This window comes from Sphaerodactylus townsendi, linkage group LG04 (assembly GCF_021028975.2).
Source record: "Sphaerodactylus townsendi isolate TG3544 linkage group LG04, MPM_Stown_v2.3, whole genome shotgun sequence".
NCBI classification, from domain to species: Eukaryota; Metazoa; Chordata; class Lepidosauria; order Squamata; family Sphaerodactylidae; genus Sphaerodactylus; species Sphaerodactylus townsendi.
Genome location: NC_059428.1, coordinates 77962374 through 79115806, shown reverse-complemented (window position 1 = coordinate 79115806; position 1153433 = coordinate 77962374). Strand labels below are relative to the sequence as shown.

Here is a 1153433-nt window from a genome sequence, read left to right as displayed (position 1 = left end):
ACTGTGACAAGCCCAAGTTGCCTGTGAGATTCACAGAGGGGATCTCTGGGCTGCCCACATGCTGGTTCCCAGTTCCCTCCTTGACAGCCAGTCTGCATCACAGCAGCTCATGTGGAGGGGGAATGACAACAGTGGCAGGTCCTTCCTCCCTTGCCCATCTTCATTGCTGTCCCTCTATAGTTTGTTCACTCTCCCATTCACATCACCACCACCTCCATAGCTAACACAGTGGCAGATGTAGCTCCAGCTCTTCCTCCTTCCCCCATAAACTCAGGTGCCTGCCTCCCTTGCCACTTCTTTTTGGCTCACAGAGGGGGGGGGAATGACAGCTCCTCCCCATGAGCCCACCCACATTCATTCTCAGTTCACAAAGTTGCAGAAGCAGCAACAGTGGGAGGTAAGAGCTTCTATTCCTCTCCTGCTAACTCCATCCCTGCCATTTTTGATGTTTGCACAGCAGCAGCAGTTACTGCTCCTCTCCCTGCACCCCACCAGTGACATGTATATGCAAGTGCAGAAAAAGCTCTTCCATTTTGGGTGGTTAACTTTCTTTCAACTTTGAGAAGTTTGCAGGTTTTTTTCTGCACACCTAGGGAAGCCCCCCAAGTTTACAAAAAATCTATTTTTTGTCTACATATCCCCAATCTATGAATATAAATATCCACAGATTGGGCTGGGTTGAGAATGAACTATATTGACAAGCAGTGGCCATTTAAGGACTTGCAGGGACATCTCATCTCTAACCCCACTCCAGCCCCCATCCCATTTCCCCATTCCTTTCCCTGGCAGCACTGATAACCTCTCTCCTTTTCCTGACTTCTTTTTTTCCCACCCAGCTAACCTTTATGTGTCTCACTGTCTTCAGATTTCCCTTCTTTCCTCTCCCTGGCAGCCTCTACCAGAAAAAAAAGAAAACTATGGCCTAGTTATCTGGTGATGGCTTCTGAGCTGGACCCAGCTGTGTGTGGGAAACCAAAAGGACATGCAAAGACTAGTCCACCTGATTTCCCCCAGTATCCCCTTCCCTGTTCTAGCCAGCATAGTGTAGTAGTTAAGGGAAGTGGGCTCTAATCTGAAAGACTGGGTTTGATTCCCCACTCCTCCATATGAAGCCTGCAGGGTGACATTGGGCCAGTCCCAGTTATCTCAGAACTTTCTCAGCCCCACCTTCCTTACAAAGGGGGAGAAAAGGTGATGTAACCCCTTCGAGACTCCTGTGAGTAGAGAAAATCAGGTATAAAAATCTACTTTTTAATCTTTTTCTCCTCCTGTAACCTCCATATCCTCACATTTTCCTGCCTACTTCTCTCCTTCCCACTCACCAGTCTATTTACCTTTTATCTGCTCCTCATCTTAAGCTATATTGCATTTTTTTATATCCCACCTTTTTCCACAATGGGGACCCAAAGCAGCTTACACCACTCTGTCCTCCATTTTATCTTCACAACAATCATGTGCGGTAAGTTAGGCTAACGGGTGGATTCCACACACACCAAATATAACATTATTATAATATATAATAGGACATTATAAAACCATTGTGTGGGGGGGGGGGGGCTTTGCAAATTTCCTGTTCCCAAAATGAGTTAGGGTTGTTCTATTCCCCTCAACCCGAGATTTTCAAAAATCACTAAGCCAGTGATCCTTTTGCACAATCCCACATTGGAAACACTCCTATATGAACACAACAGGCAGGAGGCGCTTTATTTCCTTCCATTCCACCCATTGATATTAGCTTCCCTACCAGGTCGTCCAGCACATTGTAGGCACATTTTCTGAATGTCCCCCAGTGAACACAGTCCCTCAGGCATGGCAGCGAGTCTGACTACCATATAGATCTACAGCAACTCAGTCATTATTGCCCGGCCATTGCAGGGAGGTCCCTTTTTCTGTTTTTTTCCCCATTATTAGTAATATTTTGTGTGTTGAACATGCACAGCTATGCAGGCAATCAACATGGCTGCAGGGTTGCATATCTGCATGCCTTTGTAGCAATGCATGTGTTTCAGGAAATAAAAGAGAAGTGTCTCTGTACAAAGGTACAAAGCAATCCAGATTAGTTCCATGGGCTTCAGTCACTGCCTAAATGGCACTCAGGCAAAAGGCAGAGGAAAACGGGTTCATTTATAATGACTGCAACCTGTTATGAATATACTGTGCAGAATCCACCAGTGTGGATTTGTCCAAGATCACCAAGTGAGCTTCAATGGCTGAATGGGGATTCAAAGCTGGGTCTCCTAGATCCTAGTCTGAAACTCTAACCCGTATCCCACATTGGCTTTCATGCAATGGCTGCTGCTGAACAGTAGCAAGCTGCTAGTTCTGAGTGAGTCATGCAAGTTGTATGGTATCAAGTTGTTCTGCTGCTAGGCTCGGTGCCAATGAGTTCTCCCTTAAAGTCCAAGTTATCCCTGGAAAGGGCCCTGCCCCCTCTTCCTGCCTTTTACTGACTTCAACTGGGCTTCAACTGGCAATACTGCTGTGGTTGCCTAGCAATGGCCACAGGGGTCATTTGTTTCTCACAGCTACAGGTGCTGCATCCACTGTTATCCACTGATTTGGCCATTTTAATTAAATACATTGATGATATATGCAATCTTTTTTTCTCAGTTAAAATTCACTGCACTTAGTAAGATACAGGGATTATGTAACATGTCTTGAATGTCAAACGCCTTTCTATAATCATTTTTAAGTCTGCCTTTAATCACACAGTTCAGATCTCTGGGGGGTTTGTATCTATATTTCCCTTTAAGGTAGCACTGGCACTGTAGTTAAGGTTCAGTTGTTACTGATGCTAGAAAGAAACACAATTTGTAGCCTATTGTAGCTTTCTAAAAATATTGTATGAATTCTGATGGACTAAATTAATTTTTTTCTTATCTATGAAAATATTCAATACCTGCTAAACTCTGCGGCAATGTGGAATAGAAAACAAAATTAACAGCGTACCTAAATTTAGCTAATTTTCTCACACTGCCTCCCTCAAAATAATGTTATGATGTCATAAGCAACTTGTTTTACAGCTACACTAAGCCCAATTCCAATGGAAAAGAAGAAAGTCTATTTATACAGTCTATTTATGCAGTCAAGAGAATAGGTTGCAGTGTACTATCAGCATAATTATAAAACCAACCTTTCTCTCGCTGCATTGTGCGACTATGCATTATAATTTACAATGCTCCTTAACTTAATTATAGAAATACCAGAAATACACTAAAGAAATAAATTAGAATACAATTAATGATATCTTCAATTAAGCAATCTATTTTTCATAGTAAAGTTTCACCAGCATTGATTTTAGTAGTGGGGCACTGTAAACATTTCTATGGGCTGCATATTCACAGAACTTGGCAGGGAGCTCTTCAACTAGAAATGGCTTTACAACTGAGCATGTAGAAGTACTTACAATAAAATTATTGGGGGGAGGGCAACGTTAGAAGCTCAAAACCCATCATATAAGTGGAGGAGGAAAGAATAGCTTAGCTTTCTCCTTTCATCTTCAGCAAGATGGGATTGTTAAATGTTTGAACAACATTTGCTTAAAAATTTGATTTGTTTGCAGCCCCCATTTTTTGCAAGTCAATAATTCCACTGCATCACAATGATGACTTAAGTTTAAGACAAACATTATTTTATATCATCGTTAAATGGTACAGGTAGTGTCATTCAACCTTATGAGTGTCTGTGTAGCCACAGTTGATTCAGACTCACAGTTTACTGACTTTTTTGCTTACATGTTTATTTGCTTCATTCATACCCTGCCTCTCTCTCCAATGGAGACACAAAGTAGTTCACATCATTTTCCTATGCTCCATTTTATCCTCACAATAGGCTAAACTGAGAGTGACTGTCCAAGATCACCTAGCAAAGTTTCCTTGGCAGAGTTGGAAATTTTGCCCATCAACCTTCCCCCCTGTTCCATTGCCAGAACTCTCCATCCCCAGGAGAATCAGAGTGTGCTTCTGTGTGAAAGATCTAAAGGTATGAGCAGGCTCTTCCCCTTTTCTTCCCCTTATGTTCAGCTGGTGCTGTCCCTTCAGCATCCTGTTGAGTCCTGTTTGCATAGAAAAACAACCAGGTTGTATTGATGAGCTTCTTAGCAGTGGATTCATGTTCAAAATCAGTAACAGAATAGACTGTTAATTACAAACCATAAATCATAATTAAACATAGACAAATGGCAGCCGATCAAATGACAGGTAACTAGAGACAAAACATTGAGCAAAAGAAACAGAAAGAGATAACAGTAGTGTAAGGAATTCCAACGAGGCAGAAATAAAAGGCTTTTGGTTGAAAGAGTACTCTTCAATGACATCATGTAGCAATTAAATTTAGTCAGATAAGTAAAAGGATGTTACACTTTTGTTGCAGAAAACACAAATCCCAGCAATCCTTTTTGCATCAAGGATTTATCCCAAATTATGTTTAAAAACATTCACAGTTATTAAGGTCCAAAGCAAACATGGGCTAAAACAGTTCTGAGAGAACTGTGACAAGCCCAAGTTGCCTGTGAGATTCACAGAGGGGATCTCTGGGCTGCCCACATGCTGGTTCCCAGTTCCCTCCTTGACAGCCAGTCTGCATCACAGCAGCTCATGTGGAGGGGGAATGACAACAGTGGCAGGTCCTTCCTCCCTTGCCCATCTTCATTGCTGTCCCTCTATAGTTTGTTCACTCTCCCATTCACATCACCACCACCTCCATAGCTAACACAGTGGCAGATGTAGCTCCAGCTCTTCCTCCTTCCCCCATAAACTCAGGTGCCTGCCTCCCTTGCCACTTCTTTTTGGCTCACAGAGGGGGGGGGACAGCTCCTCCCCATGAGCCCACCCACATTCATTCTCAGTTCACAAATTTGCAGCAGCAACAGTGGGAGGTAAGAGCTTCTATTCCTCTCCTGCTAACTCCATCCCTGCTATTTTGATGTTTGTAATAGCAGCAGCAGTTACTGCTCCCCTCTCCCTGCACCACCAGTGACATAAAGTGCAAGTGCAGAAAGCCTTCCATCTTTAGTGGTTAACTTTCTTTCAATTTTGAGAAGTTTGCAGGTTTTTTTCTGCACACTTAGGGAAGCCCCCAATGTTTACATAAAATCTTTTTTTTGTTTACATTCTCCCAATCTATCAATATAAATATCCCTAGATTGGGCTTGGTTGAGAATGAACTATTTTGACAAGCAGGCCATTTAAGGACCTCTGTAGGGACATCTCATCTCTAACCCCACCCAGCCCCCCCCCCCATCCCATTTCCCCATTCCTTCCTGGCAGCACTGATAACCCTCCTTTTCCTCTGACTCTTTTTTTTTCCCACCCAGCTAACCTTTATGTGTCTCTAATTGTCTCTAGATTTCCTTCTTTTCCTCTCCTGGCAGCCTCCCACCAGAAAGAAACTCATGGCCTAGTTATTTTGGTGATGGCTTCTGAGAGCTGGACCTAGCTGTGTGTGGAAACCAAAAGGGACATGCAAAGACTAGTCCACCTGATTTCCCCCAGTATCCCTTCCTGTTCTAGCCAGCATAGTGTGTGTAGTTAAGGGAAGTGGGCTCTAATCTGAAAGACTGGGTTTGATTCCCCACTCCTCCATATGAAGCCTGCAGGGTGACATTGGGCCAGTCCCAGTTATCTCAGAACTTTCTCAGCCCCACCTTCCTTACAAAGGGGGAGAAAAGGTGATGTAACCCCTTCGAGACTCCTGTGAGTAGAGAAAATCAGGTATAAAAATCTACTTTTTAATCTTTTTCTCCTCCTGTAACCTCCATATCCTCACATTTTCCTGCCTACTTCTCTCCTTCCCACTCACCAGTCTATTTACCTTTTATCTGCTCCTCATCTTAAGCTATATTGCATTTTTTTATATCCCACCTTTTTCCACAATGGGGACCCAAAGCAGCTTACACCACTCTGTCCTCCATTTTATCTTCACAACAATCATGTGCGGTAAGTTAGGCTAACGGGTGGATTCCACACACACCAAATATAACATCTGCAGGACATTATAAAACCATTGTGTATTTTGTAAATTTCTGTTCTAAAATGAGTTAGGGTTGTTCTCTTCCCCTCAACCCGAGATTTTCAAAAATCACTAAGCCAGTGATCCTTTTGCACAATCCCACATTGGAAACACTCCTATATGAACACAACAGGCAGGAGGCGCTTTATTTCCTTCCATTCCACCCATTGATATTAGCTTCCCTACCAGGTCGTCCAGCACATTGTAGGCACATTTTCTGAATGTCCCCCAGTGAACACAGTCCCCTTGTGGCATGGCAGCTAGTCTGACTACCATATAGATCTACAGCAACCTGGGGCCATTATTGTCTCGCCATTGCAGGAGGTCCCTTTTCTGTTTTTTTTTCCCATTATTAGTAATATTTTAGGTGTTGAACATGCATACAGCTAAGTGCAGGTAATCAACATGAAGGAAGGTATATCTGCATGCCTTTGTAGCAATGCATGTGTTTCAGGGAAATAAAGAGAAGTGTCTCTACAAGGTACAAAGCAATCCAGATTAGTTCCATGGGCTTCAGTCACTGCCTAAATGGCACTCAGGCAAACGGCAGAGGAAAACGGGTTCGTTTATAATGACTGCAACCTGTTATGAATATACTGTGCAGAATCCACCAGTGTGGATTTGTCCAACCTCTCCAAGTGTATTTCAATGGCTGAATGGGGATTCAAAGCTGGGTCTCCTAGATCCTAGTCTGAAACTCTAACCCGTATCCCACATTGGCTTTCATGCAATGGCTGCTGCTGAACAGTAGCAAGCTGCTAGTTCTGAGTGAGTCATGCAAGTTGTATGGTATCAAGTTGTTCTGCTGCTAGGCTCGGTGCCAATGAGTTCTCCCTTAAAGTCCAAGTTATCCCTGGAAAGGGCCCTGCCCCCTCTTCCTGCCTTTTACTGACTTCAACTGGGCTTCAACTGGCAATACTGCTGTGGTTGCCTAGCAATGGCCACAGGGGTCATTTGTTTCTCACAGCTACAGGTGCTGCATCCACTGTTATCCACTGATTTGGCCATTTTAATTAAATACATTGATGATATATGCAATCTTTTTTTCTCAGTTAAAATTCACTGCACTTAGTAAGATACAGGGATTATGTAACATGTCTTGAATGTCAAACGCCTTTCTATAATCATTTTTAAGTCTGCCTTTAATCACACAGTTCAGATCTCTGGGGGGTTTGTATCTATATTTCCCTTTATGGTAGCACTGGCACTGTAGTTAAGGCTCAGTTGTTACTGATGCTAGAAAGAAACACAATTTGTAGCCTATTGTAGCTTTCTAAAAATATTGTATGAATTCTGATGGACTAAATTAATTTTTTTCTTATCTATGAAAATATTCAATACCTGCTAAACTCTGCGGCAATGTGGATTAGAAAACAAAATTAACAGCGTACCTAAATTTAGCTAATTTTCTCACACTGCCTCCCTCAAAATAATGTTATGATGTCATAAGCAACTTGTTTTACAGCTACACTAAGCCCAATTCCAATGGAAAAGAAGAAAGTCTATTTATACAGTCTATTTATACAGTCAAGAGAATAGGTTGCAGTGTACTATCAGCATAATTATAAAACCAACCTTTCTCTCGCTGCATTGTGCGACTATGCATTATAATTTACAATGCTCCTTAACTTAATTATAGAAATACCAGAAATACACTAAAGAAATAAATTAGAATACAATTAATGATATCTTCAATTAAGCAATCTATTTTTCATAGTAAAGTTTCACCAGCATTGATTTTAGTAGTGGGGCACTGTAAACATTTCTATGGGCTGCATATTCACAGAACTTGGCAGGGAGCTCTTCAACTAGAAATGGCTTTACAACTGAGCATGTAGAAGTACTTACAATAAAATTATTGGGGGGAGGGCAACGTTAGAAGCTCAAAACCCATCATATAAGTGGAGGAGGAAAGAATAGCTTAGCTTTCTCCTTTCATCTTCAGCAAGATGGGATTGTTAAATGTTTGAACAACATTTGCTTAAAAATTTGATTTGTTTGCAGCCCCCATTTTTTGCAAGTCAATAATTCCACTGCATCACAATGATGACTTAAGTTTAAGACAAACATTATTTTATATCATCGTTAAATGGTACAGGTAGTGTCATTCAACCTTATGAGTGTCTGTGTAGCCACAGTTGATTCAGACTCACAGCTAATTGACTTTTGCTATATGTTTATTTGCTTCATTCATACCCTGCCTCTCTCTCTCCAAATGGCGACACAAAGTAGTTCACATCATTTTCCTATGCTCCATTTTATCCTCACAATAGGCTAAACTGAGAGTGACTGTCCAAGATCACCTAGCAAAGTTTCCTTGGCAGAGTTGGAAATTTTGCCCATCAACCTTCCCCCCTGTTCCATTGCCAGAACTCTCCATCCCCAGGAGAATCAGAGTGTGCTTCTCAAGTGCAGATCTAGCAAGGTATGAGCAGGCTCTTCCCCTTCCCATGTCTAGCTGGTGCTGTCCCTTCAGCATCCTGTTGAGTCCTGTTTGCATAGAAAAACAACCAGGTTGTATTGATGAGCTTCTTAGCAGTGGATTCATGTTCAAAATCAGTAACAGAATAGACTGTTAATTACAAACCATAAATCATAATTAAACATAGACAAATGGCAGCCGATCAAATGACAAGGCCAAACGGCTGTGAAGAGATTCAGCCCCACTGAGATCTTTACAAGTAGCTTCTATACCAATCTCAAAAGTTTGGATAAGGATTTTAGGATGCCAATTAAAACTTATCAATCTTAGCTCCACTGATAGTTTGACCAAACGACAAAATGAAAAGGAGTTTCCATTTCCTTTAGTTAGCTTATAGATAACCCTAAACCTGACTCTCCCTTCCTGGAATGCCTCACTGCAACTTTTATTACCCTTCTCCATAGATGCATGTGTTGTTCAAAGAAACATTTTTACCTCTTATTACAGGCATGAGTGCACTGGTCATGTGAAAACACATGGAGGAAATGTCCTAATGCTTTCCAAATGATGTCAAAACCAGGGAGGGGACAGATGCTTCATAGGTGCTGAACTCATGAAGCAGCAGTCACACAGGAAAGGCTTTTATGCACTCTTCCTCTCCATGCATTCAGTCAGTTCATAGAGCAGTCATGTACAGGGCCTCTGTGAGCTGGGAAGCTCTTCAGTCATTCTCTCTTCAATTCCCTCTGATCTCTACACATTCTAACTTAGACACATTCTAACTTCCAACTGCCACAATAATTACCAGATCTAAATATTTCTAAACATTACTAATTTTTCCGGTTTGGTTTTGTTGTAATAATTATGTCAATGAATTCAGCTTTTTAAAAATGTATTAATACTGGACCCCTAGTCCAGAATAATTACACCTCTTGACTTCTCCGAATCCTTTTTGCCAAAGGTTTTCAGTCATCTATCTCATGAGCAATTAAAACTTGAGCAATTAAAATAGACATGAATAGCTCAGAAGGCAAAAGAAAGGTCTCATTTTAGATACATGAAGCCAAAGTGATTGTAATTGATAGAGAAGTTTCAAAAGCTGCATCCTGAATATGATTGAACACCCCCCCCCCAAAAAAAAAACACACACATCTATTCCTCTGGGAGCAAATTGGCAAAAAAAATCACTATATTTCTGGGAAGTATATATTTTGATGCCTTCACTTTATAATTCATTTATATATTTTCAATAACTAAAGCAACAATTTCCATTATAAGTATAGGCACATTATAAACTGTAAAAAATAGACTGGGAAGGATAGCTGGAAAAACGAACAGCAAGCACTGGCTCACTCGCCTTGGAAACACATTATAGAGTGCTTGCTGCTGCTACGGTGCTAAGTCTAGGATCACCCCAGGATACATGATCTTCTGTCTCTCTGAAAATCATCTCCCTGGGTACCTTTAGCAAGTTGAACACACAGTCTTGAAAGGGCTGGCCCCCTGGACCATCTCCTGGCAAGGACAGATTCCAAGAGAGCTCCACTAAAACTCAAAGAAGACAGTAACCCCACTTTGTCTTAATCCAGGCATCTTGTCTTCTTCATAGAATTGTGGTTGTTATTTAACTATTTCAGGCATATCCTAAATATACACTGACTTTGTATGTGTTTGGGGGAATGCTCTACACCGGTCTTATCTTCTGGTAGCACATTACATTTTGGAGGTTTTTTTCTACACAGAAAAGCCCTTATACTGTTCCAAGGTAGCAAATTCTGGTAGAGAATCTCTCTCTCTCTCTCTCTCTCTCTCTCTCTCTTTGGTCGTTTCCCCACTTAAAAAAAGAATGTTGAGCCAAACCGCGCTCCTTTGAATCGGTGCTTTTGAGCGTGAGGTCTGACTCTTCACCGCAGCTTGTCCCTGTTGTCAACCTCATGGCAGCTGCAAGCTTCATGACATGCAGCATTCCCCACAACCGCACATTCAGTGGTCATCGGCAGGGCATTTCTCTGTTCCAATTGGCTGGAGCGCCAGTTTGTGGGCAGAACTTGGTTTTTAAAAAACCCTGAAATCGTCAACGAAACGTTGACACGCACAGTTGTCATCGCAAACTGAACCAATGCCTTTTTTCCTTTATTAAAAAATGGTTTCTGATTGGCTGTTGTGCTGCGGTGCGAAAATTTGCGGAACACGGAAGTGCCCGCTTTCCTTTCTCCTCCATTTCATGAGATGAATGTTCTGAATGAACAATGAAAATAAGCTGTGTCCACGTGCACTTGAAGCGACATGCAGACGAGTGATTTCATGGTAAAAAAAGGGGTTTTCAGAAATGTTGCTCGACCATCCAGGGGGAGAAATGCTGCGCACTGAGGAGGATGGAGAGTGGCAGAGTTGGGGTCGCTGCATTGCTGCTGCTTAGGTAGTGGGTAATGCAGTAGGCCCCCGGTTTTTTGCCGCAACTACTGCGCAACAAAAGGTGAGTGGGGAAACAACCTTTGTCATTAAGTCACATTTGACTTATGGCAAACGTGGAAAGGTTTTCAGGGCAACAGACATTCTGAGATAGTTTGCCATTGCCTGGCTTTGTATGACAACTAAGGTATTCCTTGAAGATCTCCCACCCAAATATTTGCCAGGGTAGACCCTGCTTAGCTTCTGAGATTTGATGAGATCAGGCTACCTTGCATTATCCAGGTTTGGGCACAGAATGAGCCTAGGTAAAATTAAACCTTTAAATGCTTTAAGACTCAAAAATGTAATAAAAGAATGCAATCTAATATAAAGTACACGTTAACCACAAATAAAAATATGCATTATATATGATCAGTGCCTTCACTGCGATTTGGAATCATTCTGCTATCTTTTAATGTGCCTATTTCTGTTATATGTCTCCTCTGCTCCTTGCAAGTACATTATATAGTTCAGCTATTCTGTGAGGGAGTGAGCTACTCTCATTTACATGCTAATTAACTTCTTTAAAAATGGAAGCTGTCCGTTTTGCATATGAATGTGCTAATGAACCATCTATCCTGGAAGGTGTAGTGTATTCCTTGCTAACAATAGGAACACCATAGCACCACAATTGAAATACAGGCCAAAATTGTTTTCAGCTGTCCAAAAAACCTTTACATAAAGCAGCCTTACGCCATCAGCCATGAATTGTTCATTAACTACAATACTCATTGCCAAAAAAATAAAAAATGAAGTCATTAATGCAAACGATGTCAAGAATTCATGCATTCTTTTTTTAAAAAAAAATACAGATTGGGTTATAAATTCAATATTAACATAACTTACATACAGGCTCAAATATAGCAGCAGAGCAGTCTGACTAAACATTAGATTGGATTCAACGCTGCTGACGAAAAACAAAGGGTCCACCCAAAAGGGTCCTCTGACCACCCAAAAGGGCTATGCTAAGAATCATGGGACCTGCATGTCCAAATTCTATGTGGGGTAGTGGTTGTAGTACGTAAGGGAAACTGAATTGGGGGGGGGGGGGCACTGGCTGGATCCAAACCACATTCTATGTGTAGCCTCATAAACTTGTCTTTGGCTCATGGCATATTACATCTTGAATCCATGGCCACTGAGAGTAGGGGATAAAATTCCTAGGTCTTGGGTTGCTTCAGAAACTTGAGAAGCTAGGTAATCCACCTGATTCATTCTGGTTTCATACAAAAGCAAGAAATGATCAGGAAGAATCTGTTGGTCTTGGCTGATTGATTAAATCTTGGGACTTCAGAAATCCCAGAAGCTTCTCTGAATCCAGATCAGTCACTTTAACCCTCTGACTGGAAATCATAGTGAGTACTCTCCTGCAGCAAAGATACCACTTTCTCTGTTGTTCATGTAGTACATGCTTCAAGCTGGATGCCTAGATAGACCTTTTCCTACTCTTATTGCCTTAAATATCAGTGAGTTATTTTCTTCCCTCCCCACCCCCCTCTGGTTTATTCTACTAAGTTCAATATTTAATTCATTTCTTTCTGATTTCACACCCTTTTTTTCATACATTTGTATTTCTTTAAATGTGTGTGGAGGGGGGGGGATAATCTTTGCCTGTCAGCTGTCAGCATTGCTGCTGGAAAAATCCCAGCTTACATCTTTTTACAAAATCTTATTTTAAAATTTGGCAGATTTCTTTTCTTTAGTTTTCACTATGACAGATGGTTGTTCTGGGGAAACTAATTGAAGCTGAATATAGCAATGTTTGGTAATAGTGACACTGATTCCTTGGAGTCACACTAACCAAACTCAGACCTACTTAGAATCATTATGTCCTCTAACCATATCCTTGGACCTTAGATTTTAGCAATGACTATTAGTTCTGTCCCCCTGGTAGGAGAGCAGCATCCCACCCAAGACAAGCAGAAAATGATCATGCAAGGAATTGAGAGTAAAATGCTGAGTGTGAATTGACAGTTGAGTACCTTAAAATCCTTGGGTCTCAGAGGAGCATGATGTGACTATACAAGGCCATTTTGCTTCTATCATTCAAGATTGGGGACTGGTGACTACCATCTTCCCAACATCAAACAGCTAAAGTGAGATAAGCCAGTTGTTTTGGAGACAAATTGTGACATCAAGGTAACATTAATAGAGAGGCCCTTTACACCTATTTCATACTGGCTTGAGCTGGGGTAATTTAGTTCATACTGATTTGATCTGTTCTGACTGACATCCTTAGTTAGTGGGAATAACATGGTTTGCTGTTTAATATAGGTAGGTAAAGTTGGAGTGGACTCTGAGACATCTAAGGATAAAGACCTTATCATAATTTATTATGGCCAGGATGATGGGTTACTTCAGAACTCTCTCAGCTCCACTTACTTCACAAGGTATCTGTTGTTGGGAGAGGAAGGGAAGGAGTTTGTAAGCCACTTTGAGACTCCTTATGGTTGAGAAAAGTAGGATATCAATTCAAACTCTTATCTCTTCTTCACTGGGCCTGACCACCATCAGCTAACCCTAGCTGCTCCTCAGCAAGTAGGAGAGGGGTGAAGCTTGGCACCTGTAAGCACAGGTCAGTGTGTAGGTAATAAAAAACCAATGCCTTCCTGTAATGGTGGGGTGAATTTAGAGCCAGGTTGGGGTTGCTTACTCATCAGATAATAACACACACTAGACAGAGGTGTGTGTTTAAATAGCTTCTGTCGTTAAGACACTTATTTAAAAAAAGTTTGACTGATGTTGTCTCATGGCTTCAGTCCAAGATATATCCGGTGATCATCTGTAATGAATCTTTCCCCTCAAGATCACAGTAAACATGAAAATCCTCTACCAGACTGTTAGCACTCTCAAATACTGAACAACCAAGGAAGACATTTGTGAAGATAAATTACAGCAAATGTAGTATTTATATCCAGTTTTATTATACTAATGTGCAGAAATAACAAGTGACCACCAGAATTCTGAAATTAAAAATGCAATCAATTAAATTAATACTGGTTGAATATATTTTGATAAATGCGATAGTCAGATGAATTATTCATAAATATTTAATCATATCAGTGCTTTTATATTTTTGTATACCTCATTATTACTGTCTAAAAAGAAGTTAGAACAAAAGAACAGGTTTTCTAAGTAGAAATGAAAACAGCCATACAGTCAGCTAACCTGTGCAGACATGGGTGAGGTGAATGCCAGGAAAATTCTCAATAGGGTTTCCCATAAGAGGACTTTTTGACTTTAGTCCATCTGCCTCAGAATTTAGACTGGTGAGAAAATGTTATTTGTACATGATTAGAGAGCTTGTCTCATATGTAGTGTTCTCTTATTTTGATGAAGTAACAGATTGCTCCTAGAGAAACAGTGAACGCTCTTGAATCATACTAGCTTCAATCATGGAAATCTGATTTTAAGGACATTTGGCAAAACTCAAGAACACAAACAAAACAGTCTTCAAGGAGAGGCAATAAAATGGCACATTTTGTTTTGATTAAATGAAACTTATGTATGTTGAAACACTCCTTGGTTTTATCTTTTTTTACATTGCCCAGCCCTCAAGGCTTTCCTAGGTAGGGCAGTTCCTCAGTTAAATTATTCAGGAATGAGATCTGCGGAGGGGACCAAAAATGTTGGATCATTGGAAATCCAGAATATCTTTGTGAGGAAAATCTTAGGACTTTCTCCGGGTACCCCAAAAGGGTGTACAGGGTATTCTGTTCGCTTAAAATTTAAAATGTTTGAGGCGATATTCTTGTTTGCATTCAGTTACAAAAAGTCACAGTATTTATCACAGCTTACCAATGCATCACTAAGAGGAGCATTTATGAGTGCCCGTTATCAGAAAATGCCCTTGATTTACATTCAGGGCAGATATAGTAAAGTTTCTCCTGACCTTGATTTCTGTCCATATGCCACTAATCATATAGAAGACCCTGCCTGTTATTTTTTTCTATTGCTCAATGTATCCAACCTATATTAAACAAAGTTATTCCACAGTCTTTGAATCACAGGTCCTTTCCACACGGCAGCGGAAACACAGCTCCACCAGCATAATTATGCCGGTGGAGGCTCAGGGACTGCTCGCAAGGCAGCGTGCGAGCAGCCCTGCAGATCTGCCGCATTGGAGAGGCGGCTCCACACGGAGCTGCCTCCGGTCCATCGCCACCACTGACCTGCCTGTCCAGCGTCACTCTGGAGGGCTGCAGGGACCTGCCCACGCTGCCCCCTGACCTCCAGGGGTTGGAGGGCAGCTTGGGCGGGTCTCTGTAGCCCTCCAGAGCGATGCTGGACAGGCAGGTCAGTGAAGGCGACAGGAAAAATGGCAGCATCCCACCGGTGCAGTTTGCACTTTGCTGGCGGGAAGACTCGGCTTTTCAAAAACCTCGCTCAATGAGCAATGGATTCATGCCACTCTGGGGTGGCCAGGATGGCCTGTGCGAACGCTTTCCCAGGGACAGCATTTTTGCCGTGCCTGGGACACTCTATTCCGCCCATGCAAAAAGGTCCATAGAATCATAGAGTTGGAATAGTCCACAAAGGCCATCAAGTCAAATCCCCTGCCCCATAAGAATACACAATGAAAGCACCCTTGACAGATGGCCATCTAGCCTCTGTTTAAAAACCTCCTAAGAGGGAGATTCCACAACCTTCCAAGGCAGCATATTCCACTGTCAAACAGCGCTTTCTGTCAAGAAGTTCTTCCTAATGTTTAGGTGGAATCTCTTTTCCTGTACCTTGAACCCATTACACCTTGTTCTAATCTCTGGAGCAGCAGAAAACAAGCTAGCTCCCTCTTCAACATGACATCCTTTCAAATATTTAAACATGGCTAGCATGTCACTCCTTAACCTTCTCTCCTCTGGACTAAACATACCTAGCTCCCTAAGCTGTTTCTCACTGGGCAAGGATTCCAGTTCTTTTACCATCTTGGTTACCCTCCTCTTGACCCATTCCAGCTTGTCAATATCCTTCTTGAATTTTGGCACCCAGAACTGGACACAGTGTTCCAGGTGAGATCTGACCAATGCAGAACAGAGTGGTAGTATTACATCCCTTGATCTAGACACTATAGTCCTATTGATGCAGCCCAGAATTGCATTGATTTTCTCAACTGCAACATCACACTGCTGACTCACTGTCATTTTTTCTGCCCAAATGTAATATCTTACATTTCTCCCTGTTGAAATTCCTTTTGTTGTTTTCGCCCTAGCTCTCTAATCTGTCCAGGTCATTTTGAATTCTGACCCTGTCTTCTTGGGTATCAACTACCTCTCCTAATTTGGTGTCATCTGCAAATTTGATTATCATGCCATCTATTCCATCAACCAAATCATTGATAAAAATATTGAATAGCATTGGGCCCAGGACAGAACCCTGTGGCACCCCATTAATCACTTCTCTCCAGGATGAAGATGTGTCATTGGTGAGCATTCTTTGGGTTCAGTCAGTCAACCAATTACAAATCCATCTAACAGGAGCATTGTCTAGCCCACATTTTACTAGCTTGCTTGCAAGAATGTCATGGGGGACCTTGTCAAAGACCTTACTTAAGTCAAGATATACTACCCCCACAGCATTCAAATTCGTTCTATCAGAAAAGATAGAAGATTAGTCTGGCATGTTTTTGAGAAACCTATGTTGATTTTTAGTGACCATAGCATTCTTTTCTAAGTGCTAAAGACTGTTTAATGATCTGCGCTAGAAGCTTTCCAGGTACGGATGTCAGGCTGACTGGGTGGTAACCCTCTTTTTTCCCTATTGAAGATGGGGACAACATTACCCTTCCGCCAGTCTGCTGGGACTTCTCCTGGTCTCTAGGAATTCTCAAAGAATTTTCAAAGTAGTTCTGAGATTACTTCTGCCAGTTCTTTCAATACCGTGGGATATAGTTCATCAGGCCCAGGAGATCTGAATTCATTTAATGGAGCCAGGTATTCCTGTATACCTCTTTATTCTGTGCTGAAATTGCCCTACTGTATCTTCTGTTCCATTTTCCCCTGGATGAGCACTGTTTTTTTTTTGGTAGAAGACCGAGGCAAAGAAGGTGTTCAGTAGTTCTGCCTTTTCTCTATCCTGTTAGTACTTTGTCATCTTCTCCATGCAGTGACCCTATCATATCCTCCCCCCACACACACACACACACCTTTTGCTATAGACATAACAAAAAAATCCTTTTTTTATTCTTAACTTCTCTGGTAAGCCTCAGCTCATTCTGTACTTTAGCTTATCTGATTTCCTCCCTACATATCCTGGCCATTTATTTGAATTTCTCTTTTGTGATTTCCCCCCTTTTCCATTTTTTGTACATCCTTGAGGTCAGATGAGGATTACATCTGCTTCCTTTTGGCAGATGTAAACCCAATGATTACATATTGCCTCTTTCATGTATTTATTACAAATCCATCTAAACATGATTGCCCCTTTCATGTATTTATCAGTTAAATTAAGGAAACAGACCTGCTTAGTCTATGGAATTGATTATTGTGTTTTATATTATTGTGGGCTTTTTTTACAGTATCTCTTTTTACCAATATGGTTTTATATGTTGTTAACATCTATGGCTAACATTTAATAAATGTTTACATTTACATGCTCAAATTTGAAGTGTAAAATTTTATAAAGTGAAAAAAAAGTAAAGTTTCCCTAAAGATTGAGAACCTTTAGGACAAATTCTGTGTCCAGAACCAAGAATTCTGAACTAGGAAGATACAAATACTCAACCAGCTCAAGCACTAGTATGAACAAGATGTATACTGAGTTTTTTTTAAGATACTAGTCTTATATCCTGATCCCAGTATAGTTTTGTAGTTTCAAATAGAAAATAGAACATTTATCTTTGTAAAGGAACAGAGCCAATGTGAATTATTCAATATGAAAAGGGGGCAGAGTGAACAGACATGTACTGGTTTATGTGAAAATTTGTTGTCAGACTTTGGATGTTCGAATATTGTGGGAAAAAATGACTTCTGTCACCACAGATTGTTCGGGGTGGGACTTTTTACCACAAGATACACTGAGATAGTCTTGGAATATGAATAGATCCCAGAATGTAACTTGAGTATGTTTTTTTTCTTTCATAGTTTTGCCATATGACTTGAAATGATGCATCATATTGGCTACCGGTTAGGGTCACAGGGCACAAATGACGCAAGGTAACAATATTTTAACCTGTCCTATTTTACTTAAATGCTTCCAATGTTCAATTTCACATAATTAATATCCTCATTCATTGAATGTACATTAATTTCCTTCAGAAATTCAGGTGGGTTGAAAGTGCAGGCTAATTAAGTAATAACAAAAGAAAGCTGATTGAAACTGTGTCTTTTTTGTTCTAAATGATATTCCTTTTAAGAAGTAATGTTATTGAAGAGGCTTCTGAAGAAGATCATCTTTTTAAGTAGCGTCTCATGTGATATGAGTGTGTGGGAAGAGACCCTTTTTCTGTAATGCATTTAAATGAACATTTGATGCAGTAACATACTAAGATTCCAGTGAAACACATAATTTTAATGCATTCTTTCAAATGACACTTCCTTTTTATTGTCTCTTGGATAAGAAGTATGCATTTTGAATGCATTTCAACTGTTTTACTGCAGGTTTCTTCTCTTCCTTTTGTATTGGTTTCACTTTTATTTCCTACTAGCGGGGCCCAGTTATGCGTTGCTGTGGCAATTGTCCTTCTCATCACAGTGCGCAACCCACACAGATGTCCATGCAGGTCCAATGATCCCCAGCGTAGCCTTTTGGGGTGGTCAAATGGAATCCCTCTTTCCCTTTTTAATTCACATTGCTATATGGTGGTGTCTTGTTTTTTAGTATAAGGTAACCCTTTCCATTCCACAATGGAACTGTCCAGAGTGCGAATCCCGCTGTCCATGAGGCTGGTTGACATGCACAGTGCTGGCTTGGGTAAGGCAGAACTGGAGCAAGCAGGCTATCCCAGTCAGGGCCAGCCAGAGGCAGGCAGGGTGGAGTGAGGCGCTCAGATCGCAGAGGCTGGCCAGCTCCCTGGGTTCTTAAAGGGCCAAGTAGTGCAAAAAACGAAGCTTGGAGGCCTAGTAGTGTTGGTTTGCTCCCCCCACTCCTGCAGAGGATTTTCTTAGAAGAAAAAGGTAAAGCTCCAGCCTCGCTTTTAGTAAAAGAGAGCTGGCAGGCAAGATATGGAGGTGATGGAAATTAGGTAAGTGGTGGCTTGGATCTTGGGCAGGGAGGGCAGAGTGAGGTGTGTGAGGATGAGCTGGATGTGTGTATGAGAGTATGTGTATTGTGTGGTGGCAGTGGGTGAGGCAACAGAGAGAGTGAAAGTTACCCTCATGTGATGGGGAACTCCCACCTGATCGTCCTTCACACGGCAAAAGTGTGTATATGTTCTCACTTTCCACTCGCATTACACTTAACAGTTATTGCCTATTTACTGTTTTCATCTGCTCTGTCTCTGCCCATCCCTATGCGGAACATATCCTTAAGCCCTCAGGCCACAGACATTAGACAGGTTACCTGCGAACATCTCTAAGGAGTGACAGTTAAAACACGAAATAGCCAGCTTCATGGCCTGGTACTTGGAAAAAAGACATTTTACCTGAAACTTAGAGTATGGACTTTCGGGCGATTTGAAGGATCTGGAGATTACCTGCCACGCTAGAACAGGGAGGGAAGTCATGTATGAAAATTTAGGAAGTGATCAAATTCCAGCCGCTTTCGCCGGGCATTCTAGGAGCACATGACTAACAAAGTCACTGTTAGCTTTATATATATATAGATAGCCATTTTCCAGTGTGTATTCAGTGGAAGAGCAGCTGAAGAGGTTTGACAAAACAGACATAGAGGCATATTCTGATTAATGCCAAATTCACAAATTGCCAGGAATGCAAGATATGGGAATAAGGTGTACAGTTAGAACAGGTTCATGAATTGTGAAAACACACCAGTATGCAAGCATACTGAGCACAATTTGTATTTCGATTTTTATTATTTGTATTGCATTCAAGTGGTATTCAGATGAGCAACAAACAATGGATCCCTATCATTGTCATTTTTCTGTGACAACCATCTCTGATGCCATTATCATGCTAAACTCAAAGATGAAAGGATTTCTTTGACAAAAGAAATTCTTTGACCTTAAGATACTCTGTCAAAAGCCCTCTTTTAAAAAATCAACAGGTGGTGAGAGGGCCAGGGTTAGATGCTCCCACCCTAACATTGTGATCACTGGGGGGTGCCAGGAGCTGGTGGCAAAGGTTCTGTGGCAGAGGCTCATGTGCAACATCTGGCTGATGCTCCCCCTCAGGACATTAACAGCAAGGCTGATGCCCCCTCTCAGGCATTAACATTGAGGCTGAATGTGGCACACAGAATCGGCAGTAGTGGTACCTGTGGTCCCAGCCCTCTGATAGTGAGAGTATTGGTGGGCCAGCACTGGAAAATCATGCCCCTGAGCAGAATCTGCTGTGCGAACTGTGATTGCTGGGGCTTTGATGCCTTCCATGTTGCCACGGTTGTTTCTTCCTCTGTTCTTTAGTTTTATTATTACAGGCTTAGAGAGGTTTAGGATAGCGTAGTGTAGTTAGTTGCAATTGTGAGTTTTTGGCTTGTATTTATAGATGTATTTTTAGTGGGTAGTTGCATTAGATGGTTAGTATTACATGTGTAGGTTAATTGTTAGTTGTTAATCTTAGCTTTTATATTTAGGTTGGTTGTATCAGTGCCTAGGATGGGTTGTTTTACTAATTGTTAAGTTGGGTTTTGTCTTGGGTTATCATTATGGGAGAGGATGGTGGGGAAGGGGGCTGCACTATTGGGGCAGGGGATCCCAGTATTGATGGGATGGGGTAAATATGATGGTAGGTGGAGGCTGTATGAGAGAAGACACGGAGAGGCGGTTTTGCTCACCCCCTTTCTGACCTCCATCCTATCTCAAGGAATGAGGACTGTGGGTCTCAGGTTTTCCTTGCTTTGTCCTTGGTGTTGATCAATGCCAGGTCCATTAATAATAAGACCATGACTCCCTGGGATTATCTCGGAGCTCAGTAAATGAACCTGGCATGCAACACCAAAACCTGGGTGAGTGAAGGCAAGACATTTGCTCTGGGTGAAGTCTCACCTCCAGGTGTAAGGATCTCAGTCGTTCTTGTTTCCCTTACAGCCAAAGCTGGCCTTGACGGAGATTCTTTTGGCCGAGCGTCCGGCCAGGACCTGTACCAACCTTGTGAGAATGCTTATCTCGCTTTCGCATAGTAGAATTCCGTTCTCATGAGAACGGAGCCGGGGGGATGGGTAGTCAGCATTATAACCTGTTGTTTGAGCGGGGTTGCTCATTCCTGCCATGTCGTGTGTGTGTGCTTTCCAGGATGTCTGAATAAACGGACTTATAATCAAAAAGCCTTTTTATTTCTGCTCTTTGGAATTCCTTACATTATGGCAGGAATCTGACTCATTTTTTTTCTCTTGATCGTGTTTGGATCTCTGGTGTTCTAACATGCAGAGATTGAGTAATCTTGATTCATGTGGAAGGCAATCGATAGCTCCCCATAGAGGGTTTTTCCTTTGAGCCTTCCCTTCCAGACCTCGGTGATCCGGGGGATGATCCGATTTCGCTGGTGACTCTCTCCCTAATTCGGCCCAGTTCGAAGTCTGCCTCTCTTCCCTTGGGACGCATCGGTTACATGGGTCAGATCGTATGGAGATGCATGAGAGTTTTGGGGCGCTATCTATGGATCGAGCGCCTGTTGACCGGTTCGTTTCCACCCGACAATGTGTGGATTAAAAACCCCAGATGCAGCCAGTCCCTGAGGAGTTAGGATTAACTACCATTCATGCTGACACCCAAGAATCCATTGAAAGGTTCCTGGACAAATACTTCGATGATATTCCCAAAGATCAGCAATGCCGCATAAGCATCGGAGCCTTTTCGTCCCAAAGTTACGGGCGAAAGTAGTGGACGATGACGAGGGTTGGATACGATGATCGGAAGAGGAGTTCCACACCACCTCGAAGCAGTTCCAAACTCCGGGAGGCCGAACGAGGCGAAGATGGGTGAAATCCGTGGAGCAGTCGGAGGCATGGAGGAAAAAACCATCGGAGGTGGAACTGGATCCCGATCCCGAATCGTTACCTATGCCCTCGAAAGAAAATTGGGACGATCGCGGGTGGCCGTATGCTAACGGGACGCCAAATCCTTGCCTGGGAGCTGAAGTTTAACTATGGGAAGAGGAGCGAGAAAGTCTGCAATGGGACCGTGAAGAGCAACGCAAAGGAAATCCAAATGGAGTTGGACGATGAAAGAGAAGCGTTAGCGTCAACAGTATCAACAGAATCTACAACGATTCATGACAAAGTACTGGATCAGTCCAAACTGGATTTACAGCGCCAGTAGCGAAAGCATCAAAGCCATCCAAACCCAGAATGAACTTGACCTTTAGCCATTCAACGAGACCGAACGAGCCAAATTGGATCGAGAGAGACGGCTTAGCTTTGCATCGCGCACTACAAGATGCCTTAACACGCCAGCGAGAAGGGAATTGGCTGAATGGGAGCAAACTCTACGACGGGCAACGATGTGGAGGATGTTGGTTAGAGCCCCAGTTGGTGCTCTTACACCTTCACCCGCGACCGACGGCTCCCCCCCCTGTCGGAGGCGCCTCGCCGCCCGGTTCCAGCTCTTCAACTCAAGGGCACCTCCTCAACCCCGTTCTCCCCAGCGCCTACACTATCCAGTATTACAACAACCAGTGATACATGCAGCGAATTACCCCAACACGCTAATTCCTAGAGCAATTGAAAGAGGGTTCTACAGACCCCCCCATCCCAGCTCTCGCTTTGATGGCACCGCATCTAACCTTTCCTTACTTCATCCTGCAACTTCGATGCCCATATGCAAGAATTTCATGATCTATATCGTTCTGAACGCCGAAAATACAAAACATTGGGTCGGTGTTGGATGGGGTAGCCGCTGAGTGGTTTGTTACTCCTTTATGAATTGCAGGGGGACGATACCCGCATCGTAGCAGACTTCCTCCAAGCGTTAGCCAAGCATCTCGGTTCCAAGATCCCAATGCTGAAAACGATGCCATCCTCGTGACAGTAAAGACCATCCAACAGGGCAACCGCTCCTTTGCTGATTTTTGCCCGACGAATTCCAGCGCCAGCAGCCAGTGGAGCTTCCGATCCGGACTGGCCTGAGCGCATGAAATGCGCAGTATTTTTTCGAAGCTATGGATATTAAACTGCGTGAAATGTAGTGCGATCCTTATTCGGATCCCGCAAAGCGCTTAGGATTGGATCGAACTTCGGCTCGCAGGTTGCTGCCACGCTCTTTGCCTATGCCCGCCGCTTTCTGGAGGCCGCTTCACGCCTGAAACTAGCCAACACGCTTCGGGCGCCGCTAGAAAATCCAAGCTCGGCCGTGAGCGGCCGAGACCACGTCTGAACGCCTTCGCCGTTTGGGGATTGTGCTCTTTACTGCGGAGGTCCTGGCTTTACCCTGGCTGCCAACTGGCCCGAAGAAGCAGAAGCCTCCCCTCCCGGGGGCCCGCGACTCGCTTCTGCCAAGCCTTCCACGCTATAATCCAACCTGCCAACTCAAGGATCGAGTCCAAAGCTACTTTTGATGAGGAGGTCGAAGAGGAAGAAACTGCGCTTAGTCTTTCAAGCGGCACTGGTAGATCTTAATCCGCTTCCCCTGATGCGGTGAGTGAAGGCAATGCGCGCCCATTACTATTTCTTTGACTTCCTTAGCCAACCCAGAAGTAAACGATACCGACGATATTTTGGCCTCTGCACTTGTGGACTCAGGTTGCTCCCACTGTCTTATGAGACCGCAAGTGGCGAGGAACTACGGTTTAGAGCCGAAGTTCCCTTGGTGAAGCTTCCATTCCCCTTTCACCCAAATGGATGGTAGCCCACTACAAGGAGGTGAGAGGGTCCGGCCCGGTGCAAAGCCCAGCCGGTACTTCGCCATGGCAGCGAGCATTGGGACAAGATTAGTTTCATTCTTGCTCCAGTGGCGAAGCACTCCATTGTATTAGGTATGCCATGGCTACTTTTACACGAACCAAACCTTCGTTTGGAAGGAACGAATCCTTCAATTCTCAGATCCCCCCCCTCGCGGAGATCACATGGATGGGGGGAAGAATCTTAATCGGTAGGGGAGGGAAGCAACGGATCTCTACAGCTTTCAATGCACTGTCGGGCTCCCCTTGCTGTAGAGAGATCCCAAAGGCGTATCAAGACCTATCCAGAGTTTTCCAGGAACAGGAGTGCTGCATCAACTTCCCCCCCATAGGGATACCGATTACGCAAAGATCCTTCCGCTACAACCCGGAGCTCAATTCACCTAAGGGTAGGATCTTATCGCATGAAGGTCCCACCGAGGAAAAGCGAGCTCAACTTCTTAGGATAAAAAAATTTAGCCAGCCCGGATTCATACGGCGAGCCACAAAACTACATACCCATGCCGCCCCTGTTTTATTCGTTAAGAAAAAAAGACGGGTTCGTTAAGATTCTTTGTACTGATTATGCGTGGACTAAATGCTGTTTCCATCTCCAACAAAATATCCTTTTGCCCTTAATAAAGGACCTCTTTGGATGCCCTAGGCAAAGGCCGGATTTTTACCAAGTTGATTTCGCGCGGGAAGCTTATTATCGTATGTCCGCATCGCTGGAAGGGTCACCGAACATTTCAACAGCATTTAATACTCAAATTAGGGCAATATGAATATTTAATAATGCCCTTCGGATTAGCCTGGGGCCCTAGGGGCCTTGCAAAGCCCTCATAAACCTAAGTAATGTACATGATTTGTTGTACAAGGGAGTAGTCGTATATTTGGATGATGTTTTGATTTACTCACAGACCCTGGAAGAACATGAGGCTTTAGTCCGGGAGGTTTTACAACGTTTACTTGATAACTCCCTAAACATTTGAGCCCCCATTTCATTTGGTGCAGCTCCTCAGTATACCAAGGGGCCAGCTGAAAAAGGGGGCACAGAGTAGATCTTATAGGATGTTTATGAAAGCCTATGAGATGGCAACAAAAAAGGTGAAGAGGGATTATGTCACAGGCTAGCCGCCAAGGAAGGGCAGAAGACAGGTTGCAGTTGGCAAACCTTTACAAACTTTATTAAGCAAGCTTGAAAAGTCTCTAGTTCAGTTGAGGTTCGCAAGAAAGCTCACAAGTCAACCAAGTCATCAAAGTCCAAGGCACAAATCCAGAGAGCAAGTCCAAGGGTCATTACCAAGAAGCAGGCTTTCCGAAGCAATCCGCAGGTCTGAAGCAGAGTATCCGTTGAGGTGACATATTGCTGTCTGCAGAGTGCTCACAGTTGTGATCTCCCTTTTATCAGCTTTGGGAGCAGGAATTGTCTTAGCAGTCGTGCTACCACCAACAGGAAGGAACTACAATCCTTCCTAGGCTTTGCCAATTTCTATCATGACTTTATTCCCCGATTTGCTGAGATCACCTTACCGCTCACAGATCTCCCTACGTGCCAAAGGCAAGACTCGCGAGGCTTCTAAACTGAGACTCCCCCCTCCTCTGGTCTCAGGAATGCCAGTCAGCATTCCAGCAGCTAAAAACAGCTTTTACCACAGAGCCGATTTTAAGTCACCCAAACCCAGATCTTCCCTGTCGTGCTTTAGGGAGTTGGTCCTGCTAGCTACTCACAGACAGCAAGCAGCCAATCTAGCTGACCTTCTGCACTCAGCTGGGTCCAGGCGTAATCTTTGGTGATGCTGCTGTAAAGGGGGAGGTAAGCTGGGGGGGGGGCTACTTGCTTGGGGTACTGGGTGTAAACTCTGAGAATGTCCTGAATCATCAGAGGGCCAAGCAAATGGTTCTGGCAATGGAACAGAGTATGGGAAATAAACAAGATGAACTTGAACTCTTAACACAGCAAAACAAATATGATATTATAGGCATCACTGAAACCTGGTGGGATGAGTCTCATGATTGGAACATAAGAATGGAAGGGTATAGGAAAGGAGGAGTAGCATTATACTTTAAAAATTGTTACAGCTGTGAGCAGGTCCATGACTTAAATTCTCCAAGCCAGACTGAGACATCTGGGTAAAAATAAAAGGGGAAACAACACTGATCTAATTATTTATAATCTGTGATCTATGATAGACCCCCATGCCAGTCTGAAGTGATGGTTAATGTATTCTTGGAACAGATGAGCAAACTTACACAAAGAAGAGAAATAGTAGTAATGGGAGATTTCAATTTTCTGGATATTTGCTGGGTGTCAAACTCTTCCATGACAATCAGGTCCAACAAATTTCTCACTTGCCTTGCAGACAATTTCATGGTCCAGAAGGTGGAAGAAGCAACAAGGGAAGCTGTTATTTTAGATCTGCTTCTAACCAATAATGATGACCTTGTTATGGAAATTATTTCAAAAATTCCCAATTAATACTCACAACATTCAGGTAACAGCAAATAGCTTCTTTTATTGGTCACTTCTGCAGAAGGAGATTGACCCCAAGGGTGTAGTCAATCTGAAGTCTGAGATAAGACTCAGCTCATATTTAAAGGCACCCTAGCTAGCCTTGGCAGCCAATCAGGAAGTTCCACATGCTCTTCTAGACTGACCCCCAGTCGTACAATCTAACTTTAAGGCGTTGGCATACACAATTCATGATTATAACTTGCATATTACGTATAGCTTTTAGCTCCACCTTGGAAAGCCCCCCAACTTGTTTTGACAGTGCTATTCTCCGTGGCAGCTTCTGCTTTTTAATCATAAGCATATGGAGCACATGGTAAACCAAAACATTATCTTACAGTAAAACTTCCATTCATTGTTCAGAAGCCCGTTACCCAACTTCCTCTTTCCTGTAGCTATAAGCATAGCTTTCTTCCTGTCTGATAAACAATTCGTTCTATGCAAGCTATTGCAAATTTTTTCCATATGTACTGTTTTAAAAGCAAGTTCCCTTTTTCCTTTGGTTTTATCTTATAATATTAATTATCCATTATTGATGCATTTCTCACAACACATAATTTTACTCATAACAAACCCCAGTTTTTCTCTTCATAATAACTTTGTGAGAAATCACATGCTATATACTTCATCCCATTCCCTTGGTCAACTTTTCATCTTGTTAACACTTCATACACAGCTATTTCTTCTGCATTAAGGGAAATGTAAGATCCATTAACAGGTGACATGTTTTTAGGCGGCATGTCCACTCTCTCGGTCATGGCTAAGTCAGGAGAGACTTGGGTGTGGGCAGGAACACAATAACAGACCAATATCACCACTTCTACCAAGCCAATCAATCCCAATCCCATTGCTAGGTCTCTTAGCCATTCGGGAATCAGGAGACCAGTCTCACCATCACAGGTATCCTTCCGAATAAGTGTTGTGAATAGTGATACGTAGTAATATCATATAGCTTAGAATATGCTTGTTTCAATCTGTCCTAACTCATTAATATAATGGCGGCAGGTGGTAAGCAAGCTAAAACATAAAGCCTCTTCCTGGAACTCAACGAAAGCCTGAAACAATTCTTCATGTTGAAACGTCCTTTTTTAGAATCAGTCTTGACTCCCATAACGACACTATCTGCAGTTTTATTAGCTAAAGCTTCTAATTCAGTGGACAATTCTTTCAGCTGTCTAATCATAGTTGGCCCTGCCATAGCTATACTGGTCTCTTCTAATGTCAAAAAGGTTTGTTGCTAAGCTTTCTTGGGTTGTTCTTTTCTATAGTATACTATGCTCCCAGGTTTTAAAGTCCCTAAGGTGCAAGTGCCCTTCCACCGGGGTGGAAGTATCTTAAAAGCATAAAGGACACTTTACAAATTCCAACCAAATCCCTGGCGGAGTGTAAATATGTATAGGTTTACATCGCCAGTGCGATCTGTATATGGATTACCATATTAAAAGTGGTTTACCACATTATTAAAACAAAACAGAGTGCACCTGGATATTTTTCATATTTCTTGAAACAATTAAAAGCAGGATCTTCTTCAAACCAGGAATTATCTTCACACACCATTCCTGCTTACAAAGAGAAACTGAGGTCCCTCCGCGCGGGAGGGATAATCACCTAACCTTTCTAAGCTGCTTTTGGGGTTAGGAGCGGGGGGCGGAAAGTGCATGGTTCTACTGCTGCATGGTTTTGTGGCTCTCAGGGTGACCTGCAATTCCTTTCCCCATAGCATACGACTCTTGAGGGGTTATCATCTTGTCAAACAATTCCTTCGAGCGCTGGCTCTTCAGCCCCCCTCTTCTATCTATAATATCCTCCAAGGCTTTGCTCCAGTCTTTTCCAAATGCATGCCACTGAGGCAAGAGGTGGAGCCACTGGCCACTTCCAGGCCCGTTTGCCAAACTAATCGCGATTAAAATCCAATAAATTACTGGCTACTTTGTCAGGAATTTCTGTAGGGTTCGTGGCCCCAGCACAAAAGGTGTCGTTCTAAGCCTCTAATGTGAGGACAGACGATGGATGGTACTATGGGCCAACTCCCTCTTCCCTCAGCAGGTCTGTGGCTACACAACCAGCATTCAGACACATTCAGAGCCCTGCTCATATGTTGGGCCATTTGGTGGAACTGGTTTTGGCGCCATTCCATTTGGACTAGGGGAAGCACAAATGACAGTAAGAGGAGTTTCATATTTCCCTCTTTTGTCGTTGGGCGTTAGACCACCAAGTTTTCACTGAACACGATATTTATCTCTCTACTGAATCAATTAAATAGGTTTGCATGGGGACAAATGGCTGCTATCACTCTTTTTTTGCAGCATCCTTTTTGGTGTGTAACTTTCATAAACCGCTGACCACTTGCCTAAACACTTGCCTCCCTTCGATTAAGTGTCCTTCCCTTGCCTTTGGCTAACCCTGGCCAACCCTAATTAACTTAACACTCTTCTTATATGATACCCTTTTTTTTTTCCAATTACTCCCCGCTGTTCACATTACCATACAAAAGCAAACCCCTAAACAGCAACAATACTATTAATTAAAACACATATATAAAATAACAGCTCAAACCCGTGACTCGAAGCGTCCAGGGGGTTATCTCTTTGTCCGTAATATAGCGAAAATGAAGCTAGTACAAAGCAGCAAAAATCATAAATAGTTCAGGTATAGTTCCAGATAAAAAATCCAAAAATAGTTCAAAAGAAAAATGAGTCTAGAAATAGTCTAAAAATAGTTTCAAAAAAAATGGGAATAATGGAGCTGGTATAAAGCGTCCTCTGTTCAACTTAAGTTGCCAACAATGGGGGACAGGCCACCCTGGCCATTCATAGTCTCAATGGTTCCAGTCTCAACCGTCTGACAAACAGTCACCAAACAGGCTGGAAAAACAAACTGTGAAAAAGGTGGAGTCTGCTGCAGCCCTTGTTTCCTGTTGGCAGACAGAACGAAGGAGAGTGCCAGCAAAATGCTCACAAAATGCTCAATTCTAAACAATCTATATATGCTTAATTCTTATACAGTTTCTATTATACATTTCCCATTATGTCACCCTAAACATTGTTTACTTTTTAATTTACCTATGAGCCTCCTATTCTGACTCCTAGGCAAATAAAACATAAATAAAACATAATTCAACACATACTCTAATAACAATCTATGTTTTCAGTCCTCAGACCTGATATGCATTACACAAATTTCATCCTAACATTCTCTCTTTTTTTCAAAAAGTCGCATAGGCTTACAAAAAGTTGTCCTCATTGGCAAAAACAGCTGCTCTATTCTTTTCTCTTTCACACTCATTACCTTTTTAAATCTTTCTGCACCTCTGGTGCCCACCCTAAAACTTCCTCGGTGGTGGCTGATCCCTTATTTCTTTTCTTATTCTCCTGCTCTGCTTCACCATTACTCCACATAGACTAAGTCCTGCAGCGGCTTTTTCACCACTTCCCTATTCAACAACTGCTTACAAATTTTTCTCTCTATGACCATGACCACAGCTGGCCTGGGCTGGCACTTAATTCAGTTTACTTACTAGAACAGACTCCTGTTCAGCCGAGTCTTTACAATCACAAAACATAGCATAAACCACAAAACATAAAACCCACTACATAAAACATAACTCTTTTCATTCTAGTTTATCTGGCTGTTCGTACTTTACTTTAACTATCAGTGGTGTGGTGTTACACAAGAACAGGAACTCGTCATTCACAATAATTAACTTTTTAAAGAAATCCTTTCACCTGCCTCTTGATCCGGCACATTCCCTGTCAATCTCTGTCAACATCCCCAAGCGGGTTATATCCTCCCCCTCTTTGAGTAGGTCTGTCACTCCCAATTTTGTTTACGGCTCCCTACCTATTAACTGTATGCCACTGGCATTCAAAGAAAATCATGCATGCAAAGGGGCTCATTACCATTTGCATACACGACAAGGGGTGCTAGAATAGGGATTTCCAAGGGAATCCCTACCTCCATCCTACTCCCACCCCCAGTTTTCCTACTTTCCCTAAATCACTTGGAGGACGGTATCCCACTGATCCTATCCTCTATCCTACAGATAGCGCTGACATCACGGGGCAGCGGAGGACCTCTCCCTCCCTATTGCTGCACCCCGATCTTGCCCGGTCGTCATAGGGGGAGCTTCTCTCCGATTCCCTGACCCGAAATGGCTGTCCCGCTTATTCTGTTTATTCTACATAGACCCCCCTGGTCTATTCTGCCTTGACCCCCCTGGTCTGGCTACCACAGGCCCCACTAGCCTGTTCTGCATAGGTCCCCTGTACCTGTTTCCCTGCTCGACCCCACTGGTCTGTTTTCCCAAGACCGCCCCACCAGGCCTGTCCTGTGGCCGCCCCACCGGCCTGACTTGGGAGGAGCCTCTCTCCAGCTCCCAACTGGGTCCCACCGACCCTTTCACTATTCAGGTCCCTCTGACCTGTCTCGCCGCGGGTCCAACTCGCTTTGTTCCTTGCCCCAACCGGGTCCAACCCACGCTGGCCAACTAGGCGTTCCCCAACCAGGTCCCACCTGCGTTGGTTAACTATTCTGCATGCTACCCTTCAGCTTAATTATATAACCCAGGGAGTGACATCCCTCTTCTGGGGGGGGGGGGGCAAATGCTTTGTTCATGCCGACAGAATAAGGAACTGTTTTAATCAATCCCTGGAACACTTCTCTCTAATAATTTGTTCTGTTCTAATTTACATATACATTCTAGCACAGATGCATGCACATCCCTGACGCATAGCAGTAATTAACACCCCGTTTACACTGTTTTAACTTGTTGGTCCTGGACCAAAATAACAGCAACTCACCCAATCAGAAGACATCTGTTTTTTATAGAAGCCGGCTTGCTAAATGCTGTTACTGAATTTCTGGGTTCTTGACGTAGAGAAACGGAAAGGCAGCGAAAGGGGAGTGAGCCGAACAAAGAAGGTCCGGGGTGCACCGCCCGTTCCCAATCGAGCCGATCCTTTTTCTGTTCGGTCAAGAGGGGGCAAAGCCTCCTGGTGCCCAAGCGGGCACTAAGGGAGCCCTCTTTCTCTTTTAGAGAGGTCCCCGTACGGGCCACCAAATTTGTTATGGAAATTATTTCAAAGATTCCCAATTAATACTCACAACATTCAGGTAACAGCAAATAGCTTCTTTTATTGGGTGCACTTCTGCAGAAGGAGATTGACCCTCAAGAGTAAGGATCAATCTGAAGTCTGAGATAAGACTCAGCTCATATTTAAAGGCACCCTAGCTAGCCCTGGCAGCCAATCAGGAAGTTCCACATGCTCTTCTAGACTGACCCCCAGTCGTACAATCTACCTTTAAAGGAAAATATTGGCATGCAATTCATTGATTATAACTTGCATATTATGTATAGCTTTTAGCTCCACCTTGGAAAGCCCCCAGCTTGTTTTTGACAGTTATCTCCTCGTTAAAGCAGCTTCTATAACATCATACAGCATATGAGCACATATTAAAAAAAACAAAACATTATCTTTACAGTTAAAACATTCATTCACGTTCAGAAGCCCGTTACCCAACTTCCTCTTTTCCCCTGTAGCTTAAGCACTTAGCTTTCTTCCTGTCTGATAAACAATTCGTTCTATGCAAGCTATTGCAAATTTTTCCGCTATGCTCTGTTTTAAAGCAAGTTCCCTTTTTCCTTTGGTTTTATCTTATAATATTAATTATCCATTATTGATGCATTTCTCACAACACATAATTTTACTCATAACAACCTGATTAGTGGAGTGAAAGTGGTAGGATCCTTAGGTGGGAGTGATCATGTTCTCCTGTAGTTTGTTATACAGTTGAAAGGGGATGCGAAGCATAGCCATACACACATTCTAGATTTTAAGAAAGCAGATTTCAGTAAGCTTAGGAATCTACTGGGTGCGATCCCGTAGTCAAAAATATTAAAAGAGAAAGGACTCGGAGTGCATGATGGCTGGGAGTTTCTTAAAAGTGAGAACTTGAGGGCACAATTTCAAACAGTTCCAATGAAGAGGAAAAATGGGAGGTGTCTAAGGAAACCAAGATGGCTGTCTAAAGAACTTTAAACTGAGCTAAGATCTAAAAAGGACATGTACAATAAATGGAATTGAGGGGCAATCACCAAAGAGGAATTCAAACAAATAAGCAGGATGTGTAGAGAGAAAGTCATAAAAGCTACAATGAGCTGAGGCTTGCCAGAGAGGTTAAAAACAATTTTAAAAGGCTTTTTTGGTTATGTCCGTAACAAAAGGAAGAAAAATAGGATAGAGTCACTGCATGGAGGAAATGGCAAAATACTAACAGGGGATGGAGAAAAGACAGAACTACTCAAGACATTCTTTGCCTCTGTCTTTTCCCAAAAAGGAAACACTGCACACCCAGGAGAAAAAGAAACAGAAAATACAGTAGGAGAAATGCAGCACAAAGTAAATAAAGAGGTAGTGCAGGAATACCTAGCAACTTTAAATGAATTCAAATCTCCAGGACCTGATAAACTGCATCCCAGGGTATTAAAAGAACTGGCAGAAGTAATCTCAGAATCACTTGCTATAATCTTTGACTACTCCTGGAGAACAGGAGAAGTCCCAGGAGGAGGGCTAATGTCATCCCCATCTTCAAAAAGGGGAGAAATGAGGACCCTAATAATTACCATCCAATCAACCTGACATCAATACCAGGGAAGATTCTGGAGCAGATCATTAGGCACTTAGAAGGGAATACTGTGATCACAAAAAGTCAGCATGGGTTTCTGAAAAACAAATCATGCCAGACCAATCTTATCTCTTTTTTTTAATAAAGTGGGGAGCTTGGTAGACCAAGGGATTGATGTGGACTTAGTAAAGCTTTTGACAAGGCGCCCCATAATATTCTCACAAGTAAGCTATTTAAATGTGGACTAGACAATGCTACTATTAGACGGATTTGTAATTGGTTGACTGGCTGAACACAAAGAGTGCTCATCAATGGCTCATTTTCATTCTGGAGAGAAGTGTGTAGTGGACTGCCACAGGGTTCTGTCCTGGGCCCAATGCTATTCAATATTTTTTATCGACAACTTGGATAATGAGTTTTGTGTGCTCCCCAAATCCTGACCCTCATTGAGAGGTTAGTAGTCAGCAATTTCACCACAGGGACCAAAAATATAATTGTCTTGGAGAAGGGCAGGAAACAAAGGAGTAACACAATAATATGGCTTTTTGTAGAATAACATGTAACACATATTAATGGATACTATGTGTCTGAGAATGGCAAAAATATTCAACTTCAAGAAGGAAACATATATTTCAAAGAAGGTCAGCAACAGATATCCAGTATATCTGTTGGCAGCAACAGATATCCAGTATATTTATATGTACAAGGAACTTGTAATCATTATTTTTACATAGACATTTTGATGAAAAGTAGTAAGAATGAACTACCAGTTTACATAGATATATTTAAGATAATATTCAGAGATAGATAATAGAGAGCTGGCATGATATAGTAGTTAAAACGTCAGCCTAGGATCTCCACTCTGTCAGGGAAATTTGCTGGGTAACCTTGGGCCAGTCCCCACTTTTAGCCTTGATCCTGGCAAGTACTTGAATGGGAAAACTGCAAGAACTGCTGGGAGGCAGGGAAGGTAATATGGAGGCAGGCAATGGCAAACCATCTCTGAATGTCCCTTGCCCTGAAAACCATATGACAGTGGTGGCAAACCTATGGCACACGTGCCAGAGGTGGCACTCAGAGCTCTCTCTGTGGGCATGCTCGCACAGAGTTCATCATGTGGGGGGAGCAGAAAATCACCCCCCCACACACACATATCTAGGCTGGCCTTGCTTCTGAGTAAACCCTCCTAGGGTCATGATTCACCCGTTCAAAATGTTGCATGGTTGCTGCACCAAGCTTACTCCTGAGTAACGCACGCTTCAGAGCAAACCGTTTTATCTAAAATAAAACCTCAGTATCAGGGTAAATTGCCATGTTGCCACATTGCGATAAATAAGTGGGTTTTGGGTTGCAATTTCGGCACTCAGTCTCAAAAAGGTTCACCATCACTGCCATATGAGATCACCACACATCAGCTGTGACTTGACAGCAAAAAAAAGGTATTGGAAGTTATAGGATAATTAGTTTGCCAGCTAATATTGGCAGATGATTTTAAAAGCTGGGAAGCATTCATCTGGGAAGCTGAATGGAATGGCAGCATCTTCTTAGAAGGGGCTCTGCGATTCTGACCTGCTTATCTTTGGGTAAGGTATTTTTATGGACTCATTTAATTGCTCTCCTTTAATTATCTAGGAAACAGTAATGGATGGTGAAGGAGAAGGCCAAATATTAGTGTCAGCATAATTTTGTACCAGCTCTGTCTAATTATAGTGATTGTGTCTATTAAAAAAACCTTGGCATCTCTATATATGCCAAAAGAGAAACTGTCTTGTATCCCTGCAGTGGCATTCTGTTACTATTTACCCTGACAGCAAATATGGACACTGCTTGGTCCACGCCATAGAAATAATCTGGAAACAATAGGGATTTTTAATTTCTGATGGTACTCCTATTTTCCATGCTGCCCTTTTGGAAAGCTGTTCTCCCTCACGAAATGTTTGTTACTTTCTGCCTTGGACACACTGCTGCAACTTATGTCATCACCTAGCGGTGTGCCTGAGCTGATTTGGAGGCTAAAAACAACATTGCCCGTGATCCCTATCGCCCTTCAGTGTTCCTTTTCTGCTTCCACCCCATTCCCCCTTTCCTTCCTTTCTGACCTTCAACAAGCTGTTCCAAAGGCCAAGTGGGATGCTTGACTTGTTGCTAGACTTGCTGCTGGATGTTCCTTTTCCTCTTTCTCTCCCCTGCTTACCTTTCCCCTGACCCCTGTTCCATTGTTCCACCATTTCTGGCTTTACAGCTTGCAAATTGATAAAATAAGGTATAGGGAAATTTCTACTTGGAACCCTTCTTACAAGAAATGGCAGGAATCATGTTCACTCAGCCACCAGCTTTCCCCCATGGCATGTTTCATTTCACAACCCAAATGGTTACAACAGTTCTTTTTGTTGGAGTCTGGACTTTTGGGGGGAGCAACTACATCACTCTTAAATGTGTATAAATGTTATATCCTTGAGTGAGTCAAGTCTCTTTTTGTCTTAGGCAGGAAGATGGAGTCATAAATTTATGAAGAAACAAAGTTCTCATACTTCTTTTCACATGATGCTGGACTAGCAGGCCACTTGCTATAGGAAAAGAAATCTTAGATTAAGCATCTCTCTCTTTCCTCTCAACTGCAACTTGAATGTGAACAAAATCTCCTTGAATTAAAGTCAGTTTAATTTTTTCTCTAGAGATTTATTTACTGCACTTAATATCATACTTCTATGGAAGGCAAACTCTGCTGTTAACCACATATCCCAATATTTTTGTTCCTTTGTGCTGATTATCTACCCTTGTGCTCATACAATTCTCTACTCTTCTCTAGTGCAGCTCCTTCCAAAGGTCATAAGCATGGTTTAACTATGGTGATCTCCTATACTTGTTCCTTAAGTCTCAACGAAACACTGGTAATTAAATCCTAATCCACACAAGAAAAGGATGAGGGGGGAAGAAAGAGGCTCCCCCCCCCCCGCATTAAGTTGCAGTTGCCTTATGGTGATCCATGAGATTTTCAATGATTTTCAGATGTGGTTTGCAATTGCCTGCCTCTGCATAGATATCTTGGTAGTCTGCGGTTATTTCCCATTCAAATACTCACTGGGGCCAACCCTGCTAAGTTTCTGATGAGAGAAAGCTAGCCTGGGCTATCCAGGTCAAGGCACAATGGCAACAGCCCACTAAAAACAGCCCTTTGACATACTACATACAGCTAACTTGGTGTACAATTGTTCCAGCCAGTGTAAAACTAGGAACATTACAGCCCTAATATTTCAAAACAAAAACAAAATGTGAAACGGATATATTTTCAAGTATGTTTTGATTGACAGGTTAAAGGAATTCTTGTCAAGCTGAAATATGTCTGCCTCTACAGATGGTTGAATAAAAATGAAAGAAGAATGAGATATGTAGAAGAAGGCATTCCAAGGACAAATGTAGGAAGGAATGTGGGATGTTGCTTTATTTTTATTCAGGTGTGCATGGAGATGCTAGCAGGAGAAAACTGTGAAAATGTGATCTACAATGGAGAGAATGACAAATCTTTCTGCTCAATACTGCATCGGTTTGAGGGGTTACTTCACTGGAAGATCTCCTTGCTCAGCAATACCTGACAGCTGACCATTGGTACTCAGCTGCTTCTTGGATGCATAAATTTATCAATTATTATTGCAACTTCAAAAACTTCACTACTACATTTACATTTGAATCCTGGGCTAAAGGATGGCTTATCTGAAGTAGAAGAAATACCTGTAAAGAAAGTTCATAAATACAAAACTAATTCTGAATTGAAGATAATGGAATTCATTCATCACTTGGTAGGCACATAGTTGGAGTCCTGGCATGCATGCATAAAGTCTAGGCAACAATTTAGTCTCTTGGCATAATCGGGTAGGGTCTATGATAGATCAAAATCACTTTTTTCCTGCCTGTTTCCTCAGTAAAGTTTTGGAAGCACCACTGAAGGAACAGGCAGTGGTTTTATCAATGTTCTCTCAGCAGTACAGCAGGCAACCATGTAGTGGGTTTTTTTTTTTTTTGCACATGGGTCCACCAAACCTCAGCATTCCTGTTGGGTAGAAACAACCACTTCCATCAGCATCTACTCTAGGCATTCCATAAAATTCTACTCATAATATTTGCAAGTGGAGTCAATTGTTTTAATTTCAAAAAAGGATACGAACTGGTAATAAAACAAGTGACAAGATTGCAAGTGAGTAATATTATTGTTTAAGTGTCCTTTTAGCTCAGTGGAATTATATAGAACATTAAGGAGTTTAAAATTGTTTCAAAGTCTGGACTACTATAAAATATTCAGTGTCCCCCCAATCCAAGCCAAAAATATTCTACTAAAATTAGAATTCTACATACCTCTAACATAATTGGCAATAGCAGCTTTTTAGAGGAAAGCAAAAGAGCCAGGAATTTAATAATGCCATCATTGATCTTTGCATATGAGAGTAATCCTCCTTGGAAATGAGGTTGTTAACGCAGAAATGAGTTCCTTTTCCTGGGCATATGTAGATTAATGACAAAATGCTTTCTCATAAAGAATTTCCTGTAACAAGGAGACTAATCCGTTTGTTATAAAAGTACGAATAATAGTTGAGAATTGGTTGAAGAGATACTCAGTACTTTTGATTGCTCAACTAACTTCCAACCTGGTGTTGTAAGGTTTTCAGGCTTAGCTATTTCTACTACATACTCTAGATCATGTGGGTTATCAAAATCATGTGGCTCTATCCTTCTTGGTCAACATGAACACAGTTAAAAAAAACTATTGAGGACTCTTAAATTCGTAATCCTAAAATGAAACTTGATTATCTGAAAGGCCGTTTCCGCACGGAGGCAGAAGGGGTCGGGTCGGCGTAATCCGCGCTGACCCGACCCCTCTGGGACTGTTCGCATGGACGGTCCCAGAATCGCCGTCATCAGAGCGACTCACCAGTCCTGCGGCCCTCCGGTGCATCACCGAGGCCAGGGGACACACACCCCTGCCCTGCATGACCGCTCCAGGGTCGCAGGGCAAAGGGGGCGTGTCCCCAGGCCTCGGCGATGTGCCGGAGGGCAACAGGACTGGTGAGTCGCCCAGTTTGGGGGGGGAAGACGCCCGGAAGCCACTGCCATTCGCACTTGCCGAGCAAGGTTTGGAAACGCCAGCTTCGCGCCGGTCGGGCGGCGCGAGGGTGGTGCGGCTGCACAGCAGCTGCGCCCCCTGTGTGAATGGCTCCTTGGGGATGGCATTTTTGCCGTCCCCAGGGCGCCATAAACTGCCCGTGCGGAAAGGGCCAAAATGTGAAATGATTTTAACTTGTTAGCTTTTCTTGGAGGTTTTTATTTGGTTCAGATTTCAAATCTCATAAGCTGAGGACTATCAAATAAAAATTACTACAGCACATTATCAAGTTCAAAATTGATTGCACATTTTCCATCAAATGCTGTCCTATTATTGCCTGGCAACTATTAAGTGTGGGCAAACAATCAATGCTGTTGCATTCCATGCATCAAACCATGTCAGTGTGAAACATCAGAGGTGTTCAAACTGCCTTTTGGGAAGCACTGAGTACAGTGGAACCTCGGTTTTCATTGGTAATCCAACCAAAAAGAATCGATGAAAACTGAAACCGATGAAAACCGAAGCAAACTTTTTCCATAGGAATCAATGTAAATCCAATTAATCTGTTCTAGGCACTCAAAAAAACATACCAAAACCACATTTTTGGTGAATAAACGTAGTGTTTAATGCTGAAAATAGTAACAAACAATAACACTAGGACCAGCTTCAGAGCCAGTGGACCAATGTCGCACCAGAAAGCTGTCCAAAGACGTCTGTTTCTGATGCCTCTTTAAGATTTGTCTGAAATGGGGCAAGACATTGTCATTAAACAAGTTGGAGACACGGCCTGCAACAGCTTTGTCTGGGTGATTTTTCTCCACAAACCCCTGCACCTTACTGCAAATCGATGAAAACCGAGGCAAATCGATGAAAACTGAGACAATTTTTTCACTGAAAAAATCAATGAAAATCGAAACCGATGAAAACTGAAGGCAGAAGGCAATGTTCCACTGTACTTTGCAAGCTTATCAGGGTTTCTCAATGAGAAGATGAGTAATGGTTGACAGGCTTTCTCAAAGTCAGATTGCACACTGTTACAAATATCCCTCCGTAACATATAGCTCAGGGAACTGCTGAATGTGCTTTAAGACACACATTGCTCTCTGTGGGCAATAATGAAACCCAGCACTGCCCCATGTAAGTGGAGTATGCGCCCATATAACATACCTCTGAATCTTATCATACTGGGTTCCCTAGACTGACAAGTACATGTGAAAAGTTCTCACTGAAGGTAGGAAGCCTTATAACTATTGTGATATATCATTTTTATCACCCATTTATGTTGTCAATGGCTAGATTGGATAATAACTTCAACCATTGTTCCTGATGCATGGTGGAGAATGTTGACATATCTGCCATCTGCTTTCATTCATCTGCTTCCATATGGTATTTGCAAGGGAGCCTGGGGCGTAATGTTCGAATCAATGGTAGATTCATACACAGTCAATCAATTCTTGAATTTTCTAAGAAAACTATTCACATAATCTATACACAAAATAAACCTTAATGTAGATATTAATATCATAGCAATTGTGCAAGGCAGAAGTAATTAAGTATACATTTTCTGTCCATCACAGACAACAATTATTGAAACATAATCTAAACAACTCAAATACTACAACTGATCTGCAGACTACAGAGATCAATTCCCCTGGGGGAAATTTCAACTTCAGAAGGTAAAATCTATTGTATTAATTCCCTGATGAGTTCCTTCTCCTTCCTAAAGTCACCCTCCCCATGCATTATCACCAAATCTTGAGAATTTCCTATGTCAGAATTGGTAACCGTAACCTAAGTGGACTCACTATTCCACATGAACTATAGCTGTTTCTGCACAAGTAGTTTATAGCGTATCTTGCTGACAAATTTAACATTTTTTCCCAATTCCACATTTTTTCCATTTGCTTCTGGAATCATTTTCCCTTTTTTTCTCTCCATTGTTTTCATGAGCACTTTTACTGTGATTTTTTAAAAATTTGTTTCTGAGTCAGCTCCCCTTGAGAGTATGATTATGTTGAAATAGTCTTCATTTCTTGACCCCGCCAAACACCTAGCTGTTATCCACACCTCCATGTAGTCACCCAACCTCCCCTTCAGCCATATTCTCCTCCTCTAGGATGTCGCGTAGTGGTTAAGAGCAGGTGCATTCTAATCTGGAGGAACCGGGTTTGATTCCTTACTCTGCCACTTGAGCTGTGGAGGTTTATCTGGGGAATTCAGATTAGCCTGTGCACTCTCACACATGCCAGCTGGGTGACCTTGGGCTAGTCACAGCTTTTTGGAGCTCTCTCAGCCCACTCACCTCATAGGGTGTTTGTTGTGAGGGGGGAAGGGCAAGGAGATTGTAAGCCCCTTTGAGTCTCCTGAGGAGAGAAAGGGGGAATATAAATCCAAACTCTTCTTCTTCTCTTCACTGAACCACAGATCTGGTTGTCCCCCACAGTTTCCAAGAGTGGGGAAACTGTGAACATTTCCCTGCCTTCCCAGAGAGAACAAAGGAATTCAGTGTCCATTGCTCCTACTTTTGGCTTTTGTTCCTCTGCCTTCTCCCACCCATTCAAGAGCAGTTTCTCCCATTCCCAGGCAGGCTTTTCTGGGGGAATGATGGGACTCCTTCTTTTTGACATTAACATTTTATTGCAGGAGCAGTAGAGCATTAAAACAGTCATTTTGTTTTGTAAAGATGGTAGAAAAAAAGGCAGTAATGAAATCAGTGACCTGGAGCAACCCAAAAGCAAGGGGAGGCAAAATGGTGGCTAGAATTGGAGCAAATAGTGAGGTCTGCTCATTTATAAACAGAGAAATACAGGGAGATCCCACTGCAAAGCAATAGCATCAGAGTGAGCACTGCATGCATAATGGACCACAGAATAACTTGTCGTTCATTGCTCTCCCAGTTTTTCCAGATTTGAAAAACAGACACACAAATTGAAAATGAATGAATATGCATGCCACCAGTGTGAGTCTAGCAACCCTAACTGTGATAAAAAGCCAGTAAGATTGCTATATTTCCCTCCTCCCTATTTGACTAGTTAACTGTACAATCTCTGAATAGCATTGGTTTCAGTGTGTGTGTGTATATATATCTATATATCTATTAAGTCACAGTTGATTTCAGTGTGTGTGTGTGTGTATGTATGTATATATGTATATATGTATATATGTATATATGTGTGTGTGTATATGTGTGTGTATATATGTGTGTGTGTATGTGTATATTTATATGTATATGTATTTGTGTATATATACACATATACATATAGTCACAGTTGATTTAGAGTGACTCCACAGGTTTTACAAGGCAAAAGAAGTTGGGAAGTGGTTGCCATTGTCTGTCTCCATTCATGACCTTGGAATTCCTTGAATGTCTCCCATCCAACTACTAGCCAGGGTGATGCCTGAGAGTGTGTGACTCACCCACAGTCAGCCAGTTAGGGTTTCTCTTATCCTAGTCAGACACCTTAACTACTGCACCATGCCTGCTTAGGCATTAAAATGCAATTATAAACATTTCTATTTACAAATAAGTACACTGGCTTTTTAAAAGATTCTTCACACAGCTTTTGATCCTGAATTTACACACAGGGTTTCCAGCCTCAGGTTGAGAAATTCCTGAAGTTTTCACGTTGAGCCTTTGGAGGGCAGGATTTGAAAAGTGAAGGGACCACAACAAGGTACAATGCATTTTTCTGACTTAGCCTGACACTAAAGTGACACACTTGTAAATCTGAATCTTGCAAACCAAAAATACAGTAGGAAAGCCAGAATTACATCACAGATGAAGTGGACTAATATTCACGAAATGGGCATACATTGAACAGCTTGTTTGCTTTCTGAACTCTTTGGATGTTTTCTTTGCTGCTCATGATTGTGTGAGACTAGCTTTGCTCTACCATATCCTTATGGAAGACTTTGTTTCTTTTTCACATTTGCTGATGATTGCAGGCATTGGTATTAAATCTGCATGTTGTTAGCATTTATATCTTAATTTATCATTGGTTATCATTGAAGCCTGGATATAGTGTTTTTTGTGCTGCTTCATTTTTTTCATCTTCCAAAGCACCCATTTTACCCTCCCACGCCCCAAGCACACACACAAGGGAACAGACCTTTGTTATCCAAAGATCAGTTGTAATTCTAGAAGACCTCCAGGCTCCACCTGGATGGTACAACTTTAAGTTGAAAGAATGAAAAAAAAAAGAATCCCATTTTCTGTTATGCACAATTAACCTGAAATACATGATTCCTGGGAGTAGCGCCTAATCTTTTGAAGCTGAATAAGTAATTAGAAATGTAAGCCGAGCCATTTATTTGCATTCAGTATGATTTGTTCTTTAATCATTGTTTGTTTTCTTTATTTTGTTTTTCATTCATTTTCCATTGCTTTTGTTAGGAAATATGTTCTATAAGCAGTTTATCTTCCCCCATCCAATTAAGATTACATTCCTGGAAATTTCATTCTCTATGTATTCTCTGTCAGATTTCTGGCAGATTAGAAAACAGGGCCCAATTTTGTAGGCAATTGTTCTCCCAGGCCACCTTATTTCATTTTATTTCTTGACAGTACTTTAAACATAGCATCCTGTGGCAAGTGACTTATCAACAGCTAGTAAAACAAGAAAAGCATTGGGCTTACTCCATTCTGCCATTGGTAGAGCCTTTCATCAGTCTGGTTCAAAGAGCTTTTCACCACTGCAAAGGGTTTTGCTCCAATTTAAGGCAGCCTATTCCACAGCCAGAAGTCTCCATACACAGACAGAAGATCTGCTGTTTAAAAAAGGGGGATACAATCCAACCCATTGTCTTTAACAACTCATAATGGAAGCGGCAACCCTATAGATATTAATGTCCCAGAGACCATTAAGGGCTTTCAAAGTCAGTATCAACACCTTGAACTGGTTCTGGAAACTAACTGATAGCCAGTGCAGCTGCTTTGAGGTTGGTGTTATGAGCCAAAGTAAGCCATTTTCCACACTGAGGACTCTCATCAAACTTCCATGGATGAATGAGGCAAATGACTGCAAAGTGGTAACTCTTATTCTCCCCAATATGAGGCTACGTAGTCAACCAGGACCAAGTGGTCAACTGTGTTGAACATTACTGACGGATATAATAAAATCAGCTGGCCTACCCATCCTTATCCAACTGAAGCCCAATGTTGTCAACCAAGGCTACTAAAGCATTTTTAGTCCGATAGCCTGTCTTGAAGCCATTCGGGGATGGATCAAGTATATCATTCAGGAATCCTTAGAGCTGCTTGGCCACCACCCTGTCATTTACCTTACCTAGAAAAGGCAAATTTGACACGGGATCATAATTTACTTGCTTCCTTTTATATAAGGATGGCTTTTTTGACAAGGATCTTTGTGTAGCCTCCTTCAAGGAGCTAGGGAGCTAATGCTGTGTGAGAGAAAAATTAATGATTGCCTGAAGAGGGCTTCCTACCACATCACAGCATGATTTTAAAAAGTCAAGAGGGGCAGGAGTTCAATGTCTGTGGACTGAAGGAGTTCAAAAGTTAATTGAAGGAGTCCCAAAATGGGGTTGATTGTGCAGTGGATCAATTGGTATGCTACTGATATCAAACTTGGCAGCCAAGTCAGAATGAAACATAGGGACCTTATCCACAAAATAAGTTGCAAGTAAGTCACAGTTTGCAAGTTGCAAGTAAGTCACAGTCCAAATGATCTACCACCTTAGACTCCATGAAAGGAGTAGTTTGTTGATTCAATCTAAACAGTTCAGTTGGATGTGAACTAGAGGACAAGATGAAGGCTGAAAAGTAATTCCTGTGTATTGTCTTCACTGCTTCGTCATATATCTTCAATTGGGCTCCGTAATGTATCCTCAAAGCTTTATTATGTGTCTGGCAACAACCCATCTTAATGATCTGTTAGTCCCCCTTAGCTCCTTATTAAGCCATGGAGCAACTGAGGACCAATGGCAAAGGGAGCATTGGGGAGAAATTCAATCAATGACCTCTGAAAGGTCCTTGTTCCTGGACTTGTTGAGCTCATCAAACAACATATGTCTCGAGTCGACCTCTGCGCTCAGCAGAGGCCAATCTACTGGAGATCCCTGGCCCCTCAATGATGCGGCTGGCCTCCACTCGGGCCAGGGCCTTTACGGCTCTGGCCCCTGCCTGGTGGAACACTCTACCACCAGCTGTCCGGGCCCTGCAGGACCTTGGAGAGTTCCGCAGGGCCTGCAAGACCGAATTGTTCTACCGGGCCTTTGGAGACCAGCCGCTGAGGGTGCCCTGCTCTATCCTCCCCCCCTGCTGTATAGGGTCCCTAATATCATCGGGACCCATTATTCTCTTTTGGGAGGGTTGCATATGGGTTCGTGGGATACTGTTTTAGAACGTAAAATTTTTAAACTTTTTATATGTATGTTTTATATATGTTATTATATTGTTCACCGCCCTGAGCCCTTCGGGGATAGGGTGGTATATTAAATCAAATAATAGATAGATAGATAGATAGATAGATAGATAGATAGATAGATAGATAGATAGATAGATAGATAGATAGATAGATAGATAGATAGATAGATAGATAGATAGATAGATAGATAGATAGATAGATAGATAGATAGATAGATAGATAGATAGATAGATAGATAGATAGATAGATAGATAGATAGATATCAGCTGGCCCAGAGATATCCCACAGAGTATTCTAGAATCCAACCAAATACATAAGTCTCCATAGGCAAGCATAAATCAGCTCATCACCCAAGTAGAATGGTTAAGCTATTTTCAATCTTGTTTTAATAAGGAAGAAATCTGATCATAGCACCCATTCACAAGTGACTGCAGACTCCTGATGAATCCCCACACAAAAGATTAAATCTAGTGTGTGATCAGCTTTATACATGGGAGCCAACACAATCTGGAAGAAACCCAGTGTCTCCATGTGAGCCATGACGTCTGAGGCCATATGGACATTGAAATTCTCCAAGACCATCAACCTGGGAAATTGCAGTACCCAGTTGGCAACAGTCTCTGACAGCCTCAGTAGGATGTCAGCTTGGAATCTGCATAGATTCCACTCTATCCCTGGCTTCTTACACCAGGCTTTCACAGGCAATGTCAAAGATCTTTGCTGTGGGGACCCTTTGAAAGGGAAAAACATTTTAGAGAAAAATCACTACCCCACCCCATACTCAATCCTTCTGTTCAAAGTTGATGAAGAACTGAATAACCTGATGGTAACTGCATGGATCCTCCTTACCCAGACAAGTTGGCACTAATTACCCTTCCTGATAAATTCCAAAAGGGTATCAGTTCTGTTCTTCACTAACCTGGCACTGCACAACATCAACCTGGAAGAGAAGGGAACATGCTGTGCCTGACCACCATCATTCTGAGTGACAGGATGGAGATTAGGAGGGAGCTGAGCATATTCATATCCTCCTCCCAAACCATAACACCCCCCCAAAAAAAAATGCTGTGATCCCCTGATCCCACATTCAAACTCCAGCCAGCATGCCTCAAAATGAAGTCATATGTCTGATTAATACTCTTCTAAGCCTACAACACCAGTGGCTAAAGTGGATTTTGAGTTCTAAATATAGCTTACACAAGCCTGATGACAGTATCCTCTTGCTATGAGCCTATTACCTTATCCTCAATAAGCACTACAGCTGTCTACCCACTGCATAATTCAGTGAGCTGTCTACTCGCCTGAGAGTTCCCAAGCTGATAATTATCAGGCTTTTAGTTACAGCTTTTGCAAAAGGCCTTGCCAATGGACACCCTTAGCTTAGTACCTTGTGAGCAGCCTACAATGTAGCAGTATGTCATCTAGGTCCCTCATAATGTATAACTGCCTTTGCATACCTGTGCAGAATGCCACAGACTCTCACCATTTGGCAGGACAGGCAAAACAAATGACCTACTGTTGATGTTCTAACACAAAATAGCCACCACCTACTGGAGTTGGTATTACCGGGCTGGCTAATATATATATTACCCTGTCTTTACATGCATGAACTTGTATTACTTTTGATATTTATGCCAATAAAGGCGTGAGTGGATTGGGCCATACGTCACTGGGGAGCATGTCTTGCAGGTTTTAAGCCGCAATTTCCAAAATTCTGTGTTTGATGCTTCTGCAAGCATCAGAAGCAGAACAAAGGAGAAAATATTCAATAGATAGGCTAATAGAGTTTATCTTCTTCTCAACTGTAACTAGCCAGCTAGAGAAATGTGATTCAGAAGCTTCTGATAATTGGATTTGAAAAGTTGAGTTATAGTGTACCCGCAGCCTATACTTAAGTGCTCTAAGCCATGCTAAGGTCTCCATCTTGTGCTGGCCAGCACATGGAGCTGCATAAGAAATGCACCTCGGCATTCCCATGATTTTGTGCAAAGAAGTGGATTGTGGGAGTTCAATTGAGCAGGTGGCAATCCACAGTGGGGCATCATATAAAAGTTGAGTGCCTATCTTAGCATTGAAGATTTTTCGCTTTTTTCACATTAATTTTTATTAAAAAAATTTAAGATATGAATGACACTTTACATACAATACATACTAAAAATTGTAACAATATAATGCAACACTACATATACAACATATGTATCCCCTCGGGGATAGGGCAGTATAAAAGTCTAAGAAATAAATAAATAAATAAATAAATAAATAAATATTGAGTAAATTCTAAACAAGCATTCCAATTAAAAGTTCTATATCCTCCTAACATCTTATTTTCTATTATAACGTACAAGATATTGTTGTCTTAATATACCGCAGACACAACATGCCCTCTCTCCTTCAAATGAATATACCTTGTCCAACACTCCCAATTCTGTTTGCACATTTCATAAGGCCAATTACGGATGTGACATGCCAATCTATCCATCACATAATAATGGTGCATTTTAAGTTTCCGCTCTTCCAACTCGGGTATTTTTTCTGACTTCCACAGCTGCGCCAGTACCACCTTTGCCACTATCATCATGTGGAATAGCACATGTATATGTGGTGCTAACATATGATCCACAAATAATGCTCGACCCAATAAATAAGTGATGGGGTGGAAGATGAAGTTACATCCTATCACTTTCACTATCTCTTCATGAATCTTTTCCCTGAACTCCAACACCCTGTCACAAGAGCACCACACATAATTCTTATACTTCCAGCATAGCGGGGAATTAGATTTATCAGTTTTAGACAAGATAAGTGGAGTGGCATATCCTCAGTAGTGGGATTCAAATAATTTAACAACTGTGGTAGGATTTAAATAATTTAACTACTGGTTGTTTACACACACCATTTTAACAACTGATTCTGCCGAAGTGGTGCGAACCTACTGAATCCCACTACTGCATATTCTCTATAAAACATTTTCAAACTGTACTCTCAAATGTTAGTGTTCAAGGTATATCTATAAATACTACCCCAAATACTACCTACTCCATTGATCTAATGTTATTGGTCTAATGTTGTCTAATGTTAGCACTGAAGATTTTTCAATCTGTGGGGACAAACAGATTACCTCTATTTAAAAAAAAACAGGTAATAGCTGATGCAGTGATATTGGCTACAGTTATAGCTGATTTTCGATTGGGGGGTACACAAAGTGTTATACTGGAAGAGGAGCCCTAGATATCTAAATTGTTTTCTTGTTTCAGGCTATGACCATTTAACTTCCAGTTATAACAGTGTCTGGCAGCAGTACTTCTTCAAGTGATCAGCTCCTAATTACTCAGTCAACTGGATATTTTTTAGCAAAATGAGTTCTAGTGAAAATCCTACACAAAGGCAAAACCAAAAGGAGTAGCTTGGCATCTGGAGCAAGAGGAGAACAGTCCTTAGCCATCTATAAATTAAGGATTCAGAAGAATGGAACAGAGAATTCAAAACTTATTTCTAGTTAATCACTCCCAAAACCCAGAGTTGTAATGTCCTAATGGGACAGCTAAGATGAGTTATTATCAGCTGTCTGGGCTGCTTGTTGTGGAGTCTTATTCTATTATCTCTAGGTCACCTCCTCTGCCAACTAGGTTGTTATCACAAATGTTAATTCAACAGCCTGGAGTTCTGAGCAGTTCAAAAACTTAAGACAAAATAATTATCCTCCAATCACTTTTGTCCATTTTAGCAACAGTTTTATCTACAGTGAAAAGATAAATGTATTTTAAAACACCTTTTTTTAAAAAAAGAAAAGGATATAGAGCACCCTCAGAGTGTCAGCTCAGGTTGCCATATTGATAATCTTGAACTCTAATTATTATCACAAATAATAAAAGGCATTATGGAGACTGAAATTTTCCTGCAAGCTTCATTGCACTAAAACCAAGTGATACATAAAATGCTGCTCCAAGAGACCCTGAGAAATGACATGAGGAAAGTCAGCAGTAGTATGGGAGAGTCAGCAGAAACTGATGATTTACAGTCCAATCTAGACAGTGGAGGAGGCCAGGGATGGCGCTGCTGCCATGCTAGCCTGCCACCTCCAGGGGCCTTTACAGAGACGCAGGAAGGGAGAAAAGAGCAAAAACTCTTCCCACCATTAAGTCCTTCATTGGGGCCAAATTGACTTACAGCATGAAAAATGGTGGCTAAAGTCCAGGGCCAGGACTGCGGCACAAACTGGCCACTAATGTCAGTGCCATCCTCACTGCCAGAGACCATTCTGGATGCCAGCACAGCTTAAATGAAGCCAGAATTTCTGGCTTTTGTGGTGGCTGAGCTGAGGGGTGCCCTCTCACATATCTGGCTCTTCACTGGTTAAGATGGTGCTATAAAGTCTAGGAGACTAAAATATCTACTGCAGTTTCTGCTGCTTTGATCTTTGGTCTTTTCAGAGAATTACATTGTTATAACATAGCCTTCGTGATTTGTTTTAAGTCTGTAAGAAGCTCTAGGAATCTTTTTGATCTTAAGATAGCAAACAAATTTTCATAGGGAGAGAATTTTGTAATCAAGATGTCAGTATGGAAAAGAACCTTGCCTCTGGAAACTGCTTGCTTTCTCACCTGTGAAGAGCAGAGAGGAGCCTTGATGGAAGATCTAATGGACAGATAGGTTTAAGGGGAACTAGTATTCCTTGAACTGGGGTGGGTAGGGGTAGACTTGCCTATCCTGATTTAGTCCTGCTCTGGGAACATTGCACACTGGAGACTTTGGTAGCTCCAACAACAGTTCTCTTATTGCTTCCAACTGGGAAAAAAATGCTGATATACACAATTGGCTACTACAATCAACATTCATTTATTCTAAGAATCTATACATCCTTATGAGGCACTGGATCAAATCTTGTACCTGGTATACATCAGTCAATACAATTCCAATAATATTTGCTCTAGGCATAGGTATAGATATGCTTCTGACACCACACAGGAAGGATGCTCCTTGGTCAAGGTAAATACATATTTGGCCATTTGGGTAACAATACAGTGCACGTTTAAGTACAGGGCTGAAGTTCCTTTGTCTTTCATATTTTCTTTCTCATTAAATGTTGTGGGATCAATATTGGCTTAAAGTGAAAATGAACTGGCAATTAAGAACAGTAACTGCAAATAGTGAAAAGGAGATAACTTTTTTGTGAGTTCTAAACTGACTTGTAAGTATTGTATAGGAGCAATTCATTTACATGATACACACACAGAGAGAAGTTCTTACTTGGGAGCTGTAATGCGCGGATGGGATGAAGCTATGGAAGAACTGTTGATGTTCGTTACATATACTGACATGCTTTGGTTGACATATCAAATATTTAAATTGATTCATTTGTTTGGTGAATATTCAAATTGGTTTACTGTTTATTACTTTTCTCCCAAATAGTCAGATTTGAAGTTTTCCCACCTCCTTCTCAGATGACCAGACGGATAATTTACTTTTTTGAAAGTCACATTTGCATGATGTGTGCCTTTACTTGGGTCCTTCTGTCTAATTCTTGGCTTTGCTGATCACTGAAATCATGACTCGGGAGTCTGGGTATTGTTTTGCAAATTACATATCCATTTTAAAAAGTTCCAGCCAGTTTCAGCCATCAAGGAAATACAGTATGTAGCAGCTGAGAATAGAGATGATGATGGGCAAAACTGTCACATAAGTTTGTATATTCTTGATTTAAATTATGAGCAGAAGGCTGTTTTCAGGGTCAAGAGAGCCTGGTTTGAAATGCAGTTAAGTATTGTAAGCTGGCTAAATTTATATGTTGAAGCTCATTATTTTTGAAGTTTTCTGGCATCACTAGACAGTATCAAGCAAATTATGCATATTCTGTATGTTCTTGGGAGAACATCGAAGCTTTATTCTCAAGACAGACTCAGAGTATATTCTAAAAATGTTAAGGACTATCAAAACTGATCACTTTACCATTGATTTTATTAATTTGTTTCATTTACTATGATCCACAATCAGCCAACATAGAGTCCCAAATTATACATAAATAAAATATATAAAAATAATTTAAAAATTACCACTGAATATCCCTCTGCATGTTTTTGCATATTATTGGTCAAGAATTTTTAATCTAGTTTATGTTGTCATAGCAATAGCACATGATTATAAGTACTACCAGCTCTAGTAATACATAGAGTTCCACATGCATGATTAACTGTTCTTTTCTATACCTTAGCAAATGCCCAGAAATGTACAAATGCAGGCTGACCCTGCTTATCTGAAACTCTAAGTATACATTGCAGTGCTTTAAATCTTTGATACAAACAACCAAAATATATGAAACGTATTCCTAAAAAATCATTATGCAGCTCTTAATCTAAAAGGGTTTAGAATGAAGACCAAGCACACTACTGGCATATCCTATAAGTATGCCAGTAAGTCTTTGAGTTACACTAATATAATTGCACCAGTACCACATCAACTTTGTCCTGATGTAGCTAAAATGCTGGCACAGATCTGGGTAGTATCATGGGTGACATGAGTGCAGTGCAACACAGTTATCTTCCAAAGCCCTTCCACACATGGATGCATTTGCAAGAAGAGAAATGGCATTAACAGTTTGTATATGGTGCTATCCTTAGCTAACTGAAACCGTAATAATCATGCAAGAGAATCTACTCCTGAATTCTCTGGGTAGTCCTTCATTCTATCTTTTGTGGGTATGTGGCCATATGTAAGAAGAAAAGAAGAAGAGTTTGGATTTATATCTTCCCAGACTCAAAGGGGCTTAAAATCTTCTTGCCCTTCCCCCCTCACAACAAACACCCTGTGAAGTAGGTGGGGCTGAGAGAGCTCCGAGAAGCTGTGACTAGCCCAAGGTCACCCAGCTGGCATGTGTGGGAGTGCACAGGCTAATCTGAATTCCCTAGATAAGCCTCCACAGCTCAGGCGGCAGAGCTGGGAATCAAACCCGGTTCCTACAGATTAGATACACGAGCTTTTAACCTCCTACGCCACTGCTGCTCCCCTGTGGAAATTAGGCATAAAGATGTAACCTGTGGAAATTAGGCATAAAGAACATTACATAGTACTCAGGTCATATTCACATAAGTTATCTGTCCTGGATTCAAATTGGATTTTTTTCCCTGCTTCATGACGGAATCATGCAGCATGTAAGGGCAGGGAGTGGTCAGCTTAGCCTAGTGGTTCCTTCAGCAAAATCAGTTTCTTTGATCTAGCTTGTTTTTTTTTCTGATACTCGCTTGGTTGCTCTTTGCATAATGCTGTGTCACTGCTGTTAATTAAACAACTTTTTTCTTTTCCATCTTAATTACTTTTTTACTAGCTCCTCAGTTATAGAATTTATTGCCATTTAATTTATCTCTCTTTTTTAATGTCAGTATGCATCTATTTGAATTTTAAGTATAATCTTAACCTGAAAAATTTGACATTTTCCATTTTGACAATTTCAATATTGCATTCTCCATTGTTTGCTTCAGTTTTAATTATTATATATTTTTGTGACTTCTTATATTTGCCAAGCCTATGTGTTCTTCATAGCTTTTTTAAGGTTTTGAAAAAGTATCACCATTTATAATAGGTGTTGGACATCAAAGACTGACAGAACATTTGGCATCAAAAATATGTTATGAATTTTAAGGAGATTGGAAACAAATTCATTTCAGCTTTAATCTGTATAATACTTTTTCTTTTGTAAAATGTTATCAATATCATACTTGGCTGCAGATGTTAACAAAATAGCCTGTCACATTCAATTTGAGCACAGCTTGGTATCACAATATGAAAGGAGGTTTTCAATCACAGCTATGTTTGTTGTTTCCTTTCTGTACCTAAAAGATAACATTTCATATTAAGAAGTGCACTGTTTGATCATAAGATATGAAAAGGCAGCTGTGAAAAAGAAAGTAAAGAGGTTTTTTAAAAAAATGAATGAAGCACTTTAATTAATATTTAGAACATGACTATATCCACTGTAGACAGCAAGCAAAAAAGAAAGATTACCAGCAAGCTTCCATAGCATAGTGGGAATCTGAGTCTGGCTCTCCCAGATACTAGCCCGACATTCTAACCAATATATGTCATTGGGGGAGTTTCCAGGCAACAACCAGCAATCCTCAGGAATAAATGTGGAGGGAGCCCTGTCAGGAAAAACTGGAAGTGCCATCTAGGATTCAAAAATCTCAATGGTAAAACCAGCCCACAGTACCAATGCTGGTATGTGCTCCATCTATACACACCTATCTTCCTGCAGTAGCTAAGGTATCAGAGGGCAAAGGAGAAGTAAGATGAGGTCTCCTACCGTAGCTACAGGACCTGACATCCCTAGGCACTGGCAAGGTCAGAGATATTCAGCCTAAGGTTACATAGGACATAATAGTTATAGACATGGAGCAAGCATGCATTCCACAGACTTTGTGAAACAGAATTACTTAGGATGGTATTTTTGTAAAAGAAGCAAGGACATGGTTGATTTTTTTTACAAAGTAATTAAGGCTTCAGTATACTGGAATGGAGGACACATTATGCATTACTTTGCTCCTACTGCATTGTTTTCTATGTCTGTAAAACAACTGATTCACAACTTATTGGTTCTGATTTTCTGTTATCCTAGTCAGTTTGCATTGTTTATTGAATGCCTCATGCCATTTGAATGCATTTTAATCCACGCTGTAATCCACTTTGAATCTCAGAAAGAAAGACTGGCAATCTCGAATATTAGTATAAAAAAGAGCTCAGTCAAGCACTCTCAGCAATTTTTTTACAGCAACTTCTTACATTATGCAGAGCCAACCATAGGTTTGCTACTGAAGGTATACTTATTTATTTTTATGTTATTTATAGTGTTTTTCTCACTGAGATGAAAGGCAGATTACACATGTAACAAGAATCTTCAGCCACTTACTGCCACCTAATTAATAAATATGCTTACAAAAGAAATTTGTCACATTCATACTTTACATTTTACTTTACATACTTTACTTTACATTTTAACAAAAATGTCTTAGATGCACACCTGAAAAAACATGTGGGTAAAGAACTGAATAGTTACTACTGCTGGAAAACATTGGGTATATCTGTTGTCATGTCAGAGTAGATGTTGCTTCCATGGCTGTGTCAGTGAGATTCCTTGCATTGCTCCATATAATGCAAATAAGAATTCCAGAATGTCCAAGGGAAGTCACATATGATTACACTTGAACACTTACCTATTGAGCACTGGACAGGAGCTCCATCATAGGGCATTTTCGCACACACTTTTTATTCTAGAATAAAAGCGAACCGCATTGATTCCTTACCTTTTTAATGTAGTTTCGTCACTCGATGGCATTCACACATGGCCCGGTAGTCACGCATCTTCTGCTTGCTTCGCAACTCCCGGATTTCTGCATCCCTCAGGAATGCGGCGCAAACGACGACTGTGATTGGCTGGTGCGCAGTCCTGGGGCGGTCCGGGGGTTGGCTCAACGTCCCTAGCGTCACCCGTGTATTGGCGAGCGTTGCCCACCGTTGTCGCCGAGGCGTGTGGCGTGGGCGGATGGCAATCCTGATTGGCCGCCGTTAGCTTCGATACATCTGGCGTTGATTGAGGCGTGAGTCACCATTCGCCATTTTATCCTGCGTCGCCTCGAGTTCTCGCGTTACCAAGGGACCGAGGGACCGAGGAATCGCTTCCTGGTAAGAGCAGTTTCCCTCCTGCCGGATTTGTGCCCGGCTTTGGCTACATAGCGCTGCCTTGTGGGCATAATAATATCAGATGGAAAGCCATCAGGTGCGCCATGCCTTCTGACACAGAGGAGACAGAGCTGCTTCTTCTTGTTGTGGCAGCTGCTGCAATTGCCACTGTAGACCGAGGGTTGTGTCTGCAAGCGCCAGAAGCCTTCATCGCAGGCGCCATGGCGCTGTGCATGAAAGTTTGCTGCCACAGGCTTCTGGACTAGCATGGGACAGTGGAAGCAGGCGCTGCTCCTACGCATACATTGGAGTTGCGCTGGCAGCCGCCGCTAATGCCACTCCCGCTTCTGGGTGTACCCGCTTTACCGTAGCGAAAGGACTGAGTGGTACGCCAACTGTGTGTGGTCATCATGGAACGATGAGGAATGGATCAGAACTCCGCGCATGAGCAGAGGAGGCGTTCCAGAGGATGGATTAACAGCCTGGCACCAGCATTCGCGGCGCCAAGACTACGCTTGTCGCGGGGCGTTGCCGATGGAGATGCGGGGAGGTGGGGATGGCCATTTGGTATCTGGCCAGCCCAAACTCCTTCAGGAAGGTCGCGGCAGCAGTTTGGAGTGGCCACCACCACGCTTTTCGAGGCTGTCCATGAATTCTGTGGAAGCTGTGAAGAACATCCTGTTCAAGAAGGTTGTTAGGTTTTGCGGATCCCAGTGGAAAAGGTTGGTTCAAAGTAGGTTTGATGAGTGCTTTCACCCGAGTTTTGCAAATTTCTCACTGTTAGGGTGCCTGGGTTGCTTCTCACCCAAAGGCCTCTACTCAATGCACTCAACTGATGCATTCATGTTCGATGACGTTGCGCTAACCATCTTCCTCTCTGACCTCTCTCTGTCCCAGCTATCTCCGGATTTGTGAGCCCTCTTCAGTTTCCATGCAGGAGAGGTGTTGTGGCTTAGGACTCCACGCCTCCAAGCCTTTGCTGCCAACCAGGAAATGGCCATTCACATGCTGATAACTCAAAGCTTGTGATGAAGGAATGCTTAGAGGTTGTGTTGTCTTAAGCGGCCCTAACGAAGGAGCATCCTTGCAAAGTCGTCCCCATATCACGCTTCCATGTGCCTCACAGCTGCTGCTGTTCAGAACACGCGGACAATGGCGCCATGACACTAACTTGTTCCTTTTTTCCCAAACAACCTCCAGGTTATCGCGTGGATTTGCCAACCTTGGCTTCCCACAGTCGCGTGGGAGCAATTGATGAATTACCACATTCAGATTCTTAACCCATCGGATGCCCCTGCGGACTACATCAACTTAAGGAAGAGGGTGGCCTCCATTGTTCTTATGGCTGTTTGTGATGACTGGGGCAGCTTTTTTGAGGTGGACATTGGTCACCCCGGCAGAAATACAGCCCCTTACCACATTTCAGGGTTGCCATTCCGCGAGCCATGGACGGGGGTGCCTTCTTTCCAGTAAACCTGTGATGTCCATTCAGGCGTGGCTGTACCACCACTCATTTTGGCCGGATGAAGCATTCCCCAGGCTTGGGTGGCTTGTAAACCATTCATTCATCTATAGCGATGATGGCGGCTTCTACAGCTTAGAAGAAGAATGAGCAGGGCCAGATGGTAATTAGGTAGAGTGTGCCTTTGGGCATTAAAGGGGAAGTGGAAGTGCCTGTAACAAAGTTGCCCATAAGGGTGGAGAGGGTTAATTCCCTGGTTGCGGCAGTATTGGTTCTGCACAACCTATGTGGCGGAGGCCATGATTCTCAAGAGTGAATGGCGGACTGGCCCCTGCTGACTCGAATGGAGGCAGCCCTGTAATTGACCAGGGTGAGGGTCCTGCTCTGAGGATCAACATCTGGCAAGGAAAGCGGTGAGGAATGCCCTGGCCACCTCTGCAACTGCCCTGGGCAGCAGTAGTCTCCTTGCTGCATGGGCATCAGTTAATGTTTCGTTCTATTAGTGTCCACGCTAATGTGCACAATGTGTCTTGGTTTTGACATAATAAAGTTATTTTATTGACAAATCAAACTTACATGCCTGTGCTCTCTTTTTTCTACCACACATTTCCCTCCCACTCCACTCACACTGGGGGAGAGCATCCAGGTGAACACCCTCTCAATTATTAAAAGAAATGCCTCAGCAGTTGTGCAGTGGGGCCACGGTGCAACATTGGGGAACTGTGACATAGAGATATGGTGCTTTGTGCAGGGGGGGGGCATCTCTCCTGGAATTCAATGCTCCCTGCCCAAGCTCTGCAATGGGATCATGACAGTCCTGACCGCATAAACTGCAAATTGCTCCTTGAGGGTGTCTGGGAACCACAACTCAAACTGAGCTTCTGTCAGCTGACACCATTGTATTATTACTTATTTTTGGGAACTGTGAGGCCAAAGAAAAGGTTGTGCACTGGAAGGTCTGCAGGTCACCTGCATTCCTGTTGCGTCACGGATGCTTGCTTGCTGGGAGCACTCTAACAGCAGCTTCACTTTGCTGGCTGGAGGCATGAGTGACAGGAAGTTCTGGGGTTATCTATGCAGCGTCACCTCGTTGTCCCGTTGGCTCACTGGGCTGTCCTTCAAAGGTGCCTGTGCGGGCTCGTTGGCCCATCCCCTCGCTTCTATCATCCTCGGTAACGGTGAGCGCAATGATAAGCTATGTCGTCATCTCAAGGTGTGAACTGGACTGAAGGAGGTGGAAGGCGATGATCAGGCTGCGATCATCGGCGGGGGGGGTGGCGTAAACCTGATGGCGAGGAAGGCTCCCAGCAGAAATTTACTCTGGGCTCAGCAAGCCGCTGGCGAAAGGACACAACAGGGCCCAACTCAAAATGCAGAACAAAATGGAAGCTCAAAAGAATTTTTAAGGTGAGGCGGCCTGCGGTGGAGAACAAAGCGTGCTGAGGCCCAAAGCACTACTCCCTCATGTGGGAGGCTTGGCTGAAGGCTGGTGGTCCCTAGCGAACCTCGGAAATGAAGGGGGGTGAGTTTGGCAATTTTCTACATCATGCTTTTGCAGAGACAAGCAAGTTTCTGGGTACAAATGCACCTGCTAGCTTTAATCTGAACACTACTGTGAACAAACCAATCTTGCACCTTCACTCATCATGCAAACTTTAGTTTCTGGGACATTTGGAGCTTTAAGAACAATGCAATGTGACAGATGTGTGGCATGTGGAGTCAGATTGTGAGGTTCTGTTGGTTCACCAGGATCTTAGCTTAAAGGAGAGCGAGTTTTACATTAGTTTGGAAGAGCAACTCAGCAGCAATGGGTCTTACTGAGCACAAAGCTTTGCAGAGTGATCGTGTGCAATAGCAAATTGCCGCTAGCAATTAAGTTTCTGCAGCAGTGGCTTTGGAGGTTAACAGCCAGAAGCTGAAAGCACCACTCTAGGGCATAGCGTAACCCCCCCCCCCCCCCCCCCCCCGCTTCTAGAGCTGTGAAGCCTTACCTTGGGAATTCTGGTTCTCATGCACAAGCCCAAACAGACTTGCTGGGTTTACCTCGGCTGCTCCCAGCTTTTAAGAGGTTTCTCTGACCCAACCACGCCTTGTGAATTCTTCTACGAAGATTGGGCAATTGAGAGGGAGAGTGTGATCCCCTTGTGAGCATGCTGCAGGAGAGTGAAGGTAGGAGCGCCACACTCTTTTCTCTTACCCTTACAACGTTTCTCTACTCATGCAGAGTGGAAGCCAACATGTCGAAACCCTTTCATGCGCCTCAAGCACATGCATTGCCAATAAACTTTGAATTTAATTATGCGTTATTAATACTTTGCAAGTGAGTTTTGCTCCTCACATTAAGTGGACTTAGGATGCAATCTTCCACTTCATGCAACTGTTATCATTTAACTGACGGTGGAGTTTTCCAGGCAATGCACTTACCCAAACTTATATGTGTGGCATTAGCAATAAGACCGTTATATTTATGTCTGTTCGCAAAAAATCTTTAGCTTTTAGAGAAGTGTCTTCCACCTGCAGAAATTTCCCCTATCACTCCTGCAGCAACGGGTCTTGCTTTGCACAGAAGATTTTGCAGAATGATTTAGCGTGCAGGAACACTCCCCACGATGAGCTTCTACTGTTGCTGTCAGGAAGGGCCTTACCTGGGGAAATTTTTGTTTTGCAAGACACACCCCCCCAAAGACAATCTCAGCTGGGTTACCCTAGTGTTCCTCCCAGCTCCTGAGAGCATTTTCCCCTACTGCTACTGAATGCACGAATAGGGAAGGCAACCATTGGAGCATCCCCTTTCCTCCCCTCCGCACATGCCCGACCAATACACTCTCATCGCGAATTGCATCATTTTTTTCAAGATCGCTTTTTTTCTCTTTTCAAGCATTCCAGTCCAGCTGCAAGAGGATGCGCATTGACATTCAATTGGGAGGCCGTTAAGCCATCAGCCGAGGGTGTTAGGTGCCTCTGGCTAACCTGGTGCCGCATTGCATTAGGCAGAAGGTTTTTTCATGCCGCGATGCATACACGCTTTGAGGAAATTAAACCACAAGCCGACCACATTGGAGAGAGGCGCCTCTAGTCCGGACTTCCCTTACCAGATTTGAAGTTGCCGTGCAATTGAGAAAAGTTGATAACTTGCAAAAGTTTGTGAGAAGGCATTTCCCCGTCCCGCTTAAACGTAATTGGGGACCTTAGCTTCGCAGTTGCATTGCTCACCCTTGGCTGGAGGAAGTCCAACATGCTGGCCTGCGAGTTCAATGAGGGTAGGACAAGGAGGGAGAGGTTCTGCGGAGATTTCGGTGTGGCCACCAGCTGCCCTTTTCCCAAGCACACTCCCAGCATTCATTGCATTTTCCCAAACAATGTTGGCAGGTGTTTTGAAGTGCATTATTAAGCTTTACACTGACAGTTGGAGCACTGGTCGGCGTGACAAGCGCCAATTTTAAATGTTTGCTGACTGTGGCAATCTGGAGCTTAAAGCCATGCATCCCCTCCTCCTCCCTCCCACTCTAGGGGAACAGCTTCGCCCACCACCAAAACCAAGGAGAAGAGGAGCAAAGAGGCCACCCAGCTGCAGTGCAGTGAGGATGAGGGTAAACCTACTTGTCACCCCTTGCGTCCTGTTTTGGGGATAAGGGCGTGTCACGGGATTTTGACATTGCCCATGTTACAGAGAGTGTTGTCTAGCATGTTCCACCGCTAACAGGCTCTGCAATTTCCCCACGTTTGCCAGGAATGTCTGGGGACCCACAGGGGTCTCTGGCCACGGCGAAGGCGCTTCTACTGCATCGAACACCACGACACGATGCGGTTGGCACTCAGACAAGAGCCATGCGCTGGATGCCAACTTCGTGAGTTCAGAAGACTTCCCTGGTGTGGTGAGGTGGCATAAAGCGACTGCTCAGGTAGAATGATCTGCGTGGAGCTGGCTGGTTAGCAGTGCTGCCAAGCTCTGAATGGGGGGGGAGAGGGGGAAATGTGGACACACGCCACAAAAACCTTACCCCATGCCTTGCCTCATCTAAACTTTTCACTGGCTTATATCTTCCACACCACTTCAGTGACAAGGATCTGGGCGCAGGCTGGCTGTGTGGTTTCGAGAAAGTGGATAATGAACAAAGAGGAAGGGGGGCCGCAAGGGAGAGCTACTGGAAAAAGCGAGGAGGGCTGCAGAGAAGGCTGGCAAACCACAAGGGGCAGGAGCCAGTGGAACAAGCACCAAACTTTCCTAACCCATCTCCCTCACCCCTCAGTTCTCAGATTGTTGTATGCATTGTTTACCTCACACAATAAAGGCCATGGCAATTTTCACAAATGCACAGGTTTCATGATTTATTATGGCTTGCTGGTTACATCTCTGCAAAGCATGAGGATTGTTGTCTTGCCATGTCCATTCTTCTCCTGCGCAACCCACCAGAGAGTGACAGCATGTGGTAATAGCGTTTTAAAAAATGTAAAAACAATATGCATAACGTTGATGCGCAGCCGGCAGCATGCGTTAAACTATGGAAACAGGGGGGGGATGGCCGGTGGTGGAAGCCAACAGGAGAAATAACAGGGGAAAAATGGGTCCTCATAGGTCCATTCTCTTGCTTTAGGAACTTGCTCCTCCAGGCGCTTGGCCTCCACCACATCTCCCTCGAGTGTTGCAACAGGCTGACCCGATAATTTTCGCATTGGCGAAAAAAACGGTTCCTGGCAAAGATGCCTCTTGAGAACCCCTGGTGGCAGCAGTCACAGATTGGCTCCTGAGGAGATTGCCATCAGGAACAACCCCCCCCCAATGCGTTGCATGTGCGGCATGGCTGTGATTCTTGGCGAAATCCGGGCCTGAGTGCCGCGACTTTAGCTCTGAGGAATCCTCCCCAACCATCATGAGGTCCTCCACCTCTGATGTGAAGGGGTGCCGTGCGCTTCCACACAGGACTCCAACTTTCCGGTGTCCTCAGCCAGCGAGTGGGGTAATTCACCTCCTGCCGCATCTCCAAGCGAGATTTGCAGCTGGGCGAGCAATTGCACAAGTGGGCCAGCACTGTTCAAACGCTTCAGGGCAGGCAAGGTGTGTGATGCAACCTCAGAAGCAGAAGCTTCCACATGAACCCCTATGCCCACCCCTGCCACCAGCGAGGCCCATACGCTGCAGCAGCAAAGCCGTCACAGGGTTTTGCATTTATGTCATTCCCCACAATAGATGGCCAGCCCGCAGCGATGACGGCTTGCTGTTTTTGCTCGCCAGCGGCTCTGCATGAATGACGTCACCTCCCTTTCCCGCCTATCCTCGATGTGCCTCCTCTCGATCGCTTCGGCCTCTCCCTGCTCCACCATGGCCTGTGCAAAGTCAGCGAGAACTCCAACCACTTTTGACGCTGCGTGAAAGCCTAACACCAGCAGTGCTATTCTCGGCTCTGGGAAGTCCAGTTCCATCATGTGCCATATGGGTGTGGAGCCTGTAAGAAGACATTGTTTCGCAAAGAAGCCAAATGAATAGCCAGGTTATAGAAGAAGTTTTATGAATGTACTGTCACTTATCCTTGGTTCGCCTGGAGGAAAACCCACTCTCTTGTTGAAAACATTAGCAGATTTGCAGAGGTTTGCCCATAAGGTTGGCACAGAAGCTTGAAGCAAGAACCCCTAGCATTCCCCATTGACGACTCAAGCCAGTGAGAGTTCAAGCGCATTACCCAGTAATGAAGCAGCTCAGTTTAACTGGATAGGGTCTTTTTCTGGAGTGCAATTGAGTGGAGTGTCGGATGTCCTCAGAGTGCCTATGACCAGGTTGTTGGGGTGGGGTGGGGGGTGGGGGGTGGTGGGGTGGAGGGGTGTTGTGCGTTTCAAGCATACCTTCATTGCCACCTAGAACTCCCAGCAATAGGATGGTCAAAGGAGCATCATTCATGTCACCAGAGTATGTGTTGGCAAAAGAGAGCTGCTACATGCAAGGAGAAAGAACATGGTAGCACTCTCTTACTTGTCTTCGTCTTTTTGGAAACGCACTTAACAGATTGTGCTACGAGTGCTGCCTGTTGCAGGAGTATTTGTCTGCGCGCAATTGTTCCAATACCTTCTTCACCCTGGCAGGAGCTCAGCTAATGCGCTAGCACTAATACCCAATGGCTGAGAGGCATCTTAATGCCAAATGGCCTCACATACTTTGGGAAAATATAGCAGCTGAGAACACTGGGTACTCATGTTGACAATAAACCAGGGTCTTCAAACCTTGGCCCATCCAGATGCCTCACAAAGCTATGAAAACTACCGGCAAGCATTGCAAAGTGGATCGCCGTGCTCCTAAGAACCGGGCATTGTAAGGAAACATATGTTGGAGCCATTAGTTTTAAGACCGGGCTGCTTTAAACAATGCTCCCACACACCAGCATTTTGCAGGAAAAAATGGATCTGGTTTTTCAACCATGTCAGCCACCTCCAAATCTGCCCCCCCCCCCAAAACTGGCATGTCTGGGCAGTATGCAAAGGTGGCAAAAAGCAAACACCTCTCTGTGCTGGCAGAGCAAGATTTCTGGAGCTTCGCAGCGGGAAAACATGAGGGTGTGAAACTCCTCTGTCCATCACCTGCGAGAAGCACACCAAACGCACGCCAGAGTGATGCACAGCGAAAGTTCCACTTTCAACTCTTTCAAGCTGGTTTTACCTGGCCATACACCCTGGCACACGCGATTTGACCCGGGTGAGGCTGCAAAGTGGACGTTGGAGTGCGCGTTGAGGATGCCTGCCTACCAGGCAAGGTCATGAGGAGACCATTGTTCCCTTCGCCATTGTTCTTTCCTGGAGCAGGGGTGGGGAAGTTATGCGGCTCTCCAGATGTTCAGGAACTACAATTCCCATCGGCCCCTACCAGTCATGGCCAATTGGCCATGCTGACGAAAGGCCTGATGGGAATTGCAGAGTTCCTGGTATCAGGAAAACCGCAGGAATTCCTACCCCTCTGGTGACCCTGGAGAGTAAACCATTGAAAAGGGCAACACTTTTTTCGGGGAGGCTTCCCTCATGAGTAGCTGTGCTCCTTTTAACCCGTCCCCCACTTTTTTGTGCACTGTGATGGAGAGGGATGCATGCGTGGGAACCCAACAAAAGCACTGACCTTACAGCAGCAGGTATTAAAGCAGCCAATGAACTCACCACTCATCTGAAAGGACATAGGAATAGCGTGGCATCGTCTGCCGGAGGAATTGCTGATTACTCCCCAGAGGTGGACTTACTCGTTGGCATAAAGCGTAAAAGTTCAGCAGCTGTGTGCGGAAACGTTAGCGAGCAAAGAAGGAGCAAGGGGGCAATTGAGGATGCACCTTGAAGCCCACAGCACTGTACAACAACAGCGACTGCGGGAATGCCAGCATTGTGCTGAACCCCGCACCAAGACCTTCAAGCATCACTCGCGAGGCCAGAGACATGAGCGGGGACCACATTTAGAAAACCACCACAAAAGTGATGCGTCTTGAGTCTGGAGTGCCCCCATCACAAAGAGAGGGACAACAGAGCAAAGCTGCATCGAGGGTTATCAGGTAGAAATGTGAGGAAAAACTCACCCTGGGATGTAGGGGATGGGGTGGGGAAACCTGCAGGGGTCTCACGTGTCTATGGTCTCCAAGTTCTCTGCTCCCCACGCTGGTGGGAATCCCTGCATGACGCTGCACGCCTCTGCAGAAGCCCGATCACCACGCACTCTGTCGCCCTGAGCTGATGTGGGGGGTTGATTGTCCTGTCCCCCCAACATCTGCTCGAGCTCCTCATAGAAGGGCATTGTCCGAGGCCCATTCCCTGAAGTGTTGTTGTGCTGGTGTATCCACTTAAAGTCCCTTTTCAAAGTCTTTGCCTTCGTCCTGCACTCAACAAACATCCTGTTGTGCCCCCTTTGGTGCATTTCCACTGCCACCCTCTCAAACACGTCCAAGTTGCGGTAGGTGGACTTCAGCGAGCGCTGAACTTCCTCCTCCCCCCACACGGCAATGAGGTCCTTCGTCTCCTCCGCCCGCCATGATACGCCCCTACCTGGAGCCTTCCCCGAAATGGCGGCCGATTGTTTTTGCGCGTTGAAGTTTCCTCCCATCCCATTACCGAGAATGGTTAAAACGTTGCACCGTGAAGGTAGCGGCGGGCAGGAGACGAAGCTGATCCGAGGTCGCGGTGGTGATGCAAATATCACGCGATTTACAACGTAAATAATGGCCCACGAGGCCTCGGTGGGTTGAGAGCTACAGGCGTACCTGCGACCCGAGCGGGGATAAGGGGGAAGTCGAAGTGAGACGCCAAAGCGTGAACACTAAAGGAAGGAATGTGCGCGCGCAGCCAGAACGCCCAGCCGCACTCCCATTGGATGGATCAAATCTCGTCACATGGTGGGCGTAAACCCTTGCTGCCACTTGATCCACTTTCGCTCCACTTTTGTTTCGCAACTAGGCACCAAATTGTGGGGGAAAACTGTGTTTTCCCAGAAAGTGGCAGAAGTATCGAGCGACAGGAAAAATGCGGAACAACGGCTGGAATGTGGTACAGAAAGGGAGTCGGAACACATTTCGGCTTAAGTGTGTGCGAACAAATGTGTGAAACGGCAACGACCTCACATGCCAGATCTGCAACAAACAGTGTGTGCGAAAATGCCCATAATGTAGCATCCCTATACTTCACAGCCTGACTCCTCATTCCCTGACATGTTGGCCAGAGGAGGTTGTAGCAACACTGATTGCTTCTAGGGCGCCTTCTAGTAGTTCTTATTCAGGCAAATGGACTAAATTCATTGTTTGGGCAAAATTCCAAGGCCTGAATCCCTATTCCTGTCCTGTTGAGTTTTTTCATATTTTCTGTCCTTGAAGAGTGCTTGCCTGGCCAACTCTTCTCTTAAAGTACATTTGGAAGCAGTACCTGCTGTTTATGATGGTGTTGGCTCCCACTCACTATTTTTCCACCTCTGTCATAGAAATTCCCTGAGAGGCTCAATAACATGTGCCCACCTATTAAACCCCTATGCTTTAATGAAGCTTTACATTGGTATTAACCCATCTCAAACATGCTCTGTTAGAACCCATGGCTTCATGCCAATTAAAAAGTTTATCTTACAAAACAGCCTTTCTGGTGACCATTACCTCTGTACACAAAGTTAGTGTCTTAAGGGCCCTATGCTGTGACCCTCTGTTCACAGTTTTTTCCAGACATGGTTGTTCTAAGGCCTAACCTTGAACATTTACCAAAAGTAGTGTCCCAATTTCACCTCTCAATGTGATCCTGCCAGAGTTTTTTCAGGACCCCCCAGTCTCAAGAAGGCAGGGCTATGCACTACCCTGGATGTGCACAGAGCTCTCTCTTACTACTTTGATAGAAGAAAGTCCTTTAGGAAGGACACTGCATTGTTTGTATGCTTCAGAGAACCCAAGAAGGGCTCTGTTGTGTCTATTCCCACTTTATCTTATTGGGTGTCATCTGCAATTAAATTGGCTTACCACAAGACTAAGGCTCAAGACTAAGGTACAAGACCAAGGTTCAACCAGAGTCCAAATGCCATTCTGGGGAAACTACATAACCCCCTGCCCTGGATCAACCTGTATCAACATTTTCATCTATATCTGCCAATTTGAACAGTACTTGGTCTGGCCCGGATGAAGATGTCTGCACCAGGAACCTGCCCCTCTCTGTCACTGCTCTGGATCAAGAAAAAGATCACAAGGAGACACCAGTGGACATCAATCTTGATCTGTGCCCTCTTTGGGTTGATAGATCCTCAATCAAAGGGAGGAAAATCATGGGCACAGAAATTAGGTGAAGTGAATCAGGTTGAAACTCCAGCAAAATCATCCCAGTGGAAAATGACATTATCAAGCCTTTGCCTATCCCCCTGGGCCTAAGAGGGACAGAGAATGATGTGCCTGTGGGCAGTATGCACCAAGATCTTGAAAACTATGCCCTGGGGAGGCATAGGGGAGGGGTGACATGCAAGGGCTATGTGTTTTATGCTATAAATAATATGCTCTACCAGTTGACAAAACTAGAATGACGACAGATTCGCCTTGCCCCTATGTACCAGATATCAGGATTCTGTCTTGGAACATAGAAGGATGGGGTTCCAAGATAAAAAAATATGATGTTATTAACTATCTCAAGGGATTCAACGCTATTCTTACACAAGAGTCTTAAATTACAACCCAGCCCCAGTTGGAGGGCAACACAGCATAAGACCTACCAGCTTACAAGCATAACAACAAGCGAAGAAACTTGGCAGGGTTAGCCCTTCTTCTAGAATTCCACCTTGATTTCAAAGTCACAACCCTGCCAAACTTTGAGAACATGGCCCAAGCCTGGGGATCCAATACACTTGTAATAATAAATTCTTATCTGCCTCCCAGCCCTGATCAAACTGTTCAGAACACAAGATGGAAGCAATTAAGCATAAGCATTTATTGTCATTGTGCACGCACAATGAAAATTTACAGCGGCATTCCTCGATGCACACAATTTCAGACTCATACCCCATCCTCACTTTCCCCTTCCTCCACCCATCCCTAAGCAGGAAACACAATTCAAAACACAAAACATCCATACTACATCGAGGGAAAGCAACCAGCCACAGCAGCTTCTTGCGCAGTCATCCTTGCCTGGGAACTGGGAACCGGGAAGCTAAAGCCCAATGGCTTGAGTTGACGCTAGGTGTTGGTAAGGGTTGACGCTAGGCGTTGGTAAGGGTTGGTAAGGGTTGGTAATTGTTAGATTATATTGTCAAAACTAAACAAAAGACTCTTACCATGTCCTGTTACACAAGAATGGGGATGCTCAAACATCAGTGAGGAAACAAAGGAAGCAGGCCAGTTCAGGGGCTAAGACAACCAGTGGTTCAGTCAGGAGTGAGAGGTGGCATGCAAGGGAGGGGAGGGAGGGGACCTGGGATCTGGACATGGCCCACCCACCCTAGCGGTGAGAGGGGAGGGGGAGGGGGAGGGGTGGCATGCAAGGGTAGGTAGGGAGGGGAGGGGTCCTGGGATCTGGACATGGCCCACCCACCCTAGCGGTGAGAGGGGAGGGGGAGGAGGAGGGATGGCTGGCAAGGGAGGAGGGAGGGGGATGTCATTTCTAATGTGATTTTGGCAGGTGATTTTAATGCCAGAGTGGGGGCAGATGAGCAGGAAATGGGGCACGATTCTGAAAATTTACCATGGTATTTCTCCTTACAAAGACATTCCAAAGATAGCCATTTTAACCATGCATGCAAGGCATTAGCAAAACTCTGGATTTATTGTGATATGGTATACCTTAATGGTCATCACCAATTTAAATATTCAGGAGAATATACCTTTCTCTCCAGTAGGGGGTGTAGTGTAATAGATTATGTCTTAGTCTCCCCAGCTCTGTTTGGGGGTGTGAAGGACTTTCATATAGACAATCACAATGCTAGTGACTATTTGCTGCTCTCACTGAAGATCAGCCTGCCTGGGGACAAAGTTGTGCCCCTCCAGAGGAATGTTGAGTTCACTACATCCTACCCAGAAATTAATTGGCCCTCTGGAACAGAGAAACAGTTCCAGAAAATAACAAACTGCCAATTTTGGAGGGAACATTGTCAAAAAATTGTACAAATTGAGTCATCTGACTCACTGTTGTGCCTATATGAGGAGTTAGTACAGTACATTATTGCCTCATGTGCCACTAGCACCAACAATCAATTAATGAAAGCTAAAAGAGCTCAAGCAGATGGTTTTGACCAAGAATGCCAAAATTTAAAACATCAGTTACGAGCCTTCTATGCAATGAACCCTCCTTACCTCTTGTTTATTTCTCAATAAAAAACAGGTTAGTCAAAGGACAACAAAGTGTCTTTCATCAATGCAAATTGGGAAAGACTCATTCAAGCAATCAATTCTAATGATTCCAGGTCCTTCTGGAGCATAGTCTCCAGCAGCTCAAGAGCCAACAGCAATTTGGCTGCTGGTATCAGCACTACAAGAACATCTTTAGCAGTGAAGAAGAGGGCCCCACAATCTAAGACCCACCTTTACTTGACAATCTCTCGGACTGGCCCCCAGTTACTCCCTCCAAGGTAGTAATTGAACAACTTAAATCAGGCAAGTGCCAGGCCCAGATGCAATACCACCTGAGATGTTAAAAAAATTGTTGATTGGTGGGCTCCACTTTTGGCCTCCTTCTTTACAACAATTAACAAAACCGGTCTAATCCCAGAAGCCAGGACAAAGGCTATAGTTGTCCTTATTTTTTAAAAAGGTGATTATGCTTCACCAGAGAACTATAGGCTGATCAGCCTCTTATCAATACCTGGGAAACTATATGTCAAATTTCTTCTCACTAGATTGAATGAATGGGTTGCCTTGAATGGGGTATTAGGCCCTGAACATAATAGGGTTCAGTAAAGGCAAATACACTCTTGATCACATCATGGTTATAAACCAACTAACAGCTAAAACTTGCAATAAACCTGGAAGGTCACTGTACACTGCATTCTTGGACATCAAGGGGGCCTTTGACTCTGTCCCTAGAGACAAACTATGGGCCAAGTTGGCCAAAATAGGTGTTGAGAACAGACTGATCCTGCTTATTAAGGCCCTCCACCATAAAACTGAGTGCCAAGTCAAATGTAATCAAGAGGGACTGCTTACACCTAAAATATCAATCTCCAGGGGAGTTAAACAAGGCTCTATCCTTGCCCCGGTGCTCTTTAATTTATATCTAAATGACTTAGCACCAGTACTTAAATTAGTCAATTCACACTGGCCAAACCTAGCTGGTCATCAAACCCCTCTATTATTATATGCAGATGATGCAGTCCTCTTATCGCTTACTAAAATTGGTTTGAAGCGATTATTAGTGGCCTGTAATGAATATTGTCTTAATGGCTTAACACTAAATCTTCAAAAATCTAAGATTGTAGCATTCTCAAGATCCTCGAAGCATCTCAATGGCTATTAGGAGGCCATCAGCTGGAACAGGTCAAATGTTTCAAATATCTGGGTCTGCACCTTCATTATAGAGGAGAATGGGTTAGCCATAGAGATCACGTGATCACGGTGAGGCCAGTGTTGCAGCCATTATATATACATATAATTTTTTTACAAGGGCAAACAGTATGTTCCTGCAGTGATTAAAGTGTTTACTGCCAAGGTATCCCAGCAACATTGTGATAAAGGGTTTTTTAAATAAAAAATATTCTTGAAACATTTTAAGCAACCACTCAGCACCCAGCCTACCTTTATATGATCCTAGGTCTTAATCATTTTCTTCCCCCCACCCCAACAGTTTTTACATAGGAGGCACCTAGGCTAGTACATACTGCATCCTCCCTCAAAGGCCAAAATAGGTCTAGAAAGGACCATGCCTCCTTTCCCTAGCTTTTACTCACGGAAATTGAAGACTGGAATGTTATGGTTACCTAGCAACAGTCACTGAAGGCGTCCATCAGTTAAAGCTACAGACACTCCTTTTATTATTTTTGGATTTTTTAATCACCCCAACATACTTTTAAAAAAAGGTTTTACAGTTTTCTGTAAACCTGGGACCCTTTCCAGGTATGTAGAAAGATCTGTCTTGCCTATTCATAGCTCTAGTCACCAGCTTTAAGTATCCAAGGATTTGGCTGACTGCTATTAGAATATAAGATATCAAGTTTAATATGATCAGTAAATTAATTTTAAGAGCTTTAGGTGAAATATATATTTAGGAAACAGATTCTCTTTTGTGTATAATAATATTAAGTCATAATATTATGTCAATAATATTAAGTCATAATATTATGTTTTTAATTCTATTTTTCCTTTAAATACAAAAAATGCCCTTGCCATATTGAGTCTCATGATATATAACTGTAGAAAAGGAAGGAACACACACCAAATTGTGGCAGATAAATACCAAGTATAACACAGAGTGCTGAACACTATTAAGTCTAAGTAAGTTATAAACATCTTAAAATTCCAAGAAAGGCATATTTGCAAGAATCTTGACACATTTATGTAGTCTTTTGCTAGGTTAAGAAGGGATTAGACAGCAAGAGAGAGAAGAAGAAAATCCTTCTTTTTATAGATAAGCATTATGTTTACGTATGCTATAATTTAGCTTCATTGCATTCCTTGGTTATTTTATTCATTACTAAAGAATATGTTTAAGAAGAAATACAACATTGAAAAAAAATACAACCTCAAGAACCACTGGGTAATACTAATGTGTAACATCACGGAATACAAAGAAATGAGAAAACATTTTTGATAATCATTCAAGCTGCTCAGACTACAGATCTTAGTGCAGCATACTGTCAATACCACTATGGTATGGCTGACTAGGGCCTGTTCTCCAGAGAGAAAATAAGTGATGAAAACATGCCTCTACAAGGTACAAAGAGTACAGTACTTGCACAAGATTCCATAGCAAACCCACTGCAAACTACCAAGCTTGGAGAATTATGCCGATAATACCGCCATAATATAGGCAGTCAGCTGCCACATGCTGATGCATCTCTGACTTTGGTTTGCAATCCATACGTGAAATGTACGAAAAAGGGAAAATGAGAACACAACAATCTCTAATGGAAGAAATACTATGAGTTGATAGAGAGGAGGCCAGGAGTGACTTTAAAGTTCTCCCTGTATTTCATGTTTGTCAGGCGCACACAGAGGATAAGGAACATGTCTATTCCAGCTACAATACTTCTCTTACCTACTCCATTATCTCCCAAAAGAAAAGAACAGCCGGCATGGTATAGTGGTTAAGAGCAGTGGACTCTAATCCAGAGAACCGAGTTTCATTCCCCGCTCCTCTACATGAGTGATGGACTGTTATCTGGTGAACTGGATTTGTTTCCTCACTCCTACGCATGAAGTTTCCTGCATGAACATGGGTTTGTTACAATTCTCTCAGAACTCTTTCAGTTCCACCTACCTTACAAATATGACGCCCAAATATGACGCAAAAATGCCATCCCTAAGGCGCCGTTCACACTGGTGGTGCTGCTGAAACGCAGCAGCGCCGACCTGGCTTCCCTCCCTCTCCCCCAGGGTGGCGTCAGGCCACCCCAAAAAACCTCCATCCTGGAGGGAGGTTTTTGAAAAACAGCGTGTTCCCGCCGGCGTGGTTCGAATGGCACCGCCGGGAACACGCTGTTTTCCCCGTTGTCCTCACCTCACCTCATCGTCCTGCGTCTCTCTGCTGGACTGCTGAGACCATCCCTCGCTGTCCTCCGACCCCTGGAGGTCGGAGGGCAGCGGAGCCACCTGTCCCATGCCAGCCTCTGCGGGGGCCACTTGGACGCTCCCGTGTAAACGGCCCCCACCCCTCCACCAGCAGGATTCCTGCCGGTGCAGGGGCGCCCTTTCCACAGTGCAGAAAGGGCCAAAGTGTCTGCTGTGGATAGAGGAAGGGAAAGGAGTTTATAAGATGCCTTGAGTCTCTTACACAAAAGAAAGGCAGGGTATAAATCCAAACTCTTCTCTTTTTCCTCTTGTTCTCTTTCACACAAGGGATTGGGACAGGGTAGAGATCAAGTTTGCCAGATACTGGTGCAGGAACAAGGAAATACACAACTGCCCTTTCACAAAGGCATTCAAATCAACCCCTAACACTAAAGCAGTCTATATCAATGTGGGATATTGTCTCCCATTAATCCCAGTAGAAAAGCTTCAGGCTTTTTCTTCATTATTTTCAGAATTTTTTGCATTTCTTTAAGTATTATGTCTCATAAGGATTTAGCCTCTGTACATAACCACCACATATGAAAAAAAATCCCTCATGTTTTTTGCATTTCCAACAACTATTAGATATACCTTTATACATTTTTTTTGCCTTTTTAAAGTGTCAAATACTATCTATACATCATTTTATAATGATTTTCTTTCAGGTTATAAAATACTGTAAATTTTAGATCCCTTTTTCACAGCGACTCCCACTGCTCCAAATTAATATTCCTACTGATATTTCTGGTCCACCTGCTCATTACAGGTTTTACAAGTTCATCTTCTGTATCCCATTCCAATAACATCTATATATTTTAGAAATTAGTTTCTCATCATTTGTACAAAATTTACTTTCAAATTCTGTCATTTGTATGTCCAAACCTATAAACTTTTGATCAGATCTGAACGTCTCCAATAACTGGTGATAATGGAAACAGTTTTTTACAGTATCTGTTATCTCTTCCATGGGGTTAAGTTCCCATTTTGAAGTTCATCAATTCTTGATACGTGGGCCTTTTATCTTTCACATTCTTTCTTAGAATAAGCCTCAGCTGGTGACAACAATAATGGTGTTGTGCGAGCTACAAATTAGTGCAAGAGACATTTGGAGGCCACCCATCCAAATACTTGCCAGGTTTGAGGCTGAGAGTATGTGACTGGCCCAAAATCACCCAACAAGTTTCCATGGCATGAGTGAGGATCTGAATCTAGGGTTTTTAGGTCTTAACCACTACACCATGCTGGCTCTCTCAGACATCTTACTAGAACATATATGAAGCTGTATATTGCTGAAATAAGACCACTGGTTCATTCAGACAACTACTTACTTGACTGGAAATTGTTCCATAGGATGAGTTCTTTCCCTATCCTTAAATTTCTTTAACTGGAGAGCCAAGGACTGAATTGATAATCTCCACAACGCAAAATATATGGTCCACTATTTGCATCCTCCAAGTAAATATGTCTCTGTCTTCAGGACCTATAGTCTTTATTCTGTATCAAGACTGCATCACATATTGTAAGTTTCCATACTTTTATTTATTTGTTGGTCTGCACAACAAAATACATGTGAACCATAAAGCATGGAGTGTACTATCTGTGTTCATCAGCGAAAAATGTCCTCAACCGGCAGTCACTGTATGCCTTAGCAACAAAGATGCCATTGCTATCCAGCTCCTCAAAGCCTCATTTTCCTACAACCAGAACTATTTTTTCACATCACATGTTCTGTCCCCAACTGAAATAATGTTTTTGCTGCCTGTGTGTGACATTTAAATTGCTTGCTGTCTGCAATCTTTATATTATGTAAAAACAATGTACTGTAACTTTACATATTATCACTTTTTTCCCATTCCCCTCTCCATCTCTTTTGTATCTCGTCCTCTCACATAATAAAACATTACAGCAGGATCCTTCCTGGGTTATTACTTGTGCTGCATTTGGTATAATTTTTGCTTCATCAATACAAATAATAACTTCACACAGAGATTATCCCTGTGCATGAGAAGATAAAGAAACATAGCTGCTTGCATTTTTTTTTCTTCCTTCTCAGAGCCTTTGTTTATTCCTTCTGCCTTAAATCTCTGTTCCTTTATCTTTTGCTTAGATATGAATTTCTGCTAGGGAAGTGGACAAAAGCTGAAGTCAGCTCTCCCCCCTCTTATAATGTTTCAAATTCTTTACTATTGTTAGGTAACATATTTGTAATCATTGCATTTAGGAGGTATTGGGCTGCATCCACGTGGTGACTGATGTGGTGACTGATGATTCCTCATGTAGCTCTAATAGTTGCTGTGAATGCAGTGGTTATGTTAGCTAAATGCACATCTTTGGCTATTATGCACTTCTATTTTCATCAAGGTAATCAACTGATTCCATCAGCAATGTGTATTTTCAGTGCCAAAGTAATCCCCCATTACTTAGCACAATTCCAATATGGATACTCACCTTGGCTGTTTCCGCTCCAGCAGAAAACAGCACCCCAGGGATGGTAAACAACACCATCCCTGGGGCGCTGTTTGCACAGCTGGTGCTGATGCAACACAGCAGCACTGTGCTCAACCCCCCCCCCACAACTGGCGTAAACATGCCGCTTTTGAAACTCACTCCCTGAGCAAGGGTTTTCAAAAGCAGCGTCTTCCTGTCGGTGCTGTGTGAAGTGCACTGGCATGAGGCTGCCGCTTTTGGCCCTTCTGGTGTTCCTGTTCTCCTACCTCTCTTCCCTGTGCAGCTCTTGACCGGAGGTCGGACGGCAGCATGGGCATGTTCCTCCAGCTGTCCAGAGCTGTGCAGGGAGGAGAGGTAGGCAGTGGTAGGATTCAAATAATTTAACAACCGGTTCCAAAAGGACTCAGTTGTGGGGTTACACCAGTTCTCTGAACTAGACAAGAAATTAGCTACCGGTTCTACCAAATAGGTGCGAATAGGCTGAATCCCACTACTGGAGGTAGGTGAACAGAATGACTGGAGGTGGCTCCACAGCAGCTTCGGAACTGCCTGCACGAGACCATGCAAATGGTCTTGTGTGTCTGCCACCGTGCAGAAACAGACCTTCTCTGATGAAGTGGAGCAAATACAAGCCTGATTTTTTTTTACTTCAGTTAGGTTTGGATTTGAATTTGGCTATGTTACATCCATAGGACTGTTTCCATGCACTTTCCTTGCCTCAGACTATTGCAGCTACCAGTCTCCTATCTATACCTTATGTCAGTGGTGGCAAACCTATGGCACAGGTGCCAGAGGTGGCACTCAGAGGCCTCTCTGTGGGCACATGCGCACAGAGGGCATCATGTGTGTGGGGGGAAGCACTGATTTTCATGGGAACAACTAAAATGTGATCCTTTACCTGAGAGTAAGCTCAGTTGCTGGCAATGGGGCTTGCTTCTGAGTAAACCCTCCTAGGGTCGTGATTCACCTGTTTGAAGAGTTGCATGGTTGCTTCAAAGCAAAGCCACTGATTACCACCCAGCTTGCTCCCCAGTAACGCACGCCTCAAAGCTAACCGTTATTTCTAAACTAAAACCTCAGTATTCAGGTTAAATTGCAGTGCAATTTACTTTGCGATATTTACTTTGCAATTTACTTTGCAATTCACTTTGCGATAAATAAGTGGGTTTTAGGTTGCAATTTGGGCACTCGGTCTTGAAAAGGTTTGCCATCACTGTCTTATGTCACTGGAGGGCTTTTCCAGGCTTTAAAATAATGATAATGATAATACTAAAACAATATAGTAATTCAGTTCAGTAATTAACATTTTTTTAAAAAAAAATCTAATAAAAGTCCTCTGGTAGCCTAAGGGGGCTAAAGAAAAGGAAATGATGCCACTGCGGGAAGCACCTTTAATAATGCACATGTTTCTGTCTATGATTTGTGTAAGTATAAGACTGTTTCAAACCAGGTTTTAGACAGGTTTGATGTCCTGTGGATGTTCAAAAAAATACTTTTTCTGGTTTGTTTGACAAACTGGAACAAAAATCTCCATATGGAAGCAACTTTGGTCTTAAAGGAAAACACATTCCTAAATTTACCCCAGCATGGTGTAGTGGTTAAGGTCCCTTACAAACAGCAAGTGTATAGCAGGTTGCAGTCGGGATAAAGGTACCCATTTTCCTATTTTCACATTCTCATGCATCCGTGCAGGCAGCAATTGAAGCCCATGGAAACAGTTCAGGTTGCTGTCATGCTTTTGCATGGAGACACATCTATTTTAAAAAATTACTTCCCATCCACACGTAGCTACACAGGCATGCACAAATGAACCCCCACAGCCATGCCAATGTCCCACAATACAATCATCTGCACCTCCATAGCTATGCAGATGTAAGCCACAAAAAAAATTTTAAAGGAAAAGGGAGGAAAATAAAGCACCTCCTGCTTGGATGTTTGCTTGCGAGTGGCTGCAACCCAGGATTTTTGAAAAGACTTACTTATTTAGCGATTTTCAAAAAGCCTGGGTTAGGGAAAATAACACAGAGCAGACTCGTGGGGGGGGAGGATCTGTGCAAAATCCCCCCAAACGGGTTTTTTTAGCATCCTATACCCATGTTTATTGACCCATGTGGAAGAAGCCTAATAGCTGTAGACTCTAATCTGGAGGGCCAGTTTTGATTCTCACTCCTCCACATGAGCCGCAGACTCTAGTCTGGTGAACCGGGTTTGATCTCCCCACTCTTCCACAAAAGTCTGCTGGGTGACCTTGGGCTAGTCACAGTTCTCCTTGAACTCTTATCTCACGAGGTGCCTGTTGTGGGGAGCGTAAGAGAAAGTAATTCTAAACCACACTGGAACTCCTTACAGGGAAGAAAAAAATCAAGATATAAAAACTTTTTATTCTTCTTCTTGCTGTTCCAATCCATTGGAATGTAATTGACAGGGAGTATATTAGTCACCTGACGATTCTTGCTACTGAACTTCACTCTCATAAAAAGAATTACTGTTTCAAAGACTATTATAATTTTTCCTTGCACAGAACATGGAGCACATGGTGATAAAGTTTTCCTTTGTCATTTTCTGCTGCTGCGATCCTATTGCAAACAAGGCCTATTGTAAATGAAAGAGGCCTTAAACCCTGAATTTGCATTCACTCAAGAACACTGCATTTATTCATGTTAGCATATTTCCAGTTTGAACAGGTGAAAATTAAATGCTTGATTCCATGTAGCACAGGAACTGGCTATGTTTACAAGCTCCTTTTTTAAATATTAGAGTCTGGAAGCCCAATCATTTCTTCTCTGAGAGGAGGGATAGAATATGGAAAGCCCAAAGGCTATTTCTTCAGTTATTCTACTAGTGACTTCCCTTCCCCCTTTAAAAGCATAAGCATTTTATTGTCATTGTGCACGCACAACGAAATTTACAGCAGCATTCCTCGATGCACACAATTTCAGACTCATACCCCATCCTCACTTTCCCCTTCCTCCACCCATCCCTACACAGCCCCAAACACATCAACACGAAGTTGCAGAGCAAATACAAATACAGAGCAAATAAAAGCAAATACAAGCAAACTGTTTGTGTCATTCTTGGACATTTCCAGGCTTGTAGAAACGAATGCAGGGACAGGGGAAATTAAAATATGTATTTATGTGCCAACAACTTATAACTGACTTATGGTAACCCCAGCAAGGGAATTTCAAGGCCTATGAGGCACATATCTGTTCAGTGTCCCATGACTATTCTTCCCCTGTTCCCCAGGAAAACAGAATACTTTGAAAAAATAGTGCCTCTGGAGAGGTTGTTGTAATATAGTCCAAACAAAACAGTTTGGTATTGTATCTGACAATCAGAAATATCATTTGGCCTAGTTCCAGAGTTAATGGGCAAGTTAAGTTTGGCTTGGATGTCGATTATTTAGTTTTGTAATAACTCCCTTGTTTTTTGTCAGCCACTCTTGAATAATTATATATCCCACTGAAAACACTTACAAACCATCTCTTCTCATATGATACTGTCAAATTCTAGAAATCACAAAACTTAATCTGTTTACTTGGATTCTTTAAAGCTACTGCAAATTTCTTTCCATTTTTGCAATTCTGGAACAGCATAGTGGACTTCAAATAATGCATATTCCTTTCACTCTATATTTGGTGTTCAATGCCACAAACTTCCCATTTTTCAGTAAGCAATTTCCAAAAACCTAGATTTGTCCTTTTAGTGTGAACACTCCATGACCTTCATCTTGTATTTGTTTGGAGTCCTGTGTCAAAGATCTAGTACGCAGGCTGTTTGTTACTGATGTCTCTCCTTTGTTTCCCTAATGTCCAGTATGGCACCATGGAGAGATAGATATACAGGACTTGCATCAGTTTTTCACCACTGGCGATATTTTGATAAAGCTATTGAAAGATTTTTTTATTCGGCAGTAACTTTGATGATATGCTATGCCAGTTCTCCGCTCACCTGCACCCTTTGTTGCACTGCTGCTTTTATCAGTAAAGTTCAGTTCCTCCTCCCTAGGACCTTTCAGGGCCTAGACACATGAGAAGATTTCCTTTCACTGATCATCTTTATTTTTCTTTCTGTTCATTATTGATTTGAAGCAACTAAGGACTTAGATGTTGACCTATAGTTTCATGCTCCTCCCAGCTACAGAAGAGTGCCCTTTGTGTTTACAAGCTATCTAGTTTAAGATCATTGTCCCCTTACAACCCTGTTAAAGTTAGCTGACCAGAGGCCTTTTCATGCATTATGCCCATGCAAACTAGGCAGCGAGCATTAGGAGTGCAGATTCCCCACAATGTATGAAATATATGCTGTAATCATTTCATTTCATGTCAACAAGCCAACATGTGGATTTTCAATATGTGTATAGCTTTCATACATGTGACTTGACATCCACCACTTGTCTACAAATCTATGCATTTGCCTACCTTTAGTCTGAAAATTGTTGTGGCTATTAGAGCAGACCCTTGAGGCCAGAGCAGCATGTAGAAACTTCAAGTCAAGTTGTCTGGACTACTAAAGTTGAAGAGACACTGGCAGGGAGAAAAAACCTACGTGAGCAAGCTGTGCTATTAAAAGGAGAAAATAAGTAGATGATAGAGGAAGCGAATATGGTAGCAAAAGACACTCAGGAGCCTTCACATAGCTGAGAAAGAAAAGAAGCACTTGAGATGAGTGAAGCTGATCCAGAGGCGTATCTAGGAACAATGGATCCTGGGACAAAACCTGAGTTTGGTATCCCCCACTCCCATATGAGTGGCCACCCTCCCCCACCACAACCAAACAATCTTTTTCCACCAGCTCATTTTAAAGTCCACCTCCACCTTATAGAACATGCTCCAAATCACAAATTTGAAGATAGCAATAGTCCATGCCACTCAGCAGAAATAAAAATTTTGACGTTTTCAAAATTCTTTCAAAATGTTTTATTACTGCTGTATTATTACTGCTGTGAACATGATGGCAGACAACTCAATCTACTTGAAGGTCTCACCATGCCAGTTTGCTTCCAATTCATAATTTGAAACAGCTCCGAGGCCAAAGTGAAATAAAGCAGCCATTCCTAGGCAGAAGAGAAAGTAACTCCCACAATCCTTCCATTATGGCAATGCTTGCAGCTAATCCTTCCATTATGGCAATGCTTGCAGCCAACCCAACCCAGAGGCATAGCTGGGCCAGAGTGAGCCCCATGCACACTCTGGCTCTTTCATGAGCCCCTTCCCCGGCCCCCCACAGCGCCCCCACACACTTATTTTAGCAAACCAAGCAGGCTGGAGAAGAGGCCTGCCTGTTCCCTTCCAGGCTGCAAATGACCTGGTGGGAACTACATTTGGGGCTTTCCGAAGAATTGGGGGCTTTCCGAAGAATACAGTGCAGTTTCAAGAAGTGTTTTGCTTTCTATGACTGGAAAAAAAGAAAAGCGGCTGCTTTCCAATCACTGTAAACTTCCCTCGACTCAGACCAGAATGAAGCGAGTCCCTCTCCATTTGCTCTTGAGAGGCAGGCAGCCGCGGCTCCACCCCAGCCTCAAGCAAAGCCGTCCCTCTCGGCTCAGTTTGCTGGGCAGCTCTATCAGGGACTTTTCCCTTAACCTGCAGCTCTCCGGCTCTTTTCAGGGGCCCTGCATGGAAGTTCCGTCATTGCACACAAAGCGAAGCAATGCAAAGCCCTTTCTCTCTTTGCAGCGACCTCGTAGCGGGTCTGGAGAGCCACTGCTGCACTAGCACCAAAGCAAAAGAGAAATCAGCAAGAGGAGGAAGCTGAAGAGCAGCAAAAAAAATAGTTTCCCCTGTTGAGGTGACGTGGAGCAAACAGGCACACCTGTTTATACTCTAGTGAACTCTTCTCCCCGGTTCCCTCCACTCCACCGTGCCATCCCTCCGCATCCCAGCCGCTTCTCTCACTCTTCTCATCTCCGGTCACTTGGCGCTAGCTTCCCTGTTGCAAGGATGCCATGACTTCCAATGCAAGCCATTTTATTGTAATGTAATTTTTTATTAATGAATGTAATTTTATTGGTATCTATTTTCATTTTTGAAATTTACCAGTAGCGGCTGCATTTCCCACACTAGGCTTATACTCGAGTCAATAAGTTTTCCCAGTTTTTTGTGGTAAAATTAGATGCCTCGGCTTATATTCGGGTGGACTTATACTTGAGTAAATACATACTTGTTATTGTTATGGACCAGTGGTTCTCAATCTGGGGGCTGAGACCCCTTTGGGGGTTGAATGACCCTTTCACAGGGGTCGCCTAAGTCTCTCTGCATCAGTGTTCTCCATCTGTAAAATGGATAAATGTTAGGGACTGTATTAAAGGGTCACGTCATTAGGAAGGTTGAGAACCACTGTTATGGACTGTGATGCATATAGGACTTTAAATTCTTTAAAAAGGAGTGTGCATTACAATAATAAAATGCACATTAACAGCAATCAATGTTTGTAGTTTTTGTAGTTTGTTCATATGTTCATATGTTTTTGTTGCACCTTTGTATATGGGTTACAATATATAAAGAAGGTTCATTTTCCTGTGCCTCCATTACAGAAATGTGCCAGTGATTCCATTTATTGTTAACAAGTAAATACACTTTAACAAAGACTGCTCAGGCTCACCTGCTGTTAACAGTTTCATGTGTTCAGATGATACTGAAATGACCAGTTCATTCTGTTCAGCATCACAAACAACAGTGTGCAGTCATTTTGCTATATTGTGCTGTAGTAATCTCTGTACTGTAGAAATCATCTTGTCTCTCTATCTGTGCTAGGATCCCCAGTAAAATCATTCTCTACCTTAAAAACTGCATCTTGTATACTTTTCCAAACTGAAAACCAATCCTTCTCCTTCTTCCTTATTATTTTAGTTTTCTTAATATACATGCACCTATCCTACTTATTTATTTGTATACTCCTTCCCCACTTCTCATATACCACACTACTCTCTCACTACAGGGTCAATTTAAAACAACAGCAAGGAGAAGAAATCTGTAAGACTGGAGAAAGGAAATAAAAGGCATTTCCTGTTCTTTTAGGCTGATTCCGCATGGACCAAAAACAGCAGTGTGAAAACGGTGTGAAAATGGTGTAAAAGGGTTTAAAATGGTGTAAAAGGGTTTATACTGTTTTCACACCGCTGTTTCTGGCCCATGCGGAACCAGCTACAGTTTCAGTTGCCCAGGGCACTTATCATTACTAATCAGAAATCAGTTAGTAAACAGTTTGCCTGGGTGACCTGTACCTGTAGCCTTAGCATTTGATCACTGTTATCTTGCTGAGACAAACCACTTTCCCAGGGTCTAGGTATGTCTACAAAATGCTCAGGTCTCCTTCAGATAAGACAGCGACTTGTCTCATTTTCCAACTGCAGTCTTGTCTCTGGCCCCTTCTGCACACGCAAAATAATGTGTTTTCAAACCACTTTCACAACTGTTTGCAAGTGGATTTTGCCATTCCGCACAGCATCAAAGAGCATTGAAAGCAGTTTGAAAGTGCATTATTCTGCATGTGCGGAATGAGCCTCCATCTCTCGATGCTGTGCACCAATCAATGTTATGTCTTATATTCACCAAGCCAAACAATAGCCTATAAACAGTGGTGGGATTCAGCAGGTTCGCATCACTTCGGCAGAACCGGTTTTTAAAATGGTGCTTGTAAACAACCAGTTGTTAAATTATTTGAATCCCACCACTGCCTATAAAGGAAAGGATAGTGTAAGCATGCTGATCAAGTGCTGTAAGCTGAAGTCCCCCATCTATGTCAGCCCACATATATAGATAAATGGAGGCAATCTATTAAATTAATTAATGTATTTCATCAATTTTTAACCTTAAGTTAATTATTTATGGGAAACAAAAATGTCAGGCGTCAAAAACTGTTCAAGGAACAGCTTTGCAAGTGTAATAATTGAGTTTATTCTTATACTTAATACAGTTTCACTAGTTCCAGAAGAAAAGCTTTACATTCCCTATCAATTACCCAGGTTGCTAGCAGACTATATTATTTTCAACAGTAAGGTGCAAGAGTATTTTCAAGTAATTATCAGGTCACACACTTCAAAAGAACTTTAATCTTATTGTTGCGTGTTTGGACATCACATTTAGAAATGATGTTCATGTATACAAATTATAGAGTAAAATTATTCAGAGTCTGATTAGATTATGAATAAAATGTGATCTGGATTGGAAAAATCCCTAATTTAATTTATATTTAATGTGAAATCTGGGACTTGCCTTAAAATTAGTGTGAGGGGGAATCATCTTCCCAGCACTGCATGTCAGACAGAAGGGCTTGATCTTTCCCTTCCTTACATTGTCTTCGTTTCTTTTCCTTTGTCAGTATACCATTGCTCCAGTCCAGCAAGGGCATGTTTACTTCAGTATATAGACAAGGAATCATAGAGACACACAAAAAGCATACATGTGATTCCTTAGCCCAAGTCATCTCAGTCACCTGCTCAAATTTTCTTCAAAATATGTCTTCTGAAGCTTATTTAATTGTGTCCACCAGCCAGCAAATTCCATCACCTTACTTTAGGTACAAAGACAGTGACCCTTGATAAATTATGCTGATGGATCATGAAACATACTGGGGATAAAAGATACTGGCTTTTCATATGCAACTGTCAGAGTTTTCCAGGTTGCACGTCAGTTAGATAAGGCTCTCAAATTCCCCATATCAGCCAAATTTTGGCCAAGAGAAAGCAGGGGGAAAGCGAACTACAGGGGTGGAAGAGAAGGGGAGGGCTGCAATCATCCTACAGCCTCTAAGGAGACCTGCTCCTCAGCTGCTTTCTGTCACCTGCTGCCCAGCTACATTGGTTCAACAAAGATGCCTCAGAAGACACTCTTTGTCAATGAGGCAGCTGGAACAAATCCACCCTCACAAATAACTGTAGAAGCTGGCTCTGTGTAGTGGTCTTCTGCTCAGGCTGCTTCTTTTCAGGCAGCTGATGTTCAGACTTCCTAGCAGCAGTAGCAGCAGCAGCAGCAGCAGCAACAGGAGACTCATAAGCCAAACTTGGGGTTGGCCTCTGAGGAGGGGCATGAGCCCTCTTCACCCAATGACTCAGAGGATACTGGAAGAGATAGGTGCAGAGGGGATTCTACCATCTTCAGAGCCCACAGGCCCTCCAAGGAGATACAGAATGGGAGAAAAAAGCTGGATGAGGAAGAACAGATGGAGGTGCATCCTAAGGTGCAACCATCTCACCCCCCTTCCCTTTTGGTGCATTCTGAGGTGCATCCTGAGCTGCAGCCATCTCAACACCTCTTCCTGTCACAGGAGGCAGCTTTAGGTATACTTGCAGTTGATGGCCAGCATGAGTGCATGTTCACATCAACTGTCTGGAAGTAATACCAGGTGACACTGGATGGTTCCTGTTATGCACCATACCAGCTGTGAAGGGCCTGGATCAGTTGTGTGAGAGGTACCCATCATCTCACAATGTCCGAACTCTGGAACCATATGAAGAAACACCATTAGGAATACCAAGCTACTCTCACCAAGATGCTTGGTGAGGGGTGAACTAGCATGCCAAAAAGCAGGAGGCAGCAGATGTGTAACCAAGAGGTGGAGGGTTTGAGCCCCAGGTGCTCCTTGGGGGAGTTCGGGAATTGATCTAGCCCAGCCTCACTGCCTGGAAGTTAGTCTTCATTTAAAGCAACCTGGCTTATCAAATAGATCCAAATTTCTTCAGGTATTTTTTCAGGAAAGCCAAATCTTTTCGGGTTTCCCAATAAAAGTATTTCAGTTTTACCAATAATTTTAAAGTTGGAATAACCTGAACCTGATTTTTGCTTTTTTTCCGGTTTTCACGAGCCCAGCTACTTCTTGTCAATAAAAACATTGTAAAGCTGGAAAAGATGCAGAAATGGAAACCAAAATGTTAAAAAGTTGGACCATCTTCTGTATGAAAGTTAAAAAATTTCAGGCTTTTCACATGGCAAATGAAAAACACAACAGAGATTTTAAAATGATGCATGTTGTGGAAGAAGCAGAAATAAAACATTTTCCCTATTCCAGTAGATTCAAGGCAAACAAAAAAAAATATTTGAACATAATTAATTTATGGAATTCAATAATAGAAGATTTAATGGTAGCTACTAATGTGGGTGTGTTTTAAAAGAGATTGGGAAAATAGCACTATGAAAACCTTTTTTTTTCACATGGGGACACTTTCCCACCTGCTTAGCCCCACTCTTCAGCTGCCACCTGTTGTTTAAAAAGTAGATATCGTATTGTTTCTTTATGGTTATTTGATGTTTGGATTATAATAGAATTTTTTATTTATTAGTCACCATGGGTGTTCTTTCAACAAAAAGGAAGGAAAAAAAATTTGTTTAAAAAAAAACTATGCCCAGGATGACTAAATGTAGTTTCATGTTCAGAGGCATTTTATTTCTGAATATCAGCTTTGTCTGTTTGTCTGTGTTAGGGGTGACAGGAAATGATGGTCCTCTGGCTCCTTGCTTCTGAGCCTTCCCGAGGTGTCAGCTTAGGCTACATGGAAATCAGCATGCAGGGCTCCTCTTATGTTAATTTGCATTAAGATTGTGCATATATTTAATATACACACCTACTAATGGAATTGTCAAAATTCCAATTGATGCCTTTTTTCAGTCATTTTACTTTCCTTTAAAAAGGTCAAAACCAAAAAAAAAATATTAGATTTTATTTATATTTCCCATTGTTAGAACACAGACTTGTTTTTCACTACTGCTTTGTCATGCTGTGATTCTTTAAAGAGCAGAAACTGAATAAGGTCTGATCTGTTGGAGCTGTCCTACGTGACCACATTCTTGGGTGTGTATTTGGTCTAGTGGGCAACATTTGCATGAACATAAATGATATGGGATTCAGAACAAATAAAGAGCTCATCATGCTTTGTAGAATGAGTCTGGAACACATCCGCAGTTATGCATCTGCCTCACTCTCAAATTGATACACCTGAGAATTCAGCTGACCGCATATATTAATTGAGAGACTGCTCTCTATTGTTCTCTCTCATCTTCTCTTAGAAACATCTGTAGGTGATTTCTTCAAATAACCACTGGCTGGCAAAGAACAACAATACATTCATGGCACATAAGCACAGCTGCAGACTATGTATACCACGGCAGATGCATTTGCCAAGCATGCCACATGACAGCTGCCTCATGCTAATGGTGAAGCATTTTAGCCTTTATTCAGGCAGTACTGATGTTCTTCAGACTACCAGGAAAGCCAGTGAGTTTAGCCTGGAAAATAGTGGATTCAAATACTGAGCTCCTAGTAAACTATAGCAAGTAATCTAGAGTTTGTATTAGTGACAGACGGGGTTTGCATATATTCAGAGAAATAAGAACTCAGTCCAGTTCAGAAAATACCTTTCCATTATAGATTATGTTACCTTTCTTTTGGCATTTTCTTTCTTTGGTGCAAGCAAAAAAGAGGTATTTGACCCAATCCCATTGCCCTTTATATCCATAGAGGCTTCAGTACACAAGATTTTCACATTCAAAGGGAGGATCAGTTAAACAAGAATAAAAGTCCATGAGGGTAGAGTTGCCTGGCTCATTCGAGTGAATGAAGAAGATCATGTGTACAAAATTTATTGGTGTGCACATTTCAACAAATTGGGATTTTTAAAATTTTTCAGAAATTTAGGATACTACATTCTGCATTCTGTATTCTGGAGTATTGGTTAATCTTTGTTGCACAATTTTCACACTCAGATGCATAGTTCAGTTTATTATGGACTATAATAACATGTGGATCTGATTGCAGTGCCCCAAATGAACCTTCAGTATATGCTGCAATAGTGCTCCTTCCTTTTAAAATAAAATAAAACATCAACGGATCAAGCTCTGGAGTTTATGTCAATGATATTATAAATAATTGTTCCATTTTGAAACCTCTAACTGCAATGTATTTGACATGATTTATTCACAGTAGCTTTCAGAGTCCTGATTTACACACATTAACTTTCAGACTCAGGTATCTTGTCCTGATTTATATATACTGCAAAGAAAAGTTCTTATTAATGAACCTTACATTTTAAAGTTCAGATTTAGTGTGTTAGTTTATAAATCTTTGTTACACTTCCAATTTAATTGTCTGATTAATGAATCCAGGTTTAACGGTATTTATGAATTACAATATTAAATCTCTAGTTTAACACTACTATTACTGTAAGATGCATTAGCAGAATAAAATATGCAATACCTAAGAGACTGACATTGCACTGATCAATGATTTTTACATACTTAATGGATACTTTAAGCCTGATCCTAACTTGGCATCTATGGAAAAGCTGTAGGTCATATAGATATAATAAGCTAAATACAGACTGTGTCAACAGAGAATTGCTGTGATGTCATGGAGTGTTCATCTTATTTGACAGCTGAGAGGAAAGATATAAATATACAGTAAAAGATCTGTTAGACAAGTGAATGTCAGTTTGTTATAGCCAATAAATGATTAGGGACAACACAAGTATGTATTTGGACAAGGGTACTGTCAGGGTCCCCCTCCAGAGTACCGCGGGGGAGCCCTGATGCCTTCCCTCCAAACCCTACCCGGGGTTCTTGTTCCCGGCCTCACCCCTGTTCTAGGGAGGGGTGGTCAAACAGTGGGGCCTAAACCCCCTCAGGGCCCGCCTGGCCTCTCCACACAGTTCCCCTTGGAGAGCCTGTTCCTCCCACAGGACTCCCCTTTGTTTCCCCGAGGGAGCTTGTTTGCTCCACAAGTCTCCCTGTCACAGAACTGGGGGGCCTGTTCTCTCCACAGGCCTCCCCCACTCCCCTCCTGTCCCTCAGCTGGCCCTTCCCAACCTCTCCTTCTCCTTCCGCTCCCCAGCCCCTCTCTGCACACCCTTCCTTCTGCCTCCTGTCCCACAACTCTCCCAGCTGCTGCCGTTCTTCTCCTTTTATCCCCTCGCCGCCTCCCAAGCTCCTTAAAGGGCCCTCTCCATGCCGGCTCCGCCTTCCTCCAGACCTCTGGGCCCGCCCTGTCATGCCGGACGAGCCCGGGAGGGCTGCATCGCCGGCGCCGTCGGTGGGCCGAGCCGCGAAAGTCCCGCGAGGCTCCCTCCTGGGGAGCGGCCGGCCAGCAAGTCCCTCGGCGGCAGCGCCGAAGCGCTGCAGGGCATCGCTCCCTCGTCGCCGGGGCGAGCCCGTCCGGCCGTCCCCGGTCGCTGCCTCCCCCTCCGAGCCAGGACTGGCCGCATGGAGGCTTAGTATGGCGGGCGGGCCGGAGCCCGCCGGAGAGTCCAGCGCCGCGCCGCCGGAGGGCTCTCCCGCCCTGACTGTCTGCCGCCACCCGAAGCCCTTGGCCGCCCAATCCAGCCGCTGGGGAGGCATCGGGCGCGGCGGCGAGGCGGCCATCGAGTCCGTGACCAGCGGCGGCGTTAAGTCCGGGAGGGGGGGGCTCGCCGCTCCCGGACAGGTACAGAGACCCTGTACTCTGAGTGAGGGAAAATTTCATTTCAGGATGGTTAATAGACTAAAGAAATGCAGCAGGATTTCCATCAGGAATATGTTAGATGGAAGAGGAAAAGGGCTGAAGAAAAAAAGCAATAGAAGAAGGAAGTTGAAATAAAGGGTGAAGAATGAAGATGATTTAGAGAGATCTTCATATAGGATGTAGGCATGATTTTATCAACAAGCCCTGGAAAAAATGCATAAAGTAGAGAAGTATATGTTGCAAGGAATGAGATAAAAGGCAAGAATTATTTGAATGAACCAACTAAAACTTGGCCTTCAAGCCTCCAGCTGAAATACATTAAGTGATGCTTTGGCTGAAGAAGGTCACTAGTGAACTTGTTAGGTACATTGGATCTTGAAATATCTTCCTACATTCCTTTTACTATACCAGTGTATTGTTCAGTCAGGAGGTAGGGTTCAGATGCACAGTTCTCATGTTGCTGACTGAATCAAAGGCCCTTTCTGCACGGGGCCAAAAACAGCGGCCCAGGGATGGAAAAACACCGGTCCCTGGGGAGCTGTTCACACAGGCAGCGCTGCTGCAATTCAGCAGCGCCGTCCTGTGTGGCCCTGAGCGGCGTGAAGGTGCCACTTTCCACCTCCCTTCCCTTCCACCTTCACTTTCCTGTCCCCCCCACTCACCTCTTCCTCCAGCGTCGGTCTGGAGGGCTGCTGAGACCCCCCCCCACACTACCTTCTGACCCCTAGAGGTTGGAGGGCAGCATGGGTGAGTCCCTACAGCCCTCCAGACCGATGCTGGAGGACGAGGTGAGTGGGGGGGGACGCAGAAGAGGCGGCTCCATGCGGAGCCACCTCTTCTGTGCTGGCCTCTGCGGGGGCTGCTCGCACGCTCCTGTGTGAACGGCCCCCTCCTCTCCACCAGCATAATTTCTGCCGGTGGAGAGGCGCCCTTTCCGCTGTGCGGAAAGGGCCTAAGTGACAAATACCATAAGTCTTTTCAGACTGAACATGGGACTGTAAGCAGCCAGACCCCTCCTCCCACTAAGGGATGCCATAAAGGCACTGGAACCAGAGGCATAATAGCAAGACTCTGCTCCCCATAAAATGGATTCCCCTCAGACTGTTTTGGAATCCATCTTGTATGTCAAGCTTGGGAAGGAAGTTGGCAGCTGAACTTTCCACCTGGCCTGAAGGTGTGTATGGCTGGATAATGGGGCCAGCTAATTCTCATTGTATCACTAGGCTAACTTAATCAGCACTCTGAGCAGACCATTACTTACTGATAAATCAAGCTTGCTAATTGCACCCTTTACGCTTGTTAAAACAGGCAAATGGTTCTTTCTCCCACCCTGGAAATTCCACAGATATATTTATTCTACTTGCTTTACTACCATCAGATCCTCTGAAGATGCCAGTCACAGATGCAAGTGAAATGTCAGGAGAAAATGCTACTAGAACATGGCCATACAGCCCAGAAACCACACAACACCCCAATACTATTTCATTTCAAGTTTCAGATGTTCTTTGAATTCACAATTCCCAGCCCCTACCAGCATGGCCAATTGGCCATGCTGACAGAGGCTGATGGGAATTGTAGTTCCTGAACATCTGGAGAGCCGCAGGTTCCCTGCCCCTGCTCTATTTGCATCAACCCATCAAAATTCAAGAATCCTGGCATTCTCTTGGGTTCTGATGACCCATCAAACCTCTCCTATCCTTTCTTTTGTTAAAACATCAGAAAAGCAATCAATTCATTGTCTATGGCTTTCCTGTCAACCTCATACTGCCTCAGGACCCATTTTGGGGTATAAAGATTGGTCTTTTGTCCAATATATAGTGTGCTTGTGTGTCCTGGATTGGTGTGCCCAACCCCCACTTGCATGAGCTTCCTTCTTCTTTGCTCCTGGAAACCCTGGATATTTTCCTCCTCAGGGTTTCTTTCCCTGGACATCCTTGCAAGACTGGTAACTTTCACTCATCCTTGAAACTCTATCCAACCCCATCCCTTTTATCTTAGTCAATTCTTATATGCTTTGTATATATTCATTGGTGGAAATATATTTCTTGTATTGCCATATTTATCCTTTAATAAAATCAATTTCAATTATAACTACTGCTCATTTAAGAGTTCTAACCAGGAACTGGTTCTCCTGATATACACTGGAACGCTCCTGATATACATTGCTCATTGTGTCCAGACAATTCCCCTAATTCAAATAGAGACTGCCTCTATAAGGTAATAGGTCTGACCAATATTCACCTAGGAAATGTATATTTTCTATAGTGTACTACTAAGGCCAGTTGGGAAGTTGGAAAACTAGATTTGGGGTTAGCCCCTTTTGAATTTGGTTCATGGCTGCTATGGATGGAATTCTTGCAGTCTTTTATTTAAGTTCCCCCAAGATTCAAAGGCCATACCATATGGCATTTTAGACAGTTTGAATTTAAAAAGTGAGAAAGAAATGTTAGGGCTGGGAGCACAGAGACATGGCAGGATTATTACTGTATGCTGCATCAAAGCTTGTGTAGGTAGCTCAGAGGGTGGTAAAGATCATTACACTCTTTAGGAAAATATGAAGATTTTGTCAGAATAAATGACCATGTGTTAGACTGTTCATTATCATCTATCTCTTGCAATCCAATACCTTTTCTAAAACAGAATATTAGATATATCTAGGACATTCAAGGATGCCTTAAGGAACAAACTAGGAAAAAATCACACAATTGACAGCACTGAAGCCCAAGTCCACTTTACTTTCAAACAGCTTTCCCAAAAGTGGGTACCATTTACCATTTCAACTACAACTAATCCAAAACCCGGCTCTTTTCTAGTATCTCAAAACAGTTAGGAAATCACAATACAAGTAGTACAGTACTTCAAAAGTGAGAAAACCAGGAATAACATCATAATACTCTTTTCAAGATAAGTCAATCCCTGTGATCAGTTTCACAGACATAAACCACAAAATTACCTTTGTTATCTGCTCAGTTGTTCTCTTGCTTCTTTTCTCTCCCAACACTATGATTTGTGCTATTATATTACTTTACCCTGCTCTCTCTCCTGATCCCATTTATCTCCACAGACGTGTAAAATACCAGAAAACACTGAATCACATACAATATGTCAAGATAACTAATCTTAGAATATATCCCTCCATTAAATGTGTATAGACCGCCTGCATGTATTGATAAACAATTGCAAGTGCTGAAAGAACATTGTCTGTAATACATTCCTAGCCCTGTAGCCCAGCTTGTATACATTCAGAACTTGACAAAAATAAAACAACTTACTAATATGCTAAGAATTAGTGTCATGTACATGTTCACCAGGTGAACATACCTTGTATGAACTTTCTAAAATACATGTGAGATTATGCCAACTGAATCACCTTGATATCTTCTGAAGAAGTGCCTCTCATGCATAATGCAGCTGCTTTCACCCAGTATAAGAATAAAACTGAAATGCTCATAGGGCCATCTGGGTCATAAGCATTGCAATCCTAAGCAAAGTTTATTTACTTATTTACAGCATCTATATGCCTGTTTTTCTCTTGACCAAGTCAAGATCTAAGGTGAACAACTAAAAATAAAACATAAAAAGAACAGAACATTGTTAAAACATTAGAGCAATAACTAAAATGCACTCAAGCAACACTAAGGCCCCTTCCACATGGGCCAATAAATACGGGTTAATGATGGTAAAAAAAAACAAAACTTTGGGGGGGACCTTCGCATGAATCCCGCTCCTACAGTGAGTCTGCCCTGTATTATTTCTCTCAAACCAGGTTTTCCAAGAACGACACCATCTGCGAGTCTTTTTAAAAATCCTGGGTTGCAGTCACTTGCAAGCGAATGGCCAGGCAGGAGACGCTTTGTTTGGCTGGGCTTCTTTTTTTTATTCCTTGGCTTACATCTGCGTTGCCATGCTGGTGCAAAGGGTCGTATCATGAGACAGCATGGCTATGGTGGTTCACTTGTGCATGCCTGCATAGCTATGCATCGGTGGGAGGTAAATAATTAAAAAAATAGACGAGCATCCGTGCAAAGGCATGACAGCAACCTGCATTGTTTCCGTGGGTTCCAATTGCACAGATGCATGCAAATTAATTACTTTATCCTACAACATGTGCTGTGCAGAAAGGGCCTAAAAGCTGCCACTTCAGAATGTGTCTATGGAGATGGAGAAACTGCCAGCACCCCTCCTGCTTTGCAAAACCAGGATACCAGCTTTGCTAATGGTGGGGGGACCATGGAGATGAGGAGAACTATCCCCATCTTCACAGGCTCCCTGGTGGCTCCCCCACTTTGCAAAGCCTTGATCCAGCTTTGCAAGCTGGGCATAAGGGTGTTTATGGATTTTGGAAGAGCTCTCCTCATCTTCACAGGCACCCTGCTACCCCCCCCCCCTTACAAAGCCAGGATCCCAGATTGTAAAGAGTAGCAGCAGGGTGCCTATGAAGATAGGGAGAGTTCCCCCCATTTCCTTAGGAACCCTCCCCCCTATTTGCCAAGCTGGATTTCTACTTTACAAAGAGGGAGGAGCCAGCAGAGCCAAGGGGGGAGGAAAGGCAGGAGGACTTGCCACCTTCAGCACCATTTCCACCAACAGTTTTTTAGAACCCATTGTATTTGTTCATACAGCAGGTTTTAGGCTAGTAATAGTATGTAAACACACTTTAAACAGTATTATTGAAGAATTGTCTCAGACAATTGTTAGGCCAATAATTTATCTGTCATCCAAAGCTTTAATTAATGTAACAAAAATACAATAAACATATATGCTTAAAACTTGTATGTTGTAAGCATACACTACTAGTGCCACCTCTTAATGTGAATAGAGAGTCAGGTGTAAAATGTGCCCTTTTCAACAACGTTCACATTCTAAGTTGCTTATTTGAAGACAGATAAAGAAAAAATTCACTAAGTACCAGAGCCACACATTTTTGTAATGTTCAAGAGATATACAGCGCAATAAAATTCTAATAAGTCCGCTGAAATCAATGAGCTTAGAAGGCTGTAATTCTTCTTAGGATTGCACACGTGGTATATGTGTGCGGGGGTGGGGGGGATAGATTAAAATAGGAAGAGCAGATGTTATCATGGTGAACCTATACCATAGTCTCCAAAATTTGAGACCAGTAGACTAACAAAATTTTCCAGGATATAAACTTTCATGTTGATCTTTAAGATGCTACTGGGCTTGAATTTCATTCTGTAACTGTTGATCAGGGGTCTGCAACTCACGGCTCCAGAGCCGCATGCAGTCCTTTCAGCCTTATATTGCAGCTCCACATGGCCTGGAGGTTGGAGGGTAGCATAGGCGTGTCCCTCCAGCCCCCCAGAGCAGCGTTGGAAGGAAAGGTGAATGGAGGGGCCAAACCGGAGGCGGCTCCATGCGTGAGGGTGCCGCTTTTTGTGTCCCCTCCACTCTCCTTCCAGGGCTGCTCTGGAGCGCTGGAGGGACATGCCCATGCTGCTCTCCGACCCATGGAGCTCAGAGGATAGCATGGGCTTGTCTCTCCAGAGCAGCTGCCATCCCCCTCTGCCATCCACACAGCCGCCATCCCCCCTCTGCCCCCCAGAGCAGGCAGCTGCCTGCTCCATCAGACAGAGGGGGTTTCCCTGCTCGGCACTGCTGCCTCCTGCAGGATGAGAGGCGGTAGCACCAGGCAGGCCTGGGCACCATCGCCCTGCTGCCCCACTCCTGCTCCATTGGGCAGAGGGGGTTTTCCTGCCCAGAACCTCTGCCTCCCAGCACTGGAAGGAAAGGTGAGTGGAGGGGCCGAACCAGAGGTGGCTCCATGCGGAGCTGCCTCTCTGGCTCGGTAGACCTTCAGGGTCGTGGAAAACAAGTCCAGATGGCTCTTTGGGTGGTAAAGGTTGCTGACCCCTGCTATAGACTAACATAGCTTCCCATCAGAAACAAAAGTCTCTAGTGACCCAACATGATCATATTACCAATGTCAAAATAACAGCCACCTGTAAATATGTGGTATATGTCATTGCAAATATGTATTGTAAATATTTTAATGATATTAACTATTATTTGAAATATATGATTACCCAAGTTAAATCTGTGTCTGTATATTCACTTCTGATCATTTCCTTTTTCCAAATATCTACTAATTGAATATTTAGAGTATTTAATTATTTTGTTAGCCTGACTTCATGTTATATTGCAATGAATTAGCACAGTAAACAATAGATCAGAGATGCGAGTGAGTTGTCTTGTAGAGGTTTGCTAAATAACAAAATAAAATGACACTACATACAGGAACAACAAACTCTATGCAAGTGCTCAATCTGGATTTCTGTGCAGTCTATCTGTGTCCAGGTGTCTGTCCTCTTTTGCTGGAAGAAGAAAGGAAAGATCTTTACAGATGCGCAGTTAACTCTTGCTTGACTAAATGAAGCAAGCACTTGTAAAATGCTAATGCTTCACCACATGACAGCATATTTGGATGCAATGTAAGTCTGTTGAATTCAGTGGAAGTTTCTCTGTTGACTTGAAAGGTGCATATTTTGGGGTGTGCGTTTTAAAAAGATTTTTCATGTGAAAAAAATAAAAAACATGACAAGCTCAAAAATGAGAGTTATAAATTAAGAGCCTTTGCAGACAATCTAGCATTAATTTTAGAAGGAAATAGAATTATTAATGGCAAAATTAAAAAAAATTAATATAAAGAATAGAAGGATGTCAACAAAAATATGAAAATACTAGATTGAACAGATTTGATGAATAAAACAAGTTTTATGGTTGAAAAGAAGGTGAAGTATCTGAGTATTACTTTGCCAAATATGAATTGCTTGTTATTTCAAAATAATTATGTTAAGGCATGGAATGAAGTTAAAAAAGATGTCAAGATGGTGTAGATTTCAGTTGTCTTTGTTGGAGAGAATATATGTGGTTAAGATGACTGTTTTTTTCTTTTTTTCAGACAAGACCTGTTTTGACAACTGATGCACCATTTAAAAAGTGGCAGAAGTGTATATCTTAATATGCATGGCAAGGGAAAAAACCAAGTGTTAAATTTGAGGTGCATTTGCCTTCCCTGGGGCATTTACTTTGGAGGAGGAGGCAGACACACCTGTGGCCACCCTCCCATCAGTCCTGCCACTGCAAAAGTTGGAAGTCCCAACCATGGCAGAACTGATGCCAGGGTAAGTGGAGCCAACATTAATTTAGGACTGGGAGTTTAGGGTCAGGAGCATGGTACCACAACTCTTGGACTTATGCCACACTTTGGATGGTATATGTCTTTATCTTTATCTTTATTAACCTTTAATAGGCATAAAAGGCATAAAAGGATGGTATATGTCCTGTAAGCCCTATGTAGGCCTTTCAGGCAGTGGAAGGGTTGTTGGTTTGGGGGGGGGGGTTGCAGTTTTTTGCTCCCCACATCACAGGAAAACTCTCTTGGAGATGGTGGGGTGGTACCACAGTCGCACCATGTGCCTTCCAAGGGCTTTGGAGGGGGCTGCCTGTGGTTGAAATACTTAAATTCACATTAAGTTCTAGTCTTAATGATAATTTCTATAAAATGATGTATCATTGGTATATGTCACCAGAGAAAAATTAGCTAGAATATATGAAGGTGTTTCAAATGTGTGCTGGAAATGTGAAAAATAGGAAGGGACATTTTATTATTTATGGTATGCCTGTAGCAAAGCAAAAAAAAATTGAAAGCAAATTCACTCACTAATACTGTACACTCACTAAGATTAGCAGCAAATTCACTCACTAATGTACAACTGAAACCTGAAGCTTCTCTTTCTTGACTAATAGACAAACAGCTGGAAAACAGTCATTGAACATTGTTTTTATATGTAACATCAGCAAGAAGATTATTATATGCCCAAAATGGATTATTCAGCAAGGAGATTATTATATGCTCAAAAATTGAAAGGTCTGACAATAGAAGAATGGTGGGTGAAGATGACAATAGAAGAATAGATGATGGAATTTGCAGAGATGGCTAAGCTTACTTTTTTGATCAGAAGAAAGACTATATCTTCATTTAATACTGACTGGAAACCCCTTATACACTTTTTACATGCCAAAGAAAAAATGAACTGAGATATGTTGATTTGATGATTACGAGAAAATGAATTACCGGTAGAATTAAATAGAAAAAGAGAGGGGTCTTTTTGCTTTTTGTAACTATAGCGTAAGACGTAAGTGTTGGGTTTGTAATTGTACATGTAGTTGCCATAGAGAAAATCAGAAACCTCTCTCTCTCTCTCTCTCTCTCTCTCTCTCTCTCTCTCTCTCTCTCTCTCTTCACCCACTTTTTATCTTTTTTTTCTTTAATTATATTTTGTATGCACAACCTATAGTACAGAATTTTATTTAATCACTTTTAAAATCTCTTTTAAAATCTATATTGGATTTAAAATAGACTAAGATAAAGAATAAAATAGAAATAAGATATTTGTTTTAAGGAAAACCCCTTAGTGATAACTAGCATTGCAATCCAATGCTCAACATTGTACAATGGCTTTATTTAAAAAAAACAGGCTGTAAGTAGATTATTTGATTTTTGCAAATGATATTGGAAACTCAAACTTACCTTGATTGCAATGTCCATATTATTTTGAGTCAAAAATGCTATCAATCATTTGCTTGCTGTTTAAAAGAAGTGTTGTGTTCTTGCATCTGTACATCATTCAGCTTGGTGGCTGGCTGATTCAAGTTCACAGTTGGCACATGCACACAATTTATTAATTCGCTTAGGTGACTTATGCCCAAGGGCATCGTGAGTAGGCAGTGTATCATTGCAACAGTCTACTTGTTGTGTACAGCATACTGTCAGATGGCCAAGAGGACAGGAACACCTGGGAGAAAGTTGTATCAGAACATACACACACACAAATAATTTACAATATGACATAAAACAATTTTGAGTGCTGGAGTGTACTGCTCACAATTTGTAATCAAATTGCTATATGAACAGGCACATCCCTGGCTATGTTAGGCTGATTTTTCATGGTCAAAATGCCTCGTTGTTAGCATGGAGAATACTCCTGTGGACTGGGAGGTCTTCATAGCTGCAGCATGTCTGCCACGTGCTGCAGCATGTCTGCTACATTGTTTCCCCGGCGCCCCTCAGTATTGGCTGTGCTCTGTGATTTAAAAAAACTGCCAAATTTGAGGTTCTTTTCAAATGATCCTTTGTTACTCTGGTGGCTTCTGCTGCCATGAAAAACTCCATGGCAGCAGAACTGGGGCCATTTTTCCTGCCCGGGTGCTCTGGTTTACCAATCAAGAGATGCTGGAATTTGTTTTTACAGAATAGGCACCCGCAGCACTCCACAGCCTCCTTCCATGAGTAAAATCCATGTGTGTGAGGGAAGCTGTGCCCTGCCGTCTACAGCACCCCTCACCCCCCTTCCATGAGTAAAATCTGGTGGAGGGGAATGTGGGGTGGGGGGAGAGCCATTTCCCTCTCTGCTTTGCAGCTGTTTCCCTCTGCTTTGGAGCCAGCAAATGTGTAGATTGTGAGGGGAATGAGGGGGGAGGGCCATTTTCCTGTCTTTTGTCAAACTCGTTTCTTCTGTCTAAATCCATGGTTTCTTGCTCTATGTTTTTTTTTCCACTGCTATCAAAGCCACATCTCTTATCAACAAAGGAGTTTTGGGTTCAAAGTCATTTAAAACTACATTAGTGAAAGTGAGTGGAGGAATGGGAGGAGAATTAGCCAATCAGAACGCGAGAGACAGAGGTTGACCATGCATGCATGGAGGAGATTGCAGGAGCTCACAGTGCAAATGGAAAGGCACCAGGCTCATGAAGAAACAGCTGGGGCATAACCAGCCCTGCCTCGATTCCCAGGCCCTGCCTCGATTCCCAGGAAGAACTGGGGAGCAGTGAAGAGTCAGAAGCAGGGCAAAAAGTTCCACTGGAGGTAAGCTCTTGGATCTACCATAGGGCATTTTGACTTTAAAAAATCATCCTGAAACTCAGGCCATAACCACGCTACCTTTTAAGCAGTCTAGCTGTTCCCAGTGAGCTCAAAACAGCATTCATTCTGTGCTGCAAGTTAGTTCTATATAGTGTCATTCAGCATCTGTCAGCATTTCCAGGAAGGCTTTTTGAGGTCAGGCATAATGTCAGCACTATTAGGAACTAGATCAGCACGATATTGTTATGTGCCACATTATTACTATTTAAATAAGAACAGTTGGCTGGCTCCCTCCCCTCCTGTTTGCTGCAGAAGTAGGTGTGAGTGGCAGACACTGCATAGCTTTTATGATATTCTTATGTCATTATTTAAATCTAAGGGCTTTTCTCCTTTACATTAAAAAATAAGCATACACTCTGCAGGAAGTGTGTATTATTAGCAGCATATTTATGAATACTGAACACAATAACATCTCTCCTTTGTAATGCAAATTGGTTCCTGCAGCCCTTTAGAGTGCTTACTGGATAATCGTAATGTTTCCTCCATAGAAGCAATTTTATGATGATGTTTGGTAAACACACAAACATATCAAGCCCTAGAGAACAAAGCAATACAATGTGGCTCAGTAATTAGAGATGACCTGCAGTGTCATTTATATCTGCATATATTTTGATAGTGTTGATTCATCATTTGGACAGTAAACTAATATTAGACATTATCAACAACAGACACTCAAAAATGATGAAAAGTCCTCAGAATTCAGTTTTTATTTTGAGCTCTGGGTGATCTATAGGCATATTTTTGCACACCACTGTTGAAGGATCATGCAAGCAAATTACTGTTGTATGTTGCTTACTCACAAATGTCTTCAGAACAAATCCTCATATGTTAATACATTCATTCATGGAGGAGACTTTCTCAAAGGCTCCACAAAAATGTGTGAACCTCGCCCCTCCCCAGAACAGCAAAAGCAACTACTCCAAGCTCTTGTTGCTGCTTCTAAAATTCTACCCAGGATGGCAGAAGATACATCTGGAGGCCAATCTGTGTTGAAACACAGTGCTTCTGTCCAGAACCAAAGATTTGGGGTCTGGGCCCAAACTCAACTCTGTTGCCCCACAGCCATGCTGCATCTGTGAGGAATGGCTCTTCAAAAATAAATAAGATAATTGTATTGTCGAAGGCTTTCATGGCCGGATTCAACTGGTTGTTGTGGGTTTTCCTGGTCTGGTAGATCTTGTTCCTAACGTTTCGCCTGCATATGTGGCTGGCATCTTCAGAGGTGTATCACAGAGAGAAGTCTGTTATACACTGTGTCCAGTGAGAAAAGAATGTTTAGTGGGATATATAGACTCGCGTGCTCCAGCAAATGGGGGGAGGCAAAGCTGGGCCTAGCCTTAAGTAGGCTGCCCGGCCCTCCTCCCAGATGACGTCAGGGCGCCCTGCGTCATTGCAGGGCGCCAAGAAAAACAAAGCCTCGTGAGCAGAGGGAACTCGCGAGGCAGCCGGGAAGGCAGCTGCCCATGGGAGGCTGTCCCTTCCCCAGCAGCAATGGCGACCGCGGTAAGTCGCGGCCGCTTATTTCTTTTTGCTGGAGTATTCTTTCCCATTGTAGTGGCAAAAATTGAGAAATAACTATTCTCTAGTGCTTTTCTTTGCATAGGAAAACTGCTGGGGGGGGGCAGTAAAGACCAGAGTTCTTCTTCCTGCTATGGCAGCATTCCAAGGCCAAACAGCCATTTTTTTAACAGCAATCCTCTGCAGCTTCAGGGAAGCAGAGTTGGGCAAACCCAGTTTTGAAAGTTGGGCAAACCCAGAGTTTGGCAAACCCAGTTTTGAAAACTAGCTTGTCTACTTTGGTCCTTAGACAGTTCTTCCTCACAGCAGAGAGTGAAGCCTGGGTAATCACAAGTTCTGCTCTGGTGATTAACAAGCTGAGACTTTTTTTCAATCGATGTCTCTTTGGCCCTTTGGAATTACCTCATGACCAATAGGGCTTTCTGAATCCCTGCTGACTCTTGGTATCAAGTGTCTCTTTGTGTTTCCCAAATATCCCCCTCCTCACCACACTGGCATAGGATGGGACAGTCAGAAGACAAAAACAAGCTGTGCAGCCCAACTAGCTTGCTTCTGATGCTGAGTACACGACTTTTCCTGCATTATTACTTTTGTGTTGCAGACACAGTATGTACCTGGTGGGTGAGAAATTGCCCTATTCATAATCCCTTACTTGAAGTACAATACAGGCAATTTATCAGAGAAGAATGGCCAGTTTATTACTGGAGGAGCCTCAAAAAGGATCATCTGATCTCAAACTATTATGATCTTGGACTGAACTATTTTTAACAGTTTCCATGTTTAAAATTCACTTTAGACTTATTCACACACACACATACACACTCACTCACAAAGACTAATTAAATTTATTAAATATTTCCTGATGTGTCTGGAACCATGTTGGATGATAAAAACCTTTCTGTGTTTTAAAAAATAATTTGGAATGACAGAGGTTCAAAAAGTGATACATGAGAAAGCTCTTAAAGAGAGGGGATTCAGCGTATACAGGGAAGCCTCACAAGCATTGCTGGATACTTTTTCACTGCATTAGTTCTCACTAGTGACTCTTTTAAAAAATATGTCATTTCATTACTACAATTTTGAAAAGTGATGGAGGCACTATTTTTATTGAGATGGGGTCAAAAAAGAAAATTTCTGTACTTTTACCTCCATGAGTCCAAATCCCTCTAAATCTCCCAGATGCCTTTGGGAGCTCACATACAGGATGTAAAAGCAGTGGCTTTCTGCTGCTGCTGCTCCCGAGCATTTTCGGAGCAAAATCTTCTTTGGAGGTCTCCATTCCAAGTACTGACTCAGTTTAATTTCCAAAATCTGACAACATTGGGCTATTCTATGCCACTTTACACCTCACAATGAATTCAGAAGCTCTAATTTTGATGGGGTTTCTAAAGTGTGCATTGGCTTGCAGCTTTAGTAAGAATAAACTGGAATTGGGTTAAAACCTTTTTTTTTACATTATCTTGTAAACATTGCCATTCCTTGTAGTCTGGTAACATAATTTTAAAAATAGCACATATTTTAAACACAACATATTGCCATTCTAGTGATTGTGCAGCTTAATAATGATTACTTTCCATATTCAAATATGATTTAGAGTTATGAATAAAAGACAAATGCACAATTTGAAGGAACAATCATGGAGCAACTATATGAAGTAATCTAAAAAGAAACATTTTTTTAGAAATCAGCTAGGACACCTAAATGAACAAAGAGATTTTACTCTTTGAGAATTCAAGACAGATTAAAGGTTGTGACCCTGAGTATTAACTAGTCTGATTTCTGCAGAATGGAGCACTTTAGTATGGTGGGTGTTATAGTAATAAAGGGGTACTGGGAAGTAATAAAAGGTTCTGGGAAGCTCACTTAGATCAAGGGGCCTTTCCCCACTCTCGAGGATCCCACCTATGCCGCGCGCTGCTCTCAGTGTGCAGCATCCCTGGCATGCGCCCAGGCGTCCCCACAACCCCGCGCTCTTCATGGGGTCATCAAAAGGCGCCATTTACAAGAGCGCCAGGGATGCCGCGCGCTGAGGGGGTGCGAGAGGGGCAGCATTGGAGTGGCTGCGCTGTTGCTGCCTCTATCGTGGGTAGTGCCCCGGGACCCCGCGCTACTTGAGGAGAGTAGCGCGGGGCTTAAGTTAAGTGGGGAAAGGCCCAACGGTTCCCTGGAAAATACCCTGGAAACCTGCCACCACCATTCAGGAGCTCTTGAGAACCTCTAGACTGTTCCAATGAGAAGGCCTTCTTTTTGCACAGTGCTAGAACAAAACCAAAATAATGTATAATCGACCTGGTAGCACCCATGCAGTCTAGCACATCGAAAATACATTAGAGGAAATATCCCAGATAAATAGATTGGACTATGTGAAGCCCCACCCCACAAAAGTTTTTATAAACAAGTTTCTTGTAAAAACAAACACTAAAATAATAGGGTGGTTGGATTTTTAAAAAGTGGGAAATTGTAAACAAAATACAGGGGAAAATACGGAGGTATTCATATGAAAAGTAATTCAATTGCACTAACTAGGCTAAACACATTATCTAGGCTGCAAGTGGTTCGTCAGAGCCTGTTCAGAGTTCATTGTGGTAACAAGAAGTTAAGAACATAAGAAAGAGCCTGCTGGATCAGACCAGAGTCCACCTGGTCCAGTATTCCGCTACTCACAGTGGCCACCAGATTCCTTTGGGAGCTCACATGCAGGATGTAAAAGCAGCGGACTTCTGCTGCTGCTGCTCCCGAGCACCTGGTCTGAAGGAGTCCATAACCCCTACCCAACTTCCTGTGGGCCCAGTGGACTGAAGATAAGGGGAAAACTCAAATGTATAGATATTTATGCTAGATGCAGTTGGATTTAAGCCAGCTTCCTTTCTAAGACTGTCAAGTGGATTTCTCCAGTCCCACATAAAACCTCATCTATGATTTTAGAGGCTACTTTTACTATCAGAGCTATATTGCACCTCCATCAAGCACCTGGTAATTGCTCTGAACTTCCAAGACAAACACCTGGTCTAGTCTAAATTTCTTTTAAAGGGATTTGAAGTTCAATCCTATGCAAATAGCTTAGACTGGAATAAATCTATTTAGGATTGCACTATAAATTCATCAAGCTAGTCCAATGTGGGATGGACCTGAATAACTGTATTGCAATGTATTCAAAAATCCCAGACGCTTTAAGTAGGACTCCTGAGCCTTAGCAAGTTTTAAGATTTCTGTCACAGTGGGGGCAGAATAGGTCAATTTTAACTACCTCTAAAACAATTCTAACTACCTCTGAAATAAAATTGCCGCAAAAGCTAATCAAAGACCATTTCAGCATGATACAAACATGAGCACAATTCTCACATCCATTGTTTGGTGAAACTCATTAAACATGTTGAATCCAGCAAACTATCATCTGTGGATCAAAATAAATAAAAGAAAATCAGCAAAATGAATCAAATAAAAAATACAGTCCTGAAAAATTGTTTCTGTATATTACATTTGAAAAAGTGTCAATCATATGATATCTTATTCTCTGCTAGAGCAAAGAATAAATCAACACTTGTAAGATTACATGGAGATATATCATTGAAGCTTGCTTCATTTTAATATAACCAAACAAGAAACTGATTTTGAAATAAGTGATATTATATTATCTTGCAATGTTATAGCATGCAATCACCACTGATAATTAAAGTCATCTAGTGACTTTTAATACAATTTATTCTTCAGTAAAAATCTGTAGCTGAATAGTCACTGAGTGTTAGGGAAAATATTGATATTTATTTCGTGAAATAGCAAGTTGTTCTAGGGTCTGTATTTTGTAAAAAACCATGCAGGTTGATAGGTAGTTAAAATGTGTTCATCCACCATGGTTAATTTTGGTGGAACTTTACAGAGTTGAATAGATTATTTTAGATCTCAGGTTGGAAATCTTTTGCAAAAATAAGAATAACCTGGTAATTGTAAAGGACCAATTCTTATAGCCAAATTATTTAATCCAATTATGAACATATAAACATCTGGAAAGATGTTAATGTAAACTGAACTGAATACATATGAATATCTAAGACTGCTGCTGCTAAGAAAAGGGTAATCAGGGTCACAATTATACCTGCAACCTCACCCTATCCTGCTGTGTGCAACCCAGCTCACAATAAAAAATTTCCCACATAGTCATATACCTTCATACAAAATTGGATGGAGGAATATAGCGGTGTGAATTAGCCCCAAACTGGAGCCACATAAACTGTAATCATACCAATGTGAAATGTTAATTTAACTGTGTGTTTAAATTGCTTACATCTCATGGATACTTAAGAGATGGTTAGTAATGAACATACGGTGCATAAATTGGCCTTCATTTAGGTCATGACTGCTGTATACTGATATGATTTAAAAGAGATTTCCAAATTCCATTCATATTATATCACAGCTACAAAGTTACATTCATATCAAATGTACACCAGAATGTATTTTTAAAAGTCCCTTTTTGCAAATGTACATATAACAAGGCAGAAGTCCAGAACAACGCACTTTAAAATGATATAGAGTTGGGAAACATTACCAATGCATTAGCTGTCAGTTCTTTATTTACTGAGAACACAATCCCAGATATTGATATTCCAAAAGATAGCACTGGTACAGAATTGTCCCCAGTCCAAGCTGGGCTCTGACAGGCAGAACACTGGCTGGCTAGAATGTTAATAGACAACATGCTCTGGGCCATCTTTTATGAGAAGTGAAAGTCAGGCCAGAGCCCCAGGTTGGCAGTTCAAGTGATCTAAGGAAAGCTTCAAGCCAAACTTAAGAACCTGTAGTCAGATATTTCAACCCAGTCAGCTGACAGCCAAAACAAAGCAAGCTGGGACAAAACATTTTTATACAACAGTATTTCAGACAAATATTTTCCAAATGCCAAACTGAAGTAAAGTCAAGAGAGAGTCCATCTTAGATGAAAATTCCACCTAAATGTATATCTCTTTGTATTCTGACTTATTCTGCAGGTGTCGGCTATCAACCCCCCTAGATGGATGACTACTAGACAAGGTAATCTCCCAAACCTGTTAATTAGTTCGCACAGTTCAGTAGTGAATCTGGTAAGGCAAATTGAAGCTGCTCCTGCAAAGACTATTCCTTGGAGACAGCTTTGTGCTTGGTTTTGGAAGTTCAGGAAGTTATGTCAAGCTTTTCTATAAAGTATAGCCTATCATGGAAGAGAACATTTTTCCCTTGCATTTCTTGCTTTCCTCCACTTACCACATCTAGGATTCCCAGACCTCCTGAGGGGAGCAGGAGATTCTCCACTCTGAGGCCTCTCCCTTCAGCATTGTTCAGCCAGCTGGCAGGGTAACTAACCCACAGCAAACTGAGGCCAAGGCCTCTGTTACTGGTGACATGGCAGTGATGTCAAATTGCTGGTGGCTGTATGGATACTCTGGTATTTGGACAAAACTCTATGGTAAAAATGGCTTTACCATAGAGATTTTGTCCAAATACCAGAGCATCCCCAGGGTTCTGGCAACATGTTGATATAAGTTCCAGTGTCTGCTGGAAGTGACAAACTGTGTTACTAACAGAGCCCAGTCCTCATGTTTGCTTCTGGTAAGTTCCCTCCCTATCCCCATCCACCACAGGTTGCCAGGGTGTACTATTTGGCAACCCTAACCACACCCATACTGCCTAAAGATGTTTTAGCTGTAAGAATTCTTTTCTTTGCATATGACCGCCACTGAACTATATGTAATATTTTAAAATATTCTCTTGAATTTCTTCAATAAAGTCTTTTTTTTGCTTCATAGTGTGTATTACTGAGAAGTGAAATGAATCCAAACCAGAATTAGCTTGGTTATGTTACCACACCAAGCCAAGGTCAGCCTTGACAATATACAAAGAAGACTTTCATTTCTCTAAAGGGGTTTTCTAGTGGGAAAAAAAGCCCTGAGCCCCAAATATTCTGCAAAAAAAATGCATCTTTTATTGATTATTTAACAGTTTTAGAACAGTTCTATCAGCACCAGCAGCTCATTCTGTCATTAATGTAAAACACAACTCATATGTCTATCATGCCTCTCATATGTCAAGATCAGGAATAAATGTCTAGCTCAAGAAAAGCATGACAATGACAGCATGCCAAAATGTCTATGAACTATTTGCAGCCCAGCTTGGATCTGCTGGTGGACAACGCCTGCCAGAACTGACTGATGTGTTTATGCAGAACACACAGTAAATGGTAACAAAGTCACTGAGGAAGGATCGGAGTTGTATCAAAGTTTTTAAAACTTGTACTTATCCAAGAACTGTCAAGCTTGCCCTGCACTTCCATGCCATTCTTGTTCACTGTCATGGTCTTTGCACCCCTCCCTGCCCTCTGACCAGCCTCAAAATGGGCAGCGAGATCAGAACAAGATTTTTTTGCTACTCTCTATCATGCCAGCATCTCCCTCGTCCCTTCCAAAAGAGCAGCTGTGACTTATTGCGGCGGCCATTGCTGGTGGGGAAGGGACAGCCTCCATGATGCTGCCTCCTTCCATGCAGCCTCGCGAGCTCCTCTGGGCTCGCAAGGCTTTGGCTGGCAGAGGTGAGGGCCTGGCGAGCCTCAGGGCGCCAAGCAGTGACACTGGGTGCCCTGACGTCACCAAGGGGAGGTGGGGCTGAGCGGCCTATTTAGGCCAGGGCCCAGCCTTTTCACCTCCCCATTTGCTGGATCAAGCGTGTTTCCCACCCACCTCTCCCTGTTTTTTGGTCTTTGTTAATGCATGCACATTATTGTTAGAGAGTTGGCGGTTTGCGCATGGGGGACTGATCTTTAGCTGGGGGCGGTGGACAAAATACCTGCTTTAGTGGAACCTCCTCAGGAGGTTTGGGGTGGAGCAAGCCAAGGGGTCACCTGCCCAGACATGGGCTTAGATGGCTTGCGCCCCTGGCAGCAAAGAGTCTTCAGGAAGTGGCAACCGGCCATCTGGAATCTCACAGCTGCTCCAGTGTGTGTGAAAATTTTTCATTGGCAGGCGTGCTGAGAAAAAATTAGGTGTCTGGGGGACAGCACTTGTGCTGCCCAGTACACAGATCAGAAGATCAGGCCCCCATGCTGAGCCTTACACTTTTGTTTACCTTGAACCAATTTTGTTAATAAAATGTTTTTTACCACACACAAATGTTTGTTGTATTTACAATTTCTCTCAAAAGGTAGGAGGGTTATTAGCTACTTCCCTCAGGCAGCAAATGCTCTCTCTCCAGCTGCTAAGACTCCTTGACTAAGATGAACCCATCTCCTTCCTGGCTGGTACTTTGTCTTTTTCTCCCTACCCCTTTTTCCAGATGTTTTCCATTCCCCAAGTGCTCTCTCCTAGGGAATGGAAAGTTTTTTTAAGATATTAAAATGTTAGTACATTTTTTAGAATTTTTAAGATACTGAAATGTTTACGATATCAGAATTGTTTTCAGGTTGCTGGGTAGCAAAATACTGTATTCCAGATGAATCAACAAATCCTTAGGTATCTGTTCTACAGACCTGAGAAGTTTGTGACTGTCTGTGTCAGAAAATACCCAAGTATGCATAGCCTTGAAGGCACATTACAAATTCCGCAGTTACCTTTCTGGCAGAGTCACTCTCCTCTCTCTACCTCCTAGAACTCTGTTTTTTCCCCCCAGCATAATCTTTATACCTCACTTAGTTAATTAAACTGTTTTCCAAGCAATATAGCAACCCACTATTTCAAATTAATATCAATATTCAATATATTTACAGCCAGCTGCACAATGGAAGTTGTTTTATCATGGGTGACATTTTTCCCCATGAATGTGGGCTTGGTGCATTTTTATTCTATGGTGGTGGTCAGTATTAGGTGTGTCCAAGCCATTTCTCACATTTCGCAGAAGAAGAAGGTGATTTAATAGCTGTTGCCAGCTGTTCTTTTCCCCTTGAATTATGTACCATGCAGTGTATGGCAAGCTGACAGAGGCCTTTGCTGAAGAGAAAATGACTGTGCCAAGAAAATACTTTAAAGAAGGTCAAATTATCCCTCAAGAAGAACTAAGAAAACCAGCAGAGGCAAAGATTCCCTCTGTTGATTTTATACTTCAAGGTGGATTGAAAACAATATGTTTTGCTTATAAAATCAAACACTGGAAGGTTCTTGGAGTAACACTGTCTTTGACCCTTACATAATATTGATCTACCCTAACAGAATTGTGATGGGACCCAAGTTCATCTAAACAAACATTAAAGTACTGAAGTTGTGTTTGATGTGTGTCTCTTACTTCTAACCTTTTGAAAATAGATTTATAGGTGCATTTTTAGTTTGAAGATGGTATTATAATTATGACTTGAACATTTACTTCAGCCTCCATTCCAATATTTCAAACTTTCAAGAAGATTTTAAAATGAAGCTTAACTATTTCAATGATTTTTAAAATGTGTTGAGTTTAGATGACATTCATATTTGAAAGGCAGAATATTGTCATGACCATGCATGGGGAAACTGCCAATGTTTGGATATTCAAAAATTACTCAGGCACAAATGAACTGGGACCCAGTTTAGCATTGTCAGCTTTCTCTGCTGCCATTATTCCCTTCTGCATCTCCACACAGAATTACCTGAGGGTAGCTACAACTATGATACATTACAACATGGCCTCACTTGGCCCAGTGTATATCCCTTACAGTATAGAGAACATCAGAAATTATGGGTAGTGAAATTCCAAAGTTTCCTGGAATGCTCTAGTATGTGGATCAGGAGAGTAAAGCTTTGGTGCTTCCTGATGCTCAAGTTTTAATTGAAATAGGATTCTAAAACCACACAGAGGCTTCATCTAAGAGCCATGCTAGATGAAGCAACATTCTGAGACCACATTAAGGGCAATATTCTCTCTTTTGACTAATGCTGCAGGGACTTGATCCTGACCTGGACTACAGAGAGGGATGCAGGAGGGATGCTTTTTCAAGAGGACAAATGCTGGGGTATGGGGCTCTTGAAAACAGGAGCCCCTTTTTCCTACCATACTGTCTGGTCTAAGAACAGATGTGTTGTCTGGATAATCTCTTAATAATGTACAATCATTAAGTAAATATCAGATGACATTCTGACATTGCCATTCTAAACTGAGTAACAAACTTTTACATTCATGAAAGTCAAAGAGCTTAGAAGGGTGAAACTATGAATTTTTAGAACTACACTTTAATTTGCCATTCCTGCTGCAACAGTGCCTGCCTGCCAGACTGATCCATCTTGCTGCCTGCCTGGAAGACCTGATTGCAAGACCTGTGGAACTGTGGCTTGTAGCCAGAGGGATCGTGTGTCCTACCCTGCCCTATTTACAACACTTAGAGATTAGAAGGGGTGCCTTGGGGTGGGAGATAGTTGGAAAGAGTATTGGGGCAGGGTGGGTGGCAAGGTGAGGGTTGGGGTGAGGGAGGGTTGGAAGGTGAGTATTGGGATGAGAGAAGGGTTAGAAGGTGAATATTGGGGTGGGAGGAGGCTTAGAAGGTGATGCTTTGGTTAGGGAGGAGGGTGGCAAGTTGAGGGATGATTGGAAGGTGTGCCTTGGGATGGGAGAAGGGTTAGAAACTTTGCCTTAGAGTGGGGGAGGGTTGGAAGGTGAGTATTGGGGTGGGAGGAGGTTTAGAAAGTGATGCTTGGGGTGGGGGAGGGTGACAAAGTGGGAGAAGGTGGAATGGGGATGCTTGGAGTGAGAGGATGTGGGAGGGCATTGCTGAGCCAGCTGAACAGAGGGCATCAAGGTGACCCTGCTCCGCCCACCAGGATGGCCTACTGGGGGTGAAGGGAAAGCTAGGAGGGTTTTGCTGGGTGATCAGAGCAGTGGGCACCAAGGCACTGATGCTCCACCAGCCAGAAAAGCTGCTGGGAGTGTGGTGGGGAAGGTGGAAGGGCTTTGCTGTGTTTCTGCATGGGGCAGGGGGTGGTGGCTGGGGGAATGGGGAGGCAGGCAGGTGGGCAGGCAGGAAGGCAGCCTGGCACCCCTTCTCCTCCAGGCCCTTTTGTCCGTGATCACACACCCTCAACAAATGGGTGTGCAGGAGAGTCTCTCGCATTGGCTGAGAATTTGTCATCACAACATTAGCCAATTATATAGGGTAAGATAGTTACATTGTTTTTTGTATTATGTATTATGTACAGATTTTATTGATTTTTGTGTTGATTGTATTACTATTGTATTGACTATTTTATTGATTGTATTTGTTGACTATGTGTAAGCTGCCCTGAGTCTGGTCTTAGGCTGGAGTAGAGTGGGATGGGAATCCAATCATCATCATCATCATCAACAACAACAACATCATTATCATCATCATCAACAACAACAACAACATCATCATCATCATCATCATCATCAACAACAACAACATCATCATCATCATCAACAACAACAACAACAACAACAACAACAACAACAACAACAAAGCAAAGCAAAGGATTGTCAAGTAAACAGCTAGAAAAAAGGTTTGGAAAAAACTTTGGAATATATATGTATTTATTACATTTATTTATACTTGACTATTCTATCAGCATTCAAAGTGGCTTGAAACATTCAGTTCCCTCCATTTAATCTTGACAACAAACCTGTGAGGTAGGTTAGGCTTTGACTGGCCCAAGGTGACTGGCCCAAGGTAATGCATGTTGTTTCTATGACAGAGTGGTGATTCAAGCCTGGATGTCCCAGATACTAGTTTGACATTCTACAACTACATCAATCTGAGATGAGAGGACACCTTCTCTAGTCCTTTGCCAAGGTTTTCTTCCAAAAAGGTATTTCTAGGGGTGGGCAACATTTTATCACTATTTTTCAGGTTTTGGTTGAATAGTTCTGGAATTTGGGGGTGGGGGGGACTAAAAAAGCTGATTTCCAAAATCAGCTTTTTGAGTTTATTTGAATTTTTCAAGTCTATTACACCTGAACCCAAAAAATTCCTCTAAAAGCCCAGTGTTCAGTTCTGTCCCTGCTACCTTCAAGCTCCACATGGAGTTGGGCTTCCAGCATACAGTTGTATGTCTGTGTTGTGTCTCTAACCTCCACATATTGTTGGGAGGCAGCATACAGGCACAGAGCTAAATGCCGGCTCTGAGAGCCCAGCATTCAGCTCTGCGCCTGCTGCCTCTTTGGAGCTGGGAGGCAGCAGTGAGTCTGAAGTCACCTGAATCATGCCATTTTTTTTCCAGGATGATTTAGGATCTGCTTTTTGGATTCTTTTAAACTGTCACCCTTTGGGGCTAATGTCCATACCAATGTGTTTCCTTGTGAAGCTGGGCATTCAATATTAGAAGCAATGGAGGGCAACAAATAAAGAAAATGTTTCATAACAATTGTCAATACATACTTGCTAACTATTCAAAGAATTCTAAAACATTCAGAAAATAAAAAGAGGAATAAATTGATAGTTTTCATCGTAGAGGGGTTCCCCTAGAATTTATAAATATATGCACATGTGGATGGTAAATTGAATAAGTGAAGTGGCAAAGTTTTCACATGGCAACATATTATTTAGAGCGTATAAAATTCCGGAATTACTACAAAACCAAACATTTTCAAATTGATCAGCCAACAGATGCAAACTAGAAAAAACTATTGAACGCTCAAACAACTGTTAATATTGATACCTATTTTTGCTGTGGAGGTTCATTGGTGAGTCAAGTAAGATCTAAAATGAGATGAGGCGACACCTAAAATCATATGAGGAGAATTCCTAGCTGACTATTTCTTCAAATAACCTATCTCCTAGTGGATGGAGGGTCAGACACTCAGCATTGGAACCACTGGAAGGCAGCGTAGAGAAAATGATCAATTATATTGAAATTACTGTATGGCAGAGCATAATTTGAAAGTCAAGAAAAATAACAAGATGAAATATTAGTGATGTGATGAATGACTTGCCTCAGGGAGAAATTTAGATTTCAAAAAGAGAACTATTAGCCTTACTATATGAAATGCAAATTGGTCAAAATAACATAGAAATTCTTGCTACAATGCTGAGAAATAATCGCATTCTACTGTAACTAGAGTATAGATTAAAATTCTCATTGTCCTGATAACAAAAACCAACTGTAAAAGAGTGGACAAGACAGCAAGTGATGTTTGAATCATACCATTTATGTTCCATTAACAGTAGTAAATGTAAGCATGTGAAAGCAAATCTATTCTGTATGGGGTTTTTTCTATTGCCTTTGGTAGCCACCCTGAGCCCTTTGGGGATAGGGTGGGGTATAAATAATAATAATAATAATAATAATAATAATAATAATAATAATAATAATAATAATAATAATAATAATAATAATAATAATAATAATAATAATACAAAATTAAATTTTAAACTGCCCATCCCTGAAGGGCTCTGGGTGGCGTACAGCAGGCCAGCAACAACAATAACATAGTAACATTAAACACAACAGGCCAAGATCAACATTATACACAATAATAACTGAGTTAATTTAAAACAATTTACAAAATCTATAAAACCATAAAAACACAGCAGCAGTAATAAATATAAAATAAATAAAAGAAAGAAAAAACAATTTTCCCTTTGTTACATATATGCATTGTAAGAAAGATCTAGAAATGAAAATACACATTTTTTGCTTGGAGTTTATTACTAAGCTTTTTTCACATATCCTGAACAAATACATTAAGTCTGTCATAGACAAGTAAGGCATATTTCCAATGGGTTTAGGAACCAGATTTGCCCTGACTCTTCTTGCTGTCAATATTGTACTGGGTTGAAGTTTGCTCTTATAATCTTACTGTTCTGTGCAATACCCAGCAAATCAGGTATTCTGGCACTTATGGACAGACCAAATTACTTTTCATAGTAAGCAAACATTTCTTTCTTGCTTGACATTATGTTTCCCAATACCTTATTTATTAATAAAAGTATATTTATTATCTCTTTTGTAATCAGATGATTGAAAATGATCCATACTCTCATATGTCACTAAAAGCAGCTCTTTGATGTCTCTCCCATGAAGAAGATCTACTTTGGCTTACATCTAGATGGGTAATGTATTGCTTTGATAATTTAGGGTAGACACCATAATTTACAAGATTGCTAAAGAAATAGATTGTGCCATGTTTACTTTAGGGCCCTCTTCTAGATAGTTTTATACCACACAGAGAAAAGAACATGCTAACAATGCTTACAATACAGAGAATCCCATAAAGAAAATAATTGTGTAAACACACATGCATATCATACATACATACCAATTAATCAGAAACCGACTGACAAATGGAAGATTATTATTTGACACAGCAGTTTGTGGTTTAAGGTGTGCACTTAGATTTACTTTATAGTCAATCCCTATGTCTTACTTCTCTCAGCAGCCTGGAAACTATCAGTATGTAGTGGCTTAGGGTGAAGACAGTGTTCTTTACCAGTTAACATAGACATAATTCAAAATTCAATTGACACATTTTCCTTCTTTGAGGATAACATTTTGACTTGGTTTTCTTCCTTAGGGGAAGGAAATTTGGCATCTTTGAAAAAGAAGACAAATTCTCTGACATGTAATACTAGGAAGAAAGGATCAGCTGAGTTCATGTTGAAAAAAATGTGCGGAAAAATCAGCACATGACATTCTCAAAAACTGCACTTGTCCTGCTCACAAGTGCCTGCTTTTCTTGGATCAAGTACCCTATACTAATCTGTTAGCAATTTAAAATGAGCTATATTTTGAATGCATTTGCATCTGCACAGTTGGCAGCATTCATAGGCAGCCATCCAATAGCTGCTCTTGGCACATGCTCAAAACTTAAGAATTGCTGGTGTTAAGTGGAATAGTATTTTTTCACAGTCTTCTGATTTAATTTAGGAAGCTGAAAAGATACAATTTTCATCAACCTTGGCAGGAAGTAATGCTGGGTAAGATTGGGAAGAGCAATTTACAGGAAAGGCAGACCCAGTTGAGACCCAGTCTAAAAAGCCATCACCTATTAATGGTTCCTGCCTTTGGAATGGCAGGTTGTTGTAATATGCAGATGGACTAGAAATAGTGGGGAGAAGGGCATCAATGGCTGATTATGTACAAGCAATCTCTTGTGCGATGGGGGCAAATTTGCATTACCACAAGATTTCCTGTATGGATGTATTTCCTCAAGTCCTGCTTTCACTTTTTATTGCGTGCAGATGGTGAGATTTTCTCCGGCAAATAATTACACAACCACGACAGGCTTGGAAAAATGGATTGGGCCGCAGCCTAATTTATTAATTATTAACATAATTATATATAACTATATACACTATATACATGAGAAGCTGGGCAGCAGACGGATCGCAACATCCTGTGATCCCCAATCTCCGTTGGGGACCACTGCAGGAAGCCGGGAGCCCCAGGGCCGAACCCCCGGCTCAACCCTTCCTGTAACTGCTGAGGAGGCAGGCACCGGCTAAGCCTACCGGCTTGCCTACCGGCCCGCCACACCCCCGGCCCTTCCGCAGGGCACAAGCATGGGAGAAGACCAGCCGGATGGCTCTGCTTCTCCCCAGACGTTGCGATCCCATCGCCAACCGCCGGGTTGCGACAGATTTTACACAGTACTAAATCAAAAACATAAACCAAATAGGGAGGGTGGGTGGGCCACACCGCTGCTGCGTCTCGGCTGCCAAGAAGGCTGAGCTCAGGGTGTGGCGCCCTCTTATACTTTGGCTCCTCCCACCTTTAAGGCCTGGAGCCAATCATTGCAAAGCTTGTGCATGCTTGGTCCCAAGCAATGCCTTTGCAACCACCCTTCTTGCCTCCTTGCTCACCACAGCCACAATGGCTGCTCCTGGTGATTTGGTTGCTGCTGTTTCTCCCTGCAGCAAGCAAGACCACTTCTAGCTGAAATTTAATTTTGCTTTGCTGCCAGCATGGGAAGATTTGCCAGTGGACAAAGCTTTGCACTGGACCTCTGCTCACAGCCAGTTCGCCTAATTTAACCCCCCATCTCCCTTGCACTACTTTGCATACTTCTCAGCATCCTCTTTGTTGCCAACTCCTTCCCACTTCTCTCAATGATTGTATCAATACATCAGTATTGTAATGACAGAGAGTTGGCTTTTGCAAAGAAACAGCACAAGCAACATCTCCTTATGTCTCTTCCCCATCTCCTCCACTCTGCTTCTGGCCTGCTTGATGATCAGGAAGCCATTTTAAAAACTTTCTTTCTGACAAGCTTCTATTTTATAAATAAGCCTCTCTCTTGCAGCAGCAGTGAGAAAGAGAGAGAGAGAGAGAGAGAGAGAGAGTAGGGGAAGGGAGGGGAAGGGAAGGGAATATCAGGGAGATCTGTGTCTTTTAGGATGTTGATGGATAGTTAAGAGTAAGCAAAGAAACAAAAGCATAACCCTCTGCCTCCATGCACAGAAGAGTCCCAAGCATTCTCTGCATAATTGGCCAATGTATGTGTGCATGCATGAATTTTTCATATGTTCAATTGAATATTTATATATTTTATATATATTTAGAAAAATTCTATGCTGCTGCCTCTCCAGGCAACATGTTTGAAAAGGCTTTAAACATTTTTTTCTTTTGCCATCAAGTCACGGTTCATTTAAAGCTAGGGTTGCTAGGTCCCTCATGGCAATTGGCAGGAGGTTTAGGGAGGCAGATTCAGAAGTGGCAGTCATGAAAAAACTCAATGGCAGGCTATAAAAATGTTGTTAAAATATATGAAAAGATTATTGATTGATTGATTGATTGATTGATTGATTGATTGATTGATTGATTGATTGATTAAGATTAATTAATTAAAAAAATAATTAATAGTCTCCTCACCAGAGACTATTAAAAATATTAATTAAAAGTCTGGTAAGAACATAAGAACATAAGAACAAGCCTGCTGGATCAGACCAGAGTCCATCTAGTCCAGCACTCTGCTACTCGCAGTGGCCCACAAGGTGCCTTTGGGAGCTCACATGCAGGATGTGAAAGCAATGGCCTTCTGAGGCTGCTGCTCCCAAGCACCTGGTCTGCTAAGGCATTTGAAATCTCAGATCAAAGAGGATCAAGATTGGTAGCCATAGATCAACTTCTCGTCCATAAATCTGTCCAAGCCCCTTTTAAAGCTATACAGGTTAGTGGCCATCACCACCTCCTGTGGCAGCATATTCCAAACACCAATCACAAATTGCGTGAAGTGTTTCCTTTTATTAGTCCTTATTCCCCCCTCCCCCCCAGCATTTTCAATGTATGCCTCCTGGTTCTAGTATTGTGAGAAAGAGAGAAAAAATTCTCTCTGTCAACATTTTCTACCCCATGCATAATTTTATAGACTTCAATCATTTCCCCCCTCAGACGTCTCCTCTCCAAACTAAAAAGTCCCAAACGCTGCAGCCTCTCCTCATAAGGAAGGTGCTCCAATCCCTCAATCATCCTCGTTGCCCTCCTCTGCACTTTTTCTATTTCTTCAATATCCTTTTTTTGAGGATGTGGCAACCAAGAACTGAACACAGTACTTACTCAAGATGCAGTCGCACTCCACTGCTTTATATATATATGGGGCATGACAATCTTTGCAGTTTTATTATCAATTCCTTTCCTAATTATCCCCAGCATAGAGTATGCCTTTTTCACAGCTGCCATGCATTGAGTTGACATTCCAATGGAACTATCAACTAAGACGCCCAAATCCCTTTCCTGGTCTGTGACTGATAGCACTGACCCTTGTAGAGTCAACAATTAATGTGAAGTTTGGATTTTTGCCCCTATGTGCATCACTCTTTGCATTTTGCTACATTGAACTGCATTTGCCATTTCTGAGCCCACTCACCTAATTTACCTAATTTATCAAGGTCCGCTTTGGAGCTCTTCACAATCCTTTCGCGGTTCTCACCACCCTACACTTAATTCTGGTATCATCTGCCAAACTTGGCCACCAGCCACTACCCACCCCTACTTCCAGATCATCATTTATGTATGGAGGTTAAAGCAGGCACTGGGTCCCAAAACAGATCCTTGGAGGACACCACTCCTTACATTTCTCCATTGCGAGAATTTCCCATTTACACCCACTCTTTGCTTCCTGTTTCTCAACCAGTTTTTAATTCATAGAAGGACTTCCCCTCTTATTCCTTCATTGTCGAGTTTTCTCAATAGTCTCTGGTGAGGAACTTTGTCAAAAGCCTTTTGGAAATCCAAGTAGACAATGTCCACTGGTTCCCCCTTATCCACATGCCTGTTTACACCCTCCAAGAACTCTAGTAAATTTGTAAGACAGGACTTGCCTCTGCAAAAGCCATGCTGACTCTTCTTCAGCAGGTCTTGCTGACTCTTTCTCAGCAGGATCAGCTGAAATTGCAAGGAATCCATGGATCTAAAAGAGATTTGAATGAGGCCATGAAAAAATACTTTATAGATTCATAGACAGTTCTTCAAGAAAGATTTATTTCCCACACAAAATAGAGTAGAAAATACCAGTAAGCTTTGCATTTTGATTGTTAATTTATTGTATTATTGATTCATTGTCAATGAGCTTTTTTAAAAAAAACTTTACAAACTCTAAAGTTGGTTCAATAATTCAAAAGCAAGCATCTAGACTTAATGATTGTAGGGAAAATATTTTATCAGTAGAATAACAACAATTCAAATATGGCATGAATCAATACAAAACATGATTTGTTCCAGCACAGTTCAATCAGTTACAAGCATTTAAAGCCACTGTATTACAGTTACAGCTTCCAGTCTCAAATGTGACCAAGAAATGTAGACATTCTTTCAGATTAAAATTTGTGATGGAATTGCAGCAGTCCTTTCATATAAGTTGGAACAGATAGGTTCTATTGGCATTCAATCCTCTGTTTACTTCATTCCTATCCCTTTAATCCTTGATTTATATCTTGCAATCTCATGCCAACTCAGCTTTATTTTAGACCACTAAACTACATTTCTAAACTAGAACAAAAAAGGAAAGAAATCAAGAAAACCTGACTCTAAGACAGAAGAGAGCTAATTGTGCCTGAAGACTCAAGGTGTAGACAAGCCTATTAGGTCTAAAGATAAAAATCAAATAATAATAAACAACTATAGATGGTACATAAAGTAGAGAATGATTTTTCATGCAGTAGCAAATTGTAAGGCCAAATTTCCTTTATTTCAACAAAGTTATGTGAAATCCCTTTGCTGAGAGAGAACCATGTGCATAATGGACTGCATAGATAGGAATTATGTTGTTGTGCAGCAATGCACTTGAGGCATTGAACTCTTTTGAGATCAAGGTAAAGCTGTACAATCAGCATACTGAAATCTTACAGAATAAGCATATCCTCACAATGTGCTGTTGTAATTACTCCTTAACTTCTTCTGAGGTCTAGAGGTCAGGGTGGGTTTCAGAGATCTACTTCTTCGTAGTCTATTATGACTTTGCTCTTTTTCCAGTGCAAGCAATTTGTACATCAAACCACATCCACATTTTTAACATAGTATAAATAAATGAAATATTTAATAAGCATGATTGCCAAGGTTCTAAAACTGATTAGGTGAGAAATTATAATGAATTGTAAGCATTTTGTCACTATTTTGATTCTTTTTAATATCTGGTTATGATTCGAGATAAATTTTAATTTTCTGCTTTTGTTTTTGTAGATGTTATCCCTGAATCCCCAACCATCTTAAGGTCTGTGCAGCCAGAGGTAATGAGCAACCCCATTTTCGATCAAACCAGATAATCATAGCAGTAATTAAGTACATTAACAGCCCAGTCCAGAATGGGCTGGAGGGCTGGGATGGTGCTGCTCCAGCAGTGTCCTGTTCCCACCAAAGGGCTTTCCAACATCATGAAAAGCCCAGAAAAGTTTTTTTATGGGCTGAAAATGCCTCATAGGGGGAATAGAGATATGCCATGAAAATCATGGCATATCTCTGCTGGCAGCTGTACACCAGCTGCCCTCGCTCAGCTTGCCCCAAGCCATGCCAGTACAGCATTCTGTATCAGCAGACCTATGCCTGAACAGAGGCTTCCAGGTCAGGCACCACACAGCCACATGGCACCCATGGTGTACTGCTAATGGGGACATGGGATACCACGTGTCCCCTGGTGAACACCCATATCGCCATGTCCCTGGGTGCCCCTCATGTGATGAAACAGCATGCACTTGAGCCATCCGCCACATCACCTGCCCTCCCTGTAGGCCAGCTTCTGCCCTCCCCAGGTCCTGGGGAGGGCAAAAGCTGACCTGCAGGGAAGCAGGGGCACAGTGGGCGACTGTGAAGTCCACCTGGGCCACCTGCCACAGCATCCCCACCTCCCTGAAGGCTGGCTTCTGCCCTCCCCCAGGACAGAAGCCGGCCTGCATGGAGGCAGGGAGCAGGGGTGGCAATGGGTAGCTATGGCACCCTCCTGGACTGCCCACCATGGTGTCCCACCCTCCTGGCCTTTCTACAGGCCAGCTTCTGCCTTCCCCAGGCTTTGGGGAGGGCAGAAGCCAGACTCCCAGCAGGGCAGGATGCCACAGCGCCTGTCTGAGCCACCCCCTGAGCCCCATCCTCCCCCAGGCAACATTTAGGCCAAGTACACCACTGCATGGCACCCACCTACCTAGGTAAGTTACCCATCCACTGGCACATTTGTCCCTTGTACCAGTGAAATGGGCACTCAGGCCAGCACAGTGCTGCACCAGCTCCAGAGTGGGGTCCAGCTCCCCCACTCTGAATTGAGCTGTAAAACTCCATTTCATGATGAGACTATCCATAAGAAACCATCATGTTCCTTAATTAAGGGCTTGTGTTGTGACTCCATAGAATATCCCAACACTAAGGTCAAACTGAACAACTGTTGCTCCTGTGACAATAAGTTTACGTTCCATTCCCATCAAGTATTGCTTGTAATACACGACTATCCAGTAAATTAACCAAGCTTCTAATCAGCAAGATAACTTCATCTTCTAACCCATTAGCATCTCCCTTAAAGCAAATTAGTACCGAAGTCCCATGTTCCAGCTACTAGCAGAAACTTTTAAGCATGCACGACTGTTCTTTCACCACAGTGACTCTTGGAAACATTCAGTTAAGCTCAGCTGAGCTTCATCATAGGACTTTTCTTCCACCTCTGTGATTCTTGATAATTGTCGTGCTTCAGGATCAGGCAATGTATGTACCTTTCTGTCTCTGTTGCTATCTCAGTCTCTGCCTCTCTGCATTCTTCTCTTTCCCTCACACCTTTCTTCACCTTAGCCATACCCATAGAATTATAGAGTTGGAAGAGACCACAAGGGCCATCAAGTTCAACCCCCTGCAATGAAGGAACACATAATCAAAGCACTCCTGACAGATGGCCATTCAGCCTCTGTTTAAAAGAGGCTTTCTTTCTCTCCAAAGAAAGAGACTCCACCACACTCTGAGGAAGTGCATGCCAATGTTGAACAGCCCTTACTGTCAGGAAGTTTTTCCTGATGCTTAGGTGAAATCTCTTTTCCTTCACCTTGAACCAGTAGTGGGATTCTAATCCCTCAACCACTGGTTCACCCCCTCCCCCGTTGCGCGCCCCTGCCATGCATGCTGCCCATCGTGTGTGCTCCCCACACCCACCCACTTATCTGGCTGCACCTCCTAGTGGGGGAAGGGGGGCTGGCTGAGCAGGAAAGGGCTGGATACCCAGGCTGGGGTGGGAAAGGGAAATGGTAGTAGGAGGCAGCCAGTTCCTCCTGCCATCGCCCTTCCTCTGAGGGAGGCTCTGGCCCAGCTGTGGTGGAGGGAATGCTGGACACAGCCAGGAAAGTGCAGGCCCCTTGCTGGCTTCCAAGGCCAGCAGCACACTTCTGGGCTGGGCTGCACGACCTTTGGGGGAGGAGGCCTGCTGGAGTCTGGCTGTGCCCAGTATTCCCTTTGCCACAGCTGGGCCAAAGCCTCCCTCAGAGGAAGGGTGATGAAGGGAGCAGCTGGTCACCTCCAGGTTCCCCTTTTCCAGCCTGGGCAGCCGGCCCTTTCCCTACCAGGCCACATGGGTGACATGTCTGAGGGCTGGTAGTGTCACCCTGTCGCTCCGTCTCCCAGGGGAGGGGGAGCGAGGGTCTTAACAACTGATTTGCCCAAACCGGGTCAAACCAGCTGAATCTCACCACTGCCTTGAACCCATTACTCCTGGTCCTAGTCTCTGGAGCTGCTGAAAACAAGCTTGCTCCCTCACCAACATGACATCCCTTCAAATATCTAAACATGGCTATCATGTCACCTCTTAACCTTCTCTTCACCAAACTAAACATCCCCAGCTCCCTAAGTCTCTCCTTGTAGGGCATGGATTCCAGACCTTTTACCATTTGCTGATTGGCTCCCCACCCTGGGACATGGACAATGTATTCCCCACTAAACATTCCCTTCTCACTGGACACAGTGTGTAACAGACTTCTCTCTGTGATACACCTCTGAAGATGCCAGCCACAGATGCAGGCAAAACGTTAGAAACAAGATCTACCAGACCATGGCCACACAGCCTGGAAAACCCACAATAACCAGTTGAATCCAGTCATGAAAGCCTTTGACAAAACATTGGGCCACTCCCCACTTACCTCGTCTGAGTGCAACCCCACAGCGACCCCTCGTAGAAAAGCCTCCGTGGCTTTTGACCACGGAGACATTTGTTCCCGACTCATTTTCCATTCAGGAAATAGCGCGGGGTTCCACATCAAGAGTCAAAGAGGCAATCGAGCGTTCTGATTGGCTGAAATTACTGGCGTGTCGCGTCATTTACATCGTGGGGAGTTGCAGCCAGTCGAAGGCCGGGGCTCCTATTTTGATTGGCTGACCCGAAAAGTTGGTTTGGATAAAGCTGAACACATTGTTTTGAGACGATCTGCACATGCTGACATCACTACACCGTTGCAAAATTAGCTTCTGGGCAGAAAAGCGAAGAGTAAAAAATCGGTTTCGCTTTACACCGCCGACAACTCCTGTGTGCTCAGCGGCACTTTGCCAAGCTGCAAAACCGTGGAGCTCGAGCAAAAAAGAGCAAAAAAGAGCAATGTTGGCACGTCTTGTTGTGCACACGTCTCAATTTCCGAGCACTTTCTGACGGGGACACCCTCCCTAAACAAAATGGCGGTTCCTGTTTCCTGATTGGCCGGAAGCTGCGCGTCAGAGCAAATCAGCTGCGCGTAAAGAGCCGAGGTTCCCCCCCCTGTGGCACCCGCGGGGTTTTTGAAAATGTTGCTCTTTGCAGAGGACCTAATTTGCCGCTCAACAAGGAGGTGAGAGAGCGACAAATTAAGGGCAGCTGTGCAGTCGGCGCTGGTGACGTGGGGAACGTCCATCCTCCTCGTGTCTTTTAAAGAGGTGACCCAGTGGCTTATGGTGAGTGGGGAGTGGCCCATTGTTTCTTCCCTCTTTCTCCCTTTGCTTTCCCCTTCTCTTTTGGGCACTCTACACATAGACCTATGGTGGGGCTTGCTTGGACAGCACGGACTGACATCCAGCTTAATTTGACTTATTTCCTCGGAACTACTTGATTGATTTTCATTGCATTTTATAATTTTGCAAGTTTAACAGCCCAATCTGGGGTGTAAGGGAAAGCATCATTGGGAAGCAGTGCATGCCCATGCCAACACATTTGACCACCCCATTTGTGGAACCTACACCATGTGGAAGGAAAACAGCATGGAGGGCATGCCCCAGAGTCATACTGGCATGACTGCAGGGGCATTCCTGGAAATGAAACTGACCTTAGTCATCTTCCACTGGATTTGCGGGCCAGGAAAGCCCCCAGCACAGGCATTCAACTTATACCATCCAAACTTCTGTTTTCTTCAGTGGGAGCTGTTCAGGTGGCCAGGGATTGTCTGAGTGTTACTGCCTTTCTGCACAACCTGGAAGTTCTCAGGAGGCAGTGTGGCAGCACAGCAGTGGTGCTATTCCCGACTCCCACAACTTCTGGATTAGGCTGTAAATGTTTTCCAGTGTTTCCTTCTGCCTTTATTTCTTGTTTTTCTATGAAACAGTGTTCAATAGAGGTCTGTCTCACTATATCATCTTTCCCCCCAAAAAAATTTTTACTTTATATTTCTAATTGTAAAATTCTCCTCCTTCCTCCCAAATATAACAAGAAACAACCCACTTCTAATTCAGCTATGCATTTTCTTCTGTTGTGGTATGTTATTTTATAATGAAACATTTAAAATGACAGCTGGTAAGTATTTCACGAATCAAATCTTTCTTCATGCTGTCTATGCTTCTGTGCATGCTATGCATGATAGCAAATGAGCAGGCTATGCATTTAGTGATTGCAATGTGATATTAGTAAAAATTAAACAAAAACTCTAAGAATATATTAACTATTTTGAAAAGAGTTTCCTTATGGAAATCAAGTTCTTTCATTATTGAAATTAAACTCTAATAAAATCAGTGTCTTCAAAAATAAATGGTACTGTAGCTTTGTAAATAAAATAATAATGATTGTAATTGGGACCTTGATTTTAACTGACAGATTTCAAAACACAAATGACACTAATTTATTTTTATAAAGTGGCTGTGGAAAAACTGACTTCTTGTGACAGTGGCAGTCTTCAACAAAGATCTTCTGAAACTGTCTATAAAGTGGGAACAAATTTTAACCTACAGATGAAAAAAAGCACATGGTCCACAGTGCAGAACCCTCATTCAGATCACCAAAAAATTACTCTGGGTTTAAATACTAAGATTTGTAGGCACCATATATAGTGGAATCTGTGTAGAACATGACCACATACAAAAAGTTTTGGTTCAGAAACATCTAGTTTAGGTAACTTTGCTTAGTGAAAAAGGAAGTGACAACATACACTACAGTCAGGGCTTTTTAATTTCAAGAGTGATTATAATAAAAGCAGACTCCACAGGTTACCTAGGGTGGTATAACTGTAACTGGCTTTCAGGAAGCCAGAGATTCTCCATTTTGTTCTGCCTTTCTGTGCCGCATAGAAGCCCTCTGGAGGCAGCATGGTGGCAGAGCTGTCTCCAGCTGCCACAGCCTCTGGATTGGGCTGTAAAGCATTTATGTCTGCTGCCTGGGATCCCTACTAGGGCAGAAATATTTTTAACTACATACATAACATACCTGTTTCCCCAAAAATAAGACAGTGTCTTATATTAATTTTTGCTCCCAAGGATGTGCTATGTCTTATTTTCAGGGGATGTCTTATTTTTCCGCTCCACAGCTGCTTGCTCTGGTCGACGGGCATGCTTCCAAACAAAAACTTTGCTACGTCTTACTTTTGGGGGATTCTTTATATTTAGCACTTTAGCAAAACCTCTACTATGTCTTATTTTCAGGGGATGTTTTATTTTCAGGGAAACAGGGTACATACATAAAAGTACTGATTACAGAAAGAAAAAATGTGCAAGTAAATATCTATTGATAGCAATTTAGCAAATAAATATATAAAAATCAATTTGTTTTCCATTGACTCTGAAGTTAGTTCTAGATATAAATTAACAATTGAAATAAGAGAAGTTATTGACCTTTAACCTCACTACTGTATGTTGAATAGTCTCAAGCCTCTATCTTCCATATAGCAGCAGATCCTCTTCTCTTTCATTCTTGTTGAAACTTTCCCTCTACCTTCTCTACCTTCACTTTTCCCAAGGAGTTTGTTTTTCTAAATTAGAATATTCTGTGTTCATGACATTACATTATTTTTTAGGAAGATCCTTTTGTCTTTTCCAAGCCTACCATGAATATATTAAAGAATGTCCATGCAGAGTAGCTGGAATTCTAGTTGAGCCTAACCTTGTAAAACTGGTTCTCTGTGATTTGTCCTGTCAGAAAAGATTGTTTTAAGGCTAACTTCTTTACACGTTTCCATTAAAAAACTATGTATTTACCCAGATTCCTTGTGATACATACTCCCACAGTAATAAAGGCTCTAAATATAGTGAGATGGTTATGCACTAATAAATTCCTCATTCCTGAATAGCTAACATTCCAGCTAAAGGTGAATCATTAATTTGGTAAATTATATATGTTATATATATTATATATGGGCTGGGAAGTGTTTCCTTTCTAAGTATGAGCTAGATAAAAAGCTGCTGATTTGAGTCAGCTGGAACCAAAGGGCAGACAATAGACCTAAATTAGCACACATTAACCCCATGTGCTTACTGGAGGCAAACATTTGTTCACCTATTAAAACAAATATTTTTTATGGCTAAAGATATGAACATACTATTATAAAAATAGCATACTATCTTCTGGAACAACACATGCATGTTCTCTTGTAGGGATCTAATTCTTTATATGAAATAGGAAGGTCAGAGTGAGCTTATGCTATACACATGAAATATTAGTTCCTATCATGAAAATGACATTGAAAAAGAGTGCATTTTTCTGGTCAAAAGAAAAGGAAGTTGTGATATGCCCTGCAATTCAAGAACATTTTGGAGACAAGCATATAAAATTGGCAAGAAATCCATGGAAAAAGGTAGACAGAACAGGAAGGTACATAGAAAAATGTATAGCAAACTGAAAGACTGATAAACATGAGATGCAGCAAGGTTCTACTGAGAGCCTAACATAGGCTATGGCTGAGAGCAATGAAGGTTCAAAGCATGATTTCCCCCACCTCAAAAAAACTGGGGGGTTTGTTGTTTTTAAGTAGTCATGCTTTACTTTGAAGGTGAGTGGAGAATCAGCAAGGGAGGAAGAGTTTGATGAAGTGGAGTTTAGATTTATATCCCACTTTTCTCAATCAGAAGGAGTTTCAAAGCAGCTTAGAAACTCCTTCCCTTCCTCTCCCCACATCAGGCATCTTCTGAGATAAATGGGGCTGAGAGAGTTCTGAGACAACTGTGACTAGCCCAAGAACACCCAGCAGGCTCCATATGCAGGACCTGGGAAACAAGTCCAGTTCACCAGATACCAAAGTCTGCCACCCATGTGGAGGAGTGGGAAATCCAACCCATTTCTCCAGATTAGAGTCTGTCAATTTTAGCCACTATACCATGCTAGTGTCATGCTTGAACATGTTCCTGGTCAGCTGATTTTTTCCTTCATAATGAATTATATGGGATAAAGCATCTCTCCACCATGATGATTCTCATATCTTCACAGTTTGCTTTAGGTTTTAAGTGAGGGACTTCTCACATTTCACCTGTATCTTGTCTGGTTTGGCTTTTCTAGACAAAAGGCCTCCCTGAACTAATATGAGCCCCTCTAGACTGTGAATCATGTTTGAATCCTGGTGCATTGGTCCCCTCACTATTCTTTCTAGCTGCTGTGGTTATTTCCTCCACTACAGCACTCGCTTCCTCTGCTACTAAACTTTCCATGTATGCAAGATTAATGTTCTTTAAGCCCTTTTTCATGTGAATGTGCTAACAACAGAGCAAGTGTGTGGCATAGTGGAAACCAACCTCCATAATGTCCAAAGAAAAGCATGAGGGAAGCCATGTCAGGGATCCAAACCTTAGACTGGCTAATTTTTTGTAATTTGTTTCTAATACTCATTTCTATTCAGAATTCAGTGTTGCTGCCTGACAAACCCAGCATCAATAACATTATTTCTACTCTCCCTCTTCCAAATGGTAGCAAACATCAGCAAGAAGTTAAGCACCTCAAGAGAAGTACCAGCCTGTAAAATACATAATTTCCCACGAAGTAAGCAGCCTATCCTCTCCAGACTCCTTCTTGCCAATCATCTGCAAAAGCTTACATTACTGCCTCCTTAGCTACCAACATTTCAACCACTAAAAAAGAAGAAGAAGAAGAAGAAGAAGAAGAAGAAGAAGAAGAAGAAGAAGAAGAGGAGGAGGAGGAGGAGGAGGAGGAGGAGGAGGAGGAGGAGGAGTTTGGATTTATATCCCCCCTTTCTCTCCTGCAGAAGACTCAAAGGGGCTTACAATCTCCTTGCCCTTCCCCCCTCACAACAAACACCCTGTGAGGTAGGTGGGGCTGAGAGAGCTCCAAGAAGCTGTGACTAGCCCAAGGTCACCCAGCTGGCGTGTGTGGGAGTGCACAGGCTAATCTGAATTCCCCAGATCAGCCTCCACAGCTCAGGCGGCAGAGCTGGGAATCAAACCCGATTCCTCCAGATTAGATACATGAGCTCTTAATCTCCTACGCCACTGCTGCTCCTATTCCTAAACTATTCCTCTTGTTCTCACTCAACCACAGGAGTGTCCAATAACTAGTAGCCAACAGCTACCAAAAAGTAATCATTGTTATACAACAGCTAGATTCATATTCAGTAGCACCTTAGGGACCGCTAAAAAAAATTGTGAGTTAAATCACCCTTCATGAGGAATTCTTAAAAATATATACCCCAAAAATCTTGTTGGTATTAAAGGTACTACTGGAGTCCAATATATCTCTTCTAATGCAGATCAATCAGACTACCCTTCTGAAATTATTGTTATAGGAGCATCTCAGCCATCAGTATTCACTGAATAATCATCTTAAGGTAAGCAAAATCTAGAGAAAAAGACTTCAGATGCTTGGCTGGTAAAGCTATGTGAATGATTGAATTAGATGAAATGCAATAAATATAAATGCACATCTAAAATGTCTAAATCACATGGATCTATAATTCTACAGACATTCAATATTCTGACCAATGTTCATTTAATAAGACCTGGTATCAGGGTAGATGAACATTTCTTGATTGGTCAAAATAAATGCCCATTAGTGCTTAATATCATCCAATTTTATGTCAGTCCAGTCATAAATGATTTTTTAAAAGTTTTGTTTTTAATCCAAACCTTATGACCTTTCAGTGGTGGGTTCCAGAAGCAATCTGCTAAAATTAATTATGACTAAGTTTAAAAATACTGAATTTCCCACTTGGACAAATAATAACCTGCTGACTTCCTGTCATGTTACTAAATTAATTGAAAATTATGCCCTGAAAATGTTTCACATTGTGAAGCTTTAATAAATCAATTTTTGTTTGTGCTTCTCACCTTCAAATGACATTTTTAGTATTCAGCATGTATCTAGATATTAAGTTGTGCTTCAAGCTGTTGCAGCTTTTTAAAACATTAATTTTATGTGAAGTATTTAGAGTATCTTAAAAAAGAACCAGTGAAATGTCTGCATAATAAACTATTGAGACACAGGTATGCTAAACTGTTTTCACTCACTGGGTGAGATCTGGTGAACCACAATCAGAAGGCTTGACTATTTCCATTGTTCCCCTGTTCCTAGCAATTCTTTCAAACCCTGGAAGGAGAATGTGATTTTTCCTCCATCACTTTCTTCAAAACACTCTTCTGGCTTTTGGGTTATTAGTCCAGCCATGTTCTGCAACCCCAATCCACTGTCAGAGGGTTACAGAGGACTGCTGGTTTCACAAGTAAAAGAGAAAGATCAGTGATCATGGCACACCACTGCATGTCAGATAGACCATATATTTTTCATTTTATGTTTTCTTTTTATCAATATGTATCAATAGGCTGTCCTGAGATGTTCAAGGCTTACTCAATCTTCTCATATCTTGAAAACTAAGCAGAATTTGGCACATAGGTGATGTAAGGGGGCAGATGCGTGGGGGATGTGTTTAGTTGCCCACCCCTCCACCCAGGAACAAGAAACTGGAAGGCCATTTTGCTGCCTGCCATCTCCTCCTCCTCCTGTACCTTGTGCCAGTCTTTCCATTAGCACTCGCTGACACTGCATAACTTACACAGCCTTTTTTCATTGAGGAAGAGCTGCAAAGGCTGCACTGGGGCAGCAGAGTCAGGGCAGGGGAAACTTCAGGTTGAGGAGTCACCTGCTCAGACTCTGGCACCCCCCACTTCACCATTCCAGCGTGGCCTTTACAGCCCTTGTGGAGGCCATGCTAGGGTAGCAGAGTCCAGGTAAGAGAAATTTTAGGCCCCTAAAGGTGCCCCACTTGGAATCTGCCACCCCAGCACAACCTTTGCAGTCCTTCTCAGTGAGAAAAGGCTTTGGAGACCATGCTGGGATGGTGGAGGACTGCTCAGCTCAGCACCCACACACATACTCCTGCAGATTCAGTTATGCCACCGCAGAACAGCTTTCCTCTATGAGGAAGGGCTGCAGAGGCCATGCTGGGACCATATCCTCTGTTTATCAAACAACTGCAATGTTCAACTATAGCTCAGGATCTCACAATCAACTTGAGTCATGACCAATAAGATTTCTGACTTTTTAGTTTAATCAGCAGAAATCTACCCTCAATTTCAAAAATTGCTTGTCATTTGGCACAAGAAACTGCTGATAGATAATGCTCAGAAACTACTGGGGTTCACATAATTTAACATGGTTCTTTGGGTGCTAACATAGGATTGTCTCAGCACAATTCAGTTTCTGTACGATTGCCTTGTAGAAAAATGTCAGTTCTAAGACCTTTTAAGAAATTTCATTTACTTATTTTAAAACATTTACACCCTGTTTTCCTCCAACTTCAAGACAATTTATAAAATATATGCCACGAGGCATATGAAAAGTTAAAATAGCACAATGTCTTCAAAGTCATGTTGTTGGAGCACCACATTCAAACAAATCACACAGAACACTGTTGGATGTTCTAATGACATTTCCAAAGGGTTCTATATCTATACTAACATTGAATCTTCATGAGAACATTTTTATGGTAGGCTTTGGTAAAAGAGTCTGGACTAAAAATCACAAAATTTCATTCCTGAGTGAAGATTTTACTCCAGTCTTGGCCTGTCTTAGTAACCACATTCTGCCACTTCTGTGACTGAATATGGATTATCTTCTGAAAGCCCATTCAGACAGTTGAATCCGGATGGACAGCCCAATCCAGATCCCCAGGCAGCCAGAGACAGTACCACTGTGGCACTGCTCTGCTACCTCCAGAGGGCTTTCCAAAGGCATGGGGAGGGAGGAAAAGTCAAAAAACCTCCCTGCCACTGGAAAGCCCTCCATAGGACTCAATAAACTTATGCCACCTAAGTAAGTCCAAGGGCCGGGCCACTGCACAGTTCCCGGCAAACCTGGGGTGGAACTCAACTAACATCAGCTCCATACCCACCATGCTGACAGCAATATGAGAGTGTTGATGCAGTACTCAGTGCTGCATCCAGGCATCCTGGAAGGGCACAGAAGCCTCCTACCAGCATGTTTACCCTTTTGTCACAGTAAGCACGCCAGAAAAAAGCAAATTTGTCATTGTGGCCCTGTGCCACTTCTGTGGGACCATTTTCCCTATCTGAATTGGTCCATAAATTGTTTGTTATTAAGATGAACCTTGCCTACATCTTCCTTCCCACTGTAATCCACTGATCTTAATAAAATCTTGATTCTGAGGGATAAGTGACTTTGATTAATAATGTGAGAGCCTTTGGTGAAAAGAAAGAACTGTTGGAAACTGCCAATTTAGGCTGATTCCAATCAGGAATGTTTGTAGTTACTTTCAAGATAGTTTGAACTTTTTAACAACATATGATGTCAGTTTGGGTTCGTGTGGTGGGAACATGAGAATTTAATGACTTTAAGGAATCTCTGCTTGATGATTAAATTATTGAACAAAATCAAAATTTTCTAGAAAAAAATCAGAGAATAGGAGTTATCAGAATACATTTAAATTTGAGCATGCAGTCAGCAATGGCTCATCATGTTTTTCTTTGAACAGTTAGCAAGACTATATTTTATAAGGTTAATGTATGGTACTGAACACTGCAAATTTGATTATATGACAGAGAAACAGATTCCCAGCAGGCACCAATGGCAATAATTAGTTAATGAATTGAGTCATGTATTAATTATGTGAATTGTTGACTATATCACATGGGCTAATATATTAAATTAGAAAAGAGCTGTAATAGAAAAAGTTCACAATATTTGGAGGGTTCAGTTCTGCCCACTGTTTTCCCATGTTAGATCCAGATTTGTTTTGGCATGTTGTATCCTTTGATTCTTCATACAAATTGTTTCCTCTTTCAGAGAGAGAGAGAGAGAGAGAGAAGCTCTTTTTTTGAAAAATAAATGTCAGAAAGCTTGGAGATTCTTGGAAAATAGATCGGGGAACAATGTTTGGGGCAAAATGTGATATGCTTTTACAACACTTACCAAAAATAGTGAAATACTCTTTTGAAACTCTTGGTTCTAGAAACACACTGAAAATAAGATCCCAAATTTAATATTGTTGGATAATTATTTGAATTATATTAGTTCAAGTAACATCTTCAAATTTGTGCCTCTCAATGATGAGTAAACATTCCTCTGATTATATTGCAATCCCAATAGAGAAAATATTGAATTTTTATCTGTAAGTTTTCTAATTATGCATGTTAACCCACAGTTCTTCTGTGAGTATCTCCATGGTGCATTCCACACAGCTCATTCATAACAAGTGTAACTCATTAAGAATGAACCCATTTCCCCTCTCCCCCTTTGCACATGAGAAGCTTACCCATTCAGAACACAATGTAGCTCCATCCCACAGGGATTTTTTTTTCCTTTCCAGGATGCATGTGTACCTACGGAGGCCTCTTGGGAACCTCCAAGGGCACACACTACCCAGGCAAGAAAAGGAAAAAAGTATCTCCCCTCACACAGACACACACACCGTGCTTGGGACCTTTGAATGGTAGGCAGCAAGAGACAACCAAGAATCTCCCCCTGCAACTGAGAATTTCCCATCATTTGAATATGGATTCTCTAGAGAATCTACTTAAATTGCAGCTGCCATTTCTCTCTAGTGAATCCACTCAAATGGTGGATGGAAGGGAGGAAATTGAACGCTTCCTGCTGCCATAGTTCATGGAGGCAAGCAGGAAGCATTTGAAACCCAAGATTTTGCACAAACAAAAAGATCACTAGTTAAGTTATTATTTTTTTTTGTAAAGTCCAGGTTGAAATAAATATAACAGGCTGAGCACATTTTGGGGAAGAGACCTATGTGAAGTTATTTTTCAAAATGGGATATTTTCTTTCCTCAGCCCATTATATTTGTGTTGTGCAGAATCCACCTATCCTTAGTACATATAATTCAGTCAACAGAAACAATGAACTTGCAACTGTTTTTGTTGGATGACTCAACCTTGCCAGGGAGAGGAGCTCTGTGCCTTGTTGTCCAAGTCTTCCTTATTTTGCCTAAATGATTCTAAAAAACTAAGTGTATTCATGTTAAAAAGTTCTAAATTCATCTGAAATATTTGGGTGCATTTTTGCACTGCTCTTTCAGAATTGCAGTCTGATCCAGTATATTCTGAGCATGGCTAACACAACGAATGCTTCTGATGAATAAAGCAGCATGCAGATTCTAAATGATGCATGACCTGCTCACAATAACCCTGAGATCGAGGTGATCAAAGTACACCATTAAATTTGGTCCATGGACCAAAAGCAGCTATCTGGCCAGCTGCCATCCCAAATACCACCAACTGCAAAGACAGACACACATATAAACACATTTTAAAGAGCAAACAAATTATCAATGCAATGACATGGGGTGTTTTACTAGAGAGAAACCGGGTTATTGTAAATGAGGTCCATTAAATTTTCCAATATCATTTTTTTAGGAAATCAGATCATATACCAAACTGGAGACTTTTTGGACTGTTCAGCTGTATTTCAATCTGCCCATTATTGGACTCTTCCATATATAAATGTAGGAATAAGACAAGAACAGTTTTTGTTTGGTATTTTTAATATGTACTGAAATGTAACAAGGCAATATCAAGAAATTTAATTTTAACCAATTGTAAGTGAATGTCAATGGCTAAGAGTTATAGAAGTAGCTTAAAAAAACCCTTTCTACATTCTAGTGCCCAAGGCAGTACAGAAAAACAATTAGAAATGCCTGAATCAAATACAAGAGACTGATGTAACAGTGCAAAAACTGCTATAAAATTAATAATGTGCAAAGGCAATTGGACCCCCAGAATGGTCAAAGAGTCACATAATAAACTACAGAGGATTGGAACCTTCATTTTATTAGGCATTTGATATCTCCAGCTTCTTTGCAGAGCACATCTGGACATTTCAGTACTGAAAAGATACCCCCAACATCATGGGAGTGAGAGAACAAGAAATCAAAGCTCGTGTAGGAGCTTATCCATTCTTGCCCTTAGCAGGTTTTATGCAGTCAGGCAAACAAGCACAGGTCTTCCAGGAACAAAGTTATAAGCAATATGTTAACCTAGGCCAGGGGTCGACAACTTTTAACACCCAAAGAGCCATTTGGACCCGTTTTCCATGGAAAAGAAAACACTTGGAGCCGCAAATACTTTTTGACATCTAAAATGAAGATAACACTGTATATATTCTCATGCAGGGAGAAGTTCCCTTCTTTGGGGTCCATTTTTACCCATCAAAGCAAAAAGGGAGGGGGATAAAAAGCCTGTTGTTTTGTACATGATTCTAATGACCAGCAATAGAACCCCCGTTTCACACATTTCTCTTTTCTTGTGTTGAAAGACACTGATTATGCCCCCCAAGCCAGAACTTCTCCCTCCCCCGCAAGAAAATGTCTGCCATGGAGGGTGGACTCGACAGCCACATTCCTCACTGAGCATGGCCCCCACCCTGGTCCCAAAAGCCACAACTTCTGAGAATCTACCCCCAAATGTCCTGGGATTTCCCTGCTGGGAGCAACCCGCGACAACCATGGCTGAGGATGATCCTGGCCTTCCTCCCTTCCACGATCTACAAGCTTACCCTCCACTGGCGTACTCTGAAGTAAACCTTCCAAGATCCACATACAAGGCTTTCCCCATGCACTCCTGCCCTCCTTGGCAATGCAGAAGCAAACAATTCCCACCCACCCCCACCTCCCCATCAAACAGCCCCGATGAGTGCAGCTTTGCACGGCTGCAGGTAATAACTCCTTTAAAACCTGACATCGTCTTTCTCACCTGGACTCAGCCAGGCTGCCATCTACCAGGAAAGCCCCTGGAGCTCAGTGGGGCTGCTGGGGTTCTGCAACCCAAGGTGGCACTGCTGGGGTCCCCATGTGGTCCTGCCCCCAAGAAGGACCCAGGAGAGGGGGAAATGAGGCCACCCAAAGCAGGGTCGACCCCTGACCCCCCATTCAAGGGGGGGCGGACATAGGTTAGGATTGTGCTGAAAATCTGCGCTCCTGCAACTCCCTCCCATTTCCCACCCTTCACTGTTCACCTGTTCAAGAGGATCCACCAGCGGTGCTCCACCCCGCCCCACGCTGTCATCACTGGCATCAGCCAACCAGGCAGCTGGGACAGGGAAACCAGATGTGGCTTGGAATAGCCGTCTTGGGCTGTGCCTCTCTAGGAATGGGGACTCTTTCCCATTAACCCTAAGGGCGACTCTCTAAGAGAGGCTGAGAGGACCCAAGCCATGTGGAGCCGCAGTGCAAGGGTGAAAGAGCCACATGTGGCTCCGGAGCCGTGGGTTGCAGACCCCTGACCTAGCCTGTTCTATATGAAATGCATCAGCCACGTGGTTACACTACTTTCAGTGAGATGTCTGACAGAATTTATGTATGACACAGGAGAAATGTACATAACTGTATAAAAGGAGCATAAAAAACAACATGCTCTATGGATTCTAGGCACGGTAAGTCTAATTTGCCAGAAATGTTGATTACCTCAAGTGTTAAGAGATAAAAATTAGAGAAAATGAGTGAGCAGAAATTTGTCAGGCTAATAAGGCAAGGCATATTACCTTAAACAAAAGATGGGGGGGGATTCTAAACAGCTGTGACAAATTTGTGTACTGCACAGTACACTGATAGTCAGGGCTATTTTTCTTTGAATCATTGGTTCCCAAGCTTTTTAATATGGTTACTAGGGTTGGTCAATACTAAAAAAATTCGGTAAAATTCGGATTTGGGTATTTTGGGGCATAAAATTATTTGTATGCCTGAATCCGAATCATAGCCGATTCGGATATGCCCGAAAATTCGGGTAAATCCAAAAAATTCGAGTCCGTTTTATTATTTTTTTGAATTTTTGGTGTTTTTACACGTTTTGGCCTACAGGGGGTGCAATTTTAAAGCTAGCAGCACTAAACTTTCAGGATATCATCTGGAGACTGTCCTGATGATTCTCCCCAAGTTTGGTGCAGTTTGGTTTAGGGGGGACAAAGTTATTGACCCTCAAAAGGGGTGCCCCGTCCCCCATTGTTTCCAATGGAAGCTAACAGGAAATGGGGGCTACACTTTTGAAGGTCCATAACTTTGGACCCCCTGAACCAAACTTCACCAAACTTGGGGAGTATCATAGGGACAGTACTTGTATGATACCCTGAAATTCTGGTGACAGTAGCTCTAAAACTGCACCCCTCATAGTCACCCAAAAATTTCCCCAGATTCTGTGCTCTGTAGTGGCTGGCTGGCTCCATTGCAGCCAATGGGAAATTTCTGGTGGAGGGCTGTGGGGTGCACATTTATCAAGGTACAGTCACAAAATGTTCAGGGTATCTTCAGGAGAGTCTCTTCATGACACCGTCCAGGTTTGGTGACCGTTGCTTCAAGGGGTTCAATGTTATGGGTAGGGTCCATCTCCCACTGCCCCCATAAGCAAAGTTCCTCAAACCTGGATGGTGTCATCCAAAGACTCTCCTGAAGATTCCCTGAACATTTTGTGACTGTACCTTGATAAATGTGCACCCCACAGCCCTCCACCAGAAATTCCCCATTGACAGCAATGCAGCTAAGTCACTGCAGAACAAAGAATCTTGTGCAAATTTTTGGGGGTGCCTGCAGGGGTGCATTTTTAGACATATCAGCACCAAAATATCAGGGTATCATCAGGAGACTGTCCTGATGACACCCCCCAAGCTTGGTGCAGTTTGGTTTAGGGGGGCCAAAGTTATGGACCCTCAAAATGGTAGCCACCATCTCCTTAGCTCTCATTGGAAACAATGGGGGATAGAGGCCCCCCTTTGAGGGTCCATAACTTTGCCCCCCCCTGAACCAAACTGCACCAAACTTGGGGGGTGCCATCAGGACAGTCTCCTGATGATACCCTGAAATCTGGTGCCACTAGATGACACCATCCAGGTTTGGGAAATTTTGCTTCAGGGGGTTTAATTCTATGGGACCCAAAAAGGGTAGGGTCCATCTCCCACTGCCCCCTGAAGTAAAGTTCCCCAAACCTGGATGGTGTCATCCAGAGACTCTCCTGAAGATACCCTGAAAGTTTTGTGGGTTTACCATGAAAATGTGCACTCCACAGCCCTCTATCCAGGAAATTCCCTTATTGACAGCAATGCAGCTAGGAGTCACTGCAGAACAAAGCATCTTTTGCTAATTTCTAGGGGTGCCTGCAGGGGGTGCATTTGTAGATGTATCGGTACCAATATTTCAGTGTATCATCAGGAGACTGTCCTGATGATACCCTCCAAGTTTGGTGCAGTTTGATTCAGGGGGGCCAAAGTTATGGACCCTCAAAAGGGTAGCCCTCATCTCCTTAGTTCCCATTGGAAAGAATGGGAGATAGGGACACCCCTTTTGGGGGTCCATAACTTTGGCCCCCCTAAACCAAACTGCACCAAACCTGGAGGGTATCATTATGACCGTCCCCCGATGATATCCTGAAATTTTGGTGCTGATATGTTTAAAAATGCGCCCCCTGCAGGCCGAAACGTGAAAAAAACACCAAAAAATAAAAACGCAATTCGGCTGGTGATCTGAATCCCATGGATTCGGATCTGTTAGGATTCGGACAGCTCAGATTCGGCCACTGCTCATCCGAATCCGTCCGAATCAGTGCAGATTCGGTAAAAATTTGGATTTGGACTGTCCGAATCTCCAACCCTAATGGTTACACAGAAGTCTAAATTTAACTGGTATGGAGACCCATCCAGGGCTGACCCAACGCTCTTTGGCCCTCTTAGGCAATTTATGACTATAGTGCCTAGAATTCCACTTTCTACAGTGGCCAACTGAATGTTATTGAGAAACCAACAAACATTGCACAAAGAGCATAGCTATTCTAAGCAGGTTTCTTTCCATAGTACACAGCCTTTCTATATGGAGGTTACATTTCAGTCCTCCTCTTCTCCAGTATTCGCTTTAACCCTTAATTCTAAGAAACTTTCTCTAGTAATAATCAGGACAAATTTTACTTAATTCTTCATCAAACAATCAGCACTCTTAGTAGTCGTCTAAACTTAGAATGCAGACATAATTTTATAACCACTGGAGGAGGAGAGGAAAAGGCATATGTATGAGTGGTCTCTGTCTTGGGTAAAACTGGAGAGCCAGCATGGTGTAGTGGTTAAGAGTGGTGGGCACTAATACAGAGATCCAGGTTTGATCCCCACTTCTCCATAGGAGTGGTGGATCTACTCTGGTGAATTGGGTTTGTTTCCCCATCCTCCACGTAAAGACTGCTGGGCAACCTTGGGCTAGTCATAGTTCTCCCCAAACTCTATCAACTCCACCTACTTCACAAGGTGTCTGTTGTGGGGATAGAAAGGTAAGGAATTTGTAAGCCATTTTGAGACTCCTTACAGTTGAGAAAAGCAGGGTATAAATCCAAATTCCTCTTATTGTTCAATGGTTGTTTGCTCAAAATGGATAACAGCAGAGAAGGTAGATGAGGCGCTTGGTATAGTACATCTCCCATAGCAGGCAGTGAGGCATAGCAGAAGACTGGGCAAGACATCAGTCTGCTGTGTTGAAATAAGCAATGTCTGGAATACAAAATGAAGAGAAGATGATTCTGCAGAGGGCAGCAAGAGGTCAGTTAGATAGGATAGTGAAGTCAGCACCTTCTTTCCTGATAAGTCTAATTCCTTGTCTGTCTCAGATTGCTACAGTTAAAGCAATATCCTGCTTCTTCTTGGAACTTGCACACCACTCTCCGTCTCTCTCCCAAATAGTGATATAGCTAGAAATCTATCTTTGTCTCTACTCTTTACTATCAAGTATGTTAATTCCTGAATAAAGCTTTCTCTACACTTTGATCAATTTACTGCACCTCTGTTGCATTAATCACTCTGCCAACATTCTGAAGGAGCAGAACCAAGATAGAGCCCATGCATACATATGTTCCTTTCTTTCCTCTCTTGTTTTTCCATGTGCTGAATGGCTACTGACAACTCTCCTTTAGCTACTACCATAGTTACTAGTTGCCAAAGAGTCTCCTCTCATTATTGTTGTACAAGGAGGGAGGCAGGGAGGAAGAGGGGAGAGAGAGAGAGAGATGCAAAGGGCAGGGACAGCAATTAGGGAGGGCTGGCCTACAACCCACTTTAAAAGACTTCACATCCCACAAGTTGGGAAACACTGCTTGATATTATCACAGAGCATTTGCTCAAAGTTGGCTCCTGAGCATTACCAAACATCATGATTAGAACACAGAGACTGCAGACATTGGCTCAGAGGAATGGACTTCCTTTTTTCTTTTTTTTAAGATTTAAAGTTTATTGGTAGTTCATTATTTCATACAATTCATAATGCAATCATATTTAAGCAATTAAGCAAAAAAAAAAACCCAAGGGGAAAGAAGAAAATAGGAAGGAAAGAAAGAAGGGAAAAAGTCAGAAAGGGAAGAAGAGGAAAGAATAAAGAAAAAAGAGAAGAAAAGAAAAACGAAAGGACTTCCAGCTAAGTTTGCATAAATCTGAACCCCAAAATAGAAATACTCTAACCTTAACCACCTTACAGTCTATATATATCAAAACTCAATAATATACAATTTGTTACATTAATGAAATTTCTTATTGCAATTTAGATTGCAACAACAGGAAACAAACAACAAAAGTAATCATAGTAATCATCATGACATAAAAAGAATAACTCAAAAAAGTTTTTATGGCAAAGAAGAAAAACTTTTCATCTGGCACTTTCACAATGACTATATAAATCATTTTGGCTGCTGGTTGCAATTTTAGAAAAACTACTTCTCACAAAGTTATTTGGTTGATGTTTGTACTGTGCCTTTTAAAAAAAAAATTCTCTGTACATACCTTATTTACTGCAGAGTTGTGTTCAAAATGGCTGCACTGCACAAGTATGAACCACCTTGTTCTATTCCTCCACAATCCATGTTGTGTTACCCAAAACTGGCCCAGAATATGGGATAATAGTTTTAAAAAATGGTTCCAGAAATGAATAATATTAGACCTTATGGATTCCATATACCAGGGTAGAACTTGGTAGAAATACCCTAAAATAAAATGATGAAAGAGAGCAGAGGCATAGCTGGACCATACTGTGCCCGGTGCGCACTCTTTGTTTTCCACCCCAACCCTCAGTGGTGCCCTTCCCCCACACCCCAGTGGGGTCACATAGCTCCACCCCCACACATTGCATAACCCCACCCCAGCACATCCCTGCTGCTGACTCCTGCTCTCTCCAGGGCCTGGGGAGGGCAGAAGCCTGTCTGCACAGACCCTGGGAGGTTGGAACAGAGGCATATCTAGGAAAAATGGAGCATTATCTGAGTTTTCCACCACCACCCCTGCTCCAGTGGAGGAGGGAGAGAAATCAAGCCATCTGCCAATCTCACAGAGGAGTGACCAGGTCTACCCCTGGGCAGGAAGGAAGGGGCCCAGGTCTACTGCTTGGAAAGACTGAAAGGGACCCAGGTCTACTGCTGGACAGGCCAGAAGGGGTTGAGTCAGCATGCTGACATGGGCTCTGGCTCCAGAGGGTCAGTGCCCTCCCTTGACCTGTGGTACCTGCCTTAAAGGGAGAATCTGGGGTACCTAGTTTAAACACCAGCAGAAGGCCATTGCTTTCACATCCTGCATGTGAGCTCCCAAAGGCACCTGGTGGGCCACTCCAAGTAGCAGAGTGCTGGACTTGATGGACTCTGGTCTGATCCAGCAGGCTAGTTCTTATGTTCTTCTTATGTTCTTACCATTGAAAGTGATGCTGTTTGGGGATGCCCCCCCTTAAGAAGCATCATTTTCAATGTTGTTTAAACTGGGGTCCCTAAATTCTCCCTTTAAGGTGAATTTAAAAGGAAAATCTGCGGTCCCTAGTTTAAACAACATTGAAAGTGATGCTGGAATCCATCCCCAAACAGCATCACTTTCAATGGTGTTTAAACTAGGGAGTCCAGATTCTCCCTTTAAATCCACCTTAAAGGGAGAATCTGGGGTCCCCAGTTTAAGCAACATTGAAAGTGATGTTGTTTTGGGGTGGATTATCCCCCACCCTGAAACAACATCACTTTCAATGTTTAAACTGGGGACCTCAGTTTCAAATCCATGCCGAAGAGGGTGGATTTAAAAGGAGAATCTGGGGAATTTTTGGGGGGTGCTGGCTGTCAGGGATGCAATTGTTAAGCTAGCAGCACCAAACTTTCAGAGTGTCTTTAGGAGACTCTCCTGATGATACCATCCGAGTTTGGTGAGGTTTGGTTCATTGGGTCCAAAGTTATGGACTCCCAAATAGGAGATGGGGGCTATACCTTTGAGGGTCCATAACTTGATGGTATCATCAGGAGAGTATCCTGAAAAATCCCTGAAATTTTGGTGCTGCTAGCCTAAAAACTGCACCCCCTGCAGGCCAAAAACTGAAAAAACCACTAAAAATACCAAAATACCCACAAACAAACCTAAATTTGTTGCGCAACGTGCACCCCCGGGCCCTTGGTAGCTATGCCTCTGAAAGAGAGAGGCAAGTGATTGTAAACATAAGCAAATAAATGTATTGTATACAAAATAAAATAAAAAGAAATAAAAATGTGAAAAATCCACACTAAGCACCTGAGAACTTATTCCCTAAACAATCATACACATAACAATAAAGGAGTGTAGAAGGAAGAAGGGAGGAAATTAGAAAGTTTTAGGGGAGGGACATACAACCTTAAATCTGGCAAGATTTAGGGGCGGTGTTTCCCCAGAAAAAGTGAGGGAAGTCTGTATTGCTACATGTCTGACTCCCTGCTAGGGAAGGAAGAAATGGCAGAAAAAGGAAAATTCCCAACACCACCCTAATCCCAATCTCACCTCAGAAAAAGGATCAATGGGTATGTGGCTAGAATGGGCAGAGCTAGGTGGAACTAGTTGTGGAAGCCCGTGCTGCTGCTTGTACTGATGAGAAGCAGACAGAGGCCTTTCTGAAAGAAAGAGGCAAAATGGTACTGCATGGGGCACAAGAAAAAGTGGTGCAGTTTGAAACAAAAACTGTGTTCCACATATGTTCCACTGCTGTCTACGTATTGCTTAGCATTGAACTAACATGAAACAACAATGTGAAAGTGTCCATAGATTACAATGTGCACATGGGACCTGAGTGGTTCTGAAAATGCCACAAAAGTTCCTGATATAAAATAAAAAATATTTGATGTTGGGTTTGTAAATGGTAGCTATTGAGGCTGGTGTGGTGGACTGAAAGAAGTATACTAACTTTTGGGAGTCTTTATAAGTTTATGCATCTCAATTATTCCCTCTCAATATGGGTAAATAAACAGGGTTATTTTTAAATCCATGAGAACAGATTTTTTTTAAATCAACCTATGGAAATTGTTTTAAGTCGGCAATGCTGTTTCTCCCTGAAGAAAGATGGAATGATTAAAATATTACCTAGGAACACTCTCTCACAGGAACCCTGCATTTAATCATCCCAGCCAAGGGTCCTTGGATTTCACTGGATAAAATATCCTATTTGATATCATGACAGGGGACCCTGAAACTGAGAGAATTCCTCTGGATGCTCCAAAATAGGTGGTCCAACTGCTAGAATGTTCCAGGGAGTATATTGATTAAAGGCTTTTGTCTAAGTCTCCAGAGGTCCTTCACATTCATGGCCATGTGTCATTGACTCATCTAAAGTGGATAGTAACTTGAAATCCCTGAACCTCCTTCACACCACAACCTCCTCTAATAATTTGCTGCTAGTTCTGCTCCCAGGCCTCTTACATAGCTGAAAACATGGGATTATCCAACACAACCCAGACTTTTGCCCCTTGTTGAAATCTTTGAACCTTCTCCTGGAGTTTCCTCCATTGTTATAATCTCCAGCTTCCTAGTTGGTTTTGGCTTTGGACCTTCCTCCATCATGGGAAGCCCCATCCTTGATCAGCTTCTTCATTTCTACCCTGAACCTCATTTTATTTTCCTTACATTCCCCATCTGCATCCCAATTAGGCAACAACCAAGGGCAGTGTAACTATGATAGTGTAACTGTAGTGTATACTGTTTCATGTTTTGTTATCCCTTGTATTCTGTTTTTCTAAGCTTTGTATCTTGTTATAGGCATAAAGAATTTTTATATGAGAGTATCTCATTTTTCCTTTTTAACTGGAATGTTGTGCCACAGCAGGACCCAGGTATACACTAGACCAGTGATGGCGAACCTTTGGCACTCCAGATGTTATGGACTACAATTCCCATCAGCCCCTGCCAGCATGGCCATGCTGGCAGGGGCTGATCGTAATTGTAGTCCATAACATCTGGAGTGCCAAAGGTTCGCCACCACGGCACTAGACTAACCAGTCTGGGTTAATCATCCTGGGGAACATGGTTTGACTCTATACTAGTGGAGGACATTTTGTACATTATGGGCCTGACATGCAGATTTATTTGAGACACAAAAATATGTTCTCTTGAAATCAACAGAAGATTTCAGTGAGGCTTACACAATTCCATTTTTGAACCACAGCTGCCCACCTTTAAATTTCTTCTTTCATTCTACTTATATCATTCACTGTTTTACCTGGTACCCAGAGTACCATTCCAATTTCCTGTAACAGAGCTCTGCTTTTGCCAGCTGCTATTCCTGTTGCTCTCACCAGCTCAGTCATGTCTGAGGAGGAGGAAAACTCCTTCACACTCCATGCCATTGCTGAGGAAAGCACCTTCTTGCCTCACACATTCAGACACAAAAGATCACTAACACTGGTTATGACTCTTGACTAGGCTGATAATAGTGGAAATTAATCTACTGCCTTTCAAGGACACCAGGCCCAGTGTGCGAAGTTTGACTGAGGTAATCTTCTCTGATTTCTGCTGCTTCATTTAAGATTCTGAGTAGAGTGTAGAGGCAGACCGTAAAACCTCCTTTCAACAGCTTTTATTTTGGAGATGCATTAACTCTTAAGAGTGAACTTGGCAACTGTATCTAATGTAGAATGATTAAATTTAACTATTATAGTGAGAGCTGTGAAGGCTTTGAAGCTTTTGAATTTATGTTGGATCACAGATGATTCCAAGCATGAAAAGCAGTGCTAAAAAACCCCTGGTAACTGTAAGATAGACCTTTTTGATCCTTCCTTCTAGCATGGACAGAATGTAGAAGAAGGATGACTGTTGGATAGGGGGAGGTGACCAGCAATAGTTCCAACAGATTTTTTTAAAAGGAGTGCTTAGAATGAAGTTCAAATGAGCTGCCTCATCAGTATGCCAATATCTTACTTAGACATATTTCATATTTGCAATGTAAATAAGCTGTTTTATGAAAATAATACTTTCCCATTATTATTATCAGGATTTGGAACCAGATACTCAACTTGCATCCAGTATGTCTCATCATTATATTTAGGATTGAAAAAAGTCATTCATAGAGTAAATGAGTGTTTTCTTTGTCCCCCTTACTATGGTCATGATTTTACCTTACATTAAGCTAACTTTTGACCGACTAAGAATTGTGGATAATATTACTCTAAAAACTGTTATTAAGCCTATTGATTTCACATGTCATTTGCGGTCAGAATTCCAGCACCATTGGCATCCAGTCAGTGCAGAATATCTGACGTCTGTCATTTCAGCTATTGCCATCAAAAATTCTGGTAGGGTAGATGTGAAGATATGATGGTCTTTGTAAATTCCTATACAATCCTTCATACTTAAATAAGAGTAAATTGATGGAATCTGTGAGTTTGCAAGGGGTTAAAAGTAAAATAAACAGATTTGTGAATCAGGCAAATGGTAGCATTCCTGCCATGTTCCCTCCAAAAGAGCACAATTTAATTGTTCCTTCAAACACAATATTGCCTAGTAGCAGCTGATACTGTGTCAAACAAACTCGTCTCACTAGCTCAATAATGCCTACTGAAATGGCGGGATTGAACATAGAACTTTTGGAGTGCAAATCATGTGCTTAGTTAAAGTGGATTCCGCATGGGCCAAAATCAGCTGTGTGAGGATTGTAAAAACACCATTTGGGGAAGGACTTTGCACAGCTACCACTGCTGAAGCAAAGCTGCAGTGTCCTATTTTCCCCAAACTATTTTCCCCAAAAATGCAATTCTGGAATTGGCACCAAGCGAATGACCAGGCAGGAGGCACTTCTGCTCTGGCCGCGTTTACGTTTTAAAAAATTTCTAGCTCACTACTGCATAGCCCCACAGGTGCACAGGGTAACATCTGGGTTTCATGGGATGTCAGCATGGCTATGGAGGTTCATGTGTGCATTCCTGGGTAGCTATGCAGGAATGGACGGACAACAACAAAAACCCGCCACACGCCTCCATGCGAAGGCCCACGGCCTGGCTGATTTGCATGCTGTCCACGGGCCATGTGGATGGATTGGGGCAGCTGCATTTTCATTTACGCCAACTGCACTCTGCTGTTTTCGGCCTGTGTAGAATCCGCCTGTGGCTCTTCTTAATTTACTGTAGAATTTCCAGTGCTCAGATTACTAGAACCATTGATCAGACCTCCTTTATTTCCTTGATTTCAGATAAAACCTAAAGTGCAATAGAAAGCAAGATTTAAATAGAAAGCAAGATTAACACTTAAAGTGTTGTAATATTCTCTGGGTGGCAAGGCAACATTGCATCTGGAATCCATGGGCTCTTGAAATTGCCTGCCCAATAGGCTTGGTCAATACCCTAGAAATTTGGTAAAATTTGGATTTGGATTTATTTCATACATAAAATTATCTGTATGCCTGATTATGAAAGATAACATAATCGGATATACTTGAAAAATTCGGGTCCATCTGATTTATTTTGTATTTTTGGTGTTTTTTGCATTTTGGCCTGCAGGGGGTGCATTTGTAAAGCTACCAGCACCAAAACTTTAGGGTATCATTCAGAGACTCTCCTGATGATGTCATCAAAGTTTGGTGAGGTTTGGTCTGCAACCTACAGCTCTCAAGATATTCATGGACTACAATTCCCATCAGCTTCTGCCACCATGGCCAATTGCAGACCCCTGGCTTAGCTGTTAATCTTTAACTGCCTTTCTGAAGGAGTGAACTGAAGGAGTGAACTTCCTGAAGGAGTGAATTGTACTCCATGAACATCTGGAGAGCCGCATATTGCAGACCCCTGGTTTAGGGGGTCCAAAGTTATGGACCCCCAAAGTGGGTGCCCCATCCCCCATTGTTTCCAATGGGAGCCTACAGGAGATGGGGCTACCCCTTTGAGGGTTCATAACTTTACCCCCCCCCCCAAAAAAACCAAACTTTACCAAACTTGAGTGGTATCATCAAGACAGTTTCTGGATGAGACCCTGAAATTTTGGTGCTACTAGCTTTAAAAATGACAGGCGCCCCAAGAAATTGCCTCAGCTCTGCAGTGCCTTGGCCCCATTTTAGCCAGTGGGGAATTTCTATGCAGGCTGCACATTTTTAAAGATAGATGCACCAGACTTTCTAGGTAGCTTCAGAAGCCTGTCTGGTAATTGCATGCAAGCTTGATGAACTTTGCTTATGGGGGTTCAATTTTATGGGCCCTCAAAAGGCTTATTTTGTTTCCCCGCTCCTACACATGAAGACTGCTGGCTGAGTTCTCTCAACCCCCCATCCCACCCCCATCAAAGGGTAGTCCCCATCTCCTGTTAGCTCCTATTGAAAACAATGGGGGATGGGGCATCCAATTTTGGGGTCCATAACTTTGGACCCCTGAATCAAACTTTACCAAACATGGGCAACATCAGCAGCAGGGGATCTAAATGATACCCTGAAATTTTGGTTCCACTAACTTTAAAAATGCATCCCCTTCAGGCCAAAACATGAAAAAAACCAAAAAAGACCAAAAAAGACTGAATGCCTTGCATTCGGATTCGTTCATATTTGGGCAGGCCATATTTGGCCATTTTTGGCCTGAATATGCACGAATGCATCCAGATGCAGGCCAAATCTGGGATTTGGTGTACCTGAAATCTCCAAGCCTTCATGCCCAGTTACTATTTCCTTGTGCAGGTTGCCTTATTATTTAATCCATGCACCTGAAAGTATGGTCACTCACCTCAGGGTTCACTGGGTTACATAGGAGAAGAGTCACAATGTTGCAACCAACCTCCTTCTTCTTTCTTCTTATTTTCCAGCCAGTTTGCTCCCATTTCCCCTTCCCCATTTTTTATAGTCCCACTTTCACATCTGGTAACTGCACTGAGCTTCACCCTCCTCTGCTCTGTTCCCTGTTCTCCACAGTCACACCTTGGGTTAAAACACCTAGGCACAGAGAGCCATTGTTCTCCCATCCAGGTTTGCTCACTGCTTTCAGACTTTTTGAACTTTCCTGGGACAGACTGCTAAGACTGCCCTGTTGCAAAAGCTACCTTGATTGCACTTTCCTGCCCCTAGTTCCACCCTGCTCTACCTGGTGAGCCTTGCTGCTGCTGAGCCCAAGAGCTTGTCTTGCCCTGTCAGGCAAGGTAGCCTACCGGAGGTATATGGACCTATGCCAGTATATCCCACTGTGTGATATCAATTCAGTGAAAATGGCCACAGTTTTTCTCTGCCTTTGTGATTTAATTATACTATTACTGACCTATTTCTACCATCCCTCCCTTACGAAATACAAATCTGCCAAAGATACCACAGTTCTAATTTATTTAATGACTTTCTGTTACATTAGGGAGGATCATCTGAATGAAAGAGCGGTTTCAATAAGAGCCGCCAGTCCAATACAGAATATCATTGGTGCTTTTGTCTGTGACTCCTGGAGCGTTGTTTGTCAAGTGCTTGAAATAGTGCTCCTTTGTGAATCCCACATCTTGAATACTTGTTACTTGTAAGGTCATGGTCATGTCCTGGGTAAAAGGAATGAACAACATACAAAGTTATAAACCCAACAGTAAAGATAAGCTTGGGAAAAATGCCTGTCCACAGGGGCAAAATCATATATTATTCTCTTTATACGTAGCTTTGCTTGTGGGCTTGCAGTTCTTCAATACTAGTGCTGCCAAATGTAGGCAGCAGCTATTGTAATATCTGTTTTTGTTTCTCCAGCATCTATTATATTGTGATTCACTTCTATCCACACTACATGTAACCACATTATATCACCATATACAGCATTAACAAATTCAACAAAAAAATAAAAAGATTACAAGTCAGTTCATTCTTCTACAACACATTCCAGTTCTTAAGCAAGTAATTTTTCCTGTCTTTTCCTCCAAAGGAACCACTGACTCAGTGGCATAGCTATAATAGGGACATCCGGGGACAAACGGCCCGGGTGAGTCATGTGCGGAGGCAGAAAATCACCCCCACACTTCTGACCCCACCCCCACCCCCGACAGGCCTTGGCTAGTCGGGCCAAGCAAGAGGGGGCAAGCCAGCCAAGCCCTACCCCCAGCTGGATCCTGAGCTGCATGGAGCAGCCAGCCAGCCAGGCCCTGCCCCCCTCCTCCGGCTGGAGCCTGGGCTGCAGGTCAACTGGAGCCTGGGTTTCACAGAACCAGCTCAGGTAACTGGATGCGGAGGGCGTAGCTCCCATGGGGTGTGGGGGGCAGTGTGTGTGTGTAGGCATGGGGGCGCAAGGCATGGGGGCACAGGAGGGCAGGGGGTTCATAGCTACCATGGGGCACAGGGGCGTGGGGTTGCGTTGCCACAATGAGGCACAGAGGCGCAAGGGGTGCCATTTTGTCCCATTTTGCACTGCTACATCTCTGCATTGACTGGCATGGAATGTGACTAGGATTGCTGTGAGTCTCACAAATAATGTTGAACTTTGCTTTACCTACATAGCCTTATTTTTTTTGGGGGGGGGGATGATGGAACTCCACATCTTCTCATACTCATGGTGTGTTTCCAATTTAAAATAAGCTGTATTTTCTGCCTTGCTGCTATTTTTACATTTCTGATTATAAGCACAGCCTAAATGCATATGGTATGCCAGTTTCCACATAGGACCTGGGGAATCCCCTGGAATTACACCTCATCTCCAGGATGTATCCACTGAGGTCTCTGTCCTTCCCAGGCTCCATCCCCAAACTCTCCAAGAGTTTCCTCAGTTTTTTTATTGAAAAACCATATTTCTTTGATATGTCTCTTTATGAGTTTGCAGCTAGAAATTTCATGGATCTTAAAGTTCACTTGTCTTCAGAAGCACTGATAAAGGAAAAAGAAAGAAACCCAGTCTTGTGGGCAATAATTGTTTGATTAGTAATTGTTTCCTTAGTTCGATGAGTTCTTAATAACTTAGCCCTTATAACACATTTTTTACACTGTTACATGTGGACTACAGCCTGGGCTCGGGTGGAACAGTGTTCCTCAAGGTAAGACTGTCAAAATAATATTACATCTGATTAAATACAAGCCTTGTTTTCCTGTGGGGAAACGTAGCCTGTTCTATGCCTCAGGTATACTGGTAAGAAAAACAAAACCTCACACAAGCATTTCATAGTTGAATCAAAATAACCAGAAATAAACAGCAGCAGGAAAGAAAGGAAGAATCCCTGGCAGTGCTATCTGAAGAAGAAATGCACCTTTCAATTTAATAACTTAGAAGGGTGTGATCCTGCTTAGACTGGCATTGTTAGTTAACAAGAACTCTGGTGCATGATATCCAGTTATATGTTTATATCTTGACCCTATACAATGCTTGGTGGAAAATTCTACAGGACCTTCTCAGGAGTATGTAAGATGGCAGCAATAATTTCATTTGAAACTTCATGCTGTCCTTTCCAAACTACTGCAGCCCACCATTACAGTCATGCAGCTTCTATCTCCTGATTTTGAGCTAGAGGAAAATAGCAAAGCAACGTCATTGTTAAGGTAAATCTGCACCAGTTGTTTTTCTTAGGAACAGCTGGCATAATCCTCACTACATTCTGGCACTTAGTTGGCCCCATGCCAGAACATTTCATTGCAAAGTTAGTACCTGCTTGATGATTTACACACCTTGCTTGGAATTATAGGCTGACAAATAATGGCAGAGAACAGGAGCATTGCTCTTGTACAAACCAGGACTCTCTTCTACCAGCCTGGTATAGAGGTTAAGAGCATCATAATAATCAACATCATCAGATCCATCATGCTAAGTAGCATATCGGGCAACAAGTGCTCTCCATCATTTCTGGTCTTGGGCAAGCATTTCAGCCTCTTCTCATGCAATATTCAGTGCTTTTAGGTTTTGCTCAAATGTTCTCCTCCAGGTATTTCGTGGACATCCTTGCTGTCATTTGGTATGGAATTTGCACATGCCACTCCCTTGGAGCACCTCTTTATTGATGTGGTCATAATATCAGATTTCAGGATTCAGCATAGGCACTTCTGTTGGACGTTGTCAAGCCTGTTATTGATACTTGTTGATGCCTTCAAGGTCTCTCTAGCATAAATGGCTGTCAGGATCACAATGGAGGTGAATAGGCAGAGCTTGGTCTTTAGGGCAATGGTTGGTAAGCACCAGATCTTGTTCATTCTCCAAAAAATGGCTTCCCACTGTGGGACCTGACATCTGCCTCTGCATCTCCATTCTGTGAGATCACACTGCCCAAGTAAGTGAACCTCTCCACTTTCGCTAGCTGCTGTGATCCAATTATGATTCCCAGTGTTTGGGCTGTGGAGCTAACATACATGATCTTTGATTTATCAGTGCTTATCCTGAGGCCAATTTTGCCCACCTCTCTATATAGTTCAGTCATCGTATGCTGCAGCTTTGGCTCATCTTCCTTGAGCAAAGCAATGTCATCAGCAAAATCCAAGTCACCAAGGCGGTATTGGTCAGGCCAGTGTATGCCATTGCCAGAGTGTGTTCCAGTTCTCCACAAGATGTAGTCAAGGGCAACAAGGAAAGGAAGTGGAAACAGAATTCAGCCTTGTCTGACCCCAGTGGTGAGTTCAAGGAAGTCTGTGCAGCCATTATCTGTCTTCATGCAACAGCTGAATTGTAGGTACAAGTCTTTAAAGATGGTGATGAAGGTTGCTGGTACTCCATACAAATGCAGGATCTGCCAGAGGGACTCTTGGTGAATGCTTTCTTGAAGATGGCCAGTGGGTGTCAATATTCAATGCATTGCTCTATGATGTTTCAGAGGGTGAAGATTTGTTCACTGTAGGACCTCCCACTGCAAAATCCAGCTCTCTGACTATTAAATCAAATGCAGCTTCCAGCATGTCCACTCCAGCTAACCTGACCCACAAATAAGTTGTTCTTCTAAAGTAGGACATAAAAGCAGTCATAATCTATTTTGGTCTGAGAGATGCTCTGTGCAGTTCTTGGTGGAGCTGATCTTCAATCTTCCCAAAATGTCTCAAAGTAAGCCTTCTAAAAGTTTCATAGTCTTTGTTTCCCGACTGAGTCATCTCACTAAGCAAACAAGCAAATTCTCCAGAGTCTTGAGCCCATAGAATCTGAACATATGCAGAGTCTGGGACATTATAACATCATGCCCTGGAGAATAACAAGAAAACATTTTCTTTTTACACAGCTCCGTACTCTTAGAGGGCTTCTGGATTGCTAGCAAATTCAAGATTGCTTACTGTTTATTCATGAATGCTTTAAACAGGTTCATCCACTCACTATCTCCCATCCCTACTGGAACTCCTGGTAAGACATTCCCAGTCCTAATCTGCTGACTCTCAGAGCCATTGTCTCCCACTGGATTCACAGGACTTAATTGCATTCTTGAAGAAACAAATAAATATTCCTCCTTTTCACCATCTTCTGACCCACTAGTGGTATCAGAGACAACTTTATACTGCAAACCGGGCTAACTTCCCTGAGGGGAAGACACAACACTCCGATTTGCCTCCTCCACAGAGCTGTGCACTGTAACTTCTATTTCTGCTAGTTCCTTGGAAGGATCTCACCTCTGTCACCTCAAAAACATGTTCAGGCCTTTGGGGTGGTAGCACTGCCAAGCCCTAAATTCTGAACCAGTACTCAGAACACAAAGCAAAATTTTTAATATTTTTTTCATTCAAAAGAAAGGTTGTAAAATAATAGCCTTTGAAACAGGCAGTGAATACAAAATCATAAGGTGCATTTCAGACACAGTAAAACAATGACGTACACTTACTAAAAGAGATACTGATTATAAAATATAACAGAAGTCCTCAGTGTATAAGCAAAGTTCTTCAAGCAAGATAGAGGCAAAATAGACAATAGATCAAAAAAAGTTGGCTGCTAACTCAGATAAGATTAATTTATGAGATAAACTGTCTCCACTAAATAATTACCAATTAGCCAATTAGATATCATTAGTTAAAACTCTCTGGAAGGCAAGTAAGTTACCCACACCCTTTTGAAACTTTCAGTTAGGGCTGGAGCTGACCAGTTGTATCCAGTTGAAAATAATTAAAAATGATTCTATGCCCACAATGAGAAATCTGACCTTGGAATTTGAACCACCCAAGCTATTCTCCTAAATTATGTGAAAAACAAGGAAGACAGAAGACAAGCTTTTTCTAAGGTTTTCCAGTAATCAAAATGGAGTCTCTGAACATAGCAATATAATAGCAAAATGGTTACGCTTTTCACACCCCTCTACTTCACCTGAAAATATTATCCCCTTGCCCTCCCTTGTATACCTGCAAAACAAGCCTATTTGATTGATGGTACAGTCAGGATGTGATTTACTTTTAAGACAGGAATATATGGGAAAGACAATCTTTCAGATACCCTGGTCCCAAGCCAAGTAGAGTTTTAAAGATCAGAACCAACACCTTAAATTGGGCTCAAGAGTCAATCAGTAGCCCATGTAATAGCTGTAATATCAGGGTCCCATGCTTCAAAAGTTGGCCCTGACCTGTAGTTTCGCCACAGCATTCTGTACTAGCTGCAGCCTCTGAAAATTCTTACAAAAGTCTCAGTCTAGATGTAACCAAGGAATAGATCACTATGGCTAGATCTGACTGAACCAGGAATGGATGCAGTTGACCCACCAGCCAAAGCTAGGCATTAGCACTTGGCCTTCTAGCAGGTGACTGCCGTATCAGAGGTAGAGCTACCAGGGAGCGGGGGGGGGGGCGCATTACACCAGGCACGCACCTGGAGGGACAGAAAATCGCCCTTCCCCATGGTAACCCCCCTTCACACGAACCTTGGTTCAGCCTGAAAGTGGAGGCTGGTAAAGTGACCTGTTCACTTGAGGCTGAAAACAGCCTGGTGGGAACTACACTTCCCAGGAGACCTTGCAAGCCCCTGGTAGTTTCCACCAGGCCATTTTCAGCCTCAAGTGAATGGGCCTCTTTTTCCAGCCTGCACTTTCAAGCTGAACTAAGGTAAGTGTGTGTGGCAGGGGGGCAGGGCAGAAAATGTAGAGTGTGCACCAGGCGTAGTATGGCCCAGCTATGCCTCTGTGCCATATTCAGCAGTACTGCCAAGCTGCAAACCTGGCTTTTCAAAGAAAGCACAACCCCATCCAAGATAGGAGAGATCTCAATTTCATTGTTTACCTGTTCAAGCAACTTGCCCAAAATTTGAAGACTGGACAGAAATTTCCAACATAGTTTCCAACAACAAACTCAGGGAGTCCCCCCCCCCCCAAAAAAAACAAGTCTAATCACTAATTTAAGATGCTAACTCAGGCTCTGGTTTTTTTGCAAAGTAGAATAATGTTTCATATTCTGTTTATGCATACACACAGCTCTGTAAAAGAGTGCATTCAAGTCCAATGCACTAAAACTGGAGTTTAGCACTTGTTGGCTTTACTATTTAAACTTTTTTTAATCATCTACTGTACCAGGAAGGCTGGTTTGCAATAGTAGTGCAAACACTAAAACATGAAGGATCATGTTCTTCTACTTCTACTGTGAAATAATCAGATACATCTCCAGAAATCAGACCAATATATATTGAGTAATGTTTGAACTAGAACAGTTCCACAGTTGTGACTTCCATTTCCAGAATATTGATTTTTCTCAAGGTTTACCAGGTTGTTCAAGTTCAGCAGCAGAGACATTCCAGCATCCATGTATAACCTCTCCAGCCACATCAGTGTAATTCTAAGATATCCCTCATATTTATTCAGAGAGCAACATGCTGTAGTCTCAAAATCAATTAAAAAAAATCAACTATAGGTCAATAGAAATCTGCCATACATTACTGGCCAAATGGATTTTGTTAATCAAAGCTCAGTGATATATATCTCCTATGGAAATGCAAGAAATATGAATATATCAGTAAAACTGTCATTAAGCAACTGAAGATTGTATTACTGTTGCCTCACCTTACTATACTTAGTGAATTATGTAATTCACCTTTCTTCCCAAGACTATAGATTAACAGATGTCTAAATATTCATCAGGGAAAGAAGTGTCTAGATTCCAGATACTTTCAGAAGAACTTTGATTCAAATTGATCTCAAATAGATTATCTTATGTGGTTGATAGGGAAGCAACATCTTCTATAAAAGAACGGAGAAATTGAATGATTGCACCTAGTCCCCAAAGTGATAAATCAAATAACCAGAATGTAACACACACTGCAGAGTTGTCTATGTACATACATCTACAGCTGTATTGTCTTATGATACTGCTTTAGTGTAACCATCAACATTTCACAGATTAAAAATGAGACTCTTGCTATTCAACAATGATTACTTACTTACTTAGCCAGTTTTATCCCCAATTATACATTGCTGAAAGTTTTTTTTACATGCTATTACAACAGTGGGAAAGCTGGGCCATGTCAAATCAACCCTCCAACCAGCAAGATAATTAAAGGAGATCATCAGTTACTTCAACTTGATTACTGTGCCATAGGATATAACATTCTGGGGGTTAATTACTTCACCACAACACCTATCTCTTCACCTTCCCGCTGCCCTGATTCCTCCCTCTAACTTCTTTCACATGCCTTTCTGTTGCCTTCTCCAACTTCCTTATGGCTGACTATGCAAAAATTACTCTGCAAACTGCAAAATTTCTCTCCATTATCATGAAAATGTAGGCGTAGATAAATTCTAATGTACAAACTGTGTAAATTTTAATTTTATCATACATGTAATAAGATTGTACAATACAGGTCAAAGTACTTTGAGAATTAATGTTTTACTGGTTTTATTGTGTACATGACTTAAGAGTGGTAATGAAAATGGATTGATGGATCCTGTATGCTATGCCATAGTCTGAATTATAATCCTGAATGAATCTTTCTACAAACATTCCTATACCCAGTTGTGGTCTTATACATGGGCTCTTGCAATTGCCACTATGATGGGTGTCAACAGAGGTTTGTATTAACATCTGATTAGGGCCATATGTGTAGCTTTAAGAGGTTATATCAAAAATCCGTTGTGAAAAACTGGATTTAATTTGTGCCTTTGCATGTGGAAAACTGACATTCATACCCCAACGGCTTTTCCTTCTCTGGTCACTTGTCTATCTTGCTCAGACCAGAGGTAGTGTGCTCATATGGAACTGAAATGTGTGGCACTATGAATTCTATACTGAGGATCAAGATCACAAAAGTCACATTCTTATTCTTCTGGGATAGGCTGGGACATCAGGTGTGTGGTTTCTCTCCACATCTCCTACATTAGCTTTCAGTTATTTGATTCATTTTTAAAAAATTCTCCATTGTAAAAACTTTAGTTCTATGCATATTTAAAAGCTATGAGTCACTTATATTTCTTTTCAGAAAGTCTGGTGGATGGAACATGGTGTTATGCCTTTGTTTTACATCTTCTGAATTATTTCATTACTTTTATTAGAACGTATGTTTTGCAGTGTTCATCCAGTGACACCGTTACAGAATTATCAGACTTCAAGGGATCACAACTGTAATCAAATCAACCTCTAATCTTTCAGCAGATAACCTAGAATATTTTCAGTCAGAAAATTATGAAGTGTTTTACTCTGGAAATGACAAACTCAGAAGAAACAGAGTTGCTCTAATATTAAAGTGAGATTTAACACAAACATTAAGGGGTTATAATGAAAAGTCTGACTGAATAGTATGGATCCATCTTCATGGAAAGCCTATCAACATAATTGTCAATCAAGTTTATGCCCCAACTACAGATGCTGATGCAGAAGTAATTGAAAACTTTTATGCCAGTGTCCAGAAAGAAATTGATCATAAACAAGATGTGTTGATAATCACCAAAGTAGGAGACAAATCAGAATCAAATATTGTTGGAGAGTAACACACAGAATTCTGTGAAGACAACTATTTGTTCATCACAGACTCATGCTTCAGGCAATTAAACAGAAAATTCTGCAGGTGGACATCACTGGATGACCAATATAGAACTCAAACAGATTTCATAATCAGAAGCAGAAGTTGAAGAAACTGAATTATTTCTGCTAAACACAAGCAGGAGCTGATTGTGATACAGACAGTTGATTGGCTTTTGTGGCTTTTTATGGGGTGTGTGGTCAGGGTCTGGTAATTTTTCTCCTAATATTTATTTATTTATTTATTACATTTTTACCCTGCCAATCTCCTGAAGGGCACAGGGTGGCTTGCAAATAAAAACATATTAAAACAATACAAAAATATAAATAATATAAAACTATAAGCATATTAAACATTAAAACCGATTTCTACAACATGACATAGAAAAAGAGAAACCCTACATGTGGACCATATCCAGACGAGGACCACAAATGATATTAGAAAAAGAGATGCCTGGCTGGCTCAACAAAAAAGGCCCGGCGGAACAACTGTTTGTTCCGCCAGGCCTGACTCCGCAGGGCCTGGATGTCGCCAGAGAGTGTGTTCCACCAGGCCAGGGAAAGAGTCATTTAAGGCCTGGCCAATGTCAGCCGAATATCCCTGGAGCCCGGGACCACCAAAAAATTCCCCTCTGCAGACTGGAGGGTCTTTGAGGGACTTTGAGGGCAATAAGGGGTGAGGCGGTCTCACATATACGCAGGTCCAAGACCACTAATGGTTTTAATGGTTAACACCAAAACTCTGAAGACAATCCAGTACTCGACAGGCAGCCAGTGAAGGTCTTTCAGGTGTTATATGGTCCTGGCTAGAAGCTCCAGCTAGGAGTCTAGCATCTGCATGCTGTACAAACTTCAATTTCTGGATCAACTTCAAAGGTAGGCCAGCATTGAACAAATTACAGTAGTCTATACTAGAGGTAGCATGTTTGTGTCTTCAAATAAGATCCTACTTCCATCTTGGTTTAGAGCTTCTGCTGGTTTCTCAGGTTGGATTAGTTGGCAATGACTTTCATTTTCTTTAATTCTTATTAGAATTCTGCATTTTGCAGTCCCTATCTATACTTGTCCATATCTGCATGGTAAGCAACAGACTCCTGCAGAGGTAAGGGGATATCTCTTTGCTGACTGTAGCATTTGTCATATTTTTTTCTGGTGGGTCTGAAAACTGTTTGAAGGTTATATTTTTTCCATCAGTTTTCCTATTCAATCAGTGATCCACTTGATGTATGGTAGAAATTCCTTCCCTGTGGGGGGGGTTGATTTTCTTCAGTCCGGTGTTTTTCTCTTGGTTGTATAGCTCTTCTGATTTTTGTTTTTGAGTAGCCATTTGCTTGTAGAACTCAGTCTAGGTAATTCGGTTTATTGATGAGAAGGTGTAATTTGCAGATTTGTGAAAATGCAAACATTAGGAGCAAAAATTACCAGACCATGGACACACAGTCCCACAACAGCCAGTTAAATCCAGTCATGAAAGCCTTTGTCAGTACATTATTACTGTGTCTTGGTAGCCCTGTCTTAGAGAGAAATGATCCCATCTTCATTTTAACTTTATTTATAGGTTTTATTTATAGGTATGGTTAAGTGTTACCATGGATCCCCTCCTATCAGAGGGGTAGCTAGGGAAAATGGAGCCAGAGGCAGACTCTGAGTTTTCCACTTTCCCATGGGCCCCCAAGCCCCACCCCTCCCCCACACCATGCCCCCTGCACCATGCCCCCACACCATGCCTCCCCCACACCATGCCCACACTTACCTTAGTTGGCAGTGGGCCAGGCAGGAACCAGGCAGGAGTGCATGCAGCAGCCTCCACCAGCCCTGGTGGGGTGGGGCCGGCAGGGGCACCTGGCCTGGCAGCAGCCTCTACCAGGCCTTGTGAGGCAGGTCAAGGGGGAAGGAGGAGGTGTGTGGAGGACAAGCAACATCTCCAGGTCCCACGTCATGCCTGCATACATTGTGCCATGTCCTCTGGCTTGGCCCACCCCTCAGGCAGCAGCTGAGCTGGCCAACAGGCTGAGGCCTGCCCAGCCAGCGCCTGACTTCTCTGCCTCCTTGTTAGCCAAAAAGCCTGCAGCCCTGGCTGGGCTGCAGGTTGACTGGCTAACGAGGAGCCAAAGCAGCCAGGCACTGCCTGGGCACACCTTGGCCCATCAGCCAGCCAGGTGGACCATGGGCGTGCTCTCTGGCTGCTGTCCTAGGGGCAGGCCGAGCCAGTGGCACAGTGGGTGCTGTTGTGGTGCAGGATGGGACCTGCACACTGTGCTGTTCCTTCTGGCTTGGCCTGCCCTCAGGCAGAAGCCAGAGAGTATGCCCCCAGCCCACCAGGCCAGCCAATGGGCCGAGGCCTGCCTGGCCAGCACGTGCACATCACGCTGAGGCCCAGCCAGGCCAAAAGTGTGGGGGCGATTTTCTGCCTCCCCCATGTAACTCAACAGCGGCCACCAGGGCATTTGTTCCTGGATGTCCCTGTTGTAGCTATGCCACTGCCTCCTAACTAGATGTTTGCTATCTGCCCTTGTTCCATTGGGGCTAAATTTTCCTTGGCAGTCATGTTAGGAGCTAACAATTCCTTGCTTTGGAGGAGGAGAGGTGAAGGCTCTTTTCAGACTATGCTAATGAATGGTCAAAACTTTGAGCGGAGACTGATTCACTGATGGGACATTTGCATGCCTACTCATTGTCACAGGGGCTTGCAAAGCCAGCCAAGTAATTTCATCAGCAAATGCAAAATCTAATTACTATCAAGAAACCATATGAGCTGATTATTTATTTCTGACCTTCTCTAAATGCCTTTTAGTCTATCAACTTGCTCCAGATATGTGAAAAACTTGTACCCTGTCAGCCATTTTGTTCATCCTGCCTGGATACAATCTTCTTTTGTCACTTTTCTGGGAAGCTCCCAAACCCCAATTCAATGTATAGATACAAAATCCATAGATTATCATCCTGGACTTATCCTGAATCCCTGGACCTTACTTCTTTGAAATTCTTTTTTTGTTGACTCTTACAACTATTGCTGTTCTGCTAGCCAAAACTTTGCAATCTCATCCCCTCCACTTGCATGGAGGCTGCCCACTCCATCTTTCTTTCTCTTGGAGTTTGGGACACATTTACTTGTCACACAGAAGCACCCTGCACTGTCTTACCTTATTTTACCTGTAGGATCCTTGGATGTTCTGCATAAAGCCCCTACTTTCAACCTGTGAATCCCTGAAACAGGCAACATACTGGAAGTTGAGGTGATTTTGGTACCACGAAAATTTCACCTTCAGTGAAAAATAAACTGAGACGGGGATATTTCTGTCTTAAGGGCGGGTGGGGAGGAGACCTGTGGCTCAAAGGCTGAAAGTTAAGGTGATTTTTTGTACCAACCAAGTAAATGTTCTCATATTCTGGTCAGGATACCTGAGAAACCTGTATGTACTGTGGATTCTCAAATGCATTTGGAGATTTGTACTGAGTATTCAGTATGTGAGTATCCAGTATGTGTTTCAGTATTGATCTAAGATTGGGGAAACTGGAGTTCATATCCCAATTTAGCCATGAAGCTAAGTCACACACTTAGCTTAAGTTGTGAGGAAAAGAGAGAGGAGGTGGAAGTATTTTTTTGTAAACAAATGAAATATTTACACAAAATCTCTCAGTGAAGGAGTTCATGACATCTTTCTTGTCCTCTTACAGAATCTCCTTTCTTTGACTGAGATTCTGACTACCATGAGTTTTTAAAATGTACATTTTTAAACCCACATGATTAATTGTTGATGGCATATGATTTTTGGAAATATAAAGAATTTCATATCGAAATAAGTTCATATTGATTACTAAGTATTGGCCTGGACTAGGTTCAGCCCCACTGTGCCCTCTCCCATACACAGGAAATTGCAAAGTCTACACACGTTTTCTCAAGCAGCTGGAATCCATTATTTAGGGAACCCATTGTAATATTCAACAAGCACTATTTTGTCTATCATTTCCCATCTTTTCTCTAAGGAGAGCAAGACTATATCTTACTTCTGTTTTATGTTTACAATAACCCTGTAAGGCAGGTAAGGTGCAAAGACTCGATTAAAGACACAAAGTAACTGTTATGACTGAATGAAGGTCTGGAATTAGGTCTCCTTAATTCTTCCTGACACTCAGTCTAATCACAATACCAAATTAGCTTTTATTGTTAATTGGCCTAATGCTTCTTTAAAAAGAGTGTGTGTTCTGACTAAAGAACCCACAGTTAATTATTGGATTTGGAAAGTTTTATGAGAAAATATTTGCCCTAGATAAGTGTTTCTTTGCCCTAGATAAGTGGGTGGAATACTTGAAGCCCTGAACAGTTTAAAACATTAAAAATAGAAATGTTAAAACATCACTTACAAATAAGGAAGTGAGATTATTTTCCTTAATAACTTAACTTCAGGTTAAAGTTGTTTATGTTATCCCATTATGTTTTATAATATATAGTAACTATTTTATTTGCAACATATGGCATGACATAAGGAGCATATTTTCCCAGATAGGAATTACTGTGTTCACTAGTTCGAATGTAGACCCAGACTCCTCATAACTGATCACTTTAAAGATCTATCCTGGAGGCTCAACATGTGCTCAGAGATTTCCCTACACAGTTTTAGTAATAGTGCTCTCCTATCCGGGCTTTCTAAAAAGGCTGAGCTACTCTGGTACCCTAATCATTGTAAGATAAGAACTGAAATGACAGTTGCACATTTGAACAGAGACATTCATGGACCTAAGTTTAATTAAGAGGAAACAACAGTGTTACTACATCATACTGTCACTTGTTAGTGTAAATAATTCTAAAAAATCAACAAATCTGTTAAGTAAGGATTGCACGTAAACCCAGACAAGAGCACATATGGCATGGATAATCACATCCAATTACAATTTTTTAAAAACACTATCCAAAAATACTTGTCTTAAGAACACTCCGTATGTCTGAGTGGGTCAGAGTCCCGGGAAGTTCCTACATAGTCATAGTCATGTTTGGACAAATGTGGCCAGAGACTGGAGCACCCTAGACTGTTTCTGTATGAATATTACTCCTTTCCAGTTGGCAATCATATCTACAATAACACTGAGCTTCCTGCCCTCCCTTGATTCTTGCCTGGGTGCTGCAGTCTTGGATTTTAAAACAAGCAATAACCAGAGCAATACCACTGAGAAGGATTTTCCCTCTCCAGAATTGTGCAGAAGCTCAGTAGTTTTACCTGGTCCTGCTCCTTTTCTTTAGCCTCTATAATTTGTTATGTGCTCACCAGAGACTTATTTACTTGCTCCAATGCAGAACAGGGAGGAATGCAGACAGGGTTGGGCTGGTGTCAGCTTACCTGCAGTTGGGGCAGCTGCCATAGAGCAGAGTTTCTGGTGGGACAACTGCTATTGATCTCCCACAAGTGCCCCCTGCTCCCATCTACTACTGTTGCTTGAATTGATCTGGTCTGTTCCTTTAATTAGTTGAGAAGACTAGCTGGAACAGACTGGTAATGTGAGAGGTGAGTAAGGATCTCCACCAATTAATACAGAAGTTGGTCCTTCAAGAAATCCACTCAAAACCATTACTGAAACAAAAAGGCTACAATTTTACTAAAGGATAAAAATAATAAAAATACACTCATGAGCAGACCGAATTTAAGAAGCCTAGAAAATAATGGGAACAGCAACAGTAGGAACAAATGAGGAGTTTGGGAGGGCAATATTTACCATTCCAGAAATGAAGAGGTCAAAAGAGAGTGAGAGAGAAATGGCGAGCACTTCTCACAAGAAGGAAATCCAAGTGCAATGAGCCAAGGATTTGAGGGGTCTCATTATAGGAACAACTGATCCTCTGGCAATAAGAGGGACAATCTTCTTGAGACAAAGCAAAGTTCTGGTTCCCAGTTATGGACAATGCTATTCAAAATGATTTAACCAGATTAAAACCTGGGAAAGCCCAAGATTTGATGAACTTTGGGCAGTACTGATGAAAGTAAAATGGAGACATTCCAAGTCTTGAAGAGCTTGGACCATTGCGATAAAATTAAAACAAAGAAACTGGAGGTTTGACAACCGTTAATAGTTGGGCAGGAGGTCTGAGATTAAGTTAATGTTTGGGGGAAAGGGTGGAGATCTGTACAGAAGGTTAATTCATGAGATCAGTGTATGGACATTTGCAAGTTCACTGTTGAACTGGAGTCAGATGTGCGATTCCAAGGTTAGGCTGCTAACCAGATGTGAGAGGCTGTGCCCTTAGGAGGGGTATTGTCTGCTTCAGCTTAATTCAGGAGGAGAAAAAAATGATGACAGTTTCAAAAATTATTTAACAACACAGTGATAGAATAATTAGAAAAAATTATTTAGTTCACTAGTTCGCACAAGCAGTGCTATTATATGCATGTTTACTCCCATGTCAGGTGCTCTGAGTTCAATAGGACTAACAAATTAATGTTCAATGGACTGTAGCCTAAAAGACCGCACAAGCTACGTGCAGTATTTACCACTGGATAACACTGCAGTATAGATTCAACATTAAAAATGTAGAGAAGAAACCAAGAACATATGGACACAAAGTAGTATATTTTGTTTACAAGAGGATTTATGTTGGGGTAGGGACACAAACACAAGTTCATGATACATTTAAAATCAATCTGTACTTGTGATCCACACTGAATTAAAAGTGTGTTCTATGGAGTTCTATGAGATTTGCTTCCAAGTAAATACATAATTCACATCATTATCAGGGAGACAGATGGAGCAGGGATAACATAGCTGAACCAACAGCAAAACAAGATTCAGTGCTTTTTTGTAAAACACTGTTCATAATGCCCTGCTTGTAATAGTGCTGGAAAACACTGAATCCTGAGAACTGTTGAAAATTAGGAGACCTGTTTTTTCATCATTTTGGCCAAAACTTTGAGAAAATAAGCAAGTCTATAGCTACAGGTCCTGAAAAGTTCAGTCCTATATATTGTCCCCCAGGGGCCCATTCTTCTGCTTAATGCACTTTGTGTAATGGGGAAAGAACAGTTCACCACTAATTCAGAGTGAAGAGTGCCACCTACTGATTCAAAACCAGGTAAATATTCCAGCATGCCTATCATGTTTTCCGAAAAGTCTTTCTTCTTCCCAATGATTGTAAACTTAATAAAGGGTTCTGAAGTGGGTGGTTGATTTTGCAGTTGTTCATATTTATAAAAACATGTGAATGGAAATGCCTGTATTTTAAATGCTGAATGGAAAATAGTGATCAGCTATCATGCCCTTGGACTGTTTAATAATGATATTTTGTATTTAGTTCACTAGTTTCTTTATTATAAAATAGTATCCAGGAAAAGTATTTAAACTTCTCTTTCAATATTTCTATTTAGACTTCTATTACCAGTGGGGCCTTCATTTAGGTCAAAATAACCCACATTCTCCTGCATTGAACAGAGTAATAGCTAGTGGGTGTCTAACAAGTTGATAAAGTGTAGCCAGAATAAAATTAAACTACAGCAACAGTAGATAGATAAGAAACAGGTGGAAAAGGATCCCATGTCCAGGCCAGGACACATGGCAGGATCAAACCAAAACTGGGCAGATCGTGACATCAGCTTCCCATTTAGTCCACAAAGAAGTCTGAGAGTGGCTTTGGCTGCCTTTGAAGAGCTGTTGAGAGCAGCAGCCAGACATGCGTCAAGGGGAAAATGGCACTTTGTTTGCTTTGCTAAAATTTATGGACGGCAAGAGTGGTATAGACAAGAAACTGAGTAAAGTAGGGATGGGGGTTGCAAAGAATTAATTTTTAAAACTATGTTGAAAAAGCACATTGAAAAACAAAGGAAACAGGTGCTTTATTTTCCCACAAGCATAATACAGGAAATTTCTCAGAAGGGTAGAAAGATTACTTAATGGATATATGTTCTGCCTAAAATATGAGCTCTGAGAATTGGTTTCAACAGTGATTCCATGCTTTGAGATATGTTGGCATGTGTTTTATTGTTATAATAGTGGGTTTATGGATCTGCTTCAGGTGTTTGAAAGTAAATTTGATTTTTGTCTCTTTGGCTGACCAATGAATCTGTTACTGCACCTGCAAAATATAGTACTTCCTCATTGATGAAATTTGAAAAATTAATCCTGGCACTTATCAATACCAGTATTGATACCAAATGAAGATCTGTAGATAAAAGTATAGTTGATGGGAAATAGTTTCTGAAGGAAATATTGTTATACTTCCTTGTACTGATCAAGAACATGCTGATCAATGGCATAAAGTAATTAAGGTCTGGTTCAATATGTTTCCTATGACGTGAATTACCTAAGGCAGGGGTCTGCAAATTGTGGCTTTCCAGATGTTCATGGACTACAATTCCCATTAACCCTGCCACTTGGCCATGCTGGCAGGGGCTGATGGGAATCCATGAACATGAACATCTGGAGAGCCCCAGTTTGCAGACCCCCTAACCTAAGGGGTATGGAGATATGTGGCACACAGACAGTAGCAGAGGCCAGAGAAGGGGGTTGAAAGAAGCAGTGGTAAGGCTGCACATGAAAAGAAATCTCTGGATCTTTTTGATCTATCCAACTACCACCCAGTGTACTCCCATTCCTGAGTAAGGTAGTTGAGAGAGTGACTTCCCTGGAAAACACATCAGCTCTGGACCCATTTCTGTCCAGTTTCCAACCTGGTCATGAAATGGAGATGGCTTTGATTACTCACACAGATTATCTTTGGAGACAACTGGATGAGGGCAGGTTGCATTGCTATTATTACTTGATTTGAGAGTAGCGTTTACCTCCCTTTGCCCCTCCCTTCCCCTTTCTTTTTCCTTCCTTGTCCATTTCCTTAGTTTTCTTGCTTAGGAGTTCTATACTTCTTTGTTAATTTACTTCCTCCTTCTGATCAATTATTTTTAGTACTGAGGTGCCAAAATATTTGTACCGATACTGTTTAATTTTATTATTTTATGTTTATTGTTGTGAGATGATCCTGTCCAATGGGGGAAAGGGCCTATAAAACTAACAAGCCCCCACCTAATGGACAAAAGGAACCAGTTGATCCAAGACAAAGAGACCTCACAAGAAGGCACTAGCAGCCTGATGGGAGTGGGAGTGGAGGTGCACAACCTGCAGGACAGTTTCCTTCCAATCATGTAGTGGCTGAACATAGCAGCATGGGTAGGAAGTTTGCCAGCCTGAGTCATTAGTTGGAAACCTGGGGGGCAACAAGGGCATCCGGCTAGCCCTATGCAAATCCAGCTGGGAGGGTCAAGATACGAAAGGGATTAAGGTTCAGATAAGGGAGGGGTTGTGCCCCCATGGATGGAGTCACAGAGATAAAGAGGAAAATGCCAGAAGAGGCAGGGGAGGTGAGGAAGACAAGATGGCTGGGACAGGCTGAAAGTTGAAAAGAAGGAAGAGGAATCTAAAGGAGGAGCTGGACCCTGGGGCAAAAAAAGGCTACTTGACCTGGCCAAGCCTGATAAAACTGCTCCAAGGCATAGGCATAGCTCAGACACCTGAAGTTTTGATGGGGCAAAAGCAAGTGGATGAAGGGAACTACACTTGTGAAGACGCCTGTGTGCACTTTGCTGAAGAGATACAAGGACCATCATTGTGTTTGGTAAGCCTCCGCTGCCCATGAATTTAGTTATGAGATCTGCTCTCCCACCAGCATTGTACATCAGAAAAGACGGCAGAGCCTACTGTTTCTAGATATTCACAGCAAAGTTAAAGAGGAAAAAAGTCTCAAGTTGAAGAGGAAAAAAAGTATGAATATTTTCAAATGTATTCACTTGACTGTTCTAAACTCATCTGTGTGGTGATATTTCTATCACATGAACACATTCTTCCCATTCTGAATTTGCCTTACCATAAAAAATATAGGAAAAAAATATTTCAGGTAGAAAATATCACTGGGAGTACTTATTTCTTACTTCTAATCTCCATATCAATATGTCATTTTAAAATAAACCCCAATCCATGACAGGAAAAGCTCCATTTTGATTTTTCTTAACTCCAGATGTGAAAATGTCTAAAGCTATTTTTGTTCCTACAAGTTCTGCTGCTGTGTGGAGATAATAATATATTAAGCATGCTTCTCAGTCTGAACTTGTTATAATTAGACTTTCTAAAAAAAATTAGAATAAACTTTTTGAAGAAAGATTTACAGAGCTGTCCTACACAGAGTTATTTCAGTCTAAGCCTATTGAAATCAATGAACTTAGTCTGAAACAACTCTGCATAGGATTGCACTATTTGTTACATAAGACCTGTACTTTTTTCTTTTGTATTTTTTTTCTTTTTGGTGGAGAGTAATGTTGTGAATTGTATGGGATACTGTGTGGTATAACTTCTAGAATGTTGGATCAGAAACTAGTAGACTGAAGTTCACTGAGTGACTTCTGTTCAATAACTGTCTCTGTTTAACCTCAGTCTAAGGAATTGGGTGGGGGGGGGACCACATAAGCCAACCATAAAGAAAAGTTAGAATATAAATGTAATAAATACTCAGTGCTACCAATGCAGCTGCTTTCTCTCCAGAGGGACTGATGTCTTTGCACCCCCCACGACTCCATTGCTTTAAGGCACCAGAGGCCTGGATAAAATATCCAATTTAATAACAAACACAGGACTCCAGATGCAGGAAGGCTTTTTCCTGTATGCGCTCATACTGAATTATCCAACTGCCTGAACTCCTCCAAGGAGTGCATTCATTAGTGATCTCATTAAAGCATCCAGAGCTCCCCATTCCCTAGAACATGAAAAAGACTCAGTTTGCAGAACCTTAACCATAGCCTGCAAATCTTTCCCCACAATATGATACTCTTGAATAACTCAATCACTCAGTCAGATAGGACAATCAGCCCAGCCCAGCATGTTGCAGCTGGAATAAGCCATGCCTGCAGCTCCTGATAACCCAATCATCTGTAACTTAACACTTCAGCAAAGGCTTTTGAGCCTGGGAATTCTGACACAGGGTGCTGGACATGAAAAGTCTACCTCAGCTACAGAATAGTTGCCTCAGGAGACAGGGCAATTTTTCATGCTCCTCTGTTGCTATGGGGCAATTGGGAGTTCTTCATAGCACCTAGTGCTCCTGCATGGCTGCCACTTTTTTGCCCTGGAACCACCCCACAGCATTGACTTTGCTCCATGAATTTCCTGAACCACAAAGGTTGAGGTTCTTTTGAAATGCTCCTTGGTTGCTCTGGAGGCTTCTGCTGCCATGCAAAACTCCTCTGTAGCAGAACCGAGGCCATTTTTCCTGCCTCGCTGCTCTGGCCCACCCCACCAATGGACAGGCACTGAGAATCAGCACCCTCCCCACTTGCAATGAAAAAATGGAGGGAGAAACCTTGTTTTTTAAAAGGAGGGAGAAATCTTGGGCAGAAAAGTGGCGTGTGAAGGTGCCGCGAAGGGAGGGTGGCGATTCTCTTGCACATGCAAGGATTTTAGATTTAGATTTTAGATGGGGAGGGGTAGAGGATGGCAATTCCATCACACATGCAAGGATTTTAGACCGGGGGGAGGGGGGGCAGGCGAGAGCACCAATTCTCACAGCCTGTTTTACGTTCAGAGTCATTTAAAACTAAATTATTGTGAAAGTGAGTGGAGAAAATGGGGGGAGATCCAGCCAATTAAAATGCGGGAAGTGGAGGTTGTCCATGCATGCGTGGAAGACATTGTGGAAGAGCTCATGGTGCGAATGGAGAAGCACCAAGCTTTTGAAGAAACATTTGGGGCATAGTGCGCAGGCAGCAGTTATAAATATGAAACCACCACCTGTCCTACACACATACAAAAATTCTGTGTTGAGCTAAACCATTTACTTAGTGAAGGAAAAAGTATCTAGAACAGTGTAAACCTACAAATCATTCCACCATACAAATGTATACAAAAACATGTATGAATCGAAAAATTCCCTTAGTAACAGTCCTAGCTGCAATAATAGGGAACTTGAGTAGCGCTTTACTCCTTCTCTGGAACATGAAGTATTCAGAGGAAAGCCATTCTATAATGTCATTCACAATAACAAAGTGTTTTCATAGACCACTTCTTTAGTAGAATGCTGCTGAATGCTCAGTGTTGTAGACAATCTCTGCAAATGGATAATTCAGTATCATATTAATACGGCTTGCTTAACCATTCTCAAGGCACAGAATTCAGGACATGATCAGGTGCAGCAACATTCTCAGCACCTGTTTTGTGGTCAGAGTCATTTAAAACTTAAATAGTGAAAGTGAGTGAGGGGAATGGGGGGAGATTCAGCCAATCAGAACACGGGAAATGGAGGTTGTCCATGCATGCGTGGAAGACATTGCGGAAGAGCTCGCAGTGCAAATGGAGAAGCACCGAGCTTGTGAAGAAACATTTGGGACATAATGTGCCAGCCCTGCCTTGAACCCCACAAAGAACTGGGGAGCAGTGAAGAGTCAACAGCGGGGCAAAAAGCACTGCAGCAGGCATGCTTCCTGGATCTACCAAAGGGCATTTCAACATCAGTCAGAATCACATTTAAGAAGCCCAAATACAGGAGATGAAGGGTAATTTTAAAAATGAGGAAAGGGAAAATGAGAGAGGATAAAACCAACTCTGGTGGTAATTGCTGCTGATAGAACTTTATTTTAATTGACACAGTCAATCAGATCTCATGTGGCTAATTAGAAGCCCAGCTAGGCAACAACCCCATTTGTTCCCAACCACTTTCTAAAAATACTTGGTGAGTGACTTGGCATCCATGGCAGCCATCATGGGGATCCCTACCTTAGTACATTTTCCAGAATTCATAATAGATTAATTTAAACTGCCCTGCGATAACCCAATTTTGGACCTCCCTCAAAGTCACTGAGAGCCTGGATGCTGATTTTTCCCAGTCAGAGTATAATCAGAGGCAGAGCTACCAGGGGACCGGGGGTGCACACTGTACTGGGTGCATGCCTGGGGGCAGAAAATCGGCCATGGCACCCCACTCCCACCCACCCCCCGCAGCATCCCCCCCTGCCCCCACACTTACCTTATTGAAACAGTGCAGGCTGGAGAAGCAGCCTGTTCCCTTCAGGCTGAAAATGTCCTGGTGAGAAGTACACTTCCCAGGAGACCTTGCGAGCCCTATTGTCTACTCAAATGAGCAGCAGCTTTCTGGGGTCATTTATATCACCTGCTCATTTTCAAAGGAGAAGTTAGGGGGTTGAACCTGAGGCTTTTTTCATGCCAAGCAACCCTGGATCCTTCTCTTCAGAACAGTCAGGATGTTTTTTTTAATCTTCTTTTCCTCCATCTCTAACCCCTCATCCCAGCTTCAGGCTGGCCTGCCCAATCGCCAGCCAGTCTGTCCATAGCAACATTCAATTAACTGCTACCTACCTGGTTTATTGAAACTATATACAAACAGTTGTATTGGTCATCTAATTTTCTGATATTTCACTTCCTAGCTCTTTATCTTGAATGCACAATTAAGGAAGCCCTCTCTTCTAATTTGAATATAGGGAATTTGTGTATACACTAGACTTCACTGTCCTTAGTTTTTATCCAGGAATAGGTGTTGAGTTATAATTGTGTTGAGAATGTGACAGGGATGATTCCTGGATATGTTTTCCTTTTATATGACATTGTTTTGATGATTAGCTCCTTTGGCATGGATTTGAGAGTTCCCCGTCTTTCGTCTTTGCCAATCATTTGTGTAAGAATGACTTGGACTTGTACCCTATTTTCAAAATTACAGTGCTCTGATGTGGAAAAATGCATCCATGTCAATAATAGACAGGAAATTACACAGAATTCTGTAGAATAACAGTATGATTCAGCACTGATTCCAGTATGACTCACCTTTCACAAATACAGTATCTCAAAATTGAACATTTCTTATTTTTCATGCTCATTTTCTCTCATTTCATATGATCACACTGATGATTAGTTTGCAATTTAAATTGAGTGCTAATTTAAATAGTTGTACACAGAGGTGGCATCCAGCATGGTGGTGAGTCACGTAATCGCCTCTGTCACACTTTCACAGTTTACTGGTTTGCCATGCGTATGGGTCATTATGAGTAGTTCGTCCTTTACAGCTGCACTTTCAGCTATGCCTGACATGCATGTGCTGCTTTTATGTCTGTACAGTTGATAGCATTAATCACTTAGTGATATTTACCATGCTGGGGTGTGAAGAAGCCGGTGACCATTTGTAATCAATTTGTAATTTAGAGCATTATCATTGGTGCAACCCTTCCTGAAAGACAAAGCACGTTGAAGGTGCCTTCCAGGACATTACAAACTCACTGGGGCACTTTTAAAGTTTACCTGGTCTCCCTTATTCATTGCTGTATATCTGTCTGGCTTTACTTCTTTCTTCTGCTTCCCTCTCCTGCTTCTCACATTTGCTGATATGTCCTTTATTTGGGTGCTGTGTGGTTTCCGGGCTGTATGGCCGTGTTCTAGCAGCATTCTCTCCTGACGTTTCGCCTGCATCTGTGGATGGCATCTTCAGAGGATCTGAAGTTGGGAAAGCAAGTGGAGTATATATATCTGTTGGAGTGTCCAGAGTGGGTGAAGAAACATTGTCTGTGAGTAACAAAGAAGGCAACCAGGTCAAAAGTTGAGGGCATCTGAATAGAAGTATGAGTAACAATGAAGTCTATAGCCTGGGAGTAACAATGGAGATAGCAAGGTCACTGGTGGGAGCATCTGAATAGAAGTATCCTGGCCTTTGTTTCCTTTGTGTTTGTGTGGAGCTGGTTAGACACTGTCTTGACTCTAGTATTTTTCAACACTGGCAGCCAAGTTCTGTTCATTTTCATAGTTTCTTCCTTCCTGTTAAAATTGTCCATGTGCTTATAGATTTCAATGGCTTCTCTGTGTAGTCTTCGACAATACAATGTCCTTTATTGTTTCTTTCCAGTTCCCCTTCCTTATTTCTTCACTGCTTCCACTTCTGCTGCTTTCTGCTGTGGTCCTCTTCCCTTCTCCTCTACTGCTACTCCTTCTGATAATCTCTTTTTACCTGGTTTTTATGGCTTGGGCTGCTCTGGTTCTGTTTCTTCTGTCTTACAGCCATGCCCCTAGAATGGGCCTGAGTGCTGGCAGCTCCCATGCCATGGGCTATATTCTGCCTCTCAACTGCTGCTACTGGAACAGGCTGCCTTTTATCCATGTCTATCTGAGCAGCTTACTGCCAGGCCAGGCAGAGGCTGAAGGTTTCCCATAGCCTCTCCAATGTCTTCTCAGCAACCAGTCCCCAAGTAAGGTTAGCATTTTGATGCTGCCTCTGCAAGGCCATGAAATGTGTGTGTGTGTGTGTGTGTGTGTGTGTGTGTGTATACACATATATACATATATACACACACACACATACATACATACATATTTGTATACACATATGTATGTATGTATATATGTATGTATGTATATGTATATGTCTGTGTATATACATGTATATATGTGTATATACACACACACACATATACATACATACACATACACATTTGAAATAACAAAACACCATCTCAAGGCTTGCCTTGCAGTCTTGCCAAGACTTCCAGAATATGTTGGCACCTTGCCGGCCTTGCTTGCTGTGCTTACTTAACAGCTGCTTGTTGATGTTTTTGCACCTGGGAATGAAGTTATCTCCTGGCCTTTGAGAGGTCGGTGCCTAGTAACAATTTCACTTTGGGGAGGCAAGTGGGGAAGGATCTCACCCTTTGTCAGTAATAACTATGGATTTTATATTTGGAAACCTTTAATGCATATATATAAATTATACAATGGACATTAAAATTGGCAGGTAAATTTTTTTAAAAAAAAACAAGCATCAGGAGAGCTGGAATATCAAGCCACTGAATTGGGATTGAGTCTGCTAAGCATTTGGGGAAACGTTTCCAAAGTGACGTGACAACACACACAAGAATCTGGCAGCAGTTTGTTCGATGGTAACAGTTGAGTTGCTGTCTAACAAGAACAAAGTTTTGATAGCATCTGTAGTGTTGCCTAGATCAGCTAAGAGAGGATTAAGTAGTCTTTCCCACTCTACAGCATATAAAGGGCAATATAATAGAACATGATGGACGGTTTCTTCAAGACCAGGATTGCAGGTGCAAGATCTATCAGAGGATGGAAGATGGTGCTCTCTGTTGTATTGTCTGGTAGAAGGCAGAACATTGCATCTGGCTAAGGTGACAGCGCGTCTCAGAGTAGGCTCATGTAGGAGATGTAGATAGTTAGCAGAAGTGGGAAAGCAAGACAAAATATGCAGATAGATTGGAGAGCAGGTTTTATTTGCTTGTGCCATCAGTTTCTGGTAGTCCTGCTCAAAGAGTCTTTGCTTTATGAGACGGTATATCTCATGAGACGGTATATCTCAGTCATAAGAAGAAGATCATCAAGGGACACAGCTAGGTCTTGCAACTTATTGGTTATATGAATCCACCACTATGGATTTCATAACTGATGTGCCTTCAAGCAAGGGTAAGACTGTAGTCTGGGTAGTCATGGACACTTTTTCAAAGCAATCACACTTTGTGGCTTACAAAAACACAGCACAGGAGTGGGCCAGATTGTTCATCCAGCCCATCTATAGACTACACTCAATTCCAGACAAGATCATTTCAGGGAGCACAATTTGTGGCTAAGTTATGGAGGGAGTACAATTATTGGATGTTCCTAAAATTATTGGATGTGGAACAGGGGCTCAGCTCTAGGTATCATCCTGAAACTCATGGTCAAATGGAATGTGTGAAACAGGTCCTAGAACAGTACCAGAGATGTTATATCAATTACCACCAAGATGATTGAGTGGACCTTTTGCCACGGAGAGAATTTGCCCATAATAATGCCATGTATTTGAGCACTGGACTTTCTCCATTTAAAGTCATTACAGAGCAGGAGGGCAAGCCCATCCCTGGGTTAAATGCTTAGAGGAAGCCCCAGCAGATTTGAGAGCTTGGGTGGGGAAAATCCAAGACACATGACCACTGTTAGTCAGTACACTGAACAAGACCTAGGAGTTCCACAAAAAATATGTGGAAAAAAATGGTCTGGGGGCTTGGTGTATATTTCTGCCAAGCATTTGAGTTATCAACAACCAAGCTGCAAGTCAGGAGTTACCTTTCTGAACCTTTCCCTATCAAGTGTGTGACTGTGGAGATTGCACTGCTTAAGACTTATCGGTCTGTCCATCCCACTTTCCATTGCAGCTTGCTGAAACATGTACCTCTTCCAGACAAATGGCACCCTCACATTATGGTCGATGTGCCCATCATAGTTGATGAGAACTTTCACTACAAGGTGGCACAGATCTTGGACTCTTGGCTCATCTGTTGGAAACATTTCTTCCTCGGGGAGGATGATTGCATCTCTGCACAGAAAGTGTCTGCCCCTGCCTCAATCTGAACCTTTTACCAGATGCAGTCTGGCAAGCCAAGAAGAGTCTTGGAGGTAAGACAGAATGTCTAGGGCCTTGCCTCTCCACAGTCTCTGCTTTTCATGGCTCCCTTTGGAATGTAGTTGGCAACCTGTGCTAGTGACTCCTTTGCCTTGCTTGACTGTTTTAGTTAATAGCTGCTTGTTGATGCTTTTACATCACTTATCTCATCCCCTGGCTTTGGGGAGGTCTGTGTCCAGCAACAATTTTGTTTTGGGGAGATGAGGGGAGAGGGAGCTCACCCAGGCATATGATCTTTGCTATGCTCACTGAACATCAGTCCTGACAATTGCCAGTTGTGTGATCCATCACATATTCTCAATCAATAAACTCGGATTTTATTTAACTCCAAGTCTGCTTTATTGGAGAGAGCATAGGGATGACATACTACATGAAAAAGTGGGATCTTAAAATGAAAAGCAGGATTTTGGCAGGACACTTTGAGTTCCCATTGGGAAGACAGGTGGGGTATAAATTCAGTAAATAAATAAGATGTTTAAATATTTCAGATTCATGGCAATACTACAGTGTGGGAAGATGTGCACACAAACATGTCATAGATATGCACAACTAAGATTCTGATATGTGTGGTGAAGGAATGGGATCACATACTTTCTATGCTACACATGCCAAATTATGTGTCATGGATGCTACCTAAAACAATGTAAGAATATGCTTCATTCCTTAAACATTTTCATTCAAGAAGGGAAGGTATTGCATCATTTATATATGGTGAAAAACTTATAGCCAATTCTTGGCCACTGGAATGTACAATATGTTTGGCCAGTGGAGAAATAACTTCAATTAGATCTTTTCTGATGGTGTGGACATGAAAGTAGCATGTTAAATATCTTAATATCAAATAAATATGACTTGGAAAACACTTTTTCAAACAATCATACATGAAAATGCATTAATATTGTACCTATTCATGTATTTGCATGCATATGTTAACTTTGAGTTCCAGCGTGGTGTGGTGGTTAAGAGCAGGGGCACTCTAATCTGGAGAATCAGGTTTAATTCCCCACTCTGCCATTTGAACTGTGGAGGCTTATCTAGTGAACTTGTGCAACTTGGGCTATTCACAATCCTTTGGAGCTCTCTCAGCCCCACCCACCTCACAGGGTGTTTGTTGTGAGGAGGGAAGGGAGATTGTAAGCCCCTTTGAGTCTCCTTACAGGATAGAAAGGGGGGATATAAATTCAGACTCCTCCTTCTCCTCCCACTCTTCCTCCTCCTCCTCTTCGTTAATTGAAAGAAAATTGAAAGGTTGGAATGAATTGCATTTATTTAATAGTTATTATTTAATATTAAATTTATTTAATAATGGCAATTATATAATGACATTAAATAATTTATTTAACAATGGCAGAAACACTGAAAAAAATTGAGTTGATCACAAGAAAGAAATGCTATCTGTGAAAAATACATATAGTACACATAAGATCACAACTATATAAAACAAAGTCAATCAACAGATTAATTAAACAATGCTGAATAGTACATTTATTCTTCCACCATGCTTCGAACTATTGGTATTTTTAAGGTCTGTTTTCATTATGCAGCACTCATATTTTAATTATTTATACCAAGAGATAGCAAATTTTAAGTTCAATTTCAATTCAATGTATTGGACTTAATAGGCTGCCCCTTCCCTTCTGGACTCAGGGTGGCTAAGATTAGCTGTGAAGCTGCTCAACCAATACAGTTGTCTCTTGAGGTTTCATACAGGAAGGAGTATATAAAAATTAATGCAATCACATGTTCAAAATTTCTTTGTTTCAAGAATTTCAGTTTGTTATGCATTTCTTCAGTTTCAAATAGTCAGCTGACATTTAAACAACTTTATCTCTTCAAGTAATTTCTTATCAAGAGTATTTTTGTGTTGTGCCCTTAATCTTTCTAATATTCTAGTTATCTGTTCATTTTTGTTTTCTGCCATTCTATATACAGATTGAAAAATTTGAAGGACTGGCAGAACAAGATAAACACACTTATCTGGAACAATAAAAAACCAAGAATCCGATGGGCAGCCCTCTTGGGGGAGGGCAAATCCCTTTTGGAGTCAGTGTGCTCCTGCATCAGGGTGAGTGCCCACCCTGCCAGCACAGGGTGAGTGCCCACCCTGCCAGGAAAATGCACCAGTGGAGGGGGTACTTACCTCAGTGGCCTTTGTGCAGCTAGTTTACTACTCAGCTCGTCTGAGGTTCCTGATGGCTCTCCCAGCTTGTCGGCATCAAACTTTGCCTTGAATGGCAGGGAAGGGCTTGGAGCTAGCTTTGCTGCCTGCATTTCCTTGTGAGGAGACAGTTCTGGATCCACATCTCCAGGCTTCACTTCTGAGTTCTTCATACCAAAGGACTGGCTCATGACAATCTGTATGTGATGTTTCTTATAATTCAATCCTATGGTAGCTGTTATAGGAACAATAAGTACAGAGGTAGTTTTCCTTGATTCAACTGAGCAGAAAAAATGTACCCATATATAATCATGTATAAGTCGACCTGCATATAAGTCAAGGCACCTAATTTTACCACAAAAAACGGGAAAACTTATTGACCTGTGTATCAGTCGAGGGTGGGAAATTCAGCAGCTACTGGTAAATTTCAAAACAGATACCAATAAAATTACATTAATTGAGACATCAGTAGGTTAAATGTTTTTGAATATTTATTTCAAAGACAAACAGTAAACTAGCTCTGTAAACCCTGATTCTCCCTTTAAATCCACTCAAAAGGGGGTGATTTAAAGGGAGAATCTGGAGAAAATATGAGGGTGCCTGTCAGGGGAGGAATGTTTATGTTAGCAGTACCAACATTTCAGGGTATCTTTAGGAGACCCTCCTGATGATACCACCCAGGTTTAGTGAAGTTTGGTTCAGGGAGTCCAAAGTTATGGACCCTCAAAAGGGTAGCCCCATCTACTATTAGCTTCCATTGGAAACAATGGAGGATGGAAGCACCCCCTTTGGGGATCCATAACTTTGGATCCTCTAAACCAAACATCACCAAACCTGGCTGGTATCAGCAAGAGATTATTCTGATGATATCACCCAGGTTTAGTGAAGTTTGGTTCAAGGAGTCCAAAGTTATGGACCCTCAAAAGGTAGCCCCATCTACTATTAGCTCCCATTGGGAAAAAATAGGGGATGGGGCACCCTCCTTGGGGATCCATAACTTTGGATCCCCTAAACCAAATATCACCAAACCTGGCTGGTATCAGCAAGAGATTATCCTGATGATACCACCTAGGTTTAGCAAAGTTTGGTTCAAGGGGTCCAAAGTTATGGACCCTCAAAATGTAGCCCCATCTACTATTAGCTTCCATTGGAAACAATGGGGGCACCCCCTTTGGGGGTCCATAACTTTGGACCCCTGAATCAAACTTTACCAAACTTGGGTGATACCATCAGAAGAGTCTCTTGAAAAATTCCTGAAATTTTGGTGCTAGCCTAAAAACTGCGCCCCCTGGTGGCCAACAAAGTTAAAACCCTAAAATGTTTATTTTTAATTCACCTCACTTGCGTATAAGTCGAGGGGGGCTTTTTCAGCACAAAAAATGTGCTGAAAAATTCAACATATATGCGAGTATATACTGTAATACATGAATAGGGACACAGTGACATTCTTTCACACATAGGGCCTGTGTAACGTACATTTAAGCATTGTGCTGCATTATATGGGCCAAACATTTTGAGGAGGAGGAAGGCATGAAACTGAGAAAGTGTAAACAGATCCTGTAGAGCTATTTACATTGGAACAAATGGCAAAAGATGTGTGAAGTCTTTCCTGACCCCTAAATCTAACAAAGAGTCAAATTAGGCACCTTCGTCCCAATTTGTGTCACACATATTGCACATTTTGAACTTGAGTGTGAATCTTAACCATAGCTATTATCCAAATGTCAAACAAACAAGTAGTTGTTAGGCAAGAGGATGGTAATAGAACTGCCATCAAGAAAGTACACATGGAGCTTTCTAGTGCACAACATCTGTTCTGGGCTGTTATGGTAATAGATATGAAATGTAAGTCATGTGGCAGCATGAAGTCAAATGCATGCTTTTGGAAAAGGAAACTACAGTGGAAAAAATGTGAAATGGTTTAGACAAGGTCACACTACAGGTTGATACTTCTTACTTTTTCAGAGTATTATATTATTTATTCAGAAGACTACAGTGTATCTGATTACCATCAATCATATTTATCTGTCTGCTGCTCAGATGTTCCAAGTCCCCATGCTCAGAATCTAGAGAGAAAATTAATTAACCGGAGTTGTTAATCATATGTACAAAACTGTATTTGCAAATTGTCCCCAATGGATGGTCTCCAAAATTCAAGGAGATGAAATGTGTGTGCACACAGACTGTCTAAAGATCAAAATTTCTGTATGGAAAACCCTCAAAGCTATGTATAGTAACCAAGAGATTAGTATGTAGTACATAATTTAAGAAGAATTAAGAAGAATTTCATTTTGGACAGTTTGCTAGTTACTTCTTCAAACTTGTGGCAGTGTTCTGTGGTTCACTTGGCCAGCTGGGTACAGAGACACAAAGAACATAGGCTGATAAGCAACTGAGATAGAGAAGAACAGGAATTATTAGATGGAGCAGGAAAGCTGAAAACCATGTGTGTGTATATATATATATACACATCCATACACACGCACACATACCCATGCATATATATGTGTTTATATCAGTTTATTAAAGTTTCAGTTTTAGTATCTTGCAAGATCACATTCATCTTAAAATGATTTTTAAAGTATGACATGGAATTGACTTCAGGAATAGACGAAGGAGATACTTAAACAGAGATTCCTGGATGTTGAAGGACAGCATGACATGAATAGAATTTTTTTAAAAAATCTTTTTGATCCTAACACATTAGGTGGCATTGGCATTGTATGTAAGACTGTTAGATAATTCTGATTATAGAAGAAATTTTACCTTATTAAGATACAAAGCATTACCCATAGTGGTCCATTATAGTAAATATAGAGGAATCCCATCTGAAAGGTGATTATGTATATGTAATGACGAATCCCTAGAGTCATTTCAGCGTATTCTATTCGATTGCAAGAGATATGATAGCATTAGAAGGATTCTTATTAGCCCTATACTAGCCCATTTTCCAGGAAGGAACAGGAAAACTCTAACAGCAATTATGCTTTCTAGTGAAAATTTTGAAATCATGCTTAAAGAAGCTAAATTTGCTTGGATTGCATTCAGAATCAGGAATATAAGGGACAACTGATAGTGTATTGTATTGTCATTAAAGTAAGTCTAATTCTGTTTTAACCAAATTGATAAAGAAATGTAATGTTATTTATTTGAGTCTGGGTTAGTTTTTATTTAAATTGACTGTATTATATCAATATAAAGTATTTGATTTTATAACTATTATAATCATGGATTTTATCACTAAATGTTATTAGTATTGAGAATAATTATTGGTTTTGCACAAATTGGTTTTAAAGTTTTAATGGACTATTATATTTATTTCCCAGTTTTTAAGTCACCTATTATATGTGAACAAGATCTCCTTGAAACACTAATTATTTGTTATACTATGGAATTTGTATTGGCTTATTCTAAGTTTTATGCATTGTCTATGACTACAATAAACTAACAGGTAGGGAAAAAATCAACCTGAGTACTAAAGTGTATGTCCTTGGATTTTCTTTTCCTTTTCAAAGTTAAATTTGCATTGTCTTCAAAAAGAAGAATTGGTTTTTATATCCTGCTTTTCTCTGCCTTAAGGTGTGGCTTATAATCATATCCCCTCTTCTCACAACTGGTATTTTGTGAAGCAAGTTGGGCTTAGAGAATTCTGAGAGATCTGTGACTAGCCCAAAGTCACCCAACATGCTTCAGGTGGAGGAGAGGGGCATCAAAACTGGTTCTTCAGATAAAAGTCTACCACCATGTGGAGGAACAGGGAATCAAACCCAGTTCTCCAGATTAGTTTTGTAGCTCTTACCCACTATATCACACATTTCTTCATGAAAAAGTGAATTAACAGATGTTAGATATGACTTTTAAAGCTTTTCATCTCGAAGGTATAGTTCTTTTTATAAGTATCTGACTTCTAATTTCTGATAACACTGCATGGTCTGGAACAGTTTCTTTCATCCTTGCAAAAACTGAAACATCTCTTACCTCCAGGCGCTTCAGAGGTGAGTCTGTCCTTTAAAATTTCATGAAGCTGAGGTCAAACACAAATCAGAGTGAGAGGAGCTGCTTGGTTGAGATGTCCTTGTCAGTCTGTTTACTTGTTCTCCTTTCTATTTGACCAAATAGAAGGGGTTCATTGTGACCCCATGATTAGGGAATTTGCAGCGCAATATTATGAATACTTTTCTGAGAGTAACTACCATTGACTATATCTACTCAGATCTGTTAAAGAAATTCCTGAAATACACAAGAGAAGAATGTATTGAATTTTGCATGGCAAGGGAAAAAAACCCTCAAATTAAATATAAAATCCTACAAGATGCAAAGGAAAGAGGAGACCTAGGTCTACCTAATTTGAATTATATTTTGCTACTTGTTTTTTGGTTTTCTGAAAGAATGGGTTCTGTTGATAAATAGAAGATTGCTGGAAGTAAAAGGCCAGAATGCAGCAGCCAGGCTGCTTACTGGCAGTTCAAGCAGGGATCGAATTACACCGATCTTATACCATCTGCACTGGCTGCCGATTGAGTTCTGGATTATGTTTAAAGTGTTGGTTTTGACCTTCAAAGCCATTCACGGTCTCGGACCTACATACCTGAGGGACCGCCTCTCCCCATATTGCCCCGGTAGGCCCCTCCGCTCCTCGGAGGAAGACCTAATCATGATCCCTGGCCCAAAAATGATCAGGCTGGCCTCCATGAGAGGCAGGGCTTTTTCAGCCCTGGCCCCTACCTGGTGGAACAGGTTCCCTCAGGAGATCAGGGCCCTGCGGGACTTAAAGTTTCCACAGGGCCTGCAAGACAGACCTGTTCCACCAGGCGTTTGGCCAGCCTGGTTAAAAATATATCTACCATGTCATCTGGCTTCCCATGGGCACAAAAGGGGGAGAGGGGGTAGCTAGATGCCACCACATTTTAAAATGGGTTTTGTTTTTATGTAACTGATATTTAAATTATGTTTTAAGGTATGTTTTAACCTTGTTGTGAATCGCCCTGAGCCCTCAGGGGGAGGGCAGTATATTAAATACATACATACATACATACATACATACATACATACATACATACATACATACATACATGATTTGAGATTCGGATGGCATGCCTATCTATGGTATGACAAAGCTGAAGTCAAAAGGGATTTTAATAATCATCATATTAGGCATGCCATTCTGAAAATATGAGATAACTGTAAACCTAGGTTATGTCCAAATACTCTTTGGAGGCTCTCACCACAAAAAGCCTCTCATCACAAAAATTCAGATGAGATTGAAAATAGGTGGATAACATTTCATGATGTTGTAGACTTTTCACTCTAGGGCAGGGGTAGGGAACCTGCGGCTCTCCAGATGTTCAGGAACTACAATTCCCATCAGCCCCTACCAGCATGGCCAATTGGCCATGCTGACAGAGGCTGATGGGAATTGTAGTTCCTGAACATCTGGAGAGCCGCAGGTTCCCTACCCCTGCTCTAGGGGAATATAAACTGAAATCAAGAGAACAACTAATCACAGAAGGAAGTACTTATTGTTTTTTATGCATAGTTATTAGAAAGATTTAAAACAGATTTTAAAAATCATATGGTTTTGAAGATTTTAATAGTCCAGTCCATAGGGCTCAGGTGGCCAAGGATGGCGCTACTGCCACATTGCTGCACCACCTCCAAAGGACTTTCAGGCAGCACAGGGAGGCAACAAATGCCAAATATGACCCAGCTGTCTGAAAGTTTTCCATAACCCAACACAGACTTATGCCAACCTCTGGGGTGGCATGAGGATGGGGGCTTTCCCAGGTCCAAAGACCAGTGGAAGCCAACTAGTCGGCTCAACCCCTAGGAAAACCCCCTCACCATGCCGGCGTCAGTGGTGTGATTCAGCAGGTTTGTAAAAGTTAGGATACCGGTAAATATAGACTCATTGTTCATGGGTATAATGGAAAATAAAACAATAGAAAAACAGAGAAGGACATTATATAACTAGTGGCATTCGGCCATGCATTGCTGTGGATTATTGTGGTGAAGTGGGAAAGGAACAGTAGCAGCAAATCAATTGCAGAGGCCAGCAGTATGTGCTCATGGAAACACGCAGCCTGATACTGTGCAATGTCATTGATGTGTGTGACCACATTCTTTGGGGGGGGGTAATGGAAAGGCATCCCTCCCACATATCTAGGCTGGCTGGTCATGCTCCTTTACCTGGGAGGAAGTTTGGTTGGTGGCAATGGGTGTCGCTTCTGAGTAAACCTTCTGAGGGGCGTGACTCAGCCATTCAAAGTATGGCACGGTTGCTTTACCGAGCTTACTCCTGAGTAACGTGTGCCTCAAAGGCAACCTGGTTTTCTGAACTGTAACCTCAGTATTCAGGGAATCTAGGCTGGCTGGCCCCTCTCTCCCCTCCCTTGCATGCCACCCCTCACTCTCTCCCTCCCTAACTTCTCTTCCCTTGCATGCCACCCCGCTAGGGTGGGTGGGTCATATCCAGATGCTGGGCCCCCTCCCTTCTCTCCCTTGCATGCCACCCCTCCCTCTCTCCCCTCCCTCCCTCTCTTCCCTTGCATGCCACCCCTCCTCCTCCCTCCCTTGCCTCTCCCTCCACTAGGGTGGGTGGGTCATATCCAGAGGCTGGGCCCCCTACCTCCCCTCCTGTTACCTGCTTGTGAGGGGGGAACCCCACCTGACGTCTCACACTGCTATGTGTGTATGTGTTTCACTTTTGCTCGAGTTATTACCTATGCACTGTTTTCACTGCTCATATGTGGCCATCTGAGTGAACATTCTAAGCAGCACGAACATTCTAAGGTTGACAGTTAAACACAGTCAGTTGCATGTATTTCACCATGGAGCACCAGGAAAAATGTTTTACCTGGGCCAGGTGTGAAATTTCAGGTATGTGAACATCTAAAAACACTCTCACCTAGCTGACTACAGTGGCTGGGAATTTTCAGAGGATTTGGCCCAGCAGTTCCTGTGCTAGACCATTGTGAACAAACTCACTGTTTGCTTTTTATATATATAGATGAGGATAAGAGCAGCCCACACATTAATTGCGTTGGGATGGGAAAAGAATATGGACAATACAGAAGTGGTTAGAGTAAGATTGATCCAAATATACCAATTTAAAAAATTATATAAAAAAATGAAACCAGAGGCTTTTCTTTTGGATCTTATGGACAGAGAGTTTGAAAAGAAATATGGAACGTTGTTTTTATACAAGACCACAGCAACGAGGTTATTATATGTGTAAAACAAAAAGCTTCTTTGATGCCTACAATACAGTTCGTGAAGATATTGCAATTGGTGGAGATGACTAAGCTCACTTTTTTGGTAGAGAAACTAACTTATTTAAATTCATAACTGGAAACCCTGATAGACTTTTTGTGTAAAACAGAAACTGATGATTTGTGGACTTGAAGAATGGAATAATAATAAAATATACATCATAGAGAAAGGTGTGGATTTTATAAGTAGTAATAATTAAGAATTAATTTTGTAGTTGTAACTAAGAGAACAAGATTTTAATTGTGTTTATATTTGGGCACTGAGGAAGTTGGGAGCTCATCCTTTCCTTTCCTCCCTGTAGCATGATTTTTTGTGTGTGTTTGTTGTGGCTTGTTGTTTTTTTGTTTGCCTTAAAAAAGTCCCAACAATAAAAATTATTCATGGGAAAAAAGAAATTTCCAACAACAAGAAAACTTTCTCAAATAAACAGTGGGAGGAAAGGCATTGATGGACAACTTAACTTTTTGTTTACAGTGGATAAAAATTACCCATGGTGTGATAAATTTATTGAAAAAATGGTCAGCGTTTTTGTTCTGAGTTGCTCTGAAAAACCTGATATTGTTAGATCTACTTGTCATAGCTGGCGAATGTGAATTGTCAAATGCTTAAAGCTTTTTTTCTTGTTATAAATGTAGATTATGTGTTTATGTGTCATACAGTAAAATCCTAAACACACTTTTCTGAGAGTACATCCCTGGGAGTACTGAGTAGACCTCAGAAAGATTCTGGGTAGACTGCTCTGCCAGAGTTTTGGAGTTGGAAGGGCCTTAGTCCAATCTCTGCTTAGGGATGTGTTTTGTGTGATTTACTTAGCAGTAGTTTAATGTATTAATTTATATGTATATTTTATTTGTAGAAATCCCAGACTCAAATTTTCAATTTTAGAGTTTAATTTTGTTTTATCTAGAAAATACCTAAATAAAAATATGGATGTTGACATATTTCTATTTTTGAATAATTGTTCTTTAAAATTTGATTTGGTTTTGATAAATTTATTAATAGCACCACTTATTTTAGTTAATCATTCCTTTTTCATTGGTCTCAATTGGAAACTTACTTGTGGTTCTAACATGTTCCCCCATCCAGTTAAGATGAAATGGTGAAGGACTGTATTCCTTGACTAAGATTCTGTCAAATTTCAGAAAGGAGAGTATGTCCTTGTATAACTTAAAATTCTGTCTTGAACAGCTGATATGGAGGCACTTTAATTAGCCTTCCTCCCTGTCTTTTCTTGTATGCATGTTTATATTATACTTTAACTAATTATGTTAAATGTATTTAGTCATATAAAGGCATTTAAAGATAGATATATAGATATATGCACACATATGTATGCATGCATGCATGCATCTATGTATGTTGAGAGCCAACATGGTGTAGTTGTGAAGGTGGGAAATCCTATGAGTGAAGTTGTGAAGGTGTAGTTGTGAAGGTGGGAAATACTAGGAGCTGGGAAATTCAGGTTCATGTCTCCACTCATGCCAGGGAATCTTGCTGGCTTTCCTTGGACCAGTTACACACCCTCTGCCATGACCCTGGCTAGGATTTGTATGGATCACTGTCTAAGAATACCAGGATGATGGTGAGGCAGGCAATGACAAATTACCTCTGAAAGTTTCTCACCTTGAAAACCCTACAGCATCCCCATAAGTCAGATGTAGCATGACAACAACAACAACGAAGTATGTAGGTATTCCATATACCTGTAAATGTCTGAATATATTTTAATATATTTTAATATTTGAATGTCTTTTAAAATGTTCACTGTCTTGATGTAGAAATATTTAAATTAAATCCATATTATAAAACAATGAAGTAGGTCATGAGGATAATGGGGTCCATCCTTAAGAAGGTTAAAGAAGATACTTACAGCATCTTAAGTAACTATATTTACTTACCCTGAATTATTAACAAGTTCTTACCAAAGGTAGTAGTCCATTGTAGTCCAATAGATGACAGCCCCAGGCATTCACTGACTGCATGTAGTGGGACAGTTGTATGAGCACAACTGGCTCTGCCTCCCTCCCCTTTGAGTCTGCAGGGGCAACCACATGGAAGAAGTGGATACCTGAATTCTTTCTGTCCATGATCCAGCAACATTTGGAAGGCAACTTTGCAGATCATGGGGAAGGAGGATTCATGCAGCCATGTATTCCACACAGTTGCCCATTCAGGAGACCAGGCAGTTACAGGGAAGTGAGGGAAGAGACCAACATGCTTGTCTTCTTTCCCATGGATTCAGTGGATGTGAAGGATTGTCATGTGTACTGATCATATTAAGGTTGATTGTTTAGCATGAGGTGCCAGATTTTGTAAATATATGTTCTAGAAATCAAGGACAAACCAGTCATTGGTGACAAGAATGCAATATTACTTGTAACTTTCATTATATGCAATTAACAAACACAATTACTTTCAATACTATATCTTGCCAATGTGCAGACTGAGGGCTACAGGGGGCATTTGGTGCAATGTTTCCCCAAGAAGTATGCCTTGCATCACTTGTGAATGCCTAGCTTTTATTTAAAAATGAAACCTTAGCTTCTAGCCCTTTTAGTTATAGGGACATACAGGAAAACATACAAGCAGTTTTTGCCAATTATATGAAAAGAAAGGTAGGTAGGGAAGCTGCAAAATAGCTAGAGCTGAGCTTAACCATTCATTATGTTGCATTCTGTCCTATCCTTTTGCTTGGCTGTTTTTCCTGCCTTTTTAACCTCCTCAGTGACCACTGGGCAGAAAATTAGAGAGATTCATACTACTTGGGAGATACTTCCTCTGGCAGTGGGATTTTGCTTCAGAAATAGATTGGGAGAAGGAGCAGATGAAGCAAATTAATGTACAGTTTTAGTTAGTCTTGTCTGACTTTAATCATTAATTGTGAACCTCCTTGCAGTAAGTTGCCTGTGTGAAACAATGGATTTCTCTGACCATGTACACAATGTTTTTCACTCACCAATAAAAAAATCTACTGTCAATCTCCTGTCTTCATTCTCCTGCCACAAAAATATCTGGGATTAAGGGAGAAGGAGTGAAGAGGCATAAATCTCAGGTAAGTTTATACTCCATAAGCCAAAGGGCTGAGGAGTTGTAATATCCAGGTAGCCTTAAGCCCATTGCCTGTCATAAGAGACAAATAATATTTTTGGGAGGATCTAAAGAAATCTGTGCCAAAAATAATCCATTTTCTGAATGCTGAGGCTGCAAATACTCTGCACCTGTGCCTACCCATTCTCAGCTTTGAATCATAATTCAAACTCTGAGTCTACAACATCTCTTGAAAGATACTCTATTACACTAATTAAATCAACAAAGGATTCATACTGCGATCATAAGCAAATCACTTTTCCCTGGTGTGTCATACTGCAGATATATGGCTTCTTCGAAGACTTCTATATATGCATACTTGTGAAAACTGCTGCAAAGAAATTGAATATGGGAGTCACTTAAACCTCAAAATTTCACATTTAGCTTACAGTTCCTTTCTGTTTACATTTTTTTAGCCTGAGAAATAATCCATCTCTTCAAAGCCATGATTGTGACTACATGTAGATGCCATGTGAGTCTTGCCTGAGTGGAAATAGAACTATTAATACACCAGTGGGATAGCACAAGACATCCCCACCATCCAGTGACATCACCAGACCATATCATCAGGCACCCAAAATAATAAAGGTTTTTTTAAATGAATGCATATCAAAAACTGGTGTCTCAACACATTTCTTACATAATTTTACAGGTTTCTTAGGCCCTTTCCCCACTTATGATTTCCCGCGTGCCACTCCCAGCGCGAGCGATTTCCGGCGCGGGGTCGTGCTCCCCACTGTCCCATCAGAAGGTGCCATTTCTTCCAGCGTCAGAAATGACGCACGCTGAAGGGACATTGGAGTGCAGAGTCAGGGCAGCTGCGTTGTCGCTGCCCGGACTCGTAGGGAACACCACTGGACCACGCGCTATTTGGGGGCAGTAGCGCGCAGCAAATGGTAAGTGGGGAAAGGGCCTCTGTTACATGGAACTCTAAATATTTAACCTCATAAAATATATATGTTAAAATTCCATTGTCGTCATAGTAAAGGTAAAGTGGCACACTGTGCTTTTCAGAGTGTTGGTCCACCAGCAATGTGTGTGGGGAAAATGGGACAAAGGGTATTGAAAGGTAAAAACTGATTTCATACAACCCATCCCTCATCTTGTGTGTTTCAACTATATCTAATCAGAGACCCAGCTGATGTCCGAATCCTGCAAAGTGGTAAGGAGGTTACATTAATAGCTATATGGAGTAAAGCTTTTAAAATCAAATTAAAGCTATGCTCCATTAAGATTTATTCAGGAAAACCTTTCCTTTCTGATTGTATTATCTTATATTCTAATAGCTAACAGCCCCATCCACAATCTAGGTGCCTGGCTGCAGCACAGCAGCTGCTCTGCCCTGCCACTCCCAAAGGGGCATCTTGGTGGCAAGGGGAGGCTGCAGAAGTGCAAAAGCCTCCCTGCCACAAAGCAGCCTCTATGGGGTTGTTCAGATGTAAGCCACTAAAGTTGGTCCCTCCCCAACTATGCCCCCAGACCACCCCTGCTGTGCTGATGGAGATGGGTGCCAGGAACACAGTGTTCCTGGCACTGTGGTTGGTACCATGTCCCAGTGCTGGGGGAAGGTGGCTGCTGCATGCCAGCAAAATTACCCTTCTGCCAGAATAAGTGCCTTGGATTTTCCCCCCTCCTTTTGAACGTGGCTCCAAGTCTGCCACATCTGAGGATAATTAAATTTTGTGACTGGAGTCATGAATGGGCAAGATAGATCTTTCTACAAACCTGAAAAGAGCTCCAGGTTTGCAGAAAAATATTTTAAAAATGGAGAGTTTTAAAAACTCAAATTATGAACGGAGGACCTGTACCTTTAAGCAATGGATTCCCTCAGTGGCTGCTGCTAGGAAAACATAGATTTCAGGGTCGGTTCTGTTAGTAAAAGGTAGGGGGAAGACTTATTTTTGGCCTTTGAAAGAAGCAGCATTGGAATCAGGCACTGAGTTGCTAGCTCCAGTTGGGGAAATTCCTGGAGAATCTGGGGTGGAGTCAGGAAATCAGGGTTTGGGGAGGGAAAAGGCCTCAGCCAAATATAATACCATAGAGTCCACCTTCCAAAGCAGTTATTTTCTCCAGTGATAAAGATATTTGTATACTGGAGTTCAGTCATAATTCTGGGAAATCTCCAGGTCCAGGTTGGCAACTCTGGGCCTAGAAGCAATCTGTGGGTTGCTTGATACCATCTGATCTGCATGTCTCAACAAGGCCTGACTGCTTGCTACCATTCAACAGCAGTTACCATATAATATCCCACATGGCAAAGCAGTTAAAGATTCAAGTAAGGTTTGAGAAAGCCTCCTAAAATAATAGGAATGCCTGACTATTGAAGAAATGAACACTTTCTCAGTGGTTGATCAGAGGTCACTGTGGCAATTGCTAGGCTATCACAGCATTATTGCTAGCCTCCAAGCCTTGATTTCTGTCAGTAAAAGGCAGGGGAGAAAGCACTTTTCAGAGCTGTTTTGGTTTTAGGGGAGAAATTTGGAGCAGCATCTGGGTACTTTACTATCACATAACTAGCTCAACTTCTCAGAAGAAACAGAGAAAAAGGGAGAAGGTGGCAATAGTGGGGAAGGGAAAGTCCCTCAGGGCCCTTCACTTTTAATTTTTAATTAGTGCAACATGGCTTCAGATATACCTTGATGTTAAGGAGATATTGATGTTACGTAAGTTTCCAAATATCATAGCAAGTAAATTATAAAATGCAAATACCCTCACTAATTTTTAGCCTAAGAAAGGCATAGTGGTAGAAGGCAGGAACAGCTACTTAGCTTCTTTCTCAGGCCTGGATTTGTCAGTGGGGCTGTGCTGTCAAGGCTGATCGTGAATTCCATTTGTTCAGTGCTGTGCTGTAAAAGAAGAACAAGTGTGTCTCAACAGGGCAGATTTACCCACTGAAAATGAGAGAGGGAGAGAGAGATCTTTCATCTTGTCTGTGCCTCTTCATCAAAATTCTAATCACATTGGCCTCATTTCAGACTCCTCCATTCTTCTCTGCTTTTATTATCCTCTTCCCTTCCTTGCCTTGTCCCATCTATCTCCACTGTTCTGGAAAAAACCCTTCTCTTTTGCATTGCCAGTCAGCTCTGCTATGCTTTCACCTTTGTTCTCCTAAGGAACAGCTTGTTGCCCCTTGCAAGAAGAAAGAATACTGACATTAGAAACAAATCAACATTTTAAGATCAAGTGAGGCAAAAGCTCCACATTCCAAATTAGGACAGCTTTTCTTCCAGGTCTGTGGACTAAAGTTACAATAATATTCTGTCAAATCTTCCAAGCTGCTGAACTCATTCATCATCTGAAGTTTGTTCTCTCTGTGTGGTGTAGATTATGTTTGCTGCTACATATGTTAAAACTCTAGCATTTCTTCACAGAGACATTTCTTCCAACAGAATAATTACTATGAAGCATACAACAAAGAGGGGAGCAGCAAATGTATTTGGAGTGATTTGAAGTTCTGCATGGGGCTGACAAAAGTTGTTTCAAAATGTTTATACTCAGGGAATGTCTGGAGTCATAATTCAACTATATGAGGCTAGTTAATTGGTTTATTCTGTTAAACTGTATGTTGTTCCAATCTGATGCAATCTTGGGACAATACCCTCCTACTATATCTCTTACATTTCGTTGAAGGCTTTAGGAAACATTCAGAAACCTTCACAAGACTTATTTCAGAACAAGTTTCATGTCTTTTGTATGCTGATTTGTGAGGTTTCCCTTGCCCCAAGAATGCAAAACAACTTTTGTTGGAATAAAATTTTGCCTGCAGCCCTTTTATTAAACAACACAGAAGCTGGGAGAGCATAAGGGGCACATCCTAGCTGCTTGGCAGCCTGCCTGTTGAGCCCAGTACCGTCCCCAATTCCTACTGGGGCATCGAGACAGAAAGTTACTAGGTGCCACCTGAACATATGCCCATTATGTGACACCCCTTCCTGCCAGCTTGCATTAGGGAGATCGCCCCACCACCAGGCCTCTTATGGAAGCCCCCAACTGTGGGGAGGTCTGGTGCATAAGCATGGTCTCCAAAAAGGATTTGCTCCTATGCCCAACCACCACAGAACTGGCCTTCCAGCTCCCTCCACAGCTCCCTAAACCCTTAGCCATTGCAGCAGTGCATAATGTTTTTCATGCAACCATACATCTGTTCCTCAGTCAGACAGGTGCACTCTTTCAGTGCAAAAAATGCCGTTTGGTAATGGGAAATGGCATGGTGCAGAATAACCGGCCCAGTGCACAATGCTGTGTCCCACAATCCAGACACTGGTCTGTTTGTCTGGCAAAACTAAAAGGAACAAATCAAAGAATCAAGTGAGGCTGTTCATAAACCCTATAAACCAGTGAACACCATCATCCGATGTCCCGAATTTGGTCCAGTGAGAGACCCTCCTGCGCTGCTGACATAACTGCACCTATTCAAAAAGAGTATGGACCACATTTGCCGGGAGGCAACCCCAGCACCATGCGCTGTCTCAGCACTGCTACAAACTGAAAACTTGAGAGCGGTAACCCGTCCTGGTGAATCAGGAGAGGACCAGGGATTCCTGGCCATATAGCCAGGTAGGCTGGCCACTGCTAAATAAATTCTAGTCCCACTGCACAGTTGGTCCATTCTTGATGTGACCAACCAAATGTACAGGCCGCTGTCCATCACCGAAATGTCTGACATCTGTATAGCCTGAGATCCTGTGGATGTCTGGGAAGGTGCCACCAATTCACTATACCTGAAGGCACCTAAAAAGCCCAAAGTAAAAGCCACTTGGAAAAGCTTCCCTTCAAACTGTGACAAACAAATTGAACTTGAAACCGTCATCAAGGACTTCATCAGTTCCCTGGTGATGGGCTGACGGCTATCTTTTGGAGAAAGGGGTGAACGGCACCATCCCCCTACAGCCCTCTGAGCTAAAAATGATGCAGTGGGGTCAATGATCCCAACTGCCCTGCAAAGGAAAGATAGAGCTGCCAAATGAACCCACATGGTCCTTGGTGCAAAACCCTGCACCCTCAAATGGGCCAAATATTGCAAAAATAAATTTTATCCTTAATATGGCCAACACTTCAGAACTTGGGGGTGGTGGTGGTGGTGGCTCATTTTCCCCTTAAATTTGTGTATGCATATTCACACAGCATTTCCACTCTTCTCTTTTATGTCTTCTTTGCAGTGTTTTTTTTTTAAATCAGTCAAATGAAAAGAACAATTTTTATTCTACTGGGGACCCCAGATTCTCCCTTTAAGGTGGATTTAAAAGGAGAATCTGAGCTCCCTAGTTAAAACATTCAAAGTGATGATGTTTGGGGGTGGATTATCCCCCACCCCGAAATAGCATCACTTTCAATGTTTAAATTGGGGACCTCAGATTCTCCCTTCAAATCCATGCCAAACTGGGGAAATTTGGGGGATGCCTGCTGTCAGGGGTGCAGTTGTTAAGCTGGCAGCACCAAACTTTCAGGGTCTGTTTAGGAGATGCTCCTGATGATACCACCCAGGTTTGGTGAACTTTAGTTCAGGGAATCCAAAGTTATGGACCCTCAAAAGTGTAGCCCCCATCTTCCATTAGCTCCCATTGGAAATTAGCTCCCCCTTTGGAGTCCATAACTTTGGAGTCCCTAAACCAAAACCTCACCAAACCTAGGTGATAGCATCAGGAGAGTCTCCCAAAACATCCCTGAAATTTTGGTGCTGCTAGCCTAAAATATGCGCTCCCTATAGGCCAAAAACTGAAAAAACACTAAAATTACCAAAATACCCACAAACGGGGCAGAGCTTCAGACATGTAATGGGGGGGGGGGGTTGAACCCGGAAATCCCCCTCCCCCTTACCTACATCCTTGGAAGCATTCATGTTGAGGAAAATTGGATTAGTTATGGGGTTTAGTTCAAGGTTCAGACCATCACATAAAATGTCATGAATGGCCTTGAACTCTCATATCTGCAAATCTGTCTCTGGTCCTAACGCTTTCCCATGATAGGCTTGATCACCCGTGCAGGATCTGTGTCACCCTACAGATCAACAACTGTCTATATATGTACATACTCTGTTGTGACCTTTACTTTGAGGAACAGCTGGTATGAGGAAATCTGGAAAGCTTTACGCCTTAGTCTTTCCACAAAATATGCAAAACAGATTTGTTTAACAGGGCATTTCTATAGAAGAAACATGGTTATGTTCCACTAGAATGGCTCAGGTGTTTTTACAAAAGAATGGGACAGTAAAGTAGACCACTATTATCTGTCTGCTGTATGTGTTGTTCTGTTCCCACTGTACTTCTGTAAAGGTCCAGATGGTCCCCTGAGCAAGCACCAGGTCATTACTGACCCATGGGGTGACATCCTATCATGTTTGCAAGGCAGACTGTATTTACAGGGTGGTTTGCTATTGCCTTCTCAGTCATTTACACTTTACCCCCTGTCTGGGTGCGAGCCCCAGCACGGCACCTGGACTTGTAGCAGAGCTGTGAGAGGCCAGCTGGCACACACCCGGCTTCCCCTCGGATAGGAGACGGGCTTCCAAGGCCGGCTTGGCCAGGTCGAAATGCAGCCGCCTCGATTGATCCCGGCCAGCTTGATGCCGCCTCCCTGCCACGGCAACTCACCACCTCAAGAACTGGACCTGACGCCGATCCACCGGCCCGTCAATCCTTCAACCAGTCAATCAGCCAATCCACTGGCACAGACACATCATGCTGGGGAAGTGAAGGGGCGGGGCTCTGAGCCTGGCTGGGCTCGCCCAGCCCCTGCTGAGGGCGATAGAGGAGATCAGGACGGACAACAGCTGGGACGTGGCAGGGAAATGAGAGGGGGGAAAGGATATAAGGGGGTGGGAAAGGAAGGACTGGGGCATTGGCTGGGAGAAGAGGGTGGAAGGGAGAGCTGTAAGGAGGCAGGGAAAGGAGAGTGCTTAGACGAAGAGGGCAAGGAAAGGAAGGGTTCTGCAGACCAGCTGTGCGGTAAAACAAGCTGGGGAACCTGTGTAGAGCCCCATCCCTCTGAGGGTACAACAGGGAAGGGGGACTGGTGGGTAGCCTAGCAAGCGAACCAACCCTCGCTCAGTGAAGTAACAGAGCAAGGGGAAGGGTGTGGGAAGGGTGTCAGGGGACACCCGAACCGGAGGCGCCCCGTGGGTGAGGCTGTTTAAAACATCGGCTGGGGAAGACAACCCCCAGGTCAGGGAAGGTGGGATGGCACACTCGCCCCAGGGGGATGGGCGGCCAGGGGAGGTGCCTACACATTTTACCAATTTCAGAAGACTGGAAGGCTGAGTCAGCCTTGAGCTTGCTACCTGAAATTAACTTCAGGATCCCACTCAGGTTGTGAACAGACTTTCAACTGCAGTACTGCAGCTTACCACTCTGTGCCATGAGGCTCCTTTATGTAATACTTTTTTTTCACTGTTTAACATGCCATGTCTAATTTTTTTTGCTTTGTTTCAAGTTTCTGTAATCTTTCTTTGAGTGCATTTCTTGTTTGGTGTTACATCCTATTGACCACATTGACTTAAACTGGATAATCCACCTTAAACCTGCATGAGAAAGGCAGATTGTAAATAAATAAATAAAAATCATAAATGCATTTGCTGTCAAGGCAACATATCTAGGACTGTAACCAATGGAATTACAATGACATTAAAAATAGTTCAAAAATGTGAAAATAAATATATAATTATTCTAAGTACAACATGAGCTTGTTAAAGTACTGAACTGGACACCTTTAGTTCAGACAGTGAAAACTGATTTGGAATCAGGTTTGTAATTGCTGATATTGATCAAGAGGGAATTGTTTTCACAGACTTAGCATTATTTTCATGTTGCAATCAAGTGCCACAGATGGACTCTGAAATGGGAATCAAAAACTAAAAGGAAATGAGCCTGATACAGAGAAAATGAAGGAAAGTGGGATTTACAAGGTGAAACAGTTGAAGAACTATTCACTTATAGTTATAATTTGCTATCCTATTAAGGATTCCAACTTTGGGAGGGGAGCTGTTCAATAGAAGTATTACTTAAGCAGGGAAGCAGGGAAGTATAGAGAAAATGTGGCAGGCAGGGATGCCCCACGAAGCTGCATGGTTAGAGAAGGTGCAACAGCTGAATCACAGGGATCCTGCAGATAATCTCTCATCCAAGAAATGGTAAAAATGTCATATCAATCTTACCACCAGTATTTTTCACATAGACGATGGTATAACTACCATACAGTTCTCTTAAAGATTAAATCCAATGATCCTATCATTGTACAGATCACAAGGGTTTTTTATAAAAAAAAAGTTTTGGGAGGGGTAAGGTTGAATAGTCCCTTAACTATACTCTTAGTTAAATTTCTTTTCTTGTGTTGTATATAAGGTATTTGTAAGGTACTGAAAGTTTAATAAATAGTAATACTTTTTCTTGAGTCGATGCTCTGAAATTCAAATCTTGCTGCGTTAAAGCTTGCAAAGAAAAACACACAGTATTTTGATATTAAGCAAACACACCATTTTAAAAAGGTACTTCCATCAAGGATTTGAAACAAAATGTCCTCAAAAGAGGATAGAAACACAGGAAATTAATTGCTGAGTGAGGCCACTGTCACTTATTATGTATCTAATGGTGTCCTTCCATGAACGCAAGTAATCTTGAACTTGCAGAAGGGTGGGCTTTTGATTTCAGAAGAAGGCTTTGTTAAGAAAACTTTATACTGTCCAACTAGTACTTCCACTTTTACAAGCCCCTTTCTAATGGGACCATAATAAATCACAATAAATCCTGTAATCTGTGAAAGCTACTACTGGTACTTGTACTTTGAATCCTTGCCTATCCTGTCTGCTGAAATAATATAAGGACATTAACAAACCCCTATTATTAATCAGTCACGTACTCAGGGCACCTTTCCTCAGCCACTCAAAGAGGTGATAATTCATCTACTACAGAAAAATTATGTGGCCAATTATCATCCAGTCTCAAATCTATCCTCTCTGGACAAAGTGACTGACAAACCGGCAGCGGGCAAACTCAAAGTCTTCTTGAAAAACTCACCTACATTAGACCCTTTTAGTCAGGCTCCAAGCCAGGTGTGACAAATGCCCATATTTGGGAAGTGGTTTCCAGTGAGAGACTGCCCTTAAATAGTTAAGTCCTGCCCAGTCCTGATTTGCTAGGGAAAATTGCCTGAGAGAAGAAAAAGAGGCACCTGGAGTGCTGTGGAGGTTTTTTTCTCTCTGGGAAAAGTTGGAGTGAGGGAGAGTCCAGAAAAGGGGTCTGAGCCTGAAAACCTGTCAGAGCTACTGAAAATATAAAATTTAGGGTGACCCTAGGATCACATGGGGATTCTAGGCAGGGACCCAAACACCTCACGGTCAGTCATAGGACCATTTGAGAGCCTAAATACCAGTCTGAATGACAATACATACTTCTGTTCTTTTTTGTTTATGTGTTCCTCAACCCTACCAAAGAAATGTTTGATGTTACTGTTTATTTTAAATAAAACATTTTGTTGTAAAGCAATACATGCCCTAGTGCTGATTTTGAGGGAAGTCTTTAACCTCAGTAAGGAATAATTCCTGAGATAACAGTTCCCAGGGCTTGGAATGTGAGAAAGGGGAATCCTTTTCTTCCCCCTTGTTTGGTTTGTGTTACAACAGGCTATGAGACAGAGAAGGTTCTGCTAGGTTGATGACTCTGAGTCTCTCTTATTGGATTTATCTGCTGCCTACAGCAGATCATGTCATCAGGTAGAGGCACCTAGAAGCATAAGAAAGTATCATGGGATATTTGTTGAACTGGTTGAATTCATTGCTCATGAATTGGACTCAGAGGGTTGCCAGTGAAAACCAGTTGTCATCAGTGTGGGACCTATCTTGTGGGGCTGCACAAGGCACAATTCTATTCCATGCCTTTCAATCTCTATAGAAAACCATTAAGACAAAATAATAGTAATTCTGAGGCTGGTTGTTATTCCTTGGAGGTGTCCCATCCAAATATTAGCCAGGGTCATCCCTGCTAAGCTTCTAAGATCTGATGAGATCAGGCTAGCCTGGGATCATCCAGGACTTGCCTTCTCCACAGTGATTAACTCATGTTTTTCCTTCCGTTTTCTCCATTCCAGTCTTGAGGCTTGGAAGATGCCTGAGAAATGTAGGCTTGCTGGATAATCTGCAGCAAAGCCAAAGCTTGTGGGTGTGAGGAAAATACTGCCTGGAGGTTGCTCCTGTCCTCTGTTTCAGGTCAGAGATCATGACACTCTCTCTTGGCAGTGTAAGGGCTGGTTTCATTTCTAGTAACAGTTATATAGTTAGGATAGTGGCAACAGGTCTACTTTACTTCCTCCCCTTTGAATGAAAGGGAGTACAGTAGTATGAATCACCCTGGCAATCTTTTACTTCCCGCTTGATCCTTAACTATGTGTGTGCAGAATTCCCATTAATTTATATGGAGTTTACTGCATGTTAAGTCATTTTAGGATTCAGTCTCCCCTCTCATTTCCCTCCTCTTCACAACCTCCCACACATAGTTACTCATGGAAGGCATCACTGCCTTCTCTGTCTATATCTAGATTGTGGGGGTGGGGGTAAGAGGCAGGTGAGAAATTTTCAATTGTAAAATTTAACAGAGCAGTTGTTTAACATTTCAAACATCTGCAAATTTCTTTGGTGAGGTAATTAAAATTCCTAATTAGAAACACCTTGCAGCTTCTGTTAGCCTTAATTGGCAATAATGCAGCAAGGTTTTGTTACCTATTTTCAGAATTGTTAGAGGGATTTTTTTTCAGAGTAAAAAAGGAAGATTTTTTTTTTTAAAAAAAAATCCCAGTTCCCACACAGTTCAGAGAGTTCACACAAAGAAGATCCCATGGCAACAGCAAGGCCCACAGTTTGCTTTATAGAGTCAAAAAATAAATATCCAAGAATAGATAATGCTTTTTTGCTTTTATAAAACAACCCTTCATTGGAGAAATGGGGGGGGGGGGGTGGCAGTCAATCAGTGTGGATCCTCTGTACCCTGCTGTTCCTTCTTGCTGGTACTGCGACTTCACTCTCCCTGCTCCTGTGAGGAAGGGACAAAAGCGACAGTAGGTCTCTGATGCTGGTGGACAGTCCTGACATCTTTCTTTGCTATTTCTCTCCCCCAAAGGCCAGTCTTCTTTCCACTAATGCTTTGCAGAGAGGCAGTAGAGTGAGGATTGCCTAGTACTAAAGTATCCATTGGGTGGCAGTAACAGTATCTTCTTTATGACTTGCAGCAAAGGAGAGAATGCATTCAATCAAATGAGCCGATCTTGTAGAAACACTGGAATCGTTTATATGCATTGCAGTTTCTCTCCCTCTCTGACTGCCTGCCTTTCTCCCTCCCTTCCTCTTCCTTAGGATATTTGGGGTGGATTGCTTTTATTCATCACAGGACCAGCTATTTGGGTTTTGTTCCCTTGTCATTTTCACAGAAGACTAACATCCTTCAGGGCAAACGGACAACTGTGGGATATTCCTCCCCCTCCTATTTGGCTTAATTTGGCTTAAACCCTGCTTGTTCAATTGGGAGTTTTAGGACCCAGGAGACATCTTTTCAAACAGCAGGGGCTGTGTGCTTTCCACATAGCAGTACAGTACAAGGAAAATCCCGTCGGATCCGTGATTGTAGGATACTTGTGAAATATACATAGGATTCTTGCTTTCTTATGGCTGCATGATAGGTTTGGAATTTTTATTTGTGCACCGAGAGATTTTGAAAAGGCTGTATGCTAACAATCCAGGATTCTTATTCTTGCCCTAGAGCATACAGACTTCTGAGGCTATCAATTTTTTCTCGTGCTTTTCCCCTCTCGAGCAAGCTTCTCTTCACTCCCGGCTTTTTTCCTTCTTAAATTTTAATTTCTGCTTTCCACTTGGATTGTACCATCCGTGAGCAACCTGGCCACTTCGAGAACTAGCAGAAGGCAAATCTTGCAAAGGATCTTTAGTTCTATATGGAATTATCGGCTTGGATGGTGAACTTGGCACTTGTGAATGGGCATCTCCTTCGCCTTATTAATTGCTAGCAAAAACCGGAAAAAAATCCCGAAGGAGTTTTTTTTTTAAAAAAAAGCAAAACAAAACGTGGATTCCCTGACTACGCATTGTGATGACCAGCAATTACCTTACTGACTGATACCAGGAGACGAATAATTTGCAAGACTGTGGTGGGTAAGGTCATCTTTTTAACGTATATAAAAAGCCCACGAGAGGCAATGCTAAACTTAGTACCTTGTAATTGAAATGACTACTTTCATAATTGCTGCATTATACTGGAATGGAGGAGCATCTAGCTATTATTGGCAGTTCATTGGAACTACTGCAGTAGGTATTTTTGAGAGTACATTTTGTGATAAATCCAAGTATGAAGGAGGGTTTTTCCTTCCGTAACCCTGCTCATATGATGGTGGATATTAGGCTGGGCAAACTTACTCTCCCTGCCCTGCATCAGATGTATTTTTGGTCAGAAGGATCTACAGCAGTTAGGAAGAACACTCAGCAACAGAACCTATTTAATATGAAATGGTTTAGAGATAAGGTCCCCCCCCCCCCCCCCCACACACACACACTGTGCAGCATTCTGTTGGAGCTGTAATGGAGATAGAGACCCTGATTTCTGGTCAAGTTGGTGAACTTTAAAGCACAAATCCACCTTAATTGACTTTACTGATGTAAGGATAAAGCTACTGATGATGTATGGTGGCCTGAATCCTGTTTGGATTGTCAGAAGAGAGCCAAGAAGGTGGCAGGTAGTGAGGAATGCACCAAACATTTCAGATTGTCCTTGGTCACTTTGTATTCCATCTGCCCTGGAAAACAGATTTCTTTCTTTTGTATCCAGTAACTTGTCTCTTGAAGCCTGGAGACCCAGCCACGTGCAAAGAAGCTGGAAATCTATAAGTGGAGTTCAGGTCTTGCCATCTTTCCCTGCAGTTCACTGGAGCAAATGGTGTGCAGGGTACTTAACAGTGGCATGGAGTAGAAAGGGGAAACATTCCCTGAGTGCAAAGCAGCTCCCCATTGTTAAACCTCTCTCTGCAAAAATGCATTTTGATAAGAGATATGGGGAGGGAGAGTGATTTAGGAACCAATAGTGATGACGTGGTGCAATGCAACGCGCTGCAATGCTAAAGTTCTGTCGTGTGTGCTGGAATAAAGACTCCCATGTACAGCTGGTGGTTCATGCATAATGGATGGAAGAAGAGACACCACTCTATCCTGGAGAAGATACATAGTTGTGCCTGATCAGTAATGATGTAACTTGATCGTTTCTAATAACATAATCATACAGTGTATCTATCACTTGAGTTAACTTTGGAAGGCTCCTGGTAACTGATTGCTGAAATAATTTACTACAGGAAAAGGCTGGGTTTCTCCTGTTTTCTTCCTTAGCATAACAGTTCTTTCAGGGACATGACATCCTGGTTGTTAGCCACACCTGTTTAGAAGGGCATTTTAAAAAATTAAAAGAATTCCCTCACCATTGCCCAGGTGAACTGATCTGGTTGATTCCTGTTCAAAAAGGTGACCCAGAAATAATCTCTGTGTGAAGTAGAGATGGTTGAGTTGAAGTGCAGCCACACCCAATGAAAGCACCTGTAAAGAACTGGAATAAATCAGTTTGAGTGGTGTTTTGATTTAAGATATACTTGATATTAACCTCCACCTAGTTGTTTCAGCTGCTGGGTTGTACCTGGTCAGGTAGTGGGAAATGTGCTTTGGGCCTGAAACATTCTACTGATCAGAGAACTAGGGAAAAGTGACTTTATTGAGCACCCCAGCATACCTGTTAAGTTGAAATCATAACTCAGGACTTGGGTTGAGTCTTCCCAACAGGAAGTATGCTAGTAGAGTAAATGTGGTTCTGGAAAAATGTAATGTAGATAGATTTTCAGAGTAAAAAAAAGACCAAAGAGCATGATAACTTCACGTAGTTAAATGGAAATAACAAAAGGTAACAGATGGTGGGGTTTTTTTTAATCCTTTATGCTGGTATCGTAATACAAGGAAAAGCTATCAGTGTATCAGTTACCATTATAGTAGCTTCAGTGCTGTGGTAAATCTTGGGAAAAACTTGAAAAGGAAGTATGGAGAAACCTTTACTGTGCCTGTGGCCATTTCCTTCTAGGCTCAATGAAGAAAGGAATAAAGATCAACTAAAGAGTGTATCAGTTAGGAAGAACTGAGAAAACTGGAGTTCTCCTGTGCTTGAGAAGTCAAATTTGCTTCTTTGTCAGATGTGGGTGGGTAAAAGGTACCAGCTATTTTCAGTAACTTTGCAAAGATGCACAGAGCTTGGTTTGAAATCTTAGTCTGTTATGCAATCATACATGTCTATTTTAAATTTGGCTCCCCAGTTGGCGCAATCTCATCTCTCTTTTTTTCTTTTTTTCTTTTTTTGGAGGACAAACTGAGACAGTAATAAATTGTACTAATGCATGTTACACCTTGGCATTCATGGAATATATTAAGTAAATTGGAAAATATGGATATGAAATTAACTCCTGTTTTCATCCTTCAGGGGTCAGAATAACACTACAGCAACTCCTAAGCACTATTATCTCTTCTGTAATTTTCAGAAATTCCCACTATCACTTCCCTTCCATCTTCTTATTTATTGTATATTCACTTAATCGTTAATTACTTGTAGGTTTCCTGGTTGTTTACATTGTCAGAATAGCAATTCTCTAGAGAATCTGTTACAAATATTTTGTGAAAGTAACATTTTGGGAAAACAGGGAAACACAGATGCAAGGAGGCTTGTAGAATTTAAGAATATCCTTATAACCTCCATAAATATTTGCAAGGATGTTGTTCAGGGTATTGAGACTTGTACTTTGTTCATGACTAGGTTCTGATAAATCCACAGATGTCTTAGAATTAGGTTACAATCAATTTTAAGTTTTGGGTTTTTTTGGCAACCACTAATCTAAATTTTACCTCGCATAACATCAAGATACCTGTCTGGTATAAGTTGTATATAATATTGTCTTCTGCTAGGCAGTAGACAACTTGGTGGAGGAAAAACTTGTAAACTAAAAAAAAGTTTACAAATAGGACTCTTCTTGAGTTTTGTACACCCAAGGTATAATTCAAGGCCTAATAACATCAATAGTAATCTTGCCATCAATGTCAGCCTAAAAATGAGTTAGGCGGTTTCAGGAGTGATAGATTTTTTTTAAAAAAAAAACCTCAATTGGTTTAAAGAGCAGGGTTTGAAGTACTTTCTTTTGAGAAGGAAGCTTGAGAGATTTTGTTTCCTTATAGTACAGTAGGCTTGATCTATGGATGAAGGGAAATCACTGTCAAATGATTTATAGAAAATTCCTCAGGCAAATTTCTGATTAAACTTGCATAGAATAATCCCTTGGTTGATATTTCTGTAACATACATACTAGTATATTGTTGGTAGGAGTAAGATGCCATTACTTTTGTTTTACCACAGAGATATAACCTAGCTAATTGCTGAAAGTATTTTGATACTCTTAGATGCTTTGCAGCAAAGTGTTTATATCTACTTAAATGTTTTATAACTAATTTAATTTTTAGTGCTTGGCCAACCTCCCATTTTTACTAAGCAGACTTCTTTATAATTTATGGTAGCTGAAATAACCAAGCCCTGATTAATATGATTAAAAATTAGCAACTTATCTAGTGGTGCTCAAGTTATAAAGTGTAATTATAATAACTCCATTCACACAGCCATAGATATGGATGTGTCAGCATTTTCATTATGAGACCCTATCATGTTGCCATCTATCATGTTAGAAAGCAAGGAAAGAAGTATTTACATTAAAGACCCAAACAGCATTCATGAAGCATAGCTTAGATAGCTATTTCTGTATATTTAGAAACCCTTACAGCAAATATAGTTCACCAATTCAATTATGGGTATATTTTACTTTGCAGTGTAAGCAAATATAGATTAGGAATAGGCCACAAGAAGGATGAAGAGATAATTAATGCGTTTATTGATTATAAATAGTTTGGGGAAAAGGGGAAGATAAATATTGCCTCTACATAAGACATTTTGATAATGGAAGCTAAGAAGTGAGCATCCTTTAAAACTGTGCACAATGTCATGATGCAGCTGTCTCTGTTCCATAAAATGTCATTGTGGATACAGCTTTAGAAAGCTTATGTTTTTCTTCTGCCTCTTATTTGTCCCACTGACCTGTTAGATGATTATAGAATTGGTCTGTACTGCATATGGGTACTGAGTACTGCCTAGCCCTAGTTAGTACTGTGCTGGGGTTTGCCATTTTTTGAAATGCATACGGACGGCTCCCCGGGCCCATCGGAGACGCAAGGCGGACGGAAGGGAAGGGCGAACCCCCCACCCCGGCCGACTCGGTAGCTGAAACTCCCAGGCAACCGGCCGCCTGGCAAACGCCTCGGCCGGACGGGAATCCCTGGCAGCACGCGAAGGCCTTGCACGGCCCAACAGGCTGACAGAAGGAACGCCCCACCAAGGTGATTCGGCATGGCCGGTGAAGCCTCGGTTCATAGGCCGCGACGAGCGGCAGAAGAAACAACGCCTTCACTAAGGTGACTCCCCGCCGCCGGGCGCAGGCCGCGCTGACCGCACTAAGCAGGGGAGAAGAACGGCCCTTCGGTGACTCTCCGACGCCCTGCCTGCAATCCCATCACACGCCAGCGAAGGTGGGGAGTTCACCCAGGCCCTCGGTCAAGGGCCGCCAGGAAGCTCTGTAAGTCCGCCTTCCCTTTCAATGGCCGGGCCTTGAAAGAGGACCCGGCTCACCGACCAGCCTTTGCCGCTAGAGGCTCCCCGTCGCGATCACCGGCACTTGCCACGGAATACGCCCTCGCTCGGGCCGGGCAGCGGAGGGAAACCCACACTCGCCCCTCGGGTGCAACGGCGCCTCCAGGCGGAAGCCTGGGGCACGATTTAAATGCAGACCTCATTGTTTGGACTTTCTGAATCCTGTGCTTGTTGAACTCTGTGTCAAGAGTTTGCTGAAGCAGGTGTGGGAGGCCAATTCAGGTGGGAAATGTTGGCACATACTCACTTTGAGGTATTTATGTACACTGACACCTTTCTTCAGAGTCACCATGAAGATATACACTCAGTGAGTGCTGTGAAGTGTCATCAGAAATAAGCAAATTATAAAAAACTCTTGGCTTAAAGAAACTTTTTTACATAAGAGCTATGAGAAGAATGGTTATGTTGAGATAGCAAAAGGAAATATTGATTTGAACTGGACAATTGTTTTCTCATCATATAATCCAAAGTGTATATAAAGTCAGTCTAATTCCACATTGGGATATTGGTGGCTTTCAGCATACAGACTCAGAAATGACTAGGTAGTGATTCATCTACTCTGGAATATAACCAGTTTCTGAAGCACTAAGGTTTCAGCAAGGGTGACAGGTGGAAGGAGGGGTTGAAAATAACATTAATGTGCTGGAAAAAAGAAGAAGATGGAAAGGAATAATGTCAGTTGATGATTTCATGGATGGGAGGGACTTTATTCTTGTTGAGAGCCAGTGTGGTATAGAGGTTAAGAGCAATGGATTCATTATTTAGATTGGGTTAGATCCAAGGATTCCTTTCCATCATTAGGTGATGAACCTTTTATTGGGTGAATCTTTTCATCCAACACAATGGCTACAAATATTGTAAAACAGAGTACCTTCGATATGTCACATTTTGTAAGTAGAACTACTTGACTTTTGCAGCAAGCTTTGTAAGTAGAACTACTTGACTTTTGCATTTGCAGTGTTTCCCAGTTCATGTTTTTAACATATTTGATGTGCATACTTTCCACATATTTGGTCTGGTTCAAGCATCGGCTCCTCAGAGCTGCTGCACACCGCATATATGATACTGGTGTGCAGTGGTGGGATTCAAATTTTTTAGTAACAGGTTCCGATGGTGATGGGATTCAAACAGTGGTGTAGCGCCAATGGGGCTAGGTAGGGCATGACGGGGGTGTGGCCAGGCATTCCAAGGGCGGGGTATTCCTGGGCGGGGCTGTGGCAAGGGCGCAGAGTGCACGCCCCAGGTGCAGTTGCCCTTCGCCCCACCTCTAGATTCAAATAATGACTGTTTAAAGTATTTAAAAAGCAATATACCAAAAGGTAGTATATTATTTCTCCTTTATATAATTATATTGATTGATTTCACATAGCCAACATAAGTAAGGAGAGAAACCAAAACTTACAATTGTTAAACATATTTACAAACATATCTAATTGTGCTCTATCTCTGTATCAACCTCTAACTAAAATGTCCCATATTGCCTCCCACCTTCCCATATTTCCCTCTCTCCTACTTTCATACTTCCTTCAGATTCCTATAACTACTTCTTTATCTATTCCACTGAAAGAAAACTAACATAGGAGAGATCTCTTAATCTAAAAGAGTAGCTTAAACTCCTCTTCCAATATAAACTTCAACTTTGAGGAAAAAGAAAATGAAAAATCTTTATCCATACAATACTTTCCCAACTTTTTTATACCAATGAACAAAAAAAATAGAATTATCATGTATTGTATTATTTCATACAGTTCATTACACACATGGGGGGGGTGCCATGGGGGCAGGTGGACATGGGTCAAGAGGGGGCCCTAAGGGGGGCTTATTTTGCATCCCCCCACTCTGATGAGACTTGTTGTACCCAGGGACAGAGATTACCCCTTTGTATCATGTGGAGTTAATCATTAATAACCTGCTCTGTGAACTGAAAGTGGGCCTCTTAGGCAACCAGGGCTGCTTGCACTGCTGAGGGTGTGAGCGGACCCCAGAATGGCTGCAGCCCGCCATACACTCCTGGGGGTTGAAGGGCATCATGGGTGTGACTTCCTTGTCCCTGTGCAGTTCCACAGGAGAGAACATAAGTGTGTGAGTGAGCCAGCGGTAAGGTGCTTCAAAGCCGCCTCCAACCCATGTCATTTTAATAGGCTGCTTAAAAAGCCTCGGCTCATTGAGCAAGTCAGGAAAACATCATTTCCACCAATTTCAGAGGGAAAGCATGTGGCGCTGCCTAGATGCAGAGAGGCGTGAAATATAAGTGACAGCACTCCTGGAACAATTGTTCTACTGTCTCCAGGACGCTTGTTTTGGCCCAAAGCAGAATGGGCTCTTCTTTAATTAACAAACCAAACAAAAGTTAGAATGCTGTTGTGGTTTTCGATTACTTTTTGATGGGCCCCTTTCCCCTTTAATGACCCTCAAATTGGTGTAATGTGAGGAGAATGGAAGATTTTAAACAGAATTTCTTATATCCACATCGCATTAACTGCGTGGTAACAATTGCTGTTTGTATTCTTGGTCAAACGGCATACCACTTTTATGAATTTACTCACCTGTTTTTTCTTTTAAAAATAGTGGTTCCAAATGTTATGCTATAGCAATGGGTTTTATGCTGATGTAGTGATATAGCCACTACCAATGGGACACAAACAGTTGTGTCTGAAATGTTAAATTCTGGAAGTTTGGTAACGAGCAATCAAAAGTATTTACATCTGAAATGCTTAAATTAAACTCTTATAGCAACTGGCAGCCAAAATGATTTACATGCACACTGAAAGGGCCCTGTGCAATAGATGGATTCCCTTCTTAAAGAAATCAGGGACAATTGTTGCAATTGAGTTAGTTTTAATGAAGCATTATTCTTAAATTCTTGAATTTTTTTCTTGAATTGTTGAAGCAACTTCAAAATATTTCCATCTTGCATATAAAGGTGTTATAAATGAAATAGATAAACAATAGTTAATATAAAACTCATCTAGGTCTTCAAACCTAGCCTTTTAGCTAGTAAACCATTTTTCTGGCTTAGGGCCTTTGTGGATTTTGCCATTCTGCACAGTAAAATCCAGCTGCAAAGAGCATTGAAAGGGAATTGAAAATATTCTTCATGTGGAAGGGGCTCTGTCAGTAATTGTTGAGATTTAATTTTGGCCAATCTTAAAAAGAGAGAGAGAGAGAGAGAGAGAGAGAGAGAGAGAGAGAGAGAGGGACTGTGGAACCGAGATTGATGATACTAGACCAATCTTAGGAATATGCTTGAAACATGATTGTATCATATAACAAAGCATATGATGTTTTTGTGATTTGTTTTGTCAGCTGACAGAACCAGTCATTAGACAAGAATGTGACTGTATTTCAAATGACACACTAATCTGATTTTACAAACCCATTTTGATTATACACCCCCCCCCCCTTTAGTATGGATATCCAGATACAGTTATCTCACTAAAAGTAGAATTCAAGGACAGTTTTCTGGGAATATCTGATTGTCATAATTCAGTAGGATTCTGAGTAAACCTTACGAATGCACTTTAACTGTCATTAGAAGGAAGCTCATAAACTGTGCTTACAATGAGAGTTGCATCCTGGTTTATTAATCTTAGTTTGTAGTAGCTTGGGCTACCTAATACATCCAGGAATGTATGAACCATGATTTAATTCTTGCATGTGGTAGCACTACCACTGGACAGAGTTGCAGGTGCACAATGGCAAAAAGTAAACCTTTTTTTGCTCATTCCATTGTTGGGTCAGGAAGAACTTCAGTTTTTGATAGACACTGGTTAGTTTTGATGATTTTGGTCAGCTAACCGACAGTTTAATGACCTATTGTTAGGGTTTGATGGTTAATTGCAACATCTGAGCATAACGGTGATGTTAATGAACCTATGTCGTGTTATGAATCCTCATAAAGATTCACGGTTTGGAGAAAAGAAACTCAAATAATAGAGTGTTTTCAAACATACTGTGACTTGGCAAGAAATAAATGCCTATTTGGTGTGTTGATGCTGGAAATAGTGGAAAGGTGGGACAACCCTAGCAAAAAAAGTCAAACTAATACTGTGGTGGGTGGGTCTGGAAAACTAAATAAAAAGAATGGTCTGGAAAACTAAATAAAAAGAATGCAGAGAAACAGAGTGTGGGGAAAGTACAAGAAAAAGTTAATAGGATAGAATACCAAAATCATAGAATGCTAGATTATCAGAACAAATTTGAAGTCAAGAGTAGCCAACAGAAAATAATGCTACTTACGCAAATGGGAATAGATTCAACATGCATATGGGTATGTTTTCCTGTCTTCAAATAATGGTAACTCAACATGACCTATGGATTAATGACCTATCATTACAACCTGCTCAGGTCTTCCAAACTTCCTTATAAATTCAATCCATCTCATGTTAGGTCTTCTGTTTTCCTGCCTTCAAACTTTTCCCAGCCTTATTGTTCGTTCCAGTGAGTCTTATCTGCTCTCAATGTTACAAAGTACAATAGTCTTCATTTTTGTTTCGCAAGTATCTAGAAACCACTACTTGTCTTTGGATTCAGAAAGCACTGATTTGTCTTTTTGGGCAGCCCGCAGTATTAGTAAAACCCTCCTCCAACAACACATTTCAAATGACTCAACTTTCTAGTCAACTTTCTTCACTGTCCAACTTTCACACCCATACATAGTAATAGGGAATAACATGGTAGGAGTTAACTTGGATCTTGGGTTTCCAAATGACACATCCTAGCACTTAAGAATCTTTTCCAACCATCATTATTAAAATAGGGAAACTTGTAAAATGTTAAGACCAGTAAATTATTGTGAACATTGGTTCTCATTTGATTCCACCAACAGCAAGCCATAATAAATCTTTATGCTCCATTTCTTTCTGCATGGGAGAGAATACCTCGGTTCTGGAAAGGCATTTTCATCAGGTGGACCCTTTACCAAGCATTTTGCTGCCATAGTGATCAGCTTAAGGAGAAAATCTGTCAAAGTACCCTTAAATAACATGACAAAACTCCCTGTGACTTATTTTGCAAAAAATCAACCCGTTAATCAATTTTATAATTATGCTTTTTTTAATCTCTGGTAGATGGAGTGCACCTCTGCTATCTTTATGTAATTCTTGTGTTCAATAATGTATATCTATTAAAGGATAATCTTGCATCTCACTGGCCGTACACTGCACCTCTATTTTCTTACCGCCCACCAACAATAGAAATTTTTAATTGAAATGCTCACTGCTGTGTGTATGTTCATAATGCAGGTTCAAGTACCTGGTATTCAAGGTAGTGGAGATTTAAATTTCAGATAGGTAATGTAGTTTCATTAAAGTCTTTGAACTATGTACTTTTAAAAAAAGAAGGCAAATATTAGAGGGCCATGGAATATGGGAAGACAAAGTGAATTCTGGGTGCTTGTTAAAATATCCCAAGAAAGTTTTCAACCCAATAGCATTGTCACCATAATGCAAAGATTATGGAGGTCAGCATGTGGTGAAACAGCACTTACAGAACCAACAAGAACAGCCCCCCCCCTCCCCCCAACTAGTTTGCTTCTTGTGGTAGAATGCAGGTAATGTCAATTACATGTCTGTTGCCTCTTAAATTGTTTATCTAAATCATTTTCTGTGTACATTTCAGTGATTATTGCCTAACCAACTGGATTGGGTATGGGTTTATCTATTTTTAACTGTAAGGAGTAAGATGGGAAAATGAAAGTGCTGGAGTCTTCTATTATCTGTTGCTAGTCTTTTCTTCATCCAGGAGGGAATCTTCTGCATTGTTAGACCCCTTCATAGTAATTCTATAATTTTGGCAAATAAGACTAAAATGGACAAAAAAATCACTGAGCAATTTCAAGACAACACAAACCCTTTCAAGGTTACCCCATGACACACAATCCATCTAGTAAATATCTGCCTTTATTGTTGGGTTTTAGTAGCTGTTATGGTTCGATAGTAGTGTGGAAAGGAAAATTGCATTGTACACACACACACACACACACACAGACAGACAGACACACACAACAAGCATTATAGACTGAACTTCTGTATATACATTGACTTGATCAGATGTACGAAGAGGGTAAAATGAGATAATGAGGCTATTTTAAATGTGGGTTGAGAAACACCGAATGTTGATGATCGCTTAAAAAATAATGAACACTCATTAACTGCTCAATCTAGAACCCTCAGACCTGAGGACAGCACTACTGTAGTCAGCTTTGCCATCTTCAGAGGATTCCTTCCACTGGTATATGGAGAAAGAAAGTCCTCCTCGCTGCTGGAAAATGGCACCTGAGAGAATCCAGGCTCTGCACTTCCTGTCCCCTCATTCATGGGCCTGGCCATGCCCCCCAAGCACCCCTTATAAGCTTTGTGAACCCGGTTGCTGCTCCCCACAGCCTGGGGAGAGTACTCTACCGGTTCTGAGACATGCTTTTATAAGCATGGAGGCCGGGCAGGGCTTGATGCATTCATTGGTTCTACCTCCTTAATTTTAATTCTAAGAATTGGTCTTTTCTATTAATAGGATCAGTGTTTCACATTTTAGTTCAAACTCGTTACATTTGTGAATGGCAAGTCTGAATATATGTATGAGTATCACCTACAAGATCATATGACCCAAAGCCATCTTGTTCAGCGAGGAGAGGGTCACACACCAATGAAATGCAATGGTGAGTGACAAAGTGTGTGATTGCCACGTACCACAGTGCATAAGCTTGAGCCAGGACTTCGCCATCTGTTTAGTGGTTGAATTGGATGACCTACAACCAGACATCTATAGATCATCAGAACTACAAGGATGGATATTATCTACCAATAAAAATTACCGAAGCTATGATCTTGTATGGATAGCTACTATCCCTTCCTTCCCTTACAGATTTCTCTTAGCACAAACCACAATATATGACAGTTTCGGCAAGTTGGTTGCCATTCAGTTTAGCTTAATTTCAACTGACTGTTTCCATCCAAGGGCAAATCGTGGAAGCTCTCTGTCACCCCAAGTGTAATAATCTGATACTCAGTACTCATGTACAAAAAATGCACTCAAAGTACATGCACTCTAGTACACTTACTCTAGTTAGTACATGCACAAAAAACAGATGTACTCTAGTACAAACAGCCAAAGCAGCTGGTAATCTCAGAAGGATGTTATGACCTATCCCCTGGTCCAAGCCCCGAAGCAGCAGCAGCAGTAGTAGTAATAATGCTCAGGACTCATATCCATGCAGTGAAGATACATCTTTAGACACCCTATCCCGTATGAGTAGAATTTATGTTAACCAGACAGGGGCTAATTATATTACTAAATGTAATACACACTGGAGCCAAGGGAAAAGCACAAAATATCTACTGGTAGTTTATTTAATTTGTCGTGAATGATCTGGTTCTTCAACTTTCTTCACAGTTTTATGGCACAACATAACAGAAAGCCAAGGCAGATCAGAGATACATACATTTAAAATCACTACCTTTTGGACCGCTCGCATCGGCAATTAATGGTGGCCTGGAGACGCAAAAACGCCGCCTCCAGGCCGCCATTTGCACAGGGCTTAGCCGCATCGCGAACAAGGCTTATTCTCGCCGCTCGGCCAGTCCGGCCGGGCGCTTTTTTTCCCCAGAGCTTGGAAGCGCCTGTGGGGAACGCTGCCGCGGAAGCCGCTGCCGGTGCTTAACAGCAGCGGCTTCACGCACGCCTCCCCACCCCACCTGGCACCTACATGGTCTCCGGGCCTCCTCGCTGCCGCCAAGGCCCGGGGACACGCCTCACCTGGCGCCGCTGAGCAGTGGGCGCCAAGAGGGCCAGGGCGGTCCCCAGGCTTCCTGGCGACAAAGGCTGGAGGTCTCCGGGACATGCCGGGTCGGGCCGGGCGCTGGCGCTTCCATGGTGCCGGGTGCTCCGGCTGTTTCCAGGACCGCCTGTGCAGGACGCGTCCTAGCGTCGCCGAAGTCGGCGCTGAATAAAAGCTTAACCTAGCCATTTCCACCTCCGTGCGGAAATGGCCTTTGAGAGGTTTAGACTTACAACACAAAACAGATGGACTTTTGTCTTTTTAATTATTTTTGAGAGGAACAGCTCCCAAACCCTTCCTAGCTATTAAGCACCTAAAATCCCTGCTGGACTCACTGTTTAACCAGGGTACCCTCCAGAGTCCACTGTTGGTGATTCTTTTAACTGTTTTCTCTTTTCTAACATTCCAATCTTTCTCCCTCTCCTTTTTCGACAGTGACTGGTTATTTCCAGAGAAAGCAAACTTGTCTACCGCAAGTATATTTCCATAATAAAATGTGCACTGACAGAGAACAGTTCCCTGTTTCTGTCTTTGTTACTCAGTGTTTGCTGCTGACATACTAGCAGTTGCAGAGAGGATGGTATCAACTGAACCATTACCACACCAGTTTTAATACAGAACCTCCCAATAAAGTCTTGAGCATCTGCAGGAATGGTCCTAGATAAAATCCCACTAAACTGGATTCATTCTTTTTTCCATGCAGGGTCAGAATGTTCAATGTCTCTTTTAGTAAGGTGTTATTACATTAGTTTTAATGTATAAAGATAACAGATATATCTCATTGCATTAATGCCGCAAGAGCCACTGACAGAAAGTGAAAAAACTGGGCACACATATGACAAAGCACAGTAGATTTTTTTAAGCATAGCATTTGCTGGATATCAGTGATCCATAGGTGACAACATTTTATGTTTACGGGAGATATTGTATGAATAATAGGATGTGATACAAGTGACAGATATTCAGCCTAGAAGCACCAGAAGTAAACTCTGCTACTTTCTCCACAAGGGAACATGCAAGGTTTCTCTTGTATGCTTGTTCCATAGCTGCAATTATGCATTATATTCTGGGTGGTACGGACAGAATTTTTTAGATCTATCATCTGGTTAAGAAGATTTCATGGTTGTGGAGGAAATCCAAAATGTAAATAACTGGGATTGCTAAATTCTGCTACAACCATAAATCTTTCCAACATTATTAGTTTCCACCCCCTCTTGAATTTGATTAACTTCCAAATCCATCTTGAATTTTAGCATTCTGGTTCTGCCACCAAACTTACCTGCAGTGTTGGGTAGTGCCACAGACCACTGATAATTCTATTAAGAGTAGGCTGACCAGACATCCCACCTTTGGCGGGACAGTCCCGCCTTCTAACAATTCGTCCCGCGTCCCGCAGGTTGCTTCAATTGTCCCGATTTTTGGGAGGCTGCCGCACTGCCTTCTGGGGTGCAAGGCAGTGCAGCAGCCTCCCACGCGCACAGCCGCAGGAGCCAACGACGCGAGGCTCAGGAGAGAGCCTATGCGTCGGACAAGCCCCAGCCACAACCAGCCCCTTTGCCCGAGCACTGGATACTCGAGAGAGAGCCGCTGTGAAGGCCAACCGAAGCCGCAACTAGCTCCCTTGCCCGGCCCTTGCCCACTGGCTCCGTCAACGATGCGGCGCTCAAAAAGGCTAGCACGATGATCAGGGCCCCAGGCAATGCAGGAAGATGAACCAAGCCTAACGGCTGCCCCACGCAGCACTCAAAAAGGCAAGATCGGATCTCAGGTGAATGGAGGGAAGGCAAGTGGAGCGGAGCCCAACAGGTGGGCGACCCGACAACCCAGGGGTCGGCGAGGCAGAGCAACCCGCTACAAAAGAGGCCACAAAAACAAAGGGGGAGAGAAATGACACCCTTCCCCTTCCCTGTCACAGGGTGGGAAATGGCAGCACCCCAGAAGGCAGTGCGCTCCTGCGGCTGTGCACGCATGAGCTCGCGCAGCCGCCTACCCCCCATCCCGGTTCACAAAGGTGACTATCTGGTCACCTTAATTAAGAGGCAACATTTTATAAGGTATTCTGCCAAAGCTCAGAAGCCCCCTATGTAAACATTTACTGCATTCTGATCAGCCTGACCTGATCTACTGGATGAATTTTTTTTCTGGGGTGGACTTTCTACAAAAAATCAGGAGTACATCAAATGTGCAGAATAGGGAAAAGCCCAAATGTAGTTTCTAATCATGTTTGCTATCATAAATTATTTGGGTACTATCATAAATTATTTTGGGTAGCACCTCCATAGCTGCTATATTGAATTAGTGTTCTAACAGTTACGTTTCTCTGGTTGTTAACTGAATAACCTCTGCAGAATTTCTGCAATTTTGTACATTTCTGTGAATTTGTGGACTTCAGCTTGCTGGAATATAAAAATTTGGTTTTGCCTTGCAGTAACTTAACATTTGTTGAGATACACAATCTTAATTGGAATTTACTCATGTCCAGATTTGGTTCCAAGAACATTAACAAAGACACCTGATTTTAATCTGAATTCCATAAGGGATTGTAAGAAATTTTTTTTAACTCATTGTCTGTGTGCAGTGAAAATTTCATATATTGATTACTATTAAGCAGAAGAGATGAAGGTATGTGAAAAAGTTACAAAATATTCCCCACATTGCACGTAGCATACGGTGACCAGACATCCTGCTTTTGGCGGGACAGTACCGCCTTAAGACAATTTGTCCCGTGTCCCGTGGGTTTTTTGAAGTGGGGTGCAAAGCAGTGCAGCAGCCTCCCACGCACGCGGCCGCAGGAGCACACTGCCTTCTGGGGCGCTCCCGTTTCCCACCCGAAATGGGAGCACCCCAGAAGGCAGTGTGCTCCTGTGGCGCGCACGGCCGCCTGCCTACCCGCCTGTCCTGGTTTACAAAGGTGACCATCTGGTCACCTTAATGTAGCACTTGTTTTGATTCCCTTGTCTACCACAAAAGTCATGCATCTCTTGGATCACTCTGTTATGAAATTTTTAAAGGAATGGGTTTAGTTAAGTTGCCATCCTTTTTTCTTTTAAAAATGCCCACCCAACTAGATTTGTTTTCTCCAGCCTTCTCATTCCACTCCAATAAATCAATAATGGGACAAAATAGTCTGGGAGTGTTGGTGATACAGAAGTTTTGGCCAGAGGAAGTATCCAAGTATCCCCTCCTAATTACTTTAACAGCCCAATATAGTAGCCACAGATAGCTGGGAAAGTGCAAGGGATGGTGCCACCCTGCCCCTCTGCCTCCAGAGGACTTCAGGCTGCATGGGAAGGCAGAAAAAACAAAAAACCCAACAACACCCCAGCCACCTGAAGGCCCTCCATGGGCCTACATAGACTTACGCCTCCTGCAGCTTGAAAACTTGGGTTACAGCCAACTATAGGTAGACCCCTAGGAATGCCCCAGCTCACCCCTTCCCTGCACTGATGCAGGAACAGACTCCAACATATCTTGGAACGCTAGCCTCCTTTTCAGGTGGGGCGCCTCCAAGGTCAGCGTGCACCTTCCTGCCTGCCATTTTGCCCACTTTGCTGGCACATTTGCCAACATACCAGTGCAAGCTTATGCTTGGTCAGTTGAACCATCCTTTTCCCCCAAGAATTGGGCTACCCAAAATCAGTACTGTGGAGGTCATACTATTTTAGGAGCAATTGCTCATACTTGTTCAGAAGAAGGTTGGGATTAATTGGGCCAAGTGCAAATAGTCCCCCAAAAGATTCATATTTGACAGTTACCACCATTTTCACAGCACTTAAGAAGGACAGATTGTGGTCCCAACAGCAACAGAGGTATAGCTCCTCCTCTTCCTACAGAAACCATACAGGCCAGGAAACAACCTTAGCCTTCTCAGTTTTTGTTAGCTGTTGCATGAACAGGTGGCTGTAAATTAGGGTTGCTAGTTTTGAATTGGAAAATTCCTGGAGATTTGGGAATAGAGACTAGTGTTTGGGGAGGAGAGGCAGCTCAGGGGTTATAATGTTATAGAGTCAACTCTCTAGAGGAGCCTCTTTCACAAGGAAAACTGATCTCTGTAAGCTGGAGCTCCCTTGTAATTTCAGGAAATCTCTGGGATCCAACTGGATGTTGGCAACTCTAATGTAAAACATACAGCCTCAAGGTGACAAGCATTTTGGATCTTTCAACTGTGAACTATTTTATGTTTATGTTTTCAATATATATGGAAACATTTTTATAAAGCTTGTCAGCTATGTTTGTATTCTAATTAAATGATAAACTTTAATGTTGTTTGTATATGTGTGCATGTCCTATCAAGTCACAGGCCATTTGTGGGTGACCTCTAAGAATTTTGAAGGCAAGAGGTTTTCAGAGGTAGTTTGCCTTTGCCAGCCTTTGCCATAGCAATCCTGAACTTTGGCTGTTTCCCATCTTAGTTCTAACTATGGCAGATCTTACTTTGTAGCCAAGATCTGACAAGATCAAGCTAGCCTGGGTTTTCCAGGCCAGGGCCCTGGATGCCATTATATTACTCTCAAGGACAGTATCAAATCTCTGTTTCCTCAAACCAATCTGAGTTTTTAACATTTAATTTCAGTGCTAATTTTTTTAGGGTTTGTTTTGTATGATTAGTTTATTGTACTGGAAAAGCAGCTTATAAGGATTTATTGAAATGAATTTTGCATTTAGTTTATGTAAAAAGGATGTTTTGGTAGTTTGACCTTTTAATTTAATGAATGTTTAAAATATATTCTAAGTCACTGATTGGGTGAAGTCTATTCATTAAATGTGTGTAATGTGTCCTTATTCTTGTCAGCAAGAATTCTGCAGCAAGAACAAAATAAATTGTGGCATATGATATATCTGCTGAAAAAAAATGCAACATTCTGATATAGATGAGGCTTGAAGGACGAAGTCATTCTTTCATTGGATTTTGTGTAAGTTTGCCAGCACTAGTTGAGATATATTTGGAGGGATTGGGGATGGTGATTGCATAGGGCATGTTTTGCAGAGGGGAAGGACCCTGGTTTATTTATTTATTTATTTATTTATACTTTGGGCTTCTAGACCGCCCCATCCCCGAGGGGCTCTGGGCGGTGTACAGCAGATAATAAATACAATTTTAAAACATCATAAATAGGCTAAAACTTATAAAAGCAGCGAAAACTAGCTAAACATTAGCATTTAAATGTAAAATAAATATAGGCATAGGTGTAGGTGGCGCCCGGTGCCTAATATTAAATTCTTCCACCCCCAGGGAGAACGGTAGGTCTAGATCAGGGGTAGGGAACCTGCGGCTCTCCAGATGTTCAGGAACCACAACTCCCATCAGCCTCCGCCAGCACGGCAAATTGGCCAATTGGCCATGCTGGTAGGGGCCAATGGGAACCGCAGCCCCCGAACATCTGGAGAGCCACAGGTTCCCTACCCCTGGTCTAGATAGATGTTATAGGCCCAGATGTAGAGGCCGGCGGAAGGGCCAGCAAAAGGGGCCAGCGGAAGGGGGCCAGCGGAAGGGGGCACCATCAGCGGCTGGACTCTCCAAAGGCCCGGCAAACAAGTTCGCCTTTGCAGGCCTCCTGGCGGAACTCACCAAGGTCCCGCGAGAGGCCCTAACAGCTGGTGGGAGAGCTGCTCCACCAGGCCGGGCCAGGGCTGTAGCGCCCTGGCCCGCAGGGAGGCCAGCCGCATCATCGAGGGGCCGGGGACCAGGTAGATTGGGCCTCTACCGAACGAAGAGGCCGCGGTGGGAACATATGGGGTGATGCGGTTCGAAGATACCGAGGGTCCCAGGTATCGCCGTAAGGCCTTAAAGGTCAACAATACCCAACACCTTGAAAACGTGATCCGGAACTCTGACTGGGGAGCCAATGTAGTCGGCGCGAAGACACAGGCTGAATATGGTCTCCAACTGGCGCTGTTTGGTGGCAGAGCAGGCGCGCCGACATGTTGGACCAGTTTCACCCTCGATCGAGCGCAAGGGAAGGCCAGCGAGCTTAATTACAATAGTCTAGCCTGGAGGTGACCGCTGCGGATCAGCAGTGGCTAGGTCCGCTTTGGGAGAGGAAGGGCAGCCGCATGGCTCATGGCGAAGGTGGCGGCGCACCGGCGTTATATGGGTACACCTGGGTCTCCATAGAAAGAGATCTAATCCAGGTGGACCCCCCCAGGTTACGCGACAGAGGGGTCGGGCGCCTAATGTGACCTCTCCCACACCGGGCGGGCTGAAAAAAGTCCCGCCTTCAGCTGCCAAGCCAAAGGATCTCCGCCTTCGGGATGGATTCAGCTTTAACTCCTGCTCTGTCGCAACCAACCAGCAACCGCTTCCAGACAATGCTGTAGAGCCGCGAGGGAGCGGCGGCTGCTCCTCCATCGCACAGTAATGAGCTGGGTGTCATCCACATACTGATGACAGACCAGCCCAAAACTCCGCACCAGCTGAGCAAGGGTCGTATTATAGATGTTAAATAATAGCGGGATAATAGCGCCTCTGGGGTACACCCACAAGAAAGCTGGCACTTCGGGAGGCTTTGATCCCCGCGCCACGACTTGCTGATTCTCTGGGCCCCCGGAGAAACGCAGGACAATCCATTGAAGGACCATGCCCCATACTCCGGAGGCAGCCAGGGCGGTGGGTCAAAAGGTCATGATCGACCTATATCAAATGCTGCGGTAAGATCTAACAATACCAGCAGCGCCGATCCGCCTCGGCCGGTATTGTATAATGAGTGTATCTGTGACGGCGACGGTGAACACTCTCCGGGCCCCATGCCCAGCACGGAAGCCGGACTCAAGGGGTCAAATAAAGCCGCATGTGTCATCCAGAAAGCCCCTTGAAGCTGCTCCAGCACCACTCTCTCACCACTTCCTTCCCCAGAAACGAAAAGATTCAGACGGGTGGTAGTTGGCCAGGATCCCTCGGATCTAACGATGGTCTTTTTTTAAGAGTGGGTGGACCTCACTGCCTCCTTCAACCCATCCAGAAAGACTCCTTGCTCAAGGGGAGGCATTGATGATGACTCAACCGAGATGGAAGTCGTAGCTCCTCCCGGCAAGTTTTTACAAGCCAGGAGGGGCACGGATCCAGAGGACAGGTAGTAGGTCTAACAGCAGCTAAGGCCCTGTCAACAGCGGCTTCAGAGAGCAGGGAAAACTGGGCCATACAAGGGCCTGAAGACGGCAAGGGAGCCTCCAGTTCACTAATTGTATCCAACGTAGGAGGAAGGTCCTGGCGGAGCGACGCGACCTTATCCGCAAAAAAGCTCATAAATGCCTCACAGCTAATGCTCAATTGGGAATTTGAAGAACCCTCCGATAAGGAGGTTAAAGACCGAATTATACGAAACAATTGTGCCGGGCGAGAGCTAGCGGATGTGAGAGAGGAGGAGAAGAAAGTTCTCTTCGCTTCCTTCGTCGGTTGGATATAATGCCTCAGAATCTACTTCCCAAAGCAGCCATTTTCTCCAGGGGGACTGATCTCAGTAGCTTGGAGATCAGTTCTAATTCTGGAACATCACAAGCCACCATCTGGAGGCTGACAACCCTAGATCTTGTGTGGTGGAGGTGTCCCATGTGAAGATTAGTGCAAAATGGCAAAAACAGTTTGTGTCACAGCTCCTTGTAACTACCAGCACTAACTATATGGGTCTAGAGTTGGATAAAAAGCAACAAAACATTTTCCAATGTCATGTACTGTTTGACAAAAAAAAATTGCTTAGTGAACAGAGACATATTTTGACTGAAATTCATGAAAATTTGCTCTGTTGTGTTGGGCTAGAACCCCTATCTAGCCCTGCTCAGCTATGTTTAGAAAGACTGGTAGAGAAAAGAATACCAAAGATCATAAAAGCAACATATTGTTGGAACAATGGAATAAGTATTGGAAATATATATATATAAGTTCTCTCCGAACACTGATTTGTGGGAAAATAATTTAAAAATGCTATATAGAAGCTACTTAACACCAAACTATCCAAAATAAATTAAAAAAACAACTCTGCACGAACATTCTAAGGGCATACCAAGCCCTTACGCTACAGACATGCTGCATGAACATTCTAAGGATGACAGTTAAATACAGCCAGCTTCATGGCCTGGTGCGCCAGGAAAAAGACCTGGCTCAGGCATGGACTTTCGGTGATTTGAAGGTCCGATTACCTGCCCAGAACAGGGAGGAAAGTCATGTGAAAATTTGGGGGCGATCCATCCAGCTGTTTCGGCGTTAGGGCGTGACTAACAAAGTCACTGTTAGCTTTTTATATATATAGATATTTAACCAGTGCTACTGTTATTGATTGTAACCGTGATGATTTTGATTTTATGCTTATGAAAATTTTAATAAAGAAATAGGTAGAAAGAGGGTAAATGAGCAGCAGTACGACCGGCAGAAGGGGGCAGCCAGCATCAGAAATGGGCTGGAGGGAGGCAGGTGAGCAAATGGCCAAACGTCCCCTATGTGACACATTTGAGTCATATCTGGGGTGCAAATCCCCTTGGTTTCACATCTGGATAGCAGCAATACCAGGCCCCCTGATTTCTATGTCGGAGACTTTCAAGATATCAGAAAAATATGGTTTTGTAAACATGCTAATGAGAATTAAATTATGTTCCAGGAGGCATTGAATTTTGAAAATAGTAGAGTATCTAAAAAGTCAAACTAAGACAAACCCTTTGCTCAGGCACCTAAGAGTTCATAGGCTCTAGGAGTGGGATGGAAAAATTTGTGGCATGAACAAATTATTCTCTTCTCCATTAATTTCTTATGGGTCCCAGCTTGTATATCTATAATTACTTTATGTCTGTACCGTGTTTCCCCGAATATAAGACAGTGTCTTATATTAATTTTTGCTCCCAAAGATGCGCTATGTCTTATTTTCAGGGGATGTCTTATTTTTCTGTGTTCTGTTCGTCGGGCATGCTTCCAAACAAAAACTTTGCTATGTCTTACTTTCGGGGGATGCCTTATATTTCGCACTTCAGCAAAACCTCTACTATTTTTGGGGGATGTCTTATATTCGGGGAAACAGGGTAATGACTTTGTGACAATTTTTTTTAAAAAAAATTGTTCAGTTTGTCAGTTGATTATAAACTTTTAAAACAGCACAGAAGTAAGAATGAAAACAAATTCCAAGAAAGTCACTTCAAATGAGCAATTATTAATATTTTAATAACTGTTATTATTAAAGAAGAAAATATATGAAATGTCGATCTGTGGTACTTGACCTGTGATGATGAATTTACCTGTGTAAATTGTTCCTTGACGCTGCAGTTTTTGTGGTACACTGCTTTAATGTCAATGCTGCCCAAGGCAAAATGGACTCTTAACTTCAGAAGTGTATTTCTGAAAACCAGCCAAGATGAGCTGGTGTTTGGCAGACTTTAAACACATTGCATTGCACTCTAAAGGCTTTCAAAAATCTTAAACATATTTCCTCATTAAAAGTCTATTAATAACATGGACTTGCCTTATGAAGAAGTACCCATTAAAATGGATAGAAACTTGCTAGAGAGAAAAAAAGAAAGGAGTTATATCTAAAACGTGCTAGGATTCAGTGAAAGAGCAGTCTCTTTCATCAAAGCCTAGCACATTTTAGGTATAACCCTTAAGATGGATCTTAAGTAACATGCAATTAAAAGCCACTGTTGTGTGGTGGTTAGACTGTTGGACTAGAATCAGGAGAATCTCACAGGGTGGTTATGAGGACAGAGTGGAAGAGAAGAGAATGCAGAAAAATATGGCAGAAACCACTTTGGGTTCCCAATAGAGAGAAGGGCAGGGTATAAATGAAATAAATATGGAAAAGATCCACAAAGACTACAAAACTCTGGAAGTCCACTGCTGTCTGTCTAAGAGCCCCATCCAAAGGGGAGGGGGCAAAAGAACTTGAGGAACTGGCATGCCCTCATGCTGATGCATTTGCCCTCTTCAGAGCACTTACCCCTGCAGATGCACCGGCAGCTGCCCACCACACAGCTCTGCCACTGCAGAGCCCAAAAGTCTGTGCTGCAGCTAGGCCCTGTTGAGATCCTGCTCAGATGCCAGTGTGGGAGGGAGGGAGCTTTTCTGAGAATAGATTGAGGGCTGGTAGCACAACACTCCTAGGATTGAGGGCTGGTAGTATGGCGCTCCTTTTGGCAGCATATGTGAAGGATTTTTTAAGATATATTTTAAAAGATTCTTAAGTAGCAGAAATGTGCAATGGCAAATAAAGATATGCAGGGATGCTGAGTTGCTTTTGTATAAAAATAATACTCTACTAGTTTTAAAAGGAATGGTTACATGGAAATAAAACAATAATAAGCTATTCTGCTCTGTTACATATTTACTGTAGAAGACTACATCTTTACAGCTAATTTGCTAACTACCCTCGTGGCTTTCTCTAGTCTCATGATATCTGCTCAAACAAAGAAATAGAGTTAACTTTGTAACCTCAGGCTACGTGACTTCTAGCATGTCACCAAGATCTGATTGACTGACCAATAGCTAATCAATAGAACAGGCCATAAAACAGTGACAACAGCTGGTTTACATACAGACAGTTAAGTTAACCCCTTGGTAACTGGATTGTGACAGATACTTGCAAATACCAACAATATGTCTTGTCAGCCCTATGGGACTTTTCTGAGTTTCAGGACTTTTCCTGCTCCCTGTGCCACCAAAAATCTCTTTTGGAGATGGTGGGGCAATGCCTCATTGGGACTGCAGCTCACCACCTACTGGTTTGGATGGGGCTGCCCATTCCGCTTTTAACTTTAAGGGTACATTATATTAAATGGATGTACAATAAGCTCTTGCCCTCTTGAATCCCCATAACTATATTGGATAAGTAGTGGCCATTAGTAACAATGACACAGAGTTAGAAATAATTAGAAAATTGTTCTCAATACAATTATGGAAATACTGTACACTATATCCCTCTGTAATGGATGCTTGAATGATATTTCCACTGGTAAATAACTATTCCACTGGTAAATAACTATCAGTTGCAGTACTGAACATATTTAGTTCTTACAGGAACAGTAAGCTGAACTTCACCATGTTTTTTTTTGATGTTCATGTTACAGAGTTTTGTTTGGACATTTAGATATCTTCAGCCTGATTCTGTACATGCTTACACAGAGGTTAATCCCATTCAGTTTGACTTTCTTGGGCATGTATTGAATTGACAGGGATGTACTTAGAATAAATATATATAGGATCAGACTGTAAGCTGGGTGAACAGTGCTCTCCACAAGAGCCCTGAAATAGCAGTTCTCCATTACACAGTTTAGAGATTATGGAGCTTCTGCAAACCACAGGGAACTTCCATACTTTCCTCCATAGTTCTGTTTGTGCCTCAATATTACAACCTGCTTTACTGCTCAGCTGTGGGAGTTAATCAGTCATTAGTTACAGCTAAACAGCTTTCTTCCTGCAAGGATGACACTGTAAAACTTAAAGAACAACTTTTTCTGAAAAATAGTTCTTCAATTATTATTGTTGACCCAGACTGCAGGAGCACATACTTACAGGCCTGTCATGATTGTACCTATAAAAAGGATAAGTCTTTTAAGCATTATTATGAAATATATTCTTTATATAAATATATTGTGAGAAGTGGTCCTTTTCAGAAGCAGAATGGGATATGAGAATGGCTCTGGAAAAAGTCTGGTGGAGCAACCCCTGTGGTGCTTCAAGTCACTAAACTCAGTGGCACCAACAATGGATATCAGCTCATCCTTTGCCTCATCCTACAGAATGGCAGCTATGAAGGAAAAGAAAAGTGTTGAACTGACACCGATTGCCAATGAAGGGGAATCTGAACCAAGTGTGGGGCCATGAGGAGCTAGCAGAATTGCTGGGGTTTGGCCAGCAGGAGCCCTCTAGGGCAGAGGCCTGCCAGGAAATTCACCTATATATAAAATGGAATGAACAATCCACCCATGTTCCTGCTGTAGATACCGGACTTTTACAATGGTGTAGATTCTTTATTTTGCAGTGCTTTTTCTGGTGTGTGTGTGTTAACACCAGCTTTTTCTGGTGTATGTGTTAGAAAACTTAAGAGAGATCCACTAATTTCTTCTCCATGAGTTTTTTCATTTGAAGTTAAATGAATTGAATGTCTTTTGTTACTAGTCAGGAGCAACTTGGGTTAGTGTGACAAATAAAAATCCTATATCAGCAATCTTTTTCTGGGCTCATGTGGGACCTATGAACCCACTCACAGAAAAAGGAACCCCACAGTGTGTGCTTGTGAGATCCAAGTGTAATAGGTTAGAGATGCATTCTCTTGTACATGCTCAAAAGATCAACATTAAACTAATCTGTGAGTGTTAAAGCAGAGTTTAGGGAAAATACAGGAGACTGGTATTGCTTCTCTGAAGTGCAAGAAGAGTATATTTTTGCACTACTGTAAACAATATTTTTTCTGTATCACACTGAGCAGCTTATTACTCTAAAAAAAGAAGCTGCATATCTCTGACAGTTGTGTAATGTAGAACTTCACAAAGAGCATTTCCTTTGCTGATAGTTCAAATGTGAACAAAGTTTATTTTTTTGCAGGTTTGAATAATCTTCTAAGAGTTAACCCAGAATTTTATATAATTTTTTAAAAAATTGACAAAGGACTATGAATGCTTTAAGGGTTTGTAGTTGAATTCGGCCCACTCATAGAATTCTAGTCCTGAAGCAGAAAATTTTATGTCACCTATGCAAGAGGTTGCTATCAAAGGTATGGGAGGTTCTATGAACCTTTTCTATATATATAAAAAGCTAACAGTGTTTTTGTTGATGACAGTATACCTCAGTAACTGCTGGGCCAATTCCTCTGAAAATTCCCAGCCACTATAGTTCAGCCCTGCCTGTTCAGCCCTGCCTGGGACAGACCCTCCTGTTGGTCTGCCTGCCTGCCAGCCAAGCAGAAGTCCACCGGGTGAGCTGCCGCCTGCTGCCACTGGGAAGGAGTGAGAGTCCTTCCCCACCCACCCCATTGGAAACACCTGCAGGGGTGGGGCCTGGCAGCTACAACAGGAGTTCCACCAGCAGCCCAAGGCAGCCAGCCGGTTCAGCCCTGCCTGGGACAGAATCCTCCTGTTGGTCTGCCTGCCTGCCAGCCAAGCAGAGGTCCACCTGGATTAGTTTCGACTGGCTGGGCTGGATTTACTACTTGGCGGGGTCAGGCTTTTTGGGTAGAGGGAGGTTGGCAGAGTCATGGGGGGCACCGATTCTGGGGCTGGGGATCCCTGTGTTGATAGGGACGGGGTAGATATTATGCGGTGAGGCGGCGGCACATATGGATAAAAGGCGCATGAGATATGGCTATGCTTTCGTTCGCCTTCCTGACTCTCCGACCTATCCCCGGAGAAACGATGGTGGCGGGGATCAGGGACACCAGTATCCTTCGCCCTTGGTGTTGATTAATGCCAGGTCCATCAACAATAAGACCATAGTTACTCCAAGACTTTCTTGGAGCCCAGCGGAATGGACCCTGGTATGTGTCACCGAAACCTGGAGTGCCAAGGTGGAAGACTGCTGCCTTGGGCGAAGTCAGCTGGGCCACCCGGTTTCGCGATGCCTCCACCAATCACTTCTAACTCAGGGTGGCGGGGTGGTGGCGTGGCTCTGTTCATCCACGTAGTCTATTCCCCTTCCAGGGCAGTCCTCGTCCCAGAGATCACCCGGCATGTGGAATGTGTCAGCCTGGGAGTGGTTGGCCTTGGAGAGGTTGGCCGTTCTTCTGGTATACCGCTGCCTAAGCGCGCAGTGAAACGGCCTGCCACGGGCTGCTGGAGGTGGTGTCGGATTGGGCGTTGCAGTTCCCCAGACTTGGCCATTGTCTTGGGCGACTTTCAACGCCCACGCCGATGTCTACCTCATGTACGGGCGACGCGAGACCTAGCGATGTCATCCATGGCGCACGCTAGAGCCTCTCGCTTAGTAAATTCTGGTCCCACTCCACGAGGCCGGGCACATGCTGGATTTGGTCTTCGGGTCGGGGATAAACTTGGTCATCTCTCTATTGATAGAGTGCCATGGTCCGACCATTATGCCTTGAAGGTCCGGATGGACTCTGCCGCGCACTACTCCCCTGCCACAGAGGCTGACGGGCTGATTTACCGCCTCGCTGAGGAGACTCAGCATGCGATCCACTTTGGTTTCCTGGAATGCTCTGCGGGACCCTGAACCTGCTGGCACACTTTCGATGAGCAGGTGGAGGACTGGAATTCCCGGCTACTCTGGATGCCATCGGTTGTTGCTCCCCGGCGTCCTCTCACGCCCCGCCCTCGACGCAGCTCCATGGTATACTGGGATGGAGCCTGCGCCATATGGCGAAACGGGGGCTTAGGACGTCTCAGAAGCTGCAGTGTGGAGGAAATCTCGTGAAGCGAGGCTGGGTACGAACATCTTGAGTAGGATGTTTATGAAAGCTCATTATGAGATGGCTTAATGCAAGGAGAGCGAAGAGGGCCTTCTTCTCCTCCTCTCTCGCATCCGGGCTAGCTCCGGCCCAGCACAATTGTTTTCGTGATAATTCGGTCACTGACCTCCTTATCCGGAGAGAGTTCTTCAAATCCTCAATTGAGTATTATTAGGGGCTGTGAGGCATTTATGAGCTTTTTTTTGCAGATAAAGTCGGCATTAAGCTTCCGCCATGACCTTCCACCCACATTGGCTACAATTAGTGGAACTGGGAGACTCCCTTGCCAGCTCTTCTCAGGCCCTTTGTTTGTGCCCAGTTTTCCCTGCTCTCTGGAAGCCGCTGTCGACAGTGAACCTTAGCTGCTGTCAGACCTACTACTCTGTCCTTTCTCTGGATCCGTGTCTGCCCCTGGCTTTGGGTGAAAACCTGCCGGAAGTGGAGTTACGACCTATCTGTTGAGTATAATCAATGGCTCCCCTTTGAGCAAGGAGTCTTCCCGGATAGGTAAATGAAGGAGGCTGTGGTCCACACTGACTCTTAAAAAGACCATCCCACTACTAGATCCAAGGGATCTGGCCAATTACCGCCACGCCTTCGAATCTTTCTGCTTTCTGGGAAGCGTAATTAAGAGAGTGGTGTTGGAGCAGCTTCAAAGTTTCCCTGGATGACGCATTGGCTGTAATTCGACCCCTTCCAGTCCTAAGCTTCCGTGGCTGGGCATGGGACCGGAGAGTGTTCTCAAGTCGCCCGTCACAGACACACTCCGTATTCAGTTTCTTGACCAAGGAGCAGATCGGGCGCTGCTGGTATTGCTAGACCTTACCGCGAGGCGTTTGATGTGGTCGCAACCATGACCTTTTTGACCCACCGCCCTGGCCGCCTCCGGAGTACGGGGCACTGTCCTCTCAGTGGATTGTCTCCGTTTCTCCGGGGTCCGGAATCAGCAAAGTGAGGTGTGGGGATCAGAGCCTCCCGGAAGTGCCCGGCTTCCAGTGCGGTGTATCCCAGGGGGGCATTATTATCCCCGCTGTTATTTAACTTTATCTACATGCTTTACCCCTTGCTCCAGCTGGTAACGTGGAGTTTTGGGGCTGATCTGTCATCAATATGCAGATGAAAACTCGAAGCTCAATCTTTGTTGATGGAGGGTGAGCAGCCGCCGCCCCTGTGGCTCTACAGCATTGTATGGAGGCGGTTGCTGGTTGGTTCGCGACAGAGCAGGTTAAAACTGGAATCCATCGAAGACACGGAGATCCTCTGGCTAATGGCCGTGAAGGGGAGAGGTGGGACTTTTCAGTCAGCCCGGTGTGGGAGGGGGGCCATATTGGCGCCGTACCCCTCCTCCGTCTTAGTTTTTCCTGGGGAGTCCACCTGGATTCGTCTCTCTCAATGGAGACCCAGGTGGCCCATATAATCCGGGTTGCCTTTTTTCCATCTTCGCCAGGCCCGGCGGCTGGCCCCCCTTCCTCCTCCTCCCAAGCAGATCTAGCGCCACAGTGATCCATGCAACGGTCATCTCCAGATTAGACTATTGCTTAACTTCGCTTCTACGCTGAGCCTTCCCTTGCGTTTGATCCGGAGACTCAAAACTGGGTGCAGCATGCGGGCGGCGCTGTTTGCTCACAGGCAGCCACCTGGGAACACATCCAGCCTGTGCTGCAAGGCCCAGCTGCATTGGCTCCCCAGTAGAGTTCGGATCATCTTCAAAGGTGTTGCAAGTTGTTGACCTTTAAGGCCTTTACGCTGCCTGGGACCACTGCGCATGCTTCGAGACCGCATCACCCCATATGTCCCCTTGTCACGGCCCTCTCTTTCGGGATCAGTTGAGGCCAACCTACTTGTGGTCCCTGGCCCCTCGGTGATGCAGCTGGCCTTCCACATCAGGGCCAGGGCCTTCATGGCTCTGGCCCCGCCGCCTGGTGGGAACAGCTTCTTCTTCCAACTGTCCGGGCCTCTGCAAGGGACTCCTTTTGGTGAGTTCGCGCAGGGCCTGTAAAGGACGGAGCTGTTCCGCTTCCAGGCCTTTGAGAGAACCGACCCACTGATGGTGCCTCCCCCCTTTCATGGCCCTCTGCCTCATGGCCCTCTACATCTGGGACCTGCCATTCCTCCCTCTTGGGGAGAGGATTTCAAATACGGAGCAGCTGGATGCCATTTATATTTATTATTGTGTTTTTATTGTATTATATTTATTATTGTATTTTTATTGTATTTTATTGTATTGTATTTATAAGATTTAGCTTTTACTGTTTTATCGCAGCTTTTAAAGATTTTGCCATTTTATTATGTTTATTGTTGTACACTGCCCGGAGCCCCTCGGGGATAGGGTGGTATAAAAATCTAATAAATAAATAAATAAATAAATAAATAAATAAATAAATAAATAAATAAATAAATAAATAAATAAATAAATAAATAAAGTCAACCAGGCGAGAGTGTTTTTAGATGTTCACATACCTGAAATTTCACACCTGGCCCAGGTAAAACGCCTTTTTCCTGGTGCTCCCTGGTGAAGGACATGCAGCTGCCTATGTGTAACTGTCACCCTTAGAATGTTCGTGCTGCTTAGAATGTTCACTCAGATGGCCAGATATGAGTAGTGGAAACAGTACATAGGCAGTAACTTGAGTGGAAGTGAAACACATACACACACATACACATGAGGGAGAGGGAAGGGAGGGAGAGGGAGGGAGGGAGAGGGAGGGGTGGCATGCAAGGGAAGAGAGGGAGGGAGAGGAAAGGGACAGAGGGGGAGGCATGCAAGGGAAGAGAAGTGAGAGAGGGGAGACAGTGAGGGGTGGCATGCAAGGGAGGGGAGGCAGGGGGCCCAGCATCTTGATATGACCCACCCACCCTAGTGGAGGGAAAGGGAAGGGAGGGGGAGGGGTGGCATGCAAGGGAAGCGAAGTGAGGGAGGGAAGAAAGTGAGGGGCGATATGCAAGGGATGGGAGGGAGGGGCCAGGCACCCTAGATTCCCTGAATACTGCGGTTACAGTTAAGAAACCAGGCACGCATTACTCAGGAGTAAGTTCGGTACAGCAACCGTGACATACTTTGAATGGCTGCATCGCGCCCCTCAGAGGGTTTCCTCAAAAGCGACACTCATTGCCACCAACCAAACTTACTCCCAGGTAAAGGATCATGACCAGCCAGCCTAGATGTGTGGGAGGGGTGCCTTTCCATTCCCCCCCAAGGAATGCGGGCACACACATCACTGACATCGCACAGTATCAGGCTGCGTATTTGCATGAGCACGTACTGCTGGCCTCTACAATTGATTTGCTGCTACTGTTCCTTTCCCATTTCACTACAATAAGCCACAGCAACACGTGGCCGGGCCACGCTAGTTTAAAATAAGCACAGAACAATAGAGAATTTTGTATTGTCGAAGGCTTTCACAGCCGGATTCAACTGGTTGTTGTGGGTTTTCCGGGCTGTGTGGCTGTGGTCTGGTAGATCTTGTTCCTAATGTTTTGCCTGCATCTGTGGCTGGCATCTTCACTTCTCACTGGACACAGTGTGTAACAGACTTCCCTCTGTGATACACTCTGAAGATGCCAGCCACAGATGCAGGTGAAACATTAGGAACAAGATCTACCAGACCACAGCCACACAGCCTGGAAAACCCACAACAACCAATAGAGAACTTTGTTCAAGATTCTTGGCCTTTGGTACTGAGGTTTCATCCCATGTAAGAAGTTGTTTTGGAAATTATGCTGTGTGTTGAAGCAAAAAAATGCTTTGATTTTCAGTGATTTTAAAACTAATGGTCACTTTTCTGTCTCTCCCTTAAGTGAGAAAGACTTGTGAGAATGTGGGAAAGGGACAACACTGGAGAAAGCATGTAACACTTGTTATATTATTAAGTAGTGTATTATACTTCTTATATTATTAAGTAGACATTTTCCCCCAAGCATATCATGATTTCACATTGCAATAGTAATAGGATTGTAAAAATAATTATTTTCTCATGCAGTACTCTTTTTGTCTAGTACTAGTTCAGTATGCCCTATTGTTTGCTCAATATTGCATTATTTAGCAAAATTCTCTGATATTGAACAGCTGTTTGCTGTTTTTGACCTGCAACATTAGAATAACAGCAGCACAAAAACTCAGAATGTTGGCAGCTTTAATCTGTGTACAGCTGAACTGTGATATTTGCAATTAATTATGTAGGTAGCAAAACTGCATCTGCTTATTTTCATTTCCACTTATCTTTCCACCAGTGCAGCTTATTATAATCTGTGAAAGCTTCAATAAATATGGTAAATGGGTAAAGCATATTAATAAAATAAGCTTTCAAAAATGCTGAGTTGCTGTTGCTCATCCTATAGGAAAGTACAAACAAAATTAGACAAATAATAAACATAAACTTTGATATAAGCTTAGAGTATTATTGCATATTTATTTTTCTCATTTATGAAAACTATTGCTTTAAGTGGTCAAAATTTAGAATACAATTCAGTTCAAGCTGTATTCAGTTTTGTGAGGGTTAAATATACAAAACTTCACCAGCTAAGACTGTTCTAATATACAGCCATCTGATTGTTTATGGACAAGATTCACCATACGGTTCCCAGTTTTATCTGGACTGTGATAAAACTGTACAGGTAAAGGTGAAATGTTTTCTGCTATTTCACTTGTAAGTTTTGTGATAAAGGGGCACATAAAACCTTTATTAATGCAAAAGAAGCACTAGCCCCCCAAGTAGGTTGGTCCTTCTCCTGAGAGCAATAAGTTTGTCTGATTTGGGGCTGAGTGGTGATTGTTTCCCTTTATGGAGACATGGGCAATATAGATATGACTGTTTGCCAACCAGCCAGGAAAAGCAAACAAGATTGTTGTTTGGAGATCCTGAGTTATTTATATATTTATTGAACTTTTACCCCACCCAAAGGGCTCAGGGTGGCAACAACAGGGTGGCAACAACAGTAACTTCTCAATGGCTTCAGAGAGCCTGGAATCCCAGCTCCCTATCAGCTTACCAAGAGAGGAGCCAGTGGAAAGAGCATCCCGCAGATATTCTGGAATCCCTCAGGATCCATAAGCCTCTGTGGGCAGGCCCAAATATACCCATCGCCTAGTTTGGGGGGGTATGGCAATATCGATCTGGGCTCTTAGGATGTAGTGGTTGGACCATAGCACTCTGTCAACAGAGGATAGGACCTCATGCACACCCGCCGCAAAGATCAGGTGAAGAATGATGAGTGGGAGTCTTGGTGTTCACTAGGGAGAGGCCTAGCATCACCATTGTTGACACTAGGTGTGCAGCAACTGAAGAGTAGGCCAAATAAGCATGGACGTTGAAGTCCCCCAACACGATCAGGTTAGGGAACTGCAACGCCCGACTGGCAACCACCTCTAAGAGCCGCATGAGGCTGTCTTCCAATGCTCTAGGCCAGTGGTGGCGAACCTATGGCACAGGTGCCAGAGGTGGCACTCAGAGCCCTCTCTGTGGGCACGCACAGAGTAGCCCCCCCCCACATCTAGGCTGGTCTGGGCTGCTGGGCTCAATAATTAGCATTAAACCTAAGACCTAGTTTTGGGGAAGCAGTGTAGGTAACCCTGTTAAGCTCTGTTAACCCCCACTGATTTTCATGCGAAGATCCTTTACCTGGGAATAAGCTCAGCTGCTGGCAATGGGGATTGCTTCTGAGTAAACCCTCCCAGGGTCGTGATTCACCCATTGGAAGAGTTGCATGGTTGCTTCAAAGTAAAGCCACCAACTACCACCAAGCTTACTCCCGAGTAACGAACGCCTCGGAGCCAACTGTTTTTTCTAAACTAAAACCTCAGTATTCAGGTTAAATTGCCGTATTGGCACTTTGTGATAAATAAGTGGGTTTTGGGTTGCAATTTGGGCACTCGGTCTTGAAAAGGTTTGCCATCACTGCTCTAGGCAACTGGTACACCAACAAAACAGCCAACCTCTGAAGGGAATTTCAATGGAAGCCTAAGCATTCTATTCCTTTGATCAGTGGGATGTGGGACTTCCAAAAGGAGAATTCCAGACGACCATTGCCATGCCACCTCCCCTGGCCCTGTGTCCATGGTTGGTGGACAACCACGGAGCCCCTTGGGGTGAGTTAAGTGAGAACAACTGTCTCGCCCTCCCTCACCTAGATCTCCATGATATATGCAAGGTCCATAGTCTGTTCCCTGAGAAAATTGCAGAGAACGGAAGTCTTATTGTTTATGGACCTTGCATTGATCAACTAACAAGAAACAGAAGTCTACTAAAGGGGAAAGTAATTGACAAATCTAATAAACTAACTACCCTACTCACCCCAGCTACTGCCCCCCACCCTCTATCCTTCACAACTCCGTCAATCCTAACTAAAACCCACCCTAATTTAATCCTACCCTAGCTCTAATAAATTTGCAGAAGTGATGCTGGTAAAAAACCCGCACCCAGCTCTCTCACTGCTAGGATTGGAGTTCTTATTCTTTCTCAGGATAGGCCGTCTTTTTGATGTTTCCAGAGGCCTCAGTCTGCTGGCTCTCTTACCGCTGGCCTTGTCTTTTTTTTACAACAACCTTGATTAGGCATATTAAAATAGGCTCCAGAGCGTTACAGACATTTCTGAAGTACAAATCAAAAATACATTCAAAACACAGACAGATAAACTGTATCTAGCATTGGACGTCACTTAGAAAATTCTGTCACTTGTAAAATAAATTTTGCTACGTTTTCCAAGAGCATGGCCTCTGTGTTATTTAACAAAAGCTCCACAACAGAGTTGTCAGAGTCTCTTTCAGATTTGTCTAAGACCCGCCCAGGAGAGAAATTCCTAATACCCACATATCTCGGACAGTCAAGTATAATGTGAGCAAGAGTCTCCACTTGGTTTTTACAGTGTGGACAGACCTGATGCTGGAGAGGGATAGATAGGTAGCGACCCTTTGTAATGGCCGATGGAAAAGTATTGCATCTGGGCTGGCCTTGTCATGCACCAACTATTGCTCCTCCTGAGGAGTGAAGGACTTATTGGCATCGCCTCTGATCAACTGCTTCTCTGTGAGCCCAAAGGGCCTCCTGTCGCTCTTCAGCTCTGCAGCAAAGCTCAGGCCCTGGCATCAGTTCTCCCACTGCTGATACCCTGATCCAGAGCCGCTGTCCTCAATTGCTGCTGGCTTGATGTTAATGCTGGCAAGAAATAGTGTGGAGCATTAGGTGGGTCCTAGAGCCTGGCACTGACCATCACACCACTGGCCACCTGGCTCAGGACCACTGCCCTCAGCTTCAAGTGGCTCAACATGGGCAATGGTAAGAAAAAAATGGAGCTTGCTGGGTGAGTTTTAAGGTCTTACAGTCTGGTAAAAACTTTAAGGACTGATGCTGGCTCTCCCACCCTCGGCTTGGAGTCACCGTCTACCACTACAGCCAGCCATTGCTACTACCCAGGACCATGGAACACTGTTACTAGCTGCTCTCTGGTCCCAGTATCATTTTTGGGACATATAACAAGGCAAAACTGCCTCATCACTTGCTCCGAGGCCAGGAACTCCAAAAGGAGGTTAAAAAGTACCTATTTTCTAGCCCTAGGCTACGCTAGTTGAGATAATTTTCCAGAGCGACTTAGTGTCGATTCGCTCCGGGCGCCATCTGTCCTGTTGAAGGAATAAAAGTTGAGAATGTGCATAGGGATGTGCCATTTTTTTCAGAATTCTGAAAAATTTTGGTTTACTGTTTTCTCTTTCTAGGGGACTTCAGTGGCATTTTAAATCCAAGTGAATCTAAAAGGATCAAAGTTTTGCCTGTCCAATAAAGGTTTCCAACTGATTGCACTAGGGCAAGGGTGTCCAACTCTGGTGCCCCAGATGTTCATTGACTATGATTCCCATCAGTCCCTGCCAGCTTGGCCAAACTGGAATCATTGTCCATAAACATCTGGGGTGCCAGAGTTGGACACCCCTACACTAGGGTATCCAATTCTACAGGACCCTGAACATGGTTCCCTTAACCATCCTAGTTTTCTTCTTTGTTTCTTAGGAAGGGGTTCACATACAAGATCAAGCACTGGCCAAAAATTTTGTAACGCAAACAGAATCAACAAGCTCAAAAGAACCAAAGTCAAATCAGAAGATCCCAGCAGAACCGTGGACCAATGTAGCCAGGCCAATGCAACCATTGTCCATCCAGAGAATCTAAGTCAAACCAACTTAAGCAAGACACATTGTTGTAAGGCCAGCAGAACCAATGTCAAACCACAGAAGCCAAGAAGAACCCACATCCAACCCCAAACCCAAGGCCATGAAATTCATTTGGGTCTTACCCAATGTAAGAGTGAGGAGGGTGTTTTTGTTTTTTGTGGATTAAGAAGGAGATTGTCCTTGCCAGGAATGCTTTCTTTCAGTTACATCAAGGTCTGACACTGTATCCCCTACTTGGGTACAGCTGATCTATCTACCCACCCTGATCCAGGCTATTCTAACCTCAAGGCTAGCTTATTATAATGTTATTTATGCCAGTCTACTCTAAAAGACAACTTGGAAACTTCAGTTAGTGCAGACTGCAGCTGCCTGATAGTTGGTGGGAACTGGGATGTACAGCCATACCACTAACAACATCTATATTGGCTGTACTTTGCTTCCAAATACAGTTCAGCATTCTGTCTTTGACATTTATAGCTCTTAATGGTCTGGGAACCATGTATTCTTTGAGCCATATATTCCTTTGAGCCCTCATGTTTGTGACAGGTGCTGCCTAGAGAAATGAGGGCAGTTTTTGTCTTAACTCCACCTTTCGCAGTAGCAGCCCCAATTCGGTAGAATGGGGTGTCAGAAAAAAGCTTGATCAACATATTTTTCTCTGTTAAGAATGTGCTGCCACACACAACTGTTTAGAAGGTCTTTGGGAATTCATTGTTTTGTTTTGTTTTAATTGTTGCTTGTTTGCTGAGATAATGGTGGCTTGTTTTTTTCAGAATATGTAATGAAACTGTTTTCAGTGATTACTAGTTTCAGAAATGTGACATACATTTTTAAAATAAATAACTTTGACTGGCTTTGCTTGTTATGATTTTACCCTGCCAATACTGCTTTAGCTGATTATGTAATGCTGCTTGTTTTACTGTTGCCTGCTTTTGCTCTAGATGTATTCTGTGTGCTCTTTGGTATTTCTTGATTATTACAGTGTGATTCATTTTGCTGAGTTTAGTTCTTTTTATAAGCCACTTGTACTGTTTTGGAAAATAAGACGTAAATATTTAAATACATATGTCCTTTACATTTGTCATGGCAACTTTTTTTGTGCTGTTTTCCTCTTATAGTTTTTGAAGTGACTTTGAAATTAAAATGAAAAGTTCAATTAAAATACTCATATATATGTTTAAAATGATTTTTAAAAAAACATGGATCCTAGCCACTTATTTAGAGACAAGGTTGTGTGACAAAAAGTTTTTCCTCTGCCCTCCAAGCAACTGTCTATATGTGGTGGTTCTGAGGAAACAGGAATTGCTATTCCTAGTTATTTATATCTTTCTTTGGAACTTAGGCTCATTCTGCACATGCAGAATAATGCACTTTCAAACCGCTTTCAATGCTCTTTGAAGCTGTGCGGAATAGCAAAATCCACTTGCAAATAGTTGTGAAAGTGGTTTGAAAATGCATTATTTTGCGTGTGTGAAAGGGGCCTAAGAGAAGACTGTTGAGTCAGCAGGGTTTCTGCATCAAGTGGCTTCAGAACATACCTAGGTATGGTCTTCTCATATCATGATGTTTCAACTATAGTCCCATGCACGTTCAAGGCACATTGTGGATAGTGTGCCTGGCTCACATCCATAAACTAATTAGGCAACTTTTCCATTGCAAAATGTGAACAAATTCTCAATTTTCTTCCTTTCTGTATCACAAGGATTTCAGAGTTAGCTGCAGTGGGTTTGTGCCTTGTTTATTCTCAATTAAGAGGAACAGTCATCTAATGGGAAATGAAATATTTTTATCCTTGTAATATTTTTTTCCAACCAAGCACAGCCAATTGCCTCTCATATTCTATTTGACCTTTAATGTGCAGTCCTGTTGCTCAAAGCAGGGTTATTTCCAGGTCATCTCAAATACTAAAGGGAAGTGGTGGGGAGAGAGGATTTTGGAGGATGGCAACTTGAGGAGAGTTCACCAGCTGCAGTGTCAAAACAAGGCTTACTTTATTATTGCCTTAATAAAGGCTATTGAGTCCTGAGTACATAGTATTTGCCTAGAGCCTCAGACTGTGTACATGGAACATCCGATTTCCTCTTTGAGAGGTCTGTTTAGCTACCCTTGCCAAATCACTGGTCCATTTTTCTTGTTTTTTATGTTTGCTGTTGTGTCTTCCCAATCTTTGGGTAGTCAGCAAAATTACTAATTACCCTAAGTAACACACAATAGTATCAACAGATTAAGCAGATACAGGATGGAAAAAAGTTCTGCAAGGCACTAGTGAACACTGATTTTTCTTATCGTGGTGAAAATGAAAGAAAATATGCAGGCAACAATAATTTGTCCACAGTTGAGCTTGGAAGTTTTGTACAGGTATACAGTTGCATTCTGCTCTCATCCAGCCAGCACCCCTGCACCTGAAATTCTAATTCAAGTCATTGAATTTTTTTTGTTTGTATTGCTCTTTATGCCATTCAACAACATTTTAAGGCCAGTTATTTGTATGAATGTGGCTGATGTTGTCTTATCACATCAAATGGTAATAGCCCGTGATCACAAATGAAAAGTTTAGATCGTGCAGGACATAGGGTACTGGACAATTATCTGTATTAGTATCTTTGACCAGATGTCTGACTTGTTTTTCCTGTGCCAACTAGCTACTAACAGAGTCCTGTTTTTAAAGAACTTATCTCCCCTCCCTGCACAGCTCTGCAGGGATGAGGAGTCACACTGATGCTGCCCTCCAACCCCCAGGGCATTGCCGTGGCTGTGTGGGCGTGTCCTCCGTTCCTATAGAGCTCTGCAGGGAGAGAAGGTACGTTTTTAAAAAGCAGGCGATGCCTCTGTGCGGAGCTGCCTCCATCGGCTTTGGCAGCTCTGGGGCCACCCACGCATTAGTGTGCGAATGGTCCCAGGGCTCCGCCAGCATCGTGTATGCCGGTGTGCAGCTGCTTCACAGGCCCATGTGGAATGGGCCTAAGATGTGGAAAATAAAAAAGCATTGCATGGGTTTGGGTTTTGGATTTTCCTATGAACTAACATGTTGAGTCCTTTTTAAAAAATACTTTGAAAGTAGCAGAGTTTAACCACTAAAGAAAGGGACACTTCAACTGGAGGAAAAAACCCTGAAAATTTTCACTAGGTAATACTACTAGTCAGTGGCGTAGCACCAACAGAACGGGGGGGAGGGATGCCCCAGGCTCACGCTAGTGCGTGGGCATGGTGTTGCTGTGGGCATGGTGTGGCAGAGGTGTTCTGGGGCATGGCAGGAGCACAGGGTGCACGTGTGCCCCAGGCACCATTCCCCCTCGCTCTGCCCCTGCTACTAGTAAAGTTCTTCATCAACTAAAGTAAAGCTGCGGGATTGTTAATACAAGGTTTACAATTCTTTTCTTTTGCTCTCAGTCTTTTGTGTCCTGTTTGGTATCAGAGGCACATTTGATCAAATATTGGTTTCCATTTTTGCTGCTTGTTTCCAGCATTGCAAGGATGGCAAACCTGTGCCCATTAAACCAGCAAAGAGTTCTGAAGGTAGGATGCTGAAAAAGAGGCCTTAAGTTCATGGACTTGAAAGACCTCTGTTTGTTTAAACATCCATCCTGATTAAGAATTCTACAGATTTTGAAAGCTTGCATCTTGTTTTGTGTTGTTTTGATTGGTTTCCATAAAAGCTAGTCTACATGGCTTTTGATTTTGGTTTCATCCATCCATCCTTCCTTCTCATCCATGAGACTAGACCAAGGCAGCTGTATGTGTGTGTCCTTTGGAAAATGTAATGAAATTGGTCTATACAATAAAACTCAGAGAAAGATTGATAGAAAGTCGTGAACTATAAACAAAGCTATTAAATTATACTTGAGTGAAGCTGATCACAAATAAGCATTTGCAAATTCTCTATGATTGTTACTTTTGCTTTTATAAGTTGCTTCATTGGTAGTTTTGACTCTACAGTATAATAAGAGGACAGAAAATTAAAAGTCCAGAATGTTTTTGTTTCACTACCAAAAGATCAAAAACTTCATTCAAGTCCATATAGTGAAGCAGATTAGCTCTTAATCTAGACCCTTTTTATTGCTTGTGGGCACTTACCTTACTGTCTTTGAAGCACGACAAGGCTATTTCTGTTTACCTGTGCTTTCAAATATTATTTTATTCATATTAACCAACTTATTTTTATGGTCTTGACTTTAGTGTCTTAGGTTTGCCAACCTCCAGGTGAGGCCTGGAACCCTCCCAGAATTACAGCTCATCTCCAAGCATTATGACTGAGATCTGTTCCCCTGGAGGCAATGTCTGTTTTGGAGGGTGCATTTATAGCATTATACCCAATGTGACCAGACATCCTGCTTTTTGCGGGACGATCCCGCTTTTGAACAATTTCTCCCGCGTCCCGCGGGGTTTTTAAAAAGTCCCGATTTTCTGTCGGACCACAGCTGAGCTCCCTCTCAGGGGAGGAGGAGTCAGGTTGAGGGTGGAGAGGGCCCGCAGCCTCGACTACTCTTCCCTCCCCCCCCCTTCCCCAGTCTCAATCTGGCTTGCCATTGAAGAGCTGCTGTATGACGGAAGTGGGCAAAAGGGGCGGGGAAGTCCTGGCCGCTGCGAAGCAGGGTGAGGAGCGCATGGCGGGAACCTGGCGGGGCGGAGAAGGAGACTGGGCCAATGGGGACATCCGGGGCGGCTTGTCCCGGGCGCTGCAGTGTTGAGTCATGTGGGGGGCGCAACATCATCCCCCCACATGTGACTCATCATGGCTGGCACCTCCCCTCTGCCTTCTCTCCCATGCAGGAGCAAGGTAAGAGAAGACTGCCCGGCTCGCCCACGGGAGCCTGGCTGGCACTTACACAAAGCAGCCAGCCAAGCCCCTGCCGGCCACCGGAGCTCAAAGCCTGCAGGTAGAAACAAGGAGGCAACTTACCCACTCAGGCAGGCAAGCCAGCCAGCCAGCCAGCCAGCCAGCCAGCCAGCCAGCCAGCCAGCTGCGGGGGGGGGGCACAGAGGAGGAGGGAAAAAGCCCTCGTTGTCCCCAGCTCCTTCCTTCAAGATGAGAGGGAGGAGGAGGAAGGGAAAAGCCCTCCTCCGCCCCAGTTCCTTCCTTCCTTCCTTCCTTCCTTCCTTCCTTCCTTCCTTCCTTCCTTCCTTCCTTCCTTCCTTCCTTCCTTCCTTCCTTCCTTCCTTCCTTCCTTCCTTCCTTCCTTCCTTCCTTCCTTCCTTCCTTCCTTCCTTCCTTCCTTCCTTCCTTCCTTCCTTCCTTCCTTCCTTCCTTATGCAGGGGGAGGAAATCCCTGTGGTGGCTGCCAGGAAGAAAAGGTGCGTCATTCTCTCTTGCTCTTTTTCTCCCCCTTTGTTCTAGTAAGAGATTATAGGCTGGAATTGGAGGTGGGGGTAATGTGACTCCACCGGAGTCAGAGCTACTTTCACTTTCCAAAGCAGCCCCACATGTTTCCCTTTCTTCAAAGGACTTGTTACTGCTGCTGCAGAACTGGCGACCTGGAAATAGCTGCCAGGGGTTGGGGTGCCTGCCTGGGAGAAGAGAGTTGCTTTGGCTGACATTTGTAGGCACCACTCAGGAGGTAGGAAGATGTTTCCCTTTGCATTCCAAGAAGTCCAGGGAAAGTTGGAAGGAAGTGCAAGGATGCATGCAGCAGAGTGGATTTATTGAGGGAGGAAGAGGAACCCCCAGCATCTGCCCCTTCCCAAAACAACTGCCAGGTTCAGATCTCCCCCATCCTTCTTACTGGAGTTGCAGTGGCAGAAACTCTCCAATTTCCCCTATGAATTCCGCCTCCCTCTCTCTCTCACACACACACACACACTCTTGAGGTAGTCCAACAGTTTGGATGCAATTCCACCCCTCTGCCTTTTGTCTCTGGTGTAACTGCATTCCTTAAAATCACTAATAGTATAGATTAATCAATATGTTAGATATGATTATGTCTCTGCAACATATTAAGTTAGAAACTTGCATGATATGACTTTATTTGTTCCTTTTTTGCAAGGCAAGTTGCCTGCTGGAGAACTGGGTTCAGCTCTTCCCCTTCCAGCTTCCCGCATCCAGCCTAATATTATGTTCTGGGGGGGGGGGGCAAGAGAGGCTGAGGGATTGCAGCCTGCCCCAGCCTACTTGGTGATTTGCTAAAAGTGAGTTGCTTCCTGGCCTGGCGTCTTTCCAATAGTCCTTTGTTTTTAGAAGAAGAAGAAGAGTTTGGATTTATATCCCCCCTTTCTCTCCTGTAAGGAGACTCAAAAGGGCTTACAATCTCCTTGCCCTTCCCCCCTCACAACAAACACCCTGTGAGGTGAGAGGGGCTGAGAGAGCTCCGTAGAGCTGTGACTAGCCCAAGGTCACCCCACTGGCATGTGTGGGAGTGCACAAGCTAATCTGAATCCCCCAGATAAGCCTCCACAGCTCAAGCAGCAGAGCAGGGAATCAAACCCGGTTCCTCCAGATTAGAGTGCTTCTGCTCTTAACCACTAAGCCACTGCTTTGAACTTTCAAAGGTTTTCCTGGGCATAAAATGACCTAATTATTCTGACAACAACCCTGTAAGGTAAGCCAGTATGAAAATGCTACTTTCCAGCCGTCTCTGCCCCATTGGCCTCTTTCTCTACCCCTCCCCTCACATATATGACAGTTTTCTGCCTCGGCTTCATCACCTCCCTTGGAATGAAGGGCACCTCCTCCACATTCTCCCCTGCCACAGGTGATGGTTAGAAATGTGGGGAAATGGTGCTTAGATTGGGAAAATGATGCTTAGACAAAATGGCACTTAGTCTTGTCTGGCAAGGCAGGTGCTGGCTTATCATTGCGCATCCAAGCTTGGAGAATCGCCCCTGTTGAATTTTTGCTTGCCTTGCTGATGGTAAGGTATAAGAGTCCAAAAAAAAAATGAGGGTATTCCTGTTTGCAGGTGGATCTTTTAAACTGGGGAGGGGGGAATTTGATGTATTAAAATAATAGGGCAAGGGACTGACAGCTTCTTCATGATCCCCTCTGTGGCTTTCCTCTCCATCCTCATCCTGAGCTCATTTACTGGGAAAACATCCCCTACCCCTAATGTGGAGATGAAACATTATGCTATTTATTAAACCATCCGAAAGAGTACAGCTATTTGAGTGAGCTTTGGAGTTGTTTGGAGCTCTGAATCAGGCCAGATGCTTAATAAAGAGTTCTGAGGGGTAGGAAAGTTGGTGTTATGCTGAATGTGGTGAGAGGAGCTTGAAAGGTGGATTCTAGAGTGTAGTATCTGTATTGTGCAGTAAATACAGATATGTTGTGAGAGAATCCTTGGTGTTTTTACTGAAATGTAAGCATTTAAAGTCATATGACACTTAAAACACTTTTGTAATAACAGCTAATAAACATTCTGAAAGCATTTGGAAAATGTTGTCAAAATGGCATGGACCATTTCTGTGTTCAGATTTGAGAATTGGGGCGTGTTCTATAATGCGATGGTGACTGTGAGATGGCCTGGTGCAAAAAATCATTCTTTGGTCATAGTGGGGGAAGGCGGGGGGCCCCCACAAAACTCAGATTTTGCCCCAGGATCTATTTTCCCTAGCTATGCCTCTGGAGGAGAGCCTCAGAGGCACCCCAGGACAAGGGAGCGTTGCAGGACCGGGGCTCTGGGCCGAGGGCAATGGGGGAGATGGGCTCCAGGTAAGGAGCAGGATGGAGCAGGTGGTTGGGAAGAGAAAGTGGTGGTGTACGGTCCCTGCCGCGGTAGTTGCTCATGGGGCCCGCCTCAGTTCCCTTGAAGGAGCTGCTCGTCGCTTGCGAGCCTTTGGACGGCGGTAGAAGAGAAGCAAATGATGTTTTACAGTTGGAAAGAAAAAAACAATCAAGTGTCCAAACTGTGGCTAATGTCCCCAAGGTATTCCCTAGGGTCCATGTTTTAGTGACTGTCTCAGTGTTGTACTTTGGAATCCTTTGCCTAGTAATAACATTTTTTTCCAGAATAAGCTTGCAGTTAAGCACAAGACAGTTCTTTTATTTTGAAAAAAAAATCTTAATCTCATATATTTGTTTGTATTTAAGATATCATCTCATTATTTTTACCATGGCAGATCACCTTATTTTAGTGATAGAATGTGCTGCATAGGCAGTGCAGTCTGGTGTATATTTATTCAGATTTATCGAGTTGAGTATAATTTACCCTCTACTAATAACATGTAGAATTCCATCCTTAGTTTAGTGTCAGAACTTTTTAAAACATCTCAAACGTATTGGGAACTGAAACGTGTGCTCCATGTATTGTAAAGGGTTAAAATAAATGAAAACTTTATCATTCGACTTATTATCATTAGACATTTTCTTCTTTTAAAAAGCTTTGTTATATGATTTATAAAGGAAGGGGAATCTGTTTAATCTTGCAGTTTATTTGTTTAATATAAGTCTGAATATTTTTGAATTTTCATAGTCATGAGACGCAGGCTCTTTGGTAGTTAAATGTTATGTAAACTGTTGATAACGGATTGCCTGTCTCTCCCAGTGCAGTCATAGTTTTACAACTTCCTTTGAGTCTGTTTTATTTACAATAGACCCAGTTTTTATTTAGCCCATGCTCAAATTACGAAAAGCTTTTAGGGTTTTTAAGAACTCCGATACCGTGTTTTTACATGACTTGAGTTTTGTTGCATGGATAATGTTAGATATTTTATCTTAAATGCCATGGTATTGTGGGGCCAGAATCGCGTCTCTGGTCCTACACAGCTGAATTAGTTTAAGAAAGACTTAGAATTAGCAAACACCCAAGAAGCAGTTTTGAAACAGAAGATAAGTTTACTGGACAGCATAAGTATCTGGCCAGGGTGTCCCCTTAAGGATAAGAGGCACACCCTTGATACAAAGGGACCAATTTTTATAGACGCAAAAAATACAAACGTCACACAATCATCATAGTCCATACCTCTTTCACGTGCTACCATGTGTGTTCAAACCCCATTGGTCAGATCTGTCTCCTGGTCACATGAAGACAGCCCCTTATTCTACGTCAAATGCTACATGCTGTTAGTGCATGGCCCTCTACCCATATACAAAGGGCAGCAATAAAGCTAGCTTGTTGTCTTCAAGAATAACTTGTTATTCTTGGTTTGCGCCGAGAGAGAGCTGTACCTCTAGGGCATGCAGGCTAATCATATTGTAGGATCATAAAACTTCCTTCGATTCTAATACAATGATTTTACCTGTTAACAAATATTGATTCTAACAACAATTATACCTTCGATTGTAAGACAATAGAATTATGATCAAATACAAGTAAATGTGAATCACTTATTTATCATTTCTGTGTTCATTCCTTATTTAATTAATCACATTGATTTTGCTATCCCGTATTGCTGGTCCTTACCCACAAAAACAAGGTAATAAAATTTATATGGCTTCTGTCATATAGTAACCTGTAGTTACAAGATCTCAAAAGATGTTATCTGTAGTTGCCTGCATTTTCACTGAGAAGCTAGTAACATGCAGGCCTGCTGGTCTATTACACAGAGAAGCTTCCATTTTGATTCTTTAAATCTTTGGTTCATGTGAATTTATCCTCCTTGATTAAATACAAATTTTATACATTCTGGCCCGTCTCCACAGTATGAATCAGTTCAGGTGTTTGCCTTTGGATTCGAGCACTTTCAAAATGTAGAATTAGTTCTCATGATCCCTGGAGCAATGGCAAATGGGTAGGATACAATAGATGCTTAAAATCCCTTTGCAAAGTTTGTAGTCAATGAATAATACTTTTAGTTCCAGCATGATAGGATGATGACTGGTTGTATACTTATCACATTGCATGTTTTCTTCTCACACAGTAGACTGGTAATTCTGAATTATAAATACAGTGCTGGTTTGGTGTTATTTTTTGGATCGGAAAGAATCGATAGGTGTTTTTTAAAATCCTGAGTTATATTGTTAGCTTACCCAGAGCCACAGAGCCAAGAGTGTGATGTGCTGCACAGGGGCATAACGAGGCAAACTGTAGCCCTGGGCAAAACCTGAGTTGGATGCCCCCCCATGGGCGGCCACTCCACCATGACCAATTTTTTTTTGCACCAGGAAATTAGTGACAGCAGGGGGTACATTTGTAGACATATCAGCACCACAATTTCAGCGTATCATCAGAAGACTGTCCTTATGCTACTCCCCAGGTTTGGTGAGGTTTGGTTTAAGGAGTCCAGAGTTATGGACTCCCAAAGGGGGTGCCCCCATCCCCCATTGTTTCCAATGGGAGCTAATAGGAGATGGGGGCTACAGTTTTGAGGGTCCATAATTTTGGCCCCCCTGAACCAAACTGCACCAAACCTGTGGAGTATCATCAGGGCAGTCTCCTGATGAGACCCTGACAGTTTTGAGACTGTGCTTTCAGAAATGTGCCCCCCCCAGCCTGAAACCCCCATTGACAGCAATACAGAAAACTCAATGCAGAACAAAGATTCTTGGGCAAATTTTTGGGATGTTCCTGCAGGGGGCGCATTTTTGGATGTATCAGCACCAAAATTTCAGGGTATCATCTGGAAACAGTCCTGATGGGACCCCCCACGTTTGGTACAGTTTAGGGAGTCCAAAGTTATGGACCCTCAAAGGGGGTGCCCCATCCCCCATTTTTGCTAAGGTGATGGGGGCTACCCTTTTGAGGGTCCATAACTTTGGACCCCCTGAGCCAAACTGCACCAAACTTGGGGGATCTTATCAAGACAGTCTCCAGATGATATCCTGAAATTTTGGTGCTGATATGTCCAGAAATTCACCTCCTGCAGGAACATCCCAGAAATTTGGCCAAGAATCTTTGTTCTGCATTGAGGTTTCTGCATTGCTGTCAATGGGGTTTGCAGGCTGGGGGGGCACATTTCTGAAGGCACAGTCTCAAAATGTTCATGGTCTCATCAGGAGACTGCCCTAATGATACCCCCCAGGTTTGGTGCAGTTTGGTTCAGGGGGGCCACAGTTATGGACCCTCAAAACTGTAGCCCCATCTCCTATTAGCTCCCATGGAAACAATGGGGGATGGGGGCACCCCCTTTGGGAGTCCATAACTTTGGACTCCTTGAACCAAACCTCACCAAACCTGGGGGGTATCATCAGGGCAGTCTCCTGATGATACGCTGAAATTTTGGTGCCACTAGCCTAAAAACTGCAGATGCCCACCTTGCCCAATGGGCATTACGCCCCTGGTGCTGCATCATTAGAATTAGGTAAATGAAGCTGCGTTTGTGTTGAAGGCATTTGGAAGAACTAGGGAATAAGAGCAGACTCAGCACATCAGTTTGTAATAGAAGCAGGTGTAATTGTGGAAAGAAAGCTACATCCTAAATCAGTTCTTTGGTTATGCTTGAAAGGGAGAGACAGTTATACCAAATTTTTAATCAAGAACACCCCCCCCCCCCAGTCAATGGTGTCCCACTTTACCAATGTTAAAATCTGGTCACCTTAATTATTTATTTATAATTACATTTGTATACCGCCCCATCCCCTGAGGGCTCTGGGCGGTGAACAACAAAATAATATTCCAGAAACAATAATAACAATAAATAATCAGTGTAAATATACATATTTAAAACATGAAACTACAGGATTCCACTTGGCGTCCAGGATTTAAAACTAACAATAAAAACCCCTCCCAGAGAGGGGGGCGGTAGATCTAATTACAGCTCCCAAGATGTTAAAAGGGAAGGACAAAGAGGGCGCTCACCCTCAACAGCTGGCCTCCTAAAAGCTCCGGTGGAGCAACTTCGGTGCTGCACAGGCCCTCAAGGAACTCTCCAAGATCCCGCAGGGCCCGGACAGCTGGAGGGAAGAGTGTTCCATCAGGCAGGGGCCAGGGCTGTAAAGAAACCCTGGCCCGGGTGGGAGGAAACCAGCCCAGTGTCATTGAGGGGCTGGGGAACCACCAACAAATTCGGCTCTCTGCTGAACGCATGAAGGCCGTGTAGCCAGTGACATATGGGGCCAAAGGCCCCGGTCCACGCAGAGCACGAGGGGTCCCAGGTCAAGCGCATAGGCCTTTATAAGGTTAACACCCATACCTTGTGGATGATTCGGAATTCCACTGGAAGCCAGTGCAGCTGGCGGAGTACAGGCTGAATATTATACCTTGCTAAAGTCCCATCCCACCCTGCCCAGGCTCCATCGTAAATCTCCTGGAATTTCCTAACTCAGGGTTAGTATCCCTATGCTGAAATGGTTTTCTGCTATTAGTTTTATTGGCTTCTGGTTTATGCTGCTGGTTTATTGGCTTTTGGTCTACTGCTGCAAGATTAGTTTTATTGCATGTTTTATTATTTCAATATGTGTTCTTTTTGTTCAGTGCTTCATTCAAGTAGCTGGATAGGTGGCATCTCAATGTTCTAAATATTCTAGAGAGAGATTACCATAGATAAGGCAAAGTCTTAAGACATAAATAATTAAATCTATGAGTTAACCCTCATTGTGCCCATGAAGAACATTGAATAATTTTGTTGTGTATGAACCCATCTGAAACTTGACTATTTCAACTAAATTTAGCCAACAGGCCATCTTGTAGGTTCATTGTCAGCATGGATACACATGGGTTGTTTTCTTGTTCTGGAAAATTCCTGAGATATATTTCATACAGTAACATGAATTTGATAACTGGGAACATTTTGTTGTCAAAATCACTGGTAATCACCTGATGAGGAAAGCATTTTATTTAGTTAACTGTTGTCTCTTTGTTTTGATCCGTTGTCAGTAGCTCAATGTCGGTGGTAGAACAGAAAACCAATCTCTTCACAAAAACATTGCATATTATCTCAGAAGTTGTGTTCTTCTTTTGTATAGGTAATAGAGAATTAAATTTATTGCCCTTGAAAATCTGTTGGTGGGTTAATGGAGGCTTTCATTGTGCAATGCTATGACAGTCTATTTTAAACTTTTGTTTCCAGCATGGAAGGTGATAAGTTTGACTTTCTAGACTTCTAAATATTGATTTCCCCCCATGCTTTAAAACTGAACAAGGTATCTGTGATGAAAAGGACTTTTTTTTAAAAAAAAGAATCTAATTTTAGAACTTGAGAAAGCATTGAAGTGGAAGAGAGATCAATTCAGAACACACGTTCTCTCTCAAGATAGATCGCAAGGGAAATTGCAGCCCTAGAGAAAAGACAAAAGCTCACCTAGTCACCGGGGAAGTTTGCAATTAAGGAAAGGGGTCTGTAATGCTGAAGCCACATTCTTTTTTTTAAAAAAAAATCTTTGGCCAGCAAAGCTTGAAGTTGATTTGGGATTCTTGCTCAAGATGGACAAGTTATGTTGGGACAACTGCCAGTGATAGAACTGGAAAAAAGTGTGGCTGAGAATAATCTTGGCCGCCATTGCTGCCTAATAGGGAGAGGGGCAGGCTTGGCTCCAGTGTCCAGCCTAGCAGGCAAGGCCATTTTGCTGCTGGCATGAGCACATGATATAGGTGGAGGATATAGGGCTGTGGCCTTATAAGGGCAGGGCGGGCCTTCCTGTGGCTGTCTTCCACTCAAACTACGACAGCTTCTTTTCTCGCTCCCTCGTGTCACCTGAAAGCTGTTTTATCAGGCCGCATGGAGCAGCAGGAAAGTGACTTCTTAGCTCAGGCAATGGAAGGAGACCTATATTGAGCAAAATAGCAGCAGCAAACTTGCAGCAGCGAGCGATTGGGAATTGGTGGATTGCACCCAGCGGATCGCAGTGAAACCTTGAGCAGCACATGAGGTAGGACAACAAGGGGCTTGCTGCAGTAGGACCAGTGGTAATAGTGACCCCTCTTTTTTTCTTTTTGGAGCTCAGGTGGTAGATGCCAGGGAAAAGAGTAAAGAAGCCCCAGCAAGGGGAAGGAGCGCCAATGGCAGAAGGGAACAGCATGGGCAGCATGGGTAACCCAGGCAAGTGCCCCTCCAGGCTGCAGGCAGCAACAGGCACCTTAAGGGCAGGGACAAGCAATGGCACCAAGTGCGGCAGAAGTGCAACTGACTTAGTGAGGGCTGCACCGCATGCAGTCTCAGGACCCCCTCCACCATCTAATGGGGATGGGAGAACCTACCCAGCTCAGAGCAGGCTCAGGCCCATGGCATCCAAGGGCTGTTCTGCACAGGCCCACGGTGCGAGCCCCCAGCAGGAAGAAGAGGACCTCCTGGGGTCAGTTTTCAGGGCCTCTGGACCCCAGCAGAACCCTTGTGAGCAGCCACCCTTGTGAGCAGCCACCCTTGTGAGCAGCCAGTCAGAGACCTTAAGAAGTGGGATCAGTTGGCAACCATCAGCTGGCTCCAAGATGCTTGGGCCCCAGGCGCCTGGTGTGCAGTTACAGGGGTGGCCCCCAGCAACCAAGCTAACAGTTGAGGGCCTTTCCAGCAGCATCTGAGGGGACAAGAGCAGCAGAACCCCACTGGGGGCCGGGCTTTGGGCACCCTGGCAACAGGAAAAGTGGTGGAGCAATGGATGTGTCAGCATGCCTGGGTCAGCTCCCAGGGGAAAGGGACAAGCAGCCAGGGAGAGTTCCAACCCTCATTCATCTCCTGGTGGGAGGCTTGCAGCTGGAGCCAACTCTGTGCCCCATGGGGCAGGTTGGCCTGTTTCTTCATTCTCCTCCACCATTCCTCCATGGACATTGCTAACAATGTCTTCTTCCAGGGTGTTGCCAGGACTCTCATGCAGCTCTCACAGTGTATGGGCCAGCTCAGCATGAGGGGGTCCCCAACCCCAAGCAAAAATCAAGAGGGGCCTCCACAGCAAAGGGGCAGGACACTGGCCTTGGTGTGGGGGAGGGTCCTTCAGACAAGATCCCCAGCCCATCAGCAGGCACTAGGTTCGGAGCTCTCACAAGAGCTTGTGATCATCACCGGAAGCACAAGAGGCCATGCCACCACTCTTGCCCATGACCCCCCAGCACACAACTCTGGGAAGAGTAAGGTCAGAGACCCCCCTGGATCTCATCTACCTCACAAATTTAGGGAGAAGGCTTTACATGGCTATTATATGGATATCTTTTCCCTCCTGTAGCCTGATGAGTTCCATGGGGCTAAAGGTCAATCTTCTGCCAAGGCACCCAGAAAGAAGGGGGCAGAATGCACCTTTGATAACTGGATGCAGGATTATGCCGTATTAGGCCTTAATCTCCACTGCCTACTCCAACAGAGGTTAGCATCTCATGGCCCATATGTGTAATGTCTTACAGGCCTGATCCATAGCAGGGGATTCTGATGCCATTAATTATGATGGAAGCTTTAGGAAAAGAGCATCCCATAATGAAACTGTGAGAGCTGCATGAGAGTCCTGGCAACACCCTGGAAGAAGCTAGGTTTGGATGGTTACCATTCACCCATAAGCCAAGCCTCAGGATGACCCCTTAAAACATCACCTTCCTAATAAAAGGGATGGGTCCCAGTGTGACAAACGCCCAGAGGGGAGCTGGTTCCAAGTGTTCGACAGCATGGAAATGGTTAATTCTTGCCCAGTCCTGATTGGCTGGGAGGATTTGCCTGGGGATAGAAAAAGGAGCAGCAAGAGTCCTGAGTGGAGTTTTTTTATGGGGAGAGTCCCAGGAAGGGAGATCCTAGAAAGGGGTTAGAGCCCGAAAACCTGAAAGGGTTATCAAAGAAGTAAAATTAGGGTGTCCCTAGGAGTGTGTCATTGGGGTTTGTTTATTCTCCATAAAGGGGAGGTCTCCTAGATATGGCTGCAGAGAAGTGCCTGAGGGAGACTAGTCAGTTTTGAAATGGAATACCAGCTTACTGAGAAGATAGATGGGTGTAAGCCAGTGGATACGGGGACTCTAGGCAGGGACCCAAACAACTCATTTTTGGGCTTAGGACCATATGAGACCTTAAATACTAGTTTGAATAACAATATGTACTTCTGTTTCTCATTATATGTTTATGTGTTCCTCAACCCTACTAAGGGAAGGTTAGCTTTATCGTTTATTAAAGTAAAATCTTTTGTTGTGCTGTACAAACTCTGGTGCTGATTATTCCAGAGGTATTCAGAGGAAAATGGGGAATAATTCCTGAGGAGATAGCTCCTCTGTTTTTGGGCTTGTGAAGGCGATTTACCTTTCCCCCCTTTTGGCAAACTTCACCCAGTTTGTCTGCTGGGAATTCAACCAAGGGAAGTGTCAGTGGCAGCAGTGCAGATTCGAACATGTTGGTGAGTCATACTTTGGGCCCCACTCCAGGTTTTCATGTGGGAAAGGGGGTAGCCAGCAGCCCTTTCAAAAAGCCTGACCCACCAACCTGGGCGGGGGGGTAGGAGGGATGAGAGTTGGGCACCTCCACCACCACCTCTTAGTTCTCTAGCTGGGCCAGCTTTGGGAAAGCTAGCCGCCACCCCAATCCAGCTCAGCTCTCTGGTGCCCCTGCTGCAGGCTTATTCCAACAGTGCAGCTGCAAAATACTTGCTAAAGGGCATTACAGAGGGCTTTAGGATCCCCTATGAAGGGACCTGGCTGACCACAGATTGAGGCAACCTAAGATCTCCCTATGCAGTTGTTTCCAAAATTGGGAAAGAATGCAGGGCTGGCCGGATTGTGGATCTTTTTCCTGAACTCCCCTCGTGAATCTGAGAGTCTCCCCTTTGGGGGTGGTCCCCAAGAAAACCCCTGGGGGGTACCACCTTATTCATAATCTATCCTACCCCAAGGGTTCTTTTGTTAATGACACTATTGACCCTATCTATGTTCCATGCGTTATGCATCCCTGAACCACACCATGTCCATCATTCGCTCCTGCGGCCCCAGCGCCCTCCTCGCAAAGTGTGACATTCAGTCAGCCTTCCGCCTTCTGCTCATCCATCCAGATGATTTCTGCCTATGAGGCTTTAAGTTCCAGGGTCTTTGGTACATGGATAAAGCTATGCCCATGGGCTGCTCAGTTGCCTGTGCTGCTTTCAAGGCATTCAGTTCCTTCCTCGAATGGTTAGTAAAAGGGTGCATGGCCAGCCCCCAAGTCACACACTACCTAGATGATTTCCTTTCTGTGGGCCCAGTGGGGTCTGGTGCCTACCATACCAGGTTGGCTGCCTTTCAGGCCCTTGCCAAAGAACTGGGAGTGCCACTGGCAGGAGAATAGCCGGGGGGCCCTCCACTCAATTAGTTTACCTGGGTGTTTTGTTAGATACCATTCAGGGCATTTCTTCCCTGCCAAGTGATAAGTTGGATATGCTACATTCGCTCCTACAGGACCTCTTGGGCAAGAGAAAATGCACTCTTTGGGAGTTGCAAGTGGTCCCTGGGCACCTTAACTTTGCCACAACGGTTGTGGTATCAGGGTGCACATTCTGTGCACAATTGTCTAGGGCCACCTCAGGGGCCTCCTCCCCACACCATTTCATCAGATTGGGCAAGAGTTTAAAGTTGGATTTGACTGTGTGGTTGGAATTCCTCAACCATTAGCATGGTGTCTCACTTTGGCAGATGCCTCTCAACTCTGGGGAGGCCTTCCAGGTGCACTCTGACACCTCTGGCAGTCTGGGTTTCAGTGTGTATTTCAAGGGGCCGTGGTGTGCTCAGCAATGGCCTAGCAGCTGGGAGGGCTCTGGTTTACTGCGGGACCTCACTTTCCTGGAGTTTTCCCCCATCCTGGTTGCAGTTTATTTGTGGTATGATCTGTTAAAGGACAAGCACATTCTCTTTTAGTGTTACAACCAGGCAGTTGTCAGGGTTATTAATTTCCAAACATCCTGCTACAAGCTGGTCATGCGTTTAGTGCAGCACTTTGTTGTTATATGCTTGGTTCATAACATCTCTTTCTCAGTTAAGTGTATTTCAGGCACTGATAATGCATCATGGACATCTTGTCTCGCTACCAGGAAAAGAGGTTCTGAGCCCAGGCCCTCAACAGGCGACCTCACCCTGACGTGTTTCCAATGAACATGGGCCCCTTGGCAGCACCAGAGAGATCTTGGGTCCCCCACAACACAGCAGGCATACCAACAAGCTGTGTCTGCCTTTCTGACCTTCTTGGCCCCCTCTGTCCCTCATGTTTTCACCCTCTTTATAAAGGGTGTGGTCCTTTGCTATCTGGCACACCTTTGTGGTCAGGGTCGGACCTCCAAGACCTTGTGCATGTTTCTAGCTGCCGTTTCCTTTTACTATAAGGCACTGGGCATAGCCGACCCATGTTGCTCTTTCCATGCTAGGAGAGCTACTGAAGGGTGGAGCCACTTAACACCACATCCCCATGATAGGCACAGGCCCATTACACTTTAGTCATGCTGGTGGGCCTGTCCAGTCAGCTGTCAAGTATCTGCTCCTCCCAATTCAAATTAAATCTGTTCCAGACAGCCTTTCCCTTGGCCTTCTTTGGGGTTTTTCACTGGAGAAAATTGGTGCCCGTATCTTGGGATGACTGTAGCAGCAGGGGCCTTGTGCTGTCGGACCTATGGGTGGTTGGCTTTGAGGTGCGCATCCGATTTCGCCAGTCCAAAACAGATCAGCATGCGCATGACACTGCGGTGGTCTTTGGGGCTTCCCTCTCAGGATTGCCCTGTCCAGTCAGGGCACCTTTCCATCTGGCCACCAACCTATGGCCCCTTCCTTATACATTCTGATGGCACATGCTTATGACATTTCCAATTTACCAGCATCCTTTTGGACTTGTTTGTGCTATATGGGGCTCCTGGCACCAGAGTTTGGCCTCTACTCCTGTATTGGTGCCGCTATCTGTGCAGCACACCTGGGTTTGCCTGTGGAGCAGATCCACACCTTTGGCTGCACAGAATCAGATCTACCTTGTGTGATAGGTTGTTGACTTAGGAAGCTTTGGTGGGAGCGAGGTGGCCTCGCTCATTGGCAGGTTGCGCATGGGGACTGATCCATTCAGGGAAGGAAGAGCCTGTGTGCCGGGTCTCCCCTTTTGGTGGATGTCTACATGAGAGGTCTGGGTGGGGGGTGATAGTGAGCATGTGTTCCACATGTCCTGGTGGGGGCTGTGGTTGTCTTGTGCCTCCTGGCAGCAAAGGGAATTCATCCAGAGGCCAGCACACAGATGGCTTCCACTATATTGCTGCTCTGGGTATTGGTTTTTCCCTCATGCATTGGGCTTGGGGAAGGTTATTACTGGGGGACAGTAGACATGCTTCCCAGTGGTCACTGGGGGACAGAGACATGCTGCCCAGTGCCAAATCCATCCCCTATGCTGGGCCTCTGCTTCCTTCAGTCAGCATACCAATAAACAGGCTGTGGCCAAATTTTATTCCACACAAGGTGGTTGTCCATGTTGTATTTCTGCACTCTTGAGCTCATTCTCCCCACCACAGGTGGCAAAGCACAGCTGAGAATTAGCAGCCATTGCTGCCTGGGTGAGGACAGGGAGAAAGGCAGGCTCGGCACTCATGTCCAGCCAGGCAGGTGGGACCATTCTGCTGCTAGTGCAGGTGTTGGTTTTTCTTCAAAGCAATGACTCCCAGATAGTCAGGAATATGTTCAGCTCATTCATGGGCACATTGGCCATGATCCAGTGATGCAGTCCTTCATAAGCAAGCACAGTTCCCCTATTGTCAGTAATGGCAAGGAAAAAATACCCTATGTGACTGCAAAGCTCTGTTTTCTGAAGCTGGCAATGGTAGCACTGTACTTGAATAGGACTCTAGATCTTAGTCATTGTAATCCTCAGTGTGCCTTATTGTAATAGGTCTCTGAGCCATGCATAGTAGAACATTGCACTATTCTTAACCCCATGGAATCTAGGCAGAAGACATCCTTGTTGGCATCATGGAGAGACATACTATTGTCCTTTATAAAAAATGAAGAGTATGTTGCTCTCTTGTCTGAAGTAAAAGGTGAAACAAACAAGGCTCCTATCTTGTTTTTAAAAAGCTATCTATATTAAAATGGTTTAAAAGGATGATCAGATGATGATGCATTTATAATAGTGTGTGATTACATGTGTACAGAACTGCAGAAGAGTATACCAGCACTAAAGATAGCATTTATTCACACTATAGTGACTTCACTACATTGTTTTTAATAATCTTGCTATTAGGCAATTAGGCAGTACTGATACTTGCTTGTGTCCGCACAGAGGACACCTTCAGTATGCAAGAGAAGACTGAGCAGGCAACAAATACCATTTGCAGAGATGGAAACTGGCTTCCATCAAGATCAAACAGGTTGTGAGCAGAGCTTTGACTGCATAACTTCAGCTTACCACTCTGTGCTATGGAGCTATTTGAAAAGAGGGCATTACACAGCTGGAAAAAGTATCAGAGTGTCTAAGATGACTAATGGGGTTCAGACACCTTTCCTATGAGGAAAGGGTGAAGAGTCAGGATTCAGGAACTTTTCAGTTTAAAAAAAGGTGACTAAGAAGAAACATGATAGAGTTTTATAAACATTTTTTTCACAGGATGGAGTGAACTTGTTTCCCCCTCTCCCAAAATACTGAATCTTGGGACATCCATAAAGCTAATGGGCAGTAGATTCAGCATGGGCAAAAAGAAATACCACTTTACTCAATGAGTGATTAAAATGTGTAATAAGCTGATGTGAGGATGCAGTTGAGGGCCATGGCATAGATGACCTAGAAAGGGTATTAGAAAGATTTGTGAATAATAGATCTATCAGTTCCTACAAGTTGTGTTAACTAAAGGAAATCCACATTGAGGCAGTAAACCTCTGAATCCCAATGCCAAAAGGTAACATCATATAAATACCTTGACCTCTATGCCCTGTTGTTAGCTCTCCATGGTGATTGATTAGCCACTGTGAGAGATAAGATGTTGGACCATTTTTTTCTGATTCAATAGGGTTCGTCTTTGTTTTTTGTACTATATTTCTTTGATATCTTTATTTTGTGATACAAAATTTCATTTGAAAACTAATTTAGATTTATATCCTACTTTTCTCAACCATGAGGTGTCTCAAAGTGACTTACAAACTCCAATCAGGTGGACAGTGGGGAACTTACTGGTAGAAGAACTAGACCGTGGCCTGCATCACTCACAGTGCAGTGATGTTACTTCTATCATACAATGGAAGTGATGTCATCACATCCCTGGCAATGCAGGCATACTCTGGTATTTGGGCAAAAACTACAGGGTAAAAATGAATTTTAACAGCGTTTTTGTACAAGTACCAGATAATTCCCATATTTTTACCATCTTCTGGTACCACAACACTCTGATGTATTTTAACCTAAGAGTTAAGACTGGGTTAGCCAGTTAAGACTGGTTAGCCAGTCTTCAAAGCAATAATACTACAAAGTGTATGACCACTGGGGGAAGGCAGCAGGTGTAGTGGTTAAGAGCAGTAGACTCTAATCTGGAGAGCCAGTTTTGATTCCCCACTCCTCCACATGATTGCAAACTCCAATCTTGTGAACTAGGTTTGTTTCCCTACTCCTCAGCTCTATCTACCTCACAAGGTGTCTGTTGTAGGGCAAGGAAAGGAAGGAGTTTGTGAGCCACTTTGCGATTCCTTAAGGTTGAAAATACTGGGATGTAAATCCAAACTCTTCCTCTTCTCTTCTCCTTATTTTCAGATGAGGTGTCACACCATTGGCCTCTACTTTCTCTTGCCGCCCTCCTTTGTGCTGCACCTTTCTGCCTGACTTCCAGGAACTGCAAACAGAAAATGTTTTTTCTCAGCAAATGCTTTGATTGTTCTGGGAAGAAATGGATACAGCCTCTATCACTTTGGCCCCACATTTCCTTCAAAGCATGTGAACAAAATTTAGGCAGTATTCAGCAGAAACTCATTTTTGTCTTTTTAATCAGCAGCACTTGGATACTTTAACATCTGTCAGTCACATTTACCTCTTCAAAGCCAACATTATATTCATGCATGCCTTTTAAGATTTTAACTTCTTTTAAACATCAAATTCTGCTTCTAGCTGTTATATTGAAAGGCATACCTTACACCAATTTTAAAGTGCACTCTCTTTTTTTGTGCATTATTTATGCTTTTGTGGATGATATGATTTCTGTAGTTTTGCATTTCAGTGACAATGCTTCTGTAAGGGTCTATGTGTCCATACATATTCACACAAAGAGAGTCTAGAGTGAACCAAAAAGTATTTTAAATCAACTCTCTGTACAAATACATGTTGAACTTAATTAAGATCCTGTGAAACTACAGGAAGCTTCAAGCTGCTGCTCCTGCAGCATCCAGGAGGCAAAGGGAAGTATTCCTGGGAATAATATAATCATGCCTGCAGAGCTGTTGGAGGAATTGGATGCTGAGAAGGAACTATTCCTAGTGTTACCCTGTCAGCTGTTGGCATGTCTTTGCCACACCTCGATGTCTCTATTGAGAATAAGTGCAGAAGACCTCTAGTGCCAATTACCTGGGATGCTCACTTTCTTGCTAGCAGCTATGTTATAACTGCAACCATTGCCAGAGGCAGAAGAGCCTAATTATTGTAATCCCCACCCTTCACTATAGGGATAGGTTTCCAGAATTAGCCTATTAAAATGCATTCATCGACTAAAGGTTTGTCCAAATCTGTTCCATGTGTTTGTTTTCATTCCTATCTTTCACATTTGAGTCAGCATTATTTCTGCATTTTACTTCCTCAAGTCTTGCAGAGTCAACACAATGAAAAGGATGTGAGCCAGTTTCTTGCGCATAATGAACATTAGGCTTACTATGCTTCATTTGAAAGGTTTAATTTCTACTACTCCTATCACTATGGCATGATTCCAACTGTTTTTAACTTTTTGGGTGCTTTACAAGTTTTCATGTTGTGCTCTTACGACAGTTTTTCACTATAGTTTTATGAGTGGTAGATTGAAAGATAATGATTGTCCCCAGGTCATAGGATGACACAGTGGTGGGATTCAAATAATTTAACAACCAGTTCCGGTGGTGGGATGCAAATAATTTAACAACTGGTTGTTTACAAGCACCATTTAAACAACCGGTTCTGCCGAAGTGGTGCGAACTTGCTGAATCCCACCACTGGGATGACATATTAAGTTCCAACTCTTTTTGCTGGTTTATACTTTAGCTCTCGGGTTCTTTTCTGATATGTCGTCATTCAACAGCATTGAAGGGCAACTGGTTTTAATCAGAGGGAAATCAATAATGGTGATCCACTAGGTCTCTTATTATTCCCCCCCTCTTTGTCAAAGCACAGCCTTTGAAAATTCTAATGTATTCTCTAGGAACACAAAATGACTGAGGTGGTGGAAACAGTTTAAGATAGCCTACAGTACCATTCATAAGCGTTTCTCGATTTCTAGTTTTATTAATTAAAAGGATCTTGTAAGCAGGTATAGTTGCCTTAATTTGTGTGCAACGGCTTATGTAAACTTTGGTATATCTCCTAAATGAAAAAATTAAAAATTCACTTTGCTGTTTTTGTTTCTTTTTTATGTAGAATGTAAATCTAACTCAAATAATGTATAGTATTCTTAATTGCCATTGTCTAATCAATGAAACAAGCAACTTTGCATGCTAAGTACCTATTGTTTTGCTAAATGTGCATGATTTCCGGTCTAAGGAAGAATACTCTAAAGGGTTTAAATTTACCTGCTCAGTGTCTGCACAGTGGTGTGGCACTTCCTTTCTACATTACAAATCTTCTTGAAAGGCCTACTTTCTCCTAACATGGGGTATCAAGAGAGTCAAAACTGTCCAGGATGCTTGGAGGTTATTTAAAAACACAGTAATAAAAGCTCAGCTGGAATGTGTTCCACAGGTTAGAAAAGGCAGCACCCAGTCCAAAAGAAAGCCACCATGGTTAACAAGAGAGGTTGAGGAAATTATCAGAAAAAAGAAAATGTGTTTTAGAAAATGGAAGTCCAGTTTGGCTGATGAAGAATACGAGAGGGAACACAAATGGTGGCAAAAGAGAAGCAAGTTAGCTGTAAGGGAGGCAAAAAGGATTATAGAGGAACGATGGCTATGAAACATCAAGACCACGCAACAAACAGTTTTTCTCACATCAATAGCAGGAAACCCGCAAGGGAAGCGGTAGGGCCCGCTGATGACAAAGGAACAAAGGGTGCGCTAAAAAGATGGCAGGGATACTGCAGAGAAGCTGAAATGGAATTCTTTTGCATCTGTCTTCACCCTAAGAGGAGGTGAGGAACATTCCTGCACCTGAACCAAGCTTCTTAGGAGGCTAATCCGAGGAACTAGCTGGAAGATAGTGGTAGACAAGGAAGAAGTTCTGGCAGCCATTGATAAACTAAATGTTACCAAATCCTCTGGCTCCAGATTTCCTCGTATTCACCGTGCAAGAGTTCTTAAAGAGCTCAAGCCATGAAATTGCTGATCTTCTCACTTTAATATGCAACTTATCCCTGGAAATCAGGCTCCATCCCTTGAAGACTGGAAGCACAAGATGGGCCACAATGTCACAATCTTCAATCTTTAAGAAAGGATCTAGGGGGACCTGGGAAATTACAGGCCAGCTCAGTTTGACATCTGTTCCTGGTAAATTAGTAGAATCTATCATTAAAGATAAAATTATAAAACATGTAGAAAAGCAAGACCTCAGCTGAGAAAGGAGTCAGCATGGCTTTTGCAGAGGCAAAATCCTGTCTTTACAAACTTACTAGAGTTCTTTTTTGAAGGTGTAAACAGGCATGTGGACAGGGGTGAACTGTGGACATTGTCTACTCTGGGATTTCCTAAAAGGCTTTTGATTGGCAAAGTTCCTCGGCACCAGAGACTGTTGAGAGAAAAACTCAGGCAATGAAGGAATAAGAGGGGAAGTCCTCCTGCTATGGATTTCTCATTAAAAACTGGTTGAGAAAAAACAGGAAAACAAAGAGTGGGTGTAAAATGGGAAGTTCTCACAAATGGAGAGACATTGTAGGGAGTGAAGTCCCTGCTGATCCGCTTTTGGGACCAGTGCTCTTTAACCTATTCAAGTAAATGACCTGGAAGTAGGGTAAGTGGGTAGCGTGGTGGCCAAGTTTTCTGCAGATGATACCAAATTATGTAGGGGTGGTGAGAACCACAAAGGATTTCATGAAGAGCTCCAAGCCGGACCTTGATTAAATTAGATGAGTGGGCTCAGGTGAAAATGGCAAATGCAGTTCAATGTAGCAAAATGTAAAGTGATGCACATAGGGGCAAAATCCAAATTTCACATACACGCTTACAGGGTCAGGTGCTATCAGTCACAGACCAGGAAAGGGATTTAGGCTGCGCCTTAGTTGATAGTTCCATGGGAATGTCAACTCAATGCATGGCAGCTGTGAAAAAGGCAAAACTTCTATGCTGGGGATCATTAGAAAAGGAATTGATAATAAAAACTGCAAAGATTGCTCATGCCCCTTTTATATAAAGCAGCAGTGGTGCGACCGCGACTTGGAGTATCCTGTGCAACCAGATTCTGGTCACGCAGATTCTCAAAAAGGATATTGAGGAGATAGAAAAAGTGCAGAGAAGGGCAACAAGGATGATTGAGGTGGACTGGAGCACCCTTCCCTATGAGGAGAGGCTGCAGCGCTTGGGACCCTTTTAGTTTGGAGAGGAGACGGCTGGAGGGGGATATGGATTGAAGTCTACAAATTCTATGCATGGGGTAGAAAAAATGCTGACAGAGAGACATTTTTCTCTCTTTCTCACAATACTAGAACCAGGGGACATTCATTGAAAATGCTGGGGGGAAGAATTAGGACTAATAAAAGGAAACACTTCTTCACGCAACGTGTGATTGGTGTTTGGAATATGCTGCCACAGGAGGTGGTGATGGCCACTAACCTGGATAGCTTTAAAAGGGGCTTGGACAGATTTATGGAGGAGAAGTTGATTTATGGCTACCAATCTTGATCCTCTTTGATCTGAGATTGCAAATGCCTTAACAGACCAGGTGATCGGGAGCAACAGCCGCAGAAGGCCATTGCGTTCACATCCTACATGTGAGCTCCCAAAGGCACCTGGTGGGCCACTGCGAGTAGCAGAGAGCTGGACTAGATGGACTTTGGTCTGATCCAGCTGGCTTGTTCTTATGTTCTTATGTTCTTATGTATACCAAGGGTGTCATAATTTGTTACAAAGGCTGAATATGGGCGATGGGTGGTGGTGAGTGGAAGCCTTGGCTGGTGACCATGAAGCAGGCTTGCCCTTCCAGATAAGCACTTGGGGGTGGCTAACTCAGTTGTCAAGCCCACAGAATGGTACTGGAAGAGGTGGTCAGTACTGGAGGGAGTGGCTGCTACTGCTGGCAAGTTTGCAATGGACTTGCTAATTCAGATCAGCACTGCGGTTGAGAGGGTGGATGCCTCAGCTGTCAAACCCACAGCAGGCTTGCCAGTCCAGAACAGCACTGGTGTGTGTTGGGGGTGGGTGGGGTTTGATGCTACTACATTGGTCAGCACGGGAGAGGGGTGCTGCTGGCAAGCCTGCAGCAGGCTCACCAGTCCAGAATGGCACTGAGGAAGTGGTCAGCGCTGGGTTGTCACAGCTAGTGAGCTTGAAGTGGGCTTGCTAGCCCAGATTGCCACAGAGGGGTGGCTTGCCAAGACAAATCAGGAGCAGGATGAGGGGTGGCTGGACTGGTCATCCTTCAACAAGCTCACCAGGCCAGATTGGGGGCAGGGTGGGTGCCTGGACTGGTTAGCCTGCAGTGGAGTGGGGTGGGTGCCTGGACTGCAGTGTACTCTGCACACTAAATCAGGAGCAGGATGGGATGGATGCAGTGGTGGGAATCAAATAATTTAACAACCGGTTCCGGTGGTGGGATTCAAATAATTTAACAATTGTTTGTTTACAAGCACCATTTTAACAACTGGTTCTGCTGAAGATGTGCTAACCGGCTGAAACCCACCACTGGATGGATTCTCAGACTGACAAGCTTGCAGTGGGCTTGCAGGTCAGATTGGGAGCAGGTTGAGGTGGGTGCCTGAACTGGTAAGCTTGCAAGCCAGGTCAGGAATGGGAGGTGGTGGCTTGGAGTATGGACTGGCAAACCTGCAGCAAGCTCCCCAGGCCAGATCATGAGCAAGGTGGGTGGGTGGGTGCCTGCTCATAGACCTTATAAGCTCTCAAGTGGCCAGATCTGGCTCCTGGGCTGCATATTTGACACCTCAGTGTATATCTTATATGTATAATTGTGTGTAATAATGCTGCAGAATGTACTTGGGAATATAAAACGAGTCAATAAAATGAAATACTGAAAGCAAGAGGTCTTGAGAATAGTTAACATACACCGTTTATATGATGACAGATACAAACATATTCATTTCACTAAATGAATGCTACAGTAACACAGCCCGAACAGCAGTCTGCTAATGGTTTAGAACAGCAAGGTTCTATTTTTAGGAGATTTTTCTTCAATTGATTTCATCTGCCAAAATATCTGCTATAAAAACCCAGTACATAACAAAGACTTCCGGAGTACATCCTAGAAGTGAGCACCTCAAAAAAACTGTAACAATTCTGGATCCAGTTTTTGGGTAGATAACTTCTTGCTATACTATTTTTTGAAGTGTTTTTTACCAGTTCAGGTTTTTTTGGGAGGTACATTTTTGGGGCTACTTTTGATATCACTGTTTTTGTAATGTATTTGTTTATTTGATTTCTAGGCTGTTGTTTCCCATGTGGGCTCAGGGCAGCTACAACAATAAAACAACAGTTGGACAATAAATACAAGCAGTAAAATCCTCTTATAGTTGTCAAGTACACCCTTAGAGGATGGACAATATGATTAATAACAAGGAAAAGGAGTGGGAAAGCAGAAACGCAGAACAGGAAAAGAAAAGGGAGAAGTGGGGGAAGGGAAGACAGCTAGTAATGCCATTGCTGTCCTCAACCAAAGGCCTGTCAGAACAGCTCCGTTTTATAAACCTTGCAGAACTCAGTTAAATCCCACAGGATCCCTGCCCTGGGCAGCAGGGTTCATGAAGAAGGGAAGGAAAAAAGAGAAAGACAGTCCTGTTCCTTTCATGCTGGGATTTTTACTGTTGGAGATTTTTTCCCCTGCTGTTGGCATTAGTGGTAGAGGAGTTCATTCAGAAGCAGAAAATAATGGGTGTGTGGGCTGAGTCCTGGACTCTATAAGGTTTGGATGCCATGTCAGTCATTTCCTCCCTTGCCAGAGAACTTTGATTTGTTTAAGACTGTTATAAAGCTTCATATCAATATAACATCATAGCAAAATGTCACAGGCTGGAAAGACTGCTTGCTTGAGGCGGGCTCTGAGAGCACACTGGATTGCTGGAGAGCCAAGCAGACGGTCCTGGCACTGGGCTGTCAGTGTAGGGTGGTTCTTCCGGGTTGAGTTGCTGCACTTGCACTGCTCTCCACTCTTCTATTCATGGATCTAGGCCAGGCATCTAAATCCTGCAGCTCTCTGAATGTTCATGGACTACAATTCCCATCAGCCCTGCCACCATGACCAATTGAACATCTGGAGAGCTGCAGGTTGCAGACCCCTGATCTAGGCAATCTGATGCTGCTTTGCTGACAGCTGGCTCTTCCTCCTCATCTGAGCTGTAGTTGTTGTCATTCTCAAAGTCAAGGAATGTTCCTCCACTACTGGTAGAGGGATCAAGAGCGGCATACGCTCAAACCCGTAAAATGTTCCCTCGCTCTGAGGCAAGGTGGGTGGCGGTGAGGATGGAGGACTGGCCACGACACAATATTTGTGCCAGGTTCTTTGAATTCTAAGCTTTAAATTCCAAGCTTTTTTTAAAGTAACTCCCTAGCCACTTCTGTTGCAGATATATAAAGGAAAAGGCATATCTCTATAACAGAAGGTGCTGGAGACTCACCTTGTTTTTTAAATTAAAACAAAAACAAAACTGGGTGGGAATTCAGAGAACCTAGTACATCATATACTGCTTTACAGTTATATTGAGATAACACAATTTAATTTTTGAATTAAAATAAATAAAAGCCCCCATTCTGGCAGGGGAGGAAATGGCCATGTTGACATCAAGCCCTCATGAGAGTCTAGCTTGTCCTGCTTTTTTGGGGGGGTGGCTGAGAGTGTGGGCTGTACTACCTATGATGTTGGCAGCAGGGAGAAGTCATCAGCAATTTCATCCTTTCTCTTTTAACATTGAAAGGGCCGTGAATGGAGGCGAGGTTTATCTGATTATCAGCTGTTAGTTGGTATCTCTCCCTTTCTCTCCTCACTCTTAATGACTCCTGAAACACTCCTGAAATTCTGGAAGATAAATTTTCATTATTCCTGGATTTCTGGGAATGTTTTATGTAATTTAAAGTGTCCTCAAACTGACCCCAAGTAGCTAATTTGGAGTATAGTTTCAGCTTGGATTTACCCAAATGCACCAGCTAGTACAGTGATGGCAAACCTTTTTGAAACCGAGTGCCCAAATTGCAACCCAAACACCACTTATTTATTGCAAAGTGCCAACCCGGCAATTTAACCTGAATGCTGAGGTTTAAGTTTAGAAAAAAAGGTTGGCTCCATCTTCCTCCACGGCTCCGCCCCACCTGCTCAAGCAGGGGCCAGCCTGCTCTAGCCTCCAGCAAGTCCAGCACGCACCGCTCTGTGTCTCTCTAGTATCTCTGTCTCCTCTGTGCCCCCCCCCCCCCAGGCACCAGGCCCGCCAGCCGAGTCCTCCCTGCTCACCGTGGTGCACGCACATCGTTCTCAGTGGCCCAGGCCAGCCTAGATGTGGAGGGGGGATAATTTTCTGCTCCCCCACATGATGAACTCTGTGGGCGCGTGCCCACAGAGAGGGCTCCAAGTGCCACCTCTGGCACCTGTGCCATAGGTTTGCCATCACTGTTATAGCCAATGGCTCAAACAATAAATACTTGACTGACTGACACTTATATGTACTGGAGTATGCATAAACACAGACAGCCCTGGAGTGGGGTATTACCTGCTAGTGTGGGTAGTTTGCAGTCGTATTACATTCATGATTTATGTTTTGAATGTAAGAGACTCATTTTTAAATATATTTCCTGCCTTTAGGGCTAAAAGGGAGAATTTTTATGAGATCAAGTGAAAGAAAAATCCCTGAAACTGTTAGGTTGAATTTGGGTTACTTAAAATGCTAGTGAAGTGAGTGTATTTTAAAATGTCTCAGATTAAAAATGTGTCCTCAAAATTCAGATCACATTCTTCTGTAGCCTGAGGGAGCACCTTAAAAAGTTCCAACTCATTATGTTTTTACTATGAAGTTAGTTCCTCTAAAAAAGTTTTACTTGATTGAAAAAAAAAAGGATATGCAAATAGGTATATCAGTTGTGGTTTTCCTCAGTGTGCTATTACGAATTTTACCATATATTCTGGTTTTTAATTTATTATGGAAAAATAGGTTGAATACTACAATTCTTCTTTAGCCTTTGCTGAAAAAAATATAAATTTTCAGATCAATGAAGAAACACAGAAGGTTTATAAACAGAATATACATAGGGAAGCCAGACTTGGTTGAGTGTAAAAAGTGATCTTTAGGAGCCAGCTTTTCCTGCTATGACATATCTTTTTGCCAATTAAACTGGAGAGGGTTTATACCATCTTTGACAAAATGTGTGTTGGCAGTGTAAACACTTACAACATATTAGTAAAATTTCTTATCTCATAATTATTGCAGTTAAAGGTGAATGTGTTGTTTGTTAAATTTAAGTGGAAGTTGTCAAGTAACTTTTGGAGAAATATTCCAGTTTATGTAGATATTGCCACAGAGAAAGAAATTAGACAAGGCAGGTCTCCTTTTATAATACAGCTTCATAGTTGCTTGTAAGCCAAAAGCATCCAAGCTGAAGCTCCATTATCTGATTAAAGCTCAATTTCATGAAATGGGTTGGGTCATGTAAGCAACAAGGATATTAATGTTTGTCAAATAGCCCATAAGTACACCTGAGGTAAGGGAAGAGACAACAAACAGACCATTCACACTGGATGGCCCATTGTAAGGAAAACCACCTTCCAAGTTTGGCTTCCCCAAGTGCAGTTTGGGAGATAATCTGCTATCTACCCATCATCCTGCACACAGTCCTCTAAGTGCTGTTAGAATGATCCTTGGAAAACAGTTCATTGTTTTGGTCTTTTTTGAAGGGAATTTTGAAAACAGTAAACTATATCCTAACTCAGGCCCTGCTCGCCAAGACGGAGGCGGGAAGGAGCTTGGAGTTCTGGCGCTTCTGGACGCTTCTGACCCGACGACGCTGGAACTGTCTTCGTGCATGGAGCCCGGATTTACCCCAGAAAGGAATCCAGGAAGTTTATCGGGCGCCAGCTGGGCACCATGCATGCCCGTCAGAGCTTCTTACCTGCTCTCCAGCCCTCCGGTGTGTCGCCGGGGCCTGGGGACACACCTCCCCTGCCCTGCGCACCTGCTTCCGTGTCCCCAGGCCCCGGCGATGCGCCGGGGGGTGGAGAGCAGGTAAGTGAAGGGAGGGAGTGGGGGGGAAGCCCTGGCATTTCCAGAAAAGTGTGCTTCCCAGCGCACTCTGGAAACGCCGGCTCAGCACCTGGCGGGCGGCGCGAGGGCGGCGAGGCTGCGAAGCAGCTGCGCCCCCTGTGCAAATGGCGGCCTGGGGATGGCGTTTTTGCCGTCCCCAGGCTGCCATATTCCACCTGTGCGGAAACGGCCTCAGAGTTTCCCAAACTTTTTTTCCATGGCCCAGTTATTTTAATACCTCTCCTCCGTGACTTACTAAATTTTTTACAGCCTATTTATTAGTAAAATAAAACAAATTTGAATGTCACTCTGCCACGCATCTGCCCCTGCTGGCTCAGCAGGGGTGAGTCCAGCCCAGCACCAGGCCTCATCTGCACCTGGCAGCGTTAGGGAAGCTCCTTGGGGTGCTGCTTCTGCCTCCACCTCCCTTACAGCACCAGCATCTGCTGCAAGCTGCGGTTCTGTCCCTGGCCCCTTTCTGGGTGAGGAGGAGGACCAAAGCTGCTTTATCATCCCAGTTTGTCCAGCTCTCGGTGGGTGGTGCCAGTGGTGGGATTCAAATAATTTAACAACTGGTTGTTTACAAGCACCATTTTAACAACCAGTTCTGCCGAAGTGGTACGAACGTGCTGAATCCCACCACAGGGTGGTGCCCTCCGAGCAAGGTCAGGGGTGGGGTGGTTGGCCCATCATCTGAAATTAGGTGACCCAGCATTTTGCTTTCATGATCCGGTGCCACGACCCAACATTTGGAAAATGCTGTTTTAACTGGTCAAATGTAACTGTCTTTTTTCCCCACACAGAACCCATAAAATTAAGGAAGAGGAAGGGGGCCTTTGTCAAGTTTCATCTATGAAAATTTGGGATACTTGGCCCATCCACAAGAAGGGTGTAAAAAACAGACAATTCTTGTAAATGTAGACAATTTGGGGCAGTCAGTCATGACCACAAGCCATTAACCCCACCTCAGATGCAGGCAGAGAAAATCACAAGCAATATTTATTTGTCTGTTCTTCCCATATTGTTCAGTTTGTCCTCATTTGAAACTCTGCTCTTGGCAGTCCCAGCCATGAAAATGAGGCAGATGACTTCTACAAAAGGGTCACTGCACATGGAACACTCTCTTCTTCAAAGCTCACCTGATACCAGTTTTTTGGACACCAGGACAATAAAAATGTTTTTATACCCTGGATTTTACTGAATTATCTCAGCCTTTACACTCTTGTTATTTTAATACTGATTACTTCTTTCTTGAATTACTGATGACTTCTTTGATGGCTACTTATGTAATTTATTGAGCTATTGTTTTAATTGTGTTTAAATGTTTAAAGGATTCTAAAACATTTTAAATAAATAAATGTATAAAAACTCAACCATTACGACTGAAATGCACGTCTTCTTCCCTGCTGTGTTTGTCCTTCAAAAGCGGTTATGTATTTTTACATTATTGCTATAATTCTAGATCAGTGATGGCAAACCTATGCCATGGGTGCCAGAGGTGGCACTCAGAGCCCTTTCTGTGGGCACACGTGCACAGAGTTCATCATGTGGGGGGGCGGAAAATCACCCCCCCTACTCACATCTAGGCTAGCCTGGGCACGATCCTTTACCTGGGAGTAAGTTCGTTGCTGGCAATGGGGCTTGCTTCTGAGTAAACCCTCCTAGGGTCGTGATTCACCCATTTGAAACGTTACACGGTTGCTTCACCAAGCTTACTCCTGAGTAATGTGTGCCTCAGAGCCAACCATTTTTTCTCAACTAAAACCTCAGTATTCAGGTTAAATTGGCGTATTGGTGCTTTGCGATAAATAAGTGGGTTTTGGGTTGCAATTTGGGCACTCGGTCTCAAAAAGGTTTGCCATCACTGGGCTATAACAATGCAGAGATACATGCAGTTAAAACAGTAACTACATATAAGTGGTGGCAAAGAAGCAGTATTTTTAATTTAGTAAATAGGGGAAGGGTTTTGTAACCTGTGTGTATGTACATTTAAAACTGGTCCTTCCATCAAAGTGATAGAGGACCTCTGTGTGCGCACTGACAGACTTGCCTTATCATTTCACCATGAACATTGTTACCCATTGCAAAAGATTCTAGTCTGATGTTGTAGCCACTGCACTACACTGGCTCTCAGCTTTCCTTCTTTCCCCTGGCAACCCCCCCATCCCCCCCGCTGCAAAATGTCTCACCAAGTTGCAATAGCTATGTGTTAGAAAGACACTTGAATGAGTTGCATGGTGTCTACTGCTGTGCCCATCCAAACTGCACAAGTTATGTGGAGGCTGCTGTGGGGCCCAAGTGAGTAGTACAGCATCAAGTCACTCAGTAGCCACTGCACTTAAACCTGAGTGAGCTGCACAAGTTGTATGGTAGCAAGTTGCCTGGTGCTGCTGCTGTGTTGGGCCCAGTGAGTCTTTTTTCCAAAGGAAAGAGATGCAGGGATGGACTGGAAAGCCAAAATAGCCCTGGACATAGCTCTCCCTTTTACTGATAGTGCCAAAGTTTGAAGACTGGCAATATTGTTGTGGTTGCCTTGCAGCAATGGCTAATGAAATCTCATTTCTTAAAAGTGCTGGCACTGCTGTTAGTTTTCAGGGGAGTAGTTCCCAGAGGGTTTTTTTAAAAAACAACAACACATTTTCAGATTTCTCTGCAAATTGGGAGCTTTTCTCAGGTTTGTAAAACAACTTGCCTTGTTTGTTCAGGGCTCCAATTTGATAAAGTTTTTTCATGACATGTTTGTGGACAGTATGGTTAAATGTGCACTAGAAAGCATTACAGGTTCAACATGCCCAGTAAGTGCTTGTGTTGGTCTGGAGAAAGGTCTTAAAGAGGGTGCTAGGGTTGGTCAATACTAAAAAAAATTCGGTAAAATTCGGATTTGGGTATTTTGGGGCATAAAATGACTTCTATGCCCGAATCCGAATCACAGCCGATTCGGATATGCCCGAAAATTCGGGTAAATCTGAAAAATTCGGGTCCGTTTTATTATTTTTTTGAATTTTTGGTGTTTTTACATGTTTTCGCCTGCAGGGGGCGCATTTTTAAAGCTAGTGGCACTAAACTTTCAGGATATCATCTGGAGACTGTCCTGATGATTCCCCCCAAATTTAATGAAGTTTGGTTCAGGGGGGGCAAAGTTATTGACCCTCAAAAGGGGTGCCCCATCCCCCATTGTTTCCAATGGAAGCTAACAGGAGATGGGGGCTACACTTTTGAAGGTCCATAGCTTTGGACCCCCTGAACCAAACTTCACCAAACTTGGGGAGTATCATCAGGACAGTACTTGTATGATACCCTGAAATTTTGGTGACAGTAGCTCTAAAACCTCGCCCCTCACAGTCACCCAAAGAAATTTCCCCAGATTCTGTGCTCTGTAGTGGCTTGCTGGCTCCATTGCAGCCAATGGGAAATTTCTGTGGGAGGGCTGTGGAGTGCACATTTCTCATGGTAAACCCACAAAATTTTCAGGGTGTCTTCAGGAGAGTCTCTTCATGACACCATCCAGGTTTGGTGACTGTTGCTCCAGGGGTTCAATGTTATGGGTAGGGTCCATTTCCCACTGCCCCCACAAGCAAAGTTCCTCAAACCTGGATGGTGGCATCCAGAGACTCTCCTGAAGATACCCTGAACGTTTTGTGACTGTAATGCCCCTATTGATAAGTGTGTGCACCTCCATTGAGCCCTCCACCAGAAATTCCCCATTGACAGCAATGCAGAAGTCACTGCAGAACAAAGAATCTTGGGCAAATTTCTGGGGGTGCCTGCAGGGGACGCATTTTTAGACATATCGGCACCAAATTATCAGGGTATCAACAGGTGACTGTCCTGATGATGCCCACCAAGTTTGGTGTAGTTTGGTTCAGGTATGGACCCTCAAAAGGGGTGCAGCTATCCCCCATTGTTTCCAATGGGAGCTGATAGGGGATGGGGGCTACACCTTTGAGAGTCCATAACTTTGGCTCCCCTGAACTAAACTGCACCAAACATTGGGGGTATCATCAGGACAGTCTCCTGGTGATACCCTGAAATTTTGTGCCACTAGCCTTAAAAATTCTGGTTTGCATATTTCACTGCTCCTGCACATGAAGCCTGCTGGAGTGAGTGAGCGGTGAAACATGCAAACCAGCATTTGTAAAGCTAGTGACACCAAACTTTCAGGGTATCATCAGGAGACTGTCCTGATGGTACCCTCCAAGTTTGGTGCAGTTTGGTTCAGGGGAGCCAAAGTTATGGACTCTCAAAGGTGTAGCCCCCATCCCCTATCAGCTCCCATTGGAAACAATGGTGATAGTTGCACCCCTTTTGAGGGTCCATACCTGAACCAAACTGCACCAAACTTGGTGGGCATCATCAGGACAGTCACCTGTTGATACCCTGATAATTTGGTGCCAATACATCTCAAAATGCGTCCCCTGCAGGCACCCCCAGAAATTTGCCCAAGATTCTTTGTTCTGCAGTGACTTAGCTGTATTGCTGTCAATGAGGAATTTTTGGTAGAGGGCTGTGAGGTGCACATTTCTGAAGGTATGGTCACAAAACTTTCAGGGTATCTTCAGGTGAGTCTCTGGATGACACCATCCAGGTTTGGGGAATTTTGCTTCAGGGGGTTTAATTCTATGGGACCCAAAAAGGGTAGGGTCCATCTCCCACTGCCCCCTGAAGTAAAGTTCCCCAAACCTGGATGGTGTCATCCAGAGGCGCTCCTGAAGATACCCTGAAAGTTTTGTGGGTTTACCATGAAAAATGTGCACTCCACAGCCCTCTATCAGAAATTCCCCATTGACAGCAATGCAGCTAAGTCACTACAGAACAAAGAATCTTGTGCAAATTTCTGGGGGTGCCTGCAGGGGGTGCATTTGTAGATGTATCGGTACCAATATTTCAGTGTATCATCAGGTGACTGTCCTGATGATACCCTCCAAGTTTGGTGCAGTTTGGTTCAGGGGGGCCAAAGTTATGGGCCCTCAAAAGGGTAACCCCCACCTCCTTAGTTCCCATAGGAAAAAATGGGGGATAGGGCCATATTCCCTTTGGGGCCCATAACTTTGGCCCCCCTAAACCAAACTGCACCAAACTTGGAGGGTATCATCAGGACAGTCTCCTGATGATACCCTGAAATTGTGGTGCTGATATGTTTAAAAATGCGCCCCCTTCAGGCCGCAATGTGAAAAAACACCAAAAAATAAAAACGCAATTCGGCTGGTGATCCGAATCCCATGGATCCGGATCTGATAGGATTCGGACAGCTCAGATTCGGACCTTGCTCATCCGAATCCGTCCGAATCAGTGCAGATTCGGTAAAAATCCAGATTCGGACTGTCCGAATCTCCAACCCTAGAGGGTGCTGCATGACTCTTAGGCTCTGCGATGGTCAGCATTTTTATAAGTAACAAGGACCTACAAATTGAAGTCGAATGATTGTGGCAAAAAAGAACAAAAGCAATTCCAATACTTGTTGGTGCTCTAGGAGGAATCCGAAGAAAGCTTGATAAGCATCTGAAATGCCTAAACTTGGACAGAACTTCAGTCCACATGCTGCAGAAAGCAGCATTTCTAGGAACTGCACACATTCTACACAAATACCTGTAATATCCTAGGTCTTTGGGAAAGATTTGATATTCAGAGACGAATTCCAGACACTTGTTCCTAAGGTGCATGTTGTGCTGTGTTGTTATGTACATCATCATCATCATCATCATCATCATCATCATCATCATCATCATCATCATCTGAGCATTTGTTTTCACTATAGGGCAGTGTCCCGCTCCAACTGTAGGAAGCATTTCCCAGGCAACTTTTAGACTTTTCAGAACTTAAAAGATACATTTTTCCTACTTCGGTGCTTCACACACTGTTGCCAAATTTATGCAATAATAGATTTGTCAGTCATGGCATTTATATATCTGGTATGTTACCACATATTGTTCAAGGATTGTCTATACTCTAGGCATGCATCTATGTGAACCTTCACACTAAGCATAGCATAGTCTGAGCTTGAATAAGAAAGCCTTCCTTTCTTCCTCACCCTGTAAACTGCATAAGACTCAGTCAAGTGGTAAAGGAGGAATAATTTGGTAAAGTGACAAGGCTTCTTGGGCAAGTTTGGAATAAGTACTGAGACCCTGAACATGGTAAAATAAGAGGAAGTTTGTTGAATATTAGTTGTGATAATATAAAGTACATAGTTAGAAATACTCAACAATGGAATACTCATGCTGAGATTCAAATATTTTGAACAGACACTGTGCAGCTTGGAACATTCCAGAAAGATAGACAAGAGGCTTCGGATGCAAATCAGCAATGGCAAAACAAGGATGATGTCTAACTATCTTCCAGAAAAGGGTTGTTTACAAAGCAAACCAAAATGTCCAGGCAGCAGAACAAACTAAAGATAAATCTGAAAAAGAGTAATAAGAGCCAAGGTTCCCTATTGTTTAAAAGTGTGTAGAGGGCCACAAACATGTGAAATTGATTTCCAAGATAATCTTGAATAGGTCTAAGTACGCATTCCAGAAAGCACTCCTAAGCAAAAGTATAACTTGGGGAAAGATTGTGGTTTCAGTTGTAGGGACAAAGTTCTAAAAACTAAAAAAAAAATCTTTCTCAGCTTGTAATTAGGAATCCTTAGAACTTCAACATTTAGGACTGTATTTGACTAATATAGTTATTTATTGGCAGTCTTAAGATTTTAAATTGTGCCTTTTGGGTATTTTTTATTGTGGTTTTATTTATATTGTAAGCCAGGTTGAGTTCTGCAGGCTACAAAGATGACTAGTAAATGTTTTAAGTAAACTAACAAATGATTGCAAGGCAAGCTTACTTTAAATGTCCTCAGTTCGGTGCTTCACACCGAACTGATCAGTGTAAGTTCCTGATCAGATTGCCTTGGTATTTCTTGTAGAAGTTGATCTTGAGCACAGCACTGTGAAAAGCAGGTTTTTGAGAAGCAGCAACTTGTGCTGAAGTGCCAGTTCATACCTTTGGAAATAAGCAGGGAGGAACTTGTTGCTGATTTTGCCCTCTCCACAAATGAAATAATCTTATTTACTGGAGAAGAGGCCTATATCCCCTAAAGTCATGGTAAAGTAATTAAATTGGCCTACTTGTAAAGCTTGAAGTTTGTCTCGTCACAAACAAATGTATCTTTTTAAAAAACCAGCGTTGTATACAGTGCATTGCCTGCTTTTTTGTACCTGTACAGTCAGTGGCATGTGCACAGTCATGATGTGACTGCAAAAACTGATCATAAAACAGCAAAATTAATGGGCCGACACTTAAGGCACAGAAGCATCTAAGCAGGAATTATTTTCATTTTAATGGAATTGCTTGCATGATGTGCCTTATAAATATTGACAGAAGATGGGTGGGTGGCAGCTGGAAGAAAGCAGTATTTTATGCAAATGGACACATCTTAGATGCATTTGAACAGCTTGTCAAGTATGTACTCTGTAACTAGGGATGTGAATTTGGATATTTTTGGTCCAAATGTACATCCAAAAATATTTTATTGATCTTTTCTGGGTATATTCAGGTTTCTGGATTGTATCAGAAAATTTTCAGGATAGTAAGAAACAGGTCTTGAAAAAAAAAACCTGGACATTTTCAACAGTAACTGGACTATTGAAAGCCAACATGACTTTTTTTTTCCCTTCAATTTTTCGGTGTCACTGTCAGTGTTTTCTTGCCAAATTGATTTCACATAGATTCTGTGCTTTGACATTTGTTCTGTAGGTCTTGCAAGTTGCAACATTGGTTTTTTTTGTTCAAGTTGGTTTGCATTTCATTCTTGCATTTTTACAGTAGGTTGCGTCCTCTGATTTGAGATTTGTTGGACTTGTTCCTTGTTAAAATGGTTTGACTTGAAGGATTCTCTAGTTTGATAGTGGCATGGATTTTTTTTTATTTGACTTGTGTTCTATGCTTGCCAAGTGTCCTGTGTTTCTCCTGGGATTCCCTGGTTCTGTGTTGGTTCTTTGGGCGTGTTGTTTCTGTCTAGTTTGTGAGGCTTTGGGACAATGATTGCTTAGCTTGCTCTTGAGTATTTGATGGTTGTTTGCCCTGGAGAAGGCATGACATTCCAACCCGATAGGGGAAAAAATTAAGGATGGCTAGGGATACCTTGTTCAGGGGCCCATAGAATTTGATATCTTGGTCCAATTCACTTGCATCATGGGGGTTATTTAGTAGATAGGAACCAGCAGCTCCCTGCAATTTTGGGGCCATTGGATTAAAAAAAACAGCCCTGAACATGCCTGAGGGAAAAAAACACATCGATGTCCAAATTCTAGATTAGTATTAGGGACTTGAATAACCAAGTGTACTGAAATTTTTCAGATCCCTGATACCCAGATCCAGATTAGGAACTGTGAAATCTTAATTCATGGTCTGAATGCTAGATTATAGGAGATACTTGTTTTTATTCTGAGTACCAACTGAGTACAGTAAGATCAGCATAAAGAGGCACCTGATTTTCTGCACATGCTCTGTTGGAAGATTTGATACTGGCTGGTAATTGGCCAAGTCCTGAAGATCTAAATTTGGTATTTTAAGAAGGGGGCAGACCACTGCCTTTTTCAGCCGAACTGGGAAGGCTTCTTGCTCAAGAGAGTCATTGATAATATCCAACAGGTGGCTCCATAGCTCCTCCTTAGAAGCTTTCACTAGCCAGGAGGGACATGGGTCAAAAGGAAAAGTGGGAGATCTAACAGCCGACAGAAGTCTGACCACCTCAGAGAGACTAAGCAGGTTGAAATGGTCAAAACGAGGACCAAAAGACGAGCAAGGAGACTCCAGTTCCCTTATTTAGAGATAGTACCACAAAAATTGAACAGCCTATATGAATGGGAAAAGTTTTATTGCTGGTTGTATCAATGCAGATGCATATATGGTGAGTTTGTCTGGAGATAGCAGACTTTTGGGATGTGGCAATAGATACCGTACATGAAATTAAACAAGAATTATTAATACAAAAATTATACTTCTTTGCATGTTATACTTAACTAGCAGGCCCAGCCACGCGTTGCTGTGGCAATTGTCCTTCTCATCACAGTCCGCAACCCACACAGATGTCCATGCAGGTCCAATGATCCCCAGCATAGCCTTTTGGGGTGATCAAATGGAATCCCTCTTTCCCTTTTCAATGCACATCATTATATGGTGCTGACTTGTTTTTTTAGTATAAGGTAACCCTTCCCATTCCACAAAGGAACTGTCCAGAGTGTGAATCCTGCTGTCCATAAGGCTGGTTGACACGCACAGTCCTGGCTTGAGTAAGGCAGAACTGGGGCAAGCCGGCTATCCCAGTCAGGCAGCAGAGGCAGGGTGGTGAGGCGTTCAGATCGAGGCCAGCTCCCTGGGTTCGTAAAGGGCCATGTGCAAAAGAAGTGGAGCAGGTAGTGTTGGTTCACCCCCACCTCACGGATTTTCTTAGAAGAAAAAGGCAAACTCCAACTCACTTTTAGTAAAAGAGAGCTGTGGCAAATATGGGTGAGGAAGTGGGTAAGTGAGGTGTGTGAGGATGAGCTGGATGTGTGTTGTGTAGTAGCAGTGGGTGAGGCACAGAGAGTGAAAGTTACCTGCGTGTGAGGGGGGGAACCCCACCTGACGTCTCACACAGCAAAGTGTGTATGTGTTTCACTTCCACTCGTATTACCTAACAGTATTACCTATTTGCTGTTTCCACTGCTCCTCTCTGCCCATCTGCACGAACATTCTAAGCCAGGGGTCCCCAAACTTTTTTAACAGGGGGCCAGTTCACGCATGGCCAGAGCCCAGCTGGGGGCCGGACCAAGTGCCACCCGCGGGGGGGGGTGCCATCCATCCGCCCTCGACCCGCCCCTGACCAAGCCCCCCACCCCCGCAGTCCCCTTCCAATCCGGCCCTGAAGCTCCGCCACCTTTCTCTCTCCCCCTTTTGCCGCATTGGTACGGTCCCCTCCGGCCGCTTGGAATGAGCAGCGAGTCGCCCGCACTTAATGCTGTTTGTAAACCTGGGGAAAAGGAGATAGAGAAGGGGGAGATCCGCTTCTGCCCAGCGGGCCGGATAAATGTCTTCCGGGGGCCTAATTTGGCCCCCGGGCCGTAGTTTGGGGACCCCTGTTCTAAGCCCTCAGGCCACAGACAGACATGCTGCACGAACATTCTAAGGGTGACAGTTAAACAGAGGCAGCTTCATGGTCTGGTGCGCCAGGAAAAAGACGTTTTACCTGGCTCAGGTATGGACTTTCAGTGGTTTGAAGGTCCGAGTACCTACCAGCAACAGGGAGGGACATCCTGTGAAAATTTGGGGGCGATCCATCCAGCAGCTTCTGAGGGAGACCATCAGGGACAAACACACTGTTAGATTTTTATATAGAGAGAAGATTATGTATGTTGCTTGGACTGACCATTCTGAATTTATTGACAAGGGCCAAAATAATATAAGAGGGGCACTGATGATCAGCACTTATAAAGAAGATAGTGTAGATTGCACAAAGAGAGGAAAAATAGAATATGTTAGATGTCATCAAAATACTGGAGAAGAATACGTCCTTTCTTCATTTTCTCAAGCATGAATGAAACTTGTATAACTCTGGGACCAATTATAGCAGTATATTCAAACTAATATTTATTGATATATCATAAACATGCTTCATCTGCTTTGGGCATTTTCCTAACATGGTTGTCCATTTTCCAGCAGAATGTGGAGCAAAAAGGGTTTTAGAACTTTTTTTTTCTTGTTTAGGACATGTTGTCTGTATAGTAATGAATACTGATCACTTACAGTTTGATTTCTGTAAACAAAAAAGAACCTTAGGAAAAAATCTATGCATTTTGAACCAGAAGAACCAGAAATCTATGCATTTTGACATTGGGGTGGTTTTTCCCCCCACTCCAGCCCAAGTAACCTGGTGAGGTAAAAAAAATCAACACCCCATGAGTTTTTCATAACAAACAGCTCCAAGAAAGTCATTTTAAGGTGCCCTTGGAAAGCTAATGTTTATCTTAATTGCCTGACTTGATGATATTTCAGGGTTAAAGTCTAGGAAAGCTTTTTATGGCACTTAGAGAGCTAATGGTTCCTGCTGATGACTACAAATAAGGTCCATTTGAATGCAATTTTTGTTAGGTAGAAGCCAAATACATACTGGTTTTCAGTATGCAGTCTCTCATTTAGCTGTTAGAATGATCTTGCAAGAGAAGACAGTGTCAGCCTCATCAAGAATATTGAGTTTTTATTTCTGATTGCCATGTATTTTCCCGTGGCGGTCTCTTTGCAGTTTAGCATCTTTTAGGGCTTTTCTGCAGGCTCAATTTACTCTTGATTTTTTTAGAAGCTGATTCACAAGCACTAGAATGTGCTTGTGGTTTGATGTGGTTTGAGCAAGATTCTCTCACATGTCTGCCCACTATCTGCATTTTCACAGTTTTGGAGTCATTTTATTTTTTGTACACATGCCTCAGTAATGAGGATTTTCAAGAGAGGATACTGTCATCATTGATGGTGTCATTAGTGGTGTCACATCACTCCTCCTTCCTTTAAAATATTGATATATTGCTACAACATTGTAACAGCGGGCTTACCAGGTTCTCTGAATTTCCAACTTTTTTCTTTATTTTTTTTAAAGTAAGTCTCTAGCTCCTGCCCTGCCTGTGTGTGAGTTGCACAGGTTTTTTTTTTATTTTTTGGGGGGGCATACTTTTACTCATACTCATGGGCAATTGTTTTGCCATGAGTTACAATAGAACAAGTGGGAATTGACTAATAATATTCCAGTCTGCAGCTATGTTATGTTTTCGTTGCAGGGTGGAGGTGACACCAGATATGTGCATTTGAGTCCTGAAATGGCTCTCAGAATAGTCTCGAGCAGTGACTTTGAAAGAGATCACGTTGGGCCTAAAATTGAAGAGTATTGGCATAAATAGAAAGCTGTTAGAACTAGAAGAATATGCTTTTTAAGAGTATTCAAGTTCATGGTACCTCCAGAGATGAAGAACAGCCTATGGAAAGACTGCTAGAAACCTGAAGTGGCAAGTGGTTGTCCAAGAGGCAGAACAGGCAAATATGAGAGAATGGCATCTGCACAGTTAGCTGATTGTGTAGAGGGGCAGAATTGGAAGGTGCCAGTCAGAAGCTCCATAGCCAGCAATCTCACTTTAGAATAGCCAAAGACATTGTATATGAACATTCACAGCCCAAAAGGAATGTCCAGAAAGATACAGTGTTAGAAATGTTTGAGCTAATGCATACAGAGAGTCTAAGCACGCACTCAGACAATAGAACAAAAGCAACCCCAATGATGTAAAAGTGTGGAAAGCCCTTGAGATTGTGGAGTGAAGGTATACTTTGAACTTCTGCTTGCGGCAGAGGTGTATCATGTACATCATGAGCCCCTGGAGGAAATGTGGGATCCACATCAGGGATCCTCTTCTTCACAGTAATGATGAGCGTGGGGAAATTTCTCACCAGTTCAAGACATAGGAGTTTTGACAACAAACATATAAGGAAGGAATGTAGAACTGTATGAGAACTAGTTGCCTCTCATGTCACCTGGACTGTATTTATTGAGCAGCTTCCAAAGTGGTGAACATCAGGAGCAGACTTTATCACAGATGAGCAGGTGATCTGATTCTTCATTCAAGCAAGTAAATGCAACAAAAATAGACTAAAAATGTGGTGGCATTGTGATGTTGCAGCATCATATCCCCTTAAGGGACATGTTCATCTGGGCAGACAGCCTGGGTTATGTGTGAATTCCAAGTGTTACGTTCTGTGGTGATAGCAGTGGTCAAAACTTGGAGCCACAATCAGATAAATATAGTAGGCAATTAAAAAATAGTCGAGAGGAGGAAGAAGCTTTATTAACTAAAAACCTGATGTGTGTTGCCACCATTTGATGAAGCAAGCCTTACATCCCCTAAGGATGCAACCACATCCATCTAGAGAAGCATTGTTGTCGGTATTTGGTTTGTACCAAGAGTGTGCACCCATTTTATAAGAGAGGCAAAGTGTACTTTTCATTTCTACCATATGTTAGAAAAGGCATGCAAAATTTACAATGCCAAAAAAACCCAATTACAATGGGAAAAAAGTGAGATGGATAATTTTGACCACTTTTTTTGCACATTATACATGCTAGTGGAAAATCAGCAGGTGGTCACTGGTGCTGTTCATCAGCATATTGGGTGTTGCTGCCATTGCCTATCTAAATGTAGCTTGCAGAGACCCATCCTAACTGGATGATGGGCTCAGGTCATAAAGGGCATATTCTCTTTGTATATCTGGGAAAGGAGCTGATATATTCACAGATCAAAAGGATAGAAGAAATGCCCAGGCTCAGCCAAAGCATCAAATTCTCTTTTGCTTGACTTGGATACATTGTACTTCAAGTGTCTGGAGAAGCTTCTGCATCAACCATTAGAACATCAACAAGGGAATACTGTTTTGTTTGTCCTAAGGCAACAGATTAAAAGTCCAGCAGGGAGTGTGCCAACTCTGGGACATTCACTTGCAAGGCTCACAGCAGCAATGAAATGAAGTGTTAGGAATGCCCATAAGTTGGCACAACCAAAGAGATGCATATCTGTCACCATGAAAAGATGCTTCTGGGTCCGAAACAACATGCCAGATGCAAACAATTTTCAGGTTTATTAGACATTTTAAAACAAAACAGTTTGTGTTTGCTTTCAAAACATTGTTTTTGTTTGTTCAAATGGAAAATAAAAATTAGAGCTTTATAAAAGGGTTTTATAACTGGTGTATACTAATAAGTATGCAAAAGGGGAGGGGTGTATTTACTCAAAGAAAAAAAATCTGCCTCATGTGAGAGTGTATCTTAAATCTGTGGATGTTTTGGCATTATCATATGACACCACAAATACATTATAAGACTTGTGGGACATTTTCTACCTCAAGCTACACAGAATATTGGTTTAGGGTAGAAATTATACCCCAAATGCAAAATGCATATTCTATTAAATTGTTTGAGGGTTAGTGTAGTCTTTGTGACCTATTAATATTCAAACAAATTATACAACTAACCATTCAAACAAATCTGTTACTGGAAGAACAGCAGTATGGACTTTTGAATATCTCTGGTCACTCTGCTGCTTCAGTCATATTTTATGCTTCCAGTCATAGAGTTCCTGAACTTTCTAACCTTTATCTTTCATACCACAATCACTTTCCCCACTAAAATGGTGTAAATATACTGTTGGTGTATACACTATATACTCATCTTGTAGTATATTAAATGGATGGCACATGTCTCCTTTGTACAATAGTCATTAGATACCTCAGTGATTATATGGCAGGGATTGTAAAACAAAAACATGTGATATCCACAGATAAGACAAATTGGCATTGATAGAAAATAAGAGTAGAATAGGCTTCATCTGAGTGTGCTTTTTTAAGTGCAATGACATGCATGAAAGAGAGAAAGCTATGCACAGAATAGTATGAAAAAAAAACTTTTTAGTATTCAATTGGCTGGTATTTTTGCATTTTTCTGAAGTTGCCATGGGTATGGAAAGAAGCTTGAGAACATAATCACAGCTTACTCAAAATTCCAAAAATAAGCATGTTAGATATGTTAACGTACCCTAATGTCATAGTTTTCAAGATGCATTCAGCATTATTTCTGACAGCTAGGCATGGGAAGTTTTTGAAACTGAAAGGTAGGATGCTTTGAATGAGTTCAGCAGAAAACTGGAAGTGATTATGGTAAACCAATCATGGGATGACTTCACACTTATGCAGCAAACATCCCAAACTCTTACCAATGTTTCTGGCTGTGCAGAGATTAGACATGGTAAACAGATGGGTCCCACATCCTGATGAACCAGGTCATTCTGGATCAAGAAGGGAGAGTATATGGAGTGGCTGCCAAAAGGGAGGAAGAGAAAATTTCATAAGCAGTTGAGGGAGAGTGTACTATAAAAGATTCAAGTCTTTTTGTTCAGTTAACTGTAGCTTTTTTTGTTTAGAGCATGTGCATTAGGCTTTATCTCTATTGCTCACTACTGATGGGGGGAATACATGGTTCTTCATAAAGCTGTGCATATTAAACTGTACATGTGCACAAATACCAGGTATTCATGCTGTTATATGAGATGTACATGTGTCCTATAAACTTTGAAAAACAGCTCAGCAAATACTCAATTCAGTCATCAATCAATCGGGGATAAATTTGTGACTGGCAATTGCAACACAGTCCAAACCAATAAGAGTATGGACATCCCCTCTGGAAGATCATCTAGTGTGTAGGTTCTTAACCTTTTTGGTAGTGACCTATAAGTCCAAATTTGCTTGGGATGGTGACCCAAGGGTTGGGCAAGGTTTTTTTAATGTCCCAGGCAAACTACACTTTTGCACCCATCTAGTTGAGCATCCTATTTTCCACAGTAGCCAACCAGACATCTTTGAGAAACCAACAAAATATTGCACAAAGGATGCAGCGGCCTCATTATGAATCCCAAGCAACTGGCGCTCTGAAGTTTGCTGCATTCTAGTTTTACATTACATCCTCTCTTCCATTTCTTCTTCTACCTCTCCCCCCATCTCCCAATTATAACAATGTAGCTACCATTAGGAACTGTTTTACTTGATTCGATATCATAATGCTTATATAGTGAAGAAAAAATACCAATTGATGTATGCTATGGAAGATACTGGTTCCATGATCAGTTTTTGGTTGTTTGTTTAAAAAATGAACTCAAATTAAAAATATCTCATATTAAACACTGAAGTTGGTTCTTTTTAGAACCACTTCACAGATGATGATTTTCCTATGGAGATACTATTCTACTTAGGAATATATATATATATCTACCATTTGTACTCAAATGTTATGTTTTGCTTACTTGAGATAGAACAATTGATTGCAGTCATCACATGTGATAGCATTTTTTTCACTTACAAAGCAGGCATTTCAGTGCCATTAAATTGTGCATAAAATGGCCTAGTTTTCAACCTCAGTGTTATATAAGGGACTTACTGTGAAAGCACCCCTAGTTTCCATCTAAAGTTAAAAGACAAGACATGGTTATGTTACCCCTGGATAAGAACCACCATATAATGAGAAAGTAAAAACTTCTCACCAGCTGTTTACTCAAAACTGCCTCATGCTGAACATTGCTGCAGATGGTGAGACTTACTTCGCTCAATAATCACACAACAACGACAGGCTGGAAAAGGAATGGGCCGCAGCCCAGTTTATTAATATTCAATAACATAATCAACATGAACTATGTACAAAAGAGCTGGGCGGCAAACGGGTCGCACATCAGATCCCAATCTCCATTGGGAACTGACGGGAAGGGAAGCCCCAGAGATAGCACTCCGGCTTCACCCTTCCCGCCCATGCTGAGGAGGCGGGCACCGGCTAAGCCCATGGCCGCCTGACAGCCCGGCCTCCTCCCGGTGGCTTGCTGGGGTGTCGGGCACCAGCTAAGCTTCCACTTGACCGCCTTGGTCGGCCCTGGACTCCAACCCCACTCCCCTGGGGTGTCAATGGACAGCTGCCCAGCCTGCCTGGCCTGCCATGCAGCCTGCCCGCCCCACCCCCCTTCTGCCTCCTTCCCACATTGTAAGCAGCAATGTAAGCCTGGGAGACCCAGCTTCGGAGAGGCCTGGCTTTCCCCCCAGATGTGCGACACCCATTGCAAACCCGCCAGGACTGCAACAGTAGCGGACCCCACAACCCCCCAACCCCTAAAGCCATAGGGAGGGTGGGTGGGCCATGCCTTGCTGGGTCTCGCCGCCGGGAAGGGCGCGGACCGGGAGAGGCGTCCTTATATATCCCGGCTCCTCCCGCCTTTACGGCTGGGAGCCAATCATTGTACCCGGTTCTGCAGCATGCTGCCAAGCCATGCATGCCCCTTATTTTGCTACGTTGCTCACTCCGGCAGCAATGGCTGCCCCCGGTTATTCGGGTGCATCTAATTTATACCACTGAACATTATCTACTATGAGAGTGGTCAGTATGTGTACATTTATCAGTGTCTGAATTGTAATCAGAGGAAAGGTTTAACTCACATATCACCACTTCAGTTGGTAAATTAAGAGGTCTTCATCGCAGCAACAAAGTCAGTCCATAGCACTTGTCACCTGAAAGAGAGAATGGATTACAACAAATTCAGCAATTCAGTATTGGTTGAAAGAGTTGCATTGTAAAGGCTATTTCTAAGAGGGTTTTTAAAAGGTTTTTATTGACAGCCTTGAGAGGGGAGGAACAGTACAAGTATTTACCTTGAGAAAATTACTTGTCAGAGAGAAGACTTTTTCTGAGTGAAGGATTCATAAGTTGTCTCTAAGGTTAAATGTGTGACACTGGAGTTCTCCCACAATTGTATCCTCCTCCATCACTATCCAGACCAGAGCTGGAGTTTGAGGAGGCAAATTATTGGGAGGAGGGGCAGTTGAAAATGTGCATAAAGTTAGTAGAGAGGACCCTGGTAGAGTACAGTGAGGTACTATGGGGGAGGGGCTGGGAAAGAGGTTATGCAGCTTAGGATGCATCACCAACATACAGCCCATGCATGTGCTGCTTTATGTCCATTTACTTTTCCACACATTGGAACAGTTCCCATCCACTCTCCAGCCTTTTCTCCCCTTCTTCCAGCTACTAATATAAAGTTGTTACTAGCTAGATGGCTTTTTTCCTCATTATTATTGCAAAGAAGGAAAGAGGTGAGGATGTGAGAAGTTGGGATGGAGGAAAAGGAGAGAGAGAGTGGCATAAAGGCAGAAGTGGTCATTATTAAGGGCTGGCCTATGACCCACTTTCAAAGGCTTTACATGTTTGGGTCACAATCCATACATTATGAAATGCTCATTCAGGGAAGTTTTCAAACTATAACAACAAAATAAAACTTAAACATGTGTGTGTGCATGTACACAAAGTGTTAGAGTTATAAAGAACACTCACTTGATCAATGATTACCTGCAAACTTGCCTTATATGTGTTGTATATGTTTGACAGCAGTTGAACAATGTAATGTGAGTTAAGACATTTAGGCAGAAAAAACGGGATGCATAGATATAAGATGGGTAACACCTGGCTTGACAAGAGTCCAGATGAAAGGGATCTGGGAGTCTTAGTAGACCACCAGCTAAACATGAGTCATCAGTATGATGTGGCGGCTAAGAAAAGCAGTGTGATTCTGGTCTTCATCAATAGGGAGGAAAAGGTTTAGATCAGGGTATCAGATGTTCAGGGATAATTTATCAGTTTTACCAGGCACAATTGGCCATGCTGACAGAGGCTGATGGGAATTGTAGTTCCTGAACATCTGGAGAGCCGCAGGTTCCCTACCCCTGGTCTAGACTGAGGGATATAATAATACCACTGTGTTCTGCATTGACCAGGCCCCACCTGGAACAATGTGTTGTGGTTTGTTCACCACAATTCAAGAAGGATATGGACAAGCTGGAACAGGTCTAGAGGAGGGGAACCAAAATGATAAAAGGTCTGGATTCATGCCAAATGTGAGATTTAGGTAACTGGGTATGTTTGGTCTGGAGAAGAGAAGATTAAAAGGTGACATGATATTTATGTGTACACATTTGAAAGGTTGTCATATTGAAGATGGAGCAGCTTGTTTTCTGCTGCCTCAGAGACTTCAATATGGAATAATATGTTCAAGCTATGAAAAAAAAGAGTCCATCTGAACATTAGGGAGAACTTCCTGATGGTAAGTGCTGTTCAACAGTAGAATATTCTGCCTAAGAGGATGGTGAAGTCAGGATTACTTACATCATATGTTTGTGCAAGGCAGGTAGTTTGGACTGGATGACCTTGTGGTCCCTTCCCAACTCAATAAATCTACGATTTTGCTCTATGTGTACACACACACACACACACACACACACACACACACACACACACACACTCTATATTTGTACACCACAACACAATATATATATATATATATATTGCAGCTGTGATTTTTGTACACCATATATATATATCGCAGCTGTGATTTTTAACTTCTACATAGCTTTAAATCAATTGGGAGTACAAACAAAGGGCAATATTCTAGGTCAAAAATATTGAAAACGTTTTCTTAAAATCATTTTAACTTGTGACAAGGGTCTTAAGTGCATTTCAGCCTGTAAACAAATTACCTCATTGGTTTAAATGGGTATGACAGACCTGCAGTTATAAAAGAATGCAAATATTTCCTGAATTACTGAGACATGGATCTAGGACAGGGGTAGGGAACCTGCGGCTCTCCAGATGTTCAGGAACTACAATTCCCATCAGCCTCTGTCAGCATGGCCAATTGGCCATGCTGGTAGGGGCTGATGGGAATTGTAGTTCCTGAACATCTGGAGAGCCGCAGGTTCCCTACCCCTGATCTAGGAGCATGACTGGCGTAGAGCTCTCCTGTTTTCAGCAACCCTTGTGTCATACTGTCTTTAAGAGTAAGAGAAATAGACTGGAGAAATTCCGATGTGAGACTTGCTGCTAGGCTGTACCATTTCAAGCTACATATGGATATGTTCTCAGATATATTGTTCTGTATGATGTGTACCAAATTATCCTTTTTCAAGCTATATTTCAAGATACATTTGGATGTGTTCTGAGGTATATATGTGTTCTCATATTATTCTGTATTATGTGTACCAAACTATCCTTTTGGGCATAAGGCTGGCCCTGACATGCTAATTTTGTATAAAGAATGAGAATGCTCCAACAATGGATTCCCACATGCATTCATAAACAGATACATTATATGAGGCTTCTGCTTTTTGCTTTTAAATTGGAAATAACAATATAATGTGAATGACAGTATTTTCCCATTCCACCTTTCCGTTTTGGTTTCATCAGCCTTTCCAAAAATACTACAGGGATGGTGAAAATGCAACTTCTGCAATAAATGGAAATTGTACTACAGTGCACTACAAAAACACTGACTGGATAGACTACAAAAATAGCATGTAGTTTGGATATATTTGTTTTCTTTAAATGAAATTCAGAGGAGTAGTCATAAAAATTTGGAAACCAGATTCAAGGGTTTTGCCTGCCAGACCATCTTATGAATGTGCTGTTTTTAATCAGGAGAGTGAGGACTGGAAAGGCATAAAACTTCAATGTCAATATCATGTAACAAATGCTGTCTATAATGTACGTGTTGTTTGGCTTTTCTGCTTGGTAGGTGAATGCTCATTAGAATGAGTGAGTGTCTGTAAGTCCAGGCTACAAAACCTCTTGCATTTTTGTCTGTGGTGATAGTTATTGTTGAACAAGGACTTTAAATCCCCAGAAGTAAAAGTTATCTGAATATACTCTGAGAAGCATAATATAATTGCACTGTTCTTGGAGGCCCATCAAGTCAAGTTATTGCAGAGCTTTGCATCTTTGCCACTTTTGGACACCTCATTGAGGTGCATTACTTATGGGCATAGATAGAGTTACCAGTTGTAACATTGGCCATTTCCGCACGGCCCATAAACGACGGCCTGGGGGCGGTAAAAACGCCGCCCCCAGGCCGCCATTCGCACAGGCGCCGCTGCTGCAACGCAGCAGTGGTGACCTGAATGCGCTTCCCTCCCCCCAGGGCGGCGTCAGGCCTCCCTAAACAACAACCCTTTAAAGGGTTGTTGTTGGGGAGGAAGCATCTTCCCAGCAGCGGTGCTTAACCGCTACTGGAAGATGCCGTCGCTTCCTTCCTTCCGTTTCCATTATCGCAGGTCCTCGCCGTCAGCCTCTTCTTCTGCTGGCCGCTGCCGGAATCCCCGCCTACACTGTCCTCCGACCTCCAGTGGAATCCAACGGCCAGCAGGCGATGACGAGGACATCGTGGAGTAGAATGGGAGGAGGGCTGAAGAGGCGGCTCCGGCGCGGAGCCGCCTCTCCCGCGGCGCTGCCTCCGCTTGGCCTGTCTCGCGACGCCATGGCGTTAGTAGGAAATTGCGCCCCCACGCCGGCCTTCCAGCACTCTGGCGCGCGCATGCGCAAGGAGGCCGTGCGGAAACGGCCATAGTGTCTTCCTGTTGCTGTCACAGAACCCCAATGAGCAAATTCTAATACATCTGGTCATTTCAACTGATGGCAAAAATACGTTTCAGCAAAAGGAACTGCTGAATTCAAGTGACTTCGGTGTAGCTTATGCCTCTAAAGAACAGCCAAATAATTGCAGTAAAAAAGCACAAAGATCATGTACAGCAATTAGACTGAATTAAAATAAAATGATACTGAGATGCAAAACATATAATCAGATTGGAAGACAGGATAGAAAATAGAAAGCAGAAATTTTCAGTGTGAGGGATCCATTACACCAATGAAAGAGAGAACGGAAGCTCATGAGGTCTTAAAATAAATAGGTTGTGATTTTGTCATTTTACAAGGCATTCTGTGTATGCACTTCTATAAGGAAAAAGCCATGCAGAGTCGAAATTCCAAGTCCATAGATACTCAGACTTTGTAACAAATAGTGAAAAGAATGATACAGGAGAATGCCAGCATCTTTGTTGTTGACTGAATAGCTGAGTAAGTTAGGACTCAATTTTTTTCATTATTTGTAACAATAACATATAGCATTTAAACAGTGCATTCAGTATTTAAAATCAGAGTTCATTTTCCTCTTGCAAAAAGCATTTACGATAGAGGAGCTGGCATGTTTTGCCACTTCTATTGCAAACTTCACTTAAGTCTCACAAGTATATGACAAGGAGCACCTGTGAGAGCAGCCATTTAGGAGGTCAGTGGGCTTCAGGGAAATGGGGAAAATTTCAGTTCCATTAGTGGAATTCCATGATTGGTACTTTAAATCCACCCTACTGTCCTATTAAAATCCTTAGAACAGCCCTGTAAGATAGAACAATGATGTATGTGTGTGTATGTTATGTGCCATCAAGTTACATCCAACTCATGGCAATTCTATGAATCATTGTCCTTCAAAACAAATTGTCAACTGCCTTGCTCAGGTCTTGCAAACTGAGGCCTCCTACATAGAGTCAGTACATCTCATGTTGGGTCTTCTTCTTTTCCTGTTGCCTTCAACTTTTCCTAGCATTATGCCTTTTCCAGTGAGTTCTGTCTTCTCATAATGTGACTGAAGTACAATATCCTCAGTACAGTTAGCTTCTAGGGACAGTTCAGTATACTATGTCCATATTTGTCTTGTTCATACAAATTTTTGACAAAACAGCGAGGAACATACCTCGCCAGCCAAATTATGTTTTATGGGGTTAATAGGGGAGCCTTTGGAAAGGAGTCCAATTCACTGGAGCTTTCTTTCTAGGAGATCACCAAATCTTGGAACTTTCCTTGGTGCTAGTTTCTCAACTAACGTTCTTTTTGCTTTCAAGCATCATGCAATATACCTCTGTTCAGACATTAAAAGTTCATTTCATATTGCATTAAATCTGCATGTTAATGGACTGTTATGATTTCAAAAAAACTGTAGTTTCCTATAATGAAATCGAGCACTGGAAAACTATTGCATTTTAAAATGTTGATAAGTAAGCTTTTAAAAGTTTAGCTTGTCTATCTGTGCACACATGCCTATTACACAGCTAATGTGCAGTTTTAATGCAGCCAAAAGCAATGTTAGCATTTTGTCAATTTCCCCTAAAGATTATACTTAAATTGTGAAATCTGGGTATCTTGAATGCAAAACTTTCACTTACTTCTGTGCAACAGGTAAAAGATGGAGAAACAATCTTCTGAACAAAAAACCCTATTTTTTCTGTTTCTGATTTGTCAATGGAAATCATTTTTAAATAAGGATCCTGTTTGGGTAGATTTTATCGTTGAATCTTAATCTTTAACTAGAGATGCAAATTTACCATAAAATTTGAAGCCAGGGGAGTAAATATTTTGAGAACAATATATGTGATATATATTTATCAATTTCTTTTCAAACTTGAGGAATTTTAGTACTTAAAGAAGCACAGTTTTCAACCTTGCATGGTGAGAAAGCTATTTTTTACCCATCCATTCCTTGTGAAAAATGAAATGTGAGACTTTGAGGCCAAGATCTTGGTTAGGAGCCTGAGCATGGAGGCACTTGTAGTAGGTACATTCTGCTTCTCAGGGGATATGATTGATTGCACAAAACTGCCTGACTGGTCACTTCTTTACATGGACAAGAAAGGAGTAGCTGATTGCTTCAAATCCAAGCAGAAGGCTTCACAACAGCAAAGGCCGGCTGCTGAAGTAAGTTCCCCTACATTGGCATCCTTGCCACTTTGCATGGTGCTGTTGCAACCCTTCTACCTATTCCAATGTGGCTTTGCCCTTGTCCTCTTTGGATTGCACAGTTAATGTACTAGTTAGAGCCCATGGCAGAAATAGTGAGGATTATCTCGTTATTTAGCAAAATAGCTAAACAGGATGCATAATTCTTTATCCAAGTTTTGTTGCTTTTCCCGGTCTTCTGGCCATCATTTGAGAACACTCAGAAGGTCTCTCTCTCTCTTTCTCTCTCTTTCTGTGTGTGTGTGTGAGAAAAGTAAAATGTAGGCAATAGGGGCTCTGCTAGGGTGGTCATTTATTGTGTATGTATGTATAGTATAGAAGACCCTGCTTTTCTCCTATTATCTGATTTTGTTTGATCCTACTGGGTGGGGCTCTTGGTTTCATTTTCTTGTTCTTGTGGCTAATGCTGATGTTTGTAAGAGGTGGCTTCCTTGCAAATGAATGCTGTTATTATGAACAAAATGGTCGCTGTTGAATGGATCTGAGAATTATGTGAGTACTCAGACCCAATCTCTTGTGTAACCAGAAAGCCATGGGAAAACCCCATTACAAAACAAACAACTTTGAGGCAAACAGTAAATGCACAAAAGCAAAAGGTTTTTGTGAGAATTCACAACTACAAACTGGTCACATCTGTTTAAATTTTTGGATAAACCTAATCCTCTCCAATTTGCTTGCCTCTCAAAGACAAAGGCACCTGAAAAACTGGACTAATTACGGTAGCCACTCCAAAAAGCCACACAATTTGGCTTTGTTCATGTACTTCTACAAGGCTGTTTCTGCACAAAGGCGGAAGCGGCTGGATCGGCGCATTTTGCGCCGACCCGACGATGCTGGGACCATCCGCATGGACGGTCCCAGAACCGGCTGGGACGATGGCGCCGCGGAGCGCCGTCGCCCGGCCGATCTGGCATGTCCCTGGGCCTCCGGCATGTCGCCGAGGCCTGAGGACACGCCCCCCGACCCTGCGCACCTGCTCCTGCGTCCCGAGGCCCGGGGACTAGGTAAGTGCAGGGAGGGAGTGGGGGGGAAGTGCCGAGAAGCTGCTGCCGTTCACACGGCAGCAGCTTCCAGCCGGCGTTTTCAAAAAACCACACTGGGGAAGCATGGTTTGGAAACGCCGGCTCGGTGCCGGGCTTCAGGGCGGTAAAAGTAGGGCGCTGGGCTGCGAAGCAGCTGTGCCCCCCCTGTGCGTAACGTAAGGCGGCTCAAAAGGAAGGACGGCATTTTTGCGGTTCGTATGGAAATGGCTCCAACACAAGTTAATAATAATAACAGGCATTTTCTTAGATTGGAACCAGTAGTTTTTCTTTGCAGATCTTTTGTGTATGTTTTAATTTGGGAAATATTATCATTTCTTTTTCAACATAGTCATGCTTTTAGCAGGGCAAAATTTTTCTTCTTTACCTCTTAATACATTTATAATTCTAGCCAAATTCATTTTAAAATAGCCAGAGTAGATAACAGCAAACTTCCTTCTACCATTGCAAAGTTGCATCAAAATTCAGCTGAGCAAGAAGGTGACTCTGAATCAATACCCAGGGAGTGGAGAAGATGGGTGCTTATTAAGCACAGTTATAAGTAGTACTCAGTTTACATTAGGCTTAATTTATATACAAGTGTCTGCAATATGTAATTTTCTTGTTTTACTGTAAGCATTCCCAAATATGGTTCCATGAATATTGGCTGGAAATCTGCATAGAGGTATCCTAAATATCAGATGAGTTCAGCCATGTCCGTTGATTATAATGAGCTAGTTAGACAATTTAAAGGCTATTAGTAAACAAAGCAAGGTTTTAGTGAACCAGAAAAAGAACATATTTTTGTATGGAAATATTACAGCTGCTATAGTTATAATTTGTGAACACCATTTTATGATAACTATCTTAAGCTCGGTACCTTCCCCCTCCTCCCCCCCCCCCGCTGCCACCTAATTCTGTCCCTTTGACACTATGATTTAGAATCAATCCATTCCAAGGGAACAAGTTTCACTAAAAATGTTATTAGAATTGGGGTGTTGGAGTCATGTTGTCATCTTTTTAGAAAAAAATCATGCTACAATTGTTTTGAGCATCATGAGGGATGTTGAGCAATGCCAAACAAACTATTTGGGGGGCATCTTATCCATTATCCTGCATGCACGTATGAAATGGCAGCTGGAATTCAAACGGTGCAGTTGCTTAATATAAGACTAACATAAAGAAATCAAAAATAGTATGGATGTCCTAGTAAGTTTCACATGGGCTGTAACTGGAATTGCTTTGAGGGCTGCTTTTATATTTTTAGTGCCCATGTTTCACTCCTAATCACAGTAGAGCATTTCATCTCACTTTTAAACAGTGCTTTATTTTCAACCTATTTTCATCCCCTGTTCATCTCTGCACCCTAACTCTCCTTTTTTCTCCATTATCAGGTGTGAAATATTTTGTGAAGGTGATATGCTTGTCTAGGCAGCAGTTCACAAACCACTTCTATGAACCTGGTTCTACTGTGAAATGAGCAAGTTTTTGAAACAAAGCCTTTTTTCCCCCCGAGGATAAATTTTTACTAAACAATTTGCTTCACAGTTCAGCAAGTTAGCTGGCAAGTGACAGGTGCTAAAAAGTAAAACCTATGACTCAAAGGGAGCATAAAGAACTAATTATGGTAATCAAGGACGTGTCTCATGATGACATAGACAGATGGGATCTTGTTGAGAATGTGTAATTTAGTTTAAGAAAAAAATGAATTTCCATTTCAAAATTTCTAACTTTGATGAATACTTTAATGGATTTGACATGTAAGTTAAGAACAAGGGAAGATCAAATAGGTAAATACATCAGAAGCAAGTAAATGATACTTGAATTTTATTAAATTATTCATCAGAAATTAATTTGAACATATACAGGTATACATTTTTAAGAGAAGAAAAAGAACTGAAAGAAAAAGGAACCAAGGCAGAATAGGTAGGATAGGTAGATGCAAATTGAGCTTTGTTTAGTATGGCAAAAGAACTAAGCCAATGGCATGAGTAAATCTGTCTTAGTAGCAAATACATATTTTCCATGTATGATGTTGTTGGTTCAGTGTACAGTATCTTCTCAAAAATTATATGACTGGTACCTTGGACAGCTACCACTCATCAGGATAAACATGCAATAGTGAACTGCTCAGGTTCAATAGGCAGAAGGTTCTTGAATCTTAGGCTCATTCCGCACATGCAGAATAATGCACTTTCAAACTGCTTTCAGTGCTCTTTGAAGCTGTGCAGAATAGCAAAATCCACTTGCAAACAGTTGTGAAAGTGGTTTGAAAACGCATTATTTTGCATGTGCAGAAGGGGCCTTACTTTGCACATAATTAAGTAAATGGCAGCCATAGGTCTAAATCATCATAGTACCAATAGAACTATTTCAGAGCCCTGAATCCACATTGGAGGTGCAGAACTGAATTGCATAAGTATAGCAGTTTTATACAGTGGTGAAGAGCAGCATATTCTAATAAGGAGCACTGAGTTTGATTCCATTCTCCTCCATATAAAGCCTGCTGGTGATCTTGGCCAGCCTTAGTTCTCTCAGAACTCTGTCAGCCATGCAGAGGTAGGCAAGGGCAAACTACCTCTGAATGTCTCTTGCCTTGGAAACCCTACAGAGTTGCCATAGGTAAGCTGCGTTGGCCAATTACACAAAGTTAATTGTATAAAGGGTACATTTACTTCAGGACAGAGTTCAAGTTGCTTTCGAGATTTTCAACTGATGTCTAAAATCAGTGATGGCCTGTATGAGGGTTAACAAACTGAAATACACAGAGAAGATGGATGGTACTATGTTTATGAATGTTTCTGATGCAAGGGAAAGGTGTATAAGCTCTTTCTGAATGGGGTTGTGACCCCCCTTTGATGATCATAGACCGGAGAACATGTGAGCAGCTTCCTTCCACCTCAGTATCATTACATCAGTCTATGGGGGTTAATTCCCTAACCTCATGTGTCCTGATTTGTATGTCTAAACTTTCAATGAGACTTAAAACTCTGCTGCCATCAAAGTTAATTGTGACTAAGCAGTCAGTTACCAAAAATGATTTTTCTGCCCACATAGGCATGGAATGGAATTTAAGCTTTTCATGGTGTGCACTTAGCTTAATGACACAGAACAGCATAAGCAGCTGCTAGATAGAAACCAGAGGAAAAATGTATAGAACAATAAAGAGGATGAGTTTGACAATGCTTAAGCTACGCAGATAATAATGAAGTTGTGTCACTAATAACAATCAACACTATTACTCATATTGCTGCAAGGAACTCTAATGTTTTGTTCACTATGAAGAATTATTTGGAAGACAGCAGCCATAACTATTCAGTAATAGAAAGTTGTAGATCGTGTCTGTCTTGTTTTTGTGCCAGGTGAACTTAGATATTCATAAAATCTCATAGGCTGTCTTTAAAATCCTTAATTTTGAAAATCACAAGAATAAATTGGAATGTTTGTCTATCTGCAAATGACTAATTACTTGCAATCCATTGTGTATTTGGATGCATATTCAAATGCTAATTCTGTAATTATTACTAAATCCCCATATTGGCATACAGGTATCTCCCTTTGACTAGCTTATACAACCATTTCTAAATGTCAGTATTTTTTCTTCATGGAAAGAACATTAGATGAAATTGGGCATAAGGAGGATCTGAGAGAATCTGCTACTGTGGAACTTCAGTACCCATGTCAGAGGTAAAGTTTGGTTCAAGAGCAGCAGTGGTGTAGTGGTTAAGAGCAGGTATACTGTAATCTGGAATAACCAGGTTTGATTCCCCACTCTGCCACCTGAGCTGTGGAGGCTTATCTGGGGAATTCAGATTAGGCTTCACGCTCCAACGCACGCCAGCTGGGTGACCTTGGGCTAGTCACAGTTCTTCTGAGCTCTCTCAGCCCTGCCTACCTCACAGGGTGTTTGTTGTGAGGGGGAAGGGAAGGAGTTTTTAAGCCCCTTCAAGTCTCCTACAGGAGAGAAAGGGGATATAAATCTTCTTCTCCTTACTCAAAATATTGTGCAGTTCTAAAGAACAGATTGTACTTAAAATATGGTAGAACATGGAGATTCTTTAAATAGAATATATGGCTAGAGGAGACTTTAAAATGCTGTTATCACTGCAACTTTCTGTTCTGAAGATATAGTATACATTGCAGGGGCCTCAACAATTTAAAAATGTGAGCTTGTCTTAAGGTGTGAAAATAAAAGGAAGAGAATCTCAATAAGCAAGAATTAGTAGTTTAGGCATGAAATATTATCCAATCACCCAGCCTGTTCATTTTGTGCTGGACAGCTGCAAATGCCTCCTGAACAGGTTTGCCCTGTTGCTGTTGTGTGTGTTTTAACACAACTGTGCATGAGCAAAGACATTGCCATTTCAAGCTGACCAGAAGCCATTACTGTGGCCTGTAACCAACCATTCCCTGCTGAGCAGAGAAATTTCCTAGCCAGGATGGATTTGGAAGGTGTAGTAATAGAACTCAAATGGGCTCTGTGAGAGCATGCATACATGAAAAGCCAGTTGCACTGTGCCGCATAATTTGGAAGAAATATGGTAAAGCAACCTGCAAAACATCCATGAATGGGTTGAAAAACAGTTAAATCAATCATCAAAAGATCACGTTCCCATTCACAGCTTGCTGAACAGGACATGAGCCAAACTGGAAGGTATTTGAGAATCCCTAATTACAAGAACTCATTTGCCATCCGAGTCATGTGATAGGAAGAGGGAAAGCCTTAATCATAGCATCACCATTATTAAGGCCAGGACCATGGATAGCAGATAAAATGCAAGCCAAGCACCAGAAGGTATACCATAAAAAGGAATAAACCAATGATCAGAGCTATGGAGAAGTTCTCTCTGTCACTGCCTGAACTGACTTTCCTATCATACTGCTCTTTTCAGTGTGCCTGCAAAGAGAAGTAGAAAGTATGGCAGTGTTGCTCTTAATGCAGTAGGTATTTTCAAAAGAAAACAAAAAACTCCAACACTTTCTATACTTACAACTCAGCAGGTGGCCTCCATAACCCTAACCTTTGTATTGAATAGCACTGGACTGGTAAAGTGGTATTTCAAGGGTAGCAATTTTTTCAACTTTTGCACATAACTTTTCTGTATGTTTGAACCATTTGTTCCTCACAGCTAGTTTCATGCATAATTTTATATCATTTTCTTCTGTAATTTAAGTATTTATTTTAAATTTGTATATCCTACATTTTCATCAAATGGTCCTTAATGATAGTAGGACAGCAATATATCAGACTGTATGTGATTTCTGTGTGTGTAAGAAAGAGATGCAGACAGACAGGGATATCTTTCATTGAATAGTACTAAGTTAACGTCAATAGATTTCTCATCAAATACACCAATGTCTAGGTAATTATTCTTATAATTTTCCAGAACTGGACATTGCCTAGCTCTGATTTTTCAGTTAATATTTAAATTGCATCATAATCTACCATAATTTAGACTGGAGATGACCAACATCTATCTTTTCAAGGAACATACTAATTTGGAAACTAGAAAAATATGTTGCTACACAATCTGACAGCCAGGGGTGTAACGAGGCAGCCCTGGGCAAACTGTAGCCCTGGGCAAAACCTGAGTTGGATGCCCCCCCCCCATGGGCGGCTACTCCACCACGAACAAATTTCTTTTTGCACCAGGACATTGGTGCCTTCAGGGGATGCATTTTTAGACATATCAGCACCAAAATTTCGGCATATCATCAGGAGACTGTACTTATGCTACTCCCCAAGTTTGGCGAGGTTTGGTTCAAGGAGTCCAAAGTTATGGACTCCTAAAGGGGGTGCCCCATCCCCCATTGTTTCCAATGGGAGCTAATAGGAGATGCGGGCTACAGTTTTGAGGGTCCATAACTTTGGCCCCCCTGAACCAAACTGCACCAAACTTGGGGGGGGGGGTGCCATCATCTCCAGATGATACCCTGAAATTTTGGTGCCGATACATCCAAAAATGCACCCCTTACAGGAACATCCTAGAAATTTGCCCAAGAATCTTTGTTCTGCATTGTTTTCTGCATTGCTGTCAATGGGGGCTGCAGGCTGTGGGGGGCACATTTCTGAAGGCACAGTCTCAAAACTTTCAGAGTCTCATCAGGAGACTGCCCTAATGATACCCCCCAAGTTTGGTGCAGTTTGGTTCAGGGGGGCCAAAGTTATGGACCCTCAAAACTGTAGCCCCATCTCCTATTAGCTCCCATTGGAAACAATGGGGGATAGGGGCACCCCCTTTGGGAGTCCATAACTTTGGACTCCCTGAACCAAACCTCACCAAACTTGGGGAGTATCATAAGGACAGTCTCCTGATGATACGCTGAAATTTTGGTGCCACTAGCCTAAGAACTGCGCCCCCTGCAGGCCAAAAATGGAAAACCACTAAAATACCCCAAAACGAACCCAGCATTTTGATGCCCCCCACAAGGTGATGCCCTGGGCAGCTGCCCACCTTGCCCAATGGGCATTACGCCAGTGCTGACAGCATAGATGGTATGGCTGTGTATTCAAAAGTCATTAAAATTCAACAGAAAAATGTAACATTAAATTGTGATCTCCACCCTACAACATGTAATACTTTTCCCCTTATGAATGAATCTGTGGGAAAACCTTTTTCCCCAGCACATAGATGGGGGGGGGGGGGTTGCAGCTCTGTGCAGAGTGTTTGCTGTACATGTACAAGTTCCAAAGTTCCTGGAGGCAGTTTTGGAATGAATATAGAATAATGAACTGAAACTTAATCCAAAAAAGATGGAAGGGCTGCTGGTAAGCAAAAGGTTTGACCAAGAACTTAAGGTGTCTCACTTTCCTTTAAGGTGTTTCACTTTCCTTGAAGGAACAGGTCCATAGTCTGGGAGGACTTGGGCCAATTGCTAGATAAGCTGGTGGCAGTTGTGGTCAGAAGCTCACTTTGTCACCTTTGACTGATTAGCCAGCTGCAACCTTTCCTGGACAGAAAATATTTGACCACTGCAGAGCATGCCCTGGTTGCAGCTAGATTAGGGTATTGCAATGCACGCTATATAAGATTGTCCTTGAAAAAATTAGGTTAGTGCTGAATGCTGCACCCATGATCCTTCATGGGTGCAACATTCAGCACTAACCTAATATTTTCAAGAACAGTCTTATATAGAATGCATTGCAAGAGTGGGTCATAGGGACCATATTACTCCAGTCTTGGTCCATCTACACTGGCTTCCATTTTCCCCCCAAGTACAATTCAAGGTGCTGGTGTAGACATTTAAAGCCATGGTGTACATTTAAAGGACTACTGTACCTGAAGGTCTTCTTATTCCTTTAAAACCTCCGCAACCACACAATTGTCTTCTGAGGCCCTGCTTCAGGTTCTCCGGAGCTTAGACAGGTGGCCAAAAAAGAGCCTTCTAAGTTATATCACCCAAACTCTGGGACTCCTCAAAGAGACTCCCCATCCCAGCCTGTCTGTTATTTTCTTTCAGCATGTATAGACTTCTTTGTTTTGTCTGCTTTCCCCTCTGTGATCCCTCCTTGCCCATTGTTTTAATTCTTCTTTTTATGTTAATGTATTTTAGCTTGTTGTTAATAATTGGTTTTAATGTTTAAGGTAAGTTTTTATTACATAGGTTTTTAATTTGTTGGCAGACTTGGTAGAACTGATGAGAGTGAAATGGTGGAGCATAAAATTGGCAAATAAATAGAATAAATATATCACCAACATATCCACTTAAAAGGATTTGAGAGTGGATGATGTGACAGACTTCTGCCTAAGACTCTGGAGAGGGCTGCCTGTCAGTGTAGCTAGTACTGACCTTGGTAGATCAATGACCTGAGTATGTATAAGGCAGCTTCATGTTTTCATGTGTGTGCATTAAATTCTATTAGACCCCCACCAATCCTCTAAAGGCAAGTTCTGCTTCATGTTTTGTGAGAAAATTAGAAACTTACTTTGTAGCTGAAATACCTTAACCAATTAACAAATGATCCAATTTAGGCAGTGTATTAATAGGTACATTATTTTTTCTCATCAAAAGGCTGTCACTATTAGTCCCTTAATTATTTCATTTTCACTTTCCGAGTATAATAGGAAGAGTTTAACACAACAACTGTAAAAATGATTAATGAACCTGAGAATTAAATTACGTAACGGTTCAAAATACAAATGTGTAAGATGTTGAAGAACTATAGCCTTCCTTTAGTCTATGTTCTGGCAAGTGTTACTTTTACTTTGAAACATTTTCCAGAATATTAAGTACCTGGTCATTTATGAATTAACTATGAAGTAATTTAGCACTTTTTTATCAGGTATCAGCTGAACAAAGGAGAAGTCTCTTTAGGAAACTAAAGAAAAAAGAGTACAGTTAGCTTTAAGGTAGATTGAAATAGCAGATCTGAACTTGCAGTTCCCCAGCTATTTTATCCATCATTGAGCAAATCTTTGAGATGGGGTTAGTTTGTAACATGTTTGTTTGTTTGACAAAACAATTCTATAAGTGCCTACAGAGAACATTTATTGCAATAATGCTAGCAATCATGAATATTTGTTGACATCCTGCGGTCCAGAATTTTTTCAGCATGCCTCCTACATGCTGTCATTTTTCTCTCTTCTCCCTTTGTCTTTATTGAATATCTCCTTTGCAGTGCTCAAGCATTTGAGAGTTAGGCATGGCATTTCCACTTATTTTGTTGGTCTTGAGATCCCAATGGACTCAAATCTAGCTCTTCAATGTTCACATTGTTGATATTATGCCCTTGGTGAAAGACTTTACCTCCACTTGCATATGGCTCTGGCAGCTGTGAAACTGGCAGAGTAAAAAGAAGACATGGGGAAGGGGGAATGATAGTGGAGTGCATACTCTAGTTTGCCAAAGACGTGAAGCTGCCTTATCCTGCATCAGGCCCTTGGTACAACAAGGTCAGTATCATCTAATCAGACTGGCAGCAGCTCTCCAATGTAGATGCCTTTACAAAACCTACTACTTGATCCTTTAACCTGGAAATGCTGGGGATTGAACTTGGGAACTTTTGGATGCCAACCAGATGTTCTGCCATTTAGTTACAGCCCCCTCTTTGAGCAGGTAGGGCTGCAAAAGAAAAGAACAAACAGGTGATAATACCAGACATCTAACCACTGCATCTATAAATACAACAATAGTCATAGAAGTAGGTAAATGAGAAGGAAAGATGCCTACAAATCTCTTTCAGTGACATCAGAACCAAGTCCGGTTTGGATATGTAATGGTAGGAAATTATGAAAAATGGTTTAAAGCATCTCTTCTTTAATCATCTGAATGTCCTGAACAAAGCTGGCTTTGTACTCTCATTTTAGCCCTGTAATTTGTGAAGGCCTAATACGTATGATTCCTTTCATGAACAAATTGTGTAATGTATGAAGAAGCAAATTGAAATGTCAACTTTCTTGTATAGGTTTTTACTATTCAGGTCATATGGAATGCAGCTGCAAAGCTGTCAACCGATTCAGTGTGGCTTGCACACATCTACCTTATTTTACATCAGCAGCACTAGCTTCCAGTTGGTTTCCAGGTCAAATTCAAGGGGTTGGTATTAATCTTTAAAGCCATAAACAATCTAGGATCATATGCCATTTCCCATTATGATCCCCATGGTGCATTTGTTCTGCTACATGTGAGCTTTGAGTGGTGTGACAAGGGCAGGGACCTTTTCACTGAGTCACTGACATGGTAGAATTCTTTGTGCAAGAAGACTTCTGTCCTCCAAGACTTGGATGCATTCTGTAGGGCATGTAAAACAAGAAACCAGGCATTCCACATGCTAACAATAGACAACATGCCACACCATGTGAATGCGGCTGCTGATAAGAGAACCAAGCAAGCTGTAATTTCTGCAAGCTTTTGAATGGCAATACTACCTCATTGTGTATACATCACTGGGGGAACTACCCAATAACCATTGTTGAAGTAGTGATTCTCATAAAATTGCAGTCACTTTACTTGATATACAAGTTTCTCATCTTCTAATCAGCACTTATTACAAATAGTGATGCAATCCCATTCAGCAGTCTGAGAGGTTGGCTCACATCTAATTTCCATGTTTGAATACACTGAGGCTAATTATGTACAACATGTTTGCTGCGAGGTGAGGGGTGAATGTCCATTTCAGCAAGATTTCTTGTATGGATGTATTCAAGTCCTGCTTTTACTTTTCATTCTCCCTGTGGCAAGTAAGGCCACTTCTAGCATAATTTTAATTTTGCTTCACTGCCAGAATGGGAATATCTGCCAGCTTTGCCCCAGAGATCTTCCTTCTGCCCACAGGCAGCAGCTTTGCATGCCTTCTCCCCGACCTAGCCTCTATGCTGCCTGCTCCTTTTTAATGTTTTGCACTGTTCTTCTAAGTGCCAATATGAAGAGGTCAATATCTTGATATACTAACAACAGAAAGGGCTTTTGCAATGAACAGTGCAAGCTTTTCACTCTTGACTGGCAAACTTCTGTTCTGGAAGGTGTGTTGATTTGTTTGTTGGTGTGGGTACCAATAAAGGCAGGTGTGCTATGCACTGGAAAAGGGAGGACAAAAAGGGACCATTAAATTCCAGAAACTTTCTAGCTATACTGTGGTCAACAGTGAGTGCTGTTTGAGAAACAAGGTACTTTCTCAGTATACCCCCCCCCCAATTTGCAGAAACTTCTTCCCAAGCTCCACTGCTGAGTCTCCCTGCAGCCCGCAGTCCCTCCCTGGCTCAGACTGCTCTTTCTCAGTTTTCATTCATTCCTTGCAAAGATAAAGAGTTCTGTGTCAGCCTATCCTCCAATTTGGGGTTTTTGTTTACCCTTTTAACCCAAGGCTTTGGGTTCATCCTCCTGCCCCCGCCTGCCCCCTTTTGCTTCCCAGGCACAGATCTACATATCCAAATGGAGAGACTGGAACCAGAGACCAGCAGACAAACAAGAAAGCCCACTATAAGCCCACTTCACAGAGAAGAGGTCCAAGGTGAATTTCCCATGTGTAGTCAGCCTAAGTTTGACATTTGAAAGACTTCACTGCAAACCTACTCCTGACATAATTTAACAAAGAAATGCTCAGTTTATAATTAGGGGTCATAGTATTACAGATCTTAGTTTGGTGTGACCAAGTAAGGGATCAGACTAACAATCCAGAGCACAAACTAAAGAAACATAGTCAGATTGTTTTTGAAAAAAATCCTAGAACACAAAAAAGAGGAAAATGCATAATAGAATAAACCATCAATTTAGATATCAACAGTGTCTCTAACATAATTTGTAAGATGATCTTGTTTGATGACTTAGGATCTATCCCACAACTTAAAATAACATGTGTGAAGCAGCATGGTTCAAATTGAACTAAAAACAAGAGAATGACTTTTGCCTCCCCAGGCTAAAGCAGAGCAGCTAACAAAGAGTATATAAAATGCTGTTGCAAAACTGCAAGCTTTTACAGTAGACTTTCAGAATTTGGTTTTACTAGCTCCTAAATTCCCTGGGGTTTTTGTTTGTTTTAACATGAGGATCTGATGCTTTCCAGGCTTATGCAGTTCTAAAAACTCTAAAGTAAAGATATATTGTCTCTTTACTTTTACTCACAAATACTAAGTGAAATTGAGAAAGAGTACACAATCAGCCTGGTTTGTGTTATTTTGCCATAACATTAGTCCACTAATGCAAAGGGGGGGGCGTCCTTTCAAAAATGAAAGGGGGGAGAAAATGGCTGACAAGGAGGGTTGTTTTCAGCAGTAGTGTGTGAAATAAATGCAACTGAAGAGACTAGGAGGAAAATGATGGGGTGTGGGGAATGGAGGTGTGCCAAATGACTCCACAAGTACAAAAAATGGAACAGGAGGAAGCAAATGTGTGGAGAGAGGACGAAATGTGTGGATGAAATGGAGACATGACCCCCTTCATTGAAGGGGAGATCATAATTCAAGACAGGCATGGCACACTATTTCTGGATCACATTTTTGGTGAAGTTGGTAAAAATATTGTGGTTTGCCCTCATCAAGAAACTCTAACCTTTCATTCTCCCACAGTGCAGCAGCATCAGAACAGTTGAAAGGTTGGGCTCTGTGTGGCTTATAATGATTAATGGAATGAAAATCTAACCTGGGTAATGTCCGGACACTGTTGCATAAATGAAAATCTATCCTGGAGGAAAGGTAAGCTTGGTGCAGTGGGAAGCTCCATGTATAAATGACCATAAATAAGGCTCATTCCGCACATGCAGAATAATGCACTTTCAAACTGCTTTCAGTGCTCTTTAAAGCTGTGCGGAATAGCAAAATCCACTTGCAAACAGTTGTGAAAGTGGTTTAAAAACGCATTATTTTGCATGTGCGGAAGGGGCCTAAGTAAAAGTTTCAGTTGCCCCTTGCTGTGGATCCCATAGCAAGATTGTACATTCTTCACGAGCAGGGACAGTATTAAAGCTGAAGACCAGGTCCAGTCTTGTAAAGATTGCTGAGGTCAGTGATGCAATCTAGGCAGCTGGGTCCAGGTTCACAGGTAGCAGAGAAGCATAGTAGAAATGTGAACTGTTAGAACCAGAAAGGTTCTCTGCTAAGTCCAGAACTTAAGTTTCCTGAAAAGGAAAGAGTCTCATCTGATCCTGACCTTCCTCCAGCCAGGGCTTGACTGAGACCTAATCCTGCAAAATTTATATGAATTCTGATAGTGCTCCAGCTAAGCATTTGGAGCATGGGCTGCCAATAGTTTTTGAGCTGTCTCCTTGCAAGCCTGGCAACTCTGGGGGACTGGTTATCTTGGGGTCTGGCACATTGACAGCATCACTTACAGCCGAGTCTTCAGAAGTAGGTCCTTTGCGCAGGACCCAACATCTAGGAGGTCTAGGCTTGGAGTGCATCTGGTGGTGTCAGATGTCTCCTGAAACCTGACTCAGGTAATCTTCCAGTCCTCAGGTAATCTCCCAGTCCTCAGGTAATCTCCCAGTTCTGTTTATTTTATGAGGAATCTGTTCCTTCATCTGTGTCCTTTCCTTGAGGAGTCATGAACCCCTCTGGTATACCAGGTACTATCTGATGTTTCCTCTCTGTAATGTGTGCAAATACTCCATCCAGTATCTCAAAAGAGCCTTGTACACATAATACATTTGTGTACAGAATAATATAAGTAGAGGAGAAGATAAAATGATTCTGCCCTTCTTCAGCTTTCTGTGTTCACCACAATGTGGACATAGCATCAGATAAAGGAAAATAAATTGTTTTGACTGGGAGCATTACTTGTTATTACAATCAAACCTATCAAAAAAGAAGAAAAAATAGTAAAGAAACTTAAAATCCTTTAAAAAATGAATTTATTTTACCCACTAATATTCTAAAATATTTTTGTTAATTTTTAATGGTGATGGAGGCATTTCCTGAGTGTTAATAAAAAGAGATTTTGAAGAGATTTCTAGCAGATCACCCCCCAATGTGTCATAATCATGCCAGAATCTTTTCATTACTGTAACCATTTTTCCTCCTGTATATACACTGGGGACTCTGCATTGTTTCAATTAAGTCTTTTTTTGCAGACACAAATCATGTTGTACCATTATGCAGAGACTTCAGACGTTTGTTTGTGTGTGGGTGAGAGAATAAAATGCATAGGAACTATCCCCAATCTCTTTGCCTTTTAGTACACGTGGACTGAAAAAATGATTAACTTTGGGTGCAGAGATTAGACTAGCCACACTGACAATTTAAATATGATTAATAAGAAAATAAAATGTGCATTTGGCATATGAAAACATACACTGAGCAACGATAAAAGGAAATGTGAACAAACCACAGTCACTCTGTACAGATTAGAGTTTTTTAGAGAAATACATTTAATTACTGTTTTACCCAGTATCTCCCTGAAACCCAACAAGAAATCTGGAGTCAATTCCAAATCAGTTATGATTTGATCGAAGAGACATTCAAAGAGAGGAGGGAAGTTCTACAAAATGTAGGAAGGAAAGGGAAGTTCCACAAATGTTAGAATACCATGTTGGAGCTGCTCAGAGGCAGGCAATGGTTTCTCAAATCTTTCTGCTAAAGCACCACTAGGGGTACATAACATAGAAAGGGTTAATATTACCAAGGGAGTGTTGATGTGTCTACAAAGAGAAATAAAAAAACAAATTCATCTTTTAAAGATGTACAAAGTGAATCAATGCCTATATCTAAAAATAATAAACTTTAGAAAAAGAAATCCCCTTCTCCATGATATTGGTACATATCTCTATTGATGGTAATTAGAAATAGAGAATATAATTCTTGAAGTTACAAGCTATTAGTTATAACCATTACCCTGTTTTTTCTTAAATCTGAGAGTCATTCCATAGTGAGTTCAGTACAGTGTACTCCTGGATACTTCTTGGAGTTAAGTTGGGAGTGCAGGTTCAAGAATGGCTAAGACCTGGACAAATTAAAAGAGCTTCTTCAATGTGTTCAGTGGATTTATAATCTCTCCCACCCTGGCAGACAATCTATTCCTATTTACTTTTGTGTTTGCTCTTGCTATTTGTCCTCTGAAACTGTATCTCTTAAATGTGACTATGATTTTAAGTGGAATTGTTCTTCACCTGGTTAGAACTATTTACATTTCTGTAGCACCAAACGGCTCTGTGCTTGGGAGGTGAGTCACCATTGTTCCTTCTTCTCTCCCCCCCCCCCCATCCACTGTGTGTGTGTTAAGTGCAGTCAAGTCACTTCTGACTAAAATTGACTCTATAAATCAATGTCCTCTAAAATGTTCTATCATTAAAAATCTAGGGCGGGTCTTACAAACTGAGGACTGAGGTTTCCTTTATAGAGTCAGTCCATCTTATGTTGGGTCTTCCTCTTTTCCTGCTGCCTTCAGCCTTTCCTAGCATTATGGCCTTTGCCAGAGATTCTTATCTTCTCATTATGTGACCAAAGTATGACAAGCTCAAAATAGTCATTTTAGCCTCTATGGGCATTTCAGGCTTGATTTGATCTAGAATCCACTTATTCGTGTTTGACAGGCTACAGTATCCATAACACTCTTACAACACCACATTTCAAATAAATCTACTTTTTTCCTGTCAGCTTTCTTCATGGTCCAGCTTTCACACTCATACATAGTAATAGAGAACACTATGGCATGTATTAACTTGATCTTGGTTGTCAGTGACACATCCTTACACTTAAGAATTTTTTCCAGTTCCTTCATCGCTGCCCTCCCTAGTCTCACAGCCCCGTCCACAAACTGGCTTCCTGGCTGCAGCCACACCATCACTTTGTTCCCAGAGGGGCTTTCCAGCAGTGTGGGAAGGCTGCAAAAATGCAAAAGTCTTCCTGCTGATGAGCAGCCTGTATGGGCTGTTCAGACTTAAGCCACCATTTTCAGTTGCTTAAGTCTGAACCAAAAGATCAGCAGGGCATGGACTAAAGTTGGCCCCTCCCCAGTCATGCCCCCAGATAGCCCCTGCTGTGCTGATGGGGGCTGCACAGATGTGGGAATGCTAGCACTGTGGTTGGTGCTGCATCTCAGTGCCAGGGGATGCTGGCAGCTACACGCCAGAAAAAAATAACCCTTCCACCAGTGTAAATGCCCCGGGGAGGGTGAATTCGTTGGTGCAGCTGTTGTGCTGTTCCCATTTTTGGATGGGGCTCTCAATTTCCTTCTGATATCTTGGTTGCAGTCTCTCTTTTGGTTGATGATGGTGCCAAGGAATAGAAAATCTTCAATTTCCTTATTGTCTATCCTAAAGCTGAGTAATCCTCCAATAGTCGTTACTTTTGTCTTCTTGATGTTCAGCTATAGTCCTGCTTTGGCACTTTCTCCTTTAACTTTCCACAGTAATCATTTCAGTTTTTCATTATTTTCTGCTAGTAATGTAGTATTACCAGCAAATCACAAATGTTAATATTCCCCCCCCCCCCAATTTTCATCTTCATCTAAATATAGTCCTTATGCTTTCCTTATGATATGTTTTGCATACCAATTGAAGAGATAGGGAGATAAAATATATCCTTGTCTAACACATTTGTTTATTGGAAACCATTCTTTTTCTCCATATTCTATCATAACAAGAGTCTCTTCTCCATAGTACAGAGTGCACATCAAAACAATCAGATGCTGTAGCACACCCATTTATTTTAAAACAAGCCATAGCTTTTTGTGATACACACAGTCAAAAGCTTTGCTGTATGAAACACAAACAGGTTTTTCTTCTGAAATTTTCTTGTATGCTCCAGTTACCAACATAAATTTTCAGTATGATCTCTAGCAGCTCTCCTTTCCAGAATCCAGCTTGAACATTTTGTATTTCTCATTCCATATATGGTAAAACAGTCTTTGTTGTAAGATGTTGAGCATCACTTTACTCTTGTGAGAAATTAGGTAGGAAAAAAAAGGTATTTTATAAACTGTGCCTGTTCCTAGTGATGATCCAATTATCATATTCTGGCATTGTGAACTTTGGCACCAGTCTTAGGGTATAAGGCATTTCACCACAGTGTATAAAACTTTACATTGGTATACTACAGAAGAATACTGCATGAAAGTTCCCATTCAATAATAATTTTTAACACTTATGTAGTAGTGCATGAGTGCTCCAAACCCTTAATGTACATTCTTTTAGTCATCCTTATAACAACTTTATGAAATAGATAAGTATTGAAGATGAGGTAGAGATAATCTTTTAGTCTGTAAGATATTGTTCCACTCAGCAAAGTTGGAAGTATTACTCTATCCGAAAGGTTTGTGTTTGTTTTTTTTGCCAAAGGATGAGCCACTTAAGTTGAAGGAAGGCTCCTTATACTAGAGGAAGGCTTCAAACGCTGTTGTAGGTGGCTGATCTCTATATCTATATATATCTAGAGAGAGAGAGAAAGAGAGAGAGAGAGATTTTAATTTGGGATTACCTTATTCACAGTTCAGTCCTGTTCAGAATTTCTCTAGTTGAAGTCTCTTCATTTTGCACTAACTCTGATTTGCACTAACTCTGCATAGGGTTACATTGTCAGCCTCTCAGCCAGTAGGCAAAATCAGATTTCTCATCTGATTCCAGTCTCCTGAAACCATTTTACATGTGTATATAAAGACTAGTTCAGGGGTCTGCAACCTGCGGCTCTCCAGATGTTCATGGACTACAAATCCCATCAGTCCCTGCCAGCATGCCAAATTGACCATGCTGGCAGGGGCTGATGGGATTTGTTGTCCATGAACATCTGGAGAGCCACAGGTTGCAGACCTCTGGACTAGTCTTTCAAGGTGTTTCAACAGTGCTGATGAAATCAGTCTGTAGCTTACATTGGGATAGGGTTTTATATGTAGGTTTAGATGGATTCCGCACAGCATATGAATAACATGTTGTAATTATTGTAAAGGACCCCATTTTCCTTTTCCCTATTCAAATGGGTGCTCTCCACCCATTCAGGCATGGAGTCGCTTCTCTTTTAAAAATTTTGTTTCCTGCAATACATGATTAGCAGAAAAGCATATAGAAATGAGCTTCCATAGCCATGTTGACTGTCCCACAGTATGATCAGTTGCACCTGCATAGCTGGCATGTGTAACACAAAAAAGAATGAAAAAAGGAAAAGGGACCTCCCTGCAACAGCTGGGCAATAATGAACATATATCTGTAGATTGGTCATACTTGCTGCCACAGAGAGAAAACGTTCTTGGGGGACTTTGTACACTGTTGGACAGAGAGAATTTGCCCCCAACATGCAGGGTGAACTGTGAATGGATTCTTCCTGACAGTGGACAGCGTGGAACCTAAAGTGGAAGGGAGGAAAATAAAGCATCTCTTGACTGTTGTGTTCGCACAGGAGCACCTCCAGCCTGGAATTGTGCAAAAAGATAGCTAAGGAATAAAACTCATTTTGGGAACAGGGCCTGTACAAAGTCCCATCCCCATCACCCCCCTGCCCCCCGCAATGGCTTATAATGTCATATGCCCATTATATTTGGCCTGTGAAGAATCCATCTTACTAAGCTATTTGGCAGATCCAAATAGTTAGATTTCCTGTAGTGACAGTGATTTCACAATCTCTTAATCAGTTTAGTCCTCACTGAAGCAAATTGAAGGTAGCCTTCCAGTCAGGTACCTCAATATGGAATCTTCCCCCTGCTTCAGGAATGTGGTCAAAGTTCTTGCTTGGTGGAGCTTGAGGTTGGTAGCTGGTTTCTACTTTAATAAGCCTCCAGGAGAATGTGTAAGCTGCAAGTCCCCTCATGCCAGATTGAAGTAAATGTGGCTCTTTTGATTGATGATAATTGTGAATGGCATCCTGTGAGCTGTGAAGTGAGTACTACTGGCTTGAAAAGTCAGACTAAAACTTGAAAAATGTATTTGGTAACAACTCCAAACTTAATCTGCCTCAAAAATATTTTTTTAAATAAACATTTTTTTTAAATAAACATGGAATACTCTTTTAACTGCCTGAGGAAGAATATGATGAAACTAAAATTTTCAAGGCACATGTTTGAAATTCTAGTTGCTTCATTATCCCTTCCAGCATACAGTTAATTGTAATCTAGAACTGGATCAAAATATTGGTTAGGATAGTTTTTTTGAGATATTTTAAGTTGTCACATTTCTTAATTTGCAGCACCCTTGAGAGATTTGTATGGATTTCTGTCTCCAAGCAGATATTTTCAAGCCTTGTTTTCCAAGAATAACTATTATTCTGTACAGTTGTGTCACCTGAATAAATTGAATATATATTCTTATTACCTGCTGACTAAGAGTGGTGAAATTGTGTAGCACTGTTGATTTATGCAGAATAAAAGAGTAACTTGGGACTGTTGTCAAAGCACTTAACAAGATCAATTAGTTAGCTTTTGCTTTGACCTTGGTTGTCTTCTATATCATACAGTATTCAAGAAATCAGCAAGAAGGGAAATCAACCGGTAGGAAATCAGCACAGAATGTCACTGGATTTCCATTTTTTGATGTTTTATTTCTTTATATTGGGAGTATATAGCAGTGCTAAGAGGACTAAGGCTCTATAAATGGCTTATGCTTGGAAATCAGAATAAGTTATAGTGGGATAGACTAAAATTGAAATTTTTGAGACTGTGGCAAAATTTCCACTATACAGATGCTGTTTGGTGGGTCCAATGAAAAAATTCCACCTGTACGAGGGTCCTTGCACATGCAGAAATGCAAGAAAAAACTATGGTTGTTGCTGTGCTCAGTCATATTTATTATATTCCCACTTGTATTTTGGCTTGTGCAAGTTCTAGTGCGACCAATTTCTAAGCACTACAATATATAAGGAGGAAAGTGCTACTAGTTAAACAAGACCTTGTGCAAGGAGAACTGTGCTAAATCCATTCAAGTTTCCTATCTCTCATTTCTGGATCTAAGCTGTTGTGGTGTGGGGGATGGAGATTTCATTGGTTTCTGGTACTGAGAATTATACCTTGGCTACTTGACCCCAAACATTGTAGCATTTACAACTGGGATTTTTTCCCTTGGATTATCTTCCTATGACACACTAGGATCTTTTTCTAGCCAATAGAGGATGCATGTTTGGGAAGATTTTTCATGCTTTTGGCATGATGAGAAACTTGGTCTTCAAAAAATAAAGATTAGGAATTTGTGATTTGTAAAATATGGAAGATGATACTGTTCTTCAAAGCATCCATGAGCAAGAGGAATTCTTACAGTTCTTCTGAGGTCTTGTCAGAGTAGGAACCTTCAGAATTTTGCTTTGGGGCAATTTAAAGGCAAATGTACTGCACGGAGTCAGCAGTCTCTGATACTCATCTATCTTATCATTTGGCATCTGTTATTTCTCTATAGGGACCATTCCAGCATGAAGATCCCCTTTCAGCTTAAATTGCACAGAGAGTTTAGATAGGCAGCATATAATTACCTAATTATAATTAATTGGCTAGTTCGGTGTAATTAATCACTGCTGCTTCTGCAAAAATTGTGCCATGAGATAGTTAGTGATGAAAGGTAGTAAGGGATCTCCATAACTGTGTATGCTGTATGCCATATTTCCACATAAGCCATGTTTTGGGTTAGTATGGAATACATTAGGTATTCTTTATTTTTAAAAAAGATTAGATGCCGTACACATGCTCAGTTCTATTCAGGGATGATGTCAGCATACCCAGAAGAGGGAAGATGGTTTCTATTCAGGGATGATGTCAGCATACCCAGAAGAGGGAAGATGCAGGACCCATTATTGGACCCACCAGGAACCTTACCCACTTACTTGCTAGACCTCCACCACTCATGTTCCCAGATGCTTGCATTGCTAGTACCACTGGAGAAAGGACTGCCAGTAGCGCTGACAGCTGTGAGCTTTGGATGTGGTGGGAGCAATTTCTAGCAGCCAGGGAAAGGACACAAAGGCAAGTGGGAGACATGTGGTTGCATGGGAAAGAAGAAGGGTATGAAACGAGAGTCTCCAGGTAAGAAAAGATAAGGGGCCCAGAAACTGTTAAAGTGTTGGCTTTGTTATCTTTACTAGTCTTTGGGGCAAACATGATTGCTAATTAATTGGAATTATACAATGTCTTGCTGGTATGAGAAAAAAAGTGAGAAATTGAAGTATTGTTAGCAGTAGTCTGGACAATGTCCACCTTTTGTTTAGAATGGAATTGATAACATATTTGGCAGCCAACCAAGTATACAAGCAACACTGATATTCTACATATGTTTAATTGGGATTTCTCTTCCAAAACCCTTTTGCTGTACCAGGTCTAAAGCAGGATTGCCAACTGCAAGTTGAGAAATTTATGGAGATTTGTGGGAGGAAAATTGGGGGGAGGGCAGGGTTTGGGGAGGGGATGAATTTTAATGAACTATGATTACATAGAATCCATCCTCAAAAAGTAGCTATTTTTCTGGGAGAACTGATCCCTGGAACAGTCTAGAGTAGGCCTGCTAGGTATCTTACTGTGGCAGGAGATATCCCTGCTGGCATACTTAGTTGCCTGCTGCTGCTGCTGCTGCTGCTGCTTCAAGTGGTGCTGAGAATTTTCTTTTAAAAATGCTGATGTTGTGCACAATGACATCACTTCTGGGGTAAAACCTAGAAATGATGTCACACCACTCTAGAAATCATGAGGAATGTCATGGTTTTGCCATAGACTTTCTAGTGATTCCTGTGGCAGGAGACATCCCTGCCTTCAAAGCTCCTGTTGGTTGTCAGGCATGGTTAGTCTGGAGATTAGGTGTAATTTTTGAAGATCTCCATGTCCTACCTAGAGGCTGGTAACCCTAATCTAGGACCACATTTTTCCATCTTTGCAAATAGATCAATTATATGATGCACCAATATGAATGATCTATTAGGTAACACAGCCATAAGAGAATACATTTGTTATGGCAGTTGTGTTCCATGTATAACATTATTCCTTGTTACAGGACTAGACAGGAAGTATCAGATTGGTATATGATATGATATACCGAAAGGGATGGGAAAGACTTCAAAATACATGTTTGAAGTAATATGGGTTCACAAAAAAACTAGGTACCGTAGATTCATTTTATAATGAAGTTGAATTGGAATAACATTAGCAGAACATATAACACAAGGAGCCAGTATAAGTTGGACAAATGTTTAGGCAAAAACTCTTATGAAGACAATTTAAAGTCTGTTTACATTTTAAGAGTATTCCATAAGAAATTCTATATGAAGAGGGGAAAATAATAGTTCATATTTCCACAGTCAAAAATGTGCATACATCAACTTTGTCTTGCCTTGAAATTAGAACCAGAGTATATAAGACAATCTCTGTCTTGACAATGTACCGTATGTTCAGTACAAAAGACTAGATTTCATCCAACTGTAATCAGTATAGCTCCAATGAAGTTGGTGATACAAAGTTACTTTTCACCACTTTTAGAAGCACTGATTAAGCTGCTACAGGTTGGCTCCAGCTATAATTGTTGTATTCCAAGTACCTGACAGCAGCTGCTCTTCATTTTCATTATCTTTTTAACATGAATGTTGTCAAAGTTGAATTTAGTATTTTTGGCCTGAAATTGTAGCCTTTTGCTTGTTTTTCATCTGAAAGCCCTACCTCAGCTGTGATCATTGTAATCTTTGACTTGTGTTACCTAGGAAACCAGAAACCTTTTAAAAATATATTAAATTGGTTCATTTTTCCTCACTCCCCATTTATTCATTCTTTTCTAGCCTGTTTTTTAAAGGAAGTATGTTGTAGTGTTCTGTTAAATTGTCATCACTGTGCTTTCTTTTCTCTTGTACAAATGTTTAACATTTACAGCCCTTTTCAAATATGGTGATTGTAACTGGGGACTTCGATTTACTTGGATAAAACAGATGTCTAACTAATTTATGTGCTGCAGCCATGGTGTAAAAATATCTTGGTACTACTGTACTGGAAGCACAGGCATGCAAACTGCTTATGAACTAACATCTTCAATGGAATTCAAAGTACTATCTTATAATCACTTTTAATGACTAATGTTTCCTGGATTACTAACTGACAAATAGTGCAGTGCTAATTTTTTCTGCTGTTCAATTGTTGAATTGAAAATTGCTGAGTTAGAAGAAATTTTTCTGACCTTTAACTGTACCATACACATTTCATTCATTTTTACAGTTATTAGCCCCCTCAATCTACTGTAATTTCAGTAGTATTTTTAACAACACAGATCATGTGGTGAATATAATGATCTCATGGTAAGATACAGGCACTCAGATTTGGCTTCGTGATGATGTCATGGACACAAACTAATCCACTGCATTTTATGAAGCTGGGGTATGGAAAGGAATTTTATCCACACTTTTGAGCCAGTTGGACTGATTATCCTTGTTTTGGCCCCTCTGCATTAGTGATTTATTTGCTGCTAGAGCTGTACCTGTAATATTTTCACTAAAAGATTTCTAATAGTACATAGTTAGTTTCTATAAAATTGGGATGGGGATGCATATTTGGATATGAATGTCATCTATACGCTCATCATTAACAAGAAATAACTGTTTGTGTTTGAACAGAGTGAGGGAATAGTGAACTGGTTGTCAAGGAAACAGGAACATGTTCCCTCTTTCACATGAAACCCATCACCTTTCATAAAGGGTTCAAAAATGTATGAAAAGATGTTGTGAAACTGTTTCAGCTCAACCATGTTCATAATTGCAAATTCTATCATTATAAACACAATTCAGAAATGAGCTTTCAGAAAGTAATTTATGGAAAAAAATGTGTTATAAATCTTAAGTTTTAAGTAAGAAATCCAGCACCAGGTGGGAAAATTCCTGGAAATGTGGGTATGACACTTGGGAAGGGCAGGGCTTGGAGAGAGTAAGGGTATAATGCCTTAGAATACATTCTCCAAAGCAGCCATTTTCTCTGGTGGAACTGCTCTGGCCCTCTCCGCACACACAAGGCTACTCAGGTTTGATTCGTGTCTGCGGAAATCGTTACCTGAGCTCAACTCCTCCGTTTCTCCGCACAGCAGCTGACTCGTGTCTCCGGAGCTGAGTTCAGAGGGCGGGATTACCTCCTCACGTCTTCTGCTCCTCATTCCCGATTGGCTGCCGTTCTATGGCGGGAAACGTGAGTGCGCGTCCCTTTTTTTGTTTACCGACGTAGGAGCTACATAGGAGGATTTTTTTAAGCACACTTCTTGCTGCCGCCATGAGTCTCCCATTCTGCGCATGGCCGAAAATACTGCACTGTGATTGACTGGCTGGCAGAGTCAAGGCGAGGGAGATTTCACACTCTGCCAGCTTCAGCTTGAGTGCAAGCCGAGTTCACCAGGAAGTTGCACCTCCCAGTCGAGCTCAAAAAAATTAACGGGGGGGGGGAGCCGAGACACGAGTCGAACATTACGGCTGTGTGGAGTACCTGGGTCGGACCTACGTCGAACTAAGGTCAAATCCTACAGTGTGGAGGGGCCCTCTATGTCATCTGGTGATTTTGGGAAATCACTTAAAGATTGGCAAAATTGGGTTTAAAGGATTGTTAAAGGCATAATGTTTCCTCTCCGGAACCTATGTATGCTCAAAAACCACCTTTTAAATATTGTGCTCTGAGGAACTTTGGATGCTTATCAGGCAGTTCCTTCACCAGAAATCTCCTTTCATTTATGTATGGACTATTCAATGGCTGTTTGCTTCACATTGGGGTGGTTATTGTTTATGCCCAGGATTCTCCTTCTGTGAGGGTTTTTATCATCACCCTTCCTAGGCTGCAAGGAGGCAAAAGATCATGGAGGGGAGGACAGAAGAAAAGCAACTTGGATTTTCTTCTCCCTGTGGAGAGGCAGGGGAAAACATTCTTCACTCCTTTTGCCACTGAGTAGCCTCCAGCATTTATCACCAGCACTTCAGTTTGAACAAGCTGCAGGAATCACCCATCTGGGGAGTATGACAAGGGGAAGTTGTAGTGTACCTGGTTTGTTATAACACAACAGGCGTATCTTGCATTGCTTTCTAGTTTTATAGCCAAAATGTTGCATGTATAATAAAGGTATACCCTATGACAGTAATCTATTAATGAATATAAAGAACCAGATTGCACTTTTTAAAAGATGAGCAGCCCAATCCAGAGCCATGGGTGACCAGGAATGATGATGCTGGGCCACTATCCTGCCACCTCCAGAAGGCTTTCTGGCAGCACGGGAGGGTGGAAAACACAAGCAAAAAAACCCCCCACCATCAAAAAGCCCTCCATTAGGCTCAATGGACTTACACCACAGAAAATGGTGGCATAAATCCAAGGGCCAACTGATTCCCCCTATCCCAGACTGGGCTGTAAGATAAATATTTCTTCGGGATATTAAAATCAGCATAACAGACCAGTGTATTCATTTTGCTTTCTGATTATGCCAATAAAGGCTAATGTATGTATAACAGACCAATTTGTCTTGGACCAGGGCTGAAGTGGTTTTGCTTTTGTATTTGTTCTGATACCCTATGGATGAGTCCACATGGGCCAGAAACAGTGCCCCAGAATGGTAAAAACACCATTCCAGGGACAATGTTCGCATGGCTGCTGCCTCTGCATCAAGGCAGCGGCATGCTCCTCCCCCCCCCCCGCCCCGGGGCAGAAACAGCATTTCCCAGCCGATGTCATGCAAACAACACCAGGTTGGAGGCACCGCTTTTCAGCTCCTCCATTTCTCCCCATACCTATCTTCTCTCCCTGTGGAGCTCCGCAAGGAGAGGGAAGCATACCCATGCTGCCCTTTGGCTCCCGGGGTTTGGAGTGCAGCATGGGCTTGCATCCCTGTCCCTGCAGAGCTCTGCAGGGAGAGAAGGTAGGTATGGGGAAAGAAAATGGAGGAGACGCCTTCGCAAGCCATGGTTGCTCTGAGGCCATTTGTAACTCAGCGTGTGAATGGCCCCAGGGCTCCACTGGCATCATGTATGCCAGTGGGAAGCTGCTGTAGGGGCCTGTGTGGAATCCACCTATGAGCAATTATACCAATCTATAAGATGTTCTTCGGGAGAATGCATTGGATTCCATACTGTGGCCACTGAAAATATCTGAGTAGTCAGTGTTGTCTTATTATTATTGAACTCAGTAGAGTTTCTTCTATTTAAATCTTGTCAGAGCTGGTATATCCCTAAATTCAGTGAGTGGTGCTTATACACTGAGACATGGCTGAAGATGCAGAAAACAAGAAAGCAAATAGCCTTATTAAAAGAATCAACAACTCTAGTGAGTTCATACAGTATTTCATTAAAACACACCTGAGGAGCAAGAAAATTAACCTAGCGATTAAGTTTCTCCTGTGTTCATAATCATAACATCATCAAAATTTGTTTCATATTTCTTGATTGAACTAATAATCTGCTTTTCATGCTTGCTGAAGTAATTTTGAAAACACAAGGATCTCTAAGCCTTGTGAAAAATGTTTAATAGTTATTCAAAATCTTATGATGAACATTTGAACATTGCTTTTTAGCCTGAAAATTGTTAATATTTTCCTTTGAAAATGTATGATGAAGTAATGCACTTATTAGAATGATAAAGTGAGGTATGTGTTGGTACATAAAATTCCTAAGAGTGGCAAGCAGAACGTACCACCTATTGTTTATTCTGCCACCAATAGTGCTTTAATGGAAAATTGGTACAGAATTCTATAGCTCTTTATGCCAGAGAAAGATCTAATATCATAATCTTAAGATTTCTGGTGTGGGACTGTGTGTACTACATCTGAACTAAATATTCACATGCAAGCATTTGAAGGTGAATGGAGAACGGACATTTTTCTAAGCTTGTTTGCTCACAAACTATTCCCAACCTCTCCAATCACTGCTTCAATGCCATATCTTTTTTTATCCCTCAGCTTCCTGTTAAACAAATTCCTTCTGGTTATGGATTACATCAGGAACATGTGGCATCACATTCCCACAATTTTTCAGTTATTTTATGCCCCACCTTTCTTCTAAACAGGGAACTAAATCAGTTCTCCTCCTACCACATAGCCAATCAGATTTAGCTCAGTGGCATTACATTGGCATTACTCTGAATGAGCAGATGCTTTTGTCTCTGATCATACCTATCTCTTTAAAGAATGTCTAAAGGATGACATGCTTTCCATGGTAGTGTGATGACATATCACTGCCCATTTTGTTGACCTTGGTCTCTAAGCCTGAAAAACGAATCCACTCAGACATGGTCAGCTCTACTGCTACTGTTCTAAGCATTTGAAACAGTCAAAGTGCTGGTAGAAAAAATATTTTAGAGCCCCATCCAATGTGGGGGCCTGAATCTACTCATGAGAGTGGTTCTGCAGCTACACCAGCAGATTCAACTTCTCTGAGTTGTTCTGCCAGGCCCATTGTTGAGGAGAGCAATGATAGTCCATCTAGCTGACTTCTCTTTTTAGGTTTTTTGTTCTTTTATGTTCTTTTATGTTTGTATTGATGATTTTTGATTATATTTGTTATTAACCCTACTTTCATAGTTAAAAAGGGAAAGGCGCCTTATTGTAAGAATTGTAGCATTAATTTTTTATATCTAACTATATAATTTTTATTGTAAATATTGTTATGCACTGCTCTAACTCCTGCTCGTCAGGGGAAAGCAGTTTATAAACTGAATAATTAAAAATTAATTAAACATGGTTGAGATGTTTCTTAGCTTTTGGTGGCTTGAGGGTTGTGTTGGAGAGAGACTTCAGGTGCTGCACTGCAAATAATGTTCAAGAAAGAAGGCAGAGCTGCATCTTAAGTTAAGGGAGTCAACTCAGATTCCTGGGACTCCTAAAAGTCAAAGCAGACTCCTGGAGACATCTCAACTACCTCTTCCTGTGGTGGTGTTAGGTACTCAGCCACCTCCTTCTGAACCTTCAGTCTCTTTACAGAGGAACCTCTACTCAGGTCCTTAATGGAAGCTCTTTTATTCTCATCCCTAATTCTTTATCTATTTGGAATACATTCCACCATGAAAGGCTCTACTGGTCCTCCTCCTCACTGCTTTAACCCCCCCCCCCCAATAATAAGGCTTGCCTCTTTGTTCTCCTGAAACATCTCCTACAATGTTACATTCATTTTATTCCCTGACTTTTATATTAAGAACTGCTTTTGTCATTTCGACTGAAGCTTGATAAGCTCATCTTGAGTCCTTATTGTGCTTTGAATCCATTCTCAAACTCCTTCTGCACCTGCAAAATAATGCACTTTCAAGCCACTTTCACAACTTTTTGTTTGCAAGACTTTTTGTTTGCAAGAGGATTTTGCTGTTCCGCACAACTGCAAAGTGCATTGAAAGTACATTGAAAGTGCATTATTTTGCATATGCGGAAGGGGCCTTTTTATTTCATGGATTCTTTATCATGCTTTTCCACTGGATGCTTCCTTGGAGCTCTCCCTTAGAGTTTTACCTGAATTTGCTTGTTAGATCCCTGCAGAGTTTTGAACAACATCCATCCTGAAACCCAGATTTCCCATTTTGTGTTAGCCTGAAGGCTATCAGCTGCCGAGATACTTGGAAATGATTCCCGATGCCTTCTCCATTCAGAATCATTCAACATTAGGTAATCATCTTCTCCCTCTGCAAACATCTTTCTTTCATCTCAAACATCTCCGTGGAGTTATATGTAGCACAAGAGTATGTGTGCATGTGCAGATAAATCTAGGAGTACTGTTAGTATTGCAATGAATTATTACAGTAAATTATATAGCAGAGTTACAACTGAGTTGTTTTGTAAAACTTTTTTGGGAAACAAATTAAATTACACTAAATATAAGAACAGCAAACTGTATCTATGAAAGTGTGGGTATATGTGCAGTCTATCTGTGCTTGTGTGTCTGCCTTCTATTTTGCTGGAAGAAGAAACATAGAGATCTTTCCAGAAGCTCAAGTGATTTCAGTCATATGACTTCAGCAGTTAACTCTTGCTTGACTGAATGAAGCTGGCACTTATAAAATCCGAACAAGTTTCTGGTATCTCATGTGGTTGTTGCAGGTTTTAATCTAGGCATGCTTAATATTACCTGGCTGCATGGAAGTTTTTGATACATCTGTCAATAAAACTATTCGTGATTGTTCTGCAAAATCTCCAACCTATACAACAACATTGTTGCTGATCCTAAAAATATATTCGTGGTGGTTGATTATTCAAGCATATTTCATTTTAGCTATGGAGTCGAGCCGCGGGGGTCGCAAGGAAGAGGCGAGACGCAGTGATATCATCCGGTGGAGAGAGCCAGCAGCAGGAAGCGTGATCCGTGGATCTGGCAACTCTGCCGTGTGCTAGTCCCTGGCACCTTTTATTAGGGTTTACGATGGGGCGTGAACGGGAAGCGGGAGAGCGGGAGAGCGGGAGAATATCATATGATACATGACATCATGGGGTTGCCTACGTGCGGGAGGAAACGTTCGTGTCTGGGTCTAATCCATACCTGGGGGCAAGAGCCCCTTTGTCTGGGACACCTGGTGACCGTGAGTCAGGTAGTTCATGACCTGTGACTCACGGGGGTCTGGGGGATGGGTGAGCGTGTGTGCCCAGAAGGACACAGATGGCACAGGCATTCCATGCATTCTTTCTGAGGCTCTGCTGGGTTCGCGGGGCTCATCCCTACATCTCCCCATTTCTAACGTTTTAGAGCGGGCACCGAATTAGCTGGGACAATTTAGGGGAACGTTTGTCTCCCCAGGAACTCGCTCAAGCTGGTTGAGCTGTTTGTGCAACATGAGAACCTGGCTCCTGCGCAGGGGAAAGTCAAAGGGGTTCTTATACACATTACAGGCAAAGGTAGATATACATTGAACAAAGCAAGATCCAACAACAAGGCATACAATAAAACCAATGAAGAATTGTACAATAGTACTTAACCATCCCCCTGGCAGCCAGCTCCAAATGGCTGACCACCAATGGGGCAACACATCATATTTCAGATTAGACACAATGTCTTGCAACTCATGTACCTTCATATGAATCAAATGGGAATTATCGGAGAGATTAAAACAGCACATATTATTTACATTCTCACAACCTTGGTGATGCAATAACAACAAGTAATCAATAGCGGCACAATTATCTAAAGTTACTTGTCGAAGTTCCTGTTGCTCGGAGGCCAGAGCAATCGAGGTGGAGTTAATGGACTTCGCAAGGGCACAGGCCAAACGGCCGATAGTCTTAGCATTGTAGGAAGCAAGTCCGGGGACTCCCACAAGGGAAGTCGCGAGGGAAACATACTCTGCTTCGGAGAGGGCAACCGCATCTCAGCTCCGGCAAAGAGCCAGAGTCGAGAGAGGAGAGGCGGAGCTGGCTGGCAACAGCTTTGGCTCCCGGGGAGGTTGGAGCCTGAGGTAGAAACGATGGTGAGGCGAGGCTAAGACAAGCAAAAGAGAGTCCCGAGCAGAGAGAGATGGGCGGGGATGTAGTTGAAGGTTCTTTCCCCGCAAGTCCAGAACCAACCTTTAGGGAGCAGGATGTTCCCACACATGGGGGGAATGTCCTCCATATGTGTGCAGTTCCAATTGGCCGAGCCGTGAAGGGGCTTGGGCCAGCTTGTGCCCCCGCCATGTCGATGATGCGGGCACAAGTATTGGACTCATGGTTGGCGACAGTTCTGGTGATGAGGGAGAGAGCGCCGGCGGGGAGGGTCCTGACGACGGGCCCCCAGTCAGCTCTCATAGAATACCTGATAGAAGAGCTGTTCATGAAGAGGCTCAGGCCAGATTCCTCTAGGAAATCTCCAGGGGCTTTGCAGACAGGAAGCAAGCAGGAACTCAGCAAACTCCCCACCCCCAGATACTGGCCCAAGCAGAAGGACGAGATGTTGGCAGCGGCGGCAAACCGCTCCCAGATGTTGGCTTGATTAAGATCCAATAGGGGTGACCGATTGTCACCGGCAGGAGGCAGCAGAGCAAGCAGATGATGGTGACTGCGGAATTTGCAGTAATAACCGCAAAGATGGCAACACAGAGATCCTCGGGTGTTTCGGGGCAGCCTCACTGTTGCAGCAGCTCCCGAGCTTGGCTGGTCATCGCCTTGACGTCCCCCCAGGTCATCCGGGTCTTTGGACCGTTCTGGCGCTGGCGGCAGTTCCGTCGAGGCTGCAGGGCAGGGTCCCCCAGGGAGATCCACTCCATCTCCGGGATGGGGTTGGTTTCCATCTGATGCCACTCCGTGGGCTGGCCGGACATGGCGAGCTGGGATCCACAGGGGACCTGTAGGGAGAAGGACTGAAGCATACCCCCTTCCCCAGGTTATGAGAGGGGCCGGACCTCGCCAGGCTCTGTCTGGGAGCTGGCGGTAGTAGACCTGGGCGTGGGGGAGAGGCTCTGATTGCCTGAAGTGCCTCTCCACAGGGGTGACTTGTTGCCCAGAGGGTAGGGCGAGCAAGTTTAAATGATTGATAGTGAATAATACTTTGGATATGGTCTGCTGGATGAGACCTAAGTTGGGGGGGGGACCTACTCCCCTTTCTTTAGTTTGTTTGGCCAAAATTTCCTTGAAGGTGCGGTTGGCCCGTTCAACGATCGCTTGGCGATTATGAGCGCTTAGAACGCGAAGCTGAGGCAGGAAGGGCGAAGGGCAGGCAACTCCTATGGAGAGTTGGCCTCAAGACGTCATAAAAATGTGCCAAGCCAATGGTCCGAGCCCCCAGGGAGGGCAGGCGGACCGTCAAGGAATTGTGGGTATGCATACTTAATTTCTGTAGAACAATGAACCTTGAGGGTATTTGCACAGAAGAAAATGCATTTGTAAAGGAAAGCAATCATACAGATGGGGGTAAATTCTCAAAACAAAGGGCAGGAAGGAGTTTCATAGTAGAGTAGATGTGCTTACCATGACCGCAGAGGCTGATCAAAAGGAGGTGCTCGGATGTTTGGTTTGCGGCTAGCCATCTTTGGGAAATGTTGCCCGCCGAAACCACTCTTTAAGGGGCGGTTTCGGCTAAGCGCCCCGGTGATACAGTTGCCAGGCGCTGGGCAACCATAACCTAGGCAGGTTTGTCCCTAGGGGCAAACCTCCTTTTTAACCTGGGGCCTGTCTTGGAAGTGCTGCGGTACCAAGACGGGCCCAGATTTTAATCCAGGGAGGGCTAGCCAGCCAGCTGGCCCTCCCGCCTTTGCTGGTTGAAGAATAGAATGAGAGAGAAAGAGGAAGGAGGAGAAGATCTCGGAGCAGGAGCTCTGATACGGAGGGGGAATACAGTCAGGGTTGGGAGGATCGCACTGAAGAAGGCCCATGGGCTGAATGCACGCATTTACTGCTCTCAGGTCCTGGAGCAGCCGCCATTGGCCACTCTTTTTCTTGATCACAAATACAGGCGTGTTCCATGGAGAGGTGGAGATCTCAATGTGGCCAGCTGCTAACTGTTCTCCTACAAGCTGATGCATGGCAGCCAGTTTTTCCCTGGGTAGCGGCCATTGTTCCACCCAAACGGGGGTCTCAGTGATCCATGTGAGAGGAAGGGCAGTGGGAGTGGGCTTATCCATCCCAAACTAAGGTCGTTTTGACCTGGCTCATAAGATCCCTTCCCCACAGGTTAACGTGGATATCCAAGACAATGGGGCGGACAGTGAGTTGTCGCTCATCCCCGGGCTGCTGACCGTGAGCGGGCGGATGCTTCGTCTCGCGGTCTGCTTTCCCCCCACCCCCCAGATGCGCGGGCAGGCCTCGGTTGGCCACTGATCAGGCCACTCGGCTGCTCTGATGACGGTTACGTCGGCGCCTGTGTCCACCAGCCCCTTGAATGGACACCCCTCTATGGTGAGCTCCAAATATGGACGGGAGCTACCGATGGGCGTCTCCACCGCTGCTACGGTGGTGCCGGCTGCTCCGTGATGATTACCTGGGCTCGTGGCCTTTATTGACTCGGCAGCAGGCAGCACGTGGGGCAAGAGGATCAGCTGGGCGCAGCTGACTCCGCTGGGCAGTTCCTGCGGGATGTTTGTCCACACCTGGATGTGAATGGCTCCCTGGTGTGTGGAGTCAATGACCCCTGGAATAACAAACAACCCCTGCTCAGCGGCGGAGGCCTTGGGCAAGACCAATCCGATGGCTTCTGGGGGAATGGGATTGCCGTATTGAGTCGGAGCGATGAGGATCTCATGAGGGAACTTGAGAGAAAGAGGTTGGGTACAAGTGAGAGAGATACCATTAGAAGGAGGTGGTTCGGGTTTTTGCGACGCAGGCTTTGGGTTTTGGAGCCGTTTCAGTACTCCCCTCTTTGCTCCTGGGCTGGGGAGAGGCCCGGGTGTGAGTTTCCCGACTTGCACTCGCTCTTCCAGTGAAAGCCTTTCTGGCACAAGGGGCATCTGGTTCTGGGCTTCCCTGGGGGTCCTCGCCTTCTGGAGGTGGACCCTCCTCCATCAGGGTTGTAGGCCCCCCCGCCGGGTGACCTACAGTCCTTTCGGAAATGTCCCTGTCTGCCGCAATTGAAGCACTCGCCTGGGGGCTGTCCCCTGGCGGAAGAGAGTGCTGCAGCTAGGAGACTGGCCTGATGGGCGGAAGATCCGATATCCTGGCAAGCTTTGAGCATGTCAGCCAGTTCGGGGTTCTTCCCTAGATCGCTCTGCGGCACTCGGCGGAGGCGTTCTCCTTCGCGAGGCGCATGAGGAGCTCGGTCTGGGCCACGTCGTTTTCGACTTGTCTCTTTAGGGCTTCCTGGAGCCTGTTCAGGAATTCAGCATAAGGCTCCTGAGGCTTCTGCCGGAGATTGGAGAAGCTCTGAGATGGTTGTCCGGTATTAGGTACCTTTAGAAACTCTCGGTAAGTGCAATCAGAGGCGACCGTAAGGGTGGCCTCTGGTAGGACGATCTGCGCATTGGGATTGGTGAAGTTTCCGCAGCCATAGAGCTGCTCCGCAGTATAAGCACCACCAGAGGCTGCTCCTCTACCTAGGCATTGTTGACGGAATTCACTTTCCCAGACTACATATTGTGCAGGGTTCAAGAGCATGTGGAAAGTTGTTTTCCAGTCTTCCGGAACCATTAGGTGATTCCGCATGACCGCTTCCAGCATGCCTCTCACGTAGGGGCTTGTAATCCCCACGTCCCGTATTGCCTTACAGAGTTCGGTGAGAACATTATAGCCTATGGGGTGATACTCGACGATCCGCTGAATGCCGCCGTTGCCATCATCATGATCAGTGAAGTGGACGGGGCATAGAGCTAAAATGTCGGCATCGTCTTTCATCAGTGTTTCCTTCTTCTGCAGATCGTGGTTAATGCGTTCTGCCAGAGTTTTGAAACGTGCGCCATTATGTGGCGCTGACGGAGGTGCGGTGGCTTCATAAATGGAAGGGGGGAGCAGAGCAGAAGGCGGAGCGAGAGGAGGAGGCGGTCGAGCCACGAGGGCGCGAGCGGGAGAGTTTGAATGAGGCAAGGTAGCAAGTGAGACAGGAGGAGGACAGGCGTCAGGTTTAGCGGAGAGAGAATATTCCGGGGGTGAAATTGAAGGTGAAGGGTCGAAAGGAGGGACATCTATGGCAGAGAGACCACAGACCTGCAGACTGATGGCGACAAAGCATTGCCTCCACGTCAGTAGCAGTGGCATCGGCGCGCGAGGCCCCGAGGGGGCCTATTCCAGGCGACGGTAAGCGGGGGGAGGTTGGAGATTCCTGGGTTTCGGCACCAGCATGAAGTTGGCCCGCGGGGGTCGCAAGGAAGAGGCGAGACGCGGTGATATCATCCGGTGGAGAGAACCAGCAGCAGGAAGCGCGATCCGTGGATCTGGCAACTCTGCCACATGCTAGTCCCTGGCACCTTTTATTAGGGTTTACGATAGGGGCGTGAACGGGAAGCGGGAGAGCAGGAGGGCGGGAGAATATCATATGATGCATGACATCATGGGGTTGCCTATGTGCGGGAGGAAACGTTCGCGTCTGGGTCTAATCCATACCTGGGGGCAAGAGCCCCTTTGTCCCTTTGTCTGGGACACCTGGTGACCATGAGTCAGGTAGTTCATGACCTGTGACTCACGGCGGTCTGGGGGATGGGTGAGCGTGTGCGCCCAGAAGGACACAGATGGCACAGGCATTCCATGCGCTCTTTCTGAGGCTCTGCTGGGTTCGCGGGGCTCATCCCTACAAGCTAGATTTCATTTTAGCTAGTTCTGATAGGACCAGAATGTGTAGAGTTTTATTTCCTACAGAGTTATTTAGTGTGATTCTGTGTCCAATCTGGAATACAGAACATCGTCCTGCTTGAACAGACCAAACAGAAACAATCTTTCTGATAAATGTAATCATCATTTTTTTCCAACAGGCAATGTGTGGATTTTCTATATCAGTACATGCATACAAGATCCCAGGTTAACAGGAGGGTTAGTACATGGGTTCTAAATGTATGCATGCTGACCCTTAGGCCCCTTCCGTACATGCAGAATAATGTACTTTCAAGCCACTTTCACAATTGTTTGCAAGTGGATTTTGCTATTCCGCACAGCTGCAAAATGCATTGAAAGTGGATTGAAAGTTCATTATTCTGCATGTGCGGAAGGGGCCTTAACAACAAGTGCACATATCAAGGAGGATCACATTCTCACTCTTGTCCTGTATGCGCTATCAAACATAACAACTGATCATGGATATGGTAACATTGGGGAGTAAAATGTTCACAAAATGTGATCCTTGTGATTACCTCAGGCATATGTGATAATCTTAGGTATAATCAAAAATCTAAAAAGCAATCATAGTCACAGGTCCCCAGCACAATCAGTTAAAGGCTGTATATCAACTACCTGTCAGGCTCAGTGGTACTGAATACCAATTCATCGTGCATGTTGAGGAGTCTATTTTGCAGGCTAAATTGTATAGTGGGTATAAGTTATGTTCACTTTGCATTGGTTGTCTGAACTTTGACAAACTGACATTGAGAAGAAATTATGTAGGTTGTGATGCATTTTTGGTATCACTTGAAGTTCACATCAAAGTCTTTGAATACCTGATTATTCTTTTCTAATAGCAAAGTCACCTTATTTCAAATGTGCACTGATGGAATTCATATTGAGTGTGCATCATTACTTCAGATAATATCATCCAGCTCATTGTGATTTCTTGCTGGGGTATTCATTCATTGTGTGTATGTTAAGTGGCTTCCAACACATGGCAACCCTTATGAATCTATATCCTCCAAAATGTTCCATTATTAACATCCTTGCTCATGTTATAGCACCCTTTATAAAGCCTTGCTCATGTCATAGCACCCTTTATAAAGTCAATCCATTTACACTGGGTTTTCTTTTCCTAGCATTATTGTCTTTTCCAGTTAATCTTGTCTTCTCATAATGTGATCAAAGTACAATAGTCTCACTTTAGTCGTTTTAGCTTTATTTGACCTAGAACCCACTCATTTGTCTTTTTGGTGATCCACGGTTTCCGTAAAGTTCTCCTCCAGCACCCCATATCAAAGGAACTCACTTTCTTCCTGTTAGCTGTCTTCATTGTACAGCTTTCACACCCATACATAGTAATAGGGAATATGATGTGAATTAATTTGATCTTGGTTGCCCGTGACACATCCTTAAGAATCTTTTCTAACGCCTTCATGGCATGTCAATCTTCTTCTGACTTCTTGATTGCAGTCTCCCTTTTAGTTGATAAATGAGCTTAGAAATAAAAAGTCTTGAACAATTTCAGTTTCTTCATTGTCTTAAAGTTGAGTAATTCTTCAGTAGTAACTACTGGTACTTTTGTTTTGTAGAGCTTTCCTACGTACTTTAATTTTTATCAGAAGTCATTTAAAGTCTTCAGTTTTCTGCAAGCATTGTGGTATTATCTGCTAATATTCCTCCCCACCACAATTTTAATCCCACCTTCATTGAAATCTAATTCATTTTTCCTTTTGATATGTTCTGCATAAATATTGAAGAGATAAGAGATAAAATAATTCTTTGTCTGACACCTTTGCCAATAGTAAACTGTTCTGTTTCTCCACATTCTGTCCTAACTGTAGCTTCTTGCCCAGAGTACAGGCTACACATCAAAACAATTAGATGCTGTTATTTAAAACTACCTGTAGCTTTTCATGATCCACTTATTAAAAAACTTTGCTGTAATCTATGAAACACAAGCTGATTTTCATCTGAAATTCTCTTGTACACTCCAGTAACCACCATGAATTTGCAATATGTCCTCTAGTGCCCCTTATTTTTCTGAATCCAGCTTGAACATCAGGCATTTCTTATTCCATATATGATAATAAATTTTGGTATAAGATTTTGATGATTCTATAGTTGCTACAATGTTTGGTGTCTCCTTTTTGGAATTGGAATGTAATTTGACTTTTTCCAGTCAGTAGATCATTGTTTTGTTTTCCATATTGATTCCATTCTTGTTAAGATTTTGATGCAGTCCTTTTCTGTGGCCCAGAATCACTTTATTGATATCACATCTTCTCCTGGTGATTTGTTTCTCCAAATCACTGTCAGTGCAGCTTTCATTTCAGTTTGGAAAACTTCAGGGTCTTCAAAAGATTCTTCTTTGAAGGAAACCGTTGTTCCTTCATGACCAGTATATTGTTCCCAGTGCTTCAGTATATTGTTCTTATACTTTCCTTATTTTGTCCTGTTCAGCTAACATATTTCACTTTTCATCTTTCAGCATGCCTAACTGCGCTTTAAATTTCTGTTTGATTTCTTAGATTTTGTGGAACACATCTCTTGTTCTTCCTTTTTTTGTTATTCTCTTCTATTTCTATTTTCTGGTTATTATAATAGTTCTTTTTGTCACTATGTGGGAGTTTCTGCAGTGCTGCATTGAAACTTTTGATTGTGTGTTTGTCACCTTTTGCTTCTTGTCTATTTTCAGCAATTTTAAGAGTTTCTCAGTCATTTATCATTGTTTTTAATTTTTTTGCTACAATGATTTTGTGCATCCTTCCTTGATGATAACAGACACAATAGAACTTTCCCATCTTCAGCTTCCAGTTGCATAGTCTGTGTAATCTATTTGATTTCTTTACTGGCCATCTGGTGATGTCCACATATAAAATTATTCCCCAAAATTCAAAACATGTAAAGATGATGACCTAATAGAAAACCTAAGACCCCAAGCCTAGTAGTCAATTTCATATCCCATTCTGGCTTAATACAATTCTGAGGTTTCTTGGTGGGGGTGAGGCAGGGATGGGGATGGAATGACAAGGGAATGCACGATGTGCAAGATGAAAATTAGATGCTTTTTTGAATTTGTTTTTTTTAATAGGATGGTGTATTTTTTTCTCTAAATATATATAATTTTAACCAATCTATATATTGTTACCTTAGGTACAAATTGTCATCCATACAAGTATAGAAGAGATGCCATTTGACCTAATAAGCTTAAGAGCACAAACAGAATTTAGACATGTCACTAAACTCATTCCATAGCTGGTTTTCATGAATACTTGATTTGTGAAAAGAAACTAATTGTTGATAGCACTAATTGCATCATGGATGTGAATCTTTGGTTTATCATCCACATAGCACGTTTTCTGTCTGCCTATTGTCTTACAAATCTTCACTTACCCTTGTAATAGCTATGCACAAGTGAGTATGCTAAATCAGAGTGATAGCCATGTCTGCTCAATGATGACTGAAGGTTCAGATGGGGTATTTGAACCTCATTCTTGACAGGATGTAACTACTGATCCCAGGCTTTTAAAAGAAAACACCCTCTTAGCACTTCCTGGATAAATGGCTGTATCAGGGGTCCCCAACTTTTTTCAGCCTGCAGGCACATTTGGAATTCTGATATGGCACAATGGGTGCAGCAACAAAATGGCTGCCACAAGAGATAGAGCCAGCCACAAAGTGATTACTACAGCAAAACTGCAGATCCTGGTGTTATGATAGCAAAAAAATCTGCACAGCCAATCAAATCTCCAGCAGTTAATCAGAAACCTTTTTGAACAAAAGTCTGACCTGGTTCCACCCACTTCCTAAAATAATTTATGGGTACCAGAAAAGGTGTCTGAAGGATCCATGGTTCTCATGGGCACCATACTGGTGAGCCCTGAACTATGGAATTTCTTGCTATTCAATATCTACCTGATACACTAGACAATAAATTGAGGTTTCCACTCAATGGTGAAAATGTCTGGTGTGCTTTCTTCAATGTCCAATGGGGTGGAAGATTTGCTGTTCTTATTCTAATGCTTTTCAGGTTGGCCTACAATCCCACACTGACATGGTATATTTTAATATAATTGGCGCTTCAGGAGGGATACCAGTTGCTCAGGAAAGATCCACACAATTCATATCATACACATGTTCAGGTAAATCACATACAGTCTCTAGTTTCATTGTACTGCATTACAGAAAATCAGCTTCACTATTGGTATATATGGTATATATGGTAGGGTAGCAACGTTGTTTTTTAACCTTTACTGACCTACATACTAAAAAAATGAAACCCAATGGAGGTGGTGGAAAGTGCTGTCAAGTTGCAGCCAATTTTGGGTTTTCATGGTAAGAGACATTCAGAAGTAGTTTGGGGAGGCTGTGTGGGTTGAGAAAGTTCTGAAAGAAGTGTCACCAAGCAGGTTTCATGTGGAGGAGTGGGGGAACTGAACCCAGTTCTCCAGATTAGAGTCTATCACTCTTAATCACTATACCACACAGAGGGTCATCAAAAGCAATGTTTAAATAGCCAAAAAGCCATCTAGTCTCAACAGGGAGAGCAGTTCCTTCTGTTCCTTTGATCAAATCCAGTCAGGATAGAATGATGAATGTAGCAGTTTGGCTTGTGACCACCTGACAGTTGACATCTTTTGATAAAGTCATGTGTAACATCCACTCTAATTAATACACAGCATATTCACTTAAATACTGAAGTTCAATGAATAAAAGGCAACTTTGTGTAGAAATAGAATGATAAAAGTAATTGAAAAGCAAGTTTATTTTTTTTTTCTTTCTGCATAGTCCTGCTTGCTAAGGATTATTTCTCACAGTGTATTCTCTAGTGCTTTGTCTAGTTCAGTAATACAAGCCTACTTTGTTTTTACATGTCAGGAGACGATGTAAGCAAAGTGTAAATGTTTAATGAATTTTCTCTGTAAAGTTCAGGTGCTAAGCAAATATTTTTTTAAAAAACAGCAGAACAGTTCAAGGAGAGGATTAAAAGGAATAAATAATGCTTTAAGGATTTGAAGACACTGAATAGGAAACTTTCACAGAGTTACTCCAGTCTAAACCCATTCATTTCAATGGATTTAGACTGCAGCACAGGTGTAATCACCAGGGGGCGGGGTGGGGACTGGTGCACCGAGCAGAGCCCTTGGGTCACATGGGAGGTGGAAAATCACCCCCACCCCCTCCTCCTCCCTCCACCTTGCCCATATACCTCTCTCTGTGATCAGCAGGACAACTGAAGAAGAGGGAAGATGAGTATGTATCTTTTCCACATTGAACACTTGTGAAACAAGATAGGAATTGGCAAACTATCCCTAACTTAAGTCCCTTTTCTGCAGCCGATAGCTTCTGCCTTAACAAAAATGGCTACAGTAATAGCCAAATAAAATCCTAAATAGCTTCCCCCTTTAACAAAAATGGCTACAGTAATGGGGACAAGATCATAGGCCATTTCCGCATGGGCCAAAAACGGCAGCCTGGGGGCGGTAAAAACGTCGCCCCCCCCCGGCCGCCGTTCGCACAGGCGGCGCTGCTGAAATGCAGCAGCGCCGACCTGGCTGCCCTTCCCCTCCCTCAGGGCGGCGTCAGGCCGCCCTAAAAAACAACCCTTTAAAGGGTTGTTTTTGAGGGAACAGCGTCTTTCCAGCTGCATGGTGCGAACAGCACCGCCGGGAACACGCTGTTTCCCTTCCCTTTCCCACTTACCTTGTCCTCGTCGTCGGCCTGCTGGCCTTTGAAGCCCCTCCCTCACTGTCCTCCGACCCCTGGAGGTCAGAGGGCAGCGTGGGCGGGGCTTTGGAGGCCAGCAGGCCGACGACGGGGACAAGGTGAGTGGGAAAGGGAAGGGGGCAGAGGCGGCTCCATGCGGAGCTGCCTGTCGTCCGCCGGCCTCTCCTGAGGCTGCACGCACGCTTGCGTGCGAACGGCCTCCGCCCCCACGCCGGCAGAATTCTTGCCTGCGTGGGGGCGCCTGGGGGGCCTTGCGGAAATGGCCATAGTTTTGTGCCCTAAGTTCTGAACATTGTGGAGGTAGGTTTTAAAAGAAAAGAGGAACTCCTTCTACTTTGAGTTTTCTGGAGGCTTTTGCCTCACAAGAGAGTGGGGTGGGGTGGGCTTGAAAACTAGCAAAAGGGCTGGGAATGGGATGGAGCCAACCAGGGGAGTGGGGAAGAGATTTATCACTATAAAACTGCATTATGCAAACAGCACACAGGCAGCATAGATTCAGGAAACTCAGAATATGAAGCGTTTACAAATTCATCTCTTTGATGCTAGAATGCATTCAGCCGTGAAACTTGAACAATTGAATATACAAAGTTTTAATTAGTAGGTTTTTTAATATTATGCTATTAAATCGAGTTGCCTAAGCCATTTAGTTCAAACAATTATTTCATTCCATTTTCATTCCATTATTTCATTCCATTATGCAGGTACATGTATGTAATGTAAGTGTTGCATACTTGATTCGACTTGAAAAAGATCTATCTTTATGCCTTCCAGTTTTCCTCCTTACTATTTTAGTTTCCTGTGGCTATTTAGTTTTTGATATAGTTTTTGGCATAGAATTTTACGATACTGTATCTCTCAAAGTTAGTTCATTATGTGGTTTTTCACTAAAGTGGAATGAATTTCAGATACATAATAGATACCTAAGGAGTGCAAGTCATATATTGTTCCAACCTTCAGGTGGTTGCTGGAGATCTCCTGGAATTACAACTGATTTCCAAGCACAGAGATCAGTTCACCAGGAGAAAATCGTTACTTTATATGGTAGATTTTGCATAGTATAGGTATAGGTGTGGGGAAAGGTAGTATGAATCCCTCATGGAAGAGAAAGTGATAGTGAGTCTATTTTCAGGTAATTTACAAAATATTTCAGCTGACTTTTTATTTTAAAAAAGAAGTCAGTGACAAACATAAGAACAGCCCTGCAGGATTACACCAGTAGTTCATCTAGTGTAGCATCTTGTCAACACAAAATGGCTAGCCAGTTACTTTCACAGCAGTAATAAAACATTTTGAAAGCATTTTAAGTCATATGACACTTAAAACACTTTAAGGTGTTAAAACAGTGTTAAACATTTTGAAAGCATTTTGAAAAAGTTGTCAAACATTTATTTCTGATGCGTGGCATCTTCAGATTTGTGAGTGGGGGCATATTCTATAATGTTATGGTGACTTTGAGATGACCTGGTGCAAAACATTGTTCTTTGGTTGTAGTGGGGGAGGGTGACCTTTGGTCATGGTGGGGGAGGGCGGCCGCCAATACAGGGAAGGAGCACAAAACTCAGATTTTGCACCAGGCTCCATTTTTCCTAGCTACGCCTCTGGACTGCAGTAAATTTACATCATTGTATGTGTCTGTTGGTCTAAAGCAGGGGTAGGGAACCTGCGGCTCGAGAGCCGCATGCGGCTCTTCTGCCCTTGCACTGCGGCTCCACGAGCCGAACCGCCGGCCCCATCCTTGGGCCACGCCACGGGCTTCCCCTTTCGCCCGCCCTGTTCGAGCAGGCGCTTTCCCGGCTGCCGGCGAGGCCGAGCCGCTGGCCTGATCCTTGCCCACCCTGCAGGCAGCAGGGCGGACACATCCATGCACTTCTTAGAATGAGCAGAGTAAAAGGTTAAAAAACCCCAATATATATAATGTTGTCTTTATTTTAAATGTCAAAAATTATTTGCGGCTCCAAGTGTTTTCTTTTCCCATGGAAAACGGGTCCAAATGGCTCTTTGAGGGTTAAAGGTTCCCTACCCCTGGTCTAAAGGTAGGTCCTGAGTTTGATCCCGGTGGAAGTCAGTTTCAGATAGCCAGGTCAAAGTTGACTCAGCCTTCCATCCTTCCAAGGTTGGTAAAATTAATATCCTGCTTGCTGGGGGTAATGTGTAGACAACTGGGGAAGGCAATGGCAAATCATCCCATAAACACACTCTGCCTAGTAAATGTTGTGAGGTGATTTCACCCCATGTGTCATTAATGAAAGAAAACTTTATTTCCTAAACAATGTTCCTTCTCTTGCCTTTGAGAAAACCATTAGTTATAAGTCAATGTTAAATTCCAAAATTGCTATGCATGCAGGATATAGAGTGCCCTAGCTTTTCATTGCAGAACTGTTAGTGCCAATTTGAGCAGCAATGCCCTGTATGAGTTTGCCTTCAAGGCATACAGGGACTATAGGCTTAAAGTCTGGTTGTCAGCCTGACTGCATATGAGGATCTGTGAGCTATCCTAAGTTTCTTTAAAAGTAGCAGAATAAATATGTGATAAGTAAATAGTATAACATATTGGGGGAAATTCTGAACATTTGAATAAGAAGTATCTTGCATGAATTTTCCATTAGGCTTGAACTCACTGGGCATTTCTTTCATTCGACATTTCTCTGCTAGGATATGTTAATGTGTTTTTGCCCTATTTGCTTTATTCAGTGTTTTACAAGGCAATGGGTGTATACCAAAAAACAATGATCCCAGGCATTTTTCTAATTTAGATATGACGATTTGTGAGGTTGCCAACCACCAGCTGAGACCTGGAGATCTTCTGGAATTTACAAATGATCTCCAGGCTAAAGAGACCAGTTCTCATGGAGAAAATGGTTGTTTGAAGGTGGACTCAGTGGCATTATATCCTGCTGAAGCCCCTCTCCTTTTGAAAGCCTGCTCTCCCCAGGCTCTACTCCCAAATCTTCAGAAATTTCCCAGATTGGAGCTGGCAACCCTACAATGTGTTGGGAACTCTGGAGGTACAATAAACATTTGTATATTAATTGTGAGGAAGCAGTATCACAAGAGTCTTGTATTCAAGGGATTTTGCTGATATCTTTTGCTTGTTTAACAAAGTTATTCTTTAGCTAGATACTTCCTGGTTTTTAGCTTCATGGAGTGCCTCCCATTCATCTGAATGGGTGGCTGTTCTTTAAGGTATGATCCTAGTGTTAGAGTCTAGGACTCCTGACATTTAGTATAGACAGAGATTGCCAGTTTGAACTTTATTGAACATCTCAAAGAAACTGATAGAGGAAAATTATGCTGCTGATACCATGAATTCCTTTTGTGAGATTTAGTTACAATCAAGATGATATTTTTGGATTCAGTTTTGTGGGGTGGTGAGAGATACAATACATTTTTTACCCTTGAATATTATTCAAGCAAAGGTGTGGTCAGTCAGTCCAAGGTCAAAGCAAGTGGCAAGCAAATGCATGGTCAAACAGTCCAGAGTAAAGCAAGTTGAGGAGTTCAGGCAGGCAGGCAGGCAGGCTAGGCACAAAGGTACAAAGCATGGAACAGGGAACTTGATTCATGGAGCTTTCCACTGAAACATACTCGTGGGAGTCTTTCCAGACACAAATGGAGGCCTAAGTCTTGACATGGTTAGTATGTTGACTTCACTTCTGGAGGTGATGTCATCACATCTCCTATAGTGTGGGATAAACTCTGGTATTTGAGCAAAACCTATGGTATAAGCTGCTTTTACCATAGAGTTTTGCCCAAATATCAGAACATCTCTCACATCATCAGTGACTGGATGATGTCAGTGTACCAACAATGTTGGGGCCTAGGCCTGAATTGTACCCCCACCAGCTGATTAGATGGCACCAGGTGGAAGAGGCCCAAAGGTGGAGGGGAGATCCCCTGACCCCAGAAGTGGTCTGGCAACCCTATGTGAAATAGTATTTGTGTCAACTACCCAGCAACCATCTCCAAACAATGCTGTAGTGTGGCAGGGGCATAGGCTGGTTCACCCTCCATCAACAGAATGAGTTGAGTGTCATCAGTGTACAGGTCAGCTCAAAACTGAACTGAACAAGGGGGTCATATGGATGTTAAATAACAGTGGGGACAACAAGGCTCCCTGGGGTGCTTTTGGGAGACTCTATCCCCACCTCACACTTGCTGGGTTCTGGAGAAATGAGGCAATCCATTGCAGGAAAGTGCCCCATACCCCAGTGCTGGCCAGGCAGTGGGTCAAAAGATTGTGATTGATACACGCAGATACATTGAATAGCAACCAATGCATGCCAGTAGCCCAGCCTGCCAGCTACATAGCGGCTGGGATGCTTCTGTGAGAAAGTGACAGAAGCTCAGTTCTGTCTGATCTGGTTTGTTTTGCTTGCAGGTACTTAGTCTTTGTGTAGCTACAGGCATAACTCAAAGAGCAAGAACCAGAGGGCTTTTAACCCTTTGTTCTTAGACCCCAGGTGAGAGCCTGAGGCTTAGAATACCCAGCACAATGACCCAGAGTCAGTTCTGTCTAATTCTTGAATGGTAGTCCACCAATGAATACCAAGTTCATGATGCACAGGAAAGTAATGGCAAACCACCTCTGATAATCTCTTGCCTTGAAAACCCTAGTGGGTTGGCACAAGTCAGCTGTGACTTGATGGCATTTTACACACAAACAATCACTTGTATTCGTACAACAATTTTATATCAAAAAGAGTCACAGACCCTTACAACATTTTCTTTATATCAGGAGCAAAGGGCATTCCCACAGAAGATGGTGATTCTGGAAAAGGGGTGTGATCTCATGAAGAACAGGAAAAACTATTGTGAAGACTGGTGAAGACTGGTGTCGTATCAAGCAGAGAGTAGATTATTAGGTGAGATGCTATAAAATTAATGTGAAAACAAAAACTTAAATCTCCTAAATAACCTGTGGAAAAATGCACTCCAGTTCTGGTTACTCTATACCCGTGGTGGCAAGCCTTTGGCACTCCAGATGTTATGGACTACAATTCTCATCAGCCCCTGCCAGCATGGACAATTGGTTCACCACCACTGCTCTAAACAATTGAGTATTTTAGGGCTTTGCATCTTCACATTAATTTTAAGAATTTTGCAGTTGGTGCAATGACAAAAACCTGAAGAATGGTTAATTGCTCAAAAGCATCGCCATCCTGTTGATGGCTCTCACAAGCACCCAATACTTAAGGTTTGCTTATATAAATACTTCCTACTAGCAGAGAACAGTCAAAGGATCAACTCACTCCCTGTCTGGAATGTGGCACCTAGAAGGTGACAAGAGACTTGTGGATGCTAAATGTACCTTCCTCAGGAGGACAAGAGGAGAAGCACTGACCCACAGAGGGGTTGGGCAGAAAGACTTAATAAATTCCCTTGACAGGAGGAGAATGAGGTTTATATAGGCTTATTTCATCTGGGACAAACATGGAGTAAGGAACTCTCACACCTGAGCTCCACCTTGAAGGCCACCATTACCATGTGGAGCTGCCAAAGAGGAGGCAGCCTTGGACAAATACTCAAGGTAATGGATGACTGAGAGAAAGCTGCAAGTTCAAGAACAGAGCCTATCCTAGAGTAACAACAGTCAGGGTATGTTAGAGGAGGACACATAAATTTGTGTTTGCAACTTTACTTTGTTTCCTTGTTACATGTGTGGATTTTTTAATAATACATTTCTTGTTATTTTGAATGCTGGAAGTTTGCTCTATGTAGCAATGATAAGCACCATTCAAGCATGTCAGTAGATCTCTAAATCTCTGGAAGTGCTCAGGTGTAATAAAACATACCTGCATAGGCTAGTCAGAATGAAAACAGTAGACAGGCACTAAACAGAACCTGTAAATGGTAATGTGTGTTGGAAAAAGCAATAAGGCCTAATTTGCATAGAATGTTTACTGTTTATAGAGGGAGGGGTTGTTTTCTCAGAACTAGCTCCCCTTTTCTGGTGCCACTTCAGCTGTCAGTATGTGTCATATTCTCCTCAGCAAGATGTAAACTGCCTCTCTGTGAGCTCTTTTACTGTTGTGTTTCTATCATGCTTGAAGTAAAGTTATGATTCTTCAAAAGAGACACTAGTTAATCTCTCTCTAACAATATGAACAGAGTGCTAGGGGTGCTGGCCTTCTTTTCAGGAAATACTCTTATCAATCAGTTGATAGCAACATGGATGCCCAGAAAAAAACAAGGGACCTTTCTACAAGATGGATGGGCTCAGGAGAACATTGTGCCACCAGGCAGAGACCTGGAACAACCATTGAGCATACTGACCTCCCAGAGAACTCAAAGTGGAAAAGTGTTCAAGGCTTAGGGGGGTGTTCTGCAATGTAACCTATAAAATATTAAATATATCTATAAAATATAAATTGTAAGAACATTCCAGCTTCTTGGTATGAGAAAGCTACTTAAGTATTCAAAATGATAAATAACAGGATTAAGTATAGTTAAATAAAAATGAAATCCAAGATATATTTTGAGCAAGTATGAAACTGTGTGTATGTCAGAAGAATGATTTGGCAAGATCATGGGTAAGAATTAGCTCAAGTTCATTTTGGAAAATAATAATACTAAATGCCTTCATATATTTTAAATTTGGAGACATGCATCTTCTACTAACAGAAAGCACTGCTGAAGTTGAAAGGCTGTCTTGCTGTGAAGTTCAAAGTTGCAAAATAAATATTCAATAAATGTTAGAATTAAAGGGACCTATTCCACATCATCATTTCATAACCTCTCAGTGGTAGACAGCATTGATTTTCAAATTGCATCTAGTTCTACAGCTAGTTCTCTATATAATTTCAATAAACTTCAGAGGATAATTATTAGACATTGTAAATCACTGGTGCTTGAATCATTTGCAAATTAATTGAATGATGGCAATCCTTGTAGAAATTGTTCTGCTCTGAATTCTTACACAGAAGGCTGCTGTCTCTAAATGGAAAGGTTGACTTGTCCTTCAGTTCTTTTGGGGTTCATAAATGCTTTGCAACTGCTCCTGTGTGATGTTTTTAGAATGTGAACATAGCTATAGTCACTCAGCAGTAAAAATTTCTAACAGATTGTAAAGCCTGTAAAAAGTGTACCAAAAGTAAGGGCTCAAAATTTGGATGATTAGTAATAATGGTTGAAAATTGGTATGGGAATAGATTGGAATATCAACAATGATGCTTACAGTCTAGACACTGAGGTAAGAAGGAAGTTGGATGAGTTGTGGCACCACAGTGGCTAATGTCCACTTTGCTAATGCTATTAGAGTTGCCATTAAGGTCTAGTGGAAACTGTCATTATTAAAATATAAATTAACTAGAGCATGTCTAAATTATGTCCTCATGCCACAGAAGAGCTGAATGAAGAGGAAGTTGACACTAATTAGTCTGGCTTAGTGAGTGACGGCTGACTAAACCTGAAAAAAGGTGAGGAAGGGACCAGCACCACTCACTCTGTGACATTCTGAAAGCACCAAAAGCGGACCAGCGGGAATTTGTGAGAATAAGACGTGAATAGCATAACATAGTTACACCAGAAAAAATGGCCTAATATACCACCTGGGATATTTATGGATCATTTTGACACATTTTTCATGATGTGGGCATTATCCTGGGATCCATGAAGGCCAGTACTTGTTCCCTGGATCCTTGCCCATCCTGACTGATAAAATAATTTAAGGACCCCATCAACAAACCCTTAACATCTTTTACTAATCATTAACTAATTTGGGGCACTTTCCCTTAGCCACTCAAGCAGGTGGTTATTTGTCTACTACTTAAAAAACACTCTACAGAAAAATTATTGCCATCTGGTTTCTTATCTACCCTTTCTGAGCAAAGTGATTGAGAGAGCATTAGTGAACCATAACTCATCTGTCCTAAACTCTTCTTGGGGTGGCTTCAGACTAGGCTATGGGACAGTGATGGCTCTGCTAGTTTTAGTTGACAACTTATGTCTGAATTGAGATAAAAGTCATGCCTGTTTGCTGCTCTTATTGTATTTATCTGCAGCCTCTGATACAGTGGATCATGCCATCTTGTTGAGGTGCTTTGAGGCAGAAGTAGGTATCAGGGGATGTATGTTAAATGTGTTGAAATCATTACTCGTGTATCAGTTTTAAAGGATTGTTATTGGAAACCAGTTTTCATCAGTGTGGGACTAACTTTGTGGATTTCCACAGGATGCAATTATATCCCCCATGCATTTCAATCTCTATGTAAAACCTTTAGGATAAATCATTCATAGCTTTGGAGCTGTTTGCCATCAATATACTCAGCTGCATAGATCCTTATCCAAATCTCCTGGTGATTCAGAAGATGTCCTGACCTAGCCACAATGGTTAACTGGCTAAAAGTGAACAAATTACAAACCAAATTCTGAAAAGACAAACGGTTAAGCTGGTGGGAGGGGGGAGGTCTTGGGAGGCATTGATCTCTTCATATCTGATGGAGTTTAACTGACCTTAGCTGACTCAGTTAAAAGTCTTGGGGTCATACTGGATCCAGCTTTATTACTGGAGAAGCAAATTAATGCAGCTGCAAAAAAAGGCTTTCTAAGAATTTAGCCTAGTTTGTAAGGTGGCCCCTTACCTTGAGATTGCTAACGTGTCCATTTGGATTCATTCCACAATAACATTGAGGCTGGACTATTGTAATGCACCGTACACTGGCCTCCTCTAAACATCAACAGAGAAATTCCAGCTGGATCAGAATGGCACACATTGGCTATTAACAGGAGCTAGCTCAGGGGTGTCCAACTCTGGCGCTTCAGATGTTCATGGCCAATTGACCATACCAGCAGGGGCTGATGGGAATTGTAGTCCATGAAAATCTGAAGCACCAGAGTTGGACACCCCTGAGCTTGATGAAGCATGTATATAGCTCCCACTCTGCAGATGCTCTACTTCAAATGCTCTGTTGATGCTCCATCCATTGGTTCCAGCCATTCAGCAGTTCCAGTAGATTCAAGAGGCCGTTATTATACTCTTTGGGGTGTAACACATCAATGTTCAAATAAGTGCGGGGCAGAAAAGGAATGGAGAAAAAAAAGGGAGGACAATAGAAGAGGGAAAGGGAACAAAAGAAAAAAGGAAAGGGAGAAAAGTTAGGAGGAGACCAGCTGATACCACTACCTCAACCATAAGCCTGGTGGAACAGCTCAACCATTAACATCAACCATAAGCCTGGTGGAACAACTCTGTCTTACAGATTCTACAGGATCATATAAGATTTCACAGGGCCATTGTCTCGCTAGACAGAGCATTCCACAAGATGAGGCCGGGGTTGAAAATGTTCTGGCCCTGTGAGGCTAACTGTACTTCTTTGGGACCAGGCACCACCAGAAAGTTATTTCCTGATCTCAGTGCTCTTTGGAGAATGCACCAGGAGAAATGGTTCCTGAGGTACATGGGCCCCAGACAGTTAAAAGTTTTGTATGTAAGTAAAAGCACTTTGAACCTGATCCGGTGCTCCACCTGGAGCCAGTACAACTGGTGGAGCACGGGTTCGATATCTACCTGCCACAAGTTCCCAGTCAGGATCCTTGCTGCTGCATTCTGAACCAACTGAAGCTTCCAGAGCTGACCCAAGGGTAGCCCTGTGTAGAGCTCATTGCAAAAGTCTAATCTGGAGGTGACTGTTACATGGATTACTGCCAGATCAAACCAAGAAAGGTAGGACTCCAAATGCTTTGCCTGGTGCAGATGGAGAAGAGCTGTATGAGCTGTATGTGCTAATTGGGCCTCCATAGTCAAGGAGGTATCAGGAGCACAACCAAACTCTTAATGGTGAACACAGCTTTGCTCGTCAGCAGTTGCTTCTGCAGGTGTCAACCTGCAAACAGGCAAATCAACAACTGCCTGTCCTTGTGGTTTTTCCATGGTGGCTTCTGCCTTGTGGAATGGCCAAACTATGTAAAACGGAGGGCTTTTCTACACAGGTAAAAGGGTTGCACTGTACAAAATAGTTTTATAAACTTGCTTGGGTAAATGATTGGCAACTTTGGTCTGTACTCTTGTGTGTAGCTTATTGTAAGCAGAATCCTATGTCAATAGTTATGCTATGCTTCCGTTCTTTCTAGTGGCTCCAGACATCTAAAATCCAAATGGTTACTGAATGTCCCATTTTGTTGACTGTACTGTCTTTCTATGTGTAATCCATCTTGAGTCCCTGTGAAAAAGTTCAGTATTAAAAAAACCCAAATAAAATGAAATACATATTTTAATGCGAATTGTGATGTGTTTGAAAACTACAACAAACAAACCAACATGGATCAGTCAGTCCAGCTTCTAGAAATCTATGGAATAATCTGTCAGTCTGTTCCAGTGATTGGAATGTTGGATTAGGACTGAAGAGAGCTGAATTCAAAACACCACACATATGTGATGCTCACTGAGACACTGTAGGCATCACTTTCTATCAGCCTAATGTAGCTCACAGAGGCTTTTTCCACATATGCAGAACAATGCACTTTCAATCCACTTTGCAGCTGGATCTAACTGCGTGGAACAGCAAAATCTACTTGCAAACAATTGTGAAAGTGGTTTGAAAGTGCATTATTTTGCATGTGCGGAAGGGGCCAGAGCTTCTGTGAAGAAAAAATCTTGAAGCAAGGGTGAAGTACAACTCTACATATAGGAAAATAATTTGATTTTAGGATTGTAGGATCAGACTTCTATAGCCTGCAGAGGTTTTCTTTATAGCAGCCTTTTTTATGGATTTCTGTAGGATTTTTTGGCTGGTAGACGAACATTCAATTAGAACTACCAGTTTGTAGAAGTTTTCAAAAACCATTGCTTATGTTTTGAACATCGAAGGAGCACCTAGTGACCTCTGTAAACTCTTTCATAAGAAAGCTATGCAATCCCTGAATCAAGTAAAAAAGAGATGTGACAGGAAACTTCCTGCGACACTGGGGAACAAGACAGCAAAAATCTCAGAAGTTGAGCAGGGTTGCCCTGATTAATAATTGGATGAGAGAAACAAGGAATTCCAGGAGATAGGAATTAACTTGGGGGGAAGGAAGCCACTAAGTGATGATTGCAGAGAGGAGAGGAATAATAAGTTCATACACAATAGTGACTTCATGCTCAAGGATCATTTTGACCCATCCTTTTTAGTTTTTAGCAGGTTTTTAAAATTCTGTATTGGAGAGATTCCACTCTAAGGAAGCTAAAGTTGTTATGGCTTTGAATTGGCAAATTGCTGGTTTGTTTTTCTGTCTGATTTTTTCCCCTACTGCTTTGTTGATTTTTCTTCTTGGCCTTGTATTTTGCAAGACTGATCTGCTCATTTACATATTATTTGTTGATAGGATTAATTTGTGTGAAGTAACTTTTGATGAGTACTGAGAATTTTTAATGCCCTTTTAATTGCTGCTCTGTGCCTTATGCTGCCTAGCCCAAGCAAGTAGCAGCCACAGCAGTCCTTGCCTTTGCAGGCTAAATAGCCCAGAGGTTGCTGTTTGGACATTCCAAGGCCAAATGGGAAGCAGCTCTGGAAGTGACTTCAGAACAGCTGCAGCACCCCTGGAATGTGCAGTATTCTCTTTGGTTGCTGCTGCAGCTGTTCCACATATAGCATCCAGGCTACAGCAAGTTGTTGTGATGTCTGGGTTTGAAATGGCTGGAGCAGCAATCCTAAAAATACCACACATTTAAATGTCTGGTATTTTTGTCCTTTTTTTCTGACATCCAGTGAAAATACTGGAATGTCCAAGCCAGTGCTAGGCAGTTAGTAACCCTATCTGCTAATCTCTTTTATTGAACACTGTACAAGGTTGCCCTTGGCTGGCTGCAACTTGATGACAAAAACAGAGCTAATCTTTGTACTCAGTGTAAGTTCTATTTCTTCTGGTTCTTCTAATTTTGGTAAAGAGCAAGAAAGAAAAGTGGGAATTCTTGCCATGGCTCAGATTGCCTTCCTTCTTCCCTCTTACTCCTTGGCACACACTTCTGGCAGCCAATGTTTGTTCCTTCCTGACCCTTCACACAGCTAACCCCTGAGCTGTTCTCCTGTTTCCACCACTGTAGACCCAACATTTTAACATTCTCTGCCCTCTCTCCAGGTCATTCCACACAGCATATTTATAACGAGTTACAATTGTTATAAATGGACTCATTTTCCCTTTTTATTATGATTGCAACTTGTTATAAATATGCTGTACAGAATGACTCTCCATCTTGCTTTATCTCATCTCTCTAAAATTCATTCTTTCTCTTTTGCAAGTTGTTAAAAGCCATTTGGGCTAGCTCTGGCAACTCTGGACACCATTTGTTTATTTATTTTTAATGTCTGTGTACATTCAGATATCCCTGCTACTGTTGGTTGGTAAGCCCTTTTATGTACTGTTTGTTTGTCTGAAACTGGGAAGTACTCTGCGTTTCCAGAAATAGTAACCCAACCCTGGATGCCTTCCCATTGTTGATTTCTTGATAGTAATGTTGGCCACCATTACATCATATATTAGATATATGAGGATCTCTTCTATATCAACTTCCTTGGCAGTTGAAATTGTCATTTCAAGGTTTTCTGTTGGTACTTGTATACTAACTACAAAAAATGGGAACCAAAGATGGAATTTAACTCCCTGCTGATCTTTCTTTCTGTATTTTCATGCTGCTGTTTTATTCATATGAATGTGTATTTTTTCAGTGTTTTGATATATTTTAAGGTCTTTATTGATATTATTGTAAGCCACTTAAGGCATATTTTAGGGGAAGTAGCAATAAAGAGATTTAATTAGGTAAGCCAGCAAATTTTAACAAAAATTCAGAACTATTCAGATTCTGCTGTTGTGATAAGGAAAAAACCAAAGCACCTATTCACTCCATTTTAAGTTAATTAGCTATCCAGCACTTATTTAGAGGGTTGCCAATCTTGGTTGGGAGTCCACTCTCCAAAGCAGCCATTTTGTCCAGGGGACCAGATTTCTGTAGCTTGGAGTTCAGTTGCAATTCTTGGAGAGCTCCAGGCCCCACTGAAGGCTGGCAATGCTAGGACCTATTTGTTGTGTTTAGATCCAGTGTGGTATACTGGTTAGAATGCCCAAGTAGGTGTGGGAAATAGTAGCATATCAATGTCTTAAATGAATAAGTACAAATAAATTTGCAGACATGAAAATGTCCATTACCACAAACATTCCACTCATCTAGAAATCCTAGGTGCACAGAACTGTGGGCTGGCTTACAAAAAAGTTGGGTGGATTAATCCTGTCATTAATAATCATCAGAAAATCACCAATCACCTGGACTTGGTTATTGCAATCAGTGCTCAGCAAAGTGAGAGAATTAGAAATGGAAACTACTGGGCATGAGTCTCTGGAACCAGCAGAAAGGAGCAGCAGTGGACAAGGCAACTGGCCAGGAAGAGCAGAGTGACCTGCTGGTGTTCATTTTGGAGGGCTTTTCTCAAAGCCACATCTTTTAAAACAGTGTATTTTTAACAGGGGTTTGCAGGGGTTTTCTCTTTTTCTCCTTGTAAGGTTGCTAAGAGCTGAGACTGCTGGAGGTGGGGCTTAACAGGGGTTAACAGAGGTTACTCTTTGTCCTGGGCTGCTAAAGGTGGGGCTCCTGAGGTGAGTCATTCAGTCTTTAGTTCAGTCTCTGGAACCAGCGGCCTTGGCCTAGCAGCAGCTGCAATTTCTTCTTCTTTTTTTAAAAATAAATAAATTAATTAATTAATAAGGACATTTTTTGAGGGATAGTAGGTACAGATAGCTCAAAGGGGCACTGACTAAAAGTTTAATATCTAAATATATAAACAAAAGCAGATGTGAAGGCAGGGAGCCAGCAGGGGGATGGGGCTTCCCAGTGTTTTGCACTGAGTGTCACATGTATGACTATCTGCCACTAGGACAGAAGTCGTGGGTGTGCCCTCGCTGCAATGAGCTCCTGGCATACAAGGAACGTGTCCGTTCTCTTGAAGCCAAGGTGGCAGACCTGGAGAAGCTGAGAGAGGCAGAGAGGGCAACAAACAAGGCTTTCAGGGACCCAGCAGCCGGGTCCCACTTCCCAAGGTGACATCTCTTCAGATGTCATGGAGAATGAGAGTCTGGGTGACAGAGGGTGCCAGTCTGCGGTGGGGGAAGATGTTCCCTTAGATGGGACCCCTTCCTTAGTTGGTGGTCAGATATCCTCTCGCACTGAGGATACCCCTCAGGGGGGGTGGGGGGCTCCTTGTAGTGGGTGATTCGATCATCAGGAATATAGAGAGCTGGGTTTGTGACAGGCGTGATGACCGCATGGTGACTTGCCTGCCTGGTGCGAAGGTTGCGGATGTCACGCTACGTCTAGATAGGCTGTTAGACAGTGCTGGGGTGGAGTCAGCAGTTGTGGTCCACATTGGTACCAATGACATTGGGAAATGTAGCCGGGAGGTTCTGGAAGCTAAATTTAGGCTGCTAGGAAAAAGGTTAAAATCCAGGACCCCAAGGTGGCATTCTCTGAAATGCTACCTGTTCCACGCGCAGGGCGAAGCTAGGCAAAGCGGAGATACAGGGTCTCAATGCGTGGACGAGAAGGTGGTGCAAGGCAGAGGGTTTCAGATTTGTCAGGAACTGGGGAACCTTTTGGGATAAGGCAGGCTTGTACAAAAGGGACGGGCTTCATCTTAACCAAAGAGGAACCAGGCTGCTGGCTCAACATTAAAAAGGTGGCAGAACAGCTTTTAAACTGATCCCTGGGGGAAAGCCGACAGGAGCTGAGGTGACTTCGGTTCGGAATACAGAGTCCATGGGGATGCAGACAGGGATGGAGGATTTTTTTAAATCAAGCACAGACAAGAGAAGTGCACAGCAATGTGACAAGTGATAGTGTCTACAAAAGGCTAGAGGGCAAAACACAAAAATCCCAGGTTAGGGACAGAGACAGAGTATACAAGTGTCTCTATGCTAATAGTAGAAGCCTTCGACCTAAAATGTGGGAGGTGGAGTACAGAGTTTTGAAGGAAGACATTGATATAGTGGGCATCACAGAGACATGGTGGAATGAGGAGAACCAGTGGGATGCTGTTATCCCAGGTTACAGGCTCTACAGGAAGGATAGGACAGGGCGTATTGGGGGTGGGGTTGCCCTCTACGTCAAAGAGAGCATAGTGTCACATAAAATAGACAATGCAGGGGGAGCTGATTCCCCTACAGAAGCACTATGGATATCAATACCAGGGGTGAAGGATAGTTTAATATTAGGAATGTATTATCGTCCCCCTGACCAAAGCGCACAAGAGGATTCTGAGATGGAAAAAGAAATTAGAGAGGCCAACAAAAGCAAAAATGTCGTGGTAATGGGCGATTTTAACTATCCCCATATAAACTGGAAAAAATGCATGTTCAGGTCATAGTAAGGAGAGAACATTCCTGGATATGCTAAATGACTGTGGCTTAGAGCAGATGGTTGTAGAACCAACCAGGAGATGTGATCCTAGATCTAATTCTATGTGGGACCCAGGACCTGGTGCGGGAAGTCAGTGTTGTTGAGCCGATAGGGAACAGCGACCACAATGCTGTCAGATTCAGTATCTCTGCATGCGAACAAGTGACAACTACTAATGTAGTTACATTTGCCTTCAGAAAGGGAAATTTCTCAAAGATGAGGGGATAGTGCGCAGGAAGCTGAAAGGGAAAATCAAGAGAGTCAAAAATGTCCAAGATGCTTGGAGGTTATTTAAAAACACAGTCACAAAAGCTCAGCTGGAATGTGTTCTATAGGTTAGGAAAGGCAGCGCCCAGTCCAAAAGAAAGCCACCATGGTTAACAAGGGACGTTGAGGAAATTATTAGGAAAAAGATGTCTTTTAGAAAATGGAAGTCCAACTTAACTGATAAAGAATACCAGAGAGAACACAAATGGTGGCAAAAGAGAAGCAAGTTAGCTGTAAGGGAGGCAAAAAAGGATTATGAGGAACACATGGCTGCGAACATCAAGACCAGCAACAAACAGTTCTTCAAGTACATCAAAAGCAGGAAGCCAGCAAGGGAAGCGGTAGGCCGTTAGATGACGAAGGAATGAAAGGTGTGCTAAAAGATAACAGGGAGATTGCAGAGAAGCTGAATGAATTCTTTGCATCTGTCTTCACCCAAGAGGAGGTGAGGAAAATTCCTGCCCCTGAACCAAGCTTCTTAGGAGGTGAATCCGAGGAACTAGTGAAAATAGTGGTAGACAAAGAATAAGTTCTGGCAGCCATTGATAAACTAAATGCTACCAAATCCCCTGGCCCAGATTGCATTCACCCAAGAGTTCTTAAGAGCTCAAGCATGAAATTGCTGATCTTCTCACTTTAATATGCAACTTATCCCTGAAATCAGGCTCCATCCCTGAAGACTGGAAGATGGCCAATGCAACACAAATCTTTAAGAAAGGACCTAGGGGGGACCAAGGAAATTACAGGCCAGTCAGTTTGACATCTGTTCCTGGTAAATTAGTAGAATCTGTCATTAAAGATAAAATTATTAAACATGTAGAAAAGCAAGACCTGCTGAGAAAGAGTCAGCATGGCTTTTGCAGAGGCAAATCCTGTCTCTACAAACTTACTAGAGTTCTTTGAGGATGTAAATAGGCATGTGGATAAGGGGGAACCAGTGGACATTGTCTACTTGGATTTCCAAAAGGCTTTTGACAAAGTTCCTCACCAGAGACTATTGAGAAAACTCAGCAATGAAGGAATAAGAGGGGAAGTCCTCCTATGGATTAAAAACTGGTTGAGAAACAGGAAGCAAAGAGTGGGTGTAAATGGGAAATTCTCACAATGGAGAGATGTAGGGAGGGGTGTCCCCCAAGGATCCGTATTGGGACCAGTGCTCTTTAACCTATTCATAAATGACCTGGAAGTAGGGGTGGGTAGCGTGGTGGCCAAGTTTGCAGATGATACCAAATTATGTAGGGTGGTGAGAACCACAAAGGATTGCGAGGAGCTCCAAGCGGACCTTGATAAATTAGGTGAGTGGGCTAAGAAATGGCAAATGCAGTTCAATGTAGCAAAATGCAAAGTGATGCACATAGGGGCAAAAAATCCAAACTTCACATACACGCTACAGGGGTCAGTGCTATCAGTCACAGACCAGGAAAGGGATTTGGGCGTCTTAGTTGATAGTTCCATGGGAATGTCAACTCAATGTATGGCAGCTGTGAAAAAGGCAAACTCTATGCTGGGGATAATTAGGAAAGGAATTGAGAATAAAACTGCAAAGATTGTCATGCCCTTATATAAAGCAGTGGTGCGACCGCACTTGGAGTACTGTGTTCAGTTCTGGTCGCCACATCTCAAAAAGGATATTGAAGAGATAGAAAAAGTGCAGAGAAGAGGCTGACGAGGATGATTGAGGGACTGCAGCACCTTCCTTATGAGGAAAGGCTGCAGCGTTTGGGACTCTTTAGTTTGGAGAGGAGACGTCTGAGGGGGGATATGATTGAAGTCTATAAAATGAAGCATGGGGTAGAAAATGTCAACAGAGAGAAATTTGTCTCTCTTTCTCACAATACTAGGACCAGGGGGCATTCATTGAAAATGCTGGGGGGAAGAATTAGAACTAATAAAAGGAAACACTTCTTCACGCAACGTGTGATTGGTGTTTGGAATATGCTGCCACAGGAGGTGGTGATGGCCACTAACCTGGATAGCTTTAAAAGGGGCTTGGACAGATTTATGGAGGAGAAGTCGATTTATGGCTACCAATCTTGATCCTCTTTGATCTGAGATTGCAAATGCCTTAACAGTCCAGGTGCTCGGGAGCAACAGCCACAGAAGGCCATTGCTTTCACATCCTACATGTGAACTCCCAAAGGCACCTGGTGGGCCACTGCGAGTAGCAGAGAGCTGGACTAGATGGACTCTGGTCTGATCCAGCTGGCTTGTTCTTATGTTCTTATGTTCTTATGAGATAACAGGCAAGAGTCACTGTAGTACTGGGCCAACATCATTGTTTTGATAGTTCATTCAAGGACAACAGAGGTCTAGCTTTACAGACTCAGGCTTTACTGCAAACAACTGTGAAGCAAACTGGCACCAGCTATGACTCTTCCCTTAGATATCTGATCCCTCCCTGACTAGAAACTTCATGTCTTTGTTGCAGTACCCGCTGTTGGTCAGTTTAACTATCCAAACAACCACCACCTTTTAACAGCAGTTGAGCACACAGAAATGTAGCTACAAGAGTCTTCTTGCTAAGTTTCTGTATATCAGGTTTCTGAACAGATTGGAAAAAAGATAGCAATGGGTTGGGAGGAGATTGGAAAGTGAGGATAGATTAAGAATGTGTGAATAAGATAGCAGACAAGGTAGAAGGCAGAAGAGATAGGCTCTACTGAAAACAGGCATCTGCAGGAAAATCCATAGGAGGTAACTAATATGTAAATGCAATTGCTGTCCGAGGGTGGATCTCTTTTGTGTGGAGCTCTTTACCAATAATACACACTACTCCATTGCTGGGGTAATAAATTGGCCATAGCCATTTTATTGAGCAGAAGTGTGAGGCTAAGCATGGGTCTGGATCTGGTCATGCGGGTAACGTGCTAAAGCTCTGCAGGGCAGGCGCCCTGTCCCGAGCTTTGGTCTACTGTGGGGCTCTGCCAGGCGGATGTTCCTTGCAAGAGATGTTCCCCTTCGGCTTGGTTCGGCAGGGGCGGCCGCCTCTTGCCACTGTTGCCGTTCCCAAGGGGAAGGCGTAGCTCCCTAGCTCCCTTGCCCTTGCCCTTCCAGAGCAATACTAATGCGCCAAAATGCCAAGTATCTGCGCTATGACAAAATGAGCATGCATTAACATGTTAGGGAGAGGTGGGTGGGCAAATTGTCAGCTGGCGAGCACATGGCCAAGACGAAGTAGGGCAAGCCCCTTTAAAGTCTCGGTTCACCTCTCCTTTTTTCTGGTGACACTAGCCCTTTCCAAGCGTGGCTCCCCTTCCCCTTCTGCCCTTACTGGGGTGGCATCAGCTGGTTTCGCTTCTCCCCACCCCAAGCAGCAACTGCGTCTCATGCGTCTCGAGCCCTTCGGGGAAGAGGCGGCCTAGAAATCTAAAATATAAATAAATAAATAAATAAATAAATGGTGATTCACAGACGTCTTTGTTAGAATGGGTGATGAGTAGAGCTGCCTAATTCAGTTTACTGGAAACCTTAATTGCCTAATTTGCATCTCATGAAAATTGATAATTATTCTGCTCAATCACATTAAATTTTGAGCTGTCTACCACCCAGTCCCTTTGGTTTGTGCTGAGCAGCCATGAATGCCTGCTGTATTGGTCTGCACCAATACAAGTTTTAAAAATCTGCACATGCACAAAGACTTCACTGGTTCAGATTGATCAACAGTTATTAGTGACTCTAACAACTACTCAGACAATATCAAAATGTAGGATTTTATTGAAACACAGCATTTATCGATGACTAATGTTTATAATTTGTGAGTGATCAAACTGTCTATTTAATGGTCTGCCTGTAGAGCAGAAAAGTTCTGCGGCAAGGATGGGATGGTAGTAGACCTCAGCTGGGCTGTAAGAATGCACACTGCACTATATTGCATGATTAGTAAGGAAAACAGTGAAATCATCTACCTAATAGTGATGAACTATTGAACTGATAATTGAATAATTATGATTCTGTTTGCAATCAGAATACAGGGTGTGATCCAAATCAGTATGTGTTTGTGCATTCCAGAATGTTACAAGGATTGAAGTCAAGTTTTTAGCTTACTTTGCTAAGAATTAAATTTAAGCAACAAACTGTACATTACATTTTCCTTGGAGCCATATATCAGCTGCTAGAAATCAGGAGAAGCCCAATTTGGCCCAGATAGTCACATGCACAGTGTGCTGCCAGCAGGCAGGAGCATGGCTGGCTGTGACACCGCACGGCAAAGCAGGCAGCAAGAACAAGCGTGGCCAGGTCACAGTTCAATGGGTCAAGGGAGGTGGCAGATAAGGCGTAGTCAGGTCACAGTCCAATAGGTCAGGGAGAACCAACGAGCAGGCTGGGAATCAATGAAGAACCATGCACACAGTGGCTACAGGTAACTGTTCCAGCACCAGTGCCACTAGCACTACATGAAAGGGCACAGATGCCAATGCAGAGGCACTTACATCATCATCAGGGCAGAGTGGGGATCCACGTGGGTGAATGCTAAGGTTTGCTCCTGTGGTGGCATGGATTAGGGCATTCCAAGGGGCTAACTTTAATCAGCTTCCTAATCACTTTCAGCCCAGGAACACTCCTTCTCCCAGTGCAGACTTATGCCATCAAAAAGGGTGCAGTAAGCTGTTGCCCTAAGTGCAGCTTTTCACTGCCAGAAGAGCTTCCCTTTGTTTTCCTGCTGCCCGCCCTGCCGAATGCTTCTTTGGAGACAGTGGGGTAGCAACCTCCCAAGCTGCCATTCAATGATCCCCTCCTTTGGATTGGACTGCCTATGTCAACCCTAAACCAGAATTAATCACAACAATTCCATACTGAACTTTCAGCATATCTTGCATTTGTTTCGCCAGAAGACTTGACCCTGCTGAAAGGTGTGTTCAAGCTGGAGTAATATACAAAAAACTGGTAGCAGTGATTATGAAATATTTTCCAGTGTCCTTTCTAATTTTTAAGAAGAGTGGCATTTGCAAGTGATGATAATTTTGAGTTCATGGAATTTTTAAAATAAATGTTTCATTACCTAGCAAACCCCAAATGAACAAAAATTACTCTTCCTGCTTGAAAACTAGCTTGCGTTGTCATTTTGTGTTCATGCTGCCAAATCTTCAGGGAACAATAATGCAGGGACTTATTTTAGTGAAGCATTACTGAAGATCCTTATAATTATGATTATTTATTATTTATACAGTGCCATCAGTGGTTCTTTACAGACTTTCATGAACAAACAAAAACAAAGTTCATATTCCCTAGGAAGAGAGATCTGAAGAAAGTAAAAGATGGCATCACGTAGCTGCCTTGGGAAGGCATACCAGGCATGAGAGGCATCAAGAGGGAAAGTAGGTGAACTAAATTCCATGGGATTTGCGATCTTCAGTTCTTAAATGAGTTTAAATGAGAATATCATGGAGTAATTCGTCTATTAAAAGCTAATAGCTCGTATAGTTAAATGGAACTTTTAGGTTCAATAACAGTATGTATCTGAATATCAGTTTTTGGAGTAGGTGGGTGTTTGTTGTCTTTTGAATGTTTGGAAACATTCCATACATAGAAAGTGGTGACATTTATTACAGTACTGCCACTTTGAACCTGGTACCGTGATACCATAAATGAGTGGGAATTCAAATAAGGCTGCAGTTTGGAGAAAAAAATTCCCAAATCAGCACACTTGATCCCAACTTCAACTGTGTTGGATGCTATTGCTTTTTAACAGATTAGTTTGTATCAATGTAAATAGGAGTAAGGACCAGTTTACATGTTATAAGTGCTTAGTGGAGTCCTGTTTTATGATACTTTGCATTGCAGCTCATTGTTATATGACAGGCATTTGTGCACGAAAGGTCGTCACCCCAAGGGTCAGGCAATTTTTGTCATGCACTGCATATATTAAAAACATAGGTGGCACAATGAAAAATGCATATTTCATGAGAACAGCTGTCGGCAGTGAGAACCTGTCTTCTGGCAAGCAAAGGCTTCAGAATATATAAATCTCCAGAATATATAAACCTAACAGATCAAGCCAAGTGGTATACACATTTGTAGTACAGTAAAATGTGGGGGGGAGGGGGGTGCATCACATTGGAGTAGTTTTTTGAAAGAGTTGTGTTGAGGCAGAAATTAAGAGGCATAGGTCATTTATGCGCTTGTGATCTCCTTTGCACTAAAAGTACATTTCCTTCAGGTTTCTTCTCAGTTATGTACACATTTCTCACCCTTCTGCCATCACCTCGCCTTCAGATCAAAGAATCATCATGGTTTTCAAAAGCTATGAAAGTGCTACTTTTCCTCTCCCTTCTCAGGGAAAGCAAAGGAAATCAGCATGTGTTTAGCTTTATTCAGGTTTTTGTGCTTCTTCCCTCCTTTCTCTGCTCACACCACATTAGTTGTTCCCTCTCTTTGAGCCACCATTTCAGAAGGGTCAGAAAGGCTTTCTTTTTTATTTCTTTTAATACTTAATAGTCTAGCAAACTAATGCTGGACCAAAAGTGCAGAAAAAAGGTGGCAGGTAACCTCCCCAAATAGAGGTTGCATGGAAACAACTGAGTAGAAGCTGGGGTGGGCAAAACGGTTGATTGGATTGACTAGGAACACTTTGCAGAAGAAGAATCCTTATGTAAATAAAAAAGTTTGGGAAATCCCCACTGCAAAGCAAACAGCTATGAGCTAAGTAGAGCATGCATAAATGACCATGGATAAACAAAATAAAACAGATTGGTAAACAGCTTCAGCAGCAGCCAAACAAATATTCAGTGGAGTCCTGTGTTGCATAGATAAAGGTAGAAATAAGAAAGGAAATGTTGATGAATGGAGACCAATTACAGGAAAGAGCAAAGAGATACTGAAGTTTTTGGAGTATGGACCCATGTGTCCTGCAAAGAAATAGAAAATGTAAGAGTAAAGCTGAGTTCTCATTTCATTTTTCCCATTTTATATTGAACATGAAGTGAGAGCATAGCCATAATGGAATGGCTGGAGAACAAAGAGAATGAAGGCAGGCCTTGTGTACATTGAAGTCCTTATTCAGTGCTCCTGATGCTAGCATACCTCCTTGCACCAGCTTCAGCTAACCACCTTCACATCCTTTAGGCTGCCTGTAAACCCCATACCCTTTCCACCTTTGGGGAGAGATGGAAATGTAGTATGGCAGAAAGTAGAGTCATTCCCCCCAAATGCTGTTGTGGCTTGCTATTTTCTTTTTCTGTTGCTTCTGGCTATTTAGTTTCAAACTGGAAATACTGCCATAATTTCATTGAGCTTGCGCTTATGGGATGCTCTATAAAGCATGTCACGCAGCCCAGTCCAGATGGCGGGGGCTGAATGGCCATAGGAGGTGGAGCTAGCTCACACTGACACTTTTGCCCTCCCGCTGGTGTAAGTGGTATACGCCACAGAGCTCCATGGCATCTGACCCACCTCTAGCCACCACTTCCAGAGTTGTGTCGACTTAACTTGTAGGTCAACAAAACGGGACATTCTAGGAGTGTTCCTGAATGTGGAGCCAATGTTAGTGGCTCCCACTGGGCTTTGGTCCCGGGAATGCCAGTGGTGGGAATGTCAGACTTATGCCACCCTTTTGGGTGGCGTAACTTCGGTTTCCCCTATAGAGGGCTTTTGGGTGGCCAGGGAGGCATTTAGTTTTTTTTGTTTCCCTGCACTACTAGAAACCCTTCTGGAGCTGATGAGAGGGTACAGCAGCAGTGCTTTTCTTAGGACCTCTCAGATCTGGATTGCTCTTTAAGGGGCCTCAGTTCCCACAAAGATATAGGACTTCTTGCAATTATATGTTCTCATACCTGCCTGCTACATGGTAACAGAAGACCCATGTAGATACATACAGAATGAGTTCCAAGTGGTGTTTATCAATTGGTCTCACGTTAGATTCCAGTAGTTCCTTGCCGTGATAATGTATCTGGTGTGCTTATAAAACTTATCTGGTCAGAAATTTCCTCTTCCATATATTACATTTAAAATGTCAGAAGCTTCGATGTGTTTAAATAGAAATTTCTGTTTATTTCATTGTTGTTTCTGTGATCTTTAATGCTTTCTGTGTCTCTGGACTTTAGAAGTTGTCTTAGAGCTTCTACTATGGCAAAGTTTTATATGTTTTCTTTTCTTTCTTAAACAGGCAGTATTCTCTTCAGCAGTCTGGTCCTAATGAGCATGCTTGGCTTTTTTTTTTTAGCCAGACTTTTGTGTTGATCTTAAAATGCTATGTAAAGTCTACATTTCTTTGGGAAGCATTTATTAAACTCTCACAGAGCAAGGAGCTGACTGTCTAGTATCCTAGAGACTGAAGATATCAGCACCAGGATTTCCTGCAGAATCATTTAGTGCAGTGACTGTAAAATGGAATTTTGGTTACAGAAGCGTACTTCTTAGACCTGCAGTGTAACATAGCAACATAGTGTGACATAGCCTTAGTTGCATCTGTTCTGCTTCACCTCTGCATGACTGGGGCTTATTTGTATGGTTAAAAAAGCATATACATATCTGGGGGTGAGAATTTACATGGAATTCAATTCTCTGTTATAATAGTTGATTAATTATTCTATTTATTTTAAAAAAATGTTTTAAAAATGTTTCTGCTGATTAAAAAGTTATTTTCCTACTTACACAGGTTTAGCCCCCTTTATCCTTTAAAGAGATCCAAAGTATGAGTTCTACATTTGTGAATATATCAGAATATTCATAACTTGGGAAAAAATGTCTTAACAGTGACTTTAAAAAGACACAGTTTCCTGCTTTGTTATCCCCTTTAAAATTATAATGCATGTAGAAGGTTTTTGGTGCTTAGTTCTTTAATTGTTTTTAATTAAAGCTGCAGTATAAAAATGGATAGAACTCTTTTGTCTAAATTCTTCTCTCTTTCCCCCCCCGAATATATAAAACTAGTAGGAGTTTTCCCTTTTTCCTGTAGCTTGTTGGAATGTATGTAGCGCTTTCTTGGCCTGTTTTTATTTTTTTATTTTTTGTGTGTGTTTGGCCATGCTGCACTGAAGTAAACCTTTCTGTTTGGACTACTTACAAGCCCACTGCTCATGAATTATAAAATAAATGTTTAGATGAGATTAGCAAATGAGAGTTGATTATTTGGATTGTGCTTGCTGATTCTGCCTCTTTCCTTCATGTATTCAAGGTCCATTTGCACAGGAACTATTCACAATTATTATTTTTTTTGTTGGTGTATTCATTTAGAAATTTGTTAAAAAGCACCTCTCCAGGGCCCTGATGAAACCATAAAAAAAATTATAACAAAATATAAAAATAACTATCAAGCCATTGACTACAGCGTTAAAACAGTTTAAAAATAATACAAAATGAAAACAGTATTCAGCAGCGTAAAATCATCATAAAATATTTTAACAGGGAGTATAATATAGCAGTCATACTACAATCCTTAAAATAGAAATAAGCTACATAATAAATATCTGTATTTGATGTAGGGAGTTTCATAGAGTGGCTGTACTATTCTGCAGTAGTACAGCTAAATTTCAGTCCAGTAGCACCTTCCAGACCAACAATATATATATATATTTGGAGGGGTTGCAACTTTGAGAATAAAAACTCCCTTATCAGGTATCTGACCAAGGGAGCTTTGGCTCTCAGAAGCCTTCCCCCCCCCCCCCAATTTTGTTGCTCTCTAAGTTGTTACCGGACTAGAATCTTCGTGTAGGTATGTTCTGCATGTAATCCTTATGCCAATGATTCCTTTGCTGCATGGAAGATAGAAGTAGGCTACTTGTTAAAATTCCCGCTTCAAGTCCCTGCTTCATTCACTCAAGCAAGAGTTAACTGTTGAAGTCACATGACTAGAATCACATGAGCTTCTGGAAAGATCTCTCTGTTTCTTCTTTCAGCAAAATAGAGAGGCAGACACACAGGCAGACATAGACTGCATAGATACCCAGACTGAGCATTTGCATAGAGTTTGCTGTTTCCATATTTAGTACTAGTGGGGTCCTGCCATGTAAGAACATAAGAACATAAGAACAAGCCAGCTGGATCAGACCAAAGTCCATCTAGCGGCAATTGTCCTTCTCATCACAGTCCGCAACCCACACAGATGTCCTTGCAGGTCCAATGATCTGCAGCATAGCCTTTTGGGGTGGTCAAATGGAATCCCTCTTTCCCTTTTCAATTCACATTGTTATATGGTGGTGTCTTGGTTTTTAGTATAAGGTAACCCTTTCCATTCCACAATGAAACTGTCCAGAGTGCGAATCCCACTGTCCATGAGGCTGGTTGACACACACAGTCCTGGCTGGGGTAAGGCAGAACTGGGGCAAGGAGGCTATCCCAGTCAGGAAGCAGAGGCAGGGTGGTGAGGCGCTCAGGCCGTTTCCGCCTGGCATCGTTGGGGGTTGGGTCGGCGCATCCCATGCCAACCCAACCCCCCTGGGACCGTTCACACGAACGGTCCCAGAAACAGCCGGGACGATGGCACCGCGGAGCGCCGTCGCCCAGCCGACCCGGTGTGTCTCTGGCCATCCGGCACGTTGCTGAGGCCTGGAGACACGCCCCCTGGCCCTGTGCGACTGCTCCAGCGTCGCAGGGCAGGGGGGCGTGTCCCCAGGCCTTGGCGATGCGCCGGACGGCTGGAGACAAGGTAAGTGAAGGGGGCAGGGGGGAGGGCGCCTTGTAGCCACTGTCGTTCGCACAGTAGTGGCTCCAAGCCACCGTTTTCCAGAAACCTTGCTCCCCGAGTGAGGTCGGAAAGCGGCGGCTTTGCACCGGTCGGGGGGCGCGAGGGCGGCGCGGCTGTGAAGCAGCTGCGCCCCCTGTGTGAATGGCTCCCTGGGGACAGCGTTTTTGCTGTCCCCAGGGCACCATTAACTGCCCATGCGGAAAGGGCCTCTGATCGAGGCCAACTCCCTGGGTTCGTAAATGGCCATGTGCAAAAGAAGCGGAGCCAGTAGTGTTGGTTCACTTCTACCCTATGGATTTTCTTAGAAGAAAAAGGCAAACTCCAGCTCACTTTTAGTAAAAGAGAGCTGTGGCGAATATGGGTGAGGAAGTGGGTAAGTGGTGGTTGGATGTGAGGGAGGGCAGAGTGAGGTGTGTGAGGATGAGCTGGATGTGTATGAGAGTATGTGTGTTATGTGGTAGTAGTGGGTGAGGCACAGAGAGTGAAAGTTACCTGTGTGTGAGGGGGAGATCCCCACCTGATGTCTCACACGACAAAGTGTGTATGTGTTTCCCTTCCACTCGTATTATCTAACAGTATTACCTATTTACTGTTTTCAGTGCTCATCTGTGGCCATCTGAGCAAACATTGAAAGGGCATACCAACCCCTCAGGCCACAGACATGCTGCACAAACATTCTAAGGCCTGGTGTGCCAGGAAAAAGATGTTTTACCTGGCTCAGGTATTGAATTTCAGCAATGTGAATATCCAAAAACCTGCCCACATTGGAAAGGCACGTTGAGTGAAAATTTGAAAGCAATCCATCCAGTTGCTTGGAGTTAAAGCACGACTCAGAAACGGACGGTTTGCTTTTGATATATATAGATAAATTCTGATGTTATCTAGTGAATTTCTCTAAAACAACACATTTGTTTCTCTGCCCTATTATTTACTCTGCTAATTCATTGCAATACAACAAAAGGTTATGGGCCCAGATGCTTTTACTGCATATACTTTTCTCTCTGATGCAAAGTGAGTTGCTTATATAAAGGAAGCTTACGTAAAGAAGCAAGATATCAGATAAAGAAGCTTCTGTCAGCAGCTCTAACCCAGCAGTGACAGTTTCAGCAAATGTGAGTACAGTATAAACCCAAACCGATATCTGCTTGCAACCAGTCCCGCTATACCTGCTCTCCATCATTTGGATGAGCAGAAGTTTATGATCTGGAAATTTCAAATGAAACATGCTCTTGCTATTCAGAATCTTCTCCATGTGAATGAGCAAGAAATGCCCAGAAGTCTCCATAAGTTGGAACTATTTAAAATGGCTTATTCCAAAGCATGCTATCTTCTGGCTTCAACAACAGGGGATGATAAGAGTGTCCCTATTATGAGCTGCAAATCTCCCCATGATCTTTGGAAAGGCTTGAAAGAAAACTACTGTGGAAAATCAGTTAAGAAAATAAGAATTCTAAAAAGGAAGGTCGACAGTGCAAGAATGAAAGAAGGGGGAAATTTGAATGAGTATTTGGAATGGGTGGTTGAGATTATGCAAATCAGGGTAGCTGTTAAAGTTTTGGAAGATGAAGATGTGATTTCTGTAATCATGAATTAAATACAGATCAATGTTTCAACATCTCTATTTCTTTGTGCTTTAGGGAACAGCCTTGGAGAACTGGAAGATGAAAGCTCCTATTCCTCACTTAATCCTCTTGTATGCTACTCTTGTTCAGAGTCTGAAGGTTGTGACCAAAAGGGGCTCAGGTAAGATTGTTTTTTCGCTCTCTTTTCAATTAGTCATGAAATTGCAGTTTTGGATTTCTACACAAAGCATGTTGTAGATCCAAAAACATGTTGTAAGAAATTGTAGTATTTTTTTCTGGACAAAAATATTTTTGAAAGTCCATGAATTGACTGGCTCTGTTGTTTGTACATGCATGATTCTATAGAGAACTATATAGAGAACTTTCTACCAATGTTATAGGGCTCACTGGTGCTTTACTATGTTGGCAATTGAATAAAACTAGTTAGGTCATGATACTAAAATAGTATTATTACCAATGTTGCATTGAATTGTTGTATTTCTGCATTTTTACAGAGAAAGGTAGGCTTTTAAGAGATACAAAAAACCCTTTACATATCTCCTACCATTTGTGTCCTTTTTAATGCATCTGTTTACATCTGATGTACAGCTGCTTAAGAGTCTATTTGAGGGACTTCCTCCTGTAAATTCTAGTAAATACCTGGTCACATACTAAACATGATGATGATAGAGTATTATATAGCTAATCAACTGATTACTTGAGAAGGTCATTAATTGCAAATTAAACCTTCATTGTTCTCACTACAAAGTGAAGGAGTAATGTATGTCCATTGCTAAGGGCATACCAGGTCAGTTCCCTTTCTTGCTCTTGCTCTTGTGTAATGACATTTGAGTTGCCTCCATAGCAAGTTTTTCTTGGAATTTATTTCTAGTCATATGTCTAATTATGGGAGAATGAAGTTACTCATAATTATTCAAATTCCGTCACTCACTGCTAGTCAATATTGTGAGGGAACGTTGGTGCTGTTGCCTTGGTATGGGGAAAACATTCCCACTTCTTCCTAGCTCCCACCAATTCTGAATACTTATGAACCATTTTGCAAAGAATTATGAAAAATATTTTGAGATGTATATTTCTCAGGACAAAATAGTTTCTGAAAAATGCCTTCCAATTTTGTTAAGCACTTGTTATAGCCTGTGCAATGCATCATAAATGAATTTAAGTTAGATGCTATAGAGCAGATGAGCAGGTTTCCTCCATGGTCAATTAGACAAGTTGTTCGATTTGAAGGCTGTGTGCTTGAATTGTCATTGAGTTCCCAAAGGATTGTTGCAGTGGTTGCAGTAATGGTAATTTGAACTGTGGATTCTTTTTCTTACCAAAGGTGTTCACGATGCTGGTAACAACATAATTTACTGTAGGCCACATCAGCCAGTAGACTTAATCACATCCTTGTAACAGACAAATGTTGGCTTGGAATGGATTTTTTAAAGATAATAATACTATGTTAGAATAATATTTGGCTATATTTTTACCCTTTGAATAATCTATATTAAGTAAATGATGTGAAATACTTTTAATTGCAAAATAGTGTTCCAGTGCTGAATGTAATTTCATGTTGTATCATGTCTCAGTTTGTTTGATCAAGACCCTCACATTCACTGTTAGACAATGTAAACAATAGTTTTGCTAAAACCATATATCTCATGAGCCTTTCATTATTTATATTATGGTGCCTTATTTTTCTGTTATTATTTTTCCAGTTGTTGAATTTTTGTTTCCCTCAATTTAAATGATCATTTATAGTGAAGTCAGATTTTAAAAAAAGAACTCAAAACCTGCTTGGATTAGGACTTTACTGCAGTACATTCTTAGTTCATGTCATTTGAAATGAAGTTCACCATGGCAAAGATCCTGGATTTATCTTTGCAGGGAATATAAGAAAACATTCTTAAACAAGGATTTATGTTATTATGTTTTTGAACTTGGGGCACAAATCTATATATTAAAAATAGTACTTCACTTGTTAAAATCTGCCAATGAATATCTGCTTCAAATACTGTCAAAGGCAGAAACCAGAATTATATTTATAAGGACAAGGATTTTTAAAAATACTCAAAATCAGAAATTAAAAACTTTTAAGGGCATTTCTTGATATAAAAAGGGATTGCTTCTGATCACCTTACATTTAAAAGATATGTTCAGTTTGTGGTTATAATTTTATAACAATTTCACAATCCAGAGAGCAGTTGACTGGACAGTTGGTCTGCATATTACTGATCATTTATTATTTCCAAAGTATTCATGGTGGGATATTTCTATCAAGATAATAGTCAGAAAAGGTGCCACCATTACAGCCACCTCTTCATTCTTGTTGGCTAGGAGAAATTGTGTAAATGACTTCTCTGTATTATACTTCATTTTAGCAATTAGGGGACCAAGAATGTGTGCATGGGCTTCTTTGTGTAAACAGCAGTGTGAAATGATATGCATACTGTGTCAGGTAGCATAGAGAAACAAGGGCAAATCCAGTCTGGGGATGGAATATGGTGGAATTTTCCAATCATTATTGCTGAAGGAAAGGAATTCAGTCTGCTCTGCAATGCAATGGGATGGTCAATGTCGACAAATATTTTGCAGTCTTTCCATATTGTGATTCCTTTGTCAAGCATAAGCATAAGCATTTATTGTCATTGTGCACGCACAACGAAATTTACAGCAGCATTCCTTGATGCACACAATTTCAGACTCATACCCCATCCTCACTTTCCCCTTCCTCCACCCATCCCTACACAGTCCCAAACATATCAACACGAAGCCACGGAGTTTAGCATAGCCACTGCTCTAGAGTAGAAGCTGTCTCTAAGTCTCTTTGTCCTAGTTTTGACAGACCTGTATCGTCTGCCGGATGCTAACAGTTCAAAAAGAGAGTGTGCTGGATGAGATGGGTCTCTCAGAATATTTTGGGCTTTCTTTAGGCTTTGGGAATTATAGAGTTCTTCCAAGGAGGGGAGAGGGCAGCCGATAATCCTCCAAGAGCTCCTGGTGAACAGACCCTTGGGCATCATCACTTGTCTATCATGATCTAACATGCAGCATTCTAGTGTTTGCTAAAAACTCTGTGATAAAACTCAGAAAAGACATAATTCCATCAATGCAATTGTGCCTTTCATTTCCGTGCCTCCCTTCTGCTGGATGCTGTTTCCTATGTTATAAAGCTTTATAAATCCATTGTTACTTTTCCTCCCAAACCATTTATTCTTTTCCAATTGGTTCAATTCTGAAATAATGCAGAAACTGTATGCATGGATGTATCCTTTGATAATATCCCTAGTTCTCATATGGCATGAGAGCTATAGCCACATCTTTCCTTTTCACATTGCTATGTAATGTGGGAACCTAGGACCATGTGATCCATAGTATAACTTATTTATACCTGCACATGTTCTTTAAAAAATGACCTTTCTAGAAAAAAACCCACACTGAGGGGGGCCACCATATTTTTTTTAAATTACCTTAGCAGCAAAGTTACATTATCATATTGATTCTGGCTATTATGCAAATAAAATAAATCCTCAGGGAAGGTTATGAGAAGCCATATAAAACAATTAAAAAATGAAAATAACTGGTAAAAACTTAAAAGCACAGAGAATTTAATTTAAAAAAAGTATCCCAGAATACAAAGTTTTCAGTTGATATCAGAAGGCCTTTAATGGACTAACCATCTGCAATACAAGAGGAAACAAATTCTGAAGAGCAAAGGTGATTGTAGTTTTCTAACAATCATATTTCTCTAACTGAGATTTTCCATAATAAAGTTTATTCAGCTTATTCCTGACTGGGATTTTAACAATAAGCCTTCCTTAATTGACTTTAAAGCATAAGGCACAATGCATGGGTAAAGGCAGCACACACTTATCTTGGCCCTAAACTATTTAGAACTTTAAAAAAGTAATGCCAGCACTCTGTATTTGGGTCTGGAAGCACATTGGCAGCAAATGCAATTGGGCAAGATTGAAGTAATGTGTTTGCTATGGATAGCCCACTAGGCACCTTGCCTATCTTTGGTCGAATCCCCACTACCGTCTTAGCCAGGTTTCAGAACACAAACTAACCAGGTTTGAGGGACGACCTCCCCGGTCGAATCCCCACTACCGTCTTAGCCAGGTTTCAGAACACAAACTAACCAGGTTTGAGGTTGTTTGTGTTCTGAAATCTTGCTAAGACGGTAGTGGGGATTCGACCTTTGTCTCCTGGGTCTCCAGGGTCAGTCCAAGAACATGTCAAAATTGTGACCTTGGTCCTTCAGGGGCAGTATAATATATTACTTGGTAACTCCAGCATTCCCAAGTTCCTTCCCCAAATTTCCAGGAATTTCTTAACCAATGCATGGCAATCATAAATTTGATGGCCCAGTCCAGACTGGGAGATTGCAACAGCATCAGAGAGCAACAGAAGCCTGTGCTGACATTTTTGCCACCTCTGGCAGTGTAAGGGGCACCCCAGTTGGCAGAGAGTACAAAGATGATGGTGTCCGGGAGCCCCACAGCTCTACAGTGGAAAAAACCTGGAAGTGGGCTTTGTCATAGAGCCACACTGGCATCTGACTGGGCTCCAGCATAGGGTAGGCAGTTGGGGCACTCCTCGGGGTAGAGCCAGATTTTGTTGGCTTCCACCAAGGCTTTGGATCCAGGAACGCCATGGTGCAGGTCTTGGAAGCTACGCCACCCAAAAAGGTGGCATAACTCTGTTTTGAACTGTGGAGGGCTTTTCAGACAACCAGGCGATTTTTCTTTTTTTGCTATCCTTCCTTTTTTGCTGTCCTTCCTGAAAACCTTCTGGAGGCGCTACAGCATTGATGTTGTCTCTGGCTGCTGGAACCCTGTGGATTGGACTGCTTGAGAGAACAGAGGATTCCTGCCAGTGCTGTAACTGAGAGACCCACCTTAGTCTATGTAATTTTTAAGGCTACCATTAAGACATTTCTATTCTCTATGATATAGCATTATGGAGTGTGGGATTTTTTTCCTGAAATTTAGATATAACTGCTGATTCCTCTATTATGTTTTTTCTCTTTTATAAGAGGGGTTTCTTCATTTTGAATGAAAAAAAATCAGTGCACTTTTTTATGAATTCTGCTCTCACCGTTGTTTTATTGTTACCCACCATAGCATGGTGCTGTAGCAGGAGGGTTGTAAAGTTTGGGGAAAAGTTGCCTGCCTCAGATCACACACTGAGGTAAATTCTGCAGAACTCATCTTTGCTACCCCTCTTTTCTTTGAATTGATCTTTGATCTAAACAGAATAGATTAGAAACAGACTTGAAAAAGAGGAAAAGAAAAGGATTTCAGGTGAGTATTTAGGTAAAGAGGAATGAAGAAGAGTATTGCTCTTAAAAATCATACTTCTCTAGGGCCCCTTCTGCACATGCAAAATAATGCGTTTTCAAACCACTTTCACAACTGTTTGCAAGTGGATTTCGCCATTCCGCACAGCTTCAAAAAGCAGTTTGAAAGTGCATTATTCTGCATGTGTGGAATGAGCCTAGGTTTTCTCAAATGCTATGTTTGGCATTTTGTTGCTTTTATTTGGAATATATTATTTTGTATTGATGAATACTACAAATATAATTTGGCCATTTAATGGAAAGATGATGAATAAATAAAAATAAACTGTCAAACCACTTGGGAGTGGAGTCAGTGGTCTTGTTCTTGTTCTGTTAATATGACAGTTCAATGTTCACTTCCAGTTCGGTCCTAAATTTGGGACACAGCTGACAAATTAATACAGAAGTTGTTTATTCGGTTTTTTATTTCTGCACCTGGTGACTAATGGAGATTTTCACTAAAGATCAGACAAGAATGCAATGAAAAATATAGGCAATGTGATGTTTCACTGTGTCTTTTTTCATCCTGTGTAATAAAAGTGAAGTTTCTTTCAGCAATTCAAAGCACACACTTTGTGTATCCAAAGGCACAAAGCTCTGCTTTCTGCTTCTCTGTGGGCATAATGGGCTCCCTTTGAAAACAAGATGAAACTAAAAAAAATTAGACACATATCTGTAGATTGTTCAATACTCATCCTGATTGAATGGTTTTAACAACCTTTCAAGCATGTTTCCACCCCTCACTCCCTATTCTGTTGCCTAAAGCACTAGCATTTTTGGAAGAAATGTGCAGAAATGGTAGAATCTGTGCAACAAATCCACAGGTTAAAATAACCATTGGTTGCAACATTGTGTATAGTATATATCTGAAGCCTCTATACTACCATTTCCTGAATCAAGATGTGTGTACACTTTTAGGCACACAGGCAACTTCTATACCTGTAGATAGCCCAGTTCAGTTCATATAAGGGCAGGATTGAAAGGAATATGTAAACTGATGCCTCCATTTGAATAAAAATGACTTCCCTTGTATAACTGTTCCCAGTGAGCCTCAAACAATCCAGCCTAAGACAATTTCCCAGATTAGTTCAAGAGGGAATATTTATCTTTTTCACCCTCTGTTATTACCCGTTGCTTTTAATTTAGGGACCCCAATTTGCATCTATTGAGTGAGAAATTTAACATTTAATTTCAGAATGCAATTCTGCAGTGGAGTTAGCTGGCTTTTATATAGAACAGGGCTCAGGACTCTGTGAAAGCATAAGTATACTGTTCTAGTACCTGTTTTATATTTTTAAGGTAACCAGCAGCCTATCTAGGGAAGCAGGAGGCGTCATGAGCTCCAGGCGTCACTTCTGAGGGGTACATTTTGCGTTGTGCCTCTGCCACTGTGTCCCAGTTAGGAACTCTCCATTTGGGAGTGCAGTTGAATGCTGGCAAGCAGAGCTTGTCCTGTTCATAATCTCCACACAGAGATTGTAACAGGGCCAACCGGGCTTGCCCTGCCCTGCAGGCTGCAGCTTAAAGCTAGATCCAAGCCTGGACTCAGCTGAGCTCAGACTGAGGCCAGCTGCTCTCAATCCATCTAGCTTTATACTGTTGACTATACCCCTGGAACTTCAACTGACCAGAGGTGGAGCTTGGGGCTAAAGCCAACAGTATAAAGCTAGAGGCTCTAGAGCAGCTGGCTTCAATCCAAGCATGGCTGGGGCCAGGCCTGCAGTTTAGAGCTGGATCCAAGCCTGGCCCTAGCCAGGCTCGAATGGGCCCCTGCTGCTCCCCCTCCTTTTGGAGTTTGAATGTGGGCCAGCCCCACACCTAGACTCACAGTGGAGATGGGGTCAGGGCAAGCTGACTCGCGCTATTTGCAATCTCCACTTGGAGAGGGGGCGAGGAAACTCCTGCTTGCTCTTCACCTCCTCCACACTCGTCCCATGCCCAACCTCTATGTGGAGGGGGACAGAGCAATCTGGCTCACCCTGTTGCAATCTCCATGTGGAGATTGTGAATGGGGAGATGACAAGGCTGCTGGGGGTTATAAGAGATAAGAATATAGACAATTTTCTTAAAGACTAGAAATCCTTTGCTGACTACTTACTAAAAACAGAGAAACAACTGAAGGATTCGAGTCTTAAATGAGAACAGCATATTGGATTAAGACAATTTTATGATAAGAACTAAAAGTAGAAAAATGTAGATATTAATTATAAGCATGGAGTTAGGTTTATGTTTAGATCCATAGTGAAGTAGCTGAAAGTTACCCCTTTCAATTGGAACTATTATTGTAGTTGGAGGGGGGATTCGTTTGGGATCTCTTCTTTATCTTTCTATGTATGTATTAACGGAATGATAATAGTGGATCCATGTCCTAGTATTGAGATTCTGAGAATTATAGTTTCGGGGAGAGGTAGGGTCTCAAATGATATTGTCACTAGCATCCCTCGCTCAGGTAAAGACATGACAACAAAATATAGGTTATAGCCTTACCAGTAAAAAAAAACACCCGATTTGTTGACCTGTTGACTGCATGATGTTTGAAAAGGAAGAGACTGAAAAATGGCTGCTTTGGAGGGTTGACTATCGCACCCAGCTGCTGTTTCTCCCCTAACCAAACTCCACCATCTTCAGGATCCACTTCCAAAGGTCTAGGAGTTTCACAAACTGGAATTAGTGGCCCTACTTGCTTGGCCCTGTTTCCAGTGGCTTGTGCCATCATCAGACCTTCTAGTCCGCTGTAATACCTGCTGCTCCTTATTCTGCTTTTGAGTCTGTTGTGAAGGTGGGACAGAAGGAGGAGCTGTCTTTAGAGGTAAGCTTTGGAAAGAAAGAGGAGTCTGGAGATCACCCCAGGTACACCTGGGCTATTTGGGGGAATGATGGAAGCACTGATTGTTCATTGCCTGCTTTCCTTGTGACCCGTAGTCAGAGGGTTACTGTTGGAGACCAGCTGTCATGAGAACAGATTCTGTGATGTAGCACCATGTTTTTAAATCTTTATTTAAAGTCCTTAGGATCAATCATCTGTACTTTTATAGGCTGTAATTATGCTCATGACATTGAGGGTTTTTTTTCTTTATCCAGATCCCCTGCCAATGAGGTAGAAGTTATGAGCTAACATCTGACTGATGTGGTTAATTGTCTAAGGGTGAACAAGCTGAAACTGAATCCCAGCTCACAGACATGATCCTTGTTGGGAAATCTAATGTCTTGAAGGACATTGAGCTTCTGACAGTTGATGGGATTCAGGCGACTCAGATAATAACTCAGGAGTTATAAGTGGACCCAGCATTATTGCTGGAGAATTAAGTTGGTGTAGCCTGGAATATGGTTCCCTAATTTTACTTGGTCTATCTGGCCACATGGATCCATATCATAGTAGCCTCATTGTCATAGTAGCCTCATAGTAGCCTAGTATAATGCTCTCTGAATGGGTCTGTTCTTTAAGTAATTCAGAAAGTCCTGCTGGTACAGAACATTTTTGGGAAGGTATTCTTTCATTAAAAAATAGGATTGTGGTATATTGGAATGGATCAGGAGGGTGCTTTGGTATATCTTGATTTCGCTACCTTGACTTCTATTTGTGTATTCTTTTTTCTGTGGTGTTTACCGTATATATTATGTTTTAATTTTTTTCTCTGCGTTTTCTTTTAATTTTATAATTCTAGTTCTGTTTTATATCATATGCTATTTAGTTGCATTGTTTCTGTATTTCTTGATTCTCCTTGGGACTTAGTAAGAAAGGTGGACTATAAATGAAATAAATGAATCAATATGTGACACAAAAACATGACAGGTCACAAATACAATTGTCATGTCAGAGAACATTATTACTGTTTTTGCTGATTCTGGGACTGTAGGCATGTTCCTGTTTTGAATCTGGATAAGGTCTTTCAAGTTCAAAGAATGTACCCTACCCCACAGACAACTTTGCCAGTCTTTTTTTCTTAATGCAGAATTGGTAGTGAAAGAACGTATTTCTAAAACAGAAAGGAAACCTGTGGTGGTTCCATTAGTGACTAGCTATGCCTCTTATTTATGTTTAGCCAACTTTATTGAAGTGTGTTCTAAATAGCTTGGCTCCCATGGTTTCTCTGAAGGTATCTCATTGTGCAGCTCAAATTAAACTCGGAGCCAAAATAAAAACAAATGTGCTTCTTGGTAGGCACATGTTTTACAGTCCTAGTAATTTGCAAGAATTTTGTTTAACTCCAGCATGGTTGCTATAATTTTGTCTGTATACGTTCCAGAAAGAAGTGACGATTGTTAAATCTTATTATATTCCTCCTCCTGATTGAACCATGAGGCACTTATTACTGAGAATGAGGATTCATTGTTAATGGAGAGTTGAAATACTAATCAAATAGGATGCAGACCGGAGAAAAGAGAATCAAATGGTTACTAAGTTTCTATCATTTTTTGCTATAAGGAATGTTTTATAAAATAATTGAACGCTGCAATGCCATCTGGTGGCTTTGCTGAGCTATTAAAAAACCAACATTGAAAACAAGGCATGTAGTACTAAAAGCGGAAAAGAATAAAAGAAGTCTTAAATATAGCTTAATCTGATATGCCCTAATTAAAATATTTTTGGCAAAATTTGGGGAGTTGAAGGATTTCTAGTAATTTAACATGTTGCCCATTCTGCAGCTACTATATTATGTTACTGTTTGGTTCAGGTATTATATATGGTTTAAATGCCAACAGAATAAAAGGCGGGAGGGGGCTCATAGCCAGGTACATACCTTTTGTGGTCAGTTCTGAAACTGATCAAATTACTCACAAATAAGTTCAGCTTAAATGTATAAACTTCTTCACCCAGAATTAATGGAGGCCAGAGGGGCTGGTTTGGAAAGCACTGTGTACACCTTTCCCCCATAGACCCAGGAAGGTTACCTGGAGAAGTGGCATACAAACTTGCTAAATAACTAAATATTGAAACCCCCGCCCCCATCTCCCAAAGCTCAAGGCTCCCCTCCATTGATTGTGAAGTACACTTGCAAGATTTATATTGTTTGTAGGGTAAAGGGCTTTCTGCATGTAAATCTCTCAGTCTGCATAGATATGTTAGTTGGTGTTTCTTCTGTTCTGAAAAGAAGGTCTTTGGAAGTGTTTGTAAGAGAGTTTTAATATACTGGTTGCTGGAGATCAGAGAAATCTCTTCAGTTATTTAACTGAAATTATTGCTGTTGTGCTGTGTGGAAGGACCACGAAGTCACACGCCAGCCAATCCTGCCTGTTCTTTGTTATTCATGTTTCTACTGTTCTCATTTATATATTGATTCATAATCAGCTATTTCTGGGTATCTGCTTCCTTATCTCTATTTCCTGACTCAAATTCATTTCCTTCCTCATTCCTGCCTCTGTCCTACTTTTCTCCCCCCCCTCCCCAATTCTGGCTACTGCTTCCCCCCTTTTAATTTTACTCATACATTCCCTGTCTTCTTTTTTTCCTACTTCTATGTTATTCATAAGCAAAAGCAATAAAGACAAATGCATATATTTATGCACAAACACACATATTCTGATGTTATTTCTGGTTGTTCCATGTTATTGCAGTAAGATGCATATCTTTCCTGCTCTGCTTTCAAATGCAGCTTGATAAGCATTACTATTCAACAGACATAGAAAGCTGAAGATATCACTATAACACAATTTTTATGTCACGATTTTTAAACAATCTTTTCCAGATTGAATTTGAAACATTTATTAGTGTTCTCTCTCTTTCTCTCTCTCTCTCTCTCTCTCTCTCTCTCTCTCTCTCTCTCTCTCTCTCTCTTTGTTGGCAAAATGGAGGAAGAAATACCAGCATCATGGTGCACAAAATGAGCATAAGCAGCTTAGCATATAAGGAAAAGGTCATGCTTTAGATTGCAGTGCTGGAATTTGCTGACACTTTTGCTCAGGGTTATTTTTGCTGCTAACGTCTTAATGTAAAATGCACATCTCCTGTTGCTAGTTTTCAAGATTTATCTTTCTATCTAATTTATGAAAAGCCAAGTTTCCCTTTAGCAACTGTTATTAGAGGAATATGATAACAAATTATGGCACACATAATTTTTTCTAGACAGTTTTTCCTGCAGTCGGTTTTATTGCAATGCTATGACTTTTTTTTTTTAAAAAAAAAGAAGCTTCCAGGTTTAGTGATGCAACAGCAGGACATTGTGTGTTTCTGGTAGTACTCAGCAGTGCTATGTATTGGCACATTTTTGGGGGGAAGGAGGGCTCTCAAAGGGGGAGTGATGGAACCTTATTTGAAAACCAGTACTTTTTAAACTAAAAAGTAAAGGGTAGGGTGAATTATGCATGGGGTAGAAAATGTTGACAGAGAGAAATTTTTCTCTCTTTCTCACAATACTAGAACCAGGGGGCATTCATTGAAAATGCTGGGGGGAAGAATTAGGACTAATAAAAGGAAACACTTCTTCACGCAACGTGTGATTGGTGTTTGGAATATGCTGCCACAGGAGGTGGTGATGGCCACTAACCTGGGTAGCTTTAAAAGGGGCTTGGACAGATTTATGGAGGAGAAGTCGATTTATGGCTACCAATCTTGATCCTCTTTGATCTGAGATTGCAAATGCCTTAACAGTCCAAGTGCTCAGGAGCAACAGCCGCAGAAGGCCATTGCTTTCACATCCTGCATATGAGCTCCCAATGGCACCTGGTGGGCCACTGCGAGTAGCAGAGAGCTGGACTAGATGGACTCTGGTCTGATCCAGCTGGCTTGTTCTTATGTTCTTATGTTCTTGACTAAAAGCACTGAACAACAAACAAATATAACATCTGGTTCTGGTGGATCTTGTTCCTACGCTAATAATTTCTAAGTGCATGATGCAACAATTACCCATTAATGGAAATTTGCTCTGAGGTACAGCATAGCCCTTTGAATCCAACACAACATTTTGCTAAGACCACCTAATGAATTCTGGTCAGAACACAGATTTAAACGAGGAACCTCAGAGACACAGTTCATTATCTTACCTAATGATGCTATGTCAGGTCCCCAATATAAATATAAACAGTCCAAGTCTGGGCATGCCAATGGCCTTGGACTCATGGCCAACCCAACACTCACTCCAGATTAGAGGGGGTCACTGAGTGAGCCGCAGGCAGTGGCAAGGAGGTTTGGCCAAGTTGTGGCCAGGGACAAGACTGGAGCACCGGGACTGGAGCTGCAGGCCTCTGGCATGACAAGACCAGCTGGGGGCAGAACCAGCTGCTAGCATGGGAGCTGGGGGGGCGGGGCATGATCAGGGCTGGACAGGCTTGCCTGATGGAGAGAGGATGGAGCTGAGACAGGAAAAAGGTGGATAAAGGGGCCATGGGAGGAAGAGAGGGGTATGGGAGGATGGAGAGAAGTTCGTGGAGGGGGTGGAGCTGAGACAGGAGAAAGGGGATAAAGAGGCCATGGGAGGAAGGGAGGGGTATGGGAGGATGGAGAGAAGTTGGGGAAGCAGAGGGGGAAAGGAGAACCAACAGAGGGAAGTCGGGAGGGAGAAGGAGAAAACACCAGAGGGAGAGGAGAGGCAGGGAAAGGTGGAAGGAAAGAAGGAAGGGTCATTCACAGAAGAGCAGCAAGGAGGGACTGAGCAGCAGGGCAAGCCAGGAGCGCAGCCAAACTGTGGGTGAAGAAGCTTAACAGCTTGAGCCACTCCCTGGAGACCTGGACTGAGGCCAGGAACAAGAGCACCCTGGAAGGGGAAAGAGGGTTGGCACCCCACCCCACAAGGGGGGCACAAACATAAACCATTATAGAAGTGTCTGTGTCATAATCTGATTTATATTATTGCTGTTATGTTTTTCAGGTACATTTTAAATTCGCATTCATGTGTGCTTCTTAACCGATAAAACAGCACACATAAACATTCTTTTTGGAATCATATGTTTCAGATCAGATCATCAAGAGTTTTGAAGTTTTATCAGTGTGTATATGTGTACAGAGATATAATTTATATATTTGAGAAAGAGAGAGAGAGTTTTGGAGTTTTAAGCTTTCAAGAGTAAAAACTCCCTTTGTCAGATAAAAGAGATATGAAATAAATGTTATATTATTGCAAATTGTATGTAAGCCAAGTTCCTGAATAAAATGGAGAATGTTTTTCCAGTATACTTACAGTGTTTCTACTAGTGGTAGAGGATGATACCCTAGCTTGCTGCGGCTGATGCTCCACTGCCAAAGTAGACTTCACTCAGATGCCATGGCATGTAGACTAATTATTGTGCACAAGTAATCAGTGGTGGAAGTAAGTTCAGCCTTGTAGAAAATTAGGAACTTGTTAATATATTGACTGGGAGAAATGATGAGTTGCTGGTAAAATCCTTATTTCTTCATGCCAAATTGAAACCTTAAATAGAAGATGTGATCTTCCTTTCTAATATCTGATTCATCTTAATTAAGATTAGCTGTTTCTGCTATGCAGCTTTCCTCGGATACAAGGACAGCTAGGGGTGTTTGTCTGTTCCTTATGATTTAAAGCCTGATGTAATCTGCATATTGATTGGATTGTAACCTTGTAGCCTACAACATGTCCCAATTCTTTTCTAGTAGACCTTTGTAAACAATGAATCAAAGAGGTGAGAAAGAACTATTCAAAGTTGTTGCTTGGAGTTACCTTTAAAGAAATGTTGATGTGGCAAGAAATGAATCGGCCCTTACTCTTTTCCTCTCTAAAGATTTTTCACTCTTATAAGAATAATGATTTGTAATCTATTTGTGTTCTATATACATTATAAATGACTGAATAATTACAAGTTACTAGTATAATTCCCAAAATTGTTCATCGCAAACTAATCCTTTCGTGGCAACTCCAGGTAGTCTCTTTCTCTGAAAGCAACTTGCCTTGCAGTTTAGGGAGTTTACCAACTGAAGCCTTTAAGAGCTGATCATTATATCTTTACCGGACATAAATCCCAGTTTCATTAACCTGCTTCTTGTGTCTTTTCCAGTTAACATCTTACCTGTACTTCTGCCTTTGTGCCTAAGAAAGCACAATGGATGGTGCTAGCTAACCACCTGAATTCAGATGTCACAACAGACCAGTTAGTACAAGCTATGGTAGCATGCCCTTGACAGAAATCCCAGTTTGAGGATCGACTTAATATAGATGTCACAACCAGCCAGCATTTGATAAAATTAAAGCTAATAATCCTCAGTTTGATTCTGGCCATGAAAGCCTTCGACAATACAAATCATCAGTTTATTTAACATGGAAACTCTGATGTCCTTCCAGAAAAAATAGTTCAATACACTTGTAATCTTTCCCTCCTCAGTCATCACCCAACTTGTCTCAAAGTTGCAGATAAAAGGGAGCAATCCTCTTCATAGTATTTGTTTTGGCAACCAAATTCATGCTACTGTATTGCCTGGTGATGTTCATTAGGGTTCCTAAAATAAATTATGGTCATTCATCTTTGCCCAGTTGCTCAATGAAATACATCCATTCATTCTTTTCTTCCTGTCAAGAATTTGAAGTCAGTTTCTAATAGATTCCATTTTCATCAATTAGAAACATACAAAGAAAGCAAGGGCAGGAAGGAGGGTCTGTCGAATATCTCTAGCTTGAGCCTCATCCTGTGGCATATAATAAAAATAACCGTAAGGGATTTTGTAACCACAAGTTACAAAAGTATGCGTTGATTTCTGTTCAAAGAGAAATCCTTTTAAGAGAGAAAAAAGAGAGAATAACTAGAATCAGTGGTTGTGTCTAAAAAAGAAGAGTTTGGAAAAAGAATTTCCACTCCCTGTAGCATCATGGCTTTTGTGTACGTTTAGACAGCATAGAATTAGCATGGCAAGTGTCAGAAGAACTGTGGAGTGGCACAGCAAAAAAAGCTATGCAGAGAAGAGGCTGTCTATTGTGTAATGTAAAGAAAATGTATTCAATTGTGCTACCCTGTTTCTCTGAAAATAAGACATCCCCTGAGAATAAGACGTAGTAGAGGTTTTGCTGAAGTGTTAAATATAAAGCATCCCCTGAAAGTAAGCCGTAGCAAAGTTTTTGTTTGGAAGCATGCCCGTCGAGCAGAAGACCAGAGCATGCAGCTGTGGAGTGGAAAAATAAGTCATCCCCTGAAAATAAGACATAGCGCATCTTTGGGAGCAAAAATTAATATAAGACACTGTCTTATTTTCAGAGAAACACGGTAAGTCAAAATAACCAAGTTGTGGCTCAAGATTCAATTGAACTTGTAATGATGATTTGAATGGTCCTGTATGATTAGCACCTGGTATTTACAGACATGTATGGGGGGGGTGTCTTTCTCTCTACATCTGGCTGCTGACTTGCTCCCCTCTCTGTCTTTCTTTCTGGATACAATATGTGTGCAACAACCATGGCAGAGTTCCCAGTTTTGAACCTAGGTCACAGAACAGGGATCTCCAAACCTTTTGAGTTCATGGACATATTTGGAATTCTGACACAGCATGTTTAGTTCAGCAACAAAATGGCTGCTTCCAAATGGCTGCCATAGGAGGCAGAGCCAGCCACACAATAATTGCCACAGCTTAACTTTAGTAACACAGTGCACATCCTTGTGCTGTGGTAGCAGTTGCTGCCAAAGCAAAATTTTAAAGAATCTGCACAGCTAATCATAAGGCTTGTTGGGCAAAAGCTCTACCTGGCTTTGCCAACTTCCTAAAAACACTTTGTCGGTGTTGGACAAGATGTTAGCTGGCACTATGACATCCATGGGCACCATGTTGGGAACTTCTGCCATAGGCAAATGCACCTAGCATAAACAATAAAAAATTCCTCTAGGATTCATTTGATTTATTATTTTCCTAAATGTTTATTGATTTTGCATTCATCTAGTTCTTATCTCTTAATTCTCATAATCATCTCAGCATATTATCATTTCAAATTCCTTGTTGACTATTTTTGCTTGCTTTTCCTTTCTGTAGAATCCATTTCATTTCCCTCCCTCACATTTCCACTTCTTTCCCTCTGCCTATTTCCACAGTTCCACCCAAGAGATTGTTCTAGAATTGTACACGTGTACATGAACTAGGGTTCATGAGGTGCACATATAAAGGCTACACATGCTGGTCCCCTGGTGACAAGTCATAAACAGCAGTGTGTATCAGAATGCATATATCCAAATGTGTATCTTATCCATGCTTATTGGGATGACAAGTCATAAACAGCAGTGTGTATCAGAATGCATATATCCAAATGTGTATCTTATCCATGCTTATTGGGATGTGCTTCATTACACATTGGTACTTAAACTTCCAATTAATTTGTAGGTGCACAAGAGTGTTCCCATTGATTCACCGTTTTCCACCTTCAGTTTGCATATCTAAATCCAATAACTTTTTTTTCCTTAAAGAATTCTGATTGAACTGGACAAAAGGAGGTTTAAAAATAATTGTTTGCTGTAGTGAAGATATAATGTCCTGGTCAGAAATCAGACTTACCCAATAACTATGGCTATTCATTTATAAAAGAATGATCCCAAATGAGACTTAAATATTGTTATTTCTCCCTCTGTATAAATTATCTTGACCTTTACAAAGCCAGCTTATAAACTTTTGAAAGAAACTGTTTTTCTTTTCATTATTCCTCTTTCTTTCTTGCCATTATTATATTTTCAGACATAATTTTTATTAGTATGAATGGATGTAAAACAGAACTCACATTCATTTTCCCATTTATAATTTATTATTATCATTATCATTATTATTATTGTTGTTGTTATTGTTGTTATTATTGTTGTTGTTGTTGTTGTTGTTGTTCTTCTTCTTCTTCTTCTTCTTCTTTTATTATTATTATTATTATTATTATTATTATTATTATTATTATTATTATTATTATTATTATTATTATTATTATTATTTATAAACCGCCCTCCCCCGAAGGGCTCAGGGTGGCGAACAGAAAGATAGAGCACAATAAAATCAGTAAACATTACAAAACGGCTCTATATATGTTTAAAACCAACCCCATTAAAATGCAGCGTTCTAGAATCAGGTATCGATGGTGTCCAACTAATAAATCCCCTAAAAAGAGAGGGGAAGAGGAAAAGAGAGGAGAAACAGCAGGGTCCACAGATGTTAAAAGGGGGGGGCATCAGCGGCCAGACTCCCCAAAGGCCCGGTGGAACAACTCTGTCTTGCAGGCCCTGCGGAAATCATTTAGATCCCGCAGGGCCCGCGTAGCTGGAGGTAGAGTGTTCTACCAGGCAGGGGGCAGAGCTGTAAAGGCTCTGGCCCGGGTGGAGGCTAGCCGCATCATTGAGGGGCCAGGGATCACCAGCAAATTGGCCTCTGCTGAACGCAGAGGTCGATTTGGGACATATGGGGCAAGACGGTCCCATAGGTACGGAGGTCCCAGGCCGCGCAAGGCCTTAAAGGTCAATACCAACACCTTGAAGATGATTCAAGATTCAACCCGGTCAACCAGTGCAGAAGCGTGCATAGCACAGGTGAAATATGATCTCTGGTGGCACCTCCTGTGAGCAAGCGAGCCGCCGCATTCTGGACCAGTTTTAATTTCCGAATCAGCCACAAGGGAAGGCCTGCATAGAGCGAGTTGCAATAGTCTAGCCTGGAGGTGACCGTTGCATGGATCACAGTAGCCAGATCCATTTGGGAGAGGAAGGGGGCCAGCCGTCGGGCTTGCCGAAGATGAAAAAATGCAACCCGGGTTACATGGGCCACCTGGGTCTCCATTGAAAGAGACGAATCCAGGTGGACCCCCAGGCTACGGACGGAGGAGGCCGGTGCCAATGTAGCCCCCTCCCACACTGGCGGCTGGAAATCCCCAACATCTCCCCCCCGGCCCAGCCAAAGGATCTCCGTCTTCGATGGATTCAGTTTTAACCTGCTCTGTTTCAACCAACCAGCGACCACCTCCAAACAATGCTGGAGAGCTACAGGGGCGATGACTGTTCCCCCCTCCATCAACAGAATGAGCTGAGTGTCATCAGCATATTGATGACAAGTCAGCCCAAAGCTCCGTACCAACTGAGCAAGGGGTCGCATATAGATGTTGAATAACAGTGGGGACAACAGTGCTCCCTGAGGTACACCACACTGAAGTGGGCACTTTCGGGAGGCTGAGTCCCCTCACCACACTTGCTGGGTTTGGTCCCGGAGAAACGAGGCAATCCACTGAAGGACAGTGCCTCGCACCCTGGAAGCAGCCAGTAGGTGGGTCAAAAGATCGTGGTCGACCACATCAAACGCTGCGGTAAGATCTAACAACACCAGCAGCGCCGATCCGCCTCGGTCAAGTTGCGTACGGAGCATGTCTGTGATGGCGACAAGAACAGTCTCCGTCCCATGCCCAGCACGGAAGCCGGACTGGAAGGGATCGAAGGCCGATGTGTCCTCCAGGAAGCCCTGAAGCTGCTCCAACACCACTCTCTCAATTACCTTCCCCAGAAACGAAAGATTCGAAACGGGGCAGTAATTGGCCAGATCACCAGGATCTAACGATGGTCTTTTTAAGAGTGGGCGGACCACTGCCTCCTTCAACCCACCCGGAAAAACTCCTTGCTCAAGGGAGCTATTGATGATATTCAACAGGTGGGGTCGTAGCTCCGCCCGGCACGCTTTAATAAGCCAGGAGGGGCACGGATCCAGAGGACAAGTAGTAGGTCTAACAGCAGCCAGGGCCCTGTCGACAGCGGCTTCAGAGAGCAGGGAAAACTGGGCCAAACAAGGGCCAGAAGGCGGCAAGGGAGCCTCCAGTTCACTTATTGTCTCTAAGGTGGAGGGAAGGTCCTGGCGGAGTGACGCGACTTTATCTGCAAAAAAGCTCATAAATGCCTCACAGCTGATAGTCAATTGTTGATTTGTAGAGCCCTCAGACAGTGAGGTGAGTGACCGAATGATGCGGAATAATTGTGCTGGGCGAGAGCTAGCAGATGCAAGAGAGGAGGAAAAGAATGTCCTCTTCGCCTCCTTCGTTGCCATCTCATAGGCCTTCATAAACGTCCTATAAGATGTTCGCGCGGCTCCGTCACGAGACTTCCTCCACGCTCGCTCTAGCCGTCTGAGCTCCCGTTTCATGCGGCGTAGCTCCTCAGTATACCAAGGAGCCAGCCTTGACCAGGGGCGCAGAAGGCGCTGGGGAGCAACAACCTCGATGGCATCAGAAAGGCGGGAATTCCAGTCTTCCACCTGGCCATCAAGGGTGCCGGTAGGTTCAGGGTCCCGCAGAGCATTCAGGAAACCGATAGGATCCATAAGTCTCTGCAGGCGGGCATAAATCCGCCCGTTGCCTAGACAGGGATGTCGTGGCACGTCCATCCGGACCTTCAGGGCATAATGGTCAGACCATGGCACTCTATCTGTAGAGGATATGACCATATCAATCCCTGACCCAAAGACCAAGTCCAGTGTATGCCCAGCCTCATGAGTGGGGCCAGAATTTACCAAGGAGAGGCCCAGCGTCGCCATGGATGACACTAGGTCTGCAGCCGCCACACACGAGGCGGTGTCGACATGGACGTTGAAGTCCCCCAAGACAATAAATCTGGGGAATCGCAACGCCCAGTCAGCCACCACCTCCAGCAGCTGCAGCAGGCCGTCCCCCGGTGCGCTAGGCAACCAGTACACCAGGAGGACTGCCAACCTCTCCGAGGCCATCCACTCCAGGCCAACACATTCAAGACCTGTGATCTCTGGGACAGGGACAGCCCTAAAGGGAATGGTATCACGGATGAACATTGCCACACACACACACACACCCCGGCCCTGTGTTCGTGACCGGTGGAGGCATGTGAAACCTGGTGGGGAGACCTCACCTAAGGCGACGGTCTCCCCTTCTCGTACCCAGGTCTCGGTAATGCAAGCCAGGTCCATCTGTTGATCTCCGAGATATCCTCGGAGAACGGCGGTCTTATTATTTATGGACCTGGCATTTATCAACACCAGTGACGAAGCAGAGTAATCCTGAACCCTACCACCTGCGTTCCTCGGGATAGAACGGAGGTCAGAAGGAGGGCGAGCATATCTGCATCTCTCCCGTCTTCTCTCATATGGCCACTGTCTACCATCATATCTGGCTGCTCACCTATGGTACTAAAAAATTGAGTGATAACTTAAAGCAATATGTTTAATAAATCTCAAAATAGCTTGTTATCCTCAGTATCAGTGCCTCAAAAATGTTTTTCATTGCAGTATATAGTAAATTGAAAAATTCTTAATAAATATAATTTTAAGAGGGTTTTTTTTCATGGAGCTATCACATGTTTGCGTGCAGATGTGCGGACTTCGCTTTGCCCAGTAATGACAAGATAACTCTTATTTGTAGGAATAGAACTGGCCACAGCCCAGTTTATTAATAGCAATAAGTGTAGGAAGCTGGGCGAGTATAAATGGGATACATCCTGGCCACCAGGCAGCGAACCGCTGAACCCTGGTCATGGTCAGCCCCCACGGCTGACCCCTGGTCCTTCGGGCAGCGAACCGCTGAACCCGGCACCCCACCAGGCAGCGTACCGCTGAACCCTGGTCATGGGATCGTGACAGGAGGTTTCTAGATGCCACTTGGGTGCCTACCCATTTGTGACACCTCCTCCTGCCGGGAGTAGCGAGCTCGAGACAGGACCAAGGCCTGCACCCTCAAGCCGTCCACTATCCCCAGATCTCTTATTGAGGCCCCCGCCGCGGGAAGGTCTGGCATACAAGCCTGCCTACCCCATAAGGATGTGCCCCTATGCTCCAAAAAACTGCCCAGATTGCGACAAAAAGCTTAACATTAAATAACATACATAACACTGCCACATCACTTAGGGAGGGCGGGTGGGTCTGCTTGCTCGCAGCCTCGTGAAGAGGCCGAGCCGAGCCAGGCACCGGCTTATATAGCCTGCCCGGCTCCCTTGTCACATGACGGTTCCAACCATCACATGACCACACTCCGAGGCATAAGGGGAAGGAGAGCAGCTGCTCCTTCCTCCCCTGCCGCAATGGCGCCCCGGGTGAGTTCGGGTGCGCTTTTTCTTCAAGGCCTGGATCAGCCATTTAATTAATGAAACTCATATGACAGAAGTATAATACTGGAAATGATACCCTAAATACCCTTAATTGTATACCTGGAAAAAAATTTAAACAGAAAAAAGAAGCAAGAGAAAAGGGAGAAATTGGTGCTGTATAATAGATATAAGGAAATATCAAAATAGAGGTTTGTGGCAAAGCCTGAATATATGTTTAAGTTAAAAAATCTTTACAAAGGATGGACAAAAACTGTGCCAAATTTTCTTATTATTACATTATATAATACTTTAGATTTGTTCTTTTTCCTATACTATGATTTAAAGTAAATATCTATGATACAAACTATTGCCCTTTTCATACAACTTGTAGTCATGTATACGTGGTTACATGATGGGTTTTTCAAAGAAAAGCACAAGAAAGAAATTAATATTTTAATAGAAATGGAAATATGAACTATTTTGCTCCAAGCAAAGGAGAGGGAATAGGCATTTGAATAGAGGTGAAAATATGGAATATTTTCCTCTGCTAGAGACTGTTATCCTAGGGATTAAAAAATAATGATTCATTTTAATTCCTTTGGTAGAAAAAGTTTGTGTGGAGATTTTTATTGGATGTGCTAGCTACATTGCCTTATTTGTGGCAATTTGTTGTTTTCAATAGTTAAGTCTCTTTGTTGAATGGGACCAAAATATCTTGAGAGTTGCAAATGTCCCTCATTGATGTACTGTTAAATTAAGGACATCAACAGGGTGTTTGTCCACCATTTGAGATATGTGAATGTTTCCAAGAGGTTGATTCTTTTTGACACTGGTGCCATTTTGGGATGTTCCATTTGTTAACGTTTTGCCAACAGCTGGAAATAGGATTTTTATAATAATGTTGTTGATGGTCAGTTTCCTGTTTCTGATAATGATCTGGTGCTGATTTTATTATGCTTTCTGTATGGTGGCTATTTTTTAAACTGATCTGCTGCTCCTAAGTTCAATTTTCTATTTTTTTCCCACCATGAATCAACAAGCTAGGACAAAAGCGAGGGGTGATGGAGTGGTCATAGTCCACAAAGTAGCTCTTGCAGTTTCCAGGAGTTCCTTTCTGCTGTATACTTGGAATTGAGGGTCTGTTCCTGTTGCTGGGCCAGAGAGCCAGGACAGGGGTGCTGTTGTGCCATTCACTCTGCTGCCGAACAGCATGTTTGAGCTGATAGAGGTGCTCTCCAAATTGATGTTGTAGACCCACAGTACAGTTGTTGGGGGATTTCAATTTCCACATGGAGGATGCCTCTTGTAGACCAGCTCAGAAACTCATGGCTGCCATGATAATCAGGTTTGGTCAGTTCAAGGGGTTGTTTGTTTCCAATGGGAAACAATTCCCTTGTTCCAATGGGAGCTAATTGGAGATGGGGCTACATCTTTGAGGGTTCATGACTTTGGACCCCCTGAACCAAACTTCACCAAACCTGGGTGGTATCATCAGGAGAGTCTCCTAAAGAAACCCTGAAAGTTTGGTGCTGCTAGCTTAACAATTACACCCCTGACAGCAGGCACCCCCCCAAATTTCCCAAGATTCTCCTTTTAAATCCACCCTCTTTGGCATGGACTTAAAGGGAGAATCTGAGGTCCCCAGTTTAAACATTGAAAGTGATGCTGTTCAGGGTGGGGGAGAATCCACCCCAAAACAGCATCACTTTCAGTGTTGTTTTAACTGGGACACCAGATTATCCCTTTAAGATGGATTTAAAAGGAGCATCTGGGCTCCCTTATTTGAACACCATTGAAAGTGATTCTGTTTTGGGGTGGATTCCACTGGAGGTGTTTTGTGAGAGATGATGCTGACATTTGTTTGGTAAATATTTTGCTGGGGGTGATTTGTGAGAGATTTACTTGTTTAATACCCACTTGCACTGGCTTGGAGCTATTTCTAAGGCTAACAACCTACCTCATAGGGTTGGTGTGAGGACAGAATTAGGAAAGAGGGTTGGTGGGGAGACAGCCATGTATGTTTTGCTGGGGGTGGGAGGTGTTTTGTGAGCTGGTGCAAAAATCATTGTTTGGTCGTGAGGGGGTGGGTGGCCGCCCATACCGGGGGGGGGGCAAACTCTGGTTTTGTCTCTGGGCTCCAGTTTGCCTAGATACACCTGTGGCCTCATGCAGAGGCACTGCCGCAGGCCACAGCAGCACCAGGGGCGCCAGCATACAAGTGTGCAAATGGCCCCAGGCCAGCGCCGGTGTCATCTACACCGGCACCCCAGTGCTCTTGGGGTCCATGCGGAATCCGCCTGTTATTGTGCTATATGTAAAGTGATTTGACCCTTTTTAAGCATGCCACAATTCACTGGGAATCCTTGCTTGGATAAGATTGTTTTTATGTGTTCTGTATCTTATATAATCAAGGATTTGAACAGAATTGCTTATAATAGTTTTGAGTGACGCCCACTATTCATTGTTGGAATGAAGCTTGTTCTAGGTGGCTGGTCATCTGCTTGCGAGCACCCCACTATCAGCAGTATACAAATATATATCCTGGGCTGCTTTGGATATCTGTGGGAATTGTTCACAAAATTAATGAAAGTGATTGTTACACTACATTCACAATTCTAGTAGGATAATTTGACTGCATTCAATATTTAGGCATTAAGCTACATACGTGTTAGGTCTCAGAACCTTAAGCCAATAAACAGGCTCTGAAGTATCAATCATCAGCGTTTATTGATGAGTCCTCTTTATTCTCTGCTGAAATTCCCCCTCCTGATTTCCCAAGAATTCATGAAAAGCAGTCTTTGGAGCTGAGATGGTCCCAAAGTTGGCAGCAGATAGCGAGAGAGCTATCCTGCCCCTATGAGATAACAGATGTAATTCTTTTCTCATGGGACAGAGGTGCCAAGGGAAGCCTAGTTTTATACAAAGTATGTGAAGCCATAAAGTAAAGATCAAGGGAAAAATGCACAGATGACAGTGGTAACATATAGCAGGCTGGTTACGTGCATCTCAGAGCAGCATTGGATTGTTATTTCAATCGGTTACATAGAGTTAAGAATGCAATCGGTTACATAGAGTTAAGAATGCAAACACCCAGATAACATCCCCCTGATAATATGTAATAGGATTGGTAGGGTCAGCTTGGCAACCAGTAGGAAACTAGGAGGCAGGCACATGAGGTGATGGTGTTCATTTCTTCTGGGAAGTGATGTCAGCACTTTTTAGAAATCACAAAAACTCTATGGCTTTACCGAATGGTAATGGGAAACAAGAGGCAGGGCTGGTTGTTCGGTCATTTTATCGCTATTTTAACCAGTTGGCTTCTATGTTGTTGCCTTAATTAGTTTCATTATAGTTAGTTTTAATATGCATGTTGTAACCCATCTTGTGGTATCTAATTATGCAAGAAGCAGATAAATATGAAGAACTTTGAAAGCATGTAACAGTTTTCAGTGTAACTTAGCTGATCTGCTGCTTATATTCCAGTAAAACTGGCAAGAGAATATGCAAACAAAAGGCTTTTTTTGGCTTTAAATATTTTGTATGTCCTTTCTAAAGTGAGTGATCTAAATTCCTCTGACTATAACAGGGATGTGCTGTAAACACATCTTTACATACTGTTCATTGTAGTTCTAGACTAATTAAAATTTGCAACATTACAAGTAGGAATACATCATATGAGGTATACGCTTTTGCTCTGGGCATTTTATCATTTAATTTCCTTTCTGTCATTTGTTCTTGCCAGTATAGTCTTTCATGGCAGTCTGAAGAGACAATTGTCATGCAAGCTTTGCAGCAAGAAAAAAATTAGAGGTTCTTCATGTAAGATTTTGCTATTTTACCTGTGCCAGTCACAGTTGTTTCAGAGTTGACTTAAAATTCCACTCGGTAAGGTGATGACTACATTTGGTGCCTATATAATTTTCATTGTGTATTTTGGGCAGCCCAATCCAGAGCCCTTGGCAGTGGGAGACACCACCACTCTGACACTGCTCTGCCACCTCCAGGAGAACATCTTGACATCACGGTGAGGGGAAAAAAATTGAGCCTCCATTGGGCTCAATGGGCTTTGTTTCAGTCTTATAATATGTGCAGATTATTAAGGGAATGTTTTAGTGGCATGAGTTTTATTATATTGTGAACACATTTTGTGGAAATAGTATACAAATATTCCAAATAAATAATGTGGCCGTTGAAGAATCCAGTTCTTTGAATTGCACCAGAAAGAAATATGTAACCAGTGTTAACTTTTTGAATGCTGGAGAGAGATGTTCTTGGTAATTTTGGGTGCTGCATTATGAACCATCAGACGCATCTGGACAGTCTTCATAGCCATTAACACTTAGAGAGCACTTTCTAAAGTGCTGGAATTATTGGTAAATGTACAAGTTTGACAGCCAGTTGTTCATGGTATTGTTTCTGTGTATATAAGCAATCCAATTAAGACATGATCACAGCCAGACTACATTTAACAGAATTCTCATCCTAAAGCAATTGTGAGGTTTTAATTTATGACTTGTTTTGAAGAAGTTCATTTGCTGCATGTCTTATTTTTTTAAAAAAGTTTGTAGCAAACATATGATCAATATGATGCTGCCCTGACCTTCCCACTGACATAGGCTAGTGGTATTAAATCTTGTCTACTGTAGGCAATTTTGTTTAATTTGGAAAGCAGAATTCTCTTAATCTCCATCACTATAAACACTGTATAGCAAGAATCCGAGTCTGTTATATACCTAGCATTAATCTTAAGAGATCCTATTAGCTGGGCAGTGAATCAAGTAACCCTGCTGGCATTGTCCAAAAGAAACAGACTTAAAAGGAGCTGATGACAAGTCAACATGTACATGAGCGCTGTTGACAAGTCCAGTGTGTGTTCATTCTTTTGGGGTTTTTTTTAACAGATCACAGCTACTTATTTTGCTGCCATTTTATTAGCACCTCTTTCCCCACACCTTTTCTTTATTGTTAATAGACTTTTGCTGCAGAAATGCAATTTTAAATTCCTGATTAAAATTGAGCTATAAATGGGGTTTATCTTTAGAATAGGAATTGTTCTGGGTTACAAAAAAAAAACTTACAGTGACTGAAGCCCAAATGAAGCAGCAATCTGAACTCCACCTAGATCTGCCACTCAGAATTCTCTCAGGCTCCTGGTGAAATCTGTAACAGCCTATTACCAATACCATGTTTAAGTCATCCTGGAAACACACACACACATATTTCTCTACTGTGACTGTGAACTTGGCAGGGTGATTGAAGAACCAGTTAAAGAAAGTTATTTGTTAAGAAAGATATTTATTATAATTAAATAAAAAATTGTGAGTTTAAAAATTATTGTTCATATTCATGTTACACATTTCTACAGGCTGAAAATGAATCTGTGGAGCTTTGTCATGAATACTCTGCAACTGGATCTAACCACTATGCTGATTTCACCCAGCTGTACATATCTGACAAAATATTCAATGTGGCTGAATAGTGTCCAGGTTCTGTGGCCAAGTAGATGAGGGCAAATAGGCTGAAACCAGAATCCAGAGAAAACAGAGGTAATATTTGTGAGGCAAGTGGATATTGATTTGCCCAGGGGATTGATTTGCCCGGGATAGGTGGAGGGTCATTGTCTAAGTAGGTTGACAGTCCAATCCAGATCTTCTGAGTTGGGCAGGGACGTTGCCCCTGTGGCACCACCCTGCAACTTACAAAAGGCTCTTTTGTGGTGCGGGAAGCCCAAGAATCACCCATGGGGGATAATGGACATACACCATGAAAACGTGGTGTGCATCCGATGCTGTCTCCATTAGTTCACAGGAGTTGAAAGGGCAGTGAAAGCTGATCAGCTGCACCTCCTTATATCCCCTGTAATGTCCCTAGCCATGCTGGAGCATCTGTCTGTGCCAGCAGGGCTGGGAAATGGTGGTGGCTTCCAGGGTTGTACATCTTGGAGCCATACAGCAGCTGCCCACCCATATATTGTTTTATTGCACTATCTGATTTATGTTGTTCGCCACCCTGAGCCCTATTGGGAAGGGTGAGATATAAATTTACAAATAAATAAATAAAAGAAATAATATCTGCCCCCTCCACTGGTGAATTTGCCCCTTGTGCTGGCAGAATGGGCACCCATGTGGTGTGTCTGACTCCTATGGTAGGTCTGTCTTCCTGTATTGGGCTGCCTAAGTTTGGTAATTGTCTTGGATCCAGTTTTACCTTGGAGAAACAGGTTGGTCCCTTTGACTTTTAAAAAAAATGTTTATTGGGTTACAGCATTGCAAGAAAAAAACATGTACTATGTATCGGTTAAATTTTATTGCACAAAATTGACAAAAGGAGAGAGAAAGTATACATGTTATAAACCCCTATTTGGGGATTGTCATATTTATAGTTTACAACTTGTTTAACTAAGGCCATTTCTGCATGGTCATGCTGCGGCGTTGCGTCGGCGTAAACGACGTCGACGCACCCCCCCCCAGGACCATTCACATGGACGGTCCCAGTAGGGGCGGGGAAGACGGCGCAGCCTTCGCAGAGGCTGCACCGTCCCCCGAACGTCTTACCGTCCCTCCGACCTTCCGGCGCATCGCCTAGGCCAGGGGACACGCCCCCCTGCCCTGAATGACAGCTCTGGAGTCGCAGGGCAGGGGGGGCATGTCCCCTGGCCTGGGCAACATGCTGGAAGGTTGGAGGGACGGTAAGGCATTCGGGAAAGGGGGGAAATGGCACCTTCCAGCCACTGCCGTTCGCATGGCAGCAGTTGGAAGCTGCTGTTTACGAAAAACCTCGCTCAGGGAGCAAGGTTCGGAAACAGCGGCTTTGCACCGCTCGAGGGTTGCGAGGCCGCTGCTGCTGCGATGCAGCCATGCGAACCCCTCCCAAGGGATGCTGTTTTTAGTATTCCTGGGATGCTGTATTCCGCCCGTGCGGAAACAGCCTAAGCTTGGGTTTGACTTCACCAATCGTTATGTTGTTAATCTAGAGAAAAAAAATCAGTTAACTGTTACTAGCCTTCTGTATTTATACAACAAATATTGTTGTTCTTCTTATAGAAGAAGCGATAGCAAATAAAAATTCGTATACATTTTAGTTTCAAATAAAATTGAATCTGTTTGCAAAAAAGTCTTTCAACAAAGACCAGCCATCTTCCTTGTTTCTTTGTATATCCTTATTTTGTAAGGAAAGAGTCAATAAATCAAGGTCCATGTAGATCCACATTTTGACATACCAGTCATTTAAGGAGGTGAGTTGAGATGACTTCCAGCCTTTGACCTTTTTCTTTTTTTCTTTTTTTTCAATTATATCTGATTTGGAAACTTTCTATCCTTTTGTTTCTTGTGGTTCTAATCTATGCTTCTGTACTAATATATCCTTCAACAAAATCCATAAACAGGAACATACTTATACCCTATATGAAATCTAGAGAAAAAATGTACTGGCTGTCATTTTGTTTCTGCGGTTCAGTTTAAGTGCAGGTGCTTATTTAATTCCCTGGGGAGTTAGCTTTCTTTGTCTAAGTCCTCTCGCCAACTCAGGTTTTCTTTACAATTTCTTCTTATGATCCCAGCATTCCATCAAGTTTAGCCTTTGGCAAAATAATTGTTTCTCAGGGATACTAACTCTGATTTGGAAAATTTCTGGAGATTGACCAGTGGATCCATGGAAATGTGGAGTTGTGGGAGCAGAGGAAGATCAGCAGGGATAGGATGCCATAGAACCCATCTTTCAGAGCTCCAGGGGAACTAGTCTCTGTAGTCTAAAGATCCATTTTAATTCTGGGAGAGCTCCAGGCCCTACCTAGAAATTAGTAACCATAATTGCCAGAGGAAATCCAGACTCCAACATTGCCTAGGCTTTGCAAACTTTCCAGTGCTGTTTATTCCCATGAGTTTTAGGAATCTGATTTAATAATCTGGTTTCAATGCTTGAAAACTGATACTAATAATTCATAAATACTAAAATGCAAAAACAAAAAACAGAATGGGGCTTAATATCAGAGTTACTTTTGTGTATGTGGAACTCACTAACTTTGCAGTCACTTTTTAAAAGACATACCTAGAAATGTGGTAGACCTTGCAAATGAGGATAAAGCCATGCTCCTAATTTAAAACATTGTGTTGGACACTCCAGTTAATAACAAAGTACAGTCAGCTAACAACTACCTTCCTCTAAAGGGAAAATTTGAAACACATAGAACTGATCAGTATCAATCATATCTATGAATATTTGATGAATGGTTTATTAGAAGTAGATAAAATTAGACAGTATAAAGAATTTAAAGATTTTTCTATATTATGTCCAAATATATCTGAGTTTATGAAAGCAAACAATTTGTTTTTAGCTTTTTACCTTCTGTGCACTGAAGTAGGGGAGGTGGGAGCACATGAAAGTATTAGACTTCCAAATTGATAGTTAGATTTCTCCAAATAGGGCCTTCTACCTAGTCAATTAAGTTATGTGTGTGCCTGAAAAATAATGTAAGGTTTTTTTCCTAACCATTGACACATCTTTCTCGGAGGTTCTCAAACGTCCAGTGTTCACAGTCAGAGGCCTCAGTGTTGATAGCCTCTCTGTAATCCATAGGCTACATGGCCTGCTGTGTTTCTAAAAGTGGAAGGTGGCCTTCACTTTGAAGGAAGTCAACTAAGGTGTACTTACAATCATTATTCCTTTCATTCGTTTCTGTAATTGGTCTGACTATGTCTTCATCTATGCATTTGTCTAAAGGTGAATATTTTAATATACTATATGATGCAGGAGCCCACATAAGAGTAGCTTGGTGTTCCTCTTTTAATTATGTATGTGAATAATTTAAGATTATGGGTACTGTACATCCCCCATGTGAAGGATATATTAACACCACCATAATCATAACAACTGTGATATTAGAACACCATCTATTATGCATGTAAAATTGTCCCTGTGCAATCAGTTGGCATTTGGTATTATTTACTGATTTCATTTATATATATTCAAGCATTTGTATTATAAAATGTTAGATAAAATAGCTTTCACACTTGCTTAGTCTTCATTTTATGTATAAATATGTAGTTCAAGAACTCAAGAGTGGGAGGGGAAAAAAACCTTAACTAAGCAGATAGGGGGACTGAGCCATGGCCTTAGATGTTTCTACACTAATGCATAGAGAATGGGAAATGAACAAGACAAACTTGAACTCCTAACATAGTATGGCAGTTATAATAGGTATCACTAAAACCTTGTGGAAAGAGTCTCATGATTGGAATGTAGGAACTGAGGGGTATAACCTATTTCAAAGAAATAGACTGACCCAGAAAGGAGGAGGACTAACATTATACATCAGGAATTATTACACCTGTGAGCAGGCTTAATTAATTGGCTTAAATTCTGGAAGTCAGGTTCAGAGTGCCTTAGTAGAAATTGAGGGGGAGAGAAACAATAGTGATTTCAATTTAGGTGTCTATTATAGACCCCCAGGCTAGACTGAAGAGCTGGATGATGCCTTCTTGGAGCAGGTAACCAAGCTTTCAGAAAGGAGAGAAATAGTAGTAATGGGAGATTTCAATCATCCTGATATTTGTTGGGAGTCAAACACTGCAAAGACTATGAGGTTCAACAAATTCCTCACTTGCCTTGCATACAATTTCATGGTCCAGAAGGTAGAAGAGGCTACAAAGGCTATTTTAGATCTGCTTCTAACAACAATGATGACCTCGTAATGAGGTGGAAATGGTAGGATTCTTAGGTGAGAGTGACCATAGAATTCTCCTAGAATTCTCCTAGAATTTGTTATACAATGGAAAGGAGATGCCAAGCATACTCAGTCACCACATTCTAGATTTTAAGAAAGCTGATCTCAATAAATTTGAGGAACTACTGGGTATGATCCCATAGTTAAAAATACTAGAAGAGAAGATAGTGCACATATATATTCTCCTAGACCAGGGGTAGGGAACCTGCGGCTCTCCAGATGTTCAGGAACTACAATTCCCATCAGCCTCTGTCAGCATGGCCAATTGGCCATGCTGGTAGGGGCTGATGGGAATTGTAGTTCCTGAACATCTGGAGAGCCGCAGGTTCCCTACCCCTGTCCTAGACTGTGTAAATTAGCTTTCAACCACCACACACAGGGATGTCACAGAATAGGGCAAGACAAAATCACACACTGACTTCCACTACTTTCCTCAGAGTTATTATGTTAAAAACGTAGATAAGGCAGATTGCTCTTTACTGCAGGAACTTCAAACTCCCCAAAGCACCTCAGTTTGTTTTACACAGGGAGATAGCCTCCTCTGTCTCTGTGTCATTAGATCTTTTACCCAATCAGAGTTCAGGGTTGCCTCAGCCAATTAAGTGGCTTTACTGTTCCCAGGCCTCTATGCCTCACTCTTACTGTAAGCTGTAATGGCTTCTGACAGATTAGCACTTTAAAAATCACACTTGTCTCTGCAGTCCATCTCAAGAAGCTAGAAGCAGAGGAAATAAATCAAATGCCAGAGGTTCTAGAAACAGCCAGATGAGCTGCCAGTAAAAGCAGAGACACGGGAGGAATGCTCAGCAGGAGCTAACGAATCATTAGTGCAAAAGAGGCAGAAACAGAGACAGGAGCTATGAAATAAAAGAAGTGCCCTCCTTGCAGCTCTATATGGCAGAAGGCTATTTGAACTGGATACTTCAGCATCTGAGGAAGACTCAATAAAGCATGAAGTTTCTGCATGATTCTGTTCTCTTTGGCAGGAGCATCTTATATAAACCTTTTCTTGGCCTTGACTCTGCCTGGGTACCACAAGTGTGACTTCCTTGGCATTGCTGTGTGGCCGGAATCTTTGCTACCCATGGCCTCCAGTTTATGCCTGACTGCTTAATCTATGCCTATGAGTGCCACCTGCCACGACCTCGGGACTGCCTGTCTTCATCCATGAACTCCTCTTAACTAGACTCCTGAGCAACTGGACATGTGCAATGGCTTGTTGCCTGCCTGTTGTGTACTCTGTGTCCCCAACTGAATTCCAATCAGCACAGAATATATAATATGTATAATATGTACAAAGACCCTAGGTCCTGATAATAACCAAGCTGTGGCATTCTGCACTTATTGCAGTTTCCAACCAGATTTTGAAGAGAACGTACATAGAATCCACTGCACTATTATTGATGTTACCATAGTGTACATTCAGGTGACCTGATCAGCTGAGTCAAGTTAGGGGTTCATCTTCCAACTAAACTAAATTGGAAAGAAGATGTTCACATAATTCACATACTTCTTGCCTTAGCTCCTTGTGTCAAGAATAGGAAGTCTGCAAGGAGAACTTTGGCGGAAAGTAGGGAAAATTTGGAATATTCCCAATTAATCCAGCAGTTATAACTCGGGTGTGACTTGATGGCACTTTCATCATATGAATAGGCATTTCTCATGGCCTTTCTTGAGTTTATTTCATAATAGATTGAATTCTACTTTGTTTTCAAAAGTGCAAGGTGAAAAATGAGAAGAAACAAAAAGTGTACAGCACCAGAGATTATAAGACATGTATATAACAATCTGCAGCTAATTCAGATATGTACAGTATAGTTATTAACAAATATTCAAAATCAAACAGATAATGTAAACATTTTCAAATAGCTAACCAAAATTTTTCAAGAAGACATACTATAAACTGTTGTAGTAAGTCATAACAGAATTGTAAACCAAGTTATATAGTACACTAACAATAAATAGAAAGAAGCACCCAACAGTCCAGTTAATAAACAGAAACCAAATAGTTGTTCTATCAAAAAAATAACAATCCAGGAATGATGTGCCAGCTAACTTACCTTTTTGATATCTCTTCTTCAACCTGTGACCTTGTGATTTGTAGCTATCATCCAAATTGAAGAAATTATCTTGTATGAACAAACAGTATTGATCAATAAAGCTACAAGTTCAAATTAACATGTGCTATGTGGAAGGTCATTAGGCTGAAAGATGAGAAGACACTCCGGTGAACTGGTTGGTGTTCTTTAACTAGTAAATGCGCATCTGTTCAAACAATCAACCTGGTTTGAAATAAGGCACCAATTTAAAGACTGGTTCTTGCCTCAGTCCTTCTACTTTGAACTTCAGACACTTCTGTAGTCTTAAAATGCAGAAAATAATTTTAGAGACATGCGTGAAACTCAGATCTGTGCAGTGACTTAAAATACTTTCTTAAAATGGTTTCAGAAGCTTTGTCTGTGTCTTATCCTAACCTTCTTTTCTTTGAACAGCAGGACAGTAAACCTCAGTGGACCAGCTTAAAACTGGCAAGATAACTGGCTGTTGATTTAGGTTGTCATTATCACTCAAGAATCTCCATCTGCCATTTGGAGAGACTCTTTCCTGCATTTAACATTCTAAATCACACCAGATTAAGAACTATTTACATGTTCATCTTTAAAAAAAATAGATAATCAATAACCTGATCAAATATCTTATGAGAAAAATATTCATCTGCTACTACTAAAAATGTAGGACAATAATGTTAAACAGTATTACTTCTCTGCCTCTAATATAGTAATGAACTGTTATTACCATATAGTCATTCTCATTCCATCTTTAAATATTTCTGCCTGATTGGTATTGGTCAAGCGGTGCATGAAAAAACAGCTCTTCATTTTACTCCTTTTATGCTGTCAATTGTTTGTCATTTGTTATTTATATCACCTTTTTGAAAAGCTCACAATGACAATTTATCTCTTTCATTGCTTTCACATATTGCAAAGACTGGGCTTTTCCCTTTTTTTTTTTACTCAGATACTTTGCATCAATAATTTGTTTGGGATTCATTTTTCCCTTATTTCCTTCATGGTTTAAGATCAGGGTTCTCAGTATTGGCAAGCTGCATGCCAACCCTCAGCTGGTCAGTGGGCAGAACAGGCCAGTTGAAGGGGGTAGCAGTCCATGTGCCCAGTGTGATGACATCACTTCTGTGTTGATGTGGAAGCACCAACGTCATGCCAGGGATGCTCTCGTACTCTCCCCCCAAAAATTCTTTGAAAACCAGCACAAACCAATGCTTCCACATCCACATGCATGAATCACTGCCCCTACTTGTTTAAGATGCAAAAAGCAACTAGTAGCCTTTGGACAAAGGGAAAGGCTGTAGTAAGTCCTTCTCAGAAGAACCCTGACAGAATTAATTACTGGTCAAAGATTATCAATAGGACTTCAGGTTATTGTTGGTGTGTATAGATATTTTAGGTAAACTTCCTTGTTATTTATTTATTAGAATATTTTATGCCACCTTTCTACCCAGGCATAATCTCCAAGGTGACTCTCATAAAAACATTTGAACCATTTAAAACTACATTTAAAATTATAAAATAATTCAATGAGACTCATGAACAAACAACACCAGAATCAAGGAGGAGGGCCAATAACCATTACAATCATTATATGGAGTATGAAAACAAAACCCCCAAACCCTGCTTGGTTGCTGTTTAGGACAACTGACAGAGGGAAACAATCTTTCAGCACACCAAGTTCCAGGGTTTTAATGCTATGACTGAGAAAACATTTTTGAGTTACCTTCTTTCTTTTTTTTTTATTTTTGAGATGGTAGGGGCAGCCAATGCATGAGTGCCCAGGTAGATTCATATGGGAGAAGATGGTCCTTAAGATTTGTTCATTCAATGTCATATGGAACTTTAAAGGTCAACACCAGTATCTTGAATTGAGCCTGAAAACAAAAGCTAGAATGAATAGAACAAGACTGGAGTGATACGACTCACTTCAGTCAATACTTTGACCACCGCATTCTGTACCAACTGCAGCTTGTTGGTACTCTTCAAGGGCAGCTCCATGAACAGTAAACATGTGCAGAATCAGTCTGGTAAGAATACTAGAGCAGACCAGTTCTAGAAGATCCAGGGCAATAGGTACAGTTTGGACTTTGTAACTACATTGACAGCAGGTTCAGTACTTTGAGTTAATGCTTAATGGAAAGGATGTGCTCAGCTGCAGTCTCGGGTAAAACGAAACGTCATGTGGTAAGATGACAAGTCATATATTTTGTCCCAGCATGAAAAGTACATATTTTTATGTAGAGTGCATAAACTAATTTTTACTTATTTGCTGCTGAAACATCAAACCTTGTTGTAACAATAAATTCCCATATATGAAAAAAAAAACTAATGCAATTTGGCATTTTTGAAAGGATTTATATTATGCTGTAGCTTTTGTGCACATTAAATTTTCTCTTTCACTAACAAATAACGCATTTTCAGTCCTGATAAGCACAGCAAGACTAACCATTTGAGAAGTAATTAAAATTCAGCCATTTATATTTTGCTATCACAAATAATGAACATTAACATTTTAGAATATGTCTCTGTTTTCTGTTAATTAAGCAGCGCCTAGGCGAGCAAGTACTGTAAAACAAAGATGGTCCAGCATGTGGTGAATGAAGTTACAATTTTGGGTTGTTGTTTTTTTGATGATACATAGTATAGATGTGGCTCTAGCCAGAAGCAGTCTGCTTCCTTCTTTGGGTCCTGATTAGAGAGAGCTCAACTTTCAACTAACCTTTCAGATTTTGCCTTTGAGTCCTTGTTAACCACAAGAAGTCTTATGCAGTTTCTGTCCCACCTCCTTATGATCTTTAAAAAAAAATATTCCATCCATGTAGGGAAATAAATTTCTTGTTTCCCTATCTTTGGACATTTAAGTTTGATGAGAAAGATGAAAAGATTGACTGTATGGGAGGGAGTCAGGTCACAAGAATAGCAGAAAACATCCTGCACTTCACAAGCACTGAAAAGTTGAAATAACTGGTTGATGCAGGAATGCAACTTGGGTTATTCTGATTGTCCTGCATAAATATATTCCAATTGTATAATTTAAATAATACATATGTAAGGAGACAAAGTTCCAGTCAGATCTGAGAAAGACAAACTGCTCATTGCTATCTTCCTTTGTGTCTGAGTCACTATAAGAACACTTGCCTCAGGAGACTCCAGCTCCTCCTAGAGTGCGGGGTGGAGGAAGCAGAGAGAGAGAGAGAGAGCCACCTAGGCCTGAGACATTAATTTTCTGACCCAATCTTCGGGCTCTGAAGGTTTCTTTCCTGGACATAATTGGGACCCTATACCATTTGCTTCTTTCTGTGTGAGATTTTTAGTTCTGTTTGTTGTATTTTAATGTCTGTTTTGAGTTGCCAGGAGTCCTGCTTTGTGAGAGAAAGGTGAGCTAAAAACATTTAAAAAAATAAAAATTGTATTCCTTTCAAAATTCTCCATTTTTGTAATATAGCCTCTAAATAAAAGCACAAATTAAAGTACACATCCTGTGCATAGACATTACTCTTTTTTTGGATCCTGTGTTTCTGCAGTTACACTGAACCACCATAGAAAGTGGAGAAGAATTCACACCATGCAAATTTCCATTGCCTCTCTGTCCATCAGTGGCATATACTATTCAAAACTATTTAAATGATGGCTGCTAGAATCTCAGAAATGGACAGTAGATTCCCCTGTTATGTAATTTTAAATGCATAGTACATAATGGCTTGGCCTTACATTACATGGTTAATCTGTTTTTAAATGCTTGTTTTCCTGTTTGGCTGATAGTTAAGAATTGTTGTTTGTATTGACTTTTTATCACCATTAGTGTTTCAGTGTACCTCTATGTGGAACTTAAACAGACACATCACTATCTATTAGCCAAATCCTTCATTGTATAATCAATGATAAACAATGATCAACCTGTCAGGTTTTTAAACTAAGCTATTTAGAACAATCAATCAGTTTCTACAGATATAGAATGTAGTCATTGGAAATATAAACACTTCTTGACTAAATGTACAATTACTGCTGAGTCTAATTTCATTTTTTAAGGAAATGGGAGAGGAGAATTTCTGAGTCGATATCAGTCAGAAGAATCCTAATGGTAACAAGGGATGAGAGCTATGCAAAAGAAGGATTTGGCTGTTCAAACCTGAGAGCTGAGATGGAAAGAAGGGGAAGAAACTTACTGAGTGTATTGCAACCCTGGTTTCATATTCATAATGCTAGAAATTTAGAATAACAAAGGACATTTTAGTATTTAAGTTTAATTTATTTGTATTAGAACAATGTGTTTGTCACATATATTGCTATCCTTTAGATGCTACAAAATAGCACATTTCTCCCTGACTTCATGGCATTTTGAATCTGAGCTTTTACTAAATAATAATGATGATGGTGGTGGTGGTGGTGGTGGTGATATTTCTACACTAAAGTGTGTAGAGAAAATAATTTGATTCTTAAGAGATATGATTTTTTGAGTTAAAGCAGTGGGTGACCCAAAAAGAGGACTATTCAGCTGTGAAGTTAAATCACAATTCATATTGTCATTGAGTACAGTTGTTTGTTGTCAGTTGTGTAGCTGATTCATTTCTGTATCTCTTGAACATTTAAATATTTTAAAAATAAATAGGTTTAACAAAAAAAATTGTCTGTTTTCACTCAAAAGTAGTAATTTGAAGGAAAGCAACTCTTCATTCTATCACTTTTTATTGTTTGCTAGTGTTGCATCCACTTCTGCTGGTTACTACCCAGGCAGCCATGTTAATTGATGCTTTCTTTCTCAAGTGATCCTAGGCAATCAGCAATCATGTTCTTAATCTTAATGTGGTGACATCATGACATGATATAACTAGTCTATTGTATAATTACAACATTTGTTCCTGATGATATTAAGGACAAACAAATTCCATTTACAGCAAGAACAATGGTTCCTGTACAAGCTAGATGGACAATTGGAACTCAAAGAACCATCTGTCTAGGAAATTTTTCAAGGAATGTTGCTGTGAAAGGGTATATTTTGTGGTCTCTAGCTGGGTCATATAATGAGCCCTTTTGCAGCCCTCTGTAGTAATCTCCTAAAAATTGCTGGAAGAGAGGAGGTCCGTTGAAGTTTCCCCCCAAAAAATAATAAAAAAGCCATCCCCTTTAATTTTGCTTTTTCAGTTAAAATGATGATTAGTATAGGTGCCATGAAAGAAAAGTTTGGAAACATTAAGCTACTATAAAGAATTTAAGTCTAATTATTTTCTGTTGGATTCATAAATCATATGTCTGTAGGATAAAGAATGGAACTAATTATGTGCAGTTAAAATATATATAATACAGGTACCCAACCACTGTGAACAAAAAGCCATATATTGCCAATGATATATGTTGTTTACTAATTGTGAATTAATAATTGAGAAACAATTATTATTGATGGATTTTTGTTCAATTTATTTATTCCATTTTAAATCTAGCCAATTTTAGTCCCCCAATGGCAGGTTCTTGATACAATTGGGAATTATATTGTTAAGAATTTTTCCTGCAGCAGCATCTATAGAACTGCCTTACATGGGACTATGAAAAGTGATCATCTCTCTCTGTCCTTCAGCATAGATAGATACTTAGGTATGATATCCAGTAGCTGATACCTACAAGTGTATATTCACAGAACTGGCTGTAGTATCTTTTCCTTTGCAGAGGAAACTTTAGTCAGGATTTAAAACATAAACATGCTGCTTTTTGTGCTGTCTCTTTTGCTCATCAGCTCCTGCCTTCATCATCTATTTTTCTTCCGTTACATTCTGTCACCTCTTTGGAAATATAGTCCTGAGGGTTGGCCTACTAACTGTGAAATTCAAAGTCGGGGAGGAAGTGGCCCACTGTATCATGCAAAGTGACAGGGCATCATGGAGGGCATTCTAGGGACATTTCTGGAGGCAAAGCTGATGTTATTCAGCTCCTAGTGCACTTTCAGGCTGGGAAAACCCCCTATGAGCTGAGCCACCGAAAAAAATGTAGCATAAGCCATGTTATACTGTTGGACCAGAATCCCTATCTAGCCCTGCTCAGTTGTATTTAGAAAGAAATAGAAAACCAAAAATCAGGCTTTAGACAGAAGAATATTTTTACTGTGTAGAATTAAACATTTCACACACAGAGTGGTCTCTCTAAGAGAGAGTCACACCCATACAGACAAAGACCATAATCTTTTATAGGTACAAAGAATACATGCGTCATAATTTATAATTGTACCTGCATACATACATACCCTCTAAATGATCATATTTCTCCTTCATATGCTTTCTTCCTTAAAATCAAATTGACTTGTCTGATCTTCTTGTTACATAAAAGCTGGAGAGTTCTGTCCTTCTCTGCCCTAGGCTACATGTCCTTTCCCATAGGGAAAGGGGGCAATAAACTGAATTCAATATTTGGTTTCAGTCATGGTACACAGTTTCCAACATTCCTAAGGATGGCGTTTTCCAAGGAAGATATATCTTATTCACTTTAAAAGGTTAAAAATGTTTATGACAGTTATAATATGTGATTCTAGTAGAATACATGTGTTATATATATACTTTTTATATATTTCACTATCATTTCAGTGTTCATTAAAATATGGGAAAAATACATTTTCAATTATCTGATCTGATTCATCTCTATTCTAACCTCTGTTCTCTTCATTTCTGTGTTTATTCAGGAAGCCCATCTTATATAGATGGGTATGCCCTAAAGGAATATAAGTTATGCTCTCTCACACATTTCTGAACCTGTACCGCAATGTTATAAATTCCTTAGTGATAAAATCTTCCCTATTGTGTAACTGCTGACCAGCTGGCCTTTATAGAGAAAACCCTCTTGAAACTTTGGTTACATAACCAACTTTGGTTATATAACCAGGCCTGCAAGACGGACCTGTTCTGCCAGGCGTTTGGCCAGCCTGGTTAAAAATACATCTATTGTGTCATCTGGCCTCCCGTGGGCACAAGGGGGGGAGGGGGGTAGCCAGACTCCGTCCACAGTTTTAATGGGTTCTGTTTTTATGTAATTGGTATTTAAATTATGTTTTAATGTATGTTTTAACCTGTTGTGAACCGCCCTGAGCCCTTAGGGGGAGGGCGGTATATAAAACTAATAAATAAATAAATAAATAAATAAATAAATAAATAAATAAATCCTTTATTCTTTAATATCAAATATAATTTTCAGGCCTATTCTTCTGTCCCACAATACTATGGGAGTTCCTGGGGAGAATAAAGGTTTTCCCTTCTCCCCTGGTGCGTGCACCACTGATTGCTTCTTTGGAGGCGGCACTCGGTAACATCCCTAACCATTGCTCTCCTGCCCCCCTACTCCTGGATTGGATTTTAAATCTATAAATAGGGGAAATCATAAATATAATCTGACACTACAAGGATACTAAATTGGCCTCTTATCAAGCTTAGCAAAAAATAGAATAGAAAATTTAAATCTAGAACTTTGAAAAGCATAGATCACATAGAGATGAGAGAATCTGCCCTTCATTTGTTTATTTATGCATATTTGTATTATTATTTATTTCATATATAGTGTCCTTTTCCCCAGTGGGCATCCAAAGTGGCTTGTGTCTTCCTCCTCTCTTCCATTCTAACACAACAACTCTGTGAAATAGGTTTGACTGAATGTGTGTGACCAGCACAAACTTGCCCCTTGGCAGAGGGATGACTCAAACACGCTTTTTTCCATATCCTAGTGCAATACTGCAACCACTACACTATATCACATGAAATATATCTATTCATAGTGCCACTTTTTACTGTCTCTTTTCATGTTTTCATTCTACTTGGAAATTATTAATTCTTTTAAATTAATATTCACAATTAAAACAAGTTTTGGTTAAACGTTTGAGTTGCCTTGAATAGCCCTATTTTGGCTCCCAGGTGGGAACAGTATATTCCGTTTTACAATTGAATGTCCTGAGCAGGCAAAAGATTTATGAATTTTATCCCTGGATTAATTTTTTTAAATAAATAGCAGGTTAATAGCAACTGTGTTTTGTCTATGTCATGTGCAATTTATACAGATATGTAAATTTATATTGATATCTGTGCTTCTGAATAAGGAAAAGGTTATCTGCAGTGTGATTAAGTATCAATGATCTACCAATACATGGCAAACATGATGTGCAATGGCATGTAATTATACATAAGTAATTCACAGCAGTGTTTTGGATCCATTATGAATACTGCATATCACCTTTTGTGAATAAATGTCTTGAACATGATGTGTCAGTATGCAGGAAGGAAAAAAAAATATCCATTGAAATACAAAGGCAGGTCTCCACATACCACATAGTTCCTCTATTACATGCAACAACTCTGATGCCAAACTCCCCAAAAAACGGCTTACAAAAAAGTAGATCCCTAATAATTTTAGTGTCAAAAAGGGCTATAGATGTCATTGCCAGAGTTGTGCATTTGAGAATCTGAAACCCATCCATTTCACTGTTTGTAGCTTGAGCTTAATATGTATTCATATAATATGTACACTGAAACCATTGCCCTGCAAAACATGTTTTTACAAGATAGTGTTCATTCAAAAGATTAATTAGGGTTATACACTTCTGAAGTTCAACTAGAACTGATTATCTGAAGAGATGGTACTATGCTCAACTGAAAATAGCTTGCTTTAGAATCTCTAGTTGCTGGGATGACAACAGTGGGGCTGTATGTACATATGTTTTGGAGAGATTTCCCTTCCACAAGGCATTTAGCTGTCTTGCAACTATTAATCAGCCCAGGGCCTGAAGCAGCTGCTTTCAGATTAATTAGAGAGAATCCAGGAAATAATTCAACTAAATGTAACTCTTGTGTAAGTGTGTTGAAGGCAATTAAGAGTAAGTATAGTCATTACTGAGACAGCCAGGAAGTGTGCCAAAGGGCTGAAAAGTTATAAAACTCTGCAGATTCTCTAGATGTAACAATATATCCATATAGCCATAATGGTGATCAGAAACATATAGAGTTGAAACTCCCAAAACTAGCAAAATGAAGGTAGGAAAGGAAAATAAGTGTAAAAAAACTGGAGAAGAGGCTCTCTTTATTTATTTTATCTTATGACCACAGATAGCCCTGGTTGGCATAGGAGAAAGATCTCTTGCTTCTGGAGAGGAAACTAGGAAGGAAGGGAAGGACAGAAGGTTTACCCAAATACGCAGTAGTAAAGGAATTCAGGCCTCTACTTTGTTGCTTACAAAGGTCTCAGGTCTTGGCATGGCCTGGGTGGAGAAGAACCAATGCCACTGACTATTGAGCATCTGCAAGAAGAGAGAACAAGTTATAAAACAGGAAGCAGTGAAAGGCACCCTTCTTGCCAATTACCAGCCTTTTGGGAGTATGGTGGACAAGTGGCGCTAGAGAAGGAGACCATACCTGTTGCCCTCTGTAGCACTTGAGGGGACACCCTTTTAGAACCTTGCAGAGATCTTAGCCTTGCAGACCTGTTGCCCTCTGTAGCACTTGAGGGGACCCCCTTTTATAATCGTGCAGAGATCTTAGCCTTGCAGACCACTGGACAATGGTCTTCCATACAATTTCTAAACAGCACAGTAGCCAGACAGCATGGCAGATTGCCTGGCTGAGGCACATTGCTAATCATTGCTGGCAAGGATGGAAAAATACCACTCTAGTCATGTGTGTGGCCTGGGCCTCCATAGATCAGGAGGACTCCATGATCATGACTGGATTTTGACAGAGTCAAAATCACTCTGTCAAGTTGAAGCAATTGAAAGCCCCCAGAACAAATGGTATCATCAGCATACTGCTGACAACCCAGTCCAATGCTCCAGACTGGTTGTGCCAGGGATCGCATATAGAAGTTAAACAACATCAGGAAGAGAAGAGCCTCCTGTTACCCTCTACACTTAAGTGGGTGCCAATGGGATGCCCCTTCCCAGTGACACCTGTTGTCCCTGGCCTTGAAGAAATGAGGCCCACCAGTTTAAAGCTATGCCTCAGATTCCAGCATGGTCAAACATGTCAAAAGCTGTGGTGAAGTCTAACAATACCATCAGCTCTGATCCACCTTGGTCCAGCTGTAACTTGAGCCATTTGGGATGGTAGCCAGTATGGTCTCTGTCCCATGTGTGGAAACCAGAAGGGATCCAGTGCCTCTGCATCCTCCAGAAATACCTGCAGCTGATCCACCCCCACTCTCTCCTTGACCTTACCCAGAAACTAAAGATTCAAGACTGGACAGTAACTGGTCAGATCTGTTGAATCTAAAGATGGTCTTTTCAAGAGTGGGCATACTATTGCCTCTTTCAGCCTTCCTGGGAACACTCCTTGTTCAAGGAAGTGGTTGACAATCTCTACCAGGTCGCCTCGTAGTTCCTCACAACTGGCTTTCACCAGCTACGAGGGCCATGGATCAAGAGAGCAAGTAGCAGATCTTACTGCCACAAGTACTCTGTCTACATTGGACTGAGAGAGTAGGGTGAAGTGGTCCACTAAAAGAACCAGAAGATGACCAAGGGGCCTCCAGTTCCCTTATTGTATCAATCATAGCAGGGAGATTACAGTGGCATGACAAGACTTCATCTGAAAAAAATCTCACAAAAGCCTCACAGCTAATAGCCAATTCCTTATTTTTGTATCCCATTTGTAGGGATGTCAGTTATTGAATTACACTAAATAATTGTGCTGGCTGTAAACTAGCAGATGCAATAGAGGAAGCAGAAAAAAAGAAGTTTTCATAGAGGGAGAGACAGGTAGCAATGATCCCATATTTGACTGCTATGCTGACTAATAGTTGAGTACTAAAATATGTTTTCCTGACATGAATTTCCCTATTTAATAGATCTGAGTAGGATTCTGAGTAGACCTATTTAAGATTACTCTGTAAGAGGTGTAATTGCTAGTCTGCCAGTATGTCTGTACTGTTTCCGTTTATAGGAAGGGATCCATATATTGAAATGTTCCCACACAGGAAAAATCTGCACTTAGAGAGCTAGATGTGAGAAGAACAAGATCTTTGTAAGAATACGCTTAAAATAAAACAAACCACACACACACACACACACAAACACACACACAAACACACTATAAATGTTGTCATGAGATTTGTCTTCAGATTCATATATTTTTTAAAAAAATAGTATTCTATTTATTCTGTTTACATGATGTTCAACTGGAGGCTATACTTGGTTCACCTTTTTGTATAATTGTTTTGGACAAATCTGAATGACCCTGGGTGGGAGGCGCCGCTTTTTGGTGCATCCTTTGTTTTAAAAACGTACCTTCTCTTCTGCGCAGCTCTGCAGGAGAGGATGACTGGCCCTCCGACCCCCGAGGTGTTGCCAGGGCTGCGGGGGCCTGTCCCCTTGTCCCTGTGGAGCTGTGCAGGGAAGAGAAGGTAAGTTTAAATAACAAAGGACGTGCCTCCATGTGGAGGCACATTCCAAGCTGTAGCAGCTCCGGGTTCACCCCCACGGAAGCATACGAACAGCCCCAGAGCTGCACTGGGATCATATATTCCAGTGTGCGCTCACATTCCCAGCCCATGCAGAAAGGGTCTTAGCTTAGACAACCAGGTCTTAATAGTACAAAAAAGCCATTCACAAAAAGCTTATAGTTCTAGTGCTCCCCGAGATCTTTTTTTCTGACTGAAATCCTACTGTACTTCTGACAAGGAGAGTTAACCTCCGCTTTCTGCATCATACTGTTACCTGTCTAATTGGAGTGCAGGAGGCCACAGCCAATCAGGTGGCTCTACTGTTCCCTGCTACACTCTGAAGGTAAACAGTAAGTTCACAGAATTGTATTTTAAAATCAGTTTTTCTTTGCAATCTGTCACAGCTTCACTCGGATGACATCAAAAAATTTGTTTTGTTGAATGTGTATGTGTAAGAACTTGGATGTTCATGTTCTATTATTATCAGTTCATCCCTCATGCACAGGACATTGCCAGTAAGAAATAAGTGTAGTGGATTATTTACTTTTGAAGATTTTCCCTTGTATGCCACCTCCTCCCTCCTTTCCCCCTCCCTCCGCTTGGGTGGATGGGCCATGTCCAGATACATTTGTTTACTTCAGATATAACTTTTTGCAGTATGTAGTACAGACATAGGACTTTCCCTTTTAATTACCTTCAGCCACTCAAATAGTGATCTGGCCTGCTTGGATCAAGAAAGAGGGGGCTAGACGATATTTCCTTGCTACACTGTTATTACCTCCTTGGAAACTGGGTGAATGTTGGTATGGGGATGAGTGGTTTGGATTGAAGGAGGGTATAAAAGGGAGCAGTGCAGAAGTGACTCTATGCCATTAGAATGAGAACACAATTCAGTAACGTTTCTGAACATAGACTAATCATGTTATGAGTAGCCCTGAGCCAAGAGTCCTGTGTGTAGTCAACTACTATTTGTGCATACTTAGAAGCAAACTAAAGTATGTTGCATTTGAGTGTTACTCTAAGTGACATATTCAGGATTGCATCTGGTATAGATCTACTTAGATAAATTGCTGTAAATATGATTGGTGTACCATTTAGTATCGAAACTCCTGACAAATTCTATTATAAAGAAAATAAATAAACTAATGTAAAATGAAGGTGGTGGCTGAAGGTCATATAAATATAAAACACATATACATTTATACATTAGGAGTAAATTCACACTAGGATGGCAAAGAAGTACTTCATAAAAAGTAGCAAGCGCTGATCTAGGAAGAATTCTATTATTAAAAGGATTACTGATGCCTTAGATAAAACACTGAGTGCATATGCAAACAAATGTGATTTCCTTTCTCTTTTATTTTTGATTATATATTATATTAACATGGCTTATATATGGGATGCTGATGTATTCAGATCTGTTGCTTTGACACCTTGTCAGCCATAATCACATTTTATTTTCCTCTTGTCATAAGTTGCATGCTTTATATGAGATGGTAGAAAATTACCAGAGGTATTTAGAGGAGCAACATCTTTTAAATGTGATAGAATAATGGAGTTTCAATTTTAGTCAGTTTGTCTATCTGAATATCTTTAATGCCTTAAGCTTCTGAAAAGATGCTCTATAAATCTTTTTCAAAATGTCTTTCTTTATATCTATTTTATCAGTCAACTGTGATATTTAATATTCTACTAGTCTATAGAGCAGACACATTTACAATTATTGTATTTGCCCTAGAGCATTTTATGAAGTTGGAGATCATGAAAGATTATGTAGCTACTTTATTATGATATAGGACTTGAAACTAAGTATTTTTTACCTTGAAAGCAGCAAACACATATATTTGTGTCCTATATCATAATATATATGTATATATGTATATAATATATGTGTATATATATATTATACATATATACATATACATAATATATATGTATGCATGCATGCATGTGCGTGTGCGTGTATGTGTGTGTGTATGGCATACACACACACACATCCTGGATGATGGCGAACGATGCCTCCAGTCGTCCAAGAAAAATTGCCTCATTTACTGACAAAGTGGAGAATATTTTTGATCCTTATATACAAAAGAGATGCTGTGGGAAACCTACTGTTAAAATAGTTATCAACTATTGACTAGATATAGGTCACCTCTTTGACCTGTCATTACCTCACTGATCTCTTCGGTTGCTTACACTACATGTGGCCTAGTTCCTCACAAAATGCTGAATGTAGAATTATAGTTCTGAGGAGGCAGGTCTGAATACCATGGCCCAGTGATTGAAGGACTGTGGCTGTGTAGTATGATTGTTTTAAATAAAGCTATATATTTGCATCTAACAATTCAGAAATATATCTAATATTTAAAAATGTTTTGCTATACCTTGTTTCACAGAAAAATAGATCCTTAAAGTTGAATTATGCCACATCTACTTCATGAGCCTTCTTTGTATTGAAAGGAGGTGATAACCATCTTACGTGACCAGTAAAAATGATGAAATTGGAAGGTCTGAGTTTTGAAAAACCAAACAGTGGAGAAGAATTCCTAGGTGGCCCCAAGCAGAATGCAGTTAAAACTGCTGTGATAACCCAAGGGGTTCCAGAGACACAGGCATTTTTATCCATAATGGCCATTTTGGAGAAATTGTGGGGTCCAGTTTTAAAAACAAAAACAACCAGTTGGTGTGGGACAATCCTCAGGGGCCACTGAGCAGAATGCAGTTAAAACTGCTGTGATAGCCCAAGGGATTCCACAGATACAGCTGATTTTATCCATGGCAGCCATTTTAATATCAAAACCTTTCTTCTATAATGGAAGCACACTACTTTTACTTCCACCAAACAATGCAAAACCACATTTTTATCTTGGGGCAGAGTATACCAATGAAAACTAATGCTGATGGAAAGTCTATTCCATTAAGTTGCAGCTGATTTATGGTGACACCAAAGAGTTTTCAAGTGAAGAGATGAACAAAGGTAATTTATTACTGCCTGTCTCCGCAGAGCAAACCTGGATTTCTTTGGTGGTCTTCCATCTAAGTAGTAATCACAGATGATCTTGCTGACAAGATCTGATGAGATTGCTCTAGCCTGAGCCATTCAAATCAGGCCCGTTCACTTTATCAGCCTGTAAAACTTTTTTTTAAGAAGAAGAAGAAGAGCCACTTGCATGGATCTGTGTGTCACAATAGATGTGTAGTCTGGAAATGAGCTAAGTCTGGGTGAGATGCTGATCTTGCATTATTCTTCCATTGAAAACTGAATGAGTGCAGTGTAAACTAATTAGTGCAGGTAAATATAAGTTTATTTGGCTCACAAATTTAATGTGTTGGTTCTCAGCAGAGCCAATTCAAATATTAATTTAGGATCTCATGTGTGCTATAATAATAAGTTACCATCAGAGTTGCCAGATACCCCCTGTCAACTGGCAGGGGATGTGTGTGTGTGGGGGGGGGACTTACTAGCTTCGAAGGGGAGTGATGTTCATGTGCCAACATAACTTCTGGAAGTTATGTCATCACATTGTTGGCAATTGCAGGAACATCCTGGTATTTGGGCAAAAGTTCTATGGTAGAAGACTTTTTTATCATAGAAATTTGCCCGAATACTAGAGCTCCCCTGTGATTGTCAGAAATGATGTCAGTGCATTGATGCTGGCATACCTCTGGTCTCCCTTTGCAGTTAGTAAATAATCCCCTGACAGCCAGCTAAACAGCACCAGGGGAGGAGGCTCAGAGGGGGCTTCGAGTGGAGTATTTCCCTACCACCCTGTGGCGGAATGACAACTTTAGTTACCACCTTGCAAGTATGTCTGAGTTGCTGCCTGGAAATTTAGGAAAAGCTTTATTTTATTTTGTTGGATTTATATTCGTCCCTATCCTCGAAGGGCTCTTGAAAGACAGTTTATCCTCATCACTTCTGCTTGTCTGTGGAAGGAAAAGGAATTTTAAGGTTTGTTGATTTTTGATACTATCACATACAAAGTTGATAAAAATGAATGCAATGTCTTGTCTTGGTGATATTTGCATGGGAAGGAATCAACACTACTAAACGTCAGTTTTCCTGTAGCAGGTTTTTTTCCCCAGACACATATAGTTTATGCAAAGTTCTGAACATAATGTTCATCATTTCAGCATTTGATGTTAAGTATATTGGTCAAGGAACAGCTTCCTTGGCAACAGTAATTGTTCAGCATAGCTGTTTAGGACTGGACTTGGTAGACTGGAAGATCTGGAAATAGAAAATAAAGTTACTGCAAAAATAATGGTGTCAAGGTCTGTTTGGAGAATGTTGCCAGATCAGTGATTACTTAAATCCAGTGTTTGGGTCCATAAACAGACAAGACAGATATTTCCACAAACCTGTAGAAAAAAAATATGGAATTTGGAAAAAATGGATGAAATCCTCCCCCCCCCCCAAATAATAATATAAGCAACTGTAGCTTTAAGAAACTAATGGGCTCTCAGTGGCCATTTTGGAGGTTGCTAGGAAACTATCATAGTATTGACAGCAGTCAGGACTTGATTTCTGTGAGTAAAAAGTGGAGGGAAGAGGAGGGTAAGGCCCTTTGAAGAAGCAATTACTTGCTAACACCTGACTTGCATGATCCATCTAGTGTGCAGCAGCAGAATCCCTACTTTGCATTGGAAACTCACTGACTTGAGCACCTAATCTATCTCACAGGATTATCAACCTAATCTATCTCACAGGGTTTTTGTGAGGATTAAATGGAGGAGAGAAGATGGGATAAGCTGGTTTGAATTCCCATTGTGAAGAAAGTTTGATGGAAGTAAACAAATAACAAACATAGCTGAAGATGGAGGGGCACATAAAAGGTTAGTTGATGGTAGGAGTGGGAAAAAGTATCAGGTAAAGACGAATAAATGGAGATTACCAGGAGGATGGGAAAAGCTCTCACCTCGTAACACTTTATTTTTGAAAGTCCAATGTGTGTCTGTTACTCTTGTTTTTATTTTTTAATAGTCTGTCAATGACAGATATTGTGGCAGTGATGCTTGCATTCTCATCTGAATAAGGAGCACTGGTGTTTGAATGAAACTGGTCCTTTAGATACAGAAGAGCTTCTAAGTATAATGAAATTTGTCTTTCTCTGGTTGTTTTGTACATATATTTTGGCAAGTTTCTTTCCCCTTGAGGGAGAAGAGGTTGCAAAAAATTACTTAAAATGAAGTAGCCTGGAGAAACAGCCATAACCTTTCATCATATAAAAGAGGAAAGAAAAAAGTAGCTGGGATATTAGAACTAGAGCTACCGTCACTGTATTTTTGACACCTTGTGCAATGCATATGCTACTTGTAGAGAGATGAAAAAATATCCCACCAGGATCTTGTGGGTAGCCAGTTTGTATTATGAAACTGTAAGCAAGAGACTTATTCAGTTCACAGCTTACAGGAATACAGAATGCTCTAAATTCAGTATCAAGAAGTCTTGTTTGAAATCAGAACATTAAAGTGAACTTGCCTTTAAAAATCATTTTTCTCTTATAGGCCACGTAGGATGATTGAAACCTGTGGAAATATAAATACAATGAAATTATTCTAACATATTTTTAATCTAGTCCTGTTCTTCATCTTAGGATACAGAATGTGATAAAATACAGCATTTTGGACCACTAGAAAACAGAATGACTCTATGAGGAGCTAGGGGAAATTTAGTGGAACTATTTGTACTTGATGTTTGCTGATTATTATAGAAAAAGTTAGTCTTGTTGGAAATATCTTTGCATTTTGAAAGAAAAATATGTGAAGGTATGTAATCTATTTGGGGAAGAAATATCCAGTTACTGGCAGCTTGTCCTGTAGCATGTTTTTAAGGTTTTTATTTTTAATAACACGACTTCTTGTAAATATTACACTTATACCTGTTTTGTTGTGAGCATATGTGGCAGTGACCCATTGTTATTTATCATGAAGGAAAAGGCCATGAAACATAACCTTGAACTGGCTGATATCAACAGCCAAACAAGAAATTAAAAATGAAATTCCTTTTCCTAAGAGACTGAATTCTAACATGGCATTTATAGCCTTTTTAAAGAGTCAGTTGACTTTCATAATTGTTCCCAATATTTCCTGCTGGACATGTTTGTTTATTGTTTGTTTTATTTACTATTGAAAGTCAGTATGGTGTACTGGTTAGAGTGTCAGACTAGAATCTGAACAGACATTTTTGAATCCTCACTCTGCCATGGAAGTTTGTTTGCTGACTTTGCACCAATCAAGCACACTCAGCCACACAGGGTCATTGTGGGTATAAAACAGAGGACAGGAAAATGATTTGAGCTGCTTTGGGTCCCCATTGGAGACAAAGGTGGGGTATAAAAAACATAAGTAAAGATTCTGGCCAGTAGTATGAGAAGCTAATAGAGCCAATAAATAGCACTACTTAAAAGTAATAAGTATTCCATGTGGTTATCAATCATCTTATACTTTAATTGTGATACTTAAATCTAGCGACTGGAGTTGTGAACAGACAAGATGGATCTTTCTACAAACCTGAAAAGGGTCTCAGGTTTGCAGAAAAATCTGAACTCTGAATAACAATAACACATTGGGGAGTTTTAAAAATCCTAAAATGATAAAATGAGCACCTGTATCCTTGAGTTAAAGATTTCCACAGTGGGAATCATACAGGCAACTGCAGTATTCCAGGCTTAATTTCTGTCAGTAGGAGGCATGGGTAGGGGACAGGGCCTTTTCCAGGCCTATTTTGGCATTTGATAAAGGACTTATTGGACCCAGGCCTGATTAGGATTGTCAGCTCCAGGTCAGGAAGTTCCTGAATATTTGTAGTTGGATATGAGGAGGTCAGGGTTTGGAGAGAGCAGAGGCCTCAGCAGGGTAGTCATAGAGCCAATCTCCCAAAGCATCTATTTTCTCCAGGGGGTCAGATCTCTGTCATCTGGCATTCAGTTGTAATTATGGGAGATCTCCAGGTCCCACCGGGAGGCTGGCAATCCTAAATCTGTCAGCGGCCTCTGGGTGACTTGATACCACTCAACTTGCTTGACTCAGCTAGGCCTGGCTGCTTGCTACTCTTCAACAGCAGCTACTGTATGAAAACCAGTGTGGTATTTTAGTTAGAGCTTCAGAGTAAATCTGGGAGTGCCATGTTTGAATCCCCATCTTGCTAAGGAAGCTCACAGGGAGATTACAGTTACATACATTCATCCGAACCTACCTCACAGTGTTGTAAAACAAAAAGGAGAGGATGCTAACGTAAACTGCTTTGATCCTTAATGTGGAGAAAGACATTAGTTTTCCAAGGTAGTGACTGTGGGGGTGGGAAGCTTAAGATAGAGAGACGAATATAGATGGCTGTTGGGTGGGAAGGAGATAGGATTACAGACTTCAGGGTGGGAAATTCCTGGTGATTTGAGGGATAGAGCCTGAGGAGAGTGGTGTTTGAGGCGGGGAGGAACCTCAGAATGGTAAAATGCTATAGACTCCACTTTCCAAAGCAGCCATTGGTCAATTTACACACAGTGAAGTTCCCGCGACTTCAAAGAGAATTGGCCAGGGAGTCTTTGTTTCAGGGCATATTCATCATTATTACCCACTGCCCTGTTTGTAGTGAGGCAGGCATTACCCATCAGCTGCCTTTTAAAATCTTTAATCTTATCAATAGATTGATATATCAATCTATCAATAGATTGATATATTGACATAAAAAGGTGAACTATGAAAGAAAAGTCTTGAATATGGCATCTGTACACTTTGTCTTTCATGTACACTGATTGTCTTTCATGGCAGAAAGTGAAGCGGGGGGTATGGTGGCATGCAAACTACAAAACCACAAAAGGACAACATGAACTGCCATTTGGAAAGCTCCCCAGGTTCACGATCATCCATTTCCAGATGTGCTGTAAATCCAAGCACTAAGACCAACAGGTTTTTCCCAGTGTAGTCTGGAATCACTGATTGGAGGTTGGAGATGTCCCAGTTGATCAAATGCAGGGGTAAACCGGGTGTTTAGGCGGATTGATTTTTTTACATTTTTAGTGTTAGTATTGATTTATTAATCTATTGATATGGTTATTTAATTTTTGTTAAAGATCTAAATATATCTTGGGAACAGAAAAGGGAGGCCAAGGGGAAGTAGGCAAGAGGCCCTTTCCAGACTTATTGTACAGCTGCTGGTATTGTACCCTAGGGCTAAGACTTTCTATTCAGGGTTGTCAGCTGCAGGTTGGGGAATTCCTGGAGGGGAAGTGGCCAGCACCACACAGCTTGGCTACATCATTTTTTAGATAGAGGTGGGTGGTGCCGGGAGAGAGAGTTTAAGACAGGAAGGTATGTAAAGTTAGGTTGCCTTTTGGAAAGGAGATTAGTTTACCAACTAGATATTTGGGGTGAACCGAGGAATGGAGGGGTCTGAGGAGTGGATGGACCTCAGAAGGATATAATGCCATAGAGTCCACCCTCCAAAGCAGCCATTTTCTTCAGAGTAACTATGGTTGCGAACTACAGGTAGGGGTAGAGATCAACCAAAATCACAGCTGTTCTCCAAATTACAGATATCAGTTTTCTTGGAGAATATAGCTGCTTTGGAGGGTTAAAACAATTTTTAAAAGCATTTTGGTTATGTCCATAGCAAAAGGAAGAAAAAGGATATGAGAGGGTCACTGCATGGAGAATATGGCAAATTGCTAACGGGGATGAGTGAAGGCAGAACTACTCTATACTTTCTTTGCCTAAGTTTTTTCCCAAAAGAAAAACAGTGCTCAACCAAGGGGAAAGAGAACAGAAGATGCAGTAGAGGAAATTCAGCACAAAATAAATAAAAAGTTAGTACAGGAATACCTGGCTACGTTAAATGGATTCAAACAGTGGTGGGATTCAAATAATTTAACAACCAGTTCCGTTGGTGGGATTCAAATAATTTAACAACTGGTTGCATACAAGCACCATTTTAACAACCGGTTGTGCCAAAGTGGTGTGAACCTGCTGAATCCCACTACTGGATTCAAATCTCCAGAGTCTGATGAACTATATCCCAGGGTATTAAAAGAACTGGCAGAAGTAATCTCAGAGCCACGTACAGTAATCTTTGAGAATTCCTGGAGAACCAGAGAAGTTCCAGAGGACTAGAGGAGGGCTAATGTTGTCCCATCTTCAGCAAGTGAAAAAAGAGGACCCAGTTATTGCCCAGTCAGCCTGATATCAATATCAGAAAAGTTTCTAGAACAAATCATTAAACAGACAGTCTGTAAGCACTTAGAAGTTAATGCCTTGATCACTAAAAGTCAACATGGGTTTCTTAGAAACAAGTCATGTCAGACTAATCTTATATCTTTTTTTGATAGGATGACAAGTTTGGTGGATGAAGGGAATGCTGTGGATACAGCATACCTTGACTTCATTAAGGCCTTTGACAAGGTCCCTCATTACACTCCTGCAAGCAAGCTGGCAAAATGTGGGCTAGACAATGCTACTGTTAGATGGATTTGTAATTGGTTGGCCCAAGCTAGGAGCTTAGGAGGAGTACTCACTTGTGGGTGTCCTTCATGCTGAAGAGAAGTGACTAGTGGAGTGGCACAGTGCTGGGCCTAGTGCTATTCAATATTTTTTATCAATCCCTTGGATGATGGAATACAGGAGATGCTAATCAGATTTCCAGATGACACTAAATTAGGAGGAATAGCCAGTACTCCAAAGGAGAACAGAATTCAAAATGGAATGGATAGATTAGAGAACTGGGCCAAAACTAACCAAATGAATTTTAACAGAGATAAATACCGTGTTTCCCAAAAATAAGACAGTGTCTTATAGTAATTTTTGCTCCCAAAGATGTGCTATGTCTTATTTTCAGGGGATGTCTTATTTTTCCGCTCCACAGCTGCATGCTCTGGTGTTCTGTTTGACGGGCATGCTTCCAAACAAAAACTTTGCTACGTCTTACTTTTGGGGGATGGTTTATATTTAGCACTTCAGCAAAACCTCTACTACGTATTATTCTCTGGGAATGTCTTATTTTCGGGGAAACAGGGTATAAGATACTACACTTAGGTAGAAAAAAATGAAATGCACCAACCAGGGGGCATACAATGAAAATGCTGGGAGGAAGAATAAGGACTAATAAAAGGAAGCACTGCATAACATGTAGTTAGTGTTTGGGTGCTGCTTACTTACAAGAGGTGGTGATGGCCCAAAGTAACCTGGATAGCAAGCACAAAAGAGGCTTGGACAAGATTTATGGAGGAGAAATTGATCTAGCTACTCACCAATCTAGAGTACAATGCAAATGCCTTGCTGGACCAGGTGCTCAGGAGCAACAGCCGCAGAAGGCCATTGCTTTCACATCCTGCACGTGAGCTCCCAAAGGCACCTGGTGGGCCACTGCGAGTAGCAGAGTGCTGGACTAGATGGACTCTGGTCTGATCCAGCAGGCTTGTTCTTATGTTCTTAATATAAGATGGGTGACATCTGGCTTGACAACCATACATGTGAAAGGGATCTGGGAGTCTTAGTTGACCTCAAACCACATATGATTCAGCAGAGTGATTCGGCAGCTAAGAAAGCCAATACAATTCTGTGCTTCAACAATAGGAGTACAGTGTCTAGATCAAGGGATGTAATGATACCATTCTATTCTGCTGTAGTCAAACTTCATTTGGAATACAGTGTCCACTTCTGGACATCACAATTCGAGAAGGATATTGACAAGCTGGAACTGGTCTAAAAAAGGGCAACCAAAATGGTAAAAGTTTAGAAAGCTGGGCCAAAACTAACAAAATTAATTTCAACAGAAATAAATGTAAGATACTACACTTGGTCTTCATGTTTGTTACCTGGCCCTTCTTCTTGTTTATTTTCAATTGCTAGTCTTAGATATATCAACTGCTTTTAAAGTTGATTTTTAATGTTCTTTTGAGTATTGTTTGAAATCTTGGAACTCTAATGGTGCAAAGAGATGAGATACAGATATTTTAAATAAAATAAACCTGCTGATGTGAAATGTCTGAAAATAATTTTAAAATAGATCACAAACCTTCAAGATAAGACGCACTAGAAATTCACAGAATTGTAATGTTTACATTTTCTGTTTTCTCTATGTATACCTCAGTGAACAGCACCAACTATTCAACTAATTAGATAATTTACTTTGGGCGATGATCCCACATCACAGCATGTTGTGACCCATATGAAAGGCAGAAGCCTGCAGGGTAGCCTTTAAACTCTGTTGCCAAAGTCTTTTTTTTTCCAGCTGTAGGGATTGCTGGAGAAAGCTGGAGGAGGCGACATATGTTTAAATGCTCTAGTTATGCTGTAGTCCCCAGCTTACTGTACTCATACATACAGAATGGAAATTCTCTGAGAGTTCATGGTGAATCTTTATATCATCATAGACAATTCACTCAACATAAATGCAATATGTTTATTAAACAGTGTACATTTCTTTATACATTCTACTGGAATAATATTTTTCTGGGAAGTATTTCTGGACATCTGGTATTTTCAGTGTTAGTTGTCAAAAAGTTTTTAAAGAAATCTTAATTCTGCCTTAAGAACAGCTGGCTATACTGGAAATATAATTTCACAAAATCTGCACACTAGAATTGATGCTGAAGGCCAAACCAGATGTGATGTTTATAGATGAATCAGGTGTGGGCAGCCCTGATCTGACTCAATTTCTCTAAAGCTTCACAGCAACTGAGGGGAAATTTTAAAAATGTGGAATAATTAAGGTTTAAATTTAAAATTAAGCATAAATCTTAAATTTAATCTAGGGTTATATTAATATTTTAATTTCTTTTCATTTTTTATTGTGAGCTGTATAATTTCACCCATTCACCTGTTATCAATATGTTTATTTTGCTGCCCTTTTTTTATTTATCATGCCATTTGTTCACAAGTGATGCAAAAACAAGCATCACCTTAAAGGTAATATTAATAAGATATATTTAAATGCATAAGTATGCTTGGGTGAGAAAAAAAGACATTACTTCATTTTCATTCCAAATAGGGAGAGACCATGCTAGAAACTTGAATTTTTATATGGAAACAGTATCTTATTTTGACATGTTTAGCTGCACATAAAAGTGTACTTTTATGGGTTGGATCTAAATTAAATATTCCATTAACAGAATACATTTCTACTACCAGAATGGAACTTTTATGCTTTTTATCTCCCACTTCAGCTCACTGATCTCCTCAACATTAGGTATTTCCTTGGAGAACAGAAGCCATATCTGAGAGCTCAAATTAGGGTGTGCTCTAGATAATAATATGTAGCTAGCGAGGGGAGTTCCATTTTGGATCCAACCCATTCTTATTAATAGATTTTGCAGAATGTATTCACATTTTATCTAGATTAAGATCAGTCTATCATATTTTATGCCATCCTTTCTTCAAGAATCTCATAGTGATATATGGAACTCTTCCTTCATAATGTTACACTCAAAATTTCCCTGTGAAATAGGTTAGGCTGACTGATATGCTCTACCTCACTAGTATAATCTCAAGCACTCTGAGTTTTTTAATTCTTCTGTTATAGTCAATAAAATCATTGTTCATTTCAAAATATATCAAGCATCAAAGTATGGGATTTTGCATTTTTATAGGCGTTAAACAATCAAATAACAATGTCAATGCACGATAATACATTTTTTGAGAGAGGATTTTGAAAAGAATAAATGTATAACAAAAGCACAGGTTTTCTAGAAGTTGTTTTCACTTAAGTGTAAGGCAAAATTTCAAACCCTTTTCCTCTTCTGCATGCACTTTAAAGTAATTAACATTAATTTTGTCTCTTTATCAAAAGAGAATCTATTTACCAATAATTATGTACAAGCCATTAAAAATTATGTATGTGTTTGTGTGTGTTAAGGGTGGTCAAGTCACTTTGACTCATGGTGACCCTATGAATTAATGTCCTCAAAAACATCCTATTGTTAACAGTCTTGCTCAGGTCTTGCAAACTAAGGGTCATGGCTTCCTTTCTAGAATCAATCCATCTCATCTTGGGTCTTCTCCTTTTCTGCTGTTTTAAACCTTTCCTACATTATTGTTTTATCCAGTGACTCTTGTCTTCTCATTATGTGACCAAAGTACAACAGCTTCAGTTTAGTTATTTTAGCTTCTAGGGACAGTTTAAGCTTGATTTGATTTAAATCCACTCTTTTTTTTTTTGAGCAGTCAATGGTATCCATGACATTCTGCTCTGGAAACACATTTTAATCTATTTTTTCCTGTCAGCTTTCTTCATTGTCCAGCTTTTACACCCATAGATAGTAATAGGGAATGCTATGGAATGAATTAAGTTGATGTTGATTGCCAGTTACACATCCTTCCACCTTAAAATCTTTTCTAGTTCCTCGTGGCTGCTCTTCCTAATCTCAACCTGTTTCAGATTACTTGGTTCAGTCTCTCCTTTGGCTGATGATGGAAGCAAGGAAGACCAGTAATAAAAAATAAAAGATACTTTATCAATTTGGGAAACCATGCTCATATGATGGAGTGGCCATTTTCCCATTATTAATGGATTCTTGGGAATTGTATGTACGTAGCATCTGAAGTTAATAGAAAGTTTAGCCATTCTGGGGCCTGAGAAAAAGGCAAAGATGGACCCCTTTCTTTCCATATACCTCAGCATGTATAGGGACTGCACTGTTTCGGTGGGCATTGTGAACTGTGTGGATGGATGCTGTACAGGTGATGGGCAACAAGACAACATAATCAGAACAACGTAGAAAAGAGTAGAATGACCCTGTGCAGGGATGGCACACAAATTCATGAAGAGCAATAATGCAGGCCTGGGAAATAGAGGGCGTGGGGCCACTCTGCAGTGTTTCCTTGCTCACCCACCCACCAGAGCTAGCTAGTTCAGTGGCAAGTAGATGTGTACTATGTGGAACCCCTTCTCTTTCCTTGCCTTGTCTCGCTCATTTATGTGACAGGACAGTCAGGGTCCCCGCTGCCTCTGTCCCTCACCTTCACCTTGTAAGTGAAACAGCAGAGTGGGCAGCTGCATGGCTTTCTGGGAGCACCCAGCATGGGGCCAGGGCAGCTGTCCTATTGTTCCAGAGCCAAGACCTACTTCAACTTCATGTAGCCTTCAAAACACATTTTGATTTCTTCTGGAATATGTTAAGACAATGTCAGTTCAAGGTGATAAATAATAGAGGAAGTGGGAACTCACACTGGTGTTGTAGTAAAAAAAAGGCCTATTAAACATGCAATGCTTATCATGTGGCTCTTTTATTCACAGAGGATTTTTCCCATGGTTTTCAGGTCAAATGATGGATTCTCCCATTGTGAAGCATTTCCAGCTGAGCCAGCTGTCATTTTTATTATTATTATAGTAAGATTTCACAGCTGCCAGATCTTAAGCTGGTTGTTGGCCTTTCATTACAATTCGAGCCTCACCCAGAGGCCTAGGAAGTTGTAATGTATCGGCATAGTATTTGTGCAGATCCCAGCAGGGCTGCCTTCTGAATTTGACAGATGTTAATTTTGTCAATTTGAAAATGTTTCAAGTAATGCCCTAGTGTTTTTGGAATGGCGCCCAGCATGCTGATTACCATTGGGACGACCTCAGCTGGTTTGTGCCACAGATGCTGAAGCTTGATGTTCAAATCATGGTATCTAGTGACTTTCCCGTGTTCTTTTTCAATGATCCTGCTGTCACCGGGTACTGCTATATCAATGATGGTCATTTTCTTGTCCTTGATCACAGTAATGCTGGTGTATTGCGTATCAGTATCACTGCATGGGTGTAAAACATGGTGCATTGTCATAAGCTTCCAAGTTTCTCTATCTAATGCATCCAACTCCGTCTGTGTCCAGTTGATGATTCCTGCAGTGTACCTGATGACGGGTATGGCCCAAGTGCTGATGGCCTTGATGGTATTCCAGCCATTTAATTTAGATTTCAAAATGTTCCTGATTCTCTAGGTGTATTCTCTGCTGACCACTGTTTTCACTTGCCCGTGATTGATGTTATCCAGCTGCAAAATGCCCAGGCCTTTTGGTTGCACTTGATGAGTTGGCTATTAGGCATTTCTATGCCATCACTCTCAGTGATCTTGCCCCTCTAGCGCACATTTCCAGGCCAAACTCCATCGAAATGTCTGTGCTGAATATTTGGACTGCGTTTACTAGTGACTGGATTTCTGTGTCTGATTTCCCATACAGTTTCAAATCATCCATGTACAGCAAATGTGAGATTTTTCCCGAGTCTTTGCCCATTTGATATCCCAGCTTTGTTTTCTTTAAAATTACTGTTAGTGGGATCATGGCAATGATAAACAGTTAGGGCAATAGTGAATTACCTTGGAAAATTCCTCGCTTAATTTTGACTGTTCCAAAGTTTTCATTTCTGACTGTCAGTTCAGTTTTTCACTGTCTCATCGCTTTTTCAGTGAATACTCGAATGTTAGAACATAAGAACATAAGAACAAGCCAGCTGGATCAGACCAAAGTCCATCTAGTCCAGCTCTCTGCTACTCGCAGTGGCCCACCAGGTGCCTTTGGGAGAAACTCACATGTAGGATGTGAGAGCGCCAATGGCCTTTCTGCTTGGCTGTTGCTCCTGATCACCCTGGTCATGTTAAGGCATACGATTGCAATCTCAGATCTAAAGGAAGGGATCAAGATTGGTAGCCGTAAATCGGCTGCGCCTCCATAGATCTGGCCAAGCCCCTTTTAAAGGCTATCCAGGTTAAGTTGTCATCACCACCTCCTGTGGCAGCATATTCCAAACACCAATCACACCGCGTTGCGTGAAGAAGTGTTTCCTTTTATTAGTCCTAATTCTTCCCCCCAGCATTTTCAATGAATGCCCCCTGGTTCTAGTATTGTGAGAAAGAGAGAAAAATTTCTCTCTGTTGACATTTTCTACCCCATGCATAATTTTGTAGACTTCAATCATATCCCCCCTCAGCCGTCTCCTCTCCAAACTAAAGAGTCCCAAACGGCTGCCAGCCTCTCCTCATAGGGAAGGTGCTCCAGTCCCTCAATCATCCTTGTTTGCCCTTCCTCTGCACTTTTTCTATCTCCTCAATATCCTTTTTTTTGCAGGATCACGGCTGACCAGAACTGGACACAGTGCCTCCAGAATCGCGGTCGCACCACTGCTTTATATAAGGGCATGACAATCTTTTGCAGTTTTATTATCAGATGCCACCTTTTCCTACAATGATCCCCAGCATAGAGTTTTGCCTTTTCACGAAAGCTGCCATGCATTGAGTTGACATTCCCATGGAGCTATCAACTAAGGCAGCCCTAAATCCCTTTCCTGGTCTGCTGACTGATAGCTTTCTGACCCCTGTAGCGTATTATGTGAAGTTTGGATTTTTTTTGCCCTATATAATGCATCACACTTTACATTTTGCACCACATTGAACTGCATTGCCATTTCTTAGCCACTCCTGCCCCTAATTTATCAAGGTCAGCTTGGAGCTCTTAAGCAATCCTTTGTGGTTCTCACCACCCTACATAATTTGGTATCATCTGCAAACTTGGCCACCGCGCTACCCACCCCTACTTCCAGGTCATTTTATGAATAGGGGGATTTAAAGAGCACATGGTCCCCAAAGCGGATCCTTAGGGGGACACCACTCCCTACATCTCTCCATTGTGAGAACTTCCCATTTACACCCGCTCTTTGTTTCCTGTTTCTCCAACCCAGTTTTTTTAATCCATAGGAGGACTTCCCTCTTATTTCCTTCATTGCTCAGTTTTCCTCGAAAAGCAGTCTCTGGTAGGGGCATCAAAAAGCCTTTTGGAAATCCAAGTAGACAATGTCCACCGGTTCACCCCTGCTCCACATGCCTGTTTTACACCCTCAAAAAAAAAGGAACTCTAGTAAGTTTGTAAGACAGGATTTGCCTCTGCCAGAAGCCATGCTGACTCTTTTTTCTCAGCCAGGTCTTGCTTTTCTACATGTTTATAATTTTTTATCTTTAATGATAGATTCTACTAATTTACCAGGAACAGATGCCAAACTGACTGGCCTGTAATTTCCACAGGTCCCCTAGATCCTTTCTTAAAGATTGGTGCTTGACATTGGCCATCTTCGGTCAGTCTTCAGGATGGAGCCCAGCCTGATTTCAGGGATAAGTTGCATATTAAAGTGAAAGGGAAGATCAGCAACTGGTTTCCGTATGCTTGAGCTCTTTAAGAACTCTTGGGTGAAAGATGCAATCTGGGCCAGGGAGTTTAGTAACATTTGTAGTTTATCAATGGCTGCCAGCAGAACTTCAGCCTTCCTTGTCTACCGCATATCTTCGCTAGATTCCTCGGATTCGCCTCCTAAGAAGCTTGGTTCCAGGTGCAGGAATGTTCCTCCACCTCCTCTTGGAGTGAAGACAGATCACCAAAGGGAATTCATTCAGCTTCTCTGCAATCCTCCCTGCCATCTTTTTAGCACACCCTTTGTTCCTTTGCTTGTCATCTAACGGGCCTACCGCTTCCCTTGCTGGCTTCCATAGCTTTTGATGTACTTGAAGAGAGCCTGTTTGTTGCTGTAGTCTTGATGTTCGCATGCCATGCGTTCCTCATAATCCTTTTTTTGCCTCCCTTACAGCTAACTTGCTTCTCTTTTGCCCACCATTTGTGATTTCCCTCTCATTATTCTTCAAAATCGGGAGTCAAACTGGACTTCCATTTTTTCTAAAGACATTTTCTTTTTTCTGATAATTTCCTCAACCTCTCTTGTTAACCATGGTGGCTTTCTTTTTTTGGACTGGGTGCTGCTTGCCTTTTTCTAACCTGTGGAACACATTCCGAAGCTGAGCTTTTAATTACTGTGTTTTAAATAACCTCCAAGCATCCTGGAACATTCTGACTCTCTTGATTTTCCCTTTCAGCTTCCTGCGCACTATCCCCCTCATCTTTGAGAAATTTCCCTTTCTGAAGGCGAATGTAACTACTAATGTAGTTGCCACTTGTTAGCATGCTGAGATACTGAATCCTGACAACAGCATTGTGAGTCGCTGTTCCCTATCGGCTCCAACAACACTGAGCTTCCTGCACCAGGTCCTGGGTCCCCACATAGGAATTAGATCTAGGATCACCTCTCTCCCTGGTTGGTTCCACACAACCATCTGCTCTAAGTCACAGTCATTTAGCATATCCAGGAATGCTCTCTCCTTACTATGACCTGAACATGCATTTTTCCAGTTTATATGGGGATAGTTAAAATCACCCATTACCACTACATTTTTGTTTTTGTTGGCCTCTCTAATTTCTTTTTCCATCTCAGAATCCTCTTGTGCACTTTGGTCAGGGGGACGATAATATATTCCTAATATTAAACTGTCCTTCACACCTGGTATTGATATCAATTGGCCATGCTGACAGAGGCTGATGGGAATTGTAGAGGCTGACAGAGGCTGACAGAGGCTGATGGGACAGAGGCTGATGGGAATTGTAGTTGCTGACAGAGGCTGATGGGAATTGTAGTTCCTGAACATCTGGAGAGCCGCAGGTTCCCTACCCCTGCTCTAGATAGTAACAGCACAAAAGGTGTGGTTCTGTAAGAAATACTAGGGATGCTTTAGAAAGTCATCTCATCTGAATTTCTTCCTGGGTTTTGGAATTCTGAATTACTTTGATATTGTTTCTGAAGTGGAACAGATGCATTGGGGAACTGTCTGTTGTTCAGTCTTTTATTTACAAACTTTACTGAAGAACTGACCTGCACTTTGCTGATGTAATGTGCACAAATCCATTATTCACAACCAAAAAATCCCCTCTTGTCATAATTATACAATAATTTGCATGTGTACGTCAATAAAGCACATGTAGAAAGAATCTTCAGGTGATTATATAATCACATTATTAAATAGAATTAATCAATGTGAGAGAAACAAGGTACAAATGATTTTGAAATTCAGACAAATCTATGAGAGACTGCATTCTTCTATTCCAACATTAATTTTCTAATCCACTTGTCAACTGTAAGACAGGTCTGATTCCCAATGTCTTACAAATACTAGTCTAGCAACTGTCAATGAATAGGCAATTATATTCCATTTCTGGGAAATGACTGTGTAGCTTAGTGGCATGTCCTCAGCAGAAAAGGAGAAATCTATATCCAAACCTTTTTAAAATATAACTTATAATAGAAGACGAATAGGGTTGCCCTCTATAACATGTTCACCTGCATGTGGTAATTTACAAAACCAACTTCTGTCCTGCATATTCCCATAGATTTTAGCTAATTTAATTGATAACAGGTGCCACTGATACAACATTTTAATCAAATTTTCTCCGAACCCAAGGGAAATAAAGATAAATTGTATATAAAATATATCTCCACTTTTCTCCAGGCATTTCATAACCCAGATCCATTTCCCACTTGTATTGGAATGAATATTTAAATATCCTGGCTGTTTAGAGTGAGATCTCTAAAAAATTTGGAAAGCATTTTCTCCTGATTTTTACTTACAAGCCATGTGCACACTTGCATTTTGCTGCACAGCAAACTTACCTTTCTCCACAGACTTTCCTTTATGCCTTCTTTTTTGCCCTTTCTGAAGCCACTATGGGACACAGCAGAGAAGCTGTGGAGTTTCCAAATGATGGCAAAATGCAACTTTTCCTGTTGCTTCACTTTTCCCCACCAAGCAAAATGACTAAATAGGAAGCATATTTTTTAAATCTGGGTTTTGTTGCTCCTTCTTGTCTTCCCTGGTTCATCTAATGGCAGTTTTCCTGCTCTTTTGGCCACCATTTCAGAACAATCAGAAGGGCTATGTGTGTGTGTGTTAAATGCTGGTGGTCAAATGATGGAGCAAGGAACTGGAAAGGGGAGTTTGCAGGAAAACCGCAAGGCATTCAGGATTTAAACTTTTGCTCCTGTTGGTTTGGTAGGAGTATTTTATGTAAGGAAAAAAGGACTCTTTAAACATCAAATAATGTAGGCAAAAAAGGATTCTACTAGGATGGTATATGTATTCTATGTGTATGTGTAGAATAGAAGACCCTGCTTTTCTCCTATTATCTGTGTGGTTTAGTTTGGTCCTACTAGGTGGATCCCTTGGTTTCAGTTTCTACTTCTTGTGGCTAATGCTGATGGTTGTAAGAATCCTCTGAAGATGCCAGCCACAGATGCAGATGAAACGTCAGGAGAGAATGCTGCTAGAACACGGCCATACAGCCCGGAAACCACACAGCACCCCAGTGATTCTGGCTGTGAAAGTCTTCAACAATACGTTGTAAGAAGTGTCTTCCTTGCAAATGAATGCTGTTGTTAGGGACCAGCTTGCTCTGCTGTATGGACTTATGGATTGTTGAGTACTCTGGACCAATCTCTTGTGTAAACAGAAAGCCATGGGAAAACCCCATTATCAAGCAAACAGCCTTGAGGCAAGCACTAAATGCACAAAAACACTGTCAGACTTTTTATACCTGGGCCTGAATGCATGCATCTAAACAGGAAGGTCCTCAGTTGGAAATATTAAAACCATTTATACATTTATTGAAAGCCAATGATAGCTTTTCTTATTATCAAACAATTATACGTATCTTTATTGTATATTTCCTATTTAGTCATGGGAAATGGGATCTTCTTATTCCTAGAATGAAAAATACTCTTTAGATAGATGTGATGGAACAAAAAAACAGAAACATTTTTATCACCGGGATATCTGCATCCTTGAAGACACTGTTCCTTCTAATTTCTGTTCAGCCATTTATTCCATCTCCCATAACGATGCCTTCAGGCATTATGTAATAGATTACTCTGCATGCCTTAAATCTTTGTTTTAAGCCTGCTTCTCTTCTCACTGATGTTTTGGAAAGGGTTGTGCATCTGCCAGTGATATATTTCTAGCTAATATATTTTTTCTCTATATAGCTTTGATTGTGCAGTCAAGGGAGAAAAACTATGAGCTCTGATAAAAAAGCATAGCAGAGCGCTGCTTTGGTGATTGAACTGAATACTTCTCTGAGGCCCTTTCCACACAGGCCAAATATCCCAGCAAGCAGCTGGAATACATGACCCCTCCCCCCAGCCCAGCCAGCGTCACAGCATCACAGCGACACAGCGTCACAGCCAGTGTCACAGCTTCCCACCCACAACAACTCTCCTGCCTCTCCCTTTCAACATCCACACAAGCCACCCCTCCCTCCCAGGGCCAATTGGCACCCACTTTCCTCCAGCCCTGCAGCATCCCATTCTACCACCCTCCACCACCCCAAACAAATCAATCTACCCACACTTACATGACTCCTTGCAGGATAGTCCACTGTGAAGTGAGAAGGGGAGGAGCAGACTCTCAAGAGACACATCAGACCATTGTGGGGGAGAATGGTGGCTCACCCTCTTTCCTAGGGCCCATTGCATTCTCCCCCACAATGGGCTTTGCTACTAGTCCTTATACATAATTTTCTAAGGGGTAGAATGTCATGAAGATGAACAATTGGTGTGCAGAACTAATTCCTGAGCACCCACTGGTGGAATGGTCATTCTCCTGACATTCCACCCACTCCTTCATCCACCTTTCCCTTACACAGGAGCATGTGCTGCCTTATCAGCCTGCCCAAACTGCCCCACTCCCTCGCCTACCCTCTTCCAGGCTCCCAACCTCAACCTGGGCCAGCAGGACAGCACTGGATTGATGTGCACTGCCCCGCTTTCCCGACCAACCTTCCCCACTCCCTCACTTGTCCTCTTCCAGGTCCCAATCATTCACCCAGGCCAGTGGCCAAGTGTTAGATGACTATGCACTGCTTCCCAGTCCAACCCACACCTTCCCATTCTTTTGCCCACCCTCTCCCATTCCAGCCCAACCTCCATTCCACTCTCCCCCACCTCAAGCCTCCCTATTCCATCTTCCCCTTACCCCTATCCTTCCAATTCCACCCTCCCTCATCCCAGACCTCCTCATTCCACCCTGCCCCAAGCCTCCCCATTCCATCCTCCCCCTCTCCAAACCTCTTCATTCCACCTTCCCCACCCAAGCCTCCCCATTCCACCCTTCCCCAAACAGCAAGCTGCCCCATCAGCCTGGCCTAATTGTCCCCACTCCCCCATGCCCCCTCTCCCACCCCTCAAAGACTAATCTGGGACTGGCAAGGCATGGGCACTAAGCCACCCTCCCAACTGGACCTGGCACACACCTCCCAAAATGCTGCATGCCCTCTCCCACTCCTTAAAGACTGAGCCAGCCCTGGCAAAGCATGCCCAGGGCCCAGGTAAACCCCCCTTCCCCTCCCTCCATTTCCTCTCCCCCAATAACTCACAGTGAGCCACCAATGGCCTCCAGGACCCAGCAGAAGACCCCCCTCCCTAAACAAAAATGTGGCCGGCCTTCTCTCCCCCTACCACAAAAGCCAAGTCACCTCTGGCAGGGTAATGGCAGGAAGCCACCCTCCTCATTGGCCCAGGCAACACCCATCTCATACCCCCACCCCAAAAGGTAAGTTTGGAGTGGGTGGGAGAAGCAGTGGGGGTGATGTTGCAGAAGGCAGGCAGGCAGGCAGGCAGGCAGGCAGGCAGGCAGGCTAGTTTATATATAAAATATACAATTAATAAATTCATTATTATATACTTCAGTACTAAAATTACATTATAGTCTTTATTTCATTCATCCACACCTATGTGTAAATTGGCTGTGTGAATTTCCATTTTATGGGGTGGAAGCTGGTGGTATTTTTGATTTTTGGGTGGGGGAAATAGAAGCATCACACAAATAGATTTCTTTCAGCTGGTCTGACCAAACAATGCCATAATTAAAAACAACAGTTCTGTGTTTTAATTATGTGAATTAACCCTGGGTTGAGGAGCATTACTTAAGGCCATCCAGTAAATGAATTTTAATTAATATATTCCAAGATGGTGTCTGGCAGTCTGTAAACAAAGCTCTTATTTGAGAGATTAGAGATGTGATAGAACACCTGTCTAAATTTTGAAGAGGAAAATCATGATACTTTTATTTTTTAACAAAATCCCATATTGGCTTTATACAAAATAGACTTGTTTCTTGCTGTGGACAGAAGATCCTCTGTTCCTGCTGGGTGCTTCCCTGGCTGATGCTCAGCTGGCTGGCAAAAGAAGAAATGGTGGGGAATGGGGGACATTGGTAGAGTCCATGGCACACTGGTTCCATTCCCTGTGCACCCAGAAGTAACATCAGTCTGACACTGGGAACGCTCCGGCACTTATTCAAAACTCTATTGTTAAACCCTAATCACATATAAGTGCTGTTTGTCAAGCTCTTCCTGGCACACCTAAAACAGAAATGTTAATCCAAATATTTTAGTTATACCCAATTACCCCTATGTCACATTAAGGCTGTGCAAAAAAAAGTATTTTTTTTGTTTGATATTTTGAACATGCAAGAACTACAGCATTATGTCTAGGATGCAATCCTGATATCACTTTGACTATGATCACTTCCATCAGTGGCGCATTCACAGCTGCATATTATGCCATGGCCTTTATTGTCAAAGTATAGGAATATTCTGAATGGTTTCGATGCTGAAATAATGGTATTATTAGCTTTTGCCAACTGCACAATCTCTATTAGTATGTAAACGTTGTGGAGAGCAAGGGTAGATTAAAAAAAACAATTAAAAAGATGACACAGGGAGACTGGGGAGAGAAGCTAATCTCTTAATTGTGCTTCCTCTGGGCACCCCCCAATGGACTCACCATGCCTTCCGGGGTACTGCAGTCATTTGAATTGAATTATACTATCAATGAGACAGAAGTGTTCCTACGCAGCAATGCAAGCCACATGAAAGAAAATGAGTATAAATATTAAATAACTAATAAAAATATCGTGGTAGTTTTGCATCTAGAAAAGACCATCCACAGTGACATTTTTAGTCTGAGAGCAAGAGACTCATTTATCTTTGTGCAGCACATGTGGCATAGATTGTTCAGTGCTGTTATGCAAATAAGACATTTTCTTTATTCAAAAATCCTTGAGACAATATAATTTGTTATAGTGGAAACAAATATCAATTTTGTGCCATGAATGCCTTTTGCTAATTTAGTCTTATAGCTTTGAAAATAAGGGGGAATTTGTGGTTGTTGACTGAAACAGTTTTCATCCTAATTCTGGAATGTGAGACATTTTCTCTAATGGAAAAGGTTTGCAAAATGCTAGAGTGCAAAAGAAACCTTTATGAATGGCAATGAATTGATGGCATATGTTCCTTTTTTAAAAAAAATGTAGAATCATTGCAGAGAAAAGTAGAAAAAATGAACACGTTAACCCCCTTCCATGCCAGAATCATCCGTTCATCATAACTTCTAGGTCAGACTAACAGTTTTTTATCAGAAGATCACTTTGAATGTGAGGAGGGCCCTGTCCTTCTTGGGGTATCATCCTCTTTGCACTGTGTGATTATGTAGTAGAAGGAGCCAACAGAAATATCTACTAGGGAGCAAGAAAATAATAAACTCTTTTGTTCACTATCTGTTGAGGCCCAGTCTGGTGTAGTAGTTAGAGTGTTGGACTAAGATCTGGTTTGAATTCCCTCTCTGGTTGAATCCCCACTACCGTCTTAGTCAGGTTTCAGAACACAAACTAACCAGGTTTGAGGGACGGCCTCCCCATTGCTTTCATGGCAGATTCCGTTTCTGGTGCTCGTTCTCTCCGTTAATCCGTGTTCCTGCAGGACCTGGTTGCAAGTGGCATAGACCCCATTAACAGGGTTCCGAGCTGATCCGAGGGGAGGGATGGGGGTTGAAACCCTGACTCGTTTCCCGCCCTGGAGTGTGACACGGAATTTGGGCAACCAATCAGCGCTGCGATGCACGAGCAGCCTTTCCTTGGTTTCATTTCCGCTTTTGCAATCGGCCGGCAGAAGGGGACGCAAACATTAAACAGTCAAACGTGTAACTTTTGGTTTACACAGGTAACAATTAACTGTTTTTTTTTTAATCATGCCCCTACAATGTACGTTTCCGCAGTGGGAAAAGGTCCCACCCCATCAAGGCACGCCAGCCAATCAGGGGAGACTGGCGAAGTGAGTTCGCCTGGTAGTGAGGATTGCTAAGAGTTCTGCAACCGGATGTGTCTGCTGTGTGCTCGCTGCGGTGGGTAGGGAGAAACTCTGATGAAGAGGACACAGTTTCACAACAAACAGGTTTGGATCTGCGTGCAAATTTCAAGTGGGGATTCGACCTCTGTTAATGTTCACTGGGTGATCTTGGGCTAGTTCTACATTCTCTGCCTAACCTACCTCTTTGTTCCCCAGATGGCCTAAAGATCAGGAAAGGAAGAGAAATGCACAATGGGCTGAAACTATTTTAACTGATTTTCTGCAGTTTTCTCACCCTGACATATGGTGATGTTTTGTTTGTAAGGCTCTCACACAGTGGTCTGATTCATCAGGTTCACACCACTTCGGCAGAACCGGTTGTTAAAATGGTGCTTGTAAACAACCAGTTGTTAAATTAATTGAATCCCAACACTGCTCTCACCATTCTCAGAAAGAAGCTTTGGGACACTTGGCAGGCTAGAGAGAAGATCCTACTCCACACAATACCTGGATGAAAAATGAAACTTTTTTTTTTACTTTGTTCTGCTTTCTGGCTTTAAAAAAATAAAGATGAAATGAAACAAAGGTTGTGACCAAACCTCTGTATTTATGGGGACAAACACAACTTGTTGCCATGTTTATGTGATCCCTGCCTCTTCTGCCACTTATTGCAGTTGAATACTTATCAATTTTGGAAGGGCTGAACAAACATATTTTCCAATTTTTAGAATAAATTAAATTGGCATTAGACTACAGTCATGTCTTCATAACAACATAAGAACATAAGAACATAAGAACTAGCCTGCTGGATCAGACCAGAGTCCATCTAGTCCAGAATTCTGGTACTCGCAGTGGCCCACCAGGTGCCTTTGGGAGCTCACATGCAGGAGGTGAAAGCAATGGCCTGCTGCTGCTGCTGCTGCTCCTGAGCACCTGGTCTGCTAAGGCATTTGCAATCTGAGATCAAGGAGGATCAAGATTGGTAGCCATAGACTGACTTCTCCTCCATAAATCTGTCCAAGCCCTTTTTAAAGCTATCCAGGTTAGTGAAAGCCGCATCACACACCACCTCCATGTGGCAGCGTAATTCCAAACACCAATCCATTGACGTGGAAGAAGTGGTACCTTTTATTAGTCCTAATTCTTCCCCCCAGCATTTTCAATGAATGCCCCCTGGTTCTAGTATTGTGAGAAAGAGAGAAAAATTTCTCTCTGTCAACATTTTCTACCCCATGCATAATTTTATAGACTTCAATCATATCCCCCCTCAGCCGTCTCCTCTCCAAACTAAAGAGTCCCAAATCTTGCAGCCTCTCCTCATAAGGAAGGTGCTCCAATCATAGGAAATCCATATGCATTTGTAGTTCACAGTTCCCCACATTCTTCCCTTTTGCCCCAGCCATTGCTTGTCCAGGATTGAAGACACCAAATATTATCTAAAGCAGTATTCATGCTATGTATGGAATAGCAAATTTTTTTGGCCACGTTAAAAATGTTCAGTCATCTATTTAGGTCAGGAATTCATCACTATTACACTTGCATCTATGACACATTCTACTTTTCTATCCAATTGCTATACTCACTAAATAATATTTAGCTTCCTATAATTAGACATAGTGGGATGGATCCAATGGCATGTTTCCATGTGCACAAGATTTATGCTGTTGGAGTGCAACTTTTACAGCTCCTCATCCTGCAGCAGTATCTGAAAGTCCTATTTCTAGGGACCCATGAAGAGGATTTCCAGACCCATTCTGGGCCATTTCAGATTGTCTGGGAGGGGAGAGCCACAAAAGGCACACCCGGCAGACAGAAGTCCTTGCAATATGGAAAAATGTGGTAGTGAATCAATCTCCATGTACTATATTGTTTTTGGCAGCATATTAAGCTGGGTAGGTCTGGTGTGTAGATTGTTGCCAGTCTTTTTCAGAGTCGATGTATGTACCTTAGAGTGCTATACTTGTTAAGAGGCTGCTATGCTTCTGCATGCAGTTGCAGCAACGCTTCTGAAGTCAACATGAAGCTTGCTTGAAACTCAGAGAAATCTGGGTCAGAAACTTGGCACCCCAGCAAGATCAAGGAGGAACTCTGTTTCACTGAAAGGAGTGAACAGATTCTAAGATAGCAGACATCTGTCACGCTATCTGTTATAACACTAACTTGCAGGAAAAGTTATTTCCTTTTTCATTGTGTTTCAATTCTATTGTGCATAACTTCCTACTTCTGCTTGCAATTTACAGTTCAACAGCTCACTGAAACTGGTCAAAGAAGGGTAAAATGGTATCACTGCCTATAGTTCAGCTGACATCAGTGACAAGATAAGTAAGGGATGAGAAGTGAACACCCATGGTTTAAGGTGTCATCCATTCTGGATATGATTGTGCTTTTCTTGAAAGAACATGTCTGTAGACTGGATGTGCTCTTGAATCCAGGCCTACTGTTGGATAAGCAGGTAGCAACTGTGGTCAGCAGTGCCTCTGCCAGTTCAGACTGATTAGCCAGCTAAGTCCTTTCCTGGGCAGAAAATATCTGGCCACTGTGATTCATGTCCTTGTTACGCCTCAATCAGATTACTTCATTACACTCTATGTGGGTTTGCCCTTGAAAAGTGGAAAAGTGTTAAAGTATTTGTTAGAAAACAAATAAGAACAGAAGAAAGAGCCTGCTGGATCACACCCGAGTCCACCTAGTCCAGCACTCTGCTACTCACAGTGGCCCACCAGGTGCCTTTGGGAGCTCACATGCAGGAGGTGAAAGCAATGGCCTTCTGCTGCTGCTGCTCCCGAGCACCTGGTCTGGTAAGGCATTTGCAGTCTCAGATCAAGGAGGATCAAGATTGGTAGCCATAGATCAACTTCTCCATAAATCTGTCCAAGCCCCTTTTAAAGCTATCCAGGTTAGTGGCCATCACCACCTCCTGTGGCAGCATATTCCAAACACCAATCACGCGTTGCATGAAGAAATGTTTCCTTTTATTAGTCCTAATTCTTCCCCCCAGCATTTTGTAGAATAGAATAGAATCTTTATTGGCCAAGTGTGATTGGACACACAAGGAATTTGTCTCCGGTGCATATGCTCTCAGTGTACATAAAAGAAAATACATTTGTCAAGAATCATAAGGTACAGCACTTAATGATTGTCATATAGGTCTAGTAAGCAATCAGGAAACAATCAATAGTAATAAAAACATAAAATGTAAAATCATAAAATAGTTCTAGTATTGTGAGAAAGAGAGAAAAATTTCTCTCTGTCGACATTTTCTAGACTTCAATCATATCCTCAGACATCTCCTCTTAAATGTTAAAGTATTTGTTAGAAAAAAATTGTGTTGCAGAGACTGCATGATTTCTGGCAATGCTTATGTAGGTATTTGGTTAACTTCAGATTGTTGATGGCAGAGTTATATGCAATGCAACTATAGGATCATATAATGATGCTTTGTGATTATAAGAAGTGATTACAAAAAAAACATTTCCAAAAAGAATTGCTGCCCCTTTCTCTGTTAAAACATGGAAGTATTAAGGAAGATCTTAAATTAGAATAATGATAACGTGTTTCCCCCAAAATAAGACAGGGTCTTATATTAATTTTTGCTCTAAAAGATGTGTTTAGGAGAAACTTATTTTTCAGGGGATGTATTTATTTTTTTCCTTGATTTTTTGTACTGCACGTGACTAAGATCAAGCTGCAGGAATTCTGTAACTAGGGATTATTTTTGGAGTAGGGTTTTTATTTCAAGCACCCTCCAAAAATCTGAAAAAATCATGCTAGGGCTTATTTTTGGGATAGGTCTTATTTTCACGGAAAAAGGGTACTTAACATGTTCATTTTTCTGCTCATTAGTATTATTACAATTCTGGTGTTGTTATAGGTATTTCTTTAGTTGAGAAATATTTCACAATAGCAACATCACAAAAAGTTACTGCTATTCACCAACCATTAATAAGGCCAGGGAGACAAAGAGGGAAGGAAGCAAGGATGTCTTTAGGTTCCCATCATTCCTAATTTTTTCATTTAATCACACTGTAATGATGCTTGTAAATTATTCATTCCAATCATATACTGTCATTTTCCTGGCTGCATCAAAGATTAACACATCATCCAGTCAGGGCTGATTTGCTTATGCTGCTGTTTATTCATGGGATACTCACTCAGATGAACTGAAGGCATCATTATTGATTAATGATTTTTTTTTTAAAAAAAGACAGGTTCTAACAATGGAGTTCTGATTGCGAGTAAGGTCCCTGTCATCAGTAATGAAATGCTGACTTTGAAGCTTCCTAAAGGGTGGGGGGATGGACAAAATGCCATGTGGCATCAATTTTTTTGGCAGTAGTGGGAAAATAATAAAATTGCAAGAAAAATAGATGAAACCAGGTATTCCCAATGTCCTTGATAGCTGTGAAATTACTCCCTGCTGACATTTGTGCTTCTTTCTCCTGAACTGTTCCTCCCATTTGGTTCATAATGGTTTAAACACTGAGAAAAGTTAAACGATAGTAAAAATGTGCTTATTTTAGGGTAAAATCATACACACAATAAATCTAAGAATGGCAACTTTTAAACTAAAAAACAATGTTGTTGCCAAACAAATTTTCTGAACAATCTATATATATAAAAAGCTTTCCGTGTATGTGTTGATGACAGGGTACCTCAGTAACTGCTGGGCCAATTCCTCTGAAAATTTCCAGCCACTATAGTCAGTCAGGCGAGAGTGTTTTTAGATGTTCACATACCTGAAATTTCATACCTGGCCCAGGTAAAATGCCTTTTTCCTGGCGCTCCCTGGTGAAGAACATGCAGCTGCCTGTGTGTAACTGTCACTTTTAGAATGTTCGTGTGCTTAGAGATGATATTCCCACTCTCAGATGGCCAGAGATGAGCAGTGGGAGGAACAGTACAATGAAGCTGAAATTGAGTAGAAGTGGAAACACATACACACATGCACACAAGAGAGGAGGGAAGGAAGAGGGAGGAGGAAAAGAAAGAAAAAGAAAAAAGAAAAGAAAAAAAAAGAAGAGGGAGGGAGGGAGGAGGAGTCTGGATTTATATCCCCACTTTCTCTCCTGCAAGGAGACTCAAAGGGGCCTGACAATCTCCCTTGCCCTTCCCCCCTCACAACAAACACCCTGTGAGGTGGGGTGGGAGCTGAGAGACTGGGGGCTCCGAGAGAAGCTGAGAGACTTAGCCCAAGGAGTGCACTAGCTGGCATGTGTGTGGAGATGTACTAGGCTAATCTGAATTCCCCAGATGAAAGGCACTCCCACAGCTCCAGGCTGACCCAGGGCTGAGGAGAATCAAACCGGTTCCTCCAGATTAGATACACGAGGCTCTTAACCTCCACACCACTGAGGGAGGGAGGGGAGTGGCATCAGAAGATGGGGATCAGCAGCAGGTTCTCACAGGTTCCTGAGAGTAGGTTACTAATTATTTGTGTGTGCCGAGAGGGGGTTACACTAATGGTGGGTGAGATTTTTGCTTGCACGTGATTTTTGCCTTATGGGTTATGCCCCTCCTCTCAGAAGTAAAAGCAGCCAGCCAGAACTTGAAGCAGTCTAGCAGGAGGTGCACCGGTGTGCGTGGCAGCCTGGGCCTGCATGCATTCGTTTCCCACCCAAGGACCGGTGCAGCGGCTGTGTCCTTGCCACAGCCCTGCCCAGGAATGCCCTGCCCCTGGAATATCCAGCCACGCCCCGCCGTGCCCTGCCCAGCCCCATTAGAAGCTGCATATGCATGCAGTTTGAGATCCCATCACCATAGGAATCTGTTACTAAAATTTTTTTGGATTCCACCACTGGGTGCAGCATGCAAGGAAGAAGAGAGGGAGGAGAGAGGAAAGGGATTAAGTGGGGGGGGAGGCATGCAAAGGGGAAAGAGAAGTGAGAGAGGGGAGACAGTGAGGGGTTTAGCATGCAAGGGAGGAGGGAGGCAGGGGGCCCAACATCTTGATGGGACCCACCACCCACCCCTAGCGGAGGAGGAAAGAGGAAGAGGCTGAGGGGTGGGGGGGGGTGGCATGCAAGGGAAGATAAGTGAGGGAGGGAAGAGAGTGAGGGGTGGCATGCAAAGGAGGGGAGGCAGGGGGCCTGGCATCTTGATATGACCCACCAACCCTAGCGGAGGGAAAGGGAAGGAGGGGGAGGGGTGGCATGCAAGGGAAGAGAAGTGAGGGAGGGGAGAGAGTGAGGGGCGACATTAAAGGGATGGGAGGAAGGGGCCAGGCACCCTAGATTCCCTGAATACTGCAGTTACAGTTAAGAAAACCAGGCACGCATTACTCAGGAGTAAGCTCAGTGCAGCCACCATGACATACTTTGAATGGCTGCGTCACGCCCCTCAGAGGGTTTTCTCAGAAGCGACACCCATTGCCACCAACCAAACTTACTCCCAGGTAAAGGATCATGACCAGCCAGCCTAGATGTGTGGGAGGGGTGCCTTTCCATCCCCCCCCCAAGGAATGTGGGCACACACATCACTGACATCGCACAGTATCAGGCTGCGTGTTTGCATGAGCATGTACTGCTGGCCTCTGCAATTGATTTGCTGCTACTGTTCCTTTCCCATTTTACCACAATAAGCCACAGCAACGCGTGGCCGGGCCACGCTAGTTCTTCATTAAAAATAATGAATACAGCTGTAATGCCAGTGATATAACATGATTCAGAGCTGCATTTCACACCAGTTTCTTTTAAGATAATATTATGTTAAGTGATTAATGGTACATTAAAATGTTGAGATGAAGGAGACCTTCAGTAGATGTAAGATTTGTTGTCTTGAATGCCAAATGTACAACTGCTATGGGTTAGCCAGCTGAAGCAGCAATCCCCTGCAGCTGAGGCTGCCACTCCTTCCCCCATTGCTGATCTAGGCTGGTGAGCCTGCTGCAAGCTCACCAGCCAAGGCAGCCTGCCCACTAGCCTGGCCTGACCAGTGGAAGAGCTACAAGGGGGTGAGGGTGCACTGTGAAATGGGTGCATGCCAGTGGGGGTGGAAAATCACCCTTGCCCCTTCCCCCCTCATCCCCCTGCATCTTCTCCCCCTGTGCCCCCACTTACCTTCCTCTCTCCTGCCCCTTAGTTCCTCTCTCTTACCACCAGGAGACCTTGCCTCTGGGAAGGGTAGTTCCCACCAGGTTGCAGGATAGATGAACTAAGATAAGTGGGAGGTTCGGGGGAGGTTAGTGCCATGGGGGTGCCACGAGGGGTGCCATGAGGGGGGCATTGGGTGGGGCCAGGCACCACTTTGCCCCAGGTGCCATTTTGTCCCCTATGCCTCTGGGCCTTATCAAGTCACATTTATGTCATAAAATGAGTTAAATATCCTGCTCTAAAATCTTCTTTCTTATGTGGCAGAAAAAGTCAATGCCCAGAGGATTATCATCCACGAATGTGGATATGGAAGGGAGAGTTCATGGGGCTGACAGTCCACCCACACCATTCCACATGCCAACTCAGCCTAACCCCTCCCTGCAAGACAGTCCTGGCAGCCATCTGATTGGCCAGCTGACAGGGAGAGCCACAGGACCACAGAGACTCCTTGCGAGACATGCAAGAGATGTTAAAAACAATAAAAAGGGCTTTTTTGGTTATGTCCATGGCAAAAGGAAGAAAACAGTCACTGCATGGAGAAGATGGTGAAATTCTAGCAGGGGACAGAGAAAAGGCAGAAATACTCAACAACTTCTCTGTCTCGTTTTTTCCCCAAAAGAAAAAACAGTGCTCAACTGGGGGGAAATTGATCAGAAGATAAAGTTGGGAAAATTCAGCTCAAAATAAATAAAGAGCTAGTACATGAATACCACCTGAATACTTTAAATGAATTCAAATCTCCAGGGCCTAAGGTTGAAACATCCCAGGGTATTAAAAGAACTGTTAGAAGTAATCTCAGAACCACTTGCTATAATCTTGGAGAACTCCTGGAGATCAGGAGAAATCCCAGTAGACAGGAGGAGAGCTAATATTGCCCCCATGTTCAAAAAGGAAAAAAAGAGGACCCAAACAATTACCACCCAGTCAGCCTGACACCAATATTAGGAAAGATTCTAGAGCAGATCATTAAGAAGACAGTCTGTAAACACTTGGAAGGGAATAATGTGATCACTGAAAATCAGCATGAGTTTCTCAAAAACAAGACTAATCTTATTAGTCATGCCAGACTAATCTTATCTCTTTTTTTGATGGAGTGTCAAACTTGGTAGATGGCGGGAATTTTGTGTACATAGCATACCTTCATTTTAGTAAGGACTTTGACAAGGTGCCACATGATATTCTTGCAAATAAGCTGGAAAGATGTGGGCTAGACAACACAACTGATAGCTGGATTTGTAATTGGTTGACTGGTCAAACACAAAGAGAGGTCATCTATGGCTCATTTTCATCCTGGGGAGTAGTGGATAGCCACAGGGTTCTGTCCTGGGCACAGTGCTATTCAATATTTCTATCAGTGACCTGGATAATGAAATAGAGGACATGTTAATCAAATCTGCAGATGGTACCAGGGTAGCTAATACAGTGGGGCAAGATTCAAAATGATCTGGACAGATTAGAGGGCTGAACCAAAACTAATGAAATGAATTTCAACAGAGATAAATGTAAGATTCTACACTTAGGCAGAAAAACTCAAATGCACAAATATAGGATGGATGACCCATGGCTTGACAACAGTACATGGGAAAGGGATCTGTGTGTCTTAGTAGACCACAAACTGAACATAAGTCAGCAGTATGATATGACAGCCAAGAAAGCCAATGCAATTCTGGAATGCATTATTATTATTATTATTATTATTATTATTATTATTATTATTATTATTATTATTATTATTATTATTATTATTGTTGTTGTTGTTGTTGTTGTTGTTGTTGTTGTTGTTGTTGTTGTTGTTGTTGTTGTTGTTGTTGTTGTTAATTCAATTTGGTATACCACCCCATCCCCGGAGGTCTCTGGGCATTGTACAACATCAACATACAATACAATAACAAGAGGGGCGAATAAATAACAACCAATAAATACCTAACATTAAGAACTCAGCCCCATAAACTCTAAAATATTAATTTAATTTAAAACAGCGATTGCTACATGAAATTGGCGTCCCACAAAACCCTTACTTAAAAATCCTCCTAACGAGGGAAGAGGGGGGGCACGGTGGGTCCCAAAGATGCAAAGGGACCCTCACAGGAGAACATCAATAAGAGTATAGTATTGATAAGAGTATAGTGTCTAGATCTAGGGAAGTAATTGTACCACTCTACTTTGCATTGAGTATTCACCAAGAGTATTGTGTTCAGTTCTGGGCACCACAATTTAAGAAGGATATTGATAAGCTGGAATGTGTCCAGAGGAGGGCAACCAAAATAATAAAAGGTCTTGAATCCATGCCCTAAGAAGAGAGACTTAGAGAGCTGTTTATGTTTAGTCTGAAGAAGTGAAGGTTAAGGGGGAACATGATAGCTCTGTTTAAATATTTGAAGGGATGTCATGTTGAAAAGAGAGCAAGCTTGTTTTCTGCTGCCTTGGAGACTAAGACATGGAGTAATGCAGGAAAAGAGATTCCACCTAAACATTAGGAAGAACTTTCTGACTATCAGGGCTGTTCGACAGTGGAATTTACTGCCTCGGAGAGTACTGGAGTGTCCTTCTTTGGAGGTTTTTAAACAGAGGCTGGATGAATGTATGTTGGGAGTGCTTTGATTGTGTGTTCCTGCATGGCAGGGGATTGGACTTGATGGCCCTTGTGGTCTCTTCCAACTCTATGATTCGGGTCCCGCACAAGCCAACAAAGATGGCACCTGGCCTTAGCAAGCCACCCTTGCATGATGCAAATTCCCCTTCTATGGTACTTCAGGGATATGTTCTTCTATTTCTTTAATATAGTATAAGTCACTAAGTTTAAGCAAGTACAACCCTGCAGTCATATTTTTTTCCCTCTAAAATACAGGGTGTTTGTATACCTAAGTTTTAAATATAAATTGCATGTAAAGTAGAAGCAGCTGTAACGAGACATGTTGATCAATTTGATTGTAACTGATGTACATGGCATTTACTGTTCTAATAGGTTGTAGCTTCATATGGTATACTTGAAAATATGTGATGCAGTAAATTTTATATTAGAATTTAATTGTTTTCGTGATTTGCCTTCAGCGGCTTTAAAAGAGATTTGCACGTGCATCAGAGTTATTACAATTTGCTAATATTCTTCACTCCCTAAGATGCATCTATATGCAAATGAGTATCCCACTTCAACATATTCATAGTCTATAAAAATGCAGTCATCTTGCAATAAAAGTGGAATTGTAATATCAATTGACTTTGTTTCTTTTCTTATTTATATTTTCTTCCAAAACAAAATACTTTAACCTGTTTACTTGGGAAAAAAAACTATTTCCTCTTGATACTTTCAAGGCACGTTCTTAGAATTAAAAGCAATTTCCAGTTTTTTGGTTTTTTCCTCCTCTGTCGTTGCTCCTACTAGTACTGTTGCTTCAGAAAATTCACTATTTGTTAGTGGAAAAAAATGCATTGTTGAATACTTCTCCATGGATACATTCTGTTCACAAATAAATATATAATGAAATGCTAATTCAAGTGGTCTCTTCTTTTTCAACTGTTTTCCGTGTTAAAGTCTTTCCAGGCAGCTAAGATGCACTGCAGATAGTTAAAATGTCTGCCAATCAGTAAGCAGTCACTTCAAAACAGATTATACATAATGTGATAAACCTGCAATGTATACTGCATTTCAAGTATTTACATTAAAATATTCTACTTTTCTTCCATGAAAAATAGCAGCACAGGATTCCTTTACCGTCTCCCAACCAGAAACTTACCAGAATTTTTTGCTGTGTCAGGTCCAGTCCAGGACACCACCTTGAACAGCTAATATTCTGTGCAAAAAATGAGAAGGTGGTTTAATTTCAGGCTGTTACAGGCAGAAAGTAGATTTATTCTTGACTGACACAAACAGAATCCCTTGCCCCTAGTAAGTGTCTTCTCTAATCTGCCCTTACTTGTGGGAAGGGGGGAGGTGTTTCATAAACCAATTTTAATTTCATTATCTTTTTTTTTTTTAAAAAAAGGTATGATGACCGTTTTATGAAAATTATGGAAGTATTGGTGTGGAGAAATTGTCTTTTTTTGGCTTTCTCCCAACTTGTTTGTAGCTGTTTTAGTTAAAGGTCATACCCCAGTTGTGGTATGTTTCCTTAATGGTAAAAACTTCAACAAACCCTTTCAAGTATTTGCACCTGATAGCAATAATGACTTTGCACCAAACTATCTTTGTTAATTGGCGTTACTGATTGGTCTGCTTATGCCACCTGACCAGTAGTTTCTTTATAACTGTTCTTCAGTATTCAAATGAACACTCTCAACTTTTCTTAACTTTTTATTCCTGCCTGCTATCTTAGATATTTCTATGCTGTTAGATTCTGCCTGCCAGTGCTTATCAGCATTATTTTATGTCTTTCATTTTGCTTGCTTGTCGAAACAAAAGCTGTGCTACCAATGTTTTATGCTGTTATTTTAATCTTAAGATACTTTTCTGATATTGCTTGCCTTTGTTCAACTGATTCTGTGTGGGTATTGCAAATGTTATCTTGTTTATTGAGCATGTGCTGTACTCAATAAATCTTAAAAATATTTTATTCAATTTTTGCCTCTGTGTGTGCTCCCCAAATCCTGACCCACATTAAGAGGTGGCTAGTTAGCTGTACCTCTAAAATTGGTATCATTTCTTAAATCAGTTTTGGGTAAAGTTAGGGGGTTCAAGTATTGGGGTATTGATAGACTTATCCTATGTCCACATTACCACCTATTATTTTAAACTGTAACCTAACCACAGTTATCCATGCAACAGTTACCTCCAGACTGGATTACTGTAATTCAATATATGCTGGGCTTCCCTTGAGACTGCTCCAGGAACTACAACTTGTCTTGAATGCAGCAGCCAGGGTTCTTTCTAGGACTTTTGTAAGATCACACATTACACCTTTGTTTTACAAGCTGGAATAATTGCCTGTTGAACTCCAGGCCAGGTTCTGGTATTAACTTTAAAGCCCTGATTGGTCTGGGATCCTCATATCTAGTAAATAGTTTAGATATTTCATTGGATATTTCACCTAGTAAATAGTTTAGATATTTCATTGGAATTGGACAAGATTATGCCAGTGAGGCTGGTCTTTATCCATGAGTAGTTATCATGATAAATTATTCAAATAAGAAGTTTATAAAGGTGTAGAACTATGCCAACCTGAATTATTTACAAGCAAAAATTATAAATGCTTAAAATTGCTTAGCGTTTACTTACTCTTTAAATATTTTATTTTGTGGTGATTCTGCATGATTGAATTATCCTACTAGAACATTTTCTGCTATTAGAAGAATAAAATGTTGGGATAATCTATCTGAAGCCCTTCAAATAGCGAAGCTCCTGAAGGAGCAACATTCTAGAAGGTTCAAGGAAGAGCTGTTGCAATTCATAGAAAAGAGCACTGCTTGATCAACCCACAATTTTTTTAAGACTATGAAGTCATCTTATTTGAAGGTTTTTCTGTAGTTTTTAAATGATTTTTTATTTCAACTACTTGGAGAACATTCAGCTAAAGGACTGTATACGCATTCCATAGCAACAACATCTAGATTCAGAATCTGGATTTAGCATTTGGAATTAGCATTCAGTTGATTTGGAATTCAGAAAATCCAAATTTCTAAATATCTGAAACTTGATTTAAATCAATACGAATAGCCATTTTCCACAAAACACAAAAAAGGAAAACACTTTTTAAAAAATGTTCCCTTCTGACATCTTTGCAATGCCTGTGCCAACCTCAAAGAGCTGAGAAGATGTGGAAAGTGTACAAAATAGCCACTATTGCCAGGCAGCAGCGTCAGGCATTAGGAAATCTGGGCATGAACCTTGAACAGTACAAATACACTGTAGGGAAGTCCAGGAATTGTAGGACCTTAAAAAATTGTAGGACAGGTTCAGGTTCCAAGCATGAACAGTGTGTATTGACTGACAATGTCTTCTGCCTGTGAGAACATCCGCATACTGGGCACACTGCTTGGTGGGCAAGACCTCATTCCCTCAACCAGAACGCCTAAAACATTTTTTTCAGTAAACCAAGACACCAGTCTCTTTCAGCTTGAGAGCCTCCAAATATATGTTCCTGCTTCTGCCAGGTCCTCCCTCTGACAAAACTATGGCAACATCTGTCCAGGGACATGGAGTTTTCTGGCCCCATCACCATTGGAGCCAGCTATCAAAAAATCAGTTTCCTTTTTCAAGCAGCCATGACAGGTTATCTGAGAAATAGGTTTCAATTTCTTCTCTTGTAAGCAGCCTAGCCTGCTTTCTATTAGATAGATTTGTAATTGGTTGACTGACCAAACTCAAAGGGTGCTCACCAATGACTCATCTTTTTCCTGGAGAGAAGTGACTAGTGTGGTGCCACAGGTTCAGTCCTGGGCCCAGTGCTAGTCAACATTTTTATCAATGACACGGATAATGGAATATAGGGCATGCTAAACAAATTTGCAGATGACACCAAATTAGGAAGAATAGCTAATACCCCAGAGGAGAATGTCAGAATTCAATTTGAGCTGGAAGGAATAGAGAACTGAGCTAAAACTAACAAAATGAATTTCAACAGAGATAAATGTAAGATACTATGCTTAGGCAGAAATTAATGCACAGATATAGAATGAGTGATACCTGACTTGACAACAGTACAAGTGAAAGATATCTGGGAGTCTTAGTAGACCACACACTGAACATGAGTCAGCAGTGTGATGCAGCAGCTAAGAAAGCCAATGCAGTTTTAGGCCACATTAATAGTATAGTGTCTAGATCAATGGATACAGTGGTACCACTCTATTCTGCATTTGTGAGACCTCATCTGGAATACTGTGTCCAGTTCTGGGTGCAACAGTTCAAGAAGGTTATTGACAAGCTGGCATTGGTCCAGAGGAGGGTGACCAAAATTGTAAAAGGTCTGGATTCCATGCTCTGTGAGGGCGACTTAGGGAGCTGAGTATGTTTAGTATGGAGAAGATAAGGTTAAGGGGTGAGATGATAGCCTTGTTTAAGTATTTGAAGGGATGACATGTTGAAGAGGGACCAAGCTTGTTTTCTGCTGCTTCAGAGACTGGGAGTGATGGATTCAAGTTGCAGGAAAAGAGATTCCACCTAAACATTAGGGAAAACTTCCTGACAGCAAGAGCTGTTTGACAGTGGAATACAGTGCCTTGGAACATAGGCCCTTTCCACACAGGCCAAAAACGACGCCATCGGGCCAGTAAAACACCGTTTTGGCGGGGACCCTTTACACAGGCGCCGCTGCCAAATCGCTGCAGGAGCACTCGATTCCCCCCAAAACAGTGTTTTAAAACCTCGCTCGGGGAGCGAGGGTTTTTTGCAAATGCTGGCTTCTATTCAGTGCAATGCGAACGGCACCGGGTGGAAGCCGGCGTTTCTCACCTGGCCCTCCCAAATGCTGCTTACCTCTGGTCTCTTTCTGTCACGTTGTGGAGGCCAGGAGACATGCCTCCTGACCTCCAACTCCAGGGTAGTTGCTCTGGCCAGGGGGGTGTCCCCTGGCCTCCACAATGCAATGGAAGGAGACGGGAGGTAAGCAGCATTTGGGAATGGTGCAGCCTGTGCAAAGGCTGCGCTGCAGGCGGTGCACACAGCAGGACCGTCTGTGCGAACTGTCTCACAGGGGTGCAGCAGCATAAACTATTTCTTTGGAATATGGAGTAGTGGAGACTCTTTCTTTGGAGTAGTGGAGACTCTTTCTTTGGAGGCTTTGAAACAGAGTCTGGATGGCCATTTGTCAGGAGTGCTTCGATTGTGTATTTGTGCATGTCAGGTAGTTGGACTTGATGGGTTGTGGCTCTTCCAGTATGATGATTCTATGATTCTATTCAATCTCCCAATATTAGGAATTATTGTGAATAATCAGAACTATAAAATTTGTATATGAAAATATTTGTAATTATTCTGAATGTAGCATTGTGTGGCGACTCTTGATTTTTTAAAATTGCACATTCCTAATATTCATTACCTTTCAATATAAGGTCATAAAATTATGAATAGTTAGCAAAAATAGAACTTGGAAAAAAAAGTGTCGATCTGATAAAACTCAGTGACTCAGTTGGGAGATCCTTATGGGAAAGTTTTTATATCAAATCAAACAATAACCCTGTTAATCCTGATTATTTCCATCTATCATAGAATTATTTTTGAATTTTCATAAAAGCTAATAAAGCTATTTTTGTTTGTATGGTATAATTATTGTATTTAGGATTGTTTCTCATTTTAGGAAATCCCATAATTCAGTCAATATGTGCCAACCTGAACCTTGGGTTGAGATGGACTGAAATAGCTGTGCTATTTGGGGGATTCGTTAAGACTTCACAGAAATAAATAAGTCTCTGATGTAACAATTTGTAATTGGTATTTTGGTAGATACATTCAAAAAATGACTAAAGGGTCCTAGGACTTGGTATGGGTTCTTTTCCTAAAGCTAAGCTGTATAGCTACATTTGTGTTTTAGTTCACTTTATTTTTAGGACTTTAGAACTAAAGTGCTAATTAAGTTTCAGTTCATTTCACCATTATTTGATTGAAATAGTGCAACTGAAAATTTTCCAGATTACAGTGGCAGAAGCTAATTACTTTGAAACCCAGATACCTATTTTTTGCTAGAACAAGCAACAAAAGTAGTGTGCTCTAAATGTTTTCTTTTTCCAGATGAATCAGATGCTAACATTGTAATGTTTTTAGTAAGAAACATAGTAGTTACCACAATGGGAAGCCTATTTTTTTTTGTCCTTGGATGCTAAATCTTAACCAGCAAACCCTAGAATAGTATTGTCCCATATATATTTTAGGATATCTTAAATTCCGTATTCTATAATTATTATATTACACAGACTTTTAAAAACATTGCTAATAATTTTCTTAATCTACTGAATCAGATTTCTTCAGAACATTTATAGACTTCATTTTAGAGTGATAGCCTCCAACTTTTTATTACATAGGAATTCAAGAATGAGCAGCTTGACTAATTATTTCTCTCCCATTCTATAAACATCCATGATGCCACAATATGTGAACATAACCATATTATTAAAAAAACAATGTGTTAGTATTGGATTCAAACCCTATTTCTCTCTCTGGTTTCTGAACTTTGATTACTTCTTTGTATTCGCCAACCGTTTGTGCAGTCTTGAAGAAATCAGAAGCAACACAGACTTTAGACTATCTTTACTAATCATTACTGTTAAACCAAGTCACAGGGATGACTTAGATGCTGGAGATTTATAATTATCCTTGTTAGGCTCCACCACATCCCTTTCCCTTCTTGAGGATTCATTATAAGCTCAGGTGAGTCTCTCTTGATTCTTTCCAACAAAGTGAGACAGCAAAAGTGTTATTATCTTTTCACTTCCAACACACTGAAATGATAATGAGCTGCCACTTTGGGGGCTTAGGAGAATGTAAGTGTTCGGAGGTGATATAAATTACTTGTCTTGAAAAACTTAATCAGATTAATAAGCAAATGAGTTGACAAGGTCATAGAAATCTGAAGGTTTTCTTGCATTTACCAAGAAATATTTCATCTAGTTCTACAGGACATTAATAAATTCCTTCAGAGTCATCACAATGCCATGCTTTCGATCTTTCCAGTACACTGATTTTATCATCTAAGCTTGATGCAGCACCTATTTTCTTTGATTTGAATGCATTCTGGCTCTTTGGAGGATGGAGGCTGCATGGTATAGCCTTATCTCATTAGATTTTGGAAGCTAAGCAGGACTGCTGCTTTGAAGAGGGACCATCAAGGAAGACTCTGCAGAGGAAGGCAATGGCAAACCACCTCTGCTTCTCACTTGCCATGAAAACCCCTTTCTGGGGGTCAGCGTATGTCAGGTGTGATTTAATGACACTTCACATTTATACACACACACACATACACATACACACACACATTTATACACACACACACACAATTGAGTGAAGATTATAGTACTTGTATACCTGTCACATTCTTTTTTCTTTAGTTTTATACATATTTCACATTAATCCTGTAGCTATCATTTTTTATCCTTATATTTAGCTTTTTACTGCAATAACGTCTATATGAACAGAAGAAGAAACTGTGCTTTCTCATGCTGTTTTATTCCATATTTCTAAAAGTAGAAATATTGCTGTATGCCATTTTAATATAATAATGGGATGCTAGGATATAAGTAAAAAGTGTTTATATCTCTAGAGAAAAAAGCCTATCATAAGTAGTTATTTTCTTTATTTCTTTAAACATCTGGAATACTTTCAGCACCACCTAAAGCACAGGTGTCAAACTCACGGCCCTCCAAATGTTATGGACTACAGTTCCCATCATCCCCTGCCAGCATCATGCTGGCAGGGGATGATGGGAATTATAGTCCATAACATCTGGAGGGCTGCAAGTTTGACACCTATGATTAAAGGGAGGGGCCAAAAGTGCTGTGGAGTCAGTGTGACCCCAGTGCCTATGTAGGGGCTTTTGCAGTGGCTCTGGTGCATATACACCAGCTTCAGGAGCAGCAGGGTATTGCAATGCTGGGGTGCTCGTGCAATTGTCACAGCAGTGCACCTTGAGCACAGGGGCTTATGCGAACACAAAGATGGCATTCCTAGAGGTGGGGCTGCCCTGCCCCCTCCACACTGGTGCTGCTGTGGCACCGTTCCTGCTGTTTGATCTGCCTTTTTGCTCTGCTGCCTTGGAGCTAGCCGCAGTGTAGCAAACCACTTAGGAAGTGGCTCAACTGTGCTGTGGCTGTGCCATTCCTGGCAGTGGCACACCCCCCCACCTCTGTATTGCACTGCCCATGTTTTTAAAAACAGCTCGAAGTCCAATTCTTCTGTTATCCCATCCTGGAGTGTTTTCTGTGTCCCAGACTTGCTGAGATACAGCACATTTGGTATGGGGAATCAGAATCCCAGGTTATTCTTCTCTTTTTTTCTACCTCAAACTGCCAGCTTGGGTTGTTAAGGAAAGAGCAAGATGGCTCGCACTGTTCACAGCCCAAGTTATCTGTTTTATGTGGGTGCAGAGGGTCATATGGTTTCTCTTTTCCCACCCCAAGACATTGGATGACACAGGGAAAGTATAGCCATTATCTATCCTCTCCCTTTTACAGTGAACAGATCAGAAACACCGCTTGGAAGCATCAGCTTCCAGCTTGAAAGGATGGGAAGAGAGAAAAATCTTTATAATCTTCCCTTTATAATGGGAACATCTATGTTTCCATTAGCATTCCTGGCAATTCTTAGCCCTATGCTTTGTTGCTTTTTGGTTGTAGCCAGAGGTGACATTGCACCCCTTCTGTGTTCTTGCCCCTAGTCATCCTGCTGGTGATCTGCAAATCTAATCTACAATATTTCCAGCTTATTTCCCATCAGCTAAAATGACTTCTGATTTCTTTCTGACACTCTCCAGTATACCACCACAACCAAATGAAGATGTAAAGAAATGCCTTCAGAGTTCAGAACCTGACTCCCCAAATAGGCTGTAAGTTGGACTCTGATCAATTGGGGCTATGAAACTGTTCAGAACTGTTTTGAATTGCTCAGTGCAAGCTGCAGATAAACTTGACCAGCTCGTAGTGTGATCATCAGTGTCAAACTGGGTATGTTCACTGGACTGCTGTGTGGTTTCCAGGCTGTATGGCCGTGTTCTAGCAGCATTCTCTCCTAGAACACGGCCATACAGCCCGGAAACCACACAGCACTCCAATGATTCCAGCCGTGAAAGCCTTCGACAATACATTGGGTATGTTCAACTGCCAAACAAGTTCATTATGAAATTCACAGCATCCTTAGTTTAAATTAAATTAAAAGTAAACCAGTCACACATTATATAAATCAGTCATAAATAAATTCTGTTAAATTCTACCTTCAATGTTAATCTAAGTAGTCCCTAGTGACACTGAAATCTAATGATCTATTTGTGTCAGCAGTGTCTTTCCACATGCACAGTTTTGCAAAAACCCAAGATAGATTTATTTAACAGGTTTTTTCAGCTTATTGGGTTATCAGTTCATGTCTGATAAATGGTAACTTGAACTGCTCATGGTGAAATGTTTAGAGTTTCTCAATGAGTGTACAAAGCCTCAGTAGAGAGAATATACAGAATTGGTCAAATAAGAACAGGTATTTGCATTAGGACCAAACCATTGGAATGGTTCCTGAACTTACTAGGGGCTCCCAAAAGCACCCATGGGGTGGGTGGATTGCTGGGCTAGCTGCCAACTTCTTGTAGTGTGCTGGCATCTTGCCAGGGCCTGTGAAGCTTTTGCAGGCCCCTGTAGCTCTCTTCTCCAGCCAGCCAATCAAATTGCTAACTAAGTTTGCTCTGGGGTGGGACCAGGCAGGTGGACTTTAGTGGGCTGGTCCTCAGTCTCACCTATCTGCTCAGTATATATCCTCCTACCAGCATGCCTGGACCATATTTGTCTTCATTGACCTTTCTCATCCAAATTTCTTTCACTTTGGTTTGTACGTGTTGTTCACAGCTTACAGGTTTGTGCTGTTCTTGTTTGTTCTGTGTTGTGTTGTCACAACATGGTAGATGTTTTGGCATTTGGCTGGATCCATTTGGGAAAAGACTGGGCCTGAATGACCATCATCCCAGTTGGAGATCCTATTAAGGGGCTTTGTGGAGTCATGCCTTGGCAGAGGGATCACATAGTGTTCTGAGTTCAGGTGTTGCATTTGGTTGTTATTTCAAATTCTTTTCCTCCAGCAGGCGGGCTGAAATGTGAGTTTTCCATCCTCAGCAGGCAGTGTGCTTGATATCTTGGATTCATTGCCCCATGCTAAGCCAAAGTTGTATTGTGGTAATCAATAAGTTGTGGCTTGTTATACCCACATAAAATTTGTCTCTGTTCTCTGCCCAGCACCATGCCAGCATTGCTGGGACCACAATAGGGGCTTTAAAAACCATAATCAGAATCTTAAGAGTTTTAAGGCACACTTGGAAGTCAGTGAGATTTGGAGGAATATGGCTTTGGGACATGAGTGGGCCTGGAGAGATGAAGGAAGTATCTAATTGCCACTAACACTGAGAAGCATAATGACTATTACTTTTAATTAATAAATTTATTGAATAAAATACTGTCATTCAGTTTTGTTTATTATATATATATATTCAGCTAGATTTGAGTCCAGCACCTTATAGAGGTTTAAGATTTTGGGGGGTACAAGCTGTCAAGAGTCAATGTTCCCATCATCAGCATTGATTTTGAAAGCTTGTACCTCAAAAACCATCTTCCTGTATAAGGTGCTACAACTTGAATCTAGCTGTTCTACTGCAGACCAACACAGCTACCCTCTGAAAAAACACACATAAGATTTCTTATTCCTGCCAGCTAATATCCACTAAAGGAATTTCATTCCTGAAGGGGAATAAACTCGCATTAACATTCATGCTCAGTTTATTGCATGTGCATTGCTAATATCAGCCTTTTCTTAAATGTTAGAGATGAATGAGAAACTTCAGCAGTAAAGTAGTATTTAAGAAACATGCTTGGTAAAAATAATTGTGTAGAAGGAGAATCATAATACTTTTGATTAAAATGTCATTTTATTTCCGATAGCTTATGACAATAAGGATGTGTGCTGGTGTATTTCTGTAGCCATAATTAAATCCACACATTCCTGATAAATCTCTCTGTGTGTATATGCACATAATCAACCATGGTTTAAAATTAGGATGAATATCAAAACTGTCATTCATTGACACATACATGCCCACATTGCAGCATTCTTTTCTGTATCAGTTGAAAACTTCATAAGCTATTAAAACTTAGAATAAGAAGTCGGATGGCTTGTTTATTTGCTTCAGTTTCACAGAGCATTCAAAATATATACAAAAATGCTTGAAACTTTTGCTAATGACTTAATATTACCCAAACTGTATGACTCACCTAGTTCTGGCTCCTTGTTAATGTTCAACCTCACCAGTAGCCACCTCACAAAAGCCAGTGTGATGTACTTGTTAGCATTTCAGGCTAGAATCTTCAATCCTCATTCTACATTGGAAACTATCTGGTTGGTTACTCATTCTAAGCCAAAGTCACCCCACAGGCAGGATAGGATTGGCCATTAAGAAGTCTCCCTATGAGACTGGGCCAATGTCTTCTGCCCTACCTTGGTTGGATCACCCATGTGACAGAAGAGCTGACCCTATGTGAGCCCCGTGAAAGGCAGGGAATGTGGTGCTTGGCCTACCGTGTTTGAATCAAGGTGTGGGAGGTGGCTCCTGGTCCATCCTAACTCAGAGAAGATGGAAGAGGTGGCACCCATCTTATCCATCCAAGGTGAAATGAGGAAGGCACTCCCAGCCCACCTGCAGTGAGGTAAAGTGGAAAGCCAGTGAGGTGAGATGGGAGTGGGTTCTCTACCATATCAACTGGCCTAGCCAACTGCTGACATCACACAACTAGACCATAGTTTTCATAGGTAAAGGCTGCAGGAAGGAAATCAGAAGCCTGGTGTGCAATAAAGGAAAGTTGGCTGCTGGGTGGTAAGGGGAAAAGGAAACAGGAAAAGGGGAGGGTCTATGGGAGCTTTCAGAGAAGGGAAAGAGAAAATAGTGAGGGAAAAGAAAATGAGATGCTCCCTGCATGTCCTTGTGGGTTCCCGCTTGGTTAAACTAATTCTTTAATTATTTTCAGGATACACAGGATTTTGAATGGTGTGTATGTCTCTACATTTATAACACTAAAGATAGCCAAATTTTGCATTGTAGAAGTAGAAAAGAGGGTAATATATATTTACTAGAATATATGTAAATATGTATTGGAAATAAACTTTCTTTTTATTCAAAGAGTAAACGTATCCAGAATTGTTTTCTTACTCAAAACTGGAGGAACTCTCTTGTAAGGAAACCTGTACATGCATGGAATCCCCACACATTCATCAGAACTGTCATGATTTGCCCAGAGAGCAGTGCATAATTCTGGGGATCCAAGTCACCCTATATGATATGTGTAGCAAATGTATTGTGCAATTGCCTGCTAACTGAGAATAGTCTTTGTAAGATGACATATCTTCTAATTAATACTAATATAGAATGTTTTATTTTAGAATGTTCTGATTTTTTGTTGTTGGATTGTATTGAATATACATGGTAGTAATGCTGTATAACTTCCTCTAATTAAGTTCCATGAAATGTCCATCAGTTCAAATTAGGCTTCAAGCCAGCAAATGTGCAAATGCTTGTAATTGGTCCCTGGTTTATCCTGGTGTTATAGAAAGGGATACTATTATCATGCTAAACAGCAGGTTGAACCAGATTATTATATAGTTACATATGTTGAATTTGAATATGAACATTGAGAAGCCAGTGGACCTGCACATGGAGTTAGACACTGTTCGATGGTAAGAAAGGTGGCAAAATTGGACATTAAACTAGAAAGGGTTCTAACAGAATAAACTAACTGAAGATTGCAAATATTAAAAATGAGCTCTGGTCTACATATCCTAATGGAAAATGCATCATTTAACTTTAATTTTCTTTTCTTTTTCCCTCTAAGAGTTGTTTCTCGAACTTTATTCAATTTTCAGAAGATATTGATCCAAATAAGTGCAATTGCTTGAAATATATTTCTTCATTTGATGGTTACTTGTTAGAAAGAATTTTATAAAGCAAGTGTTAGATAATACAACAGTAGAAATCGAGAAACTGAGAACATACTAATAATTATCTGACTGTTTAGTATGGTGGGGGACGTTTTTCCACTAAAATATACTCAAAATCTCAACTCAGTGGTTGTGATGGACAAGTTAGTTTCCACTTCTCCCTGGGAATGACCAATAGGGGCTAATAGAATGCTGAGGAGAGACTGACAGTTAAATAACCATTAGGTCAGTGAGAGTCAGAGCTAGCTGGGGAAAGAAACAGTAAGCTAAATAATCTCATAAAAGAGCATTTATGCCCAACATTGTAGTATCTTCTAATCTGCCTACTGACTGACTGAAGAGTCTTTTTACAATACATCGTAGCAGAGAATAAGTGAAACTATATTATAATTACTAATTAATATATAATAATAGTTAACAAGTGTTCTTTGTCAGCCACTAATGAGTACATGGGAGGAAGATGAGATAAATAGAGCTGCAGTTCAAAAGTTCAAGTGTGGAAACGTTATAGTCATTTATCTGTTTCAGTCCAATGTTATGTTTAAGCCATAAATAAAAGTTAAGTGAAGAAGAGTTTGCATTTATACCCCGCTTTTCTCAATCATAAGAAGTCTCAAAGCAGCTTACAAACTCCTTCCTTTCCTCTTCCCACAAAAGATGCCTTGTGAGATAGGTGGCTGAGAATTCTCACTATGACTAGCCCAAGGTCACCCAGCAGGCTTCATGTGGAGGAGCAGGAAATCAAACCTGGTTCACCAGATTAAAGTCCGCCTTCATGTGGAGTAGTGGGGAATCCAACCCATTTCTTCAGATTAGAGTCTGCCTTTTCTTAACCACTACACTAACCTGGAACACTTTCTCTGTTGGGGAGGGGGGAGCATACAAACACAAAGAAAGAGTTTGGACTATGCATAAAAAATTAGTATATGAATTAATTGTGGTAGTTATGTGAACAAAGAAGCATTTGAGTTTCAATCCCAATATGTCTATGTGAAGTGTCTGAATGAGTGGTGATTGTTAAAGGAGACTGGGCTACCCTGCCTAATAGTGTCTGTGAGTGTGAAGGAGGTCCTGGTGTGTGAAGGAATCAGGGCTTTCTGTATATTTTAAAAGATGCAAGATGATGGTGAATCATGACTGTCTGGCCCACCTGTAGCCCTGAACCTGTGTTCAGATTGTGGAAGGTGGTAGGTCTCTGAATGAGTAAGAGCGTCACACAGGTATATTCACCTCTCACTAAGTATGAAATTGTTCATTATTAAAGAGACAAAAATATAACATACTAGACTGTGTTCAAGAGACAAACAAGAATAGGCCATAGAATGATAGATATATGACAGAATATTAGCAGGTAAACTTTGCTTATTGTCCTATGTATGATGAAGAACAGAAGACCTGTTATTCAACCACTTGTTTTAATATTTATTTATTTATTATATTTATACCCCACCCTTCCCCAAAGGTGCCCCTTCCCTGTACCAGACATTATGATACGAAGAAGCCATCTTGTAAAGCCAAAAATCCATTCTCCTTTCAAAAGTACATTGGAAAATACAGCTGAATCTGTTATGTAGTTTTCTGAGATCAGAAATATGATGGACGAGGTATCCATAACACGGAAAGATTCCCAGTAAGCAAGTTGTAACAGGCTTATGACCATAATATTCCACCACATCCTAGATGGACTCACCTCAGCTTAAAATACAACCTTAATTATTCATACTTTGTAAATCTTTTAATACATCAGCTAAATATTAAGCAGCAAGCTTTTATATTTGTTCATTTCAAGTATGTTCTTCTGATGCTTAAAAGTTGTGAGCACTTGTGAGTGCTTAGAAGAGCTTGGCAGATATTTCTTTCCTTTCATTAGTGTCTTCTTGCTGCCTTCTAGCTGCTTGCTCTATATTTTAGTAGGGTTGTACAGTCCTCTGACTCAGAACTCAACATGTCGGATCTTCCTTGTTGTATAATGTTCTGCCTGGGTCCTAGTGGCTACCTAGCCCCAGTGGCGTAGGGTGGGATATGGCACCTGGGGCAAAATGGCACCCATACCCCATCCCCATGCCCGCCCCTCATTTACCTTAGAGCAACTGGCTGAAAAAGCAGCCTGGCTGGGCTGCTGGCTTAACTAAGGTAAGTGGGAAAGGGTGGGGTGAGCTCCCGTGCTCCCGCGCCCCCCCACGCCCCCCACTCACCTTAGTTCAGCCAGCAGCAAAGAGCAGCCGGCTGAGAAAGCAACCTGGCTGGGCCGCTGCCCAGCCCAGCCCCATGGTCCAGCTCTGTCAGGCTGCTCCAGGCTGAAGAGCCTGGCTGGTCGTGTGGGGCCAGGCATGGGTGCCCAGCAGCAACTTCTGCTGGGCCTGGCGAGGCAGGGTGAGGGGAAGGGAAAGAGGTGTGGGAGCCACATGACCCCAATAGCGTGTGTCCAGGGCACAACGCCCCCCTTCTCCATGGTAGCTACACCACGGCCCTAGCCCTGCTCCCATCCATCCATTTCAAAGTTTGAAAACAAAAAGTCTTTTCATAAAAATGAATGCTAGTTCTCATTTCTATTCAGGACTATATTCTAATAAGGAAGCATACAATTTTTTTCAACTGCTGAACCTCGACCATATTAGCATCTTTTTTTAAGACCAAGTATAGCTCCCTACAACTTCCTAGCAACTACTTTACTCTTCATATCTCCTGCATCTCCTTGTATACTTGCTTAAGAAGTATCTTATACATATCTGTGGCTGTTAACATGAATGATGTTTTGCCTCACCATACTCAAAACACTTGCTTAGATTTGCATACCATTGCATTTAGTTACATCAAGGTGGGACTACTGCCTGGAAATCAGCAATGGCAGCATTTACATTCACCAAGTCTGCAAGCAGTGCAGCCCATCAACTTGTCATCCAGCACACCTTCCCACTGCAGGGCTGAACAAACATACATAATTTATTTAACTAAAGTAAAAGGGCCACATTCTGACTGTAAGAATTATTTTAGCTTTCAATTTGATGACAAATGAAATCCACAGAGTAAGAAAAGCAAGCAGAACTACTGAATGGTTCCAGAACTCAGAGATGTTGTGAATTATTGCTTATTATTTAAATTCAAGATGTTCTATTGTCTGGAAAACCTAGTGGATTGGTAGTGGGTATTTTGAATAAATCATTCTGATAGAATTGTGTAGATACAACAAAGCCTTAGATAAGTGATGGCTAAAAGGATGAATGTGTAAATCATGCACATAAATCTTTTCACATTCTATTTTTATTGTTCTTGTGTTTGGATTAACTGTACAGCAGAATTACCTTGTGAGTGCCAAAATTAAATAAAAATGAATAAATAAAAACAACCTGGCTTTCAGAAAAGGAAATCTATTAGCTTTTGACACAAAATAAGTATAAGTACTTTGTTCAAGTATTTCAATGTCTAGATGTTCCAGATAAATGATTTATATGACGATGTTAATGTAGAAAGTCTAAGTCAATACCAACAAACTGCAAATATAAGGACAGGGCTTTGTTTCAGAAGGTTTTTTTTTCAAAATTCAATGTTATTTATTCTTACCCAACTGTAACTCTTATTTGTGGTACCAAACTCAGTTTGGGACTGTATTTGCAGTCAGATTCCTTAATTGCATCATCAAGTAAGCATAACAGTTATTCTTATCTGAAGTCGTCCCATGTGCATTTCCACAGTTGGGCAAATAAACCAAATAAACCTTTGCACCAGGCAGGCAAGTCACCATGTTGTCATCACACCACTCACAAATCCAACTCTCTACATTCCTAAAGATCGAATCGCCTACTATGAGGAGCCCCCCATCTCCTTGAGGGGTATCCTTGGTGCAAGAGGATAGCTGATCACCAGATAAGGAAGGGGTCCCATCTAAGGAAGCATCTTCCACCACCTCAGACTGGCACCCTCCATCCCGCAGACCCTCATTCTCCATGACATCTGAAGAAATGTCACCCTGGGAGTGGGACCCGGTTGTTAGGTCCCTGAAAGCCTCATCTGCCACCCTCTCTGCTTCTCTCAGCTTCTCCAGGTCTGCCACCTTCGCTTCAAGAGACTGCACTTGTTCTCTGAGTGGCAGGAGCTCAGTGCAGCGAGGGCATACCCATGACTTCTGCCCTAGTGGAGACAGTCAGTGCAAAACTCAGTAGTGATCTAGATGTGACACTCAGTACAAAACACTGGAAAGCCCCCACACCCCTGCTGGCTTCCTGCCTTCATATCTAACTCTGTTTAGATATTCAAATATTCAACTTTTAATGAGTGCCTCCCCCTTGAGCTTTCCATACCTTCTACTATCCCTCAAGATATGTCTTTATTCAGTAAAACACCTGCTTCCTGAGAGTGAGCAACAGAGCTAATAGAAACCCCCACCTCTCAACAAGCCCCACTTCTCAGAAGCCTGGAGCAAGCACATGGCCAGAACCAAGAAAACAAGAAAAAAGCCCCTGTTGAAAACAGAGTGTTAAAAGATTAAAAGATTTGGCTTTGAGAAAAGCCCTCCAAAAAGAAAAACCAGAGCTCACCTAGTGCTGTCTGTCCCACTTCTCCTCTCCCTACTGCTCCTCTCCTTTGCTATTCCTCTCTGCTGCTTTCTTTGTTGGCCATGCTTGGAGATTGTCCTGTTTTATGTCTGCTGAAGTCTACTGTAAGTCACTAAAAGCCTACATAATTTTCATCTTAAATATGTGTTCATTCCCATAGCAAAAAAATCAAAACCAAAACCAAAGCAAACAAACACACCAACAGAAAACAAGAATATAAGTGCAGCCTTGTTTAAGTCAGTGGTATTCACTCCACATTACATAGAGAGTTACATTTATGGTTGCTAGCAATCAAAAGAGCCACATTTACATCCATCGCTGGTATGAAGCATGCAGTCAGGGAGGCTTGCAGCTTACCCATTCCTCTGCTAGCAATAATTTCCTAGGTGGGAACCACCTGCCCACCACAAGGCTCACAAGCCCCACTTCTGTGAAACATGGGGTTGGTGTTACATTAGGAACAGTGCTCAGAAGAGCCATATGTAGCATGTCAGAGAGCTACATGAGGCTTCTAAGCCAGTAATTATTCCTGTTCTGTGTATGTCTGAGGATCCAAGCTGCAAATTTCCTGAAAAAATTTCACGGAAGATCAAGAAATATCCCTATTTTAAACATAAATTGCAATTTAAGTTCTTTCCCTTTTTTTGGCAAGTGTGGGGCCCCTTCCGCACATTCAGAATAATGCACTTTCAATCCACTCTCACAATTGTTTGCAAGTGGATTTTGCTATTCCGCACAGTAAAATCCAGCTGCAAAGTGCATTGAAAGTGCATTGAAAGTGTATTATTCTGCATGTGCATAAGGGGCCTAAGTTTTGTCATTTGATTTATAAAGCAGTTTGATAATTATGCTTTTGGATCACTATCTTTTTTTTTGTTCTCCATATGAATGAGTTTGGTTATTTATCAAAGAAACTGCTAATAATAAATCAACTTGTTAGGAAGGATTTTAAAGCTAGCAATATAAAAGCTTCAAAATTATACTCAAAGAAGCTTTGATATAATAGAAAGAAATGCTGAGGTCACAAAGGATACAATTGAATGGTTTTCAGACACAATCCCAGCAGAATCTAATTTTGTAGAAATGCTATATGATATAGTTATTTGCACAGGAAATGTGTGATAGGAACATTCCCTCATTCAGGAACTGGGGGGGGGGGTGTTGGTGGATATGCTACATGTTTCTTCAAAAGCTAGGTTTTAGGTCATAGTGTTTGCATATAAGAAAAACCTTGATAATGTCTTTGGGTTTTTTCTTTCAATTAATTAGCTGGGAATCTGCTGGGACTTCCATAATACAGTAAAACCTCTCTCATCCAGGCCTGTCTAATCCAGCCTTGCATTCTACTAGACATTTTATCCCCTCGTTATTATGTGTCCATTATAAATGCTACTTAGACAAATGCATGATGGTCCTCTGAGGTTTCCACTGTATTATGCAAGTCTCTACAGTGGTATAACTCACAAGGGCACCATTCTATACAAATTAGGTTCTAGAATCCATTATTAAGTGGATTTTACAAATCTCCCTATTACCAAGGCTGATGATGTGTAACAACAAATATAGTACAATTTAAAAGTATTATCATCATTCAAATATCACTTCTTAGTCACTAAAACATATCATTCTCTATCATTCTCCTCTTGTTACTCCTATTCAGTGAAATAGGTTCTTAACTTTCTGAATTACTCAAATGAAACACAATAACTTGTACATGAACACCCCATGAGTGTGAAATTGAACTGTCACTTTAAACCTTAAAATATGATCCAATATTAATTTATTCAATAGATTAAACTGAATTACATCAAATAAAATCCTCCTTGTTGGGCATCATCTGCCCATGTAAAAAGCCCCTCTATCAGACACAGGAGTTGCTTTGAATTTCATAAATCATGGTGGAAGATCAGTAGTAAGTAATCCACTTTCTAGATAGAAGTGAGTTGTGTTGCAAGTGCAAGATCTAAAACAAAAAGTTTATGAATCTAACCTTCCCCACAAGCTCCATAAAATACCTCATCTGACTTTTTATATATTATCCCATGAGCAGGAAGTTGCAGAAAAACATATTTGTATTTTTCCATCTTTCCTAGTAGTAGTAGTAGTAGTAGTAGTAGTAGTAGTAGTAGTAGTAGTAGTAGTAGTAGTAGTAAGTTTATTGTCTTGGCCATAAGCTTTCACAATTTCCTCATACACAGCATCATAAAAATTAAAACATACACAAAAAACCTCTCATGTATACCGACATAGCTAAAATAGACTAAATTAGTACTAATATAAATAACACAACATCATTACACCATACTTAACCTGATTCTTCTTGCAGCATGAGCAAAAAGTGCTACTTGATTGGTAATGTATGGATCACCATCAGATAACAGACAAATCAATCTCCCAGTGTTATCAGTATCCCCTGATATTGAAAAAAGTCCTTTAATATATTTGGTCCCTATGTCATCATAAAGAGGACACTCCAGAACATAGTGCAGAATGTCCTCATCTGCATCACTACCACAGGTACATTTGTAGTTAGGTACCAGCACATTATTATGTGCACTATACACTGCTGTCGGTATGGCCTGGACTCTCAGGTTAGTAAATGCCATTCTAAAGATATAAGTTGACAAATTCTCTAAATATGGCGATCTAATATCATCCTTCTTAAAAAGCTTAAAGAAGGGGGCAACTTTGGACTGATTGATTTGATCTCTATCTATTAGGGCATCCATATGAAAGATCCAGTCCCTCAGATCCATTCCTTGACTGCCACTATTGAGAACATCATCTGGTATTTAATAGCATGTTTGAGAAGAAATAAGATATTCTGAACGAGATTTCTCTTGGATCAGATTCAACCTCAAACTCTGATGACACAAAGAGTTTGGATCACTGGATCACTGTTTCTTCCAAAATTTTAAAATGCATATGTCTGTACGCGTTCTTATGGAGGGTAATCCTAATTCTGCTCTCATAAGAGTTATAGGTGATCCCTTAGGGAGACCCAAAATTCTTCTCATAAATGTATTCTGAATTTTCTCAATAGGGTCTACAGTAGATTTACTCCAACCCCAAATTTCTATCCTGTATAACATACAAGAGATCACTATATTGATGAACAACTTAAGGGCAGGATCTACCAAACAACCCCCTGTAGAAAAGAAGAATTTAACGATTAGCCCCACACTTTTTAGAGTTGCTGCATGCAAATATGTAAAATGTGCCTTCCAAGAAAGTGTCTCACTGAATATGAATCTCAGGTATTTGTAGGAATTACTTTGTACCCAAAACACTGGCCCTTTCCGCACGGCGGAAAGGGCGCCTCTCCACTGGCAGAGATTATGCTGGTGGAGGGGAGGGGGCCATTTGCATGGGAGCATGCGAGCGGCCCCCGCAGAGGCCGGTGCAGAAGAGGTGGCTCTGCACGGAGCCGCCTCTTCTGCAACCCCCCACTCACCTCATCCTCCAGTGTCGGTCTGGAGGGCTGCAGGGACCCATCCATGCTGCCCTCTGACCTCCAGGGGTTGGAGGGCTGCGTGGGCGGGACTCAGCAACCCTCCAGACCGATGTTGGAGGACGAGGTGAGTGGGGGGGGGACAGGAAAGCTGTGTCTTCAGCGCGGTGCGGTTAGCACCATGCTGATGGGAAGACAGCACTTTCCAAAAACCTCCCTCGGGAAGGGAGGTGGAAAGCAGCACCTTCACGCCGCTCAGGGCTGCACAGGACAGCGTTGCAGCAGCACTGCCTGTGCGAACAGCTCCCCAGGGACCAGTGTTTTTTCGTCATTGGGCCGCTGTTTTTGGCCCCATGCGGAAAGGGCCACTCTTTCATTGTAATGTGCAAAGCTGACACATCTATGGAGTTTAGCTATGGAGTTTGCAATTTATATTGCTCAGTCTTTTCCATTTCAAATAAATATTTTGCTTTTCCATCTTAGCAATATACTGAAGATACTTAAGGAAATACATTATTGTAGCCTGACCTTGAATTTTGGGGCACATGGGCCACCAAAGATAGCAAAGAAGTCTCTGTAAATTCTCAGAAAAATTGAAATGCTATTTTTTCACAGTAACTGCAAAAAAAATGGCTGAAGTATCCCTCTGAGTTTGAAACTCTTTTCCATGTCAAATGTTCAAGACATAAAATCTAGATTCTCATTTTCATCTAAAATCTTAATATACAATACGCGCACATCTTCAATATTGAATTATCAGGATTCACACAATTCAGGAAGCAATTGCAAACTTCAAGTTCAAATACCAGTTGGGTTGCCCACACCCATATTTCCAAAAGGCCGGAAACATTGGGGGTTGCCATTATGAAACTTTTCCTCTAATGATAGTGTTGGAAAATTCTAACAGCCTTCCAGTCACACAGACACGTTCAAAAATTGGTTCAAAGAAGCAGATAAGCTTTTATTGCAATAATAGCAGGACAATGTGCTGTAGTCAGCCAAAAACATTGCGGGTAGATGTGTGGCTCTTCTCACTCGGTTCCACTTTCCCCAATAAAAACTCTAAACACATTTTTTTAAGTGGATAAGAAAAACAGGCCATAGCCAAAGAACTTTATTAACAGAAAGTATAGGAAAAAACCAGATGGCACAGAATGGGGGGTGATCCAAGCCTCTGGGCAGCTCCAGTGCTGTCCCCAGGGCAAACCGATTCCTCAGCCCAGTTGCTGGAGGAATGAACCAAGCGAAAGATTGGAGTGAGACAAAATCCAGACCGGCGAAGTGCCCATGACTGGAGGCCCCCTCCAACTTACGCTAAGGGGCGCAAGCTTCTTAGCCCCCCATGGGGCATCCCTACCGTGATCTTGCTCCACCCCCACCCCTTAATGAGGTGTTCAAAACAGGGAAGCTCCCCCAGCTCCCCTTTCCAGCGGATCATCCCCCATGCGCAACCCGCCAATGGCTATGACAATAAAAAAACATTTAACAACCGCAACAAAATAGGGAACGGGTGAGCGAGAAAAGCCTTGACATCCAGGCTCCGAATGGGGCCTGACCACAAGGCAAGGCCTTTTATAGGCCCTGGCCCCGCTCCATTCGGATGACGAGCTCTCGTCCTACGTGAGAGCTCGTCCCTTCGACCTTGCCCCTCCCAGGGCAAGCCAGCATCACCGGCCCCTCTGCACATGCACTCGGTCCGGTGCGCATGTGCAGAGCCGCAGCCGAAGCCAGCCCATTCCCCCAGGCTGGGCAAATGGCTTTGCTGCTGGGCCCCTCCTCCCGCAACGGTGGCCGCAGTAAGGCACAGCCGTGCTTTGTCCAAAGAACACATTTCAAGCAGGCAATTTAATTTTGCAAATACCTGATTGGTTACATTTTGTCACCACACAATTGTCTGAAGGTGATTGGTCTGGTGTCAGAATTGACTATCGCCAGGGCCAGCTGCAGGGTGGAATCCCCTATCTCTTATTGAGCAAAGGATCTGTCTGCAGTTAGTTAAAGTATCTGTTATGTCTCAAAGAATCAGGAGTCGGAGGAACAAAACATGGTGCTTTATTTTCAAAGCTGCTACTCACACATAGCCTAAAATCACTCTGCAGCTGTGCTCAATATAACACACCTACTGATTACCAATTCCAGTGCAACAGCTGCAGACTCTTAAAACAATACAGTACCTCACAATCAGTACAATACATTACACCCCTTCCCCCTAACTCCTGTAATAATCTGGTGGGATTCTCTTTCGCTGAGATCGTCTCAGCTCCCGCTCTGGCTCCTGAGTCTGTGTTTGTTCCTGGTTCTGCAAAACAATTGGACCCTTTGCTGTTTCCTTATCTGCATCTCCATCTGCCCTTAGCGCTGGTTCCTCTGGGACAATTGGACTATTGCTTCCTCATCCTGCAGCTCCATCTGCCCCATAACGCCCTGGGTCGAGGGACCGCCGGGTTTCCTGATCTACTGTTGGACCTGGCACTCTCTTTGCTTACTTGGTCAACATGTCTCGCGGATCGCCGCCCTCTTCAGTTTCCACCCTATAAGACAAGGGCTGTCGGCTGCTCACAACTGCTGGGACCCAACATGGACCTGCTCCATAATTTGGTTATACCGTTATCATCCCTATCAAATGTCGAGGTGCTTTCAACACCCTGATCTTCTTTCCGTGGGCGATCATCAACTGAATCGGGATGCATTAGGTCCAACAGCGTTGTAAGTTTCGATTCATTAGCAACTCCAGCAGGACTCCTCGGTGGCTGTGCGGTGTTATGTGCTGTGTTAACAAAAAAAAATTCGCCAACCGGTGATTTAATCCCCTCTACTATTGGCTGCAATGCATCATGGTTATGCGCGCCATCCTTTCTGCCTGCCCATTCATTGCCCGGATGAAAGGGGCGAGGTAACCTGGCGAGAATAACACCGTGGCCAGGAATGCCAAACTCCTTGGATACAAGCGCTGTCCCATTATCGATACCCTGTATCCGGAGGCCATGGAGTTGCAAATAGCTACGCCCAGTGCCCTAATAACTGTTTGTGATGTCATTGACATTACTGGCACTACTTCTAGCCATTTGGAATATGAGTCCACTACGATGAGAAACACCTGAAAGCGCTTGGAAAGGCCCTGCAAAATCAATATGTACCCTTGACCACGGTCTTTTGTGGACTCCATTGATAGGTAAGGGGGCCTGAGGTGGGGCAGATGCGTTATCTGACACTCCTGCACCTGGCCACCCATTCTTCTATTTCACTATCCATCTTTGGCCACCACACTGTAACTTCTGAGGGCCAATGCCTTCATTCTCGCACTATTCGGGTGCCCTACATGTAAGGCCTCCAGCACCCCTAATCGCAAAAGCTTCTTTAGGATCACTACTCTATTTCCCCACAGTAAGCACCCTTGGACAGAATATCTCGATGCTCGTTAAAATGGTCTGAATTTTCCTCTAACACCCAATGGCCAACCCTTCAGCGCTGAATTCAAGAAACTCCGGGCAAGAAGCACTGGGTCCTTAAGCTGACCTTTCTGCTGTTCTGCGCTTGCATGGGCTCTGTCGCGATTCAACATCAAAGGCACTCAAAGTGGGGAATGATCACTTCCTCCTCCTTTGTACTGTGGCGACTCAGCATCTACGCGGTAATTTTGCTTGACTGGGTGCTGCAAGACATAATCATATGCATTTCGGGAACATTGCCCAGCATTCTGGGGACAATATCTGTGGTGTCTGGCTCTGAAATAATCTAACAGCGGCTTATGATCTGTAACGGCAAATGCCAGTGCGCCCATACCGCGTAATCATGTGAAACTTCTTCAACTGGCCACTGGTAACAATGCACTCCTTATCAGATGCCTGCGTAATTTGGCTCCGTTGTAGACCGTCTACGAATATCGCCAATTGGGCTTCCGCGCCAATCCTCGGTGATGGCTCAACACTGCTCAACTCCATCACGGGGAGGCATCGCCTTGCGTCAAATTAATGGCTTCATATATCAAAATGAACCAATACGCTTTCTGTTGACATGTCGTTTTGACATCTGGATGCCTTCTCGTATGACATCACTGCCACTGCGTTATCTAATAAGCGGGTGGTATCCGCTCATTATTGGCCTTATGTAACAAGAATGAATGGTAAAATTTAGCAATCCCAAAAGAATGCCTGTAACTCTTGCTTTGACTGTGGTGCTGGGGCATCCTGGATGCTTCACCTTTGCTGATGTCGGGTGGATTCCCTTGCATCTACCATGTATACATTTGCCAACCGCATTTTAGCTTAGCGGCAACCCTACATCTGAAGCACTGCGGTACTTTCCGTTACTTTCGTGTCTGTCAGTTCCTCTCGGTTGCGCCACTATCGGAACATCATCAAAATATGGTATGACTCGGCAGGAACAATATTTCTTCCATCACAGCTCTGGAATATCCAGGAGCTACGCTCACTCAAATTACGGCAGCTTTACTCTGAATGCCTGAGTCACTATCGTCTGGGCTTCTGCAGTGGCATCATCCACTTCCAGCTGTTGTTGTACTTTCGTAAGATCTAATTTGCGAAACGCTTGCCAAAATGTTTGTAGCGGCGGCAGCAGCGCACAGGTACGGATATTTCTGCAATGCCTTGTTAATTGTGCGCTTATAATCAGCACAAATCTTATCTATTATTGGCCTTCGGTCTGATTGGAGTTTCCCATTTTGCATTTACCGCAGCTCCAATATTCCCTGTTCAATAAGCGATCCTAGTTCTGCATCCACTTTAGGCGCCAAAGCAAATGGAATGCAGCCGTGATTTTGACGTGATAGGGGGTACTAAAGGATCAAGATGCAATGATATAGTTGGACCCTTATACTGCCCCAGTCCCTCAGCAAACACACTCTTAAATTCTCCCACTAGCACCTCCCATGTCAACTTGCCTTCAACCTCATGAATTCCAGTATTTACCAATTCCCAACCTCCCGGTAGATCAACTGGCGAAACAGATCCGCCTTCCTTCCACTATTAACAATTTCAAACATCCATCAAACATGCCAAATTATTTCACATGGACATTACACATGCCAACCACAGGTACTCTATGTCCTTGATAATCCGTGAAAGTGGTAAAAGTCACAAGATTGAATGTCCAAATCATCCTGTGGGCAAAATGTTTATAAGTGTCCCATGAAGCGATGGAGAATCTTGGTAGAATCGCTTTCCATCACACAGGGACATCCTGGATCTTCACAAAGATCGCGACAACTAAACGGATCACCGGGTTGCCGCATTGATTTATTACATCAACTCGTGAAAACTTACCATCACACTTCTCATGTGGGAGTTGTGATCAAATAGCTACATGGGGACAGCAAGGTGCATTACAGAGTGTGTAGCAGATGGGCGGGAACATGTCTTCTTGGTCCCTGATGCCTTTTCTCTGCACACTCTCCCAATATGCCCCAAAGCGTTTACAACAGAAACATTGTGCCTCTTTAGAGATTACACCTTTCTCTCTCATGCGCGGGCCCACCACAACTCATACATTTCTCTGTTAACATCCTCCCCTCTGTTGTGGTGGTCTTCCCATCTTCATTGCACCATGCTGCAGTCGCAGAATTTCCATTACCGGGTCTACAGTCCTACTGCTGGCTGTTTCACGTCTCTGTGGGCTCCTGGCGTGCTCGAGTAGAAGCTGCAGCAAGTTCAAAATTCAAAGGCTTCTTGTTATGCGTTTGAAAGTCAGAATCTGTCTTTGCCAGCAACTTTTGCAATGGTGCCTCTCAGGCCACAGACCAGGCGATCCCTTAACGTTTCTTCAGTGGAGAAATTACATTGTTGTGCCAACGCCCGTGGAACTGCCATAATCTGCAATGCTTTCCAGTCCCCTCCTGATCACGTTTATAAAAAACACTCCGTCTAGCTGGCTGCGGCGGTTGGGGAATGAAATGGTTCCTTAATGCGGTCGAGTATCTCACAAAGCGGTGTTGCTGATAAGTCTTAAGCTATCAATGCTGGCCGAGGTCCAAACACCCCTTCACCACAGAGGCTCAAAAACCGCGGCTCTTTTCGCTTTCTGGGTCTGTTAGCCATTTGCCAGAAGATAAAATTCCAATGGAACCTCATAACTCTGCCACTTCAAAGGAAACTCCAAATTAAACTGTTCCAGCTGCCCTTGGCATAATTTACTCACGATCGCCTTCACAAAACTTGCTGGAGCACAGGTCATAAGTTTATCATAAATTACGTAATATGTTATGTCTCAAAAGAATCCAGAATTGAGGAGGAACAAAACATGGTGCTTTATTTCAAAGCTGCTACTCACACATAGCCTAAAATCACTCTGCAGCTGTGCTCAATATAACACACCTACTGATTACCAATTCCAGTGCAACAGCTGCAGACTCTTAAAACAATTTGGTACCTCACAATCAATTTTAAATACATTGGTTATCTGTTATGTCTCAAAGAATCCAAGAATTAGGAGGAGACAAAGAGCACTTGGTGCTTTGTACCAAAGCTACTACTCTTTTATACGCCTAAAATCCCTCTGCAGCTGTGCTCAATGCCACCTACACAGAGTCCTGAGATTACCAATTCCAGTGCAACAGCTGCAGACTCTTAAAACAATACAGTACCTCACAATCAGTACAATGCATGCACCTTCCACCTATGCCATGTAACAATCTGTTTTGGGATGCTCTTTTCGTGAGATAAGTCTCAGCTCATGCTCTAACTCCTGGAGGTATGTTTGTTCCTGGTTCCTGCAAAACAATTTGGACCCTTTGCTGTTTCCTTATCCTGCATCTCCATCTGGCCTTAGCCCCAAGGTTCCTCTGGGACAATTGGACTATTTACTGCTTCCTCATCCTGCAGCTCCATCCTGCCCCTTATAGCGCCCTAGATTCGAGGGACCTAGGGGTTCCCTGATCTACTGTTGGACCCTGGCACTCTCTTTGCTTACTTGGTCCAACATGTCCTACGGATCACCCGCCCCTCTTCAGTTTCCCACCCCTATAAGACCAAGGGCCACTGTCGTGACTGCCTCACAACTGCTGGGACCCAACATGGACCTGCTCCATAATTTGGGACATGCAGTTATCATCCCTATCAAATGTCGAGGGTGCTTTCAGCACCCTGATCTTCTGCTTTCCGTGGGCCGATCATCCAGCTGGTCGGAATTGCATTCGGTCCAGCAGCGTTGTAAGTTCCGATTCATTATAGCAACTCCATGCAGGACTCCTCGGTGGCTGTGCGGTGTTATATTATATGTTAACAAGATTAAATTCGCCAACCGGCGAGGTGCAATCCCCTCTACTATTACGGCTGCAATGCGTCATGCCCGTTGTGCGCACCATCCTTTCTGCCTGCCGGTTCATTGCCCGGATGAAAGGGGCGAGGTAACCTGGCGAGAATAACACCATTGGCCAGGAATACTCCAAACTCCTTGGATACAAGCGCTGTCCCATTATCCGATACCACCACTGTATCCGGGGAGACCATAGAGTTACCAAATAACTTACGCCCAGTTACCCTAATAACTGTTTGTGATGTCGGTGGCATTGCTGGCTTTTCACTTCTAGCCATTTTGGAATGTAAGGTCCACTACGATGAGAAACACCTGCAAGCGCTTGGAAAGGTATACCGGCAAAATCAATATGTACCCTTGACCACGGTCTTTTTGCTTGGACTCCCATTTGATAGGTAGGGGCCTGGCCTGAGGGTGGGGCGAATTAAAAGCGTTATCTGACACTCCCTGCACCTGGCCACCCACATTCTTCTATTTCACTATCCATCTTTGGCCACCACACGCCAACTCACGAGACCCAATGCGCTTCATTCTCGCACTATTCAGGGGTGCCCTACATGTATAGACCTCCAGCACCCCTAATCCTTAAAGCTGCTTTAGGATCACTGCTCTATTTCCCCACGAGTAAGCGCCTTGTGGACCGGATATCTAGGTGCCTCATTCCAAAATGGTCACAGATTTTCCTCTAACACCCAATGGCCAGCCTTGTACCGCTGAATTCAAGAGGCTTCGGGCAAGAAGCACTAGGTCCTTGGCCCAGCCTTTCTGCACTGTATTTCTGCGCTTGCATGGGGCTCACAATGTCTTGATTCCAACATCAAAGGCACTCAAAGAAATTGAGAATGATCACTTCCTCCTCCTTTGTACTGTAAGCTGACTCAGCGCACATCTACATGACAATTTTTCTTTTCCCGACTGGGTGCTGCAGGAACCTTAATCATATGCATTCAGAGAACATTTGCCCACGCAGCATTCTAGAGGACAATATCTGTGGTGTCTGGCTCTGGGAAAATAGTCCCAACAGCGGCTTATGATCTGCTGGCGGCAATCGCCGTAGTGCGCCCTTCCCTGCGTAATCATGTGAAACTTCGCAACCCAGCCACTGGTAACTGAATGCACTCCTTATCAGTTGCCTGCGTAATTTACAGCTCCGTTGTAGATAGCGTCCTACGAATATCATGAATTGGAGCTTCCGCGCCATATCCTCAATTGATGGCTCAACACTGCTCCAACTCCATGCGGGGGGAGGGCATCGCATACGTCAAAATTAATGGCTTCCCTCTCATCAAAGAATGAACCAATACACTTTCTGATGACATGCAATCGTTTTGACATCCTCGGAATGCCTTCTCGTAGCGGCTTGTCCACTGCCACTGCCCGTTTATCTAATAAGCCCGGTGCGATCAACTCCACTCGGTAATATTGGCCAATGTAGCTGGAGATGGATAGGTAAAAATTTAGCAATCCCAAAAGAATACCTGTAACTCTTGCTTTGACTGTGGTGCTGGGGCATCCTGGATGCCCACATCACCTTCTGCTGATAATCGGGTGGATTCCCCTTGCATCTACCATGTAGCCATAAGCTACTCAAACCGCATTTTAGCTTAGCAGCAGCCCTACATCTGAGAGCACTTTGCGGTACTTTCCGTTACTTTCGTGTCATCAGTTCCTCCTCAGTTGCACCCACTATCGCAAGACATCATCAAAATGGGTATGGCTCGGCAAGTTTCTTAATATTTCTTCCATCAGGCTCTAGAATATCCAGAATCTACGCTCACTCAAATTACGGCAGCTTTACTCTGCAGATGCCCTATGAGTCCTACTTTCTCGTCTGGAGCTTCTGCGGTGGCATCATCCGCTTCCAGCTGTTGGGTATGCCTTCGCTAGATCTAATTTTGCAAAACGCTTTCCCCTGCCAAAATGTTGCTAACAGCTGACTGACAACTGGCGCTGGAGTGCGGATGTTTTCACCGCAATGCAATGTTAATTTATTACGCCGCAAATCAGCACAAATCGCCTTATCCCCATTGGCCTTCAGAGTTTTGGTTGGAGTTTCCCATTTTGCGATTTCCACTGCAGCTCCAATATTTCCCTGTTATTCCAATAAGCCGATCCTAGTTCTGCATCCACTTTAGGAAACATAAAGCAAATGGAATCGCAGCCGTGATTTTAAGCTATTAGGGGGGGGGTTACTAAAGGATCAAGATGCAATGAAGTATAGGTGGACCCTTATACTGCCCCAGTCCGCAGCAAACCCACTCTTAAATTCTCCCACTAAGCACCTCCCATGTCAAAGCTTACCTTCAACCTCATGAATTCCAGTAATTACAATTTCCCAACCTCCCAAACCAGTCCAACTGGCCAATGGGCTCTCCATGCTTCCTTCCACTATTAACAATTTCAAACATCCATCAAACGTATGCCAAATTATTTCACGTAGGACGTTACGCATGCCAACCACAGGGTACTCTATGTCCTTGATAATCCGATGAAAGTGAGTAAAAGTCACAAGATTGGATATCAAAATCATCCTGTGGGCCAAAGAATGTTTTATAAGTGTCAATGAAGCGATGGAGAATGCTGGTACCCGAATCCACTTCCATCACACAAGGGACATCCTGGATCTTCAGTCAAAGATCGCGACAACTACGCTGGATCACCGGAGTTTACTGCGTGGATTAATTACGTAAACTCACGTAGAGCACCACCATCACACTGCTCGTAGCCGGAGTTGTGATCAAACCAACTACGTAGGACCAATAGGAGTTGCATCCACAGAGTGTGGCAGCAGATGGGCGGGAACATGTCTTCTTGGTCCCTGAAATTACCTTTTTTCTCTACGCACTCTCCCAATATACCCCAAAGCGTTTACCTTAGAAACATTGTGCCTCTTTAAATTTACACCTTTCTCTCTCATGCGCGGGCCCACCACCAGCTCATACATTTCTCTGTTAACATCCTCCCCCTCTGTTGTGGTGGTCTTCCCATCTTCATTGCACCGTGCTGCAGTCTAAGAATTTCCATTATTTGGTCTACAATGATCCCATACTGCTGGCTGTTTCAATCTCTGTGGGCTCCTGGCGCCATACCTCGAGTAGAACATGCAGCAAGTTCAAAATTCAAAGGCTTCTTGGCGGGTATGCCGTTTAGAAGAAGTCAGAGTCTGTCTTTGCCAGCAGCAGCTTTTGCAATGGTTGCCTCTCCAGGCCACAGACCAGGCGATCCCTTAACATTTCTTCAAATTGGAGAAATTACATTGTTATACTTAACCGCCGTGAGACTGCAACATAATCTGCAATGCTTTTCAGTCCCCTCACAATCACGTTTATAAAAAACACTCCGTCCTTCTTTCTGTGGCGGTTGGGGGATGAAATGGTTCCTTAATGCAGTCAATTATCTCTGGCGGTGTTGCTGATGCAAGTCTCTTAGGCTATCAGTACTGAAGTGAGGTCCAAACACCCCTTCACCACAGAGGCTCAAAAACCGCGGCTCTTTTCGCTTTCAGCACCACCAGGTCTATTTATGCCATTTGCCAGAAGATAAAATTCCAATCCAGACCTCCATAACTCTGCCACTTCAAAGGGAAACTCCAAATTAAACTGTTCCAGCTGCCCTTGAAAAGCCATAATTTACTCCCGCAGTCCTTGGCTACAAGAGCTTTACTAGAGCTCAGGTCATGTAGTTTATCCTGCATTAAGCCATATGGTATGTCTCAAAGGAATCCAGAGTTGAGGAGGAACAAAGACACTTGGTGCCTTTATTTTCGAGCCTTCACTTTCTCACACATGGCCCTAAAATCGCTCTGCAAAGCTGTATCATTATAAACACACCTACTGATTACCAATTCCAGTGCAACAGCTGCAGACTCTTAAAACAATACAGTACCTCACAATCAGTACAATACATTACAGTATCAGTGGACCCAGGTATGACTCAGAAGAGCTTGTAGCAGGGCAGAACAGCAGAATCAGGGTAAACAGTATGACATGTATTCCCTGTTTTCCTTGATGGTACACTGGTTCGTTTAAAACATGATCACATCAACAACATGTACATGACAGCTTTCACTTCAGACTTGTGTTCATTCCCTCTAGACACTGACACTGAGACCCTGGCCATTTTGCCTTACAATCTAAGGCTGTTTCCACACGGGCGGAATACAGTGATCCAGGGATGATAAAAACAGTGTCCCTGGGGAGGGGTTCGCACAGCAGCAGTGGTGTATATACGACCCCGAGGTATGGCCTTGAGAAACGCTGATACCGAACCTACGCTCCTGGGTGAAGTTTTCAGCTGGCGACTCCAGCACCCATACCGATGCGAATGGCAGTGGCTGGAAAGGCGCCATTCCCCTTTCCTGAAGCTTACCTTCCCTCCGACCTTCTGGTAGCGATAAGCCCAGGCCTGGAAACGCCCTGCCCTGCTGTCACGCGGGGCGAAGCGTGTCTAACGGCGATAACCGAAATCAGGAAACATTGAGTGATGGCTGGCCCGTCTTCCCCGATGCGATGCTGAAAGCCGCTGTTCTGAACCCTGCAGCTCCCTGGGTGAGGTTTTCCAGAAACAACTGCTGCTACCGTCGCGGGAATCAGCAGTGGCTGGAAGGCCATTCCCCTCCTGGAGCATGCCCACCTTCCCTCCGACCTTCTGGTAGCGTCGCCCAGGCCTGAAACCGCCCCCTGCCCTGCTGTCACTTGGGGCAGGCGTGTCTAACCTAAATGACGTCTCAGAAGATCAGAGAAGGGGAAGGCGACTAGGCTCGATGGCACAAGCTCGCCGTCTTCCCCGATGATGAGCGGTCCGGGGGTGTGCGTCAGCGTCCTATACGCCGATGCACCCCCGAGTGTGGTCATGTGGAAATGGCCTAATATTTCCTACAGTGGTACCTGCCTCCATACCATGTCGATCTACTGAATATAAAATGTCTTGTGTTCTTTGTAAATTTGGTGTGGCATGAGATCGTTGTTGTTGTCGTTTTATACCAAAGGTCATATAGATGTACTCCAAGATACATTGAAGGAATCAGGAATAGTCATTCCAGATAAAAGTCCAGTCTCTCATAATAATGTAGAGCACAAATGAAATCAAGATCTACTCAAGTATATATGTGAATTGATCCCAACTGTTGATGAATTATTGAATACGAATAGCATATTCTCTGTAGTGAAGTAACTATCTCTAATTCCTATTCTGTCAAAATGCAAAGCTATGTATGAATTCCAGCTCAATAGCTTTTTACCCTTTGAAACTCTTCTGCTGACTGTGGTGGGTTTTCCAGGCTGTGTGGCCGTGGTCTGGTGGATCTTGTTCCTGATGTTTCGCCTGCATCTGTGGCTGACATCTTCAGAGGTGTGTCACAGAGGGAAGTCTTTAACACTGTGTTTTTAATTTGTGGGATGAACATGAATATATTCATTACTTCACATACAAGCTACAATGGTCAGTGCTATCAGTCGCAGACCAGGAAAGGGATTTGGGCATCTTAGTTGATAGTTCCATGGGAATGTCAACTCAATGCATGGCAGCTGTGAAAAAGAGCAAGGCGCTCTATGCACAGGGATAGTGGGAAAGGAATTGAGAATAAAGAGCTGCAAAGATTGTCATTGCCCTTATATAAAGCAGTGAGATGCGACGCGCACTTAGGTACTGTGTCCAGTTCTGGTAAGCAGCGCATCTCAAAAGGATATTGAGGAGATAGAAAAGGAGAGGTGCAGAGAAGGGCAACAAGGATGATTGAGGGACTGGAGCACCTTCCCTATGAGGAGAGGCTGCAGCGTTTGGGACTCTTTAGTTTGGAGAGGAGACGTCTGAGGGGGGGATATGATTGAAGTCTATAAAATTATGCATGGGGTAGAAAATGTTGACAGAGAGAAATTTTTCTCTCTTTCTCACAATACTAGAACCAGGGGGCATTCATTGAAAATGCTGGGGGGAAGAATTAGAACTAATAAAAGGAAACACTTCTTCACGCAACGTGTGATTGGTGTTTGGAATATGCTGCCATAGGAGGTGGTGGCCACTAACCTGGATAGCTTTAAAAGGGGCTTGGACAGATTTATGGAGGAGAAGTCGATTTATGGCTACCAATCTTGATCCTCTTTGATCTGAGATTGCAAATGCCTTAACAGACCAGGTTCTCAGGAGCAACAACCGCAGAAGGCCATTGCTTTCACCTCCTGCATGTGAGCTCCCAAAGGCACCTGGTGGGCCACTGCAAGTAGCAGAGAGCTGGACTAGATGGACTCTGGTCTGATCCAGCTGGCTTGTTCTTATGTTCTTATGTTCTTCTTATGTTCTAGAGCTTAAAGCAAAATACTTGCTTTAAATAATGTTGTTTCAAGTATTAATCATGTCTTTTAAAACATTTTGAACATAAACATAATTGAACAAAAGTATTATGCCTGATCTATAAAAACACAAGAGCAGCAGAAGGCTTTGCGCATTCTGCTATGCCAATAGACACACACAGTACTGGCTACTGTATGGGCATCCTTATGGATAACATGTGCTACTGCCTTGAGGCATATGGTGTGTTATATCCCATGCAGCAAACTTTGCTCAGCTAGTGCTGAAAATTTATGTGTTGCTGTACTGCCATTTGTATAAAACTGAGGAACTGTTCAAATGGATAATCAGTTTTCTAAGCCTGTGGTTGCTAGGGAGGCTTTTTTGTGCTTATGTCTTTAGTCAGGTTAAAGCACATTCTCACTTTGGTTGTAATGTATGCTTGGAAATATTACTGACCAAGTTCAACTGGGAGGCTTCTAGTCTGTGTCCTTAGAATTGAGCTGTTAAACTCACAAGTATGTTTCATGTGTCTCCAGTGATCTTTTATTTTTTAGAGGAAAAAAGTGAATATCATTCTTTTGAATGATTTTTTCTGTGACAAAAATTTCATGCAATATTAAAAGGCAAATACAGTTTTGATATTCATTGGCTGTGTAGTTTTTTATATTGTAGATAATATTAATTTTAATGCTGATGTATTCCTCTCATTGAGTAGGGAAGATGCATCATTAAGTACAGATTTCTTCTGATTATTTAAATTGTTTACATTACCATGATTAAAACTATATTGCTTTCATCCTTACACTAAAATTAAGTAGAATGGAATGATCACCTTTTAAATAACACAAAATTAACTGCCATTAATGAGAGTTAAATTGCCATGTTTCACATTAGATAGTATTAGTTAACTAATGATCTATAAATTCACATCAAGCACAACTATATTACTTGAATAATTAAAAAAATCTAATCTGTAAGTCTAAAAAGTCATTAAGATGTCATTTTGCAAACTGTATTTCATTGTCCATTATAACAATAATGAATGGAAAGGTGATAGGAAGAATATATTCTGTAGCAGAATGCTTACTACACTGTAGTTCATGTTAGCTGTGTCTAGATTGCCCCAGCAGAATGTTGCAGTGTTAACAGTGTTTGAGCAATTGGGGCCACCAAGGTTGGCTATATACAATAAATGTAAGTACACTTTGAAATAGGTGAAATATGAATGGGATAAATGAGCATTTACCACACAGAAATGTTCAGCAAACCTATGATTTTTTAGTCCTTTGCTTCTGTGATTTGTTATTGAATGAATGTATTCTCAGTACAAACCCCAAATTTGTTGCTATGTAATCTGTGAAGTGGTCCTTACAGCCAAATCCAGAGTGGGGATAGCACTGTTGTGGGACTGCCCCATCCTCACCTAAGGGCATTCCTGCACCATGGCAAGCCCACAAAAAGGGAGAAAAGAGAACTCAGAGAATCTCCATGGGGATAAAAGAGATACACTACAAAAAAGTGACATATCTCTGCTGCTGGTTCTGCACGGGGACTGGGAAGGCAGTAGTAGCCAACTAAGGTTGGCTCTACCCCCAGCCCATCCCGAGTTATGCCAGTGCAATTTTTTGCTCCAGCAGGCCTAGAAACAAGTGGTGGCTTCTGGGTCAGGCACCACAGAGCCATATGGTGCATGGCTGCCCAGGTAAGTTAGTCCCTTCATTAGTGCATTTGCTGACTGTGCCAATGGAGTCTGCACGAATTAGGTCTAGGTTTCCTACTGATATCTACATGGCTTCCTAGACAAAGATTCCTTCTGGGGGCCCCATATGACTCTGGGGAGGGTGGATGGGGGAATGGGGAGGCTGGTGCCAGGCCTGGCAGGGCAGCTTGCAACCCCTGTCCTGCCAGGCCCAGCTTGGTGTTTGTGATGTTGGGAGGGCAGAGGAGAATATGGAGGCTGTTGTCAGGACTGATGGGGCATGGTGGCTTGCTGCAGCTTTCCCACCAAGTCCAGCTTAGTGTTTGTGGTGGTGGGAGGGTGGGGGAGGAATGGGGAGGCTGTTGCAAGGCCCGGTGCTGCTGTCCCATCCAGGCATGGTTTGGTGTTTGTGGCAGCAAACATCCTTTCCCCCACCATGGGTGTTTGGGGCAGCTTGCTGTTTAAAGCGAGGGGGGGGGGAGGCCAAGCACTATGACCCAACATGAACATTCTAAAACAAAGAAGGCCCAGGAAGTGGTGACAGATGCATTCAAAATTTTACTTGGATCTTTTGGTTGGAAAGGGTATAGCTGAGCCCCATGCTTTTGATAATGGACTTACAGGTGGGAAGAGCCATTGAGGGAGAGCCTTCGTCTTGATTTTGGAGGTTTTGGGCATACAGTAGTGCCTCAATGTCAGATTTCTAAAACATAGCATAAAATCACCCTTATAGCCTGAATCTGGATACTTCAGTTCCATTTTGTTCCAAGAGACTTAATTGTAGGTAATTGCATATGGCAGCATGTAAGCTGAATTCTGACATGACAAATTAAACAAGTTTACCAAAATATTATGTGAACCTGGTTTGTTCACTGCACTCACATGTTTCTCTATCTCCTTCAAATTTCCTCTTCCTCTTGTGCAGTACTTGATTGGTAACTTCCAATCTGATAAAGTTTGCCGCACAATGGGATGCAGAATGCAGCCTTCTCAGAAAGTTGGAGGTTATTTCTTCCCCATTTTAGAATCTTGGTTTGTGGGACGAAACGAACTTCTGATTGCTTTGTGTCAAGATGTAAGAGCAAACTGAAGCCTGATTAAACTGGGCAGTGCTGAATCAATCTGTACAGGAGAGTGGAGAGCAAAAGGAGCTTGTGAATACTGCAAACATGTACAACCTCAGGAAACTTCCATTTCATTACAGCTTGATGTGATGTTTGAATACAGACTTAATCTTTGCTTGGCAGCCATGGTCAGTGTCCTAAGTGCTTGTTTATATTTTTTGTATGCTAATACAGTGTTGCTTCTTTTTCATTGTTTATGAGGATTTTAAAAAAATGTCCCTTGTCATGGTGTGCAAATGTATTTACATCCACATAATGTGCCTCAGATATATAGGTCTTCCAGATACAATGACTTTGCATACATCTGTGATAATGCCCTTTTCTTTCTCACACACACCATCACTTCCAGTATCTATATGCTTTTTCCAAGCATAAGCTTTGCTGTGGGTAGAGGGTTTATGTAGCTGTAACATTCTTTTTTTGATGAACTTAGAAAATAGTGTGGGTTGTGAATGATAGTAAGTTCATTTTATGAGTGTCATATGCATGCCAGCTGGTTTGAATGCAACAAGAAATTACTTTATTGAATTCCTCAAAGGGAAAAAGCCACTTGCTTTAATTGTACCAGATAGCAAAGAGTGTTATCTTAAGATGAAAATTGCATGGTGATTGCAAAATAATAAAGCATCAGTTAAAACAATGAGGAATTAGAATTTGTTCTTGCTTGCTGTTTTATTGTCAGTGTAAATGGGAGTAAGCATATACGAATCAAGAATATTCTTCAGTGCACAAGCAGGATGAAAAAAATGTTGAAGTTGTGCAGGCATTATTTCTTACAAATTTGGTTCTGATTTCCAGAAGTGACCAAATCTGTTTTTTGAGGGTTTTTTAAAAAAAAATATTTAGGAGGTGGGCTTAGATCTTTCCCCAAAATTCCAAATTAGAATTACAGTAGAATGAAATTTATTCTATTTTTATACAGACTGCATCATTGTCTTTTTAAAAAAGAACCATTACAATGCATTGTTGCCTTTGCCTAAGAGGTGAGAATTAGATTGTCATTCCTGTGACAAAAGCTCGGCCTGCCTTCCTACTATAGTAGAAGGCCTCCTGAGGACAACCCTTGCTGCCTACTTTCTCTCTAAGCAGTGAGTTGTTGTTTTTTAAAGAAAGCATTGGTGTTGTGTGTGTCATGAAATAAAATGTTTCCTCCATGGAGTTCCACATGGTTTTTGGTCCAAAACTTTTTTTCCTACCTAAAAATGTTTTATTTGCATGCTGTTCCCTAGCAATCCTTTTTGAAAAACATTTTGCTCTGTGAATTCTTTAAAATGTTTCCAACATGTCTCTGCAGTCCCTGGACTTCCTCATCAGCACCATTTTCTATGTTTGTGCCAATCATCATGCACTGTATTTCTGTTAGTTTTTTTTAAATTTGGGTAGTTGTGTTTACATTGCTACCTAGACACAACTCCTTGAGAATTGCAGCACGCGGCTTTGTAGCTACAAATCTATTTTTTTAAAAAACAACAACAGATTGGCCACAAAATGGCAGCCAGGAAGAGTTTTTTAGGGGATGAGTGCAGACAAATGGTTTTTTTTTTAAAAAAAAAAAGTTTGCAAAACATTTTCAGGGGCTTGTGTGGAAAGGGCCTGTCACTTCTGGAGATTTATTTTAATTTATTTATTTTCAGTTTTCTGCTTGGATTACCCTCTGGATTGATATACAATTATTGAATTGCACAAAAAATCAAACTTTAGAAAGGAAAAAAAAATAAAATTCTGCAAATGCACAGAATTCTGCAAATGCGCAAAAAGAGGAGGGGAAGGGGCTGCTAATCACCCACTCACCCCTCCTCCATTATGCTCAGGGAGCTGCAGCTGCTATGCCAAACAGCCCCTTCACAATTCCCCTGGCCGTGTGGGAGGGGTGTGGGTGGGGTGCCGCCAGGCAGGGGGCCCATCTGGGTGCACCAGCAGACAAGCCTCGGCCTCCCCTCACAGGGAGGTGGCCATCCATGGACGAGCCCCAGCCTTGCATGCTCTTTCTGCTCCACCATGCTAAGCTCAACTAGCCCTGCTCGCGGATGGAGCACAGATGGATGGAGCACTCCGCTTGCTTGCTGGACTCTGCTGGATGCCTGGATCCCTCATCATGTGACAGAGTTTCCACATCACATGACCTGCTCCCGGCTTCAGCACACCTGTTCCCAGGCTTCTCCTGCTCTCTCCTCCTCGGCCGCAACGGCACCCCCGAATAAATCTGGGGGTGCATTTTCTCCCTCTCTTCTCTCCCTCTGACCAGTCCACATTGGTTTGTAACTCTACAGATTTGCATATGTAACCTCAGCTTACTTGTATGAGTTCTGCAGCATTCTACTTCATTTCAGACTCCACCCCTTTCTGGGTCATCCCATTCTGACACAGGGGTTACACATACACAGCAGGGAATCAGTGATTGATTGTAATGCATAGAGGGTTGAAGCAGAAGTTTGCCACCTCAGCAAACCACCCTGATTCTAATATGAAGGTTAATTAAAAGTTTCCCCATCTTCCTCTTGTTTCATGCACAATAGCAGTGGTTTCAAACAGCATTGAAGTTAGAGTGACACCTTTAAATGGGAGTAAGAATTCTTCCTAAGGGTTTACAAGCAGAGTTTTAAATTTAGATGAGATCAATTTGGCCTGTGTATTTCCCAGAAACACTTTTTTCCTCCTAGAGGATACAAACCATTCCTTGGATTCTGACTATATGTTTCTCCATAATAATGAAGAAAAAGATAAATATCTTCACCAAATGCGAAGAAAATTATATTCGGATAAACACCTCTTATTAAACTTCCTTCTTCAAGAAACAAAATGAAAGCAATAGGAACATTCATTTTGGGCGGCTCTCAAGGAATAGTTTTCATAAAAGTAAAATGAGAAACAGTAAATTATAGGGAAGTTTAGTAAGAAAAAGATAGCACTTATAAATGAGGGAGAAAACTGAAGGCTAGGATTTTGTCCTTTAATCTTAAAGCTCATTTAACAGAATTTGTTATTTAAGTGTGAATGAATGAAAGAATATCACAGAAAAGATAGGATTTCACGATCTACAAGACATTGCCCTTTTCAGTTTTAAGTTAGAATAGACTGCTGAAGAAAAATACAAACCCAGGCTTTAAGAGAAGTTCTTTACTATGCAGATAGAGGGTCGTTACACAGGGTGCTCTTGCCAGAGTCACAAAGAAACATGCTATAACATGCATCCTTTAAAGGTACAGATTTAGAAAAAAATAGAAAGAATACATATGTCACAATTCAAACCCATCCCCTAACACTTATACATACTCACTGCATTAATGTCTCCCCATTTATCATGTTTGAAGTCACCATAGTTCTTCAAAAGACAGCTTTCTGTCCCAACATGGTTTGAGCTTAAAATCAAAATGCCCCTTCTGACTCTCCTTTTCTGCCCAAAATTGCATGTTACCCCTCTTATCGCAGTGAGCTCTGCTCACAGCATCTAGTTTATGTCAAGGTAGACAGCTCCCTGCATTCCTGAGGAAGCAGTGCACCAAGAGAGAGACATCTCCAAAGTGAGAAAAAAAATTTCACACGCACACGCAGCTTATTCACTTAGAAACTTAAAAATGATTATAACAATAACATTAGTAGGTGGTGTTATTGTTTTGCTAATAACAGCCTTTCTGGCTCAACCAGCAATCTTATGCCCTTATTTAGAATCTAAAACATTTTGAGTTATTAAAACATTAGTGGTGGTTATCTAGAAATACCACTGAAATATTATGGAGTGCAAGAAGAAATGATTCCCTGATTTTTCAGGTTAAAATTAGTGCATCTTAGTAGAAAAAAATCATGAGCTATTTAATAGAAAATAGTTAAAATGTGTGTTGGGTCAAGAATTCTTCCTTTCCTGTTGGGAATGAGAAACTATTTCTGTCTGTAGCAGCTGATACCTGCTGTTAGACATACTTTCTTTGAATTTTAGATGGAAAGTACACAGCAGGTAGAGTTATGCTGCATAATGTCTGTTTTCATGTATACTTTAAATCGAAGAATGTAGAGGCATTTTTCATTATCATATTTTGAAGAGCTAAAACTTTAACCCCTGATGATAACAAATGGATTGTTCATAATAAAAGGAACTATGGTCAGTTCAAAACAACTTTGAAGTGTTTCCAATACTTTGTATTAGAACACACACATCAATGGGAACTATAAAAAATCTAAGGCAATGTCTGACATTTAGTGATCACTTTGATGCTGTTACTGTATTACTGTATTACAGAGGTGCAAACAGTAAAGGGTAGCTCTCATCTATACCGCCTGCAAGTATTTCAGTGGTGGTTGCCTTGCCTTTAAGTTATACTGTAGCAAATACTTTCTGAAGGGGACAAATTAGTGTCAATCTGTACAACATACACAGATTGGGATTCATAAGGTACTGCTTGTTTTCAAACCTCACTTATCTTGGTGAAATATTTTTGTTATGGGTAGCCCAATCCAGAATGTGGGATGAACCCATCTCTGGAGTCAGCACAGCTCTGTGCCAGCTTGTGTGCCCACCCCGCTGGCACAAGAGACAAATGTGCTGGTGAAGGGGCAACCAAACTGGATGAGTGCCACATGTCTCCATGGCACCCAACCTGGAGGCTGCTGTCCATGACTAGGACTGCCAGCTGCTGTGTTAGTATGGCTGAGGGCATGTCAGAAGTGGGCCAGGAGGTAGAGCCGACCTTAGTTGATATCCACTTCCTGCCCAGCACTCATGCACTAGACTGAGCTGGCCTCAGACCTCTGTAATCCCCTATGGGGGATTCTCAGGGGAAATTTGTTTCTTTTTGGGCTTTGCACACCATGAGGAAACCCTTAAAAGAGAGTCAGGTGGTGATGGAGCAGTCCCGCCCCCTCCTGCCAGCCCAATTCAGGTTGGGCTGTTAACCTGTTAAGACTTAAGATCTGGTACTTGCCTGAAACAGTTCCAGTTTTTGTTCAGAGAAGGTTAATGTATAATACTTTGACTTCCTGACCTTGAACTTGCTCATGAACTGAACTTGTGTGTAATTTCTCAAGAAGCTTTGACAAGCTCTTTCCTTTTCATCTTAGCAACTGACACCCTGTAGCAAATGTTAGTTTATTTATGAAAAGTGCATCAGAAAATTGTTAGGGTTGCCCTCTAATTCCTCTGTTTTCCTTTCCCATCACATAGATCTGAAAAAAATGAAGACTTCCTATTTCAGAAACAAGAAGTTGTAGTGTTCTATCTTCCCTGCAAAACATATTCTAAAGCAGAATCAAACTGTTCATGAGCCTTAATTTTATTTATTTATTTATTTATTTATTTATTTAATTTATTTATTTATTTATTTATTTATTATATTTCTATACCGCCCCATCCCCGAGGGGCTCTGGGCGGTGTACAACACCGTCCAGACTTTTAGCCTTTTAAGACTTTTAGGCTCATTCTCAATGTGGAAACATTTTCTGGGATGTCATTCCACAGACCTCTCCCCGCTGTCCCTCCTTCATTTCTTCCCCTTTGTCTCTTCAGTTGCATTTATTCCACATGCTACTGCTGAAAATATATTATTCTTGACAGTGATGGGATCTAATCCATGGCATAGGAGAACAACCCAACCTTTTCCCCCCTTTTGTACTGGTGCCCTAGTATTACTGCACAGTTACATTTTAAAGCAGTACTTCAACAATTTCTCAGCCTACATTTATACTACTGAGAACTACCAACCCAAAAATGGAAGCCAAAACAACTCCTGGAGCAGACACTATTACCTGAAGGCATAGAAGGCACGTAGCCTACTCCACATACACAGAACCACATTTTCCAGCCAAATTTGGTGTGGTAAAGCCTAATTGTTATTGCAGCAATCCTTAATTACATGCAGCAAATCTAGTATCTTTTCAACCAGGAGCTCAGCATTCTATTGCCAATGCAATTGTCCCCCACTTCAAAATCATTCTCTGCAGGACCATTACATCACTAGTTCTATGTGAAACTGACAAATCTAATTCACTCGACTATGCTTCTTTGTATCTCTGCTGAACATTAATGTGGCAAGTTCTATATGAAATTGACAAAGCTGATCCAATTAACACTGCTTCTTTGTATTTCTGTTTCAATGATACATCACTAGTTTAATATGACAAAGAGAACAAAATGTAAAAAGTTTTGAAAATGGAGGAGGAAGGGGAGAAGAAAATGGGTGAAGAAGAGGTTAGACAACTACAAGAGGGGATGGATAAGGGCCAGTTTTTTTGTAGGATAGAGAAATAAATACTATTTAATCATGATCACACATTCAAGAGAAGCTAGCTCAAAAACAGGTCAGAAAAAAATCATGGTTAAAGTGCTCAGGAAAACAGCAGAGGAAAAATGAAGGGAAAACATTTCTGGAACCCGGGGGGCAGGGGAACATGTGGAATTCAAAGGGAAAAAAAGAAGTAGCAGCATTTGGCGGCATGATATGTTGAAAATGCGTCATGCAGAAAAGGCCTGAAATATATTATCTTACTTCATTTCTATTCTGGTGAATTGGAAATAATTTTGTCTTACCTCATAAGCTACTTATGCTTTTTACAATATTATATAATTGTTTACAGTTCAGTAGTATATAAATTACACTTTTAAAAAGTTTAAATGTGAAATAATTAACAAATATATTAATTGGTGAACATTAATTGGTGAAAAAAGAAAATAGATCAATCTATGGTATTAAGATATACTGAAACAAGAATTTGGGTGATTAGAACATGAAACTTACCTGGAAATTTACCTGGAAATTTACATTTGATTAATGAATTGATTTATAATGTATAATTATTTAATCCTTACCAATAAATAGCTATGGGATGGACTGTTGCAACAACGAACCCTCCACAAAGTGAGTCCTGCTTGCAGCACCTCAGTGCCTGCTGCTCTGTTGGCCCAGAGATCCCCTCCTGTCCCACTGGAAGCATCCCCATTCCCCCCTCACCCCATGCCACACTTTCCCCCTCCACACCTTACAACCCTTCCCTCACCCCAAGCCACACCTTAAAACCCTCCCACTACTCCAAGCCACACTTTCCAACCCTCATCCACCCAAGACACCCATTCCACCCTCCCCACCCTTATAGTCACCTTACAACACCCCACCCCAAGGTTCAAGACCTAACATTGAGCTCCAAAATTCTGGGGACACTTACACAAATGCAGAGACAGCATATAAAGCTGATCTTCAAGTCCAGTATATTTTCAAGTAGCAATTAAAAATGTGAATGTTTAAAACTTATCCCCTTCACCAAGATCATGTTCTAAGGCCTTACTCTAAATGGACCTGCTAACTAACTTGAAGTGGGTGGCAAGTAGAGAAAGAGTCATTCCTATGTATTGCTTCTCATCTTGTTGGCTAAGATCAAGTGTAGTGGAACAACTTTGCAATAGCTTCTACAGATTCTGCAGACACTGTGTTACCTTCCATTTGGACACCAAGCAAAATCTTTTGTTTTAGTTAGCTTCTGGTTTGTTTTGTTACTTGTTTTGTTGATCTTGGTTGACCGATTTATTTTATACTCTTTTTTTGCTATTTTCCACTGTATATATTTTATGCTACTATATAAATATACTGTTTGCAATCTGTATTTTACATTGTTTTACTATAGCTGTAAGTCATTATTTGAAAAAGTTACAAATATTTTAATAATAATAGTAATAATAATAATAATTGTGAAATAAGCAGCACCAGCATACTTCTAAGAACATGAAAGACATGTGTTTGGAGATATTAGAGAATGCAGTGCTTGAACTGTGATTTTTTAATAGTAAGAAAAGTACTCAAAGTTAATTGATTTGGAGTACTTTCAGTTCTGGCAATGGGCCCTTGTCATATAAATGTAACAGGCTGATTATTTAGCAAGTATATGTTCAACTCAATGCTTTTTACAGTCCCAGCATCCTCTCCTGAATTTAACTTGCTACTTACGCTTTCATTACTTACTTCAGTACTTTCTCACTGAAATATTTCCCTCTTCAGATACCTTAACTTTAAGGGTCATGTATAGATTTTCCCTAAGGATTACTTTTCTTGTACAAAGTTCAACTGTGGGGCCTTATTAACTTGTTCTCTATTGGTGGGTTTTCTACTGAAAGCTGCTCTCAGAGTTCAAGATGCAGCTACCTTCATAAGGGTATTCCAGTGCCATATTCAGCTTCTGGGGCTGTGCTATCATTGTGACTCCATGAGGCCGCATAATGACTTCATGACACTCCATATCATGTGTTGTTTGTTCCTTTGACTTCCTTTTCCTTCTATTTATTCTGGGTTACAGTTACAATTTGTTTAAAATTCATTATGGATGCTTCTTGTGTATTACAGAACACCACTGAGAAAAGATTGAATAGAAGGAAATGTTTCATTTATTACAGTTAGCAAGTCCTTTTAGAATTTATGTTCCGTTTATTTTCTCCTTTTTATTTTACACAAATATCATGCTAATTTATGGTTCCAAATGTTTCAGCATGATAAACTATTTATGTAAATATTCATGGCATATTTATGCATGTTGTGACCTTTTCCTTCTTTTGTCCCCAATGCCCAGCTGTGATTTAAACCCTTTAGTGATGGTATCAGCTTTTAATGATGCACAGTGAATACAACTGTGGTCTGCAGCATACTGCTTTATGAATTTTTGGAGAAAGAGAATAGATTTTATTCTCCCCTTGAATTAATTTTAAATAATTCCTAGTTAACAGCAGATTTAGTGAAAGTGCTTTTGTACACAGCAGTACTAATACCATTTTGTCTCTAGAAAGGCTTTCTTCAGTTATCTTTGTTAAAGTGACCCTTCAACATGCATGATTAGACTCTCTCTCTCTATTTCTCTCTCTCTCTCTCTTACCTTGTCAAAAGGCTTTTTGTTCCTTATTTTTTATTAGTAGATTTTTTATTAGTAGACTTTTACCTTAAAATTCTTGGTGTCCTGGAAATAAAACAATAATATTAATAATGTATCTTGGATTAGATCAGAGTTCAGTGCAGGTGGCTTATCTTTCTTTGGAAGTCTAAAATGTTGCTTTCTTAAGACCTCTTGTGTCATTCTGTGAATGGGTGGGTGGAGGCAGCTTGCTAGTACACTTGGTGATTCATGCTGAATCCTGTGCTTGTGAGCCATTAAATAGCCTTGGTTGCTTTTGTCACATTGAATAGCAGTATTTTTTTAACAAGCTACAAATTTCACAGGTTCTATTTAGATACTATTTCTAAGCTGTTTCCCATTATGGAGAAAATGAATGGAAACTGGAGGATCAGGCAAGAAAAGGGGAAAAAACAAGTTCCATGACTTAAAAATTACTAGGAGTTGCAGTGGCCACCAACTTCCTTCCGATTCTACAAAGCTGTGTCATAATTCATTCCTTATTCCATAAATGGATATTTCAGGACCGCAATACACCAACCTCTAACCTTTCTAAAGACAGTTGTATTTCTTAATTTTAAAAATATATTCCCTGCCTTTTCTGCCTTCATGCATGCTACCAAGGTAGCTGATTGAAAACATACCTAATAAAAACATGATTAAAACCAAATACCATTAAAACCAACCAAAATCACATCATTCAAAGAATTAAAATACATAGACATGACAATTAAAAAAGGCAGAAAGGAAAGATCACTGGAGCAATGCTAGACAAAGCAAGAAAGTCTTTATTTACTGGTGAAAGACAGCCACAGAAAAGGATAATGAAGCCTCTCTGGGGGAGAGTTCTCTGGGGAGAGTTTCTGGTGCCATAAATGAGAAGGCACACTCCTGGGTTTCACAAGCGCAGCCAACACAGGACTTCAGAAGATAAGTGTAGTAGTCAAGAAAGTTTCTAAGGTAGGTGGACCTTTGGATATGCTAATTCCAAGTTATATAGGGCTTTAAAAGTTAATACCCACATTTTGAATTGTTCACAGAATCAGATTGTGAATTAATGTAGATAGGCCAAGAAAGGTATGATAATTGCTCATACAGACCACTCTATTCAATATCTTGGCTGCAGCATTTTGAGCTAATTGGAAGTTTCAGACCATTTTTCAAGTCTGGCCCTCATACAGTGAATTGTAATTATTAATCTAGATGTAACTAGAACAAGCACCACAGTGACCAGATCTTTTCTGTCCAAGAAAGAATGTAGTTTCCTTGGAATCAGCTGGACACATGAGATAGAACTGAATGTCATTTGCATATTGGTGACATCCCAGTCCAGCTTTCTGGATTACTTCATTAGACAGTTTCATGTAAATGAGAAGCATAAGGGACAAGATAGATGCTTTGTGGGACTGAGCAATAGTCCCCCAGTACCATCTTCTGAAACCTATCTCTAGATAGAGCTAGAACAGGGGTAGGGAACCTGCGGCTCTCCAGATGTTCAGGAACTACAATTCCCATCAGCCTCTGTCAGCATGGCCAATTGGCCATGCTGGTAGGGGCTGATGGGAATTGTAGTTCCTGAACATCTGGAGAGCCGCAGGTTCCCTACCCCTGAGCTAGAATCACCACAGAACAATGCCTGCCAGTCACAGACTGGAACAATGGTTCAACAAGTTACCATAAACAATGTTGTTGAAAACCACTGAGAGGTCCTGGTGACTCAACAGTCACATTCCCTCTGTCCATTTTCAAGTGCTGGTCATTCAGAGTTATGTTATTGTGTACACTTTTTTAAATTCTCATTTTCTTTGGTCAGATGTAGAAAATGATTTAAAGTAATAGTCCCAAATAAATGTGAATAGGATTGTTGCCTAATTCTATTCAGAAAATGTTTTAGAATAAATGCAGTCAGAGAGAGAAGGTATTTCAAAAGTCAAAAAGGACTGAGAAACCCTATATTTGATTGACTGTCTCACCTCAGCAGGCAAGGTAACAGTGAGCAGGGCTTGGGGAAAGTAATGTGGGCTAGATGTAGTCTAGACAGTGTGGGATGATGATTAATCCATGTGTTGCATTCTGGAAAAAGGATCTCAGATAGGTGTATGGAAACTCTTTTTTTGTGTGAGAGATCCTGTAGAGCTGCTGCCAATCAGAGCTAGATGGACCAATGAATTAGATTCCTTATAAATCAGCTTCATATGTTCACATTGGCCCCTTCCACACACGCAAAATAATGCATTTTCAAACCATTTTAACAACTGTTTGCAAGTGGGTTTTGCCATTCCGCACAGCTTCAAAGAGCACTGAAAGCAGTTTGAAAGTGCATTATTCTGCATGTGCGGAATGAGCCATTGAGAACTGCTACATTCTAGCCACATCTGAGGTATCCACCATCTGTCTCCTTCATATATCTCTAGAAAGTATGCATATGCTGAGGAACAAAGACTTTTCTTTAGAAACCTGTATTCCGTGAAGCAAGAAGGAACCACCCACATGTTTGCAGTGTGATATTTAATAGCTGCAGTCTTTTGTGAGATTGGCCTCAGTCCTCCTCACCATGACTATGGCTGCAAGTCAGGTTATTAGGAGGATTTTAAAGTGGGACAATGAAAAGTCAGCCATGCCCCCAAAGAGGAGCTTAGGGCTGGTGCTGGGTCATTGTGTGGGTATTATATTAAGGAAAAGGTAGGGGATTTAATTTCAGTAGGCTTAAAGGAGCTCTGAGGCCTTATTACTGAAGCTAAGTAGGATTGGCACTGGTTAGTATTTGAACAGGAGACCACCAAGGGATTCCAGGGTAGGAAGGCAATAGGAAACCATCTCTGTTAGTCTCATGCCCTGAAAACCATAGAGGATTACCATAAATTGGCTGCAACGTGACGACACTTTACACACACACAAGTTAAAGGAAACTACGATCTAGTTCTAGATGCTTTTTTCCTATTTCAGGTTGTTCCTATTGTACAACTCATTCAGGCTTAGAAGAGTAGCCAACATTTTGTAACATTGTATTAGACACAGGGATTTGACTATTTAGCCTTGAAACAACCGGTATCATTCTGAAACATATTAAAATGGTTGTAGTGGTAATAGTGTATGACAGGACTGGGATCTATGGCAACCTGTAGTATTGTGTCCCACAGCCAGCTGGAAAAGGGCAACCTGCACTATTGTGTCCCACAGGCAGCTGAACTTCATTAGAGTCATCCCTTCATGCACACAATGGATTTTCCAGTAAGTTCTATTGGTTAATTATTCAGACTTTTGTACATACATTGCAAAGAAGTAGCTGACAGCACTTCATGCCTCACAAGTTCTTTTTGCTACTCCATCAGCCACCTTCTGTGACCCACTGGGTGCTGCTTTTCAGCCTTGCCTTAAGCAGCCCTTGGCCTTGCTGACCTGCAAGGCCACCAGTTCCATCCGCTCCTAATCACTGCTGACTCAGCCTGTCTCTTGTTTTTAACTCTCACCATCTCCACCTTTGCCTTTCATGTGCAGGCTTCTCAGAGCTGATTACTTTCACTTCAAGCTGCACCTCAGGGCTTAGTACTAAATAAATAAATAAACCCTTCCCTTCCACTGTAGTCTTAAAACTAGCACATTATTCCTTGTTCCTTTTAACAAAGTTGTAGCCTATTCAATATCATTGAACAGTGCCTCATCCCCCCCATTTCTTTACCTCTTCAATTTCCTTTTAAAATATTCCAAGGGATTTTAAGGATTTGTTAGTGAATGTCTTCCTAAGACTTACAGCCTACATACGTGCTTTTTAGCTTGACTAATAATAGCTGTAGAGGAACTGGGATCAGCCCACTTGATGAACAACCTTGTTTTAAACCACATTCTCCAATTATTCAGGCTTTTGATCTTGTGTAAGATAGAGTGAATATAATGGATTCTGAAAAGCTCTCATGAGCACTACAACATTGGGGGAGATCCTAAAACTTAAATAAGACTCAGCATGGAATATTAAATTCTGACTGAGTTATTGTGACAAATTAATTCACAACTCAAACTCCATGAGTTGCTGCCCTCCTCCATTATCTGATATATGCATTTACTCTAGGTTACAGAGGGAAGACAATTTGTTAAAACAGAACTGATGTGTTTGTATCCCTTTTCAGTGCTAAAGAATGAGGTCTGTCTATAATTTTCATGCTAATACATGCACATGCTTCCATGTGCTTGTTACACTTAAGCATAATTATTCTTTTTCTTCCTGGCTGTACTAATGCTTCAGGAGGCAGTTTCTTGAACCTATTTGACCCAAAGTTGCAAATTTATGAGCATTTTTCAAACTTTAAAGGATCTTTAAAGGATTGCTGTCTACAATCTAGATGAGTACTATGAATATTAGTTGGTAGTAGGGTAGTATTTTGATTTGTTATAGATTGTATTGAACTGTATTAGTATGTGTTAGTGGGTGGGTCATAGATAGTCACCAGCTCCACTGGTGTCTAGGTTTAGTTTAGGCTCCTCCTACCTATCGGGCTTATTTTAGTCAGGCTTGGGATGAGAGGTGGTTAGCAGAGTCATGGGGGCACCAACTTTGGGGCTAGGGATCCCAGTGCTGATGGGACGGGGAAGGTATTGCGGTAGGCGGTGGCCATATGATAGAAGGCGCACGAGATATGGTTATGCTCGTTCGCCTTCTGACCTCCGACCTATCTCGAAGCACGAAGGTGGCTGGGATCAGGGATACTCTGCTTCGTCTTTGATGTTGATCAACGCCAGGTCCATTAACAACAAGACCAAGGTGCTCCAGGATTTTCTTGGGGCCCAACAGGTGGACCTGGCGTGTGTCACCGAAACCTGGGTGCGCGAAGGTGAGACCGTCGCCTTGTGCGAGGTCGCGCCACCAGGTTTCGCGTGTCTCCATCAATCGCGAACACAGGGCCGGGGGGGTGGGGTGGCTCTGTTCGCCCGTGAATCTATCCCTTTTAGGGCAGTCCCCGTCCCGGAGATCGCCGGCATGGAATGCGTCGGTCTCGAGTGGTTGGCCGTGGAGAGGCTGGCCGTCCTTCTGGTGTACCGGTCGCCTAGCGCACCGGGGGACGGCCTGCCGCGGCTGCTGGAGGTGGTGTCGGACTGGGCGCTGCGGTTCCCCAGGCTTGTTGTCTTGGGGGACTTCAACGTCCATGTCGACACCGCCTCATGTACAGCGGCGGCGGAGCTAGTGTCATCCATGGCGACGCTAGGCCTCTCCTTGATAAATTCTGGCCCTACTCATGAGGCCGGGCATACGCTGGACTTGGTCTTCGGGTCGGGGGTAAATTTGGTCGTATCCTCTGTTAGCAGGGTGCCATGGTCCGACCATTATGCCCTGAAAGTTCGGGTGGACTTGCCGCAACACCCCTGTCTAGGCGACGGGCTGATTTATGCCCGCCCGCGGAGACTCATGGATCCACTTGGTTTCCTGAATGCTCTGCGGGACCCTGCACCCGCCGGCACACTCGATGAGCAGGTGGGGGACTGGAACTCCCGGCTCTCCGATGCCATCGATGTTGTTGCTCCCCGGCGCCCTCTACGCCCCCGTTCTCGGCGCGCTCCCTGGTATACTGAGGAGTTGCGCCATATGAAACGGGTGCTTAGACGTCTAGAGCGAGTGTGGAGGAAATCTCGTGACGAGGTCACGCGAACATCTTATAGGACGTTTATGAAAGCCTATGAGGTGGCGACGAAAGAGGCGAAGAGAGCCTTCTTCTCCTCTTCCCTCGCATCCGCTAGCTCTCGCCCGGCACAATTATTTCGTATAATTCGGTCTCTGACCTCCCTATCGGAGAGGTCCTCAAATCCACAATTGAGTATTAGCTGTGAGGCTTTTATGAGCTTTTTCGCGGATAAGGTCGCGTCGCTCCGCCAGGACCTTTCCCCCACGTTGGATACAATTAGTGAACTGGAGACTCCCTTGCCGTCTTCGGGCCCTTGCTTGGCCCAGTTTTCCTTGCTCTCTGAAGCCGCTGTCGACAGGACCTTAGCTGCTGTTAGACCTACTACCTGTCCTCTGGATCCGTGCCCATCCTGGCTTGTAAAAACCTGCAGGGTGGAGCTACGACCCCATCTGTTGAGTATCATCAATGGCTCCCTCGAGCAAGGAGTCTTCCCGGATGGGTTGAAGGAGGCAGTGGTCCGCCCACTCTTAAAAAGACCACCGTTAGATCCAAGTGATCTGGCCAATTACCGCCCCGTTTCGAATCTTTCGTTCCTGGGGAAGGTAATTGAGAGAGTGGTGTTGGAGCAGCTTCAAGGTTTCCTGGATGACACATCGGCCTTCGACCCCTTCCAGTCCGGCTTCCGTGCTGGGCATGGGACGGAGACTGTTCTCGTCGCCGTCACAGATATGCTCCGTATTCAGCTTGACCAAGGCGGATCGGCGCTGCTGGTATTGCTAGATCTTACCGCAGCATTTGATGTGGTCGACCATGACCTTTTGACCCACCGCCTGGCCGCCTCCGGGGTGCGAGGCACTGTCCTTCAATGGATTGCCTCGTTTCTCCGGGGTCGAAGTCAGCAAGTGAGGTGCGGGGATCAGGCCTCCCGGAAGTGCCCGCTTGACTGCGGTGTACCCCAGGGGGCTTTATTATCCCCGCTGCTATTTAATATCTATATGCGACCCCTTGCTCGACTGGTACGGAGTTTTGGGCTGACTTGTCACCAGTATGCTGATGACACGCAGCTCATTCTGTTGATGGAGGGGGGAGCAGCCGCCGCCCCTGCGGCTCTCCAGCACTGTTTGGAGGCGGTTGCTGGTTGGTTGCGGCAGAGCAGGTTAAAACTGAATACATCGAAGACGGAGATCCTCTGGCTTGGCCGCGGGGGGGAGGACAGGATTTTCCAGCCACCGGTGTGGGAGGGGGTCACATTGGCGCCGACCCCCTCCGTGCGCAGCCTGGGGGTCCACCTGGATTTGTCTCTCTCAATGGAGACCCAGGTGGCCCATACAACCCGGGCTGCCTTTTTCCATCTTCGCCAGGCCCGGAGGCTGGCTCCCTTCCTCTCCCAAGCGGACCTGGCCACTGTGATCCATGCAACGGTCACCTCCAGATTAGACTATTGTAACTCGCTCTACGCGGGTCTTCCCTTGCGTCTGATCCGGAGACTGAAGCTGGTCCAGCACGCAGCGGCGCGGTTGCTTACAGGCAGTTCCACCTATGATCATATTCAACCTGTATTACGCCAGCTGCACTGGCTCCCGGTGGAGTTCCGGATCATTTTCAAGGTGCTGGTACTGACCTTTAAGGCCTTATGCGGCCTGGGGCCCTCGTATCTTCGAGACCGCATCACCCCGTATGTCCCTGCACGACCCCTTCGCTCAACGGAGGCAAATCTGTTAGTGGTCCCTGGCCCCTCAATGATGCGGCTGGCCTCCACGCGGGCCAGGGCCTTTACAGCCCTGGCCCCGGCCTGGTGGAACACCCTCCCTCCGGCGGTTCGGGCCCTGCGGGACATCAGTGAGTTCCGCAGGGCCTGTAAAACGGAGTTGTTCCGCCGGGCCTTCGGCGGGACCAGCCGCTGAAATGGTGCCCCAGCCAGTTCGCCATCTAGGCTACCATCTACTGTGGCTCGCCACCCTCCCTCCTCCCCAATTTTTCCCGGGAAAATTTAATGAAAAATGGGGTTGGTCGGACGCCTCCTATTATTCCTATTATTCCTATTATTATTATTATCAGTATAATGTTACCGCTGTTTTAAAGATTTTAATAACTTATTTATTGTGTTTTAAGTTGTTGTACACCGCCCAGAGCCCCTAGGGGATGGGGCGGTATAAAAATGTAAACAATAAATAAATAAAATAAATAAAATAAATAAAATCTTTAACATAATAGATCAACTGAGATTCAAACTGATTGCTGTGTTCATTGCATGAAAAGATTGCTTCATTCATGCAGAATAAATCTCAGCACATTTCAAGTAATCATATGCCAAGGTGAACACTGAAAGCCAGTGACTTCTGGGTTTTGGAAGTAGGGGATGCTACCTGGCTTTAGGTTCCTTCTGAAGCCAGTCTCATTGAGTTCAACTGCTGAATATGAGGATTACTGCCAAAAATCTATTGATTATATGTTTATTCCACTTTACCTTCAATAACATCAGGATGATGCAGATTATTCCCAATCCCCATTCACTGGGGAAAAGTATTAGTGCAACGCTACTGAGTTAACTGGTTGTGGTGGGTTTTCCAGGTTGTGTGGCCATGGTCTGGTGGATCTTGTTCCTAATGCTTTGCCTGCATCTGTGGCTGGCATCTTCAGAGGTGTATCACAGAGGGAAGTCTGTTACACACTGTGTCCAGTGAAAACGGAGTGTATTATGGCGTATATATTGTCCATGTCCCAGGGTGGGGAACCAATCAGTAAGTGTTTGGGAGGAACTTGCTATGCAAAGCTGTGGTTGATGTTGACCTTTCCTGCAACTGTGGAAAGGTCTACATAGGAACCATAAAACACAGCATTCAGACTCGTATTAAAGAGCATGAAAGACATTGTCGTCTTAACCATCCTGAAAAATCTGCAGTTGCAGAACATGTCTTAAACAAAACTGAACATAACATTTTATTTGGAAACACTGAAATTTTGGACAATTCAGAAGGTTACTATGTCAGACTGCACAGGGAGACCATTGAAATTCACAAAGACAGCTTCAACAGGAAAGAAGAGACTCTGAGAATTAACAAAGCTTGGCTACCAGTACTTAAAAACATCAAAAGCAAACCCCAAGGACATGCTAAATTCATGAACAATGGACTCCACCCAAACACAGGATTTGCATTCACCAATACTGCTGCTACTGCAAAGAATGAAAAGGTGAATCACTCCCTGGACTGAAAAACCCCACCCACAATACAATACAATACTATCAACCACATCTTTGCATAGCAACTTCCACCCAAACACTTACTGATTGGTTCCCCACCCTGGGACATGGACAATATATCCCCCACGAAACATTCCCTTCTCACTGGATACAGTGCGTAACAGACTTCCCTATGATGCACCTCTGAAGATGCCAGCCACAGATGCAGGTGAAACATTAGGAACAAGATCCACCAGATCACGGCCACACAGCCTGGAAAACCCACCATAACCAGTTGAATTCGGCCGTGAAAGCCTTCTACACTACTGAGTTACTTTCACGGCTGATTGTGGATTTTGAACCCCCATTTTCCCAGCCCTAATCTGGCACTTCAAGCACTGCACCACACACGCCCTTGATATGCTTAGAAAGTTATTTAAGCAGAATTGATAGAATCTTATTTTACATACTCTACAAGATTTCATCCCATCTAGGTGCTAACCAGTAGAAATATTTTATCAAACCATTATCCTTCATTACTGCGGAGCTGTGCCTTCTTGGATTGCTGCTTTGGTTTGTCTTCTTTTCCAAACAACTTCTGCATGTCAAATCTTCTTGTTGTCATTCCTGGGGGGGAAATGGTTGCACAAAATTATATGTTATAGAAGCAGTCTGGTATATGTTCCTGCTGACATTTATTTGCACAAGCAGAACAACAATCCACATAAGGAATCAAGCCTGATGCATACTTTCCTTCATTTTAACCAACTCTGTGTTGCTTTTTCTGATAAAACACTAATTTTCACACGCTTATGGGTGGCCACATGGTCAGGAAACATCTACAAATCTTTTTCCTGTATCACTCTGCATCTTTAACTGTACAATTTACAAATTCTGTTTCATACCCTGATCTGTTCATAAATAGGCTTGACTGAAAAGGAAGGTACCACCATTAGTGAAGCAGTCTATGACAAAGGCTTGGTTGTTAACATCAACTGATGAGTTAATATTTGGGTCTCCTAACTATGAGATTATGTTTTGATTTGTTTGTAGAAATCAAACACTAAGTGAATAATTTACCCTAAGGTAAAAGATTTATGAACAATCCCTCAGTGGTCATGGTAGGTGTTGGATTCCTTTTGAAAAAGCTGTTAAAAAGGAATTAATGTGAGCTTTCTCAAGGGGTGGTATTCATTAACTGGTGCAGGCCTTGCTAAAACTATTGTTAATGTGCTGATTGCTTAATCTGAAACGAGTTCACATTCAGTACTATTAATGTCACAATTCATTTTTTTCTACATGGACTTCTTACATCCAAAATCCTTCTGTACATGACATGTAAAATATAGCATATGGAACTCCACCTATATACTAGAATATTTACTTTGTTGATCGATTCTCTTGTAGTAGCAACAGTATTTGAGCAGTTTTGAGTGGCCTGGTGTATCTATTCTGACTCTTAAGAAAAGCTGCAATTCATACTTTCTACTATTTAGAGTTTAACATTTCTCTCTCTTTTTTGGCAGTCTTTAAGCTCAGAGGATAGGTGCAAAGGTGGAACACATTTGCTTTTGCAGCCATCCTTAGACAAGTGGAAATGTTCAACAGCATTTTGTTGCACGTCACACTTTTTGAAACCTCTTTTTCTGCCAGAGTTCTCCTACACCAGAGACAGCGTGGTGTAGTGGTTAAGAGCAGGTAGATTCTAATCTGGAGAACCGGATTTGATTCCCCACTCCTCCACCTGAGTGGTAGAGGCTTATCTGGTGAACCAGTTGTGTTTCTGCACTCCTACATTTCTGCCGGGTGACTGGCTAGTTACAGTTCTTTGGAACTCTGGCCCCTTCTGCACATGCAAAATAATGCGTTTTCAAACCACTTTCACAACTGTTTGCAAGTGGATTTTGCCATTCCGCACAGCTTCAAAGAGCATTGAAAGCAGTTTGAAAGTGCATTATTCTGCATGTGTGGAATGAGCCCCTCTCAGCCCCACCTACCTCACAAGGTATCTATTGTGGGGAGAGGAAGGGAAAGGAGTTTGTAAGCCACCTTGAATCTCCTTACAAACTCTTCTTATACTTCTTCTAAAAGACAGACATATTCAACAGCTACAATTCATCTCTCTTCTTAAAAGAATTTACTTGAACTTCAAGTTCAACTGCAAATAGAACATTTATTTTTCATTTTTATTCAGGCCCCAGCAAAGGAGAAACAAACACTAGTGCACATACCCTGTGGGGTGTGTGGTAAGAGCGTGGTGGGGGTGGGACCGGGGGTAAGACACACCAATGCACCAAGCACTTTCCCCCCCTTGCTATGCCTCTGTGCAGATGTAGCCAGAAAAAAAGCACACTCCTTCCCTAGGTAAAAATTCAGAAATGATATAATTCTTTTGTGTCTTAGTTCAGCACAGTCTACAAAAAAGCAACCCCTAGACTATGTACAGTTCTTAGGCTTTCTACTGTTCAGAGTTTGAATGTTTTTCTTAAGCAGTGATTGTATGCATTGATATCAAAACTTCAACTCTGCAGGAATTTGTTAGATTCTTCAGAATTTATGTAGACATCAATCTTGTAATTTTAAGGGGCACATTATCTGATAAATTTGGATGGATTATCTTTACTAATTTTTTTTGTAACTAAAACAACTAAAACGACTAAAACAATATGCAGCCAAAGGGCCAGACTAGATTTGACATGTACCAGAAGTCAGATCTCAAGTCATATGGAATGTTGGGAAACTAATGTTCCCAAGTACTCTGGGACCCAATTTTCATGGGGGGGGGGAGACTTTAGTGTTCCTCCCTGTGAGCTCAAATGGTCACACAGCAGGACTTATGTGTCTATGGACTCCAACACTGACTGCAGCTTGTGGAGCCCTGCAGTGAGGTAAACAATTGCCCACCGGGTCTTTTTGGGTCAGGAAAATGGCACAGAAGAAAAGTCTAAAGCCCCATCCCCATGGCATGTTCCCAAATTGAATTGGGCCCTGGAACACTTTGGAGTTACTTGATGTCCCAACACAACTCATGGTAAACATGACATTTAGTTTGGCCCTAGAACTTTTAGTTTGGCCCTAGACGTTTAGTTTGGCCTTCGTTTGGCCTCCGTTTGGCCCTAGACATTTAGTTTGGCCTTAGAACATATTAAATATAAACTAGGAGCAATTTTCTGGATATTGGTAGCATTTGTGCTTCAGACCACACAATGAATGTAACAGCATATTTATTTAACTAGTTTTTTTGAGATATTTTTATACCACCTCCACAGTACTGTTCAAGGTAGCTTACAAAATTTTAAATTATCAGTATAAAAACAAACAAACAAGCTATCAAAATAAGCCATTATCAGTAAAAGTATTGCTGAGACCACCACCTGTGCTGGTGGAACACATTAAGAATCAAGAACTTAAATCCAATGATCTCTGAAAAAGTAGTGCATATTTTGAGAACAGCTTTCTGCTGGATTCATGAATAATGAATGCACTTGCATAGTACAGAGTATTATTGCTTCTGCATCATGCTTATTCTTACACAGCAGTATAGCTCTCTGATGATCTGCCACCCTCCCCCCAAGATTTCCTCAAATGTAGTGCTGAATTTTTATCAAGCTTAATCCATCAAATATTAAAACTGATTAGAAGAGTTATTCTGCTTCACAAAAAAAGGATATACCACCCCTTCTATATAAAGACAGTTAAAATAATTAAATGTATGCAGTGTGGGAACACTCCACACTTGTTCCTCCATACCTAAAGCTGCACTATGTGATAAATATGTTAGCTGGTGGTGAAATAAATAGGTCTGACACCATCAGAGTTGTGTTTCATAAAATTTGCTACAACAGTTGGTTTGCAAGAAGCCTTAGGTCTTCCAATAGCAGACAGACCTTCCAGATGCAAAAACTCAAAGGCAAAGCAGAAGTGTAACAAGAGGTTGCAGAGGTTGGTCTGTTTGCACTTTGTACCCATCTTTGAAGTAACACCTAAGCCTAGGAAGTCTTGACAGCCAGTATTCTCTAACCCCAGAGGGTCATTTTGGGAAGTTACAGGAGTGGGAAAAACCCCATATCATACTTCCCCCTCCTGTTTTCTGTCTTTGCCATAAATGGGACCTGAACAGTGCAGGCAGCTGTCACTACTACTCTGCTGATGTAGGGAAAAACAGCTTGAAGCCAATGTACTTTCTTTCAACTACAAGGTTTCTATGATTAGCTGACTGGCTGGTAGCAGGTTGGGAAGCCCTGGAGAATATGGGAACCAGCATGCTTGCCTCAAGACTCCCACATTCTGCAGTTGACCAAATAACTCTGGGGGTCTGGGCTTGAAAGGAAATCAGCATCTGGCTTGCTTAATGTTCCCAACTTCCTTGCTTGATGTGGTAGCCAGCAGTATGCACATAAATATTAAAAAATCCTACCCCCCAATTAAAAAAAAATGAGTAAAAGCCAGCATTATAGCCAGATGTAAGATTGTGAGGACAAGTATTAATGGAGGCAAGCATTTTGAGCACCTTGAACATTAAAATAACTGAGTTCTGTTTGGGTTCATGTACCAGAAGTTACTAATTCCTTTCTGATGATGGAGATTGTGTGGTTTTCATTTCCATTCATTCAAGCATCCTATTTTGGCTGAAAAAATTAATTTGAAAAACCCCATATTGTTTTGGAATCCTTTCTGCATCCTGGAAGCTCTTTGTTGAGGTCTTTGTGCATTGTCATACATCACCAGTATAAGTCTTGCCAGGAGATGTGTGTGTATATAAAGTGCTGTAAAATTGCAGTGAACTTATGCAGTGAACAACAAGGGGCTTTCAAGACAAGTGAGAAACGGGGGTGGTTTGCCATTGTCTTTCTTTGCAGAATCTTCCCTGGTGGTCTCCCTTTCAAGGACTTGCTTAGCTTTTGTGATCTGATGAGATCGGCCAGTATCATGCTCCCTGTCCTCCCAACAGAGATGCAACAATTATCAATCTGATTTAGAGTCTGTATCTTGGTGCACTTTTAATCAATACACTGCCAGTTCTGTTAGGTTAATGATAGATTAGGAATTCCCTCCAAGGGATGAAAAGATTAATTTACTACTATGTTATTAAAATCCATCATGAAGTTGATTCCCTAAAAATTCTGAAAAGAGAGAGAAAGGGGGAAAGTTCTTTCCTGGTCTTATCCCAGTTAGAAAGGAATTGAGTGAAAAGACACTAGTCCCATCTCTTGTCCCATGACATAGCATTTAAGAGGGGCTAATAGGGAATGTGAATAACTTCACATATAACTTTCTAGAGGGTCTTGCCTGCTTTCTGTGCTGTGACATTTCATGATATAGGACTGTATAGAGAACAGAGAACCAGTTGTGAAAAACAACAATTAACAGTAAAAAAAACCTATTTATCTGTTCAAAAACTTTAAAGCATACCATTAATAGTTTGTCTTGTTCAGATTCTCATTCTTTTCCTGTTCAGCATACCTTGATATCTGTGAAAAGAATTCTAACAGCTAAATGTTTAGACTAGACAAACAGTATCCACTTTATGCAATATACAGTCTTGATAAATTAGAAGATCAATATTTAAAAGCAAACTCTGCAAGAGAAAGTGCTTTCCCAGTCACACCCTAAATTCACAGCATTATTCACTCTATCCTCATCAGTTTGGCACTGAGAGATGTTCCACATGACTTTGGTATTTTGCATAAGGTTCCCAGATCTCCTACCCCTGGCTAGTTCTTCCTGCCACTGCTCAGAAAATTGGGGAAATGGGGAGATCATTGGCATCTCAATGCAATAGCATCACTTACAGCTCAACTGGAAGTGATGTTATCACATGGCCAATGATTCTCTAACATTCAGTGAACACTCACTGATTAAATCATAGCATTTTGGTCAAACGCTGAAGCATTACTGGCAACACAGTGATGTCACTTACAGTTGTGTTAGAAGTGACACTGTGTTGTCTGCAACATCTTTATGTTGCTGGTGACTTCCCCTCCCCTCAAAAAAAGGTTCTATCTCTCACATGTTGTCAGCTTTGTGCTCGCAACTCTATTTGTTTGCTTTCTTTCTTAGCAAATTCTACACTGACAATCAATCTAATCTAAAGATTTTTTCCCTCTTTGAAATAGGAACAGCTAGAGTAGTCATGCCATTCCTTATTTGAAAAGACAGAGTAATTTGACAAACATGGCAACAGCTCTTTACCATACTTCTGAGAGACCAAATTCAGCAAGCAAACATATTTGTCAAAAGAGACAAAAGAGGGACAAAACCATCTGAAAACTGAGAGAAAACAAAACTTGCTGTCACTTCTGATCAATAGTTGAGGCCAGATTTCATGTAATAAGAATTTTTGAAAGAAAACAATGCCCTGAATTCAGTTGAAGAGAGATTTCTAACCTGTACATTGTAGTATCAAGTCTTAACTGTATATGTTCATTTTACCCCATGGTTAGTTTATAAAAAAGCAGGTGCTAGTAACTAAGGCTTCTTCTGCCCACTAATTCCAGTTCTTGAACCCGGCACTGGCACTGGCAGGCAGTCTTACAGTGCAGTCCAAGGGTGGGGGTGGGGGTGGATGACAAAAGGGCTGTGGAACCGGCATGACCCTGGCACTGACACCACTACCAATCCATATGGTATAAGTGGCAAGGGGGCACTTATGCTGGCGCCAGGGAGGTATGTGACTCAGTCACCCAGGTGCCATTGCAGCCACTGCATCAACATTTCTATGATACAGGAGCTTTCACTGATGCCAATGAGGGTGTTCCTCAAACCGTGCAGCCCAGTAACATCCTCTTTTTCTGGTGCTGACTTGTGCCTGCAAAAAGATATTCATAGCTCATTGAGCTGCATAGGGCTCTTTCAGTGCAGCAGGTAATTTTAGTTTTTATTTTATTTTACCTTGCTGAGCCACTATGAACATCTCCATCTGTGGAGATGGAACACCTGTATCATCCCTGTCTGCCACTCAACTACCATCACCACCCCATCAGCCAACCCCATGAATTGGGCTATTTATGACCTGAGCTTGAGTCATGTTCAGATTTGCCTTTGATGTTCGATGGTTGAAACAAGGATTGACTCAAAGTCTTTTAATCTCTGTAGTATGCAGTAATTTGGAACAAAATCTGTCTCATTGTTAATTGTTCACATTAGTTGTCCTATGGCTGTGTACAACAGTTGTATGATGTGGTGAACCACCTTATATCCCAGAATTTGCACACCCAAAAATGTGTATCAAAAACTATTATAACTGGGTCAGCACTTGGTACAGACTCAAAGGTAACTGAGTGCCTTTTGGTCATTGGAAGGGGGGGAAGAGGGAGAGGAGTAGACATAAGTCATCTCATGCTAGGCATGAAGTTTTGCATCACCATGAAAATGGAAATGGCTCTAGGCATGAGAATGGCAATAGCAAGGACCTAAGCATAGCCTCATCTTTGCTATAGAACTTCAAGGGGCCAAGAGACATGAACACATCTTCATTTTGGGACTGGAGGAGAAAGAGGATCTGTGAGAGATAGGAGAAGGGGAGATAATAAAACCCCTGGACACAAGGAAGAAATCTATCTCAGTCTCAATTTTGCTGCAAGTTTCAGATGGGCAATTGTGTTAGTCTGTAGCAGTATAACAAAATTTGAGAGTGGTAGCACCTGGCACACCAACAAAACTTTTATAAGCCCCAGTGAACTGAAGCAAGCATTAAATTCACAAAAGCTGCTGCTGCTGCTGCTGCTTCTTCTGTGATGTTGTGATGTTAAGTCTCATTGAAATTATAGTGATCCAGTGGGGGATTTCAAGGCAAGAAACATTCAGAGGTGGTTTGCCATTGCCTGCCTCCATATCCTGATATTCTTTAGAGGTCTCTCATTGAAATACTTGTCAGGGTTGACCCTGATTATAACTTGAAAAATGTTGTTAGGCTTTGAGATGCTACTGGACCCAAATTTCATTTTACTGCAAGCCACACTAAGCGGTCTTCCTGTTAACTTGGACATGAGCACATGTTGTGTAGCACAAAATGTTTTCATGTGCCTTGGGGGGAGTTACTCTATTTTGCCAGTCCACATAGTCTGTGCATGTGGAGAAATGGGGAAATAACTTTTCCCAGCACTGTATTGTCAAAGGCTTTCACAGCCGGATTCAACTGGTTCTGGTGGGTTTTCCGAACTGTGTGTCCGTGGTCTGGTGGATCTTATTCCTAACATTTGACCTGTATCTGTGGCTGGCATCTTCAGAGGTGTATCACAGAGGGAAGTCTGTTACACATACAACCGGAAAACCCACCAGAACCAGTCTCCCAGCACTGTTCTGTAGAGTGAAAGGGGTAGGCATTCCTGTTCTTAATTATGGTGTTTTTATCCTATTTGGGCTCTCCTTTAATTTTTCAAAGGCATTTCCAGGGAATCTGGGCTAAACTTGATTTAAAAAACCCAAATGTGTAGTTTGGCCTTAATATGAGAAAAAATACCGGCAAAGCCTCCCTCCACTATTTTTCACCCACCCCCCAAGTGTACATTTTAGGAATTGTAGTTTCCAGAAAAGTTGGTGTTATCAGATGCTCAAAATACCACAGTTTTTAGAGCCTTGGTGAAAGGAGTAAAATTGAAGAAGACATTATATATATTTTCCTTCTTCTCAGCTGCCTCATCTTAGCCACTCCTGTTGCTCCAATGAATAAGACAAATAAGTTTGAGTAGGATGTGGATAAAAAGAGAGGACTGAGGTAGGTGCCTGGAATCCCATGGAACTGATTACAATCATAAGTGTGCCATGATATTTCAGATTTTCCTGGATCTTAGAAGAGGAAAAATTGTCTAACTTTTAATTGGAACATGCACGTCCTTCTACATTGTTACATGAGCATTAAAGAAAAAAAAACCTTTTATGCATATACCTTCATAAGTGCTCTTTGGTTTGACTTTCCCCCTTACAGACCAACAAAATGTTCGCAAGCTCTTATGTGCCATGACTGGAAAGATGAGAAAAAAGAGGGAAAATGTGTACTTTCCATTGCTGAAAAATATATTCTAAAGAAGCCAAAGCCTAATGCGTAAATTGATAAAGGAAGTTAGTCCATTGGCCTTCAGTACCATCAGTAAGCACAGTAAATGGTAATATTGATTTTCCAAGTTGATAATGATTAATTTTCTTGGCAAAAATTGATTTAGGCACATCTTGCACTCACAAAATTAAATACACTCACTAATAACTTTGTGAGGACAGTACAGGTTGTTCCTGTGAGAATACACAGCAAATAATAATACTCATATTGTCGAAATAAATATTGTCCACAACTAATGTTTTAAAACAGAATACACCTAGCACCTACTAAAGAACAACACTAATAAGATTTTTAGGTGATAATCTTATAGTAAATCAGGCTACTTTCTGTGTTTTTCCCAAGGCCACTGAAGACCATATGGGTTTTCCATTGACAGATTTCACTGAGCTTTTTATCTTGCCTAGAGATGTTGCCTATATTCAACAATTCAAGTTTTATTCATTCAGTGTCATATCGATCCAAGTCCATGCGGCATTAACATTGGAGTCAACTTATCAAAATAAATGTCACTCAATAAATGTACATAAGCAATTTAAAAATCAATTGTACAAGCGCCTTGAGTGAGACCTATTTGCTATGTGAAAATGTAGGTCTGTGCACAAAGAATTCTTTTAATGTGTAAATATGTTATTGCTTTAAGTTATTAAAATATTGGAGCAAAATATTTACCCAAAAAAATCCACATTTCGTAGTCAATGTTGTCAAAGTCTTAGACAACCAAAGCTAATCTCAAGATCTGGGATTTTATTTTCAAGCTTAATTTAAGCACTGTCTATATTACTTTTTATTAATTGTGATAAAGGGAAGGTGATTCTGTCTCATCCATTCCTCCAAAATATGGATTTTCTTACATATTATGAGCTCCATAGTATAGAAGAATAGCTCAACTACCTTTTGTTTAAAACTCCTTGTAGTAATTCTTCCTTATGGATGGGAAGAATTTCGGAAGCACTACTGTTGTACAGCTTTTTCATACAAAATATACTGTTTTAAAGGGCACAGAATTCTCACCACAATGTAAACAGTCCTTGTGAACCACTCTCAAATTTTGTTATACTGTTACAGACTAACACAATTACCCATCTGAAACTTGCAGTAAAATGGAGACAAAGGAAGGTTTCTTCCTTGTGTTTTTGCAACGAACAGTGCTTGCTTGCCTGTCTTTCCTTGATCTGATGAAACACTTGCTAGCAAAGTTGTGCATTGTCTCTTTAAGTGTGGCACTTCCACCACTATAATGTGGATCTTCTACTAGAGATGAGTTCACTGCATGAACTCAAGCTTTGAATAGCTTGAACAAGTCATTTTCCCCTCACCCTCCTTCTTCTCACTTACCTTATGGTGGTTGGTACTAGCAGCTGCAGCCCACCAGCTGACAGGCAGGAAAAGAGTATCTTAGATATTGCAGGAGTAGTGTCAAAAGTGTACCAAGTAGTTTTCAGGGTTCCTCACATTAAAATCATACTGGGAAAATTTTCTGGCACTTTGATTAAAAAACTATCTAAGGCCGTTTCCGCATGGGCATTTAATGGCGGCCTGGAGATGGCAAAAACGCCGTCCCCAGGCCGCCATTCACACAGGGGGCACAGCTGCATCACAGCCGCCCGACCGCCACCCGACCGCCGCGAAGCTGGCGTTTCCCCAGAGCGCTTGGAAGCGCTCTTGTTGGGGAAACGCCGCCTCGAAGACGCTGCCGAGTGAACGGCAGCGGCTTCGAGACGCCTCTCCCCTCCTAACTCTCGGCACTTACCTTGTCCCCGGGCCTCCGGCGTTTCACCGAGGCCTGGGGATACGCCCCCCTGCCCTGCACTGCTGGAGCAGGCGCGCAGGGCCAGGGGGGCGTGTCCCCAGGCCTCGGCGACGCGCTGGAGGCCCGGGGACATGCCGGGTCGGCCAGGCGCCGGTGCTCCGCGGCGCCGGCTGCCCGGCTCTTTCTAGGACCGTCCATGCGGACGGTCCTAGCGTTGTCGGGTCGGCGTCAAGAATGCCGACCCGGCCGTTTCCGCATTCGTGCGGAAACGGTCTAAGTTAATAGGAAATTCTGTGAAGGCTGTGGCATACCATTTTAACTCATACCTCTGTGGCATACCATTTTAACTCATGAGGAAGTCTAGTCTAACCAGTTGTATTTGTTCATGGAAAAGGAATTTAACAAATATTCCATACACTGTCATCATTTCTGGCATAGGCAATTTCCACATGAAAACTTGTTCTTTTCTCCATTACTGCCCCATTCTAGCTGACATACTATAACAAGTCTGCTTCTTGATGGATTCTTTTACTTTGCTTCTTCTCTATTTTTTCTAAGCTATTGAGTCAATCCTTTCCATGCACATTATTCAGCGAAGGTTTGCATTTTAGTTCTGTCAGCACTTCTGTCACTGCTACCCTTTTTTTCCTTTTTCTTCTTCTTTGCACATGCATTATATCCACAGAGTGGGATAACGTCTAGTGATAGTCACAGGACAACAAAGAGTTCCACGGTTTATAGATCCAAGGCTGCATTTTTTTAAAAAAATCTAGTCACCTCTAAAAACAAAACAAGCAAATTTGTGCAGGCTTACTGAGATCTCTATTAAATCAGTAGGGCAAAGGAGGGCCGAGCTCCACTCTCCTCTCTCTCATTCACATAGGAATACCACACCCTTCCTCTTAATTCAACTTCTGATTTTCTATGGAGAACTATTTCCCCCAGTCCCTTGAGCTGAAATTCAGAGTTCTTGTATGGAGCTAGCTCCTATCCCCCACTTAGTTCTTTCCCCAAATAAGCCATAACTAATCTTTCAGTAGAAGGTGAATTGGAGACTTGATTGGGAGCAGAGGTTTCAGCCACTAGGTCTGAGTCCCTGGAGCTCAATGTGCAGGAGCTTGGCTAACAGGCAAGGCTAACACTCAGTTTGTGGAGGAGTTTAGTCGGAGACTAAAGTGAATCTTATCTAAGACTATTATTTAAGACTACTAAATATGGATGGTCAGGGAGTTGATGCAGTCACCTGCAAAAGCCATGATTTGTTTGTTCTTTTGCCAGAAGATGTGGGTATCTGTACTTGTTGTGAGTGCAAGTTGGTCACTCTCTTGGAAGAGAATGTTCAGCAGCTTGAGGAGCAAGTATCTACTCTTCAGCACATTAAGAAGAATGAAGGTTTCCTGGACAGAGTGGAGCAGATCGTACGGATTGGGGAACACACAGGAGATTTCTGTGAGGAGGAGGGCAGTTCTTAAACACAGGAGGTGGGCATTTGGAGAAATGCAGAGGTTTGACTCTTGAAAGTTCTACCCCAAAAATCTTGTTAATCTCAGTGATGTGACTAGACTTGAATCTATAATTCAGTTTAATAATCAGAAACAACCACAAGAATCAAAAGTATTTAAAAGTATTTTTGCAATGTTGAAACTTGAGAGTAATTATATATATTCGTTTATGACTATTTTTTCTTCTGTGACTTTCACATGGCTCGCAATGCCTGTGAGAAAGGAGTGTCATTGTTTAGCTTAGGTTGCAGATCATTAAGGATGCATTAAACTGGCTTGATCTGAGAGGTGCATGTAATCATCTGTGGTATTCTGTTGTTTTGTTTGGGCCTATCTTGTAGCAAGTTATCCTTTGGTGTCATTCTGGCTTTCTTGATTTGTGTCCTTAATATATCAAGTAGGTATTATAATTCCAGAAAAAGTCTGTTGTAGATACCATAGGTGAGAATCTCTGCCTGAGTGTTCACAACAGAGGCAGTTAGAGCATAGAGCTTGACTGTTGACAAAAGGTTAAGTGTGTTTTGACTGTTGACTGCAGGCATGTAGATATCAATGGCAATCAGTAGATTTCTGGTATAAGGTGGTTTTACACTTGCATTATGTATTTTCACAGTCATGTCTAGAAAATACATTTCTTCCATAGATTGATTCATGGTCAGGTTGATGGGTTGAAGTTGCTGTCAGTCTAGGGAAATTTATCCATGTCCAGATGATAAAAAATGCCATCAATAAATCTCAAGTACAGGAAAGATGTTAGTGGATGGGAGCTGAGGAAGCATTGCTCCAGGATAGCCATGAAAATGTTTATATTTTGTGGTGCCATGTAGGGGCCTATGGCTGTAACATTGATCTGAAGGAATAAATCCTCACCAAATCTGAAGTAGTTCTGGACTGGACAGACTGGCATAGCTTGGTCTCAGGGTCAGTTGTAGTATTGTCAGAGATGATGTTCCTGGTGGCTTGTAATCCATCTTCTCAGGGAAAGTTAGTATATAGAGACACAGCATCCATGATGGCCAAACTAGCATCTCTAAGGTGCTACTGGACTAATCCAGCTTTTTGACTATAGACCAAGACTACTACCCTTCAAAACTAAGATGAATCCTAATAATTGAACTACATAGAAGCAAAAGATATAGTTAAAAGACATACTTTGAAAGTTGCTAAAGTGTGAAGTTTCGGAGACTGTCACAAGGACAATTATTTGAAAATACTATGTACAAAGATGATACAAACACACACACACACACACACAGATTCTGAATATTAATTTATCATATGCTATCTTATCCTTTCCTATTTAATTGCTCACTTTATAGTTTGTAACAATGCTGAACAATTTTAAAATACCCAGATTTATTGCAAGAGAAATATTTATCTCAACAGGAACAATACTATTACTATAAAAAATGATCCTATTTTACTTTATCAGTAACAAAGGGGAAGGTTAATAGCTATGATGTATCTTTTATGTTGCTGTGAAACATGGAGTGTTCTGCACTGTTAAGATTTACAGTGGGAGAGATAAAGCATATGTTATTCCATGCATTCACTTAACAGTGGACTATAATAAGAAGTAACTTCAGTTCCTAGAAGTTGTTAGAGTAATGAGATGAAAAGAAGCCTTTCACATACTCAAACACCAACACACTAATTTCTTATTTCAGACAGAATTGTAAGGCTGTTCTACATAACATCTGCAGACAAACATTTCTTCAGCCATGTAGGTAATATGGCCTGCAAATGTCTTTAATGGAAAAAACCAGGGCATGAGTAAATGGTATTTTTGCTTCATGAATGTTATGCAAATAGTCTTTCCTTGCTCCTTTTCTTTCATCAACATACCTGTACAACTATGACCTATCATATATATGAGACATGAAATTGTCACTTAGCCACTCTACATTTCAAGTAAAAATAAGACAAGTCTAACACAATTGCCTTGTTCACCATTAGTAAATATTTGGAAATGTTTTGGCAAGGAGGTAAAACAGTTTTAATCAGGAGGAGTCATTTTCAGTGTCAAAGTACTGCAAACTTCAGCTTTCTGTTTTGAGCAGTTTGTGCAGATATATTACATGGTGATAACTAGGATTGTGTACTTGAAAAATTATTTTAGTTTTGTATTGTAATTTCAAAAAGGGCAGGATTATAGTTTTATTAAATGTCAGGATAACATTTATTGTATTGGAAAATCGTGTCCAGGAAAGATTTCATTTTCAATAATGCTGAAGAGGATGTCTGTCCATTATCTTTTATAGGGGAATTACAGGTTGTCTAGAATAGCTGGCTTTTTACCAACTGAGGCCAGCATCTCATTGAATCAAGTTCTCTTTCTCTACTAAGTGCTCAAGTTTCAACTGAATTGGTCAAAGAGTTCTGATTTTTACATTCCTGATTAAGGTCATCTTTCTCTCCATTGTTCCCAGTAATTAAACAGGTGGGGAAATGGCAGGTTTCCCAGAACAGCTTTTTAACCAAATGACACCTAAATTTCAGTGAACCTAGTCCTTCTCTCTACTAAAAACTCCCCAAGTTTCAAATGAATTGGACAAAGAGGTCCAGAAGAAGTTGCCACCAGTCATCTTCCCTGTGTGGGGATTTTTGGAGCTACTATTTCTGGAAAAACTATTGCTAACTAAATTTTATCCCCCAAGAGCCAGAACAAAAGAACAGCTAAAATAAGAACAGCATATCAATAACAACAAAGTAATTTCCTCTCCTCCACAAATGTGCCCAGTTTATACCTACACGCCACCCAATTAAAAGAAAAGAAAATCTGTCAAAAATCTACCAATAATCAAAACAAATCAAATCAGTGATAGTTCAGCATAGGAGTCTAAGATCCAGTCCAACATACTCAAAGCAAATCTAGTCAGAGTTCTCCAAGTCAATCCTAGGCTTTTTTACAGTTAGAGTCACAGGAGAAGCCATTAGAGGGAAATGGCTGCACATGATAGTGTAATTGGCCAAGGATATCTCTATTAAATTCTCTTTTGAGTTCAGATAGGCTGAGAGACCTGCTTCTCTCTCCCTACCCTCTCCCCACCCATTTGCAAGAAACTTGAACATACTGGAGACAGAGAACTGAAAATAAGCCTCGTGATGATCCAGCTGTGATTCTTTCAGATCATTGTCAGATGTATATTATCAGGATTTGGAAAACTATCAGGAAACACTTCACAGTGTTGGACATTACCTACCCAATCTGATAACAGGAAAGTTGAATGACTTTTAGGGTCAACCATATCCAACTGTAGACTTCAACAGATAACCTTTAAATATTTTGTTTGATGTTTTTAAAACTCCCCCTTTCATTATTCTGAATAGTGGGGATGAGGAAGGATAAGCAGGGGTGCTAAACAAATTTGGGGTTGGGGGTAAGCCAGCTGAAAGGTTCCTGAAGCTAGCATCATGCTGCATCCAGCACGAATGCTTTTCCAATTATTATTTTTTTGGTTCAGTTCTGGCTGCAGCCACTAAGAGCGCAGGGAAATCTGCTAATAGCAAAGGGCACTCTGTCAGTTAGACTCTCCTTTCTTCCGGACAGAAGCACAACAGTGATTAATGTGTAGTAGCAACATAAAACAACCTTCCCCTCTCTTTTTCTTCTCTCCTCATTTTCCATTCTTTTCTCATTCATTTCTCTCTCCCTCCACTTACGTTTGAGCACCAATCTCCATTCCCTTTTATGCCTAAGCAAGCTTTCTAACTTGACTGCAGAATTACATTTTCTGTATTGTTGCACTGCCTGATTAATTAACTCATTCTTTCCTCTTTGCATTCTCTATTATATCGTTAATAAGAATGGAAACCAATAGAATTCTCTCTTTTTAAAAACTGTAATAAAAAACACATGCTTTACCAATATTTTTTTTCCTCCAAACAAGGGGGGATTACTACTCATAAACAATCCTATTTCAACAAGGTAATATTTAATAAGGGCAGGTGAAACAATTACATTATCTATAACACTAGTTCATTTATACCATATTTATACCATATACCATACATGCCCATTTTATCAATTTGTCTATTGCCATTTAAAATAACAAGATTCTTCTAAATAAGATTCTGCAATATTCACTTTTTGGTGTCTAGACTCTCTCTCCAAAAAAAGGAGAGTTCTCAACTGTTGGGTTGACCCTTCTCCCAAAACTTTCATCCAATGGGCCCAAACTAGCATTTGGATTTCCCAAAGGTAGGAGCAGAATTTCTCACTGAACTTAATTATTATGGTTGAAATGTTCATTCACTCACACGGAAAAGAGATTTATAAAAATGTACAAACTTTACTATATGCTTTTTGTAATCACTTTGTTTGAAAGAACTCCAACTCATGTCTGAAGTACCACATTTTCAGTAACATGCTGTGCTCTACATTACTTTGCATATTCATGTGATGAAGATATGTGTGTATGAGGAGCAGCATTGTTCCTGTATGAAGCAACTGCATACAATTTAGATTCCAAATCATGTTTATTGTAAATCTTAAAACAGGCACAACATCTGCTGTATCATTCCGTAAGCCAACCAGGACCCAGGCCAGAACTCCACCTTTCCACTTCCCATTTTCTGACCTACAGTCCTCCATTTCCCACAGGTTCCGTTGTTTAGAGCAACAGCTTTATCGAAGATCACCAATTATCTAACAGGCAGATCTTCCCATGGATTTCACAGGCGCAACACGCAGTGTCTTGAAGACATTGTCACGTACTCTTTCCACAAAATTGTTATACTATTAAAAACAGTATGAAAAATATTGGGGATGTCAGGAAATGGTTTTAGATTTTATTTAGAAGTTGGCTCTTAGTTTTTAATATAAATTGGAATGTACTTTGTTCCTGGTAATCCCATTGTAACCTGTACAGTGGAATAAAAAGCTATAATGCTGTGACTTTGCAGGGCTGAAGATGTTGAGTTTTAGACTACTACAAGCAGATTTTCAATTGGATTACTATTTTTATTGCCTTTGTAACTATGCTGAAAGAACTCATACCACATATTTAACAGTTAGAAAGGATATTTAAACACCCTTGGAGTGAATTCTGAGCAGAGCTCTCTAAAGGCAACCCTCACCCTTCCACCCCCCCCCCCATGCCCTCCTTCTCTCTTTTAAAGTTCTCTAGCCTTGCTAGCTAAGGGAAAGCTTAATTAAAATCAATAGGAAAATCTCTGAGAAAACAAATTAAGGACTATAAAAGGCTGCTCTTTTTGTGAGGTAATAACAAAGTCCTTTATTTTGATTTCGTTCTCAGGTTAACACTAAGCAGCACAAACACAACTCTGGATCCCTTGTAATAAAAAGAAATATTGGCAGTGTTTGGGTTGCCTTGATTTTCTAAAGCTGATGATAAATGGGGCTAAGTAATGTGTGGTTTTGAAATTACATCCAACTGAAGGAGCCTTGTTCGCTAGAATGCTGAAAAACAGACTCCTATAGTTACCTGCTATTCAAGGAGAACAAGAAATTAGATGCTAATTCTTATGACCTTGTTTGAACTCTACATTATGTTTGCAGTCCCCAGTTCAAGCATAAGATTATTTTGCTGTATGTAGTGATGTTGACAGTTAAGACTTGAAAAAAAATCACATTTTATGGCAAGTGGGGAACCTCTTCAGAAAGTATACCTTGATGCTCTGAACCGTCTATCTCTCAAAAACATACTAGAGTTGCCCTGAAAATTCTCCTGTTAACTATTACCTTTCAAAATGAATGACAGAAATATTTCCTGAGAATATTCCCCTTTTTTATTATCTTCATTGCCACTGTATGGAGCTTGAATTCTTTCTATCATGTTAGTAAAAGCAGCTCATAGAGGGCATTTATATAGAGGAAATAGAATACAGGTATTCCACTTCCACTAGCATTTCCTCATTGAAAGAAAGTAGATATACGTAACTTTATAGAGGAAAGGACAGTGAGATAGGACAATGGATTGCTTTCAGTCCCAGTTGATGTGATTAATCACCATCATTCTTGTGATCAGGTATTTCTAAACTCAGAAACTAATGGAAGAGAGAAACTTCAGTGATAATATTTCTTAAAATAGTCTCCAAGAAAAATAAACTTTTTAGAAGTTGAAGGACAATAATTTCTACAGAGTGAGCTTGCCTATCATTTGAGGGAAAGTTTTTCTCTTGCTCTCCCAGTTTCTGTATAACTATTAGTAAGTGCTGAAAATGATTATATTCTGCATTTTTTGCAGTGGATTTTGTGTTTATTCTTCAGATGCAATGAAGAAAAAAGGGTTCTTTTTTTGTAAATCTGCCTAATGCTATGGTCTTTTGCCTTCATATTATACTTGTGGATTCTCATATGTTTTTGTGGCTTTAAGTGCCTTACCATGATAAAGATCAAGAATATACTTGATAAATGAATGGTGGCTTACAAGAAAAACTGGTAGTATCTCCAGGTCCAGTAATGACCTGGAGCCTCAAAACTCCACTCCACACTTTCAGGCTAACCATTAAAATCTCTAAATAGAGAGATGTAAGCTTTGTGGCATTTGCTGTGCTTTCCAACCAATCAAAAACTTAATGAGCCTGTGAATTTCTAGAGAGGTTCCTTCTTGGTCACTGCCTTTTACAGCCATGACAGTTTGAACTATCTGAGGTGCCTTCCATGAAGTGTGTGTGTGCGTGTGTGTGTGCGTGCGTGCGTGTGTGTGTGTGTGTGTGTGTACAATCAATTATCAGCTGATTCCAATTACAAGGAGTCTTCCTGGGAAGGCTAAAAGAGTCAAATATATGCCCACTCATGAATAAGCTGTCCTTAAATCCCACAGATCTGGCTAACTACCCCCCCACCAGCAGTGGCATGGTGCCAAGGGGGCAGGGTGTGCATGCACCAGTGCAGGGGCATGGTGGGAGCATGGTGGGGGTGCAGGAAGCATGTGTGCCCCGGGTGCAGTTCCTCCTCGCTCTGGCCCTGCCCCCAGTCTCAAATTTATCATTTCTGGACAAGGTAGTGTGGTTTTGGAACAGCTACAGATATTTCTGGATGACACATTGGTTTTGGATTCCTTCCAGTCTGGCTTCTGGCCTAGCCATGGGACAATGCTGTATGCCATCACAGATGAGCTCCAGATGCTGCTTGACTGGGGAGTGTCAGTGCTGCTAGTGTTACTAGACTTCACTGGAGCATTTGACATAGTCAGTTATGATCTTTTGGTCCACTGCCTCACTGATGCTGCGGCTTGGGGCACAGCCTTGAAATGATTGTCCTCATTTCTTCAGGACCATGGACAGCAGGTAATACATTGGTGGGGGGCAGATGTCCCAGAGGCATCCACTTGTTTGTGGAGTGTCATAAGGGACTATCCTTTCCTCAGTATTATTTAACATCACCTTGTTCAGAGCTTTGGGCTGTCACCAATATGCTGGTGACATTCAGCTTGTTCTGTGATGGATAGCCAGCTTGCCACCATCCTGGATGAGTTGGCACAGTGTTTGGAGGCAGTAGCTGGATGGTTGGGAAAGAGCAAGTTGAAGCTAAATCAGTTGAAGATGGAGGTCCTGTGGTTGGTTCAGGTGGTCTGGTGGAGGGTTTCTAGCTGCCAAGATTTGGGGATGCAACATTATATCCCACCACATCTCTGTATGATTTTGGAGTCCTCCCATCCTATGGAGGCCCAGGTTTCCAATGCAGTGAGGATCTTTGACAGACTGAGCAGCTGGTCCCTTACTTATCCCACCCTGACTTAGACACAGTGATCCATGTGAAGCCAACTGGAAATATCATGGCCTGCCCCCTCCCCCAAGTCTGGCATCCACTAGGATGCGAAAATAGCTCCACATGGGCACACACTTCTGGGTTTTACCACTGTGGACCTGTAGCATGCCCAGATGCTGACGTCCTTACCCTCTCTTTCACTGGCGGAGGAGGCAAACACACCAGCATGGCCCCACGCCACATCTGAGGAGCAGTCTTCCCCTTCTGGATTGGGCCATTAGTGTTTTTTTAGATAAACATTTGAAATCAAAGTAGAGTTATTCATTCCACTCCCATCAGCCTTTACACCCATTGTAAAAGAATAGTGTACTCCACTGTTCATTCAACAAACAAATATAGTAGGGTTAATAATAATGGAAAACAAGTAACTGTCAAATTGGCTTAAAATAATCTTCTGCATTGGAGCCCTGAGGTGAAGAGTGTTGAGCTGCAGCATTGGGAAGTCAGTTTTAGATAGCCAGTTCAAGGTTTATTCAGCCTTCCATCCTTTTGAGCTTACTCAAATGAGTACTCAGATTGCTGGGGGCAAAGTGTAGATGACTGGGAAGGCAATGACAAACTAGTCTATAAAACATAGTCTTCCTAGTAAATATCATTATGTGATATCACTCCATAGGTAAGTAATGACTTGGTGCTTGCACAGGAGACTACCTTTACTTTTTAAAAGTATCAAGGGAGTTGTTTACCTCTCCCATAATAAGCATACTTATGGTCATCACCAAACCTGGGATCACCTCTGCCAGGGTACTAGCTATGAGGCTCAGTGAAGGGTAAATAAGGATCATTAACCTGCCCTTTGTATCTACTAAACAAGGAACACATTTTCAGTGACAAGAACTGCCTGCACTGAGTGCTGGCTGATTATGGAAAATTATAGCCATTTGCCCACCAATCAGGGAAGACAGAATGCATAGCCAGCTGGAACCATCAGTTTCAATAAAGGTTCGTGTGGGCTGTGTGTCAGTTCTTTGAGGCTATGGTCAAATAACTAAAGCAGAACAAGCTGGAGCTGAATTGTGACAAGACAGAAGCAAAGCTAGTTGGGAATACTGATGCTTTGGAGGCAGGATGGAGTGAAATTGGCATTTGCTGAGCTGATTAACAGCCTGAGGGTGCTTACAGATCCAGTCTTGTTTGAAAAGCAGGTTGGTGTAGTGGCAAAGAGTGCCTTCTTTTGACTGTGTTTGGTCCACCAGTACTATCATTTTTAGACGTAGCAGACCTGGCCATGGTTATCAATGTTTTTGTATCTTTATGATTGCACTTTCAAAATGCACTTTTTGTTGGGTTACCATTGAAAACAACTCAGAAAATGAAGTTGTACAGAGTGCAAAATCCCTGTTCTTATAAGGGAATATCTGATGAGAACATATCTCACCTATTTTAAAACTGGACAAGTTGTTTCCATACCGACCGACCCACCGACCGAATTTATATTCTGTCTTTCTGCCCTTACCAGTACTACCAAGGGCACTGATAATTTAAAATCTTTAAGATTGGCTGTACCTCACAAACACATATGATTAAAACAATTAAAAAGAGAATTAAAATACTTTCAAAACACTAGAGAAATAATTAGGAAGTGAAGTGACGTCTTTATTTATGGTCAATGACCAAATACAAATGGTTAGGAAAGAAGGATATTGATGGAATACCAAGCAAAACAAAAAAGTCTTCTGAAAGAAGGCAACAACAGAAAGGGGATAGACAAGTCTCCCCAGTGAGAGAGTTCCTGAAATTTGGTGCCAGATGGAAGAGGCACTCTACTGGGTTCAATTCAAGATGGTAGGTATCACCTTTAAAGTAATTCAAGGCTTAGGACTGGGGTTGCCAGGAAGTGCTTGACAATTGGCAGGATGGTTGGGGAAGGCAGCATCTTGGAAGAAAAAATAAATAAAGATTCCTCTGTTTACCAGGGATTTTGACCATAGAGTTCCTGGCAATTTCTAGAGTGACCTGGAAGTGACAAGGGTAGTTCTAAGTATCACTTAAGACTCTATGGTAATTGCACAATAGAGTTCATGGTGATTTGTAGAGCTACTAGGAGGTGACAGAGCTTCCTATAAGTAGATGAGGTCTTATTTTTCTTTTGATATTATTCCCTAGGATAATCATTACACACACACACACACACACACACACACACACACACACACACACACCCCTTGGCCCTAGTTTCCACCTGCTAATCAAGTGAGCATCAGCAGCAAGGAGCTACAATTTCCTGGAGATCTCTTGCTATAAGCTGGAAAATGGAACCTAAGACCCACGTATCCTTCATATAGCCAGTGTGCATACTGTAGCCCTCAGGTTGATACTTGCAAGCTGCTCTTCCAGTTAGGATAGCCCACATGGAATTAACTAGAGCCTATTATTTTACTGTTATAGCTGTTAATCTATTGAACAGTCTCCCTGAGGAGGTGAGAGGATCACCATATCCAGAAGTGTTTTGAATGTGCTGCAATGCCATCTTATTTGTTAGAGCTTTTAACGGGGGGTAGGCTTTAGGTTTTTTGAGGAAGAGGAGTTTGGGAGGTTGTATTGTACTTTATATAACTTAGATTTGGATTTGTAGGCCACCTTGAGTTACAGTAAAGGGGGAGGAGGGAGCTGCAACTGTCTGAAAGTTGTATATGGTTCTATTAATTGGATTTTAGTTGTTATTACTTGTTATAATTGTAACTGTTTTATGGCTAATGTTGGACACTGCCCTAAGCCCTTCGGGGGAGGGCGGTAGAGAAATGGGATAAAATAAAATAAAAATTTAAAAATAAAAAATGCAAAAGTAGTTTTCATTTAATTATATTTCATTAAGCTATACAAACTCAGTATGCTGATCTCTCATTAGATCTTATTTTTCACACACCTGGCATTTAAAAACATCAAGGATGAAGTGTTGGAAACAGGCACCACGGTGTTCATATCCTTTTGGATGGGACAGGTATTATACCTGGACAGAGCCCTATCATGCATCTACTTGTGATGGTTTCACTAATTTTTCTACCATATTACCTCTCAAAGATCCACATCTACTTGGATATTATTCTTTTCCACATAAACTCTGCACATAGTGATTTTTGTAGAATTACCTCAAAATACAAAAAAAGTTGTCATCTAAACCATAAGCCAATTTAAAACTTGCATCCCTTTCACATCACAACCACAATCAAACAGAAAATTGTTCCCAAATTCAAATTATGCCTTCCCATCCAACAGCAAACTTCCATGTCAAAAACTAATACAAGGAAGTTGAAAGTGGATTTATGTCAGATTTCCCATTCCCCAACAGCTTTACTTCCACATTAATAAAGTGCTTTCTCCCTGTACTTCCCCTGTTGGTCACAGCCCTGCAAGGAAGCTGGAACAAAAAAATGTCTTCCCCTGTCTCTTGCATCTAGTAGTGTGTCACCACCTCAGGTTCATAATTCTACTCCTCTTATTTAGTGTCTCTTGAGGATCAACACCAAAGGGAAGCCTTCTGTTGACCTTGTGAAGTAGCAAGGTTGTGAGTAAGGAAATGTAACTATATAAAACACAACTCTTAAAAACTACTAGACAGATCTGGGCACAGCAAAATAAAACAAACATTAAAGAGAGGCTAGTTAACTTACAATCCTTTAATATCTGGTCCAGACTTGTTGGTTGCATGATATACTGCCCCTTCCCCTGGTTGTCCCCCTGGTTCCCCCTGCATGCATCCTCCAACCTCACTCTAGTATGTGTAACTATCAATTACCCACATAAATGTCTTCCATTGTAATGGCTGAACCAAAAGCCAAACGTAATGAACACACAAAAAACGGACCCCCTTTCCATGTGACTACTAGGCCCTGGGTTCCATGTCCTGGGACTTAAGCCCTCCAGAACATGGTCACTCTGATCAAGAGATGTTAACACATCAAAGAGTTAAGGTGTTTCCCTTTGAGTTGTAAATCATCCTCAATAACCAGTGAATTGTATATTTCTCATACTCTTCCAGTCTCTGGGATGCCAACTCAGGCTTTGATCTCCATAACTTTCACAACATATCTTGCCTATCTGTCTCTCACCCACATCATGTACTCATATGTGTTTGGAGAGAGGGGAAAAACATGGTGTACATAGGACACCTATCATAGGCCAGGTGATTCTGTCAAGTACACCATTGCCAGAATGAGAAAAAAACAGAGTTAAGGTTTATTATTAAAACAATTCTCTGGTGATACTAAAGAGAAGAGGGAATGGACAGTTTTACTTTGCTCTCTGCCACAGACATAACACTTGTGAAAAACATAACACCTGACTATAGCAAAGTACACATTGTGCTCAGAACTAATTTTCTTGCCTGTTAAAGTTCTGAAATGGAACAGTAATGCTGTTGTTAAAAGAGTTAGAAAGGTAGAATTGCAGTGACAGCTTCGAAGAATGCAAAGAAGATACAAAGAGATTTAAGAAGATGTAATTGGACACAGTAGGAACAGTAATTAGAATTGATATTTTTTAAAGGTTCCAGTTAAAAAAATAATTATTAGGGAAAAATGAAAAGTGTACTGAGAAAAGCATAAAAGTGTACTGAGAAAATCATGAAATTGGTGCTGGGGCATCTGCTAATACTTTACAAGAAAGTGAAGGTTTTTTCTTTTTCCTGAATGTGATTGAAAGATATGAGTTTTTGTTCCATTTGCTAACAAGACCTATCAAATTGTACACAAAGAAAAGAGATACAGGTAGAAACTATATATTTAAATAGATATTTACCCTTCAAAAGTGCAGGCAAAATTATTCAATGACTACTGGTTACCTCTGAGAGAAATTCTTTGGTCTTTAGAAAGCCACAGGATGCAGTTTAGTTGCTCAGTGTTGAAAAAAGAAATAAAAGCTACCTTCACAAAAGTCCCTCCTCTTGCATTAACCCTTCATCCTTCACTGTACTGTAAGTTCCCAAATGTGAACTACCAGATCACGGCCACACAGCCCAGAAAATCACAACCAGTCCCAAATGTGAGATTGAAAAGAAACTCTGCAAGTCAGCAGTGAGGAAAGAAGCATGGGACAAGCTCACTCAAATCTTCTCTCTGCATGATATTCACAAGGAAGATATGTAAAGCACTGATGCTACAAAAAAAACACTGGTTCAAATAGATTTAAGAACTGAATGTTTTCACAATCCCATATGTGATGAAGTTACTCCACTACAGTGTTAGAAAAAGTCACACTAGCCTGACAAGCTCTTTGATCTCCAGATGGAGGACCAAAAGGCGGTAACCAAAAGGAAGCCCCAAACATCAAAGGCTATAAGTGACCACATGGCAGGAAGGAAGTTTTCCTGAGAAGTAAGGAACAAAGGTTTAGAGATTCTGATCCAAGTTGAGCTCAGGTGAGCATCCCTGAGCTCAGAGGGGCTGAAGAAAGTCTGAAGGAACAGTGCCATTCAGCTGAGGAATATCAGTATTTAACATTTTATTATTTTCTGTTTTTATCTTCAATAAAATCAATGCGAACTCAACTGATTCCAGAGTATCTGGAAAAAGAACCCAAGGTTTTATAGAAACAAGCATGGCTCTCCAGGCTTGATTTCATGACACATATTCAGCTCAATGAACCATGATTTCAGGAGTCATTTTTCTTTGTTCTTGTCACACTTCTGGATTAGTGATAGACACACCTTTGTATTATTGTAAAGCCTTGGTTCTGAAATGTTGAACTATTTATTTTCCTGATTCTTAGCGTTCTAAATTAATTTTAGATTCACTGATTCATTCTGACAATCTTCCATAAGCAAAACCCTTTTAACCAGCTGGATTATCCTTGATGCAGAAGTTTAATATTAGAACAATACATTGAATCAAAATAGGATTAGAAAGATGTGCATTGAAGTTAGTGAGAAAGGCTTGAAGATGCTCAATTATTGGAGCTATAAATATTGAGGGACTGAAATGGGTTTATTTTTAATAAATAACATACAAGGTGGTATGGTTTAATTCACCTAATGAAATACTTAAGATAATTTCATAAAGTTTATAAAAGAAGTGTTGGAAAGGGAATTTAAAAATTAGATGACTGATGTAAGCTTTGAACTTTATGTTAGGAAAAACTTGACAATGGTATCTGCCTTTTCAATCATTTTGTCAACATTAATTATGACCCTACAAGTATTGAGAGGCAATCATTATTCCAAAGCTGCACCTGATCAAAAAAGGCTGCATTCCAGTTTGTGACACTTAATTGAAGCAATATTTTCTCACTCTATCTCTTTATGATTATTTCAGTTTGTGAGGTAGGTAATTATAATGGTTCTCTGAATGAAATACATTCCAACAGGAAGCTTTGTGCTCTTTCCCTTTATCAGTCAAAACAGAATTTGCTAGATATGCTGAGAAATAGGTGCTGCGTACACAGTGCAGTTATGCTGAGCCAGCACAGATTAGACTAAATGAGAACACAAGAGCTATAAATTTAACAAAGTGTTCATTTTCTAAAGTGACTGCTTTATGCAGCTGCAAATGGAAGAAAACAGCATCTAGCTCTTAATTTTCTTTCCTACACAAATAAAAAAACTTTACTGGTGAAAGACTTCATTTAATGCCTTTGAGCTCTTAGCCTGATTTGAGCTCTTAGCCAGAATACATTATGTAAAAATGGGAGCACTTTATTTAGGAACATAGCACTTTCAGCACAAGTTACCTATTATTTTTTTTAAAATGCACATCCTTTTTTAGAGATGCACTCATTTGCATGGTTGGATTGTCCTATCAAGTATGTCTGTGGTAACGACTTAAGGATATTGAAAACTTTTTAGAGCTGGATGAAATTATTTTGATTTCTTAAAAACACACTTTTTGTAGTGATGCTGTTATGATGCTGTATTCAGGTTGTACTCTGTATACTGAATTTAGTAACAAAATAATTGAACAATCATTGCTTATTGTTTGGATTCATTTCTGTTCAATATTGCATGGAATTGTCAATTATTGCATTTGTTCTTTTTTTCCAGAAACAATAGAACATATTGTACAATACAATAAATCGTTTGGAGGCAATATAAACAAGGATAATTCCATTCACCTCCCCTCTGAGTTTTTAATTTCTTTTGCTCTAGAAAATTAAGCAATTGCGCTGAAAACATGATGGGAGTACTGATATCCCCTAAATCAGTCATGTCCCTTCTTCACCTTTTATGGACGACAACAATGGAGGAAAAAAGACAACTATGCCTAGGAAGGAATCCAGAGTTTGGCCATCATGACTAAGACAGTCCTTTTTTAGGTTGCCACCTGCCTAGCCTCAGATGACAGGGTATCCAAAGCAGGGTCATGTCCAGAGTAACTGGGTAGGTTTATATAGAAGTAGTTAGTGTGTAAGAAGAGTTTGGATTTAGACCCTGCCTTTCTCTCATGTAAGGAGTCTCAGTGTGGCTTATAAACTCCTTTTCCCTTCCTCTCCCCATGACAGACACCTAGTGAGGTAAATGAAGCTGAGAGAGTTCTAAAAAACTGTGACGAGCCCAAAGTCACCCCAGCAGGTTTCATGTGTAGGAGCAGGGAAACAAATTCAGTTAACCAAATAAGAATCTGTCACTCATGTGGAGGAGTGGGGAATTAAACCTGGTTCTCCACTTTAGAGTCTACCTGCTCTTAACCACTACAACACGCTGTAAGGTATGCTGGCCCCAGTAAGCAGAGGATTTTAACAGAGGATTTTAACAGAGGATCAATATCAGTACCTTGGATTGGGCCTGAAAGCGAATTGGGAGTCAATGTAAATAGAACAAATCTGGAGTGATATGGTCCCTGGGACCCACCCTAGTCAACATTCTGTTGGCTGCATTCGGTCAACTGTTGCTTCTGGTCACTCTTCAAGGGCAGGCCCATGTAGAGGATATTGCAGTAGTGTAATCTAGATATTGCCAAGGCATGCATCACAGTGGCAAGATCTGCATAACAAGAGATAGTATAACTTCCATCTACTTGAAAATAAGTATCAGTTTGTTAGCCCTCATATACTCCAAAACTAGCTCCAGGCATTGGTTCAGCTGTCCTACCTAACAATGGAAAAGTTGAAACATTACGTTTTTTATATAGAACAACAATTTGGCTGTCCCCTTTGAAGGACAATAAAGCCAAGAGGCTCACTCTTAATTAGTACTTTCTGACCTGGGAGGTCATTAAATTTTTTGCATGGCAACATACTTGCCTCAGCCCTTGTATCCAACTTAAACTTTACAGTATACCCTCTCAAAGTTATATCTGTGTACCGCCAAGGATCTTGAGGTTCAACACAACTGCCAGCATCAGGAGACAATACTCCTATATGTATATGTATATTCAAATAACAAAATTGGTTTCTTTGTTGACCTTTCTTATAATTTGTTAACATAGGCTGACACACTTTAGCAAAGTGGTTTTTCTTCCCCTATTTATAACAACTCTTTTCAAATACTGGACATTTTTGAGGACCATGCACAATACCACACTGAATACATTTTTGCCATTATTTCTACATGCAACATGTAACTTCTTATATTCAAATATCTGAATTAGAATCTTTTCACATTCCTTACTTATCTCAGATGATCCATCTGGTTGCTTAGAAAAAGTAGCCATAGTTTGCAGCTGAACAGACATTACTTCAGCCACTTGGCACATCTCAATTTCCTTCTCTACAGTAAGGTCAGGCTCCTTCAGAAGTCTTTCCTTCAGCTTCTCCATTGCACTAAATACAATTTTGTCTCTGACCATCGCATTAGCTGCTGAACCAAATTCAGAGCTGTTAGCTTTAAGCTTCAGTTCAATCACAAACTGTCCAATGGTATCACTATATCCCCAAGAGAAATTCCAGAAAAAATAATGTTTAGATATCACATTCTTTTGAGGACTGCAGTACTTTTTTAAACTGCTCAAAAACTTCCTCCACATTCTTTGGCTGGTCATCAGAAAAACAAACAAATGTATTGTAGACCAACACTGCTTGCTCTCTAACACAATTCAACAAAATAACCACTTGCCGTTTGTCTACAACATTATCAACACCAGCTGCCGTCAGATATAGTCGAAAGGCTTGCTCCCAATGCTTCCAATTTTCAGCCAAGTTGCCTTGCAACCCAAGAGGATGTGGGGGTCGAAAACAGTCCATATTCTGACACCATGTAATGTCTCTTAGTTGCAGCAAACACAGCAATCCCCAGACATGCTATAGGACAGCAGCAGAGTTTAATAGAGAGAGAAGCCTGGAGACACAAAGTCTCTCAACATAGAGAAAGAACTACAAGACAGCAACAACTGGCTCATAATAAAACACCAGGCTTAAAAAACATCAGGTGTGCCAGGGGAACAATCCTATTTAAAGGAACATACATCACAATTTCCAAAGCCTGTCTGGAATGTGCTGGAAATGAGAGATAGAGCTGTCATCTAGTTTTGACAATTCCATTGCAGCTTACATCCTAAGGGTAAGGGTGTGGGAACTTGGGGTCCTACTTGATCTGCTGCTATCTCTGGAAACCTCATGGCAGTGACAACCAGGAGGGCCCATCAATACCTCCAAGTGATGTGCGAGCTCCACTTTTTCCTGGACTGGGATGACCTGGCTGCAGTCACCCATGCTCTGGTAACCACCAGGCTGGATGATTGTAACATACTATGACAGGGGGCTGCCATTGAGGAAGCTTGAGTTAGTTCAGAATATAACTGCTTCTCTGCTGACTGGTGCCTTGAACTGGGAGCACATCACCCCAGTTGTGAGAAGACTGCACTGGATTCCGATGCACTACTGGACTCAACTCAAAGTGCCAGTACTAACATATAAAGCTCTAAATGGCTTTGGTCCTTGGTATTTGAGAGAGCACATATATTCCTACCCAGGCACTGAGGTCAGAGGGGGCCCCCCACAAGTCCCATTGATGGGGTGGGGGCAGCCCAGAGGGGCTTCTCAATAGTGGTCCCTGCACTGTGGAATCCCCTTTCACCAGAGGCCTGCCAGCCACCTACTCTCCTGAAGTTTTGGTGCCTGGTGAAAACTGACATGGGCATTTGACTGATCCCCACCCACAAACTGGATTTTATTATGGTTTTTATTGTAACCCACCCTGAGACTAGTAAAGAGCAGGGAATACATCTAAATAAACAAATGTGGAGGCTTTGCTGGAAAAGAGAGGATATAGCAGAAAAGCAATAGTTAGGTAATCTTTTAGGCATGAATTTTCTTTTCTTCACTTTTTTGTACTAAATGAATTTACCTGAACATGAAAGAATTTGAAATATATAAGGAGGGCTGGATAGATATTGTACTGCACAGCTACAACATGCTTGAAGAAGTGTTCAGGAAGGAGGACATCCTTACGTGATCTTTTGTGAGTGAGGAGAAGTTCAGTTGTAGACAAAATTCACAATACCTAATATGAAATTTCTATATATTACTGGAAATGCATGTAGGAACAACCCTGTAAAAACACTGAAATGATGACAAGAGAGACTTTTAAACACTGTAAGGAATTAGACAGGAAATTTCTGGGTTGAGTCAAGGCAGTGAGTAACATGATCAGAGTGGCTTAGACTAGGAGTTTGGATTTATACCCCCCTTTCTCTCCTGCAAGGAGACTCAAAGGGGCTTACAATCTCCTTTCCCTCCCCCCCCCCCGCAACAAACACCCTGTGAGGTGGGTGGGGCTGAGAGAGCTCCAAAGAACCATGACTAGCCCAAGGTCACCCAGCTGGCATGTGTTGGCGGGCACAAACTAATCTGGTTCACCAGATAAGCCTTTCCAGCTCAAGTGGAGGAGCGGGGAATCACACCTGGTTCTCCAGATTAGAGAGCACCTGCTCTTAATGACTACGCCACAGTGGCATAAGTAAGCAGACCTCTTCTGATACAGCTAATTAAACAAGTAGAGATTGCAGGGATATTGAAATCCATAGAAATATTAATGGACCTATTTTTACAGTGGAAGCAGAGAGGACACTTTTGAAAAAGATGGCTATAAGAAAGTCACATTTGTGGTGAGATGAGCTTAAAACAATTCCCCAGGTACCATTCTGAGGGCCCATGGGATGGCACAGATGACATTTGAAAACAAAGAATAGGGAAAATATGCTAAGCTTGGCCTCTAGCCACCTAGCTAAAGGGAATGATGTGATGGCCTGAGGGTTTGTAGCAAGATGTTACTGGGTGAACGAGCTCTTTCCAGGTCAAGTGTCCCTGGCTATATACTGCTGCAGGGCCTGCCTTCCCTTAATTAGGTTATTTGACTCACTGAGAAAACAGGGAATTGCTGGATACAGTTGGGATATACATGACCCATGAAGTAGCATGACTAGAGACATAACTCGACATAATATAAGATGAGCATAGAATTCTTGGAGATATAAAATGCAGCACTGTTTTCATTTTTAAAATGTTGTATTATCTCAAAGATGGAGGCCTATGTGGAGAGGCATTTTCACTCCATCTTTGAGCAGCACCACCATCCTAGACTATTAATTTCTGGCAACTTAGTGTTCCCAGAGAGCTGGCAGAGATGCCCCTTGTTTGTTTAGTGTTTCCTCATGAATACTTTCTGGATTTTTTTCTTTTGAAAATAGACTGTGTTTGCATATTTCATATTTCATTCACAAAGGGCCAGTTAGCAGTAATAATTGAAGCCTAAGGAAATAAATTTTACTCCAAAGCTGCCATGCAGAAAAACTATGAAACACACAGGCACAAAGATGTCATTATAGTAGACCAGGCTGGCAAAATATATAAAACACTAGTTGAGTTGGACAACAATTTTTTTATTATATGCATACTGTTTTCTAACACAGAGCCCTATAACAAGGTGTTCTTTTATTTTACCTCGGCATGGCGTAGTGGTTAAGAACAGGTGGACTCCAAGCTGGAGAACCAGGTTTGATTCCCCACTTCTCCACATGAGTGACAGACTTTTATCTGATGACTCAGATTTGTATCCCCACTCCTACATTCCTGCTGGGTGACTTTGGGTGACCACAGTTCTCTACCAATTCTCTCAGTCCCACCTACCTCATGAGGTGCCTGTTATGGGGAGAGGACGGGAAGAAGTTTGTGAGCTGCCTTGAGTCCGAAGGTAGAGTGTAAATCCAACCTTTTCCTTCTCCTTCTCTTCTTCTCCATTTTTGAGTGGATGCTGTTCTCCCCTCAAATGGTTCAGTAATCAGCAGCTTTAGTTATTGAATTGACAAGCATGGAAAAATACAAAAGAAATGTACAGGATTTATATAAAAAGAGAGTGAGGAAAAACATTTCTTAATTTTTAGAAGAATTTCTAAAATCCTTGATTTTACCCTAGCTGAAATCTGGAAAGGAGCATCAGCTACTTGGGATCAAAGCATTTTCTGACTGGGACCAGAATCACCTCATGATGTGATGAGTTGCAACCCTTTTATTAATTTGCTTCATCTATATATCTCCTCAATGCAGGTGAAAAGCAACTTACATCATTCTCTCCTCCATGAGATCATTCTGCAGAGTTGACATCAAATCTGGGTCTTCCCAGGTCTTAGTGTCTGTTATCTGATTATGTGCTTTGTTTGATATTTTGGCATTCTAGAGTGTCCCCTGATGACTCTGGGGCACAGTTTCTTAGCACATCAGGGCTTTCTAAGAAAAGGGAATGAGTCTTTCTTGCATTCTTCAAACTTTCATCATGGCAGGTTTTAGATGTATTCATACTGTATGTTCACTATGTGCGAAATATGTCTTAGACTGAGCTTTACATGCTCCATATGCAAAGAAACCAGTTTTTTTGTGTATGCTAAGGGAATTTTAAAAGCATTCTGAAATCTTGAATGAATAGACTCATTCTGGTCTATACAAAATCACTTGGTTACAATCACCTCTTCCTTGCTTACAGAAAAAATAGGTCAGCAGGTGCAAATAAACCTCATACCTATTATGCATATAGGAAAGACAAGACAAATAGAAGGGATAATTACCAATGGCAAAAACAAATTAATGTAGAATAATTTAGTAATTATACTACAAAATAGAAATGCTTATGGCAAAGGGGAGCTAGACCGGAGGTGATCAGGACAATAGAATTTCAGTTTAGAGAGATGTAAAAGTACATGTAGATTTCAGCGGAAACCAGACTAGTTTGACTGTATAGCAGGAACTTTCACAAATACAGGGCAGGCCCCTTTTTCTGTGGTTCATCATTAAGAGAAGGCTAGTCATATATCTGTTTGTGTTATGACCTGGGAGAATGGGATATATTTTATCTCCTAAATTAGGAGAACTCCAAACTTCACATACAGCCCCAAATGCTGTCTCTACATTCACATTTTCTTACAGTAAATGTATGTTACCTGGGAAATGTACCCATGGGAATACATGGGAACAGACTTTTAATAGTTGTTGCAGTAGCAAGAACAAGTGGTTGGGTTTAGCAATAGCTTGTAATAGCCTTCATGTGGAGGGAGATTCTCAGGTTGGAATTTTTCACAGATTCCCACCCCCGTGTGAAGCAGGGGGTCTGCAAAACTGAACTTATTGGTCTGATTGACTTCAAATTTGGCCAGGATCCAGCTTTGCAAGGTGGGGGGTGTGCCTATAGAGTTTGGGAAAACTCTCCTCCATCTTCACAGGCACTCTACTATCTCTTCCTCCCCACTCCACTTTGCAAACACAGGAACCAGCTTTGCGAACAACAGTTTTCTAGAGCCTGTTGTATTTTCTCAGACATCAGGCTTTATTACTAGTAGGGAATAATGGAACACACCCTCCCCCACCCCAAATAAAATTGGTATACCAGTTTACAAATATACCAGTATTTGGAAACTTGGTATGCTGGTTTGGAGGGGGTCCAATAAATCCAGATTAAAACAAACTGATTTTTTATGTTTTTATTTTATTTTGTTACGCACCCCTATTTACACCCCTGTTATTATGCCGATTAAAGAGAATTGCATACTTGAAGCCCTGTTACAAAATGATTTGGCAAATCTCCCTCCCTAGCATATGGTGGGCAGCCCTATTTAAATACTATGAAAGGCCAAACCTATCATGTCTCAATTTTAGGTTAACATTCACCTTGGGGTGTGAATCAAAGATCCCTGCTCAAGTTTCCAATAGAATGAATCTAGACAACACAATTGCGCTGACTGATTGATTTACAATATTTGTAGACCTATTTTCTATATCACTCAAAATGAACTGTGAACTATGTTTCATGATAGCTGCTGAACCCAGCACAAAAGTGGTTACTATTGGCCAGGACTCAGGCAGGCCAACCACTCACATAAGAACATAAGAACAAGCCAGCTGGATCAGACCAAAGTCCATCTAGTCCAGCTCTCTGCTACTCGCAGCGGCCCACCAGGTGCCTTTGGGAGCTCACATGTAGGATGTGAACGCAATGGCCTTCTGCGGCTGTTGCTCCACCTCCCCAAAGCTGCTACGGGATGGTTGGGAGATAGCTGAGGTCACCAGCAAAGGCCAGGGAGCCTGACATACAGTGCAGGACCCCCCTCTTCCTGCCCCCTAGAGATTCAATTATCCCTTTACTTCTCACTGTCTCCCAAGATGCAACTGGCAGCCAGGAAGCAACAGCACTGACAGGGAAAGAATCAGGGGGCTGCAGAAGATGTGTCAGCATCCAAGTTCACGCAGGTGGGCTCCTGGACATGGAAGGAGCCAGAAAGAAGTAGCCCAGGTAGGATTACTGGCCCTTTCCGCACGGGCCAAAAACAGCACCCTAGGGACGGCAAAAACACCGTCCCTAGGGAGCTGTTCGCATGGGGGACGCGAAGCTGCTGTTTCTCAACCTCGCTCCCCGAGCGAGGTTTTCTGGAAACAGTGGCTTCCAGCTGCTGCTGTGCGAATGGCAGCGGCTGGAAGGCTCCATCCCCCCCTTTCCCGAATGCCTTACCTTCCCTCCGACCTTCCGGCGCATCATCCAGGCCTGGGGACACGCCCCCCCTGCCCTGCAACTCCAGAGCTGTCGTGCAGGGCAGGGGGGTGAGTCCCCTGGCCTGGGCAACACGCCAGAAGGTCAGAGGGAAGGGAAGGCGTTTGGGCAATGGCACAGCAATACGCTGTCTTCCCAGCCCCTACCGAGACTGTTCGTGCACCCCTGAACACCCATGCGGAAACGGCCACTGAGGCTGGCCAGGCTTCAGCATCTGGGCAAGGGAGGGAGAAGAAAGGCAGGGGAGAGGGCAGGCCATAGCAATGAGGAACAGGGAGAGCGGCCATTGCAGCTCAGGAAGGTCAAGTTCACACCTGACCCCAAAGCCAGGACTGGTGGGGCCAGCTTGTGGGGGTGCAATGTGGCAACCCCTTTATCAGGTAGGGTCCAGGTTGAGGAGGAAGACAGGTCCCCTGTTCCTAGTATTGGGAAACTGTGTGGTCTGGGGCAGGGAGCAGTTGGTGAATCCTCTTCCCTCACTTCTGAAGATGCAGGACCCCAAGCTGCTGGTGAGCCTGGTTGAGCACTGGCACAGGATGACACCCCACCACCTGGGGGGTGCCACACACGTAAAGATAAACCAGTGTTATATGGCTTGGACCTGAAGAGCTGCCTACTCCCATATAAATTAAACTGACCCTTACAGTAATCTTTTGAGGCTCTGATTCAGCCACCACTTTCTGAAATTAGACATGGCAACCAGGAAAGTGTCTGCCTGGCTGCAGCACTATGGAACTCTGCACAAGAATATTTATCTTGCCATTTCTGTCAATAGTGGGTGAAGACTTTTGTTTCATCTGGCATTTTCTCAGATAACTCTCCTTCCTGCCCAATCTTTTAATTACTTTTCATGGCCTTCCACTATATATGTTAGGATTTTATTTTGAATTATTTTGAATGATATGGCTATTTTACTCAAGGTTTTATTTCTAAATTATTGTTCCCTTTTGGTGGTCTCTAGATTAAGTAGAAAGATGGTGTACAAATCCTTTGTTATTACAACCACCTGGGCCAAAATATTAAGGATCAATCCGCTAAACATCAGACATTCAGTAAAGTTTCTCTTTAAAACTTTGGCTTTGTCCTTTCCCTCCTATAAAGTGACAAAGATTTCACAGCCTTCCAATAATTCAGCAGCCCATTCTATGGGAGATGGGACCCCCTCACAAATACACAAACAAAACTTGATTGAATTACAACATATCTGACCTCCTTCACAGAGGAGATGGTCAGTATATCCTGCGGAGAGCAGTAAAGTTCTCACAGGTTCTTCAGAATGAGTGATTCCAGAATGCTAGGGGAAGGTTCATTTTGTCAACATGTGTCTACATTTCAAGAATGTACAAATATAAATAATTCAATTCTACAACACCCATTAGGGTTGATATCTACCTTTAGGTCTATTCAACTATCATATCATAGCATTCTTAATTTAAAAACAATCTTTAGATGTCCTTCAAAATGTATTTATTAATGCAAATTTTAATGTGTTTGTTCTAGCATGGATAAACCATTACTTCACAAGTAAACCATTACCTCACAAATAAAATTGGCTTTGCGTTTCTTTGATTCAATTAATGTAGTTGTGGTATGTTTGGGGGTATCTTTCTGAGAGACTGTGGACAAGTAATGACCAGGAAAACAGATTTCTATCATATCATTATACAACCTGAATAAAACTGTTTGATTAATCACAGTAAGATACCATGTAAACACCAGTGTTAATTAGTTTACTTAATAGCTTTTGATATATTCCCCAGAATAACACTGTTTGTGGCAAAATTTCTTCTATTTCAGCTGTAGTGGTAGTTTTCAAAAGAAGTATAAAATTAAAGAAAATGAAAAGGACATGCATACTTAATAAGAAAAAAGTGATCCTGATCAATAAACACATTTCAGATGATGTTTACCTGAAACAAAATCTCTGAATTATCAATTGATAAGCAGTTGAATGTAATAGAAAATATTAGTTTTCAATAGCTTTGTGAGTTTTTCTAGACGAGAAGAGGAGAATTGCACAAACATTTTTGTGTTATTGTGACATACAAATCCAAGCACAAAAGCTATACCTCTGTGGAGTACTAGTTACTATAAGCTATGTGATGAACTGAGTATTATCATGGGAAAGAGCTATGGCTCAGTGGTGGATCATCTGTATGTGTAAGGTCTCGGACCCTTAAGCCAACAAACAGACTCTGAGGTATTCAGTAGCGTTTATTGAACAGGCATCGAAGCATCACATTAGAAAAGCCAGTTCTGCCGAAGCTGGCATTCACAGTCCCCCTTTCCCTCAACCAAGCCCCCCATCCATTTCCTCAAGAATTTGTGAAAAACAATATTTGGAGCTAAGGTGCCCCAAGGTCAGAAGCAGATAGTAGTACAGAGCCATCTGGCTTCCTGCCCCATGAGATAACGGATGAAACTATTTTTTTCTCATTGGACCCAGGTATCAGGGAGAGCCTAGTTATCTACAAAGTGTGTGAAGCAATAAAGTAAAGATTTATTTTATTATTATTTATTTATTGGGTTTATAGACTGCCCTCCCCCGAAGGGCTCAGGGCGGTGAACAACATATAACAGAGCACAATAATAAATTAAAATCCAATAAATATAAGTTAATATGGCTCTAATAATAAACCAAGATCAAGGAAAGAATGCCCCTGATGGTAGGGGTTACATATAGCAGACTGATTACATATATCTTTTAGCAGAATTGATTCGTTGTTTCAAGTAGTTACATTGAGTTAGGAATGAATCTCAATCACATAGATACTATCCCCCTGACAGTATGGCATGCAGAAGACCACTAGCACCTCCAATTAAATGGATCAGATAGTAGATGATGCTTGAGACCCTGGTAGGTTTGCCAAGCTGAACCTCCAATCCTTAAGAGCAATTTTGGGGTGGAAGATTTTGCAGATCCTAGAGCATCTGTGACATATAATTCCTCATCCACTTGTTATGCTTAGTTTAGAACCCATGCTCAGATGTTCAGGAACTACAATTCCCATCAGCCTCTGTCAGCATGGCCAATTGGCCATGCTGGTAGGGGCTGATGGGAATTGTAGTTCCTGAACATCTGGAGAGCCGCAGGTTCCCTACCCCTGTTCTAGCCCCTGTGGTCTATGTGGGAGAAAATGTGTTGCAGGTTGCTGCCTAGCAACCCTAGATAACGGACATCTGCTTCCTGTTTTAGTAGACAATACTGATTCTGATGGAGCAATGGTCTGGTTCAGTGCAAGGCAGCTTCATGTTCATGCTCCTGAAATTATTCTAAAATCTATGAAATTATAATTCTGAATTATTTCATGGTCAGATCCTACAGATTTTTTGTGTTATTTAAATATCATGCTCAGCGTCACTGTTCTTCTGGCAGGGGATCCCTCACTCTACATGTGCTTGGTGTGGTGGCAGGAAAACACTTTTAAAAATGGCCTCTGGACCAATTGTATGACATGACTTCTGGGTTTCCCCTGGAAATGACATTACGTCTCTCTAAAGTAAAGCCATAGAGTTGCTGGTGATTTGTAGAAAGGCATTATGTCAGATGTGACATCCTACATCCCAAACAACATTTCACCCATGTGTCTACCCTCAGTCTTCTGCTGGTCTGGCAATCCTAATTATGGGATGCATTTTATAGTAATTACTATAGAGCAGCACTATTGAAATTTGTAAACCCAAAATTCTTATTTAATTTTCAAATTCCCTTGATGAATCAAACCCATTGCAGACAAGGTAAGTAAACATGTCTGGTTGAGCTGGGACATTATTAAATTACTATTTAAAAGGCTAACCTTTTATTATGCATATATTAACAAAGGGCTGTGTACAATTTTCATCATTCTGTTTCATGACAAAAACAGTATTTTACATTTAGTGGCTGCATTCTTCATGGATCAAATTCTGTTCTGTTTTAGGTTTTTTCGTATGTATTAATTTTAACTGAATTTCCTATGTGTATACTAATATGCCATGATTTATGGTTTTAAATCAACTTTTTAAAAGTTCAATGTTTCTTTCTCTGCAACCCTTTTCACTTGAATGTATACGCCTAGTTGCTCACCCCATTCTGGGATCGTTATATGGATTGAAATCACTGCAATTTATAAGGCTTAAATTTAGTTGAATTGTGTCCCTTAAGCATATTCCAATGTTTAATAGTCCAACTCTCAAATATACTAAATAATGAAAGCTAGCATCTGTTAATTGTAGTAAAATCACTAACATGTAAAACCATCTAGTTAATCTCAGCTTGTTTCCATTTATTTCATTTCTCTGTTTTCAGTGAGCAACCAAAATCTTTTAGACAGCTCCCATTGTCAGGGGGTTTGTATCTAAGTGATTGAGATGCATTCCTACCCCATTGTTATTGCTTTATGCTACAAATAAAATACTGCTAAAAGAATGGTCACCTCATTGCTGCCAAATAGTGGCATTGCTCGTAGACCATCTCCTCTCGCTCTTTTGGCACTCAACTGGGATTTACCTTTTTCGGCCCGCTTTTTGGAGGTGCACCCTGGGCAGGGCATGATAGTCCTTGACAGGAGTGTTGTACGTCCTTTCAGCTGTCCCTCTGCATCCCCGGCCAGGCAGATCTACCTTGCCGTATAGCATTGTTGGAGGAGGAGGAGTTTGGATTCTCTCCTGTAGGAGACTCAAAGGGGTTTACAATCTCCTTGCCCTTCCCCCCTCACAACAAACACCCTGTAAGGTAGGTGGGGCTGAGAGAGCTCCAAGAAGCTGTGACTAGCCCAAGGTCACCCAACTGGTGTGTGTGGGAGTGTACAGGCTAATCTGAATTCCCCAGATAAGCCTCCACAGCTCAGGTGGCAGAGCGAAGGAATCAAACCCGGTTCCTCCAGATTAGATACATGAGCTCTTAACCTCCTACGCCACTGCTGTTGCACTTGGTTTGATTTATATATATGCACTTTATTGTTTATGCACCTTTTAAGCACATAAAAAGCGGTGGATGCAACACGTTTTGTGATTGTGTATTAGCATTAGCTTTAACGTTGCATCAGTTGACTTTCTTATACCTAGATCCACCCAATGGTCAGGACCATGCCTGTCAATGCCTTGATGTCTTGCTGTGTGTGATTTGCAAATGTTTCCCTGTTTCCCTCATCCCTTCCTGACAATCTCCTGGCGCCAGTCCATCTTCAAAGAGGTGTGAATGGTACCCAGGTTCTTTGAAGCTGTGTAGAGTAATTGTAGAAAAAACTGTAGTGGACATTATGTAGTGGTCATAGTGTAATTGTAGAAAAAACTGTAGTGGACATTTGCGTAGGGGCTAAACGGGGGAAGAAGGGGGGGATATAATTCCTGGATCTGAGCTCTCTAGCTCAGATCCTGCTTTACACTGTTACTCTTCATATTACCTGGAATAAACTGCTTTTGGACTTTCATACGGTCTCAGTTATTTCCACATTCGAGAGTCTGACACCAATCAGGGTATCCAGGTCTCCCACTGTAGCACATTGCCCACTGTAGCACATCGGGGTCTAGGCCATCTTTGAACATGTGGATGAAGATCCACTTGGGCCAGTTATGGATCCTGCTGGCCAGCTGTCAGAACTCGCTTGCATAGTCAGTTATTGATTGGGGTCTTTGGTGCATCAGTAACCATGCGTTGTCTTCTAGGAACGGGTCCTCAAATCGCTGACTTAGAGAGAGCATGAACTGGTTGAAGTCTTGAAGCTCTAGGGCATTTTCTTCAAAAAATTCCACCAGCCACCTGGCAGCTTCCTCCTCTAGCTGTGCTACAACCTTGTATACTCACTCAGCATCTGCCTCAAACTCATCTCTCATCATTTGTATGTATGATCCCACCTGCACCGAGAAGTATGGGAGTTTCTCAGTGTCCCCATTGAAGGTAGCTTTCAGCTCTTTCTTCTTCCTCTGGTGCCCTGCCTGCCTCTAATATGGCTTTTACATGTTATTTTATCTCATATTTTATCTCATACAAAATAAGTTTAGATTTTCTTTGCAGGGTAATGGCCCAATTCCACAAACAGCTTCAGTTTGTAGGTTTCAATCTATAGGGTCTTGCATTAAAACACCTAGCATGATGACTATGAATCATCTTTCACTGATTTAAAGACCAACTCCCTCCCTGTCACATAAGGGGATATTTTAATTTCAATGGGTGTTACTTTTGAGCTTCAGTACTATGCAAAACTTATGACTTTGTGCATAATAAGAATGTTGTGGTATATCCATATAACTGAAAAATATGTAACAGAATGTTCCTCTAAGTGCAAATAGTTCAAATCTATACTGGTGTGATTAGACACAGACATTTCTTTTAAAACCCAGAGAGATATTTTAAAGAGTCAATTTCTTTGGTAGGAAATATTCTATGTTTCTGAATTTGGTCATAATTTTTCATAACTTATTCAGAATTTCATCCACTTCTTCAACATTGCTTCTCTACCTTCATGACAGGAGACAAACAAAATCTTCTGGTTTCAGTGAACTGCCGTCTCGGTACTTTTACAAACCTCATTAGTCATGCTGAGAGCAGAGGCAATGTTCCTTATTGCTTTTTCTATTTCTTTGTCTTTTGTAAACCAAAACTGTGATCTGTAGACAATGAACTCTGTACCCTATCTCTTGCACCAGCTGTTCTTGCTATGCATGGGAAACTTGTGTCATAGAGCAAGAGTGTTTTTCTTCAAAAGTCAGTGCAAGAACTAATTTATAAAACAAGGTTTTATCCCACTACTATGACACCAGTTAATCATCAATAGCTATATTGGTGCTAGCTAAAGTTGCCAGTTTCCAGTGGGGTCAGTCATCGTGTAAGAAAAAAAGGGAGGGTAGATACACCAGAGATATGGCAACAATATAAATCTGTATCCAATGGCTTAAACCACAAGCAACATGGGTAATTTTAGCCACAATATAAAATACACAATTTCAGAAACAATGATTTATATGGCGTAATTTTCACAACTTTATACTTTTACAATTTGTATTAAAGTAAGTACAATTATGTACAAAATAATCCTTCCTATACGAGTTGTTGCTTCCAAGTAAACACAAAAGGTGGGGCTAGTTAACATCTTGTATTGGTTAACCTTGTAATGCCTTCTTAGGCCCCTCTATTTTAAATGGAATAAATCCTTATTCTGTGGGTTTATAATCACAAATTCTCCTGTGGACCCTCTTCATAACCATCTATCCCTAAGAATTTTCATAACTTGTAGTTCCCTTAACCCATAGAATTCTAAGTAGGTCTTGATAGGTATTTCTGCAGCTCAGGAAATGTGAATAGATTGAATCAAGCCATATTCTCTATTCATATGTAATATAAAACCTTAGTTAAGAGTACATAAACCAAATCAAGAATGCCCAAGTAAGTATATTTAGAGGACAATAACTATCGCTTCACATTGTATATTATCCAAGCTTATGCATGTTAGTCTAATTAGACTCAAAACATTTCCTGTTCTCATTTTTATTTTATTTTTCTTTATTTATACATTACCTTGCTCCCCAGCAGGAACTCAAAACAGTTTACATTGTTTCCCTATCCTGTCAAAATTCCTAAGAGGTAAATTTGGCTGATAGTGTGTGAGTAAGCCCAAGGTCATCCTGCAAGGTTTCTCTGCAGAGTGAAGATTTCAACCTCTCAGATCCTAGCCTGATGTTCTAATCACTATACAGTGCTGTTCTAGATACCTCCCTGAGACCTAAATAACATGGCTGATGGGTTGTGGTTAGCTTTCTTGATCATAGATTACATAGATCTGCTTTATATTTTATTTATTTTGACCTATACCATTTATTTTCAATAATCCATTAATGCTGTTTTTATTAAAACGTAAATCATTAACAGTTTTCTAATTAGCATTATGAATGTGTATTTATATGCTTGTTGCATTTTACAGCTCTCTTAATTTGCATGAAGTAATGAATATCATTAAAATTTTCTTGAGACAGAATTACATTATACTTCAAGTAAAAGAAAGCAGGAATGTGAAGGGAAAGATAACAGAACTTAGTGGAATTAAACCCATATTGTATTGCAGACACTATTTTTGTTACTTTTTGATGATCAGACTTTAAGATACTTTGTCAGTTAAGCTGAAAAATTGTTTACGCTACTTACTGTGATATATATTGAAACTTGAAAGCAATCAGTCATGACTTATACTGTTCACTTCCAAAACCACTACATTTTTTCTTTTAATTAACACATAGACCTGTATTGTTACTATGAAAAGTACAGGTGTATAATGAAGTTCCTCAAAATTGCCCCTTAATCGCATCTGCTAACTTTGCAGCCCAATAAGGGGGGGGGCGGCAGCAGTGGCCTAGTGGTTAAAAGCAGGTTAAGAGCAATGTAATTTGGGTAGAACTGGGTTGGATTCCCTGCTGTGCTACTTGAGGCTTATCTGGGGATCTAGATTAGCATATACACTCCAACACATCCCATCTGGGTGACCTTAGATTAGTCACAGCTCTTCGGAACTCTCCTAGCTCCACCCACCTCATATGGTGTTTTTTGTGGGGGGTGGGAAGGGAAAGGAGATTGTAAGTCCCCTTGAGTGTCCTTACAGGAGAAAAAAGGGAGGTATAAATCCAAACTGTTCTTTTTCTCTTGCCCATCCCACATTTGTCCAGTCCACCAGTGTAAGTTGAATTTAAATTGGTGGGGAGGGCAAACTGGGAGGTGGTCAGGTTCCACAGACCTCCATGGCGCCAAATCCAGAAGCGCCTGCATCCCACAGAACCACATCAGCCTAAAACTATGTGCCAGTGCAGCTGGGGGGTTGGCTTTCACCAGGCACTCAAGACAGGAATATCCCCAGCAAAGATCTTAGACTGGCAAGTCCATTTAGCCCTAAGGAGGGCTTTCAGGTGGCTTGGGAGTTCTGGAACTTGCTGATTTCCCATGCCACCTGGAAGCCTATGGGGGGCAATGTGGCAGCAGTGCTGTTCCCATCCATCAGAGCCCTCTGGATTGGACTGTTAATGTGAAAGGAATAATTGATGTGATGAGATACTCCATTTTCTCATGCTCTATATTTACTCATATTAACTGATTTTCTGGGAACCTTGATCAAGTGGAAAGATAGCATAAAATGTTTTATCAATCAATACATTCCTTTTTAAAAGGCTTTATACTGTCTATCTCAGTTTCTGTCTCAAACTTCAACATTATGCTATTCATATAGATATATACGAGGAGTATTTTGTATATTAGAGAGGGAAAAATGCTTCCCATGTTATTTCATAACATATTTAATATGGAGGAAGCAAATGTGATCAACCTGTGCAATAATTACCTCATACTTCCTTCTGTGCTTTAAATCATGCTAAGGTTGTGTAGGTCAAGAGGTAGCCTCAGGTAAGTCCTATCAGTGTTTCTCTGGTGATCTAAGAACCTGCCCTAAGGAGATGTGAACAATAAATATTTTTGGGAAACTTTTCATACACTATTTATCTTACTGATTTCAGTAGAAGTTACATTTCTTATGAGTTCCTGAACTTAATTCAGTTAAGCAGAAGTAGTCAAACATCAGGTGCACAGCCCTGGACCTCAGACAAAAAAACTGAAGATTCACATCTCACTAGATCTCAAAATAATTAGCTGAACCTTTATTTCATGGAGGGTCTGAATAAAACTTATTTTCTACCAGAAACCACAAAAGCATAAATGAATATCTGCAGAACAGCTGCATCTATTTTAACTTTTGCTTCGTGATTAAATATCAGCTATCCATGTTCTGTGGCTTTTGGAATGAATACAGTGGCCACCGTTGTTCTTTCTGTGTTTAAATATTTAGTGGTGGAATAAAATGATTCATAGCAAACATAACTGAAAAGAATATTAACATTTATCCTTGGGGTATTGCAGGTGTTGCAAGCTGTCCCATTTATCTGAGCACATTGTATTTATCCGAAGTGTCTTCATTCAGAAGGGATTTCTGCTGAATTTGTGCCTCATCTCCAGCATCAATCACTTTGATTAGGGTCTCACTCGACAAACCCAGCCGCTTTTCTTCCACGGCAGCTCCATATGTTTAGTACAGCTGTTCCGATTTTTAGGCAGAATGGGATTGTATTCTATTGTAGTTTGTGTCCCTGTCAGAATCCAGCAGATTAGTCCTTTATGCCTTGATTTGCCTAGAAAGTGAATGGCTTGAAATACTACTTCCCTATAACATGGAACTAGCCTCAGTGGCACAAGTGAAATTGCATCTGTGCAACTTTTGATAACTAAGAGATTAGGAAGCAAACATTATCACTGCAAAAAATTACTTAAGGATCAAAGGGTCAATCAAAAGTTGATGAAAAGGGTTACTCCAGGGAAATTTTTATATCATGAGCTATGTGATAAAAAAAATGTTGGTTGGTTGTCTAGTTGTTAGTTGCAAGCAAGTTAAATTACATAGATTTTACATAGGTTGCAGATTTTTGTCATTACAAAAGGTATGGTGGTCTAGTGAATATTTGTACTAAAACACTGCATAGAGAGTGTGGATTAGTTTTAGGAAAATGCTTTACCATCGTCTCACCATAGGCACAACTAAATATGCTAGAAAAATATCTGTGACTGGATCTATCATGTTATTTTTTTAAAAAGACTAATAACACCCTTGGACAGGGAAACATAAAGAAGATTTCGATAGCAGCATTGGAGGAGACCTTTTTCTTTCCATACTGTTTTTTCCCCCTAATTGAAATCATTGACTGGATTTACCCCATGGAAGAAAACATATAGGTAACCCTATTTGCCTGCATATATTCTATGATGAAAAGCAGCTGTGTGAATGTTTGAGAGATTGTGAGATCTGGAGAACTGACAAGGAAAGAGAAAGTTAATCCCTCCCTCTCCTAGCACATGGCCCAGATTCATTTTTTTAAAACCTATGGCTACTATCAGCTTTTCATCATAAGGCATCTCCCAATATCAAAACCCTTAGGACTTTCTAGAGTTAATAGTTTAGTTCACATAATTTTGTCGTAATGCACATTAATTTCATTTTTCATATGTGATTACTTAGATCTTTTTTTCAAAAAAATCACAGAAATGTGTGTGTTTTTATTTCACTGAGTAGTTAACCATTCTGATGGTGTTATGATGTAGAAAAGCTATATGCTCTTGAATAGTGCATGGCGAGTGTAAAAGTGTATGACTGAATTTTATACTTGTTTGTAAGCATGCAGGGCATCTGTTTGGTTACTATGGAAACAGAATGTAGGACTAATGGGTTCTGGTAAGGCAATTCTTGTGTCCATATTAACGACATATGTGGTTCAGGATACAAACCTTTGCAATTAGTAGTGTGAATATTACAGTTGTGAGCTCATCTACAGTTCCTCTTCAGCTTTCTCAATCTCATCTAACTGAATGTTGATGTGATACTGCAGTGCCAAGCACTGAAGCTGCTCACTTTTTTCCTTCCTCTTCTCCCCCATTTCTACTATTTTGACAGTGTTGAAGATACTGGGGAGTATAGTCCCCAGTTTCTTTGATGTTCAAATGGCCTTGTGGGGGAGGATTTGATAAAGCTGATGGTATTCCCACTGATGCCATCATGAGCACCCTGGACTTCAGAGTCTTTCTGAAACCCAGACTTGGGGAGAAATAATAAGTTATTTGCCATTTTTTCCAGAAAAAAAAAATAGCTGAGTTTGCCAAATCCAATTATGAATTAAGCTTTTTAATTCTTGGAATACTCAATATTTTCATTTCCTAGACTAGAAGTTCAAGACAACACAGGGGCACTGCAGACTACTCCTATTGAAATAAATACTGGAATAAGGCTACCATAGTTTGTACCATAACTCTGAAATCAATATCAGAGTCTCTCTTGCAGTCCCCTGTGCAAGAACCGGGTCATTACTGACCCATGCAGAGGCATAGTGCCCACAAGGACATGTCCCAGTTGTAAGCCATGGGAGGTGGAAAATACCAGTCACATGTCCCAGGCGTAAGCCATGGGAGGTGGAAAATTGAGGTGATGTGGGCCAGACACAACAGGAGTGCAGCGGAGGCCAGTGGGCAAACAGAGCCGTGCATGAGGAGGAAAGGCAGCATGACAGGCCTCTGACTGTCTCCCGTATCTCCCTCATGGACAGGCCAGAGGAGGACAACTCCTGCCACCTGGCCCAGCCCCTGTGCCAACCACCACCCACTTCTACCTGCTTCCACAAGTGGGGCACTACTAGATGTCTTTGGGGATGGATTAGCTACCCTACTTATACTCTTTTTTGGTAAAATACAAAGAAAAATATCTCTAAAACCTTTTCTGCTCAGGATATTGTGACCTGTACAGTAGTAAGCAATAGCTCCAAAGTACAGTTACTTACCACTTAATTGTACTTTTGATTTTTAAAAAAGCAGAGACAGAGTACAAATGGTCCCATGTAATCTCTGCATTTTGCCATAAGGATTTTTTTAAAAAACCCACAAGCAATAAATACACACCTGAAGTATTTTTCTAACCAGTGAGTTTATTACAGAAATAGTGATCCCAGGTATTTTTATTGCTCTGAATAGATCCAACCTTTCATGGCAACTATAGACAAACAAAAAACCTTGCAGGATATTTTTGCCCCTAAATACATGACTAATTTGGTATGGGATAGAACTATACTCTAAGTGAATTACATGTTCAGAGGATGGGTTGAAAAATAAGTGACATAGCTGCTTTGTGAGAATTTAAATAACTGTTTGCTTGTGGTTTTGGTGGGTTTTCCGGGCTGTGTGGCCGTGGTCTGGTGGATTTTGTTCCTAACATTTCACCTGCATCTGTGGCTGGCGTCTTCAGAGGTGTATCTCAGGCCACTTCCTATCGGTGCCATCGTTGGGGTTGGGTCGGCGTACATGACGCTGACCCAACCCCCCCGGGACCGTTCGCAAGAATGGTCCCGTAATCGATAGGAAGAGATGGCGCTGCGCTGCAGTAACCATCCTATCATTGTAATTTCAGATACAACATGTGTCTGTTTATCCAGAGAGTTTAGAGCTAGCTGAGATCATCGTAGAGCTTGAAGTAAATCACACAGTTCAGAAAGTAAAGAAAGGCAGAGCAGTGAGTATTTAATGTGATATTGTCCTCAAGATCCAAATGGCTTAAATCCTAGGAAATGCCTCCTTCCATTCACTGCAGCTTAGCCATCTGTCAGACATAATGTGAAGAGCTAATATAATTTCTGATCCCAGAGAATATATAATTCGAGGAATTTGCCAACTATAGCCCTGTTCATTGTTCTAACATGGCTCCAAAAATGCACTGTAGCTGAAGACAATCTCATAATATAACTATGATTCAGGTGACTCTAGAAGTTCATCATTCTGTGGTCACCTTACAAGGTGAATTTGGAATCTGGGTACCAAATGAATTTCACAGAACTGACTGGTTGTCCAAAGTAGGCTGCAGAAGACAAGAACTGCCTGTGTAGCAGTATAATATTGAAAGTTTTCTATATGCAGCATAGTCAGTGCAACATCTTTCTTCATCTAAGGATCATTTCAATTTTCTGTTTCAAATGGATAACTACACAAAATTTGCTTGTCTACTGTTTTTAAACTATGAGAAATTAAGAATCATGATATTGTTTCCATCAGATCAGTTTCATGAAAATAGGTAGTTCCTGCCTGGTTTTTTTTTTAAAAAAAACATTTTTATTATTTTTATCTATATAAAAACACACACAAAAAGAAATATTATAAAAAAGTCAAGCCAACAACACATTAAATATACAGCTATATAAGCCAATAACAAAGAGATGGACTGTGATGTTCAATATAATATAAACATGATACAAATTTGAGAGAATTTTCCATCTTATTTTAAGTGACATTTTGCTACTCAAACAATATCCACTTGTGTCAAATAAGCAATTATTTATGGCCTTAATGACTAATATATTAAAAACATACAAATATATTCATTCAATTCTTTTGATTCTAGTTTTAATCCCCACTGGTATTGTTTTTTTAAAAAAAAATTAATTCAGCAACATACAAAAACTGTTACTCTGTTACACTGTTAATAAATTCATAATTCTTTATGTGGGGAGGGGGAATTCTCTGAAAGGATACCTAATAACATTGACTTTTTAGTGAATGGAAAATTGATCTTCATTTTTGTTACATTGTGTATGTGCATTTAACCAGTATTTTTTTACTTTTTAAAAGTCTATCACATATGAAAAAAATGACCCAACTTCCTCCTGATATTTCCAGCAGAGACCACTGGAATGTTTGCTCATCTTTATGATATCTTTCAGTGTCACATACAATCTATAGAACTTTTTGTACCATTTCTCTCTCAGCATTTGACATGTAGTAAATTTTATATTTTTGGACCATAATAGCTCCCATTGTTGGAGAGATACCATATATACTCGCATATAAATCGAATTTTTCAGCACATTTTTTTGTGCTGAAAAAGCCCCCCTCAACTTATACGTGAGTCAGGTGTATTTTAAAAAATATTTTAGGGTTTTTATTTTATCAGCCGCCAGGGGGTGCAGTTTCTAGGCTAGCAGCACCAAAATTTCAGGCATTTTTCGAGAGACTCTCCTGATGATATCACCCAAGTTTGGTAAAGTTTGGTTTAGGGAGTCCAAAGTTATGGACCCCCAAAGGGGGTGCCCCATCCCCCATTGTTTCCAATGGGAGCTAAAAGGAGATGGGGCTAGATTTTGAGGGTCCATAACTTTGGACCCCCTGAACCAAACTTCACCAAACCTGGGTGGTATCATCAGGAGGGGCTCCTAAAGATACTCTGAAATGTTGGTACTGCTAACAAAAACATTCCTACCCTTACCAAAAATCCAGTTTTGAAGGATTTCAACTCTTTTGTTTTAGCTTGGTTGCTGGTTGAGCTAAGGTTTTTGTACTTTTAAAGTTATTGTTGAGACCATATTGTTTTTGTTGACCCTCTTTTCCACTTACAGAGCCAGTTTAATGTTTTTCTTTGACATAAATATTCAAAAACATTTAACCTACTGATGCCTCAATTAATGTAATTTTATTGGTATCTATTTTTATTTTTGAAATTTACCAGTAGCTGCTGCATTTCCCACCCTCGACTTATACACGAGTCAATAAGTTTTCCCAGTTTTTTGTGGTAAAATTAGGTGCCTCAACTTATATGCAGGTCGACTTATACACAAGTATATACAGTATCTGTTCTGGAAAGTTTTTCATCCATTTTACCATACAGTCTTTCACTTGTTCCATTTCAGTATCATTCCATTCCAGGATCTTATATATTCTTCCAAGCAGGTGTGTTTTTTTTTTGTGGAATGAGCTTTTTTCCAAACTCTGTCATATCTATTATCTATCAACTCTTTCACCATATCCAACTTTTCATTCCACATATAACTACATATTCCTGCTTTCAAATCTGCTATCTCTGATGTTATGATCCTTTTATCTGGGTTTTTATCCATTCAGAAATCCATGCAAGTCCCCCAGTTTGGTACTATGATTAATGTTAGACACAGCTTAACATACTCTAGTTGTTGTTTTTTTAAATAATCTTGTAGCATCTTAAATGTTATTCTTGGTTTCTTATTGCTGTAAATAAGTTTATTAATATGACTTTGACATTCAAATGGTAACATTTGGAACTAAAAGTTCAGCTTTGGCAAAACATTCATTTTAACACTGGCAATTTTTCCTACCCAAGACAATCTCAATTTGGACCATCTTTGTGAATCTTCTTGTATTTTTCCACGTTACTGCATAATTGTCTTTATATAGGATATTATTTTGTCTATTAAGATTGATCCCCAGATATTTAACCTCATGAGATAAAACATCATATCCAGTAGTTTTTTCAATATCTATTTCTTCTTGTTTGGTTAAAAACGTTGTAATAATCTTTGTTTTCAATTTATTAACTTAACATCCTGAAAAATATCCAAACTATTCTATTTGGTCCATCAAACAGTCTCCTCATGCCAAGAGACCCCCATTGGATAACTGGACATGTTTCAGCTTTGGTCATTTTTATATTCTTACTATTTTAACCATGAAGAATCAATGATTTAACAAATGAATATGAAATATCTACCTGTTCTAAATTTCTGATAGTTCCTTGGGTTTTTATGATGTGTTAGTCACAGCAGTAAGTACAACAACAAAAGGGTTTCCAGCCATATGTCTACTCAGGGGCGAATCTAGGCAAACTGGAGCCCAGGGACAAAATCTGAGTTTGGTGCCCCCCCACCCCCACTCCAGGTATGGACCACCCTCCCCCACAATGACCAAACAATGATTTTTTGCACCAGCTCACAAAACACCTCCCACCACCAGCAAAACATACATGGCTTTCTCCCACCAACTCTCTTTCCTAATTGTGTCCTCACACCAACCCTATGAGGTAGGTTGTTAGCCTCAGAAAGAGCTCCAAGCCAGTGCAAGTGGGAATTAACTTTTAAGCATGTAAATCTCTCACAAGTCACCCCCCATCTGAAGGTTTACCAAGCAAACATCAGCATCATCTCTCACAAATCACCTCCTACCCCCAGCAAAACATACATGGCTCCCTCCCCACCACTTTCCTAATTGTGTCCTCACACCAACCCTGTGAGGTAGGCTGCTAGCCTGAGAAACAGCTCCAAGCCAGTGCAAGGGGAATTAACTTTTAAGCATGTAAATCTCTCACAAGTCACCCCCCATCTGAAGGTTTACCAAGCAAACGTCAGCATCCTCTCTCACAAATCACCTCCTACCCCCAGCAAAACAGGCATGGCTCCCTCCCCACCACTTTCCTAATTGTGTCCTCACACCAACCCTGTGAGGTAGGCTGCTAGCCTGAGAAACAGCTCCAAGCCAGTGCAAGTGGGAATTAACTTTTAAGCATGTAAATCTCTCACAAGTCACCACCACCCCCATCTGAAAGTTTACCAAGCAAACGTCAGCATCATCTTCAGTTCTGCTGCTGCTTCTGGGCTTCCTGCTCAGCTTGCCTTTTCCTGTGCCTGCCGGCGCCCGGCTGCTGGGGAGACGGCTTCTGAGTAATGCCACACTTAATTTAAGGCGAATAAGGCATGCTGGGTTAGAGGGAGGGGAGGCGGAGCTCCCCAGTCCTGCTCCTGGGAGCCCAGTGGGACTTCTCCCCCGCCCCTGGACAGAGTGGGCGGGGCTACGACAGGCACTGGGAGCAGTCAGCTGCTTCAGTGCCTGCTTTCTAGGGCTTGCTCAATCCCTTGCTGTGTAGGAGGATGTTTTGGTGCCCCCCACGTGACCTCAATCGATGCACCCGGGGTCAAGGGGTCCCCCATGTCCCTAGGCAGGAACGCCAGTGTGTCTACTGATCCAAATAGTTTTTGGAGGTGGAGCCTTGAAAGACAGAGCATCATAGATGCTGGATGTTACTTTTGGGTGATGACAGCCCCTGTGACATTCAAGGAAATCCAGGAAGTAAAAGGGGAAACAAAACGCTTGTAAATATTCTAAATCCCCCATCTCTAGGGTAAAGATCAAGAATTAAGGGGATATTTATAGAACATTGAGGGGGTTATGATATCATTCTTCCTCCCCCCCCCCGCAGCTCAGTTGATTGAGTGCAAGTAGCTGAGTCTGTGGCAGAAGTTTATCCTCTATGGGTAGATAAATGGTAGGGCTCATAACTGCTGAAGTAGAATTTGTTGCTAAGTACAAAATGATCCAATGAATTGGCATTTCTCAATGGTATTAGAATATCTATAGTCATAAATATTTCGCAATTTACCCACTAACGCATGTTTCTGTGCCAGATTTCAGTTATGTCTTGCACTGACTGTTGATGAATCATCTCTCTGCAATACAAGGAGAAAAAAAAGATTTCTTGCTCTTGAATGAAAAAAATCAGTCCCTGAGGCTTTAGAACAACTTGCAAAAAGATGGAATAATAATTAAAGAAAAAAATCAATCTGTGCTGAAAGCACCACTACTTGTGAAACTGTATTTGAGCACTGGTTATTTCATGTTTGTGTATGTGTGCATGCTCTCTCTCTTCATCTTTCCACAATATATTGGAATATATCTTTATCTTTGCAAAATATTGTATGACAAACTCAGTTGCTCTGGAAGCCATGATTTCTACCTTGTGCAACTGTAGCTCCTGGGTGTGTAATTCTTTCTTCACCAAGGAAAACAAATTAAAAACCACAGAGTGGAATCTTTATTGCCACTAGAGAAAACATTCATTTAGGCCATATCCCCCTTCTTCCAGCAGTCTATTGTGACCCTTAGAAAGTATCTTTCAGTACTTGCTGGCATCATATGCTTTATAGGCCTCATGACTTGGGGGGAAAGGAGAAAAATCACTTTCTCCTACCATCAGTGCAGCTCTTTTATGGAAGGAGGGATGATTTTGCTCCTTCTCCACTACAGTCCCTCTCACTATTAAAGAACAGCTTATATTTTCATAATTCCAATAGTATTTCAAATTCTTCTAATGAAGTCCCATTATTCAAGTTAAATTTACTTTCTGATCTTGTTTATATAATGTACTTTGGCAAGCCACAGGCCAACCACCCCAGAGCAAAAAAGGCATGGCCTCTGCTCCAATGAAGGGGGGGGGGGCGGCAGCAGCCTGAGGCCTGCCAAGTCACCAGGACCCAGTGCCGGCTGTTGCTGCCACCCCACCTTCATTGGAGCAGAGGCCGCACCTGCCTTTCTCTGGGGAAGGGGGGCAGCAGGCCCACATATTGCCAAGTCATCAGGACTTGGCCCACCAGCCATACAGCCTGGAGTGAGGCAGGCATGGCCCATGCTCCAATGGAGGTGTGGGGGCGGTATCAGCCCATGGTTTGCCAAGTCGCCGGGACCCAGCACTGGCTGCCACCACTCCCTTATCTCTATCCGAGTGGAGGCCATGCCTGCCTCTCTCGGGGGGGGGGGGCTTTCCACGGCTTGCTAAGTCACTGGGACTTGGCCAACCATCCTGGGCATTTCTGGAGCAAGGCAGGCGCAGCCTCTGCTCCGATGTAAGTAAGGTGGTGGCAGCAGCTGGGTCCGGGAGCTGGTGACTTGGGTAAGTGGGGCATGGGGGAGCAGAGCAGGTGTTGCCCCAGGTGTCATTTCCTCTCGGTATGCCTCTGGGCACAGGGGATGCAGGGGAAAGTGAGGTGCCACTCCTGTGGCCCTTTAGAGTTCATACCATGCAAGCAGTCTTGGCACAGTAGCTTGCACCACACCACAGAATTGAAGCATAGTTTTCCTAGGTAGATGCTGCTTGGGATGGAGGTTGGGAGCCTGGAAAAGGGGAAGGAGAGAAGGAAAAGGGAATATGGGAGTGGCTATAAGGGCTTTCAGTGAAGGGAAAGAAGAAATAGCATGGAAATGTGAAATGGAGTGCCTTTTTGTGGGCTCTCACTTGTAGGCAATCATGGAGCTGGGGTGGGAGGGGTCACAGGATTCAGATGCAACTCAGATGCATCACATGAGGGTGCTCCCTGAAGGCCAGAAAGGCAGCAGTAAGGAAGAAGAAGGTGCAGGCCAGGTTGAAGAGGGAGCTGAGGCTGTGGCACAGTCCCACCAGCAGCCCAGCAGCTTTGGGTGCTACCTCAAGGGCTTCCTGTTGCTTTGCCTGCACCCAGGCAGGGAGGGTGGGGTCCTGGTCGGCTCTGCTTCCTCCTTGTTCATTCCTTGTTAGGTCCAGTGCCCTTGTTCCTTCCTTGTTAAGTCCAGTGCCCAGGGCTGTCTGGATTCTACCTACCATCCCTGGCTGTTGCACTGTCCCCTCACAAGCTGGCCCCAGCACTGTGGGCAAACTCGCCTGAGCCCTGGCAGAGTGAGTGGCCAGCCAAGCCCACCAAAGGCACCCAAGCATGTGTGGGCCAAGGTCACCAATCCTCTGCTGGCCCAGAGGAGCCAGACTTGCAGGCAGCAGGGGAGACTGGCCACTTTCCTAGTGTAAGAAGAGAAACCCGACAACGAAGCCCGTCTATCTCCCAGCATCAGTGCTGGGTGGAGCCTTGGCAGAGCCACTGATTGTGATATGGTTGACTTAAGCAACTCTAGGTGATGTTCAGGTGGGATAGAGGCAAGGGAAGGTGGGCAAGCTCTTCTTTTGTGAGTCGAGAGAGAACTTGCAGGATTACAGTGGGAGTGGGGGAGAAAAAGAGTTAAAAAGGGGGCACCAGCAGCCACGGCACTGGGGTGTGTGTGTGTTCTATTAACTGTAGATATGTCCCTGCTTGTATGATTTTATTTGCTAAATATATAATGCATTTTAGATGAAAAAAATTGGGAGAAAATGAGCAGCTTAACTTTTCAGGTAATAGCATGTTACATCTAAATGCATATATTAATATGAAATTGCTATAGCTACATCAATTATAGTTGAAACAACTTGTTATCTACATGAGTCTGAAGGGATTGGGAACAGAGAAAATAGGTAAGGAAAAAAACTCCAAAAGCATTCCTAAGAGATTGCAAAATATTGAATTAATGGTATCTATAGACAAGTCTCTCTCTTTGCTATTTCATGCAACATTTTACCCAGTTCCTCTAAATATGACAAGGAAATGGTCAAGGATAACTGCAAAAGAAAACATTCGATGACTGATTAACCCAGATTTTTCAGACAATTGTTAACCAAAATTGATCTTAGAAAAATCCTGATTTCAAAGGATACATCCAGCTGCCTGCCTGAGAGTAAGCTTTGTTTTGTATGCTGATGTATGGAGCCTTGCTTACTTAATGACCATAAACACATGTCTTCTTAGAATAAACTTGGCCACAGTCTGCTTTATTAAACAAGGTAGGAAGCTGGGCGAGCATAAGGGGCACATTCTAACTGCCGGGCAGCAATCCCTATTCCCCAATCCCTATTCGGGAATTGAGACAGGAAGTTACTAGGTATCACCTGAGTGCATGCCTATTATGTAACATCCCTTCCTGTTGGGGGTAGCGGGCTCCCTAGCAGAGCCTCTGTGGCTTGTTTTATTAAGCCTGCCCCACCCCAGACCTCTTATTGAGGTCCCCATCCGCAGGGAGGTCTGGCATGCAAGCTTGGCCTCCCCAGAAAGGATGTGCTCTTATGCCCATACCCACCAGGGCTACGACATAAAATTAACAATTAACAACTCAACTACCCCCACCTAAAAGAGAGAAGGGAGGGTGGGTCTGCTCACTCTACAGCCTCAAAAGGGGCTGGAGCCTGCCATGCGCCACCTTTTATAGGTGTGTCTACTTCCACTTGGCCTGAGCACGTCCATGCACAGTGAGCCTGGCCTGGCCTCATGTTACCCCAGCCCCAGTGGCAGCCCCAGGTATGTCCGGGGCTGCATCTTATTGCAGCTGTGAATTGTTGCTGCACAGCATCCATTGATTTAAAAGAAACAGCCATTTATTCTTGGTAATACTGGGAATGGATAGTACCAGCACAGATAACTTCTGTTAAATAGTGCGGATGTGAAGGAACGTATATATATTTTTAAAAAACTGCACTTCTGTTTGGTAATCATTGCTAAATATCTTCATGCTTATTAATTGTGTTAGAGTCTGGTGATAGACACACAATAATAGAAAACACTTAAGGTAACAAAGTCACCCACTCCATCTCTTTTTTCCCCCAGCATCACTGTGAATGCTTGATAAATCACAACAGGTTGATTTCCCACCAAAGTGCTCAATTAGGATGATAGGAGAAAAGAAAGGGTTTTTTAAATAGCAAAGACTTCACCCCTGTCAAAAAGAAAAGCATTATAGACTTCCAAAATAGCAAAACTCGTTTTGTAAAAGGGTGTCTGTGTGTGTGTGTGTGTGGGGGGGGGACTGGTAGTTGGGAGGGAAGGCTCACTAAAGAAGAAGTCTTCTTTTAATTGCAAATCGTATCTTCCCAGGCCAATTCCAATTAAGAATTATGGCATTTGTTGTTTTCTTTATACTTTAGAGAGCAGAGGAAACTTCAAATCCCATCATTTTGCACTGAAGATAATAGCCAGGAAGACAGTGGCATGTATCTTAGTAGCCCAATCCAGGGGAAGAGTCATTTCAGTCTAAAAATCTCTTAGTGTGAAGGAAGTGTTCAAATGTTGTTTAGTTGGATGGTAGGGTCAATCCATTTTGTTTTGCACTTAAACTCTTGACACTATTTACAGTTTACAATTCAAAGGTAACCTTTCAGTTGGAGTTGCAACTGGTTGACAGGAATGCATAGCTGTGAAGAGGAATGTAATTGCTTATCTGATTTCAAACAAGGTTCACTTTCAATGGGTTTCAGGTCTTATTCAAAATTAGGGTTGCCAGCCCCAAAGAGCAGGAGAGTGGAGATCTCCTGGAATTACAACTGATCTTCAGACTGCATGGATTAGTTCCCCTGGAGAAAATGGCTGTTTTGGAGTGTGAACATTATGACATTGTACCCACTAAGATTCTTCTCCTCTCCAAACCCCTCCCTTTCAAAGTTCCATCCCCAAATCTCCAGGAATTTCCTAGTTGGGAGCTGGCAACCCTAGTGGAGAATTTGTATGCATTATGAGAACCTTCTCAACTTGAAATCCATCAGCATTGTTACTAAGAACAGTAGTTGCAGGCTGGTTTTAATAAAATATGTTATTACATGGATTGAGAGGATTTAGGAGGAACAGGCTGCTACTGTTGGATATATATTGGTTTAACAATTGTTCATTTATTATCATTATTTATCTTATTACTGCCCCTAAAGTACAATAATGAATTGACCTATTTCTTTGAATAGGGCAAAAATATTTTGGCAGCAACATATTGAGAGCATCTCTAATCTGGAAGACCAGCCATGTGAGGAAACACACAAATCCCAAACATTATTTCCTTTACTTTCTAACCTGTTTGTATGCATACACATGCTCTAGGAAAAATGTGTTTGTTGGCATTCTTAATTCAGCCTTACCAGTATGAGAGCATTGCCTCTGGCCTTTTGCATGTTGTCATTGCTTCTCAGTGCCTCAGAATCTAAATAGACATTGACCCAAAAACTGAGGGCAAATCTAACAGCTCTGGAACACTTGGCCAACAGGTGGTACTTGCAAAATTAATTAGGGAAAGCATGGCAGATTTAACGCTATGAACCAAAGGTGAGTGGTCCTCCCTTTCTGGTAGAGGAAGAGAGGGGGGAAAAACCTCTGTACAAATTTAAACTGCTAACTCAAAGTGCCAATGCTATTCACATAGTCATTATGCAATGCTGAGGATAGCTGTTTGATATACAGAACCATGTGACTTAAAAAATGAATGCTACGTTGACAATTTATGGTGAAATATTTATTATCAAAGTACATTTCCTGACTTATTTTCCCCAGAACAGTCAAAATTTCTGTGAGAAGTGAATTGTTGCCTTTTTGGTGTTTAATTGCTGATCAAAGCAAAGCAGTAGCAACTGGCTGTTTTGTGTTACTTTGTCATCATGGTTCTCAAAATACTGCTATTCATGTTCAAACTGGATGGGAAGAATTCTGTTTTCTTTATTAGGATGCAGTGTTCTGGGGAGGCACAATATGCATACCTGTGGCCCCTCCTGACCTCACCATTTGTACTAGGTCATAGGTATTCTGATTTGGTATCATCAAGCTTTTTGTTATAGCAAGCACTGTGTGCAATTGTCAGGATATTTTTTGTTCTACTGCCCTTCTACACTGAATTCTGATAAATGTATATCCTGGGAGTGAATAAATTCATCATGACATTCTGCAAAGGAAAGGATAGAGTGCATTTTGATAGGTGGGAGGAATGGGCCTGGCATTTTATTAGACCTGGTCAGATATTTCACAACATACTGGTTAATGTTGCCAGATCTCCTACCATATCAGGAGGCTTTCCACCTGCAACCCCACCCCAACTCCATTGCTCAATAGAGCAGGGGGTGGGGAAGAAAAAGCACTGGTGCAGTGACAGAAGACATTATTTCTGGGGCAAACTCTGAAGTAATGTCATGCTACTCCATTCAAAGCTATAGAGTTTCTGCTGTACCCTAGAATAACTTTCAGGTTTGTCCCATAAATGATGTTGTGAAGACAACATGCCAATGCCTCTCTCGCTTCTTTCAGTCCTCCTTTTCTGGGTTCCAGTTATCAGCTGGCAACCCTGTGTGTTACCTTAAGTGTTTTCTATCACTGTGTGTGTATCTTTTTTGTCCCTGTAAGGCCCTTTCCACACGGGCCAAATATTCCGGCAACCGAGATACATGGCCCCAAAACTGCCCTGGGCCGTTTGCACAGCCTAGGGCAGGGGCCTGCAGGAACACAGTGGGTTGCCACCATGGCTCCGCATGGAGCCAAGGCTGCCTCCCATGCCCTGCCTCCCTGGGGCCTGGGGCTCCTCACCCAGCCCACCCAGTATCGCAGCTGTGATCAGCCGCTCATCCCCGCCTGCGTGGCCACAAAAGGGACAGCACAGCCACCATTAGCCCATTTCCCCACTGGAGCCATTCGCTCAGCCCCACCTCCATGCTAAGTGTTACAAAAAGAATCATGGAAAGTGCGATCCATGTAAAATTGGCATGGGTTTTTTTCCTGGGATTTCTGGGTTTGGGGTGAAAGCTAACTACTAAGACTTATCTGGAATGGAGGACTTTTGCCCACTGCATGTCTTTCATTAGTGCCCAAGGCAAAGATTTGTCACTTAGCAATAGGATTACAGTGTTGTATCCCATGTATGTCTTTATAGAAAAGGATTAGTTTTCATTCTGTTGAGACACAGTTTTCTAATAATATTCATCTGCAATTGTCTTGGAAATGAGAAATTTAGAACCAATAATTGTTTGGGTATCATTATGTATGAACTGTGATGAACAGGCATCTCTGTCTTCAATAAAGTTTACAATTTGTTTTTTCTTTAGTTTAATTTCTGTGAAAAAAAATACTGGTCCAAGTTGAGTTGTTTTATTTACCAACTATATTATTACTTGCACTTAAGCCAAGATTAGTTATGGATGTGATATGTGAACTTGTTTGGTTAAGGTGAATCTTCAAAATACTTGAATGACGTGGTTGTTTCTTTTCCCCTTCACTGCTAACAGTTTCAACAACTATAACATTTTGTATTATAATCCTACACTATATATCAATGTATCAAACAATGAAATATACCATAATTTTCATATTTCTCATTTACATGCATATTAGTACTATAATTAATGGCTCAATGTAATGTTATTAATTATTATGTCCATGTTGCCTTGTTGATAGGGAAAGTGCACTGTTCATCTCCATGAATGGAGCCAAGTATGAGGTTTATCTTCAGTTCTCTCGGCTGGATTAAATGATTTATATATTTTATAGCATTGCTTTTCATTCTTTTGGGGGGCATATATAGTCTCGTGTACTTGTTTAATCATACACCAGGGGCCTAGAAATAGTCTAAATAACTAAAATGTATTTAAATTGAGGTGAGTTCTAGAAATCTCATTGTGTGGTAATTGTTGCTAGAAGATATCACTTCACAAGAGGCAGATTGCATGGTTAAATGCTGTCCAGTGAGGATGACATCTTTGAAAGATACTATATGGCCAGGAGAGGATTTAATCATGTGCTTTTTTCCTTCTGTGATAGTATAGCCAGGAAAGATGACCTTGCAATGAGTGCTTTGAAAGCTCCTGATTCAGTAGTCAGATGGGAAATGAGCCCAAGTTTCCAAGATCCTAGTCTGCTGGATCATAATAGTAGTCACATGCAGGCAGTGGTGGGATTCAGCAGGTTTGTACCATTTTGGAAGAACCGGTTGTTAAAATGGTGCTTGTAAACAACCAGTTGTTAAATTATTTGAATCCCAACACCGCATGCAGGGTTGCCGATGTCCAGATGATGCCTGGAGATCCCCTGAAATAATAGCTGAGCTACAGACTACAGATAGTTCCCTTGAAGAAAATAGCTGATTCGGAAAGTGGACTTTGTGGCACTGTGTCCCAATGTGGTCCCTCCTTTTTTCAAACCCTGTCCTCTTCTATCTCCACCTCCAAATCTCTAGGAATTTCACAACCCAGACTTGGCAACCTTAATCATAAGCTTTATTCTCATGATCCATCCAGCCATTTGAGCAAAGCACTGCCTGACATTATTTGCAAAAGCATTTAAACACAACACCAGAAATGTAACAGCTGAACAAAACTTTAATAATGTGAGAGATTTTATAATCTGAAGTGTGAAGACTAGAAAAGGTCAGACTGTTACTGAGCCTGTCATTCTCTAGAAATAACCAACTGTCATAAAGTGCCATTATGAACTTTTTCATTTTTTTGTAATCTGGCCGACCCAGTTCTCCAATTAAATGTACGGTGTATGTTAATCTACTGATGTCAGTAACACCGATTAAGATTTTGTATATGTCAGAGGCACAACCAAAGTGTTACTTAGGAGAGAAAAAAAAACAGTTGACTGTTCTGTATCTTCCAAGTTATTTTCAAAGGTAAACAACAGCTACATGGAAAATGTATTACATAGACCAAAACTGACATTAACAGAAGCATGAATAAGTAATGCAAGAATCACTTCTCAATAAGAGGTAGCAGCTCCCAAGCAAAAACAGCAATAAAAGGTACCCTAGGCATCACTGTTATCTGCTTGTCCATAAACAGTGGCAAAGATTAGACTTCGGATGGGAGCTCTTCCAACCTGCCTGTTACAGTAGGCTTGCCAACTACAAGATGGGAAATTGCTGGAGATTTGGGGTTGGAGCCTGGGGAGAGCAAATGACATAGAATCCACCCTCTAAAGCATCAATGTTCTCCAGGGGAATTGGTATTTGTCTTCTGGAGAGAGTTATAATTTTGTGAGATTGCCAGGTTCCACTTGAAGGTTCTGGATTCAAGCTGTGGATTCAACTTTACCCTGTTCACCAGACCATAGCTTTTGGAATAGAGACTATAGTTCCTGAATATTTAAAGAAATATAAATCTGGTCACTATTTAACATATTGGAAGCCTGGAATTCCAAGTATAACCATAAAGACCAGATCATATATTATAAAATGTTGTGCAATAGCATTTTACATAAATTAAAGAACACAGTCCACAAGGTTCTTGTGTTACATTTCAGTTTTAATCAATTAATTTATACAGAGAATGTAGCACTGTATGATGAAGATCACTCAAGCTATTCCTCGCATTAAACTAATTTGTCTGTCTTATACCGAGTCAAAATGAGACATATTGATTGTCCCACTTTCATTACAAATAAAAGAGAAAATTCACTTAAGATAATTTACCAAATGATGTACCTTTTGTCTAGAAGGTGATGTAGCAATTTCGGCTTTTTGAAAAATAGACCATTATTGCTTTCAGAATAAGAAACAGAGAGTTTATCTAGCCAAGTTGTAATGGCAGTCTACTAAGACACTCATCCCCATACATCAGATATTGTACTTTCATTGTGCTGTCGCAATCATTCACAGCTGGGTTATCCTGTGTGGATAGGGTTGCCAGCCTCCAGGTGAAGCCAGGAGATTGCCCAGTATTACAATTATCTCCAGATTACAGAGATCAGTTTCGGGGGGGGGGGGGGGGGGCTGCTTTGTAGAGTGAAATCTATGGCATTGTACTTGCTGAGATCCTACCCCTTTGCAAACCTTGCCTTCCCCAGACTCTTTCCACAAAATCTCCAAGTATTTCCCAAAGTAGAGCTAGCTAACCTATGCTATGTGTGGACTAGACAGTCTAGTTCTACATTATTACTATAGTGAAGTGATAATGCAGTATCCAATGGCATGTGGATTCCAGGAGACTTTGAGTGCAAAGCTAACTCTTATGCTTTGAATAAAACTTACCATATGCATTTTGAAAAATCAATTTAGTTTAAATTTTAAAACTGCCTCTAGCTTAATCTAAGTGAATCAGATCATAACAGAAAGCGGGGAATTAAAGCAAAGTATGATTTAAAGAAACAGAATTCTGTGAAGAACTGAAGGAACTTCATAGATGTAGTTAGGGTTCGATGACTATAGTTGTGTTATGTTTTTTTTTTCAAAACTGAGATGCTGGTGAAATTCATAATCTCTTAATTTGGAATATACATTTCAGCAGTTCATATTTTCCCTACTGCACAAGAAGTTGAAGCAGGAGATAGGAGTCATGTTGGCCAGCCAGTTTGATAAAGAAAAGAATATCCCTACATATCTCCCCTCCTCTCAAATGTGTAAAATCCTGGTCTGGCAATGTTCAGTGCATTTGTATACATTTCCAAAAGTGTCCTAGATCAGCATTATAGGAGCGTGAATACCAGCAGGTTCAGATAACGTATCTCCTCCTCCTCCTTTCCAATTTCCCTTCCCTCCATAGCCTCTTCCCTTTTCTTGCTTCCGTCACTTCATCCCACTTAAAAGCCAACCCACTTTATCTGCTACCCTGTCTTCATCTTTCTCTTCTTATTGGCAAACCCTCCCTAGGAAAAACCTGGTCCAGTTGCACAGTAGTCAGTGATTCTAGGCTGAGCCCACTTGCATGGTGTCCAGTTGGTGCTGGGCTGAGCTGAGTTGCACAATGTCTGGAGGTGTCAAACTGACCCCAGTTGCACAGTGTTCAACAGTGCTAGATTGGGTGGTGTGGGCAGTGTGTCTCCAGTGATCACCACCAAACCTATCCCTGGCAAGCCCCTTTTTAAAACATTTTTTTTAAATTTGGCAAAAATAATTATATACACTAAATAATATAACAGCCATTTTTTACAAATCCGTTTCATACCTCAATATACCAACATTGATAGCTTATTCACTAACAATCCAATAAAATTAAATCAATTGGTCGACTTCTTTTGGTACATATTCTATATTTAAATATTAGAGACTAAAAAAAGGAAACACAAAAAAGAAAAAAGAAAATGATTTTAGATTCCTTGCAATATAGTATATTTTTTATTGTTATTCCTTCCCAAATACGTAATCCATTGAGACCATTGATCAAAGAAATTCTTATTATCTTCAAGATCTTCATAGCCTGATTTTTTTGCTACCTTCTAACACTTTGCTACCTTCTAACACTTTGCTATCTTCTAACACTAGTTCTAACACTTTTTTTCCCAGTCTACAATCGTGGGAATTTTTATACCATTCCAATTTTTGGCTAAGACTAATCTTGCCGCTGTTGCTAAGTGTTGAAATAGAGCAATATTATTTTCCCTTTTATATCTTTGCACATCACTAAAAGATACATTTCTGAGATACATTTTATCATGATTTTCAAGATTTTTTGTACTTTTTTATGAATTCTTAACCAAAATGTTTTAACCTTCTCACATAACCAGTGGTAGGATTCAAATAATTTAACAACTGGTTCTGGTGGTGGGATTCAAATAATTTAACAACTGGTTGTTTACAAGCACCATTTAACAACCAGTTCTGTTGAAGTGATACAAACCTGCTGAATCCCACCACTGCACATAACCACCATTGATGTTAGAAAGTGCCTAAATCTTTCTCGCATTTCCAACATTTGGCCGGCTTGTGAGTAATCTTTGATATTTGGACAGGTGTTAAGTACCATCTAAGCCTTATTTTATAAAAGTTTTCTTTTATATAATTACTTTTTGCAAATTTCAGGCCTGAGCCCCAGAATTTTTCCCAGTCTTCCAATAGCCCTTCTTCATCAGGGGATGTGACAAGGGCGAAGGATGGGATTTTGCCTACATTGTCTACATTTCGTCTACATTTCGTCTACATTTCGTCTACATTTCGTCTACATTTCTGTTTCCCTCCAGTCTTGCTTTACGGAAAGCAAGGTTTGTAAGGTTCAGCAATATTGTTGTTGTTGCCTAGAAACCAAAAAAATGCAATTGAGTGCCTAGTGGGCATTCTTCAAAATACATTGTATTATTTTGTGGAGTTTTAATGCCCTACTGTTGCTTTTTGTTGCTACAATGACACAATATGAGAATTTATTTTCATATCATGTTGTCGAAGCTGTGAAGATATTTTATATAAAACAAAATAGGAAAAAACAGCACGTGCATGGGATCACCAAGAAAAACTAACTTTATGAATGGACTTTGTTAATGAACACTGAAATGTCGCGTGGGTGAGCTGCAAGCAGAGGAACCTCTGTGGGAACATTCAGTAAATGGCAGCAGCATGGAACCTCCTGAAAAGGGTAGAAAATGGCAGGTGCAAGCTGCTCAGTAGAAACTGAAAGTAAAAGCTGGGGGTGGGGAGGTGGGAAAAAAAGAGCTGCTTTCCCTGCTTACACTTTCTTTCTCCATGCTATGCAAACAAAAAGGTTAAATCAGTTGTTTTTTAAAATGTCTCCAAGATGTTTTATTTGCGTTTTGCAGAAAGGACCAATAGCATTAGAAATTGGTATGTGTTAGATCTTTCTAATGCAGTAAAAAAGATGCAGCAAAAAAGTGCTCCATCTGCTACTTAAATGTTACCCAGTAGCAATACACAGTTTTTCAGACATTGCCCCTTAGTATGTCAGAGTTAAATTGGCATGCAAGTACTTAGGATATTTTTATACTGTAAATTATTTCTTCCTGTCTAAGTGGAAATTAATCATATCTGGGTTGATGCCTCATTTAATGACAGTGCATTTTATCTCTCCACTTATCCAGAAAGATGAGCTAATCATTGTAGCTAAAGCCAAAAGATATTTAACAGTGTGAACAGGAAATGGTGCCTTACTTAACACATCAACTGTACTTTTAGATTGATTCAAATGTACATTTTTCTCCCTTTCTTAGTTTCCCCTTTTTTTGGAATACGATCTGCATCTACTTAAAGTGATTAGCAATAGCAGACTTGCTCTTTAGATAGAATGTTATGGAAAGATGGTGGATTTTTTAAATTGATTGATTGGTCTTCTAAACAGACTACGCTTGCTACCACTATATGTATATAAAGACAAAATTATAGCTACACTTTGACTACCTGTGATAATAAGCATATACAGTTTGTGATCGCGGTGTTATTTCCCAGGAATATTACATTCCTTTTACCAATACCAGATCTTCTTCTTACTGCCTCATCCCCCCTGCTCCCCCAGTTATTCACACATAAATGTTGTTTCATGCTTTTCCAAAAACAAGAGACAGCCTGATTTATGGCATGACTAAGAAACTACCTTGGAGAGTACCATTCCAGGATTACAGGTAAGGGTTACGGTTATGAAGAAATTGCTTCCAGGACCATTAGCTCTTTAAGAACATTAATTTGCTCCACCTATAGCCTATAGAAATGATTACTTCACTTGAGAAATGGGCAGGAGTTAAAAAGAAAACTTTCTGATCATCAGTGACAATTAGTCCCTCCTCCTGCTATAATGATTCAAAGTCTACACATTTGACCCATAGAACTCACCCCAGGCAAAATTGCTGGGTCTAAAAGGGAAGGGCAATATAAAAAGATCTCAGAAATAAATAAATAAATGATCCTGGGAGGAAAATAGGTAGCTTAAACAAGGACAAACTATATATTACATCTATCATATTATCACCATGGGAACTTGTAGCCATAAAACAGTTGTGAGATCGCTGTGGTAACTCAGTTTAAAAACACTGCATGGACCCAGTCTAGATTGGGACCACGTTGTGGGAGGAGATGCTGCTACTTCCCTCCATGCCATTTTTCCATGGGAAACTCACAGATGCTGTAAAGTCCTATGGCAATCATGTGTATTTTGTCTTGAAGTTATTACTTGTTTAAGAAGCTGTTCATTATAAACTGGGGGGGTGAATGACCCTGAACGTACAACATTGCTTCAATGCTGACAATTGGCAAAAAACATTTGGTAAAACTCATGCAGCCAAATTGTATTATACTTTCAGTCTCTTCTGTATCCTATTACAAATATTTGAATTGCAGGTTTACATTGTTTCATAATACATTTTATGAAGATGTGATACAGGCTCTCTCTTGCTAAGCATCTGTGGGACATATAGGGCTATTACTGCCCCAAATTGGTGTACTTATCCAACTGAACATCAAAAATGAATTGGATTTTAGAATCCCCATCACTATAAATGAGGGGTATTAGTATGGTAGAACGACTGGTGATAGCTTCTTCTTTTTTCCATATTAATTTTTATTAAGATTTTGTAAGATATAATTGACCTCTTACAGATAATACACATTATAAAATCATAACATTATAACACAATACTACTTATACCACAGACTTATTAAGCAAATATAAAACAAGCAATCCAATTAAACATATTATATCCTCCCCTCAACTCTATACTTCTATCCATCTAATACTCTATTATAATTTAAGAGATATTTGGGTGCTGTGCGGCCATGAAAGCCTTCGACAATACATTAAAAGATATTGTTTTTGTAATATACTACAGATACATCTTTTACCTTCTCCTCCAAGATAATATATCTTGTCCAACACTCCCAATTCTGTTTGTATGTTTCATAAGGCAGATTATGAATTTGATGTGCCAATCTATCCAATAATAGTGATGTACTTTAAGTTTCCACTCTTCCAACTCAGGTATTTTGTCTGAATTCCACATCTGCGCCAGTAGCACCTTTGCCGTCATCATGTGGACTAACACATGCATATGTGGCCTCAATGCCTGATCTGCAAACAATGCTGGACCCAATAAATAAGTGATGCTGGATACATGGGGAAGTTACATCCTACCACTTTCACTACCTCTTCATGAATCTTCTTCCAAAACTCCAATAAGTCACAGGACCACCACACATGATGAAATGTACCTATTTCTTTCTTACATTTCCAGCATAGCGGGACATTAGATTTATCAATTATCAATCTATTAGAGTGCAGACTAGTATAGTTAAGGTTGTAATAAACGGCCAAAATAGGAGAGGTTTCGCTCTCCCCCCGTAAGTGTGATCGCTCCCTTCAGCACCCGCTGCGGAACTCCTGTGATAGCTGCTTCTGTTTGAACCACACACATTCTTCTGGAACTCGATGTGATGGACTACATTTTTTTTAAAAAAAGTGCAGGTTTGTCTGAAGGCCAGATTGTTTACATTCAGGGTGAGGAAAAAGCCTGGGGAAAAAGGAAGCAACCTGATTGGACAGGCAATCCTGTCCTCTGATTGGCCTAACAATTTGATGACAGAGGGAGAGAGGAGAATATCTCCCTTACAACAATTTGAGGGACTTTAAGATGTGGATGTCTAGGAGTGAACACCTAACTGTCTTTACTGTGCTAAACAATATCTCTGAGAAGAGTAGCTTAGTCATTGTGTGTGGCTCGTTTTTCTGCTATCAGCCTGAGCTGAGTGAAAGCAAAATGTACACTGACTGAGAGAACTGGTGGTGGGTTATTGAGGGGCCTGATAGACAGAGACACAGAGAGAGATAGAGGTCTCCCAGAGAGTGGAAGAATTCTTGGCATCAGTAGTCTGATATATTGGGGTTTGCTTTGGTTTTTCTCAAGAGAGCTTTTTTTTTTAAAAAAAAGCTTGGGATTCTAACTAAGGGAAGGTGGTGTGATGGTATTCTGGTGAAGTACCAAGCTTGTGTCAGATCTAGCATGTGATATCCTTAAGCCAATACCATCTTAAAAACTGCACCATGTAAGGAATATCTAAAGAACATCTAAGCTACTGAATCTGTAATTGAATAAATGTTAATGAGCCTGTTCCCATGGTAACAACCAAATGCTGAATATGATGCCAAAGCTCTTCTAAATATATTTCTCCTGCCCTATCTATTTCTTCAATCCAAGTTATATCCCTTTCCCAATGTCACTGTTAAATGAATCTTAATTCTGTTTTGTTTGAATCTGCCTCTATATTATTTTGTGTCCCTTAAAAAGGGATTTGCCAGAAAGTTTAAAAATAATGGCCTGCCTTTCACCTTCAGGGAAAGTTACAGGGCTGAGGAAAAGTGCTTTTACTACACCATAGACTACAATCTTAAGCAGATCAGTTCCTGTAAAAAGGTGAGAAATCTGAAAAGTCTAATCAGAGAGTGGTTATCCTGCCAGCGAGCTAAGGAGGTGAGGCGGTTCATCTCACTAGACTACTCAATTAGCAAAAGGGAGTTGAAAGGATATTCAATAGGAATTTTTGATAGAGTATGTGGGCTGGGATGACTTCAGAAGCAAAGAAGAAAAAAGAGAGATCCATTTGAAGGGCTACAAATTTTGCTAGGTTATTAGAGGCTCTGAGGAAAGCAGCTATGAACAGAGTTTTCAAGGTGTGATTTTCCTGATATGATATAGCAGGGAAGCTGGAGAATGACCCCAGTCAGTCCAGTTTGTACAGTTTCTTTATTTTTTGATAAAATAAATACTGGTTTATTTTCCTATATTTTCAGTAGTGGTATTACTTTGAGCATGTATCATTGCATAATTTAATTATGGACTATGAAAAGCTTATAGTTAATTAACAAGAAGTTCAACATAATAGAAAGGAAAGGGCACACAAAGTCCAAAGTAATAATTAAATGCAACTGGAGCTAAAACTCATGGTATGCATTAATTGTTGTGCTGTTGAAGGTTCCATGGCAACACTGAACTCCAGTTGCCACAAGAGTACAGGGGCCAGTCTACCATCATTAATTTCAAAGTGTTTCCCCTTTCCTGTCAGCAAACTGATCAGCAGAGATTTGAACTTTGGCCAAAAAGGCTTCTGAAAAGATTTAGACTTTGCCTTCCTATTCAGCTTTCATAATCCTACTCTTGTGGAAAGTTGGGAAGCAGAATGTTGTAATACATTTCATTTTTGCCTTGAAATCCCAGTCAGATACCACGAGGTATGAAAACCCTTCTTGATTTTTAAAAAAATTATTTGGAGTGCTTTAAATTATTTATTTTTGTATTAGTCTATATTTTGGGAACTTATATAGAAATGATTGCAAATACAGTTGTATCATGACTGGTTTTTCTGCTTTAGTTGTTTTGGTGGCTAGCCCTGTGCACAGACCCCCACACAAACACCTTTCTCAAATCACGATGACAGGGAAACCCCTCACTGATCAGGCTTGTCAGATTTTTTCACACCATTTGCACCTCAGGGACTATGTTGCTTCAGAAATGGTAGTATTTTGTGACAAGAAGTACTTTCCCCCAGTCCTATTATACTCCCTAGAAGGTAAAGGAAGCTCATTACTTTAAAATTTTGCTTGGCAAACTCTTTTATGAGGCTTACCAAAATAATAATACTGAGGCAGAGAACACTTTAACAGAATAAAAGATTTATTCAACAGAGGGAGGTGGGAATGAGGGATGAATAACTTGGAGGGAGAAATGCATATGACAAAAGAAAATAAATTTACACAGCTTTGGCAGAGTATCCATTTTTTTTCAGTCATAGGCTTAAATAAGTTTGATCAGTTTTTGTAAACTTAGATATTCTTCAGATAGTACAGTTACTTAGATGGTTTTGTTACTTAAGATGTTCTGGCATAAATATTAAACATCCTCGGTGCCATCAGCCTTGATACATTAACCCTCACTCAGCCCTCACACATAGAAAACCCCCAAATTGACGTAAAACACCTATTTAGAGGAAACTCAAAGCAAAAGCCAGTACTCCAGACTAACTGGTATTTGGAATTCTTCTTCCCTTTTCATGTATGATATATCTTTCCCTGGTTTTATATGTATATTATATATATACGCCCCTCAGCCTGAGCTCCTCAATAACATAACTACCAGTTCTCTCTAGTCTATATTTGGTTAAACCACAGCACACAGGGCTATTGGCAGTAGAATCAGACAGATTTACTTCACTGACTGAACTACTTTTCATAGGCCATTTCTGCACAGACCCTGGGAGCACTGGAGCACTTGTGTACATGACACCATCGCCGACATGGGGCCATTTGAACACTTCTATGCTGGGGTCCCAGCGCTTCTGTGCCCCTGCGACAGCATCTCTGCACAAGGCGTGCTGTTTTCATTTTTAAAACTTACCCCCTCTTCCTGCGTCACTCCATCAGGATGAGGGGACACGTCCCTGTAGCCCTGGCAATGCCCCAGGAATTGGAGGGCAGGAGGTGTGTCCCCTCATCCCCATGGAGCAATGCAGGAAGAGGAGGTAAGTTTCAAAAACAAAAGCAAAGGGCCGAGAAATGGTGCCTTACACCTGGTGCCATTCGCTCGGTACCAGGTGGAAGCTGCTGTTTTATTAAAAAAAACTCACTCAATCTATTGTCAAAGGGTTTCACGGCCGGAATCACTTGGGTGCTGTGTGGTTTCCGGGCTGTATGGCTCTTCAGATCCTCTGAAGATGCCAGCTACAGATGCAGGTGAAACGTCAGGAGAGAATGCTGCTAGAACACGGCCATAAAGCCCGGAAACCACACAGCACCCAAAACTCACTCAGTTTTTCTACTGGGCCGACACTGGTAATTTTTGCCATGCAGAAACAGCCTTCGAGAGGTTATGTGCTAAGCACATGAAAAGGAGATAGCTTTTCACTTCAGGAACTTCAAACTCCAAAAGCCCCTCAGATAGTTTAACACCAGGAGATAATCTTATCTCTCAGTGACATCCAGTCTTTGACCAATCAGAATGCTGAGTTGCCTCAGCTAATCAGGTGGCTTCCCTGTTCCCAGGCCTCTATGCCTCACTCTGAATATAAACAATAATGGCTGCAGACAGAACTGCACTTTTAAAATATGCATTTTTTCTCTGCAGTTCATAACACCTTTTATTTCTTATTTTCTCCATCCATACCAGTTTTGAATGTCACTAATTAAGCCATTTTTAAAATACATGAAAAGGAAAAGATGTACAGTATTTTGAAATATTTCCTTTGTGATAACAATTCTCCATGCTTTGGTGCTGTTTTAGCCATCATTGGCACACAGATATGAAGGCTTCACTTGGATATGCTTGTAACTCTCTAATTTTTCGGATTCAACCTACTTTGTCACAAGACAATGTAGAAATTAATGATAGTTTCAGATAACTTATCTCTCTTGTTTTGATCCCAAAATCCTCATTTTGTTTTCATTTCCACCTCATGAGAATTGAATCTGTTATTCTTTGTTTTGCAATATTTGTTTCCTCACTCTATATTTTCCCATTAAGGGACTTACCTTGTGTTCCTCTGCAGCTCCGGGTGGCTGGGAAGACATGCCCATGCTGCCCTCCGACACTCGGGGGTCACAGGCCAGTGTGGGGATGTCGTCCCAGCCACCCAGAGCTGCAGAGGAACACAAGGTAAGTCCCTCACAGACACTGGAGGGGCCAACAGCGGTGTCCTCGCACGGTTGCGTTGAGCTTTTCAAAAACCTCGCTCAACACCTCCTGTGCAAACAGCACCCTAGGGACAGCGTTTTTTCAGTCCCTAGGGCGCTGTTATTTGGCTGTGCAGAAACAGCCTGAGACGCACCAGAAAAATATGAAGAAACTTGGAAACCTTATCTACAGTATCATAATCTAGAGGGTCACAGGGTATATAAATAATTACATTAGATTGTTATTGTGTCAATTGATAAGCTGAGTACAAACAAGGATTATATATGATTGACATTTTTGTCACTGTTCCCTTCTTGTTCTTTTTCTCCTTTCTTCTTTATTGTGTTTTCAGTATTAATTTTAGTATTAAAATCTACTATAGGCCATTTAGCAGATTTGTTAAAGTTAGACAAAGAGATTGTAGATTGATAGATAAGATCTACAGTGTCTCGATTTTTCTTTTTAAAATTATATTAACATTTATTGACGTACATTTAATTTTCTTTGTACTTTTAGTTTTTAACTGTTGTAATATAATTTACTAATAAAAATAAAATTTAAAAAACCAATAACTTCTGTTCAGATTGGACCAACATCTCAGTTCAGCAAATATAATTAATATAACATTTCATGTTTATGATCTCAGTAATCTTTTACCTGTTATTTTCTTCATTGCATCTTAAAAATACTGGCTTACTTTATAGTAAACTTTCATAGCAGAAGGTATATTTGAAGCCTGGATCTCCTAGTCCATGCTTCATTCCATTTGTCATTATACTGCACTTGCTCTAGACCAGTGGTGGGATCTAAAAAATTTAGTAACAGGTTCCCATGGTGGTGGGATTCAAACAGTGGCGTAGCGCCAGTGGGGCTGGGCAGGGCACGATGGGGGCGTGGCTGGGCATTTCAGGGGCAGGGCATTAATAATTTCTCTGTTACTGTAAAAAACTCTTACTGTAAAAAAAAGTTCCTAATTTCCAGCTGGTATCTTTCTGTCCATAATTTAAACTCATTATAGCAAGTCCTATCATATACTGCCAACAGAAACAACTACTTCTCCTCTAATTGACTGCCTGTCAAATACTTAATACTTTCAAATACTTAATTTTGTTTCTAGAAATGAAAAGGATACTTTCCTTAAATAAGGAACTTTACCATATTTCTAAAACATATTTTTAAAACAGCCCAACAGGGAGAATTATCCCGTTTTCTACCTTCGCTAACCAGCCACATAGGAAACAACAGGACTTTATGATTTTTGGACCTAATGGAATTTCTAACGGAAAAGCAGACCCAATTAGTAACCCCCTCTCGGCACACACAAATAATTAGTAACCCACTCTCGGGAACTGGTGAGATCCTGCTGGATCCCACCTCTGCTCTAGACTACACAAATATTCACCTACCTTATCTAATAAAAAGTAACAAACTGATGAAAGTTGATCTGTGAATCAAAGTCATCAGGACTGCTGTGATTTCTTTTTTATTTTTATCACACAAAAGATTCATAAAGCAGACATGGATACCACCACCACCAACAGAAAACAATAAAAAGGAGAGAAAAACAAATTAAACACTAACAAAATGCTACCCATTACACCCTACAGTGACTATACTGACTTCCAGCTATCTCATCTTTGATTAAGGTTGAAGGGTTTTTTTTTTAAAAAAAAATCATGCATAAAGTTTTTTTAACTTCCATTATTTTTGTTTTACTAATATTCTCATACATTATTTTACTAATATTCTCATACATTTTGTTTTACTAATATTCTCATACTAAACTTCAAATCCTGCTATTGATTCTCTTTTTGAATAAATTCTCAAAAGATATTCTATAAAAACATCCCTTAATAAAGATGTTATTTTTGCTTTTCTGAATATTCTGTGACTTTCAAAATCCAGTCTTCCTATGTTGGTATTTCTTTATCCCTCCATTTTTGTGCACATAGAGTTTTTGCTGCAGTATAAATAAAAATAATTCTGTGTTGTTTTGGAATTTCATCTCCTATAAGTCCCAACAAAAAGCCTCAGTTTTTTTTTTCACAATTGTTATCTTCAGAATTTTTTTGTATTTCTTTTAATATCATACCAAAAACATTTAACTTCTTTGCATATTCACCACAAATAAAAGAAAGAGCCTCTTGTAGTTGACATTTGTAGCATATTTTCAGCATGTTTTATATATCTTTGTCAATTTGGTGGCATCAAATACAGTCTACACATCATTTAATAACCATTTTTCTTTAAGTTGTAACATCTTGCGAACAGGAGTGGCATGATAAGCTGAATCATGTATTTTATTGGCCCAAAAGGCAGCAGTTATGATGCTTGCAGAGCAAACATCCCAGTATCTTCAGCAAATGGCAGGCAGCACAGAGGAGTCAAGTGGCAGAAAATGATGGGTGGGGAAAAATGAAATTGGAAACCTTATGTCAGGTGGAAACAAAAAATGTGTGGTGGGAAGGGGAAAAAACCTGCTGTCTTCTCAGACACTTTATTTTTGTCTGCACTATCCAGACAAAAAAAATGACGAGATGGGTTTTTTAAAAAAAGATGTCATTAGAATGTCTTGCTTTGGTTGTGTGGAGGTCTATGTCATGTCTAGTGAGCATTGTTTTGCTTGGAATTCTCTGGTCACTGCATCAGTTAGAATAGCTGCTGTTTTATCCTCTACCTTTCTGTTTCTCATTGAATACCAGCAGCACAGGTTTAACATAAATGAACCTTGAAGTTCCTGCATGCCAGGGAATTGGAATCTCCATTTGAATACGAACAGCTAACTATTTTAACTATTTTTGGCATGACTATATCAACTGAAATAAAACACATTGTACAGCAATATTTAGTATAATCTAAACTTGCCATTGATCTGGCCACTGGCAGTCTTCTATAGAGTACAGGGAGGTCGGAAGGAATGGGAGTGGGGGTGGGGGGAGATAACAGTATGGATCCAGTTTTAGGCTAGAAGAAGTTTGTCCAGGTTAAGAAGTCTCTTTTTTGACTTTATATAGCTCTTTCACTACAGGAAGCTGTCAAACTCTGCAATTGTAAATGAAATGGAGGTTCTGCTTTCCCACTTACCAAGGTAGTGATGGAGAACCTTTTTGAGACTGAGTGCCCAAATTGCAACCCAAAAGCCACTTATTTATTGCAAAGTGCCAATGTGGCAATTTAACCTGAATAACCCCCTCAAGCAGGGGCCAGCCTGCTGTAGCCTCCAGCAAGTCCCACATGCACTGCTCTGCGCCTCTCTAGCATCTCTGCCGCCTCTGCCCCCCCCCCCCCCGGGCGGCAGCCACCTGGAGCACAGGCACCAGGCCTGCCAGCCGAGTCCTCCCTGCTTGCTGATGTGCACGCACATCAAGTCCAGCAGCCCAGGCCAGCCTAGATGTGTGTGTGGGGGAATTCCCCCACACACATGACGAACTCTGTGCGGGTGTGCCACAGAGAGGGCTCTGAGTGCCACCTCTGGCACCCGTGCCATAGGTTCGCCTCCACTGTACTAAGGTGTAAGGTAGGGTTGGTTCACTGCTGTTGGTTAGATCAGGAAGAGTGTAGACAGTCTCTTCCCTGTTGCTGACTTACCTTTTTATAATGTATCTTAAGTGCCATGCCTCTGCATATGCTGGAGAATGGAGCCCCAGGATGATTGAAATCAATAGTTTCAAGCACCATAATCCAAGATACATTGAGGGTACATGCCACAGACATTCCAGAGCTTCCGAGGCTCTGGCAAAAGCAGGGATACAAAATTCCTGCTTGCTTGTGCTTTTTCTCTTGCCAGTCTAGACTGATGGACATGACAAAATGGCAGTGGCCATGACTGTTGCATCATACCCAGTATTTTTGTTTTGTCTAGTAATTTTATGCTGTTTGGTGTGTCTACAAAGTATAATGATATATAGATGGATAGTGCTGAAATACGGGAGAGAGATCTGCATTCTTGTTTTGTTGTAGATATTTTGGAGATTTGTAATATATTGGTCATTGACTGTAAATAAAGTCTTCTTCTACCCAATATGCAGTGGGGGAAATAGAGGGGGGAAATGGCGGATGACATAAATATAATAATGAAAGCAATTAGAATTCACAAGTACAACAAACAAATCTCCTCACCCCAATAAAAAAAGCCAAGCTGAAAATGAAAAAGTAAATTCTGTGCAAAGATTTGGACCTGTATGCCTGATGTCTGTGTATTAGAAAGACAACTCACCTGAATGGCATATATTTGGGTTTTGTTCTGGTAAAATGAAAATAAGTTATTTAGATTTAATTTTAAGCAGTGGAACACCTGTCACATGGTTTGCTCTATTCTTCTGTTCTTTATGACTTTCCCAGTCTGTCTGATCATCTTGCAGCATCCTTCTTCGTAGCACACTGGAGATTAACGGATTGAAATCTTACATGACATCCTTCAAGTCCCAGATTTAGAATTCACTTGTGGGCTTAAGCCTGTCTGACAAATTTATAGATAACCCAAGTGAAGGAAAGTGCAGCCTGTGCTGAAAAATGGTAGTGTAAAGGAGAAATGGAGTTAGATATGCAATGGAAGAAGAATGATTCCTTCCACAGGATTTGAAATCTGAGAAACTACATATAGTATCCTTGCAACTGCTACTATATTATCATAGAAGAAGAAAAATGTTTAAAATTAGCCAGGGGCTAATTCATAATATTTATGAAAGGAAAATGGCCTGTGGCAAGTTCTTTTATGCAAGAAGTTAGTCTTTACCTGTCAGACAATTCAAGCTAATGTTGACCCCTTCAGATTTAGAAGTCTGGTTAACAATTTCCTGACATAGAAATGTTGAGCAACTTCACAAAAGATATTGAGCCTCAGTCATCTCTGGTGTCATGTCACCAAGGAATATAACCTTTAGTGTTAATGCAGCTTCATTCAATAGCAAAATAATCATTGATTTTCAGAACTGTTTTAATCTAACTAAATCCATGGACCGACTTACCTCTTGTTACTGTCTTACCATCACTGCTTATATTTTATATATATATTGGTTGTGTGTGTTTGTGTATTGGTTGTATAGGTTTGATTTTAACAATTGTTTTGGTGAATTTTAGATTTGAACATAAGCAACCTCATTAATGCTCATTGACTTACCATAATAATCCCTTAGGTAAATATCTGATGAAAGACACTGTCTAGTGACTTACAGTGTTTGGTAAACTGCACCAATCTTCACATGTTCTGTGGAATTTACTTTCTTGATTTTTCTCAAATGAATCACAGAGTAATGCTTTCTGCTCTGTTAGCAGATCTGACAGTTCTGCTAACAACACAAATGCATGAACCATCAGGTTACAACCAATTTATAGCGACCCCAACAAGGGATTTTCAAGGCAAGTGACAAGCAAGTGTCATTGCTTTTTTATGCAGATTCTTTCTTGGTGGTCTCTGATCCATGTATCAACCTGTTTAGCCGCTGCAATCCAATGAGGTTGGGCTATACCATGCCACCTTCCCTCTGATGTGCTAATAGTAGGAGGGAGGAAATAACAGTATGTTTTGTAGTCCACTCCACATATTTCAGAATTCCATTTATGGCTGTAAACAAATGGAAGAAAGACAAATGTCCACAACAGACATTTTTATATAATTCTTATAAACTATATTTAACAGTAGTAGGGGACAGCAACTGCAAAGTTTATGGACCAATGGTAATGATTTGTTCTGTTTTAGTTACTTCAATGTAAAGATTTTCTGTCAATGTTATCAACTTATCAGGAAGAGATGACAGTCCTGATATAACAGCCAATGTACTTTGTAAAAAGAACATTTTGGTTTCTCAAATGTGAAGGATTATAGAGTATTATTATTTTACATTGGAAGAACATTACAATGCATGCATTGGAAAGCAGGGGCTTAAATAAACTCATGCTTCTGCTTTCTGTCATTACGTCCTGCCAGACCCAAGTAATGAATTTGTACTTCTCTCCTACATGGACTAAGTGCTCTGTGATTAAGCTGCACAACTTCACACACACATAGAAGAAAAGAGAAGCATCCAACTTGGATAATTGTAGGAACGGAACACTTACAAATATATTTTAACTTAAAGAAATAATGAAGATATATGCTAGTCAAGTACCATTGTTACCAAAGGTTGTGACTATGCAACTCATTATACATTATAGTAAGAGAGATTTCTCTAGATATAGTTTGATTTACAGTTGTATTGCAAATGATCTGTGTTGCCACCAACCCCATAGGTTGATTGCTCTGTGTGAGTGGGTATAGAACACTTAAGTATAATTTTTTTTGCAAATATATGTGTATCAATTGTGTATTTAAGTAGTCCCTGTGTGATCTGTCTGTTTTACCATAACTTGACAGATGATAGGAAGCACATTGGAGAAAAGTCACAGTACTTTGCAATACATCAGGGATATATTTTCAGAATACCAGCTTAACTTTTTTTGTAAGTACAAGTTGTACTGAGAAAAATCTGTAGTTCTAATTTTGCACAGGCTTTCACAAAAAAGAGTACAAGCCTCAGTACTGGCAAAATATATGTAGAAATAAACATATTTTTTGTTATTTTTGTTTTATTTCAACAACTACCCCACATTATCCTTTAGACTTTGCAGTAGTTAACAATTTTAAAGCAATTTCAGAGGCAAACCATATAATAAAATGTGAATTACACATATTTCAGAACATGTCCCAGCTTCCATAAGTTACCCAAAGACTGCACTTCAAAAAATTAATTCTGGAAATGTGTTACACAATGGAACATTATATACATTAAATGAATTGTCAAACTATTCTAGCTCTTCAACAATAGGGTCATAAGAACTTGAACCCTACGGTAGATTTTTTTTAAGAATACGTCATTATTACTTGCACACATGTGCTCCATTCAATTGTCTCCTGTTAATCATTTAGCAGTAAATTGACTAAGCATGATAGCTACAAACCCAAATGTTTCATTCAGAGATATTTTGATGACTCATCCCAGCTCAGCAGTCTCATCATAAACCAAATTATTTATAACTATTGTTTTACTGGCCACAATTAGACAGGACAGAATAATGGCAGAAAAAGAGTCAGATGCAATTCCATTTGATGGATGGACTTGGCATGGTGATTTTATGAAATTTTATGAAACAGATATTATTGTTTCTATTTTTTCCAAAATTATTTCAAATCTTTATTAAAATAAAGCAAAACAAACAAACAACAAATCTTACCGTGAATTTAAGTGCTTGCTGACACCTTTCCTGGCACCTGCTAATGATTTTAGAAAGTGGGTGAAACCAGCTTCTGATTGACCATTAGAGATTAACTGTGAAGTTTTTAAAAAATGCTTTGGCAGCAGCTGCCACTGCAGCAAAGAGATCTTCACTGAGTAAATATGTTCATTTTAAAATGGAACCTGTTAAGTACAGCTTCTGCCTGAAGTGTTAAAGAGTTGCTTTCCCTTCCTCTCCCCACAAGAGATACCTTGTATGGTCGTTGGAGCTGAGAGAGTTCTGAATGAACTGTGACTAGCCCAATGCCAGCCAGCAGGCTATATGTGTAGGAGCAGGGAAACAAATCCAGTTCACCAGATAAGTGTCTGCCATTCATGCGGAGCAGTGGGGAATCAAACCTGTTTCTCCAAATTAGAAACTACCTGCTCTTAACTGCTACACCACACTGTAAACATTGCTGTTTTCAACTGTAATTAATATATCTCAACTCAGCAATCTTCAACAGAATTATTTCTTTCAACAATATGCCTTTTATTAATTGGCCATGATTGCAGTAAAAATATGGAGGAATGACAGAAGTGAGAAAGCAGTGTAATTAATTTATTCAGGCATTTTCATCCTAATTATCAGCAAGGAGGACTCAGAGCTTATGAAAATACCAAAATATAAAACACATCAACAGAGAATATACTACATCACATTGTGGATTGATCCTGAATCCACTAAGCTGGCTTATGCAAGGCCATAGGCTCATGCTTCAGGACACAGCCAGTCTGAATACTAGTAAATAGAAGAGAAACAAACTCAGTCCAGATCTTAACCAACTGCTGACAGCAAAATTTTCCCCAACTTCCCTCCTTGTTAGCTAACTGATTATCTAAATGGATTCACTGAAATTAATTTGAGTGAATCTGAACAGCTGACCTAATGAACAGCTCCATGAGTATGACTAGAGAGCAGAATAGAAGCCACATGGCGGTTCTCAGGCAACTCTGGTTATAGAACCGGCTTGAAAAACTGCAAGGTTGACTCCCACATACTGAAATTCTCATAGTGTAAGTCAGTATCTGCCATTTCAAATAATATTACTGTGTATTACTACTGTAATTATATTAGTATTTCAAATAGTTGAAAGGCTTCTGTGTGATTTTAATGAGATTTGTAGCATTTGTTAATAAAGAATGTCACATGAAAGGTTGCTGGAAATTTCTTCACTGAAAAATAATGCAGTTGGGATTTAGAGTTTTAAGCTTTAAACCTTTCAGCAGTTCATTATTTTATCTGTATATGCAGAGGCATAACTAGGGACAATCGAGTCTGGGGCAAAATCTGAGTCCCCCTCTCCCGTATGGGTGGTTGCCCTCCCCCACCAGTGAACAGTATTTGTTTCCCCACTACTCCACATGAAGCCTGGTGGGTGACCTTGAGCTTATCACAGTTCTGTCTGAACTCACTCAGCCCTACCTGGCACACAAGGTGTGTCTGTTGTGGGGAAAGGAGTTTGTGAGCTGCCTTGAGTCTCCTTACAGAAGAGAAAGGCAGTTTGTGTGTAAATCCAAACTCTTCTCTTCCACACCATTCTTATAGGCTGCTGAAGGGATCAAATTTTGATGGCGGTGTGTGTAATGTTGCCAGGATACAGAAAGTCTTTAAGTTGGGTGGTGGGTCTAAGGTGAAGGCAGTGTGTGTGTGTGTCGGGGGGGATTTGACTGGCTCTTCCCCTCTCCTTCCCCTCTAGCTTCTTTCATTGAGTACTAAAGGAGGGTCCCCTGCCTAAACTGTCAAGCATGTATCCAGGGATGGGGGATGCTGGGAGCAGTGAGCTGCCTGAGGGACTCCCTCTTCTCCTGACCACTGCCCAGCTGCAGCTCACCTAGGCTCGGGCAGGACAATCTTCTTGCTGACCCAGCCAGCAGGTGCACTCTTTCTCTTCTTCATGTCCATCAGGTAACTCACATTGGCCAGGACTGTCTCCAGGTTGGCCATCTTGACCCCGCCTTGCAAGGATGACCCAGACATCCCTGCTCCCTCAGCCCATTTCAGCCCCCCACCCGATGGAGAGACTAGCCTTGAAGGGCCCTGCCCTGCCCTGCCCTGCCTGCTGCTACTGCTGGAACCCAACAGTGGGTTGTTGGGGGGCACCCAGCTAGTCCTGGGGGGCCAGGACCCCCCTTGCAGCACCCCCTAGAGGCACCCCATCACCAACCACTACAGTTCTCTCCTCCCTGCCAGTCTCAGCACTCCTCTGCAGGGCAGGGCTGGGTAACTGTGGGGGGGCATGATGACAATGGATCCGCATTAAGCATGCCACCCCAACCTCCCCAGAGAGCAAGCAAGCAAGGGAGAGGGAGGAAGGGGGTGTCTGGGTCCGTCTTCAACACTGGGGGAAGGAGGAGGGGGTGAAGAGCAATTTTCTGCCTCCCACATGATCAAAAAGGCATCCACCCAGGACATATGACCCCATATATTCCCATGGGCCCCATGCCCCTGTGTATATGCAAGTAAGTGATAGAACAAGAGACTTTTAAAAGATAACACATTGGGAGATGTATCATATGCTGATTGGGACTGTAGACACGTCTCTACTTCTATCACTGACATCAGCAAGTTGATTATGTTAGTTGATGCAAGAATAAGGCAGTCAATCCTTCAAGTTGCTGGTAGTGAAATGAGCATACTGTCTGATTGATATTTATTCCTTGCATTTTAATCACAGCATAAATAAATAAATTGAAGTTTATTAGTCTCACAAAATATATTCTTTGTATAGTGTTTCAAGAAAGTTTTCAAAAACCAAGAGAAAAGTATACAATGAACAGTTCAATTACACAGCATGTCACACATGTAAATTTTATAGAAGCACTTGAAATGTTGTTCTTAAGAGTCATATGGAACAAAATGCTGCATTCTTCTTCATTCATTGTTAGAGAAGTGACGACTCTGAAGAATCCAAAGTTGCACTAACTATAATTTCTGTGTGGGAGATAATGAATCTTGATTTACGATCCACTGGTAGAGCACTTATTGATAGGAACTGCTTATTAGTGAGAGATACTGAACAGGAATACTGGGGAAAGAATTGATGTAATTAACTATAACAGCTCCTTAGAACTATTGTGGTGTGTGTCAGTCTATAATTAGAGGATTTCAAAAATACATTATTCATTTGAGTCTCTAATGATTTGATCATGAACAAGGCCCTTGCAAAACTGCTGTTAAATCAAAGAAGGGTTTCCTTCCGAGAAAATATAGCAATATATGTATTTTAAAACTGCGTTTGCTAGGATCCAATAATCCTAAAGAAAATAAGGTATGGATGCATGGGTATTTAGTGTTAAAGAACTGCTTTTCAATCCTGTTTTTTTTTTCTTGGAGGCAATTTGTGCTTGATTTGATCTATATTGTTTGCGGCAGTTCTTAGACCAGAAACTAGAAAACAGTTGTGGTGGACTTCACAGTAAAATAGAGGATGAAAAGTGCAAGACATTGGGAGAAGGTGCTATCACAACAAAGTGGGGAAAAACTTCCTAGGAATGGGAAAGTGCCCTGATTGGGTATGCTGATCTGAGCTCTGATTGGTGGAGCGACCAGGACAGAATGTCAGCATGTGCTGAAAGCAGAAAATACTCAGACAAGAAAACTGGAAGTTTTATCCAGTAGTCAAGGCTGAAGGTGTAATAGCAGTGAGACTTTCCACAGGTGACCATCAATAAAAGGAAAGAGGATATATCTTATGGGAGTAGAAGAATTCCCAAACCAGTTAGTACAGGAATTCTACACACAGGTAGATTCCCATTCAGCATATTAGTATTCTGCTATAGTTATTTCAGGAGGGAGATTTACATGAAGTGGGTAGCTAAAGTGGTGATTTCTGCATAGCAGAAATAAAATATCTTGGAGGCATTTTATAAAGTATTTTGGGGAAGAGGTTTTCAAAGGTCTGTCCCCCAAAACATCTTCAAAATGTTTTATTTCTCTTGGGTTTTTCAAAAATCACTAAACTAGCAATTTTTTTGTCCTCAACCTGGGTTGAAGACATTTCCTGCCTGCTGAACAAACAAAAGCAAATACGAAACACTTTATTTCTCCTGCCCAAACCTCTCACTTTCTTTTTTCCCACTCACGCCTGCCATTTTTTGTGCTGCAGTAGAGAATATCTGACGGTTCTCCATGGAGGTTTCTTCTGTTTGCAGCTCATTCATGTGTGATTTCCATGTAAAAAGTAGAGGAATGATGTTTGTTTTGGTTGTTGTGGGTTTTCCAGGCCGTTTTGGTGGCCGTGGTCTGGTAGATCTTGTTCCTAATGTTTCGCCTGCATTTGTGGCTGGCATCTTCAGAGGTGTATCATAGAGAGAACTGTGTTACACACTGTGTCCAGTGAAAAGGGAATGTTTAGTGGGGCATACACTGGTGGGATTCAGCAGGTTCGCACCACTTTGGCAGAACCGGTTGTTAAAATGGTTCTTGTAAACAACCAGTTGTTAAATTATTTGAATCCCACCACCAGAACCGGTTATTAAACTATATGAATCCCACCACTGGGGGTATTTAATGTCCATGTCCCAGGGTGGGGAACTAGTCAGTAAGAGTTTGGGCGGAACTTGCTATGCACAGGTATGGTTGACTGCATTGTATTGCGGGTGGGGTTTTCAGTCCATTTACATTTGTATTCACATTTGCATTCCCTGCAACAGTATTAGTGAATTCATTCCCTGCAACAGTATTAGTGAATGCAAATCCTGTGCCTGGGTGGAATTCATTGTCCATGAACTTAGCATGCCCTTGACCTTTGATTCTGGTGTTTTTAAGTACTGGCAGTTAAGTTTTGTTAATTCTCAAAGGCTGTTTAAGAACATAAGAACATAAGAACAAGCCAGCTGGATCAGACCAAAGTCCATCTAGTCCAGCTCTCTGCTACTCGCCGTGGCCCACCAGGTGCCTTTGGGAACTCACATGTAGTTTCTGCACAGCCAAGGGAGAGAGCCTGCATTGGCATGAATCATGCCAATGCAGCCTCTGGGGCCGTTCGCAAAACAGCCCCATGGGATGTGCAGCTGTTGGAGCAGGCTCTGCACAGCTGCATATTCCCCTCCACAGCCCCAAATGCCTCCTTACCTCCTGCTAGCAGCCATCGCTCTGCTGTCGATCTGAGGAGGCCAAGGGACATGCCCTCATGGCAAGAGCAATGGCTGCAGCTACGGAGGTCAGGGGGCGTGTCTCCTGACCTCCTCAGAGCGACAGCAGAGCGACGGCTGCCTGCAGAAGGTAAGGAGGCATTTGGGGCCAGGGAGAAGAGGGGAATACACCGGCTTCCACCCGCTGCTGTTCGCATGGCAGCGGATGGAAAGCAGTGTTTGCAGGAAATGGTTGAAATGGTTTGAAAACACGGTTTTCGCGGGAACAGAGTGCTGCAGCATTGATTTGGCAGTGGCGCCTGTGCAAAGGGTTCCTACCAAAACAGTGTTTTACCAGGCTGAAGCTGTTGCTTTCAGATCATGCGAAAACCACCAAAGTCTCTTCCTTCTTGTTGATGTTGTCTTGGTGGCTGGGGATTTCAATAATCTCCCTGTGTAGTCTGACAGTAACCTTCTGAGTTGTCCAAAATTTCAGTGTTTTAAATAAAATGTTATGTCCAGTTTTGTTTAGAGCATGTTCTGCTACTGCAGATTTTTTGGAAGGATTAAGCCAACAATGTCTTTTGTGCTGAATCCTGAATTTTGTAGTTCTTATGTAGACCTTTCCACAGCTGCAGGGTATCCTTTGCTGAGCGTAGCATCTGCTGTATTTTTCTGTAGGTTTGAAGACTGCTTGTAGTTTATGTTTTGTCATCAGTTTCCCTATTTGATCTGTGATTCCCTTGATGTATGGTAGAAATATTTTTCCTTGTTTTGCCTAGCAATCCCATGCATGTGTTTTCTGCCTTTTTTGAGGGGTATGTCTGTGAAACTATAACATCACACATAGAGAAGCTGCAATATGTGCATATTTGTGTCATAGCTTCACAGACATCTCCTCAAAACAAAAGAAGGGGAAATGACATTGCGTGGGATCACTAGACAAACAAACTTTATTCATCTATTTTTACATGGAATTAGCATGAGGATGAGCAGCAAGCAGAGGAAACCTTCCTGAAAAACTTTCACCAAATAGCGAAAGCACAGAGAATTTTTGCAGCACCCGCCCATAATGCAACTATAAAAATGACACAAGTTCTGTGCAGTAGGTGGGGAAAAAAGATCCATTTTGACTGTCAACATTTTTGGCTGACTGTTTTTGGTGGGATGCGTGCAAATTTAAAAAGCCAAAATGGATATTTTAAAACATCTGCAGGACATTTTATTTTTGCTGTGCAGAAATCCCCAGCATCAAGGCTATATGTGTACTGTGTGAAAGGGTACAAACCAAACCATCTTAAATCCATTAGCCAGTAATATCATAATATCAAAGGGGTCTGCAACCTGCGGCTCTCCAGATGTTCATGGACTACAATTCCCATCAGCCCCTGCCAGCATGGCCGATTGACCATGCTGGCAGGGGCTGATGGGAATTGTAGTTCATGAACATCTGGAGAGCCGCAGGTTGCAGGCCTCTGATTCAAACTGATCAAAGGAACCTCTCATAACATCTAAGCAACTGAACTGTCTCTGTGCCGAAACTGTTTTTGTGTATAGTTAATTTCTGCCTGATTTCCATCCTCTGAAATTTTTCTGATCCCATTTTGTTAGTTTAATAAATTTTACTTTTGTTTGTTGAACTTGCCTCAGTTCTCATTGGTGCCTTGAAAAGAGGAATTTACCATGCAGAAAAAGGGTCCTTTCATCTTCTGGAGTTCCTAAGGCTGAGCAGACAAGTATAAAACACTTCATACACTACCATCAAAAACAGCTCAGTCATAGCAAAGGTGGAAAAATCTGCCCAGCATAGGTTGGAGGCTGCTTGAGCCTGCCTCAAATAGTTAGAAGGGTAAAGGGTCTGCAACAGCTGCATTAAAAACTTGAATACAAAATAAATACTTCGAGGAGAAATTGACTGCATTTATAAAAGGTAGTATTTTTCATTAAAGAGAAAGTTAGCTTCTGTTATTCACTTGAAATTATAACCTTATGCTATATTAGGGGTCTCCATCAACCTGTCTGGAAGCATATGTATTAGCAATATTAGGTGTTACATAATTGTAGTTCATGGAGTGCCAAATCAAAAAGAATATAAATATTGCTTTTTATTTGGAATAATTTGTGGTGGCTAAGGAAAAAATAAAGAAGAAAGAAAAGGTGGGAAATACTGTGTTTGTCATGTTAAGAATAATTGAGGTGGTTAAAAAAAATCAAAGGAAAGACAGAAAATCCACAATCCTTACATGTTATACATATATTTGGCAGCTACCAATGTCTTTACCGAGACTGACAGTCATGAAAATATGCAGCAAAGCAAACGACTTGGCAAGCCACCAAAGGGAATCTTGTTCAAAGGGGGGGAAAGCATTGCAGAAGTAATCCATGATTTAGGTTTTGACAGGTTGGCATCTCAGCATTCTTCACTGTTGGAGACATTATGTGCTGACTTCAGCATAGGAACATGGAAATTGGGACATAAAACAATACATCTATATCTATATGATTTTTCGCTTGTTATTGGCTAGCTAATGTAACATAAAATTAACACCTGGTTAAGACGGTAGCTTTAATAAGCAGTGGTGCTGGTGTAATTTGGAGAGCGTAAAAGTGATGGACAATAAGAAATGAGATGAAACAAGAATTATGATTTTTTTCCCCATAACTCCTACCCCTGTCTGATTTTTCAAATTCCGCATCATGTTAAACCACTGTTTACAACAGCCTTCATAATCTACAGACTGCTGACAAGTCTTCTTAATCTTATAAACCTCTCAAAATCACAGGAGCTGCACCTAAGGCCCATTCCACACAGACCAGTGAAGCGGTTGCAGACTGGCATACATGATGCCAGTGGAGCCACAGAACCATTCGCACCCTTCTGTGACAGCAGCTGTGGAGCTGCCATGGCCCACGGAGGTGCCTCCTCATGGAGGTGCCTCCTGTTTTTTTTAAAAAAACTACCTTCTCTCCCTGCAGAGCTCTGCAGGAACAAGGGGACATGCCCCTGCAGCCATGGCGATGCCCCAGGGGTTAGAGAGCAATGTGGGCATGCCTCCTCATCCCTGTGGAGCTGTGCAGGGAGAGAGGGTAGGTTTTTAAAGAACAGGAAGAACCTAAATGCGGCACCTCCAACCTGGTGCCGTTCACATGGCACCAGGTGCACAACACTGTTTTTGAAAAACCTCGCTCATTGAGCGAGTTGCAAAAACAACATTTCCCTGTTGGTTGGGGGTGAAAAGCACAGTGCTGCCTCATTTTGGAGGCAGCAGCCATGCGAACTACACACCAGGAATGGTGTTTTTACTGTGCCTTGGGAGCTGTTTTTGGCCCGTGCAGAGTGGACCTAAGTTTTTCATGGTTGTGAAGCAAAGGCTATTTTCTCACTGGTACAGTTTTTTTGAGTCCCATGCATGTTAATCTGCCTCATGTCAGGAATAAAGAATTATTAAAGAATATAGCCTAAATAAGTTAAATGAATAAAGCATAGATAAGTTAAATACTATTTAATGCAAGGTATTGAAATGTGTATGAAGTTATAACCAAACTTTATTAAAGAACTATATTGACAAATGTGGTAACTTTTTCATGATTTTTTTCTGTTTTAATATATTTAGAATTCTAATTCTGACACACAGTTCTGACATAAAGCGTCCTGCTTCAAATAAAAGTTTTTTCTTTCATGTATAGTTTAATTTTAGCTTAAAATGATTCTTATATCTACTATACCAGAAACATTCAGCAACTCCTGGAACTGGTATGGGGTCATGCTGGTGCATTTGCCCACCGCACCAGTGTAAGTGGCACCTACACAGGTGGAGAGGGCAAACAGGGTGGTGGATGGGTGCCGCATAGCTCAGCCATGCTCGACCAGGAACAGCTTGCCACCTGCAGAGCCGCTTCAGTCTACAGGTGGATGCCAGCATGGCTGAGGGTGGAATACGGGCATTCCTGGGGTTGTGGAGCTGACTTTAGTTGACTTTTAGCAAGCTTTTTGCCCAGAATAATCCTCAAAAACACATAGTGTAAGTCCTCAGACCTATGCCAAAATAACACTTAGCACAATAGCTCCCCATTGGAGTTGTCGGGGAAACAGTGGGGGTTATTTTCCCCTGCTGCTTGCTCCATCGCCTGGAGCTCCATTGCAGGCAGAACTTTCGCTGAGCCATCCCCAGCAGCTGTTAAACTCCCCTAATCAGGATTGGGCTGTAAATGAATTTATAGTTCCTCAGACCAAAGGAACTGGCCCAAGGAAGGAGTATTATTTTTAAACACACCATAACAAATGACTGGGGACCCCTCCCCCCCAAAAAAATATAAATCCTAACCGGTACTTCAAGTGTCCTTTTAGACCTCTTGCACAGAATTCCAAATGTTTGTACAATGGATTTAATGGATGAGTTTGGAGGTTTGGTAGTATGCATGATGTTTTGTAGTCTTTTAAAGATCTTTAGCATGATTGAATTTGTAGAGTTGTCTTAACAGATGTCTCATAGCTTGAATGTATTTTCTCCTTCCTGCTAGAGGGATCAAATATGCAAGACTAATGAAATGAAGAACTTAGAGATCTTGTATATCATCCTACGTTATTAGGTAGTCTCAATGAATCCATGCAAAATGATGTACTTTATTATTTACCTTGTGTGTGTGTAACTTCACACACACATGCATGCACACACGCATACCCGGGAAAAGGAACATTTAGGGTACTCTGTGAACTTCATTAAAGACAAATTGGCCATTTGATATTGAAACCGAGACATCTCAGTAAATTTCTAATTAAATTCTGAATGCTTCATTAATACTATTTAGTGAATCAGTTTGATAATACTGTATATGATGTATAAATAATATTCCAGAAAGTCATTCTTGAAGCCAAAAAAAAAAATCTTGACAATTTTCTTCAGGAAAAAAATTGAGCGTGATTTGGTTCTATTCTGTAGGCCTTCCTTGAACGATGGACTGTCACAGGGAAACATTATCTCAGAGTCAGTATTATGCCATGCTTGCTATATCAATCTATGCTTTTTTTAAAAAAAGAAAAACAATTGCTTTTTCTCTACTATGGCTTGGATCCTACTGAAAATCTCTATCAGTGGGAAGACTTCCATCAATGGGGTATGACATTTCTGCTTCCCCTCCAGCTGCTGTCCACAATGCCCCTGAAATAGTGCTTCTAGAAGACAGGTTGTGGGAGGAAGAATCAGAAAATCACAATCCACTTTGCATGTATGGAAATTATTAGCAAGACCCAATTCAGTAGAGTGCTAATTGGCTGGCTAATAGTCAGGCTATTTCACATTTCATGAGTTGTATCCAATCAGCTTTTTCACTCAAAGTTGCCCGATTCCCGTCCTACATCACAACAGTAGCAAAATTTAAAAGAAAACTAATAGAAGGGCATATGGAATGTAAAGAACAAGTAAATATAAATATACAGAGGTGAGCTGACAAATCTTCTAGAATGGCAGGGGACCTCCCACTTGCTGTTGTCTACCTACATTGCTACTCAGTGGACCAGTGGGGAGAGGTCTCCTTATCAGGAAATGTCAATTATCAGAATTTCTGGAGAGCCCCCCCTCCCCATCTTGTTTTAGTAAGTTGTCCATAGGCTGCCAGCCTCAGCCTGGCAATTCTGTACAGGAGAGAAGGGTATAATGTTACTGGTAACAAACCCCAAATCTTTCAGGTAACCTGTGAATAGTTGGGAAAGTAATAAGACAAGGTGTATTTTTTTTACTTTTATTTAAGAGATTTCTACCCTACCTTTCAATCAAATTAGGGCCCTCAATGTGTCAAACAGTTAAAAACATTAAACCAATTTTTAACACAAACACACACAACACACACGTGTATAAAACAAAGCTGAAAACAAAACAAAAAAACATTGTCAATAAGAGAATGCCAAATGAAACAAACAAAAATGTTTACCTGCAAGTGGAAAATAGCAATAAAGAGGAATATACAAATCTCTTTGGGGAGGAAAATTGAGAGTTTTAGTTCCACAAGTGAGATTATCTTTTATTGGACTGCTCATAACTCCAACTGTTGGGGACATTTTAAGCAAGGCTTCCAAGATGACCAGCAAGGCCAAGTAGGTTCATATGAAAGTAGGCATAGGTGTACCAGTCCCAAGCAGTGTAGGTCAACACCAGATTTTGACTTGGGCCCAGCAGCAATTTTAAAGCAAGTGTGGGTGATATAAGAATTGAATGATACGTTACTAATGACCATGCCAGGCCCATGTTTTTAAAAAGGAGACTGTGAGATTTTTTTCTACTCTTCCACATACAAACTATTGCTCTCCTTGGGTTACAATGTTATATGTATTTTCTTCTAAGTAGAATGTACTTGTCAGTAAATATAATAAATATAGTTTGGACTACAAAGCTCTGGATGGTTTGTTTTTCCTATACAGCCTTGTACAGTTTGCTGGCTCCAGTTATATGGGGCACATTAACTATGTATTGCAGTCTCCAGTCACAAAATAAATACCCATATTTTCGTATCTTGTCTGGGGCAACAAAATAGTATCTGATACATGACAGGACTTCATTTTTGTTTAGTTTGCAAAGCTGAGGTTTTCAAGTTGTTTGAATTTGTTTTACTGCAATGTTGACTACAAATATGATTTTGTGTTAATATTTCTATAAGTTAAAAATTTAAGTGAAAGTGCATAATAATCAGCTCTATAATCCAGGGGTGTGTATCTGCTTCAAATTATGCATGCCATACATTAAATTACACTTGAACCTAAATTAGAATTCAGGAAGCCCAATCCAGAGCCCTTGGCGGCTGTGGGTGGCATCACTGCGGCATCATTCCACTGCCTCCAAAGGACTTTTCAGTGTTGTGGGGATACAACATATAAAAAACTCCTCCCTGCTGCCAAAAAGCTCTCCATTGGGCTCAGGAGTACAAAAGGGCAGCATAAGGCCATGCCCTGGACTGCCACATATCCTGAGGCAAAGTTGGGGTGGACACCAACTAAGGTTGGCTCTACTTGTGACCATGTCTCCAGAATGCCCCCACTATGCAGAACCAGCAGTTTTGGGATGCTGATGTGGTGCTCTGTGCCATGTTTAGGAACCTTAGTGGGTTGCAGTGGCCACCCAATGGCAGATTTGCCCCTCTGCTGGGGTAAGTGCCCTGAGGAGGGCATTTCCACCGGTATAGAACTGCACCACTTCCTGATGGCAATTTGTTCCCCCTGCCTTCCCAATTGGGCTGTAAATCCTGGATGTTATTTGTTTGTTCTGGTGTCCTTCTAGTCATTTTCCATACGTGCATAGTTAAAGTAATTATCTCTTATTTATTGCATTTTGGAACATTTTTTGAATAAGTAAGCATTCCAGCTGTTTCAAAAATGTGCCATCACCTGCAGTTTCCTCCTTGTTAGCCCTGAACCATTTGCTTTTCTGCACAGATCCCTGCTGCTAACATTATTAATAATAAAAAGTTTAGTAAGTATTGAAGCTTGAAAGGGTACATTATAACATGGCAGGCTAGCAATTTCTTTCAAACAGACATGAAATACAAATGTATTTACTACAGTTCTCATTCAGAACTGTAGGTTTAACTTTAAAGGCAACAATTGTAATCTAAATGTTGATGTCATGTCGGGAAAGAGGAATCAGAGAAGAGGTGTTTAATCTTCTCCTGAATGATGCAGTTATCAGGGGCTATTCAAAGGCAGTTCAAACTGGTAGCAGAAGCTACTTTTTTTGTGTTGGGCAAATATTAAACACCAAAAATTCCTGTTTTGTACAGTGTTATGATAGCAAAAATGAGGATGTTTAAAACCTTAAATGCTCAATATGACAAATCATCTGTATGTGTACTTTATAAACAAGCTCCCACCATCTTCACTGTGGCCCCTTCCGCACACGCAAAATAATGCGTTTTCAAACCACTTTCACAACTGTTTGCAAGTGGATTTTGCCATTCCGCACAGCTTCAAAGAGCATTGAAAGCAGTTTGAAAGTGCATTATTCTGTATGTGCAGAATAAGCCTATGATATTGCCTTGTGATGGTGAGATATATGTCTGGTTTCACTAAAAGTCCCCAAAAAATAACATTTAAAAAATTGTGTGACACTTATTTCACAACTAAAAATTAATATTCAATATTCAAGCTAGGATTCAGTAAAAAACAATGGTGAATATTCAAAATTACATTAACGGAACGAATTAATAAAACCCCTGAATTCCCCCTCCCTTAATGTGACTTTTCTAATACATAAGAGAAGCTTTCCCTCAGTGTTTTTCTTTAATTCTGAATGTTTGCTCTGTGCTAGATTTCATTCTTCCTTAATTCTAATTGAGGTAGTAGTATTTTTTTAAAAAAACTAATGTTGAAATTAAAGCATGGATAGTTTTTTGTACCTTCTCATCAATGTGATTGTTGTACATTGTGCATTCATGAATGTTCCATGGGTTTTTTTGAGTGGCGTTTTATAAATGTATTTACTTAAGTACAAAATGTATACCCCTACCTGCCCTCATCAGGGCCACAATATGTACTAATGTATGATATGTACTAATGCCTGTAGATGCTACTGTATAGTAATAAAATAATATGTTGATATGGTTAACTATATGTAACTATATCATTGTTCCTCTTTTGCAGTATGTATGTGAATATCAATAATGTGGCGAAAATGCAAATGAACCGAAGAATTAAAAGCTATGACAAGTTGCATGCATAATTCTATGTATACAATTTGAATTTTTTTTAAAAAAAAAAAGCAGAACAACAGAGGACTCCTAATGCATTATCTTCATTTTGGTCACAAAATCTGTAGAGAAATTAGCTGAGGAGAAATTCAGAAGCATTTCAAGTTTTTAGCACCCTTTGGCACAGGAAGGCTCATGCTACAAGAGCCTTCTAATGCTATATTTCAGGCTTAAATTATGGTGAGTTTTTGAATGATTGTGATCTGAATCTGTGATTAAAATAAACCAAGCTCTTACATTATATCTGAACCAAGCCATATAATTGAAATGCCTAGTCAGGGTTCCTAACTGACTATAAATGCTACCCTCCAAACTAAATATATCTTTTTTTAAAAAAATTTCATTCTATGCATTAATCAGCATATTCTTGTGTTCTATTTTCAAGATGACATATACATTTTAAAGAATTTGTAAAACAAAAAGTATAAAAATACAGTAAAACTACAGAATAGTATTTATACAAGTGGGAACCTGCAAGGAAATTGTGAAAGTTGCCATACAATCCCATGCCTTTGCTTTTGCTCCCTCCCCTCTCTCCCACCCCCTTTCCCACCCCCTTTCTCACTTTTTGTCTCCTTTTCTCTCTCTGGTTCCCTTTTCACCAATTCCTGTCTTCTTATTTGCCCCCCTAGCCCCTACTGTCATTCTTTCTTCTGCATCCCCAGTGCCTTCTGGAACACACACACACTCATCCCCCAATACCTCCCTTATCACACATATATATTCAATTAATTTATCTTTCTTTTAGTCTTTCTGCACAGCATATTTATGAGTTGCAATCATTAAAAATGAATCGTTTTCCTTTTATAAAAAGGGAAAACCAGTTCATTTATGACTGCAACACATTAAAAAAATGCTGTGTGGAATCTTCCTTTCTGTGCCCCTATGGTCTCACACACACACAAATATACACATACTGTCTTTAATTTCTCCCCCCCCTCATTCATCTCCCCTCCACCCAAGTGCACACACACAAACAGTCATCCCTTTATCTCTCTCTCTCTCTCTCTCTCTCTCTCTCTCACACACACACACACACACACACGCACACACGCACACACGCACACACACACACACAGAGAGAGAGAGAGAGAGAGAGAGAGAGGTTAATTTTTCTCCTGTCCTTCCTGTCTCTCTCACACTCAACTTATTTTCTCTATTTCTAACTGCCTCACTGAGTTGCCCACTCTCTGGCTTCTACTCGGGTGGGAAGCATTTCCCTTGCCTTCTTCCCTGCCCACCGTAAGTCCAGCTGCGTCTCAGGCCCCAAACTCTTTCTGCCTTGCTGTCATCAGCTGCAACAGAGCTTTTCTTTGTCTTTGCTGCTGCAGCCAAGCCCAGAATGGTTCGCACTGTGCTCCCCCATTCACCCCCGCCACACACATTTTTTCTGATGACTATGTCTGGAGCAGGTAGAAATATTCATTGTTTGTACAGGTGCTGACAATGCCTTTGTTTTAAGGAAGGATTTAAATTCTCACTTTTTTAAAAAATCAGCTTTTTCTGTAGACCTAGAGTTTCCCGAAACCTGCAAAAAAACACCTGTGAGGGGTCAGTATACCTCCTATCTGTGGATTTAAGACCCCACAGGCAGGGGGCAGACTTGGAAATTAGATCTGTAGATAATAGTAATAGAACAATTAGAATTGTCTTAGAAATAGGAAAAGATTAAATCAGTAATAGTTCCTCTGAGAAGGAATTCTATAATAAAAGAGATGCATCATTGTGTAGTTTTCTGTGGTCATTCCTGTATATGAATTACATGCACAGGGGTTATCACACTGTTTCTTCCAGCTGGGAATGGTTCCCTGTCTGAGTTCTCACAATAGGGAGGCTGAGAAATAGTTTGTTCCTGCTTTCTAGCATTTCAGTTTCATGAATGGAAATTTAACAGATTCTATTCTTACTTTTTTACAATGCACCTAATATGACACTAGGTGCTTTATGCATGAAAATGATGTAGTAGGATCACCATGTAGCAAGTTTTATAACTTGCGGTATAAGGCTGAACTCACTCAAACGCAGTTAACTTAAAGAAAATAACTTTATTGATTTGCATCACCCTAAATACAGGGTGCTAGAACTGAGGATTCGTGTCCTCAGTTCCAGTATTTATTTTATTTCTGAACTCATCAACAACCAATCAGTTGTCACTGAGTTAATAAATTTAACACTTTTTGTATTTCTTTATGATGGTTATTTTGTCTTGGTGAATTTGTTTTGTTTATATTTTATTATTGATTGTATATGTGCTGTTCTGCCATGGAACTGGACCACTGAGAGAAGGGCATACAAATCTTAAAAGAAATGAAATACAAATACCCATATATACTTGTGTATAAGCCGACCAGCATATGAGTCGAGGCACCTAATTTTACCACAAAAAACTGAGAAACTTATTGACTCACGTATAAGTCGAGGGTGGGAAATGCAGCAGCTACTGGTAAATTTCAAAAATAAAAATAGATACCAATAAAATTACATTAATTGAAGCATCAGTGGGTTAAATGTTTTTGAATATTTATTTCAAAGAAAAACAGTAAACTAGCTCCGTAAGTAGAAAAGAGGGTCAACAAGAACAATATGGTATCAACAATAACTTTAAAAGTACAAAAATCTTAGATTTTTGTAAGGAAGGGTTATAACAATGGATCTTACAATAAAAACTGGAATGAACCTGCCTGTTCACTGTGACTCAAAACTACTGCTTTTTAAAAGAATAGTTCATTATTTTTAGTGTACATATTTTTAAAATTGCACATGGCAGGTGTCATTTTAGAAGGGACATTCACACAACCTGTCAGAGGAGGAATGTTTACGTTAGCAGTGCCAACATTTCAGAGTATCTTTAGGAGACCTTTCTGATGATACCACCCAGGTTTGGCGAAGTTTGGTTGAGGGGGTCCAAAGTTATGGATCCTCAAAATGTAGCCCCATCTACTATTAGCTCCCATTGGAAACAATGGGGGATGGGAGCACCCACTTTGGGGATCCATAACTTTGGACCACCTAAACCAAACATCACCAAACCTGGCTGGTATCAGCAAGAGATTATCCTGATGATACCACCCAGGTTTAGTGAAGTTTGGCTCAAGGGGTTCAAAGTTATGGATCCTCAAAATGTAGCCCCATCTACTATTAGCTCCCACTGGAAACAATGGGGGATGGGGCACCCCATTTTGGGGCACATAACTTTGGACCCCCTGAACCAAACTTTACCAAACGTGGCTGGTATCATTAGGAGTGTCACCTGATGATATCCCAAAATTTTGGTGCATGTAGCCTAAAAACTGCGCTCCCTGGTGTCCAACAAAGTAAAAACCCTAAAATATATTTTTAAAATACAGCGGACTCGTGTATAAGTCGAGGGGGGCTTTTTCAGCACAAAATATGTGCTGAAAAACTCGACTTATACATGAGTATACATGGTAGATATAATTTATCACATAGTAAAAACTTTACATATACCATAATGTCAAGAGTAGGGTTGCAATGGATATAATTAAATTACAATGATGATGTAATTATTGAAGTAGCTGTTCCAGATATCGATTGCTGGCATAGAAAACCTGCAATTGGTGCATTAGATGTTACCAATGGGACAAGGAAGCAGTTTGGCACTGAGATACAGTATTTTGTAGACTGGTCATTAACTGTGTGAAAAAATAGTAAAATCATCCTCACATTGGCGCTGATCAAGTGTCTGATGTGTGATCAATAGCTAACTGGAACATGTTACAGGAAAATAGCATTTAAATTTAGTAGAAATATTGGTATATGCAAGTGTCAGCTCTTCAGTCATGAAAGAGTTAAGGAAGCCGTTTATTGGTAAACATTAGCTAGATTAGTATACCCAATGGGGGATCGAATAGCTAGTTACCTACATTAAGGAAGTGATCTATTGATTGTCATTGACTAATCAATACATTGTCATAGACAACGTGTTTGCAAGCACATGGGCACTTGAGTTGTAAATGTCTTTGTTCCAAGTCAGTTTGAGTCACATCTTCTCACTATGTAGAAGCAGCAAGTAGCTCAGTATAGATAAGTTTTATTGCTTTCTACCATGTTACCCTTCCATTCTATTTTTTAGTAAACTTTATTTAAACTAACCATCAGCATCTGTGATTATTTATAATGCTAACTATGTTATATTTTTATACCAACAAGAAAATAATGAGAAAATGTTTTGTCTCAGGCTCCTTTGTGTCAGGGCTTGTAATGGCAGCTGGTTCTTTAAATGTTTATCCTTGCATCTTATACCTTTGGGACAGAGGCATATCTCCAAGGGATGGGGGGGGTTATAAACTGGGCGTGCACCCCTGTAGGGGCATGGCAAGGGCATTCTGGGGGTGTTGTGGGCGTTCTGGGGGTGTGACGGGGCAGGATGGGGGCAAAGGATGCACCAGTGCACTGGGTGCTTTTCCCCCTTGCTATGCCTCTGCTTTGGGATTTCTGGAGAGCACCAGTGATCAGCCAATGCCCCCACTTTCTATAAGTGGTGTTGGTAGTGTGGTATAGTATGTGTGGTGGTTAGACAATAGACTTTCCTCATAAGAGCAGTAGGCTGGAATTGTTTGCTCTGGATCCCAGTTGGTTTGGAACATGTTTGTGATTGGGTTATTTTCATTGTTGTTGGCTCTGTGTGTATGTGTGTGTATGAGAGAGAGTCTTGAAGGCAATTTCTTCTCTATGGGTTTGGATATAAGGTTAATCTTATTACACCCAGTTCTGAGTGGGACAGTCACTCACAACCCTGATTGTAGAAATGCAGGAAATGCTTGTCTTATTGGACTGGATAGCTCAATACTCAAAATTTGCCATGTCCCCTTTGCTATTCCCCACCCCCACAATATAAATCTTGACTATTCAAGCTGCCCATGGCATCATGTGACTGTTTCATTTACTGAGGGGATGAAAAAAGGGAAGCGTCAAGACAAAAGAAATGCAAAGTGGCACGTTAACTGTATAAGAGAACTCAAAATATTTGCAAGCTACCTATGTCAAGTATTCCCATCTAAAGTGGCACAGAAGCTAACAGTGCATATGATAGCAAACAGAATAGCTGAAGGAAAATAAAACTAAGGGTTAGAGCACCATCTATTGGATTACAAGGAATGGCACTGAAAATGGCCAATCATAGCCAATTCTGAACATCTGGAAAATGGAAAGATGGACAAGTTGGAATGGAAACAGAATATAAAACAAGGTTTAGTATAAAATGTTAATCAGAGGCTGTCAAGTTGTATTTCTTACACACATTGAGACTGGAAGTGCAAATGTACTCTCTTACATAATCCAGTAGAGAAATACAGTTCAAGATCAATGTATTCAAAATACAAAGAAACGGAAGTTCTCTTCTAAATTACTGAATATTTTGATTGGTTTGAATATGAAATATCAAGGGGAAATATCTTTAGTTATTTGCAATAATCAGTTATTTGGGGGACTGTATGTATGCTTGTGTGTGTGTACGTGTGTGTGTATCTCCTCTTCGGTTTTGTGTGTGCTTATTTATGGTTTGGTAATCTGTGTTCTTGAACGTACAACATTACAATGAGATTTTTTGCTTTAATGTTTTGTTCCATCTGGTTCATTTAGCAAATAGGGATGTTTTGGTATTATATGGCTTTCTGTAAGTGGTGTTGGTAGTGTGGTATAGTATGTGTGGTGGTTAGATAATTCAACAAAAATGTGGGAGAAACATGTTTGAATATTCACTGTCCTATGGAAGTTCACTGGGTAAGTTTGTGCCAATTACTTTCTCTCAGAGCGGCCAATGGATATGGAGGCTTTATGGCAACCATTTGTGAAGTAAACTGGTATGACTAGAAGATGAAATTAGCCCCATTTGTTTTCTGAAATAGGCTGGTACTAGTGTTGTTTATATTGGCTTCTTTTCTATATTCAGGCCACATATGTGTGCAAACTCTGTGCCTTAATATTACATTGCCACCCTGCAAATAGGGCCTGAAGTTCTCCCAGAATTAAGCTGATCTCCAGACTGAAGAGGTCAGTGCTTCAGGAGGAATTGGCAGCTTTTGAAGTAGGATCTTGAGCACAACATCCCTCTAAGCATCCTCCCCTTCTTGAACTCCACCAGTCCCAGGCATCACCCCCAAATCTTCAGGAATTTCATAGCCAGGGTTCCTTAATGTTAACACATTGAGTACCTTACACATTTAATACTCAGGTATACACTTAAAATGTGAAGTATGAAAAAATGTTTCAAACATGCATGTCATCATGATGATATGGACAAACGACTAGTTGTCACTCCCTTTAGAACACAAGCTTGGCTTGAGAGTTAGGCTAACTTCAGTGTAGTGTTTGAAATGCCTTTAAAACATGGCTCAGTAAGATGAACCATTGCTTATCTGTGTGCAGATTAACTGTGTATACATAGCAGGCGAACAAAACTCGCTTTTGGGTGGTATGATTTACATATGTATGTTTCTGACTATGGACCTTTCAGATATTGACTCTGTGTGTAAGACAACAATTGCACAGAAAAGCATGATCATTAGTTGTTAAAATTACGTTCACACACACACACTATAATGTTCTAATAGTATTTGGCTAATAAAGATTTGTTAGATACATTGGTTAATGTCATAGAATAACCTTCCTAGAGAAGCCAATTATGTCCTTGGCTATTCACTGCAGGTCTGATTCTTGATGTCCAGAAGCTATACACAAAGTTTAATCATTCTAGTTTGGCTCAGCTAATGCTGTAGCTAGTATTATGGCTCCACAGAAGACTTTCAAGTGCTGTCAATCTAACATGTTTCACAAGAAGTAAAATCATTTGGAATATAGGCATTGATTTTTAACTAACCCTGTGCTTTATGCTATGCTATCAGGACTAGCTATATTAATCTTGCATTAAATACTTCTACAATGCAACTCTGAGAAAATGGAAGTGGATATAAAGGGTTCAAAATGCAAGTGCCTGAAGCACCTTTTAAGCTCTTGCCCTTGAGAGCCTGGTCTTTCTTTTAAAAGCCATCAATAAACTGTGGCATGAATGCAGCAAAATAATAATTGTTCCTCCAGCACTCTGTGTGAATTCCAACCATGGAACCAGAGAAAAAATATTAAATACTATTCTGTTAAACATTTCCTGCCTTTAGGTGCACTGAAAATAAACAATGATTGTTCTATATACAGCCAATTATATATGTTCTGAAATTTATTTGCTGCACTCCTGATGTCGCAACGTGTTATACATTATTTTCTGAACTCAATCTCGTCATTTTGCTCCAGTATTCTAAAGATTTCTGCTAATCACAGTCTTCAGTGGTTATTGTCTACACCAGGATCCAACAAAATTAAGAAAAGTGAAGCACTCTCAAGAAGATGTTAAGTGTTCTTAAATTTTCTTGAGGTTTGCAATTTGTGCTAATTCCCCCCCTCCCACTCCAGATTTTTACTATGTTGTTCCTGAAGTTCTGATAACCCTCCGGGGAAGAGGCGGCCTAGAAATCTAAAATCTAAATAAATAAATAAATAAACCCTTGGAACAATATTTCAGGAAACTAAGAGGACTACATGGTGGGCTTCACCTCACACATTGCAGAAATTGTCAGGTTGCCTGCAGCAGATTCATTGGAACAGCAGAAGCAAAATTTGGGGATGGCGGGTGGCATCATGTGATGCTGAAATGTTTAGTGGCACAATGGAAGATTATTGTAATCTCAAGGAGGTAGTAATGGTGATTCCTCTCTGTGCCTTATCCATGCTGTTAAGTAATTGTCCAACCTTCCCTTCACCCATGTTCTCCTCCACCTTGTTCTTCAGTTTATTCTGTTCTTCAGTTCTTCAGGATTTTTTTTCTCTTTGCCATATTGCATTAGTATCAGGTTGATTGTATCAGCTTTGTCAATTTTATGTTGCATTAATGATGGAATGTTAAGGTGAAGATATACTGTGCCTGCGATTAGGAATGAGTGAAATTGACAAGGGAAGTTCCCGTCCCCATAACATTGTTCAAGTCACCTGGGATCAAATCTACCATATTTTATCTCAAAGTCAAACTAACCATAAATGGGTTGTAGAATTAGTACCAAGGAACGTCACATTTAACATCATTTTCTCATGCTGTTTTCCAAATCTAAATCCCTTCCCAATGAAACTGCTACATGTCTTACATTCATTCAGAAACAACATCCAGGTACCTATTTTTCTTTTTTTTTTAAAAGGAAGATTTGATCATGGAAGTCACGTTGTGCCATCTAATTTCCTCTCAAAGTGCTTTAGTTCATTTGTATTTTATTCCTCCTCTAGTCACTTTAGATTTTATGTTGAAAAAGATAGGTGGGATATAAGTAACAAATGATTTAAAATTTTATAAATTTCCTCTTAACGCCAAACAAAGCCTTCTTCCCAGGGAGGGTGCCAATAGAGGCAGCAGTATGGACTTTTACAAAACCCTTTTTCAGCTCACATTGCCTGTCAGTCATGCATTACACACCTGGAAGGACTTTCAGTGCAATCTGTGTGTGTGCGGGGGGGAGCAAAACTGCATAAGGGGCAATGCAGATGCATTTTTATGCCAGTGCAGAGGCAATTTTGCTGGAGCCGTGCAGCATTGCAACACTTGGGCAGCAATGAAGCTGTGGCACCAGTGCTCTTCTGACACAGGCACCTGTGCTGTGATTGCCAGATATGATTGCCAGATACTCCCAGGCAACTGTCAGGGGTGTGTCAGAGCTTCCCCTTCCCCTTTTTTCTTTTCCTTTCTTTACCCCTTTCTTCCGTTTTCCCTTCCCCTCCTTTTTTGCCCCTTTCCTTGTTTTTTCCTGTCCTTTTCCATGGACATATTGATTTCCCAGTGGCTGTTGGACTTCCTGCTGTCATCTTGGTTTCTTTGGAATGATTTTCCTCGCTGAAGACAGCTTATTTTATGAACCTCTCAAGTAGTCTTGGGCACCTTCTTGTAATTTTAGAATAGGAATTATGGTTTTAAAGTTGCATGTTTTAATATTTTAATGTTGGTTGTATTGTTGCTGTTGGAAGGTGCCCTAAACTTTCCTGTACTGGGGAGGAGTGGGGTACAAACAAACTACAAAATCATATAAACATAAAAAGAGGGAATATTCTCTGTCCTACAAGCTTTTAAGGGTCACTCACATTTAATATCTAAAAAGCTGTAATAGCTCTGAATCTTTAAAATAAGGTGGGGGTATTTATATTTTTATACTTTTCCACAAAAAATCATAAGAATTAAAAACAAAATGCCTATTTGTGAAAAAAATTCTGGTTTAATGTTTTCTGAAGAAGTGAGTTCTAACTCAAAAAAGTTAATGCTTAAATCTATATATATAAAAAGCAAACCGTGAGTTGTTCCTGATGGTCTAGCACAGGAACAGCTGGGCCAATTCCTCTGAAAATTCCCAACCACTGTAGTTAGCCAGGCGCGAGTGTTTTTAGATATTCACATACCTGAAATTTCACACCTGGCCCAGGTAAAATGCCTTTTTCCTGGTGCTCCATGGTGAAGGACATGAAGCTGGCTGTGTTTAACTGTCACCCTTAGAATGTTCATGCCCTTAGAATGTTTGCTCAGTTGGCCAGATATGAGCAGTGAAAACAGTACATAGGTAATAACTCGAGTGGAAGTGAAACACATTCACATGTTGCAGTGTGAGACGTCAGGTGGGGTCCCCCCTTCACACACAGGTACCTTTCACTCTCTGTGCCTCACCCACTACTACCACACAACACACCTACTCTCATACACATTCAGCGGAGGGGGAGGCATGCAAGGGAAGAGAAGTGAGGGAGGGGACAGAGAGTGAGGGGTGGCATGCAAGGGCGGGAGGGAGGGGGCCCAGCATCTGGTTGTGACCCATCCACCCTAGCGGAGGGAGAGGAAAGGAAGGGAGGGGGAGGCATGCAAGGGAAGAGAAGTGAGGGAGGGGAGAGAGTGAGGGGTGGCATGCAAGGGAGAGGAGGGAGGGGCCAGCCAGCCTAGATTCCCTGAATACTGAGGTTACAGTTCGGAAAACCAGGTTGCTTCCGAGGCACGCGTTACTCAGGAGTAAGCTCAATAAAGCAACCGTGACATACTTTGAATGGCTGAGTCGCGCCCCTCAGAGGGTTTCCTCAGAAGCGACACCCCAACTCAACTCACTCCCAGGTAAAGGATCATGACCAGCCAGTCTATATGTGTGGGAGGGGTGCCTTTCCATTGCCCCCAACAAATGTGGTCACACACATCAATGATATCGCACAGTATCAGCCTGCACGTTTCCATGAGCATGTACTGCTGGCCTCTGCAATTGATTTGTTGCTACTGTTCCTTTCCCAATTCACCACAATAAGCCACAGCAACATGTGGCCGGGTACCACTAGTAAATTATAAGTATTTTATATACTATCAGACATGGTGTAAACATGCAGTTCAGATGTGTTGTTTTGAGGAATATATTAATGGAGGAGAACTCTAAAAAACACACAGCACCATCTTAAGACTATGGGCTTCATTAAACTTAGACAGTGTAACTCTGCATGTGAACAATCCATTCTACCACTTCAGCATGAAGCCACCTCATTACCACCTAGAGTTGCCAGGCCTAGCCTAGTAACCAGCAGAAAACTGGGTGAGAGAAATAGGGAGGGGTGCCTATTGATGTCATTTCTGGGAAAAAGACAAATGTTATGTCAGTTCTTTCTAGGAAAATCACAGAGTTTCAGGCAATTCCTAGAGAAGCATGAAATCATTCTGGGTTTTTCTCAGAAATGATGTAATGCCATCAGGATGATGGCCCTGTTTAAAACTTTTCTCCCACTATCTCTTATAGTTAGAGTGGAAATGTCTTCCACCTACAGACAACCCTTATACTGCTTAATTCTGCTTGAATGTTTTTCATTTAATTGATATTTCAATAATTCAAAAGATAAAAATATGGCCAGCATGGATTTTGAGAAAACATCTATAAAATTTTATTATGAGCCTTTAATTTTAATTTTTAAGAAGCACAAAACTGGTGTTTCATGTTTTTGCAGATTGTTCTGAACCTGCTATTAAGGTAGACTATATTTTTTAATACTGGAGCTCTCTGTTTTTAGAAATTGAAAAGTGTGGTGAAATGAGCCATTCCTTCATAAAGAGTAAGAGTCAAATATTATTGGTTTTGGACAGAAATTAAACACATTTTGCAGCTAGTGTCTAGCAATCCCAAAGAGTCTATGATGTGTACTTCCAGTGGCCAGTAATCCTGTATGCAGCATTATATTCAGGTCTGTTAAACATTAATAAGTTGTTATGTGGCAGGCCTTCTGAGACCATTGTGCTTAAATGCCATAAAGACTTGGCTTGGCTTAGACTTGGCTTGGCTTATGTATTGTCAAGGTATATCTTAATGTTGTCTGTATGTATTCAAAACTGTCAGCCAGCTTGGTTGTGTGTTAATATAATATCAGTACAATTGTGCTGTTTTATTTGCTTGAATCTCAGCAGTTCGATGCAATTTAATATCAGTATTACTGAATTCATTTGACCTTTAAAAAGATTTGCTAGTGTCAGAAATTGAGACAGTGCTGAAGCATTCTGTAATACATAATCCTCCACTTTTTAATGTTTACACACTTGTGAAAAAAACAGATATTTGTTCAGAATTGGAGTCAGATTTACTTTTGTCACCCAATTCTAGTAAGCTTTAAGCTGAAATAGATTTTTCATGTATTTGAAATATTGCTTCCCCACTCTATACTAAGTTGTACCAATTGGCATGGGGAAAGTATCTACCCACAACCATGTTCTAAAACAATATCTTTGTTCCCTTCTATTCTAATAAAATACTTGCTAAATTTCTTCTGCCTTCTTCTACAGTAAATGTCAAACTTTGAATCTTTTAGTTAGCCATTCAGTGCAACACCTCCTTTTATCTGAGTAATTGAGCAAATGAATAGTTACTGAGGTATCACTTTATGGCACTGATTTTTATATATCTAAGAACCATTTCAGTTTCCTATTTGCTGTTTAAAAAGTGAATAGGATTTTTAAAAGAAAAAAAAGAAGACACACATCTTCTTATCTGAGTAGACAGGTCAGACATAAGACAACCCTCCGGATTCCAAAAGTGCATCATTTCAGTATGGCACAGTCTTATCAGATTTTTATTATTTATGTAGCAAATTTTTAGGTCACATATCCAAGTAACCTGCTCAAGGCAGCTTACAAAATAAAACTTAATTAAAATAATTAAAATCTAGTATTACTGATTCAGTTATGGCATTGAGCAGGTTAAAATAACAGTTTCAGACATATTCAGCAAGCCTCCAGGGAGAAGGGCATGTATTTATTTGTTTGTTTGTTTGTTTGTTTGTTCAATTTATAGGCCGCCTCACACCTGAATGGCTCGAGGCGGCTCACAATATGGCTGTTCACAATGACAGCAAATAAATACAAAAATATAACTTGACCCCATTAAAATCTAATAGCAGCAATGACTTTGAATTAATAGAAATTAAAACAACAAACGTTGTTAAAAACAGGCGCCCGATCCAAAGGCCAGAGAGGGAGGGGGGAAAGACAGGGCCCGAGATGGAATCAGGCCCAGCCAAAGTGGAAGACGGGGCAGAAGAGCCATGGCCAGTCCCCCTAAAAGCCCGGTGGAATAACTCTGTCTTACAGGCCCTGCAGAACTCACCAAGGTCCCACAGGGCCCGGACAGCTTGAGGTAGAGAATTCCACCAGGCAGGGGCAAGAGCTGTAAAGGCCCTGGCCCGGGTCGAGTGTCTCATCGTCGCAGGGCCAGGGGTCTCCAGCAATTCTGCTGCCGCCGAACGCAGCAGCCTATGTGGGACATAGGGGGTGATGCAGTCCCGCAGGTATGAGGGCCCCATGCCGTGTAAGGCCTTGAAGGTCGATACCAACACCTTGAAAACGATCCAGAACTCCAGTGCAGGCAGCGTAGCGCAGGAGTGATATGGTCTAAATAACCACCACCTGTCAAAAGCCGAGCTGCCGCATTCTGGACCAGCTTCAACTTCCAGATCTATCGCAAGGGAAGGCCTGCGTAGAGCGAGTTACAGTAATCCAACCTCGAGGTGACTGTTGCATGGATCACAGTGGCCAGGTCGGACTGGGAATGATAGCAATCCAGCCACCAAGCCTGGCGAAGATGAAAAACGCAATCTGGGTAACATGGGCCACCTGGCCCTCCATTGATAATGAAGAGTCCAGGCGGACCCCCAGGTGGGCTGGCCGGAAGCCAGGGATCGCTGAGGCAGCGCGGTACCCCATGTCCAGTACCGGGCAGCTTCGAAAATCCCTCAGTCTCTACGCCCAGCCAAAGCGAACACCTCATGTCTTCGCTGGATTAAGTTTTAACTCACTCTGCCGTTCAAATCCAGCAACAGCGACCGACTCCAGACAGCGCTGCAGAGGCGCAGGGGCAGAGGCCGCACTTGCCACTGTCATCAAGGTGAATCGGGAGCTGGGTGTCATCCGCATATTGGTGACAGACCAGCCCAAAACTCCGCACCAGCTGAGCGAGGGGTTGCATGTAGATGTTAAATAAAAGCGAGGAGAGCAAGGCCCCCTGAGGGACCCCACAACTCAGTAAGGCCCTATGGGAGGCCTCATCCCCGCACCATAACCCTAACCCGACCCTGGAGAAACGAGGCAATCCACTGAAGGACAATGCCCCACATCCCAGAGGCAGCCAGGCGGTGGATCAAAATGTCATGATCGACCATATCAAACGCTGCTGTGAGATCCAGTAACACCAGCAGCGCCGATCCACCTCTAGCTGCATGCCGTCTGTGACGGCAACGAGGACAGTGTCTGTCCCATGCCCAGCACGGAAGCCGGACTGGAAGGGATCAAGCACATTTCTTAAACCTAGGGATGCCAGGTCTCCCACTATAGCAGGAGATTTTCCAGCATCTCACTCCTTTGTAGGCACCTGAGGTGCTGGTAGGGAAAAATGGGAAGTTTAATCATTCTAGTTTGGCTCAGCTAATGCATGCTCTAGATTTACAAAAAACTCTGTGGTGTAAAACTACTGATTGGCACAGTCAACCAAGTTAATACATAACTTGATTATAAAAATGTGTATTATTTGTGATTTTATTTACCTCCAACCCATTTCCAGTTTAATAAAAAATTTATATTGTATAGCAACATATCTTCAAAGTGGAATATTTTCATCAAAACATAAAAGAAAAAAAATAATACTTGAAGAGTGAAAGTCTAACAACCAGAACTTGCATCTTTTCCAGTTTTTGGCTGGTGTTATGGTAAATTCTGTGACCAGAAATCATTTAAAAATTGTGTGTCACTTCAGATTCAATTTGGCTGAAAAATGAGGTTGGTAGGAGGACTATGTGTTTCTGTTCCTTCACATAATGACGCCTGCTCCAGGAGTTGGTTTGGTTTTCATTTTGGGTTAGTAGTACTCAATAGTAGAAAAGGAGGCAGTGCCATTTTTGAATTGCTGCTTCAACTGTGAAATAAAGCTAGAACACTTGTACAAAGGGGAAAAAAGTAGGGAGAGTTTTTCTTCTGCTTAGAGAAGACATCTCAAGAGTTGTACATTTTCAGCAGTAGCTTGTAGAATAAATGTAACTAAAGAGACAAGGGTGAAACCCCAAAACAAATATGGGAAAGGAGGTGTGCAAAATGATTTCCCAGAAAACATTTCCAAGAGACACAGCTTGGAAAGAGGTAACCTCCTCCTTTCACTCTGCACACCCAAAATAAGACATCCAGCCTCCAGGGGACATCTTTAAAAGATGCAGCTTCTGAACGTTTCCCAGACAGCAAAGGGATCAGAGGGGGAAAAGAGGCTGTTTCCTGCTGAACCATTTTGCTCTCTACTCAGTTTCACCCTAAGCTTGTGTGCAGTTGGAGGGATTCTCCATACTGCCATTTTCTGAGGGTTGCCCCAAGATGTTTGCTCTGCAGGTTCCAATCCTGGATCCCTTTTCAGCCCAAAAGGTACATTGTTGTACTTAGCTCATCCCTGCCAATTCTGGCAATATATAGTTTTCCTTTTCAATTTTTTTTTGATGACCTATATCTGTAGCTACACAGATACAAATACAGGAGTCTTAGCTGCTTGGAAGACCTATTTCTCATTGAGAAGCATTCAGTTGACCTGCCCTCCATGGACCAGCTGGACCAGCTTGGGTTTTTCTGCTTCTCAATGGGAGGTAGATGGGTCTTCCAAACAGCTAAGATTCTCATATTTGTGTCTGCAGAGCTATAGATCATCCAAAAAAAAAGGAAAACTATACATTGCCGAAATCGGCAGGACCAGCAGAGTACAACTATGTACTTTTGGGGCTGAAAAGGCACCAAGATTGGAGCCTTTGGAGCAAATGTCCTGGAATAACCATCAAAAAATGGCGACAGGGACAATCCCTTTAGTGGCACAGAAAATATCAGGTGCAAGCTGAGGATGAAACTGACCAGAGAGCAAAATGGTTGGGTGGGAAACATAAGATGCCTCCTGAGTTCTGCATTCAGCACAGTCAGGCAGGAGGTGTCTTTCAGTGGGCTTAGGGTGGAAAGGTGCACTTTGAAGCACTCTTCAAAAACATGAGTCTTGAGTTAAAATAAGGTGTCCTGAGGGCGTTTTGGGAAGAAAGCTGTGTGTGGAGTGCCTTGTGAGGATGCCTTTTTTAGGCTGTGTGAAACAGACCAAGGTTTGACCACTAGGAAAATCTGTGGTGAGCTGTGCAAAAGGTTCTGAGCTGGCTCATGGTTGACTCAGCCTTTCATCCCTCTGGATTTAGTAAAAATAACTACTAAGCTTACTGGGGGTAAAGTGTAGATGGTTCAGGAAGGTAATGTCAAACCGCTCCATAAACATAGCCTGCTTATTAAATGTTGTAAATGTCACCCCATGAATCAGTAATGACCGACTGTTTGACAAGGGGTTACCTTTATCTTTAATTGGGTTGATTGTGATGTTCTGGCCATCAAGCCAGGCCCGCTTGTGTTGTGGGGGACCTGCAAGGACTTGTGGGGGTGCATCATTGCCTCCTGTATCCCATTTTGTACACTATCTCCTTCTTCCTGTTCCCCGGCAACCTCTGGCAATCCTCTTTTCCTGTATCCTGTTCAACAATTGGCCTAACTTTTATCTGCCCCAAATATTCAGTGGTATTTATTATTTATTTCATTTATACTCCACCTTCCTCCATAGTGGTCCACAAAGTATCTTATGTATTTCTCCTCTCCCCCATGTAATCCTCTGAACAACTCTGTGAGGTGAGTAGGGTGAGAATGTTTCATTGGCCCAAGTGAGTTTCCATTGCAGGGTACACATTTGAATGTGGGTCTTCCAGAATCTAGTCTGAAACTCTAACCACTACACCAGACTGGCTTTCATGGAGTAGCTGCTATTGAACAGTATCAAACAACCAGTTCTGGGTGAGTTATGCAAGTGATGTCATAACAAATTGTCTGGCAGTTGCTGCCAAGTCTGACTCCAATTAGGTCTCCCTCGAAGGTCAAAAACACCTTGGAAAGGGCCTTTCCTCCTTCCCAGCCTTTTACTGGGAGAGAGACTTTAAAGTTGGCAATATTGTTGTAGTTGCCTAGCAATGACCACTAAGGATATTTGCTCCTTCAAGCTACAGATGCTGCTTCTATCATTTGGTAAGTTTGAACCTTATTATTATTATTGTTGTTGTTGTTATTGATATGAATAACAACCATTTTAGGTTTTTCTGCAAATGTGAAGCCTTTTTCAGGTTTGAAGAAATATATTTCTTTGTTCATGGCTACAACATTAAGAACCAGGTACATTGATAAAAACTTATTAACAAGGCAAAGTTAGATCACAAAAATGTAACAGCATGCAGTATCAGTTGAGAATGTTTCTACATCCTGGTCCCAAGCCAAACTGGGCTGGAGATCTTGGCTTCCCAACATTACATTTGGCTATGCAAAGATTAGAGTTCAGTTTGTGGAATCCGACCAGACTTACTGACTAGTTTTTAAGAGACTGTTTCTTCCTCAGTTAATAATTAGATGGGCTGAACATTTTCTTTGTCAGTAGGGGGTGTCACCCCCTTTCTGCCATGACATGTCAAGCATTCATAGAAGCTGGAAGCAAACCAATCATGCTATGATGTGTTTCTACCCCACTCATTTTCTACTGTCTTCCTCAGCTAAGTAGGTTAGCCAGTAGTTAAAAATCCTTTTGGCTGTCTGAAATTAGAATGCAAGACTGATTCCTTTCAAACCATGTATGACATGGTTGATACACAAAAACCTTCTGAAAAAAAATTCTTGAAAAGCTGCCTCTGATTTCTTAGATTGATCTACTACCATTCAATAATTTTTTTAAAAAGGTTAAAATACAGCATAGGCCTAAATTTGGAATATGTGTTGTCCTTCTGTGCATGCAGTATATATTTTGATTCTTTTTCTATTTCTTAAGCCTACATTAAGGTTCAGTGAGTTGTGTTCTTGATTACAATCACAAATTGCTTATTTATATATTTCACTGCTGTGGATAGCATGGGGCCGCAGTCTACCACAATCTGTGTGTTTGTCACTCTACGACAGTGATGGCGAACCTTTTTGAGACCGAGTGCCCAAATTGCAACCCAAACCCCACTTATTTATCGCAAAGTGCCAACCCGGCAATTTAACCGGAATGCTGAAGTCTTAGTTTAGAAAAAATTGGTTAACTTCCTCTTCCTCCGTCCCACCTGCTCGAGCAGGGGCCAGCCTGCTATAGTCTCCAGCAAGTCCTGCGCGCACCGCTCTGTGCCTCTCTAGCATCTCTGCCTCCTCTGTGCCCCCCCCCCGGGCAGCAGCCACCCAGAGCACAGGCACCAGGCCCGCCAGCCGAGTCCTTCCTGCTCATCGCAGTGCATGCATGTCGTGCTCAGTGGCCCAGGCCAGCCTAGATGTGTGTGCGAGTGCCCACAGAGAAGGCTCCGAGTGCCACCTCTGGCACCCGTGCCATAGGTTCGCCATCACTGCTCTACGAGTTCATGATCAGAACAAACATGTAGCTGTTTTCATTCATTTCAACAACTCCTATCAGTCTCCAGAGGCTTTTTCCTTTCTTGTTAGAACTGATAAACAGGTCAGCTCTTGGAAGAAAACAGAGGAAAAATACTCAATGTATCAGCTGGCAGCACTGGAAAACATGTGGACTAAACATGCTGGATGCAAAGAGATAAATCCAGACTTGTTACTGCTTGAAATGGTTTGTTTGTACTCATTTTGTCTGATTGGTTCTTCTTGTTTCCCCAGTATCTATGCAGAGGTGTAGCTAGGAAAAATGAAGCCTGGGGCTTCATCCGTAGGGGTGGCCACCAAGGACATAGGTAAGGGAGGGTTCTTGGGTTCAAACCGCCCGCATTATATGTCTGAAGCTCCGCCCCTCGTTTGTGGCAGGGCAACTTTTCCTTGGACATCTTCTCTCCATTCCCTGGCAGCCTTCCATTCCCTGGCAGCACTTTGCATGCCTTCCCCTTCATCCCCTCCTCATGCTGTCAGCTCCTTCTTGCTTCCCTCAGTGAAGTTTGGTTCAGGGGGTGTAGTCCCCTCAAAGGTTTAGCCCCCATCTTCTATTAGCTCCCATTGGAAACAATGGAGAATGGGGGCACCCCCTTTGGAAGTCCATAACTTTGGACTCCCTGAATCAAACCTCACCAAACCTGGGTAGTATCATTAGGAGAGTCTCCCAAAACATCCCTGAAATTTTGCTGCTTCTAGCCTAAAAACTGGACTCCCTGCAGGCCAAAACCCGATAAAACACTAAAAAATATCAAAAAAACTCCCCTCAGTGCACTGATCAAGAGATTGATAGATTGATCTCTCATATGTATAATGGCAGTGGGGGCAGGGTGGGAGAACACTCCCACATCTTTGTTCAGTCTCTTTTCCTTTAGCATAGCCTCAGCATGGTATATGCAGTTTAGTATCCCAAATGAAATACTGACCACAGTATCACCAAACCTGGGTGGTATCATCAGGGTGGTATCATCAGGAGAGTCTCTTACTGATCAGGAGAGTCTCTTACTGATACTCTTACTGATACCACCCAGTATATTTTCCTGAGACACATTACAGAGATTAGAGATTGTTCTGCACCTATGATCTGTGTTGAGTTAAAATGTACATTCATGTAGACAATTCTTCAATCTACCCCACTCCAAAAAAAACAAAACAAAACTTTCTGTGTACACTCATTGTCTTTTGTATTTCACGGCTGCAGATATGTAGACAATTTTATGTTCAAAATAAATATATTTTGTCAACATATCTAGTAGTGCAGTCCTGTGCAGACCTTCTCCAGCTTTGACTGCACAGGGTTGCACTGTAAGTGGTCAACAACAAAACTGTTGGAATATGTGAAGTGTCAAAGTGACATATTCTGATCTAAACTGCACAAATCAGCAAAAAGTCTGAAAGGTCAATTGACGTCAGACCAGGTGCAGTGAGATCATCCCTTATGTGATTGTTGGAAAAACTTATAAAACAGTACTGTACTGCAAGGGCAGTGTGAGAGTGAATGATTGTGGAGGAGTTGCTATAGAGTACGTTATGTTTGAGTTTTCTTTTCTGTACAAACAGTTTGTAGTACATTCCTATCTTTCAACCAAAGATAAAGCCTCCCAGTGTGTTGTCTAATTGTGGTTCTTCAGTGCCTGAGTTGGTCAAGGTCCTGTTGGTCAAGGTTTCCGGGCTGGTGGTAACGGACCACATTATTTCCGCTGAAAAAACAGTATATTATCATAGGTTCATTTAATACCTTGCCTTCCTGTCTGATTAGATTAAATGAGGTATGTTTCCAACAGTGTGTACATTGTTCCATAATTTTGGTAAAGTAGTGTAGCTAGATACCACTTTTTATATCAGAGGAAGTGTTCATTAGATAAGTGGGCAACTTATTTCCATTGGCACACTTTGAAACACATTAAGCATTTATTTAGCTACAGGCAACTAATTTAGACTGCTTAATGAGTGTAGCCAGCTATTTACTGTAGTTATATTTATTCTACAATATTTTTGTTCAGCAGTTTTTACTCTCCAGTTAAATAAATTGTCAGTTCTTGGGACAATGAATAAAAAATACCTGTTTGAGTTAATTTTCACTTGTATTAAACTAATGAAGAACTCCCCAGGATTTTATGTTAACACCGTGAATATATGGTTATAGCTGGCTTTGTAAAAAATTAGTGATGCACAATGTTCAAAATAATTTGGTAGAAACATACAAATTGCATTTTGGTCCCATTTCTGATGATGTTTTACTGAGTAAGATACATTGAGAAAGTGGGAGGCAGAATAACAGGGTACTTGAAGAACCAGAAATGGACAACCTGTCAAGACTTGAGATTCAGGATTGTCTGACCTCCAGACTGTCTGCAGCTGTGTTCCTTATCACCTTTGGATGGCAGCTCAGAATTGGTTTGTGAACCTGTTCTTGAGACCTCTGTGAAGATGCAGTGGCCTTGTGTGGTGGAAGGGAGGGGGATTTCATTTCATTTTCATTTCACATTTAATTTATATCCTGCCCTTCCCTGGAGGGCTCAGGGCGGCAAACAACAGTAGTGAACAAACAATAAAGCATAGCATAAACAGCAACAACAATAAATCATAATGATACACTATAAACAATAACCAATTATATCAGCTAACCCCCAAATCACAGTTCCCACAACTACAAAAACTAAAATACAGTGAACTAGCATAGAGTCTGCTCCATCAACCCTTCCCAAACAGTCCCTGAACGGGTGGTGCCCTTCAACCGCTTCCCAAGTCAGCTGCCTTTGGCTGTTGGTGGAACTCCTGTTGTACCTGCCAGACCCCATCCCCTGCAGGTGTTTCCAATGGGGTGGGGTGGGGAAGGACTCTCATTCCTTCCCATGGGCAGCAGGTGGCAGCTCACCAGGTGGACTTCTGCTTGGCTAGCAGGCAGGCAGACAGACAGGCAGGCAGGCAAACCAGCAGGGAGGATCTGTCCCAGGCACGGCTGAACAGGCTGGCTGCCTTGGGCTGCTGGTGGAACTCCTGTTGTAGTGATATATGTTAGTGTGCTTGTGATGAGTGAAATATAAGTGATATATGTTAGTGTACTTGCGTTCTGCTTCCGATTTCTCCTTGCTTTCATTTTTCGTTTGCTTAGCCTGCAAATAAATAACTTTTGTTCCAAGGTTTGTCTGGACTTAGCCAAATTCCTTACACAACCATTGTTTTGGAAATCAAGGACTACTCACCCAGAAAAAAGGACCATGTAGAAGCTTGTAAAATAGTCTTTTGGAAGAATAATAGTCTATTGACTCTACATTAGTAAGACACTCTGGAAAACCTGAAAGCTTGCATACTAGTCCATGTTAGTTTGGTTGGTTGTGATAAATATATGGATTTTGTTTAACATTTAACATTTCTATTCTACTTCCTGGGGTCATTAATGGCCTCCCACCTTGAAAGTTTTAAATATTAAGGTGGTGTCACAACTGCTAAATGCTTTCTCAGTTTGGATAGCTGGGGCTTCTCCAGAACTTGATACATTTCAGGCATAATTCATGAGGGCAATCCTGACAGTATCAAAGTGTGGCTCAAATTCTGTTCTTCTCCAGAAAACAGGACAATGTCCTTTAAATATCAGGGCATGGTTAGCCTCCTTACAACTCCTTACAACTCTGGCTTAAGGTAAATGTCTTTTCATTGGACTCTGGCTTACTGGGCTACTAGACCCAGGACGATTATAGGAGTCACTGGGTGAAGGGGGCTGTACACAAAGTTAGTTGAATTGAATTGTCCCCTTGCTATTAAATCAATTAAACAATGTCTGTGAGATTTCACATTAATGAATCTTTGAACCATTTCCACTCTATATGCTCTCCATAATTTTTTACATCAGTTACACTACGTCTTTTTACTGTGCAAATTACCTAAAGAACTTAACAGTCGTACATTATCACTGGCTTTTTACCGAAACCAGATTAAATGTTTTCCCACCAGAAGTCATCCAAGGTAGATATGCTGGGATTTATCAATTACTGATGAGGTTAAGCATTAATTCTGTGCAGTCATGCATGAAATTATTATTAGAGGATAAAAGCCCTCAAATTAATTTAATGGTGGCAAAATTCTTAGTGTTGGTGTTTAGAAGTAAGAATCAAAGATGACTGGACACAAATTATTTCTAATGGTCAGATGTTTATATTTTATTATTGTCTTATATTTAACTGTGTAAACTAGCTTAATGTATACTCTTTGGCCATTTCTGCAAGGCCCAAAAACAGCACCCTAGAGCAGTAAAAACACTCTCCTTGGGAGCTGTTCGCACAGCTGCTGCTACTGCAGAGCTGTGCTCACCCCTCCCAAACAGCAGGAAAATGCTGCTTTCAAAACTGACTCAATGAGCAAGTTTTTGGGAAAGTGGTGTCTTCCCATCTGTGCCATGCGAAGCGCACCAGCGTGAGGGCAACACTTTTAGGTGCTTCCGGTTTATTATGTGTACCTACCTTTTCTCCTGCAAAGCTCCGGATGGAGGTCAGAGGGCAGAATTGAAGGCCAGAATCCGGGGGTCAGAGGGCAGCATGGGCATGTCCTTTCCTTTGTCCAGAGCTTCGCAGGGAGAAAAGGTAGGTACACACAACAAACAGGAGGTGGCTCCTGCGGGCCACAGTGGCTTTGGGACCACCTGCATAGGATCGTGTGATCGGTCCCAAGGCTCCACTTCGGCTGCAATGCAGAAACGGCCTCTGTGTTTTATACAAGTCTATTAACTACAATAAATTATTATTATTTAATTTGATTTAATATTGCAGTCTATTAACTACAAAAATTATTATTTAATGTTGTTTAATATCACAGCTGCCAGTTCTTTAGCTGATTGTTGGCCTTTCATTACAATTCAAGCCTCACCCAGAAGCCTAGGACGTTGTAGTGCATTGATGTAGTATTTGTATGGATCCCAGAAGGGCTGCCTTCTGAATCTGACAGATAATAATTTTGTCAATTTGAAGATATTTCAAGTGCTGCTGTAGTATTTTTGGAATGGCACCCAGGGTGCTGATTATTACTGGAACAACCTCAGCTGGTTTGTGCCATAATCCCTGAATCTCAATATTCAAATCATGGTATTTAGTGACCTTCTCATGTTCTTTTTAATGACCCTGCAGTTACAGGGTGCTGCTATGTTGACTGTGGTCATTTTCTTGTCCTCACTCACTGTAATATGTTCCCACCAGTTTTTGTGCCTCTGTTTGTACTCTATCTGGGCAATCTTTTTGCAGCAACTAGTGTATGATCTATAGTTTCATCAGCTTCCTTGCACAATCTTCACTTTGCATCTTCTGAGGATTTTTTGAGTCTGGCCTTGATTGTATTTGTTTTAATGGCTTGCTAAATCAGAGATTTAGTTTTCTTTTTCAGAGTTCCAGTTGTTAACCACAGCCAGCTCTTAGAAATCTTGAATCTTGAACTATTCCAAGCATGAACTGTTCCATTTCACAGTATTTGTTGTGGAAGTTATGCTGATGTGCAAAACGTATGAGTGCTGCATAAGAACAAGGAATTAAATACTGAATTTCAGTTCACAATCCCATGGATGCCCTCTGCCAATGTCCAATTACATTCTGTATACACAAACCAGCAGCCTACATACTAAATGTATAGGGAAAGTGATACTCACAGTTGATACTCATGTAAATTGGATAGTGATACTGATGTAAGTTGGACAATCTGTGGATTTTCTGTGCACATATAGCTTCTACTTGCATAAATTCAAAATGTGGAAAATCTAATTCATGTGAGTAGAAGCTATACCCAAATGGAAAGTCCATGCATTGCCCAGCTGTGACAGTGGCCACATCATCTTCCTGATATGCATAGTCTAATTATTGAAAAAGAATGACATATATTGTCTTAAATCATGATTGATTTTGAAGGAACTGATTTGTGCCATGTTTTGATATGGAAGGTTGGTGGGCAGCAGCATGCAGCAAATGTCTTCATGTGAAGGGCATGAAACTCATTAAATAGTTGAGCACTTGGCCTTACCTATAGGCTAGGCATTTAGCAGCTCAACCAATAAAGCCTTATGCCTCATTTCAATTTAGAAGGGCTTGGAATAACAGCACCCATAGCCCTGATGGTAGTTAATGACTTCATCATAAATATCTTCATGTGAAAGTTCAGTACAGTTCTTGCCATTCTAAGATTATAAAACAATAAAACTTCTAATCTCTTATGGTCTGAAGAAGTTAGAATATTTCCTCAGAATACAATGGAATAAACTATGACAGACACTATATTATCTCTAGTACAAAAGGTATGATTTTTCTTCTCTATAGAACCTTGTCATATGTCTCTGGTTAACCTGGTGATATCATCCTGCCCTTGACAAAAAGCTTACAATACATCCCTGAAGAATAAACACAGCATACTAAATCAAATTTTCTTAGTTGGTGCAGGCACTTGTTGCAACACTGCAAATTATTACAGAAACAGCATTTTCCTGCCTCAGTATTTACCTGGGAGAGAATATTCTGTAGCATATGCTTGTTAAATGCAATTGACAGTATGATTGAAATCAAATGGGAAAACAATTGGAAATACAATTTGCTTGTGATTCACAGGACAAATTAAAGTGTGCTAGTATTGAGTGTGATGAATGTCATTCCCTAAATAAAGAAGTGATCAAATTAAACATACTAAAATTTGTTAAAATGGGCTTGGGGTATTGACCATCAGAGTCTGTATTTCTGTTCTTAGAAGCAATCTGTTTAGATGCAAGATTCATCAGGACAAGAAAGATAGAAATAACATTTCTATTGCCATAGTAACATGACTGCTGGTCTTATTCTCCTGTTTTCTGCCTGTGTGCTGCTGCACAATATACATATTCTACAAATATGCAAACTCAGTGGGCTGCATTCATTGCCTTTTCCTGCAACGCTTTTAAGATCACCACAAAACTGACATATTGCAGTCAATACTGCTTTCTTTCTATGGCCATTTTGATGATATCCAATGTCATCTAGTGCAGCAAACGCTGTAATAATAGGTTTCTAAACAATATCCTGGTTTTTCTTCTGATTCACTAATAAATTTACAGTCAAAGTAAGCCAAATGTATTATAATTCACTAATGTTTTGACTTCTGTTAAAACAAAGTATGAAATATATAAGAATGAAGAGCAACATTTAACATTGTACATATATGCAAGACAATAAACATACCAATAAAAAAGTTGTTGTTGATTGGTCACTGAATAGATCTGTTGCTTTTTTTAGTTTAGAGATAAATAAGATGACCTAAAAAAGACTTATCACAAATATCTCTCTCTCTCTCTCTCTCTCTCTATCTATCTCTCTATCTCTCTATCTCTCTATCTATTTATCTATCATCTAATCTACCTACCTACCTACCTACCTACCTACCTATCTACCTATCTACCTACCTATGGTTATCTTGGAGCCTGGCAACCAAACGAGGAGTATAAGGGGGAGGGGAGCTCCACAGAGTTAACTAAGTTACTTTAGTTTTCCCCAAGAAGGGACTCTCACAGCTAATGCCTTTGACACCTACCTACCTACCTACCTACCTACCTACCTACCTACCTACCTACCTACCTACCTACCTACCTACCTACCTACCTAACTAACTAACTAACTAACTAACTAACTAACTAACTAACTAACTAACTAACTAACTAACTAGCTAGCTAACTAACTAACTAACTAACTAACTAACTAACCAACTAACTAAAATTTAATATGTGCTAAGTTAAATGTATTGTCACAGGCTTTCATGGCTGGACTCAACTGGTTGTTGTGGGCATTCCGGGCTGTGTGACTGTGGTCCAGTAGATCTTGTTCCTAACGTTTTGCCTGTATCTGCGGCTGGCTTCCTCAGAGGTATATCACAGAGTGAAGTGTGCTACAAATTGTGTCCAATGAGAAGGGAATGTTTAGTAGGGTATATATTGTTCATGTCCCAGGGTGTGGAATCAATCAGTAAGTGTTTGAGTGGAACTTTCTATTCAAAGTTGTGGTTGACTGTATTATATTGTGGGTAGGATTTTCAGTCCATTTACATTCATATTCACATTTGCATTCCCTGCAGTAGCAACATTAGTGAATGCAAATCCTGTGTCTGGGTGGAATACATTGTCCATGAACCTAGCATGTCCTTGGCCTTTGATTCTGGTGTTTTTAAGTAGTGGTAGCCAAATTTTGTTAATTCTCAGAGTCTCTCCCTTCTTGTTGAAGTTGTCTTGGTGTTTGTGGATTTCAGTGACCTCCCTGTGTAGCCTGACATAGTAACCTTCCAAGTTGTCCAGAATTTCAGTATTTTCAAATAAAATACTATGTCCAGTTTTGTTTAGAGCATGTTCCGCTACTGCAGATTTTTTGGGATAGTTAATCCAACAATGTCTTTTGTGCTCTTTAATACGAGTCTGAATGCTGCGTTTTGTAGTTCTTATGTAGACCTTTCTACAGCTGTAGGGTATGCGATAGACCTCTGCAGAAGTTAGAGGGTCTCTCTTGTCCTTTGCTGAGTGTAGCATCTGCTGTATTTTTCTGGTAGGTTTGAAGATTGTTTGTAGGTTCTGTTTTTTTCATCAGTTTCCCTATTAGATCTGTGATTCCCTTGATGTGTGGTAGAAATATTTTTCCTATGGGGGGCTGTTGCTCCCTCAGTCCTCTTTGTTTTCCTTGGTCTTAAAGCTCTTCTGATTTCTGTTGTGGAGTAGCCATTTGCCTGCAGAGCCCAGTCTAGATGATACTGGCCTTATTTGATTCATTTTGCCATGAGACAGTTGGTTGATTTTTGATGAGATCAACACTATTGACAAAAACAACCACCAAGTGTCCAGACTGTATTGGAAGTTCAAGTATCCTGGAAGATCATCTAAGATCATGATCTTATTTATTTTCCACTGCCAGTGGTCACATTTTTGTATATCTGTTTCTATATATCTACAGCTATCTGGCCCAGGCTAGCCTGATCTCATCATATCTTGGCTGCTAAGCAGGGTCAGCCATATTTAATATTTGGATGGCAGATCATGAAGGAAAACCAGAGGTTTTATGCAGAGAGTCAATGGTAAACCATCTCTGTTAGTCTCTTGCTCTGAAAACCTCATAAGGGAACTCCATAAGTCAGCTGCAACTTGATAGCACTTTACTTACACACACATCTATATCTATCTAGATAGTGCTGGATCATAGAATGAAAATACAGATAGGCTAGATAGGTCAGTTAGATATTGTTAAGTTCCCATCTACCATTGGTACTTCTCTGTTTCAGATATTTCAATTGTTCCTGGGCCAGATGTACATTTTTAAAGAACAAGACAGAAGTACAAACTGATAGCTCCCACATATTATATACCAAACAGAACTCTGCCTGTTGCTCGTACACACTGAAAACTAACTGATTTAATGCATGCGAAAAACTGTTTATTTCATTTTCAACATCAATAAACATACAATTAAAACAGCATTAGATCTTAAGTAATAGTATTTACTTTCCTACCCCACAACTCCTGAAAAAAGGGCTTTTATTTACTAGAGCCCATTTCATCAGAGGGCTGGTGTGCACCTGATGAAATGAGCTCTATTCCACAATAGACTTGTGTGATACAAATGTTTTCCCCCATGCAGCAGAATATTGCCTATTGGAACTGGTATCTAGTATTTCCTGTGCTTATTATACAAACACGATAGTGGGCTGCTCTGGTTGTAGCAAAACCAGAAAGGAGTCTTGTGATACCTTGAAGAATATGACATTAGGAAGGGCATCTTCCTCTGGCACCAGTCCTTTTGAGAATTCTGTGAGGAAAAACTGTTTTTCAATGGATAACCATTCAAATAAAAAAATTAACAACATTGTTGTAATCACTTTCCTCAGTAAAAAAAAATGAGGACAGACAAAAAAAGTGGTGATATATAGAGTTGTTTATAAGTCTAATTATGTACTACATACACCATGCAGAATCAGTGCTTCAGTCTGGAAGGGTGCCATCTATAAAATAAATTCTTTTGGGACTCTGAACTTCATAAATAACACACTGCTACCTTAGGCTAGAAAAAGCACAGAAGGAAGACATAGCTACTGTGTTTTAATGTATGCAAAGTTTGATTATTATTAAGTAAGCATCTTGCATTTGGCATAATTAGCTAATCTGTACCTTAAACAGCACAGAAATGTCACAAATGGGCATTAATGAAGTTTTTTAAAAATATCTTATAATACTAGGCATTATCTATTACAGTCCTTTTGGCAGATATTTTTGAAGGGAGGGGGCATGTAAACCCTCAAATACTAATATTTTGAATATGGCTTTTTTAATGGCACTAAAAATGGGGAGAAGGGCTTGTAATGGTGAATTAAAATGAACTGGAATAGGAGCTGAACTGCTGCCCAAGGGGAAATGTCAGCAATTAATCAGGTATGGTGAGGACAGCAGGCAACTGAACCAGGGGCCCAAGGTACAGGAGTCATCTTCATGATTGAAAGTGAGGATGGGGCAGCCTTGATCTTATCTTAACCTTTAGAGTGTTCATGGTGATGTTGGATACGGCTCTATTGCTGCTCTACACAGTTCTGTATTGTTAAATAGTTGTCCTGGCACAATAGGACATATGCAGTTTAACTCTGTGGCATTTTATTGACTATTTCTAAAATTAGCAACATGTTTTGCAACATAATTTGAAGCTCTTTGTGACTATCAGATTTTACTTCTTCAGGGGGGTTTTGTGCAGATACTATTAGCCTGGCCATGTTTTGCCACAAACATGACTTTTTGGGATCACAGTTTTACCCTTTTCAGGTTGCAACTGTAGCCAGTCATTTTTTCAAAGTTATTGACAATGGCACAGACAACTTCAGTCTCAGTATGCTTGTGATGAATTGCCATTTTAAAGGAGCCAAGGACTAGCTGCAATGAATTAATCCATGATAAGATTTTTTTAGGGTGGAATGCCTGCACAGTCTTTGAAACATTAGAGTGTATATTAATCACAACTGAAATTTACCTTAAATAAAATTCCATCTGATTCATTCTGATAGAGCTCCTATTTGACAAGCAGGCTTGTAGCATGAACAATTTTATGCACAGAACCATTAAAAAATTAAAGTTCATTTCCTTTATATGAGATTGCTAACAATGCATAACTTTCTGCATGCTTTTTACACATTTTATAAGTAGAACAATACTTTTCAGTGTTCAAATCTCTCTCTCTCTCTCTCTCTCTCTCTCAGGAGGTCAAAGATGCAAATTCCAGTGACTAAGGAATTAACTTTGCCAGTATCCCTGGGAAGAAATATCATGACTTGCTTTATAGCTTCTTCTTCTTCTTTTACATTATTTAACTTCCTTCTCTTTTGTTTGCCCCATAATGTCACAAAGAGGTTGTTCTCTTATCACTCTAATCCTATTTGACATTTGTTAGAGGCTTTATCCATGGAAATCTTTCTTTAATGTTCTCTGGCTGGCTGTATCTCACTTTGGAGATGGGACACCATGTGATCTGATGATATCTGTTGGCTGAACTTCTTTGACCCTTCAGTATGCCTTATGTGAGGCTCCCTGTTATATTGCACCTGTATTGCTGAAGCATGACAAGTTTACAACAAAACAACTTTCCCTCAGACAGGACAAGCCTTCACCTTGCACTGACATAGGAGTGACTGATGTTATGATGTTCACTCTCAGCCTCTCATCAGATGAATTGCAAAGGCTTCAGACACTCTTCAAAGTGATTATAAACAAATTGAGCAGGCTGATTTAAAGGTCAATTGCACACTATTTTCACTATTTCTTACTTTTGTTCCCCTGTACTGATGGAGGTCAAAGAGGTTTTTAAAACCCATCTTCAAATTGTTGGAAACACTGAAATATGTGCAGTTTTTGTTATAGTACGTACTTAATTGTAGTCTGGTGAATCTATGACATTATCAAGTATAAATGTCTCTATTTTATTTTTTAAAAATACAAATGTTCTTACTATTCAATACAGAGCCACAAGCAGATGTGTCCAGAGGAACCCAAGTATATCTTAGTTTGTGCTAATTGAAAAAAATAATTAGAAGCCTCATTAGGGGCTGACTTGGTAAAAGGCATTCAGGAGTCCTGTGGGCTTGCTCCCAGGGCTTGACACCCATGCTTCAAACTGAGCTTGTAACAAGGGAGTAAACTTTGTAATTTAGCCAGGCAAGTTGAGGTGAAGCAGGAGAGAATCCTTCTAGTCTTGAGTTTTCTGAGGTGTACCTTAAGGCATTATACCTCCTCCTCAAATTCTGTGCTTTCTGGGCTCCACCCCCAGATTTCCAATAATTTCACAACTTTCCAGTAATTTCACAAAACTGTCAGCCCAATTTTTATGGTTACTTGCAAGAGCATGGCATTTTTTCATGGTGGGTCCAGTCCTTTGGAATGACCTGCCAAAGGAGGGATGGGATGGGAAACTTCACATTACATTTTGGAAGGCATGTAAGGCAGTTGGGCAGCCCCATGTAAGAGATGAGTGCCCAGCTTGCAGCACTGCACCTGTGTTCAGTTGCCATTCCCATAGAGGTTTCCTACTGGCATGGGTAGACTTGAAAAGTGAGAATGCCTCCTCACTGAGACTTACACCACTCAAAACGATGACTTAAGTCTCAATTCTTGGCCACCAGCATAACATACTGAATGGCCGAAAGGGAGCTGACTAATGTTGGCTCCTCCCCTGCCCTAGTTCACCCCCGCTATGCCACTGGTGGCAAGGGCTCTGAGATGCTGGTGCAGCATCCAGCATTGTGTCTCAGCACTGGGGAGGGCTGTGGCAGCCACACAGCAACAGCTTTGCCCCTCTCCTAGTGAAAGTGCCTTGGAGAAGGCAAATCCACTGGCTCTGGTGCTTGCTGCTTCCACTGGCAGATTCAATCTCCCCCCACCCCCCAATGGGGCTCTTAGTCTAAAGAGCATTTTATAGAAGGTAAAGTTTTCTAGCAGATTAGATCGAGTGTTTGTTTGTCTTTTGCATTTTGATTTTTGTGGGTTTTAACTTGGACTGCTTTTAAATTGTTAACTTCAGTATTTAATCTGGTTTACTATTGATTGTTAAATGAATTATTTATGTCCTAGCAAAGTGGTTAGTGCATTGTTTACCAACTTGAGTTCAAGAACATAAGATGGGATAGAAATGCTTTACATTAAAAAAACTGTCTAAGTTTGTATTGGGATATTCAAGATAAATAATTTATATTCACCACGTTGCCTACAGAACATGAAGTGATGAAGACATTTATTTTTATTTAGCAATGTGCATGTTTACATTTTTTAGACAGAACTGTGATTTTCAAATCTTTAGGATGAAATGCAAGGCAACATAATATTTTAAGTTGATGACTCTGTACTCCCAATTCCAACATAAACCAGTTGAACTGTAAAGGCTCAGTGAGATATTAGTAACTACAGGATTGCAGCCAACATTTGCATCAGGAGCTTTTAATACTGACATCTGATCTAAACCTATGAATACCAGCAAAGATCACCTTAAATCCTTCCATCACATAATTTTGTTTGAAAGCATTAGTGCTCCTTTGGCTTCTTGCCAATCAGTTTTCAGGCCCAGCCTTTCTAAAAATGAGTTGTGCTACTTCTAGAAAACACTTCCCACCTTTGTCCTGGATGTGAGAATATGAGGTAAATTGTAAGTTTTGAATGGAACAAAACAAATGAAAAACATAGTACTTCCATAGTGACCACTGATTTATGGAGACTCGTAGAGTTTTTAAGGCAAGATAAATTGGGAGATGATTTCCCATTGCCTGTTTCTGCTTCACAACCCTGGTATTCCTTGAAGTTTCCGATCCAAATATTAACCACAGTCAGGGCTGAGAGTGTGTGATTGGCCCAAGGTCACCCAGCAAGTCTCCAGAGGATGAGTGATGATTTTAACCTGGGTTTCCCAGATCCTAGTCTGCCATCTTACCAGTATACAACACTGGCTCTGTATACTCTCAAACAAATGCAAATTAGACAGCTGGAGAAAACAAAATTTAACCAACTTTAATATGGGTAGGGTAAAACAGAATAAAAAATCGCTATATGATTTTAAGAATTCAACATTTTAAGCTAGTGCTAGAGTCAAACTGCTGTAGACACACTGGTCACAAGGAATCACATAAATAAGAAAAATACTACCTACATCTTTAAAAATCACATTGGAAAATGCATAGAGTACCTCTGGGGGGAAAATCTTTTTGTTGAATCAACACACTGATGTACTGTATTTTTATTGAATCCAAAGCTGAAGTTTGGGGGGGGGGGGGAGAAAATGTTACAGCTCATACAGAAACTGACCAAATCCCATGTGTAAACCATTTCATAATAAAGAAAGCCATTTTCCTTAAAACTTCAGATAGCCCATTTCAAAACTAAACAATACAGTCATTTTTCTTCTAAAATTATCATAATGGGAGAGCAAAATAGGGCATGCCTATGATGAGATGTAATATTTTGCAACACAGGTCACCATTTCAAGGTTTCCAGACTGGACAACACCAAAGGCATCAGTAATTTATCCCTACTAAGGGGAAAAAAAACAACCATTTTTCATAACATTCTCTCATATGGAATCTCTTAAAAAGTCATTAAAGTACTGAAAGGACAGGAAAAGTAAACACAGGATACTTCAACCCAAAAAATACTGCAGCAGGAATCCTTATGACAATGAATTATTGAATAAGGGGAAAAAACTTGAATACTGATATGGAATTTAAAATCCATCTCACACCAAAGTTTTACATAAGACATTGAATAACAAATACATTCTTCATAACTCAGCAGCTAAATCATTTTCTAAGATGCTTTCACTCTAACAGTAGTTTAGCTGGTTGCTGAATTGAAAGCACACATTTTAGGACTATGTATCACTTCAGAAATATGCAGCCATTTAAAAAATGGTGACCCCGGCATATTAAATCATGAACATTTTGATCTTTGGCTCATTAAATAAAGCCACTTTTATGCAATGCTTTCGGGCATAAATAGTACACTTTGACATTAGACCATAAAGTCCAGATTTGAGGGGGGGGGGGGGCGGGGAGAATACTATAAAACTGTGAACTGTCAAGTGAATAGTAGCTTCTACAATATAAAACAGTTTTTAAAAAGCAAAAAAAATCAATACCAGAAAATAAAGTTTAAGTAATAATAAAATGTTTACTGCAACTCAGCAGCCAGATCTACACTTTTTAAAGGGAAACAAATGACACCATTTGTTTAGTATATATGTATTTTTCTTTGTATATATGTATATAATCAGCATATATAAGAAACTCTTTTAAATGACAAAGCATGTTAACCTCTATGAACTGTTAATGAATAATTACACGTCTACATTATTTTATCTATCTATAATGTTTCAATTGTCAGGGCAGACCTAGTGTATGGTCCTGCGCGGTTGTGTTTTATAAAGAATGTCAAAGAAATAATACCCAAGAATCAAGTTTTAAAACAGAAAGAAAAGTTTTTACTGTCCAGAATAGATCTATGACAGGGTGAGCTCTCTGTAAGAGCCACACTTATCATACAAAAGACCTCATCTTTTATAGTTTCCAAGAATGCATTATATTTCATAATCATTCCAGCATATATACCCATATAATATTTTTCCCGTATGTGCTTTCTTTCTTAGCATTAAAATCAAATTGGCTTGTCTGCCCCTTCCTTGTTACAAATGCTGGAATTTTCCTCTGCTCTTCTGCAGAGTGTTTGTCCCTCCCATAGGCAGGGCACTAAACTAAATTCTGTCTTTCTAGTTTTCAATAGTTTTCAGATAGTCAGTTTCCAACATTCGTAAGCTTGGGTTAGAATCATGAAGTTCCCTGTCACAGGGTGAAAGATTTCACATTCAATTTATTCATTTTAAAAGGTTAAAAATGATTTTAACAAATATATTATGTGATTCTAGTAGAATAGAATAGAATCACACAATATTCCCACAACTCCTCTGCATACATAAAAATCCAACCCAAGGAGAAAGTTTTGCAGCCTAGCCTTTTCCTGGACATTTTTTTTAAAAATTACAGAATACATAATTTTGACATACGAAACACCAAACACACTGCTCATGCTTCTTCACAGCCTTATAAAGTACAGTATATCTGGTAATTATGCTGCTAGAAGCTAAAATGACTGAACTGAAACTACTATATTTTAGTCACTTGAAAAGACTCACTGGAAAAGACAATAATGCTAGCAGACATTGAAGACTATAGTGAAAGAGAAAGACCCACCATGAGATGGATTGACTCAATAAAGAAAACCACAGCCCTCAGTTTGCATGACCTAAGCAAGGCTGTTAATTTTGAAAGTCATTGATTCATAAGTAAGAAGTGACTTGATGGCACATAACACATGTGAAGAGACCCTCCATTCTTGTCATGCCCCTTCCCAAGGTGTAAAATCAGGCTCTTTGGGGGAGGCCAAGTCTATCAGATTGGTGCAGGTCTATTTTTGACCTTTGGCAAAGCAAGTATAACACAGCTCCCAATTTTAAAGCAGCAGAAGGGGAGAGAAGAGTTTGGCCTTTCCCCCTTCCCCCACCCCATTAAACTCTAGAGCAGTGGTGGTGAATCTTTGGCACTCCAGATGTTATGGACTGCAATTCCCATCAGCCCCTGTCAGCATGGCCAATTGGCCATGCTGGCAGGGGCTGATGGGAATTGCAGTCCATAACATCTGGAGTGCCAAAGGTTCGCCACCAGGGCTCTAGAGTCTGTTCCAGGGTTTTCAGCACATTAGCAGAGCACAAGGCAGGGGTCAGTAAAGATGGGGGCATCAGCCATTAACATTTACCAGCCCCCAAACCCTTTACCCCATATGACTATTTAGAACATGTCCTAAGCCCCTGCCCATGCGTCTTGAATATCCAAAGCCTACCACAATCACTATCAATGTGCAGTCACTGAAGAGGAAAGCAAGGAATTGGACAGTCTTGTAGGGTAAAATGGAGAGGATACCTTGGCCAGGGGAGATTAGTGAGGAAAGTGAGGCCAAGGAAAGTTATCTGGAAGTCTAGGTCTCCCACTGCAAAGAACTTGACATCTCTGAAAATCTCCTCTGGAACTTTAGCTCCCTTCCTCTTCACTTGCTAAAGTTTTGTAAGACTGACAGCCACAGCTTCTGCCTCACCAAAGGCTGGAACTCCCCTCTGAGACCTGTGGTCTCCCCCTCCCTCTTAGCAGGAGCCTTGTAAGGAAAACAGGGTGCATGCACTGCAGAATGAGCCACCTCTGATTGTGAGTTGAGCCTCCCCCACCTCCTAGTCCAGTGGTTCTCAACCTTCCTAATGCTGTGACCCTTTAATACAGTTCCTCATGTTGTGGTGACCCCCCCTAACATTTATCCATTTTACAGATGGAGAACACTGATGCAGAGAGTCTTAGGCAACCCCTGTGAAAGGGTTGTTTGACCCCCAAAGGGGTCCCGACCCACAGGTTGAGAACCATTGTCCTAGCAGCAAACGGGGTGTGTGTGTGTACACTGCAGAACAAGCCATCTCTTCTTTGAAATTGAGCCTCCCCCACCTCCTAGCAGCAGCCTAATTGGGGAAAGGAAATGCACCCTGCAGAATGAGCCATCTCTAATGTGCATGAGCCTTCCCCATCGCTAAGCAGCAGCCTAATCAAAGAAACAGACAAATGTGCTGCAAGCCATCTCTTCCAGGCAAATAAGCCTTCCACATTTCCTGCTACTTCCCCCTCTTTTTCCTGTCATGTGGGGCATCTGCACTCCCAAATTCCTCTTGATCTAGTGCTGCTTCAACTAACATAATTGCTTAGATCCTAGATTTCTGATCCCTTGGTGTAACCCCAGTTCTACCAATAGAATGGCATTCCTGTTTGCAGTTTTCAAATCCTTCACATCAGGGGCATACCACCCATGAGGACATGGGGTATCCATGTAAAAATGCCATTTTGTTATGGGGGGCACTGGGTGCCAGCTAGGTCCCCATTCCCAGCCTCTCCCATGGTGTGGTGACCCGGCCAGCACCAGGTGGCTCCCCCTTGGCCAGGGCGCCACTTGCTGGCCAATCTGTTCGCTGTGGGAGAAGGCTGGCTGCTACCCACCAAGCCATCTTCTCAAGCCACCTGCCACTGAGCCCTGCCCTCCAGGCCTCCCTGCAGGCCAGTTCCTGCCCTCACCAGGCCCTGCAGGGAGGCTGGAGGGTGGGGCTCAGCAGCGAGAGGCCCAGGTGGGCACTGCAAATGGCAGGAGGCCAGGAGCCAGCCTGCTGCAATGGTGCCCATCCAAGCCACCCCTGAGCCACACACCCTGAGCCATACCCCCATACCCCAGCCTCCCTGCTGGCTCCCATAAGGAAGGCACTGCAGGGCATGGGGAGCTGGCTAGGGGGAGGTGTTGGGAGCTGGTCATGCCCCATATGCCATTGCTCCACCTTGCATCTACTGACCTGCAAGAGCACAGTATAGGGGGAAAAGAGGGGGAATGTACTTATTCTTCTTAGGATTCATGCCATAGTGTTCCTCATGTTACTGAATTCATATCTATATGTGTTGCAAAGCAGCAGATTAAGGTTTTAAGTTCAATAATATTTAGTATTATTCCTTGCTGTGTCAGTGACATTACCTGTTTTCTCCTTCTCAGCCTCTTTCACCATGCTTTCAATTTGTTTAGAAATTTGTTTAGAAATATAATGTACTAGCAGTAAACCATATTGTATGAACAAATACAGTCAACTCTAGAAAACTGTTGGCTGGTTAATGGCACCCACTGAGGCCAACACCTCTTGCCTTTCCTCTCACTTGGGCCCTGCATCACCAGCTCCCTCTTCAACCTTCTCTTCCCAGATGCCTATATTGACATAGAAGGGTTATTTATTTATTTATTTATTTATTTATTTATTTCTCAGTCTTATAGACCGCCCAACCCCCGAAGGGCTCTGGGCGGTGAACAACATAAAATAACAGTTACATAATAGACTGTAAATAATTTAAGTTAAAATGCAGCAATTAAGAATGACTAATAACAGCAATGCCCGCAACAATCCCTGTTAAACTCTCCCAGAAGGGGAGAAAAAGAGTGGGCCCATAGATTAGTAGTAGGCCCAAAATGTAGGAGGTATAAGTGCGGGGGCACTTATATCAGTGACTGCTGGACACTCCAAAGGCCCAGTGGAACAAGCTCCTGTCTTGCAGGCCCTCACGGAACTCACCAAGATCCCGGGCCCGGAGACCCGGACACAGCTGGAGGAAGAGTGTTCCCACCAGGCAGGGGCTCAGGGCTGTAAAAGTCCTGGCTCAGTGGGGAGGCCAGCCGCATCATTGAGGGCCAGGGACTACCAGCAAATTGGCCTCCAGCTTTCGGACACTTAGAGGCCTGAAGTGATAGGGACGCTATATGGGGTAATGCGGTCCCAGTCGAAGCGTATGCCAGGAGTCCCAGGCCGCCAGTAAGGCCTTAAAGGTAAGTACCCATACCTTGAAGATGATCCGAGATTCAACCGGGAGCCATGATGCAGGCGGCGCAGTATTGGTTGAATGCTGCAATCACGGAAGGCGCCCGCGGTGAGCAACCCGGGCTGCTGTAACCTCTGGATCAACCGCGAAGCGGCAGGCCCGCGTGCGAGCAAGCCGAAGGCTTAACCTGGCAATAGATCCAGCCCTGGAGGTGACCGTTGCATTGGATCACTAAGTGGCCAGGTCCTGTGTAGAGGAGAGGAAGGGAACCAGCCGCCCTGGCCTGCCGAAGATGAAAAAATGCAACCCGGGTTATATGGAGCCCACCTGGAGTCCCCATCGAAAGCAGACGAATCCAGGTGGACCCTCAGGGCTGCGGAACGAGGGGGCCGGTGCCAATAAGGCCGCCTCCCACACCGGCGGCTGGAAATTCGTAACCCTCCCTACCACCAAGCCAGGAGGGATCTCCGTCTTCGATGGATTTCAAGTTTTAATCTCTGCCTCTGTTGCAACCAACCAGCAACCGCCTCCAAACAGTGCTGGAGAGCTGCAGGGGCGAAGGACCGACTCCCCCCTCCATCAACAGAATTAAGAGGCTGAGTATCATCAGCGTACTGGATGACAAGAGATCAGCTTCTGTAAAGCTCCGCACTCAGCTGAGCAAGGGGAATCGCATGTAGATAATTAGAATAACAAGCCGAGGGACGAGTAGCTCCCTAGGAGGCACCCCACAATGAAGTAGCGGGCAATTCTGCCGAGGTTTGGTCCCCACACCACACTTGCTGACTCCGATCCCCGGGAGGAACGAGGCAATCCATTGAAGCGACAGATGCGGCCCTACCCTGCGAAGTGGCTGTACAGGCGTGGAGTCAAAAAGATCGTGAATTTGACCATGCATCAAACCGCTGAGGTTAGATCTAGCAAGCCCACCAACTTAGCGCGGCATCCGCCTCCTGGTCAAGAGCTGCATCACGGAGCCGATATTCTGTGACGCAAGGGCGACGAACGGGTCTCCGTCCCATCGGCGCCCAGCACGGAAGCCGGATCTGGAAGGGATCGAACGCCGATGCGCCAAGTCCAGGAAACCCTGAAGCTGCTCCAACACCACTCTCTCACCATTTACCTTCCCCAGAAAACGCAGAAGATTCGATACGATGGGCAGTAATTGGCCAGAATCGCTCAGGATCTAAGTTGATGAGTCTTTTAAGAGTGGAATGGGGACCACTTGCCTCCTACAACTGACCACCGGGAAAGCACTCCTTGCTCAAGGGAGTCATTTGGATGATCTCTTCAACAGGTGGGAAGTCGTAACTCCTCCCCGCAAGAGCTTAACAGAGCCCAGGAGGGGCCACACTTGCGGATCCAGAGGACAAGTAGTAGGTCTAACAGCAGCCAAGGCCCTGTCAACAGCGGCTTCGGAGAGCAGGGAAAACTGGGCAAAACATGGGCCTGAAGACGGCAAGGGAGCCTCCAGTTATTGACAACCCCTGAGGGTGGCAACCCCTCCTGACTTTCCTCCACCCTTGGCCCCATGCCACCAGCTCCCTCCTCCTTCTCCTGTTCTCAGATGTCTGCTTCTCTTCCCAGACACCTGTATACCATGCAACAGTTAACAGTGTAGTTGTGGCCACTAGTAGTCACAACCCTCCCATGAGGAACGGCCAATTTCTGCACAGGCTCCTCCTCAGGCAGCTGCAGTTAGTACAGAGACTGTAATTATTCAGCAGTGGGGGAGAATATTATTCATTACTGAACTATGAGCTTTGTTACATGTATATAAATACATGTGAAATGAATAAAAGCATTGGCAAAGAAGCCTTTGTTAACACTGCTACTGTCAGTTCCTTGAAGAAGACAAAGAACACATGGACATATATTGAACATATAACATGGCCTTATATTGAATCAGTCCATTGGTCCATAAAGGTCAGTTCGGTGTACTCAGACTGACAGTGTCTCTCCAGGGTCTCAAGCAAATGTCTTTCACATTACCTACTACACTATATTTTAAACTGGAGATACAAGTAATTAACCTGGGACCTTCTGTGGCATGCCAAACATATGTTCAACCACTGAGCAAAAGCCCCTCTCTTCCACTCCATGCTACTCTTTCTCAGATGGGCTTGGGTTCTAGAAATAGCCATATTTTGTGCTTACTATTATCACTATAACTGTGACTTGGATCTTTCAAACAGCCAGTGAAAGGTGCTGGTGGGCTGGGATTTTCCCCACTCTCCCCTCACCCACATAGCCTTTACCAGCCTTTGGAGAAGTTATTCATAGGGTCAAGATCAATGTGTATTGATACTTTTCTAAGTTGAGAAAGGGAGCAAAATAACCCCTGCAGCAGTGCAGCCTCACTTATGAGAGAGAGAGAAACAGCATAATTTTGCTCCCTTCCCTACTTCAGCGACTCATCCCAAGTAGCTATTAGTATAGTCAAGTTGCTTGTCCTGATAACAAACTTTTCTGAGGTTGAAAAGGGCTTCAGTGGGGGAGGGGAAGGCAAGGATGTTCCTGCGATACTTGCATTTATGGAATGCAAGATCCAACCCTATATCATCCCTATATTTTAAAAGGTATTCAAACCCATGAGTCAGTGTTCTGTATTCTTTTAGTGAGTCGTTTGGTAATCTTGAAGCTCCTTTCCATAATGTTTTTGAAGATTAAATGAAGTATTATGTTTTGAAAAAAATGTCTGTGATGTGGTAGTGCATTTTAAAACATGCTGTCTCACAGTTTAATTTTTTTAAATCTTTCATACTTGCATATTTGAGAAGGGAACATGATTACATTCATTTTCATTAGCTGCAGGTGCTACCTCAAGTGTTGAATCAGGATATTTTCTCTGCATAAACGTCAGTTTCAAGTCTTGTCTCCAAGCTGGTATCACAAACTTTTTTCTGCCCAGCTTGTTTCCATTTGTATAAAAGTTTAAAAAACAGTATATAAAGTGCTGAAGGATGGTCAAATACAAATAGACTAAAGTAGTCTTCATAACTGACACTACCATTTTTCTTTGTTCTGAGCTAAAATAATTCTTACACCCCCTCCCCCCCCAAAAAATGTTATTCATGTAGTACATTTAAAACCATTGAGGTTAATGGAGGAATTTGACATTCCACATTACTGAAGGAAAGGTCTCATTTTTGCATTTCTCTCTTCAAGTCAACAGAAGCCAAGTGTAACAACAATTTTAGTGAACAGATGTTGTTGGTGTGATGCAGTAGAGATCCAAATCAGGAGCTGTTCTAGTTCCCAATAATAAGCACATCAATTGTAGTTATTTGGGGAATGCACTGAAAGCCAAGGACAGTGTTAAATCGTTCAGTTCCAGCAAGCCCACGTGGACCAATCAGGAGGTCAACAATATTGTTCCTTGGCAGCTGAACAATCTAATGAACTGATTCAAGCCTGTGATAAAAGCAGGGCCCGTTTTGAGAAATAGCTGTTGGATCACACAATACAATTTTGGAAATACTCTTTTTTACCCTTCACCAGAGGTGCAAACATTTTTTGCAGCAATAATTTTTATGTGAGCAAACTGGTGTAATTGATAAACAGAGTGGCTCTGGGCAGTGATTCAAAATTAATTTGATAACAGGCCAGGAGCCTTTCAAATTCAGGTTTTTGTGAATGACTCAACATTTTTTCTTAGGGACTGGGTTTAATGATCTTGATAGTTACTGACACATCAGTCTTCTCAGCATCCTTTTTTCCCTTTTATAATTAAATTGAAGGTTGGCTCAAAGGAAACTGGTACTCTGTCAGGTGGCATAGATTTGCTTACCTAGAGAAGGAAAACTTCCCAGTTGGGCATTATTCTGCTTCAATTGGTCATGGGCAGCAGAACGGGGGGGGGGGGGAGAGAGAGAACAGGCACATAATGACAAACAGATCCAGTTATTTATTCACTAGAGTACAATTAATTAAGAGTAGCCTTTTTTAAAGTCTGAGAACTCTGTTTCTATGTACTATTGTATTTAAATAGATTCATTTTTAATCACATCACATCACAGATTTGTGTCATCCTTTTCAATTACAAATGGACATATTGACAGAATGTCATTTGCTTGTATGCTGAAACTTCTTTTCTTTGCCCCTTTTGTAGATGTTGACAGGTCTAATTTATCTGCAGTGCATCCAAGGGCCTTTCATTTGAAATCTAGGGGTTGTGTAGACATATGTGCTGTCTAGCATATAAAAAGCGGTGAATTCACTTTTGCACCTTTTGTCCATTCATTTGTGGGATCCTGTTTTTTCTTAGCTCTCTGTTTAGTTCTTTTTTTGTAATTATTGAATGCAGACACATTATAGACAAGTTCACTTAGTAAAAACATTATTTTAAAAAGAATTTGTGCAATTGAAATGTAGTGAAAAATATTTTTTAAAAAGGAAAATAAGCAAAAATTGTATAGAGAACAATGGCTTTTCAGAATTTTGTGCATGTGCAAATTCAAAATGCTCAAATGATGCACACACCAGTATTTTTTGGAGTTAGGCAACCCAATCTAGTGGGGGTGGGGGGAAGGTGAATGCTCATAGGGAGCAGTGGAGGGCTGTGCTGACATGTTTGACCCCTTATTTGGTATAGGGTGGAGCAGACTGGGGTATTCCTGAAAGTGAAGCCAGCGTTGCAGCCTCGGAATACTTGCCTCTGGACAGTAGTGTGGTGTGAGCCATTGGCAGCAATGGGTCATTCAGGTGGTGGGATTTTGAGTTTTTGTGCCACCCTATAAAGTTGTCTTAATCCAATACACTGTTTTCGTTTAAGTCTTGAATCCTGCTGTTGTTTCTCTGTCTTCATACCCCTAACCCTGCTGTTTTTAAGTTCCTTTAGACAGCCTCCCATCCTCTACTCTCATTCTTCAGGCCAAAGTTTGATTGCTGCTGGAATGCACCTCTTTTGTTTCAATTTCTCTTCTTCTGGCAGTGTCTTCTCAGACTAGAATTGAGTCCATCTCAAGTTTCTCACAGCCTCTTGCCCCCTCCCTTGGCTGGCCTCTGTGACTCTCAACGTCTCAGCATCTTTTGCAGTCTCTGGAGCTTCCCTTGCTCCACTGTATGTGTCAGCCTCCTTGGCCTCTCTCTTTGGTTCTACTCCTCCCCCATCATTTCCCCAAACACTGACTTTAAATCTTCCTGTCAGACAGCTGAACCTCATTCTTGTAGCAGCAGCAGTGCCTCACTTTTGCTGGTTAGTTGGCCACACAAGAATGAAGAAGATTTCTCTTGGAAATGTTTTTGTTGTTGCATTTTCCCCATTTCTCATAATTAACTCCTTCTTATACCCCTCCATCAGGAATGGCTATTTTGTAAATTGTACTACTTTGAGGTTGTGCAGCCCACAGCTCCCCGCCCCCCTCGGCTGGCCTGCATTCCTGGTAATAATAAGCCTGCAGTGCTGTTTGTGGGGCCTGGAAAAAACTATAGCATGATTCATTCCTGATTTTTACTGCAAAAGGTAATGGTTCTACATTGACATTTTTACACAGTTTTGTTAGGTACATCTTTTTGAAGTTAAAACTGGAAATATACTTCATTCTTAACTTCCAAAAGAATTACTTTTAGTGAGGGTAAAAATAACTACCAATTCCAGTGGATTATGCTTTCTTTGACTCCATGTGCAAATTATGTTTGGAATCTTCATGATTAGAACATTGGCTTGGTCAGAGATGCAACAGCCTCCTGTAAATGTACCGTATGTAATTCAGTAAACATCAATCAAAAATAATAGAAGAAGAAGAGTTTGGTTTTATACCATCCCTTTTTCTCCTGTAAGGAGACTCAAAGGGGCTTACAAATTCCTTTCTCTTCTCTTCCCACAACAGACACCTTGTGAGGTAGGTAGGGCTGAGGACTGTGACTAACACAAGGTTAGCCAGTAGGAATATAGGAGTGGGGAAACAAATATGGTTTACCAGATAAGACTCCATGGCTCATGTGGAAGAGTGGGGAATCAAACTCAATTATCCAGATTGGAATCCACCTGCTCCTAACCACTAGACCATGCTAGAATGATTGAGTCACACAATGCAGAAAGCCTGCAGAATTACTGAGTTCCTACTGAGACTGATACACAGGAGTCATGGCGAGAGAGTTGCAAAACTAGCAGGGGTACAAAAAGCAGTCTCTTCTGGGAATGGCTACTGTGGCATACAGGTGCTTTCATCTATGCTATAGCAACAGCTGTATTCAATACATTAGTGTCCTCCACCAACAGTTTGGTAATTACTCCTCTAGACACTGTCAAAATACCTTTAATAAAGAGCTATGCCCTTTGGAAATATACTTTTGAGACAGGAATTCTGACCTAATGAAAAGACCCTAAGTAATCCTTAAGTCTAAGAAAATTGTATTGACTTCTTGAATTAATTGTTCCTTGGAAGTAATAATTGGAAATAGCTGCCTGGACTGAACTTATACTACAAGAACAGACTCTGTTAGTTGCACTTAAGTTCTGGCAAGTTTCCAAAGGACTTTTGAAAGTTACATAGAAAGAAAACATAATGATTGATTATAAATTGATAGCATAAACTATTTGACCCCAATGGCTTTGGAAGTGTTGTAATTAAACAGAGTTCACAGATTAGGGTAAGTGTATTATTTAAGAAGAATTACCAAAAGTTGCATAACGAGTCTGGCCATCATTTCAAAAACCTGACTGTATTTTCATTTAGTTTTTCTTCTCTGTGTTCTCAGTTTATTTTTACTGAATGTGTTTTGTGTTACAGTTAAAGAAAAATGTATTTAGTATGGCAGTTGCAATTTGGGCAGGATATCCACTTTGTTCTCTGGAAACTTGACTTTTGGGGTTCATGCATGGGCTTATATATTAATACATTTGTTTGTAAGGTAGAGCCAATGCGTGTTCACTTTATGAATGAAAATGGGGACCAGTACCTGGATAAATGTTAGGTTTGTATCCCATGTTCAGCTGTGCATACATTGACTGAACATCAGAATTAATCAATGCATGTACAAAGAATAATCAACTGTATACTTAAACTGTGTTGTGTGTATTCACTATTTCTTGTGAACAGGGCTACAATGACACTGAGAGCAAATGAGAAATTCTCCCTTTAGCAGTTTGAATGGGAATATACTGTTACTGCCCAAGCAACTGAGCCAACATCCCTGCTGGATGTTTCATTGCCTCCAGTGCAATGTATAAGACTTTAGGCTCAATTTAGTTCTTGTTGTGTGGAAAATGCATTGGTCTTTAAAGGTCAATTGTGGGTAGATGTGCATCCAGCAGTAGACTTCATAATTTTACATGATGTTGCACTCAATAGATTTTCAATCAGATGTACTATACAACTGAATGTCCATTTTCCATCCAGATTCTTTCTGTTACAAAGTGAAGTGTTTCACATTGGGTTAAGGAAGAATCAGAATAATTGGTGGATTCTGCACAGGCCAAATATAACAGGTATAGGATGTGATATAAACCATTGGCGGGGGGGCGGGGGGGGATTTGCACAGGTTCCATTCCCAAAATGAGTTTGGCCCATTTTATTCCCCTCAACTCAGGATTTTCAAAGATTGCTAAACCATCAATCCTTCTACATAATCCGAGGTTGGAGGCACTCCCACATGAACACAACAGGCAGGAGATGCTTTATTTCCCTCCTGTCCACACCGTTCACTGTTAGGGAGAATCTGCCCACCTGCCATTCTGTGCAAGTCACCCAACAGGTTGTGGGGAAATTCTCTGAGTGCCCAAAGGGTGCAAAGTCCCCCAAGCATGTTTTCTCCCCATGGCAGCAAGTATGACCAATCTGCAGCAACAAATTCATTATTGCCCCACTGTTGTAGGGAGTTCCCTTTTTCTTTTGTATGCTGCCCATGTGCAGCTACTCAGGTGCAGACGATCGTATTTTGGGGATGGCTGCAGGAGTTCATTTCTGCATGCCTGTGCAGTTATGCATGTGTTGCAGGATTTTTTTTAAAAAAGAGAAGTGTCTCCATGCAAAGGTGCCTGAATGGGTGAAGGGCACACATGTGAACAGGAAAAAGGAAAATGGATTCCTTTATAATGACTGCAACATGTTATTTATAATTGTCTTGGCAGCAAGAATGTGCTGCTTCTCTGAAGAATTTGATTATTATTATTTTTTAAAGGCATTGCTTACCTATGTGATGAGATTGGGTTGCAAGAAGACTGGTTGCCGTGCTTAAGTATGATCCCCCCCTCGCATTAAGAAGACTCTCACACAAAGGAGTGCCCCCAAAAGCAGTATCAAGGGCTGTGACTATATGCACCTGTTTCAGCTCAGCACAAAAACCAGTGTCTCCTTTCTACCCATTTCTGCTCTTTAAAAATGCCCTCTATTCCATTCCCTTTTCACTGGTGCAGAGAAAGTCAGGCAAAAGAGTATACTTCTCAGTCTTCACATTAATTGAAATGCTTTAGATTGCCAGCAATTTAACTCACAGGAGATATCATTACAAAGGTAATAATGCTATATACACAAAAACCATGTAACTTCTGAGGCAGAATTTTCTTGGCATCTTAAGACATCAAGCTATTGAGAGTTATACACATTTCCATTTGCTATGCCATATGTCGCATTATGCTTTTTTTACACTACCAAATTGTTTTCTGTAGATGACACATGGTTTCTGATTGGAAAAAAAAGATGAAATAGATTTTAGGGTACTGTAAAAAAAAGAAACAGGATTGTACAGCAGGTTCCATTGTTTGTAATGGGATATATATCTGTATCTTGGAACATCCACTAGAATATTACAAAATATGGCGTGGAAAGGAAAACAGAATATAGTCAACATGATTTCTTTACTCCATAAATGTGCATTTATTTTATTTTATTTATGAAAAAGAATTGTATACTACAAAGGAATTGAACTGAATTGTGCTGCAATTATAGTGATTAAGTAGTTTTTGAGATGTGATGCTCTCTAGGATTGTTTATAATGGCATCATATGTATAGGCAATGGCTCTCATATATTTATATACACATTATTTGTTTTGTTTTTTTCACATTTTAAAGCTAAGCAACACATTTGAAAAATGAACGATATATATTCATACTGTACACATCTATTGCCAAGTATGTAATGTTAATTTTCATTTTTTATCCCAGAGACTTGTCAGCTTAATTTGAACTAAAGTAGTTTAATCTGCTGATTTAGACTGTAGTGAGGTTCTGTTATATGAGGTTCTGTTACCCCACAACTGTAACAACTTAGGGAACTCTTATTATGAGGTCAAAATGCATATTTGATAGCAAGATCGCATTTGGGATGTAAATAAAATGTTTACCTAGTCAATCATTACAGCAGCTTTTATGTGAGAAAAAATTAAATGCAAAAGACTCATGCTTCCTGTTTTCTTCTAAATCCTGAAGCACATGCACTCCCTCTTCATCTGCTGGCACCACCACATATATCTCATTATTATGTGAAATGAGAGCGGTTGAGGAGTTACTCTTGTAAAACTAGCTTAGTCTGGAACTTTTACGCTATCAGTAGTCTTTTTTAACACTCTGCTTTTATGCTAAGTTGAGTTTTTAATTATGGGTTTTAGTTATTGTATTCGACTTTATTTTTTTATTTTGTAAGTCACCTTGAGCAGGCTTCTGAAGATGCAGCATAAAAATATAAATCAATATGAATGAGACCCAATTCAACAAGGATAAGTACAGAGTTCTTCATCTGGGTAACAAAAATGAAAAGCATGCATACAGGATGGGGTGAATACACATGCGGATAGCAGTGCATGTGAACAAGATCATGGGGTACTGCAAACTAAAAATGTGCAGTCAGTGTGATGCGGCTGCAAAAAAGGCTAATGTAGTCTTAGGGTGTATTAACAGAGGCCTAACATTTTAATCATCAGATGTCATAGTCCCACTATGCACCTCATTGGTCAGGCTGCACCTGGAGTACTGTGTACAGTTCTGAAGGCCTCACTTCATAAAGGGTGTGGAGAAAATGGAGTAGATGCAGAAGAGAATACAAGGGTGATTAGGGACCTGTAGATTAAGCCCTATGAGGAAAGCGTGAGGGACTTGAGAACAGGAGGCTGAATGAATATGACTGCTCTCATTAAGTATTTGAAAGGTTGTCACTTAGAGGAGGGGAGGGACCTGTTCCTGTTGACAACAGGTGGGAGGAATAATGGGTATGAAATACAGATGAAAGGTAATGGTTAAATATATACATTTATTTGAAAGCCAGTTCATACATTACCACACTTGGCTTTCTCTGCCACCTGTGAATGACAGAAATATGACATTTTGAAACTTGAAATTTTGAAAATGGAAGTTGGCAGAGCTACCAGGAGCCTGGGGGGTGCATGTTGCACTGGGTGCATGCCTGGGGGGTGGAGTCCACCCCCCACTCCCCTGCATATAGTCCACCCCCCACTCCCCTGCCCCCCTTGCCCCCACACTTACCTTATTGAAACAGTGCAGGCTGAAGAAGCGGCCTGTTCCCTTCAGGCTGAAAACAGCCTGGTGGGAACTATACTTCCCAGGAGACCTTGAGGCTTGCAAGCCTCAAGGTCTCCTGGGAAGTATAGTTCCCACCAGGCCAGTTTCATCCTGAAGGGAACAGGCCACTTTTCTAGGCTGAACAAAGGTAAGTGTGTGTAGGGTTATAGGGGGTGGGGGTCAGGGTGCCATAGATGCACTCTGGCCCAGCTACGCCTCTGTCCCTACCTCTATTCCTGCTCTGCTAGCATTTAGGTTGGCTATGAACATTATCACCATCTGTGAAAGCTCTACTTACATATATATTTCATGCATGTTAAAAAGCAGAGAATATCAAGAAAAGATTGCTGAAATTCATGCACTCTAATATGTATTCCAATTTTCTGTGAACTCTGAGAAACATGGTTTATCAAGTAAATTTTTTTATTGAGTTACTTTATCACCTTTAGAAATGCTGGCTATCTTCTTGATATTCTGTAGTTTCCAATGGGAGGAATTTTGTTTTTTAGATAATGAAGTGTCCATCATTATGCCATGGATGACAGCTGACATTTTAGAACCAAAGTGGTTACTTTTTATTAATAATGATGTTAGCATGTTTTCATGTGTGTTCTGATGATGGGTTGATGCTGCTGGATGCAGTGGTGTAGTGCCAATGGGATAAGGGGGGTGCAACGCCCTGGGCATGCGCTGCGGTGGGGCCGTGGCCGTAGAGGGGGTGTGGAGGGGTGGGGCGGGGCGGGGTGGGTGCTGCTGCATGCCCCAGGCACACTTTCCCCTCGCTCTGCCCATTGTTGAATGCTTCCTGAGCTTTCCCTTTTCCCTCAAATCTACTGTAAACCTTCTTGCCACTTGGTAGCTTTCAGAGCCTATCTATACTGACTGTGCTGTATATGAAACAATCAACACTAATGGTTGTGACAGTCTGCATATATCACATTCTCAAGATCAAAGGAACAGGAGTAGATTTTTCCCCTCTGAGAATGTTATGCTGGTTACACAAGTTATAACATGCTTTAAGGCAAGCTGAAAATCAAGTAATCAGCCAGTTTTCTAAGCTGGCCACTTAGATTTTGAGATGGTAGGCTTACAACCCAGTCCTATTATTGGGGGGAGGGGTAAATTGGCTCTTAGGCTCATTCCGCACATGCAGAATAATGCACTTTCAAACTGCTTTCAGTGCTTTTTGAAGCTCTGCGGAATGGCAAAATCCACTTGCAAACTGTTGTGAAAATGGTTTGAAAACACATTATTTTGTGTGTGTGGAAGGGGCCTTAGAGCCAAAGGAGGCCTGTGCTATTGTGTTTGCTCACATAATCTGCATAAGTGGCACTTACACCAGTGGGGAGGGGAAAGTGGGAGGCCCAACCCAGCTGTGCATGTGCCCAGTTGAGCCACGCCAGCCTAAGTCTGGTTACTGGTATTGTGGAGGCAGGCTAGGGAGGTTCCTAGGGATGAAACCAACTTTAGTTGGCTTCCACTGGGATTTGGAGGTGGGAGCACTCCCAGTGCACACCTTGGACTTGAGTGGCATAACTCTGTTTAGTGCTATGGAGATCTATCAGGTGGCTGGGAATTCTCTGTTTTGTTCTTCTTCCCCTCACTGCCTGGAAACCCTGTGGAGGTGGTGGGCCTGCAAATCCATCCCTGACCCCCGCTACCTCTAGTTTGAACAACCCAACTTCTATATTTGAAGAGAGAATCTGGAAGTGAGGGACTTCGTATTGATTAGAATTTTCAACAGTTTTAATACCAAGTAATGATAAAAAAAACAAACATGTGCTACACAAATGTGAGTTCCAAGTCTTGGGAAGACTAAATGGTCGATGCTTTTAGTTGTTGCTTTCATGCTGTGTGATTTTTAAATATTATTGGTTGGTTTAAATGGTTTAATCATATACATTTAAATGGTTTAAACATAAACATATACATTGTATATGTTTTAATTAGCCACGTTGCTGGACCTTGTGAGGGCACAAAGGCAAGATGTATTTTTTGTAAAATAAAAAAAATAAAATGCTGTAAAAATAAAAAATAAAGGCACAGCTGTAGAGAATAGCTTCATATGTAGAAAATGCTGAGTTCAATCATTGCCAAGGTCTAGAACCACAGATTTTCTGGAACAAGACTGGAACTTGGGTGAGACTATAATTCAATTGTAAAGCATGTGCTTCAGTTCCTGAGAACTCAGCTAAAAAATCTGTTAGAAATTCAGGGAATGATCCTTGCCTGAAATGCTGGAAATGATCATTCCCTGAAAACAGTTGTCAGTCAGAGTACTTGTCTAATGAACTCTGTACTAGTCATCTTCTTGCATTAGTATCTTCAGAATCAGTTTTATACTGACTTTTATTTCTATTGTGGCATGATGTATAATCAGAGATTCAGGAACAAGAACACATTTTATTGTTTGTGAATGTCCAGTTGCTTCTTCATTCTTTTATGTTTGGTTGAACGGTATAAAAATGTACTTGCTTGTATATTGATATCATTAGGAGTGCTGGGTAAAGTCTGTACATTTAACAGTCACTGTACTATTCTCTTATTGCCTTATCTTATAAATGAAAAAGAACATCTTGTTTTCATTTTTTTTAAAAAAAAAAATCTTCAGTAGATAGGTTCTGAATCAAGAAAAGGCCAATCTGGAAACATTTTGAGAGAGTGAAAGAAGAAAATTATTTATGACTCCAGGAGATGAAATGTGTTGGAGTCAAAATTTTCAATTTCTCAGGATTACTGCCAAATTGAAAGTTTGCAGTCTGTGAATATTATTAATGTAGGAAAAAATAAAGCTCAAAATATGCTTCTTTTGCAATCTTAGCTGGTCAGACATGTTTTATGCAGACAGAGCTGAAAAGATATTAACTGTGTGTCTGCTGCTTACCACATTAGAAATTGAATGTAGTTAGTTATACTGTTATAAGTGTATTTTCGATATGTTGACATGCTTTCTCAGGCAATCGTGAATTACATTAGTGATCTGACTGATGAAAAATTTAAAAGAATAAATATTTGGCATAAAATAAGTAGATGCATCAATCAGTCAATAAATGTTTATTAGCCAAAGGCCAAATATGCATACATAGTCATAATCCATCAATAGCCCAAAGAAACATTTAGCCTAAAAGATTTAAGATGCAAAATACATAAACACAATAATTAGGTGTAAAAATATTCATGGGGAACCTTGGGCCAGTCACACATTCTCAGAGTAAATTACCTCACAGAGTTGATGGGGAAAAGAATGAAGCAAGTTACTTTGGGTTCCCATTGGAGAATAAGGCAGGTTATCAATTAAATTAATATATCAAAGTGATCAATATCTACAGTACTTTAGAAACTTTATAAAACTGCTGTGGTCTTTACTGTAGAGATTATGGAAGCTTCTGGAGTATCGTAGTAAGCAACTGGAAGTGATGTTGCAGGTTTAGCAATACTCCATCTCCCCTAGTTCTGACTCCTGAGTGGAATGTCCATATTTCAGTTGGTTGTAAATGGGAAATGGGTGTTTATGTGATTTCTTTTCACTTATTGTTTTCAACTTCCCACAAGAGAAGAGGATAGACTTTAGTGCATGTCAGATCCTTACAGAATCCTCATGGAATAATGCCCAACCCTTACTGCTGAACAGCCTCCTTTCCACTGAACAACCTCTCCATACCCTGAGGCAGTGGTGGCGAACCTTTGGCACTCCAGATGTTATGGACTACAATTCCCATCAGCCCCTACCAGCATGGCCAATTGGCCATGCTGGAAGGGGCTGATGGGAATTGTAGTCCATAACATCTGGAGTGCCAAAGGTTCGCCACCATGGCCCTGAGATATAGAAGGAGGTTGAGGCTTTCTCAAGTTGTCAATGAGTTGTGAAATTCCTGGTGATTTGGAGGTGTGTCCTTGGAAGGGTGTGGTTTGGGGAGGGTCCTCATGATGATGATGATGATGATGATGATGATGATGATGATGATGATGATGATGATGATGATGATGATGATGATGATGATGATTTACATTTAATAGACCGCCCTACCCCCGAAGGGCTCAGGGCGGTTTACAAAACAATCAACATTTGAATACAGCAAATAGTTTCAATTAAAACAATAAATAAATTAAACATTAAAACACTAGCAGCAGTGATCTTCCACAATTAAAATAAGTAGATGTTGTCCGGCATTGAGTTATACTACAATACAGACCACAGCTGCTCAGTGCCCATCCCTAGAATTGGCTACCATGTCCTAGCCCTGTTATTGCAGGACACTGCACCATCAGGGCTGGGACCATTCTGGGGGTGGGTCCAGGAGGTAGAGCCAATCTTAAATGGCTTCCATCCAGAGTTTGAGAGCTTCCTGGTCCTTGAATTTATGCCACCCTTTTGGTGAGGGGATTATTTTTCTTTCCCTGCCTCCACAGCCAAAAAGCCCTCTGGAGTTGGCAGAGTGGTGCCATAGCAGTCCCATAGGCTCTGGATTGGGCTGTCAAACTATTATTCAAAACAACACATATACTTACATGAATCAGGAAGCTACTGTTTTGCTTTTCATTCTTTGTACATTTTAAAGCTAATTTTATTGTGTCTTATTTTTCTGGGAATTGACCCACTGGTCTTACTTTTCCACTTGCTTTTCTGTGATCTGTCCCAGTGAGGTGGTCTGTTGAAGCCATTGTTTGCTTTCTCTGTTTTTGCTTTTCCTCAATGTCTCTGCCTACTTGGAAGTAAGTTATTCAGACCATTTAAATGTAAATGTTTCTTTATTTTGTGTTACAGAAAGTGTTTCAAAGTCAAGGAAAAGGAGGAAAAGGGTACATGAAATGCAGCCTCCAATTTGGCAGCTAATCCATTGTGAGGTTGTCATGAGGGGCCCCAACTCCCCCCTGCCCCCCCACAAAAACTCACCCAGAAACACAGAAGTTTTGAAATACAGAATAAAGATTTTTTTTTAGTTCCATGAATTCAGCAGTAAACAGTCTGAATGATAACCTCATGAGCATTTATGTTCCAGCAGCATTGGGATTAATTTAGTAAGAACACCAGAACAGATTTCATAGCACATACAGAAATTCATAGATGCAGACCCATATAACATAAGGTGCAAAAATGAAAGGCAAGGGGAAAAATTTACCATGGTGTGAAGAGGTTGTTCCGATTACAGTATCAGGCAGATTTACACTAGCCTGACAAGGACTTTTGATCTCTGGATGCAAGGACGTAGGTAAGGGGTGGGTTCATGGGTTCAACCCCCCATTACATGTCCGAAGCAAATTGTCTCTGGGCGCACCCCTCTGCCGACTGGAAGCTGGGTGGGGCTCCACTCCCACCAGCCCCTGCCTGGAGATGAGGCTCCACCCCCACTGCCCCTCCCACCACCCCACCGCACCACCACCGGATGGGCTCCCAGCTGGCAATTGGCAGTTCCTTCTGCCCTGTTCTCTGAGGAGGCCAGAAGAAACTGCCATCCCTGGCCTCAGATAGCTGCTTTTATAAACACTGAGGTTGTGGGCAGGGCTCAGGAGGTGAGGCCACACCCCACCTGCCCTTGGGGGCATGACCATGTCTCCCCAAGCCCCACCTCTCGACCAAAGTGCTCATAAAATCAACTCTCCAAGGCTGGGACGGCAGTCTCTTCTGGCCTCCCCAGACGGCAGGGCAGAAGAGACTGCCTTCCCCAGCCTTGGAGAGCTGCTTTTATAAGCACTGAGGCCAGAGGGTGGGACTTGGGGAGGCATGGCCATGCCCCCAGGGCTGGGGGGCATGCCCCCACACCCTGAGTTCCAGCCCTCAGACCCACCCCATAAAATATCTATACTTATGTCATTGACTGGATGTAGGAAGCCTAAAGGCTTTGAATAAATTACACAAAGGAAGCAAGTGGCCAGTTGTAGATCAGAGAGGTTGATTTACAGGGAAGGGGGGGGCAGGAAACAGAGTTTACCTGAGAACCAAGGGGAAAGAGCAAAGGATATTCTGATCTAGGCCAGGCATGGGAAAGCAGCTCCAGGCCCAGGTCTGAAACAAAACATGCTTGGAACGATGTGATAGCTGAGAAATCTATGTATTAGAACATTTTCTTATTTTCAATATTTCAATAAAATCTTTGAAAAACTCAGCAGTTTTTGACTATCTGAAAAAAGAACCCAGGATTTATAAGGCAGGCGTGAACCCCCCCCCCCCACTCCTGGTCTTTGACACATGGTTAGAGTGATAAACATAGAAGACTGATGGAAAAATAAAGGAAATGAAAGAAAGCAAGGGTAGGACGGGCAGATATTTTAAATATATGTATTGGTAGAGGGCATATTGAAATGAATTCAAGGTTATATTAAAATATATGAATGAAACTTATAAAGAACATCTAAAATGCATAGGAAATAATATAAAACTTGTTATTTAAGTGTTCTATTCTAGAAGATTTTACTCACAAAACACTAAATAAATTATATTTTCATATAAAAAGGTGTAATTCTTTCAGAGCAGTTACCAGTAATTCATCTGGGAATTATCTTTATATTCCCATCCCTTCATTGTTCTTTTTTCCATTTTGTAAAAAGAAATGAAAAATGAAAAAATCTTAGTAAAAAAGTAAAGCAATCATTTTTTGGGGGGGGTGGGGTTAAGATTTCTCAGTAGAAACTTATGTTTAACGTTTGTGAGATAATTGTTTTGGTATTTGATTCTTACCTACCTTTTAGTTATGGTGGCTTCAGTAAGCTAAGAGAAATGTACTGTCAGAAAGATTAGTTTATTTAGCATGAGTAGGTCTTTCAGGTTGAATGTGAATTATCAAGAGGTTAAATAAAATGTTGATTCTGTACTCTTTTGATGTTCCCCACTTCACTATGCTTTTTACAGTCATAACATGCTTTTTTTTCTTCCCAAGGTCATAGTACAGTCTCTTTCTGACCTCTGAGTCATAAATGTTTTTATTCATTTTTTTGGAGATATTTCCTATCCTAAAAATATTCAGTTACTAGGATTTTTATGTCTCTAAGCTCTATAGCAGAATACACTTTCCCTACAAGGTAGGAATACTCTTACAAGTACAATGGCTTCTATAAACGTTGCATGAATATTTAGTTTGCCAAGTGTACATACCACTGAGGCTAACACAGCTTCAAACAAGGCATACATGGCAAACTAGAGATAAAATTTGAGACAGTGTCAGTACTCTCTAGACACAGTGAATGTATAAGATTTTCCTGCAAATATAAAACGTATTAAATTAATTCCTCTGATGTTTCATATAGTACAATGCAATTAGTGCAATCTTTATTTGTGAATACTTTGGGCCTTTGAAGGCACACATGGGGAACAAATAATTTCAGACCTAAATCATTTTACACATATTAACAGACTTGCATGTGAAACTTAGATTTGTTTCTTCTCATCCAGTATCAAACATCATCCTGCCAGCTTGAACATTAGCTAGGTTGGAATTTCCATTCGCAAAATATTTGTACAGCTGTGTGAAACCTCTGAGCAAGCTCTTCCATATTTCATGTACAATTAAACCAAGATCTGACATTTACAATGTTCATGTTTCCTCAGTGAGTTCCCAGTTCCCTCTGCAACAGACACTGGGCATCTCTAGCTGCTCATAAAATTAACTTTTTTTCCGCCTGATGTATTTGTGTGTGTGGATATTTGTTTGTTCTTTCATCCTCTAGTCTTTCTGTAAGGGCAGCCACACCATAGCTTAATGCTTCTGCTGATTCCTACAAAGGAGATTAGGGGTTATTATAAAACATGTGCAAAAACCGCATTACTATGCTCCCTGAATATATTTACATTTGTGTGTGTGTGTAGTGTGGCATTAATTTTGTATGTGTATATAAATGAATCAGTCATTCCTATAGTGTTCGGAGGCATCACATGCTACTCTGCTACATAATAAGTGGCTTGCTGATAATAATGAATGCCAGTGGTCCCAATTTAATTTTATGCATGTTGAAAGCAGGGGGTTATTTAACTTTCTTGTACATGTTATCTCGAGATTGATTTATTGTTCCTTCCAACCGAATGGCTTCGTGCTGGCTGTTGCTTCCTTAAATATTTGGCAAGAGGAATAAAGAGGCATAAAATGACCTAGATATTTCAAACAGCCCTGATGTGAATGAGAGTGTTTAGTTTCATACTCCACAGTATTGTTCTGTTCTGCTGACTGCCAGGGCATTTTGTTTACAAGGACAATGGTCTTTCTGCATAGCAGAAGTATAACATCTCGAGGATGTTATAAAAAGTGTTTTGTTTTGTTTGTTTGTTTATTTATTTATTTATCAGATTTACTATACTGCCCCATCCCCAGAGGGCTCTGGGCAGTGTACAACCAATTAAACCATCACATTAAATCATGATCACTAAAACAAAATTTTCAGTTAAACGCAATTAACAATCAGCTTCAACCTCCATCTGTGAGGGGTGGCATGCAAGGGAGGGGAGATGATGAGATAAACAATGAACTCATCAGGCAGTCAGCATAATATGGACAAACCCCCATGGTGGAATATGTGGCGCAGGGGATGGCATCTTCAATTGCCGACCTCCCCAAAGGCCCAGTGGAACAACTCCATCTTTCAGGCCCTGTGGAACTGTTCTAGGTCCCGCAGGGCCCGGATGGCTGGGGGGAGAGTGTGGGGAAGAAGTTCTCCCAGCTCTCCCCCCCCCCAAAAAAAGTGTTCATGCTGTTTTATTTCTCAACTTGTTTTTTTCAAAAATTGCTAAACTAGTGATATTTTTTTCCTGAAGATGGGTTGAAGACATCTCCTGCTTGCCTGCAAACAAAAGCAAGCAGGAGACACTTCAATTCTCCCACCTCCTCTCCCCAACTCTTACTTTCATTTTCACTGCAGTTTTGCCCACCATTTTCTGCTCTCTTCAGGAGCCTCCTGCCTCCACCACTTGATGAAGGTTTCCACACAGGATTCTTCTGGTTGCAGCTCGTCTGATGACCATCGCACTGTAAAAAGTTGATGAATATAGTTTGTTTTGCTTGGCGATTTTGCACACCTATCATTTTCCTTTTGTTTCTTTTAAGGGAGCTGTCTGTGAAACTATGATGAAACAACACAAGAATCTGCAATATGAGCATATTCATGTTGTTTTAGCTTTGCAGACAGCTTTCTCAAAACAAACAAAAAAAGGAAAAAACAACACATGCCAGGCAAAACAAACTGTATTCATTTACTTTTTACAATATAGTGGCCATCAAATGAGCTGCAAGCAGAGGAAATCTCCACGAGAAACCATCATCAAATGTGTGTGTTTTCATCTTGCTAAAGGTTAAATGGAAAAGAATAAAATTTCAAAGCAGAAGCTCCCTATCAACTTGTCCTTTTTAACCTCAATGGGAATCCACTAAGTGCCATAGTCAACAGTATCTATTTTAAAGTTTAATTCTGTGTTGCCAAGTAGTTTGAAATAAGTTGCATTGAATCTTCCTTCCGTGAATTCTTGTCATCACATTTGCTTGTCGGGGTCATTGTGATAATTGCCTGAAAGGCAAGAGTTAGAGAAAATGATTCTGGGAACACAAGGAACACAGGTTTTTTTCTGCTTTCCCAAGACAGTATCAAGTGATTTTTCTGCCAAAAGTTAGTTTCACATGTTAAAAATTTAGATGGTGCTCAAGGCATATTCCAATACTTCTATATGCTGATGATACCAAAATCCCCTTCTATCTAAGCCTCAAAGTTGGACTTAATTGACTACTTCTGAATAGATATGGAGCGAGTACTAGCCACAGACTAGCGGACTAGTCATCAATTAATCAAAGAATAAGATCTTTGATCTTTGCCAAACAATACAAAAAGAAACATAACTGGAAATTAATAAAGTGCCAGTGGAACTTAGGTTAACCAATACAAATATCTTGGAATTACATTTTTCTTATAACTCTCCTGGATTTTACTTACAAAAGCTGCTATTGCATGGTGCCAATTGCTACCATCAGTTATTCTGCCATTACTTGCAGCTTCTTTATGGAAAGGAGACCACTCCTTGTCCCAGCAGCACTAAAAAATCTTTAACTCTAAGATAGAAGCGAGTTACTTTGTATGGATTACCTTTATCTGGCTCCCAAGCAGTTGGCGACTCCTTGAATACTGTCCAATCCAAATTTTCCAGTAAAATTATGGTACCTGCCAAATTTGTGTGCATGATAGTCGCGACCCTCTGTTTAGAACTGGGCAAAGATTCATTTGGATTTATAGAGCTTGGTTGAGGAGCTTTTAAATTTTGGCCACTGCATTTCATAGATGATGAGCCACTCGCTGATTCACTCCTACTTTGTCTGATACTCAGGCTTAATCCATGGTTCTCTCAGGTGAAAAGATTGAATCACTTGGTATATCTCTCGACTAAAGCTTTTCCCACGCTTATCTGGTTCAGAACTCTAAGCAACTTGTTAAAACAAAAGAATTGTTGGAAGCGAATGGATTAATTCTATTTAGGGCTGCTTATGAAACTTGTTCACTTGCCACATCTTTCAATACACCCTCATATCAAAAAACAGGATGGCTCCCTATTTGTATTTTTTTTGACTAATCCAATTTGAGAGAGAAGAGCCTCACACTTGCACCAAGCTTCAGTAATTTTTCCCCTCCGGCTTTGTGCAGTGGTAGATTTAACAACTTGGAAATGGCGAAAGGGTATGCCTCTTGTGGTGAACAACATAAATTGAAACATTGGCATACATCAACTGCTTTGCTGCCCTTAAATTCATGTAATATCAGATCAAAATGTTCAAACATTCTTTCTAGGGATACCTAGTGAAATGGAAGAATCAGGTGGGACTTCCTTTTCTTCCTGGACAATCTCTTGACAATGATGAACTTGTGAATTGGTTTGCACAATTTTTTAATACTGGAGGTGATGCACAATCAATAATTTGATATTTTATCTTAAGCACTTTGTATTTTGTATACCTTTTATCTTAAACCTTTGTATCCTGTATACACTCTTTTATCTCAGGTTTTATTGTTATGATTATTGTTATGCCAACATGAGGCTTATTATTTATATTAAATACCCTCTAGATGGTGCTCAAGGCATATTCCAACATTTCCTATATGCTGATGATACCATCCCCTTCTATCTCTGCCTAAAAGTTGGACTTAGTCACTGCTGAATAGGATGTGTACTGTATAGATAACGGATCATTATCAATTAATAAAAGACTAAGATCTTTGATCTTTGCCAACAATACAAAAAAAATATAAATTCACATTAATAAAGTGCCAGTGGAGCAGGTTAACCAATACAAATATCTTGAATTACATTTTCTTATAACTCTCCTATTATCCTACAAAAGCTGCTATTGTATGGTGCCAATTTCATCAGTTATTCTGCCATTGTATCACTTTATGGAGGCCACTCCCTGTCCCAGCAGCACTAAAAAATCTTTAACTCTAAGATAGAAGCGAGTTACTTTGTATGGAGTAATTTTATCTGGCTCCCAAGCAGTTGGATTCACTTTGAATACTGTCCAATCCAAATTTTCCTGTGAAATTATGGGCCTGCCAAATCAGGTGCATCAGAGTGGCCCCTCTGTTTAGAACTGGGCCAAATTCATTAGTTTATAGGGCTTGGTTGAGAGCTTTGCACCTTGTCACTGCATTTCAGAGATGATGAGCACTCATTGATTCACTCCTACTTTGTCTGATACTCTGTATTAATCCACGGTTCTGATCAAAAAAAAGACTGAATCACTTGGTATATCCTCACTCGCTTTTCCTGGCTTATCTTAGTTCAGAACTTTAAGCAACTTGTTAAAACAAAATTGCTGGTGCTTAATGGATTAATTCTATTTAGGGCTGCTATGAAACTTGTCTACCTCTTACATCTTTCCACACCTCCCTCAGCATCAAAAAACAGGATGGCTCCCATTTGTATTTTTTTTGACTAATCCACGTAGAGAAGGTTATTTCTACACTAAGCCTGCCTAATGTTTTCAATAGCAGTAGATTTAATAACTGGAAATGATGGAAGGGTATGCCTCTTGTGGTGAATAAAATAAATTGAAACATTACATACATCAACTGCTTTAGCCCTTAAATTCATATAATATCGATCAAAATATTCAAACATTCTTTTCAGGGATAATGAAGGGAATGGAAGAATCAAGTGAGACTTCTTTTTCTTCTGGATAATCTCTTGATAATAATGAACTTGTGAATTGCTGTACAAATTTTTTAATACTGAGGTGATGCACAATCAATAATGTGAGATTTTATCTTAAACCTTGTATTTTAGCTACCTTTTATCTTAAACCTTTGTGGCCTGCATACACTCTTTTATCCTGCCTTTTATTGTTATGATTATTGTTATGCCAAATAAAGGCTTATTATTATATTAATTTAGATGGTGTATTATGTGTACCCATAGAAATCCCAGAATGATTAGATAGCTATATATCTTTTTAAGCTTATAAACATGTGGCAGGGTTAAGAATGCATAGAAGTAGGATTGAGGAATGCCTGGAGGTTTGTCAATTCATGTGAAAGGTGAGGTTTGAGGAGAGGAGGGACTTCACTAGAGTCTAATGCCATACAGTTCATCCTCTAAATTAACCATTTTCTCCTGGGAAACTGATCTCTATCAGCTGGAGATCACAGCTGTAATACTGTGAGATCTCCCAGTCCTATCTAGAGGCTAGCAATTCTGAACAGCAGCCTTAATCAATTAATCAATGAATGCATACATTATTATTTTTTTTAAAAAAAAAATCAGTGATAATCCTAGTTTACATATTTCTCCTATATGAGGTCACTTCTAATTAATCAGCAGGCCAGATTCTTTGAACCATGTTGTTCAGTGTATTGTTGAAGGCGTTCACAGTTGGATTCAACTCGTTGTGGTGGGTTTGTGGCCGTGGTTGTGGTGGCTATGTGGCCGTCGTCCGGTGGATCTTGTTCCTAACGTTTCGCCTGCATCTGTGGCTGGCATCTTCAGAGGTGTATTACAGAGGGAAGTATGTTACACACTGTGTCCAGAGAGAAGGGAATGTTTAGTGGGGTATATATTGTCCATGTCCCAGGGTGGGGGACCAATCAGTAAGTGTTTGGGTAGAACTTGTTATGCAAAGATGTGGTTGATAGTATTGTATTGTGGGTGGGGCTTATCAGTCCAGTGAGTGATTCACCTTTTCATGCACTGCAGCAGCAGCAGTATTGGTGAATGCAAATCCTGTGTTGGGTGGAGTCCATTGTTCCTGAACTTAGCATGCCCTTGGGGTTTGCTTTTGGTGATTTTAAGTACTGGTAGCCAAGCTTTGTTAATTCTCAGAGTCTCTATTTCAATGACCTCCCTTTTGCAGTCTGACAAAGTAACCTTCTGAATTGTCCAGAATTTCAGTGTTTTCAAATAAAATGTTATGTCCAGTTTTGTTTAAGACATGTTCTGCAACTGCAGATTTTTCAGGATGGTTAAGCCATGTTGTTAAGATCTATCTAAACAGGAAGACCTTTAGCACAAAAAACATTTGACAACATCAACAAAGGTGTGATGTTCCACATTTCACAGCAGCTCTTACACTGAGTGTGATGCCATTCCAATTAGTCATACAAGGGTCAAGGGCACAAATATAGTTGTATCTTTGGAGTCCTGAGGGAGTTATCTATCATTCTAGGTAATTTAATACCCAGTGGAAGAACAAACAAGTACTACTTTTGTTGATGATGATTTATATCACCAACTCATAACTTGAATTTTAAAATCTATAATCTGGTAATACTCTTATAATAACCAAAGACTTATAATAACCAAAGACTGGACAATAGCTGAGAGACCAGTTATAATTTAAGGAAAAACACAGTGTAGTTTTTTTGTTGTCATTGAGAGAAAATACATACTATCACATCTGTTAATTTAAGTAAAAATATGGCATTGGCAGTGAGAAATGAACTGCCTGATAAAGTGTAAGTGATCTGAAAGTAAAGTAAAATTAATGATAGAGCCAGTGACTTGCATGTTCCTATTTATTTGGAAACTAACCTTTGAAAGTAAATAATAGTTTATGACAAGGCTACATGCCAAATACCTTCCTGTCAAAGGACTTTGCAGGTGATAGATTGTTCTTACATAGAAAGAAAAATGATCATGGGATCTGGTGAGCCCATTACAGGTTGCACACAAAATTTATTACAACATATTAGGCATTAACCTTGGGTTGCAAGAAGAAGTAGAAATACAGGGTATTGTATTAGGTTATTGCAACTTACTGGAGTATGTTGGTCAGAAATTTACAGCTTTTGTGATTTAGTATTTTTCTATAAATGTAGTGAATATGAAGAGTTTCATAGAGATTTTTGGTAACATATTTTTCCCATTCTGAGATCTGGGTAATAAGGCAAAGGTGAACAGAAGCGGATGAGATTTTGTAAAGGAAAAAGAATAAGGCGGATTCCATATGGGCCGAAAACAGCAGAGTGCAGTCAGTGTAAATGGAAATGTAGCTGCCCCAGGGCGTTTGCATGGTCAGGTGTCCTGTGGACAGCATACAAATTGGTTGGGCTGCAGGCCTTTGCATGAAGGTGCAGCGTGGAAGGTGCAGTAATGCACACATGAACTCCCACAGCCATGCTGACATCCCACAAGACCCAGATATGACCCTGTGCACCTGAGTGGCTATGCAGAAGTGAGCCAGAAAAACAACAACACACAAGTGTGGCTAAAGCAGAAGCTCCTCCTGCCTGGCCGTTCTCTCGGTGCCGGTTGCACAACGATGCTTTTGAAAAGACTCGCTCATTTAGCGAGCCAGATATACGCCAGTTTGGAGAAAACAAGTTGCAGCTTCACTTCAACAGCAGTAGCTGTGCAAAGCGCCCCCCCCCCCGGTGTTTTTACCGTCCACACACCGCTGATTTTGGCCCATGTGGAATCCACCTAAGTGAGGCTGCATTCCAAGCTGGTTATTGCTAGTATGCTGCAGTAGATGAAGAATGAAACACTAAGAGGAAAGTCTGTAATTATATTTGGCAAACAGGCAGCCTAAATATTTTCTAGGTGGAGAGTTCCTCAAGTTTAATGGGACTGAGGTTGACCTATCAGTTGCATATGAATGCATACAATAGCCTGTGCCTGGTTCTTTTAGGCAAAATAGCATTTGGCTTTTATTACACCTACCATGTCATTCTCTATTTAACTCATTTATTCCCATTTTTCTCACTAATAGGGACTAGAAGCCACTTACATCATTTTCCTTTCCTCCATTTTGTCCTTACAATAATCCTGTGAGGTAGGTTAGGCTGAGAATGTGTGACTGGACCAAACTTCCATGGCAGAGTGCCAGATCATAGTCCAACATTCTAACTACTGAACATGGCATCTGGGGCCCCACATCTGGACATGACCCACCCATCCTAGTGATGTGTGGAAGGGGGAAGCAGGGTTGCCATGCAAGGGAAGAGGAGTGAGTGAGAGGAGTGAGTGAGGATGGCATGCAAGGGAGGAGGAGGGGGAAGGGGCCCAGGATCTTGACATGGGCCACCCACCCTAGTGGAGGGAGGGGGAGGGGAGAAAGGGAAGGTGTGCCATGCAAGGGAAGGGGAGGGGAGGGGAAAGGGCCTGGCATCTGGACATGGCCCACCCACCCTAGTGAAGGGAGGAAGGGGGAGGGTGTGAGGGGTGGCATGCAAGGGAGGAGGGTGCATTATTTCTTGAAGGTGCATTATTTCTGTCATGTAACTGTAACTTAATCAGAAATTTCTCCTTAGAAATTAAAAATCAGTAGTGTTATGAAGATAATGGAAAAGAACCTAACAGATTTATCTAAACCTGGTACATGCCCCCCTCTCCCATCATAACCAATCAGTTCTTCAAAGCAATTCTCACTATTTAACCATGGAAATGGTGTGTGGCTTTCTAAATTGGGCATTAATTGAAGGACAAAATTTTATACTACATAACTGAAATTTAAGAAAATAAATCTTTTGTGTCCAGATGCTACTCTGCAGCAGAATCTTGTTTAGAACAAAAGTGGCAGCGACTTTCCCTTAGAGCACATGAAGTATATCAGACTGGTTAATATCTATTGAGTAATGATAGCATGGAGAGGAAAGGAGACTCACAACAATCAGTCTTAACATGTGCCAGTTATTCATTTTACAATCTAAACATTTTGCTGTACTACGTAAAGCTACAAAGCAGATTTGAAAGATTTTATGCATTATTTAACAGGAGTCTTCTATAGCAAATGTAACCTAAGCTAATATATTAAAAAGAAACAAAAATCTATACATAGTAAAGAAATATCTAGGGCAGCCACTTCCTGATATCTTTCCCATGTGGCCCAATTAACTTCATAGTGTGGGATATGCTTCTTCCTCATCAATACATACATTGATGTATTCTGAATTATACAGCAACCTTGTTTAGATTAAAACCTCTGAACAGGACAACAATACTTCCTCATCCAGTTAATATTAATGGTTCAAACAGAAAATCATCATCAACCAAATATACACACTGGCTGTTAAGTAATACGTATTATGTAAAAACTAGCTGACACCACTTTTAAAATATAAACTTGCAGGGATCTGTTTAGAGTAGGTCACTGAATGTCAGTATTAGATTTGCTAGTTCTATATTTGATTATTCCAGAATGCAATAATTTTTGACACTGCATAAAAAGAGAGATAGGTAAAAATGAAGGTTCATTTGTGCTTTGACAAGTTATAGAGAAGCAAGAATACCCTATCATTAACAGAATACTTTTCACAATAATTCAATCTTCAGTAGTGAGCAAGGTCTTGCTCTGTTTATGTGAGCAGAGCTGATGTTCTCTGGGCAGGTTAATTTCAAAGAACAAACAATTTTTTAACAGGAAGGATCAAATATTGTAGATCAAATGTACATTTTATGATTTGTCAGTCCTTTATTTAGAATAATTTCAGTGTATACAGAAAAAAATTAACAGGACATTTTTGACATTTCATTAGTTTCATCATACTCCATTTGATTTTATCTTGTAGGATTTTTTTGTCTGTTGTTCATAAAGGAATATTAGAGCCCCTATTTTGTGGAAGAAAATGGTAGATCAAAACACAAAATGCAATATTCAAAAATAGCTTGGCATTTTAAAATAATGTTAGGTTGTATATCTTTATTATATTATCTAGTATTGCTAACTCCAGGTTAGGAAATACTTGAAGATTTTAGGGGTGGTGCCTGGGGAGGGTGAGTTTTTGAGAGCAGAAGGATCTCCACATGGTTTAGAGGCATCTCTCCAATGCAGCAATTTTCTATGGGGGAACTGATCTGTGTAGTCCAGAGATCAGTTGTAATTCCAAGAGAACTTCAGACCCCACCTAGAGGTTGGACCCTAATATTATCTGATAGCAATCAATTCCTGTCATAGTTATTGACTAATCTGCTTGATTAGTCTGTCTGATAAACGATGTATGGTGATGTGATAATGCAGCACATGTGATCCTTGCAAGCCAAAAACAGCTTCTATTTTCTTTGTCACAAACTGCTTTGTGTATGTATGTGTGTCTGTGTGTTAGTAGCAGTGGCGTACCTAGGCAAACCTGAGCCCTGGGCAAAACCTGAGTCTGGTGCCCCCCCCCCACAGATAAGACCTTCAGCCTGGAAGGGCAAAAAGCCTTCAGGCTGCTGCCGGTGCTCCTGCTGTTTTCCTTGGACTTTGAACAAATGGGGGGGGAGGGGTGCCGGTGGAGACTGGAGTTTCCATCCCTCCAGGCAGCAGGATTACGTCAAGTAAGTTGGAGAGGAGGATCCTCCTGGAAATGAAAACTTACCAACCCCCCACCCCCACCCCTGCTTTGAAGCTCGTCTCTCCGCGCTCGCTCCTCCCCTCCTCCCCCTCCTCCCTACTCTGACATTTAGTGAAGGGTCGGGATCCAGGCTCCAGTCAAGCTGCCTTTTGCCAGGGCTTTATAAGCCTTCTGCCCAGCTCCGATGCTGCACGCAGCAGCAGGCAAGAGCGCTCTGGGTCCCTCCGCCCTCCTCCTCCCACGACTTTCGGCTGAGTTGGCCACCTGTGGCAGGCTGCTCTGAGCGGGATACAGCCTCGGTGGGGACAAGCTCACCGGCTGGGGAGCTCAGCCCGAGGCAGCAGCCCTCTTGCTGCAGCTGGTGGAGCATCGGAGCTGGGCAGAAGGTGATAAAGCCCTGGCGAAAGGCAGTGGCTGGAGCCTGTATCCCGTTTCAAAACAGAGCAGGGAGGAGGGGAGGGGGGAGGAGCGAGTGCAGAGAGATGAGCTTCGAAGCAGGGGGTTACGGGGGTTTTTTGGTAAGTGTTCATTTCCCGGAGGATCCTCTTCTCCAACTTCTACTTAGCGCAATCCCCAAGCGGCTCAGAGGGGGTGGAAACTCTGTTCCGCTCAGCACCCCTCCTCTGAGTTTGTTCCAAAGTCAAAGGGGAAAACAGCAGGAGCACTGGGCAGCAGCCTGAAGGCTTTTTGCCCTTCCAGAACTGTGTGTGGACTCAGGTCCTGCCTCCTCCCCGGTTCTCCGCACTCAGGGGCTGCGCACTTCCTCCAATGGCCAGTCCTGCTGGCTGCCGGCACAGACAGGCCCGAGGATGGACAAGCTCACCAGCCAGGGCCCCCAGCGGAGTGCAGCAGAGTACCCTGCACAGCCTCACTTGGAGGGGAGAGTGGTAGTCTGGTTCCCGGCGTTCCTTCAGCATGTAGGCCCAGCAGTAGCAGAGCCTTGTAGGCAGGGGAAGTGTAACTCAGCTCACAGGCTGCTTGGCCGGCCAGAGTGGGTGGGGCCGCTCAGACATTTTGTCGCCCATCACGTGACGCACAATTTCTACGCCCAAGGCAGCTGCCCCTTCTGCCCAATGGGTGGTCCGCCTCTGGTTAGTAGTGAAGCTCATTACCAGCCAACTGTCTGTCTAAGAATCTTCTGTGGGTCAAGTGAGCAGTAGCTAAGCTGATGAAGACAGTCTGAGGTATAATGAACTACAAGGGTGGGGGATGTAGCCAAACAAGAAAGGTGGTGAATCCACTCCATATTTAGAGCACAATGCAGGACTGAACAAGATTTAAAGTTATATCCTGAAGCATTTTCCCTTCTTCAAACGCCTCTTTTTTCTATAGCATAGAAGAAAAGAGTTCTAGAAAACTCAAAAGTCCATATTATTGAAGATTTTTAGAGAACTTGAAAGTTCACACTGTTGTGTAACTGATTGACCTCACAATAAGGTGTTAAATAGATTATATTTGTCATATGAGAAATTTTGCTACTTTTGGATCAGCATTGCTATAAACAACTTCTTTCTACTTGTATGATGTGTCAATTTCGCCAGTGATGAGCAGTGAAAGAACTGTGGAACTTGACTGGAATTTGACAATTGCTTAAATAGTTGTGCATAACCAGCTGATTACTACATGTGTTCTCCTTCATATGTATCTTTAGACACATATGGACGTCTTAAATTGCTTTCAGTCACACATCAAGGAACAGGACCAATTTCGGGAAATTTAGACTTTTTATCTGGAGACAGCTTTCAACTTCCATAGCTTAGCTAGTTGGAAAACTGACAGAGGTCCTTTCTGCACAAAACAAATAAGACGTCATGGGGAAGTCTCTTTTTTTTAGTGCTTGATCTTTTTTTGTCTGGACAGCATGGACAAATGAAGCAGGTGAGGAGAAAGTGTTTGTTTCTCCTGGCACCTGATCTGCAAGCTGTCACTTTCAGTTTCTCTGCAGCTCATGCCCACCCACCATTTTTTGCGGCAGGGATTCACCATGCCACCCGCCATAAGCTGAGTTGTTTCCAGGGCTGTTTCCTCTTCTTGCATTGCAGGAAGCCACAATTTCAGCTTTTAAAGCACACAAATAAGCTTAGTTTTCCTGCTAATGATGCATACATTTCATTTTCCCCACTTTTTTTTGTTTTCAATTAAGTGTCTCCAGAACTACAAAGACATGATATGAGAACTGCAGCTGTTTTCATAGCTTTGAAGACACTTCATTGAAAACAAAAAAAATGGAAAAATGATACATCATTGGCATGGAAAACTAAATTTATTTGTGTGTTTTACAAGCTGAAATTGTGGCCACCAGTGATGCAAGCAGAGGAAGCAGCGCTGGGAACAACTCAGCTAATGGTGGGCAGCATAGCGAATCCCTGGAGCAACAGAAAATGGTGGGCAAAAGCTGCAAAGAAACCAACAGTGAGAGCTTTAAACTCAGGTGGGAAAAATAAGATGTTTCCTGCTTTCTGTACAGCAAGGATGAAATTTCAACCCATCTGGGGGAAAAAAAGATTGTTTAGTTAAAAAAAACTCGGGTTGAGAAGAAACAAAACATCATGAGGACATCTTGGGCAGAAGGCTGCACAAACTTCCTCCCTAAAATGCTTCTTTTCACTTCCTCAAGACATTTTATTTGTGTTGTGCAGAAAGCAGCAGATTTGCCAATTCGAATGAGCAGAATGTATACTTTAGGAATCTTTGCCTATGTTAGGCTACAAGTAATCATGAAATAACCATTTTTTTCCAAAAGAAGGTTTAGATTTTATTTAAGAGAATGTAGGAGTAAAATAATAGAAAGGCATTTAGATGTAGGAATAATAAAATATTTGTTTTCAAGAGGGATGAGCATCTCAAGAGTTAAAAAGGAGAGGAGAAAGAGGAAGGCAAGTCACTGGCTGAGCAAGATTTCTGTGCCAGGAAATGGCTATGAGGAGGCGGGAAGCGGAAATGGGGGGAATAAAGAAGTGTAAAAGAGGAACACAGTCTTTTGAGGGGAAAACCCCCCCAAAAGTCCAAGTTCGTTTAAACAAAGGGTGATGGTCCAATAATTGAACCTGAATGACTTGTAACTGCACCCATGAGGATGTCATGGGATGAGCTGCTAGAATGATCTGGAGGACATAATTTATGAATGAGGAAAAATTGTAAAGTAGTAAGGGACTCAGGCAGAGCTCCCAAATGTCTTAAGAAAATTATGACAAGTAAGGCAACAGAGGGACACTCCTTTGTGAAAAGGAAACATCGCAAAGTTTCACCCAGCCCTCCCCCACAAAAAAGTTGGAAACCTCTGAGTGAGCAGAGGAGGTGAGCCTAACAACTAGTAACATTTTGGTTAGCAAAGAAATTATAGTTAAAGGAGCCAGCACAAAAAGAATATCAAAAAAAGTGATTGGAAAAATAAATTCTAGGTGACCCCAGGATAAGCATCTGTGGATTTTCTAGTTTTGACTGGATTAAGATGAATCTTCCCTGGAGGGGAAAAAAGTTATTGAACTCAGGTTAGAAAATACCCTGGGTGAACAAAAAAGGCCTGGTAGGGTGCATTCAGGCAAGATCAAATCGCGTCCCAGGCTTCAGCCTGGGACGACATTGCAGCGGGGGAGGAAGGAATGGAAACCTCTCCCCGCCGGCCGGCTGAGCCTGTCACGTGGCCGGGTACCGGCACGTGACAAGGGCTTCAGAGCAGCCCATAAAAGGGCTGCGTCGGCGGGGTCCGGCCTCTTTTCGAGGCCGGCAGGTTGAAAGGAGGTTGCTGCTGGAGTAGCGTGGTTCCTTTGCGGCCTTGTCTAGAGAGGGGATCGGTTGGCTGATCTTCTGTGCATCTTTGGGATCATTCTCACGCAGCTTGAGGGAGCGTGGCTCGGTTGCTGCTGAGTTTGGCAGGTTTTGAAAAGGGGCGGGGGTAGCGTTGGGACGTTCCCTCTTCCCTACCCTGTCCCTTGTTGAGGATTGCACCAGCGGACTTGGGCGCAGTCATCCCCGTGGATGCGGGCGCCGCTGCATTCCTACGTGAGTTCTTGGCGTGCTGGTTGGGCTTGCGATCCCTCACCCGTCTCATCCTGGCCGCTTCAGTCGGCCGAAGGCGCCGGGCCGGGCGTCGTCGGAGTTCAGGCCGGCCCGTGCACCCTCGTCCCCAGCCTCACACGCAGTCCGGGTTGATTGGAGCAAGTTGCTTTCGATCTTGGCTCTGCCGCTTGACCCGCGAGCGCTGAGTCTGCCCGAGGCAGAAGCGTAGAGCGCTTGCTTCGGGCTCATCGCGGCCGCTGGTGGGGAGCCGCCATGCGTGCCACTACGCATGGGGCCTGACGGGTACGGAGGCGGGGCGCCAGAAGAGAGCGGGTGGCCATTTTGGTCTCTCAAGCTTACTCATTTCGTTTATCAAGGGTGAGCTGGGCGGGCCATTTTTTGAGCCTTCGTTTTTGAGACGCTGTATTCCCTCCTCAAACCCCTCTCTCCACCCCTGCCCTTACTTCCGGTAAGAGAGCAGTCATTAGGAACTATTTAAAGGCTTTCTGTTTATGGAAGAGGTCTGCTTAGGAGCCTTTCGTTTTTCTGAAGGGTCTGCTCAAGAAAAGTCCTTTTGTAATTTAGAATAAGTTTACTTTGTAACTTACAGGCGGGTTTACTTTTAGCAATTTTAGGATTTAGTGTGCATTCTGTGCCATGGCCCTCAAAGGCAAAAGAGTAACAAAAAGAGGGCACGGAACGTGGAGCCGGGATACAGCCATCAGGGCTTTAGAGCAGGGCCAAATGGGACCCACTCTGGGAATACCTCGGGATCCAGCGGCGGGTACACCCCAAGGCTCCATCTGGGGTGCCTAAGCCATCCCCGCTCAATCCCGGAGGTTCAAAGCACTCCTCCTTCCAGCTTGGCGGGGGGTGTGGCACCCGGGCTGGGGGGGCTTCCCGACCGGAGCAAGATTCGGTTAGATACAGAACCCAGCAGGGCGTTGTTGGGGCCGGGTACTCCAGGCCCATCTCGGCCTTTTTTCCACTTGTGGCGAAGCTGGCCCGAGCAATCCTTCAGAGGTTCAAGTGGCTGCTATGGAAAGCCAGGAGTGGATTACCTACAACTCCAGCTAGGTCTCTGTTTTCATGCCATGTCCCTACCCATACATGCCCCATTAAATCGTGGGCATGGGCATGAATGTGAATCCTGGCATGCAGGTTGGTCGGGGGCAATTTAACCTAGCCCCTGGATCTTGGACAATGGCCAGGTGGTTTTGGAGTAAGCCAACAGGTGCACCCCAGTCTGTGGCCCTCATCAAGGGGCCCAGTTCTCCTAGCCCCCCTTTCCGGGGGCCTCCTGGGATTCAGCAGAGCTTGGGTTCCTCGGTTTCCTCTTTTCCGGGACCCTCCAGGTCCAACCCGAGCTTGGGTGCGCTTTGTTCCCTCTTATACAGGGACTCAGTTACAAAGTTTGGGTTCCCCGGTTCCCGGCCTTTATAGGGACTCAGGCTCAACAAGAACTTTGGGTTCCTCCAGTCCCCCTTCTTGCAGGGATTAACACCCAGCAGGGCTGGGACTTCCGATGTACCCCCCTTTTGTTGGGACTCAGGCTCAGCAGAGCTTGGAGTTGCCAGCCACCCTTCTGGAGGCCTAGCTCCTTCAGTGCAGTGGCGAGGCCCCATAGTTCAGGAGTCCAGAGTTGGCAGTGGCTCTTCAAGCCAATCCCGGCCAGAGCACGCGCCAGAGCAAGACGTAGGGGGAAGAAGGCCTCTCGTCAAGTTCTCATCGGTTCCCCTAGTTCATCCCTCATCGGGTGAGTTGACGGATGAGGAGTCCTACCATGGGCGGCAGAAGGGGATTACTGGGAAGCGGGGGGAAAAGGTGCCAGCTCTCCCTCAGTGGATCATTCAAAGGAGAAAAGGGGACCTTGCTGTAGCGGACAGTGCAGGGAATCCAGAGCTGGCAGCTTTCTGTTCAGCATGGGATCCTGGAGATCCCTCCGGGCTCCCATTTACCGAGAAAAACTGAGAGAAAGAGCCCTGGACGGCTGCACTCACGTGGACCTCTTTCATCGGTCTTTCGGCGGCCGGAAGAGGATCCTGAGGGAGTCCGGGTTCCCGATTCGACCAGAAAGAAGAGGGAACGCCCGGAAAGAGCTGAAAGCGTTCTTTTGACAACTGGTCAAAGGGGTTTTGCGGAGTATATGGCACTTATTGCAGCCAGCCTACCCTCTAAGGGCTCTGGCACCTGGCTGCTCACTGGGACCAACGTTTTGAAAAGCCCGATCCCTCTCGGGGAACGAAGCAGGCATTGAAATACGCGATGAAGCATTTCGAAAGAGTGCTTCCACATGACGCCCAGGCCGCAGGTGGGACATAATCCACGCATCAAACGTGGATGACAAATGTGGTCAAAGGTCACCCTGCTAGTGGGGAAAGATCGAAGAAGAAAGGGGTTAGCCAGCTGAGACCCGGGCCCGCGTCACGCACCTGTTGGGCCTTTAATCAAGGCTCTTGTAGGAAAGATAAGTGCAGGTTTGAGCACTCTTTGCTCTAGAGTGCTTCGGGGCTGCCACACCAGGGATACAGTGCCCTCAACTGGCGCGGCCTCCCTTTCAACGCGTGGCGGGAACCCTGGCTCCGGCGGCGCTTCGAGAAGGACGGTGTGGTGGCCAGGGAGGATCCTTCCCCGTCCAGAAGGCTTGAAGTCCCGGAGGTCCTGCAGAGTCTCAGCCCCCTCCCCGGGTCGCGTGCAGCGTCTTTATCCCAGTGGCTGGATACAGGTACCCGCGTCCGGGGAAAGACGCATTATACTTGAAGGGAGGGATTCCAATGGGGTTTCCGCATGTCTTTTTTGGGGAACAGGGAGACAACATCAGCTCCCAACTTAAAAAATCAGCCAGGGAATTGCCTGCGGTAGTGGCAGGAGCGCCAAAATTTCAAAAGAATGCCTGGCTGGTATGGGATTGCAGGCCCCTTTGCTGAGCCTCCGTTACCCAACCCTTCAGGGTTTCCCCCCATCCGGGGTGGTCCCCAAAAAAGACCCCCGGGGAGTACAGAATGATACAGCACTTTGGTCCTACCCTGCAGGGGGGGTCGGTAAATGACTTTATCGACCCAGGCATCTGCTCTGTTCGGTAACGCATACACCTTGGATGAGGCAGTGAGTCTCATCCGGGAGATGGGAACCAGCATCAAAGTTAGCAAAATGTGATATACAGTCAGCCTTTCGGCTGCCGCCCATACACCCCAAGGACTTCCCCGAACTCTTAGGTTTTCAATTTGACGGATGACAGGTATGTCGATAAAATTGCATGCCCATGGGCTGTCTGGATAGCTTCATGCAGCTTTTGAAAAAATTCTAGCACCTTTTGGAAATGGGCAGTCAGAGATCGCATGCCATCAGCAAAAGTTTTATTAAAATTCGTAGGCGCGAATGGCGAAGACACTTTGGTGACTGTGCAGCGATGGTTGTCTGCATTTCAGGACTTAGCGGCAGAGTTGGGAGTTCGCTTTGGCGGCCCGACAAGACCATCAAGGGCCTGTGTCTCTGTTTAACCTACTTAGGGAATTCAGTTGGACACAATAGCAGGAACATCTTCCCCTGCCCTTGATAAGCTGGACGGCGCTATTAGCACATTGATTAGTGAAATCTCTGCAAAAAGGAAGTGCCGACTGCGGGAAATACAGTGATCCCTGCATTGGGCACCTTGTAATTTTGCATGCAGGGTGGTCTCCCCCCGGAAGGGGCCTTTTGTTCCGTCTTGCCAGGTCCATGGCAGTGGCTACTCCAGTTCCCACCATCACATCATCAGGGTGGACTTCGGGTTTTCGCGGCAAGACCTAAGGGTTTGGTTAAGTTTTCTTGAAAAAAGAAACTACAATGGGGTTTCAATTTGGCAGGTGCCTTGGGAGCTGCAAGAAAGTTTTCAAGTTCTACACCGATGCAGCTGGCTCCTATAGGTTTTGGTATTTATTTTAGGGGCCAGTGGGTGTGTGCAGGGAAATGGCCATCAGCGCTGGAATCAGACTACAGGAATTTTTCGCGGGATATGACTTCTCTTGGAGTTGTTCCCTCTGGTGGCTGCGGGTTCACATCTGGAAGGGGTGTGTTTCGCGACCACACAGTTAAAAGTTCTGGTGTGAGCAAACCAGGCTGTTGTCAGGGTAGTAAAACCGGCAGTCCAGCCGGTCATCAGAGGCGTGTAATGCGGCTAGTACCGGGAATGCGTGTTGGTTTTGCCTGTCTAACAACATCTCTTTTAAAGCTGTTTTCTGCCAGGTATAAATAATACAACATTGCTGGACGCCTTTGTCTCGTCATCAAGGTCAAATGCGGGCTTTCGCTCCCTAGCTCCCGAAGCCAGCCAGTTTCCGGAGTAGTGTCCAGGACCATCTGTGGCGTCTTGAGGTGACAGTCCATAGCCCGAAGGTGTCTTACAGTCACTGGCCCCAGCTACAAATTACCAGCTGCATTATGTGAAGGGGCTTTGAACACCTTTTTGCATTTGCAGCTTCCATCGTTGAACCACCAATGCGACTAAGGGTTTGCTAAGGACTTGGTTCTCCGGTATCTGGTGGAATTGAGGGACTTGCGTCGAATGGCTGCCAAGGGACTATTAAAGGTCCATTTCCATGCCATTTCCTTTTTCAGCCAGGCTCTGGGGATCACCGACCACCCCGGGTCCTTTTGAGAAGCTAGACGATCAGCGGTGGCCGGGTGGCAGCGTGCTTCCCTCTAGGCCACAGGACAGTAGGGCGTCCCATCACCAGGGAGCTCTTAGGGACTCTAATTAATGCTACAGAAACAGTATGTGACTCTGCTTATGAGGCTGCACTATTTCAAGCCTTATTTACTTGTGGTCTTTATGGGGCCTTCGATTGTAGCTAATTAGTTGCTCCGTCCACCACATCATCGGCCCCTAAGGCTTTACTAAAGAGTCGATGTTTCCATGGCAGTCATGGGGAGCCTACTTATATGGTTGGCGGGGTCCAAGACTGACCAGCCAAGGCGTCCGAGGAACCAGAGTGACTTTGGCCCCTTCCCAACAGGGTCTCCTGCCCGGTGGCACACATGGCTGCCATTTTTTGGCCGTTCGTCCCGGCGGGTAGGGTCCACTGTTCAATCCATAGTAATGGATTGGCAGTGTCCAGATACCAATTCTACAGCGGTTCCTGCGGCATTGTCTACAGTTCTGTAGGGCGCTCCCCGCTGAAATACCAGTTTGGTTCTCACTCCTTTACCGAATCGGAGCGGCAACCACGGTGACCTCTCAGGGAAGGACACTCTGTAACTGAGATTCAGGCTTTAGGCCAGTCATGGAGGTCGCTAAAGCCTATTTCTCGTGTTTATGTCCGGCCCCTCACCCTCTGCGCTGTAACTTTGTTCTCTTTATAGTTCCGGTGGCCCGTCCGGGTACCAGAAGTTTGGCTGGTTGGTCACGGTGCATTGTCCACTGGGCTGGCCGCTATGCTGAAGAAATCTGGCTGGGGAGAACATCTGGGACCTGGACACCTCTGTGGATATTCGCTGGCTATTGGCGAGACGAGGCAATGTGATGTGGCCTGCTCTGCTTCCTCCTGCTACGCGAACTCCGCCCTGCAATTTGGCTTCCCTGATGCAGTGCTCTTTGCTTCAACTTGGCATGAAAATGACATTCCTGCCTCTAAAGGGGTGAAGCGTTGCAGAACTCCATGAGGGACGTACTTGATGCTGCTCTCCACCCGTAAGATGCCAGTCAAGACCAAGAAACTGTTCTGTAGTGCGTGCTTTACTAGAAGCGCAGGGACTTGGAGGAATGCTGTGGCTCGAAGCCAGGGTGCTAACAAAACCCAGGTCTAAACTGTGTCGGTCCTGCGGCCCGGCTGGTGCTGAAGCATGGGGGGGGGATGTTATTCCCCATGTTGATCTATCTCATGCTCTGGCAGCATTGTTTTTGCCCGATGGAGTCCACTTATCGGATTGGGGCCAGGACATCTGGTTGCATGATGTCCGCCATGCTCTGCTGCAGTGGCTTCGCTGCCCGCAGACTATGAGCTGGCTAAAATCCGTTTGCTTTGATGCAGTGCTTCGCGGCACGCGACTTTGAGCTGTGATGTGGACTCTGGGCTGCTGAAGCTGGGGCTGGAGCTGTTGGTTCCAACAGCTTCGGTGGCGGGAGGGCATAAGAGCACATCCTATTTGGGGAAGGCAGTAGCTTTAGCGTGCGGGACCTTCCCCACCTCGGGGGCCTCCATATGAGGTCCGTGGTGGCGATAGAGCTCTGGTAAGCCAAAGCCTTGGGGGGGCGTGCTGAGAGCTGGCATGCCCGGCAGGGAGGGGTGTCACAAATTGGATTTGCGTCCATGTGGCATCTAGTAACTTCCTGTTCCAGTCCCTCGGGGGATATGCCGGGACAGGGGTTCTGGTCCGGCTAGGGCCTCAGGGTCAGGCTTAGGCTGCCCTATAACCAGAGTTCAGCCCGGGTTTGCTGCCTGGGGGGGGCCAGGTATGATGCTCTGATATGCTCGCCCAGCTTCAAGGTTTTGGTTATGTTAAATAAAATTTGGGCTGCGGCCGATTTATTTCCAACAAGTATGTGTAAGTGTCTTGATTGGAATGAGTCTCCACACATCCCCATGCAATAAGAGTTATAAAGCCCTCCTCTGACTTCTAAACTGGCTACCAAGTTGCAAGTTGAACCATAATGCAGTTAGGGCTAGCAGTACATTTCTATGAAAGGTTACTTTTGGCAACAAATCCTAGGGTTGATGACAGTCTTCAGATCCAGCTATCTATGCTTGTGTCACATTTTATGCAAGGAGCTCAGGGGCATTTAACATTGTTTTCCCCATTCCCATTGTCTCATTACAACCCTCTGACAGCAGGTTAGGCTGAGTGAGAATCACTCAAGGTAGCCAAGTGAGCTTTATAGCTAAACTCCCTTTAGACCAGAGTATCCCTGGTCATAGTCCAATATTCTAACTAGCTTTCCAGTTATAGTACGAATTATTCCAGGTGAAATAGTCCACACAGATGGAATATGAAAAATCCTGTATGTTATCTTACCTTTTTAAAAAAAGGGGATCTCTTCCTTCTATCTACCATAAACATTATTGGGGACTTTGAAAACCAGTGTGCATTTACAATCTCAAGCTCATGTTATATAACAGAATCCAAGTCACCCTTTGCTGTATTTTATTATTATTGATCAATAAAAGGTCAAGTAGTGACAGCTGTTACTTTCCTTTCCTAGTGATGCTGGAGGCTTTTCCTGGTATGAAAAAAACCATTAATATATTTTGTAAGGTAGTATTCCTACAGCTAATCAAAAAGGTGCTGGTGTGTGGGTTTCATTATGCATTCCTGCTTAAAGCCCAAGGAGAAAAGTAGATTTTATGAGCTTTCAACAAGTAATATATTTCTATGAAGGGTCATTGCAAGAAATCAAGCAAATGAAAATGTCAGTTTGCACAAACTGTCAAAACTGGTATCACCTCATTCATATTTTTGGTTATTTAACAGCTAACTCTATGAGGTAGGATCACATCAGTCTAACAGGAAAAAAGTCATTTTGTATTCTTTCAGGTAATATTGACAGATGACTTAGACTTAGAACATCATAACATGTCAATGACACAAATTAGATGTATTCTTAGTGACAGGGGGATGAATTTCTTGTGACCAACAAAAATTATTGAACTTCCCCTGGGTATATCCTTTCATGATGAAACGAACTGGCCCTGGTCATAATTTACAGTGAACACAGATACAATCCATGTGCAGTATACACTTGATTTTTTAAGTGGGTGTTGAGCAATTTTCATGTTCCATTCAATAAATGTACAGCAGACTGTGCGATACAATCTCTACACTTATCCATGTACTGGCTCCTGGTTTCAATTGCAAATTGAACACATGTTGGCTCTTCCTTACAAGTAGGCATACATAGACATGAAGAGGTACATTGTTTCATTATAATAAGTAACTGGAAATACTGTGTACAATATTGAGACACAGATATGTCAGCAGCAGTTCCTAAATTATGAGTGACAATTTATCTGTTAGCTAATAGCTATCCTCAGTGGAATGACACCTGACTACTGTGACTATCAATTAGAAGATAACACACAGTAAATCTGTGACCGAGAATACACATCTGGAATATTCTTTAAAGATATGGGGCATGGTAGTTTTAACTCTTTCCTCTGCATAACTTCCCTGAGGGAAATCAGCAAATCAAATTTGTCCTTGAGAAACAGTTAAGAGCCCTGTATTGTAGTGCAATTGCCTCTTTTTAAGTCACCCCACACAGCCATGGTTAAAGAAAAGCTGATAAGCTGTAGATTTAATAATGAATCAATTAATTTAACAACTGATTCCAGTGGTGGGATTCAAATAATTTCACAACTGGTTGTTTACAAGCACCATTTTAACAACTGGTTCTGCTGAAGTGGTGCGAACCTGCTGAATCCCACTACTGCCTGAGCCTAGCTCTATCCCATGATTCCCTGCTAAAAGGCAACGTTCCTAACATCGACGAAGTGTTTCTGATTAGTCAATGGAGATCTGTGTATTGTTGAAGGCTTTCACAGCCAGACTCAACTGGTTGTTGTGGGCTTTCCAGGCTGTGTGGTCGTGGTCTGGTAGATCTACCAGACCACAACCACGCAGCCCGGAAAGCTCACAACAACCAATTGAGATCTTATCTCAGTAAGTGGAATGTGACATAGTGCTGTAGTTTTTAGTGCATTAAGTATAAATCAGTAACTTCAGTGGATGTCTCAGTGCATATACTAGTATACCTTGAAAAGTCCTCTGCTTAAAATTGTGGGTGAATAGTGAGTAAATTTATTTTCATTTTCATGTACATATCCATTTGAGTTCATGCATATTTTTCACTGCAACATACTCTGTTGGAAAATGCTCAGGGATAGTTTTGAACCTGTGATCTGGGAATCTCAGGTGAGTTGCTGAGTCCCACCTACAGCTAGGCCTGCCATTTTTTTCATACGCTTTGGAAGGGTCTGATGATAGTACACATACATAAGGTTTAAGGGCACCATGGCTCCCAGTTTTCTTTGCATGTACACTGAATATAGGAGCAGGATGGTGATGAGGACACTTAGTAGTACTGAAGATTCTTCCATGTATCTGACCCTTGGCTTGTTCCTCTCTATTAGTATGCCTCATGGTACTTGGCTTATGTCTACTGCCCTTGACTTTCTTGGTCTGCAGTGCATGATCCTAATCTTGGTGTAAGTAAGATCCCAACACTGTCCCACTGTTGCAGTCACATGACTCTGCAGCTCAGTGGATCCCAGGTCTGTATGGGGGCAAAGACCAATCCCCTAAAGGAATCTCATAATAATTTAGCAGCCCTAATAGTTTGTTATACAGATGTTCCTGAGCATGAAGGCATAAGGAGTGTTGGCTACTCTAGTGTGACATAGTGACTACGCTGTTGGTCTAGAGCAGAGGTGGGATCCAGCCGGTTCACACCGGTTCACCCAAATCACTAGCTAAATTTCCTGTAGTTTGCAGAACCGGCTGAACCAGGGAAGGGGGACTGAGGGGGCTTTCAGAGACCCAAGCAGCAAGGTGCCTTGCGGAGGCTTTCAGAGCCTTGGAGCAGCCTGGCTGCAAAGGTGCCAGGCTGGTCGTGGCTCTGAAAGCCCCCTGGGTCCCCCTCTCCTGGGAGAGTCTCTCAGGAGTGAAAGAGCCACAGAGCTTTCAAAGCTTCAGCCTGCCTGGCTGCAAAAGTGCCAGGGGGTGAACCAGTAGATAACTATTTAGAATCCCACCACTGTGGGTTTAAGGCGGCTCATGAAACAATTCTCTGAGTACTGTAACACCAACAAATTAACAATTAACTATCAGAAAACCAAAATCATGGTTTTTGCTAGATCCCGCAAAAAATATTTCTGGAAACTAAACAGTGTTCTTCTTGAGCAAGTTTATTGTTTTAAATACCTTGGCATCACCTTTTCACACAATCTTTCCTGGTCCTTGCACCAAAAGGCAGCACTCACTCTGTCCTCCCCTAGTATCTCTGGAATGCTTCGGTTCTATTATAGCAGAGGGCACTTATTTGTTCTGGCTGCATTAAGGAACTTCAATGCAAAGGCTGAATCCCAACTACTCTATGGGGTCCCCATCTGGATCCAAGCAGTGAACCAAGCTCTGAATGTCCCCCAATCCAAGTTTTTCCACCAAATCATGGGAGTTCCAAACTGCGTCCCTTACACAGCCCTCTGTTTAGAACTGGGGCAAAACACCCTGGAACATCAAGCTTGGCTTGGAACCTTCAGATTCTGGCTCCTCCTTCACTACCTGCCATCCGAACGCTCCCTTGTCTCACTGACACTACAGGACACGCAAGCTAACCCCTGGTTTTCTCTAATCGAGAGAAAGATTATTTCCATCGGCCTGCCTATTGAATCACTCTACCTAATGTCCTATTCAGAAGCGTACAATAGGCTCAGAGATCAGCTTTTAGATCTAGAATTTGCAAATTTACATCTAGCAGCCAAATGAACACAACTCCTAATTTCATTTGAGCAGAGACATATGGCCTATTACCTCCATACCTTAACGAACCCACGCGCAAGGAGAGCCCTTACCATTGCGTGTTTTAATGTTATGCCCTCTGCCCTATTAAAGGATAGGTTCAGCAATTTAGATAAATTCGCAAGGTTATGCAGTTGCAAACTTAATGTGGTTGAAACCCTGACTCACCAACTCTTGCACTGCACCAGATTTGATAACATCAGATCTAAATATACCAACTTACATTTTTTCTTCCAATCTGGGCCGCCTGATCTGACTAGGTTATCTTTATTGTTAAACAACTTGGACCCCAGTCTTTGTGAAGAGATCGCCAATTTCACTGTGGAGATAGTTGAGAGTTCCCAGTAGAATGTATTTGTTGTGCCCCCCGTGGGGCCTTTCATCTATCATGTATCCATGCAATTGTTCCCGATTTATGTAACTCTTTCTGTCTATGCCAATAAAGGCTTATGTCTGTATGTATGAATCCCACCACTGGTCTAGAGTGTCAAAGTGGAGTAGTCAGGTTAGGATTCTTGCTCTGCCATGAAAGCTCACCAGGTGACCTTGGGCCCATGACAATTTTTTTTCAGCCTAACCTACCTCACAGACAGTAGTGTAACCATGGGGAGTAAAGGGTGAGCCCTGGATGATGCATGGCCAGGTCATGTGGGGTTGGGCATGTTGCCAAACTGTCTATCAACTGCATCCCTACCCAAATTCCATGTCAGGTGGAGTTTGGGGGAATAGAGCTAACAGTACAAAGATGGAGCTGGTCAAACCTGCTTCTCAGTTTGATCCTGAGCCCATTATGGCTTGGGTTGAGCTTTAAACTGTTGGCTTGAAGACTGGAGTTTAAAGCTGGACCTGGGCATGCCAAGCTCATTATTGAATGGGCCTGTCTTGCTCCAAACTCCATGTGGAATTTGCGGCAGGGCAAACCTGCACAGGCTGGTTCAGTGGTCAACTGTGCCCCTGCTCCCAAAATCCATGAAGAATTCAGGCAGGGGCAGTTGTGGGAGGCAGCTTGGCAATACATCTCCCATGTGATTTAGCCAAATGGCGGGCAGCGTGCTTGCCCTGGGTGGCATTTTAGTACTTGTATCTGCTCACAGAGTTGTTGTTTTAAGGATATTGTAGAAGAGGGGAGAATAATGTGATAAGGCACTTTGTACCCCCACTAGGGACAAAATTAAAGTATGAAAAATAGATTAAAATGTTCCAGGAAGTACCCAGAGTTGGTATGAGAAAGGTAGTGGTGAGGTGTTGGTAGCAACCTCAGGTGGCAACGCTTTTAGAGATGAATTTACTAGATATTGACTTTTTTAAAAAGTTAGTAGTGTTTTTAACTTACCTCTTTATCAGTATCCTGTTTAGATTCCTTTTGGGAATGGGTAAGCATGAATGTTTTACAAAATGAATAGGCATTGGAGAATCACCAGGGAAATACTGAATTATTTCTTGATATGCTGAGAATTTCCTTAGGAACTATTAATATTAGTGCTCTGTAAATTCAGATAATGTAAAGCTTTGACACAAACCATTATTCCCTTTCAAGAGTCACCTAAATATTCTGTTTAGTGATGTTGAATAATTTAATAGTAGTAAGGTAGTGTTTTTTGCAGATAAAACAGGGGAGAAAAGCAGGTTTGACAACTTGTCTGGGGAAATTATGAAAATGAAGCTAATCATTCCAGGGTTAGAATGGGTCCTTGAAAGCTCAGGAAAGCTTGTGTAATTACACTGTTAATTAGAAACTTGCTTCTCATTTGAAAACATTGCAAATATTTCCACTTCTAAGATTTTAATGCACCTTTGAATATTAGGGTAATGGGTCCTCAGTCCTGTCTTAAGGCTTTTAAACTAAAGGATTACATTAAATGCAAGTTTCTGGGTCTCCATGAACTAACCTGCATTATACTGCTTTTGTCAAAAAGAAAAAGAGAGGTTGAATTAATTGTTCTTGGCTATCATGAGAATTAGGTTTGCGTCCAAGTGGCATCTAGTAACTTCCTGTTCCTGTTCCCTTGGGGGATGTGCCGGACAGTGTTATCTGTCCGAAGGGAAGCTGGGGCTGCCCTATAACCAGGTTCAGTGTTGCTGCATGGGGCCCAGGATGTGCTCGGTTATGCTCGCCCAGCTTCATGGTTGTTATATATTGTTAAAATAAATTTGGGCTGCGGCCGACTTTATTTCCAACAAACAATTAGTTGTATGTATTAATGCAGCGAGTATCCACACCTCTGCACTCAATTAGCCTTTTCCCTCCCCCCTACATTAAAAAAAAAGGAACTGCCACTATTAAGCTAAGTGGTCTAAAAAATGGAAGGGCAATATTAGCAACTGCCCATTCATGAATATTGTCTGCAGTAGTTCCCATCTTGTGGCTCTATGTTCCTGAGGAAGTCAGGTTGACATCCCAAATTGTATCATTTCGCTGCATGTGCAATGTAGAAATGTTCAGGAGGGCATTTTTATAAAGGGATTTGAACTAAACCATAATGGAACAGTTCAGGAGGTCACTTTAATAAGAGAATTGGATTGTACCCTTTTGCACTGTTTATTTTACTGCTTTATCTTCTACCTTTGTAACCCACTTTCTATATTATGGTATGTTATGCCTGAGGCAGGTATTTCTTTCATTTATAATCTGTGTTGTTTTCCAATTGTATTCCTGCTACATTGTTTACTCCAAGTTTTATGCTAATTATGGAATTGTGGGTTTCTTTTCCTATTCAGTAATCCATGAGTCTCAGTGATAAAGTCATACTTTAATTTAAATAAGTAAAATAAATTATTCAGTAACAGAACATGTGCTTCACATGCCTATGGTGGCAGATTCAGTCCCAGTTATATTCAGTTAATTTGTTTTATTTATGCCGCTACTTACAAGATGCTTTAAATTATTGCTACAATAAAAGGGAACAATTCAGAAATCATCATAAAACACCACAGAAGGCTAACAACAAAAAAGCTGAAATCAATAGGAAGTCCACTGTGTACTATTATTCAAATCAACATAACAAAAAACTGGAGGTACTATTTTTGGGGGGTGGAGTTGCCCCAGGAATTAGGATGTCTTCTGTTCTGGATGAGGTTGTCCTTCCCTTAAAGGAGCAGATTTGTAATTTGGGGTTGCTGCTGGACCCTGGCCTCCTGTTGAATAAATAGGTGGCAGAAATGGCCAGGAGTGCCTCTTTGGCTGGTGAGTCAGTTGCACCCCTTTCCAGGCAAGAAAGTTCTTGCCATTGTGGTTCATGACTGATAATGTTTGTATTGGGTTACTGCAATGCACATTGGGACTATCATCAAAAGCTATCTGGAAACTACAGTTGCTATGGAATGCTGTGGTCAAAACATTGACTGGAGTGGGTCAGAATCCATATCACTCCAGTCTTGTTCCATCTACACTGGATTCTGTTTTGGTTTTGGGCCCATTCAAGGTGCTAGTGTGTGGGTGTATGTATTAAGTGCCGCCAAGTCACTTCTGACTCAAGGTGATTCTATGAAACAGTGTCCTCCCAAACATCCTATAGCACAGGTGTCAAACTTGCGGCCCTCCAGATATGGACTACAGTTCCCATCATCCCCACCAGCATGATGCTGGCAGGGGATGATGGGAACTGTAGTCCATAACATCTGGAGGGCCGCGAGTTTGACCCCTATGTCCTATAGATACCAGCCTTGCTCAGGTCTTGCAAACTGAGGGCCATCTCAGGTTGGGTCTTCCTTTTTTCCTGCTGCCTTAAACTTTTCCTAACATTTTTATTAGTGACCAAAGTACGATAACCTCAATTTAGTCATTTGAGCTTCTAGCTAGGGTTTAAGCTTGATTAGAAACTACTTTCAGAGGTTCATGGTATCTGTAAAACCCACATCAAATGCCACATTTCAAAGGAATCTACTTTCTTCCTGTCAACTTTCTTCATTGTCCAACTTTCACACCCATACATAATAATCTGGAATACTATGGTGTGGATTATCTTAATCTTGATACATCCTTACACTTTTCTTAGTTCCTTCATGGCTGCCCTTTCCAGACAGGGCAGCATAGAAAGAAGACAGTACCTATCTAATTTCAAAAGGAGAGGCAATACACAAAGGCAGCTCTCTATCTTAGTTGACAGTCCAGTTTGTATAGTAGCAGGTGCTTTTTTAAGTATCCTGGGCACAAAAACCTTATGGCTTTATCAGTAATTCAGATACTTGAATTCTGATGAAAACCTAATCGGTAGCAATTATAGCTTAAATTAACTTAAGGAGCAGGCAGGGAAAATGCCTTTGTTTTAAACCTGGAGTAGTTTTTGGAGGAATATAAAAAAAATCCTACTGAAAATAAGATTGGTTAGTGAAGGTAAGAAAATACTCCTAAATCCTGACATTTTGTGCTTGTATTTTGCCCTTGTGGTTTATGTATGTAGGAAAACTACATTTTGTGGCCAAATAATGTTAACATTAAAAGGTGAAATCACTGATAATATACTTGGTATTGCTTAGGGAAAGTGTGTGAAGGTGGTAGTGACATAAATTTATGTTTTGCTATTTTAATTTTAATTCAAGATGTTTGACATATTTTCATGCCATTATCATATTCTATAATCAGTAGGGAAGGAGAATTATTACCTAGCAATATAATGGTATATTACTTTATCTCATTTTTATCTCCTTATTGCTGACTGCTCCACATATTATTACATTTTTTTCATGTCTCCCTTCTTTCCTCACTGCAAGTTCAATTATGGTGCAATTTTCTAATTATTAAGAATTTTATTAAGCTTATCCTCCTTTAGTTAAGTTTAACAGCCCAATCCAGAGTGGAGGGGCCAAAGCAACATTTGGTGGTGGCTCATGGTGGCACCTGTGGATTTGCCATCCCTGGGACACTTACCTTGGCAGAGGGGTATATCCACTGCCAAATGACCACAGCAGCCCTCCACAACAACCAGCCATGGCACAGAGCATTGCATCAGCACTTCTGGGAAGTTCCAGAGGCATGGCTGGGAGTGAAACTCAAGTTAGCTGGCTTCCACTTTGCCTCCCAGAATGCCAGCACCCAGGACTTGGACTTATGCCACCCTTTGGGTGTAAATTCATTAATCTCTATAAAGGGCTTGTGGCAGTGGCGGGAGGTTTTTGCATTTTTTTGTCGTCCAACGCTACTGAAAAGGCTTCTGGGAGGCTCTGCAGCTGCACTGTCCCACCTGCTAAGGGCTCTGGATTATGCTGCCCACCATTTGTTATTTGACAGCAATTACAAGGTGCAGCAGAGACAGCATAAAAACAAGATTTTAAAAGAAAAAAATGTAAGATAATTTTTTCTTGGTATTAGTTTTGCTTAACTTAGAATGGGAAAAAAGCCTCATAACAAACTGATAGAACTGTATAACAGATAAGGTAACGTCAGAATTTGTTTTTAGCTTGAGCCTAGTGCAGTATGGCCTAAAATTCCCGACCTTCCCCATCCCCCAAAGGATTTTGTGCCTGTGTGTGTGTCTGTCAATCTGGCTGTCACATTTATAATCCTGCCTCCCTCCCTCCTCTCTAAACAGTTTAGGGCCCAATACCGTAAATATATAAAATATAGTAGTCATAGTATTAGCTGATTGTTTATATCCATGGACCATTACAATAAAAAATACTTCTATATAAATCTCTAAATATAACGATGTAACTATTTAACCTACTAAAATTATGTAACACTCAAAACTATAAAAGGCATTAACATCATCACAATTAAGTCACTCTGTTCACAGCCACTGAAACATTCCCTTTCAATTGGTATATTAGACTGCCCCAAAATATCACTGGAAAAATTCCATTTTACAGCTTGCCTGAAAACTGAAGTATTCCAATGTCATCTTCTACAATTTGGGGTTGCATGTGTGTTAACTTAAGTGCCATCAACTTGCTTCTGACTTTATGACACTATTGTGAATTTACGATCTGTGAAATGTCCTATAGTTAACAGCCTTGCTCAAGTCTTGTGACCTGAGGGCCATGGCTTCCTTGATTGAGTCAATCCATTCCATGTTGTGTCTTTACACTGGTACTTCGTTACACTGAAGCATTTTTTTAGCTCCTTCATGGCTGCTCTTCCTAGTCTAAATCTTCTTCAGATTTCTTGGTTGCAGTCTCCCTTTTGGTAGATGACAGAACCAAGGGATAGAAAATTTTGAACAACTTCATTGTCAACCTTTAGTCTTCCTTCTGGTGCAAGAAGCATTGCCAAAAACAGATAGGAAGTTGATGGTGCAACTTTATATGATGATCTGCTTTGTAGACTATAATCTATATGCTAAAGTTGAAAGTACAAAAGATATATATAGTACAAAAGTACTATACAAGTACAAAAGAGGTATATATAGCCTTAGCTGTTTGTTTAAACCGCTTCGTTATTTACAATTTTGGCATTAAATCCATCAGTATTAATAAAATGCTGTGCATTTTACAGCAACACAAAATTTATAAAGTATAGTTTATGTGCTAATGTCTTTTTTTTACTTTTTGGTAGAATCTTGTTGAAGAAACAAAATAGAAAAATGTGTCTAAAATACTAATACCAGTCCCTTTCAATAACACCTGTATATTTCAGCTGTTGTTTGTGTCAGCAGTGATTGTTTGGCTGCCATCCAGGAGTTTAATTAGCACTTATTTGCCTAATCTTCTATAACAGATAATATTATTACTGAATTCAGAGGCTCTGAAATCCCATTAAATACAAAATAGGCTTAATAATGAGTATCACCTAATATTGTATACTATCTGTATGCTATGTCCCAAAATAGCTCTCATCTAACATTCATTCCTTTCATTTAATAGAGAAAGCAGAATTCAGAGTGAAGTTCTCTTAGGTGGATTCCCCATGGGGAAAAGCATCCTGGGATTGGACTGGGACCATGAAGTACAGTACCTTTTGGTCTCGGTCTGTCACTCCTCACGGCAGTTGAGGTCTGCAGTTGAATCTGTGATCTGAGGCCAGGATCATATCGACGTCTCTTCTGCTCCTCATTCTCAATTGGCTGTTGCTTTAGGACAGTGGTGGCGAACCTTTGGCACTCCAGATGTTATGGACTACAATTCCCATCATCCCCTGCCAGCATGGCCAGGAGATGATGGGAATTGTAGTCCATAACATCTGGAGTGCCAAAGGTTCGCCACCACGGCTTTAGGACGTGAGCGGGTGTTCCTTTTTAAAAAACGTAATGGCTACATAACTACATTGTCACAAAGCATAAAGCAGTGTGGTCAAGAACAGCACATAAACGTGTGCCTATTAGTTGCATGGTCATGGCTTTGTGTGCAAGAATAAAAATTAAAAAGGCATTCTTGCCCACCCTGAGTCTCCTGTTCTGCGCATGCCCAGGAGACATACCTGTGGTTGGCTGACAGAACGAACAGACACTCAGGGCAAGAAAACGATTTTCCACGATACTGAGCTCATCCTGTGTTCACCAGAAAACTCCAGAAAAGATGTACCTTCCTGGCGGTTTCTGAAAAACCCTGGATGAGGGGGGTATTGCAGGGGTGGCATGGGACTGAACTGAATTCAACCAAGGAGCCACGGGGAGTTCTCCCATTGTCCTGGGACACTTACCAGAGATATCACATGTTATTTCATCCATGGGGAACTGACCTTAGTGGCTCAGTATTTAGAAAGGGAAGGGGATATGTAAGAATGTAAAATGGGATGATGTTAAAATGGGAGTTAAAATAAAATAGCAGAGAGGATAGCACAAATATTAATTTATTTTTCACTAGATGATATATATTTTATATTTTTTACATTTTCAGAATTTATATTTGTTTGAACAAACCCGATTAACATGAAGCACCACACTCTATTTGGTGTATAGTCACAAAGTCAGTAGGTCTCCTATGGGCTAACAGATTGAAGAATTACTGTTGAAGTTACTAGTATTTTCTGTTCTTTTGGGTTTTCATTTTTTGTTAGAGAGCCAACTATGACAACAAAAGGTTATAAAAGACCTGGCAGAGTACCTATGAAGCAGTCAGGACACTAAACTGAAGAAGGGTGAAGACAGCTTTATTTAGGAACTAATAAATTGGATAGGAAAGAGAAGAGTCACTTTACTAGCTGGGAGAGAGTTCCAGTCTGTTCTAGAAGAAAATAGCATTCTGTAGATAAAGACGCCCCTTAAGAAGGAGCATGCTTCTCCCTGAAGGATTTTCTTTCCTTGTCTGCTTTATACATAAGAAATAGCTATATTTCAATAAGAAGTGAGTGTTCAGGGTGGGAGATGAACATAGTATAAACTAGAGGAAATGTTTCAACTCTCTGATAATTGTGATAATCCACTTCTTTTCTCAACATGCGTTGTAGCATGATCTGACATATGGAGCTATTAGCATCCCATGGTAAAGATATTTACATCAATGGAAGGTTATTTCCTTAACTGCTTACCTTGAAGACCAAAATTATCACCTCAATGCTGTTCCTAAAGTATAGCATAGGTAGGTGTCCCCAATGCGGTGCTGGTGTCTGCCCTGTTTCCCATTGACACCTTTTCTAGCTCCTGCCAAGTGATTTGCAGAAGTGGATAATATCAGGTAGGACTTTTCTAATCCAAGCTGGGCAGGAGGAGGGAGCCCAGGTCTGAAAAATAGCCTGCCAGGAATCGTGCTGTTAGTTGAGAGATATTTGTACCAAAACATTTTCTTGTTTTCTGTTTTCTTTTCAATAAAATCTTTGAGAACTCAGTGGTTTTTGGAGTATCTGGAGAAAAGAACCCAGGATCTTCAAGGCAGATATGCCCCCCACCCCCACCTGGTCTTGTGACAGTATGGGTTTTCAGCCTTTAAAATGTTTTTCAAAAAAATTCTGAGTCTTTTAAACTCAAACACAAAAATACACCCCCCCCCCAATGGTGCAGAATCCTAATTATAAGCATAAGTAATCCAATGCTTAGGAACATGATTTGTTACAGTGGAACCTTGGTTTTCGGCGACATCAGTTTTCGCCGATTTTGGTTTTAGCCGATCGTTGCCAACAGTTTTTTACCTCGCTTTTCGTCAGTCGCCTTGGATTTCATTGGCTTGCGAGGCGACTTTTGCAGAAATTGGCTGCGCTGTTTGCATTGCGCCTGCACAGACAGCGCAACCTCAGTTTTCATCAGTTTCGGTTTTTGCCGATAGTCTCCAGACAGATTACCAGCGAAAACCAAGTTTACACTGTATTTCAAATTCTAAACAGCTGTTTAACTCAGCCATATTTCTGTCACATGTAATGTGCCACTAGCATATTTTTAAATAAATAGATTTTTCACATTGGAAGTATTGGAGGAATAGCATTTTTTCTTATAAATATCCCTAATCATGTTTGAACACAGGTCCTTTTGAATGTATCATTTTGTAATGCTTCTGACATGGTAATTTTATTTGAAAAGCATTGCTTACCAAAGTATTACTTACATTACCAAAAATATGCCATATGTTTTCTTTAGTCAAAAGGATAGAACATACATAATAATATAACTGGAATATGTCTTCATGAGCAGCTAAGATTAATGGAATGTAGTCATTTTCTATTGATTCTCACACAGCAAAATAACTAAATTAACTAAAACTAAATTAATCACAGGTTATTTATTCAGTTATAATACATTGTTCAATTTAGGAATATAACCATACACTGTGACAATTTGATTTAAATTTGATTAAAAATGTAGTTCAAAATTCTGAGTCCTGAGGGATAGATTTATAGGATGGATCATATATCTATGTGAGAAAGCAAGGACCTCCTAAGATTACATCCTCAGACATATCCTCAGACGCTTCAGGGAAAATAGCAAAAAAAGATAATCAGCTACCATTATTCAAAATGTGTCTTTATTAATTAATATTAAAAAAACTATTGTCAGGCAGTTCACCAGTAGTAGAGTATAAAACAACAGTGTGTTTTAGTATTGGAAAAGGTATAGAACTTTAAATCTGGAAGTAGATTAGTAGATATTTATGTATTTATTTTATTTGTATCCCATTGCTGGTACAGCTGCAGATAAAGTTCCCAGTTTCCTTACTTCAATCACCTGAACGTGGTTATCCCCTTCCCTAGGCCAGTGGTCTGCAACCTGCGGCTCTCCAGATGTTCATGGACTACAATTCCCATCATCCCCTGCCACCATGGCCAATTGGCCGTGGTGGCAGGGGCTGATGGGAATTGTAGCCCATGCACCTCTGGAGAGCCGCAGGTTGCAGACCTCTGCCCTAGGCCATCATTGCTTTTGCAGTTAATATGGCACTAAAATATTGTTATAGTGATGTACCATTTTAACTATAGGTGTAGCAGTTTTAAAAACTAAGTTTCAGTTCCCTCTGGTTGCAGATATATGCCTTTTTCCTTACATTTCTGCAAAGGAAGGGTCAGAGTTTTAACTTTAAAATGAAAACTGAAAATTTACACACAACTTCCTGTAGTTATTGTTAATTATTCTAAACACTTTTCTACATGAAGATGACAGTAGAATTGTATATTAATCTGCCATTTCCTGGACCTTTTTTGTTCTAGAATGCTCTGTTTTTTGTTCTAGAATGCTCTAGTGCCTTGGGGACAGAACTAGGTGTGGACTAAGACCCAAGCGAAGCATTCTAGAACAAAGAAGGTCCAGGAAACAACATATTGGTATACTGTTATCTTTACATGTCTTTTTAATATATGTAAATATAACAATATCATAGTGTTTTTGTTAAAAAAAAATCCTCTGGTGTTAGGGGGAAGGGGTTTGGCTGCCATGGGAATAGAGTCAGGGGAAATGAGTGCCCCATGGACCAGAAAAATCTGAATTTACCCATCCACAATGTAGTGGTTCAGGCTTTACTGCAGTCTTTCCCAAAACATTAGATGGAAGTAGACTTCACAAAGACTTGAAAAGTAGACTTCACAAAGACTTGGGGAAACAGCCAGAGATACACAAATGAACCACAATGATGTCAGGGAAAAAACCCAAGGGGGGGGGGCTTCCCCAAATCTGTAGAAGAGCCCATTGAAGTGCTATGATGGGGCTGTGTCATAGAATCATAGAGCTGGAAGAGACCATAAGGCCCATCAAGTTCAACCCCCTGCAATGCAGGAACACATAATCAAAGCACTCCTGACAGATGACCATTCAGTCTCTGTTTAAAAACCTCTCAAGAAGGAGACTCCATCACTCTGAGGTAGTGCATTCCACTGTCAAACAACTCTTGGACATCAGGACATTTTTCCTGATGTTTAGGTGAAATCTCTTTTCCTTCACCTTGAACCTACTACTCCTGGTTCTAGTCTCTGGAGTAGCAGAAAACAAGTTTGTTCCCTCACCAACACGACATCCCTTCCAGTATATCTAAACATGGCTATCATGTCACCTCTTAACCTTCTCTTCACCAAACTAAACATACCCAGCTCCCTAAGTCTCTCTTCGCAGGGCATGGATTCTAAACCTTTTACCATTTTGGTTGCCCTTTTCTGGACCCATTCCAGCTTGTCAAAGTCCTTCTTGAATTGTGGTGCCCAGAACTGTACACAATATTCCAGGTGAGATCTAACCAATGCAGAATAGAGAGGTACAATTACATCCCTCGATCAAGACATCATACTCCTATTGATACAGCCCATAATCACATTGGCTTTCTTGGCCACTGCATCACATTGCTGACCCATGTTCAGTTTGTGGTCTACTAAGACCCCCAGATCCCTTTTGCATGTAGTGTTTTCAAGCCAGGTGTCACCCATCCTATATCGATGCATTTCATTTTTTCTGCCTATCTCTATTGAATTGTAAGATACTACACTTATTACAATTTCAGTACTTTAAAAGGCACAGTGTGTCAAAACAATATCACTTATTACTACTGGCTATTTTTAAGTGACTAAATTCTCCTCCAAAATGGTGTTAGTGACCATGGGTTGGCCCCATGCCTGTTGTCACATCTGGTTTGGTCCTGATTCTGATCAGGAAATAGTAAAGTCTACTAGAACACCTGGGTGATAATACAGCTCTGTAAATATTGACTCCTTTTTCTCTTCATGTTCATTCATTTTACTTACTAAGCCTGCTGAAGCCTCCTGTTTCAGGAAGGTTTGGATATTTCTTTTGGAGTGATATGAGTGATTGCAGGGAACATAGGGCTGGAGAATTACAAATACTTCCCAATTTGTAACAACAGTGAAGGTTTCTTAATCAGCACTGAGAAGTTTCTCTCTCTCTCCCTGTTTTGGAAATGGGCTGTGATAGTAGGATCTTAAATTGTTTTCCTTGACATCAGAATTGTTTGAACTTATCAGGAAATTACAACTTAGTCTTTTCTATACACCTGAGTAAGAGATCTTCGCTAAATGGCTTCAGGGAAGTGGCAGAGAGACTCTGAGGAAGTATGTTCCTCCTCACTTTGCAAACAATTTAAAATTAGTGACCACTTCATATCTAGTGCCAACTCAGTAAAATATGCAGTACCTGTTTCAAACCATTTTCCCCCATTAACTCATGAAGAAATCCCCAGCTGCGATACTGACACTCCTCCTAGAGAAATTGTTAAAGGAACTCACTCCACTAATCTTCAAATTGATAGTAATAGCATTTCTAATACTCCTGTTACGTCTGACATCAACTATGAACTTCCCATTTCTGCTGTGAGCAAAGAGATCTGTGCTGTGTGCAAGATGAGCAAACTTGAGTTATATTCCCTTTGCTGCAGTGACTGTCGAAATTATATTCCCTTACTGCAGTGACTGTTGAAAATATCTACAACGAAATAAACAACATTTATGTTAAATTGAGCCTTGCTACTGATCAGATTAAAAAAAATATTGATGAAGGTGCAAATGAATGCACTAGGAAATAATTAAAACAAGACAATTCAACAGTCTGCTGTTAAACCCAAGATTCAAATTTCAATGAACTGATTCTACTTGAGGCTGCAGATTTTTTACCCTAGTTCTGATTACTACCCAGAACTTTTACAGACAGGTCAATAAATCAGGCCATTTGTTGACTTCTGTTTACATTTTAATATAATCCCTTCAAATGGCCTTCACAAATTTGAGGGCTCTGGTGAATATTCTTTTGTCTCACAGTGAGACAGTAGTGTACCAGATTACATTTGGTGTCTGTGGGAACTTCAATTGGGTTGGGGACTTTCAAATCAAACATAACCCTCTGAGTGATCCCTTTCCTCTCACTCTTACAGTTAATTTTAGTTTTACTCATTCAGCTACCCCAAATAGCAACTTAGATACTGCCCATAGGAGGCTGGCTGTTACTACCAGCAAAATAAATACTAGGGCTATTATGCGTTTATTTTTTTATAAGAGAGGGCACGAATACATTCCTATGGCACTAAAGGCATTTAATGCCAAAGTGTGCCAACAACTCCTGTATGGCATACCTCTCTGGATACAAGCCTGGATCAGCTATTTAGAGTGTGTTCAATCTTGCTTTCTATATAACATCTTAGGGTTTCTCCACTTGGTGCCTTATGCCATATTGTGTCCAGTAAATGGACATCATTTACTGGAAACTAGGGCTTGGTGTGTTACATTTCAATTTTGAACTCACCTGTGTTTTAACCACAGCGACACTAGCCTCTCAGCTAAGGCATGGTCTTTTCTATACACCACTGACTAGTGGGCCCCCATCAAAGCTAAATTATGTGATTTGGGCCTTCCTGTCAATACCCTAGTCATGCGTCCTTCTAATGAATTGTTCTGCATTGTTAAAAGTAAGCTGTTTCAGCAAGAGCACCAGAACTTGGTTTCTCAGGCAAGTAAATTTTGCTGTCCCATTTCCTTAGGCATTCCAGTAAGAACTACTGGCATGGCCACATATTTATATCTAATACCGAGCCTAAACTATGCCATTCTTACAAGATGCAGCATCCTTTCTTCTTCTTTGAGGCAGGTGAGGGAACTGAAACTCTTTCACCATGAAAGACTCTGCATCTGCAAGATGAAAAGTAAAGAAACAGATGATCATGTGCTATATCATTGCCCCCTGTACAGTATCGCTAGGTCTAGGTTGCTAGAACCTTTATTATTGGATAGTGGTGAACTTACAGAGGAAGAAAAGACTACGGTATATTTCTTTTAAATAATGAAGTTACAGGAGTTTTTGAATAGACAGCTAAATTTACTTGCCTTGTAATCCTTAAGTGTTTTTAACTATATAACATTAACACTGTGGTTATTTTAATGTTTGACTGCCTTATATCTGTTGTGCCTAAGTTTTCAAGAATGAAGGTTCCATATTGATACTAGAACACTTCAGGATGGTTCAACGTATGACAAGCTACTCACTCTGTATGTCAGACCGAATTGAATAAAGGAAATGCAGTATAGTCAGGTTAACTCTTCCAACTTAAAAAATATTCTGTATGACAATAATAAATTCTCAATTACTTCATGGGTCTGAAATATAAAAACAACTGAGCTCATCAAATTGGAGATGGTGCCAGATTCTGCTTTGAGGCTGCAAGTTTCCTGTTGTGTTTGACAGTTACACTAATAGCTGGGATTGGAACCAGTACTGTCAAACACTGGCTTTTTCCCCATGAGTTGTTTACAACTTAACTTGCCACCAAATGGTAGGTTATTTCTTTTGCATTCTGCACATTGTTTCCCCCCATTTTGTTCCAGAAACATTTTCCCTTTATTTTTTCTACGATATTTTCCTGAACACTGTAATCACAATGATTTTAAAAATTCATTTCTGAGTCAACTTCCCTTGAGTATGTGATCATATTGAAAAGCTCTTTATTTCTCTATCTCACCAAACACCTGGCCCTTATCCTTTGTGTAGTTGCTCAACCTCCCCTTCACCCATTTTCTCCTCACCCTTGTTCTCTGTTTTCAAAAAGATTTTTTCTCTTTGTCCTATTGAACTAGCAATATAACATTGAGGCAGAAATATGAAGAGGCTGAGGTGATTGGGTCAATTTTGTCAACTTCAAATAGAACTTGTGATGTTAATGTTCAGGTAGAGACACATTGAATCAGCATTGAGAGCAGAGAACATTGAATCAGTTTTGTCAATTTCACATAGAACTTCTGATGTTCAGGCAGAGCTAAGCAAGGTCCTGTGGGGTCCTGCTCAGCTCATCCTCAAGGGCAACTGGATCAGGTTTGCCAATTTCACATAGAACTAGCAATGTAACATTAGGGCAGAGTGATTTTGAAATGGAAGGTGATTGCATCAGCAATAGAATGCTGAGATGCTGAGACTTTTGACAACAGAACGAGGAGAAATTGCTGCATGTGATCAGGGACTGCTGCAATAATGATTGTGTGTTATTGCAGATCAGATTCATTAGGAAAATATGGTTCTGTGTGTGTGTGTGTGAGAGAGAGAGAGGGGGGGGGCTACATGTTTATGTTCCTTCGGATAATGGCATCTGCTCCAGGAATTGTTTTGCACTCCATTTGGAACTGTTGGCTCTCTATAGTAGAAATGGAGATTGAGGTATTTTTGAGTTGCCACTTCAAAATATAACTGTGCAGTAACACTTAAGTGGCAGTGCAAAACAGAAAAGGGGAGGGGTTGTTCATCGTCGTGGCCTCTAAGCAGTCCCATATGGGTGTACATTCATGTGAGCAGCCATGGAGTATTTTGGTTAGCTTTAAAAGAGCTTTAGCCATGAGGCAAATGCTCCCCTTCCCCAGTCACACTCCTGGGTTTGAGCCATTCAGTCTCATGGCTGTTTTGCATCATAAATGCTTTCAGAGGGCTGGTGCTATCCAATAATAGTTGGGTTTAATTACCTTGCCAATGTCATCTGAACACTTTGCTAGGCTCTGAATCAGTCTCCAATAGAATGGGTTCATTAGGCCGTTCATGTGGACCCATAATTACTTAAATTGTGTATTCCTAGGCATTTTCTGGAACCCCTTAACTGGTGGCAGGTAAATGGCAATCTCATGGAGAGCATGCCCCTGGGGGCACTTGCTCCTCCCATACTGATGGTCATGGACGTCTCTCTGTGGGCTAGGCTTTACTGTTAGGGACTCTGGCCTCAGCTTGCATCTTTTTACATATTAACCTGCTCAAGCTCAAACTCATGTCATCAGGCATGCTCTGGTCTCTTTTGCAGATCTGCTTTGAGGCAGAGACATCCTGATCACCACTAACAGCATGGTGGCCAAGTATTGTGTCAACAAGCAGGGTGGCATGGACTCCCTTTCCTTGTACAAGGAAACATACAAGATCTGGGAAAGGATAATTTCACATGACCCCTGCCTGACAGCAGTCCACTAGCAGCTATGTCCAAACCTGGATGGACAAGCTAAGCAGGACCCACAGGACCCAGCATGAGTGGAGATTTTTGCAGAAAAAGAAGTTTGTCTGGCCAGTGTTGCACAAAATCAGCCATAGATCTGTCGAAGGCTTTCACGGTTGAATTCAACTGGTTGTGGTGGGTTTTCCGGGCTGTGTGGCCATGGTCTATTGGATCTTGTTCCTAATGTTTTGCCTGCATCTGTGGCTGGCATCTTCAGAGGTGTATCACAGAGGGAAGTCTGTTGCACACTGTGTCACTGAGAAGGGAATGTTTAGTGGGGTATATATTGTCCATGTCCCAGTGTGGTGAACCAATCAGTAAGTGTTTGGGTGGAACTTGTTCTGCAAAGATGTGGTTGGTAGTATTGTATTGCGGGTAGGGTTTATCAGTTCAGGGACTGATTCACATTTTCATGCCCTGCAGCAGCAACAGTATTGGTGAATGAAAATCTTGTGTTTGAGTGGAGTCCATTGTTCATAGACTTAGCATGCCCTTGGGGTTTGCTTTTGGTGTTTTTAAGTACTGGTAGCCAAGCTCTTCTTTCCTGTTGAAGTTGTCTTGGTGTTTGTGAATTTCAATGGCCTCCCTGTGCAGTCTGACATAGTAACCTTCTGAATTGTCCAGAATTTCAGTGTTTTTAAATAAAATGTTATGTCTAGTTTTAAGACATGTTCTGCAACTGCAGATTTTTCAGGATGGTTAAGCTGACAGTGTCTTTCGTGCACCTTAATATGAACCTGAATGTTTCATTTTGTGGTTCCTATGTAGACTGGTCCACAGCTGCATGGTATGCGATAGACTCCAGCATAAGTGATGGGGTCTCTCTTGTCCTTTGCTGAGCACAAAAAACACTGTTGGCTTAACCAAAATATTGGTTCACTGACAGCTCCAGCCCACCACCACAGAACGTAAGCTTGCCATTCTCCCATGTGGGACTGTACAGAAACAACAATGATGAAAAACAGTGTTGCTTACCTGTAACTGTTCATCTAGTGGATCCTCGTGTAGACACATGTCTCTCGCACCTTCCCCGCCGTGGGCTTTCATGTGGCATCTGTGGCACTGAAGGAAGAACTGGAAGTTCAGTGCAGCCCTCCCCCTGGTCATGAGACCCTGGCCTTGAAGAGCAGCTTTCCCAGGAGTGTAATGGGGGGGGGAGCACTTGCTATATGGCTGAAACTCTTTTAAAGCTAACTAAAATACTCTGCTCCTGGCCTACATGAATGCAGTCCTGTGTGTGCCTGCACTGAGTACAACTTGACGAACAACAGTTACAGATAAGCAACACTGTTTTTCTTTTGTGTAATGCATGACATCCCGCCATCATTAGGAATAATATGTTTTCAGCAGTAGCATGGGGAATACAACTGAAGAGGTGATGGGAAAATGAGGTGTGCAGTATGATTTCACAGAATTTTTTTCCAAAACACAAGGTTTGACAACTGTGAGAAAATCTGTGGTAGGCTGTGGAAAAGGCCACTGCATGGATTTTGGTCTCATATTGGCAGAAACTGAAACAAATGGGAAATAAAAGATTGCCAGTCAAATGTTATCTAGAACAAATCTGCAAAGGTATTAAGAGCAACTCAGACAAAAAAAATAGGTGGTTAAGTCAAAATATAAGAGATTAATTTGCTGGTAGACATGGAATATTTGGACAATATTATTTTTTCTTAATGGTATCGAGTTCTAAATGCTAATTGTGTTTTCGGGCCATATTGAGCCAATTTAATATTCTATGCCCTGTGGAGGGGTTTCACCTTCTTCCAATTTAAGACAATGCTATTGGCATATTTATATAACAAATGTGTCAAGATCCTTGCCAATGGAGAGTTGGCCTTCAGTTATTAGACAATATTGTATTCAGCACCCTGAGACTGGCTTCATTTAAACATAGTGATCAGACTGTCCTCCTTCAGTGATTTCAATAAGATCTGTGTTTGTTGTTAGTTAATGCAAGTAAATTAGCATATTATAATTATTTGTGGCTGAGACTCAGTATGTCAGAAAGTTCAGAGCAGCATTTTTGGTTATCACCTGATAGGATCTGACTTCAAAATGTCTGTGACAGATTAGAGAACTAGGGCAAAACTAACAAAATGAAATCCAGCAGGGAGAAAAGTGAGGTACTATACAATAACAGAAACAATGAAATGCACAGATATAAGATGGGTGACAGCTGGCTTGACTATAGAGCATGTGAAAGGGATCTGGAAGTCTTAATAGACCACAAGCTGAGTCAGCAGTGTGATGTGGCAGCTAAGAAAACCAATGTGATTTTGGGTGCATCAATAAGAGTAAAGAGTATAGAACAAAGAAATAATAGTACCACTCTATTCTGCATTGGTCCGACCTCACCTGGAATGCTGTGTCCAGTTCTGGGAATTACAATTCAAGAAGGTATTGACAAACTGGAGTGTGTCCAGAGGAAGGTGGCCAAAATGATTAAAAGTCTGGAATCCATGCCCCATGAGGAGAGTTAGGGAGCTGAGTATGTTCAGTATGGAGATGAGAAGGTTAAAGGGTGACATGATAGCCATACTTAAATATTTGAAGGAATGTCATGTTGAGGAAAGAGCAAGCTTGTTTTCTGCAGCTCAGAGATTAGGACATGGTGTAATCATTAAAGAGGTTCTGCCTAAATATCAGGAAGAACTTTCTGAAGGTAAGGGCTGTTTGACAGTGGAATATGCTGCCTTGGAAAATGGTGGAGTCTCCTTCTTTTGAGATTTTTAAACAAAGGCTGGATGGCTATCTGTAGGGAGCAGAGGCGTAGCTGGGCCCAGAGTGTGCCCAGTGCGCACTCTGGCTTTTTCGACCCCCGTGGTGGTGCCCCCCACTCCCACTCCCACTCCCACTCCCACTCCCACTCCCACTCCCACTCCCACTCCCACTCCCACTCCCACTCCCACTCTCACTCTCACTCCCACTCCCACTCCCACTTACTTTAGGAAACTGAGCAGGCTGGAGAACAGGCCTTCCTGTTCTGGTGGGAACTACATTTCCCAGAGTCTCCTGGGAAATGTAGTTCCCACCAGAACAGGAAGGCCTGTTCTCCAGCCTGCTCAGTTTCCTAAAGTAAGTGGGGGCTGCCGCGGGGTGGGGGTGTTGCGGGGGGGTGGGGGAAAGGGGGAGGGGCCGGGGGGATTTTGTGCCCCCAGGTGACCCAAATTCATGCACCCGGTACGTCGCGCCCCCCCTGGGAGCTTCACCACTGGTTGGGAGTGCTTTGATTGCATTTTCCTGCATGTCAAGGGGTTGGACTGGATGGTCCTTGTGGTCTTTTCCAACTTTATGAATTTATGATTCTATTAATTTATTTCAGTTTTTATTATTTGACTTTTGTAAGGTAATTCTAATCTGAAAAGACTTTGTCTCATGTAGCTCAATTCAGTTTGCTATAGTACTGAAAAAAGCGAATTCCATGCCAGGAATATAACTTTTTTTTGTAATATTTTGTATACATCTGTGGCATGGCTGCATTTACAAAGTTGTATAGATTTCTGATTGCTCCATCCTTAAGTGGATATTGTGAAGCTGCATAACAGTTCAGAAAAGCTCAACTAAAGTAAAAGTTTGGATACTTTCTGTTTGAAGAAAAACCAAGCCATTGTGACTTCAGGGAAGAAAAGAAACTTTGTCTAAGTATACACAGTGCACATTCCATAGAAAGTAGATAGAAGTTCATTTTCTTCCTTTTTTGAAACTATTGGAGCTATGGGTTTGAGATTCTCACTGGCTGATTTAATTAGGATCAAACATGTATTAACTTTAATTCTCATCTTATTCCAAACTCTAGACTTCAGTACAATCCCAGTGGTGATTTCCAACCCAATTGCAAGTTTGTCTGTGACACTGATTGACAACAGATTTCAATGCCTTTCCTTCAAAACTTGGTGGCATCTTTACAATTGAAGAGAAAAGTAATGACTGATTGACAATAGATGGAACTCACTGCAAGAAGTTGTTTTGAAAACTGTTAAATATGTTAATAGAATATAGGTCAATCAATAGTCACAATCATTAAATGGACTCCTTCCACAGTTTCAGTGATGTTATCCCTCTGAATAGTTGGCAGGAAACAAACAGTTGGGGACAATTATTGTCTTCATACCACACTTGTTTTCCTGCAACCATATGTAGGATTGCCACAGTTGGAAACAGAATTTTGTACATGATGGACCTGCAAGGGTTCAATAAAAATATAATTCACAAATAAACATGGCACTTGTGGAAGCTGAATATTCTGAAGAATGCAGCATAAGCATTTCCTATTATTTTCTTGGTGTTAAGCATAATGACGATGAACAGGGATCATTCAGAATTTAAGAAAGAAAAAGACTTAAGTGTCTCTGGGAAGTTAAGAGACCCTCTGGGGTATCTGTTGCTTACTGTGATAAATTAGCAAATGACAAGATGAATAATTCAAAACCATAAAGGTTATCTTGTTTGAGATGTAGCAATGCATTATTTTCTTCCTGTTGAAAGTTTTGTGGTCATTTAATTTGCAAGAGAAGAAAAAAATGTGATACTATGATAAAGAAACCAAATCACAAAGGTATAAAGTATACATGGGTTTCCACTGTTGAGAGTAACGAATATTTTACCCAAAATAGCATGGGAAAATCTGTTGTGTTCGTAAAAGTTATTGTGTTAATTCTGAAAAATAGATTAAATCAATGAAGTGTGAAATAGAAGGACTTTAATCCTGTTTGAAGTGCAAATCTCAATACAACCCTAGCTATATAGCATCTAACTAAGTCTTTGTAATGTAAAATGACATGCCATCCAGGAAATGCTGAAAATCATGTGCAATGCTGCAAAAAATCATTAAGCCTCAAATGAATATTGAACTTAAATTCTCATAATCACTAAAGAACACAACACCTTCCTACTTCCTTCACTAACCCCAATGGAGCCATGTCTGTAAAAGGTGAAAATAGGAAAATTCTTGGAGAAAGTGACTCTGAGAATGATGTGATTAAACTAATGGGCCTCATCCAATTTATTTGTTCTATTATATGCATAAAATAATCTTTTGTGCTCCTTACACTGAGCTTTAATCCCATCAGAGTTCTGTGTAGTATAGTACACAGGATATATATTTTTCTCTGAACACTGTGTTAATACCTTGTGTGCTGTACAAGTAAATTATTTACTTGCCTTTTCTTTGTTCTGTTTTCTGTGAAGTCTGAACCCAGACCTATGAAAGCAATATGTTAAAGGTAATAGCTTAAGAAAATTTATACAAAAGAAAATTTTACAATTTCTTTGGTGCATGAATACTTTGGATCCATCTAGATGAGTACCTAGGTCTATATGTCCCAGATCTATGCTTCCTCTACATCGTCTTTTTGCCACTTATATTACAGCCTCTCCTTTCCACTATCCCAAGAAAATGGCAGTCAGTGTTCCCAACTTCTTCACCCTGCTTTCCATTTTCCTGTCACGTCTGTCTTCACCTACCATGGTATCAGCTTGAGCTTCTTGAAGGAGGAAGACAAATATTATATGGTTGCTAAGCAACTGGAATCTATATACTAATAGCAAAATCAGACAAATCTTGGGATACTTGAACCTGGTGACTGAACCTGTGAACAGGTGAGACACATCTTTCTACAAACCCGAAAAGGGCCCCAGGTTTGCATAAAAATGTGAAATATAAAAAAAATCGGGGCAGGGAAATAAACCCCAAAATTGTAAAAGGTTTATCTTTAGCTTTAAGTAAGTGAGTCCCTCAGAGGTTAGTGCTAAGCAACCACAGTATCCCAGGGTTTGCTTGTCTGCTTGCTACTATTTAACAGCAGCCACCCTATGAAAGCCAATATGATGTAGTAGTTAGAGCTTCAGAGTAGAGTCTGAGATCCTTATCTAGCTGTGGAAGCTCACTAGCTGATTTTGGACCAGTCACATACATTCCACCTAACTCACCTCACAGGGTTGTTGAATGGATAAAAAGGAGGAGATAATAAGGTAAACTGCATTGGTCACTGCTGTGGAGAAGGTGGGATATAAATGAATTAAATAAATGCATCTGAATATGAGATGCAGAAAAAAGGTAGAGGCGTAGCAAGGGGGACAGCGCCCAGTGCACTGGTGCCTGCTCTGCCCCTGTCCCACCCCAGAATGCCCCCGCCCCACCCCCGAAATGTCCCTGCCATGCCCTTGCCCCACGCCTGGTGCATTGTGCCCCCCCATTCCCTTGGAGCTCCACCTCTGCTGAGAAGAAGAGATTGAGGTAAAGAAAGGGGAAGGGAATGGGGGGTTGCCAGGTGGAGGGGAAAAGGGAATCACATGGGGAGGGGGATAGGGGGAAGTGAGGTGTCCTTCCCCCCCAAAAAGCTGGCTTTTATATCCTGCTTTTTCTCTACTGTTGGCTGTAGCTTATAATCACCCCGTCAAGATTCCTTAGTGCTCACCTAGGACCTGCCAGTACGTGGCTCTCTTTCTGAACCAAACACTTCACACAGACAACGTATTCAAATTATTTTTTGAAAATATTTTTTTAAAGAAGAAACAGTTCAAAGACACTGATACTGGTAGGTGCAGATAGTACAAAACAGAAACTGAAAAACAACAATTGCTAGCATAGCAAACAAGAGTCCCAGAATAATCCAATTAGAAAAGTCCATTCTTTGCATAGCCTTGGTTGATGAAGCAAACTCTTTCAATTCTTTCAAATCAGGACTTGAGTTCAAAAGTACTAAAGTAAAAATCAAAGCAATGACTCATGTAACAGCATAATAAGATAGGCAGAAAAAGATACCTCTAATACACCATATTAAAACTATATGTTATGCTAATAAAGGTTGTTGATATTGATGTTGAACTATGTAGAAAAAGACTCTACCCCATGTGGTACTTGCTAAACCAATGTGATTACTGTACTAATTAAACCATAGCAAAAGCTGTTATCCCAAAGGTTCCCACGTGGAAGCAGTTATAGAAACTAAAAGAAATGCTACTCCAATTAACTTGTTTAACAATTTTTGTGACCTTGATGGGTGAAAGCCAGTCTCCTTCACAGCTGTGCTTGCTAAAAAAATAAAACAGACAGGACATTTTAGGTTCAAAAAGCATACAAAATGGCTACCGTTCTGTCAATAATATAATAAATTAAAACATACTTTCTTTACACCCCCCCTCCACTCTAAAACAGGCACCTTGTGAGAGTGTTCTTAGAGAATTGTGACTAGTCTAAGGTCACTCATCAGGCTTCATGTGAAGGAACTGGAATCAAATCTAGTTCTCTTGATTAGAACCTGCCACTAATGTGGAGGAGCAGGGAATCAAATCCAGTTGTCTAAATTAGTGTCTTTCACTCTTAACCACTACATTGCACTGGCACCACAAGTCCTTGGGAGTTCCCTGTCATGCAAGTAGTCTGGCCCAGTGGCTGGCATCACACAACTAGGTCAGTTTTCCTAGGTTGAAGGCTGCTGGAGACATGGAAAGGGAAGGCTAAAACAGAAGGACAGATAAAGGTAGGTTGGCTTTTGGAGTGGTGGTAGGGTTGCCAATTCCAGTGTATGAAATTCCTATAGATTGGAGGTGGAGCCTTGGGAGGGTGGAGTTTGAGAAAGGGCAGGACACCAGAGGCATAAAATGCCATAAACTCCACTCTCCAAAGCAGCCATTTCATCTGGGGGAACAATGATTGCCACCCTGGTAGGGGCTGGAGACCATGAAGAAGTATAACTACTCTCCAAATGATACAGGTCTGTTCCCCTGGAGATAATGGCTGCTTTGGAGGGTGGACTTTCTGACATCATTTCCATCTGCAAATTTCACCCTCCCAAGGCTCCACTCTGAATTTCCCAGAATTTCCCAGCTTAGAACTGGCAACTGCAAGAGGGACCTGATCTTTGTAGTTGGGAGGTCTGTTGTGATTCCAGAAGCTCTCCAGGTCCACCTGGAAGATGGTAATCCTAGAAGGAAGAAAAACAGTTGGTTTTTATACTCAACTTTTCTCTACCTTTAAGGAGTCTCAACGCTTAAAATCACCTTCCTTTCTCCTCCCCAGAACAGTCACCTTGTGAGGTAGGTGAGATTGAAAGAGTTCCAAGAATTGTGGACCCAGTTTGCCAGATTAGAGAAAATGGAGGATCAAATTCAGTTCTCCACATTGGAGTCCACCACTCTTAACCAGTTCACCATGCTGGATAGAAGGAAGCACGATAAGAGGATAGGCTATGGGGGCTTTCAGGAATGGGAAAGAGGAAATTGTATGATTTATAATCATTACCTTTGCATGAACATAACACTCTTCCAAAAAACTAAAAGTAGCATACCAAGGTTTGGATCCAAGGTGTGCTTTCTGATCATTCAAGACATACTCAGTTTTCCTTTCAGAGAGGCAGCTTATATTTCATGCCATCCTTCTTGCATTCTCTCAATTCTGACAAATAGCTTCATGGGCAGTGTAGAAGGCAGGGGCTGCAAAAGACTAAAAAGCTGGAAGATCCTCACTGTGAGCAGAAATTACTACTACTACTAATAATAATAATAATAATAAATAATAAATAATAAGCCGATTATGTGAAGGAATAATAATGGCCGATTATGTGAAGGAAAGTCAAGAACAGGCATTGATTGAAGTGACGAACAGACATTTGCTGCAAACCCAGAAAACCAAACAAAAATACAGAAAAAAATGTGATTAAAATGAGAACTGAAAGCTGGCACAACAAATCACTGCACGGCCAATTTCTGGATAAAATCAAAAACAAGGTGGATAACGAAAAGACCTGGCTGTGGTTAACAACTGGAACTCTGAAAAAGGAAACTGAATCCCTGATTTTAGCCACCCAAGAGCAAACCATCAGAACAAATTTGATCAAGGCCAAAATCGAAAAATCCTCAGATGATGCAACATGCAGATTGTGCAAACAAGCTGAAGAAACTGTAGATCATGTCCTCAGCTGCTGCAAAAAAGTTGCCCAGATGCAGTACAAACAGAGACACAACTCAGTGGCCAAGATGATCCACTGGAATTTATGCAAGAACTACAACATAAGAATAGCTAAGAACTGGTGGGAACATTATCCAGAGAAAGTAATGGAAAATAAGAAGGTCAAGATCCTGTGGGACTTTCGAATCCAAACGGACAAAGTGTTGAAACACAATACACCAGACATCACCGTAATCGAGGACGAGAAAGTGACCATCATCGACATAGCAGTCCCCGGTGACAGCAGGGTCATTGAAAAAGAACACGAGAAGGTCACTAGATACCGCAATTTGAAAATCGATCTTCAGCGTCTATGGAACAAACCAGCTGAGGTCGTCCCAGTGGTAATCGGCACGCTGGGCACCATCCCAAAAACACTAGGGCAGCACTTGAAACATCTTCAAATTGACAAAATTAACATTGGTCAGGCAGCCCTGCTGGGATCCGCATGAATACTACGCTGATACATTACCACTTCCTAGGCCTCTGGGTGAGGCTCGAATTGTAATGAAGGCCAACAACCAGCTAAAGATCTGGCAGCTGTGAAATCTACAACAACAACAGCAACAACAACAACAACAACAACAACAACAATTTTAGTGTAAGCCGCGTTGAGTTTTCCTGGAAGAGACTGGGTATAAATGTAACAAACAAAGGTCGAATCCCCACTACTGTCTTAGCCAGGTTTCAGAACGCAAACTAACCAGGTTGGAGGGACGACCTCCCCATTGCTTGCGTGGCAGATTCCGTTTCTGGTGCTCGTTCTCCCCATTAATCTGCGTTCCAGCAGGACCTGGTTGCAAGTAGCATAGACCCCCATTAACACGGTTCAGAGCTGATCCAAGGGGAGGGATGAGGGTTGAAACCCTGACTCGTTTCCCGCCCTGGAGTGTGACGTGGAATTTGGGCAACCAATAAGCACTGAGATGCATGTGCAGCCTTTCCTTGGTTTCATTTCCACTTTTGCGATCAGCCAGCAGAAGGGGATGCAAACGTTAAACAGTCAAACGTGCAACTTTGAATCATTAATGGTTTACACAGGTAACAATTAACTGTTTGCACAGTTAAACTTTTACACGCTGGTTTTTTGATCACGCCCCTACAATGTATGTTTCCTGTAAGGAATTCCAACGAGGCAGAAATAAAAGGCTTTCGGTTGAAAGACCATTTATTCAGACAACTTAGAAAGCTCACACACACGACATGACAGGAATGGGCCTTCCCGCCCAGACCACAGGTTATAACCCCCCGTTCCATCCCCCTCCCGGAGTCTCCAGTCCCATTCTCATGGGAACGGAATTCTCATCTCGCTCTAAGAGATAAGCCTCCAACAGTGTGGTTGCTGCAGATTCCTGGGCCCGTCAGCTCAAGTGTTGCGGTGAAACTCAGTCAAGGCCAAAACAGCTGCGGAAGAGACTCCAGCACCACTAAGATCTTTACATTCACGGCTCCTAAGAAAAAAAAAACCCTTCCCCTGGTTTCTGAAAGTGGAAAAGCAACGATGAAAAGCAGAAATAAGGGAGGGGGCATCGATATTCTCCTCAATCACACCCATTGATTATGGGCCGAAGAATATCCCAACCCAAGAGACTAAATACTGTAAGCCGCTATACATTAAAGCGAGAGTCCAGGGATAGCATCAATTTCCATAGTGCTTGTGGCCATCAATCATGGTCGGCGGGGGTCTCTCCGAGGGCCGTGCCAGACATCGAAAGCGGGAGCCTCCTTGAGCAAACTAGGAATGAAAGACGCGGATGGATATTACTTAAGGAATTAGGCAAATTCTAAATGAGCAGTAACATCATTGATCACTTTTTGTAATCCTGAAACGGACCTAATGTAATTTCCTTTGCCTAGCTTTGAATATTTTGTGGAACGCCCCTAAGCTGTTCTTGGTAGACAAATAGACCCTAAGCCCCTACACGTAGCGGAAAGTCAGAACGATAAGTTTCATCCGGCTTCTGGAACTTTTGGAGAGTCTTTGGCTTTGCTAGTAGGGCAGTTTGGACCGCTTTTCCACCCCTCAGCCAGGGATGAAATCCATTGATTGAACTCTAAGAACGGAGGTTGCAGCGCCTCTGTGGGCAGTTGGGGCAGTGGAGGGAAAAGAACGACCATTGTGACACAATTTCAAAGCTTAGTCCTTTTGTGTGCTGCTATGAATGGCATTGTTGTAAGCGTGTACCGCAAATGGAATTAAATCACACCAATTCGTCTTGATGGTAGTTAGTGTAACAACGCGAATACTGCTCTAGAGTCCTGTTCGTCCTCTCTGACTCACCGTCACTTTGAACGGCAGGTAGGGGGCGGCAAACCGCCGGGTTGTTCCCAACAAGTCCAGGGAAAGCCTTCCAAAATTTAGAAAATGAATTGGGGCTCCGCGAGTCCGACACCACCTTGAGGGGGCGGAGTGCAGGCTTATAGATAAGGTGGTTGGATAAACAACCAAGCGCCAGTTCTCGGGCAGAAGGAATGGTGGTGCAGGGGATGACATGCGCTTGCTTGGAGAACAGGTCTACCACCGCCACCCATAAAACAGTGTTCCCTGGCTTTCCTCGCAAATCCGGGTGAATAAAACGACCATTGAAATAACCTCCCAGGGCCGGGAGGCGCACGGGAGAGGTTTTAAAAGGCCATGGGTTTTCCCCCGGGATGGCTTGGCCTCCGTGGCAGACCGAAAGCATCCCTTTGATATAAGCCTCAATGTTCTTTATGGCGCATGCATAGTGGCCACCAGAACTGGGCGACGGGCCAGGTGTAAAGCTGCCTTTAAGGAAGCCAAAATGTCCAGCCGACCTGGCATCACATGGCAGGCTTCGAGGACCTGCTTTACGGAGGGGGGGAGGCATCAGACTAATTTTCACCCCCCTGCTTCCAAACGTATCCCTCCAAGCGCCATTCTTTGGGAGTCTCTTTCCTCCGGGCTGGGAGTTCAAGGAGAGTCCCCGCCCTCCCCGAAGTTCCCGCGAGGAAGGGGGGAGACGCATGCTCGAACGGGCGAAGTGGGGAGCTATGAGTCTGGCGGAGGCTCCGCGATCGAAAGTGACAGCCAAGCCCAGCTGGGAGGGGGAGAGAACGCCAGGATCTCCTCAGAATGAAGAACCGTCCCCGGGAAGACGACAGTGCATCAGCCAGTTTATTAGTTTTTCCAGGGAAAAAATGTACTCAGTGAAGGAGAAGCGGGAGAAAAAATCAGCCCAACGAAGTTGCTTCACGGACATTTTGAGGGGGGTGGAGAGGGCGGCCAAATTCTTATGATCCCACCCAAACCTGAAGGGTGTTTAGCCCCTGCCAGTGACGCCAGGTGCATAGGGGCGCTTACTTTAATAGGCCAGAGTCTCTTTATCACCCACGGTCCAGTTGAGTTCAGGGCCAGAAAACTTTTTGGATAAGTAAGCAATAACGGCACAAGTTTTCCATCTTTTATTTTTTTCTTTCAAAGAGGGCTACCGAAGCCTTTGGTCCTGGGATGCATCCACGGAACTACGATTTTAAAGGAAGGTCAGGGTCGGGTGTTTCAAAATGGGCTCAGTAGTGAAAGCTGACTTCAAATGCTGGAATGCCGCTGGACATTCTTGAGACCAAGGGATGGGGAGCCCTGGGCTTGGGCAGCCTGATAACCTTGCCTTTGGTGCGTAAGAGATCCTCGTGGAGTGGAAGGGCTAGTAATGGCAAATTGGGGTATAAAATCACGATAGAAATTGGCAAAGCCAAGGAAGGACTGCAATTCTTTTCTGGGTTGGTGGGGCCGGCCATTGAGTACCTGGCAAGGCCTACTCTTTGCAGGATCCATTTTAAGCCTTCGGGTGAGATCCGATAGCCTGGGCAAATAGTCTATGGAGGACTGATGAAAACAGCACTTTGACAACTTCGCTAAGAGAGAGTTGTCAAGCAAACGTTGTAATACCTCCAACCAGGGTTTCCATGCTCTTCCATAGTTTAGAATGAATAAATCAAAACATCATCTAAGTACAATGCACTCACTCACCTTTATACAATAAATCTTGCAAAACTTCATTGATAAGGGCCATAAAAGCTCCGGGTGCTCCAGCCAAACCAATCGGCATTATTAAGCATTCATATTGTCCACATTTGGTATTAAACGCTCGTTAAAATGTCTCATAGCCTTCCCACAATTCTGACCCTGTAATAAGCCTCTCTTAAATCCAACTTAGTAAAAATCCTGCTCTTAAGCCCAGTGCGCATCTAGGGAGGTCTTTGATTAAGGGCAAGTGATATTTATTAGACATGGAAACAGCATTTTAATCCACGGTCAATCGGGTAATAAAGCCTCAATGAGCCATCTTTTTTCCTTCTTCGCCAAACAAAACAGGGCGGCAGGGCGTGCTTTGGCGTGGCTCATCAGATGAATCCTCGGAGCCAGATTCTTATCTAAAAACGCACGGAGCTCCTTCTCTCGGTGGGCCTATACGACAGATTCTACCTTTGGGGCAGTTGGAGCCCGGGCTGCAGGGATGATTTTGCAATCGGTAATCCCTATGGGGGGCAACTGATCGCATCTCCTGTTCCTGAAACACCCTGGCCAAGTTCCTTTATAAGCTTGTGGGATTTCATTGGGATTAGAGTCACCGCTGCATGCAATGCGCTGGAAGCCAATGGTTCAATGTCATTTGAGGTGGAGTTTCCCCCACTTCATGTGCTTCTCCGCAGGGGGGGTCAGTGAATTCCAAAATTCGGGCCTTTCCAAATGATATTTGGCTCGTGTAATAGCAACCATGGCATGCCCAAGACAATGGAGTGTTCGGCCACTGGAGCAAGAACGAAACTAATCTTTTCCCAATGGTCAGCGCAGTGGAGGAAAACGGGTTGCGTTTTGAATCGGGCTGGACTCTCAGCCTCGAGGGCTGCCATCCATTTGGTGTAAATGGAATGGGCTCTCGCTTAGGGGAATTTGGTCTAAGCCAAGCTTCTCAGCCAATTCCTGCGGGTCGCATTAAACAGTGGGAGCAGCCAGAATCAACGAGAGGGCGGAGGCTAGGAGACGCGGTATGCTTGGCAAGTGGGTTGGCTAAAGAGGCTTGAATAGTAAATGGGCGCGCTGCCTTCACCTTTCACCGATCCTGAGTAGGGACTCCATGTCCAAGGGCGCTGAAGATAGGCATTAATCGCCACTTCCCCTTCCCCTCGAAATCCTCCCTCGATGGCATGGCCTTGGATGAGCCATAGTTGGGGGGACCAGACTTCCGCGGAGGCTTGGCAGCGGGGTCCGGGAGACCGGGCAGCTGGGCTTCTGTTTCTTGGGGCAGTTGGCAGCCACGGGGATGGCCAGGACCACCCACAATAGAGGCATTAATCCCAAAACGGCGGCGGCGCCAGGGGATGTGGTCTCGTGGAGACGGGTGTGCTTTGGCTTCGCGAAAGTGGGATGGGCAACCGTGAGTGCGGTTCTTCGGACGCTGGCTCGGCACGAAAGCATAATCCAGACGGGCCGCTAACTTCAGTGAACCCAGGTCAATCCACTCAGCCACGGTGCTGGAATGCTGGATGAGGAGTACCTGTTTCCTGAAGTTTGATATTCATAGCCTCGAAGAAGTATTCTACATTTCATGGCGCTCAGGCCAGTCAGGAGGAAGCTTTAGTGGCCGGGCACGCATCGAAATTCACGGGCAAATTCGGCAAAAGAGCGGTTGCCCTGTTGAATGGACTTTTATGGTACCTAATGGCTCTCTGCTTCTCAGCATCCACCGATTCTTGGAAGCGGGCCAGTAAGACTGTGAAGAAATGCAGCCACTCGGGTATGCGCAGTATCATCCACTCTGTAATCTCGCCAGAAGAGTCACAAACCAATCAGCAGCCACCCCATCCAAGACGGACCCGGCTATCCCGCATTTTTTTTTTCAATGCTCCTAGAACGGCATACAGATCATCAAACTCCTCCATATGTGCGTCAAGGTGTAGAATGGAAGTAAGGGAGTTTAGAGGCGGTACCATCAAAGCGGGCAGGGATGGGAGGCCTATAATATTCTCTTCAACAGCTCTTGGAGCTCGCTGGGGTTGTGGTTCGCTGTAATGGTTGGGGTGGTGGAGCTGGGAGAGCAGGAGCGGGTTGGAAGTACCGGGCTTGGCTGAGGAGGCAGAGCCGGGCCCAGCAGCCACGCCCCTCCGGGCGGTGACAGGAGGCGGTGCAGGGAGCGCCGGGAGGATCGAAGTAGGGCCTTTGCAGAGTCGATCCCATGGCAGGGGGCGCGGTGGTGGGCTTCTGGTAAAGCTGTAAGCACCGACTCGGGTTCGTGGTCATCGTGATTCTTGCTGCAAATTTCTTTCAGCTCCTGTTCCAAGGCAGCCAATTCTCTCTCTTTGCGAAGTTAAGGCATCCTGGTGCGACATGTAGGGTCAGTTTTTCACGCATCCAGTTTTGTTCGCTCATCCCATTGAATGGCCGCAGTCAGCTCGGCTTCATGGCGCTTTGATGGCCCTCTAATGCTCTCGCTGGGCTGGCGCTCCAGGGATCCATCTTGGAGTGATCCAGGACTTTGTCATGAATCGATAAGTTCTGCTGGTACTGCCGCTTGCAACGCCTCCTGGGCCCGGGTTTAACTCGAGTTGACGGGCCCTGACGCTTGTTGTTCTCGGTCCCTTTGCAGGCATTCACGCATCTTTTGCAGCTGTTCGCGTTCCTCCTCCCAGAGCTCATGGCGTTTCTCGGGTCCCACATGCCTCCTTGGCATCAAGCAAGCAGTCTGGCCACTTCATCATCCCAGCTTTGGACGGGAGGGGAAATAGATCTGGATGGGCATCTTCTTCAGATTCCCCCTCTCCGGATGGTAACTCCTCCACTCCGACGGGCTCCATGGGGCGCTTCTTGCACATCGGGTAGCCACCGGCCCGGGAGCTGGAAACTGGATTGGGACCGCACGGAAACCTCTCCCAATAATCTCCATTCCTGATCTTGACAGCGCCCCGTTTCAACTGTGGGATTTGGGACGGGCCTCCAGTAGTTGTGCCACGGGCGGATCCTTGGGGGGGGTACTCCTCGAAGTACGAAGCCAAGGGAACCGCTCAATCGAATTCTGAGTGGCTGCATGAAGTGTAGTCAGGACCCATCTCTTCTGGAGACTGGTTGCATCTGGGGTTTGTAATCCACACGGACACGGGTAGAGATCCGGATCCACAGGCGCTCGATCCATAGACAGTGCCCCAACCGGCTCGTGCAACTCCATATGGTCGCTAAAATCAGATTCCCCATCCCAAACGGCGTAGGGGAAGACTCATGCTTGGAACGAGGGACGGGAGAGAGTCACCAGCGAAACTCGCTCCTCGGCTTGGTTCCCTAGGAATTAGGAAGAGAAGGCTCGGAACCCTCTATGGGGGCTACCGAGCCTTCCACAGTTTCAGGAATATTCAATCTCTGCATGTTACAACACCAGAGATCCACTGAGTTTTAGAAAGGAAAATAACAATTGATTCCTGTCATAAAGTAAGGAATTCCAACGAGGCAGAAATAAAAGGCTTTCGGTTGAAAGACCATTTATTCAGACAACTTAGAAAGCTCACACACACGACATGACAGGAATGGGCCTTCCCGCCCAGACCACAGGTTATAACCCCCCGTTCCATCCCCCTCCCGGAGTCTCCAGTCCCATTCTCATGGGAACGGAATTCTCATCTCGCTCTAAGAGATAAGCCCTCCAACAGTGTGGTTGCTGTAGATTCTGGCCCGTCGCCCGTGCCAGGAAACTCAGTCAAGGCCAAACAGCTGTGAAGAGACTCAGCACCACTAAGATCTTTACATTTCCGCAGTGGAAAAAGGTCCCGCCCCATCAAGGCACGCCAGCCAATCAGGGGAGTCCGGCGAAGCAAGCTCGCCTGGTAGTGGGGATTGCTAAGAGTTCTGTAACCGGGTGTGTCTGCTGTGTGCTCGCTGCGGTGGAGAGGGAGAAACTCCGATGAAGAGGACACGGTTTCACCACGAACAGGTTTGGATCTGCGCGCAAATTTCAAGTGGGGATTCGACCAAATTAAAAAGGAAACAAACAGAAACATTAATACCAGCTCATGTTGGGCTTCATGGCATATTTTAAGGACACTGTTACCCACTAAGATGGTCAAATCTTAACTTCCCCACATCTCTTTCCATGATCACATCACAACTTTCACACATTTCTTTGCATATTCTAAAATGAAGAATCCTGAAATGGCAAAACATATCAGAGTTATGTTTTCCCTATACAAAATGCAAGCAAAATGCAAGCAAAATAGTGTTTTGGAATAGTATATGATCAGTGTGTAATAACATAGAGTGTAGAAAAGCTGAGAAAGAAGAAGTTCACAAGCTCAATCCCCAAGGACATTATAAATAATCACAGATCAACACCTGTTTCAGTCCTCTGGTTTAACATTAAACTATACACTACACATTCTTTACCTTTGTGCCTATGTGGTATTGCAAAGGTTCACAGAAATCAAGCAGAATGAAACATCATTGTGTAACAATCCCTCTTAAAGGAACTCACAGGTTATAAGATTGCTCTACCAACAGTTCTAACTTGCTAGCAACCTATGTAAAATGACTGTATTATGACAACTATAATAGTTTTATTGTAAGGCTTTGAAGAGTCAGCTTCAGTAGTATCTGGCTTGAGATTGTCTTGACACAGCTTCTCCAGACAGATGGTCAATATAGCGTTTACACAGAATACCAATGGGTGAATGAGATGATCAGCTAAAGATATAGAAGTCTATTTTATTATTATTATTATTATTATTATTATTATTATTATTATTATTATTATTATTATTATTATTATTATTAAAACATTACCAGAAATTTTCTTCAGAACTTGCTGCATCAATTAAATTAAAAAGAAAACACACACACACAAAAGGAACAATCCAAAACTCTACAACACCACTCCATCCTCTAAAAACGAAAATACCCATACCTCTCTAAAACAACTATAAAAGAACAACTGTAAAGCTAGAAGAATTCAAAAAGATAAAATTCAAGTATTGCTCCAGATTACCTGAGTGTATCTGAAAAATGCCAATAATGCATTTTTGAGTATATATTCAGGCTTGAAATATCTGAATATATTTAATTTAAATTTATGTTATACAATGTCATCATAATTCAATAACTAGTGGTTGCTTTGCATTTCAAAAGATACGGCATTTTTGCAGTGAGAATATATATGTGTATGTGTGTATGTGATTGGTCAAGGGTTGGCCTTAGGGCTTTTAGTGCCCTAGGCTGACTGTGCTAGGCACCCCACCATCACCAAGTCAGTCATGAAACTGCACCCATAGCTGTCAACTAGCCAGCCTAGTAGGTGTCCCCAAAGCTACCTGGTGGGTGTCAGCTGGTGGGTGTACACGCATCTGAAGCAGCTGGCTGGGCAGTCATGCCTCAAGACACTGCTAGCCAGTTGGCAGGTTTACATATAACTGCAGCCACCAGCCCACCAGGAGAGTCAGGCAGTGACGCTGGGAACAAGGACACTTGGAAAGTACCTGCTGTTGGTGCCCCTGTTGCCCTCACCTCTCTGGATCCCTAGTTAATGACCAAGGATTGCCTAGTGCAAACTGGCCCTGCATTGGTCCATGCCACTAAAGTGTCATATGAAACACTACATTACAGGGAAAATATTTTTGCTTAGTGACATCATTGCATGCTATGAAACCATCCATGGTACACATCGTTGAATGCAAATGTTGAATTTAAAAATTCTATTATGTATGTCAAGAGTCTGAGCTTGAGGGAAGGTAAGCAAAGCCAGACAATTTTTTGTTAATTACCCATTTGGGGAGGAAGGCAGGAAGGACATTTGGTCTGGGTCTCAAGTTCAAAGCGGGACTCAAATTTAGATGTTCATTATTATTGCGGGGGGGGGGCATTTGGTAAACTGTTCAGTTTCTCGCACTCCTTTTAAAATATCTTTTAAATCTGTCATTTTTTTATTTTTTATTATATCTAGGGTACCTGTCGTCCAGGCACCGAATGGAGCCTTCGCCACGAGGCAGGGCCTTATATAGACCCTGTCCCCGGCCCCATTCAAAATGATGTCCTCTCGTGGCACACAAGAGCACATCTGCCAATGACCGCTCATCCTCCCTGCCCCCACCGGGCAAGCCAGTCATCGCCCAGCCCACTGTGCATGCGCAAACCCGGCGCGCATGCGCACTGCAGGGCCTGACCTCAGCCACCAGGGCAGGGCAAACGGCCCCTTCACCAGGCCCACCCCTCCTGCAATGGTGGCTGCGCTTCAGGCGCGGCCGCACTTTTTAAAATTATATCTAGGGTACCTCTAGGGGCCTCAAAATGCTAGAAGTGTTCTGGGCCCCTCTGGACCCTTAGAAGATCTGACTAGTAAAGTCTATCATCCTCTCATGTAAAAACTTAGTATCTCAATAAGTTAAGACATCAGTTAAGAAAAACTGATACACTACTTTTTAAAAAGTTATACAAATAATGTCATAAAAGTACATGCATTAAAAGTTATAAAATTACTCATTTCTGAAGTTTCCTACATTCTTCAGTCTGTGCCTTGAGTCTGATTAAAAAAACTTAATCAGTCAACTGCTTTGAAGTCACACTTGTGAATTAGAGAATTTCTGTTCTATCCCTACAAAAATGCACTCAGAAGTCACCTTTATAGAAACTCTATGACAGTCCTACTCATGGCTCCACATAATCGTGTATGCTGACAGTGGCAAGTCACAACTTCAAACCCTCACAATGTGGAAAATGTTACAATACTTGCAGGTACATGACAGTCACATGTGATCTTCAGATGCATGAAATGGAATGTGTAGGGGGGTTCAGGACCAGTTTGTACATGTGAGAAATGAGCAACCCATCTCCAGTAATATTCAGTGGTATTAAATTTGCAAGTCTTCATTTCTGTGAAAAAGCTGAAGAGATGAAATGCTGGTCTATTGTCCTGCTTTCCATTTCCTGGGTAATTATGAAGAAGCCTTTACTGTCTTAATATTATTTTCATAAGAAAAATATTTCTGTAAGGAGAGAAATATGCTGTTATACCTGGACATATTAGATATATAACAGTTTGTACTATATTTTTAGTATATGTGTGTGGGATGCATGGGCTTACTAATTCTTTAGTTTACGTTACTTTAGTGGAGTCAGAGCTAATTATCTGGATTTGTCAGCTCTACAATAAACCAGGCCTGGGAATTTTATAGGAGCCAAGGGGAATTTCTCATCTAATTTCCCCCAATCTTGATGAGATTTGAGTACTGAACTCCATTAACCTCTTTTGAAAATCCAAGCCTGGTTTTCAAATGCTCTTCTTATAATCAAACCATTTTTACTATGCCTTACAGTATGTTTTGATAGAAACAGCAAGTCTTATAATGTGTTTCTAGTAAAGATAAAGCATTTATCATTAACTTCGTCTATTGAGGTTACTTTACCATTTCACTCTATTTACCCCCAGGGCATATAGTTTGTGAGTCAACTGTGTAAAATTATCCACAAATACAGAACAGTTTTGTTAGTTTGATGGACAATATAATGAATATTAAAAGCAAAGAGTGGGAAACTACACAAATGTAACATTGGCTTCCAGCCTCCAGGTAGGGCCTGAATATCAGGCTAGAGAAGTCAGTTCCTGGGAAGGAAATGGAAGCTTTGGAGGGAGGAGGCTATGGCATAAGATCCAAGTCGAGCTTCCTTGCCTCCCTAAACTCCACCTTTTCCAGGCTCTACCCCAAATCGCCAGGAATTTCTCAAGCTTGTGTTTGGCAACCCTAGTTTTAAGTTCTCAAACTGCTCATCTTTGAACTAAATTTTCCATCCGAGTCCATGGAATATTTTCAAATAGATGCATTTAAGATTTTTTTTAAAAAAAATTGCAGGATTAATTTTGAACTTTTGAGAACTTAATCAAAATCTTTAAATGATTTTGTTTGTGCTTTGCCAGAATGGCATTCTGGAGGCTCAGCTCCCTTTTCTTGGCCTTTAGAAGTTATACCTCTGACAGGGGCAATTGTCATGGTGGGTTCATCCTGTCTCTAAAGTATGCCTGTAAATGCCTACACACACACAAACACAGAAGTGTCATCGTTGGAACATTCCGCACAACACAAATACAATATCTTGCAGATGTTTTTAAAAAGAACCATTTTGGCTTGTTTTTTTTGTCTGAATACATCAGGGAGAAAAGCATTCCAGGGGGAAATGGTTTTTCTCCTGCCCCCCGCCCCGCCCTGCCCCACCAGCTCTCACTTTTGGATTGTGAGCAGCTCAAACTTCTGCCATTTTCTGCCGGTTAAGGATTTTCTGTGTCACCTGCCATTTGCAAAAGGTTCCCATGGACATGGGATATTGCCCCCCTCACTGCTATTGAAGGTCTCTCCCTGTTTCTCTCTCCCCCCCTTTCTGTCTGGATGGAAAATACACTACTGAGTAGTAGTCCTCTTCCACCGAGCGCACAGCTTCAGGAGGGATGCACATGGAGCAGTGAGGGAGGTAGGGGAAACCCGCCTGGCCAGACAGATCAGCCGAATCAATCCTGGCGATCAATGGGGTGACAGATGTCACAACCAGATCGCCCTCACATCCAAGTAGTAGTGTGTGACAAGCTCTTGGGGTATGGGTAGACACTAAGTATGAACAGTGTGATGCAGCAACAAAAAAGGCTAATGTGATCTTGTATCAATAGGGGCATAACATCCAGATTGCAAAAGGTTGGGGAGGCACAGTTTGAAAGCTTGTCTCAGGCACCATTTTCTGTAGATATGTCCCTAGTTGGATCGTCTTCCTATGACAACTATTTTGTGGTTTGCTCTGCCTCCTTTGGCTCTGCCTCCATTCTACAGTTGTGCCCACCACAATGTGTCACAATTCCAAATGTGCCAGCAGGCTCAGAAAGGTGGGGGACATCTGCAAAGCATCAGACTTCAACATTACTTTGCTGCATTCCTACTCCTCTTCAGTTTCTCCTATGAAGAACAAAGTCTTTTCCATCAGCAGTAGATGCTGCAGAGCAATAGATGCTTCACAGAAGGGTTGCCCTTGTTTGACCCAAATTGGACCTTTGAAGATCTCTTGAGGGGGTTGCAATTAGTTCTGTGAAATGCTTTTCAAATTCTTCAAGTTCTAGAGGTTTCAAGACTCTTGTTTCTGATTTTGATAAATTAGTATAATAGCACTTGTCCGAGTTTAGCAGTTATCTTAAAGAACTATTATTCCTCTGTGTGGCAGTTTCTCCTTTTTGTTTCATCTGATGTTTTTTAAGGAGCAGCACTACATTTTTCTTTGGTGACCCTTCTCAGCATATTGAGGAGATGTGTTCTGGTGTTTATGGTTCTGGAAGTTGTCTAATTCCTTATGATAAGGGGTATATCTGTAAGGCATCTATTTGCTGCATCAGTGCTACTCTTCACTGACCTGGAGAAAGAGACACTTAAACCATCACAGGGAAACAGACATCATAGTACTGTGAGAAAGCTATCCATAGTTGTCCAAATTGATTTGGATTCAGGTCAGAGAACAAAAGCCCTGTGCTCATCAATTTCCGGTTCTTGTTTGAGTTCTTCAATGTTTGAGGAGCCCTCATGATTCCCCCCCCCAAAAAAAAATCCATGTTCAGCACTGTCGAGAAATGCCTTACACCCTAGAAATTACATCAAATTTTGCTATTTTCAGGTCTGTACTCTCAGGTTTATATAATCTCAGAGACTACAAGGGACTCCTTGCCAGCTGACAAAGGAAAGACACAGGAGGATGAGTAACTTCTAAAGCATGGAATATTTTCAGTGCCATGGAAATAGCTCTAGCTTAAAGAGGACAAAGAGCTACCTGCTCCCACCTCAGCCAGTGTCACACCTAGGATGCAGAGCTTGAGACCGAAGGATAAAAAGTAACTCCTCCTTCAAGGCTGGAAAAGACAAAAGTTCTGCTGAGATGGGCAGAGAACCAGCAGTGATGAAAAGCCTGGGATGCCATGAAGAAGCATCCATTTATGGTGAAGTCTTTCATGTAGCTTTTCCAAACAGCCAGCATCCATGTTGACAGAGAACAATCACCATGACAACATGTTGCTGATGCAACAGACAAAACCCCAAATGAAGGAACCATGGTAATAGATCAACTTTGAGTGCTTAAAACTCCAAGAATCAATAGCCGACTCCAGGAATCAATATCCTATCCTTTTTGTCATCAAGAGTGACAAAACAGGATATGTAAGTGGCAGGGTAAGAGGATTTGTGATTTATTTTATCCTTAGTTGGGTGTTCTTCCAAAAATGTGTGTAATTTTATTCTCTTATTAAACCTCCTTCCATGTTGAACCTGCCCTGACTAGTCTTTGTGAACCACAAAGCCCTGATCCATCACATTTGCCAAGAGAATAAAGGGGAGGGGCAACTGTGACTCTCATCCCAACTGAATGTGCAGGTGCCTAGTCGCAGTGACAGCTAAGTCAGGAAAAATGGGGGACTGTCGTATCTCAGCCTGTTCAATAACAAGATTCTGGTTTCAGTTTATTTCTTTATTATTAAACAGCATCAGAAAATGAACATTTAGACTTTTATTGCCAGAACTAAGCATAGCCAATATTGCAAGAATTATACCCCACATCACCACTACATTTTGTCATTCCGTGCCCCCCCCCCCAGTTCCCAAGGGGGGATGGCACCTCTCTAGTCCCGTGGTCTGTTGGAAGGAGAAATCACCTTCATACACTATGATCAAAACAACCTATATTCCACACTACTGCGAGAGCTGCAATAGGAGGTGGCTAACAAGCTGATAACAGGCCTGAGAAAAAGGAAAGCAGTTTAAGTGGAGGAGTGGAGAGACTGAACAGAAGCTGATGTCCAAGGTGGGAGGTGAAACATGGCAGGATCAAATAGGGGCTGATCATGACAGAGGCATGTAAAAGTGGAACTGAGCCTGTAGTAAGTGTTGCATGTACCTCTGGGATATTATGACTTGCTGGGGTTAGACTATTCATGTGGGAAGATGAAAGAATACCTTCACCTTATGAACCTCTTTATGAGCCAAATACTTACTTTTTGTTTCTTTACAGCAAGGCAAATAAGTTCTTGAGCTGGGCTTTTGGTGAGTTTTGGATCAAATTGGGACCTGTTGTGATAGTATCTTTCTTTGTCTCATAAATTTCAGTGATCTGATTAATGTGTTTAGTAGCAGGTTTTAGGAAAGGGGAGGCAGGGCATGTGACAGGCTTTCTCACTTGCATAGGATATGTTTGCAGATGTAAACATAGTTGGAAAAGAGAAGCTTCATTAAAGGATCCATATTCCTGTTTTGTGCTGTTTGAAAAAAAGTGTTCGTTGCAGTTGCTTTCTGGTGTGTTGCAAGGGAAGAGGATAGGATCAAAATAGGCTCCACCTACTGGTGATTCAGGGACCACATATACCACCTAGGGAAGAAATGTCTTGGACACTACACAGCATCACCAAAACTCTTTAATTATCTGTACATCATGCTGGGTGAGGGCAATGAAGCTAGGCACCTGTAAGCAACTTTAATGAGCATGCTGAGGATGAACAAAACAAGCAATAAATTGCTAGCTACGTTTGCAGCTTGTATAGAATTCTCTGAAAACTATTCATTTATATTTGTATATATATACAGATATAGAGATATATTAAAATAAGTTATGGCACTAATCAGTCATTTAACAGGATAGTTCTAACCAACTTATTTGTCTTGTGTTCAGGGGCATATCAATGGGGCATATGTTGGCATCCAACTTATGCTATTCGAAATTTTTTGTTCCCCCACGCCACCCCCCCCATGGTGACCCTTGCTTTCCTGAAGCCAGCGTGTAGGTTCATCTTTTTTTGAACATATGGACATACGATTGACCCTTTCTTTTGGTTATCTGTCACCCCTTGGCATGTATGCCACTGTATATTCAGAGCTGTTTGCATCCTGTTGGGTTGTTGGTGCCTGATATGTGTTGGTTTTACAGAATTTAAGTATCTTTTGTACATACATGAATGGTAGTGTACATGGTGAGTTCATAGATTTGAAAATGACTCTTGGGGATAAAAAAACTGTGGGCTTCTTCCCCCACCTTTGGCAAAATGCTTCTTGGATACAATTGAGGCAATTGAAGGTAGCCTGCTCAGGCAGTATTTTTGCCAGCTGTTTCTGGTGTAGAGTGGTATAGTGATTAACCCTACCTCTCAGGGATTTTTGGGGTCAAAAAGAAGGAGAGGGGAACAATGTTGAAAGTTATTTTGGGTCCTCCATTCAGGAGAAAAGCAGGACATATGTAAATCAAATGTAGTTTTTAGCCTAGGTGTTATAAAAGAAGAGATAAAAAAAGTTCAGTGTACTAGGCAGAGGACTTACTCTTAGGAAAGAGTTCTTAGGACAGCACTGTTAAATTACAAGCAACTTCATTCTTGTATTGTCGAAGGATTTCATGGCCGAATTCAACTGGTTCTGGTGGGTTTTCTGGGCTGTGTGGTCGTGGTCTGGTAGATCTTGTTCCTAAAGTATCTGTGATACACCTCTGAAAATGCCAGCCGCAGATGCAGACGAAACGTTAGGAACAAGATCCACCAGACCATGGCCACACAGCCCGGAAAACCCACCAGAACCAACTTCATTCTTGTTTCGTAACATTTGACACTGGAAAGAGTACTGATTTTTATTTATATATTACATTTATTACGTTCATTTTTACCCTGCCTTTATCCCCAATGGGGAGACTAAGAGGCTTATAGCATTCTTGTTTCCCTAATTTTATCATCACAGTAACAACTCTGTGAGATAGGTTAGACCAGGGGTAGGGAACCTGTGGCTCTCCAGATGTTCAGGAACTACAATTCCCATCAGCCTCTGTCAGCATGGCCAATTGGCCATGCTGGTAGGGGCTGATGGGAATTGTAGTTCCTGAACATCTGGAGAGCCGCAGGTTCCCTACCCCTGGGTTAGACCCATTCAGAAGTTTTTTAACTTCAACGGTGGTAAGTTCATCCCAGCACCCGCTGGAAGTATTTAATGCAAAGGTAGTGCAGCACTTTCTGTACAGTGTCCAAATTTGGATCCATGCCTGGAAGCCAACTATAGAACAGATTCAATCTAACTTCCTACACAAGATCTCTTACAACATGTTGCCTATCATTAAGAAATCATAATCCAGGATGTTCTAGTTCCCTTAATTCTTGGCACTGCCACTCCCATCATCATTCTTGGGTTAATGGTGAGTTTTCAAACATGTAGCATTGTTTTCTGATGTTTTTTGCCTGCCACAAACAGAGACCCTTAGCTTTCATTGCAAATAGCCCAAGGGCTGTCTGGTGATAACCTGGGGCAGGATATTCCCCTGTCTTTTGTTTTTGGCCCTGGAACTTCCACAGTCATCCTGAAACTAGTGGTCAATTTTCTGATTAGTTACACCTGCCAAAAGGACTAATGGATGTAAAGGCTGATGCTTTCATAACTACAGATTCATGGTAACAGCAAGCCAAGTTATTTGTTGTGTTATGATATTTAGTTTGGACCAGAGACAAGTGGAGGCCTAGGTAGAATCTTTATCTAGGGGTCCATGGTGGTTCGTGGTACTTGTGGGTACTGATCTTCTCAAAAGTATGTTCTCTCTTCAGTTTCATGTTTCTTTATTTCTGCATTTTGTCATGAAAGATACAGAGTAGCATGAAACAATTTAGCAAATGTTAAAATGAAGCATTAAACCCACAGTATTTTAGATGAATTGATAAGCTGTAGATCGCTGTTTTAGGTTAATTGATAAGCTGTAGATATACTGATTCCATCTTTATGTACCTGTTGTAAAAAAGGAGCTAGTGTGCAGTTCAACCTCCAGACACTAAAAATTGTGACAATAACTTTAAAAAGAGAAAAAGAATCATGGCCTTAAAAATTATTCATCCCAATTTAGAGAGCTGCTTTAATATTTTGGCCATTGACAGGATTTCCTTTTCATTGGATAGCGTATGTCATATTTCTGTTTCTGAAATTCTCCCAGTTTTCTAAAGCAATGTGTTATGTGGCACGTAACATAGCTGTTTAGGTGGAGATGTTTGAATACTCACTGAGTAAGCATTGTTAAACATATGGAATTATAGTTTACATTTTTGTAGTGAATGCCTTGATCAATATATAGACAAGCAGATTTTAAAATGTATGTATATAATTATAACAAATCCAATTTTCCTCAGACCTTTCTTGCAATGTGTGCCTTTTTAGTGTCTTCTTTTCCATAACGGGTTGGATCCAACCAGTTTTTCCACTGCTGAAAAAGGGAGGATTATCCATAAAGATTATGCAGGAGAAAATAGGACTGATAACAGCCATGTGAGTTTGATGCTGTAGTAAGCAAATAATACTTGTATTTTTTCAGTGACTGAACAACCTCTGGTAATGTTACTTTCAAGATCTGACCTTGTACAAGTTTGTTTAGTAGCTGATAGCACCTTGTGTATTAGTATTTTTGGCAATGGAGTGTGGTTGTGCAAGACAGCAGCAGTGCAGATCGAACTGAGGTCTCTTGAGTAACAATGGAAAACATTCACTTCAGCCTGTCTACCATTACAAGCAATGTAAGGCCCCTTCTGCACACGCAAAATAATGTGTTTCCAAACCACTTTCACAACTGTTTGCAAGTGGATTTTGCCATTCCGCACCGATTCAAAGAGCACTGAAAGCAGTTTGAAAGTGCATTATTCTGCATGTGCGGAATGAGCTTAAGATATCCTTCCAAGCAAATCTGTATATGTAGAACAATGCTTGACCCTGTATATGAATACATCCAGAATCAGCAAACTATAAACATTTATTGACCTTAAAATATATACATAAATAAATAAAAGTTGCTGAGATAAAGCATTCTTGATGGCATTTCCAAACCTGCATAGAAACTTGGCAGATATTATATTCATGTTGTCAGAGGCCTCATTTCACAAACACAAATAAAACGTCTTACGAGCTGTTTTGGCTTTTTTCCTTTGCACAGTGCATGGGAAAAAAGTGTTCCGGGGGGAAAATGGTTCTTTTGTCCACTATTGCCACCCCCCCCCCTCCAGTTCTCACTTTCAGTTTGTGAGCAGCTCACAACCAATTATCATACCATGTGTTCGTAGCTTTGAAGACACCTGATTGAAAAAAAAAGGAAAAAATGACGTATGCATGGAATCATCAGTCAAAACTAACTTTGTTCATGCACTTTACACACAGAAATAGCAGGAGGGTGAGCTGCAAGCAGAGCAAACGTCCATAGGAATCTTCTGTAAATGGCAGGCGGTAAGGAGAAGGTTGAAGCAGCCGATAATGGTGGGTGTGACTGCTCACAATCTAAAAGTGAGAGCTGTAACAAGTTGGGTGGCAAAAATAAAATGTTTCCTGCTCTCCACAAAGCAAGCAGGAAACATTTTAAAAGTTACTACAGGGGGAAAAGTTGCTAGTTTCACATTTTTGGAAAATCCGTTTTGAGCAAAAATAAAACAACTTCCAAAACTTTTTTTTTGGGGGGGGGAGGGGGAACTGTGTGGACTTTCACCCCAAAATGCTTCTTTAAACATTTAAAGATGTTTTATTTGAATTCTGCAGAATGGGTCAGAGACAGTGTACTTTGGTGTATATGCCAGTAATATATCCAGTTAATTCATGCTGTGAACTGTGTACGTGGATAACAGGGAAGATGGTGTAAGATGTGAAAATGTCATTGGCCATCTATTAGATGTTTTCATACAATATGTTCGTACAATGTATATAAGACATGAATTCAATTAACTGCTTCAAGAACGTCCTAATCTTTCATCTAGTTTCATTTCAGAATAACCTTTTAAAATCACTGTAGATTTAAGATCATAGCTTCTACCTCAAATAGTCAAAGGACATCATCTTCCTTCTGTTTGATCCCAATCATAAAGAATTAGAATGCTTTCTTATCTCAAATTTTCCTCTCACATCAAGGCCATACACAATGATTTTCATGGAGCTTTTTCGCAATAGCTGTCCTTGAACTGCAGAACACCATTTTCTCTGTAATATCACTGAGATTTATTTTTTGAAGCACCGTTTGGTTTTTTGGAGTAAGTAGGCGGGTGTGCTATATGGCTAAGAGAGCAAATGTGCAAGCATATCTATTTTGATTTGTTGCTTTGTGACATGTCATAACCCTTGGGATGGTGGACGCCATTGTCTAAACACATATATAAATATTATGAAGAATATTTCAGAAAAGTTTCAACATTCCCTGTTGAGTGAATTCATAAAGTGCATGCTTTGTTCCAAGTTCTTCTCTAACTAAGGTAAAACAGATATGAGATAGTTCTCTTAAAACTATGGAAAAATCACTAGTTGTACCAAGGAGTACACAAGGGCCCAAGGTTTGCAATTTCCACTATTCCACATAAAACTCCACTATTAAAACTTTCATCTTGTTGGAATAATTCAAATGCTTCCTTTTATCTTTTTCTTTTTTAAAAAAGAAACTGCTGAACACCATAACTGTAAAATTTTCTTGCTCACTTGAAGTTATTCATTGGTTGGTTTATTTAACAATTCCAGTAAATTTACATAAGAATGCAGTAAAAAGAATTTAAAAACACAATGGAAACAATACAAAACACTGAAATACCACAATGATTTAAGCAGACAGAAATTAGTCATTTAAAGGACATTTTCATCCAATAATAGAAGAGAAGAAGAAGAGTTTGGATTTATATCCCCCCTTTCTCTCGTATAGGAGACTCAAAGGGGATTACAATCCCTTGTCCTTCTCCCCTCACAACAAACACCCTGTGAGGTAGGTGGGGCTGAGAGAGCTCCGGAAAGCTGTGACTAGCCCAAGGTCACCCAGCTGGCGTGTGTAGGAGTACACAGGCTAATCTGAATTCCCCAGATAAGCCTCCACAATTCAAGTGGCAGAGCTGGGAATCAAACCCGGTTCCTTCAGATAAGAGTGCACCTGCTCTTAGCCACTATGCCACTGCTGCTCCTACTCTAAAAAGCTGCCTAAATATGAATTGTACCTCATTTAAAAGTCATAAGGACAGAGTTGCCACAACTCTGTTTGTTTCATAGCTCAAGTGCCCTTGTGTTACATAGTTTTTCCACTCCTTGGCCCTTTCCGCGTGGGGCCAAAAACAGCGGCCCAGGGACAGAAAAACACTGGTCCCTGGGGAGCTGTTCGCACAGGTGGTCCCAAGTGGCATTAAGGTGCCGCTTTCCACCTCCCTTCCCGAGGGACGTTTTTGGAAAGTGCTACCTTCCCATTGCCGTGGTGCGAACAGCACCGCGCTGAAGACTCCACTTTCCTGTCCCCCCCACTGAGACCTGCCCATGCTGCCCTCTTGTTACCGCCAGGAAAATAAACAAAATATTTTCCTGAAGACAGGTTGCCTGGCTACACTGGCTTCATGCCCGGACGTGGAGACTTGTGTGGTTCAGAAGCCTTCATAAGGTTCACAAAGAATGTATATGTATGATTGTGCCAACGCTATACGGTTTCCCTTGTGTTTGTGTCATTCTAGGATGTAATAAATGCCCCTTTTAAGTTGAATTTAGAATATGCCTGCAGCTTAGGATGTTAGTATTAGTTAGGTTCTTCAATTAGCTTAAGGTTTTGTTGTTGTTAGATTTAAGAAAGCCATGCCAATAAGTATTTGGGAGGTCTTCCTATAAGTATAAGTACATGTGTTATCCTTTAAGGTTTCTCTAATGTTTAAGTTAGAAATGTTATTTTTGAAATTTGTGTCTGATAGTAAAAGCAATAGCCAGTTAAGGTCTGATATTAAGGGACAAGGAAGTTGGCTCTGGAATGCAGCTCAGACCAACGCCCAGCCAACCCTTTGATAAGGACAACGACTATCTTTGGATTTACAAATCGAATCTGCTGCTGGCACCCAAGGGTCACCAATCCGTTGGAAGACATGCAGGAACCACTATTGGACAGTTTGAACTTTCCTTTTGTTACAGCAATGCAAGGCGGGAGCCTTAGGGCATCACTGAAAGGTGCAGCCACCTGATAGGAGATAGATGGGTGTGGCAGCGAGCCCATCTGGATTTCGCAGACAATAGACACTTTCTGCTTTCCCTTCAGGACCATTGCAAAATCACACGGGAAGACGCCTGACAGTGAGATTTGGGTTTCCCATTCAGAAAAGTGTAATTGTATTCTGTTTGTAAACTGTTTTGTTTCATTATTGGTGTTTTGGGTGAGGGACTTGCCCCCTCTCCTCCCCTTTGCCCCCTTTTGAAGTTTGGGAATAAAAGTTCTTGCACTGCGTTGCAAGAGCGTGATTCTCTCCTGATCGAGCTGTGACCACCATCTGCAATAAAATCCTTTTGCTTTGAAGAACGCTTGCTTTCTGCGCCTCATTAAGTTGCTGAGCTAAAATCACTTATTGTTACCTGGCAAATCGCAGTAACACTCTGACCCCTGGAGGTAAGAGGGCAGCATGGGCGGGTCCCTGCAGCCTCCAGACTGACGCTGGAGGACGAGGTGAGTGGGGGGGATGCAGAAGAGGCGGCTCCGTGTGGGGGCAGCTCACATTCTCTTGTACAAATGGCCCCCTCTCCTCCACCAGCATAATTTCTGCCGGTGGAAAGGCTCCCGGAAAGGGCCCTAGATTCTACTGATTTTGTATCATGGAAGGAGAATAATTGGGAAGGTCCTTACCCAAACATCTAACATACTGTGGTAGTTTATAGAGAAAGAAGTAATCTCTAAGCTACATAAAATTCAGGTTCTGTACAGTCTTAAAAATAAGCAGTGCTGCCAAGAAGAGGGACTATTTGTTATTATTATTATCAGGGGCGAATCTAGGCAAACTGGAGCCCGGGGACAAAATCTGAGTTTGGTACCCCCCCACCCCAGGTATGGACGACCACCCTCCCCCACAATGACCAAACAATGATTTTTTGCACCAGCTCACAAAACACCTCCCACCACCAGCAAAACATACATGGCTTTCTCCCCACCAACTCTCTTTCCTAATTGTGTCCTCACACCAACCCTATGAGGTAGGTTGTTAGCCTGAGAAACAGCTCCAAGCCAGTGCAAGGGGAATTAACTTTTATTTTATTTATTTATTTATTTATTTCATTTTTAAACCGCCCTCCCCCGAAGGGCTCAGGGCGGTGTACATCAACATAATAATACAAATATAAAACAATCTATAACAATTTTAAATTAATAGAATTTAAACAATTTAAAATTTACAATTTACAGTTTACAGATGGCGACTTATCCCAACCCCATTCCCGCCCACGGGAGACCAAGATGGTATGGGGGTCAGATGGTCATCCCGGCTGGCCAAAAGCCTGGCGGAATAGGGTCCGCTTTTACAGGCCCCATCTTGGCGGAAACTCTGAAGGTCCCTTGAGGGCCCTGAGTCTCCTTTAGGGGAGCCTGTTCCACCAGGTAGGGGCCAGGGCAGTAAAAGCCCTGGCCCTTGTTGATGCCAGCCGGATCTTTTTTTGGGCCAGGGATTTTCCAGCAACTTGGCTCCTCCGTGAGCCGGAGGGCCCTAGTAGAGGAGCAGTGCACGGGGAGATGCGATCCCCTCAGTCAATAATGTAGGTCCAATGCAGCTAATGGCCTTAAAGGTCAAGACCAGCACTTTGAAGATGGCCCGAACTTCGATGGGCAGCCAGTGTAGATGGTGGTATAGGGACCGGAGTAATCCGGGTCCCAACTTAGCCTGTTCCCTGTAAAGTGAGTCTGGCTGCCGCATGGTTGAACGAAGTTTCAATTTCCGGATCACAGACAGAGGCAGGCCAGCCGTGAGCCGCCAAGTTACAATAATCCAGCCTAGAAGGTGACCGTTGCATGGATCACTGTGGCCTAGGCTCAGAACCGGGACAGATCACGGGGCTAATTGTCTGCACTTCTGTCAGCCAGATGGTAAAAGCGATTCGAGCAGTTTGAGTGGACCTGGCCCTCCATTGATAATGTCGGGTCCAAAGCCACGCCCAAGCTCTTAACAGTCGAGGTTAGATGTAAGACCTGCGCCGTTTAGCTTTGCACGGAAAGCAAAGAGTCCACCGGTCTCTCCCTACGTCCCAACCACAGGACCTCCGTCTTTGCAGGGTTTAGCTTCAACCCGACTTGCTCTCAACCACCCAGCTACGGCTTCTAAACAGCACTGGAGAGCTCCAGGGGCCGCTGCCGAGGCTGCCGCCCTCCATCGTGAACACGAAGCTGGAGTGTCATCGGCGTACTGATAGCACCGCGGCGCCGAAACTCCGGACTAAACTTGCCAGGGGAAGCATGTAGATATTAAAAAGCATCCGGGGAAGGAGGATGATAAGCCCCTGCGGCACCCCACATTCAATGGGGGGTAGCGCCTGGAGTTCTCACCTCCCGATGTTACCTGCAGTCCCCGGTCACCGGAGAAAATGAGAGGCCAGCCAATCCAAGAGCTGACCCGCAGACCCCGATATCAGCGAAGCGGTGGACCAAAAGGTCGTGGATTCTACCATGCTTCGAACAGCTCGCGGTGAGATCTAACAACAACACCAGCAGCGCCGACCCACCTTCTGTCCAAGTGCGGAAGCCGGAGTTCGTCCATTAACGACAACCAGCACCGTCTCAGTCCCATTGCCAGCACGGAAACCGGACTGGAAGGGATCCAACACGTGTGCTTCATCCAGAACATACGCTGGAAGCTGCTCCATGCCACCGCTTCGGCTCAATTACGCTTGCTCCAGGGAATGGTAAGATTAGAAACTGGAAGCTGTAATTGGTCGGATCCTCAGGATCTAACAATAGAAGCGGTCTTTTCAGGAGCTGGATGGACCACTGCCCTGCTTTAAGCCGTAACCCGGAAAAGCTCCTCTGCTCAAGAGAGCTGTTGATAATATCCAACAGGTGGCTCCGCAGCTCCTCCCCGCTGGCTTTCACAAATTTCAGCCAGGAAGGGACGCGGAGTCAAAAGAACATGTGGTATGAACCGTACAGCTGCCAGTGTTCTGTCAACATCTGATGGGTCAAAGTCGGTCGAAGTGGTCTGAGACTGAGGACCCAAAGGCGGCCAAGGGGCCTCTAGTTCACTTATTGTATCAACTGTCGCGGGTAAGGGTTTGGCCGAAGAGCCAACACTTTGTTATCCGATGAAGTAGCTCAGTCATGAATGTCTCACAGCTTACAGCCAATTTCTCACAATTTAGGATCCATAGCTGAGGAATTAGATTAGCATGACCGGATCACCCTAAACAATTGTGCTGGACGCGAGCTAGCTTCTGCTAAAGAGGAAGCAAAAAATACCCTCTTTGCAGCCTTCACGGCACCCTCGTAGGATCTCATAAACGTCCGATACGAGTGTCTTGTCTCCTCGTCAAGGGTCCGCCGCCACACACGCTCCAGCCGTCTCAGTTCCTGCTTCATCCGTCGCAGCTCCTCAGTATACCAAGGAGCCAGTCTGGTGCGGGGGCGGAGAGGGCGCTTTGGCGCGACAGCCTCAATGGCTTCAGAGAGCCTGTTATCCCAGCCCTCTACCAGCTCATCAAGGGTGCCGCCCTAAATTCCCTAGTATTTAAGCATGTAAATCTCTCACAAGTCACCCCCCATCTGAAGGTTTACCAAGCAAACGTCAGCATCCTCTCTCACAAATCACCTCCTACCCCCAGCAAAACAGGCATGGCTCTCTCCCCACCACTTTCCTAATTGTGTCCTCACACCAACCCTGTGAGGTAGGCTGCTAGCCTGAGAAACAGCTCCAAGCCAGTGCAAGGGGAATTAACTTTTAAGCATGTAAATCTCTCACAAGTCACCCCCCATCTGAAGGTTTACCAAGAAAACATCAGCATCATCTTTAGTTCTACTGCTGCTTCTGGGCTCCCTGCTCAGCTGGCCTTTTCCTGTGCCTGCCGGCGCCCAGCTGCCGGGGAGAAGGCTTCTGAGTAATGCCACACTTAAGGCGAATAAGGCATGCTGGGTTAGAGGGAGGGGAGGCGGAGCTCCCCAGTCCTGCTCCTGGGAGCCCAGTGGGACTTCTCCCCCGCCCCCTGGACACTCCAGGCCACCGTACAGAGTGGGCGGGGCTACGACAGGCACTGGGAGCAGTCCGCTGCTTCAGTGCCTGCTTTCTAAGGCTTTTCTCAATCCCTCGCTCTGTAGGAGGATGTTTTGGCGCCCCCACGTGACCCCAATCGATGCGCCCGGGGACAAGGGGTACCCCATGTCCCTAGGCAGGAACACCAGTGATTATTATTGTTTTATTATTTATTTACCTTATTTATAATCTGCCTTTCTCACTTGGCTCAAGCTGTATATAGGCAGCCCTATGAAACAGGCCAGGTGCCTGGCCATAGCTGCACTGGCCTGTTACTTCCAGAGAGGTTTTCTGGCAGCAGAGAGAGGCACAAATGTGAAAAAACCTCCCCACTGCCTGAAAACTATTGGGCTTAATGGACTTATGCCACTGAAAAGGTGGCATAAGTCTAAAGCCTCAGCTACTGGTGCAACATGGGCGATGGCTGGGTGGGAACTGACTATGCTCCCAAACTGCCTCTGCTACACTGGGACACTGGATGGCATCCAGTGTGGTGTCCCACTACAAGAGAGGGCTGTAGTGGCTGCATGTCAGCAAATTTGCCCCTTTGCCAGGGGCGAGGGAAAGTGCCATAGGGAGGGTGAATCTGCTGGTGCGGCCTGGCTCTCCTACCAACAGCAGATTCTGCCCCCCCCACCCCCCACAGATGGGACCAACAGTGTGAGTCAATCCAACCTTCAGGATGGGACATTAAATAAACCATGCAATAAGAATTAGGGTTGTAGAACCTATCAGAAGTCTCAAAAGAGATTTGAAGCACAGCATAAGTATTAGCATGACACGTTAAATGATGCAAAGTTCCATAGCAAGATTCTAATTTCAGCAAGTTATGCACAGTAGCATAGACTATAATAATTTATCCAAGTGACTTGTGAGCCATGGGAATAATATGTGCGCTCAATCCAGCTCTTGATAATAGCCGTGGCATTCTGCACCAACTGGAGTTTTGAAACGGATTTTGAGGAGAGAGTAATGTACAGTGCATCACAGTGGTATAGTCTTGATGTTACTGTGGTGTGGCTCCAGGTGGTCTTTCTTGACAAATTGATTTAAGAGAGGAGTAGCAAACTAACTCCAGGTCTAACTCCTCTGCATTAGTATAAAGACAATCAGAGGACCTGTTGGGGCAACCCATTTTCCTCTACATTCCCACCTCTACTACTTGCTATTTCATTTCCACGGTTTCCTCAATAGTCTCTCCCCTTTTCCTGTTCCTTTTTCCCCACCCACCCACCACCCAACCTACCTTCATCTATTCCCCTCTATTCAGCTTTCCCCCCTTCCCTACCCCTAGAAGCATCTATCCAGGAGAAATCTGGTCCAGTTGTGCAGTGGTTACCAGCAGTGCCAAGCTAGGCCCAGTTACATAGTGACTTCTACCAGTGCTGACCCAGGTCTAGCTGTATGGTGGCTGCTGCAATATTGTTGAGGTTGCCTGACAATGTCCAATACTGTGACTGAGAGCTCAGTGGTTGTTTTCTGAATGCTACAGTGCTTTCCCCCTAGTATTTTGGGAAATTTTGATATACATGTTTTGGTGTGTTTTGGGGGAGATTTCAGATTTTTCTACAAACTTGGAATTTTCTTCATGTTTGTAGATGAATGCTATCAGTCCTTGGCTCAGTTTTGCTGATCTATTAATCCACACATGGTGGCAAGTTGAGAATTAGATCTACAATAAAGGTGTCTTATTATTTCTTTATTTATTTTATGGAAATGGGCCAAATGTCTAAAAATTGTATTTGATACCAAGGAATATGGAGTTCGTATGAACCAAGGATTTGTAAAATCAAAATGGAATTTCTGTGTATAGAGACCTGCATGTCAGCAGCTTGTCAGTAGTCATGCAGGAAAGCTAAATATTAAAATCTTTAAGATCTGGTCACTTCAGATACATGACAGAAGACATACACTTTATAACTTTGTTTTTAAGAACTAGCTATATGGGCAATAAAGAGAGCAGAGGTTAGAATAGAAATGAATATGATTAGTTAATTAGAAAAGTGTTTTTCCATATTTAATGAACACTGAAATGATAATAAGAGATTTATATTACTTGTATTTTACTATAATTCAATTCTAGTAGAATCAAATGGTTTATGGGTTAAAATCATATTTTAATGTTTTAAAGTGAAATCATTTTCCAACTGGGAACAGGGAAGTTTTATGATTCTAAGGAATGTATGTAAAATCTGTATACCCTGGAGAGGTATCTCTCTCTGGGAACAAATACTTAGGAATGTACTTACTACCTGGATTTGAAAAATCAGAAAAACAGAATCTAGTTTATTGCAGCCCTTTGCATATGGGCAGAGGGAAACGAGGAGAAAACATGCAGCATTTGTGACACGTAGGATAGAGGTAGACTATCCAACTGGATGTTAATGATCATGCAGAAAACACATGTATGGGAAATGATGATGTGGGATTTGTATACAGGTATGATTATGTGACGTATTTACCGGTATTCTTTGTATCTATAAGAATGAAGTCTTTCTCTGGTTAAGGTGTGACTCTTCTAGAGAGTTACCCTGTGTGTGAACTATCAAATTCAGTACAGTAAAATTTATCTTTTGTATGGGGTGGGTGTACCTCTCTTGAAGGGGACACCCTGGTCAGATACCTATGCTGTCCAGAAAAGCTCTTTTCAAACTTTGATTTCTGTGGGTTTATTTTCTTACCAGTCCTTATGACACACAGCTGCTGAGGACCAGACACAGCCTCAAAATTTATTTATTACTAAAATGTTCAATTATTTTTCTCTCTTTGTTAAATTACACTTTATGCGTATGGAAACAGTTTAATACATGACAGCAGTGCTTTTGAGAACATTAAACTTTTCAGCCTTTTGTGGTTGACCCCCCCCCCCCAGACCCTCTCACTGATGCCAGCCACAGGGGTGGGAATGGGGAGGATTTTTAATGGTATTTTAATGGATTTTATTTATTGTTTTAACTATGTTTTTATTCTGAATTTAATTTTTGTATGTTATAACGGGGTTTCATCTCCATGAGCCGCCCTGAGACTACGGTGTAGGGTATAAATTGCAGAAATAAATAAATAATAAATACATTTTGATATTTTTGTTTAGTGGTATATAAGACAATGTGTATGTCAGTTTTTATGGTTGTAAATTAGCACATTAATCTATTCATAAATTTTCGTCTAATCCTAGCTCTTTAGTAATGGTAAAACACAACAGGAATTTAGATTACTTGTATTTTAGCGGGAACTCTGAGATGCGTATCAGCTTATAGAAGCCAGTAATTGAACTGAAGCTATATTATTAAGCTAGGTTGCAGCAACAGACCCAGAAGTTATTAGCTCTGAATCAAAAATTTCCTTGAAAACAGTGTATGCAGTTCTGAATAATGGCAGGCAGAGATCCTCAGAATGGTTAAATATTTGGTTTGCTTTGTCCTATCAGCAGGTATGGTCTGCGGGGAGCTTGTTTATCCAGCAGAATGATCTCATTATGAGGACAGTGATGTACTGTGGTTTATTTCATTCCCCTGAAGCTATTCAAAGAAACAACTTTGTGAATGATATTAATCTTATCCTTTGCATTGTGCTATTACCATTTGCAATAACTGGTTGCATATTAAAATAGAGATTACAGACTACACCCACTTCCTTAAATGTAGCTCTGAAGTTTCCTGTTTTTGAATAATTCAAGTGTTTTCTCCCAGTTTTATTTTTCAATAAGGAGGAATTATGATTGACAATAGGAAAGTGTGGTAATAGAATACATACAGAAACTGAAAACTAGCAAATGTGTTAGTTTCTACTCGTTATGACTATTTACTTGGTAAATACAAAATAGGAAACAGAAAGTTCAGACAGAACAAAGCTGACTAAAAAAACAACAAACAGAAAAGTAGGCAGACCTTTAAATGAATATAGAGACAGAACAAATCAGTACCTTTTCATCAGAAGGTCTTTGTATTGGTTCTACCTACTTTGGTTGCTTTTATTCATTTGTTTATTCAAAAATTTGTATCATGCCTTTCTGCCCTGACACAGGCCATTCAGCTGCTAGCAATTTAAAACATACACTACAAAGTCACATTTAAAACCATGAAAATCACACAAACACACATCCCACACACACACATATTAAAATATTAAAAGCAGAGTTAATATATATTCTATAATTGTCTAAGGAATGGAATGTTATGACGATGAACCCTCCACTAATTGGTGAGCAGGACTCACAAAGTCCTTGTGCACACTAGTCTGCTGGTCCTCCAAAAGCCTCCCATCCCTGCCCACCATCCCTTATATCCCTTCCGGGCTGGTGAAGCAGTGGCTCATTGGCACACACTGCTCCGCTGGCCCTCTGAGACCCTCCCACCCCACCCCCAAAAGCACTTCTCAGCCAGCAGAGCAGCCACACCTTGGTGCATGCTGCTCCACCACCCTCCAAAAACCTCCTGCCCACCCCACCTACCCCCAACAGCCCTTCCCAGTTGGAACAGCAGTGACACCTTTGTGCTCTGCTGGCCCTCTCGCCAACACCCACAACAGCCCTTCCCAACTGGTGGAGCAGTGGTGCCTTGGCACAGGTTGTGCCACCAGCCCTCCAAGAGCCTGCTGCTGGTTTGGCTCTGAACAGCAAAGGCATCTGAAAGGAAGAGAGGCTTTTTCCCACCTGACCTTTTTCTCTCTGGTCAGTTTCACCCCCAGCTTTTGGCCAACATTTTGTGTGCAGCTGACAGGATTCTCCCTTCCTTCATTTGCTGAAGGTTTCCCCAGGACTTTTGCTCTGCAGGCTTCAGTCCTGGGCAGAGGCATATCTAGGCAAAATGGAGCCCAGGGACCCCGTATGGGCGGCTACCCTCCCCCACCACGACCAAACAATGATTTTTACACCAGGTCACAAAACACCTCTCACCCCCAGCAAAACATACATGTTTCTCTCCCCATCAACTCTTTTTCCTGATTTTGTCCTCACACCAACCCTATCAGGTAGGTTGTTAGCCTGAGAAACAGCTCCAAGCCAGTGCAAGTGGGTATTAAGCGTGTAAATCTCTCACAAATCACCCCGAGCAAAACATTTACCAAACAAATGTCAGCATCATTTCTCACAAAACACCTCAAGTGAAAAACAACCCCAAACAGCATCACTTTCAATGGTGTTTAAACTAGGGAGCCCAGATTCTTCTTTTAAATACACTTTAAAGGGAGAATTTGGGGTCCCAGTTAAAACAACATTGAAAGTGATGGTGTTTTGGGGTGGATTATCCCCCACCCTGAAACAGCATCACTTTCAGTGTTTAAACTGGGGACCTCAGATTCTCCCTTTAAATCCATGCCAAAGCGGGTGGATTTACAAGGGGAATCTGGGGAAATTTGGGGGTGACTGCTGTCAGGGGTGCAATTGTTAAGCTAGCAGCACCAAACTTTCAGGGTATCTTTAGAAGACTCTCCTGATGTTGCCACCCAGGTTTGGTGAAGTTTTATTCAGGGGGTCCAAAGTTATGGACCCTCAAAGGTTTAGCCCCATATCCTATAGCTCCCATTGGAAACAATGGGGGATGGGGCACTCCCTTTGGGGGTCCATATCTTTGGACCCCTCAACCAAACTTTATCAAACCTATCCTAATGATACCACCCACTGGAAACATTGGGGGATGAGGGGACCCCTTTTGAGAGTCCATAACTTTGGACCCACTGAACCAAACCTCACCTAACTTGGGTGTTATCATCAGGATGGTCTCCTAAAAAATCTCTGAAATTTTGGTGCTGCTAGCCTAAAAACTGTGCCCCCTGCTGGCCAAAAACTGAACAAAACACTAAAAATACAAAGAACACACAAATGACCCTGAAATTTTTGTGCCCTCCACTGGGGGGCGCCCGGGGACACAGGGTACCTCATGTCCCTAGGTAAATATGCCACCAGTCCTGGGCACTGTTTAGCCTCAAAAGTACATAGGTGTAATCAGTTCATCCCGCCAATTCCAGCTACATATATATATATTTAATTAAGGAGCTATCTTCATAGCGGACACACATAAGATAATCTTAGCTGCTGAGATGATGGGTATACTACCCACTGAAAAGCGTTGAGTAGATCTGCCCTCCGTGGACCAAATTAGTTTCTTCTTTATGCCCAGAAAGTAAAACTAGAAAGAAGAAACTAGAAAGGAAAACTGATGGTCCTCGGATGGCAGGTCTACCCACTGCTTTTCAATGAGCAGTAGACCCATCTTCCAACTGGCTAAGATTCTGCGTGTCTGTGTAGCTACAAAGATAGCTCCTTGGTAAAATAGAAAAGAAAAACTATGTATGGCTGGAATCAGTAGGACAAGCTGAGTTCAACTATGTACTTTTCAGGCTGAAAAGGAACCCAGTATCTGCATAGCAAACATCCTGTAGCAATCTTTAGCAAATGGATGCACAGAGAATCTCTTCAGATGCACACAAAATGTTGGGCACCAACTGAGGGTGAAACTGGTCAGAGACCAAAACAGTTGGACATGAAAATAAGATGTCTCTCGAGCTCTGCATTCCATACAGCCAGGGAGGAGACATCTTGCAGTTGACTTATGGGGAAAAGGTGCACTTTAAAGTGTTCTCAACAAAAGACAACTTGAGCAGAAATAAGGCATCCTGAGGATATCTTGGGGAGAAAGCTGTGTGGAATTCCTTCACAAGACACCTTTTTAAGGTCCTCAGGACATCTTATTCATGCTATGCGAAATGAACCATGGATAAACAAATCTCCCTGAGGAGACAGTTCCAGAGTTTTGGTGCCAAAACTGAGAATGCTTTCTCCCATGTTGCCACACACCCAATGTAAGACGGTGACAGTATTCAAAGCAAGGCCTCCAAAGATTATTGTAGTGGTCAGATAGGTCCATATCCTTCCCTGTCTCTAATATAATGAGCAATACCAGATACAGCAATGTTCTCAGCAGAATGCTTTTCAGTTTTCTGCTAATCCACTGATTATTATCTTGAAGGCCCCTTCCGCACAGCACTGGGAGAGTGGGTAGCAGGCAGGATAAAGTAACCTGCTGTTCTGCTGTTCCATTCGCATGCCTCCATGCAGGCAGTGAACGGAGCCCATGGAAGCAATGCAGACTTCCATTGTGCCTTTGCACAGAGGTGTGTCTTTAAAAAAACTCACCGCCCATGCTGTGTAGCTGTGCAGGGGCCCTTTCCACACGGGCCAATTATCCTGGGGTGGGGGCGGGATTAAGCCTGGTTTGGATGGGAACTTTGCATGGTTTCCGTCCCTAAGCTGCTTTGAGATTCATTACAGGAGAGAAAGGTGGGGTGTAAATCCAAACTCCTCTTCTTCTAGTCTGGGGATCAAATGTAATTCTAGGAAAACTCCAAACCCCACCTTGAGGTTAGTAACCCTAGCTGTTGTGTACGGGAGCAACCCCAGTTGTTCTTCGTTTGGTAAGATGTGTGAGAGTTATGTTGATACTAATTCTTGTCTATATTTAACAGCTTCAAATTAGTTTCAGTCAAAACATCTATTAAGAGAAACAGTAGACACCACATTGACCTCCCAGTAGTTTGTAAGGCAGGAGGGACAGATATTTCCAGTAAGGCCTAAAGTAATTTGCTGCTGAGTATACAGTGATGACGACCTGAATAATTATCTTGACATTCTCTTTTACTGTGCAATCAGGCTAAACATTACGAACTCTCCTTCTCACCTTAAGATCTAACCTTAACTTCCCAATCTTAGTTGCAGCCATTGCAACATCTCCTGAGACAGATAATTCCCTCTCATTTATCTTAAAGGTGTTTCATTAATGCCATTCAGTGATTACTATACCTTCTGGGCTAGTTGGTCTGTATGTTACATGCATTTTGATCAAACATTTTAAAATAATTCACCCACTAGTACAGGGGCCTGCGACCTGTGGCTCTCCAGATGGTCATGGACTACAAATCCCCCCTGCCAGCATGGCCAATTGGCCATGCTGGCAGGGGCTGATGGGATTTGTAGTCCATGAACATCTGGAGAGCCGCAGGTCGCAGACCCATGCACTAGTAGAAAAAAAACCAGAATTAAATCTATTTTCAACACTAAAATTAAGTAGGTAAGGCCATCTACAGGTAGAGTTGCCAACTATGCATTTGCAAAATCCTGCAGATTTGGGAGTGGTCCCTTGTCAAGGGAAGGTTTGGGGGGAGCGAATGGACTTCAGCAGGGTGTAATTCCATGGAGTCCACCCTCTAAAATTGCCATTTTCTCTGCGGGAGATGATTTCTTGTTGCTGAATAATTCTGGGAGATCTCTAGAACCCAATTAGAGGTTGGCAACCCTATTTACACTCCTGTTACTTGTACTAGGGAAAATGTTGTATTGTGGCCAATCTTGGCTGCATATTCCAACTTGGAAATCTTTTTCTTTGGAGCACCAGGTATAAATAGTTTCAAAGGAAGTATTCAGTGTGCTGCTTTTATTCAAGAACTCTAGCATGTTGACTTCAGAAGCAGAGTTCCAAAATGTAAATAGTGACTATGCTATGTTTTCAGTGATGTGCAGCTCTGTAACCTTTTTCTTCTTATCTTTTTTTCTTTCAGCTGATGGATGTACTGATTGGTCAGTGGATTACAAGAAATATCAAGTTTTAGTGGGAGAACCTGTTCGTATAAAATGTGCTTTGTTTTATGGATATATTAGAGCAAATTACACCCTAGCACAAAGCGCTGGACTCAGTTTGATGTGGTACAAAAGCTCTGGACCTGGGGACTTTGAGGAACCTATAGCTTTTGATGGAACTAGAATGAGCAAAGAGGAAGATGCCATTTGGTTTCGCCCAACAGTAGCACAAGACAGTGGACTTTATGCATGTGTCATAAGGTATGTGGTTTACTTTGTTCTGGATGCTTGTAAACTAAATAGACTAAAATGTGCATGGAATCATCATTGAACTGTCTTTTTTATTCTGATTTTTGAAAGTTTTGTGAATAATCAATCGTTTTAATTGTATAGTGTAGTAACTCATAGTTGCTTTATAGTTTGATTGAAAATAATTTTATGTATGTAGTCATATCAGTTATTGTTAGCTAAACACTTTGTGTTCTGTGAAACCTTCCACTGTGTGTTTATATTCTGAATGAGTTTGCTTTGAGTATATTAACTTTGAATGGCCATCTTTCTGAGTAAATATATATGCCATACTCATGATTGAGCTGTAACCCAAGGAAGTAAAGATTTTGTTCTTTAATGCTCTACCTGCTGGTTGTGTTAAGTTTAACACATTCCAATTTTTATTTCTTCCAGTATTTTACTGTTTCATCTGACTTTTGCAATGATATCCAAATAAGTCATTGGAATACTAATGGAAATGACACCAAAATGAAGGCCTGACTGTTTGGGGAGGGAGGAATTTGTTTTAGATATCCTTTATAACCATTTTCCAGCTGGTTCCTGCAGAACACCCTGAAATTAATTCAGTACCTATCTAAATGAGATACATACTCCCAAGCTCCTGAACAGCATATCAACTCTTACAGTTCTTGCTATTGAAATCCATTTTCCTCTATTCCACTTCCTTCTATATTGCTAAAGTGATTCAAACTCAGATATACTTTCCTGCCTAGAGAGAAAACAGAAACCATCTGGGCTCTCACAAATTTTGAAAATTACCATAGACTATGGAATTAAATTTAGAAAGAGGTTAAATGATGCAAATACAAAATGCAGGAAGAGCCTTGCAGAGAAAATGCAGTTTATTGCTAAATGGGATGCAACATTTTCAGCACAATCCTAAAGAGAGTTACTCCAGTCTAAGCCCATTGATTTCAGTGTGCTTAGGCTGGAGTAAGTCTGTGTAGGATTGCAATGTTTGTGTATTGTCCTATAAAGAAAGACTGTTAAAGCTCCAATAGCTATTCATTGGTACATAGTTGAAAATATGTTTCAGTTACCTGCATACTGCAGGAACTATAATGAATTACACCCCTGCAAGTGTGGTTGGAAAGTCAGTGTACCTATTATCAAGGTAGTCTTGTTTTATAACCAGAATAGTTGGCACAAATCAGGCACATTCTAGAAACAATTGTCTTGATTTCCTTTTTTTCTCCTGCTGTTTCCTGTTACCTGTGTCAATCTATGCTTTATGATGCATTCCATTTTCTATAGAGATAAGTATTTTTCCTTCTTGCTATATTTACTTCCACATAAATAATAGAATGCACATAGACATGCTATAAAGGTGAATAAAGTCAAATGTACACCCTAATGCCATTGAATGATGTGTTGAAAGAACAGAATTTAGAGCCAATTTATGCACAGTATTATCTGTGATCTCACAATTTGTTCCCTGTGCTGGAAGTGCTGCCTAATGCAGACAATTCATGTAACAATCTGTAGTAATTTTAGATAAATACTTGAGCTTCTCCATCAACCACAGTGTACCATTAACAGCTTCAGGCTCCTTTCAAGCTTTCAGCCAATGCATTGTCTGTGAACCACCAGATTATCAGTCATTTTACTGCAAGACATAATTAAGGAAATTAACATGTTGAGTGAGCTGTACTATTAGTGACTGATATGAATACACTGAAGTGCTGGCCTCACTGCAGCTTTAAGCCACTTATATTTACTAGCCATGAGCTGGCAACCATTTTCTTCTCTAGAGCAGTATAGGAGTTGTACATGACCCAGATATTTTCCTGCTAACCTTAACATGTTTTTAGATGGTTTTGTTGTGTTTCCAGTCTTATTGTAAGTCTAACTATGACACCCCTTCTAAGGGCACCTTCTAAGGGGTGTCATAAAGGCATGAAGACCAAATATTGGAGTAAGAACAAGACACTGCTGCATCCATCTTGGTGTCAAGTCTAGGCAGGGAGGTGGTTGGCAGCCAAACTTTTCCCTTGGGTCTAATATATGCTTGGCTGGACAATGGAGCTAGGTAATCTCCATTCTTTTCATCATATGGTGATTTAATTAGTGCTCCGAGCAGACCATTATTAATCTGCATCTATCCCAGCAATAAATCAGTATTCAGGAAAATAGCCTAAGTACTCTCATGCACCCTGATGACCCTTCAACGCCACTCCTATCTTATTGTTTGAACTTTGGAAAGGCAATCAATTCTTTGTCTCTGGCTTTTCCTCTGGCTAGTTTATCTCATGCTGCCTCCGGCCACATTGTGGGGAATATAGGTCCTTTGGATATTCACTGTGTGTCTGCCAAGGATTATGATTGACTATTAGAAATGTTGATTGAGGCAGGAGTTTCTTACACAGACTTTAAAACACAACATATTGTATTAAAACAAGATAAGAAAAGGTCAGGGGAAATCAGGATTTAGAAATCCTTGAGGGAAAATAATCCAGTATACACACAATACAGAGTTCTATAATATAAGCTCATTAAAAGTTTTGAAACTGTTGACAAAAATATTCAAGATAGATGTATCTCCAAAACAATCTGTTGTTAGTTCAGGGAGTATTCTCTGACTCTCTCAGGTTTCCCAAGTCCTTGGTACTCTCATTTCAGTACTCTAGCCCCTTGCCTGGGAATTCTCCCTCTCTAGTCACCTGTTCTCATAGTCAGAATTCCGCCCCTGTTAATTAGACATCAACTGTTCAATTCAGAGCCCTCAGTTCAATTCCCTTAAAAAAAAACCCTAGCTGACAGACTTTCCCTCTCGGCTTTCCTGAGTTTAACCAATCATCTACTGTCACTCAAGGCTGCTGAGGGGAAGTTAACTCTTGACTAGGGGTGTATCACCCACAGGGACAGGAAGGTCAAATGACCCCAGGCACACCAGTGGGGGTGCAAAATTGCCCCCCTTCTCCCCTCACTGACCAAGGGTCATTTGACCCCTCTATGCCTGTGGGTGGTACACAGCACCTGTCTGAGCCGCCTCATTCCCTCCCCAGGCCCTAAGGTGTGGGGCTTGGAGGCAGCTTGAATGGGCACTGTAGTAGCAGGCTGGCTCCTGGGCTGCCCAAAACAGTGCCCTCCCCCCACCTCCCTGCAGGCTGGCTTCTGCAGGAGGCAGCCTGCAGGTAGGTGGGGGCGGCTCTGATAAACGCTACAGCAGAGGGCTGGCCCATGAGCTGGCCTGTCACTGCAGTGCCTGTCCGAGTTGCCCCTGCCCTGAGCCCCTTCCCGAGCACAGGAGGTGCATGGGAGGTGTAGGGCCAGGGGGCGCCCAGATCAGGGGTTGTCCCCAGGCACTATTTCTCCCCGATACGCCTGTGCTCTTGACAGCCTTAGCACTGTCTGAACAGCATATCCAAACTGTGCAGTCCATCACAGTTATTTTGGCAGCAGCTAATACACCACAGCACAGGATCTGCACTGTGTTGCTGAATTTAAACTGTGGCAATCATTTATGGCTGGTTCCATCTTCTGTGGCAGCCATTTTGTTCCTGTACTCATTAAGCTGTGTCAGAATTTCTAATTCAATAAGGGATAACTGACCTTGATTGGCCCACGTATACCTGATCTCACCCTATAAATCTTGTTGGTCTCTAAGGTGCTGCTGGAACATAGTTGATCTAATGCAGTTTGTTAAGACTACCTTTTGATTATGTATTGTGTTTTCATTATGTATTGTAAGCCACTTTGTGCCTTGGGAAAAGCTGGGATATATGTACAAAATTGTATGCACCTTGCCTTCTAAAGTCATGATTTAAGGTTATCAACCTTTAATTGATTTAAGGTTATCAGGTGGGGCCTGGAGATCTCCTGGAATTACAACTGATGTTCAAGTTGTAACTAATCAGTTTTCCAAGTGGAAATGGCCACTTTCCAAACCTGGAACTGGCAACCTTATGACACAGCTGTACCTTGGGTCACAATTCTTCATCTAAATGAGAGCCCCTAGAGGATGGGGCGGTATAAAAGTTTAATAAATAAATAAATAAATAAATAAATAAATAAATAAATAAATAAATAAGTAATGAAATATCAGTAAATTAATAGCCATGGAATGCTGAGGCAGCAGGCCTAAGCACAACTACTCAGGAGTAAATCTTGTGAAAAAAGGCACCATAGGAGTAATTAAAATACAAAGGCTTATTCTTTCCCGCCACTCACACACGTGACTGGAGGCAATCTTCTTCAGTCCTGACTTTTCCCTCTGGTTGCGTTGCCTTTGCAGTCACCTTCCCTGCAAGCCACCCCTGCATAATTGTCCAGGCATTCCCCTTGGAGCAGGACACAAGGAAGGGCCTTTCTGTAGGGAGAGCCCCTCACCACTGTGGACCCTAAGCAGCCAAGGGATTCTGGGTGAGGCAAGCTGTTGGTGCTTGGGCATTCATGTCCTAGGCTTTCTGCTCAGGCAACTTGGCTTCTGTTCTGCACAGCAGGAATAAGCATGTGCTGTATGGAAGTCAGCCCAGGACCACAGCTCTGGTCAGCCTGTGTGCCTGGCATTAAAACAGCATGACATCCCAACCCCTTCCTGCCAATCTGGCTTCACCCAGTCAAGGGAGGAGCGAAGAAAAAGCCCACCCAGGAAGAACTTTACTGAGGGCCAGGAGGTGGCAGAGACAGTGTGCCTGGTTGTCGACAAACCTTCCCTGCAAAACAACTGGGGTGGGGCGGGAGCTTTTGGCTGCCTGGCACTCCTTCCAGCAGCACCGGGGTGTCTGCTCCCTAAGGCCCCTCAAGTTCTGCCAGTGCTTGCTATGCCTCTTCAGCATTATATTTGTAATCTTGCTCATTCATGAGAAAGTGGGAAGGAATAAAAGGACCAGGTAGTAGAAGCTGTGACTGTTTATGAGTTTCCAACTCAACAGGGGAATAGAAAGATTTCATAGGATTTTATAAAAAAATAGGCTAGCTACAGGATGACTGATAAGATCTGCACAGTATAACTCCCAGTAGGCTGATCTCTACCTTCTTGGGGAAGCCCACAAATATGCAAATATCTATATCTATCCATCAGTCTGTCTGTGATTTTGTAATTCAAGCAAACAAAAAGTTAAAATGGCTGGATGCTCTAGACGGAAAAAATGTTGAGAACAGTAGAGTTAGTTATAAAATAGGCACGATAAGGAAGAAATTACTTTCCTCAGTCCACTGAGAGCTTAGAAAATTTTGGAACTGGTGATTAAGAGGGCTTAGGTTTCCAAATTGTTTCTCCTCCCAGTTCCTTGTGAGCTGTAAACTTGTCCTGTGAATCTTAAAGTTCAGTCTTACAACCATAGCTCCAAATGCCTACATAGTCATATTTGTAGTAGTACTGCTCAAGTCCTCTCATTCTTGGGTCAAATCATTTGTCCCATGCCATGGGTGTAACAAAGACATGCTTTGGCATTACCATATCCCTAATCTTCTTTGCCATAAATGTTGTAAAAATCTTTCTAGCAGTCAGTAAATCCTGGATTAATAGTGGAGACTGATGCTAGCAATCAAAAAGGGGAAGAAGCATTATGAGGATTGTAACTTTCCTTAATAAGCCTTACAGCATTGACTTTGAGGAGATTGCTAGGTGTTCACGTTCACTGTGAAACCAATTTAGTTTATGAGCCTCTTCATTGTATGAAATAAGTGAGATAAACAGTTTTTCATATACAGAAGTATGTTTGCATTTGCAAATTATACATTACAACCTTCAAGATATGGTATTTGAAAATAAAGGCTTGTGTTAGACATACTAATGAATTTTGTTTGACCAAATAATGTATTGCAAAATAAATATATTTGTTTAGGTATTCTTAGGGTTGCTTGAACAACCCTCTATGCTTTCAGTATGTCTCCAGCATCATATTTTGTTTTCATTCTCACAGACTTGTTTAAATATATAGCGAATCATCAGTTCTCTGCTTTTATAGGAGAGTAAGCTTTACTGTAGCTAGGCAATAACTATATTGCTTGAAGTGGGTCTTGTTTTGCTATGCAGGATTATGTATCCTTGCAGTTTAAATAGTGGGCTTTGTAATATCCTGATTCATTTTTACATCTAGCAATGCAACCTTGTCTGTTTCTCCTGGCTTCTGAGAACAGTTGTCACTAGCATGAAATTGAGTAGTTGTATTGGAATTATTTGGGAGACAGAGAGTTGGATCCAGCACAAGAATCATACAGCACTGTATAAGGATTGCCAAACTTCCTGGCTTCCCCTCCCCAGCAAGTTATTACAAAAGAAGAGTTGGTTTTTATACCCTGCTTTTCTCTTCCTTTTAGGAGTATCAAAGCAGTTTACAATCACCTTCCCTTAGTAGGACTGAGAGAGTTCTTAGAGAATGGACAGGCCCACAGCAGGCTTTATGTGGAAGAATGGGCAATCAAACCTGGTTCATTAGATTAGAATATGCCACACTTAACCATTAACCATTACACCACACTGGCTCTTACAGGATTTTCATCAATCAACTTTGGTGGTCCAGAAATAGAAAGGGAAAGCTGGGAAAATGTTAGGTCTTACAACCTTAAGCCAATAAATGGACTCTGAAGTATTGATCAGTAACATTTATTGAATAGGCATCAGTAATGTTTATTGAATAGCTCTGATGAAGCTGGCATTTACAGTCCCCTTTATCCCCCATAGAGAACTCTCCTCCCATTTTCTCAAGCGTTTGTGAAAACCAGTATTTGGAGCTAAGGCGCCCCAAGGTCGGCAGCAGATAGCAAGAGAAAGCCACCTGGCTTCCTGTCCTATAATGGATGTAATACACATGGAACAGGAGTACCAGGGGAAACCTAGTTGTCTACCAAGCGTGTGAAGCCATAAAGTAAAAATCAAGGAAAGAATGCACAGAGGGCAGTGGATACATATAGCAGGCTGGTTACATATATCTTTCTAGCAACAGCAGTCTGTTATTTTAAACAGTTGCATGGTTCCAGGAATGCATCTCAATCACTTAGATAGCATCCCCCTGACAGAAAATCAGCAACTATTAGCACCTTGTACTGATAAATCATGATCTATCTCAGAAATCATAATCGGTTCTCAATAGACAGTTCAATCCATAAAAAGGTATTGGGGGTGGGGATGCTGAAAGGTTACTTGTTCGTTCAGCAGCTGCAGTAGAAGCCACAGCTACCCGTAATTACTGACTTCAGCCTGTAACCCTGCTTAGGATTTCTGTTGGTTAAACCAGTTGGTTTAACCACCAGGTATGTTAAACCAGTTGGTTTATCAATGCAGTTATTGAACATGATTTCATTAAAAACCTGATAACACCCTTACTTGTCCTGTGATGATGGCTTCTTGCGCTGCAGAGAGGAGGCTATAAAACCAGTAGCTGCTGAGACAAATCAGAATTTGAGTGATTGCCACTCTTGACCCAGCTGGCTTTGTGAAGAAATCTGGGATCCTGGTTTCATAAAGTTAAAATAAACCATCACTTCTCATGCTCTCTGAACTTTCTTTAGCCTTCTTTAGGCCTTCATAGGAACATGTGAGCATAACTAACTTCCATAAATGACTAACTTTCATAAATCCAATATTCACATTCTGTATACAAACATGTGTACTGAACTGGGGATAATGACCAGCTTGCAGCAGGGGAAGGCAACTTACCTTGCAATGGACCTGTTTTCCCTCAAAGACAATGAAACTTCTTTGTGTTTAATACAGACTGCTGCCACCAGCAGCTTCCAGCAGGACCCTATTTTTTTCCCCACAGAAAAGGACCCACATGTTTCCAGATAAACAAGAGGGAATGGCTGTCCAATGTTCTCTTTTTCTGAGAACATTCCCCTCCCTTATTGAGTAAGCCCTTCTCCTTTTGAAATCTGCATAGCCAAGATCAAAATAAAATTAATGGATTATTCTCCACACCAATGTTAAAAGGTTACCAAAGTTGACAGGTTTTATTCAAACAGACATTCAGTTTGGAAACTTCATAATAAATTAACTAATCAGGCTGAACCAATATAACTGTAACCAAAACACAAGTGAAACAACTGATACAGCATGTCATTCACTAACTCTGCTGTACTAAACACTCTGATCTTTTCCCAGCCTGCCAAAGTCCTCTCAGCTAGCCCAATGGTCATTAACTGACAATTGTCTTAACTAAATGACTCCACACTCTTCCTGATCAGTGGAGAGCTGTCAGTCGGAGGAACCCTTGTGTTGCCTGCCTCCATTACCAGAGTGGTCGCTATCCATACCAATCCATATCTGCAGCCTGATTGTCAGAGTCATAATAGAGGAATGGTATTTTGGGTCTTACAAATCCATTGCATGTGTGCAAATATGTTTAGGCCCCTAAATGAATTATCATGTGTAACAGAAGGTTCTGGATTAGCATATATAGGTGTCTAATGCTGTGAAAGTGAACTGGTGATCAAGTCAAATGGAGATCAGGGAAGTGAGTGTATAGACATTTACTTTGCATTAAAATGGTCAATGTTTAAGTTTGATTCAGGTTTAGGAATTTATTCTAGTTTCATGACATTTAATTTATCAGTTCTCTATAGCTTTAAAATAGGAAGATGGCAGAGATGTAATAGGGGATGTATGGATCTTAGCCAATTTTAACAAACTCTTGAGATTTTATACAAGCATCTGTATTTTTTCTTTATGCTTAACCAAGCATGAATGTGAAATTTTAAAGGATCACTTAACTGAATTCATGCTCTTGGGCAGAAATGCCTCTGGAGGAAGAAGTATAAAGGGTAAAGAAAGACTGTAGCTGTCTAGTTAAACAACAGTTGATTTCTGAGCATCCTTGTCTGGTGGAAAACCACTTTAGAATGTTATCTTGAGAGGAAGTATTTTGTATCTAGAGTTTTAAGGGAAGGTGCTCTATTTATTTTTCTTTGCCACTTAGGCAGGCAGTAAACACCAGCAAGATGAAGGTGGAACAGGGAGAGGCTGGCAGCAAGGAGCATGGTAGTTGAGATGTAATTAGAAAGCATTAAAAGTCTTCATGGCTTGCTACAATCATATTAGATATTTGATTCTTCCAAACTTTATTGAAGAGTTATCTTTTTATTTTTTTTCAAAGAAAGAATTTTTAAAAAACCAAGTTTAAGACAATCTCATTCCAGCCTCATCTGTTGCCTGAACAAATTTGCCTTTGCATAGTGTGGGGAAACTCAGTTGAGGGCTGTCTGGCTGGAGACAGTAGCAGCCTTGAGCATATTCCTATAGCCTAGCTATCCTACTGAAGTGTAGGAGTTTTAGTCTTTATTTGCTGCTGAGTTTATAAATAACACTGGGAAGTATCATCTATGTATTTATAATGATGTGTGCCTCCCTCTGCAGACACCTAAATTCATGAATTTGGGCCACACAAATACTAAACAATTTTTTTTTGCAAACTTGTGGTTTCGCCAGGTTTGCAAAAAGATCTGAAATGTTAAAAAAATGGGGTTTAAATTCCCCCCCAATTTTTTAAAACAAATTGTCTGAGCATATGCAGACAATATTCTTACCAGAAGAGCTAGTGGCAACCATTACAGGGAACCCCTGCGATCCCAGCCACAGCAGATGTGGGAGTCACTGTGGGCCCAGCTGTTACCACAGAGGACACTGGGAACCAATCTGACCTAGTTGCAGCAGATGCTAGGAGATGGTTTAGGTTCAGCAGCAGAAGCTGGAAGAGGTTTGGGTCTGGCTGACATGTGACAGATGCTGGGGGAGGCTCCATGTCAGCAGAAGCCTTAGGGAGCAACTCTGGTCCAACTGTCATGGTGGAGAACTCTGAGAGCTGCTGTAGGCCTGCTGGAAATCGTGGAGGACTCTTGGGCACTATTTCAGTAGGGCTCTAAGGTGGCTGGTTTGGGATATTTCATGGGCCCCTCACTTGTATATTCTAGTAGCTTAGTCAGCAAAATCTGTAGATACTTAAATCTGCTTGGAGCAATGAATGTTTGGAGCAATGAATGGTCAAGACATATCTTTCTACAAATCCAGAAAATTTTGAAGGTTTTCAGGGGAAAAATGTGTCAGACAGACAGACAGATCTTTTGTAACCTTAAGAAATGGATTCCCTGAGTTGCCATTTCAAGGCAGCAAGTATTCTAGGCTTGGAGTTTCTGTGAGTAAAATTCAGAGAGGGGGGCAGAGCCAGGCATTTTCAGGATTGTTTTGGTTGAGAGAAGACTCATTGGGGCCAGACCTGGAGACTTAGTGTTGCCGACTCCAGGTTGGAAAATTCCTGGAGCTTTGGGGGGTGGAGCCTGGGAGGGTGGATTTTGGGGAGGGGAGAGCCTGCAGAAGGGTAAAATGCCATAGAACCCATCTTTCAAAGTAGCCACTTCCTCCAGGGGACTATGATGGGGGACTAGAATTCACCTAGATTACAGCTGCTCTCCAAATGACAGAGATCAGTTCCCCTGGAGAAAATGGCTGCTTTGGAGGGTAGATTCTACAGTATTATACTTTGCTGATGTCATGTCCTTCCCAAAACCTTATTCTCTCAGGCTCTAGCCCCTAATTTTTAGAAATTTTCTAATCTGAAGCTGGCAACTCTAGTGGGGAATTGATTTCTGTAGCTGGGAGATCTTTTGTGATACCAGTAAATATTCACGTCCCACCTGGATGTTGGCAACTCTAGGATGGGAGAATGAAACAGAAAAGTGGAATGGCTATGGGGGCTTCCAGGAAAGGGAAATAAAAATTAATGGGGGTGGGGATGAGATGCCTTCTGCAAGCCCTTGTAGGTTCCCACTGGTAGAATACTATAAGGAAATTGTTCTGTTAGGCAAACTCAGGATTGCTGAAACTTTAAAGACAAGGTCTGCAAGCCTGCTCCTGTGTCACAGAGCCCTTATCAACAAAGGTTAACCCCTTGCAACACTGACATGTTTGGTAAGGTGGAAATCCCATTCCAAGCTGGGCCTAAGGATTCAGGATATTAGGATTGGCCTTACTTTGCAAGTAGTCCAGAAGGTTTGAGCTGAACTAGTCAATTTACAGACTCCCAATTCTGAAATGTGTTCTTTTGAAACAGATCACCTAGCAAATGAAGAAGTTTTGACACGCTTTGACAATCAGAGGCCGTGAGGATTTCTACTAGACAGAACATAGCACACTTGAATATTATTTTCCTAGTGAAATACCATTCTCTCCCATGCACGTAAAGTATTGCAGTTGTTTTATACTTGCTGCTATCCACATGTAAGTCAGAATGAAAACAATTCACTAAATCCAGATTACATGCTTAGAGCAGTGTGTGTAAAACCCTGTGATTGTGTATTACCATATGAACATAATGGAGGTTTGTGCAGATGTCTGCTTCATTATCATTTTAAAAAACTACTAGCGGGGCCCAGCCACGTGTTGCTGTGGCTTATTGTGGTGAAATGGAAAAGAAACAGTAGCAGCAAATCAATTGCAGAGGCCAGCAGTACGTGCTCATGCAAACATGCAGCCTGATACTGTGCGATGTCATTGATGTGTGTGCCCGCATTCCTGGGGGGGGGGGGATGGAAAGGCACCCCTCCCACACATCTAGGCTGGCTGGTCATGATCCTTTACCTGGGACTAAGTCTGGTTGGTGGCAATGGGTGTCGCTTCTGAGGAAACCCTCTGAGGGGCGCGACGCAGCCATTCAAAGTGTGTCACAGTTGCTGTACCGAGCTTACTCCTGAGTAATGCGTGCCTGGTTTTCTTAACTGTAACCACAGTATTCAGGGAATCTAGGATGCCTGGCCCCTCCCTCCCATCCCTTGCATGTCACCCCTCACTCTCGTCCCTCCCTCACTTCTCTTCCCTTGCATGGCATCCCTCCCCCTCCTTCCCTTCCCTTTTCCTCCGCTAGGGTGGGTGGGTCATATCAAGATGCTGGGCCCCCTGCCTCCCCTCCCTTCCATGCCACCCCTCACTGTCTCCCCTCTCTCACTTCTGTTCCCTTGCATGCCTCCCCCTCCGTCCCTTTCCTCTCCCTCCCTCTCTTCCCTTGCATGCCACCCCTCCCTCTCCCTCCCTTCCCTCTCCCTCGTGTGTATGTGTGTGTATGGGTTTCACTTCCACTCGAGTTACTGCCTATGTACTGTTTTCACTGCTGACCATCTGAGTTACTGAATTACTGTTTTCACTGTTGGCCATATCTGGCCGTCTGAGTGAACATTCTAAGCAGCACGAACATTCTAAGGGTGACAGTTACACACAGGCAGCTGCTTGTCCTTCACCAGGGAGCGCCAGGAAAAAGGTGTTTTACCTGGGCCAGGTGTGAAATTTCAGGTATGTGAACATCTAAAAACACTCTCGCCTGGCTGACTATAGTGGCTGGGAATTTTCAGAGGAATTGGCCCAGCAGTTACTGAGGTATACTGTCATCAACAAAAACACTTAGCTTTTTATATATATAGAAGATAACCAAGTGATCATATGAACTAATCACAGCGACACCTCCACAAAGATAGACAATGTATTAGGAGTCTGGTTTTATCTGAATAACAAATCTTCAGTATGAAACAAAGAAAACTGATACATGATTCCACTTTAATGATAATCTCCCAATACCTTGGATCCAACGTATGTTAAACAAGACCAAAATACTTTACAATTGTTGTGGCCATAATTAAAAAATGCTTCTTTATCTGCTGCATTTTTAACTCTTTGCTGTCCAACCTCACTTTTATATACCTCTTCAAGATTAGCACCTGTTTTTTTGAAAAAAGATCAGAAATATAAGACAATTCTACAATATAGTGGTAGGAAAGGTTACGCAGTTTCTCTGCTAGATAGCTAATTGCAGGAATTGATTCTAGTGAGTCATATGACAATATTTTAAATAGGCAATTAGCAACTTTCTTTTTAAACTGTCCCATCTGTTCTGAAACTTTTTAAAAACAATCTTCAAAGCAAGAAAAGAAAAAATACAATATTACTTGTTTACTTTGCTTTAACAAAAACTGCTGTGGCTTTATGAAGTTTCAAAAACACACACCAAGCAACTAGGTTTTTTTTCCTAACAAAATATTGACTGGGAAGTTTTATCTAACTGATTGGTTTGGGGGCAAATGTTACAATGGGGCAACCTGAAGTGATCACTTAAGATAGTAGATTTTGAAGGATGGCACTGGCCTACCATACTGTTACCCATCTCTGTTACCCATTGTTTATTAGTGGTTCACTGTTTGCATGCTGCTCAGCTGCCACTGTTGACCAAGAGCCAGAGCAGCTAAAAATCCCCTTTTCATTCCTCCAGGCCTTTTTTTTTTTAAAAAAAAAAAAAAACCCTACTTGGTGAGCTATGAAGGCCACTTCCCAAACTCTTGAATGATTAATTCTTCTTCCAAGAGTTTGGCCACCATTTCTGGTTTCCTGTTGTTGAGACAACCCAAATGATGTTCGATCCCTTGTGGGAAGAAAGGATTTGCAGGAAAGTTCAGAAAGCCCTGTAGCTTGCCGTGCTATTTTTTAAAGAGAGTGAGGACATGAAGAAGTAATCAACCAGGTGCAGTAGCTGCTGCATCAGGTGACAAAAAAAATCTTGATCGGAACTGTCTTTATTTTGAATGCAGCACAATAGCTGTTTGCTTTAGGCTGCAGTCCTATGCACATTTACTGATACTTATTACCATTGAGGTCACTGGGATGTGTGTGTGTGAAGTGCTGTATGGCAACCCAATGAATTAATGACCTACAAGACCTCCTGTTGTTAACAGTCTTGCTCAGGTATTGAAAACTGAGTGCAAGGGCCATGATGGCAAACCTATGGCACGGGTGCCCAAGGCGGGTGCCCAGCAAATGCATTGGGAGTCATGCTGCACAGGCTCGCCATGCACAAGACGCTCTGCCAGCTGGGGCTGAGCTTCAGGGAGGTCCTCTTGAGTCGACCTGATTTGTTGTAAGTATCATCTACCACCCCACAAGTACCCTCCCCTCCCCTATCTATCCATGTTGTTCACCGCCCTGAGCCCTTAGGGGGAGGGCGGTCTATAAACCGAATATATAAATAAATAAATAAATAAATAAATAAATACAAAGCTTGGGAGACTGGAGGCTGGCATGCTTTTCTTGACATGTAACTTTTGGGGCCAAACTAAAACTTTGGGGGTAGGATTAAAAAGCAGCAGGCTGGGTGAGGGGCTTCCATTGGGAGGAGTGTGTCTGCCAAGAGCAGGGCAGGCGCAGTGGTGGGATTCAGGCGCTCGCCCTGATGGAGTGAACTGTTTGTTAAGGGCCCCCACCCCCCGGGAGAAAGAATGATGGGGCTTTTAGTGCCTGGGAGCCCAGTGCGGGGAGGAGAGATCTTGCAAGGTCCGTAGGCTCATGACACCAATCCCGTTCCCACAGGATCAAAGCAAAAGTACAAAAGACAAAAGGCATTTCACACTGATAAACAATTGAGCTAAACCAGGCCCCGACCAACTGGCAGGAAAGGGAGAAGAGCATCCCTTACTGCCGTGACCAACCCTTCTCCACCCCCCTTGTCAGAATTTGGACCATTCTGACAAAGGCAAATGTGGGACAGAGAGGTCCATTTCAAAATATTCTCCATGATTTTATTTTTCTGTTCCTGTTGCATTTTTGTGGGAAGTCAAGTGCTGTGATGATGTGAAGGAAAAATCGCAGATCAGATGACTGCCCCACAAATTTAGCTTTCCTGAAGTTATCCCACCCCTTGCACAGCATTCTTGCTTAGAATTTTCTTCCTTGACTGCCTTTTTACTTCTTTTTTTGTGGTGGTGGGGTTATTGGGTTTCGAAAAGCGAAAGTTTCACTTCCCTCTCCCCTCTCCTCCCACACCCTTCCCCCTTTCCCCGCCAGGCCCCCAGTGTGATAATAGTGCAATTATTTCAGGGAGATTGTTAGCATTAAACCTCAGACCTAGTTTTGGGGAAGCAGTGTAGGTAACTATGTTAAGCACTGTTAAACCCCATGATTTTCCTGGGAAGAACTAAAGTGTGATCCTTTACCTGGGAGTAAGCTCGGTTGCTGGCAATGGAACTTGCTTCTGAGTAAACCCTCCTATGGTCATGATTCACCCATTCGAAGTGTTGCATGGTTGCTTCAAAGCAAAGCCACCGACTACCACCAAGCTTACTCCCAAGTAGCGTGCACCTTGGAGCCAACCATTTTTTTCCAAAACCTCAATATTCAGGTTAAATTGCCATGTTGGCACTTTGTGATAAATAAGTGAGTTTTGGGTTGCAGTTTGGGCACTTGGTCTCAAAAAGGTTCACCATCACTGTGCTAAGGCTTCTTTAGTTGAGTCAGTCCCTCTCATATTAGGTGTTCCTCTTCTGCTGCCTTCAATTTTTGCTAACGTTCTTGTCTTTTCCAGTGATCTTTGTCTTCTCATAATGGGACCAAAGTATGATGACCTCAGTTTAGTCATTGTAGCTTCTAGGGAGAGTTAAGGCTTAATTTGTTCTAGAAACCACTTGTCTTTTTGTCTCCTGCAACTTTTGTCCTATCAGCTTTATTTACTGACCAACTTTCACACCCATACATAGTAATGGGGAATGCTATTGTAAGAATATCTTGATCTTGGTTGCCAATGACATGTCCTTGCAGTTAGGGATCTTTTCTAGTTTCTTCTTGGCTGTCCTTCCCCATGTCCTGTGATTTCTTGGCTTCAGTTTCCCTTTTGGTTGATGATTGAGCCAAGGAACAGATTATCTTTAACAATTTCAGTTGCTTCATTGTCAGTCTTAAAGTGATATAATTCACTGAGACTTGCTTCCAAGTGAATATTCATAGAATTCTTCATGGAGTGAATATTGCATATATATGAGAAAATAAGCACATTGAATTTTTTAAAAAAACCAGCTGTTACTGCACATATACAACTCAGTTTCTTCCAAAGGAACAGTGATATGATTAGAAACACTTAAATATACAGAATTTCTTGGTCATTCAGTTGCACAAATATCTGGAGATGACCTGCATTTGGTGGTGTGAAACAAATGGCAGATTTGCAAATAGGAGATCAAATCTCAGATGCATCTATGAATTGTTTGCCACTGGAGAATGGGTTATTTGTTTCTTATTTCCCAAGAGAGCTTGCATTCAACTGAGTTCCCTGGTCAAGAAGCTACATAATTTATTACAATTAATGTTTTGAAATCTGATTTTGGGTAGCAATCAGAAATCTCATTCACTCAAATAGGTCAGTTTGCCTCAGCCATACAGTACAGTACCTTATCTAAAATGGCTCTGTTGACAATGAGGACAAAACCTGTAATATTGAGTATTGGGCTTTTTCCTTCAGATTTTTTGAACCAATCACTAACTGACAATTCAGTTATTACAAAAATAATCCCAAGTAGAATAATATTTTTTTACAGGAGCCCATGTAGTTGGTACATTTTCAGAGCCCATTGAATTTAAAACTACATCAAAGTTCAAATTCCAATAAGCCTTGCCAGCATCTTGCTGGTTCTGCCTTTAGTGAATATTTTCTGCTGTCTGAAGATTTTTCTCTTCAAGGATTTGACAGATGTGAATGTCTTTACTGTGATAAGATGGACCCTTATTCTATCACTGAGTGGTTGGCCCAAATCTTAACCTGCTAGAAGGCAATGAGGAATTCACCTCTTCAACTTTATTCCATACCCCTCATGTACAGGATTTTTTTCACTGAAACTAACTGGTTGGGAGTTAGTGGTGTTCTAGTCTGTTAACCTACACCCCAGACTCTCTCTTAAATTACTCTGCTCCAAATTAAGGATCAACCTCAACTCCAAACCATTATACAGCCCTAGGCAAAATTCAAGAATGGGACTCCAGAATTACTAAGCAGGTGATGCCCACCAGCCCACATGGCTGAAACTGTTGCTGCTGTAGTGATAACCAGAGACCATGGAGTCAAAGCAGCACCCCATCCCGCAGGTGATTCCCTCCAGGGTTGGCTGACTTTCTACTAGAGGGGGATGAGGAATGGAGGGTGAAATTTATGGTAAAAGTCTTAAACTTTGGGAAATTAAGTAGGAAGATCAGTCTTTCTTGTATTCCTTCAAATTTTTGGTTTATATATTAAGAATGGTTTAGAAAAATGAAGAAATGATGTTGGGTTTGGGCAGGAAGTCATATACGTCCTCTGTTGTTTTTGTGAGAAGATTAAGGTGGCTGGAAAACTTGCCTTTTACTTTTTTCAGTTGTAGTTTTAGTTGTAAAAAACCAATAAAATTATATATTAAAAGCCGGGAAAAATATAACAATAAAAGGACATAGAAGATGGGAATTATTTATTTATGTATTTATTTCATGTACATTTATTTTCTGCCCATCGCCAAAATCCCTGGGCAGAGTGCAATAATAAAACATCATAAAATAAAATAATAAAATCCTCTTAGAAACTTCCGTAAAAGTTATCCCCAATTTCCCTACATAGTCAACTATCCTGCATATCCCACTCAATTTCAAAAATTGAGTTGGGACTGAAACCAATAGAAAGCTGGTTCAGGCCAGAGTAGGTACCAAAAAGGGAGTATAAAGCGGGGAAGGATTGGGAGGCATCACCCAGAAGGGATCACCCATATGCCCGAGTACAGAGGATGATATTGATCAGGTGCCTATACTTCTGCAGAGTCAGCACCTGGTGAACCTCTGGGAGAAGAGTGTTCTGGAATGCTGGCACCACTGCAGTGAAGGCCCTCTGGGTGGCCCTCACCCTCCAAATATCAGAAGGCCAGAAAGCAGCCGATTGCAGAAAAAGTAGCAAATGCTCAAATGCATAATTCTTGTAACAGTTAGGAGGTGAGCCTCCTGCTAATGAAACACTGCCATTTATTAAAAGTAGTGTGCCCTGCAGCTGCCAGACTATCATAAGCAGTAGCAGCATTACTCAGCAACTGCTTTCCTCACTCACATGCAGCACGTGGAACAAATCTGGCACCAGTAGTCATAAATAAAAGCCAGTATGTACCACATACAGCAGCAGGAATCACTTGGCAGCCATACCATATTGCCTCAGGAGCAACCAACCTCCTCATAGTACAGCTTCAACCATGCCATTTTTTTTTGTTTCCAAGGTCTTCGCTTTTGATTTCGAATCATTTTAATAGCTCCCACAGTTTTTTGAGTGCAGGACTGAGAATGATGACATTAACAATTCTCCTTTGCTCTTGGATAAGTACATTGGAAGTGGTTGCTTAATATTTAATGCTAGTACTTTGTAATATGGAGAGATTGTTAATCCAGCTCCTTTTGAAGACTGCTCTGAGATGCAAGGTGATTAACTGGCTGCACAAGAAGTTTTTGCATTTCTGATTTTTTCCCCTCATTCAGACTGCCAGGCCCCTGTGTGGGAGTAAGTAGACCCTAACTCCCCTAGGCCGCAAGAAGTGATACATGTTTTAACACTGTAAGAATGTGGCTTCAACTTCAAACTGCAGGATGTACATCTTCAAAAGAATACATTTCTAAGAAAAAATTGCCTTGCCTATCACAGGCTGTTTCCGCACAGGCGGAAAACAGTGCCCTAGGGATGGTAAATACACCATCCCTTGGGCGCCGTTCGCACAGCTTTAGGAGCAACCAACTTCCTCATAGCACAGCTTCAACCATGCTGCATTGCAGCAGTGCCGTACTCGTCCCACTCAAGCAAGGTTTTTCAAAAGCAGCATCTTCCACCTGCTGCCATGCGAACGGCAGCAGGTGGAAGGCAGCATTCTCCCTGTGCCGGCCCCAAACGCTTCCTTACCTCCTCCTGGCTTCCATTGCTCTGTGGAGGCCAGGGGACATGCCTCCTGGCCTCTGTCCCTGCAGTCGTCGCTCTGGCCTTTGGGCCATGTTCCCTGGTCTCCACAGAACGATGGAAGCCAGGAGGAGGTAAGGAGGCATTTGGGGGGCTGCGCTGCCATGCTGAGCCTGGTCCGCCAGTTACGCAGCCAGTGGGGCCATTTGTGAGAACGGCCCTGGGGCTTGCATCAGCATGAACCATGCCGTTGCAGCCCCGCTACTCTGGCCGTGCAGAAACGGCCACAGTCTTTCTGTGTTGGTGCACTAACTTTTCTACTTATCTTGCTTTGTATCTTTCAACATTTCCTTCTGGATCTTGTTTTACTTTGAACACCTTTTACATCCAATTGGTTTCTTGTTGGGTGGTAGTTTTGCCAATGTCCATGTTTGGTTCTTGTGCAATGCCTTAATTTCTTCTTGTGCTGCTTTTTTCCATTTTGTGGCTTCTAAAATTGGCATTAGCTCAACTTCTTTACAACTTGCTGGTTCTTTCAGCAATGTTGACTTTGCCATGTAGGACAATTGTGTTGCAGGGATTCCTTTAGAGGAAGATTAAAATTGAAAAGAAAGCATATGTGTTTTAACTTCTGTTGAATTTTTGCAAAAATGAGAATGCTAGAGTTATAAAAATAATCCTACCCTTACAATTTGCATTCAAAAGCCAGATTCAGTCTGGGTGGACACATACAGAGGATTTTGACATGGCTTGATAAAATCTGTGATGGGCAATACAAGAAGTTCTCCCTCAGGGTTCCCTGCACGTTTCTCATGCTGCAAGGCATAAGCACCTTGTGTGGTGCAGGGAGAAATGAGCAGATGTGGATATAAAAGGTATATTGCATCTAGTATTTCCTGCAATGGCCCTTCACTCTTCTTGCATACATGTAAACAGGGTAGGGAAGAACACAACACAATATGTGGGACTCCTCCATTTATAGACATCATGCCTGCAGTCAAACTAGATCAAGGCCAAAACAGTCCTATAAAGTTATTTAAAATTGTGACATGCTAACATTTGTAAGAAAAGGGGGGGGGGAAGGAGTGACCTAAATAAAACTTTTGCACCCATTTTTGAGTTCATTCATACATAGCACACAATGATGTACATTCAGTAATGAGTTCCATTTCTATAGACTAATCTGTCATATTTTGCAAGACTTAGAAGCAGTTTTTGAGTTTCTGACAAAATGAATCACACTGACAGAATCAGGTCAAAGATTCCTCTTTTAGTGTTACTTTTTTTGTTACTCTTTTGCTTATAATAACTCTGCCACAGCTACTTTTTGTGGTTTTGTTTTATTTGAAAATGGTTTTGGTTCCACTTCTCCTGAGGTTACTTAATGAGGATTTTGAGTTTTTTAATTCAATTGGTTCCTTGAGTTCATGTTTACATTTTTAACGTTGTTCTCCTTTTCACACTTTTTCAGCTGTAAGCACTATTTTGCCAAGGCTAGTTCCTCATTTGATCCCTCATTTCTATTAGGCTTAAGCTGTCAAGGTTGGATTAGTGCCATGGCATCCTTGACAAGTTTTCTCAGGAGCGAGGCTGAATGTCCCAAAGCAAGATGTTGATCTGGTTGATAGGAACATGATATTGTAGTCTGTTGTTTGTTTTATTTTATTTTTTTGGGGGGGGGATAATTAATTTTCATAAAATTATTGTTTTGAAAAGTTTTCCGAAATTATTTATTAATGTGAGGAATTTAGAGTCTTTGATGGGCAAATATTGCCAATGGCCAATGATATGATTTTGCATTATTTTCATGAACCAATCATCTTGAGTCCTTAAAAGCATCTTGTGACCTTAATCACAGGAGTGCAGCATATAAGTGTTTGGATGGATAAATAAACAAACCAAATTCATAGTCCATCAGAAAATGTACTACTCCAGCTAAAATCCACTAATTTAGGTCATTAAGGTAGAATTTGTTGGAATTCTTTACTCCCATACTCCTGAAGTGCAAAAAAAAATGCAGGTGTTAAACTAGGGTTTATTAATTACAATATGAACTGTGCATTACAATTATATGCACACATATTCTGTGGGTTCCCTGAGATGCTGTTCATTTGTTTTGCCAGCTTTTGGTCAACCTACCCTGGTTGCAAGCTGGAAAATGCCTGAGGCCATGCTGGCTTCTCCTCACCTGCACCAAACTTTTACAGAGACATGTTGCCCATCAGTGGCCCTTTCCCCACTTACCTTATTCTCCTAAAGTAGCGCGGGATCCAGCTGCACTCCCCACTTCAGGGGCAGCGAGAACACAGCCGCCCCGATGCTGCCTCTCTCGCACCCCCTCAGCGCGCGTAATTCCTGGCGCCTTTTCAAATGGCACCTTTTGATGACCCCGCGCAGAGCGCGGGGTTGTGGGGAAGCCGGGACACACACCAGGAATTGCGTGCGCCAGGAATTGCGTGCAGCAACCCTCCGACAAGGGTAAGTGGGGAAAGGGCCACCCTTATCTCCCCACCACATGCAGCGTAGTTTCCAGTGTTAATGTGCAGCACTAAAGGAATAACCCCAGCTGCCTGGGGTTGCCAGTTCTGGGTAAATAAATACATGGAGAGTTTGGGGGTGGAGCCTTGGGAGGGAAGGGTTTGGGAAAGGAAGGGACTTTAGCGGGGATCCTGTCTTTCTCCAAAGCAGTCATTTTCTTAAGCGGACCTGATCTTGGTTCCCTGGAGCTCAATTTTAATTGCTGTAGATTTCTAGCTGGAGGTTGGCAACTCCACCCATCACCCCTTTGAGACTGTGCATCTATCAGTGACTGGTTTGGGTGCCTCTCCCCATCCTTGGATACCTCAGGGTTCATGCTAACCTATTTTAGCAACAAGCACCTCATCTATAAAAATCCTGCCAACCTCAGTTAGGGCCATAGCAATTCTTTAGGATCTGACCCAGTGGCAGGATTCAGCAGATTCACACCACTTCAACAGAACCGGTTGTTAAAATGATGCTTGTAAATAACCAGTTGTTAAATTATTTGACTCTCACCACCAAAACCAGTTGTTCAAAAACAACAGCAAGCCTTTATTGGCATACAGAAACCGGTTGTTAAATTATTTGAATCCCACCACTGATCAGGCCTATTTATAAAGCCCACAACAATAAATTTAAAGAAAGTGGAGAGAAGTCTTTTATCCTGGCCAATGAACTGTGGCAAACTTATTTTGTACGGAGTCTCAGAACCCAATGTAGGACTCATATCCTGATCATCTATTATCTGGAAATATACTACCATGAGTACTTTGCAGCTGTAAAGCTGTTCAGTGTGTTGTCAGAATAAGATAGCTGGGGGACAAGAAGATGTGAGGCAGAATACACATTGCAACAATAAAAAGTGGTATGTTCACCTGCCAAACATGTTCACTTCAAAGTTCTTGGAATCTTTAATACAGAATGAAGCTTTGGCATGATGGTGAAAACTAATGTTTGTATCATAGCTGTTAAGACCATAGGATCAGGAACATGTTGGTAGCAAAGTATCATCCTTATGCTTAGCAAAGTACCATGTGTTGTTTTTTTAAAAAGAGGGGGATAATTTTTAGACAAAAAAAAAGAATAATGAAGAATCAGGACTCATCCCATTACATTCTCTTTCTTTTGTGTATTTTGCTGCAGCTACATAATTTCCATCCCAGCTCCTTAAAAAAATCTTACTCTTCTGCTGTATAGCTGTAATTATCTTAATAATTTCTTTATGAAGAATGGAATGAAACTGTGCAGCTTTATGACAAATATCTTGATTATTTGGTTTGTAATTATGGCAGTCCCATGTCTGAGAGGAATAAAAGTTAGAAATTGCACTCTGCAATTTAACAGATCATCATAATCATAAAGTAATTAAGCTGCTTGTGCCTCATCAGTCTCTAATTCTTAGTTTTTGCCATCTTCTGTTCTCTTTCTATATGATCTTAAGTACATTTTCACAGATAGGATTACTTGCCACATTAAAATTATTTGGATGATGCTTCAAATGTTAAAAATAAAGGGTTTTTTCCCCTATCCTGAAATAAATGTTGTGAGGTACCACAAAGATCTATTTTTATGGAAAACATAACAAATGAACAAGGAGAGCTAAATCTTGTCCTCTTCCTCTCCTTATCTTGTTGTGCACTGTTGTTTTTTAAAAAAATCCAACTTTGGCTCTGCTTTTGGAAGATAAATGCTACCAGCAATGAAATTTGTGGAAATTAGGAAGAAATGGGTTTATATATATGTATTGGCTCTATAGGGTAAATACAATGCATGGATATATATATGTCCATGCATTGTATTTACCCTATAGCATAAGCACAGCATAAGCATTTATTGTCATTGTGCACACACAATGAAATTTACAGCTGCATTCCTCGATGCACACAATTTCAGACTCATACCCCATCCTCGCTTTCCCCTTCCTCCACCCATCCCTACACAGCCCCAAACACATCAACACGAAGCCGCGGAGTTTAGCATAGCCACAGCTCTAGAGTAGAAGTTTCTAAGCCTCTTTGTTCTAGTTTTGATAGACCTGTATCGTCTGCCAGATGGTAACAGTTCAAAAAGAGAGTGTGCTGGATGAGACTGGTCTCTCAGAATATTTTGGGCTTTCTTTAGGCTTTGGGAATTACAGAGTTCTTCCAAGGAGGGAAGAGGGCAGCTGATAATCCTCTGTGCAGTAGTGCTCACCCTTTGGCGTGCCTTCCTATCTGCCACTGTGCAACTGGAGAACCATACACAGATGCAGTAGGTTAAGACACTCTCTATAGCACAGCGGTAAAAGGACACCAGGAATTTTCCATTCAGTTGTTGTTTCCTTAAAAGTCTCAGATAGTACAGTCTTTGCTGGGCCTTCTTAACCACCACGGCAGTCTGTACACCCCAGGTCAAGTCCTCTTTAATCATAATGCCCAGAAATTTAAAACTATCCACCCGCTCTACTTGATCTCCATTTATAGTCAAGGGCTGAATTTCTGAGCTATTCCTTCTATAGCCCACTATAAGCTCCTTTGTCTTGTTAGTATTAAGAACCAGGTTATTTTCTCTGCACCATGAGAGCAATCGGTCCACCTCACTCTGATAGGCAGACTCATCCCCTCCAGAAATGAGCCTCACCACCGTTGTGTCATCGGCAAATTTGATAATGGTGTTATTATGATAGACAGGAGTACAATCATATGTATAAAGGGTGAACAATAAAGGACTCAACACACAGCCCTGTGGCGTTCCCATATTTAGAGTAAGAACTGAGGAAACCCGATTTCCCAGTCTAATCCTCTGGGAACATTCAGACAAGAAGTCCCTAATCCACAAACAGATTGAATGTGAGAGTCCAAGATTCACAAGTTTTGTCACCAGTCTTTGTGGTAAGATTGTATTAAACGTGGAACTAAAGCCGGCAAAGAGCATTCGCACATAATTCCCCGGTTGTTCCAGATGCATCAAAGCAGTGTGGAGACTAATGGCAATGCCGTCCTCCGTAGATCTATTAGTCCGATATGCAAACTGATGTTTATCAAATGTATCTGGAAGGCAAGAACTAATATGCCTATGGACCAGTGCTTCAAAACACTTCATGATGATGGGGGTGAGTGCCACTGGTCTATAATCCTGAAGATTGTCAGCAGGAAATCCCTTTGGTAGTGGAACAATGATGGAAGCCTTCAAACAAGATGGAATGGTGGACTGGGATAAAGATCGATTAAAGATCCCAGTAAAAACACCAGCCAGTTGGTTAGCACAGTCCTTTAACACCCGACCGGGAATACCATCCGGTCCAGCAGCCTTCCTTGGATTCATAGCCCTCAAAACTTGCCTCACCTCATGTTCCTCCACAGTGAGGTGTGAGCTACAATCACCTAGTGGCTGTATGTCATCTCCTTCTGATAGACCTGTTTCAAAGCGGGCAAATAAGTGATTTAGCTCCTCTGCCAGAGAAGCATCCCCATCTACAGGAATGTTATTGTTTGGTTTATGGTTGGTAATTTGTTGAATCCCCTGCCACACCTGCTTCATGTTGTTATTATGAAAATAATCCTATAGAGCCAATCTTGGTTATGCACAAACAGGAAGATACATAAATGAGGATATCTTCTGCCCATCTAGTTTGGCTCTTAAAGCAATTCTCAGGAGTTCAAGAGAGGACCACAACTAGAAAAGAAAAAGCTCAAATGAATTTGAATTTTATATATCCTATCTATCCTCCAAGAAAATATATCTTCTTTAAGTTATCTGGAGTTTATTTTATCTTTTTTTACCCTCACAACAACCCTACAAAGTAAGCTGAGAGAAACTGACTAGTTCAAGCTTACCCAGTGAGCTGCATGATTGAATGGGGTTTTGAACCCTTGGCTCCTTGGTCCTCATCTAACACTCTAACTGTCATAATAGCTCTCTAGCAAAAAAGAAAGAAAAAAAGTAGAAGACAAACTTGTTTTAAAATTCCTGAGCATCCAGAAACTTGTTGGGTTTCCTTTCTGATGTAAATCTACCTGACCCTCTCCTGATTGATATTATTATCAATCGAAACAAATGTCAGAAAAAGGGGAAAAAATTCACAGACTGGTTTTAGCCTAAGTCAGAAAGTCTTAATTTAGAAGGTTTTGTTTTTGGATACAAATATTGTGAATGACATGATTATTGGTGTTGTGGGTTATTCAGGTCCAGGTTATTGGTGTCTGGATTTGGGGTTGTGAGGGGATTCCCCTATGGGGATATTTGTGGGGTGCAGAGGTTGTTTATTGGGTAAATGGCACCAAAATTTCAGCAGAATTGGTGCAATATTTATTCTTTCTCCCAATCAGACCCAGCCCCAGCCCCTGACCCACCCTTATGGTCAGAGCCATTACCTGGGTTAAGTATTTGAGCACCTCTCCCCCACACTCCTGCTTCATCCCTTCTGAGCTTCATCCTTTCTGTCAAATGCTAATTCCTTAGTGGCCTTTAGCCAAGTTTCCCCTGCCTGACTCTTTCCAGGTCCTCATATGGCTGGGTCTGTCCTGGACTTTACCTAGGTCATCATCTGCTAACTACCTCCATGCTCACCAGCTGGCCCAGTGCCTTCTGAGGCTCATACTTCTTCAGTGTTGTTTTTGTTGTCCTGGCGCTGAGAGATGACACCATCAGGTGACACCTGAAACACTGAAATGTAGAATGGAGGTGGCAAGACAAATGCCAAGTTGCTGTGGCTACCTACTGACCAGGGTCTCATCCTGGGAGTTCTGGCCCAATTGATGGTGGCTGCCAGAGCTACAAGCAAAGTGGGTTGGTCCTGTTTGGCTCCTACAGGGTTGAGGAAGTCCCTGACTTTGTTGTAGGTACCTCAAAAAGTCCGTGACATTGCCATAGGGGCCATGGTCAAGGTCGCTGGCACAGCACAGCCTCCAAATGCAAATGGACCCCAACAAGCCTAACAGAACCAAATAGAGAATCTCAGCAGACCCACAGACCAGTACAAACAATGTCATACCAGAGACTCCAAGCAGAACCAATTTTACAAATGCTTTCTAAAGTTTGATTCCACTTTCTTGTGAAACCTGCCACCTTCTTCCTCTTTCTCTTTCTTGTTGCCCAGGAAAGCTGCAAAAAGAAAAAAACACATTATCATCATCAACAACAACTGAAAATAAACTCAAGTATTTCTCTTTAAATTATGATTCTGGGACTATTCAGAATTGGGACATTGGAATTTTCTAAATGTATCTAGATCCTGAATATACCTGAATAAGGTACTTGGGGGAGGGTATATTTTTCAGATTGGATAAAGTACACATCCCTTGTCCTTACCCTGTGCCATAGCCAGAAATAGGAGAAGGGCAAAGAACACCAGGAGAAGCCTCCCATTTTCATATTGCTTACTGTCATTGCACTAGAGCAGTGGTGGCGAACCTATGGCATGGGTGCCAGAGGTGGCACTCAGAGCCCTTTCTGTGGGCACACGAGCACAGAGTTCATCATGTGGGGTGTGTGTGGAAAATTATCCCCCCACACACATCTAGGCTGGCCTGGGCATGATCCTTTACCTGGGAGTAAGCTCAGTTGCTGGCAATGGGACTTGCTTCTGAGTAAACCCTCCTAGGGTCGTGATTCACCCATTCGAAGCATTGCACGGTTGCTTCACCAAGCTTACTCCTGAGTAACGTGCGCCTCGGAGCCAACCGTTTTTTCTAACCTAAAACCTCAGTATTCAGGTTAAATTGTCGTGTTGGCACTTTGCGATAAATAAGTGGGTTTTGGGTTGCAATTTGGGCACTCGGTCTTGAAAAGGTTCGCCATCACTGCACTAGAGTATCTCCAGACTTCACATTAGTAATAAACAGAATTGTATCTAGGAAAAATGGAGACCAGGGTAAAACCTGAGTTTTCTGGGGGGGGCATGGGAGCCCCCCATGGGCGGCTCTGGAGCTGTCTTCTCCAGCTTCCTCCATCTTTCATCTTGATGAAGATAGGGGGAGGGTGGAGAGGAATGGTTTGGGGTAAAGAGGATGGAACAGAGTGACTTGGGATGCTAGGAGGGTTGAAATGGGAGGCTTGGGGTGGGGAGGTGGAAAGGTGAGGGTTCTGGTAGGGCAAGGTGGCAAGGTGAGATTTAGGGTGGTGGGAGGGTTGGCAGGTGTGGCTAGGAATAGGGTTGGAAAGTGAGTGTTGGGGGTTGGAAGGTGAGTATTAGGATGGGGAGGGATGGCTGGGTGAGGAGAATGTCAAGGGGTGAGGGAAGGTGGCTAGAGGTGGAGGGAGGGTGCCAAGGGAGGGCTAGTGGTAGGGGAGAGTGGAAGTTTGGGAGCAGGGAGTAGCGAGAAGGCTACTATCGGGCCCCCTGCGGGCCCAGCTGGTCTCTTGGGCGGTGGGGGGTGGGAAGGCTTATGCCAGGTCTCCTGTGAGCCCAGCTGGCCTTTTGGGGTGACAGGGGAGCTGGAAGGCCTCCGTCAGCCTCCCAGGCCCCTCCAACCCCCCAAGGTGTGGCCCCACACTCACCTCTGGGCAATGAGGCTGGGGGCAGGGAAGCCAGCGGGTCTGCTGGTGGCCTCCATTCCGTTGCGGGCTCTGGTGGGCCCAACAGGCTGAGAACAATCTTTCAGGCCCCACCCTAGCCCCTGACAGGGTGAAGAGCAGTGGGGCCAACAGAGAGGGCTGGAAGACCTCATTTCAGGGGGTGGGGCGAGCGCAGGGGGAAAGAGGGGTGTGGGGCGATTTTGCATCCCCCACATGACAAAATGGCTGACGCCTGGGAACATTTGTCTCCCCATGTCCCCGTGACCGGCATGCCCCAGTAATAAATGTACTCAAAGTGAGGAGGAATAGCTTAAAGTCCAGCTATTTTGCATAAGCTGAAAAATTTTGAAGTGCTGGGAGCAGCTACCAATATTAAAGCAGGCTCTTCCAGGCTGATTATATTAGGTAAAACTATTTTAAAAATGCAAAACCAAAGAAAAAAAGGAAGAGAATTTGAGAGAAGATCCAAGGCGTATCAAAACCCAAGGAAGAGTTAACTTCCCAGTGTGCCACCTAGAAGCAACTTCCACTGAACATGTGACAGTATAATAAGCACTATCTTAATTTCTCTCCACTGAATAACGTAGAAACTAAAGAAGAAGAATTGTAACATTAAAAATCCACATCAGATTTTCAAAAAGTAAGTAAAAGCAACCTTAGTTGTATGATTTCATTTTTGAAATGTCAGCACCTCCAGATGCCTTTCAAGAATGTTTGTGTTGTCAATAAAGAAAATCGTTCACTACTCAGGAAAAATAACTTCTGTACCATATAAGTTAAGCTCCTGAAACTCAGCTGCTTTTCATCCCTCTTTTGGGGGTTAAGAGAAAACTGGAAAACTTTTATCCATCACACAACAGATCCTGTTTACCAAATGTCAAAGTGATAGGACAAATTGTCCTCATTTTACAAGGGATAGGATTTTTTTTCTGGCTTGGACTTTAAATGCAACATAACTTGACCATAGAGCAGTTCCTACAGCTCTTTAATAAAGGGCAGAATGATCTGCATACTTGGTAAGCTCATTTGAACACAATGCATTTTAATAAGGTCAAATGTGAGATCAAGTATCTGAAAACAAAGATTAATTACAAGATAGAGGGGCTTTATCTCACCCAGAAAGCCATTACTCTAAAAGGGATTCATAAGTCATGGTAGATAACTGATTAAACATGACCTTCTTGTTATAACTATGGCTAAAATAATTTGCACATATAAAACAAAATCAGCAAACAAAATTAGGGTGGTATCACCTTTGCATGGCACAATCAAGAGCTTCTAGTGGAGTAAATTCTGGATTATCTATTTTTGGTGGAGAGGGGAGTTCTTTTCAGAGGTACTAGGGGAAGACACTTATTTTGAAAATGAATCAGATAAGTGTCTGGAAGGGGAGGAAGCATTGTAAAGTAAGAGTAGGCCCAGGGTAGGAAAAGGTTTTTGATCAGTTTTTGTAAAGGATGTAGGATTTATAATACTAGAACTGTTTAGTATTTATTGGGCAACTCTAGTAGGGGGCAGGAAACAAACTATAAACAAAGTCATTTTAGGAATGGGTTAACACTTTTTAAAAACAAACTGAAACACAATAGGATGTTCATGTTTTTGTTTTGTTTTTTAAACTAACCATAATTATGAAATTAAAAAACGAAATTATGATCAAAATAGTTTTAAAAAGTCATTACTAGTACTTGTATCACCTTAAGAAACTACATATAAATTCAGCACAGGCAAAAATACTTAACACAACACATAGGTGAAATGTACTGGGTGAAGGCATTTTTGGTCATTTCACCGAAGTTCTGGAACCCTCTCCCTAGTGAGATTCAGCTGTAAAAAAACACAACAGGCTCTAGAAAACTAATCCTCTCAGGGCAAGAACGTGGACAGGGCATATCTACAGGAAATGACATCCAGCACAAACACTGAAACTGTGCCCCCCAAACAACTCACCATTGCCAAAGAGGAGCAGCAGGGTGCCTATGAAGATTGGGAGAGTTCTCCCCATCTCCATAGGCACCCTCCCTCATTTGTAAAGCTGGACCCTAACTTTGCAAAGGTGGGGGAAGCCAGCAGGGTTCCTGTGAAGATAAGGAGAGTTCTCCCCATTTTCATAGGCATCCCCCATTGGTTTTCCTGTTTTGAATATCACTAGATATGTATTGGATTCAGCTACACTTCTGAGGTAGCATAGCTGGATTTCACTTGTCATTTAATGAAACTATAATATCTTTATTCCTAGATTTCCATAGGTAGAAATTTAGTAACATAGGAGATGTCAATATTATTGCAAAAATGAATGAAGATTTAATGGATAGCATAAAGCTTTGCAGGACACTTTCAATTTGTTTCCATCTTCAATTAAAGACTGAAGTAATAAATGCTGGGAAAGTAATTTTTCTACCTGAAGTCAATCAAAATAGACAATGCTGAGCTAGATGGCCAGTGGTTTTCTTCAGTATAATACAGTTTCTTGTGTTGATATGTGTATGTATGTATGTTATATCTTTATCCATATATAAGTGACGTAGGTATAGATTTTTTATGGGAGGGTTCGGGGGCACGCCCCCACCCACCCCTGGGGCATGGTCATGCCTCCCCAAGCCCAGCCCCCAGCCTCAGTGGTTATAAAAGTAGCTCTTCGAAGCCAGGGACAGCAGACTCCCCTGCCCTCCCTACAGCTGGGCTCCCAGCCGGCAGGCCCTTCTTCCCTCCCCTCTGGGCAGACACATAGCTAGGGAAAATGGAGTACTATGCAAAATCAGAGTTTTGTCCCCCCCCCCCCCCATGGGCAGTCATGGTGATGCTGGAATCCACCCCCAAACTTTCAATCATTTGGAACTTTCAATCATTAGGAATCCACCCCCACTTTCAATCGTGTTTAAACTAGGGAGCCCGGATTCTCCTTTTAAATCCACCTTTAAGGGAGAATTTGAGGTTCCCAGTTAAAACAACATTGAAAGTGATGCTGTTTTGGGGTGGATATCCCCCACCCTGAAACAGCATCACTTTCAATGTTTAAGCTGGGGACCTCAGATTCTCCCTTTAAATCCATGCCGAAGGGGGTGAATTTAAAAGGAAAATCTGGGGAAATTTGGGGGTGACTGCTCTCATGGGTGCAATTGTTAAGATAGCAGCACCAAACTTTCAGGGTATCTTTAGGAGCCTCTCCTGATGATACCACCCAGGTTTGGTGAAGTTTGGATCTGGGGGTCTAAAGTTATGGACCCTCATAGGTGTAGTCCCCATGTTCTATTAGCTCCTATTGGAAACAATGGGGAATGGGGCACTCCCTTTGGGAGTCCATAACTTTGGACCCCCTGAACCAAACCTCAGCAGAGTCTCCCAACAAATCCCTGAAATGTTGGTGCTTCTAGCCTAAAAACTGCGCCCCCTGCAGGCCAAAAACAAAAAATACAAAAAATACAAAAAAACAAATGGAGGTGGAGCTTTGGACATGTAATGGGGGGTTGAACCTGAGAACCCCCCCTTACCTATGTCCTTGCCATATATAATACTTACATATCAACATATACATATATACACAGATATTACACACATTTCTATGCCTAATAAAGGTAATGAAATGAAAAAAAATTACTCACATACATTTACACTTGCACATAATCAAAATGTTTAGTAAGAATGAATAGTCTGGTTCCATAAGAGAATAAGACCATGCTCCATGTTAAAGGATGGAGGATCTCTGGGAATAGGGGCTTATGCCCAGAGTATGAGATGTTGCAATTGAGTTGCATATTCCAGTATGCTTATTTTATGCTTTTTCCCTACATGAGAGGATGTGTTCATCTGTGTTTTTCAGTTCAATAGCTGTAGTTTGCCATGCCACGTTTTTATTACATTGCTGTCATTTAGTGGAACATACTTGTGTATTGATTAAAGAATGAACCATTGATTTTTAAACAACAAGCTGGATTCAGTGTGACATAGCTTCTAGTATTCCTTTTCATTTCTTAAATGATAATTGAATCTTATTTAAGTACCTGACTTCCTAAGAAGGAAATGAAAAATTCTCAATCAGTTCTGTAATCCATTTGTCATCACGTATAATTGCAATGTTTTGAGACATCACTGTATCTCTAGTATAGTTAAAGGTGGTTGTGACTAATTGCATAGAAACTGATGTAAATTAGATGATTAATGATTCCATTGGTTTTAATGAGAAATAGTCACAATAACTAGCAACTTCAGTGTCAATGAGTGTCAATGAATAAATAATAAAGTGAGTTTTTCCCTTTGCACACTAGTAATAAGTGATGGGCTGAATCCAGACTAAGATGGCAGTTACTACTAGTTCCCCTCTTTCCCATTGCAGACCCCCCTCGTGTTATTTCTTGGGGTCCCCTGTCTCCCTGGGAAGATCAATGAACTACAGTGCAAGGGGGAAGTTTCAGTTATGAATATGGAAAATGTCATCTGTATCCTGTTCTCTTTCTTCTCTTTTTTTCATTCAGAATTTTATTGTTCACATGGTTCTCTTCTACTTGAAGATAATTTTGTTGCCACCATTGGACTGTCTAATATTTTTTTCATGGAATTTACCAAGGTTTAGCTAATTTTTTTTTTAAAAAAATCTGTCTCATATACCATTCTTCAATATTAAATTATTTTAGACTCATGGCTAGCCCCCCCTTCCCAGCTTCCCCTTTACTTCCTGCAGTGGGGGTGAAGCTGACCACAACCAGAGGAAAAGGATGTGGTGAGGCACCCCCTGCTTCATGCCACTTCCTTAAGGCAAAAGTCTGACCTGCTTCTCCCTCCTCCCTCCTCCCTCACTCCCTCCAGATAAACCCGCAGCCCTGGGTTGCAGCTGATCTTTCAAACCAGTTCCTCCTCTGGGTACTTCCCAGGTGATGACTGGAATCCCAAGTGAAGAAAGTGTGGAGTATCTGCAGCTTCCTGGTGCTTCTCTATGCCTTGCTGATGCTGATGCCCATCTTCTTCAGCCTTCTCCCCAAGGTAACCTTTCACCCTTGGCTAGCAATGCTCCAGGTACCAGCTGCCTTTCTCTCTCTCCCTCCCTCCCAACCCCTCCCCCCACCCATATGAAAGACCCAGCCCACCACAGGAACTTTTAAGTCTGTCTTGCTTTCTTCTTGACAAAGGTTCTTTTTTCTTCTTAGTAGTGTGCCTCCATGTTCAAAGGCAGTAGATCTCTGGATGCTAGTGGCAAGAGGTGGGATAGCAGCATCTTTGGTCTTCCCTCCCAGCTTTAGGTATTCAGGGAGCATTTGGTTGGCCACCATAATCAGAATGCTGGACTAGATGAGTCTGAACCACCAGAGTTTTTCTTATTTTCTTATCAGCCTCTGCTTTGCATAACCTGAGAGACAACAGGGTAGGCTTTCCTCACCTCTGCGTTTCTGTGCTTTGAAGAGCTTTCCCTAGTGACTTTCTGTCTGGAATCACTTTTGATGTAGGAGTCCTCCCAGAAAATGGTAATGTGTTTCCCGTTACTTAAGAAAATCTCACCTGTCATTCATGAGAAGAAATCCCCCCTCTCATCATCAGCCCACCATTATGTACCTGTTTTCTGCCCATGTTGTCCTTACACTGAATTATAGCTTCCCTAGTAACAAAGGTGTAGCTGGGCCAGAGTGCGCCCTGTGCGCACTCTGCCTTTTTCGCCCCCCCCCCCCGTGGCACCCCCCCCACTTACTTTAGGAAATCAAGCAGGCTGGAGGCCTGTTGTGGTAGGAACTACATTTCCCATGGTATTCTGGGAAATGTAATTCCCACACAGGCAGGCCTGTTCTGCAGCCTGCTCAGTTTCCTAAAGTAAGTGTGGGGGGCGCTATGGGGGGGAAATCACGCCTGCCTCCCTGCTGTGCCCCCTCCTGCAGCATCCCCCCCACACACTTACTTTAGGAAACCAAGCAAGTTGCAGAACAGGCCTTCTTGTGTGGGAACTACATTTCCCAGGAGACCCTGGGAAATGTAGTTCCCACCAGAACAGGAAGACCTGTTCTGCAGTTTGCTTGGTTTCCTAAAGTAAGTATGGGGGGGCGCCGCAGGGGGAGTGGGGGGAATAAAGATTTGAGTATTATAGACAAAAGTATTGAGGCTAAGGTACATATTAAGGACTTTAATGCTGAAACTCAACTGTTCATCAGGAAAAATCTGTACCAGTCCCAGTTGTGAAGAACCATTCTGTATAGGAAAGTATGGATGTTTATCTTCTCAGCTAGAGGACCAAGTTCTAATTCAGCTGTTCACAATAGGTTGAATATTTTGTTGACATTCAAGCAAGAAGAACTAACGAGGATAGGCATGAGCTTGGATGAGAGAATTACAGATTCAAATACCTGCTTAGCTACCAGGCATGGGGGGTAACACTGGGCAAATAACTATGAATTGTATCCTATCGATGAACAAACAGAAGCAGCTACCACAAAAATCTTTCCTTCCACCAGCAAAAGTCACCCACCCTGAAAATTTTGTTCTGAAGTTCAAGACATTCTTATGGGTAAATGGATCCTCATGGGTAACTGGATCCTCTTGCTCTTGAGCATATACAAAAATGCTGCTCTCAGCTTATGTATTATTATGAGAGATTATAAGATATTGCAACGGCTGTAAGAATGAGAAGCAGGATAAGTTATTTTAAGCAATAGCACTGTTATAATCACACAAACAAATGCATCTCTTTGTTATCTGAATTGAGACTTGGCTCTGTGATGCTACAATCCAAGTCACTTTACATATTTTGGATTGTAATGGGATTCCCTGGGTAGTACAATCCCTTATCTAGTCTGTAAGTGCCCTAGTTTGCTGTTTTCATGATCTATGCAAGTCACGCAGTTTACAATGAGATATACTTATGTATCACATTTATCACATTGCTACAGAAGCACTAATCATGTGAGATGCCAAAGCTTTTATAAACTTAGACATTCATATTGTAGAAGAAAACAGTTTTGATGGTGGTCATTCTCATGTTACCATCAAGCAAAACATTGTTTATGACACCTTCCACATGTGCAGAATAATGCACTTTCAATCCATTTTCAATGTACTTTGCAATTGGATTTTACTTTATGCAATAGCAAAATCCACTTGCAAACAATTGTGAAAGTGGATTGAAAGTGCATTATTCTGCACGTGTGGAAGGAGCCTTGGTGATGTAGATGTGGTTTCTTTTTACTTCTGTTCTTTACTTCTGTTCTTTTGTTATAGCTATAAATATTATCATTGCCTGATCTGTAGCAATATTACTTTATGTAAATAGGACATATATGTAAATGCTGCATGTCAAGAAATAGACCATGCTTCATTATGGCTACTTTAACAACAATATGTTGTCAGGCAAGATATCAGTATATCATTTTTAGGTCTCTGTTATCTACCATATCATTGATTTAATAGGTTCTGTAGATTATCATAATCATTCAGTGAATAGTTTGACAACTCTTCCAGACTTTTGACATATAGTATGTATGAAGTATGAGTGCTTGAACACATGCTAATATGACCAATGTCTGTTCACCAGTTGTTGACAGTTTCTGTTCACCAGTTGCTGATTTTTTGGGGGCAGATGAGTCATATGATGATTTGTCCATCTGTTTGTGTGCATTTAGGAGATAGTTTTGTTGTATTCCTTACTAATCATACAGTACAGTGCAACTGTCTTTTCTTGCATGCTCATTCTCACACATTCCAACTGAGTTCCACCATCCCCCTGTACTTGAAGCATAACTGCTCAGCATGCAATTGCTTAAATAATTAAATCACTCACAAATCATGTAAATCGATCATCAATAAATGTTGTAATTCAATAAAGGGCTACATTTCAGTGTCCATCTAAGTAGTCTTGGTGACATTAATGACTGCCAATCAGTTTGAATACACAGCATGTTTGCTCATGATCAATTTTTGGGAAAACCTGATGCAAACCTGTTTATTAATGGCTGTTCAGCATCAACCAATCAGACTGAGTGACTGGCTCAGATCTACCACCACCTTCAAGCAAGGTGAGTTCAAAGGCTGAATGTGTTAGCAGCATACCTAATTTGAAAAGCTGCTGTGGACTAACTATATAACCATCATATTCTCATTCAGCTTTATAACATTCTTTTGAAAACAGAGTGACATTATCATTATGTTTAATTTGATTTCTCCCAAAGTTTTCCAACTGCCTCTTCACAGCTGATTGTGACAGCTTTGAAAATTTCAGGCATCTGAAGTGCAAATTGGTTGCATGGTTACCCACATGGTAGATTAGCAACAGGATGTAGTGATTATGCCTCATCACTTTTTTCATTGCTGATAACACTCATAGATCAATATATTATTCTGAGTTTGTTGAATTAGTTCAAGCATCCCTGATCAATTTTGCATTCATAAAATAAGCATTATGTTTTGAAATTGCACAGTATTGACACTGCAAAAGCAGCAGCTATATCTCCCTTATTTATTATTAGATAATATTTTGCATCTATACCAATTTTTCCAGTCAATTTGGAACATGAAGATTCCTTAACTTTTAATCTACTGGTAGATCCCATTACTATAAGCCTTACTTGCTGTTTAGAGTTTTAAAATAGTTTTAATAAGTTATGAAGTCATCATTTAGAGGTTCATAATGGTCCACAGCAGAATGTTTTGGAATAAACAGTTGTTCACATTGAATACTCATTACACATTGAATGCTCATTATAAAATGTAATTGAAACATCTGAGGTATCATGAAACAAACAAAACATACATGTTGAGACACTGGAAAATATATATTTTATTGATTCATTCAATCAATCAGTCACCTTTATTAAAATTTTAAAACAAGGATAACCAAAATAAGATTAAAGTCAGGGTGACTAGTGTTTTAACAAAGCCAGAGCTGAGAGCTTCACTACACCTTCAGTCTGTTTAGAACAGAAATCTTTAAGAAGTATCTGTGTCTTGTCCCTATCGGAGAGAGCGAGGCTTAAATTGATGTGCAGCTCAATAAATTGCTTACATGAATCAATAAGGCAGGCACAATGCAGTCGAACCTGTTCCATCGTTTCAGTCAGTATATTATTCAAAATAATATTACAAGAAATAGACTGCATCAAATGAAGATGGTATAGGTTAGTCAACATTCCATAATGGGTTAATTTGTGGAATATTTAGTATAATGTGGATATATCTCCATTTTTAACTTTATACATTTCCTTAAGAATGTATTAAAAAAACTTCTTGCTCATACAAAAGGTCTGTTCATACCAAATAGTATCTTGTTTTTCAGGATTAGGCTGCACACATAATAATTTGTGTTCAACATAGTGCAGCATTTTTTTTCCTTTCTAGATGCAGAAGAACAGGTTGGACTTACCATGAAGTTATCTGGTCTTCAGTGAGGCAAAGTCATCCACTTTTCTCTGGCAAAGAAGAATGAAAACAAATAAAAAATACAAACAAATGGAGGAAAAGGTTGTGGAAAGGGAAGAGCTAGGGTATGGTAATCCTGGAAGGAAAACCCCCTACAGTCCAGGAGAGTAGCAAGAAATTTGCACAGCCCTGCCTGAACCAGGGGCGGAGCTGCCATGGGGAGAATTAGGGCCATATGTCCCCAGGCAGCAACCATCTGGTCACACGGGGTGGGTGGGCAATGTGGCCCCACCTGGACTCCATCCCCGGCGAACAGGCCTGCTCACCTGGCCCCTCCCAGGGAGTATAGAGCAGCCTGTGTTGGCTTTGACGGGCCCAACAGCCTCACCAGTGGGCCAGGCAGCCCCCGAGGCCTGCACTAAGGCCAAGGCAAGGCCAGTGAGCTTGGGGGAAGTCAGGCCGAGCTAGCCAGTTTGGAAACCACTGGCTCCACTTGCACGTGGCCCCCGTCTTGGCAAGGGTTAGGGGTGCCGGTCCACATAAAGGTGGAGCCATGGGACAGGTTCATGGTCACCTGCACCACCGAGCCTCACCCTGCCGCAGCCACCACTGCGGCAGGCCGGTAGGTGGAGTGAGCGATGTGCACCACTGTGGTGCCACTGGACAGCTAAGCGAGGTAGGGAGGAGGCGCGGGGGCCGTGGCCAGGCACATCTTTGGCTGTGGGTGGGTGTGCAACTGCCAGACTGGGTGGGGCTTCCAGGCACAGAGGCCAAGTGGCACCTGGAGAGCTGGCAGCACTGGCACTCCTCCACCTGCCTCTCTCCTGGAGTCAAAGAGCCTCTGGCAGGTGCACATGAGAGGTGCTCGGGAAGCAGCGCTTGAAATTTGACTTGAAATTTGTCCCTGTCGCTTCCCTCCCTTCCTCCTTTCCATCCTGGCTTTGTGCTGTGTTTCCAATGCTGGGGGGCAATTGGGGGTGCTGAATATAACACCATAAAACATTTTCACAGCAGTAATAAAACATTTTGAAAGCTTTTAAAGCCATATGACACTTAAAATACTTTAAAGTGTTATAACAGTTCTTAAACATTTTGAAAACATTTTGAAAATGTTGTCAAAAATTTTATTTCTGCTATGTGACATGGACTTTTGCTATGTTCAGACTCATGAATTGGGGCATGTTCTATAATGTGATGGTGACTTAGAGATGATCTGGAGCAAAAAAGGTGTTTGGTTTTGGTGGGGGAGGATGACCACCCAGGTGGATGGCCGCCCAGAAAAGTCAGATTTTGCCCCTGGCTCCATTTTCCCTAGCTATACCTCTGACCTGAACAGTTGGAGGCATGACCTAACTAGCCTGGATTACTTTGTCCCACATACTACAGGAATATAGTCAATAGATCAGCTGAATGATGAGGGATGCCTTCTATTGTGCTGATAAAGTTAACTGCCTTTGTAAATATGAGAAATATACGAAATAAATAAATTCAGAATAACTTTAAATATATATTTGAAATTAATAGATGAATATAATCATATACACTTAAGGTCTAAATTCAAGCATATCTTCAACCATTTGTCCCCAGTGAAATCCCAAGCTGTATATTCGTATAAATACTCAAAATAAATATTCATAAGGATACTTGAAGCACAAAGGCAACACAATTGGAAGAAACAATTTACATACATGTATCTCTTCTCTATTTTGCTGTCTTCCTCCTTCCTAATTAGACAATTATTGTGAGGTTCACATGATTTGTCTTTGCCCATGCAGCTCAGAATTCATTTGCACAATCATCCTCACAAGGACTTGTGGAGAAAATTTCATCTACCCAGATGATCTTATGTTCCTAATCCATTATCCTTATCCTTCCCCTCACAGCCCTTACAGCATCTCTATTTTCTTGTTTCTTTCCTTCCTCAGATCCCTTTTTATTCGAGTCTTTCAATGCCCAAAGTGTTGTCAAGTCACTGCTGAATTATGGCAACTGCATTGGATTTTTAGGAGTTATTAAGTAGAGGTGGCTTGTCAATGCCAGTGCCTTTGTCTGCAAGGTCACCCTTGGTGATCTTACAGCCAAGTACCAACCCTGCTCAGCTTCTGAGATCTGATGAGATAGAGCTGTACTATACCTTTCCACATCTAATCAGTCTAGGAATTGCCAAAATGATTGTAGCATAGACTTTCAGCTAATTCCTACAGTGATATGATGACACTTCTAGATTTTTGCAGGAAGTGATGCCATGCCAGGACTCCACATCCCTGGTCTCTTAAACTGGGCTTGGCAATTTTTTTTTCTTTAACTCTCCTTTAGTGTCAAAAAGAAACTGCAACAGCCATTTTGGATTACCAGAATTGAGGCATTATGAGACATTATATTCTTTTAACCACTCCTTTTATTTTTAAAAATAAGTTATTTATGCAATCTGGGAACCTCCATGTGTTCAGAATTAGATGTATAGATACCTCAACAATATGCAGTGTTATCAATAGGAAGAAGACTGTCTGACACCAGTAATGAATGGACCTAATATAAGTATTAAACTATGAACACCACAGTGAAATTCTGTTGTGCACCCAGAATGAAGTGATAGTGCTATTGTCCATTATGGATCCAACACCAGTGCCACCTTTCACTACTGCTGCAGTCAAGTAACTATTTTTCAAATATTTTTTAGTCCCCATCACCATTGAAACTGTCCATTCTCTTCTGCTGTTGTGTCCATTGATTCCTGAAGGGGGTGAATGTGACTTAGTCTGGTGTCTCAGCTGTGATCATTCTACTTGTGTGACTCTGCTAGGAGGTTAGCCTCTTGACAGAATCTAAATTCCTTGTGATATTATTCTCAGCATACATAAACCTCCTCAATGTATTAAGGTGTGAATCTAAGAGTGATATCTCCCTTGCCTACTCTTTTTAGAAGGGCTGTCAAGTAATGAGAAGGCAAAGCAAGTTGTTGCTAGTTCCATTGCCTTCTGCAGACATTTGATTTTGATTTGATTTGACTTTTAATTTACATACCGCCTTCCCCCAAAGGGCTCAGGGCAGTGTACAACATAGTAAATAACAACAGCATATGAATACAGTAGGCATAAAACAATGTCAATAACAACAAATCCTGACACTGGTCCAACATTTCAGGTTAACAACTAACACATATCAGAATAATAGCATCGGAACCATTTTGTTAACAATATAATAGCATCTTACATTTCGCAGCATAATAATATCACATCAAATAACACAACATTCTAACAATTACCAAAAATAGGAGTCATTTGCAGTGACTCCTTGCAAACCATAGTTTATAAATTAGGAGATAGTCTTAGGATACATCAATATATTCAATCACAGCAGTTGTTTGCAACTGGATTTTTCTGTAAGACCCTGAAATGTGTGGATGCAGTCATTGACTGATGCTATTCTTTCTACCTTCTCATGCTAAAACACTTTACCTTTTCCTTATCAGACTTTGTTGTGTAACACAATATTTGTACTAATGCTAGCAAGTGAAACAGCTTCTGGATGGCTGCTCTGATATATTTGCCCCCTCTACTGGCAAAAGGGGCAACCCTGCCAGTAGAACTGCACAAACACCAGCATCTGAGCACTCCACAGTTCTGCAGCAAAACCTGGAAGGGGGGATGGGCTTTGGAACTGAGAAGACAGGACTTGGAGTTATGCTTCCCCAAAGGGGGGTATGATTCCATTTCAGGCTATGACATGCTTTCAAGGTGACTGTGAGATTTTTATTTGTTGCTGCCTCCCCATGTTGCCTCAAATGCTTCTGGAGGCAGCACTGTCCTCGGTGACCTCAGCCCTGTGGATTGGGCTGCCCATGTGCATTTGACCCCAATGTTATTCTTTTCAGTATTTTTTTAATCTCATTTTATTCTCCCTTTAAGGAGCATCCATGAAATTCTGAAGAGTTGCTAACATTGTTTGTCTTTCAAAATATTTGGTTGTTTTTAAAGATGACTCAATACAATAAAGCTTAATGTTTGAGGTTGAAGGCTATTACTATCTGTCATATAAAGCCATAACATAAATGGTAATATTAAAACAGTCTGACCCAGAAATGTTAGTCATTAAATAAATTACATACTCCTGTTAAATACAGTTTTAGCCCAATGTTTTTGGTTACTAAAACAAAGAGTGACACTCTAAAAGAAACCTATTTTTGAATTAAAAACAAAATCAAGAGTCCTACTTGGTTTTTTGTTCACACATTCAAATCCATTTGCATAAAGCAATCTTTACATTGTGGTCATAAGTCATCTTTAAATAAGAATAAAATAGTCATAGGAAGAAATAAACATACTCTGCTTTATTTAACTTCATCCAGTTTGTTCAATATTTGCAAATTGTATCTCTTCTATCAGCTGGCCAATAATTTAAAATAGTCGTTCAAAATTCAAATAGTGTTTATCCCCCCCCCCATATTAAATCAGTAATGCCTTTCAAATGTTATTGCTTCTTCAGCACTTGTGATGGAATTATAATGGATAATCATTCCTTGTGCATTTAGCATGCAAACACATACATATATTCAGTGCATAAGCACTGATATTACATAAAATGTATTCAAAGTATTACAGAAGTACATATATCATTTAACAAATATATTACTTGCTGACTTTAATGCACTTTTATACAAGTCTATGTTATAAAACTGGAGGTGATATTTGCATTTTTGTTAAATTGCTATGGAGTGAATATAAAAAGACAAGTGTGCCAACACAGCTTATTAAAAAGGGAATGAGGACAAGTGATAAAGTCACATTACCTTAAATACTTAAGGTAAGGTATTTGTAGTTCTATTTTAAAAAAAAATTAAGATAAATTCTCTATTAATCCTCTTGGAGGACAGAACTGAGGGGAATGCAACCAAGACATGTGAAGAAGACAGTTTGTAATACATGAGTGGTAATGGACTGAAAGAAACAATTCTGTAAAATATTGTTCCAGATATTATTTTAGGTGTGAGATTGTGAACAAGCCCCTTGTTTTACATGATTAGGGGGTGTAAATTGCTTTCTTTCAACCTTCAATGAATTTTTGAACTTTAATGTAGAATTGTTTTTGATATTTGTCAAACTGATGTGTTTGACAAAATATGCTTTTCATTTATATGTATGAAAATTTAAAGTCATTCAATACTTTTTTCAGTTGGTAGAAGTCAACCTGTCTTTGTACATATTAATTTTTGTATTTATGATTTAGATGATATAAATTGTATGATTTTTTCTTTAAAAAAGACTAGTTTTTGGTTAGTCATAAATCTTGTCCTTGATTTGAGTTCTTCACCTGTTAGAAAAATAACCTTTGCAGGTTTCTCAGAACCAACATGAAGGATCTTGACTTTCTCATCAGGAGCAGCAGTGGCATAGTAGTTAAGAGCAGGTGCATTCTAATCTGGAGGAACCAGGTTTGATTCCCCACTCTGCCAGTTGAGCTGTGGAGGCTTATCTGGGGAATTCAGATTAGCCTGTGCACTCCCACACACGCCAGCTGAGTGACCTTGGGCTAGTCACAGCTCTCTGTAGCTCTCTCAGCCCCACCCACCTCACAGGGTTTTTGTTGTGAGGGGGGAAGGGCAAGGAGATTGTAAAGCCCTTTGAGCCTCCTTACAGGAGAGAAAGGGGGAATATAAATCCAAACTCTTCTTCTTCTTAAATAAGTCTGTCACCCTTTCCATTACAAATCCTTATTTTTCAGCATTTTTATAAATGCTGCATGAGAATACTCTAAAGTAGAGCCTGCCATATACTTATCTTTTCATATCACTGTGTATATAAAAGATAAAAAATACCATGAAACATCCTCAGATTTCAAATAAATATTGCATCATCTGGAAACATTAAAAACTCTTCAAATGGAACCAGAAAGGAAGAAGATGGAGATTAAATGACAACCTTCTGTTTAAGAAAAAAATAATGAAGAAATGTAAAAAAGACTTGGATGAACTTTTTAAAAAATTAACAGAATTTAAGGAATTTCAGTTATCTAATAAGAAAGTATATATGAGAGGGAAGCTTATTACTCTAACTGCAAAACAGAAGAAAGACAAGGTTGAACAGATAATTAGAATATTAGAAAGATTAAGATCACTGTAAGAATACAAAAATACTTGAAGAGATAAAATTGTTAAAAATCAGCTAGATTTATTTGAAACTGAAGAAATGCAAAAGAAACTAAATTCTTGAAACAAAAAAATGTTGAATATGTGAATAAATCAGGAAGATACCTTGCTCATTCTTTGAGGAAAGGAAAAGAAAAAAGGATAATCATGGGAGTAAAGAAGAATTAGAAAATTAGCTATGTAGAGACAAATACTATATCAATTAGTTTCTTTTTTTACTGAATTGTAAAAAAATCTAGACAATACTGCTTTGAATGATTATATCACAAACATACCTACTGAAAAATTCACAGCAATTCATTGAGAAATCTTTAATCAAAATACTTCAATTCAGGAACTATCACAAACCATTTAATAAATTAAAAAAAAAGATAAACCTTCAGGACCTGAGGAGAAGTTATTCTTGCTGTTAACAGAAGTGATGAATGCAGTAAGTTTGGTAAAAACTTTACCACCATCTTGACAAGAAGCACATGTTAAATTGATCAATAAAGGAATGATCCAGAACTGCCATGATCATATAGACCCATGTCTTTATTAAATGTGGACTATAAATGTTTTATGACTGTAATTGGCAAGCTGTATAAATAAAGTTATTCATGAAGATCAGACAGGATTTGTACTGAAAAGGTAAATGAAAGACAATGCATGATTTATAATTAATGCCACTGAACTTGTTAAAATTGAAAAAAGAAAGCAGCATTTTATCTTTAGACACAGGAAAAGCATTTGACAATATTTTGTGGACTTTTTAATTAAAACATTGAAAATTTTTAAATGTGGTTTAAGATTCTTTAATTGGATACAAGTATATACACCAAACAAGCAAGTAATGTTCATTCTCCCCATTATTATTTATCCTAGCACTAGAAGTCTTAGTGACAAAGATTAGACAATAACCAAGAATTAAATGACTAAATGTTGATGGAGAAGAATTTAAAATGAAAATCTATGCTTTAAAATGAAAAGCTACAATGCAGTGTTGTCAATCGCTAATCCACAATTATCAATCAAACATTTGATGGTGCAAATAGAGAGATTTGGACAATTTTCAATATACAAAATTAACAGAATGAAAACAAAGATTATTTATAAAATTATAATAAAATAAGAGGAAATGGATGCTGGCAAAGTTACTGGCTGCCATATAATTTCAAACAAATTCAAATACTTAGGAACTAATTTAAATGGACAGAATGATACATTATATAAAGATAACTATATGGAAACAAGGAAAGATGCAGGAAGATCTATTAAGATGGACTAAGCTAAAATCATCATGGCTAAGAAGAACAGCTGTTATTAAAATGAATGTCCTACCTAACAGCCTTGAGGCAAGCAGTAAGTCACAAAAAGCCCTACGTCACTTACTGTGTTTATGTATGTTTTACATACATAATAAGGTGGCAAACAACAAGTGGGGAGGACTGGTGAACGCAACAGGCTGTGTGTGGAAATTGTAAAAAAGGAACATAGGAAAGTGCATGCACAACCAATGTTTTGCACTATCAAGGGAATGTGTGAACTTTTCATGTACAATCTAGGGCCGATTATACACTGCTGCCCTGCCCCACAGCAAGGGAATATTTCCTTCAGGGCAGAGATTTTTGTACTGATTCAATCTGTGTTACAGCACTGCAGATCCTAAAAGTCCCACTGTTAGTGAGAGCAGGGAAAACCCAATGTTTTCCTTTGCTTCAGGGTTTCTGCACCTTCTGGTCTCCCCCGCCCGCTCAACTCCTCATGGACATTTCTGGAGAATCTACAGCTGAGTTTTGTGAAAAGTACAAAAATATTGATTTAACACAGAAATATCTGTATAGCAGAAATATTGATATAGCATAGAAATATCAGTATAAAAATTTAAAGCGCTTTAAAAAAAACTGGCAATCTTGTGATGCCTTGGAACCACCTGGAAGTGGGGACAGGCAAGCCGTGCAACAGACAATGGAGTGCCTCTTCACATGTAAACAGGGAAATGTGAGGAGACTCCACTATGACCCCACTGTGGAGCAAAAGCTGTTTCCGCAAACCCAGAATAGAGGGGCTGCATCAGCATGAACCATGCCGACGCAAGCCCCGGGGTTGTTCGCACAAATGGCCCTGCTGGCTGCGCAGCTGGCAGAACAGGTTCCGCATGGCCATGCAGCATCCCAAATGTCTCCTTACCTCCTTCTGGTTTCCGTCACTCTGTGGAGGCAAGGGGACATGCCCCCATTGCCAGAGCAACAGCTGCAGGGACAGAGGCCAGGAGGTGTGTCCCCTGGCCTCCACAGAGTGATGGACGCCAGAAGGAGGTAAGGAGGCATTTGGGGCCAGCGCAGGAACATGCTGCCTTCCACCTGCTGCCGTTCTCATGGCAGCAGGTAGCAGATGCCACTTTTGAAAAACCTTGCTCCCCGAGCGAGGTTCAAAAGCGGCATTTTTGCGCCACTTGGGCAGCATGAGCACAGCACTGCTGTGATGACACAGCACCTGATGTACAAACAGCACCCCAAGGACGGTGTTTTTACCATCCCTAGGACGCTGTTATTGGGCTGTGTGGAAACAGCCAAAGAGTCCTGAGGAAAACACTCCATGCATAATAGACCAAAGAGTGTGTTGAATGTTTATCCATGTTCATTGCAATGTGTAGACAGCAAACCAAATTATCTGGGTAACTGATCATCTCTCCTCCTACATGAAACGTTCTACATTAAATGGTTAAGCCTTGTTTACTCTTTAAGACTGGTTTTGAAATCATGTAGTAGATCAAAAACACATTCATCCCTTGTATGTAGAAGATCGCCATATCTGGTATGTAGGTTAGATGATTATTTGTAAGAATAATTGTGAGTTGATTTCTGTAAAAATTATTCAATTAAAAATTATTTAAATAAAATTTTCATTGCTTGAGTGAGGTGCTGAATCATCCCAATTTCAATATCTAATTGGAAGAGTGGGCTTATAAAAATCAAGTTTTATAATATAGGTGTACCTAGTGACAAAGAAAATCCAAAGGACCTGATTGTCAGTAAATTTTCATATAATCCTCCATGCTTAAATCTCACTTTATTTTCTCATAGACCAAAACCTGGACAAAAAAGAAGTATTTGTCATTTTGACTGAGTGTTTTTTTCCCCATGATCCTGGCAGTGGGACATTAGCTGAAATGAAAACTTGTTCCTGTAAGATAAAAGCAACAGCTCAGAAGCATCACATGCTGTTTGTCATTAGAACCGGATATCATAACATAGTGTTTGTTGACTAAGCCACACGTGCATTGGCCAAGTTCTAATGAAAACTAGGTTTTGCATTAGATTCTCCAATTTCTTCAGTATAAAGTTCAGACTGCAATTTAGAACTGTGATTATAGTTACTGCCAGAACTTTAAGCAGACATGATTAAATAAACATATCGTAACAGTTTTTTTAAAAAAAATTGAAAAGAATAATCTCCACATTCCCCAACAAATGTCTTCTTTCCCATTAACCAGGCATTACTTGAGATTTCAGTAAATCCTATGATGCAATATGGCATCAGTAATTGCTGCTTAAGTTCCATGCAACCAGTAAAGGTGCAGTGAGACTTAAAATCCTGTCTACCATCAAAAGAGAACTGTGTAGGAGGTCAAGGTTTCTGAAACAGTAGGAAGTCAAGGTTTCTGAAATCTGTCCAACCCAGGTTGCTTGAGGCAAAATTCAAGAAGCTGATTGAAAGAGCTTTTGCAGTTGCAAAATCCCAGTATGTACCAAAGGGCTTTACATAGCTGGCCCTGGAGCTCCTTCCTTTATTGGTACATTAGTGGGGGCCACTCCTGGCTATACTTGCACACAAGACACAGGCTTTCCTGTGGATCTATCTGTGCTAAGAAATGCAGATTCTGTTGCTGCAAAGCAGGCATACTTCCACTGAGGATTATTATTGTCTGAATTGCTGGGAGCCTGGTGGTAATCCTTGGAAGTCCTGTTACAGTGGGAAAACTGAAACATGGGATAGTGAGTGCCATGCATCTTGATTTCCGGACTCAGAAGGATTGATTGATATGACTTCATATCAATCTTTCAAGGATATCCTTTGTTGGGAACTTCAGGGTGCTTTTCCTGTGGTACAGGGTGCAACCCAAAAAGACAGTTGGGGAAGGGCAAAAGATTCCAGAGAGAGCAGCCTCCTTCAGGACCATAGAAAAATAGTCCTATATTTGACATAGCTAGCTATGTACAAAAGAGCTTCAGAGAGCCAACCCTCCTGTTGCACTAGCAACCAGCCACAATTCTTTCAACTGATGCAGGAGAAGGAGGGTCAGGCTGGTTGCTGGAAGTTATGGAATTAGAAGCCCTTTTCTGGATCCAGAAAGAAAGTGAGCATGTGACTGAAGGGACTACTTAAGCCCTCTCCTGCCATTAATCAAGTTGAGCTTGTAGACAGAAAGCGCTAAGTCAGATGAGCAGCATATCAGGATGGAGGAGGACCTGAGGGTAAAACCTCAGTTCCTTTCATTGTTGAGATCCAAAGAAGGGGCTGTGCTACTTCAGCACATCTGTGTTGTGCACTAGCAGGGAAGTAATACCAGGTGTTAATTCAAATTATAGTTATGGAAACAATTTATAAAAAGAATTACCATATATACTCATGTATAAGTTGAGTTCTTCAGCCCTTTTTTAGGCTGAAAAATGCCCCCTTGACATATTCGTGAATCAGTGATTTTTGCCCCCCCACAACACCCCCCCCCATTTAGTTTAATAAATGGAGCAGGCTTGAGAAGAGGCCTGCCTGTGTTACCTTCCAGGCTGCAAACGGCCTGCTGGGAACTACATTTCCCCGGAGACCCTGGGAAATGTGGTTCTCACCAAGTCGTTTGAAGCCTGGAAGGGAAAAGCCAGGTCTATTCTCAAGCCTGCTCCATTTGTTAAAGTAAGTGTGGGGGGGTGCTGTGGGGATGGGGGGTGCCACGAAGGGAACCTCCTCTGCCCCAGGGAAAAGGCGGCTGCCTTCTCCCTGGGGCAGAGGGGGAATGGCGGAGGCGCCGTGCTCTGTGCCGCTGGCTGCTGCATTTCCCACCCTCGACTTATACACGAGTCAATTAGTTTTCCCAGTTTTTTGTGGCAAAACTTGGTGCCTTGACTTATACTCGGGTCGACTTATACACGAGTATATACGGTATATGGAAATATGTTTTCAAAGTCAAGTTACTTGTGACAGAGTTAAATTCCTGGGTAAGCTGGGGTTGTAGTCCATGTCTTCCTGGTCCTAGTGAAAATCTGTATCATAGTAGTTCAGCATTTTTTTCTTTTGTTAGCTAAAGCAGTTGATTAAGGTTCAGAACATTTTAGAATCCAACTGCTTAAGTTTTTCCCTTATGATAAATGCCAGAGTAATGTTCTTTAATAGCCAAAAGTGGGTTGAATTGTTAATAGGTATCTTAAGTCAAATTCTGTTGAGTTTTAAATGGCTGTTACCGTAGGAAGTGTGCTTACTGATTAATACAGTTATGTGTGCTTATGACCAGCTGCAACATTGTGTTTGCTCAGATGTTACTAAAATCCCCCAAAGCATTTACCTCTAAATCATTTTTGATGGCAATCTGTTTTGGGAATAATTCTCTTTTGCAGTGTATGAAACAAGATGTACATTTTCCCCAGCACAACACTGATCCAAAAATCAGTTATACTGAATTTATCAAGATGAGGGGAAAGTATTTGAATTCTGATCCAACAGCATTAACACACACACTTTCCACAATGACAGTACTTTGCTATATACTTGGTATAACTGAAATGGTGCATTCTATTTTATTTGCAGACCTTTCCTGTTTATTGGAAAACTTCCACAGAACATCTACACTGTAGCTTAGAGATACTCCATGTAATTTAAGGAACTGGAATTTTTGCTTCAGGAGTTTTATAATAAACCTTGTTTCTCTTTTAAAATGTGGTCAGGATATTATAGAACTTCATTTTATTCATTTGAGCCTGAGGCAAGTGCTGCCGCTTGGTACAGAACGTTGTCATAAATTGCTCTAGCATTTCTTTTATTGAAAAGCTTGAATTGGATTAAGATGTGGGAACATGCCAATGTAGTATTGATTTTCATACCTTCAAAATAATGGGTTTGACTCTGATTTTTAATGAGATCTAAAATGAGACAGAGTTATGTAGTTCTAAGGCAAAACTTTCCTGGCTTAGTTACTGAAAGAAAGTAGTAAGATTCACCCGCCCTTTTCTTCATTGACATACTATGTTGTGTTATTGCTTATTTTTGAAAAGGCTCATTTTCTTTTCAAATGCATTAGCTATATCACAGACAAATAGATCTGTTAAAGGCAAACAACTAAAAATAAAAAAAAGATGTGTTGGTATGCATGACTAGGCTACCAGAAACTAGTCCTGTGACAGAGTTTAATATGTCATTCCCTTCAGCTGACAAAATGTACTCATTTTGTTGGAATTGGATATATCCAGATACTTTTTTCCTAGAATGATTCATTTGGCTAAGCTAATTAAAAGAAATATTTTGTGGAACTTTTATGAACTACTGTAAGTATGATGTTAATGGAAAATATTTTGATGTGCTACACAACTTTTTTTGTTAAAATGGTTTATCTGTAATGGGGAAAACTAAATAAATTACTTGTATATTACAGCAAATGTATTTATCTCATAAAATATGTTTATATTTGCCAGTAAATATTTAAAAATTATTGCTTTGTCTTGTAATTAAAGTTGAATGAAATCTGACTTCAGTATCATTACACAGTGGCTCGGTCATTGTTGGTTCCTGTATGTTGTAGTTATTTGTGTTCTGCAGAGTACTATGAAACATCTGCTAGTATGTCTTGAATTGCATGAACACACTTTGAAATAAAACACTTTTGGTTGTATATATAACAGAAATGAAATTTACTGTATTCATAATGGTTAAAATTAATTGGAGTTGATATTTATAAAATGCATTTTAGCAGTGCTGGAGTGTGTGTATTGTGTGCTGAAAAACAATAGATGCTAACACAGTCAAGATAACCCTAAATTTTTGTTCCATTCTGTTTGAAACTGAAGAGGTCTTTAGAGTAGAGGGAAGACTGTCTTTGTGCAAATTTGATGCCAGGAACTTTGAAAACAGCTGGTCCAAACTCTCAAGTTCGTTTCCCCATGGAAGATAATGGCCCTGAAAATTGAGAACCTGAGAAGCTGCAAAGATTTGATTCCCATACCAGTCATGTTCTATCTAAAAGCCAGCCATCACTGCAAAGCTTCTCCCCCAATCCTAGATGCAAAATTATAGTGAATTTTTTTTTCTTGGTTCACATCCTTACAGATCAAAGTAGTCGTCCCCCCTTCAGTCAATGTGGATAATTAAACTGGATCCAATATGCCCAAGAGTACAGTACTTGGTAGGTTTTTCTTTTCACTTCCTCAGATTTAGTAGTTTTGCATTAAATTCTAAGTTTTCACTTAGCACTCCTTTCACGTTATCTCTCAGCAAAGTAAAATGAGCAGTATACATTGGAACATCGCCTAGCATTATTGATAGCATTTTGAGACACTCATCTTCATTATCCATCCATATCTTTAACGAACTAAGTTTTACTCAGATTAATTGCTCTCTCTCCAATTTATAAACATGGGAAGCTAATAGGCTGGTTGAGCCTCTGCTGCATTACTTATAGTGAAATATTGAAAAGGGCACTGGCTGTGAGGTTTGTACCAATTTTGTGGTACACAATGAAAGCCCCACTGGGAAATTCCATTTCAGTTTTAAACACTTGAACAAGAGCCTCCAATTAGCAGAAGGAAAATTACTCATAATGATTCTTAATTTATTAAACACTACATGTTGTAACCATGTTATTCGCAAAACCAGGTAAAAAGCATGGCGTTAATGCTGATATCTTTTACTCTTCCCTTCAGGAATCCTTTGTTGCATTTTGGCATAAAGTGAACATTACATGTTAGGTCTTACACATTAAACTCTACGGCAGATGCAGAAAATATTTCCACTTGTGGACAAGGGAGCTGCCAGTTTTGTCCAGCCTATAACCCCTGGTATCCCCAACACCATCTCCAGTCAGTTGGGAGTCTTCCAGAACAGCCTTTCTGAAAGATGGGACTCTTCTGGGAAAATACTGAGTCTCCATGCTGATGTGTCTTGTTATTCTACAAGGTTGCCTGCCGTTCGTTTCCATATTAGTAACAACATTATGCTTCATCGTCTATACGTTTTTGTCCTAATTAACTGGAATTTCATTTATCTTTACCTAATTTCTGCCTCTGTTGTGCTTATTCATGCTGCTTACTGCAATGACTGTGTCAAAAGTTTTCCCCCCCTTCCTATATTGTTCTATGACAGCAGTGTCACTTAAGTGGAGGTATAAAGGACAGCTTAGGTTCTGCCTTTGCTAAGAGCAGCGAATGGGAGCTGACAGCATGTTAGTCAGGGAGACAGTTGAAAATGGCAGTTAAGAGAGTGGAAGAGAGCAGTGCAAGAGGATAGATTGAGTAAAGTTGTGGAAAAGAGAAGTTAACTAGAAGGAAATGTTAATTTGTAAGCAAAGATTTCAAATGCTGAAATACTGGAACAGTTTGAAAGCTCAGTGGGGAAAAATATAACATCTACCTTATTTTCTTCAGTGTTGTGTTCATTTCATAAATAAATGTTAACCTCTTGTTGTCAAACCCTGATTGTCACAAAAACACACAGGCCAATTCCGCACAGCAAATGTATAACGGGTTGCAGTCACGATTAACAAACCCATTTTCTTTACCAATTCATGTGCTTCCTATGCAGGAAGCAATTGGAGCCCACAGAAACAATTCAGGTTGCTGTCGTGCCTTCATATAAAGATGCTTCTCTTAAAAAATTCTGGCAAAAAATGCATAGCTACGCCGACATGCAGAGATGAACCCGCACAGCCATGCCAATCGTCTCTCGATATGACCAGCTGCACCTGTATAGGTACACAGGTGCAACCTGGTTTTTTTTAAAGGAAATGGAAAAGGGGTCTCCCTGGAATGGCCAGGCAATGGCAGGCAGCTTCTCCCTCACCGTGGAGGGCGTGGTGGAAGGGAGACAAATAAAGTTCCTCCTGCCTGGCCATTCATTTGGGAACAGCTCCAACCTTGGATTTTTCAAAAGAATCACTAGTTTAGCGATTTTCAAAAAATTGGGTATGGGGAAATAAAATGGGGCAGACTCATTTTGTAAGTGGGACCTGTGTGAGCCCTCCCCCCCCCCAACAGGGATTTATAGCATCCTCCACCTGTGTTTGTCTGCCCGTGTGGAATGGCCACATACAGAGAGCCCAATATCTTTCTATATTTTGGAATATGAATAAATGGTGACAGTGTGTGAATGGAAATGTGTTAGAGTCTCGAATCCCAATAAATCTGAGAATAGTTATGAAGACTGGAAATTATTAAAGGTTGCTGGGCTACCCTATCTGTTGATTTCTTTGTGTGTGTGTGTGTAAGAGAGAGAGAGAGAGAGAGAGAACCTGAGAGGTGATGGCTTTCTATACATACATACATACCCTGCCTTCCTTGTGGTTCAAGGTGGCATTTGTTTTGTAAAATATAAATGTATAATATTGAATGGGAAAATGCTCCAGAAGCTAAGGCCATTGTTGTTATTAACAAACTTAATAAAAGACTACTTAATGAGATTTATATTAGACAGTTCTAGATTCCTCTAATTGTGACTTTAGGAGAGGATTTTAGATTTACACAACACTGGAAACATGCTCTCTTAATTTTACAAAAGTTTTTCAATTTTTAAAAAATCAAAACCCCTGTTCTATGTGGGTTGCATTACTACTAAATGAGTAGCCACAGGGTTAGGGTTATTTGGATAAATTAAGCATTTAGTGTGTTATCAACCAAAGTTAATACATTTTAAAGCATTCATCCTGCACTATATTAGTGTATTATAGTTGAATTCATTGTTGAGAATAAAACACTATTACCTTGGGCGAGGGAGAGCAGTTGATGAGCATTCTTTTTCCAAGATACGTCTGCCAAAGTGAAATTGCCTCAGGTCTTTTCTGTCATTGTGCAGTGCTCATGCTCGCCTTCAGAATGTGACTTCAGTACCGATTTCCTTTAAATGGGAAAAATTACTGATTGTTTATGAGAGAAAGTTGGACCACCACAAACTAGATACCAAAATAAGGGGAGATAACTTTGTCCTAAAAATGTCATGGTGTGTCACTCACTTCCATACAGTAATTTCATGCTCAGTGAAATCTTGAAAACTAAAATATATACTTTAGCATCTGTTTCAGATGCAACAGAAACTTTGTGACCTGAATAATATTTTTCAGTTTTAGCATTGCAGTATGCTTCACATATTAGCATATGAAACACATACAATAGCATTTTAAGATGTTGGGATTTAGATTATTCTTTCTGGCAGCATCTTTTAGGGTCTTATCTTCAGACATTTTCAAAAGTTTAAGATGAATACATAGTCAAAGTGAAATAATTTCATCATTTATGTGAAAAGTGAATGTAAATCTAATTGTGTAAAATTCTTCCTAAAGCATATGAAGGTAAAAATTGTGTGTGTATGTGAATAAATCTTTCAGCAGAAAACACAACAGATCCAACCACAATCCTGGACTTGATAAATCAGTCTGAGATTTTATTATTCTTTGGAAGCTTGAGAGAGCCCGATATACAAAACTCATTCATATTAATACTAAATGCTTTAAAATTAGGTTTCTAATGCCTTTGTCTTTGCATTTGGATACAGGCAGCTTTATTATAATGGGCCAGACTTTCAGTACACTTTATTTTGGCTGGCTGCAGTTATTTAAGGTACCACCAAGAGACCCTTCTCAGCCTTATTCAGAAACAATTGTAATTGGTTGAGCCTGCGTCCTTACTCACGCAAGGTTCTCAAGCTGAATTATCTTATTATTTCTCTTCTACTGCACAAACCCACAATGCTTATAATTTACAGCTAATAACACCAAATGATAAGGAAAGTGTATTAGAGAAATATTCATTTTCCCTCTTGGGGTTGATTCTGAGTTTTGGGTTTTTTTGGCAAAATATCTATCTTCCATTATATGCCTGTTTCCTTACTTACCCACCCTCATACACAGTTTGTAAGGAATCATCCATCACCCTATTCTTTGTTTTCCCAATGTACATCATACAGGTACTTTAGGATTGCTAATCTCCAGGTGAGGCTTGGAGATATCCCGGAATTACAATGGATCTCCAGCTGACAGAGATCAGTTGCCTCAGAAAAGAGGGTTTCTTTGGATTCTATGGCACTATACCATGCTGAGCTCTATTCCCCCACCCCCCAATTCCCTGCCCTCTCAAGCAAGAGTTGGTAACCCTTCTGTCTTCTAAGCAAGCAAGCTGCAAGGTCCAAGAATTGCTACCAGAAGGAGACAGCATAGAAGCAATGAGATGTGGCTGTTGCAGTCTGATGTTCAGACAAGAGGATGAATGAGAGCCTATGGTGAGCAGATACCTGCCCTAGATGGGAAGGAGATGAAGAGTAGGAGGAGTGATGGCCAGATAATGGTATGGAGGAGCATGTGATGCCAATAGAGAGAAAGTGGTGACTGACAGGAGAGTGGGCAATAGATTGATACCAAGATCACATTAGTTGTTTGTTTTTTTCTTTTAAAAAGAGACATGTCTTATTTTCTGGAGAGGAAGTTCTCTTTCAGTTTTAGTTTAAATGACAAACTGTATGTGGAAATCTGGGGGAACTTTCTCTTTGCACACTCCTACACCAAACCGATGTGAATTTCCAGTATCTGAAAGAGCAAGTCACAAAATAAATTCTGTGTTTTCACTATATCAGTATATGTCCTGAGGATGATTAACATGCTCCTGAACCACCTGCAAAGAAAAGAAAACCCAAACTGAAAAATACTTTCCTGAATATATTCTATTGTGAAGACCCAACATTGATTTAGGTGCCCTTCTCCTGGGTGTATGTAAATGAAAAGCTCAGGATACAATGCTTAATAGTTTAACCTTGACCCATTATGCATGGAATGCTTACCTTGTACCTTTTAGCTGCACAGTGGAGCTTTTGTGCGGTCTTCTCACATTTCTCTGTTTACACACAAAGAGCCATTCTTTGCTTGCCCCGCATTTCGCTTATTGGACTTAATGGCCTTTGCAGCTTTTCCTGGCCCTCTCAACTCTGCCCATCAACTCCTCTTAAAGGCACAGATCTTATCACAGCCGTAATTGCAAGTTGAAGGACTTTGTTAAATCCCTTTTAATTTGTATTCATATTGATATAGCTGTGATAGCAGGTATATCAATATTGTACCCCCTTTCCCAAAATAACTACCTCAAAGAAAGTGGCCTCAAAGAAAGTGGCAAAGCAATTCCCTGGACCACACACTGATGAAGAAGAGGACCATGTGCTAGATCCCCCTCTCTTCCCCTTCATTTTTTCCTCTCTCTCTTCCTGTTGCTGCTGTTGCCCCAGAAAAATCGTTCTAAAGTGGAGGCTTGTTTGAAATGGATTTGTAAAAAGCCCTCCCAATTATCAGAGATGGCGGAAGCAGAGTGGAGGGAGGCGGACTGGAGACAAAAAGAGACCTTGCTTACACTGTTCCTTGAAAAAGTCAACTCTATATTATTATTTCAATATGAGTATTTAGAGAAGGAGCTGGCAACATGGAACAAGGAAAAAGAGGGAAGGCATGGATAGCAGTGCAAGAGAGTGGGAAGGGTGAAACTAGGTAGGCTGGCCAGGGGCAAAGGGAACCTGTCCAGGGCAAAGCTGTGCTCACTGGCAAATCTGTCTACTCTGACAGCAAAGCAAATTTAAAATCAGGCTAGAAGTGGTCTCTCTTGCTGTGGAGAAAATGGAAAGTGAAAATGGGGCTTGAAGAAATGTGTCTATACAGGAAATCTTGCTGTGATGGACATTCACCCCCAGCACACAGCAGACAGGTTGTGGATAATCAACCATTGTTTTGTTTTCAAGTTCAGGGATAGGGATAGGGAGAATAAGGCTTTTATTTACACTTACTTAAGGATAAACCTGTTAGATTATTTCCTAATTAATGTAAGGCATAAGGAGAAACAGATATTTACCTGCCTTCCCTTTCCTACTGCAGCCTGCTAAGGCTCCTAAAAATAGCATTACCAGGAGTTGGGAGATTCTTGTGGACAGAAAAGGGCAAATGGGAGCAGTGTGCCCCCCCCCACTTTCCTGAGTTCAGCTGGCTGCAAAAAGCAGCTGACTGAAAAAGTAGCCTGGTGAGAACTACACTTCCTAGGAGACCTGGGTGGGGCCCAGCCTCTTCTGGGAAGGAGGAGGGGCGTGGCTGGGCCTTGTTGTGATGTGCACACAGTAACCAGGCAGGTCCCTCCTTTTTCCTGGAAGTGTGTGTGGGGGGGTGATTTTCCACCCCCCACATGACTCCCACAGGGGTGCCCGGGGCATTTGTTCCTAGATGTCCCAGTGGCAGGTACGTCAATGCATGGGAGCTGCAGCAAGAAAGACTTGCACCAAAAAAAGAAAATCACCTCTGCTGGCACAAGTCAGAATGGCGGTTATTTCACTTGAATCCCTTCCCTGCTGCTCCCATCAGCACCATGTAGCTTTTTGTCCATGTGAATCCCCTGATCTCCAAAAATTATTTTTTAAAACTAAATGAATCTGCCATGGAAAAAAGGATGAAGGGGAAGATCCAGCCTATACTGCTTAATAGGACCTGACATGGGTAGCCTAGACTAGCCTCATTTCATCTGATCTCAGATGCTAATCAGGATCCACCCTGGCAAATATTTGGATGGGAGACATGGAGGCAGGCAATAGGAAGACACCTCTGTTAATCTGTTGTCTTGAACACATAAGCCAAATGAGACTTGATGGCAAAAAATAGGATTCGCCTGCATTGCATCCCTATGCATATGTATAAAGAGAAGAACTACAATAAAATGTATGTGATTCATCCACAAGTAAATGTGCATAAGATCATGCTGTACAGTAAACAAACTGATAGTGTTGGTCTCTAAAAACACAACAGCGAAATTGTACCCAAACCACTCAGAGGCTCTAAACTGATATGAATTAAATACTATAGGAAGATGTCTTTTCAGTTACTACTCCATTCTAAAAAACTGTTTAAAGTTGACAAATGGCTTGGTTAACACTCCAGTTTGTAGTATGATACTTCAGATTCCTATTTGGAGCTGGAATGTTTTGCACTAAATGGATTTGTTCAGGCCCGGGAGCAGCTGTAATACTGTCTGTCAGCAGGGTGGTTAAGGGTTTTTCTTGTTAATATGTGCAGCGCTTAATACTGACACTATTTTTGCAGGAAGCTATTCTCCCATTCAAAGTATAGAAGTAAAGGAATTCTGGGGCAGAATGGTACTAGTTGATAATGAGGAATAAAAATAATGACATGACTGCAAATAATCTGGAATAGATTTTCTTCCTTGTTTTATTCTACCTAAGATGCTTGTAACATTCAGAAAGCATTGATTTTGCTGGTGTTTTATTTTTATTTAGAACACATTTTATTTAGACCACATTGTCTTTGTTTGTTGTATTGCAGAAACTCTACTTACTGTATGAAAGTATCCATTTCGCTGAAAGTGGGCGAAAATGACACAGGCCTCTGCTACAATTCAAAGATGAAATACTTTGAAAAAGCTGAACTTAGCAAAACCAAGGAAATTTCATGCCCTGACATACAGGATTTTTTAATACCGTATAGAGATCCTGAAATTCTGTGGTATAAGGTAAGAGATATGAAAGGTTTTGGTTGCCTCAAACAAAATATTGTGTCATGTACTACTGCATTTTCAGTAATCTGAACATTTTACTTGAACATTATATTTAGCTTGGTGAGATTTAAAACATTGTAATAAGAAAAGGCAAAGGGTATATAACAGAGGAAGGCAATAAGATATTTACAGGGAAAATGTTTTAATTCACATGCCTGAGACCTATGATAAGTAATGGTTAAAAAGTTAAAATAACCACCACCACCCATGTATCTCCAGACTTATAAAGTGCTGTTTATATTTTATTGAAAATGAATGATATACCACAGTCATTTAATATCCATGTATCTAGTAGCACATAAAGTAATAACTGTAATATGGCTGGCTGGCTGGTTAGTAAAATGCAAAATTCTTTATTCTAGCAGTGTTCTGAGCAGTCTGAAAGCCGGTGATAATTATCATTTCTCTGACAAACATAAGACTATGACAAACATAAGACTATGACTAAGACTATAATTCTACAGTATTCAAGACCCTCCTACTATCGAGTGCTCTGTTGTACAGGCCTCAGCCTGCAGAGTAGGCCTACATGCATCATAGTCATAGTGCTGAACTTTGCAGTTAGAACATTTGAACAGTGAATTTTTGCAGATCTGGTTGATCCAGCCTCACCTCAGGAGAACCCATCCTTTTCCTGAAAGCTGAACTTGTTTTGGAAAAAAAAAAGCATGAATGTGTGATTTTATTCAAAATGTATAGTGGGGTTGTTAGAACACATTTGGCAACTCCTGGGAATATTTAGGGGGCAGGAACTTACAGCCCAATCTTGATGTCCCATGCAAGCAGAGCTGGCATGCAGTAGGCAGTTCTGCCCCCATTCCAGTGAGCTTCCCCAGCGGTGCAGAGAGGGCAAAAACAAAAAAGACTCTAAAGTGTGGTGTAAGTGTAGGGCTGGGGCCATGGCATAACTGATGCCAAACCCAGGGTGTAAGCCAACTCATTTTGGCTCCACCCCAAGGAATGGCCCCACCAAGTCCCCAGCCATGCTGGTGCAGTTTTTGCATCAGCGGGTCTGGGGACAAGCGGCAGCTTCCAGGGTGCTGTGGAGCTGCACATGCCCAGCTACCTAAGTCAGTTGCCCCTCCACTAGCACATTTGCACCGGCTCCAGAAGGGGATTCTCTTCCCCCCAGCATTGGGCTGCCGGAACTTCTGCAAATTCTACGGTATTCATAACTTGACCTCTGGTTTCTTCTGACGTTACATTACCATACCAGCTTGCTACCAGTGTATGTCCCCATTTCTCCATTCCTTTTCCTCCCACCAGTATTTCAGTCACCAGCAAACAACGAACTGTGTTGCTAGGAGGTCTCTTACTATATCAACAGAAGCCCTATGCATTAGGTCTATTTGCTGCTGTCCCATTGTTCAAACTGCCTAGGCAATAGTCAGCATATACCCAAGGCTTAAAGCTAAGGCCTAAAACAGAATTCAGTGAAGCTAGAAAACATGAGTTATATTTCCCATTCTTCCTTGTAGCAACTAAATCCTGCTGCAAATATGCTCACAGGTGTATCCATTTCTGAATGGATTGCCTCTTGAACACTACATTGCCTCTTGAACACTCCCCTCCACCATTACCCTTAATGGGAGCAATGGCTAGGGAGGGCTTGGACCTTGAATAAAATGGAAGAACTTAGTCCCTTCTGAACCAGGATAATGACTGTAATCTTTTCTCTAAGCAAGACTTATAATGACAAATATGATAAATAGGAGAGCTCTTTGACTTCATATATGTATTTATGTATGAAATTTATGAGCCACCTCTCCAGAGAGTTCTTCAAGATGGCTAAACACACACACACGCACACACGCACACACACACACACACACACACACACACACACACACACACACACACACAGAGCAAATGTATAACATGTAGAATTATCAGTAGAAATAGTCATAAAATTGAAGGCAAGAAAACAAACAGTGCAGAGGGAAACAAATTCTTCAATAATTTTTACAACCTCTACATGTTTCAGTGGAGTTTCGTTTGGGGAATCTTTCAGATTCTTTTTAGTAATGTTCCTATGCATGCATTAAGGCAATCTGAATCCTGATTAGAATATTAAAATCTTGGGGTACATTTTCTTATGTTATTGTTGGTTAAGTGATCCAGAGAAACAGGGCAGTCATCTATTTATCCATTTGTATCCTGTCTTTCTCCCCAAGAGAGGCCTAAAGTGGCTTCCATCATTCTCCCATGCTCCACTTTATCCTCACAACAATCCTGTGGAGCATACAGGACTGAGAATGTGTGACTGGCCCAGGGACACCCAGTGCTTTTATTTAAATTCGCTTATAATTATAATTCTTCATTTGTTGCCATCTTATTTAAGGCAACTTTCGGGGGAGGGGGGATAAACCAACAATATATGTATTCCTAAGATTATGCATATTCTGTTCTTCTTTCAGCTTCACATGCTTACAAAATCCTGTACTACATTATTTTCACTTGCTGTCTTCAAAATTTGTACAGATTGTCTATATTATGCTTAATAACACACAGTTTAAATAGTTTCCTTAGAGCATCTGAAACATAGTTTGCAGTCAATGTTGAAAGTCATTAAACATGGAAAAATCCTCAATAAAAATAAGAAACTAGTTTCCTCCCACATGGCCTGATCCAGCAGGTGCGGCCCGATCTGGGGTTTTAGCACCAACATGGCAGGCCAAGCCGCACCCGTGGCCCAATCTGGGATTCAACAGCCAGCAAGCTACTCAAACCCAGATCAGGCTATGCGTTGGTGCAGCCTGCCAGCAGGCTGCTGAATCCCCAGATGAGGCTGTGGGTGTGATGCAGCCTACTGGCAGGCTGCTAAAACTCCAGCTTAGGATGCACCTGCTGGATCAGGCTGAACACGCAACCCAATCTGGGGTTTGAGCAGCCTGCCAGCAGGCTGCACCATACACATGGCCCGATCCAGCAGGCACAGTCCAATCTGGAGTTATAGCAGCCTGCCGGCAGGCACTACCAATCAACAGTTGCTGGAGCCCCAGATCAGGCCGCCATGATGGGATTCAGCCAGTTGGCTACCGATGCGAACCAGTTGAATCCCACCTGTGCAAGCAGCTTCTCCTACTTTGCCTCTCATTCTTTCTAGCCTCTCTCATGCCTCTCAATTAGTTGTGAGGCATCCTGGCTGGATGTTTTGTAGGGCTCAGGGGGACATGATTGGATGCTAGAAAGGGGGCTTGACCATCACAGGGGGGAAGATATGATTAGTCATGTTTGTAGTTGGCATCCAGAACTGCTTGGGAACTCATGGGCTTGGGCATGGCAGTGGGGGGCATTCTTGTCATTCTGGCATTTTTGCCATTTTATGGCTGCTTGGGTAGTGCCATCTTTTTTTGGGGGGGGGCAATTTTGTGCCTCTGTCAAGGAACAATCCCAGACTGGATGGCATTGTGGAATGCTAACTGGTAATTTATTGTGATTCACCCACACAGTGCTGGTACAGAACCCTGTGCTTGGGTTGTGCCAGCACGCAGTCTCTGTACTGCAGCACCATTGCCTGAGAGCAGCACAGTGGTGCTGCTCCGCTATGCCTGCATAACTAGCCCTTTGAACTCAGAGATATGTCAGTGTAAGGGTCAGTCAGCTCCCTAAGACCATTCACTCCCTTAAACACTGCCTTCAACAATAGGATTGCACTGAAGTGCACACAAATTCATGCAACTTTTTATATGTTTTAGACCCCTAAAAGACAGTTATGGTAATCTAAAAAAAATTCAGGACATGACATTATAAGACATTAATGTCCAATTTTATAGCAGCTTTTACTTTTTAAATATTGAAAAATGATTTAGTATTCTTATTTAAGGATTCTTAATATTCTTTTCTAAGGATGAGCCTAAACATCTACATGCGACTCCTTGCTCAGTGTGGAGCTTTGGGCTGATCTGTCATCAATATGCTGATGACACTCAGCTCATTCTGTTGATGGAGGGGGGAGTGGCCTCTACCCCTGTGCCTCTACAGCATTGTTTGGAGGCGGTTTCTGACTGGTTGAAGCAGAGCAGGTTAAACCTCAATCTATCAAAGACAGAGATCCTTTGGCTGAGCTGCCAGTGTCCCCTCCCAAGCGTGGGATCGGGTGCCTCCTTTAATTTCTCTGTGTTGCTGCTACTGTGTTTTAAACAATTTTAATGTTTTAGATGTTTATATTTTATCATTGTATATTGTGTGTTGCCTTTTTGGCCTTATTGTTCGCCACTCAGAGCCCTTCGGGGATTGGGTGGTATAGGTAAATTAATAAATAATAACAATAATAATAATGAAACAAGTTAACTTTATGATGGGTAAGTATATTTGAGTATATCTCCAGATGTTTTCTAAGGCAATCCCAGAGTTACATAATCAGCACAAGTTAGGTCAACGTCATCAAAAAAAGCTGCTAAAGTGTTTTCAAACACTTGCCCCTTAATCTGCATTTGGGTTTAATAGAATGACTCTCCATAGCCCACTAGCTACCCTCTCCATGTTTGTCATACTATCTGGGGCCTACTATCAGACTGACAAGGCTCTACGCGGGCCTTCCCTTGCGTTTGATTCAGAAACTGAAACTGGTCCAACATGCAGCGGCACGTTTGCTCACAGGGGGCGCCTTTTGAGACCACATTCAGCCTGTGTTGCGCCAGCTGCATTGGCTCCCTGTGGAATTCCGAATCATCTTCAAGGTGTGGGTTTTGACCTTTAAGGCCTTACGTGGCCTGGGACCCTCGTACCTTCAGGACCGCATTACCCCCTATGTCCCTACTCGGCCTCTGCACTCAGCAGAGGCCAATTTGCTGGTGGTTCCTGGCCCCTCAATGATGTGGCTGGCCTCCACGCAGACCAGGGCCTTTACGACCCTGGCCCCGGCCAGGTGAAACACTCTTCCTCCAACTGTCTGGGCCCTGCAGGATCTTAGTGAGTTCCACAGGCCTGCAAGACTGAGTTGTTCCACCAGGCCTTTGGAGTGACCAGCTACTGAGTGTGGTGCCCCCCTTTTTCCCTTCTACATCTGGGTAGCCCTTTTATGGAGGAGCCCAGCCGTTCCCCCCTTTCTTTGGGAAGGATTCTTAAAAAATAGGTCCACCGGGTGCCTTTTATCGTATTAACTGCTGTTTTAATGGAATTTTAATAAGTTTTTAATGAATATATTGTGTTGATTCATGTTGTACACCGCCCGGAGCCCCTTGGGGATAGGGCGGTATAAATAAATAAATAAATAAATAAATAAATAAATAAATAAATAAATAGGATTACTTTGAAAATATCTACTCATATGTTTTTGTCATGCGTTTTTTCAATGACATACATGGTTCTCAAAACTTTGTCCTCACAAGAAGATGAGATAGGTCAGACTGAGGCTGACTAGTCCAGAGTCCCCCAGGCCCTAGTTTAACATTCTTACCATTACAACATACAATTTACATTCTTGCCTTAAACATATTTGGAAGGAGGACATAAATGTGTGGGACAAAATTTGTTCCACAGTAATTCTTATATATGAAAACTCTAACTAAGGGTAGAATGCACGTGGAGAAAAACACAGGCTGTCTAATCAGACACAGGCTGAAGGGTTTATAGAATGTAGCCTAGTGATATAGTAATTTCAAAGTTTAACAATGTTATGAGTTGAATTGGAATGTCCAGGCCTTCATTTATGGAAAATTGAGGAGTCCTCTAAATATACGATGAACAAATCAAATTAGAACATGGAGTGACTAATGAAATGTTACTGAACAAACCGAAATTAAGGATTTTTTGTACTTACGTATTTTTGATAAATGTATTGACTTTCCCTTTCTCTATCTCAACACTGTGGTGATTGTTCAGAATGATAAAGTGGTGAATTGATGTAGTAAAGAAGTTTAATAAAAAGATACATATTGAATGCGAAGTTGCACACCCAGTTAACTAAAACTGAAGTTAGTTTTAAGCCCTATTTTGTGGCTGTGGTGAAAAGAAATTATTTTCTGACAGTATTTTATCCGTGTAGTGCTGTCTAACAGCGCTGTTCTGAATAGTGTACTGTCTGCATCAGGTAGAGCCCCAGGGAAACCTTATGGAACCTTCAGTGGACTGCTGTGATTTATTTGCTAAGCACTGTGTAGATGATATGATTCATGTTTGCCTCAACTTGGATGCCCCTTTAGCTATAGAACTATTGCTAGATGTTACTGAGGAACTATATTGCAGCACTGCATGAATAAATTGCAGATTTTGTTACCTGAGAATGTCAACAGGGTGCTTGGACAGACATAGCCTACCACATTCTTGCTTAACTCTTGCTGTTTTTGAGCTGTAGTATTTTAATTGAGACAGAAGGGAATATAATTCAGGAAGTTTAGAAGGTGATAAATGTAGAAATTGTAAGATTGGGTTGGGTTACCTTATTGAAAGCCGTCTTCTTTATAAATTTGGCCATTATAAGATGTATTTTAGAGGAAGGCCCTGCTGAATGTGAAATTGATTCTGACAAGACTATGGTAATATTGATAAGAAAGTAAAATACTGATAAGAAAGATTTACCCTCCATTTTAGATGGGGTTCAATGACAGATACCCAGTGGTGGGATTCAAAAATTTTAGTAACAGGTTCTGATGGTGGTGGGATTCAAACAGTGGCGTAGCGCCAATGGGGCTGGGCAGGGCATGATGGGGGCGTAGCCAGGCATTCCGGGGGTGGGGCATTCCTGGGCAGGGCTGTGGCAAGGAGGCAGGGTGTGCACGCCCCAGTTGTAGTTCCCCTTCGCCCTGCCTCTAGATTAAAATAATGACTGTTTAAAGTATTAAAAAAGCAATATACCATATGGTAGTGTATTATTTCTTTTTTATATAATTATATTGATTGATTTTAAATAATAACATAAATAAGGAGAGAAACCAAAAACTGTTTACAATTGTTAATATATTACAAACATTGTCTATCTCTCTCAACCCCTCAACTAAAACATCCTATATTGCCTCCCTCCTTCCCATATTTCCCTCCCTCCCTACTTTCTACTTCCCTTTCAGATTCCTATAACTAATCTATCTATTCCACTTGAAAGAAAACTAACAGAGATCCAAAATCCTTAATCTAAAAGAGTAGTTTAAACTCCTCTCTTTCCTATATAAATTTCAAGAGGAAAAAAGAAAATGAAAAATCTTTACCTATAATACTTTCCCAACCTTTATACCAATGAACAAAAAAAAATAGAATTGCTATATATTGTATTATTTCATACAGTTCATACACACATGGGGGGTGCCATGGGGGCAGGAGGGCCACAGGGGGCCCCGGGGGGCCATTTTGCATTTCCCCACTTGACAAGATTTGTTGTACCCTTGTCCCTAGTGGAGTTAATCATTAATAACCAGTTCTCCGAACTGAGAAAATTTTAGTAACCGGTTCTACCGAATAGGTGCGAATAGGCTGCATCCCACCTCTGCAGATACCATGAAAAGCCTGTAGATCCAGCTGTTTTTACTGGGGAAATGGGTGTCTTCAATGGCAAAGTATATTTGGTCTTTAAATTTTTCTTCATTTGGAAATCAGGCTGTGCTGGTCCATGCAACAATAATCTTGAGGTTTCATTATTACATTGTTTTGATATGGGTATGCTCTTCAAGATAATTCATTTTCAAAATGTCTTTTGTGAACTGTATAATATTTCTTTTACTTTACAAAATTTACACCCTACCATTTTGTTCTTATAAAGGTCAAAGTGGCTAACAAAATAGAATCCAATATAATAAAATTGTATCTTAAAAACCATTAAAACTAACAAAAAGGTATCATTAATTAAAACCAGAGCAAAAATGGTGCATACAAAACATAAACCAAAAATGAGAACACTGGGCAGAAAGAAACAATCATTAAGGGAAGTTCAAATTAAATAGAATGGTGAAAAATATAAACAGAAGAGCACAAATGTGTCTCCCTGGAGAGTTTTGGTGGCATGACTGAGAAAACCCTTTTCTTCATTGCTGCTGTCTAATCTCAGAAAGCAAGAACACTATAAGCAGAGCCCTGGAAGATGACCAAAGTGCTTGAGGGAGGGAGGTGTCCTTCAGGTATGTTGATCCCAAACCACCTATAGTTTTAAAACTCAACACTAGCATCTTGGATGGCTCCTGGAAACAAATAGGAAGCCAGTGTAGATGGGCTGAGACTATAGTGATATAGACTTTTGATCAACTCAACATCATGCCTGCATCATCCTGCACCAATTGATATTTTTGAACACTTTTCAAGGGGAGTCCCACATAGAGCACAATCTCTGGTCTCAGCTGCCACCTATTTATCCAACTGCAGCACCTTTGGACTATGGACCTGTTCCTTCAAGGGGAGCACAACCTCATCCACAATGGGGTGACACTTTAAATCCTGACTCAGACCTTATACTCAACAGTAGCACTTCTGTCTTGTTGGGATTAAACATCAGTTTATCAACCTGCATCCATTCCAGAAGTGCTTCCAGGCAACAGTTCAGAATTTTTACAGCCTCCATGGGATCACACAGAAGCACTAGATAGAGCTTAGTGTTATCTGCATATTGGTGACAACTCAGCTCGTAACCCCAGAGCATTTCATCACCTGATGGTTTCAAGTAAATGTTAAAGAACATAGAGGTCAAGATGGAGCCATGCAGGATGGCACAGGCCAAAGGCCAAAGGACTGAGCAGTCGACTCCCAGCATCACCATCTGAAACCTCCCCTCCATGTGTGACAGGAACCTCTGCAAAACAGTAACTCCCAATTCCAGCCCAGAAAAAAATCCAGAAGGATGCCATGATTGATGGTATAAAAGCCACTGACAGATTCAGGAGAATCAACAGAATTAAACTCCTTCTGTCCATCTTCCAACAGGGCAAACTTTTCTGTGGGGCAACCTAATTGTGGATTATTCTTCTCAGAGACACCCACTCAGCACCTAATATATTGTCTTCTAGGTATCAACCTTAAGATTATTCCATTCTCACTTTTTAATGATTAACATGTCGTGTTGATGTTAGGTGTTCCTACCATTTTATTATTGCCTTTTGCCAGTGGCATATTTACCTAGGGACAGTGGCATATTTACGTAGGGCACCCCCTAGTGGGGGGGGGCACAAAAATTTCAGGTTCATTTGTGTTTTTTTAATTTTTGTGTGTTTTTTCCAGTTTTTGGCCTGCAGGGGGCACGGTTTTTAGGCTAGCAGCACCAAAATTTCAGGGACTTTTTTGGAAACTCTCCTGATGATGTTACCTAGGTTTGGTGAGGTTTTGTTCAGGGGATCCAAAGTTATGGACTCCCAAAATGGGTGCCCCATCTCCCATTGTTTCCAATGGGAGCTAATAGGAGATGGGGGCTACACCTTTGAGGGTCCATAACTTTGGATCCCGTGAACCAAACTTCACCAAATCTGTGTGGTATCATCAGGAGAGTCTCCTAAAGATACCCTGAAAGTATGGTGCTGTTAGTTTAACAATTGCACCCCTGACAGCAGGCACCCTCCAAATTTCTCCAGATTCTCCTTTAAATCCACCCCTTTTGGCATGGATTTAAAGCAGTGGTTCTCAACCTTCCTAATGCCATGACCCTTTAATACAGTTCCTCATGTTGTGGTGACCCCCAACCCTTACATTTATCCATTTTACAGATGGAGAACACTGATGCAGAGAGTCTTAGGCGACCCCTGTGAAAGGGTCGTTCGAACCCCAAAGTGGTCCCGACCCACAGGTTGAGAACCACTGACTTAAAGGGGGAATGTGAGGTCCCCAGTGTAAACATTGAAAGTGATGCTGTTTGGGGGTGGATTCCACTGGAGGTGTTTTGTGAGAGCTGATGCTGACATTTGTTTGGTAAATGTTTTGCTGGGGGTGATTTGTGAGAGATTTATATGCCTAATATCCACTTGCACTGGCTTGGAGCTGTTTCTCAGGCTAACAACCTACCTCATAGGGTTGGTGTAAGGACAAAATTAGGAAACAGAGTTGATGGGGAGAGAGCCATGTATGTTTTGCTGGGGGTGGAGGTGGGTGATTTGTGAGAGATGATGCTGACATTTGTTTGGTAAATGTTTTGCTGGGGGTTATTTGTGAGAGATTTACATGCTTAATACCCACTTGCACTAGCTTGGAGCTGTTTCTCAGAGTGGGAGGTGTTTTGTGAGCTGGTGCAAAAAATCATTGTTTGGCCATGGTGGGGGAGGGTGGCTGCTTATAGGGGGTTGCCAAACTCAGGTTTTGTCCCCAGGCTCCAGATTGCATAGATACGCCTCTGCCTTTTGCTTTAATCCCTGTGCTTGTGGCTGCTATGGGTTTATAAATTGGCACTATTGCTTAAAGTTTTCTTTCTTTCTTTCTTTCTTTCTTTCTTTCTTTCTTTCTTTCTTTCTTTCTTTCTTTCTTTCTTCTTTCTTTTTTCTTTCTTTCTTTCTTTCTTTCTTTCTTTCTTTCTTTTTTCTTTTGAGTTAGCACCTTGAAGTTTTAACTGAAATATTGAGTAAAATGACTAAAGTAAATAATGTCCTGGATTAAATTGCTAAGTGTCAGATTTAATCACAGTGATTTAGATACTGACATGTAATTGTCTTTACACAGGAATGCCAAGTAAGAACCTGGAGACCAAGTATTCTGTTCAAAAAGGACACTCTTGTTATGCGGGAGGTCAGAGAAGATGATATTGGAAATTATACTTGTGAATTGAAGTATGGATTGTTTGTTGTCAGAAGAACTACAGAATTAACAGTTACAGGTAATGACAGGTTCCCTATATTCTTTTTGACATAGCAAAAAAAAAAGCTAAAATGGGTATTATATTCTTTTTTTGTAATATTTATAGTCAGGGTCAAATATTTTTGCTGTTTGTGAGTGGGATTCTCATTGCTGGATGTACCAAAATAATTGCTTGGTTTCACACAGTGATTATACAGCATTCTGAATCCCATTCAGAGTTTAATCGATTTTCAAGACCTGCAGTTAGCTTACTGTCTTCAATGCGAATTAAATGATGAATTAGGATCAATGTGTTTGTGTGTGAGAGGTGAAGTAATATGACTACAACCATCTGTAAGTGGCTTTATTGAAGGGTTTTGTGCATTTCAAACTTTTGCTTCCTATTGAAAAAATTGAGCATTGAAGAAATTGGGAATAGTTTACAGTTTATGTGTGAAATATTTTAAATCTGATGCTGTCAGACCACCCCAGCTTGGTAATCTTTGGTGCACTGACACTGTTCCTGTAGTCACTGATAACCCCATTTAAATGAAGTTTGGGGTATGTACTTCTTGCTTTCCAGTGGTAAATTTATATCAGATCTATGTTTTTTTCATCCAGTAAAGAAACTTAAACTTGATATGACATGTAACAGAAAAGCAATTTTCATAGAATGCTTGCTTACTTATAGCTTTTCAACATTTCTCTTTCAATAGCTCTATTGCAACATAAGTTTCAATTCCAAAAACAGTAATGCCAAATAGACTTCTACATCTTATTTTATTGAAAGTACTTTGTCAGGATAAACTGTTTGTCTTTTCTGTTATGTTGTAGGAAATTGTGGCAAGCAATAGCTCTGTAGACTCTGCATTTTCAGGCTGGGATAAGCTAGAAAAAAGGAGAGATAAAGTAGGAGGAGCAAATAAAAATGTATTAATTCTTTTCTCTGGTAAAGCAGATCCCACCCATTTCTCGATTTTTTCCCTTCTGACAGAGCTTATGAGAGCTTCCACAATCTGATAAAGATTATTTATGCCCTCCCCTTGCATTTACATAGCATTTAGAAAAGGGATATGAAGAGAAAGAAAAGGGGTGTGCAAGCAGAATATAAGTGAACCTAATTCAGTGGGATTTACTGTCCATCATTACTTTCTTGCAGCATAGCAGAGAGAGAGAGAGAGAGAGAGAGAGAGAGAGAGAGATCCTTTAGGAACAAGGGAACAGAATTCTCCTATGTTTAAGCAAACAAATCAGGGGGAAAAACTTGCTCTAGAAATCCAAAGTCTCTTAATGTTCTTTCATTGAATTGTAAAACTTATCAAGTGATTTTTTTTCTGCAGGGGAGCACTTGGAATTATTCAAGCAGGCTAAAATGAATTATTTTAAATTCCTGGAGAGTTTTCTGGCATTTTTGGCAACAGGCCCAAATTAGCAGGCATAGGCTGAAAGCAGAAAAACTGAACTTGAGTCACTAGAGCAATCCTGTTCTCAGGAATTTTGTTTTCTAGTCCAGGTCCACTTCAGTAACCCATCCCCAATTTTTTTTAATGACAGTAGAGAAAATATTATTATTATTACTATTATGGTATATTTCACAGCTGCCAGATCTTTAGCTGGTTGTTGGCCTTTCATTACAATTCAAGCTTCACCCAGGGGCCTAGGAAGTTGTAATGTATCGACGTAGCATTCGTGCGTATCCCAGTAGGGCTGCCTTCTGAATCTGAGAGATGTTAATTTTGTCGATTTGAAGATGTTTCAAGTGCTGCCCTAGTGTTTTTGGGATGGCGCCCAGAGCGGCAATTATCACTGGGGCGACCTCAGCTGGTCTGTGTCATAGTAGCTGAAGTGCGATTTTCAGATCGTGGTATCTAGTGACCTTGTGTTCTTTTTAAATGACCCTACTGTCACCGGGTACTGCTATGTCGATGATGGTCACTTTCTTGTCCTCAATCACAGTGATATTAATATTAATAGCTTACTGTCATCATCATCATCATCATCCACATAACAACACAGCACAAGTGTCTGGAATTCATCTCTGAATATCAAGTCCTTCCCAAGGACCTAGGATATTAGAGGTATTTGCGTAGAATGTGTGCAGTTCCTAGAAGTGCTGCTTTCTGCTGCTAGAAGTGATGTTCTGTCCAAGTTTAGGTCTTTTCAAGGTTTTTTGGGATTCCTCCTGGAGCACTGACTACTATTGGGATTACTGTTGTTCTTTTTCGCCACAATTGTTTGACTTCGATTTGTATTTTGTGATCTTTTCCAGCTCTTTGTCCTCCACCCTGCTGGCAACTGGCAGTGCAACATCTATGATTAGGTCTCTTTACACTGAATTCCAGATTGTATTAATTGAACCACATTTATATAATGCACATAATGGGTAAAACAAGGTTCTTCTAGACTGAATCAGGAATCCTTTATAAGAAGCCAGGCTCATACAATAATTGCAGCTTCTTTGATGTTTATAAGGCTTTTCCTTTATTGTTTAGTCTGTGAGAAGTACAGTTCTAATTGACTTCTAGCAATTTGTACTGATTGATTCCTGTAAATATCAAACATCTTGCTTGGTACTTAATTTTAGAAGAAACCATTAAACCTAGGTTTATAAGCTTCTATACTTTCCAGCTGTTTACAGTTATTGGATTTATATTATGTAGGTACGTATGAGACATCATTTACATACACTGTCAGCTAAGTGGGGCTCACTGATCCTTTAGCACATCCTTTGGCTTAGGGGGAAAAGGTAACTTTGAAGCATTTGTTTAAAAAAAGATGTCTTGAGTAGAAATAAGGTGTCCTAAGGATGTCTTGGAAAAAATGGCTGTACAGGGTGCCTTCCCAGGACAATTTTTTTTAGTCCTCAGGACATCTTATTTCAGCTGTGTGGAATGAACTTCTGCTTCTGACTTGCTTTGAAAGTCTCTTGCAACTTTCCAGCACTTTACACACACATTTGAATAAAACTCAATATGCTGCATGGTACATTAATGTATCTTAAATGAAGGAAAAATGGTATCCACTCCTCCTGATTATAATATGCAGCTACTCGTTCGCAGCAGTGTTCTATCAAGGCATCTTTAATGTAAATATATTGAAAGCATAATAAAATTCAGATTGCCTTGAAATCTTCTTGGCTGATAATAAATTACACTATTAGGGCCAAGGAATATTGCTTTCTCACTAAAGAAACAGTAGTCATAACTGTAAATGGGAAAGATAAAGTGTGATGACTTGTAACAATATGACTTCAGCTAGATACAGTTGTATTTAACTTGTAAGAGCTTTAAAAGATCACTTTCCATTTATTACACATTATGTTGCCTAAATGTGTTGCATTAAATGTCACAGAAGTTTACACACTTTCATAAAGGAAGCAGAAAAGCTGTAAATCGCACGCCAGTGAAAATAAATCTCTCTTTTCTACGACAATGGCATACACAATTATTAAATACTGTTCCTAACTGGGGGAAAATGTGTAGCCTTTCTAATTACATATGGTGAGCACAGGTTGGACATAATAAATTACAAACATTATCCTAACATTGTAAAAAGTAACATCAATATGCAGGAACAATATACAATTGTTAGGTCACCCTGAATTTGATGATCTGTAAACAATATGGTTTTCATGCTGGTTTTGATTTGATGAGATACTCATGACTGCAGAACCAAGTGTCAACATGGCCTTCTCCTTCCCTTGGCAACACCTCAATGATTTCCCCAGACCTTGGTTAATATTTTTATATCTGGCTAACAGTGTTACCTTTGGTCTAACCTATCTAGCATCTTCTTTCCTGAATCGAGTATGCTTTTTCTCTGCCTGTCTTGTGCCACCTTGAAGTCTGATTATTATTCTCTCAGTTTTCAACCCAGGCAGCAATAGCTCTGTTTGGGATTTCCCTTTCTGCATCACACCTGGATAAACTCCTGGTCCTCCTGCATGCCCTCCATTCATGAGGAGCCCAGTCTGGTAGTTCTTTGGCTCACAGCCATAGCGACGAGGAACTGCGCCTGGAGCATCTGTGTGCCCTGTGCCCCTGCCATTCCCCCGCCATGCCCTGGAGTGTCCCTGCCACACCCCCACACCAGCGCATACCCGGTGCAAGATGCCCCCCCCGTTTCCTGTGTGCTACACCACTGCTTTGGCTACCTATTTTTATTCAATGAAATGAAATGTGGCTTTTGTCAGTAGCACTTCTAAGACTGTGTTTCTTACTTATTATTTTTATTTATTTTGAAAATGTGTATGTCACTTCTCTGGACTTATTTGGGGTAGCTTTAGAACCAATGTAGCAGTCCTGGACTAGGGTTCCACCAGAAGTTCATTTGCTAACACTTGAAGCATAAAAAGAAGCTTCTTTGGGGTCAAAATGTATGCCAGCCCTCCTTGAATATTTTTAATTGGTTTGTTAACCATCTCCTGTTTATTTGCACCACTATATATGTGTGTGTGTTTAAATCTGTCTTCTCTTCTTTGAGGACACAGGTGATTTCTGCACAACAGAAATAAAATGTCCTACAGATCAGTTTTGGCTATTTTAGTTCACATACAGCCTGCCAAAAACTATCAGCCAAAACCATTGCCAGCCAAAATGGATCTTTTCCCCCACCTGCTTCACAGAGCTATGGTCAGTTTCACAGTTGCACCCACCATTTTGTGTGCTGCTGCAGAGATTCTCCATGCCTCCGCCCAGGGGTGTACCACCCTAGGGGCGTACCACCCATGTCCCCGAGCGCATGCCTTTCAGTCATGTGGGGGAGTGTCAGGTTACCAAATGGTGTGTGCCCCAGCTCCATGCCACCAAGCCCCACACCCTACCTCCCTGCAGCCGGGCTTTTGAAAGTTGGAGCTTTTGAAAGCCAGCTTATGAAAGCACAGAGGCTGTGGGACAGGGTCTTAGAGATGTGGCCTTACCCCCTGGCCTGCACTGTGGCCTGGGGTAGGACTCAGGAGTGTGGCCCCATCCCAAGCCCTGCTCCTGGCCTCCGTGCTTTTAAAAGTTGGTTGTCAAAAGCTCTGGCTTTCAAAAGCCAGCCTGCATGAAGGCCAGGGGCAGGGCCCCACCCCTGAGTCCCGCCCCCTGGTATGCATGGAGGTCGAGGGGTAGCCCATCCCTCTGAGCACCACCCCTGCCTCTGTGCTTTCAAAATCTCCAGGTTTCAAAAGCCAACCAGCATGGGGGCTAGAGGGTGTGGGTCAGGGGCGGGGGTCACGCCCCTGAGCCATGTCCCCAAGTCCTGCTCCAAGCACAGGGGGTAGGGAGCACTCAAAGCAGGAGTTGTCTCTGGACACCATTTCCTTCCGATACACCTCTGCCTCTGCCATTTTGTGAAGGTTTCCTAAGAAGGTTTCTTCTGCTTGCAGCTCAGGAACACATGATTTCACTGTAAAAAGTAGATAAATGCAGTTTGTTTTGCCTAGCAATCCCGCACATGTGTCATTTTTCTTTTTTTCAGGAGTATGTCTGCGAAGCTATGGTGACACAAATATGCACATGTTGCAGCTTGTGTAATTGTATGTCACAGCTTTGCAAACATATCCCTCAAAACAAAAAGAAAAGGAAAAATGACGTGCACAAGATCACTAGGCGAATTTTTTTTTATGCATCTACTTTTTACAGTGAAATAGCATGCGAATGAACTGCAAGCAAAGGAAACCTCTATGGGGAATCTTCTCAGAGAATCTGCTGTAGCACACAAAATGGCAGGTGCAAGTGGCAAAAATGAAAGTAAGGTTTGGGAGGGAGAAGTATAGTGTTTCCTGCCTGCTTTTGTTTGTTCAGTAGGAAATGTTTTTAACCCAGTGTCACAATCCTCTAATGTCTTAGCCAGGGTTTTACCATATTTCTTTCTACAGAGTGCTTAAGCAGCCTTAAGAATTGTTTGTAATTCACACCTCTCTGTACCAGTCTGCCCTTATCTGGTTTCTGCAACTGAAGAGTAGAGGGTTGGGACTGGGTGTTTTCTTCCCAAGTTCTTACTATGTGAGGAATGTTTGTGCATGTGAGTGGGTGAGTGAGTAATTGTACTTTCTCACCTCAGGGAAAGCAAAGTGGGTTGTGGGCCTGCTGTATCTATGCTGAGGGATACTTTCATTTTCTGGCAGTCTAACTCTGGTCATTACAAAATTCTCTGGTGTGGAAAAATCATCTTGTATGAGGCATTGGTAACATGGAGGGAAAGCAAAAGCATCAGATTGAAAGGATATGCACTTCACAACCAAATGACTAGTTATTATTCTATTTATCTGATGAGTATTCTTAACAGTTGTAATCTTCTTAGCTCTCTCACTCCTGAATATGTATCATCCCAGAAATGAGTGAAATAGATTAAAATTGGAGATGAAGATTTTTCATTCTTTTAGAGTTCACTCATGTAATGTTCAAGAAGTATAATTTTCCAGCCTAAATTACGATGTTAAAAAAAGTTTGGCAATTTCACTTTATTGTAGTCAACCACAATATATCTGTTTTACTCACTTTTAATGCTGTATAACACCTGATCCTTACCACTTTGCACTTTTCTAATAGATTATGTTGTATGTAAACTGTGTCAGCAAAGTCTGCTTACAGCAAAAAGTTGCTTAAAAAAATAGAAAATTCAAGCCAACTACATTCCTTTAAATTAAACTGTCTGCAATTGGTGCTTTTGTTTCTTGTAGCTTCAAGCCGACTTCAAGGTACTTTCCTTTAAACAAGACTGTCCTAAATTGTTGCTTTTGCTTCCTGTAGCTCTTTCCTCCTATTTTTCCTCATTCAATAAAAATCTGTTGATTGTTCTATTAGGCAAAGCTAAAGGCAGTCCCTTTTGCAAGCACAAGGTCATTACTCACCCTGGGGTGGCATCATATCACAACAAGGCAGACTATGTTTATGGGGCACTTTGCCATTCCCTTTCCCAATTGTCCACACTGAACTTTCCCCCTCCACAGCAAACTGGCCACTCATTTTACCAATCTCAGAGGGATGGATGGCTGAGTCAACCTTGAACCAGTTACCTGAAACCACCTTCTGTAGGATCGAACTTAGGTAGTGTTCTGTGTCGTAAGGCTCTGTCTGAGCTGCTGGCATTGCAAAACAAACAAACAAAAACCCAAAAAGCAGCCTATTGAAGTCAATGTTACTGGGTAGTGGAGGCAAAATTACTTATATCAGAGGCAATTAAAAAAAACTTGACTATTTGCATGTGGAAATAATGAGGTAGCAAAGTCTGTCATTTTTTAGCATAGAACATGCCAAGCTAAATATTCTTAAATGGTTGGATCTCTACCATCTATCACTCTTACCTCCTAATTTGCAGCCACGTATCAAAGTTGATAAACCAGGAATTGGGTGGGGAAGCTTATTCTCAATCATTTGTTCCCTGTGAAACAGAAAGGAGGAGCAAATAGAGGTGAGTCTCCCAGCCAGTCTGACCAAAGGAGGGATTGGGAGAGCTGACATGATTAGCCAATCATGCTATCTTGTGCATTAGTTTCCCTCCCACAATTCTTCATGTGCTGCAGGTTGCAAAACAAACAAACAAATGAACAAACCTGCTTAAAGGGAGGCCGGCTGCGGTGCCCGCTTGAGCCGCCCACTGCGGAGCCACAGCTGCAGGCTGACTCCTGCCTGAGAGCCGGCCATCCTATCAGCAGGTAGGCCAGGGAGGCAGGAACCAGCCTCAGGCACCTGCCTGAGTGGTGAGCCATGGCCGTAGGACAGCTCTCGAACAGGAGCCAAACTGCGGCTGCGGCTCAGCAGCTTGTGACTCAGGGGTGGGGCTCCGTTGACTGAAAGAGCAGCTGGGTTTCTGCTGGGTGTTCCTCAGTCTGGCCCTGCCAGGCCTGGTCGTGCCAAGCTGCCCAGGACAGCCACCGGGTCTGCTGCCATCAGAGCACCCACCAGGACTCCACCAGAGCAGCACCAGCTAAGTGGGAGTGGGGGATGGGGGGCAGCAAGGTGCAGCTGGATCAGGTGTTGCCCCTGCATGCCTTTTTCCCCTGGTATGCCTTTCATTAACTCCACAGTTAGACCTTTGTGGGAGAATGCAGACCCTGTCCTGGATATTGAATTTCAGCCCTGGACCTTTGCCTGAACTATAGTCTGGTTTGGTTAATTTTGATTATTAATATTATCGAGTAATGGTCTCTGGGGTGGCCATAAGAAGAAGTTGCTGCACTGTTATTAATTTTCTCTTCTTGTTTAGACCGGGGTTGGCAATCTTTAACCTTTAACCCAAAGGAGCCATGGGGGTGTGGTCCCACCTCCCCATGCCCCGCCCCCAGCCTCCCCAAGCCCCAACTTCAGCCTGCAAGCCAGCCGTGCAAGCTGACAGACAGAGTAAGTTGCTGGGGCGACTGCACTTACGGAGGGCGCCTCCAGCCGGGCAAATGACAGCAGGCACCAGATGAGGGAAGGAGGGGAAAGGACGCCAGAGGAATGAAGGAAGGAGGGGGCAGGGAAGGAGGCACGCACGCCACGTCCCAAGTGCAACTTGCTGTCATTGTTGTCGCAGCTGCTGTCTATCCTGCCCAAGTGGGTGGGATAGACAGCAGCGGCAATGCCAATGACAGCAAGTTGCACTTGGGACGCGGTATCAACTCCCAGGTAAGTAATGGAGGGACAGCAACAGGGACCCAGCTGGGGGCCCTGCAAGGAAAACAGGACAATTGTCTTAGTGTAAAACCTATGGACTGTTAAACCTGAATAAAGTGGAATAAAATAGAGTAATGTAAACTGGAAACTGCCTTGCAATTGGTCACCTCATCCCCAGCCAATGAAGGGAGGGGGGTGTTTGAGCAGAGATCTCATTACCTCTTTCAAAGATCCAGGAAGAGTCCTCTCAACCAGGATTAATTAATGATTTTAAAAAAGGTTCCAAAACCTTTTTTTGCCAGTGTTTTAAAAGACAGGGTGGGCATGGGTCTGCACAAATGGCGCCCCTTACACTGCCAATGTGATAAATAATTATATAGTGAGTTCTGAACCAGTATATATTTGAAATACTTATGAAATGTCAAAACATTTTAGAGATGTTCCTTTCTTCTGGGTCGTGAAACTGCTGTAGGTATATATTTCCTCAATTGCACATAACTCAGATTATGGTTATTTACCAGCACTGTTTTTAGTAATGTATATGTTTTTATTTAATACCTGCAACAATTTAGTATGATGTTAGGTGATGCACCCTTTACTTTTTCTGCTACTTGTGGGGTTTTAATGCTTCTTCTATTTTTCCTATTCGGTTTTTTCTGAAAACTTGGGAGTTCCCTCTGGTTTATATAATATTCTGCTCTATTTGTACATGGCCTTCTTGTGCAGATTTTTTTCATATGTACTTGTACTGGTGAGCTGATGGTGGTGGTCTGACTTAGATTTATGGATTCATTCTGTAAGTGGGACAAGGTTGGTAAATTGCTGAAAATGTTTATTGAACAGTCAAGTCTTGCAGAATGTGAAATATTTTTTGACTAATAATCTGTTTGTTGAGTAAGATTTTTTTAAGTAAATCTATTCTTGCAGTACCCAGAATGCTTATTAACTAACCTTCATAACTGTAGTTAAATTATATTTGATGTTAATGGGTTCTATTACAGCAGCAGAATAAGAAGATTTCACTTGAGTTTTATGTTTCCCTAGAGTATATTAAACTCAAGAGCAATGTCCTTCCAGAATCAGCTACTATTTCCCCTCCCCTTTGTAGAAAACTTGATATAATTGGTTTAGGCAGAGTGGAGAATGTTCCTAAAAGAGTAACAGGATAAAAAATTCTAATAAAACATGTAGCATGTTCCTATTTAAAGTTAGTATCTACTTTTTGCACTGTTGCTTATCATATAGTTTGGTTCTGCTATCTTAAAAGGAATATATAACATAAGTATGCAAATACATGAAATCTAAAAACACATATGAAATATTATGATTATTATGATTATAATATTATGAAATATTATGATGATAATATTATGATGATAATATTATGATTATTCAAATTAAGTGTTGTACTTACATTCTAACACAAATGGAAATGTAACAATTTCTGAAACAAAAACAAGATGACAAAAGACAAATAAAACAGATACCTGCTGTCAGTTCACACTTAACTCGGGCAGGAACTGCTAAGAGATAAGCGTTAGAGGGACAAGATGGTGACCGGGACGAAAGTTTGCTGATTGACTTTCTGATATTACTTTTCTTCTCTGTGTTTTATTACAAGGAACCATGGAGAGAGCTAAATCTCTTAGTATTGTGTCTCTTTTGAGAGAGGAAACAAGGAAAAAGAAAAAAGTATTAACAGGCTTGTTTGATCTTGTGCTATTGGGGAGGAATTTTATGTTCATAATAGGTAAAATGTTGACCTTCCAAGGCAATTGGAGCACTTCCTCGGTTAGAATATCAAGCTGTTTAGTTTTTTCCTCCCTTAAAAAGCCAATTTGTTTGGAGATATACCATTGTTGATGGCCCCAAGGAAACTACATCGTGTTTTTGAAGAAGCGGGCTCCCCTCCCTCTTCCAAACAACTAAAAATAGGAGATTTTTTGGCTCTAAAACCACCTTTGCAATGCAGAGAACATTATCCCTTAAAGACTACCTTCTCCCATATAAACTAATATATCTCCCCCCCCCCCCAACTCTGCTTTGGTTGCCTCTGCCATCTGAAACTAGGTAGGCAATGGAGAAAGGGCCTTCTCAGTTATGGCACCAAAACTTTGGAACTTTCATCCTTGGGAGATTTACGTGTCTCCCTCTAGCAATGTCTTTTATCTGCAAGTGAAGACTTTTTTGGTTTTGTCTGGCATGACCCCAGTTTGTTTATGCATTTTTAATATTTGTCTTATAATCTTAAAATCTATTTTTAATTGTGCAATTATTTAATTTTTTTTATAGTCACTGTTCTGTAAATCTTTATGAGATGGAAAGGTGGCATAAAATGTTTCAAATAAAATAAAGTATGCTACTGAATTATTAAAATATGTAAGAAAAAAGGAGACTGCCATTTTTCGGGTATTCTGTGCATATCCCAGAATATTTTTTTCTTCTAGATCTTAGTTTGTGCTAAAAATAAACTTTTGGGCTAAGCCTTAGTAAAATCTTGGCACAAACTAAATAAACAGTTGTGAAGGTTGATAGTAGTATAGAAAGATTCTAGAGGGGTAGCCAGGTTAGCTTGTTGTGACAAAACCAGAAATCTTGTGCTACCATTAAAAATCATCTTTTGGGGACTCAGCTAATGTCTCTTCTCTTCATAGAGGACACAATCAACTTTTCTAATCTCTCAATTGTTCTTCCTTATTAAGCATATTTATATTGTAGGGAAATTGCTTTTTTTGTTATTGGTTTGTAGAAATGTTTTAAAGGTTTTTTCTGTTTCAGTTGAACACTTTTTGGGAGAGACAAATGTCTTATTTCATTAAATGGGGCCTATAAACAGGTAATTTGTGTCTCATTTGTATTGTATTCAGTATTCCAACTAGGTACTTTGGTTGCGAAGTCTTTTGCACTATATCCTATTGCATTTTGTGCAATGTAAGTTAAGTACATAACTTACTCATGAGTTAAGTAAAATCTAGTTTTAATAATCCTGTTCCTTGTCCTTTACTATTTCTTATCTATAGAACTCTATATTAACAACTTGTTTGATTGACAAGGCATGTCACCTATACTCATTTGTACTGATAACACCAGACATAAGAAAAAACACACCAGTTAAAAATTGGACCCTGAAAAATTATGGATGCATGGCAATACTCAAAAATTGCAGCAGAGAAAAAATTGTACACGAACATGCCATATAAGAACAGCTCGTACAGTCTGAAAAATACATAATGAGGGCCAGATCTGAGTGTATCAAAGCCAAAATTATAAGAGTCTTTTGGCACCTTAAGGCACCCAAGAGCACCATGGATCCCTGAATAAAAATTGCATGTGCCTCCCAAGTCCCTGATTCAAAACAAATAACCAAATTGATTGATCCCTTGATAACATTAATACAATTATTGTTCTACAAATTTATCAGTAGTTCTGCAAATTTCTACAATTTGTTCTACAAATTTCTCAGTAGTTTTCCACTCAGTGAGCTTGTAGAGACTCATGAACAGCATAAATTACTGCTCTATAATTTGTACTTTGGAACACTGTCTGGACCCAGCTCCACACTGTACCCACATTCTGTTTTTGTTGACATAAAAAACAGATAGAGAGATTCATCCTCATGTCAAAATAACTGGTGGTTAGCATCAGTTGACCAGGTGAACACTTACGTCTCGCAAAGACCTCTATGAAATTTCCATGCTGTTGACAGGTGATTACCAAATCATTTACTGTTGTTCTTAAGGAGCAACAGTGGCGTAGTGGTTAAAAGCAGGTGTACTCTAATCTGGAGGAACCAGGTTTGATTTCCCACTGCCCCTTGTGCTGTGGAGGTTTATCTGGGGAAATCAAATTAGCCTGTGCACTCCAACACACACCAGCTGGATGACCTTGTCTAGTTACAGTTCTTCTGAGTTCTCTCAGCCCCACCTACCTCACAGGGTGTTTGTTGAGAAGGGGGAAGGGAAAGGAGTTTACAGGAGAGAAAGTGGGGGTATAAATCCAATTCTTCTTCTTAAAAACATCACCTGGATAGTACAGAGTGCTGGCTACATAGCTCAATGATGTTACATAGTTTGACAATCCTTGTGTTTTTACTTTATGAAAGGAGAATCAAGGAACACAATCCCTATTACCAGCATTTTAATTTCATAAGGAAATTTTAGTGATAGGTGTATGTAAAGACAAAATAAACATAAGAACATAAAAACATAAGAACTAGCCTGCTGGATCAGACCAGAGTCCATCTAGTCCAGCATTCTGCTACTCGCAGTGGCCCACCAGGTGCCTTTGGGAGCTCACATGCAGGATATGAAAGCAATGGCCTTCTGCTGCTGCTGCTCCTGAGCACCTGGTCTGCTAAGGCATTTGCAATCTGAGATCAAGGAGGATCAAGATTGGTAGCCATAGACATCGACTTCTCCTCCATAAATCTGTCCAAGCCCTTTTTAAAGCTATCCAGGTTAGTGGCCATCACCACCTCCTGTGGCAGCATATTCCAAACACCAATCACACATTGTGTGAAGGTTTCCTTTTATTAGTCCTAATTCTTCCCCCCAGCATTTTCAATGAATGCCCCCTGGTTCTAGTATTGTGAGAAAGATAGAAAATTTTATGTCTGTCAACATTTTCTATCCCATGCATAATTTTATAGACTTGAAACATATCCCCCCTCAGACGTCCCCTCTCCAAACTAAAGAGTCCCAAATGCTGCAGCCTCTCCTCATAAGGAAGGTGCTCCTATCCCTCAATCATCCTCGTTGCCCTTCTCTGCACTTTTTCTATCTCTTCAATATCCTTTTTGAGATGTGGTGACCAGAACCGAACACAGTACTCCAAGTGCGGTCGCACCACTGCTTTATATAAGAGCATGACAATCCTTGCAGTTTTATTATCAACTCCTTTCCTAATTATCCCCAGCATAGAGTTTGCCTTTTTCACAGCTGCCATGCATTGAGCTTTGACATTCCCATGGAACTATCAACTAAGACGCTCAAATCCCTTTCCTGGTCTGTGACTGATAGCACTGACCCTTGTAGCGTGTATGTGAAGTTTGGATTTTTTGCCCCTATTTGCATCACTTTGCATTTTGCTACATTGAACTGCATTTGCCATTTCTTAGCCCACTCACCTAATTTATCAAGGTCCGCTTGGAGCTCTTCGCAATCCTTTGTGGTTCTCACCACCCTACATAAGTTTATCCTTCTTAAAAAAACAAAATATTCAAATAGTTTCACTTGAAATGTCAAATGGCTTTGTTTGAAATGGATCTTCTTTTAGGATATTTCCAGTGAAAACCTAAGAACACTTTCCTGGAAGAAATCTCCATTGCATGGACCTGAGTAGTATTCTAACATTTCAGTCTAAAGTTGTACATCAGTTGCCTTTTTGTCAACCCCCCCCCCCCCACACACACACACACACGTACACACAAAACACAGTTCACTGCCATGTTTAAATAAGGTCATGGAATTTATGTGTTGATTTAGGGGTGAAAAAATACAAGGTGAATTCTTAATAGATGGAAAATGCAAATATTTACAAGCTTTGCATAGCTATAAATATGTTGCAGCATGAGTTTTGATAAATTGCATATTATCCTTCAACATTTTGTTGTTACCATTCTCAGCTTTAATTATAAATCAGACAATCAGTACATAAGCAATTTGGAAGTCTGGGGGTGAATTGATGGAACCTGAATATGCATAAAATGAACAGCCACATCCCTTCTCCAGGATGCCCAAGAGGCAAGAGACTGGAATTAAACAAGGTCTTGCCCTACCCTTTTTGTCACAATCTGTGTCCATGACTGAATTGTTGCTGACAAGGACCCTGGAGGAGGCAGACAGTTGTCTCTGCTACACTGTAGGCTCTCGTCAGCAGTGAAAAAAATGCTGCTACAGTCAAAATTCATGTCAAGATAAAATAGATAATATGCAGTCTGCCTAACTACTTCTAAACTTCAGTCACTGAAAATACAAACTGGTTGGTGATCTAAAGCTAAGCAGTAGATTTGCTGAAAAATAGCTTTTTCTTCCTTGGTCCCAATTCAAAATCCACGCATTTGCAAGTCCAGAGCATTCAAAATGGACAGCTAGCCCTTTTATTGATGTCCCCAGAGGGTTTTTAAAAATATTTGGTGCTCTTGCCCAACATGGCTTCTGATTAGCCACTGAAGATTACAGGCTCAAAAACCTTGGGGACCCCTGGTGTGGACAGTAAGCTCAGTGGGGATCTGATATCCTGTGAAATAGCATGCTTTGATGTCACATTCAGATCATATGTTATCTAATGCAACTTCTCCCCTCCTAATGAGGTCAATGTTCCATTAATATTTGAATTTTAAATTTAAGTTTCCAACTTCATATCACTTTTGCTGCTTTTAAAAACTTAATTTACCTCATTTATTGTTAATGGCTTTACCTCATGATCTGCCTTGAGAAGGTCTCTGGAGAGCCTACCTGTACTTTTTCTCAATAAATAAATATATATCTCAATCCACCATGAATGTTCACTGTAGTGGAAGTCTGTGTGCATGCAGTAGTGCTACTGGGGACATTGTTAGATTGAAAGTGAGTGATTAAATTATCTATTGTTTCCTCTGATCCTTAAAAAAAGACTTTCCGCATGTCATCTCCAGGCTCAAGTCGTTTGTCTGGTTAGCCAAGCTTTGGGTGACCATTAGCATGCAAGGAAACATTCAGGAGGTTTAGTGATGCTGTCTGTCCAACCCAAACCCATTGCAGTTCATCTCAACTAGCTATGTGGCCCTTACCTGTTGTTTTCTCTTTGGCTGATTCTGCACAGCAAATGTATAATGGGTGGCAGTCATGATAAAGGAACCTGTTTTTCTGTTTTGCCATTCACATGCATGCAGTGCAGGCAGTGAGGAGCCCATGGAAACAATCCGGTTTTCTTACATGCCTTTGCATGGAGATGCTTCTCTCTCTCTTTTTAATTTCCTGAAACACATGCGTAGCTACATAGAAATGCAGAAATGAACCCCCACAGCCAAGCCGACAGTCCCACAATATGATCGGCTGCACTTGTGTAGCTATACATGTGCAACACGCAAAATAAAATAATAAAAAGGGGCCTCCCCACAATGGCAGGGAAATGACAGGCAGATTCTCCCTGACTATGGATGGTGCGGTGGAAGGACAGGAACTAAAGCACCTCTTGCCTGGCCATATGCACAGGAACGTAGTATTCCAAACCAAGTATTCTTTTCAAAAGGATACACCTGCATTATTTTTGAAAATCCTGGGTTGAGGGAAATAAAACAAGACATACTCATTTGGGGGATGGAACCTGTGCAAAGTCCCACCCCCCAAAAAACCTGAGTTATATGACATCCTACACCCATTATATTTGCCCCGTGTAGAATCGACTTTTTCCTCCAAGACTGGAGTAGGCATTTTCTAGAAATCTCCTTCCACCTTATCATTTTTAAGCGAGATGTGCATTTCTCAGTACTTAAAATAATACTTTAGTTAAGGAACTCACATTCTACTTAAATAGAGAGCCAGTGTAGGGTAGCAATTAGATCCAGAGAAATCATTGGAGTGACTGAGGTTCAAATCTCTATTAAGCCATATCACTCACTGGTGACCTTGAGCCAATCACTCTTCCTCAGTCTAACCTTTGTCATATGGCTGTTGTGAGGATAAAATGAAGACAAGGAGAAACATGTATACTGTCACCACACCGTTTTCTAAATAGGGGCCCCTCCTTTCCCTTCATTCATTTTCATACTTCTTTTGTGACTTTAATCTTAATATGAAATAAATATGTAACAGTTCAAATGTTAATGCTGTAATTCTTAGGAAAGCAAAAATAAATGTGAAACAAATTGTCCATAATAAGAAAAAACATGCCTTCTGATATTTTGCACAACGACCAGATATTTCATGGATCTGGGTAAGTAAACACAAGTTCATTGAATTTTTAAAATAATGAATTTTATAGTATCAAATATTTCTGCCCGGTAGCAAAAAGTCATGATGGGTGAACATCAAAAATCCTATGTGGCAAAATTATACCTTTGGCTTAGTTCACTAAAATTAAGTGGGTACTTTGCTTTTACAAATTAGTTTATTTTATTGCCAACTGCACATTTCTACCTATATAGATGGGCTGTATTCCAAAAATACTATTAAATTAAATGCTAAAAGAAGTTTAAAAATATCATAAAATTGGTGCAGCAAAAATATTATGTAATAGGAATACTTTAGTTCTTCCCTCACACTTCAGTAGTAAATTATCAGTCAAGGCTTTTACTGTGATTAATTGGTAGCTTTTTTTTTGCCTAGAAATTTAGTTCTCTCTCATATGGATGTGAAAATTAACTAGTCTTTTCCAGCATGTTTTACATCTATGAGATATGAAGCATTTCATCAATCAATAGTATATAAGACCAATCAAACAAAGAACACAACAGGGGCAGTGCAATCCACAGGGCTGAGGTGACCAGGGACAGCGCTACCGTCATGTCACCACCAGAAGACTTTTAGGTGGCGTAACTCTGAGCCCTGAGCCATGGCATACCTGCCTCCCAAACCTGGGTGGTTCACTTGGTCTGTCTAGCTCTGTGGTGGCACCCACTTCTGGGTTTTGCTGCCGTAGAGCTGTGTTAGACCCTGATGCTAGCATGTGTGCCCTCTCTGCTGGCAGATATGTGGCAGATACTCTGACAGAGGGGGCAAAGACACCAATGCAAGCCTCCACCACTCCCAGAAGCTGACCTCCTCTCCTCTGGCTTGGGCCACTGGTGGCTTTAAACAGCAATTTACAACTAAGTCCATGGAACAGATTCTTACAGACCAGAAGATCATAATGTTACAAATCTTGGATATACTATTAGTTAAGAATTCAGAATATTCTGTATTTTGGGTAAGATAAATGTATCTTTCTCATAATCTTTCATCATTGCATTTTGTTTTTTATATAAGCAAAAATATTACATTGTAATTTATTTTATTAATGAAATGTTAGCCAAAGCATAGACTACATAAAAACTGAATGTTTGCAATTCATAGCCTTAAAAATGGAGAAAGGGGGTAAGCAGCAGGAAAGGGAGTGTTGCGTAATTACAAGTATGGATTGTGCTCAACGTTGTAGATTTTCATCATCCACTTACTTTAATTATTACATTTATATCCCACTGTGATGGTCAAGTTAGAGTGACCAATGAGAACCAACAGAATATTAGGCCATTTCTGCACAGCCAAAAAACAGAACCCCAGGGATGGGAAAAAACCGGTCCCTGGGGTGCTGTTTGCACAGGAGGTGCTGCTGCATCGCAGCAGCCCCTGTCCTGGCTCCCCCCAAGTAGCGCAAAGGCACCACTTTTAAACCGCCAGTGCAGTTCGCACCACGCCGGCTTGAAGACGCCACTTTTGAAAATGCGACTTAAAAAAAAACTTGGGCTTGAAGGCACCACTTTTAAACCGCCGGCGTGGTGCGAACCACACCGGCGGGAAGACGTTGCTTTTCCCTTCCCTTACCCTCCCCTCCCCTCTTCTTCCAGCGTCACTCTGGAGGGCTGGACAGACATGCCCACACTGCCCTCTGACCCCTGGAGGTCAGAGGGTAGCATGGGCGTTTCCCTCCAGCCCACCAGAGCGATGCTGGAAGAAGAGGTGAGTGGAGGGGACCGAAGGAGAGGCTGCTCCGTGCGGAGCTGCCTCTCTGGCTTGGGAGAAAGTTGGGGCTGCTCGCGACGCCACCAAGCGGTAACAGTCCCCTGCCAAGCCTCCACTTCTCCTCGGCTGGCATATCACTTCCTATGCTGGTGGAGTGTTCAAGCTTCACCTCACCTCCCAAGTGTGTGGAAACAGCCTTAGAGAGAGAGAAAAAAAACAGCAGTTGAGGCTTGGCAGTGGGGAAGCAAGAGTCTACCTGAGTGAAGAGGCGGTGAAGAGCAGCTTAAAGGTAGTTGACTAAAAAGGGTCAGTTTGTAATTCAAGATCCTAAATGATGGAATAGGGAAACCATTCAAAAGTTCTAAGGAAAAGAAACATTGCTCTATCTTAATTTCTTCAGTGTTACATTTAAACTGTAAACAAAAGTTAACTTTGTGTTTGTTTAACCATGTGGGCCATGCTTCTTAGGGAAACATTAAGGTATTGGTTTATCTATGATTAAGGAAATGAATAAATGATGGCAGCATGTGAATGGAACTGTGTTTGAGCGTTCAACCCAAAGTGTAAAATGAGAGTCTGCTGATGTTTCTGTGACTGAGAGAAAGGACCTGAGAGGTGAAATGGTCATAGCTCTCCAGAGGCTTTAGAAGAGACAAAAAGGGTCATGATATGTGACAAATTGATGTACTTGTGGCAGGCACTCTGTGGGTGATTCCCCACAATACATTCTGTAGAGCTTGACTTGTGTCCGCCTGATTTTTTTCTTCATGAATTCAACTTGCTGTCATTCCGCACAGCGGCTGAGCTCGTTGTTCCTCAGCTGAGCTCATACAGCCAAGCTCAGAGGATGGGATGAGCTGCCCTGCCGTGCATTCTATTGGCTATTGGCGGCCAAGCTTGATTCACTATTCATCCGCACATGCCGAACTCGGATCTCCTTATCCGAGCTCATTGGGCGGGTTCTACTCTGCGCGTCATCCGCCCCTTCATGCCAATTGGTTCCCTTTTCCATGGCGGGAGACTTGAAATTCCTTTTTTTGGAAGCATGTTGCAAAGTCGGAGGAATTGTGCGACACCGTCACAAAGTTGCGATTTTGCGTCCTTCCACAGAAACTGGCTGGTGAACCGCCATGGATCCAGAATTTGAGGAGCTGTTTGCCGCCATTCTGGCTGTGCTTGCGCATTTGAGCAACCTGCTGGAGACAGCAGCGACGGTTTGCTGCCACGTCCGGTTGCTGAGCCACAGCTGCTCTGTTCCTCTTGCACATTGTATGGCCCTTTCAGCAATTCCCCAGCATCCACGTCATTGGGTATATCACCACCGCTCCACACACTGGTGGAAAAACTGCATGTTGCTAGCTTAACAATTGCACCCCTGACAGCAAGCACCCCCCAAATTTCCCCAAATTCTCCTTTTAATCCGCATGAATTTAAAGGGAAAATCTGAGATCCTCAGTTTAAACTTTGAAAGTGAATCCACCCCAAACAGCAGGATGGATGCTCGCATCTGAATGGAAACACATTCCTTCCTCCAGAGATTTCTGTTTGAACCAACAAATCACAGAGCAAGCTGTCACAAGTTACAGTCCCCTGCTTCGTTTCAGTCCAGCAAATGCTTTTCGGCTCTGTGACTTTCCAGCTGTACGCATGCTCTCAATGGTCAATTATGATTGGCTAGCTGAAAGCGTGCCATGATTGGTTAAAGGGAAACTAAGCCCTGATTGGGCAGAGACAGGAACAACGCACTTGGCTGGAGGGGCGAGTCGAGTCGAGTCTAGCTCAACAGACAGTCCGCAGAGACGAGAGGTCGACATGACTTCGCGAAAAGTACTCCCTCGCAGTAGGATCAAGATAATTTGGTTTAGGCAGATCAAAGGAGAGTCAGACTTGTGTCGAGATCTGCGGCTGTGCGGATGACCCAAGCAAGTTGAGCTCCGCTGGTAACGTTCTGTGTGGAATCGCCCTGTGTGAGTGAAGAAGGGGTGTTGCTGGCATCTTTCTTCCATGGAGATCTGTAGAGTACATCATTCTCATCTCTTCCTCACAACAATCATGTGAGAATGAGAGAGAGTGGTTCAGTATCCCTCAGCTAGCTTCATGGTACTGAGCTCATTTGACAGTTGGTCTCCTGGAGCCTAGTTCAACACTCTAACCACTATAACACACTTCACTGTATATCATGGATAATATCGGATGGTTTCTAAATAACTCATGGTTATCCTTGCCCTTGTTTCTATTGTGATGGAAACCTTTTTATTGTTGTACATGCAACAAGACTTGCAGACTCAGAAAAGACTTTAAAAGGAAAAAGAGCTTTTCATCCACAGGTCATTCATTCATAACTGACCCTGGCTGACACTGACCAAAATATATTAGTAATAAGAGGGCATTTTTTCTTTAAAACATTCGTTTTGCTACTCTGCTTCAATTCTGCTATGGTAAAGTGATTCTGTTATGACAAATGATACTCTTAGCACTCATTGACACCCTTGTTGGTAATATCTGCTGGGAAAATGAAAATGAAATTATTTACCGAAGCTGACCTACAAAACTGGTACTTAGGAATGGTCATTGAAGAATATTAGTAGGAAATGCACGCACTACTTCTTTGTAAAAATATTATTTGTGTTATTATTCATGAAAAATCATCTTGTTTTAGGAGCCTGCTGAGTTAGCTGCTGGAAGTTAGAAAGAATTTCTTCAGGTATTTAAATCACATATCTGAGAACAAAATTCATGTCTGAAGCAATTTTGCTGGAATCATACTAATTGACTGCAAACTTTTTTTTGGTAGCAAAAATTGAGTGAAAATTTGAATTGTTGATATTGTTGATCTTTCTTTCTTTCTTTCTTTCTTTCTTTCTTTCTTTCTTTCTTTCTTTCTTTCTTTCTTTCTTTCTTTCTTTCTTTCTTTCTTTCTTTCTTTCTTTCTTTCTTTATTTTTCTGTCTTTCTTTTTTTATTTTAATGGAACATACCAGTACTGAGTACTGGCACCTTTTTAGGGGATGGGGAGGGGAGTCTCCCAAGTCTTGGGGGGAAGAATAGGTGGAAATTGGTGCAACATTATATATAGGAGTACAAGCTCCCTTCCCCCCAAACAGAAAAGAAATGCTTATTTGTATTTTAGAGATTTCATTAGGTCTGCCTTGTATAGTTATGGTGCTTCATTTCAATCTGACACTATTTTATTTGGCTTTCAATGTATCTCTGAAGTAAGCTCTTATGAAGAAAAATGCACTTGCTCTGGTGAGAACAAACTCTTGTATCCTATTAACTTCTCTTTTCATTTAAATTATGTTGCAGCAGATTGCCAAAAAAAAAAGAAGAAGAAAAAATGACCAGTGTGTACAGGCATACAATAATCAGGCAGTTCTTAGAGTATGCTTTAAATGAATAATGCAGTCAACTGAGGACTTCCCATCACATTTAAATTGAAAGCCGTTAAGGACTCCAGTACTGTAAGACTTGTTGCCTCACAATGATAATTTCTACTCTTTGCCTTGGAGGCTCATTTGTCATTGTAAATCAGGAACAACTTCACACAGTTCATTTAAAGGCTTGCTTTCAAACTGAGTTGATGTTGGTTAAAATTTTATGTAGCAACCTGTTTGTCTAAGCTAACATTCATGTGAGTTTATATATTTTTGTTCTGAACACATGCACACAAACACACACCCTTATTGATACTTTTCAGATATATTTAGGTACTAGGTAGTATTCAAGATTTTCTGGGATACATGTAAAAATTTGTGGAAATATTTGGGAAAATATGGAAATAAATGTTACCAGGACAGGCACCACAGTGGTAAGATCTTTCCTGCTCAGGAACAACTGTAGCTCAGCAACCACCAAAACTGTTGAAAAGTGCCCCTGGCCACTGCTATCAGTTGTTTATCCAGCAGAAGATCTGGGTTTAGGGGAACTGCAACCTCATCCGTAACAGGAAATATCTCTTTTCTAGGGTCAGATCTTTCCACTACTAGCAGCACCTCTATTTTGCTGGAATTAAGCATTTCTGCCATAAAATCCTGCATGCTGAGTAGTAAGTATATCAGTGGGCCACTCATGATCAGCACCATCCCTGCTTGTTAGTGGGAAGCATTTTCTCTTTGACAAGGACCTTCTAGTGGTGTATCAACAGAAAATGGAGCCCAGGGCAAGAACTGAGTTTGTGTGTTGCAAAATCAGATTTGAATTGACTGAGTTGAGAAGATTTTAGGATGGATTGTTTTTAGAAATTTTAAAGCAGCAATTATGCTGACAGCACAGTTGGGTGGTAGTCATATGCTTTGTGTTTCAATAATGCTGATATGTTTGTTTTCTGACAATCCTTGTATACATTTTTAATCAAAATATAAGTATACGTGGAATTTTCAAGTTTTTTTCTGCCATATACCCTTCTCCCCAAAAACTACCAGGTACTGTGAAATGCTGAAGCAGAATACTTGCAACATACTTAACAGGAGATCATTTAATTTTCCTTTACTCTTAAGTCTCTAGATTTAAAGGCCACATAGAAATTGAAAGAAATGAAAGAGTGTTTCATGAACTGACTTCATCCAAACAGGAATGTGTGGAAAATATGACATTTTGACACAAGGGAATGTCTTTTGAAAAGTTCTGAACAATTAACTCATTCAGGTGAAGTTGACCTAAATATGTTGCTGAAAAATCATTGGCCACTTACACACTTGTGGTATCCTTCACACTGAGTATACATTCTTAGTCCTCCCACCCAGGTGGAGCTGCAATGGGGACATCTGGGGCGGCTAGCCCCAGGTGCCGCTATTGAACTCACGTGGCAGGGGTGGGAGTGTGGCAGGGTGGGGCAGAGAGGGGGTGGGGAGGGGAGGGGCAGGAAGGGGCGCACAGGCAGTTCATGTCCCGGCTGCAGTTTCCCCTCCCTTTGTCTCTATACTCCCACCTCCTGTTTCCATTTAGTGCAAGCAGCCATCACTGCCACACTTTGTATGTCCCACAAAATCTTCTCTCAGTGGGTTCAGTGTTGCATATGCATATTCTGTCTCCCTGCATACTCACACACTAGATAGGGTAGTTTTTTTTTTCATAGCATGGACTAGCAACTGGATGTGCAGAAATTGGTAAAAGGAAAAAAATCTTTAATTTTGTATTAACTAAGAACATAGACATCATAAAATGTATCAGAACAATAATACCAAGTGTTACTAAAATTAAGAAATGAACCAAAAAAGTCAATAACTAAGTTATAGGTTATGGATTTACCTTGGAATTTCTGTCAGAAAAATGGGCAGAAAATGGTCACTGCAGACTTCAAATCAGTTTTCTGAATGTTTTCTTTCTGTCAAATGTCATGTATTTCACTTGTATAAAAAGGATTCCTGTAATACCTTGATAAATTAATAAGATATAGATTCAATCCAAAATTGCAGATTTTGGGAAACAGACCAGCTGTTTTAGAATACTGTTCCAACTTTAATGGTGCTGCAGATTTTGAACCTAGTTCAACTACAGTCCAACCCTCAATCAGTCCTGTAATGTTCCCATGATAGGTTATTCTGGATATTCCCACAGAGACTACTGTGTAATGATGAAGTTCCTCAATCAACTCAAAATTTCAGTTATATCAGCTAAAAGCTGTAGCATGTTTCTATGTAAAATAAATTTAACGTACTAAATGGAATACATTTTTCTTGAGTATATCAAAGATTTTTTTAAAAAAACTAATAATGAAGAACCACGTTCCAACAATATATTGGTAGCAAGTATAGCATCATTTAAAGTCTAGCAGACATTTTGTAACAAGAGCTTTAACCAGCAAAGATGTTTTAGATGTTAACATACATGGATATAACAGCTGTTTGTGAAAAAGCAGGAACTGTTATGCAATACGAGATTTTAAAAATGAAGAGCATAAAATTGAAACAAATAACAGATGAATGATTACCCCACAGACAGGGACAGGTTCTTCGACACCCAAGACCTTACTCTTTCAGGTTCATGCTCAAGTTGCATTAACCACATCTGAGATGCTCACAGTTTATAGTGATTTAATTAGTCTGAGTCATCAAAAGAAATTATGTCAAATATGCTGATGAATTGCAGTTCAGTAGCTTCATACTCTTATCAAGCCTGTAGACATATTTTGCTATGGTAGAGTTACCTTCAGTGAAATAGTGTATTCTCCCCACACCCAATAGTAGACGTAGCAGAGGAAATATGGCAATTATGATATAAGCAGAATTGAATAGCCCTGTTCACAAGTTACAGCAAATGCATGTGCAGTCTGTGTACGGGATATACGTGTGTGTGTGTGTGTGTGTGTGAATTAAGTAATTCTTATGTTCCACATGTACAGCTGAATGTGTGATGCAAAACCCATATCTGTCCAGGTGCTGGTTCCCAGTTTCATTTGTAAAGTGAACAGATGCACACATGTTCAGACAGGCTGTATGTGTGTTCAGTGTAACATTTGACTTTGAGCTATACTTTCAGGTAGGGATAGCAAATGTAAAAGGTACAATTACTAGATGTATGGAAAAATGTATTTCTTATTGCCAACTGGGTAGGATTGCATTTCTAACTTAGTTGTATGACATTGTGTTGGAGACAAATGTCTATTCTCATTTAGGATTGTGACTGACAATTATATTTCACCAATTCTAAGATAATGCACTATGTTTTATATTCCTTTTGCTTTACACTCTATTAATTTAACATTGATTGTGTGTATGTCTGCGTAAATAAAGAGAGACAGTGGAGATTCTGAAGGATTTTCTGGAGATAATTATAGCTGGATGGGACTAATAAACTGAAGTTCAGTCCACATAATATAGACAGACAGTTGGCTGATGATAAAGTCTAGCTTGTTCTGCATGGGGTTGTGCTTCCCCTGAAGTATCTGAGTGACAGTTTGAGGTATTTAGATTTGTATTTATTTATTTGGAAAATTTATATATTGCCTCACCTGCAAGCAGGCTTACATTGCACAACACAATCAAAAGATAAATCACAGAATATATTAACAATCAAAAAACCCTTCAAAGCATAAATAACCATAAAAGCTGAGAATCTTAACAGGAATCTTACAAATGTGGGCAGAACATGGATCATGGTTGCTAAATTATGCTTTTCAGAGAAGGGCTGGCATACTGCTGAAGCTTGTAAAAAGTAAAATTGCTGGCTTATTAGCTGAAGCTTGTGAAAATGATGTACGGCATTCAGGGATGGGGTGGGGGAAATGGCGCCTTCCAGCCACTGCCATTCGCACGGCAGCAGTTGGAAGACGCTGCTTCCGAAAAACCTTGCTCAGGCCGGCCGTGCGAACCCCTCCCCAGGGACGCAGTTTTTAGTGTCTCTGGGGCGCTGTATTCTGCCCGTGCAGAAACAGCCTCAATGATGACATAGCCTTGCTGCATCACCCATTCACTTAGCAGTGACTAGCGAGAGTAGGAATTTTATCTTGGTAATGGAAATCAATCTTGCTAATTGCACCCTTTACACTTGTTAACAGGCAAATGGTTCTTTCTCTCACCCTGGACATTCCACAGGTATACTTGCTTTACTACCATCAGATCCTCTGAAGATGCCAGCCACAGATGCAGGTGAAATCTCAGGAGAAAATGCTACTAGAACATGGCCATACAGCCCAGAAACCACACAACATTCCAGTGATTCTGGCCGTGAAAGCCTTTGACAATACTTGTGAAAAAGGTTCCATGCCATAGGGGAAACTTGAGCCTCAAACTGTAGGAAGGCCAGGATTAAAGCTGTCTTACTTTGATGGGACTTGGAGTTCTCCCAGAATTGGATAGAACCTGGAGTTCTCCCAGAATTATAACTGACTACATAGATCCGTTCACCTGGAGAAAATGGCAGTTTCAGCAGGGGGCAGACTCTATGATATGTACCAGTGGTTCCCAGTCTCTCTTCACTCTCATACCCTTAGCCATCCATTTCCCTAAAATTGTACCCCCATATTGGCAAAATGTCTGTAATCAATACAGTTGCTGTTATTTCAAATTTATATGTTGCAAATGCAAATAAATGGTTCAATAATGGTATTAAAAGCAATGGAAAAAAGGAACAAATGGTGCATATATATTTGTACTCAAAACTAAAAAACTAAAATAAACACAAGTTAGTACTTAGATAACATAAAAATTACACTGCATATGCATTGATTTTTTTTACATTTAATTTATTAACACTTGAAAATTTTAATATGTTTGATGTTTATTTTTTAAAAAACAGATGGTGCCAAAGTGTTGATGAATGGAGAGGTCCAATGATATACACTCTTGTGTGTATCCCTGGGGGTTCATATACCCCTGTTTAGAAACTACTGGTATAAACAGTAGATTCCAAGTGCCATAACTTCCCAGGTTCTCCCTTTCACTGGCATCCCCCTTCCCCGATCATCAATAATTGCCCAGGCTGCAATTGGCAACTCTAGCCAGAATCCAGCAGCACCCCCAAACTACCAACCTGACCCTTCAGACTCCAACCTACTCCAGGGCAGGATGACTCCTCAAATAATGAAAAGCTTTGTAATTGACCCACAGTATCCCAGTCTTGCCTAGATTCAACTTCAGATTATTAGCTTTCATCCATCCCTTTCACAGCCACCTTCCCATCTACAAACCCACACAGTTCAGTTGTCATCTCCATATTGGTTGCACCTCATTCCAGATCCTCTAATGATTTCTCCCAGCAGTTTCATGTTCATGTTCAGAAGTGTTGGGAACAGGAAATACCCCTTGGATTTAGATTTTCAGAAGGCTGTGCAAATGTATCACACACACCTAATAAAGATTTATTAGATTCTATTAAACTATAGTTTATACTATGCTGTGATTCAAGAATCTAAATGATAACAAAGCCTTGCTGCATCACCAACTCACTTAGCAGTAGGAATGTTTTTCTTGGGAATGGCAGTTGACCTCTGCTACTTGGAGACTAGCAAATTAAGCTGATGGACTTGCATGTGATCTCTTTTTTTCTTAAAAAAACTGAGGAAAACAACCTTCTTATCATTTCTGTGTATGAAAACAAAGATTAAGATAGGATATTGTGTTTGTACATACTGTGACACCATAACTAAAACTAATGATGGTTAACCAACCAGTTTTGTATCTTGGCTTCAAATTCTTGCTTAAGGTACCTAACAATAGTTAGTGTGATAGTAAGAGTTTAGACAGTTAATTAACTATGCATAGTTTAATTAAATTATGAATTCACATCATATCAAAACATGTCATTGTTTTTGCACTGAAATAATTAATAGCAATGTTAATGGCAATAATGTAAGAAAAATATATTAACATTGTGTACTAGAATGTACACAATGCATATATATTATTTTAGTCAATACAAAGTGATGTAATAAAATATAAAATAGTGGAAGGTTTTGCTTATGTTTTTAAAGCCTTATACAGATTTTTCTATTGATCATTCTGAAAATATTATGAAGATTAGATTTGGAAAATTATGCTAAAGTTTATATAGTCATTAAGAAGAAGTGTCATGCCAGACAAAACCAAAAAAGTCTTCACTTGCAGATAAAAGGCAGAAATATTCTGGAGCCAAATCTCAAATGTGCTTAAAACTCAAGACCATATCAAACAGTATGAATGTTGCTTCTTATTTTGAAAGCAGTGAAGTTCTGGGCCTGGTGCCTTATGATTCTATTCCTGGTGAAGAAGATAGTCTGGAGTTTTGGTGGGGCATTGAACAACCAGAATAGAGGTCTCCTTTCTTTTGCACCCAATTAGATGCCTATATTAGGAATGCAAGTGTTATCCACTGCAGCATATGAAATAAAATTGTTTATTGTATCAAGTGATCAGTGGAGAAAATATCCATGCATTTGTTTTCAGAGGTTTTTGAAGTTTGGATTTTATGTGTGTTTGTGAATATATGTGTGTGTGTTTCTGGACATTAACTTTTCTGGCATAACTGGCTCTATCCAATGGGGCATCATTGCTTAGAATAAGTTGATATTTCCATACCGGTCTGATCTTATTGTTTCCCCTTACCTGTAGGTAATAGCATTTGTGAGTCTTATAAGATAAATATTAAGCTCTGAATTTAATTTGGAAAATGAATTTTTGCTTCTTCTGCTCCGCTTGTCATGCTGTCTCTTCACTAGGCTGAGTATATCCCTTCTGAAGTTCTTATATGAGGTATTCAGAATATTTATTGTTTCTCAAATGCAACTGATAAGTTTAAAATTCCCCACTTTACACTTTAGACTCCTTATACGAATTGGATTATAAAGACAAGAGTAATTGTTTTAATGAAAATTTTACCTCCTCACCACTTTTCTGTGAGTTCATTTTGAAAGTAATTAGGTCTGCCATAGTCATTTCCCTGTGAGCCTGTAGATAAAGCATAAATATATTTCTTTCACAATAATCCTTCTGCTTAAAGATGATAGGGAAAGCACAAATGAATGTAATACCATTAATGTTCTCTGTGAAGTGGAACCTTTTAAATCATAAACTATCATCTAATGTCTGTCTTAGTCAACTGTTGTTTCTGTTTTACAATTCATAACTGTAATTTTAAAAAATACAGATACCTAATAGAAACCCATAGAGTGAAAAATAGAAGACTTACAGATTTCATCCTTTTCCATAATGTGAACTTGAATGAATGATTTCTTTGACCTTTGTTTAAAATCTAGCATTAAATAAAATTGTGGTTTCTTTTTGCTGTCTGAGGGTGGATCTCTTTGTGCGAGGCTCTTTACCAATAATACACACTACTCAATTGCTGGGGTAATAAATTGGCCATAGCCATTTTATTGAGCAGAAGCGTGAGGCTAAGCATCTGGTCATACAGGTACATGCTACAACTCAGCAGGGCGGGTGCCCCGTCCCGAGCTTTGTTCAACTGTGGGGCTCTGCTGGGCAGACGCTCCTGGCCAGAGATGTTCACATTGGGCACTGTTTGGCAGGGGCGGTCGCCTCTTGCCGCTGTTTCCGTTCCCGAGGGGAAGGCGTAGCTCCCTAGCTCCCTTCCCCTTGCCCTTCCAGAGCCATACCCATGCACCAAACTGCCAAGAATTAAACTACAACAAAATAAGCCTGCATTAACATAGAAAATTGGGAAGAGATAGGTGGGCAAATCGTCCATCCAGCGAGCACATGGCCCGGACAAAGGAGAGTGAGCCACTTTAACGTCTCGGCTCGCCCCTCCTTTATTCCGGTGCCGCTAGCCCTCTTCAAGCATGGCTCTCCTCCCCCTTCTGCCCTTACCATGCAGCATCAGCTGGTCTCACTTTTCCCCACCCTGAGCAGCAACCATGCCTCGTGGTGATTCACATGCGTCTTTGTCTAAGAGATCAGTTAGATGATCTTCCAAATTCCTTACCACTGACTTAATATTCAGCAGCTTCACGCATGGAATCTCTAATATTCTGTTTGACTGGCCTGTTGTGTATTTCCATTGTTGTATGTGCTTTTTATCTATGGAGAGTATTTTGTCACAGGATTGGATCTTATGAAGCATGAGATCAAATGTGCACAGAAGCAGATCTTTCTCTACTCTCTTCTTTTCCCAGAAATCCGAAGATCCCTGAATAGTCAACCATGGTCCCCAATACTGACTTCAGGGTAGGATCTGCTGGAAGATGCTAGACAAAGCAATGTCTCCTTAAACACTTTGTGTTCATGTTTTATAGCATTCAACTTACAGCGTTTTTCAGTAGCTGATTAGATATGTATTAATAACTCCTACCAGAAAACGCAGCCCCAGAATTACCCAGGGCTGCTATTGCGGCAGTGAAGGGAAGAGCAAGAAAAGCCTGGCTGCATAGCAGCAGGACTGCCAGGCTGGTGGTCACATGACAGAGGCCTGTCATGTGCCAGGGGAGCCTGGGCGCACCTATATAAGGTGGTGTCCGGCTGGCCCCAGCTTCTTTCGAGGCCCTCAGAGCGAGCAGAGCACTTGCTCTCTCAGTTTTAAGTTGCTGTGTTGTTTTGGAGGCCTGTTGGTCCTTGCAGGTGCGACTACTTGTAAGAGTGGGGGGGGAGCGCCGGGGGGTGTTGTTTTTCTCTGTTGTAGCTCTGATGTCGTGGAATCTCTGGGTCAGGCTGGCACAGCCCTGACCACGCAGCCTTTGATGGTGTATTCACACACACACACACACGGCATGAGCATCAGGCCAGCTAGTGTAGCATTGTTTGCAGGCTTTTTTGCCTCCCCCCCTCCCCCCTCACAGGCTACCAGGCTATGCCAGCATGGCCTTTTTTACCACTTGACCTCCCAGTTCCAGCCTTCTCTCCCCACCCCCCGGGTTATTGTAGGTGAAAGTAGGCACCACATTAGTCTAGAAACCTCAGGAGACTATTGGCTGAACACAGATTGTGCATGATCTCAGTAACTGAGATAGCTTTAGCAGATATGAACAGATCTGCTTGTGATTCAGCCAACACAGATTGAACAAAAAAGGCACATCCTTGCACTTCCTAGTACAGGTAAAATGGGAAGTATGGTCAGGGAGACATTTGGAATCAGAGTAGGACAAACACATTATGAACATTATGATAACACCGGCTATGACTAATTTCTAGTACCTTTGATTATAGCATTCTGGTGCCTGACATGGATTGTTCTCATGTCAGTACTACTGCTTTGAGGAAGCTGCTGATGCCAGCACAGAAAGAAGGTATTTTTCAGTGCTCATTATGCTAGACACGGCTGTTTTTAAATCTCTCTATAGTGGTCTACTGTTGTTTTCCCCACCTTCTTGAAATTATATATTCCCTTAATTGATTACTCTTGATTTTATATATTCACATTAATTGATTACTCAGCTGGATGAGCCTAACCAATAATGAATTATGAATCCTGTAATGAATACCATTATGGTAGGATTGTGCAACTGATGGTAGATAGATTTCTGTTGACTAAAACAGTGGGGAACATTTCCTACCAGAAATGATCAGATTCCCATTTCATTAATCTTTTGAATTTTCAGAAGCATGTACAGAATAGCTTGGAGTCAAATTTGTTCTGGTGTTTTCAGTGGATCTGCCACTATAATAAGTATATGTTGAAGAAAACTGAAGTGCTGAATGTGCCATGGTAGCCATTTACTAACCAGATTTTGACAGCTGGCTGTTCCAATCATTTATCACTACTTCAGAATTAGTATTATTTTCTGCCACCATACACAAACAGTCCTCCATTAAGGTGAACTGCCAGTTGTAAGGTGTCATCTTGACATTCACATTGTAAGATAATACTTTATATCTATCTATCTATCTATCTATCTATCTATCTATCTATCTATCTATCTATCTATCTATCTATCTATCTATCTATCTATCTATCTATCTATCTATCTATCTATCTATCTATCTATCTATCTATTCCTTCATAAAGATGTCATATTGTTTAGTTCTTTTCATGAACATGTATGTAATTTTGCATCACTTTAAAGTTTTGGGATTTTTTGTTTGTTTGGAATATACATTTAACTTAAATACATTTGGGTGTCTGATTTTTTCCTCCCATGAAGCTGACATATAATGAGTCAGACCATTGGCCTATCAAAATTGGTATTGTCTTTGCTGGCAAGCAGCAGCAGCTCTCAGAGTCTTGAGTGGAGGTCTTTCATACTGCGTAGCTAAGGAAGGCAATTCTTCTACACTTCAAAAGGATTTGGAGGCAGTTAGCACACAAGTGGTGTAAAGGTTAAATATTTTACTAACAGAAGATCACAATGCTTCTGTTCTTTCTGCTTTTGGGAACCCACTGCAAAAAAACAACAGATGGACCCCTTGGAAACAGTTAACACACCGCATCTTTGTGGTTTCATTCCATCCTGAGGTTCAACTATTGGGGGATACTATTAGCATTTATATACTATCTTAACTTACATTAATCTTACATGTTGTGTTGCTAACCTTGAAAAGACCATGTCTTCCAAAGGTCAACAGAGTATATTTCAAGTGCTTGAGCACTTGACACATACTCAACATAGTTAGCTATATAATAAATCCCCCCCACCCGCTCTGCACGATACCAGGTGGATAATTCACAGATATAAACAACACATTCCTAAGTCAGAGAACATGGTAAGGGAACATAGTAAGAGAACATGGTAAGAAAAAGCAAAATTATTTCCAGAGCATCTATGTTCAAAGGGAGTCGGGTAAATAAGGAATAATTGCTGTATACCACCTAGTGCCAAATATGACAATTTTCTTCTGCATGTCCAATATACTTTTCAACTATTACCTGATTCCTTTCAACTGAAGATATCAGGGAATGAACATGAGCTTCTGCATGCAAATCAGATGCCCCCTACTGAGCCACTTCTCCCTGTCTCTGTTTCTGCCTGGCCAGAGGCAGCAGCTTCCCACCAGAGCGTCAGGACCATTCACATGGTCCCATTCAGGCATTCCCAATGCTGCCACTTCCCACAGGCCCAGGGTGTCTGCGAGGGACTTACCTTGCATTCCTCTGTAGCTCCGGATGGCTGGAAAGACATGCCCATGCTGCCCTCTGACCCTCAGGGGTCACAGCGCAGCGTGGGCATGTCATTCCAGCCACCTGGAGCTGCAGAGGAATGCAAGGTAAGTCCCTTGCAGACACTGGAGGGGCCAAAAGCAACATCCTCACAGTGGTGCGGTTTGCACGGCGCCAGCGGGAAGGCGTCACTTTTCAAAAACCTTGCTCAATGAGTGAGGTTTAAAAGTGGCATCTTTGCGCCACTTGGGGGCGAGGACAGCTCTGCTGTGATGCAACAGTGTCTCCTGTGCGAACAACACTCTATGGAAGGCGTTTTTCTGTCCCTAGGGCGCTGTTATTTGGCCATGCGGAAATGGCCTAGATTTGCTTCTTCATTCTATGCAAACCTTTCCATACCATGCAAACCTTTCCACTGTAATATTTCTTAAACCATGCTAATAATTTAAACTATCATTTAGTGTTAGCACAATATTTTAGTGACATTACATACTTTAGTAACATAACCCTTGCTTTATTACTGTTTTGTCAAAGTGTTATTGAACCACTAACATTTGCTCAATCTTTCTGATATTTTAAGTTGCTTATATATGTAGTCAAACACATGTAGGGCTGCCTGCAGGCAGGCACCAGAGAGGCAGCATGAGAACACAATAATGCATTGAGTGAGTGTTTGAAAATAGTAATTTACTTGCCTTGTCAAGAAATAAGTAATGACTGTTGACTTTGAATGGAAGTCAGTCTTTTTATGATGAAGCAATAGTATGAGCATTGAGGCTGTCATTACTATCCAGATGCAGTATGGGATGGCAGTTGCTTTCCAGCAAAATGCTCATTTTCCCATTTTTAGTATAGTTGCCGCCAGTTTTGGGAACAGAAAAAAAGCAAAACTGCTTACCCATTTAGCTAGCAATGATGTATCTGTGTCTATTTTCCCAGGTAGGCATTAACACCATAATATGCTTTCAAGAAGGCATTAATAAAAACCAGTGATTGTACTTTATTCTTCCTGGTAAAAATATCTACGGGCAAAAGTAGGTCTTCTGCTAAAACTGGTGATTCAGTGTTTCTTTTATTATAAGTAAACAATGCAGATAAAGTGTAGGGATGGAAGCTACCAGGAATATAGAAGAATTCTTACAATGGCTATACTACAGAATAGCTCAGCCTTTCAGCACTTTCACACCTATTGTCCAGATTATTGGACTGAAGCCTGTTGCAGCTGGTATTGGTTGTATGGGGAAGGGTTTTTGAAAATGTCCTGCTAATAACTATGTTTTCTACTTTTAATGAATGTGACCAACGCAGAGGCAGCACTGATCTTCACAAAAGCAATGTAATGTGGACAGAGATATGCTCAAATCCATATGAAAAGATGTGTTATCCAGTACTATTATAATAGTTAATAGGACTATTTGAAGATTTTCATCTGTGGGGCTATATCACTGATATTTATCTCTTCTTCAGATGGGGAAAATGCTGATTACATAGTGGATGATACTGCATTTTATTTTCTTTGGTTTCCTTTTTTGTACAAATTCTGCACATGAAATTTATTTTCTTTGAATTTTATTGGTGAACAAGAAACTTAGACAACTCCATGCGGTTAATATGCTGTACAGATTATGAATACAAACTGTGATGTTTCCTTTCATTTTTGCAGTTTTAAAGATTTGTACTTCTAACAAAGATACTGGCGCATTGTCTGACATTTTCCTATGACCTGTTATATTTTCATCAGAGGGATCAAAATAGCAATTCATTATTTGTTTTTTGCTGAACTCCACACAATTTATTTTGTTAAGTTTTCCTGTATAACAGGGGTACAAACTGATAAATGATGAGCAGCATCCAGTCATAAAAACTATTTTGCCAAGCACCCTAGTAAAAGGACTGTGTCTGCAGGCTTTAGGGGAGCCTAAAGTGATCATCCTCATCCTGGAAATGAGCCAGGGATGGGTTCCCCATTCAGTGTAAATTTGCCACACTCCATAAATACAATTTTCAGCAAGTGAATGGACATACCTTGCTTCCATGCTGGCTATAGCTTAGTTCATCACCACAGAAAAAACCCTTAATGTGCCAATCTTCCTACTGATTCACACATGCTTGCTTCGGCAGCACATATACTACTGATTCACACACACAAATAGAGAAATCCTGAGGAGGAACTGTTACTAGCTTAAAACAAATCTTATTTTAAACAAGTGGAAAATGTCTTAGGTATCATCTTACAAGCTTTGGAATTTTGCAGGGTCATTTGTAACTATAACACTTTGGCCATTTCCGCACAGCCACGTTGTGGGGCTGCGTCAGCATAAACAACGCTGATTCACACACACCCCAGGACCGTTTGCACGGACGGTCCCAGTAGGGGTGGGGAAGATGGTGCAGCCTGTGCAGACTCGCAGGGGAGTGGGGTGTGTACCCTGGCCTGTCCGACATGCCGGAAGGCCGGAGGGGATGGTAAGGCATTCGGGAAAGGGCAGGAAATGGTGCCACTCAGCACGGCAGCGGTTGGAAGATGCTGCTTCCAAAAAACCTCACTCAGGGAGCAAGCTTCGGAAGCAGTGTCTTCATGCCGCTCAGGGGTTGTGAGGCCAGCAGCCGTGCGTACCCCTCCCCAGGGATGCTCTTTTTAGCATCCCTGGGGTGCTCTTTACCGCACGTGCGGAAAGGGCCTTAGACTCTCCCTTTTGCTGCATTTCTGTTTGTATGTTCTTAACTCTATGAATTAGTGCTATTGCTGAATAGATAGCGTAACAAGATAATGCGGGGGAAAACTGAAATGCATACATAGAATTAGCTATGAGTCTTCTAAACGAGGTGCTTTCCCAGAAATGCACTGCTTTCCCCCCCAAAGAAGGGACATTCTTTCTCGTTCATTATTTGAAGAATATCTTGTATGTTTCAGCAGGGGTGTAACCTTCAGGGAGCAGGATTTCCCAGCTGGAGTAAAAAACACCCCCCCCCACTGAGCTGCCAGATCCTCTAGTATTTTCCAGTGGGTATAATGTCCCAACAAGGCTACCAACCTTTGTTCTTGCCTTTGGAGCCAATCAGTAGGAAGAAAGCCCCGCAGTGAGAGGGGAAACTCATGGTTTCCCTGCTCTCACTAACTGCAAGGTGTCAGGGATCTCCTGTAATGAAAGTTTAAAGGAATCGCGACAAGAATCTCTGCCCTGCAGCAGCCATACACTCACTGTGGGGCAGAGTGCCAGTATAATCAGTCATTGTAAACACATGATTGTTACTTTTGCATCCTTTTGAGTAGTAAATCATTGGTATTTTTTAATCATGGTACATTGCATATTGGGTTTGCCGATAATAAACATGCAATTCCAGTTTATCTGTGTTCCATAATATGTGAGCCCTGTGATCACTTCTTTTTCAAAACCAGTGGTGGGATTCAAAAAATTTAACAATCGGTTCTGATGGTGGGATTCAAATAATTTAATTAATTAAAGTAATGGGTGGGGTTGCCAACCTCCAGTGGCACCTGGGGATATACATATACTCTTTAAATTCTATTCTCTCTTGTTCTTACTTACTCTTTTTCTGTTTATATATTAGTCAATATTATTTACTGTTATACTTTGTACTTTGTAATGACCATTTGATTTTAAATGCAATTGTGTAATAAATCTCAATAAAGTTCAAAAAGATCATATTGTACTTATCAAACTTGCTTCTTCTTAACCCAAGAGAGCTAGAAATGCAAAAGCCAGGGGCAGGGCCCAGGCCAGGACCCAGAGGCATAGCTAGGGAAAATAGAGCCTGGGGCAAAATCTGAGCTTTCCTCCCCCGCCCACCCCGTATGGGCATCCACTCTCCCTCACCATGACTAAACAGTCTATTAGGAGCAAAGCCCATTGCTGGGGAGATGGAATAGGCCCTAGAAAAGATGATGTACCTCCCCAGCAATGGGCTTTGGTGGGGCTGTAGCAGCTCCCACCCCACCCTTGCTCAAGGTGTGACACTTACCTGAGTGTGCATCTGTGGCTCCAGGGTTGGACAGGTTGAAAGAGTGTGGCTTGAGGTAGGAAAGAAGGTGAGGATAGGTGCAGGGTGGAGAGGAGTGGGGTGGGGGGAGGGTGGCAAAGTGAGGGCTAGAGTGGAAGAGGATGGAACAGTGCCTTGGGGTGGTGGGAGGGTTGAAAGGGCAGGCTTGGAGTGGCAGATTGGGAGAGGGTGGAATGGGAGGCTTCAGGTGGTTGAGGTAAGAAAGATGAGGGTTCTGGTGGGGCAGGCTGGCAAGCTGAGGCATGGGAGAGAGTTGGAAGGTAAGGTTTAGAGTAGTGGGGGTGGAAGGTTTGGCTAGGGGTGGGAGATAGTTGAAGGAGAGCATTAGGGTGGGTAGGTTTAGCTGGTTAGTGTTGGGGTGGGGCAGGGTGGCAAGATGAGGGTTGGGTGGGGGATGGTTGGAAGGTAAGGTTTTGGAAGGTGTGGCTAGGGGAGGGGAATGTTGGTAGGTGAGTTTGAAGGTGGGGAGGGTTGGCAGGTGAGTATTGGAGTGGGGGAGAGTGGTAAGGTGAGGGCTGGGTGGGAGGGTTGGCAAGGGGAGGCTTGGGTCAGGGGAGCATTAGAAGGTAAGGCTTGGGGTGGGGCGAATTGGAAGGTGTGACTAGGGTTTGGGGGAGGGTGGAAAGATTAGGATTGGGTGGGGGAGGGTGGAGAGTGGCTGGGAGTTGGTAGGTGAGTATGATAATGGGGAGGTTTGAGAGTTAGTATTGAGGTTGGGAGGGAGGCAAAGAGAGGGTAGGGGTGAAGGAAGGTTAGAAAATGAGGCTTGGGTGGGGGAAGGGTGGAAAGTTGTAGGTTAGAGTGGGGGTGGCAGGGCCCAGGCTTCCTCGTGGGGGTGGGGGGAGGCTGAGAGGACTTGTGCAGGATGGAGGGAAGGCAGGGAGGGTTTGCTTGGCAGAGTGCAGTGGAAGGGAGGAATCTATGTTGGGGCTGACTGGACACATCTGCTGGCAGCTGGAGCCTGCCCGGATAGCGGTGTGGAGGGCTCTCAGGATGGTGGCGTAGATGGGGGCTGCAGCTTGCCGGGCTGCTGGGGCTGTGTGCACCACCCTGGAGTGCCTCATGAATGGCCAGCCACTTCCTGCTCCTCGGCTCTGGTGCCTACTCAGTGTGCGCCCCCACCACCTAGAAGCTCCTTGGGCTACTATGCCAATAAAGTTTTTACTGACTAACTGAGCTCCTTGGGCAGCAGCCAGCATGCCACGCCCACCAGCACGCAGGTGCCCCAGCTCGCTGGTGCTGGCTGGAGTCAGGACAAAGGCCAGCCGGTGGGGCACACATGCGGTCTCAACCCTAAAATCCTCAACTTGCAAGGAAACCCAAATGGTGGGATTAATTTAACAACCGGTTTGCTGAACTGTTAGGTACCGGTTCTGGTGAACTGTTGGGAACCCACTGATTCCACCACTGTTTAACACCACTTCATAATCTTTTTTTGTAGTGGTTAAAAGCAGTGGACTCTAACTTGGAGAACTGGTTTTGATTCCCCACTCCTCTACATGATTGGTGAACTCTCTGGTAAACCAGATTTGTTTCTCCACTCTTATACATAAAGCCTGCTGGGTGACCTTTGGCTAGTTGCATTTCTTCAGAACTCTCTCAGCCTCAGTGGGGACAAGAGGGGAAGACATTTGTAAGTCACTTTAAAACTCCTTATGGTTGAAAAAAGCAGTGTATAAATTTAAACTCTTCTGTTTTTCTGTATGGGGGAGAGAGAAATATTCGAATGGGAAAGATTTATATAACTACTTCAGTTTTAATCAGTGGTTACTTAAAAGTGCTTAACTTTGGCTGGGTTATGTTCATTGCAATTAAATATGTTCACAGTCAAGTGTGTTTTGTTTTACTGTCATGCTTTTTCTAAACATCTGGAAAGCTGAGTTAACCATATGGTTGTTTAGAGCTACAGCAAATATCCAGCTGCCATTTCCACAGCATCTAATTATAACTACTTTAGAATAATTTTGTTTTCAACAGCTCTTTATACATTTTGTTCTATTTGAATAAGGATTTATTATTCCCCACATAAAATGATTAATATACACTGTAATTCCTTTTTCTTTTAACAAAAGCTAGATTTTTCTGTAGTACTTAACTACATAAATCAATATTGGTATTTCAACCATTGCATTAATCACAAAGTAGTAAAATAGAAAGTGCTGTGGAATAGTCTTTTCCTTTAATTTAAAAATATATTTTATTAAAGAATTCTGTAAAATAGTTATGCTTTCTTCAACTACTTCTTCAGCATATCACAACTTTTTAGCCTTTGTGTCATGCTAAAAAATAGCTAAGGGCTATGGTTTGTGTAATTTCACAACTAGAGGAAGAAAGTTATGCTTAATTCGGATTTCTTGAAGACTGCCACTTTCACCAGTTGTGCTGTTCTGATAATAGATTTTGATGCATAAATGTTTTACATTGGTCACTAGCTATGACAAGTTTGTTTCAGAAAGTAGCCATGTTGGTCTGTAGTAGAACAGCTAGATTTGAGTTCAGTAGTGCTAATAGAGACCAACAAAATGTTCAGGATATGAGCATTCAGAAGTCAAAGCACCCATTTATTTATTTATTTATTTATTTATTAGATTTTTATACCGCCCTATCCCCGAGGGGCTCCGGGCGGTGTACAACAATAAACATAATAAAATGGCAAAATCTTTAAAAGCTGCGATAAAACAGTAAAAGCTAAATCTTATAAATACAATACAATAAAATACAATAAAAATACAATAATAAATATAATACAATAAAAATACAATAATATAAATGGCATCCAGCTGCTCCAGATTTGAGAATCCTCTCCCCAAGGAGGGAGGAAATGTTATGGTCCCAGATGTAAGAGACTAGCCATGAGGCAGAGAGGCCATGAAAAGGGAGTAGCACCATCAAGCTGGCTTCCGGTTCCTCCAAAGCGCCTGGCGGAACAGCTCGATCTTTACAGGCCCTGCGGAGACTTCACCAGAGGAGTCCGCGACTTGGGCCCGGATACAGTTGGAGGAAGAGCATTCCACCAAGGCCGGGGCCAGGAGCACGTGAAGGCCCTGGCCCGTGTGGAGAGCTTTCAGCCTTCGCATCACTGCGAGGGGCCAGGGGACCACAAGTAGGTTGGCCTCAACTGATCGAAAAGGCCGTTATAGGGACATATGGGGTGATGCGGTCTTTGAAGATACCGATGGTCCCCAGGCCACGTAAGGCCTTAGCTAGGAGTCCAACACTCAACACCTTGAGAGATGATCCCCGGAACTCTACTGGGAGCCAATGCAGCTGACGCTTTGCACAGGCTGGATGTGTTTCCCAGAGTGGCGCTGCCTCGTGAGCAAACGCGCCGCCGCGATGCTGCACCAGTTTTAGTCTCCGGATCAAACGCAAGGAAAGGCCCGCGTAGAGCGAATGATTACAATAGCTCTAATCTGGAGATGACTACTGTTGCATGGATCACTGTGGCTAGATCCAGCTTTGGGAGAGGAAGGGAGCCAGCCGCTGGGCCTGGCTTAAGATGGAAAAAGGCAACCCAGGTTATATGGGCCACCTGGAGTCTCCCATTGAGGAGAGATGAATCCAGAGTGGACCCCCCAGGCTGCGCGATGACGCGAGGAAGTCGGCGCCTAATATGGCCCTCCCCCTCCCACACCGGCGCGGCTGAAAAGAGTCCCACCTCCCTTCTCGCTGCCAAGCCAGAGGATCCTCCGTCTTCGATGTGGATTCCAGTTTTAACCTTTCGCTCTGTCGCAACCAACCCAGCAACCGCCTTCCATACAATGCTGTAGAGCCTTGAAGTGGCGGCGGCTGCTCCCCCCTCCATCAACAGAGATGAGCTGGAGTGTCATCTACATATTGATGACAGATCAGCCTAAAAAACTCCGCATTACCAAGCTGGAGCAAGCGGGGTCGCATGTAGATGTTAAATAACAGGCCAGGATAATAATGCCCCCCAAGGTACACCGCACTGAAGCGGGCACTTCCGGGAGTGCCTGATCCCCGCACACCTCACTTGCTGATTCCATTGACTCCGGAGAAACGAGACAATCCACTGGAAGGGACCAAGTGCCCCGTATCTCGAGGCCCGGCCAGGCCCGGTGGGTCAAAAAAGGTCATGGTTGACCACATCAAACGCTGCGGTAAGGTCTAGCAATACCAGCAGGTGCCAATCCATAGTCAAGCTGAATACTAGTGTGTCTGTGGCGGCAACAGAGAACAGTCTCCGTCCCATACCCAGCATGGAAGCCGGACTAGAGAATTGAGAAAGCCGATGCGTCCTCCAGAAAACCTTGAAGCTGCTCCAACACCACTCTCTCAATTACCTTGCTTCACAGAAGCAGAAGTTTCGAGACGGGGCAAAATGATAGTGGCCCAGATCACTTGGATCTAATGATGAGTCTTTTTAAGAGTGGGTGGACCACTGCCTCCTTCAACCCATCCAGGAAGACTCCTTGCTCAAGGGAGCCGGTAGTTATATACTCAGCCAGATGGGAATTCGTAACTCCATGCGGCAGGTTTTTACAAGCCAGGACAGACGCGGATCCAGAGGACAGGTAGTAGGATCTAACAGCAGCTAAGGTTCACCAATAGAACCCAGTAACTTCCAGAGCAGGGAAAACTAGGTAGAACAAAGGGCCTGAAGGCGGCAAAGGAGTCCTCAGTTCACCTAATTGTAGCCAATAGCGTGGGTGCAGAAGGTCCTTAGGCGGAGCAATAGCGACCTTGTATCCCATAAAGCTCATAAATGCCTCACAGCTAATACTCAATTGAGGATTTGAAGAACTCTCCGATAAAGGAGAGGTCAATGGCCGAATTATCACGGGGAAACAATTGTGCTGCTGGTGGGAGCTAAGCCCGGATCTGAGAGAGGAGGAGAAGAGGCCCCTCTTCGCCTCATGAAATGCGCCATCTCATAGAGCTTTCATAAGCGTCCTATAAGATGTTCGCGCAGCCTCGTCCGCGAGATTTCCTCCACACTTCGCTCTAGGCGTCCCACAAGCCCCCGTTTCATGCGAGCGCGGCTCCTCCGTATACCATTGGAAGTAGCGTCGAGAACAGAACGTAGAGGAACACTCCAGGGGAGCAACAACTTCGATGGCGTCAGAGAGGCGGGAATTCCAGTCCTCCACCTGCTCATCGAGTGTGCCGGCAGGTTCAGGGGTCCCACTTAAGAGCATTCAGAGTAACCAATTGGATCCAGCGGAAGGTCTCCAGCGGGCGGGCTTGCCAAATCAAGCCCGTCACCTAGACAGGGGTAGATGCGGCAAGTCCATCCGGACCTTCAAAGACGCCAATGGTAGGACCATGGCACTCTATCAATGGAGAATCACGACCAAGTTTAGCATCCCGACAATAAGACCGTCCAGCATGTACCCAGCCCTGCGTAGAGTGGGACCAGAATTTACTAAGGAGAGGCTAAGCGTCGCCATGGATGACCCACTAGGTCCGCAGCCGCCCATTACGCTGAGGTGACATCAGCTGTGGACGTTGAAGTCGCCCCAAGACAATAAGTCTAGGGAACCACAACGCCCAATCCGACACCACCTCCGAAACTGGCCGTGGCAGGCCGTTTCCTGGTGCGCTAAATGACCGGTATATACCAGAAGAGCGGCCAACCTCTCCAAGATATTAGCCACTCCAGGCTGACACATTTCCATGCCGGTGATCTCTGGGGCCAGGGACTGCCCTGAAGGGAATAGACTTCGCGTATGAACAGAGCCACGCCACCCCCCCGACCCTGAGTTCGTATTGATTGGTGGAGGCACGCGAAACCAGGTGGCACGACTTCGCCCAAAGGCTGACGGTCTCACCAACCAGCGCGCACCACGTTTTGGTGACGTACATACCAGGTCCACCTGCTGGGCTCCAAGAGGAAGTCTTGGAGTACTATGAATGCTTATTGTTGATGGACCTGGCATTAATCAACGCATAAAGGCCAGAGGAGGGGTGTCCCACAGTCCCCGCCACCATCGTTTCTCGGGATAGATTCGAGAAGGTCAGAAGGCGAAGCGAGCATAGCCATATCTCATGCGCCTTCTATCATGTAACCATACGCCTGCCGCCAATATCTACCCCATCCCATCAGCACGGGGATCCCCAGCCCCAGAATCAGCCTTTGCCCCCATGACTCTGCCAACCTCCCTCTACCCAAAAAGCCTGGCCCCGCCAAGTAAGTAAATCCAGCCCAGCCAGTCGAGAGCTAATCCAGGTGGACCTCTGGCGGCGGGCAGAGCAGACTCCAACAGGAGGATCTGTCCCAGGCAGGGCTGAACAGGCTGGCTGCCTTGGGCTGCTGGTGGTGGAGCCTCCTGTTGTAGCTGCCGGGCCACCCCCCCTGCAGGTGTTTCCAGTAGGGTGGGTGGGAAGGAACTCTCACTCGCCCAGTGGCAGCTTGAAGCTGGCAGCTCACCGGTGGACTTCTGCTTGGCAGCTGGCAGGCAGGCAGACCAACAGGAAGGAGTCTGTCCCAGGCAGGCTGAGACAGGCTGGCTGGCAGGCCCTGGTGGGCTCCTGTTGTAGCTGCCAGGCCCCACCTGCAGGTGTTTCCAATGGGGTGGGTGGGAAGGGACCTCTCCTCCTTCCCAGTGGCAGCGAAGCGGCGAAAAGCTCACCCGGTGGACTTCCGCTTGGCTGGCGGGCAGGCAGACCAACAGGAGGAGTCTGTCCCAGGCAGGGCTGAACAGGCTGGCTGCCTTGGGCTGCTAGGTGGAGCTCCTGTTGTAGCTGCAGGCCCACCTGCAGGTTTTCCAATGGGGTGGGTGGGAAGGAACTCTCACTCCTTCCCAGTGGCAGCGAGGCAGCAGCTCACCCGGTGGACTTCTGCTTGGCTGGCAGGCAGGCGAGACCAACAGGAGGAGTCTGTCCCAAGCAGGGCTGAACAGGCTGGCTGCCTTGGGCTGCTGGTGGAGCTCCTGTTGGCTGCCCACCCTGCAGGTGTTTCCAATGGGGTGGGTGGGGAAGGCCTCTCCTCCTCCCCAGTGGCAGCAGTGACAGCTCACCCAGTGGACTTCTGCTTGAGAAGCTGCTTGGGCAGGCAGACCAACAGGAGGGTCTGTCCCAGGCAGGGCTGAACAGGCTGGCTGCCTTGGGCTGCTGGTGGAGCTCCTGTTGTAGCTGCCAGGCCCCACCCCCTGCAGGTGTTTCCAATGGGGTGGGTGGGGAAGGACTCTCACTCCTTCCCAGTGGCAGCAGGCGGCAGCTCACCCGGTGGACTTCTGCTTGGCTGGCAGGCAGGCAGACCAACAGGAGGGTCTGTCCCAGGCAGGGCTGAACAGGCTGGCTGCCTTGGGCTGCTGGTGGGGCTCCTGTTGTAGCTGCCAGGGCCACCTGCAGGTGTTTCCAATGGGGTGGGTGGGGAAGGACTCTCACTCCTTCCCAGTGGCAGCAGGCGGCAGCTCACCCGGTGGACTTCTGCTTGGCTGGCAGGCAGGCAGACCAACAGGAGGGTCTGTCCCAGGCAGGGCTGAACAGGAAGGAAGCTTGGTCTCTCGAAGGCTGATACCCCCAAATCTTCTTGGCTTTTAAGGTGCTGCTGGACTCAAATACAGCTATGAGAATAATCAGTCAGTGTTAAATTACCTTTAATTATATTACAATGGGAGAGCTAAGTACTTGTTTAAATCTTCCCTTTTGAAATCACTGAGACTTAAAATGCTCCGATATAGTAGGATTGGGCCAGTGGTGGGATTCAAATAATTTAACAACTGGTTCTGGTGGTGGGATTCAAATAATTTAACAAAAATGGTTTACAAGCACCATTTTAACACTGCTGAAGTGGTGCAAACCTGCTGAATCCCACCACTGGATTGGGCCCTATATCTGCAGTACTACAAGTCTGCGACCCCTTCTCAATATTCTCTTCTAAAATTTAGGAAATATTTTGTTTCTAAGCACCTTGTACTAAGTTGCTTATCATATTTTCATGTTTTGCAAATACCTATTTTTATAGTACTAAGACTCATTACAATATAAAGTGTTCCCCTATGATCTTTCTTCTGTGCCACTGCCTGTCACTGTTGCATTATCAAGAGGACTATGTTGTGAAACAAGGGATATTTCAGCAGTATGTGGATATTTCAGCAGTATGTGGTCTTGATTTGACATCATCTATGTAGGCTGATGGGACCATAGTGGCTACTGGCACATCAGCAACTACAAACATTCACCGTGTTGACTGAAATGCCTCCTAGATAAACCATGGAATTCCAGAGAGTGACTCCATAGTTTCCCCCTCAATTGACACTGTAATCAACAATTTCTAACAATAAACTGCCTTACTGGCCACTGAAATTTAACAATGGATTACTTTATGAGGCATTTTTAAAACTTACTCAGATTTTTTAAAAAATGTTGACATCTAGGATATACCAGAAGAAAACAACGCAATGCACCTTTGCCGCACTACAAATTATATTATTATAGTTCAAACATATACCAAGTGAAATAGACACTACACATGCTCATCAAATACAGTGCTTTTATCCTATATATAACATAAACGTACTATTAAGTGTACAAATACAAAATGGAGCATAGTAAATAAGAAAGTCTTCCAAGTGCCCAATAGGGCATCCACTATATAGATAATAAATGATGCAATCTCAAAGTGCTTACTTGTGCAGTTGTCCTTGCTACTGAGTTTATATGCACTCACGAAGATACCATTCTTGTTCCTTATGCGATGTTGCTCACTACTAAGTTTACATCTGATGGTTAGAATTGCTGGTTCTCAAGCAATAATGGAAGATGAATTATGAATGGAGATGATTTTATGAATGAAGATCATGAACGGGATACGCGATTTTTCACTGTTTTCGCAAGCAGAATAAGCCTTTGAGGGGAACATTAAGGATGTGACTGAGTCACCTTGAATGAATACCCCATATGAGAGGCATATTTAAGGATGAGAACCCTAATAACTGATGAAGACGGAGTTTTCACTATGGCCTGTTCCACTATTACTTATTTTTGTTTGTTTATTTAAGGTGTTTTTATCCTGCATGTTAAAGTACCTAATACTGCAAAACAATATTTATCATTCACACAGTTTTAATTCTTATTTAATGTTAAGCATCTTCATAAATCTTCTTTTGAAATTAATGGGATTTAGATGGCTTGTTTTACCAGCTGTATACTGCCTCCCTCGTTCAAATAAGAAAAATATTAATATAAGAAAGAAAAAGTATTTCCTTTCGTTACTCTGTTTTCAGTGTGATGTGTGTCTCGTATAAGATTTTGCTGATTTTGATTTGCCAAAAAAACCTATTCTATAGATAGTATCATTAGCAGTTTCATTGTAGATCTTGAACTAGGAAGAACATAAATTGATTACAGATGATAACTGATTTATGTCAACAGCCAGTTTCAGTGTTAGTTCTGGCAATTTACTTTAATTAACTTTTTACATTGGATGGGCTAATATTTAGTTCATTGAATTCCATTATGTGAATTAATGGTATCTCAAAGGAATAAACTAATAATGTTCCCAACAGTGTTTGTACAAAAATATGATCCTTATGCTAGGAAAATACACAAATATCTGTGTCTTATCCTACTTTAAATAACTGCAGTGTACTTACTACTTGAGCACTGAAGATGCTATTTTTAAGTAATTTGTATTCTGTTTGGGTCATTTATTTGGACATACTATCTAGGCAGCATCCTACAATTCACAGAACAGCAAAGGAGACAGGATTAACTGCCTGTTTATTGATACAATATGTCATTTAAATGGTAGTAAAATTGAACCTTTATAGCATGTATTAAAGAGCAGAATTGAGGTTTCAAATACAGTATTACGTGACATTTTGTGGATTCTACCTGTTTGTATGGTTTTATTTCTCATGAGGATAATGCCTGAAAATAACACTAATTTGAGTTTAGAAACGTTGTTCATTTATTGTTCATTTATTGTAGAATTTCTGTAATTTATGTAATTCCCTATTTATCAAAAAAAAAAAAAAACCACAGAAAGAAGGGAATGGTCCTCCTAAATTTTGACACTTATTTGATTTCTGTTTGGTTTCCAATGGTAGGAATGATTGATAATCCTACTTCTATTCCAGCTCTTAGACTGCAATCCTAAATATTCTTACTTGGAATCAACTATGATTCAGTAAACTACAAATGTATCTTGACAGCAACCAAAAAAAAATTACAATTATTCAGTGGAATTTCACTGCTCCCCCCCTCCCAATAGAGCACCCATAATATACTTCTGTGGAAATTCTAGAACCATCTTCAGAGTTTTGTCAGAAGAGCTCAATTGCTTTCAGTCTGTTCATTTGTCAGAAAGGTTTGAAAGATCTTGTCAGTTTGCTGGCAACTATTGAGGCCTGTGTAGCAGGGGTTGCCCCCCCTCTTCTTCCAGGTATTTATCCAGGTAGCACTATATTGCAGTGATCCTTTGTCTCAGTTCATGAATTGTATCCTGGGACCTATGGTATTCTAGAAGACCTGGAATAGCTCAGATTTGTTTGTATTTGTCTATTTTTGGTAGAATTTCCTTTTTTTCATTGTGAACCACTTTGCATCATGGGAATGGGGGTGGGTAGATAAAATGCCACAATAAATGTTGCTTTGAGTGTGGCTGGGTGTCTTTGTTTTGGAGACTGGATTAGGGAAGAGAGTGAATGGAAGAGTCTGGTTTACCAGTGGCAGTGCTGTTGGCTGGCTACTAATTTTCCAAATTGTTCTGCCATTCTACTACCTCTGGAACCCAGGTTCCTTTTCTATCTTGACAAAACTTCATGGTGAGAGGCAGCAGATTAGCTATGGTATCTTGATTAACATGAGCTATTTTGGCAGGTAATTATTATATAAAATGTTCGATATACATACAATAAACAAATAATAGAATTAGCTTACCACATCATTGATCCAGAAAATATTGTTTTCTCTTATAAGGACAGAAATAGAGGGAGAAACAATCTAGGTGGAAAAATAAATTGAAGGCAAATTGGTTTGGCATTAGATCTTTGTAGGAAATTCATGTGTCCTCTTTTTGTAACATTTTTGTATAGCTCAGAAAAAAGTAAATGATTTGAGGTTAGGGGGTTCAACTCACACCTATTCTTTTAAGTTCTGTGATTTTCCTTCTGTGAAAGTTGTTTTGCTAGAGATGTAAATATGAATAGTTTGTTGTTTTGAGTCTCTTAACAATAGCCCTACCTTGCATTCCATTTGTTGGTTTGGCAAGTTATTTATTGCCATTTCATCCAACATTCTATGATTGCAGCCCTCAAAAGATTCTGCAGATGTTACAAATAGCTAGAACCAAACTGTACTTTACATATACCCCATGGTTTCCAAAGGGACCTGCAGCCATACAGCTGCTGTAAGTTCTCTGCAGGCACTCAGTTTGGAATAATTATTTGGGGCCCAGTTTGGATCAGTACCATGCAGGGTTGCCAGCTCTAGCTTGAAAAATTCCTGCAGATTTGGGGGTAGTATCTGGAGAAATGTGAAGGAAGTTCAGTGGTGATATAATACCTTTAAATTCAACTTCTGTAACTGACATTTCTTCCAGGGAAACTGATCTCTGTAGTCAGGAGATCCTTAATAATTGCAGGATAAATCCAAGTTGCATTTAAAGAATGGCAACCCTGCAACCATGGCATAGGGGGGAGATGGACACCTATACCACTTCTTTACCCCAAATAGCCCTGTTTGCAAAATCAAGGAGCGGCATATGCACTGAATGCTTATTAAGCTGTAAGAGTAATTTGGATTCCTGGGCCAGTCATTTTATCCTACCATTTTTTCATAGTTAAAAAGATAAATATGATAAAATCTTTTGCACAAAAATGCTAAAAAATATTATGTTAATATTAATAAAATTGGGAGGGGAAGACTTTTGTAATCTTGCTTGAGAGACTTTAACTTAGAAAGTTTATTCCACACACGAATAATGTACCAAGCTGCTTTCATAGGCTCTTTTGAAGTTTCACAAAATGGAATGCAAAAAATAGGCTGGGAAAGCAGCTTGAAGTGCAAAATATTCTATGCGGTGCGGAATGAGTCTTTAGCTTTCACTTAAGCCTGCCTTTAGTCCCTATCCGGGCCATGGTGTGTGTGAAAAGGGCTGACTCAGAGATAAGCCAGGTTTTCCATAGCATTTCTCTGCTGAGCTCTATAAGGTGTTCTCCTTTGGAGGGGATGGGGGGTATCCTTGCCTGCAGCCAGCTCTGGATCAGGTTTAAATTGGAGATTTTCTAACTTGAGTTTTGCTGTAATAACTGGTTCCTCTTGAAAGTTTCCTTTGTGGAGTCTTTAGAAAGATCCAGCAGTTGTTACTACCACCAGAAGCCATTTCAATGGTAGGCCCCTTCCGCACACGCAAAATAATGCGTTTTCAAACCATTTTCACAACTGTTTGCAAGTGGATTTTGCCATTCCACACAGCTTCAAAGAGCATTGAAAGCAGTTTGAAAGTGCATTATTCTGCATGTGCGGAATGAGCCGTAGTTACATCTACTGTGGCTATTTCTTAAACTATACAAGTCATGCTAAGTGGAGAAAACGAGGTATGAGGCTCCATGTGAGTTTCTTTATGTCTTTATAGACTTTAAGAAGCCACAAAGGTCAGGTAGAGTAGAAGATATTTACATTTTACAGGTGCAAGGCTTTTAACTGGGAAATATATTTCAGAATCACATTCTTATACCTAATTCTCAGAAATGCTAACTGAGATAATAAACCCATATCTGGGACAGAACGTTTTAAAATGCTAGTTCACATGATTTACTGGTTTATGTGAAAATAATGTCTGCATGTAGGAAAACATGTTAGCCTGCTGTTGGTCATATCAAATAAACCTCCATCTGCATTCTGAAATGGCACAGACCAGGCACAGTTTTGCATTTCAACTGCTATTTTTTTTAAAAAAACTAAGAGAATTCTAGAGTTCTGATTTTCTGCTAGAATTGCTAGATTCCCCCCCCCCCCCAGTCTGAACATGGAATACAAATAGCTTCAGTTCTTTGGTACTAAAATAAAAATTGTTCCAGGGTCTTGTTCATGCTCATGAATGATTGCTTGAAAGGGCAAGAATTATTTTCTCTTAACCAGTATATCGGGTCATAGGGTCATGAAACAAAATCATTTTTCCCTCTATATGAGAGAGACTGTTTTTGCAGATTATTGATAAATTGTTCCCCTTGTTACTTAAATTGTGGACATGTAGCATTAAAGTACTGTGTAACTTACCCTTCAACTGAGCACCTGGAGGGTCCATTAAATACAAACACAATGGAATAAAAAACTCTGATAGATTTTGCAGTAGTAAATCTATCAAAGCTTCCCATTTTTGACATTTCATCCACCATGGATAGAATTAGGAACAGGGGAAATAACTCAGCCATTCTAGCCGATCTTTGCTCACACTTGTATCTGTCCAACTTTATACTCTATCACTCTAGCTAAATGGAGATATAGCAGTAACAATTTCTCATTGTTCTACAGTTATTCATAGCCATTCATACTAATAGCTATGGTAAGTGAGAGTATTTGTACAGAAGGAGGACAAAGGAGGTATGCTGAGTTTTAAGGAATAATGGAAACAAATACATTTGCATTTTTCTCAACTTTCAGGATAAATATTAAAAGTAAACAAGGCATAAGAGAACATTAAAATTGACAGATAAAAAACTATCATTATTACTTTACTCAGGCCGCTTCTGCACAACCCGTTTAGACTGGCATGGGGCCGGTAAAAACACTGTTGGTGGTGGGGGGAGATCATTTCAATGAGCAAGTCTTTTGGAAAAAGCCGGACTGCCATTTCAGGACAATCAGAAGGACTTCTTATTTTATTTTAACAGTGAGGGTCTTTCACTGGAGTGATGAACCCAGGGAATTGACAAGACTAGTCTAGCTAAGTAACGCTAGACCAAAAGATGGCAACAATAACAACAAATAGTGGCAGACAACCTTCCCAAATGAAGGTTGCATAGAAATAACAATGAAGCAGGTGGGTGGGAAAAATCGTAGATCGGCTTGGCTAGAGACACTTCACAGGAGGGTAAATTAAAAAAATGTAGGGTAACCCTTCGTGAAACAAAGTTATAGAGAAATGCACCATACATAATTAGAAAATGAAGTAACAATACATCTTTGGAAATCTTCATCCTGCTATAACACTGCCTTGTGGGGTGTAACATAATTACAAAGGGTGCTTTGGTTTCTTTTCAGAGAGAAATTAAAAAGAATTATTATTTTAATAGTTTAAAAAAAGAGAATAGAAGACTTGAGGCTAAATCTAAAAAGTGAATACTAGAAAGTGGAATTCCTCTCCCTGCAACAATGCTAATTTTTAATCTTACTCACAATGAGGAACAGTGTATATATTTTGTTGATGATGATTTAGTAAAACAATAATCTTTATATATAAACCTTTCTCCCAGAATCTGGAATACCTAGATTTGAATACTCAGTGGGGACCCACAGCATTTACATCATTCTCCTCTCTTCTGTTTAATTCTCACAACAACATTGTTGTGAGATCCATGATTAGGCTGAAAGTGTGTGACTGGCACGAAGTCATCCAGTAAGCTTCCATGGGAAAGTGGGGATTCAAATCTAAGTATCCCAGACCCTTGGCATTCTAACCACTATAACACATTGGCTCACAATTTTTTTAAAAAAATCCTTGTGAAAATCATAAGTGAGGCTGCAGCTGGGGGTGCATGTGCAAGAAAGCAGTAGAGAGACCTCAAATCATGTTAGTTGAAATGAAACTTAGAACTTCTTTTAGCTATTTTAAAAGTGAACAAAATATGACCAATCTCATACTGCAATTATTTTAACCTTTAATAAATTAATAAAAACTAAACATAGATAATTCCCTGTGAATTCTTCAATTATGAAAATAATGCAAGACAGTTATATGCTCACTATTGAACGGGACAGAAGTATGTAACAAAATGTGCATATTAAAATGTTTTAAAAATTGATCATTAATACATTTTTCTTAAAGCCTCTGCTGGAATTAATCAAAGCTGAATTAACTGATTTGCTTCCCTGTCTAGCCCAGACATATTATTCTGTATCCATTTCCATACATGAGGTAAAATAGGGGTTGATTTGCTTTTTAATAACCTTGACATTTGACTTTTAGCTTGGAATATATTTTACTCATGAAGATGATTCCAATTGTGCTGCTTCTGTCTTCTTGGCTTTAGGGAGTAAATGGCATTGCAAATAGAATGCAACCAATGATAGTTTTGGAAAGGAATTTTTTCCACACTACCTGGATATGCTTCCTTCACCTTCTTCCTTCTACTGACTAAACTGATGCTTCTGTTGCCAATAGCAAAAAGATGTTCTGGAGTTATCTGAGCCAGAATTTTCACATTCTCTCAGTTTTTGGCATTACAACTTGTAATATCCTGAAGCTGGTAGCACACTTTGAAATGCTACTTTTGGATGTTACACCTGCCAAATACACATGCATATCTTTTTTATTATTATAGATACCTGCTGTTGAATATTGGATTATATTGAATGCATGTTCATGCAAATACCTGCATTGCCAAGAATCAATGGAAGCTCTCTGTACAAGTCAAGCAAATGACATAATGTTGTAAATGTTACAGTCACAGATGTGAGCAAGAGATCACCAAGATATACATTCAAAAAGCACAGGTAGCAAATTGCATCTTAATTCTTCAGAGAGTTCCTTTTTCTAAGACATGTTAGCTATTTTAGGTATCTAGATGTTCAACAGTCAAGGTACTCAATTTAATAAAATCATTAGAATGTGCCCATTTATGTACGGATGCTGAAAATAATTTACAGATTACAGATACTGTCAATAGTATGACTGTCTAATCCAATTTCACTCACTAAACATTAGTAACTCTTGTCAACAGCTATTTAGACTTCCTATGGTTCTACTAACAGAAGTTAACATTGCTACTCTGACAGCCCAATCCCAATTGCAAATCAGTGTTTTGAGCTAGACCAGGGCTATGCCAATGAGTTTGTGCACCCTGCTGGCATAAGTGCCACTTACACCAGCAGGGTAGCCAACTGAAGGGCAGGTAGGTGCTGCAGAACTAAGCAGTGCTCAACCCAGGATTACCTGCTATCTGAGGAACCATTCTGATTTAGGGCGAATTCCCACTGCCTCCTTAGCACGGTTTTGGGCCACTTACTAACACGGTTTCATCGACATCCTCCCCATGACTTCTGTGGCAGCAACCGTTTCTGACGCTCGTTCGCCCTGTTAATCCGCATTCTGGCAGAACCTGGATGCAAGAGGTTCAGGCCCCGTTATCACAGTTTGCGGCTGTTCTGAGTGGAGGAACAAGGTTTGGAACCTGGAGTTGTTCCCCGCCCCAGAGTGTAGCGTGCATTTAGCGCAGCCAATCAGATTGGTTTGACCCTTAGCAGTCTACTTCCGAGGTTGATGGGCGATCACGTTTCTGAGGCATATGCAATACAAGTAAGCAGTCGCTTGTGTGGATTTAACAGTAAAACTTTCAGAAAATAGTTGCTTTACTATGAATGACCAAGTATGCATAGTGGTTGCACTTCAGGGTTCGCACAGGTTTTTTAATGGGTAAAAAATGGGTAGTGTTTCTGAAGTGGCTAACAGGTCCCACCCAACTGAACACCGACCAATCAGATCGGGGCAATGAAGCATGATCACATGGCTGTGGGGATTGCTGCTTGATACCTGCATGGGAGTCTCTGCTGTGGCATTAGCTGTGGTGGGGAGGGAGAAACTGCGATGAGGAGAACACGGATTCACAAGGAACAGGTTTGGATCCGCTTGCAATTTCAAGTGGGGATTCGCCCTTAAAGTTGGACACCAGCATGGCTGGAAGAAGACTAGGGGCATTCCTGGGGTAGAGCCAATTTTTGTTGGCTTCTACCAGGCTTTCAGCCTAGAAATTACCCTGGTATAGCTCTCAGGCTTATATGGTTCTTTTGGTTGACACAGGCTCATTCCGCACATGCAGAATAATGCACTTTCAAACTGCTTTCAGTGCTCTTTGAAGCTGAGTGGAATAGCAAAATCCACTTGCAAACAGTTGCGAAAGTGGTTTGAAAACGCATTATTTTGCATGTGCGGAAGGGGCCACAGATCCATTTTGGGCTGTGGAGGGCTTTTAGGCAGCCATGGTTTTCTGGAACTTTGCTATCTCCCTGCACCACCTGGATGCCCTCTGGAGGAAGTATGGTGGCTGGCCCTGGCCACCACAGCCTCTGACCCTGGCTGACCCTTGCCACTACAGCCTCTGTATGCTATAATAGTATGCTAAAGCATCACTAAAGCATCACTACCTTTGTTGACACTAGAGGTGAGGTTTCTACTGTTCTTTGGATAGGCACAGGGAAACATTGAGGTCAAGGAAGAGCAGTCTTCCTCCATTCAAAATGTATTGAGATCTTATACTGTATTATTGTCCTCCTCTTTCTTCAGGCAACTCAGGGTTCACCTTTACCCATATTGCGATTTTCCTTCCCCTGTAGATGAAGGTCAGAATGCCTGGCCAAAATCAACTTTCTCAGATGCTTCTTCAACAACCACAGCAAAGCCTTTACTGGCATATAGAATGGATACAAAAATATAAATATGAATTTAATAGGTCTTATTAATTTTGATAAGTTTTAATAAACATAAACCATTGTGTTTGTGGTTGCAATATGTGGATTGTTCTAAGGATGTAATGGAGAGCAGGCCTCAAATTCAAAGGGTGGACAAAAGGACTTCAGGGAATAGTACAGCTTTGTGGCAGCATGTTTGTTCTCTCTAGGGCATTTACCCCATCAGAGGTGGCAAACATCTGCCCCTCAGTCCCACCACTGCCAGACCTGGAAGTCCAGACCACAGTGGGTTTGCTCTGGCATCTCATTTGGACATCAGTGTTGGAGGGAGCAAGGTAGGGCATTCCTGGGGACTGAGCTGACATTAGTCAGCTCCCACCTAGGATTAATGGTCAGGAGCACAGCGCCTGGACCTCAAATCGTGAAAGTTCTACAGAGGGCTTTCCAGCAGTGGGGGAGGTTCTTGCAGTTTTCATTCTTTGCACTGCTGGGAAGTACTCTTAGAGATTGTGAGGCAGTACCATGTACCACCACCAAAGGCTATGGATGGGGCTGTTAGCCTGCAGTTCAACAACCTCATGAAAATCTTTGAGTTCTCTACTCACCTCAGAAGGTTGGATTGTTCAAAGACAGAGATCCCAATGTGAGACTATTGAGTTATGGAAGGGTATAACCTTGGCAAATAGCAAATTCATATTTATATTTTTGTATCCATTCTATATGCCAGTAAAGGCTTTGCTGTGGTTGTTGAAGAAGCATCTGAGAAAGTTTGATTGTTACCAATTGAAGTCCCTGCTTCTGGTTTCTAAAAATTTGCTTGCTACGTCATGCATTATCTGAGTATAATGATGATTTATGAGTATTAGCATTTCTTAATCTGGCACATCACATGGATACATATATTGTCTGTTGAGCTGAGGAGTACACATCTGAATTTCTCCAATAAGATGTAACCAGTTTACTTCAGACAGGATATCACTAACAATGTTCCTTTGTTGTTAGATGTATGTGATGGGAAATGCTCAAATGTTTTGACTGTTGTGCTCAGATGGACACACACATTTGTTTCATATGAAAAACAGTCAACCTAGTTTGCCACTCTTTAAAATAGCGAATTTAAATGTGTATTTTTAAATCTCTTTCTCTCCTTCTCCTCCTCTTAAGGATAATGCATATATTATAGCTGCTACAAATCGTTCATTTTATTCAGTTCTATGTAGCAGCTGTCCTATTATAGTGGGCAATTAGTATGTAAGTGTTCTTGACACAGATTGGCCATTTGATTTAGAATAGATAAAAAGAAATACTACTTAATGCAAATTCATAGGAAATAGATATATCATTGTAATGAATAGTGAAGGGCTAGCTTCTGAGAAACCTGCACAATGGGGCCTATCCTGACTATTGTTTGGGATTCAATAGAAAAATCTGAAATAAGGGAATAATACTCCCCTGCAGTCCTTACGGACAGCTCTGCTGGATATTCCATTTGAGTGTACATAAATAACAGTGGTCTTTTCTGCACAGCACAAATAAAAAACATCTTGAGGATGTCGAAAGAAGCATTTTGGGGGAAACTCCACACAACCTTTCCCTCAAAATGCCTTCAGGTTGTTTTAGTTTAACTCAGCCCAACACATTTAGTAAACACTTAATTAGAATTTTCCCCCAAGTCATTGTCACCCCATTTTTCCTTGCCAATATAAAACAAGAAAGCATTGTATTTTCCTGCCCAACTTATAAGCATTCAACTTTTAATTTCCCCTGTCCGCCATTTTCTGCCACTTGACTCCTCTGTGCAGCCTGCCATTTGCAGAAGATCCCCTGGGATGTTCTCTGGGATCCCCTGGGATGTTGCTCTGTGGGCATTGCAGCTGCCTGCCTTTTTAGTCAATAAAGTACATGATTGAATTCAGCTTTTCCTGCAAATTTCAGCAATGCATTGTTTTTCTTTTTTTTTCCCCGATGGGTCTCTGAAGCTACGATGATTCAAAATGAGAATCCATGCTGATTCACATTTTGAGTCATTATAGTTTCAAAGACACATCATTGAATTTTTTAAAAAAGAAGAAACTAGACAGTGCCAAAATCAACAGAAAAAAAAACTGAGTTCAATCAATTACTTTATTACTTTATGCAGAGTGAACATCTCAGGGGATCTTCAGCAAATGGCAGGCAGCATGGAAGAGTCAAGCGGCAAAAAATGGCGGGCGGGGAAAATTAACTTAGAAAGCTTATAAGTTGGATGGGAATAAAAAAATGTATAGTGGGGGGGGACATGCTGTCTCAAACATTTTATTTTTGTCTGGCTGTCCAGACAAAAAATGAGGAGACAGGTTTTTGAAAGATGTTCACAGGATGTCTTATTTTGGTTGTGCGAAAAAAGCCATAGTGTTGAACCGGAGCTGGTAGTGTTGGTTCGCCCCAACCCTGCAGATTTTCTTAGAAGAAAAAGGCAAACTCCAGCTTGCTTTTAGTAAAAGAGAGCTGTGGCAAATATGGGTGATGAAGTGCATAAGTGGTGGTTGGATGTGAGGGAGGGCAGAGTGAGGTGTGTGAGAATGAGCTGGATGTGTATTGTGTGACAGCAGTGGGTGAGGCACAGAGATTGAAAGTTACCTGCGTGTGAGGGAAAAGCCCACCCTGACATCTCACCACCGGCAAAGTGTGTATGTGTTTCACTTCCACTTTCGTATTACCTAACAGTATTACCCTATTTACTGTTTTCCTGCTCATCTCCGGCAATTTGCATGAACATTCTAAGGGCATACCAAGCCTCAGGCCACAGACAGGCTGCACAAACATTCTAAGGGTGACAGTTAAACAGGCTTCATGGCCTGGTGTGCCAGGAAAAAGACATTTTACCTGGCTCAGTTATGGACTTTCGGCGATTTGAAGGTCCGATTACCTGCCCACAACAGGGAGGGATGTCCTGTGAAAATTTGGGGGCGATCCGTCCAGCAGCTTCTGAGGGAGACCATCAGGGACAAACACACTGTTAGATTTATATATATATATAGTTAGATTTATATATATATAGTTAGATTTATATATATATATAGTTAGATTTATATATATATATATATATATATATATATATATATATATATATATATATAAACAGTGTATATATAACAGTGTGTGTGTGTGTGTGTATAAACAGTGTATATATAACAGTGTGTTATATATATATATAAAACTGGTATTGTACCTTGGCTGCATTAGACTGCCAGAAAAGGCCACACATAGCAGATCTAGTGTAGTTGCTGCAGTGGCCTGGGGCATTGGATTATGTTCCTGTTAGATAAGGAGAAACTCCTGGAGCAGTCAAAGTCATTTATTTTCTAGCCCTAGATTAAGCTTGTACCAGTCAAAAATTGATACAAGAGTATTTCCTCATACATTTACAAGCAAGCAAAGTCAAGTGCATTGGATCCATCCATTATTTAAGAAACATAGACAGGCTCCTGCGTCATGGTAGCTACTTGGTACAGCTCCTTATTGCCTTGTTAATGTATGGCAGAACAATCCCCATCGTCTTTTTGAATCCTTTGTTAGTACCCTGGAGGATGAGTTCCACTGGCACAGGAACTGTGGGACCACTGAAGAAAATCTCAGAGGCCCCTTCCACACACACAAAATAATGCATTTTCAAACCACTTTCACAACTGCTTGCAAGTGGATTTTGCTATTCCGCACAGCTTCAAAGAGCACTGAAAGCAGTTTGAAAGTGCATTATTCTGCTTGTGCCGAATGAGCCAGATAGATATGGGAGAAGCAGAAGAATAGTTCAAGGTGCAAACCTGTTCACATTTACTTGGGAGCAAGTCCCATGAACACAGTAGGAGTAACTTCTGAACAGACAAACATGGGATTCCATGGAGAATTTGGAACCCTGATACAATTACACATATTTATTTTAGATGACAATAATGATTGATATGAATGTTTACATATTACTTTTGATCACTGTAGATAATTTGAAGGGGGGGTTGGCGGTGTTAATCACCGCCCTGAGCCCTCTGGGGGAGGGCGGTCTATAAACCTAATTAATAAATAATAATAATAAATTAATTCAGTGACATTTTGGTTAAACCAGGCTGTCAAGGGGGCTATATTTGTAATGGGAAAATTCAGATGTCAGTTTTTTTACTGTGTTTATTAAGGGGTATTGAAATATATTGTTTATCTCTCCCTCTAACATATTTTGTCTGTCCTTAGAAAGGGAGAGCCTTGAAGAAGGAGTACTGCATGTTGAGTATTATGCCTTTAAAACCCTAGTAATATATCTATAAATACTGCTCTGCTCTGATGACTCCTAGAAGATGAGGTTTACAGTTTGATTACTCTCAGCCATTAAAGAAGAGCAGCTGTAGTGCTGAATAGCAGTCTGCTAATGAAGCTTTCAAAGTGGTGATCAAAAGTAGATTCTGCTGTTTAAATTGTGTCCTTCTCTGAAGATAACTGAGTGTGCTGGTTCAGCAAAATGTGCATATTAAAGCAGATGAATTACACTTTCCAGCAGACTCTTTTGGACTTTTTCAAAACATTACATTAGCTAATGTTCATCACATATGGCTTACCAATGGTAAAATGTCAGTTAGTAATTAAACCGTATTTGTGGTCCTGATTTATGTAGTTAGGTTCTGTGTGTCACAGATAGTCTTTGTAAAGATGCATGCCAAACACACACACAAACAAAAAGAGGATACCAGAGCACTTGACTCTAAAGAGTCCTTTTATGTGATATAACCAAAGGTTAAAAATATACATAAAATGTATATATCAGTTGATGGATTTATGACTATTGAGCTAGTATAGTCCTGAAGCCAAGAATGATATTTTTGAATGCTTTCCTATGTAAAATTTCTTTGCAAATACAAAACTAACACAGTATGAGGAGAGTTAAGCTAAGACCTTTCTCCCTCAGATGTGGAGAGAGCTCAGTTAGTATCCTATCAACAGAGTTGCCTGAACTTCCAGCATTTCTGCTTGTGTTCTTCTCACTGGAGCTCAGTCTAATTTTGCATAGAGCAATTCAGCTGTTTTTGAGCACCTTGAGCCAATTAGATTAAGTTGTGAATTTTGTACATTACAATACAGTGGGTAGTGTTTCATGCATGCTGACCTGCATCCTGATGGAAATCTTCTCCCACATAAATCTATCATCACTGAATACTGTTTATGCAGCCAATTGTATAAACAGTGAGCAAGTTAATCATTCAGCCAATGATTATAAATAAAACTGTATTTTTTTAAAAAAAATCATGACTATATTGTAGAGATAATTTTACCCATGCAGAAATTTGCATGGCCTATAGGAATTATTATTCTCCTTGTGTTATGCTATCCTGTACCTAGGGGGAAATTGACTTTACTGCACAGATGCAAAAACAGTTTGCAAGGCAGAAAGAGATTACACTGAAATACTGTAGCCTACTGTACTGCCACAAAGCTGCTGGGCAACTGCTTGAGGTCGATGGTGGTAAGGTTAAAAAAATCCAAGATTTGGATCACAAGTAAACATGGCTGTGAAACACAGCATGTTATGCTGCTGAAGCTGTTTGCTTCAAAGTTAACAGAATTTCTGCTTGTGGTCATAAAAGATGAAGTTGACTATGTTCTTCCAGGTTTATAAAATCTTTTTTCTGTAGATCTTTGCTTCTGATGCTCAGACGAATAAGGGAACAAGCTAAATTGGTGATACTATATAAAAAGGTATTCCTGACCCTTTGTCCACTGACATAGAAGATAATTCAACACACATTGGTCTGTATATATCTAATGGCTATGTATGGCTTAACATGTGGATGGAAAAAATCTACACAATAGGAGTCCCCAGAGTTAGGCTATACATTTCTGCAAGACACTGAAAGGACAAAAAAAAAACCTTGGTTAATAATAAAAATTTCAAATGTAAAGAGTGATGTCTGCACTTGTGGTAAAAATGAATTTGAGCAACGTTTGTGTGTGCCAGAACAGTCAAAAGTGGCACCTCAAAGTTAATGAGTGGTACCAGCCAATGCAGTGATTAATAAGATTAAGTCATTGGAATGGAGGCAGTGGGGAGGGGATGAAAAATAGAAACAGTAAGGTCAGGGAAAAAGGACTGATATTAGCAAGGAGTCTGAAATATAGTGGAGGCGAAAACTAAGGCAGTTTGGAGGGAATCGAGTAAGCAGACAAAGTGATACAGGCATGACACATAGACAGCAAGAAGATAGTTAAAGAAGATAGCAAACATCAACAGAAGGCATCAATTGGAGAAACAGTCAACTGGGAAGGGAAGAATGAGGCCAGCCCTGAGAAAATGATGCAATTTTCCCTGTATGCAAGTTCTGTTGGATCTCCAATTATTGATACTGTTTTTATTTATTTGTTTGTTCAACTTGATATATCACCCACCCCTGAAGGGCTCTGGGCGGTGTACAAAAAATACAATAAACAATTAAAATCACAATCTAATAATTAAAATAATTCAGATCTGATGACATTTACTTGTACTATATTCAATAATGTTTGCCTTGTGTCAAAAAAGTTTTTTAAAAAGTGATTTCTGTGTATATTTCCAATAATTTATTTTATTGATAAAAGCTGCTTTCAAATGAACAGTGCAGCATGTTTTGAAAGATATCTTTTGGAAATGTTAGCTAGCATATGAAGAGACTAAGTTGTTTATCAGAGCATAGTTCTTTACAAAATTCTTATGCAAAGATGGGACTATTGTATTCTTATATAAAGAAGAGGTTAACAAAAGGAATTGTTCTCTTTTTGTTCAAGACTTAAAGATAAATAAGTTTGTCTGCTGAGATCAATAGAAAGCAAAATTTTGTACTTTTGAAGGTTGTAGCTGCAGCAAAATTACTATTCTCTCCAAACAATAAAATATGAATTTACACACACATACACACACTCACACACACACTAAACTTGATTTGGTCCTTTTTGAGTCTTCTTTGTAAAGTATTATTCCACTGTATTCTTTTTTTCTCTCATTATGTTAGGTTGGAATTTTCAAAGGCTCTGTGTTAAGTACTAAGACAGGATTTGCAATGAGACTGAATTGTCATTAAAAAAGAAGAGGTATCTTTAACAAGTAACTGTAAAAAAGGAGTATTGACCTTATGCTGTGCATGTTTACTCAGAAATAAATTCCATTGAAATCAAAGAAACTTATTTTCAACTAGTGGGGCCCGGCCACGTGTTGCTGTGGCAATTGTCCTTCTCATCACAGTCCGCAACCCACACAGATGTCCATGCAGGTCCAATGATCCGCAGCATAGCCTTTTGGGGTTGTCAAATGGAATCCCTCTTTCCTTTTTCAATTCACATTGTTATATGTTGGTGTCTTGTTTTTTAGTATAAGGTAACCCTTTCCATTCCACAATGGAACTGTCAGAAGTGCGAATCCCACTTTCCATGAGGCTGGTTGACATGCACAGTCCTGGCTTGGGTAAGGCAGAACTGGGGCAAGGAGGCTATCCCAGTCAGGCAGCAGAGGCAGGGTGGTGAGGTGTTCAGATTGAGGCCAGCTCCCTGGGTTCTTAAAGGGCCATGTGCAAAAGAAGCGGAGCCAGTAGTGTTGGTTCACCCCCACCCCGCGGATTTTCTTAGAAGACTACACTACCCAAAGTAAGTACAGTAGCTGTGCTGTGAATCCATGGATTTGGGTATTTGTAGATGGGAGGCACACTTGGGAATAAGGCAGGCAGGCAGGCAGACAGACAGACAGACATTATCTAACCTGGAACTGTTGTGATACAACTATTTTGTTAAGTAGATGACTCAAAATTTCAGTTGATGACTCAGTCTCAGTGGATGGTAATTGCTAATATTGCCTTGTAACCCTCATCTATCTAAGATCAGTGAAAAATATGTTTAAAAAGCAGAGATAGAATAAGTGAATTTTAATCAAAACTAATATTTGGTGAAACTGCTGAAATAAAAAGAATAGGTTGGAAGAATCTGAAATATTTGAACACAGAGGAATCATAACAGAAATTAAAAAGTATGGGTTTCTGGGCCTCTAAGTTACAAATACTAGAAGTAGTCTGTGAAGTAGAACCAAATAGATGTCTAGAATGATAGAACAGCTTCCTATACCTGCATCACCAGCCCTTATCTAGAAGCAAGGTCAGCATTAATAGTAAACCATGTCATATCACTCATCCACATAGGTTTTTTAATTAATTGCTGCCTCCCATGGGTGTCTGGTTAGGGTTTTATCGCCATCTGTCTTCTTTTATTGTTTATTGTGCATTTTTAAAAGGGTACCGCTGTGTAGGTACCGGTTTAAATTGTATTATGTTGTTATGATGTTTTTGATGTTTGCCTATCAGGAAGGGTGGGATATAAATCTAAAAATAAGTAAATAAATAATTTCCTGAAATTTATGACTATAGGGAAGTAACTTACATACTACAAAGGAAATGTTTTAACTGAGCCTAACTGGTAGCATGTTGCTATATATCCAACTCCCAACTGTGCTCCTTGCAGATATTTTTATTTATTTATTTATTTGTTCCACTTTTATACCGCCCTCCCCCGGAGGGCTCAGATATTTAAATCCACAGATAGCGGGCATATTTACCTCAAACAGATATTGCATAAAAATGTGAAAACTAAAAAAAAGTGCAGTTTTAATTCCATCCCAAAATTTTTAAAAGCATTATTTGTGCCTGCACAGAAAATCCATCTATCATTTGCAATTGCCTTTGTCCTCTGCCAGCCCGGCCAGAATCAGAATGCCTACCTCTGTCCCCTGCCCACCTGGCTGGGCATGGAACCATTACTCTGACAGCCACCAGACTACCTAGGCATTGGATATGCAACTGCACTACTGTGGCAGCAGAGTCCAGGATCCTCTATGTGTCCATCTACAGCAGCAACAGAGCCTGAAAGTAACTGGAAGGTCCATCCATGGCAGGAGAAGAGCCTGGGACCACTGTGGCACTGCCTACCTGTGGCAGAGACAAAGCCCAGGAGACACTGGCAGGCTCATCCACAGCACCAGTGAGCCCTGCTGCAGCCCTGCTGGAAGGTGAATGGGGTAAGCAGGAGAGACAGGGCCCTCCCACACATTTCATGGGACCCCACTTGTGAAGTTCCAATATCTGGGCAATGTTACCATGCAGGGTTTGTTCTCAGGTTTGTCTCCCTCTACCATGCTTTTGGTCACTTTTATGGCTGGCTCAAAGGAACTGCCATGCTGCCATGTGCTTTAATCATAGAAAAGCTATGTTAGGAAAAGTGCAAGAATCAATTTGTAATTAGCGACTAAAATATATATTTCAAATAGCTCCATTTAAAGGAGGGTGTCATGGCCAGTCCTTGTTCCCACCCCTCTCCTTAGCTTCCTAAGCAGCCAGCCGGTGATAAACTGGTAAACTGTGGCCCGAGACTTGGAGTTATGCCAGCCTTTCATGTAATATAACTTTTGCTCTATGGAGGTCCTCCTGGTAGTGTTTTTTTTTTTAATTTTCTCTGCCTCCCTGTGCTGCTGGAAAGCCCTCTGGAGGCAGTGGGGTAGCAAAGCTGTGGCACCGTCCCCAGCTGCCTCAGGCTGTGAATTGGGCTGTTAATAATTTTCATGTTATGTTATGAAAGATTATCACTATTGCTTTTTCCTCTTAAGCCAGAAATATGCTATTTGTTTTCTTTTCAGTGGCATGATATTTTTGTTACCAGAAGATAATGAACATTTTGAACTTGCAATTTTTTGAAAAGAAAGAAGCTGAGCACAAACAGTGATACATCATAAAATTTGATAGCTGAATCCGCTTCTTCCTTGATGTCCTGTAGCAGTTTGTACTCTCACAATCTGAACAGGAAATTCACAGTAGATAGTTCACTGCTACTAAATGTAGACAGTTTGACTTATCACTTAGCCGCAGTTCCTTATCACTAAGGCCCCTTCTGCACATGCAGAATAATGCACTTTCAATCCACTTTCATAATTGTTTCCAAGTGGATTTTGCTGTTCTGCACAGCTGCAAAGTGCATTGACAGTGCGTCATTCTCACATTTCTGTTCATGTTGAATATATGACAAAGGGTTGTTATGTTTCCTATACATTTACTCCACTTCACAGTTTAGTTTTTATTGAATGTGACATTAAGACTTCTACACTATGATTTCATTTTTATGTCTCTTTCGTCTTTAAATTCCCATCTGACCTTTCCTTTACAGCAGTGTCATACATTCTTCAGGAATAAAGTAATGAGCAGATTTGACCTCATAGCACAGGAAAGTATGAACAAGATTTTCACTCAGACTATCTATATGCATCTGTGTGTTTGGGTGGCAAAAATCATAAGCAACAGTATTCGGAAAAAATTAAGTTGTCCTTTCACAATTTCCCTCCGTTTCCTGTAAATCTTCTAGTTTCCACTATCCTTGCTTTCCTATTTAAATCCTTTTCTTGTCATGTCTTTCTTTTAGTATCTATTGAATGTGACTCTCTGGATTCTTGAATTGTACTTTAACATTTAAGTTTTAAAAAAGATTTTCCAACAAGTTTTTCATTTAAAATATCTTGTCAGAATGTAATGATTTACTGAAATTTTCACTGTCACAAAATCAATAAAATCAGAAAAGTACATGATAATTGCACTGTGGTTGGTATATAGGATTCTGTCTCTTATCTTATCTAGTGAGTAGCTTTAAGACTGTGTTTTGTATTATAAGTCACTCATAAATGGCCATGAATAAAATTGCTACAATTTGGTTGTGGTGGGTTTTCCAGGCTGTGTGGCCGTGGTCTGGTGGAACTTGTTCCTAACGTTTTGCATGCATCTGTGGCTGGCATCTTCATAGGTGTATCACAGAGGGAAGTCTGTCTTCCTCTGAAGATGCCAGCCACAGATGCAGGTGAAACATTAGGAACAAGATCCACCAGACCATGGCCACACAGCCCGGAAAACCCATCACAACCAGTTGAATCTGGCTGTGAAAGCCTTCGACAATACATTGCTATGATTTATTTCTTGTTTTATTTGATGATTGAGAAAAGTATAAAAACGTGCATGACCTGTGCAAAATGTATATAGTTTTGCCAGACTGAATATACAACTGTTGTAAACCTTTACACATGTTTTCACTTTCCATTACACTGGCCACCTTATTCAACAGCAAACTTGTTAAGTTGAAGCCTGCATATATCTGTTGTAATTCCAAGAGATCTCCAGGCTCCACCTGGCATCCCTAAAAAAAAGGAGCAGGAAATCAGGAAAGGCTATGGGGGTTTTCAGGAAAAAGTAAGAGGATATATGGAGCAGGGGAAAATGAAGGTGCCTTCCACAAGTCCTCGAGCTTGCCTGCTTTTTTAAAAATAATGCATTGTTTAGACTCAATGCAAAATAACTAGGCTACCTCTAATCATCTTCAAAGAGAACTGCATTTTGCAAAATCCTGTCTGTAATACTAAAAGTTGATAGTAATCTTTTCATAATTAACTTCTCATGTGAAAATATCAAGTGAATAGTTTTGTTCTAGATGTGCTTCTGATGAAAAATTTAATTTTGGTGCTGCTTGCTTCTTAAACATTTCCATTGTTACCATGGTTATGTGTGCACATTTGACTAACTTCTCAACACAGTCTATTTAACCAAAATGCCTGAAGGCATTATGAAGTTGCACGGAAGACATAGAAAAACCACTATCTTGTAGAACAATTCATGGCTGTTATTTATTCTGCCACAAGGATGTATAATTTGCACAAGGTAACTTGAAAAATTGTAGCAGATGTCAATATATTAAATATATGTTAAATTAAATGTATATTTTTAAAAGTTTCCTTTTACTCTTAACAAAGGAATCATTTTATGAGATTTTTATTACACTGAACTATCCAGAGAGTATGAACTATTTCTCTCTGTAAATTTCACTTTATCCCAGTTTCTAATTTCTGCTCACTTACCTCCAGACAATATCTTTTTTATGATGTAAGCAGCATGTATTGAGTATTGGTCTAAATAAATAAATAGGTCAAGAATGTGAAGGAAAAAATATTTCTCATTCTGGGTGCAAAACATAGCTGGAATTCTGAGTTCAAGAGCAGTAGAGCCATTGCACAGTAACTATGGAAATAGACTTTGCTTACAGCGAAACACAGACATTCACATTATATCCCTGTTACACTATAGCTTTGTGAAAAAGGTGAAATGGTAGGGTTTAAACCAAGGCCCACTCTGTCTCTCATCAGACGTATATCTCACTTTTTATTTGAGCAATTTAAGGTAGTGTCCTTTGACTCAATAATGGAAAGTCTCACCCTCACTTTGCAAAATTTGAGCAGGGCTATTAATTATAGGATGTTTTGGAGGTCATTAATTCATATGGTCATAAGTCACAAGTGACTTGACAGGACTTAACACATACACACTTCTGTAGTTCTCCTATATCCCATTTTATGATCACAACAACAATATGAGGAAGGACTGGCTCACAAAACCCTGTGAGTTTTATGAAGAAATGGGAACTTGAACTGCAGTTTCCTTGTTCTAGCCACTTTAATCATTATATCACATGGATTTTGTGGAGACTCTGAATGCGTCCATAACAAAGTACAGCATGTCTTTTGGTGAATGCCTAAGAAGTAGGTTTGCTAATCTCCTGATGGGACCTGGAGTTCTCCAGGAATTACAACTGATTTTCAGGCTACAAAGATCAGTTTCCTTAGAGAAAATGACAGATTTGTAAGGTGGACTATATGGCATCACACAACCCTAATGAGCTCCCTCTTCCCCTCAAACTCTACCTTCCCCAGTCTTTGCTATTAAATCATAACTCAGAGTTGGTGACCCTGTTTGGGATAGACTGCAAGTCTCCTGCCACACAGTGTACCATTGTAACTACACAACCACTGAAAGATAACCTATGATGGTCTTTTCACTGTCTCTTGGAGGACAAACCCATGGCAGGACTTCCTTCCTCCTTGTGTCTTTGTGAAGCCTCTCATCTATTTCAAAAACCCAATGTACATGTAGCCTAATTTACAAGTGCTCTCAAGTTCAGTCTTTGTATCTGGAAAAAGGACTGTGAGGAGGTATTGATATACTTATATCACTTATTGTTAGCCCAGGACTTTTGTTTCATAAGTGTCCTGTTGCATCCAACAGCTGCAAATCAAAAATAGGATTGCTCTGACAGATATTGAGCTTTAGACATCTTAACCCATTATTTTATTATTCCAAAATTATTGGAATGCAAAATTTATTGTCATGAATGGAAATTCAATGCAATTATGAAGCTGCATCTCTTCCATTACTATTAAGATGTTTGTGCTATCTTGTTATTTAATTGCCAAATACTCGATACACATGATTTGAAGAAATGACTGTGTTGTATCATATTTTACTTTTGGTTAAGGAGTTACATCATTTTGCTTTCTTCCTGAGATTACAATCTCAAACAAAAAGTACACATGTGTTGTAGAGAGACAATTATATTTTCATGCCTCTTCAGCCAGTGGCATCTCAAGAGGAGAGAGAGTAAGAAATGAATTGTATTGACGAACATGTATAAATACAGTGAGATAAGTCGTTGCCTAGAAAGAACAAAAGTCATTAGACTCCAGGGTACATTTTAATTCAGTGGCTTCAGTCAAGATACGGCAACAAAAGCTGCAGCTACAAAAAGAATCAGAATGAATACGTGAAGTGTTTCTGCCTCAGAAAGCAAATACTAGAGCTACAACCTGTTTGGGTAAAACATTCCTAAGAGAATTTTGTAACTGAACTTGATGTTTGTTGATATTCCCAAGTAGAGTTTATGGCCCCATCTGTTGGGTGGGGGTGGAATCTGTCAGTGGAAGTGGTGTGTAGCCTTTTGGATGGGGCTGCTTGTGAGAGCAGAAAAATGACACAGAATAGAATGGCATAATAGATTGATATTTTGTGCATTATTGCCTTAAAATTCATCAGAAAGACTTGAAGAATGATAGCTCAGTTATTTTTGTTCTAGATGTACTGAACAGAAATTAAAGATCTCGCTTAAGTATAACTTACAGAACCTTCCTACTTATCCTATGATACTGCTTCATCAGGGTCTTGACATTTTGAAATATGTTTCAATACGTGAGATGTATATGTTGGACCAGTGTATTTCACAGATCTGAGTTGCATCCTTCCTTGTATGCTTTTCCATAAGCACCTATTTATTTTTCTGCTTCTACTGGTTCATAGTAAGTACATTCTTATAAAGTGCATTTGTAATATCAAGCAGCCAAAAATACATAAACTTACAGTATTATGGACCAGAGGTGTACCAGGGGTAAATGGCGTCCAAAGACAAATTGTCTCTGGGCATCCCCCGTCTGGGGGTGGGGCTCCACCTCCCTCACTGCTGGGCATCCTCGACCCTTCCCATATCCATGCTGATGATGACATGGGCAGGGTCCTACTGCCTCGTTATCTTTGAGTGCCCTCGACCTCGCCCATGTGTCATTGACTCTGACTGCCATCTCCCTGGTTACATGAGGGGGTGATTTTGCACCATCCACGCAATCAGAACAGTGGCACCCAGGGGCAAGGGGTACCCCTTGTCCCTAGGCAAATATGCCACTGTTATAGACATAAAAACTAGATGAGTTGAACAACCAATAGACAACAAAAGCTGTTTTTTATATCTGTAGTTTGGACATCTTCGTACTAAGTGTAAATGCCACAGAAATCATGCTAGTCAGTACCCCTTTTTAAACCTTCATATATCAGTTATTGACCCATTTCTAGTGCTAGTCAGTGATTTTTTAATCTTCATATTTCAGATACTGACCCATTGCTTGTGCTAGTCAGTGCCTCCTTTTTTAACCTTCTTACTTCACCTACTGGGTCATTACTTGTGTTACAGAAGCAACATGGTCTCCTGCTTCTGATAATATAGGAATACTTAATTTTATTAGATCTATTGGCAGCTTTATTAGATCTATCTGGCATAACATCTTAATAATACATGTGGAAACCTGGGGTACTAACATTGTTCTATTCCTATCTGACTTACAGAACCCAAAGGGTGGTTATGGCTAGTAGGCAATCATATCAGCGGACCTTGCTGTGCTGATTCATGCCATTCTGTGAGGCTGAATTACCATAAAGCATTGCACATGTGAATGTCCTTGAAAGCTGTTCAGAAATTTCAGCTGATGAAGATTACTTTTGCTTGATTATTGTCCATTTTATGCTGGTATGATCATATTATATTTGTGCTTTGACAGCTTCTCTAGTTACGTAGGTATTTCTGGGCACAATTCAGTGTCATAGCCCTTCAAAACCTTTAACCAAGATATATAATGCCCCATCTTTCCTATATGATCCCATGTACCAACGAAGGTAATCAGACACCTCATTTTTTATCGTTCCAACTATTTACAAGGTTCACTCATCCGCAGCCTGTGAATGTTCCTTTTCTGAGGCTGTGATAACACTTTGGAGCAGCCTGTCAGATATGGTATAGAAAACCTATATCTCTTCTTTAAAAGGTACAAAGAATTCTTTTGAGGCACTGTTGGCAAAATAACTAATGAATGCTCCTGATTAGTAGTAGTTGTTGGTATATATTGTAGGAAGTTATGCTTTAATATGATGTCAATCAGATTTCCTCAGCATGGGGCCTATGGGTGCATGGCACCCACCAACACCTTTTCTGGTGCTCCTCATTATTTTTAGAAAGTGAGCAGGCCAGCTGGGGCTCTACCTGGCAAAGCTTCTGACTGGCTGGGCAGATTGAAAATTTATGTTGCTTTGAGAGCTGGTGCCACCACAACACAAGGAAGTTAAAGAGCAGCAGCCATTTTGTGACTGGTTCCACTTCTCTCAGTAGCCATTTAATGGCTGTGCCTACCACAGTGTGTCAGAATTGCAACAGTACCCACAGGCTCAAATGGTTTGGGGATCCCTGATGTTGTTAATTGATCTGTTTTAACTGTACTTTAATTGTGCATGCTTATATTTTCTAAGTTGCCTTGGGCATTTTATAAAGGTGAGTTATTAATATTTTTAATAAACAGTAAACAGGGAAACAAGATTACATGGAAAGGTGGTAGTGGCCTAAGTTTTCCCTCACGATCCTGTTTGTCCCATATGAGCAATGGCATAATCAGGTGGACCCATATCTGGTAAGCATGTTAAAGCATCTGCCAATCCAATTCTTGTCTTGCTTCCAATCAAGGATCCATTCATTCATCAGATATGTGCAACTTTCTCAACCTCAGCCTTTCTCTTTATCTGCCACAACCTCTCATTTTAAAAGGAATATACCTTAAAGGAATATATTCTATTTGAATTTAGATTTGGTGTATGTTGGAAGATATAAGTCTAGTTGTCTAGTTGCTCTGTCTGACTTTCTTGTGGTCGTTACTTTTATTTTCTTTTAAAGCAGGCGGTATGTTTTTTCCACTGTTTCAAGTATTAGGATCATTGATCTCACAATTTATTTGATCATTATAATTGAGACTCCTCTTCTATTTACTGACATCAGTGTACTTATACCTCTATGGTTAATCTTTTTTTTTTACCATGAACTGAGGTTGTTGAACTGTTGAACAGATTGTTGCTATTAAACCATGTCCACTAGGAATATTTCTAATGATAGTATATTATGGCAGAGAGCCAATTTTAGACATTTAAATGGGAACTTCAGCAAGCAGTTTGGAGGTTGATAACTGGAGCTTCACAAACCAAAACTATAATATTTGGGCTCTGTAGAATAAGCAACTGCTGCACAGAACTGCTTGATATGAACTTTAACAATGACCATCACTTTGCCTTGTAGCAAACAAAGGGAGCTGAGCAAGGTAAATTTTCCTGGCAATCATGTCCCTGGCTAAGTTAGCTTCATGCTTACTTTCTAGTGGATCAAGTGATTTCAGGATCATGAAATAATAATGATATAAATAATTATTTTATCCAATGAAGGAGTTGCTATGGTTGTGTAGTATGCCATCTTCTTGGCATTCAGAAGGTTTCAGATGAAATCCCCAGCATTTCCAGCTAAAAGATCAGGTAGCAGGTGATGTGAAAGACCTCTGCCTGAGACCTTAGACAGCTCTTGCCAGTCTGACTAGATACTAATGACCTCAGTGGTCAAAGGTCTTACTCAGTATAAGGAATCTTCATATGTTTAAATAAATGACAAACATTTTACTGCTTTTCTGGGGAACAACAAGCTCTAAAGCCCTATTTATTTTTAAAACTATTATCTCACAAATATTTTCAGCCAAAGAGAAAGATTAATGTCTGTGAGCATAAGCTTTATTGAGCCTTTTTGGCATTTGGCATCTAAGTTAAATACATTATTTCCCTACGTCGCCCATTGACTTCTTTGCAAGACTGCCATCTGCTCATAAATATATTCCTGGCATATTTGCCTGTAACACCTCTTCAAGTCACAGATTGTATAGATGTGCTGATACAGCAATTACCACATTCTAATCATTTATCTTTTTTTAGGAACTCAGGGAAAATTAATCATTTTCTGCAGACAAAAAGGATTTCTGTCTGTGGAGCGTGACTTCTCCCCAATAGCTGATGGTGTCTCAAAAAAGGCTGCTGTAGCCTTGATTTATCAGTAGGGGTATAACATCCAAACTGCAAGATGTCATAGTCCTGTTGTACACCACATTGGTTAGGCCACACTGGAATATTGTGTCTAGTTTTGGAGGCCATGCTTTAAAAAGGATATAGACAGAATGGAGAGTGTGCAGAGAAGAGCAACTAGCAGTGACGTATTTGTCTAGGGACAGGGGGTACCCTCTGTCCCCAGGTGCCACTGATCTGATCACTTGGGGGAGCAAAATTCCCTCCCCCATGTGACCAGGAAGACAGCAAGGCAGCAGGAAGTCCTGCTGCCTTGTCGGCTTCTGGTGCCTTCAGTCCAGCCCATGACATCATCGACCGGCAGCCAGCAGCTGGGAGGGGGCAGAGCTTGAGGGTGGAACCAGGGGTGGGGCCCGCCCCAGGCATAGCGGGGGGGCACTCATAGAATGGGTGTCTTTGGGCACCATTTTCCCCTGGTATGCCTCTGGCAACTAGGGTTCATTCTGTGCAGCACAAATAAGACGTCCTGAGTATGCAAAAAAGGCATCTTGGGTTCATTTTGCGCAGCACAAATAAGACATCCTGAGGGCACAAAAAAGGTGACTTGGATGCTTCTCAATGGGCTGTAGACCTGCCCTCTGCAGTCCCAGTGTTTTTCAATGGGAGTCCTCTAAGCAGCTAAGATTCTCATATGTGTGTCTGCATATCTTCAAATAAGCTCTTCCAAGATAAAAAAGAGGAAAACTATATATTGCCAGAATCAGCAGGAAGAGCTGGGTACAACTATGTACTTTTTGGACTGCAAAGGCACCCAGGATCAGAGTCAGCAAATGGAGGCAGGGAGAATCTCTTCCACAGCATACAAAATGTCAAGTACAAGCGGAGGGTAAAACAGACCCAGAGTTTTTTTCCTGTTGGCAGCAGAAGGTATCACTCACAGTAACGGATAAAAATTACGAGTGCAAAGTCACTTTCTAAAAATTAGAGATTTTTTTTTTTACAGGAGGAGTACTTCATCAGTGGAATTGGCTGCCTAGTTAGATGAAAACCTATCTGGGATACTTTATGCTGATCCTCCCTTGACCTGGGGGTTGGAGTGGATGACCAGTGTAGCCCTCTCCAACTCTATGATTCTATTATTCTTGAGACATCCCCAAATTCATTCCAAATGCTACTCCTGGAAAGTAGGGGAGAGTTGTACGTCTGTTCCATAAGGGGAATATGGGGAAATAACTGTCTTCTACGTTGTTGAGTAGTACATTTATTTGGCATGGTGGTTTCCTTTGTAATAACCTTTGGGAAGGTTGCAACAAAAAGAGGGATTCTGTTTTACTAAGTTTTTTTGTCATTGGGTAGAATGGATGTTTTCTTATCTATTTATTCAACTATTAAAACACTTAAATCCCACCTTTCTTTGTGATTCAAGGCAATTTACAATAATAGTTTAAAACATTTTCAGTTTAAAAGCAAAAATAAAATAAATCCCACATTAAAATATGTCTGTCAATTCAGATCTCTTCAAAAGCCCCGGTAAATAGGCAGGCCTTGCAATGCCACCTGAAGGTTGCCAAGGAGGGCCCCTCTCACTTGTTCAGGGATCCCAGTCCACAAAGCTAGAGCCACAGTAAAAAAAGGCTTGGGCGTTGGTTGATGGCAGACATGCCACTCTGTGGTGGGATAGCAAACAAATGGTTGCCTAATTACCATAGCTAGCTCGCAGGGACATGTAAGAGGAGATGTCCCTTCAGCTATGAAAACCTTTTAAATTGAGAATTGGAACACAGACAATATTTTGAAACCCAAATTTCATTTGCAGAAAACTGCAGATTAAAATATGCAGTCTCTTCCCTTGTACATTCACTGGGCACTTGGAGATCCCTTTGATTTCAATAAAGATCTTAAAAACACATGGATATCTCTTACACTGAAATCAGTAAGACTTCAAAGTGCTGTAGTTTGGCTGGATCATTCCTTTAATGGTTATTTAAAGGCAGCAGGTGATCTCAGCCTTTCATACCACAGCTTTTAGTTTAGATAAGCATGTGTAATTGCTTCCATTCACTACCCTCATAGATACAAATGAAAACAAATGCAGCATGAATGTTTAATTGGGCAGTCACATTTTTTGGCCAACATAGCTATTCTCAGGGATAAAATCTTATTTAATTAAATTCTGGAATCAAGCATGTGTATACACATATTGTTTTTTGCACAATTTTAACTTGAATTGATTGTCCTCCTCTTTCAAATGCTTTTGTTTGGAAATGAAATATACACCAAACTAATTTTACTAAGAAAAGCAATATTCTTTGAAAGAAGAAGGTAGGTTGATGCCAGTGTGGTATGAGAGTTCCAGAGTGGTATAGTGCTTTGAGTGTCAAACTAGGATCTGGGAGACTCAGGTTGGGTTCCACTTTGCCATGGAAGCTCACTTTGGGTGAGGCATACACTATCACTAACATAAGCCTATCAATTTCAAAGTGTTTGGAAGATAAAATGAAAGAAGGACAATGATGTAAACCTTTTTGGGTCTTTATGGAGAAGAAAGGTAGAGTATGAATAAGAAAATAATACATACACAATAACAATAATAATAACAAATGAATTGATTCTAGATAGAATTCAGAACATATTTGGAGCTTTCTGTTCAGACAAAATGTCTGACAGATTTTGAAGGAAGTCAGTTTAGAAGTGTAAGAAAAAAAATCAAAAGGTTGGGCACATTTCATTGCCTTTTCTTGCCTTTTTAGAAAGATGAATGAATCCAGATAATTGCAGGGAAAACAGAGATGTTAAGACAAAAAGAATACTTAGAGCAGGGATCCAAATATGGTGTGCATGGGCCCTGTGGCACACACTGACACCTTTTCTGATGCCCATCAAGTGTTTTTAGGAAGGGAGTGGGACCAGGTAAAGCTTTTGCTCAGAAAGGCTTCTGATTGACTACTGGAGATTTGAACGTCTGATCAGATTATTTTTAAAATGTTGCTTTGGCAGCAGCTGGCACCACAGCACAAGGATCTACACTGTGCTAATGAAGTTATGCTGTGGCAATCATTTTGTGACTGCCTCAAAATGTTGGATGCAAGTGGAGGGTGAAACTGACTAGAGATCAAAATGGGCAGGCAGGAAACATAAAATGCCTCATGAGCTCTGCATTCTGCCCAGCAAGAGAGGAAATGTCTTGCAGGCAGCTTAAGGGGGAATGGTGGACTTTGAAGAATTTTTTAAATAAAAAGCACGGCCATGGCTCGACCACGGCCCGCCACTACAGGCTAGAAGGGGCCCTAGCGAAAGCCTCATTGTTGCCCTGGCAAGGGCAAGGATGTGGCTTCAGGTCTGCGCATGCGCGGGGGGTCAGGTCCTGATTGGCGCCGCATTCTCGTGGTGCCTGCTAGGGCTGTGTCATCAACAGGCACCGGTAGGCGCTTATATGTAAGGGTGTCCATGTGTGGCAAGCTCAGTCTTGCCCTGGATGCCAAAGATTGAGAATCGTCATTGGAGCTCATTGGAGCTCCAAAATGGAAGGAGCCTGGTGGACTAGTAGTGAACTGGTGGCTTGATATAAGGGGGTCAGGATTTCAGGAGGCTGCCTAGACACTTGGATCAACCCCCCCATGCTGCACCATTTTGCTTCCTGTTAATTCCTGTGTCAATAAATACCTCTGGCTATGGCCAAAAAATTTTTACCCCCAAACAGTTGTTGTGTGTTTATTGGGTCAGGCAGTGGATTGAAGGTTAGTTTGAGCCAACAGGATCACTTCTCAGCCTGCAAAGAGCTTGAGCAGAAATAAGATGTCCTAAGTACCTCTTGGGAAAAAGGCTTTGTGAAGTGCCTTCCCAGGATGTTTGTTTTGCATCCTGAGGACATCTTATTTCAGCTCTGTGAAATGGAGCATTGTCACAGCGGTGTACTAATGGGGTATGGAATTCCTTCTTCCCACATGCTATTGGGATGTGATATATATATTTTTGTGTTCTATGTTGTGCATGAACAGCCACTTAAAAATATTGGACACTTACATAAAATATTTAAATTATTATTGTTATAATGATTACTAGTTGATAATGACTTCAAATTCCAACATTTCCGTTATAATAGATATTTAGGGGTTTTTTTAAAAAAAACAAAATTACTTATACAGTCCATTTTCCTCACTGAGACTGGTGGATTAAATAGCATAGATCAGATATCAACTATCCAAAGAGGGGAACTTCCAGTGCGATTTCCGGTGGAGCAAGAAGCTCCGTGAACGGTCGGAGCATTGGGGTATCGGCAAGCCCCTATTTCTGAGCATTTGCTCAAAGAAAGTGGGCTCTCATATAAGCTCAAGTATAAAGAGCTTAGCAAAGGGCAGCTGGTAGGTCGGGCTCATTGCGGAACGGCAGGAACGCCCGGGCGTGGCGGGGAACGGCGTGGCGGCTCCGGAGCTCCGGACGGGTGCGGCGTCGCAAAAGAACTCTCCCCGCTTCGAAGGGGACTCGGCGGCGACGAATGGCGTGGTGAGTCCCGGTTTCATTGGGGCAGCTACAGGTCCAGAGACTCGCCTTGCCCGGTGTTGAGGGGCAAAGCTCCGCAAGAGCCTGTTTAACCTTAGGATATCTCCCAGCCGAAACCTAGGCCATTAGGCTTAACTCCGCCAGGAACGCATTGCTGCGAGGCTTTAAAGAGCGAGGGATGATTAAGGAAAAAAGCCTGAGCGTACCTATTAAAGAACTGAGGCTTGCTTGACTATAACTGGCTATAACAAACGAAAAGAGAAGCCCTAATTTGAAAAGATCCTGCACAGCCCCTTTGTGCCTGACGGAACTATACTTTACAAATTGGGGGAGGCAGAGGAAAAAAGAGATGACTCCAAGGAAGAATAACAGAAACCAACCTGTGGGACAGGGGCAGACAACAAGCCAAGTGAGCACTCCGGATAAACTTAATATTAATGAAATGTTGGCTAAATTGGATTTGATTACACACACCATCATGGAGACTAATGACAAAGTTAAGAAGATAGAAGAGGATTTATCAGGAATAAAAGTGGAAGTTAAAAAAATTGGGACGTTAGAACATGGAATAAACCAGCTGATGGACAATGTCAAGCATATGGCTGATAAATTAGAAGAACTGGACGGTAGAGTTGAAAGACTGGAAACGGAGAAGGAATCCTATGTATTAGATAACTTATGGTTAGAAATGAAATACAAAGAGAGATTCCTAAGATTTAGAAAAATTCCAGAACAGGATAAGGAGGATTTAACTGCTAGAATGGTGGAAATACTGGCAGAATTTACTGGTAGAATGGCAAAAGATGTTGAATTGGAGATTGATGAGACCTGTAGGGTAAATTCTAAAATCGTGAAAGAAAAAAACCTTCCTCGGGATGTAATTGTGACATTGATGAGAAAAGCATTTAGAAATGAAATTTTGCATAGGCATTATGATGGGAGATTGAAAGTGGATGGTAAAGAAATCATTATCCTGAAGGAAATACCCAGTAAAATCTTGAATGCGAGAAAAGATTATGCGGAGTTAACAGCCACTCTACAGAAAAAGAGCGTTTATTACAAGTGGGAATTCCCGGAAGGATTGTCATTTCAGTTTAAGGGGGGTAGAAAAGTTGTGGCTAGTAAAGTAGAAGCAGTTGATTTCTTGAAGAAATTTAAAAAAGAACTAAAGTAGATAAGATCTTATTCTATTTTTACACTTGAGATAATTCCTGTTAGGGATCTAGTGCCTTCTTCATCTTATTTTTCCTTTACAGATATTAAGGAGTAGAGCTCCAGAAAGGCTTGTGTTTGTGTTGATTTTTAAAATTATACTTAGGTTGTAGTCCAATTATATAATAAAGTATGAACATTGTTGTGTGGAATGTTAATGGACTAAATAGTCCAATGAAAAGGAAAAAAGTATTTAATTATTTGTTAAATCAGGATGCGCAAATTGCATGCATTCAAGAGACACATATACTGGGTAAGGATATTCGGTTTATTAAAAATCCAAAACTAGGAATTGATTTTGTAGCGGCTAGAAATAAGGGGAAGAGGGCAGGAGTAGTGGTGTATATTAAGGAAAAGTACAAGCCCAATTTAATTTATAAAGATTTAGAAGGACGCTTTTTGTTAGTGAGCGCTATTATTAATGGTTTAAATATATTGATTGTAGGAATATATGCTCCCAACACAGGGAAAAATGAATTTTTGGTGAAATATTTTCAAAAATTTCAGAATATTTGTTGCAATATGATGGATTTTTGTTAATGGGTGATATGAATGGAGTGATGAATGTGGATGCAGACAAATATTATGGGGGTACACCTGCAGCTTCCAATGAGCAGGGGAAATTGCCAAAAAAATTTTTTGAGGGAGTAGAAATGTTGGAGCTTATTGATGTATGGCGTTATAAACATCCCAGAGAGAAAGACTTCACCTTTTTTTCATCTAGGTTTAATATGGGTTCTAGAATTGATATGATTTTGATATCACCTATAATAATGAAGTGGATATATAAAGCAGAAATTCACGCAAGTATTATTTCTGATCATAAACCAATTTCGATAAAGATGAAGCAAAACAATAGGAAACAAGAATTTAGATGGTCATTAGATAGTAAATTACTTTTGGATGAGTGTACAATAGTTGATTGTAAAGATAAGATTAGAGAATTTTTTGTACTTAACTCAGATAAGGAATATCTGAGAAATTTGATTTGGGATTCTTTTAAGGCATATATAAGAGGGATCCTAATTAGTCACAAATTTAGGATAAGAAAAGAAAAAAATGCTGATTTATTAAATATAGAAAGGCAAATAAAAGAAAAAGAACAAGAATTGATTAAAACTCAAAACAAAAATAAAGTACAAGAGACTATCACTTTATTGAAACATCAATTTGAAATTCTACTTACTACTGATGTATATAGAAAAGAATATTCTAGAAAAAGACAAATCTTCGAACAAGCAGATAAGCCTAATAGATGGTTTGCATGGAGATTAAGACAGAAAAGAGCGGAAAAGTGGATTCCGAAAATTAAAGTAAAGGATCAGATTGTTACAGATAATGAATTGATTAAAGATGAATTTCTAAAATATTATTCTTTACTATATCAAAAGAAGGATCAGTCTGTAAATAATGAAGAATACAATAAGATATTAGATCTATTTGCCATGGACCCAATAGATGAAAAATTTAGGGAATTATTGAATAAGAAAATTAGTAAAGAGGAGATATATGGAGTAATTAAAAAATTAAAGCTAAATAATACCCCGGGTCCGGATGGTATATCTAACCTGTTCTATAAGAAGTTCTGTGATGAATTAATAGAATTTTTGGATAAAATGTTTAATGATATACATATACAGGGAATCCCAGATATGTGGAAGGGGGCTAATATATCGCTTATTCCAAAAGAGGACAAAGATAGAACCGATGTTGCTAATTATAGACCTATATCTCTTACCAACTCGGACTATAAAATTTTTGTTACAATAATAGCAAATAGATTAAAAGAAGTTCTTTCTGAGGTTATACCACAAGATCAATCTGGTTTCCTTCCCAAGCGCCATATGAAAGAAAATACCAGAGTTATTATTAACATACTTGAATATTTTGAAAATCATCCAGATAAGCAACTAGCGCTCTTATTTCTGGATATGAAAAAAGCATTTGATAGTTTTTTGATTGGCAGCTAATTAAGATAGTCCTACAGAAGAGACAATTTGGTCTGAAATTTATAAATGGGATAGAAAAAATTTATTTGGAACAACACGCAAGGATAATTGTGAATGGGGAGAGGACAAGTGAATGCCAGATACAGTGTGGCACACGTCAAGGATGTCCTCTCTCCCCATTATTGTTTATTTTAGTTTTTGAATTACTCATTGATAGAATCAGAAAGACCCCAAAAATAGAAGGGGTTAAAATTAAAAAAGAATGTTATAAAATTAGGGCCTTTGCGGATGACCTTGTTTTGATTTTGGAAGATCCACTTAAAAGCTTGGGTTATGTAAAATTAACTTTGGATCAATTTAATATAATATGTGGTCTGAAAGTTAACAAACAGAAGACCCAGATATTGGTTAAAAATATGGATGCTCGGGATAAGAAAAGTTTAGAATAAAAATGGGGAGGAAAAATCTCGTCTAAAATAAAATACTTGGGAATAAATTTAACATCGACGAAGCTAAATTTTTTTGAAAACAATTATGAGGTAGTATGGAAGAAGATTAAGAAAGACTTAGATAGGTGGTCTAAGCTCCAATTAACTCTATTAGGGAAAATAACAGCACTTAAAATGAATGTAGTTCCAAGGCTATTATTTCTATTTCAGCATCTACCCATAATAAAAACGGATAAACCATTTAAGATCTGGCAAAAGGATTTGCTAAAATTTTTGTGGGATGGGAAAAAACCGAGGGTCCGCTACAAAACACTCTCTGACTCTAAGAATCGAGGGGGCATTGCAGCCCCAAATTTAAAAATATATTACGATGCACGTTGCATTGTTTGGTTAAAGGAATGGTTCACATTGAACAATAATAACTTATTAACAGTAGAGGGAGCAGATCTGAGCTTTGGCATCCATGCTTACTTATGGTATCAAAAAGAAAAAGCCAACAAGCAATTTCTACATCATCCATTTAGATATGCTACTTATAGAATTTGGCAGAAGTACAGGAAACTTCTATTTAGATATACACCAATGTGGTTCTCCCCTCATGAAGCCTTATTGAATAAAAATATACTAGATAAAGGATGGATTAAATATTCTGATTTACTGAAAAAAGATCAGAGGAATAATGGAATTAAATATAAGTTTAAAACTATTGAAGAACTGAAGGAGGAGGGTTGGAATATAGGTTGGTGGTTATACCACCAACTTTATGATATCTTCTCAAAAGAACTTAAGCCGTTCTGGACACATGGAGAGATAGATAAATTAGAAATGAATTTAATTTAAAAAGATGAGCAGTTAATTAAAAAAATGTATAGTATGTGTTTAGAATTAGAGCTGGAAGAGGAGGTTAAGAAAAAGACTATATGGTCAAATGGGCTCAGGATTTGGGCCAATCCCGACACATGTAGAGTGTTGGGAGAGAACCTGGAACACAGGTTTAAAATTTACGCATAGTAACTATATAAAAGAGAACTTCTATAAAATTAGATTTAGATGGTACATTACGCCGACCCAAATAGCTAAAATTACGAAGAAATCTGCGCTTTGTTGGAAATGTAACCTAGAAAATGGCTCATTCTTTCATCAATGGTGGGCTTGCAAAAAAATTAGGAAGTTTTGGGTGCAAATCCATGTAGAGGTACAGAATATGCTTAAAATAAAAATAAAATGCTCCCCAGAATTATACCTGCTGGGGATGTGTAATAGCATTACGGATATGAGTAAAAGAAAAATATTCCAATACCTAGCAACAGCAGCTAGAATAGTTCTGGCGAAAAACTGGAAAAGTCCAATTATCCCATCTATATTTGACTGGAACATGAAGATGTTAGAAGTGATTAAGATATCGCAATTGACTGGATTGGAGGTATTAGAAGAGAATTATAATACTAAAAGTCAATGGGAACATTGGAAAATGTATTTAAATAAGAAATACCATATCCAAAGCAAAGTATTTAGTTAAAGTTATTAAATCAAAAATAGAGTACGCACAGAAGGAAGTACAATTAAAAAATAATGGATAGAACTGTTGAATTATTACTAAAATGTTTTTTTTTCCTTTCTTGGATGGTTGACTAATTGTTATTAATTACTAATTTGTCTGATATGAAGATGTATTAGATGTATATATAACTATAATTTTGTGGGGGTTTTTTGGTTTGTTTGTATTATTCTTAATTTTTTTCTCTACAATAAAGCATTTATAAAACTGAAAAAAACTATACAAAGAGGCAGTCAGGGGTGAAGCGCTCATGGGGACAGGTGTTGCCCTGGCCGCCACCCCCCCCCCCGCCTCTGAAGGCAGTACAGTAGAGTTTGAGTTGCAGAAATGTGAAAACAAGCAGAAATCTGGAATAGAGCTGAAACAATCTGAAACAAAGCATAAATGGTTAAACATGACATATTGAGTAGTGCAGAAATTATATAGTAGGGACATATTTACAATAGGCAGATCACAGTAGTGTGGGAACTATGAAATCTCATAAGCAACATTATTTTTCATCCCATTGTAGTAATACTATGTAAGAGTAACTTTGATTATATTCTGACTCATATGCACAAAAGAAATTGTGCAATAATAGCATTTTGTTAGTCTATCATATAAGAAAAGAGATAGTTTCAGCACCATCATTACTGTTAAATGGCCAAAGAAAGTACATTTTAAGGGGGTAGGAAGATTAGTCTGACTCCTGACATGTTAATATTGTCAACCCAACAAATTATTTGTCTGTAGTTAAAGAGAAAGACTGAGTTATTTCATTATTTCCAAAGATTATGAAAATACTTCTTTAACAGCCAGCCCACTGAGACTAACAGATAATTTGTTCAAACTGTTCCATTAATTTGCCTTTACATGGTACAGTAAAAAACTCATTGGGAACTACATCTGAAGAGCTGAAATGAGCAGTTGCCCACATACTATTGGGTTGCACACTAAGAATTATCTGCTGTTTACCCATAAACCTTGAAAGAAGGTGAGGCAGTCCCTAGAGATAGATGTCAGCATAAACTTACGTTATACAGCTCCTCAGTCTTGAATTACAGCACAATCAATTCATTGGCAGAAATATAAACAGAATGTCCTCCCTTGCTATTGCAGTTACAAACTCATTCTTAATTGTACAGAATTACACAGATACACAAATCCCATTTATATGAATGCTTTGTGCCATGGTTTCACTGTGTAGTGATGGAGTTGTCAGCTGCCACTATAGCAACCAACCTAGACAGACTCATTCATTTTTATGGTTGGCATCGTTACAAGCACCTTGGAAAGGCAGGAGAAAAGAACTTCAGAGCTGCAAAAGGGCCAAGGGCACAAAGTGACTATTTGTGATTGGAGGGAAAGTAATATGCAGGGCTATGACAAAATAAGGGGTGGGACAAAGGTTAAAAGATTTAACCACCAGTGTGTCAAATGCATATTAGAGAGTATATCTCAGCATATTCATTTAAGAAAAATGTCATATCTCAGCATCTTAAATATTCATTTAAGAAAAATGTCATATCTCATATCTCAGCATATTCATTTAAGAAAAATGTAAATAATTTCCCTGATAGTTCAGGGTATTTACAGATGTTTCAAGTACTTTATTCATATTCTGTGTGTGATTGTGGTCAGCTAATTTTACAGCTTTTTTTGGAAAATGATGACACTTTTAAATTCAAGTGTGTCGCTAGTATGTTATGCTTCCATTTGACCAAGCATTTACGTGACAATTATCCTATGACAATTTTCATACAGTTTTCATACTGCCACAAATGATAGGCATCAGTTTTCTGTGTTGGTTAAAGTTGTACTTGCACACATTGTAATATTATAAAATGTGCTAAAAGCTGACTTTCAGCTTTAACCACATTTCAGATTTAAATACATTAGAAGCCTCCCCACCAATGTTTGGCAAGATAAATTTACCATATATACTTGTGTATTAGTCAACCCGAATATAAGTTGAGGCACTTAATTTTACCACAAAAAACTGGGAAAACTTATTGACTTGGGTATAAGTCTAGGGTGGGAAATGCAGCAGCTACTGGTAAATTTTAAAAATAAAAATATATACCAATAAAATTACATTAATTGAGGCATCAGTAGGTTAAATGTTTTTGAATATTTATTTCAAAGAAAAACAGTAAACTGGCTCTATAAGTGGAAAAGAGGGTCAACAAGAACAATATGATATCAACAACTTTAAAAGTACAAAAACCTTAGCTCAATCAGCAACCAAGCTAAAACACAAAAGTTAAAATCTTTCAAAACTGGATTCCTCATCATCATCTGTGTGTCCAAATGTAACCCAACTTAGATTTTAAGAGGGATTTTATCAAAAAAGGAAAAGGAGTTCAAGTCTTTGACAATGTGATCCCACCTTCTGACCCTTAACATTCACCAGACTTACAACAAAAGAAACTTTAAATCTGTTTTCTGTTTCATAAACAATAATGTGCAGTATAACAATGAAATATGGCAAACCAATACAGAAACAATAATCAACATATAATAGTTCTGGCCTGCTAAGCAAAACAGACTAGCAGGCCTCTTAACAATTCTGAGGAAAATAATATTTATATAGCACCCATTATAACATTTTATAACAGGAAACCAAAATACAAATAGTCAATCAATATAAACACAATGTCCCCTTCTCACCAATTAATACAAACATTCTCATACCTGAAATATGCAAATACAGTTCATAACAACTGAACTCTGAGGAACTGAAGTCTGAGGAAATGGAGCCTTTTCTTCCTTATATGGAAAATCTGAGCTCTTTAGCTCCCCATAATGGACCTTGGGTTACACAAAGGCTCATTCCGCACATGCAGAATAATGCACTTTCAAACTGCTTTCAGTGCTCTTTGAAGCTGTGCGGAATGGCAAAATCCACTTGCAAACAGTTGTGAAAGTGGTTTGAAAACGCATTATTTTGCGTGTGCGGAAAGGGCCAAATAGAACTTAGCTATAGTATAGCACCAGTTACTGTATTTCCTTGTGTATAAGTCAACCCGAATATAAGTCGAGGGGGGCTTTTTCAGCATTGAAAATGTACTTATACACAGGTATATATGGTATAAACCCAATAAATAGTTGTTTGAATTATTTTGAGATTGATACCTTTAAACCTTGAAAAGCAACAGCAGTAAAGTGTGCAGACTGGAGGGGGTTTTTTGTTTGTGTTTTAAAGCTACAAATACATTTGTGCAAACCTTATTTTACAGAGATATTGAAGATGGCTGGGCCTAACATGAGTCAGTTTTGGCAAACAAAAGTGTGAATTTATTCTAGTGTACCTGAGATGTGAGACTATGTGATTTTCCATCTATAATGCATACATATATATTGGTGTGTTTCTAAGGCAAATCATTATATTGTTCTTTTTAATGTGAACTTATACTTAGGCTGATTCCACATGGGCCAAAAACAGTGGTGTGAAAACAGTGTGAAAAAAGTGTAAAAGGGTTTAAAATGGTGTAAAAGGGTTTACACCATTTTCACACCGTTTTCACACCGCTGTTTTTGGCCCATGCGGAATCAGCCAGAGTGTTTCTCAACAGCTCTTATCTGTAAGGACCTGAGTAGCTTTATTTGCTTTGCATGCAATCATGTTTTCCTAATTGCTTGTAACAGAACGTTTAGTATCTGCAGTCCTATGTAATGATGTGCAAAAAAAAAAAGCCTAGTGACTTCTTCAGGGTGTAAACTGCGCATAATGATATACAGGCATATATTCAAGCACAGTATATTATGAAGGAAAGATGAGTTTTGGTAGAAGTGGGTGAAGATATCCAAATAAATTCCATGGAATTATCTACCCTGGATTTGAGGCATAAATTATGGCATCTGGAAGTGGTGGAGTTTGGGCAAACCAGACGTTTAATGAAGCTTATTGGGTTATTACATCTTTGTCTATAAAGTTCCAGGTTTGAATGTTCATTGCTTATAAATTAGGCTGTACCTGCCATGGTCTTCTAGACATGGCTTTAAGCTTACCAGGCAATCTTCTGCCTCTGACTCCAGCCTCCTGTTACCACTTTTGCATGGGAGCAAAAATGGTGGCTGGGAAATTATTGTCGCACTTTACTTCTGGTTCTAACAGGAAATGTTCACAATGCTGTAGGGATCCCCCAAATTGCTATGCTTTATACCATAGATAGTTGGTAAAGTAACATGATGTCACTTCTGGGTGCAATTGTAAGTGACATTTCAACATTACTCAGTCCTTTATTTATATTCCTGTTGGAATGAACACCTGTCTAGCAACCTTACATGGATTGCACCCACCCTTCTGCCTTCTTGGAATCATCTGAGGGACAGGAAGAAGATGAAGATGTTTCTGAGGTGAGAAAGACAGTGAGGAACACATGGAAACTTTAGTTTCTGATGCAGATAAATCACACTATTGGGACAAGGCCTAAATACTTATGTGGAGGTTAAGACATCCTACTGTACTAGGACTGGATCCAAATGGAACCTGCCAGGGAATCTGGAGAACTGACCCATTTGTGACAGTTTTGGAACACCTGTTGCAAAAGGTTAGATATGAGTTTGAAATAAAATATGGAAAGTGCATTCCTGGTAATTTAAAAAATTGTATTAGTAATTAATATGTACACTTTTAATTTGAGTTTTAAGGATATCGAAGCATGACCAAGCATTGCTTCTTGAAATGGTTTCAAAGCCTGGTCATTGAGACATGACTTGAGTCCTTTCCTTGACTGATACTAGCCCTACACAGTTGGCACTGTAGAAAATGAGAAACCTCCATCCTCTAGAAGTGATTATGGGCAATGGAAGTATAGAGGCATCCATGGTGATTAGCAGCAGCAATTACCTCTGGAGTCTCTTCCTTGAGGGACTGTGGGAAACACTCCATGTCTGGGGAGGGAAGAAAGAGATGTCCAAGGGAGAAAGGGGCTGAGATGGTGGCACCTTGGGATGCACCTTCATGTCTTCCTTTTGCACCACCTCCAGAATCACCTCCTCCTCCTTCTCAGAAGACCTGTTGAATTCTGGAAGGATAAGACAATGGGTTCTCAGTTTCCAAATTCTTCCACCATTCTCTGGGTTCCTGGGTTGAATTCAAGAGTCTGAAGACTTGCACCACCAACCCCCTTGAAGTTTAGTTCAAAGGAAAGCTCAGGCTGCTCCTGCTGTTGCTGTTAAGTCACAACAGCTGGAGGAAGCACAGCCTGAACAGCACCAATTTTCAGCATTTCTGCATAATGCCAGGTGCAACTTGGGATGGGATGAGATAAATGAGAACTATGCACTGTTACCTGGCAATAAGTGCACTTGGACTCTATTTCAAGTAGTTATGTATAGGATTTCTTTGAAAAGCAGGGAGTGACAGGATCAGGGTCTTGGTTCCCTTCTTTCCCCCTCCTTACAAATAAGCTGGCTTGATAAGGACCTCTTTCACTCTGCAGTTTGGAAGGATGGACAAACTAAATCTGGCTGCGCATTCCTTTGGGGAGAAGATAATATATTAACAATACAAGACACTGTTCCACTCTCTGGGAGTGCTCATATTCCATCTGAGGCAACAGTACCTCCAAAAACAGAGAAATTAAGGAACAGCAGAGGAAATGTTATCAGGTAGAGCCCCCCTCTCCCCTGCCCAATGGCCTGAATTGACTGCTTTGCCTTAACTCATGGCAGAGCCAGCCTTGGGTGGAGGATGAATTGCTTGCTCATGATAAGGATTAATGCATATAAAAGATTAGCCACACTACATTCAAGGAGATTAGCTATACTACAGTCAGAGTGTCCAAGGAAACACTCCACACTCCTGATTGCTGAAGCTGATGTAAAAAAAACCCCTTCCATCTATTAAGAATGGTGCCTGTAACAATCACCTTTCAAAGACATGCACATCAAGTTCTGCCATTTGAAAGTATTACTTGGCTGCTATAACATTTGAAGCAGCCCTTTCTTTAAAGAATTGTTCCTTCCATAATGGTTTTTGTTATTTTGCAGTTGGCTCCCTTACCTCTCTTCACCTCACAAATTCTGATTAATTTTTGCACACCTGCTACCATAGCGACACATTCTGCCTACCAGTCTGTCACTAGTGATGGCTCCCTGCCTTTGTAAGTTAATTGCCTATAAAATGGCATGATGGGAGCACCTCAGCTAAATGAGCAAGATGCATCTTATTTAATAATAGCTTGACTGATAGAATTGTCTTCCATCAAAATGTATGCCATTTCTACGAGGTGGATTTCTAGATTTTTAAATGACAAAGGCTTGAAGTGCTAAAATATCAAAAGATAACAACAGGATTGTATAACTTTTAGGAAATGAAAAAAGTATTGCAACATGAGACTAAAGTTAAAGCTCTTAATTTTTCAAATCAGTAGCTTCAAGAAGTTTAACTCTTGTCCTTTCCTATACATAACGCCTTCTTATCCTTGAAACATGATTCACTTCCCTTGTATGTTACCAGTACTCAACTGCATGTAATATTATTGAGCAGTATTACCACTAAATTATTAACTCCTGAAGCTACAGATGTTGCCTTGATTATGTAAAAGGCACAGGAAAAGAATCAGGGGAAAGTATTTGCACTCCTGACTGTGTGTGAAGTGATCTATGAGTTTTTCTGCACTTTAAAAATGCCCTGGCGCAATGGGGGGTTCCCCACAGCACCTGGCACTGCAGCGTGTCTGGCACCCTGTTGCCCCGGTGCCGCCCACAGCAGTGGCTTTGCTGTGAGACTTTTCAGAACCACAAAGGTTGAGGACCTTTTGGAATGCCCTTCTGTTGCTCCAGTGGCTTCTGCTGCTGTGGAAACTCCTCGGCAGCAGAACGAGGCCATTTTTCCTGCCTCACTGCTCTGGCCCTCACCTACAATGAATGGGTGCCTCCCCCCCCCCCCCGCAATGGAATAAAAAACATGAAGGGAGAAACCTTGCAAAATCTTTCACAAACCTTGAGAAACCTTGCAGAAAAGCAGCATGTGAAGGTGCTGTGAATGGGAGGGCGGTGATTCCCTTGCACATGCAAGGAGTTTAGATGGGGGCGGGGGGTTTGGATCTCTGTGATTCCCTCACACATGCAGGGATTTTAGATGGGTGGGAAGGCACTACTCCCAGCACCTGTTTTGAGCAGAGTCAACTAAATTTGTAAAGGGGAGTGGGGCGGAGAGATTCAGCCAATCAGAATGCAGGAAACAGAGGTTGTCCATGCATTCCTAGAAGACATTGCCGAAGACCTAGTGATGCAAGTGGAGGACAGCTGGGGATCATTGCAAAGTCAACAACAGGGTAAAGATCACTGTAGCAACTGTACTCCCAGATATAGTATGGGGCCTTTTTACTATGCGAAATCAGCCTTTGAGTTCCATACCAGAGCAAATCTCAATTTTTCAATAATAATAATAATAAACCCTTTGTACTGAAATGGAGGAAGTACAGTGGTCTGGGAGGGGGAAGGCAGGAGGAGTGAGAAAACCTGACCTGACAGTAGGGTGAGTACTGAAGAGGAGCAAATTTGTGCATAACCAAGAATCAAATCCTAAGGGAATGTTTGGTTTAAGGCAGATTCAGCATGGGCCACTACAGTGGCTTCCCACTGGCATATATGGTGCTGGTGGAACCCCGGGGCCATTCACGTGCTGAGATGCAAGCGGCCACAAAGCGGGCATGGCCTATGGAGGCACCTCCCTTTTGTTTCCCCACACTTACCTCCTCGCATCTTCAGAGCTCCACAGGGACGGGGAGGCACAGTCACGCTGCCCTCCAACCCCTGGGGGTCAAAGGGCAGCATGGGCATTCCTCCCCATCCCTGCAGAGCTTCTTAGGAAAATAAAGAATGTGTGGAGGGAAATGGAGGCACCAAAAAGTGGTGCTTCCAACCCAGTGCAGTTTGCAAGGCACCGGCAGGGAAATGCTGTTTCCCAAAAGCCTTGCTCTTTGAGCGAGGCAGGAAAACAGCATTTCTGCCCCTGGATGCGGGGGAGAGAAGCATGGCACTGTTTTATTGCGGAGGTGGCAACCATGCAAACAGCACCCCAGGGACAGTGTTTTTGCTATCCGTAGGGCACTGTTTTTGGTCCATGCGGAATCTGCCTAAGTGAAAGAAACCACATGTACATAAATGCCAATTACTTCCAGGAAAACACAAGAAAAACAGCACTTTCAGAATGTGTAACTCTCATTTTAAAGAGAGTATGATTTTTGTCTCTACATCATAAAGATAGTCAAACATCATAATTTATTGTTATTATTTACATAGAATAGAGTGGTATTTGACAGAGTACAGAAAGATGAGTTTCTAGCCTAGGGAGTTTACAGTTGAAAATAGAGATATTGTAATCAGATATGCTTAGGTGACATTTCATTATGGAAGGGGGAGTAAGAGTTTGCGCCAAAGACTTCAAGGGAATTTTTTTGAGAATGAAGAAAGGGAATTGATACTTCTATCTTGTCTGTATTAGATCATCTTCATTCAGCCTTAATCTCATCCTTTTTTTTTTGTTTCTCTGAATAAGCCATCATGTTCAATTTAAATCTGTTTCATTGGGTGATCTTTTCCCATGTTTGGTGGCAAGGACAAAACATTTCTCTGTTCAATTTCTCTGCACCATAGATCAAAGAAATGAATTTTCTCAGTGCCATCATTGTTGTTAAGAAAGTGAAACACACTTTCTTATAACAATGCAGAGTGGGGAGAGCAGACAGTTTCTGTCACACTTTCAAAACTCTGTTTGCCTAACAAATGTAACAATATGAAGCACATATAGTGGCAACTTCTAGATTGTTAAAATCCCTGTTTGGCTACTGAACTATTCAATCCCCTAGCCCTGTGTCTCCCAGTTCTTTCAATTCACAGCAACTATCAATAAATCTAATTTAACAAAATAAGAAAAAACTTGGCAGATCTGTTTAGATCTTCTCAGCTGAGAAATGGTCATCATCTGTCAGATCTTCAGCTGGTGTTTGCCTTCATATGCATTGGGCACTTCCCAAGAACCTGGGACATTGTAATGTATTAGCATAGTATTTGTCCAGAGTCATGTAATGTGACTATCTGTAATGGACAGATGGAGATTTTATCAATATGTAGATGGTTCAAGTGTCATCCAAGGTTTTTTGGTGTGGCATCCAGTGGGCTGATAATCACAGGAACCATGACTGCTTGTGTTTATCTGCACATTGGGTGCCATACTAGCTAAAATCAGTGATTCAGTTTCATTTTTCAGAATTTCAGTTGCTAACAACAGCCAGGTCTTTTCATTTCTACTTTGTCCTTGATCTTCTCCAGAAATTGGCCATGCAGTGCTTTGTTGTGCCAGCTTTCAGTTCTCATTTTAATCACATTTTTTCTGTACTCCTGTTTGATTCTCTGGGCTTTCAGTAAATTATTATTGTTTAATATCTCAGCTGCCAGTTGTTCTTTTTATCATCGTCATTGTCATCATCATCAAGTCTCCCTTACATGTTGGCTGTATTTAATTCTGCTGAGATTTTTTAAAAATCACATTTGAGTGTTGGTATCTTAATAATTAAGGCAGAGCACATGACTGAAAACACAAAGCATGATTCTTCTGTTATTGTTTAGTGGACAAGTCACAGTTGACTCATGGCAACCTATAGAGTTTTCAAGGCAAGAGACATTCAGTGGTGATTTGCCATTACCTCCCTCTGGTATTCCCTGGAGACTCCTATCCAAATACTGAAAGTGTATAATTCAAACCTGGGTTTCCCAGATCCTGGTCCAATATATTAATCATTACATCATGTTGGTTTTCTTGATGCTTCTGTAACTGAAAATATAAATGGCAATGGGTTGCTGTATTAAACGCATAGCCAAGCAATCTTCTGCTAGTAATGTTTTGTTCACAGAAAGAAATAAGCAGCTGATCTCAAATGGCATCTTCACATCACAAAATACAGATTTTTACAAGTATGTTATTCACAAAAATACATCACAAGAATTCCTGTTTCAATGATTATCTCTTAAACAAATCAATGACTAATGATAAACATTTAGACAATTTTTGTCCAACTGTTGCCAGCACAAAACCTCTGAGTAAGATTAATTGATGAGTGTTGTGACATTTCCTCTGGGATCTTTCTCATCAAATGAATTTCAGTCACATTGCTCAGACTTTGTGCATTAAAAATACAATTGCTTTAGTGAGGGTGACCAGTCTCAATCAACAAAGGGAGAACAGAATATGAGGCCGTTTCCGCACAGCCACGATTGGGGTTGGGTCGGCATATACAACGCGACCAAACCCCCCTGGGACCGTTCGCGCGAACGGTCCCAGAAGCATAACCAGCTGATGACTTCTTGGCGGCCAGCTGAGCTCCCATCAGCTAATGGCAGCCGACCTGCCATGTCTGTGGCTGTCCGGCATGTCGCCGAGGCCTGGGGACTCGCCCCCCCTGCCCTCCGCGAGTGCTCCAGCGTTGCAGGGCAGGGGGCGTGTCCCCAGGCCTCGGCGACGCGCTGGACAGCCACAGACACGGTAGGTGGAGGGCGAAAGGGAGGGAGGGCGCCTTCAGGCTGCTGCCGTTTGCACGGCAGCGGCTCGAAGCCGCCATTTTCTGTAAACCTCGCTCAGGGAGCGGAGGAGTAGGAAGAAAAACAGCTGACTTTGTGCACCGCTCAGTAGCTGACTTTCTTGGCTCGCGAAGCAGCTGCGTCCCCCTGGTGCGAAACGGGTTCCACTGAGGGACCCGGACATTTTGCCCATCCCTCAGGAAGTGCCGATGATATGGCCCGTGCTGAAAGGGCCTGAAAGTCAATACCTCTAGCTTTGTCTTTGATTGAGGCCATATCTAGTCCAGAGTTCCCCAACATGATGCCTGTGGGACTTACCAACACATTCCTTGGTGCTCATCAATTCTTTTTAGAAATTGACAGGTCCAGATGGGGCTTTTGCTTTCCTGGTTGGTCAATGGAGATTTGATTGACTGTGCAGATCTTTTTATAAAGTTGCTTTAGCAGCATCTGTCACCACAGCACAAGGATCTTCACTGCATGACTGAACATAAATTGTATGGATGCATTTTTTTAAAAAACAATGCATTTATAAAAGCACCCTATTAGAGCTTTTACCTGAAATGTTGAAGAGTTACTATTTTATGCATAGCCTCTTTCCCTGTATATGGCTGGCTTTATTTTCTGTGACACCATTTTGTGGCACCCATCACCATGTTTCAGAATTTCAAAGTGCCATGGACTCAAAAAGGATTGGGATCTCTTTATCAGTCATTAAATACTAGTCATTGTGCAGTCAGTGTGTTCATGCATATTGTGCATATGTGTATTCAGAGTTAATGTGTCCATATTTTCATATAGTCAAATTTTAGTTCTGTTATAAGTTCAGATAGCACAGACTCAGGGTGTTTCCGCACGGGCGGAATACAGCGACCCAGGGACACTAAAAACAGCGTCCCTGGGGAGGGGTTCGCACAGCAGCTTCCTGAGTGAGGTATTTCGGAAACAGCGGCTTTCAACCACTGCCGTGCGAACGGCAGCAGCTGGAAGGCGCCATTCCCCCCTTTCCCAAACGCCTTCCCTTCCCTCTGGCCTTCCGGCGCGTTGTTCAGGCTTGGGGACCCGCCCCCCTGCCCTGCGATTCCAGAGCTGTCACGCAGGGCAGGGGGGCATGTCCCCTGGCCTGGGCGATGCGCCGGAAGGTCGGAGGTACGGTAAGGCATTCAGGCAATGGCACAGCGCTGCGCCGTCTTCCCTGCCCCTACTGGGACCGTTTGTGCGAATGGTCCTAGGGGGTGCGTCGACGTCTTATACGCCGACGCACCCTCCGAGCGTGGTTTTGTGGGAACAGCCTCAGATTCAGGCTTCAGATCTATGTTTCTTATGCATCCAAAACTTAACAAGGGAGATTACTATGTGTCTTGTGTATCCAAAACCTAACAAGTGAGCCATTTGGCATACAACGTTGACTAAAAATATCATGACTAAAACCAACAACATTGTATTATTATTACTCTTGTTATTTATATGTTCACTTTTTTTACTAAGATAACTACTGTGAATATATAGGAGGTGCTATTTTATATTGCAGTGAGCTCAAAATTAGGAAGGAGGAGGAGGAGGAGGAGTTTGGATTTATATCCCCTTTCTCTCCTATAGGAGACTCAAAGGGGCTTACAATCTCCTTGCCCTTCCCCCCTCACAACAAACATCCTGTGAGGTGGGTGGGGCTGAGAGAGCTACGAAAAGCTGTGACTAGCCGAAGGTCACCCAGCTTGCATGTGTGGGAGTGCACAGGCTAATCTGAATTCCCCAGATAAGCCTCCACAACTCAAGCAGCAGAGCTGGGAATCAAACCTGGTTCCTTTAGATCAGAGTGCACCTGCTCTTAGCCACTACGCCACTGCTCCTCCTATGTAGTTATGACTCTATGCATATCTGATAGACAAGAACTAAAGTGTACTTAAGTAACCATGAATGCTGGACTAAATGACCTTATGGGATTCCCCCCTCCTCTGTAGATGGCAGCACACACTTTGAATACAAAGACTCAACCTACTTTCTAGGATGCTTTTAAGGTATAAACTGTCTGCAGGTATGACCGATTTTCCACTTTTTGGGGAGGTAAGAATATCCATGCAGAGAGGAAATACTAAAGATGATAACATTTTTAATACCTTGAGCAAAATTTAAAGTGTAGCAGAAGCAAGCACGCAGTAGACAGTACTCTGTTCTCAGTGCCTCCTCTATAGCTTTTCCTTTCTTAGCAATCAAACTAGATCTACATCCTATTTTTGCCCATCCCCCAAAGTCGTATGTGAGCTGGCTGAATGAAGGCCAGTGCTCTAGTGTTTTATGAATGCTCATTCATTTCCAGTGGTCAAGTCATGCCAAAGCTAAAGAGGGGACAAACGGCAGGACAGCATTTGCTTCTGAAGATGAAAAAAGAAAGCACTTGCAACTTATTTCTTTCCTTCATTTTCACACCACCTTTCTCCACAGTGGAAACCCAACGTGATTTACGTCTTTCTTCTCTCTTCTATTTTCTCTTTGCAACAGCCCTTTGAGGGCAGTTAGGCTGAGCATGTGCAACTGGATCAAGGGCAATCAGCCAGTATCCATAGCAGAATAGGGATTAAAATCTGGATCTTCCAGGTCCTCGTCCAGCACTCTAGCTTTACTTGTTGATTCCAAACTGTCACTAATTTAAAAAGAAAAGAAAAGATCTCTTAAATCTGTAAAGCTGCCAAGCACAGACAGTATAGCAAAAAGGAAACAATATCCCCTTTCATGCCTTCATTGAAATGATAGGTTGGCATAGCAGTGGAACAGGCTCTCAACTTGCTTTTACAGAAAAAAAAAAACCACAGAGATGAAGTTTAATTTCATCTTGAGGGGGAGAAATGTCACAGCTGAAATGTGAATGACATTTCCTTGACTGATCAGCGTTTTCATGCTCCTACTGGACTCCGAAATGTTCCAGCCAGCCTCTGCTGCTTACATTCATTGTTTTTGGAGCTTCATGAAGCCAGTGCCACAGATTGCACTATTTTTCAGTACTGGCTACAGCTGATATGTCCCTAGTCGTTCAGAATATTTTTTTGCAAATGGGTCTGGAATGGTTTACCTACTGAAATATTTTCAGAATTTCAAAATTACTCACTATGTACAACCCATCTTGTGTCCCTGTGAGAAAGGTGGAATATGAGTAGCATTAATTAATTAATTAAAATGTGATAGCAGTGATCTACCCAAACTGTGGTCAGTAACTCAGGAGCTGAAACTTACTGCAGCTTACTGGGAAGTTCTTCTAGCTAGCCCAGGGGTAGGGAACCTGCGGCTCTCCAGATGTTCAGGAACTACAATTCCCATCAGCCCCTACCAGCATGGCCAATTGGCCATGCTGACAGAGGCTGATGGGAATTGCAGTTCCTGAACATCTGGAGAGCCGCAGGTTCCCTACCCCTGAGCTAGCCCAATGAAACTTTATCCGAATCAACTAGCCCTTCCATTGGAAGAGAGCTCTCTAGACTGGTGGAAGCCTTTGTTTAGTTGAGAGCTAGGATACAGTTTGGAGGGAAGGTAGCATGGCATTGCCTGATCTTGTTAGATCTTGGAAATTAAGTAGGGTCAATACTTGCGGTGGAAACCATCAAGGACATTCTCTGCAGAGGAAAGTAATGGCAAACCACCTTTGATTTTCACTTGCTTTGAAACACCCTTGATGGGGTTGCCATAAATTAACTGTGACTTGTTGGCACTTTACATGCCCAAAATAGAGTTTGGGGTTGATCCAAAGATTGTTTTCTGTCAGCCTAAGGCACTAACACCAGGTAGATGGCTTTTGTCAATTCTCACCTCCCTTAGTTGACCATCACAGGGGCCTTTTCCACACTACAGAAATATAACATCATGAGGACATTATAAAAGGCATTTTGGGGAAGAAGTTCACACAGTTCTCTTCCCCAAAACATCTTCAAGATGTTTTATTTCTCTCAGTCTGGGTTTTTTAAAAAATCACTAAAGTAGTGATCATTTTTCCCCCTGAAGAGGGGTTGAGGATGTCTCCTGTTTGCCTTTGTGAACAAGTAGGCAGAAGATGCTTTATTCCCCCCCCCTTCTTTTTGCCCCAACTCTGACTTTCATTTTTTGCTGCACTTGTGCCTGCCATTTTCTCCTGGTTGTGATTCTTCGTCATAGCCACCATTTTGTGAAGGTTTCCTATGGAGGTTTCTTCTGTTTGCAGTTCATCCATGTGATATTTCACCATAAAAAGTACATGAGTAAAGTTTGTTTTGCCTGGTGATTCCATGCAGGTGTTGTTTTTCCTCTTTTTTTGTTTATTTTGAGGGGGATATCAGCAAAGGTGACACAATCTGAGAATCTGCAATATGTTCATATTTATGTCGTCAGTTTCCTTTTCTCTTGCCCAACTGCTCTCAGGAGAAGGGGACAATGGATGCTGGAGACAGCTGTTGGTGCAGTGGTGCACTGCAGCGAATGTCCTTGATGGCTCCTCTGGGCTGTTGCATTTTTTAAAATGTGCTCACTCCCCCTAACGTAAGAACTTGACTATGCCCCTAACCCTGACCCCCCACCCACCCACTGTGAATTGCATTGTATGCCATACAAAAAAATTCCCCAGGAACTGGGAATGTTCAACCTGAAGAAGAGGAGGTTGAGGAAGGATGAGATTATTCTTTTTTAAGTATTTGAAGGGTTGCTCTTTAGAGAAAGATCGGGAGCCTTTTCAGTTGGTAGTGGAGGATAGCACTTGCAATAATAGATTTAAATTACAAGTGGGGAGAGATTGGTGAGATATTAGGGAATACTACCAAAATATAAAGGGAGTTCAGTGTTCCTTTTTAGTGCAGTTCTGGTATGCAGGAATTAAAATGGTTTTGGAGTGCATGGTGAAGTGCAGATCCTGTTATAATATGACACTGCTTCATCCATTGTTTATAAACAAAATTATTTTTCAGAATAACATATGTACAATATACTCCAGTATACTGCCATATAGTGTACTTCTTGACACAGTTCAGTAACCAAGCCCAAACTTCTCAGCACTCAGGTACTTAGCTTAATTTTAATATTAGTTTAGCTCCTAAAAGACATTAATAAAAGTCTGTTTTTTATGAATAGTGCTATATTTAATGAACTGTTAGCCTGCCTTAGATCTAAGGCTTGGTCAACATGTGCAAGAATAAAATGAATTGTGCTGCTTCAGCCTACAGCTGGAGACAGTTGTTTCTTCAAAATTTTGTTATCTGAAATGTACTTTTCATCAGAAATATATTTCCATATAAAATACTAGCACAACTAGCTACAATTCCATATACTCACAGCTAGGTGAATTTCCCACCTGTGAAGGTTTTTGTTTGTCACTTTTAATATTCAAAATATTTCAAAGTGCAATTTGTCTCCTGTACCTTGAAGTGCTACCAGACATTCTACTGTTCCAGAAGTCTACCACATTGTTCTGCCACTGAAGTAGCCCTGAGACAAGTCAAAATAAGCATTTCCCGCCATCGCTGTTAACACTAGCTGGGTCCAAGCTGAGTAACCCTGGATCCTGGCAGGGGTGCAGGGCACATGCATGTCCCAAGTGCAGTTCCCCCTCGCTCTGTCCCTGCTGTAAGCACCACTGGGTCTTGAGTTGGTTTGCTACAGGTGGTCTGAACCTGTCCAGGATATTTTCTCAGTCTGCTCAGTGTAGTCAAGCCCTAATTAGTTTTGGCTGGGATAAAAATTACAATGAGCAACTTGTAATAAAAATTACTATAATACAAGATTAAGAGTGCAACTGAGAGCTTATGGACATTTACACTGGTGTTGGGGGGCTGTGCAATGCAGCCCTGGAGCCTGTGCTCCTCCAGTGCAGAAGCCCATGCCAGGGCCAAAGTGGGCATTCCAGGAACAGAGCTTGCTGTAGTTGGCTTTCTGATAAGTTTTGGCCCAGGAACACCCCCACTGGTCACACAGCCTCACTCCAGCAAAAAATGTATACATTACCCATTATTCTGCATAGGGAGATTTCACAGAAGTTGGGAGAGTGTCACTTTGGCAAACGGTTCTTAGAAAGCAGTTTGGCTGTGCCATCCCTGGCCGCACCACAACTGCCCTCCCCCTTAAGATTGCACTGTTAATCTTTATAGTTTCTTCTTTACATTCTTAAATATACATTCTGACCCAAAGGAAGACCCATTTTTTTCCATGAGAACAAATAGTCATTGGCTATTATATGAGGAGGTCTTAGTATCATAACCATAGAGACTGCTCTCTGGCAGAAGAGACGATAAAGACAATGGCTGTTTCCGCATGGCGGCGGAAGGGGTCGGGTCGGCGTAGATGACGCCGACCCGACCCCTCTGGGACCGTTCACATGAACGGTCCCAGAACCTCCCGGGATGACCTACCTGTCCTGCGGCCCTCTGGCACGTCGCCAAGGCCAGGGGACACGCCCCCTGCCCTGCGCGACCACTCCAGAGTCGCAGGACAGAGGGGGCATGTCCCCAGGCCTCGGCGACGCGCCGGAGGGCCGCAGGACAGGTAGCTCGCCCAGACATGGGGGGAGGGAAGGCGCCATGGAGCCGCTGCTGTTCGCACAGCAACGGCTCCAAGCTGCCATTTTCCAAAAACCTCGCTGGGCAAGCGAGGTTGGAAAATGGTGGCTTTGCGCTGCTCGGGTGGTGCAGCTGCGAAGCAGCTGCACCCCCTGTGCGAATCTCCTTGGGGACGGCGTTTTTGCTGTCCCCAGGCTTCCGTATTCCGCCTGTGCAGAAGGGGCCTTTGAGACCATCTTTCAGTTTAGTTTTACAAAACCCATTTTAAAGATGCTGTATATACAGCTCTGGATTTCTTTGTACTATTCTAACAATTTACTGCCTGTCACAAAGACCATATAAGGTTGCTGACATTTAATTATGCTACAAAATGAATGCGATCTCCTCATAATCTATTGCAGTAACTCTGAAGCCAATCAAGCAAATTGTATTTAAAATATGTTATTGTATTTCTTTCTAACCTGTTGATGACTGAATGACAGAATAGTGCTCTCTTGTTTTCTGATGAGGGCATAATGATCTGATGTCTCATCTTGTTAAAAGTATTCAGCTCATCTGCTTAACCTTTTAAAAGTGTAATACTGTGTGACTGGTGATAAGAAATCAGTCTTCTAATGTAAGATGAGATCTGACAGTTTAAAACATTTAACAAGATGCCTTAGGCCTCTATATTCAGATGTCTCTTTGAGCATCCTCAGACAGTGTTCTGTATAGGTGTGAATGACATTTTAACAGACTTTATATAGCAAAAGTATCATCATGTCTTCCTAAGTGTTTAGGTTATATGGCTGGCTACATATTCATGTTGTAGGTCTGCATACAAGCTAGAGGACAATGTGGAATGCTTAAAGAAAGATCATTTGAACTGTTCCTAAAAAAAACTCTCCTCTTGGTTATGGAAATGATTCAGTAAAGTAAGCAGTATAATATTCAAGCTGCAATAAGTCCAAAATCACAGTTCTGATTTCAGCAGCTTTAAAGGCCAGTTTCCAGAAAACTTGAATTAAACAGCACAGGAATTAATTGCTTTTTTAAAAAAAATTGGTTGCTTTCTCAACTCTTGTGAAAAGTCCCCCCTCCCCACCAAAGATTATAGGCTTGACATTCGTAGATCTGCAGTATGAAGTGGGTTAGATACTGTCTTCCCATTTTTATGCTAGCATTTTTTTCTCTTCTCAAGTCTGTGATGGTGTCCTTTGCTACTTTAAACTTGTGTCCTACTTCTACACTGACAGATGAAAACCAAGAAGTATGATTGCTTTGGAAATGATTGAGCAGCAATATTTAATTCCAGTTAGCTTTCATAATGAAGGGAATCAGTCAGGTCACCAATTTGTTATATTGGTTAGCCACTTGGATTAATCAATATTGTGGGGAGGGATTGTGGCTTAGTGGTAGTGTTGCAGATTTTAACTTTAAACCATTGTTCATGGCACCGCAAGCCTGAGAGTTTGATTTTATACCTTTGTGTGAATCTATAAACATGCATTTTTCACTGTTCTTGCCAACTTATAGTTTTCAACCTTGAGAAAATCAACATATAAACTAGCGACTTTATGTCCAGAATAAATCCTAGAACAAGTAGAAAATAATTTGCAACAATTATTCTTTGGTATACTCAGACGTGTCTAACATCACACCTATAGAGAAACAAATAAATGGCTTAATAAAGCAATGTGAACCTCATGTAATTGTCTACATAACTGCACATTATTGTCTATTGTCTGTAAAGCTACCCTCAAATTTCTTAAATCTGGGTTGCAGTGAGGGTATCTTATTTTTGGTGAGACTACTGTATCTTTTTTGAGACTATCTTATCCTTTTTTGAATAGGTTTGGTAATAATTTGAGAAACTGCATGTCATTTTTAAATGCAGACAAAGTAGGAGAAGGAGAATAATAAAAAGCATGCTTTTTATTATTAATTTCATTTATATATTCTAGTTTTTTCCTGTTAATTATGATTCTTGTTTATTTAATCAGTTCAAGGATAACTAGAACAATTTTAAAGAAAGTTCTTAAAAGGAATACAAAGAATTGCCCTCAGTTACAGTCCAACTGAAGGAGAATTTATGTTAACTAGAATAATTACCGGCATAAACATTGCCCTGCACTGTGACTGTCTCAGAATTATATGCCATACTTGTCCAGCACCAAATGCTATTTGACAACTTCAGTTTGCTGGCAGTAAATGGATAAGTGACTAATTATATTACATCCAGTGCAGCTGTAATGTGTTACAATGTGAACTGGAAGACTAGTTTCTGGCAATGCATTTTGGCTTCCAGAATCAGGTCACTAGAAGTCAGTGGATGGATAGAGGAGGAGGAGCAGTAGTATTTGATTGACTGAACTTGAACTTTGCTGAAAAACATGTTTAAGCCTTTCAACTGAAGGAGAGATGCCAGGGTAATAAACTACAGTAGATTTGACTTGATTAGTAAAGAAGCTGCAGGGAGAAGCATGGGAATGATTATATTTTCTTTTTAAATTGCTTATTAAACCGTATATTCAAAACAGTGAAGCCCAAAAAAAGTTATGAATAAAATATATCCGTATTTAGTAGTCATAAACCTATCATTATTTTACAGGAAAAAAACAGTAGATCAATATATTTGTATCAAATTTGGCAATATTTAAATACTTCCATCATGGCATTTTTGTTGTTTTTTACTGCAATTATTAGATTCATTAACATTTCCAGATGTATTTTCCTAAAAGATCTAAGCAGATAGATAGAAATTATTACTAATTCATTTGTGTAAGGATTTACATATTTTCAAGGCAAAGCTTTGAACTTCTGTATTTCTGGTTCCTTAAAATCTAGCAAAAACACCAAAGGAATATTATAATAAAAATAAACTTGGATTGAAAAAGGGTGTTTAAACACCCATTTTCATTAAAGCTAGTGAACATTAAAAAGCCTTGATACTTGCAACAGCAACATGGGAATTATCCATCTGTTTTTGCTTGCTTCTTAAGTTAAACTGTTAAATCACGGTTGTTAAAAATGTGCCTTAATTGTTTGAACTTGTACAGTGACAAGAGTATTACAGTCATCAGATTGTGACCTTTAACTAAACAAGCATTTCTTGTAATTGTAATTGCCTTGGGCTAGTGGATTCTACTATTACATTCATTTCCACATTAATTGTACACCTACTTGAAAGGACATGTCATGCATCATGGATATCCACTTTAAATAGATCAGTACGATTATAGCTAATTAAATCACATGGAAAAGTGCATTCAAATAATGTTGAACATTTAAATATAGACCACAAAATCCCTGAAATATATAGCAGTACTTCATTTGAACCAGTTGTGTTGTGGATCCAAAGGTAGTCCCAATTAAAACTTCTTTTGCACATTTTTGTGTACCTTGTTTTTTTATACTATTATATGCTTAATGTAAAATTGTGCCGTTGCTTTCCCCCCCAGTATTATTGCAAAAATGCTTGCATCAAACATCAAAAGCACCTTTTGATAAAGCTGAGCATGTGACAATGTGAGTTTGGGAGAGTATCATAATTTCTAGCTTCTTTGTGGAGAACAAAGGAATATGTTTTTCTTGCAATATAAAACCACAGTTTCCTCTTCTGGCAGTGAAGAGACCATGCAAATTAATTTCAAAGTGCTAACACACTACTTTTCTAGCTCTGCAGCCCTTAGAACATTTTTTTAAATTACTGAGGCCTGAAATAGAAGAATTGATCAGTTGGTTCAAATGGGTGGGGATATGGGGTTTGTGTGTGTGTGTGTGTGTGTGTGTGTGTGTGTGTGTGTGTGTGTGTGTGTGTGTGTGTGTGTGTGTGTGTGTGTGTGTAACAGAAACAGAGATTTGGTATGGAGCCAGTACAATTACCAGGTCACAATTATGCAGTCAGGCAATCTTAGGCATGGGGCAACTGGAATAATTGTCCTGAGCTCTATACTATACCAGCAAGCAGCTCTGGTTCTGTGCCAATGACATGATTTCAGAAGCAAGGAGAACAGTGAGGGAAGTGACAGGTCCTACAACCACACTATACGTGATTCAGTTCTAGGCCTCAAACTACTCCTGCAGGCAATTGCCTGGAAATTAGCTGCAAGGCAGTGATATTCCTAGCTTACAAGAAAAGGGGAACTGTCAATGCTCTGGAATCAGTGCAGTACTTCTGATTCTCTCCACTCCAGGGACGTAGGTATAGATTTTTTATGGGGGGGTTCAGGTGTGGGGCCACACCCCCACCCACCCCTAGGGCATGGCCCTAGATTCAGTATCTCTGCATGCGAACAAGTGACAACTACTAATGTAGTTACATTTGCCTTCAGAAAGGGAAATTTCTCAAAGATGAGGGGGATAGTGCGCAGGAAGCTGAAAGGGAAAATCAAGAGAGTCAAAAATGTCCAAGATGCTTGGAGGTTATTTAAAAACACAGTCTTAAAAGCTCAGCTGGAGAATGTGTGTTTCCACAAGGTTAGAAAAGAGCAGCACCACCCAGTCCAAAAGTCAAAGCCACCATGGTTAACAGAGGGACGTTAGAGGGAATTATTAGGAAAAAAAAAAAGATGTCTTTTAGAAAATGGAAGTCCAAGTTAACTGATAAAGAATACCAGAGAGAACACAAATGGTGGCAAAAGAGAAGCAAGTTAGCTGTAAGGGAGGCAAAAAAAAAGGATTATAGAGGAGCATGAAAACTGTGAACATCAAAAGAGCCAGCAACAAACAGTTCCCTCAAAATTGATACATCAAAGAAGCAAGGGAAAGCCAGCAAGGGAAAGAGGCAGTAGAGCCCGTTAGATGACAAAAGGAACAAAGGGTGTGCTAAAAGATGACAAGGAGGAGATTGCAGAAAAGCTGAAGATGAATTACTTTGCATCTGCTCTTCACCCAAAGAGGAGGTGAGAGAAAGGAAATTCCTGCACCTGAACCAAGCTTCTTAGGAGGCCGAATCCGAGGAACTACTTGAAGATAGTGGTAGACAAGGAAGAAGTTCTGGCAGCCATTGATAAAACTAAGTCACTACTGCAAATCCCCTGGCCCAGATTGCATTCACCCAAAGAGTTCTTAAAGAGCTCAAGCATATAGAAATTGCTGATGTTTCTCACTTTAATATGCAACTTATCCACTGGAAATCAGGCTCCATCCCTGAGAGACCTGGAAGATGGCCATATGTCACACCAATCTTTAAGAGAAAAGAAGGATCTAGGGGGGACCCGAGGAAATTACAACAGGCCAGTCAGTTTGACATCTGTTCCTGAGTAGAAATTAGTAGAATCTGTCATTAAGATAAAATTATATAAAACATGTAGAAAAGCAAGAGACCTGCTGAGAAAGAGAGAGTCAGCATGGCTTTTGCAGAGAGGAGACAAATCCTACATCTTACAAACTTACTAGGAAGTTCTTTGAGGATGTAAATATAGGCATGTGGATAAGGGGGAACCAGTGGACATTGTCTACTTGGATTTCCAAAGGCTTTTGACAAAGTTCCTCACAGAGACTATTGAGAAAACTCAGCCCAATATGAAGGAATAAGAGGGAAGTCCTCCTATGGATTAAAAACTGGTTGAGAAACAGGGAAGCAAAGAGTGGGTGTAAATGGGAAATTCTCACGATGGAGAGAGATGTGGGAGTGGGTGTCCCCAAGGATCCCGTGTGGGACCAGTGCTCTTTAACCTATTCTCATAAATGACCTGGAAGTAGAGAGGGTGGGTAAGCCATTGGTGGCTAAGTTTGCCAGATGATACCAAATTATGTAGGGTGGGTGAGAACCACAAAGGATTGCGAGGAGCTCCAAGTGGACCTTGATAGAATTAGGTGAGTGGGCTGAGAGTAATGGCAAATGCAGGTTCAATGTAGCAAAAGTGTAAGAGTGATGATGCACATAGGGGCAAAAAATCCAAACTTCACATACCTGCAGCTACAGGGGTCAGTTGCTATCAGTCACAAGACCAGGAAAGGGATTTGGGCGTCTTAGTTGATAGTTCCATGGGAATGTCAACTCAATGTATGGCAGCTGTGAAAAAGGCAAACTCTATGCGGGGGATAATTAGGAAAGGAATTGATAATAAAACTGCAAAGATTGTCGCTTTACCCATATATGAAAGCAGTAGAATGCGACCGCACTTGGAGTACACTGTGTTCAGTTCTGGTCACCCACATCTCAAAAGGATATTGAAGAGATTGAAAAGTGCAGAGAAGGGGCAACAAGGATGATTGAGGGACTGGAGCACCTTCCCTTATGAGGAAGGAGGGCTGCAAGCATTTGGGACTCTTTAGTTTGGAGAGGAGGCGTCTGAGGGGGGACATGATTGGGAAGTCTATAAAATTATGCATGGGGTAGAAAATGTTGACAGAGAGAAGATTTTTCTCTCTTTCTCACAATACTAGAACCAGGGGGCATTCATTGAAAATGCTGGGGAAGGAATTAGAGACTAATAGAAAGGAAACACTTCTTCATTAGCGTGCTTGATTGGTGTTTGGAATATGCTGCCACAGGAGGTGGTGATGGCCACTAACCTGGATAGCTTTAAAAGGGGCTTGGACAGATTTATGGAGGAGAAGTCGATTTATGGCTACCAATCTTGATCCTCTTAGATCTGAGATTGCAAATGCCTTAACAGTCCAGGTGCTCGGGAGCAACAGCCGCAGAAGGCCATTGCTTTCACATCCTACATGTGACCTCCCAAAGGCACCTGGTGGGCCACTGCGAGTAGCAGAGAGCTGGACTAGATGGACTTTGGTCTGATCCAGCTGGCTTGTTCTTATGTTCTTATGGCCACGCCTTCCCAAGCCCCGCCCCCGGCCTAGCGCTTATAAAAGCAGCTCTCCAAGGCCAGGGACGGCAGACTCCCCCACCCTGACCTCCCCTGCCCCCCACCAGCTGGGTTCCCAGCCGGCAGCTGGCAGTTCCTTCTGTCCTCCCCACTGGGCAAAGGCATAGAGGGAAAATGGAGCTCAGTGCAAAATCTGAGTTTTGCGCCCCCCCCCCTGGGCAGCCGCTGTGATGCTGGAATCCACCCCCAAACAACATCACTTTGAATGGTGTTTAAACTAGAGAGTCCAAATTCTCCTTTTAAATCCACCTTAAAGGGAGAATCTGGGGTCTCCAGTTAAACAACATTGAAAGTGATGCTGTTTTGGGGTGGATTATTCCCCACCCTGGATTATTCCCCACCCTGAAACAGCATCACTTTCAATGTGGCATAATGGTTAAGAGTAGGTGCATTCTAATCTGGAGGAACCAGGTTTGATTCCCCGCTCTGCCGCTTGAGCTGTGGAGGCTTATCTGGGGAATTCAGATTAGCCTGTTCACCCCCACACAGGCCAGCTGGGTGACCTTGAGCTAGTCACAGCTTTTCAGAGCTCTCTCAGCCCCACCCACCTCACAGGGTGTTTGTTGTGAAGGTCAAGGAGATTGTAAACTCCTTTGAGTCTCCTACAGGAGAGAAAGGGATGATATAAATCCAGACTCTTCTTCTTCTTCTAAACCGAGGACCTTAGATTCTCCCTTTAAATTCTCCCTTTAAATGCCGAAGGGGTGGATTTAAAAGGAGAATCTGGAGAAATTTGGGGGGTGCCTGCTGTCAGGGTGCAATTGTTAATTGTTAGGATATCTTTAGGAGACTCTCCTAATGATACCACCCAGATTTGGTGAAGTTTGGTCCAGTGGGTCCAAAACTATGGACTCCCAAAGGGAGCTAATAGAAGATGGGGCTACACCTTTGAGGGTCCATAACTTTGGACACCCTTAACCAAACTTCACCAAACCTGGCAGGTATCATCAGCAGAGTTTCTTATTGATACCACCCAGGTTTTGTGAAGTTTGGTCCAGGGTGTCCAAAGTTATGGACCCTCAAAGATGTATCCCCCATCTTCTATTAGCTCCCATTGGAAACAATGGAGGATGGGGCACCCCCTTTGAGAGTCCATAGCTTTGGACACCCTGGACCAAACTTCACAAAACCTGGGTGGTATCAATAAGAGACTCTCCTGATGATACCTGCCAGGTTTGGTGAAGTTTGCTTCTGGGTGTTCAAAGTTATGGACCCTCAAAGGTGTCGTCCCCATCTTCTATTAGCTCCCATTGGAAACAATGGAGGATGGGGCACCCCCTTTGGTGGTCCATAACTTTGGATCCCCTGAACCAAACCTCGCCAAACCTGGGTAGTGTCATCAGGAGATTCTTCCAAACAATCCCTGAAAGTTTGGTGCTGCTAGCCTAAACAATGCGCCCCCTGCAGGCCAAAAACCGAAAAACACTAAAAATGTTTTAAAAACCCACAAAGGGGTGGGCGGAGCTTCGGACATGAATGGGGGGGTCCAGCAGGCTCGTTCTTATGTTCTTATATTCTTATTCATTTTGAATTGTCCTTTGTCTGCCATGACAGCCTCTAATTCAGCTAAATTTTAATATGTCTGCTTTTCAAGATAATTCAAATTATTAAACTGGTTATTATGTAGATGGATATTCTGAAAGATGTATCTTGCACATATTAGCTTGATTTAAAATACAGTTATTCTGTCAAATAAATGTCCCTCTAGGTATAATTCCAAGAATATTAACACTTGACCAATTGTTTAGAAAGCATTGGAATCTTGTCATTAAAAGTGAAAATGTCTGTCCTTTGGTGTGTGGTATAATGACATACCATTACAAATGGTCTTTAAAAATTGTCACAGCTTCAAGAAATGCTGTGATATGGACTTCATATTGATCCAGAAAGAGTGTTCTTCTGCAGCTTCCATTATTTATAATTTGGCTGGTGCACAAAGAAAAAAAATCTCAGTGGATTGGTCCATATCTTTTGGGTAGGACTTGGTGTATTGGTAACACAATACAGGGAAGAGAGCTTTTAACAAGTCCTGTCATCTTTTTTAAAAAATTAAGTACCACTTCAGCACTTTTACATACAAAAAGCAGAAAAGCTATTGTCAATAATTTATTTTTCAGTTTCCCCCCATGCAAATCATTTTAACTGCCCTGTAGATTAAAAATGTGCCTTTGTAGAAATATGCATGGGTAGGTTTTAAAAGCTGAATGTTGTTTTTGCTATTGGTTTTTCCATCATCTAGAAATATTTTTACACTGAAATGTTTATTTCTTCCTTCATGCAAATCATTAGAACATTTAAATTATCAAGGAACACTAGATTACATTGAGGAGCTTTCTGTGACCTTGTTTATGTGTAACAATCACAATGATGAGGTATTATTTGAAATCCACTGAACATGAAGGTTGGAGTTACCATTTATTTTATAATGGGTAAACATACTTTCAGGGAGAGTGTGGGCAGTTCTTGCATAAATATTTCCATATTATACATTTCCTCTGAATCCTTCAATCCTTCGTGCCCTTTAGGTTCAAAGACCTTTCTTAAGTGCTTTGTGCATGCTAGCTGTTGTGAGAATATTGAATAGTTAAACTATGAACTTCCTGGGAACTTACATATTTTCTTAACCATAAAAAGTAGAAAATACACTATTAATATAATTGACTTTTTTTGCAGGAAGCATATTCTATCAAGTATCATTGCTCAATATCCGATCCATATTAAGAAACATAAGTAATGTGAATTTACATCTTTGCCTTCAATATTGTCCTGATCCATTCTCTGTTTTCTTACTACCGTATATACTCATGTATAAGTCGACCCTGATATAAGTCGAGGCACCTAATCTTACCACAAAAAACTGGGAAAATTTATTGACTTGAGTATAAGTCTAGGGTGGGAGATGCAGCAGCTACTGGTAAATTTAAAAAATAAAAATAGATATGGTCAGGCGCTATTTGAGGGTTTCTGCCACTAACCCCCCATCTCACCAATCCTAAGATCTCTGCCACTGACCTCTCCATCCCGCAGCTTGTCCAGCTCACCCAGGTCGACTGGCTGTCACCCACCGAGAGCCAGGGGCTGGCCGCCGCCAAGAAGAAGGCAGAGGCAGAGAAAGTCACTGAAAGGGGGAAGGCATAGAAGAAGGCACAGGAGAGTGAAGCAGAGGAGGCTGAGAAAACAGCTGAAAGGGGAAGGCGGGGAAGAAGGCAGAGGAGAGCAAAGCAGAGAAGGAGGCTGAGAAAGTGGCTGAAGGGGGGAGGCAGAGAAGAAGGCAGAGGAGAGCGAAGCAGCGGCAGAGAAAGCAGCTGAAAGGGGGAAGGCAGAGAAGAAGGCAGGAGAGAGCAAAGACGGGAGAGGGGGAACGCCACACAAGAATTAAGTGCTTGCTTATAAGTCGAGGAGGCTTTTTCAGCCCAAAAAAATGTGCTGAAAAAGTAGACTTATACGTGAGTATATAATGTATGTCTCCTATAGCAGCCGAGTAAAATTATTTTAAAATATAAAATCAATCTAAAATAATAGTCTTGAGATTAGTTTCTGTTTCAACCCTCTGTGTGTGTGTGTGTGTGTGTGTGTGTGTGTGTGTCTGTCTGTCTGTCTGTCTGTCTGTCTGTCTGTCTGTCTGTCTGTCTGTCTGTCTGTCTGTATGTCTGTCTGTATGTATGTATGTATGTATGTATGTATATTTGGCACACCTGTTCCTTACATACTCCAGGTGCTCACGAAGAAAGGATTTTTCAAAATATTCAGTTTTACTTGAGTTATTACACATTTACTGTTTTCACTGCTCATTTCTGGCCATCTACACGAACATTCTAAGGGCAAACCAACTGCTCAGTCCACAGACATGCTACACGAACATTCTAAGGGTGACAGTTAAACACTACCAGCTTCATGTCTTTCACCAAGGTGTGCCAAATGCACTCTAACACTGCCCTCCACAACGCATGTGAACCTATCCCTTCTGCTGAAACCGCTACAGGGAGAAGAAGAATTAAACACAGAAAGCACTTTACACACTGCATTATAAAAAGACTACAGGAAGCTGCTGCAAAATATGCAAAAACAAACCCATCTGTCCACAGACAGGCTGTGAGGAAATATGCTGCATGTCACCCCAAAGTTCACAAACAGGCTGCAAAGAAGTATGCTGAATGTCACCCCGAAGTTAACAGATAGGCTGTGAAAAAGTACTCCTCCACCCACCCTCATGTTAACAACATCGCTACAGCCAAATACTATCAAAATAGATTACAAACCACACTATCACCTTGGACTACTAAACATTTGTTGGGTTTTGCATATGGACATTAGATTTATTACTGTGGAGACAAGTTTACTGCTCTCGGCCTCCGATCACCCTGTGCTTGGTGCCGTGCTCTGAAGTGGCGGGATGAGTCCCCAGGAATGTGCTGCAGTGGCGGTACAGTCCAGCTCACTGCCCGTCAACCCTACCCTAAACCTCTTCACAGCCTTCTCACTCATCAGCATCCAATGGCAATACACTTCCTTCCTGCATCCCGAAAATACAACATGATGTCTTTTGGAGCCCACCAGGTGAAAGAGAGCAATAACACTTTGCATTAGAAAAAGACAACTACAGGAAGCTGCTGCAACATATGCGAAAACAAACCCATCAGTCCACGGACAGGTTGTGAGGAAATATGCTGCATGTCACCCTAAAGTTCACAAACAGGCTGTAAAGAAGTATGTTGAATGTTGCCCCAAAATTCATAGAGAGCCTGTGATGAAGCATGCATAGCTAAGCACGGGTGCCCTGCTAGTGTGTGTGTGTATGTGTGTGTGTGTGTGTATACACACACACACATATAAATTTCCATTATAGTTTTTGTGGAACACTCAGTCCCCTTGGAAGTTAATCACTTTAGTTAAAATCTTCAGTTCTTTGCTGAATGAATAAGCAGACCAGAGGAAGAAAGAAATGAAGGATAGTTAGAGCTACTAATTTTGAATGACTGATCTGCAAATATTGGATGCTTCAGAGGTGGATTCTGCACAGCATAAATATAACATCTTTAGGATGTTATAAAAAGATGTTTTGGCATTTTGTGTTACTGCAGTGCAGGAGAACACAAGCATTGTCAACCAAAATGAATCTTTTTTCCCCATCTGCTGCCTGGAGCTCTTGTCAGTTTCACAGTTGCGCTCACCATTTTGTGTGTTGCATCAGATTCTCCATGAGGATTCCCCATGGTGGTTTCCTCTGCTTGCAGCTCATTTGTGCATGATTTCACTGTAAAAAGTAGATGAATAAAGTTTGTTTATCCAACAACAAAAAAAGAAAAAATGACACATGCGTGGAATTGCTAGGCAAAACTAACTTTATTCATCTACTTTTTACAATGAAATTGCACATGAATGAGTTGCAGAGGAAACTTCTGAGGGAATCTTCATGCATAATCTGCTGTAGCACACAAAATTGTGGGTGTGAGCAGTGAAAATGAAAGTAAGAGGTCTGGGCAGGAGAAGTAATGTTTCTTACTGCTGATGTTCACTCAGCAGGCAGGAATCGTCCTCAACCCCGGTTGGGGAAAAAGTTTGCTAATTTAGTGATTTTTGAAAAGCCCAGGTTGAGAGGAATAAAATGGGGTGAAATCATTTTGGAAAAGAGAGCTGTGCAAAGTTCTTCCCCAAAATGCTTTTTATAACATCCTAAAGACATTATATCTGTATTGCCCAGAATCCACTAGAGTTTCCTTGAATTTTCCCAAACAAATCAACTACATTTTTTTCCTAATGTGCAATATATTCTTTTTTTCTCAATTGATTCTGCTGAAATTATTTTGCTGAACCCTCAGTGTTCTCTCTTTTTAGGACAGTTTCCTATAGGACATTTTGTTTTAGGTGTGAATTCAGAAGCATACAAGCAGACATCAGATGTCCCTATTATTATCACTAACATCTTTACCATACATGTTTGCTCCAGGGACCCATTTAAAGAAGACCTGAGACTAAAGCTTGAGTTTAACCAGTTTACCAAACACTTTACAAACCCATATGGCAAGGGTTACACAAAAACACTCACATTTCAGATGACAGTGTAAGTGGCATGTGGACCATATCTTTCAGGTTTCATGTCGTGCACACTTAGAAAACTCCTACAGTGATTTTGGTTGTGGAAACTCTAGGGAAACCACATTTTTGCAAGAACAGTCAAGGGTGAGACAAACATTGTTTCAGAGCTAAAACATGCCTGTTCATAATGCTTAATTGTGCTTCATTTTATAACACAAACATCAACCCAGATTCTCAGTTCTTCCTGGAAGTGAAGTACTGATTTCAGTGATATCACCGATGTGTATTTTATTTTTCTTCCACTGCCTGTTGGAGTGGTGGCAGGTAACAGAGATTGCTGGCAGAAGGGATGCCTGGCAAGCCTAGGGAGCCTTTATTTTAGGCCACCTCTTGCACCAGCTTAGCATTTTGCACCAACACTGAAAGGAGGACCTCAGCTGAAGGAATATCATCCCTGTATTGCCCTTTGGAAAGCCCAGGTCTAGCTCCTATAATAGCATAGCAATGCCAGTAGTTTACATGGGGGTGACATCAATGAGGTGCTGTGCAATATATCTCCATGTTTGTCGGGATTATGACCATCCTAAGCAGTTTTCAAAATGGCCTTAATATTGCATTCTTGTCAGAAATGTAAAGACCTAGGTGCTGAAGTTTCAGTTAACAATGGCTGATTTTGCATGCCAAAATTGCCCCTCTGTTGGCACGGGGAATACCCCAATTCAATCGGGAGTTCCCCACAGCCCCCAGTGCTGCCATATTTCTACCCTGGAGCCGCCCCGGGGCAATGGATTTGCTCAGCAAATTTGCAGAACCTCAAAGGTTGAGGTCCTTTTGAAATGCCCCTTTGTTGCTCCGGAGCCTTCCACCGGCATGCAAAACTCCTCCATAGCAGAAATGGGGCCAGTTTTCCCACCTCACTGTTCTGGCCCGCCCCACCAATGGACAGGGGCTGAAAAGCGGCACCCTCCCCCCCTTGCAGGATATTCTGTCGCAGATGCAAGGATGTTAGATTTACATTTTAGATGGGGGTGGGGTGGAGGACGGCGATCCTGTTGTACGCACAAGGATTTTAAATGGGGCAGGGGGCAGGATGAGAAGCCCCGCAGAGGTACGCTCCCTGGCAAAGCCACGGAGCATTTAGAAAGTGCAAAATCAGCCAATGTATGCTATTTGTTTAGTGGGTTCACATGATGCTTCCCCTGAGACCTACTATATTTATGTGCACAGATATGAATGTGGGGGGTTTTTTTTGTTTTCATTTTTAGTAATTATATCATTCCGGTATCTAGTTCAACAATGACAAAGTAATGGACATCCCAGGGAGCAGTTTTGAATGAAGGACATCATCAAAGCAAATATTAATTTTGATCCTGAAGTTTTCCCTCCCCACCTGATACTTAATTTAACCTCTTTAAAGTTACTATTTCCAATCTGAGCACTCTCTTATTTTGGGGGTGGGGAGTGGGTGCTGAATTAGTTCTGCGCCTATTTTACCCCAACATTTCACCAGCAGTGACTTGTTTCATTTTTATCTTTTCTTTGTTTTTCTGTTATAAATTAACAGTATCTCTACAAAGAACTCTGAGCAATGGTGAAATGATATGAAATTAGCTTCCATGTAAATGGAATAAGTTTCTTGTATACTACCACCACAAATATAAAAGAAATAATTGGGGGGGGGGAGAGAAAATCAGATATTCCATTAGCATTTGAAACATTCAGTTTTCCAGTGGAATGGCTAATTTCAGTGAAAATGTGTTAAAATGTTGGCAGTTATTTTTGCTTTTTCAGAGTAAACTAAAACATGGCTTTTATTCCCATCAGACATGTAATTCCTTTTAAAATAGTGCTCTTATCAGCATATAGAGAATGTGCTTAGAGTTGATTTTCCTGAAACAGTATTTTCCTGCCTTCCTTTCTCTACCTTGTTTCCTTTCTCTACCTCCCTGTAAGTATGTCAGTCAATGGCTGGCCTATTCAGTTATTACTTTAATCTACTTGCTTTAATATACTTCCTTGTTGTGCTAGATGAAGTACTATTGTTTGTTACATTTCAGATTATTCTGTGTCGCTTCATAGTAACTTTACAAAATTTATTTGAGCATTAATTTCTAAGTGAACAACAAAGAAATTGTGCTGGAGTTTCATTTTGGTTATATCCATTCTGTCCTGCTGTATAGAGTCATGCAACTGTGAAAGGTAGGCTTGGGGGAAGGCTCTGCTGGGGCCTGCATTTAATGACCCCAGATTTTTCATATTGTTGCCAGTATTGATAAGTGCCATTCCATTCTTGTTCATGCACAGCTGTGCATCCCTTTCTCCAACATCTCTCCTAAGCACAAAGGGTACTGCTTGTCGAATAGCAGCACAAGGAAATTGTTTCTGTTCCTTTTTTCTCTTGAAAAATTCAGAGTCTATCAAAGCAAATGGGCACTGATGCCCCTTCTACACATGCAGAATAATGCACATTCAATCCACTTTCACAATTGTTTGCAAGGGGATTTTGCTATTTCATACAGTAAAATCCAGCTAAAAAGTAAATTGAAAATGGATTGAAAGTGCATTATTCTGCATGTGCGGAAAGGGCCTGAGTGCCTCATGTCAGTGGAAGGAAATATGTTTAAGTTCCTTCAGGAAAACCAATTATTTCAGTGAAATGTACTATAGAAAATATGCGGAATTATGTGTGACAGCTGGTGCATTCTTTTTGCCTCTTACCCACCAAGCTCAAATAAAAATGTCATTTTCAGTTTACTCTGATACATGGATCTGATCCAGTAGTCTTTCTCTATCCTTTGAGGTTGGCAGACAAGTAACAAGTAGATCTTAAACTAGGATCTGGTAAGCATGTTATAATGCTAACACAGAAACATCAACATGGAACAGAAGCATTGTTTGCTTTCCCTATTCTATTGAGTCACCCTAGATTGCCTGGGTGATGCTAATGCTGCAGCTCATATCCACAGTAGCACTTACATCCAGTTTTCCTGATGCTAGTGTGGGAAGAACCACAAGGTGGGCTCTGTCTTAGTTTACCTCATAAATGCAAGAAGATGCAGCATAGCATTGATGTCCATGCCAATCAGGTAACATGAATACTAACCTTAAAAAGAAAGGGAAATATTTTCTTTTTCTTTTAGAATGTTTTGAGATTAAAATGACTCAAGGGTTTAAGCAGATTCCACTGTTCAGGAAAAGGGTGGTCAGGGTATAACAGCAACTAAAGGTGAATGAATGCACAGATGTACAGGCACTGAAGTGCCGAATTATGGCCTTATGAGGCCCCAAAGAATGTCATTTAAAAGGCCTCATAAAATCCAAATAATCCTTTATTGTTCCCTCAGAATAAAAATGAAAAACATGAATTGCTGTAGCACGGTCATTCTGAGCCTATGTACGTACTAACTAGGCTGAAGGTTTTTCTGCAATCTTGGGGCTTTTCTTATGTTTGTAGAAAGATCTGTTTTTGCTCCAGTCTTTTGATTTAAGTCTCTACAAATGAGGCCATACTGAGAATTAGACATATTGATACATGGAGGATCAACAAGGACTTGTGGTGATATATAGCTTCCCTCCCCCACTATTTCCTCTTTGTCTTTCTTAAAAGCCCGACTAGTCTCTTCTCTTTTGCTACCCAAATTATTATTTATTATTATTATTATTATTTATTAAACTTAAAATTAGCATACATGTGACATTTCCATAGGCTGCTTTTGCACTTTCTAATGCTCTGTGGCTTAGCTGGGGAGCGTACCTGCTGCAGGGCTTCTCACCCTGCTTGTAGTTACCCATTTCTGCCCCACTATGTCCTTCACTCGAGTCAGGGCTGGTGAGGGAAGCCCCAAATGGTTCCCACCAGTGGTGGGATCCAAAAAAATTAATAACAGGTTCCGATGGTGGTGGGATTCAAACAGTGATGCCGCTGCACACATGCACCTCCAATCCCTATTGGGCAGGGAGGTTGCTTCTTGGAACTCAGAAAAAATTAGTAACCACTTCTAGAGAAGTGGTGAGAACTGGTTGGATCCCACCTCTGGTTCCCACAAGCCCAGGGCTTTCCCATAAGCACAGTTTAAGCACCACAAGCTCTTTCACCCATATGCTTGCAGCCTCTGTTTCCTGCTTTGGGATTGGCTGAATCTCGCCCCATTCCCCACACTCACTTTTACTATTTAGTTGTACATGACAAATCAGGTGCAGAGAATCACTGCCCTGCCTCCCCCCTGACTAAAATCCTTGCATTTGTGACGGGATCGCCATCCTCCACTCCACCCTCCCGTTTACACATGCTGCTTTTCTGCCCGAGGTTTCTCCCCCCTTTCTAAAAACTAAGGTTTCTCCCTCCTTTTTTTCTGCTGGGGGGGGGGAGGTCGCTTCTCAGCACCTGTCCATTGGTGGGATGGGCCAGAGCAGTGAGGTGGGAAAACTGGCTATGCTACAGAGGAATTTTGCATGCTGGTGGAAGCCTCTGGAGCAATAAAGGGGCATTTCAAAAGGACCTCAACCTTTGCGGTTCTGGAAATTCACGGAGCAAAGCCATTGCCACGGGGCGGCTCCAGGGCAGAAAAGTGGCAGTCATTCTGTGGCACTGAGGGCTGTGGGGAACTCCCAATTGCATTGGGGCAAACCCAGTGCCAACAGAGGGGCAATTTCGGCATGCAAAAACAGCCATAATCAAGCAGAAGTGCCTCCCTGCTAGCATAAACATATGTAATTTGGATACCCTCTATGTATGTAGATTCTTAACAGTGGTATACGAAGGTCCAGACTCAAACCAACATTTGAAAGAATGAGGGGAAGTTAGCCTTAAACAGAAAAGACTTGTTTCATTAGCAGAAAAGAAACTAAATTAAGTGGTTTTGCAGAGTGAAATGAAGGTTTACAGAAAGGAAAAAAAATGTAATGGTAAAACAACTGCAAAACTTTCTATAGTAAACTGCCTCCCTACATGGAAATAAAAACTGCAAAGGGGAAAAACAAGACATATGAGCCTGATCTCAAAGAACAAAGGGAGCAATGTGTCTTTTGTTGCAATGAAACACACCAGGCAAGGTGAGAAAAGGCAGCAAAGTTGGTCTATGCCAGTGATGGTGAACCTTTTCAAGACCGAGTGCCCAAATTGCAACCCAAAACCCACTTACTTACCGCCAAGTGCCAACACAGCAATTTAACTTGAATACTGAGGTTTTAGTTTAGAAAAAAACGGTTGGCTCCAAGGCGCCCATTACCTGGGAGTAAGCTTGGTGGTAGTCGGTGGCTTTGCTTTGAAGCAACCGTACAACTCTTCCAATGGGTGAATCATGACCCTAGGAGGGTTTAGAAGCAAGCCCCATTGCTAACAACCAAGCTTACTCCCAGGTAAAGGAGCAGCAGTGGTGTAGGAGGTTAAGAGCTCGTGTATCTAATCTGGAGAAACCGGGTTTGATTCCCAGCTTTGCCGCCTGAGCTGTGGAGGCTTATCTGGGGAATTCAGATTAGCCTGTACACTCCCACACACGCCAGCTGGGTGACCTTGGGCTAGTCACAGCTTCTCGGAGCTCTCTCAGCCCCACCTACCTCACAGGATGTTTGTTGTGAGGGGGGAAGGGCAAGGAGATTGTAAGCCCCTTTGAGTCTCCTGCAGAAGAGAAAGGGGGGATATAAATCCAAACTCTTCTCTTCTAAAGGATTGCGCTTTAGTTCTTCCCATGAAAATCAGTGGGGTTTAACAGCACTTAACAAGGTTACCTACATGTCGTGGCCAGCGGCCCAGGCCAGCCTAGATGTGAGTGTGTGTGTGGCCGATTTTCCACCCCCCTCCCCACTACGAACTCTGTGCACGCGTGCCCACAGAGAGGACTCTGAGAGCCACCTCTGGGACCCGTGCCATAGGTTTGCCACCACTGGTCTATGCAGTAAAGAGGCAAGAGACCAACTGTAAAGTCAGGGTAACTGGATGAGTCCAAGGCAGCTACAAAAAGTCAGACTGAGGAGTAACTCTTTATGCCCCTTTGCAAAGAATGGGGAAGGGAAGAGGTGTTGACATCAGAATACAAGTGTAACAGAAATTCAATCTTGAGTTAAGGTAGATCTAAGGAAAAATCTTTGTTTGTATTGTGGAGGATAGTTTTCCATGCTTGTGTTAAAAATATAAAATATATCCTGTTGGGAAAGTTTGAAAGTTAGAACCTCATTATCAGAGGGTTCAAAAAATGATCAATAGGCTATTAGTTGTGAGGCATTTATGAGCTATTTCGCAGATAAAGTTGCGTTGCTCCGCCAGGACCTTCCTGCCACTTTGGAGACAATTTGCGAACTGGAGGTTCCCTTGCCGTCTTCTGGCCCTTGCTTGGCCCAGTTTTCCCTGCTCTCGGAAGCCGCTGTTGACAGAGCCTTGGCTGCTGTTAGACCAACTACCTGTCCTCTGGATCCATGCCCCTCTTGGCTTATTAAAACATACCGAGAGGAGTTACGACCCCACCTGTTGAATATTATCAATAGCTCCCTTGAGCAAGGAGTCTTTCCTGGTGGGTTGAAGGAGGCAGTGGTCCGCCCACTCTTAAAAAGACTGTCATTAGATCCTAGTGATCCGGCCAATTACCGCCCAGTTTCGAATCTTTCGTTTCTGGGGAAGGTAATTGAGAGAGTGGTGTTGGAGCAGCTTCAAGGTTTTCTGGAGGACACATCGGCCTTCGATCCCTTCCAGTCAGGCTTCCGTGCTGGGCATGGGACGGAGACTGTTCTCGTCGCTGTCACAGACACGCTCCGTATGCAGCTTGACCGAGGCGGATCGGCACTGCTGGTATTATTGGATCTTACCGCAGCGTTTGATGTGGTCGATCACGATCTTTTGACCCACATCCTGGCCACTTCCGGGGTGCGGGGCACTGTCCTTCAATGGATTGCCTCGTTTCTCCGGGACCGGAGTCAGCAAGTGTGGTGTGGGGACAAGGCCTCCCGAGGGTGCCCGCTTTATTGTGGTGTACCTCAGGGAGCGCTGCTGTCCCCGCTGTTATTCAACATCTATATACGACCCCTTGCTCAGCTGGTACGGAGCTTTGGGCTGGTCTGTCACCAGTATGCTGATGACACCCAGCTCATTCTGTCGATGGAGGGGGGAGCCATCACCGCCCCTGCAGCTCTGCAGCACTGTTTGGAGGCGGTTGCTGGTTGGCTGAAGCAGAGCAGGCTAAAGCTGAATCCAACAAAGACGGAGATCCTTTGGCTAGGCCGAGGGGGGGCAGGGGACTTTCAGCCGCCGGTGTGGGAGGGGGTCTCATTGGCACCAACCCCCCTCAGTTCGCAGCCTGGGGGTCCACCTGGATTTGTCTCTTTCAATGGAGACCCAGGTGGCCCATACAACCCGGGTTGCGTTTTCCCATCTTCGCCAGGCCCGGCGACTGGCCCCCTTCCTCTCCCAAGCGGACCTGGCCACAGTGGTCCGTGCAACGGTCACCTCCAGATTAGACTATTGCAACTCGCTCTACGCGGGCCTCCCCTTGCGGCTGATCCGGAAATTAAAATTGGTCCAGCATGCGGCGGCACGTCTGCTCACAGGCGGTGCCTTTAGAGATCACATCATGCCCGTGTTGCGTCACCTGCACTGGCTCCCAGTTGAATTCCGGATCGTCTTCAAGGTATTGGTTTTAACCTTTAAGGCCTTGCGCGGCTTGGGACCCTCGTACCTACGAGACGGTCTGGCCCCATATGTCCCACGCCGGTCTCTGCGTTCTGCGGAGGCCAATCTGCTGGTGATCCCTGCCCCCTCTATGATGCGGCTGGCCTCCACCAGGGCCAGGGCATTCACGGCCCTGGCCCCTGCCTGGTGGAATACTCTTCCCCCAGCTGTCCGGGCCCTGCGGGACCTCAATGAGTTCCGCAGGGCCTGTAAGACTGAGCTTTTCCACCGGGCCTTTGGGGAGACCAGCCGCTGATGCGGGTGCCCGAAACAAACATGCTGAGAAACACTCTAGACCCACTGTCCCTCTCTTAAGAGGAGGTTTTAATAGCCGGATGCCATCTATTTTAAAACTTAAATAAGGTTTGATATTGAATGCTGCATTTTAAGTCTTAATTTATTTTTATCTTGTTTTACTGTCTGTTGTTAATGTTGGACACCGCCCTGAGCCCTCCGGGGGAGGGCGGTATAAAAATGCAACAATAAAATAAATAAATAAATAAATAAACTATGGCTGGGTTGGTAACATGACTGGAGAAGAAGAGTTTGGATTTATACCCCACCTTTCTCTCCCGTAAGGAGCCTTGAAATGGCTTACCAACTCCTTGCTCTCCCCACAACAGACACTTAGGCTATTTCCGCACGGAGGCGGAAGCGGCTGAGTCGGCGCATTTCACGCCAACCCGACGACGCTGGGTCCGTCCGCATAGACGGTCCCAGAAAGAGCCGGGATGACGGCGCCGCAGTGCACCGTCGCCCGGCCGACCCGGCATGTCCCCGGGCCTCCAGCACATCGCCGAGGCCTGAGGACATGCCCCCCGGCCCTGCGCACCTGCTCCAGCGTCGCAGGGCAGGGGGCCATGTCCCCAGGCCTCGGCAACACGCTGGAGGCCCAGGGACAAGGTAAGTGCAGGGAGGGAGTGGGGGGGAGGCGCCTTGAAGCCGCTGCTGTTCGCACGGCAGCGGCTTCAAGCCGGCGTTCCCGGGAAAGTGCGCTTCCCAGCGCACTCCGGAAATGCCGGCTTGGCGCCGGTCAGGCGGCGCAAGGGCGGCGCAGCTGCGATGCAGCTGCACCCCCTGTGCAAATGGTGGCCTGGGGACAGATTTTTTGCTGTCCCCAGGCCACCCTATTCCGCCCGTGTGGAAACGGCCTTAGTGAGGTAGGTAGGTCTGAGAGACTTCTGAAGAATGGTGATTAGCCTAAGGACATTCAGCAGGCTTCATGTGTAGGAGAGGGGAAACAAATCCAGATCATCAGATAAGAATCCGCCACTCATACAGAAGAGTGGGGAATCAAACCTGGTTCTCCAGATTAGAGTCCATCTGTTCTTAAGCACTATACCACACTGGGTAGGAACTTTCTGTCCAGTCATTAAGTTAGGGAGGAAATTGCTGGAATCAGCCCATTGCTTATTGTTCTGGAGATCTGGATTATTATTTATGATAAAATCTTCTGGGAAGAGGTTATGCTGTCCTTAGGGGAAAATTGTTCTTGATTAATTGCCTTTTTTGCCTGATTGATGAAGGAGTTGCACTGTGTTTAGTTATGCCCCTAGCATGACTCACTGCAATTTGATACTCATTTAATACAGGTTCCAGCTATCTTTTCTAGGCCCATGCTGAGGTGTACAAGTAAACAAAAAGTGTACAAGCATCAAACATAATAAAATGGGGGTCTCTGAGATGTGAGGACCTTGGAAATATCACTTTTCATGTTCATTGTTTGCTTCCCTCCCACCTTTATCTCCTTCCTCCCTCCAGCTTGCCCTCCTTCCCTCCCCCTGGGAACCCTAAGAATTGTGAAAAACTCAGATCAGAGGAAGAGTATAACTGCAAATGTAGTAGTATAATAGAATCATAGGCTGTTTCCACATGCCGGTGGCGGCTCGGAGAGCCCGGTTCATCCAGCTTACTCACCTCTTTGTCCAGAACAGCTCTGCAGGGCTGGAGGGACACACCCACACTACCCTCTGACCTCCAGGGGTCAGAAGGCAGCATTGGCATGTCCCTCTAGCCCTGCAGAGCTGCACTGGATGGAGAGGTGAGGGGGGAGCTAAAAGCAGTGCCCTCATGCCGGTGTGGTTCGCACCACGCCGGCAGGAAGACGTCGCTTTTCAAAAAGCGGCATTTTTGCGCCGCTTGGGGGGGGGGGTGAGGACATTGCTGCTGTGATGCAGTAGCGCCTCCTGTGCGAACAGCACAGTGTTTTTTCCTTCGCTAAGGTGCTGTTATTTGGCCATGCGGAAATGGCCATAGAGTTGGAAGGGGTCATACAGGTTTTTTAGTTCAAGTATCTGCTCAAAGCAGAATAAGTCTAAAGCATTCCTGACAAATGTTCATCTAGCTGCTGCTTGAAAACTCTCAGTGAGTAGGAGCTTACCACCTCCTTAGGCAGTTGATTTCACTGCTAAACAGCTTTTACTGTATTTTTTTTCTAATATTCATCTGGAATCTTTCTACCTGCAATTTAAATCCAAAAATGGAACTCCATATAATGTACAATTTAATTCTATTCCATTGATATTAGTAGGACCTAATTGTGAATAAATATATTTCAGATAAGAGTGAAATTGATGAAATTGACTTTCTGCTCAGGGAGGGGGGACTCTAGACTAAAGTGAGTTGAATTACTGAGATAAAATCTACATTTTGAATAGAATCAAGACTTATTTCATACAGACAGTTAAATAAACATGTTTCTCTGGGTCCAAGATCTTTTAGGCAGATGCCTGTAGAAAAAAGATTAAAGTTGGTGGTGTGGAAGTGCTCTTGTGTTCATCATATTTATTTGTATTCTTTCACACACCAAAGGCTTTTTGTCCTAACAATCCAATAGCCAGTTCCCAAAGCTGTTTTCTGATTCACAATTTACTGTTTCTATCAGTGATGGTCTTAGAAACTACCAAGCAAATATCTCCAGGGAGCAACCTTTATAGCAGCCATAGTGTTATGGGTTCTTGTGATAACAGAACCTTTCAGATTTTTTCAGCAACAACCTTATTTCTGTAGCTGAATTACATCAGGATAGTGGCATATGTAATACAGCCCATATTTTAGAGCTGGAAGGCTTTTATAAGCATTAATGGAAAATTTTATTAAACCACTGAAGCATTTTTATTTTTCAAGGTTTTTAAAAATAGATCCGCTAGACTTCAACATAAAAGCCACTTAATCAAGATTTTTTTCATCCTCTTATCAATTTCACTTGCTGTACCTGTTGTGCTTTATCTTCATATCACTACTAAAACTCCTTCAAGCCTTACTATTTATCTGTCAGAGTTAACTATGTGTGAACTGTGAAAATGTTTAAAGTCATTCTCAGAGCAATCCTAAGGACACTTTCCTAAGTCCCATTGGAGAGACACCAGTAGGATACAAAGTAAGTCTCTATTGTATTCCAAAACTGCAATTCTAAACGAAGTTATACCCTTCTATACTCATTGATTCTGATGGATTTGGATGAGTGTGACTGTGTTTAAGATTGCATTGCAATTTATTCTGTATAATTTATTTGCACATATTGGGTATTTAGTTCCAGTACCACTATGCCACCATTCCACCAGTTTCAGTGGATATGTAAGAGGAATACACATACAGAACATGTACTTATCTGAGTCAACAAACAATGATCCATTCTGCACAGCACAAATAAGATGTCTGAGGGATGTCTTTAAAAAAAGCGACTGATTAATTTCACTCTGCACACCCAAATAAGGTGTTCTGGGGACATTTTTTTTAAAAGCTGCCCTCATTTGTTTTCTGGACTGCACAGGCATTAGAGGAGAGAAGAGGCTTTTTCCTACCTGACCCGTAAGCTGTTTGGTCAGTTTCACCCACATTTTGTGTGCTGCTGAAGGGATTCTCCCTGCCTCCATTTACTGAAGGTTGCTCCAGGGCATTTGCTCTGCAGGTTCTGATCCTAAGCACCTTTTCAGCCTGAAAAATTGTACTCAGCTCTTCCTGCCAATTCTGGCAATGTATAGTTTTCCTTTTTGGGTTCGGGTCGGGGGGTGGAAAGGAGCTGCTTTTGAAGACATGGATATGAGAATCTTAGCCGCTCAGAGGACTCCCATTGAAAAGCATTGGAGGATAGGTCTATTGCCCTTTGTGAAATGCTGCAGACCAGACAGGTTACCAGTCAGCCAGGAAAAAAAAGAGCTCTGCATTCCACATTCCTCCTGAGCTCTGCATTCCACACAGCCAGGCAGGGGACATCGTGTGGGAAAAAGGTACACTCTAAAGCACAGGTGTCAAACTCGCGGCCCTCCAGATGTTATGGACTACAGTTCCCATCATCCCTTTCCAGCATGATGCTGGCAGGGGGTGATGGGAACTGTAGTCCATAACATCTGGAGGGCCGCGAGTTTGACACCTGTGCTCTAAAGCATCGTTTAAATAGAACAGCTTGAGCAGAAATAAGGTGTTTTGAGGATGTCTTGGGAAAAAAAGCTGTGCAGAATTCCTCCCCATGACAACTTTGTGTTTGAGTGTGATTGATTTCTCCCAATTAAACATTAACTATCATGAATTTTAAAAAAACTCTATTAAATAAAGCAAGCTTGATATTATAAGGGAAGCAATAGCACATTTCAGGAGATATCATTTTAAAATAGATTGAGTTGGATCTGAATTTTCATTCTTGTAAATAGTAAAGCCTTTCACTGGTATGATGAATTTGCTTCCAATGGAAAAGATGTATGTCACTGGTGGAAGATACACTGCATCACATAAAAAGTCCATAGTAAGAAGATCCAAATAATGAGACATTATAAAGATTCAGTACAAGTTGTAGGAATCAAGTTATGGTAGTTACCTTGTTGATTTTATTGGTACAGCTCTGTTTGAGTGCCTTCATAAGTTTCCTAAATAATATTACAGCCATCTGTGTTCTTTTTTTGTTACTACAAGTGCTGTAGAAATCTGGTTGTGCTGTGTAAGTGCCATCAAATTGCTGCTGTCTCGGGCACCCTATGAATCTATGCCCTTCAAAATCTCCTGTTGTTAAAGTGCCATGCTTGGGTCTCAAACAGGGCACGACTTCCTTTATAGTTTCAATCCATCTCATGTTGGGTCTTCCTCTCTTCCTGCTGCCTTCTACCTTTCCTAGCAATATTGTATTTTCCAGTAACTCTTGTCTTCTTATCATTTGACTGAATTACAACAGTCTGAGTTTACTCATTTTAACTTCCAGGGTCTGTTTGGGCTTGATTTGATCTAGAACCCATTTAATTGGTTTTTGTTTTTGTTTTTTGGCAGTCCACAGTATTTATAACACTCTTCTCCATCACCACTTTTCAAAATAATCTACTTTTTTCCTGTCTGCCTTCTTCATTGTCCAGCTTTTATACCCATGCACAGTAATAGGCAATGCTGTGGCATGAATTAATTTGATCATGGTTGCCTGTGACACATCCTTGCGCTTAAGAATCTTCTCTACCTCCTTCATGGCTGCTCTTTCTAGACTCAACCTCCTTCTGGTTTCTAGTTGCAGTCTACCTTTTGGTTGACGAAGGAGCCAAGGAATAGAAAGTCTGCAGCAATGCCAATTTCCTCATTGTTCCCCATAAAGCTGAGTAATTCTCCAGTAGCCATTACTTTTGTCTTCTTGATGTCTTGATATTTTCTGCCAAAGAAATCTGACTGGTCAGTGCATTTCTTTTATCTTGGTAGGAAGACAGATGCTACATGTGACTAGGAAGAAGACATAGGTTGATTCCACACAGCATAAATATAACAGGTTGCAGTCATGATAAAGGAATCCGTTTCCCTGTTTTCCCGTTCACATGCAGTCCATGCAGGCAGCAATTGGAGGCCATGGAAACAATCTGGGTCGCTTTCACGCCTTTGCATGGTGACGCTGCTGTTTTTTTTAAAAAAAAAAATTCTGGCAAAACATGAATAGCCATGCTGATCATCTCCCAATATGACCAGCTGCACCTGTGTAGCTAGGCAGATGCAAACTGCAAAAAAAATTTAAAAGGAAAAGGGACCTCCGTGTAATGGCTGGGCAATGGCAGGCAGATTCTTCCTGACCATGGATGACACAATGGAATGGAGGGAAGTAAAGTACCTCCTGCCTAGCCATTCATGCAGGAGCGGCTCCAACCCAGGATTTTTCAAAAGAATCACTAGTTTAGCAACTTTCAAAAAACTCGGGTTGGGAAAAATAAAACAGGGCAGGCTCATTTTGGGGGCAGGAACTGGGCAAAGTCCCCCCCCCCAACCTGATTGTATGCCACCCTACACCTGTCTCTTTTGGCCATGCAGAATCAACCATATAGAAGAAAACTTAGCAGCAGAAGCTTTATTTGGATTTCTCAAGAGCTGTGAGCACTTGCTTGTCATATGAAGTGGATTAATTGGGATGAATATCACAATTAATTCAGACCTCTGAACATTTTCAGGCTTATCAACAGAATTGTCAAGGTTTCCAAGTAATTAACTTCATCATACCAGCCTACAGAAAGAAGTCACATAGGGACAAAGCACACATTGTAGGCTAGTCCTTGACACAAACATTTGCAGCCTGAAAGAAATAACCAAAGAAAGGAAACACAACAACTGATCTGATTTACATTGCACTGCTGAACATGTCCACTCAGAACTAAATTACATTGTGTTTTGTGGGGATTATTCCTTGGTAGCCTAAGATTCATTTAAAATTCTCAACTCTATTTTGATGATATTGCTTATAGCTGTATAAAGAAAAATGGCTGCATAAAAAATAACTTTTCTGAAACTTTTAAGTGATAAATGTTGAGAATGGGAAACACTGACTGGCATTTGAAAGAGGATGGATTGCCCCTTCATAATCATAATCTTTGGTTATACAGATTTTGGACAGTATTTCTTTCAGACATTCAAATAATGTCCTGAAAAAGCAGAAACAATCTTCCTGAATATACTGCTGATGCTGTAGAACACTACATGCGTGGAGGGGACAGAGCTTCTAATAGAAAGTGTGTATGATTCTCTCTCTCCATGCAGGTGGAATTTTGAAATGAGTTTTCAACTATATGAAATAACAAGCGGACCCGGCCACGCTTCGCTGTGGCTTATGTGGGGGGGGGGGGCAGGGGGTTAGGAACAGAAGGGAGGAGGAAAGGGAGAGGCATACCGGCTGTCCCCTGCGGTTTGGTGTGGGATGACCCGTCTTCCTCTCCCTATGTGTCCTCGGCGGTTTGGAGCAAGGCAGGGAAGGGAGGAGGAAGGAGAGTGGTGTACCGGCTGCTCCAAGCGGCTTTGGTTGGCACGCTCCCCCTTCCTGTCCCAGTGATTTTCCACAGCTGTTTCCTGGCACACTGAGGGTGGTGAGTTTGGTGCGGAAGGGAAGAGGAAGGGGAGAGGCTGACTGGCGATTTCCATGTCGCTTTGCTGTGAGCTCTCCTCAGCAGGGCCCTCGGCCAGCGGGAGCGTGCATGGCACAGTGAAGGTGGGCAAGGCACGGCCCCCTGTGATACGGCAGCCCCTCATTGGTCCAGCCCTGTGATATAGCGGCTCCTCATTGGTCTGGCCCTGTGATACGGCGGCCCCTCATTGGTCCGCCGTGGCTTTCCCTAAACATGAGTTTTACCGGGCTCAGGAGTGACCTCAGAGCCCGGTGAAATTGCCGAAACATGCCCGCCAGGGGAACGGACATCATGGCCAAATTTGGTGGCGATCCATTCGGCGTTAGGGCATCAGTAACACATACACGGTTAGCTTTAGACAGACGGATGGACGGACGGACAGATGGACGGACAGACAGACAGACAAATAGGTGTTCAGCCACTTATCCACATGAGCACAGACAATTTTGGGGGAAGGGAAAATGCCACTCTGTTGTTTTTAATCTGGTTTTCTTTAAACAGTATATGAACAAAATCTTTCTGTATTGCTTCTGTTTCATTTGTTCCCCATCCCCCTGCCACCAGTTTCTTTCTTCAGTGGGCCACGATGTCTCACCCCATTGAATTCTGTGAAAAACCATTGGAAAATGATAACAAAAAGAGGGGGCAAATTTTAAATAAAATAAGATAGACTAAAATGATAATATTAAATAAGTAGAAGCATGCTTCCCCTTGGAATGCAACAAGTAATTGAACAGGATTGGTTGTCCTTTCTCTGTACCATACTAGAAAAGAAAGAATTCAAACCCCAAAAGCTAAAGTCAAGCAGACAAACCTGGAATTTCTTTTGCATTTCTAAGAGTTGCTGCAAGAATGAACTTTCCTTTTAGAAATAAGTATGTCAGGAATACAAAAAGAAAAAGAGAAATTAAGTAATATATTTATTTTCTGCTTAACTATTGTCATTTTCCATCAGCATTTTATCTAGCATGAAGTTTTGTTTTGTTTTCCCAAAAATCTATTCAAAGATTTTACCAGCAATTTGTGTGTTTAAAGCTTGACCTATTATATTTTCCTTCTAACAATAAAGCCCATTGTGTGAGAAAATACAATAGACGCTAGAAAACTGTGGCACATTTGCATCAGTGTGGCCCTATCCCACTTACATGCCTGTGTAACTCTTTAAAAAGTGAGTTGTTGCCAATACACTGACTCACGTTTTAAACAGCTGTGCAAGCATTCTCTCATCAGCATGGCCTACCCCTTCCGCTCTTGTGCCTGTGCAGCTCTTTGAACAGTGAGTTGTTGCCAATATGACTTGCTTTTTATGTAATAGCATTATCACATAAATCTTGTTTTCTTTAGAACCCCAAGGACTTTTCAGTGCAACTGGGAATAAATTAGTGATTGTATAACCACCAGTTCCAGTAGCATTTTTGCAGAGCAAGTACTTATACTTCATAATCTTTGACAGTTGCCAAGTAACTGCAGAGGAAGATACACACACAATGAAAGCAGATTAAAAGCATTCTCCATATTGATTGGATTTCTATATCTAGTAGCTTTTAAAGAGAGCCAGTTTCTGTTGCTATTTGCAACATTCCCCTGCCTCTTTTTATTTGGGAATTTCCATTTTGTAGTAACAATTCTTAAAAAAAACTACATCAGATTTTTTATTCCATGCAACACTCTCACAATAGAGAAGCACAGAGAGACACTGAAAGCAACTATTTCTGAAGTATTGAGACTTCAAACATGTTTAGTTAAGGATTGTGCTGGGTTAAAGCCTCCTTTGACTGGTTGACTGCCTTGTGAGTATGCTTTGATGGATACCAAATTGACAATATGGAAGTGACATGCTTATGATAAATTATGAGGAGCATGTGACCCAGTCAATCCTTTAACTTGATCTACTTTATTTGTACTTGAAATGCTGACCTATTTTATTCTCCAGGACTGGGCACAGGAAACCTCTGTCTTGCTTTTACTGATGGAAGCTTTAAAAAAAGATACCTGTTAGCTAACAATAGGATTTTAAAATTATTATCTGCTTTATAAGTAGACTGCCAAACTTCGACCCAGAGGCATTGGGGGTGGGGGGGGCATCCAAGGACAACACCTTCTCTGGGCACCAAAATTGACAAAAAACAACTATTTCCATGTGATTTTTATACAAGAAAATGGTTGTATAGGGAGGGAGGAGCTCTTCCTTTCCTTGCAGTGCCAATCTGAGCCTACGTAGGCTCTTCTTTTTTAAAAGAAGAAGATGAAGTTGTTTCCCACAGCTGCAGGGTATATGGGCATATTAGTGTAAAAAAGGAAAGAAATGTATTATGTAGTTTGAGTGCACTAAAAGCAGTGAAAACAGTAACAATCAAAGGGACTGCTCAATAGGGTTGCCCACCTCAGATTAGAAAACTGTAATCTCAGAAGTTCTCCAACTACCACCTGGAGGTTGACCACCCTATTAATAAAGCAAAGGCTCACTGAATTGTTAAGAGATACAACAAAGAGCAGCCCAACCAAAGATGGATTATGAGGTAGGAATTTTCTCCCAGAAACGAAGATCATTGATAAAGGGCCAAGGAGTAGGAGGCCTGGAACAAAACATAGAGGAAGAGATCCCACATGTCATTGCCTGCTGTACATAGAATTGAGGAGGGAAAGGGTGAGTTCTGCCCAAGGTTAACTATACTTTCTGGGTGAAAGAATTCAAAGACATAATATTTGTCTGTATTGACTGTGATATTTATAAGCTGACAAAGCCCATAGTTCTGATCTCAGATTCACAACCTCAACCAGTATATTTAACTACAAAGAGGTTTTTTGTGGAGTTACTGAACTAAGAAGTATATGTTATAGTACTATAATGAATTGCCTTTTCAATAGTCAGTTCTGCCCAGCAGAAATATAATGTCTTCAGGACAATATAAAAAGATCCGTTTTGGGATTTTGTGTTCCCACAGCATGGGAGAACACAAGCATTGTCAGCCAAAATTGATCTTTTTTTCCTGCCTACTGCACAAAGCTCTCATCAGTTTCACAGTGGTACTCGCCATTTTGTGTGCTACAGGAGATTTTCCATTGAGATTTCCCATGGAGGTTTCCTTGGTTTGCAACTCATCCATTTGCTATTTTGCTGTCAAAAGTAGATGAATAAAGTTAATTTAGCCTAGCAAACTTTTGCATGTGTCATTTTTCCATTATTGTTTTGAGAGGGCTGTCAGTGAAAGTATAGCAACATGACTAGAGAAGTTGCAATATGTGCATATTTGTGTTGCCATAGCTTCACAGACATCCCCATCACCACACTAAACAAACTTTATTCATTCACTTTTGACGGTGAAATAGCAAATGGGTGAGTTGCAAACCAAGGAAACCTCCATGAGGAATCTCCATGGAGAATCTGCTGCAGCACACAAAATGGCAATTGTAAGTGGTGGAAATGAAAGTAAGAGGTTTAGGTGGGAGAAATAAAGCATTTCCTGCCTGCTAGTGTTCACTCAGAAGTCAGGAATTGTCCTCAACCTGGCTTCAGAGGAAAATATTGCTAGTTTAGCAATATTTGAAAAACCCAGGTTGAGAGAAACTCAGGTTGAGAGCTGACCTCATTTTGTGGAAGAGAACTGTGCAAAATGCACAGTTGCAACTAAAGATGTTATATTGTGTGCTGAGCAGAATCCACCATTGTTTAATGCAGAAGAAGAAACACAATGCTTTTTACAGTTAAATTTTAACTGTTCACGTGTATGCAAATTGTAGAAGTTTTTAAGTGTTCCACATGGCCCCACAAGTCTCCCTTAAGTGGGCTGTCATAATTGTATAGTGCAACAAGAGAATGCCATCTTTTTTTTGGTCTGCACTGCAGTCATGGTTTAGTGAAGCAGTTTGACATACTGCTCTCCTACTTCCATTTAATCATATTGTTCTTATTCAGTGATAGAAACAGAAGGTAAATAAATCAGCCAAACGTTTAATTCCCAAACATTTCTCAGATAAGAACAGGCAGATGGGCAAAAAGGCAACAAAAGCTAAGAACAGGATGTATGGAAGGGCCTTTGCTTTCAGCAGTGATTGATGTGATCATTTTTGTACTTAGGCTTTTTGAAGTCTCAGGTTCAAGGCAGACAGGAGGCAGGACCTTGGCTTTTAAAGCAGGCTTATATTAAAACAGTACTGCCTGCTCCTTGAAACAGACACACTAGCAGAGAATGTGTTGGTTCAAAGGAGTGCTGGATAACTTTATGAAAAAATATTTTATCATAAATGGTCAACTTCTTTGTGGCATGCAGTGTTTTGTTTTCATGACTGTGAAACTCAAAAGGTTGTCTTTAACACACTGATAGATGATCACAACTAAAGATGTAAGTTTGAGTAGAACAGATTTTGTGCAAGCTCATAAAAAGGCTTCAGGGGGATGAGCATCATGTCCATAGAAAATAATCAGAGAAACCTTTCTCAACTGTAAAAGAACTGATTCTGTAAAGTATAATTCAACGCTTTCTCTCACCAGTGTGAATAATTAAGGTGATTAGAAAACTGGTCTTTACTGTGGATTCATTGTATTTGCAAGGCTATCCTAGAGAGCTACATGGTTTTTTGTTTGTTTTTTGAAGTGGGATTCATGGGTAAGTTTTGCTTATATGATGACTTGTCTAGTCCAGTGCTCTAAACCAAATTGAAAATGTGTTTTTGAAACAGTTTATTCCTATTGGGCGTTTATGAGTTCCTACGAGGGAGCTGTGAAGAAAGCAAAGAGGGTATATTTGTAGTGGGTGATTTGATCATTAGGAATATAGAGAGTTGGGTTTGTCAGAGGTGTGATGACCGCATGGTGACTTGCCTGCCTGGTGCGAAGGTTGCGGATGTCATGCTTCGTCTAGATAGGCTGTTAGACAGTGCTGGGGTGGAATCAGCAGTTATGGTCCACATTGGCACCAATGACATTGGGAAATGTAGCTGGGTGGTTCTGGAAGCTAAATTTAGGCTGCTAGGAAACGGGTTAAAATCCAGGACCACCAAGGTAGCATTCTCTGAAATGCTACCTGTTCCATGCGCAGGGCGAGCTAGGCAAGCGGAGATACAGGGTCTCAATGCATGGATGAGAAGGTGGTATAAGGCAGAGGGTTTCAGATTTGTAAGGAACTGGGGAACCTTTTGGGATAAGGCAGGCCTGTACAAGAGGGATGGGCTTCATCTTAACCAAAGTGGAACCAGGCTGCTGGTGCTCAACATTTAAAAGGTGGCAGAACAGCTTTTAAACTGATCCTTGGGGGAAAGCCGACAGGAGCTGAGGTGACTTTGGTTCAGAATACAGAGTCCATGGGGATGCAGACAGAGAGGGAGGTTTTTTTCTAAATCAACCACATACAAGCGAGGAGCATAGCAATGTGATAAGTGATAGTGACTACAAAAGGCTAGAGGGCAAAACACATAAAGCCCAGGTTAAGGACAGAGACAGAGTATACGAGTGTCTCTATGCTAATAGTAGAAGCCTTCGACCTAAAATGGGGGAGCTGGAGTACATAGTTTTGAAGGAGGACATTGATATAGTGGGCATCACAGAGACATGGTGGAATGAGAACTAGAAGGATGCTGTTATCCCAGGTTACAGGCTCTACAGGAAGGATAGGACAGGGCATATTGGGTGTGGGGTGGCCCTCTACATCAAAGAGAGCATGTTGTCACATAAAATAGACAGTGCAGGGGGAGCTGATTCCTCTACAGAAGCACTGTGGATATCAATACCAGGGTTAAGCATAGTTTAACATTAGGGATATATTATCGTCCCCCTGACCAAAGTGCACAAGAGGATTCTGAGATGGAAAAAAGAAATTAGAGAGGCCAACAAAAGCAAAAAATGTAGTGGTAATGGGCGATTTTAACTATCCCCATATAAACTGGAAAAATGCATGTTCAGATGTAGTAAGGAGAGAAGATTCCTGGATATGCTAAATGACCTGTGGCTTAGAGCAGATGGTTGTAGTGGAACCAACCAGGGGAGAGGTGATCCTAGATCTCATTCTATGAGTTACCCAGGACCTGAATTGCAGGAAGTCAGTGTTGCTGAGCCTATAGGGAACAGTGACCACAATGCTGTCACAGATTCATTAATATCTCTGCATGCGAACAAGTGAAAGCTACTTTAATGTGAAGTTACATTTGCTCTTCAGAAAGGGAAATTTCTCAAAGATGAGGGGGATAGTGTGCAGGAAGCTGAAAGGGAAAATCAAGAGAGTCAAAAATGTCCAAGATGCTTGGAGGTTATTTAAAAACACAGTCTTAAAAGCTCAGCTGGAATGTGTTCCGCAGGTTAGGAAAGGCAGCACCCAGTCCAAAAGAAAGCCACCGTGGTTAACAAGGGAGGTTGAGGAAATTATTAGGAAAAAAGATGTCTTTTAGAAAATGGAAGTCCAACTTAACTGATGAAGAATACCAGACAGAACACAAATGGTGGCAAAAGAAAAGCAAGTAAGGGAGGCAAAAAAGGATTATGAGGAATGCATGGTTGAAAACATCAAGAACAGCAACAAACAGTTCTTCAAGTACCTCAAAAGCAGGAAGCCAGCTAGGGAAGCGGTAGGCCCATTAGATGACAAAGGAACAAAAGGTGTCCTAAAAGATGACAGGGAGATTGCAGAGAAGCTGAATGAATTCTTTGCATCTGTCTTCACCCAAGAGGAGGAAAATTCCTGCACCTGAACCAAGCTTCTTAGGAGGTGAATCTGAGGAACTAGCGAAGATAGTGGTAGAAAAGGAAGACGTTCTGGCAGCCATTGATAAACTAAATGCTACCAAATCCCCTGGCCCAGATTGCATTCACCCAAGAGTTCTTAAAGAGCTCAAGCATGAAATTGTTGATCTTCTCACTTTAATATGCAACTTATCCATGAAATCTGCCTCCAGATGGCCAATGTCACACCAATCTTTAAGAAAGGGTCTAGGGGGGACCCAGGAAATTACAAGCCAGTCAGTTTGACATCTGTTCCTGGTAAATTAGTAGAATCTATCATTAAAGATAAAATTATAAAACATGTAGAAAAACAAGACCTGCTGAGCAAGAGTCAGCATGGCTTTTGCAGAGGCAAGTCCTGTCTTACAAACTTACTAGAGTTCTTTGAGTGTGTAAACAGGCATGTGGATAAGGGGGAACCAGTGGACATTGTCTACTTGGATTTCCAAAAGGCTTTTGACAAAGTTCCTCACCAGAGACCGTTGAGAAAACTCAGCAATGAAGCAATAAGAGGGGAAGTTTTCCTATGGATTAAAAACTGGTTGAGGAACAGGAAACAAAGGGTGGGTATAAATGGGAAGTTCTCACAATGGAGAGATGTAGGGAGTGGTGTCCCCCAAGGATCCATTTTGGGACCAGTGCTCTTTAACCTATTCATAAATGACCTGGAAGTAGGGGTGAGTAGCGTGGTGGCCAAGTTTGCAGATGATACCAAATTATGTAGGGTGATGAGAACCACAAAGAATTGCGAAGAGCTCCAAGCGAACCTTGATAAATTAGGTTAGTGGGCTAAGAAATGGCAAATGCAGTTCAATGTAGCAAAATGCAAAGTGATGCACATAGGGGCAAAAAATCATCAGTCTGTGCTATCATCAGACTGTGCTATCAGACTGTAAAATCATCAGACTGTGCTATCAGTCACAGACCAGGAAAGGGATTTGGGCGTCTTAGTTGATAGTTCCATGGCAATGTCAACACAATGCATGGCAGCTGTGAAAAAGGCAAACTCTATGCTGGGAATAATTAGGAAAGGAGTTGATAATAAAACTGCAAGTATTGTCATGCCCTTATATAAAGCCGTGGTGCGACTGCACTTGGAGTACTGTGTTCAGTTCTCGTCGCCACATCTCAAAAAGGAGATTAAAAAAAGTGCAGAGAAGGGCAACGAGGATGATTGAAGGAATGGAGCACCTTCCTTATGAGGAGAGGCTGCAGTGTTTGGGACTCTTTAGTTTGGAGAGGAGACATCTGAGGGGGGACATGATCGAAGTCTATAAAATTATGCATGGGGTAGAAAATGTTTGCAGAGAGAAATTTTTCTCTCTTTCTCACAATACTAGAACCAGGGGGCATTCATTGAAAATGCTGGGGGAAGAATTAGGACTAATCAAAGGAAACACTTCTTCACACAACGTGTGATTGGTGTTTGGAATATGCTGCCACAGGAGGTAGTGATGGCCACTAACCTGGATAGCTTTAAAAAGGGCTTGGACAGAGGAGAATTCTATCTCTGGCTACCAATCTTGATCTTCCTTGATCTCAGATTGCAAATGCCTTAGCAGACCAGGTGCTCAGGAGCAGCAGCAGCAGAAGGCCATTGCTTTCATATCCTGCATGTGAGCTTCCAAAGGCACCTGGTGGGCCACTGCGAGTAGCAGAGTACTGGACTAGATGGACTCTGGTCTGATCCAGCAGGCTCTTTCTTATGTTCTTATGTTCTTATATTTTACCTCCTCTATCATGACTGGTGGTTCACGCCTGGCACAATTGTTTTGTGTAAATAGAGCACTTACGATCTCCGCGATGGGTCCTAAATTGAGGGAATTGGCACTTGACTGTTAGGCACTTGCAAACTACTTCACAGACAAAGTTTTGTCCCTCCACCAACGCCCAACCCCCTGCAACATTCAATACAATAAATGAACTGGAGGCCCCTTGGACATCTTTGAGTCCTTGTCTAGACCGCTTCAGCTTGCTTGACCTGATGGAAGTAGACAGGACACTGGCAGCTGCACGATCTACCACTTGACACATGCACTTCCTGGTTGGTGAAAGCCAGCAGGGAGGAGCTTTGGAGCCACCTGTTGAATATCATCAATTGCTCCCTTGAGCAAGGAGTTTTTCTGGGTCAGCTTAAAGAAGCAGCGTTCTGCCCGCTCCTGAAAAGACTGCAATTAGATCTGGCCAATTACTGCCCAGTTTCGAACCTTCCATTTCTAGGTAAGGTAACTGAGTGAGTGGTGGAGGATCAGCTCCAGAGGTTCCTGTATGGCACTCATGTGTTGGATCCCTTCCAGTCTGACCATGGGACATGGTCATGGGACACGGACGGTGCTGCTCGCTGTTGTGGATGAATTCCGACTTCACTTGGATAGAGGTGGTTTGGCACTGCTGTTGTTAGATCTCTGTCAGGATGCCAATGTTGGGAGGGGAGAATTACTGGAGATTGCTTTCACTTTTTTCAGGTGCAGTTTTATCTACTTGTTCTGGCCTTGAAGGTCTGCGGCTGGGATGGGCCTCCAGGCTGGACTCTTCTGACTGTCTTGTTTCACATGTAAGGATAGGAATCTGCTACACTATATTATCAACTTCTTGGTGCTTTTTTTGTCAGAACTGTCTTCCTATGTTGCTTTCATGTCTTCAATAAAATCCTTGAAACCAGCAAGTGATTTATTGCCTGACAGGGGAACTGACATTAAGACAGTTCTGCCATTGTTACCAACTTCATGCATCAGTGGCCAGCTGAAGTTGCAAATGTCTCATCGGTGACTATGTTAGGAGGGGTACCAGGGGGTACCCTACCTGGGGAGGGAACAATTCCTGTCCTTGTGGATCATCTAGCTCAGGGGTAGGGAACCTGCGGCTCTCCAGATGTTCAGGAACTACAATTCCCATCAGCCTCTGTCAGCATGGCCAATTGGCCATACTGGTAGGGGCTGATGGGAATTGTAGTTCCTGAACATCTGGAGAGCCGCAGGTTCCCTACCCCTGATCTAGCTGAATTGACTTCAGCCTTTCCTGATGTGGAGGTTGCAGCGGTGGGCCTTGAAAAGCTGCACCTCAGTGAACCTACGGACCAAGCTGGTAGCAAAGATAGGCACTATGTTGTCTTCCCTGCCCAAACTCTAGGATTCTGTACTTTATTGTGAAATTCTCTATATGATCAGTAATAACATCTGTTGCATTTTTAAATGTTCTAGGTCTTTGTAGATTAATGCTCATTCACCCAGGATATATTATGTGTTCCTGTCTTTCTTTCCTCTGGTATTGTTGTCTGTCTTCTCCATATACATTCATAGAAGCTTGTGATACTGTGGAAAAAAGTAATTGTTATATTGGTCATGATCAGTATGACCTCAACAATGGCCTTCATTTTCAAAAGCAAATTTTAATTCTGCATGGGTGTATGACAGTGGTGGTGAACCTATGGTACGGGTGCCAGAGGTGGCACTCAGAGCCCTCTTTGTGGGCACGTGAGCTGTCACCCCAGTTTGGGCACTCGGCAATGGCATAGCGCCAAGGGGGTGAGGGATGTGCAATGTACTGGGTGTGCAAGAGTGTTCAGGGGCAGGGCGGGGGTGTTTTGGGGCATTCTGGGGATATTCCAGGGCAGAGTGGGGGCGTGGAAGGGGCACAGGGCGCACACGTGCCCCAGGTGCAGTTTCGCCTCACTCTGCCCCTGGCACTCAGTCTCTAAAAGGTTCACCATCACTGGTATATGAGGAGCTCACTTCTTATATCAGGGTTGGATACTGAGCTGTGTGTCACAGTTTACAGGAGAAATGTTGCATTCCCTGAATGCTATAGAAACCAGTCTAATAGATGTGCCTATGTCTATGTAGTTTTGAAGACAATAATGTGGGAAGACAGAGAAAAGACTAAAGTGGTACAACATTAGTGATTTTGGCAGCAGCAGCTATTGTAAAATTGACAATGGGTCTTGGATAGACAGATGTTCAAATACCATGGTGATAAATTGGTGCTTTGTGCTAGTTATCTTTGCTTACACAAAACAGGAATAATGATGCCCGACTTTACAAGTCAGTGCCATAATGGCCAGTCTTACAGGTGAGAATTAATAGGATTAAGAGGTTTATTATATAAGATGCAGGCTGTCACCATACTAGTTCTTTTGTCTGGAATTGCAATTGTTTGTTTGCTCTGTTCAAATATCCTGATGACATAGTTGTCAGCCCACTGCATTCCAGTATTTTCTGTGATATACTTTTTATTTTCCTCTTTGTTTAGTAATTAGTGTTTAAACTAGAATTGCAGCTCCACTGCCCAATCAGTCTGGACAGTTGAACAGTTTTAAGGTTTCTTAGGGTTCTTGTGTCTTTAAATTTGTCTCCTTTCTTTCTGCTTCTAGCTTAATTGATTCCTATTGAAATTACTGTAATTTTGAGACCGTTATAAATAAAATAAAAATGTCTGTAAGACTACTAGGGAAGAAAAAACATTACAATTGAAACAGTTGATTCAAGATTGCTTGATGTATTGAATTAGGTGATAAACAAAACAAGAGAAATACAGGGAAAGCACTACCTTTGTTGAATAAACTTTTCAAATGAATAAACATGTAATCGGATCTTTCTCTTGTGGATGGTATTTTATGGAAAATATAATGCTTATTAAGCACTACATGGAATGATAATTTTGATTGTGCTTGCAATTGATTATGGAAAAGGAATGATGTAGCAGCACAAGAGTGTGCTGGTGTGGAAGCAGGTGTATTTTGCAGATATGCATAATAATCTGCTTACTTTGCATTGAATATTTGATATCAAATAAGATAAGCTACTTTCTTTTGATTTCTTTTGTGATGGTACCATTTTAGTTACTATAGTTTTGAAAAGCTTTTTTTCTGGCAGGGAGAACTGGGAACCACTGTGAATGTTCAAGAAGACCATGTGGAAAAGAAGCAATATGTACAGTTTCCCTTAGTTACTAGGCTGGCTCAAATGTCATGTCAGCTTCAATTAGAGATGAGCAGATAATGAGGAATCTCAACATCTGTTTGCACATGTGTTCTCCATCCCAAATATCCCAAACTGTCCACGGTCATTAGGGGCCATATTGTTTTAAAAACTTTGTGAACAACCATTTGGAAACAATTTTGCCTAGCCACTTTTTAATATTTTGTATACATTCCTCTTTTTCAGGGTGTACTGCCAAGATATTTGTATAACACCAGTGCCTTTGCTTCTTAATGGTTCATCTGATTATATGGCTTATTTCCCACTTGGTATCTTCCATTTGCAGCATTAAAACTCTTATTGCTAAAGTGGTGTGTGATGTTGTAATGTTACAAAGAGAAGATTATGAATTGAGATGGGGAAGAAAACAGCGGGAATAGTTGAAAAACTGGAAAAAAAAGATTTGTATGCATTCTGATCCTGTTTTTATTCTCAAAGGTACATGGCAACAAGAATAGTGTTTCTTTGCAATATGAAAAAAATGAGAATTATTCTGATTGGAACTTTTGCAGAACTTTGCAGGAAATGTAAGCAATTTTCAGAAAGAGATGTTTTCTTAATCCTGTCCTGCTAGATGCTATCTTGCCGTATTTCAGAAATGCTTGATTTACAATTGTCCCAGCCCTGTGAAATACTTAAGAAAACTCATACCTAGCGTTGCTAATAATTTGAGGAGTGTTTAAGTTAAAGAAGAAAAAATGCACTGTACTGTGCCCTCTTGACAATTCATTATGCACATGATTGTTGCTATTAAACTACATTTTGTGCCTTCAGTTGTGTACTATTCCCTCTGTTCAAACTGATGGACCGTTTTTAAACTTGGTTTCGCGGCTGTCCCGCTCTGTACTGCGGCAGGTTCCCCTCACAAGGATCACAGCCTTAACTGTCCGCTGAATTGACGACTTCAAAGTCAAGTGAGGCAAACTTCCTCTCGACGCCGAAGCTAGGCCGCGACTCGCTCCAGAGACGCGTCACGTCGCTCTTGAGCCTCGGCAAGCCAAGAAGGCCGAGGCTCGGGGCGTGGCGCTTTTATGTGTCCTGCTGCTCCCGCCTTTTTCAGCTCGGGCCAATCATTGCAGCTCCCTGCAACTGCGCCCTTTGAGCTGAATGTCCCCTTCCTCTTTGCCTCTGTTGCTCACCTCTGTCACAGTGGCTGCCACCGGTGAATCGATGGCTGCTATTTGTCTGCTTCTTGAAATGTTAATTACTCAAAGCCTTTTGGAAGCCCAAGGATGTCACTTCTACCAGATTAATCCTTGGTTATGCACAAGGGACTGTACTACATTTCCTTCTCTCAGCATCCCTACTTCCTTTAACTCTCATGTTTCCTCACATAGCCTGCCTTTATTGTCCTACCCTCATCCAAAAGTTTTAGCCTCCTCCCACCAATATAATTTTCCACACCATTCCTTTGGGATAAGTCATTCTGAAAACAAGAGGCTTGACAGCTCCTTTCAGCTTTCTCCCAGAGGCTTAAAAGCTGCTCTGCCACCTTTTTGATACTAAAAGCCACAAGCCTAGGTTTCCCTTTGGTTAAAGTGAAACCCATCTCATTTGTACAGGTTTGGTTTGTCACAGAAAATTCCACAGTGCCTAACAAATCTGAACCCTTTCTCCTGTACCACTTTTTCATCCTTGCATTGAGACCCCTAATTTGTGCTTGTCTAGCTGACTTTGTACATATAATAGGTAGCATTTCTGAGAACACTACCTTGGAGGTCCTGACCCTGAGGGAATTGGGGAATTTTTAGGGGTAATCCTGTACCAGATCATGAAGTAGCTTTGGGTCCTAGAAGCAGAGTCCAGGGTCCACCTGGGCTCCAAAGAGGCGGGAGAGAGAGCAGTTGGCACAACTGAACTATAGGTTGGCTCAGAGGTACTGGGCACTGGTTGTTGGGTGAGGGGCTCATTTAGAGGGAAGGTTGGGCTCTCTGGTGATTCAAATAGACTCTTAATGTCTTAAGGCAAAGTGGAGCTTTGCCTTTTCAGGGAAAGGCAAGAGAGAAGTGATCAATTTGAACGTGGATGCTCACGTTGATGGGTATAGTACTTAAAATTAATGCTTGGGCACTTGGCTTAAATAGGTTGAGCCAGGGAATGCCTGAAAGGGGGAAGTAAGCTAATTAAATTATAGCTTTAAGACAATGTCAGTGTAAATGAAGTGGTCTTTAGAAGAGAGTTAGAGAAAAAGATGTGTGCTGTACTAGCAGGAACATTAGCAAGTTCTTTTTCTTGGTGAGGCAGATAGTCCAGGGCTGGAGGTGGAATTGAGTTTCCACAGCAGAAGTATTGTCTTTGTTTTAACCTTTTTTAGGAAGGGAGCAGATGGCCATTATGCAAGGCAGATATGGGTGAGGGCAAGACCAGACAAGATTTTCTGTCCTTGTGAGTTTACCATCTTGGCATTGCACTGCTAGGCACCCCAAGGGTTCGCAGGAAGGGTAGTGCTGGACAAAGTTGCTTCGAAAAAATTGTTAGGGACTGTCGTCTATACTACAGCATATTGCTAGGAATTCTACTATAGAATTTTGTATCATTTAATGTGTCATGTTAATACTTTGCTTCAGTTGTGCTTTAAGGCTTCTGGCTAATTCTATAACCTTAATCTTATTGCTTTGTTTATTGAATGTGCCAGCTGTCGATTGTTTTGACTGTGTGTAATCAGCTTTGAGTCCCAGTAAGAAATGTGGACTATAAATATTGTAAATAAACAAATATATCTCCCTCTATCAAAAGCCCATCTCACTTCAGTTTCAAAGGGGTAACCTCACACAAGAGGATATTACTTCACTGAACAAGCAAGAAGAGTCTTCTATGTGATTGTTTCTGTTTTCTTCATTCTTGTGCCTTGTTATCCCAAGACTATCATTCTCCATGGAAGCAGAGAGGCTATTAATACAAGTGTGGAGAATTTCTAGCAATTTTCTAAGGGTCATATTCACAAACAGCTCTGTTTCTCTCGGCTTCTTTTCACCTCTATGGAACAGACCTTGCAAGAGCACATACATATTGAGCATACACCCATAGTTGATACATGTACATGTGACATGTGGTACATGTATTCTTGCAAATCACAATAGTTCCACCCTCCTGCAGACATTGTTTGGTTGATTGAAAATGTTGTGAGCAACAAAGCGCTTTAATCTGGAACTATGCAGAATCCTTTAACCCAACTCCCCCCCCCAAATACTGTATCACAGTCAGACTTCCTCACACTGCAGCATTATTTTCATCTTTCCTTTTTTTAAAAAAAACCCTATATGTTTGTCTTTTGCTCATCCTTAAACTTCCCTGTTAAACTCCCATTCTTAACTCCCACTGTTGGTAGTTTGCGTGCTCTCTAAGCAGCAATCTTAGGCCAGCTTTACACTTTGGATAAGTCTTTTAGTTTTTCAGTATAGCTGAAACTTCTGTATCCACTTAAAGATTGTATCCACTTAAAGATTTATTATTTAGCTCTGTTTTTATAAGGGCTACCTCCTCTTTTCTTTCTCCCTTCTCTGGATAGCAGACATTCGACTTCCTTTGTTTTTCTTTGGTGTGGGTAGATCACTCAAATGGCCTTATGGTATTGTTTGATAGCTCCTTGGAATCTCCTGGCTGTATTTCCAGATTTTAGTGATTTTGGTACTGAGATGTTTTATGTCTGAAGCAGAATGAGCTTTTCCACAATGGAAGCACCATTCAAGGCCCTGAACATTTTGTTGTAGACTTTATGTTTTCTTTGAAGAGGCTATTTCAGGCTTAAATCCTTTAAGTTTGTCATTGCTGTCTCCACAGCTCTTAACAGTTCTACAGATTTTACCCAGGTCAGGTTTCCTTTTAATAATACCTGCCTTTGAAGTTTCTCATCCTTCACTCCACAGCTAAATCAGTCTCATAGTATATCTGATTAGTCATTGCCAAATGGGCACTATTTACATATTCAAATTTATTTCTTAAAAACCATTTATAAGACTGCATTTCTATCACATAATTGAGACCCAAGGCACATTACATGCTAAACTTTGAGTTCAGCTACATATACTAATAAAGCCTCTCCTTCTTATCAAATTTCTGTTTGAGCTTTGAGAATATTGATCTGGAGGCACACAGCCCTAGGGACAGGGGGTACCCTCTGTCCCCAAGCACCACTAATCTGGTCACGTGGGGAGTGAAAAATCGGGGGGGGGGCATGACTAGGAAGACGGCAGGAAGTCCCACTGCCTCATCATTTTCAGGTGCCTTTGGCCCCGCCCATGTCATCATTGACATAGGCAGGGCCAAGGAAACCCAAGGACACCGCTTTCCCAAGTCTCGCTTTCCCCCTCCTGGTTCCCGGCTTCCAGCTGGCAGCCAGCAGTCCCTTCTGCCTTCTCCTCTGGGGAGAGCAGAAGCAACTGAGGTTTGGTCCTCATCTCCTTTGCCTTTATAAGCTCAGGGGCAGGGGGCAGGGTCCTGTCCCTGTGCTTATAAAAGCAAAGGAGACAAGGACAGAGCCTCAGTTGCTTTTACTCTCTCCAGAAGGAAGAGCAGAAGGGACTGCGAGCTGCCAGTAGAGAGCAGGGAACAGGGAGGGAGAGTGGGGAGGAGGGCATCCCCAAGCCCCCCCCCGAGCATAGCATGGTAGCAACACCCTGTTACCTAGTTTAACAGGGGTCAGCAATTTATTAAAGGGAATCTCCACCAGCTGCTAAGAGTGTAGCAGCACACATATGGTTTTTAAAGTAGCAAAGGGGAATGAAACTCACTTGGCAATGCGAGAGGAGACTAGGGCAGGATCTTGGAGACTATATCTACGGGGAAGGGATTTGGCAAGGAGCGATCCGCAGAGTAATTCAAGAGTCCAAATGAAGTTTTTAAACGTTTATATAAATTTGGTTCAAAATACACACATACAGTAAGACATATGAGCGAATACATTCAAGTTCCTAGTATATAGAAAGGGTTGAAAAGTAGGTGGGACGATAGAGAGGGAATTGGGAATTTGCAGGGTGATACGTTACCTAACGTTCTCGAAGTAGAAGCAGTAGAAAGCAGGGAATCCACGCCACACGGAAACCCAGTTGAACACGATATCGTGTCTCAAACTGACCAGACCAAGGGAGGCACAGGCTAGTAATGAGCAAAGTGCTCCAGGTGAACTGAACTTTTATAAGGTAGAGCGTTGCTTGGCGGGAAAAGGAACCAATTGCACTAGGTTTCACATCTGTGCTGGGTTTGAGGTGCAGAGCTAGTTAATCAGCTCAACTATGACTAAGACCGGGACAAAGGGGCCAAATTACATTGTTAAGCTAAACAAGGAGCTGCTGTAAGGCTTCCATGCAGATTAACCTTTTAGGGATACTGCCCAAGATTTTGGCTGAGACCTTTGGACTGGGGTAAGGTGGGTGACTTAGGAAAGTAATAACAAAGGTAGAGGAGATGCAGAGGAGCAACTATCTGTTGCTGACCTGGTTCCAGAGGAGATAGGGAAAAGGCAGTATCTGATATTAAAGTGGCTTTCCATATTCTTTGTCTTTAACAGGATCTTTGCAAGGTGTGGTAATCAAGCATGCCCTTACACAGGATGAGACCTCCAGGTTATTCAGGAGTAACTCATTCTCTTAATTAGATCATGTTAAAGCAGACTTGTGACCTTTGGACATGCTGCTACCTACACTGAGAGGTGCTGTGAAAACTTAGCTTTTGCCAATATGATTATATATATATATATAGGATTGATCAGAGGGCTGACAACCCGGAGAACGCTGTCTCCAGGCACCATTTTCCCACCATACGCTTCTGTACTGATCTGTTAAAACCTTTTTTTTGCAAATTTGTTAGACATAGGTTTCTTAGTTTCTGATGCTGCAACAGATTTCCTAGGTATATTTTTGCTACTCCAAACTCTAAAAGACTGCTTTTTGTTTGTCCTCATTTGTGACCTCATTTGCTAAAAAAACAAATAAGTCTTTCAACATATTGTTACCAATCAGATTAAACCACTCAGTTTTCACTCAGGATGTCATAGTGATATCTCCCGGTTGCTACTTTAGTGTAAGGGCCCTGGATTGAAAAGCAAATCAACTGTATTCAAGTTTATTGATGGCCAACAACTAGATTTCTTTATTACTTGACATAACAATCTAATGAAGAAAATGAAAGGAATAAGAAAAGAAAGTCCCAAGTTGGACTCCAGCCTTCAGCCTGAGCTGGTTTGTTTGGTGTAGTCCTAGCGATGGTGTAGTCCTAACGATAAATGAGGTTTAAACCAGCCTGGGCTGGTTTGTTTGGTGTAGTCTTAACGATGCCCTAAATGTTGAACCTTTTAAAAAACAAATGTAGCTGTAAAAACATAACGTTTTGTAAAGAATATCTGTATGGCTACCAATCTTGATCCTCCTTGATTGCCAATGCCTTAGCAGACCTGGTGCACGGGAGCAGCAGCAGCAGAAGGCCATTGCTTTCACATCCTGCATGTGAACTCCCAAAGGCATTGCTTTCACATCCTGCATGTGAACTCCCAAAGGCATCTGGTGGGCCACTGCAAGTAGCAGAGTGCTGGACTAGATGGACTCTGGTCTGATCCAGCAGGCTCATTCTTATGCTGTTATGTTCTTATCTTGAGCTTGTTTGGAGGTTCTAGCAGGGGAGCAAAGCTATCGTATACTCTTGACCGAAGAACGGTACACTCCTTCTATCTGGGATGGTCGTCCTCGTCCACCGAGCGCACAGCTTCGGTATGGACGCACATGGAGCGGTGAGGGAGGTAGGGACACCCGCCTAGCCAACCAGATCAGCCGAATCAACCCTGGCGATCAATGGGGTGACAGATCACCCTCACATCCAATGTTCTTATCTTTAGATTTATTTGAATAAATACAGTCAGACAATTTAAACATTTGATTAGATATGCCAAAGGTTTGTTTAAAAAGAAGACTGGGTATGTGCATTTTAACTTATGATTGTTGCCATATTAGGCTTAATAAAGAACAGAAGGAAAAATGTTCTTGTAAACATTCATTGAAAGAGTGGGGGCTAAGATACAAGAAATTGTTTATTATTGATACCTTAGAGCCAATGAACAGAATGTAGTGAATTTTAAAACTGTGTAATGTTCCTCCTAATTATATTAGTTTTATAATTTTGAAATTGAATTTGCTAGAGTCAATGAGAACTCTATTTCTTATTTGAGGTTTAATCAAACATAATAATAATAATAATAATAATAATAATAATAATAATAATAATAATAATAATAATAATAATTTTAAAAAGAAAGTATAGGGGAGAAATAAGCTCAATAGACATATGGAAGTAACCAGTTCACTTTCAGTCTTCAGTGCATCCCCACATTGGTACTGCTCAGATGCAGGCCAGCAATGGTGTGCCTGCACAGAAGACCTCAATGAACATCAGTTTCAAGTAAGTGAAATCCAGTCTTAGGCAAATCAGAATAAAGCATCATGACTATGAGAGTTGCACTTTACTCTGTGTTTCTAGCAGGAAAATCTGGGACTAGTGCCTCAATCAATAAGTTCAGAAGACATTGTGCCTTACAATGGAAGGACTATTGTCAGGCAGGCTGATGCTACTGATAAGTTTTACCACACACACCAAAGGGTATTATGAGGCTGACATCCTTAATCCCTGTACAGTTAAAAAAGAATATTATTTTCCACACAGAAAGCTGCCACCTGAGGTCCGAGGCCTCAGGTACGTAATGTATTAGTTTGTTAAATGAAAGGAATTCGTTGTGTCCTATCCAGCATGCCCTTTGTACTAGGATTACTCTAGCAATTGTGACACCTTTTAGAGATCATGACAGAATTTTGCTGCTTTGAAACCATTTAAGAGATATAGAACAGCAGTGCTGGAGAAATATTATCTGATAAGGGGTAATTGAGTTGAGTTTGATTTAAAAAAGGCAAATCTGAATTTAAATGGAAAAGTAGACTCTTTTGAAAGATAGCTATGCACTGCTAACTTTGAGTTTTTAAGTCATGAAGGAATAATGATAAATTTATGTGAAATGCCTGAGGGAAAAAAAATCACATTCATTCAAATCATATCCAGTTTAAAAATAACATCATTTAATCAATTTCTTTTTCCAAATAAATTACTAAGTATTTCAATTTAGATGTTTTTCATTGTATGGATGATGGGAAGCTACATTAATACCCTTGTTCACAAATTCTTGGAATGTCGGCAACATCTGTAAAATCTATGGACAAATAACTCTTTTTTTGCTGTAGAGAAAGTCCGGTGTATCTATGTTTGTGTGAACATCAATTCTCCTGTTTCCCTATTCCACATGCTTAAATATGTTTAAATGGTTCTAATAAGGGAGAAAAGGACAACGAGTAATGTGTTTATGAGAGTTGCCTGCAGAGTATAGCAGTATATGCAGTAGTGGGATCCAAAAATTTTAGTAACAGGTTCCCAAGGTGGTGGGATTCAAACAGTGGGGTAGCGCCAATGGGGATGGGCGGGGCAAGACAGGGCATGGCCATGCATTCCAGGGGCAGGGCATTGCTGGGCGGAGCTGTGGCAAGGGCAGCCTTGTACTGGCGAATCCTTGGCCAGGAAGCGAATGCCGCGCGAGGCGCAGGGCTGCCGCGTATGCACACCGGTGCACCTCCTGCTAGCCTGCTTCCAAAGTTCTCTGGCTGGCTGCTTAACTGCTGAGGAGCAGAGGAGGGGCATAACTAAGGCAAAAATCAGGTGGCAAAATCACCAATTAGTAACCCCCTCTCGGCACACACAAATAATTGGTAACCTACTTTCGGGAACCTGTGAGAACCTGCTGGGTCCCACCTCTGTGTATATCCAGTGTACACAGAGTACATGCAGATTATATGCAGAGAGGACTTGCCTGCAGATATAGCAAGGAGGTAAAAGATAATCAAATATAAAGTAGAAAGTGCCTAAAATAAAGTTGTGAGTCACTTCAAAACAGCACATATGGTTTTCATTTGTAAGACAGGGATAAATTGATGTAGTAGCTTTACTTCTTCAGATTCTCCTAAAGAAGATCCTGGTAAACAATTGTGAGCATTTTTTAGAAGTCACAATTCTAGTTTACAGGAGGATTGGCATGGCTGTATCTTGAGATTGTTGGCATGTAGCCCTCAAAACTACTAGAATATGAAGCCAGCAATCTTTTTTTTCTCTTTTTTTCTTCCAATTTGTATATGGGTCTTCAAGGGATGTGGATAATTAAATGGAGAGTTAGAAAGTCACAATGAAGGTAAAATGGCAAATTTAATGGGAAAACTTTTTCTCCATACTTCAACCTGAAGTCCATGTGTGTGTTTAGTGGGCTTTATACCTAGCAATTCTAAAAAGTGGATCAAACATAGATAACAGCCTCTAGAAGACACCAATCCACTTCAGATTTAAGATAGAACATCTCACATGCCCATTAAACTTTTCATTTGGGTTCTCATATGAAATTAGAAAGCATACAAAAGTTGTCTTGTACATATGAATGAAAGTGTTTCATTCACATCTCCATTCTTAATAGTATTTGCACAGCAGCATTTAGAAAGGCTGGGTTTTTAAAGAAGTGCCATTTTTAAAAACTCTGTTACAGATCATTTATTGTATTAAGTATGTTGATGGATGGAGAATGTGAATGATCTGGGAAAGCTAATTAAGGTCACAATCAGAAAGTCAGTATCGGCTGAGTAATTAGGTTTAAGTTGATTTAGAACTGCTTCATTCATTACAGAGAAGCCAATAAAATGGAAGTACAAGTGACTTATTCATCTGCTTCTCTAACTTCTGCTGTAATATGCACAATAAAGAGTCATGAAGCTAATCTATGATGGTCCAATTCTGTACCTTACTGCAAAAGTGGAATCATTTTTCAGTGTCATGAAGAAAAGATATATGCAGGTGCTTTTCCATCACTACTGGATAATCATAGCCTTCTGCACAAGCCTTCTGTATGAAAAATGCCAGTATTAATGTCACTGGTCCAGAATCCAGACTCCTGGCACCTCAGCCTTACAGTACAGGAAACAGGAGACAGCAGGAATCATTCTGTATAATGTTTCTGTATAATGTCTGAACCAGACTTCTATTCCCTTGCCTTCATTGCTCCTTGATTGCTACTTAAGTCTATTTAAATGAACTTGTAAAGAACCTACTCGCTTGCCAAGCTAAGGGAACTAAGGACAGTTTCCTTTGTTTTTGCAAAATGGAAATATGATCATAGACTGGTTATTTATCACATATTTGAGGAGAAAGACAGTGGAACAGTTTCTGGCAGAATTTTCTATTTAGACACTCTTCTATTGTGCTTTTCTCCAGCTTACCCTTCTTTCTACTGAGGCTGTTCTTTTTAGTCAATTTGGAATGCCTTTGCTAAAACAGAATTTCTCTTCCATTGTAACAGCAGCATTGCCCCGACTTTAGGTCCAAACAATGAGTCTTTTTCACTTTTCCCATCAACTGAGGAGTACCCCATTTCTGCTTTCTTTCCTACTCTTTTGCATACAAAACTCAAATTCAAGAAACCAAAAGTGATGAGAATACACTATTGAAGAGTACAGTGTTTTCAGCGCTGTAAAGTTTAACTTGATATACAAATGTGCCAATAGTCATACTGTGACTGTATAAAACTACACTTCCTTTTGATTACCATAAAATTTGTATTTTTCCTCAGATACCAAAAACTAAGATAAATGTGCTAAAGAAACATGCAGGCAAAAGTTTGCAGATTTCTATCTCTTTCCCTTTCTCTCATATTGGTTATCTTCACAATTTTGTTTGTCGAAAACTCAATCATTTATACTTTACATTTCATAAATATGCTGAATTGCGCAATTGTATTTGTTACCTAAATTATAAATGAAACATTTATGTTGTTAAAATAATAAAATAAGTGTAGGCTTTATAAGGAAGTCAGTACTGCATATCTTTCAATCTTCTCCACAGTTCCAGTTCCCCTCTCTCAATTTTTCTCTCAGTCCTGGTAATTTTACATTCTGCCTGTAACCAAATTCTGCAATTTCTGTGCTCTCACAAAATGATCTTTCCTTCTTCCAGAGAACCATATTTTACCATCCTAGCTTACCTTATATCAAGAATTTTTCTCTATCTATAGATTACCACTTATTTGAAATGCTATTCCTACTAAGAATGTAAGAATATTAAGTAGAGCAAGCATCTGCTAGACCAGGGGTGATCAAACTTGCTTAACATAAGAGCCACAAAGAATCAATTTCAGATGTTTAAGAACCACAAGACATGAACAAATATTACACATATTTTGATTGTTACATGCACATTTTGTTTCAAACTTGTTATATAAATATTACGAAATATACATATGTAATAATAATTGCTCATGAATGTAATTTTTATTAACATTAAATGAGATAGGAAAAATGAAAACAAAAGGAGTAAAAACTTCATACTTCCATTTTTCTTAAACATTTTGAGGCTGCCAGCCTACTTCACAACAATGTCATGGATACCTAAACAAACATCTAAGTGAAAAGAAACATTAAGCTGGCCACAAGATTGCCACCTTCCCTGGTAGACCATGCAGGAGGGGGAAAAAAGAGGAAGATGAGGGAGTTGAGGTTTACTCTGATTAAATTTTGAGGTTGAAAACTGATTGTGGGACTCAGCAATGACAGCAGCACACACTCCTCCCCCAGTTGCAGCCAGTTTCAAGTATGGGAAGAAACTGTAAGACCAGAGAGCAGCTGTGGCTCCCCTTGTCATTTTACTCCTTGAGAACATTGCCGGGAGGTTCCTTATGCCTCTCCATTAATACTGTTCCCCACTCTAACTGCCGAGTGGAGGACTAAGGGGAACCATCTCTTCTGCTTTCCCGGACTTTCCTGAGCAGTCTGATCAGAACTGTACTTTCCACCCGGACAGCTTCCCACCTTCCTACTCTTCCCTTCATCCTTTCCTTGCCTCTTTCCCTGCTCTAGAGCCTTCTTTGCTCCCTGGAAGAAACCCATGTGCACATACCACAGACAGAACAAGAAACACAGACACATAGAATTGGAAGTAAGCTGGGAGGGAGGGAGACCCACCCAGGGCTGGTGCGAGGAGAACTGCGCCTGGGCCCCTTGTGTGCCCTGCACTCCTGCCACACATCCATCACACCACACCCCCACACAGTGCACGCCCCCGCCCCACTGGACCCACCTCCCTGGCTGTGAGCTTTCTCCATTATGCAGCAAAGAGCCTCATGCAACTCCCAAATGACAGTTTGGCCACCCTTTACAAGACCATCCTGTTTCCCAGAGTAGCCAGCTAGATGTTCCTAGAAATCACACAAGTAAGGCCTGGAGGCCAAAGGTTTTTTTGTGCTGATGCTTTGTGGAATCTGTTATTCAGAGCCTCTGAACATTTGGCATTTTATTTTCAGTTTTATGTTAGTATTAATTAAAGATATAATACATTTATTAATAAATACTCCACTCTTAGGTTTAGGGAATGTGGTCTCAAACTTAGATTAAATTTAATGTTTGTTAAAATAATTTTTTGTGTACACTATATAATAAATATATTTTGTTTTAGATTTTCTAGTTTTCAGCTCAATCTTTGAGGCTGCCTGTATTATTGGATTTGAACCCCCCCCCCCCGCTTTGTTATTTGATTTAATGAATGTGAATGTCATGAGTTCATACTATTTCATTTAAAGGCTGCATACTCTTTTCAGCGGAAAGTGATTGCATAAGATTGTGGTCATGCCATTTTTGGTTCTCTGAGTCCATACTAATATGAGGTAAATAAAGATGATTGTTTTCAAGACAGCTGAAATTTCATCTTTAGGTTTGGTATACACTCATTTTCATCTGCCACTAAATTCTCTAAATCTTTGATGCATCTGTAAGAACTTCTCCGATTATACAGTATGCACACTGTATGCATCCATTGTGCTATATCTACCCTCCAAACAACCATGCATCTCCAATCCCCTGCTCAGTTATATACACTTGTGATCCATTGAATGGAGACCATATGAAGATTGGATCCATTAATTAGTGCTGTTATAGAAGATCCTGGGAGGGGGGCTAAATTACACTTCAGTACAGGCTTTGTATATAGTCCATTTTCAGCATGTGTCATTGTTATATGCCAAATAGAAAAATGTTATTTTTTGAAGGAAAAAATTTGAAATGAACATGCTTTTCCCCTTTACAGCACCACTGACAGAAAAACCACCAAAGCTTTTGTACCCTTCAGAGAGTAAATTGACAATTCAAGAAACCCAGCTAGGTAAGTGGCATTCAAGAATTGCTGACATTATCTGTGTCTTAATGTTTGATGAGGGTATTAACATTTAAAATTAAAAGAGTGCAAATGGTACTACAGCGTGTGTTCCTACAAAGATGCCTGGATTTATGCTGCTGTGAAATGAAGATGATGGTTTACTTTTGTTAAATACTATTTTTTCTTTCTGAAGTTCCATTCCCCTACTATCTCCTAGTTTATAAATAATATGATTGCTTAGAACATTTTGAAGAGACAAATTGGAAGTGGATGAATTGATGGTTTGGGGACACTGAATTTATAAATAAACAAGTGTTTCCACAGTAGTTGTGCTGATTCTCTGTAATTTCTTACTATTGAGGTATAGGAGTAAATACTGCAAGTCAGGACTAGTGTCCTGAAAACAGCACTTTACTTTGTACAACTAGGTCCCAAATAAGTTGGCTTGAAACCAAGTCGACCGAAACAATTCTTTTATTCATATGTCAGGACCTGGAAAATTCTGATGAATTATTTTTTAACGTGTCTAGAGCAGTATCTGTAATTGTCAGATTGCAGCTGAAGTTCAGCTGTCTACAATTCTATTGTGAGTTTGTGAGTCTTTAATTATTATTGAATATATCCTATTTTGAATGCCACTTCTAGCTGTTGCAGTAGGTCTGTTTTGATGCTGGAAGGTTCAGGGAGGTGTTTTCATTAATTTGCTTAATCAGTCGTTGCAGTAGAAATTCCAGATTTTTGCAATAGAAATTCCAGATTCTTACATTTAATTTTGTCACAATAATGTCCTTATGTGATACACTTAATCACCACATGAAGTCATCTGTTTTCAAATGTGGAGCCATGTGTGCAAATACCACCTACATAAAACTGAAAAATCACCACATCAAAGAGAAAATCACCACCATAATAGTGAATAAACAGGACATTGACTGATTTTATCTATCTCTGTTAAATCAATTATTTTCTCCTTTTTACCACTGGTTCATTTGTCCTTTTTGTTCTTTTATGCCTTTTGACTTTAAAATATGTCTTGTGTTATCACTCATGGAAAATTTGTTTGGGATTATAGCTGTGAATTTTTATCCTAATAAAGAAAACTGTCCTTTGTTTATAGTTTGAGTTTAGCATTTAATCATTTTTTGTATATGTCTAGTTGTACTGCTATTCTGACTTAAACACCTGTTCAACATGTCTTATTTATTTATGATCAAGCTATATAAAATATTTACCTTGTTCTGTGGTGCTCTCAAGGAGTGACATTTTGTATGCATGAGACTTCTGATTATAGTTAGGTTGGTACTGACTGCTGACTCTGCACTGGCTTACAAAAATTTCAGTGTATCACTGATCTAATTATGCAATAACTTCTACAATAGCAAGACCATGATGTACCTTCTATTATGTCCTATAATTAAAGCAAAATTGGCAAAATGCAGCAACACTATGATCTAATAAAATAATATAAAAAGTTTGATACCTAATTTTCTTTTGACCAATAAATAATTTGTTATTGGTAATCCAAGTTAGGGCTGTGTACTTTAAAACTTATGATTCTGATCCCATACTGGAAAGTTGAATAGGGCATGATTGGGGTTTTTTTAATTAAATATTGGGTGTATTAATATTATATGAGACAGTCAAGTCAGGAAAATTTATTTTAATTAATGCTGGAAAAATATTAGTACTTCCATAACTGAGTGAAAATGTTAATGTTGCTCTTTCCAAAATTACAAAATGAAATGCAAACATAACTTTTGAAATACTTGCAGATAGCAGGAAATGGAAGGGAAAGGAAATATGCCCCAGCTGATCTGTGGCACATCAGCCCTTTCAATATTAAAGAGCCACTGTTTCAATGCATGGTGCATCAAGCTCCCAAGTCCAGAGACACTGAAAATAATGGCTTGTACATAACGGTGTTCAAATAATGGAGTTTAAAGAGCCAGTGTACAACTGACCTGCTGATCTTCAGAGGCCAGGTTTGCTGCAGTGGACTTTCATTTAAATGAGGGTTAAAAGGCTGTGGCTCCCTGAGGCCCATCTTCAAAGCACTCCATCTTCCTTCTCACCACTCGTGATGTATTGTGGGGAGAGGAGTTATTCTGTGGTGTATCAGTCCTTTAAACTTTAAAGGACCCTAAATTTAAATAAGCCATACGTAGGGAGTCCTTTCTGTTATTCAACCTTCAAAGGTCAGATTTACCATCTATTAAACATTGGCCCTTGAATCGTTCACCATCTGCAGAATAGCAGAAAGTCTTCTCAATCTGATTCTGAATATTTCTGTAGTTGTTTATCTGTTGTTGTTGTTGTTGTTGTTTATCTGTTTATCTGTTGAAATACTGAATTCAGGAAATGTCAGACTGCTTTTCACAATGTTAGGTTTTGCCAACTCAATCAAAAACTGAAAATATCAGGTATTTTATCAAGTCTGCCGCATCTGATTGCCCACCTTTACTCAAAGTTGACAGACCATTACAAAACTAATATGTATGTTCAATGTGTATATGGTTATGAGGTAGTTTTGTTCCCTCCAGCTAGCACAAGGAATTGTGTAAGATACTGCATGAGACATTCCCAGTCTTTAACAGATACTTGCCTAAAATCTTGTGCTAATACTTGTGTGAGGGTTTTTTGAACAGCACTAAGTTATGCTTGTATTCAGGTTTACAAACTCCATGTCAGACTGCTAAATTTATTTATCAGTTTATTTTATTTATTTATTTATCAGTCTTATATACCGCCCAATCCCCGAAGGGCTCTGGGCGGTTAACAACATAAAATTTCAGATACATATAGACTGTAAATAATTTAAATTAGATTTAAAATGCAGCAAATAATAAACAATAAACAATAAACAATGCCCGCAATTCCTATTAGACCCTCCCAGGAGGGGAGAAAAGCATGGGTCACATAGATAGTAATAGGCCCAAACATAGGAGGGTGAAGGGGGCACACAGTCAACGGCTGGACACTCCAAAGGCCCGGTGGAACAACTCCGTCTTGCAGGCCCTGCGGAACTCACCAAGGTCCCGCAGGGCCCGGACAGCTGGAGGAAGAGTGTTCCACCAGGCAGGGGCCAGGGCTGTAAAAGTCCTGGCCCGAGTGGAGGCCAGCCGCATCATTGAGGGGCCAGGGACTACCAGCAAATTGGCCTCTGCTGAGCGCAGAGGCCTAGTAGGGACATATGGGGTAATGCGGTCCCGGAGGTATGAGGGTCCCTGGCCGCGTACGGCCTTCAAGGTGAGCACCCATACCTTGAAGACAATCCTGAATTCAACTGGGAGCCAGTGCAAGCGCCGCAGTATTGGTCGAATATGGTCACGGAAAGCGCCTCCTGTGAGCAAACGGGCCGCTGCATTTTGGACCAGTTGTAACCTCCGGATCAACCGCAAGGGTAGGCCCGCGTAGAGTGAGTTACAATAGTCCAGCCTGGAGGTGACCGTTGCATGGATCACCGTGGCCAGGTCTGTGTGGGAGAGGAAGGGAACCAGCCACTAGGCCTGTCGAAGATGAAAAAATGCAACCCTGGTTGTATGGGCCACCTGGGTCTCCATTGAAAGAGACAAATCCAGGTGGACCCCCAGGCTGCGGACCGAGGGGGCCGGCGCCAATAAGGCCCCCTCCCACACCGGAGGCTGGAAATTCCCCTCCACGAGCCAAGCCAGAGGATCTCCGTCTTCGATGGATTAAGTTTTAACCTGCTCTGTTGCAACCAACCAGCGAATGCCTCCAAACAGTGCTGGAGAGCTGCAGGGGCGATGACCGCTCCCCCCTCCATCAACAGAATGAGCTGAGTATCATCAACATACTGATGACAAATCAGCCCAAAGCTCCGTACCAGCTGAGCAAGGGGTCGCATGTAGATATTAAATAACAGCGGGGTCAACAGCGCTCCCTGAGGCACTCCACAATGAAGTGGGCACTGTCGGGAGGCTTGGTCCCCACACCACACTTGCTGACTCCGATCCCGGAGGAACGAGGCAATCCATTGAAGGACAGTGCCCCGCACCCCGGAAGCGGCCAGGTGGTGGGTCAAAAGATCGTGGTCGACCACATCAAACGCTGCGGTCAGATCTAACAATACCAACAGCGCCGATCCGCCTCAGTCAAGCTGCATACGGAGCGTATCTGTGACAGCGACAAGAACAGTCTCCGTCCCATGCCCAGCACGGAAGCCGGACTGGAAGGGATCGAACGCCAATGCGTCATCCAGGAAACCCTGAAGCTGCTCCAACACCACTCTCTCAATTACCTTCCCCAGAAATGAAAGATTCGAGACGGGGCGGTAATTGGCCAGATTGCCAGGATCTAAGGATGGTCTTTTCAAGAGTGGGCGGACCACTGCCTCCTTCAACCCACCTGGAAAGGCTTCTTGCTCAAGGGAGCCATTGATAATCTTCAACAGGTGGGGTCGTAGCTCCTCCCGGCAAAGCTTAACAAGCCAGGAGGGGCACGGATCCAGAGGACAGGTAGTAGGTCTAACAGCAGCCAGGGCCCTGTCAACAGCGGCTTCGGAGAGCAGGGAAAACTGGGCCAAACATGGGCCTGAAGACGGCAAGGGAGCCTCCAGTTCACCAATTGTAGACAAAGTGTGGGGAAGGTCCCATGGAGGAGTGATGTGATTTTATCCGCAAAAGCTCATAAATGCCTCACAGCTAATAGTCAATTGAGAATTTATAGAACCCTCCGACTAAGGAGGTCAAAGACCGAATCACACGAAACAATTGTGCCGGGCGAGAGCTAGCGGATGCGAGAGAGGAGGAGAAGAAAGCCCTCTTCGCCTCCTTCGTCGCCATCTCATAGGCCTTCATAAACGTCCTATAAGATGTTCGCGCCACTTCGTCACGAGATTTCCTCCACGCTCGCTCCAGACGTCTGAGGCCCCGTTTCATATGGCGGAGCTCCACAGTATACCATGGGGCCCGCCGAGAACGGGGGCGCAGAGGACGCCGGGGGGCAACAACCTCGATGGCATCGGAGAGCCGGGAATTCCAATCCTCCACCTGCTCATCGAGTGTGCCGGCAGGTTCAGGATCCCGCAGAGCATTCAGGAAACCAATTGGACCCATAAGTCTCCGCGGGCGGGCATAAATCAGCCCGTCTTTAATTTACCTAAGAAAAGTTATCTTTGGTTATGATTTTATTAAATATTAAAACATAAATGTGTTCTTTATTCTTCTGGAAACCTGTGATTAATGAGCAAGTAAATGAAGTTACATTAAAATATATATTTGTCAAAATAATGTGAAGAGCTTGACTAGTACTTCATAATGCAGTGTTATTACTACCCATGTTTAGATAAACTTCATTTCAGAGGCATCAGGATTATATCAATATGTCAGTTTGAATAGGAGACTGTATATCAACTTCTGGCTTTTTTAAAAAAGGGTAAACTACCAGTTATTGCCAGCTGTTGGCACAATTCACTCAAAGTTATGCAGTAGTCAATTCAATGAGACAAAGTTAAAATAAACTTAATTATCTCCTGTTACCATAAGATGGGGGCATTAATAGCATATAATTTTGGCTGGAAATTGACTAAAAGTATCCATAATATTGTGAAGTTGTACTGTTGTACAAAATATTGAGCGGCTGCTCTTTATTTGAAATACTGAATGAGTCAATGAGTAACATTTGAATTCCTTCATTTGTATGTTAATAGTACACTTAGGGTTTGACTGCCTTTTTCTTCCTTGGGACCTTTTAATTGTACACATGGATCATTTCTTCTCATTAAAAATTTGAAGAGAATCAGCATCTCATGTAGTGATTCTACAAGGAAAAGACAGAGACAGAATTTAAAGATGCCAGTATGTCTCATAAAATCTAAACAGTTTAAGAGAAAATTATTATACAGTTGGGGGTTAGGGTGGTCGTAAAGATACCTCTTGGAACTGGCTGAAGGCAGAATTATAGGTCAAAACAGTTAATTGTGGCCAAACCCAAACTCCCCAACGGCCATGCAGTTTATAGAAAGAAAAAAGCAAGTTTCCTTTGGCAGGAGTTTTGCATCAGTGCTGAAGACAAGGGGCTTGGACAGATTTATGGAGGAGAAGTTGATTTATGGCTACCAATCTTGATCCTCTTTGATCTGAGATTGCAAATGCCTTAACAGACCAGGTGATCGGGAGCAACAGCCGCAGAAGGCCATTGCTTTCAAATCCTGCAGGTGAGCTCCCAAAGGCACCTGGTGGGCCACTGCGAGTAGCAGAGAGCTGGACTAGATGGACTTTGGTCTGATCCAGCTGGCTTGTTCTTATGTTCTTATGTTCTTACAAGGTACTACAAAGATATCTTTTTGGAAATAGCTTCTCATGCTTTAGAAAAAAGTTCTGGGCAGCCCCACTCATGAGTCCAGGTGGCCAGCTGCACTGCTCCACCATTCCCAAAGGGGCTTCCTGGCTGCATGAGGAGGCTTTGTACAAAATGCCTCCCTGCCTCTAAGAAGCCCCTGTTGGGCTTAATAGACTTATACCACGCAAAAGGATCACTGGCATAATGTGCCAAGTGGCTGGGAGGGGGCTGGGAGGGAGCCATGTTGGCTCGTCCCCAGGTCATCCCAACCCACCCCACTACACTGGCAGTGGGGGTGTTGGGACTTGTGTACCATGGAAGGCCACAGCAGCTGCACACTAGGATAAGTACTCCAGGAAGGGTAAATCTATTGTGGCTGCTGCGCACCACTCCCACAAGCGGATCCCCCCCTGGGTAGGGCTTCAAAGATTTTTTCCAGAAACCAGAGCAGAAAGAGAAAATAAAATTCAGGGAAGAACCTTGGGCACAAACCATTTCCTTTCAGTTGACTGTTGAGGGTTTTCTGGGTTGTGTGGCTGTGGTCTGGCACCTTTTGCTCATAATTTTTCACCCTTGTCTATGGCTGGAGCCTTCAGACATAGGTCATGGTGAGATGTGTTTCTCTCCATGGTACATATTTTGTTCACCTCACAGGTGGGAGAGATTGTCCAGCACATTTGTATGTGACTGGGTGGATTTCAATTGTTCTCCAGCACCAGCATGATTACCTGTGTGCCAGTGTAAATGCCCATTTCACTGGTATAAATGGCATTTACGCTGGCACCAGAGCCATGCTGCTTACTATGGTCCCCCCGCCCAAAAGTGTACTGTGAATCATTGTCAAAGAGACCTGGAAACCCATGTTTAGTAGTTCCATTTTCAGAATGTTTACCACTTACTTGTGAAATATTGTTTTGTCACTAAATATTTTGAAATCTTTCACTTGCAATAAAATCTAGTTCAGATAAGGGATTAGACATAAACACCCTTTTTCTAAGACAGTCTTAGACAGCAAAAATGAAACTGCATCCAAAATGTTTGTACCTAAGCAGCCCATAGCAAACCAGATATATATTAGACATCTTCCATTTCCTCACTGAAAAATTAAACCTAGATACAACCAGGTTTCAAAAGAATCGACACCTTTTCATCGCAGTTTCACCCTCACCACTGCAGCATGTGTATGATGAGGAAATCCATGTCTATCACACTTTCAAGCAGCGCAGCAATCCCCACGATCGTGCGATCAATCGTTTGATCTGTTCAGCGGCTCTTTCTTCCTCGTCCTGATTGGCTGTTGCGCTGTGTTGGGGAGGGAATTTTTTTTTAAAAAAAATTTTGTGCAGCTACACCACACGCGCATGCATGGATAGGACAGTAGCTGTTTTTCACGCTAAGCTACGTTTATGCACGACTTCGGTACTCTTTACCCATGCAGCTGCACTGGCACAAAAGTGTAATTTTAGTTTACAATTGGCACAGAAATCATGTTCCACGCAGACACGTTTCAACGTAGCCTCCACCGGCGTGAAACAAAAAAAAGGGCTTTGCGTGCTTCGCGCACAGCCTGCCGCGCTCTGATTGGCTGGAAGGCTTCACGTCACTCCCTACAGTGGGAAAAACAAATCTAGATTCAAACCCCAATCCTTCCCACTGATCTGGATTCAGCGTGTATCTTTTTAAAAGATGCACTTTCATGCAGGTTCTGAAAAAAACACGCAATCAGGAGGAGAGGGAACGCCAGAACCAGGATGAATCCATGTTCGGCGATCAGGCAGTGGGGAGTTCTTCCTGAAACCTGGATATTTTGCATGAGTATCAAGCGATCAATTGACCACGGGGATTCAACCTTAGTAAAGCAGGAGTAATCAAGACTTTTTATTTGTTTTGCTTTTTTGTGTGTTATTATTTGCCCACATAAATCACTGCACAAATTGCTGCCACAGTATTTTCAATTCACCAGTCTCATCATCCTCACCACCCCCACCCCCAAAAAAGATCTATGTATGTGAACTGCCTCTTGTGTCATTGATAAAAATGGCCTGAGGAGAAAAAATTATTTGGGATATTCAAAGATAGTTCCTCATAATTCCAGATTTTAATGTATGGAGCCATGAGAGTAGGTTTTCCCGAGGTTATATATATCATTTACTTTGTGTAGCTGTATTAGCAGGTCTTCTGTTGAGATCCAACCCTTGTCCAAAGAATTATGCAGGTAATAGCATTTAATTTTTAGTAGAATTGATTTCTTTGTCAATTAGCAGCAGCTTACATCCTGACGAACAACAGCTTAACTTCAAAAACAACACTTTTATGGTAGTAAAGAAATATCTATATCCAGTGAATGATATAGCCAACAGTGGTAAGCAATGTGCTAAGACTTTAATGCTTTCATGTTGAAGTACTCTGTGTCTTACTCGTTATTGATAATAGGAGTGTATACCTCATAAAAAATTTTTGTAAACATAATATGAGTGTGCTAAATATCAACAGTTTTCCAATAGTATTTATATATTGGTTCCAACTTCCAGCCCCTGCAAATCACCCCAAAGTTACCTTCAACTGATATAATTTCAGCTGCGCTCAGTATTTAATAAAGGGTGATGAGGATAAAGTAATCAAAATCAGCATGCACCATATGTGTGGTATGAAATGTCTGGTAGGATTAAATTAACTGGGAACATATTTGTACATGTTATTTTGGGGGATCTATTCATACAGTACTGAAAAATGGAGAGAGTACAGTAGCTACAATTCTCATTTTGATTTTACTAACATTTTCAAAGGTGACTTTCTGCCCTACTTGTAATCATGATTCAATTCATGAGTCTCTATGTTGAAGGAGAATGGTACAGTTCTAGTGTTAAATCATTTTACTATATTAATTTTAGTAAGAAATATTACTTATCTGTTTTCTAGAAATCCAAAGAAAAGGTTGTTTCTTGTTCTAAATATTATTTGTTCTGGAATTTTGATCAGGAATGATCACAGCAAATGCAAGAAAGCTCAAATACCAGGGAAATGCAATAGTTCAACAAGTGCTTGGTACTTTGATAGGGGTCTTTGCTTTTGACTTTATATCAGCTTTAGCATTTCTGTATGCTTTCAGCTTAACTATCCATTTTCAATGTCAAGCTTATTACCATCATGCAGGATTTGTGAATATGGTATCTGATGACTAGGGTATGCAATGGAGGATTACTGGCATTTCCCCCATGAAACTCAACCATCAGTATAGCAGGATCACACCTTGCACTAAGCTGATGCACACAGCAGTGGTCATCACAACAATGTTACAGCAGAATGGAAAATTAATCCACAGAAGTTACCAGTTGTTTGACCATATATATCTTTGTAATTCATATGTGGCATGTCCATAGTCTGAACAATCTTCTTTGCTTGACTGCCTGGAGAAAACTCTCATTTGCCATGAGTTACAGGGTGAGCTGTGGTTTAAATGAAATATAGTGTCTAAGTTGTTCAGCAGGCCAGAGAAATTATTTTTGTAAGCTAACATGAGCAAAAGGATTTAAACCTTTTCCTCTCTCCCCAACACTGAAGTGCCAGATCTCACTCATCCCCAATAAACTGTCATGATATATAAAAAAGAGAGTAAAAGTTCACAAAAAGGTCATCTTCTGAGTTAGCAGAAGTTTGCAAAACCCAGTGGATGGAGACAGTCAGTCTAGGGGCAAAAAGTAGCAAAGATGGACCTTTAACATGATTGGTGAATTCAACTGTAATTCTAATCTAGACCAATGAGAGGTTGTTGCGTGGGCGGGAAAAAGTATCCCTGATGTATGCATTGTATATGCCAGTGGTGGCGAACCTATGGCACTACAGATGTTCATGAACTACAATTCCCATCAGCCCCTGCCAGCATGGCCACTTGGCCATGCTAGCAGGGGCTGATGGGAATTGTAGTCCACGAACATCTGGAATGCCATAGGTTCGCCACCACTGGTATATGCTATGCTAAATTAAGATAGAGATAGAGTTTGAGCTTAAGTTCTGTGTGTGTTGAACTTTGTTCTAGCTGAAGAGTTCTGTATAGTCTTATAGTCTTATATAGAATAGACTTGTGTAACCTTGCAACTGCAAAAGTAAAAACCTTCCTATGGAAAAAACATCTTGTGTGGAGAGTATTCATTTCCAAGTGTGATAGAAGGTTCCAGTGAGTGCAATAAGACTGTAGATCTTCTCATCTTACCAGAGGGACTCTGCTTTAAACTATGCTGAAATAAACAACTATTTTTAATGTATACAAACACACACACACAAACTGAAATCTTATAATGTAACTCCCAGTGTCATATCTAGTTTGAGTAGGGAATATATCTTGTTGCCAACCGCTATTTCCAGGAAGTCCACAAGTTGAACAAGAATAACAACTACACTCCCCTATTGTATGTTTTCAAAGATGTAATATTCAGAGGTATATCATCTCTGGTGATGGAGATGTAAGATAGCTATCATGGTAGCTCTTTGCTCTATGAAAGAGAATGTATAGTTGCCATCAAGGGGTGATTCAAATTGTGGAAAATATTGTTTTCCAGCACATGGTTCCAATCCTGTGCTGTTTAGTGTCACCAGATTATTGAACTGCAGACTATGATTCTGATCCCTTTTCTTGTTTTACTCTCAGGCTTAGTTTAATCTACAGGCCCAACTTAGAACTGAACACTTAAATGAGAAGGGGAACCCAATAATTTGTTTTAGAATGCAAAATTTTACCTTTTCTGAAATCCATATTTTCCACCTGATGTACTCTATGTTAATAACTAAGAAACCAGATTTAAGAGCTATATTTACAATCCACTCTGTAATCATTCATAGAATATACAATTTTCAACATAAAGTTCCAAATGCAGTCAATAGTTCTTAGGTGGAAGTAATATGCTTCTGTCGTGGGAAATATTCCCTTGGAGGGAGAGTTTGAAGGGACTTTGAGGGGCTGGTGCCAACCTGGCTGGGCAGTGGGTGGCTTGCCACCATTACCCTGCTGGGCCAAGCTTGATCTTTGTGGTAGTGGAGGGTTGGAGGGGTTTATCAGAGGTGTTGCCAGGCCCAGAGGGACAGAGAGTCCATGCAGAGGCAGCAGTGGCTGTTTGACAGCCTGGGTGGGAAAAGCCCCAGAGAGTGTCATGGCTTAGGAGTACTGCATATGCAGCAGTGAGGGTGGATGAGGAGCCAGTTTATGAGTGCTGTAACAGCTCAGGCCAGGCATCTGGGAGAGAAGCCTTTTCCTGCTCCCACTAGTCCTATGCAGAGGCGGAGCTACCAGGGGGACGGGGTGCATGGGTTGCACTGGGTGTGTGCCTGGGTGGTGGGAAATCACCCCTCGCCCCTGTGGCGCCCCCACACTTACCTTAGTGCAGGCTGGAGAAGCAGCCTGTTCCCTTCAGGCTGAAAATGGCCTGGTGGAAACAACACTTCCCATGAGACCTTGCAAGCCCCAGGGTCTCATGGGAAGTGTAGTTTCCACCAGGCTGTTTTCAGCCTGAAGGGAACAGGCTGCTTCTCCAGCCTGCACTAAGGTAAGGGGGTGGGGGGAAGGGCGCCACAGAAGGGGGGGCAGAAAACACAGAGTGCGCACCGGGCACACTCTGGTCCAGCTATGCCTCTGGTCCTGTGGCTGCACACACAGCTCAAGGCAAATGAGACCCGACATTGAGGCTTCCCCCCCCCACAGGCAGAGGATGGTCCGGGAGGATGCCCTACCTTTGCTGCCTTCCTGCCCAGTGCTGCTTTGGGCTCTCTAGCCTGCTGCTTCTCGCCTGGCTGCCTAAAAGTTGTGCCAAGCAAAAAAGTGTGTGGGCAGTGCTGAGGGGGCAGGGAAAACATCTGTGCCTGTTCCTTTGGTCCACAGGACTGCCTTTCTGAGCAAGCCTGATCATGGGTACATTTCCTTGCAAGTGAGTTCTGCAAAGTTAGAGAGAACCTGAGAGGGCTGGACCTTCTTTGTTGTAGAATACTCCACTTAGTGCCTTGAAAACAGAACAAGGTAGGCACTGGAACACAAATGGAACACTCCATAGAACAAAGAGTTTCCAGGAAGTAGCAGCAGATGAATTCAAAATTCTCTGAGATCTTTATGTTGAAAAAGGTATAGTTTTTTAATAAACTTGAAAAATGGTTTTAAACTTTTCTAAATATTTGAAGGAATGAAAAAGTACAACTTGCGTCTAATTGTATAGTGAATATTCAGGAAACTATGCCTATAATTAATTTTGGAAACTCAGGCCCTTTCCGCACAGCGGCAGCAGCGAACCTCCACCGGCATAATTTATGCCGGTGGAGGCTTGGGGACTGCTTGCATGGTTTTGTGCTTGCAGTCCCGGCTTCCTCCTACCAGAGAGGCGGCTCTGTATGGTCCCTTCCAGTCACCTCTTCATACAGCATCACCGTGGAGGGTTGGAGGGCAGCGTGGGCGGGTCTCTGCCGCCCTCCACGGTGATGCTGAATGAAGAGTGGAGGGGAGGGGAGGGGGAAAGCAACGTCGTCTCACCGGAGCTGTTTGCACAGCACTGGCGGGAAGACACTGTTTTGGAAAAACCTCGCTCATGGAGCATGGTTTGATAATGGCGCCTTCATGCCGCTCAGGAGTGGTGAGGCTGGCCATGCGAACCCCTCCCCAGGGAAGCAGTTTTTAGCATCCCTGGGGTGCTGTATTCCGCCCATGCGGAAACAGGCATAGTTTAACCTTATCTGCCATCTCATGCAACCCAATCCCAATCCTCTGAGAAATTGATAGTTTGGAGGGTGGACTCTATGGTATTCTACCCCTTGTCTTCCCCAGGTTTCATTCCCAAATCTTGAAAAGTTCCCCAACCTGGATCTGCCAACCCTACCCCCCTTCCATTCTGCACCAGTGGCCAGTGGGGAACCTGGAAACTTTACAAAACATCCAAGGGAAATGAAAGAGTGAAAACAAAAAAAAAATTCTCAGAAACACATTGTGAATCCTCAGTTCTTTTCCATAGTAGTCAGCTTGCATTGCAATTGTATGCAGTTATTCCAGTTTTGGACCATTGATATCAATGAGCTTAGACTAGAATAATACTGCATAATATAGTGAAGTTATACTCAAGAGAAGAGGTTGTTCCATAGAATATAAAGGCTGTTTAAAATGTAAAGGTACCAGAGACATTGACTACCAGCTGTCTGCAGCACCACTTTCCTCTCTCTCCCGCTCCTTCCCTTCTTGTTCCTATCTCTTGATGGTGGGAGTGGGGGAGGAAATGAAAGGTGAAAAAAAGTCTGAAATTCTAGAACTTGGGCAAGAAAAAAACATACCAGAATTCCAAACTGATGAGGACACTTGCAGAATTTCAAGATAATGGAACGAGTGTCTTCCCTGAAATCCAGACCTGAAATTAATACAGATTTTTTGAGGCACACATTCCTCATAATATCACATATTGATGATCATATCATCTTCCTGGATCGGATGAGTAATTTAATAACTATGAAAAATGCTATCTCTATTTAAGATTTGGATGGTGAAGTGAACTTTTACTGAATTCTGATGAAGATAGTTCACATTAGATTGTTGATTTGAGGCACTTCCATTAAAGAATGTTGATTTTTCAGATGATTCCACAGTTCTGCTGTTGGTTTATGAATGTTATCGTTTTAATATCAAATTTTGGTCATTCATTATTTTGTATAGTGTCCTATATATCAGGTGCTGTTGTCAGAGAAATATGTCTGTCACATTAATGGATGATTAGGTTGTACCATGTGTGATTGAGAAGATATGTGTACTATGCACGTGTCTATGTAAATTGAGGTTGCTTTTCAGTTTGATCTGAAGTTCACATTATGGTAGGGATAAATTAAGAAAATCTTCCTTCTACCATCTCTTGCTCCTAGTAGCTGCTGGATTAGATAATGTGTCTAGTCTGGGAAATAATACAGTTGTAAAGGACCTTCTTAAGTAGAGTGACTTGCATAGTGTTTGGATGCTTGGAGTGACTGGCTCTTGAGGAAAATTTCTTGTATTGGTGCTGGAATATTTAATATTAGTTTGACTCATTGTCCAGTCCAGATATATGTCTCTTTAAAACACACTTAGTTTCACCTTTCAGTGTAACTGAATCTCAGTGTTCCTTTCAGTCTTCTATAGGCATCACAAAATTTTATCAAAGACCCTTAATAATGTTGTCTCAAATTGTTATCCTAAGTAGGTAGTCTGGTTGGGAAAATTAGCTGGAGACAGAAAGTGAGAGAAGGTAACTGGGATTGTTAACATATATACCTGGGTGAAAATTCTCCAATGAGTAAGTAGTTATATAATTAAAATATGGTTTTATTGAAGAACAAAAATACTAACTATATTTTGAGCAATAAGCATACACACAAGAACTATATTTTGAGCAATAAGCATACACACAAAACATACAAGAGCTAAGAGGAAATTGGATAGAGTTTCAGGGTTGGGTGATAGTTACCAGTCTTGAAGGGACATCCAGGAAAAGGAGTGCTGAAGAGAAAAACAACCAGGTGCAAAAGAAAAAGTCCACATGCAAGTGTGGGTGTACAGATGCATCCAGAACACACACAATGAATGGCCAAATATTTATACCCAAGAATGTGTCCTGAGGTAGTATGAGGTAAGCTGGTAGGAAAGCCAGGGGCAAAGAATTGATTGCTTTTCTGAGTTCCAACAATAAGATAAGGCTTGATAAGTTGTCAGGACCTACAAGAATCTCTGGACTATTCTCTTGAATACTGATTGGTTGCTGGGATGGATACAGATAGGGTAAGTAACAGTCTGCTTGGAGGGCTGATTACATCACCCTTGGGCAACACAACAGAGATTAGCTAGCCCCATTGTCCAGCCAAGCACATCTTAGGGCTAGTGGAAAAGTTCAGCTGTTAACCACCCTCCTGCCCAGGCTTGACACAGAAGATGGATCCCAAAAGTCTCTGAGAGACATCTGTTTAGTGGGGAATAATATATTGACTGCCATGCTTCCATGGAACCCCATAATGAGAGATGGGCTCCGGCTGCTTCCAGGATCACGATCTCAATTCTAGAGTGTATTTAAGCTGGGAATAGAATCTATGCCAGAAGTTCTTGCTAGAGAAGGGTACGGTGAAATATATATTTTTCTTTTTAATTCTGCTATTTTAGTGTAGAATTGGACTTGAGAACATAAATCCTATTCATGGACCTTTCTGGCTCACACTGTAACACTGTAATAACAGTGTTTTAGGATAGTTTTGAAAAATTGATACTGTACCTCCAACACTTGCTACCACATCAGTATTATACAAAGCAAGTATTTCGCCATGTATTTTAATTGCCAGAAATGTTCAGGTACTCATTTTGTGCAAGCACTGTTTCAAAGGATTTTGTAGTCAGTGTGATTATTAAAGGTCCCTGTCAAGGTTATACTAACATGAAAGCTAAATATTTAACTACCTACTTCTTTTACATTAATCAATGTGTTGCCAAGATTTTAAAAAGTATTTGCAGAGATAACTGACTTACCATCAGAGAAGTACAATGCAGATACACAATGGGAAACATCCTCTATTTCAGGGAGATATGAAACATGTCCTCAGATACAGTTCTTTAAGAACACATTTGGGAAATTAGGTTGACTCAAATAGTCATAGAAATGCTTGTACACCTAGGGTTTTGCTCACAGATAGCTATTACTACATGTTGTGAGGATAATTAGCATTCACTTTTTGGCATAAGTGGGGTACCTGCAAAAAAAATTGCAGGGATATCTTTTCTCTTCTCCCATTATTTCCTCTTTCATTTGTGGAAAGCCCTCTTTTCCTACTTCCTTTTCTTCTTCTAACCTGCCAGCAAACCTACTTTGATCTGCCCCTCTGTTTTTAGCTTTCCTATCATCCATACCACTAGCAGCCTTTCCCTGGGAAAGTTCTGACCAAGTTGTGTGGTACAGTGGTACCAGTCACTAAAGTGCATTCAGGGACAAGGGATTCAAACCTGGATCTCCCAGATACTAATTGGAAAATCCAACCACTATAACATACTTGCTTAGATGGGTTGACTTCTGTTGTACAATAGCAAGCAGCTTGGCCTGACAAGTTGCCTAGTGCTTCCTGCCAGGCTTGGCCATGATGAGTCTTCCCTCAGGAAGGCCAGAATAGCCTGAAAAGGATGCTGCTCCACTTCCTGTCTTTTATAATCAGAAACCAAAGACTAAAGGCTGGCAATACTGTGTGGTGTTGTAGAATAAACACTAAAGGCATTCGTTTCTTAAAGCTTCAGGCATGCTTCTATTGAAAGGGGGTTGTTTTAGATTTAAGATTTTCTGAAAACCTGGGGTGCTTTCATTTTTTTAAAAAAGATCTGCCTTTTCTGTCCATGGCTCCAGTCTCTGGATATATGTATTCACAGATTTTTCCACATTGATTATTGATCAGGGGAATTGTATCTAGGTAATTGAAATGCAATCCTACCTCATTGTAACTGCTTAATGTTACATATCAATGCTATTAAAAGATATATGTAACAAGCCTGCTATACGTTACCACTGCCATCTGGGACATTCTTTCCTTGATCTTTATGGCTTCATACACTTTGCAGATAACTAGGCTTTCCCCTGACACCCTGATCCCGTGGGAAATTGGAGGATCTCTATTATCTTGTGGGGGCAGGAAACCAGGTGGCTTTCTCTGACTATCAACACCAACCTTGGGGCATCTCAGCTCCAGAGACTGTTTTTTCACCATTTCTTGGGAATTTGGGAGGGGGGATCTATAGGAGATAAAGGGGGTGGCAAAAGCTAAGTCTGGCAGAACTGGCTTTGCCAAACTTTGGTACTCTGCCACTTATCAATAAATGCTACTGATCAGCAACACAGAGTCCGTTAATTGGCTTAAAGACTTTAAAGGAACTGTGGATATTGTAATATGACCAGTGTCTTTGATTGTATTTTCAAGTGGTGAGAGCTGATGTGCTAACTTTTTCTAGGAACCTTTCTTGTATATTTAACAGTTTTTCCATGATACATTGTTTTTCAGTTTGCTCTTTGTGAGGTGAATTCTAACAAAATGTTTACTTCTAAGGCTGACAAGATAAAAGCATCTTGTGGTGATTCTACAACATCAAAAATAATGTGAGAAAAGATTTGGGAAAAAATGGGAATACATAGTATTTTATTTATTCATTGAAAATATTCCTGTCAAATCTCCACAAAGTCAGGGTGGCTAAATCGCGCCCCAGGCTTCAGCCCCGCCGACGCAGCCCTTTATAGGCTGCTCAAGGTCCCTGTCACGTGCCGGCACCCGGCACCCTCATTCCTCTTCCCTTGCAATGGTGCCTCCAGGCTGGGAGGCGGCCGTGTTCCTTCCCGCTGCCTCGCGGAGGCTCGTGGAAGTGGCCGCGTTCCTGTGCATAAGAGCACATCCTATTTTGGGAAGGCAGTAGCTTGCATGCCGGACCTTCCCATGGGGGCCTCCATATGAGGTCCGTGGTGGCGATAGAGCTCTTGAAGACAAGCCTTGGGGCTGTGCTAAGAGCTCGCTGCCCGGCAGGGAGGGGTGTCACAAATTGGGTTTGTGTCCATGTGGCATCTAGTAACTTCCTGTTCCGGTTCCCTCGGGGGATGTGCCAGACAGGGGTTCTGTCCAAAGGGCCTAAGGGGTCAGCTGGGGCTGCCCTATAACCAGGTCAGCGGTTTGCTGCCTGGGGGCCAGGATGTGCTCTGTTATGCTCGCCCAGCTTCAAAGTTTTGTTATATGTTAATAAATTTGGGCTGCGGCCAATTTCTTTTCCAACAAGTATGTGTCAGTGTCTTTGATGGAACGAGTCTCCACACATCCCCATGCAATGAAACAACAAAAGCTGCAGGACACAGAAATCATTAACTGTCCAGCATGTTAAAATCAATGCACAATTGAACACAGTCAGAAGCAGATTCAGTTACAATAGGAAGAGAACAGATTTACATTTCTTCCAGAATGTTGCAAGTGGAAGAATTCATCACAATCATTCTGGTAGGTGAGAGTGTCATCAGGAGAAGACTGTCTAGGATTGTATCTGGTCATAGGCATATTCTAGGAGAGGTAGTTCAAGGCGTATGAGGGTCCCAGGCTAGTTAGACTTTTAAAGGTGATAAGTATGGGCAATTATCTATTGACTCTCTCTCTCTCTCTCTCTCTCTCTCTCTCTCTCTCTCTCTCTCTCTGTGGGCTTGGCGATCTCTTGGAATTACAACTGATGTCCTGGCAACAAAGATCAGTTCTGAAAAAAAAATGGCTGCTTTGGAATTTGAGCTGTGTGACATTATAACCATCTAAGGTTCCTCCCCTTCCCCTTCCCACATTATTCCCCCTCCAGGCTTCATCCCCAGATCTCCAGAAACTTCTCAACCAGGTGATAGTAACCTTTACCACTATCCATAATTACAGGGAATCACATCTAAATGTTTTATGACAGGATTCACACTACACTTTTGTCTGATTCCAGCCTCTCTCTTCCCCCCTCACCTTAAATAATTTTCCTTCTAAAAATGTAGAAAATCATTTCCTGTTCTATGTATCTTCTACAGATTCTGCTACAAGTCTGGAGCTCTGACTCATAAAAGTTCTTGCTGGAAAAAGTTAATATTTAAGGGGCTGGATTTCTGTTTTATTTTGCTACAACAGATGAACCTGTCTGGATTAGTCCTCCCTGGCTTCTAAGCTCTGATAAAGCCAACCAGCTAAATTCAGAACTCTTACCTTGCTGTGAGCTGGACAGGAATTCCAACCTCACCTTCAATACTTTATGGAGCTAATGTCTGGACAACTAATGGCAGTTCAACTTAGCAAGATGATTTCTATATAATTTTCTTTTGTTGCCTTTTTCTCCTTCTGTTCATTTTCATTTTACACCCTTTTTCCTTTGTTTCCCAGCACTGATAATCAATTTATCCTCTTTTTTCTGAATTAAAATTATATATTTATTTTTATCTCTATGTTATCATTTATACTCAAGATTTTTCCTCTTTTCAATGTTAGACTCAAGCTGTTTTTGCACAACACAATTACACCAGGGTTGAGCTGGGATCATATATGCCTGGGCTATTTTATTCCGGTTTCTGCATATGCACGGTTCCCCACTTCTGCCCAGGAGCAGAGTTAGTAATGCTCCAGTTTGCTCCACATGACCCAGACTTTTGTGTTTGCTTTGGAAGCATTTCTGAGCATGCCCAGTGTCCTACATTCTGATTGGCTGTTGCTTTTGAGTGGAAGCTTGAATGGATGTCAGCAAGGAGATCAGCTGGCTGGGCAAGAACAATACACTTGGTCTGTCCCTGATTGGTGTTTTGAGTATGTGCTGTGGGAATGGAAGAAATTGATCTGTGTTTTTAATGGTTTAAAATAATGTTCCCCAACAATATTCCCCTGTCTCTTCTGTCCCAACCCCAAAGGACTGAGACTGGAAAGGCGGGGGGCAATCTTCCACTGCATCTGCTTTCCCAGCCCAAAAAGGCTGAGATAGGAGACATTGGCGGGAGGGTGATCTTCCCCTGCCTCTGTTGCCCCAGCCTGAAAGGGCTAAGTCAGGAGAGGTGGGAGGGGGGATGATCTTGCATGCTAGACTGAGAAGTGCCCACTCTCCTCTGCCTCTCCTGTCCTAGATGGAATTGGTTAAGAGTGTGTCTTCACCATGTGTTCCATCCTTAGGCAATTATGTCTTAGGATTTCCCATCCATTCCTGATAACCAACACTTAGAATGTGGCCCAGACACAAATAGGCAACTAATGGCATTATCCAATGAAGTTAAGTGTTACAAGTAGTTGACTCAAGTCAGGAATGCCACTGTTTCATTTTACATTAACTGAAGTATCTGAAACACTTTCACAGGAGAGACAGAACTAGCTAGTTGTATGGCCTATCTCTTACAACTAGTTGATTCTGCCTCGCCTATGGAAATATCTGCTTCTTGTTGGGAAGAAGAAAGTGCCCTTTTTTACCCCAAATGTTGATTGTTATCAATCTACCAAAATGTTATATTGACCTTTTCAAGTGATATTGACAGATCAGATATTATCAGCAGTGATGGATTCCTCATAATCAAAGGTGATTTTTTAACAGGAGGTCTAATCACAGCTTCTTTCAGCTGTGAAGGAAACTCCCCTCGAAGGAAGGACATATGAATAATCTTCCCCAAGGGACATATCAGTTTTCCCATCATGATTTTAACAGCCAGGATGGACAAGGTTCTAATTTGCAAAAAGTGGCCTTCACAACCCAAAGCATTCTGTTGACATTAGTCAGGAAGATCAACTTGAAATTATCCATGGAACTCTGATAAAAGGTTTCACAGGATCTACCTTCAAAGTAGTAGCCAAGTTGGACTGGATTAAAAAAAATCTTCATCAACAATGAATTAAACAAAATCTTCAGAACTAACATCCAAATCAGAATCAAAAGTATTAGACCCAGATGGCATTAGGCTCCAATGTAGCCTAAATGATTTTGCTGGATGGGATTCTTGAGCAAGTTCATACTAAAACAAAGAGAAAGTCCCTGGTTTTCTCTAACTCTCTATTATTTTGCCCTGGTTTTCCCTAAGTCTCTATTATTACTTCTTAGGTATAAATAGCTTTATCTGCTTGCCAGAATCTCTTGTAGAGTTTACTATTAATCCTTTTTTTTTGGCCATTGTCACAGTCAGCACTGACTCTGCTTAGCTTCCAAAATCTAACTAGATTGGGCTAACATAGGCTATCTGAGTCAGGCAAAGTTGATCAGACCTTCTCTCCTGATTCTTTTTCTGCTCCCTAACTTACTACTTACAATTTAACCCACAGTCACTACTCTCCGAGATGAGAGATTGGAAACATTGCTCTTCAGCATTCTTATTTTCTTTTTAAAAATAGATGTTGAAACTGTTGGTTTGGCCAGTTTGGAACTAGGTGTGTTGCCATTTTAACTCATCCATGTATGTTTAACACAATGCCTCAATACAGTGAACTTCTCAGGCTCAACAACATAGCATAGTCCCATGTTCTTCCTATTCAGAAAAGGGAAGATATGCAGTTTATGAGTAGCAGGGATGAGCATCCAAAACAGAAGTATTGTAGCAACTGTTTGCTTTTCATAGTTGTTTCTGTCCCCACACCTTTTACCTTGCTTAATTCATCATACACATTTAAAAGCCTTTTATATGAAGGAAAGTACGGATGAAGGGCTTCAATGAAGCATTCTTCTCTGCTAGCTGAATATCTAACCACATCAATTGCAGTTCATACCCACACAGGATCAGTTCATTCCTTTAAAATGTCTCCCCAGGAAAATTATTTCATATTTGTTTTCAGACAAGAGGGAAGAAAACCAGGGCTTATTTGCTCATGGCCAGGCATGACTGCTAGTCAAATACAGGGAGGAAAAGAAGTGATGTAGTTTCTTTTGTCCAGGGATGTTTTACAGGCATTTTTTACAAGTGAATGTATACAATAATATATATTTTGGAGACTTGCTCTTATATTATTGAAACAGTGACTTGGAGTAGGCAATATTTGTATTGGCGGCTTATGTTTCCATATAGAAGCAACATTGAGAAATGTATCCCTCAGTCTGGCCATATCTGCAACTAAATAATCAATAACCGGTCTGGCCACGTTGTTTTTGTAAATTATTTTCACTCTGATCTTCCCAAATTTGATTTTAAAAGGAAAATCAAAATAGAGTGGATTTTTATACCTCACTTTTGTCTACCTTAATGAAACTCAAAATAGTTTCCAATCACATTTCCTCCCTCATCCCACAACAGGCACATTGTGAGGTGGGTAGGGCTGAGAGAGTGATGAGGGAACTGTAATTGGCCCAAAGTCACCTGGAATATTTAATGTGGAGGAGTGGGAAATCAAACCCAGTTCTCCAGATTGGAGTCCACCACTCTTAACTACTACAGCGGAACATAGCATTCAGGGCTAATTTTTACACTGAAGTTTTTATGAATAGAAACAGGTGTAAAATGTTCACATAACAACGGTTTTACATTTATACTTTTCTATCCCTTATACGTAAAAAACAACTACACTGAATTAAATCCATTACTACACCATACACATCTAACAACATAAACTAAACCGGCAGTAACAACATTTTAACCGACAGCATCATCTGGATGTATTCATTTGTATCACCTATGACGACATTGTGTTTGTACTGATGTAAGTATTCCATTGAGATTCATGTAGATCTATAGAAATACAGTGCACAAATATCAGGACATAACAAAGCACTCATTCAGATTTACACTTTTTGTAATGACCATCAGGAAAATTGACCACATCTAGCAATCGATCCCATTAACATCTGTTAAAAGTTAATTTGTTCAAATAAAATCCCCCACATATTTTCACATTATGGCATTATGATAGATATCCTGGATCACAGAGTACATTTTAAATGCCATTTTAGTAGAAATAAACAATGTCACCACAACTATAAATCAAAACAAACTCTTTGTAGCTTTATACTGTATTCTTCAGTTATGTAACATTATTGTCCTAAAGCATCTTTCTTTTTGTAAGTTCTTTTGGTGTTCTCAATGCATGAAAATAAATGAAAAATTAATTTAAAATCCATGAGGCTGAATGCAATATTAATGATCATTCTCTTGTTATGAAAAAGAAAACTAGAGTGGAAGTTGTAAGCACTGATCTGTTTCTTCTTTGCAAAGAATTCTTGAGAAATTGAATGCATTAATAGAATACTGGTTTGTGTCATTTTTTATTACTTCAGCTTGTTTGATGCCAAAACTTTAAAAGCTTGTTAGACAGTCAGTGTGGTATAATGGTCAATGCATCAAAGTTCAAAATTCCCACTCTGCCATGAAGCTCATTCAGGTAATCTTGGTTCATCCACTGTCTACAATCTATCTTATATTGTTGTGAAAATAAAATGGAGTGGTACCACAGAAGGTGCTGTGAGCTTGCTGAAACAAAGGTAGAATTGTAAAAAAAAGTACACACTCTGTATTTGTGAAAAACACCAACTCTACCTGAAATACTTCCATGTGCAACAAATGGCTTTGCTATGATATGACAACTTTTCAAGTGCATTTCTGGTATGATCCCATGTGACAACTTCATTCAGCATGTCATAGCTAGAAGCTCATAGGTTTTATTGGTGGCAGTTCTACTGATGCATAACAGCCTTCTTGAGAGAATGTGAAGGTGCTTTTAAAGTTTTTTATGGCTATTTTAATCTAATTATATATTTGGTTTTTGAAATTAAGTTTTGAGATTTTCTACCTTTTCGAGATTAAGTTTTGAGATTTTTGACATTTCCTACCCCATACATAATTTTATATACTTCAATCATATCCTCCCTCAGATGTCTCTTCTCCAAACTAAAGAGTCCCAAACGCTGCAGTCTCTCCTCATAAAGAAAGTACTCCAGTCCCTCAATCATCCTCGTTGCCCTTCTCTGCACTTTTTCTATCTCTTCAGTATCCTTTTTGAGATGTGGCAACCAAAACTGAACACAGTACTCGAAGTGTGGTCGCACCACTGCTTTGTATGAGGGCATGACAATCTTTACAGTTTTATTATCAATTCCTTTCCTAATGATCCCCAGCATAGAGTTTGCCTTTTTCACAGCTGCCATGCATTGAGTTGACATTCCCATGGAACTATCAACTAAGACGCCCAAATCCCTTTCCTGGTCTGTGACTGATAGCACTGATCCCTGTAGCGTGTATGTGAAGTTTGGATTTTTTTGCCCCTATGTGCATCACTTTAAATTTTGCTACATTGAACTGCATTTGCCATTTCTTAGCCCACTCACCTAATTTATAAAGGTCCACTTAGAGCTCTTTGCAATCCTTTGTGGTTCTCACCATGCTACAAAATTTGGTATCATCTGCAAACTTGGCCACCATGCTACCCACCCCTTCTTCCAGGTCATTTATGAACAGGTTAAACAGCACTGGTCCCAAAACAGATCTTTGGGGGACACCACTCTTTACATCTCTCCATTGTGAGAGCTTCCCATTTATACCCACCCTTTGTTTCCTGTTCCTCAAGCAGTTTTTAATCCATAGGAGAACTTCTCTTATTTCTTGATTGCTGAGTTTTCTCAATAATTTCTGGTGAGGAACTTTGTCAAAAGCCTTTTGGAAATCCAAGTAGACAATGCCCACTGGTTCCCCCTTATCCACATGCCTGTTTACACCCTCAAAGAACTCTAATATGTTTGTAAGGCAGGATTTGCCTCTGCAAAAGCCATGCTGACTCTTGCTCAGCAGGTCTTGCTTTTCTATATGTTTAATAATTTTATCTTTAATGATAGATTCTACTAATTTACCAGGAACAGATGTCAAACTGACTGGCCTGTAATTTCCATGCTCCCCTCACCTCTAGATCCTTTCTTAAAGATTGGTGTGACATTGGCCATCTTCCAGTTTTCAGGGATGGAGGCTGATTTTTGGCATAAATTGCATAAATTGTATAATAATGTGAGAAGATCAGCAATTTCATGTTTGAGCTCTTTAAGAACTCTTGGGTGAATGCAATCTGGGCCAGGGGATTTGGTAGCATTTTGTTTATCAATCGCTCCCAGAACTTCTTCCTTGTCTACCACTATCTTCGCTATTTCCTTGGATTTGCCTCCTAAGAAGCTTGGTTCAGGTGCAGGAATTTTCCTCACCTCCTCTTGGGTGAAAACAGATGCAAAGAATTATTCAGCTTCTCTGCAATCTCCCTGTCATCCTTTAGCTCATATTCTTCATCAGTCGAGCTGGACTTCCATTTTCTAAAAGACATCTTTTTTCTGATAGTATCCTCAACCTCCCTTGTAAACCATGGTGGCTTTCTTTTGGACTGGATGCTGCCTTTCCTAACCTGTGGAACACATTTCAGCTGAGCTTTTATTACTGTGTTTTTAAATAACCTCCAAGCATCTTGGACAGTTTTGACTCTCTTGATTTTCCCTTTCAGCTTCTTGCGCACTATCTTCCTCATCTTTGAGAAATTTTCCCTTCTGAAGGTGAATGTAACTACGTTAGTAGTTGTCACTTGCTCGCATGCAGAGAAACTGAATCTGACACCATTGTGGTAGCTGTTCCCTATCAGCTCGACAACACTGACTTCCTGCACCAGGTCCTCGGTCCCACATAGAATGAGATCTAGGATCACCTCTCCCCTAGTTGGTTCCACAACCATCTGTTTTAAGCCACAGTCGTTTAGCATATCCAGGAGTGCTCTCTTCTTTCTATGACCTGAACATGCATTTTTCCAGTTTATATGGGGATAGTTGAAATCACCCATTATGACTACATTTTTGCTTTTGTTGGCCTCTCTAATTTCTTTTTCCATCTCAGAATCCTCTTGTGTGCTTCGGTCAGGGGAACAATAATATATTCCTAATATTAAACTATCCTTCACACCTGGTATTGATACCCACAGTGCTTCTGTAGAAGAATCAGCTCCCCTTGCATTGTCTATTTTATGTGACACTATGCTCTCTTTAATGTAGAGGGCAACACTATCCCCGATATGCCCTGTCCTATCCTTCCTGGAGACATCTGAGGGGGGATGGGATTGAAGTCTATGAAATTATTCATGGGGTAGAAATTGTCAACAGAGATATTTTTCTCTCTTTTTCACAATACTAGAATGTGGGGCATACATTGGAAATGTTTGGGGGAAGAGAATTAGGACTAATAAAATGAAAAATGGAATTGTCTTAGAAAATATGCAGTATACAGCAGAATAAAATCATAATAAGTTTCATTGCTGGACATATACAGCTATCTTGAACTAGGTCTGACTTTGTTCTTTATGTACTCAGAAAATTTTGTTGGGCCACTGAGACAATGAAATGCTCTACAGCACTTAAACAAGTCTCTACTGGTATAATATTACAAGATCTACTGTCCAGGGCTTTCATAACTAAATTTTGTAAAAATTAAGTCTGGTCCATTATTTCTTTCTGTCTCATTCTATGTCCCATTTGTGACTCCCCATTAAAGTAGCAAGAGCCAGTGTGGTGTAGTAGCTAAGAATAGTTGACTCTAATCTAGAGAACCAGGTTTGATTCCCCACTCCACCACATGAGCGGAAGACTCTTATCTGGTGAACTGTTTTCCCACTCCTGCACATGAATCCTGTTGGGGAACCTTGGACTAGTCACCGTACATCAGAACACTCTCAGCCCCACCTACCTCACATGGTGTCTATTATGGGGAGAGGAAGGAATGGAGTTTGTAAGCTGCTTTGAGACTCCTTCCAGGAAAGAAAGGCAGGGTATAAATCCAAACTCTTTTTCTTCTCTTCTAGTAGGGAGGGAAGTTAGCATGGTCTAGCCCGATCTCATCAGATTTCAGAAGCTAAGCAGGGTTGGTTCTTGTAAGGAAGACTGTGCAGAGGAAGGCAATGGCAAACCACGTCTGCTCCTCACTTGCCTTGAAAACTCCTTGCTGGGGTTGCTGTAAATTGCCAATTACTTAGGCCCCTTCTGCACACGCAAAATAATGCGTTTTCAAACCACTTTCACAACTGTTTGCAAGTGGATTTTGCCATTCCGCACAGCTTTAAAGAGCACTGAAAGCAGTTTGAAAGTGCATTATTCTGCATATGCGGAATGAGCCTTAATGACACACACTCACACATTAAGGTAGTACAGATAATTTAACTAAGATTAATTGAGGCCTGGAGAAAAAGAATATTTCCACTCATCCCAAACTTGTCATTCTAATTCTGCATTGCCATCTTAAGACTGCGTAGGAGGGAACTGAGCTCTTGTAAAGCAAGCAGATCGGGGCACTCCACCAAGAATTAATAGCTTTCATGTGGGGCACAGAGATCTCCCAGAATCATAACTGATCTCCACATAATAGAGCAAATGGTTGCTTTGAAGAGTAGACTGTATGGCATTATATACCAATGAGGTACCTTTTCTTCCCGAACCCCATCCTCCCTATGCTGTACATCCTAAATCTCCAGACATTTTCCAACCCAGAGATGGCTACCCTAACTCTACCTGTCTTTCTTGGTACTCCAGCAAAAAAGCCCAGTTTAGTTGACACATATTAGTTTTTAAAAAGGTCTAATTGGGCCTTTCATCTCTTTGAAGAGTAGCAGAGCAGTAAGGGTGGAAAAAAAATATGTGATTTGAATATGAAAGTATGACATATCTGGCACACAAGTGATGCTATTAGGAGAGACCTTTGTTCCTAATAAATGAGTTGTAGATGTAAGTGTGTTGGTCTTATAAATTAAAGTTTGTAATCCAGAGATTGTGATAATAGATATTTTGAACATTAGTGCATATACTTCCACAACAGCTGTTATGGATTTTTTTTTTAAAGTCATTAAAAAGCCTGTGAATGGAAGAGAAAATAACAACCATGGTTGCAACAAATGTCTGTATGTGTTTTATTTTATTTATTTTATGAACTTAAACATTTATACCACACCATTCCTTGTAGTTCAAATAAGTTTAAAATAACGTATAAAATAATTTGTGCAATATTTTTTTGTACTACAGAAACTATCTGTATTTGGTAGGATTGAGAAATGTGTAGATCCAAAAAAGATTAGTTCTCTGAGTAGGTTTGATCAGCACTGCAGCTGATATTGCTTTGGAAAGTGGACAGTTGCCCAAAGAAACTCTGCTACAGTCTTGAAATTGCCTTGTAGCTTCATGAAAGAATCCATATTCTTTGTGCTTTCTGTCTCTTGAGTATAAGACGTTCATATACAATCATTGTGTTTTTATGCAGGTTTATAAAATTGCATCTGCAATTCTTAGAGTGTTTTATGCATGGGTAATTCCCATAAACATTTCATACAAAAAGATAGCTCTGTGTTTTTAAAACTGCTTTATGGTTCCAGGTTATCTGCTGGGATACTCATATCTGTTTATAGGAGGATGAAAGCATGATAAAGAAATAATAGACATTTCTTATTTAAATAATATTTTAAAAACCATCCAGGATTGGCAGGGTTGAAGGTTGGTTTTTTCCTTCCTTTCCCTTCATATCTCTCTGACTGTAAAATTTTCAGGACAGCTTTGAAAAACAGAAACAAAAGATATGAACATAATAGTCAAGAATTTCATTTGAGATCTCTGCTATTCAGAACACAAAGTTCTGTGGTTAAAAATGCTCAAAATAAATTTAAATGTTGTGTTGGCAAATTGGTGCACTGAAATTTGTTATACTTGAAGGACAATATGTAGCACTATCTGAGATCCATGAGTTCTAGCAAACATCACACATGCTGGATTTGGCTCTCTTTGTCAAAGATCATTATGGCCGTTTCCGCACGGGCAAAATATGACGTCGTCGCAACGGAAAAAGAAGCGTCAGAGCGAGAGCGTTCGCACGCGAGCGCAGCGGAGTCGCATGAGTCAGCGCCACAAAACGCGTAAACCGGCGCTAAGACGGTGTATTCCAGAAAACGGCTTAAAACCACTCTTTTCCCCATGTGACGCATTCGCGCTCGATGCGAACAGCCGCCACGGAGCTGTCGTCACAAATGGCGTGGCCTGCACGGCAAGCGCGCAGGCATAACGTCGAGACGCCTTCGCTCAAGAAGCGCTGCGGGCGAACCGTCCACATTTCATGCGGGGCTGCGATCGCCCGAGCTCAGCTGTCTGTGTGAACGCTTTTTTTGGGATGCGTCGCAATTTGCGACGTCATCGCGTCGCTGCTTTTGGCCGTGCGGAAACGGCCTATGAGAGGCAGGCTGGTTTTTTTGGGGGGAGGGGGAGGGTTTCTAAAGCAATGGCTTGGATTGAGAGACACCAAAGAGAAAACATAAATGGACTTTGGTTCTGCAAGATCTTGTGCAATACCTAGTGTTTTCCTCCCTATATATTACAATGCTAAAAATTGGTTGAGCAAGATATTTGCAAATAGAAAAACAAACAAGGATATAATAAGTTTCACTCAGCACAAGTAGCTTTCTCCATCTTTTTCTTATGTTTCCATTTGCACAAAATATGGAAAAATTGATGCTGGTTCTTTTGTCATAGACAAATCACTATCTGCTTGGGTTTAGATTTACATGGATACCTTGACTCTGTAGGGATGAACACACATGAAACTGCCTAATACAGAATCAGACCATTAGTACACCAAGATCAGCATTGTTTACTCAGATTGGCAGTGTCTCTCCAGGGCAGTGGCATACCTGGGGGTGGGACAGAGGGGACTGATGCCCAGACACCACTTACGAGTATACTTTAGTACTGTTGGAGTGGGGTGGTGCCAGGGTGTCAACCTTCTCTAATTGTGTGGATATTTCTCAGTTTATTCAGTCTGTGGATACAGACAGGATCCTTAGAAGTTTGAGACCTACCACCTGTTTTTATGACCTTTGCCCTTACTGGTTACTTAATCTTGCAGAGGAGATACTACCTGACTGGTTTCAAGAAGTAGTTAATGCTTCCTTAAGAGAGGGAGTAACACATGCCTTGAAACAGATTGTAATGCATCCACTTCTATTGAAGCCTACCCTTGACCCACGAGGTCTTGGTAATTATTGACCAGTCTCAAATGTTCCATTCTCAAGCAAGGTGATTAACTTGATGGTGGCTAAACAATTTCAAACTTTCCTGGATGATGCAAATTGTTTAAATCCCTTCTGATCTGGTTTCAACCTGATTATTTGACTAAAACAGCCATGGTTGCTTTGATGGGTGATTTATGCTGGGAGAGGGATAGCGGGAGTAAGGCTGTTCATTTTCCTATAAGCTCCCACAAGATTCCACCTTGACCCCTATGATCTTTAATATCAACATAAAACTACTGGAAGAGGCAGTGGCGTAGCTAGGGAAAATGGAGCCCCTGACAAAATCTGAGTTTTGCGCCCCCCCCATATGGGCAGCGTCCCTCCCCCACCACGACCAAACAACATTTTTTTGCACCAGGTCATCTCAAAGTCACCATCACATTATAGAACATGCCCCAACACACAAATCTGAACACACCCAGGGCTCCCTAGTTTAAACAACATTGAAAGTGATGCTATTTTTTGAAGGGGGGGAATCCACCCTGAAACAGCATCACTTTTAATGTTGTTTAAACTAGAGAGCCCAGATCCTCCTTTTAAATCCACCTTAAAGACAGACTCTGGGCTCTCTAGTTTAAACAACATTCAAAGTGATGCTGTTTCAGGGTAGATTTCCCACCCATCCACTCCCCAAACAGCATCACTGTCAATGTTGGTTGTTGTGGGTTTTCTGGGCTGCGTGGCTGTGGTCTGGTAGATCTTGTTCCTAATGTTTCACCTGCATCTGTGGCTGGTATCTTCAGAGGTGTATCACAGAGAGAAGTCTGTTATACACTGTGTCCAGACTTCTCTTATAAACGTCCTTAGTGACGTTTGATTCAGAGGGTCCAAAGTTATGGACCCTCAAAATGATAGCCCCATCTGCTATTAGCTCCCATTGGAAACAATGGAGGATGGGGTCACGCCCTTTGGGGGTCCATAACTTTCGACCCCCTGAACCAAACTTCACCAAACCTGGGTGGTATCATCAGGAGAGTCACTAGCCACTAGCCTAAAAACTGCGCCCCCTGAAGGCCAAAATTGAAAAAACACAGTAACAAATACAGAAAGCCACAAACGAACCTGCAATTTTTGCACCCACCACAAGGTGGCGCCCAGGGCACTTGTCCCCAGATGTTCCCATGGTAGCTACGCCTGTGGGAAAAGGTCATCTGGATTTTATCAGCCCAACTGATAACAGTCAGCTGATGACAACTCTATCTTGCATTTCCACCTGATCCCAGTGAGGTTGTAAAACCTTGAACCAGTGTCTAGAGTCATTTTTGAAGTAGACCTAGGTCAATGAACTGAAACTGAATCCTGAAAAGACAGAAGTGGTACTAGTAGGCAGAAGGTTTGATTTAAGGGTTCACCTGTTCTGTTCCTGCAGGGAGTGGGGCCCGCAAGGTCTCCTTGGAAGTGTAGTTCCCACCAGGCTGCTTTTAAAAACTGCTTTTAAACTAAGGTTAGTGAGGAGGAGCAGTGGGGGAGGAGGGAAGGTGTGGGGGCAATTTTCTACCTCAACCGGCATATGTCCGGTGCATGACACCCCTTCCCATCCCCTTATAGCTACACCTCTGGCTTAGGGGGAAAAGGTACACCTTGAAGGGTTTTTTTTTTAAAAAAAAAGATGTATTGATCAGAAATAACCCCTTCAAAGTGTACTAAAATAACCCTGCTTTATGTGTTTCCATTATCTGAGGCTAGACTGTAGAACTTTGGGACAACTTTCTAATGGACATTCCATTAGAAATCAGATTATGCAAAGGCTGCTTTCAGACCTAGCGGGATCTGGAGATTTCTCAGAATTACAAGTGATCTCCAGATGACAGAAATCTATCTCTCCGAAAAGAACTGGGTGCTTTAGATAGTGAATCCACTATCTATTGTGGTACTATATCCAGCTGAGGCTGCTCCAAAACCTACCCTGATCAAACTCTACCACAAAATCTCCAGGAATTTCCTAAACTGGAGCTGGCAACCCCTTCCAGGCCTCACCCCATTAAGTACTTCCTCAGAAACTAAAACAGCCCTGGAAAGGACCCTGCACTTCCCACTGCCTTTTACTCACTAAAACTCAGCCTGGAATCTGTAGTTGCCTAGCAGCTGCCACTAAGGGAATCCATTTATTAAAGCCACAATCCTTGGACTGATAATATCTTGCTCTGTGAACCTGTATATATATTTTATTCAACTTTGGTAAATACTGTAAACACAGTAACTATGCAATTAGTATTTAATTTCTTCATGGTTAATATTGATAGCAAAATTATATTGCTTGGCAGATAGCTTTCATAATTCTACAGACATACAGTGAGAGGGCAATTTTGCACATATGTATACCCATACGCTTCTTTGTGAAGGCAAATGTATTAAGTTCAAAAGTCATGCTTCTTTGGAAACATGTTTTATTGGTAAAATATAACTGATTACACATTTTTAAGTAGGCTAATTAACTCTGAGTTATATTTATGAGCTAATGTGATTGCTCCCTTAATGATTTTGTGACTATTCTTGCACTTTCTTGCTTTGTAAACTCAATGCTAATTTTATCTAACTTGTTTTGTACCTTCTGCACAATGACATGTATGGTCATGATAAGTTAGCACAAAAAATGTGACCCACGAACTGCACTTCCTTGGAAAATTCAACGGAAGTTTTCCCAAGGAATGATTGTAGTTTGCTAGTCTGGCAAATTTATTTCCAGGTTTTTCTGTGATATAAAACCAGTTTCTCTGATCCCATGTCTTTGGTTCGTAAATGAAAAGTGTTGACAGAAAGGATCTACATATTGTCAGTCTGCAACACTGACAACATGTTGTAAATTTCTTATGTTGTGCTGCTGGCATTATCATTGTTATTCTCATTCTCACTGGAGAACAGTGGAATACATATATCATATTAGAAAATACGTATGTGAATCAGCATTTATTGGTCTGGCTGATATCTATTGGTCTATTTTTGTGTTCGATGTGCCAATGAATTCTCTCTGCTTTCTTGTAACTGAAAAGCTTAATCCAATCTTATAAATCACTTCATTACTACATATATATAAGAATTAAAATTAACTCCATGTTTCATAAACTTTATGCATTTGAAACCTGAACTAACTCTTTTAATGTATGAATCAATAGTTGAATAGCTTTATTCACCTCTTGTACATGTGTCTCATAGTAACTTATTGAATATTTGTCATTTAATTTCCTGTCTTCATTACTGATGGGATAGTCTAACTCAGATGAGTCATGAATAGACAGCTGTGTTCCAGGATAATATTGCTTGTTTTAAAAACAATCCAGATGATAGCTATTTTTGTTTTAAATGCATAAACAGCAAATTTCTTCTTAGGCCATGCCACTAAATTAGTCTTGAGTATTAGGGTTTCTTCCCTCTTCAGATGCCAGTTAAGTAATAAGAAGATTTTGGACTTATACCCTGCCCTTCTCTTCTGTAAGGAGACTCGAAGGGGATTACAAACTCCTTTTTCTTCCTCTCCCCGTGACATGCATCTTATGAGATAGGTGGGGCTGAGAGAGTTCTGAAGAACTGTGACTAGCTCAAGATCACCCAGCAAGAGTGTAGCAGAAACAAATCTGATTTACCAGATAAGACTCTGCTGCTCATGTAGAGGAGTGGGGAATCAAACCTAGTTCCAGATTTGAGTCCACCTGTTCTTAACCACTACACCATGCTGGCTCAATCACTGCCAAAGTCTTGATGTTCATGCTATCCAGGGTACAGTGGGTAGTACAATGTGAGTGATGTAAAACAGAAGAGCAACATAACTTGTTTACAATTACTAATCCTAATTACAGTATAAAAGAATCAGTGCATAATGAGTTTGTGACTGACAAAGAACCATGGGAGAAATGGCATTGTCCCCTAGCCAGGGAAGCTTTCATGTTCTTAAATAATCAGATTTTTCTGACTATGTTGCAAAATGTATCATATGTGCTATCTGACGTAGAATCTGAATGAACAATCCAATCCACTAATACATCTGCCTACTGTGAAAATATTGACTCTTTCCTTTGAAATAATCACTAGGAAAAATCCTCCTTGTGTTATATATCTTTAAAAAATGCCCCAGTTAACATCCTATAGTGTCATAATATGTTAAACGCTGCTGCAAGGTAACTGTTATGGACCATAGTTGCAGAATTGAAATTGGGAAATTTTTTAGCATATGCTAGAAATCCAGATGAATTTTCTATGTTGTTTTACACAGGGAGCTGGAATGAAAGACCACCATCCTGTAATGGTATTGTGAACCATAACAATTGCTATGTTGTTGGCTCATCTACTCTTGCATTCTATCCAAGATAACAGTGAACGGGACCAGATGTTTCAAAGAATAGACTTAGATCCCTGCAGTTCTTAACTGTGCAATAAGCAGATCGTGCTGCGTAAGCATATTTTTTCTCTTTCCTATCAGTATACAAAGTTGGAAAGACTTCTAGTGATTTTCTATAAGGCTTTGGATCAGGCAATTAAACACATAGTACACAATCTAAAATCATGTTGGTAATTAAATAATTAAATTATTTTTAAGTAATGGTAGTATGAACCACACATAACTTTTTTGATCTAAAAAAGGACAAAGGCACAAGCCAGTGATTAAATAGCTTTACTTGTAGAGGGTAAGCATCTCAAAGTTGCCTAGGTGAATTCAAGCTCAAAAAATGAGTATCCTTTGTAGCTCACATATCTCTGTTCCACTTGTACTTTCATATGCATATTCTGTCTTCTGAGTCATGAGAGCTGGTTATTACAGCAAAAAGCAAAAATACAAATACGGCATGTTCCTTTTTTATTTTAAAGAATAGATGAATGAATAATAAAAGATTTTCAAACCTCACAAGTCATATTATTCTTTATCCTTTTATTACACATGGTCTCCAAAATAAAAGCTAGCCATGAAAGCTTTTTATCCTAGATTCACTGGCTCCCTTTTGACATGCACTCAAGACAATTATAGTTTGTACATTCTTTTCTATGATGCCATTATTTCTTTTCAATACCATCCATTTATAAAATTCAGCAACATCACATGTTGGGAGTAGTAATAGATTGTAGTAGGCTATCTTGTAGTATTTCGTCCTCTGTAAGACTTGCATGTGACAATATTTACCATCAAAGCATTTTTACTAGAACTCAATATTAAGGTCATGATGAAGTTTTCCATTATCTTGTGGCAAGCTTTAGGACAAAAGCAGTATCCTTTGAAATGCATCTTGTTTTTACGTACTATGAAGAAGCACAGCTTTTGATAAAGGAAAAAAAGAAATAGACAAAATGAACTAAGTCAGGGTTTGATCATCCAAGCTCAAGTTCACATACTGTGTCAAATCGTTTATGCAAATAAGTTTGGTAGTCTCGGAGAAGAGTTGTGATAAGTATTTTTAAGACTAGTTCCAGGCTTGATGTTACTGACAAGCTTTTGCTACCAAGAGGTGCTAAATATGAAATGAACTTGTTGCTCATCCTTCTCTTACAGCTTGTCAGTTTTTTTCTGCTGTATTTCCTTACCCCCATTGCCCACACCAGACAGTTAATATGCTGTTTTCACTGTTGGTTAGGACCAGAATTACAATAGCTAATCCCCTTGTTGCCTCTTCCACCTGCAGACAACAAAATTGCCTGCAAAGAAAATGAGGATGTTGGGCTTCCCTTCCAGGGTATCAAAAAGGAAGCCCAGATGCCGTCCCTCCTAACCCTTCCCGGGCGCTGATATCCTCGGCCTCACCCCCAGTCTTAGGGAGGCAGACTAGTTGTGTGAGCCCTTAGAGCCACACGAGATGAGGGGGGGTGGACTAAGAAGTCCACATAGGGCCTGCCTGGCCCTGCCAACCCCAAAGAACAGGGAGCCTGTTAACTTCACAGGACTCTCCCTCTAAAGCCGCAGCCTTGCCCCCTCTTTCCTCCTCCTTCTCCTCCTCCTGTCCCGTCTCTTCTCCTTCCTCGCTGAGCCCTGTCAGCCGCTTACTCCCCCCTTGCTCTCCCCTTTCCTCCCCTTCTCGGCTCTCCTCCTGCCTCTTGTCCCACGTTCCTTCCACGCCACCTCCCGCCTCCTTCCTCCTACCCAACAACAACCCCAGCTGCCTCTGCTTCTCCCCTTTTATCCCTTCCTCCTCTGGCTCTTCCCTTAAAGACCCCACCCTTTTCCAACCCCGCCTTCCACCTGACCGCCTTGCCTGGCCTGGCAGCACCTGCAAGGTCAGATGAGCATCCCCCCGGCGTCACATGCCTGCCTGGCCCCGGACACAGTCCTGGCCTCCCTCCTGGGAAGCGGCTGGCTGCCATCCCCCGCGTCGGTAGCCGCGGTGCTCTGGGCCACCATATCATCTCTTTGTCGGCGGGGTGGGCCGGGCCGACTGTCCACCCCTGCAGCTCCTTCCTCCGGCTTTTGTCCAGTGCTGGAGGAGTGCAGCCCTGCCAGCAAGGTCGACCCAATCAGCCTGTTGACGGAGGGACTCCCCAACCCAATTGGCCAGTCGATGGAGGGACTCCCCGTCCCAACTGTCCAGCTTGGTGGGGAGATCCCCTCCCCCGAGCCCAGAGCTGGCTGAGGTGGTAAGTCTGGGGAGGGGGGTCCCCTGCTCCTGGACAGAGGCATTTTTTGGACATTCTAGTCTTGGCAGAGTTTGCCTTCCAACAAATATCAGGATAATTGAAATTTCCCAGTACTACTTCTGATCACCTCATCAAGAGCTGGGAGGTGGCCATTTTGCCCTACAAGTTTCCCCAACCCCACCACAGGACCTCCATCTTTGCTGGACTTAACTTCAGCCAGCTGTTTCAACCATTTCACCACAGCCTCCAGAAAACTGCCCAGAATATCTGAGGAAGCATCTAGCTGGGCATACATCAACAAGTATAACTGGGTGTCATCAGTGATACTGATGACAATCCAGTCCAAAACTCCAAACCAACTGGGCAAGGGAATGCATATAGATGTTAAACAGCATCGGGGAAATGATTTTTTCTAACAGGATACCAGACACTAATGAGTGTTGTGGCAATGTTCTTTACCCTAGTGCCACCCTCTGTCTCTGGCCCTGGAGAAATGAACTCAACCACTCCAAGGATATCAGCCCAACCAAGACACTGTGTATTCAGAAAGTTGTAATCAACTACATTGAATGCTTCTTTTGGCTCTAACAGTAAAAGCAATGCCAGGCCACCTTGATCCAGTTATTTCTTTATTTCCATTTTGTGAAATCTCTCCTCCATCTTCTTTACAAACATCTCCCATTTATTTGTTAATTGATAATTTTTTTTTCATAATCTCATATGTAAATGGCTTTTCAGGAGTTATGTTCATAGGTTTTTTCCCCCTCATACGGGTCATGTTTAAATAAGCTCAATTTTTTTCTTTTTAAAAAAAGATAGATGATTTAATTTGACAGCACCTCTTTTTCCAGCAGGTGTCTTTAATTATCCACAGAATTGTAACTTAACACTTTTGACATTCCAGGAGTTTCCCTAGCAACCAGTTTTTGCAGCTTAGACTAAAGAAGAAAAGCAAAAAAAATTGACAATCCATTTATATTCAATTTAAACCTTTCCCATAGCAGTCTTCTATCAAACACACTTTTGTCACACACACAAAAGGACCCCAGAAAAATATATTTAACAGATAACAGGAATACCTTTTCTTACTTTCACCCTTTCTTCCATTTTTTGCCAAGTTATTTTAAATCTTTCCTCCCATTTTAAAAGTTCTATTCTAATTTATAGTTTACCAGAGAAAAGGATTATCTCACTGCAAAGTTGCTGTCATCAGTTCAGATGAAATCTCTCTTAATCTGTAAGATTAATTATCTTTGGGGGGATCATCCTATTTTCACACATTCTTTGGGCTGCATTCTTTGGGCTGCAGCCTCATTAGGATCAAGAATGTACAACTGATCATGTTTGTGCTGCTTGCCAATATCAGGATGCAATGTTCTTGCACAATGATAGATTGATCCATATGTTCTAAAACAATAACGGCCATGACCTAGTGGAGGAGCCATCTGTGCTTCCATCAGTGTAAATGTAAGAGCTATTAGCAGACCACATTTTATCAGTGAAGTTTTTTGAATGCTCATTCTGATATGTCATAAGTTTTTCAATCAGTGGGGAAATGTAAATACAATCTAATCTCACCAGTTCTTTGGAGCAACATTTAGAAAACTTTCCATCAGGTTTTTCTCCACAAAAGTGTTTGTCCTTGCAAAAGTCACAAGTTTGGTTAAGAGTGCCATATGAGTGTCTTCGAACAGCATTTTCATCATCTATGTCATGTAAGGCCTTATGGCATGCAGCATTTTCTGCAGTATTATGCTTTTGACACCTTGGAACAGTTTCCTCAGGCATTTTCTGTCTTTTTTCTGAGTTGTTTTTGTGCCTTTAGGCTGCTGAAATGTACCTTTTGTTCAAGGGTCATGTTTTCTGCTTTTGAAATATGCACAGTATGCATGCTCTGAGATTCTGCTTCAATTTGGTGTGGTGTCATCACATTACAGCAATCAAGCAAACATTGAAGTTCAGCATGTATTTGGTCTGCTGTGTATTGTTGCTGTTTTTTTCTGTAGTATTCGAGTTTGCAGCATTTAGCATCATCATGTTAGTCTGCTGATAACTGCTTTGGGGGGCATGTCATTATTTATAGTATCACAAAAAAGTCTGCTTATCACATACGTATCATTTTTAATCAGACTTTGAAAAAAGCAACCCTGAAGAAATTAGTGCATAAACCTCCTGTGAAAGGAAAGTTTTCCAAGCAACTGGAGGCAGGAAGGAAGACACAGCTGTCTCTGGGTTCTAAGTTTTGCATCTTTTAACTGCTTTTTCCCAAAAGCCATTGCAGTCTGAGGCACATGTGGCTTTAACTGTGTTCTTTCAGCCCTATTGGAGGGGCTTCTTCAACATTTTGCAGCTAATGAAATCTCTGTGGCAGTGGTTGAAATTAGGGTGGCAAATACTTTTTTATTAAATTACAAATGTTTTACTTGTGTTTAATCTAAAATCAGAGAATAATATTTCTCTCTAAACATATTTTATTTCAGTGAAAGACTCCTGGTAACATCAGATTTCAAATTATATGGTTATTAACTAATAATTCCACAAAACAGAATCTGGGATTCTAGCCAATGGTGAGGGAATTCACAGTCATAACTGAATATTAAACCATAGCGTGCCTTTTCCAGGGTAGCTTGGATTTCATTTTGTGCTTTAAATAAAACAGTGCATTTCTCAGATTTTAATAGATATGGTATACAAGCTAGGGATAGATTTCCATCTTGGAATGTCTAGGAATGCTCTTGAAATCTGTTTGCTCAGAACTAATTATTGGCAACAAGCATATCAAAAAACAGAAGCTTTCCTATTCCCATCAGCCTACATCTGCTTCATTTTAGCCCACTTGCACCACTAAAGGACAAAAGTAAAATATATCTGACAGCTTCTACTGCACCACCATGCCACTTCAAAAAAGCTTCCAGGCAATGCAGGAAGGCAGGAATCACTGGAAAATCCCATCACCTGAAAATCCCCCATTTCGGCAAACGGACTTATACCACCTTTCAGGTGTGATTACATATGTTTATGGAACCTGTAGCTAGGGCGACATAGTTCAATAAAGTTCATTCCTTTTTATTAAGTCGACTTTGTTTGAGTGTGTCAAGCCTTACAAAACCAAGCATTTTTCCCAAGTGCTCCTCAGCATTAGCCTGGACAATACATGCTGATGACTTATGTGTTCTACTGCTAATTTATTCCATTGTTTTATTACTAATTCTATCACTTAAAAAATATAAAAGCATGGTAAGTGGGTGGAAGACCATTGAGGAGGGGGAGGAAAAGGAGCCAATTAATTGAATTAAGCAGAGGAGGAGAGCAATGGCGGAGCTGTGGAGGAGAGGGCATTTTTCATCCATCATGACTTGTTCCTTGTGATCATGTCTGCTTGACCAAGTGAGATGGTACGGGGACAGAGGAACAGTAAAAGGTGGAGGGAAGGAAAGAGAATGGAAAAATGGGGGGGGGACCCTGCATGAATGCTGTAAGCCACTCTCTCTTCCTCTCAGAGCAAAGCCAAAGATGAGGACATGGACAAGGATTGGCCACTTGGTGAGGTGGATCAAAAAAAATGGGGGGGGGGGATTTCATTCATACACTGAAAGCCAGCTCCAAAAATGGGTGAAGAAAAAAATAGTATGATTAAAGTGCTTGGAGAAAATACAGAGAAACCGTTTCGAAATCCAGAGAAAAGCATGTGTGGAAATAAAAAAAAAATAACATGAGGCATTTGACAGCATGAAATGATGTAAACCACTCATGCGGGAAAAGGCCATAATCAGGATGCAAGCAGAATGCAAGCAGCTCTCCAGGGCCAGCTATGCTTCGACTAAGAAGAAACACTTTTACCCATGTTTTCTCAAAAGAGCTTCTGCATCAGGATTCTAGCTGAAATCTTTCAAAAACACATTTCATCATGCCAGCATTTTGACGATTTTTTTCCTGAACAAAGTATACAGATTATTTCTCCTAAAAGGACTACAACTGACAGAAAAGAGACTGCCTCGTTTACTTTAAAGAGGAGAATTAGCATTCAAAATATCATGGGATCTTGGGTTTTTTCTTGCTCCTTCTTTTAAAATGAGACAGCAAAGGAGTTGCATTTAAATATATGCAAAACTGTGCTGTAATTATTTTGGTCAGTGAAAATAACTAATTCAGATCTACAGGAAATGTAGGCCATGAGTGGTCAGTTAATTTAGTTTTTGTGTAATTAGCTGTACCTCCTAGGGTTTATGTTTTTCCCCATCTTCCAGAAGAAAAATCCATGCATTTACCATTATTTATGTACATTTTATCATTCAACCAGAAGAAATAGGTTCCTTCTAAAAGCAATGAATGTTCAGACCAAATAGTGAATGAGATGGCACCCAGCTATTTAGAAGCAGACAGGACTCCGCTCCCAGCAGGGATGTGGTATCAAAACAGTCAAGGTCCATAACTATTACTTCACTTTTTGTTCTGCTACAATTTGAATTTGAAATATCAAAGGCTCCCACAATCAGCCGATATGCATCAAAGTGGACATTTTTTACTGCCTTTGAAAGGAACACCAAACTGAGAAAAGGTAAGGGGTGTGAAAATGATATTCAAAAACAAGGGACAAATGCAAACGTAATTACACAAATTTGCATAAAATAATTTATTTGGATGTACGGCATCCAGTCTTTTTCATTTATAAAGGAAATATATGTATGAAGTTGCTGCTTCCATTTATGAAGGCACAGTGATAGAGGTTCTTGTAGGACAATGTACCCAGTAGACTTCCATTAGACAGGCTTTTGTGTTCCAGTTGGGCCAGGGGTCTCATATATGATTGTAGTCAACCCTCCCTTCTAATTGTGAATAGGTGCTATGGCAATGAATGAACAGTTGAAATCAGCTAGGCCTCACAGATGCAAACATATCCACCCTCATGTTCAAAGGCTCTGGCTGATACAGCAGCGATAAGAAAATAAAAGAAAGAACCTTGCAGTGGACTTAAAAGAGGGCAACTCTGCTTAGAATCCTACATGAAATCAGTGGAACTCACTTTTCCATAGACATGCACAGGATTCTGCTATAGGAATAATTATGTTGCTCATTCAGCTTGTCTAACTATTGTACTGGTAAATAAATACTTGGATAGCTTAAGGCTTGTCAACCCCCTAAGCCCAACACATGTATAATTGCTGTTACTTACAAATTTCCCTCTATGAAAGCTACTTTTAAATGTTAGGCATAGAAAGGAAAGCAAGAATTCAAGTGATGGACTTACATAGGTTGCAGACGAATACATTGATCCCTAAAGCTCCACAAATCAAAATGTTATCCCATGCAAGTGCTCTAATGAAAGAACAGATCCATCTGCCCAGTCATAGCTGCCTGAGCTGTTAAAAATGGTGGAGCTAGAAAGGTGAAGTTTTATCTGGACTTTTGCAGAAACTGTTCATAATTCCTGCAAAAGTATGAGGATTATGTACACCTGCCTTGAACGAACGACTTCCTATATTGTTATCAACCTCCAGGTGAAGCCTGCAAAGCTCCAGGAATTACAACTCATCTCCAGACTGTAGAGATCAGTTCCCCTGGCCTAGAGAGAAATTCTGCTACTAGTTACTATTTGCTACTTACTCTGTAGTTAATCAGAAGGTTTCTAATATACCGGGTGACTCAGACGACCTAGCCTGTTCCATGTCTGCCCCAAACCTGAGGATTGTAAAGGTTGGAACTTTGCTCAAGCAGCAACTGCCTCCACTAGTGGATGACTGGTGAATGCGATATGCAATTTTTAGAATGATTTGGTTGTTATACAAGCAGCATGACCAAAGGTACATTGCATAAATTTCCCACTTTTTTCTTGCTGGAGTCATCTGTGCCCAAAATTGTGACTCTTCTCCCCAGGAAAATCGAGAGTGTTCAAGTGAGGGGGCTTAACGAAAACCACTATTCACTTCTTCCATTAGTAGCATAACCTTTCTTGAACAGAAAGTGAGCTTAAGAATTGAGCCAATGCCTCTAAAAATTTGCCAATTAGATTAAAATTATATTATTTCATTTCAATTGCGTTACTGACACATGTGTTTTAAAATGACTCACAACGAATAGTTATTGATGCACATCTTCTGTTTGTGAATATGATCCATTAATAGGTTCTCTCATATAGTTGCATGAAAAATATGTTTAGGTGCTTATGGTAGAATCTGATTTTTTTTCCTAATTGAAACTCACATCTGTATCATCCTGCCACGTAAATGAATAGAAAAACTTCATATACCACCTTCCTGCTCAAAGTTTGAATGAAATTTAAGGGTTTTTTTCCCATCTGGGCAGGAGGTTTCCAGCCTTGCCCAGCCACATTTTTAGAAATTATCATATAGATAGCAAGAGACAATGGGATGGGGTAAGTCCCCACCCCACTTCTCCAAGCAGGTTCACAGATGTGGAGGTCTGAAAAGGGTAGAAGGGTCTCAGGAAGAAAATACACGGAGCAAGTATGAAAGGCTTCCTTGACTCAGACTGACCAGGTCAAAGGGGTGGGGAGAAAGGAAGAAATTCTCTTCTGGGTCTGGCTTGAGTTCTGAAGGAGGGAGCCATTTTGGCCATGCACTAGCCCAAGGAGCTGAAGGACATATTCGAAGTAATGGAGAATCTATAGACAGCTGCAACATCCTAAATTTAAGACTCAATCCGATTCTGACAACTAATAGGGTATGTATAGGGGAAAGGACAGTAGAATTGTGTTTATTTCTCATTACTTTTGAATCCCTTGCTCACTCTGGTGCTGTGCTAAACATATGCTTGTAAACATTTTCTTTTTAATAAATACTTTTAAAACGTTGGATACTAGTAGCAGTTCTCTGTACCATAAAGACCTCCACCATCTTGGACATACTATTTTGCAAAAGGGGCACCAGAAAGGGGAAAGTGTAGGCATGGGGGGCAAGAGGGGGCTGAAGCCCCAGGCACAACTTCTGTGTGACATCTAGGGGGCGTGTTGGCTTCTAGCCCCCTCCCCCATAGGAGTGAGGAACTGGAGTACTTCTCCCTGCTGCATCCTCCTCCTTCTGTGCTCTCTCCCTTTGCCACCACCTGCTGCATGTGGACATCTGGAAGCAGAACTTTTGCCCATTCCTCCTCTCCCTGCCTTGAACAGAACTTCGTGCCCTGGTCTGCCTTCCTGCCTGCCTTTCAGAGCCAAGCCTGGCTGGGGTAAGTACCTGAGATTATCTTCGGCCCCTTCCGCACACGCAGAATAATGCTTTTTCAAACCACTTTTACAACTGTTTGCAAATGGATTTTGCTATTCCTCACAGCTTCAAAGAGCATTGAAAGCAGTTTGAAAGTGCATTATTCTGCATGTGTGGAAGAGGCCTTCCAGTCTTCCCTTCCAGCCTGGAGCACAGCTGCCTCTCTACCCTGCATCCAAGCTCAAGTGATGGCACAGCATGCCTTGAGGGCTTCATATAGGCACTACCTGATAGAGCACTCCAACAAGGTTAAGGCAGCTGTGGAAGGTGGAATCACATGGCCACCAGTTGCAGAGTAGCAGAAGAGGCAGGAGGCAAGTTAATGAGGAGGAAGCTGGTTGAGAAGGAGGTGGGCAACAGTACTGTGGTTCCACAATGAGAATTTTTTTGCTTGTTATAGTTAAAAAATCATACAACCACCCCCCCTCCCCGGCTTTACTTTCCCATCTTGCAGACAGAAGCTCTCTCCTTCAGCTCCCCTTCTGCAACTAAAACCTCATTGCATTGTCTGCAATAAAAAGGCTCCTGTTGCTATTTCATCAATTAAAAAATGAGAAATTAAATCAAAAACAAATTGGGAAAGAAAACAGCAACCCCCCCCCCCCCAAATGACTGGCTCCTTTTTTGCCTGGATCAGTTCACTTTTAAAAAAAGAATGGCTGAGGGGAGGAACTGTTTTGACAATCAAATAATTAAATATCACTTTTCTGACTCTTGAGCCCTATGAACAGAATTGGTTGATGGGCAGGATTCCAGAGGGAGGCACAGATCTGTTTGCAACTCTTCGGGTTCTCTGGTGCTTTTTACAGAGCAATGAATCCCTTGTTTCATTTCCTCCTTGGTACGCCCACCCCACTCTGCCTACTCTCTGCTCCCTGGAGGGGTGTGTCCCAGAGTATACAAGTGTGAAAGCAGAAGGGACTGGAGGGAATCTGCTGGATGAGGGATCCCAGTTCTGAGGGAGAGGGACCTGGAGCCCACTGGCTTCCCACCAAAGGCAAGTCTTAGGGTCCCATCAACAGTCTCTCCCCCACCAGCCATATCTCTATAAGTAGGGCAACCCACAGGAGTTCATCTTGGATTGCGAGTTTTCCAAGAATGGTGTGTTTCCTGTAGTTGGTTGGGAAGAGACCCATAGGCATCAACCGGTAATCCCATTCTTTGCTTCCTTTCTTTTCCTTTCTTCCATTTTTTCTACTTTCAACTCATTTCCTTCCTCCCTTCCACTTTACCCCATCCTTCATTTTCCTCTCCCCCTTTCTCAGACTACCAGATGGGTGGGTAGCTAAAAGAGCTGCCAAATGTCTTTCCTCCCTGCTGAACCTTCTGACTCACCTACCCATGCAATCTAGCCCTGTTCCTCTAGAAGAAGGGTGTAGGGGTTAGGGTTAGTTGGTTACTCTGGGCACGATTTTCTGTAGCAATGCCCCTGGGGAAAAGACTGGCAGTTGGCAAGCAGTTTTTCTTTCAGGGGCACACCAGGCAGTATATCATCCTCCTAGACCCCAAGAACGGGGGAGTGGGAGACATAGAGGCAAGGCCTCAGTGTGGAAAGAAAGCTGGGGGTTCTAAGCATTCCCAATGGGAAATCCCAATGAAGGTCAGGTGGTGGCAGGAATTACGCTAGAGGGAGAGAGACAAGCCTCTCCAGGAGGAATTGGAAACCTCTGGGGAGGCCTGGGTGAAACTGAACCTGCAGGTCAAAGTAAATCTGTTCCGCCACAGCTTTATTTTATACATTAGGATTATACAATTAATCTTTTTGGAATTGAAAAAGAAGTGTAGTCAAAACATTCTCTTATAGTTAAATGTATGTGTCTTATATTTAAACACTTGTACCTTGTATTTGAGGTCTTTTTTCCCATGAATTTAGGTTTTACCTTTCTTTCAATGCAGTAGTCATCAAGTAATAATTACAAACATTAATGAAAAATGACAACAAAGATAATTATCATATTTGACTATTATTAGTGAAAAAGACATAACAGGCTCTTAGACTGAATAGCACCGTATATACTCATGTATAAGTCGACTTTTTCATCACATTTTTTGTGCTGAAAAAGCGCTCCTTGACTTATATGTGAGCCAGTCGCAGCCCGTCATCTCCCTCACTCACTCAGTCATCTTTTTCTGTCCCCACAGGCTCTGCAGGCTCGGTTTCAGGGAAGCTGCCACTCCAGGCAGCCTGTCTCTATCTTTCTTAAAAGGGCAATGCTCCTAAGATTGCTTAAGTTTGTATCCAGAGTTTCCAATCCACTAAAGATGGACTCTTACCAATTGTTTGGATCCAGAGTTTCCAATCCACTAAAGGTGGACTCTTACTTCTGTACAAAAGGTGTCATAAGCAATGAATTTTTGTAAAGGGATGAATTTTGACATGCAGACTCATCCCTGCATTCTGATAAACCCAGGGAGGTTTACAAGAGACTAGCAAAACACTATAGAACAGGGGAGATTCTGAGCCTCTAATTTCATAGAAATTCTTTACATTTTTGCTCTGCAGTCTGTAAATGGTAGCATTCAGAAATGGAAGATTCATAATACAGAACTTATGAATCATGAACTGAGAACTGATTATAAACTGAATCCAAATTCAATCAAAACTGAGTCTAGTTCATAATCAGTTTTTCTAGCAGCACTGAAGCACACTCTCCATCATGATTTGTAACTTTAATGTAACCTTAAAGTAGGAAGTCCTTTCTTGCCTAATGCATTCCATACCCTTAAAGTGGGAGATGTTATAGTGCAGGGGTCTGCAACCTGTGGCTCTCCAGGTGTTCATGTACTACAATTCCCATCAGCCCCTGCCAGCATGGCCAATTGGCTATGCTGGCAGGGGCTGATGGAAATTGTAAGAACATAAGAACTAGCCTGCTGGATCAGACTAGGGTCCATCTAGTCCAGCACTCTCCTACTCGCAGTGGTACACTAGGTGTAGTCCATGAACATCTGGAGTGGTGTGGCCCACCATTGCAGTCCATGAACATCTGGAGAACCACAGGTTGAAGACCCCTGTTCTAGTGGAATGGTTCTAGTTGGGACTAGAGAGTATGCACCCACAATTATGTGTGTATGTGTTAATTCTGCTCTTGATTAGTTTCACCTCAGGCATTATAATAAGTTTGTTTTAATAAAGGGATAATAGTTTGAAGTTTAAGATTGGTTATGTTGCCTGACTGATTCATAGACTGTATGAGAGAAAGATCCAGTGCACTAATATTTGAAGCAAGTATCATCTTTGTCTTAGCACCTACACTGCATGCTGTATGCTGGAAAGGATGTTAGCATCTGGAAAATGAATAATGGTTCTCAGGGTGGTTCTGGGTTTTTTTGACATTTCTCTGAAGACAGGATTATTTAATTGGGATCAAATAATTACTCCAAAGGCTGTCCTGAGTGCTACACTATCCCTGCCTGTCAGTCCTCCATACCTCATTATACTACCATACTTTGTCAAGAAATTTTAATCAGAAATAGCATCTTTCAGAAGAAAAATAACCCCTGTGCTATTAGTTTGTGTCAAAAGTCCAGGTCTGAAAATAATGAGGAGAGTGTGTTGACTTGAGTAGCCTTTTCCCCTGCTCTGACTGATTTGAGTTATTACAGATCCGTAATGACTGTTGACTCAATTTTAAAATAAAAAATAGCACTTCATGGTTCATAAGGGGCTTTGCTTGCACATCTTCATGTGTATAAACTGAATATTATACAGCTTTCTGCAAAGGTTTGCTCTGGGCACCCCCCCCCCCCAAGTGAAGACACAAGACATCACCTTGGGCTAAATCAGTTTATTTAATCAAGTTAATCTACATCATATTGAATATGCTAACATGTATAATTACACAAGCTGCATTAGGCAGCCTGACTATGCCTGCCTTAATTGGGCAAGTCCACCCTAGCTCCAAAGTGAGCTTGTGTCTTGTTTATCATGGCCTGCACACAGAACCCAGCAAATTCCTCTGGTGTATCACACAGACACTACCAGGCTTAGACATTGCTCAGCATTAAGGTGCTCCTTCCCAGCCACATTCTGCCACAGAACCAGTGATGTGTTGTTTCAAACATACCCTCTGTCATTCCCCTTGTCTCAGGATGCTTATGAACATAAGAGCCCTTCTGGATCACACTGGTGGTCCATCTAGTTCAGCATTTTCTTGCACACATAGGCCAATAAGTTCTCTAGAGGGCCAGCAATAGGACAGAGACACCAAGGCTTTCCTCTGATGTTTCTTCCTGGCACTGGGATTCAGAAGCTGACAGCCTGTGGGCATGTCTAGATCTTCCTTTCTCACCATTTCAGTTTGAATCAGTTCTTCAGACGCCCTTGCTGAAAATAGTGGTTGTGGCCTGAGAACATGCCCCACACTTTCCACGATAAAAACAAAAGCAAACATAACAACAACTACTAATAAATAAATAAATAAATAAATAAATAAATAAATAAATAAATAAATAAATAAATAAATAAATAAATAAATAAAGCTCCTGAACCATCTCACCATCATCCTTTTGAAATCTCTTTATGCCTTGGTCATCTGAAGGCCCAACTGATTCTCTGGCTGGTTTTCCGCTCTGGATATATTTAAAGAAATGTTTCTTACTTGTCTGGATACTTTTAGTAGCATGCTCCTCAAATTCTTTTTTTGAATGCCTAATTATTAATGTACATTTATTCTACTAGAGTCTGAGGTCCTTTCTGTTCAATTCATTGGGGCAGACCTTCCACTTTTTAAAAGAAGCCTCTTTACTTTTTATAGCTTTTTTTACTTGTGTTGTTAGCCATGTAGATATTCTTTTACAGTTGACAGTATCTTTCCAAATCTGTTGAATGCATTCAATATTGGCTTCAATTAGTATTAAATAGCCTCCAAGTATCCTCTAGAGATTTGACTCTGTTGTGTTTCCCTTTCAGCTTTTTTTAAAAAAAACAACAAGGTTCTTTCATTTTTGCAAAGTTTCCTCTTTTGAAACCAAATGTTATATGTTTGGACTTTGGGAATAACTTTCCATTGACATGAATTCTAAACTTGATAGCATTGTGGTGTTTGTTCTCCACTGGTGCAACCACATCTGAATCTCTCAGAACCAAATCCTTAGATCACTAGCCATCTTCGGCTCTGTGACCAACTGCCAGTCATCTCTACCTATTGTGAGCAATCCACCCTATCCCTACCAAACAAGTTATGACCTTAACAATCAAAGACTGGCAATGATGATATGTGGTAATGTAAATACTAAAGCTTTATCAAAATTAATGAGAGACATTGATGGGTATAGAGCAGTAGTAGGATTGCATATTAATTATAAAAGAATCTAAAATATTAAACACAAAATACAACACCCAAAATGACATAGGCATTTCAATATTTCATAAATCATTTAAATACTTTGGAGTAACTATATGAAAAATAATTAAATTAAGTTAAATTTTCATCCTGTGATCTGACAAAGAAAATATGTGTTATGCTCCCCTTCCACCCCACATCTTAAATCACACATCCAAGCTGGGATATTTATGGATAGAATATATATGTGAGATACATTTCTGATTTATATTAATGCTAACAGATATATATGGTGTGGCACAGGATCAAATAGGCTAATAGCAAGCCTAAGAAATAGCAAACAGTCAGAAGAAAATAAATCTACTCATTTGCTCCTTGATGTCCACACCCAAGCCAGAGCTACAGTTGATAGAGTTGTAAATGTGCACGATCCCTTGAATTGAGATGCTGCAGCCTTCTTTCCCTTCGGCTGTTCCTAAAAACTCCTAAGTGCTCCCATCCCTGATGTAATCTCTCTGCCTCAGCTAAATTACAATAGCCAGAGACTCATTCTGCCGGCCACCTATTCAAGGTGTTGCTAATGTAATCAAAAGAACAATTGGCTACCAATCGCCTGGGTTAAGACAATAGATAGAGCTGCTAATTAGCTCAGCCCTGCAACCCAGCACAGCTGTAAGAAACAAAACCTAATGCAAAGGGTCTCTTTTCCCACCAAACTAGCGATCCACCCTATAAAAGTCCTGCTCACCTTAAGCTCATTGCTCATTTCTAACCTGAACCTCCCTTGGTCAAGTTGGTGTGAGACACGATATCATTCTTCTACGGGATCTCTGTGCTGGCATAGAGTCCCTGCCTTCTACTTCATCTGCTGCATTGAACCCATTAGGTAACATATCACCCTACTGCCTCCCATTTCCCCTTCTATCATCCAACCCTATTTTTCTCACCTTTTTATATCTCTAGGAACTTGTGTGTATGTGCCTCCATATCTTCCTGTATGTGTACTTGAAACCAAATTTATATAAACATTTTAAACTTAATTGGGACTCCTTGTGTTACTCTGCAGAACGCTCCTTGCCAATTTCCCCATATACATAGTCTCAAAGATCCCCGCCTAGCCTCCTCTTGCATTGCCAAGCTAAGCTGCTCTCCCCAAAAACATTGCCAAGCTGAGTTGCTCTCCCCAAAAGCTCTGCCAAGCTAAGTTGGTCTTCCCAAAACACTGCCAAGCTGAGTTACTTCCCCATTGATACTTTGGCCGTTTCTGCCTGGCCACGCTGGGGGTTGGGTCGGCGTCCCAGGACCATTTGCATGAATGGGAATGATGTCGCCTGATCGATGTATCTTCCCTGCGACTGTCCAACATGTCGCCGAGGCCAGGAAACACCCCCCCCTGCCCTGCGCGACTGCTCTGGAGTCGCAGGGCAGGGGGGCGTGTCCCCAGGCCTCGCCAATGCGATGGAGACGGAGTTTTTGCAAGGCAAAAGACCATAACTACAAAGACTGAGATGAAAGAGATTGGATCAAGAGGGATAAAGAGAACCTCAAAGAAGTAAATATTATGAGGCAAACTAGCAAGGTTTGGAGTTGCACCTACCCCTTGTCTCATTATGGCACACTGAAATATAGTCAGAAGTACCACTTCAACAAGATTTAATTCCATACATTTATGCATAGGATCACACATTAAGTGAACATAGTGTACTATGGATAAGAATATATCATGGTACAACGGTGACCAGATATAGATGGTTGAGTGAGTATGTGGAAAAAAAGCATACCTTTACTTCTAGCAACTTATAATGTTCTGTGAGGAATAAGTTATGGCTGTAAAATGCATTTTATTACTGAGAAGGTTAGTTTCAATATAAACAACCTTTTTCCAAATTAGTGATGGAGTATAAAGTATAAAACATTTCCAGTTATTAATCAATTATGTTAAGGAATGGCGGAACAAGAAGACTTAAAGTGATTTAAAGTCATTGGGAGAGGAAATGCAGAGTTCTACTAAGTGGTAGATCTCATCATCATGACTCAGCAAAACAGCATGTCTTACATGTGGAATGTTCCAGGTTCAGTTTTTGGTAATTCCATTTAAAGGGTTTCAGGTAGCAAATGTTCAGATGATCTTTCTCTTACTTCTAAATAAAAAATGCATAGGATTAAGGAAACCTTCTACCTTCTTTCTGTGTTGCTTGTCGACCCACCAAGGACTGGTAGGGAAAACATGCTCTTAATAGAGGCATTGAACCAACAGTGCAGCATCGCTTCCACTGAATATAGGGGTATAATATCACATCACCATAAGAGTTCTGTCCGAATCCTAGAGCTGACAACTCTAGTAGGATCTGACTTCAAATTTATTTTCTAATTCTATTTTATAAAACCATCACATTCTCAGTTCCCTGTTCCTTTCCTTCTATTGTTTCTGATGATACATTTCAATGTGCACCTACTGAGCAGAGGAAATAAAATAAGTGACTGAGATGAAGTTTTTGTCCTTTAGCTTCACATCATTTTTTCTCCTTTTGTGCAGGTATAACACATTCCTTGATTGTTTTTAAGGTGTAGTGTTAATAGCAGTAATTACACGGTCCTTTGTCAACATTTTCTTGTCACCCACTGTTATTTACATGTGAATACAGAAACAGCCCTTTACTAGCTGCCAGGCAGCTGGGAAGATGTCACCCGCATAATTTATACAATGACTAATTAAAATGAATGAGCTTCCTATAATGTTTTCAGCATTATTTGCAGAATGGAGGTTGTTAAAATATTCAGTGCAGAAAAAATAAACTCCTTATGCAAAGTATGAATAACTGCATGTTTAATTTGGTGTTAATCTGCTTCTTGCCAAAATTGAAGTAATTTGAAAACTGCTTAATGTCAGTAGAAGATTCTGGTTCTCTGCATTAAATGTTAAATATAACACAGTTTAGATCCCCAAGCCATTTTGTAAATACCTGGTCGTAAAAATGAATTTAACACTTACAGGCTTCACATTTCTTCCCCATATTCCATCCCACAGGTTTTCTTCCTATGTTGGAAATAATGTTGAAAAGAGGGTCTGCATGATTTATTCTCTACTCTTTTTTTCTTGAAGCTAATGTTAAGCTACTGTGCTTTGTCATTAAATTCTGCTATAGTAGTGTTTCTCTCATTATACTAAGCTTCATTATAGTAGCATCTAGCATCTTCACACAATACTTACAACACCAAGAAAATGGATTGAAAAACCCACATGTCCAAACCCCTAGAAGCATATCAAAAGCAGATGCTAGAAATGCCTGCCCACAAACCTGAATATCTTATGTCCTTTTCATGTGGGCCTTTATAATCTGCTTTGACTTCTGAAAGCAAACAGATTTCCTTTTAAGGATTTATAGAGTTAAAGGATAAAGCAGGAAAAAAACCTGGAACCAGCATTTGAAAACCTTGATTAAAGCTTCATTAACTGTAGGAGAATAGTATTTTATCTTTAAGGTGTGTGAAACTTTGAAACAAAAATATGCTTGCATTCAGAAGCCAAAGTGTGTGAAAGCCCATATGAAAGGGACCTCAGAAAGATAACGCCATAAGTTAACTGTGCAAACTTTTCTAAATCTTTCCCTCCTTTCCATCTCCCTCTTTCTCTATTTCAGTCAATTGTTTGGGAACTTAAGCAAGGTAATAAAATACCTCAGAAGATTTGTGTGACTATTTGGTATTTGATCTGTGTCAATAAATCTAGTTCCTTATTCTTCATTTTTCCCCTCTAATAGTGTACATTTGATCCCAAACAATTTTTATCCCATCAGAATGGTAGGAATGGGTATTTTAAGGTGTAGTTCCCTTATGAAACTCACTCCCACATCAGCCTGCATAATAACTGAGCACATTATCAGAGTGTATATATTACTGTATCTATTTCTACCATCAGAGATGAGAGGGCTAAATAGTAGTGCCAGGGAGGGATGCAACCACAAAGTGTTAGAAAGTAAGGTTATGCATAATAGTTATTTATTTATTTATTTATTTATTTACTATTTATTTATTAGCTGCCTTTCTTCCGTATGGAGCTCAAGGCAGTCTACAACATAGATAAAACATAGAAACTTGCTGGGTAACCATAGTCTAGTCACAGTTCTTTTAGAACTCTCTCAACACCACCTGTTGTATGGATGTGTGGGTGGAGCTGATTGTAAACCACTTTGAGACTTGTTACAGTAGAGAACAAGTAAGGTATAAAAACCAACTTTTCTTCTTTTCCTTTTCTTCCTTCTCTTCCTTAAATGAATGTATTGTTTAAAATATATACAGTAGTTGCCGCTTGGAGACCTATTCTCTATAAAAGTATCTAATCCCATTTCAGAGTTGTTTATGACTATGACCTTACTAAATCTTCTGGCAGCAAATTCCACATTTTAATTACTCTCTGGCCATTTATGCACTTCTGGTCTGCCCTGCAGTATGCATACATTTCCTTAGGGTCAGATTATTGGTTCCATATTTCCATATTCCCCTCTCTCAGACTCACTGTGCTGCAGATCAGAGAAGCCCCATGACTTCCAAAACCTCCAAAAGTTTAATTTTTCCTCAGCTCACTTTGGCTTTGCTTGCCCTTCCTGCTTTCCTTTGACTTCCCTTCCTTCTCCCACCTACCTGATAGCAGTTCCTACCACTCTTCAGACCAGCAGAGTGGCCAAAAGAGTTTCTTTCTTTGTAAAATATTTACAGCCAAAAACAAACAACTAAACAAGTGTGGCAGCATGGACGAAGGTAAGGGAGGGTTCACGGGTTCAAACAACCCCCCCCCCCATTACATCTTCACATATTTCTTAAAGGGGCAATTCTCCAAAGATTGCCTAAAGGGGAAAGGACTTCAAACTGTGTGTAACAGTCTTCCCTGTGTGATACACCTCTGAAGATGCCAGCCAGATGGAGGCGAAACATCAGGAGAGAATGCTGCTAGATCACGGCCATACAGCCTGGAAATCACACAGCACCTCAGTGATTCCAGCTGTGAAAGCCTTTGACAATACAGAAAAGGTTATCTTTGTCAACTCTCTCTACTTTTGGATAATTTTATAAACCTCTGTCATAAACCCCTTTGTCATCTCTTTTGTAAAAAAAATGTCCCAGAATCTTCAGCCTTTCCTCATAGGGAAGGTACTCCAACTCTGTAATCATTAGGTTGACTTGTCCTTCATGGACCAACTTAGTTTAATCTTACAGCACAGAAAAACTTTACTGCATAGCAAAACCTATCAGTCTGCAGAGGGCAGATCAACCCAATATTTTTCAATGGGCAGCAGACCTGTCTTCCAAGCAGCTAAGATTCTCTTATGTGTGTCTGTGTAGCTATGAAGATAACTCCTTGAAAATATTTTTTTTAAAAAAATAGGGAAACGAAATATTGCCAGAATCAACAGGACCAATTGAGTACAACTGTGTACTTTTCTGGCTGAAATGGCATCCAGGATTGGAGCCTGCAGAGCAAACATCCTGGTGCATCCTTCAGGAGAATCCCTTTAGCTGCACACAAAATGTCCAGTGCAAACTGAGGATGAAATTGACTCAAAATGGTCAGGTGGGAAAGAGCCTATTTTATTCTCTGATGCCTTTGCTGTATGAAAAGCCCCTAGAAGATGCCTCTTTTTAAAACATCCCCCAGACATCTTATTTTGGGTGAGCAGAATGAAAAGAGGCAATCATCTCTTTGTAAGACATCCCACATAGGTCTTTTTTTGCGCTGTGCAGAATAGACCATAGAGTTTACTTTTTCCAATGCTGTAGCACACTGGGTTGACAGGTTTTTCATGCATCTGCTACAACCCCGAGATCTTCTTCCCTTTCAATCTCAGTAAGTTCATACCCTATTAGCCTATATTCGAAATTGATTTTTTGTTGTTGTTCCAGTGTGCATTACCTTACACTTTCCAGCATGAACTTCCTTGGTTTTCACCTTCATGAGTAATTTTGTGTTATTCGGCACTTGGTCACTACACAGGTCACCCTTAGTACCAGATCATCTCTGAACAAATTAAATAGTACTGGTCCCAATACCAATCCTTGTGGGACTCCACTGCCTCTTCCTTGAGTGTTAGAACTGTCCATTTATTCCTATTATTTGCCTCCTGTCATCTAACATATTTCTCAGCTCATACACAAATATGCTCATAGGCAAAGTAAAAATGCTAGCCTGCCAATCTTCGCTCAGTTCAGAACTGACTTCTGGGGTGTGTGTGTTTGTGTGTGTGTGTGTGTGTGTGTGTGTGTGTGTGTGTGTGTGTGTGTGTGTGTGTGTTTACGTGAGCTGCCCACTCAAGTTCCATACAAAATGTTCAGTCCATATTCGTGTATTCTAATGCATTGCACTGGTATCTGTTCTTGTTACCTTGGTTACCAGCTGGTAACAAGGAAGTTATTAATTTCAGCTCCACAGTTCAGACAGTGCTATAGCTGTCACCATTTACCATGTGTTCCAATATTATTTTTAAATGCCTTTTCACAAAGAGCTGTGCATTATTTTGGGTAAGCTACTATAATGATTTCTATCAGTACACTATATCAATCACCACACAAGACTCACTGCTCTCTTTTGTTGCAGTCAATGAAGAGGACAGAAAGATCAAAGAGGTTGACAGAAGTCACTGTCACCACAAGGCCTGAGAGGTTACATTTTAATAAATGTCTCTTGTTTCAAATCTTCTGTGTTGCTGCTGTGTGATCCTTTTTGGAAGTACAAAGCTCCAAAATAATTAGCGACATCATAGATGCAAATGACGCTGTTCATTTTAAAGAATTTTGCATAATACCCCCATGATTAGTACAGCAATTACAATATCAGTTGCATGTCATTATTAATCATTTTGATAACTTCTGTATACTAAATTTAGCTCATTTTAAACTCCTAAATCAAAATATTCATTTCCATTATAGTCATCATCTCTTCAGATTTTCTTCTTCTTTTTCTTAGTCTTGTGATTCTTCACCTATATTAAGCCTCTGTTTCTGAATAGGTTGAGCCATAGCATTGTTGGCTGTTCATCACTTGAACTCAGTAACTGAACAATTGCTAATGTGTTGTTTGTGCATGTGTTTTAATGCATCTCTTCATTATTTATTAATTGTGGTGTAAGGGTTGTGATTAGTCATGAATTTCTCTTACTGCATTTTAAATACAGACAGAAGATGCTGTGATTTTTTTTTTAAATCATGGGGTGAAGCTCTTGGTTTTCTCTTCTTCTGTACTTGCACTGATAATACTGCAATTGCAAATAGCTCTGTAACAGTTCCATACTGAGCAGAGTTAGACTTGTTTGAGTCATTTTAAATTGCTGGTTTTGGAAAATTGCAACTCTACGTAAGATTGCACTGTTGGTGTTTCAAACTTTTCTGCAGTGCAGTTCAATCGCCCCCCTTTGGATAGGGCTGTTATTCAGCTTCTCTTACTGCTTTTCTTTAGACTCTTGAGAAACAAAGTGAATGCTGCCTTTCAGGGGACAGGGGCACTATGGCTATCTTCATTCCTTTCTTCTTCATATCCTCCATCTGCCGGATGCTTGGATCTTGTTCAAAGATGAAAAAAGCCAAAGATGCCTCATCTGAAGAGACTTTTTGTGGGTGTAAGGGGTGAATCCTTTCAAGAGATGCTTCCAACAGACTTACCAACTATCAAGCCAGCATGCAATCTGACACTAAAATATTTGATTTTAAGTAGATGTAAAACCACTGGAGTCAGTGGAGAAATGTTCTTAAATTGCTTCTGGGTTAAGTTTTTATCAGGCTGAGAAGTCAACTTACTTTTCATATCTATGATCTATCACCCTGCTGTTGTTATTTCCCTAATTGTATCTGTGTGTCAAGACCAGAAGACATGTGACATGGCAAATCAGCACAGACCCAAAAAACCTAAAAAGCACAACTGAACAGATGCAGATATATTTTAAATCAAATATAGATTTTAAATCTATATGTGGGGGAGCCACAAGAACATGTGAGGGGCATCTCATTTCCTCACTTTCCTTTTTTCTCAGCCCTGAAAGCCCCATAGTCTGTTTCTTTTTCCGGATTCCTTCTCTCCTTCCCACTCACCTGACAACCAACCTTATTCTGCCCCCCTGACAGTGTATGACTGGTTCAAAGTCACCCAATGAGCTTCCACTGCTAAGTAGAGATTTGAACCTGAGTCTCCAAGATCCTAGTCTGAAACTTCACCCACTACACCGGCTAATATGGGGTTACTGCTGTTGAACAGTAGCCTGGGTAAGTCATGAAAGTTGTATGATAGCAATTGCCTGGTGAGTACTTTCAGGCCTGGTCCCAACGAGTACTATCTCAAAGACCAAAACAGGCTGGGAAAGGGCCCCTCCTTGTCCCTGTCCTTTCCTAAATATTGTTGTGGTTGCCTATCAACAGCCACTGAGTACATCTGGCCCATTCTGCACAACACAAATAAGAGTTTGGATGTATTGTCGAAGGCTTTCACGGCCGGAATCACTTGGGTGCTGTGTGGTTTCCGGGCTGTATGGCCATGTTCTAGCAGCATTCTCTCCTGACGTTTCGCCTGCATCTGTGGCTGGCATCTTCAGAGGATCTGATGTTGGGAAAGCAAGTGGAGTATATATATCTGTTGGAGTGTCCAGGGTGGGTGGAGAAACATAGTCTGTGAGTAACAAAGAGGGCAACCAGGTCAATAGTTGAGGGCATCTGAATAGAAGTATGAGTAACAATAGAAGAGACTATAGCATGGGAGTGTCAATGGAATAGCTTAAAGGTCACTGGTGGGAACGACATCTGAATATAGAAGTATCCTGGCCTTTGTTTCTTTTTGTCTATGGTCATCCTGTGTTTGTGTGGAGCTGGTTAGACACTGTCTAATGAGCTATCTAGTATTTTTCAGCACTGGCATGGCCAAGAGTTCTGATCGTTTTCCAGAACTTGAACGCTTGCCAGTGTTAATACCCAAGTCAAAGACAATATCTAACCAGCTCCACCTAAGCTGAGAGATGACGACATGAACAGAAACAAAGGCACCAGAGATACTGTCATATGGTAAGATGCTTCCCCGCCAGTGACCAGCCCTTATTCTCCAGTATTGACCCGACTTCCAATTCACTGAACTCTTTATTGACCTCATACTGCTTATTCAGGCCTGCCCTCAGCTCCGACCTGGTTGCCCTACTCACGAACTATGTTTCTCCACCCACCCTGGACCTCCTTTTGAATACTATGCCACTCCACTTGCCCTAACTTTATCAGATCTCGAAAGATCCAGCCACAGATGCAGAAACGTCGGGAAGAACTAATGCTGCTAACCATTCTGACCGTAAGCCTGCGGCTCCACAATGCTACAACTGAGGACTTAGGATGTCTTATGCAGAAGGCCATCTGTGCTGTTTTCTGCACAGCAAAAATAAAATGTCCTTAGGATGTTTTTAAAAGAACCTCTTGGTTTTGACATTCCACATGGAGGACATATTATTTTTTCCTGCCTTCCACCCCCCCCCCTTCTCCTGCTAGAGCACTTACTTTCATTTTTTGCAGCAGCTTGTGCCCACCATTTTGTGCTCATTCAGTGAAGGTTTCCCACAGAGGTTTCCTCTGTGGGCAGATCATTTGATTGCTATTTCTGTTCTAAAAGTACATGAATAAAGTGTGTTTTCCCTGGCCATCCCGTGCAAGTATCATTTTTTCCTGTTTTTTTTAATAGGATGCTGTCTTTGAAGCCACACACACATGGATAAGAGAATCACAGTCACACAGAGAATGGTTCTAGAACCCATTAGTAAACATTGGGTTGACCTGCTCCCCACATATCAACTTTCTTCAGAGGGCAGGTCTACTAATTGCTTTTTAATGGAAGCTAGACCCATTCCCCAAGCGACTGCAATTCACTTATCTGTGTTTGCATAGCTATGAAGACAGTACCCTGTAAACAAACAAACAAAAAAGGGGAAAAAACCGACACGTGCAAGGGATGGCCAGGGAAAACACATCTTATTCATGTATTTTGGATCCCACTGACAATATTCTTATAAAGATTAAATGAGCATTATAAACATTATTTAAAGGGTCATTATTTTGAATGTCTGCAGAAACAGACAGCTCATAGGTGGACTCCCTCCAACTGCAAATGCTTCATGCATTCCAGTGACACTCTGCTTCCATGATAGAATTTACCTTGGTCATAACAAACATACTTCCCAATTCAACGTGTGTTGGCGGGGGGGGGGGTGTGCTGAAGAGACCTGTGAAGGTGGCATAACCCTACACCAGCAAAAATGCCCTACCTGGGGCACTTGCCCCAGTGGAGGGCCAAATCCACCAGAGGGTGGCCATCATGGCCTCCCAGGATGCCCTGATTATGGTTAATAATCTTAAACTACGCAGATAATAATAGGATTCTATTTTGAGGGTCAGAATTGTATAGATATTGTAATAAAGGATTCCATACATTATAAAAAGGATCAAGGCATTTTTTGTGTATTAAAGTTGTCAGTTTTTCTGCTGTTCTGTAATCTTGAACTTTTAACAGCCACTCATCATAAGATGGCAATTCTTGTGTCTTCCAATATCTGGCTATCACTACTCTTGCTCCTGTCGTTAAATGATAAAGGAGTATTTTGTGTCTTTGTAATATAGCATCATTAGAGTCTCAGATAGATAGTAGGTATAGGTCAGGTCATTTCTCAAACTTGTAATTTAATATTATTTTTATGATGTTGTGTATTTTGTCCCAAAATCGTGTAATTTTAGAACAAGTCCACCAACAGTGGAAGAAGGTGCCATCTCTTTCCAACACTTCCAACAGAGAGGCAAACAGCGTTGGTACATTTTGGATAATCGTGAAGAAGTTAGATACCACCTGTAAAACATGTTCACATTATTTTCTTTGATATCAGTAGAAAGTGTCAATTTGATGTTGTTTCTCCAGAGTTTTTCCCAGGTCTCCATTTGTATGGTTTTATTGAGATTCCTCGTCCAGAGTATCATATTATCCTTCACTAAATTCGACTCTGTCTTAAATTCTAAAAATAAGTTGTATATTTTCCTGAAAGCCATCTTATTTGGTGATTTATATATAAGGTCCAAAGTTGTGTCTCTTTCTAGAAATGACCAGTGTTTTTTTGTCTTTTGGGAGATATTTTTCTGGATGATAGTAAATGTCCAATTGACAGGGAGAATCATTTATCAATGTTTCTGATCTTGGTTTAAGTGTGTAGGTATTATTTGTTTTAGCTAGAACATCTTTGTATTGTGGCCAAGTTTGTATATTTTGATTAGATGCATATCGTGATGACTCCAATCTGGAAACCCATAAAGGAATCTTATTATCGTAGATAAAGTTTCGATATTTGTTTCAAATTTTTATCAGTCCTTTTCTGAGAGGATGGCTAGAAACGGTTTTAGTCTTAGTTGAATTATTTTTCCAAAGGAAGTGGTGCCAACCCTCAAGCAGATCATGACCCTCGATATCCAGAGGATTCCGATTTTGTAACATCACCCAGTCTTTGACCCATAGAAGACAACAAGCTTCGTAATATAGCCTTAGGTCTGGACACGCCAATCCACCTTTGTTCTTTCTATCTATCAGTGCAATGTGTTTTCTCCTCAGTTACCATTCCAGATTAACCTTGAGATCATTTTTTCCCACTTCATTAAGGATTTTTTATCAATATCAATTGGGAGATTGTTAAAGAAGTACATAAATTTTGGCAGAATGGACATATTTATTACAGCTATTTGCCCCAACAGTGATATGTTTAATTGCTTCCAATTTTCTAACTTCTTCATTAGATCTCTCCATAGAGTTTTCAAGTTGTTATGAAACAGCTGATCATTGTTAACATCAAAATTTATCCCTAGATATTTTATGGAATTATCGACCTAGAATACAATCTGGCTTCCTCTACAAAATATTTGGGGTACCACACTCTGTACCATATGCTGTACTATGCTTAGAAACTTGTCAGAACCAACTTGAAACAGGAGCATGGCTGAATACATTCAAGTATTGGATCAAACTATGTTTTAACTCTGATGAGCACAGTTTAACATATATTGCGCGCCCAGACCTATTTGCCTCCGAATGATATCAACTTCTTAAATCAAAAATCCTCTCTCTAGGTTTAATACTTGAAGATCTCTGCATGCTGTCACCCAGAGAGATTCTGCAAACCTTAAAAAGCAGACTTCTAGAACAGGAATACCATATTTAGGGTTGGTCAATACCAGCCAGATTCGTTCCAATTCGGATTCGGCCCAGATTCGGATCAATGGGTTCAGATTGGCCGAATTCCGAACCTTGCAGATTCGGACTGGGCCGAATCTGTGGGAAAATCCGTGAATTTGGGGTGTTTTTTTATTTTTGGGGTGTTTTTCCATGTTTCAGCCTGCAGGGGGCGCATTTTTGACATATTGGCACCACAATTGCAGGGTATCATCAGGGGACTTATGCTACCCCCCAAGTTTGGTGAAGTTTGGATCAGGGGGACCAAAGTTATGGACCATCAAAGGGCGTGCCCCATCCCCCATTGTTTCCAATGGGAGCTAATAGGAGATGTGGCTACACCTTTGAGGGTCCATAACTTTGGCCCCCCTGATCCAAACTTCACCAAACCTGGGTAGTATCATCAGGAGAGTCTCCAGATGATACCCTGAAAGTTTGGTGCTGCTAGCTTTAAAAATTCTGGTTTGTGTTTTTCACCGCTCACTCACTCCAGCAGGCTTCATGTGGAGGAGGGGTGAAAAACACAAACACAAAGTTATGTGGGTCCATAACTTTGGTCCCCCTGATCCAAACTTCACCAAATTTGGGGGGTGTTGTCAGGAGAATATCCACGTGATACCCTGAAAGTTTGGTGCTGCTAGCCTTAAGAATGCACCCCCTGCAGGCACCCCCAGAAATTTCCCATTGACAGCAATGGATTGTGTAGATGTAGAACAAAGAATCTTGGACAAATTTCTGGGGGTGCCTGCACAGTTTACACTCATTACTTTAAACTTATGATGACTGCACATACTGTCCTGATGATACCCCCCCCCCAAAGTTTGGTTGCGAGGTTTTACAGTTCCCAGGGAGCCAAAGTTATGGACTTTCAAAGGTGTAGCCCCCGCATGCCCTATCAGCTCCAAACCATTTGGAAACAATGGGGATTAGGGGGCACCTTTGAGGGGTCCATACCTGAACCAAAGCTGCACAAAGCTTGGTGAGAGTATCATCAGGGGACAGTCACCTGATGATTCACCCTGATAATTTTGCGCCTATACATCCCCTAAAAATGCGTCCCATGCAGGCACCCCCCCAGAAATTTGTCCAAGATTCTTTGTACTGCAGGTGACTTAGCTTTATTTCTGTCAATGAGGGGAATTTCTGGTAGAGGGGGGCTGTGAGGTGCACTTTTATTTCTAGAAGAGTATGGTCACAAAGAGCACTTTCACGAGTATCTTCAGGAAGTCTCTGCGATGACATACCATCATCCAGGTTTGGGAGAACTTTAGCTTCAGGGGGTTCAATTCTATGGGACCCAAAAAGGAGGTCAGGAGCTCATCTCCCACTGCCCTTTGAAGCAAGAGTTCCCCTAAGAACCTGGAATAGTGTCATCAAAAGACTTTCCTGAAGCTCACCCTGAAAGATTTATTGGGATTTACCCTGAAATGTGCACTCCACAACCCTCTATCAGAAATTCCCATTATTCAACAATGCAGCTAGAGTCACAGCAGAACAAAGAATCTTCGACACTAAATTTCCAAATGGGGTCTGCAGAAAGCTAATAGATGTATCGGTACCATAATTTCAGGGCATCATCAGGAAACTATCCTGATGATACCCCCCAAGTTTGAGTGCAATGAGAATTGGTTCGGGGGTGGCCAAAGTTATGGACCCTCAAAGAGGGTGGCCCTCATCTCCTATAGCTCCAAATGGAAAGAATGGGGGATAGAGGCACTTTTGAGAGGTCCATAACTTCAACCCCTTCTAGTGAGCTCAAAGCCTGCACCAAACTTGGGGGGTAGCATCAGAACAGTCCCCTGATGATACCCTGAAATTTTGGTGCCGATATGTTTAAAAATGCGCTCCCCGCAGGCCAAAATGCAAAAAACCCAAAAAAAATAAAAACGCAATTCAGCTGGTGATCCGAATCTCATGGATTTGGATCTGATGGGATTCGGACAGCTCAGATTCGGCCCCTGCTCGTCCAAATCTGTCCGAATCAGTGCAGATTCGGTCAAAATCCAGATTTGGACTGTCCGAATCTCCAACCCTATATACCATATCTTGTTGGGCCAAGCAAATAAATCATGCTCACCCCTTTCTGTCGGAATAGTACCAGAACAGGGGCACATAGCCCAATATCTTGAATTATTAACTGAACCCCAACAGAGATGGATTATTACAAGGGCCAGATGCAATACTTTTCCATCGGCCATTACAAAGAGTCACTACCTATCTATTCCTCTCCAGGATTGGGTCTGTCCACACTGTAAAAACCAAGTGGAGACTCTTGCTCACATTATACTTGACTGTCCGAGATATGTGGGTATTAGGAATTTCTCTCCTGGGCGGGTCTTAGACAAATCTGAAAGAGATTCTGACAGCTCTGTTGTGAAGCTTTTGTTAAATATCACTTGGAAAAAGTAGCAAAATTTCTTTTACAAGTGACAGAATTTTCTAAGTAACGTCCAATGCTAGATACAGTTTATCTGTCTGTGTTTTGAATGTACTTTTGATTTGTACTTCAGAAATGTCTGTAATGATTTGGAACCTATTTTAATATGCCTAATAAAGGTTGTTGTATTGTGTTGAATTATCGACTTTGCATTCGGAGAGTGTCTCTAATTTAATTCTATCAGTATGTGAAATGTTGGTAGTGAGAATTTTAGTTTTCTTCTTGTTTATTGGAAACTGGCTAATAACCCTGAAATTTTGGCTGAGACTTTGCTTAAATATGGAGGAGAATAGTTTAATTTGATCTGTGATGTCTGATTTGATGATCTCTAAATGGTGGTCCAATATTATCAAAAAGAAGATTAAATCTTTAGGTTTTTCACTGGAGTATCAAGGGAAATAATGGTTGTTAGCTGCCAAACTTCTCAGAAGACCAAACAGTGTCTAGAAATTTAGCTCACTACTGCCACAGGAGCCTCTGGAGGGATTTTCTATTTCTATATCTTCCATATTTCTATCTTCTATATAGAAACAGTGTATGGAAAAGCAGGCAAAAAGTTCTACACCTTCCTTCTACCCTTGTTTATCAGAATATGAAAGTGATACTCACTAGTTCCTCCACTAGGAAAGTGTATGTGTATTGCATGTATCAGCGTTCACTTAGGTCCTTTCTGCACGGGTGAAATAGAGTGTCCCAGGGACAGCAAAAATGCCATCCCTGGGGAAGCATTCACAGCAGCATTGTCCTGGCCACCCCAGAGCAGCATGAAGCCGCCACTTTAAACCTCGCTTGTCGAGTGAGATTTTTGAAAAGCGGCGGCTTCCCACTGGTGTGGTGCGAACCGCACCAATGGGATGCTGCTGCTTTTCCCATCACTTCCACTCACCTTTTCTTCCAGTGTCACTCTGGAGGACTGGAAACACATGCCCACATTGCCCTCCAACTCCTGGAGGTCGGAGGGTAGCGTGGGTGTGTTCCTCCAGCCCTCCAGAGCGACACTAGAAGAAGAGGTGAGTGGAGGGGACCGGAGGAGAGGCAGCTCTGTGTGGAGCCGCCTCTCTGGCTGGGGAGAAAATTGGGGCTGCTCGCACGATACATTACGAACAGTCCCTGAGCCTTCACTGGTGAGCTTCTGCCGTGTGGAAAGGGCCTTAGTGATGGGTTACTGGAGGATATTTTGCTCAAGGTGTCTTTTAACCTGAAGCCAGCCTAAAATTAACTGTCTGCTAGCATACTGAGAAATCTTTATGCTGCTGAAATGAATAAAATAACTTGCATTAACTTCCAGGATTTACAACTTCTTAATGGTTCCATTTATTTTGATCTGTCACACATTTAGATTTAGGCGAGTTTTCAAAATGCCTATTCTGTATTTCTGTATTTAAGTCGGTCTGGCTACCAAAAAAAAAAGCTTTAAAATGCTAATTCTAATCATTGTTTTTTCTGAAATTGATCCCTTGAGTAAATTAATAAAGAACCAAGAAATATTACAGATTATCTTTTGCAGAAAGCAGTAAAATAGTGCTAGAAAAAATGCTAGCATAAAGGATGGCAGCCATCTGTTGTTTAAGCCTTTGAACTGTATTTAATTGTAACTTCCTTCTTGAATATTTGTCCCTTTGCAAGCAAATATATGTATCATTTGTCAATAGAAATACTTTATCCAAAAACAAATATATAGTATTTGTTGCATTGCTGTTCTTAATACAGAAGTGAACAATGTACCTTGTGTAATATCCCCTCCGATCATTTTTTACATTTTGACAGGAGCCATTCTGACATGCTATTATGATTTTTTTCCCACCTTTCTATAGCAAAGATTGCCTACATAGTGTGAAGTACCTACCAACAGATAGATTCTTATATCATTGTACTAGCTAGTGCATGTTTCAGAAAAATGTTGTTGATGGCTGTCATCTTAAAGAAACATTTAACAATCCCTTTATTTACATGTGTCTAAAATGCAGAAAGCAAGCTTTTATGGAAGTTTTATACAACTAGATGTTTAGCAAAGACAATACTGCTCTGTCCTCCCAGTTTCATTGCCTTGTCAGGTCATGATGCTTAATAGCCAGTTAAATCTCACCAACATGTCTACTGGATTCCCCATCAACTCCTAATGTAACTGCATTCTCTGCCCCACATAGCTTTTGCCAATGCAGATTGCCAGTCCCCAGCATAGTCTTTTTGGGAGTCACATACCTTCTGTCTTTTACCAGCAAACAAGGTGGTTGGACCTAACCTCAGTGATGAGTAGGAGGAGATAAATGAGGTATATGCTTTGTTTCTAACAGTTTACATTAATCAGATTTCCAATGAACTAAAAGGGCTCTACATGCTTTTAAACCACCCAGAAATGTGAAAGACTGGATTTTCAATGTCAGAGAAGGAACAGTAAAGCCACTGGTCTGTATTTGGGTCGGTATTTGGGTATGTCAGTATAATTATTCAGGAAGATTTAGCATGGCAAATGGTTGGAAAGAGGAGGTTGATTACACTGAAAGAAGTATTCATGAACAACTGCCATACACAGGGAGCAGCAGTGGCATAGTGGTTAAGAGCAGGTGCATTCTAATCTAAAGGAATTGGGTTTGATTCCCCGCTCTGCCACTTGAGCTGTGGAGACTTATCTGGAGAATTCAGATTAGCCTGTGCACTCCAACACATGCCAGGTGACCTTAGACTAGTCACAGCTTTTCGGAGCTCTCTCAGGCCCACCCACCTCACAGGGTGTTTGTTGTGAAGGGGGAAGGGAAAGGAGATTGTAAGATCCTTTGAGGAGATAAAGGGGAGATATAAATCCAAACTCTTATTCTTTGCCTCCTCTTCTCTGTTGTGCCCCACTTCCCCCTGTTATGCCTGAAGAGGTCAGAAAAGCTCCCACTCTCATAGCATTCCTCACACTATAAAAATATTAAATTATTCAGGAAACCTTTTCTACCCAGTTAGTAGGCTTGTACTTTATGACATGGTTCACAAAGTTCTGTGGATACATGATTGGAAACTATGGCCTACAGTATTGAAAGTCGGGTCCTGCTGTGCAATTTTGTGTCATGTAATGTGTCATGTTAATACATATGTTTCGCTTCAGTTCTGTTTTAAGTTCTTGATTTCTACAGTTCTAATCCTACTGTATTGTTTATTCAATGTTCCATCCAATGTTCTATAGTATGAGCTTACTATGTGCCTTGAGCCGCAGTGAGAAAGGCAGACTATATGTAATGTAAGTTAAGTAATAAATTAAAAATCAGCAACTTGTTGTTATCTATCTTGAGTCTAAAGGAGCAAGGTGGTATATTAATATTTTAAATACATAAATGTTTGTTAAAATACTTTTGTAGTACTAGTTTGCAGTAGTACACTTATCCACAGAAAAATAGCAAGTTTTACATTATTTTCATGAAAAACAAGACCTGATCAAATTTCTAGTTGGAACAGATAATGAATGTGTTCAAAAACTCTGCTTTAAAATGTTTCTCCAGTACTTTCTTTTGTATATCAACTGTTCAAGTACATTTGTACATTCTGACTGGTGTTCTGATTACCCCAATTTCAGAATGTTGTCAATACTTGTTCAAAAGTAATTTTTGATTGGTTTTTTTTATAAGGTATGGAAGACAGTGAATAGCACCTTAAAAATTCCATGCTTGTACTCACAAGAAGGAAAAATGTTCCTCTTCTAGCCTGATTAAATGGCATTAGTTAGAACAATAAAGCTATAAAGAAATGGAAGGAAATGAAAGTATGTGATTAATATAGTAGATTTATATAGTAGATTAATATAGATTTAATATAGTAGCATATGAATTGGTGAATCTTCTCTTAAAACTTCTATTGCCTTTTGTTCAGCTTTTTGAATGCTTCTGCTGCAAAATGCAAAAAATAAATTAACATAACAAACCTTTTAGATAATTGTACTTGCCAAGCTCCTAAGAGTAGGCAACGATTGCTCGTTAAATGAAGATTCTCAAGAGATAATTATATAATATCTCCCTGAATTGTACTGTTGGCATTAATCATCTCTTACTTTCAGAATTGTTCCCAATTATGCAGATGTTTCCTTTGTGTATTAATTTTTTAGATCTGGGTTGCCTTTTACATTGGTTCTATTCAGATGACATTGTGGATCCTATAGTTGATTTAAACCAGTTGAATAAACTGGTTAATCTACTTACTCAACAGACAACAGTACGTTCATAAAGCTAGTTAATTTGCTACTTGCATCCCTTCCTATCTCCGAGGTTAATTCACCAATGCTATTCCAAGCTTCCTTGCATTAATGCCTCTTATCTAGCCCATTTGATCTTGGCTAAATGCAATGACTGAAGAAGGAACAGAGAGCAGGACAAAGAGCAAACCAAGCCTTGTCATGGGTGTCCATTTCCAACCTCCTTTCTGTCTAGGTGGTTAACTGAATTTCTGGATGTCAGATCATTCTAAACTATGCACTTAATTTCTTGGACAAACTATATCTTTAACTGCCCCCTTCCCCTCTTTCTTATTTGGTCTTTTCAGCATTCTCTGCTTACCATAGATTTTTCCTAACCTTGGCTCATTCCGCACATGCAGAATAATGCACTTTCAAAATGCTTTCAGTGCTCTTTGAAACTGTGCAGAATAGCAAAATCCACTTGCAAACAGTTGTGAAAGTGGTTTGAAAACGCATTATTTTGCATGTGCGGAAGGGGCCCATGTGTCTTGGAAATGTCTTCTTTGAATTCATTCTGCATACTTCCATTCCCCCCTTCATTTTCCCTCTTGCTTCTTCAGTTCCATTTATTCTACTTCTACTGCTGAAAACATATTATTCCTAATGATGATGGTGGAATGTCATCCAAGATGCAAAAGAATAACCCTCCCCTTCAGTCATTTTCTCGTCCCCTTCATCCTCTGTTTTTGAAGGGATTTTTTCCTCTATCACATTACCCATGCACTGTAAGAGCATAGACATAATCTAATTGATTGTAAATTTGTAAATTTCATCCTGAATTAGTGATGTCACCTTAAGGCAAAGATATACTGGGTCTCCAGTTAGAAGCAAGTGAAATTGACAAGGGAAGTTGTTCTTGCAAGAGTAAATTGACAAGGGACTGCTGCAATAATCATTTCATGAGCCTAAGAGAGATTATGTTAGCATGGATTTAGAATGCTAATGAATGACAAAGCCTGGCCCTGCCCACTTTCTAAAAACAGATTGACAGCAACACAGGCACTAGGTTTGGGACCCCTGGTATATTATACTCTATAAATGTAATAAGAAACTCTTAATACTTCACATTGTTAAATGAATATGAAAAAACTAATATAAAACACTAGTGGGGCCAGGTCATGCGTTGCTGTGGCAATTGTCCTTCTCATCACAGTCCACAACCCACACAGATGTCCATGCAGGTCCAATGATCCGCAGCATAGCCTTTTGGGGTGGTCAAATGGAATCCCTCTTTCCCTTTTCAATTCACATTGTTATATGGTGGTGTCTTTTTTTAGTATAAGGTAACTCTCTTCATTCTACAACGGAACTGACCAGAGTGCGAATCCCGCTGTCCATGAGGCTGGTTGACACGCACAGTCCTGGCTTGGGTAAGCCAGAACTGGGGCAAGCAGCGTATCCCAGTCAGGCAGCAGAGGCAGGGTGGTGAGGCGTTCAGATCGAGGCTAGCTCCCTGGGTTCTTAAAGGGCCACATGCAAAAGCAGCAGAGCCAGTAGTGTTGGTTCGCCCCCGCCCCACGGATTTTCTTAGAAGAAAAAGGCAAACTCCAGCTTGCATTTAGTAAAAGAGAGCGGTGGCGAATATGGGTGAGGAAGTGGGTAAGTGGTGGTTGATGTGAGGGAGGGCAGAGTGAGGTGTGTGAGGATGAGCTGGATGTGTATTGTGTGACAGCAGTGGGTGAGGCACAGAGATTGAAAGTTACCTGCATGTGGGGGGGGGACCCCACCTGACATCTCACACGGCAAAGTGTGTATGTGTTTCACTTCCACTCGTATTACCTAACAGTATTACCTATTTACTGTTTTTACTGCTCATCTCCGGCAATTTGCATGAACATTCTAAGGGCATACCAACCCTCAGGCCACAGACAGGCTGCACGAACATTCTAAGGGTGACAGTTAAACAGAGCCTGCTTCATGGCCTGGTGCGCCAGGAAAAAGACATTTTACCTGGCTCAGGTATGGACTTTCGGCGATTTGAAGGTCCGATTACCTGCCCGCAACAGGGAGGGACATCTTGTGAAAGTTTGGGGGCGATCTGTCCAGCCGTTTCAGCATTAGGGCATGACTAACAAAGTCACTGTTAGCTTTATATATATATATAGATAAGGCTCATAATATCTGATGTCTGTGCCACAAAAATTACAGTGAAGATTAGGGATGTCACACCAGTATTGTGATAGATGTAATCTCCTTGGGAGGGGATGAAAGTAGTCCTGGAAAGTGACTAGTCAGGGACCCTAATTATTAGGAGGGTTCAACAAGGAAGGGAAGGAAGGGGAAAGGGTAAGTGGGAAAGGTGAGCGATCTGCTTGTGTATCAACAGTCACTGTCCTCAATCATAGGTCTGGTGGAACATTTCTGTCTTACAGACTCTGCAGAACTGAGCTTGATACTGCAGGGCCTGAGTCAGGCAGGATAGAGAGTTTCACCATTTCAGGATCAGAGCTGAAAAGGCCCTGGCTTTGATTGAGGACAGCCAGATAGAAACATGTAAATATATATGTAACATCTAACATATAACTTGGTGCCTTATGAGGACCATATCACTATGTCACTTCAAGCATTCAAATACTCCAAGAAGGTGACAAGCATGAGATGGAATTGGGGAGGGGTGTGTGGAGAGAAGAGGAGTGTCAGCACAGGGCTCGTGATTGCTATCTATGTGTACAGTTCAGGGGCAGCAAAATTAATCTAAAGGAGAATAGAAGCAGGGATATATGGTGTATTCAAAACCCAGGAACTTCAGTTGCAGCACATAGTGGAGAGATCAGAATTTGTGGAATAGATTCTGGTTCCTGTTATAGGACAGACAGCTGGCTTGAAATGCAAAGGATTCTCTTCTTCTAAATCTTGGAAAGAGGAAAGTTGTATTTCAGGACTGCCCCCTGATTAGCATGGGGGGGGGGCATTTCAGGATCATGATTATACTTCTAAATAATGTCATAGAAATCTAGAATGAGAGGAGGCCTGCTTAGGAGTAGCTCAACCTGATCAGTGATAACCTGAATTAAATTAGCCTGCAGGGAGAGAACCTCTCATGTTCTTCGTGGGTCTAAAGGCACATTGCTTCTTCTCTGGGAGACCTAGATTATCGGTCTAATGGACCAAAACTGGGTGAAACAAGTCTTTACTGGAGCCTTATTCTCATTTCATATAGTATCTTTAATTTATATACCACCCTCCCCCAAAAGGCTCAGGGCGGTGCTCAACAACATAAACCACAAGAAAAGCATCACATCATGTAACAACAAGCAATAAGCATGGCAACAATAACATAGGATCAATAAGCATCACATCATAAATATCACATCATAACATAATATCATAGCAGCAATAAACATGGCATGATAAACATAACATTAAACTATAAACCATATTCATAACAACCTACATACAAGACAATAATAAACCGAGATGGCGACTTTCTCTATCTGTTGCATAAACTACAGAACACATGATCTAAGAACTAACCCCCAACAATCTACAGCTGTGTTAGTGTGAAAAGCCAAACCTAGTGAATAATTTAAAGTACAATATCCTATCACTAAGCTCAAGCCAACAATCTAACTAAAACTAACACAAGCTCAATAAAATTTACAACAATGCAAAACACATTACCTAAAACTAATACATATTCAAAACGGGGGAAAACCCAATACAGCCTAACTGACTAACTACCCACTCTCATATAGTCCATATTACATTGGCTATAGTGCAGATAACATTATTATTATTATTATTATTATTTATTATATTTCTAAACCGCCCTCCCCCGAAGGGCTCAGGGCGGTGAACAAACAGACAGATAGAGCACAATAAAATCAATCATTAAATAACGGCTCTATATACTTAAAACCAACCCAATTAAAAATGCAGCGTTCTAACATCAATATATCGATGGTGTCCTATTAAAACACCCCCTAACGGAAGAGGGGGAAGAAGAGGAAAGAAGAGAGACAGCAGGGTCCACAGATGTTAAAAAGGAGGGGGGCCATCAGCAGCTGGACTCTCCAAAAGCCCGGTGGAACAACTCTGTCTTGCAGGCCCTGCGGAAATCATTAAGATCCCGCAGGGCCCGCATAGCTGGAGGTAGAGTGTTCCACCAGGCAGGGGCCAGAGCTGTAAAGGCTCTGGCCCGGGTGGAGGCCAGCCGCGTCATTGATGGGCCAGGGATCACCAGTAGATTGGCCTCTGCTGAACGCAGAGGTCGATTTGGGACGTATGGGGCAAGACGGTCCCGTAGGTACGGAGGTCCCAGGCGGCATAAGGCCTTAAAGGTCAATACCAACACCTTGAAGATGATTGAATTCAACCGGTAACCAGTGCAGGCGACGCAACACAGGTGAAATATGATCTCTGGCGGCACCTCCTGTGAGTAGGCGAGCCGCCGCATTCTGGACTAGTTTTAATTTCCGAATCAGCCGCAAGGGAAGGCCTGCGTAGAGCGAGTTGCAATAGTCTAGCCTGGAGGTGACCGTTGCATGGATCACAGTAGCCAGATCCGTTTGGGAGAGGAAGGGGCCAGCCGTCGGGCCTGCGAAGATGAAAAACGCAACCCGGGTTCCATGGGCCACCTGGGTCTCCATTGAAAGAGCCAACTCCAGGCGGACCCCAGGCTACATCACCGAGGAGGAAGGCGGTGCCAATGTAGCCCCTCCCACACCGGCGGCTGGAAGTCCCCAACCCTCCTCCGTCCCAGCCAGAGGATCTCCGTCTTCGATGGATTCAGTTTTAACCTGCTCTGCTTCAACCAACCAGCAACCGCCTCCAAGCAATGCTGGAGAGCTACAAAGTGATGACTGCTCCCCTCCATCAACAGAATGAGCTGAGTGTCATCAGCGTATTGATGACAGAGTCAGCCCAAAGCTCCGTACCAACTGAGCAAGAGATTGCATATAGATGTTAAATAACATACCGGGGGACAGCAGCTCCCTGAGGTACACCACACTGAAGTGGGCACTTCGGGAGGCTGAGTCCCGCCACCACACTTGCTGGGTCGATCCCGAGGAGAAGCGAGGCAATCCACTGAAGGACAGTGCCTGCGCACCCCAGAAAGCGGCCAGGCGGTGGGTCAAAAGATAAGTGGTCGACCACATCAAAGCGCTGCGGTGAGATCTAACAACACCAGCAGCGCCCGATCCGCTGTAATTCGAGTTGCATCACGAACATGTCTGTGGCGGCGACAAGAACAGATCTCCGTCCCATGCCCAGCACGGAAGCGGACTGGAAGGGATCGAAGGCGATGTGTCCGCCAGAAAACCCTGAAGCTGCTCCAACACCACTCTCTCAATTACCTTCCCCAGAAGCGAAAGATTCAAACGGGCGGTGATGGTGGCCAGATCTCAGGATCTAACGATGGTCTTTTAAGAGTGGGCGGACCACTGCCTCCTTCAACCCACCGGAAAACTCCTTGCTCAAAGGGCTATTGATGATATTCAACAGGTGGGAATTAGAGTAGCTCATACCTGGCAAGCTTTAATAAGCCAGGAGGGGCGGATCCAGAGGACAGGTAGTAGGTCTAACAGCAGCCAGGGCCCTGTAGGCAGCGGCTTCAGAGAGCAGGGAAAACTGGGCCAAACAAGGGCCAGAAGGCGGCAGGGAGGGCCTCAGTTCACTTATTGTCTCTAAGGTGGAGAGAAGGTCCTGGCCGAGACGACAGCTGACTTGTCTGCGAAAAGCTCATAAATGCCTCACAGCTGATAGTCAATTGTTGATTTATAGAGCCCTCAGACAATGAGGTGAGTGACGGAATATCTGGCGAAATAATTGTGCTGGTAGAGCTAGCAGATGCAAGAGAAGAGGAGAAGAATGCCCTCTTAGCCTCTTTAAGTGCCATCTCATAGGCCTTCATAAGCGTCCTATAAGATGTTGCGGCTCCGTCCACGCGAGACTTCCTCCACACTTTCGCTCTAGCCGTCCTGAGCTCCCGTTTCATGCAAGCCGTAGCTCCTCAGTATACCAAGGAGCCAGCTTTGATCGCCAGAGAGCGCCGAGGGAGCAACAACCTCGATGGCATCGGGAAAGGCGGGAGTTCCAGTCTTCCACCAGGCCATCAAGGGTGCAGTAGAGTTCAGGGTCCCGCAGAGCATTCAGGAAACTAATAGGATCCATAAGTCTCAGCGAGGGGCGGGCATAAACATCCGCCATTAAGCCTAGACAGGGATGTCGTGGCACGCGTCCATCGGACCTTCAGGGCATAATGGTCAGACCATGGCACTCTGTCTATAGAGGATATGACCATATCAATCCCGTCCCAAAGACCAAGTCAGCGTATGCCCAGCCTCATGAGTGGGGCCAGAACTTACCAAGGAGAGGCCCAGCGCCATGGATGACACTAAGGTCTGCAGCGCCACACGAAGGCGGTATGCGACATGGGCGTTGAAGTCCCCAAGACAATAAGCCTGGGGAACCGCAGCCCAGTCAGCCACCACCTCCAGCAGCCGCGCAGCAGGCTGTCCCCGGTCGCTAAACGACGGTACACCAGGAAGGACTGCCAACCTCTCGAGGCCATCCACTCCAGGCCAACACATTTCAAGACCCGTGATCTCTGGGACCGGGACAGCCCTAAAGGGGATGGTATCACGAATGAACATTGCCACTCCACCCCCCCCGGCCCTGTGTTCGTGACCGGTGGAGGCATGCGAAACCTGGTGGGGACACCTCGCCTAAGGCGATGGTCTCCCCTTCTCGCACCCAGGTCTCGGTAATGCAAGCCAGGTCCATCTGTTGGTCTCCGAGATATCCTCGGAGAACGGCGGTCTTATTATTTATGGACCTGGCATTTATCAACACCAGTGACGAAGCAGAGTAGCCCTGAGCCCTACCACCTGCGTTCCTCGGGATAGAACGGAGGTCAGAAGGTGGGCGAGCATATCTGCATCTCTCCCATCTTCTCATATGGCCACCGTCTACCATCATATTTGCCCCGTCCCATCAACACTGGGATCCCCAGGCCCATAAGAGGCCCTCCCATTCCCCTACTGTCTCTTCACCTATCTAAACTTCCTGGCGAGAGCTCCCCACTGTAGTGGGCTCGGGCCCGCCTCTTACGAGATCTAGCTAGCTAGCAGTCTATTACAATAAATTAAATTAGATAACCATACAGCCAACACATAATAATTCCTAATTAATTAATTATTTCCTAACTAATTCCCCACTAACTACTTACAATTACACCAACTACAGAACATAACCAGAGCCAGAGATGTCAATAAATATCAGTCAGCATTAAGATCTCAATAAATGGATATCACTAAAATGATTTCCCGATGCTCACACCAACGGGAGACATGTATATCCACAGTAGCAGTATTGACAATAGCCAGGCTCCATAGGGGAAACAAAACATGATTGTGGCTATTAGATTCCAGTCACTTTCCTGGGAGTAAACCCCACTGAAAACAGGGGACTTCTGATTGCTTGTTTGCAAAGTTCTACTCACTTTGCTTTTGTCACAATACAGCCTCAAACCTTTTTTTCTCCTAATGTGGAACATAGAAAGGAGATGAAGGAGATAAAAGTATGAATCAAAATAGATGCTTGTCTCATATTACAGCTTGCATTTAAAAAGCCACTGCAATTTTCTTCTTCACGTGACAGAGGCCATAATGTTTGAAAGCAACTTATCATGTTAGTCACCTGACTGCATCGACATTTCCAAAACAAGGCTGAAAAAATAATAAACTTCACATAGATAATTAATCACAGGAACATCACTGGATGTATAATCCAGTCAAATAAATCATATTTAAAAGAAAATATTTCTAAAATAAGCCATAAAAACAATGGAAGTAATAACTGTGCAATCATACACAGCTGTGGTACATGTGTGAGTCCATTTGGTTTCCATAGTAACTATAAGTAGTTAATTATTGTGCTTTCATAAGATGTTATTTCCTTTTTGAATCTGACAACAAATGCAGATAGTTTTTGCTGTGAGCAAGTTAAATAATCTGTGGTTTGTGCATACAATTAGAATAATTAAGAGAATATTTAATGTCAATCATATACACATATTTATATAAATATACATTTATATATAATCATGCAATAACATGTAGAGTGTATGTGTGTGGATTACACACAAAAATTATTTTTTTATATTAACCTACACTAGAAAAGTGCATGCTGCTAAAATGATGGATGTGCTATTAGTTTTCAAAAGTGATACTAGTAATACTTAATTATATCAAATTATTGTTAAAGATTGGCATTATTACAAATTTCAGTGAATTCACATACAATTCATGAATAGTATGCACTTATTTGTTTCTTTATACATGCACTTAGAGGTAGCCTAATCCCAAGAGGGGGTGGTGTTAGAGCAGCACCGCCTCCAAAGAGGCAATTGGCAGTGCAGGCACTGGTGGAGATAGGACAAAACATCTTTTCTTCCAGGGAAGCTCATCACCAGGAATGACGTATGCCACTCTTTTTGGTGGCATAAATCTTCACCACAAAAAGGGGACATTCCCAAGCTGAAACTACACTAGGAGCCTATTAAAGCCATCTCCATCCCCAGAAACACCCCCAGACTGTCCCCACCCATGCCATCACAGGCTCCTGCAGTGTAGGGGAGCCAGGTGTATAGCAATTTCTAGGTTCAAGTGCTGTGCAGTTGTGCAGTGCCCTGCCATCAGAATAATAGCTCCTTCACTGGTGTATTTGCACCAGTGTCGGCATAACCCCACACTTCCAAGGCTCCATTTGGCCCCCTTTGGATTGCACTGTGAATCTAATGTTACATTCAACACATGCACAAGAGAATTTGTGATTAAAACTACAAATTTTTCCAGGTCCTCTTCCCTGGCTTCATTTGTAAAGGAATTCCCAAGGCTCTTGCAAACAAATGTAGGCATGGGTATGCAACATGTAGGTGGCTTCATTGTAACACATGGACAAGGCAACTATTGAGCTGAAGTGAAAGGAAGTATATCCTGTGTGTTACTGAAGATATTAGTTTTCTTTCTAAAAGTATTGTCCATAATAAAGATCAGGAAGAGAGAATAGGACAGAAAAGTAAAGAAGTCTTTTTACATGTAGCTTCAAAGAGATTTAAGAACACACTTACATCAGCTCCGGCTTCATATCATGGACGTTGTTTTTTTCTGCCAGGATTCTTCATCCTTACACTGGTGTTGAATTGTCAAGAAGTTCAGTGTCACTTGCTGATTCAGCATGAAACTTTTCAGGAGCTCTGTCCAGCTATCCTGACTGCCTGGGATGGCCTCCAAGGTACACTGCTCATTCTTTGAGCCTTGGCAGTCAGGATAGCTGTTTCCTCTCCTGGATTTCCAGGTAAACTTCATTTCCTGGCCATGCTGTAAGCCAATTCTTTGTTCTGGCCACCATTTGGCTACCAGTTTCCTTTTGGGTAATTTCAAAGCCTTTGGGTTTCCTGTCAGGAAATCAAAGGCTATGTCAGGCTAGTGTGAGTTAGCTTGATCCTGTAACCAGAGCAACTTCTTCACAGTTTCCTTCATAAAGAAGCACAAAGGTACTTTGGTACTGCTAGAGAGATACTCAGTTTAAAAATATTGGATGTATTCAGAATTATACTGCACATCTACTCTTTAAGAACATCTGTTGTGATTTTTTTCCTATTTCATAAGTGCAGCAATATTAATTTCAACAGAGATAATAAAGAATGATGTAACACTGTCAAATAATGCATTTCAACCAGAAAGAATCCAGAATATGTTTACTGAATCATTCGAACCAGTAATAACACTGCTTGTGTTTATAATGTAGAGATCAGACAGACACTGACATGAGTGGAATAGATTACTCCATATAAATCTTCATACTGTCAGAATATTTTCCTCCATCCCCTGTGAACACAATTAGGATTCTTTCTCTAAAAATGATTTATTGAAAGAAATGACTTTAGTTATCCTCAGGAGATGCTTAGCAGATTACCAGCCATAACCTCAAAAGAAAACAGGCTATTTATGCATGGAGCTTCTCACTGCACCAAGCTTACCATTCCTCTGAGGCAGATTTTTATTTACGCCACAGTGTTGGGACATTATCCAGGTTAGTTTTTTACTTACAGAACTGTCCCAATGCTACTGTGCCACAGGTGAATGAAAGGTCAGAGTTTCCCGGTACAGGCAAACCGTGATCTTTTTCTCAGCTTTGCCAGGAATGCTATCCAGAAAGAGTATACCACCTGCTCAGTGCCTGCCCACTTGTGATGCCACCACCATTGGCCACCTGCCCTCCACATGTGGTGCACTCCACCTGGAGCAAGCAAGCCTCCCCCAGCAGACAAAAGTCACACTGAGGCCCTCCACAGCTACTGACCCTCCACAAAGTCACCCTCTCCCCTCCGTTCCTCCCTGGTGAGGCTAAGATACATGAAGTGCAGCAGGCCCTGTAGCACCTGCTGCCCAGCCCTGTCTTGTCTCTACTAGCAGTTTGGTCACTGTTGGCAAGGACAATCACTCTTTTATGCTCTCGGGCCTCCGCTTCTCACCCTACAATTAATCATCCAGGGGTGTGCCACCATCCATGAGCCTGGGTAGCAGAGGCCTCCAGACATGGCCAACCTGGTCCCATTGCAGATGGACGGCAAGGATCGTAAGTAGCTGGGGCAGCTGAGAATTGGGCGCCCCAGCAGTGGTGGCAGCAGAGCGCAGCCCCCGGTCAGAAGGCAGAAGCTGGGCAGAGGGAGTTTCAGTCCCATTAGCTGTGGGAGCAGGGATATGCACTAGGTGCATATTTTAGTACTTGCCCCAGGCACCATATTCTATAGGTATGCTACTGGTTTCCCCCTCACCATCAGCCATTTTCTCTCCTACCCTGCTCCATTTTTAAAGTACCCCCCTTTCCATTAGTGAACTAATAAAAGGGCAAAAGAAAAAAGAAAAAAGCAAGCTGATTTTGTGCCCTTTGTCAATTTTGCCTGCTGTTTTCAAGTGAAACTCTAAAGTAAATATACATTGTTAGGAGTGAGTCTGGCTCCTAGGTTCAGACACAATGGCATTTTCCTGACGGACAAAATATCCTGGGGGAAAATTGGGATCATTCATTCCTTGGTTTCTCCCTCCGCATGGCAGCCCGTCAGCGCATTCAGGCCAGGAGGAAGAACTCCAGATGATTGTGTAAAGCCCCTGGTTTACTTTCATTTTCCTCACCAACGTTGCTGCACATGGACAAACTGTCCCATTTTTCTGAGGTTCTGATTGGCTGCAGGCAGCTAAGTGGAAAAAATAAACTGGTCCATCTCCTGCAGTGTTTGCACGGGAGCAGGAATGGCCCAGTTTTTTAAAAAAAAAGAACCACCAATTTATCATTTTTTGAAAGCCATGGGATAAGGGAAATCTTGCAGGATGGACCCGAGCTAGACCCGGAAGTCATGTGGAAGTTATGGCCAAATCAGGATGTTTCACCTCCTTATCCCGAAAATGCAGATGTTTCTTTGCCTTAACATGTCACTCACAAATACTAGGCAAAATTGACAAACAGCATACAATCGGCTTGGCTGGGCAGATGTTTCTTTGCCTTAACATGTCACTCACAAATACTAGGCAAAATTGACAAACAGCAAAATTGACAAACAGCATGGCTGGGCATGTGGGGTAGGAGAGAATGACTGACAGGGAAGAGCTGCAGTAGATTCAGGAACAAAAGGCAGGGGAAAGGAAAGTGTAAAATTCAAAGCACACATTGCTGGGGGAAATTTGCAGAAGAATTAGTAGTCCATCTTGTCACACACAGTGGCCAGCTAGTTACGGCAGAGGGCCAACTAGTTACACTAGTTATGCTAGAGGGCCAACAAAAACGCACAGACGCCAAAGTGTGATGTTGTCTCTTTGCACTGACATTCAGAGGTTTACTGCCTCTGAATGTGGAAGTTCTGCACAGTTTCAGCACTCAAGACAGATTTTTCAAGAGTAAGTCAAGAAAGTAGATTCTGAGTATGTTTCCACAGTAGCTTCTGGCCTTGGCTCTCTGTCTCTCTGGCCCTTTCTGCATAGGCCGAATACAGCACCCTGGGGACGGCAAAAATGCTGTCCCCAGGGAGCTGTTCGTATGGGGGGCGCAGCTGCTTTGCAGCCACGCCGCCCTAGCACCTCCCCAGCGGCGCAAAGCTGCTGTTTCCCAACCTCGCTTTCCAAGCTAGGTTTTTGGGAAACAGTGGCTGGAAGGCGCCATTCCTTCCCCCTTTCCCAATTGACGTACCATCCCTGCGACCATCTGGCACGTCGCCAAGGCCGGGGGACACGCCCCCCTGCCCTGTGACTCCAGAGCGGTCACGCAGGGCAGGGGAGGCGTGTCCCCTGGCCTTGGCGACACGCCGGACGGTCGCAGGGAAGGTACATTGATTGGGCGACGGCGCAGTGCAGCACCGTCGTCCTGGTAGTTTCTGGGACCGTTCATGCCTTGGGGAGCAAGGAGGGGGAGAGAATAGTGCCCAATCCTTTGTGCTGGACTCAGTGTGTTGTATCCAGCAAGCAAAATTGGGGGCCCCTCCTCCCTTCCAGAGACCTGTGGGCCTCAGGGAGTAAGGTAAGGGGAGAAACAGCCCCAATCCTGTGTGCTAACCAAGATCAGACTACCTATCTCCCTTCCGAGACCTGCAGGCTTTTGGGAGTGAGGTTGAGGGAGAAGCGGGCCTGGTCCTGTGTGCTGGACTTAGTGCACAAAGTTCAACATGCAGAATCTGCCCCCCACCCCCATCTCTTTTCCTGAGGTCTCTGGGCCTCCAGCTGGGGAGAGAAGCAGCCAGCCAAGATGTCTTTTTCCCAACACCACTTTCCAAGCCCCCAGGCTTTGGGAAGTGTGGGTGGGAGTGGAAAGAAAGAATGATCCTGAATACAGGACAGAGCTTGCTCTATCCTGCATACAAGATTGCCTTGCCTGGGGACCTTGGAAAGTGGGATGAGGAAGGAGACAGCACAATCCTGCATATGGGACAGAGCTAGCTCCATCCTGCATGCAAGATTACCCTCTACCTCACTTCTGAAAGCCTGGGAATGGGTTAGGGTTAGGGGTGGAACTCTTCCCATCTTCACAGACACCTCTCCCCCTGACTGACTCTCCCCCGCTTTGCAAAGCCAGGATTCCAGCTTTTCAAAATGTGGCACCAGGACGCTTATGAAGATTATAATTTTCCCCAACTCCTTAGGCACCCTTCTCTCATTTGCAAAGCTGGAACCTGGCTATGCAAAGAGGGGGGAGCCAGCAGGGCCAAGTGGGGAGGAAAGGCAGGAGGAGTTGCCCTCATAAGAGGGCACCATTTCCAGCAACAGATTTCTAGACCCTATTGTATTTGTTTGTACAGTGGACTTTACTACTACCTGTATACAATGGGCTTTACTACTACCTGTATATCCACTGTGGTAACATCATTAACATTTCAGTGAATTCTATTGCATCTGTTGATCTCAACTTGATCCTCCCCCCACAAAAAGTTGATTCTCTTGTGGGGGGATCCAGTATTCTTAAAACCAAGCTATCAGCTAGAAATCTACATATGCTTTCTTTATGCTCTCATAAATAACATTGAAGATGTGATACTGTTAAGATGTCTTGGGATTCTCAGGCTACTTCAATAGGCTATTTCAAAAGGGCAACTCTTCATTCTCAAGAGAGAGATTCTTGAAAGCAACTAAATGGCCCATTTACTTGATTTACAGAGTTCTGTGGCAAAGGTATGGAGCCTCAGCTGTAACCCTTTTCAATCATTGAATTTGAGAGTATATAGCGGGCAGATGCTACATGCAATCCTCCTAATATCTGCAGCTGCCATTTGATCTGAATAGTGCATTACTCATATTTTCATGAGCATATACAGAAAATGTTCAGTGCTTTCTCACTATTAATATTGCCTTGTAAAAATGAAATAAATGTACAACTTTGTTAAAGTTATAGGGTAGAGGCGGAAGGAGGAAATAATCTGATTTTTTGTAGATTTTCAAAAAATGAACTGGGAATGCTGAGACCCTGAAAATTGGCAAAAGTATAATATATCTGTGACAGAATAACATTGTAGAAACATCAAGAAATGTTCCTGAATCATTATATGGTACATCATAGAGAGCAATGGTTCATGTTCAGACATGCTGAAAAGTTTGACAAAAAATATGATCTGTAGAACCTATCTTGCTCAAAGTTCTTTCAAGATCCCTCAATTGGCTATCACTGTTGCAGCTGTAGTCCTGCTGCATGGTCATGATTCAGACATGGCTCCAACAGTTCTGTTGGAATTTTTGTGTCAGAGCTTAAAGTTCTTTTGTCCCTGTTTAAACTGGGAACTCCAATTTTCTGCGGATTAAGTCCAATGACACAGTAATTGAGAAGGTGTAAGAAAGTTTTGTTGTGAGTGTCATAGAATTATCCAAGACTCAATTATGTGCTTGTGGAACACTTGTATGCATAGCAATTTTGTTGCACATTTACTCCAATTTAGGTCGAATCCCCACTGAAATACAAATACAACCAGCTTTCAAATGAAATGACACCTTTTCATCGAGGTTTCACCCTCCCCACCACAGTGTTTGTGTGATGAGGACATCTATCACGCTTTCAAACGGTGCAGTAATCCCCACTACCGCACAATTGAATGTGTGAACTGCTCAGCAGCTCTTCCTTCCTCATCCTGATTGGCCGTTGCACTGTGTTGGGGCAGTAACTTTTTTTAAAGAAGATTGGTGCGAATACATGCCCATGTTTCATCAATTTCTGCTACTCGTGCCCACATTTAAACAGCTCCTGCCCCTCGTGCCCACATTTAAACAATGCCACGTTGCCTCCGCTGGTGCAAAACAAAAGGCTGTGCGCTCATCATGCATAGCCTGCTGTGCTCTGATTGGTCGGAAGGCCCTGCATCACTCTCTACAGTGGGAAAATTGAATCCACATTTGACCACAGATCCTCCCCTCTGATCTGGATTTGGCGTGTGTTTTTTAAAAAGGTGCACTTCCATGCAGGTTCTTAAAAAACACATGATAAGGGGTTCAGCGGTTCAGCTGCGGGGAGTTCTTTGTGAAACTTGGATATTTCGCATGAGTATCACACGATTAATTGGCAGTGGGGATTTTACCTTAGATCAAATGAGCATTATATTGAGCCCTGCAGATATGGGATTTTCCCATTCTAATCTGTGAGATAATGTTCTATTTATGTACTGGCATTTCTATTTCATGTAGATTATGTACACCAGTTGATTATGAATTTCCCACAGACCTTCAGACTAGGCCCAATGGTTATAATTCACTACTACAAATATATAGTGACCCTTTTGCTCAAGCCCCAATACATGAACTATAAGAATTATTGCATAATGTCTTACATAATGGAACTAGTAACAATGTTGAAATTTATATAGATCTCAAGGACGTTTTGGTATACTTCAAGAATTATTTTCTTCAATGTGTGGCTACCTCATCTGCTATTACTGCAGGAATCAACTCTTTGATGTTTTGAATTTCAACTCCTGTGTGTGTGCTATTGTTAGGTACCAGCATGTAACCCATGTTTTACCTCTTAACTCTTTTGCATTGTGCTCTTGGCAATGTTTATATTCACTTTCTTCTTCAAAGGGCCACAGTGTTTTGTTTGTTGTAATTTAGATTCCTCTCTTGGTGACAGATCTCTAACCAAAAAGTACATTATAATTGTAAAAGAATATATTTGAATATGAAGTAGGGAATAAGAGAGAGAGACTGTTCTACATTGTAATATTTTGCATTTAAGGGGTATTGAAATGATTAAGGGTAGACTGTGCCTTTCTGCAGCTTACAGCCCTTTCTCATTATCTTTGTTTTTAAAGTCTGATAGTGGGATTTCCAGCAGAGAAAAGCAGTTGAGAAAAACATTTTGCTACAGTTAGTTAATTCTTCCCTACATGTACTATATTCAATGTATCAATTTTAAAAGTAAATGAGGCAACTCTCTCTCCTTGCATTCCCAGCAAATACTAGCTGTGCCAATTTTAGATTACAGTTCTCTCTGTGGGAATATGATTTCCTAATCTTGATTATATATTAAAATTAAAAGAATAAAAAGTTGAAAAATAGGCCAATATTGGAAAGTAAGCAGACTGGAGAGAAATTTTTTTCCGTGATGCCACTTGAGGAAAGCCAAATAATGCTGGCTATTTTTATCCTTTTTAGTTAAGTAGCTAGTGTTTGGAAACTTGTAGGATTTTTTTTCTAGTTAGATCTATGAATTAAGTGAAGGCACAGTGAAACAAGCAGTCTCTAGGAAGTTTGCTATCTACTTGGAGTTACTACATAATAAGTGTTAGTTCGTATAGCAAATGCAGTCCCAAAATACAATTTGATCCCAGGTTGAGATTTATAATTGTTTGTAAGGATGTGCACAACTGTGCTTGATCTAAAGTGTCACCTGAATGACTTGCCTTCATTTTTTCCTGAAGGGAAAAAAACCCCTCTGCTTTCTCCAGAGCAAAGAAGCCACTAGCCAAGTATTTTGTAGTACTAATATACAATGCCCTAGTTTGGGACCAGCATACTTGTGGGACTGTCTCTCTCACTATATTCCCCAATGAACTTTAAATTCAACAAATGAGAATTTGCTCAAAGAAGATTTGGCTTGCCTCAGCCAGGGCCAGGGCTGGCCCCAACCTGGTGGAACACTCTGCTGAGTGAGACCAGGACCCTGTGGGATCTATCACAGTTCTGCAGGGCTTTCAAGACAGAGCTGTTCCACCAGGCATATGGTTGAGGCAGCAAAGTTTTTACAATCTTGGGTCTCCTCTTTCCCTGTTTATTTTGAGATTTTGTTGGTTTTTACTTCAAATGGAACTGTTATGGTAAATGGACTGAATTCTACCTGGACCAAGCTCATTGTGTAAGAATTTTTAGAAACTGAAAATGTGTCACTGTATTGATTTATTGATGTAACTTAGGTTTTGGATCCTTTAGTTTTGATTGGTTTTATATTACATGTGTTTGTTACCTGATTACTATTTTGTTAACCACCTGAAAGGGGAGGTCTAGAAATTTTAATAATAATAATAATAGCAATCGCAATCACAATAATTTAAGGACAACTGCCCCAAAGCCTCCAAATACTAGCCTCCAGATACAAACCAAAGAGATTCCATGGAAAACCCAAGGATCTCACAAGTACTACAGGCCACTGTGGCATGCCCAACCAGAGAATCCAAGTCAAACCACCAAGCAAGCCAGTACCCAGGCATCTAGCCATACCTGGCAATACTGATTTTGCACAGTGAAAATTTCCCGTTCTATATCCGTGTCAAACCCCAGGTCAGAAAATAACAGAAACTGTAGATTTGCTCTAAAATCTTTATTTTGAGTAAAGAGATAAACATCAACAAAAACAATTCTGAAGAATTCTGTGAAAACTACTTGCCTATATTCCCTACAGCACCCCTTCCCCCTGTAGCCCAAATGGTTCATTCTACCCCTATATCAAAGCTGGGACTATTTCACACTTGATAAGCAGTGGCTCTTCCTGGCTCCAAGGTCATAAACAGCAGGAGCCTGATAACTGGACATCTGCAGAGAAGAAAGCCTTACAGTTCCCTTGCAAATGCCCACCACCTGGCAACCATCAGGCTCAGGCCTGACAATCCGGGAGCGCAGCTGCCGCAGCACTTTTTACCCTGCTGTTGACTTTGCACTGCTCCCTGGCTCTCCTCCACTTGCACCACGAGGCCCTCAGCAATGTCTTCTGCGCATGCACAGACAACTTCCATTCCCACATTCTTATTGGTTGAATCTCTCCCCCGTTCCCCCCACTCACTTTCACCAATTTAGTTTTAAATGACTTGCACAAAACAGGCACTGAGAATCGGCGCCCTCGCCTCCTCCGTCTAAAATCTCTGCATGTGAGAGAATCGCGGTGCTCCAACCCCCCCCCCCATTCACAGCGCCTTCACATGCCCCTTTTTGCAAGGTTTTGCAAGGTTTCTCCCTGCGTGTTTTCCACTGAAACGGGGCGGGGGAGGCACCCGTTCATTGGAGCGGCAGGAAAAATGGTCTCATTCTGCTGCCAAGGAGTTTTCACAGCAGCAGAAGCTGCCTGAGCAAGAGAGGGGCATTCTAAAAGGTCCTCAACCTTTGCGTTTCTGGAAAGTCCCAGAGCAGCCACTGCTGTGGGGCAGCTCCAGGGTGACAGCATGGCAGACACGCTGCAGCACTGGGAATTTTCCGTGCCAACAACGGGGCATTTTTACCATGCAAAATCAGCCTTCCTCTCTGTGCCTCTCTCTCTCACACACACACGTACACCACTTTTGCTAGTTTGCAACTAGCCCAATGGTTTAGATCAGGGGTCTGCAACCTGCAGCTCTCCAGATGTTCATGGACTACAATTCCCATCAGCCCCTGCCAGCATGGCCATGCTGGCAGGAGCTGATGGGAATTGTAGTTCATGAACATCTGGAGAGACGCAGGTTGCAGACCCCTGGTTTAGATTGATTGAACAGTTAAATACTTCTGTCATAGAGTCCTTAAATGGAGTCAAATTGCAACCAGGTATGCTTTTTATCTTCTGTGTTATCTTCTGGGTTCATGCTCAGAGAGCCATAGAGGACAATGAGATAATTTTTATGATTAAGCAGATGGTTGTGCTGCTCCCCTAACTTCTGATCACCTGTCTAGGAGAACTGCCTCCCTCCCACTCCTTCCCAATGCCCCGGAAACCTAGTAAATGTAAGTAAAACAGCCCTGAAAGTCATAAAATTCTGGTACTAATTTTTCCAAAAATATTCAGAATCTGATTACCTGTATTCCAAGAATCTCAAATACCATTCCAGATCCCTGAATGTCCCCAAAGGTATTTTCTGTAACTGGACTGGAAATAACTGACTGCAGTTAGCCTGTACTAAAATATCGGTGATAAATTTATGTGAGTATTAACTTATTCTGACAATGGCTGCAAAGTTATTTATATTATTCCCCCTGTTTCTGCCCAAGATTCTTTAATTCAGGCATCTAAGCCTGTCCACTATCACTGTAAGGTTAGGCTTTGAGGCATTTGGTTTTTCAGGAAGACTGCCTTGCCTGCTGGGTTGGAGGAGTTTTTGGCCATTTTCAGGCAGCTGGCTCTTTTCTCACACCTTCCTTCTGGTCTGGCTTTTTATTCATCATCTTTCTAGCTGTCTTGGCCTGTTCTTGATTTGGTCTTTACCACCAATGAAGTTTCTCCTTTCTAGATAATCTTTTTATCTGTTAAGAATAATACTGGCAATCTTTGTTCCATCTGCTCTTTAAGTGCCCTCAGAGCCCAGTCCAGCCTTTCTTGGAGTGGTTCTAAGGCTCACCCATTTCCTACCCCACCTGGGACTGTGGAATGTGACCCTCATTTTCAAATTTACTGAGTCCCTTCAGACTTACTCTTACATCTGTGTCCCTGCAAATGGTGCTTTCACAGATGCTGAATAATATTTTTTCACTGCACTTTCAAACTGGATTTTACTGTGTGAAATGCCACAATCTACTTGGAAACTGCTAAAGTTCATTGCTAAAGTCCATTGAAAGTGGATGAAAGTGCATTATTCAACATGTGTGGTACATCCTAGTCTTCGTGCCCACTAATCGAACCTTCCTGAGCTTTCAGGACAGTGGCAAGTCACACTACTCTATGCTCACTACTCATTTAATCATTTGTTTGAGAAGTGCCATGAGTGCTTGTTATATAAATGCTATCCCAAAGAATTATTTTGTAAAATAATCTTGGTTGAAAATCATAATAATCTAACATAATAATGAATACTAAATTAAAACCAGTCTTAAATTAGACGAACTCTGTCCTTTTGCAATGCTGAACTGAAATGCTGAAAATGCATAAACCTGGGGACAAGATATTCAGTGTGACATAATAGTAAATTACAGGCTGATAAGTTTCTTCTGGTGCCATCTGTACTTTTTATATAAACACCAGTCTAAATGCCTTCAAACAAAGGCTGGAAATTAAAGGTAAATGAGAGTCACACAAGCCCTTTCTCAATGAGAGCATTTACCAGAAAATATAGCAAGTTCAGAAGAAAGATAAGCTATAATTTCCCAAGGGCTCTTGGGTTAAATGAATAAATTATTAATCTGGTATTTTGGGCAAAAAGGCCTGGGTGATAACTTGGAAATTAGAAATATTTGATATGCAAATTCCTGTGAGATTTATTTTAGTCTTCAATCATTCACCTGCCATCAGGAAATTTAGTTACAAAAGCACACACCTCCAGTAATTGTTGCTTTGATAAGCTGTTTCTTGTTATTAGTGTTCCAGTTGAATCAGCATGTCGATAAACATACTGGTAATGGTGGTAATGAAGAGGATTTGGTTTAAGATTATTTTGTTTATTCCTCTATATGGTGTGATTTGTTATAGAGCTGAATCTGCTCAATTTTCCACGGTTGTTTTCCTTTCCTGTTGTGCAATGTACTACTTATAATTGTCTGACAGTAGCTGAAGAAATGTGAATCAAAAATGAAAGTCCAGAATTATTTTATTCTTTGCATCTTGGTCCTGTCATAGTTTTCCTGTACTTGTTCAATCTAAAACCAGGAGTATGGTCTTGATCTTCTACTGTCTCTCAGGTCCCCCCCCAAAAAATATGTTTCCTCCCAGTTATGATCAAAAAGTACAGTTGTCTTTCTTCCCTAAATCTCCCAAGGATCTTGTCAAGAAAACACTGTAGGAGGCTGGGTAATGGAGTGCAGCTCAGTGTAGAAGAGGAAAGAAAAGGGTTGATAGCTGTGGTATATAATTACTTGAGAAAGGTGTATAGATACCCTTGTTGCATCTTCCTGAGACTTAAAAAACATTACAGACTAGCATCTGAAAAAAGACTTCTGATTTGACATTGTTGTTCAATAGAGACAACCCATGTCTTAACATTTCTAGCCTCCATTTTTTCTAGAAAATGTTGGACACATATTTTTCTATGTTTTTTGTGATAATCCTAAGCAATTCAAATTGTATCAGGAATTAATATTGGGGGGGGGGGTCAACTAGAAGATGTGATCAACATAAATCAGGTTGGGAATCCCCTAATCTGACTTGTGTGACATGTAACATCAGGGAACTAATGTTTCTGAGTGCTGTGGGGCAGGTATGGGAGGCCCAGAGGCTTCCTTCTATGTCATTTCACAAGCTGTTTGCTTGTACATTGGGATTTCCTGCAGCTTGTACACTGGGATCTAAAAAGCTTCATCTGTGAGCAGTAAGTGGTTCTACTGGCATTAGAAGGTCATTTTTTTTCTTACCAACTGCAGCCATTCATAGTACATTAAATCATACTCTGTTCCTTAACCTTTATGATCCAGAAGCAGAGATTCTAGTAAGGACTGGAAAACTCTGGCCTTTTGGATCCTGGCCAATGCTTGGTTCTTGTGTTTTGTTCCTTAACGCAGAGTAAACCTGGTACTTGTAATGAAGAACAGAAACGTGGCTAGCAAATGGGGCATGCTTAACACCTCCTTCCTCCTCTCCTCAAAATCCTTGTCCAACTGTTTTGCCATGGGATGAAGGATACAAGGATCATCATACTTTTTCTTCCACAGATGGGAAACCAGCTGCGGCGGGGAGGGGGGCACAATTTGAGCAGATAGCAAGGAGGAAAATGCAGAAGAAGGCTGCCACTCTTCTCCTCCAGGCTGCCACTCTTCTCAAGTATCCACCTAGCTCTCCAGATCAACATTTCACATAGTTTGAGCCTTCATGTTATGTTATTTCTAGAAGGTTGTTCTGGTCATCTTCAGATTATGGATAATTGCAATACTTCATGTGAACACAAGGCATGACTGTAGTTTAAAGGAGGCCAGAATATATTTAGAAAAGAGTCAGACTTCTTTGCCAATTATTTAGAGGAGAAAATGCACAACTATTTGAGTTTATCGATACACTGCATTTTGACCTATTGCCAGTAGGCATTTACAGCAATATTCATTTTGAAGCAGTTCAGTAAATATCTCAGGCCGTTTCCGCACGGCCTCCTTGCGTCCCCACGCCACCAAGAGTGCGGGCGGCGTGGGGGCGCAAGCCCGTTCGCATGAACGGGCGAAGCAGAGACCGGCAGACGGCAGGCGGCTCCGCATGGAGCCGCCGCTTCCCCCTTCCCCGCCCCACTCACGGTGTCCTCGTCGTCGCCTGCTGGGCGTCGCAGCCCCACCCACGCTGCCCTCTGACCCCTGGAGGTCGGAGGACAGTGTGGGCGGGGCTGCGACGCCCAGCAGGCGACGCCGAGGACACCCTGAGTGGGGCGGAGACGGGAGACAGCGTCTTCCCAGCGGCGCGGTTCGCACCGCGCCGCCGGGAAGACGCTTCCTCCCCAACAACAACCCTTTAAAGGGTTGTTGTTTAGGGCGGCCTGAGGCCACCCTGGGGGGAGGGAAGCACATCCAGGTCGCCGCTGCTGCGTTGCAGCAGCGGCGCCTGTGCGAACGGCGGCCTGGGGGCGGCGTTTTTACCGCCCCCAGGCCGTCGTTAATTGGCCGTGCGGAAACGGCCTCTGTGATTAAAAGTCAACAGTGACAAGAAAGAGATAAAATCAGAGTTCGATTCAACACTTAAAAAGTTTAATGGAAAACAATTATACCTGATTTTTATATCTTGCAAAAAGATTAAAATCCAGGTTTTTAATAAAAAAAATTGATGTAGAGATTCCAGATGTTTGTGTGTGCATATTATGAACCAAACTAAGCTGAATAGCTGGCAAAGAATAACCTCTACTAATAAGATTCATGAATGATTCAATAATAGTTACACAGTCTTTCATTTTAAAAAAAGCATAAACTTGCCAAGTGGGAGTTAAAAATCAGAGTGAAAAAAAATATAATCTAAGAAAATTGCTCCCTTTTCATGCTGTTTCTAATTTATGATACTGGGAAGCTATTGAATCAGCAGTAACTACTTTCTAAACTATACAATATATTACAGCAATAGCTAATAGCATTCTATGTTAATATTAATTAAAATTGTTGAAATTACACCTTTATGTCAAATAATTCTTCTTGTTATGTGTCTGTATAATCCTTCTTTACTTGTAAGTAAGTCCCACTGATTATCCCCCCCAATTCTAATTAAGATCAGAGTGCAAGGATTTCACATGGCCCAAATTATAATCAGCATGTGCCCAATGGTGGTATTTGTTGCAAACATTCACCAAAATATTGGAAATATAGTGTAAGAGAGTTTTGATTAAAACTATCAAAGAAGAAACCTTACTTTTTATTTCATTGGACATAATTACTCTGAGCACAGTTGTAAAAGGTTCATGCTTGTACACCAGATGCCAGATGAGGAAAGTGAATATATGAAAGATACAATAAAATGTTACTAATTAGTGGCACATGACTTTGAAATCATAAACAGAAATGCTAAGAGAAAAAGATAGATCTGATGTGCATTTAAATCCCTAAATTCATCAGTTGAATGAAAAATAAACAGAAAAGCTTCTTCTCTTGTCATGTTTGTTGATTTTTATTGTATTTTACTGGATTCATGTCAAGTTGCAACTAACTTTTGGTGACTCTATACGGTTTTCTAGGCAAGTGATTAAGCAGAGGTAATTTGCCATTGCTTTCTCTGAAAATCCTTCTCTGGTGGTCTCCAGTCCAAATACTGACCTTGCTTAACCGCCAAGACTTGACAAGATCAGGCTATGCTATAATATTCCACATCCAACTTCATTTGAATCCTGGCTTTATTTATCATCAGTAGGAAACAAAAGCTGCTGTATGTGACTGGCTCAAGGTAACTCAAGAGGCTTCCCACAAGTGGGGATTCAAACCTAAGTTTCTTGGATCACTGCCCAACACTCTAACCATTATACAACACTGACTTCTTATACTTTTCAAGTAGTTTACTATTTAAGATCTGTTTTGAAAACCTAAACTTCATCTTAGTGTTATGTCCCCATTATAAGCATTGGATTATAAAAAGGAAGAAAGGCAGGGATTGTAGAACAATCATTTTCTGAAATATGTAACATCAATTGTTTCCTATAAAGCCGCAATAAAGGACTATCAAAGAGGAATAGAAAGAATGAACAGTCTTGAGCAGTTATCTTAGGTTGGGTTGTCCCAAAAGTGTCTTTTGAAAATTTACATTCATTATATGGCACAAAGTGAATTACATTTTATTTGATAGGACCTGCTTCCAAATGCACTTATTTTGGATTAGGATGTATGTATGTGTGCTATTTTGCCTGAGCTTCATTAAAAGGAACCGGAAGGCACATGTTCTATAACTGAAAACTCTACTTCTAAAACCATGGAACTAAATCTCTGTTGTAGAAATAAAAAAGTCAAAATAAATTCTAGGATGTTTTGGGGGGAGGGGTGGACATGTCTGCTGTGTAGATCTATCCTACAGTTCCTAATACTGCATCTTTACTGAGTGATTCTTATTTGTTCTAAGTAAATATGTGTAGACTTACTCAATCTCTTTCAACAAAGATCTGTAAAGCCCAAAATAAATCTTTGGCAACCCAGTTCTTAAACAAAAATTGTGCTGGGGATGGCATATGGACTATGGGTGTGCACTATTTGGAGAGGGGGGGTATTTTTCAGATTTGGATTTAGTGGACCCAAACATTCTGGAAAAACTGAAAAAAGCTAAATATGCAAACCAGTAAATAGAGTTTTCTGCTGGGGGGGGGAAGCATAGTAGTCATCATTGTGTCACCCCTTTGTGACATGCATCCTCTGGAGCAGCAGTGGCGTAGGAGGTTAAGAGTTTGTGTATCTAATCTGGAGGAACCGGGTTTGATTCCCAGCTCTGTCGCCTGAGCTGTGGAGGCTTATCTGGGGAATTCAGATTAGCCTGTACACTCCCACACACGCCAGCTGGGTGACCTTGGGCTAGTCACAGCTTCTCGGAGCTCTCTCAGCCCCACCTACCTCACAGGGTGTTTGTTGTGAGGGGGAAGGGCAAGGAGATTGTCAGCCCCTTTGAGTCTCCTGCAGGAGAGAAAGGGGGGATATAAATCCAAACTCTTCTTCTTTTTCTTGCCCAACTAGCTCAGAGTTTTGGGCTCAGTTGTCACCAGTATTCTGATGATACCCAGCTATATCTGTTAATAGGTGGCTGGCCAGATGCTGCCCCAGATACTGTTATGCTGAAATAGGCCACCTCACCAGCCTCTCCTCTCCTACCCCACCCCACTCCAAATAAGCACTGTCTGGTGGTGCTTCATCAGATGGTTCCAGGGTCTGGAAATTGAGAAATTACAAATGTTTTTCCTTCAACTGATTTGAGCATTACACAGCTGGCACTATGCTAAATGTGGATCCTCCAGCACCTTTGAGTGCTTTCAGACGAAGGATATGAAGGGGTACTCACTGACAGGAATCTGCAGGCTATTCTGGAATTGGCTTGTGTGAGGAGCTCAGGACAGACACACTGTATCTGAGGGGCACAAAAAGAGATGGCCAAGGGAGAACAGGCAGGAATGGCAGCACCTTGGTGTGCCCCTCCATCTCTTCCTCTTGCACCACCTCCAGCTCTTCTCCTGTCTTCCTTGGAAGGCCTGCTGGGTTCTAGAGGAACCCAAGAAGGACCTGGAGCACACAGACCCTACTCTAGCTCCTCCAACATCCTCTTGATTGCTAGAGTGGGCTCCAGCCACAACAGTCTTTTCCCCAATGCTCACTCAAAAAGGTTGCTCAAGCAACTCCTCCTCCTGCGGCTGGGAAGTCTGAAAAAAAAAAGGTAGAGGAGGGGGAACCTGAGCAGCCCTGCCCAGAGTCAGCACCTGTAGTCTCCTGTGCAGGTGGTGCTGTCCAAGCAGCTGTCTTAATGAAGGCCCCTTCCACACACCAAATATATAATGGGTTGCATTTGTGATAAAGGAACCAGTTTTCCTATTTTCCCATTCCCATGAGTTCCATGCAGAGACCACAGGAACAATCTGGGTTGCTGTCGTGCCTCTGCATGGAGATGCTTCTGGGTTTTTTTTTTTAAATTGTCCTGCAATACATGCATTAAATTGTCCTGCAGTACATACACAGGCAGGGTGAAATGAATCCCCACAACCACATTGATGTTCCACAATATGACTGGCTGTTCCTGTGTAGTCATGCAGCTGCAAGCTGTGAAATTAAAAATAGGAAAAGGGGCCTCCCTGCAATGGCTGGGAAATAGTGGGCAGCTTCTCCCTGACCATAGAGGATGGAGTGGAAGGGAGTGAAATAAAGCACTTCCTGCCTGGCCATTTGCTCTGGACCAGCTCCAACCTGGTATTTTTCAAAAGGACTGCTTGTTTTAGCAATTTTCAAAAAACGGGGTTGGGCAAAATAAAATGGGGCAGACTTGTTTTGGGGGTGGGACCTGTGCAAAGTCCCCCCAAAATGGGTTATATAGCATCCTACACCTGTGTTTCTTGGCCCATGCGGAACAGGCCAAAGAGTGCCATGCAGGGCTTCTTCATTGCACCACTCCAGTCAGAGGCAAGGGTGGTGGAAGACAGCTGAGCAACAGATCTCTACACATATGCTGGGAAAGCTGCATCCCTTCCTTCCCCCTCCACCCCTTTAGTCTTCTTCTTCACCTTTCCCCCAGGGCCCCGTTGTATTTCCTTCCTGTTGCTCAGTGTTCTCCTGGGCCAAACTCTGGCTAACTAACACAGGAAAGTTAAGTATCCATCTACCTATCTTCCACCACAATCTAACAGTCCCTGAAAGGTTTTTAAGAACCCTTCCCCAAGAAAACTAATGTTCTGTTTTGTAAAAACTCACCTTATCTAATCTTGCTTCAAAGTGTGATTTTACTGGGTGGTGGGGGTTATTTAAAAATAACTATCTAGTGACTTCCTATTCTAGAACCTAACTAAGGTTAACCTGTAACTATCTTGGAAATAAAATATCAAAACTTTTGAAAAAGTGGAAAGTAACTGCCCTAAAATTTGTCTCCTCTTCTGCAAGCTCCCCAATTACAGATAAAGGAATTGATAAGAGCTCCTCTCCAAAGTCAAGCTGCAGTCTAAACTAGTGAACTAGTTTTCTAAGGCTAGCTGGCTTCAATTGTATAACGATTGGTTGGTGTCTTTTTCTCACAATACCGAAGTGATCAATATGTAGGAAAGATGTACTGTGTAAAACAATTCTCAAGGTGGCAGAAAGAGAAAGCAGACATTGATTCTTTTAAGTTCACTGGGTGTCCAGCAAATGCGTTGAAGAAAAAAAGGTTACTCAAGGTTACAGAGCTGATTTTTAAAGACTTTAAAGATATGCTTTATAAAGTAATACTGTCCCTGAGGAAGAGCTGTTTTCATGAACTGAGCATAAAAGCCTTGACATTTAGAGCTGGCACTATGTCAGTATGAGGTTGCTCAGAATAAATCCTAGTAAGCACTGTCATCTTTTTTAAAATGTTACAAACTACTGATATCCACTGTGGAAACCATTTTAACTATTAAGCATTGATACATAAAGGTAACCTACTTCCAGCTCTTATCATATCTATGCTTTCATCCAAGACAAATTCATATATGCTTCAGTACTTGTAGGCATCAACACTGCCTTTTTAAAACAACCACTTCCTATTTTATCTTAAACAGACACATTGGTATTAAAAACAAAATTGAGTTGTGTGGAGAATGAGACAGTGTTGCTTGCCAGTTGTATCACATGGTCTGATTTGTTTTTCTCTTAATGCCACTGATTTAGGAAGCCTGCAGTATTGTTTGATTGCTGATTCTCTGAAACTTCCTAGAAAACAAGATATGTATTTCATGAGGTTGTCCCAGAGCATTAAGACATAAATGTTTATCAATATACATCCAAACTGTATTGAAGCTGTGGTATTATGGGGATAGGGAGGGGGAGGGTAGCAAGGTTTCTATCTACAGGCTGAAGCCAAATCAGAGAAAAATGTTTAATCTCAGAAATTACTGTTGGTGATTCGCATGTTACAGATACAACTTGGTAAATGGTACTTGGTCACGCAAACAGAAAGTTCTAGCAATCTTTAATGCTGAAAAAAATGGCAAGATGGTTGGTAGGATTCCAGTGACCACATTGTATAATTCATAGCAAAGATATTCTTGATAAGTGGGTATAACAGAGCAAAAATACAGATAGTTTAAAACACTTGCATTAGGGGGTCTGATTTTTCTAGCATCTAATAATTTGGATTTTTGAAACATACTATTTCTTTAATGAACTGTGCATTATCTCAGTATCTCTAATTCCCCAAACTCAATATAAACATTTTTCTTTCACTGCGGTACACAGATAGCATTTCCTGCTTATCCCTTTATTGTTTCTAATCCTAATATTAGGATTAAATTACAAGATAAACAAAATAAGAGCGAACAAAAGAGTGGGAAGTGAAGGAAACAGGGACTGATATATTTTCATATGCTTAAAAATAGTATCTCCAAAAATATGAAAATTTTTGTCACACCCACGTTTGCCAGCTTCTGTTTGGAAAATTTCTGGAGATTTGGGGGTGAAACCTGGGGAATATGGGGTTTGGGGAAGGGAGGGACCTCAGTGGACTTTCACCCCAGGAAGGCTCTTACCAGTGAGATACATTCAGTGTCAGTTTCGTATTTTAGACATCACATGAAAACAAACAAATTCTGTTAGGATTTTGGGGTTAGTTATTGTCAGATTTTGTTATTTGTTGAACTTAACTGACTCTATTATTTTTATAAGCCTGAAGCCTTATGAAAATGGGCCAGAAAATGGTAAATAAATATTATCAAATCTTTTCAGGTTTCAGTAGTCTATCAATGTTGCCTTTTGGGTAGGACATAAGTGGCAAGTCTCCCAGTAGGGTTGTCTTGCCAGCAACAAGGGGAGGACTAGGCTGTCACTGTGATGATGTGACTTCCTCCAATTGGAGACAGGTATGAGAGGTGCCTAACCACCAGTGCTGCTATTTGAACCAGAACTACATTCCCTGCCTCAATGCTGCAGACCTTATTTGCTCATGTCAGTAACCCAAGTATCTTCAGAGAGAACAGTTACAAAGAGTCCTTAAACTGCAGTCATTCCCATAACCATCCCTCTAACATCTGTCTAATTCTAAAGTCTCCAGTAGAATTCCTCATACCCTCTGCCAAAGCTGCCAAATAACTTTTAATGGTCTTTGATGTCAACCCTTTGTTTTTCAGAAATATCACAAACCTGTGAACATGAGCCAAAGGCCCATTTGCTCTAAGTCTTACTGTCTTAAAAAAAATCCCTTCTAATGCCTCTCATAGACCACTCTGTTCCTTGGTGCCAAAAGCACCATTCTTGCCTGTCATGCTTCTATTTCCTAAGAAGCCATAACTCAGTGGCAGTGCTGGTGGATACTGGTCTGTTCCTGGCACCAGCTCATAGAAGCGTTGATCCTGAAAATGAAATACCATGTCAAGACTGCTGATATCAAACCCAGGCATGTGCCTAGATTAAACAAATAATAAACAAACAAATATAAAGCACCCTAACTCCAAAACTCTAAGTGCATAATCCCAACTGCATAACCCTTAGATTCCTGGAGGACAGACAGTTCACTAACTGCAGTAGGCCTGATTGCCACACCGGAATAAAATTACCAAATCTCTGAGACACTCACCCCAAGTATGCATGGCAACTGTTCTGAGAAACAGTTCCATAAACATTGTACTTCAACACACCATGCTGTTCCCAGTCCTCTGGCAAAAATTAGGCATATAAATCCCAAAGCCATGGTATGAAGTGCTGAGCAACAGGTGATACACAGGTATATATGGCTTTTTCTTGAGATATTGCGGGAGTAATTTAAACGATCAAAATAAGTTATGGTTATTCATCAGTGAGGATTTTACTAATAAATTGTTGAGCTTACAATAGCTCTGTGATGTAGGTTAGCCTGAGGGAGAAGGAGCCAAGGTCACCTGGTGAAATTTATAGTTGAACAGGAATTTGAACCAGAATTCCAAGTTCTTCTCTAAGAGTGCAATCCAGCAGGAGGGGGGGAGGAAGGGGGTTTGAAATGGAGCCTTGGAAGCAATGCAGGGCTGTTGTAATTCAGTATCCATTCCACCAGTGTAAATGGCAAATATGCCCATGGAGAGGCTATTATACTGGCAGCAGGGTGCTGCGCAACTGTGCTGTGCCTGAACCTAGAAACTGCCACAGATGCTGGTGCTTCTCCACTGCAGGAACCCCCAATGGATTGAGGGACAGTCCAGGGCATTCCTAGGGGCAGAACCAACTTTAATCATCTCTGTGAAGATGCTATTCTGGTTACAGTATCAGACAGATTCAAACTAGTCTGACAAGGACCTTTGATCTCTGGATATAGGAAGCCTAAGTGTTTTGATTACACTAAGGAAGCAAGTGGCACCCAGGTCTGCAACAAGACTTGTTTGGAATGGTGCTGTAGCTGAGAAATCTATGCATTAGAACATTTTCTTATATTTTGTTTTTCAGTAAAATATTTGAAAAACTCAGTGGTTTTTCAGTATCTGGAAAAAAGAACCCAGGATTTACAAGACAGGTGTGCACCCCCTCACTCCTGGTTTTTTGACAACCTCCCAGTGCAGTTTCTGTTTTGGAATGCCCCATTTTTGCAGCACTGACTTATGCCACCACAAAGGTCATGGGCTTCCCCAGGGGAGCAATGAGTTTCCTGTCGATGGGCTTCCCCTGGAGAGAAAAGGTTTTTTTCCTTCCCCCACGAAACCTCAGCGACAATTGCCTCTTTGGAGGTGGTGCTGTAGCATCGTCCCTGGCCACTGCTCAACTGCCCTTGCCCTTTGGATTAGGCTGTAAGACTCTATTCATTACAAGACACTATCATTAGGAAATATAGTTTTAATCGATCTTTACAACCAGTCTAGAGGACCCTGGTTTATGGTACATCAACTATGGATTGAAAAATATGTTGCATTTAATGCAACATAAGATGGTAAAAATCCTTTGGAAGTCTTAATTTATTATTTATATCATAATTATGTCATTGATTTTACCCATGAAATATTATTAAAGCTGACCATAAATCACCCTTAAACTTTTTGTGCCTCTGAGATCTCATGTTGGTTAAACTTCAGCACTCAAGTAATAAAAGTCCTTGACATAACCATCTTTAAATTTCTGTTCTGTTCTTAATCATCCTCTCCTGATGATAAACAGTTACTTTTCAGGACTGAGTTATTTCTTCTTCAATCTGAAATGGAACTTTCATACTCTTCCATGTCTTCCTGGATATAACTCCCATAAAATTTTATAATTTTATTGGATCTTTTTGCAAACAGTTTCATGTTCTTTTTCAAATGTTATCCTTTATATTTCTACAATGAAAATTCTCAACAATTTAATAAGCACACATTTTTAAAAAACAGGTTTGAACTTTTCAGTCTTGGAGTATGACAAGGTTACTTTGTAATGTTTGATACATTCATTATTTAAAATGTTGTCATTCTCTTCCTTTCTCTGAACCAAGGGAGATAAATTCATTAGAATGGGTAAATAAAAAAGTGATTTTCTCTGTAAATTAATATGACACTCATTTTCTGATGAATTTTCTAAATAGTTTCCAGATTATACTTTTCTCTCCATGGGTTTAATTATCTTTGTCATAAAAAGAGCTTTTTCAAAGATAACCTTTTCCCATTTTTCAAAGGCTAATTTAACTATAAAGCAGTTAATATCACATTTTAAAGGAGATGATGGATTGCCTTTTAACCTATTTGAAAATTTTCAGATTAGATACTATAATATTCATAGATGTAACCTTACCAATTACAAGAAGAAAAAACTGAACATACAAATATGGCCTTAACCCTGAAAGCTGACATAAGTTTGGATGGGGAAAGCTGTCTTTAGTGGACTCCGGTTCTTTCCTTTGCTCAGGAGAAAGATTGCAGTCCCCTTCAGTTGGTCAAACTGGCTTTTTGGAAGCTCTCTTTAAGCAAAAGGCCAAGGATCCAAAGATGGACATGTAGAACTATGCATATCTGGAACTTGTGTCATGCTGCTTTTATCCCAGCAATTTTACTGTCAAAGGGATGACAATCAACTCCCCTTCTTTGTCAATGAAATAAAAGCAAAATTCTGGCTGTACTTATTATCTTCCAAGCCCACAATGTATCTTCTTTTAATCCTGGCCAAAGTGTCAGTATTTTGCCTCTGGGGGACCTATTTGATTTAGCATTGGACCTCATACAGTTGTGCTATTTGTTATCTGCAAAGGTGTTCAAAATAGTTTTTTTTAATCCAAATTAGTGTTGTGAATAATGATATATGTGTACTGAATGTTACAATATATAATTGTATCAAGTCTATTACACAATGAATGTTTTTTGAGTTCATGTCTATTTCTTGTGCCAGGCCATGTCTATTTCTTCTGTTGTTTCTGCCACATAGTTCTGTGAGATAAACAGAAGTTTCATCATAGAAGACCAATGGTTGACCATTTTGCAGAAATAATCTAAAGTATGTTTGATTAGTTTTGATTAGTTTTCATGAATGTAGTTGATGGCAAGCTATTACTGAAAAATATTTCATACTTTATAGTCTGTAGGCATGGATGCATATTCCAAGCTGCCAGGTCCAATGCTAACTTGAGTTGCCAACCTCCACATGGGGAGTGGAAATCTCTCAGAATTATAACTGATCTCTAGACAACAGAAATCAGTTACCCCTAGAGGAAATGGCTGCTTTGGTTGAGGGATTGTATGACATACCCTGCTGAGGTCCTTCCCAAGACTCTACTCCCTCTTCCGCCACCAAATCTCTACAGTGACAAATGTTTAGTTGTCCAGTATATTCCACTCATTCCTGCTTCACAATCCATGAATTAAGCATAGGATTAAGCATAGGATTACCAACATCCAGATGAGTCCTGGCATTCTTCCAGAATTACCATTGATATCTACATTAGAGATATCAATTTTCCCAGAGAAAATGACAACTTCAGAGGTTGGATTCTCATCACATCCCCTCTGAACATCCTTTCCTCTCCAAATGCCACCTTTTCCAGGCCTTACCCCCAAATCTCCAGGAATTTTTCAACCCAGAAAAGGCAAACCTAATTAGACTTAGTGTCGCCATGGATGTTACATGAGTAGAAAATTGCTACTTTAGCTCAACTGAAGAAATTTATCAAAGAACATTAAGACAATTGTAAGTAGACCTGACTGCAATAGCACATTTAGAGCAGGCCTGTTCATCAGTTATAGTGAATGCATGTACAATCCATGGTACAATGTACACTTCATTTTTTAATGCATGCATTGAGCAATTTTCATGTGACACCACATGTACAGCTGAATTTGTGATTGAAACCATACATTTGCTAGTTTCCTGTCTCCCTGGTGAAAAAGAGAAAAAAATGGTTGTGAAGCAGATGGCATGGTGTCAATTTAGAGAAATGCAGAAAATAATGTAATGCCTCTCTAGGAATCATTAAAAACCACATAGAGTTTTCAGGAGAAGCATGATGTCACTTCTTGGCCTGTCAACCCTATATCTCCCCTCCCCCCACCTCCCCCCAAACCAGAAAAGTTATACGCCTATTCAATTGTACTGTTGCTCTAGAAAGATAAAAAAACATATGCAGTCAGTAAACCACTTGATGAATTTCCCAGAGCAATTTTATCCATACTTCTGCTGCTTTTTTTAGGTGGTTGTAAGACAATCAGCACAAAAATATTCCAGTTCTACAACCAAGAGGATTGACATATATCATGTTAATCTATTAATGCATTAGTACAATTCATTCTTAAGGAATTCATATTACATTTTTCTCAAGAATTTTAGGTATGAATTGAAATGAGCCATAATCAAGGCCACTTTTCCCTCTAGATTCTCCCTTAGTTACTGTTCCTCCGAATTTGAAATGTTTGTTTTCTGTGTTGTTTCTCTGGCCATTGTTGCTGTAAATCAATTCATTTCACTGCCTGTCATCACCCCACCCCCAATCTGTCCAAAATGCCACTGTTAACATTCTGTTCCTTTCTCTCTACTACAATCATGTCACAATTTTTCTGAATCCCTTTATTGACATTCTGTCTTATTCATATCATGCTAAAGCCATTTACCACTGACTGCAAAAATAAATAATATTGCACCCTATGTAGTTATTTTCCTTTTCTTCTGTGGTTATCTTTGATTTATGCCACTCCTGCCTCTTATTGCTTTTTTTCAATCTTTGATTTTTGCAAACTTCATAGTAAAAATACTTTAAAATGTACCAGCATTCTTGATGAAATAAGAGAGCATACATTTATGTGTGAACAATCTGTTTTAGTGGTAAATCATTTTTAAATTTTGAGAACTTTAAAAGGTCATTCCTGTACCAGCAATAAATTATTTCAGAAACAAACATACTTTATGAATAAACGACTTCTGTTCAGAAGTGTTTCAGCTCCTTCCACAAGCCCTATCCATATCCCATGGGGTTTCCTGGTGGCGCCACCATCTAGAAGTCCCATTGCCCCAAATCTGCCTTACGCCACCAGCTGAGGTCTCATAAGTTGGGATTCCCAGCTGCTGATGTAATGCGGTGAATGGCCAGGAAGAAGTTGACAAATGTTGGCTTCTCCCTTAGCCACGCCCCTGGCCCACCCACACCTTGACAGCGGTTGCAATGGCCCTGTGACACTGGCACAGCATCTACTGCCACAATCCTCCACCAGGAGAGGAAGGCAGCCCCCACATGGTAGCAAGATCACTCTCTTGCTAGTGTAAGTGCTCTAGTGAGGGCATTTCCATTGCAGAAACCCGTGCCACTTCTACCAGCAGTTTCAGTTTTCCTAGCATGGATGGGACTGTAAATCAATATTGATTTGAGCTCAGAATGGGATGGGAACTGGACTGCTTACCACATCACTGTATTTTCCCATTTTAAGCAAACAAGAAGTCTGGCTGTTTCCAAAAAGCAATAGCTGTGGGAAAAAATGCACATATGGTGGGAGGGGATTCTATCTCCTAAATTAACAATTTCTGATGATATTACTGCTTAGGGTCAAGAATATTTTAAAACCAAAATATCTGAAGAGAGAAAGAGTACTTGAGATTCAGATATGCACGGTTCAAAGTAGACTACAAATAGGGTTATCAGTTGCTTCTGATGATGGGGGAACTCTTACTCTTCATTGTCTATCCTCACTCTGGTGAGCAATGGAAGGAAAATAAGGGCAAAACAATGTTGTCGATGTTTTGATGTAACTTTTGAGTGAAGATGGAGAAGTAACATCACTATTCCCTCCTGTGCAATCATGTAGGAGCTAACATGATCTCTGTGATACTTACCATAGATTTGGGAGAAATCTCTAGAGAGGCATAGAGGGAATTAATGTCACCCAGAAGTGACATCAAAGTATTAGTGACATCTTCTGTTCCGGCTCACCATCCAAAAACAGCTCCTGGGAAGTGTGGATGCAATATTGTCATCCCTATGGACTTCCATAGCCATAGCCATGTATCTTTTTATCCCCTTACTGCTTTGCTAGAAGTTTGTTTTACTTTACTATGAAAAGTCTTTGAGTTGAATAGCAGGATCACAATTAAAAATCCATAAGGTGCTAAATACTGTTGATACAAAAAATAATAATAATGTAGAGATACCATCCTGTGAGGCAGTCATTTGGAATTGAACTACAACAAAGCAAAAAAAATTAAAGTGTGATCCTGAGGAGAGTTACTCCTGTCTTAGGCCATTCATTTCAATGGGCTTAAACCAGAGTAACTGTATAAGATGTGCTCGATAATATTGTTTCATCAGTGCTGATCATCCAGAGCCTAGCCATTACGTCTCTGTTTCCTGGACCTTTTGGCCTGAACAGGGACACCCATAATCTAGATTTGCATTAATCAATTCATCTTTTCTTTCTTGGCCTTATGCAAGTTTTTCAACATAATAATGCAAGTCAAGCAGTGCTTAACAACACTATAGATATGGACAGCGATTTTGACAGGAGGGGGTGGTTGAAAATCCAGAACTAGTTAAGTGGATGCATCTTCCAAGTAAAGTCCATTTTGTAGTGTCTCTTGATTAAATGAACTTTTGACTTCCTTTACTTTTTAAACTTCACAAATCACATAGGAAATATGTTTTCTTATAGCACAGTCTTCAACTGGAGATGTAATATTAAAATTACTAAAGTCAACTGTCATTCAAACAATTTTTCTGAGATGCTATCTTACCTTTCATATCACAGCATGTGTCCACTAACTAATATTTCATTTATTTTACAACCAGTGTGGTGTAGTGTTTAAGAGTAGTGGACTCTAATGTGGAGAACTGGGTTTGATTCTCTATTCCTTCACATGAGTGCTGGAGTCTTATCTGGTGCTTCTGATTGCTTCCCCTTATCTGATTGCTTCCCTTTCCTACACATGAAGCCAGCTGGGTGACCTTGGGCTAGTCACAATTCTCTCAGAACTCTCTCAGCCTCGCTTACCTCACATGATGTCTATTTGGTATAAATCCAAACTCCTCTTCCTTCTCCTCCTTAGTCTTACAAGAACCCATTACATCTGTAAGGCTTTATAAGAGCTTAATGTCATTACAGGAGAAGAGCTAATTTACTTGTTCATTTCACATCTTTATGGTATTCTGGACGTGGAACACTGGAAAACATATGTGAAAGACACATCTGCCTCATGGAAAAGGCTTGCGGCTACCCTTAATTCATCCTACAATCATATTCATTTTATCAGGGAATGGTAGTAAGCCACTGTAAACATTGTGAAACGTAGTAGATACAACTGTATATTATTTTATAGGAAGAGACAATTACAGAAAGGGTAGAAGATGAAGTACCTGCTCACAAAGCCGCAATTTTAGCTGGTAATTAAACTCAAGTGTTTCATTTTCCCAGTCAACTTATCAGTGACACTAGAAAATAAATGATCTGAAAGTAAAATCCTTTGGGGAAAACAATAGTAATTAATTACATTTCTCAAGGGAGAAACTACTCCTAAATCTTGTTTCTGGGCAACCTCTTGAGCAACAAACATTGTATGATACAGATGTGGGAGGATGAGGATAAAGAGAAAAGCTGGAAAGAAAGATAATTTAATCTGAATATTCATGAAGGCCTCAGCATAGTTTAGGTTTTAAATCTGTCACTGTTTCTTGTTTCCTAACAAATTGTAAATTCAATATATGGATTAGTTGGTTTGAAATACCTCCTAAAATAGCAGTTTCTTATAGAGATAAGAAGATCAGATTCCACTGAGATTTGCTGTAGTATTTTTAATAAAAATGGAGAGGTTAATTTAGAGTTTAAGAGATGGAAAAGGCCTTATAGAAATAAAGGGGTATCCACAGTAGCACATGATTTGTCTCCAGAGAGTACTCAATTCCTCTTTTACCATGCCAGTTTTAAATTAGTGCATTGAAAGAATTTCCTCTAGTGTTCTATGACAATGGAAAGATTTCAATTTTATATTTTCCCATATGCTCAATATCAATTTTCCTGTGTGTAATATCATCCAATTAGGTCAAATGATTAAATAAAACCTTGCCTCAGGTTTTGCAGCTGATTTTGTAGCCTATAATGAAGAATAAAATAAAGGATGATAAAATAATGGTCATATTGATGGTGGTAGTGGAAAGTGAGAGAGTGTGACTTTGAACCTGAAGCCATGACGGTTAAAATGTGTGGAATGTTTATTACCATTTTGTAGGTCACATGCAAAGCTACCCACAATGCCCAATGTATGCATCAAAATGAAGTTTACAGTATCTTGCTGGATTTTGACACTGTGTTATATGGCAGAATGTTTCATGCCATCATTATTGGCCTCGAACAGTTTTATAGCCATTTTACATCCTCCAGTTTCCTAGGACAGTGCTGCCTTTCTTCGTTCTGTCATATATATATTACTGTGAAAAGCCCACTTCTCACATCAACTTTGTCTGTTTTTAAGCATTTTAACCATTTTTGGGGAAGAGGAGTCATACAAGAAATGATGGTCAATCAGCATGAAGTAGAAGAAGAAGAAGAAGAGTTTGGATTTAAATCCCCCCTTTCTCTCCTGCAGGAGACTCAAAGGGGCTTACAATCTCCTTACCCTTCCCCCCTCACAACAAACACCCTGTGAGGTAGGTGGGGCTGAGAGAGCTCCGAGAAGCTGTGACTAGCCCAAGGTCACCCAGCTGGCGTGTGTGGGAGTGTACAGGCTAATCTGAATTCCCCAGGTAAGCCTCCACAGCTCAGGCGGCAGAGCTGGGAATCAAACCCGGTTCCTCCAGATTAGATACACGAGCTCTTAACCTCCTACGCCACTGCTGCTCCTTTAGGTATGCTAAAGGTATGCTAAAGCAGGGTTACCAACTCCATGTTGGAAAATTCCTAGAGAGTTCAGCAGGAATTTGATGACATGGAGCCCACCCTCTGAAGGTGCCATTTTCTCTAAAGCAACTGATTTATACAGTCAGGAGAGTGTTCCCAGAATTACAATTAATCTCCAGACTACAGAGATCAGTTCTCCAACCCCCACCTGGAGTTTGGCAATCCTGTGAAAATCGGCCATGCCATTCAGTTTTTCCTAATATCAGCTGCCACAGCTGAAATTAAGCACAGCTGCACGGCTTATCATCCAGAGCCAGTTCATCTGTGAAGACACTACCTTGTGACTGTTTCCATTTTGAACCAGAGGTATGCTAAAGCTGTTGACTGTGCACACACTTTGCCCTTTAGTAGTCTAGATTCATTGATAGTAGCAGGCAAACAGCCCAGAATATATTTCTGTCACAGAAAAATGTAAGTTAAAAAGTAACATGACAAATGACTAGATTTTGAAGTTTTGATTGTCATTTCTATGGAAGAAGGTAGTAATTGCATAGCAATCTGATTAACTATTTTAAGTGTGGTTACCCTTTGTTCTGATGTCACAGATGGCATGATATTTGCATTTCATGTAACAGTCATTTTTAAGAACTGTTATTTCTAATACAACTGACAGCTTTAAAAGTATCTAATTTTTCTCTAACTTCACCAAAAAACAATTTTTCATTTAAAAAAGACAAAGTATCTTGTAGGTCATTTACCTTCTTCCTGATGCTTAAAATAAATTTGTAATTATCAATATTATTGTAAGGGTCTGTTACTCCAGTCAATAATTGAGACTTGGGAATATTTCCAAAGTTTCATTGAACCATGTCAAGACCTAGGCTGCAAAAAGCCAGAGCTGATGTTCAAGGCTTTGCACCCAGGTTTTATTACCAAACTTTGAAACATAACCCATTCAGAAGTCCCCCCTCCCATTGATTCCCACAATTGCCTGCTTGAGAAAAGATAGTGTGAATGCCGTATTGCGTGCTTATATGTGGAGTCTTGCTTGCCCCAATAACATAACACAATCCTCTTTGAAATAAAATTGGGCTGAAGCCCTTTGTATTAATACAACATAGGAAGCTGGGTGACAGAGGCATATTGGAGTGAAATGATGCCTGGAGACAAATTGTCTCTGGGCGTCCCCCTGTGCCTGGGGGCAGCCTTCTGCCCTTCCCCCAAGCCACCACCCCTTTCCCTGGGCTCCCAGAGCTTGACAGCCAGCAGCCCGGCTTCTGCCCTCTGGGGAGAGCAAAACAGACTGCCATCCTCCATCCTCCAAAAGGTGCTTTTATAAGCACTGAGGCTGAGAGTGTGGCTCAGGGGGGCAAGACCATGCCCCACCCTGCCCCTGGGACATGGCCCAGCCCCCACACCCTATCCAGAAGGCAGTGCTGCAGTTTTTTTCCCCATTAGATCAATGAAAAAACTGAAGAAATTATTGAGAGATTTTTAGGTTGAATCATAAATTTAGATGATTAATTGTGTTGGGGGGAGTTACCTTACAGAAAGGGGACCAGTTGAAGGAGTAGATCCTTGACCTGTTTGTGACATTATCTCATGTGATATCATATCGTCACTGAGCTTGGTCCTCAGAAACAACTCTCAAATCTCCAGGATTTTCCAAGCTGAAAACTCTAGTGCATCAATGTAAACCACAAAGAGGTAAAGAGATGAGCAGGTATTGGCCTTGGTATGTAAGCCTTTTGCTACTATTTTCTGAAGCTGTACAAACAGTTTTTAGAGTCTATAAGTCCAAGTAAAAATAGTTAGCTTTCCTTTGGAGAACTGTTTGTCATAAATTAGCATATAGCAGTTGCCAGCATTTTGCTGCATTTGCAGCATGCTTTGGATTTAATGTGAAAAATAGAAATGGAATGGAATAAAACATTAAAATGCACAGGAGCTGGTGGCAGCTTTATTCTCTGTGAAATAAAGTATTCCATTTTATAAGCAATGACTCAGATGTTACTAAGCAGCGTTTGGAGCCAAGTATAAAAAGAAATATAAGAGAAAACATTTGGTAGTAAGCTTTTCCTCAAAATTAAACATGTGCTTAATAGGAAATTGTGTCATTCTGGAGTTAAAAGTGTTTCTTCTGCCAATGTCCATCACCTTATTTGTTACTTATGATTATTCCTCAATAGAATTTTCATGCCTTTTACTTTGGTACCACAATTCTATAGATCTGCATGTATGAGGTTTCTTTTTTATTGCATGTTGTGGAATGATTTTTAAACTATTTTTTCTCCCTACTTCCTAAAATCTGCATTTATTCCTTTTGATAGCTATAATGCCTATTTGACAGTTGCTCACCTTGAGTTCCTGCAGATGTTATACATACACACACCATCATGGGCTTCTAAAATAAACTTTCATAAGTTTCCAAGCGGAGGATCTGCAAGGACTTGCAGGGGTGTCTCATTTTCCCCTCTCCTACTATTTCCTCTTTTGCTTTCCTAAAAATTCCCATAGCCTTTCTACTTTTCTTGATTCCGTCTCTCCTTCCCGCCCACCAGCCACTCTAGGTTTATTTCCCCATCCCTGAAAATATCTGCACAGGAATGGCCCTGGGCTGGACTCAGTTGCAATGTGGGAAATTCCTGTCTCCCTACTCCTGGCAGCCCCATATCCTTACCCTTTCTTGCTTGTTTTTCTCTATCTGCCCTTTCATCATCAACTATAATAATTTTTAATTTATACCATGCATTTCTCCACAATTAGTACCCAAAGTGGCTTACATAATTCTCCTTCCTTCTATTTTATCTGCCCTGTGGGAATATTAGGTTGAAAGTGGCCCTTTCCCCACTTACCTTAAGCCCCGCGCTACTCGAGGAGAGTAGCATGGGGTCCCTCGGCACTCCCCACTGAGAGGGGCGGCGACAGCGCAGCCGCCCCGACGCTGCTGCTGTCATGCCCCTCAGTGCGAGGCATTCCTGGCGCTCTTTCAAAGGGCACCTTTTGATGACCTCGCACAGAGCGCAGGGTCGTGGGGACGCCCGGGCGCACGCCAGGGATGCCGCGCGCTGGGAATTGCGCGCAGCAACCCTCGGAAAAGGGTAAGTGGGGAAAGGGCCAGTGTGTGATTTGCCCAAAGTCACCAAGTGAGTTCCATATCAGAGTAGTAATTTGAACCTAGTATTCCAAATTCTGCTCTGGAACTCTCCACTTTTGCATGTACACTTTTGTAGGGTAACTGCCATTGAACATTAGTGAGCAGCTGAGCCTGAGTGAGTCATGCAAGTTGGGTATAGCAAGTCTCCTGGTGATTGTTAGCAGACCCAGCCTCAATGAGTTTTTCCTCAAATATTAAAATAGCTCTGAAAAGGGCCCATCCCTTCCATCTGATTGTTAAGTATGGAAAAAAAACCTGAAAGGCAAGTAATACCATTTCAAATACCTAACAATAGCAACAGAAGGCATTTATTTCTTAAAGCTACAAGCACTGCTTCTATAATTTTGGGTTTTTAAAAAACTCTCCCACATATTTTGTTTACATTTAAATTTTTCTACACATCTGGAGCACTTTTTAAAAGTTCCATAAAGTTCTGTCTTTTTTGTTCATAATTCCAATTTCCTGTTTTAAGTATCCATAGATTTATTAAAAATTAAATATATTGATAAAGCCAACAATCTCCCCCCCAACCCCAACCCCCAACCTGAAGGTATCTTATCAAACTCATTAGCACTATGATACATGATTTGGTGATAACAACTTGATTATTACGGAACTGTGACAAATGTACCAATTTTCTGACCACCAATAGAGGCTAAAGCATAAAAGTGAGTCAGTACAAATAGTATGGTTACTCTGTGAGTCATTCTGAGTTAATGTTTGAGTTATTCCTTGTTACCATGCCTATGTGGATCCCCCTACAGTGTTTATCTTAGTTTATCTGAAATGGCTCATCATTGTGTATGAAACAAAATTATGCATAGCTTTACACAAGAATTTTTAAAAATCATTTACTCCAGGGGTGGACACAAGTTGCACAGAAATGAAGGTTAATTATTTTTAATTACAACTATTTTATTTACTGTTCCTTTAAGCAAAATTAAATATAGACAGTATTGTTGTTATTATCCATATATATGGCTCCATTTGACAACACACACACACACACACACACATATATGTGTTGTCAAATGGACAAATATATTGTCCATGTTGTCAAATATATATATATATATTTGACAACATGGACAATATATTTATTGATTTCTAGAACAGCTATAGTAAAACACATTTAAAAAGTGTCATGAATAGAATAACAAGAAAAATGGCATATAGATGGGTTAACAATATTATGAGATGATAAACAAATCATAGAACTGCAATAGCTGTAGTACAGAACTGTAGTCTGTTAAATTTGGAAGGTCCCAAGGGAATAGTGAGGAAAGATATGCCAAATGGAGCCATTAACAAAATACTCTCTGTGTAGCTGGTATAAAGTTTGACATCTTATTACAGAACTGGGTACATGAAACAAGTAAAAACAGAATTATTGTTCTACAACAAGGGCAGAAACAAGTATGAAATTAACCTTATATGCAGGGTACAAATATTGTTGACAACAGTTTTATTTAATGTTATAATAGGGTCTAAAATGTACCTGACTCTGCATATAGTAGATAGTTGGTGGTTCCTGGTGCAGCTCTCAGCATTCCAAATTATTAAAACATCTTTTAAATTAGATATCTGGATTAGGTTTCATTCCAGGTATCTGTGGCGGGGGAGGGGGGACTACCAGTTCGTGCAGTAGATGTTTACATTTCACTCCATGAATGTTTGGAGATTAACCAAAAACTACCTTTCTGAAAAGACAAATTAATGCATAATGTCTGCTGGGTCAGTACGAAGCAATTTACACATTAGTGTAAGGTAGCCAAATGAGAAAGGAACTTTTTCTGTGACACTATGGCCGTTTCTGCACTGCCAAACTATCCCGGGATAAGCAAGAAAAATATCCCTGTGCAGCAGAGAATTCTGCATGGTTCCCAGTGCTAATGTGGGCCTGGCACGGTGTTGCCCCATAATATTTACCTTAAACCAGGATTTAAAAAAAACACCAGTTTGGAGGTTCTTTTAAAAAATCCTGGTGTGATCCTGCTTGGACCTGTTACCGTACAAAAACCAGTTGGGAGCAGGACCAGTTTATTTTTCCCATCCAGCCTCCTGATCCCTCCATCTGACATTAATTCAAGCTGTCACTCACAAAAAACCAGCCAATCAGAAAGTGGGATACCTGGCACACTGGTGAAGCTACCAGGGGAAGGGGTGTGTGCCACGCACCGGGCACATGGATTTGGGTCATGTGGGGGTGCAAAATTCCCCTGGCCCCTCCCCTTTCCCCTCCTTCCCCTCCCCATGGCACCCCCCACACTTACTTTAGGAAACCAAGCTGGCTAGAGAAAAGGCCTTTCTGTTCTGGTGAGAACTAAATTTCCCAGGGTCTCTTGGGAAATGTAGTTCCCACACAGGCAGGCCTGTTCTCCAGCCTTCTCAGTTTCCTAAAGTAAGTTTGGGGGGCGCCGTGGGGGGAAGGCAGGTGTGATTTCCCCCTTATGGTGCCCCACCTGCAGCACCCCCCCACACTTACTTTAGGAAACGGAGCAGGCTAGAGAACAGGCCTTCCTGTTCTGGTGGGAACTACATTTCCCAGGGTCTCCTGGGAAATGTAGTTCCCACACAGGCAGGTCTGTTCTCCAGCCTGCTCCGTTTCCTAAAGTAAGTGGGGGGGGGCACTGTGGGGGGCAGGTGTGATTTTTTCCCCACGGTGCCCCCCTGCAGCACCCCCCCACACTTAACTTTAGGAAATCAAGCAGGCTGGAGAACAGGCCTGCCTGTGTGGGAACTACATTTCCCAGGATACCCAGTTCTCCAGCCTGCTCGGTTTCCTAAAGTAAGTGGTGGGTGGTGGTGGTGGTAGGCGCCACGGGGGGTGCATGGGGGGCACCATTGGGGGGCACCATGGGGGCACAGTGGAAGGCACAAAAAAGCTAGAGTGTGCACCGGGCGCACTCTGGCCCAGCTACGCCTCTGACCAGGCATGCTCAGATATGCTTCTGAAGTAAATACAGAAATCCTGGGCTCATGCTGAGCAAACTGTAGCATTTCCTTCTGCTCCTAACTCTGCTCCTGGGAAGAAGCAGGGAGCTGCGCAGAAGAAGAACAGGGATAAATTAGACGCAGTATGTAAGACCCCAGTTCAAACCCGGTATAATTGTGCCATACGGAAACAGCTTATGTCCTGCACACAAGGAGTCTATATGGCACTTGTTAGGCCTGGCTTGTACATTTTCATCATTGAGGATGGGAAGGATCTGATAGACTTTTGAAAAGCAGGCTCCCTTTAGTTAGAGAGATCTGATGAGCAAAGAGTTTTGGATTTTTTGCAAAAGACTGAGATTGCTTTTTAATTTGGAAATATTGAAACAAAACTTCAGTGAAGGAGGTCAAGAATGACTGGGAATGAGAAACCTGGAAAAATGTCAATTGTTCTCCCTACTTTTTAAATCCTTTTAATAGTGTAGGATAAGGAGTTTAGACAAGGTGAGATAATGCATTTGCCCCAGTTCCCCAAATAAAGACTTCAGACAGCTTCATGAGTTTAACTAGTTTAAGTCAGCTGATTTACATCATCAATTAAATTATGCTGAAATTTTAATTGAAGGTGGGCTAAGCTAGGCAACCTATCCAATTACTTCTTTTTTCTGGCTTCAAACTTGGCCAGTGGCTATGGCCAACTTTACTCATCCTATCCCACACCTAAAATGCTGAGAGGTCCCCATCCCGCTATTCCAAAGCACTGTAAAGCTGCTACCAGGTTTGAAGAGATGTTGCTCAGCAACAATGGATGCTCTTTCACAAGCCCCAATCCCACTAGAAAGCCAGTGTTGGTCTGCTTAGGACATGCCTTCCATCATGCCAGATGCCTCAGGAGTGCTTGTCACTTATGCCTGCCTAACCTAAGCAACATTCCCTATTCCTACTAAACTAAGCATGACCTAAACAATCATCATTGCTCATACCTTATTATAATTACTCTCTTTGCAAGTCAGGGAAAAGTCCAGAAAAGGAAAAAAAACACTTCTTGGCCCCAAATGGCAACTATCTAATCCCATGATAAATTAGGTTGGATGGGCCAATCAGTTGTCAGCAGATGGCAAAAACTGAACATGATGGTGATGCAATAAATAAATAACCAATCTGGCCATAAGTTTTATTTGAATCGGTACAATGGCCTTCAATGCCTCTTTTGTTCAATTTATTTTGCGGTACTCAATAGTTGTTAGATGATTTTCACTTAACAACATATATTATCCTTTTCCTAACTAGTGACTCTGTAAGAAAGACCCCACCCCCTTTTGTGGAATGGAGTCTCTCTGTACCCACATAAAGTATAACTTGGATTATACCTTCCATGGTACACAATGAAGACAGGGAAGAGCCTTCCTGGATCTAGAGCTGCCAGTGACTGGCAACTGGCAACTGGCAACTGCAGAAGCTATGGGATGGGGTGGGGAAATGAAAATGGCTTTCTCTTAGCACAGTGTCATTTCTGGCATGAACTATTATTATTATTATTATTATTATTATTATTATTATTATTATTATTATTATTATTATTATTATTATTATTATTTAGGTTTATAGGCCGCCTCACCCCCAAAGGGCTTTACCACATCATTTCATTTGCCTGGACTAAAACAATGAGGTTATCTGGAGAGGTGACATGGGATAGTGAGAGGTAGTTTATTAATTATCCATGTCCTATCCCCCGCCTCCATAAAACTTTCAGTTTTCTCTTTGTGACTAGGGGTATACCAATTCCCATGAAAATCTCTGTTTTGGGTTGTTACCATGATTCTCCAGAAAGGTAATACAAATCCAGGATTCTTAGGAATTGCAAATTAAATCCCCTGAAAAATCTGTGTCATGTTTCATGTTTAGGTGCTTACCAAATACTATCAGCTGCAGCAGGCATTTTGTTTTTCTTTGATTATCCTGATTTTCCAGGCAATGGAAAATTACCCCTTTCCAACCCCTTCCAATTTGCAAGAGATTACAAGGTAAGTTATTCCACCCAATTACCTTTGGATATGATCCCTAGAGAAGGAATTTCTTTGGTGGATTTTGTGTTCAGCTGTAAGTGCTCAGGCTACTCCATATACAGCTCCAAATTCACACAAAAGCTTTTAACTGCTGTTCTTCAGAATCAGAAACAAGATTGGAGGTAAAGTGAAAGCCGTTCTGCCACCCCTTGTCAGCAAAATCAGCTTTTGTGGCTTTTAAAGTGACATTCTTGGAACTGATACATGACTCTGATTAAAGTGATGAAAAAAAAAACTTGAAATAAGCAAGTCACAGTTTAGCCCTGTGCTGCTTGTGCCTCCTTCAGGAATTGCTTAAATAGTAGTAGTACTAATTAAAGTACCCCTGAAGTGGAAGCCCAGTTTGAAGTCATGTGTATGGTTAAGAGCTGTGGACTGGATTTGTTTCCTTGTCCCTACACATGAAGTCTGCTGGGTGACCTTGAGCTACTCACAATTCTCTCAGAACTGTCTCATCCCCACATATCTCACGAAGTGTCTGTTGTGAACAGAGGAAGGGAAGGAGTTTGCAAGCCACTCTGTGACTCCTTACAGGAGAGAGAGATGGGGTATAAATCCAAAACTCTTCCTCATAGGAATTGAATTCAGCACATGCAATCACACATATACATGCTTGCTCACTTGCACATACTCTCTCTGAAAAAAATCAAACTTTTCAAGATTGCAAAAATATGGTTATATATGGTTCAAATGGAAGGAGATCATGTCCCCCAAAAATTATTCTGCATAAGTTTGCAAAATAGTACATAGCGCGTAAGTTTGCAGAGTAGTACATAGAAATGTTTGCTTGTTAGAAGCCTCTTAATAATAATGTTCCTATGAACATGTAAAATGATGTGAACATTTTTAATAGCTTAAGACTTTGCAGGATAAAGCTAATGGGGAAAAGTGCTTCACAGTTGCTTATGAATACAATATACTTTCAAGTAGGCATGAGAACAATCTATTGCTAAAAATTGGTGCTATTAGTTTATAAGACCTGGTGTTTATGTGGCTTGATACCTGAAAATACACACTTTTCACATTTTACTATCAAATGAAATCACGCAACATATTGCCCAAGTAGAGAGAGGGAAAATTATTCAGTAGCTGAAGAAAGTGTTCATCCCTTACTATCCTGAAAATGTGCCAGTTCCTTGGTGTATGAAATGGAAAGCTACAGTAGGTTATAAAAATGTGATAGATGATTTAGGTGGCCATATTCAGCAGTAAGCAATAAATGCTGAGCTCTGCAAAAACGACTAAAGGCAAAATGCAAGTGATTTACTAGCAATTTAAAGCACATGAGATTTGTAATGCATGAGGCCCTCAGGCCCATCATTTCTCTTCAGTAATGGGAAACAATATTTTAGTAGAAAATAGCACATTTATTTTCAACTTTGTGCTGTAAACCAGAACAGCACCCTGGGTTGAGGGCTCTGCCCTCTTCAGCAAGCATGCAACTTATTTATCAGTAAATCTCAAATCAGGTTTTTCATCACTTGTGAATGTTTTCCTTTTGTCCTTAACATGTTATCATAATATCGTGGGTTCCACGTCTGTGGGAAAGACACACTTGATCAGCCCCAACGTATGACGTCATGGAATATTTAATTTTACAGCAGAGCTATAAAATGAACCTCTAGAAAAGAAAGCCAATCTTTTGTAGTGGCTAGAATGTATACTAAGGAAGATTTGAGTTCAAAACACTTTTGGCTATGAAGTTGAGGAAAGTAATGTAGTGTTATCAACATTACGATGGGAACTGGAGATCTTGTTAAACTACAACTGATCTCCAGACTACAGAAGTCAGTCGCCTGGAGAAAATGGCTACTTTGGTGGGTGGATTTTATGGCATTATCAATCCCTCTCCTATTTGAAACATGGCCTACTCAGACTCTATCCCCAAATCTCCAGGAATTTCCCAACCCACTGTTGGTAATTGTAGCCACTTTGAATCAATCACTGTTCGTCAGGGTTTTTGCGAGATAAATAGATGAGATAAATTCCACCCAGATTTTGATGGAAACAGAGAAGAATAAAAATGTGACAGTAGGTATTGTTGGAGAGCCAGCATGGTGTACTGATTAAGGTGTCAGGCTAGGACCTGGGAATCTCCAGTTCAAATTCCCACTCGCGATATGGAAGCTTGGGTTTCCTTAGTCCAGTCACATGCTTTCAGCCCTAACTCTGTCTAATATTTCAAAGGGAGACTTCCAAGGAATACCACATTTGTGACAGAGGCAGGCCATGGTAAACCACCTCCAAATATCTCTTGTTTTGAAAATCCTACCAAGTTACCTTAAGTCAGCTAGCACTTGACAGGTAAAAGGAGAGGTATTATTGAAATGTACTATTAGCAGGCACCATTGCTAACAGGAAAAAAATATGTAAGGAAATTTTCTTGATGCTTATACTCCAGAATTTAGTCCAATATGTAAATAGTATTATGTTAAGTATCTGTTTACTGGAATTTGCATTAGTATATTTTAATAAGAACTGCCATTTCTAATATATATTAAAATTTGTTTCTGCCATGGAAGGCATCTGTTAAGAAAACTATTGATAGAAATCTCTTGTGCTTGGAGTTTGGTACAAGAAGGTCCTAAGGCAGAAATAGATCTTTTCTTTGTGATAGTACTTCAAAACAGTGTCATGTAAAAATAAATCCTTGTTTGAAATAGACTCATGTAAGGACTAATTAGGCCATCTTTATGATCCAGGGAAAAGTCAGTTGTGATGTTCAGGAAAGTTTATATGAAGCTTGTATGGAATAGCAGTTTAAGTCTCCTGTACCTCATTAGAGAATTCTATTTTGAAAAGTCGTTCTATGTAATTACATTAAATATATTTGAGGGGTCGTTTTCTTTTGTTCAGATAAATCTTTAATTTAGATAGTAACTCTAAGTGGAGGCACAATAGAATGTAGAGAGAGTTATAATGCTGAGAACTTGGAAATATTTCATATATTTATAAGTTGTTGGGCATTCTAATCCAGGAGAGAGGAAAGTGGCTTCTGGAACTGGCACTTTTGGCTCGGGAATGCCTCTGATGTAGCCCTCAGATTTAAGTCACAATAACATGTGGCATAAGTCTGTTACCCCAAGGGAACAGTTCAAGTGGCAGAACGATCCCCCCTCCCCATTGTTTGCTGAGCTGCCCAGCACTCCATTGGAGGTGGTGCAGCACTGCCTTCACCACATTGTTCCCAGCTGCGACTGACCTCCCCCCCCGCCCCCCCAAAAAATCTGGATGGTGCTGAAAATCTCATTTAGCAAAGTACTGGTAAATATGCCTTCTCATAAAACCAGGTCAAAGACCTTTGGAGACCTTCTGGAATTAAAAGATCTCCACACCACAAAGATCAATTTCCCTGGAGAATATGCTTAGAAGCATGACCTTTATGGCATTACAGACTGCTGAGGTCCCTCCCCTCTTCAAATCCTCCCCTCCCCAGGCTGCACTTCCAAATCAGGAATTTCAGAACACAAGTGTTGGCAACCCTATTTTACTCATTTTCCATTTCTTTCTTAGAAAGCTTTGCTTTATAACATATTACAGAAAACTTAAAATGTGCATCGTTCAGCATGGTTTTAACTGCATATTTATTCCACTGTGCACACATGAAACACAGTTTAAGCACATGTATATGGAGTGTGTGCAACCACCATATTAGACAATTTGCATGTGCTTTTACTTTTTTATTAATTAATGTTTGGCTGCCATTTCAGTAATTCTTTCCTGTTTTATGCCCTTTCATAAACTTGTTTGTATCATGTGATTTTAATAATTTATTGCTGTCAATTTCCATGATAATGGGAAATTAAAGCAGAAACTTAGCTGACTTTCTCAGAGCAACAAATACTTCATAACTGCTCTTAACATTTTACTCTATGGATTTCTAAATGATTGGTAAAGTCCTTCCCTGTGCCTGTACTTGTTCCTCAGCCTTGCCATTCACTCATGATTTAGAAAAGGATCAGAAGGGATTTAGGCAGCACTTTTTTCTCAGTAATAGAAGCGATTATTTCACAGGGACTACTGAAATAATTATATATGAAATAATAATGTCATTGACTGAATACAACAAACAGATAAATAAAAAATGTACATTTGCCTGAAAATGCAATTTCAGCCATAGACATAGACAAGATAGACAACAAAGAAACAATGTTGTTTCTACTTTGCATTGCACATTTTTGTTGTAGTGGCTTTTCTTTCACATGCTGAAATAAGGAAGTGTCTTGTTTTCTTTATGATGACTTGAACATCTCTGGAAAACATAGATTTCTAGACAGAAATCAGGTAAGTTCATAGCTCAGCAATGCAATAGAAAAGGGGATTAACTTAAAGTTAACTTGAAGCTAACTTGAAGCATTTTCCTATCCAGTCCTAACCATACTAAGGGAAATGCAAAGCCTTGCTTTGTCAATATGGGATAATATCTATGTCACTTTTTGTGTATACAGAAAGAAAATTGTGGAGTCTTTTGTGCATAGCAAAGAATTATGTGGCTATTCTGGTTCAAGACAAAGTGACCATATCCAACAACCTCTTCTTGCAGGAGAAATGTAACAATTGATGCATACTTCCAGCAAGGCATATAGCTGGAGAAGAATTTAAATCCAAAGACAGGAGCTTTTGACAGGCAAGACAGATCTTTCTACAAATCTAAAAAATGTCCCATGTTTGCAAAAAAAGAAAAGAGAAAAAAAATCTAAAAAATACAAAATGAGAGGTATGACCCCCCCCCCCAAAAAAAGGAGTAGGTGTAAGTAACAAATTTTCCCCAGTGGCTGTTGCTAGGCAACAACAGTATTCCAGGCTTTGTGTCTGATAGTAAAAGAAAGGAGAAGGGGTCAGGGTCCTTTCCAGAGCCTTTTTGGCTTTTGAGGGAGGACTCGTTGGGGTCAGGTCTAGCGAGAGTTACAAACTGCAAATTAGGAAATTCATGATACTTTAGGTGGAAACTGGGGAGGACATGATTTGGAGAGGGAAAATGCCTTAGCTGGATAGAATGCCATAGAGTCCACACTCCAAAGTAGTTCATGGTACAGATATTTGTTGTCTGGAGTTCAGTTCTAGTTCTGGGAGATTTCCAGGCCTAACATGGGTTAAAATACCCTAGGTCTTGCAGCAACCTCTGGATGATTGGAACACACCAAGTTTACATGACTGATCTAGGCTTGCTACTGTTCAACACCAGCCACTCTATAAAAGCCAATATGGTGTACCCTTTGCAGCTTCACTGTTGGGGTCTGAAAGACCCAGGTTTGAATCTCCATCATTCTGTGGAAGGTCGTTGGTTGCTGTTAGTTGCTGTTAGTTCAACCAAACCTGCCTCACAGGGTTGTTGTAAGGATGAAAAGGAGAGGAGAATAATATAAGCTGATTTGGTCCTCACTATGGTGAATGATGGGGCATAAATGAGCTAAATAATAAATATAGCTGACAATGGGAGGCAGATAAAAGTCAGGTTGGTAAATGGCTGAAGAGCAGAGGGTAAAAGGGTAAAGGTTAGGGAGGCTGCCTAGAGGAAGGAAAGGTGAAATAATGGGGCAGGCGGGACACAGGGGAAAGTGAGCTACCCTTCCACAAATTGTTGAGGGCTCCCTACAATGCAAGTGAGCCTGGCCTAGCAGCCAGTAGCACATTACTGGGCCACAGTTTTCTTAGGTAGAGGTTGCTGGATTGGGGAAACTGAAGACAGTGGAGCAGATATAGGTATGTTGACTATTGGGTAGGAAGGAGAGAAGGAAGCAAAAAAGGGGGGACAGTCTGTAGGCGCTTTCATGGAAGTGAAAGACAATAGTGGAAATAGATTCCCACCATAAGTTCTTGTGGGTTCCTGCTTATATGTTCTCTTTCTCACCTGTGCTAAATCTAAGGTTATTTAAATCTGGAAACTGGAGTCATGAATGGACAAGACATTGGGAAGTTGAAAAAAAAAACCCCAAATGATAAAAAGGAGTTTTGTAGCTTTAAGAAATGTGGCTGTTGCCAGTCAAGCACAACAGAAACAGACTGAAGTGAAAAACATGCCAGACAAGGGCACCTCCCAGCCCACCTGTCCACACTCTTCCAAAGGAAAGGGGGAGAGAGTTAGAGTATTCTAGCCTTCATTATTTGGGGTGCCATCTCTCTCTCTTTGAATAGGGCCTGGATGGCCAAGGTTCTGCCTCTGTTGTCTCAGGCTCGACCAGGCAATGATGCTTGGGTGGTCTAGGCCCCTCCATTCACCTCCTGCAAGGCTTGGGTAGGCTGGGTGCCACCTCCTCTCCTCTTACCTAATATGGTGCTTGGGTGAGCTGGGTGTCATCTCATTCAGTACTTGGTCACCATCTCCCACTGACTGTACAATTCTCAGCCCTGCCAGACACTATTCTTTGTCCACAGAGCTGGATTGACCCAGGTGGAGTATACCAAGATGCCCACCAGGAGGAATCTTGGTACCATAATGGCCAATCTGTCCCTTGGAAGAGTAATCATGGTGAGACCCAGCAGAAACAGCCAGATGACTTGCTATTATACAGCTTACATGACTGACACAGGTATTGCTCTCATCACTTTTCAACAGCTGCCATCCCACAAAAGCCACTGTTGTACAGTGGTTAGAATTTTTGGCTAAGATCTGAGAAACCTAGTTTGAATCACCACTCTGCTGTGGAAGTGCATTGGGTGACCTTGTGCCATTAACTTTCTCTCAGCCTACCCCACCTCTCAAGGTTGTTTTGAGAATAGAAGAGAAGAGAGGATAGTGATGTAAGGTGATTTAGATCCCTGGTTGGGAAAAGGGAAGGGAATTTAAAAAAAAATAATTGTTGTTTTATTCATACTGCTTTAATTGTGTTTTTTGTAATTGCTTTATTTATAATGTAAGGCACCCTGTGTTCTGCAAGGGAGAATGACATATAGTAAATGTTTTCAATAAAATAAATAAAAATGAAGAAGTCCATGGGTTCCCAGCCTGTATACACTAAAACACCTGAGAAATTTCAGTGTGCCCAGTACTTCTATCTGTAGAAATTTAGGGGAACTCAGCAATCCATATTTCCTGCAACTGTACAAGAATCTCTTTACCTAGTGAGAGTGACTTTAATTCTAGTGAGATTAGAACTAAGAAGAAGAGATGAATTGGCCTCTTTTGTGCCATCAGAGTGACAAGGACTTGCATGGCAAGATTTGAAGTTGAACAGACTTGCGCAATAACTGTAGTCACATGAGTAACAAAGTGTTATTACTAAAACACTCATAAATGAAGGTTCTAGTGATGACATTTGCTGCAGTCTCTTAATAGCTACTTGATCGCATTTGTCAAAAGTGTTCTTTTGGACACACACTATACACACTGAATCCTTTAGAATGATTTAAACTTAGAGCAAAGAAGTGCAGTAGACCCTCACCATTCACATGGGATTCATGTGAATGGGATCCAGGAAGGCTGCCTTCCGGTAGTAAACCCCCAATTTCCAACAAAATATAAGCATTTAATAATAATTGTCAAATTACAGTGATGCCACAGAGAGGTAAAAACTGGCTGGATACCATGTCACAAGATCAAATTGTTGACCACAAAGTAGTGACACAAGTTACAAATGGGGAGGGTCTACTCTAATAGCAAAGGCCCTTTCCGCACGAGCCAATAACAGCACCCTAGGGATGGCAAAAACGCCGTCCCTAAGGAGCTGTTCGCATGGGAGGCGCAGCTGCATCGCAGCTGCACTGCCCTTGCTCCCCCCCAGCGATGCAAAGCCGCTGTTTCCCAACCTCGCTTCCCGAGCGAGGTTTTTGGGAAACAGCGGCTTCCAACTGCTGCAGTGCGAACGGCAGCAGCTGGAAGGGGCCATTCCCCCCTTCCCCAATTGTCTTACCATGTCCTCTGGCCTCCGTCGCGTCACACAAGCCAGGGGACATGCCCCCCTGCCCTTCGACTTCCGAGCTGTCGCGCAGGGCAGGGGGGCATGTCCCCTGGCCTGTGCGACATGCCGGAGGCTGAAGGACACGGTAAGGCATTTGGGGGATGGCGCAGCCTGCGTGGAGGCTGCGCCGTCTTCCCCACTGCAACCGGAACCGTTCATGCGAACCGTCCTGGGGGCGTTGGATTGGCGTCATGTACGCCGACCCAACCCCCAGTGTGGCCATGCAGAAACAGCCAATGGGAAGATTAAATGCTGCCCTTTCTCATATTCTTATTGTCTGCTCTAAAAAGGCCTCAACCCCCAGCTACTTTTCCATTTCAAAAATGTAAATGTATTTAGAGATTAATACTGCAGTCTATTTAAGATTGCATTTTGGTGTCATTAATAAAATGCCAACAACCTTGTAAAAGTGAAACAAATAAAAATAGTGTCTACAATAATGTAAAAAATCAGAATAAAACTAAGAAAATTATGTTTTTTGGTATATGTGTGTGCGCGTTTATTATAGGCTGATTAGAGGGAAATTTTTCAGCATGGTGTAGTGGTTGGTTAAGAGCGGTGGACTCTAATCTGGAGAACCAGGTTTGGTCCCCCACTCCTCCACATGACTTTAATCTGGTCAACTGGATTTGTTTTCCCACTCTTTCACATGAACCTGCTGGGTGACCTTGGGATAGTCAGGGTTCTTCAGAACTTTCTCAGCATCACCTACCTCACAAGGTGTTTGTTGTGGGGAGAAGAAGGGAAGGAGTTTGTAAGCTATTTTGAGACTCTTTACATGAGAGAAAGCCTGGGTATAAATTTAAATTCTTCTACTTACAAAACACCCTATCCAACAATTAACTACCTTTGGGCCCAGCAGCAAGGCTTATCTGGGAGAAGCAGGGTGGGACAAATGGCAGGAAAATGCAGGTTTACCTCAGTAACAGGGCAGCCTTGACAGTCTGCCTTAGAGAATTTCAAAAGGTACATAGACAGTGAGCAAAACTGGATGGGGGAAAAATTGCTCTGTGGGCCTGGGTGTTTTAAGGCAAGGCACAGCTGTGGAGAGCAGGGAACAGAGAAGGGGAAGCTCAGCTCAAGTGCCAGAAATGAATCTGGGGCTATCAGGGGCATACCACCAACAGGAACAGGGGAGATCAAATGACCATGGGCACAACCAGGCACAACGGTGGGAGCCCAAAATCACCCCCCTCCTCCTTTGTGCCAATTCGGCTCTGAAGAGCTGGGTCAGCATGGGGGAGGTGCCTAAAGATAGAGCTGGCCTGCTGCCAGGAGCCAGCCTGCTGCTGCTGCGCCCATCTGAGCCATCTCCTTCCCTCCTGAGGCCCTTGGGGATGGGGCTCGGGGGCAGCTCAGACAGGCACTATAGTGGCAGGTTGGCTCCTGGACCACCTGCCATGGTGCCCTGCCCCCCAGCCTCCCTGCAGGCCAGCTTCTGCCCTCCCCAGGGACTGGGGAGGGCAGGAGGCGGCCTGCAGGGAGGCGATGGTGGCTTGGGGGCACAGCTCAGACAGGTGCTGCGGCTGCAGGGTGGCCCAGGAGCTGGCCAGCTGCTGCGGTACCCATCCGAGCCACTCCTGAGCCCCACCCCCAAACCCCATCCCTGGACAGGGGTCGCCCAGAGCAGGTGGTGTCCCTGAGTGCCATTTCCCCCCAGTACACCTCTATAAGAAGAGAGGAAAGGGAAACAGTAGAAAGCTGGTTGGAAAAGAGAAAGGGGGTGGATTCGTGCATTGTGACTCTTCTGCTTAATTCAATGTAATCCTAAAGTGGGTGATGTTAACCACACCTTCAGGTGCATGGATTAATGTATAAAGCAACCTCTACAAAGAAATAGTGACTGGGCTGGGGATTTCAAGACCCCATGGACTCCAGGTATGATGTCCACTAGCCCTCAGAAGGTTTTAAGCACCCTAGTTTTATAATTATTGTAATTCATAATAAAATGAATGTACAACTCTATCAAATTCTAGAGATATAAGGAAAAATGGAAGAATATACTGCTTGGATACATGAATACTAATTTGTTATGACAACATTTTAAACATAATACTCAATTGTAAGAGATTATAGGACCTGCTACAATATTAAGTGTTGTATATGTCATGAGCATTAATTCCACCAGGCCGCGGTTTTATTACCCCCCATTGAAGCTGCCGTTTTCTATCTGGCCGGGCCCTGGTTTCCATCTTGGGCCCGACCTATCCCCTCCCTCCGCTGGCCTGTAGATCGGGCGCTTGATGTTTTAACCGGTATGTAATTGTAACTGTTATTAAGTTTTAAAGTTTTAAGTTAGTTTTAATGAACTAAGCTGCACCCTTGTAATTGATATGTTTTGTTGATTGTTGTTGAACGTGCAGCTATTCTGTGAGCCGCCTCGAGCCCTTCAGGGGTGAGGCGGCTTATAAATCACATAATAAATAAAATAAATAAATAATCCTTCTGGGTAAATAACAATTTGGCTGAAAATCACATAAAATATTATTGCCTTAAGTCGTTAAACATTTTAAATATTCACTGAACAGCTCCCTAACCTAACATCACTTTATAAAAAAAAATTATTTATCATTGTTATACACTCCTATGATATTGCTTTATTGCTTTTACTACTTTGGATCCTAAGTCAATATTAAATATTCTTATTCCTAAGATGATGTTACTACTCTGAATACCTCTTTTCCTTTTGTGATGTACACTCATGGAACAATCTTTAACAATGCCCATTATCTTATACAGAAGTTCAAACATAAATCATAAAGTTCCTAAAGAGGATTAATTAGCAGACTGCTCTGCTAGGATTCTAGCAGTGGAATAACAAGCAGGGTTACACATAAAGTTCTACGTTAATTCTTCTCACTGGACATAGAAGGGTGTAAGTCTATATATACTTGAATTGCTAATCAGTTGCTCTATGTTATCCCAATGAAGCTCCAAGTGTATGCAGGCCCCATTTCATGCAAGAGTCAAATGGAATGTGGATTTCATTGGACCTTACCAGGCTTATCAAAAGCATTGTGAGTAGAGTATGTCCTATTTAATGGCTCCCAAAATGCATGATTATAACATCTGAAAAAGACAGATGTGACAGCTTTTGCCAACTAGTTGGGCTTTCCAGAGTATAAAAGCCATTCTTACTTTTCAGACATCCACTTGATGTGTCTTTTACGAAAATGAAGGCAGAACCATTTTTTGGGGGGGGGTGTAGAGCAAGAGGAACTCTCTGCTGCGTGGATTCTGATTTGGTTGATGTAAAGCACTCAGAGCCAATTTTTTAAAAAATCATTTATTGTGAGGTAAAATATTCCTCAAGAAACAATAAAAATCAAAATGCTGTATGTGAAGCTTATGTTGGTTACAATATACATCCAACTCAGTAAATCTTTTAGGCCCTTTCCGCACGGGCCAAAAACGACGGCCTGGGGGTGGTAAAAACACCATCCCCAGGCCGCCGTTCACACAGGCGGCGCTGCTGCAACGCAGCAGCACCAACCTGACTGCACTCCCCCTCCCCCAGGGCGGCGTCAGGCCGCCCTAAACAACAACCCTTTAAAGGGTTGTTGTTGAGGGGAAAGCGTCTTCCCGGTGGCGCGGTGTGAACCGCGCCGCCGGGAACATGCTGTTTCCCCTTCCCTTTCCCATGTACCTCTCGTGACACGGGGGGGGGGAAGAGGGGAAGAGGCGGCTCCATGCGGAGCCGCCTGCCGTCTGCCGGCCTCTCCAGAGGCCGTCCGCATGCCTGCATGCGAACGACCTCCGCCTCCATGCCGGCGGAATTCCTGCCGGCGTGGAGGCGCCCTTACGGCCGTGCGGAAACGGCCTTAGTTTCAGTTAATTTGTCTCATATTCAAGTTCTGACTAAACAGTGAACAACCCCCACTGACTTAAAGCAAATTGTGTGGCAATGCTTCCTCCAGCCATCACATTTTTCAATACCAAAAGTCATTTCCGTGAGACCTGAAGTAGTAGATTTGTGATTTAAGGACTGATCTCTCAATTTTAAAAGAAATGTGAGTCTTTAATGAATGTTGAGAGTTATCCTTCTGCCAGCCTTTGCCATAATGAAAAAAGGCCAATTTTTTTGGTTTGCTTCATCATTTTTACTAGGTTCACAAATATTTCAAACCTAAAAGCATACGAATTATTTTGTAAAGGTTTCTTGTCATAACTTTACCAAAACCTCTCTGAATATCTCCATAGTTCTTACCAACTGGTGCCCTTTTATCAAGCAAATCAAGCCCTTCACCTTTCATACCTGGTCCAAGAAGACATCATTTTTCCCTATAAAGGGACCAGTTGTAGTTACATTTTTCTTTTTTTTCCCATTTTATATGCTGTGTCAAAAAGTTTGTCTGTGTTTCCTGCTATGATTTCTTTCTCAAATCAGCAAGCTTATATCTTCATTGATAAATAAAAATCTAGATTTTTGTTTCATTTCTTGAGATCCTAGATTATGTATAAAGTGCTACATCAACCTTTTTATTTTGCTTTTTTTGACAAATGTTCTTTTCAGATTTAGAATACCAAACTCAGTTTAAAGTGTGTAATATATGTGAGCTGTATTAAACTGCATTCATTCTATTTAAGGGATAGTAAAAAAATTTTGGGGAAAAAATCTAGTAAACTATATTCTAGTACTGCAACCTTTTCTGATAGACAGGTTAGGTTTCCACTCTCTCAAAGAGCAACCAATGAGAGTTGCTGGAATGTTAGAGAGGAGCAGTTTGAAAGAAGCAGTTAATAGAGTAGTTGGGAGTTGGAAGCTAGAGAGTTGAGAGAGGAAAAGAAAAGTTCTGATGGAGTGAAGCTGAGACAAAGATCAGTTTAAACTAGCTGGCTAAAAAGAATCAGTTTGCACTCCAAGATCCAAAATGCGGGTATATGGGAACAGTTAGAAAAATCAATAGAAGTTAAATGTTGTAACCTCTAAATTACTTTCTTTGGTATTATTCTTAAATAAAATTCATAAAATCCGTAAGTAAAAATAAAATTGCTAAGTAAAAGTTGACTATTTGTTTAACCCGTGTGCCTCCAGGAAGGAAGCACACACACAGGAGTGAAAAGCTCAGACTATATGTTATAGGATATGAATAAATGGAGGCAGCTTGTGAATGGAACTAGGCTTGAGCAAAAAAAATGGTGCAATTCAGATTTGGGTTTTTCAAATCATTGGCAAACAAAAAAACCCCCAAATATATGATTTGGGAAACTTGAAAATATTCAAGTTCCACCCTTCTTCCCCCAAAAAACTGTGGAAAAAAAATCAGGTCCATTAAAGAATATGGAGATTTTTTGGCATTTTTTTTTGGTTTTCCACATGTAGGGGGCACATTTTCAAGATAGTGGCACAAAACTTTCAAGGTGGCTTATGGAGACACTCTGGATGAGACAACCCAGGTTTGGTTCTTGGGGACCTATTTTATGGGCCCTCAAGAGGGGTTCCCCCATCTCCTAATGTTTTCTATGGTTTCTGATGAGAGATGGGCCATAGCACTAGCCCCAAACTTCACCAAACTATGCTGCTGTTATCAAAAGGGTCTCCCAAAGCCACTCTGAAAGTTTGGTGTTTCTATTTTACAAAATGAACCCCTTCAGTCACCTCCAGAAATCCTCCAGATTCTCCTATTGAACTGATTTGGCTTTGGCTCCATTGAAGCCAATGGTGAATTTCTGGGAGTGTATACAGGGAGCACATTTTTCAATATAGAAGCGCCAAATTTTCAAGGTGGCTTTGCAAGGTTTATTTTTTCAGGTTTATTTATTTAAAACATTCCATGCTGCCTTACTGTCCAATTCAGGTTCCCAAAGTGGCAAACATTATAACAAAACATTTAAATCCTTCAGACATAAAACAGCACTTGAAAGACAATATTTCAACCAATATAAATAGAATACAAACACTAAAATAATATGAACATAGAAAATTCCAAAAACAGAGGTGAGGGCTAGTAAAAGTTAGTGAGGGAATTAAAAACAATCTTCATCTACTGGAGGAAGACAATGACAGACACACACACACACACACACACACACACAGAGAGAGAGAGAGAGAGAGAGAGTTTTTCAAAATTTTGGCACCATGACCAATAAGATCCTTTTTTAGGTTGCTACCCATTTAGCCTTTGATAGCAGGAGCAGCCCAGAGAAGGGCCTGCAAAGATGATCAGAGAAGTTGGTGGCTTCATATGAGAATGAGGAATAATCTATCTTGCTTTGCCAATGTTTTCGTTGTTTTTCTTTGTTTTCTTCCTTTTTCCTCTTAATGCTTAATAAAGGTTTGTTATTGTTGTTGTTGATATAAGAATGTAGAAACAAAGCTGAAGGCTTTCCCCATAATCGTAAGTAAAAGAAAACACGAATCTCAGCCTGAGTTTTATATCCAGATATTATTTAGCTGGTTTGAAACAGAGGCCGTTTCCGCATGGAGGCGGAAGGGGTCGGGTCGGCGTAATCCATGCCGACCCGACCCCTCTGGGACCGTTCACATGGACGGTCCCAGAATCGCCCGAGACGACGACGCAGAGCTGCGCCGTCGTCAGAGCGACTCACCAGTCCTGCAGCCCTCCGGCACGTCGCCAAGGCCAGGGGACACGCCCCCCTGCCCTGCGCGACCGCTCCAGGGTCACAGGGCAAAGGGGGCATGTCCCCAGGCCTCGGCGATGCGCCGGAGGGCCACAGGACTGGTGAGTCGCCCAGGGGGGGAAGGCGCCTGGAAGCCGGCATTTCCTGTAAACCTTGCTTGCCGAGCGAGGTTTGGAAACGCCGGCTTCGTGCCGGTTGGGCGGCTTGAGGGCGGCGCGGCGCCGCCCCCTGTGCGAATGGCTCCCTGGGGACGGCGTTTTTGCCGTCCCCAGGACGCCATAAACCGCCCGTGCGGAAAGGGCCAGAGTTCTGTGTTAGATATACATGGCCCTTTCAAATCGTCATCTTAGTACACATGATTTCCCCCTCTTCATGGCCTCCATGTGTGAAATACCATTGACAATTGCTTGACACAGAGCAGAAGCTTCAAATGGACATTATTGTGGGCACATGAAGTTGTCTTATACTGAATCAGACCACTAGGCCACTAATGCTTACTCAGATTGCCTGTGGCTTTTCAGGGTTCAGGAAGACCCCAAACCTTTTAACTGGAGATGTCAGTGATTGAGCTTGAGACCTTATGCATGCCAAACAAGTGGTCCCCCACTGACCCACAGTCCCTCTCATATATGATAAACACAGTAATATAAATCCATCATTATTGGATGGTATTGAGATAAGTAGATGCACAGTGTCATCCTAATGAGGTCAACTTAGAATCCTACTTAAGCCTATTCAGTGGGACTTACTTTTAGGAAAGGGTTTTTAGAATGGAACTGACATTCAAAGCAGCTTTGTAGATAGCACTGAAAGGCATTCTCATTTACTGTTTTCATTTCTGAAAGGGGGGGGCTGTTAAAATGCCTGGAAGTGATTTTTTAAACTGCTTTAAGAGAATTGCCCTCCGTACAACAGTGATTAAGCAGTTCTTATATTCAGTAATATGTATGTACAAATTGAGTTTGTACATACCACACTCCCAAAACTTGAGTGTGTGAATTGATGTGTCAAACTTGAGTGTGTGAATTGATGTGTTCCGTATGGAACTTTAGTGTTCATGCATAATACAGTCATGTACAACTAAGTTGCTGAATGCCGTTCCCTGAGACTGCATTAGTTTGGGGCTCAAAATGTGTTGTTTATCATCCTTTAGCATGCAACATAAACTTTAAATATATCTTTGCTTTGGAGAACTGTTCCAGTGTATCTGAAAGCAAATCCATGTAAGCATCTCATCTTCAGCAACTGTTGTGATTTAAGTATATAAAAGTTCTGATGTGATATAGCAACTGGCAGAGATGGAGAGAGGGCAGGTTCACAGTGCTGGGGAAAAAGAGGAATTAGGAATTATAACAGGGCCCCCAAGATGTGTTTTATTTTATTGGAAGAGGTACTGTTTCTTTGGTGAAAAATGTTAAACCAATTAATTTTATAACTACCACAGAAAAAAGAGAAAAAAAATTGATGTGTGGAACTGGACACAGATGTTAGTTTGATTTATAGTCTTAGTTACAGGTGGACTAAAATTTTGATATTAGGCAGTTTCTTAATGCAGCACAATAATAATACATGAGAGGTTCCACTTCCAAGAGATATTAATTGTCACTAAATGTCCATCACCTGGTGGCACTGTGGCATTATCTAGATGTTTTATAGAATATATGCCATAGCTTGGTATGCTTAGAACGCACTCCTCAGCATGATTGAAAAATATCACCCCCATCAATTGCTAGCATACTGTTAGAAAACTGAGTGGCTGACCAAGGCTGAAAGATTACTGAAAGTAGGTGGAACAGCAGCAGTCACAATAGAAGAATGGAAGTCTGAAGTATATGGGCAAACATTTAAGGTTACGCATTGCTAGGCAATGAATAAGGCAAAGCAGAGGATAGTATCAGTTCACATTGCCCTGAGCTCCTACTTTCTATCAAGTCTGAATTGACTGCTGTTAGGGAAGCAGGAAATATTATCAGGAAACAACATGGGGGGATGGTTTGTGCATACATGCTATATACAGCTCTTGGAAGAAAGGAATTTAAGTTATATCTCTTAAATGCTGTCTTTCTGACAGCGTGTGTTGGGGCATGTTGTGTTAATCCTACAGTCCTCCGCATATCTGTGATGATGGCTTATATTTAACAACTATGACAGAGGTAATGCTTGTGGATCAAGATTTTTTTCTCCTCCACTATGGCCCAAATTAGATCCCAAGAAAGATTCAGTGAGTGCCAGTAGCACTATTTAACCAGAATATGTCTGCCTAATAGGAGACAAATGGTAGAAATCACCCTCCTCTCCACTGCACATGTCCTTCTAACCGTGGAAAACAGGTATTGGGTACAAGCTTAAAATGGCGGTGATTTCAGTGATACTTACTTCTAAATAAGCATGTATATTTTCAGATTGGTTGATAAGAGCCTAACAATTAAATATCTCTAAAATTGCAAAATGGAATCCCACTGCAAGCTATTGGAAGCTTCCTTTCCCCATACACAGTTCATATTTGATCACTTAAATCACTTACTCACTTTCATGGCCAAAAAAACTGCAAAAACAAAGTGGTACGTGTTCAACGTGTTTGTATACCGCATCTGTTTTATGAATAGAAAATAAATACAAACCTCTGTGAAAACTCTGGCTCAATTTTAGTGGGACTGGAGAACAACAACAACAACAATAATAAAAGTCTGTTTCTTTGAATGCCTCAGTAAAGAACATACATATGAGCAATAATTATTGTTTTGCTATAACCCAAAAATATGTGATGTCAAAATATATACATAGAAGAATCAGCTGATAAAGAGGTATACAATGCAAAAATTCCCAGAGGAGTTACCTTAACATTGGAACATCCATCTTGTGGAGTTTTCTCTGGTTCAGAGCTCTGAAAATATGTGCTATTCTGGCTAAACTAGCACAGTTGTACAGTATATTATTTTCTTCCCTTGACTTTTACTTTCATCACATACGCTACAGTAACCAAACATGAACTTACAGTGGCCAGGCAAAAAATTGATTAAGAGTGCTTACTTATAACTATACTAAGAAACCTAGCTATTTGCTCTAAAACTGCACCCAAAATATTATTCAGAAGAAACTCCTGTATGTCTTTTGTTTATCAGTCCAGCCTTCAGAACCGGCCAAGAGAGGTAGCAGAAACTTTAATCTTGCTATCTCATATAGAGGGCAGTGGAACAAAACATGGTGTATAGATTCCTCACTATTTAACCTGCATATACAAAGTCTTTCAGGATGCGGGATACTGGTACCTTTTCCTTATCTCACAGCAGAGGGTAAGACATCGCATCTAGCTAAAGTTAGTGCACTATGAAGCTTGGGGTCATGAACAGATATTTGGTCATGCCTCAGGAGTCGTATGGAATACCTAGGGAAATTGGTGAACCGTAATTCAACTGTAAATCTGTATAACTACCAATACAAAGAAAGTGGAGTTTGTCTCCCAGAATTTCTGAGACAGTGCCAGTTGTAGCAGTCATCAACAGGGAGGAAACTGTCTTTAACTGCATCAAATTATACTACTGCCAACCTAATACTACTGCTAATTGTCGGTATCAATAGCTGATACAGTTGGTACAGTATTACATTTGTTTTTGTGGCATTACGTCTGCTACAATTTATCTGCCTTAGGTAAGGCTATTATTCTCAGTAAGAAAGGTGAAATATAAATAATGTAAATTAATAAATTGTCTTCAAAAATCTGATCTATGGGAACACATTCCTAGATGCTGAGGCGGAAGGGGTTGGGTCGGCGTAATGAACGCCGACCCGACGACGCTGGGACCGTCCACATGGACGGTCCCAGAACTGGCTGGGACGATGGCGCCGCGGAGCGCCATCGCCCGACCGACCCGCCTCTTCCCCGTCCTTCCCCACTCACCTCGTCGCCGCCGTCGCCCTGCTGGCCTCTGTAGACCTGCCCACGCTGCCCTCCGACCTCCAGGGGTCGGAGGACAGCGAGGGAGGGCCTTCGGAGGCCAGCAGGGCGATGACGGTGACGAGGTGAGTGGGGAAGGACAGGGACAACAGCGCATTCCCAGCGGTGCCATTCGCATCGCGCCGCCGGGAATGCGCTGTATTTCAAAGGCGGCCTGAGGCCGCCCTGGGGGAAGGGGAAGGGAGCCAGGTCGGCACTGCTGCGTTTTGGCAGTGCCGCCTGTGCGAACGGCTCCCTGGGGATGGCGTTTTTGCCGTCCCCAGGGCGTCGTTACTGGCCAGTGCGGAAAGGGCCTAAGACTCTTGAGAAAAGTATGGATCTGTTCAATTAACTTGTGTTGGGGAGGATTCCTGGTTGGAGAACTATTCATTGAATTACAAAAGTTGTGCTAGAAAAAATTAATTAGTACGTTGACAGAAAAATGGGTTTACTCTGGAAAGTCTCCAGAGAGGACGAACAGTGGCCACACATATGACAATTTTTGAATTGCTGACATGTTTGGGACACTCCTAGTGATGGTCAGAGTGACTGGCTGGTATCCACAATATTACCAGAAAAAAATTATACTATAATGCAATAATAGGGCTTATGGACTTAAGAAATAAAGAACTGTCTCGTTATGGATAAAGGCGCACATGTATAGCTTGTTGAGTTGTGAATATTTAGTGAAGAGAGGACATTGAGTAAAGTGAGGTTTTTGAAAAAAAAGATATTTATGAGGAAAGTTAAGTTTTGGTTAGATTGTAAAGTTTGTGGTAGGCACCATTCCCCCGTATAACTATATTATCAGTAGCCAATGATAAGAGTATTGTTTAAACTCAAACATGTTAATTGTGTTTATATGCCTGCATTTCACAACTTCTGTTTATTACTACTAGGAGGACATATAGGGCCACATATACTAAATAGATGCTGTCTGTAACTTAAGGTGGAATGAAACACTATGGAGGCAAACATGAGGTTTCCACCTTTGTATTTGCTTTAGGCCACTAGTATTTGCAGAGAAGAATCAACAGAGTGAGAAGAGGTGCTTAACCAATCTTCAGTTCACCAGTTCTACAGTCTTTCACCTATAGTTGTCCCTCCCCTCCATTTTACTCCTGTCAATTCCAAGACTGGAAATAACTCTAGGTATTGAAGAGGTTGCCTTGGGAAGGTAGCTGAGAATAATCAGCAGTAGGGGAAGAATTTAAATTACCCAGTAGACCTGCCCTGCCAGGATAACATGTTTTTCTGCCTTTAGTTGAATTCCTAGAAACTCAAACATTCAGGCAGCCCTCATTTTGCCAAAGGGATAATTTTTTGATTTTTTTAAAAAAAATTAGTACCAGAGAAATGAAAATACAGAGGGTAAAAAAAGTGAGAAAATGTGTAGGAGTGAAAGGTTTTTAGTTCTGTCAGCCTTGACAGAATCCCTTTATATAATCTAGTATAGCTATTAAAATGAACATCCAGCTTCTTATGGTCTCTGAGGCATCTGTGTGTGCGCTATGATCCAGTGGCTTCTATTACAAAATGATACATTTTTCTGTGGATTGCCAAATATTATAAGGTCCCTATGGAGATTTTATTTAAACTGCACTGTATCTAGGTCTTTCACTAATTATCATCACTTCTCACAGAAACAGGACTCTTCAGTGATGAACTGTTCTCAAACAAAGAGACGAACGTGGATGCAATGGCAGAATATTCCAACATGTATGACTACCTGGCACAAATGTAATTTAAACTGTCTGCACAAGATATTTTACTCAGGCATAAAACAGTCACTATTTGCTAATTGCAAGGAGCAGGTTATTTGAATGTTGATGCTTTTAATTAGAGTTTATAAACTGGGCAATTTCTTTGGATTAAAAAGGAATGGCTCTGGCCTTAGAAAGACAGACAGTGTCCTCTAGTGGAGAAAAGGAGATGTGACAATGGTTAGAAAATGTCCAGCACTTCACTAATTAGCATTGGGACCAAATGTCGTCAACTGCTGATGCTATTGGCTGTTTTCTAGATAATGCTTTCTGCTGCTGCAAAGTCCTCACCACATTCTGCTTGCTTTGAAACCAGGATAACAAGGATGGTTCACATTTTAGACAGCAGAGATATTTAGATTAATTTCAAAGAGCTTCTGCCTGAATCCAGTTAGAGTTGTAAGAACATCTTTTACCAGAGGAACTTCATAAAGTTTTTGTTTTCTGTTCATTCCAATTTGCACAGAAAAGACATAAATTCTTTATCTGTAGAAACATTTTTAGAATTAAGATTCATTGCTATTTATGTAGCCAGGTAAGCACTGATATCTTCAGTGGAACAAAAGTCTTTAATGTCCCTGTCTCTTTTCTGTATTTTTGACATTTATATTTGCTTCTAAACAGCAGACTCGTTTAAATAACAGCTGCTCTTATTTTAAGATTTTAGTAAGGAAAGGATTAGGGAACAACAACTGTAGATAAAAGTAGCATGTAGAAATTTCATTCCATGATTCAGCAAATAAAATAGAGGACAGAAGAGAAAAACGGAATACCCTTCTTAGCAAATGTAAGTTAAGCTCTTTTCAAGAAAGGATACATAAAACTGTAATAATGTTGCATCTCCAAGGAATGAAAAATGAGGTTGTCCACAGGAGCCATAATATGCCCAGACATTGTCCAAATTGCATCATTTTAAACTAATGTTTAAAGCATAATTCAAAAATGCATTTATGAAAGCAATAATTGCTTATGGCTGTCTCTGAATTATCCGTTATTTACAGAGCTATTTCATGCTATGACTAATGTATAAAGGATCAAATCTTTTAGCATTCTTAGCAGGAAGAAGCAAAAAGGTTATCTGACCCAACACACAGCATAGAGGCATGTTCCCAATAACCATCTTTTCTTAGATCGTTATTCTCGGTCACCCTGACTAAAATCTGCTTGTTAACATCAGTGAACCAGCTTGAATAAATGGCAAATAAAACTTACAGGGATAAAATATATCCACATACCCTTTCATGTGTTTAGTGAATGTTCCTTTAGTTGCATCCATGTGTTTGAGAGCCTTAGTCATTTGGCAGCTGTGACATGACTGTGATTTCCAAGCATGTGCTCACACTGCAGTATCGGCTGTCTTTGTGAGCAGTTATGTGCTTTCATCTTACCATACCTCTGTGTCTGAAAAAAAAGTGAATTATTCTGCCCCATACAGGAATAGATTGATGATAATTTGAATAATAATTAAGAGTTCTCAGGCATGTTGTTGAGGAAAATACCTTACCAAATCACAAATAAGATTGTGTCAGCACTAGCACACTAGGAGGTTGACTTGGCATCAGATATGTTGATATGCACTGAGATAGTAATATTTTGAGAGAAGATTCTGAGGTTGTACACCATTCTCAGCCTGAGATACAATGGCTGTTGTAATAACTGGGAGGGAAATGTATACATTTAAAGAAAATTCTCACCAAAATGTAATTATCTATTGATGACCTTGGAAACTATAATGTCAGCCATTTGGATGAAGATGGAAATAAGGAAGAATGGAGGGCAAGATAGAAGAATATAAATATTTCTCCCTGGGGAAAATCCTATTTGAAGACTGTTCTACATGTAAAGAAACTAAATGTTGGGACAAAGAATGACTGCCTAAAATTGAAAATTATATATTTTATGTATAATGAATTATGTGGTCACCAGTCTGTATGAATTTTAAGCTGATGGGTTTTCGGTGAGTAAATCCATGTTCAGGTTGCAACAAATAAGCAAATCAAAGAAAGACTTAAATCTTCTGTTCCTTTTGCCACTACTTAAAATGACTAACAAGGTCTTTATAACAATATAAGCTAGCCAGGTAGATCCTTCGCATGATCTTCTAACCTTACCACTGACCTTCTCGATAGTTTATTACAAAGCTGAATCAGGCCAGAAAGTATAGATTATAAAGCAGCCAAAGCCTCTGTATTAATTTATAGATGAACACTTGACATATTAATGGCCCTTGCTCAGCAGTAATCTGTACAGTATTACTGGGAGATGTTGCTTCTTTCTTAAATTTATTTCCCATGTGTAAATATTTTATGTTGAATAGAAACTTTGGATTCTCTGTTCAAAAATATGCTTAAATATTTCATTCAGGAGGACAACTCCCAAAGAATCAGGGAAGAGACCTCTTTTTTAAAGGCTTGCCTTTTTGACATTTCTTCTGCCTTTCTCTTTTCATTCAGTAATTCTTAATTTAAAAAATATGCACATTAATATGCACTTGAAAATGGTTGATGGGACTCTACAGAACGAGAAGCTCATCTTAATTAACCTCCTGATTGTTCCATCTTGGATCTGGTGTTTCTCCAATCCCAGTGAAAATTTTCTACTTTACTAGATGTTCAGCAATATCTGGCTGCTTTGTACACAGCTGTGTACAAAAGCCACTCTTTTGATTTGTGCACATGAACAATCAGGGACTTTTTTATGAGTGATATAAAACAAAATTTTAAGCACTGTAGGTTATCTTTTATCTTGTATTAAAAATAATGTGCAAATAGCTAAAATAAAGTTCAGCAAGTATTGTTCATTTACATGTTATCATTGCTTTGTTCCTTTATTACTGACCTGGACTTCGTAAGAAATTAGTTGACAATATCTTACTCTGTATCTCATTGGCATTTCATTGTCTAATGTCATTGACAACTTTATCTTTATAAAATAAAAATCTTTAAATTCATAGTCAAATTCAGCTCTAATTTTCTATAGAACTTAGTGCAATGAAACTGACAGATTACTATAGAACAAGTGGAGAAAAATTCATGACAAACAGGATGGAGCAGACATGTGTATAAGTAGTGCTTACTCTACAGTCGTAAATCAGCAAAGTGGTAGTGTTTGCTGTGTTTTTATTTAGTGTGAATAAAGTGGAGCAGTTCCAAGTGACTTTTTGAAGGTGACTTTGGATAAGTTGGAGGAATGTAAAACTCCATGTTGGTTAGACATATTTCTTTGTTAGAAATTTTGCAAGTAAAGTAGTTCTTCCTAGCTGCAACTTGGACACCATAGTTTGGGCAGCACTGTACTAAAATGTTACTAGTGCTTGGATAATTTTAAATTGTTGAAGAGTGTACAAATTGTTTGAAACAATGTACCATGCTACACCAGTGCCACTTTGACCTTTGCCCATCTTTTGCTGTTACAAACTTTATGTAAGGGGTAGCATCTTGGGTTGTCAGGGACTAGTTAACAGTTGTTTGAGGGAATTAACACTTCCCACTGCCTTAAAGGAACAGTTCAATTGCCCCCCGATGAAGCTCTGAATGATATCAATGACAACTACCTACTAATAAGCAGTCCTTCTTAGGAAAGGCATTTGAGTTCAAGGTAGTGGTACAAGTATAAACTTTTTTCTTTACTTTTTAATAATACAGGTTACCTAGATCAATTTCAATCCAGTTTCCATCCTCATTTTAAATCTGAAACACTTAGTGTCCCTACTTTTACTTTTGGACAGTTTGGTGGTTTTGAGTAGCATCAGTTGGGATTGCCCTCTGATTCATCTATGAGATGAATATTTGGGCACTCCTGAATTCCCCTTAGAGAAGCAAAAGCACATCTAGGGAGTACAGTTAAATCTATGTCTACAGCTGGAGACTCTCCTCTCAGGCAGAAAGTTCTTGTTCAACTTCAACCAATGTGCTCATTGTTACCTTTCCATTAGACACATGATGGATGTTCATGTTCTGGGCTGCTTCCACATAGTTTGTTCTGCCCCTTCTCCTAAAAAGCAGCAAGCTTTCTGGGAATTACTACATAGTGCCATCATGTAGTCAGCTCCCTTCTACATTTTTCCCTGCCTCTTTGCAGAGTTTTTTTTAACATTGAGGAACTTTTGATAGATATTTTATGGCAGATCATGCTCAAAGTATGTTTGGACATAATGTGGATGGACAGTAAGCCAAACTGCTTTGCAGCGGTGGAGAGGGGCAGTTGAAAGGCCTATCAGTGCACTATTTTTTAGAACAGGATTCACAATTTCACTGTACCCTTATGACATTACAGCAATATAGCAGCTAACACATCAGTACTTGACCCTAAATGGATATGTTCAGAGGATATGTTCAGAGTAATTCTAAACAAATTCAATCCCCTCTAAATCTGTTGAAGTTAATAGGTTTTAGAAGGGTTATATTGCTGTTTACTGTTAAAGAAACATCTGCTCTCACATATACCCATCCATCAGTTATGATGTGAACAGAAATTCTGTTCTGCATGCAATTAGTTGGGACATACTAGAGACATGAACCTTTCATTGGCTGTGTATAGTCTGTGGAACTTCCACTGAATAGCCACTTGCCAGGCACCTGGCTTGAATAACTTTAGGTGTCAAACCTTATTTGACCAGATTTATAGTGGATCATTTATGTCTGCCGTTGTCTGGAATTGCCATTTATATTTGCTAGCTATTTGTGATATTGTAATAGGTTCTAACATTTCATTGTTGTTTTGCAAAACTTCTAATTGCCTTCAAAAGTATATATCTAAGAGTCTGTGGAATTTTTTTTCAATAATTGTGTAATGTAAGTTCTCTACTATTTGCTTATTCTAAGTATGCAGGTTTTCATGGGGAAACCAATGAAAAAAGATTGGGAAAGCAAGGGGCAATATGCTGGGGATTTTACATTAAGGATATCAGAGAACCGACATGTGTTTGTAAGATCTGGGACTGTAGCTTATTTCTACCAGGCACAAATACTGGGATAGACAGCTATAGTAAAATTGGATGGCTAATTTTAAAGTTAGTTAAAGGTAAGGAAAATTAATCCCAATTTATTTCAATAGGCTATTAAAGGGTGTGCTTAATTCTCTGAATTTGCAACAAATCAGTAGGCCTTCAAAATCACATTTCAGCCAAAGTTAAGCACTTCTGTATCACCTGATTATAATATTTAAATATGCACAGGGAAGTTGCTGGCAAAATCTTGGAAATTGCAAGAAACTTGCTTGCCAATCACATTTATTTATTTGTTCAAAATATTTCTGTGCTGCCTATTCACCCAAATAGGGTCATCAAGGTAGCAAATATCAAAACATTAAAATATTTCAAACATTAAAGGAGCAGTTGAAAAGAGCATATATAAAGTATCTAAACAACAACAGTAAAGACATGTAGACATACAAACACATATAATAACTCAGTCAGGGCAGAACGCCAATAACAGTTACAGGGGTATGCCAAATGGAACAAGAAAGGTCTTCACCCACTGAAGAAAAAAAAATAGAGGGAATAGACAATTCACCACAGGAAGAGAGTTCCAAAGTTTTAGGGCCAGACCAGGAGATAACCCAGTTCCTGGGGCAAACTTTCCACACAAGTAACACTGCCAATTTGTTGGGATTAACTTTCAGCTTGTTAGCCCTTATCCATCCAAAATTGCCTCTGTGAACCTGTTCAGTTTTTATAGCCTCTTTGAGATCTGTTGAAAACGTAAAATAGAGCAGGATGTTATCTGCATATTGGTGATAACTCAGCTGGCAACTCAGCCTAAATTTCCAAATGACTTCATGAGTGACAGTACATACATTAGGCCTCTATAGTTATACATTGTAAGATTACAATGAAATGCACTGAGGACTGGAAATAGGAAATAAACAGTGAAAATCTGTGGACAGTTATTTTAGTCCAGTCTCACTGATTTCAGTAGCTTTAGACTACAGATGTTAGCCTCCTGGTGGGGCTTGGGAATCCCCTGGAGTCACAGAGATAGATTCCCCTGGAGAAAATGAATGCTTTGGAGGGTGGACTCTACTACATTGTACCCAACTGACTTCCCTGCTTTTCCAGTCTCCACCCCCTCCCCCCAAAAAATCCAGGAGTTTCTCAACCTGGATTGGGTAACACTATCCCCTCATTCCCCATCAGTGGCCAGGGGGGACTTGGCAATGCTAGCTTAGACTGGAACTATTTTACTTAGCACTGTGCTGCTGAAATCTAAATCACAGAACACAGGAAATTCAGATAATTAAGTCACAGTCAGGACATCAGCAGATACACAAATGGAGGAGTATAAGCTGGTTCCAAGGACAAAGCAGTAGGTTTCAGGCTTTAACAGGATCTAGAGGTTAAACAGCTTACCTTAGCCACAGATTTTAAAAAATGATATTGCATATGAGGATGTCCAAAAAACTATATTCCATTCAGGCTGCTGTTCTGTATCCATACAATCCAGCACAAAGGGATATCAGATTTTTATTTTGAAAATATTGGTTTCCTAGCTAAGTCAGAGCTCATTCTGGCAGATCAGAAATGGGCTTGAATAGAAGCTAACAAATTAGGGATGGAGGTAGAATAGGATCTTGTTCTGAGCAAAGGTTGTTACCACTGAAGTGATGGAACATCGTTTTTCTAGCTAGGGTAATAAGATTCTAGTTCCTTAGTGAACATGCTTTTAAGCATATAGATTATCAAAACAATAATGAAGAGTTTGGATTTATATCTCCCCTTTCTCTCCTGTAGGAGACTCAAAGGGGCTGACAATCTCCTTTCCCTTCCCCCCTCACAACAAATACCCTGTGAGGTGGGTGGGGCTGAGAAAATGAGAAAATGCTGTGTTTTTCTGGAGTATGGGAATATGAATTCAAAGGCAGCCTTCCTTCTGATGGATTCCCTATGATATACTTATAGGTTCTATCACAAAAGGTTTAAGAAGGAGGAATTTGGGGGTTACTATTTTATCTTTGGTTTTAACTGGGGATGTTTTAACTATAATTGCCATTTTGAACTGAGACAAAAAGGCATTTTTATTAAAATAAATAAATCATAATATCTAATTCCTTTGGGATACACCTACCTGTTGGGATTTTGCAAGTGCCTGTCACAACTCAATTATAAAAGGGTTAACTGTTTGTATGTAAACAAGTTGCTGAAATCACTGTTTATGACCAAATCTATTGATTAGCTGCTGGTCAGTGAGATAGCCATTGCTTACATGTTAGTGAGCACATACATCTGAAGTTATAAAGTTTCTTTGTTTGAGTCACACCAGCACCACCATGAGCACAACAAATAGGTAGGAAGATGTAACCAAACATGCAGCAATGTAAATGTGTGACAGGAAAGAAAGGATTTCTTATTTTATCTCAATGTAACCCTCGCTTTATAGTTAGTAAACTCATATATAAAAAGCAACTGAGAATCTGTCTCTTCTGTTCTATTCTGCTATTAATTTCTATAATGGTCCTGATTTTCAGTTCTGGCAAATTGTCATAAGGTTGATTGTCTGCAACAGCTTAGGGCAGGGGTAGGGAACCTTTAACACTCAAAGAGCCATTTGGACCCGTTTTCCACGGGAAAAGAAAACACTTGGAGCCGCAAATAATTTTTGACATTTAAAATAAAGATAACACTGTATATATTGGGGTTTTTTACCTTTTATTCTGAGAAGTGCATGGATGCATCCGCCCTGCTGCCTGCAGGGCAGGCAAGGATGGGGCAAGTGGCTCGGCCTCGCCGGCCGCCGGGAAAGTGCCCGCCCCGCTCCAACGGGCAGGCGAGAGGGGAAGCCTGTGGCGCGGCCCAGCCGGCTGCGGGCAGTTGGTACTCCCGCCCTGCTGCCTGCAGGGCGGGCAAGGATGGGGCCAGCGGCTCGGCTCGTGGAGCCGCAGTGCAAGGGCAGAAGAGCCGCATGCGGCTCTCGAGCCGCAGGTTCCCTACCCCTGGCTTAGGGAATACAATCTGGCCTGTAGAGTATTGGGAAACGAATTTCAAGTGACTTACATGGATCTGATTGCTAAACAACTTTATTAAGGATTAACCTGGCGTAAACATATTTTACATGAAGGTTAATGTTAATTGAAAGCGTATTAGGTTTTGTGTGTTAAAGAGGCCTGTGTATGAATTCTTTATCCTAATCTGAAAAACCATTGCTTTGATGGAAACTTTGTTAGATTTGGAAAAGACTTGTGATAAAGATGTGCCTTGATAACACAGCTTCTCTTCCCCTTAAGCCCTAGTGTGTTTCTGGGCTTGCCCAATGCTCCATAGGGCCTTCCAAATGCATCTTAGGAGTGTCAGTTTCAGCTCTGAGTTTTGTACCTAGAATTTTGTCTAAAAATACATTAATCAGAAATGACATTTTGCATATCACTAGATATGCATACTACAGGCTATGTAAATTTGTTTGAGTTCAGCAACACCTCTGAAAACAATTCATTTTACTGCAAGGACCTTTGATTAAAATAGTGATTTTTTAAAAACTGCAGCTTGTTTTATATCATTTTTCTCTTTCCCCATAGTCTATGCCTCCAACATTTTTGTGAAATAAACTTTGCTTCTTATAGTATTGCATTTTAAGACCAGCTTTCAAGTAATACTTTCTTTGATTTGCCTGACAAACTATTACTTAGCAGTTGATCTTAACTGGAAATATTTTCGCAAGTTTTGGAATAATGTGTTTTCATTATTAATTTTTTTCAACAGGCCATTCTGCTAATCTAACCTGCCGAGCTTTCTTTGGATACAGTGGAGAAGTCAGTCCTTTAATGTACTGGATGAAAGGCGAAAAGTTTATTGAGGATTTGGATGAAAGTCGGGTTTGGGAAAGTGATATCAGGTAAAAAAAAATCTATATGTTTTTTAAGAATAATCTCTAGTTCTCTATAGCAAGTAATACTCTATATAAAGGAAACAATGGACATTCATTACTAAAATATGCATTGTAACACTATATGGCTTCTTTGCTTCTCTAGCTACTGGAATGTATATATGTAGATTAGCACAGAATGTTATTATTTTTCATTTACCAACTACTCTCTAAAGTCACAGGTGTTGTAATTTTTCTTTTAAATGAAGAGTGTAGATTCCTAAGATATATTAAATAATCCAGAGATCTAAACTGCTGAAACAAATAGTAGACAAAACCACAATGGATTTTCTACTGCACCTTTTCTCAGTTAATGGTGACATAATCCTCTGATGTAAGAGGTCACCTTCTGGCCAAAGACTTCTTTCATCACAGGAGGTGTCCTGGCTGGAGGAAGACATCACTATTATACCCTGTTCCAAGGATGTAGGTAAGGGGGGGTTCTCGGGTTCAAAAACCCCATTACATGTCCGAAGCTCAGCCCCCATTTGTGTTTTTTTTGTAATTTTTAGTGTTTTTTGGTTTTTGGCCTGCAGGGGATGCAGTTTTCAGACTAGCAGCACCAAAATTTCAGGGATTTGTTGGGAGGCTGTCCTGATGATGCCACCCAAGTTTGGACCCTCTGAACCAAACTTCACCAAACCTGGGTGGTATCATCAAGAGAGGCTTCTAAAGATGCCCTGAAAGTTTGGTGCTGCTAGCTTAACAATTGCACCCCTGACAGCAACCCCCCCCAAAATTTCCCCAGATTCTCCTTTTAAAATCCACCCCCTTCGGCATGGATTTAAAGGGAGAATCTGAGGTCTCCAGTTCAAACACTGAAAGTGATGCTGTTTCAGGGTGGGGAAGAATCCACCCCAAAACAGCATCACTTTCAATGTTGTTTTAACTGGGGACCCCAGATTGTTCCTTTAAGGTGGATTTAAAAGGAGAATCTGGGCTCCCTAGTTTAAACACCATTGAAAGTGATGCTGTTTGGGGGTGGATTCCAGCATCACAGTGGTTGCCCATGGGTGGGCAGAAGGGGACTGCTGGCTCTTGGCTGGAAGACCAGCTAGTGGGAGGGGCGGGTGGGGCAAGTGAGTCTGCCATCCCTGGCCTTGGAGAGCGCTTTTATAAGCACTGAAGCTGGAGGCAGGGCTTAGGGAGGCATGGCCACTGCCTAACACTGAGTCAACTCATTCATCTGTAAAGGTCAGTATGATTTATGATTGCAGTGGCTGTCCAGGGTCTCAAGTAGAGGTATTTCATATCATTTTAATTGAACATGCCACAGATGGAAACTGGGTTCTTCTTCACGCAAAAGCAGATGTCTTCCTTGAACCCTTAGATATCACAACACTTGTATAAGCCTATGATGTAGCCATTTTTGAAATATGTGTACATTTCTGTCACTGCATCTCAAAAAAGATATTGAAGAACTGGAAAAAATGTAGAAAAGAACAACCAAAGTGATGAAAGAGTTGGAGTACCTGTCGTCTAACATGTTTAGATCATCTGGGACTTTTCGGTTGGAAAATGACAACTGAATAGTGACATGATGCAGTTTTTCAAAACTATCCATGGTGTAGAGAAAGTGAATAGATAGAAACATATCCCCCTGCTCTAAAAAACCAGAGCTTGCTGTTGAACAATAATTGGAGGTATATTAATGATGGGACGTACTCCATTATACAATGTGTGGTTAGTTCATGGCACCACAAGATATAGTGATTCTGATTTTGAAGATTTTAAAAGGGGATTGGACAGATTTAGTGACAGTAAGTCTATCACTAGTTATAACCACAGTAACCAAGTTGGACCTCAGTGCTCAGTGGCATTCAATAACTGACAAATGTTGAGAAGCAGTCAGCTGGTGATGGCTGCAGTTTGCAGCTGCTTATTATTATTGTTGTTGTTGTTGTTGTTATTATATTGTTGTTATTATTATTATTATTATTATTATTATTATTATTATTATTATTGTTATTGTTATTGTTATTATTATTATTATTATTATTATTATTATTATTCAACTTAATAGACACTCTCCCACAAAAGGGCTCAGATTACATGTTAGGATGCTGAACGAAATAAACCATTGGACTGATCCAGCATGGCTACATTTCTACTCTTATGTAAAAGATTAATGTCTAGGTCAGAGTCTAAGAAAGAAAAGGAAGCAGAAAGTGCATAACAAATAGATAATATAGGCTAGCCATTTATATATTTCTTGAAATAATTATTTGGCTGCAGGCCTTGAGTATTTTAGACAGAGTAAAATAATGAAGAAAATCATCTCTGTGATATATGTAATAACAGATAAATAGAATTAAAATTATTATATTTGACTATAAGAAAATAAGAAATCACCCAAAAGGTACATTTATTTTATTCCACAAAGACTCATCCTTAATGTACTACATTTTATAGATGGTATGTTGTATTTCTTATTTAAAGTTATCCCAGATATATTTGGCTAGACACTTCGAGCCTTTAAAATCTTAAAAGAAATTGTACATTTTAATTTGATCATTTTGTGCCTCCTAAGGGAGGACCCTGAATTATTATTTTTTTCTTGAGGGGTAATGATGGTGTAAAGAAATGTCTCCTTTACTTTTTCTGCTTGAAATTGCTAAGGCAGAACAAGGAATGATGGGTCATTTCCAAGTTTTTGCATTCAAAGTACTTATTTTCATTCTCTGAGGATGCAGATCTTTTTAAATCTCTTTATCTTAATCTTTTCATAGCTCAGTCACAACACAGGAAATCTCATTATGGCAAGATATTCAGAATTTTACCATGTCAATCTAATGTATTAAGTTGCATGTGTGTGTTTAAGGAGAATTTTGTGCAGCATTAATTTGTGCAGTTATGTCACATTTTTCCACTTCATGTCATAGATAATAAACACACATAAAGTACTTTATATTAAAATTGCCAAATAATCCCTTTCTCCAAACTAGTTCTATACTCCATAATTTCAGCGAGCCCTTTAAAAACACTTAAAGAGCATTAAACCTTTGCCAACATTTGTGCACAACCCACTATCTTATCAGGATGTTCTTAACTCCAGCGAATTAATTGCAACTCCTATTAGCATCTACAAAACTAAACATCCTCATTAATAAGGAAGAAAAGGGTATTATATAACTTAATTAAGATTAAAAGTACACTTCAGCCAATTTGAAACCAGAGTATTTTGATTTGTGAGAAATATCAAATCAAGATTATGTTTTGCTCTAATACTCTGTAAATAACTTTACATATGAATAATTTGATTTTTCTTGTACCAGAGTTCTTAAAGAACATCTTGGAGAACAAGAAGTTTCCATCTCATTAATCCTTGATTCAGTGGAAGATGAAGATCTTGGAAATTACTCGTGTTACGTTGAAAATGGATATGGCCGCAGACACGCCACCGTTATTCTACTTAAAAGAGGTGAATTTATTTATTTTTAATGCAAATGATTTGCACTATAATAAGTTTAATAAAATTAACTTCTGATTTATTCATTAGCTTTCTGGTCCTTGGTACATGGACAGTAAATGTTGATCATTCTTTCCTGTTGTCGGGGATCAGGATTTAAAAGAAATAAATAAGGAAAAACCAACATTAAAAAATAGCTGTGTGCTGAAAAAATATAGTTAAACATCCTGTTTAATAATGTTTATGTAGAAGATGACTTTAACGACTGGGGGATATGGGAACTAATAAAAATTTACTAGAGCTAGCTGGCAGGAAACTTTTGATGATAGAAGTTTAATAATTTTCTGTAAAAAAAATACGTCTAAATACAATAGAGAAGCATTGTGGAAGGAAAAGTGAGGAAAGTTGCTGTGCAATGAATTACAGTTTGCAGAGTTTTGGGAGGCTGTTGTTCTATGTTTTGTGGGGCCAGAAGCGAGTCTCTGGTCCAACACAGTTGAGTTAGTTTTAAGAAAAACTTAGAATTAGCAAACACCCAAGAAACAGTTTTGAAACAGAAGATAAGTTTACTGGACAGCATAAGAATCTGGCCAGGGTGTCCTCTTAAGGTCAAGAGGCACACCCTTGCTACAAAGGGACCAAGTTTTATAGACACAAAAATACAAACGTCACACAATTATCATAGCTCATACCTCTTTCACGTATTGGATACAAGCATGTTCAAACTCCATTGGTCAGATCTGTCTTTGGTCACAATAAGACAAACCCTTATTCTACCGTCACACGCTACATGCTTTGTTAGTGCGTGCTGTCTCTCTGTGCCTATACAGAGGGCAGCAGCCATAAAGTAGCTTGCTGTCTTCAAGAATAACTTGTTATTCTTGGTTGGCTCTCAGAAAGAGAGCTATGGCTCTAGGGCATCAGGCTTAACATACTTTTAGGTCATAAACCTTTCTTTACCATTTAGAACTGATTTAACTTCAAATGATTTACAAATATAGATTCTAACAACAATTATACTTTCGATTCTAAGACAATAGAATTATGATCAAATACAAGTAAATATGAATCATTTCTCTGTATTCATTTAACTATATAGAATACTTTTCCCTTATTTAATTAATCACATTGATTTAACTATCCCATATTGCGGGTCCTTACCCACAAAAACAAGGTAATAAAATTTATATGGCTTCTGTCATATAGTAACCTGTAGTTACAGGACCTCAAAAGATGTTATCTGTAGCCTGCCTGCATAGGTAACATGGCTTTTGACCTGCTGCAATATGCAGGCTTGCTGATCAGTTACACAGACGCTCCATTTTGATTCTTAAATCCTTGGTTCATGTGAATTAATCCTCCTTAATTAAATACAAATTTCATACCTTCAGGTCCATCCCCACAGTTTAATATTTTTGAAAATTATGAAAGGTCTGAAATTTGTTCCTTGCTAAAATTTGGAAACTGGGAAACAAACACATATATACCCTGAGTAACTTCTAATATGTGGGGCTTAAGCACAATCCAGGTTTTGTAGGGGAGACACTGTGGCGGGCACGGATGGTGCCACAAAGATGGCAACAAGCTGTCTCCAAAAAGGTTTCTGCTGGTGTGGAAAGGGCAATTTGAAAAATCTCCTGCTGCCCAAATTGCTCCATTGCCAAAAGAGACTTATGTCACATTTTCACTTGGCATAATTCTGTAGGCTAGGAGGGCAGTGATTCTGGGCTTGAACACTGGTAGAAACCAACTACAGTTGGGTCCACACTGGAAATGCCAACTAGAGTCGGCTTCAACCCAGCCCGCCCGCCCCCAACAAACACACCAGCATGCACTTAGTCACCAGCGTAGTTCTGTGGTGATACCCACATCTGGGTTTGCTTGTGGCAGAGCTTTGGCGTGGCCAGACACCATCACCTTTGCTCTCTTCACCACTGTGGGTGCCACATACACTGTCAGAGAGGCAAACACATTGATGTGATCCTCTGCTGCTCCCAAAGCCTATTCGCCCCCCTCCCATTCGGATGGGGCTGTCCTTCATATATAGGTATTTAGGTGTCTACTGTATCCCTCGTAAAGACTGGTGCTGGGTGACTAGACTCTCAGTAGAGTAGCAGACAACTGGTAGACTCTACAGGTGTCTCTACAGACTAGCACATTAGGAATTCTGATACATGGTGGTGGGCTCAACAAATAAAATGGCTGCTACAGGAGGCAGAACCAGGCACAAAACATTGGGGCGGGGTGTGTGAGAGTATTCATAACTCTGATAATAAATCTTCAACATTTCAGGCAGCAGCTCTGTTTAACAGAATGCCTTTTAATCTGCATTGCCAATCAAATCCCCATTGGTCAATCAGCTGTAGAGTCTACCTGTAGAGTTTACCAACTGAGCAAAAGCCCCACTGGGAATTTTCTAAAAACACTTGGCAGACACCAGGAAAGGTGTCAGTGGGCACCATGTAGCCCATTGATCTCATATTGGGGGACCCCTGTGATAGACCATGTCCTCCATGGACATATGGCATGAAAACAGTGAACAACACAGTCTAGTAGTTAAAATGCAGCCAGGCTGGTTCTATACAGATAGTTTCTGTGGTTTGTACCACCCAGCCAACTGATAAAGGTGTCTCTACAGACACCATGTGGAACAGGTAATAGCCTTGTTTATGTGTTACAGTGGACATAAATACATTCTTGCATGTACCTCTGTTTGTAAGAAAAAGCCAACTTTACAAATGAAACTGGTGACCAGTACTTGGATAAATGTGAGGTTACACAGGTTCAGATATAATGTAACATGAGAGTTATGTGCAGTGGTGTCTCCAGCAGCAAATGTCCTGGCATGACAGAACAAGTCCATGGGCCCAGCAGCAAGGCACACTTGAATGTAGCAGAATAGGATCAGGAGTAGAAAGGTGCAGTCAGAATAACTTCAGCAATAAGGCACCCTTGACAGAACACCCCTGGAAAGCTAAAAAGAGTTGGAGGCAGTTAACATGCCTGGATGGAGAGAATAATTTAACACTCTGGCCCAGGTAATTTAAGGCAGAGCATGGTTGTCGAGTGCAGGAGCTGACTGCAAATGTGGGAACAAAGAAGAGAAGGGTGGAGGTTAGCACAAATGCCAGGTGTGGAGCTGGTGCTATAAAAAGGAGGAAGAGGAAGTGCAAGGAGACCAACTAAAAAATAAGAAGAAGTAGGAAGTAGGTTGCAGCATTGTGGCTCTTCTCCTGTGTATGCAGTACAACCCTGAGGTGGGTAAAGTGAACCACACCTTCAGGTATGTGGATGAGTGAATAAAACAATTTTCATAAGGAATAGTGACTGGGCTGGTGATTTCAAGATTCCAGTATAATGTCCCTCTGTCCCCAGAGGATGCTACAGCATGTATAAAGAAGAGTCAATTGTACAATCTACATGCTATATGTTGTACATGTATTCACTGTAACATTAAGCAGGGCTACAACTATTTCTCTGACCTGTGTTGCTACCACTGGCAGATGATGACAGCATTATCTACTTACCAACAACAATTCACTGTCAAATAAAGCCATATAGATTCCTGTACGAACTATTACTTCTGCATATATAGTAGCACTGGAAGAGTGTTATCGTATGAGCTCCCTTACCTGTATATTCTTAGACATGTATGGACTGTCTAAAATAGGTTTAGGACACTTGGCCTAAACCAGAACCAGTTTAGAGGAATTAAGCTTCATATCAAGGGGAAACTCTTTCAGCTTCTACAGTCTGGCTAGCTTGGGAAACTGACACACTTAGCAATTTGAGGGAAAAGAGTATATGCTTTAGGGGTCTTTATCTGGACAGTTCCTCTAATAGGCTGCCAACAACCCCAAAACAACTAGATCCTTTCCAAATCAAGGTTTAGAATTTATTGAAGGAAATATAAGGGTACAGGAATTCAAAAGGTTCTCAATAATAAGAACAATGCAATTGTTGTGTTCAGAGGGACAAGAATATGAAGAGTTAAATGAGAGAAAAGAAAGTAAAAGAGAGAAAGTAAAAAAGAGCCAAGCACTAGCTGAGTAGGAGTTCTTAACCTAGGCTTGCCAGGTCTCAGTGGTGGGGAGGCAGAGGGTACAACGTCCCTTGTGCACCCCAGGGTAGGGGCATGGCTAGGGTGTTCTGGGGCGGGGGCAGACGATGCTGTGGCAGGGGTACAGGACACATGTGCACCCTGGGCACAGTTCCCCCTTGCTCCACCCCGCCAGGTCTCCTCTGGTTGCAAGCAGGAACTTCATGGGGGCAGGTCTGAGGCAGCAATATGTGTATGTGAGTGTGTGTGTGAGAGAGAGAGTGTGTGTGTGTGTGGTGCAATGATATTACTTTCATCATGCCAGGATGCTCTAGCACCAAAGAGATTTTGAGGGAGAATGATAGAGCATCTTCATTGCAATATTATTTTAAAAATGGCTTGTCCAAGTACTACAGCATTGCTGTGACAATGTTACTTCCAGTACATGCAAGAAGGGACATCACCCACATCACCAGTGACAGTGGCCTAGGGTTACTTTTTCTGCTAGCCCATCCCCCCCAACAGCCAGCTGATTAGAGGTAGGGCATGGGACACTCCATCCCCAGAAGAAGGCTGGAAACTCTAGGTGATGAGTAGGCATCCAGATGCCAAGTGGTGGGATTCAAATAATTTAACAACTTTTGTTTACAAGCACCATTTTAACAACCGATTCTGCCGAAGTGGTGCAAACCTGCTGAATCCCATCACTGCAAATGTTCCATAAGTGAGTCAGGCTCCTGCACAAAGTTTTGGCCAATCATTAGCATAGCTTGAGGAGAGATTTGACCTTACATTCTCTAAAGCAGGGGTAGGGAACCTGCGGCTCTCCAGATGTTCAGGAACTACAATTCCCATCAGCCCCTACCAGCATGGCCAATTGGCCATGCTGACAGATGCTGATGGGAATTGTAGTTCCTGAACATCTGGAGAGCCGCAGGTTCCCTACCCCTGCTCTAAAGCATATCATTGCTAGTTCCTAAAATGGCTGCCAAAGCAAATTTAGCCAAGATGGAGCAAGAACAGACAACACACATCCAGGAAATTGGTCCATGGTAAGAAGATCTTGCTTGTCTTAGCAAGTCTATGGAAAGCCACTCATTTTTTCTATCACCAACCAATATATGCACTTTTCCCGTAGTAATAATGCAGTCAGTAATTCTTTTGGTTGTCCATTTCTTGAAAGCACATACTTGAGTACATATTGCTGTGAATTTAAAATTTTAAAGTAACTCGATCTGGTGCTATTATGATTCAGTGCGTATTATGGCTTAACTAGCTGTTTTTTTGTTGTTTTTTAGTTTCATTTTTTGCAATACTTGAATCAGAAAATGCCATTTATACCTTCTGAACTTGATACCAGAGTTCTGGTAGTATCATCACCAAGTAACATGAACCTTTTTTTACAGCTTTTCTTGACCCCATTGGTTGGAAAAATGGTTCATGATGTTCTTTCCAGTTTTATAAGGTTTTAAAAACTGCTTTTAATGTCTGTGTACATTTCCACCTATTCATCAACCTTTGTGGGTAGTCTTTTTTCTGATTGTGAACTTTCTTCAGCTTTATGACCTATCTCAACCCTTCCCATTGTTTTCAAGAGAAATGAGGAATGGAGCTATTCCTAGCACCAAAGCAACATCACTCGGGCAACCACATCAGAGATTTACAGTGTCATCTTAAGCACACATCCTCTGCTTAAGATGGCACAGTCTAGCAGCACTGTTCCAAATGAAGTTGATCAGTATATGACATACAAGTCCATGCTGTCAAATAGTTAATGTTGTGTGTGTCAAAGGCTGACTTTCAATAGATCGCAGTGAGGGGGCTGCTCTGCTACGTACAAAACCCCAACCCACAATCAGGTCGTCTACAAAAGATTTGTGTGTCGAGGGCTGACTTTAATTTTATGTTTTACATTGTCTTTTCCACTCCCAATATACAGATGTGGTCTATTAACTGATCTAATGCAAATTTAAAATTTATGATAAACAGAACTCTCAAGTGCATTACAAATGGATCTCCTCATTTTTAGCTTCCTAAAGGAAATCCTCTGTGAGTTTTTAATCTAATCATGTTGATCTTTGCAATGTGATTTGTCCTAGTTCTGACCATTTAACAGCCCTCAGTACTATGAGACAATTAGAATGTAGCAAATGGTTTCTCAAGAACATGGTTATTCAGAGGTACTGAAGAATTTAAGCATAACAAAAATATAGAAATAAGAAAAGGAAGTTGTCAGGGAAAAATGTTTGAATTGTTTGAGAAGCTACCTGATTGTGTGTATAAAATGTGAAATGTGTCAGATGCATGTATTCAGCATACTTAGCATTTTGACAACTTTTTCTGTAAGATGAGAAATTAACTGTGACAGATTTTTAAAAAAATCTCTCTGACTTTCTAACTCAGAAAATTCTACATTGCTGCTAGGCTCCTGTTTCTCACCACGGCAACATTTTAATAAGATTTCCTACACCTTGCTGTGCAACAATGTATGTTACACATTAATGCTGAATTATTTAGTTTATGCACTATAAAGAGTAAGTTACAGTTTATGATCGTAAGGTATACAGTTATTTGGTTATTGTTATTTGAAAACATTGCAGTATTGGAACAAGTATTAGCAGCACATGTCATATGGACTATTCTAGTCATTTAATGTAATCTACTGTTCCAATTTTTTAAAAAAATCTGTGCCATCTATAACTTTAAGACAAGACGTGAAATTGGATTTAAAAATAAAATAAAACAAAATAGCAACACACAATTATTTTAAAAAATTAACAAGGTTAAAACAAAAAAATAAACTAGTGAAGAATTTCAAGATTATGCAGCAACCCAAGCTAAAAGCCCCAAGCTGCTTATATGCTAAAATAAAATGAGATTAGTAGGCTTTCTTTGAAAAAGAGTTTCCAGAACACTGGTGTCTATCCATGTCCCTCAGACATGTGTAAAAATTTTTAAAAAATTAACCCACACTTCTTCTCAAGAACAGAAAATAATTCATTTTATGTACATAGTTCCTGCTTACACACATACATTTTTGTCACTCAGTAAACCTGTGGGGAGGTTGGATTAGGACAAAGACTTTGCCAAGAAGCTTATTGAGTGTCCTTGGCTTAGTTATCCTGTTTCAGGTTAGATTTGACAGGTCCCTCTTGGCAACCAGCAAGAGCTGTAGGGAGGTGAGTTCAGGGTAGTGATCTGTGCCTTCTGTGTGATGCCTCAAAGCTCTATAGTTTCCTATAGGTTGGGGGGGGGGGAGTGCTACAGCATCTCCCCAGTGCAATGCTGGTGCTTCTGTGTCAAGCTGGAACTGATGTTAACATTTGGGACATACAGATCACTCTCCCCTTCCAGTGGTCTGATTTCACCAACCAACCAGCTGAGTTTCAGTGAGTTTGCCTTTATGGTTCCCAAAATGTATTTCAGTGGTGATAACACATAGATCCCCAAGTTTCCATGGTGGCCACACATAAATCACAAGGACTTTCAGGGGGCATCTAATTCTCCCCTACCTGACTATTTCCTCTGTCCCTTCCCTGAAAGCCATCATAACTTCTCCCCTTTTTCTCCTTCCTTCTCTCCTTCACACCCACCCGCTATCTTATCTTTAACTCCCGCCCCCACCTTCAACTTTCCTTCCTTCCTGTCCTGGCCTACCAGGCTCCCAGAGAGTCAGGTTCCAGCTAACAGCATGCACAGAAGAAAGAGGGAGAGAAAGCAATCATACTTTGAGTCCAGAGAAACAGGCCTGGTAAGAGGCAGTCAAGGATCCAAAGGAGGTCAGGTCAGGCAATCTGGTCCGAGTTTCAAGGAATCAGGCTCCTTCCACACATGCAGAATAATCCACTTTCAATCCACTTTGAAACTGGATTTTACTGTGCAGAATAGCAAAATCCACTTGCAAACAATTGTGAAAGTGGATTGAATGTGTATTATTCTGCATGTGCGGAAGGGGCCTCACTGTAAGCAGGCATGGCAGAAAGCTGTCAGGCTTTTAACAAGGTTGCTCCTGTAACTTCCACTTCCAGAAGCAGACTCTTATAAGCCTGTGCTGTAGCTCAGTCTTGATCCTGAACTGGCTAACAGCATTCTCTGTGCTGCTTTAGGGCTTCCAAGCTTGCATTGCACCTTTTAGAGTGCAGTTCCTGCCAAGTGCGAATCCTCAGCTGCCTTACAGACTCAAGTGAGCTGAGTGGACTGCTAGGCTGGCCCTCAGTGGCTGGAGGTGCTTCTGCAAACACTCTGACTTCCAGCTCTTTTCTTGGGCTTGGGACTTGAGTGTCCTTGGCTTAGTTATCCTGTTTCAAGTTTGACTTGACAGGTCCCTCTTGGCAACCAGCAAAAGCTGTAGGGAGGTGAGCTCAGGGTGGTGATCTGTGTCTTCAGTGTGACGCTTCAAAGCTCTGCCTGCATCCTGTGAGGCTTCTGGCTGTGCCTGAGGTTCAGTTAACTGGGATTCCAGTACAGTTGGGGTCATCCTGCCAGTGCTTCTCATTAGAGGACTCCTGGCTGGCTGATTCCAAGCTCATGACACTTCCCTTCTTCTCTCAACCTAGGAAAACTCTGCACTCTTCTGGCTGCTGGACTGCGTTCAAATTAATAGCATGTTGAGAAACCCCCAAGGACTTGAGGAGATCATTTTCCCCTGTGTACCTTTCCCCCCACCATTTCTACCTTTCCTCCTCCTGGTTGCCCCTGTATTATGCCCCTGGTTGCCCCTTTCTCTGCTACCTTTTCTCCTTCCCACTCACTAACCTACCCCCATTTTATTTGCCCCCATCTTCAGCTATATTTATTATTATTTACTTCATTTATACCTCCCCATCATGTATACCTTTCCACCATGGGGACCCAAAGCAACTTACATCCTTTTCCTTTCCTTCATTTTATCCTCACAACAACAGGGATAGTTTTGCGACAGCTGGGGACAGCCCTGCCACTTCCAAAAGATTCCCAGTGATATTCACTGTGGGAAAAGAGAGAAAGATTCCTGGCCATTGTGAAGCTCCCACTATGCACTCAATGAACTCAGTGGACTGTGCCACACTTTTAGTTGTAATAAAGGGGTGTTCCCTGACTGAAAGCTCCCAAGAAGCTGACTAAAGGCAGCTGTACTCTGGGAACACTCCTATGTAGGAAGAGTGCTGGCACAATGGCTGCAATGGATCCTGAGAAACACAGAGTAGTACAGTTCCCCAGCACCAGTGTAAGTGGCCCCACAGCATCATAAAGATGTTTATGTCATGCAGTCTGGCAATGACACTGGCACCAGGGTCATTCCAGATCCACAGCCCTTTCACCACCACCACCACCCCACCCCCCGGATTGCACTGTATGTGAAACAGATTGGTCTGAGATTGTGATGACATAGCAGTGTTCCAACAGAGATTCCTTTTATTTCCCCCAATATGAAAATTGTTCTTCTATTTATAACAGTGCCCACTGTCTTATTCAATTATTGATAAATTTCCTAAGAACCTTTGATAAGAGGCCTTGTCAAAGCTTTTTGGAAATCTGAACATATAATAGCCAGTAGATGGCCTTTGAGTATGTACGTGTTGAGAGCTGATTCCATAACAATTTTCTTTCCCAATATCAACAATTTCTTGATAAGAAGCTACCAAAGATACACTGAAATATTACATCATACAGCTCACCAAATAAAAGGATATGTTGAAGCTATGTAAACATTGTGACTGTTAAATACCCTACCATGTTCTATATTGTTATAATTTCATAAGATTTAAATGCGAGCAGGCAGGAGAGCTCAAAGTATATAACTATAATAGCTCTTAATAAGCAATATAATATAATAATAAATAAGATGAAGCCTATAGTCAGTGGTGTTCATTAAATATGAAGCTTTCTCTCATCATGGAATTAATCTCCTGCAGTCTTATTTAATTACACAGTAACTTAGAATTGCAAAGTAGCCTTTAATTGCCTAATGACTTCTTGGATTTTTAAAACTTTTTGGAGCACAAAGATATAGGTCCTCCCCCACTCCCACCCCCACCCCACACAAACAAAGCCATTTCTACCATGCATCAATGGAATCACTGATCATATAGGAAAACTGATGGAAAAAACATAATCTTCAGTCTTCAGACCCAACAGAAAACTGTAACAAATGCTATGGGCAGCAAAGGACAAGAGAGATTCCCTTACCTCCGAATGAATCTATAATATACCATGCAGTTCTGGACAAGAATGCGTAGGGATTACAAAATGCAGCAATTCCCTTTAACTTCACTTCTCCAGTTGTTCTTATCCTTCTTGCATTTTATTGAGTTTTAAGCTGAAATCGCAGCAGCCATTTTGTATTACTTAGGAAACCATAGAAGGCATTTAAAAAGCATTAACTTTCTTTTACCTCTTTTTAAAAAAACAACAACATTAGATTAAGATTTTTCTGCAAACATCTGGGTTTTTAGAAATTTGTCTCTCATCCTGGTTTCATTGTGTGGATTTTTTGATGTACACAGTAGGGCCAGGTTAAGAATTAGATCTATAGATGCTATATTAACAAAATGAGTTAATAAAGAGAGCAGCTATAAAAGGAACAGGTAGCCATATTTGATTTCATTAGGAGATAGGTCTAGGGATCTAGCTTAAGGGGAACTCCACGAATTTCATTCAGTGTAAATGCACTCAATACTGTTTTTGTATACCACCTTTCCATCTTTATTATGGCACACCCTATTAGAAAAAACTATTAAGGCTTAAAAAATCCTATTGTTTTCCTTTTAAAAATTATTTTTGTAAATTTTAAAAAAAATTACTGGGACACTGCAAATATTAAAATGTCTTTAAAATTAAGTGGAATAACAGTTAAAAAACAACTGAAAACTCCCAAACAATAGATTAATGAAGTCTATAAGTATCCTGGGAGGAGCACGTGGCATAGTGGTTAAGTGCTTGCACTGCCACTCACACGGTCAGGAGTTTGAACCCCCTGTGGGTCAGATATCCTGGCAGCCGGCTCATGGTCAACTCAGCCATCCATCCATTTCTTGGTCGGTAAATGAGTTCCTAGCTTGTAGCTAGGAGGGAAAGAATAGCCGGGGAAAGCAATGGCAAACTACCCCACAAAGAGGCTTGCCTATAAAATCACTGCTTGCAGTGGTACCCCAGGGTCAAACACAACTGAAGGGGAAACTTTACCTTTATAAGCATTCTGGTCAAAGCAGAATCCTGGAGAAATATGGGAAATTTTCCGCTTGTTTTGTCAAATGGGAGCAGGGGTAAGTTAGCTTACCTTTGGTTAAGTTTTTAGCATCTTCTGTGTATTCTGTGGGAGGAAACCTTAGTTAGACCCTGTTCAAAAACAGTTTAATAATATTGAAAGTTTAGGACTCTGACTCCTCCCATGAAGTCTATCTAAATAAAAGAATACTTGCAATGCTGGAAGCGTTTGGAGATGGTTTGAAGAATTTGCAGACATCAACTCTTTCCTTAACTGCTTCTAAGGAAGTCTGTGCTGTTTGTACTGCTTCTGAGATCTTCCAGTGTCCTCTACTTGGACTCTGTTTCCTTGCAATTCTGTTGAAACTGGATTACTTAAAATATCATGGATCTTTTACACCTTAAGGAGCAGCAGTGGCGTAGGAGGTTAAGAGCTCATGTATCTAATCTGGAGGAACCGGGTTTGATTCCCAGCTCTGCCGCCTGAGCTGTGGAGGCTTATCTGGGGAATTCAGATTAGCCTGTACACTCCCACACATGCCAGCTGGGTGACCTTGGGCTAGTCACAGCTCTTCTGAGCTCTCTCAGCCCCACCCACCTCACAGGGTGTTTGTTGTGAGGGGGGAAGAGCAAGGAGATTGTAAGCCCCTTTGAGTCTCCTGCAGGAGAGAAAGGGGGGATATAAATCCAAACTCTTCTTCTCTTCTTCTTAAACATCTGAGATATTGCTGTATCCAGCCAGTATCCAGACACCTGAACTAAAACAAAACAGTAAAAACAGGAACTTCTAGCCAATAAGAATGCTATGGTGCTTTGCCTCTAGAGGGCTTCTTAAAGGGACAGGGTCTGACTAAGGTTTCCTCCCACAGAATGCTGTACAAAAGCAACTAAACCCATTCTGGTCGATTCTCCACTTGCGGAATTAACCTAGGATAGCCCCTGCAGCTTTCCTGGAACTCCCCATGGCTCCTGTGTCCAACTCATGTCTGTTCCAGCTCTGCCCTTCTTCCCATTATATTTTTAAAACCACCAGCGAGGTACACCTTTTTCTGTTGTTCTAGGGTGAACACAAGACGAATCTGATTTTGTGGGAAATCCTAACCCGCCGTGATTCTCCCTTTGTGCTGTTAGCCAATCACGGATAAGTGAATTGGGCATGCACAGGATGGGAGACTCATGGCTGGCAGAAATGTGCTTTTTTCTTCTTGCATACGAAGCCACAACCATACAACTAATAGGCATATGTTTATGTGCTGTCCCGAGTTATGTAGAGCACTGCTTTGTGATGATGTTCCTACTTAGCCATAAGGAAAATAAAAACAAAAGGAACGCCCATTCATGTTCCCGCCATAAAACAATAGCCAATCGGGAACAAGGAGCAGAAAAGGCACCGAGGTGATCCCACCCTCTGGTCACGGTTCCAACACGAGACTTCAGCTGCCATGGGGAGTGAGTCTGGAATCAACTAGGTACTGTAATTTAATGATCCCAGTTCAATCCCAGAATGATTCTGCCCAGTGGGGAATCAACCTCTAACTAAGGGTACAACTGAGGCTTAAATAAAGAAAATAGTGATGTTGTCTCTAGGGGCATGACAGGAAGGAAATGGGGCATGATAGGTGAATGTAGTGGAAATTAGAGGGCCCCTTACAATCCTTTGGGGTCCTCCACTTGTACATAAATATCCACCTTCAAACAACTAACTACACATGAAGTTGTCACTTGTTGTCTTGGAATTTAAGCTGAGAGAAGGTGACCTGCACAGGGTCACTCACAATGATCCCCAACAGGAGCTTTGCATTCACCAAGTGTTTATAGAAGGTGTGCAGGGGCAGGTAGGGCTTTTGCCCCCAAAGGTGATTGGTGATTGGAGTGTATATGTATAATATGCAGTGCATATTTATAAAAACACTACTTTAGAAGCAGCTGCCAACCCAGCACTGTGTGACTGAAGATAAGCTGTGTTAGCCATTTTGTGGCTGGTTCCTCCTCCTACAATAGCCATTTTGTGGCTGTACCACAATTCTGGGTCAGAATACTTATAATGCCCACAGGCTCAAAAAGGTTGTGGACTCCTGCCCTAAAAGCTTAAAGGAAATATATTATCAACAATCTGCTATCATGTTTTCCACCTAAATAACTACCATAGTTTGGTGTGCCTCAGGGAGCGCTGTTGTCCCCGCTGTTATTTAACATCTATATGCGACCCCTTGCTCAGCTGGTGTGGAGCTTTGGGCTGATCTGTCATCAATATGCTGATGACACTCAGCTCATTCTGTTGATGGAGGCAGGGATGGCCATCGCCCCAGCGACTCTACAGCATTGTTTGGAGGTGGTTGCTGGTTGGTTGAAGCAGAGCAAGTTAAAACTTAATCCAATGAAGACGGAGGTCTTCTGGCTGGGCCGTGAGGGGGGGATTGGGGGCTTTCAGCTGCCGGTGTTGGAAGGGGTTTCTTTGACACCATCCCCTTCGGCTTGCAACCTGGGTGTCCACCTGGATTCGTCTCTCTCAATGGAGACCCAGGTGGCACATGTAACCCAGGTTGCTTTTTTCCATCTTTGCCGAGCCCGGTGGCTGGCCACGTACCTCTCCCAGACCGGCCTGGCCACGGTGATCCATGCAATGGTCACCTCCAGGCTGGATTATTGTAATTCACTCTACGCGGGTCTTCCCTTGCGGCTGATCTGGAAACTGAAGCTGGTCCAGAATGCGGCGGCTCATCTTCTCACGGGGGTTTCAGCTAGAGATCATATTACTGCGCTGGCTCCCAGTGGAATTCCGGATTGTCTTCAAGGTGTTGGTTTTGACCTTTAAGGCCCTTTACGCCCTGGGGCCCTCATACCTATGGGACTGTCTCACCCCATACGTCCCGAGTCGTGTCCTTCGCTCAGCAGAGGCAAATTTGCTGGTGGCCCCCTGTCCCTCTATGATGCAGCTGGCCTCTATGCGGGCCAGGGCATTTACTGCCCTGGCCCCTGCCTGGTGGAATGCTCTTCCTCCAGCAGTTAGGGCCCTGCGAGACCTTGGAAAGTTCCACAGAGCCTGCAAAACTGTGCTGTTCCACCGGGTTTTTTGGGGGGCCGGCCACTGAGCCCGCCCCTCTTATTGCCCTGTGCACTGGCTGTGTATTTGACCATCTGCCAGCCCTTTCCCGGGGTTTGATCACTGGGGGGTGATGCCAGACGTCTCTTGCTATTAACTATTTATTGAAGGTTACTGCTGCTATAGTTTTAAGGTTTTGTATTTAAGGTTTCGTATTTTGAACTGGGATTATTCGATTTGTTTTTACTGTGTTTGTTGTACACCACCTTGAGCCCTTCGGGGGTAGGGCGGTTTAATAAATAAATAAATAAATAAATAAATAATTCAAGAAACATAAAGACTAAAACATGGACTTACTAGGGAGATTCAGTGGAGTGTACTAGTAATTGGACTAGAACCTCAAAGACTTCTCAATCATAACATTTGCTTTCAATGGAATTATACCTTTCTCATACCATTTACTTGAATTGACTTAAAAGGTTGCAATTCTGCTCAAGATTTCACTGTCAGTGACCCTATACGAGTCACCCTCTCTCAGCCTAAGCCACCTCACAGGATTATTGTGAGGACAAAATAAGAAGGAAAACCAGCAGATTCATGGAGGAGTAATAAAATATTAAGTATGTCAATCAAAACTATAATAGTAGAGAACAAATCCCATTAAGCTAAATGGAATTTATTTCTCAATATGATCAAGATACAGATGTCCTTCCATGTATACTGCTTTCAGTAACAGACTGTCTGGTTTTATCTAAAATATTCTAACTATTGAAAGGATTACCATGATAACTAAGCATCATCTGATTTCATTATAGAAACAATTATTTTCCCAAAACATGTAAGCTTATCATTATTTCTTTCTATAAACTTTTTGAAATAAAATTAGCTGTTTGATAAAACTCCAGTTGTAACACTGAAGGAAATGAATATCAAAAATATAATGGATGTTCTAAGGCTTATTTTGGCAATTGTGAAATTTGGAAGCATGTCACCACCCATTAGTCCTAATGTGGCCATGTATTCAGATTTAAATGGATCACTAGAACTTGTATTGCCAGAAGTCTCTTTTAGTTTATTTTTTTTATTTGTTAATCATTCAACTGGGAATATTCTTTCCAGATTTGTCCCCAAAAGAACTCACCTAAGTAGTTCAGGCCTTTCTGGAAGTAGAGTGACACTAATCACAGATCAAACATTTGCCCACAATTTAATGCAGTTTAAAACACCATTGTTTCTTCTCCTTGACAAACAAAATTTAGCAAACATAACATTTTTAATTGATGGGTGTTTTTTTTAAAATGTATTCATGCAAATTAAAACACAGGGGTTTTTGTTAGCTTTTGTAAGGTTAGCTGTTGGTAGCCATAAAATAAACCTTAGCACAGGTGCCTTCCTACATACACATGAACCTCTGCAATAGCAAATTGTTTTAGAACTTTTCTCCAGGTACACTTTCTAAACCAGCTTTCAACCTTTCAGGGCATGGTTATTCCTAGCTTTTTATATCTTATGAATGTTAGGGAGAAGAAAATGTCCTATTCTCTTTGACAACAGATGAACCCTTAAAATTTTTATTTTGTTAGAACTTCAGAAGCATAATCCTATATACACTTCAGTAACCGAAGTAAAACACTCTATCACTCTCAGACAGAAGTCGTGTGTTGTGAGTTCTTTCCTGTGATTAGACTACTACAAAAGTAGACCTGCAAGGAATTTGAGGGGAGGGAGAATTCAGTTCCTCCTACATTTGCTTCCTCTGCTGTCCCCCACCTCCTCTCAGCACTCTCCCTTTCACTCTTTCTTTCCCCACCACATCTTCGGCAGTCTTCCCTTTCCATTTTCTTTCCTCATTCCTTTTCTGTTACTCTTCACTCCCCCATTCACTGGGGTGCTCCCATGGTGTCTCAGGCTTCTGCTTCTTCTCCTCAAACACTGCTAGGGGTGGCAGCAACCTTCATGCCCCTGCTTCACTCACCTCCAGCATCACCACCTCAGAAGCAGGGGTGATGGGGGGCAAGCATCACCCCCCACCTGTTCCAAGTATTGCCATATCAGTGGGAGGAGGGATGATCCCCTCAGCAGCAGAGAATCCTGTACCACCTCCTCTGCCCTTGCCCAGTTTTGGTGCTTTAGAGGGTGCACCATCAAGGTCTCAACAGCAGAGAAGACTGGCAGGTCTTGAATTTACTTCCCATCCATGTCCAGTTTTGTCTTCTTATCTACTGATACTTTGTCATGGTGAACACTTCTGAACTTAGGGGTTTTTTTCTCATAGAAAAATTATTTCAGTTCTATTATATTCTCAAATGCCTTCAAAAGATCAAGCATGTAGCACATATTTTGAGACAAAATGCACTGGGTCCTTCATAACTGTTTCCCACTGATGCCATATGTACTTCCTGTAAGTATCTGGTGAATGTAGAAACCTGGTATAGGCTTCATCTGATGTATGAATTAAATCTCCAGTGCAGCATCATCCAGTTAGTTTCCTGGTACATGCTTTCTTGGGCTTTGGTGATAAAATCTAATTGGTATTGAATAGACTGGGGGGAGGGATAGCTTTCTATAGCTGCCTATTAGATGATTAACTAGAAAATCATTGATTTCATCCAGAACAGGTACATCACAACCATCAGTTTGGCCATAGACAGAGATTTTTGTAGAGGTATTGCTATGTGGAAACCAAGCTCTTTGAAACTTCAACAAGCAGCTCTTTTCTAAACCAAGTAGCTAATTCCAGCACTGGTGTATCTCTTTGGATCAGAAGATGCTTCAGAAGAGCTCAAAAGGGTTCACCATTGTCTCTGAGGAGGGTGTCCATTCCAAAGCAGCAGCTTCTCACACAAAGGACACTTGGTTTGGACTCTACCAACATTTTCTCATTGATTTCACACTCTTGACTGCCATTTTATGGGTATGCAAGAGTTCTTGAAGATCTTAGTTTTTAAGAGCTGTTTTAATGAAGCTATATTTGTTGTTGAATTTTAGACATTTTGTTTTATTATTTTAATTTGTTGTGACCCACCTTAAGTGCTCATTTTTCTTGCAAGACAGCCGGCTTATAAATATTTATATAATGAATAAATAATAAATACCATTTCTCAAAATTAAAAAAAGCCCTACAAGTTCAACTATGTAGGATGACCCAGTTTAGTTAATAAATTGTAAGATAACTCCATGGTTTTTTTCTATTAACTTTCTCAGCATTTTAACAGTTGAAAATTTAACTTGCAGAATTATGCTGTTGACTTCTAGTGGTAGAGTTGTTAAAAAACATTAAATGCTATATCACTGATATGAGACTACTAAGCTATTTTGTGAACTCAGGAGCTTGAACCAGCTTAACTTTCTATTGTCTTGAATCTTTATGGCATCAGTTCTTATTTCTCAAAATAAGAATTCATCAAAACAAAAAAATATCAATTCTACTTTATAACTCCATTAACAAATTGCAAATCTAATACTGTTTGTAACACATTTATGTAATGCTGTTGACTTTTCAAAAGGCTCCATATGATGTGGTATTAACACATTTTATGCTGCAACATCTGTTATGTGTTGGTAAAAAACTAGAATAAAATGTGTATGGCAATAGAAACAACTCACACGTTCTTGAAACTTTTAACCATTAGTGAACCAATTATGTGCAAATAATATACTAAAAATCTATATATTGTTGAAGGCTTTCACAACTGGAATCAACTGGCTGTTGAGGGGGTTTCAGGCTAATCTTACCATGACATGCCTCTGAAGATGCTAGCCAGAGATGTGGGTGACACGTTAGGAGCAAAAATTATCAGACAATGGCCGCATAGTCCGTAAAACCCACAACAGCCAATACTAGAAATCCTTTTTTCCCAAACTCAGAGTCTAACTGGATATTATAAACTGCATGAGTTAGCCACTCGAACTTTCAGCTCTATTGTTGCTACTTGTTCTTGATGGAAACTCATGGGTAAGCATGTAGCTGGCCAGTGATGTATTGCTAATGGGGACATGGGGTAACTCATGTTCCCAGGTGCATGCCATGTTGCTACATGGGGGTACCTGAAGCAGGCTGGGTCCCTGCACCCAGTCTCTCCCACAGCACAGTGACCCAGCCAGTGCCCGGTGGCTCTCCACATGCTGGGGCATGAGTTGTTCACTATGGCTGCAGGCCAGCTTCCTCCCCCTCAGTGAGGTTAGGGAGGGCAGGAATCATCCCACTGCTGCAACACCCAGAGCAGATGTTGCCCTGGGCGCCATTTCTCCCTCGTATGCCTCTGTAGCTGGCCAATCTGGATCCAGACTGCTGCACAATAGAAGCAGGAATTCATGCCTTCTCCCTGTGCTGATTTCCAGGCCAGGGACCACAGGAGGAAGCATTTTTTCTCTTCTGTGAGTCATTTAATGCTTGCATGTGCTGGTTCCCAACGAAAGATAAATCTCCCCCTTGCAGCTCTGGGGCTGTTTCATCCATCGAAAACAGCGCAGAGGTGAAGTTAGGAATTTCTTCTTCTTAGGGTTGCCTGTTCCATGTTGGAAATCTCCTGAGATTTGGGGGTGGACCCTGGGAAGGACGATAGGGAGAGCAGTGGCTTCCAATACCATAGAATCCACCACTCAAAACATCATTTTTTTCAGGGGAATGATCTATGTAATCTGGAGATGAGCTGTCATACTGGGAGATCCCCAGGTCCCACCTGGAGGTTGGCATCCCTACTCCTTCTGCACAACAATTTCAATCCACATCAGCCCCTGTGCATGCTTAATTATAAGTTCCCACCAGGAGCTAGCATCTACAATATAGCTGCATATCCCAGTGGCAAACTTAGGAAGTTTGTAGCATAAAGTTAGGCTGTTAGTCAAAGCAATAATAAGGCACTAATGAATATTCTTAAACAAAACTGATCATAGAACATGCGTTATATTTTAGAAAAGATGGCATGGTATTGCCAAGTTTCATTAGCTCTTAGAAGCTAAGCAGGGTCAGTACCTGGAAGGGCCACCACCAAGAATGACTTTGCTGAGGCAAGCCATGGTAAACTTCTACCTTACCTTGCAAGCCCCTTACTGGGGTTGCTGTAAGTCTGCTGTGACTTTACACTACTTTACACACACACAATTGATACGAACTTGTAGCTTATCCACTTTTATCACCACTCTACTTTCCAGAGTATTCCAGTCACTACTCTTCCCTTGCTTGACAGCACCTCAAACAGGGAGGTGATGAAGAGACCAGGGTAAACAGTCTCTGCTACTAGAGATTGGTTTGCCAGCCTACAAGTGGGGCCTGGAAATATCATGATATTACAAGATTGTAGACATTAGTTCTCCTAGAGAAAATGGCTTCAGAGGGAGGACTCCCAAGTCATTGTACTCTGCTGAAGTCCTTCTCTACCCCACACCTCACCCTCCCAGCCTGGCCGCAACCACAAAATCTCCAGGTGTTTCGCAGTCCAGAGCAGGCAACTCTAGCAGGGATATTATAGCTTCAGTGTTTCTTCCTCTATGCTTTATCTGAATGGATGCTAGGATGCAGTTGGTACATTGGAAAGAAAACATCAGGGCAAATGCTATATTTTTCTGCTTTTCTTCCCGACATTGTATATAGCAATGTCACAGCAGCGAGTGAACTCTTGTGAAATCCCTTGCACAAACTCCTTCCTGAGGAGGTTTGCTGAACAGTGCCAGAACTGTTTCTTACCTGCTTGTGATTGAACTACCTGTAGTTCCTGAGCTAGTCTCTTGTTCAAGGAAGATCCTGGCCTTGAGAAAAAACCCACTTTTAGAAAAAAGCTGAAAGCACACTGAAAAACAGATGGACTTTTTTTTATACCAGTGAAATGAAAATGAGCACCAAAAACTGTTTGAAATCAAGTCTATGGTCAACCAAGGCAATCCATCTTGTCACTGGCTTCCCCCAGGTCTATGGAATCTTACAGAAGATAAGGACCAGGTATTACACGTATCAGTTATTTCAATGGAAAGCTTGTCTCCAGTATTTTTTTTCAGAATCCATTTAAACAGTCAGTGCCTTTAAAAGCAAACCATGTTTTTGTCCACCTTGCTAATCTCCTGTCACAACAATTTGAAAGTTGTGTAGAGATTTTTGTTAAACTTCAAAGTGCTTGCATACAGTTCTAAAAAGAGATAACTGGATCTGCTAAGGTTTTTTTAAAAAAAAAAATAGTCACAATTTCCATTTAGAGACCTGTAGGGGAAGAGAGGTTTTTCTCTTGTTTCATCAACCTCACCTTATTTGCCTTGGAAGGAAATAAGATGGGAACCCATTTGCTCTTTAAATTCATGATCAATAACAGACAGCACACAGTTATCAATAACAGGGAAGGTCTATTTCAGATTATGTACTAGAACCCTCCTTGCTTAACGCCAGAAAATACTTCAATAGGCAGTAGGCATTTAAAACCACAGCACTGAGTCCCTTATAAAGCAGATTCATAAGCTGGGGATGGAACAGAGAATTGCGTACTTAGATGCACTTATTGATTAAAATGCATTATGGTGTTTGATACAACAGCATCATGTGTATTATGAAGTATGGAATGCTATTTCAGGCTGTAATATATAAGGCCTCTCAGGAAACTAAGTATGTAGTAGATGTAAGGTTCTGAGAGCACTTTTTCATTTATTTACTTCTCTGTGCAAGTGCAGCTAATGATAAGTAAATTACCTCTGTGACATTGCTGAGGAGGTTTATCAAAAATTAAAACCAGGTGCAGATCAAAGATACATCCCAGAAGTGCATGTGATAATTATGGCAGGATTAGTGTAAAATGAATGCATTTATTACCCATGGTATCATTCAATATGTCTGAAGAATGCTGGTACTTTATTTTAATTAGCTGTTTCTTTCACTGCATTGCTTGGTCAAACCATTCCAATAAAAAAAATGTACCCACTGGTCAAAATGCTTGTAGCAAATCTTGTTTCAAATTGAAGCAATTTATTTTTTAAAAAATCTCTCTACAACTGCAATAGCAATCAATGGGCTTTTTCCTTAGAGGAGATTTCGCCAAGTGCAGTAGAAAAAAAAGCCCCTATTGTTAATTGCCTGTATTCTAAATGATTGCCTTGCCCTCAAATGTTTCTCTTTGGCACTCATTCATTTGTTATGTTTAACAATACTATTTCCCTTAGGAAATGCCTAGTAATTTTTCTCTGCAGCCTTTTAGAGCTCACTCTCAGTATTTAAACAGGGAAAGGTCTTTAATTTTAACATCGTAACATAAAGGCTAGGGAGATGTGACGTGACTTGCACCTTTTTAAAACTGCATATTAACTAACCAAACTGATATTAACTAACCAAATAACTAAACAAATAGTCATATTTAATATTATTATACCAAGTATTAATAAAAAAATTTCCACTGACAGAAGGGCCATTCCATCAGTGTATTTTAAAAAATTATTCCCTTCTTCCACATCCCACACTGTTCATAACGATCTCCTGTTCCATAGAAGTAGAATTTAGGGAGAGGGACTAGAGTAGGAGAGTAGGGGAGTAAGTCTCATTCTGTTGATTTCATACAGTAGGGGAGTTTGTGGACCCTGGGACAAGTGGGGGAGTGGGGGAGTGAGCCTGGGAGCAGAGTGGGGGAGTGAGCCTGGGAGCAGAGGAGGAAAAGCCACACATATTCTGGGTTGGGGAAAATTAAGCCACAACTTTTATTGACTACAGCAGAAGGAACACTGGGAGCAGATCCAACATAGGGCAACCCACCTGGCGGCCAAAGTTACACCATCCCCGCCAGGCCACCTGCTAGAGGGAAATTGCAGAATGGGATCTGTGCAGGCATAAGCCAGTCATGATTCCCTTGTCAGTCTGCAGCCTACAAGCTGGGCATAAACCCCCAAGACCCCATATGGAGGTATCCAAAACAGAAGAGACAAGCACATTTGAACAGCCTTCCCCCAAGTGAACCTGCCCCAATGCCCAAATCATCACGAGAGCAACCCAGTACTACTACAACTGCAGCCAAACACTGAATAATAGACTTCCATAGTGTTTTCACTGATGATTCTTTAAAAGTATTATCACTTTTCTTTTATTAAGCAAAAGGGTTTTGTTTCTGATCTCTAAACCACTAAAAATACTACATACCTGAGGTGGGGTGAGAGGAAATTGAGACAAATGTCTGAAATTCAGGAGGAATTATCCCTTGGCTGAAAAGATACAATCTATGATTATTTTGTCCCAATTGTATGAGGAAAATATTAGAGTTGAAATTATTTTTTTCCTTTACTTGCCTATGTATGTATGTATGTAGTTATTTATTTAATAGTCCACCCCTTCTGACCAGGGTTGGGCTCTTGGCAGTGTACATACCTATATCTAAAACATCAATTGTAACCCCCACAGATGGTAAATAAACAGCAACATGATTCTGTGATGAGCATCCTCCGCACCTCGATACAGCCTCTTAGTAAGAACTGTCTGAGCATGGGGAAAATTAAAAAGAGGGAGCAATGCCAACTAAAATATATGCTTGGTGGTTCATAGTTGGGAGGTCAGCAGATGGAATCAGACAAGTGGGTGGCCTCAACCCAAAGCCCGGTGAAGTATCTCCATCTTACAGCCCACGCAGGACTGTTTAAGGTCTAACAGAGCCATGGTGTTAACTGACAGACAAGCTGGATCTAGGGCACAAAAGGCCCTGACTCTGATTGAGGCCAACCTAAGATTCTTGTTTTCTCCTATGTATCTCATATTGTCAGAGACAATTCCTAAAAATAATAATAATTTAAAGGGGCTTCTTAAATAAAAGCAGAATTTACAAGCAAGTTTCGTACACAATATTAAGAACTGGGGGGGGGTGTGTGTGTTAGTTTATCATAGATTTATACCTCACCCTATCCAGGCTCAGGGTGACAGACAACAACCCATCAAATATTAAGGGTAGCTCAACATAGAGTGAATTACAGTAATCTAATCTGGAGGTAACTGTTGCATAGATCATTGTGACTAAATCAGGGTGGGACAAGCTTGGGGCAAGCTGCTTTGGTAAAATGTCGATTTGGCTGTCTCTGTGGCCTGGGCCTCCACAGATAATGAGGCATCCAGAGTAACTCCCAGGCTCTGGACTGTGGGTAAAGATGCCAGTATCACACAGTCCAATGTTGGTATCCTGTTCTCTCCCACTGCCCTTCTCCAGCCCAGCCACAGGACCTCACCTCACTCTTCAATGGATTTTCCTTCAGCCTGTTCTGGTGCAACAATTTCACAACAGCCTTCAAACATCAAGCCAGATATTCCTGGGTGCCTTTTGACCAGTTCCCCATCAATAGATATAACTAGTTGTCATCAGCATATGGATGACAACACAATCCAAAACTCCAGACCAGCTGTGCAAAAGGTCACATGTAGATGTTAAATAACACTGGAGAAAAGATTGCTCCCTGGGGCACCCTTTAATCAACAAGGCGCCTCCCATACGCCACCCTCTATCCCTGGTTCTAGAGCAGGGGTAGGGAACCTGCGGCTCTCCAGATGTTCAGGAACTACAATTCCCATCAGCCTCTGTCAGCATGGCCAATTGGCCATGCTGGTAGGGGCTGATGGGAATTGTAGTTCCTGAACATCTGGAGAGCCGCAGGTTCCCTACCCCTGTTCTAGAGGAATGAGGTCAGCTACTCCAGAGCTTGGACCCCAGAAACAGTGAGGCGGTGGATCAAAAGGTCATGATTGATGGTATCAAATGCTTCTGTGAGATCGAGCAACAACAGCAACACTGATTCACCTCTATCCAGCTGGCACCAGAGATCATTCAGTTTTGTGTAGAGTGCCTTACATGGCAGAAGTAGTGCAGATGTCTGAGATCTATGGCTACCATTTTATAAAATCACATAGGTAATCCCCCCAAAAAAACCCCTGTAGGGCCCAAAAGGATTCTGGGACATACTCTTGGTTTGTACAGATTGTCTACCCAATCTGGGAAAGTTGGGGATGCTTGCATCCCATTCATTTCACTGAGACTTGATGATACTGAAGTAAAGAAGTACATATGAAGTGGGGTTTTTATAACTTTAATGGTAAAAATTGCATGATTTGCAAATTGCATATGGCGGTGGCCATATGATAGAAGACACACGAGAAACAATTATGCTCGTCTGCCTTCTGACCTCCGACCTATCCCGAGAAACGATGGTGGTTGGGATCAGGGATACTCTGCTTCGTCTTTGGTGTTAATTAATGCCAGGTCCATTAATAATAAGACCATGGTGCTCCGGGACTTTCTCGGAGCCCAGCAGGTGGACCTGGTATGCATCAACAAACCTGGGTGCGCTGGAAGGTGAGACCGCCGCCTTTAGCGAAGTCACCGCTGCCTCGGGTTTCGCGTGTCTTCACCGCATCACTTAACTCCAGGGTCGGGGCGGTGTAGCACTTGTTCATCCGTGGAATCTATTCCCTCTTCAGGGCAGCCCCCGGCCCCAGAGGTCACCGCATAGAGTGTGTCGGCTCTGGAGTGGTTGGCCTCGAGAGAGGTTGGCTGTTCCTTTCCTGGTGTACCGGTCGCCTAGCGCATCGAGACAGCCTGCCGCTGCTGCTGGAGGTGGTGGCGGACTGGGCGATCAAGGCGATTCCCCAGACTTATTGTCTTGGGGACTTTCAACGCCCATGCCGACGCTGCTCTCATATGGCGTACGGCAGCCGCGACCTAGTGTCATCCATGGCAACGCTTGGCCTCTCCCTGATAAATTCTGGCCCCACCCATGAGGCTGGGCACATCAGCTGGACTTGGTCTTTGGGTCGGGGATAAGTCTGGTCAGATCCTCTATTGATAGAGTGCCATGGTCCGACCCATTTCTTCCTGAAGGTCCGGGGTGGATCTTGTCACACCAACCCCGCTCTTCAGGCGACGGGCTGGATTTATGCCCGCCCACGGAGACTCATGGATCCACTTGGTTTCCTTGAATGCTCTAAGGGAATCCCTGAACCCGCCAGCACACCTCGACATGAGCAGGTGGAGGATTGGAATTCCCCGACTCTCCGATGCCATTGGATGTTGTTGCCCCCCCGGGCGTCTTCTACGTCCCGGCCTCGGCGCCTGGGTGGTATACAGAGGAGCTGGCGCCATACATGGCGAAGCGGGGCTGTGTGGGACGCCTAGAGCGAAAGTGTGGAGGAAATCTCGTGGACGAAGTTAAAGTCGCTTAACATCCTATAGGGACGCTTTATGAAAGTTCTGCGGAGATGGCTGCAATGGCGGGTTAAGGATGGCGAAGAGGACTTTCTTCTCCTCCTCCTCCTCGCTGGCCTGCTAGGGCTCCCCCGCGCGGCACAATTTCATTATTCCGTGATAATTCGGTCATTGACCCTCCTTTATCGGAGAGATCCGTTCAAACCCCCAATTGGATATCAGCTGTGAGTAAGCATTTATGAGCTTTTTTCGCGAGATAAGATCGCGTCATTCCGCCATGACCTTCCATCCACGCTAGCTTAGCTACCAGCTTAGCGAACTGGGGACTCCCTTTGCTCGCCTTCGGTCCCTTTTGTTTCGAACCCAGTTTTCCCTGCTCTGTGAAGCCGGGCTGTTCCATTGCAGAGCCTTCCAGCCTGCTGTTAGATCCTACTTCACCTCGTCCCTTTCTGGGATCCGTGCCTCGTTCCCTGGTTTGTGAAAACCTGCCGGGCGGAGCTACGCACCCCATCTGTTGAGTGCATCATCAATGGTTCTCTTCTTTGAGCAAGGAACCTTCCTGGATGGGTTGAAGCGGAGGCAGTGGTCCACCTGCACTCTTTAAAAGACCAATCGTTAGGATCCAGTTGATCTGGCCACACCACCGCCTCCTTCTCAATCTTTCGCTTCTGTGGGAAGGTAATTGAGAGAGTGGTGCTGGAGCAGCTTCAAGGTTTTCTGGATGACGATCGGCTTTGACCCCTTCCAGTCCGCTTCCGTGCTGGGCATGGGACGGAGACTGTTCTTGTCGCCATACAGATACACTCTGTATTCAGCTTGACCAGGCGGATCGGCGCTGCTGGTGTTGTTAGATCTCACCGCGAGCGCTTGATGTGGTCGACCACGACCTTTTGGCCCACCGGGCCTGGTCACCTCGAGGCGGGGCACTGTCCTTCAGTGGATAACCTCGCTTTCTCCCGGGCCGGAATCAGCAAGTGAGGTGCGGGGACCAGGCCTCCCGGAAGTGCCCGCCCACGCGTGTACCCCAGGGGGCATTATTGTCCCCGCTGTTATTTAACATCTATATGCGACCTCTTGCTCAGCTGGTACGGAGTTTTGGGCTGATTTGCCATCAGTACGCTGATGACACACAGCTCATTCTGTTGATGGAGGGGGGAGCAGCCACCGCCCCTGCGGCTCTACAGCACTGTTTGGAGGCGGTCGCTGGTTGGTTGCGACAGAGCAGGTTAAAACTGAATCCATCGAAGACGGAGATCCTCTGGCTCGGCCGTGAGGGGGGGAGGGACTTTCCAGCCGCCGGTGTGGGAGGGGGTCACATTGGCACCGACCCCCTCCGTCTGCAGCCTGGGGGTCCACCTGGATTTGTCTCTCTCAATGGAGACCCAGGTGGCCCATACAACCCGGCTGCTTTTTTTCCTCCTTCGTCAGGCCCGGCGACTGGCCCCCTTCCTCTCCAGAACGGATCTAGCCTCTGTGATCCATGCAACGGTCATCTCCAGATTAGACTATTGTAACTCGCTCTACGCGGGCCTTCCTTTGCGTTTGACCCGGCGATTAAAACTGGTTCACCATGCAGCAGCATGTCTGCTTACAGGCAGCGGCTTTCGAGAACACATTCAGCCTGTGCTGCGGCAGCTGCATTGGCTTCCAGTAGAGTTCCGGATCATCTTCAAGGTGTTGGTGTTGACCTTTAAGGCCATTCGCGGCCTGGGGCCATCGTATCTTCGAGACCGCATCACCCCATACGTCCCTACGTGGCCTCTCCGATCGGCGGAGGCCAATCTACTGGTGGTCCCTGGCCCCTTGGCAATGCGGCTGGCCTCCACACGGGCCAGGACCTTTACAGCCCTGGCCCCGGCCTGGTGGAACGCTCTTCCACCAGCTGTCCGGGCCCTGTGGGACCTTGGGGAGTTCCGCAGGGCCTGTAAGACGGAGCTGTTCTGCCGGGCCTTTGGAGGAACCAGCCGCTAATAGTGCCCCTTCCTTGGCCCTTAATATCTCTGCCGCTTACCACCTAATGAGACTCGCCATGCCTCCCTTTACCGCGGGGAGGGAGGGACTTTATATTTTTGGAACGCTGGACGCCACCTTACATCTTGAATTTAAATTTAAATCTAAACTTGAGTTTTATACTTGGTAATTATATTGGGAAATTTTATCGCTGCTTTTAAATGTTTATTTAATTATATTGTGTTTTAAATGTTGTACACCGCCCAGAGCCCTTTGGGGATAGGGCGGTATAAAAATCTAAAATAATAATAATAATAATAATAATAATAATAATAATAATAATAATAATAATAATAATAATAATAATAATAATAATAAAAAAAGACACTGGCCCCTTCCACAAGGGCGGAATACGGCGGCCTGGGGATGGCAAAAATGCCATCCCCAGGGAGCCACTAGCTTCGCCGCCTAAGTACGCCGCGAAGGTTTTCACCGCTTTCCTCTCTAACCTCGCTTTGCTCCAGCGAGGTTTTGGGGAAAATGGCGGCTTGGAGTCAGCTTGCCGCGTTTGAATCGCAGCAGCTCCACGGGCATGCCTCTTTCTCCCCCCCATGTCCATGGCTTAACCTTACCTTGTCCCAAGCGGCCCTCTGGCGCGTCGCTGAGGCCTGGAGACACGCCCCCTCTGCCCTGCGACTCCCGGGAGGTTGTGGGACGGTTCATGCAAACGGTCCCAGAGGGGTTGGGGCGGCGTCATCTATGCTGACCCAACCCCTTCCGCCGCCATGCAGAAACGGCCACTGTTTAATCTTAAAGGAGATGCTGTAATATCATACCCATTCAACAACTTGCATCATTGTTCAGGTAAAGTAAATCCATGAGATCGTTTATGTTTAATCTTACAATAATTCTAGGCTTGTTTTTCAATGCTAGTATTTCCCCCATACCTTAATGTATCATCATTACAACAGGCACATAAATGGTATATTTTGCACCTAGCATAATGAGCATAAATTCTCATCTTTTGGTTAGCAGTGAATGGCTGCATCACTTGTGGCATAACGTGATACAGGGCTATGGTAAACCAGTGCTATGTAATTTCCATTTCCATTTATTTCCTAAACCATTTTATTACTATTCTAATGAAATTGTTGTAGAATGTATTTATTTGAAAGAAACAAACATATTTTACTTAAAGATAAGAAATATTCAATTTTTTGGCAGTCCTGATCTTAACACTGAAGAATGTGAAGATGTTTCCTTTACATCTATGAAGAGAAGGATATGAAAAAAACAGACTTTTTGTACAAAAATCAAAATTATATTTTAAGTACATTTTCTTTCCTTTTGGAGAACAGTGAAATTATAAAAAGAAAGAAAACTCATAAGTAACATTTGGGTTAAAATCCCCTAATGAAAGTTTGTGGGAAATCAGTGAAGTTCACAAATCTAACGATTCATCTCACTGCTATCCAGCGACAAAGCTCCCATGAAAACATCCAGGGACAAATGCCCTGGGCGTACCCCGTGGGAGTCATGTGGGGGGCACAAAATCAACTGATCACGCCCCATCCCCTCTTTTGCCTGATCGCGACCCCTCTCATCGTCGTCCTCCTTTTCCTTGCCTGTTCTTGCCCTTTCTCTCTGCTCTCTGTTGCTCTCTCTATATAAAAAAACAGCATGTCCTCATACTGGGGACAACCCAGCCCAAATCTTCAGATGACAATCCCCAGCAGTTTCATGTAGATGTTAAAGAGTATAGGGACAGTCTATTGCCCCAGGTGCTACTTTGAATGTGCTGCTGCTGTCTATTGCAACTCCAGAGGCCAGCAGCTTGTGGCTAAGAACACCCTTGTCTTTGGTTGAAACCAGGGTGTTCTATTTCCTGCATAGTTTTTTCTTGAATCAATGAGATTAAGGCTTATTTCACACACATTGCTGGTCCCCAGTAATTTTTGTACAAGTGTAATAAAGCATGAGGTCAATAGTAACCCCAAGCTCTTCCAATATGTTTACACAGAAGCCATCAACAAATGCACTATTAGACCTGCATGATATCTGCAGCAATGGAATTGCATACAAATTTATTTTGCCACATTTTCCATCTAGTTAACCTCCACCATCTAAGCTTTTGAAAATTTACTTTATCAGTTTATTACTGCATTTACAGCACAACTTTTTAAAATTTGTGTTTTATCTGCCAAACTTTATTTTTACTAGTTTTTGATCCCAGCCAATGCCATTTTTAAACAGAAATAATATAGCCTATAACTTTTTTTAGGAGGGAGAGAAAATGACTGATGATTTTTTTGCTTCTAATTGAAGTATTGTTATTTTAAAATACAAGAGCCTTATGACATTTAGTGATATATCTTTTCATTTTATCATTTTTCATTGCCTTCTTAATAGTAAAACTGATAGTACAATTGACTCATAGTGATCATTCATATGACTTTTGTGTGCAATTGCTTGGCCGATAGGAGGGCAATGGGCTATGATGATACTACTTTTAGTTATCTGATAAGTAACATAAGGAGATATCTTTTGACAGATACAACATTGTTTATTCTGGCCTTTTTCATCTTAGGAAGCTGACAGTGATCCCAATCAATCCTGTAATCTCCCATGAAACAAGAAAGTGGTCATGTTCCAAGTATGAATGTCAGAAATGACAAATTGGGATGATTTGCAACATCTAAAACAAAAGCAAAGCTGTTTATAGAGTGCTGAGGGGGAAGATGAATAGCATATCAACAGGGAATTGTGTCAGTTATATTAACACACAACCAAACCAGGAGATTCTGGGAGACATGGAATAATTTGTCTTCTCACATTTACATTTATAAAAGGAAACAAATTTATGTCTTTAGCTTTATTCTACATGATTGACAAAAATATATTCAGCAATGCAACTTCACAAGTGAATTGCTGTGTGTATCCCATATGCCTGTTTTGCCAATGTTTACTTGAACAAAAAGATAACATAAGTGATGGTTTATGATGTTATAATATATCTGAATAAACCAAACGTTGAAGCAAATGCCCTGCATTCATAACAGAGAACCAAATGTATTATATATGAGAACTTTTAGAGGTTTCTTTTTTCAAAGATTGAGAAAAATAACTACAGAATTTGGTAGTGATTATGTTCTACAATTCTTTGCAGAGCTAATGTACACAGTTGAACTTGCTGGTGGACTTGGTGCTATTCTGCTGCTTCTTATTTGTTTAGTGACTATCTACAAATGCTACAAGATTGAGATTATGCTATTCTACCGGAATCATTTTGGTGCTGAAGAACTAGATGGAGGTAAGCAAGCTACTTTGTTCATTTTCTCCACTTTTCTATGGAGAATATTTATTTTCCTCTTCTCTCCCACCCCCCAACCCCGGTGCTAATTTTTAATGTTATGAATTTTATTATTTTAAAAAAGGATTAAGGCAGCAGGCCTGCATTTCATCTTTTGGCTTGTGTTAGGTAATGAATCAAAATTCGCCCAGACAGATTACGAGGAGAATGCATTCAGGTATTCCTGAACTGAACTTAAATGTGAAATTAGATGTTTTGGTTTGACCCAAAGCACTCCCAGGTGAAGTGCAGTCTTGGCACAGACTCAGTTGGACCCACAGTCTAGCTTTCTTGCCCCAAAGCTTGAAGGCCAGGAGTTATGACAGCCTCCTGATTGGCTTCTGAGTGCTTTCTTATCCCTCTTGTCTGTCCAGGTAGAGCCAGAAGCAACAGGAAAATCCCTTACAATAGAAAATAAGTACAATAAAACCCCAGCAATGGGTAAAAGCTATAAAATATGTAGATTGACTAAATTTATGTCATTTGAAACTACCCATACATAATGGTACAAATAAAGTTTAAGAAAATTCTACATGCCAAGTTGATAATTTACTAGCCATATAAAACTATGTTTTATATGGGGCATAGTTGCCACTTTCATTATATTTATTTATTCAGCCTCAAAAATCATTTGGGGTGAACCTGACAATTTTCTCGAGCAAATAATTCATACTCAAAGTGCTTATTTTAGTGAGGTTGAAAGTTATAATTATAAAGCTTTAACAAAATGCAAAATTCACCTTCCAAAATCTACCCTGAAAAACAACAGTTATCTCCTTAGAGTTAATGGATAAAATTACTGACTTGTTCTAACTTGTTAGGAATTTTGATAGAGGTGGGAATTCATTTATTAGATCTTAAGGTATAGGAATTCAGTGAAATAGGATATACAAATCAGTAATGTGTCATTATAATATATTTGTACTTTATAGTCTGTATGTAATTGTTATTCCTGTTATGTCTAAATAAGCTCTAAGTCTAGTTAGATCAACAAAAAATGTAAAGAATATTTTGACACGTGACTCTGGAAAATTTACAGTACCAGCCTAAGCAGGTTTTCTGAGCATCCTATTCAGGTCTACTCAATGTGGAGCTTACTCCTAGGAAAATGTCCTTATATTGCACTGTTAATGGGCAGCCCAATCCAAAGCCTGAGGTGGCTGAGGACATTGCTGCTGCCATACCACCACCTCCAGAGAGCTTTTAGGCAGCACAGGGAGGCAGGGAGAAAGAAACATTCTCCAGTCACCTGAATGCCCTCCATTGTCTGAATGGAGTCATGCCACCCTTTTGGGTGACATAATTTTGAAATCCCAGGTGCTATATTCCCAGCACCAAAACCTGGGTAGAAGCCAACTAATGTTGGCTCCACCCTCAGTAATGCCCTTGGAATTGCCAAGCCATTCAGGCATCCTTCTGGAGATGCAGCATTGAAGGCCAGTTTCCCTTCCAGGTCAGGCATCGCTGAGGTCCATATCACCTGGCTGCTTGCCAGTTTGCCCACCCCATCAGCACATTTGCCAAAGACTAATTCACCCCATCCTTGGATTGGACTATAAGTATTGCTGATCAGTCTTGAACACAGTCTTAAAATAGGAGCAAATTTATCTGTAATAGGTTGCCTATAAAATAAATATTAATTACAGATTAATGTTGGAATATAAAGATAAGAAAACTGTGTATATAACTGTAGAACAATGTGTGCAAAACTGTGTATAACTGGGTATATAAAACTGCAGTTTTAATTTCATGTGAATTTAACCTTGTGTATGATTTAAATACCCAAACACCAAATATAATACAAAATAGATATTTTTTGTGTTTCATATGGGAAAAACCATAAATATTAGTCTTTTAATATTTGTGATATGAGAATAGTCGCTTGCACATACTGGAGGCATTAGTTCACTTTCCAGTGGTAAGACTTGAATTTTGTGGATTTATTATGTGAAAATAGCTAACATTCACATATTTATTCTATAGCATAAATACAGTCAGTCTCTCAAGGTTGGCCATTGCTGCTGTAATAAAAGAGGAAAATTTCATCCAGTTCCCTTGTTTCATTGCAACCCACTTTCCTCCTTATTCATCAGAACAACCCTCAAGATCAACTTTTCAGGGGGTTGTACATTTCTACAAACAGTTCTTGTTTCTCTTGAGATAACAGTTGTCCAAAATGATTTGTAAATAACTAACAATGAGAATCTCAAAATGAAATGTATCGCCATCCTATGCAGTTACACCTTTTAAGGAGCAGCAGTGGCGTAGGAGGTTAAGAGCTCGTGTATCTAATCTGGAGGAACCAGGTTTGATTCCCAGCTCTGCTGCCTGAGCTGTGGAGGCTGATCTAGGGAATTCAGATTAGTCTGTGCACTCCCACACATGCCAGCTCGGTGACCTTGGGCTAGTCACAGCTTCTCGGAGCTCTCTCAGCCCCACCTACCCACAGGGTGTTTGTTGTGAGGGGGAAAGGGCAAGGAGATTGTAAGCCCCTTTGAGTCTCCTACAGGAGAGAAAGGGGGGATATAAATCCAAACTTTTCTTCTTCTCCTTCTTCTTAAGCACTGAGGTTTCATAAGCAGCTCTTTTCTGTTTGGAAGTTTTGTTTTTAAGGATAATTCTGTGAATCAGTACTTTCTTCAGTGAGCTCAGAGGATCATGCTCAAGGGTTCTGAATCCTTTGGAACCCATACCACTTTGTCGTCAGTTGGATCCAATTTCAAGCAAAGCAATGATTGGCCATTTCCGCACAATCCAGATATCCTGGGATGGGCAAGTGAAATATCCCAATTCATGCAAGTTTTCTGCACGGCTCCTGGTGCTAAAGAGAACCTGCCCCAGTGTTGCCTTGAAATATTTCCCTTAGCCTAGCATTTTCAAAAATCGGCAAATTGGTGATTCTATTCAAATATCCCAGAGTGACCCTGCTGCCATAAAAATTCCACAGGAGTAGAACCAGTTTATTTTTCCTACCTCGCTGCTCTCAACCAAGAGGTTTGCACATGCAGGGATGCACTTGTGGTGTAAATACAAAAGAGCCAGGCTCGTGTGAAACAAACTGGAGTATTACCTCCTGATCATAACTTGGATCCTGGAAAGAAACAGGTGGCTGTGCGGACGGAGAAACTGGGATAAAATAGACCCAGGTTAAAAAAAAACCACTGGTGCACAGGTTAAATTTTGCTGTGCAGTAACGGCCATTGAGTACATGAATATGCTCCTCTTTACTGGGTTTTTTCCTGCATACAGCAATGATCTTTTATTGGTTCACGCATTATCACTACTGGTGTTCCCAATTTATTTCTCTGTCTCTTTCTATGATATTTGTGTACCATCTATGTGTGATGTTCCATGTTAACATCATTTATTAGAAAAAAAAATAGATGCTGATGTTAACGGTAATGCATCTCTTAGTTTTGCCTTGAGCATGGAGAACCCACCTCAGGAACTATAATTTTTAAATCAGAACTGTGTATTCATGAATTTTAGTGATATCTTTAGTGGTAACAAAATTGCAGCAATCAGCGATGAAGGTACCCCCAGGGACTAGGATTGCGAATAGGCCTGGAAAAATGTGTCCTGTCCCCCTTGCAGTGATTCAATGTTTAAAAAATAGGCATGACGGTAAATAACATTGTCTGGTAAATAAAATCCTATTGACTTTCTTTAAGAGAACAGATGATTTTTTATAACATGCATTTGGCATATGGGGTCAAAAGAGGGATGATGCAGATTCCTTTTGGCACCAGCGGAGCAGGATCAGACTAAGGTGTTTGTAGTCACCTCATTTCTTTTAAAAGGCAAATCATTCTAGAGATGAATAAGTGTTTTAAGCTAGCATTTCAGCTGTATAAATTAACATATATGCTGCCTTATGCTGATCCATTCTGTCACTAAACTCTTTCTGCATTGCATTTACAGTAATGACTACAATACCTATTGGTTTGCTGTTGACCCTTGGCTATATTTATGTCTCATATTCAGGGAATTTATTTGCATGGAAGAATCAGATGCTCCAACTTTCTTCCTACACTGACAATACCATAGAATTCTGTTGATATACAGATCTGGGGATATAGCTATGTATTTTTGCTATATGGCTGAGTAATCTTTAGCAGTATTTTCAAATAAATGGGATGGGCTACATTTGGCATAAATTACTGAATTATATGTAGTATATCTCCATCATGCAAACGGGAAAGTACTACATATAATTTTAAATTTATTTTTCTTTGGTACAAGATTATTTTTATTTTATCGACTTTCTTTGGAAACCTAACTGTTTCTGTTTGCTTGTTGTTGTTTTTAATGGCACCTTTACATCAGTGTAACTTATGTAATTTACAGTTACACAGTTCATTCAAAATAGACATCAATTTTCATGGTGTATATGTGTTTGTGTGTTGTGGAAAAGAACAAGTTCTGTATCTTTTTAAGCCTATAGAAATAATAATGTAATTTCACTTTTCAAATAGAACCATAGTTTTCACAACCTTACAGTTAGTAAACTGGAAAGCTCTTTGAATTAGCATTTGTCCCGTATGTATTCATCATGCCTTAGCAGAATGCTCTATGTAATTTTTGGATTGGCCATGTAAATACCTTACAGAAACAGAGAGAATATTTTATATCTCCATCATTTAAATGATAGGAGCTTTTAACTTTTCCTATCAGTAAGACAGACATCTAAGATTCTAATGCAGTGTCTAGAGACCTGTGTTACAAGCAATGCAGCAGTAAAAATTAATTTAAATTTCTTTGCATTAGTAGGAATAACTGTGATGCATTTTCTAAAGTTGCTGGAATAAAACTAAGCAAATATCTCACATTAATAATAGATCATTAAATTTGGTACTAGCTAATTTAAATAGCTTCTTACTTCATGTTTCCATCAGCCTCAGATCTTAAATTTGACAACTGTGGTGGAGGAAGGGGAGATCTGGAAAAATAATGATATAAACATTTTGTTGTTGTGCTTTAAGATGCTACCCATTTTGTGTTTAAATTGTTACTTACATCATTTTGTGTTTTAATGCATTATAAAAAGATTTGAAGAATTAATTTATGATAAATTTGTATTAAAACATCACAGAAATGATAGTATTTAATTATTCAGCATGTGGTTGAGACTAAACATGAAGGCATAATGATTTCATATGAAGACAGCTAGAGATAAAACGTGCCATGTTCCCAGTGCACATATGTGCTATCAGCCTTATTATAAAGTCAAAAGAAATCCTGCCACTTCAAGGACATTCAGGATTATGCCAGAAAGGCCCAACAACAGGCTAATAAGCACATATTCTTTAGAATTTAGAGTTCATCTTCCTGCTACAGGACAGGATTTTCTTGTGAATTGTCTAGGTTCCTTTAGATCAATTGAGATTATTTTATTAATGTTATGCATTACAAATAGCAGAAGCAGAGGTCAGTAGATTAACAACATGTTAAAAGTGGGCAGCTGAGGTTTGTGTTTAAGAACAATTTTTTTTAGGAATTATATTACAGTCTTTCCATAACCTTCTGTGAAATATTAATAAGATGATGTCTAACAATATATTGGCGCTGCATCAAACTAAATCTCAGCTATCTCTGAATTCTAGGGTTGAAGCCATTTATATTTATTTTAACTCCAATATAACTTCATACAGAATTTGAACAACTGTCAGGCATGCACTATCAAGGCACCCATCTTCCCTGCTTTCCTTATGCCCTGCCCCCTGCTCTGGCTTTGTTGCCTGAAGGGGCTCTTCAGAGGAAGTTAATAAGTCCTTTGCTTAAAAAAAAAACACCCTTCATTGGCTAATGATTCAATTACAAGCAATTCTCTGCTTTAACCTCTGGGAAGGTGATAAAGCAAGTGACCAGCTCCAGGGTTCCTGGATGACATATCTACTCTTGACACATTTCAATTGCTTCAAACCTGGGTTTGGAACTTAAATGGCTTTAGTTGCACTGGTGCATGATTTTAGTTTAAAACTGGACCGGGGACCATCACCCTTGTATTAATGATCTTTGAATTCTTTTTCATTCCTTTATTGGAATATGAAATTGCTATTAGGGGAGCAGTAGTAATCTTTGTCTATTTTTGTCCAGTTGCACATGAAGTGTTTTCACCAGAACTAGAATCAACAAGTTTGGATTTGTCCTAAGTGCCTCAAAGTTCCATTCTTTCACACATAGTCTTCAAAATTTAAATGAGGTTTCTGAATGAGATTTTTTAGAATGTTGGGGTTGTGAATCATTAATAAACACACGAGTCCTAGCTCTGTATTTCATTTTACAAGCCTCCAGATGTGTCTGCTCAGCTCTGAACTGGTCCTTTGAGGCTGTAGACAAGTGACTCTGGCCCTTTCCACACGGGTAAAGAGCGCCCCAGGGATGCTAAAACAGCTTCCCTGGGGAGGGGTTCACACGGCTGCTGCCGCTGCATTGCAGCAGCGCTGGCCTTGCAGCAGCGCTGGCCTCGCAACCCCCGAGCGGCGCAAAAACGCTGCTTCGGAACCTCGCTCTCTGAGCATGCAAATGGCAGCGGCTGGAAGGCGCCATTTCCCCCTTTCCCAAACACCTTACCATCCCCTCCGGCCTTCCGGCACATCGCACAGGCCAGGGGACATGCCCCCTGCCCTGCAACTCCAGAGCTGTCGCGCAGGGCAGGGGGGGCATGTCCCCTGGCCTGTGTGACGCGCTGGAAGGCCGGAGGGGACAGTAAAGCGTTCAGGGGACAGCACAGCCTCTGCGCAGACTGCGCCGTCTTCCCCACCCCTACCAGGACCATCTGTGCGAATGGTCCCGGGGGGGATGTCGGCATTGTTTATGCTGACGCACCCCTGCAGCGTGGCTGTGCAGAAACGGCCTAAGGCAAAACAAGGTGAAGCCAATCTCCAGACAAGAGAGAAGTAATGCTAATCAGGAAGGCTGGTGGGTTGGAGGAGCTGGATCCATTTGTGATGGCTACAGAGATGCTGTCATTTGCAGACCAAGTTAAGAACTTTAAATGCTCACAGACCTCACCTAGTGTGATGACCAAGAGCTTCTATCAGCTTCATCAGGTTTGCCAACTCTCATTTTTCTTAGATTTGCACTAAGCTGCGCTATAGGACAATTGAGAAACTGCAGCTGGTTCAGAATGCTGCATCCAATTATTGTCAGAGGCTAGGTGATGAGAACATACCTCACCTATTTCAAAATAGCTGCATTGGTTGTCAGTTTATTTCTAAGTTTAATTTAAGATACTGGCCTAGCACTAATGTATCTAAAGGACCATCCCTTCCTATATGCCATCAGGATACCACCTGCTAGCTGTTCTCCTGCTTAGACTATTCTATGGCCATTGTAGCCTCCCATTCTATGGAATGAACTTCATGATGAGGCATGGGACACTATCTCTATTGCTGTTTAGGAGATATTGCAAGGCTAATTTATTTGACCAGGCTTTTAATAAGGTGTAGGGTGCAGATATTCTAAGGGTATTATATATTTTAAATTTGGGTTTTCAATAAACTACCTGAGATATGGGAAATGTGATGTATAAATATTGTAATCACCTTCTTTATGCTAGATGTAGGGGAAGTCCACACATAAAATTTTAACACTCAGGAAACCTACCTCCACATTGCTTGAATGTGAACAGTATTTGTGGTCTGGTCTGTAATATCATCTGTGATGTGATAAACAGGGTTGAACTTACATGTCCTGCTTCAGATCACCCACAGTACTGCTCAGTATTTTAATAGCTTTAACAATCGATCTCTATAGCTTCCAGTTGAAAGAGAACACTTCCAAATGGAGAACTCTAATGCCCCAACACACTGAGAGACTGCAGCCAACATTAAGAATGAGAACTAAATGAGGACTCTCTCTTTCAGGTCTTGACAGGGAAACAGAAACTAGTTTCTGAGGGCTCAGGTAAAGGTACACACTAATAATATACATGACATGGTCCTCAGCCAGTTCCATATTAATGTTTATTACTAAAGTTTTCTTGGATCAATTGTAGTAGCTGAATTTTCTTGGCATAGTACAATCTTGTTGCACATCTCATGCTGACAAACACAGCTGGAACAGCTCAGATAACAGTGAAAGGCTTTTGAATAACTAGTTAAAGACAGAGATTTCAGAAAGCAGATTTTCCCCCTACCAGCTCAGATTTGTAAGGTAAACATTTTCAGCATCCTAGGTTTTATGTACCCAATAGCAGGTAGTGATTTTCTTTTTAAACATAGAGGGTAGTGTGTTTATCACTAAAGCATGCTATCCTGACAAAAAGCTGATCTTTCAAATGGCATAATCTGTATTAAAGCTAAAGTGTAAGCCACAGATCAATCACATTTTCATTTTGAAGATGCATTGGTAGAAGGCTTTAGTTGCATGTTCTCATTCTTTTGAGAACGAATTAGGAAGTCATCTTCAACAAGATGACAGAGGGTTCACATTTTCTCCAGCTTTTTGGCATAGTAGCTTAGAAGATCAGTGGATGTAACTTGCAGAGCTCAGGTGGATTCCACATGGGCCAAAAACAGTGGTTGAAAATGGTTTGAAAATGGTTTAAAACGGTGTAAAACGGTTTACACCATTTTCACATCACTGTTTTTGACCCATGTGAAATCTGCCTCAGATATGCAATCTATCATTGTGTTGGCTGCAGCCTGGCTTTTGTATCTCACATTCTTTGTGCACTTCACTGGCGCTGACTAGGGGTGTGAAAAAAACAAAACAAAATTAGGTAAAATCTGAAACTGGGTATACCAAAATTTTCCAGATTCTTGAATAATCCCAAATCCCCATTCTGGTATGGAGAGTTTTTAGTGGCTTTTTAAAAAAATCTGAAATGTTGGGGGTTCAGGACCTGCTGAATCGCACCACTGCAGGGGTGTAGCTAGGGCAGTTGTGGCGAACCTTTGGCACTCCAGATGCTATGGACTACAATTCCCATCAGTCCCTGCCAACATGGCCAACATGGCCAATTGGCCATGCTGGCATGGGCTGATGGGAATTGTAGTCCTTAACATCTGGAGTGCCAAAGGTTCACCACCACAGAGCTAGGGTAAATGGAGCCCAGGGCAAAATCTGAGTTTTGCGCCCCCCCCCCCCAATATGGGCAGCGTCTCTCCCCCAACATGACCAAACAACATTTTTTGCACCAGGTCATCTCAAAGTCACCATCACATTATAGAACGTGCCCCAACACACAAATTTGAACACACCCAGGGCTCCCTAGTTTAAACAACATTGAAAGTGATGCTATTTTTGATATGGCGGGTTCATTCCTTGAAACAGCATCACCTTTAATGTTGTTTAAACTACAGAGCCCAGATTCTCCTTTTAAATCCACCTTAAACGGATACTCTGGTCTCCCTAGTTTAAACAATTCCAACATTGAAAAGTGATGCTGTTTCAGGGTAGATTCCCACCGGCTTTCAATGTTGGTTATTGTGGGAGTTTTTACAGTGTTGCGTGGCTGTGGTCTGGTATATCTTGTTCCTAATGTTTCACCTGCATCTGTGGCTGGTATTTTCAGAGGTGTATCACAGAGAGAAGTCTATTATACTCTGTGTCCAGCCTTCTCTTATAACAGACTGCTCTCTGTGATACACCTCTGAAGATGCCAGCCACAGATGCAGGCAAAACGGTAGAAACAAGATCTACCAGACCACAGCCACACAGCCTGTAAAACTCACAAATACCAGTTGAATCTGGTTTTGAAAGCCTTCAACAATACTTTCCATGTTTTTTTTAATCTGGAGAGCCCAGATTCTCCCTTTAAATCCACTCCAAAGGAGGTGGATTTAAAGAGAGAACCTGGGCAAAAAAAATTTGAGGGTGCCTGTCAGGGGAGCAAATGTTTAAGCCAACAGTACCTCAAACTTTTAGGCTATCTCTCTTAGGAGGCTCTCTCTGAATTAAACCACCCAGGTTTCCAGGTTTAACTCAGAAGCTTCCAAAGTTATGGACCCTCGGAAAAGGGTGGCAGCCCCACTCTACTCACATTAGCCTCCCATTGGAAACTATGCGGGGATGGGGGCACCCCTTTTCGTGGGTCCATAACTTTGGACCCCCTGGAATCCAACCTTCACTCAAACCTGGTAGGTATCAGCAGGAGATCATCCTTATTATACCACCTAGAGTTTAGTAAAGTTTGGATCTCAGGGGTCCAAACTTATGGACCCTCAAAATGGTAGCCCCATTTACTACTAATAGCCTCCCTTTGGGAAACAATAAATGGGAGTATGGGGTCATTTTCCATTTTGGGGGTCCATAACTTTGGACCCCCTGAACCAAACTGCACCAAACTTGGCTGGTATCATCAGAAGAATCACCTGACAATAGCTTGAAATATTGGTGCCGCTAGCCTAAAAACTGCGCCTCCCCTGCAGGCTTCACAGAAATGGAAAAAAAACACTGAAAAAATAGAAAAAGCCACAAATCGAATCCTTTGCAATCTTTTGTGCTCTTACCATTACAAGGGGTCGCCCGGGGCACTTGTCCCCGGATGTCCCCATGGTAGCTATATGTTCCTTGGCACCCTCACTAGGCTCCAAAGGTTCACCACTTGGGTGGCAGCAAGGGCCCAGGGCCTACCAAGCTTCTGGCATGCCTGGAAGGAGTTGAGCTCTGGGCGCAGGCTGGCATGGGCTCTGGCTCTGGAGGGTCAGTGACCTCCCTTGACCTGTGGCGCCCACCTTAAAGGGAGAATCTGGAGTCCCTAGTTTAAACACCATTGAAAATGATGCTGTTTGGGGGTGGATCCCCACTTTAAGTGCTGTTTAAACTGGGGACCCCAGATTCTCCCTTTAAAGTGGATTTAAAAGGAGAATCTGCGGTCCCTAGTTTAAACACCATTGAAAGTGATGCTGGAATCCACCTCCAAACAGCATCACTTTCAATTGTGTTTAAACTAGGGACCCAAGATTCTCCTTTTAAATGGATTCTTCCCCACCCTGAAACAGCATCACTTTCAATGTTTGGTTTCTATCAGATTCTCCCTTTAAATCCACATGTCTAAAGTGGCAGTGGGATTTTAAAAAAGAGAATCTAGGGAAATTTGGGGGGTTCCTGCTGTCAGGGGTGCAATTGTTAAGCTAGCAGCACCAAAATTTCAGGGTGTCTTTAGGAGACTCTCCTGATGATACCACCCAGGTTTGGTGAAGTTTGGTTCAGGGGGATCCAAAGTTAGGGACCCTCAAATGTGTAGCCCCCATCTCCTATTAGCTCCCATTGGGAACAATGGGGGATGGGGCACTCCCTTTGGGAGTCCATAACTTTGGGCCCCCTGAACCAAAACTCACTGAACCCAGGTGGTATCATCAGTAGAGCGTGGGCACAAGGAATGGGGGGAGAATTTTTAATGCCGTCTGAAGTTATGTAATTTATGTATTTATGGTTCCTCATTTTTAGCGGGGATTGATTGCTTTTAATGGATTTTAAATGTCTGCATTTGATTGTTGGACACTACCCTGAGCCCTCAAGAGGAGGGCGGTGTACAAATTCAATTAAATAAATAATAATAATAATTATTATTATTATTATTATTATTATTATTATTATTATTTATTTATTTAATTTGTATACCGCCCGATCCCCGAAGGGCTCTTAATAAATAAGAGTCTCCAAAAAAATCCTGAAACTTTGGTGCTGCTAGCCTAAAAACTGCTCCCCCTGCAGGCCAAAAACTGAAAAAACACTAAAGATACAAAAAACACAAATGAACCTGATTTTTTTTACTCCCCATGTCCCCATGGCAGATATGCCCCTGCCCCAAAGTTGCCCCCATCCATCCTCCACTGTTTCCAATGACAGAAAAAATGGGGCCCATAAATTGGACCTCATGACCCAGTAGTTCTTGTAAGGAGAGCCATCAGCAGCTATGTGGCAAATTTGGTGCCTCTAGACCACTACCACCACACCAATCTACATATGTATTCACCATAGGCTTTAAAGTTTCCCATAGGCTTTTTCAAGGAAATCCTGAAAAAAAACCTCTTTTTTGCTTTTTTTAGGTTTGGCTTTTCAGCTGCTTTTAAATGGTGCCTTTTTTGATTTGGCAAAGCCAAATGCACATTGCTAGTGCCTCCTAAGTGGCCTTCATCTCCATAGTCTTCTCAGAAGTAGCCATGGGAGTAGTGTTCTCCCTGACTCTTCCACACAGACTTGAGAGGATGCAGGGGAGCAATGGTGGCTGACAATATCCCCCAACAGACAGGCTCCCTGTGCATAAGAGGAACCTCTGAGTCATGAGTTCTTGCCAGACCATCTCTTTCTTGATTGTATGCTATTGCTTGCAAAATTAATCAGTATACTGAGATGGTAGGGAAAGATTCTAAGCTTTCAAATAATTAAAATACAACAATAAAAGAGTCCATGCAGTAAAATAAATACCACCAATGACAACCTCATACTGCCTAAATAACTAACAATCAGAAAACAAGAACTCTTTCAGCAAATGCTCAGCTTCAGTACTAAATTTCTGTAGCATTACGTATGGCACAGAGTGGGATAGTCAATCAGGCTTCTTTTACAAGCAATTGATATTCTCTATAACTTGTGCATAATACTGTCTAGAGTGTTAGATGGATGTTAACATTTCATTACTCCTGCCATTGATTTTTTCCCCCTGCTTTTTCACAACAAAAATAAAAATGTGACCTCTTATTCCATGGAATAGTTTCAGAGCACTTGGCATTACTGACACTTTAATTAAAATTAATGATGGGCTCTTTCATTTATTCTTACCGGTAAGTGCATGGAATGCATATATTGAAATAGATGCATTTATTTCTCTTTGAAAAAGAAATAACATTATATTTTTAAAAAGCTGACTGGGAGAGAAAAAAATCATGCCCATTTAGTCCTCCCACCCTCTTGTTGCTGTCAGCTGCACTTGGTCAGTAAGGAGAAGCCAAGTTGAAAAGACTGAAAAGATTGAGAGTTGCCTAATTTTTGGTACTGACTGCACCTAAAGAAGCCTTCACACTGACTCACCTCTACTAACAGCTGTCCTCTTCCAGCTTAGCTGACCTTCACAACTCAACCCTCCTGTGAGGGGCAGTTCCAGGGGAGGAAGCCAGAGCTTTGGGTTAGATGTCATCAATATCCAGATGACACCCAGTTCTATATTTCATTGTCCAAACTTCCAGATGTTTCCATCGTGGTTTTGAGCTAGTGCTTTCAGGCTGTGGTCAGGTAGCTAAGGCAAAATAAACTGAAGTGGAATCCAGAAAATACATAGGAAATGCTGGTTGGAAAGGATGATGTTTTCAGAGCAGGTAAAGAGATTGGGAGTGCTAATGGACCTTTTTTTGGTCTTTGAAAAGCAGGTTGGCACAGTGACCAGAGGCACCTTCTATCAGCTGCATCTGATTTGCCAACTTCCTCTAACTAGACTCAGATGATCTGGCTATGGTGATCCATGAACAGTTACATGGTTGCCATTTTGTTGCAGAGTTCAATTCAAAGTTCTGGTTATGTCCTTTAAAGCCCTTTGCAGCCTGAGACCCTTTTATCTGAAGGACCATCTCTTTACCTGTGTCCTCGTATGCCAAATACAGTAATCAGGCAGCCATCTGCTGGCTAGCCCACCATTGAGGGTGGCCTATTTGGTATCGAACAGAGACTGGGCCTTTTCCATTGTAGCTCTTTAGAATGGGCTTCCTGAAGAGGTGAGGAAGGGCATTCCCTGGAGATTTTCAAGACACACAGGAAGTTCTGCCTGTTTGCAAGGCCTTTGGGAGGGATTAAATGGCAGGAATATTTTAAAGTGGGGAAGGGATTTAGGACTTACTATTTTATATTTGTTTTAGCTGGGGACATTTTAATTATTATTGTAAGTCACCTTGAGCCAAGAGGAGGGGTTGACTATAAACATGCTAACAAATAATACTATTAGAATTAATATTTTAATTGAAATTTTTTCCTTACATTTTGTTTACATTTATCAGAAAGAGAAATCAGTCTCCATTTGTATCTTTCTACCCATTTCTATGACTGTTGGTTAGTGTGGGGAATCTCTGTCACTGAATTTTCTTTCCAACTATTATTATTTATTTATTTAATTTAATAGACCGCCCTACCCCTGAAGGGCTCAGGGCGGTTTACAGAACAGTTAAACACTTAAATACATTATATAATTTCAGTTAAAACAATAAATAAATTAAACATTAAAACACGAGCAGCAGTAATCTTCTATAATAAAAATAAGATTTGTGGGAAGGATACATATGCTCATATTATATTATGGGAATGCCCTGTAAAGAAAGCATTCGTCAAGAGAATCTTTTGGCTTTAGTCAGGCGCAGGATTTTTAATTTTTTAAACATTGTAATTGCTTATCTCCAAGGTCATGTTTTCAGGCCGACTATAAGAACATTCAGTGGAACTTCTGAATGGGAGGGGGAATGTACTCATTCCTGTTGGGTGGGAGCAATTCATTCCAAGCTTGGAAAGTTCATTCAGGGTAGCCCCAGGATTGATTGGAAGGGGTCCCCAGACTACAGCCAGCATTTTCCATAAAGAGTCACCAATGCAGCAGCTAAGCATTCCCTTCTTACACTACCACACCCCTTTATGGCTGCCAGAGAGAACTTTGTTTATGTTTTGCAACCTAAGACCTCAAGAACAGCTATGCTGTATCAGACATGAGTGAGTGTGTAGTGATTTAGCTTTGTTATTTTCTGTGTACCTGTTATTACCAAGCTATTATTGCCAAGCTGTGTACCTGTTATTACCAAGCTCTATTTGCTTTGTAAATGAAGTGAGTTTACTGGCCAAACCCCAAATGCTTAGTTATATTATGGACAGCAGCTAGGCTTTTGCAGCTACATGTCCATCAAAATTATATTTCACATCTAAAATGTGAAATTCCTGATTTAACTAATGAAATGTTATTTCTTCGTAGGTAAGTGAAATGTTATGAACGTTCTGAAAATGTGGAAAGATTTTAAATGCCACTAAGATTTAAACATAACTGTATTCTATAGCATACAATCTTGAAATAACAGGTTTTCAACACTCATTTGGTTTTCAAAGACTAGAAATCAGTCAATTTTATGCCAAAGAAAGTGACTAAACATTCAGGATTATCTGTGAGTTTTCCCCAGGTGATGTTCCTATCCACATACATCTTCAAGTGAAGATATGAGCTGCCTGCAATGCACTGTGGCATTAATTCATATTTTGTGCAAACATCCAAAGATTATACAAACTTTCTTGTTATTAAACTGATTCTTCAGAATCTCCAAACTATTTTTATAGTTGTCAAAGTCAAAAATAATATATAAAGAGATAGTAATTTGAAACTTTGGGAAAATATTGTGGTATAGCAGCAATTCTCCTATAACTCTTTTTGTTGCCCTCAAAATGTTTAAAAAATAAATTGAAGACTATACAGGGTAGCTTTTTGATCAGGAAATTCTGCTAAAACTAAAATGCATGTGGAACATGTCTAGAATTTGCATCATAGCCAAAAGATTTGAAGTGTTTATCTCTTTCCTGAATACTGTGCTAGGAATGCCCACATTTTAAACCAGAGTTAAATCTGAATATATTATAATGAATAGATCTGTTACACAGAATTTTGTTATCTGTTGTACAACCTCTAGTTTTATTAAAGAACAAGGAGAGGGAGGGAGAGAGGGAGAAACACAATTTTAACTGATTAGCAACTGAAAATAAACTTTTCCATTTTCAATGGCAAAATAGTTAACAGGCAAATGAAGCAAGCAAGCACAATCATGAGGTAAAGGAGACCAGAAGGGCCACTAATGTAAGTGCAAAGTGATATGCAGAGCTGCAAATTTCCTGTTCATATAGCAAAAGGAATCTGTGAAACCTATGTGACAGACAAGATTGTATACTTTCTTCTATCCATTTTTCCCTTTCCCCACTATTTATAGACAATAAAGATTATGATGCATATCTGTCATACACCAAAGTGGATCCTGACCAGTGGAATCAAGAAACTGGGGAAGAAGAACGATTTGCTCTTGAAATCTTACCAGATATGCTTGAAAAACACTATGGATACAAGTTGTTTATTCCGGATAGAGATCTGATTCCAACTGGAAGTAAGTTTCAGCCTGCTTGCACCTGTATACTTCTATATGCTGTGCTGCTTTTCTACTGAGTGCTGCTTTTCAGTACTGGAGCTAGTGGTCAAGATGGCTTGGTCAATGAATATACAATTCAACTGGATGTGATCTACTGCTCTGCAGAGCAAGTTGGAAGTCTTCTTCTAGCCTAAGGAGACTTCCTGCAATTTGCCTCTTTCCTTTGAATGCAGGCTGGAGTAGGGTTTGTATGTTATTAACTAGAGTAGTAAGATGAATGTCACTGTATATTTAGTAATAAGTTAAACTGAAGTTAGAAAGATCTCCAGAAAAGAAAAAGTATTGAAAATGCTGATGGAATCACTATAGGATATGGCAGCCAGTGGCATACCCCAGATCATGGGGTATCCACGCTGGGTGCCCAAGCTACATGCTGCCGAGCCCTGCCCTCCTTACCCTCCTTAAGAGCATGTGCAGATGTACACATTTTAAAATATTGGAAGAAACAGTTGTCCAGTGACCCAAACTCCTTGTGTCACCAGAGTCTGAGATTTAATCTGATCCAAGAAAAACCTCGCTCAGAATATTTGATCTACACGAAAACATGCTACTTTATACCAGACTAGCAGGGCCCGGCCACGCATTGCTGTGGCTTATTGTGGTGAAATGGGAAAGGAACAGCAGCAGCAAATCAATTGCAGAGGCCAGCAGTACGTGCTCATGCAAACACGCAACCTGATACTGTGCGATGTCATTGATGTGTGTGCCCGCATTCCTTGGGGGGTGGGGGAATGGAAAGGCACCCCTCCCACACATCTAGGCTGGCTGGTCATGATCCTTTACCCGGGAGTAAGTGTGGTTGGTGGCAATGGATGTCGCTTCTGAGGAAATCTTCTGAGGGCGCGCGACGAAATATCTTCAAAGCGCATGGTATTGTCACGGGTTGCTGTACCGAAGCTTTACTCCTGGAGTAACGCTGCGGCCTTTGGTTTTCTTAACTGTAACCGCAGTATTCAGGGAATCTAGAGTGTCTGGCCCCTCCCTCCCATCCCTTGCATGTCGCCCCTCACTCTCTTCCCTCCCTCACTTCTCTTCCCTTGCATGCCACCCCTCCCCCTCCTTCCCTTTCCTTTCCCTCTGTTGGGTGGGTGGGTCATATCAAGATGCTGGGCCCCCTGCCTTCCCTCCCTTGCATGCCACCCCTCACTGTCTCCCCCTCTCACTTCTCTTCCATTGCATGCCTCCCCCTCCGTCCCTTTCCTCTCTCTCCCTCTCTTCCCTTGCATGCCACTGTTAACGCAGGTTAACCAGTAAATAAAAGAAGCTCAAGAAAGCTCAAGCCTATACAGAATAAAAATCTTTTAGGAATTTTATTCAGCCAACAATGGGCAATAGAGTACCAGGGAGCCTCTAGAAAAAACAGTGTGTTCTTACTTTTATAGGTTACATCAGAATAGCAGTAAAAAGGATACACCCCAAAATTCATCATCATCAATTAGTCATACAGAAAGGTGGAGATTTCCCTTTTTCCAACAACAATTGAACTTTTTAAGACCCTTATTGGAAGGTGGGAACACCTGATCTTTTGACGCAAGATGAACTAGGACCTGTTTCTTTCCAATCTATTTTGCCTCTTGTTCTTCTCAGAAAGACAACCTAAACATCTTTATGTTTCTCTCTTCTGTCTCTAGAAGAAGGGCAAATTCAAGGTGTCTGATTAGGAACTGTAAGGCCTTAAAACAGTTGAATCTGCACATTTTGTATAACTCTGGACAAAGGGCACTCTGCTTAAACTATCAAGCTTGCCTAGTAACAGAAAGAGGATAGACTTTCAGGCCTGCATCTTTTCTTTGCTCAGCTGCATTTATGGTTGCCAACTCCCCATTACAGAAAGAAAGCAATGGGAGGCAAGAAGAAAACCTTTGCGTATAGTAAAATATATCCCTTTCATGCCTTCTGCGCCTACACCACCCCTCCCTCCCTCTCCCTCCCTTCCCTCTCCCTCGTGTGTATGTGTGTGTATGTGTTTCACTTCCACTCGAGTTACTGCCTATGAACTGTTTTCACTGCTCATATCTGGCCATCCGAGTGGACATTCTAAGCAGCACGAACATTCTAAGGGTGACAGTTACACACAGGCAGCTGCATGTCCTTCACCAGGGAGCGCCAGGAAAAAGGTGTTTTACCTGGGCCAGGTGTGAAATTTCAGGTATGTGAACATCTAAAAACACTCTCGCCTGGCTGACTATAGTGGCTGAGAATTTTCAGAGGAATTGGCCCAGCAGTTACTGAGGTATACTGTCATCAACAAAAACGCTGTTAGCTTTTTATATAGAGAGATTATGTTCTCAATAGTGGTAGTCAGGGAACAGATCTGTGGGATTGGATCTTCCATATGGATGCATTGGAGATCGAACCAATAGATAGAGATTGAACCAATCAATCTAAAGTTGCCCCCTTCTGTAAATTTTTTAAGAAGGACCATATTAGATCGCCATATTTAGAGAATTTGCCAACTTATATCTTTAGAATGACATTTACCAACTTGAGATTCCTGGCCATACCAACGTCAGTGTATAGTGCACAATGTAGTAATGTACTAGCACCTAACTACAGATATATCTGTGGTAGTGACGCAGATGAGGACATTCTGCACTATGTTTTGGAGTGTCCCCTCTATGATAACATAAGAACCAAATACATTAGAAGGGTTCTTCCAATTGTGGGGGACACCGATAACACCGGAAAATTGATCTGTCTATCACCAATCAAGTAACATTTTTTGCTCATGCTGCAAGAAGAATCAGTTAAGTATGGTGTAATGATGTTGTGGTGTATTATTTGATAGGGATATTTACATTAGTACTAATTTAGTCTATTTTAGCTATGTTGGTATACATGGGATGTTTTTTGTGTATGCTTTCATCTTATGATGCTGTGTATGAAGAGATTGTGAAGGCCTATGGCCAAGACAATAAACATACTACTTGTACATTCTTGATCTTTAATCTACAGCACATTCTCATAGAATGATTTAACTCTAGAGCTACAGGAACTGAACTTGTTATTAATATTGTGTGCTTAAAAGGTTAGGATATAAAATGTTATTCTAGTAATGAAAAGCAAATTGACCTTGACTCACTTTGGAAGCAGTTCAGTAGCTTCCTCAGAGAACTCTTGGGAAATCTGGCCTTTTCTTTAAGATGCTCTGCCAGGTCATAATATCAGCAGCAAGCTATATCCCGTTTAGGATAAAGATGACAGGAGATTTGTGAATTCATCTGCCATTTCCTGGACCATCTTTGTTCTAGAATGCTCTGCTTGAATCCTACTGTCTTGGCAACATAATTAAGTAGGCACTAGGACCCCAGGCAGAGCATTCTAGAGCAGAGATGGTCCAGGAAACGGGAGATTAATTCACAAATCTCCTGTCATCTGTATACAGAATAAGTTATAATATTAGTTACAACAACTGTCCCTTCAGAGCACTTTAGAATTTCTGCATAATTCCTGAGCACTAATTACAGCTCAAGGATAATTTTAAGGAACCTAAGAAAAAAAGCCAGGAACAAGGAGACGGGTATAATCCCAGCCCAAAGTATGTGGGCACTCATCAGTCCAAATAAATAATATTTTTCTAGGTAAAGTTCTCTTATATGCTACAATAAAACCTCTGTTGTCATTGCTTTTATTTTTTATTGTTGGTAGTGGGACCAGAAACTTTCCCCCATGCCTACTCTTTGTCAAGGAATAACAATCTCCCACCTAGACTGAGCAAAGGGCAAGGTTGCACTAGAATAAGGGAGGTGCACATTAGGGGTGGGCATTTGGATATGCTGAAAGGAAAAAAACACTTTGGCTTTTTAAAAACTTTTTCTCACTAAACAGAGAGACACCATTTCAATGATGTCAAAAAGGCAAATCCCCCCCCCCCCAATCCAATTTTTAAAAAGATTTTGGGGGAAGGGTTTCAAATCCATTTTACACTAGGGTAATCTTTGCAGGGCTCTTGGAGGCTGTGTTTTGAGATAGAGGCACAAAATTTTCCACATAGCTTCAGGTGACTCTCCTTAGAAGAACCCTCAAGTATGGTAAATATTTGATCAGGGGTTCAATTTTATGGGGTCCCAAAGAGGATCCTCTATTTATTCTTAATTGTTTCCAATGGAGAAAAAAATGCTAATCCATAAAATTGGACCACCAATCCAATCTTCACCTAACTTGCAGGTTTTTGTAAGGAGAGTCACCAGCAGCTACACTGCAAAGTCAGTGGCTCTATCTCAATGAAACTGACTGCCCCCTCAAAGCCAATAGCTAGGAAAATTTTCCCTCTGTGATTCCCAGTTCTGACAAGATTTCTGATAGGGTTTAAAGAAAGATTTCTCATGTTGATAACACCCAGGTTTGGTGAAGTTTGGTTCAGGGGACCCAAAGTTATGGACCCTCAAAAGGGTAGCCCCATCTACTATTAGCTCCCATTGAAAACAATGGGAAATGGGGGCACCCCCTTTGGGGGTCCATAACTTTGGACCCCCTTGAACCAAACTTCACCAAACTTGGCTGGTATCATCAGGAATGTCGTCTGAGGGTATCCTGAAATTTTGGTGCCACTAGTCTAAAAACTGCGCCCCCTGCCAGCCAACAAAGTAAAAACAGAAAAAAGTTTTAAAATGTATTTTCGATTTTGGCGCCCCCTGCAGGCGTGCCCGGTGCATCACACGCACCCCCGCCCCTTGGTGGCTTCGCCACTGTGCTACTCCCTATGCTATCATTGGACTTGGAGCTGTTTTTCAGGCTAACAACCTACCTCATAGGGTTGGTGTGAGGACAAAATTAGGAAAGAGTTGTTGGGGAGAGAGCCATGTATGTTTTGCTAGGGATGGGAGATGTTTTGTGAGCTGGTGCATTATTTGATCATGGTAGGGGAGGGTGGCTGCCCATATGGGGGGGGGGTGCCAAACTCAGGTTTTGTCCCCGGGCTCCATTTTGCCTCGATACACCTCTGTCCCCAGGAGCAGCCAGCTCTGGCTGCATTGTGTCCTTGGGTTCTGCCTCAGAGTCCTCATGTCCTGGTAAGTACCCAGGGGCTTGCTCATGACACCGACATTCAGAAAGTTCTTCCTAATGTTTAGTTGGAATCTCTTTTCCTGCACCTTGAATCCATTACTCTGCATCCTAGTCTCTGAGGCAGCAGAAAATAAGCTTGCTCCCTCTTTAACATGGCATCCCTTCAAATATTTACACATAGCTACCATGTTTCCCCTTAACTTCTGCTTCTCCAGACTAAACATCCCCAGCTCTCTAAGCCTCTTTACATAGGATATGGATTCCAGACCTTTTACCATTTTGGTTGCCCTCCTCTGGATACATTTCAGCTTGTCAATATCTTTCTTAAATTGTGGCGCTCAGAACTGAACACAGTACTCTAGGTGAGGTCTACCCAATGCAGAGTAGAATACTACAGTTACTTCCCTCGATCTAGACACTATACTCTTATTGATGCATCCCCGAATTGTATTGACTTTATTGGCTGCCATATCACACTGTTGGCTCATGTTCAGTTTGTGATCTACTAAGACTCCCAGATCCCTTTCACATGATGTGTTATCAAGGCAGGTGTCACCCATCCTATATCTGTGAATTTCATTTTTTATGCCTAAGTGTAGAATCTTACATTTATCCGTGTTGAAATTCATTTTGTTAGATTTGGTCCAGCTCTCTAATCTGTCGAAATCATTTTGAATCCTGCCCTGTATTCCAGTGAATTAGCTACCCCTCCTAATTTGGTATCATCTGAAAAATTGATTAACATGCCCTCTATTTCATTATCCAAGTCAATGATAAAAATATTAAATATCACTGGACCCAGGACAAAACCCTGTGGCACTCCACTACTCACTTCTCTCCAGGATGAAAATGTGCCATTGATGAACACTCTTTGTGTTCAGCCAGTCCACCAATTACAAATCCATCTAATAGTTGCATTTTCCTCAAAGAGAGTAGCCCAGCCTGTGCTTTTTTGACAGTGATGGATGTGCAGAAGGCACAGGGTGCAGGCTGGCCACAGCAGAGGTAAGATGCTCGGATGGGCTCCTGTGGTGAGCCGAGACTATGGTGACTGGCAAGCTGAGCAAAAGTAGAGAGGGGTGGGCTTAGCATACACACCCTGAGCTCTGGAGGATCAGGCTTTCAGGGTTACCCCATTCTTATTTATTTATTTATTTATTTATAATGAGATTTATAAGCCGCCTCACCCCCGAAGGGCTCGAGGCGGCTCACAGAATGGCTGCACATTCAATAACAATCAATAAAACCTATCAAGTACAAGAGTGCAGCTTAATTCATTAAAGGGAACACTCTCTTTGGGATGGATTCTCTCAACCCAGGCTGAGAAAAGGTCACAGGGACTGGTGGCCTCCTGGATTGCCTATATCCCTAACAGGAGGGGGGGGGGGCAGAACAAGGCATCTCTCCTGCTTCTTTCTTACCATGATTCCTTATGGCTTTGCATTTTTTAAATTTTGAATTGGAAAACCACCTGGTACACAGTCTTCCTAGTAAACATTATCCCAATGGGTCAATAATACCTGGTGCTTGCATAGAGGACTACCTTTACCTTTACCTTTACCTTTTGGAGCAAGACTCAAATGACATGGCTTCTGTATCTCTGCTATGTCCTTGTTTCAGGTGCACAGGGGTGTCAGATGTTGGGGGTGCAATTTCAGTGTCTGTCTGGACACCATTTTCTGTAGATATGCCCCTGGCTATAGGTTACAGATGGCCTTCTCCCTTCTCTCCCCCTCCCCAAGAAGTTGCTACAGAAATTGAATTATCTGGATAACAGTTAGAACATTCCTTCCTTCCCTGCCTCCCTCATTCTAGTACCCTTTGATACAGCTCAATTGGTTTATTTTTACTAGGTCATATTTTATTTGTGAAATAATAGGTATGTTTACAATGTTAGAATTGGTTTTTAAAATTTGCAGTAGATGTAATACCAAGAAAGAGGTGGGTGGGGGCTCTAGGGTTGTGGCCTGGGATCCAAGAAGACAACAGCCCCTCCCCCCATGTTTGAAAATGACTGTTTTAGAGCCAGCTTTCACAACACAGCCTTAAGAGTTAGAATATAAGGTATGCACTTTTCTCAATTTATAAGCGAGAATGTTAGGTCACCAGTTTTTAGTTGCTGGCAGTGACCAAGCAAAAGGTTATTTGTAACCATGTATTGAACAACTGTGATGATTTACTGCATGAATTAAAAAGATTGCAGTTATTCCTTCGCATGTTTTTCAGTTCAGGTACAGCTTTTAACTGATCTTAAGCCACTCTCTTCCTTTGCAGCATACATTGAAGATGTGGCAAGATGTGTAGACCAAAGCAAGCGATTGATCATTGTCATGACTCCAAATTATGTGGTAAGAAGAGGCTGGAGTATCTTTGAACTGGAAACAAGACTTCGAAACATGTTAGTTACAGGAGAAATTAAAGTGATACTGATTGAATGCAGTGAACTCCGGGGAATTATGAATTACCAGGAAGTGGAGGCCCTGAAACATACCATCAAGCTCCTTACTGTTATTAAATGGCATGGACCAAAATGCAACAAGTTGAATTCCAAATTCTGGAAACGGTTACGGTATGAAATGCCTTTTAAGAGGATAGAACCCATCACACATGAGCAGGTTTTAGATGTCAGTGAGCAGGGACCCTTTGGGGAACTGCAGACAGTCTCAGCAATTTCCATGGCTGCTGCTACCTCCACTGCTCTTGCCACTGCCCATCCTGACCTGCGCTCCACTTTTCATAATACATATCATTCCCAGATGCGCCAGAAACACTATTATCGAAGTTATGAATACGACGTACCTCCTACTGGCACCTTGCCTCTTACCTCAATAGGTAACCAGCATACCTACTGCAACATCCCCATGACACTTATTAATGGGCAGCGACCACAGACAAAAACTAACAGAGAGCAGAATCCTGATGAGGCTCATACGAACAGTGCTATCCTGCCACTTTTACCACGGGAAACCAGTATATCAAGTGTCATTTGGTGACAGAAATGGAAGGGGGAACTCAGCCCCCTTGAGTAGAAGCAAAGTCTGCAGTCTGGTGCCTGGAACTACATCCTCGACTGCTGCTGTTAAAAATGCATTACAATCTATGAATCTGAGGAAAAACAGGGTCTTGTACATATGTTTTTGCAAATTTCTTTGTAGCATCAGTCTTCCTGTTTTATCCATGTCTCTTGCCATTCACATTTTGACATTTTGACTTTGTTTTATATGCCATTGGGATTTGTATATTTACATTTTTTAAAAGAGAAAAACGAAGAGACTGCTGTATAGATAGGAGAACCCTTTTTGCTTCATTAGTATAGTTTGTGTTATTTTTTAACATTTCTTGGGAATGCTTGGACAAAGCTCTGTTGAGTCCAGAACATTATCCATTTTGTTGGCCTGCCTAGCCTGATACTCAAAGGCCATGCTTGCAGCAATTCACCTCTGTGTGTGTGTGTGTGCATGTGTGCGTGTGTGTGTGAACACTTGTTCTTAGGAGGACCCCACTGATGGTTCATAGCCCTCTTCTTTCATTATTCCACTGCCAAATCTAACTCTCCCCTTTATCCTTCCCCTTTTTACAGCACCATACTGGGTAAAATTATAGATGGTTAAATTGTCTAACATTTCACATAGTAAATAGTTGTGAAACAATAAAAAATACCCAGTCTGTGTCACTTGCTTCACAATAACCACTATGACCACAATGAAGTATGTAGAAAGAAAAATAGAAGGATTTTTTTTGCTTTATTTAATGAGTTGATTGTATTCCTTTTATAGATAACATGCTGACTCTAATTCATTCACTTCCTGAGAAAGTGTTGGATGTGTTTGTGATTCCCCTCACACACATTTTCAGGTTAAGATTCAGTAGTTTTGTTTCTTGCTTTGAATTCTTCAAATGAGATTATTTACATTTGTCGGGCAAGTAAGGCAATAGGCACTGAAGTGCACTAAATCCCACAGAGATTTACAGTGACAGCTTCCAAACCAAAAGAGAACAGGAGGACAATATCAAATATGGTTTGTCACATTGTATTACAGAAAATGCTGTCTTCTAAAAAGTAATGAGAATATGCTTTTGCAGCTGATTTTTTAAGTCCCCGTGTATACATAGAAGTTTGGGCTTCTCTTTTTCTTTTCACTTATTCAGAATTTAGCATTCTTTATTATTCATTCTTCTTTTAAAATTTGTAATAATAATTTAGAGGTTTTTTAATTCCAAGGTTGTTTAAAAGAGATCTCAGGAGGTTGCAAAAGTAAATACCAACAAACATCAATATTTTATACAAGATTAATATTTAAATCAGACCCAGAAATGTTGGAAACAATGTTACTGAATAAAATAAACTAGTTTTATTTTGAATGTATGATTTCATCTTTAAAAAGTGGAAGAAAGAACATGCATATAGGCTCTGGGAAATATTTTCTGCATAATCTCAGGACTGAATCTTGTCTATTTAGAAGTCAAAGAACATTTATTGTAGATATTGACAGAAACCAGAGTTTAATTCCACATTCACCCAATGTTTACACGATCAGCATTAATGTGCATACTTTCACACACTGATGCAACAGTCACTTTTCAAGACAAATTGCGGGGAGTGAGGTAGAATATTTTATTAATATAGAACTAGACTATGGGAGCACATTTCTAATAGTGTAAATTGATGCATTGGAGCACTGATACTGGTCAATTTACACCAAGAGATAATGTAACCTTTTCTTTTCTGGCACTCAACTGCAACAATTAAACTGCTGACAAACATTTTTTGAACCTATTGAATTTCCTGTTATTTGGGGGCATTGTCCTAAACAGCTGACCAGCCAATGTTGTGTGCTTTTGTTTTATCATTAAATAATCCAGATTATATTTTGGTTTGGATAAGATGCAGTGTGATAAAATAATGTGTAATCTGTAGTTTAGAAATATGTCTAAGTTTTGACTGAAATAATCAGTCTCATACTGTAATTGGTACGGAAGAATCTCAAAGTCAAGTTCAAGAAGTTCTGGGATGGACATAGACATTTACTTGCACACAGATTATTCATTTCTGTGACAGTTCACTCAGGTCCTTTTCTAATCAGTAGTGTGCCTCCCCCACCCACTCCCCAGACCCTGTACATGTGCCAAATAAATTGCAACAAGCAAATAAAGCTGCCAGGGCAGATAAAGTATGAAAGCAGCTTTGCACATTTTGTTCTTTGAACATTTCAGATGGCTATTATTTATTATATACACCTGTCAGCTTCTGATGGAATTTAAGGGCCTTTGACAGGATTCCAACTCTCAGTCCCTCCCACTTGTTCCAAATATACAGGGAAAGGCACATCAATCCAATGGCCTTTCCCTTTATATTTTCAAAGCTTAAATCTGGATTGTGAAGTAAATGTAGAGCATAGCAATTTGATGGCAGTCACTGTAGGTATTAGTAGAATTGATTCTTTTTTTAAAAAAAAACTTTTCTTCTATTTTTAATGTAGATTAAAGCACTTTGAATAGCATGATTCAGGGATTGATGGGTACTATTTGATATTCACACTACTTAAGAAAAAATTCTTATAATGCTTTTGTCATAGTAAATAAAACAAATAAGAATGAGTGTGTGTAAGACAAACAGACAGATACAAAAAAGAACAGAGAAGCCTTTTCTGGCTTTAGCAACATTCCACCCAAGTATTCCTCTTCTATAAAAGCAGCTCTGTGTGAGAAACAGTAAAGAAACTGTTCACGTACTCAATGTTTGACTAAAGTTCTGTTAGAACACAAAATAAAAGAAAAAAGTATCTTTGCCCTAATGCTTGGGCTGTATCTTTTTATTGGGGAAGAACGTGGGTGGGGAGAGATGTTCCAATTATTTGAAGTGTTCATGCAAAAGCCAAGTGTAAAGGTTATCTATACAAGAAAACCCCACCACCACATTGCACTTTGAACCCTAATCCACTGCAAATATAATCGTGTTTAACTCCAGTTATTTCATGTTGTATTGTGGCTAAATTGTACAACAAAGTGGGTAGGTAAAGATTATTTGTTTTGTTCAAACACCATCAATAATTTTAGATCACATAAATTATTCTAAATAACTTTGTTATAAATCTTTTTAGCACAATTAGTTATTCAGAAGATTTTCTGCAACCTATGGATATGTGCTATCATTACATTTTTTATTTTGCATCTGTCAAAAATCTGAGTAGTACTAAATGTACTTCTAAAAGGACTGTTCACACAACTATAGATCCATCCCACAGCACAAAAAAGACATCTGTGGGATGTCTTAGATTAGAAAGAGGCATCTGCTTTTTTTTCCAGTATGCACACCCAAAGTATGTCTGGGGATGTCTTAAAAAGAAGTAGCTGCTAATTTGGTTCTGGACAGCCAACAGTGTCAGAGGGGGAAAGAGTCTTTTTTCTGCCTGACCATTTGCTCTCTGGTCATTTTCACCCTCCTCTTTTGCCCGACATTTTGTGTTTTAGTTTTTCTGTGCTATAAGAAAAACTAAGATGGTTCATGAAGGGAAGGTCTACCCAATGCTTCTTAATGGAAGGTAAAGAAGTCATCTGAATGGTTAAGATTCTCTCATATGTGTCTGCATAGCTACAAAAATAGCTCCTTGATTTAAAAAAACAGGAAAACTATATATCGCGGGAATTGGCAGGATGAGCTGAGTACAAATAATGGCACTAGAATCAACTAGGCCCGTAATTGCAACAGGGGGCAGGGCACGTGGTAAGCGCTCCAGGAAGGGGGCAGGCATGTCCCTGAGCAGCTGAACAGCTGGCCTCACCACCCGGCAATTTGCGCACTGACGCTCACGGGCACTTGGGTGGAACAAGTGGTGGCCTTGGCCTCTTTTTTGATGCTTCAAGGCAAACTGACCCACCCACCCCTCCTGATAGGGATGGGGTTATTTTATCTTATCCGTCGCAGCCCTTTGGGGTCGGTTTGGGCAGAGGAGCACATTATTTTGGGGGAGGACTGAGCTTGCAGGCCGGACCTCCCCGCCTAGGGAGGCCTCCATAAGAGGCGGAAATGGGGAAGGGCTTGAGGAGCATGCTCATAAAGGCCTCTGCTGGTGAGCCTGATGCCCTATATGACAGGGCTACAGGGAAGGGGGCAAATGCCCCGTGGCCAGGAACATCTGTCCTCCCCGAGTGTAAAGGGGGGAAGAGTGGTTCAGCCAGGAAGGCTGTTCAGCAGGAAGACGCACTCCTCTTGATCACCCAGCTTCTTTCAGCATTGTTTCATAAAAAGGGCTGCGGCCCTATTTCAATCCAAGCCATGTCTGTGCTTATTTCAGTAGCCTCTGCACATCTGGCTGCAACTATGTACTTGCTGAGATGAAATGGTACCCAGGATCAGAGCCTGCCAAGCAAATGTCTTTGGTCAACCTTCAGCAAATAGAGGCAGGGAGAAAATCTTCAGCAGCACACAAACTATCGGCCACAAGCTGAGGATGAAACTGATCAGAAAGTAAAACATTCGAGTGAGAAAAATAAGATGCCATCTGACCTCTGCATTCCATACAGCCAGGCAGGAGAGGTTTTGTTGGTGCCTTAAGGAAAAAAGGTGCACTTTGAAGCGTTTAAAAAAAAGACAATTAGATAAGGCATCCTGAGGACATCTTGGAAAAAAAAGCTGTGCAAAATTCCTTCCCAAGATGCCTTTTTTAAGGTCCTCAGACTGTCTTATTTGTGCTGTGCAGAACAGACCATTCTTAGACTCACCAGTGGTTGTTACAATATCATAGCTTGCGATCTCAGCACACCATTTTTCTACATAAAAACAGTGCAATTCAGTTGATTCATAGAAATTCTTTCACTTCAAAAATGGAAATGTGAATTTGCTATCAGATTCCTAGACTCTGAGATTCATAGATCAACTTCTCAGGCTAAAGTACAAATATATAATTGATGACTTCAAGAAAAGGTCATAAAAGATAATTCAGTCACTTCAAACTTTAGACCAGTTGCATTTGTCTTATATTATTTAAGAATTGCCAACTAAATTGTGTTTATACCAAAAAGATGGGAAAATGTACCTAATGAAGCCGTCAGGTATTTTCTTCTTTGTTTCTTTTAAATGAAGCTTTAAAGGAATCATCTAAAGAGTACAAAAGAGAAATGTTGAAATACTACTGAGAAAACAAAAGGCAACGGAAGAGAAGACTTCAGATGTTCCCTTTGTTAAAAAAAATCTGAGTTAAGCTATTCTTTGCTAGAATGGAATAATGCAGTACCCTTCTGAGAGCAATCAATAGAAAATGTGGCCTGCAGTTGGACCAGAAGGGTCATTAATGGCATCCTGCCTACTTGTTTGGATTCCTTCTGCTTACCTAAAGGCTCATAAGAAATGCTAGGGAATGATTCCTAATTTCTAATATACTGGGTTTGTTTCTCTGACAACCCTGTTGATAATTTAAAACAATGTTCAGTTTTCACCTAATACCCCTTCACAACTGCTTGAACTGGAATTAAATGAACCCAGACAGATCTGTAATATACAGGCTTTGCCAACAAAATGTGTTTCAGGCAGGGGCAGAGCAACCACAGGGACATGTGGGATCATCCGAGTCAGTGTGGGGGAGGAGGGGATGGCCCTTGCTGGGGAGGGATGCAAAATAGCCCCCTACACCCTTTCCCTTCCCCCTCTTTGCCAAGCCCAACCCTGCCAGACTGCTCCTTCAGCTGGCAGAGGCTGAAGGAGTGGTCTAGCGGGGCCACCACAAGGCGCCCCTCAGCCCCGCACTGCTAGGCTGCCCAGGACAGCCACTGGCTCAGGTAAGTGGTATGCGGGGGGGGGGTGGTGCAGCTACCATGGGGCATGGGAGCGTAGCTACTATGGGGAGCGTGGGACGTAAGGGGTCCATTTTGCCCCGGGCTCCATTTTCCTTTGCTACGCTTTTGGTTTTGGATTCTCTGACCTTTTAATGTTTCAAAAGCTCTTTAAAGGCGGAGCAAGGACTTGACATATATTGATAATATTAGCAGGCTTAATTTAGATTCCAAAGTGTGATCCTTTAGACTGGAAGAGTTTATTCATGCAATATGAACAGAAAATATTTCTACAGCTTCACAGATATTGATGAACACTTCCTACAAACATTGAGACAAATGCAAATTTCTCCATCCATTGTAATGTTTTCCTGGTTGGAGGAGAAAATATCTATAAGCTCTTCATAGTGAGCTGAAGAAAATGGCTTTAAAAAGAAAGCATAAAATTCTGCTAGTGCTTGGAAAAACTTGGATTTGCCTATTGGCTACAATCCTGTGTTAATACTAATTAACTTCACATGTTTATGACAGCAGGTATATCCATAATTGCAGCTAAAGAGCTTTAAACAATTCAAATAACCATAACGATGCTGACTAAAGAAATCGGTATCATGACCAGTAAAAGCAGTACTCAAGTGAATGGCCCTCAAGTCCACAATAGGCACAGTTACTTTAGTTGTCTTGCCTGATTTTCAAAAGCTATTTTCTATTTGGCATACTGAAAATTCGGACATGAACATAGTGTCAGATAATCTTAACTTCCTGAACTCCCCTGAGGCAAATTCTGAATCTGATCATTGTTAATGGTCTTTGGTGAAACCCTTAATCATTGTGCTGAATGCAGTAGCAGCTGAGCATTGTGCCTATGCAGTAATCACTTATTATTAAGGCACAATCTTCCCTGGAGGCACAGCAAATTTGCCTTATATTGCACTTCGTTTTTTGTGTATGAAAAATCAATGGAATTTGCGATTGACCCTCTCAATTTCTTAACTTTTTCAGGCAGGGAAACCACTCACTGACCTGTCTTGTCAGATTTTTCCTGCCTTTTTTCTTTCAGTGACTGAGGTGCTTAATGACAGTGTAATGGGAAACAGAAGCACTTTTCCTCATCCCTGTAACTAGCCAAAAGGTTAAGGATGCCCAGTATTATAACCCTTCTTTTGGCACATCCCTTAACAAGGAACACAAAATGTTGGCCCTTTCCGCATGGCAAATGAAGATAACTTGCAGGAAGGAATGGATTAGGCAGAAGAAATACATACATACACATACACACAAACACACACACATACACACACACACAAGAACTTTGGCACAGAGATTCAGTATTTGGTTTTCAGGCACAGGCTTAATAAGTTTTTCAGTTTCAGTTCTCAGTTAGCTTAGATGTTATTTAGTTGGTACAATTTCTTAAGACTGCTGGCTAATGGATGGTTCACACAGAGAGTTTTAGCAGGAGGCTTGGTATGCATATTCAGTATCCTCACTTAGCTTTCACAGTTAGAAACCCAAACTTAAACATAAATCACTCTCTTTTGATGAAAAACAAAGCAAAAATCCAATGCAGAAGACCAATTCTTCTTCCCTCACTCTGGAAGATATATTCCTCGTTGGTTTATTTATATGATACTTCAGCTTAGCCCTCAATAAACCCCACCACCAGTTCTCAGTCTGTGTATATTATTTGCTTAACACACAGCACACCAGCTGTCAACTGTAGAGTTAGTAAGTTTTGCACACTCTAACAAAACTACTTTCTTCAGAGGTGATTGAGTACAGCCAAGGCAATTACCTCTCAACTCCTAGACATGCAGATCCAAAAGCATCTCAGATAGTCCTTCACAAGAGTTCGCCTCCTTCTTCTGTGAATCATCAAGTTTTTTAGCCAGAATACAGGATGCCATAATCAATTAGGTGGCACCTCCTGTTTCTAAGAACTTCTATGCCTTACTCTGAATGTAAACAATTAATGCCTCTGACAGACATGCACTTTTAAATTACCTTTTCCTCTGCAGTCTGTCACAGCATTTTCAAAAATCATTGCAAGAACTGATTGCCAAATAAATTAGTTTTGGGGCAGACACTGAAGGCACAAACAAATATGTCTGAAGTTAAAATTATGTTTTCAATGACCGTGTGTTTTCAATACAGCAGCAGGTAAGTAGGGGAAGGCACCTGTGAGTGAACAGTCTAATCAAACAAATGAATAAAATCTGAGTTTTTTGGATGCATTAAAAAAGTTTGTTGAAGAATCATCATCATGACGAAGATGCAAGTTGAACCAGCAAGTGGTACAGAATGACAATTTCCTCTGGGGCACAGAAGAATTGCTGTTCCAGAATCTGAAGTTGGAGTTAATCACATGATTTAAAATATTGTGGTTTATTAATACCTGGTGTATCATCTTACAATAATTCAGCATGGTGCCAGCCAGCGTAAAGTAGTGGTTAAGAGCAGTGAATTCTAATCTGGTGTACCAGGTTTGTTTCTCCACTTTCTACACATGAAGCCTGCAGGGTGACCTTGGGGCTAGTCACAGTTCTCTCAAAACTTTCTGAGCCTCACCTACCTCACAAGGTGGGGAGAGGAATGGAAGATCTATAAGCTGCTTTGAGACTCTTTATGGCTCAGAAAAGTGGGGTATAAATGCAAATTCCTCCTCCTATTCTTCAATTAAATTGCCTCTAGATTGGGATTATTTAATTGTCTAAACTTTGTGAAGTCAGTTTTGAATGTTTTTTTAAATAGACAATTCCTTTCAAATCATGAAGCTTAGGTTTTTATACAGAAAGCACTAGGCCTGTTTTGAGAACTATGAAAGAGACAGAAGATGATTCAAATGTACTCTTTTTAAAGATAGAAACCAAAATTTTCTCTTAGCAGGACTCAACCACTAGGTAAGAATGAAGTGAAAATGAGACTGGAATGAATTTTGAATGCCTTGTTTAGCGTTCTCCAAACTTTCTAGATTACAGTTTGGTATCATGACAAACTCTGACAGTGCCAATAACCTAGTGGAAAGAAAATGAGGGTTCAGACAGAATGTGACGTTTTCTTCCCTTTTTACTGGATCATTCTTGAACTTATGGTTTTTGCTCAAAAACTATATTAGAGGACACTAAGACAGCAGTGTCCTTATTTTCCACTTCTCTAAAGGGTAATGGGGCCGGAGTTATACTAATTAAGGTTGAGGAGGTCATAGTTTTAATTTTAAATAAACACAATTTAGTAGAATCTTTTAAAATTTCTTGATCATCAATATATCTAATTATCACAAGACCCCATGTGCACATACTAAAATCCACAAACGGACTACATACGAACAAGACAAATCTTTCTACAAACATCAGAAAAAAAACAAAGTTTACAAACAAATCTGAAGTCTAAAACACACACACACACACGGGGTAAACCCACTCCCAAATTTAATAGAAACAGTCCTTGTAGCTTTAAGAAACAAATGCCCTCTGTGGCTGTTGCTAAGCAACCACAACACTATTTTCAGCCTTCAAACCTTAGTTTTGTCAGGCAAGGGCAAGGGAAGGAGGTCAGGGCTCTTTCTAGAACTATTTTGGCCTTTGAGGAAGAACTCATTGGAACCAGGTCTGGCAGTAACCAGCATGTTTTATTGCTATACTCTTTTCCACTGAAATATATCATTGGCAGCAGTGGCAGCAGATAGATAGATAGTTTTATATATAGTTTTATATATAATTTTATATAGTTATATATATAGTTATAGTTATATATAGTTATAGTTATATATAGTTATATATATAGTTATATAGTTATATATAGTTATATAGTTATATATATATATAACTATATATATATATATATAACTATATATAGTTATAGTTATAGTTATAGTTTAGTTATAGTTATAGTTGTTATAGTTATAGTTATATATAGTTATAGTTATATATAGTTATATAAAACTATATATAGTTCTGGAAAACTAATCCTTCCAGGGCAAAAGATGTGAATGGGGCATACGTACAGCAAATGGCACCCAGCTTTGCATGAGGGCGGGAGCCAGCAGGGTGCCTGTGAAGATGGGGAACCAGTTGTGTGGAAAAAATACAACCTACTCTAGCAAGTGGGAACCCACAAGTTGGGACTTGAGAGGACATTACCTCAGTTTTTATTCTCTCTTTCTGGCCACCTACTCTGATCCTCTCTTTCTCTTTCTGCCTCTTCCCAGCAAGGAATAGGATAGCCCTATAAGGACCTCAAAGTTTTAAGAAGTGTTCCTGGTTGAGTGAGAAAGAGTCTGGGAGTTGTAGTCCCATGAGCCCCTCTGTACATGACAAATAGCACCCTCCAGATTTCATCTTTCAGAGTTCTTTGCTTTTTCTGGTTCATTGTCAGAAACACTCTGCTAAATTATATAGAAGATTGTAATCAATTTAAATGTGAATAAATAAATATTTCAATGTCTATTCATTTCTAATGTTTAAGCAAACATTAAACATCAATTCACAAGCAGACATCTGTTAATTTGGTGTCATGTATCAAGGCTTCTCACAATAATATATTTCAGTGTGAAAACACTACATAATGATTGGGTAAAACTGTTAGCTGGGATCTCAGGAAGAAGGTGATGATGCAACTGAATGTAAAGCTAGACCTTCTCTCCAGAGGTAATAGTTAATATAATTTTCCACAAACAGAATGCATGTTAACAGGCCCTTAGTACATATGTTCCAATTCTCTCATGCCCTGATATTGGTTTTATTGCTAAGCTGCTGTAATGATTTGATTTCTATGCACAGAAACAGATGATTTTCTCAAACTGTGTAGGTTATATTGCGCAGGGGGTATTTAACTGACTCTCTTACAGGCAAATAGCATTTTTAGGGCAATCCTTCATAACAAGCTTAACAGGTAAATAGCAATGTACTTACAAGGCTGCCAAAGTTCCTATTCTCTGATGAACAGCTCAGTTGCAGCTGTAATTTTGTTCTTAGGGACTCTTAAAAAGACAAGTAAAACAATTAGTAATATACATGTAACTTAAGTACCACATTTTAATGTTCTACATTTATCTTTTTAACATCCAGAAATTATCAAGTGGGAACAATTACTAAACAAAGCCAATATGCATATAGTTCTCTCATTTCAAGGAACTCATTCTGTGTATAGGTTAGCTTGATAAAATTCTATTGCAAGACTGTATAAGGAGAAGTGGAACAGTATAGTATAGCCAGTTTTATCAGATTTGGGAAGCTAACCAGATTTGATTTTTTTTTGAAATACATTTTTTATTATTTGTGATAAAGAAAAAAAATAGGAGCATTGGTTACAAGTATTGAACAAGTATTTAAAGCATAAGTACATAGAAACATTCCATCTATATATATAAAGTTGTGGATATATAAAAGAATAGGGAAAGAAAGAATAAGAAAAAAAGAGAAGAAAAACAAAGTTATGGACTTCTGCAAATTACATTAGCTTTACAAATCATTCATAGTATTCCTAGCTGATTGTTGGTCCTGAACCCATCGGTTTCTGGGGGAGACTGCAGGGGGCGCATTTTTAAAGGTACAGATAGCCCAAATCCCCCATGCTATCTTTGAGGGTCCATAACTTGGCCCCCCTGAACCAAACTGCACCAAACTTGGGGAACATAATCAGACAGTATTCAGAAGATACCCTGAAATTTTCATGTCAGTACCTTTAAAAATGCGCCCCCTGCAGTCTCCTCCAGAAATTCCCCCATTGAAAGCAATTGAAAAAATTCAGTGCAGAACACAGAATCTTGGCAAATTTCTGGGGGTGCCTGCAGGGGGCGCAAAGGTATCGGCATGAA

General features: G+C 41.7%; 1 protein-coding gene across 6 annotated transcripts; it reads left to right on the top strand.

The window, feature by feature from the left end:
* Positions 1-194296: 194296 nt before the first annotated feature.
* Positions 194297-1143718, top strand: IL1RAPL1 (interleukin 1 receptor accessory protein like 1). 6 transcript variants are annotated; one of them, XM_048494984.1, is made up of 11 exons: positions 194297-195149; positions 353565-353670; positions 720481-720760; positions 778434-778620; positions 789226-789379; positions 940476-940550; positions 1083461-1083593; positions 1086899-1087044; positions 1117557-1117700; positions 1133630-1133800; positions 1141124-1143718. In XM_048494984.1, exons 2-11 carry the CDS (start codon positions 353589-353591, stop codon positions 1141840-1141842), a joined length of 2091 nt encoding a protein of 696 aa, XP_048350941.1. In that variant the 5' UTR covers positions 194297-195149; positions 353565-353588; the 3' UTR covers positions 1141843-1143718. The 6 variants fall into 6 exon arrangements, with proteins under 6 accessions (XP_048350941.1, XP_048350940.1, XP_048350944.1 ...); XM_048494983.1 differs by having other exon boundaries at positions 194297-195153; XM_048494987.1 differs by lacking the exons at positions 194297-195149; positions 353565-353670 and adding an exon at positions 397816-397902.
* The last annotated feature ends 9715 nt before the right edge of the window (positions 1143719-1153433 follow it).

What these genes read in the sequence shown, in the direction of transcription:
- IL1RAPL1 (XM_048494984.1), top strand. Translation starts at nt 353,589, where the DNA reads ATGAAAGCTCCTATTCCTCACTTAATCCTCTTGTATGCTACTCTTGTT. An exon ending in GTTTGGGAAAGTGATATCAG is followed by an intron (nt 1,083,594 to 1,086,898) that starts GTAAAAAAAAAT and finishes TTCTTGTACCAG; the next exon opens with AGTTCTTAAAGAACATCTTG. An exon ending in AGATCTGATTCCAACTGGAA is followed by an intron (nt 1,133,801 to 1,141,123) that starts GTAAGTTTCAGC and finishes CTTCCTTTGCAG; the next exon opens with CATACATTGAAGATGTGGCA.